Consider the following 1,128,971-nt stretch of genomic DNA (forward strand, 5'->3'; position numbering starts at 1 on the left):
TAAAAGATGAAAACAAAAATTAATAAATTAAAAAACAAGGAAGTAATCAAATGCTGGTTCTTTAACAAATTAAACAAAACAGATAAAATATAAAATTATAGGCTAATTTCTTCAGTGAATACTAATACAAAAATGAGAATTAAAGTATTAGCAAATATAATTCAAAAACATGTAAAATCGTAATGGCCCAATACAAGTGGAATATCAAGAATGCAAGGGTGGTTTGATTGTAGGACATTTTTCTAATAATTCACCTGTCAGCAGCTCCAGGAATAAAATCATGTGAGTATTTCCATTGATACTTAAAAAGAAACTACAACATCCATTCCTTGTTCAAAATAAGTTAACAAATTGGAATTGATGGATCATTTCTTACACACACACGCAGACACACACCCCCCCCCAACCAAGAATCTCACTTAATGGAAAAAGACTATAGTTGCTCCTGGTAAATCAGAAAGGAAGTGAGACCTCCCGCTATGTCCATATCTACAGCGGGAAGCACTGGAGCTATTAGCTGACACCATCAGACAGGAGAAAACAGAGGCATAAAACAGGAAAGAAGAAATCAGCCTCTATTTGCAGATGATATGGCAGATAGGATGGTAATACTGGAGAAAACACAAACACTAAGACAACTCAGCACATAACAGAATATAAGATTAATATATACATTATATAGAATATACAAGTACTAGTCAAGCACAGCAGGCTTCATCTGTCATCAATACACAGAAAAATAACAGTAACAACCAAACTGTAAAATTCTTAGACATAAACTTAATAAGAAATGTGCAAAGCCTGTGCGATAAAACCCTAAATGCATTTCTAAAAGACACAATAATAAACCCGAGAACATGGAAAGACACTCATATCTCAACATGCTGAAGATGTCACTTCTTCCAAGTTCATAGATAAATGTTACGTGGTCTCAGTAAAAAGTCATAGTGTTTCATGCTAGACACTGGGTTTTAAGACTCGTATGAAAAATAATAAACAAGAATAGGTAAGAAAACCCTAGAGAAGACAGGCAACGGGGGCGTTAGCCGTGGCTCAGATCATCCAGCACAGCTGAAGTGTCGGGAGGGTGTGTGGGGCTCCCTGCCGTCCTCACGCTTTGATCCTGCTCCTGCGACATCATTTGCATTCACCGGGGCTCCGGCTGTGAAGAGCAGGGTGAGGGATGAACACACACAGAGCCTGTGATGAGTCACAGATGGAGAGCCCGCTCCCAGTGAATAGATGTGGCCTCAGGTGACAAACCTTCCTCCCAACCTCCTGCCGCCCCGGTGGCCCACGGCCCTCCAGTGCGTGGGGTTCCTGACAAAATCGCCACACCCAGGGCATCTGTCAGGCGCTCTGGGCCTTACCAGGCACCCAGGGACTGCCAGCTGTGTCCACGCTCCTGCCCCAGCTCCTTCTTCCTGGAGGCTGAACTTGGCCCGGACCCTCCCTGAACCCTCCACAATCCCAAGCCCAGGCCCTGGCCTGGGGCTTCCCTGGGGCCAGGTAGCCGAGGAGCTACTGGGAGCAGGGCCTGGGGCTGATGTGGGGAAGGGACGGGCCACCTACCTCCAGCTAATGACGGTCCCCACCAGCTGCAGAGTCAGGTAGAGGAGGCTGAGGACAGACAGGAGAGCCCCACTTGCCCCCGGGGGCTCTGGAGCCTCTGCCACAGCCTTCAAGGGGAGGAAACCAAATCCCTGGAGGCCCCGAGTTTGGCTTCAGCTGTCCAGGCCCCAACCAGCACTGGGGACCAGGCCCCAACCAGCACTGGGGACCTCTTTCCTGCTGATCACAGAGGCTGCAGGGCCCTGGAAGCCCAGGACTTGCATTGGGGCCTCAGCTGTTGTGCTGCTGCCCCAGGCCATGTACACAGCCCCACAATACTGTGGGGATCACCCTTGCCTTGCCCAGGTGGTCTGCCAGGCATTCAGCTCCCTGCAGGAAGGGCCTTGGCACCTGAAGGTGGATGTTGGTGGGCTGAGGAGAAGGGCTGGGCAGCACCTTGCCCAGTGCTACCGCCTCCTGCCATGAGGCTTGGCACAGTGAGAACCACCCAGCCTGAGCCGCAGGGTGAACGTGGCAGGTGGCCTAACCAGCCCCCCGGAGTGCAGGAGTCCCCTCCCTTGGTCCCGGCCCCTCCTACCCTGGGGAGGTCCCACCCTCCCTGTCTCCCTGGCTGCTGGACAGGAGCTGCTTCTGCCTGTGGGCCACGGCCTGGGGTCACCTGCCCTCCATGCAGGCTGCACACAGCTGTTTCCCTGGGACCCGGAGGTCAGGTCTGTGACTCAGCACTGGCTGCAACTCAGAGGCCTGGTGACCTTGCCATGTCCCTTAAGGAAGGGGTACTCGGTCCACAGTGGTTCCTCTTAGCCTCGGCTTCCTCAAACAGGAAGGGGAGTCCAAGGAGGGCCTGCGCTACGTGTGTGGGGAGCTGGGGTCTGGGCCCAAGCGCTGGGGAGATGCCCCAGCTCCTTCCTCCTCTGAAAGCTGATTAGCTGGGGATAGACCCTGGGATCTGCACCCAAGTGGGGTGGCCTCCCCCACCATCGTCACCTCCCCACTTTACTCTGCCGTCACCACGGTCACCTCCCCACTGCACTCCCACCTGCCATTGCATGTCACCACTCCACTGCCTCCTTGCCATGGCTGGGGGTGTCCCGTGGGATCCCTGAACTCTACAGATCCCAACTGAGCTCAGTCTCCACACCCCCACCCCAGTTACCACCAGCCAGAGTCCCTCTTATGTCCTCAGGCTCAGGACTGCCACCCATGCGGCCAGGCCAGACCTGTGGGGGTCACAATGGCCCACCCTCCCCTGAAATCTCACCACTCCTGGGGTCCTGGGGTCCTCCCTTCTCTAGTTCCCTCTGGTGGCCCAAGCCCAGGCTACCCCCCTCTCTCCCACATTCCTGCACGTCCTCCTAACTGGCTGCCCCTCCACTCTTGTCCCTCCTGTCCAGCCCCCTCTAAGTCACACCCAAATCTCACTGTGACCCTTTTCCTCGAGACCCTCTCTGGCTCCCCGAAACCCAAGGACTGAAGTCCAGGCTTTCAGACAGGGTCTGCAGGGTGACTGCCGGGGGACCTCAGTACATCTCTGAGTGTCCACTTATGGCTGAAATGACCTGGGTTCCATGAGGTGTCGCCAGTGAGCCCACTCAGCTGCTGCCTCAGCCGGGCAGGTTGATGGGAAGTTGCCCACTCAGAGAAGTTGGACCCAGCCTGGCTACCGAGCCTCGTATCTGCCTCACCTGGGCAGACCGTCCCTCCCATCAGGGCCCACACCTGCCCTGTGTTGGTGTCTTTAAGTGTAACCTTCTTTACGGCTTTTGGAGACACTGTGATCTAGCTAAAGGAGTGAATCCCAAATGGTGGAAGTGTGCAAGAGAGAGATTTGGAAAGCAATGCTTCCTAGACCTGGGCTGGCCTCCAGGAGGGCTGAGTGCCCAGGATTCATATGGAATGTCACAGCTCGGGAGATCAGCAGCACGGACTTTGGGGTGGAAAAACAGGCAGAGGGGTCAGGCGTGTGCCCGTCTGGGCAAATATTGGCTTGTGGACTTGCTTTCCTGGGCTGGGAGCCCATGAGGCACACATGGCCCTGACAGAGGCCCTGGGGGAAGGTCCTGCTACTCCTGGGGGATCCCCACCAGCGTGGGCTGCAGGATGGGGACCCTGTTCAGCACCCGCTGGGGGTGGATAGACAGGGCATCCTGGTCTCCAGGCAACAGCTGAGGGAGGAGGGGAGCCTGCTTGGAGGAGGGGGCTGGCATTAACCCTGACCTGGCCACCGCGCAGGAGGGGCAGGACTCAGGGGCCAGGGATGGGGCCTGCCCTGTGCTGAAGCCCCAGATACAGCACCTCAGCTTTCTCTGCCCCACCCCACCCTCAGCTCCCCAGGATGGGTCTCACCTGACCACTGTGAGGCAGGAAGTGAGGCTCTGAGACGCAGAGGGTCTTGCTCCGGGTCACTCAGCAGTCAAATCAGCCGGTGCTGAGGGTTCTAGCAGGGGCTGTTTCCCCACTGTCGGCCCTCAGGACACCATCTTCCCTGTTCCTTGCATGCCTTGGTCCCAGACCTCCAGCAGCCTGTCCAGTGCAGTGAGTGGGCAGGAGGGGCTGGCCTGTGCTCATCCGGGTGCCCAGGCTGCAGCTCCCTGGGTGTCTGAGGTTTGCTCAGTGACTGCTGTGTCCACTCAGGCCACTCCAGCAGGTCCCATCCAGCCAGGGAGCAGAGTCTTCCCGCCACAGGGGAAGTGGGGGCCCTTCTGTGAGGTTCGGACAGACCCAGACCCCACCCCACCTCCCTCCACAAGCCCTTGACCATGCCTCTCTGACGCCCTCTCCCAGCCCTCCCATCCTGACCCTTCACCCCTCCCCACTCCCTCCCACTGTGCCCCAACCCCGGCCCTCTAGCTCACCCCTCCCTCCCTGGCACCCTCCAGGAACTCTCTGGTGACCCCAAACAAGCCCCTCCCCAGCCCAGCCCCCCAATTCCTCCTCTTCAGATCCTCTCCATGTAGACCCTGTTTCTGCGGAGTTTTCCCATCAGCTGGGTCTGCCAAGGACTGTGACGCTGGGGCCTGTGTGGGGCTGTGGCAACTTCTATGAGAAACACCGAGCTGCCCCAGGCGGCTCTGCCATCGGGCGCTCCTGCCGGACACAGGCACGGGGCTCCTGCTGCTCCCAGGCCTCGATGTCATCAGTCACGTGGGTGCCCCACGTTCCCGTGGGTGTGTACAGGCTTCTCACCGCAGCTTCAGTCTGCAGCTCCCTCGTAACACGCGGTACGGAGCATCTTTCCTGTGCTTTCTGCTATCGGTGTATTTTCTTTGATGAGATCTGTTTAGATTTTTTACCTCCTTTTTAATTGAGCTCTTTGTTTTCTTATTGCTGAATTTTAAGCATTCTTCCTATATTTGGATGCCAGTCCTTTGTCCAGTGTGTATTTTGCAAAGATTTTCCTCCACGTCTGTGGCTTTCCTTACATTCCCTTTGCAGAGCAAACCATTTTACATTTTATACAGTCCATCTTACTGATTTTCTCTTTTATGGATCATGCTTTTGGTGTTTTATCTAAATAATTCAGAGCCTGACTGAAGATCACCCAGATTTTTTCCAATGTTTTCTTCCAATGGTTTTGTAGTTTTGCATTTTACGTTTAGGTCTGGGATTCCTCTTGGGTTAATCTCTGTGGAAGGCAGGAGGTCTGTGACCACATCCTTCTGGTTCTTTGTGTGTGCCTGCTTCTGCCTGTGGGCATCCGTTTGTTGAAGCACCTTCTGCTGGAAAGACTCCCCATCTCCACTCACTTGCCTTTGCTCCTTTGGACCAGTTGGCGCTATTCATGTGGGTCTCCTCTGGACTCTCTATTACTCTGTTTCGTGCACTGATACGACCAGTCTTATGAATCGCACTTTGTCCTAACTATGGAAGCCTCATAGTAAGTCTGGAAGTCAGGTCATGTGAGTCCTCCAACTTTGCTCCTCAGTATTGTGTGCCAGCTGAGGGATCACAGCGTTCTTAATTTGAGAGGAGAGCTTCATTTCTTACAAAGGATTGTAGCCTGCAGCCTGGCCATCGCAGGCTGGGAAGCATAGCCTCTGGCAGAAACTGGAAAAAGGCGCTTCAACAGTGGGAAGGGGGAGAGGAATCTACGCTGAACAGGTTGTCTACGTACACATATTGAACAGATTTTAGGAGAAGCTATGAATATTCAGGAAGCGGGAAGCACACGCACACATAGTAAGCACACATGCCTGCTACATGCATGTTCCCTTTGGGGCAGAGACTTCCATTTCAGTGCATTAACAGTAGGCCCCAGCCAGGTGCGGTGGCTCACGCCTATAATCCCAGCACTTTGGGAGGCTGAGGCGGGTGGATCACCTGAGGTCAGGAGTTCAAGACCAGCATGGCCAACATGATGAAACCCCATCTCTACTAAAAATACAAAAATTAGCCAAGTGTGGTGGCGCACACCTGTAATCCCAGCTACTTGGGAGGCTGAGGCAGGAGAATCACTTGAACCCAGGAGGCGGAGGTTGCAGTGAGCCAAGATTGTGCCATTGCACTCCAGCCTGGGCATCAGGAGCGAAACTCCATCTCAAAAAAAAAAAAAGAAAAGAAAAAAGAAAAGTAGGCCCTATATGTCAAGGGGTGACACAGAGGACAGAGGAAACGCGACCAGACCAGTCCATGGTCTGTGGTCTCTTACTGGGAAGAGATGCTAGTTGGTTGTGGTACTGAACCAGAAACAGGGATCAGGGGTCTGGCAAGTCTTTCAAAAGGGCTGGTTTCTGTTCACCAATTAGGAAAGAACGTTCAGTGGCAGTTGGTGAGGAAGGGGGTATAACAAGGTGTGTCTGGCCTCCTGTCCCATCGTGGCCGGAAAGTCAGCTTTCAAGGTTTCTCTTGGGTCCTCTTGGCCAAGAAGGGGTTTGTTCAGTCAGTTGGGGGCCTTAAAACATTATTTTATTTCTCATATGTAGGCTATTCTATGTCTTTCCCCTCTCCATATAAACTTTAGAATCAGTTTGTCAATATCTGATTAGCTTGCTGGGATTTTGATTGGGAATGAATTGAATCTTTAGCACCAGCTAGGAAAAACTGACACCTTAACAACACTGAATCTTCCCACCCATAAGCACAGAATCCCCTCCATTCATTTAGATGTGCTTTGATTCTTTGCAGAAATGTTGTAGTTTTCTACATACAGATCCTCTGTATATTTTGTTTGATTTATACCTACTTATTTCTGTTTCTTTTTTAATGCTATTGTAAATGGCATTTTTATTTAAAATTTCAATTATTTGTTGCAGGTTTATAGGAAAGCAATACACGATAATTACAAATTATTGAACTTTTGTGTATTGATTCGTATCTTGTGACCTTGCTGTACTCACTTCCTAGTCCCAGTTTTTGTTTTTGTTTTTTTTTCTTTTTTTGTCAATTCTTTGGCATTTTTTACACAGCAAACTCTATTGTCTGCAAAGAAAGATACTTCCATTTCGTCCTTCCCAGCCTGTATACCTCTTATTCCTTTTCCTCGTCTGGTTGCACTTAGAATTTCCAGTAGGACGCGGAAAGCAGTGCTGAGAGGGAACACCGTCATCCTCCCTCAGTCTAAGCGGGGGACTGGCCGGTTTGGGGCATTAAGTGTGATGTCAGCTTCAGGGTTTTGTAGATGTTCTTCGTCAAGCTGGGGAAGCTCCAATCTCTTTCTTGTTTTTCCTTCTCACCTCCACCCCAGTGTCTTTAACTGTGGAGGAAGTTCTGGGCATGTTTTGAGATGATTACTCTGCCCCTCCCCTTGATGGGAACATGAGGGGATTTTTCTTTGCTCTTCTCTCTGAGAACTTGGTGGGGTTCATGGTAGTACCACCCACGAGAACATGAGCATCCCCCAGCCTGGGGCGCAGGACCCTCTCTCTCTCCAGCTGGTCCACACACAGCCTCCAGCAATTCGCCAGAACTGCCATCGAGGGCCTCCTGCCAGCGGCAGATCAAGCAGCTTCTGTGCCAGGGTGCCAGTCTCCACTGAGACTCTGTGCCGTCTCTTCAGAGTTTGGGGTGGCAGGATGCTCTGTGAGCTCAAAGCTCGGATCCGTGAAAGAAAACGGATTTTCAGGTTCGTCGGCTTTTCTTGCCGTAAGGATGAGCTTCGTGACTTCCAAGCTCTTTACGCACCAAAAGCACTCACCTAATGTTAACTTTTTAAAAATTTAGGATCCACATGAGGTCTCTTAAATTTCTTTTAATCTATTTCCCTCGCCCTCTCATCTTGTAATTTTTCTGCTGAAGAGCAGAGGTCGTTTGTGAGTGAAGTCTCCCACGTCTGGATTTCGATGCAGGCGTCCGGCAGTGTCTGTCGGCATAGCCCGTCTCTCCCGTATTTCTTACAGCCGGCTCTGGACACGTGATCAGCTTCAGCGCCAGGGTGTTGTAAACCACCCTCAGGTGGGCTTGTGCCGTTCCATCCAGAGGTGGATTTTTGCCCTGCTGTGTCTTTGGTGATGCCACCACCACATTCATTCATTCATTTGCTCATGTGTTGGGGATTATACAGCCATGGGGTTTTAGGGTGACCTTCTCTCTTCCTTTATAGGAAAAATACTTCTGCAAAAACAAACCTCTGCTCCTCAACTACCCGGCCATGCTTAGGTACAGTTTCTAAAGGAAGATAGGATAATGCTTGTTTCTTTTTCCTGATTTACTTGTTTCCGAAATGAGTTGCATCCTCTGATGGTTACCAGTGAACTGTTTTGTTTTGTTTTGTTTTGTTTTTTACTATTTTTAAGTTGTCATTATAAACCAATAGATGTAGTCATATTACATGTTGTATTAGTTTGTTTTCATGTTGCTGATAAAGACATACTCGAGACTGACCAATTTACAAAACAAAGAGGTTTATTGAACTTACAGCTCCACATGGCTGGGGAGGCCTCACATTCATGGCAGAAGGTGAGGAGGAGCTAGTCACATCTTACATGGATGGCAGCCAGCAAAAAGAGAGGTTGTGTAGGGCAACTCCCATATTTTTTTTTTTTTTTTTTGAGAAGGAGTCTCGCTCTGTCCCCCAGGCTGTAATGCAGTGGTGCGATCTTGGTTCACTGCAAGTTCCGTGTCCTGGGTTCATGCCATTCTCCTGCCTCAGCCTCCTGAGTAGCTGGGACTACAGGCACCCACCACCATGCCTGGCTAATTTTTTTTGTATTTTTAGTAGAGATGGGGTTTCACCATGGTCTTGATCTCCTGATCTTGTGATCCGCCCGCCTCGGCCTCCCAAAGTGCTGGGATTACAGGTGTGAGCCACTGCGCCCAGCCAGCAACTCCCATTTTATAAAACCATTAGATCGCATGAGATCCATTCACTATCACGAGAACAGCACAGGAAAGACCCACCCCCGTGATTTAATCATCTCCCACTGGGTGCCTCCCATGACACGTGGGAATCATAGAAGCTACAAGATGAGATCTGGGTGGGGACACGGGGCCAAACTATATCACAGGAGTTCCCGTCATCACATCTGTTATGATGCTCAAATGGTCCCATCCGAGGCCAGTGGGAGCCTCTAAGTCGGACCCTAGGTCCTTTTGAAGCAACCCTTAAAGTCTGACAATGGCTCTGGGTCCTCTTGGCAAAACCCTTGAAATGTGATCATGTTTTTGTTGAAAAGATTTTCATGATAATCTTGTGAAATTCTCATCCCCGCTCTGGAACTGGCAGTTTCTCCTAGTGTTAGAGAGAAGTTCTATTTAGACAATACAATCTCGGGTCTAAGAATGTGTCACTGTTAATGAGCTGGTTGTTGTTTCTAGGCGTTTTCAATAGACAGAACTAGGAAATGTGTATTTTTTTAAAGAAAAATGAAATCTATCATATCTTCATACTGACCCTTCAAATTCAAATTCAGGCTGTTTGTAGTTTTCCCGTGGATTGATTCTTTTGGGATTTCCAGATATATAATTATATCATCTACAAAAGAGATACTTTTTACATTTCCTTCTCCATTTTTGTCCCTCTCATCACTTTCTCTTATGTAAAGAAATTAGCTAGTAATTCCAAAACGCCGTTGAATAGTGGTGATGCCAGCGTGCCGTTTTGCTCTGTTTCTAGCTTTTCTACATCTGTGGTGATGACCATTTTTTCTTAGCTCTATGGATATGATGGATTTTATTAACAGATTTCCTGATATGAAGTGACCTCTTCATTCCCAGAGTAAACTCTAGTTGGTCCTATCATGTCAGATAGGTTAATTATTTGATTACGTAAATGAAATCACCATTAGAGATAAGTGAAATGAATGGGAAAGGAGTTTCAAAGTGTGTTCTTGTATCATGAAGCCCTCAAGGTCATCCCTGGTTCAGAGACTTTCTAGAAGGATGCACAGGGTCTAGCGTACAGTGGTGCCATGGCTGAGACTGGTTATGGCAAAAGGCTCTGAAACCACATCTGTGAATGGAAAAGGCATGGGGTAGAAAAGGCATGGGGTGTGGTGTGAAGGAAACCAGGCTCGTGCTTCCAAGGCCTCTCTCCCCACGGAGTAACACAGGATGTGTTTCATTCCCAGCAATGCTGCGTGGTCGTCCGTCTGCAGGGCTGCCCATTGGGGAGCTCAGTAGAGACTCAGTGCCTGCGGTGTTGACCGGAAGCTGGCCATGCCCTGCCTGGAACACACCAAACTCCAGACTCAGAAGGAAAGTGCATTGAGGGCTACAGTATTTGTACAGTCTGGACACAGTGAACCCTCATCATCATCCAGGGAACAGTTCCAGTGCCAAGTTCCCAGATGCCATCTGAGGATCCACCTCGCAGCAGACGTTTAAAGAATAGCAGGCGCAAGTCTGCTCAGCTAATTATTTTCTGCACAATGCCCAAGATTAGAAATTTTGAAAAAGAAACTGTATTTGACTTTAAAAGATATTAAACATAATTTTATAAGGCAAAATAAAATATAATCAAAACAGGAAGACAAATTACAAAGTTAGAAAATTAAAACATGGGGGCCGCCAAAGATGGCCAAATAGGAACAGCTCCAGCCTCCAGCTCCCAGCGTGAGTGACACAGAAGATGAGTGATTTGTGCATTTTCAACTGAGGTACTGGGTTCATCTCACTGGGGCGTGTTGGACAGTCCATGCTGGTCAGTGGGTGCAGTCCAACCAGCGAGAGCTGAAGCAGGGCAAGGCATCGCCTCACCTGGGAAGTGCAAGGGGGAAGGGAATTCCTTTTCCTAGCCAAGGGAAACTGAGACACACAACACCTGGAAAATCGGGTCACTCCCACCCTAATACTGTGCTTTACCAAGGGTCTTAGCAAATGGCACACCAGGAGATTATATCCCACACCTGGCCCAGAGGGTCCCACGCCCACGGAGCCTCCCTCATTGCTAGCACAGCAGTCTGAGATCTAACGGCAAGGTGGCAGCGAGGCTGGGGGAGGGGCACCCACCATTGCTGAGGCTTAAGTAAGTAAACAAAGCAGCTGGGAAGCTCGAATTGGGTGGAGCCCACTGCAGCTCCAGGAGACCTGCCTGCCTCTGTAGACTCCACCTCTGGGGACAGGGCATAGCTAAACAAAAAGCAGCAGAAACCTCTGCAGATGTAAAAGTCCCTGTCTGACAGCTTTGAAAAGAGCAGTGGTTCTCCCAGCATGGAGGTAGAGATCTGAGAACAGACAGACTGCCTGCTCAAGTGGGTCCCTGACCCCTGAGTAGCCTAACTGGGAGACATCCCCCACTAGGTGCAGACCGACACCTCACACCTCACACGGCTGGGTACACCCTGAGACGAAGCTTCCAGAGCAAGAGTCAGACAGCAACACTTGCTGTTCAGCAATATTCTATCTTCTGCAGCCCCTGCTGCTGATACCCAGGCAAACAGGGTCTGGAGTGGACCTCAAACAAACTCCAACAGACCTGCAGCTGAGGGTCCTGGCTGTTAGAAGGAAAACTAACAAACAGAAAGGACACCCACACCAAAACCCCATCAGTACGTCACCATCATCAAAGACCAAAGGCAGATAAAACCACAAAGATGGGGAAAAAGCAGTGCAGAAAAGCTGGAAATTCAAAAAATCAGAGCGCATCTCCCCCTCCAAAGGAACGCAGCTCATCGCCAGCAACGGAACAAAGCTGGATGGACAATGACTTTGACGAGTTGAGAGAAGAAGACTTCAGTCAATCAAACTTCTCAGAGCTAAAGGAGGAACTATGTAACCAGCACAAAGAAACTAAAAACCTTGAAAAAAGAATGGATGAATGGATAACTAGAATAATCAATGCAGAGAAGACCTTAAAAGAACTGATAGAGATGAAAACCATGACATGAGAACTACGTGACAAATGCACAAGCTTCAGTAACCGACTCGATCAACTGGAAGAAAATCAGTGATTGAAGATCAAATGAATGAAATGAAACAAGAAGAAAAGTATAGAGAAAAAAGAGTAAAAAGAAATGAAAAATCCTCCAAGAAATATGGGATTATGTGAAAAGACCAAATCTACGTCTGATTGGTGTGCCTGAAAGTGATGGGGAAAATGGAACCAAGTTGGAAAACACTCTGCAGGATATCATCCAGGAGAACTTCCCCAGCCTAGTAAGGCAGGCCAACATTCAAATTCAGGAAATACAGAGAACTCCACAAAGATAGTCCTCGAGAAGAGCAACTCCAAGACACATAAATGTCAGATTCACCAAAGTTGAGATGAAGGAAAAAATGTTAAGGGCAGCCAGAGAGAAAGGTTGGGTTACCCACAAAGGGAAGCCCATCAGACTAACAGCAGATCTCTCAGCAGAAACTGTACAAGCCAGAAGAGAGTGGGGGCCAATATTCAACATTCTTAAAGAAAAGAATTTTCAACCCAGAATTTCATATCCAGCCAAACTAAGTTGCATAAGTGAAGGAGAAATAAAATCTTTTAAAGACAAGCAAATGCTTAGAAATTTTGTCACCACCAGGCCTGCCCTACAAGAGATCCTGAAGGAAGCACTAAACATGGAAAGGAACAACCGGTACCAGCCATTGCAAAAACATGACAAAATGTAAAGTCCATCGATGCTAGGAAGAAACTGCATCAACTAACGAGCAAAATAACCAGCTAATATCATAATGACAGGATCAAGTTCACACATAACAACATTAACCTTAAATGTAAATGGACTAAATGGTCCAATTAAAAGACACAGACTGGCAAATTGGATAAAGAGTCAAGACCCATCAGTTTGCTGTATTCAGGAGACCCATCTCACATGCAGAGACTCACATAGGCTCAAAATAAAGGGATGGAGGAAGATCTACCAAGCAAATGGAAAACAAAAAAAGCAGGGGTTGCAATCCTAATCTCTGATAAAACAGACTTTAAACCATCAAAGATCAAAAGAGACAAAGAAGGCCATTACATAATGGTAAAGGGATCAATTCATCAGGAAGAGCTAACTATCCTAAATATATATGCACCCAATACAGGAGCACCCAGATTCATAATGCAAGTCCTTAGAGACTTACAAAGAGAATTAGACTCCCATACAATAATAATGGGAGATTTTAACATCCCACTGTCAACATTAGACAGATCAATGAGACAGAAAGTTAACAAGGATATCGAGGAATTGAACTCAACTCTGCACCAAGCAGACCTAATAGACATCTACAGAACTCTCCACCCCAAATCAACAGAATATACATTCTTCTCAGCACCACATCACACTTATTCCAAAATTGACCACATAGTTGGAAGTAAAGCACTCCTCAGCAAATGTAAAAGAACAGAAATTATAATAAACTGTCTCTCAGACCACAGTGCAATCAAACTAGAACTCAGGACTAAGAAACTCAATCAAAACCGCTCAACTACATGGAAACTGAACAACCTGCTCCTGAATGACTACTGGGTACATAACAAAATGAAGGCAGAAATAAAGATGTTCTTTGAAACCAATGAGAACAAAGACACAACATACCAGAATCTCTGGGACACATTTAAAGCAGTGTGTAGAGGGAAATTCATAGCACTAAATGCCCACAAGAGAAAGTAGGAAAGATCTAAAATTGACACCCTAACATCACAATGAAAAGAACTAGAGAAGCAAGAGCAAACACATTCAAAAGCTAGCAGAAGGCAAGAAATAACTAAGATCAGAGCAGAACTGAAGGAGATAGAGACACAAAAAACCGTTAAAAAAATCAATGAATCCAGGAGCTGGTTTTTGAAAAGATCAACAAAATTGATAGACTGCTAGTACGACTAATAAAGAAGAAAAGAGAGAAGAATCAAATAGATGCAATAAAAAATGATAAAGGGGATATCGCCGCTGACCCCATAGAAATATAAACTACCATCAGAATACTATAAACACCTCTATGAAAATAAACTAGAAAACCTAGAAGAAATGGATAATTTCCTGGACACTTACACTCTCCCAAGACTAAACCAGGAAGAAATTGAATCCCTGAATAGACCAATAGTAGGCTCTGAAATTGAGGCAATAATTAATAGCCTACCAACCAAAAAAAGTCCAGGACCAGACAGATTCACAGCCGAATTCTACCAGAGGTACAAGGAGGAGCTGATACCATTCCTTCTGAAACTATTCCCATCAATAGAAAAAGAGGGAATCCTCCCTAACTCATTTTATGAGGCCAACATCATCCTGATACCAAAGCCTGGCAGAAACACAACAAAAAAAAGAGGATTTTAGACCAATATCCCTGATGAACATCGATGCAAAAATCCTCAATAAAATACTGGCAAACCGAATCCAGCAGCACATCAAAAAGCTTATCCATCATGATCAAGTGGACTTCATCCCTGGGATGCAAGGCTGGTTCAACAGATGCAAATCAATAAACGTAATCCAGCATATAAACAGAACCAAAGACAAAAACCACATGATTATCTCAATAGATGCAGAAAAGGCCTTTGACAAAATTCAACAGCCCTTCATGCTAAAAACTCTCAATAAATTCGGTATTGAAGACCAGCTTAGCACTGCCCTGGACACAGAAGTGGTCCCTGGTCCCAGAGCCCGGTCACACCGCTGGTGGAAGGCACCAACCACGGAAGCCCAGCACCACTCGACCCACACTCCTGGTTCTACTCCCTGATCTTCCAGAACCTTCGGACGATACACGTCATCCCTGGTGCCCCAAGAGCAAGGTCAGGTGGAAGCAGAGGTGGTGACAGATTTCTCCTTAACACTGGAAGGCACAGCCACTTGTTACTTAATTTTGTTAGTTTTATTCATTGTTTTAAAAAACAGAAACCTTCTACAGCACTTAGTCTGTGTCAGGCCCTGTCCTAAGCTTTTCCAACGCTAACTTATTTATCCTCCCCAGCCGGTGAGGAGGCTGCTTCTGCCCAGTCACTGAATTCTGTTTTGATTCGCTTCCCACTGCCCAGTCACTGAATTCTGTTTTGATTCACTTCCCACTCTTAATTTTTAAAAGAATTACACAGTAACACAAATTCATTGTAGAGAAACTAGAAACTCCAATGAATAAAAAGGTTTTTTCTTTATTTTTCATTTAAAAATAATGGTAGACTCACAAGAAGTTATTTTAAAAAACACACACACAGCACAGAGAGGAACCGTGCGTGCCCTTCACCCAGCTGGCAGAAAGTTCTAAGTCTATAATCTCAGGACTGGAAGACTACGACCTCTCAGACAGGAGGAGTCTGCACGGGCTGAACGGTATCTATGTCAGCCCTGACACAGCCCCTCCCACCTGTAGCCAGAGGGTGGCCCCACACAAGGCCCCGGAGCCCCCATGCCGGCCAGCGGGGTCCACCTCCCAGGCCCACTGAGGGGCATTGTCTTCTGAGCAGGTGCCACCCTCACTCGATGTCCTGGAGATGGCTGTCACCTGTGACAAAAAGCCACTCACCTCTGGAGGGCCTGGGGGCTCCTGAGGACTGGGGGGCCCTGTCCAGAGTCCCCCAAAGTGCACAGCTGTCACCCCATCCTCCCATCAGCCATCAGTGGGACGCTGGTCCCCAAACTGCAGCCATGCCTTGGACAAGACCAAGGCCCTCGTGTGCGATGGCCTGGCCTCCAGAACTCCAGGAGGCTCTGAGGATCTGGGCCCAGGCGCAGACCCCATGGACTAGAGACTGAAGGGTCCAAGCCCCAGAGGCTGCCTGGGATGGGTGCAGTGGCCTGGCATGAGGGTGGTAGGTGCTGTGTCCCTGGGGAAGCACCCGGGGCTGGTTTACAGGGGTGCAGCCGGTCATGGAGGGAGGCAGGTGGAGGTTGATCTTCCGAGACCAGCACCCTGTGTACACTCAAGTCTTTGATGCCTTCCCTACCACCTCCCCGTGCCCACCTTGGGAGCCAGCCCCTCCCTGCCTCATCACTGGGGGAGGGGCACTGTCTCTGGACCATGCTGGATGCGTGCACCTGCAACCATTTTTTGGGGCCCCCCCAACACACCTAACACGCAAATAAAGCCACAGCAGAGCCCATGGGAGTGTCGGTAAGAGCCACGTTTATTTCTTAATTGGACAGAGCCTCAAGTGCACACACAGTACAGGAACCTAAGGCTAACACTCGGGTGTAAGACATCGGGACGAGCGTCGTGACGTCGGGACGGCAGCTATGATATGGGGTCTGGGGTGTGCCCACAGCAATCACATATGTACAAGCCAGGGACGCGGCCTCTGAGCCACAGGGGAACCAGGGGACGGACTAACTACAGGAAGCACAGGCCCAGGGAGAAACGCAGGTCACCACAGCTGCTGTCCATCTGGGGGGCTGCACGGCCCGGCCCCAGGGGTGAGGGAGTGCGCCTTCCGTGGTCCCCACACGGGGGAGGCTGGCATAGGACCAGTGCAGCAGCACAGCAAACACCCGTGACATCAGTCCCACCAGGGCCCCAGGCGCAGGGGACTGCAGGGACCAGGGTTAACAGGGAGGGCCACCTCATCACAGCCGTCCTGGGTGGGGGAGTTTGTGCCTGTGCAGCCGGTGAATGAAATATTGGCATCTTCCAAGGGCTGACTCTCAGTGGGAGGCCTTGGACTTGGCACCCCTGGGTACTTGCCGGGTCTCATCAGAGCCCGAGTGCTGGTCGGCCTGGAGCCCGGCATCCCCCTCTATCTGGAGCCACAGCAGAAGGAGCTCCCCCTTTCTGGTGGAGGATGGCTGCCCCCAAACCAAAACAAGCCCCCAGACTCGGCAGCATAAAGCATTAAATGAAGCTGTCTGAGGGAAGCGGCTTTCCAGATCTCACCTTCCCCACTTAGCAGGAACCAGCAGCCACGCTGGGCCTGACTGTCTCCTGATCACTGCACCCCATGAGCACCTCCACACCAGCCCTCCACCTCACAGATGTGGAAACTGAGTCTTAGGGAGCTCAAGGAACTCAGCTAACGTGATCCCTAGGTGGTTTCTGGCAGAGAGAACTTCACAAAGTCAGGTTTCCTGACTCAGGCGACCTCCTCTCACCATCAGCTCTGGGTTTCTGGGCCCTGGCTCAGGCACTCCTCACTAGAGCAGGCCTGGAAGGAGGGAGTCGACAAGGGCTGCGGCGTGGCCCTGGGTCCTAGCCAAGGCCAAGACGGCACCTGACCGAGAGGACACAGCCAGGCAGCCTCCATGGCAGTGGAGGCTTCTGAATTTAGGCAGCTCCCAGGCTCCTCCCCTCAGCCCACCTATGCCGCAAGTGCTCTGCAGGTTGGCTGGCCTCAGACACCTGCGACCTGGGGGGCACCCAGACCCTTTGGAGGCCGCAGCCTCAGGCTGGCTAACCTGAGTGGGCCGTGGCAGGGCCTGCACCTCCTCTAGCCTGCCTGGGGCCCGTGGGGCTCTGACTCATCTCAGACCAGCGTGTTCTGCCCCTGCCTCTCCTTCCTGCCTCCAGGCAGCCCTGGATGCCGGAGCGGGTGCTTCTGCAAGAAGCTGTTCTGCATTCTCTCCTCTCTGCGTCTTGGCCCACTGCCTCCAGAGGACACCCATGGGGAGCACAGCCCACCTGGCTTCTGAATTTTATTCTGGGATGTAAATCCTCACTCACCTGGGAGATTTGCAAAGAAAACTGCTGTGTCCTATGTCCTGCCTTCCCAGGCGTGGCTTCCTGAGCCCTGATTCTCCCTCACAGAAACCCCCCATCAGCCCCTGGGAGAGCCTCCCAGGTAGGGGATGAGGGCGGCGGTGGCCACACTGCACCTGAGCCCAGGTACGAAACAGGCTGTCCCAGGCAGGCAGCCACAGAGACTGCAGCCAGCGTGGGCCCCGGCCCGCCTGCCCTGCACCCCACTCTCCGAGGTGGAACTTCAGGGGCCCAAACAACCTTCCCAGAGGAAAATCTCACACCAGAACCTTCCCATGTGGTGTAGAAGGCCCATGCTCCCCCACTCCCGAGCCGCTGTCTCTCCCCAGGCATGGGATCGGGGTCTCTGAGGCTCATGTCATCATCACGGGGGACAGCCTGGGAGGGTAGGAGCCTCGGAGCCAGTGGGGTGCAGCGTCTCCCCCACTCCAGGAAGCAGATCTGGTGAAAGTGCTGGGCGATGCCAGAACACCTGGCCCTAGGTCTGGAGTGCGAGACCCGACGTAACTGCTCCCGTGGGCCATTGGAGCGCGAGACCCGACGTAACTGCTCCCATGGGCCATTGGAGCGCCAGACCCGATGTAACTGCTCCCGTGGGCCATGGCGGAGGAGGGGCTCTGTTGCTTGGCTACTGTCTTTCCTTGAGCTAAAAAGAGACCAAATCGACCTCTGGGTGTAGGTGGGGAGGGCCCTAAAACCTCCCTAGGCCTCTGGACATGACTCCTATGAACAGACTCTCAGCTTGGGACTGGCCCCCGTGCTGTCCTGGGTGGCCCTGGGACACTGGTGTCTGTAGAGGGGGTGAAATGGGACAAGAACAAAGGGACACTCCAGATGCAGAAGGGAAGAGCTCCTTAAAGATAGTAACCGCTGAGCCAGCCGCCCTCCGTTACCCACCGATCGGGACACCCCACCCCATGGATTTTCTCAGTGGGACTCACAGAAACTCTGCCCTGGGAACAAAGAGAGGAAAGTCTTTGTAAGAAACCTGCTAGTGGCAAAATTTCTTCCCAGAAGCTACCTTGAGCTCACTCCATTTCTTACCGCAGCTGAAGAGGCTGCACCACAGACCTCAACACCTAGACCGTCACCCTGAATTCCGACCTTCCCTGACATCCTGGTCTCAACCCATCACCCTACCCTGATGGTCCGCGGACAGCACACAGCCCCATAGTCTGCACACTGGCAGGTGATCCCGACCCTGCTCCCTCCCGGTCCCCACCCAGGACAGATCACAGCCCGGGTGCCGTCTGCCTCATCTCAGAGCCAGAGCTGAGTGTCACCCCAAACCCTTTCCCGGGGGAAGCTGCCGGAACTCTTCTTAGAGTCACATCTCAGGTGGTTGCCCAGAAGAGATGTGCGTTCTACCTCCCACCAGAGGAACTCACACCGCCCTCCATGCCGCTCAGACTTCAGGCACCAGAAGACCCCCCACCCTCCCTCACATACACCCAGGACCCATGTGGCTGTGGAGAAGCCTGGGGCCCAGGTGATGCACCCGTGTGCTAGCCCCAAGGTGCCCCACTGGTCCAGACAGCTCCTCACTGTGGACTTCCAAGGTGTCCCTGCCCTGCCCTGCCTGTCCCTAGCAGGTTTGGGAGACACACGTGGGAACAAACGGGGTGGAGGTGTTTGGGGGTTCCATCTGAATATTACAGGGCTATGTGGAGGCATTAGAAATAAATACTTATAAATAGAACAAGTCTTATAGTTAATTTCCGAGTTGACCGTTTCAATGTCACTAACTAACGTATATTAATTATAAGTCTGTCTATGCTTAAAAAAATATTAGAACGGCAGCAAGAACCCCGTGACCTGTGCCCTTGGCCCCCCCCAGCCCCTCCCAGCTTGTTCCACCAGAGCACATTACGCAAGAAGAACCGACACGCGCGGCCTCTGCTGGGAGCACAGCTGGTCGTGTGGCACAGGTCCCCGGGCCTGGCATGGGTGTCCCCTGGGGGGTCGACCCGGTCGTGGGCTGTCTGGCAGGAGAGGGGCCGGGTGGCAGGTGACAGGACAGACGAGGACAAGGGTGGGGATGGGCTGGGCTTGCCGGCTGTCATGGGAGGGCTCAGGTTCAGACCCGCATCTGGGCAGACCTCCTTCTGGAGAGCTTGGACCTGCAGGAGAGTTGGAAGAGGCGGCGTGGTCAGCCCAGGAACACCTCAGGCCACATCCACCACACCCTCCGCAGGCAGGCAGCCGTGAGGGGCAGCCACAGACCCCATGTCCCCACTGGTTCCCTCACCACCTGGGGAAGGGACTGAATCTCTGCTTCCAGTGTGTAGGACTCAGCCCACCCGTCCCCTCCTGCACCCTGCTTTTCACATCCCTGCTGTGGGAGGGACCGGCTCCTTCCACAGCCTGCCCCAGGGCACACGGTTTCCCCATGCCAAGGCCACTGGGTGAGGAAGTAATTTTGAAAGTATGGCCTGGGATTTATCACTCCACAAGAAGCCACGACTCAGGGAGTGTTAACAGCCCTAAGGGTGTCCCCAGCCCACACAAGCGAGGGCAGGCCGCACCGCCTTCCCCTGGCCGCACTGCTTCCCCAGGTGGCCTTGCGGGCAGGACCCCCGGCAGAGCAACCACACCCTGCGGCCGGCCCTACTGAATGGTCCCTGCCAGGAGGGGATTGAGGGCAGGACCCTGGGAGAGCAGTCTCGTCCTGCAGCCGGGCCCTACCAAATGGTCCTGGCCAGGAGCCGGTTGAGGGCAGGAACCCCGTGGGAGCAACCTCGCCCTGCAGGCAGCCCTACCGTATGGTTCCGGCCAGGAGGGGGTTGAAGGCGTACAGCCAGTCGTGCATGTCCTTGTCACTGGCGGCCTGCAGCAGGATGCCACGGTGTTCCGTGCACACCGCGAACGTGTTGGGTGTCTGCAGAGGGAGGTTGCTGGTGAGGAGCTGCCAGGCCGTGTGGTCAGCACACCACCCTCCTGCTCCCCAGGGCCCAGGCAGGCAGGGAAGGGGCACCGCTAGGAAAGTCCCAGGGAAGGGACACAGAGGGAAAGGCTGACCCAGCCAGGGCTGTGACTGCCTTCTGGACACGTCTGCAGCCGGTGGTCCCAGGACACCCTCACCACTGCTCTGCATCCCCACGGGATGTGCCTGCCCCACATGGCCCCTGCTCCCTGGGACCCTGGCTGGGTTGCTGGTCCAGATGTGGGTCCGTACCACCCACCTCCACCACAGGGAATCAAAAAACCATCTCGTAGACATTCACAGATGGCTCAGAGAAACTTCTCCTCTGGCCAGCCTGAAGGAGTCCGGGCTCCTGAACTTGTCCAGGGCCATTCCAGCGGGAGGGGCCGGGCAGAGTGCGGGTAGGAGGGCTCCTTTGAGCCCTGTGGCTCTCCCATTTCTGCAGGGCTGGTGCCACCACCTTGGGTGACTCCAGAGGAGGGGACATGGCTGCAGCCATCACACAGGAGAACACTAATGCTTGCCATGACTGGAGCCCATCCCCATTAGCTGTCGCCAGGAGCATGAGCCCCATGGGCAGGCAGAGGCCTGAGGCTGAGTCCCTGAGCCCGGCCTCGGTGGAACAGGACGGAGGGCCAGAGTCTGGGGTGAGCAGAAGGGCCTCCTGCTCCCACGCAGGGCTGCAGAGGGCGGCAGCTCAGCTCCTGCCCTGCTGCGGTTCCCGGTGCCCGAGCCTGAGCCGGGTCCAGCCGCACCTTGAGCATAGCCTGCTGGTCTTCGCTGTACTCCACCTGGGCGGTGGCCAGGTTGAGCACGAACCGCTCCACGGTGTCCTTGTCGCTGTTGTACATGTAAGCGTAGGGGCGCCGCACCACCACGAAGCGCCTGGCCCAGCCCGACGTGTGTGGCTCCAGGAAGTGCAGGTAACCCTTCTTGGAGACGATCGGGCTGAGGGCAGAGAGCTGCTCGCTGGGGCCCTCGGTGGGGGTGGCGGCTGACTTGGGCACTCACCGTCCACCACCCAGAGCTGGGACGCAGCAGTGCCACCCACCTCCCCAGCCAGAAAGTGGGTCGAGGCATCGAAGGGCGCCTGGCAGAACCCCGACCCAGCAGGCCGGAGACCAGACCACCCACCCAGCTCTGGGCCTCAGTTTCCCCCATAAAATGGAAAACCTTAAAGAAAAAAGCTAAAGTTGCTGCAAGGCTGCCACACGTGCCCCGTGACCACGAGTTCCCCACCTGGGCCTTGGCTCTGACCCCACCCACTCCCCTGTGCTCTGTGCTGGTTCCCAGCCCAGGCATGTGGGTCCCAGGGGCCTGCCTGACCTCCCAGCATGGAGCTGCCCCTGCATGTGGGTTAGGGGCAGCCTGCCTGAACCTCCAGTATGGGGGTCGGGCAACCTGCCTGTCTCCCCAAGTATGAGGGTCCCATACTTGGGACCTGCGCCCCCAGTATAGGGATCAGCGTGGCCTGCCTATCCCCTGTCAGCACAGAGCTGGTGGCAGTGCTTTCCAGGGAGGCCCTACACACCTGACTCGGATCTCCTGGATGTCAGGGACCAGCAGGCGCTGGGGCTCCTTGTCTGTCTCTGTTGCCCGGGCAGGGGAAGGGAGCTTCTTGGAGTCGGCCTCTGGCAGCAGCTCAGGCTCTGGGCTGGCTGGTCGGGAGCAGGGCTGTGGGGTCCTGGGAAGTAGAGGGTAGTGCTGCACACTGCAGGCCTCCCTGGGCCTAGGGCCATCTTCCCCCAGGCTTCACCCTCCTCAGAGCTGCAGTAGAGCGCCTTCGTGGGGTCTCCCCAGCTGTGCCCACAGTGGGAGCTCCCGGGGCCCGTCCACCAGGACAGCCAAGCTTGTGCCTGATTCCAGGAAGTGCTGGGCTTGGTGGGGAGGGTCCCCCAGGAACCTCAGGGCCCCAGCCAGGGAGCCTGTGCCCCACTCCATGCCCTTCTCCCAGTGGCTCTCCTGCCCCCACCTCCACCCTGTGAAAGCAAGTCCAGCATCTCTTTATCTCCACAGTTAGACTGAAGGTGACACGAGGTTCTAAGGAGCCACTGGAGCAGAGGGCACAGCTGGCCTCCCGTATGGGGCCCCCACATGGGCCAGGCCCCACACGACTTGACCTGGTGGTCAAGGAGGCCTGCAGAAGACAAGGCCAGCTGATGCCACTGTCTTTCTTTTTTAAGCGAAAATTGGGAACCCTTAAGGCATTTTAAAACAAGAGTGAAAACCATCTGCCAGCTTACGAATCAGACATAAGGGGTTCACATGGGGTCTCTTCCAAATGTGGACCTGCAGGGGCCAGGTGTTCCCTCCGCAATACTGACCCTAACAGTGCTCACGCCCTCTTTCATAACCTTCTCTTTTTCCATTATTTTATAAGCACTGTCTCAGGAAAAGGGAGCTTTAGCTTGTTTTCCAGGCATTTCTGGTCTTCTTCAGGGAAGAGAACACACACACTAGGATGGAGCTGGCGGGGCACAGGTGCCCTCTGAGAGGGCTGCAGACTCCACTTCTCCAGGCCCTTCCCTCAGCCTGCGGCCGTCCCGAGACACTTGGCCGTTGGGGCCCCTGTTCTGTGCTCCCCATGCCCGAGTCATGGCCATTGCCATGGGTCGGCCGTGGTGCCGGAAGCCTCTCCGGGAGCCTAGAGCTCACTCACCTCAGGTCAGTGGCACCGTACCGCCCTTCAACCAGAGAGGGGCAAGTGGAGGAGGGGGTGAGAGTGGCTGCCCCTAGAGGGGACATCGACGGGTCCCGGAGCAGGGTGACAGACATCTCAGAGAGCTGCGGAGGAGAGAAGGCATTTTTCAGGGGACACAGGGAAGTGGGGTCTCCGGCCTCCACAGGTGCTGCTCCCTGTGCCTGCGTTTACCCCGCACCTGCCGCTCAGGGCACCCCACCCCTCCTACCAGCAGCCTTGGCTCAAAGTTGGCCAGCTCAAGACCCCTGGCCCCCTTCAGCCCCTGCGGCCCCTGGCCAGCCCCTCCCAGCACTTTAGGCTCTGACCTGACCCAGGCAGCCACCCCGCCAATGCCTCGAGGAGTGGGCTGGGTAAGCTCTGCCCTGCTGCCTCCTGCTCGTGCCAGCATGAGGTGGCGCTGGGTGATGCCATGGGGGCAAGGAAGGCCGTGGGCCGGGGCTGGATGCAGCACAGTAGCAATTTCCCAGGTTATAGGGGTGGGGTCGGTCCCAGGAGGAGGAGGGACAGCCAAGTGGGGGCTTGGCCAGAGGCCACAGTGTGACGGCCAGACAGGGTGGGGGCCAGGAAAACAGCAGAAGCCTGCAAGCAGGTGGGTGCATCCCACTCTAGGGCTGACAGCACTCAGCCCCCACCCCAGCCCTGCCGCCTTCATGGCCAGCAAGCAAGCTGCTCACAGGACCCACCCGGCCCCTCACTCATGTCCCCACCTCCCATGGACTCCAGGCCGACCCAGGGAAACCAGCCACTTAGCTATGAGGTGTCTCTCTGCACTGAGATGTGTTCCTAGGAAACTCTTAACTGCCTTTTCCCACTCAGAATGGGAGTTTTCCTCAGGGACCACTGCCTATGGGGGCCCCAGCCCCACAGGGCAGCCTGGTGCAGCCCCTCCACACCCACCTTGCTCTCGCTGGCACTGACGCAGACGTGGCTGTGTGTGTACTCTCTGTTGAACGTGTGTGTGAGCAGGCGCAAGCACTGTGGACAGAGCACACACGTGGTCAGGGGCCAGGCCTCCTGGGATGCTGCTCAGCCAGCCTTGCAGGCTCTTCTACCCACCCTTCCCCAGACACAGGTGGGTTCCGACACCACAGCACAGTGGATCAAGGTGGACAGCACCTCCACCCCGCCCATCATTGGGTGAGCCCAGGAAGCCTCCCAGGGTCAGGCTCAGGCTCAGCGCCTGGTGTGAGGGCCAGAGGCAGTGCTGCCTCCAGTACAGGAGGCCTTCCCAGAGGCCCGTTAAGCCGCCAAAAGAGCCACTTGTGGGTGGAAGTGGTCAGCTCCCCATCAGCACAGGTATTCAAGAGAGAGCGAATCATCACTTGGGAAGGGAGGCTGCAAAAGGCACCCAACTTTCAGTGTAGGTGGGGTGGAATCAGCGGGCAAGGGGACCCTAGGGACCCTTCGAGCTCCTAGCTCCTTGTGGTGCTAACCAGAGCAGCCATGGGCAAGGCTGGGTTGCTGGAGTTGCCCAGGAATGACTCAGGGCCCTTGAGGGCCTGGGGCTACGGCTGTGCTGCCCACCAGCTGGACCCACCTTGACAGCCAGCTCCCGCTGTCTCTCGTTGGGAGCCTCCAGAGGTGATGGGCGGCCCTCAGTCGAGAGCGGAGAGGAGGCGCTGGAGGAGCCGTGGGACTCAGAGTCCTCGCTGAAGGCCGGGGACAGTGCCTCCGGGACAGGCCGCTGGGTGGTCTCCAGCTTCTCCCGCAGGAGCAGGTAGTGCCTGGTCTTCTCCACCTTCAGACAGGACACAAGGCCTTACCTGCTGCACCTCAGGGGCGACCTCTGGAGCTGGGCTCAGCCTCAGCAGCAGCATGACCCTGTGGGCAGACCCCTGGAGAGCCCCCCCTTCCCCTGGGCTAAGACTGGAGACTGATGGCCCTCAGCTGTGAAATGAGGGAACAGATCCTGGCACTCTAGGGCTGACAGCACTCAGCCCCCACCCCAGCCCTGCCGCCTTCATGGCCAGCAAGCAAGCTGCTCCCTCTCGGACACATGCATCTCACGCGCCAGGCTGTGGGGCAGGGCTGTGCTGCCCTGCAGTGCTGGAGGCCTCGGGAGAGGGCTGAGGGGTGGGCACGGCCCTGGCCTCACGCATCTCACACGTCACATGTCATGTGTCACCCACACTCGGCCCGAGGCAGTGCCTAGATGCTGCATGTTGGTTTCCCTGATCAAAGCCACAGAGGGCAGCCCGGGCCTGTGACTTTCCTTCTGGGTCCCTTTCTGGCGTCTGTCTATATGCCTGAGAGTCTCCCTCGGCTAACTCCAGAGCATGCTTCTGCGCTACACTGGCCGTGTTTCTGTCACGCCCACACAGCCCCACGGTGCACACTGGAGCGTCACATGCTCCTCCTGCAGGTGGCTGTGACTCCCGACGGGCTGTGCTGCCCCCCAGCGGGCACCAGGCACTGGGCCCTCTCCCGTTTTCGCTCTGCAGACAAAGCCACGTGGACACGACCGTGCAGGCCTCATCCTCTGGGGCTGCCTCACCTCCTGCAGGAGGCTCAGCTTCTCCAGCTCCCACTGGTGGTCCAGAATGAGACTGTCGCTCCGGGGCCTCCAGCCCGCCAGGTTCTCCTCGCCCCGGACGTAGGCCACGGATGTGTCCAGGACTCGCCGGCGCCGGCGCTGCATCCCTGGATGGAGGATGAGGACACCCCATCCCGACCTGATGGGCGGCTGCTCCTCCCACCCACCCTAGAGGTCCGCCCACCTCTGAAACTGCCTCCCCTCTGGGGTGAAGATGAGTTTCCCCTGGTCCTTGGTCCACCCTGGGGCCCAAAGAGCCATGCAGGCCCCCTCCAGAGGAAGTTATCCAGCCCGGCGTCCCGTGGCCATCTCGGCTGTGCCTTGGGAACCCGAGGAAGCCAGCAGGCCTGACTCTCCTCCCTCACTCTCCTCCCATCTCGGAACAACTCCAGAAGCCACAAGGTGAGTGCCTGTGTTCTGTGAGGGATCCCCCTGCAAATGGCAGCTTAGCTGTGGTCACCCCGAGTGGGCAGAGGTCGAACAGGCCAGGAACCCACCCAGTGAGAGCAGGGCAGATACCTACCTGGGCTGCCCGCGTCAGCCACGTGGCACAGGCTGAGCTCGTACACGCCAGTCACACGGTTACTGCAGGGAGTAGAAGGAGTGACACGTAGTCACCAGGCCCCGCAGTGGGGATACACAGCCCACCTGGCTGCTGACTTTCCCCACCATCAACCGCACATTCAGCCTGGCTGGGGTGGTGGGCATCGAGGTCCCTGAGCTACAGCCCCTGTTCAGAGTCCTCATCCCAGACCCCCTCCGGCCCCCAGAGAAAAGATGTATTGACTGGTCTTGCTCAGGTGCCCATGGGGCTGTGACCTGCCCCCACAGCAGCCTCCGCTTTGTCCCAGCCCAGGGGAGACACAGGCAGCATGAGCACAGCATCTGGCATCTCCAGTCCCTCCAGGGCATCGAGAGCCCCGCAGGCCCTAAACCCCACAGAGCAGCCCCACTGTGCCCAGGACAGATTCTGAGAGTACCGCGGTCACCCTCCCACAGACAGGTTGGCAGTATTGCACAATTACTGAGTGACTTCCAGAATGACCACAGTCAGCCCTCGAGGACACTGGGTCCTGATCCCCAGGCTTTTTCCTCCCAGCTGTGCCCAGTGTGAACCTGGATACCAGGTCCATGTGGCAGACCATGGGTAGACCCACTGAAGGTAGCCATGGGTGCCCGGTAGCCTCGGCGGCCCTGCTGTCAGGGCCCTGACATTCCGGCTCATTCTCCCCCACCCCCAAGAATGCAAGGACATGGTCAGCACGCAAGGACATGGTCAGCACGCAAGCATGGCTGGTCCCGGTGTTTGGTTTCTGGCTCCCCAAGGTGCCAACAGCCTCCAAGAAGAGCCACCCAGCACGTTCTGTGGGAAGCTGTGTCCAGAGCCCCCTTCCAGGCACCGCCCATGTATCCAGCTTCTCCTTCAGTGCCTTATGGGTAGTCCCATGGCACAGGTTCCTGTGGTCCCCAGGGAAGACGGTCACCGGCAGTGGGGCACGGTGTGGCCCCAGGATCACCACTGCGGAGGTTGCAGTGAGACTGCCTGCCCCTCCTCCCGTCCCCCGCAGGCTGGCCCTCAAGTCCCTCATACAGGTGTTGGTGTACCCTGCAGGAACCGTGGCCTCCACGGAGTCTCCATCTGGGGTGAGCAGGAGGGGACTGAGCACAGGGAGCCAGCCAGGAGTGTGGCCGGGCCTCACACAGGGTGAGCTGCCGGGTGGCCCAAGGACCGCTGCCAGGCAGAGTCCCGCCTGGCCTGCACCGAGACCAGGGTGGGAGTCCCTGTGGCCCTCACCCCTAGGGGCTTACCTCTCTGAGGCCCGAAGGCTCCCACTGCCAAAGAGGTTGCGTATGGAGCGTGAGGCTGGCAGCTTGGCGTCGCGGGAATAGAAGACCATGCAGAAGTCCTTGGTGATGACGGCTGGCTGGGTGCAGTTCTCCATCTGAGATAGACAGGGGGCGGGGCTCAGGCACAAGGACACCCCAAGTGCCCAGGTGCCCTTCTAGCCTTCTCCTGGGGCACAATGCCCAGCACCAATGGGCAGCCCCAGGGCCTTCCCAGGGTCTCAGGTGTGGCCCGGACCCAGGCAGGAGAAAGTCTCTGCTCCTGCCCTGGAGTCAAACCCCACTGGGGACAGGCAGCCACAGCCCTGTCCACGCCTGGGCGACACGAGGAACTGGTCTCCACGTGACAGGCAGCCACAGCCCTGTCCACGCCTGGTCGACACGAGGGACTGGTCTCCACGTGACAGGCAGCCACAGCCCTGTCCACGCCTGGGCTACATGAGGGACTGGTCTCCACGTGTGGGACCCCGAGGGTCCCAGGCACAGGCTCACTGCTCAGGCCTCAGCTGCCTTACCATAAAATTGGGGCGACACAGGCCGGGTGCAGTGGCTCAAGCCTATAATTCCAGCACTTTGGGAGGCTGAGACGGGCGGATCACGATGTCAGGAGATTGAGACCATCCTGGCTAACACGGTGAAACCCTGTCTCTACTAAAAATACAAAAACCTAACCGGGCGAGGTGGCGGGTGCCTGTAGTCCCAGCTACTTGGGAGGCTGAGGCAGGAGAATGGTGTAAACCTGAGAGGCAGAGGTTGCAGTGGAGCCAAGATCCAGCCACTGCACTCCAGCCTGGGTGACAGAGCGAGACTCCGACTCAAAAAAAAAACCCAAAAAAACAAAAAAATTGGGGCAACACCCTCCCCAACCTTGGAATGTCTGTGAGGATCAAACCAGGTCTTGTTTGAACACGCGCATTTTAACTCAAACACCACAGAAAACGACTTCCTGGTGGGTGACACGGTGACTGCTAAACAGCTGGCCCCTGTGTCTTCCTGAAGTGGGGGCAGTTGCTATGCCCAGCTGAAGAGTCCTAAGCACTCACTGGGAAGAGCTCTGCCAACATCTCCTTAGCACAACCTCAACACCGTCTGCTGAGATGGTCATGCCATCCCCATGTGAAGCCGGAATAATTTGGCTCTAACTAAGGAGAGGGGATGTGCTTGCAGATGCCCCCACCCACTGCTCCCCATCCTCCCTCTCCCTCACTACGATGACTAGCAACAAACGCCCACACTTCCAGTTGCCTCTTGCACTTGGAAGGGAGGCCACAGCCCAGGTCTGGCCACAGCCTGTGGACTGCAGACTCCTGGGGGGCCGTGGGGATGGGACACTTCTGTTTCTGTGCTGCCCGGAAAGCAGACACAATGTCTGGTGGTGCTGCAGCCATCTTGCATCCCAAGGACAACACCCACACACTAAGTTTAGCAGAGTGAGTTAACTGCCATTCAAAGCACATGGAGACCGGGCGCGGTGGCTCACGCCTGTAATCCCAGCACTTTGGGAGGCCGAGGTGGGTGGATCACCTGAGGTCAGGAGTTTGAGAACAGCCTGGCCAACATGGCAAAACCCCATCTCTACTAAAAATTCAAACACTAGCCAGGAGTGGTGGTGGGCACCTGTAATCCCAGCTACTTGGGAGGCTGACGCAGGAGAATCGCTTGAACCCGGGAAGAGGAGGTTGCAGTGAAACTGCGCCATTGCACTCCAGCCTGGGCGACAAGAGTGAGACTGTCTCAAAAAAAAAAAAAAAAATGCACATGGATTTCTGTATTCAACCTTGCAGAGTCCAGTTTTGTTTTTGTTTTTTTCCAAAAAGGCACATGAATTTAACCCAGGAACTTGAGAACTTGAGAAGTCGTCTGGGTCATCTGGGGTTGTCCAGAGCTTACAAGAACCTCAAGCTTCGGGTCTGGGTGGTTTTGGTGGCGTGCCCTGGCATAGGTGCCTTGCCTCGATATAAGCAGAGAGCGTCATGTAGATTTTCTCTCGGTAAGGGGTGACCCGGTTCAGCAGGAGAGAGTTGTGCATGGAGCTGTCCCACGCAGCCTCAAATTGGTAAAAGGTCCTGAAAGGAAGCAGAGATGAAGTAGAAGTTGATGGCATGGGGGCTGCTCTCAGTCAGGTTGGGGACATGCAGACAGACAGAGTGACAGACGTGGGGCAGCCGCAAGGGAGCGGCCGGGGGCACAGGCTGGAAGCCCGGGCAGCGGTACCAGGAAAGACGGGTCCCTCCTTACTCAGGACCCAGAGAGTAGCGTCTCTTAGACGCCCTGATGGGGGCGAGCCCAGCATTTTCCCAGCTCCACCACAAATGGTGCCCCAGCTGTCACGCTGAGGCTGGAAGGAGAGGAGGCAGCAGGGAATGAGAACAAGAAGGGCAGAGAGGGAAGGGAAGAGGGAGGCAGGACAAGGAACTGGGACGTGGGGAACACAGGGAAGAGAGAGGGGAGGGCAGGAGGAGAGGACTCGGGCAGAGAAGAAAGGAAGGACAGAGGCAGGGAGGGAGAAGGCAGAACTTGCACCGGGCCCACCCCAGCCTCAGTCTGAGTAAGGAGGCACCACCATCTCTCCCTGGACCTGAAGGGGACCTGCCCGGGTTTGACAAAAACCTCCATGGTCCATCTCCTCTGACAATGGACTCACCCTTGGTCCATCGGGCAGAGGAAGGCCCCGGGGGGAGGATGCTTGGCATGGAGGCAGGGCGGCTGCCACGAGGCCGTGTGCAAGAGTGTCTCTCTGTTAGCACATGGGAGACAGCGGCGGCCTCGCTGTGTCCCTGATCTCCAACCTGGAGTTAGGGTGAGCACAGCCTGAGCCAGCTGCCCGCTAACCCTGTCCCAGGGTGGCTCAGGGCCAACCCCAGGGGCCTGGGATTGTACATCCCCATGGGGTTGAACTGCGTTCTGCAAACGCCTCGGGTGCCCTCCACTCCGGAACAGGGTTTTCTGTCACGTGAGAGTTCCTGTTTGCAGCCCTCTGGATGGCGGAGTGACTGAACTCCTTCCTCAGGCCTGGTGCTCACAGGGAGGACTGATCACAGCCAAGGTGGACAATTTGCCTGAATCCAGAGTGTGGCCACTCTGCAGACCCTGAGCAGCAGGTTCAGCTCCCCCACCCACCACCCGCCCAGCCTCGCCCAGCTCCCCTCCAAGCATCCTCACAAGGACACAGTTCAGAGACATCAACACACACAGCTGGGCGGCCACGCAGGCTCCAAGGCGGCCGGGCCCCTCCAGAAACCGCGGTGGAGCCCAGGTGGCACCGGGCTGCCCTGTCTACTACACAGCATGGTCTGGGATGCAGGGCATGGGTCTCACAAGTCGGGGATGTGGAAGGAAGCAGGGACCAGGGAGGGCTGCTGTCAGACACACGTCACGGAGGAGCAATCCCGGGAGAGTAAGGACAGTGGGTGGTCAGAGAAAGGGCGTAGAAGCAGGCAGACGCCGAGGAGAAAGGAACTCGGAAGAGCAGAAGAGGACAGACCAAGCAAGGGCGGAAGAGAAAAGTGAGCTGTACCTAGTGTCATTTCCCAATGAAACGCTAAAGGTGGAGGCAGCCAGGACACACACGTACACACACAGAAGAAATGGAGACGTCAGAACAAGCACCGGCACAAGACCCAGGGCAGAAAACTTAGGAGCTCTGCAGGCACACGCTGGATCTCACGGCCCCCAAGCTCTCGCTGCATACAGGGCTGGGGTGCAAGCCCCACGTGGGGCCCCTGGCCCTGGCCCTGCAGACACCCCCTTCCCTGGGGTCTGCAGTGAGAGCCTTGCGTCTGTCCTCAGTCGGACCAGATGGATGCCTGGGAGCCAGGACAAAGGCCTGGAGGGATTTGCTCCTCTCCTGGAACATTGCGGGATCCTGTGGAGGGTCTGGGCTGTAGGCCAGGGCTGGAGCCACTGCAGCCTGGCCCGGAACAAGCGCCTCAGACCGCCTGGAACACCGCAGAGCCACTTCACAGCTGCATGGCCTCGGGATGTCACCAACAGCTCTGTGCCCCATTTCCTTGCAAGTACCATGGGGCAGTAATTGCCCCTACCTCAAGATGTCTTGCAGATTAAATGAGCTAATACTTGAACACGATGAGAACACAACCTGGAGCTGGCACATGTCAGCATCGCTATCCGGTACACGTCAGCGTCGCTATCCGGTACACGTCAGCGTCGCTATCCGGTACACGTCAGCGTCGCTATCCGGTACACGTCAGCGTCGCTATCCGGTACACGTCAGCGTCGCTATCTGGTATACGTCAGCGTCGCTATCTGGTATACGTCACTATCTAGTACATTCTAGCATTGCTATCATCCTCGTTACCTCTATGCACTGGGTAAGGCCCAACCTGCAGTTCCCACCAGCTCTGTCTCTCCTGCTGGGCCCAAGCATTCGGTCCCGTGCTGGACCCTCTATCTTCTGCCTCCAAAGTCCCTAAAGGGCCTCAGCTTGCTTCTCTTCCCCTTCCTTCTCTTCCGTCTCTGTGTGGAGACACAGCCCACCCATCCCTCACCCCTTGGTCCCAGGATCAGAACCAGCAGGTCTTTTCCAGCATCAGCACCTACTCCCTTCTGTGCACCCTTCAGAAAGCACCAGGTCCTCCCAGCCCAGGCACTCCTCAGTCATCAGGAACCATGTCCCTGCCCCATCCTGGGGCTCCTTGGCCCCCAAGTGGGACACAGCAAAGGAACAAGCCCAGCGAGGCAGGCAGGACCCCAAGGCTCAGCCAGGGGTTGCTCCTTAGAGCAAGTGGACTCTGCTGGAGCCAGGCCTGGGGCTGTAAGTAGAACATGAACCCACTTCCACATGAGGCCCACAACAACCCCCCGAGGGTCCTAGCAGAGAATTTCTCAGTCCAGGTAGCATGTGGCTCTGCCCTGCTCAGACCCCAGTGGACTAGAATCTCTCTGAGAACCTGACTGTGGTGGAGTCTCACATGTGAGCTGGGGAGAGAATGGTGGGAGGGGGCCTTATAGGACTCTGTGCACAGCAGGGATGGGGTCTTCCCATACCACTGTCCCATCCCCCAGGTGCCAAGATGGCCAGCCGGACTAGAGTCTGACATGGGCACAGCCATGGTGCTGCCCTTAGGTCATTTCCAAACTGCTGGTCAGCCCCAGAGGCCTCCCACTCTGCCCAGGGGAGCTGCACCCAAAATGCCTCTCAACCAGCCCTTGACCCACATCCTGCCTGGCTCCACCAGGTCACAGGCAGCAGATGCTGGAATCTCAGGCCAGGAGGGTCCCTGGCAACATTCTTTACTCCCCCTACTCCCCTCAAGCCTCTACAGAAGGAGGACAGGTCTTACCCAGATCCCAAGTGAGATTAGAGGGGACAACGGCTGGTGGATGGGAGTGGAGCAGGCTGGCAGAGTAGCAGCTCACCCACACAGGACACACATGGGACCCGCACTGCCAGCTGGGGCCCCCCAAGCTTGCAGGGCACAGCATGGGAACCACTGACAGGTGCCCCGCGATCATACAGCAGGAAACCAAGACGCAGGAAGGCTGAGAGGTGGCCAAGATCACCCTGCCATGGCAAAAACTGCAGGATGTGGGCTGGGAGGGCCTTGGAGACCACTCCAGGACCCCCACTCCAGGAGCGGGCACGAGGTTGCCCCAGGCCCTGTCCCCTGAAGCCCCCCTCACTCTATGCCACGTGACAGCTGCCAAACCCTCAGAATCATCACAAGAGGAAACATGCAGCCCGGATGTGGAGGCCCAGGTTCTTCAGGGAGGTGATCCTCCAGGGAGGTGATCCATCAGGCTGAGGCCACAGATGGCAGCCAGGGCAGACCCTCCTCACTCGTGGGGAACATGATCCCAGCAGGAGACTTGATCCAATGTGAACACACAGCTAAAAGCAGGGGATTGTGCTTGAACCCCGACCTCAGGGATACGGTTCACAGGATCTGGACGTGACACAACACAGTCATGTGGCACCACCCACCAAGCAGTCCAAGAATGGAGCAGAGAACACAGGCAGCCCAAGTCTGTCTCTGGGATGAAAGCTGGAAGCAGCATTCGCACAAGGCCCAGCCAATTGGAGCAGGTTGGGCCAGGCACCCCTGAGGGCCACAGCCTAAGCCAGCTCTGTAGCCTCTCCACCTCCAGCCTGAGTCCTGGTCAATGCTGGCCCCATTCTCCCAGCCCCCTGAGGGCAGTTGCAGGCTCCCTCTTCACCTGACTGAGCCCTGCCCCTGGGCTCTGTCCTGTGGGGAAATGTCCAACTGGGAAGCCTGACGGTGCCCTTGAGAGCTCGAAACCTGGCCTGGGGGCAAATCTGCAGTAGATCCACACAGAGACAGGAGAGATTTTACAGCTAGGCAGGCCAGAAGGAAGTGGGTAGAGTCAGGAAGCCTGCCTGGAGGAGGGTCCCTTGCAGCTGGATTTCAAAGCCCACCAAGGACTTAGACATAGGGGCTGGGATGGTGGGCATGCCACATGCCAGGCATGCCAGATGCCAGGCACAGGCACAACAGAAGCAGGGAGGGGGTGGAGGCGCAGCTGGAGAGAGCTGCATCCTGTCCCCACAGGTTGAGGAATGCATGGGCTCTGAGCATCATCGGATGCGGCTCTGGCCCCGGGCTCCACCAGCAGCACTGGGCTGCAGCCACTGACAGCCAGAGCTGGCGCCCCAACCGTGTGCCACCCCTGAAGCCGTGCCAGCTGGGAGACAACCAGCATGTCACTGCTCCCCACCACCTCCACCGGATGGCATGGCCCTGGAGGTCGCTGTCCTCAGAGAAGGAGAATCCTAGACCAGATCTGGCCTCAGAGGCAGTGCCAGGTCAGGGGCTCGGCCTCTTCCACTCTCCCCTCCACCTCTGCTTTTGTGGCCCCAGCTCAGGCAAGCTCACTCTTTCCTGGTGAGCCCTCCCCACTGGGAAGATCCCCACAGTCCCCTTGCCCTGGCTGACACCATCACTGGACTCTGGCTCCGGAACGAGGACCAGCAGTCCCCATCACTGCTGTGCCACAGGGCCAGGACACAGCCTGCTTGGTTAGTGCCTGCTATGGGGATTGGAGGGTAAGGGATGAGGGAAGGAGGGGAGGAGGGGATGAGGAGATGAGGAAGGAGGGGAGGAGGAGAGGAGGGAATGATGGATGAGGGGATGACGGATGAGGGGAGGAGGCTTAAGGGGAGGAAAGGAGGAGGGGAGGAGGGAGGAGGGATGAGGGCAGGAGGGGAGATTAGGAGAGGAGGGGATGAGGGGAGAAGGGAATGAGGGAAGGAGGGGAGGAGGGAGTGGGGAGGGAGGGAGGAGAGAATGAGGGAGAGGGTATGAGAAGAGGAGGGAATGAGGGATAATGAAAGGAGGGAAGGAGGACATGAGGGATGAGGGATTTGGGAGGAGGGGAGGAGGGAGGAGGGCAGGAGAGGATGAAGGGAGGAGAGAATGAGGGGTGGAGGAGATGAGGCATGAGGGGAGGAGGGGATGAGGCATGAAGGGAGGAGGGGATGAAGCATGAGGAGAGGAAAGATGAAGGGAGGAGGGGATCAGGGAAGGAGAGAATGAGGGGAGGAGGGGATGAGGAAATGAGGGGGTTAAGGGGTGAGGGAGTGAGGGGAGGAAAACATGAAGGGAAAAGGGGTGGAGGTAATGAAGGGAGGCATGAATTGGGGTAAGGGGGGAGAGGGTGAGGGAATTAGGGAATGCAGGGATGAGGGGGTAAGGGGAGGAGGAGGGATCAGGGAAAGATGAGGGAATGAGGGAGGGAGGAGATGAGGAAATGAGCGGAGGAGCTAATAAGGAGATGAGGAGATCGAGGGTGAGGGAAGAGAGGGTGAAATGAGGGGATGAGGGAGGGATGAGGGGATGAAGGAGGGATAAGGGGATGAGAGGTGATGAGGGATGGATGAGGGAGAGATGAGAGGATGAGGGAAAATGAGGGAGGGATGAGGGGATAAGCAGGAATAAGGGAGGGATAAGGGGATGGGGAAGAATAAGGGATGAGGAATGGATGAGGGGGAGATGAGGGTATGAGGAAGAGATGAAGGAGAAATGGGATGAGGGAGGAATGAGGGGAAAATGAGGGGATAAGGGGGAATGAGGGAGGGATGAGGGGATGAGGGAGGGATGAGGGGATGAGGGAGGGATGAGGGGATGAGGGGATGAGGGAGGGATGAGGGGATGAGGGACGGATGAGGGGATGAGGGAGGGATGAGGGAGAGATGAGGGGATAAGGGGGAATGAGGGAGGGATGAGGGGATGAGGGAGGGATGAGGGGATGAGGGAGGAATGAGGGAGAGATGAGGGGATAAGGGGGAATGAGGGAGGGATGGGGGATGAGGGGATGAGGGAGGGATAAGGGGATGGGGAAGAATAAGGGATGAGGAATGGATGAGGGAGAGATGAGGATATGAGGAAGGGATGAGGGAAGATGAGGGGATGAGGGAGGGATGAGGGGATGAGAGAGGAATGAGGGAGAGATGAGGGGATGAGGGAGGGATGAGGGGATGAGGGAGGGATGAGGGGATGAGGGAGGGATGAGGGGATGAGGGAGGAATGAGGGAGAGATGAGGGAATAAAGGGGAATGAGGGAGGGATGAGGGGATGAGGGAGGGATGAGGGAGGGATGAGGGAGGGATGACGGAGGGATGAGGGAGGGATGAGGGGATGGGGAAGAGTAAGGGATGAGGAATGGATGAGGGAGAGATGAGGTTATGAGAAAGGGATGAGATGAGGGCATGAGGAAGGGATAAGGGGATGAGGGAGGGATGAGGGGATGAGGGAGGAATGAGGAAGAGATAAGGAGATGAGGGGGAATGAGGAAGGGATGAGGGGATGAGGGAGAGATGAGGGGATGAGGGAGAATGAGGAAGAGATGAGGAGATGAGGGGGAATGAGGGAGGGATGAAAGTATGAGGAAGAGATGAGGGAGGGACGAGGGGATGAGGAAGAGATGAGGAGATGAGGGGTAATGAGGGAGGGATGAGGGGAATGAGGGAGGGATGAAGGGATGAGGGAGGGATGAGGGGATGAGGGAGGGATGAGGGGATGAGGGAGGGATGAGGGGATGAGGGAAGGATGAGGGGATGAGGGAGGGATGAGAGGGTGAATGAGCTTCCTGGCCAGGCTCTGACCCGCCTGGACAGACTTTTCCTGATTTTGTCTTTAATCCCACAGGATGTGGCTCACATGAGTGGCTGAGGCACACGTGAAAGATGAATGACTGTGTGGGTGAATGTTGCAGCCCCACCAACGGCACAGCAGGGAAGGACAGAGGGGAGACTGAGCTTGCCGCTGGACCTTCCCGACAAGGCTGGAGATGCCTCAGGACGTCAGAGCTGGACCATTTCTCTGGAGAAACGAGCCCCATGCTGCTGGGTGGCCAGGGTGGCCACGGGTCCTGCTGCTCCCTGGCTCCTTGTCACCATCTCAGGGAGACACCCTGGCTCTGAAGGCCCCTGTTGACTCCTGCTTCAGGCAGGTCAACCCCTGTGGCCCTGGGGCAGGCAGCCTACACGACCCTGGGTAAGATGTAGGAATACAGGGTAGGAGGTTGGAGCCAATCTCTCTACAAACAAGGAGTACGTCACATACACCCCGTCTTCACCCCACACTCCGTGTGCGCATGCGTATGAGAGACACCCACAGCTTCCCAGTGCAGCCCCCTGAGCACAATGGTAATGACTGGGATAAGAGACACGTTTGCTCAGGAACCACGGAGTTTCACAGTGACAGCCAGCTAGGCAGTGGTGACGCCAACAGTGTGACTCACACGCAGAAAGTGACAGGTGCCGGCCCTCACCGAGCGCTTCCCCAGCATCCTCTAACTCTCCTTTCACCACGGCTCAGCGCAGGGGCTATCACCATCCTCACTCTTGGGGATGGAAACAAGGCTCTACCAGAGCCCCTGCTTATCCACATCCACACAGTCAGCAAATGCCTCCGCTGTAAGCCCCAGGGTCCCTGCCCACTGCAGATGTCTGGGATGAGACGTCCTGCACCACACCCACCACCTGCTGGTCCACAGCACTGCCCATCACGGTCTGGCAGACCAGGCCTGGCAGAACAGGGCCCCAGGAAGGACGCTCAAGTCTGATTCTTAGGACTCCGACACCACCCTCTCCTCCCCTCTTCACGCCCTGAGCTTGAGGTCTACGCAGGCCAAGTCCCAAGCCTGCTGCCCATGGGGTGTGGGCTGGCAAGCTCATTCTGGAATGGGGGAACAGCCACAAGAGGGCCCAACCCCTCACTCGGGTACAGGTACATGGGCCCCCAAAGCCCAGGGGCTGGCGAGGGAGGGAAAGTTCCTCTCCTCCCACAGTGCCACCGTTTGCCTGCGTTACAGGAGCCTTCCTGGCGGTGCTAACGTTTATTTATACCTGGGGGTGTCTGGGACCAGCCTGAGCATCCCCTCAAATGTGCAGAGGGTGTGGGACCTAAACACTGCACAGCTCAAACTTGAACAAAATACAGACAATCCCTGCCATGAGATCACACTGACGGGCCGGAAACCTCCCCGTGCCCAGAAAACAGCTCCTAAATTAGAGCCCAAGCTGATGGGCTCCCCAAACCCAGATCTTTCTGAGCATAGGGAAACTCCCAGAGGCAGGCCAGCTGACTCCAGGACCAGCTAACCAGATGCCGTCTCCTCCTCCTGCAAGCCCGCCGGACTCACTGCAGGGAGAGGGAGGCCCCGCTCAGGCCCTGCAGGGCTGCGCTCCCTCCTCAGTGCAGCCACCATCACACGGTCGCTTGACAGGGTCTCTGCTGCACCCAGGTCCCCAGGGAGAGCTGGTGCAGCAGCCTTCGGAAAAGATCTGTTCATGGAAAGAGGTGTGTGTGCACATGCTCAAGGGACCATGCCAATGGGGACTCTGGCCCTGCCACCCCTGGGCAGAGTCTTCTCCTGGCCACGGTCCCTTAGCCACAGTTGTCAATCATCTGTCCTGACCCATAGCAACATGAACTGACAAGGATGTGGCCTCAGAAAGTGCTGGCCAAGCCCCACTGCCCTGGGCCTCTGTGCCAGGAGCAGCCTCACAACTCCCGACTGCAGGGCTTAAAGGCCCAACATTGGTCTGAAAGGCCTTCTGCTGCTCAGTTCACTTCACAGACACCACCCCACAGGATAACTGCCGTGACGCTGGCCACAGTCATGCAGGGACACAGGAGCAGGCAGCCTTGACCTTCCATTTGGAACAGACTCGAGTTCTCACCAGTGTCTGGATTAGGGACTTGGAGGCCCTCCATCCCCAGGGTCTCGCCGACTCCCTGCCCCAGGCTGGCATGGGCAGGGGCCTCACTGCAGCCGGGGAAAAGGGAATCTGTTGGACAACCTGAGTCTGGGACTCTCTGGTCTCTTAATGAATTCACCACCCGCCACTTCCACAAAAGGATGCTTGGTGGCCACAGCCAGAGGAGCGTGGCTGGAGCCGCTGTCCCTCCTCCTGGCCTGGCCAGGCAAGGGACTCACGAGAGGCTGTGGAATGTGCCAGAGTGTGAGGGTCTCTTGGGCTGGCTCCTGTCTGCCCTTCCCCATCCCCTGTGCTCACGGCTCTGCCTGCTAAGGCCCCTTGCAGGGAGAGGGGAGTGGGGCTGGTCCTCACAGGGTGGTGCAGCCAAGGGCAGCGGGCCAGCCAGCAGCGTGCGGGATGCCACGCCCATCCACAGGGCTAGGTGTGGTGCGGGGCGGGCAAGGCTGGGGCAGGAGGAGCAGGAGGCCAGCCAGTGTCTACTGGGGAGCAGGAAACTACAAAGCAGCCAGAATCAGGAGTTGGGGAAGAAGGGACTCAGCCAAGAGGACGGGGTGGGAAAGCAATAAATAAATCAAACCAAGATTCCAAGAGAATAAAAAGAAAGAAGACGGGAGGAACAGGAGGACAGGTGAGCACGTGTGTGAGGAGTCCAGGGAGCCGGAAGTTAACTTCTCAGGGGTGTGGGGGGCGGTCAGGGAAGGAGCAGGGAGGAAAGAAGAGGCTGAAATGAAACCAAGGGACACAGATGATACCTAGGTATGTCCGAATCAAGAAACTGCCTGCAAAACACAAACAATCACACGGTTAGTGAGGGCCGGGCAGCGCAGCGGGAGCGGGGCAGGGGACAGGCAGAGGGAAGCGGCCTGTGGCCACAGGCCCACTCTGAACCGGGGAGGCTGCAAAGCACAGGGCCTGGGAGCAGGTGGGAGGCAAGGCCATGGCAAAGCACATGGGCAGCCGAGGCCCCAGGCCAGAGCCAGAAGCCGGGGCTCCTGAGCCTCCACATGTCGCAGAGAGAGGCCTTGGAGCAGCCCGGCTCCGCACGGGGCTGAGGACGCCAGCACCGTCCATGGCACAGGAAGGCCCACTGGCCTGGTCAGCCAAGCCACAGGATGGTGCCTGCCTGGGGGTGCCAGCAGAGGACAGTCCCCGAGACTGCTCTAGGGCAGGGCTGGGGGAGGGAGCTGCCAGCACGGGCAGGAGCCAAGCGACGGCCAAAGCCGCTTCGGGGAGGCCACGCCCATGCAACGCGCCTTCCTCCTTTCTCAGACCCAGGGCCACGACCCCAGCACAGGACTGCACCAACCCCAGAGGCACCGTGGGACCGGCCCCATGTCTCACAGCCCTTCAGGTGTGTGGCCAAAGCCCCTTCAGTGACAGGTTCTCGGGCCTCCAGGAACAGGGGCCTGAGGTCCAGCCATGAGCTGCTCCCTCCTATGTCACCCATGGCAGCTGATCTGAGGAAGACCTCAGAAACTCAGCCCTCTGTGCAGGGAGATAGCAGGTGGGGTTGGGGGGCTGGAGGCCCTGCCCACCCCACCCCAGGAGCTGCCTGGGCTGAGGGAGGGTCAGAGGTCAGGAAAATCAGGTAATGAGGTCATCTCCTGGGATCCAAAGCACATCTCACATAGCAGACCTGCCCTTCTGGGCCCCACCCCCGACTCCAGTTCCTGGTCCCCCACAGCCCAGGGACAGCAGCCCACACCCTGCAGGCAGTGCCCGTGCTGGGGGCTCCAGGCCTTCTCCACGCCTCACCAGGGAGCGTTCTCATGGTGGCAGGAGAAGCAAGGCACGAGGAAGCCCCCAAGCTCCGACCCATCCCACCTGGTCTGCCTCACCTGCCCCTGTCCCAGACGTGTTCCCCCCATCATGGCGCCACCTCCACATAGAACACCCCCGAATTCTCCACCCTCCTGTGGACATGAGTGCAGGGCAAGTTCCCTCTGGAAGGCCACAGGCAGGGCTGGGACCAGAGCTGCATCTGCCCTCCTGTGGACATGACTGCAGGGCAAGTTCCCTCTGGAAGGCCACAGGCAGAGCTGGGATCAGAGCTGCATCCGCCCTGCCCAGGTCTCTGTCCAACCCCACCCCCTACTATTCATCGCTGTGCCCACCCTGGCTATCCAGCTGTCCCCTGCCCTGGCTGCCCCTGCAGTGCCCTCCTTACTGCAGTGCTAAGCCCCAATAGCTCACTTTCTGGGTGTTTCTGATGAAACCAAGCTCTGTCTGGACCCAAGTCAGAAGAACAGGAGACGACGCCCCCCAGCACCCTCCTTCCTTATGACCTTGACTCTCCTTGCAGGGAGGCCCTCAAAGATGTTTTCCTACAAACACAGCCATGGAGACACCCGCGGCTCCAGCTCTGAGGGTCCCCTCTGGGTTTGTGCATCATGAGTCAGGTCGAGCCCCCAGGGATCAGCCGGGACTGGACACTGGAGCTCCTGCCCCACTTTCCCCAAGCCCCTGGAAGGCAGCATCTGGGATGCAGTGGAGCCCGAGGGACATCCCCACCCACCAGGGCTGTGCCTGGTAGTGCTGAACCACCTGCCCAGGCCAACCGCAGGGGCTGCCTCCTTCTCCCATCCCCTAACCCCAGCAGACCCCGATAGAGCTGCCACAGACATCCCAGAGCGCTGAACCCCCAGCCCAAATGAGGTCGGACTGGGACTGCCCAGATTGTGGGGTCTTGGCCATGCAAGGGAGTGTAGAAAGGAGCAGCCTGGTGGTGAGGGGCCTGTGCCAAGCAGTGCCTGTGGGTGCTCCACCCCAGCTGCTCGACCCCTAGCCCCAGGACGCCTGCCAGAGGCCACTGACTTGCCCACAGCAGCACGGTCCTTGGATATACAGCCACTTGTCCCCACACCACCCAACAACGAAACTCCCGAGGACAGCACTCAGCTCATCCTCCAGCCCCTGAGCTGGCCCCTCTGCTTGGTGATGAACAAACGGGCATGGGGATGATGCCTGAACCAGCGACGGGGTGCACAAACGAGGAGTCGGGGGCGCAGAGGCCACCAGCCCCTCACCGCGCAGCTCCTGCAGGTGCCAGGAGGGAGGGACAGGAGAGCGTTGAGCGGGTCACGTTGTGTGGCTGGACCCTGTGCCGGGTTGGCCAAGGGCCTCGCAGGCTGGGAACATGCCCTGGGCCTGTCTTCAGGGAGTCTCTGACTCACCGGTCATCTTGGGCTGGGTGAATGTATCCGGAAGAGAGGATATTGAGAGACAAGATGTTGGGGTCGATCAGGGACTCGTCAGTCTCTGGAGTGTTTCGGATGCGGCCTGCAGAAAAGGCAACGGGGCACGGGTCACTTCCCAGGGGGCAGGTGGGACCCTGGGCCCTGCTGGCTGCCTCAGGTGAGGGTGCTGTCAGCAAGCCAGCTCCCCACGTGGTCACTAAAGCATTGGTCAGAGGCAGTGCCAGGGGGAACAGGGAGGCCCTGCAGGGTCCTCGGCGACCCAGGGGCCATGTGCAGTTACTGCTCCACGGTCTTTCTTGTCTGTCTGTCTCTCAGCCACAGTGAACACCCCCGTACACACACTGACAAATGCAGGTGCTTAGCCTGGAAACCATAGGCCTTCCCGACTGCTGGAAAAGGAAGGCTAAGCAAGACACAGAGGAGGAATGTTCCTGCTTCCTCTTACACCTAAAAATAATGATAATAACAAGGAAAGGGAGGGAGGGAGGGAAGGAGGGAGGCAGGGAAAGGAGAGCAGAGGAGGGGAGGGATGGGAGGGGAGAGGAGAGGACACTATCTGTGCCATATAACCTCTTCTTACAAGGGGCATTTCCAGGAGAGCCCGCTAAGATGTATGCACTGGGGGTGTCTGTCTGTCTCTGTGAAAGACACCAGAGCTGTTATCAGGCAGGAAAACTGCCTAGTGGCTTCACCTAGTAATTTCTTGGCCAGACAGTGACAGTTCTGCTCATTCAAAGGAGTAAACAAACATGTGCACATTTTCTTTGTTGCATCAGGAAGGAACGACAGGCTTCCCTCTCCTCCACCACGCATGGACAAGACAAAACCCAGGACATGCTAGGATTTTGTGTTGACAGGTGCACACTGGGCCTGCCTCAGCCCATTGCTGGAACTCCGACCCATGACCTTGCAGCACCTTGGTCCTGGGAGGAGGCAGGTGGATCCCAGCAAAGTGCCCTTCCCTATGCCAGGGCCCTCTGGGTCCATGCGGGGCAGCACCCATGGCAGAGAAGCAGCTCAGCTGCAGGGACTGCTGCCTGGGCAGAGCCACTCCCAGCCCTCGGGGAGGGCGGTGCAGCCACTCCCAGCCCTCGGGGCCTGCACTTGAGCGGTGTTCAGCCTGCTCTGAGTCTGACTAAGTACCTGGCCCACAAAACTGACACCCATGAGCCTGCTGGTCTGGGCAGAGTGCCAGGGGTTGGGCTGGGGTCCTGAGCCTCTGTTGTCCGCACCTCGACTCCCTCCCCTGCCTCCAAGGGTGCACCCACTCACTGCTCATGGACACCTGGGGTCTCTCCTTGACTTTCATCCCTTTCACTGACCCTGTGCCCACAGTCTTGTCCAACTCACAGGGCTGGAAAGTCCCATGGCCCTCTTGGGAGGGATGCTGAGCTCGGAGAAGGCTGTGAACAGTGAGATCAGGTCCCAGGTGAGGAGCAGGAGAGAGGCTAGGTACTCCCCAGAAAGTGACTTGGCTGCTCTTTGCCCTGAGTGCAATCACAGGGCTGCTCAGTTATGAAGCCCAGAGAGGCTGAGCCCAAACCCCTTAGCCTGAAGGGGGGCACTGGGGTCCATACCATATCTCCCCATATCCCCTTAAATAGCATCCCTGATTCCCCCCACCCCACATAAACAGACACTCCTGTTGGCATTTTTAGAAAGGAGGTGGGGAAAAGAATGTGGGATCTGAGCAGGCAGGGTCTGAGGGGCAACGGGCTGAGGCCCGGGGGATGCGTCCTTTCAACCATGCAGATCCAGCTTCCCCGCTTCCTTCTCTCCTGTCTGCCTTGAGGGAAGTGAGACCAGGACTCAGAATATGGGGCAGTGGTGCCCCAGGGATCGTTCCTCAACTACCATGTGGCCGGGTCCATAAGCTGTGTATTTGCTAACATTCTGCCTGTAAATCAATTCACTCTTTTAGGCTTGCCCTAAACAACCTCTGAAAGGAGGGTTCGGGTGCTTGTTCCATGACTTTCTGATTCATGTGAAATTAGACACAAAACTTGTAAAACATAAGCATGTATCCTGGTGTGCCTGGAACTTCCTGTTTACAGTCCTGCACTGGGACACAGGGTGACGAGTCCAGCCCCAGGGAAGTCACCTTGAGCGGTCACCCAGCCCGGCCATGGCAATGTCGGGCAAGGCAGGGCTGGGCTGGCCTCATGCTAGTGACACACTGAATGGATGACTGTCTGCCTCCTTGAATGAAAACTGAGAAGACAAATTCTTTCCACCTTAGCAAAGGAAACATTTGGTGGACCCGAGTTCAAAATATGAGGTCATGGAAGAAAGAGTGTCCAAGATCTTTGGTGATGGTTATGGGCGGAATTGTGACCCCGAAAAATATACGTGGAAGTCCTGCCCTCCAGGACGTCCAAATGGGACCTTATTTGGAAGTAGGGCTTTGCAGAGGTGATCAAGCTGAGTAAAGATACGGTCAACCCTGGAGCAGGATGGGCCTCTAATCCGACCCGCCAGATGTCCTTAGGAGAAAGGGCTACAGCAAGACACAGGACAGCAGAAGCCTGTGAAAATGCAGTGATGCGTCTGCAGGCCAGGGTCACCCAAGATGCTGGCCACCACCAGGAGCTGGAAGAGGCAGGGAAGGATTTTCCCCAGCAGGTTTCAGAGAGAGTGTCTCTTGCCGGAACCTTGATTTTGGACTTCGGGCCTCCAGAAGTGTGAGATGATAAATGTCTGCTGTCTGAAGCTACCTGGTTTGTGGCATGTTGTCACGGCAGCCCCAGAAGTCCAATACACTGATTAAATAGAAATTTGCAGATCGCCACCCAGGTCCAAGGCTCTCCTTTTCAGGCGAGGAGGTGACCCACAGAGAGGTTATGTGACTTGGCCAGGGTCACGCAGCAACAGACGCAGAGGTGTGATTAGAACCTGGGCATCCAGCTCAGGGTCTGTACTCTTCCCACCAGCTCGGCCCCACCCCCCAAGGCAGCCCCCACACTGTGCTCACCCACGACCAGCTCGCGCACTTCCTTCCAGCGGATATGGCTGCCTGTCTCGTGCAGCAGTGTCACTGTTATCCGTCGCTGGATGCCCTGCCGGTGCCAGGTGAGAGGATATGATCAGACGGCTCAGGGGGCCACTTGGGGTCAGGGAGGGGGACACAGGCAGGGTAGGGGCAGGGAGAGGTTCACACCTGGTGGAGGTTGGGGAGGGGACACAGGCAGGGTAGGGCTGGGAGGGGCTCACACCTGGTGGAGGAGGAAGGTCCCCATGCATGGCATGCCCCCACGGTGGTCCACCACGGCTGGGATGTAACTGGAAGAGAGAGACACATGTGAGGAGCGGCCGGCCCCTCCTCCCTGCCCTCCCTGCAGCACAGGACACAGTGAATGGGAGCAAAAACAGGGAAAAATCAGCAGCTCCCTCTGGTGAAGATCAGGCGGCCTGATCCATGGAGACCAGGGTCAGCTGAGCACAGAAACCCACCAGGCCTCCTTGGCTATTGCCTCCCAGCCCTGCCCACTGGACTGGCAGGGTGTCCAACAGGGAGACACAGTATGGCACGGCCTGGTCCCTCTGGGCTGGATCTTTGTAAGTTCCCAAGCGTCCTCTGCTTTCCCTGGTGCCCTGCAGATCCGCAACCCAAGACCAGAGGATCCAGAGGAAATCCTAGCAGATGGGCTCATCTGCTCCAACCTCTAAGGCTCCTGTCCCACTCTGAGCAAGGACCTGAGTCTCCACCAGGCCCCACCCTGAGCTGCCAGCTACAGCCCAGCTCCCAGCTGCCCCCAGGGCACCAGGCAGATCCCCACTGGCCTCAGCACTGGGGCCCAGGAACCTGCCTCCCCAGGGCCTCAGGGCTCCCCTCCCACCTCCTTCAGGTCTTTGCTCAAAAGTCCCTTGATCACTTTGTAAGTGTCTTCTGCCGCCCCGTCCCCGACCCATGTCCTGGTTTGCTGTCCTAGTGCTCAGGACCATGGGGCCACCAATTCAGGTGCTTATCTGTCCAGCACCTCCCTGCCCCCCATGCCAGTTCCTCCAGGACAGCGGGGAGCTTTGTCTGCTTTTACTCCCCAGGACCAAGATGAGGCTGGGCCCACAAGAGGTCTGCAGTGAACACCTGCTGGAAGGATGACTGGATGCTGGCATCCCTCAGGCAGCTCAGGTCCTCGTCCCTCTCCGCCCCATCCCCCCCACACTCACACCCTGGGGGTCCCAGCACCAGCACTCACTCGCCATTGGCCTCCAGCTCACAGATCTCGAAGTAGACCAGCAGGTCGTACTTGCAGTGGCAGGGCCCCGGACAGGGCCGCGTCAGTGTGCTGAGCTTGGTGGCGGGTACTGTAGGGACAGGAAGGCGGCATGCATGGATGGGAGACCTGACCCATCACGTGCCAAGGGCACACTCAAGGAGGAGGTGCCAGGGCCAAGGGGGCTCAGAGGCAGTGAGGGCACCTCCCCCTCCTCAAGGGAAACAACCAGCCAACCCCAGCCATTCCCAAGATACACGGGGTCCTGGGCACTCTGGCCTCAGCACGTCACACGGACGCTCACGTTCTCTGTGCCCCGGCTAGGAAAGCTACGTGGCCATGCACACTGGGCACAGCTCATGAGGAGAACAGTGGTCAAGACCCCAAGAACCAACAGGGCAGCCACAGATACACTTGTTCAAAAGCCCCACAACCCTCACGGGGCCCCTCTGCCATGCTGCCAGGCCCATCGCCTACACCACACCTTGGCTACAGCCTACTGCACCAGTCCAAGCACATCTCACCAGCACCCAGGCCTGGCCCAAGAGGCCCTGTCCCTCAGCTCCCACTGGCCCTCCACTCGTGTCCAGCTCCTGACAAACAGCCTCTGTCCTCACATCCTTCACCCACCTCTGTCCACCACTCCCTTCTCTGAGACACATCACACAGGTCCTCCTCTAGCAAGTCCCATCTGAGCCTCCTCCACCTCCCCTACAAATATGGATCTACAGGTCTTTCTTGCAGGCTGTGGGGAAGACTGAATCTCAGGGAACCCATACTGCGGGCCACAAAACCTGTACGGACCAGGGACTGGCTCTGCAGCAGCTGGAGGGTGTCCTCCCACAGTGTCCTCAGCCTGCAAACCTTCATCTTACAGGGGTTCAAAGGACAGGGTCCTTGCAAGGCAGGCACAAGAGGCTGACACCTAGTCACCACGTGTGCAGACCCAGTGCCTCCACCCACCAGCTGCAGAGGCAGCTTCTCACACAGGCCCCTACCCTCTGGGGCGCTGGTGCCTGGGACCACACTCCCTCCTTCAGAAGGGTTCTGGGCTGTGAGGGACTCAGCCACACCTGCCAGGCCTCAGTCTGGCTGCCTTTAGCTCTCCCCCAACCATGTCCTCGGGTTTTGGTCTTGCAGGGAATAAACTCCACTCTTTTAACTAAAAGCCAATGAATCTCAAGTGCTATTCCACGACCCACCTGTTCCCACAGGCAGAGGCTCCAGGCTCCGGGCAAAAGCTCTGACAAATACTCCTCCCTGACTGACCCCACGCTCTCACTCCCACCTCCAGCCTTGGACCCCCATGAAGGAGCTTCCTAGACTGCCCTTCACCCCCAAATCTCTACCTTTCTGTGTTCAGCTGAGATGCCTGAAGTCCCGTCAAAGCCCCCAGCCCCCTTGCTGTCTTCCTTCCTCGGCTCCCCACACCTCTGCCACCAGCTCCAGGCTACTCTCTGGGCACAGGGCAGACCCTTGCTCCATGGGGACCCCATGAGGCCTGACAGGCTCAGGGTGGCCCCAGAGTGCCTGGGAGGGCACAGCCCCGTCACAGAGGACAGCATCCACTGCGGGGGCCCAGCCCACTACAGCACCCACAGTGAGGGGAGCCCATTGCCCTGAGATGGCTCCAGAGACCCTTCCTACCTGGCTTGGACAGTGGCATGACCCGAGGGAAGTGGCGGCGCGAGGGCCTCAGGGGGCTGTGGAGAAAGAAACACCAGTGTGAGGTGTTTGTGGGACCCTGGGTGGGAGGGGTCAGAAGGAGACAGAGGGCTACTGGCCCCAGGTGCCCATCCCTGCCCCCTCCCGCCCTCTCTTCTCCAAGACTGTCCACCAGCTTGGGTGGGAGGAAGAGGAGGGACCTTTGGGACCCCAGATTCCACCCCAGAGGCCACAGGAAACCAGGGCAAGGTTCAAGCTCTGGCTTCCAGTCCAGAGTCCCTCAGGCACTCCCAAGGACAGACAAGCAGCCCCAAAACAAAGCCTTTATTGCCCTTCTCTTTCCCTGACACCCTGGAGGGCCCCTGAGCTCCCAGTCCTGCCTGACAGCTGAGGGGAGTTGGAGGTGGGAAGACAAGGGCCCACCCAAGGCCTCTGCTGTTCTCTCTGCACTCGAGGTGCCCAGGAGGCGCCGGCTTGGCCCAGGGTAGACACTCCTATCCACCTTCAAGGGTTTGGGTGAGATGGCCTGAGTGGAAGTCCTGACTTCACGTCCCAGCCCCACGAGTCTCTCTGAGCCCCCATTTTCCAGGTCTCAGGAGGCTGCATGGACTGAGGGAGCTAGGCCGGGCTTCCTCAGGGTGTGGCACAGCTGGGCCCCTTTCCTGGGGTCCTTGGTCAGCAGCAGAAGTGGTCTCCCCGGGGCCACCCCAGCATCCTACAGCTGGCAGCCCCTGCACACTGCCCAGGCCAGCAGGAGGTCAAGCAATGCTCACAAGGAACGCTCTGCAGTCCTGAAGGAGAGAAGCTGTGGGAAGGCCCAGAGCTCTTAATCGCTCTCTGAGTCCTGCCAGCCCTGGGCAAAAGGCCTCCTGGATTGGCAGGGGAGGTGGGTTTCAGGGGGTGCATAGGCTCTGCAGCTTCAAGACAGCTGGATGAAAAGATCTGGGCAGGGGCTTTGAGGACTGCAACCCCGAACCCCCGATCCAGGGCACTGACCTGAGCACGTCCTTGCAGAGGGGCGGGAACGGGTGCTGCTGGTAGTGGCCGAAAACCTCGAACACAATGGGCTGGCTCTTGATGTACTCAATGAAGGACTTGGTCACCTCCACTGCGATCTGGTGGGCAGGCAGGTGGGAGGACAGGAGGGCACGGCCAGGCCACATTCAAGGGGGAAGGAGAGTCACATCAGTGAGCTAAGTGCTTCAGGCCCAGATCTGGGACCCCTAGCTGGGCCCACCTCTACCCAGGGGCAGCAGCCTCCTCTAGGCCCTTCAGCCCAGCCCCTCCTCCCACCACATGCCCCAGACGGACTCTGGAGTGTGTCTCTCGGCCTCTCTCCCCAGGATGAACGGGGGCCACGTGGTCAGCTGCCCTTTCAGAACACAGAGCTGGGAAAGGTGACAGAGGGCAGTGCTGGTCTCTGCAGAGCGCCCCTTCTTGGGCCCTGCCCCACTCAGCAAGAGTTACGGGTTGGACCGTGTCCCCCTCACCAAATTCATATGTTGAAGTCCTAACCCCAGGACTTCAGAATGAGAGTGTGTCCTGAGATAGGGCCTTTACAGAGATAATGGAGCTAAAGAGAGGTCATCACAGTGGGTCCCAATCCAGCATGGCTGCTGTCCCTATGAAAAGGGAAAGTTTGGGCCCAGACCCACGCAGAGGGGGAGGGCCACGCGGACAGATACAAGGAAGAGGCAGCTGTTCTATAAGCCAAGGATAGAGGCCTAAGAAGGAGGCGACCCTGCCCACACCCTCATCCTGAGCTTCCAGCCTCCAGAGCCGTGGGAGGCCACATTTCTGTTGTTTGAGATGCCCCCGTCTATGGTGCTTTGTGACAGAAGTCCCAGGCAACTAACCCACCGAGTCTCCGGGTTATCAGCCCTCCCAAATCTACACCCGCGGCCTGGCACTCAAAGCCTGGCTCCCTGGTAGCTTTCCTTATCACTGTTAGGCACCTCTTTCCCCCGCTGCCCCAGGAGCCCAGTTCTCCCGCCTCCAGGAGGAGCTGCTCTGCCCTAAAGGCCCCTCCTCTCCATGACCCTAGCAGCCCAGCTGCCATCACCCTCCTGCCTGGAGTTTTCCAGACCTCTCAGGACATTGCCGGCACCCTGCAGCCCCTGTGACCCTGCCTCCTTCCCATTCCCAACACTCAAGCCAGGGCTGCCCTCACTGAGCACCCGCAGCCCTCAGTACAAACCCCAGGCCCCACTGCACCTGCATCCGGCTCCCCATCGGCTCTATGCTCACCATGGGCAGCTCTCAGGGGCTCTGAGCAGCCCCCATCTCCCAGCTGTAAACCCATCAAGGGTCTCCCACTGCCCAGAAATCACTCCTACACCCTGCCGGGCACTGGAGTTCCTGGTGCTCAGGGCAGCCCTGGCCCACAACTGGTGTTCAGAAGAGGGAGAATGAGCCATGCTCAGAGAGGCCCTGGGAGGGTTCGTCGGTGGCAGGGATGGGAGAAGCACCCAGGGACGTACGTTCTGGACATGGTAGAAGCCGAGTGGGGGCCCTCTGCCTGTGTTCTTCAGGGGCTCCGTGGAGAAGGCCTCATCGTGGCGGTGGATGAAGCTGCAAAGCAGAAGAGGTGCTTTGGTATGGGGTGTGGGACTTGGGACAAGACCTTACCAGGTGGAATCACTTCACATGAGGGCGCTGGGGCATTCAGGGTGCTGGGGCTGGGCCGACATGGCACCAACATGGCCTGCACCCTGCTCAGTGCCCAGGCAGGGGAGCTTCGGGCACAGAGTCCCTGCGCGGCACGGGGACACAAAGGCAGCAGGGCTCACTTGAACTGGCAGAAGATGTCAGCGTATTCGGCAGAGATGCTGGACGCTTGCAGGACTGTCACACGGAAGGTGAAGGTACTGCCCAGGCGGAGGTGGTCCAGGGCAGTGTCCAGGGGCCCGTCCAGGGCGGCTTTCTCGGAGCTGTCTAGGAGGAGGCCTTCTGGGGGCACCGCTGCTGGGAGTCAAGGAGAGTCATGGACCTCCAGACCATATTGTCTTCCAGCCACAGGCCTGGGCCGGGCTCAGGAACCAGGTCTCAGCATGCCCCACGCCCTGGGCAGCTGGGCTGGGGAACCCACCTGAACAGGTGTTGTTGTTGACTTCGTCGGCTGAGGGCCCCACGTCTGCGCCCTGGCCCTGGCCCTCCACAATGCGAAGCTCTTCCTGGGAGGTTCCCGAGCGGGACATCCCCACCACGGGGCAAGACTCAGACTGGAACTGATCAGAGGGGGACCAGAGTCAAAGAGAGCCAGAAGCTGGCTGGGGAGGGGCACCGCAGACCCTGTCACAGGCCCACCGGAGGGCTGTGCCACCCAGAGCCTGGGCTGGGGCCTCCATGAACCCATGCACCAGACCTGCCCCTGCCTTGTGGGGGTCACCCACCTCCCCAGGCCTCAGTTTCCCCTGCTGTGGATGTGTGTCTTTGGATTCTATAGCCTACGACTATGTGAAGTCTGAGCTGTCCTGGAAACAACTTACCACCGGCCTCTCTGGTCTTCAGTTCAGCCGGACCTCCGCCTGCCAGGGCCCCTTGCCCAGCAGGTTAGCTCTCTCCCCTCCCCTTCTTGGGCACCCCCAATACCGACAGCCCCTCTAAGAGAAAAGGTGTTGGGCAGACAGACCACCTCGCTCAGGGAGTAGGTCACCCAGGTTCCGGGTGACGGCATGGCCAGGTGGGCACGGGTGAGAAGCGAGTCTAAGAATCTGGGGGCAGGAGCCACCTGAGCATGGCCTGGGGTGCACTTTGGGGACCTTCCTCCACCTCTCTCTCTCTCTCAAGAGCGGAAGAGGAGACTGAGTGGTCCAGGTGCCACTGGACACAGCGCTGGCCCTTCACATGAGGACCGCAGGTAGGCAGCCTCAGGGGGCCCCTCATTCTCACTGGGTGGCAGGCAGGGAGCAGGCGAAGGGGGCAGTGGGATGCGCTGTCCTGTGGGGACCCAGAGGAGAACTGCTCCAGAGAAGGGAGACAGGGTGGGGATGGCTGCACCTCAGTGTCTGTTCTGGAGGCTAGTGTTGTCTACCTGCTCTGCACCCCGGCTTGGACCCTGGAGCGGTCTTGGTGGGAGATGGGCGGATCCAGGGGTCAGGGCAAACCCGGGAAAAGGGGCGTGGTGTGCTTAGAGACAGGGCAGACTCAGTGCTCTGGACCAGAGGGAAGAACCCCAAGAGGACTTAAGGCCCGTGGGATGAGACAGGGGCGTTAGAGGAGCAAAGTGCACAGGACTCCAGTGAGCGCCAGGCACCTCCAGGTCTGGGACTTGGGAGGGAGCTTGGTACCTTTTCAAAATGCTGGTCGTCAAAGGAGATTTTAGCAGTTCCCGACTGGCGGACGCCAGAGCCATAATCGGGGGCCTCTTCATCGGCTGCAGGAGAAATGGAGCAAATGGTTGGAGCCCAGCTTGTCCCCTGAGGTGGGTGTGGGCAGAGCAAGGCTGGGCCACCCCGCAGTCAAAGTGAGGGCACAGGAGCAAGAGCGGGCAGCAGGCCCCTGACCGAAGCTGCCACCCGTGGCTCAGTGACAACCAGGGCATGTCCCGGCACACTGACCACCCGCCTGTACTGCCCAGGAGTCCCAAAGCAGCCATGGCCTCATCACAGACCACTTTGATAGGGGTCACAAAGTCTATATTTTCAAAATCAAATCTTGCCCGAACTCCCAGGCGCTCAAGCAGAACCCGGGTGGCCCCTCCCCATCCCCATGCGCAGAGACCACCCCGCCAGCCCCGCTGGTTCCACCTCCAGAATCACGACGTGCCTCTGCCACCATGTGGGTGAAGCTACCACCTATCACCTGTCTAGACATTCGAGGGCCACCAACCGCCCCTTCACGCAACTCCCCAGGCCTGCCGGTGCATCCGCCCACACTCCCCAGCCTTCAAAGCTCTCAGTGGACCCGCTGCCCGAAGCCCTGGGCTCTATCCTGCCATGGTCTGCGACAGCCAGCGCCTGCTCATGGAGGAGTCGGTGCTGAGGGAATAGCAAACCGACCTTGCCCAGGTCACAGGTAGGGCTGGTGAGACTTCTGAGACCACCAATGCAAGGGCTGGGGCCTTTTCTAAGTTCCCTTCTCCACCACCACAGTCATCAGACAGGGAAACAATTAGGTGTCACCCAACATAAAATGATCCAGTTGTAGGATGGCTGGCAGGAGGCCTGGTGACCCAGCCCAGGATAGGAGCACTTCCCAGGCACTGTCCCAGACTGGTTTCCCAGTATATGACCTGGGAGAGCAGGGGCTGTGGACCTGGGCACGCAGACCTGGGCTCAGAGCTGCCGTGCACCTTCCTAACTGGTGATCCTCATCTGAGAGGAGGGGGTACCTCTCAATCCCATAGGGTGCAGGACAGAGGTAGAGCTTTGCACTGAGATTGAACCCGGGGCCTGGGAAATGGGCAACCTCCACGTGGACCCCAGAGGCCCCCTCTGACCAGGGCAGACCAGGACGGCAGTTGCCCTCACAAGGACATGGACCGGCCCCACAGCCTCTGGTGCAGCCCCACTCTCAGGGGGTGGCTGTCAGGGTGGGGGCCAGTGGGAGGAAGTGGTCAGCATGGCTCTGCTCAGCCATCCTGACCACTTGGTGGGAGCTGCTGGCACAAGGCAGTATCGGGAGGACCTGGTGAGGTGGGGGTGGCCCCTCCTGGAGGGGAGAGGGAGGTAATAGGTGTTCCCAGCTTTCCTGAGCGTTGCAGCTCCGGTAAACACCGCACCTTGCAGCAGCAGGGCTGGGGCCCTTCCCTGGTGCTCACCCTTACTCCCCAGCTGGGCCCCCAGCTTCTCAGCACGGTGGTATCACAGTGACTGGATGGCAAGCAAAGACATGGCCAGTGGGAGGTGCTGTAAACAACATTTAAAAATCATGGGCTAGGCTGGACACGGTGGCTGGCCGGGCGTGGTGGCTCATGCCTGAAATTCCAGCCCTTTGGGAGGCCAAGATGGGCAGATCACTTGAGGTCAGGAGTTCGAGAGCAGCCTGGCCAACAGGGTGAAATCCCATCTCTACTAAAAACACAAAAATTAGCTGGGCGTGGTGGTATGCTCCTGTAGTCCTAGCTACTCTACTCAACAGGCTGAGGCAGGAGAATCGCTTGAACTGGGAGGCAGAGGTTGCACAGTGAGCCGAGATCAAGCCACTGCACTCCAGCCTGGTGACAGAGCAAGACTTCGTCAAAAAAAAAAAAAAAAAAAAAAAAAAAAAGAAAGAAAGAAAGAAAGAAAAAAAGAAAAAGAAAAGAAAGAAATTATGGGCTAAGGAGAATTTGACATCAGAGTCAAATTAACTTCATTAATAAGGTGGGATTACAATCGCCCAAGGCAGCCAGGATAGCAGGGCTGGGAGGACCAGACATCTTGCATCTTGTGGGGAATATGAGGTATCTCAGGGTGGAGAATATGAGCCATCTCATAGTTGGGGGACTTGCCATCTGGGGAGGGGTATGGCCATCTCAGCCTGCTCCAAGTCACTCCTCTGAGCAGCCCCAACCAGGTAGCCAGGAGCCCCCCTGCAGCCATGGATGCACATCCTCTCTGCATCCATCTGCCTGCCTGCCTGTCTGTCTGTACTACTCCCTCCCCAAGATGCCCAGGCAGTCAAAGCCTTTGAGAGGAAAAAGAGTGGTCCCTGGTGAGGGGAGACCTCGGTGGAGGAGCCCAGGGTAGGCTGGGAAGGGAGTGGGACCTTCCCTCATGGCACAAGCCACCTCTTGCCCTGCAGCTTCCCAGGCAGCCAAGTTCTTTCACATCTGTGTTCTCGAGTACCCTTCAACATTCCTATCAGGTGTGGAGCATTACAACGGATTCCATTTACATGTGAGCAAACCAAGGCTCACAGGCACTCTGGGGCTGCGCTGGTGCCTCCCGCCATCAGGAGCCGGCCAGGCCTGGGCCGAGCAGTGCCAGTCTCCACCTCCCCCAAGGGAGGGGCTGCATCTTCAGGCCCAGTGTGGAGGCAGACAGGCCTGTGCCTGAGAGACCAGGGAGTGCATCAGGGAACCAGAAGCACCCCAGGGAGGGCTGCCCTGAGCAGGGCCCAGGGGCCAGGGACGGCGCCTCGCAAGCCTTTCCTGGGGCTGCAGAGACAGCCAGGTAGGTGGGATGTGTTGACAGAGAGCACCTGCTCTGCAGCAGGCTGGGGGAGGGATCCAGGTGGTCTTGGGTCCATCTGGGGCTGCCTGATGGGAAGGTGGAGACCCCCAACCAGAGCAGGCTCAGATGGCACTGGGCTCAGCCTGCACGACCCCCAAGGCACCCCCAGCTGACCCCGGGGAGTCCAGGAGGCCAGAGCCAAGAGCTGGGCAGCAGGGGTTTCCCCTCCAGGGCGCACTGGGGGGCAGCAGGCCCAGGTGCCAGCTAAGGACAGGGTGGAAAAACAGCTTCAGGTTGACCCCAGGGAGAGTGGAGGGCCAGCTGAGGCCAGCTTCCCACTGACCACTACATGAGGCCAGAGGGCCCTTCTCAGGTCCCTGCCTCTGCCTGCAAAGGTGAGAGCCAGCCCCAGAGGCTCCAACGCCACACACGGCCTTTGACCCACACGCACCTGAGATGGCCTGGACGGCCACGCGGAGGAAGCCCTTCACCTCGCCCTTCTCGCTGACGATGGCCACACGGTGCACCAGGGGAACGGGGTACAGCAGGTTGCTCAGGTACACGAAGGCCCTGGGGGGAAGTAGAGGCTGTGGTCATGGGCCACCCCTCCACACGTGTTCTGACGGCAGCGGTGGCAGCATGGCCTGGCTCACGACACAACACGGAGCTGCAAAGCAGAGGGAAGCCGCCGGACAGGACAGCCAGGGCCAGGACAGCAAGAGCGGGCGGGGACAGGCAGGGTGGGCACTCGGAGGAGACAGGAGGTGAAGGGACAGAGAGGAGGACGAGGAATGAGCCGCGGCGAGCAGAGGCACAGCCCAGTTGGGCCCGGACCTGGCTGCCTGAGAAGGGAGCACCCGAGGAGGGCGGTTTCAGCCTGCTTCAAGGAGGACGGGGGCCAGACCAGGACCCAGACCACACTGTGCTGCCCACCCTTTCACACTGGCACTGATGGCCAGCATTGCTCTGCCTCCTGCCCACTTCCCAGGGGTCCCTGGCACTCACGGACCCCACAGAACCCCTTGCCTGAACAGAAACTCAGCAGGTGGGAGCTCCGAGGTGAGTTGGCCAAGATGAGGCACCCCTAGTCTAGGGCCCAGGGAAGTGCTGAATGGAGCCCTGAGGACACCCCCAGGGCCATGGTGCAACCCAGAGCACCAAGACCCCTCCTTTCCCAGGACCAGCCTAAGCAGAGACCACGAGCAACTACGGTCGCCAGACAGCTGCTGCGTTCCCTGTGCTGACCAATATGTGGGCAGCTGGGAAGACGGAGAGGACCCTGGAAGACCCACGCCACCCAGCCATGGGGAAGGATACCCTGCTTCCTGCTCTAGGCAGGTGTGGCTCTGAGCACCGTGACCTCCGGCATGGGAAAGGGCCATGCCTGGGGCCCTCAATTCCAGAGCAGATACTGATGAGGGGTTGAGTGAGACTCAGCGGGCTGTGAATGTCCAATACCTCTCTCAGGTGGGCTCCTGACCTTGCTCCCTCCACCCCCTAACTCCCCCCGACTTCCCTGCAGCAGCAAGTCGAAACCAGCAGCACCGTGGCCTCTCCTACTCATCAAATCCATCAGTTCCACCTCAAAAGTCTTCAAGAAGCCCCCCTCAACTGTTCCATCACCACCAGCCACCCTGCCATGGCTCCACAGCAGCCAGAAAGGTCTCAAGGCACCAGTCGGACATCCTCCCATGCCTTTGGTGACACCCAAGCTCCTTGCAGGGGCATCCATGCCCCACGTGGCCCTGGGGGTCCAGGCCCTGCCTCCCCATCACAGTCAAGCTCGGCCTTGTGGCCCATGGGTCCATGGATGCCCCGGGTATTCCTGCTCCCAATGCAGAAGCCCCACCCTCCATCTCATCGGCTGCCTCAACCCTCCTCAGAGGCCCCAGCATCCCAGCAACTGTCAGGACCTTCCCCTTGGCCGTCTCGTTCATTCTGACTTTACACATCCCCATGGAACCTCCCTTGCTTTCTGAGTGGCTCTGCTAAACTGAGACCTGACCACTGCCCCCACTGCAAAATGGCCCAGGCAAGGCTTGTAGTAGGAAAAGGGTCTCGCTGCCCTCCAGGGGCCTGAAAGTCTCCTCAGTCCTCCCTCCTGGGGTAAAGGAAGCCCCTGGTGGCTTCTTGGGCCCTCTCCCCAGAACAACACGCCCTCTGAAGATGCCCCCCAAGAAGCGAGTGCTCCACACCCACGGAGCCCATCAGGGAGGGACCTGTTACCCAAAGGGCTGCAGGTGGCTCTGCCTGACTTAAGTGCTGGGGCTGGGGTTCCACTGCCCTGGGCCACCCACCCGGGTTATGTCCAGAAGCGCCCATGGAAACTCAGCCTGGCCCTAGTCACGAGAGGACGTTGAGGCCCACAGGGTGGGGGCCCCTCCCCACAGTCCTGCTGGGTGCCCTACAGGCAGGGAGTCACCAGCACCCCCTTGGGAGGGGGACGGCAATGCCTTCCCTCCCCAGGGCACCCCGGGCTCCCGGACGAGGGTCTCTGCTTGACAGTGGGGGTGGGAAAAGGGGCTGCTACAAACTGAGCAAAGCTAAGATGTCCAGGAGTGGGGCTGGCGAGAGCCAGGACTTGGGCCACCAGACAGCACGGGCTCTTCCCAGTGGCTGTCGCACCATATTGGGCGAGACGTAAGGAGACCAGGCGGGACGGCCTACGCTGCCAGGCTCTGAGCCAGCCCCTGCCCTCCAGTCCCTACCCACCCCACCCTTTCCCAGAGCCAGTGCCCACTGCAAAAATCCCAGGGTTGGAGGGCAGAAGGGCACTGAGGATGAAGAGACTGCCCCACCCCCACCCTACTCTGCAGGGAGCCCATAGGGCAGCCCTCAGAGAGGGGGCGGGACCGGGACCACTCCCACTGTGGGCCAGGTGAGGACACTCAGGCACTGAATCCACTGGCACAGCCTCACAGGAAGGAGAGGCTATAGCTGTCCAGGGCCACCCAGACAGGGTCAGACACTACCTCTCCTACCCCAAAGACCCCTCACCAGAGCTGCCTTCCCAGAAGCTTAGGGCAATTCCGCAGGGGCTGCTGGCAGTGAGCAGAGCCCTGGGCTCTGGGGCCATCCACATGTGCCACTCACGGCACCACAAAGGTGACCCACAAACCTCTGAGCTCCCCAGGACCCCACCCAGAGGGAGGAGCCTTCTGTACCTGAGTGAGGGAAGGGGCCACACCCTCCCCACTCTTAGCTCTCAGGGTCTCACCTGACCCCCTCCTCACCCTCCTCCACTGCCCTGAAAGGCCAGGTCCAAAGGGGTCTGAGGCCATGCACAGACAGGTAAACTGAGGCAGGGGCCAGGCCCGTCCCAAGTCACACGGTGAGACTGCAGCAGGCAGGCCCCTTCCTGGCTGTCTCCACAGGGCCTCCCTGCTGAACAAATGCCATGTGGAACTGACTCTGAGGGGACGCCTTCTGCCATGTTGCCATCCGTGGGCTCAGGCACCAGCAGCACAGCACAGACGCGAGTGCCTCACAAATCAGACAGGGGCTGGGCTCGAGGAGGCCCAAGTCCCTCACAGCCCCAGGCTCAGATCATCCCATTATGAAGCATCATGGCAGAAATCACAGCAGCCGGCATCTGTAGAGGTTCCCGAGGGGCCAAGCACCGTGGTGAGCACACAGGGCCTTTTGTTCTTCTGTCTCCTGGGAGGCAGCGCACCCCCATCTCCTCGCCAGGGCACGTCCTAATAAACAGCCATCTCAACTCAACCAGCGGCACCCTTCTTTCTTGGAGATGCACAAAATTCACCCAGGGCCTCAGCACACTAGAACGATGAAATGTGGTACTTATACCCCATCGCACAGAGGAAGGAAGAGCCTGAGGCACAGAGATTAAGGAAGTGGCCGGGGCCTGGCAGCGAGGGCCTGCGCGGGACTCCTCTCCAGCTCAACTGTGTGAACACCAAGCTCCACCACCTACTTCTAGGGCCAGGGTTGGCTTCCATGGGCGCTTCCCCACCCACTCTGAGTGGGCAATTCACCTGGGCACCTGCCTAGTTCCACAGCTGATTAATTCAGCAGATTGACTGTTTCATGCTTTTTCAGATTGTCCTCATGCTGGGAGCTGGGGGGACCCAGACACTGCAGCACCACAGACTGCTGCTGCTTTCAAACAGATGGGCAAGATGCAGCCCAGATTGTGCCCCAAAGGTGGGGACTGCTGAGGGTGGGGCCTTGAGGGACATCCAGGTGGAGGTTATACAATGAAAAGGACTCCTGGGGTCTGACACCAAATGATCCCCGATCTCTACTGCACCCTGTGAGCATCCTCATGGCACTGACCCAGGCCCCAGGCCACCAGTGAGACATGTGGATCCGGCTGTGGCTCTAGTGTCGGGTGTTCTCCTCTCCCCACTGCCCATCCCAGTCTGCCTGGCTTGGTGATAGACTTGTTCAGCCAGAAGGGACCTCTGGGACCCGGAATCCACGGCCCCAGTGGCAGCACCAGCCTCAAGAGAGCTGTGAGCTGGGCCTGGAAGGTGCCCCCCCACTCTGTGAAGAGACCATGCCAACCAATGCACCCGAAGTGTGAGGCGATGGGGCAGAGCGCTGGTGCCTGGCATCTTGGAGCCTGGCGTCTCTGCCCAGTGGAGACACCCTCCCAGGCAACAGGCCTGGGCAGGCCATGCCCCCCACCTGCCCTTCAGGTGCCAGAAATAACCTGACATGTTAGGAGCCAGAACATAGCCCAGGCCTGTCCCTACCTGCCATAGACACGCCCAATGCACAGAGAGTGGCTCTCGGGATCTCAGGCCGAGAAACGCCATCCACAGCCGTGCTGCAAATACCAAGAGAGAGGGGCCCCAGCCCACCAAGAGCACCATGTGGGACTCAAGGGAGTGGCGTGGTTTTGCCAGCCCAGGGGGCAGGCACAGAGCTGACCCTGAGTGAAGCCCTCGAGCCGCAGCAACGTTTATCGACCCAGCCCTAGACACCTGCGCTCCCTTCCCAGCCCTGCTCCCCTCCCAGGGACCCTCATCCCAGGCAGTCAGCCTCTCGCCCTGCTCTCTCTGCAGCTCCTGTGCCCACCCACCCTTCCCGTGTTTCCTACCTGTGCCAGGGGAAATCAGAGCCCCAGGCCCACTCCTGTTGGAATATGGGCAGTGGTCACCAACCCAACTGCCTCCCCAGGTCACCTGGTGCCCCAGACTGCCAGAGGCAGAGGCCCCTGGGGGCCGACCCTGGCCTTGGGTGAGGAGCCCCAGTGTGGAACAAGGAGGCCAGTGCCAGATGGGCCTTCCGCAGAGGCCAGGGTACCTTGAAGCAGACTGAAACCCAGCCCGAAAGAGGCGGCAGCAGAGGCAGACAGAGCGAGGGCTGAGTGTGGCGGGAGGGAGGGAGGAGGCAGGCGCTAACCACAGATTGGTGAGGTGCAAAGACGCATGCTGGGACCCAGGGAAGCCTTTCCAGAGGGGACAAGAGTGGGTGCCCCTATTTCGCTGAAGCTTTGGAGAGAGAGCCAGCAGCTACCAGAAGGTTAAAGGAAAATCAACAAGGGGCCTTCCCAGGGCTGGGCCTGCACAGCTGCTGCGTGGGAGAAGCCAATTCTTGCCAAACCAAAAAGATTAAGATGATTCCAAATGAAGCCCTTCACAGACCACCCCGCAATATGGGGGCCAGGTCTCTCTTTGATGACTTTTGTTTGGTTTGGTAGTTTTGTAAAATCTCAAATCCACAAAAGGGGAAAAAAATGTTGGAAGGACCCAGCTCTTTCTGGCTGAGACTGCGAGAGCCCCACCCCACTTCTCCTGATGTCCTCGTCCCCCTGTGCGTCCTGATCCCTCACCTGCCTGACACCCGGAGCCACTCCTGGGGCCCAGCAGGTGCAGGGGCCTGGCCCTACAGCCTGGGGCTTTCTGAGAGAGGCCTGCATGGAACTGGCCTTGGGGTCCACTGCTCCCTCTTGGGCGCTGTAGAGTGGGAAGTACAGGCCCACAGCATCTCGGAGGGAGGGTGCCACAAGTTTTTATCTGGTGGGCCAGCTTATCTCACCTTACAGCCTAGTAACACTCAGGGAAAATTAATCAGAATAAATCCATGGCATGGGCCCATTGGGACCTGCTGTCTTCCAAGAGGGAGGGCGAGGCTCTCCTTCCACCATCTCCACCCAAGGACAGAGTAAAGCTCGTGCAAATTCTGTGATCTGGGGCCACCCTCAGCCTTCAGCTGTCAGCACGGCTGCTCCAAGCTCAAGACTTCTGAAAACTTCCACTGGCCTAGCCCAGGGAAGCAATCTTAATCTCCAAAAAAGGTTGTTATTAAGAATTATCTTATGACATTCATATATGAAAAACATATAAATTCAGCTGTTTCCTGAGCTGACTTTCGGACTACTCCAGCCAGGTTTCTAGATCTTTCCTTCACCTGACTTCCCTTCCATGATAACAGGAAGGCAGTTGGATTTGCCAAATCTGCCAGAAGAGCAGGATGCCTGCTCCCTGGGTCTGGGCTTCCCCAGCCTCCATTCTGTCTCCCAACCGTGGTCTCTCATCGATTTGGGCAACGTGGTAACTAGCTTCTCTCTGCAAAGGGCACGTTCCATGAGGGCACTGGGTCACATGTCCCCATCTCTGGCCATGACAACTGAGGAGGTCAGGAGGGATGCGGTCGTCCTCACCTTTAGACAGGCATGGTTTGCCCAGGCCCCACCGCTTCAGAGGGAGATGGGAGGGTGAGCAGTTGCCTCCCACTCCTAAAAGGAGGGCCTTCCCTGGCGTCAGGATGGCTGCCTCTGGGTTCAGCTCCTTTCCCCACAGAGAGCGGAGAGCACTGAGAGCAGCTGGGAGCCTCTGTCTCTTCCGGATGACAGCTGAGCTGGGGTGAGGCTGCCTGCGCTAGGACAGTGTCGAATCCCAGGAGAATGACAGAACGGGCATCCAGCTTGGGGGTGGCTGGCCCTCACCTACCAAATGTCCCTCGGGCCCTGCACTGGGACTTTCAGGGAGGAACTCGGCCATTGGGTGCCTGAGCCACCCTGGGGTTCCTACGGCCTCTCTGCAGAAATAGTCCCACCTGCCTGGGGCCACAGCTGCAAGCTCCGGGGTGCACTACTTCTTCTGTACCTGGAACCCGGACTCTTCCCTGCTGGCCCAAAGCAACCGTCTCCAGGATGGGTGAGCAGCCCCACTGCAAGGATGCAGGGCCCGGGGGCCCTTGGGTGCTCTCCTCAGGAGGTCAGCCCCTCCACCTGCCTCGCCTGCCCTGGGAGGGCCCGGGCCAGGCCCCAGCGGTCCATCTGTGCCCGCAGCAGTGCTCCTGTGCAAAAGAGCTGGGTCCTCCCCAGCATGCTCTCCTCGACCTCACCAACCTTCCTACTAAACTGAACAGGGGGGGCCGGTCGTAAAACGGGTCCCGGCCGTCGCACAGCTCGTGCTCCGGAAAGACGTCGTCCTCCAGGTCCTCCTCCTCCTCCTCCTCCTCCTCCTCCTCCTCCCCCACGCTCTGCTCCTCGGCAGGCTCGGTGGCGTCGGAGTCGGGGCTCGAGAAGGTGGGGGAGGGGGTGAGAGCAGCCATGCGCTCGCTCATGCATGTGTTCAGAAGAGGGTAGCTGTTGCAGCCAGAGATGGCTGAACTGAGGTTAGTGCGACAAGACAGAGAGAAGTTAACACCAGCGACTCGCAGGGACGAACAGGGGCTGGGGCCGGGGCTGGGGGGAACTTCTGTTTAAAACCAAAACCAAACACACAGACCATCGAGAATGCTGCTTTAAAAGACAAGAGAACCAAAACTGTGCCCCCAGTCTTGGAAAGAAATCACATGTATGGCCAGCAGGAAGGTTCCGGAAAGTTCCGGAGGACACCTGCAGGTGGGACTGAGAACAGGGGTCTCGGCTGGGAGTGGCTGAGGCCATATGAGGACCTCGAGAGTTTGGCCACTTTGAGGCCTCAGAATGCCACAGTCCCATGGGGTGAAGGGGGCTGGGTGCAGACCCCAGACTGGGAGACCAGGGAAGGAGGCAGTCGTCTCTAAGGCTTGGGTGACACAGCCCTGCCTCCATGTTCCCACCCTCAGGGCCACCAAGTGACCCGGAGAGTTTGCTTGGGAGCCTCACATATTCACACACAGATAGCATGGGTTCTGGCGGCTACAGCCCTGTAGTGGATTTGGGTGGCAGTGCCAAGACCCCATCCCACGTCCCCTGAAATAATAGGTCCTGTGATGTGTGGAGAGGAATGGCTGGGAGGAACCTCAGGCCAGGGAGGACAGGGCTGGAAGTCTGGGGCTGGAAAAGCACCTGTCAGGGCCGCTCCTTGTGTCAGGCCAGGGCCCACTCCTACCCCCACTGCCATCTCTCTCTCTCAGTCTCTCATTCTCTCTCTCTCTCTCTCTCTCTCTCTCTCTCTCTCTGTCTCTCTCTCTGCCAAGGAAGGGAGGAGGTGCCCACCTGCCCACCAGCCGGAACCAGGGGAAGCGGTCATAGAAGGGGTCTCCGCCGGTCACCACATTGTCACAGTCCTCGATGACACTGGAGGGCACCTCTGCAGCGCGGTCGTACATCTCCCGCATCAGGTCCAGGCGCTGCCTGCAGGGACGGCAGGGGTCAATGTGGACCCAGGCCCAGCACTCAGTAGCTGGCACTACACACCCTTATCTCCTGGGGACAATGAACTCAGCCCAGCTCCAGCCACAACATCCAGCTCAGGGTCATCAAGGTTCAGGGGGCTTGCTAGACAGACCCCTCTGTGACCCTTGGAGCTGGTCAGCCATAGGTAACACACTCAGCTAAGCATGCAAGGTCACCAACAGCTCCTCCCAAACTCCCACCAGGGGGTGGGCCGGGGAACCAGCAGTGGGGGGCTCGAGGTGCTGGCAGCACTGGGCTGCTGGAAAGTTGGCAGAGAGGCAAGAAGAGAACCCAAGTGAAGCTCAGAAAGGGGGATCAGGCCACAGAGGCCCAAGAGCTCAAGGAATAAAGGGCAAACTGGAGGTAGGGACACAGAAGACAGAGAAAATAGCCTAAAAATTATTATTATTGTGGGAGCACTCCCCTCAAATGTTGTGGAAGGAAAGAAAAGCAATCATTGTGCCCCTAGGTCTCAGGTATAAGAGAAACCACATCAACAGTGGCTGCCCGTCCTTCCAAAAGCCATGTAACCTGGGAGAACAGGGGAGAAGAATGAGGAGCGTGACTGTGGGAGTGTACGCTGCATATATGTGCACGTCTTCATGAATGCTTATTAGTGTGTGTGTGTTTGCATGAATGTGTATGTGTGCATGAGTACATTAATCATATTTTTATTTTCTGTACTTGTGATGTTTTGATATCCTTGGGGGGCACTGCAGGCTGGGGAGAGCTGCCCAGGTCCTGCTACTTCCTAGAGACAGTCAGCAACTTGCCATCACCCCTGCCTTTCCTACACAAACCAACCAATCCCAAGTCTGTACCCCAGCCACCTCCCTTCTCTAACTTTTTCACACACCAGACCAATATTCCCCCTGGCCTAAATCACCCAGGGTCAGGTACCTGACAACTAGGGACAGCCCTATGCCCCAGAGCTCTGCAGAATTATTCAAACTAGCCAAGCCTAAGCAGTCTCCTTGCCCTGCCTGGCCTTTCCCACAACCCCAGGCTGTCGCCTGGGCCTTCTCCCACTCCTTTCTGCCTCCTGATGGGCCCTGGTGCCTCCCTGTGTAGCCCTGCAGGGCGGGGCATGCCATGCTCTGCTTTCCAGGGGCCTGTGAGTGACATTCAACTCCTCCACTGTTGGTGCTGACCTCACAGGGTGACTCAGTCACCCCCATAACTTAAGGCCTGGCTGGGCGCAGTGGCTCACACCTATAATGCTAGTACTTTTGGAGGTCAAGGTGCAAGGATTGGTTGAGGCCAGGAGTTAGAGGTCAGCCTGCGCAACAGAGCGAGACCTCATTTCTACTACAAAAAAAAATCAAAAATTAGCTGGGTGCCATGGTGCACTCCACACCTGTGGTCCCAGCTACTTGGGAGGCTGAGGTGGAACAATGACTTGTGCCCAGGAGTTCGAGCTGCCGCGAGCTGTGATCACACCACTGCACTCCAGCCTGAGCAATAGAGCAAGGCCTTGTCACTTAAAGAAAAAAAAATTAAGGCTCAAGACAAATCAGAGTGAGCATGTGGGGACAGCAGAGGCCGAGCTTTAGGAAGGACACGAGCTCACATTGGGCACAAAGGGGCACAGCCCAGGCTTCCTCCTCGCCACCCCCACCTTAGCTCCTCCTCCACCTTCCACTGGGCTCAGCTAAGGCATCCACCTCCTGGCAGCTTCCTGAATGGAGGAGCAAGGGGACATTCCTTCCACCCCCCACCACCTCTCCCAGCCCCTCTGGGGAGCCACCCTTCAGGCCCTGCTGTACCCGCTCTGGGTGCTCCGCCGGCCTGTTCTGTCGGTGCCACAGCCTGCCCTCCCCTCCACTGCACCATCCTGACCCCTGTGGGCCTAGGGAGCATTCCCCTTATCTGTCCTTTCCTCCGAAAGAAAACGCCCAACTCTATGTTTATGTACGATTGCTGCATTGGTAGTAAGAGAATGAGGATTCTACAAGGCTGGACTCTATCCACATTTTTCTTCTGATTTTAAAAGAATTGGAACAGGAGGAAAAGCGGTGTCTGCAGGTACCCGCCGCGAAGCCTGTGCCCACCACCGCTCCTGTGGCCTCGCCCAGGAGGACCCTCCCACCGTCCACCCAGCAGCCCTCCAGCCACACCTGAGCTTCTCCAGCGTCCAGTAGTGGGTGGCCCCGTTCTTCTGGTCCTGGACCTCCACAGCCACAATAGTGCGTGGGAAGGGCCGCGTCTCTCGGTCTTTGGCGGCCTCTGGGGGCAGCAGGTCGGGTGGCAGAGGGGAGTAGAGTGTGTCCGTCAGGAGGACAAACTGGAATTGTACCTGTGATGGGGGAAGATGACCACTCATCAGCTCCTTGGGGCACAGGGTGCCAGGTCCCCAGAAAGGTTTCCTTCCCACCTTCTGGAGATTTCAGCTGCCTGCCCCACAGTGGTTCACTGGAACCTTCCAGACAGCCGCCAGAGGGGACCACCTGCTTTCTGCCTGTCCACCCGGCCTCCGTCTCCCGTGAGCAGGGCAGCCAATTCCCACCTGGCCAGTCCTGGGCTCCCTCACCGCCCACCCTTCTGGGGGGCCCAGGTCAGGCAGGGCTGCTACGCCACCCCCAGGGCTGGCAGACAGCCAAGCGCTGAGTCCCAAGCAGCTGTCCCCGTCATGAGTGAGGTGACGCACTCTCTCCAACAGGAAACGGTGCAGCCAGTGGGCAGCCCACCTTCTTTTTCAGCTCCACGCTGATGGCATTGGCCTCCTTGAGGAAGATGGCGTTGCCCCACAGCAGGTCCCGCAGAGACGTAAACTGGTACCACTTCCACTTCCGGAAGGCCCAGAGTGCCAGCTCACACTCCCGCTCCGTCCACTGGACTGTGGGGAGAGGTCACGGGTGGTCATCGCAGGAAGGCCACGACCCTGCCCACCATGTCCTGCCCTCTGGAAGGTCCGTCCGGTCAGCCACTCCACAGGGCTGCCTAAGCTGGCCCTGTGCTCTGTATACATCACGGCCGGGTGGTCATCAGGTAAAAAGATGGAAGGCCGGAAGGTTACTCCCCCTGTAGTCACTGAGGCCGGAGGTGAACGGGCCCCTCTCTCCCCAGGCTTCCTCCCACTCTGGGCCTGGGCTGGGAGAGCTCTGTGCTTGGCCCCGCCGTTTCACACTGACGATTTGGGTACACAGAAAGAAGAAACCGGCAGAGAGCTCCGTCACGGTGGGCAACATGAAAAGCTCTGCGTGCCCCAAAGGAGAGGCCGCCATGAGCAGCCTTGTGAGTCAGGCTGAAGATGGGAGTGGCTGAGGAGCAACACTGTCAATGACAGCCACATGCCATCCGGGGCCAGCAGTGGGGAGCAGGACCCACAGGAGAGGAGGCAGGAGGGCAAGCCAGGTCCTCCCAGGTGGTGCTGGCCCGTACACCCTCTCCCTGCCCATGCCCTGTCTGTCCACTGGGCCCTTGAGAGAACGACAAGCAGGGACACAAGGAGGGACTTGTCCTTGTGCTGAGGCCCCATCTCTCCTCCCAACACAGCACTATGTGCCTTTGGCTGCCCCCAGTCGGGCGCGCCTGAGCTTTGCCGTGGGAGGGAGCCTCGCTGGGTAAATGAGGCCAAACAGGGGAAGAGGCCAAGGTCATGCCAGCACAAAGCTGCCGACCAGCTGGCTAGAGGCCGAGATGGGCACAAACCCCTCCCCACCTGCATGTGGGCCACCGCTGCCCACAGCTGCGGGAGGTCAGCCGGGTTGGCCCCCTGAGCGCATGCTCACTAAGGGAATCCTGAGGTGATGTGCACAGTGGACTCTTCCTCGGGGACCCCACGAGCCTTGTGGTCAGCAGGACGGGAAGAGTGGACGCCCATAAGCATGGTGAGCCCCTACCAGCCTCATTCCCCATTCTCCATCAACATCCAGACACTCCTGTCAGAGGCAACATGTGTGTGCACACGTGTGTACGTGTGTGCATGTGAATATGTGCCTGTGTGTACACACGCAAGTGTGTGAGTGTGCAGAGCTGCTTGCTAGCTGTGGCACAGTCTCCCTGCTCCCCAAATCCTGCTTTCACGGGGCTTCCAGGGCAAGGGGGTCTCCCCTAAAGAGACAGGTCCAGACCCCAGTGCAAAAGTGCTGACCAGTGACCTCCAGGGAGGGGCCCAGGGCTGCCCACCTCCATGCTGAGACCCTCCTGACACAGCAGGTGCTGGCCCAGTGACCCCTCACCTTCATCCTCGGGCTCCTCCTCCTCCTCGTTCACCTCCGGGTAGTACCTGGAGTCCATCTGCTTCTGCAGAGCCTCCAGCTTGCTCTCGTAGTCCTGCAGAAAGAAGGCCTGTGACTCCACTACGGCCCTACCTGCCCGGGCCTCTCGCACTGTGCCTGGACAGTGGGCCTCACCACATCCCACTGTTCGGATGCAAGAGATGGGGCCAGGCAAGCAGGAAGTGGGGGCATGGGAGGACAGGCGTCCTCTGGCGTAGGTGGCGGCTCGCAGGGAGGGCGGGGCCCCGTCACTCACCAGCCGCTGCTGCTCCAGCAGGTAAGTGGCCTCCTCCCGCTCGCGGCGGTACTGGTCCTCCAGTTCCTGGAGCCTGCAATGGGGCGTTGGGGTGAGCACGGGAGGGCAGGAGTGGCAGCAGGAAGACGGGGGTGTCCTCCGCCTCACCTCTGTTCCATCTCCTGCTTCATGTCGATGCCCTGCTTCTCCAGCAGCTCACGCTGGGCAAAGGCCCAGTCCACAGGCTCAGCTGGCGTCTCCGCACAGGGCGTGCGCTCACGCTCCTGCCGGGCCTGCTCGGGGTGGTTGAACCGGAACACGTGGCTCTTACCCATGATGATGCGGTTTCCTGGGGGACCAAAGGACAGGTGGCCTTGAGGGACCTTCAGGTCTCTGATGGTCTCAAGCGGGGAGACGTGAGGAGAAGAAGGAATGGGTGCAGGCACCCCACCATCCGCAGCTCCCAGCCACTCCTTCTCCAGCCCTTGCTGGGACCTGAATGTGTCTCCTCACTCTCCCCATAAATCCACCCTTGGCTGCTCTCTACTCAGCAGCCGGTGATATGTGCAAACCACAGATGTGGGGCCTCTGCTGTGCTCCAGTGTCCCCGCCCCTTCCCAGGCCAGCCTTGCACTTGCCTCCTGCCCCCAAGCCCCCGTGCACACAGCCAGGACCCTCCCTCTCACATCCAGTCTGGGGCTGGTGCCCCCCAGGGCTGGGCTTGGGCCCCCAACAGAGCACTGTTGCAGGGCACAGGACCCTTCCCTTCTATCTGTCTTCCCCACTAGACTGGAAGCAGGGCTGGGGCAGGTCCCCTGTGCCCAGGGCCGGGGTTCAGGGTCCGGAGTCAAGAGACCACAAGAAGGAAGCAGGGGTGGCAGCTAGCAGGCACAGGTGGCTGCAGAGCCTCAGCATCAGGGCCTTCAAGGTGTGAGCATCAGTCCAGCCCCTCCTACCCCGGCACCCGACTGGACCCCACTCAGGGCTGCCTCATCTGCAGGGCCCTCCAGGGCAGCACTCACTGTCTTGGGACAGCCCTGCATGCAGGGGCTCTCTTTGGATGGCCTAGTTTCCCTCTGACTTTCCCTGGGAGCTGTAGCTCTGTCTTGGGGCTCCATAGAGCCGGCTCTGCCCTGCCTCCCACCCAGGTGGACTGTGCCTGCAGGTCTGTCCTCCCTCAGCGCCTCCTTGTTGGCCGCTCTCAGCTGGCTACTTCCTCTGTCCTCCCTGTCCACAGGCCGTGCACAACCCACCTTGGACACTGGGAGGGAAACACCAAGCTAAGGCCTCTCTTAGCTTAGGCCCCTCCCTGAGCCCCACAGGCACCAGGGCCAACTCCGAAATAAGTAGGGAGAATGGGCACAGCTGTCTGTCTGTCCGTCTGACCTGCTGTTGCCCAGGCTTAGCCACACCGACTCCCCATGACAAGGCTACCCCACGAATTCAGGACATTCAGCGTGTCCTGCCCTCCTGCCCAGGGACCCCAAAGGCGGGATTCCTGAGTCCCGGGGACTCCTCTGAAAGCCTTCAGGGGTGGGCAGATGGGCTAGAAGTGGGGTCCCTGGGTGTCACCTGCCCCTCCTCATCCCTCTGCTTTCCCCCAAGACAGGGTCGGGAAAGGGTCTCCCCTGTTCCAAGCCAATGGTGACTTTTATGTCAGCCTGGCCAGGCCACAGCACCCAGTGATTCAGCCACGCCCTCCCCGGCTGTTGTGTGGAGGTTTCTGCACACGTGCTCCACACCTGCAAGCGGCTGATGGAAGTCAAGGAGGCGCCCGACGGTGGGGTGGGCCTCGTCCAAGCAGGGGAAGACCTAAGAGCAAACTGGGGCTTCCTCTGAGGAAGAAGAAACCCAGCGGACGGAGTCCACTCCCGCCAAGTTCCCAGCTTGCCACCTGCCCATGGATTTCAGACTTCCCTGACCAGCCCCCCTCATCTGATAAGCCAATTCCTTGAAATAAATCTCTTTATACCTAGACATGGTTGTACGTATCTCACTACATCTCAGTCTACAGCCTGTCTCACTACACCATGTCTACAGCCACGTCTGTGCGTCAGGCTGCTGCTGTTTCTCTGGTGGAACCCTAACTGCCTGGGTGATAGTCACACGCCACTCCGGAGGGCCCCCTGTCTGACTTCTCTAAAGAAGGGACTTTATACCATGTGTGCCTGCACGTGTTTGAATATCACAGACACTGCAGTGTCTGGGAACAGAGCCCAACCCCACCTAGGGTGCTACATTCAGAGGCTGGAGCAGCCCCCACCCCGCTGATGCTCCACAACACCTCAGCTCTGGGAAGCCTCTGTCCAAAGCCCTGTCTCCCCCCGACCAGCCCCACAGGGCACAGTCCTGGGCCAGGAGGCAGGAGCTTCTTCCCAGGCAGGCAGACCCTGCTCCTTACTCAGCCCCCAGCATGGACTCAGTGCCTCAGGGTCCTTGTGTTGTGTGAATGGGGCCTGTAGTGCTGTGTTCCTAGAGCTGGGGGACTGGGGAGGCACGTGAGCTGGTCAGGTACCCGCAGCCCCCTCCCCTACCTGGCCCGCAGCCCTTAAGAGCTGCCGTCCTGCACAGTGCACAGGAGGTGGTGGCTTGGACATGGGAACAGAGGTCTCATCTCATGCCTCTGCCTACCTGACCGGCCCCTGGAGTCCCCAGCCATACCTGACCGCAGGATGCTGGGCTCTGTGACTTTCTTGCCGTTGACGTAGGTGTCTGCCCCCTCACAGGGCTCCAAGGTCACCACAGCTACAGGAAAGGTGGGAGGGGCAGAGAGGAGAGGAGTATAAATGGCTGTCACCTACAGCAGCTCGACTTACCTGGCCCCCGGGCATGGCCTCCTCCAGGCCTCTCTTCTCCCTGCTACACAGACCCTGACCATTGGCAACACTCATTTGGGCCTCAGAGGAGCCTAGGGGTCTCACCCCACCCAACAGAGGAAGAAAGTGACCCCCAGGAGGAGGATGCATGTGCCCACGTTGAAGCTGAGAGGCTGTGCTGGGCCTGATCACCCAGGGCCCTGTCCAGCTCTCCAGGTAGACAAGGATAAAAACACCAGCTAATGGGGCCTGGGCCACCCTACAGGAGATGGCAGGCAGGACCTTGCAGTCAGAGAATACCAAGAGAGCCAACCGTCCCAACACCACTTAGAGCCATCATCCTGAGATGGCCAAGTTGGACAGTGGATGTCAGTCACAGGTCTGCAGGCCAGAGGCTGGCTGGATGCTGCCAGGAGATGCCCTTAGCCCAGGCTGTGGGCCATGTGACGGCACACCGACACCACAGGCCCATCCCCGAGTTGGGCAGCACCAGGCAATGGGGACAGCCCCGCGTCATCTCTGGGAGGGAGATCACTGGGCAGGCAGGGGAAACGGACAGATGGCCGCCCACAGCCAACAGGAAATCAAGGTCTGGAAATAGTTTTCCACCCTAGATCTGGGCTCACTCCTCATGGCTCACTGTCCTCCCGCCATGAACATCCTCCACCCTGGGCCCCAACACACTTCCCGGCCAGCAGCCCACCTGTGCCCCCACTTCCAGCCCTCAAGGAGGCTCAGCTCCCTAAGGCAGCAGCCACCTCTGGCCACAGAAGGCACCAGGCATTTTCTCAAGCACCAACCTAATGGAAGTTGTCTTCAAGGCTGGCCCCAAATGTGTCTCTCCAAATCTCTCTCTCCCACACACGCATACACACACACACACACATACACACACACACACAGACACATCCTGCCTAGAAGTATGACTCGCCACCCACGAAGAGCTGGGGAGGCTGGGACAGGGTGACCTCTTCAGGCCTGATCATCACAGCACAGGGCCGTGGGTGCGGGTGGGGACGGCAGGGTGGCCATACCTTCACTGCCTCCCCTGGAGTCGCTCCGGAAGACACAGTGCTCCTCCTTGATGAAATGCCCACTCAGAACGATGTCCTGCCGCCTCTCGCCATCCTCCCTGCCCACTCTGCGGGGTGGGGGCACCATCAGAACTGCAACCGGGACCCAGCACACCCGGGATGCCACCCACTGGCCTCCAGGGACACCCAGTCAGGATTGTTTGGGAAACAGCCAGGGCAGACATCAGCAGTCGCTGGAGAAGTCCAAACTCAGTGGCCCCTTTGCAGCAGCAGGAATGGGGATTCCACCCTTCCTCTGCCATATCCCAGGGCCTGGCCAGGCTGGAGTGGCTGCCAGGTCCCCTCTCACCTGGTGACCCCATCCTTGATGTAGTAGAGGAGGCACTCGGACATCAGCGGGTCCTCGTTCAGGTTGACGAGGTGTGGTGTCTGCAGGGAGACAGGAGGATCATCTCTCCTGCAGGGGGCAGGAGCCCGACGCCGGCCGCACCCTGCTCCGACCTCTCCCCAGGCACCAGACCACCTCCAGGGCCCCTGCCCCTATACTCCCACCAGGCTGGTCACTCCAAGCCAGGAAAATGAGGAACACAGAAAGCGCAAGCCGTAGGCCCAGCCCACCAACAGCAGCAGGCTGGTGGGACCCGACCACCCGCATACACCCAGGCTTGGCACAGCAGCCCCAGCACTGCAGCAGAAGCTGGGCTTCCAGAAAGGCAGAGAGCCCCTGCTCTCAGCATGTCAGGCCCCTGGGGCCCTCTGAGGCTGGAGTGAGCCCCCAGATGTGCAGACCACAGGCTTTGTCCCATGGGGTCCTGGATTCTCAGCTTTGGACTGTAAAATGGGATTCCAGGACCCCATTCCAGCTCAGACAGCCCAGAAACTGTGGGCTCCAGCTCAGACAGCCCAGAAACTGTGGGCTCACCAGTGGGAGCCAAGAACCAAGAAGGATCAGGACACTGACCATGGAAGGCTCAGCCCTGGGGTCTGGGGAGTGAAGCAGTTGTGAAAGGATCCTTGATGAGCCACCTGAGGCACCCCCACGCAGAGAGGTGGAGACCTTGACACTGGACGAAGGGGACAGACCATCCCCAGCCATCCCTGCCCCCCGAGTGGGGAAGATGTCCAGCCAGGAGGGCTGTGCCCACGGCGTTGGGGCTGAGTAGGGGCTGTAGCCTTGGGACCCCACTGGCCTGCGAACATCTCGTGACTCCCAAGAACACTGAACTTCTCAAGAACGGGGTCTCCAGTGGTCCCACTTCTGGGCAGTGCCCAGACCCAGGGCCACCAATAAAGCTGCACCCCTGGAGTTCCACCCTACCCCTCCAGGAAGGGGATGGGGCCTGAAACAGTACGGGGAACAATCCATTCCAAACCAAACCAAAGGCCTGTCTGGAAGACGTGTGTAGTGAAGCCCCATTAGGGGACTGCCTGTCCCCGCCCTGCCCAGGACTGGAATCTCCCTACAGCTCTTCTCAGGCCCTTCCTGCCTCTGGACCTCAGCATGTGCTGGGCCCCTGGCCTGGAGCACAGCCCTGCCCAGCCCCTCCCAAGCTACGGACACACAGGTGTCTGTCCCCATGTCCTGGCCATCTTTGGGGTGGGTGTGTGGGGTTTGGGGACTACAACCAGAAGAAAGACTTTTTCCCAAGTGTGTGTGTCATGCCCCACCTGGGCTGCTGGATGGGGGCACAAGAGTTGTATACACTCTGAAGCAGCTGCCCAGGGGTTCTGTGCCATTTGAGGGCCCCCAGCTGAAAGACTCCTTAGGCTTGGCCTGGTGGAAGAAGAGGGGTCCCCGCTGGAACAGTCAGACCTGACTCCAGCTGAGTTCCAAGAAGGCAGCTGGCGCCCAGCTGTGTGAGCAGCACAGGCTCCAGGGCAGGTCCAGGCCCCTCACGTCTCAGTCTCCAGCCTGGGCGTTGGCTTCTCAGCCTTGCCCTGACACTGGGGAGCCCAGTCCACACTCCAGGCCACTAAGAGACCCATCTGACATCCCAAAGCCGCCAGGACGCCCCACCATGAGAATGTGGGCACTGAATTCTCCACGAAAAGCAAAGTGTGACTGTGGGTGGGTTTCACAGCCCCAGTGCCTGGGCCAGAGCCCCGCCGTGCCCCCTACTCCCAGAAGTCCCCTCTGGTTCTACCTGAGACAGCCCCTCACCTGGTCCTAGTCAGATCAGGGCAGTACCACAGAACTGAGATAGCTCCTACCTTTTTGGGAGAGAATACGCCCAAGGTGCCGCCATCCTCCCTCATGGCCACACCCATCTCGGCCAGCAGGGCTTCCCTGGGGGAACAGAGATGAGGTCAGCACAAGCTCCACAAGGCTTCCAGCACTGGCCTCAGCGCTGGCTGACCAATGTGGGCAGTGGGCCTGTGGCCACCATGGCCTGGGTGGTGCCCATGTGTGTCCCATCTGGTCACTGTGTTAGGGCATCTGCTGATGGGACGGGCCCCTCCGCACCATGGTCAGGGATCAGGTCTATCAGGCCTCAGGTCTCTCAGGCCCCGGCGGCCAGCAGCCAGCAGTATGCAAGGTGGGGGTTATTGGGCGTGAGGAAACAGGTTTGCCCTGGGCTGGGATGTGGCCACCCCAGGGTGCAGGTGCCCAGCACTGGAGGGCAGGGCTCAGTGCTCATCCTGCCCAGGCTACAGGCTTGCTGGCTGCAACCCTCCCCCTCAGTTTCCCCAATGCACACCTCTCCATCCGGATGGCTTCTGTCCGCCGCAGTTTCTCCTCCCAGGTCTCGTTGAGCTCAGCTATGATCTTCTCTGTTTCCTGGGGATTGAGGCAGAGCACAGTGAGCTGCCAGGGCTGGGGCCAAGGGAGAGGACCATGGAGACACGGGTGCCAGGAGAAGGGGCATCAAAGCACAAGAGCCACGTTCCTGGGCCCGTCCAGGCACAGGAGGTGTCCAGAAGACCAAGGTGAAGCTCAGAGAATGTGTGTCTTTCCCTTAGACACGCTCAAGAGAATGGGGAAAATGCAAAACAAATCTGGAAGGAAAAGAGAAGCAAATGCTCCTGGGAGATGCTGAGCCTCGGCTCCTAAAGCACAGCCATCCTCGCTGCTGCCGAGAGGCCCAGGTACTCACCCCTCTTCAGGACACTGCCCAGCATCAGCCTGGTCTCTCCTTTTTCTTCCCACCCACAGCCCAATGGGACCCCAACACCCCAGAAGGGCTCTCTGCTCCAGGGTCACAGGCCCAACCTCGCCCCCATCCCCTTCCTCACACTGGCCTTGATGGGGCCTCTGCCTTTTCCCCTCAGCTCCTCAGTCTCCAGGCGTGTGGTTCACCTGCCCCTGCACAGCCATTCACTGAGGGGCGTGTGACTGGAAACCTAAAATGATCCTGGCCCGTTGCTGGGCACCAGGGAGCACACTGTGCCTGGGAGTGGTTGGAGGTGGTGACTATTCCCAGGCAGGTGTGCAGGTGTGAACACAGGTTGGCCTGGAAGGGGCTCAGGAGCCTGCACCACGCTCACCACCCTCCTCAGGGAGTGTAACTCTATAGGACGCCAGCCAGGAAGCTGCTGTGACCTAGGGCAGTCACCAGTGGAGGGGGTGCTGTGGGGTGGGGAGGGGCGAGACTCCTCTCCACCCACAGATGCCATCCACCTCACTGGTCCTTGAACAAGCGCCCACTCACACAATTAAAGACTCGAAAGGAAGAGTCTCAGTCCTGGACATTCATTCTTGGAGCTTCCCTGGTCCAGGCGTGGCATGGGTGGGGGCACAGGCCATCCAGACACCCAGGTCTAGGGTCCTGCAGGGGCATTTCCTGTCCAGCAGCTGAGTGTTGTGCAGCCCACAGCCTGGGGACCCCTGAGTGAACTGGTTGCCTTGACTGCTATGGGTGGTCTAGAGACAGGACACAGGGCACCTGGGTGGCCACACGCCAGAGGCTCCTGTTGGTGCTCCACAATGGACCTATGAGGATAGGCTGTGCCCAGGAGGGCAAGGTGCCTCTAATTCCTCCGAGCTCCCCACTCCCAGAGTCTGACACCCCGAAGCGAAGCCCCAAGTAGTGCCCTCACCTTCAGTCTTTCAATGGCCTCCTCGCTGCCTGGGGCAAACAAGATGCGCTCGTGGAGGCTGGACACGGAGGCTGCGCGGCTGGACAGGGCTGAGAGCGAGGATGAGGGGCTCATACCCACCAGGGCATTGGTCACTGTGGAGAGAGGGTCAGGGGCTTCATTCACCGTCCCGCCACGGTTAAGGTTATTGTTCTCAAGGTCGGACACGTCTATGGGGAGGAGGGGTAGGGCAGGCAGACAGACAGAGGGAGGGAGAGAAAAAAGATGAAGATGGGAAAAAGTAAGAGGTGGGGCTCAGAGAAGGCAAGAAACAGAAACCACCAACAAGGCACAGCAGCCCTGCCCGGCCCAGGACAAGCGCATGCAAGGCCTTCCTGCCACCCCTTGCCTATGATGGGACCGGGCTGGCAGTGGCGCCCACTTGCCCGCCTGCTCCCCAGGCCTGCCCTCCCCAGCAGCAGCGTGGCATGGCCCTGGGCACCCTGGAGCTCCCCTGCACCCCCTGCACCAGGCTTCTTGCTTTCCCTCAGTTGCACTCCAGGTCCCACTGCCAGGCCGCCCTGCAGCCCCCGCACCTGAGGGCTGGGAGCCTGTCCTCCCTGCATCTTCCCGCCCTGTCCACTGGCTTGGCATGGTCACCCAGCAGTGCCCCGTACAGACCCCCACGCTTGTCCTCCCACCCCTCGCACCCACTGTCAGCCTGGGACACCACACACCCCTGAGCTGTAGGGCCGGGCTGCACTAACTGTTCAGCCCACTGACGTGGAAATTGGCCCAGAGACCATCCTGGAGGAGGTGAACATGGGACCCTCAAGAGGGAGGCCCTTCCCCTCCACCACAAGGAGCTCACCCACCAGCCTAGGCCTCATGTATCCCCAAGGCCCGGGAGGTAGGGCTGTGACATCTCTGGAGTGGGTGGTGCCAGGGGTCTCCTAGCAGAAGCAAACACACAGCAGAGCAGCAGCAAGCACGGGACCACATGGGGTGTGGGGGAAGTGGAGGGCGCCCTGCAGCCGGGCTCGGGGAGGCGTTGAGCCCCATGGAGCCAGGCCCAAGGCCAGGAGGCACAAAGGCTGGGCGGGATTTGGCAGCATCCACTGTGAAAGCTGAGCTTGTGGCATTTCCAGAGTAGAGGGCCCGGGCGTGGGGGGTCAGGTCAGCTGGAGAAATGGCATTGCAGACGGAGGCCTGAGCCAAGAGCTGGGGACAGGACAGTCCCTCCAGCCCTCCTGGCCCTTTGGTGCTGATATCCTGACCTTCGCAGGCCTCTGGGTGCACGGGGGGTCACAGGGCCTGACCTCGGCCACGTTTAGCCTGAGAAGGCCTCAGCCACACCCTGACTCCCCTGTTGCCTTGGTTTCTCATGTAGACCATGAGTAGGAATGAGCCAGGAGTGTGGGCTCAGAGGCAGACAGAGTCCCACATCTACCAGCAGGGCCCTGTGACTGAGCGAGAGCAGTGCTTTCTGCCCCCAAAAAGGAGAAGAAAGCAGAGCAGGTGCCCTGGGGTTCACCCCTCCCTGCCCGTGCCGCCCTAGGCCCTCATGCTGGCTGGGGCTGGAAGCAGAGATGCAGAGAGCAGCAAAGGGAATACACACATTTGGGTCCTCCAGGCACAGTGTTGGCTACGGGGGAGGGAAGCGTGGGGGAGGGGGAGAGACAAAGAAACAGAAGAACAGGTTTGTCTCCAGAGGGTCAGGCACGCCTTTCACAGGCCAGGGTGGCCAGCAGTGGGTGAGTGGCCACAAGCAGGTGGTGAAGGTCTTCAGCTCCAGAACACGGGGGGCCGCTGTGACCCCAGCACCCACAGCCTGCCTATGGGGCTTCCAGGGGAGCCGTCTGTGGCCCACTTGCATCAGCATTGAACCCAAACCATGCGGTACCATCCAGGCCAAGGCCAGGAAACTTGCCCTTGTCCAGGGCCCCCGCCCGGCCTCCCACCCAGAGGCAGTTCTGCCCAGGAACACGGAGCAGGGACAGGGATTTGGCCCAGAGGGGCTCTGGGAGCCGTGTGGAGCTGCCACAGCCCAGACTGCAGCCAGCAAAGTGGTGGCCCCAGGAGAGACGATGTGATGACCTGCAAGGCCCCTGAGCCTGAGGCCCCACAACCCTGTCCAGGACAGGCTGGTGCAGGCACTCACTGTCGGTGATGTCGCCAAGACCCTGGGCGTACAGCAGGTCCCGCAGCCGGGTCACCTCATCCTTCAGCTCACGGATCAGCTTGTTGTTGGGGTCCTCATTGATGACAGCATTGCAGCGGATCTGCTTGGCCCGGTCAGCATACCTGGGTGGCAGAGGGGTCTGTGGGCTGTGCTCAGGACAGGTCCACACCTGGCAGGTCCCAAGGGTGCCCAGAGCTCTGCCTAAGACCCAGCCTTTCAGGCTCAGCAGCCAGGCCAGAGGTGGACCTGAGCCAGCACAGCCTGGCACAGAGTGAGAAATCGCCCCCATAGCAAGTCTCTGGGGAGGGCATTTGGGGCCACAGAGGCCAGAGGAGACTTATAGGGGAGGTCACCCAGTTACAGCTCACCCGCTTGGGGAAACTGAGGCCCAGGGGAGAAGGGACAGCGTGGTGTCCTCTCCCCCAGTGGTCCCAGGGTAGAGGGACAAAGTCCAACGGAAAAATGTGAGAACAGCTACGTGTACGTAGGCTTTTGTCCACACTGTGTATCGGCTGATGCATACGTCTACATTTCCAGCTAGTACATGAACCTCTATTGGGACACACGCCCTTTGTTTCTCTTAAGCACTGGTGGTGCACGGTCAAAAGAGAGGAGAGACCACTGACCCAAACAACCGAGCAGCCTCTAGCACGGCTAGGAGCCCAGGCTCCCCACCCCAGGTGCTCACTTGCCCATAAGACACACCTATGCCCCCTTTGCTATCTAAAAATCCCCAGTGGTTACCCCGGCCGGCAGGTGAGTGTAAACTGCTTCGCCTAGCAGGCACAGCTCTCCCAGTCCGGTGCCACAGGGCCCTGGGCTACCCGCAGCCCCAAAGCACACCCTCAAAGGCTCCATGGAGGGAATGGAACAGGGCCCATGCAGGCCCAGGAGCCCCAGAACAGTCCCTTCCAGCCTCACAGAGTCCAGGGTATACCCCTCACAAAGAGTCGTCCCTGCTCACTGACACTCTTAATTCAAGCATGGGAGGATCCATCCCCCAAGACCAGGGAGCAGGGAGCAGAGCTCCCCTGGAGAGTCCCAGGGAGCAGAGTGTCTCCCTGGAGAACTCACCTCAGCGTGCTGAGGGTCTCGTCGTAGTTGATGTCTGCAGGACTCAGGGCTGCCACCATAGCTGTCCTTGAGTTACCGCCTGTGGGAAGAAGACCAGGTTATGCCCAGAGGGGGATCTAGGCCCCAGTGCTATGACTGCTCCCCCCATCCCCCCACATTTACAGATGGGGAGGCTGAGGCCCAGAGAGGTAAACTGAGTCACAGGCTTATCCCCATGAACACAGACAACTGTAAGGACCTGGCCTTCCTTGGCTGCCCCTTCATCTCTGCACCAGGCACTGCTATTATTTCTCTTCTACTTGTGTTTTTCTCACATTTGGGGCCATTTTACAACAATCAGGCCTTCCTTTCCCCAAAGCAGAGAGGAAAAGTTGTGGAGGGTGTTAAAGTATTTACTCCAAAATAAATACCACTTATGTTCAATAATTTTTTCAAGCACTTCTATCATTTTCATTTGAAACACATTCCTCAGTATTCAACATCAGATTCCTGGCCCAGGTTAGTAGGATCCCAGCATCAGGTAATGCGTGGCCTGAGGAACAGACTGTGTTCTTTCTCTTCAGGGAATCCTGTCTAGGTGACCTCAGCAGTCAGAAAAGATCACCACTGACTCCACCCCAGCCCTCAGGACTGCTGCCTGGTGGTACTTCAAGTCTAGACAGATGATCTTGCCTGCTTGACCCCAGGAAACTGTGTATCCTTAGGGCCGTGTCCCCAGGGCATGGGTCCCTGATGAGTCCCTGTAGGCACTGAAGAGACAGTGTGAAGGGCTGGGCACATGACACACGGGCCCTAGGAAAGGTTCCATGGGAGGACTCCCCTGCCCCCGCCCTGGGGATGAACCTGGGTGTGCCTGGAGCAGGGGGCTCCTTCCCAGCCCACATCTCAGGTGAAGGAACACACTCTCCTCCTCTCTCAGCGGGGCCCATCCATCCGCAGGCCTGCTGCGATCTGCATTACTGGTCTGAGCTGGGGAGCAGCATGGCTAGTTGTGGGGTGCAGAGGTGGTCAGCCAGGGCTCTGCACACCTCAGCCATGCAGCTGAGGGAGGCCAGGGACCCCCAGTCATCTACGGTCACTAGGTCAGTACAAGACTCAGTTTGCCTCCCTGGGCATCAGCTGTAAATGCAGTTGGGGAAGACTCTGAGGCTATTCTGGGATGGACGGGAGCAGCGTCGGGTGCATTTCAATTCCCACCTCCCCATCTAACTCTCACTGCTCAGAACTCAAATGGGGAGGAGGAGGTTTATGGCAGCCCCTCAAAACCCAGCAAGCAGAGATCCCCTGTGACAGATGGGGAAACCAAGGCCCAGAGAAGGGTGAATACTTGGCCTGGGTATCACAGCCCACCTGACCCAGATCACTGACATAGGCAGGTGTGTGCTGTGCCGCCACCTGGGCCATCCTGGTTCCCACACTTGCTTCATTAGCCCACTGCTGGCCACTGCCCCAGGCCCTCCAGAAGGGCCATGAACTGACTGGACCCTCCAGGTTCACCTCCCAGTCTCAGCCAAGAAAGGGTGAGAGGCCTCCTGGCAACTGGGCACCCCCTCAGTGGGGAAGAAGGGCACAACCCAGGGTGGGATCAGAGCCCTGGGGACAGGCAGACCCACAAGTTCTCACCCAGGTTTTCCCGGAGGAGCCAGGTCAACACGGAATCTCGGTACGGAATGAAATCTGTCTTCTTCTTTTTCTTGTTCTGTGGGGGAGGAACATTCAAGGTCAAGTCCGAGCCCACTAGAGAGGAAGTGAAAGGGAGGGGCCAGTGCAGGCCCTGCCAAGTGGGTCCTCAAAGCTGGAGGCTGGGCAGGGGGCGGGACCCGCTCTGCTGGACACGTTCTCAGACTGCTCAGGCCTCTCCCTGCCCAGACCCCAGGGCACCACCCCAGAGGCCTCCTCTAGGCCACAGTCAGGGATTTGCTAGCACATCCTTCAGGTTCCTCCTTCGTCCATCCCTGCTGCCCCTGGGCCACCCAGCTGGACACCAGCCAGGAGTGCTGAGGTCACCAGCAAGTGTGTCCTCCCTTTACTCTGTCTGAAGGATCCATCTGAGCCCATGGCCCCTCCTCGAACACCATCAGCGACTCTTTCTGACCCAAGGGAAAAGGCCCCACAGCTAAATGTGGCCCTCCAGGCCTCTGTGGCCTCTGCCACACTTACCTCCCTGCCAGCTTAAATCTCCCCTTCACACAGAGTTCACCTGCCCTCTCCTCCATCAAACTCCCTATGGTCCTGCAGAGGCCAGCTCACAGGCCTTCCTCTAACAGCCTGTTCTCCCATCCCTCCCCTCAGAATGAAGCATTCTCCATGCTCTTGCTACTTCATTGGCTCTTTAAAATACGGACTCCATCCACATAATGGCTGCCAGGAATTGCTTCTGATGGACACTCTGACTGACTTAATGATCCCACTAATTGTGGGTTTCAGTGACTTCCAATGTCTACTGGTTCACGTATGCATTGGCTTACGAAGCATTTGCAGAGTGCCTGCTGGGCCGGCAGACAAGGTCTCTGGCCCTGGAGCCTGCACCCCAGGACATGCACATAGATGCCACCTCAAGGGCTGGGTGCACACACAGACATCATTGTTCTTGAAGACAACCCCAGGAGAAGCTCCACAGGGCACATAAAATTTGAAAGCTCTTGAGACTCCCTGTCAAAGAGGGTCCCGAATGCTGCACTGGCTTCTCCACGAGCAGGGTTTCAGGGTGTCCATCTTGCAGCTCAGCAGCACAACCGACTGCTTTCTTTTTTCTTTGGAAACTTGGTAGGGACTAACTCTACTCTATTTCTAGTTTTCTTTTGTTTTTGTTTTTGTTTTGAGATGGAGTCTCCCTCTGTCGCCAGGCTGGAGTACAGTGGCACAATCTCAGCTCACTGCAACCTCCACCTCCTGGGTTCAAGCAATTCTCCTGCCTCAGCCTCCTGAGTAGCTAGGATTACAGGCGCACGCCACCATGCCCGGCTAATTTTTGTATTTTTTTTTTAGTAGAGACAGGATTTCACCATGTTGGCCAGGACGGTCTCGATCTCTTGACCTCATGATCCGCCCACCTTGGGTTTCCAAAGTGCTGGGATTACAGGCGTGAGCCACCGCGCCCGGCCTCTAGTTTGGTTTCTGATTATTTAATTCCTGAGGGTGAATTCTCTGCCATGTGTCATATTCCTTGCTTCCACATAAATGTCCTCCAGTCATTCAGCCATTTCAGCAAGGAGCCCAGCAGCCCCCTGGGTTTCCTGCTCCCTCACCACTTCTCTGTCCAGTCGTGCTCCGCCATCTCCCAGGACCACCCTGTTCTCCCTTCTCGGTCCCCCAGCCTCCATCCACCATGTCAAGCCTGGAACGCTGACCTTCCATCCTGACTGGCGCACCAGGCCGCCCTGCTCCCGACCTATCCTTCGGGCAGCACGCAGGCCTGAGGACCCATCCTCGGCTAAAGCAGACGCTGTGAGCCCTGCTGAAAACCCACCCGCTGCTGCCCACTGAAGCTGGGCCAGGCAGCTCCTGACAGGCGGGAACGGCCTCCCATCCTCAGATCCGCCCGGCTCCTGCCGGCCTCGCCTCCCTGCCCCGGGCCCTGTTCCTCAACCAGTTCCTCGAAAACTCTCTCACTCGGCTAATTCAAGTGTCTCTGTCACTGTCCCTCGCAGGGTCCCTCGCACTTTTCCTCCCAGTCCCTCACACAGCCAGTCACGCACTTCCCACGCGGTGGTTCCACATCTCAGTCCCGCACCCTCAAGCACTCAGTCCCTCAAGGAGCTCCCGCCATTCCCCGCGCGGTTCCCACGCGGCTGCTTGCAGCTCGCCACACAGTGCCTCAGTTCCTCCCGCCTCCCCACGCAGCTCCTCCCGTTTCTCCAAACGGTTCTTCACGCAGCTCCTCCTGCTTCCCCCTTTATTCCTCCATTATGGAAAACGGCAGTCACTCGAACGCGGACTCCACCCATGCGATGGCTGCCGGTCACACCGTTCGTCATGTGTTCCCACAAGTTCCACACGCAATTCTGTCACAGTTCTCTGTGGAGTTCTTTGCACAGTTCCACCCGATCCTCACCTGGATCTCCACGCAGGGCCTCGTTACACACGCGTTCTTCACCATTCTCCACACGCAAATCCTCCCGTCCCTGACACTCTTGATCTCACAGTTCCTCACAGTTCCCCAGAAGTTTCTCACGTTCCTCAAACATTGCACAACACGGCTCCCCACGGGACGCCTCCCACAATCCTCCGTTTCTCCGAGTTCCCCACAGGGGCTCGCAGCTCCCGCACAGCGTTCCACACACAGAGACAGGCTTCTCAGTGTCCCACGGTCCTCACAGCATCCACGCAGCTCCCCGAAAACCCCTTCAGCTCTGCCCCAGTCCCCACCCAGCGCCCCACCCCATTCCACACACTTCCTTCGGGGTCACACAGCGCCACGCAGCGCCCAGCAGTTCCCGAGTTTCCCATCCAGCTCCCCACACTCCCGGACAACCCCTCGCACAGGTCTCTACGGCTTTCCTCACAGTTCTGCACCCAGTTCCACACACGGTTCCTCACCGTTCCCTACCACTTCTCAAACAGCTCCCCCCGCCATTCCTCATACAGTTCCTCACACGGTTCCTCACACAACCCTTCACGCCATCCCTAATGCGACTCCACGCACACTTTCCACACAGTTCCTCAGGCCATTCTCACTGTTCACCCCGTTCCCACACATGCCATTCCACATGGCTCCTCACGGTTCCCCCACAGCGCTTCACTGTTCCCACCCAGTTCCTCACAGTTCCACACAGTTCTTCACAGTTCCACACTTAGTCCCTCACAGTTTCTCACAGTCCCACCAGTTCCATACTGAGTTCCACACTCAGTTCCTCACAGTTCTTCACAGTTCTACACTCAGCTCCTCACAGTTCCACACTCACTTCCACACTCAGTTCCTCACAGTTCTTCACAGTTCTACACTCAGCTCCTCACAGTTCCACACAGTTCCACACTCAATTCCTCACAGTTCTTCACAGTTCTACACTCAGTTCCTCACAGTTCTTCACAGTTCTACACTCAGTTCCTCACAGTTCCACACTCAGTTCCTCACAGTTCCACACTCACTTCCACACTCAGTTCCTCACAGTTCCACACTCAGTTCCTCACAGTTCCACATTCACTTCCACACTCAGTTCCTCACAGTTCCACACTCAGTTCCTCACAGTTCCACACAGTTCCATACTGAGTTCCACACTCAGTTCCTCACAGTTCTACACTCAGTTCCACACAGTTCCACACAGTTCCTCACAGTTCCACACTCAGTACCACACTCAGTTCCTCACAGTTCCACACTCAGTTCCACACAGTTCCACACTCAGTACCACACTCAGTTCCTCACAGTTCCACACTCAGTTCCACACAGTTCCACACTCAGTACCACACTCAGTTCCTCACAGTTCCACACTCAGTTCCACACAGTTCCACACTCAGTACCACACTCAGTTCCTCACAGTTCTACACTCAGTTCCTCACAGTTCCACACTCAGTTCCTCACAGTTCCACACTCAGTACCACACTCAGTTCCTCACAGTTCCACACTCAGTTCCACACAGTTCCACACTCAGTACCACACTCAGTTCCTCACAGTTCTACACTCAGTTCCTCACAGTTCCACACTCAGTTCCTCTCAGTTCCACACTCAGTCCCTCACAGTTCCACACTCAGTTCCTCACAGTTCCACACAGTTCCACACTCAGTCCCTCACAGTTCCACACTGAGTTCTACACAGTTCCACACTCAGTTCCTCGCAGTTCCACACTCAGTTCTTCAGTTCCACACTTAGTCCCTCATAGTTCCACATAGTTCCACATTCAGTTCCTCACAGTTCCACACTGAGTTCCACACAGTTCCACATTCAGTTCCACACAGTTCCTCATAGTTCCACAGTCAGTTCCTCACAGTTGCTCACAGTTCCACACCCAGTTCCTCGCAGTTGCTCACAGTTCCACCCTCAGTTCCACACTCAGTTACTCACAGTTCCACACTTAGTCTCTCACAGTTTCTCACAGTTCTACACAGTTCCCACCCAGTTCCTCCCACTTCCACACAGTTCCTCACAGTTCCACACTCAGTTCCTCACAGTTCTACACAGTTCCACATTCAGTTCCTCACAGTTCCACACAGTTCCACACAGTTCCTCACAGTTCCACACTCAGTTCCTCACAGTTCCACACAGTTACACACAGTTCCTCACAGTTCCACACTCAGTTCCTCACAGTTCCACTCAGTTCCTCACAGTTCCACACTTAGTCCCTCACAGTTTCTCACAGTTCCACACAGTTCCACACTCAGTTCCTCACAGTTCCACACTCAGTTCCTCACAGTTCCACACTCAATTCCTCACAGTTCCACACTCAATTCCTCACAGTTCCACACTCAATTCCTCACAGTTCCTCACAGTTCCACATGGTTCCTCACAGTTCCACACAGTCCCACACAGTTCCTCACAGTTCCACACTCCATTCCTCACAGTTTCATGCAGTTCCTCACAGTTCCTCACAGTTCCACACAGTTCCTCACAGTTCCTCACAGTTTCACACTTAGTTCCTTACAGTTCCACACAGTTCCTCATAGTTCCTTACAGTTCCCACAAAGTTCCTCACAGTTCCTGCACTTCTCCACACCGGCTCACACACTTCCTCACACGGTTCTGTGGCTCCTCACGTGGCCACATGCACTGCCTCCCAGTTCTTCAGTTTCCCACACGGCTCTGCACACAGGCTGCCACATTTCCCCTTAGGCCTCCCCATGCCCCACAGTGCTTCTGTTTTTCACACAGCTCTCCACAGCATTCCACACAGGTCCACACAGCCCCGTTTCACCCACTTTCATAGTTTCGCACAGTTCTGCACACAGTTTCTCAAGTGGGTCCTCTCACAATACCTCAGACGGGGGCTCGCGCGGCTCCTCTCAGGCCCTGGCAAGTTCCTCCGTGTTCCCGCACACTTCCCCCCCGTTTCCTCCACATTTCCACAGATCCCCCAAATCCCTGACGTAGCGTTCACGTGGTTCCCCATGCCTTTCCCAGCAGCCGCCTACCTGGCTCCGCGCAGTTTCTCACAGCTCACCACTGCTCCCCGAGCAGCCACATGGCTCCTCAGCGTTCCCTCACGCAATTCCCACGCGGCCCCACACCACTCCACACACCTCTGCTCCCATTTTCACAGGTCCTCAGAGTACACGCATCTCCAGCTCCACGGAGCCCTGACGTGGGTACCCACATGAGCGTACACTTCCCCCAAGCGGTTTCCCCAAACGCTTCCCACCTGGTTCCCTGCCTTCCCTACACGATCACATTCAGCTTCTCACAAATCCTCCCACAGTTCCCCACGCAATTCCTCACACGGTTCCTCACATACTTTCCCACAGAGCTTCTCCCATAGCTCCACAGACAGCTCTGCACGGTTCCCTCACGTGATTCCACATAGCTCCCCACCCTGTGGCACACACTTCCTCTCCCGGTGCCACGCACAGCTCCTCATGTTCCCACGCAGCTCTGCTCAGGCCCCCAGAGTTTCTCAAGTTCCCCCCATGGTTCCTGAGGCATTTCTTCCTCTGGTCCTCACACAGGTTCTTCCGGCTTCTGACATAGTTGGCCACACAGTTCTCTGCAGGCTCCCCACACAGCTCCCCACACAGCTCCCCACACACAGATCCACACACACAGCTACACACACACAGTTCCCCACACATAGCTCCACAAACAGCTCCCCACACAGCTCCCCACACACAGATCCACACACACAGCTCCCCACACAGCTCCCCACACACAACTCCACACACACAGCTCCACACACAGTTCCCCACACACAGCTGCACACACACAACTCCACACACAGTTCCCCACACAGCTCCCCAAACAGTTGTACACACACAGCTCCACACACACAGTTCCACATGCACAGCTCCACACACAGCTCTACACACAGTTCCACATACACAGCTCCACACACAGTTCCTATGGTTCCCCACACAGCTCCCCACACACGGATCCACACACACAGCTACACACACACAGTTCCCCACACACAGCTCCACAAACAGCTCCACACACACAGCTCCACACACACAGCTCCACACACAGTTCCCCACACAAAACTCCACACACAGTTCCCCTCACAGCCCCCCAAACAGTTCTACACACACAGCTCCACACACACAGTTCCACACGCAGTTCTACACACAGTTCCACACACACAGCTCCACACACAGCTCCACACACACAGCTCCCCACACAGCTCCCCACACAGCGCCTCACACAGTTCCACACACACAGTTCCACATACACAGCTCCCCACACAGCTCCACACACAGCTCCACACACACAGCTCCACACAAACAGCTCCACACACACAGCTCCACACACAGTTCCACACACACAGTTCCTCATACACAGCTCCACAGTTCCACACACACAGCTCCCCACACACACCTCCAGACACACAGTTCCACACACAGCTCTCCACACACAGCTCCACACACACAACTCCACACACACAGCTCCACACACACAGTTCCACACACAGTTCCACACACACAGCTCCACACACACTGTTCCACACACAGTTCCACACACAACTCCACAAGCAGTTCCACACAGTTCCTCACAGTCCCACACAATCTGCACAGCGGATCGTTCTCTCCTCCCTCCCCACGCTGCTCCACGCCACTCCACGCCATTCCCTCACAGTTCCACACGGTTATCACAGCTTCTCACAGTTCACTCCACTCCACACGCAATTCCCCACACAGGTTCTCAGTCTCACACAGTCCCACGCAGTGTCTCATGCCGTTTCCCACACGCTTCCTCTCCCGTTCCCACACAGTTCCTCACGCAGTTCCCCATACGGCCCTCAGTTCCTCACCTGGCTCCCACTCGGGTCCCCCACACCATTCTCCACAGTTCCCCACTCAGTTCCCACACCTTCTCACAGTTCTTCATACAGCCTCACATGTGTTCTTAGTCTCTTGGAACTCCTCACACAGGCCCACACAGCTCTTCACAATTCACACAGTTCTCTGTCCCCAGGGAGCCACTGCCAAGTTCCCAGTGCGTTTCCCAGTGAGCACGTCGCGACTCCTCACAGTGGCGCCCGCTAACCCTGTCTCACACATTCCCACGCTGGCTCACTCCGTTCCTGCCCGGTCCCTCGAACGGTTTCACGGCTGCCCACGCGGTTCCTCACACAGTCCCCAGCCTCGCCCCAGGCAGCTTCACACATGGCACCCTCCGTGGCACCGCCCACTCCACACATGCTCGTCTCCCCGCCCTGGCCCCGTCACACCTATGGCTGCTCGGAGTCTAGCACGCCTGTCACCCTCTTCCTCTCATGGCTCCCCAGCCCCCTCCATGCCCGAGGGGCTCCTCCGCGCCCCTCTCAGCTCATCCCAGGGCCCCCACGCCCCCCAGGCCACCCTTTCCCACCTCAGCGTCTCCCAGCAGTCTCTGTCCCAGGCCCTGCCATGAGGCCACCCCAGACGCCCTGTGTCCACGCAGACAAGGCACCTCATGGGGCCTCCCACACTTGTTTTCTTCCTTCCCGGGATCCACCCCCATGTCGCCCATCTCCCAGCGCACTCACTGCCCACCCCGCCCCTCACCACAGGGCGCCAATGCAGACGCCACCACCAGCCTCCAGCCCCCGCCCCAGGGCTGAAGGAAGCCACTTACCTTGTTGGGTCCGGAGTCCTGAAAAGGAAGAGACAGAGAGAGGCTGAGGCCAGGAGCGAGGCTGGCGCAGGCTGTGGGGGCGGAAGAGCAGGTGGCCCAGCTCCCTTGCCCCGGCCGTGACTCAGGCTCTACCGCCCCGTGGTCTCCTTGACAGCAGCTCCCCCGGGGCAGGATCCCCCCAGGGCTGCCCTTCCCTAGCCCAGGCCATTGGTGGTGCTGGGGGACAGGGCTGCCTGCTGCACGGGGCCAACCGTGGCTACAGCCCCAATTTACAGGCGGGGAAACTGAGGGTCCCGGGAGAAACCAGGGCCACTACCCCTTCTCCAGCATGTGATACTCTGGCCATCTCTGGGCTCTCCCTTGAACCCAGCCACCTCCCGGACACATGGCCTGGAAATGGGTGACAGGGGCAGGATAGGGTCCCCGAAGACCCCCGGGGTCTGGCTGCAGAAGCCGGGCTGGGCCACTCACCATTTCAGCCAGGGCAGAGATGACCTTGCCCAGGGTGGTCAGCGACTTGTTGATGTTGGCGCCCTCCTGTGGGCAGAAAAGACAGTGGGGTTGGGACACCGGGGACCCCTGGGGACTCCTGCTCTGGAGGGACGCCTTGCGTGGACCTGTACGGTGTGGAGTGGAGGCCACCACCGCAGCTGCTGCTCCCTGGGGCCACAGAGACATGGGGTGCCCTGGCAGAAAGCCAGTTGGAGCCTCTGGCCGGGAGCACGTCTCCCAGTGTTGCCCTCAGTGCCATGAAAACCCTGAGACCATCCCGTGTCCCCCTGAAACGCTTCCGGGGCCCCTGCCCAAACATCAGGTGCTGAGGTCAGCGGGGATCGAGGAAACACACTCCTTCCTGACCCTGGCACTGCTTTCCCAGGGGTGCCCCGGCCTCTGGCGCAAAATCCTCGGGGCCCGAAACAGACCACCGTCCCGCCAAGCCCCTGACCTGTGTGCCCAGCGCTGGTGCCCCAGGCACAACCCTCAGTTGCTGGCAGCCCAAGACCCCAGCCTATGCCCACCCTCCCTGAGCGGGCTCATCCTCAGGGTGGCCCAGGCCCCCGGGACCCCAACAGAGCCCTCCTGCCGCCCACCCTGTAGCAGGCCAGGTGTGGACACGGGACCCACTGCAGTCCCTGCATGGCGGCATGGTCCCTACCTTGAGGCGTGTGCCCTTGGCTCCCGTGGAGTCGGCCCGCTCGCTCCCAGCCAGGTCCACCAGGCTGATTTTGCTCACCTGAAACAGCAGACGCGTCACATGCACGAGAGGCCGCAAGATGCACGGGGGCGTCCCAGGACCCCTGGGCAAGATCTCCATGGCTGCTGAAGGAGCCCCAGCCAAGCGTCCCCTCCACAAGGCGCCACCCCTCCCCAGGCCCAGCAGTCCTGACCCCACAGTTTCCACCTGCACCTCCGTCCCAGCTCTCCCCACGCCCTGCCCGAATGAGTGCACAGCCACCTCCCCAGGGGAGCATGGGCGCTGCCACCACACGCCAGGCGCTTTTCACACAAGGGCGCACTCTCTCCCCACGGCACCCATGAGGTGCGACTGTCACTGTCCTCACTTCCACAGATGGTGCTCAGTGTCCGTGGTGGGATTGGAACCCAGCTCCAGGAGGCCCTGGCCCTGCTCAGCCACCTCACGGGCCATGGCTGCACCTAGCGAAGTGGGCACCAGCCAGGCTCCCGACAGGGGCACCTGCAGCCTGGGGTGGGAGGCCCTGCACCGAGAGGCCCGGCCCCTCCTGAGCCACAGCTGCAGGGCAGGACTTGCCCACAGATACCGCAGGACCCCCTCAGTGCCCACAAGCGAGGGCAGCAGGGCAGGCAGTTGGGCCGACCTCATCCAGCTTCACCCCCGTCTGTCCCCCAACCCACCTCAGCCATCCTGAGACCCCGCTCACTGTTTGATGGAGTCCCGGTCAGGAGGATGTGCCTGGCAGACCTCCAGCACCATCTGGGACTGAGCAGTCCTCCCTCCACTCAGCACCTTTGTGCTCCCCACGCGGCTGCCTGAACGAGCCCCCAACCGGGAGATGGCTGAGGTGCCCCCGGGCCTAGATGGCTGGGGCACGAGGGCAGGGGGCAGAGTCAGAGATGGTCAGGGAGAGGCTGGGTGCCCTCCCACTGCCCCTCCTAGAAGCCTGGACTGGCTGTCCAGGCAAAAGCCCCAGAAGACGGACCCCTGGCCTGGTCCGTGGAGAACACCAAGGCACGGGAGAAGGGCCTCTGGGGCAGGGTGGGGGACATCCGCACCTGGTGCCAGTGTAAGTGTGAGGACACTGCCCGCCCCGCACAGGCCAGCATTGGGCCCAATGTCCTTGTGCTGCCCCCACTGGCCTGACCTCCACCCCCACCCCGACCACCAGCCACTGCCCTCGGTGGCACCGCCTGTGAGGCCATTCACTCACCTTCTCCGTGGTGATGTTGGTCTCTGCATCATGGCGCTTCTGGGTGAAAATGATGTTGAAGACAGCGTGGGAGCGGCTGCTGGTCTCATTCATGTTGGTGGCCGCCACGGTCCTGAGGAGCAGAAAGCCACACACGGTTACCCCTCGTCCTGTGGCCGGGTGCAAGTTCATCGGTGGTGCCAGCCCTCCAAACCAGGTCATCGGGGGGCAGCTCCCCCAGACCCCAGGAGCCACTCTGCCGGTCCTGGCACTGATGGTCCCACCTGCCAGGACTCCAGCAAGGCCCACGGCCACCTGCCCACAGTGGCATCCTCAGCCCCAGCCCTTGCCTAGTGTATTCAGGGCAGCAGTAGCTAGGGAAGCATCCCACTCCTGGGCACAGAGAAGCCCATGCAGTGCCCAGCTGGGCAGGAGCCCTCCATGGCCATGATATGGGAGGGGAAGGGGCTGTCCACTGTCCACCCCACCATGGCCCACACCCGTGGCTCTGGGAAGCCAAGGAGCCTGCCACACCCCACAGGAGATGTCATGGTCAGCAGGGCGGTCCTCCAGAACGGGAAGCCCAAGGCTGCTGAGGGTGGCCTGGAGTTGGTCCCGATGCCACCCTGACCTGCCAGGGACCTCAGGAAAGGCTCCCAAGACTCAGCGGATGGCATGCGGCAACCCAGGGCCCACTCCAGCAAGGAGTCACAGTGACGGCCACGGTGCGCTGTGGACCTCATCAGGAACAGCACCCCCACCCACTGGCCCTTGTGGGGCCACCGAAGGGGTGCAGGATGGCGCAGAGTGTGACTCACAACCTCAGGAACTGAGAGTGACAGGGACCATCACCTCACCCTCAGGAAGTCCTGGGTGGCGGAGGGGGTCTGTTGCCATGACAACCAGGGCATCTCAGGCAGGAGGCCCGGGGCAGCAGAGGCCAAGGAGCCGGGTTGTTTATTGCTGTAGCCCTGTGCAGCCAACCACCCCCCACATGCCCCGACCCCAGCACGCTGGCCCCCACACAGAATCTGGACCCCTGGGACTGGCAGAACAGCTGCCCCACCAAGGCAGCAGCCACAGATGCTGCTAGCAGCCCCTGGGTGCCTCAGCTGCAGGACGCAGACCCCCGTGAAGGAGAAGCCCCATGAAGGTGACGGTGTCCCCTGCACAGGGGGAGCCCTCGGCCTCTCTCGGGCTGGCACAGGCCTGAACGACCTCAGGCTCAGGAGGCCACACCTCCACGGGGCACAGATGGACCCTACAGAAAAGGGCCAGGACCGAGGCAAAGGGGCTTCCTCCGGGGAGAGGCGGCGGGACAGGAGGGCAGGGAGGATCGGCGAGTCCCCCCACATACCTGGCCTTGTTCCCTGAGTCCATGAGGTCCTGGATGTCATTGTAGGAGGTGACAGCCAGCTTGGAGAGGTCCTCAACATAGGGCCCCAGCAGTGGGTGCTCCCTCACGCGAAGGTTGCCCTTGTTCTTGGGGTTCAGGAGGTCACGGACACGCTCACAGTAAATCTCCATGTAGCTGACCTGCAGGGCAGAGCCGGGCCGTCAGGACCCCTAAGACCAGGGAGTGCGGCTGCCACTGGGGGGACCCCTGAGTGAGGGGGTGGGGGCTACCATCAGGACCCCTGAGTGACAGGGCGGGGGCTGCCACTGGGGGGACCCCTGAGTGAGAAGGGGGGCTGCCTGCTGGGCCCGAGTGACGGGGATGGGGGCTGCCGTCAGGACCCCTGAGTGAGGGGATGGGGGCTGCCATCAGGACCCCTGAGTGAGGGGGTGGGGGCTGCCGTCAGGACCCCTGAGTGAGAAGGTGGGGGCCACCATCAGGACCCCTAAGTGATGGGGTAGGGGCCAACATCAGGACCCCTGAGTGAGGGAGTAGGGGCCAACATCAGGACCCCTGAGTGAGGGGGTGGGGGCCACCATCAGGACCCCTGAGTGAGGGGGTGGGGGCCGCCATCAGGACCCGTGAGTGAGAAGGTGGGCGCCACCTGCTGGGCAGCGGACTCCCAGTCTGCAGCTCCTGTGTGTATGTGCGAGGCAGGGGTGTCAATCCGGCCTCCCTCACCACGGCCATCCTGGGCTCTAGGACACACGCATGCCAGGGCCACCCCGCCACAGCAGGCATGGCCAGGCCCTGAGCTCTGAGGTGCCTGTCCCTGCCCCAGCACAGAGCAGCTGCTGGAGAAGCACCTGCTAGGTGGGGATCACCTCATCGCTCTGTGCTTTGGGGGTCTCGAGCCCTGCCCAGGCCCGTCGTCTTGCCTGCCACTTGAATGAGCGAGGGACAAGCTGGGTGCGCAGACCCGTGGTGGGCACTCACTTTGCATCAGAAAAGCACTGCCAGCCACACCGGATTCCCAGCCCTGCCCCAGAGGCCGACAGCAGGCGGGGGGACCCTACCTCCACCGAGTAGGACATGTTGTCATTGGTCGTATCGTTGATCCGAGAGAAGAGGTCCTCGCAGAGCTGCAGGAATGGGGGGACAGTCAGCCAGGGACGGCTGGGGCTGCTCCCTGGATCCCCTCCCCTTGCAATGCTGTGGGCAGCCTGTGCCAGGCGGGATGCCACCCTCTCAGGCCCCTCTTGCACCCTCACCACACACATCATGGTAAAGGCACTGAGAAAGTCTGTAGCCGAGGAGCCAGTGTCTCCCTCTTAACTCAGGGGTCCCTGGCTGGTATCTGATCCTTTCCTGTGTGTCGTCTACCCCTCCCCCTGGCTCTGCCATCCTACAGACATCTCAGCCACGTCCCTTCCCTCAGCAGGCAAAGTACTAGTGACCAACTCAGGTCCAGAGACCTGCCCAGGGGAATGGCTGGGGACTCGGTTCCTGCAGCAAATGAGGAACTGCTGTGTCTGGTGTTTGGTCACCTCTGTCCTGAGCACCTCTCTCTGCCCACACTGCCAGCCCTCACACCCTCAGAGATCAGCTGCCCCAGCCAGGGCTCTCCCAGCTGCTGTCTTAGGCACATGATCAAGGTGGACCCTGTCCAAGGCCAGGGCGCTTCCCGCACCTAGGGCCTGGGTCTGCAGCTTCACAGCCACATCTGGCTCTCACCTGCCCCAATCCCACCGTTGACCCAGCTGGCCTTCCCCTCCTGACTCCCTGCTCTCTGGGGGCTGCTCTCAGGGGCGCCTGGCCTGGAGTTCTCAGCCTCAGCTTGTCCCGCCCCATCCACCGGGGCTGCCCCCGCCTGCCCCCCGCCTCGTGCCTGCGGGATGATGCCCTGCTGGTCTTTCTCCTGCTTGCCCATCATGGTGTAGGACTTGCCGGCACCCGTCTGCCCGTAGGCGAAGATGCACACGTTGTACCCCTCAAAGGCGTGCTGCAGCATCTCCTCGCCAATGTCCCGGTACACCTGCTTCTGCGATGCATAGTTGATGTCCTCGGGCTGGAGGACAAGGAAGGAATGAAGCTGCAGGAGGCTGGGTGCACCCGAGGGTCAGCCCTTCATGTCCGTGGAGCCAGGGGGTGCCCAGGGCCTCAGGGTGCCAGGGCAGCACAGCGGGGAGGGATGCCTAACCCCCATCCTACTCCTGCCTTGTGGGGTAGCTTCTTGGAGGAGGAGCCTTCTGTGTCCCAGATGAGGGATGAAGAGCGGCCGGCCAGGCAGGAGGCAGGATGGGTTCCAGCAGAGGGAACAGCATGTGAAAGGCCCAAAGGTGGGACCTCAAAATCAAAGTAAGTTCCATGTGACTGTGACAAGCAGGGGTGACGAGAGCTGGGAATGGGGACAGGGTGCGAAGACCCAGAGACCCCACAGGCTGGGCTACGGCACCTGGACACTGTCCTGAGGGCAGCGGGGCACTTTAGGCAGGGGACAGGGTGGTTGGCTGGGGATCATCCTGGAAGGAGGACGGACTGGATGGGGAAGGCAGAAGCAGGGAACCCTGGGGCTGTTATGGGGGGCAGGTGCTGAGATATAGACATGAGGGGCTTAGATGAGGAGGCTGCACGTCTTCTAGAAGGGTCCAGGAGCTGGCAGGTGGAGGACGGGGCTCAGTGTGGACTGGATGGGGGAGGAGGGAAGGAGAAGAGTCCAGGGGTCTCCTGGGCTCCCAGAGTGAGGGCACAGCTTCCAGGCAGGCTCAGGGTCAGCTTTGGGCATTCTGACTTCGGGACATCCGGGGAAAAGTCACCAGCAGGTGGACGGACACAGTTCTGACCCTAGAAACTACCCACAGGGAGCTGAAGCCCCTCAGTCCCTGTAGCCTCCATCACTGCCTTCTCTGGGGGCCCTGCATGGGCCGGCCGCTCAGGGTGACCTTGCAGGGGAGCACGGTGGGGTCCTCACCCCAGTTAGAGAGGAATGAGCGGCTCAGAGAGGTTGAGGGACCCTGAGGGCCACATGGCCTGCACACTGCTGCCCGCCTCCCCCGACCCAGGGTCCCGGCTTACCGAGGTGTGCGACCAGTAGGAGTAGTCAAAGCTGAAGCTTTTGGGTGTCTCCTTGGGCTGTTTGGGATTAACGATGGCTGCGGGAGGGAACATAGGTGGTCAGCGTGGTGCTGAGAGGGACCCTGACTAGCTGGCATCTACAGTCCAAGGTTGGGAGGTCGTCCTGAGAGGCCTTGGGCCCCAGACAAGCCAGGTCCCCAAATTGGAGGGGACCTAGGACCCCACTCCCAGGCAGACGACCTGTCTCTGCCCCTCTTTATGGTGGGCCCTGCCATATACAAATGCCTGAGGGCACCACCATATCAGCCTGCAAGGCTCTGCGTCCTTCTCCCGCAAAGTCCAACTGGCTCCCCTCAAAGGCAGCCACCCAGGGAGGATCCTTCCCACCTGCAAGCCACAGCCCCTCCATCTCTGGAGTCCACCCTGGGCTCACAGCCCTGCCCTGCCCCCTGCCCAGGCCTTTCCGCTCGGGCTCAGCATGCACGTGCCTGAGAAGCGCTGGAAGCCTGGACATCCATCACGTTTGTGTCATGCCCGTGTGGTTCTTCTAGGCTTGCTACTCTGAACAGAGCTCTATGGGACTGTCTTCTGCCAGAGGCCCTCCTCCCCCTCCCTCCTCTACCCAACTTCAAGCCCAGTCCCAGGCACCCTGGGCTGGCTTCAGGCAGTGCTCGCAGAATGTCTGTTCATCAAACCCAGAACAAATCCATGAACACGTGATGATGTCGCTGCCCACAGCCGGCGCCTGGGGGGATTTCCCAGGAGTAGTCTCAGTGTGAGTATCCTCCCAGGAGCTCCTCCCACCCACACAGCCTGCAGGTGTCTCAGGGATGCAGCACGCCCACCGCCACCTTCCATCCTTGCTCCCAGCGTTTCCCTGGCCCTGGACAGGTCTGGACCCTGCAGGCTGTGGGTCCTCAGTGGCCAGAATGACAGGACCCGCTGCCCCCTGGAACACTGTCTGAGCCCAGAATCAGTGTTGACAGGGGCCTGGAGGCCTGAGGCAGTCCCCTCCCAGGTTCTCACCCCCAGGAGGAACACTGGCCAATCTTGGTCAGGGAGCCCCTGGAGACCATCACCCTCACATCAGCAAACCCGCACAATGAAGCCCTCACGGCACCATCCCGTGCTTGCAGATGAAGGCTGGAGATGAGGCTCTGTCTGCCCCGGATTGGTTTTTCTCAGCCAACGTGGGCTGGGGGCCAGCGGCACAGCCTCCAGGATGCCCGCACCCTCCGCGCCAGCATGCACCCTGGGGACCTGCCACCAGGACCACGGAGAACAAAATACTCCAGTTATGACCTAAACTGCGTCCCCCTCCCCCAATTTCATATTTTAAGTCTTTAGCCCTAGTATCTCAGAATAGGATCACATTTGGAGATAAAGCTGCTGCAGATGTTAATTAGTTAAGATGAGGTCCTACTCTGTGAAGATGGGCCCTAATCTAGTGCTGCCATGTCCTTATAAAAGAGGAGATTTGGAGACAGATGTGCACAGGGAGGGTGCCATGAGAGCACGAGGACAGAAATCAGGGTGATGACAAGCTAGGAATGCCAGAAGCAGCCGGCAAGCCCCAGAAGCTGGAGGGCTTGGACAAGTGCCCCTCATGGCTCAGGAACAGCCACCCCTGCCACCACCTTGATCTCAGACCAGACTTCTGGCCTCCAGAATCACAAGATAGTACACTTCTGTTTGTGGTGCTTCCTTATGGCAGCTCGGGGCCCTGAGACCCCCTCTGCCTGTCCACACTCTACTGCTGCCCCAGGCTCGGTGGTCTTGCGGCAGGCACCTGGGCTGTGTTCTCTGGCCAAGCGTCCTGCTGACAGCACAGACATCATTGGCAGCCCTGTCCCCAGGGCAGATCCAACTTCAGGTCCCAACTGGACCCCCATCCCTGGCCTGAGGATTTCCAGGAAACACCCAGGCACCCTGGGCAGCCAGCAGGAGGGAGCCGGGCACTGACCATCACAGCCCTATCCTCGGAGGTGAGAGAGGCCACGTCCGTGCTGTCCAGGAGCAGAGGCAGAGAGGAGGCCGAGCTGCCCTGACTTCAACACCTTACAGGACCCAGGCAATGGCCAGGACCCAGGCAACGGCACCCATGGTGCCACCTCCGGAACCCCAGCAAGGATCAACCAGCCCTGTGGAAACAATTGCAGCGCCTTCCTGAGCGCAGCCCGGCTGGGCCTCCCCAGCTCTGACAGAGAGGCCTGGGACCCCTTGCTCAAGCCAGCAACAACCACCCCGTCCACCTCATCCCCCTCACCCTGCTGCACTTGGGCCCGGCTCCCCTCACAGGCCTGGCCCCCATCCCCACACCCCTTCCTGCCCCATCCACCCCCTCGCTTCACCCCCCTGCACCCAGGTCGGGCTCCCTGTACAGGCTGGGACCCCATCCCCACACCCCCACTAGCTCTTGCTCCTTGTCCAGCCCTAGAGGCCAACCTTGCTCAGATGAAGCCCTGGTGCCACACCCCACATGGGCCATGAGCTCTATGAGGTGGGGGTCCCCAGGACAGGGCACAGGTGGTACCCAAGGAATGCCAGGTAGGTGGGGGACAGAGGGCAGCATGGGTGAGTGGGCAGGAGTGGGGCCCAGTCACAGCTGTAAATGGCCTGGGCCCCAACCCCTCCCAGGTCTGTGTTGTGACCAGGACCCCCACCCCACCCTGGCCCTGTCTCCACCCCCATCCCAGGCCCTGTATTGTGGCTGGGACCCCCACCCTACCCTGTCCCCAACCCCACCCCCAGGCCATGTATTGTGTCCGGGACTCCCACCCCACTCTTGCCCTGACCCATCCCCTCCCACGCTGTGTTGTGGCTGGGACCCCCACCCCACCCTGGCCCTGCCCCTACCCCTACCCCCACCAGGCCATGTATTGTGTCCAGGACCCCCACCCCATCCTGGCCCTGACCCATCCCCTCCCATGCCTGTGTTGTGGCTGGGACCCCACCCCACCTTGACCCTGCCACCCTTCCCACACCCTGCGTTGTGGCTGGGACCCCACCCCACCCTGGCCCTGCCACCCTCCCCACACCCCGTGCTGTGACTAGGAACCATCCTCTGTCACTACAGATGGGCCCCAAGCTCCAGAAAGGGGAGGTCCTCTCCCCAGGTCACACGACACACAGCCAGACTGGAAGGTAGGGTCCCCGCAACACTTCCCAGCCCTGAGGTCCGCCAGGCCTGTGGAGACAGGCAGCCCCTCTTTCAGTAGCCTGCTTCTCACAGAGACCTCCCCAGTTCTGCTGGAGAAAGAGCTTTTTTTTTTTTTTTTTTTTGCCAGGGTCTGGAATTTTTTCCTTGTGCAGGTTTGAGGAAGGAGGAGGGAGAAACAGGTCCTCCTGGGGCCTGCTGGGCTGGGCTCCTCAACCAGCCCCTTTAGGGCCCCCATCTCCTCCCGCCCCAGGCTCTGGCCAGGCCCCCAGAGCTGGGCCCCTCCGAGGCCGGCGAGGTGCCCAGTATCAGGCAGCCTTCCCAGGGCTCTGCATGGGCCTGCAAAGGGCTGGACGCTGAGACAACAGAGACAGAGGGAGGGGTAGAGGGAGGAGTGGGGGGAGCTGGAGGAAGCGGGACAGGAAAGGAATGGAACACAGCCCTTTTCTCAGAGTCTCAGCGTCCCTGCAGCCTTGAGCACCAGGTGTGAGGGCTGAGCTGAGCTGGCTCTCCCTGATGGAGCCTGCTGTGGGCCGAGCGTGTCCCCAGATTCATATGCAATGCCCTGACCCCCAACCAGATGGCATTTGGAGATGGGGCCTTGTTTGGTGGTGAGGGTGAGACAAAGCCACGAAGTCGGGAACCTCATGGTGGGATGAGTGACTTTAAAGAAGGGGAAGGGACCCGAGCTCCCTGGGCCAGGCAAGGACACAGCAGGAAGGCAGCGTCTGCAGGCTGGGAAGACAGCCCTCTCACAATCCAGATCTGCGGTGCCTTGATTGGACTTCCGCCTCCAGACCGCCGAGAAGGGAGCATCTGCTGTTTAAGACGCCCACTCTGCAGCGTGCCTGGACCTCGGAGTCTGGCCTCCACAACAGGGGAGACATTTCTGTCGTTTGAAACCACTCAGTACGTAACCCTTTGTAACAGCAGCCCCAGGGACCATATGGTGCCACTGCTGCCCGTGTGGAGGGGCTTGTCCAGCTCCCCGACTGCTCAGGATTAGGGGAGCCCACAGTGGAAGCCAGGGACCTGGGGTCACGCCCACCCTGGGTCCAAGTCCCCACCTGTGGGCGAGGGCAGGGATGAGAGGCCACCCCAACCCTGGGCCTCCTCTGCATGGCCAGAAGAGTATAGAAATGATTGGGGATCTCAGGGAGTACCCAGCACCATCCCTCACTACTGCACAGGCGGGGAAACGGAGGCCCAAAGGTATGCCATCTAGCCAGTGTCACACAGTGAGTAAGTCATGAATGCAGCCAGGCCCCTCACTCCAGGAACTCACTTCAGGGGCCGCACATGGCTGAGGGTCCGCGTCCCCAGCCAGCCTCCAGCATCTGCAGAATGGCTGGGCAGGCTCAGGGCCCTCATGTCCTCCGGTCCTCAGCGCAGAGAATGTGACGTGAGGAGACAGGAGGAGGACACGCTCAACTTCTGACCCCAGGCCAACCCACACCAGCTCAGCCAGGCCGGACCAAAGTGCGCCTAACGGACAGCTAGGCCAGCACACAAAACTGCTAGGTTTGGTGTGTTCAAATGAAGAGGATTATTTATACAGGTGATGATTACAGGATGACAGTTAAATTTACTTTCAAATGCTTCTAATTTCTGCATCACAGCGGAGCTACAAGGCACGCTTTAGAGAGTGGGGCCTCTCCTCATGTTTTGAGATTCCAGGAACAGTCAGCAGCTCCACCAGGCAGGCAGGGCAGGCTGTCCAGGTCACCTCCCCATGACATTCTCTGAGGGGCCTGGCACAACCCCCACCATCTTCCAAGGGGCCTGGCACACCAGCCAGGGCAGCCACTCCCGGTTCTATCGATCTGAGCAGCAGCTGAGAAGTCACCAGGGACAGTGGCTCCTGTGGGTGCTTCTGGCAGGTGGGCACCACCCGCACCCTCTCATGCCCTGTCTGCAGGTGTCCTCCTGGGCTTGTTCTGGGGCAGGTCAACCCTCTGGAACACCCTGGTCCCTCAGCCACCAGGAGAAAAGCCCATGACCACCTTCCTCCGGCTTCCCTGCGTCAGGGCCAGGGGACGTCCTTCTCTCCTGAGCTCCCTCAGCCCGTCACCCAGATTTCTGACATAGCTTCCAGCACTTTCTTCCAAAACCACCACTGGTTTGCTTTCTCCAAAATGAAAAAAGCTTTGCTAGAGATTTTTCCTGATTATTCATTCTTCTGCCACTCTTTTCCCTCACCCCACCTCACTGTCTCCCACGCACACGCACATCCGGTGCACACAGGACCTGCAGCGAGTGCCCATCTGCCCTTTACCTACATACAGTCTCACTCTTGGGCTCTGTGCTGACCTTTGCCCCCTTCCCCACAACATTGTGTGGTATTTTCCCAAGGCTGTAAGCACAAAGCTTTCAGGAGCACTCGAGTCCACTGCTGGGACAGACTTAACATCCCTTCAGCAGCTCCCAGCTGGCGGGCATTTGGGCAGTTGTCCCGGGCTTGGTAAAACAGCACCAGGGTGAATGTCTCAAATGCACACCTTTGAACACTTGCTGGATAATCTTCGTTGCATTTCACGCAAGCAGCCTGGTGAGGTCGGCATCACACGTCTGATATACATCACCAGGCCGCGCCCCCCGCCAGTGGCCTGGGTGCCTGTCCCTGCCACACTCACAACCTGCCTTTTACACGTGGGCCGACCTGGGGCCCTGGCTGTCCTGGTGCGTCGCTGGCTACAGTGGGCAGGACACTGATCTCATGTGTTGTCTTGGCTCTGTGGCTCTTCATTTTCCCGAGGATGAAGGTGACGACGTCTGAAACATTCCAGGTGTCCTGGAGGAAACACCCTGGCGGGCTCTCCACCCCATTCTGGGTCCACGGCCCATCCCTCCTCCCTGGTTTCAGAACTTTGCTGCAACTCCGCAGATGTTTGATTGAGTTTGGTGATCCCCGGAAGATCAGCACCTCGGAAGAGGTTGGTGTCTTGCATGTGCTCACCTTTGAGAAGGGGCGTTTCCTTCAGGACCTAGCAGTTGCCCAAAAAAAAGTGTAGGGGCTCCTGCGTTCCCCTCCTGACCTCCCTGGCCTGCCTGGACTTCTGCTCGGAGCAGAGGCTGCTGGCACACAGGCGAAATCCCAGAACTCCAATGTCTTCAGGGCAGGACAGGATCCAAGCATCTGAAGCAGGGCGTCTCGCTTCAGGTTTCAACCTCGCTGGCCTCACTGGCCAAAGGAAACATGGCTGCCCACAGACACAGCTCTGGCCTCTGGCTCCTAAGCCCTGGGGAAAAGCTTTGGTTCAGCCTTTGTTCTCCGGGCCAGAGGACAGGGTGACATGAAGCAGGTAAAAACCACTGGGGCATGAGGTCTCAGGTCCAAGCCTGTACTGCTGTCTCTGAACCGGCAGCTCTGTGGGGTCTGGGCCAGTGCAGCCTCAGCCAGACAACCTTTCACCAGGTGGGCAGCACTGCCAGTGTCGAGGTCTTGGCAATGCTGGCTCACCTCCAGGCTGCACCCTCCCATTTCTGGATCCTATGAGGGGAAATGCAAAATGGGGCAGCCGCCCACCCAGTGCACCTGGAGGCCGGGCCAGGGAGCAGGTCGGAGGCTGCAAGGGGGCCCCTCGCCCACCCTGGCCATCACTTCTGTGACACCCATCCCAACCCGCCCAACTGCCTAACCCTGTCATTTAGGGTCTGGCCTGAGGCTGGGCCATTCCCAAGGTTCAGGGGCAGGAGGATCCCATCTCTGAGACTTTGTTTTTCCATCCACTCTGCTTCCGGTGATCTTCAGCTGCTCGACGGGTCTGATTCTTGTCACTGTGCCAACCATGGAGCTCCCCATGACCCACACGCAACACTAAGGTGGCAACTGTGCTGCTGTCACCCAGTGGAGGATGGAAGGGGATTCACAGGGCCCTTCCTGATGTCCTGGGTCACCTTACAATGACACAGCAGAGCCCGTTGGGGCATGGCACAGGCGCCCTCTGCCCACCCAGGGCCACAGTGCTCACCAGAGGTCATGGTTCCCACCTGGAGTCAAAGTTCACACCCAGAGCCGTGGTTCGCACCTGAGGTTACATTTCGCACCCAGAGTCACAGCTCTGCACAGCCCGAGGCTTCCCACTTAAAGACAAGGGTCCTGCCACCTGAGCAATTTCTCCGATCACAAAAGGCCAGGGCTGCAGTCGGCTAACGCAGCGAGCATTGTTGGAGAAGAACTCACCTTCCTGGGCAGGACAACCTGGAGGTGCATTGTGTTCGTTCGAGGGCCCCAGCAAGGCCAGGCCCCCGGCCACGGAGGTCACCCACTTACAAACGCACCTCTGTCAGCTCCCCGCAAACTCCCCACTCTCCCACCATGCGTCCTGGGACCACCTCCCAAATAAACTCTTGGCGCTCAAATCCTCATCTCTGGGTTTGCTTCCAGGGACCAAGCAGACAAAACAATTCACCATAACGAACAGTCAGGATGCAACCCCGAAGTGCACTGGGGTCCCACAGCCGCAGCAGCCCCCATAGCCTGGAGTTTAGCAGGGTCTCCCCAGCCTGCCCACTGCACCATGATTAGCCACAGAGCTCCAAAGGCTTCTGGAAGGATCACCCCTAGGCCAGACAGAGGGTCCGAGCAGAGCCCTCACTTCCACAGGACCTGACAGAGCCTGGAACACTCCCAGTGACACCTGAATCTCCAGTCCCTGAGCAGGCCTCGGAGACCAAACCTAGGGAGGAAGCTTCTTTGGGACCTGAGTGTCCTCCCCTTGGGGCACCCCCCTCCCCACCTGGTAGATAATAGATGACGGCATGTTGGACGGGTGCACGGCACCTGTGAATGGGGAGGCTGTCATTGTCCACATCCCGAAGACCAGGTGGCTGTTCATGTCACCACTCAGCACAGCTGACACTACTTGATCCTGTGACAGCAGCAGCAATTGCAACTGCACCAGAGGCCCCAGCACAAACTGCCCCGCTGAGCCCAGCCAGCCACAGAACGGAGAGATGACAATTGGTTCTTGCTCCAAGATGCTGATATGGTTTGGATATGTGGGGAAACAAATGGGTGTCCTTATAAGAAAGCCAAACCCAGTGACGGGTGTCCTTATAAAAAAAGCCACATGACAGCAGAGACACAGACACACAGAGGAGAAGGCCACGTGATGACAAAAGCAGAGACTAGAGCGACGCTGCTGCAGGCCAAGGTGGCTGGCAACCACCAGATCCCAGAGAAGGCAGGAACGGTCCTCCCTAGGAACTCAGAGAGAGTGAGGCCCTGCTGGCACCTTGACTTTGGACTTCCAGCCTTCACAGCTGTGAGCGTAAATCTCTACTCTTATAAACCCACTACCATTGGTGGCGGTTTGTCACAGCAGCCCCAGGACACCTACACACCACATAGACAAGAAGATGGACACTGCTCTTGGGGCCAGGTTGACCACGGAGCCTGGCCCGTAGGCACAGGACCACGGCCCCCAGCAACCCGTGGTCGACCTCGATGCCATGCAGGCCGATACTCACTGGTGGTGCTTCCAGACATCTGAATGATGCACTTGGAGTCGCGGCTCATTTCCCGGGAATTAAAGGGGCGGACCCGCACCGCCACCTTCACCGAAGCCCCGGCCATCGCTGTGGCCTTCGTGGGTCACTCTTTGCAGTAGTGGGAGTCCCAGTGTGCAGGGAAACACCTTGGAAAAAAGGGAAACATGAATTAGAAACAATATCCGAAGAGGCAGGACAGGCACTCTGGCTGCAGCTGAAGCCGCAGGTCTTCTCCACTCCACTCCAAAGCCCCCACGTGACACATGCATGGGGTGGAATCCACAAGGAGAGGGGGCAACACAGATTAATTCTAGAAAGCAGGAGCCCAGCGGGACCAGTGGAAGCCGGCTTCACGAGCCTGGGGAAGCTGGAACCCAACGAAAGAAACAGAGCGACCTGGGTGTGAACGTGAAGGTGGCCTTCACACCCATGGCAAATTCCCTAAGAAGGGTCTTCCCCTGCAGACGCAGGCCCTGGTGGGTCCATGACAGGTCCGCGCAGGCCCCAAGAGCCAGTGCTGGCTCCAGATCAGCATGTCAAGGATGCTTTAAAATGGAACAGTGTTCCAGAATGCCCCATCACGCCCTCCGCACCAAGCACCAGCTGATAGCCACGTCAGCAGTAGCATGGTCTCTGGATTAGCAAGAAAGAGAACCTTACTCAGAAATGAACAGGATAGACAGCCTCAAGCAATGGAACAAAAACCAACATTTTCAGCCCAATTTCCTGCTGGTAATTCATGCAGAAGGAGGCGAGGAACACTCCTGAGCCCCACTGAGGAGGAGCAGCCCGCGAGACATGGGAAATTCAGTACAAGCCAGGGCTGGGGGACCAGCCTCGGCCTTGCCTTTACCCCGGCGGTGTGACTCAGCTTCCTGGGCCTCAGTTTACCGTCTGTGAAATGACAGGGTGGTGGTCAGGAACTCCAAAATGATTTGGCCTCTCGGGCGCTGGGACTCTGAGGAAGGCTCATGAAAACTCCCCACAAAACAGGGACGAAGCAGCCACTGCAAAAGGTCTTTCCAGGCTGACCAGTCAGACGCTGCTGCTGCCCCCGTGGGGCTTGGGGCCTGAAGGATGGGGCTCCTGGGCACAGGGACAGGAACAGGCTCGGGACAGAGCTATTGGTTACAGGAACAGCCAGAGCTCCATGAAACAGAATTAATGCAACCTGACACGAGAGGTTTTTGCCAATTGGTATCTAAACGCTCAAGGGTGCCCGCTCAATGGTGAGTCCCACATCACCAGAGGCATCCAAGTAGAGCAAAGGCTAGGTGGCCTCCTTGAAACCCTTCCACACTGACATTCTGTGAAAAGGCGACCTTCTGCCTGGTCGTCCCCATCCATAAGTGCCACCCTTGGGAGAATCGGGCCAAAAGCCCCCGTCTTACACTGCCCCAGCCTCATAGCTGTGAAGAAGGGACAAGCCCCTCTGGGCTGCCCCTGAAAGCTCCAGGATCAAGAGCAGGAGGGCTCTGTCTGCAGAAGGAAAGGGGGCACAGTGAGCCTGGGACCAAGGCAGATGCTGAACTCCTAGATTCCACCCAGGCCACTCCCCAGGATCCCCAGAACTCCTCTGCAGAACAGGCTGGATGTGGGGCAGGGCTGTCCCTCAGGCAAACAGCTCTTCCAGAGGCTACAGGGGAGGAGGAAGTGCCAGGGCACCCTATGACTAAGTGGGGACAAGTTCCTGATGTGGCTGGACTCATGCCAGCTACACCACAGCCCCTCAGAGCCACAAGGTGCAGCCACGTCTACACTCCAGAGTGCTTCTGCCAACTCTCTCTTCTCCTCACAGCCAGGAGTGGCCGCCAGCGTGGACGGAGGGATGACCTCTGAGAATCTGTGTTTCCTTGTGTTGAAAATCCCTGCACTTTCAAAACTGGAAAAAGTCTTAGGACATTCCAGCCGGGATGGAGAGAGGAACAGGCAAACTCACGAGTCCCTGGCTGGAGCACAAATCCCGCAAGGTTTCTAGGCAGCCATTCTGCAGCACGGCCTGGACCTTTAGGAAGGTCTGTATCCTTTGACTCAGTAATCCCAAGTACTGAAATCGGAAATACTTCGAGATTAAGAAAATATTGATGAAAAGCAGATATTCAACAGTGCAAAATTTCCAGTTCTCCCCAAATTTAGCTATATAAATTCAGTGCAATTCCAATAAGCAAAATATTCCAACAGGACATTCAACGGAATTTGGCAGGACAAGAACATTTTGAAAAATGAGAACAAAGAGGGGAAACATCCCCTACCAGCTATCATATATCCTCTAGAGCTACAATAATTTCCAAAGTCTAGAAATGACACGTGAACAGACTAAGCGTGTCCACAAGCAGACACACACACATACACACAGATTAAAGAAAAACGCAGCAATTTAGGGAATGACGTAGGATCAGTATGGGACAACTGGTTCTCTCCATGTTGGAAAAATAAAGCTAGATATAGAACTTGATCTTTAAAATGTAAATGCATTACAAGGACACAGAGAAGCCTCTGTTCTTGGCTCTGGGGTGCGGAATATGCACACCACAAAGCATGGAAGGCGAAGGCGGCTTGGTGTGTGCAGTGGCCAGCAGCCGACCAATGCACTGCTCAAGAGGTCCGATACCACACTGCAATGTGTGTGAAGGAATCAGTGTGCAGCCGCAAGCCAACATTCCAGAGGAGGGGCTGCCAAGACGGGAGCTGGCCTCCGCAGCACAGCCTCCGAGCGTATTTGCATTCTGCGCATGGGTCAAGAGACCGGGAATCTGGAGTCTTCCCAGACAGAGAGCCGTTGCTGAGGGACTGAGGAAGCTGCAGAGCTTTTGGGCAAGAGAAAGAAACTTGAGAGGCCAAGATTCCAGTAGAGAGAGGTAAAGAACTAAAATGAACAAATGCCCCAAATGCCTAGTCCTTCCCTTAAGACATTTGCCAAATTCTGAAGGTAAGAGAGGTGGGATTTTAAAAACCCAAGCTGAAAACCAAAGAGGAGTCTTGCACAGTCTCAGATGCTAAGGAACAAAGATTTGAGTTCAGGGTCCTCCAGGAGGAGGATCCCCAGTGATCACACCAGGCTCTGGCTGAAAGCCCAGGGAGGCACAAAACCTAAGAGCAGGGCAGAGCCATAGCTCAGATGAGCCTTATGAAAACTACAACCTGCCCTCACTTGGCTTAATTCGGATTTCAGTCTGGCTGCCTGGGAGAGAAAATGGAAGCCATCTGGAGTCTCTACACTCTTTTATTTTTATTTTTTCAAACTCTGTACTCTATATTCTTTTAATAGGCAATGTGTGACATCCAATCAAAACTTAGAAGGTGTAAAATAAAAAAGGACTCTGATTAAAAACAAAGAGGAAAAATAAAATAGAAACACATGAGAGAAAAAAAAAGAGACACATACCTACACATGATCCAGATCTAGGCATTATTAAACAAGGACTTTATAACAACCCTGACTAATATATTCAAAATAAGAGCAAAAGGACAGAGAATATAAATGGAAAATGGATAATTTTGCCAGAAGACTGGAAACTATAACAAATAATCAAATGGAAATGCTAGATCTGGAAAACAAAATAACTAAAATTAGGAACTCAAGAGATTAGACACAGTTGAAGACAGTGCTAGTAAACTGGAGGATAGGTAATAGAAATATAGAAAATTTAAAACAGATAAGAAGAATGGAAAATATAGACATGAGAGCCAGAAAAGTATAGGACACACTGAAATGGTCAAACATACCTGTAACTGGAATCTAGAAGGAGAAGAAATGGAATGGGGGTGCTATGGTCTGAATGTTTGTGTCCCCTGTCCCATCCAAATTCCTGTGTTGAAATCCTAACCCCTAAAGTGATGGCATTAGGAAGTGGGGCCTTTAGAAGGTGATTAGGTCATGAGTGTGGAGCCTCACAAATGGGATCAGTGCCCTTGCGAAAGAAACGCCAGAGACACCCCTCAGCCCCTCCACCACATGAGAACAGGGCAAGAAGGCGTCTAGGAGCCAGAAAGCAGATCCTCAGCCAATGTGCCTTGCTCTTGAGCTTCCCAGCCTCCAGAACCATGAAAAATAAATTCTGTTATTCATAAGCCACCTGGAAGCAATATTTACAAAACTTATGACCACGGATTGTCCAAAGCTGCTGAAGCACATCGACCCACAGGTTCAAGAAACTCTGCAAACACAAAGCAAGACAAACAACAAAGCCACACAAGGCACAGCACTGCAACAACGTTAGGACCAAAGATAAAGAGATAAAGCTTAAAGTCAGCCAGGAAAAAAAAAAAAAGGCCGGGCGTGGTGGCTCACACTTAGAATCCCAGCACTTTGGGAGGCCAAGGCAGGCGAATCACAAGGTCAGGAGATTGAGACCACAGTGAAACCCCATCTCTACTAAAAATACAAAAAATTAGCCAGGCATGGTGCAGGCGCCTGTAGTCCCAGCTACTCAGAGAAGCTCAGGCAGGAGAATGGCGTGAACCTGGGAGGCAGAGCTTGCAGTGATCCGAGATTGTGCCACTGCACTCCAGCCTGGGTGACAGAGCGAGACTCCATCTCAAAAAAAAAAAAAAAAAAAAAAAAGAAAAGAAAAGAAATTGACAACTGAATTCTCAACAGAAATGATAGAAACCAAAAGACAAGGTTGCAAAGTTTCAACATGACCATGAAAGAGGTCATAGTAATCATTTACATTCGATTGTCAAGCATACATGTTGTCATTGCTAAGTTAATCATTTAGAAAGTAGAAAACTAATGTATAACTAACAAGTTAATAGAAAAATACCCAAAAATTAAAATTTATTTTATGAATCCAATAGAAGGCAATGAAGGAGAAAAACAGAATATGAAAAGATAACATCAAGTGGAAAAGAAAGAGTTAAGATTGCAGATAAAAGGTCAACTCAGTATGAACTAAATACACCAAGTAAAACATTAAAAATTGTCAGACCAGATTATTTTAAAATTATATTCTGTTAATGAGAGACTCTACATACAAAGGCACAGAGAAGTTCAAATTAAAAGGATGAAAATTTGGGCTTGCTCTATCAGCCACTGAGGAGGAGAAAATATAGATCGTACACATTATTTTGTTTATTTATTTTGAGACCAAGTCTCCTGTCTCCGAGACTAGAGTTCAGTGGCGTGATCTTAGCTCACCACAGCCTTGACATCCTAGGCGTAAGCAATCCTCCTGTCTCAGTTTCTCGAGGAGCTGGGACTATAGGCGTATGCCACCACACCTGGCTAGTTTTTTTATTTTTTATTTTGTAGGGATGGGGTCTCACTATGTTAGCCAAGCTGGTCTTGAGTTCCTGGGCTCAAATGATCCTCCTATCTCAATTCCCCAAAGTGCTGGTTTTCTAGGTGTGAGCCACCATGCCCAGCCTCATACATATTCTTTTAAAGTGCACACAGACTGTGTGCTAAAATTGGCCATATGCTGGTCATAAAGCAAACTTCCACAAATATCCATCTTCAATTCAAGTTATAAGGTAGATGTTCTCTGACCACAATAGAATTATGCTATACATCAATACCCTAAAAAAAAATCACCTACAAAACAATCCAATTGCTTGGACCCTAAGCAATGCAATTTTTAAAAACCCATGGGTCAAAGAAATCATCACACTGGATATTAGAAAATATTTTGAATGAGTAATAATGAAGATACATGTCAAAGCTGTGGCAAAGGTCCTGCGGAACTTAGTTAAAGCAAGACTGACGAGAAAATGCACAGCCTTAAAGGCACGGCGATGAGGAGGGTGGCCCCGCGTCATCCCCGGTTTGGTTCAGACCCCAGTGTCCCCGAGGGAGCTGTGGTTGGCTTGGGAAGACTTTTGGGAGGTCACAAAGGCTTGCCTTGGGAGGGACCTGGGGTTCTGCTCTTGTGAATCTGCTAAATCGGACACCACGTGGGTCTGCTTTTCAGCATCCGGAACGTGGCTGCTAAATGTTCTCTCCTGTTTTTTCATTATTATGGGAGTGTTTAGGTCTTTTTTGAGTTTACCTTTACCTTTATTTTTGTGGCATTTCAGGAGGGAGAGATGATAAATGGATGAATACCACAAATAGGGCATTGAAAACAATAAATCAAACACAAAAGGGTAAACATTTTATAATTCTATTTACATAACTGCTAAAACAGGCAAGAATCAGCAGAACAAGCACAGTAATTAGTAATATATAGCTAAACTTTAAAAACGGCTAAAAGAGTTGAAAGAAATTGGGTACGAGGAACAAAGGCTGCTGATTTTCTAAACAAATTTTATAAAATTTTTGATTGTTCTACACTGTGTCCATACTTAACCTAAAAAGAATCATTTTACAAATCATAACCAAACAGTTGAGGTAACATAAATAGAAATTCCTCATTTTGGTTGACAAATACTGGTACGTGTGAATTCAAAACTCAGTTTGCTCATTAAAATTAATATTTCCTGCCCAGGTTGGGCATGGTAGCTCATGCCTGTAATCCTAGCACTTTGGAAGGCTGAGGTGGGTGTATCTCAAGGTAGGAGTTCGAGACCAGCATGACCAAGATGGTGAAACCCCCGTCTCTACTAAAAATACAAAAATTAGCTGGGCACAGTGGCTGGTGCCTATAATCCCAGCTACTCAGGAGGCTGAAGCAGGAGAATTGCTTGAACCTGGGAAGCAGAGGTTGCACTGAGCTGAGATCGTATCACTGCACTCCAGCCTGGGTGACAGAGTGAGACTCTGTCTCAAAAAATAAATAAATAAATAAATAAATAAATAAATAAATAAATAAATAAAATATAAATAATATTTCCCAACAGAGAGCAAAAGGGCTGAATGGAGGCTTCTACTTCTGCAGTATGGTGGGTGAGACACCCTCCATTATAAAGCACCTAGAAATTCAGGATAAATAACAAACATCAGAAGAAAATAAGAGGACTCCTCAGAAGGAAAGAAAAAAGAGGATGAAGGAGAAGAAATTAAGGTGGCAACAAAGCTACTGGCATTTGGCGATACCAGAAACCCAGAGAATTTGGTTTCACCTGCTGTTGGGGGAATGGGAGGTAGGACCTCAAAGACACATAAAGTGAGAATAGAACCAAGTCACCACAAAAATTGAATGCTTCAAAGCTACAACCTCTGTGAAATGGAAGGCTGGGTAAAAAAAGGAACACAGGGGAATTAATCTGAATGACACCCAGCTCTAGGTGGCTAAAAAACAGTGTTACTGAGAATTTAAGGCCAGATGCCTGTCCTCATAAAGTTTGGGTTTCAAATTTACAACACCTGCATGATCAGTGAAATCCAAATTTGAGAAGTTAGCTCAGAGTAGTTCTCAGGAGTTAGCACCCAAAGCACCTAACAAAGCACATACAAATCCTCCCAGGAGAAGGCTTCCTTTCCCACAGCCCCAAGATTCCCGAAGATGAACATCAGTCAATGTTAGCTCACAATGAAATATTACCAAACACTTGGAGAAGCAATTCACCATAAGCAAGAGTCGCCAAAAAGGAGGGAAGAAAAAAAGGAAAGGAAAGGGAAGGGAAGGGAGAAGGGAAGGAGAGGGGAGGCAGAGCGGAGGGAGGCGGGGGGAAAGCGGAGGGAAGGGAGAAGAAAGAAAGAGGGAAGAGAGGGATTAGATCCTCAGTAACTTCAGATATTAAAATTGTCAAATACAGATTATAAAAATAAGTTGGCTTAAATGTTCTAAGAAATAAGCAGAAGTGAAAAACAATGGGGTAAAATATGGGAAAGAACCATGCAGAACTTCTAGAAATAAAATGTAATTATTTAAAACTGAAAGCTTAGCAGACAGGCTAATCAGCAAATTAAATGGAGCTCAACACAGAATTAATGAACTGGAAAATATGTCAGAGAAAAATTACCCAAAATGACCCCAGAAAGAAAAAAAGGATGAAAATATAAAACCAAAGTTCAGAGTCATGTAATAAGGAGGAATTCATTAATTTATCGTGACAGGTATTTTAACACACTTCTCACTAATTGGTAGATCAAGCAGATATATAATTAGTAAGAGCATAGCATGAGTAACACAATAATCATGAATTAATGGACATATGTGCCTCTTGCAGAAAATTAGAGCAACATTCTTTTCAACCACATATGAACATTTACAATATTCTACCATGTACTAGACCATAATGCAACTGCCGGTGCTTTCAAAGACCTGTATCAAATAAACCATGTAATTTGAACACAATTAGACTAAAAATTAATTTAAAAAATAATTTAAAACCCATATGTTTAGAAATTTAAAAAATAAACTTATAAATAACAAACCAAAGGAAAAATCATGATGAAAATATAAAAATACTTACTAAATGGAAATGAAAACACTCCTAGCAAAATGTGGAGTTTTCATGTCCAGCCATGGTGGAGACCCAGGGACCAGGCTTAACCTCTCACTGTAAACAACAACTAGCAAAGAAGACAAAATATACAGAAATAACTGTGCTCAAACGTCAGACAATAGGCAGTGCAGGACTGTGATCCCCAAGAGAAAGGGCACATACTAGGTGAGCCCTATGGTCACTCCAAATCTGCCTGGAGGCAGGCACAGCGAGGTAGGACCCAAGCACCTTGGCAGCTTGGACAGGTTGAAAAGATGGCGGTCAGAGTTTGGGTGGGCGGAGGCAGCTGGAGGTTGTGAGTTAAGAGTTCTGGAAGAAGGGAGCTGCTCAGTAGAAGTCCAGAAATTTACACAGGGGTACCCTTGAGTCTTTTCAGAGTACTAGTCCATTCCCAGATAATCCAGACACAAAAAGACTGGGCCGTTGTAAGCTGAACGATTCCCAAAACTCACACAAAGTAAGGAGACATCTGTGATCCAATCAGCCAGAATAGGGAGTCCTCTTGAGCCTCCACTCCAGATAGTCCGTGGAGACCCTGCAGAAGGCGTGCCCTAGGTGGGGGACTAAACTATTCCTGCAAGTGGTCTACTCCAGACCAACTCTAGAAAAGTTTAAGAACAGGCCTCAACTGATCAAACTGGTCTTCAAGTAAGTTAAGCACCTGCCAAGACAAAGCCCAACATGCACTAAAGCAAGAAATATAAGTCAGACACTCTAAAATATAAAAATCATGTCTAGCATCCAATCAAAAATTACTAGATCTGCCAAGAACCAGGAAAATGTGATGCATAACTACGAGAAAAAGCAATAGAAACACGAATTTTCCTACAATTATTAAATAAATTGATCCAATAGTTAAAAAATCTACCCACACAAAAAGGTAGATGATTCAGACACTTCTTACAGGTGAGTTCCACCATACCTTTTTTAAAAACATAGTATCAATCCTATACAAACTCTTTATGAGAATGGAGGAAAGAGAGGGAAACACTCAAAGAATATAAAGTCATCCCTCAGTATCAGTAGGAGATTAGTTCCAGGACCCCCCACAGATACCAAAATCCACAGATGCTCAAGTCACTCATATGAGCTAGTGTAGTATTTGCATTTGACCTACACATCCTCATATACATATACACACACACACACATATATACACACACATATATACACACATATATATACACATACATACACATATATTCAGACACATATATACACACATATATACATACACACACACACACACACACATATATATAGAGAGAGAGGGAGATAGAGAGACAGAGTTTCGCTCTTGTTGCTCAGGCTGGAGTGAAATGGTGCAATCTTGGCTCACTGCAACCTCTGCCTCCCGGGGTTCAAGCAATTCTCCTGCCTCAGCTTCCCTAGTATGCACCACCAGGGATGCACCACTGCACCCAACTAATTTTGTATTTTTAGTAGAGACAGGGTTTCTCCATGTTGGTCAGGCTGGTCTTGAATTCCCGACCTCAGGTGATCTGCCTGCCCTGGCCTCCCAAAGTGCTGGGATTACAGGCGTGAGCCACTGCGCCCAGCCCCTTCCATATATTTTAAATCATCTCAAGATTAGTTATAATACCAAATACAATGTGAATGCTATGTATTAATAAATAGTTACTATACACTGTATTGTCCAGGTAATAGTGACAAGGGAAAAAAAAGTTTGTACATGTTCAATATAGACAAACCATACTTTTCTTCCAAAAATTTTGATCTGGTTGAATTCACAGATGCAGAACCCACAGATATGGAGAGCCAACTGTACTCCTAGCTCATTCATTGATGTTAATAGAATTTTAGCATCAAAGTAAACAAGAAAAATTTGAGAAAGATTATAGACCAATTTTACTGATGAACATCGGTAGGAAAGTCTGAAAAATTAGCAAGAAAATACAGTAACAAATAAAAAGGGCAATGTAGGTAAGCATATGCCAGGAATACCAGTATAACTTGACATTAGGATAGCTGTTATTATAATTTTCAAATTAAAGAAGAAAGAATATGAGGCCCTCAATAGATACTTAAAAAGCGTTCCATAATTTTCAAGACTCATTTGTGATAAAATTCTAAGCAATATTAGAATAAAAGAAAACTTTTTTAACCTCATAATACCTATCTACTAAAACCTACCCAAACATCACACTTAATGGTAAAATGATTGCTTTATGACCAGCATATGGCAAATTTTAGCACACATTCTGTGTGCACTTTAAAAGAATATGCATGAGGCTGGGCATGGTGGCTCACACCTGAAATCCCAGCACTTTAGGGAGTTGAGATAGGAGGATCATTTGAGCCCAGGAGCTCAAGACCAGCCTGGCTAACATAGTGAGACCCCATCCCTACAAAATAAAAAATAAAAAAATTAGCCAGGTATGGTAGCATACGCCTATAGTCCCAGGTCCTTGAGAAGCTGAGGCAGGAGGATTGCTTAAGCCTAGGATAGGAACATTTCCTTTAAATTCAGAAACAAGTCCAGGATGCTTGCTATCTCTACTTCTGTTTAACATTGTAGGAGAGGTTCTAGCCAGACCAGTAAGACAGGAAAATAACAAACATAATATGAATTTGAAAGAAAGAAACCAAACTGTCATTATTTGCAGACCACTAGCTCATCTACACAGAAATCAAGAGAATCCAAAGAAAAATTATTTGAAGTAGGAAGGTTCAATAAGGTTGTAGAAATCAAGAACATTCTTATCTATCCGAGATAAAGAATTAAAACATATTTTAAGGTATCCTTTAAAATAATAACCCAATCTGGCACAGTGGCTCACACCTGTAGTCCCAGCTACCATGGAGGCTAAGGTAGAACGATCACTTGAGCCCAGGAATTCAAGACCAGCCTGAGCAACATAGCAAGACCCACCTCTAAAACAATTTTTTTTTTTTAATTAGCCAGGAGTAGTGGCGACATCTGTAGTACCAGCTCCTTGGGAGACTGAGGCAGGAGGATGACTTGAGCTTGGAAGTTCAAGGCTGCAGTGAGCTATGATCACACCACTGCACCCCAGGCTGGGCAACAGAGAAAGACCTTCTCTCTAAAAAATAAATAAATAAATAAATAAAATAATAATGCAAACTATAGAGTACCTAGGAATAAGTGTCACTAACTTTTTTTTTTTTTTTTTGAGATGGAGTCTCACACTGTCACCTGGGGTTGGAGTGCAGTGGCGTGATCTCGGCTCACTGCAACCTCCGCCTCCTGGGTTCAAGTGATTCTCCTGCCTCAGCTTCCCGAGTAGTTAGGATTACAGGCATCCACCACGACCCCCGGCTAATTTTTTGTATTTTTAGTAGAGATGAGGTTTCACTATGTTGGCCAGACTGGTCTCGAACTCCTGACCTGGTCATCTGCCCGCCTCGGCCTCCCAAAGTGCTGGGATTACAGGCGTGAGCCACTGTGCCCGGCCGTCACTAACTTTTTATAAAGAAAATTGTAGAACTCTACTAGAAACATTGCAGAAAATCTAAATAAATGGAGAACTATAACTTATTCATGGAAAAGAAATCTCAATATCTTGAAAACATTTAATTTTACCCAAATTGATTTGAAAACTCAATGACGTTTCATATGAAAACTCAAGTTTTTTTGTGAATCATGACAAGTTGCTTCTAAAAACGTATATGGTAGAGTAAGATGTTAAGAATATCAATAACAAGTCTGAAGAAAGAAAAAAAAAGACCAGAGGGCAGAAGGCAACATGCCCTGTGACCTTGAGCCTGAGTAGGAAGCCCTGGCATGAAGGTGGGCTGTATTGGGACAGGAAGAGGCCACCACGAGTGCAACAGAAGCGACCCCAGGAACAGACCTGCAGAAGCACAGTCCTTTCGATCTCGGGGAAAGGTGGTTTTACAGAGCAAGTAGGAGAGGACGGACGACCGAACCAGCGATGGAAGGAACACTGGTTGGCAACATGGAAAATATACCATTAGATCCCTTTACAGGTCAAATAAATTCCATGTGGATTAAAGACCTGTATGTTAACAACAAATGTTTTGGAAGAAAACAAAGAAGAGTTTTATCTTCATACTACCCCTAGGGAAGGATTTTATTTATTTATTTATTTATTTATTTATTTATTTATTTTTTGAGACAGTCTCACTCTCTTGCCCAGGCTGGAGTGTGGTGGTGCAATCTCGGCTCCCTGCAACCTCTGCCACCAGGATTCAAGAGAAATACCTAATGTAAATGACGAGTTGATGGGTGCAGCAAACCAACATGGCACATGTACACCTATGGAACGAACCTGCATGTTGTGCACAGTGCCCTAGAACTTAAAGTATTAAAAAAAAAAAAAAAAAAAAGGTTTTTGTGTCTCAGCCATCCAAGTAACTGGGATTATAGGCATGCGCCACCACATCTATTTTTATTGTTATTTTTCATATTTTTGGTAGAGATAGGGTTTCGCCACATTGGCCAGGTTAATCTCAAGCTCCTGGCCTCAAGTGATCCACCCACCTCAGCCTCCCAAAGCGCTGGGATTACAGGTGTGAGCCACCGTGCCCAGCCGAAAGGATCTCTTTACCCACAGAAAACACCAAAAGGAAGGTAGGGTATCAAAAGATATCACTAAAACGGTGACGAGAACCCCACCCACCTGGAGAAGGTATCTGCGACACATACAATCCAACGAAGGATTTGTACGCAGAATATATAGAGGACAGAGAAAAATAAAAATTTTAAACATCACAAAAGAAAATGGGCAAAAAGATATGAACTGGCAATTTACATGAAAAGATACTCAACCACGGTAGTAATTCGGAAACCATATTTTCAAACTGTATCCACCAGATCACAACATTTAAAAGGGGGGCACACCAAGCGCTGTCAGGAGGAGGCCACAGGAGCTTTACAGCTCACCCTGGGAGTGAACAGGTGCCACCACTTTGAAAATAACATGGTAACATCTGGAGGGCTGCAGACCATGTGCCCCAGCAACTCTGCAAGTAGATGTTGTACATATTCACAGGAGAAATACACCCAAATATAGCATGATTTATCAATGCAAAAAGAATGGATGGAAACAGCCCAAACGCCCAGCATCCAAGATGCAGACGAATGCAGAGTCGGCTGCAGCCCTCTCAAAGCTTCAAACACACAAGCAGCACTCCACAGACTCAGGGTGGACGATGACACTCCAGGAGCGATCGGCACCGAATTCACAGTTATGGGTGTGGAGGGGGTCTAAGGGCCTAGACGCCACCAAGCCACTCGATATGCCATGGTGACGTGGAGGGACCTCTCTCCCGCCAGGACCCATCTGTCCCTCTTCTTCCCCAGGGTGAGGTGGGTCAGCCGAGATGCCGGGTGGCCGTGAGCCCTCTGCCAGTGCTGCCCTTGGGAAGCAGGTTGGAAATGCCTTGTTTTGAAAGCTGATGGGCATGTGGCCGTTGGTTGTAATATTATTCTGTATTCTTTGTTGTATATTTTTGCTACCACATGACACAATTTTTAAAGATGTAACTATTGGCTGATTGCAGTGGCTTATGCCTGTAATCCCAGCACTTTGGGAGGCCGAGGCGGGCAGATCACTTGAGGTCAGGAGTTCGTGACCACCCTGGCTAACACAGTGAAACCCCGTCTCTACTAAAAATACAAAAATTAGCTGGGCGTGGTGGCAGGCACCTGTAATCCCAGCTACTTGAGAGACTGAGGCAGGAGAATCGCTTGAACCTGGGAAGCAGAGGTTGCAGTGGGTAGAGGTTGTGCCACTGCACTCCAGCCTGGGCTACAGAGTGAGATTCCATCTCAAAAAGAAAAAAAAAAAAGGAAAAAGAAAAGAAAAGAAAAGAAAAGAAAGGTAACTATCTTCAAGAAGTTGTTCTGTCAGCCAATCTGAGAGGGAACCAGGCAGCCCCAAGGGTTGTCAGAGCCTGTGGGCGTGGCTGATGGCAGAAGGTAAAGCTGAGGATGGGGGTCTGACACAGCTGAACCCCTGAGAAGGCGGTGAGCTGCGGGTCACAGTGCCGGACACAGCACATGCCAGAGCCCAGGAGAAAGGGTGAGCTCCCCTCAAAGACAGAGAGGGGCAGCCTCTGGGACAGGTGGGGCAGGAAGTCATCAGAGACAAGAAGCATGAACTGGTCCTGTGGGGTGAGGTCACACTGGTTGGAGTGGCCAGAGATGAGGGCACAGGCTCAAGGGTGGCAGGGAGGAAGCCAGAGGGGCTAGGATGACTGCCCGGAGGAAAAGAAGAGGCTGAGAAGCTGCTGGTGGCAGGGTGGTGTCTGCGCTGGGGACACAGAGGCAACACCATGGGTGTCTGAGGGTCTGACTAGACCCAGGATGCATCCACAGGAAGTGGGCAGAGAAGATGGCCCATGGGCAGGAGAGGGAAAGAGGGCTGGGGGATGGTGGCCATTCATGTGTGTGTGGCCAGCCGGCTGTGGTGACTCCAGGAAAGGGAGACCATGAGCCCTGAGCCAGGGGCCCCGGGACAGAGGGGAGGGGAACAGAATCCATTCACTTGGTAAAAATGCGTACAGAAGACCCACCGGGCCACACCGGGCCATGCCCCGCAAGTCACTGCAGGCACAGAGGGCAGGGTGGCCCTGGAGGAACTCCCCTGTTGCTTTGGGGACATTTCAAGTTCCCGCCTCACCCTGGGGTGGGGGCATCGGCAGAAAAAGCCAAGTCCCTGTGGAAGGGGGTATGGGGGTGGCGCTAAGGCAGACAACAAAGTGTGTCTCCGCTTAAGAAGCGTCCAGGAAAGACCAGGCATGGGGTGACGGTGAGGGGTGGACACAGGCCTGGCACAGGCACTCCCTGCCCAGCTGCTGGGGAAACCCACACTGCAGAGCATTGCACAGGTGTCCACCTGGAGCCCAGACAGCCTTCACCTCTGGGTCCGCCTTCACCTCGGGATCCGCCTTCACCTCGGGATCCGCCTTCACCTCGGGATCTGCCTTCACCTTGGGGATCTGCCTTCACCTTGGGGATCCACCTTTACCTGGGGATCCACCTTCACCTCGGGATCCGCCTTCACCTCAGGATCCACCTTCACCTGGGGATCTACCTTCATCTCGGGGATCTACCTTCACCTCAGGGATCCACCTTCACCTGGGGATCCATCTTCACCTCAGGGATCCACCTTCACTTCAGGGTCCACCTTCACCTGGGGATCCACCTTCATCTCAGGGATCCACCCTCACCTCCGGGATCAGCCTTCACTTCAGGATTCACCTTCACCTCAGGGATCCACCTTCACCTGGGGATCCATCTTCACCTCAGGGATCCACCTTCACTTCAGGATCTACCTTCACCTCAGGGATCCACCTTCACTTCAGGATCCACCTTCACCTGGGGATCTACCTTCATCTCAGGGATCCACCTTCACCTCCGGGATCAGCCTTCACCTCAGGATTCACCTTCACCTCAGGGATCCACCTTCACCTGGGGATCCATCTTCACCTCAGGATCTGCCTTTACCTCTGGATCCACCTTCACCTCAAGGATCAACCTTCACCTTGGGGATCCTCCTTCACGTCAGGGATCCACCTGCTCCCAGTTAGACCAGTGGCCCTCCATGTGCACACCCAGCAGGGCCAGCCCAGAACAAAGCATCGGCATGGGCCACTTCCTGAAACACTGATCCTTCTTGAAGAGTTTGAGAAAAAAACCACAGCAAGTTTTTCTTAGAATTACAACCAATGGTCATAGAGGAGTGTCCTGTCCACCCCTGGAGAGTAAGGAGCCCCAGGTCCGATGACTGCCAGGCACACTGGTCACTCTGGGACCCCATGAGACAGGGCCAGAGCCCACCAGAGAGCTCACAACTGCAAAGGGCATCGGAGAGGCATCTCCTGGGACCTCAGCCCCAAGTGCCACTTGCAGAGGGCAGGGAAGGGGCAGGGGGCTCAGGCTCAAGAACTCAAGCACCCTGTGGAAGGCAGAGGTGAGAAGTGAGGGTAACATGGAAGCCTGCACCCCTAGTCCCGCCACCCACCCTCCGAGAGTGGTCACTGCCAGTGCCCGCAGGTGAGCAGCTGAACGCCTTTCTCCATGGCAGGAGTGAAGCCTTCAGTGAGGTGAAGAAGGTGGCACCCCTCATTCTGATATGCAGGGGCAGCTTGGCAGCCAGCCCCACCCCTTCACCTAAGCCAGGGCCTGCTATGGACACCCCACCCCAGCTCTGGTCAGAACCACTCCGGGGTGAGCAGCAGCAGCCCTGCCGCTCCCACCAATAGCCTCCCTAATGCGTGATGGGCCAACGAAGGCCTTCCCTGGGCGTGAGAACAGAGTGTGAAGGGAAGGACCAGAGCTGCCAGCAGAAAACAGGCCCTGTGGGAAGGACAGGCAAAGCATGGAACAGACACGAAACAACCGAGCACAACCTCTGTCCACACACCTGGGAGATTCAAGAAGATGCTCATTTTCAAAACAAGGGCAGAAAGCTATGAGGCAGAACAGTTAGAAAAGCGAAGATTTTAGAGATGAAAAATGTAAGAGCTGACGTTCAAGATTCAAAAACAACCTCTAGAAAAGGCAGTCAAAGGACTTTAGAATGTAAACAAGGAGACAGAATATACAAGAGAAAAGCAACCAAACAGACCTACCCATGAATTCAGGGTAAAAGAAAAAAATGAAAGGGAGGAAATTACAAACAAATAGAATAAGAGACCCTGACTTCAGTGTGAAGGGCCCACCAAGTGCCAATAAATGTGAACCCCACCCTTACACCCATCCACATGGAGTCAGAACACCAAGGAAAAGACAGGATGCTAAAAGCTTCCAGGGAGAAAAGATGAGTTGCCAACAAAGTCTGCTCATAAGTGACCTGATGCAGAAAGCCACGGTGACCCCGTCCTCAGAGTTCCCAGGAAGACTACTTAGGAACAGAAGCACCCCAGACACTACCACCCAGAGCAAGGGACACAGCAAAAACACACTCACACACCAAAGACTCATGCACCCTTTCAAGGAAGTCACACAAGGATGTGTTCCAGCAAAACAAGACAGGAAACCAAGAAACAAGCAGCTCTAGGGTCCAAGAAACAGAGACTCCAATCCAGGGGACATGGCAAGCAGCTGCCAGAGGCCACTTGTGGAGGTGCCATAAAGGGGAAAAAACCCATTCAAGAAAATAAAAAGGCTGGGTGCAGTGGTTCATGCCTACAATCCCAGCACTTTGTGGAGTCAAAGCAGAAGGATTGCTTAAGCCCAGGAGTTCAGCACTTGCCTGGGCAATATGGCAAAACCCCATCTTTACAAAAAATTAGCCAGGCATGGTGATACATGCCCATAGTCCCAGCTACTCAGGAGGCTGAGATAGGAGGATCACTTGAACCCAAGGCGGTTGAGGCTGCAGGGAGCTGTGACTGCACCACTGCACTCCAACCTGGGTGACAGAGTGAGACCCTGTCTCTAAAATAAAATAAAATAAAATAAAGATAACCAAGAGCTGGAGAAAATAAAACACCAACCAAGAACATCTTGCCTAAGTACAGAGCTGATGCAAAAGGTGTGAGGCCATAAGCGTGCTCCTCTGGTCTGCACCTGCCCCACTGCATCCACTGCTTGTCCTAGAGCTGCAGCCCTCCCAGGCCCCAAGGACCTGCAGCCATGGTGGGGCCCCAGCCCCGGAAGCAGGAGGAGAGTGGGGACCAGATGACACCGAGCAACTGAGTACAGCCCGCCCCAGCCCCACAGCAGCCCCTCAGGAGTCACACCGACCCAGGACCTTGAGCACTGACAGCCCAGCCCAGCCCTGTCCTGCACCGTCCTGGCTTGAGCTGATGACAGATGGAAAGGGAAACTGAGGCCCATCTGAGAGTTCCTGGCAGGGCTGAGGTGGGGGCAGGAACCCCTTGAGGGTACTCCTGGCACTACTAGCCTCAGGGAAGGGGCCCTGCAGGAGCAGTCGAGGGCCATGCCTGTCCCTAGAGCTGCATTTCAGGAGCCCCATGGGAGGCCCAGAGGATAGGGGATGGCTGTCATTCTTCTGCCAGGCTCGCTCAGGAATCTGTAGGCCCCGAACAGGAGACCCCGAGACCCAAGGACACCCCAACCCCTTAGAGGGTGGCCAAAGCTCACCCTGGACTCCACCAGGAAATGCAATACCTGGGCTAAAACAACCAGCTCAGCCATGGAAGAGCACTGAGTTCTCACTCTGTGTGAGGCACCGTGCTGGCCCCCATGGGGGTGGGAGAAGTCAGGGACAATGGGGGTAGAGGGAAAAGTAGGGGGACGGGCAGAAAGCACTAAAGGAGCTACCGTCCTCGGAGTCCCAGGTCCTCTCTTCACAAGCCACATGGGCTTCTCAGGAACCTCAGTCTCCATACCTGGAAAATGGAACCACCACCACCTGGTTCAGTGGGGTCGGAGCCAAGTGGTGCTGTTCTCATTGTTCAGGTGTGGAGTGGCATGGGATAAAGGGAAGCACATGAGGTGCACAGTGGAGGCTACGCCCAATCAGTGTTCCCTGTCTTCTTCCCCACCCCTGGAAACCTATGGTTGTGGAGGGGGTGCCAATCTGAGGGGTAGGGGTGACAGCAGGCATCACGGCAGAGGCAGCATTTGAGGGGGGCCTAAAACCTAATGTGGAGGTTGAATAGAAAGTATTCAAGAGAAGAAACCCAGGCAAGAACAAAGACAGGGACGAGGGATGCAGAGACTCTGTGTGTGTGTGTGTGTGTGTGTGTGTGTGTGTGTGTGTGTGTGTGTGTCTATATCTGCATGCATGTATGTGTGTATATAGCCATGCATGAGCATGTGTGTATGTCTGTGTGTGTTTGTGTGTGAATGCATGTGTGGGTGTGTGAGTGTGCATGTGTGCATGAACATGTGTGTACGTATGAGTGTCTCTCTGTGTGTGAATGTATGTATGGGTGTGTGTGTGCATGTGTGTGTCTGTGTGTGCAATGTGTGTGTACATGTACGTGTATGTGTATCAGTGTGTGTTGGAGTGGATCATGTGACTATGAGTGTGTGTGGCCAAGTGACTGCTCTGGCCCCCTCCAGGGCACTGTGAGGAAGGGTGAGGAATAAGCGCCAGGATGCCTGGATAGCCGGGCACTGGCCTGCCCTCCCTAGACTCCAGGGCATCCTGAAATCTGGCAGGGATGGCAAGCAGGAGGGACCCCCAAAGGCCATCTGAATCTCCAGGCTCTGTGGCGGCCAGGGTTGGGCCTGCCCAGACCACAAGGCCTGGGATTAGGAGATTAAATCCAGGGTGAGGAGGCTTTAGAGAGGCAGCAGCCCCTCCTACTCAGATTCCAGCAACCCCAGCCTCTGAGTCCCACATCCAAGTCCCACATCCACACATCCGGATCAATCTCTACACTTCGCTAGGCCTGTAGGAGGCCGAAGCTGGCAGCATGGGCTGGTGAGGAGCAGGAGAGGTCAGGAGGCTCAGCCTCCACTGACTGCTGACCTTGACTGTGCCCTCTGCCCCACAGCACAACTGGAGCACATGGGCCAAGCCAAGCCGGCTGTTCCCTGGGTTCTCCAGGCCCTGGGGGTGGAGGCGCTGGGGTGGCGAGAGGCCAGCCAGGCTGAGGGGGGGGATCCCAGTGGGGCTCAGGAGCTAAAGAGCAAGCTGGCTTCGTCAGGTGGGGCCACTGTGCCCCTGTCTCTGCTCAGGTGCCATGCCAAAGGACTGGGATGCAAAGCTCTGGGATCCCAAACCCTCCTGTGGCAGGGATGGGCCTGTGGCCGGAGGCCACCACCTAAGGGGCAGAACCCAGCAAGGACACAGGCCCCACACTGCCTGGCTGTGTCCCTGGGTACCCTGGCCACCCATGGACAGGTTTGGGGCAGGGTGTAGCCCAGCCCCTCAGGGTTCTCAGAGATGCTCCTGGGCATGGAGTTGGAGTGGGTGATGGGCAGTGGGAGGTGACACCTTGAGCCCCTTTGGCCACCCATATTGGGGGTGGTGAGCCACATCTTTTGGGCCTAAGAACGCTGAAAGTGGCAATGTCCTAGAGAGGTCCCTGGACTCTGCAGGCAGATGACCACACGCTCATCCTACCAATCACAGCCACCCGGGGACCCAGGCCCCACCACTCTCCACCCGTGGTGGCAGCTCAGGCCCCTCCCAGCTCACTGATAGAGGTGCACGGATGGTCTCAGGCCTGACAGGATTGGCCAGCTGGGCATGTGCAGGGCTCAGTCAATCCTAATAGCCTAATGCTGGTAGCCCCTCCATAGACCCCAATCCAGTAGGACCAGAGCTCTGTGGGAACGTCTCCCCTCCCGCCCCCGTCAAGCCAGCTCACCGGCTTTGGCTGACCCGGCTGAGTGGCCTGAAGAGATGCCCTCAGTCTCCTCCAGCACCTCCTCCTGAGGCTATGTAGCCCACATCTCCCCTTCCACCCTCCACAAATCCCATGGGAGGACTGCCCTACCTTACTCCCAAAGGACATGGTGGGCCCAAGGTCAGCAGTCATGACATCAGTGAGGACTGTGGGGCACAGGCTGGGCGGCCGGGCAGTGGCCGCAGTTTAAATCCCAGTCCAGCCAAGCATCAGCCCTGGGCTTTGGGCAGAACTCCAGACTCCACCTGTTTGTGACTGGCCAGCCAGAGCCCCAGACAGGGCAGTCTGTGGGACATTCCAGTGGGGAAGGGGGAAAGGAGGCACCCGGGGGGCAGCACCTGGCTGGGAGCAGGGCTGGCACACAGCAGACATCTTGCAGGCCCTCACCACAGGGACCTCCCTGGGTCTGGGCTGGGAACCCTGCCTTGACACCTGATTCCAGCCTCTGTCCGCCGTGTGGACCTGCCCAGGGAGGACACCTGCAGGGCCTCAGATCCATCTGCAGCCAGAGTGAAGCTGTTCATCTGGGCCCTGCCTTGGACCCAGTGCCCTCCCGAGGCTTCACCCCAGGTAAAGGCTGCCCTCCCCCGACCCCACGCTGGGCCCCTCAGCCAGCTGCCTTACAGCATCTCTGGTCCAGAGGGTTCCTGGGTCTTGACTCCAACTACCCCATCAACCAAACAAGGAACCCCTCTAAATAGACGGTGTGTGTTCAATGCAAGGGCAGACCTGAGCCCTGGCCCTGGCTCATCTCACACCCTGCACTGCAAGCTCCACACCTGCCCCACTCCACAGCCTGGCTAAGGCTGGTGGCCAACCACACCTGCAAAATGGCCGCCGCAGGTGCAGCCCCAACCCCCACGTGGACCCCAGAGCTTCCCTTCAAACCCTCTGCTGCCTTCTCAGACCACAGGGGTGCTGGCATGGCTTCCCTGGCAAAGGTCCCGCCAGCCTGAGTGCGACAGGGTGTCCCGCAGAGCCGAGCACGGTGTCGCGCTGTGCGTCCCCAGGGTGAGGCCAGTACCAGCCCTGCGCGGCAGGGGCCTCTCCGAACCGCCTCCTCTCCGCAGCCGCAAGATCCAATCCGCTTGCCCTGGCAGGCCTTTAATCCCAGCAATGCAGGCACCCCTTGGAAAGGGCTGCTGCTTGGGGAGGGGGTCCTCCAGTCTCTGGAGAAAAGTCCCTATTCCCGGGGACGTGGGCGCGCATCGGGTCCGCGCCGGGCGACGTCGCGCTCGCGCCCAGCAGGCCCCATGACTTGGCATTCCCTCCTTCCCCTCCCCCTCCCGCCCCTGCGGCCGGCAGTGCCCCCCCAACCCCACCTACCCGCGCCCAGCGCCCCGCTCCGGCGGACCCTCCCTCCCGGCGGGGATGCTGCCCGGCCCTTCCCCAGCGAGAGGGCTGGGCCGCTGGTTTGCGGGGAGTCGGTGTGAGGGGCAGCTTAAAGCGGGAGTGCGAAGGTCTTCGCGGCCACTATTCCTTCCTGTCATCCGAGCCCGGGCGCCGGGGGCGCGCCACCATCCTAGACCCGACAGCCCCGCAGCCCCTCCCTCGCCGCCGGGCCACACCTGTTACAGGGGCGCTGGCGGCTGAGACGCAGGCAGCGCTCGCCGGCAGCCCCTCCCAAGTGCTGGGTCTTTCTGGAAGGGAGCTGGGGTCTCTGGCGTGGGAGGGGGTGATGGGCAGCCCGGCGGTGCAAGGACGCGGGTGGCCAGGCCCCAGCGCCGCAGACCCCGCCCCGCCTGCCTGTTTTGCTCCAGGCTCCAGCATCCGCCCTCCCCCACCCCGGGGACCCGAGCAGCTGCCCGCGCCCGGCAGCCCTGCGCGCTCTCCCCTCAGGCCGAAGCGCTGCAGCCGCGCACCCTCCCAGGTGCGGCATCCGCGTCCTCAGCCCCGCTCTCCATCCCTCCCCTCCCCCGCCGTCTGGGCGCAGCCCCTCCCGCAGCCCCGCAGGTGGCTCCTCTCCAGGAGAGCGGAATAGCCGGGGAAAGGCGGGGGTATCCCGATCCCGCCGGCCGGGCGAGCCCTCCAGAGGGCGACCCCCGTCCGCTGCAGCTGAGATCGCGGCAAAGGGACCTTCTCCAGCGGCACCTGAAGGGCGGACACCCCTGAATTTCCCCCATTGTTCTCTGCGGAGATGGAGGAAGGTCTGGAAGGGAAGGGGCCTCACAGTGCCCGCGCTTCGGGTCGCAACAAGGGCGCAGGGCCGGAGCTCCCCGCCCTGGGCGCAGTGGGTGCAGGTGCGGGCTGCGGGCGCGGGCTGCGGGGCGCAGATGCGGGGCGAGGGGCGCGGGAGGCCGGGCGGGCCCCTGCCTTACCTCTCTGGCGTCACTGGCGGCGGCCCCGCATGGGCACTGGCATGGGCGCGGGCTCCCGAGCCCGGAGCTGCTGCCGCTCGCCGGCTGCTCTGAGCTGTGACTGCGCCGCCGCGTGACGGGCTGCGCGCCCCCGGCCCGGCCCGCCCAGCGCCCCTCCCGAGGCGCTGGTTGGCTGCGCGCGGCGTCCGAGCTCCAGTCGCCAGCTGGTTTGTCGCGCGGGGAGAGGGACGGGCGACGCGGCCGCCGCGGGGACTGGGCTGGGGACGGAGGGGGCCGGGGCCGGGCTGTGACGTCACCGCTGACACCGCGGCGGGCCCCGCGGAGGGTGGGGGACCGACACCCGGCTCGGACGCGGCGTCCCCTCCCCCGGCGCGCCCCTGAGACCTCGCGGGGGAGGGACGCGGCGACGCCCCGTCCGGAAGCCCCGCATGCACCTGAACTTGCCCGCGGACCCTTCGCCGGGCCCTCCCCCACCCTGGCCCCTTTCGAGTGAAATCGTAAAACCTCCACCTGCCCCCGCTCGGAGCCAGCGACAGACGCATCGTGGGGGGCGGGCGGGGCTGGGGAGGGAGGGCTCCTTGCGCCAGGGATGCTGGCTCTGGGTGTAACAGGTGCGCGGTGAAATCGCATCTTGCGTCGGGTCCGGGGCGCCAGGGAAGAGCAGCAGTGACCGAGGCCCTCCCCGCGGGATGATGCAACCAGCCCGCGGACCCGCCGCCTCGCCTCCGCCGCGGCTCGTGGGGACCCCCGCCCTCCTCTCGCCCCACCTCTCCAGGCCCCCATTGTCCTCACCCCAGCCTGTCCAGTTTAACTTCCTTGAACCCCCAAGTCACACGCCGCTCGCGGGCCACCCCGGCAAACCCCAGCCTGCGTCACCCGCCCCCAGCCGCGTTCCTAGTTCCAGGGGCTGACTGGTATCTCCGTGCGCGCCACCGCCCTCCCTCCACCGTCCCAGGGCTGGGCAACTTCGACAAAGCCTCTGGGCAGCTCGCCCACGGGGACCTCCCCGCATTGCGGTGCGGGGGTGCACGGACTTCGGGCCACCCTGAACCCCGGGGCTGGGTCCCCCCCAGCCCAGCCCCTGCCATCGAGCCACTGCCATGGGCATCCTGGCGTCGCCTGGCTAAGCCTCCCTGACGCCCAGCGGGGGCCTGCGCTGCCCTAGCGGCCTGGCCGTTAACCATTTAATCCACACTCCAGGGACAGCCGGCTTCACCTCAGTCCCCACAGCTGCGTGCGAGCACCTTGCAGGTGGCAGGGAGAGATTCGCATCCACTTCTGCAAGAAACGGGCCCCCGCTCCCAGCCCCAGCCCCACCGAAACCAGCTAGACAGCTCCTCCTCCTTCACTGTTTCCTGGAACCACCGGCATGAAAGAGAAATCAATTGTTCTTCCCAACATTGGCAGAAACAATAAAACCATCTGGGCTTCTGGGGCTGGGGTCTTTATCACCACCGTTTTCCTCATGGTTTTTAATCTGGCAAGCTCTCTATTTCTCGAGGCAATTGACATTTTTCTAGGAATTAATCTATTTCACGTTAATATTTAAGTGACTAGCATATCTTTTTTTCTTTATATTCTGGCTTTTTACAGTTTGTTGTTGTTGTTGTTGTTGACAAGGTCTTGCTCTGTCTCCCAGGCTTGAGCGCAGTGATGCCATCTTGGTTCACTGCAGCCTCAACCTCCCCAGCTCAAGCAATCCTCCCACCTCAGCCTCCCTAGTAGCTGGAACTACAGGTGTGTGCCACCACACCCAGCTAATGTTTGCATTTTTTGTAGAGAGGATTTTGCCATGTTGCCCAGGCTGGTCTCAAACTCCTGAGGTGAAGTCATCCACCCGCCTCGGCATCCCAAAGTGCTGGGATTACCGCGTGCACTTAGCCTGTATTTTGTTTTTGACATTTTTCTCTTTTAATATTTTTAAATATTTTCAGAGCTCTAACTTTTAGTTCTGTTAAATGTCTTTCCCGTTATTTCATTTGCTTCTGTCCTTCTGTATTATTTCTTTCCCTTGTGGTTCTTTGGATTCCATCTGTTCCTCTGTCTTTAACTAAATGCTTAGCTCCTTTTTAAGCCTTCTGATTTTCCAATAGATCTACTATATTAAAAGCTACAAAATTCCTTCTACAAGACTGCCTTGGTTGAGTCTCACAAATTTGGACATAAAATGTTTTCATTATCATTAAGATCTAATATTTTCTACTGTCCCTGATGATCTCCTTTTAAACGCAGGGTTATTTAATAACATTATTTACTTTTCAATAGCATTTCTTTAATTATAACCTTTTGTTACCAGGTTCTAATTTAATCGCATTATTGTCAGAGAACAAGTCTGTATTCAGTCAAGATCCTGGCAGGAAGCAGATGGCACACTCAAATTGGGTAATTTGAGAAGTGTTTGATAAAGAGACTATTGATAAAGGTGTGGGCAGGAGGTTGGAGAGCCCCAAGGGCTTGGTGGCACTGCAGCCTTACTGCTTGCAGGGAGGGGGGCAGGCAGAAGCAGAGGCTCAGGCGGAGGGGTGCAGCCAGCCAGAATTTCCCAGGGAGGGAGCCAGGGCAGCAAACCCTGGACCTCACTCTCCCTCCTCCCCTGATCTGGTAGTGCTTTGGCTGAACCCAAGGGGAAGCTGGAGGTCAGGGGCACCCAAGGAGTATGGTCCATTTCAGATGGTCTCCTGAGTAATGGGCAAAGGGAACTTAGAAGCACAAACAGAAGCTAGCAGCCCAGTCTGCATGGCCCTGTGCCTCTGGGATTCATTGAGCCTTCTTTAGGTCCTAACACATAGTCTATTTCACACATGTTCTACATGTGTTCAAAATGGTTGTATTCTCTGCTTGATGGGCAGAGAGTTCTGTATATTATGTAACAGTTCAAAATTATGAATTGTTGACTCAGTAAGGTAAGATCCCAGAAAGAAAAGTTTTTTAAGGTTATTAATTGTATTGATCAGGATTTGGAGATTTCTGCTAATTTTTGTCAATGTGAACTATGATTATTATTTTTAAAAATCTCCAGTTAGAATTGTTAAAATATCTGCTTCTCCCAGCAGTTCTGGCACATGCTACTTGCTGTGTATTGAGGCCATATTTTTAGATATTAGAATGATTTTGATAGACGTGCATTATCATTCTGTGGTTCCTTGCACCCATATACATGTGTGCCCTTCTTTGTCTGGTGTTCGCAGTTTTTTAAATTTTTTGCCTTAAATTTGAATATCATTAACATGTCAATCCAGTTTTCTTTGGTTCATATTTGCCTGCTATGTCTTTTGCCAAATTTTTTATTTTACGCTTTTTGTATCTTTTTAAAGCATATCTCTTTTAGGCAACCCATTGCTGAAATTTTAAAATCGTATCTGTTTCTGCCTTTTAATTGGAATTTAACCCACTTACATTTATAGCAATTACTGTTATATCAAGACTAAGCTTTGCCACCTGTTCCCTGACTGCTCCTCATCAAAGACAGAGTCTGAGATACCAGTGCTGGCCCCTCCGTCCCACTCAAGACCCTTCAAAGGGCAGCTTTATCAGGGACACCCATCAGCTTGATCGAAAGCTTCTGGGAAGGGGACTGCAGTCTGAGACTCTTCCTACCCAAGCCCCTTCTTTCCCGGTCTCTTTCGCTGGACTCAGACCTGCATCAGGATCTGAAGCTCTTCTGCCTGCACCTGCCCCCTCCCCTCCATCCTGCATGGGCTTACTCCCAGTCACCCCTTGCCCCTCCTCTAATGCCACAGAGACATGGACTGACATGGATCCCCAGGAAGCATGTTTTTCTCTCCAGCTGGCCATATTCCTTGGGCGTCGAGTGACTCTGGCCTGTGAGCGCCCAATGGTGTCGGGACGGCAGCTGCTCTACTGGCAGCCTGCAGTGGGGAGACACAGAAACCAAGCCCATGCAGGGAAGGCCCGGAGTGCGGGCTCCTTCCTGAAACCGATCACCACTCCTTGCTCCCCAGAGCCCACAGAGGAGGAGCCGCTTCCCTACCTTGTGCTGCATCATCCTGTGGCATCCGCGAGGAGGCTCTCCAGATAGCTCTTCATTGTCTCCAGTGCTGTCCCACCCAGGAGGACCTCGCAGCTCCCTAACAGTCCCTGTGATGACTTCCCGTGGTCCAGGCCATCCCAAGACGGGCAGGAGACAGGACTAAACTGTGTCCCTCCTGCCGGTCCCCCTCACCCTGGCTGCAGCCTCCACCCACTTCACAGACCTCATCTGTTTTTCCACTGGGAAAAGGCCCAGTGACAGAACATGCAGGGCCCCATGCGAAATGAAATAAAGGTGCCTTGTTCAAAAGCCCAGCAAAGTGCAGTTAAAGGTGCTAAAAATACAAACCTCTTCCTCCATTCCCCAGGCTCTCTTGATTAGCCATGGTGTTTTCTTGCTATTTAATGCCATTCTCAGTAAAGAAAAATTAAAATTTTAAATTGCTAGCATGAATTTTACTCTTCATCTTTCTATCGTAGAATGCCAGTTTTAAATGCAGATAGAAGAGCTTTCAACTCATACACCGAATCACTGAAATTACACAGCTCGTATTTCCTAGTTCATCTGTGTGTGTTTTCTGTTCTTACCAGAACAATGAAAACCATGCACATTACTCACTTGCCTGCTTCTATTTCACTTCTCGATGCTGGCACCAACACTCACTGCCTCCTGCTTACTGATAAGGAAGGAGGGATGAAAGGAGAACTCTGGGTCTTCCTGTCTTTCCCTTTCCTTCCATGCCACCATTCCAGTGAAAGTGCTCGGCTAATACAGGGAAGTAAAATGAGTAAGAAAAGATACAATGGGGTCCCACGTCCTTTGTGTTCCTTAGAATACCATTGCCCCCTTTCTGTATTTGGAACAAGTTCTGGTTCAAATGGAAAGCATGGCCTTTCTGGGCTGCCTCACGCCACGCCCACTGGGCTGCAGGCATGACCTGGTCTACCCGGCACTGGAGTGAGTCTTGCTGAACCCCATGCCATGGCACTGTGAACACGAGATCTGGATGGGGCTGCAGAAGTGGGCAGAGATTTGTGCGTCTCCTCTGCACCTGCCTCAATATGCCATCGGCACCACAAAACACAAAAGATGAAATTATTAAGGATCTTTGGCCAGCGGCAGCAGAGCATTAAGCCAAGAATGCGGGGCCACCTGCTCTGACGCAGCTCACAGACCCCGTGGTAGAGGCTGTTAATTTCATCCCTTTCTTTTCCCTTCCTCTCTCTCTCTCTCTCCCGCCTTCTCCTTCATCTCCCCTCCTCCTCTTCCTCCTTTCCCTTCTTCTTTCAATCTTATTGTTTTTCTTTGAACACCTGATCATTTCTCAACTTCTAAACAGAAAAATGAAAGGCAGATCGGCATGTGACAAGCTCTGGGGCTTGCTTCTGCTATCCCTGCTCAGTTCCAACTTCCTGAGGTCAGAGTTCAGGGATGCAGGACAGGACCAACACTCTGAATCCCACCCTCCAATAGACTAGATCAAGACTTTCTCACATGAGTGCCCCCACAACTGCACTGAGGACCCATCCCCCACTGCCCTCTCCACACACACTCAGAGGCTACACGCTGTCCAAGTGGCCAAGGGCAGGAGTGGCATCGTCCAGGAATGCTGGTCACCCTGGGGCCCTGCGTGCTGGCCTCTTGTTGAGGAGCAGGCTTTGCCCACCCCCAAATAAATCGCTAACGTGGAAGAAGTTTTCAAAAAGCAGCCACCTTGCGGGCCTGGGCCCAGATAATTTCAGTCTTTTAAACTTAAAAAATCTAGACTGCTCTCATATTACTTAAAGTGACCCATAGCTACGAAAAGGAGGAGACTGATGAAATTTTTGTCGTGAAGCCAGCGTAACACTGATACCAAAACCCGGTGGAGAGATCCCAAAATGGAAGACCACAAACCAATTTCACAGCAATACGAATACAAAAATTACATAGCACAACCAGATAGAATTCAGTAGTACATCAGAATGATCCCGTAACATGGCTAAATTCTTCTCGAAAATACAAGTGTGGTACAGTATTAGGGATGGCATGAATATAAGCATTCATTTTAGGAAGTTACAGGATAAAAATAGCCAGGTGCGGTGGCTCACGCCTGTAATCCCAGCACTTTGGGAGGCCGAGACAGGCGGATCACGAGGTCAGGAGATCGAGACCATCCTGGCTAACACGGTGAAACCCCATCTCTACTAAAAATACAAAAAAATTAGCCGGGGCGTGGCGGGCGCCTGTAGTCCCAACTACTTGGTAGGCTGAGGCAGGAGAAAGGCGTGAACCCGGGAGGCAGAGCTTGCAGTGAGCCGAGGTGGCACCACTGCACTCCAGCCTGGGTGTCAGAGTGAGACTCTGTCTCAAAAATAAATAAATAAATAAATAAATAAATAAATAAATAAATAAAAATAAATGGTGTGATTTTAGTAGAGCTGAAAAGGCATTTGACCAAGAAGCCATCTATTTCTAGTTAAAAAGGAAACAACCACACTCTTCGGGGAAACGTGGCTTATCCCTTCACCTGAGGAGGGAGCAGCCCTGCAGGGTCTCGGTGGATGAGTCCAGCCAAGGGGCAGCCCAGGGCAGCAGGCAGCTTCACGCCCATCAGTTGCATGACTATGGACAAGTTCATTAGCCCCCTGTGCCCGCGACCTCTTCTGCAGCTGGAATAAGAGCTGCACCAACCTCATACAGCAGTGGCGAGGATTTGAATAATTAATGTGTAAAATGCTGAAACGAGGGCTGGACACACCATAAGCCCTATATAAACGATAGCTGACCTGGTGAAATAACAGAGAAATACAATGAAGGTGAAATACAAGGATGTGCATTCTCACCCCCGTTTCATTTAGAAGTATCTGCCTACGCAATTTAAAAAGAGAAGAAAATACGTGACATAAATATATATTTGGTCTCTGCCCTCAGTTTCTGACACTGTGTTCCTAAAATGCTTGTAATTTCCTAAGCGATGGGGTACTAGGACCATCCTTTGTTCTAATATTGGCTTCCTAGACCAAATATTTGGTTTCAGGACCTCAGGTCATGACAGAGAGCTCCTAAATCCCTCAGGCTTTCCTGGAGGATAGGAACATCTTTTGCTCTAATTAAGTAACTCTTGATGGGTTCCTGGATAGCTTCAGGATGGGGGCTGCTCACCAGAAATATTAAGCCATAATTAAAAGCTTGGAACTTTCAGCCTCACCCCCTCACCCTCTGGGGAGAGGAGAGAGGCTGGCGACTGAGCAGCAGGTCAAGCTGTGTTATGAAGGGCCATGGTCCGAATGCTGGTGTCCTCCCTCAGTTCACGTGCTGGAGGTTAATCCCCATTGTGACAGTAGTAAGAGGTAGGACCCTCAGGAGATGACTCAGTCATGAGGATGGAGCTGTCACACACAGAATTAGTGCCCTCGTTAAAGAGTTTGAGGAGCCCCTTCTGCCCTCCGCCAGGGGAGGACCCATAGAAGGCACCAACTACGAGGAACAGGCCCTCATCAGACGCCATAGCTGCTGGTGCCTTGATCTTGGACTTCCCAGCCTCAAGAACGATAAGCAATAAATTTCTGTTGTTTATCAATTATCCAGTCTGAGGTGTTCTGTTTCAGCAGCCGGAACAGACCAGCACAGGAAGTCTTCATAAAAATCCCTGAAGGACAGGGTTTGCAGAGCTTCTGGGCTGGTGAACACACGCACATGCCGGGAAGGTGGTGCCCTCCACTCCACAGGAACAGAGGCTCCTGCACTCGGAGGCTTTCTAGACCCTGCCTGTGTCCCTCTTCATGTGGCCATTCATCTGTGTCCCTGGCAGTTCCTCTATAATAATCCAGTACATGCAGATGTTTCTCTGAATTCTGTGAGCTGTCAGCAAATTATTGAGCTTGAGGAGAGGGTCCTGGAAACCTCTGATTTGTAGCCAAGTTGAACGTAAGTGTGGGTAACCTGGGACTCACCACTTACGACTGTCATCTGAAGTAGGGGCAGTCTTGAGAGGCCAAGTCCCTAACCGGTGGGATCTGCACTAATTCCAGGTAATTAGTGTCATCACTAAATTGTAGAACACCCAGTTGGTGTCAGAAGAGTTGGATAATTGGATGATGTGGAGAAAATAACCCTCACATTTGGTATCAAGTGTTCAGTACAGGGAAGAAACAGATTTTTTTTTTTTTTTTTTTGCTATTTAAATAGCAGGTTAAAATATTAGAATGGAAGAAACAAAGTTATTATTTGTAGATGATATAATCATCTATCTAGAAAATTTCAGGGATGAGTGACAAGCTATAGGGAACAATAAGTTTAAGTTAGGTGCTGGCTTTATTAAAAAGTAAAAAAAAAAAAATAGATGTTGGCACGGATGTGGTGAGAAGGGAATGCTTTACCCACGGCTGATGGGAATGTAAATTAGTACAACTGCTGTGGAAGACAGTATGGAGATTTCTCAAAGAACGAAAAGTAGAACTACCATTTAGTCCAGCAATCCCAGTACAGGGTATCTACTCAAAAGAAAGTCATTATATATATATATATTTTTTTTAAACTACCAACATGCATATTTATTGCAGCACAAATCACAATTCCAAAGATAAGAACTCAACCTAAGTGCCCATCAACTGATGAGGGAACAAAGAAAGTATGGTATATATACACCACAGAATAGTACTCAACCACAACATCAAGGAAATAATGCCTTTTGCAGAAACTTGGATGGAACTGGAGGCCATTATCCTAAGGGAAGTAACTCAGGAACAGAAAACCAAATAATGTATGTCTCACTTATAAGTGGAAACTAAGCATACCAAGTGGTATAATGGGCACTGGAGACTCCGAAGCAGGAAGGATGAGAGTGGGGAATGGGATGAAAAACTACATATTGGATACAATGTACACTTTTCAGGTAAGGAGTTCACTAAACGCCCAGACTTCACCACTGTACAATTCATCCATGTAACCAAAAACCAACTGTAGGCCAGGCACCGTGGCTCACATCCGTAATCCCAGCACTTTGGGAACCGAGGCAGGTGGATTACCTGAGGTCAGGAGTTCAAGACCAGCCTGGACAACATGGTGAAACCCCATCTCTACAAAAATATAAAACTTAGCCGGGCATGATGGTGGATGCCTGTAATCCCAGCTACTTGGGAGAGTAGCTGAACCCAGTCGGGAGACTCGCTTGAATCTGGGAGGCAGAGGTTGCAGTGAGCCAAGATCGCACCACTGCACTCCAGCCTGGGTGGTAGAGTGAGACTTCCTCTCAAACAAAACAAAACAAAAACCATCTGTACCCCTAAAGTTATAGAAATATTTTTTAAGTTTTTTTAAAGTTAGGAGCTGATAAGAAAAACTATCACCAAGAAGACAACAGTTTCCACAAAGCAATGACCAGTTAGAACCTATAATGGAGAAGTCCAATCATAATAGCAATCAAAAATTGTTAGAATGCATATGTAAATAAAGAATACATAAAATAAAAATAAGAATAAATGCAATGCCAGGAAATAACAAGAAATGTACGGCTTTCTCATTCATACGGAAATTATATAGAAAACTTTGAAAATCCACTGGGAAGAGGTAAATTAGTGAAAAAGCATAGCATCTTTTTGGAAGAGGCGATATTGTAAAAGAGCTAGTTTTCTCTAAATTAAAACTACACATTCCATGCAATTGAAATAGCAACAGAAGTTCACATGGAAACACAAACGTGCAAGACTAATCAGGAAATGTGTTAAAAAGAAGAATGAGGAGAATCTGCCCTATAAGACACTACAACATATTATGAAATTCTCATAATTAAAAAGATGCCAGTGTTGAAGAAGAAACAGATCAAAATTTTATGATCAAAAGTGTCCTTTCAAATAATTTTGGGGAAATAGGTCATTTAATAACTGGTGTCAGATACTGTGGGAAAATGTAGAGCTGGATCCCCACCTGACACGTGAGTGACATCAAGACAAATTCCCAAGGGAATCAACATGAATTTGTGAAAATGAAACCTTAGGGGACTGGGATGAAACGTGGTGGCCGTGTGCGGTATCTTGGAATGGAGAAAAAGTGACACATCACCTGAGCCCTCTAAAAAGATGAGGACTCCACAAAAACCCCAGCATCTCTCTGGCCCAACACCATAAGCCAAATTGAAATCCCAGCCCCACACGGGGAAAATGATTCCCACACTTACGAAGACGCAGGGATTTCCGACAGTGTAAGGAGCTCTGCAAACCAACAGCAAACAATCAGAGTGATGACCCCAGAGATGGGCAGAGACTACAAAGGGACAGTTTGCAGAAGGAAAAGCAGAAAGAGAATGGGCCAATGGCAGGGAAAAATATGGTCACCGTTAAAGAAGTGCACATCAAAGCAGTGGGGTTGTTGGCTGGGCACAGTGGCTCACGCCTGTAATGTGAGCACTTTGGGAGGCCAAGGCGGGTGGATCACCTGATGTCGGGAGTTTGAGACCAGCCTGACCAACACAGTGAAACTCCGTCTCTACTAAAAATACAAAATTAGTCAGGCGTGGTAGCGCATGCCTGTACTCCCAGCTACTCGGGAGGCTGAGACAGGAGAATCTCTTGAACGTGGGAGGTGGAGGTTGCGGTGAGGCAAGATCACAACTTTGCACTCTAGCCTGGGAAACAAGAGAGAAACTCTATCTCAAAATACAAAACAAAACAAAAACAGTGGGGTTGTTTTTTGACCTATCAAACTTCCTACAGTTAAAATGTCTGGTAATTCCAGTGTGGCCAGTCCATGGGAAAATGTGTCCCTCTGTGCCATGGCGGTGTCCAGGGCAAGGAGTGCAATGTTTCTGGACAGCAGTTTGTCAAAATGCACTTGCGTTAACGTGCTCCTACCCTCAATTCAGTAATTCCATGGCTAGCAATTTGTCTGTGATACACACACACAAAAATTTGCCAACATAAATAGGCAAGAATATTGATCACAATATGGATTTTAAAACGACATAGTCAACCGGGTGTGGTGGCTCACTCTTGTAATCCCAGCACTTTGAGAGGCCGAGGTGGGCAGATCACCTGAGGTCAGCAGTTCAAGACCAGCCTGGCCAACAAGGTGAAACCCTGTCTCTACTAAAAATACAAACAAATTAGCCAGGTGTGGTGGCATGTGCCTGTAATCTCAGCTAGTTGGGAGGCTGAGGCAAGAGAATCGCTTGAACCCAGGAGGCGGAGGTTGCAGTGAGGGAAGATGGGTCACTGCCTTCCAGCCTAGGTGACAGAGAGAGACTCTGTTTCAAAAAAATAAAATAAAAAAAAAAATAATCAAGTTGTTTGCCTACAGGCACTGGCTAAATGGACTGGGGCATATACAGGAGTGATTTCTCCAAAGCTTCTAAAATGAAGGCGTCTCAAAAGTATGTGCTGATGGGTGACGATGACTGGGATTTGTTGTTAAATTGTTTAGAAGGGACACAGAAGAGTGTGAACAATGTAACCCCCCATCCCTTTTTTTTTTTTTTTTTTTGGTGACTCTTGGTGGGAGTTGTTGAGAAGGCATTCACTTCTTTCTTTTTAAATATATCCTCTTTCTGTGTATATTATTTGAATTTTTTAATCTTAGGTGTAACTTTTTATGCCAATGGAGTTAGAGAGTAAGATGCCTTCATGTTTTACTTTCTTTTGTATCATTCTGAATCTACACTACTAATAAATACCACATTAGGGAAAACGTTTTTAAAATTCTATCAGAGCTGTAGACTTCTAGGTAAACCAATGTGGGAAGAATATTAGGTTAAACCATATCAAATTACTGATGTCTACTTTTGACCTATAAAAGTGGTAATTTTAAATGGTTCCACCTAATAAAAATGAAGTGTAGAAAAAATATATCACAAAATGTAAAATACAGAAACCAGCTTTTTACACAGAAAAGAATGACCCGCAAGTGCCACAACGAGAGGTGGCTGCAGCCAGTCTGAGCGCTGGGGACGGCTGGGGCTGTGAGGTCCAGGCAGCAATCAGGCGGGGCCGTTCGGATGGCGGGGGCGCTGAGGTGGGCGAAGGGGTCACCTGGGGTCAGTCCGGGGGGCTCTGTGGACACCAGGATGGCAGGTCAGGAACACGCTGCCCGCCACGGTCCCCCTCGGGCCTGGGAAGCCTGGAAGGGCAGGGCCTGGAGGGGAGCTGGGTCCAGGCAGGGAGCCCACAGCAGAGACGCCAGGAGGGTGGGGTCGGGCCAAGAGCCGGAGCCGGGGGATGCCTTGACCTGTGCTGGAGAACCATTCGCGGAATTCCAGAAGGGACGGAGAGGCACTGAAACAATATTCAAAGAAATATTGGCTTAGAATTTTCCAGAATTGTCTACAGACAGAAACGCTCAGATTAGGAATCAATACGGGCCCCAATAGCAAATAAAAGCAAGTCTGCAGAACACCAGAGACAAAGCAGTGAAAAGACAGGTATCTTAAAAGAGGTGAATTATGAAGTCCCAGGCCAAGGCGTTGGGCGGAACCCCAGGGCGTGGAATTGCAAGAGCCCAGCAGCCTGGAAAGAAGCAAGCCCCGCCGCGCGGTTCCCTGGGGCCCCGTCCCCGCCCCTGCCCCGCTGTAGGCCCCGCCTGCTTTAGGCCCCGCCCCGCTGGAGACCCCGCCCCGCAGGAGACCTCGCCCTGCCGGTGGCGCGCCCTGGTTGCCGTGGCAACCTCCTCCCTCCGCCGCCGGGTAGCCGGCTTCGCTCGGCGCTCAGTAGCACCGTTGCCATAGCAACGGGGGCGGGGCCCGCGGGGAGCTCTGAGCTAGGGCGTGCATCCTGTGGTGCTAGACGATGGCGGCTGGGCGCGTGCGGCCTGTGCGGTGCCTCCCCGGTTGCGGTGAAAGCGACTCCTTGGGGTCCTGCGCCCGGACCCTGAAGTGCGGCCAAGCCGTGGGGGCCTCCGTGGGCTCGTGCTGCACCGCGTTGGAATTGGGGTCCAGCCACATAGAGTTGGAAGACCCTTTGGGACCGGAAACTGCATGTTACAAATGGGGAAACTGAGGCCAAGATAGAAAAACGCCGGGAGGGACTAGCTCCAAGCTGATGCACTAGTGCCCAGGCATAATCCTGCTGGCCTAGGCAGGACCTTTTGCATCCCAGCTTTGCTCAGATGGCTCCCAAGGTGCCCTGTGGACGGCATTCCTGGCATAGACCCTGGATCCCGTTCCCACAGAGCTCCCTGTCAGGCTGAGGTCCCGTTGCCCACCTGGTCCTCACAGATCCCTTCCAGACGCCTGCTCAGGGGCACCATGACAGGCCTTGCCCACCCTATAGTCACATCTTCACTGCAGCTTTTGCAACCTTTCCCTAAAACCAAAGAATCCCCATCCCCCAAAGCCCTGTTGGGATGCCTCTTCCCCCTTCTCCTCCTCCGTGAAGACTTTCTGCCGACTGGGGCCAAGGTGGGCAAAGGGGTCACCTGGGGTCAGCCCGGGGGGCTCTGTGAACACCAGGATGGCAGGTCAGGAAGACGCTGCCCCCCACCCCATGGCCCCCTCTAGGGCCTGGGAAGCCTGGAAAGGCAGGGCCTGGAGGGGAGCTGGGTCCAGGCAGGGCGCACACAGCAGAGACGCCCCAAGGGTGGGGTCGGGATTTCATTTGTTTTGCTCTGTGCACCCAGTCTCTGAGAGTCTCGGGGTCAGGTGTACAGTGGGGATGCTGCAGTCCTCAGGTTTGGGGAAGAGAATGTCAATGAGACAATAGCAGTGAAGTTGTCTGAGAACCGGCTGCTGGAGTGAAATCCTGGCTCTACCCTTCACTGACTTTCGAGCCTGGGTGGTCATTCATCTCTTTGAGCCCCAGCTTCTCCGTTTGTGGAATGTAAAGTGATTACCCAACAATTTCATGGAGGGTAAATTGTGTCCAATAAACAATGGCTGTTAGGGCATGGCGAATGCTTGACCAGGCTGTGTCCACCCCTCCACAATGAGTGGGAGCTGGCCTAGCTCATGGCCTGGGGTGCAGCACAGACTCCCCAGAGGTCCAGGAACCTCAGCAGTGGTGTCAGCAGGTTTGCCGCATGCTCTGGGACTGTGGTGATGGGGCGGAGACAGGACATCAGCCACTGGCCTGGGTCCAGGGAAAGGAGGCCCAGCAGAGCCCCAGTCATGGCCCAGCTCTTGCCGTGGAGCTGGGGACCTGGGTGAGGAGCAGGCAAACCACACTGCAGCACAGGGGCAGCCAGGCAGAAGCACAGGCCCAGCCCACAGACACCTGCCCTGGCTCTCCCCAGTAACCCTGACCCTCCCTGCCATCCACATCCGTGCTGTGGAATTTGTCAAATGCTTACTTTTGGCTTTTTGGTTTTTTGGTTTTTGGTTTTGGGAGTTTTTTTGAGATGGAGTCTCGCTTATTGCCCAGACTGGAGTACAGTGACACAAGCCTGACTCGCTGCAACCTCCACCTCCCGGGTTCAAGCGATTCTCCTGCCTCAGCCTCCTGAGTAGCTGGGATTACAGGTGCCCAGCTAATTTTTGTATTTTAGTAGAGACAGGGTTTCACCATGTTGTCCAGGCTGGTCTTGAACTCCTGACCTCAAGCGATCCACCTGCCTCGGCCTTCCAAAGTGCTAGTATTACAGGTGTGAGCCACCATGCCTGGCCAAAATGCTTACTTTTTGAATAGCTGAACTGAGTTTACTTGCACCCACAGAGGGCACAAGGAGGCACAACTGTCGTCCCCATCTTGCAAATGAAGACACCAAGGCTGAGACACTTGAAAAGGCCCCAGAGGGTCAGCGGATGCTCTAGATTGACTTGAGCCAGGTCTTTGGCTGAATACCCTTCCCCCAACTCCAGTAGCTTCTCTGGGGCCAGAGCCAAGCGCAAGGCAGTGCTTGGAGGATGGGAGGAAGCCCCCAGCCTGGGCTTTCACCAGTGGAGGCGTGACGTCAGCCTCTTTCTGCACTAATGTTAAGCCTCGGCGATGACCTCTTTCCTCACTCAAGCCCACCCCTCCCAAATCCTCGTCATTCATAAACAGCTTCCACCCAGCTCAGTCATGGAGGCTGGTGGTACCTTCTAACCCAGGGTTCTCACCTTGGCTACAGATCAGAATCATCCTGCTGTATCCCTCAGAGATCCTGACTCCATTGTTCTCCGTGAGTTATGGGGGCTCCCAGTTAAGCACGCCAAGTGGTTGTGTGTGTGACTGGGCCCTGGGACCCCTGGTGTGGGCAGCCATCAATCAGGAGAAGTCCTGGCTATGATCACCTCTTGCCTGCCAGAGAATCAGATGGGCAGAGAGAAGATGCAAAGCAGCATCTCCTCCTTGCACACTTCCAAATGCTCACTCACAGTGACTGTGTTTTTGTTCCATCCTGTTTTAGTGGACACGTGTTCTCAAAATCATTACTCTGTGCTTGGGACTGCGGTCCAGGCCTCCTCCCCATTTTACAGACGGAGAAATTGAGGCTCAGAAGGGAGTCAGGACCAGGACGCAGGACAGAGGATGCCAAATGAACTGCCCTTCCCATTCCTCTGCTGGAAGAACAAGTGTCCACTCGCTGGTTCTTGTTTTTCTCCTGAAAATCCAAATGTTTATAGAAGTCATAAAGAGAAATAAACAACCAAGTCTTCGCCCCAGGAAACAGGTCTGGTGAAGATGTTTATTGGAGATTCTTGAGGACCAAACCCAAAACTGGGTCATCCTGAGGGGACGAGAGTGAGGAGGAGCCATGATGAATTGCACCAACGTGGGATTTCTGAAGATAGTTGCGCCAGTTTCTGACCCTGGGGCTGCTGAGGGTGACCCCGTGTCCAGGCCCAGCAGGACAGTCCTGCCTTGTGCTTCTGTGCCCATGCCCCCTTTCATTCTCACAGTGCCCGGCTTGGGCAGCAAATGACACAGGTGCCCGTCACACCACAGGGAACTCCCAGACCTGGAGCTCTCAGTGCAGTGGACAGACAAGGAGGCCGAGGCTTGTTGCATTTTTGGAGACACTTTGCACCACATTCTGTATTTATCCACATTAGGTTTGGGACAGTTTGTTGGGAAGGGGTGTGTGTGTCTGTGTGTCTGTGTGTGTGTGTGTGTGTCTGTGTGTGTGTATACACGCACGAGTGGGAAAGATGTCAAGTGGAGAGGCTGAGACCCTCAGAGCTCCGGTGGATGGGAAGAGGCCAAGATGTGAAGTCACGAGAGCCAGGAGGCCCCAGATGCTCAGGACCCTCAGGAGTCCTGGGATCTGTTAGCCTCGCCCTCCTCAGCCCCTGCCTTGGGGATTTGGACTCTGCAGGGCTGGGAGGAGGCCCAGGAGTCCATCACTGCAGGATCACAGCCCCATCCCTGCACAGTCCCTAATCTCACATCAGAATCACTCAGAAGTAGGACCCATGATCCCATTTCAGGAAGGAGTGAAATAACTGGCAGGAGAGGGACTTTGCTGGGCCCCAGACTCAGAAACCGGAGCCCTGGGTGGGTGGGGGCCAGACTGGGCAGCCCTCAGCCAACCAACGGTGGAGACTGGTAGGGCCCCAAGTGAATGGGTCCCCGGGCTCTGGCCCAGGAAGCCCACCGGGGATCCGCACCGGGCCCAGGAGGCCCACTGGGGATCCGCACAGCGTGGGCAGCTCTGCCAGGATCTGCTCGTGGCGCACTGGACAGCCGGGTGCTGACTCAGTGTCTGGCCAGCAGCAACTGGGCTGGGGCCAGATCCCATCGCAGCACAGCTGTGTCAGCAGGCAGCTGCTCCCGGTAGATTCCTGGGGACCAGGACCAGAAGGAAGTGTTGGCTGTTGACATGTCAGTCCAAGTCCCCTACCCCTCTTTCCCTCTTTCTGTTTTCTGTTCATCCACAAAGACCCTGGAAGCCCTGAGCTTCCTCTGTGTCTGGAACTGCAGCGTGGTGGTGGAAAGGGCTGCCCTCTGTATAGTCGCTGTGCTGTTTGCTAGATGGGGCTAATAGCTGGGGTCACCCCTGCTGCTCACCCTTAGCTGAGGAGGAGAGGAAGCAAATTGGGTGCTCCCCGGTGACTTGGGCCTGGATTCTGCTGTCAGCCTACACACAGAGCAGGAGGTTGGGGACTAGAGGTTCTCTGGGGACCGCATGTAGAGGACTTGACCACAGTGCTAGATGCTGGCAGGGATGGAACTGAGTAAAACACAGTCCTGATGGAACTGAGTAAGACACAGTCCTGATGGAACTCAGTAAGAAGCGGTCCTGTTGGAACTGAGTAAAACACAGTCCTGACGGAACTGAATAAGACACAGTCCTGCCCAGAGCGGCCTGCCGTCTTTCTGATGACAGACACTTACACAAGTACTTACAGGGAAGCCAGGGACCTCACGCCATGGAGGTGCCCAGGGTGTGCTGGGGGTACTTCTCCCCTGTGCAGACCTACTCCTACCTCCTCAGCCTGTCCCTGCCCCTGTGTCCTGGGAGGGTGGCATCTCCAGATTCTGTTCTGGCTTCAGCCAGTAGGAGAGACTGCCAGGGCTAGAGGGCAGGAGGAGAGGGTAAGGAGGGAGGGGGCTGATCCTCCTGGCCACCCCTTTTCAGATCACCCCAGACAGGCTGCCTTCTTGCTGGGGGCTTTAGTTTCTGAATGACACTGTCCAGTTCCACCACTGGCTCCCTCCTCATGCCCTCTAGCACTGGCAAAGACCCCAATGCCACCCGCACCTCCCTGGGTGGGTCCCCAGGCCTGTCCACACCTGTGTAAGCAGCCTGTCACCAAGCTCTCTGCAGCTGTGTCCTTGGAGCATAGCAACAAGTTTCCTGCCGAAATCCTCACACATGTGGGTACATGTGGGTCTTTCTCAAAAGCCCACAATCTTTGACATAACCAGGGAGAGAGACCCTCAAAATACCAATAAATTATTCAAAGAAGAAATTGTACAAGCTTTTGTTCTCTGAACCTAAAGTGATAAAACAAAAAGTAAACAAGAAAAGTATAGTCAAAAAAGAGTCTAATGCCTTGGAAGTTAAAAAACGTACTAGGTTAAATGAAGAAATATAACTGAAGTTGCACTCTTTCTAGAAATGAATGAAAATTAGAATATGCTCTCTAACAAAACCAAGGGGATGCAGCCACTGTGCTGTGGGAGGGAAGTTCAAGCTTAAAGCCACTGATAAGAATTCAGGAAAGGTTGGAAATGATTGGCCTCTATGTTCAACATCAGAATCCAGATGATGAACAACAAGAATACGATTCAACAGGGCGGGATAAAGGGCAAAACCCCAAGTCATGAAATAGAAAATAAACAAAAATTAGACTTAGAAAAAAAAAAAAGGATTGATTCTTTGAAAATGACAAGAGGATATAACTATAGAAACAAAATATTTAAAATTAAATACATATATAAAAAGTGAAAATCTAGGTAACATTGATATGGCTGGGTGTGGTGGCCCACACCTGTAATCCTAACACTTTGGGAGGCCAAGGCGGGCAGATTACCTGAGGTCAAGAGTTCGAGACCAGCCTGGTCAACATGGCAAAACACCATCTCTACTAAAAATATAAAAATTAGCTGGGTGTGGTGGTGCATGCCTGTAATCCCAGCTACTCGGGAGGCTGAGGCAGAGAATCGCTTGAACTTGGGAGGCGGAGTTTGCAGCGAGCTGAGATTGTGCCACTGCACTCCAGCCTGGGCAACAGAGCAAGATTCTGTCGAAAAGAAAAAAAAAAAAGAAAAGGTGGATAATGAGAAGAAAGTTGAAGCAAGTCAAAGAGAAATTACTAGAGGAGTCTTACCTATCCTATGGCAAATCAGCCTATCAACTTTAAGGCCATAATAGTCCAAACAACTCAGTATTGGCGAGGGAACCAACAAAAAGAGAAATGATGGAGGTAGCACATGCTAAGGCGCCATTTCAGACCAATAGGGGAAAGGCTCAACCTTCTCAGCTGCACTTGGGTGAAGGATCTCGGGGGAGGGAAAGTCAGGAACCCTCCCTGCTCCATGCACAAGCCCAGTGGACTAAAATCTATCCTAAGAAGAGAAACTGCGGAGCAGGCGAGTGAGTGGGTAAATCAGCGAGAACCAGCTCTTTCCTGACGCCTCACCCACGTGGAGGCCCGCAGCCAGGGTTGGCTGTGTCTGATGGATGCGGGACACCCTCGGCCAGCAGGGGCCCAGGCGCGGCTGGAGACTGGAGGCCAGCTGAGCAGAAAAGCCAGGCCCTGCAATGAAGCCTGATCAAAGGCAGCTCCCCCTCCCCGAGCCTGCGTGCTGCAGACGGATGCTGGCTGGTGACACCATCCCTGACCATGCAGGGCAGCCGTCAGCGGGGATAGCCCATGTGCGCACACGGTTGGACGACTCAGAGTCAGTCCCGAGCCAGAGGCCTCTCGCCCACAGCCAAAGCTTGACATTGGGTCTGCGCCTCACCGCAGTGTGGCCTGGAGTTCCAGGATGCTAACATTCAAGAGCCTCTGCAGTGCCCCCATGGCACTTTCAGAGGAAGGCACTGAGGGTTGAGCTGGACACATCTCCTGATCCCAGGGCCTCTGCCTCCTCATCTCCATCAGAGGTTCTCAGAGGTGGCTAGGCACCTGCTGCGCTGGGCCTGACCACCATGTTATTAAATGCATCCCGGAGTTCCTGGGGCTTGGCCTGAGTTGGAGCCACTGGTCAGAATTACATCCAGTGCCCTGCACTGTGAAGGGGATTGTGGCTCCTGGGGAAAAGGAGGTGCCACCTGCACAGAGCTGCCCTCTCTCCCTCTCCCCTCATCCCCTTCTGTGGCCCCAGCTCCTGGTGCAGGTTGCCAGAGAGTGACTTTCCCTGAAGCCCACACTGGTGGCTCCTGTCCTGGTCAGGAGGGGGCACACCTGGGTCCAGGTGCCAGGTAGTATCTACCCCATGCTAGCTATGTGGCTCCTGGCAGGGATCCCTCTGTCCAGCCTCGGTTTCCCCATCTGTAAACTGGAGAGTCTTTTAGAGGCCACAACCTCTGATGACCCTTCTGCCACTCAGGCTCTGTCTTAAAGGGTCTGCAGTTCTGCTTCCACCCAAGGGAGCACAGCACGCAAGGGACTTAACTCGGTCAAAGTCAGAAGATGACCTGCAGAAACAGAACCAGCAGCAGGAGCAGCTGAGATGGAAGCTTTCCTTAGATCTTGGCAGAAGAGAAGTTGACCTTGGAGGAAGGAGTCTGGGGATCAATTCCCTTTTCATCTGTTATTCAAGAGGATGTGTGGGGAGCTAGGAGGCCAGTCCGGGTGCTGCCAATGCTGCTGTGTGCAAAGCTGTCTCTGAGAGCAAACGTGGGGCTCAGTGGCCGTGAGCTGGCTACACTGAGCATCTCTTCCAGGCAAATTCTGTCTCCCCCAACCCCAGGTGCAATCACTGGGCTATGACTGGAGAAATTGAAGGGGGGAGGTGTGGAGGAGGCATTCTGGCAACAGCAGGGGCAGTCGTGACCCACGGAGGACACCCTGTGTGGACCCTGACGGGGAGCTGCAGACACCCTGGACAGCGAGTTCCCTAGGCTGGTCAGCGGGGGGCAAGGATCCCAGCAATCCATGGACTGAGCTCACAGGCCTGGAGGGCTCCAAACAGCCTCCCCAGTGCCACCTGCTGGGAAAAAGAATGAGAACCAGGGATGCATCTAAAAATGATGGGAAAGGTTAGACAGGCGCTCCCAACAGGGCGAATGTGCCTCAGGAGCCGCAGCCCAGGCCCCCTCCACATGGGGGAGCCCGTCCCTGCCCAGGCCCAGGTGCCCACAGAAGTGTGGACTGCCCGGGAAGATCCGGCTGTGGCCAGGTGGCCGACGCACCTCTTCTCAGGGTGCCTGGACACACGCTCCCAAGACATGACCCCCCTGGGCTGAGCACAGGGAGCCCCACCTCCATACTGAAGCCCCATCAGTGAAGCCACATAGGTGCCTGGGTCCATGTGGCCCCATCTCCTCCAGGCCAGCCTTCCTGGCTGCTCTTCTCCATTTATAGGAGGGACCCTTGGGTAGGTCACTCCCTGTTCCATGCCTCTGTTTCCTCATCTGTAAACGGGAAATAACAGAATTTCCTCAAGGGGCTTCAAAGACTGACTGAGTTCTGTAAAATGTGGAGGACTGGGCACGCCGCTGGCTCATTCACATGACTCCTGGGCTTCTGGGATGGACAGAAATCCAGCTTCCCAGCAGGGCTTCTGGTTTCAGTCCTTCCCTGATGGATCTGGCATGGGAGGGCCTCCTTCCTTCCAGGATCTGCCTGTGGCCTGTGCTTCTGGTCGGGCCAGCAAGAACGAACTTACGCTCAGGGTACCCCCACCTCCCGGCCTCCTTGCAGCTTCCTGGTTCACGTCTGCAGTCTCAGGGACTCGAAGCCCTGCGGGGAGAGGTCAGCAGGAGCCTGTGACCTCAGAACACCTCTCCACCCACAGGCACCAGGTCTGGGGGCAGCCCAGGAGGGGATGGGACATTCCCAGGGCCCTGAAGGATGAGGGCTGGGAGCTGGCCCTCAGGGCTACCAGGTGAAGGTCTGGGCTGGACTCTGGGGAGAGGAACCTGGGGGTCTGTTCTGAGGAAGAGAGGTCTCTTGCCTGGGGTGACCCTTCATAGAGCACTCTCTCCTGTCCCATCAGGAATTAGATGAGGCCTTTGGCTTCAAGCCTACTGGGGTTGTAAGGGAGAAGGAAAATCTTTCCTTTCACCTCTGAAGTTTCCCTGAAAAAATGAACTGACAGAAAGCAGATTAACAGGGGAAAAGGCATACAAATTTATTAATGTGCACAGGAGTCAGGGAAATATAAGAACTCAAAGAGGCCGGGCACAGTGGCTCATGCCTGTAATCCTAGCACTTTGGGAGGCTGAGGTAGGCGGATGGCTTAAGCTCAGGAGTTTGAGACCAGCCTGAGTGAGACCCTGTCTCTGCCAAAAATACAAAAAGAAAAAAAAAAAATTAGCCAGGCTTGGTGGCACATGCTGTGGTCCCAGTTACTTGGGAGGCTGAGGTGGGAGAATCACTTGAGCCTGGGGGATGATGGCTGCAGTGAGCTTAGATGGTGCCACTGAACTCCAGCCTGAATGACAGAGCAAGACCCCATCTCAAAAAAAAAAAAAAAAAAAAAAGAACTCAAAGAAAGGCAGGACAGTTGCTGTTTTTATACCACCTTGAGATTTGTAAACCAAAAATAAAGTCCTAAGTCATTCAACCAACTGACTAGACCTTGTTATATATATAGTTTGGTGCCGCAAAAGGAATAGCACTCGAATATAAAATTTTCTTTTTAATTCTCAGCAAGGCAAGTTACTTCTATAGAAGGGTGCACACTTGGAGATGGAGCAATGGTGAGCGCACACTTGGACAAGGGAGGGGAAGGGGTTCTTATCCCTGAAGCACGTGGCCCCTGCTGCTGTGTAATTTCACTATTGGCTAAGGTTAGACCACACAGGCTAAACTAATTCCGATTGGCTGATTTAAAGGGAGTGACAGGGTGAGTGTTTTGGTGGGGAAAAATGGTTATGACAGAGCAGGTAATCGGAATGAGTCAGGGTGGAGCAGGTAATCAGAATCAGTCAGGGTGGAGCAGGTAATCGAAAAAGGTTGCTTTATAAGGAAGTTAAGTTTAACAGTAGAAGACAAATAATTGAACATACTGACATATTGATTCTTTGAAGAGAAATTTAGAACTTATATCTAACAACTGCCTCTTGACCAAGGAGACTCCACTGAAACCTGAAAAGTTGAATTCCCAGCCACGATAGCAAGTAGAGTCAGAAATACCTTATTCCCCTCCCTGTTGGGATTTAGGCACAGCTGGGTAGCATTAACCTTAAAGTGGAGATCATGAGAGTGACAGAGTAGACTCCTTGTGGCAATAAGACACCAAATTCCAGCCTGACTCTGGTGTAGCCTCACATGACAGATGGCAGACCCTGAAGGAAATCAAAATGTTTTACTCCAGACTATATTTCTTTGACATATTTTGAGATGGCCCTGCAAAGCCATCTTTTGTGGGGGAAATTTGCATCTGTAGAGAATCTCCATTAATGCAGCCAGGCCTTTCTTTCTAAGCCTTTCCCGGATCTAAGGGAGATTAAATGAGAGTCTGACACTTTCAAAGTCAGAAAAGAGACATTCACCTTCTATTTTCTCTGAAGACTGTGACCTAGGAGGCTTCATCTGCATAACAAGAACCATCGCCTCCACAACCCCCTTATCTTAACCCAAGCCTTTCTTTCTACTGACTTCTAGTCTTTAAACAAAGCTTAGCTCTTTCAACCAATTGTCAATCAGAAAATCTTTGAATCCACCTGTGGCCTGTAAGCACCCCAACTTGGAGATGTCCTACCTCTTTAGGCAGAACCAATGTACACCTTCCATCTATTGATTTATGTCTTTTGCTGTAACTTCTGTCTCCCTAAAATGTATAAAACCAAGCAGTGACCCAACTGCCTGGGCACACTTTCTTAGGACCTCTTGAGACCGTTCCTTGGGCCATGGTCACTCATATTGGCTCAGAAGAAACTTCTTTAAATATTTCAGAGTTCAGTTTTTCTTTGGACAGGTTACAGAAAGAATGGAGGCTCAAGCACAGCCAAAAACAGTGGCATGGCAGGTTATGGGAGGGGGAGAAGAGGAGGCCAGTCTCACCAGGTTATGCGACCTCACAGCTAGCAAATGGTAAATGCTTCTTCTAGCCTTTAAGGGTGACAGACTGATATGGTTTGGCTCTGTGTCCCCACTCAAATCTTACCTTGAATTTTTTTTTTTTTTTTTTTTTTTTTTTTTTTTTTTTTTTTTGAGACGGAGTCTTGCTCTGTAGCCCGGGCTGGAGTGCAGTGGCCGGATCTCAGCTCACTGCAAGCTCCGCCTCCCGGGTTTACGCCATTCTCCTGCCTCAGCCTCCGGAGTAGCTGGGACTACAGGCGCCCGCCACCTCGCCCGGCTAGTTTTTTGTATTTTTAGCAGAGACGGGGTTTCACGGTGTTAGCCAGGATGGTCTCGATCTCCTGACCTCGTGATCCGCCCGTCTCGGCCTCCCAAAGTGCTGGGATTACAGGCTTGAGCCACCGCGCCCGGCCCTTACCTTGAATTTTAATACCCCCCACATGTCAAGGGTGGAACCAGGTGGAGATAATTGAATCATGGGAGTGGTTTCTGCAATGCTGTTCTCCTGATAGTGAGTGGGTTCTTGTGAGATCTGATGATTTTATAAGGGGCTTTGCTTGGCATTCCTTCTCCTTCCTGCCATCATGTGAAGAAGGGCATGTTTGCTTCCCCTTCCACCGTGATTGTAAGTTTCCTGAGGCCTTCCCAGTCCTGTGGAACTGTAAATCAATTAAACATCCTTCCTTCATAAATTACCCAGTCTCAGGCAGTTCTTTCAAGCAGCATGGGAATGGAGTAATACCATAAATTCTTACCACCGAGAGTGGGCTGCTTCTATAAAGATACCCAAAACTGTGAAAGCAACTTTGGAACTTGGTAACAGGCAGAGGTTGGAACAGTTTGGAGGGCTCAGAAGAAGACAGGAAAATATGGGAAAGTTTGGAACTTCCTAGAGACTTGGAGGGTTCAGAAGACAGAAAGATGTGGGAAAGTTTGGAACTTCCTAGAGACCTATTGAATGGCTTTGATCAAAATGCTGATAGTGATATGGACAATGAAATCCAGGCTGAAGTGATCTCAGATGGAGATGGGGTACTTGTTGGGAATGGGAATAGAGGTTACTCTTGCTATGCAAAGAGACTGGTGGTATTTTGACCCTATCCTAGAGATCTATGGAAGCTGAACTTGAGAGAGATGATTTAGGGTATCCGGTGGAAAAAATTTATAAGTGGAAAACTGTTCAAGAGGAAGCAAAGCATAAAAGTTTGAAAATTTTGCAGCCTGATGATGCAATAGAAAAAAAAAAAACATTTTCTGGGGAGAAATTCAAGCCAGCTGCAGAAATTTGCATAAGTAACGAGGAGCTGAGTGTTAATCACCAAGACAATGAGGAAAATGTCTCCAGGGCATGTCAGAGACCTTCACAACAGTCCTTTCCATCACAGGCCCAGAGGCCTAGAAGGGAAAAAGGGTTTCCAGGGCTGGGTCCAGGGGCCCCCTGCTGTGTGCAGCCTTGGGACTTAGTGCCCTTTGTCCCAGCCACTCCAGCCATGGCTAAAAGGGGCCAACATACAGCTCAGACCATTGCTTCAGAGGGTGCAAGCCCCAAACCTTGGCAGCTTCCATGTGGTAATGGGCTTGTGGGTGCCCAGAAGTCAAGAATTGAGATTTGGAGAGCTCCACCTAGATTTCAGAGGATGTATGGAATTTCCAGGATGTCCAGGTAGAAGTTTGCTGCAGGGGCAGAGCTTTCATGGAGAACATCTACTAGGGCAGTACAGAAGGGACTGTGGGATCAGAGCCCCCACATAAGAGTCCCCACTGGGGCACTGCCTAGTGGAGCTGTGAGAATAAGGCCACCATCTTCCAAATCCCAGAATGGTAGATCCACCAACACCTTGCACTGTACATCTGGAAAAGCTGCAGACACTCCATAGCCAGCCCATGAGGGCAGCTGGGCAGAGTGGGGGGCGCGCGGTGCTGTACCCTGAAAAGCCACAGGGGCAGAGTTGCCTAAGGTCATGGGCAATGGGCAACCACCTCTTGCATCAGCATGACCTGGATGTGAAACATGGAGTCAAAGGAGATCATTCTGGAACTTTAAAGTTTAATGACTGCCCTGTTGGATTTCAGACTTGCATGGGGCCTGTAGCCCCTTTGTTTTGGCCAATTTCTCCCTTTTGGAATGGGTGTATTTACCCAGCACCTGTACCCTCATTGTATCTGGGAAGTAACAAACATGCTTTTGATTTTACAGGCTCATAGGCAGAAGGAAATTGCCTTGTCTCACATGAGACTTTGGACTTACACTTTTGGGTTAAGGCTGGAATGAGCTAAGACTTTAGGGGACTGTTGGAAGCGCCTGATTGTGTTTTGAAATGTAAGGACATGAGATTTGGGAGGGGCCAGGGTGAAATGATATGGTTTGGCTCTGTGTCCCCACCCAAATCTCACCTTGAATTATAATAATCCCCATGTGTCAAGGGCAGAACTTGACACATGAATTGAATAATGGGGGCAATTACTGCCATGCTTTTCTCATGGTAGTGAGTGAGTTCTCATGAGATCTGATGGTTTTATAAGGGGCTTCCTCCTTTGCTTGGCACTCTTTCTCCTTCCTGCCTTCATGTGAAGAAGGATGTGTTTACTTCCCCTTCTGCCATGATTGTAAGTTTCCTGCGGCCTCCCCACCCCTGCAGAACTGTGAGTCAATTAAACCTCCTTCCTTTAATAAATTACCCAGTCTCAGGCAATTCTTTATGGTAGCGTGAGAACAGGCTAATACACAGACTCTCAGCTTATCTTTCCTAAATGCAGACAAATGAGGGCCTCAGCAAAAGCCTGGCTGCATCAATGCAGGTTTTCTATACAGATGCAAATTTCCCCACAAAAGAAAGCTTTGCAGGGCTGCTTCTGTTTTCAGGCCCTCTGAACAGTCATCTCAAAATATGGCAAAGAAGTCTATTTGCGGGGGATATATTTTGGTTTCCTTCCTGGTGGAAGCTCAGATCCTGGGGGAACGTGAGCCTCCAGGCCTGCCTCCTCCTCTCCCTCTCCGCTGCCCAGAAACTCCTGGGACAGGAAGTCTGGACCCTGGTGAGAGAGTCTGAAAGAGTGAGCTGGCCAGGCAGCCCAGGCAGTGGGCAGCCACACAGCCCTGCAGAGAGCACTGGCCAGACTTGTGGCACAGTTGGCCTCCTGCCAGGAGCTGCCCGTGTGCCAGGTGCCATGGCCAATCCTTTCCCTGTCAACCCTAAATAAAGAGATTCAGAAAACAGGATGAAATGGACACAACTTGAGCACAAAGCATGAGGACAACCACTTGGGAGCACAGACTCCAAAGAATGGGAATCAGCACTCCAAAGTTCTGGGGGCTATTTGTATAGATAAGGTTTGGGAAGCTTACCAGGTGATATAGTTTGACTGTGTCCCCCAAATCTCATCTTGAATTGTAGTTCCCATAATTCCCAGATGTCATGAGAGGAACCTGGTGGGAGGTAATTGAATCATGGGGACAGTTTCCCCTATCCTGTTCTCATGATAGTGAGTTCTCACGAGATCTGATGGTTTTATAAGAGGCTCTTCCCCCTTCACTCTGCACTTGTCTCTCCTGCTACCATGTGAAGAAGGATGTGTTTGCTTCCCCTTCCACCATGATTGTAAGTTTCCTGAGGCGTTTGCAGCCATCTGGAACTGAGTCAATTAAACCTCTTTCCTTTATAAATTACCTAGTCTCAGGTATTTCTTCACAGTAGCATAAGAAGGAACTAATACAACAGGGCTTCGATACATTCCACACAAGTTTAGCACATAGTTATGTCAGAGGTATTTGAATCAGAGCAACTCCATCTTAGATAGGGGCTGGGTAAAACAAGCCTGAGACCTACTGGACTGCATTCCCAGACGGTTAGGTATTCTATCTCACAGGATGAGACAGGAGGTAGGCACAAGACGCAGATCATAAAGTGAGACATGAGATAGGTATAAGATACAGAACATAAAGACCTTGCTGATAAAACAAGTTGTGGTAAAGAAGCCGACCAAATCCCACTAAAACCAAGATGGTGATGAGAGTGACCTCTGGTCATCCTCACTGCTACACTCCCACCAGTACCATGACAGTTTACAAATGCCATGGCAATATCAGAAAGTTACCCTACATGGTCTAAAAAGGGGAGGCATGAATAATCTACCCTTTGTTTAGCATGTAATCAAGAAATATCCATAAAAATGGGCATTTTGATGCAGTGCCCCATGGACATTTGCTCCCATTAAAGTATGAAGACTGCAGCTATATATTAGAGGTGAGGAACACCTTTGGGCATTAGAGGGAGAGGAGCACCACTGTACTTTAGAGGGTGAGGTGCACCATTAGGCGTCAGAGGGTGAGGAGCATGGTTGTGCATTAGAGTGTGACAAGCACCATTGTACATTAGAGGGTGAGGAGCACTGTTGTACATTAGAAGGTGAGGAGCTCCATTGTGTAGTAGAGGGTGAGGAGCACTGCTGTGCGTTAGAGGGTGGGGAGCACTGCTGTGTGCTAGAGGGTGGGGAGCACTGCTGTGTGCTAGAGGGTGGAGAGCATTACTGTGCGTTAGAGGGTGGAGAGCATTACTGTGCGTTAGAGGGTGGAGAGCATTACTGTGCTAGAGGGTGGGGAGCACTGCTGTGTGCTAGAGGGTGGAGAGCATTACTGTGCGTTAGAGGGTGGAGAGCATTACTGTGCGTTAGAGGGTGGAGAGCATTACTGTGCTAGAGGGTGGAGAGCATTACTGTGCTAGAGGGTGGAGAGCACTGCTGTGTGCTAGAGGGTGGAGAGCATTACTGTGCGTTAGAGGGTGGAGAGCATTACTGTGCTAGAGGGTGGAGAGCATTACTGTGTGCTAGAGGGTGGAGAGCATTACTGTGCGTTAGAGGGTGGAGAGCATTACTGTGCTAGAGGGTGGAGAGCATTACTGTGTGCTAGAGGGTGAGGAGCACTGCTGTGCGTTAGAGGGTGGGGAGCATTACTGTGCGTTAGAGGGTGGAGAGCATTACTGTGCTAGAGGGTGGAGAGCATTACTGTGTGCTAGAGGGTGAGGAGCACTGCTGTGCGTTAGAGGGTGGGGAGCATTACTGTGCGTTAGAGGGTGGAGAGCATTACTGTGCTAGAGGGTGGGGAGCATTACTGTGCGTTAGAGGGTGGAGAGCATTACTGTGCTAGAGGGTGGAGAGCATTACTGTGTGCTAGAGGGTGAGGAGCACTGCTGTGCGTTAGAGGGTGGGGAGCATTACTGTGCTAGAGGGTGGGGAGCACTGCTGTGTGCTAGAGGGTGGGGAGCACTGCTGTGTGCTAGAGGGTGGGGAGCACTGCTGTGTGCTAGAGGGTGGGGAGCACTGCTGTGTGCTAGAGGGTGGGGAGCACTGCTGTGCGTTAGAGGGTGGGGAGCATTACTGTGCTAGAGGGTGGGGAGCACTGCTGTGTGCTAGAGGGTGGGGAGCACTGCTGTGTGCTAGAGGGTGGGGAGCACTGCTGTGTGCTAGAGGGTGGGGAGCACTGCTGTGTGCTAGAGGGTGGGGAGCACTGCTGTGTGCTAGAGGGTGGGGAGCACTGCTGTGCGTTAGAGGGTGGGGAGTATTACTGTGCTAGAGGGTGGGGAGCACTGCTGTGTGCTAGAGGGTGGGGAGCACTGCTGTGTGCTAGAGGGTGGGGAGCACTGCTGTGTGCTAGAGGGTGGGGAGCACTGCTGTGTGCTAGAGGGTGGGGAGCACTGCTGTGCTTTAGAGGGTGGGGAGCACCATTGTACATTAGAGTGTGAGGAGCACTGTTGTGCGTTAGAGGGTGGGGAGAACCATTATATGTTAGAGGGTGGGGCTCACCACTGTGCGTTAGAGGGTGGGGAGCACTCTTGTGCGTTAGAGGGTGGGGAACTAGAGGGTGGGGAGCACTGCTGTCCATTAAAGGGTGGGGAGCACCACTGTGTATTAGAGGGTGGGGAACATTGTTGTGCGTTAAAGGGTGGGGAGCACCGCGGTGTGTTAGAGGCTAAGCAGCACTGTTGCACGTTAAAGGGTGTATTAGTCATTCTCAATGCTATAAAGGAATACCCAAGACTGGATAATTTACAAAGGAAAAGAGATTTAATTGACTCACAGTTATGTATGGGTGGGGAGGCCTCAGAAAACTTATAATCATGGCAGAAGGAGAAGCAAACTTGTCCTTCACTAGGCGGCAGGAGATAGAAGAGAGAGGAACGAAGGGTGATGAGCCCCTTATAAAACCGTCAGATCGTGTGAGCACTCACTCACTATCACGAGAACAGCATGGGGGAAACTGCCCCCATGATCCAATCACCTCCCACCCGGTCTCCCCCTATATATATAAAATGGAGATTAAGGGGATTACAATTCAAGATGGGATTTGGGTGGGGACACAACCAAGCCGCATCAGAGGGTGAGGAGCACCACTGACACGAAAGCTGGAGTCCTGGGCCCCACAGCATGTGATACGGGACCTTGTTTACATCTCAATTCTTTAAAAAGATGTGTTTTAGATGACTGGGCAAGCATGTCTATGGCCAGGCTCCCAGACGATAGGAAGGAATTGTGATTAGTTTTTTTAAGTGTGACGATGGCATTGAGGCTGTGTGAAAAAGGTCCATCTGTTTAGGTGTGCACTGGAAGATCTGGGTGGAAGAACACATTGTCGGGGTTTGCTTTAAATCTTCAGCAAAATTAAACGAGTAATATGGAGGGGGTCCTGAGAAAAGAAGCTGGACGGCAGGACGCTGCCGGCTGTTGAGACCAGTGCTGGCACCGACAGTTTCGCTGTCCTCACATCTGTGACACTGGAGAACATCCTCGTTACTTAGAAGAGATTTTAAAATGGGACTGCTGGAACGTGTGCTTCAGTGGGAGGCTCCCTCCTCCCTCACAAGGAAGTTCGGCTTCCTGCCCCACAGAAGATTCACCCCGTTACCCCAGGGCTAAGCTGAGGGAGGAACAAGAGGGCTCACCCCACAGACCTTACAGAGCTTCAGTTCAACCCACTGTCCTGAGGAGAAATGGAGGCTGGGCCAGCGATGGGGTTTGCCCAGGGACATGCCGCAGGTTGAGGGCAGAGCCAGGCACTGAGCTTGTCAAGAAGGCCGAGAAGCAGCCCCAATGCACAGGGCCCGTGGCAAGTGCCATCAGGAACCGGGCTGTGGAAGCCCCTGGGGATGACCAGAAGGCCCAACCTAGGGGCCTTCAGAGCAGCGCACTCACAGTGGGGAAGACACAGTGCAGGAGCAGTGGAGGGCGGTGGGCGCCGCCCAGGGCAGGCCCAGCCAGGGAGGGTGGTCAGGCTGGTCTGGGGGCCTGAGCCCCGCGTGGGAAAGCCCCATCCGCTGCTTGTTGATGATGAATGGTGGCAGACGGGGGTCAGAGGGCACTGGGAGCACCAAGGCTGGATGGGGAGATGAAGACAGGCTGGCTGGGCTACAGAAGGCAAGAGGCACATAGACCCCACAGGCATTTCCACTGGAGCCCCTGTCAGAGCCACCTGGGCACCCTCTGAGTCATTCAGGTGGAAAAACAAACCCACAAACAAGTCCCTGCCTGCTTAAACCTGACTGCCTCCTGACCGTCCTCAGGTCACATCTGAACTCCTGGCCCCCTGCTGCCGTTCCCCGCTGCATCCACCCCACGTGCAGGCTGCTCCCACCCCAGGACCTCGGAGGCCAGGGACTGGGGTCCCTCCGTGACTCGGCATCCTTCCCCTCGCTGTCCCCTGAGTTTCCTGCAAATCGAGAAGCCCCCACAGGCCCTGGCCCGCTGGGTCCCTCCCTGAGAGCCAGGTCACCTGTCACTGTCTCTCACCATCCTCAGCCCCATGGACTGCGCTGCGAGAGGCCACTGCCACGTCACCGAGGCTGAGCTCGCCCGTCGGGAGTCCCAAGGCAGGGTCAGCGTCCAGCGGCTTCCCTGAGGCTGCAGGCCCAGGCGGGCTGCAGAGTCTGTGCCCACATACCGCAGGCAGAGCTTGCTCCGGGCAGAGACAGGGTGGGAGATGCAGGTCCTCTTTGGGCCTTTCTGCAGTTCCTCCTGCCCCACGTGGACATCCCAGCTGTCACTCGCGCCATCAGGAAGAACAAGAACCCTGTGTGCCCTGCGGTGGGGCCGCAGTCGGCCGCTGGGTGTCACTGTTTCCTCGGAGACCGGCACATTGTCCCTATGCCTTCTCTCTGCAGTCCCTGGCTGGCAGCTCCCCGGGCAGGGTGGTGACCTCTGACCCCAGACCCGTCCCCCTTGCGCTGGTCCTTGCTCCACTGGGAGCTCCATCCCCTGGGCTTCCTACTGATGTGTATGTCAAGCTGAGCTGCTGTGTCGGGGCCATTGATCTGGGCAGAGCTTTGTGGGGTCTCCCAGGGGCTCAGACGTTGGCCAGGACCCCACAGGGAGGATGCTCAGGTCAAAAAGCTGCCTGTGCTTAACTCTCATGCTGAACACGGCTTTGTGTGCTGAGTGCTTCGCACACCCGCAGGCCCCGCACGTTCTGCCTGCTGTGCCCTGTAATCCTCACCTCGCCCGCCCGGGAGTGGCAGGGCCACCCGCTTCTGGAGCAGCGGAGGATCGGACTGTTTAGAGCACAGACGCTGGGGAACGAGGGGCAGAGTTGTGAAGGGGTTAAGCCGAAGAAGCCTTTCTCCTGGGCTTGTAGATGGCCATCTTCTCCCTGTGTCTCCCCGTGGCTATCTCCCCTGTGTTTGTGTCCTAATCTCCTCTACTTATTAGGACACAGTCGGGTTGGATTAGGGTCCATCCTAACAGCCTCATTTAACCTTAATTACCTCTTTAAAGACCTTATCTCCAAATACGGTCACATCCTGAGGGACTGGAGGGAAGGACTTCAACACACACATTTTGGATGGCACAATTCAGTACAAAACACCTCCCAGCCACAGCTGGCGCCTGCCTTCCCGAGCAGACCCTCCAGGCTCTCTGTGCTGTGATCTGCCATTGCTGTAGGTAGAGTCCATCCTCCCACGATTCCGTGGGGCTCTCAGCATAAACCCAAATCCTTCCTGTGGCCCCCACACACCCTCTGGCCACCCTACAGCCTGCCCCTGGCCACACTGTCCTTCCTCTGATCCTGGCTGCACCTGCCCCTGCCCCCAGGGGTCTTGCAGGTGCTGTCTGGCAGGCCTGGCCGCTCTGGGCCCCACCTTCACGCCCAGATTAACCCTTCTCCCCAGGCAGATCTTGGCTCAGACGTGGCTTCCACCAGAAAGTCTTCCTTTCCCTCCTGCTCACTCCCTGCCGTGGCCACCTCTCCTCTGAGGTCGTACCACGTGGTTGTCCAGGTCCCGCTCCTGGGCCGGCACTTTGGAGCAGTGAGCCTGTGCGTTTTCTCACTGTTTTATTCATGATCGTTTATTCTCTTATGATTGATCCAGGGAACATTATCAATAAATGATGGTGAACAAACAAAAACATGAATTAATGAATCAAACCTCAGAACTCTCCCGGGATGGGAGAACAAGGTTGTCAGCACAGAGGACGGTGACTGTGGCTCTAACGAGAATCAACCGTGTGGAGGGAAACCATACCACTGCCTGAGGTGGAAACAGTTGGCTGTGCAGGTTTGCCATGGCTCCAGGCTGACAGTTCTCCAGGAGGACTTGCTGACCTTTGATTTTTTACCAGGAAAGGACACACACACACAGTCAGCACAGGGCAGGGCGCAGGGCAGAGCATGGAGGAAACCGGCGCAAGCTCCCAGCATCCTCTCCAGGTGCAGCCCACGGGATGCACGTCATTCCCCAGCACCGCGTTATGGTGACGCGTGTGACATGTTCCAACCATGGAAGCCCTTCAGTGCCTCACAGCCTCAGCACCAGGGCTGTTCTGGGGCTGGTCATGCCGCACCCTCTGCCTGGCATGCCTGCAGATCTCGGATCCCTGGGAGGAAAGCAGGTGCCCAGTGGAACCGCTTGTCTGCACACACAGCTTAGGCGCAGTGGCCCCTCTGATCCGCCAGGGTGGTGAGGACCCCCAAAATCCAGTGCCGAGGGAGCACCCCAGCCTGCTTGTCACCCTTCCCTACACGAGGGTGATAAACTGCTCTCCTGGCACCCAGCAGATCCAGAGAAAGGAGATTCACCCTTGGTAGAAAGTTCGATTTAAGCTGTGGCCAAATCACCCTGATGCACACGGGTAGCGATGCTGCCTCTTTAAGTGCTATCAGATGACTTCAGTTGTTTCTTTCAAAAATTTTGTGGGATAGTAGACACTGATAAATCCACCAGGGCCACACGCTGCACAGCACCAATCTGTCCTGTTACCTTCCACTGGGGCCCAAGAATCTTCTGGTGTTTACTCCATTCAAATACCAGTGCGTGTTGAATGATTTCAGTTATATGGACCAAAATGTAGCAAAATAAATATGAGAAACTGACACGCACCCCCACCGTTGTAAAAGTGGGCTTTGGCTGGGAGTGGTGGCTTGCGCCTGTAACCCCAGCACATTTGGGAGGCCAAGGCAGGTGGATCACGAGGTCAGAAGTTCGAGACCAGCCTGGCCAACATGGTGAAACCCCATTTCTACTAAAAATACAAAATTAGCTGGGCATTGTGGTGCACACCTATAGTCCCAGCTACCTGGGAGGCTGAGGCAGGAGAATAGCTGGAACCTGGGAGGCGGAGGTTGCAGTGAGCTGCGATTCTACCACTGCACTCCAGCCCAGGCAACAGAGCGAGACTCCATCTCAAAAAAAAAAAAAAAAAAAATTGGGCTCATCTAAATAGAGGGTATAGAGGGTATTAAGGCATTTTTAAGGCATTTAATTTTTTAAACAACGTATTTTGATGTTTTAAAAGTATTTACAATGAACATACAATACTTTTATTGTAAAAAAAATTAATTTAAAAAGTGCATCTCAAGTAGGCATCAAACTGATTTTCCTGGGAAAACCCTTGAGAAGGGCAAGGCCACCAGCTTCTCATCGGCATCGAGGCTGAGCTGATTTGCGGCTGTAGTTTCTCGAGTGTCCTCTTGTTACCGAAACACCAGGAGTCTGGTCTCGGTCCTGCTGCTCGCCACACAGAAAGCCAATAAGGGGGCTTTAATGGGGAGCAGCAGCCAAGGAGGTGGGAGATGGACCTCAAATCCATCACCCTGATCAACTACAAGTAGAGGTTTGCAGAGCAGAAATGTAACTACCTGCAGGAAAACAGGAACGAGGGAGAGTGAGGAAGAGGAGTTGGTCAGGAGGAAGCAGGTGGCCGGACAGGCAGCCATGACGGGGGAAGGGTCTGGCATCTCTTTGTCTAGATGCCATGATCTGGTGAGTCTCCATTCCTTCAGACTCCCTGGGAGGGCTGAGGGCCAGTTTCCTGAGAAAGGAACTCAGATAAGACAAATGTAGCTTTCTCAAGTTTTAAGACTGGGAGGGCCAATTTCTATGTTTATTTAAAAGAAATCATCAACATCCGTTCTATGGCACAATTGGGCAGGTTTCACCATGGCGTGTTATGCCCGCTGATGCTCATAAAATCCGAGATGCAGGCCAGGGTGGGCGTGGACATCCCCCCTCCACAGGGCAGAATTCCAGGTGGAGAGGCTCGTGAGTGAGTGTGGGCCACGCACAAAGGAGAACCCAGCTTGCTCAGACACCCTTCTCCTCAACGGCATCCGTGCCGGCCTCTGTGGAACAGCCATGTCCCAGCTGGGGCGAGAGCCCTCACTGAGGGTCAGGCTCAGGAGGCCGGAACCGGCAGGAGTTCCCAGGGCTGGTGCCTTCCCTGCCACGTGGGGCTGTTTCTACATTTTTCCATGAAGACCAGAGTGTTTTAAAAGCTTTTACAGGCACATGCTGGAGCTGCACATGGGCACCTGCCTGCCTTGCTCTGTGGCCACTCACCTCCTGCCACCCAACGGGCGGCCATGATGCACTGCCCGTTCCTGCCACGGTCTGAGCTCCGCACAGCGCCCAGTTGTTTCTCAGAACTGTGTCTTTCTGCAGGTTGGGGTGGCCAAAGAATCGTTCCCACATGTGTGCATGTGCTGGATCAAAGTCTCAAAAGCCTTAGTAAGGAAGGAGACCACTCCTACTCCTGCTACCCTCCTCCCCCACACCTTGCCTTGTTCACAAGACAGGAAGAAAGAGAGAAAGAAACAAAAGTAAGATAAATAGCCAGACAACCTTGGCACCACCACCCAGCCCTAGGAGTTAAAAAAAAAAAAAGTATTAATAATAACATCAACCTCTGACCTAAACTACTTGTGTTATCTGTAAATCCCAGACACTGTATGAAAAAAGCATTGTAAAACTTTCTGTTCTGTTAGCTGATGCATGTAGCCCCCAGTCACGTTTCCCACGCTTGCTCGATTTATCATGACCCTTTCATGTGGACCCCTTAAAGTTGTAAGCCTTTAAAAAGGCCAAGTATTTCTTTTTCGGAGAGCTCGGCTCTTAAGACGCAAGTCTGCTGACGATCCCGGCCGAATAAAAAACCTCTTCCTTCTTTAATCTGGTGTCTGAGGAGTTTTGTCTGCAGCTCGTCCTGCTACATTAGGAGGCTTAAGAATGGAAAGAACAAGGAAAGGGTGTGAATGAGACTCTGGCGACCCTTCGAGGAGCTGGGCACAGGCCACGTGACCAACATGAAGCTGGAGGGCCCTGGAGAGATGGGAGTTGGTGGGGACAGTGGCCAGCACTCTGTGGCAGACAGCTCTTACAGATCATGACAAAGCCATCGGTGAATTCAGGCATTAGGAGTTCATGGATGTGCTGTTCAGCTTCCCGAGACTGCAACACAAACGACCTCAGGCTGGGTGATGTAAAACAACAAAAACCTTTTCTCTCTCATTTCTGGAAGCCAGAAGTCCAAAATTAAGGTGCTGTCAGGGCCACGCTTTCTGAAGCCTCCCAGGGTTGGGGGGTCCTTCCTGGCCTCCTCTAGGTTCTGGTGGTTGCCAGCAGCCCCAGGGCTCCTTGTCGCAGCCGCACCGCCCCGCTCTGTCTCTGGCTGCATGGCTTTCTCCCTATGTGTCTGTCTCTGTGCCTGAATCCAGCTTTCTCCTTTCTCAGAGGGACACCAGTCACTGTGATGCAGGGGAGATTCCTGGCTTTGCTCAGGAAAGAATTCAAGTGCGAGCCAGTGGTGAAAGAAAGCAGCTTCGGGGAGGCAGTGGCAGTGCCGCAGCTCCGTGCCTGCTCCGGTGGAGCGGGGCTACCTGTGGACAGGGAGCTGCATGGGTGACTGGCAGCTGTATTTATACCCACTTTTAATGGCACACAAATGAAGGGGCAGGTTATTCAGAAATTGCTAGAAAATGGGCGGTAACTTCCAGTTGTTGCCATGGAAATGGGCCGTGACTTCCGGGCATGGCCTTGCCGTTGTAAACTGTCCTGGTGCTGGTGCGGGTGTTTTGGCTGATGGGCAGTGAGGGTGGCCAGAGGGTGTCCTCCGTGCTGCTTGCTGCTTTTGGCCTGTCTTCAGTCCAGTCCGGAGAATGAGTGCTGCTGGCCTCCTACCTCATCCAGGCTAGGGCCCACCCTCATCCAGCACGCCCTTTACCTGATCACATCAGCAAAGGCCCTGGTACAAGGCCACTTTCACAGGGGTTAGGACTAGGACAGGATATTCCGGGAGCTGCAATGCACCCCACACCCACTGCTCACCACTGAGATGTGTGGGGGGTGCTGTTTCCCCAGCGGAGCTCCCCCGTATCCAGAACACTGGCCTCATGAAGGCAGGGCAGGGGCGGCAGATGGGGCCAGCCCCTCACAGTCTGAGGCCACACCTGCCCGGGCAGCCTCTTCATCAGCCCTTCCACTTTCTGGTTCGGAGTCTACGGTCACTTGGGAGAAGAGGGTGATGGGCTGTCCTGGCATTGGGGTGCTAGGTTGTTGGGGGCCAGGTGGCGGGCCCAGGAGCAAAGTCCAGAGACTGCGGCAGTGGGCAGCTCCCCTCTCCCCACAAGTCACCATGGCCCTCGCTGCCCGAGTGCGTGTCCCTGCCGTGCAGATGAGGACGTGGGGTCCCAGTGGGACAAACAGCTGCCAGGGTCACACGGCTGAGGTGGCCCTACCTGTCCTGCCCCCTGCAGCCACCTCCAGGAAGGGGGCCGGGCCTGTCCTGTCCAATCCCACACAGGGCCTCTGCTCACATCTCTGTGGCATGGGCTTGGGAAGGTCTTGAGGGGCCAAGGCTTCCTCTCCTCTAGGAACCCAGAGTGAACGCCAGGAAGGCAGTGCCGGATTCTATACCCACCTCCTGCCCCCACCCCACCCACCAATGCCAAGAACTCGCCACAGTCAGAGGCTGGGAAAGGGGCCCTGGAGGCCGCCTGGAAATCCCCGATGTCCTGGCTCCTGAGTCCTCCAGCATTTAGGGGGCTGTGCTGACTCCCAGGAAGGTGCGCCACATGCCCCCCACCCCTGTCTGGGAGGACCATCAGGCTGGCCGGGGTCGCATGGGGAGGGGGCAGCGCATCAGGGCGGCCTTGGCCCAGGTGGGAGAGGCAGAGCCGGATTTGTCCACCACAACCCTCGTTACTGTGATCACCCGTGGCCCCTGACATCTGCCCTGTCACCCCAGGTGAGAACTTTACTCCACTTCACAGACAAGAGGTCCGGGGACAGCCCTGCCTCCACACGGCTGGACTCCCGGCCTAGCACGGGCAGGCTGTCCACACAGGGCTTGGTTTTACACCCAGTCCTGGGCACAGGCACCTGTGCCAAGCAGGGACGCAGCAGCAGGCTCAGCATGGGAGGGGTTGTTCCAGGGATGAGGTCACGGCATAGGCATGTGTGGCAGCCCTCATGGCCCACCAGACCCGGGTACAGCACCCAAACAGCTTCCCCAGGACATGGCACCAGATGAGCTACCCCAGGACATGGCACCAGAACAGCTACCCCAGGACATGGCACCAGAACAGCTACCCCAGGACATGGCGTATCATCAGGAGCCGCTGGGTGGCATCCGTTCGGCGGGACCCTCACGTGCCAGAACCAAGTCCTGCCATTCAGGCCGTGGCCTGGAGGGGGCACCTTGTGCTGGACACCCCCGAGGCACCACTGCATTACATGCACAGGCCCCGTGGCCCAGGGGTCCCACCCTCCAGTTGAGGCGGTGGGTTTTACACCAATCCTCCCCTTTCTTGGAACCCAGCTGCCGCCTGTGAAAGGGTGAATGCCCCCGATGGCCACCTGCAGCCTGGATGTCCCGACAGGCTGGTGTAGCCGGGGTTCAATTAAAATGGTGCACGGCAGGGACGCCTGGCAGCAGCAGCGAGAGCACCGCGAGACTGGCAGGCCGCACATCATCTCCCTAGAGCACCTAAGGGCGACAGGCTTGCCTGCCTCAGTGAGACGGGCATCAGACCCAAAGAAATTGTTTGCATTATTTTATATCAATTACGAAAAAACAAGTTAAATTTTTAAAAGAGACTCAGTTCTTGGCCTTGTGTGTCAGGTAGCAGGCCGGCTGGTTCCGCTGGTGACTTCGTCTGGGGAACTAAGACAACCCCAGGTCAGTCCAGCCCAGGAGGGCAAGGCAGGCCAGTCCCGGCTCCTGACCCGGACTTCACACCCCATCCTGCCAGCCCAGGCCCACCCCAGGGCCCAGAAAGGCAGGTGAGCTGAGCAGCTGGTGCCCTCAGCTCCCATTTCACAGCTGCGAGAGGCCACGCCCAGGGCGCTGCTGCTGCCGGCCTTGGCTGGAAGGGCCTGGCCACCTGTCCAGGTGACCTTTATCCCCTGGACTCCTGGGAGACGGAGGTCGGTTACCTGCCCTGCAGCTTGCTGTCGTCAGTAGCTCCGAAGCTCCCAATAAGCTCTCGGCCTGAGGAAACACCCTCCCTTGGTGGTTGCAACAGCTTCTCCTGGTTACCTTGACAGAGGACGAGCGAACAACACCTTGTGTCCTGGAACAAAGCACACACACCTCCCTGGCTTTCCGAGGGCTGCCCACCCACCCTCCAGGACCAGTCAGCCAACTCTGTGACCAGACCTTCTGTGCCCTCGCACATGCCATGCCGGGCACACATTGCTGCATACAGGGGGTCCTGCCCCAGGGAGGACAGGCAGTCAACAGATGATGTGACAGGTGGGGCAAGTGGCCTGATGGCAGCTGAGGACATCGGACAATTGGGATGACTCCCTGGGGAGTGAGGGGGAGCTGAGCAAAGACAGGAGCGAGCACTGATGGCAGAGAGGCCAGCTCGCAACCTGTGAGCTGGCTGAGGACAGCAAAGACCACCTGGTAACCATCAGACAGGCCATCCAGGGGCAAAGCTCCGCATTTGAGGAATTTAGAAGTAATTAAACTTCCCCATCGTCTAAAGTTGGCACCTGGTTCCAGGCCTCATTTCAACCTAACATTTATAAGTAACTAGAATTTCTATACATCTCTGGAATGCATGGCTGATGAAACTCAGTGTGCACCCCCTGCCGTCACTAAGGCACCAGAATGTCTACAAATGTAGCACTTATCGTGCAAATCACCCTTCAGCTCCCACCGTGAGGTCCAGAAATGCTCCTAAGGAAAATCCCCGGTGCTGCCGAGTCCCCCGGCAGAGGCACCCACTGCCCTCCTCTGCAGCATTCTTTCTTCCTAATAAACCTTTCCTCTTCCAAACCCATACTGTCATTGGTAAATTCTTCTTACCAGCCCGCGAGTCGGCCACTTCCCGATGCTGGGGCTCCAACACCTCGCCCGGCTCCTTGGTTGTGCATACGGGACTTTACTGGGATCTCTCCCTTCTTTTCCCTCCCTGCTTCCCTTGATGGTCTGGTTCTTTACTCGGGAACTGAGGGCCCTGGCCAAGACTACTCTTCAGTGGGATCCTGAAGCCCTAGAGAAGAGATATTTTTCCATCATTGCCCTTAGGGGTGAGGAATTAGCCAGGGTTCTTTTCTATTTTCAAACCGCCAGGGAACCAGCTTGAGTACTCTTTGGAAATTGAGGGTTTCTGGCCACGGGCGCTACCTGGTGTTACCCCAAGGCCAAGACAAAAGAGCGAATTTACTATTGCCCTTTGGGGTGGCAAGTCCACTGTCACTTAATGCCCTGTAAACCATGCTTTGGAAATGAGCGGCAGTGACCCCGACTCTGCGCAGACACACCCCACTGGTTGCAGACCCACTTTTGGATTCCACTTCAAGCGGAAATTGCATCCCAAGTTACGGGTGAGTTCTCCTTCCCCTTAGGTCTGAGCTGACCACTCAAACACGGGCATGCCTGGAGTGGTCATCCAGGCAAGGGCAGGCCCTCCATCTGTGGTGGATGCCCCCAAATAGAGTGAGCCAAAGAGGCGAGGTCCAAGTCCCTTAGGGACACCTCGGGGATCTTACAGTACCTGATCTGAACCCAGCATGGATCCAATTCATTCTTCAATTCCGTCTACTCGTCCTTGGATTGCATTCTTCAACACTGGTCTCATTTTGACCCACAAACTCTGAAAAAGAAGCATATGGTTTTCTTTTGTAATATATCTGGGGTTCAATATATGCTCCCCAATAATTTATATTGGCCTCTTAATGGGGCCCTGGATTGGAATATTATTTTACAACTAGATTCATTTTGCTGGAATCTCAGAAAGGATGCAGAGGTCCCATGTGGTCAAGTCTTTTTGGCTTTATCCCAAAACCCAAAATTACATAAAAATTGTCATATATGCTTCTAAGGAACTTCCTCCCTCCCCGATTCTGATGTCTTAGATGGCCCTTCCTTTTGCCCATCACACTCTCTGCAGCCTGCTCCCGCTTCACCTGCACCCTCTCCATCTGCTCCATCCCCCAGTCAACCCTCCCGCCCCCATACCCAGACGCTCTATCCCCCTCACGTACTCACACATCCTGTCACATATGCCACTAGCAAAGAGTCCTCAGAGGATCCCACAAGGGTTTTACCTCTCCACGAGGTGGCAAATGGAGATTCGGGAACAATTCGAGTTCATGTCCCTTTTCCAATGTCTGATCTTTCTCAAATCCACACTGGGTTCACTTAGCTAGGATCCCACTAAGTTCATTCAAGAATTTCGAGCTTTAGTTATTGTCTTTGATTTAATCTGGTAAGACATATTCGTGGTGTTAACTACTTGCTGTTCCCATGAAGAAAAATCACACATGTAGTCTTTAGCTCAAGCTGGGGCAGATAAAGCTCATGCTCATAACCCTAATGATAAGAGAGCTGGGAAAAATCTGTCCCCAACACAGAGCCCACTGGCAATACCAGGCTGCTGAGGTGGTCCAGACAGAGGCAGGGGCAGATGACATTATAACTTACTTGTTGGAAGAAATGAAAAAAGATCTAATAAACCCTGTTAATTTTTCTAAATTACGAGAAATCACTCAGGAGCCACCTGAGAACCCCTGCCCTTTTCCAAACTAGGCTGGTGTAGGCCATGCATAAATACACCAATTTAGACCCCAGAACCCCTGAGGGCCAAGGCTCAGTTGGAGGAGGAAAAATGGCAGGGTCAAGCTGCTGACACGGCAACAGCATTGGCACATTCTTTTCATTTGCTACTGACCCCAAGGCTTGTCCCTATAACACTAGCAGAACAGGGGCCTGTCATTATTTCAGAAATCCAGGACACTGGAGTACAGAGTATCCCAAACCTCTGGGTTACAAGCTGCCCCCAGGACCCTGTCCTCACTGCAAACAAGAGGGTCGTTGGAAGAGTGCATTTCCCTCTCTCCCCCATGACAGGGCGTGGGACACCTCTTCCTTCTGGGCCATCACAGCCACAGCCTTGCCAACCTACCCAACAAGGGAGTCCTGCAGAACAAGGACTAGGATGAGGGCAAGGACGGGCACCCTCACTCTCTCCAAGCCTCTGAAAGTCATTCTCCAGATGACTGATGGGACTGTGTGGCCCTAACCTTTCTCTCTATGGAGGAGCCCTGGGGAAATCTGATTGAGGCTGAACAAGAGGCAGCGTTCCTCGGAGATACAGGGGCCAGTTATTCAGCTTCAAACATTTACTGTGGCCCAACGTGCTAGTCCTTCATTTTCCTCACAGGTGTGGATGGAAAACCCCAATGAGGCTGTTTCACACCACCACTCCCTTGTAAAATGGAAGGCTATTCCTTTACCCACTCCTTTTCAGTCCCGCCGAACTGCCCTGTTCCATTATTAGGGCATGACTTACTCACAAAATTACAAGCTAATTTGTAGCTAAGGCTTCACCTTCTAGCTGTTTTCACTCACACATCACCAACAGAGCTGCTACAATCTATAGAACCTCACATTCTAAAACCAGTGCCATGTGAGGTTTGGAAAGCTTCTATTCCTGGCCGTTCAATATCAGCTGCTCCTATTGTCATTCAGCTTAAAAATCCCAGTAAGTTCCCCAGAACCCCCCAATACCCCTTGAAACCAGAAGCATGAAAAGGGCTAAAACCTCTAATAACAAAAACGTCTAACCCGTGGATGAGTGTACCCATGCAGCTCGCCTTGCAGCACTCCTGTTTTAGCTGTAAAGAAACCAGATGGTCCCCACCTTAGAGTCATTCCCGAAGCTGTTATTCCTATTCATCCTGTTGTCCCAAACCCTTGCACCCTTGTTGGACAGATTCCCTCCACCACAGCTTGTTTTACAGTTCTTGACCGTAAGAATGTGTTTTTCTGCATACCTGTACGCTTAGATAGCAAATATTTGTTTGCTTTTGAACGGCAAGACCCAGATACTCAAATAACTCAAGAGTTGACTTGGACAGTTCTGCCCCAGGGATTCAGAGATAGCTCCCGCCTTTTTAGACAGGCCCTAGTTAAAGACCTGTCCACACTGCAACTTCACCCAGATGGCAATCCACTCCAGTATGTAGATGACCTATAATCTGTAGTCCTAGCAAAGCTGCTCCAGACCAAAACACAGTATTAGTACTAAACAAACTTGCTGATTATAGGTACAAAGTATCTCCTTCTAAGGTACAAATATCCACACAGGGTGTTCAATTTTGGGGTCTTATCTTAACTCCCAGCACAAAGAGCCTCTCTAGCACTTATAAAGATCTTATCTTAGGCCCGACACAGTGGTTCACACCTATAATCCCAGCACTTTGGGAGGCCGAGGCAGACGGATCACCTGAGGTCAAGAGTTCGAGACCAGCCTGGGCAACATGGTGAAACCCTTTTCCAGCTTCGGCCCTATCCCACCTTGATCATTCTCTTCACTGTGGTGATTGGAGTCTGGGAACAACAGCTCCCACCCAAATCACTGCCTTGAGCATCACTTCCAATTCAGAATTCTATTCAGAAGGAAAAGGGCCCTGGGACTTATTGTGACGGGAGTTGTGGGAACTATCACAACTCTTACCCCTTGGGGAGGTTTTACTTACCGGGAAATCACAACTACGAGAACCGACCGCCTCCCTTGAAGTAGCAAACGCTGGCACCCGTCTGTCAGCTCTACAAGTCGTCAGACTCGCCAGCAGGAGCTCGGTGCTTGGTAACAGGTGAGTTCGGATCACCTCCTGGCTGAACAAGGAGGGGTCCGTGCTGTCATCAACAGGACCTGTTGCACCTACATTAATGTGTCTGGAGAAGTGGAAACCGATGCCCGAGAAATCTTCAAACAAGCCAAATGGCTACACACACTTTCCCAAAGTAACCAAGACTGGGCCCAAACTTTTCCTGACTGGTTTTCAAAAAACCCCTCGGCTTCTCCCGTTCCTCAGACCTTTATCTTCGGCGATTTTTCTTTTAATATTTGGTCCCTGCCTTTTTTTAATGCTCTCGTTAAGTCTCTATGTTCCAGATGACAACAATTCCACCTACAGACGGCCATGCAGTCCCAACACCGGCCTGCAACGGCAGCTCGATTTACACGGGGCTTCTTGATGGAATCCCGTCACGCGCCTCCGTGCACAAGCTTTCATGACCCTTTATTCCCTTCACGACCGAGAGCAAGAAAGGAAAACCGCGACCTGTCCCCCGGACTCCCTCTCAGCAGGAAGTAGCCAGGCGCACTGGACACCCCTCTTCACTGTGCCAGTTCCCCTTTCTCGAGACCCCAACAGGAAGCAGGTGGACATGAGCATGGCGGAAAAGGAAGGATCAGAGATTTCACCAAGATAGTTGTCAGAGGGAAATTGAGTCCTGCACATCCCGCCTGATCCTGCTTAGCTCAGGGGTCAGAGAAGTGTTTCTTAGAGGGTGGGAGCACAGATCAGCGAGGCTTGGCAGGCCCTGTGGCCTATGTTGCAACAACTCAACCCTGCCTTGTGCTTGCAAAGCAGCTGCCAGTGGTGTGGGCGTGTTCCCATAAAACTTTATTTATAAAAAGCAGGTGGCAGGCCAGACTGGGCCCATGGACTGCAGTTTGCTGACCCTGGCGCAGCTGATGGGAAGGCTTGTAAACCAAAAATAAAATTCGAAGACCTCCCGGCAGCCATCTGAATGGGCTTCCCTGTCCGCCACGGCACTCTAAACTTTAACCTGGAAGACGTTCGGGCCATGCCACAGCATCCCCCGCCGGCATTAACATCGACGCAGGCCTTAAGTCTGATAGGAAGCGTTTACCGTCTATTTTCTCTCTAAAGCCACTGCCTGGAGGCGCCGCCTGCTCTCCACAGCCTCTATTTCATAACCCAGACACCCCTTTCTGCTGATCCGAACTCTTCAATCAGTTGACAGTCAGAACATGTTTAAGTCTCCCTATGACCTGGAAGCCCCCAATTCGAGCTGTCCCAGCCTTCCAGACGGAACCAACGTTCGATCGATGCTCATGTCTTCCTAAAATGTATAAAAGCAAGCTGTGCCCCCATCACCTTGGGCACTTGTGGTCAGGGGTGCACCCTTGAGCTTGGCAAGGATGTCCTCCCTCCTGGGGCTGTGGCGCGGGTGCGTCCTTAGCCTTGGCAACAAAAACTTTCTAAACTAATTGAGACCCGTTTCAGGTACTTTTTGGTTTACAGGCTCAACTTAGCAAACAAACCTGCACAGTACACAGACACACGCAAGGCAGGGGTTGCACAGTGAGTTTCGGCATGCCGCATTCCAGAGATGTATAGAAATTCTTGTTATGTATACGTTTTAGGTTGAAAGGAGGCCTGGAACCAGGTGCCGACTTTAGATAATAGAGAAGTCTAATTACTTCTACCTTTCCCAAATACAGAGGTTCCCCCGACAGCCCCCAGGGCCTGCCTGATGGCCACCAGGTGATCTTTGCTCTCCTCAATTTCTGTCACTCAGCCCTGGAGGCTCCCTCTGCCTGAGGGCTCAGTCCCCTGCTGCCTGGCCCTGACCCGCAGGACAAGCACAGATAAGGCTCAGGGAACAAAAGCAAAAGGCAGGGCTGCCGCAGAAGCCTGTCCACCAATCCTCACCTCTCACCTCTGTGTCCAGCTTACCGGGAAATGTTCCAGGCTCTGGCCAAGTCCAGTGCAGTCCCAGGTCCCCAAGCGGCAGGTTGGGTGCAGACCATGGCCTCTCACAAGCTGCTGGTGCCCCCGCCCAAGGCCCTGCTCAAGCCCCTCTCCATCCCCAAGCGGCTCCTGCTGGGGCCCGGTCCCTCCAACCTGCCTCCTCGCATCATGTCGGCCGGAGGAATGCAGATCATCGGGCCAATGGACAAGGAGATGTACCAGGTAGGAGCGGGGGGCCACTCGGGGGCCTGGGTCTCACCTGTGTTCCCACCCGCAGATCACAGACGAGGGGAGGGGTCACTGTCTCCTCACTCGCGGGGGCCTGGGTCTGACCCTGTATCCACCCACAGATCACAGACGAGGGGGAACCGGAAACCTGGGTCTCACACTGTTCCCACCTGCAGATCAAGGACGGGGGGGCAAGGAGCCTGGGTCTCACCCTCTACCCAGCCACACGCAGATCACGGACGGGGAGGGGCAAGGAGCCTGGGTCTCACCCTGTTCCCACATGCACGCAGATCATGGACGAGATCAAGGAAGGCATCCAGTACGTGTTCCAGACCAGGAACCCGCTCACACTGGTCATCACTGGCTCCGGACACTGTGCCCTGGAGGCCGCCCTGGTCAATGTGCTGGAGCCTGGGGACTCCTTCCTGGTCGGGGTCAATGGCATTTGGGGGCAGCGAGCCATGGACATCGGGGAGCGCATGGGTAAGGGAGAGAGCCAGGTGGGGATGGCCCTGGCTCCATCCTTCAAGGCCTCCCTGGTCTCCCTCTGTTTGAAGCTGGCGGCCCTGTCCCCGGGTGAGCGCTTACCCACGCTGTGGCCCTGCACACACGTTCCTCCTCTCAGCCCGCTGCCTCCTCCAGGTGGTGTCAGGGCACTCGTGGGACCTGACTCTGATAGGGCTGGGAGCAGCACAGGTGCTCCGATCCCTCCAGTCTCCTCGAGCTGTTTCTGGAGCTCGTGGGGGATGGCACTGCAGGGAAGCCTCCGGTCCCAGCACACACTCCTGAGAACCCCAGCCACTGTCCAGGCCCCAGGCACCAGCTCTGCTCTGTGACAGGGTGGGGTTTCAGAAGCTGAAGCCTCCCCTCAAATCTCAGCAGCCCCCCTTTCTGGAACCTTGATGTGATCCACAAAATATGGGGGTATGGACAGAGCATGTGCCCCCGGAGTACACTTTTCTGGGAGAGAGACAGGAGCAGGAGTGTGCCCTGGGGTTAGTGCTTGATTGTGGCATTGAGGGACATCAGCTTGGCCAGCTCCACAGTGGCCACGCTGGTTAATACTCAACCAACCGCCACAGCCAAGACGGTCCCAATCCAAAGTCCACGAACTTTTCAAGGGGACCCAGGGTCAGCAGAGGCCAGGACCCCAAGTGGTCATCAGGGCACTCAGGCTCAGATGCCTGCGGTATATGGCCTCCCCTGTCCCCATTCTGTACCCTCGGCTGCAAGTTCTTCCCCTCCCACAACCCTGGCCACGAGCAGCACGCAGGATAGGGGCAGAGAGAAGGAGGGGACGAGGGCCTGATTCCTGGAGTCCCAGCTCCAACAGAGGGCCAGACTGCTGCCTCGCTCACCCCTCATCCTTCGCTCTGTCATCCACCACACCAGTGGTGTGCCAGCCCTGGGCCAGGTGCACTCCTTGTGCCAGCCCTGGGCCAGGTGCGGCCCCGACCCCCAGGAGCTCACTCTGCTTGGGGAGACACTGGCCAGTGTGGCCTGAGAAAGGGTGTTTGAGCTGAGCTCTGTCAAGGGCACCCCAGGAGCCTTGGCTCCAACAGTCGGGGGGTCAAGATGGCCCTGGCTCTACACACAGAGAGGCTCTCACTGGGCAGAGTACGCCCTCGTCTTCAGGCAGCCAGGGTGGGGTCCAGCCCTCACAGGGCCCCCCTGCTCAGCAGGGCCACGGGTGCCCAACGCTGGCTTCTACAGTGTGTGCGGGACACTCACGGCCCACTTTGTCCTGCACCCAGGAGCCCGAGTGCACCCAATGACCAAGGACCCTGGAGGCCACTACACACTGCAGGAGGTGGAGGAGGTAGGGGGACCCAGGGTGGGGGTCAGGTCTGGAAGGAGGTTGGGGGGCATGCTGGCTCATGGGCTGCCTGGCAGTGACCAGCCAGTGGGGTGGGATCAGAGCCGGGAGGCTGGGGCCCATGGCTGGCCCTCAGCCCATCCTAGCATCTCCTGAGTGGCCACAGGGGAGGGCTCCATTACCTGGGAATGATGGGAAGACTGGTAGGGAGGCTTCTGTCTGGCAGGGAAACTGAGTCAGGAGCTTGGTCCTGTGGGCAGGGTCAGAGGGGCTGGAGGCAGGAGACAGGGTAGTGGTCAGGGCTGCAGAGCATGTCCCTGACACTCAGGATACTCCACCCTGTGGGCTGAAGTCAGCCTCAACCTACCTGGAGTGTGGGGGACTCCGTCCATCTAGCAACAGCCCTCACAGGCCAGGCAGCAGGCTGGGGCCACCCTTCCTCCACCTCTGCGCAAAAGTCCTGTTCTTGGAAAAGCCCTCCTCCCAAATCGGAGATGCCTCAGCCTCCTCCTCGCATGCACACCGTCAGGGAGGGGTTGAGGCACACCCAGCCCCTGCTGCCTGGAGCTGGGCCACCCATGGGGGGTTTGTTGGGGGGTTCCTGGCCCCTGCCCCTCTGAGCTTCGCCTGCAGCCATCCCTGCCTCCCCAGGGCCTGGCCCAGCACAAGCCGGTGCTGCTGTTCTTGACCCACGGGGAGTCGTCCACCGGCGTGCTGCAGCCCCTTGACGGTTTTGGGGAACTCTGCCACAGGTGAACCTGGCCCCAGGGCGGTGGGCCAGAGCACAGCTCAGAGCCAGGCTGTGGGGAGGGGTGGGTACTGGTCCCTCTGGCGCTTCTGCCCCTGGTCCCCACCTTGGCCTCTGTCACATGGTGTGGGGTGCAAGCACCTCCCAGGTCCTCTTTGCTCTGGGCTGAGTCTAAAGACAATCCCAGGCCCCGGGGCAGGCTCAGGTGCTCCCTGGCCAAGCACCCCCACGGTGCCCACTGACCTCTGTCCCCATGACTGAAGAGGGCTTGGCACAGACCTCCATATCTTGCCAGGGCCTGTCCCCACCTCGCCCCGAGATTGCAAGGGCACTAAAGCTCCCTGATGCCCTCCACTTCCCTCCTCCAGCCTCCCTTACCCCTGCATGGGGGTGCACAGGGCAGGGCCTTGAATGGAGTCAGACGGGATTCCTGAGAAATGGGGACAGAGCCCCTTGGGACCTAGCAGTCCCGTCGGCAGGTCTGAGCACAGGACAGAGGAGAGAAACTCCACGGCCAGGGAGGATCCTTCAGCAGGGCCCCCAGCCCGGACAGCTTGCTACATGGACCGTGGCCATGAATAAAGCTCACAAACACAACCTGGCCGGCTTCAGCAACACCCAGGCCGTCCCCACCTGCAGCCAGCACGAGATACTTTCTGTATCTTTTTTTTCTTTACAAGAAAATATGGAGGTGGACGAGGGCGAGAGTTCGGAGGGTGAGAGTTCGGAGGGTGAGAGTTCGGAGGGTGAGAGTTCGCGGTGCTGCTGTTTGTGCTGTTCCGGGACTCTGTCCCCTCCGGCCCTGGACTCTGGCCAGTGGCTGGGCCGAGCAGCTGTTGGCAGAGGGAGGCCCAGCTTGGTGCCACCGTGGTCCCTGGGGTCCACACAGGCCCTCATGCTCCTGCTGTCCCTGGGGAACCACAGACTGCCCGGCTGACCCTCTTCGGCACCACTGCAGGGCCCTGCAGCTGGGTCCCACCAGGGCCATGATGCTCCCTCACTCCCCCAGCTCCTTCTGCTCCAATGATCAGGGCTGGAAAAGAAAGAGCCACAGGTCCTGACGGATCCTGACAGGCAGGAGAAGGCAACTGGCCAACTCCTGGGGCACAGGTGGGAGGCACCCCCCCTTCCTTGCCAGCCTGAGGCTCAGAAACCCCATCCAGGCTGGGGCCCAAGCCCTCCAGCGGCCCCCTGCCTCACCTGCGGCCCTCCGTTCCATCCCCCATCTCTCTAGGTACAAGTGCCTGCTCCTGGTGGATTCGGTGGTATCCCTGGGTGGGACCCCTCTCTACATGGACCAGCAAGGTAAGGGTATGCTCTGAGGGTCCTACCCAGCCCGAGCAGCCAGGGGCTCCGGGTGCAGGAAGCCCTGCTGGAAGTGCGCATCCGGCAGCCAACACTGCGGATTCGGCCTCATCTCCACCCGGCCCAGGGAAACACTCACTCCTTACTGGGGCAAGAGCGGCTCCATGAACTACCCGGCACCCCAGTGTTTCCACTGAGCTTTCAGATCCAGGCATGGGGACTGGCGGGAGGGACAGCTGGTGGGGGACATTTGAGAGGCCCCAGAGCTGTAGTAGAAGCAGTGGCCAGGGCTCCAGTCGATCAGGTGTAGGGGACCCCTCTGCCGAACCCCCAGAGGCTCAGTTTCACATCCGCCCTGCACCCCGCCAGGCTGCCCACAGCAGTGAGCACCACTGCACAGGGTCACCTCGCAGGGAAGCTCACCCAGGCCGGCCGAGGGGACCAAGGCGCCTCCTGTGCCCATCAGCACGTTTACGAGGGAGAGCCTGCACCCTGCGCCCACTGTGGTGCCTGCCCACCCACTCCATGGGAGCCTCTCTGTTTCTGCAGAGCCCCTCCTGATTTGGGAGATCTCAGGCAGGAAGGGAGGGATTTTTGGGCTGATCCTCAAACTACTACTGAAAGCAGGGACCTGGGGAGGGACCCGGGGACACGGGGCCAGGGGTGGCAGGGCTGTCCCTGGGGACCATTCGCACAGCGGAGGGAGAAGCTGCGCTAAAAGGCTCAGGCCTGAGGTCATGGCTGCCACGCAACAGTGCTGAGATTCGAACCCAGGATTCCCTTCCATGTCTCCCCTCCCATCGTGTACGGATTCTTGTGGGGTCGTAGCCCACCAGCCCATTAGCTAGGCAGGCACCCCACTGGACCGGCCTGCCCTGTGGTGGGGCTCCCCCGTCCCAAACAAACCACCCATCTACAGGCATCGACATCCTGTACTCGGGCTCCCAGAAGGTCCTGAACGCCCCCCCAGGGACCTCGTTCATCTCCTTCAGTGACAAAGCCAAGTGAGTGACCCACAGACCCTCACCTCTGTGCAGGGCTGGGCTCGCAGGGAGCTCAGGTGGCCCGAGGCTGGAGGGGCGGGAGCCAGGCTGGAAGGGCTCCCCAGGCTCCTCCAGCACCTGGCGCTCTCCTGCCCACCCTCCGGGAGGCCAAAGGCACTGCGTTCACGGGGAGTGGGGAGGCCAGGCAAGGGGAGGGCCGTGGGCATGTGCAGGGTGCAGAGTCCGCTGCTCTGGAAGTTCCCAGCTTCACACCAAGGAGTGGCCAGGAAAGAACTGAGGGCCTGGGGCCCAGCACCCCAACCCACCCTGGCTTGGCTTCCAGGGGCTGCCCCAAGGCACAACGTGGACCACACATGGTGCCCCCTGCAGTCCCAATCTCACCTCCCGCTCCTGGTGTCCAGATTCCGAGCCAGGCCAGGCAGGGGTGGGGGAAGAGGGCCAGGCCTCACAGGCGGTTCACATCCAGCTGCAGCCTGGCAACTGGAGGTGCCGTTCCCCAGAACAGAGAGGACTTTGGGGTGAAGTCAGGAATTCGGTGTTGGACGTGGGAGGTCTGAGATGCCCGTTGGATCACAGGGGAGGGTGAAGGAGGCGGCTGGGTGTGAGTCAGGAGCCTGGGGAGAGACCGGGGCTGGCCCACCAACTTGGAGTTGTAGAGACGGACACATTTAAAGTTTTAAGCCTGGCCAGTGTGCCCTGGGGCCCGAAAGCAGTCACCTTTGGATGATGTGAGAAATGAAGGCTGACCCTGTAGGAAGGGCTGGGGGAGAGAAAGGGGCACACAGAATGGAGGGAGCTGGCCTCAGTGCCCCCATGGCAGGGTCACACCCACATGGGCAGAGGTGCAGGCTGGGCCCAAGGGCCAGCGGTACTGGACAGCTGAGGGACCCAGGACCTGCCCGGTCCCACACTGGCCCCTGAGTATAAATGCAGCTGGGGCAGGCCCTCCTGGGGGCCCCACCCCGTCTCACTCCTGTGAAACAGGACAGCCAGCAAGACTGCTCCTGCCTTCAGCCCAAACTGAGGGGCCGGTGCTCAGGCTGCTTTTCCTCCCCAGAAAGAAGATGTACTCCCGCAAGACAAAGCCCTTCTCCTTCTACCTGGACATCAAGTGGCTGGCCAACTTCTGGGGTTGTGACGGCCAGCCCAGGATGTGAGGCCCGGCAGGGACGGGAAGGTGTGGGGGGTGCTGGGCATGGCTGGCTGGGGGGACACTGACCTTTCACTGCACTCAGGGATTCTCCGAGCCCCCCACCTTCATGCCACAAGAACCCCAATCAGAGTCCCAGAACTCACCTGCATCGGGCGGTCGGCATGCCCCACCCTGGGTTTCCCCATCCCTCGACTGGCCCGAGGCTCTGGGCAGGGGCATGGCCCCCACTGCCTCTTCCACAAACTCTGTGCCCCCGCTCAGAGGTCCCAGCACATCCTCGGGCACTTTGGACCTGGCCCTGCCATATCTCCCCACTCCTGGGCCTCAGTTTATCCCCTTTCAAAAGATAATCTTGGCCATAAACCCAAGGCCCCTTATGTTACACACAGGGACAAGGCTCCAGGAATGCTGCCCTAGCCCAGTGGGCACAGAGGGCCAGTGCTGGCTTCGTGGGCACGCTGGGGCTGAGGGGCTCAGCAGGCTGGTGGTGGTGTGTGTCTCTGCTCCTGTACCACCCACCGCATCCTGGCCGGGCCCCACATGGAGCCATGCTCTCCCCGGCAGACAAAGCTGCCTTCCCGGTCCAAAGTTCTGAACCCAGACAAGACTCCTGTGGCGGATACCGGCCTGTGCTCAGACAGCCTGTGCTGTTGGGGCTGGGGCAGACAGAGCTAATGCCCCATCTGCCCCCAAACCTGCCCGTGGTGCTGGACCAAGCCCCCTCGTATCTTCCAGGTACCATCACACGATCCCCGTCATCAGCCTGTACAGCCTGAGAGAGAGCCTGGCCCTCATTGCGGAACAGGTGCGTGGGCTGCACTCCACAGGAGGAGACAGGGCCACTGGCTGGATTGTCGAGGGCACGGCCTGCAGAGAAGGAACCATTCCTGGTGCACAGAGAGAAGGGAGCCTGCCAGAGAGAGGCCCTCAGTGGGGGTGGGGGAGAGAGGACAGGACCCGGGCACACTGGCTGTGGGCAGGGCTGGGAGGACACAGCCCCAGGGACAGATGCAGCAATGGGGCAAGTGTGGACGCTCCCAACCGTTCCACTGCCGTGTGAAGCAGTAAGTGAGGCCCGGTGAGTGGAGGGCTGGGAGAAGGGGAGGCCGCCGAAGGGCCAGAGACATGCAGCCTGCAGATAGGTGGGCGTGGATGTAAAGTGAGGGGCTGGAAGCTCCTGCAGGTTTGTCCTGTGTCCCACAGGGCCCATTGCCAGCCACCAGTCCAGAGTCCAGGAAGGGTCCCCAGGCTGCAGCCAGCTTCCCGTGAGGTTGCAAGGCCGTGCCTGCCATGTTTGTTCTCCTGGGTCCACTCATAAAGCCACTGCCTAGGGCTGGGTTAGTGCCAGGGTACCCCCGTAAGCTGGATGCCACCCGCACCCCTGGGGGAAGGCGAAGGGTCAGGCGCTCACACAGGGAGAGGCTCTAGGGTCGTAAATGTGGGTGGGGGTTGTGAGTCGTGGGGGGAAGGGAGAGAACAGGACCAGGGCACAGTCAAGGGTGGAGGCGTGGGGACCTGGCAGAGTGAGGATTGCAGGGGCACGTGTACAGGGAAGACAGGCCAGGGCCAGAGTAGAGAGCAGCTGCTGCCCCGGGGCACCCACCTGGGGTGGCCATGGGAGCTGGTGGCTGGAGACCGGGAGGACCCGAGGTGATGACACTGAGAGGCCCAGGGCTGGGAAGACCACCCCTCACCTGTCCAGAGCTGAGACAGGAGCAGTTCTGGGGAGGATGCCAGGTCAGAGAGCCGGCCATGAGAGGACAGGGGGCCCGGAAGCCAGCAGCCTGAGCCCTGGCCCTGATCCACCCCAGCCCTGTGTAGCCCAACAACCCTTCCCCTCCCTGCTCAACCCCCTCCCCTCTGCAAGGCGTTCTCCCCTCCTTTCCTCCGGGGCCACAGGTAGACCCCCCACCCCGTCTCTCGCAGACCCCTCCTCTGTCTCTCCCAGGCCCAGATGTTTCCTCCTGCCTGGGATAGTCCTGGGCCTGCTCCTGGGCAAAGCCAAACTGGGAGCTCCAGGGGATCCCCTGCACCAAGGCCCGCAGTCAGGTTTTTCCTCCTGCACCACCGAGGGCGGGGCTTCCTGCCCACCCCACCCATGCCACTGCCCACCGGTGCCATCTCCCACTCAGGGCCTGGAGAACAGCTGGCGCCAGCACCGCGAGACCACAGCGTATCTGCATGGGCGCCTGCAGGCACTGGGGTTGCAGCTCTTCGTGAAGGACCCAGTAAGGAGGCCCCTGGCAGTGGGCAGCCCTGCACCCATGGGGAAGGATGAGGGGCTCCTGCCCAGCTCCCTCAGGAGGGACACTGGCTCCTGAGAAGAGGGGGCGGCTGCCGGGTGGTGTGGCCCCGGGTCCAGGGAGCAGTATCGGCAGGAGCCATGAAGTCACAGCTCCCGGCCTCTGATGCCAGATCTCAGGACGGCCTGTGATCTCCCAGTAGGAAGTTGCCCATCCACTGCCTCCTGAAGGGTGGGGACCCTGCTCTTCCCCAGCCCTTTCTCCCCCGGCTCCTCTGTAACCTGAAACCAGGGCAGATGGCCCCAGCCAAGAGCTGTCACGAAGGCCCATGTAGGGCCTCTCACCCACTCCCTGAGCCAGGCCCCTCCTGCAGGCGCTCCGGCTGCCCATGGTCACTACCGTAGTTGTGCCCGCTGGCTATGACTGGAGAGACATCGTCAGCTACGTCTTGGACCATTTCGACATTGAGATCATGGGCGGCCTCGGGCCCTCCGCAGGGAAGGTGAGAGGCAGCGCCTCGAGGGTCTTTTGCAGAACCAAACCCACCACCCCTCCTTGAGCAGGACTGTGCACCAGGTCCGGGGGAGGCCGGGGTCATCCAAGAGCCCAGACCGAGGAGCATCCAGAAGGGTCCGCTCTCCAAGGGGTATCCAGTAAAGTGTGTGCTGTCTCCCCTGCTCCCACCCCAGCCTGCTGAGGTCACCGGGTGCAGCCTTTATGATTCCACTCAGAACGTCTTTCCTTCCCTCTGAGCAGACCCTGGAACCAGGCGGGAAGCCCCATGCCTGGGCCCAGCTGTGTCTCTGAGCGGCAGTGGGAGGGGCCTTCACTGCACCACCCTGCCCTCCCGTCTGGCTGCGGGTGCAGAGGGAGGAGAGCCTGACCTGGCCTGGGTGTTTGGGGGCCTCCTCTGCAACCTGTACGGGGCTCTCAGCTCCCCTCATGGACACTGGATGGGTGGTCCTCGCTCAGGAGAGCCCATCCTGGCTCTGGCCAGCCGTTGGTCAGGGTCAGGTGGGTCCCAGGCGGGAGGCTGACGTCGGCCTGGCCCGTGCCCCCCAGGTGCTGCGGATCGGCCTGCTGGGCTGCAATGCCACCCGCGAGAATGTGGACCGCGTGACGGAGGCCCTGGGGGCGGCCTTGCAGCACTGCCCCAAGAACAAGCTGTGACCTGCCTGCTGGCACACACCCGGCCCATGCCCACCCTGAGGGATCAGGAGGATCAGGAGCAAGCAGACCCTGCAAGGTCCCCCAGGCCTGGGGACAGGAAAGCCACAGACCCAGCCCGGGAGGCAGAACCAGGCAGCCCTTTTCCCTCCAGTGGCACCTCCTGGAAACAGTCCACTTGGGCGCAGGACCCAGTGCCTTCCAAATGAGCGGCAGTTCCCCGGCCGTGAGCCTCCCGGGAATGTTTAATAAAAGGCCTGGCCACCTCTTCTCACTGTGTGGGATGGTCTGTGAAAGAGTCTGACAGGAGAGCATCTCTGCTCTTTGAGCTGCCTGATTGTGGACTTTAGGGGGACACTCCTCATCCTGGAGCCCACAGGGCAGGTCCTCTCCTGCAGGGGGTGCTGCCACCACACTCTAGCCCCAGATGTCACACCCCCAAACATCCTCACGCACCACCTCCAGGCGAACCCACACGGCCCACAGGGCTGGTTGGAGACCCCTCTCACGGACAAGGGCACCTGCGTGCTCGAGAGCACACAGCCAGGACCTGAGCCCATGACACGTGGAAGCCTCCAATGGAAGGCCCCCTATGCTCCCATCCAGCCAGTGCCCACCCCTGGACTGCCTGGCCTCTGTGGCCATAGATCAGCCTGGCATATTTGAATTTATTTATTTATTTATTTATTTATTTGCTTTGAGACAGAGTTTCACTCTTGTCGCCCAGGCTGGAGTGCAGTGGCACGATCTCAGCTCACTACAACCTCCGCCTCCCAGGTTCAAGCGATTCTCCTACCTCAGCCTCTGGACTAGCTGGGACGACAGGCACGCACCACCATGCCCAGCTAATTTTTGTATTATTTAGTACAGATGGGGTTTCACCATGTTGGCCAGGCTGGTCTCCATCGAACTCCTGACCTCAAGTGATCCACCTGCCTCGGCCTCCCAAAGTGCTGGGATTACATGCGTGAGCTGCCGTGCCTGGCCATAGTTAAATTTCGTGGTCAGGGGAACACATGGCAGGTCCTCCACTGTGCCAGCTTCTTTCACTTACAGTTTTTGACACTCACATGTGCCATTGTGGGCGCCGGTGTGTCTGTTGCTGAGTGCCGTCCCCTGGTGTGGATGTGCCGTTGTGGGCGCCGGTGTGTCTGTTGCTGAGTGTCGTCCCCTGGTATGGACGTGCCGTCGTGGGCGCCGGTGTGTCTGTTGCTGAGTGTCCTCCCATGGTATGGACGTGCCGTTGTGGGCGCCGGTGTGTCTGTTGCTGAGTGTCGTCCCCTGGTATGGATGTGCCGTTGTGGGCGCCGGTGTGTTTGTTGCTGAGTGCCGTCCCATGGTGTGGACACATCACGATTTGTTGGTTCATCGCCATAGCTGAGCATCTGGGTTATTTCTATTTTGGGGTTGTTATGAATACGGCGGTAGTGAAACTCTTATTCAGGTCTTCACGTGGCCGTATATTTTCATTTTTCTTGGATAAATAACTAGGAGTGGAATTGCAGGGTCGTACGATGGGCTTAACCTCATATGAGACTGCCACGAAATTGTCCGAAGTGGTTCTTCCATGCTTCGTTCCGGCAGCTGCGCACGAGCATCCGGGGTGCTCCTCATCCTCACCCACACCGGCGTTGTCCTTGTTTGCTGGGGGGTGTAAAATCGGGTCTGATTTGGTTTTAGTTTGCATTTCCCTGATGCCTATTGATGTATTGATGTTGAGCAGCTTCTTATGTGCTATCGGCCGTTTGTAGATCTTCTGAAAAGTGTCAGTTCAGATATTTTGTTCATATTTGGATTTTTATCTTTTTATTGTCAATGTGTGATCATTTTGAAACATATTCTAGATACTATCAGATATGTGTGGCATGTGCATTTTCTCCCACTCTGTGGCTTACCTGTTCATTTTTTGTTTTTTTTTTTTGTTTTTTGTTTTTTGTTTTTTTGAGACAGAGCCTCACTGTGTCCAGGCTGAAGGGCAGTGGCATGATCTCGGTTCACTGCAACCTCCACCTCCCAGGTTCAAGAGATTCTCCTGCCTCAGCCTCCCTTGTAGCTGGGATAACAGGCACACACCACCACACCTGGCTAATTTTTGTATTTTTTTGTAGAGACGGGGTTTTGCCATGTTGGCCAGGCTGGTCTCAAACTCCTGACTTCAAGTGATCCACTCACCTCAGCCTCCCAAAGTGCTGGAATTACAGGCGTGAGCCCCCACACCCAGCTTACCTATTCATTTTCTTAATTGTGTCTTTCAAAGAGCAGGTATTTTCAGTTTTGGAGAAGTCGTATTTATGAATGAGTTTTCTTCTGTGGTCTGAGCTGTCTGTATCTTGTCTAAAAACCTTTGCCTACTTTGAGGTCATGATGATATCTTCCCATTTTTCTTCTAGAAATTTTACAGTGTCAGCTTTTGTGTTTAGGTCTATGATACGCCTCATATTAATTTTGTGCACAGGGTAGAAAGGGGGTCAAGGTTCATTTTTATCCACACTGATATCCCAGTTCCAGTGACATTTGTTAAACAGACTTTTCCTTTCCCCATTGAGCTGACTTGACAGCTTTGTTAAAAATCAGTTGACTGGCCGGGCGCGGTGGCTCAAGCCTGTAATCCCAGCACTTTGGGAGGCCGAGACGGGCGGATCACGAGGTCAGGAGATCGAGACCATCCTTGCTAACATGGTGAAACCCCGTCTCTACTAAAAAATACAAAAAACTAGCCGGGCGCGGTGGCGGCGCCTGTAGTCCCAGCTACTCGGGAGGCTGAGGCAGGAGAATGGCGTGAACCCGGGAGGCGGAGCTTGCAGTGAGCTGAGATCCGGCCACTGCACTCCAGCCTGGGCGACAGAGCGAGACTCCGTCTCAAAAAAAAAAAAAAAAAAAAATCAGTTGACTACACATTCATGGGTCTATTTGCAGCCTCTCTCTTCTGTTTCATTGCATCCTTGTGTCAATCCCATGCTGTTGCAAATATTGTAGCTTTATAATAAGTCTTGAAATTAAGAGCAAGTCCTCCAATGTTTTTCTCCTTTCGTGTTCGGCATCCTTTGAATTTCTGCGTACATTTTAGACTCATGTTGTCTATTTCTTCAGAAAAGCTTGCTGAAATTTTGGTAGGAACTGCACCAAATCTATGTATCAAGTTAAGGAAAATGGAAATAAAGTATAAATTCCATCTCATAAACATAAATTTAAGTCTTTTTAAATCACTCTCAGCAATGTTTCTAGTTTTCAATGTACAGCAAAGTGGGAGGGGGTTCTTCAAGGAAAGCCAGTAACCCAGGAACAGGAAAGCCACTGACCCAGCCCAGGAGGCAGGAGCGGGCAGCGTCCCTGGCCCCCAGTGGCCCTTCTCCCTCCAAGTGGACCCTCCTAGAAACAGTGCACTTGGGCACAAATCTTTGGTTAGATTTATTCCAAGGTGTTTGATATTTTTGATGCTGTTATAAATGGCATTTGAAAAATTTCATTTCCAGTTGTTTATTTTTAAATATATACTATCATTTTTTTCTATATTAGTCTTGTGTCTTCTGACTTTCCTAAATTCACAAGGTCTAGTAGCTTCTTTGTAGATCCCTTTGAATTATCTAAGTAGATAGTCAAACTCTCTGTGACTAATAGGGTTTTACATCTTCTGCCTTTTATGTATTTGTTCTTGCTTCATTGCACAGCGTAGGCCACAATACAGGGCTGAATCCCGGCGGTGAGCGTGCACCTTCTCGCCTTGCAGACGTGTTTAATGTCTACGTCAGGCTGACGTCAACAGTCGGGCTTCTGCAGCTGCCCTGCTATCAGAGGCAGGAAGTCCCCACCTGTCCTAGTTTACGGAGAGTATTTGTTGCCAACAGCTGTTGTATTTTGTCAAATACCTTTTCTGCCTATAGTGAGATGATCATAAAGTTATGTTTCTTTATTCTACGGATGTGCTGTTTCGTTGACCTCTTATTTTCTCGTAATATATTTGTCAGGTTTTGAAAGCAAGGTTACATTGGTCTTGTAAAGTGGCTTGGACAGTATTTTCCTTTATTTATCAATTAAATTTGTCTAGAATAGGGACTATTTTTCCCCCTTATATTTTGGTAGAATTATCCAGTGAAGCCGTGTGGAACAGGAACTCTATGGGAAGGATTTTTTTAAATGACATCTAATTTTTTAATAGACATAGAGTTCTTTAGATTTTTGTCTCTCTCTTTGTGCCCGTTTTGGTAATTTGTGTTACCCAGGGCATGCTTGATTCCATCTAAATTATTGAATGTGTTGGCATAAAATCATCCATCACATCCCTTTATCATCCTTTAATGCTTACAGGCTTTTTAATAAAATCTTCCATAATATTCCTTTATTAGCCTTCAATGCTTACGGGTTCGCTAGTGATTTCCCTGTTTCATTCCTGATATTGGTAATTTATATTTTCTCTTTTTTTTTCCATTATCAGTCTTGCTAGGGGGTTACTGAATGTATTAATCTCTTCAAAAAAGCAACATTTACCATCGTTTTCTCAATTGTTTGCCTTCTATTGATTTCCACTCTTAGTTTTATTGTTCCTTTTATTTTACTTCCCTTGGTTTTAATTTGCTCCTCTTTTTCTAGTTTCCTATGGTAGAAGCTTAATTGATTTTAAACATTTATTTGTTTTCTAGTATGAGCATTTAAAGCTAAAAATTTCCCTCTGAGTGCTTTCTTCACTACATCTCCCAAATTTTGACAGAAGATGTTTTAGTTATCACTCAGATTAAAAAAAAAAAAAAATTTTTTTTTGAGACGGAGTCTTGCTCTGTCGCCCAGGCTGGAGCACAGTGGCCGGATCTCAGCTCACTGCAAGCTCCACCTCCCGGGTTTACGCCATTCTCCTGCCTCAGCCTCCTGAGTGGCTGGGACTACAGGCACCCGCCACCTCGCCCGGCTAGTTTTTTGTATTTTTTAGTAGAGACGGGGTTTCACCGTGTTAGCCAGGATGGTCTCGATCTCCTGACCTCGTGATCCACCTGTCTCGGCCTCCCAAAGTGCTGGGATTACAGGCTTGAGCCACCGCGCCCGGCCAGATCAAAATATTTTGTAATTTCCTTGTGATTTCTTCTTTGAACCACAGACTATTTAGACTTATATTGTGTAATTTCCAGATACTCGGTGGATATCCTAAATGTCTTTTTGTTTTTTATTTCAAATTTATGTCTGTTGCAGTCAGAGCTCATACTGTATATGGATTTCAGTATTTCGAAAATGCATTGAGAGTCTGTTTCATAAACTAGCAGCAGTCTTGGTGACTATCCCACGGACACTTGAGATGAACGTGTCTTCGCCACTGTCAAGCTCATTGTCTCTGAGCTTCCACAGAGATCCTCAGGTCCGCCTGGATGACGGTGTTGTTCAAGTCTTCTTTGTATCACTGGGGTTTTGTTGTTGTTGCTGTTGTTTTATTTTGTTTGCCTGCTTTTCCTATGAAGAACTGAGAGTGAGGTGTTCAGTTCTCCCAGGGTGAATGTGATCTTGTCTCCTTCTCCCTTTAACTCTGTGCATTCATCTTCATGATTTTGAAGGTCTGTTGTTAGGATTGTTACACCTTCTGGACAAATTGACTATTTTTATCATTATGAAATATCGCCCCTTACCTCGGGTAATACTCTTTGTCTTAATGTTTGTGTGTTTCCTTTCCTTGGGCCACTTGTCTCTCCATACAAAAGAGACAAACAATTTCTATTTCTTTTTTTAATTATTTTATTTATGTATTTATTTTGAGACGGAGTTTCGCTCTTGTTGCCCAGGCTGCAGTGCTTTGGCGGGATCTCGGCTCACTGCAACCTCTGCCTCCCGGGTTCACGCAATTCTCCTGCCTCAGCCTCCTGAGTAGCTGGGACTACAGGCACCCACCACCACGCCCGGCTAATTTTTTGTATCTTTAGTAGAGACGGGGTTTCACCATGTTGGCCAGGCTGGTCTCGAACTCCTGACCTCAAGTGATCCACCTACCTCGGCCTCCCAAAGTACTGGGATTACAGACGTGAGCCACCTCGCCCGGCTCAGTTTCTATTTCTTGATGCTCTGCCCATGCGGAGGATTTTCCCTCACCACTGTCTTCTAGGAACCCTGAGCTGGGAAAGTCCATTTTGGTTTGCACCGAAAGACCGAGCCATCATATCTATGAACCAGGCTCAAGATTTTCTTCCTCAGTCATCTAGTCCCGGGGAACCCTCTCAAGGCCATATGTGTGAGGTTAAAGGAGAGGCACAAGTGCACCTAGGTGATGATAGGGTGACCCAAGCCATTGTCCATTGAACTGACTTGTTTCCACCCCCCTTGCTTGGCCTGGCCCTGAGGGGCCATGTCCATGTACAATGGATTGCTTTTGCACCACCACTGCCACCCCCACTTAGGACCCCATAACATTCAGCTCATGGTGGGCAACTCAGGTCGCACAGTTACTTGGTGTCCCCTGGCCAGGGGCCCAATATCACACCAAATGCTGCTTTTCAACAGTGAATACTTCTCTGCTGCAGACAATATGCTGTCGTTCCAGGACTTCACCTCCTATTTTGGGGTTTGCCAGAGATGCCACATGGTGCCCCTTTCTACTGCAGACACCATTTGCACCATGGTGGCATCGCAGTGTGAATCTGCTCAAGAACCTGCCTGTGCCCTGGCCCCACTCAGAACCAACAGCCTTCTGAGTCCCCCAGCAAATGGACATTCCCAAGTGAGGTGCATGCAGCCTCCAAAATCCAATGAGACCCACTGAGCCCCATGCTTGTTCTTCACAGTAGGTGGGGCAAGGTACAAAAACTTCCCCTTTACCTTGGAAGCAACGTCTCAGCACGCCCCACACCACTGAGCCTCTAAAGTCTGAATCTGTGGGCCAGACCTTGAGACTGTAAGGCTTGTCTCCCACCCTCTGGAATGAATGTGTCTTAGAAGGCATCCAAAGAACTTTGCAGTCAATCCTCTCCAGTTCTAATTAGCATGATGTCATGCTAATTAGAATACAACACAGTGAACCAGCATGATATTCTACAGACCATCCAGGTGATGAAGGCCCATTAGGCTACATTGTGACACAAAAGAGAGGGTTAACATCAGTCTGGGCCAGACCATGAACTTAAAATGTTATCTCTTCCAGGTGAATGCAAACCGTGTCTGAGCCTCCCCTCCGATGGGGATTGGAAAGAATGCCTTTCTTCCAGGCCAGTGGCCACATACGAGTTCCAGAGGCCCTGCTGTCCTGTTATACTAAAGATACCACGTCTAGCACAGCACGTGGACTACAGGTTACAACTTGATTAAGTTTGTGTAATCCACTACCATTCACCATAATCCATCTGGCTTCTACTGGGGCCATGTTGGTGAATTAAAGCTCTGAAAGTAGAACTAAATTAGTACACCCAGGAGGTGGCATGTTTTACTGGGTTATCTTGGCCATGAGAATAGGGATGATTTCGAAACAACCTTCCCCTTGGCCCTTCCTGCTATTACAGCTCTTACTCCTGCTATGCACAGCCACCCCGCTTCACAATCAAAGGCCAAGGGAATGGCCACAGGGCGGGCCTGGCCCTTCCATTCCATTATGAATCAGGTGGGAACCATGATGCTGCCTTCCACCAGCCCCCATTCTAACGGGGGAGGAGCGATGGCATTTTGTGTCCCCTTGCGTGGGTGTCGGCTCAGGCCCTGGATCTTGCAGCCTTCAAGGGGCCTGGGCATCTCCTGTTGTGAGTATACGCTTCCTCGGGCAGATGGCCGGAGGTCCCTTTCAAGGAGGCTCCAGGGAGCTGCTGCTGCATGAATTGCAGGTTCCCTCCAAGAGCCTAGGGTGTGAGCTGCAGCTCAGGCACTGAGGGGTAAATGCCCCTGACAGGTCAGAGGTGGAGAATAGGAAATGTCCAACAGGCAGGACCCATGCAGGTCATGGGCTGCAGGCAGGCAGTGCTGGGTTGATGAGAGATTGTGAGGTGCGGGGGACACAGAATGGTAAGGACAGAATGGAGGTGGCATCAGATGCCAGGAAAGGACACCTTACATCAGAGAGGGGGGATGTATTAGGAGGTTCTTGTACTGCTGTAAACAACTACCTCAACTACCTGAGACTGAGTAATGAATAAAGAGGTTTAACTGACTCACAGTCCCGCAGGCTGTGCAGGAAACATGGCTGGGAGGCCTCAGGAAACTGACAGTCAAGGTGGAAGGTGAAGAAGGAGGCACATCTGACATGGCCGGAGAAGGAGGAAGAGAGCAAAAGGGGAGGGGGAGGAGCCACACACTCAAACAACCAGATCTCATGAGAACTCACTCACTATCACGAGAACAGCAAGGGAGAAATCCACCCCCATGATCCAGTCACCTCCCACCAGGCCCCTCCTCCAACACTGGGGATTACAATTCGACATGAGATCTGGGTGGGACACAGATCCAAACCATATCAGGGGCCACTTCCACGGGGACGGGAAGAAGCAGACGGGACTAGTCCTTGGCAGGTGGGCTCATGGCTGTGTGTGCACACTCAGCTGCCTTTAGTTTGCTCTAAGAACGAGGTGCGAGTGGGGGATGGCTGGGGAAGGGGGGTCTTTCACAGAGGATGGAGAAGACTCAAAATTACCGTCTGCACACGAGCCTCTTCTACTTCTAGGGGAAATACTTTCCACACAGATATACAAAAAGTAGAGAGTCCCCTTTCTGCTAGGTATACCCAGCACATTCATTTTTTCAAGATCAAACATACAGCATTTCTTCTCCAAGGAATGGCACACAGTGCAGGCAGGGCCAAGCCCTCAGCTCCAGGTCTCGTGCCGAGGCTGTTTGCTTAACACCACCACGTGGCTGGGTCAACATGCACTACGTGGGGTTTGGCACCCGCATCCAGGCCCTGACCCAGGGAGGAGGTGCTCCAAGAGGGCTGCCTTGCCCCACCAGGCACTGAAAGACTCTCAGAGGCCGCTCCTGGGGACAAAATCCCTCCACTGTCCCCCTCAATGAGAAGCCCATTCCTTCTTCCAAATGTCCCAGGAGCCTCCCATGGTGCAGTGCAGAGTCTGTCAGGCAGCCGAGAACAGGTGGCCAAGACCAGGTGGCCCAGCTCAGCTCTCCTCGCTGCCCAGAGTCCTGGTCTTCTGGAAGATGCTCTGCATGGCAGAGATCCGGTCCTTATCCTGGATGTTGAGGACCTGGAACTACAGGCAGGGTTGCAGGGGAGAAGGGTTACAAGGACGCCTGGAGCCCACGATAAGCTTTCAGGGCCAAGAGCACAGCATGGAACAACCGGCCCTCCCTGGGCCATGCCGGGCCTTCCTGCCCCGGGTATCTGCCTGGATGGGCATCCCAGAGGCAGAGCAGGCCCAGCCTCTGCTCCTCCCTGAGCCCCTTCTCACACACGGCGTCCCTGGTGTGGGCCTACACACAGGAGGCCCCACGGGGTGCTGCTTGAAGGCTGCCTCTGGCGACCACCCCACCCTCACCCCACCCTGCCCACACAGGTCTGCTGAGAGCAGAGCATGGCCCTTGCCCCCTAATCTGTAGGCTCTGGGGTAAAAATTCTTAAGTGCTGGGCATGAGGGGAGACCCCAGGAGGCCATCAGCATCTCAACAGGCAGAGGTTTGCTAAAATAGGATAGGAGATGCCCAGCAGAGGGCAGCTACCCTGTGGCCTCACTGTGACGAGGACATGGGAGAGGGTGGCTGGGAAACCCCCAGTGTGCCCTGGAAGGAGACCGTGTTTGTTCCTGGGATGAGGGTGAGGGCCCGGCCCTGGGCGAGGAGCAGGGTGGACTCTGGGCAGGCTCAGCAGAGGCGGCAGAGCCTGGGGCACAGGGAGGGACAGTTGGTGGAGCCTCCAGGCACCCACGAGAAGTGTCCCAAGGGACACAGGGTCCCAAGGAGCATGGCTGTGGATTCTCGAGTCCAGGGAGAAAAAAACATGGTCCCTGTGGGGCCCAGGTAAGGCCACAGCCCTTCACGAGGAATGGAACTCCAGGGTGGGCAGCTGGGGCTCTGAGCATTTACCAAGTGTGAGCTGGGGGGCAATTCTGGTGGGAAACGGAAGCAGGGTCAGACCCACTGCCCTGGTTCCAGGGAGCAGCCCCAGGCCCTGAGGGGACCCCCCCATGGCCCGTGTGACCCCAGACATCACATGTCCCCACAGATGCTCTCCATCCGAGCCATGACCTGGCCTCAGCATTCCTGGGGCCGCTGACCTGGGAGAGAGTGGGCAGGGAGCTGGGCCAGGGCTCCGCCCCCACCCTCCACACCCCTGGGCCTGCCCAAGGCTCCCGCAGCCAGCACCCACCTTGTCCAGCAGGACGTCGAAGTAGGCAGTGGCCCAGTAAGTGGGGTCACTGGCCGGCAGCTGCAGGAGTGCCTTGAGCCCGGAGCCGATGCGCGGCGGGGGGCTGCGGCCCAGGTGGGTGGCGTGGATGCGCAGGGCCGCCTCGGGCTGGCTGGCGAAGCCCTCCACACGCTCGTAGATGGCGCCAAGGTCCAGGCCGCTGCCCTGCAGCAGGTTGCGCTGAGGGTGGAGGAAGTGGGGCAGCTTCCGCGTGGCCAGGCAACAGAGCAGCACCACCAGCAGGCGGTACACGGCGCCCTGCAGCTCTGCCCAGTCCTCGGGCGCTGGGAAGAGCACGGAGGCCCACAGCAGCACCGTCTGCAGGACAGCGGGGTCATCCCTGGCCTCCTGTCCCACCTGGCCTACGCTGCACTCCCACCACCCTCACCCTGGCTGCCCCTCCCTGCTCCCACCCGCGCCTCTCCCTACCCTGCGCCCTCCCCTCCATGTCCCAGTCGTCCCAGTCGGAGTCCTAGGCCCCTCCCACCCGCTGCCCCCAGCCTGCTGGCTCCCGAAGGCATGAACCCCCTCTCTCTCCTCCCTTGCCTGGCTCTGGCCCTGGAGCCCCACCCTAGCTCCTCCTTTCACCCCCCAGGACCTCCCTTGGGGGTCTCTGCAGCTCCCAGCATCCTCTGGGCCTTTCTCTCCTTCACTTCGCCCCTTTGAGCTCCTACTCACCCCCTACAGCCCAACCCAACAGGCCCCATGGCATTGCCACAGTCCTAGTCTGTGTGCTCACGACCCCTGGCCTGAACCACAGACATGGGCTGCCTGTGGCAGCCCCAGAGACCCTTCCCCTCCAACCTGCCCCAGGCCCTGTCCCACAGTGGCTTTTCAAACCCTCTTCTTCCACAGCCCCCTCACCCTGCAGTTGAGTTTGGGGCTTCAGAACCACCACACATCCGGCCTCAAGGGGAGCTGGAAGCTCCAGGTCAGGGGGAGGCCTGAGAGGGCGTGGCCAGAGATCATGTGGGGACTCCCAACACCAGAAGGGGCACCTCTGCCTCAACACTGAGCCAGGTGGAGGGGCCAGCCCCATCTGTGGAGCGGCGCACGGCCAGCCACGCACTCCAGGGAGCGGCCAGCCAAGCAGACACCCCAAGACAGCACAGCACCTGCTTCCTCGGGGTTGGGGTGGGTTGGAGTCCCTGGCCCCTGCCCGTCCCTTGTTCTTCTCAGCATTTGACATTACAAAGCTCCAGGACAGAGTTCTGCAGAATGTCGCTGTGGCCCAGGAAGCAGAGAGAGGGGTGTGCCTGGGCTCTGCTGGGAACCCCCAGAGGGAGGTGTCCCAGCCGGGTGACATTCCCAGACACTGGGAGGAGGCTCGCTGGGCGGGAACACTGGGCTCTGTGAGGCCCCACCCTGAGGTTCTACACAACAGTGTCCCACGGCCAGGAGGGCTGCCAAGGTCACGGCCCAGGGATGGCGAAGGCCAGCCTGTGGCACCACGGGTCCTGCGGCCACGTTCCCATGACCCCCATGAGCCACGGCCTCACCTCAGAACCTGGACGGGCCCTCAGAATCCCCCCAACTCCGACTCAGGGCTCACACCAGCTGCCCGCCAGTCAGGGCTGGCAGGAGGGACTCCCCTAGGTGCACCTACCCCCGGGCCCTGCTGACAGACAATCCCGAGTCCCGCCCTGGGTACCTTCAGGTGGCCAAAGGTCAGGCCGTCAGTCCGGCCACCGTCTCGCCAGCTCTCGTGGTTGACCCGGTCGAGGATGGAGAGGCTGTCCAGGCGATGGCCCTGCAGGGAGCCCAGCTCCCCCAGCAGCCTGGTGAGCAGGTAGTCAGTGGAGGTCCTGGGGCCCAGAGAGATGCACGGGGTCAGCCCCCGCCGCTGTTGGCCCCCAGCATGAGGAGCTCCTGAGCCCCGGAGGTTCAGGCCCTGGCCGGGGTCATGCTGTGCTGCGTCTGCTGGTGGGACCCAGCCTGGACCCCAGGCTTCTCCGGAGCTGCGGTCATCGGCTGTGCAATGTGCACGCCTGCTTTTCGTGGAGACTCCCTGGCCCTGAATACAGAGGGAGGTTGGAGCCTCCAGGCCAGCCCGGCCCTTTGTGTAGACAGGAAGGTGCCTCTCAGACCTGCCCAGGTTGGAGCCACCCAGCCCGGGGGTGTGACAGCTCCACCCACGGCCCCTTCAGGAAGCCCAGGGCGGCAACCTCCAGTGGTGGCCACACGATGGGCTCAGAATCTCTGCTCCACTCCCCAGCCCCGCCCATGCCCGTAGCTCAGAGCAGCTCACACCAGACGACTTGCTGTGCACATGCTGGATGGGCTGAGGTGGTGGAGCTTTGGCACCGCACCCTCATGGGCCCACCCTTCACGGAGCCACAACAGAGGACAGCCGTGCGCCCAGTGTCTCCCCCAAGTCTATGGGACGTGGAGCACCAAAAATGTCATTTTCCCATTTAATTGCAAAAATGACTCTGCCCAGCCAGCCCTTCCCCTTCCTTGGCAGGCAGACAGGTAGTTATTCCACAAGCCTGGACACCACCCCGCCTTGTGCGATGGGTCAGCGGGAATGCAGGGCAGGTGACGGGCGCTCCGCTGAGCCTTTCCTTTTTGGGGAAAACCACAGGAGGGGCATGACCAGCTTTGTAAAGCCCCCCACTGACGAGCGTGGATTCAACCATCCTTCCAGCAAGTGAGGGGGTATGAGCCACCCCGAGGGGCTGTTGCAGCGGTGTCAGATCTGGATGGGGTGCGGTCCCTGGCCATTGGCTAGGGGTCTCCAGGGGAGCTCAGCCTCTGCCCAGTGCCCCTTTCCTTCCTCTCACAGACAGCAATGTGGACGCACCCCCATTGTGTGGGGACCCTCTCAGCTTCTCTGGGAACCCTCCTGCCTGGACAGGTTGCCTGACCTCTCAGCTATTTTCCTGCCCCAAGCAAAAGCTGGGTAGTGGATGGTCCCATCTAAGGCAGCCGTCCACAATTCCAGGTCTCTCATCACCCAGCGTCAGATGCCACCAGGCCCCTTTCCACTTGGGAGAGGACACATTTCCACCCTCGCTACAGCCAGAGACCCCAGTAATCTCAGTGGAACACACGTGCCCATGGGGGCAGAGGCAGATGGAGGACCCTGCAGATGCTTCTGGCTGGGGCCGGGGGAGCATGGGAGCAGTGGCCCCTTCCTGCCCACTCCCCAGGAACCTTGTGACCGGGAGTGTGCGCCTACCTCCAGAGCTGGGTGCTGGCCGGCACCAGGTCCACCCCTTGGCTGAGGATCCTTCTCAAGCTGCCCTCAGGGAACCCAGGCATCTGCTGGGCCCCCTCCAGGGCAGGCACCCCAAGCTTCCTTCTCACCACGGGCACCACGTGGAAGTTGATTGTTCTCCAGCCACTGGACACCAGCAAGGACAGGTGGAGCTGCTCCTCCCTCAGGCTGGCCACGTTCAGCGAACCTGCAAAGACCCAAGTCACACCCTCCTCCTCGACCTGCCTCACCCGCCCAGGACACTCCACAGCCCTCCTCCTGCTGCCAACTTGGCTCCTGCCCCTCATCACCTCTCCCCTGCAGCCCTCTCTGCTGGCCCCCACCTGCAGGCTGCAGCATCCCAACCCCGGACACCTGCGTGCATCCCTGGACCTCAGCCGAGTGAGGGGCTGGCCACCATGCCTGCCCACTGGTGACCGTCCTCGGCACAACTGTCAGCTCAGCGACCTGCAGCATCAGTGATGACAGCAGCGTCCGACGTGAGGTTTTCCTTTGCCAGGCACTGCCCTCACCCCGTACCCCAGGACCATGCCTGCTGTGCCTTCCCAGGCCTTCCTAAGCCTGCTCCCTCTGCCCCAGCCCTGGGACCAAAGTCCCAGCCCTCAGCTAGCCCCCTGCCTTCTGACGACGGCCCTGGCGTCTGTGCTGCCTTCTCTGTGGGGAGGGAGGCAGCAGTCCAGGCTGGGGCCACAGGGCTCCCACTCCAGAACTGGAGAGGGTGGAGCGAGGCTAGGCCTTTCCTCCCCAGAACTCGCCTCCTCCTCCCCATGCCCCCTACCCCTGCCCCTGGAAGCTTCCCTGAGAGCCCCCTGCCACTCAAATCAACTGCATGCACAGGAACCCCATGTTGGACCCAGCTAGGGGACCAGTCTACATGATGAGGGCAGCTGGGGCAGGAGGGACAGGCCCAGGCTGGGGCTCAGTTCCCATGGAGAGAAGAGGTGGCGGTGGCCGCCAGTCGTGGGGAGCCAGCTTGGCCACCCCTGTTTCTGGGCTGCCCAGGCTCACAGTGAGAGCTCAGCCGCTCTTCCTGACCAGGTCTGGGTCCTACGCTTCCCAGAGAGACCCTGCCCGAGAGCCCCATGGCCTCTGTCACCCCACAGGAGGCACATTCTGGCCAAGAAGTTTCCCACTCCCTTCCCTACTCAGACCCAGCCCGGTGCCCACTTCCCTAACATGGAGCTCAGAGCCCCCGGAGGGCCCGTTCCAGGGTGTAATGGGGCTGGGGCTGTGGGCGTTCTGGTGAATCCAGGGGCCCTCTGACCTCTGCCTCAGTCACCCAACCCCCCAAAACAAAGTAATACCTGAGAATGAAGAGGGTGAGGTGTCACTCGGGGTGACTGCAGACATCCACACGGCCCCCGCCCAACACTGGCCCAGGCGCCAGGGGAGAGGCCACCCCTCCCCTCCCCAGCACTGTCCAGACGGGGGGCCCAGGTCACAGGGAGCTGGGCCCAGGCGGAATGCTGGCGTGTCCCCAAGGGAATCTTGGCCTGTGCCTTGGGAAAGGTCCCCACCATGAGTGAGCATGGGGCCTGCCTTCCTACCATCCCACTGCCCCAGGGCCCTCCCGGAGGAAGCCTGGTGCCGGCTGTGTGGGACCTCAGCACCCACAGTCTCCCGTGGGGCAGTTCTGGGGACACCTCTGGGACCCACCTCAGGGCAACCCTGACTCTGCTGCCTGGGCAGCCCATCCCACAGGGGCCTCAGTTCCCATCATTAAAGAGAAGGAGGGCCCCCCCCAGTGCAGCGTTTGAGGTGCCTGCCATTCAGAGCCGTCTCTAGTGGCCACACACTGCATCTGCCGTGGGCCACACATGCTCGCTGCCCATGACCTGGCAGCTTGGAAGGCAGCCACAACTGCACCAGCCCAGCCACAGGCCACAGCCCTGGGCTGGTCTCACCAGTTCCCAGGGTGGGGGCAGCCTGACCCCTGTCACCCAGGCTGCGACTTCCCTTTTAAGGTAAGTGTCAGGAAACAATGCCTGGAATTTCCCCGCAGGCCCAGCCCAGCGCAGCTTCAGGGGCCGTGGGCGCGGCCTGCAGTATCGGGTCGGCTTTCTCAGAGCGCACTCTGGGGGTGTGAGGAGCCTGGCAGCTTAGACTTAATCCTAACGACTCAGGGCCTGGCACAGCCTCCTGCTCACGCCAACGGGTGGGCCTGTCTCACAGGTGGGGACAGGGCCAGGTGAGGTCGGCAAGAAGATAGAAATACCCACCCCACAGCCTGCATGATTAGAGGCTCAGAAGATGCCGGGGCAGGAAGTCCGAGGGGCTGGGGGCAGGGTGAGGGCTGGCTGGGAGCACAGAAGCTGACCCCCCAGAGGTCAGGTCGGTCACTCATCCCAGGGCACCAGACAGGTCTGGGGAGGGCTTCTGTTAGAATCCACCCACCTGACCTTCCAGCATGCAGACTGGAGGTCTGGCTGTGTGCGGCGGCGGCGGCACACCCTTCCCCGGAACTCAGAGAAGGTGCCCCGGCCTCCAGGCAGGCCCCAGCACTGGGCAGCCCCAAGCAGGTCCCGGCCTCTCGCGAAGGTGAGCTGACCCCACCCGCTGACCTCACGAAGGACATGAGGGTCAGATGAATACCAGGGAGGTGACTCGAGGCAACAAAGCCCTGTGAGGACTGTGGTGACTCATATGTGGCAAATTCTGTTCCAGTCCCCAGTTCCCTTCCAGGACAACCTGATCCCCCGAGGATGGCTGCACTACTCAGGGTCCCCATCATCCTGGCCCCTGCACAGGCCAAGTCCTGTTCTCCCAGCCACCCTCACCGTCCAGGCAGCTCCTGCTGAAGGAGCCCTGGGCTCAGACTCGCCCTGGATCATATCAACAGGGCCCCAAAGGTTGGGCCAGGCGCAGTGGCTCACACCTGTAATCCCAGCAATTTGAGAGGCCCAGGTGGGCGGATCACCTGAGGTCAGAAGTTCAAGACCAGCCTGGCCAACATAGTGAAACCCCGTCTCTACTAAAAATACAAAAATTAGCTGGGCGTGGTGGCCCATGCCTGTAATCCCAGCTACTCCGGAGGCTGAGGCAGGAGAATCGCTTGAAGCCGGGAGGCGGAGGTTGCAGTGGGCCAAGATCGCACCACGGCACTCCAGCCTGGGCGACAGAGTAAGACTTGATCTCAAAAACAAACAAACAAACAAACAAAAAGATCCCAGAGGAGAGACTGAGGCCAGCCCCTGGTCCATGCGGAAGCCCAGCCTCAGAGCCCACTTGGGGTTCAGGACACCAATAGGCAACTCAGCCACAAGCTGATAAGACATGCGCACACACATGCACACGCATTCACACCCCTGCACTCATGTGCACACAGGCAGGCACACACACACCCCTCCCACCTAGTGCAACATGACCAGACACTGGAATTGGGTGTGGGACGGCCTCGAGGATCCTTGAGGTCACAGGCTGTGACTGGCAGCAGAGCCACCGGCCTGGAGCCGTTTGAAGGACCCTCCTGCAAATCCACCAGCAAAGCAGCTGCCCCGGACTCCAGCCACTGGACGAACGGCAGCCATGGAAACCGCCGTGCAAACACACACGACATGGAACACATCGTCTGTCGTTAGAGGCGTTTGGAGCTGGAAGACCTAAGTGAGGTCCCCCGACTTCTGTGCCCCAAGACGCTGTTCACACTTGCACAGTGTCACACACGTGCACACACGCCTGTGCATGTAGTCACACACAGAGGACAGTTGCCACCCTGTGTGCACGTACATGGCAATCACACACATGTGCACTCATACACTTGCACACAGAAACCCACACAGTGGGCAGGTACAGCCCTGCGAGCACCCGCACAGCCGCCCGTTGGTACACACAGATACACTGCAGTGGGCTGTGCCTGTACCTGGCCTGATGAGACTGTGGTGCTTGCAGTGTACGATGGCTGCCACCAGCAAGTCTTTGAGGACACACAGGACCTTGCCGGGCACAATGTGTCCACGGCACTTGGCATCACCCTCCGAGGAGGCAGTGAAGATATCGTCGGTGGTCCACCGCTCCAGGCCAGCCCCTTCCCTGGGCACACCCAGTCGGCATAATTCAGGGCCATCCTCCGGCTGGGTGGCCTCTGGTTCCTCAATCAGTAGAGCCTCGGCATCCACCCACAGGGGCACCTCCATGTCCAGCGGGTCCTCAGAGGAGCGCAAGGCAAACTGGAAGGCCTCCAGGCCGCGGGAGTAGTCCACGATGAAGCGGGGGTCCAGGGCATGCACGCGCTCCAGCACCGTGAGCAGCACGTTCTCTGCGCGCTGGAAGTCCTGGGCACGCTGTGCCTCCCGCGACCGGATGGCCTGCAGGTAGTGGTGCCACAGGGGCACCTGCACAGCCATGGCTGAGGTGGGGACAGCAGGGGCAGGCATCCCTTCAACGGTGGCAGGTGAGGGCCAATGGACCCTGAGGAGGGCTCCGAAGGCCGGCTGTGCAGATGGGCTGGGAGGAGGCACCTGCCCAGGTAAGCAGCAGGTCTGCAGGTGGGGCCTCAGCTCCCGCAGAGCAGAATTCCGGAGTGACGGCACAGTGCGGCAGGTTAAATAGCTGAACTATTTAAAGCCTTTGAAGTGGGGGTGAGTCAGTCCCCAGCAATCGGGAATGTCACAGGGGCCGTGCAGGGCAGGCGGAGGCTGGGCTTGGTTACCCTCCTCCCTCCCATCAGAAGAGCTCTCGCATCTTAGGCCCAGGCCCCTGTCCCAGCCAGGCTTGGGGTCCCTGGAGAAATCCTGCCATGGACTGCGCCATCCCTGGGAGGGGAGGCCTGTGTGTATTCCTGATGGGCCTCCTTCCACCCTCCTGCCCACAGCCCAGGGGCCAGGTCTCTGGATCAGGCCCCCCTGCCCCAGCCTCCCTGCCAGGTTGGAGGGAACACAAGGCGCCCCATGGCTCAGTGAGAAAGGGGAGGCAGGGTGGTGGCTGCCCAGACCCCGCTGTGGGGGAGCCCCGGACTCCCTGGAAGGCGGGGAACCTGGAGGCTGCGTCTCTGCAATGTTCCCCTCAGACACCTGTGCCCGGCTTAAAGGAAGACGCCTCAAACGTGCACAGGCCACAGCCCTGGCGTGGCTCCTGCCTCTGCCCCAGCTGTGCATCCAGCCATCTGGGCCCCGGACCCCTGGGCTACCAGTCCCCACCCCACCCCACCCTGTCCAGCCTCCAGCCTGAGAGGAGCTGGCACCCACCTAGCCTGGGAACTGGAGCTCGTCTGGTTCTGGAGAGAAGCAGTCTCCGTGGCTCCACCTCACTCAGGTGGAGAACTTCGCCCCACCATCCCCCTCCAGCACCTGCGCCAGGCACCCTGCCCGCCCCGCCCCCTCCCTGCGCAGGGCCGTGCAAGTCCCAACCAGCAGGGAGCCGCCCCACCGACCCTTGGCCCTGCCAGCTGGCCGGGTGCGCTGGGTGCCCGCTGGCCGGGTGCGCTGGGTGCTCAGCCGCAGGGGTGTCTGCGACCCGTGGCCCTGCCCACTGGCCGGGTGCGCTGGGTGCCCGCTGGCCGGGTGTGCTGGGTGCCCGCTGGCCGGGTGCGCTGGGTGCTCAGCCGCAGGGGTGTCTGCAAACAGCGAACATGGAGATGGCCCCACTCGGCGTCGTGGAGATGCCGCCCCTGTGGCCACCGCACGTGGGCCTCTCACCCTCCTGGGCAGCTGCACCTGAGTCAGAGCTGTGGGCAGAACCAGGACCCCAGGGGGGTGGGGCAGGGGCAACAGCCACTCACTTCCTGGTGCTTGAAAGCCCCTGTGAGGGGCTGCAGCCCAGTGAGTGGGTCTCTGCTTCCACGCCTCCCAGGACAGGGAGCTCACCCCCTCACAGGGTAGCCCACAGTCAAGCAAGAGACAGATATCCCTCCTCCACACTGGCCCACTCCTGTTCGCTGGAGTTGGCTAGAGCATGTGTCCCCCTCCCCAGGGCAGCTGTTCAGGTTCAAGGGCCCATTTGTCCTAGGCCCTCACCCACGGCCTGCCTAGGTCCCCACACACAGCCATGTGCCATAGTTCTCCATCTCCACAGGACCTGGCCTGCAGGGAGGTGAACGATGACACCTCAGTGTCCCAGCTCTTCCTTCCCAGGAACCTCCCAGTGTTCTGAATTCACCCAGGAGACCCCCGACCCCACCCCAATCTACTCAAAGTGCCCAGGGGCTCTGAGCCATGGGAAAGGCTGGCTCCTCAGCCCCCAAGCTGCTCCCTCCAGTGGCCACAGAGCAGGGCCCTTCTCCCTCGGGGACAGCCCCCAGGCTTTGCATCCTCCTTTGCCCCTGAAGCCCCCTCTCCACTGCTGTCAACACCAAGGGCCCAAGACCAGGCCCCCCTCCCCTCCCCTCCCCTCTCCTCGGCAGGGGATTCCACCCGGCCGTCCCCCTTGTCAGTCCCGGCTGACACCCTGTCCTGTCCTTCACTGGCTCTGGCCTCCTGGCTCCCACCAGTTCCTGAGCTGAACCCAGATGGTTGCCCCAAGGGACCCCGCTCTCTCCACCTGTGCCCCAGCTGAGGTCAGAGCCTCCGATGGGCCAGGCCCCATCCTTGCCCCTTGGCCCCTCTGGCGGGTGGCGAATGACATGGTGAGTTTTCTGTGGCTGGAATGGTGTCACACTCCTCGGTGTACCCTAGAGCCGGGCACGATGCCTGGCACACAGGAGCATGTGGACCACACCAGGGAACTGTGGGCAAGCAATGGTGCCTGGTAAGCTGTACCCGTGCGAGAGAGAGGAGAGCCGCTGCTGATGGAGGGGATGCGGGCGCTCGCCCTGGACGGCTGGGCAGCTTTGACCACAAAGGGCCAAGTGCTCCAGAGGCCTGCAGGCAACCACTAGCCACAGTGCACCCAGGACTCCAACTCTGACCCCAGGAGGGCAGCACGGTGAGGGTGGGGAGGGTCAGAGAGACCAGACGTGCCATGGGGCCTCGGCAACTCAAGAAGGGGTTCCTTGGCACCCGTGGCAACCGCAAATGCTCAGATGGGTGTTGATTGAGTCTCCCAGCAGAGCTCAGGACCACAGCGTGGATCCTGTATTTCAGGAAGTCCCAGATGTGCTGGGAGAGGTTGGGTGGGAAGGACACATTCCGGCCTGAACAGAGTCCCGGGGCTGAAGCTAGGGAAGCACCAGGGGCACACCCTGAGCTGTGGAGGCTCCACGCAGCTGCAGCCCACAGTGGGCGTGTTTCCGGGGCTGTGACAGGCCACAGCAGAGGTAAATGACAGAAGCGAATTCTCACAGCTCTGGAGGCAGACGTCCAAGAGCACGGTGTTGCATGGCCGAGCTCCCTCCAGAGGCTCCAGGGAAGCGTGGCTCCCGCCTCTCCCAGCTCCGGTGCAGCCGCGTTCCTTGACCACGTCTCTCCATCTCTGCTGCCTCCGTCCTCACGTGGTCCTCTCCTATGAGCAGCTGCGCTATCTCTTTCTGCTTCTCTTACAAGGACACTGGGGAGAGCATTTAGGGCCACTGGGCTGTCCCAGATAATCTCCTCATCCCACAGGTCTCAATGCACCCACAGTTCAGTCTGTTACCACGTAAGGCCACCTGTGCACAGGTTCTGGGGACTAGGAGGTGGCCGTTCCTCAGCCAGCCACAGTCAGCCTTGCCCTGTGGCTCCTACACGCAGGGGAGCAGGGGCTGGGGGAGGAAGGAGATGATGGGCAGTTAAGCCCCAGGTGGACAGAGAGGGCTGGGGTGTGCTCAGCTGGGGAGCAGTCAGCTGTGTGGTGGGGTGGGTGGGGTGGGGTGGGGAGATGCACCTGTGGGTCATGGGCCGGGGGCTACTTTGGACCACCCTGAGGAGCTGAGCTACCTGGGGCTGAGGGTGGGCTAATCCCTCACCTGGAAAAGCCAGTGGGGAGCAGATGTTAGAGCAGACTCATTTTTCTGAGGCAGGAAGGAAGCTGGAGGCAGGCTCAGCCCAGGACAGGGGGTGGGCAGGGGCCCCGGGAAGAGGGAAGCTCGATGGCACGGGGTGGGTGGAGAGCCGTGTGAGAGAGGGGAAGGGGTGTTCTCTCAGGCCTGGGGGGCATGGAGACCACCCACCTGGGCACACGGGGCCACCAGCTCCGTCTGCCCAGGGCTCCAGCCCCCAGCTCCCCTGGAACGCGCACCCAGGTGGGGGATCCTCTAGGTATCTCCAGGTGCTGGCCACAGTGGGTTTTGTTTTGCTTGCTGTTTGGAGTTTTAGTTTTTTACGTTTTGGTAAATAAACATAACTTTTACCATCTTAACCACCTATAAGTGTGCAGCTCATCGCCGTTAAGAACGTTCACGTTGGCCGGGCGCGGTGGCTCACGCCTGTAATCCCAGCACTTTGGGAGGCCGAGACGGGCGGATCACAAGGTCAGGAGATCGAGACCATCCTGGCTAACACGGTGAAACCCCGTCTCTACTAAAAGTACAAAAAACTAGGCGAGGTGGCGGGCGCCTGTAGTCCCAGCTACTCGGGAGGCTGAGGCAGGAGAATGGTGTAAGCCCGGGAGGCGGAGCTTGCAGTGAGCTGAGATCCCACCACTGCACTCCAGCCTGGGCGACAGAGCGAGACTCCGTCTCCAAAAAAAAAAAAAAAAAAAAGAACGTTCACGTTGTGGTGTGGCCATTGTCACCGTCAGTCTCCAGAGCTCGTCTCATCTTCCAAGCTGAGACCCTGTCCCCATCCCACACTGACTCCTGCCCCTCCCCCATCCCCTGGCTCTCACCATTCTACCTTCTGTTTCTAGGGCTTGCAGCGCTCCTGGGGCCTCAGGTAAGCGTTGGCCTTAGCACTCACTTATTTCACTTGGCATTATGTCCTTGGGGGCTTCCAGATTGTGGCATGTGTGAGAATTTCCTTCCTTTTAAAGGCAGAGTAATATTCCATGGTGGGGATGGACCCCATTTTGTGTATCCAGTCATGTGTGAACAGACACCCGGGCTCCTTCCACCATCAGCTGCAGTGCAGATGCTGCTGTGAACACAGGGGTACAAACATCTCTTTGAGTCTCTGCTTTCAGTTCCTTGGGGTATATGCCCAGAAGTGGGTTCCTGGATCACATGGGAACTCTGTTTAATTTTCTGAGGATCTGTCACACCGTTCCCACTGCAGTGCACAAGATCCCTGGCTTCTCCACGTCCTCCCTAGCACTCATCCTCCACTTTCTCGGTAAGAGCTATCCCAGGGGCTGTGAAGTGCTGACGTGCTGTGGTTTTGATTTGCATTTCTCGGATGAGGTGACTCTGAGTGTCTTTCACGTGCCTATTGACCGTGCGTGTATCTTCTTTGGAGAAATGTCTGTTCAGGTCTTTTGCTCATTTTTAATTGTTTTCTTGTTGTTGGGTTGTAGGAATTTTTTTTTTTTTTTTTTTTTTTTTTTTTTGGACAGTCTCCCTGTCACTCAGGCTGGAGTGCAGTGGTGCCATTCGGCTCACTGTAACTTCCGCCTCCCGGGTTCAAGCAATTCTCGTGCCTCAGCCTCCTGCGTAGCTGGGATGACAGGCATGTACCACCACGCCCAGCCAATTTTTTTGTACTTTTTTAGTAGAGATGGGGTTTCGCCATGTTGGCCAGGCTGGTCTCGAACTCCTGACCTCAGGTGACCCACCTGCCTCAGCCTCCCAAAGTGCTGGGATTACAGGTGTGAGCCACCGCGCCCGGCCAGAATTCGTCATACATTCTGAATACTAATCCTTCATCAGATGTAAGATCGGTAAATATTTTCTCCCATTCTGTGGGTTTTCACTTTCTTCATAGCGTCCTTTGATGCACAAGTTTTAAATTCTGATGCAGTTCAATTTATCTATTTTTCTGTCTTTGATTGTCTGTGCATTTGATGTCACATCCAAGAAATCACTGCCAAATCCTGTGTCATGAAGCTTTTCCCTACGTTTTCTTCTAAGCTCTTTATGGCTTGGGCTCTTACTTTTGGATCTGTGGGCAGGGTGGTAGCCCCAAGCCTCCTCTGGTCCCCAGGCAAGAGCCCCCTCCCCAGGCACTTTTCTTCACTGTGCGGTGGCGTTCAGCCTCTGCCATGCTGACAGAAAGCAACAGAGGGCAGGGTCCCCAGCCAGCCCTGCAGCCTCTCCCAGGACCCAGGTCCCCCAGGGCCTGCCCATGGCAGCATCCACGGGCAACCCCTCAAGTGGGTAAACACAGGCTGGGTGAAGAGCAAGGTCTTCTTTCCCACCCCACAGAACCTCTCAGGACCTGCCTGCCCCCACAACCATCTGGATCCCCCCCTAAAACCCAGTACATGTATCCAGCTGGCCTCCCCTCTCAGAAGAGTGGACGAGACCTTGACAATCACACCGAATGCTTTGTTCTCCTGCATCAGACCACCTGCCTCACCAGCCACCATCCCTGCCCTCAGCTGGCCTCCTGTCCACGCCCGACAGGTGGGGATGAGATGGTGCCACTCCGCTGCTGTGTGCAGGACGGGGTGGCACTCCCATGCCCTCTGAAGAAAGTTCATGTGCAGGGCAGCTCGGCGGAGCGGGTGGGCGGTGGCCAGAATGTGGCACCCTGTGTCCCAGCCTCACAGCCTCCAGGGCTGCCCGACCTGCCGTAATCATACTGGAATCTTTCCTACCTTCCGTCACTGTCTCAGCTCATTCCGTGACTCTGCACCCCCCAGGGCCAGAGCTGAGTCCACACCTGGCAGAGCAGACTGTCTGAGAGGACAGCCAGTGACTGCTTGAGAGGAGTGGCTCCATGGCTCCCTGGGGCCGACCTGGGTCACAGCCTCTTTGGGTTCTGTCCGAGGCACATCCCCCACTGGTGCTAGACAGCAAAAGATACCTGTGGCAGGCTGTGGGTTCCCGGCAGCCAGTGTGTGTGTGCCTGCTTGCCATCTGTTCCTGTGTCCCCACGTGGGCCCAGCACAGCCAGGATCGGGGACTGTCCCCAAGGAGATAAGGCTGTAACCCCAGCGAGGTTTCCTGTTTCAAGGGAACAATGACAAAACCCGGCGACGATGTATCTACAGACAGGTGTTCCCCTGAGCCCAGGAGGGTTCTTCCTCAGCCTCCGAAAGCCAGGCAGGTCGGGGAGGACAAGGAGGACCGCATCCAGAATGGCCATGGGTACCGAGTACTTCCCCCAGTCCCGGGGAGGGAGGCATGAGGTCCAGAGAACAAGAGCCCAGCCCCCATCAGGCTGTGGGTCAGGACTGGGCAGGGCCCCCCGAGCCCCACCCTCCCTGAGAACCCACCCCACAGAGCGCCTGCACCCGGGGAGGACCCTCTATCCCATCCTCCACTGTCCCAGGACGTTCCCTGGGGGCCCAGCCAGCCTCCGGCCAAGGCCTGCCATGTGGGTTCTTCTAGTCCAGCCATGGCCCTGGTCTGGGACCCCCATGATGGACGCCCAGCAGTGAGGCCTTGGGAGGCGTGCATGGGGCTGGGCCAGCCCTCGTGTCCTGGAAAGGTGTCCTGGGGGGAATCGGGACCATGGCCAGCAGGCGTGGGCTTTCCTGCACAGCCACAGAGGGGCAGGGTTAAGGGGGAGAAGCAGCGTCAAGGGGGACATTGGGCGGCAAAGAAACAAGGATGTGTCCGGTGGAGCAGCCAGGACCCCAAGGCTAAGAGGAGGTGGGCGGTGAGGAGGGCCTGCCTTGGGTCGGGGCCCCACCAAGAGGAGGGACCACCCTTCATGGCTCACCAGGACTCTCCCAGGAAATCCCTCTTCCCTGGGCAAAACCTCCAGTGCCTGAGGAAGAGGCGCGGGAGGTCATCTGGGAAAATCATGGACTTGGAGCTGCCGTGGGCAGGGGGAGGTTGAACTGCAGGCGGCCATGCCCACCCCAGATGGCACAGAGGCCCCAGGCGATGCCCACCTGGACCCAGAAAATCCCATCCTCACCTTAGGTCTTGTCCGGGGCAACTCCACAGCCAGAAGGAACTTTCTAAAACGCAGGTGGGGCCGGGTGCAGTGGTTCACGCCTGTAATCCAGCACCTTGAGAGGCTAAGAGGGGAGGATTGCTTGAGGTCAGGAGTTCAAGACCAGCCTGGTCAACATGGTGAAACCCCGTCTCTACTAAAATACAAAAATTAGCCGGGTGTGGTGGCGCGTGCCAGTAATCTCAGCTACTCAGGAGGCTAAGGCAGGAGAATCACTTGAACCTGGGGGGCGGAGGTTGCAGTGAGTCGAAATCGTGCCACTGCACTCCAGTCTGGGTGACAGAGCAAGACTCCATCTCAAAAATAAATAAATAAATAAATAAATAAATAAATAAATAAATATAAAATTAACCACAGGTGGGAGCCCCTGCCACCAGCCCTCCTGAGAGCTGTCACCTGTAGAGGCCACACGGGGTGCCTCCACCTGGCTGGGCCCAGTGCACATCACCTTTGGCCTGGATGTACGGCTTCAGGTCAGGGCATCCCTCCAACACCCTCATTCAGGCCACCGGCCTGCCCCTGAACATGGGCATCTGTGTCAGGACTGACACAGGACTTGTTTCTGGCGTGTGAGGTCTTACCTCCACCTATCCAAGAGGCCCTCATGGGAAATCACACCAGCCTCCCAGCCTCCTCGCCACTCCCCACTGTCCACAAGTCCACTCAGATGCCCCTTCCCCACTCCACCCACCCTGCCCCCAGCAGGAACTCTCACCAGAGGCCAGGGCCACACCCTCTAAGCCCCGACCCACCTCAGGGGAGTTCAGCAGAGCCCCAGCAGGAAATGCTGCCCCTCCCACCTCAGGCTGAAGCATCGAGGGCAGGGCTTTCCATGGCCACAGGGCCTCCCAGGACTCTGAGGGTGGGCGACAGGCAGTCTTGAGTGCCTGGAGGATCTGGAGGCTGCTCAGGGAGGGGCCCAGCCCATGGAGTGCGTGTCCTGGGTCTGGACCTGGAGCTAGAGGTCATGCTTGGGCCAGAAGCATGAGGCTCAGATGGACTGACCAGGCCCCTGGCCCCCCAGGGACTGTCCAATGAAGCCCAGCCCGGATGCCCATGGGGCTGTGTTTGGTCAGAGAGCCTGTCCTGTCCCTGCAGGGCCACCCTGGAGGTTGTCCTCAGGAGTGGGGGTGAACAGAGCACAGGCGTTTCTCTGGGAGGGCTCCTTTAGAGTACAAGTGCCTCTGCTTCTTGAATTTCGCCTCTGAGGAGGTAGCCTGGGCCCTCCGCCCTCTCTCGGCAGAGGTGGGCCCTGCAGCAGGAGTGGCTGCCCTCGCGTGAAAGGCTGCCCTGTTCAGGGTCCGCTGTCCACTTCTGTGGCTGTCCCTTCCCCAGAGGGACCCCTGCCAGCATTAGCTCAAGGAGGTCCCAGCTCAGAATGAGGAGCCCCAGAGGGAGTGGAATGGGGCAGAAACGCTGGCATGGCTGCCCGCCAGGCACCTGACTTCATCTGAGACCCCGGGAGGCCCAGGCTCAGAGCCACAGAGCTCTGTGTCTGCAGGGACAGCCGGCCTGGAGGTGGCAGACATGGCCCTGCTTCCCCTCATTGCCTCACCTATGGGAAGCTGCCCTGCCCTGGCATCCCGACAGCTCCTGGCAGCCTCCGGGGTGAGAAGTTGTGGGTAAGCTCTGCAGACCCTCTACCACGCATGCTGACCGGGGTCTGCTCTCCTCCGGACAGGGCGGCTGGCGGTCCTTTCCGGTTCCAGAGGGTGGGAAACGGTGCAGCTTCCTGGGACAAGGGTGGGTCCACGGGCAGATGACTCTGAAGGGCTCTAGTGGGAGTCAGACCACAGGTGCAAGGCCAGGAAGATGAGCTCCTTTGCCCCTCAGGCAGGCAGTGTCCCTCCCCAGGCCTCAGTCCACCACCTGTGACAACCACTACATTCTTTGACAAATGTTTTTAAAAAGCCATAGTTCTTGAGTCCAGATCAAGGGACACCAGTGATCCACGTGCTGCCTCTGCCTGCTGTGTGTCCAGCAAGCACACGGCTCCCCCTGGAGCGAATGCGGGGGGGGGGGTGTCTGGGGGAAAAGGCCAGCCCCTCCCAGGTGCCGTTGCTCAGGTAGACAGTTTCACCCAGGGCGTCTCCAGGTCGCCAGGGAAATCTGCTTCCAGCCAACAGCGTTCCTTTCTCCCCATAGCAACAGGGTCCTGCACTCCCGTTTCCAGGGAAACCCAGCTCTCAGCGTCCCGATTGCCACAGCAACACCTACGGGCTCAGCTGGCCATACTCTCTCACCCACAGGGCGAGGGCAGCTGGGTGCCCAGGCTTGGGTCGCAGGACTGCAGAGCCAGGTGCCACACAGGTGTGGGGCCCGTGCACCAAGGAAGACCCTGGCCAGCTGGAGGAGACTTGCCGGGGAGCAGAGCCCGGCCTCTGGGGTCCTGCGTTCTGGGCTGCAATGAGCTCTGCCTCCAGCGAGCCCGGCAATGGGGATGCCTCCCAAAAGCCCCTACTGGGGCTGGACGTCGTGATCCAGGTCAGTGGGGCGGTCGCTTCCCTTCTCCCTCCTGAGAGCAGGTTGGACATGGCACAGAGAGGGGGTGGCCAGGCGGGACCTTCCTGGTTCCCAGGGCACTTTCCACTTGCTCACGTGTTCGCCTTGAGCGTGCAGGCAGTCACGGATGCAAGCAGGCACACCTGTACACACACACCAGCAGCCTTCAGCCCGGAGAGAAAGCCTGGGGAGAGAGAGCTCTGGGCCGCTGCTGGCTATGGACGTTCAGGTGGCCAGCGTCCCTGGCAGCCACAGGCTTGCAGGCTGCACACCGGTGTGGGGACAGGCAGACAGCCCTCGGCACTGACGTTCCGGGACCTCTTTCACTGCCCTCCCGTGGCAACGTGTGGGGGCCCGCGGGGCCTCCCTGGGGCAGTGTTCCCATTGCTGTACATTTGTGGGAGGCTGTGGCTTAGCCCTAGTGTCTATTCTGTGGCTTCCAGATGTTCTGGTTCTGTCTTCATAGCACCTGGTGTGTGCAAACAGTGGCTGGGCATTGTCCCGTGTCCCTCTCCCCTCGCCTCCCTACTTCCCAGAGCCCACCTAGAGCCCAGCCTGCGGTCCCACCTCAGACATCCCTCCTCCCTGAACTGCCATCACCTGCTGCTGGCCCCTGCAGCCAGGCCCCACCTCCACCCCTCGGGATCCCAGGGAACCCCTGACGAACCGGCTTACTCGCGGTTGCTTGTTAACCCAGCTCTTAGCATCTCAAAACTACGCCACGGCAGGCTGACACGGCCCTATCCAAACAGTACAGGTCACCTGAAAGGAGAGATGGCCACAGCTGGTGCAGGTGACTGAGTGACAGGGTAGACCCAGGGTTTGCTCACACACAGGGCCGCACGAGGACTCAGGGCAGGATATTTGAATCAGGTGATGCAATGAGACAAAGAGATGCCATGGGGTGACCTCTCACCTCCACTTCCTCCACCTGGGGTGACCTCTGACCTCTACCTCCTCTACCTGGGGGTGACCTCTGACCTCTGCCTCCTCCACCTGGGGGTGACCTCTACCTCCTCCACCTGGGGTGACCTCTGACCTCCACCTCCTCCACCTGGGGGTGACCTCTACCTCCTCCACCTGGGGGTGACCTCTCACCTCCACCTCCTCCACCTGGGGTGACCTCTGACCTCCACCTCCTCCACCTGGGGGTGACCTCTGCCTCCTCCACCTGGAGTTCAGCCAGCTCTGCCTGGGTGTCGGCTCCATGAGTTCTGAGAGCAGGGCTGGTGAATGCAGGCTGGAGAGCTAGCATACTACATTTACAGGACACTCGCCGCCCTGTGAGGACTCTCATCCCCTCGGATGTCAGGAAAGCCGAGCCTAAGTGTTGGAGGGAGCTGCTGTGGTTAGCGACTGGTCTGAGGCCGGTGCTGACACCAGGCAGGGGCATGAGCGCTGTGCAAATGTGGCTGAGGGATGCTTTGCCTGACCCCAAATTCCCACTGTCCCCGGGAAACTCATCTGGAGGCTACACAGGCCCCAGTGAGGTCAGCTCTGCCCGCCCTCCCGACACCTGTTATTTTCGCTATAGTGATTGAGATCTTGATGCCATTACCCCAGAGTGAGCAGGCAGCAGGCGGGCGCCAGATGCCCAGATCAGCTGTCCAGATGGGCGGCAGAACCGTAGGGATCCTCCACCCTCTAGCTACAGCCTGGAAGAACACGGGGCCTGGAGAAGGCTGTGACTTGAGGATGCAGGAGCCTGCCCCGTGACTAGGGGTGGTGGCTATGGACAGACGGTGAACATGCTCCCAGGCCGGGAGGAGCCCCTCTGACATCTGGCCCCAGCTGCTCTCCCCTCCTCTGGAAGCCCCCCAGCAACCTCTACACAGCACCCCAGAATGCCCCCCACCCCAGAATGCCCCCACCCCAGAATGCCCCCCGCCCCAGAGCTGGAACTGGACTTAACGGGGCAGGCTTGGAAACTCTCAGCCTCTGTGTCTGGGGTGAGCAAGTCGGACGTGTAGAGTGCAAAGCCCCCAGAAATCACACATGAATTGGGGGGTATCTGTGACTGCTTCGAGGGGTGGGGAGTGTGCCCTTCCTCGGAATCTCCTGCATCCAGACCCACAGCTGATGGAGAAGCACGGTGCACAGATTCCCGGACGAGGAGCCCGGCACAGGAAGCCCCGTTCCCTCAGAGCTGGGGGCTCCTCAGACTCCGTGTCTCTGGGCTTGAGTTTTGATTCATGCTACTTTTCTAGGAAATTGTCCATTACATCTAAATTTTCAAGTTTATTGGCAAAAGTTGTTCACAATATCTTCTCCTGTCTTTCGGATGTCTGCAGGATCTGTGGGGTAACCAGCTGACCCTCTTTGCTGGGGGGTCTTGAGACAGGGCTTTCCCAGGACTCCAGACAGCCTTGGGTCCGGAACCCACGTCCTGGGCACAGCGGGGAGGAAGTGGCTGTCCTGAAGTGGCATCTCCTTTCTCGTTTCTGATGCTAGCCACGTACTGATCCTCCTCAGCATTCTTAGCTTGTGTTTCACTAACCTACATATCCATTCTTCCTTTGCTTTCAGTTTATCTGGGTTTGTTCTTCATCTAACTTCTGGAAATATGTGCTTGACTCATTGATTGTTCAGCCTTTTTAAAAATTTCTTTTTTCTGGCCGGGCGCAGTGGTTCACACCTGTAATCCCAGCACTTTGGGAGGCCAAGGCGGGCGGATTGCTTGAGGTGAGGAGTTTGAGACCAGCCTGGCCAACATGGTGAAACTCCATCTCTACTGAAAATAGCCGGGCGTGGAGGCGGGCACCTGTAATCCCAGACACTCAAGAGGCTGAGGCGGGAGAATCGCTTAAACCCAGGAGGTGGAGGTGGCAGTGAGCCGAGATTGTGCCACTGTACTCCAGCCTGGGAGACAGAGCGAGACTCTGTCTCAAAAAAATAAAATAAAATAAAATTTTTTTAAAATAAAAATAAATTTTTTTTCTTTAAATTGTGGGAAAGTATACATAACATGAAACTGACCATTTTAACCATTTTTAGGAACAATTCTGCAGCACTAAGCACATCCGCAGTGTTGAGCAACCATCACCACCATCCATGTCCAGAACTTTTTTTGAGACAGAGTCTTGTGTTTATCGCCCAGGCTGGAGTGCAATGGTGTGATCTCGGCTCGCTGCAACCTCCGCCCTCCCATCTTCAAGCATTTCTCATGCCCTTAGCCTCTCCAGTAGCTTGGACTACAGGCACACACCACCATGCCCAGTTATTTTTTGCATTTTCAGTGGAGACAAGGTTTCACCATGGTAGCCAGGAGGGTCTCGAACTCCTGACCTCAAGCAATGTTCCCGCCTCGACTTCCCGAAGTGCTGGAATTACAGGTGTAAGCCACCACACGCAGCCCCAGAATCTTCATCTTCCCAAACTGAGGCTCTGTCCCCGTTCAACATTCACGCCCCATTCCCCACTCTCTCGGCCCCCGCCATCCTACTCTCTGGCTCTATGAACTTGGTGACTCTGGGAGCCTCGTCTAAGTGGATCAGATGGTATTTGTCCCTTCGTGGCTGGTTTATTTCACTGAGCATGACACCCTCGAGGTCCACCCATGTTGAAGCAGGTGCCAGCATTTCCTTCCTTTTTAAGGCTGAGTAATGTTCTGCTCATGAAGGGACCACACTGTGTTTATTCGTTCATCTCTGAATGGATGCCTGGATGGCTTCCGCCCTTTGGCCGTTGTGAAAATGCTTCCTGTGAACCTCTGGGTACAAATATGTCTTCGAGCCTCCACTTTTAATTCTTTCGGGCAGATGCCCAGAAGTGGATGGCTGGATCGCACAGAGAGTCTACATTTAATTTTGTGGGGACCCATCACGCCGTCTTCCACAGTAACCACACCGTCTTACCTTCCTGCTTCTTTTCCTCTCTCATGTACGCACTTCCCTCCAAGCAAGGTTTATCTGTCCAAACTGTTGTTACTCACACCACTTTTCACACCAAATGTGTGGGTTTCTCCTGACACCAGCCAATTCTCCAGCTCTCTGGACACCAGCTAGCCGTCCTACAGTTCAATCCAGTTCGGACCCTAACCATCCAGAGCTGGCACAGACCCACAGTTTAAGGACTCGGTCCCATAAAGCTGCCCCACCTCAGATGCCAATCACAAGTCTTAGGCCTCCCGTATTCTGTCTGACCGGCTACGAATTAGGGGTTCTTACAACTCCCTGCTCTACTTGATAATTTGCCGGAACAGCTCACCTCTGGAAGTGACATTTGATTTCCAGTTAATTATAAAGGACACAACTCAGGACCAGCCAGAGGGAGAGGTGCCCAGGTCAAGGTATAGGGGGCAGGGACGGAGCCTCCAGGCCCCTGGGTACACCAACCACCCACAGCACTGCCTTGTATTCAGCAACCCAGCCTGCCCAGCCCTGTGGTTTGGGGTTTTTATGGAACCTTCATTAAGTAGGCAAAATTCATTTAATCATTGGCCGTTGGTTCATTTGGCCATTGGTTCATGATTAAATGGTTCATTCATTTAATCATTGGCTCCAGAGACAGCTCCTCTCCCCTCCCCAGATGTCGGGGTGTGGGGCCGAAAGCACCAATGCTCTAATCGTGCCCTGGTCTTTCTGGTAACCAGCCCCTACTTTGTGGCTATCCAGGGCCCTGGCCATCAGCCATATCCTAGGCCAACAAAAGACATGCTTATCACTCAGGAGACCCCAAGGGCCAAGTCTAGAGTCCCCACCACAGGATAGGAGCGGTGGATGGTTTCCAAGTGGCCAGACCACAGTGCCCATCACCGAGCCCCACACTGTCACAAGCAAGCCAGAGGCAGACGCTCAGCCCATCTCCAAATCTCCCAGGACACATCCAGGTCTTGTCAGGCATAGCCAGGGCCGCTGTGCTAATGACACGGGTCCATCCTCCCGCTCAGGAACCCCTACCAGCCCCGTGGTCCAAGGATCGCGTCCCACAATCCTCTACACAACATTCGAGGCCCTCGCAGTCTGGCTCCAGGTTCCTCCCCACCCCATTCACCCCCATCCCCACTGGCCCTCTCCCAGGCCCTGCGCGGCTCCCTGGAGACACACCCCCTCCACCTTTGCTTCCACAGCTCCCTCCACGTGGACACAGTGCCCAGGCTCACTAGCTGGTAGGTTCTGTCTTATCCCACCTCCCCCAGGAAGCCTGCGTGGGCACCAGGGACACAGGGACAAAAAGGAAAGACAGTGTCCTTGCCCTCCTCGAGTTCCTTGTTCTGAGTCATTTTGCTGTTAGTGGTTCGGACCTCAGGCAGCTCCCACTGAGCTCTTAGTCTTCTGAGCAGTGCACTGCATCGAGCCTGTCTGTGTGCCAGGCATTGTGTCTGTGTGCCAGGCATTGTGTTGGGGGCATAGAAGGGAATGAGAAGTTGTTTCTCCCCATCCACAGTCCCTGCCTCAATGCCTGGAGGGGTCCTTCCTGCAGGGGCAGCCTAGATTCATCATCACCTGAAGAGCAAACTGACACCCACAGAGGCATGTGCCTGCTCCTGGGTGATGCCCAGGCCCAGAGTGTGCTCCACAAACACGGAGACTTACACTGAGCAGTTGCTGAAACACAGCATTTTGGAGGCCAGGTGTTATCCCAGGCACAGAGAAGCTCTTTTTCCTAAGGAAATGGAGCCTGGCAGGAGGCCACCCGGCCCAAGGCCCTCTCTGCGGCGGGCCAGGCTGCGGAAGGACGGCAAGCAGACGTCCGGTGGCTGGACTTGGCCGGAGGCCCTGTCCTCAGATGTGTTCTTCAAGCTGTGCCTGCTCCTGGCAAGGCCAGACTACCCCGCCCGGGGCTGCTGGGAGGGCCATGGAGGGACCGGGAGGGAAAGGCAGCAGCCACAGCACAGCTGGGCTCAGAGACAGGAGGAAAGAGGCTGCTGCCCGGCCCAGAAGCTGCGTGGTTCCCTGCCCTTTGCCCAGGCTGGGGAGCGGGCACACAGGGGAGGAGACCTGCAGCAGAGCCAAGTCCAGACGCCGCCACTGGGAAGGCTCATCAGTGGCCACCCTCGTGCGCGAGTGGGGGCCCAAGGCCAGAGTCCCAGTCCTAACGCTGCTGCTGAGCAGGTGCCCTTGAGCAAGTCTCAGAGGTGCCAAGCCTCACCCTCCTCACCCATTAAGGCGGAGGCCAGAAGCCTCCAATGCAGGTCAGGACAGTGGACGTGAAAACGTTTGCAAGTGGAGAGCGCGGAGAACCCTGCGGGCTGATGCTGGCACGCGCCTTCACTCTCGTGGACACACATCTTTCATTTTCCACTGAGCACTGGTCCTCGATGCCGTCCAAACCCCCAGGCCCAGCCTCCCTTCTACAAGAGCAGGACCTGGCAGCCCCCTGCAGCGCTCCTCGCGGCCACACGGGGGCACTGTTGGAGCTTGGGGAAGGCACCCTCCACCCCCTGGCTGGGAGCTGCCTCCATCTCAACCCTCACTCGGGGGTCCACCCTCCACCCCCTCAATGAGGGTGACCCAGGCTGACCGAGGTGCCTGCTGGTGGGTGGGCGGGGGTCCCAGTGGACATGCTCCCCCTCCCTGCCTCGGTCCTGCCCCCAGCTCAGGCAACTGTCCAGGCAGGATGGGACAACAGGGGTGCTGAGGTTGCTGAGGGCTGGTGGGGCCAGTGCCCCTTGGGTCTGAGCTTCAGCAGGTCCCTGACCGTCCCTGCTTCAGGTGGCTTTGACAAGGGTTTGGGGATTTCCCTCCGGGGCTTCTGACCCCTGACAGCATCTCCAAGGTCATGCCCCAGGTGCAGGGATGAGAATCAGTCCAAGAGTGTGGCCTCCAGATAAACAAGACTTGGGTTGTTCGGTGCAGGCCTAGAGTCCCTGCACCCTCCCTGCAGGTGGAAGCCTTTTGCAGGCAGCACAGGCTGGCAGGTGCATTCTGGCTCCACCGCACCCCAGTGGAGAGCTGGTGCCGTGTCCCTGGCCTCAGTTTCCCCATCTGCAGCATAGAGTATGATAAAGCGACCTCCCGGCCCCCCATTCCGGGATCTTGGCCAAGACCGCGGAATGGGGAAGGGGTGTAAGAGGAGAGGCCCTGGCAGCGGCCCTGAAACCCCTGGTCGCCAGCAAGTGCCAAAGTGCAGGTGGAGCCCTGGATCCACAGGAGGGCTCTGAATCCATCACAGGGTGGAGGTCATTTGCCTCCAGGCAAGATTCCAGCATTTCCCAGGAGCTGGTGGCCAGTTGGGGGCAGGCAGCTGAGGCCACACGTGGTCCATCCACTGCACCCTCACAGAGCCCCAGCCCCCGGCCCTGGGACCCAGGAGGGCCTGGATTGCCAATGCTCCCATTTCACAGATGGGGACATGAGGTGGGGGGTAACACACCCCGGGTCTCTGTTTATTGGTGGCATAGCAAGGAACCCAGTCCAGCTCTCTTAGAGGGGAGCCCTGCTCTGACCCTGGGGAGGCAGAGATATGGGGAGCCCACATTTCCCCCAAGGTTCGGCTGTCCCTCTCCACACAACGAAATGGGGTGGTGCAGCGGTGAGGACCCGCTGGCTCTCCCTGCTGGGCCACCCCCTTCAGGGCCAGGATCGGGTTGAGCAGGCCAGCTGCCCCTAGGGTAGCTCCACGCAGGGGCTGTGACCTCCCTGGGGTCTTTAATGCAGGTAGAGCTGAAGAGGGTGCTGGGGGCAGGAGGAAGATACACCGGGCTCAACTGTGAGTCTGGAACCTTAAGGGAAAGTGACCTCCAGCCCTGGTGTTCCCTCCCACAGCGAGGCTTTCTAGAATAGATCCCACCACAAGGCCTTCTAGAATAGAAGCCCCCAACCCAACCTGGGCCACAGCCTGGGCCCACCCCTCAGAGACCCCGGGCAGGAAACGAGCAGGCCCAGAAGGACCCACAGGCCGCGGAGGGAATGCTGGGCCGGACCCGCTGGCGCAGGTGGCAGCGCGGAGCCCCAGGGAGGGGCCTCGGGAGTGAGCGGTGCAGACCCTCAGGACCACCCTGGAGCCACGGGGAAGGAGGCAGCTTCGGGTGGGTCCCAATCGCTTAGGTTGGCGGCACAGGCCTCCGGACACGCCGACCCCCACCTTCCCTCCCCTCCCCTCTTCTCCCCTCTCCTCCCCTCCCCTCCCCTTCCCTCCCCTCCCATTCCTGCCTCTCCTGCTTGCTCCTTCCCTCAGCCCCTCTCTCTTCCGGTGGTTCTGTGGGGGCGGCGCTGCCCTCACACTCCAAAGTCACGCCCCCTGCGCCCCTTCTGCTTCCCCCCGCGACCCCCTGCTGGCCCCCTCTGTTCCCCTTGCCCCCTTCTGCGTCCCCTACCCCCCGTGCCCCCGGAACGCCTCCTGCGTCCCCGGCGCCCCCCTCTGCGCTCCCCCTGCGTCCCCCGCGCCCCCCCATGCCTCCTGCTTCCCCTGCACCCCCCGTGCCCCCTCCACGCCCCCTGCGTCCTCCGCCCCCCTGAACGCCCCCTGCACCCCCCCGCGCTCCCCGCGCCCCCCTCCGGCTCCAGCTGGGCCGCGGCCCATTGCAGGCACCCGTCCACAGATGGAACCCATTAGGCCCCAGCGCCTCTCGGGACGTCCCGCTAATAAGTGACCCTCTGTAAATGTTAGGAATGAGTCAAGTTTACGCCACGCTGCTGCCTTCCCGTTAGCGGGTGGCGCCGCTGATGCCCGGGGGAGCGCAGGGCGGGAGCTGCTGAGCAGGCGGAGGGAGGGCGCGGCGGAGCCCTTCCCGGCCTGGGGGGTTGAGCGTGGCCTGACGGTCTCTGATCAAGGAGCCTGGGGTGCCTCTTGTCACCTTGCTGGGCCTCCATTCTCCGCTGTACAAAATAAGGGGTTTAGAACAGAATAGCGGAGCCCCTTCCAGCAGCTCTCCTCCTGGTTGGTGGTCTTGGCACCTGGGTCCCAGCTGGGCCCAGGAGGAGGAGCAGGGACGTCCCTCCCCCTGCCCCACTGGGCTGCTGCTCCCAAGGGGGGCCCGTTACTCCCTCCAGAAGAAGAGGCAGTGGGGGAACCTGCAGTGCAGGGAAACCGGCAGTGAAGAGACCTCCCAAGACCTCCCAGGGGACTGAGATGCAGACTCTGGTGCATCTCCGGACTCTGGAGCTGTCTAGAGGAGGGCTGGCTGGCCCGGGACCTGGGCTCACCCTGGGAGGCATTTGCTGAGTGGCTGACCTCCACAGGGCAGCAGGGTCAGAATAGGGCCTCTCCAGGCGCCATGCTGAGCCTGGGTCTGTGGTGACTCTCCAACCCTGGCGAGGAGGGCTGAGATCTTTGGGATGCAGATGGAGGATGAGGCCTGTGTCCAGGGAGCATCCGAGACAGCCGGGACAGCACACACCAGGTGCAGAAGGCCTGGCTGGGGTCAGGAGGGCCGGGGTTGGGGAGCAGGGCACAGCCACCAGCCCAGGCCTGAGGTCAGAATCCGGGGACGCAAGCAGGGTCTCAGGGAGGGCCAAGAGAAGATGGGAGGCAGGAGGCGGCCAGGTGGTTACCCACAAGGACCTTGGGCAGGAGGAAGATCCAGGAGGCACAAGGTGAGGGAGCAGCTCTGCGGACCCCAGGGAGAGGGGTCCTCCGTGCTGACGTGGGAGGCAGGCAAGGAGGACTTGGGCAGACTCTGGAGTGTCGTGCTGGAGAGCCCCTAGGAGTGGACATCCCCTCCCAGCTTCCCCTGGCAAGCATCCGGTCACCCTTTAGTAGTTAATTCACTGCCTGAAATTTAGATATCCTTAAGGCAGCAGGCCAGGGGACAGCTGTGGCCTTGTGTATTCCTGCGGGATCCTGCCTGGGCTTCTGAAGATTTGGCACAGTCGACTTCCGTGTTCACAGGGCCCTGTGTGTCCTGCCCACAGTCAGTAATCTATTCCACCTGGCAGGAGTCCCCTGCCCTGGTGCCTCGGCCCTCCCCAAGCTGTGCCCTTGCCCAGCAAAATGCCATTAGGGCCCAAGACCCTCAAAACCAGGCTGGGATACCCAGGACACCCAGGGGCTCCTGGGGCAGCAGGGCAGCCACTCAGCAAACACCTCCCGAGTGTGAGCTCAGGTCCTGGGCCTTCCTGCCCACTTCTGGGCCTATTGGAGTCTCTTCCCTGGCAGTCGGCTTTCATGAAGGACCCACCTGGGAAGGAAGGCTGTCCTCACTGTCCTCGCTACCCTCACTGCCCCGGCCCATGCAGCCCTCTGAGGGCAGCCGGAGGGTGGGAGTCCCTGACTCTGCCCAGAATTCATGGCCGTGGGAGGAGAGGGCTCCACGGGCTCTGCTCATCCTCAGAGCCTCAAGCATGCAGCCCCAGGCCTGCCCACCCTCCCGATGGACCGAGCCTGCGGAGGGGCAGCGGGCAGCTGAGCAGAGAAGGATGGGTTCAGCCTCAGCCCTCTGACCCGTCCTCAGCCCCCACCCCACACCACACACACACGCTGGGGTCTGTGACTGCTGCATGAGATCTAGGTCCCTCCTCTGGCCCCACCGTGCAAACAAGCTGTGAGACCACCTGCTCCAGGTGGGCGAGGATGGTGGGTTTCTTGTGGAGCAGAGGCAAAGGCACCTGCCTGTCAGCATCCCCTAGGGGACCGGTGACCGCTTAGCCAGCGCTCAGCCCAGCCCCCACCAAGACAGGGCAGAGCCCCAAGTGCAGTACCTGCTACCTCGGCTGGGTGTGGTCCTCCTCTCCAGAACCTGGGGACGGGCGCAGCCCCACTCCACAGGTGGAGAACCAAGGCATGCCCCTGAGTGACCTGCCCAGCCTCACCCTGTCCTCTCCAGGGCACTCCGCTGCCTTGGGGTGGCCTTGTGGTAGCTCCCATTCAGTGGGATTGTAGGGGGGTGCCTGGCAGCTGCTGGGGGCTGCCATCTCCAGATATCTCTGGGGGTGTCTTTCAGAGACTGGAGGACACCATACTGAGTCCCACGGCCAGCAGGGAAGACCGGGCACTGACCATGCGTGGGGAAGGCCGGCGGGCCTCACCCACCCCCGTGCCCGCCCACATCCGTGAGATCGTGGCCAGCAGCCTGAGTGAGGAGCCACCCCAAGGTGACGGCATGGGGGACAGTCCTGGGCCTGGGGCTGGCCCCACCCCCCACAGGGCCACCCTCAGGGGCATCACATCAATACCCACAGGGCACTGAGCAGGGCCTGAGCAGGGTTGCCTCTGTGTGGCACCCTTGTGTCCACCTGAGTCTCTGCTTCATTGGTGTTGGTTTCTTCCTCAGCGTGGAAATGCGAGACACTGGCACTCAGGGAGCACAGACGCCCACCCCCCAAGCTCTGCCCTTCCTGCACCCGCCCCAGGCCCCTGTGCTGCCTCCAATTGTCCACCTGGCGGCTGAGGAACCAGCTCCAGGCTGCCTGTTCAGTGTGTGCCCAGGACTCCGCGCGTGGGTCCCAGGGATCCCTCTCTCCCAGGATCTGTCCGGCCTCCTGCAGGTCCGGGGAACTGGCTGTGTGTGTATTTACAAAAGCACCTTATTACTCGGGGACCAGGTCCCTTCCCCTAGAAGCAGCAGGGCTCGCAGCTTCACAGACAGGGCGAGTGCCCCGCGTTCAGGCCGCCCACATACTCTGCTGCCATTGGTTTAGGGCTCGGCCCGGGCCTGGGTCTGCACTGGGGTTCCAGGTACTCTGAGGTGGTAGGATTCCAATTAACATGAGAGGAAGCGGGGCTCAGAGTGTGAAGTCGGCCTCCCTACGTCAGGGTCCCTGGCTCAGAGTGTGAAGTCGGCCTCCCTATGTCAGGGTCCCTGGCTCAGAGTGTGAAGTCGGCCTCCCTACGTCAGGGTCCCTGGCTCAGAGTGTGAAGTCGGCCTCCCTATGTCAGGGTCCCTGGCTCAGAGCTGGGGCCCCTCCCAGGAGATGCGGGCAGGTCCAGCAGCTGGAGACCGGTGGCCAGCCCGGGGTCCCACCGTGGAGAGAGGGCACAAGGCTGAGTGCGGGTGGGCCCTGGTCTGGCCACCCAGGCTGAACCAGGTACCGTGCAGCAGGGGTACAGGAGCCGACAGCCACCATGGCCCGCGTGCAAGAGGAGAACGAGCTCCTGCAGGAGGAGCTGACCCGGCTGGGGGACCTGCTGGCCCAGGCCGGCGTCGAGCGAGATGAGCTGGCCAGCAGGTGCCGTGTGGTCAGTGAGCAGGTGAGTGTGTGCAGCAGACTCAGGACAGGCGGGCGGGGGCAGCCTGGCCCTTGGTGAGGGGTCACTTTGTCGGGCCTGCAGTCAGAACCTGGGACTATTGGCAATTTCTAAGACTGGGAAAGACAGAGTGTCAGCCACCGGACATTCAAACCCTGGGCAACAGATGAGGAAACTGAGGCAACCGGCGGGATAACAGGCGAGAGGTGGGAGGCCAAGCAGCACATGCCCAGGCCGTTCCCTGATGCCCAGCATGTCCCCTAGGTCTCGCAACCCAGCTTAGGCACTGACTTGTCCCTGTACCTGCCCGGGAGCCCTGTGCGGTGGCCTGGCCAGTCCTGACCCACAGAGCCCAGTGCTCAGCCCAGCATCAGCACAAAGCAGGCACCTGCACGGCAGAGGACAGCAGGCCAGCGGGCACCGATCCCACCCCCAGACGAAGCTCACAGAGAAATGGCTCCACCCTAGCCTCGTGACCCTTTCCTGACAACTGAGGCTGACTGGGACCGTTTGGACCTCAGAAGACAGGGAAGGGGCCAGACAGGGCTGTATCTTTGGTCCCCTGGTGGCTGCGGTGCCTTCCAGGGTGATGTGTGAGGTGAGCGAGAGGCATATTTAGTCACAAAATGTGGAGCTGGGGAGGGCCTCCCATTGTGTAGCCAGGGAAACTGAGGCAGAAAGGTCAAGAAACCTGCTAGGCCAGAGCCTCTCTCCTATGTCGGCTCTCCAAGGCATGCTGGCTTCTGAGGCAGGACTTGGTAAGGAGCCAGTGCGTGGAGTGGGGTGTCCAGCCCACCTTGTGGGGGACTCGGGGCCCCTGCCGCACCCATGCCGTCTTCAGAGCCCCCACGGTTCCGCATGGCAGGTCAGATGACCCCACTTTCCAGATAAGGGAGTCAAGGCTCAGAGCCAGCCAGTGATCACGCAGGACACACCGCCATTACTGGGGCTGAGACCTGAACCCCTGAACCAGATCTGGTCCCTTCTTAGACACGTGACCAGTGGCCAGTATCGGGGACCAGTGGTGTCCCCAGTGGGCCTCGCCTTCTGGAAGGGTCCTTCCCAGGACCAGCAACAGCACCAGCTCCATAGGGATGCCCTCAGCTCTCCTAGGGGCCCGCTCTCTGCTCCCCACCCAGTTCTATCACGCCCTGACCCCCACACGGGAAACACGTTTCCATTGTTGCTGGCACCCCTGGGAGGGGAGCCCCTGAGGGCAGGACCTGGGGTCCACCCCACCTGATGGGGGCCCCAGCGCGTGTGTGAGCTGCCAGCTCTTCCTGGGAGCCCCTACAGCTGTGGGGAGGCCTTGGGGGAGACATCTTCCTAGCACAGGGTGGGGAGATGTTGGGAACAGGCCGCTGGGAATAGAAGCCGCAGAAATGCTGCCGACAGATTAGTAAGCCGCATGAGTCAGATCCGAACGCGCCAGCAGCCCAGTGCACGCCAGCTCCCGAGTGGCTCAGCAGGCAAAGTGTGGGTGCCAGGAGGCTGGGCCTCACTCCAAGTTACCCCCAAGTGTGGGTGCCAGGAGGCTGGGTCTCCAAGTTATCCCCAAGTGTGGGTGCCAGGAGGCTGGGTCTCCAAGTTACCCCCAAGTGTGGGTGCCAGGAGGCTGGGCCTCACTCCAAGTTACCCCCAAGACAGGGGGAACGGGGTCTGGGTGGCCAGAGTGCCTGACCGTGGCATCTCCATCCTGGGGTGGCACCCCCAGACCCCACCCGGCTCCTCCAGGGTCTTCCAACGCCCCCTTCTCTTCCGGCTGCTGGCTGAGGAGGGGTCCCTCGGCTCTCCCATGCGTTCAGCCCTGGCACAGCCACAGCTGAGGCACCAGGCCTGCTGCCTTCCCCTCCACCCTTCTACCTGGGCCATCCTTGTCCCTTGATTTCCTGGGCCTAAGTTCAGTCTTGGCCCAGTGACAGCGGAGTGGCCCTGGGCAGTGGGCCCACATCATGGTGGGTGTGGTCCTGCACCCTGTAGGTGAGGTGCAGGACTCAGGCAGGAGGCCCAGGTGGAGGGAACCACACTCACTCACTCACTCTCCAGGGGGCAGCCCCAGAGACAGCCCAGTGACCTTCCATCCGGCCCCTGTGTGCCTGAAGCAAGCCCTGAAACCCCTGCCCCTGCCCTGACAGCTGGGCTGCCCGGGTAGCTGGGGCAGTGGGGCCTCAGTTTACCCATCTGTAAATGAAATGTGGGCATGCTCCAGTGGCCCCCAGAGCCGTGCCCCCACTAGGCCACCATACTCACGCTATCCTCAAGACCTGATGGAATCAGCACATCAGTGCAACCCAGCGTGCCCCTGCCCCTCCCCTCCTCTGCCAGCTACGGGCACTTGGCACAGGGCAGGAGGCTGCCTGTCAGGTTCATTGTGTGAAAGGGCCTGCGCCTCACCAGACCCAACCCCAGCCCCTGCTGTGGGGCCCCAGGGAGCCCTTTCTTCCCCACCAAGGTCGGCTTTGTGCCCAAGATGCCCCTGCCCCTGCCCGCGGGTTCAGGAGCAGCCAGACCAGGTGGGCTATTGCTGTTCCCCAGCTGCAGGCCCGGTTGGAGACCACTGAGGCTCAGCTGCGGAGGTCGGAGCTGGAGCACAGCGTGGATCTGGAGGAGGCCCTTGGCCGTCTGGAGGTTGCTGAGGAGAGGTGAGGCCAGGCGGGGGGCAGTCAGGGCTCCAGAAGCACAGCCTTCCCCCCGAGAAGCAGTGGGCCCCTCTGTACCTTGGGGGCTACCGACAGCTCTTCCCAAAGCAGCTATGAGTTCAGTTTCCCTGGGAGTCAGCCCAGGCCTCCACAGCAGGGCAGGGGCCGGAGAAGGCGCAGCTGGGCGCGGGGACTTGAGTGGCTGGGCAGTGTGGGGGCCTCAGGGCGCTCCCTCTTGCCGTGGGGAGAGTCCAGGCCGAGTGGAAACAGTGAAGCGCTCAGCCTCCCGGGCTCAGCGCGGGCCTCTCATGTGACCAGGCACCGCCGTCCCGGCCTCCGAGAGCGGCTCAGCAGCAATCCTATTATAGTAGCAGCATCACGACTCTACCCATCGCTACCAGACCCCTCCCTGGCTCCACACCCCAGGGGCAAGGGCTGCTCACCGTGGGGGACGGGGCTGGTGCCAGCCTTCCACATGGCAGCCTCTCCACGCTCTGCCATCCTCCCTGCCACGGGTCAGCCTGGCTCGTGAATAACAGGGAGGGGTGAATAACAGGCAGAGAGGGAAAGAGCCCCCACTCCCACCATCAGTGAGCGCTGACATTAGGACCCTGGCAACAGACCCAGGTCACGAGCCACACCTGAGTCCCGGGTGTGGATCACCCACTCTCACACCCTGAGATGGTGCTGACGAGGTCATGCCTGGGCTTATTGAGGGTGCCTCTGCCCGGCCCCCACCCTGCCTGCACTAACCCAGCCCCCACACCAACCCAGCCCCCACGCCAACCCAGCCCCCACACTAACCCAGCCCCCGCACTAACCCAGCCCCTACGCTAACCCAGGCCCACCAGTCTCCCAGACCTGGGCAGGTTAAGTTGTTTGTAGAATATTGCCACATTTGGTTCATCCTCCAGGAATCTGGAAAAGGAATCAAAGGGCTGAGAAACTTTTGAAAACTGGTTTTGAGGGGGAAGAAAAATAACCCAAGAGGAGGCTTAGTCTGGTGGGCATAGAGGAGCAGTGAGTGAACCACGGCAGCCTGGCGGGGGTGCCGGCTCCTGAGGTCCACCCACCTGGCAGACTTGCACCCCTACTGCTGCAAGTGTGGACCTACTCATGGTGGGGAAGGCCCCAGGGTGCAGCAGAGGCCATCCCCCACCCCGGGCATGTCCAACTCCCTCTCTGGGTCACCCAGCCCCGCGAAGGGCACCTCCCTCCCATCCCCTGGCACCTTGTCTCAGGCATTGAGGGGCGGGCCAAGTTTGTAGAGGCAGAGCCAGGAGAGCTCGGGGCAGGCACTTGGGGGAGGACAGAGGGCAGATGTCGCAGGAAGGCGGGAGGGCACTGGGCTGGCACCACCTGGGAGAGCCACCTTGATGCTGGCACTCAGTCTAGGGGTCCCTTGTGGGGCCCATGGCAGGCAGGGGCAGAGCAGGGTCTGGTGGGGCCCATGGCAGGCAGGGGCAGAGCAGGGGCTGGTGGGGCCCATGGCAGGCAGGGGCAGAGCAGGGGCTGTGCACCTGAGCCGGGGTCAGTTGGGCCAGAGGGTTTGGGGCTCCATTCAAGCCCCTTGACTTGGGGACTCTGAGCGCCTCTTAGGAGAGGCTGCCTACCCCGGCCACTCCCTGGGGGTTCTCTGTCCAGGAGCACTGGCCTCTGCCAGGTGAACGCGCTCCTGCGGGAGCAGCTGGAGCACATGAAGAAGGCCAACGACGCGCTGGCCCGGGAGCTGGCTGGGACGACGGGCAGCGTGCAGCGCCTGCAGGGCGAGCTGGAGCTGAGGCGCTGGGCCCAGAGACAGGTGCTCCCCCAACCCTTGCCCACCCCGCAGCCGCCTGTCTGGGTGCCTATGCCTGGGTAGCAGACAGGGACCTGGTGAGGGTGTACTGGCTCAGCAACTATCCCTCTTGGGGACAAGGCCACAGTTTCTTGCCACACCATGTCCCCAACCTGGCTTGACCACAGCAGTCTGTGGAGTGAGGGACTCCCTGGTACACCCCCACTGCCCCCCACCCAGAGAAGGAGGGCAGGGCTCTGAGAATGGGGCACTGGGGCCACATCCCGGCTCTGGTGTGGACCACCCTGTTTGGAGAGGCAGGTTTTCTCCATAGTCTGAACTCCTGGCCAGACTTCAGGAGGGGGAACCCTGGAAGGAGCCTGGGGCTGGCCCACTGCTTGTGGCGCCTGGCCGTGGCCCCCCAGGTCCCCCTGCAGCCTTACTCACTCCAACTTCTGAAACCCCGAGGCATGCAGGGGGTCAGGGCACAGGGTTGCAGGCACCAGCCCCTGTGGGAGGGAGACGTCCAGGTGTTCATGCCTTGCTCAGATCTCTCCATGGTCGTGGGACCCCCTGAAGCTGCTGTAGCCTTGGGTAATGTGGCTCTCCAGTCAGGCAGTCCCTGAGGGCCTGAAGGTGTTCCCAACAGCCCTCCAGCAAAGGGGACCTGGACGCCCAGCCCCTGCACACTACGGGCACCATGGGCAAGGATCTCCCCAGGAAGAGGGGCCCCCCGGAAGATGTGCTGTTCCAGGTGGAGGCAGGAGCCGGAGGGGCACCTGCAGTTCTGGCCTCAGGCTGCCTCTACAGACGTCCCTCAGACAAGCGTGTCCCAGAAGGGCCGCACTCACCCCCACGGGGACCAGGTCCCAGCCCCGAGCCCCGCCACAGCTGCTTCTCCTAAAAGGCAGATGTCAGACACACCAGCCGAGGTTTACCCCCTGAGAGGGAATGCCGGCCTCTGCAGAGCGCCAGCGGGACCGTGCTATCAGCAAGGAGTCATCGCCTACGCTAGGCCTGCTGGCTCGAGGCATTTGAGCAGATCTCCTGTTCCCCTCACTGCCTGGTCCCCGTCCTTGTCCTCAGACCTCGGGGCAGGTCATCAAATGAACACAGGAGCTGATTCCGCTGTGTGAGAACAAATGCCGGAAGGAGAGGGTCCCTGAGTTCAGTTTGGCATTTGATCACCCAGGTCTTTATTTTCCCTTTGTCCTTGAGGGAAACTCAAGGTTGGTTGACAGTTGCTTTCTCTCGGCACGTTAAAGATCTGCTTTCTCCTTCTCCTTCCGCTGCTGCCGTTGAGGTCAGCTTCCAGGCTGCCTGGATTCTGACTGGCTCCCTATCAAGGTAACGTGTCCTCTCACCTGGCTGCTCTTAAGATCCTGCTCTGACTTGGTGGTTGTGCCATGTCCCTGTGTTGTGTCTGCGTGTAGATTTATTTGTTTATCCCACTTCAGGGCTCGTGGAGCCTCTGCGTCACTTGTTGTTTTTGGAAAGTCAATATTCTTTAAACATTGCCGATGCTCACCACCCACCTCCCCTCCTCTGAGCTCCGGCTAGACGTGTGTTAGCCATTCTTACGCTATCTCCCAGGCACCGTTCACGGTTTTGTTCCTTTTATTACCCTGGACTATATTCTAGATAATTTCTTCAAATTTCCATTTCTGTCTATCAGTTTTCTCTTCTGATGTCTAATCTCTGTTAAATTTGGCTACTTAGCTTAAATTGCAAATATGGTATTTTTCATCACTAAGAGTTCTGTTTCATTCTTTCCTATATATTAAATAGCTTACTCTTAACTCACATTTTCTTTTTTTCCTCTTTGAGACAGAGTCTTGCTCTGTCACCCAGGCTGGAGTGCAGTGGCAAGATCTCAGCTCACTGCAACCTCCGCCTCCCAGGTTCAAACGATTCTCCCGCCTCAGCCTCCAGAGTAGTTGGGATTACAGGTGTGTGCCACCGCACCTAGACAATTTTTGTATTTTCAGTAGAGATGGGGTTTCACTGTGTTGACCAGACTGGTCTCAAACTCCTGACCTCAGGTGATCCGCCCGCCTCAGCCTCCCAAAATGCTGGGATTACAGGCGAGAGCCACCTCGCCTGGCTTCTTAACTCACATTTTCAAGCCTCTTATTTATTTATTGGAGCATGTTAAGAATAGTCTTTTTGTAGCCTGTGTCTGACTATCTAATATCTGAAATTATTTAAGGTCTGGTTCTGTTGTTTCTGCTGGTTTCTGATCATGGTCCTTTGTTTCCTTGTGCCTTTGGTGATTTTTTATTTTCTAACTAAAGAGGGGTGTCCCCTCCAGAGGGTGTATGGCCAGGTATGGGTTCAGAGTCGTGCCCTCAGAGGATGTACAGACAAGTGTAATGGGTACAGAGGGGTGTCCCCTCCAGAAGGTGTATGGTCAGGTATAATGGGCACAGAGGGGCATGGCCTCCAGCGGGTGTATGATCAGGTGTAATGGGCACAGAGGGGCGCGCCCTCCGGAGAGTGTATGGCCAGGTATAATGGGCACAGAGGGGCGCACCCTCCGGAGAGTGTATGGCCAGGTATAATGGGCACAGAGGGGAGTGCCCTCTGGAGGGTGTATGGCCAGGTGTAATGGGCACAGAGGGGAGTGCCCTCTGGAGTGTGTATGGCCAGGTGTAATGGGCACAGAGGGGCATGCCCTCTGGTGGGTGTATGGCCAGGGGTCATGGGCACACTCCAGAGGGTGTATGGCCAGGTGTGGGTTCAGAGAGTCATGCCCTCTAGAGGGTGCATGGTCAAGTGTAATGGGCACAGAGGGGCATGCCCTCTGGAGGGTGTATAGCCAGGTGGAATGGGCACAGAGGGACGTGTTCTCTGGAGGGTGTATGGCCAGGTGTTATGGGCTCAGCTGGGGGGAACCTCAGGTGTGGGATCAGGTGAGGGGTTCAGGCAAGCTTCATGAAGATGAGATGATGATCTAATACCTGAAGTTCTTCAAGGTCTCGTTCTATTGTTTCCGCTGGTTTCCGGTCATAGTCCTCTGTGTGAGTTCTGGAGAACAGGCAGGATGTGAGTGCTCTACCTGAAGGCAACCTGGAGGATCAGGGCTGGGGTTGTCACAGGCAGGGAGAGGTGGTAGGAACACAGTAGCCCCCTGAGTTCCAGAGGTTGGCGAGCAGGAGAAGGCGAGTGCAGGGCCTAGAAGGTGGTGTGGAGACTCTGAGACTCCTGGCTTTCATCTTAGCTCCTTGCAAGGCTGGAAGCACTGAACACACACGGTTCCCCCACTCCTGCCCCCAACACAGAGTCCTCCCACTCGGCTCCGTTGCAGCCTAATCACTGGCCTTGTCTCAGCAGTGACTTCCCACCCTCCTCCCTGCGGAACCCCAGTGCTAGAGGCTTCTAACGTCAGTGGCTTCCCCACCCTCCTCCCTGCGGAACCCCAGTGCTAGAGGCTTCTAACGTCAGTGGCTTCCCACCCTCCTCCCTGCGGAACTGGGGACCCAGTGCTAGAGGCTTCTAACGTCAGTGGCTTCCCCACCCTCCTCCCTGCTGAACCCCAGTGCTAGAGGCTTCTAACGTCAGTGGCTTCCCCACCCTCCTCCCTGCTGAACCCCAGTGCTAGAAGCTTCTAACGTCAGTGGCTTCCCCACCCTCCTCCCTGCTGAACCCCAGTCCTGAGGCTTCTAATTTGCTTCTATGTCCCTGGCACCTTTGAAGTGCCAGACCAACACCTGGACATCTTCAGGAGTCTCCAGAGTAAGGAGAAAGACTGTACTGGAGAAAGGAGGCCCGTCCTCTTCCCTCAGAGTGGGAGGGTAGGAGCCACGTGCCGCCGAATTGTCTGCCCCATGCCCCAGCAGGGGACCGGGCCTCGTTCTGGAGTGTTCTGAGCCTGAGCAGTTCCTGAGAGTAGCTGGGGAGCTGAGACTGAGTCAGCACCTTCTCTCTTCAGGGACCGACAAACCCCACCCTTCCACCTCCATGCACGCAGGCTGGCCTGGAAGGGCTGAATGTGGTCATATCCCCAGGTCATCTCCTAGGGAGAGGCAGAGTATGGCCCCAGGGTGGGGTTGGGGGAGCCCATGGCTCCTTTGCCTGTGAGATATGGGGACTTTGGGATGCTGGGTCCACTTCCAGCCCCCATGGAGAGGGACATGGCACCTGGAAAAGAATGGGCTTCAGGGAGGGTAAAGGCGCCCCAGCCTGGAGTGGACAGGAGGCCTCTTGCTTTCAGACCCGGCCAGGGGGCCTGGAGAAGCCCCGGGACCTCCTTCTCCTGTGGAGACAGGCCGTGGTGCTGGGGACAGACCTGGCGGAGCTGCGAGCAGCCACTGAGAGGTGAGTGCCGGCTGCCCCACCTGGGGCCAGGCACCAGGCTGCAGGGAGCTGAGGCCCCCTCCGGGAGAGGGGAAGTGGTGCCTGGGGCGGGCCCTTCCGTGGGTGCAATAGCCCTGGCCTGCCGGCTCCTCAACCAGCCCTGGCTGGGCCTCAGGCTGGACAGTGGGAGCAGTGATGAGGGTGGCCGAGGAGGGCAGTCAGGGAGAGGGACAAACAGGCCAGGGAGGTGGGTGGGGGACACCAAGGAGAGATGAGAGGAGGGTGGACAGGACATTGTGGGGTGGGGGACACCTATCCAGATGGAGCTTCCGTGGTCTGTCCAGCCTTGCTGGGTGCCACACTGGAGGTCAGTCCTGGTACCACCCTGCTAGCCCTTACATAGGTAGCAGCTCCTTGCACAGGAAGAGTCAGGGGCTCAGAGGGTCGATGACTCAGTGAAGGCTGTTGCAGTCTGGCCCTGCCCCTGCTCACTCCTCCCCAGCTGCTTCCTGGCATTTGGTGACACATGGGAACCATCAATGCCATGCAGCGGGGGCTTCTCCTGAGGATGGCCAAGGAGGGGGTCCTCTGTGGGACTGATGGGACCAGGCCCTCCCTCTGCAGATGGGTCCTGAGTCAGCCACAGGTGCTGCCCTTGTCTCCCAGGGGCCTCGCTGACCTGCAGGCAGACACGGCCAAGACAGCCCGCCGCCTGCACACTGCCTGCCTGAACCTCGACTCCAACCTGCGACTGTCGGCCAGCAGCACGGCCAGCACCCTGGGGCAGCAGCTTCGGGACAAGGTTGGGGAGATGCTGCAGCTGCAGGTCCGCTGGGACACAGAGAAGGTGGCGCTCCAGGCCAGGTGGGTGCCCAGGGTCAGCAGGCAGGCACAGGGAGGGCCCGGAGGGGTGGGGCCCATCCAGCCTGCCCAGCAGCTGTGGATCCCAGATGTGGTCACACCGTACCAGGGGAGGTGGGGCCCTGGCGTCACTGGTGGTGCACACTTTTCAGAATCACCATCCCAGTGGCTGCAGGGCACTCCCCTAATGCCCAGGAGGCAGGCACTGGGGTCTCCTACAGTGAGGGTTTCGGGGAGCACAGCAGGGAACTCACTGGGTTTGTGTCCTGGGGGTCAGCACCCGGCATTGGAGTTTTCAGGACTTAAAGCAGGGCACGTTGTTCCAGGGGAAGAGCTTACCTTAGGTAAATAGTTTAAAAACGGAGGCAGGAAGAGGGACCAGGCCTCCTCCTGCCCCACGTGAAGGACACCCACACCCTCTCTGGGGTCTGCGATCTCGCCGTGACTGTGGAAGGTTTCGGACCCACCACCCACATCGGGGCTCAGAGGTCTCTTGAGGGCAGCTTCAGCAGGAAGTGGGGAGGGGGCTCCCCAGTGGAGGTCTCACCTGCTGGCCGTGGGGCCGACGCCTCACAACCGGGGGTCCGGGGGTCCGGGGCCCACTTGGCCACAAACACCCTGCCAGGCTGACAGGCAGAGGCCCTCCCTACCCTCAGGGGGTCTAGCTGAGTCAAACACACCACAACCTAGCCCCAGACGAGCAGGACAGGACATGGGGGCCCAAGGGCTGCAGGGGCCGCACACCAGGGCCTGAGCCACAGGAAGGGGACCCGGGGTCTTTAGTAAGAAGGTGGGTCCTGGGAAGGAAGGAACAGTAAAATCACTTATTGTCAGACTGATGGTGACAGGTGCTCCAGGCAGAAGGACTGGTCGGACAAAGGCCTGCAGTGGGCACTCCCTCTGTTGTGCCATAAGGACGGGGCAGAGCCTTGGGCAGTCACTGCATCTGAGGCTGGAGAGCTGGTCAGGGTGTGGGCCTTGACTTCTGAGACCGTGGGAGCCACTGGAGGCTCTGTGGCAGGAGAGACACGTGCTCAGACCAGGGACGGAGGCCACTCACACAGAGGCATTACCCAGCACCGGCAGGGGGGCCACTGCACGGAGGAGTCTGGGCAGAGCCAGGGCATGCTTGGGTGCCCATCCTCTGGGCCCTGCCCTTCACCCTCCCCCCATCCCCAACTCCTCCCAGACTCTCGGAGCAAACGCTGCTGGTGGAGAAGCTCACAGAGCAGAATGAGCAGAAGGCGAGGACCATCGCTGCCCTCAGAACCGACCTGCAGAGCGTGGTTGGTGGGCGGGACGGGAGTGGCTGTGTGGTGGGGGTCTGTCTGCCACAGGAAGCCTGGTGCAGTGGTGGCCCGGGGGGGCGGCGGATGGCCTGCAGGGCAAGGCGGGGTCCCTGCAGTGCACTTTGAGGCGCATCAGGAAGGTGCGGCCCCTCACCTGTCCTCTCAGTGGCGAAGATGGAGGTGGCCCACAGGGACCCTCAGGACTGTCTGCACGGTCCCCATCAAATCATGGCCCTGTGCTCTGGGCCCCTCTATCCCTTCCTCTCTGCACCTTGAAGGTGGCCCAGGAGGATACCCAGTGCCTGGAGCTGTCATGGAGCATCACTGAACTGGGGGAGCCACGGCGCCCACTGAGGAGCCCCCAACGTGCCACATCCCCCCATCAAGGGGCGTCCCCACCACATACCCACTCCCCGGCCACCCTGGACCCTGTACTGCAGGCCGTGCGGGCAGCCATCGAGAGGCGGCGGCGGCGGGAACAGGTGGGCAACCGCAGCCCGCAGGACCCCCGTCTCCCTGAGGGCAGAAACATGAGCCCCTCAGGCTAAAGGGTAGTTATAGGGCCTGCCCCTGAGCCCCATGGCCCCAGGGAGGGGCTCCAGTGTTTGGGGGGTCCTTTTGGGGAGTCTCAAGCCCTGGTGGGCCTCAGTGGGCAAAGCTTGCCTCAGTCAGAGGGACCCACACCACGCCCCACCCGGGCAGGAGCTGTGCCTGCAGCTGGAGTCCTCCCAGGCAGTGGCAGCCGGGCTCCAGGAGCAGCTGTCCGAGTGCCGGCAGGAGCTGTGGGCTGCACAGAAACTCCAGCAGGAGCGGGCTCGGGAGCAGGCACGGGAACAAGAGGCCCTTCGGGGCCAGCTGGAGGCCCAGAGGCTCGAGGTGCAGCAGTGCCGGGCATCCTGCAAGCTCCTGGGGAGGTAACGGGGTGAAGGGGTTGCATGGCCTTGCACAGGGAGTGGGGGATCCTGAGGGCCCAGGGCTGCTGTCAGGACAAGCACCTCTAGAGCTGGAGGGGATGCCAGCCGGGGAGGGGTCCTTTCCTTCCAGCAGAGTTCTGTGAGCACAAGTTGAGCATGGGCCGGGGTGGGCCACACCCGCCAGTGAGACCCTGTGTGCTTCTCGGGCTCCCTCTGCCCATGCAGTCTCACAGGCTGGCATCCACCCAGCCCCAACTGCCCACCAAGGCACATGGTGCACCTTGAATGTGTCCAGGGCTGCCCCAACTCTGGCCCTTCCAACCCCAGGGAGAAGGCTGCTCTGGAGATGGTGGTGGAGGAGCTGAAAGGGAAGGCAGATGCTGCAGATGCGGAGAAGCAGGGGCTGGAGGCCGAGGCCACGGAGCTACAGAGAAGCCTCCTGCTGCAGGCAGAGCGGAGGGAGGAGCTGGCTCTGCAGAGGGAGCGGAGCTGCAGGGCACTGGAGACCAGGTGCGCCGCAGTGGCTGGGTGGACAGGGCCCCTCCCACAGGAGAGACCCCGCTCTGCCACCATCAGCCACTTGGCCTTGGGCAACGGGTCTGCTTCTTTTCCTGTCTCATCTCAGGGTGTGGTGGCGGCCCTGACAGGGCAGGGGCGGGGGCTCTCCAGGCTCCTCCCCAGGCTGCACCATCCTCCAGACCAATCCTCACTCCCTCTGGCCCAGTGCCCCACCTGGGTGCACATCCACTACCCTGTGGGCCCAGCAGATGTGGGGCCCCACCCCTCCTGTCCCCGTGGAGGCACCTGTGCCTCCCCTGACCCAGAAGTGAAGGCTGGAAGCAAAGGGCTCCCTGCCTTCCTGGTCCTCCAGGGACTCCATGCTCCTCCTGGGCCTCCCTGGGCTTGGAGGGAGTTGCAGGCAACCGCCTGCCTGAAATCCCATGGGGCAGCCACTGCTCACCCTGAGGGATCTCCCGCCCTCTGGTCTGGGGCCTCAGTCAAGGCCGCCTGCAGCAGCTGGAGGAGAAGGTCTCTGGGCTCAGAGAGGAGCTGGCATCAGCCCGGGAGGCACTGAGCACAGCACAGCTGCAGCGGGATGTCGTGGAGAGCGAGAGGGAGGGCTTGCGCAGCGCCCTGGCGCGGGTACGCCTCTGCTCCCCCCAACCCCACCCCCTCTCCCGTCTGCCCCCACCCACCCCAGCCTCACTGACCTGGCCTCCCACTCCCTCTCTCCTGCCTGCTGGGACCCTCAGCCCATCACCAGAGCTCCCAAAGTCACCAAAGACCTTTCCCGTCCCCAACCAGTAGGCACCAGCCTGGCCCAGCTGCTCTCAACCCTGCTGGCCACGTCTGCTTCTTCGTGGCTTCTCCTTGGCCCACCAGCCACCTCCTCTGGTTGGAGCCTCAGTGTCTGGAGCCAACCTTGGTCCTGAGACCTCCCCACTGTGGCGACCTTCCCACCATGTCCGCCCAGGAGCTCTGGCTTGCACACCTCCGCAGCTCCGGGCTCACTCCTTTCCCACCGGCAACAGCCCTGCCCTGGAAGCTAAAGGTCCCCCCTGGCATCCCCCTCCCTGCCCCAGGCTGAGTGCAGCAATGCGGACCTGGAGCTTCTTGTGAGGCGGCTGAAGTCAGAGGGAGTGGAGCAGAGGGACTCGCTGGCTGCAATGGCCGCCTTGATGGAGGCGCTGGCTCAGGACAAAAGTGACCTGAACCACCTGACCCTGCAGGTGAGACAAGGGCCAGCGGGGCGGGCCTCGCCGGAACCTGGTTCCCAGGTGGCTGTGGGTCTCCCAGCCCTGGGCCTTCCTTCCATTCTCCCAGATCACTTCCTCTCCTGGTCCAAGGTTTTGGGGACGAGGGAGCCTGACTGGCCCTGGCCAGGTCTGAGGGAGGGAAGACGGTGCCCCTGGCCCAGGCCTGAGGGAGGGAAGACAGTGCCCCTGGGGCAGGCCTCGGGAGTGGCTGGCCTACAGGGACTGAGCATGCGGGGAGTGGATGCAGAGCCCCTGACACCTGGTGGCAGCTGGAGCAGGAGCGGGACCAGCTGCGGGAGCAGCAGAAGACTCTGGAGCAGGAGCAGGTCCGGGCCAGGGAGCAGCTGGCCCAGGCGGAACAGCAGCTGTTGCTGGAGCAGGCAGAGTGCAGGGGCCTGCAGCAGGCCTGTGGGCGCCTGGAGCAGCAGCAGGAGCAACTAGAGGGGCAGGCAGCCCTGCTGGGGCGAGAGAAGGCCCAGCTCCAGGACCAGGTGGGCCAGGTGAGGACGTCTGCAGGGCGGGCTGCTGCCGCCGTCTGGGATACGGCTGGGTCGCAGGTCCTGCCTAAGGTACTTCTGGGAGTCAGGCAGGCTCAGGATACCCAAACCAGCTCTTTCTGTCTGGGTAACGGATCAAGCCCAGAGCTGGCCTCCCCATGGGGGTGGGGGCAGGGCGAGGGTATGCAGAGAAGAAGATTTCCATCAGGCTTGGCCTCTATATCCATCCCGCCACTTGGCAGGGGAGCCCGGGCCTGAGGCCAGTGACTTCTGCACGCTGGGCCCTTAGAGAGCTTTGCTCTTTCCTCCTCTGTCTTGTTACTCCATGGTCCACATCCACACAGCTGAACTCTGCGATTGCATATGCACTGGTGCCTTTGTGCATTCATTCCCAATTTCCCCATCTTTTGCTGAGGAAGCTCAACTCACTGGAGAAAAGAACAGTCTAGGTTTTTTCCAATCCTGCCTCGTTCATCCACGCAGAAACCCTGCCCGTACTGGTTCAAGCCCCCGTGGCTCAGATTCTGCAGCCCCTGTTACATTCAGGACAGTTCAATCCTCCTGTTTTCAGATTCTGTCTTGTCCTTTTTTGGGGTCATCTTTTTCCTCTTTTTCTATTGACATTTAATAAGTCAGTGTACAGTGTCAAAGAGTTTTGACCATTGTACAAACCTGGGTAGCCGCCACCAGGATCAAGACATAGAACATTTTTGTCAGCCCAGCAGGTTCCCCCACGTGCCTTCAGCCATTGCCCAAAGCCCCTGGCTCCCACCCAGGCGGCCTCTGCTCTGATGTGCAGCGCCACGGACTGGATGCACCTGTTTTAGAGTTCCTTATGAATGGAGCTGTGCAGTACAGACGCTTTTGTGTCCAGCTTCTGTCTCTCAACATCATGTCTTTGAGATCCATACATGTTGTTCAGTGTATCACTAAGCCCTTTGTTTTTAACTGCATAGTTATATTCCTTGGGATGAGTAAACCACATTTGCTTATTCATCCACCTGTTGCTGGACATTGGGATTGTCCACACAAGTCACACAAGACTTGCTGAATCAGAAACTCTGTGGGCGGGGCCCAGAAATCGGGATTTTAATGAGCCCTCCTTGGAATTCTGCTGCACACTAAAGTGTGAGAACCACAAGTGTATGGTATGATGTAGGAACTAAGGTCCATTATTTTTCATACTAATACCCAGTTTATTTAGCACCACTTTTTAAAATTCTCTCCTTTTGTCCTTGATTAAATTTGGCAACTTGTTGAAAATAAATTGATCATATATGTGGGATTTGTTGATCTGTGCAAGTCAATCTATTCCTTCTTTCACCAAAACCACAGTCTTGATTATGATAGCTTTTTAGTAAGTCTTGAAACTGAGTAGTGTACACACATCCACCTTGTTATTTTTCAAGATTGTTTTGGGTGTTCTAAATCCTTTGCATACTCATATACATTTTACAATCATCTTATCAATTTTTTCTTCCCTCCCCTGCAAAATAGCCTGCTAGGACTTTGATTAAAATTGTTTAGAATTTATAGATCAACTTGTGGAAATGGACATCTTAAATATATTGAATATTGTATCCATGAATATGGTATATCTCTCCTTGTCTTTATTACTGTCAGCCACATTTGTAGTTTTCCATGTAGAGGTTTCTTGCACATCTTTGATTAGGTTAATTCTAGATTTTTATATCATGAATTATATTACTGTTTTAATGTCGTTTTTCTTGTTGTTCATTATTATAGAAATATAATTTCATGTGAAATACAATTTCGTATGTTTATTTTGAGTCATGTGACCTTGACAAATTCACTTATAAGACTAAGTACAGAGCAAAGTTAAATATAAGTGGTGAGAGTGGCCATACTTCCACCAATGCAAGTGGGGAAATAATTTGATGTTTCACCATTTAATATGATGTTATCTGTAGGCTTTTCACAGATGCCCTTTATCAGAGTAAGGAAGTTCCCTTTCATTCCTAGTATGCTGATATTTTTTAAAATTTATAAATGGGTATTGGATTCTGCTGAATGCTTTTTCCGGAACTATTAAGATGATCATGTCATTGTTCTCCTTGTGCTGTTAATGCAGTGAGTTATACTGGTTAATTTTTTAGATGTTAAACTTGCATACTTAAGTAAGCCCTACTTTGTCATGAGTTAGTATCCATTTTATATATTTTTTATTCAACTTATAATATTTTGTTAAAGATTTTTGCATCTCTATTTGTGAGTAATAGTTCTGTAATTTTCTTTCCTTGGAATCGTCAGATGTGGAATCAGGGTTGTGCTGGCCTCAAAATACACTGGAAAATAGTCTCTCTTCCTCTATTTCCTGAAAGTGTTTGTGTAAAATTGGTATTACTTAGTTCTTAAATGTTTGGCAGAATTCACTAATGAAATAGTGTGAGCTTGGAGTTTTCTTTGTGAGAAAGCATTTGATAATGAATTCAGTTTCTTTAACAGATATATAATCTACTCCAATTTCTTAGTTGCTTTTATGGCTGTTTCTTCATCTGCGTCCTAACAATTTTGCATGTTGTGTTTTTATTATCAGTCAATTCAAACTATTTTCTCTTTCCTCATGTGATTTATTCTTTGCCCCATGGATTATATGGACATATATGGCCTAAATTCCAAATAGGGTTTTCTAAATGTCTAATTGTTATCAATTTCTAATATAATTCCATCATGATCAGAGGACATACTCCATATTATTTGGATGGATTTAAATGTCCCAGTCTATCATCTATCTTGAACATGTCAAAAGAATGTGTATTATGCTATTGCTGAGTGCATTGTTCTACAAATATAAATTAAATCAAGTTGCTTAGTAATGCTGTTTAAATCTTCTAAGCCCTTACTGGGGTTTTTTGTGTGTCGATTTATTTCTTTGATTGGTTGTTTTTGTCTACTTGCTGCATCAGTTAGTGACAGAAGGGCATTAAAATCTCTATCTGTGATAATGGAATTTTCTGTTTCTTTCCCTAGATCTCCCCTTAGTTTCTTCCCATAGTCAATTTTTGCTTCATGTGTTTTAAATTTCTATTATTAGGTGTATATATATATTTAGTATTTTATGTCTTTATGAGGAATTGGCTTTTTATCATTGTAAAACATCCCCTCTTATCTCTAGCAATACTCTTTTTTGATATCTACTTTTTTGATATTGATATAGCCACTTCCATTTTCTTATGCTTAGTGTTTCCATGGTATATCCTTTTCATATATTTACTTTCAACTTGTCTGTGTCTGCTTATTTAAAGTGTGTGTCACCATGATCAAGTGAGTTTCACACCAGGGATGCAAGGACGGTTTAACATACGTAAGTCAATAAATATGATACACCACATAAACAAAATTAAAAACAAAAATCACATGATCATCTCAATAGATGCAGAAAAAGCATTTGACAAAATCCAGCATCTCTTTATGATTAAAACCCTCAGCAAAGTTGGCATTGAAGGGACATACCTTAAGGTAATAAAAACCATCTATGACAAACCCATAGCCAACATTATAGTGAATGGGGAAAAGTTGAAAGCATTCCCCATGAGAACTGGAAAAAGACAAGGATGCCCACTCTCACCACTTCTATTCAACACAGTACTGGAATTCTTAGCCGGAGCAATCAGACAAGACAAAGAAATAAAGGCGTCCAAATCAGTAAAGAGGAAGTCAAACGCTCACTGTTTTCTGATAATATAATCGTATACCTAAAAAACCCTAAAGACTCCTCCCAAAAGCTCCTAAGCTGGTAAATGAATTCAGCAAAGTTTCAGGACACAAAATTAGTGTACACAAATCAGTAGCTCTGCTGTACACCAACAGCTACTAAGCTGAGAATCAAATCAAGAATTCAAATTCAACCCCTTTCACAATAGCTGCAAACAAACAAAAGAAAAATACTTAGGAATATGCCTAACCAAGGATGTGAAAGACTTCTTTAAGGAAAACTACAAAACACTGCTGAAAGAAATCATAGATGACACAAACAAATGGAAACACATCCTATGCTCATGGATGGGTAGAATCAATATTGTGGAAATGACCATACTGCCAAAATCAATCCACAAATTCAATGCAATTCCCATCAACATATCATCATCATTCTTCACAGAGCTAGAAAAAAATCCTAAATTTCATATAGAACCAAAAAAAGAGCCCACAGAGCCAAAGCAAGAATAAAGAAAAAGCAAATCTGAAGGTATCACATTACCCAACTTCAAACTATACTATAAGGTAACAGTTACCAAAACAGCTGGTATAAAAATAGGCACGTAGATCAATGAAACAGAATACAGAACCCAGAAATAAACCCAAATACTTACAGTCAACTGATCTTCAACAAAACACAGAAAAACATAAAGTGAGGAAAGGACACTCTATTCAAGAAATGGTGCTGGGATAATTGTCAAGCCACATGTAGAAGAAAGAAACTGGATCCTCATCTCTCACCTTATACAAAAATCAACTCAAGATGGATCAAATACTTAAATCTAAGACCTGAAATCATAAAGATTCTAGAAGATAGGCCAGGCACAGTGGCTCACGCCTATAATCCCAGCACTTTGGGAGGCTGAGGTGGGCAGATCACGAGGTCAGCAGTTTGAGACCAGCCTGGACAACATGATGAAACCTTGTCTCTACTAAAAATACAAAAATTAGCCAGGTATGGTGGCACATGCCTATAATCCCAGCTACTCAGGAGGTTGAGGCAGGAGAATCGCTTGAATTTGGGAAGCAGAGGTTGTAGTGAGCCAAGATCATGCCATTGCACTCCAGCCTGGGTGACAGAACAAGACTCTGCCTCAAAAAAAAAAAAAAAAAAAAAATCTAGAAGATAATATCAGAAAAATCCTTCTAGACATTGGCTTAGACAAAGACTTCATAACCAAGAACCCAAAAGCAAATGCAACAAAAGCAAAGACAAATAGATGGGACTTAATTAAACTGAAAAGCTTCTGCACAGAAAAAACAAACAAACAAACAAACAAACAAAAACCAGCAGAGTTAACAGACAACCCACAGAGTGGGAGAAAATCTTCACAATCTATACATCTGACAAAGGACTAATATCCAGAATCTACAAAGAACTCAAATCAGTAAGAAAAACAAACAAACAATACCATCAAAAAAGTGGGCTAAGGACATGAATAGACAAGTCTCAAAAGAAGATATACAAATGGCCAACAAGCATATGGAAAAATGCTCAACATCGCTAATTATCAAGGAAATGCAAATCAAAACCACAATGCTATACCACCTCACTTCTGCAAGAATGACCATAATCAAAAAATTTAAAAAAAAAAAGATATTGGCATGGATGCAGTGAAGGGAACACTTTTACACTGTTCGTGGGAATGTAAACTAGTACAACCACTCTGCAAAACAGTGTGGAGATTCCTTAAAGAACTAACAGTAGATCTACTGTTTGATCCAGCAATCTCACTACTAGGCATCTACCCAGAGGAAAAGAAGTCATTATACAAAAAAGATACTTGGACATGCATGTTTATAGCAGCACAATTTGCAATTGCAAAAATATGGAACCAGCCCAAATGCCCATCAATCAACGAGTGGATTTTAAAAATATGATATATATACATATATACACACACTCCATGGAATACTACACAGCCATTAAAAGGAATAAAATAATGGCACTCACAGCAACCTGGATGGAATTGGAGACTATTATTCTAAGTGAAGTAACTCAGAAATGAAAAACCAAATATCATATGTTCTCATTCATATGTGGAACCTAAGCTCTGAGGATGCAAAAACATAAGAATGATACATTGGATTTTGGGGACTTGGGGGAAAGGGTTGGGGGTGGTGAGGGATAAGACTACACATTGTGTACAGTATACACTGCTCAGATGATGGGTGCACCAAAATCTCAGAAACCACCGCTAAAGAACTTATTCATGTAACCAAACACCACCTGTTACCCAAAAACCTATTGAAATAAAAAAATAAAAAAATCAACAAATAAAGTGTGTGTCAAAAGCATACTTGGGTTTTGCCTTTATATTTACTCTGACAACTTCTATCTTTAATTAGAGTGTTTATTAGACCACTTACATTTAAGTAACTATTAATATGCTTTATTTACATCTAAGTATTTGCCATCTATTTGTCTCATATTTTAAAAATATTTTTACATTCTTCCTTTCTGGCCTTTTTTGGGGTTAGATGCATATTTATTTAGTATTCCATTTTATGTTCTCTATTGATTGTTTTTAGCTGTGTTTCTTTTTGTTAGTTTTAGTGATTACCCTAAAATTATGATATGCACAGCCTATATCCAAATACTATATTACTTCATAAACAATGTAAGATCCTTCCAGCAATATATTCCGTTTATACCTTGCTATGTTTCGAATATGTCCCCTCTAAAATGTAGGTGTTGAAACGTAATGACTAATTGTGACAGTATCAAGAGGTGGGACCTGTAAGAGATGATTTAGGCCATAAGGGTTCCACCCTCATCAGTGAGATTAAAGCCTTTATGAAAGGGGCTTCCTGCAACATTTGTGTCTCACTTCCCCTTATACTTTCCACCATGTGAAGATGCAGCACTCTTCTCATCCGGAAAATGCAGCATCAATGCACAGCCTTGGAAGCAAGAGTAGTCCTTGATAGACAATTGAACCTGCCAGCACCTTGATTTTGGACTTCCCAGTCACTAGAACTGTGAGAAGATAAATGAATACATTTCCACTCATTATAAATTACCCAGTCTCAGGTATTTTGTTATAGCAGCACCAATTTACTAAGACATCTCTTCTATCCTTTTGGCTCTTGTTGCTCTGTTTTATTTCTGTATATGTTGTTATAAACCTTACACTACTTTACTAATATTTTTTATTTTTAAATGATTATTTTTAACCATTCACACACACACACTCATCTTTTCACAAACATTTCAGTTATTTGGTAACATTCTTTACCTTCTTGAGTGTGTTTTTAAACATATTAATTACAGTACTTTTTTGTGTCTTTGATAACTCTAACATCTAGATCCCCTAATGAGCTATTTCTATTCTCTTTTGTTTATTTATTTTCAGTAGTTTGGCCTTGTCTCCTAGGATGCTTAATTTTTTTTTTGTTTTTTTTATTATGCTTAATAATTTTTTGTTGAATGACAGACTTTGTGTTTTTGTAGATGTAATTCATAGACATAATTTAAGGCTTTGAATGATACAAGCTTCTTCCAGAGGGAATTTGCTTTTGACTTCGGGAAATCAGAATAGGGATAAATCACCTTTATCCAGTCGAGGATTTAGCCGCTTTGTAACTGTACTTCAGTGTTTTCTGAGGAGTCGTCTATTTCTGGCTTACCCCAGGGTATAACTCTCCTATGTTCCTAATTGGAAATCTCAGGTGTTTACCAGGGTTCCTACTCTTTAGTTAGCCCTAAATTCCAGGTTTTATTTTCTCAACTCTATAAGACTTTCAAAAGTCCTATCTGACTTCCCAGACTCTCAACTGCTATTTTTTTGTTCAGATTCTTAGTCTCCTGGTCCTTTACTGCTTCTGAATTATAAAAAAAAAAATACATACTTTTTCAAAGCAGTACCATTTATTTTATTTTATGAGACAGGGTCTTTGTTGCCCAGGCTGGAGTGCCGTGGCCTGATCATGGCTGACCACAGCCTCAACCTTCTGGGCTCAAGCGATCCTCACACATCAGCCTCCCGAGTAGCTGGGACTACAGGCACACGTGACCATGCCTGGCTAATTTTTGTGTTTTTTGTAGAAATGGGGTTTTGCCATGTTGCCCAGGCTGGTCTCAAACTCCTGGGTTCAAGTGATCCACCTGCCTCAGCCTCCCAAAATGCTGGGATCATGCGCTCAGCCAGCAGTCCCATTTTTTAAAATCACAATATAGAATCTCAGGTTTCCCTCCAGGCATTTCCTTCCCTTCTGATATGTGCCCTTCTTTTCATTCCCCGGCTGCTTTGGTATCTCTGAACTCTAAGTTATGTCGCTTCAATCTCATAAGCCTGCTGAAATTTTAGGCCATGTTCCCAGTCTTTTCGCTAAAACTTTTTTATTTTTTTTTTTTCCCCAAGCAGAGTCTTACTCTGTCACCCAGGGTGGAATGCAATGGGGCGATCTCGGCTCACTGCAACCTCCGCCTCCCGGGTTCAAGCAATTCTCCTGCCTCAGCCTCCTGAGTAGCTAGGATTACAGGCACACGCCTAGCTAATTTTTGTATTTTTAGTAGAGATGGGTTTCGCCATGTTGGCCAGGCTGGTCTCAAACTCCCGAGCTCAAGTGATCTGCCCACCTCAGCCTCCCTAAGCGCTGGGATTACAGGCATAAGCCCCTAAGCGCTGGGATTACAGGCATAAGCCACCAAGCCCGGCCTAAAGCTTTATTATTGGATCCTGAGGCTCTACACCCCGTGTCACTTAGGACTTGGCAGATACCCCAAAGGGGAAACCTGTTGTATTCGTAGAATTTCAGACTCACTTTAATATATTTCTCTCTGTAGCCTGAACACCAGGGACCTGACTGCCTTAGTATCTCTCTAATGCTTTTAAACAGATTATTGGGTTGTATGTTGTGTCACTTTTCCAGTTGCTTTAGGTGGGAGAGTTAGTCCTCAACAACCTACCTCGCCATTATCAGAAGTAGAAAGTCCTGGTTTTTACTTTTGAAGAATGTTTTCACTGGGTATAGAATACTAAAACAGCCATTATTTTCTTTCAGAAATGTAATGAAGTCATTCCATTGTCTTCTGGTTTTCATTGTTGCATGGAAAGTAGATGTCAGTCTTGTTCATGGCTATGTGTCATTTTCCCTTTTTTAAAAAAAAAAAATTCTTTATCTTTGGTATTCAGAAACTTTACTAAGTTGTATATCTGTGACATTTTCTTTCAATTTATTCTTTTGGGAGTTACAGCTCATTTTAAGTCTGTGGCTAGATGTATTTTACTAGATTTGGAAAATTCTTGGCCTGTATCTGTTAAAATATGCCCTCTCATCTCCTTCTGAGACTGTAATTACACATATGATGGGCATTTTTAGCTTGTCCCATATGTCTATAACACTGTTTTGTGTATTTTCCATCCTTCTTTCTCTTTATGATTCAGTCTGAACACATTCTTTTGTCTGTCTTCCAGGTTACTAGTCCTTTCTTTTATTCTAATCTGCCATTATCTATTAGTTTCCTTACTTTTTTGGTTATTATATTTTAAACTGTATTTTTTATATTTAGTATCCAGTTCTATTGTTAAACTTTACATCTTGCTATCCATCTTCTTGAACATATTAATCAACTATTTTAAAGTTTGTGTCTGATAACTCCAATATCTAGATAACCAGGATGGGAGGATCTATATCTATTTTCTGTTCTTATTTGTGGATTTTTGTCATGTGGTCCTGTCTCCTGATAGGCCAGATCTTGATTAAATAGTCAATCTTATATATAATAAATTACAGAAATAATTTGAGGATCTTGACAATGCTATTCTTCTTCCAGAAAGGGTTTATTTTTGTTGTTGTTGTTGTTTGTTTGTTTTTGAGAGAGTGTCTCACTCTGTCACCCAGGCTGGAGTGCAGGGCATGATCTTGGCTCACCATAACCTCTGCCTCCTGGGTTCATGTGATTCTCCTGCCTCAGCCTCCTGAATAGGTGGGATTACAGGTGCATGCCATCATGCCCGGCTAATTTTTGTATTTTTAGTAGAGATAGGGTTTTACCATGTTGCCAGGCTGGTCGTGAACTCCTGACCTCAAGTGATCTACCTGCCTTGGCCTCCCAAAGTGCTGGGAGTCGCCGCACTCGGCCAGAATTTACTTTTGACCCTGGCAGGCAGTGAAGGTAGAAGGTCCCTGTAATCCAATCAGTGACTGGGATGATTCACACCTGAGCTGCAGTGTCTATGAAGGATGGTCTGTTTCTGATTCACCACTACTACTAGGATCAAGCCCTGCGGTGAATACAACCTGATGTCTTGTGATACGTATCAGAGCCTCTCCGCTTTGGTGGCTCTGAACCCTAATTTTTTGTTCCCCTCAGGCCATGGTACTGCCAGAAGCTCTTCTTGGCATCTCAATTTTTCAGCCCAAACTTTTAAATCAGCAAATGCCTTAAGGGAAAAGAGGCACCAAATGCTGGGCTCATTCCTCTGTGTCTCCCTTCTCTCCAAGATCTTCACTGCTTCAGTCCCAGCTGTCTTTTCAGCTGTCTGAGGTCTCTTACATATTCTTGTGATATATCTACCTAGATTTTTATGATATTCTTGGTGGAAGCGTTGGTCTGCAGCAGTCTAGTTTTCCGTTACCTTCTGTTGCCATTTCTGTGCAGTGTTTCCTGACCCCTGGATACTGGAGGACAAACAAATGGTACCATTTAGATTGACAGTTGGCTCCTACCTAGGAGTGCCCAGTTCAGTACCATCCCCATCGGGGTACCTGAGTGGATGCCCCCTCTATTGTAAAGACATCCACGTGCTTCTGAGGTCCACCCACTTCTTCCACTCTCACCTCCATGCCATTCTGCGTGAAATCACTTCTTCTGAAGTCCTTTCTTCCCCTCAAGAGGCCCATGCTCACCCACCCACTTACTCTCTTTCTCTGCCGACTGTCCACTTCCCACCTCCTCTAGGTCACATGCCAGAAACAGGCCCTGGAGGAGCAGCTGGCTCAGAACCTGCAGGACCAGGAGGCCCAGATGGACACTCTGCAGCAGGCCCTGCAAGACAAGGATGCTCTGTCTGAGGAGCGGGCCCAGCTGCTGGCCAAGCAGGAGGCCTTGGAGAGGCAGGGCCGGCTTGCAGCTGAAGAGGCAGCTGATCTCAGGTATGCAAGGGCCTGCCAGTCAGGGCATGTCCCATACGTCCTTACCCTCAGAGAGTCTGCAGCGTGGCAGCGTATGGGACACGCACACCATGGCATAGGACTGGGAGGGAGTGTGTGCACATGAAATGGGCTGTGAGTGAGAGGCAAGCACAGTGCCTTTGGGTTGGGGCAGGGCATCTAGAAGAGGTCAACCCAGTGAAAGCACTAGGGTCACCTTCCTGAAAGAGGTGGTGGCAAGTGCAGAAGCACAGCTGAGACCAGTGGAAGGCAGATGTGGAATGTCTTGCTCATGGAGCTGTGGAGTTCAGGGTGAAGGGATGGCTGGATTCAGGCACTCCTACCGTGCCCTTGGAATCCTGCTTCTCCCTCCCTCAGCACAGCTTGGCTCTGAGATCTTATTCCAGGCAGGCTCACTCTGAGAGGTGGCAAGATGGCCAGCAGCCACTCCAGGGTCCCCCTTCCAGCAGACGCAGGGCACCCTTCTCCCCACAAGGCCTGAGAGTGGCGGCCATGGGCCATGTTGAGCTGCGTGATATCCCTGTACCAATCCTGGGAGCCGGGAGTCACAGGGCCCGGTCCCAGGCTTAGGTGGCACACCCACCCCTGGAGCCCAGAGCAGGGCCAGCCCAGGGACCACATGAGGTGGAGAGTGTGGGCGGGTGAGCCCAGAGGCCCTCAGGGCAACTCCCAGAAGTTGGGATGGGCACTCACAGGCAGGAACAGGATGTGTGTAGGTGCCGCCCGGTGTGTGTGTGTGTAGGTGCCTCCTGGTATGTTGTGTGTAGGTGCCGCCTGGTGTGTGTGTGTGTGTAGGTGCCGCCTGGTGTGTGTGTGCGTAGGTACCGCCTGGTGTGTGTGTGTGTAGGTACCGCCTGGTGTGTGTGTGTAGGTGCCGCCTGGTGTGTGTGTGTAGGTGCCACCTGGTGTGTGTGTGTAGGTGTAGGTGCTGCCTAGTGTGTGTGTGTAGGTGCCGCCTGGTGTGTGTGTGTAGGTACCGCCTGGTGTGTGTGTGTGTAGGTGCTGCCTGGTGTGTGTGTGTAGGTGCCGCCTGGTGTGTGTGTGTAGGTGCCGCCTGGTGTGTGTGTGTGTGTAGGTGCTGCCTGGTGTGTGTGTGTGTGTGTAGGTACCGCCTGGTGTGTGTGTGTAGGTGCTGCCCTGTGTGTGTGTGTGTAGGTGCCGCCTGGTGTGTGTGTGTAGGTGCTGCCCTGTGTGTGTGTGTGTAGGTGCTGCCTGGTGTGTGTGTAGGTGCTGCCCTGTGTGTGTGTGTGTAGGCTGCTGCCTGGTGATCTGGATGGATCCTGCAGCCTCTGCAGAAACCCAGCAGCTGATGGCTTCTGTGCCTTCTCGGCTCTGCTTAGGGCCCTGCTCAGGCGCTGCTAAGTATTTTTGTTGAAAAGATTTCTTCCTGGAATTCTAGCATCTGAGAGGCATGAGAAACACTGGAGTCTGGGATCCTTGAGCTTCTTTGCAGACAAACCCCTTCTCCAAATGAAAGCTTTCGCAGCAATTGGGAAGGAAAACCTGAGGGAGGCTGCTGTGGGTTCGGCGCCTTCCCATGCTCCTTTCTGGGCCCTGGGGGCTCCCAGGACCGGGGTGGAGGTCCTTTCCCTGCTGGTAGGATCTGCTGCCCAGAACACAGGCCCTGGCCAGAGCCCTCAGCAGCCTGGGTCCTGCCCTGACAGCTGCCCCTACCTCTGCCCTGCCACTGACCCCCCCAACCCCCGCACATGGCAGCCCTGCGGGCCCCAGCATCACAGGCCACCGAACAGGGGTCCTGACGGCCAGTTGAGCCTCTGGTGACAGAGGGGCTTGACCTGAAGCCACGTCTGCCCAACATGCTCTGTGTTTATCTGACTGGCCCAGTGCGGCCGGAGAGCGTGGATGCTGCCATTTTGATGAACTCACAGGTAACACTGAGGACCATTAAGTGCGGGAAATCCTGCTGCAGCTCCTTGCTTCTGGTTAGGCCTCCCCACGGGTCTGCTTTATGAAGCGCTCGACTCTCGGATCCTCAGGCCCCGACAAGGCTTCTGCAGTGGGGACCTGCTCCCTCCCTTCATGGAGTCCTGGCCCGCTTGTCAGCCAGCAAGATGGACCAAGGTCCCTGCTGTCCCACACCCCAAGCAGCCCTGCCCTGCTCAGAGCACCCCGTGGGGGGCCAGGCCTCCAGTCCAGGGGCTCAATGGTGGAGCCCCTGGAGTTGCTCCTGGGCCCCCATGGAGAGAGAGAGGCTGGGCACAGGCTCAGGTCCCCAAGCTTCAGGCAAAGATGTCCGATTTCTGAGCAGCAGAGGCCACATTCCTTACAGGAGACCAGGCAGGCCTCTAGGAGGAGGGGTTTCCAGGCTGACTTGAAGGGAGAAGAGCTGCCAGGTGAAGACGGCACTCAAGCCTGGGAGTGTGGGATGGGGGCCATGAGGAGCACTTGTGGGCGGAGGGACTGGAAGGGGAGCAGAGCAGCGTGCAGCAGAGTGAGGTTTCTGGGGGTTCTGACCTGAGCCCAGAGGACCTCCCTCTGCAAGCCCTGGTGAGCACCCAGAAGGCTGGGATGTGCTCTACCCCTGATGAAGGAGGTGGCAGTGGCCAAAAAGATGGAAGAGAAATGCAGGCAGGGCCTGGTCAAGAGTTGCCAGGGTCCCCGTGGCCTATGGCCCGCCCTGACCTCATCTGTTTGGGGTTGTGCACCCACCATTTGCGTGTTCATATGGGCGTCTGTGCTTGAGCCCTTACGGTGTGTTTGTATGTGTTGTTTGTGCGTGTTGTTTGTACATGTTGTTTGTGCATGTTGTTTGTGCGTGTTGTTTGTGCGTGTTGTTTGTAGTGTTGTTTGTACGTGTTGTTTGTGCGTGTTGTTTGTATGTGTTGTTTGTGCGTGTTGTTTGTACATGTTGTTTGTGCATGTTGTTTGTGCGTGTTGTTTGTGCGTGTTGTTTGTAGTGTTGTTTGTACGTGTTGTTTGTACGTGTTGTTGTACGTGTTGTTTGTGCGTGTTGTTTGTGCATGTTGTTTGTGCGTGTTGTTTGTGCGTGTTGTTGTACATGTTGTTTGTACGTGTTGTTTGTGCGTGTTGTTGTATGTGTTGTTTGTACGTGTTGTTTGTACATGTTGTTTGTACGTGTTGTTTGTACGTGTTGTTGTACGTGTTGTTTGTGCGTGTTGTTTGTGCGTGTTGTTTGTATGTGTTGTTTGTATCTGTTGTTTGTACGTGTTGTTTGTGCATGTTTGTGCGTGTTTGTGCGTGTTGTTTGTACGTGTTGTTTGTGCGTGTTGTTTGTGTGTGTTGTTTGTGTGTGTTGTTTGTACGTGTTGTTTGGTGCCTTGCTTTGTTCACTGATAAACACCCAGCACAGGGCAGCAAAGAGCAACAATGAAACTTGCCATTGATGGTTGGATCACTGATTAATTAATTGTTAGAAATGTGAGGTCTTTTATCACCCGTCCCTCCCAGGAACGGGCACTGCTGTGCGTTGGTGTGTGCTCCAGGTGTCTTCTGAGCGGTGGCATCTCCGTGCACAAATGCACCACGCAGGTTTTTCACATGATGGAATCACGCTGCATGTGGGGGTCCAATTGGGTGGGTGACTTTTTGGGGGGACTCTTTTCATGACATTAGAATAGAAAATAGTTTCCTCGTCCTTGTTAATAGCACATGGTGCTCCAGAGACAAGATACACCATAATTTCTACAACATTCTTCCATTTATTTGCATTTCAGCTGAGTCTCATTAACACCTGGGTAAAGCTATAGAGAGCATGTTGTACGCGGGATCTTACGGATGCCTTGCCCATTGTTTGCTGCTCCTTTGCAGGGCGGAGAGGGACTCCCTGGAGAGCAGCCTCCTCGAGGCCCAACAGCTGGCCACGAAGCTGCAGGAGCAGCTGGAGGAGGAGGCGCGGAGCACAGGACTCGCTCGGCAAGCCTTGCAAGGTGCTCCAAGGGCACTCCCTCAGCTCCTTCCCCAAAAGTGAGCCATGCAGGGGCCCCTGGCGTGGAGCTCACTACCCACACATGCTGCACCCCTCTCCGGAGCCCACAGGGGCACGAACGTGAGCCTGGAGCTCATGTGACGAAGCAAGTTGGGCCACCTCGCCTGTGAGGAACAGCAACACCCTGCTCAGGCCACACCTGGTGCCAGCCTGAGGCTCCGAACTGGGTTGTGGCCGCAGGGTCAGCGTGTAGCCTCCAGCTGCAGCCCTGTACCCTTGACCCTGCTCAGCTCAGCCTGCCATGGGCCGGCCACCCACTCCCAGAGCCTGGAGTGGACAGTGGTCGCCCCCAAGGCTGTCACTCCCTAAGGAGTCCCAAAGGGTTCGGGGGTCCACATGCCAGGCCCTGGCACACCTTACTCATCACCCCACAGTGGAAATGGAGCAGCTACAAAGTGACTGGGAGGTCCAGGAGATGAAGCTGCGGCAGGACGTGGGGCGGCTCCAGCGACAGGTGGCACAGCAGGAGCGGGAGGCACAGCGGGCCCTGGAGAGCCAGGCATCAGCTCACCGCGAGGCCCTGGCACAGCTCCAGAGGGAGAAGGTCTGCTTCCCAGGAGCCCACCAGTAGCTTCCTAGAAGGCTACCAGGTCCCAGGGAATGGCAGGCCCTTGGGAGGAGGGGCCCTGGGAGACTGAGCTCAGAGACAAAGGCACCTGGCCAGGGAAGGCTGGGCAAGGACCTGCTCATGCTTCATAGTTCAAGTGGGCATCCAGGGCCTTCCTCGTGGAGCCCTCACACTGGGCTTGGGTTGGTATTTGGGGGGGGCCTCCCTCATGGAAGACGCTGGACGTGCTGTTGGCTGGTCTGGTGCAGTCTGAAGGATGAGGGCTGGAGGGGCCCCCGTCCCGCAGGTCCCAGGCTTCTGGAGGCCTGGTTTGATGTGTCTTTACACCCCTCCATGGCAAGGGCACTGCAGAGACTCAGGAATGGTTTACAAACTGATAGATCAATGTGGGATGACAGGTGCTGAGACCCAGAGAGGCACTCCCTGCGCTGGTGACTCTGAGGGGAAGACATGGGGGGGTGCAGCTGGCTGGACTGGACAGCCCCTGGGGCCCATCAGCCCTGGCATCCCACGGGCCAGGTCTCACTCAGGACCACAGACAACTGCTGGCCTCACCTGCCGGACCTCACAGCCCATCCCTTTACCTTGGTCCAGGAGACCCTGAGCCTGTCCCTGGAAGAGGAGAAGGAGGCAGCCAGATGCCAGCTGGAGCAGGAGAAGGAGCTGGTGACAAAAAGTGCCGCCGAGAGGGAGGCTCTGAAGGGGGAAATTCAGAGCCTGAAGCAGGAGCGGGACGAGAGCCTTCTCCAACTGGAGCACAGGATGCAACAGGTGATGGCACGGCTGGGGGGCAGCGGGGTTGCTCACACCCACTGCACCTGTCATCTCTGGCCCAGCACAAGGGCTGCATGTGGCCACACCTCAGGCAGATGCAGCCTTTCCAGGTCACTGCAATTTCAGCTTTGTTCTTCCACAGCAGTCATGATGGACAGATGTCCAACCACCTACCCACCCCTCCGTCCATCCATCCATCCACCCATCCATCCATCCATCCATCCACCCATCCACCCACTCACTCACCCACCTGTCTGTTCATCCAGCCATCTGTCCATTCATTCACCCATCTGTCCACCCATCCACTTGCCCATCCATCCATCCTTCCACCCATCCACCTACCTACCCATCCATCCATCCATCTCTCCATTCATCCCTCTATCTGTCCATTCATCCACCCACCTACGCCTCCATCCATCCATCCACCCATCCACCCACCCACCCACCTACCCATTCATCCATCCATCTCTCCATCCATTCACCCATCCATCCATTTATCCATTCATCCACCCATCATCCACCCATCCACCTGCTCATCCATCCATCCTCCCGTCCACCTGCCCATCCATCCATCCACCCATCCACCTGTTCATCCATCCATACACTCATCCACTCACCTACCCGTCCATCCATCTATCTATCTGTCCATTCATCTATCTATCCACCCATCCATCCATGCATGTGAATGTCCCTCCACACACTTGTCACCATCCACCCACTCACTTGAATATCCATTCTTCTTTCCACACATTTAGGTAACCATCCAGATATATGGCCATGCATCCACATTCCTAGCTGTCCATCTATACATGTCACCATCCATGCAATCATTCATCAGTTCATTTGACTATCCATCCAACTATCCATGCACCCAACTTTCCATCCACACAGCTATCCACAACTCATCTGACCATCCATCCATCCACTTAACATCCTTTCATCTGTCCACAAACTCAGCTGTCCAGCCACATATCCAGCCATCCATCCATGTGTCTATCCATCCATCCACCTGATCCACCAACCAGCTAGTCATCCAATCATCTATCGGTGTATCCAACTCAAATACCAAGCCAAGCACAGAATTACCAGCCACACATCTGGCCATCCTTCCATCCCAGCAGCAGTTGAGACTCAGCCACTGGCCCTATAAAAGCTACCCTGAGTCTAGGCTGTTCCAGTATATCATGCCGCCCTGAGGAATGCACTGTGGAGTGAAAGGAATGGACACACGAACGCGTCCACATTGTGTCACATGGGGTGATAAGGGCTATAAGATGTTGGTGCAACATCTTACGTTGTTGTGGCTCACACCTGTAATCTCAGCACTTTGGGAGACGGAGGTGGGTGGATCACTTGAGGTCAGGAGTTCAAAACTAGCCTGGCCAACATAGTGAAGCCCTGTCTCTACTAAAACTACAAAAAATTAGCCGGGCATGGTGGTGGGGACCTGTAATCCCAGCTACTCGGGAGGCTGAGGCAAGAGAAAAACTGGAACCCAGGAGGCGAGGTTGCAGTGAGCCAAGATGCAGAGACTCCTCAAAAAAAAAAAAAGACAAATTGCAGGAGGAGTTACAGTAGCCAAAATAGCCAAGATTTCTTGTCAAACTCTCTGCATTTAATATTTGATTCTTGCAACACTCTGAGGCACACGCTCTAATTATCCCTAAAGTAGTGGTGAGAAAACTAAGGTCCACAAATATTGAATGCCTTGCACAGGGCTGTGCAGTGCACCTGCTGGACACCGAGGTCTGTGCTCTTAACTGCCCCACAACTCTGCATCCTTAGGTGGAGGAAGGGAAGGCCTTACAGGAGGAATAGTAGTGTTGGGTGGAGAGGACGTAGACATTGGCAGGATGTCTGGGGATGGCATGAAGTTCTGCACAGCTGCCAGGCTACACGTGAGTGGAAGCAGCGAGAGAGGTGTGCAGTGGAGCCGGGATGGGCCTTGGGCACCAGCATCAGGTGACAGGGAGCCAGTGGATGTTCTTGAGCCAGGGTGATATGACAGGAGTTGGGTGGAAGAGAGTCTGGGGCCAGGAGGCTGGGGAGAGGCTGAGGCAGGGTCCATGTGAGAGGGGCTGAGAGCCAGGCAAAGGAGGAGAAAGGTAAGTTCAAAGCCCCTTGGGACGTGGTGATATTATTCCCATTGGACATATGAGAAAAGAGGCTCCAGGGGAAGCAATACATCTGGGGAGTGGATGGCCCATCAAGGCCCCCACGCAGCCCCTCATTCCCATCTGAGACCAACCACAGGACAACGTGGCCTGTTCTCATGTGATTATTTAATCCCAGCTTCCCAGAGGCACACACAGCCCTCCAAGAGAGGGGACCTCGGTCAAACAGGAGTGCAGGCTTGGTGGCTCAGGCCTGTGATCCTAGCACTTTGGGAGGCCGAGCCCAGCGGATCATCTGAGGTCAGGAGTTCAAGACCAGCCTGGTCAACATGGTGAAACCACGTCTCTACTAAAAAAAAGACAAAAATTAAGTGGGTGTGGTGGCGGGTGTCTATAATCCCAGCTACTCAGGAGGCTGAGGCAGGAGAATCGCTTGAACCTAGGAGGCAGAGGTTTCAGTGAGCGGAGATCATGCCACTGCATTCCAGCCTGGGTGACAGAGTGAGACTCTGTATCAAAACAAAACAAAACAAAACAACAGGAGTGCAGGCTAAGAGGGCAGACAGGCACCGTGTGCTAGTGCCCTCCCTTCCCTGGACTCGCAGCAGAACCACGATAAGGGGCACCCCAGGGGCAGAGCACAGACGGGCTGGCCTGTGGAGTCCTTGCCGGTACAGCAAGCTTTCCCGGGACCTCTGCTCGGCCAGCTGACCGTTATCCTAGGTGGCCTGTGCAGAGAAACTGAGCGGAGCAGTGGGGCTGGGGGGTCTAGCGGGAAACTTCCCCACACTTCCCTGAGGAACCTGTGATGACCCAGTCGGGGATCTTATTTCTACAACGAAGAAGAGGAATTATACGTGGAGCAGGAGCCAAAGACCTGGAACCACTGGCCCAGGAGGGGCTGCCTTCACCAGAACCCTCCATTCTCTTACCCACTGTGTCTGAATGGCGGTTTGCCCACACCTGTTTGCAAAGCGAAGCCCTCACCCGAGAGAATGCCACACTTCTATATTTGATGAAGTTTTGCCTAAAATTCTAACAAATACTCCCTTGCGGTGCCCAGTAATGAGGGGCACAGGAGGGAGAAACAGGGCCCCCACCCTTGCAGACCTTATTGTCCAGTAAGGGCAGATTCATAAACAGCCAGCAGGTCTCCAGCCGAGCAAAACAAGCAGGGCCTCGAGGGAGGGAGGGAGGGGAGCAAGGGGGAGCATTGATTTTTAAAATGGTTTAGAATATAGAAAGCCATTTCAATGAAAAGCCCCCCACTCTTGCCCCTCCCCTTCACTAGGCCACTCAGGGAACAGTTGTCCTCTCTCTTTGATTCCCCTGTAACACGCCCATGCAATTCTGACCCAGAGATAGCACAGACCCCACAGGGCAAGGTCCCCAGCAGGACGCCCTCTCTCAGACACCATCCACAAGTCCAGGGGTCTCCAGGCCACCCACACTTCTGACCACCTGACTACAAGTTTGGGGGTTCCCATGGTCCTCTCAGATTCAGCCATTCACTAGAATGACTCACAGAACTCAGGAAAGCCTCTTGTTCCTCTTAGAGTTTCATTATCAAATATGGAATTCAAGACCAGCCAGAAGAGGAGACACGCGGGCAAGGTGTGGGCACGTCACAGACAGGGGCTGCTGTGCTCTCCCTGTGGAGCCAGCCCAGCACCCTCCTGCACCCCAGTGTGCTCACCAGCCAGGAGGCTCCACTGCACTTTGGCGTCCAGAGTTTTTACTGGGTTTCACCGTGTAACATGATCCGTGGAGTGATTGGTTATGTCACTGAAGCCCGCTTCTCTGACTGCTGGGAGGCTGGGTTGACATCCTTTGGCTCAAAGCCTCAACCCTCTAATAATCGTCTTTCAGCAGACAGCCCCCATCCTGAAATTCGGTAGGAGGCCAGGCGCGGTGGCTCATGCCTGTAATCCCAGCACTTTGGGAGGCCGAGGCGGGCAGATCACAAGGTCAGGAGATCAAGACCACGGTGAAACCCTGTCTCTACTAAAAATATAAAAAATTAGCCGGGCGCCGTGGCGGGCACCTGTAGTCCCAGCTACTGAGGAGGCTGAGGCAGGAGAATGGCGTAAACCTGGGAGGCGGAGCTTGCAGTGAGCCGAGATCACGCCACTGCACTCCAGCCTGGGCGATAGAGCGAGACTCCGTCTCAAAAAAAAAAAAAAAACTCTGGTGTGGTCCCAGGGGCCCGCCAGGAATAATGCAGACACTCCTCATTTTGGGAAACCCCCAGTGTTTAGAAGCTTCCTCCAAGGACCCAGGACAAAGACCTGATAAATCTTTTGTTATGCAACACTCTCCAAAGATTGCTTGCAAACAGAAATATACAGCATTACCTCCCCAACACTGCACTTTTAATACAAAGGGGACGGAAAGTCCACGCCGGCTCCTGAGCATTTCTCTTCTCAATTATCAAAGCATCTCGGTGACCTTTCCCAACTGTGTATCTGCAGCTTTGTTCTCCTGTTCCTGGGCTGTGTGCTGAGCTGCCAGGACTGGGTCTTCCTGTGGCTGGCTGTTCTTCCTCCCATGGACATCTGGGTTGCCTCCAGCTTTGTTGCCATTACAGCAATGTCACAGACGTTAGTGACACCGCGCAGAGGTCATTCCACCCAGGTGCACGCATGTCTCTGGGCTGCCCTCCCCGAAATGGGCCTGGGCAGAGAGAATATCCATGTGTGAATTTGACAGGCATTGCTTCCAAAGCCTGGCCCATGGAGCAGCGTGCCACCCTTGGGGCTGAGGGTGTCTTGCTGACACGCGCCTTCCACACCATCAGGGAGATGGAGCATTTTCAGGCTTTTAAGCTTCCTTCTCTGCACTGCAGTGGATGTTGCCTAGAAGGATGGATGTGGCTCATGAAGGCCCCCAAACTGCATGGGAAAGGGGAGGATTTTGAACAGGCAGAGGAAGGTGATGATACCCCAGGGATGGGCGCAAGGGCAGACACAGAGGTGAGATGATGTCGGACAGAGGGCAGGCGCTCAGAGGGTGAAAGGGCCCAGGGCCCAGGCCTGCCTCTGTGGGAGCCGCCTCTCCTCTCCAGTGGCCGGGATGTACAGACAGGAACATGAACATGAACATGCTGTGTCCAGGGGAGCCTCTGCACTCAGCATTCTGCCACAGCCTCTTCTTCGAGGGGGGCCTCATCCCTCCCCCCCCAACTTTCTCACAAGTATACCCTGTCCTGTTCAGGCCCTGTCCCTAAAAGAAGCAGAGCGGAGCCTTCTGAGCGAGGAGCTCTCCAGGGCCAGGAGGGTGCTGGAGCGGGTACAGCAGGAGGCACAGAGCCAGCAGGAGCAAGCACAGGTGAGCCCCACACAGCCCGGCCACGTGCACAGTCAAGCAGGTGCTAGCTGACCCCAGGGAGCCACCCCTCCTGCCTGGTCCTAGTGGCATATCCCTCTCCATCCCCTCCCTTCCTGAGAGTCAGTTTCCCCCCGGTGCCTCCAGGGCTCCTGGTGGGAGGGGCACCCAATGGGCAGGAAAGGTCCGAGTGAACCAAAGCAGTTCTCCCTTAGCTTCAGGGCTGGCAGGGGCCAGAGAGGGGAGGCCTGGCCCAGCTGGGGGCCACCCATGAGCCAGCAGCAGCAAGCGGCTGAGCCCATGTGTGCACTGGAGCTGCTCATAGAAAAGCACAGCTGGGGACATGTGCACCAGCCTCGTGGAACTCACCACAGAGATCCTTCCAAGGGAGAAACTAAACCTGAGGCAGCTGGGCCTGCACCCGAGGAAACTCTTAGCAGGAAAGGAAACCCATATTGAGTCCTGAGTGGAGCCAGGAGAGAGTCGTCCACGGAGGGCCTAGCCCAGCCCTCAGCAAACAGCTGCCCACCCTTAGCCAGTGAAGAGAGGCTCTCCCATGCACAAAGGCTGCTGCAGGCAGCCAGTGGGGGTCACCTGGGACCCCTGAGTCCTCCCCTAGAGCCCAAGTCCAGAGGGCTGGGCGGGCAGCAGCAAATAGGGCACTGGGCAGAGCTATAGGGAGGAGGGCTCTGGAGAGGAGGGATCTGGAGAGGAGGGATCTGGGGAGCAGGGCTTTGGGGAGGAGGAATCTGGGGAGGAGGACTCTGAGGCCTATGCCTCCAGCTCGTGGGCAAGGCTGGGCACCCACTGTTGTTGCTTACAGAGCACCAAGGCTTCAGCCCATCTGTGACGTGGCACCAGGTCCCACATGGGAGACAAAGGGACTGGGCAGGGCTCCTAGGGAGTAGCCAAAGCCCAGTGATAGAACATGGATGGGGGCCTGGCTCACAGGGAGGGTGGCCAGAGCCCAGCAATAGGACATAGATGGAGGAGCCACAGCAGGGCCTCCCAAGGTCCAGGGGGCCTGCGGAGGGGCTGTTTGTGTTGAGGTCGGGGCTGCTGTCCTGGGTGGCAGGGGCTGGCCCTGAACAGACACAAGTGCCAGGGTGCCCTGGGCAGGGAGGGAATGGGCTCAAGGCACCGGACGCAGCTCCTCTCCTTTCCAGGAACAGGTAGGATTGAGGGCGAGGCTGACTGCCGACCCCAGCTCTGACCCGCTCTTTGCCCTCTCTGGCTGCACACACCCCGTCAGCTGGGCCCACACCTGCCTCCTGCCTCTGTCCCAGCTCCCAGCATGTTCAGTGACGAGGCCGTTCATTCCCATACTTCTTGGCTCATTTTAAATTCGGGCAAACCTTTTCCTCCCTGTCCCTGGCAAGGAGGCAGGGTCGGACACCCACCTGACTGGCGTTGAATGTATGGCTCAGTGTGCAGTGAACAGAGCACAGGCCATGGTGCCAGGTGCGGGAGGCAGGCCCCTTCTGTGCCCATTCTGAACGGGGGCACTTCTCACTGACTGCACAGAGGCATACGCAGGCCGCCTGGTGGGGGCCGGGGTGTCCAGGCAGCAGGGCCTTGGGGGACGCTCGGTGACTCGGAGCTAGGATGGAGGGCGTGTGCCCCATCCCCAGGGTGCTGCACAGCAGGAGAGGGCACTGCAATGAGGAGGCGGCTACTGGGGTGTCACTTCGCCCCCTCCTGCCCGACGCCACGACCCGGATTCCTAGTCCCTTCAAGCAGGGCTGCCCAGAGGAGCGCCTGGCAGCCCAGGGGAGCCTTGCCCCTCACGCCGTGGAGCCCTGCCCTGCTCTGTTCCTGCCCCTGAGGCCTAGAGCGTTCCACGGGGCCCAGGAGGACCAAGCTTGGCATCGGGCCTGTGACCGTGCCCCTCCCTCCTCCCGACCACTGGCCAGCAGCTCCCTCGGCTCCACCCGTGGGCAGGGACCCAGGAAAGCCCTCCTGGGGCCCTGGGAGCTGACGCCTGTGGCTCACAGAGAGGCCTCGTCTGGAGCCAGTGCTGGCTTCTGGAGCCTTCTCTCGAGCTGGCCCTGAGTCTCCCCGGGACTCGGGACCAGGCCTGCCAGCCAGCTGGCCTCCCTGGGGAGCTCGTTAAGGGTTCCTTTGCCACCTCGGCTCAGAAAATGGAAATTAAAACTGTTGAGAGCAGCGGGAGGAGAGGAATGCTGCCAAGGAGCACCAGGCTCCAGATGACAGGAGAGCGTGTGCCCCCAGGCTGAGTCACCACTGCCGCCGGGCTCCCGGCCGCTGCCCTGTCCCTGAGGCCCTCACAGAGGTATCCTGCAGCCAGGGCAGCGCTGGGGCATGCTGAGGCACAGAGCCATGGCCTGGTCAACCAAAATGGCCCTTGTCAGTCCGAAGAGACCACAGGGGGTTGTGGAGAACGAGGACAGGAGGCAGCACCTCGGCTCCTTTCCCAGGAGCAGGGGTCACGGGTCACAGGCTGCAGGAGCCCCCGCCCTAGCAGAATCCAGGTGGACAGGAGGGGCTCCCGAGATCTGGCACAGGGGCAGCCATGCGGGCACCTGTGCCCCCGGGAACACTGAGCCAGCTCTGGAGGGAGCCGTCCCCCACCAGCCACCCCCTGCCAGCCGCCTGCTGCTGCCTGGAGGCTTGGTCCGGTGCCCCGAGCCCAGGGGTGTGGAACCTGAGCAGGGCAGGGCTCTGACTCTTCATGTTGGGGACACTGAGGCCCAGAAAGCTGAGACCCCCCTGAGCCGCGTCTGCCCTGCCGCCCTAACCTGGGCCTTGAGGGGAGGGCCTTGAGAGGAAGCAGGGTGGTGTCCCAAGGGGCCTGGGGCTTGGGGTGAAGAAGGCGGCATTCGTCCATCAACAAGGGGCCATGGGCTGAGCCTGGGGCCTCCTGGCCCAAGGATCCCTACTGGCCACACTGCCCCAAGGCCCGAGAGGACACCTCGGGTGGTGTAGGCGACAGGGAGCCAACTCCAGCTGAGCTCAGTCCCAAATGGAGGGTAGAGCTGCCCAGTGTGTGGTGGTCCCTGCAGGGATGGGCCCTGCCCCAGGGCGCAGGCTGAGCTGAGCGGCTGCCTCCTGCTGTGTCCATGGGCACTTACACATCACAGCTGGCAGGGACCGTGGACGTCTCCTCATCCCAGCAGCCTGTCTGATAGTTTAGGAAACACCGGTTACCCGGGGCGTGTGTGATCAGCAGGGCCCAGCTCCCCCTCCCCAGCCACTGCAACACGTCCTGCTCCAGGGTCCTGGCCTTACCTCACCCTCCACTGCTGGGCCCGGCTCCCTGGTGCCACTGTGGGCTCCCTTCTCCCCGCAGGCCACCATCAGCTCCACAACCGAGGAGCTGAAGGCCCTCCAGGCCCAGTTTGAGGATGCCATCACGGCCCATCAGAGGGAGACCACAGCCCTATGCAACAGCCTCCGGGACCTATCGGCCGAGCGGGGCGATGTGGAGAGAGAGGTGAGGGGTGGGGCTGGGGGGCTTCTGGGGATGTCAGAGGAGAGAAGAAAGCAGGGCAGGTACCGAGAGAGGAGAGAGTGGGGGTGCCAGGAGGAAAGAGAGGCTGTACCACAGAGGAGGGCAGAGTCGTCTCCGGGACTAGGAAGAGGCAAACAGCAACAGGGGCTGTGGGGCTGGGGGCCCTCATACCGGGCAGTAAGCCAAGCCTGGGCTCTCAGAGCAGATGAAACGGTGCCTGGCCCGGGCCATTGGCTAAGGGAAGCTGACACTGGTTTTCAAGGCAAAGAAGGCATCATTTCTAAGCCTCCTGAAGGGGTGAGTTTGACTTTGGGGTGCAAGTGGGCTTGGCTGAGTCAGGTGAACTTGGCTGAGTCAGGTGAACTTGGCTGAGTCAGGTGAACTTGGCTGAGTCAGGGTGCCAGCTGAGCGGGAGGGGAGCTTTCTGCAAGCTGCCGTGGGTCCCGATGCGGCTCCTGCTTGTCCTGGGAAGGTGCACAGCACACCTGCCAGCTCCCAGGGCACTGGTGGGGCACACCTGCTGCTGGGAAGGCCAGCATGTGAAAGGGTGGCCAGAGCCACGCAGCCGAAGGCTCCGGGAGTCCGGACAGCCCCCTTGTTCCACACACAGTTAAGAAAGTGGAGTCAGGAAGGGCCTGATTCTGGAGGCACTGGGGCAGCTGTCACCTCCCAAAGCCTTTCCGAGAGACAGGCATGACCGGGGGCAAAGGAGAATTCGGACCCTTAGCCAGGAGACCAATCGCACCATCCACTGAGGCGTGGGGAGGCCCTTGACAAGCTGGGCTCTGTCCACACAGCGGGAGGCATGGACTTCATTGGTCTGGACACTAGGGTGGGGGGAGGCTGGATTTAGGGCAGCGGGCAAGAAAAGAAGTGGGTTAGTGGAGATTTCGGGGTGGGCCTGGACCTGGCCAAGGGCCCAAGGTTGACACGGAGGCCCCCAGGAGCCACGTGATGGTGACGTGGGGTGGAGGACAGTCTTGGGCAGGGGGCAAGAGTGGCCAGGGCTAGGCTGGCCTGGGCTCAGCAGGCAGGCAGATTGGAGAGGCGTTTCTGAGGGGGGTTGGCAGGATATGGGGACGCCTGTGTGTGGCAAGGGCAGGAGGGCACACGGATCTGGGCTGGAAGAGGGGAGGGTCAGCTGGAGCCCCAGCGGGGCCCATGGGGACGGGGCGGCCTTGCACACTCCCTGGGCTGCTTGCCAAGGCTGGGGACTGCACAGCTGACCTGGTGCTGGCGCACACCACGCCCCAGAGGCCGGGCCGCCAGGCAGGGGAGAGTGAGGAGAGGGGCTCAGCCCTCCCCAAGCACACCCGAGAGGCAGGCTGAGAGAGGAAGAGAACATGATTTAACATGACCGGCTGTTTACACTGGCCCCAAGGAGAAAGGTCTCCTTTCAACAGATTTCAAAGTCAGGCCCGGTCAGCGACCACACGGGGAAGCAAAAGGAGATTTCAAAACTAGGGGCAGCAGGGGGAGGGGGAGGGAGAGGTGTGGCGGGGGTGGGGGTGCATTGGTTCTGCTGGCCTCAAGGAAGGGAGTGCAGGCCTCATGGGAAGGTCAGGCTCTCAAAGGAGCAGCCCCTGGAAGGGAGTGGGGGCTCCCAGAACAGAGCAGGGTGCCCAGAAAGGGAGTGGGGGCCAAAAGGTGAGGACAGCTGAGGGGGACAAGAGGAACCATCACAGAGAAAAGCAAGCAGAGCCCGTCCAGGCGCCAGGCTGGCCCAGGGTCACCATGGAAACCGTAACATTTTTCACAACCTTTAAACTGGAGGAACTTCCAGGCTCTCAGACCCTGCCTGAGGTCCACACGTGTGTGCACACATGCATACACATCATCCACACAGTGAGACCACACACGCCTGTGTACACTCAACACTCAGAGTGGTGCACGCATGCTGAATGCACACATGCCCCACGCACTCACACTCACACAGTTCATGCTGGAATCACATACGGACACCACACAGTGCACACAGGCATGCACAGAAACGTGGAAGTACACACACGCATGTGTGCACTCATATGCACATACCTAGCACAAACACACACACACACACACACTCATCACACACACATGCACTCACACACAGTGCACGCACAGGCATACAGACATGCACACACATGCATGCACACACATAAGCACACCACGGACAGAGTGGACACCTGCACCAGCTCACACACACACACTCTCACACGCTCATCACCCACACTCACACATGCAAACACACTCACACACACTCATCACACACACACTCACACACATGCACACACACATACACTCATCACACACACATGCACACACACACATAAACACACACTCATCACACACATGCACACACATACACACTCATCACACACAGAGACACACATGCACATACACACTCATCACACATGCACTCACACACGCACACTCACACACACGCACACTCACACACACGCACACTCACACACATGCACACTCACACATGCACACTCACACACGCACACTCATACACACGCACACTCACACATGCACACACATGCACACACACGCACAAGTGCACACACGCACACTCACACACACTCATCACACACACACTCACACACAGACTCTCACACACAGACACACACATACACACTCACACACAGACTCTCACACACAGACTCACACACATACACACACACACGCACACTCACACACTCATCACACATGCACTCACACACACGCACACACACACATGCACACTCACACACGCACACTCACACATGCATACATCACACATGCACACACATGCACACACACACGCACACTCTTACACACACACATTCACCCTCCCTTGCTGTCCCTCCACAGCCCTCCTCCCCTGCAGAGCTCTGGAGCTGCCTCCCTGCAGGAGATTTTTAAAAGAGGCTGTTTATACAATTTCTAGCAACGAAATAATTATTATAATCACATTAAGTGATTTGGCTGTAAAATTCCTGTAAAAGGGATGGCTGTTCTCATGAGGCAGAGGGAGCGGGTGGGGTGGGGGTGGAGTGGGGGCGGCCCTCCTCCTGCATTTGTTTTGCTTGTTTTCATCTCCTCTGCCCTGGGAAATGAAAACAGTTTCTTTTATGATGCATGGGCCCTTGTGCGGGTCCTTGACCTTCTGGGCGGGTTTCTGCTGAGCTCGGCGGAAAATGCTCCGCACGGTCACGGCTCCCACGTGTGGGGGTGGAGGGAGCGGAGGGGAGGCTCCGGCCCTTCCCAAAAACAGAACAACAATAACAGCGGCAGCCTCGGGAGCCAGGCCGGCCGGGGGCCTGGACAATATCCCGTGAAAACAGCCAGAAAGAGGGGCTTGCTTTCGGCCAGCCAGCGCCTTGCCGTCGCGGAGTCTTTGTGGCTTCCACCTCTGGGCACGCCCCCTGGCTCCCTCCGTCTCCTCCTCCGGGACACACGAGAGCCGGAAGGGAGCCCTCCCCAGGGTTTCTGGCCAGGCCCAGAGCTCAGACCTGGGAGGCAGGAGACTGGGCGCCAGGGCCAAACCCCAGCAAGTCCCCACCCCAGAGCGTAGGTGCCGGGGAGGGCCTTCCTGCCAGGCTGCCACTGTCCTCCAGACCCCACCCCTGGGTTCTCCTGGGCACCATGAGATGCCTGGTATCCAGAGTGGGGAACCAACACCTTCCTCCCACTGCCCCCCCATCGCCAGGTACCCTCCTCCCACTGCCTCCCATGTCAACGGGGGAAGGAGGGCCGAGGGAGTGCGTGAGCCCCACTGTGTCAGGGTCACTGTGTCAGGGTCATTGTGGCGGGGTCACTGTGGCGGGGTCACTGTGGCGGGGTCACTGTGGCGGGGTCAGTGCCCAGCCTGCCTGCCGAGGCTGCTGCCCACACTAGGACAGGCAGCGGCCTGGGCACCACACTGTCACCTAAGGAGAGGACTGGATGTGGGGGGCGGGAGGTGGGAAGGGCCCTGGGCGGTGACAGTGAGGACACGTGTGCTGAGCCACATCCCAGGTAGGCTTTGCTTACCAGTGGTCAGCGTCCCGGGGGTCCAGGGAGGCCACAGGGTGGGCCCGGGCCCGGGGGGTCAAGGTGGGGTTCTCTGGGCTCTTGGGCTGGCCCTGCCCCAGCTGGTGGAAGCTGCCCTTCAGTCTCTGCAGCAGGGATTGGCGGCTTCATGGGGTGAGCAAAGCGCATGGGGACCAAGTTGGGCAGCGCACCTGTGCCTGCCACACCAGCGTCAGAGGCCACAGCCCCTGTGGCTATCCCTGGAGCAGTAGTCCCCAGCTGGCCTCTAGAGCTATATGCTCCTCCCCAGGCTGAAAGGCTGCGGGCACAGCTGATCGTGGCCCAGGAGGGACTGGCCGCACTGCGCCAGGAGCTGCAGAGCATCGAGGAGAGCCGGGAGGGGCTGCGCAGGGAGGCCCAGGAGGCCCGCCAGGCACTGAGCGACGAGGCCCGCGAGAAGGACGTACTGTTGCTTTTCAACAGCGAGCTGCGAGCCACCATCTGCAGGGCGGAGCGGGAGAAGGCCAGGTATGGCGGCCACCCAGGAGCAGCTGGGGGTGCCTTGCAGCCTGCTGCCCACCCAGGCCGTAGGGAGGATGGGGCAAGGGGGTTAGGCAGGGGCGTCCTGCTGATTTGGGCTCCACTGATGGTGGGGTAGACATGCCAAGCAGGCCTCCCACTGCCCAGTCCAAGAGGTCAGCAATGCTGGCCAGTGCGAGGGATGTCTGAGGACACAGACACACCTGTCCCTGCCCACAGGGAGTTCCCATCCAACAGGCAAGATAGGTCACAGGTGGCCTCCAGGAGGTGGTACAGAGCTGGGGAGCAGAGGGAGGCCAAGGGCCTGGCTGGGTCTCCAGAAAGGCCCCTGTGGGGCAGCTGGGCGGGACGGCACAACCCTCACAGCAGGTGGCAGAGGTGACAGGCTGGGCTGGATACTGAGTGTGAGGGAGAGGGGGAGACAGGGAGGGATGAGGTGAGGAGGCGCTGAAGAGTGGATAGTGGACAGGGGCTATGCGGCCGGGCACTGGGACCTGGGTGGACATATGTCTGAAAGGTGACAGGGAGCCCTGCAGAGGCTGAATTTGAAGACACTGTGGAGGGAAGACTGGGGACAGTGTATCACTAGGGGAGACAGAGACCTGCTGGGCAGCTGTGCTGGCCCCCCCGGGAGGTGCGGGGACCCCAGTCTGTGGCACCCTCGTCAGTTTTAAGCGGTCCAAGGAGGAGAAGGAGCAGAAGCTGCTCGTCCTGGAGGAGGCCCGGGCGGCGTTGCAGCAGGAGGCCAGTGCACTGCGGGCCCGCCTGCGGGAGCTGGAGCAGGAGCGGGGGGACGCCCGTCAGGAGCTCCAGGAGCTCCACAGACAGGTAGGGTGGCAGGGAAGAGTCAACATCCAACCAGGCACCCTCCCGCCTGGTGGGTCCCAGCTCCTCCCAGGGCACCCTCTGGCTGCAGTGCAGGAGCCCCCAGACCTGGCCTTGCTGCCGCCTTTGAACCGCTCTGTCCCCAGACTTTGGGCCATGCCCTGCTCAGGCTCACAGGGTCCCTGGTTGGGTCTGTGCCCATGGGGCGCAGATGACAAGACTGGAGAGGGCAAAACCAGGAATGCTCTAGCGAGGAGGAAGGGAGCCACGCACAGCAGCACACGGAAGTGTCCTACATGTAACACCTTCCGGAGGCGCTCGGGAACTCAGGCAGGCTGGAGGGGAGGCCTGGCCTCTGCAGGGCAGGGTGCTGGCTTCCCCGAGGCCTAGCTCCCTCCCATAATGGCAGCCTCGGGGCAGTTGGCGCCAGTGCACCCCAGACACTGCCCACACTCCCTAATCAGTGCCCACCCTGCCCCACCTGAGCCTCCTCCTTGTCCCAGGTCCTCCAAGGAGGTCCCAGGTAGGTGTCTGCGGAGTGGCTGAGGGTGACAACTCCCAGGGCAAGGCCCTTTGGGAACACCTCAGCCCGACTCCCTGACTGTGGCCAGCTACCCTCAAGGGACGTGTGAGCGGAGGCAGGAGGCAGGGAGGCTGCCTGGCTTCCAGCACAGAGACCGGTGACCCTGTCCATGCGGCCCCACGCTCCCAGGTGAGGACACTAAAGGCTGAGAACCAGAGGAGGAGTGGAGAGGCCCATGAGCTGCAGGTGCAATGCTCGCAGGAGGTGCTGGAGCTGCGGAGGCAGGCAGCCAAGGCGGAGGCCAAGCGCGAGGGTGCCCGGAAGGAGGTGGGAGGGCTGCCTGTGCTCAGAAGGGAAGGACCTGGGTGTCGGGGAGCAGAGGGAGGAGGCCCACCCCACTTTCCTCACTGTCTCCCACGGGCGCACCCCAACATCCCTCCTACAGGTCCTGGGGCTGCAGAGGAAGTTGGCAGAGGTGGAGGCCGCAGGGGAGGCCCATGGACAGCGGCTCCAGGAGCACCTCCAGGAGAGCCGGGAGGCTGAGCAGACCCTCCGAGCAGAGCTGCATCGTGTCACCAGGAAGCTGCAGGAAGCCAGCGGTGTGGCTGATGCTCTCCAGGCTCGCCTGGACCAGGCCTGTCACCGAATCCACAGCCTGGAGCAGGAGCTGGCCCAGGCTGAGGGTGCGAGGCGGGACGCGGAGGCCCAGCTGGGCCGGCTGTGCTCCACAGTCCGCCGTGGCCTGGGGCTCTGGAGACAGAGCCCGTGGGTCTCCCCGGAGCAGCCTGGTTCCCCCACCAAAGGTCAGAGTCCTCAGTGGAGACAGGCGGGCCCCTGTCCCAGCTCAGTCCCTGGCCTGGGCACCTCTCTTTCAGGCCTCGAGACTCGCACAGTGAGGGACTTGGACAGGCAATTGTAGGAGCCTGCGACTGGCTCCCCAAGCTCCCATGGCTGGGGCAGCAGAGAGGAAGGGGGAAGGGCGAGTATCTGTCACTGCGTTCCTGCCCACAACCCCTCCGCTGTCACCTCCCACAGGCTCCGACGGCTCCCAGGCTCTCCCTGGGCACCAGGGTGCCAGCCCCCCAGCTAGGCCCCACTCGCCCCTCCGATGGCCCTCGCCCACACCCGGAGGCCGCAGCTCAGAGCTTGTGGATGTGGCCACTGTGCAGGACGTCCTGCGGGACTTTGTGCAGAAGCTCCGGGAAGCCCAGCGGGAGCGGGTAATGGGGGCTGGGGTCCTCCCACCCACGGCGGCACCCCCTGGGGGTCTCTGGGAAGAATACCTGCTGTCCACCCATCCACACATCCTTGGGTCTCAGGGTCAGTGTCCAGGCTATCCTGTTTGTTGTGCTAAACACCAGTACCACCACGGCCCCCAAACCCAAGTGCCTCGGGTGGCTGGGGGCTGCCCCCTTCCTCAGACCAGGCTGAAAAGCCCCTGGAGCCAGGCCCTGCTGTGACACCCACCAGGGCCCAGGGCAGGGCATTCTGCAGCTCATGCCACCCCTGAAGAGCTGCCAGGGCAAGTGCAGGACAGAGCCAGCTCCCCCCAGTGCTCCCCTCCGGTGGGGCCAAGCTCCCCAGGGGCTGCTCCTGGCTTCAGGGCTCCCACAGAACCACCTGTGAGCGGCCCCCTCCCAACTCGCTGGCTGACAGTGGGCAGGGGACTCCAGTGGGCAGGACTGTGGGAAAAACAGAGGCAGGCCCTTAGCCCTGGCCGGGGTCCTCCGTGCACACTTGTTCCCTTCAGGCCCACATTCCCACCGCTGCCAGCCCCAGGGGGCAGGGTCCTGTCTGCACTCAGCCCCAAGTCCTGCCAGGGCAGCCCCTGCCGGTCCCCCTGACCACAGGCTGTGGGCCACCACCTGCCAGCTTTCCCACAGCACACCTGTGCTTGAAACCTGGACCCTTCAGGCCCCGCCCCAGTGGGCACCTCCACCTCCCCAGGCCTGCAGGTCAGCTCAGCTTCCCCGTGTGACCACCTTCGCCACCCCTTCCCTGAGCCCACGACCCGCCCCACCCACTGCCCTGCCCTGCACACCCACAGGCTAGACTGTGAACGGCCCCAGCTGGCCCCAACCCTCTAGCAGATACCTCGGCCCTCCACCCACCCGCTGGGCTGCCCCCACTGACCTCAGTCCTTCTGCCCAGGACGACTCCCGTGTCCAGATGGCCACCCTGAGCAGCCGGCTGAGCGAGGCGGAGTGCAGGTGTGCCCGGGCCCAGAGCCGTGTGGGGCAGCTACAGAAAGCCCTGGCTGAGGCGGAAGAAGGTGACCGCCCTTGCCCTGCCCCGCCCACCCTGGGAGTGGCTGTGAGGGTGGCACCACCATGTCCCCACTGCTGCCAGCTCTAAGCTTTCAGCTCCTGAGTGGGAAGGGAGCCTGGGGACAACACCCAAACCACCAGGCCTGGCGAGGCTGGGCCAGTGCTTGGCATCGGAGTTCTCAGCAGTGACTTCCCCAGAACAGAGGAGTGACGTCCACAGGCCCCTCAGGGCCCTCCCGATCTGGCCCCCAGCATCCTCTGTACCCCTGCCCCACCCTGGCCTCCTGCAGTTCCCACCGGGGGCCTTTGCCCGGGCTGTGCCCTCTGCCTGGCACCCTCTCCCCCAGACAGCCATGAGGCTCTCCCCGGACAGGCCCTGCCCCTTGTCACCCCCTCAGAGAGGCCCCTTCCTTCTGCCCCCCACTGCCTCACACGCACAAGTTTCTCTGCTTATTGCCCCCTCAATTAAAGGAAAGAGGCAGGAGGGAAGGATGGGTGGGGAGGAGGTCCAGAGTCCAGACACAGGAAGCCGGGACCCTGGGACCGCCTCAGCACCCTTGAGCTGTGAGGATGGAACCACACCCCACGTGGGAGCCAGTCACTCAAGTCCACGGAGCCTCGCATTGCCTGCCTGTGACCTGGGAGAAGTGTGGGAGCCCCTCGAGTCACGCTGCTTGCCCCACAGGCCGGCGCCGGGTGGAGGGTGCTCTGAGCAGCGCCTGGGCAGCGCGTGCCCTGCAGAAGGAGGCGCTCCGCAGGCTGGAGGCGGAGCACCTGGCGAGCGTGCGTGCAGCAGGCCAGGAGAAGCGGCGGCTGCAGGTGGGGCAGGCGGCAGGGTGGGTCCCAGGTGGGGCACAAATCAAGGCCTCTTGGTCACCCTCACACCCTGCAGGGAATTCCACAGGGTCGGGAGGTGGGAGAGAGGGTCTGCAAGGGCTTCTTTGGGTGTTCAGGGCTGGAGCCAGTGGGCCAGCCCAGTGGGGCCCTGGGGCAGAGGTGCAGCTGGGTTGTGGCAGGCGGCTTTGGGGTCATCAGGACTGGAGCTGCCCTTAGCAGAGCTGTCTTTAAAGTGGTTCTAGCCCTTGTTTTACAGATTGGGAAAACTGAGGACTTGGCACTGGGAGCGCAGTGCCCCAAGTCCAGGCCCTTCCTTCTTGCTGAGGCCACACTGGCAGGCATAGGGGTGGCCCTGGCCCAACCTTGGGGCTCTTTATAGGGTCGCATGTCCTGCTCCAAGACCACTTTTCATTCTGTGTCACTCAGGAAGGGCTGAAGTCAATATCCCTACACGCCAGGCTTTGTGCTGGGGAGGTGGCCGCTGGGTCTGAGGTTTTCAGGTGAGGAGCCTAGGCCTGGAAATGGAACAGCCAGGCCGGAGTGGATGGAGGCCTGCCCAGGTCTTGGTTCTCAGTGCTGGTGGGGAGCCCCAGGCCCAGCCCAGCCCCACAGGTCCAAACATCCCCTGGGGTGTCCTGAGATTCTCTTGTCAGGACTGGGCCAGGGGACAGCTGTTCCGCTCCAGAGCGCTCCCTTGCAGGCCCCAGCGGCCAGGGAATAGCGTGTCTGGCTGAGGTTCCCCAGGGCAACTGCCCCCAGGCGTCCCCCAACCCATTCTGGAAAGAGGGAGCCAGCACAGTGCAGAGGGGACAGGGCACAGAGATTGGGGAGCCACTGCTCTCCAAGTGTCCCTCCAATGAGGGAGGCCTGGGTGAGCTATCAGGAGGGACAGCCTTGCAGGTTGGCAGAAGGGCCCCAAGGGCGGCCGGCCAGGCCTCGACCCCGAGGTCAACTGCAGAAGCCACCCGTGGTCCACGCGGGGCTCGGCCTAGGAGCCTGGTGGCCCTCAGAGGCCCCCAGAGGGCTGTTAGCACTCCGACTAGCAGGCAGGCCCTGAGTCCCCCAAAGGCCCGGAGCCTCTGAGGAGGTGGCTCCTGCAGGGGAGAGAGGAGGGGCAGAGAGCAGAGACCAGGCTGCAGGGAGGGCAGGTTCCTCGTTAGCCAGGAGCTTGGAAATTTCTGTTTTGGAAAGACTCCTCTGGTGAGAAGCTGCTGGGGCAGTAAGACTAGAGACGTCTGTGGAAAGACCCAGACGGCCTGGCCAGGGATGGGGTCAGGACTTGTGAGATGCCCAGGAGATGGGGGGACCTAAGAAGTCGGGGGACCTGGAGCGGGCTGAGCTGCGCCAAGCTCAGCCTTTCATTTTATATGTATAGTCACATGTATGCCTCCCATGTGCGTTCAGAAATAACATTCTCTGTTCACAGGTTACACATTTTGAAACAGGCCTTCTATTTTTTTTTTTATTTTTGGAGATGGAGTCTCGTTCTGTCACCTAGGCTGGAGTGCAGTGGCACCATCTTGGCTCACTGCAACCTTCGCCTCCCAGGTTCAAGCGATTCTCCTGCCTCAGCTTCCCAAGTGGCTGGGATTACAGGCACTTGCCATCACACCTAATTTTTTGTATTTTTAGTAGAGACAGGTTTCACACCATGTTGGCCAGGCTGGTCTTGAGCTCCTGACCTTAAATGGTCTGCCCACCTTGGCCTCCCAAAGTGCTGGGATTACAGGCGTGAGCCACCGTGCCCGGTTCTGAAAGAGACCTTGAAGTCAACCTTTACAAATGCATTATTCAAATAGGCCACATTTGATCCAGTTCCTGAATTTATCAAAGCTAAGGATGATGTGTTGAATTTTCCCACTACAATTCTTTTTGTCAGTGTCTCCTTTTATTTCCAAGGAGAAATAAAAATACCCTATTTCCAAGGGTGTTTGACTTCTAGATTTCTTGACTCTTCGAATTTGAAGTTTCTCGGTTAACTTTTCCTGAGTGGCCTGCATGTCCTGTGACTGCTGTTTGTCTTCCTCTTGGCCTCTGCTTTTTTGGTGTTTGTGTTTTCAGCCTTCATTTCATCGGCCTGGCTTTGGTTTCAATCCCACCTTAGTGTCTCTGCCTCTTCTGGGGGAATTTGTCCCACGTGGAAGTTTTGTGGTGACCCATGCTGTTTTTCCTTAGGTTGCTGATAGGACACTTTCTCCTTTCCGTGTGTCTTTCCTGCCTGTCCTGTCTTCCATGGTAGGGATGATTTATTCATCCTCTTTTCCCTTAGCATTGCATCCAGGGCCTCTTATGGCTGGCCCAGGACAGCACCCTGCCCCTGCCGGGGACTGTGGGTCTTGTCCCTTACCTCCCCAACTGCACTGCTTCCACCTGTGCCCTAGGAGCTAAGACTTTTGTTCCTTAGAACTTCCTGCTCTGGACACTCCCCTTTTCCAAACCTGTCCCCCAGGGGGACTCTGGGCTCTCCTGCCTGTAGGCTGAACTTCTTTTGGTGTCTGCGGACCCCAGGGCTGTCTACCCACAGCAGCCCACACCTGGTGCACTACTTTTTGCAACAAATTACTGATGACTTAACCCCACTTTTGAGCCCCCAGTCCCATGGGTGAGAAGCCTCGCATGGTGTGACTGGCATCTCCCCTCTGGGTCTCACAGTCATGGGGTGGGCTGGGCCACCCAAGGCCCCAGGGAAGAGTCCTCCTCTGGGCTCATCCAGGTGCTTCTGGGGGCATCCTGGCTCATCCCGGCGTGGTGAGTCCAGCTCCTTGCGTTGTCAGGCTGAGCCTCATTTCTGGGCGGTCAACCAAGGGCTCCCCACTCCTAGCCCAGGGCTTCCTCGGCTGCCTCACAGTGTGGCAGCAGCGCCTGCACCCCACGCCGCCCGTCTCCACGTACCTCACACCTCCCAGCTCCCTTCTGCCGACACCCGAGGGCATGCGTGAGTGGGTGAGGCCCACCTGGGTGGTCACCCTTTGCTTAACTCAGAGTCAACTATTTGCATCCACAAAGTCCCCTGGCCTGAATCCAATGTAATCACAGGATAACGTCGGGGCCAGAGCTCACGGGGCCCTCTGAGGGCTCTGCCTGCCACATGGGTCCAAGCAACGTGTTACCAGCTTTGGTGAACTCTGTGCCTCTGGTATGATGACTGGGGCCGCTCATGGCATCTCTCCTGGAGGGGCCTGGTTTTCATTTGATTCTGAACTCCTTGTTTGCCTCTGACCTTGAGTTCAGATGGGTTCAAGAAATGTGCGGATTCCCTGGGTTCTTTGTGTTTTTCTTATCAGTACTCTTTCCAGAGTGGCAGCCAGAGGCCTCCATGTCTTTGAAATTAAAAAATGTCACCAAAATGTGGGCATGTCGGCCCCTTTCATTATTTTTACCTACCCTGGCAAGCCCTCCCTACTTGCAGAATCAAATCTACCTTCTGTTTACAGAGGTTCCTTCCACTGCAAAAACAAAACAAACAAACAACAACAACAAAAAAAAAACCATCTCTTCTCCTTCTCCCTCTTCTCTGTTCTTTTGTCCTGAATTCTCAGCCTCCCAATACTGACCCCCTGGACCTGTCCTCCTGGCTTCAGTCTTGAATTTCTCCTTCTCATCTCGGTTTTCCCCAAGGTCCCAGGAGAATTTCAGGTCTTACTCCTCCTACTCAGCTAATCTCAGGATCTGCCACATCTCATCTGCTGCTCCTGCCCCCACAGCGGCCTCCTTCGGCCTGAGTTTTCATTTTGGATTGTCTACCTCGAGACCCCTGCCCTGTCCTCACCTTGAGAACACCAGTTACCATCTTCTGATGCGTGTCAGTAGCTCACTTCTTTGTTTAATTAGAGACTCTCAGATCTGATTCCTCAGATCCACTTTATTTTCTCAAACCCCAGTAGACACTAGTTTTATGATTTTTTTTTCCTTTGCGTGTCTTTAAAGAAAGGAGTTCTAGCCTTGTTTGAAGTTGGGAGTGGAGAGGAGCCCATCAGGGACTTTATGTGTCCCCATCCTAATATTTCAGGCTCAAAGGGAAGGCAGAGAGAAGGGTTCCAAGATCCCGCAGCCACAGGGAGCCACTGGGGAGTGTAGGGAGCCAGTAGTGGAGTTCGGGCCCCTCCCAGAGCCGTTCTGTTCCGGAAGTGGGCGGGGTGGGGGGGCGCTCTCTGGTGCACAGTCTTGGTGGGGTCCTCCACCTCCCCAGCTGCTTGCCTCGCAAGGATGGAGGGCTCCCTGGGTCCCCCAGCCACAGCAACCCTCTTTCCTGAGGTCCTAGTGGGATAGAGTTGCCTCCCCAACACCCCTGCAGCTCCCTCCAGTCCTCCCCCTTCTGAGCCAGGGTATGGGGGTACGGGGGTCCCACTTTGGGTCTCTGAGCCAAAGTGCAGAGGACACCTCTGACGTTGATCAGACCTTTGTCTGTATGCATTTTTCTGCTTGGTCTAGAATTTGCTCAACTTTTTTAGTGAAATGTGCTAAAATCTATCATTATTGTGTCAATGTTTTCTTATAATTCTGGCAATCACTGTTTCACCTATTTTTAGGCAGGTTGGTTTCATCTGCCCTCGGGAGTCCTCCGAGTCCCTGGTCTCCAGCCCTGAGGAAAGTTTTTCCCAACTTTTTGTAATCTATTGGTCATTGTGGTGGGTTTCGGGATTCAGGCACACCTAAGTCACTAGAGGCCCACACTTGTGACACACAGCAAACCCAGGCAGAGGGTTCAGGGTTGAAATTTTCTAGCCAGCCAGGGGGCTGGGAACACACAGCCATGCTCCCTGCTGCCCTGTGCCCCTTGCTGAGCCCGGGGGGTGCTAGGGTCCAGTAGGGCAGGCCTGGCACCTCTCCTGGCTCTGCCAAGCTCCCAGCACAGTCTAGAGCCAGCTCTGCATTTGACACAACTTCTTTCACTTTCATGGACTGGTTTTTCCCCTGTTTCACATAAGCCAATGTGTTTGTCAAGAGAAAGTTAATTAAAAACATATTTTTCTAATTAAATGGTAGGCTGTGCTATGCAAACAGTAAGATTCTTGTTTGAGAGCAAATCCCTCCCCGTTTCCAAGGCTACCCTGGGAATTTGATAGAACAGCCGTGCAGGACCAGCCCGTGGCGTCAGGACACGCGCAGAATGCAGCAGCAGTGCCCAAGTAGCTGGTCAGGTCTCCGAGCAGGCGGGAGGCCTGGCACTCACCCAGCATCACCCACAGCCTCATGTGGGCTCAGAAAGGCCCCCCATGCCACCCTTGGACTGACGCCTGGTCACAGCCTCCGTGGCTCAGGGAAGCTCATGGCGTCCTTGGACTCTTGCCCAGGCCTCCTTCTCCTGTTGTGCCCACATGCCACACCCACCCCCCCAGCTCCCCACATCCCCAGTGCCAGCCCTGGAGTTCACCAGCCTGTGGGGGCTCAACTCAGCATCAGTCACAGGTTCTAAAAGTTTCCAGGGTTCACACATGCCCAAAGCTAGCAGAGCAGCTTAGGGCCGGCAGGGCCCACAAGGTGGACACTGAGCCACAGTCGGACTTGATTTCTCTCAGTGTTTTGTCAAGAATTTTTGCATCTGTAATTCCTTTATGGTGACATATTTTTCAGATTTGTGTTAAGAAAATTTTATTATTTTATAAAATGAATTGGTGGGCTTTCCATTTTTTCCATCACCTGGAACACTCAAACTAACTTTTCTTGAAAGGTTCGTTGAACTTCCCTGTACATATTCTGCAGCTCCTGTCATTGTGAAGAATACAACTGAATTCCCTTTCCAGTCTCTTTTCTGTCAAGGGTCTGTTTTAGTTTTCCATTTCTTCTGGGGTCAGTTTTGCACTATGGGAGCGTAACTCATCTTACACGTTCAGTACATTGCCAAAGACCTGCACATACATCTGCTCAGCATCACCTTCGTTATATACATGGTCTTGTCAGCAGTTACACCTGCCTTATATGCATAGTTGTGCCTTATTTACATGTGGAGTTATAGCTGTTTCTGTCCTTCGTATTGGAGATTTGTTTCTTTCCCTTAGTCTGATTTTGCCAGCAGTTCATGTTTTATTCCTCTTTTCAAAGAATCAATTTATCTCTTCTTTTATTTTTGTCTAGTTTATCGATTTCAGCTTTTGTTTCTATGAACACTCTATTTTTATTTTTAGTTTACTTCTTTAAAAAATGTTTTGAGGGTCTCGCTCTGTCACCCAGGCTAGAGTGCAGTGGCATAACTTCGGCTCACTGCAGCCTCTACCTCCTGGGCTCAAGCGATCTTCCTACCTCAGCCTCTTGAGTAGCTGGAACTACAGGCATATGCCACTACACCTGGCTAACTTTTGTATTTTTGTTTGTTTGTTTGTAGAGATGGCATTAAACCATATTGCCTAGGCTGGTCTCGAACTCCTGCATTCAAGTGATCCACCCACCTCGGCCTCCCAAAGTGCTGGGATTACAGGCATGAGCCACCACATCCAGCGAACACTCTCTTTTTGTTGTAATTTTTCTGATTTCTTGAAAGGAATAAGTAATTTGTTTATGTTTGGGCTTTGTCTTTTAATAGTAAGAGCATTTAATGTGATCCTATTTTCCCTAATTGTGGTTTGGTATGTGTCCCATCAGATTTTGATGTGAGTTCTTTTCCTTTTTACTAGTTTTCTAGATGTTTCCATTTTTATTTCTTCTTGAATTCGAGGGTTATTTGAAAGCATGAGTGCGTGTTTGTGCCACTTTTGGTTGCTTATGTCATCTTCCTGGAGAGGCTGTGGCTTGGGCAGGGATGATGGTTTTCTTTTGATCAGCTTCTGGGTGGATCTGTGTTTATGCTCCCGCTTTGTCAGTTGTTTGTTGGTAATTCGCTTTTTTGGTTTGGTTTTGTCTATTTGTTTGTGATGTGTTTAGAGAATACTGGACAAGCTGATTGCAAAGTTTACAGGAAAGAATAGATGTTTGAGATTTTCCAAGAAAATTTTGAAAGTGAATAGTACAACAGGCTATAATGCTAGTATGGTCAAAGCAGGAGAGGCTGGCAGAATAGATACAGAGGCAGCAGGGCAGGCCACAGTCCAGAGGAGGCCCTGCCACCATGAACTAGCATCAGACCCTGCCCTCTGTCTGGCCCCAGAGTCCCACTGTGTGGAGTGAAGGGCTCTGACACCCTTGTATCTGAGGACTGTCCAGAGCTAACTCTGTCCCGTGACTGGCCTGAGGGCAGGATGGGGCAACTGGCCAGTGCAGGGAGCCCAGGGGATACCTGCCAGTGGGCAACCGAATTGGCCCATCGTCGCCCAGTGGATAAATAGGTATCAGACTGAGGACCCCAATTCCAAGAGCCCAAAGGATGGATTTGGCAAGTGTTTGTGGCCTGCCCTGTCCTCTGTGCAGCCAGCAGGATGCTTAACGAGGCCTTTGTCCCTTCTGCTCATGTTCAGATATTTCCCACCCTTCCATGCAAGCCCTTCATTTGTAACAGCTTCCCTGGGGGCATCTCAGAGTCCACAGCATCCAACCAGCCTTTTTTTTTTTTTTTTTTTTTTTTGAGACAGAGTTTCACTCTTGTTGCCCAGGCTGGAGTACAGTGCCGTGGTCTTGATTCACTGCAACCTCTGCCTCCCAGGTTCAAGTGATTCTCCTGCCTCAGCCTCCCAAGTAGCTGAGATTACAGGCGCCCGCCACTATGCCCGGCTAATTTTTTGTATTTTTAGTAGGAACGGGGGGACTTCATCGTGTTGTCCAGGCTGGTCTCGAACTCCTGACCTCAGATAATCTGCCCATCTCAGCCTCCCAAAGTGCTGGGATTACAGGCATGAACCATCACACCCTGCCCCAGCCTTCTTTTGGTCCCAACGAGACCCCTGTGAGGCTGCCTCATACCTGCGCCCCAGATGGGGAAACTGACACTGGAGCCCCACATGCTGGCTCCAAGCCCAGGCTCTGCCCTGCTCGGGCTCCAGGGTAGGAGCCCCTGGAGCCCAGGCTCATCCCTGAGCACTCAGCTCTGGGGGAGAAGGGCTGGGGTTCTTTTCTGCAGCTACTTAAACTCTCAGACCAAATCCACGTTTTCAAGGTTTGTTTTGCCAGCCTGCCTCTCACACAGCATCAGGATTTAGAGCCAAAGGGACACAAGAGATGAGAGCAACTCCCTGGGGCCAGTGGGGCTGTGCATTAAAGGAGAACCATTCAATTATTACGGTTCATTCAAATTCCATAAAAGCTGAGTCATTACAAGAGGTTTGGGACCTCTTAAAACTGCCATGAAATATTTGAAGAAAACTTCTGCTTTTCTACTGGAAAATTATATAGAAAATTATAATTTTCAAAATTGCACAAAGGGTGAAGCATCACAATCTGAGGTGCAAGCATTGTCTTCCTTCTTTTCCTTTTTTAAAGTAACAAAGTGTTGGACCAAAAACCAAAAAAGTGTTTCCAGAGTCCGGCCACCCCAGAAGGAGCTAGCCATTTCTCCCACAAAACCCTCGGGAAGGTGCAAGGGTGGGGGCTCATCAAGACCTGACCAGGCCAACTTGCAGTCAACAAGCTTCCAGTGACAGATACCTTGCAAGCTCCTTCACACATCTGGGGGCCTCTCAAGGCCCAACAGCTGCCAGCTCTGGGGCTCAGGGGACCTCACGCGTGCCATCCTCCCTCCTGGGGTGACAGGGAGGCGGGATTCCTGCAAGCAGGAGGAGAAGGCGGCAGTGTAGGGTGGGGGCGCCACGGGGAAGGTTATGCACAGAGGGCAGCAGGTGCACGTGGTTGAAGGGGTGGTGAGTTCCCCAGGCAGTGTCCTGGGGGCAGCTGGGAGCACCACAGGCCCAGAGCAAGGCAGTGGCATGGCCAATGATATTCAAGTGAAATGCACCCTCAGCCGTCATGGGGTAGCAGCGCCTGGGGACAGTGAGGAAACTGAAGGGTTGTCACTGGTCCCAAGTGGATAATGGTGGTTTGGACAGGCTGATGGCAGAGGGGCTGAGAAGAGGGCGCAGGGGTGAGGGACATAGCAGGGATCATGGGCCATCCCACCTTCATGGGCTCTGGAGCTCCTGAGCTCAGTATGGGACTAGCCATGTCCCCAGGTGGGAGCTGAAGCAGGAGAACACACAGTGTAATGCCAGAAGGGGCAAGCAGGGCCTGAGCCAAACACGCACCAGGAGCCTTGGGGAGGGTCACCTCAGGCTTTATCCCAAGGGCAGTAGGAGTCACCAAAGCTGGAAGCAGGGCAGGGATGCCACTGATGTGCCCTCTGAGACCACTGGCTGCAGCAGAGAACCTGCCAAGCCTGAACCTTTGCCCATGCTGGACCAGACCCCCAGGACTTTCATCTCAGGCTTCCTGGGGGTCCACACCTTTGACTTACATTGCAAACACAACCACCTGATCAACACACTTCAAGTTGTTCTTAACCACGTTCTTGCTGTTTTCATCCCAGTGATACGGTCCTGCCAGACAGTCTAGGCAGATGCCCTGAGGTGAGGGTTTCACTGCAGGGCCTCCCACCCCCACTGTCTCCAGGTGGGCCCTGTGTCTCCTTCCCCCAGGAGCAACTGGACATGCTGCACCAGGCCCTTGATGAGAGCAGGAGGCACAATCAAGGCCTGGCCAAGAAGGGGAAGCTGCTGGAGGAGCAGCTCACCAACTTGGAGCACAGGTGCCAGGAGGCTGAGGGATCGCTGGAGCCCCTGCGACAGGTGAGGGTGCCCAGGAGGGCAGGGTACGCTGTCACCAGGAGGCGGTGAACAGGCCTACAGGGGAGAGGCCCTGTGGTCCTTTGCAGAATCAGCCTCTCAGCATGATGGGAGGCCTAGAGAGATGCTGGAGGCAAGTGTGCAGGCCTGCAGAGACCCAGGCCCCATCCAGTCCCCTGCTGACAGATGGGGAAACTGAGGCTGGAGGGGCCCACAGGGAGTCAGGGGGCTGGATTTCTTGCCGTCAGTAAGCACCCCTACAACAGAGGAGTCAGCTGTGGACACGCTGTTTAGGAGAAAATAAGCTGAGGCCAGAGCCAGCCTTAGATGGAACGACCCTGCTCTCAGAAACTCGGGCCCTCCCAATCCCTGGCCCACGCCCAGCATCTCCGGCCCAGGTGCTCTGGCGGCCACAGCAGCTCAGCGGGGGGCAGGAGGCGGCCGAGGCGCAGGCAGAGAGGCGCGTCCTGCAGGAGCAGACGGCCGGCACTGCGCACCCAGCGGTCGCGTCTGCAGGGGGAGCTCGCGGCGCTGCGCGCTCAGCTCGCACAGGTAGGCGGCCGCGGTGGTCCTTAGAGAGGCGGGAGGAGCTCGTGGCGGGGATCCGCACGGGCGCAGCTGGGTAAGGCGCTGGCCCACGCAGGCTTCTGTGTCCTCACCTGCCGGCGGGGTGGCACTAAGCTCAGGGTCCGGACGCCCGCAGGTGGCCACAGACCTACCAGTGGTGTCGTGTGTGCCCTGCCTTGACTCTCCCTGGGCAGGCACCTTGGGTCGGGGCATAACCCTGGCTTTGTCTCCAGTGTCTGAGCCCAGCTTTGCTGGAAACCGAGTGACCTGACACACTGCGCACCCCAGAGCCCCAGAGGTCCCTGCTTATGGTGGAGATCGCCCCTCCCCTGGGGTGTGGCTGGAGCAACAGGTGGGCCAGCCTGTGCAGGTGCCCCACAACCTCCCCTCTCAAAGCTCGCAGGGACAGTGGCCACTGAGCTCCCGGTAGGGCCTGGGCAGACAGGGTGAGAGACCAGGAAGAGCTCAGTGGTCAAGGGGTGAAGTGACGGTCTTCACCCAGTCCTGTCATCCCCTGGCCTCCTGGGTGCAAGACAGGGTTTCGAAACCAAAAGGTCAGACAAATGTAGACCACCGTGTCCAGAGGTGGGCTGCAGAGGTGAGGCTGGGTGGAGGCACCCTGCTGGTGGGTGCGTGATCCAGTGATCCTGACCACTGAGCTCGGCCCCCAGGCCGCACGTGGACCCGGCTCCCACGCATGAAACCTGAGGTAGCAGAGCCATTCGCGGGGAGATGAGGGGTGCACAGCCGCCAGGTTCACTGATAGGGAAAGAGCCCGAGAAAGAGGAAATGGCGTTCCAGGAAGCAGGCAGAGCTTCTCAGAGTCCACACCCCAGCCATCACTTTTTGTGCCCACCAAGGAGGCGCCAGCTATGTGCAGCACCCCCTCCCCATCACCTGAGAGGCGGCTCTCTTGTCCTCTGTGAGCACTCGACCCACACCCAGGCACTCACTCCACCCACACCCAGGCACTCACTCCACCCACACCCAGGCATGCACCCTGGGAGTCTCGCTGCCCCCCACAGCAGGGGCTGGGTGCATGCAGGGGCCCCCACCTGGCAAGTGAGGGCAGAGTGGGCACATGGTCCCAGCCCACAGGGTGGCCTCACACTGATCCCTCTTTCTGTTCATCCTCCTCTCCTTGACACCGGCCCCTTGAGCTGTCTGCACAGTTGGGCTCCTCCCTGATGGGGATATGGTGGCTGTCCAGGGCTGCAGGGCTGGACACTGCCCTTTCTACAGCATGGGTTGTTTAAATGACTCCAGGGCACCATCAGGGTCCTGCACAGGGACTGTTTGGCTCACAAATGGGGCTGACTGGAGAGGCTGGTGCATCACATGGGCACATGGGCACAGCCCCCACCCACCCTGTGGGTCCAAGAGTGCAGGGTAGGGTAGTGCTGGTGGCCTAAGGCCAGAGTCCCTGCGGAAGCTGTGCCCACCTCCCTCTGGACCAGACGGTTTTGGAGGGGCTGCCTCCAGCTTGGCATCCCTGGACCCTGTTGCCCACTACCCAGGTCTCCTCATGACCCCTTGACCCCAGAGCCCCACCCCCACCCCCTGTCAGCTACTCTCCTGCCACCCTTGCCCACACAGCCACAGAGTGGCTGCCGAGGTCAGGGAGAGCCGTGGGAGAACCTGTGGGTCACCCCGCTGGAGGGACAGGCCTGGAAAGCCAAGCCGGTGTTGGTGGCACCACGACCCATGCACAAGCTCTCACCTCCAGCGCCCAGGGGGCCGAGCTTGTTCTCCCTGGGAAGTTTGTTTGCCATCCCAGGCCAGATGGCACAGGGGGAGGGGCGAGAAGGGCGGGTGTCTTTGGCCTTCCATCGTGGAGCCTGGGGGACAGCCCCTTGTCCCTCTGCTGGGTGCTGCTGAGGCCCTGCAGGAGCAGGGAAGGTGCCCACATGGCCCAGGCTGGCCCTGCAGAGCGGGCTACACCAGCTGTAGGCCCAGGGTTCTGATGCCCTCATAGCCCGCCTCTGGGAGTAGGCAGGAGGCCCCAGAGTGGGATGGGGCTCCAGAGGAGGCAGCCGGAAGGAGGATGGGCACTCGGGATGGGGGAGGGGAGGATGGCATCTGCTGAGCTGGTCCCTGAAGGGTCAGTGCCCCCATCTATGAAGTGGGGAAGGCAGGTGCTGAGGCCTCAGGGGTGAACCCCAGAGCAGGGTGGCACTTCCCAAGGCCTCACTGCCACCTGCACAAGGCCCTGCAGCCCAGCCTGCCCAGGGGACAGGGGCCAGCAGGCGAGGGCAGTCACGAAAGCCACCAGCCAGCTTGTTCACAAAGGACTACCTGCCCTCCAGAGGAGGGCCGGCCAGTGGGGTCCAGTCACCAGCCCCTGCTGCTGTTCCTGAAGGGGGCCCAGCCCTGGGCCATGGAGCCAGGGTGTTGGGGCCTGCCGTGGACGCTGCTGGGGGTGGGGGAGCAGGGGCTTGCATCAGCCCTGGTTGCGACAGCACTGCCCGGGGACGCAGAACCAGCTGTGGGCACAGTGCCCGCCGTGAGTCCCTGGAGCCCGAGGAGGGGGAGGGAAGGAACAGCTAATGAGTTCCAGGAGGTCAGCTGTGAGGGGCCCACAAACCCATAAACCCTTTATTGGTGTCTCAGGAGGGGAAACCCGGATGTGGCCGTTTATTTATTTTGGATTTCACTTTTCTCTTCTCTTTATAACATGCACTTCCAGGAGTGTAACTGGATTTTTAAAGAAACAGGACTTCCTTTTTCAGTGCAGGGGGACTCTGTTTTTCTCAGTCCTGAAGAAGAAAAAGGAACCCTTATTCTTCGTACAGTTCCAACCACTGACCCCGTAACTAAGTTTACCCACGCGAATTATCCCTTCTGTCTCAGGGCCCGAAACCAGGCCTGCTCCAGCCCTGAAGCCGAGAGGGCAGGTTTGTGGTGTGCCGAGTGTGTGCACTGAGCCCCAGGTCTGCTGCCCAATCCTGGGCCAGGCCCAGCACCCAAGAGAGGGCAGTGGGGCCGACAGAGGACTGACCTGGCATTCCAGCCCAAGACTGTCGCCCCTGTGGACACAGCCCCAGCAGGCAGGACTCTCGGGGCTGGGCACAGCAGAGCCCAGAGGGAGCCTGGTTTGGAGAGCAGGGCAATGGGTTCCAAGCCTGCCTTAGCACCTGCCTGGCCCAATAAGCCTCTGACATCATGGGATCCCATCCACACCAACCACCCATGAGGCATGCCCCAGGCCATCTGGGGGCGCTGGAAGCAGGCTGTCTGGGGCTGGTGGACGGTGTTCCTTGCCTAGTGCTGCTCTCTGTAAGACAGAACTCTTAGATCCAATCCTTTCCTCTAGAGGGCCCGTTCGCAAGGGAACAAAAGGTCCCTGCCAACTTTCCCACAGAAAATGTCTGTTTCCTGGGTAGCCTTCCCTGATATTTAACGTGCAGCTTATCCTTCCTGACCTGTACCGATGGGGTGGGGAGTGGGTGACTAAGGAGGGGGCTCACTGGGGCAGCCTGCAGCCTACAAGGAGGACGGACAGTGGGGATGGTGCTGCCAATGCCACAGGCTTGTTGGGACTGAGACAGCAAGTATGCCTGGCTCTCAGGGCCTGTGCCTGTACGAGCTCAGCAGATCCTGAGTGCCAGCAGCAGAAGGCAAGTGCCAGAGAGTGCAGGGGATCATGGCTCATGAGGCTTGGAGGAACACTGAGAAGACGTTTGTGGGGTAGCTCCTGGAATGTCACCTTAAGAGATGTAGAGAGCCCCCCATTAAGGATGTTGATGGGGACATCTGCTGCTCTGTAGCTGGATGGGGACTTGGCCCCATGCTCCTCCTTAAGCTGTCACTCTGGCTGCAGATGTCAGATAGACCTGGGTGAGGCCGGGGTTCCTGGCCCAGGGCAGTGCCCTTCCTGACCCTGCCAGCTCTTAGGGGAATTCAGAGTCCTTCCCAGAGGCATCCCTGTGCTCCCAGAGGAGGGCTGGCCTGACCTCACTTCCTGCCACGAGGCCACAAGTTCTGCCTCCTGGGCTCTCTGCAGACGGAGCAAGAGACACTGAAGAGGGAGGAGGATGTGGTGAGGCTGGGGGCTGAGAAGGAGCAGCTGGACCAGTCTCTGAACAGCCTGCACAAGGAGGTGGATGGAGTCCGGAGGCAAAATCATCAGCTGCAGGTCAACTGGGCCAGCAGAGCTCTGCGTACCCCAGACTTGGGAACAGACGTGGGGTGGGATCCAGGAGGGTGTCAGTTCCAGAGGGGTGGCTGGTGTACCTCCATCTCACATGTGCACACATGGGGAGGGTGGCTGGCTGGACCAGCTTGTGCATGTGATGGATACAGACTCACATCAAGGCCCCAGGCAGAGCTGGAACCAGGACCCAAGGCTCCTGCCCTTCTTGAGACATTGAAGTCCCCGTGGGAGCCAGGCCTGGGCTCTATAAATCAGCACAAGGGTCAGACGAGGGAGGTCAGAGAGACCTGCGGGACAGGGCCAGAGGCTGCTGCCTGCTTGTGTTGGGGCGCGGGCCAAGGGGCCTGACACCCACAGAAGGGGCCTCAGAGGCTTCATTCTCCCTGTCCACATTGGACATACCCCCATCCTCAGAGACCAGCAGGGGATGGGGGCAGGATGGGCAAGAATCAAACTTCGATGCCCTCCAGACACCCAGCCCAGACAAAGGGAACCTGGGATGCCATTAAAACAGATTTTAGGCCCACGCTGGAGGCTGCGGCTTAGTCTCCAGCCCAGCCAAAGCCAAACCCAAGGCCTGTGGGCTGAACATGTGCACCCAACCCCAGGTCTGCTGGGCAGTCCTAGCCAGGGTCAACACCGGCAGAGGACAGTGGGGCCCACAAGGGGAGGTGGGACATCCTGTGGCACTCCTGCCCTGGGATTCTGTGTGGCCCTCGGTGAGAGACAGCAGTGAGACGCCCACGTTCTCATTCCAGGCCCAGATGGTGGAGATGGAGCAGGCCCACACCCAGCAGCTCCGGGACCTGGCGGCCCAGCACCAGCGGGACCTGGCCACAGAGGCAGAGCGTCTGCATGGGGACCAGTCACAGGCCACACAGGCCCTGGAGTCCCAAGAATGGACCCAGCAGCAGCGGGTGAAGATGCTGGAAGAGCAGGTAAGGTTGGGACCCCAGCCCCTGGGTGAGGGCAGAGGGAGGGAGGGCAGAGGGAGGGAGGGCAGAGGGAGGGAGGGCAGAGGGAGGGAGGACTCTGGCACCCCCGCAGCAGCACCCAGTAGGGGTGACTTTCTGAAGTCTTCTAGCAACAGGGGCTCTCCACTGCCACCCAGTGGGCTCCAGACCCGCTCTGGGCACTGCCTGCACTTCTTTGCTCTCGAGGGCACGAGGTTTACCTCATATCCCAGTGAGGTCACTGGGAGGTGGAGCGTGGATTCTGGGGCAGGTCACCACCCTCTCTGAGCCTCCATTGCCCTGTCTCTAAAGTGGGGTAGGCAGGACAGCTCCTGTGAGGGGTCACTGGGAGACTGAGCTGTCGCTATGTGTGAGGTGCTTAGACAGCACCCGGCACACACGGTTGTAGCAGAGGCAGCCCCTGCACCTGTCCTTCAGAGTCACGAAGGGAAAACAATGGTACGCGTGGCACATGTGGGGATGAGGTGGGCACAGTGAGGCGTTGTGCACGGCACACCCACACATGCATAGGTGCACGTGACAGACCTGCTGGGCTGAACCACGGAGCCTTGGAGCTCAGAGCTGTCAGGACCTTAGAGCTGTCTGTTCATTTTACAGATGAGGAAACTGAGGCCCAGGAGGTGACCTGACTGCCCAGTGTCATCCCCAAGTTAGGGCCCATGACCACCAGGGCACTTTTGCTAAATTTATTAGCAAAAGGACATTTATTTATTTCCTTATCATTCTGAGTGCCTTTTTTTTTTTTTTTTTTTGAGATGGAGTCTCACTCTGTTGCCTGGGCTGGTATGCAGTGGCACGATCTCGGCTCACTGCAACCTCTACCTGCTGGGTTCAAGCGATTCTCCTGCCTCAGCCTCCAGAGTAGCTGGGATTGCAAGCACCCACCACCATGCCTGGCTAATTTTTTTGTATTTTTAGTAGACACGGGGTTTCACCATGTTGGCCAGGCTGGTCTTGAACTCCTGACCTCAGGTGATCCTGAGGCCCAAGGCCCGCCTCGGTCACCCAGAGTGCTGGGATTACAGGTGTGAGCCACTGCACCTGGCCTCATTCTGAGCGCTTTCATGGCCTGAATAGAAGCAGGCCCATCTACCCAGGGTGCGCAGTGGCCATAATCCTGAGGCCTCCACAGGTGGGCAGAGTGGGCATCCGTGGTGAGAGGCAGAACTGCGCATCCCTCTGGCAGCAAGGGAGTCGGTCTGATGTCTGCTTGATGTTTCTGTCCCAGGCATGCCACCTCTCCTCGGAGCTGTGGACTGTGGCCTCCAGCCCTTCCTGTCACAGAGCCCTCCGTGCCTCTGTGCCCTGGGGCCCTGGCCATGCCGCCTGCCCACCTGACCTAAGCCACCGTTCTGTCCCCAGGTGGCCGGCCTGAAGGAGCAATTGGACCAGGAAGTGCAGCGGCGGCAACAGGCCCACCTCGACCAGGCCTTCCAGACAGGACAGTGAGGCCTGCTGCACACCACCCAGCAGCCTAGCCGCCTTCAGCCCTGACAGGCCTACAGGGGGCCCTGGGGAAGGTGCTGGAGGCGCTGGGCTGCTGGGGGAACCACTGTTGGGAAAACCAATGCCATGTGCTCTGCACAAGAGAGACAAAGCTCAAATGGGGTGGGCACGATGCCAGCAGAAAGCACAGGGTGCAGGTAGCCACCAGCCGGGCTAACACTCACTCCTCAGGGTCCCCAGGCAGCGGCGCACTCTGAGCCCATTGGCCACAGAGCTCCTCTGGCCCCTGGGGACTCGGCCTGCAGCTGGTGCTGGACCACACTGCAGGTCGTTCATCGCTGACAGCCCCTTCCCCTCCGGCAGAGAGCAGGGGCTTGGGCATCCTCACACCCTACCCCCGCCTGGCGTCCTCACAGCCTGCCCCCGCCTGGCACTCCATTTCCACTTTGGAGGAGCTGGTCTGGCCAGACCCCCGGGGCCAGGCCCTGTCAGGCTGGCTTCCCCGGCTTCATTCCGTGCCCTCAGCTCTGTAAACACGGGAAAACACGTGGAAAACATTTCCACCAACTGGAGCCAAAAACATAATGTCCTGTAAGGCCAGCCGCCACATCCCCACGCCCAGCGGCTGCGAGCCTCCGCATCCAGGAACTGCGGCCGTCACGGTGGCAGGTGGCTGGAAGTGACTCAGATTCAAGTCCCCGTGACTCACTGGCCGCCAGAAGCAGGGGAGTGTAACACTTAAAGCTGTTACAGAGCCTCCCATGTTCCTGGCCTGGAAATGCTGGGAACGGTCCTGCGGGATTCCGGCCGGGTTGCTATGGAGACCCAGGCAGCCATCTTGGGCCTATGGCATGGGCCACCTGTGTCCATCTGTGCTCCTCGTCTCCATCACCATTGCTCAGAGTGACTTGTTCTCCTCTCCAAAGGGCCGCATGCTTTATAGGTGGTCATTTGTGATATCTGTGGGGCACCAGCCAGCCCAGTGAATCCCTGCATGTACCACAGGGGCCTCCCGCCCCGGCCGCAAGGACTCTGGCCTAGGGGTGCAAGGCCAGAGGCTCCTGGCCCCCACCCCATCACAGTTACTGTGAGCCGCAGCTCCATGTGCAGCAGTGTCTATTTCAAGATCACTCTGGGACTTAAAATAGTCTGTCCTGGCACACCTGGTTTTCTGGTGGACTTAGTAATGGAGTTACCATATGCTGTAAATTGTGCAAAATCAATAGCTAAAGAGAGGTGGTCAAATAGGCTGCTTCCTGTCTGTCACCTCTGCCTGATTGTTGGGGGCTGTGTTGAGAAGGATTCTGAGGTTCAGCCTGGGCTCTGAGGGGAAGAGCTTGGTGACCCATGAGCAGAGGTTACTGTGGGCAAAGGAGGAGTCAGTGGTGGCACAGGTGCCCTAATAGGCACTCCCTGCCGTGGCCAGTCATGGGTGGAGGACAGCAGGCAGGCCTGCCCCCACTGCTGGAGAACGCTCTGCCAGATGGCAGGTGGAGAGGGTCACTGAGAGGCAGCGTGTGGTGCTAGGGCCTGGCACTTAGTAGGTATGTCCCTTCCCTGCCTTCCCTCCCCATCCGCAGTCTCCTCAGAGAGGGGGACTCCCACTCCGCAGCCCTATTTAGACAGCCCGCTCTCCGGCAGTTTCAGGACCCTCCCTGCCCTGGCTGCTCGTGGTGAACATTTGAAATGCACGTAGGGGCCTCAGAATTTTGAAATTTAACAAATAGTTAAATCAGCATAGGAGATGCTATTTTAACTTGTTCAACCTAAAGGCATGTATTAGGAAAAGAGGATTTTTCTAGTGGAAATACGTTGGCATGTTCTTAAACATGTCCAGCGGTCGTGCGTGGGCCTTTGTGTTTGGGTCTCATGATGACTGAGAACTGTGCTGGGGTTTGGAGAGCTCTCCCTCTGTTCTCACAGCAGCCCTTCGAGCACCTGGTTTGCAGATGGGGAGGAAGCCTTGCTTTGGGGCAATTCTGCACCCGGTCGTCAGGAGAGGGTCAGGCCAGGGACCTGACAGCCCGGGTCAAGGCTCCCTCTCCACTGGCCTCGCCCCAGGCCCATCTGCCCAGTGAGGGGCAGGCAGAACCCACGTTAACCAGAGGACATGCCCCAGAGGCTGGGGTCCCCCTGCCCCTTCGTGAAGGCAAGGCCAAGGGAAGAGGGGGCTGGACCCCTTCCCACGCCCTCCGCAGCGTCGAGGGGAAAACACCATGCGTGGCCTGCAACCAGCCCAGGCCTCGGGGTCCCAGCTGTGCCCCCACCAGCTGTGCAACCCTGGACAGATTCTTTAGGTTTTGGTTTCCCTGTCTATAAAGTGGGGTGATCCCAGCCCCAGAGGGCCCTGGTGTGTCCTCCGTGAGGGATCACCCAAGCTGAGGCCAGAAGGACTCAGCTAACGGTGGAGGGACTATCACCTGCCGCAGCCACAGCTCTGGGAGTGCCATGTCCATCTCCCTGCTGCCATCCCCAGCCTGCAGAGCAGCCTCGGCCATGGTCCAGCGGCGCTGGGGTGTTCGAGGGAGCAGCCCCTGAGGCCAGCCTGGTGGAGGCGGCGCAGATCCGTGGTGCTCCCAAGGGGAGGGCAACTCTCAGGGTCTGCCTCTAGAACCCACAGTGAGTCTGGGTGTCGGTGGAAACTCGGAGGTGGCCCTCAGGCCTGTCCCTGTAGGGGATGGACCCCCAGAACCACCTCATGGAGCTGGAGCCACACATAACACTTGCGGCCTCGGAGGCCTCCACAGTCTGGCTCTTCCTCTGCCTGCCCTCTCCGGGGGGCAGAGGGGATAAATGTGCCCAGGGTTTCTGAAAGCCAGGAGACCCTCCCCCACACAAGGCAGGGATGCAGGCAGGGGCCCAGCTCCTGTCTGAGACAGAACACAAAATCCCTTCGGATTCCTGCCACCCTTGAGGCTTGCTGAGGAATGTGGGGCATGCAGGGGGTGTTGGTGGGTCCTATCTGGCCTCTGGCCAGGAAGCTCTGATGCTCTGACAGGACCTCAGGTGCCTGGGTCAGGGGGCAGCACTCTGCAGGCATCCAAGGATGGGGATACAGACCAACGCAGGGAGGGGACAAATGGGAGAGGAAGGCCCCCTGGGGAGGGACCACTGGAGGAGGGGCCACGTTGAACACAGATGGCAGCACCCCATGGCAGGCCAGCCCTCTGAAGCACCCCAGGTTGAGGGAAGCACAAGCTTTGGTTGGCTGAAGCCGGGGCAGGAAGTGGGCCAGCTGGAACCAAGAGCATTGTTTATCTGGGCTTCCAAAACATTCATACTTTTCAAATTAATTGCAAAAAAAATGTTAGCAGGGAAACATAGAAAGAAGAATGTAACCACCACCATGATTTGTGACCTGCAGAGCCCCTGAGGTGACACCCAGCTTTTTCTAGCACACGTGTGCTTAGGACGGTTGAGGCTATAGCATGGATGCTACTCAGAGTACTATTTTTTAAAACTTTTGCTTGACACGATACCATTAGAGTTTTCCAGAATCACTAAAAACGCCTCAGAGCAGGTTTTGTTGCTGCAGGGCCTGAGTGCCCCTCCACTGCTGGCTGTCCCCGCCGTCCTGGAGCCCTGTGGGCTCTGTCCTGTCTTGGGCACTTGGGAGACGGACGAGGCTCCCAATGGGAGGCAGGGTCTCATCACCCCCAGGATAGGGAGAGCCGATGCCTGAGCCCATGCAGCAGTGAACATCCTGGGAAGGAAGTGTTGAGCCCCAGTCCCGTCGTTTCCTTAAGATCAACCACAGAAGTCCCGTCATGGGAGTCAACGTGTGCGCGGCTCCGTGTGCATGAGAAGAGGAGGTGCAGGGCAGGCTGCGCGGCCCCCACACTCCCTCAGGGGGCCAACTGCACCAAGACTCCAACCGTCCACACAGGACAGTGACCAGGTGAGCAGGTGGAGCGGTCCTTGGCCTCTGTGACCTCCTGGCCTCATTCCACAGCATGTAGAGGTTTACTTGGGATGGGGGCTTCTGGGGCAGGAGACCTGCACTCCACCTGCCACTTCTGGGAGAGAAGGAGAAAAAGTTAGGGTGGGCTACAGCCAGCCAGCTCCTGCCCCTGGCAGCCCAGGCCTGAGCCCCCTGGGATCTCCCACCCCTACCCTGTAAGGACCAGACAAACAGGCCCAGCCGACCAGGTGCAGGTTGAGGAAGGCACTCCCCACCTTCGCCTGCGTGGAGCCCCGAGCCTTGGGGCATCCTGAGGGCAGCTCCCGGGGCACCCCATCTAAATTGCACACACACTCAGGCCCTAAATTAAAATGTCACAGGCCGGTTGGGGAGGCTCGGGTTTCCTGGCCACGGAACATGAGCCTGCTTGATAAAACAATTTTGGTTTTGATAAATGTGGATTTTCTGTGGCAGAGACAAAGGCGCCCTTGAGTCCAGAGGGGAGCCTAAAACAGCACATTGCTGAAAAGTATTTCCTGATAATATTTTTAGCACCTGAAAAAAACATTTTTTTCTCTTTTTTGCCTGCAGAGTCGTGTGCGTGTGTGTGTGTGCGTGTGTGTGTGTGTTTTTAATGAAATGTAATGCCCAGCAGCAATGGGGCCTTGTGTTAACCCCCAGATCCCCGGGCCCGGCTGAAAATCTGCACAGGGCGCAGGCCAAGGCTGGTCAGCAGGGTACGGGCCCAAGGAAGAGTGGTCTCTCTGGGCCATGACCAGGGTCTGGCCCACGGCCAGCTGCTCCCCAGGCCCACCAGCTCTGACTCTCTGGGACAAGGATGAACCTAAGCGTTTCCAAATGCTGCTCTGTGGACCCCTGCAAGGCCCACCAGCCCACCCGCCTAGAGAAACAGGCCTCCACTTGGTGTAGCCAGTGAGTGCCACTGTGTGCCCCAAGATGCCCTGGGCCCTGGGCAGCCCTGCCCCCAAGTTGACCTAAACCCAGCCCAGAAATGGGTCGTTACCCAGGCCCCTGTCTTATGTGCTCAAGAGAAGGTCAGCAGTGGCGAGAAGGGCGCCTGTGGCCTGAGCAGCCAGCTTGGAGGCAGCACCCTGGCTGGGATCTAAGAGCAGAGCAGGAGCATGTGGTGGGAAGTGGATGGGAGTAGGGACAGGGCAGGAGGTGGGCCAGCCCTAGGGCGGGTCAAAGCCTCAAGCCCTCATGATGAGGCTTCTTCAGGGGAGAAATCCTGCCCTGGGGTTGGCACTGCCACCTCCCACCTTCGCAAACTCATGGGAAGGGCCTTCCAGCCAGGCCCCAAATGCACTGAAAAGAGGATAGAGGGCTGCCAGGTTTTTCTAGAAAAAAAGACAAACAGAAAAGCGTTCTCCCTGATTCCCGCCATGGTGACGCCTGGCAGCTCTGTTCCCGAGGCTGCTACATGGGGCCTTGTCCTGACCCCACAGCCTGTGCCAGCGAGAGGTGGGAGCAGCCCTCCCTGCCCAGGGAGGCCAGGGCTGGGCTGAGGAAGGGGTTAAAGCATGTTCCTGAGGCCCCGTGTGTGTGCGTATGCCGCCTCCGTGCGTGCGAATATGTATGTGTGCGTGGACGTGTGTGCATGTGTGTGGAGACGTGTCTCCCCTCGCCAGGTTCTCACCGAGAGCCGGCCTCAAGTAGGGATTCTACAAGTCCCTCTCTGATTCCTTCCTCCAAAGACAGGAGGCCTTGACCTTCCTGGCCCTGGAACCATGGCTGTGCTGCTGTCCTGGAGCTCTGAAAGCTGGGACCGTGATCTAAGGGCTAACTGTGGGACAGAACCTGTCCTCTCCCAGGCTCAGTTTGCCTCTCTGCAAACAGAATCGCCACCCCATGCAGGGTGGGAAAGGTGCCAGGGGCAAGCTTTCAGGCGCGCTCACTCTCAGGGGCGTGCCAGTGCAGGGTCAGCCCCTCCTTAAACATTCTGCACCTGGCCCTGACACCAGATCTAAAGGGTTGTGAACCTTTAAGTGAAAACACCAAGTACAGGATCTGTGAGAACCGGCAACACCCAGTCACACCCAGAGAACCCTCCGCTGCTTCTTAAAAATAACATTGACTGCGCCCGGCCTCACTGAAAAACAACACATGCTCACCTGAGACATTTCAGAAGATACAGACACGAAGACAAACAAAAAACCACCCAGCACCTCAGTAGTAGATGCAGTTATCATCAGCCCGGCCTTTTCTGCTTGTCTTGAGGGGTGCACCCTTATCTTTGGGGGCCCCAGTGTGGCACGCAGCCAACATCACCCAACACTAAGAGACGAGACGAGGGTGGGCCGGATGGGTTCCAGGAATCAGGCCCTGCCATGAGCCTGGGGACACAGAGGTGGTCCCGGCTGGGCCCCTGAGGAAAGACAGACAGGCACAGAGCAATGCCCAGGCCAGCAGCCCCAGAGGCAGAGGGGAGGGCTGGCAGGCCACAGGGTATGGACCCTGAATTCAAATACTGGGACTCAGGGTCCTGCCCCAGCCTGCCAAGGCCAGCGTCATGGGCCCGCTTGCCCCCAGGGCCTGAGTGGGTCAGTCTTCCCCACGGAGGTTTGCTTCACCCAGGGGTCGCCCCCGAGGTCCTGAACCTCCCAGGAATTTCTCCTGATGTGGCTGCGCAGATGCAAACATTTTGTTCCTCCGGGCTCTTCCTCACACAAACCCAGGCAGGGAGTGGGCTCCGGGGTAGCCGGCACTGCCCCTGTGGCTGGAAGCCTGGCGTCCCCAGGCTCGGGGCTAGGAAGGGGGCAGCTTGGGACGGGCCTCTGGCCACTCTAAGAAAGGTTCATCCAACGCACTGCCCGGCCAGGGTGCCCCTCCCGCCCCCCGCCCGGTGACACGCCTTCAGGGCGGGCCCAGCGTCTCAGGCCTTAGGGACACAGGTCTGCCCCAGGACGGCTCTGAGGGTCCAGGCGCCTCCACCAGGGTAGGGACCCGGGACGGAGCATGACCCCACCACGGGGCGCGCGCCCGCAGGGCCCTCGATCCACTTGCCTGTGCCCGGGCCAGGGGACTGAGCTCCCCGCGCGCCCGCGCCCTCCCACGGGGCCTGGCGCTTTAAGAGACGCCCGATTTGCATGGCCCCGCCCCCCCGAGTGACCGCCGGGCTGGATATTTAAATCGTGGCCCCAGGGGCGGGGCTGGCCCCGAACGCGGTCCCGCCCGGCGCTGTCCTCCGCGGAGCTGCGGACAGAGCGCGGCCCGGCTGCACGGGCGCGGGACGCGGAGCCCCCGACGGCGCGGCCAGCGGGCGCACCAGCGCTCCCCGCACCCCGCCTGGCCCTGCCGGCCACCCCCGCGCGCAGCCTCGTCCCCCAGCGCCCTGCGCCGCCCGCGCCCCGTCCCGCCCGCACACCCCCGCGATGCCGCTCGGCGTCGCCTGGACGCTGCTGGTGGCCGCGGCCCTGGGGCTCGGGGCGCGCGGGGTGCGCGGCGCGGTGGCTCTTGCCGACTTCTACCCGTTCGGCGCCGCGCGCGGCGACGCCGTCACCCCCAAGCAGGACGACGGCGGCTCGGGGCTGCGGCCGCTCTCCGTGCCCTTTCCGTTCTTCGGCGCCGAGCACTCCGGACTCTACGTGAGTAACCCCCGGGCTCGCGGGGCGCCCGGGAGGGGAGGGCGCTGCGCCCCGGCCGCTGCCCGCCGGGCCCGGACTCCCGCCGCCGCCGCCAGCCACTTGGCACCGGGGCGGCCCGAGGTGGAATGAGGACAGCGCTTCCTCCCTCGGCGGCCAAGGCCGGACAGCGGCCCGCAGGAGAGGCGCGCGGGCGGGGCGAGGGCGGCAGCCGCCGGGCACCGAGGCGGGGGCGAGTGGAGCGCGGCGCCCCAGCCCCTGCCAGACCTGCCGAGCGCGTCTCCCCGGCGCCTGATCCCCAGGGGAGAGCAGGGGGCCCTGGTACTGCCCTGGTTTTCACACATAGCAGTGTGGCCGTGGGCACGGGCTTCCCGGGCCTCAGTTTCCCAAGTGGGGCTCCTGGCCTGCGAAGGTTGCAGCCCCTCCTTGGGCCATTTCAGCCCCGCCCCCCGTGGACGCCAGTGCGGTCCAGGGCCAGGAGACTGGACCCCTTGCTCAGGCACTTAGGGCAGGGCTAGCTTCTCCACAGACCCTCCTAAGCGGGCTAGCAACAGACTTGCCCCCTCTCTCCCCTCCTCTCCGCAGTCTGGGGTCTGGCCGCTCAGGCTCAGACCCTCCAAACAGGACTCCCAGTGGGACTCCTGAGGCCAGAGACTCATGACAGCAGGCTCAGCTCAGCTGAAGGAACAGGCCCAGTGCCAGTTCTGTCTCCATGGCTCCCAGAGTGTGACCCTAGGCCAAGCCCTTATGGCCGCCCAGGGAATGAAATGCACCTGGTAACCTAATGGAGCACTTGCCCTGAGTAGGCCACCGTGCACTGGAACTTGGTGGTTTCCTGAAACACCCCAGATCATATCTAGAAAACTGCTGGGCCAGCCTCTAGTAGAGTCCCCTCGGGCTCCATCACCACTGCCACCTCCACCATCAGCCCTCCCACACCCTCGCCCACCTCCAGTCTCTACCCACTGCCAGCCACATCGCCTCTGCCATCTGTGCTGCCCGCAGTAACACCACCTGTACTGCCAACTCCACCATCAGCACCACCTCCTTCAGCCCCACCAGCAGCAGCACTCCCTCCACCACCATCCCCATGGTCCCCAGCTTCCCGTCGTCACCATCCACATCCTCTGCATGGCTATCATCATCCGTCGCCGCCTCCATCCACAGGGCCTCCTCCACCACATGCCCTCCAGGGCACCTCCCACCCCACAACTCCCAACACCATCCACAGTGCCCACTGTGTTTCCCCCACCTGCTCAGGAAGGCCTCCCCACCTCAGTGGCAGCACTGGGTGACCTGACCGTGGTGGGAGGAGCAGCCATGCTGTCGATGCTACCCCCTGAAAGTCCCTCTGGACCAGGATTTGGACAGAGGAGTGGGACTGACTGCTGGAAGTACGAAGTGGGTAGGGCAGAACGGCGCTCAGGGTTGGCCCGGGCTGGAGGAGGCCTGTCCACTTTAGGTATGGGACACTCACATTGGCACCATCCGAACAGAACTCAAAAGGCTCCTTAAGCATTTGGGCCAGGCTCAGCGTTCCCGCCCAAAGTCACAGGTGAAAAATATTATTAAAATGGTTAACCCACTTAACAGCCTCACTGAAAACATCTACCCTTGCCAGAACAACTAGGGGAAACAGCTCTAACGTGGGAAGATCTGCTAGGAAAACAAGGGTTTCGTCAGAAATGAACCTTCTGGCTGCTAACAAAACATTTATCTCCATCAGAGCTTTTTCCTGAAACAAAGATATTATTTGAAAAACATTTGCTGATGTGGACACAGTGCCTGCAGTGCACTTCACCTTTCTGTTTGCTTAGCAGGAAGGAAAATGGGATTCTTGAGGGTGCGTTGCCCAGGACACCTTGCCTGAGGTAACTGTGAGGGCTCTGTGGTCAAGGAGGGAGAGAGGAAGGGTAACTTGGCAGCAGGTTAGGGCTGAAGCCAGGTGGAAAGAAGGGAGGCATTTGTTCTGAAGGAAGTGGACCTGATTGGGGCCTCCCGCGCCCACCCAGGCTGAGCAGACCCTCTTCGGAGGCCCCTGGCTCTGGCCCTTGTCCAGCTCCAGTCAGTAGGGGCATGGTGTCTGCTGGCCCTGGACTCAGACTCCCATGTCAGGCCCAGCCAGGACCTTCCAGCCCCCATCCCACTGCAGTGACCCCTGTGCTCCTCCACCCCCAGCCTGTGGCTTGACCTAGAGTAGGCTTGTTGTCTGAATGAATGAACGTGCCTCCCTCTGACACTGCCCGCACGTCACAGGTAGAAATTAGAAGTGCTCTTGCATGAGATGGGTGCTTCTTCAGTCTTCATCAGAAGTAGCACATGGATTATGGCCCTAGCAAGACAGCTCTGCCACACATGGAGTGGCCCCCTTTCCAGAAGGGACCCATCGTTTTGCTTCTTTCTCATGTCATAGTGGCTGTATGTGTGTGGTAAGTCGTAAGGCTCTGAAAAGTGTTGAAAGTGCATTTTATTGCTGAAGTTCTACACACAAAGATAATGCAGCCAAGGAGTGTGGCACGTTGAGGAGTGTGGTGCGCCAAGGAGTGTGGTATGCCAAGGACTGTGGTATGCCGAGGAGTGTGGTGTGCTGCTGCTACCCTGCCATGCAGGAACTGCCAGTGTCTGCATTAAGACGGAGCTTGCCGTGGTCCGTGGGGCCTGTGTAGGTGGAGTGGTTTCCTAGGGGCAGGTGCAGGTAATGAGAGAGGAAATCTTCCTGGTGCCCCCTACACTGAAGCCCCTGGCTCCAAGCACTGCCCCCACCCACGGCATGGTCTTTAGGCCATGGGAAGATCTCGATTTCCTTGGTATCAGGACCCCCGACAGAGCCCTGAGCAGAGGCAGGGAGGATTTGGGGGTTGAGAGTAGGTGGTGCCCTGCAGAGCCCGCAGGCAAGAAGGAGGAATGCAGACAGTCAGCCTGACCCTGGCTGGTGCTGGCCAAACCCCTACTCTGCGTCCTGAGGCTTGGTGCCATACCCCAAGTCTGCTCGCTCTGGCTCTGCATGACATTCCCATCCGGGCACAATCCCGTCCCTACCCCTCCCAGAACACAGAGCCCAGGGCAGCTGCTCTGGTGTGGGAGCTCACCTGCAGCCTGTGACCTTTGCCTGGTCATTTCCTCTCTGAGCCTCTGTCTCCCCATCTGTGTGGTGAAGCTCCCCCATCAGATCATACCTGTGACACACCCCATCACTGTCACGGTTGTGTGGTCACCAGCTCCAAGGCATCAGGAAAATCCACCCTGACCCACAGGGACTGTCTCAGCGGGACCGAGGCCTGCGCATGAGCGGATCTGGGAGAAGACGTGGGGAGAAATCACTGCCCTCTCTGCTCTTTCCTGAGCTCATGAAACACCCCCAGCAAATGCAGGAGCCCCTTGGCTGGGAGAAGGGTCCTGGGCTGCCCCTTGGCCACCCTATTCACTGAGGTTCCAGGGCTGGCCCACCCCCTGCTGTGGGCTTGGCCAAGGTGGTCCTGCCCCTCATCAGCACCTGCTTCTTGCTGATGCCTGGATATGGCGGAAGCAGATGGAAGGGGATCCTGGGGAAGAGGAATGGGGCTGGAGTCAAGGAGGATGCTGGAGTGAGAGAGCCTGATGACTCCAGGTCAAGGCCATGAGCCCAGGACAGCTGTGATCTGCCTGGACCTCACAGGCAGCCCCTGAGAGGATGGAGCAGGACAGTCATGCCCAGTGCAGATGAGGAAACTGAGGCTCAGAATGCAGATTCAGGGGTCTTCAGTCTGCTAGTTCCAGCTGCCTCCTCACTGTGCCACCCAAACTCAGTGGGACCCAAACGGAAATCCTGATTCCTCCCTGGCCCCCACCCATCTCCGTGAATGAACCCCTGAGAGGCTCCCCAATGCCTCCTTCCTCTCCCTCACCCTCCACGTCAGCAGCAGCTCCGCCTACATCTCTATTTGGACCACTTCCTAGCTGTCCCCTTCCCGATGCAAGCTCCGTCCCCACTTGCCTGGACACCTGCAGCACCCCCTTGCTGACCTCCAGCTCCTGGCCTTTCCCTCCTCTGTGCAGAGTGGGCAAGGGAGCCGTACAAAACACCGGTGGGATCCGGTCTCTCCTCGCCAGAATCCCCGCTACACTTCCCTGCCCCCGCCCCCTGCCCCGCTCAGACACTCCCCCAGCCCCACCCTCTGTGCTCACTGCAGCTCGTTGGTTCTCACCTCACCTGGGGTGCTCCTTAGTTTTCTTGTTTGGGATATGCACCCCATGAAGGCAGGGACCACATTCATCCTCATGCCACCATTCTGGTGGTGGGCTCAGAATAGGCCTCAGACCACAGCCTGGGGCTGTAGTGGTGGTTGTGACCCTGTGAAGGACTCTCTCTTCCACCCCTGCTGAGGCCAGAGGATGCATGCAGCAAAATGCCTGCGCCCTGAGCAGTGAGTCCTCCTGTGCCACATCCACATTGTGGGCTCATGGTGGTGGCCACCAGCAAATTTCTGCACCCTGTGTTCCCCAAAGCAGAAGCAGTCCCACCGTCCCTAACAGGGTGAGTCTTAGCCTGGGGGTCAGCTTTTCCACACAGAGATGCAGGACCTGCACACTTCAGCCTCAGCCCATGGCTGGCTCCCTCCCAGGACTGGCCTGACCCATGGCCCAGGCACAGCTGTTGGAACACGGTAGTGTGGTAGGGGGTCCTGGCTGCATGCTGGGCCCCATAAGGAAAGTCTCTGTCTGCACTGCCCCACCTCTGCAGGTGACCTGCTTAGAGAAGAGGCTCACAGGGAAGACAGGTCAGTTTGTGTGATACTGACATGAAGTGTTGTCTGTGACATTTCTGTGTGTGATGGGCCTTGAGAAGCCGTAAGGCTGCACACAGGAACAGCAATTTATAAAGGTGATCAAAACAACATTGGTTATCATTTTTACTGCTCTCTGCCTTCTAATATCTCTAGTTTCTGATGAGCCCTTTCTTGGCTGAGTGAGCTGGAGTAGGGCTGGAAGCCCCAGGGCTGGATAGGGCCAGGCTGTCCTATGCGAGGAAGGAGAGAGGCTGATGCACGCATGGAGGGGAAGATCCTGGAGTGGAGATGAACCTGGGGGTGAGACTGACCTCTGCCTGTGGCGCAAAATGGTCCCCACATCCACTAGGGGAGCCATGAAGAAAGGAGATGTGTGTAGGCAGTGAGCACAATGCTGATAAAATGGCAGTCTGACCATTTGTTGTGGCTTCTTGTTCTGGCTTCCTGTGAAATCTTCAGCAAAACCCTTACCACACCTTAATGACTGTGGCCTTGATTCTCTTTCTTGTAAATGCTAAAAAAAAAAGAAATGTAGTATTTATTTTTTTAAATCCAGACTGACAAATCTCTTCCTTTTAATTAGAGTGTTTTAGACCATTTACATTTAATGTAATTATCCATATGGTTGAATTTTAACGTATCACCTTCCTATTTGTTACATCTGTTCTCTATAGTTTCTTCTTTTGGATTTTTAAAAATGATTTCGTATTATCTCTACTACTGGCTTATTAGCTACACCTCTGATTTATTTTTTCGTGATTATTCTAGATGTAAAACACGTTTTTAACTAAATATAGTTTACCTTCAAATAATATTATATACTTTCAAGTATGATATAATAACCTTATGACAGCATACATCCATTTCCCTTCTGGCCCTCGTGCTGTTGTTGTCATATGTATTACTTTACACATGTTATAAACCCAATAATGCACTGTTAACTTTTTGTTTGTTTGTTTATTTGAGATGGTGTCTCACTCTGTCACCAGGTTGGAATGCAGTGGCGTGATCTCGGCTCACTGCAACCTCCACCTCCAAGGTTCAAGCAATTCTCTGCCTCAGCCCCCTGAATAGCTGGGATTACAGGCACCCACCACCACACCCAGCTAGTTTTTTTTTTTTTTTCTTAGTAGAGTTGGGGTTTCACCATCATGGCCAGGCTGGTCTTGAACTCCTGACCTCATGATCCACCAACCTCAGCCTCCCAAAGTGCTGGGATTACAGACGTAGGCCACCATGCCTGGCCAATGGTTTTTTTTCTTTAAACAGTTAATTATCATTTAAAGAGATTAAAAATTGGAAAGTCTTTTACATTTAACCGTATATTTACTATGAAAGTCTTCATTTCTTTGTGTAGGTCCATATATTTTTTCTTAAAAAAAAAAATTTTATTTTTTAAATTTTAGTTTAGTTTTGTTTTCGTTTTCGTTTTTGTTTTGAGATGGAGTCTCACTTACTCTGTCATCCAGGCTAGAGTGCAGTGGCATGATCTCGGCTCACTGCAACCTCTGCCTCCCGGGTTCAAATAATTCTCCTGCCTCAGCCTCCTGAGTACCTGGGACTACAGGCGCCCACCACCACGCCCAGCTACTTTTTGTATTTTTAGTAGAGATGAGGTTTCACCATGTTGGTTAGGCTGATCTGGAATTCCTGGCCTCAAGTGACCTGCCCACCTCAGCCTCCCAAAGTGCTAGGATTACAGACCCTACCCACCGTGCTTGGCACAGATTTCCATTTTTATATCATTTTCCTTCTGCTTGAAGGACTTCCTCTAATGTTTCTTATAGTGTAGACCTGCTGGCATAAATTATCTCTGGTTTTTTAAAATCTGAAAATCTCTTTATCTTCATTTTTTGAAAGATATCTCTGCTGGGTGGGTATAGAATTCCAGATTGACTTTGGATTTTGTTTGTGTTTTTTTTTTTTTTTTTTTTTTTTTTTTTTTTTTTTTTTTTGAGACGGAGTCTCGCTCTGTCGCCCAGGCTGGAGTGCAGTGGCGCGATCTCGGCTCACTGCAAGCTCCGCCTCCCAGGTTCACGCCATTCTCCTGCCTCAGCCTCCCGAGTAGCTGGGACTACAGGCGCCCACAACCGCGCCCGGCTAATTTTTTGTATTTTTAGTAGAGACGGGGTTTCACCGTGGTCTCGATCTCCTGACCTTGTGATCCGCCCGCCTCGGCCTCCCAAAGTGCTGGGATTACAGGCGTGAGCCACCGCGCCCGGCCTTGTTTGTGTTTTAAATCTTTTGAAGATGGTGCTCTGTTGTCTTCTGATTGGCATAGTTTCTAATGAGAAGTATGCTGTCATTCCCATCTTTGTTCCTCTGTATATGCATCTTTTTTCTCTGATTGCTTTTAAGATTTTCTTTTTATCACTGCTTTTCAGCAATTTGGTTATTACCTGTATTGTTGTAGGGCTTTAAAAATATTTCTTCTGCTTGGTTTCATTAAGACTCATGATTTGTGAGTGTATAGTTTCCAAGAAATTTGAAAAAAATCTCAGCCATCTTTGAATATTTTTTCTGTCCTTTCTCTCCTCCCTTTTGAAGACTCAAATTGTATGTACATTTAACTTCTTACTATTGTCTCAGAGCTCATTGAGAATGAGAATGAGGCTGTGTTATTTTTAAGTCTTTTTTCTCTGTCCTTCATTTTGGATATTTCTACTGTTACGTTTTCAAATTCACTGATTTTTTTCTCTACACAGTCTAACCTATTCATCCCATTCAGAGTATGTTTGTTTCATCTATTTCACTTTTTACTCATATAAGTTCTATTTGGATCTTTTCTGCATTTTTCATTTCTCTCCTCATTATGTTGACATTTCCTTTTCTATCCTGGACATATTTTTCATGTTTGTAATAATTGCTTTAAAATTACTGTCTACTAATTTCAGCATGTACTTTTTAATACAATACTTTGACTATCTGTGAACAAAAGTGAAAAGAATGGTGAACAATTATTAAACTCCACGTGTAGAATTGTTTTGCACAGTGGTATGGGTTGGAAATGTTGAGGCTTTTGAGCAAATAGATTGAGAATGATGTGAGCTTCTCTTGAAGATAGGAGTTGCAGATATGGAAAGGAGGAAACATCAAATGAAACCTGTGGCTTTGTGTTAGATTTGACTTGAACATATAAGTATAACCTCATAGCATATATTTCCGTATATGTATTATGACAGGTGGGTGTGGACATAGGTATATACACCTGTGTGTCTACCTACATCCACAGTTCCTAGCTGTGTCCACTGAGATAAATGGAAGCAATAATACCTCAATAGCAAAGGGCACTTGCATGCTCAGATCTTGGCTGCTAAACACCAGTCTCCACTAAAAAGAACCAGGGTGCCTTGGAGATCCTAGGGTCATGGCAAGAGAAGTATAAGATGAACCTGGAATATCTTGTTGTGCCATAAAGTAAGGAAGCACTAGAAGAAGGATGAAGATGGGTCAAAAGGACACAGAGGCCCTCCAGAAGGGGCTCCCACTGGCAGTGTTTGGGACAATTGGAGCATTAAAACAAAGAATGATAGTAACAGATTCTAATCTATTAAATAAAGGAGAAATCCATGGCTTCACACTGATATAAGTAAATAAATGACGAAACGTATAAATGAGGGGAACACAGTATTGATAGCTTTGCATCAATGTTAAATTTCCTGCTGTGGGTGACTGTATATGCTTACATGAGAGAATATCCTTGTTGATGGGAAATACTGAAATGTTACGGGGGCAAGGGGTCATGAGGTCTACAACTTGTTCTCGTATCCTCCTGAGTTTTCGTTGATAAGGTGAAGCTAGAGCTTCTTGGCAGAGAAGTGGCCAGGTGGCCAAACCTCATTCTCCCAGGCAACCCCCACAGAAACTTGGTGCATTCATTCACTGCTGACTTACTCAGTACTTCGTTTGTTCGTTCCTTCAGTCCAAAACCTTGATTACACCCTTGCTCTGATTTAAGGAGACAGGAGAGCAGCAATGCGTCTTTGTTTAGTATTAAGTTTAGTTACTTTTGTCTGTTTTGTTGGCCGTGCTGTCAAGCTTCCAGAACAGTGCTAGCTCCTAGAAGCTGCTCCGTAAATAATTATCGTTCATCTTCTCATCATTGGGATGATACATCCGTAATTCCATCATCCAAAAATGAGTGCTGTTAACATTTTGGTGAAGTTCTTCCTTTTCTGTTTTCAAGGATAGGGTTTTACAAAACAAACTTCGGGTTACCATCTCATATGGGTCTCTATTTTGCATATTTCAATGTTACACCACGAGCATTTACCCATGCCCTAACTTTTCTGTGAAACCATGCTTTTTCATGACAATGCAGGATTCCATTCTGTGGCTGCACTGTGATTGGTTTAACCAGTCGCTAGTTATTGGCGCTGTGGTGTTTCAGAGTCTCCTGAATCAATGTGCGTCTGTCCTACATGGGCCTTCGTGCAGGCCTCCCTCTCTTTCCCTCCCTTGCGATAGACTGTCCCATGTGGGCTCACTGGATCCAAGGCAGGGAGCTTTTCGGGGCACTTCCCTGCTGTCCGCTGCTGCCCAGAAGGGCATTCGCAGTTACACCCTGCCGTGGGTGAAGGCGGCTGTACCACTTGACTCACTGAGCGCAGCCTGGAGGTGGTCCCTCCCCAGCTTTGACAGGTCTGGACTCTGTATGTCTCCAAAGCAGGCTTCCGTGCTGCTCCAGGGCCGCCTGGGGGCGTGGCAGGGATGCAGACCACCCAGGGCAGATCCCGTGGGGGAACACAGTCAGTGCTGTGACCAGGGGCTCCTGGAGCTGGCTCAGAGCCCCACTTGGGAAGCATGGCCCCTCCCTCCGAGGGCTGCTCATGGTGACCCAGGGCACTCCTAACCTAACCTACTCTGCAGGCTCTAGTCTCCTTCTGCCTCCTATTTACTGCGAAGGGGTGGCCGGGACAAGCCGTCCCCACGGGGTACCAGCCAATAGTACTCCTTGCACTCCTTCTGCCCGTGAGCTTCTAGGCCAGACAGGGTGTCCTGGTGTTCTAATTGGTGGTGGGGGTGGGGGCTCTGGGCAGATCCAAGGGCAGGACAGGCTGGAATGGTCTGGGCCTGGTCACACTGCTGCATGTCTGCAACCAGGCAGGTGGGAGCCCCAACCTGACTTCACCCCATTCATCCTTTACAGGGACCAGCCTCAATACCCAAGTGCCTCGGCATCCATTCCCTGGTTCTTTGCAAAGCAGGGCAGGTCATTCATTCAGCCAGCAGGTGTCAGTTATTAGACACCGCTGTGTGCAGCCCCTGCCCTGCTCCCGTGCTGCCTGGGGCTCAGCACATGCTGAAGTCGCCTCTGGGCTCTGCGGGCTGGTCAGGGAGCACCAAGTGGGAGCAGGACTGTGGCCAGCCCAGGCCCCTGACCCCAAAGCCTCCACACAGGAGGGCAGCCCAGGATCACACTGTCCTCTGAGCTTGTCCAGGAGCTTGTCAAGGGTCAGGCACAGCCTCTTGGGCTCTTGAACCCACCTTTCAGCAAACATTTCCTGCCATCAGCTCTGGAGTGTGTTGGAGGCGGCAGAGTGGAGCAGGCAAGGCAGCCTTGGAGGCTCACTGGGGGCAGGACGTGGGGATGGGGCTGGGGTCCCGGAGGAGTGACGGGGGTCCCCATGAGTAAGACTCTCAGGTAAGTGGGAAGTGGGGGACAGACCAGGCTTGCATCTTGAGATTGCATCTCTGACGGTGGTGGCTGCAGGGGACAGTGGCCCAGTGGCCACTGCAGAGATGCAGGGTGACTGCAAGGAGGCCCCTCCCTCTGAGGTGTGGACAGGTTGAAGGCAGCAAGATCTCAAGAGGCCAGGAGGCAGTGGCCCAGGCTGGCGATGGATGGAAAGGGTGGGTATAGACACCCAGAGAGTGTGAGGCCACCGCCCCCAGGCCAGGCACGCCCTGGGGCCTCTGGGGGATTGGGCCGTGGCCTTGCTGACCGTAGGGACTGGCGGAGCACCTGGCCAAGGTGGGAAGCAAGTGAGGCAAGGAACGGGAGGCAGGAGCTACTGTCAACACATGGAAGCAGAGGGGCTGGTGGAGAGGGAGAGTCTGTGAGGACAGCAAGAGGGACAGGGCATGAGAAGGGGCATGGGGGCTAGGGGCATGGCCCCATGGAGACAGGGAAGCCAAAAGACCCAGGACCTCAGCTGCAGGAGAGAGAGGACAGGGCATCAACACTCTCCTGGGAACCCCTCCCTTACTCCTTCCCTGTCTGGGCGCTGAATGCAGCTCAGATGTCCCCTCCTCCAGGAAGTCACCCTGGGTGTCCCTGGTGGTAGCTCTCTTCCCTCCCACTGGAACACCCCCTTGGGTGACTGCTTCTGTCCCATGTGTTTCCCTGGAGGCCCAGCCCAGTATTGCCCTCAGTGGCTGGGCCAGGGGCCAGCCTCCTTCCCTTCAGGGCTGGCGTGAGGCCGCTCAGCGGGAGACCATCCCCTTCAGCTCCAGAGGCCCTGCCCATCCCCCCCGCCCCCTGCCGCCCCAGGACGCCAGCCCCCGCTGCACTGTGCTTGTGGGAGGAATCCTAATTGCCTAGAAAGCTGCCAGGAAATAAAAGACATGCCTACATTTTTCAAAACAAGCTTCTAAAACACCTCGGGGCTGTGCTGTTTCACTCTTGGCAGAGGAGTCAAAGCCGGGAACCGCAGCACCGCCTTTGTGATCTAAAGTTTGCAGAGCCAGGGTGCTGCTTCCTGGCTCCTGGGGCCCTCGGAAGTCTCTTGGGTCCCTGGCTCCCCTCCAAGCCCACCCTGCCCTGCTCAGAGCAGCCCCTCGGCTCAGGTCGGGGGAGCAGGCTGTTGCATATTGGCATTTTCAGCCCGAGGTCACCTCCCCAGCCGAGACTCCCCAGAAGCTTCAGCTCTTTCCTGCTTTCATCCAAGTCGGAAATGCCACTGGAGCGCGTCTCTGTGCTTCCTCCTGAGCCAGCAGAGGGTCAGCCCCGTCCTGCAGGAAAGGCATGGGTGCCCGAGGGCAGGAGAGCCCTGAGTGCCAGTGGCCAGCCCCACCTCCCATGGAGGAGGGCGTGGAGCCTCCTCCAAGTCCCCAGGTCACTGCAGCTGCAGGTTCCATGTGGCCTGGGGCCTCCCCAGGGTAGCAGCTGACCAGCAGCCCAAGAATCTCAGCCTGCTCAGAGGGGTCAGAGCAGCCCCTTCATGGCAAGGCCACTGTGAGGCTGGCTGGCCTTGACCGCAGCCTGAGAGAGGAGGGTGAGGACGGGGCGTGGGGCACTCACCGGGGTGCCCGCCATGCTCAGCTGTGTCCAACGCAGAGCTTTTTCCAGGTGGCCTGTGTGTGAGCCCCTCCCGGGACCTTTGTCACCCACCTGGGACTGTGACATCCAGATGGCAGTCTTGTTTTTCTCAGTAGCCGGTGCTTGACTGGGAGGAGAGCGATGCCAGCACTGATCCAGGGCCTGAGCTCCAGGCTGCAGGCAGAGCCATGACCCCAAAGGAGACCAGAGGGTGGCCACGGGGAGGCCCTGGATGACGGGATCCGCAGGCAGGGGCTGGGGTGCTGGAGGATACAGCCAGGGCCTGCTGCAGCGTCTCTACCCTGCAGACCCAGAACAAGCACACTGCCCTCCCTGCCTGGGGGTGGCAGGTCTCCTGGGTCTCCTTGCACATGGAGTGGTTACATTTCTGCAAGTGTCCCAGTGGCGCTGGGCAGGCCTGCCAGGCTGGCTTCAGGCCCCAGACCCCAGCAGACGAACACTGACCCTCAGCAGGTGTCTGAGATGCCAGTGCTGGGCAGCCTGCTGGCATTCCCGCCCCTGAAGTCAGGACGAGGGACTAAACCCGCACTGTTCCTGTATGAGTGCTCAGGTCCACACCTAGCCATGAACGAGGGCATCGGCTGGGAGACGGGCTAATCCTTTCTCCTTGTTTTCCACGTCTGTATGGCATGTTTTACAAGGCGCTATTGCAAGTAGGCAAAAAACAATAATAAAATGGTCACTTTTTGGGAAGTAGCGTTTTCCCAGCCCTGAAGAAGGAGAGGGACCCCAGTGCTGGGGAGAGAGGAGTTGCCGCCTGGCTCCCTGCCCTGCTTCTAGCTCCTGGGCCCTCTGGCCTGGGCCTTGCCCGCTACCCGCCCTCCACCGGACATTGGGACGTCCACATCTGGAGAAAGGAAGTCCCGCGGGCCCCTGCCCTGCACTGCGGTGCTGGCGCTGCCCTGTCCTGGCTGCCCTGTCCTGGCAAGGGACAGGGCCAGCTTGTTCTGCCTCCTCCCTGGCTCAGCCCCCAGCGGGGAGGGCAGCAGCTGTCTGGGGTGGGGAGAGAGGAAAGCCGGAGCAGAGCTGCGGTGGGTGAGCCCGGGCCTCTGCACACCACACACCTGCAGGCTGGGCTCCCGCTTCAAAGGCCGACGGAAAACTCAGGGCAGCAGCTCAGAAGCCAAGCAGGGAGTGGGGCCAGCTGAGGGAGAGTGTGCGGGGTGCAGTGAGGGGCAGAGCAGGGAGGTCCCCCGCACCATGCAGGTGGCCCAGCCCCAGGGACCTCAGCCACAGCGGCCTCCTGCCCCCAGATGCTTCTCCCCCAATCCAGAGGTACCACTTGTCACTTCTAACCCTTAGCTCTTTTTTCCAAAACACGTGCCAAAAAGGGTACAAAACAAACGTGCAAAAAAAGAGCAAATGTAACGCAAACCCTGGTGGGCCCACCGCCAGGCCAAGAGCAGACGCTGCCACCGCCCCACCCTGCGCCACCTCCCCGAGGCAGCCCCTCCGGCCTGTGAAAGCGCCTTCTCACACCTGCTTTTTCCCTCCCTGGTGTTTTTAGGGTGGCTGATCCGCATCTCTGGTGGTGGTGGTACTACTTCATTATCCCCTCTGTGTCATTGTATGAGAAGGTCACAGGTTCTTTGTTTACAGTGGTACACATTTGAGGCTGCTATTGTTGTTTTAATTGAATTTTTCCAGCCTTATTGAGACCAAATTGACAGACAAAATAGTGTGATTTAATATACCTACACATTGTGAAATGATGATCACAATCCCATGAATCTACACATCCATCAGCACAGTTACCATTTGTGTGTGTGCATGTGTGTGATGAGAACACTTAAGATTACTCTCTTAGCAAATTCCAAGTAAACGAGGCAGTACTGTTAACCACAGTCGCCATGCGTTACATGGAGACCCCAGAGCTTACTCATCCTGTCTGACTGAAGGTTTGCACCCTCCAATCAACATTTCCCCATTTCCCACCCCAGCCCCTGGCAACCGTCCTTCTACTCTCTGATTTTATGGACTCAACTTAATTTTAATTTTATTTATTTTATTTTAGAGACAGGGTCTCACTCTGTCACCAGGCTGGAGTGCGGTGTCCTGAGCCTAGCTCATTGTAACCTCGGACTCATGGGCTCCAGTGATCCTCCCACTTCAGCCACACCCCACTCCGCCCGCCACCCCCCTGCCCCTAGTAGCTGGAATTATAGGCATGCACCACCACCCCCAGCTATCTTTTTATTTTATTTTTCTTTTTTTGTAGAGACAGGGTCTTGCTGTGTTGTCCAGGCTGGTTTTGAACTCCTGGCCTTGAGAGATCCTCCTGCCTCAGCCTCCCAAAGTGCTGGAGGTTACAGGCGTGAGCCACCACACCTGGCTGAGTTCAGCTATTTTAGATTCCACATATCAGTGTCTTTCTGTGCGTGGTTTATTTCACTGAGCATAATGTCCTTCAGTTTCATCCAAGTTGTTGCAAATGGCAGGATCCCTCTAGTCATGGCTGAGTAACATTCCGCTATGTGTACATATGTCTGTATATATACACCACGTTTTGTTTATCCATATTCATCCATCAGCAGACACTTAGGCAGAGTCTATATCTTGCTTTTGGGAGTGCAGCTATTCTGTGAGATACTGATTTCATTTCATTGGGTATATACTCAGAAGTGGGATTGCTAGGCCTGATGTTTGTTCTATTTTTAATTTTTTAGGTGGGGCTGTTCCTAGCTTTAGACTACTCTTTTTTCTTTTTTCTTTTTTTTTTTTTTTTTGAGATGGAGTCTCACTGTCTTGTCCAGGCTGGAGTGCAGTGATGCGATCTCAGCTCACTGCAGCCTCCGCCTCCCAGGTTCAAGCGATTCTTGTGCCTCAGCCTCCCAAGTAGCTAGGATTACAGGCACGTACCACCATGCCCGGCTAATTTTTGTATTTTTAGGGGAGACGGGGTTTCACCATGTTGGCCAGGCTGGTCTCAAACTCCTGGCCTCAGGTGATCCACCTGCCTCAGCCTCCCAAAGGTGTGAGCCACCATGCCAGGCCTAGACTACTCTTAACAATGCTGTTTGTGAAAACTCTTGAAGGCACGTCCTGGTGCACATAAGTCCACGTTTGTGTCAAGTCCACACCCAGGAGTGGGATTTCTGAGCCGTGGGATGTGTGTGTGTGGATGTTCCCTGGCGCCACATCCCGGCCAACGCTTCTGCAAATGAAGCAGCTATATGGTGGGGGTCACCGTGGTCTCCTTTTCTTTTCTGTGAATGAGGCTGAGCCAGTCTCCTATGTTCACTTGCCATTGGATTTCATCTTTTGTGGAGTGACTGTTGAAGTGTTTTCCCTCTTTTCTATGGAGTTTTATTCTTTCTCACCAATTTCCGGGGGTTCTTGGTAAAAACACCAGGTCATAAGTGTTGCAAATATCTTTTCTCATTCTGCACTTGTTTCATCCTCTTGAATGGCGTCCTTGGGTGGATAGAAGGTGTTAATTTTACTGTAGTAAATTCTCCATAGTGCTTTCCAACAGTCTTGTAGCTGTTTCATTTTGTCCTTCCCGCTCAGGTCTCTAATACACCTGGAGGTGATCTTCTTGTGTGGCCCGAGGTAGAGTCATGCAGATTCCTTTTTGGAGGAAAGGAAAGCAGAGCCAGCACCCTTGTTGAGAAGCCGCCTCTCCCCACATCCCCCCAGCGCCGTTTTGGCTGCTCCTGGGCTCTCCCTCCTGCTTCTGTGTCCCTGAGCCAGGAGCGTTGGGCTACTGTGGCCTGATGGGAAAGGCTGGCATCTCCTGGAACAAGCCCTTCCACCTTGCTTTTCACGAGACAGTCTTGGTTACTTTGGACTTTGCATTTTCACGTAAAATGTAGAATTGGCTTATCAAGTTACACACACACATACACACACCTGTTGTGGTATTTACTGGGATTGCATCGACTGTACAGATTAATGTGAGGAAAACTAATACCTTTACCATATTGAGTTGTGCAATCTGGGAACCTGGCACATTTCTGTATTTACTTAGGTTGACTTTAACATTTTCAGTAAGGTTTCAGAGTTGAGTGCAGAGAAGTCTTGCCCATCTTCTGTTAGATTTACTCCTGGGTACTTGATTTTTTTCACACTATCATAAATAGTGTCTTTTCTTTAATCTCATTTTCTGGTTATTGCTGGCACATAGAACTACAATTGATTTTTTACATTTTCTAACTTTATATCCAACTTCCTGACAAAAATCCCTTACGAATCTTGATAAATCATCTCTGCAGAGTCTGTGGGGTTTCTACGTCCACATTCAGTCACGGCAGCAGTGGGGCTCCTTTCTACTCATTTTACTTTTTGACGCATTTTCATGTTTTCCTGCGCTGGCTAAGACTTCCCATGAATTGTCTCGTAGCAGTGGTGTCGGTAGAAACCTTGACTTGTTCCTAGTCTCAAAAAGCAAGCGTTCCAGGTTCAGCATTGAATACGATGTGTGCACTTGTGTGTCTGAAGCCTTCTTCAGATTGCCGGCTGCCTTCTACTCCTCGTATTCCCAGCATTTTTTTTTTGAGACGGAATCTCGCTCTGTCGTCCAGGCTGGAGTGCAGTGGCCGGATCTCAGCTCACTGCAAGCTCAGACTCCCGGGTTTACGCCATTCTCCTGCCTCAGCCTCCCGAGTAGCTGGGACTACAGGTGCCCGCCACCTCGCCCGGCTAGTTTTTTGTATTTTTTAGTAGAGACGGGGTTTCACCGTGTTAGCCAGGATGGTCTCGATCTCCTGACCTCGTGATCCGCCCGTCTTGGCATTCCCAGCATTTTTAATCACAAATGGACGTCGACTTTTATTCCATGCCTTCTCTATACCTCTTCAGATGATAATATGATTTTCTCCTTTAATCTGTTAAATTGTTCATTTAAATTAATCAAATTAATGGCAAATTAAATTAATTGGTTTTCTGATGTAAAGCATAGCTGTGTTCCTAACAAAAGCCCAACTCTGTCATGGTGGATTATTTATCCTCTTTGTATATTGCTGAATCCGTTTGCTAATAATTCATTTAAGGTTTTAGCAACTTTATGTGAAATTGGCCTGGAGTTGTCCATTCATGTACTGTCTTTGTTAAATTTTAGTATCCAGATTATGGTAGCCTCATAAAATGGATTTTTCTGTCCAGAAGAGCCTATGTGTCTCTGGAATTATTTCTTGAATGTTTGGAATAACTCACTGGTGATGCCATATGAACCTAGAGTTTCTTGCTGGGAAAATTTTGAATATTCATTCAATTTAATGATTATATAAAAAGTTGCATTGTCTATTTCTACTTACATTTGGCAAGTAGCTTTTCTTTCTTTCTTTCTTTTTCCCTTCCTTCCTTCCTTTCTTTCTCCCCTCCCTCCCTCCCTCCCTCCTTCCCTCCTTCCCTCCTTCCCTCCTTCCCTCCTTCCCTCCTTCCCTCCTTCCCTCCTTCCCTCCTTCCTTCCTTCCTTCCTTCCTTCCTTCCTTCCTTCCTTCCTTCCTTTTTTTCTTCTATCTTTCTTTTCTTCTTTCAATGGAGTTTTTGCTCTTGTTGCCCAGGCTGGAGTTCAGTGGCACAATCTCAGCTCTCCACAACCTCTGCCTCCCCAGTTCAAGCAATTCTCCTGCCTCCGCCTCCCAAGTAGCTGGGATTACAGGCATGCGCCTCCACGCCCGGCTAATTTTGTATTTTTAGTAGAGACGGGATTTCTCCATATTGGTCAGGCTGGTCTCGAACTCCCAACCTCAGGTGATCCACCCACCTTGGCCTCTCAAAGTGCTGGGATTCCAGGCGTGAGCCACCACACCCGGCCAAGTTGCATTTTTGTAGAAAATTTTTTGTTTTATATAAAATGTCAGGATTGTACCCTTCTTACAAGCTAACAAGTTGCCCTGTTACTGGTTCATGGGTGCTGGCAGAAAGCATGAGACTCCCACGTTAGAGCCTCATGGCACATCAAGTAGCAAGAGCGGTTTGTGTTGGTTTCTGTTGCTGTCCAGGTCCTGCCAGCATGGCATGGAGGGGCAAGGAGATGCCATGCACAGTGGGTTTGCATCACAGCCAAGAAACACGGAGCCTGGGGAATGCGGCTGTTCCAGAGCAAGCCTGCTGTTCGCCCCCAAGGCGACAGTTCATCCCTCAAGGTGGATCTCTGCAAACACAACCCTAAGAAATGACCCAGACAAAGAGTGGACAGGGCTTTGTATTCTCTTGTAGTTGGCAAAAAAGTGCAGAGGCACAGCAGAGTGCCTCTCCTACCAAGCCACCTCCTCAGCCCCACACATTCTTGACCAAATTCAAATGTTCACACCAGCGTATGCCACGCCGGCAGCCAGAACCAAATCCTTCTGATCTCCTCCCACGGCAAGTGGGCGAAGGCTGCTGTCCACAGAAATCCCACAGCAGGACCTCAACTGTGACCCTCAGGGGTCCAGGCACAGCCAGCTGCGAAGAGTGCTGCAGAGCCCCGCAGGTCAAATTTGAGAGAGCCAGGATGCCGTCTAAGGCCTGGCTGTTGTCCTTGTGGCCCATGCAAAGAGTTTGACTGCCCAGTTGACGCCACCGTCAATAATTACAGAGGCAATGAATGAGCCAAAAAAGTGTCTCCTGCTAGGATGACCAACTTGTCCTGGTTTATCCGGAATTCAAAGTCTCATGTCCCGGGGACCCCCTCGGTTCCAGGCTAACCAAGGTGGTGGGTACCTTGATCCCTTTCCCGACTGGAGAGGCATTCCAAGTCTCACCCCCTCCCAGGTAACATGCAACCCGAGTCGCTCTGTCTGAGATTCACCATTCACTTTGCCGTTGTCCCTGCTGTGCTGATTTGGTTGTTTTTTTGCCATGTCGCCGCACGTTTGCAGCTTTGACCACCCTACACGACGTAACCCACAGGCGCTCAGACGACAGGGAAGCTATGAATTCAAGTCAGCAAGACGGAAGCGAGGTTGTGCCCACACATGCACTTACGGGGGGGCATGCTTGGGTGCAGATACCACCTGCATCCACAGGACGGAGGTGGGGAACCCAGCGCAGGTCAGGTTGCCAGCACGGCAGCAGCCTGACTCGGGAGGGCCATGGGGCACCTTGCCAGGTGCTGGATTTAAGGGGCAAAGAACATTCATTGTTCACTCAGCCCCCTGCACCTCCCAGGGTCTAAGGTGGTCCCTGGTCAGGAGCCAGGACTGGCGCTCTCCCTCCTCAACCAGGAAGCCAGAATGCACGTCCCAGGAACTTTCACTCACCTTTCCCCAGTTTGTCCCCAGCTCACACCCAGACCTGTCAAAGGGCGGTGCGGGCACAAGGCCAGCAGGAGCACCTGTGTGAGAGCCACAGAGATGCCCTGCTCCCAGGCTGGCACCCGCGGACCATCGCAGATGAACCCAGCTAGCAGTGCCCTCAACCAACCCACCCACATGTTCATGACCCAGGACGGTGTCAGCCCCACAGGAGAACCCAGGTGGCCGAACCAGAGCTGAGTGTGAATTCCTGAGGCCCCTTTTTGACCAGGCTGCTGCCTGGAGAGCAAACCAACCAGGTGGGCTGGGGCAGCTATCGGGGAAAGAGTTGTATCAGGCCCAGCAATGGTCGGGGCCAAACCCCAAGGCTTCCAGGTAGGTCTGTGTCACCCCGTAGAAGCCCCACCTTTTGTCCTGTTCATTACCCAAAGGGCGGCCAAGCAGAGAAGAACCCTTTTGGATGACAGGATGACCGTGTTCAGGACCAGACTGCCCGCCCATAGTGTGTGGACCAGGAGCAGATGCCCATGGTGTGTGGACCAGGAGCAGGCAGGGAGGCCGAGGCAGGAGTCTTTCAGAGTTGGTTTTTGAGGAGGCTGATCTAGGGCTTGAAAATGCCAGGAGCCTGTGGATGGGAGGGATCCTGGAAGGTCCATCCCTACATGATTAGTGACCCATGACTGAGTGACCTGAGACAAAGGGGGTATCACCGTCAAATGCAAATTGTCCAGAAAGTCAAAAGCGCTCAGCAGTGTGGCCAGGGTGGGCTAATTGGACTGGAACGGCAGCACAATAACCTGGAGGGTGGAGACCCCACTGGTAGTCCTGGGGGCAGGGGCAGGTGTCCCCCACAGTGAGACAGGCAGGCCAGCTTCTGTCAGGAGACATTAGCCTGGTATGTGGAAGCTGCTTTTGCCAACTCATGCACGCCAACTCACACAGGCAGCATGGGGTCCCTGTCGTCGCCTAGTCCACAATGATGGCTGCATGGCCAGTTCTGGCCCAAGAGGGATCCAAGAGGCAGCGCGGTCCAGTCAGGGAGCACCCTCACCATAGGCAGCTACATGAGCAGCCCAGGCTGTCGAATCGGTGGCCAGGATTTGTTTGCACGCCAGTGGGCCCCAAATGTGAGGGTGTTAGTGTCTCAGGCTGTGGTCTTCCAAGTGGCAGACCAGACTGCAGACCAGGGCAGCAGGCTTTTTCTGTAGAGGGCCAGGTAATGACAATTTTCAGCTTTTCAGGCTATAGGGTCTCCGCTGTTGTCACAAAAAAGCAGCCATAGACAGTAAGTACATGAGTGCGCTCAGCCGTGCTCCCACAAACCCTGTTTCTGAAGCCAGGCTGGGATCCACAAAGGATGGATGGTCACATCTGACCTAAGGCCTGTTTGGGTATGACCTGTGAACTAAGAATGTTCTTAATATTTTTAAAGGGCTTCAAAAACAAAAAGAACAAAAAAGAATATGCAACAGAGACCACGTGTGGTCCACAGGGCCAGAAATATTTTCGATCTGTCCCTTCCCAGAAAGTCTGCTGGCCCCTGGACAAACCAGACCATTTGCAACAACCAAAATTCAGTAAAACTTCAATGTTTCTGGTCCTTAAGAGTCCTAAGGCCAGGGTGGCAGCTTCCAGCCCAGCCCCAGTACTCACTGGTCTTCTGCTGTCTCCCAGAGTTGGCGCTGGAGCTGGACAGCCACTGCCCAGGGGATGCCATTGGGCTCCAGCTTAGCCGGACCATCTTTGAACCAGGCCCAGGCATCGGGGGCCCTGTGACTTGAGTACCCCACAGAGCCAGGGGCTCACTTCAGGCACTGGACCGAAAGGTGAGCTTCCCCAAAGGGGTAGCTGCCAGTTTTTCTTGTAAATCCAAGATGGCTCTTGGCTTTGGTACTCTTGATCATACCATTTCCTTTAGGCCACCAGGAGCTGTTGGGCACTGCCCTTATGTGATCAAGTTTAAAAGCCCCCAAAATGGGGGTGTCAGGTCAGTGAGTCACAAAGCCTTCATGGGTCATGCTCTTTTTCTACAAGTGCTCGCTGCAGGCCAGTAGCTACCCCGCCTTAATGGGGATGCAGGGGGGTCCTGCCCTGGGCAGGGGCTGCTGCTGGACTGGGAAATGGCCTCTCGACTCCAGTGGGCTTCCCTTCTCTTAGTCTACACACTGTTTCTGCAGAAGGAACAGAGGCAGGGAGAGGCCATCTACAGGTCCCCTCTTACCTCTGCATGCCACAGTCCCCGAAAGTCCCCTGACACTACAGGACGGGAACACGCAGGCAGGAAACACCATGTCAATAGCAGTTCCACCTTCAGGTGTGAAAGCTGCGCACACCCAAGTTCCATCCTCAAGCTCACTTAAGCATCCCCACTGCAACCGCCTCACTGTAATTCTAGTGCCTTCTTCCCTATGGGAGCACCTCCAAGGGGTTTAGCATGCATAGGAGTTGGGGGCTCAGCACAGCTGTCCGGGACCACAAGAGTAGAGAGTGTCGCAGAAGTGCTGGGCCACTTGCCCCCTCCAGCTGTTAGCTCCTTGTGAGTGCCCATTCCTCTTCCCCACCCCTGCACTTCCCACATCCAGAAAGGGTCCAGGCTCAGAGGCTCCTCCCTTCCTTTATCCCTCCCTCCCTGTTTATTCACACACCATTCCGTTCAGTCTTTTAAAGTATACAAATCAGTGGCTTTTCATATATGTACAGAGTTGTATATCCATCACCACAATCCATTTTGGAACATTTTTCCTTACCCTGAATAGAAACCCCATGCCCTTTAGCTCTCACACCCCAGCCCCCCATCCACTGCAGCTCCAGACAGTCACAATCTATGTTCTGTCTCCCCTAGATTTGTCTGTTCTGGACATTTCTTACAAATAGAGTCATAGTCTTTTGGGACTGGCTTTTTTAGTGTTTTCAAAGTTTATTCATGTTGTAGCATGGATCAGTACTTCGTTTCTTTTTATTGCCAAATAATATTTTATTTGTTTTTATGTATCCATTCATTAGTTGATGGATATTGGGATTGGTTCTACTTATTTGGCTATTACGAATAAAGCTGCTGTGAATATTTACGTAAACATTTTTGTGTGGACATGTTTCCATTTTCTTGAGTATATATGGTAGTGTAAGTGGAATTGCTGGTGTGTATATTAATGCTTTGTTTAATTATTTGAGGAAATGCCAGACCATTTCCAAAGCAGCTGTTCCATTTGGGTTCCAATTTCTCATCAACACTGGTTATTATCTGTTTTTTTCATTACAGCCATCCTGCCGGGTGAAAAGTGGTACCTTGCTTGTGTTTTCAATCTCCCTTTCCCTAATGGTTAATGCTGTCAAGCATCTTTTTGTATGTTATTGGCTCCTTCTAAATCTGCTCTAGAATAATGCCTATTGAAGTTTTTATTATTGAGTTGTAATAGTACTTTATATCTTCTAGATATATATCCCTTATCCGATTATGATTTGCAGGTACTTTCTCTCATCCTGTGGGTTGTCTTTTCATTTCCTAAAGGTGTCCTTTGAAGCACAAATGTTTTTAATTCTGATAATATTCAGTTCATCTATTTTTTCTTTTGTTGCCTGTGCTTTTGGTGTCATATCCAAGAAACCATGGGATAATCCAAGGTCACAAAGATTTATACCCCTGTTTTATTCTAAGAGTTTTATAATTTTAGCTCTTACATTAGGTCTTTGATCCATCTTGAGTTAATTTTTGTATATGGCGTGAGGTAGGGGTCTAGCTTTATACTTTTCATAGGGATATCAAGTTTTACCAGCACCATTTGTTGAAGATACTGTTCTTTCCCCCACTGAATAGCCTTGGCACCCTTGTCATGACAACAGCCAAATCAAGTGGCCTTGTTTCCAGCCTACCTCTCACTGCTCAGCTTCATCAACAGGTAGGATATAGAGGAACCTCACTCTCGCCACCCCACACCACTGCAAACACTTAATACTTGTGGAGAGCATTCTCCACTGGAATCCTGGAAGACTTCTCATTTCTCCTAACATAAGCTATGGTGGCCTTTGTCCTTCCTCTTCCAGAAAGTCATTATTCTGTCATGCTAACATTCCCCCCTCCATTGTTTCTTCTTAAGCTAGTTTTGGTAAGCTGCATTCTTCAAGAAAAGTTTCTATTTTACCTAAAATTTTTGAAAGTATTGTTATAAAGATGTTGATAAAATCCTCTGATTACCTTCTTTGATAGCATCAGGGGCTGAAATGATAGCCTCTTTTTCATCCTAAGCAGTTTGTGCCTTCTCTTTCTTACTTGATCACTCTCACCAGAGGTTTATCTATTTTATTCGTTTATTTTCTTATTTTATTTTATTTTATTTTTTTTTGAGATGGAGTCTCATTCTGTCACCCAGGCTGGAGTGCAGTGGTGCATCTCCACTCACTGCAAGCTCTGCCTCCCAGGTTCACGCCATTCTCCAGCCTCAGCCTCCCACGTAGCTGGGACTACAGGCACCTGCCACCACACCCGGCTAATTTTTTGTATATTTTTAGTAGAGACAGGATTTCACCACGTTAGCCAGGATGGTCTTGATCTCCTGACCTTGTGATCCACCTGCCTCGGCCTCTCAAAGTGCTGGAATTAAAGGCGTGAGCCACTGCACCTGGTCTATTTTATTAGTTTAAACAAGTTTGGGCTTTGTTGGTGATTCTCTTTATTCAGTATTTGCTTTCTATTTTATTAACTTCTGCCCTTAATTTTTATTTTTTTATTCTCTTACATAGGAGTTTAATATATATTATTTACTAAACTTTGTTTAGTATATTTACTTACTATATATGAGTTTGTTTGCTAAATATTGTGTTTATTTACTATATATAGATACTAAAATATACATGCAATGCTACAAATTTCCATTGAAGTTCTGCTTTCTCCACATCCTCACAAGTTTTTGCTAAATAGCATTTTTGTTATATTTCTTTATACAGTTATTTATATTTCTGTTTTCTTTTTGCCTCCATTTCCTGGTGATGAGAATTTTTATTTTTTAACCTCTACTTTTTAAGTTATTATTTCTAGTATAATTACACTATGGATAAAGAACAAGCTCTGTAAGTTTTGCAGTCATTTGAAATTTGTTGGCAATTGCTTTATGGCCCAATATGTGGTTAAAAAAAAAAAAAAGGTTCCATTTGTGATATCTATTAAGTCATTTATTATTTGCCTTGTTCAGATTTTCTTTATTCCGACATATTATCTTTGTCCATGCCTGGTCTGGTCTTTTACTAGAGAAGATACATTGAATATCCCACCATGATTGTGAGTTGAACTATTTCCTTTTGTCAAATTTTCAGTTATATGTGCTGAGGCCTTGCTATTGGGTATACACAAATGCAGAGCTCTTATATCTTTATCATGATGAAGTAGATCCTCTTTACTTCCAGCAGTGCTTTTTGCCTTATGGCCTTTTTAATCTGATAATAATATGATTATACCAGCTCTTGCTTTTGATTAGCATTTGGATAGTATATCTTTAAACTGGAACATTTAATTCATTTTCTCTTTTTTTTTTTTTTTTTTTTTTTTGACAGACTTGCTCTGTGGCCCAGGCTGGAGTGCAGTGGTACGATCTCTGCTGCAGTCTCCACCCCCCAGGTTCAAGCAGTTCTCCTACCTCAGCCTCCTAAGTAGTTGAGACTATAGGCATGTGCCACCACACCCAGCTAATTTTTGTATTTTTAGTAGAAATGGGGTTTCACCATGTTGGCCATGGCTGGTCTCAAACGCCTGACCTCAAGTGCCTGCCTGGGCCTCCCAAAGTCCTGGGATTACAGGCGTGAGCCACCACGCCCAAACTTATTCATTTTCATTCAGTGCATGTCTGGTGTAGTTGTATTTCACTCTACTACTTTTTTTTTTTTTTTTTTTTTTTTGACAGAGTCTCACTGTGTCACCCAGGCTAGAGTGCAGTGGCGCTATCTTGGCTCACTGCAACCTCTACCTCCCAGGTGCAAGCCATTCTTCTGCCTCAGCCTCCCAAGTAGCTGGGACTACAGGTGCCTGCCACCACACCCAGCTAATTTTTTTTTTTTTTTTTTTTTTTTGTATTTTTAGTAGAGACAGGGTTTCAGTATGTTGGCCAGGCTGGTCTTGAACTCCTGACCTTGTGATCCACCCACCTCAGCCTCCCAAAGTGCTGGGATTACAGGTGTAAGCCACCACACCCAGCCACTCTACTATCTTTTTTGTGCAAAATTTCCCACCTGTTTTATATTTTTTTCTCTCCTTTCTTGCCATGTTTTATGTTGAGTATTTTAATCATGCCATATTTTATTTTATTTTATTTATTTTTGAGACAGAGTCTCACTCTGTTGCTCAGGCTGGAGTGCAATGGTGTGATCTTGGCTTACTGCAAACTCTGCCTCCCAGGTTCAAGCAGTTCTCCTGCCTCAGCCTCCCAAGTAGCTGGGATTATTGGCACCTGCCACCACGCCTAGCTAATTTATTTTTATTTTTTTATTTTTAGTAGAGATGGGGTTTCACCATGTTGGCCAGGCTGGTCTCAAACTCCTGACCTCAGGTGATCCACCTGCCTCAGCCTCCAAAGTGTTGGAATTGCAGGCATGAGCCACTGTGCCCGGCCAATCATGCCGTATTATCCCTTCTATCAGTATAGAATATGGACACAGTTTCTGTTCTTTTGGTGATGACCCTAGACCTTGGGTCCCCAACCCCTGGGGCTGCAGACCAGTACTGGTCTGTGGCCTCACAGCAGGCAGCAAGCAGCAGGAGAGTGAGCATTACCGCCTGAGTCTGCCTCCTGTCAGATCAGTGGTGGTATTTGATTCTAATAGGAGCACAAACCCTACTGTGAACTGCGCATGTGAGGGATCTAGGCTGTACACTCCTTATGAAACTAACTAATACCTGATGAGGTAAGGTGGAACAGTTTCATCCGCAAACCATTCCCACACCCCCACCTCAGTCCATGGAAAAATTGTCTTCTATGAAACTGGTCCCTGCTACCAAAAAGGTTGGGGACCACTGCCCTAGACAATACAATATATACTTTTAACTTATTAATATTCACTAGCAAGTTCATTTATACCTTTACCCTCCTCCTGGGAAATGTAATGACCTTGGAACACTTCGACATGATTTATCCTCTCTCAGTGTATATTATTGTTGTGAGTTTTAATTCTATAGACTTTTTACACCATTTCATAAGGCAGTATATATTATTTCTTTATATTTCATTTGCCCTTCTTTCCTTCTTGCAGCTCTGATCTTATGTTTCCCTCTGACTTGAAGTTGATCTGTTAGCATCTCTTTTAGTGTGCGTCTGCTATTTATTATGTATTTACCTGAATTGTCTTTATTTTGCCTTCCATAGTAAAGGGTATTTTATCTGGATATAAGACTTTATGTTGGCAGTTGTTTTCTTTTAGCACGTTGAAAATATGATTCCACTGTTTTCTAGCTTTCATTGTTGTATACGAGAAGTCAGCTGTCAGTCTACTTGCAATGCCCCTAATGGTAATCTGTTTTTTTCTTTTTAAGATTGTCTCCTTGTGAATAATTTGTGCAGCAGCAATAGAAAAAGAAAAAAAATTAAGACTGTCTCCTTGTCATTGACCTTGTGCGTTTCCAACATTTGTCTGATGTGGCTTTGTTTTTATTTTTCTAGCTAGTGAATCACTGTGATTCACTCTGTGTTCTGCATATGGCTTGATGTCTTTCATCAGTTCTGGACTCACCATTGCCTTTGTGTCTCCTTTCCTTCTGGTGCTCCAAGTTGTGCATTTGTTTGGTCATCTTACTGTTCTCCATTATGTCTCGTCCTTTCTTCTGTATTCTCCATCTTTTTGTGTCTTTTAAAATTCTGGATAGTTTCTTCTGACCTTTTAGTTTCAGTTCATAATTCTTTCTTTTTTTTTTTTTTTTTTTTTTTTTTTGAGATGGAATCTGGCTCTGTCGCCCAGGCTGGAGTGCAGTGGCTGGATCTCAGCTCACTGCAAGCTCCGCCTCCCGGGTTCACACCATTCTCCTGCCTCAGCCTCCTGAGTAGCTGGGACTACAGGCGCCCGCCACCGCGCCCGGCTAGTTTTTTTTTTTGTATTTTTTAGTAGAGACGGGGTTTCACCGTGTTAGCCAGGATGGTCTCGATCTCCTGACCTCGTGATCCACCCGTCTTGGCCTCCCAAAGTGCTGGGATTACAGGCTTGAGCCACCGCGCCCGGCCCCATAATTCTTTCTTAATGCAACAAATCCACTCTTCAATCTATCCAGTTCTTAATTTCTGTTATTTAGTTACTTATATCCTATTCATTTGGTTCTTTAAAATGTCTTTTGATTAAATAATTTACATTCCTGATTAATTTTTTTTATCCTAGTCTTTTTATCTCAATTTTTTCATTGTGGTAAAACACATAAAATTTAGTATCATAGCCATTTTTAAATGTCTGGTTCAGTGATTAAAGTACATTCACATTATTGTGTAATCATTACCACCATCCACCCACAGAATTGTTTTCATCTTTCGAAACTGAAGCTCTAATCTCATTAAATAGTAAGTCCCCATTCCCCTCTTCCTTCAACACCTGGAAACCATCTTTCTACTTTCTGTCTCTATGAATTTGACTCCTCTAGGTACCTCATATAGGTGGAATCATATGGTATTTGTCTTTCTTTTTTTTTTTTTTTTTTTTTTTGAGACGAAGTCTCGCTCTGTCACCCAGGCTGGAGTGCAGTGGCCGGATCTCAGCTCACTGCAAGCTCCGCCTCCCGGGTTTACGCCATTCTCCGGCCTCAGCCTCCCGAGTAGCTGGGACTACAGGCGCCCGCCACCTCGCCCGGCTAGTTTTTTGTATTTCTTAATAGAGACGGGGTTTCACCGTGTTCGCCAGGATGGTCTCGATCTCCTGACCTTGTGATCCGCCCGTCTCGGCCTCCCAAAGTGCTGGGATTACAGGCTTGAGCCGCCGCGCCCGGCCGTATTTGTCTTTCTGACTGGCTTATTTTACTTAGCATAATGTCTTTAAGTTTCAACCATGTTGTAGCCTATGACAGATTTCCTTACCTTTTTTTTTTTTTTTTTTTAAAGACAGAGTCTCACTCTGTCACCCAGGCTGGAGTGTGGAGTGCAGTGGCATGATCTCGGCTTACTGCAACCTCCATCTCCCAGGTTCAAGTGATTCTGGTGCTTCAGCCTCCTGAGTAGCTGGGATTACAGGTATGTGCCACCATGCCCAGCTAATTTTTGTATTTTTAGTAGAGACAGAGTTTTGCCATGTTGGCTAGGCTGGTCTTGAACACCTGACCTCAGGTGATCCACCTGCCTCAGCCTCCAAAAGTGTTGGGATTACAGGCATGAGCCATTGTGCCTGGCCAGGATTTCCTTACTTTTTAAGGCTAAGTCATATTCCATTATATGGATGTGCTACATTTTATTTAGCCATTCATCCTCAGTGGACACTCAGGTTCCTGCCAGCTGTTAGCTATTGTGAATAATAATGCTATGAACATGTGTGTACAAATACAAATCTCTTCAAGACCCTGCTTTTGATTCTTTTGGTTATAGACCCAGAAGTGGAATTGCTGGGTCATATGGTAATTCTGTTTTTAACTTTGAGGAACCACCACATTGTTTTTCACAGCAGTTGTACCATTTTCCATTCTCACCAACAGTGCACAGGGGTTCCAATTTCTCCACATCTTCACCAACACTTGTTACTTTCCTGGGTTTGTTTTTTTAATAGCAGTGATGTTGAACATCTTTCCATGTGCTTGTTGGTCATTTGTGTATCTTCTTTGGAGAAATGTCTGTTCAAGTCCTTTCTCATTTTTGAATGAGATTTTTTTGTTGAGTTTTAGGAGTTCTCTCTAAGGATATTAATCCTTTATCAGATATATGATTTGCAAATATTTTCTGTTATTCTGTTTTCAGATTGCCTTTTTACTCTGTTAATAGTATATTTTGATGCACAAAACTTTTTAATTTTCATGAAGTCCAATTTGTCTTTTCTTTTGTTGACTGTGCCTTTGGTGTAATATCCAAGAAATCATTTCCAAATCCAACGTCATGAAGCTTTTGCCCTATTGTTTCTTCTAAGAGTTTTACAGTCTTAGCTCTTATGTTTAGGTTTTGGCTCTATATTGAGTTAATTTTTGTATACGGTGTGAGGTAAGGGTCCAGCTTCATCCTTTTGTATGTGGATGTCCAGTTTTCCCAGCACCATTTGTTAAAAAGACTGTCCTTTCCTCACTGGAATGGTCTTGGCACCCTCGTGAAAATCATTTGATTATATATCAAAGGCTTATTTCTGGGTTCTGTTTTATTCTATCAGTCTGTACATCTGTCTTTATGCCAGTACCACACTGATTACTGGAGATTTGTAGTAAGTTTTGAAATCTGTACGTGTAAGTCCTCCAATATCGTACTTCCTTTCCAAGATTGTTTTGACTATTCTCCTGATAAAATTCTAAAGTTTGCATTGATCTCTTTGAACCTAGTTATTTTAATTCCAGTATCTGCTGTTTCTCTCGTTTCTGTCTATTTCTCTTGGTGGTATCATGCTTCCTTGGGTAGCTGATTATCTTTGACTGTGTCCTGGATTGTGTATTTGAAAAATTATTTGCAGGAATAACTTGAGGCCTAAGATGATGCCATCTTCCTCCAGAGAGGGTTTTCCTTTGCCTCGGTGTAGAAGGCAGAGGTGCTGCCACTCTGGAACCCCCTTATTGCCTGTTCCAGGCTTCACCCAAAGGGGAAGTCCAGAGGGTCTTTTCTAAAAGCATGGTTCTGGTCACATTCTTGCCAGTAGCAAATAATGACAGTGTAGAGCTGACCACTGTGACCAGCAGTGCAGTCACCTGGGCCCAGCACCTTGTGAGGTCAGAGCCAGTGCCCTCGTCAGCTCCAGCTGCTGTGGTAAAATGCCTTAGACTGAGTGGTTTGCAAGCAACAGAAATGTAGTTTTCACAGCTCTCGAGGCTGGGAAGTCCAAGATCAAGGCACTGTCATCAGCCTCAGTGACTGGTGAGGGCCCACTTCCTACGCCATAGATGGCGTCTTCTTATGTATCCTCCCATGGCAGAAGGCAGCTCTCTGGGGCTTCTTTTACTAGGGCACTCATCCCATTCACCAGGGCTCTACCTTTATTGCCTAATCACCTCCCAGAGTCCCCACCTGCTAACACCATCTCTTTGGGAGTTAGGATCTCAACATAGGAATTTGGGGGGACACAAACATTCCAGCCATAGCCCCTTCTGGTAAGTAAGAAAACCAGAGCACAGGGAGGTCGGCAGCTGAGCTGCGTCGTGTATGGATGCACAGCCAGTGGCATGAGTGTGGGGCCAGGATTGAAGCATGTGCATCTCACTGCAGAGGTGCTGCTCAGAAACCTTTTGGGGCTCCCCACTGCCTGGAGGCCAAGCACAGGCTCCCCCACTTGGCCACTGCAGCCCTTCTAGCCTCCCCAGCCATGCTGGCCCCTGGCCATCCCACCTCCTCTGTAGTGGGGGCACCCCTCCCCTAAGCTCACCTTGTGTGACCCCTGCTCACCCTTTCATGCTTAGCTCAGATACTGGGGCTCCGCCTGGCCTCCTGAGGCCCCAGCTGGAGCAGAGCTGAGGAGCAGTAGCTGCTGGGCAGGCCCGAGTGCCCCACTGACTGAGGCCAGGACCCAAAGCGGGGCTTTCCTACCCCCACAGCAGCCAACCAGGGCTGGGCACTCCGCAGGGCATCAGGTACTGCATGCAGGTCAGAGCCTGTGCCCTGAGCACACAGTATGACAGGAGGGGGTGGAACAGGTCATGCTGGACCCATCTCAGGGACAGGGGACTGTCAGGCCACCCTGGGGATGCCCTGCCCAAGACTGGCTTCCCCTCAGAGGATGCCTGGTAGCAGGGGCTAGGGAGGCTGCTGGACCCACCCGCTTGCCCACAGCCCCCAGTCAATCCCCGCTCTGGCTTTCTGCCTCCCAGGTGAACAACAACGGAATCATCTCCTTCTTGAAGGAGGTTTCTCAGTTCACCCCAGTGGCCTTCCCCATTGCCAAGGACCGCTGCGTGGTGGCAGCCTTCTGGGCAGATGTGGACAACCGGCGTGCAGGCGATGTGTACTACCGGGAGGCCACCGACCCAGCCACGCTGCGCCGAGCCACGGAGGATGTCAGACACTACTTCCCCGAGCTCCTGGACTTCAATGCCACCTGGGTTTTTGTTGCCACCTGGTACCGAGTGACCTTCTTTGGAGGCAGTTCCTCATCCCCTGTGAGTCCAGGCACTTGTCCTGGGGGGGAAGGGGTGGTGTGTGTGGCTAGGGCCCAGGGTATCCCCACACCAGGGCCCCCACTTGCTAATGTGGGTGTGGTACAGTCACTGGTCCATATCTAAGAGGGGAACATGTGGTCAAAACCACAGAGACAGGTAAGAAGAGGACACGGCCCCCACCTTCTCCAGTGCTCCTGAAAGCCACTTGCCTCCAGGAAACACCAAATTCCCCAAAGCAGCAGCTCACGCATCAGAGAGAGGCATGTGGGTTGATAGGTGTTAGGAGGATTTCCATTTGGAATGGCCCAGTACTCAAAAGGTTAAACTGGAAGGTTATTCTGGTTTTGTTTTGTTTTGTTTTATTATTATTATACTTTAAGGTTATTCTGTTTTATACTCTTCCTTGATAATGCCAAATATGACAGAAACGTTGACTCAAGAATAATCAGCCGCTTTGCAGGCCTGATGAGTTCTGGTGGGCTGACACTCCCTAACAAGGACAGCTGCCCACTCCGGGGCAGATGTATTTACTCAGCACCTACTGTGGCCAGGCCTGCACTGGGCACTGGATCATGGCTGTGCAAGACAGACAGTGACTCCCTAGAAAAGAGGCACTGGGTGCAGAGCTGCCATTTTCAGAGCTGTTTGTTCATGCATTTAATAAACACTTTTTTTTTTTTTTTTTTTTTGACACAGTCTTGCTCTGTTGCCCAGGCTGGAGTGCAATAGCACGATCTCAGCTTACTGCAACCTCCGCCTCCCAGGTTCAAGCGATTCTCCTGCCTCAGCCTCCCGAGCAGCTGGGATTACAGGCATGCTTTTCTATTTTTAGTAGAGAGGGGGTTTCCCCATATTGGCCAGGCTGGTCTCGAATTCCTGACCTCAGGTGATCCGCCCACCTCGGCCTCCTAATAAACACTTTTTAAGGGCACCTTCCAAATGACAGGCAAGTGTTCTAGGCACTGGGCAGACAGCCCTGGATGAAGCAGACAGGATGCATCTGCCCCATGGGGTCACTCCAGCCAGGCATCAGGAAGTGCTCAGAAGCATAACCCAGCCAGCAGCACTTCCAGGAGCAGGTTCATTAGCAGAAAATGGACAGTTGAGCTTCATGCACCTCCTCATTGCGCCTCTCCGGCTCCCAGAGCCCCACCATGGGCCCTTACTGGCTCTAGTCCGCCCTGTCCCCTAGATGGTGCCACCACCCCAATTCTGCAGCCCTCACGTCTTCGTTTGTTTTCCGAGTGATAGCACTTACATTTGCTTTCCTAAAGCAGAGCACATAGTTTCTCTAATGTTGACTTTTACATAAGTGGCATGTACACTGTATAATCACCCATCTTTCTCAGTGACTACAAACTAGCCCAGCACCAGGCGGCATGCAAATTTGTTTCACCTGCACCCCATGGCTGGACAGCTGCAATCCCAGGGGCCTGAGGTGGGCACGGCATAGCTCAGGTCGGCTTATTCATGATCCTGTCCTGGTACACGTGTTTAGAAGGGCAATTGTCACCTGCAGAATTCCAATTTTCCTCTCAAAACTGTACACATTCAGGCCGGGTGTGGTAGCTCACACCTGTAATCCCAGCACTTTGGAAGGCCAAGTCAGACGGATCACCTGAGGTCAGGAGTTTGAGACCAGCCTGGCCAACATGGCGAACTCCCCTGTCTACTAAAAATACCAAAATCAGCCGGGCGTGATGGCAGGTGCCTGTAATCCCAGCTACTGGGGAGGCTGAGGCAGGAGAATTGCTTGAACCTGGGAGGCAGAGGTTGCAGTGAGCTGAGATCACACCACTGCACTCCAGCCTGGGTGACAGAGGGAGATTCCATTTCAAAGAAAAAAAAAAAAAGAATCTACACATTCAATACTCTGAGGACCCACATTTAGAAGTGCCGGTTTCCTTGCACCCCAGCTGTCATTTTCCAGCTTTGTCAGCTCTATAGACAAAACAATGAGTGCTACTTTTTAACTTACACATCTTTAATTTCTAGTGGGCTGAATGTGTTCTAATATTACTGGTTACTTATATTCTACTGTGATGTGTCTGTTCATACCCTCTGACATTTTTTCTGTGATACTTTTTCTTATTGATCTGTAGTTCTTGAACTAAGGGTCTGGAAAGTTTTATCTGCCCTATGCATTATAAATACGTTTTTCACATTACTGTTTGCCATTCAGTTTGATCTTATGGATTTTTTTAAATATTCAGAAGCCCTTTGCAGTCAAATGCATAATTCTCCCTTTTGGTTTTTGCTGTGAACAAACATCACACTTAAAAAGTCCTTTCCCTTTCCTGAGTTATACATATTCACCTGCATTTTCTTGTAGGACTTTTCTTTCACTTTAAAACCTTATTGGATTTGGGATTTCTTTTCGTGTGTGGTGAAAGACAGGACTCTGATCTGATTCTTTTTCAGGGGGTTTCCTGTTTGTCCCAAGATCATTTCTTAAACAGTCCCGATCCTTTGCTCGATTCTCATCTGGCGTCTCTCATCTGTATGCTGATATTTCCATGCAGCAGAATGCTGTGAAAACCATGAGGCCTATTAAACGCTGCAGCGTGGCTCTTCCTTGGTTCTTTTTACCTTCCCTCTTTTCCTTTTTATAATTTTGCTCATTTCACACAGGAGATTGTGTAGATCTGGCTAAGGGCAGGGGACAAGGTCTGCTCCCATCTGTGGGCCCCACACCCGCCCTGGGTGCTTCACTCACCCCAGCAACAGCTGTGGGTTGGGAACGGCCTCTGCTGAGTGGCAGGCTCTGGGAGACAGCAGAGGATGAGGCCACCGAGGTCCTGCCTTGGCTGCTCGTTCAGCTAGAAGACACAGACATTGAGCAAGCCAGAGGCCCAGTGGACAATGACAGTGTGCCAGGATGGTGGACAGGGCAGGGCTTCTGTGGGCCAAGGGGAGTGCAGGGCCCTGTTCAGCCCCCTCTCCCCGGCAGGTCAACACATTCCAGACTGTGCTCATCACAGACGGCAAGCTCTCCTTCACCATCTTCAACTATGAGTCCATCGCATGGACCACAGGCACACACGCCAGCAGCGGGGGCAACGCCACTGGCCTGGGGGGCATTGCAGCCCAGGTAGGCGAGTGCAGTGGGTGCTCTGTGTTCGGGACCCCTGCTCCCCACAGCCAGGACTGTCATGAGCTGATGAGGTAGACAGGGGCCCACCATAGGCAGACCCCGCCCCGTACCATGCAGAGGCCAGCGCGAGGCATCCATGACCATCCCTGAGGCCTCTCGCTGCCGGAAAACAAAGAAACATCCTCAGGCCTGAAGGCATCTTTGTCCCGTTGCCCTGCCCGCCCCGCCCCTGCAGTCCCCTTTAACAGCTGTGGCAGCAACAGAAATGTCCTCTGCTCCTTGTGCCCTGCAGTCTGGCCTAGCCAGTGACCCTAGGGACCACAGCTGGCAGGAAACCCCGGGTGTGGAGGGAATGAAACAGAACAACGGCCACAGGGTCAGTGTTCCCCAGGCCCGAGTGCCTTGGGGCTGTGCGCACCTCTGCTCACCTCCGGGCCACCTGCTTCCTCTGGGGTCATACTTGCCCCTGGCCCCAGGGGAGGCCCAGGAGCCCAGAGGTGAGCTGCCGGAGGACTGGGCTGGGGAGCCAGGGCCAACCCTCTCCTTGGCTCCCAGGAACGGTCGGCTGAGGTCAGGACTTGGCTGGGAGGTTGCCAACCGTGGCAGGAACACGGTGGGGGCAGGGAAACCCCTCCCTCTGTAGACCTGGGGAACTGGCCTCCCTCACTCTGCCCCCACCCCACCCCCAGGCTGGCTTCAATGCGGGCGATGGGCAGCGTTACTTCAGTATCCCCGGCTCACGCACGGCAGACATGGCCGAGGTGGAGACCACCACCAACGTGGGTGTGCCCGGGCGCTGGGCGTTCAGAATCGATGATGCCCAGGTGCGCGTGGGGGGCTGCGGCCATACAAGTAAGAGGACAGAGGAGCAGCTTGGGGTGGGAGCGGGCTGAGGAAGGGGATTGATGGCAAAGGAGAGGTGGAGAGGAAGGGGGCTGGATGCTGACCGGGAGAGTAGGGGGACTTGGGTCTCCAGCCCAGCCCATCTCAGGCATGTGAAACTAAGGAAGGCCTGGCAGGTCCTGGAGCCTCAGCTTCCCCTAGAGAAGACCCCCCCACACACACTGCTCTGGGTTGGAGGGAACTCTCTGGAGACTGCGGGTTTCAGGGGTAAAGACTTGTGGGTCCTCAGGGGAGGAGGAGCCCAGGGACGCCTCTCCCTGGGACCATGAGGTCTGTACTCTCCCCTCATTCCCACCCGGCCTCCTGCCTGGGCTGGGGGAGGAGAAGCATGTGGTCTCTGACCCTCAGGGCCACCCATGGGCAGGTCCTCTTACCACCCAGGTCCTCATTTCTGCCAGCGGGCTTGCTGCTTGGTGGGGTTTGGTGTCTGCTTGACAAACCCAAGCATCACATCTACAGGGGAGTTCCAGGGGTCCTTCCAGCCCAGAGTGCACAAATGGACGGGGTGGGTGTCCCTCCCAGGGGTGGGCACGTGGTCTGTGGGAACAGCCAGGGCGGCAGCAGAGCGGTGGATGGTAGCCCCAGCCCTGCTGCTGTGCGACCTCAGGAGCCAAGGAGCCTTGGAAATCACTGTTTACACATGGGGCCAGGGCAAGCAACTGATCCGCTCCAAGGGGGCTGCGCCTCACAAGCCCTGCCAAGCCTTGGGCCACAGTGAGGCTCGCGCTGGAACCTGCCCCAGACTCAGCTCCCAGCCACCAGCATCTAGGCTACCGAGAGGGGAGAGGGGCTGCTTCTCCACAACACTGAGTCCCCAGAGGACACGACGGGGGTAGCAGATGTGGGCGCACCACTGTCAGGGCGGAGGAGGGGTGCAGGCGCCCCACGGGGTGAGGGGTGAGGGGTGAGGGGTAGAGAGTGTGGGGGCGGGGGTGGGGTGTGCAGGTGCGCCACAGGGTTGGGAGTGAGGGGTAGAGGGTGTGGGAGTTGGGGGTGTACCACGGGGTGGGGGGTGCAGGTGTGCCACGGCGTTGGAGGCGGGGCTTAGCAGGGGTGGGGGCTGGAGGCACGTCACGGGGAGGGGGTGGGGGTAGAGGCGCGCCACGCAGTGGGGAGAGCACCGCGCGCATCGTGGGAAGAGGAAAGATGCAGGCGCGGGCGGGAAGAGCCATCTGAGGGCTGCAGGTGGCGCCGCAGCGGAGACCCGAGGAGCCCGAGCTACCCGCACACCGGGGCGCGAACAGGCCCCGCCTGCATCTGAGCTTAGGGAGTCGGGCTGAAGGGGCGGGGGGCCCAGGAGCTGCCACCCCCGGCCCCAGAGCGGGACAGAGCCCTCCTGCAGCCCCCGGCCGCATCCCCTGCGTGGCCTGCCTTGTCCCAGAAACGTCGACGTGACGGCTGAGCGCCAGCCGCAGGTTTTCCAGGCCAGGAACCCGGGAGGGGCGCCAGGAGCGCTGGGAGGGACGGAGGGAGCAGGAGGGTGCTGGTGGGAGTCGCTCCAGGGAGTCCGCCCCACACGAAGCCACATTCCCGAGGCCACGCCGACAGCACTAGCACTGCCCCTGCTCCCCTGCTCCGACCTAAAGTGAAACCTGAGGCCGGGCGCGGTGGCTCACGCCTGTAATCCCAGCACTTTGGGAGGCTGAGACGGGCGGATCACGAGGTCAGGAGATCGAGACCATCCTGGCGAACACGGTGAAACCCCGTCTCTACTAAAAAATACAAAAAACTAGCCGGGCGAGGTGGCGGGCGCCTATAGTCCCAGCTACTCGGGAGGCTGAGGCAGGAGAATGGCGTGAACCCGGGAGGCGGAGCTTGCAGTGAGCTGAGATCCGGCCACTGCACTCCAGCCTGGGCGACAGAGCGAGACTCCGTCTCAAAAAAAAAAAAAAAAAAAAAAAGAAACCTGAAACCTGAAACCTGGCTGCTTTGCTGCGGTCACCCGGACACCCAGAGGCCAACCTTCTGGGTCAGGGGAGGGAAGGGAGACGCGGATGGGAGCGGCTCTCCTGCAGAGTCGGAAGCGGCGGCTGAGGCTCCAGCCCCTCCCTGTGTCTGCAGCCTCCGTGTGCCTGACCCTGCGCCCCTGCCTCAACGGTGGCAAGTGCATCGACGACTGTGTCACGGGCAACCCCTCCTACACCTGCTCCTGCCTCTCGGGCTTCACGGGGCGGAGGTGCCACCTGGGTGAGTGGCTGTGCTGGGCTCAGGAGGAACACTGTAGGCTCCGCCAGCGGCCCTGAGCGCCCAGGGGTCTCTGTCCCCAGGGTGTGGGTGACTTGCTTAGGGGACCGCTGGGGAGCAAACGCCATGGTCCCCTGGGATGAGCACCACAGGCGGGTGCAGCTGCTGCCCTCTCTGAGCCAATCTCGGGCTTGCTCCTCCGTCCCCGGCCCAACCCGAGGCCTTGGAGGAAACTCCTCAACCGGGTTCCTGCCGCTGAGGCCTCAGCCTGCCCATGTTTCAGACGTGAACGAATGTGCCTCCCAGCCCTGTCAGAACGGCGGGACCTGCACTCATGGCATCAACAGCTTCCGCTGCCAGTGCCCGGCCGGCTTTGGGGGACCCACCTGTGAGACAGGTAAGAGGAACCCACGTGGGCCCTGTGGCCCTGCTGGGTGCAGGATAGCAGAAGACACAGCTGGACAAGGCTGAGGTCTAGGAAGGTCCGGCAGCTGCGCGTGCTGCAAGGCGGACAGCCCAGAGAGGCCACCCTTGGGGAATGGAGGAGCCCGGATGCCCAGGGAAGGGCCCATATCTGGGTGGGGGGCAGGAGCCATGACCAGTCACACAGGCTTCCTAGGCCATGGCATTTGGACCAGGGATGAGGCCTCAGAACAGGCCAGTGCCCAGGTCCCAAACCAGGCCAAGGTCAGGGCCAGACAGGCACCAGGGCCTGGATGAGAGCCCGTCAGGGGGTGTGGTGGGGCCGTCAGACCCCCTCTCAGCCCAGGACCAGCTTGAGGGGAACGTGCAGTGCTTCTGGGGTCAGATGGGCTGGCCGTGGGGCGGGAAGAGCACAGCCACACGGTCCCTGCCGCTGCCTCCAGCTGCTCCTGGATGCTGTTTCTCTCCTGCCCCCGCCTTTAGGGAAAGGGGGTCTCACAGCCTAGGTGGGGCCTGGAGTCCCTCTCCATCCTCATTGCTGCTTCCAAACCTCTGCTTGCCCTCCCAGTTCAGAGCCCAGCTCTTTTGAAGCAGCTGTCATCAGAGTCGGCCTCTACTTACTGCCCTTCCAACAGCACCTTTTTGGACCCCTCACCCATGCCCTTCACCCACCTGGTAAAGAAAGGTGGACACCCCCCCCCCATTCCTGCTCTCCATCTCACCATAGGGCTCTGCTCAGGGAGCTTTGCAAAGGGAGCCCCTAAAATCAAAGCATCGTGACCTGCTGCTTCCCACCCGGCTCAGCCAGGTGTGCATGTCCTGTGTGACAATTGCTTATAAAAACATGTAATAGATTGTTTAGATCAGTGTGTTCAAATAGTGACTACATCAATATCTCAGTCTAGAAAAAACAATTCTTATCAGATATTTATGGTTATGGGAAGTTTTTTAAAGTATTTCATTCCAGTGTTTACACATATTTGTACTGGAGAGAACTATAGTTGAGTGGCAGTAAGGGACTTTTGCACCTAAAAGTACATTAGAATCAAATTCTGCAGGAATGCAACGGAAACATGACTTCAAGGTCCAAAGGAGCAAAGCACAATTCCCACCCGGCGAGATGGGCTTGCCAGTGTGTTTACAGATCACACATGGGTGACAACACAGTGACCCCAGTTATCCCTTGCTCCCCGGCCCCTGCCACTGTCTTCCCATAGCCACTGTTGGAGCAAGCTCCATGCAAAGGAGCCTTTCTTCATCCAGAAACTCCTGCCCTGCTTGCCCACGTGTTCTTGACGTGAGACGGGTGGGAGTCAGGCTTCTGTGGTGTTGGTGCCATGGCAGGCTCAGCCCTGCAGGCTTCTGTCCCCTTGGTAAAGGCCAGCGAGGCCGGCAGGGTCTCCTTCCTCTCGCTCAGTGCTCTCCCTGTGCGGTGCTGGCTGGGGGCCTGGCTGCGGGAGGACCCAGGCCTATGATGAGGGTCCCCAAGGGTGACTGAGCAGAGCTTCTCAGGAACGGGCTGCTCCTTGGCTATGCCCCAGGCTCCAGGAGCCCCTCTGTGACGTACAGCCTGGTGAGGTCCCCTAAGAGGGCTTGGGGCTTGGTGCCAGGAGGCTGGTTCAGGTCTTGGTTCTGCAGCATGTCAGTTGTGTACATGGCCTTGAGCCCTGAGCCTTGGCTTTCAGTGCAGCTGTGGCACAAGCCTTGGGTACAAGCCTTCCCCCCTGCGACCGCCCCCAGAGGCTCCCTGGTCTCAGAAGCCACCTTGGCCCCCAGAGCTCATAACAGCAGGGGCACCCACAACTACAGGCAAGGGTGTACGTTCTGCTCCACCTACTGGAGTTGGGGTCAGGGAGACAGGGATCACCATGTCCCATCAGCCACCAAAGGGCTTTCACACCTCCTGGGGGAGTGGTCAGGCCCTCCTGTCTCTTTCCTGTGCCAAGGAGAGGGCCCCACCATTCGCCCATGACTCCAGGGAGGGACACACGTTCTGGCTATCACTCTGGTTTCTGAGTTTGTTTGGGTATGAGCTGTCAGTAAGACAGGGGATGTGGCTACCCCCTGCTTCTGGCTCTGCTGCCTGGGGGCAAAGGAGAGACCTGGGGTACCTGGGCCAGGTACTGTGGGCTCAAGGAGGGCCAGCATCCGATAAGGAGGCAAGGCAGAGGGTGGGCTCCCCTAGCTCACTCCCACTCAGTAACGGGGGACCAGAGTCCCTTTGCCCTAGCTGTTCCTGCACAGGCCATTGCCTGCCCCACCCAGCCTTTCGCCCCAGGGGCCACTCCTACACCGTGGGTGCTGCACACCCTTCCAGGCTCAGTCACAGCCTGCATCCTCGACAACAGCTCTTGTCACAGTCTGCTTGGAATAAGAGCCACCTAGGGAGGGACTGTCCCCCGAGAGTGGGAGTGGGTTCCATGCACTCCCATTTGCCCCTGCCCAGCATATACACTCCTCCCTCCGTCCCAGGTTTGCTGAATTAGACCTAGTTCAGATGGAGCTTCAGGTGGCCAGTCAGGACTGTCTGGCCAGGCCTGGCCTCTTCCTTGCCTGTTGCCCCCTCAGAAACCTGCCTGCCAGGCCCCCAGCCCTGCAGGCCCGTCGGGGATGGGGCTCAGTGTACATCCCAGGGGTTTCTGTCCCATCAGGTAACCACAGCTGAGAGTCCATCATCCTGTCTATACCTCTTCACTCTAGCCCAGTCCCCCTGTGACACCAAAGAGTGTCAAAATGGTGGCCAGTGCCAGGTGGAGAACGGCTCTGCGGTGTGTGTGTGCCAGGCTGGATACACTGGAGCAGCTTGCGAGACGGGTGAGTGGCCTGGCTTCGGGTTGGAGAGGGGCTCCTGCCTGTGGCCAGGTGCTGGGCACAGGGTGGTCGTGGCCTGGCTCAAGCAAAGCCCCCACCTCTGCTGCCCCTCAGATGTGGACGACTGCAGCCCTGACCCCTGCCTGAATGGAGGCTCTTGTGTTGACCTAGTGGGGAATTACACCTGCTTGTGTGCAGAGCCCTTCAAGGGACTTCACTGTGAGACAGGTAACTGGCCAAGTGCCTGGAGCCCGCCATGGCTGATGGTGGCCTTGTGCCGTGAATACCACCATAGCCACTTTCTCCTTCCTGCCTCGCCGTCTGACTCACCTCACACCTGCCTCTGGGGTGGGGGGATGCCTTTGCCCCCTTCCCACTCCCCAGCGCTTCCTGCTCAGCCTGGATCCTCAGCCACCAACTGCAGGAAAAATAGGAAGCAAAAGATGGATGCTGCCTCCAATGTGCTGTGTGAGGCTGAGCAACCCCTTCCCCTCTCTGGGCCTTGGTTTCCATCTGTGAAGTGCTGGGAGGGATGACAAAGTTCCCAAGGCTCCTCTTCCAGCCTGGGTGACTCTTGACTTTTTAACATCTTCCTTTCCTACTCTAGAACCCTCAGCACACAAGGGAAAGTAACGGGAATCAGAAAGAAAACTGACCTTTCACTATTTTCTATTCTATTTTGTATTGTTTAACTGCTAGTTGTGACTTGTTAGAGGAATTAAAAAGCCAACTGGAGATTACAGCCCACAGTATAAAAATGGCTTTCGTGTCTGATTGTTGCACCCACCTCCAGAGGCTCACCCACTGTGCCGACCTCTATGGACGCAGCAGGTGCTGCTTCTCTCCAGGGAGATGATAAAGACAAACTATTCAGGTTATTTTTATTTAAAAAATTAAGGAGGGACTTCTGTTTTATCCATAAGACACAGAGGGTCATGGGCCCTCCATCAGTCTTTGCCGAGGGCATGGGAGGCCAGGGTGTGTCCTGAGGGGAGGGTGGTGCTCTGCAGGGCAGAAGCAGGAGGAGGCAGCCTCACCTATTTGGCTGCTTTAAAGTCACTGTTCCATGTCACAGCTTACTTTGCCCAGATTGTTATCTAAATATCAGTGTATTTCCCTAAATTCATGTCAGGAAACAGATAAGGGGTTTCAAAAGATTTTTGCAAATAAACCGTGTTTCGTACAGAATAATAATGCAAGTAGACGTGAATAATAAGAAACAGACTGGCTGGGTGCAGTGGCTCATGCCTGTAATCCCAGCACTTTGGGCACTTTGGGAGGCCAAGGCGGGCGGATCACTTGAGGTCAGGAGTTCAAGAACAGCCTGGCCAACATGGTGAAACCCCATCTGTACTAAAAACACGAAAGTTAGCCAGACGTGGTGGTGCACACCTGTAGTCCCAGCTACTCGGGAGGTTGAGGCTGGAGAATTGCTTGAACCCAGCAGGAGGCAGAGGTTGCAGTGAGCTGAGATCACACCAATGCACTCCAGCCTGGGCAACAGAATGAGTGGAGACTCTGTCTCAAAAAAAAAAAAAAAAAGAAGAAGAAGGAAGAAACAACAGACTGACACTTGTGCTAATGTAAGGGCTGATTGACTGTATTACAAGGCGCAGATGCTGACAGTCTAATCAGGTCTGACAGGAAGTTGGCCACAAATTGAAGACTACAAGAAAGAGTTTCTAGTCTTCTGCTTCTAGCCAACGAGAATTAACTGCTCTTGGAATCTCCTTCTCACTGTCATCACCTAGAAAAACAGACAAAATTTGTGAAACGCCTTGTTCAGCCATTGGACAACAGACAGCACAAGCCTGTCATCCCTGAGAAAAAGGAATCAAATGAGGTGAGCCCTACAATTGCCCCAGATTCTGCCTGGGGTAGTTTCCAGGCCACTGTGCTGGGAGGAGGAACTGAGAGTCCAGCAGTCCCTCTGAATTGAGGAGATGAAGATCCTAGTTCAGTGGCTACAGGATGGTGCTCCTGAGGCAGGAGGGAACATGAGATCAAGAGGAGACCTCCCTGAATTTTGGCTCAGTATCATCAGGCTCAGGATGAAATCCGCAAGGCTGGGGAAAGAACCACTAGAAAGCAGTAAGTCAGACAGTTTCTGGAGCTCAAACAGGGCTGGTAATCTATTGTGTAGAGTCATCAGTGGGGTGTCACTTTAGTAGTGCTGAAATAAGACTAATGTCGACCTGCCCTAACAAATCTTAAAGAAAGCTTAAAAGGATCAAACTGATCCTAAGTCATTTAGCCTTGTGCCAGAATGAAATCCTATACTCCTTAACAGGATCAGTAATGTAACAGAATCCGGAACTCCAAAATACCCAGTCAAAAATTATCAGGTCTACAAAGAAGTAAAATGTAACTCACAGCCAGGAGAAAAATAGATCAATAGAAACAGGCAATGATAGAAATAGCAGATACAAATGTTTAATTATCTATTATGAATATACTTCTATAATCAAGATTGTTGAGAGGGAAAAAACCTAATAAGAAGTAGAAGGTATTTTTTAAAACTTGCAGAGATGAAAAATATGTCTGATTTTTTATTTATTTATTTATTTTTGTTTGTTTGTTTGTTTTTTTGTTTTTTGAGATGGAGTCTCGCTCTGTCGCCCAGGCTGGAGTGCAGTGGCCGGATCTCGGCTCACTGCAAGCTCCGCCTCCCAGGTTCACGCCATTCTCCTGCCTCAGCCTCCTGAGTAGCTGGGACTACAGGCGTCCACCACCTCGCCCGGCTAGTTTTTTTGTATTTTTTAGTAGAGACGGGGTTTCACCGTGTTAGCCAGGCTGGTCTCGATCTCCTGACCTCGTGATCCGCCCGTCTCGGCCTCCCTATCTGAGTTTTTTAAATACACTGAATAGTATTTACAGCAGGTTAGATATTGCAGAAGGAAAGATCAATGAACCTGAAGAGTGAAACAGAACAATTCAAGATGCATCACAGAGAGAATAAGACTAAAAGAAAAAGAAGAGATCTTCAGCAGTATGCAGAACGGTATTAGGGTAATAGGATCCACGTATCTGGAGTCTGCGAAGGAGGATGGAGGTGGGTGTGGAAAGGAGTGTGACAGAAAAAGTGTGTGAAGAAATAATACCCAAACGCTTTCCAAATTTGATGAAAACTAAAACCCACATTTCCAAGAAAAGCACGAAGAAAACCACACAAAGTCAAACCATAATCAAATTGCTGAAAACCAATGATGAAAAATCTCAAAAACAGCCAGAGGAAAAAGCCACATTACATACAGAGAAACAAGAATGACAACAGACTTCTCATCAACAACAATGCAAACCAGGAGACACTGGAGTAACACCTTTAAAGTACTGAAAGGAAAAAACCATCAACGTACTGTAGTGTATTACCAGCAAAACTACATTTCAAAAGTTAAGCTGAAATAAAGACTTTTTTACACAAACAAAAATTAAGAGTATTCATCACCAGCATACCTGCATTACAAGAAAATGTTAAATGAAATTATTTAGACAGAAGAAAAAAAAAAACTGGTACCAAGGGAAAATCTGGATCTACGCAAAAGAATGAAGATTGTTAAAAATGATAAATATGTAGGTTGAAGACTTTTTAATCCCTTTAAAGATAATTTTTAAAATAAAATAATAAAGCTTATAACATATGCAGAAATAAAATAGATGACTCCAATAACAAAAACCAAGGTGTGCAAACTTTTTCTGTAAAGGGCCAGATAGTAAATACTTTTGGCTTTTTGAGCCGTATGGTCTCTATCACAATTCAACTCTACCATTGTAATGTGAAAGCAGCCAGCCATAGACAATACATAAATGAATAGGTATGGCTGTGTTCCAATAAAACTGCACTTTAAAAAATTGATGGCAGGTAAAATTTGGTCTGTGGGTTATAGTTTACCAACTCCAATGTAAAAGATAGTAAGAAATGGAAGTATAATATTGTAAGGTCCCTATATTATATAAAGTGGTATAATGTTGTTTGAAGGTGGGCTGTGTAAGTAAAAGATACACATTGTAAACCCAAAACAACAAGTGAAAAATAATAATAAAGAATTATAGCCAATAAACCAATTGTGGAGATAGAAATTGAATCCTAAAAATACTCAATCCAGAAGGCAGGAAGAGAGGAAAAAAAGAAAGAAGTGGGACAAGTGAAAACCAAAAGCAAGATGATAGGTTCAATCTAGTCATATTAGTAGTTACATTAAAATTAAAATGAGTAAACATACAAATTAAAAGGCAAAGATTGTCAGATTGAATTGAAAAGCAATACCCAACTATACGCCATCACAAGAACCCACTCTAAGTATAAAGACACAGATAATTGTAAAGCAATAGAATGGGTTTCTGTTCTGAGAAAGATAGAGTAAGCATAGTCTACCCCTGTCTCTCCCCCACTGAATACAGCTACAATCCTGGACAGAATGCATGGAGTAGCTATCAGAGGACTCTGAAAAGTCAATAGTAGCAGGTGGATTGGGGAAGAAGACCAAGCTTTGAAGTGCCACCAAACCAGTGGTGAGTTTACCATTGTTTGTTTTTTGCTTCGGTATCCCCCCAGCCTGGACTCAAAGCCACCTCAGAACCAGAAGTAAGCCTCCACATGGACAAAAAGAGTGCTCCAGGAGAAGCCCTCTAGTCCAGCTTAAGAAGCAGGGCTGACAGTGCAGAAGTTGGGGAGTCCTCAAGTGTCTTTAAACTGCGAGGGAAGAAACCTTCCTCTCCAGTTGGAGGTGCTGTGGTTTCAAAGGGGTTGGGTATTGTTTTTCCCTTTCCTGTTGTTTTTCCCTTTCTCTGTCATCCCATTACTTGGTCCCAGCCATGAATGCCATCGTTATAAAAGTGGCACGGTAAGGAAGTAAAAGCCCCAACATTTTTGCCAGAGGACTGAAAAAGGTAGCCCCAGAAAACTGGAAAGTACTGGGGAAACTGTGGATGGTGAATCTTGGGACAGCAACTCCATAAAGTTATTTATGAACTCCTGAGCTCCCCTAAGTTGGCAGAATCTGTGTAATCTGGTCTAAAATTTTATTGACAATACCATTTATAATTTGACAATACAATTTATAATGGTATGGTCAGTAAACCTCTAAAGTTGAAAGACTTTAGTATAAATCTAATAAAACATTAGAGTATTTGTATGCTGAAAAACTACAAAGTGCTGATGAAAGAAATCAAGATCAAGTAAATGGAGAGACATACCATGTTCATGGATTAGAAGACTCAACATAGTAAATATGGCAGTGCTCTCTAAATTGATTTACAGATTTAACATGATTCCAACAGAGGTCTCAGCAGAATATTTTGTGAATGTAGGCAAACTGCTTCTAAAATTTGTATGGAAAGAAAAAGAATTTAGAAAACCAAGACAGTTTTGATGAAGAATGAATTTTGAAGAATCACACTACTGAGTATTAAGATTTACTGTAAAGCCACAGTGATCAATTCAGTGTGATATTGGCAAAGGAGCTGACACATGGATCAATGAAACAGGAGAGGAAATTCAGAATTAAACCCAAACAAATATGGCCAATTAATTTTTTAAAATGATTTAAATCCAATGGAGAAAGGATAATCTTTTCAACAAATGGGATTGAAACAATTAGATATCCATATACATATATATATATATATATATCCTCAACTTAAACCTCACACCTTATACAATGATTAACTCAGAATGGATCATAGACCTAAATGGAAAAACATAAAACTATAATATTTTTAGAAGAAAACATAGGCCAAAAAAAAATCTTTATGACCTGGTCTTAAGCAAAGTATTCTTAGATGATAAGACAGCAAAAGCATGATTCATTTTTAAAAAACAGATAAATTAGACTTCATCAAAATTTAAAACTTTTGCTTTGTGAAAGACACGGTTAACAATAAAAAGACAAGCTACAGACCAGGAGAAAACATTTGCAAAACTCATACCCAACAAAGGACTTGTGATCAGAATACATCAAGAATTCTCAAATCTCAACTGCGAGAAAACAAACAACCCAATTTTTAAAATGGACAAAAGAACGGCACTTGGCCACAAATGATATATATATGGAGGTGAATAAACGGATGAAAAAATATTCTTGTCATTAATATCAGCCATTAGTGAAATGCAAATAAAAGCCACTACAAGAAATCACAACAAACCCAGTAGAATGTCTAAAAAAAAAATACTGACCTGGGGTAAATACAGAGCAACTGGAACTCTCACACATTTTTAGTGGAAATGCAAAATGGTTCAGCCACTCTGAAAACAGTTTGGCAGGTTTTTTTATAAGGTTAAGTATATGCTTGTAATATGACCCAGCAATCCCACTCCTTGGTATTAACTCTAAAGAGATGAAAACTTATGTTCACACACAAATCCATATACAAATGGTTATATTATTTCTATTTATAATCACCAAACTCCAAAACCCAAATACCCTTCTCTGGGTGAATGGATAGACAAATTATGGAACCTCTGTACAGGGGAATACTACCCAGTCATAAAAAGAATCAATTATAGATGCATACAACAACTTAGATGGATCTCAGAGGCATTATGCTGAAAGAAGCCAGTCTCAAAGAGTATATCCTGTATGGTTCCATAAATGGCATTCTTCCTAAAACAAAACTATAGTGATGAACAAATCAGTAGTTGCCAGGGACTGAGGGGTAACAGGAGCTCTGCGACTCTGAAGAGATAGACCAAAGAAGCCTTTTAGGGAGTTGGAATGTCCTGCATCCTGATTGTGGTGGGGATTAAACCAATCTATATATGTGTTAAAATTCATAGAGGTGTAGTGAACAAAAGTCAATTTTACTGTATACTAATTTACAGAGACACATTTTGAAAGCATATGAAGAAACTGAACATCTTTTAAAAACCAAAAAGTAGCTGGCGTGGTGGTTCACCCCTGTAATCCCAGCACTTTGGGAGGCCAAGGCGGGCAGATCATGAGGTCAGGAGATCAAGACCATCCTGGTCAACATGGTGAAACCCCGTCTCTACTGAAAATACAAACATTAGCTGGGTGTGGTAGGGCGTGCTTGTAATCCCAGCTACTCGGGAGGCTGAGGCAGGAGAATTGCTTGAACCCGGGAGTTGGAGGTTGCAGTGAGCCGAGATTGCACCACTGCACCCCAGCCTGGCAAGAAAGCGAGACTCTGTCTCAAAATAATAATAATAATAATAATAATAATAACAACAACAACAACAACAACAACAATATTAGGTAAACATCAAGATAATGCTGCTGCAGTGGCTACATTAATATCAAATAAATTAAACTTTAGAATAGGGAATACTGCTGGGAATTAGGAGGGATCTTTTATAATGATAAAGGGGTCAATTCATCCAGAAGACATAACTCTAGATATACTTGTACCTATTAACACCTATTCACATGAAGCAAAAGCTGACTGAACTGCAAGGAGAAATAGGTCCATAATTATTGGTGGTGATTCACTCCCCTCTCAGTGGTTCATAGAACATGTCGACAGGACATCTTCTCTGGTGCTTCTTGTTCTGTCCAGTCCTGGGTGGCTTTTCCGGTGCTTGTTCTGTCCAATCCTGGGTGACTTCTCTGGTGCTTCTCGTTCTGTCCAATCCTGGGTGACTTCTCTGGTGCTTCTTGTTTTGTCCAATCCTGGGTGGTTTCTCTGGTGCTGCTTCTGTCCAATCCTGGGTGGCTTCTCTGGTGCTTCTCGTTCTGTCCAATCCTGGGTGGTTTCTCTGGTGCTGCTTCTGTCCAATCCTGGGTGGCTTCTCTGGTGCTTCTCGTTCTGTCCAATCCTGGGTGGCTTCTCTGGTGCTTCTTGTTTTGTCCAATCCTGGGTGGCTTTTCCGGTGCTTGTTCTGTCCAATCCTGGGTGACTTCTCTGGTGCTTCTTGTTTTGTCCAATCCTGGGTGGTTTCTCTGGTGCTTCTTGTTTTGTCCAATCCTGGGTGACTTCTCTGGTGCTTCTTGTTCTGTCCAATCCTGGGTGACTTCTCTGGTGCTTCTTGTTTTGTCCAATCCTGGGTGGTTTCTCTGGTGCTGCTTCTGTCCAATCCTGGGTGGCTTCTCTGGTGCTTCTCGTTCTGTCCAATCCTGGGTGGCTTTTCCGGTGCTTGTTCTGTCCAATCCTGGGTGACTTCTCTGGTGCTTCTCGTTCTGTCTAATCCTGGGTGACTTCTCTGGTGCTTCTTGTTTTGTCCAATCCTGGGTGGTTTCTCTGGTGCTTCTTGTTTTGTCCAATCCTGGGTGACTTCTCTGGTGCTTCTTGTTCTGTCCAATCCTGGGTGACTTCTCTGGTGCTTCTTGTTTTGTCCAATCCTGGGTGGTTTCTCTGGTGCTGCTTCTGTCCAATCCTGGGTGGCTTCTCTGGTGCTTCTCGTTCTGTCCAATCCTGGGTGGCTTTTCCGGTGCTTGTTCTGTCCAATCCTGGGTGACTTCTCTGGTGCTTCTCGTTCTGTCTAATCCTGGGTGACTTCTCTGGTGCTTCTTGTTTTGTCCAATCCTGGGTGGTTTCTCTGGTGCTTCTTGTTCTGTCCAATCCTGGGTGGTTTCTCTGGTGCTTCTCTTTCTGTCCAATCCTGGGTGGCTTTTCTGGTGCTTCTTGTCCTGTCCAAGGAAGGAGCTGGGAAATACTGAGCTCCACGCGGTGCAGCACGGCTACAAATCCATTTCCAGAAATAAGCTTCTGGCTTCAGTTCCACTTGGGAATGAGAACAGAGGTGAAAACCCAAATGTGCCATTGGAGCTGGGCGGGGAGACCACTCTCCCCACACTCCCCGCGTGGCCGCTGGTGACCGCTGTTGTTCTTGCAGGAGACCACCCAGTGCCCGACGCCTGCCTCTCGGCCCCTTGCCACAATGGGGGCACCTGTGTGGATGCGGACCAGGGCTACGTGTGCGAGTGCCCCGAGGGCTTCATGGGCCTGGACTGCAGGCAGAGTGCGTCTGGGCTGCAAGGGCTGCCGTTTTAGGGCTGGGGCAGGAGACCCAGGGAGGGCCCTCCTGTGGGTGCATGCAGGAAACACCCCGAGAAGAAACGTGTGAGTGTGCATACACTGCAGGTTGTATGGGAAGTTGGTCAGGAGCAGGGCAGGGTCTGGAGCGAGGGTGCCATCTTTCTGCGCCCCCACATGGGAGGCTCCTCCCTCTCTCCGTGGCAGGAGTCCCCGATGACTGTGAGTGCCGTAACGGAGGCAGATGCCTGGGCGCCAACACCACCCTCTGCCAGTGCCCCCCGGGATTCTTTGGGCTTCTCTGTGAATTTGGTAGGTGCCGAGGGCACCCTTCCTGCCCTGTCCCTGAGCATCCTCATAACCGGGAAATGAATGGTGGCTTGGGCTGGGGTCCACAGGTCCGGACTGCCAACCATTGGTTCTACGCCCACCCCAGGAGGGCCTGGCCACAAGAGTGCCTGAACCTGTTGGGGCCCCTGGGTCTTGGGAAGCCCCATCCTTGACAAGGACTCGAGGTCTGCCGGAAGACATGCGGGATATGGGATGGGGCTTCCTCCTTTCTCTCCAGAAATCACAGCCATGCCCTGCAACATGAACACACAGTGCCCAGACGGCGGCTACTGCATGGAGCACGGTGGGAGCTACCTCTGCGTCTGCCACACCGACCACAATGCCAGCCACTGTGAGTAGCGCAGGGACGAGCCTGCTGGGCTGGGGGCCCGAACAGAAGCCAGGGAGAAAGTGGTGGGTGAGGCAGGCACAGGCCAGAGTCCCTGCTTCCCTTCTGACTCTCAGGAGAGCTGGCACCTGGGGAAGCCTCTCTCAATAGCCTTCCTGTAATATGGGGCTAGACATCTCCTCTGCCCCAGTGGAGTAAGCTCACAGGTGGAAAAGCACTTCTGCAAGTGTACAAGCACCGTGTGGTATCTTCCCTAAGCCCCAACACAAGCTATTAAAATATTTAATGCATACATAATTAGGCACGTGTAATTAAATGTGTCACTACTATATGTTTGTTAGTGTATAGATGGTTAATCGCTTGCATCATGTATAATTATATGGAATAATGATGTGATGCTGGCGGTGATGACAGGAAGGCGTTTCTGTATCACAGCTCAGTCCTACCTCGGAAAATAGGGAAGGGTGAGTTCTGCTAAAATTGAGAAAAAGAGAAATTCCAGGGAGGGGCCTTAGAGCCCACTCTGAGGAACCAAGATGCCCACAGAGAGTATTTTAAGTGGCCTTGGTTCCAGACAGGATGTCAGGGTAACCCTGGCAGGCAAGGTGGCCCGCCAGCCTCTTGCCGCCTGCACGGATGCGGCATAAGCTCCAGGACCACCCTCTGCCCCCCGCCCCCAGCCCTGCCATCACCCTGCGACTCGGACCCCTGCTTCAACGGAGGCTCCTGCGATGCCCATGACGACTCCTACATCTGCGAGTGCCCGCGCGGTTTCCACGGCAAGCACTGCGAGAAAGGTATGGCGGGCAGGGGCGCCGGCGTCAGCACCCTGGAGAGCGCCCGCGGGGCTCGGTTCCGCTTCTGCGGTCTCTCTGTCTTTGTTTGGCGAATTGCTGACCTCCTCTAGAGCCTTGCCTGATGTGCTGCTCTGTTCTGTGTGTTTGGAGGGGAGCACCTCACTGTCGGGACGGTTCTGATCTGCACCAGTGCCAGGCCTGCTGGTCCTTACCTTGCTCTTCTCAAGATAGGCTTCATTGCCTTCTCAGCATTTTTCCAAATAGGTTTTAGAATCATTATATTAAATTTTATTTTAAAAATTTCCTTAGGATTTTGCTTAATCTAATTCAGCATGGACAATGTCGAATTTTATTACATTTAGCCGCTTGAGAGTAGAAGTGTCCTTCCGTAAGCACATTGCAGGCGTAGCTGTCCCCGCCAGGCCCCACCCATGACTGTCCCTTCCATGCAGTTTGAAGCAACAGTCAGGACTCCCATCAGTGACCCCCAGACCTGTTTGGCATCTCAGTGACCAGTGCCCAGAGGGGGCTGCCTGACCCCAGAGCGGCCTGGCACCGTCTCCAGGGGCTTGGCCCCAGGCACCCCCGTAGCCTGGACTGGTGTGGAGCCTCCCATGGCCCCTCCCCTGCTCTGTTTCTTGTCCCTGAGGGAAAGACCCTGAAGTCTGAGCCCTGGACCCCGTGGCTCCCCCAATCCCTGCAGCAGAGGTAGAACAGGTTTCCAAAGAGAAGACCCCAACTGCTTGGTTCTTTGCAAGCTCTGACAAGGTCTTTCTCTCTCAACACACTCCTAGGACCACCCTGAGGCCCTGCGTGGGCCCTGCCCAGAGCTGACTCTGGCCCTACTCCAGCTCACACCTGCCAGTGGCATGAAGTCCACTGCACCCAAGGGGTGTCCTACCAAAGCCGACATCTCCTCACTAGGCCAGACTGCCAGTACCCAGTGTCCTTGCCCCAACGGTTCTGTGCCCACTCTGGGAACTGCATAGCCCTCCCCCAGGGTCCCAGCTTCCGTGAGCACACGGGCCACCAATGTGGACACCTCTGACCCCAAAGGGAGTACAGAAGGGCCAGGGATGGCTGTCCTCAGGGGTGGGGCAGCCAGAGCTTGGACGTGCAGCTTGGGAGGCCCCTGGGGGTAAGGGTTGGCGGGAGAGAAGCGAGCACAGTGGGGCAGGCCCCTCCTGCCGCTCAGAACCCAGATGTCCAAGGATTCGGAGTTCCTCGCTGGCCCTTTGACAGGGTGATTGGCAAGGTGGCAGGATAGATGTGCTGGTTTAGCAGATGCCTTTAAATACATGCTTAGCGTCTGAGTCCCTTGGGGGCCCAGGAACTGTTAGGACCCAGAGAAAATGTGGCAATGCCAATGCCGGTACAGAACACACAGAAATCCAGATTGACTCCTGGGGACCCTGATGTCATGGCGGATGAGACTCAGCCACTTCCTGTCAGACAGGGAATACCTGTGTGCAGGAGGGAGAAGTGCTGCACCTGCAGCAGTAGCCGGGCCGGTTCTCCACAGGGAGGGCCCAGCCATTGCCAGAGCCTGGGCAGAGAAGAGGACAGGCGAGCAAAGGGCCCACCTGAGGCTGAGTTGGGGTCTCTGGCCTGCGAGCCCCACCCCAGTCTCCCCCATGTGTGTGGACCTGCTTGGTCCCCTCTGCAGCCGGGTCCCAGGGCTCAGTCAAGAAGCAGGCCTGGCCTGCCAGGCCCCACCAGCACCAGAGGACTGAGAAGATGCCAAGAGGGTATAGTGGCTCTGTGGAGCCAGCAGCCTGACCCCGTTCATCTGCCTCTCTGTCCTTCTACACAGCCCGGCCACACCTATGCAGCTCCGGGCCCTGCCGGAACGGGGGCACGTGCAAGGAGGCAGGCGGCGAGTACCACTGCAGCTGCCCCTACCGCTTCACCGGGAGGCACTGTGAGATCGGTGCGGCCCCCAGGGGCAGGGGGGAAGGCAGGAGCAACGGGCCAGCCCTGAGCTGGGGCCCCTGACGCACCCTCCCTGCCAGCTGTGGGTCTGCTTCTCATGAAGAGGCCCCAGCTCTGGGATGTTGGGGAACCTGGGAGGGGCGGTGGGCTGCGACCCTTGACCTGGCTTCTGCTTCCAGGGAAGCCAGACTCATGCGCCTCTGGCCCCTGTCACAACGGCGGCACCTGCTTCCACTACATTGGCAAATACAAATGTGACTGCCCCCCAGGCTTCTCCGGGCGGCACTGCGAGATAGGTAAGGTGGGTGGGAGGCCAGACCAGGGCGGCCGGGGGAACCCTCTCTGCAGATGTGAAAACAGGCCCGTGGGCAGGGCTGGTCCAGGCCCTGGAGGCGCAGGAGGTGGAGCTGGGCGCAGGAGGCAGGACGCCCCATGCAGTCCCGAGCCTTCAGGGAAGACATAGTGGCCAGGACCCTCCTGCATTCTGGCAGCCCCCTCCCCCTGCTTCCGGAGCCCGTGTGTGAATGGGGGCACCTGCGAGGACCGAGGCACGGGTTTCTTCTGCCACTGCCAAGCAGGGTACACGGGACGCCGGTGCCAGGCAGGTGAGAGGGCCGGGGGACCAAGTGGGGAGCATGGGATTTCTTGCTAATCCCTGCAGAGCTAAGCAGGGCAGGGATGGGAAGAAGGAAACACATATCACAGCAACCAGGCCCCAGAAGTCAAGGCACCTTTCCCTGGCGAAGGGCAGTGTGGGAGCAGGACGTCTCTGGGCCCTGCAGCCGGGTTGGGCAGAGGGCAGAGTGGTGGGGAGGGGCCGGGAAGGCACAGGACTGTGCGAGACAGGCTGCTGTGCCTTGCAGAGGTGGACTGCGGCCCCCCAGAGGAGGTGAAGCACGCCACACTGCGCTTCAACGGCACGCGGCTGGGCGCCGTGGCCCTGTATGCATGTGACCGCGGCTACAGCCTGAGCGCCCCCAGCCGCATCCGGGTCTGTCAGCCACATGGTGTCTGGAGTGAGCCTCCGCAGTGCCTTGGTGATTCTGCGGGCCCTTGGGGTGGGGAAGGTGGGGCCCACACCCTCCTCACCCTGCCCGTGTGGAGGAGCACAGAGGCTGCAGGCCCAAGCAAGGATGCCCAGCTCTGACCTGGTCCTGCCCCTTCTCCCCTCAGTCTCCTGTCTGTGAATATGGACCGTGGGGTGACAGAGGTGATGATCACAGTCAACTTTGCTCTGGACCATTCACTAAAAGCTTCCCTGTCCTCAGAGCAGCCTGGAGCAGGGGGTCAAACACCCAAATACCCACTCTGCAGATGCAGTAGCTGAGGCCAAGAGGTAGCCCAGGGGCAGAGTCCTAAAGAGCCAGACACAGGTTCAGGACCCACCTCCTACTCCTGGCCCCTTGAAGACTTGTGGAATCAAAACAAGATACCCCTACCCCCTGCAGCCATTTGAGGAGTGCATTGCCACTGAGGTCCCACCCTGCTCTGGCTTGGGAGCTGGGGGTGCACAGCCTAGAGACAAGGCCCCCCTGACCGAAGCCCCTGGAGAAGTAGGGCCATTAACACCCTACAGGTGCATCACATTACACCAGAGGAGTCCAAACTGTCCATCAGAAAGTCTGTGTGATGTGAGCTAGTTTTATGAAGTAAGGATTTTAAAACAAGCTTAGGAACAGTGGGTGACAGCACCCAGATTTGAGTGGGGCACATAAGCACATCACTGTCCCCCACATGCCCCGCAAAGCCAAGGCCAACCTGCGTGGCCTCACTCAGGTGAAGGGTTCTGGGAACACCTGGCTCCAAGCATCCCTCCTTTCCTTCTGGGCTTTAAGCCCCAGGGTGAGCTCCTGACTGTCTTGGAGACCACCCCCCTCCCAGTGCTACTTCCCCTCCTATATGTTGCCAGATGAAAAGCCGATATCCTCAGATAATATGAGCAACCAGCCAGGATATCAAGACACCTGAAAAGTACAATTGTCTCAAAAAAACAATAATAAAAGTCCAGAAAATATGTACGATTGGAAGCAGAATTGCAGAAGACAGACTTTAACACAGGAGTTCAAGACCAGCAAAGGCAACACAGGGAGACCTCATCTCTACAAAAAATTTTTAAAATTAGCCGGGGAAACTGACATTAATACCAATGTTAGAAAAGAAAAAAATTTCAAACTTGATTAATTAAATGTCTGACTTGAGAAGTTAGGAAGAAAAATACCAAATGATGCTGAAAAAAGTAGAAGGAAAGAGGAATAAAGGTAAAAGCCATAATTAATGAAGTAGAGATCAAAGATACAAAAGAAAGGACAAGCCAAAATTAGTTCTTTGAAAAGCCTAATAAAGTCAGGAGTTCGAGACCAGCCTGGCCAACATAGTGAAACCCCATCTCTACTAAAATACAAAAATTAGCCAGGCGTGGTGGCGGGCACCTGCAGTCCCAGCCACTTGGGAACCTGAGACAGGAGAATCGCTTGAACCGGGGAGGCGGAGTTTGTGGTGAGCCACAATCATGCCACTGTACTCCAGCCTGGGCAACAAGAGTGAAACTCCGTCTCAAAAAAAAAAAAAAGGAAACAAAAAAAAAGGAAAAAAGTCTAGAACCAACCCAAAGACCCAGCCAATGAGAATGGGTGAAGTATGATGTAACCACACTGTGGAATGTTACTCAGTAGTGAAAATCTATGAACCACAGTGACCTGTGATGTGGAGTTCTCTTCTGCATATAATGCTGAGAGAAGACAATATATATCATGATGTACTATGAATAAAGTTCCTAAACAACAAAAACACAGTCATTATTGTTTAGGCAATTTATAAAACTTTTAAAGCTAATTTTAATTATTTTACACCAGAAAACCTGATTTTTAAAAGATAAGGAAATGATAAACCCAGAAATATTTATCACAGGGGAAGAGGAGGGTGCAAGGTCAGATGAACCCATTCACCATTCTGGCTGCCAGGGCGGATGCTAGTGCCAGATGTCACTAAGTCACTACTGTTTATTTACTTTTTAAGCATGAAATTAAACTTTAAAAAAATAAACATTTAAATTCAGGGGCACAACTCCCACTTTAAAAGAAACCTGTGGTGAATCGTTTAGAACTAAGACTGGTCCCGGAGGTACTGGTTTCATAGGTGACTATTATACATTGAAATGGCAAGATGGGACATGAGACATTTTCTGCCAAACCCTTGAGGCCTTTGTCCTGTCGGCCTGAACCACTGGAATTAAGTCCCACAGCGTCTTCTGTGAGCCCTGGGGTGGTTGTGAGCCTGCCCTGTCACTTCATAGGCACAGCCAGGCACTGAGCCCCAGGCCCACCGCCCTGCTCCGACTCCAAGGATATCCAGCCCTGGTCTCTGGCCTTTCCAAGCACTGATGATGTATCATCGAATTCTCTTGGGCCCCTCAGAACTAGTTTATGTGCATCTTAATTTGGCTTCATTGTGGCCACATTGCTTTACTCTTGGACTCTCTCCTCTCAGAAATTGATGAGTGCCGGTCTCAGCCGTGCCTGCATGGGGGCTCTTGCCAGGACCACGTCGCTGGGTACCTGTGCCTCTGCAGCACAGGCTACGAGGGCACCCACTGCGAGCTGGGTAAGAGGGGCCCTGGCCCTGCTGGGGTGGCAGCTCCAGCACACTGGCCATGTGCCTGAGGCAGTGGGTCCCCTGGAGAGGTCTCTGGATGGCTGGGGTGGCCACTGCATGCTCTCTCGGGCCCCTGCCAGCTCTGACATCCAAGACAAAGATTTACAAACATCCCTTCCTGCACCTCCCCAGGGGAGACTGAGAGCCCAGCTGAGAAGTGCTGGCCTGGGCTCAGGGTGCAGAGAAGGTGGGTGTCACAGAGGGCAGGTCACAGCCTCTGACACCTGGTCAGTGCTGCCAGCCAGTGGAGGGAGGGGAGGCCTGCCCCGTGAGCCCTGCACACCCTTGTACCTTGCTAGGGCTCTTAAGCCTGAGAAAGAAACGCAGGCTCCAGGGAGGGCAGGCCCAGGGAGCCGTGCCCAGTCGTGGCCTTGGGGAGCCTCCCATTGCAGAGTGGCCTGGAGGAAGGCATGGCCTGGAGGTGGGGCTTTGCCAGCAGGCAGTGGAGGTGGCATGCCTCCCGAGGAGGGGCGGGTGTGGGGCTGATGGAAGAAAGCGCACATGTCCCAAGTAGTTACTCCCAGTTGGGGAAGGGGTGACCAAAGCCCCCGGGAATGCACAGAATCCTGGGGGCACGTAGGCGCCTCGGACCTAAGCCAGCAACACCCTTGACACCCCTTCTCTGTGCAGAGAGGGATGAGTGCCGAGCTCACCTCTGCAGAAATGGAGGCTCCTGCAGGAACCTCCCGGGGGCCTATGTCTGCCAGTGCCCTGCAGGCTTCGTTGGAGTCCACTGTGAGACAGGTAGGAGCTCCCTCCAGTGGGCCCCACATGCAGAGCCTGGGCCTCTGGAAGATCAGAGAGGAGGTGGAGCATCCCCACATTCCCTGCTGGGCAGACCACCTGGGGAGAGGGACCCCCAGGGCTGCGGCCACCTTGGGAGGGAGGGGTGGAGGTGAGGGTGCTGGGGAGGTCTGAGGGGAGGGACCTGCCCACTGCCCCTCTCTCCTGGCCTCTGCCCCTAGACTCCTCCTTTCCCTTCTTCCCGCTGTCCTCTCCTCCCTCCCCCAGACTCCCCCCTTGCGGCTTGGGCCCACTCTCTGGGTGTTCTCCAGAGGTGGATGCCTGCGACTCCAGCCCCTGCCAGCACGGAGGCCGGTGTGAGAGTGGCGGCGGGGCCTACCTGTGCGTCTGCCCAGAGGGCTTCTTCGGCTACCACTGCGAGACAGGTAGGGCGGCAGGCCCGCCTGCTCCCCGTGCTCTGCCCACCGCCTGGGAAGGCCCCTTCTCAGGCCGCAGGCCAGTGGCCCTCTGCCTGTCTCCCTTGGTCCCATGATGGTGCCTTCTAAACATCCCCATCTCCTGTGCTCACCCCACCCCCCGACACCCCTCTTCACCCAGGGACACGCCCAGGGGTGGGGCCTCACATCACACACAGGCCCTGCTGCCCTCGGACAGGCCAAGCTCATTGCACACCCAGGTCCGGCCCATCGCTGTGTTTCTCTCTGGAACGTTCTCCCTAATCAGCCCCCAGTGGGATACCTCCTGATGAGGCCTCCCTGACCAGTGACCTCCCCTCTTCAAGCAGGACTGTCACTCTGGTGGTGACCTGGCCTGTCCTGGTCCAGTGTCTCATCCCGTCAGCCGGACTGGCTGAGGGAGGTCTGAGCACTCAGCTGTGGAGGGTGGAGGGGCTGCTGGGTTGGGCCCCACAGGGCAGTGGAGGTGACAGAACCGAAGGGAGGCAGTAGCTGTCCTGTGCCCCCCTCCCCTCCACACCCACACAGGAGGGACCCAGTGCCCCAGGAACAAGGGCGCGGCTGGAGCGGGGGCCCCTGGCCATACCCCAACACACACTGCTGCTTTTTCTCCCCTCAGCGAGTGACCCCTGCTTCTCCAGCCCCTGTGGGGGCCGTGGCTACTGCCTGGCCAGCAACGGCTCCCACAGCTGCACCTGCAAAGTGGGCTACACGGGCAAGGACTGTGCCAAAGGTGGGTGGCGAGGGCGCCTCTAGTGAGGGAGCCATGAGGGGGTCCCCTCACCCCAGAGGGCCCAGCGGTCCCCAAGGGCAGAGCATCTGGCCGCTGCTTGCCCAGGCCCCTTCCCTGAGGAACAGGGAGGGGATAAAATCCCCCGGTGGGCTTGAAACACTGTCACACATGCAAAAGTGTGACCCTCCTGGAGGTTGGAGGTACGTGGCCGGGGACAAAGAAGGACTCTGCCAGCGATGGCTGTGTTAGGCCCAAGAGCCGGACCCGGCTGAGCCGCCGATGGGAGCCAGGCGTGCACGGTTGACAGCTGACCAGTCCCCTCCCCTTGTTTTGACCCAAACCCTGAAGAGCTCTTCCCACCGACGGCCCTCAAGATGGAGAGAGTGGAGGAGAGTGGGGTCTCCATCTCCTGGAACCCGCCCGACGGCCCAGCCGCGAGGCAGATGCTTGATGGCTACGCGGTCACCTACGTCTCCTCCGATGGCTCCTACCGTCGCACGGACTTTGTGGACAGGACCCGCTCCTCGCACCAGCTCCGGGCCCTGGCGGCCGGCAGGGCCTACAACATCTCCGTCTTCTCAGTCAAGCGCAACGCTAACAACAAGAATGACATCAGCAGGCCTGCCGTGCTGCTGGCCCGCACGCGTGAGTATCCCCAAGCCTGGCCGTCCCCGCCCAGCCCCTGCCCCTCAAGGGCAGCGCTGGCCCCAGGCACCTGCAGGGCGGCTGTCGTGCCGTCCACCTCCCTAGTTCTCCCGGCAGCAAGACAGCCGAGCTGCGGGTTGGAGGCGCCGCCCTGCTGCAGACAGAGCACTGGGGAGCCACAGCTGTTCGGGAGTGGCCTCGGGTCCCCAAGATACAAGCGTGGGATTGGGGCGCAGAGAATAGAGCCAAGAGTGGGAGCAGCACAACCCCCAGGCGTGGCGCTAGGAAGTGGGACTGGGGAGGAATGGGGCCTTCCCAAAAAGGTCCCTGGAAGAAGCCAGTGCGGGAGACAGGGGCCGCGGGGGCAGGCTTGGATGGGCTGGGACTCTGGGGTGCTCTGAAGGCCTGGGGAGAGTTTGAGGGGCACCTGCTCACAGGGATATGTAGCACTGGGATGTGCTAAGAAGAGGTATCCGTGGCTCATCGGGAAGAGCCATGGGGCAGGCCCTAGATGGAAGGACAGACCCAGAGCCTCCACCTGGAGCTGGCACCGAAAGCTGTGACCAGATGTGACCCCTGAAGAGTCCTAGGGAAGAGCCCCCTGAGAGCCTGAGCCGCCAAGAGAGCAGGGGAGGCCCGGGTTGTGCACAGCCTCGGGGGTTGTTGCCACGTCAAGGAGCAGGAGATGCTGAGCGCGCTAGGGAAGGCGTCAGGGCTTAGCTGGCTTGTGTGCTGCTGGGAGGGATTCCGGGAGGAGAAGGGAGCCCCAGAACACGGCCGTGGACAGACAGGGGCAGGGCCGGTAGAAAGCAGAGGCTGGCCCTCCACTGAGCCCAGCCGCATCAGCTAGAGCACGGGGGATCTTGGTACAGGCTGGGCAGGAACCAAGGTGGGGTGCAGGGTCATGGGGCCATGGGACTCTCACCCAGCACACCTGTGGCTTTCAGACACAGGAACAAGAATGGGGAAGGGGTGCTAGAGGCTCGAGGAAAGAGGAAAAGGTGCTCGGAGCACGGACTGCTGCAAAGTGGCGTGATGGGTGGGTGGGTGGCCGGGAATTCATTGAGGCCTGAGCACCTGGCAGGGTCCCGCGGGGCGGCCATGTGAGTTCGGTGAAACCTACGGGTAGCGTGGTGGGAAGGCAGAGAGGAGGTCGGCGGCTGTCACAGGAGGAAGGCCTCCTGGCCACACCTGGGCCCCAGCTTGAGGCCAGTGCCAAGGGCATTGAGGGACAGGCGGAGGCATCCAGGGCAGCTCGAGCCCACCCAGGGGCCCACAGGGGCCTGTCCTGCAGGAGGTGACCACCAAGGAGCTGGAATTCCCAACACAGCAACGACACAGAGCACACCTCAGCCAGTGGGGAGCCTGGATGCACGTGCGGGTGGCACCGAGCGGTGTCAAGAGGAGCTTCCAGGGACTGAGTAGGGGAGGCTCGCCTGGGCTGTTTTAGGAAGAAGCACCTGCGAGGCTGCCCCATGTGAGGTCTGCCCTGGGAAGGTATCTGGAGCGAAGGCGGAGCCCGCCGTGCCCGCTGCAGAGTGGGGGCTCCAGCCAGTGGTGGGTGGAAGGGACCACTGTTCACAGACTGGGGTGCTGAGTTGCCGGGAGCCACGCGCTGCCCTCTGGGCTCTGCCTGGCGTATCAGCAGTGGCACTGGAGCTTTGGAGGAGACTGGCCAGGCGGGAAGTGACCCCTGCCCTGCAGTCGCTGGGAGCTCTGTGCGTCCATCCTCCTCGGACGGTGTCACCCAGACCGGGCCCAGATGTGTGCTGTCAGACCAAAATAGTCGACTGGCGCAGAAAAGAGGGGAGGTCCGGGTCACTCATGTCCAGAGGGACTCCGGCCCATCCCCCGCCATGTCACCGCCACATCTAAATGGAGGTTAAGACCCCTGCCTCCGGTAAAGCGGGATGGCCCACAGCGGGCTCCACAGCCATCAGCCCTGGAGGCCAGGGCCTGGGCGTCCCACTCAGCCCGAGTCCCCTGAGTAGCTGATGGGACACCCTCTCCAGGATCTCTCTGTGGCCCCCAGCACCCTCCCAAGCCTGGTCTCATCTTGAGCCCCTGCCCTCCCCCAGGAGCAAGGAGGGGCCAGCACCTGCTAAGTAGCCCATTCCCCCTAGGACCCCGCCCTGTGGAAGGCTTCGAGGTCACCAATGTGACGGCCAGCACCATCTCGGTGCAGTGGGCCCTGCACAGGATCCACCATGCCACTGTCAGTGGGGTCCGCGTGTCCATCCGCCACCCCGAGGCCCTCAGAGACCAGGCCACTGATGTGGAAAGGAGTGTGGACAGGTTCACCTTTGGGTGAGAGGGGACACCCGGAGCATGGGGCTGGGGCGAGGGCAGGGGTGGGGGCTCGGGGACACAGGGCCCAGGTCTCGGGCACATTCTCCATGTGTGGACTGTGCACCTGCCGCTCCTCACCCGGGTGGAGGCAAAGGTCTCTCAGGTGAGCCAGCCTCTGACCCTGGAGGCCTCACTCCTGCCTCACCTCATCAGAGCTGCCAAGAGAGGATACACATTCGTAGTGTTTCAAAGTGTCCATAAAGAGCAGGAAAAGCTCTGGAAACCTGGGAGCACGCCTTCCACACAGATCATGAGAGTGACTTGGCCCCTCAGAGAGCAGCGGCCAGCGAGGGGAGATAGTAACAGCCCCGAGCTCTCCCAGGAGTCCCACAGTGGACCCCTGTGATTTGGGCACCAACCAGAGAGAAAGCTTCTGATTCGTGCTCAGCACAGGCAGGGGTGCCGGGAAAGACCGGAGAGCGAGTGGGAAGGAAGATGCCAGCCAGCAGCTTCCTGGGGCTGGGGCAGCATTGGCCTCACGTTGCCCTGTGGTTTCCTGAGAATTTACATCAACTCACCTGCGCCGAGGGGCATCGGGCCTGCCTGTCCCCCGTTCCCGCACAGCGACCACTTCCCCCTTCTCTGGCCTGTCCCATCTGAACACCGGCCCTCTGACAATACTGTAGTGGCCCCAGGCGCACCCGATCCTCCGCCGCTTCCCAGACTATGTATGGGCCGGCTTCCCATCCTAGGAGCACACGGCTCTGAGGGCTGTGAGTGTGCCCCTCCTGGAGGTTGCCTGGGCCACCAGCAGCAGGACGACCTCCCGCCGGTCACCTCCTGACTGGGGGAGCTGCAGTCTGGCAGCTGAGTCACACACAGGTCCCAGATGTCCCTGTTCTCTCTTCGTCACCTCCTGCCCACAGGGCTCTGCTGCCTGGGAGGAGGTACACCATCCAGCTGACCACCCTCAGTGGGCTCAGGGGAGAGGAGCACCCCACGGAGAGCCTGGCCACCGTGCCAACACACGTGTGGACCCGTGAGTAGAGCGGCGCGGCCCCTGGCACACGAAAGGCCGTCTTCTAGAAGCTCTGGCTTCCTTCCAGCCTCCCCTAGTCCTCTCCAAAGTGTCCCAACACCAGAAACCCAGCCCTGGCCTCCCGGACGTCTCTTCTGCTGGGGCCATTGAGCAGGGGCCACTGGGCAGGAGCCATTGGGCTGCGCTGGGCCCTTGTGCTGGGACAGCTCTCCAGGGCAGTCTCCATCTCTAAAGGCTCTTGGTAGCTCCTCAGCATGAAGTTCCTACTGGGCACTGACCAGAGGGTCAGAGGAACTCACTGGGCCAGGGATACCCACGCTGTCCAGGGCCCTTGCACCTTGCAACCAGCCCCCTCTAGCTAAGCTCCTGGTGTCACTAGGCCCACACCCCCTCCCCAGTGCATGGGAGGGGCGAGAGCACAGACAGTCAGCACACAGGGGAGGGACGGTGAACCGGGCAGAGGGGAGGCTGCAGCTCCCTCCGTGAGGAACAGAGGCTTGAGCAGGCCCCTGCCCACCTGTGCACTCGGATGCTGCCCGCCTGGGAAGGCACAGGAAAGGCTGGTGGGGTAGGGGAGTCTGCCCAGGGCTCTGCGCAGCCAGGCTCAGGGGAACCGACAGTGCTGCAGGGAGGGCGCCAGCTGATGGGACAGGGCCTGGGGGCTTCACAGGGTGAATCCTAACCCGAGGGGAGGGTGGCATCGGGGGCCTGCAGGCCTCTTGGTTGGGAGATGCTGCCGTGCGTGCTAGCCCACACCCCGCCTCGGTGCTGTGCCGTTCTCCATAATAAAGAACCTGGCTTCCAGCAAGGCTGCGGCAGCCCCTGTCAGGTTCTCAAACTGTGTTCTCACCAGAAGACCCTGTGGGCACCCCCTCACCTCTCCCTGCTCCTGCCTCGTCCAGGGCCCCTGCCTCCAGCAAACCTGACGGCCGCCCGAGTCACGGCCACCTCTGCCCACGTGGTCTGGGATGCCCCGACTCCAGGCAGCTTGCTGGAGGCTTATGTCATCAATGTGACCACCAGCCAGAGCACCAAGAGCCGCTACGTCCCCAATGGGAAGCTGGCGTCCTACACAGTGCGCGACCTGCTGCCGGGACGGCGGTACCAGCTCTCCGTGACGGCCGTGCAGGGCACGGAGCTCGGGCCACTGCACAGCGAGCCCGCCCACCTCTACATCATCACCTGTGAGTGCCGCAGGCCCTGTGGGTGGGTGGGGCAGTGTTTGCCAGCCCTCCACCCTGTTCAGGACTGACCTGGCCCTGCAGGGGCCTGGGATGCCAGGCGGACGGCCTAGAAACAGGACCGTGTTAGCAGGGGGGGAGTCTGTATGAAAGGGGAGGCTTTTCAAACCCACGAGGAAAGGAAGGACTCATGGGCGCGTGGCACCAACAACTGGAATAACAAGCACGTGGAGCCTCGGCCTGTGCCGGACCCCCCCCCCCCCCCGCGGATCCCAGACAGGCTGAGCATCACCTGAAAACGGGTGCCGAGGGTGGCAGCGAGGAGGACGCCCCCGGAAGTGGCCGTGCAGCCCAGGCCTGACCCATGAGGGGCCGCTGGACACAAACAAAGGGCCGGGAGGCCACGGGCAGGGGCCTGCAAGGAGCAGGAATGCTGGGGCGCAGAGGCACAGCCGCTCGGAGTGGGGACAGAGGCTCTGAAGGGCTTAGGTCTGCTCCCAAGTGCAGAGGTGGCCCTTCCAGTCTCCACCAGGGTCCTGAATGCCCCACTTAGGTCTTCCAAGTTCACAGAAGGAGCTGTGGGAAAATGCAGGAGCAAAACAGAGAGAGAAGAGAGAGACGGAAACAAGCAGGGAGGAGTAGCCACGGTCGGACAGAGCAGAGCAGGGGGCGGCTCCCCAGGGAAAAGGGGGCTCCGACCCCAGGCTCCTCCCCAACCCGTGAAGCTGTGCTGGGGACACGAAGTACATGAGCTTGGCGAGTTCTCAGACCCAATCCTGCCACCCCCACCAGCTTGGGGCCAAGCCCACCAGCCAGGTGGAAGGGGCAGGCTGGGACCTCCGTGAGCTGGCCTCAGTGTGAGAGGGAAGGGGGGCTCACAGGGAAGGAGGACCCAGCCTAGGAGGCTGAAGGACACTGTTAGGGTGACAGGTTGCGCCCTCACTCTCAGGGCACCTGCTGGGGTGGGGACTCCCAGCTGAAGTGTCCCATCCGGAGGCCAACTGGGGAGAACAAGTGTGTCTCCAGGGCAGCCTGGGACCTGAGTCCTAGCTGGAAGGCCCAGCCCCTTTTGAGTGACAGGGGCAGGGGCCTACACTCAGCCCCTACCTCATGACTCCCAGGCCAGTGCATGCCTTTGTCGTGGCTGTGCGTGGCTTCTCCTCAGAAGCGATGTGGCGGGTGGGCTGGAAGGGAACCCAGGGCATCTGGGGAAGCCGCAAGCACTTTGAATGACCACAGCTCACTCACACACCCCCCTTCCCTTCTCCAAGCACAGCTGAGTGTGAGGGGCACCTCCCATGCCACAGGGGCAGGGACAGGAGCAGAGGGCAGCCCCAGACCAGCCCCTTCCTCCTGCCTGCCCTGCAGCCCCCAGGGATGGCGCTGACAGACGCTGGCACCAGGGAGGACACCACCCTCGGGTGCTCAGGAACAGACCGCCCCCGGCGCGCCTGCCGGAGCTGCGCCTGCTGAATGACCACAGCGCCCCCGAGACCCCCACCCAGCCCCCCAGGTACATGCCCCACCTGTCGGCCCCATCGCCCAAGGCAGCGCTCGGACAGTGGTGACCCTTCCACCCTCTCCGCAGGTTCTCGGAGCTTGTGGACGGCAGAGGAAGAGTGAGCGCCAGGTTTGGCAGCTCACCCAGCAAAGCAGCCACCGTGAGATCACGTGAGTGCCGGGGCCTCCCCACCCACCTCAGTGGCCAACCCTCATCCTCGCTGCCACTCTCACCAGCCCCTGCCCCCTACATGATGAGCCCGCCCCCACTGCCCAGCGCAGTCTCCAGCCAGGGACGCATGCATCTCCATGGCGGCAGGGGCGGCTCGTGAGGGCCTCACGTCAGTGTGTGGGCTGGAGGCACAGGCTGCTGGCAGGGCACGCGAGAGAAGATAAACATTTTAGAAGCAGGTCTGAGACGTTACAGCAGCTTTGTTTGCCAAAGTAGGGCTCTGAGCTTTGTTTTAGTAAGCCATGGGCAGGAGGCCATGAGGGTCTAACCTGCCACTCGGAGTGTGGTCCAGCAAATCCTCCGCCACTGTCCTGGCAAGATCTTCCCGGCAGCAGCAAGGCCGATGGGGGGCCCAGGTGCCTTGGCCCCTTCCCACCCGCTTTACCGGGCGAGGGCTGCTCCGGGAATCTGCCTGCGATTCTGACACAGAAGCCCTGAGATATGCTGGCAGGAGTGAGGCAGGCACCACCCTGCCCTAGAGGGCACCTCTCTGGCCCTTGCCTCTCACCTGGAAGGCCAGGTGCTCATCCTCCTGGAATCCCCCAGCAGAGCCGAGTCACCAGTTTAATGAACACGTTCTGAACAAAAACTCCCCAGGCAGGGGAGGGAGGGGACGCAGCAGGGAGACTGGCAAGGAGGGACCAGAGCCCTGGGGTCACTGCCGCATGGCGAGCGGGGGAGAGAGCCCCGGCAAGGTGTCTGGGGAGAGGGCAGGCAGCTGCCCAGGACGCCCAGTGGTGGGCAGGTGAGATCTGGAGTACAGAGCGGGGGCCCGTTGTACTTGCAGGTATGGAAGCAGATATCAAATGCCCAAGGGTGCGGTTGAGAACCCTGCATAGAAGTGATGCAATTGGGGGCAAGGGCATGGGGAAGGTCAGCAGAGGCTGAGGGCAGATCAGGGAGAGCAGGGGGTGCCGTAGCCCTCCAAGAAGCAGGGGGTGGAAGGAGAGGAATGCAGAATTTGACCCTAAGAAGAAAGCAACCGCATCAGCCGTGAGGATGGGGCCTCTCGGCATGCTCACTGCTGGCTGCCCCTGAAGCAGCTCTGAGGGGCCCTGCAAGTGGAAAGCCCAGCCCCTCCAGAGGGTCAGCAGGAGCGCAAGGGCCAGCCCTTCAGGGGAGACAGTGCTGGGGCTGACAGGCACCGGGCCATGCAGGGAGCCTGGTCCCCACCAGGGACATCCGTGCTCCCTAAGGTATAGAAGCACTCAAAAGGGTGGCCCCAGGACCATCCGGGTCAAAAGGGTGGCCCCAGGAGCATCCGGGTGCAAAGCAGCTGCACCATGTGGTCACCGCCTGGCTTCTCCTAGAACCCACAGCCTCAGCGCAGCTCGAGCACACCGAGGAAGCTCCCAAGCAGGTCAGCCTGGCCCTCCAGCTCCCTGAACACGGCAACAAGGACCTCGGGAGTAAGTTGGCAGTGCTGGTGGGGACTTTGGGACTGACTGCTCTCAGGGGCCTTAGAGGCTGCAGGCAGGAGGGACCATCCACAGTGAGGAACCTAAGGGGAGGCTGAGCACCAGGCACCCTAGCGTGGGAAGATGGGGGGAAGCTACCACCCAAGCAGTGGGACCCCATCGACGGGAACAGGCCAGGGGGCAAGACCCACCCAAACCACCCAGGGTCTGAGCTAGAGAGACTGGCTTTGCCGCTGCCTCCCCTCCCCTCCCCTCCCCTCCCCTCCCCTCCCCTCCCCTCCCCTCCTTCGCCTCCACATGCAACAGAGCCCACCCCAGCCCCTGCCTCTGGGCCCCACACCCCTCGCTTCTTCGAAGAGGAGCAGGTGGAGTCAGGAGGGGAAGGGAGCAGCCACTGGGCGAGCCCCAGCTCGAGGACCAGCTGGGCCCTGTGGACACTCAGGTTATGCAGGACCTGAACTGTCTCCTAGTCCGGGGCTCTGCCTCGTGAGAATTGAGGCCAGCACGTCCCTGCGGGGCGCCGAGCATCTGCTCAGCACCTGCAGTAAGAGTTCCCGGAAGCTCACGAGGCAGCTCCCCTTTAGGCAGCACTAATGCATGTGTGTTCCTCAGCCTGAGTCAGACTCTGCCTTTCTCTGGGTTTTAATCCTTGGGGGCTGTGTCCTCTATGGACAGCTCTCCTAGCACCCGGTGACCTGTCCTCCCCTGAGTCACACCACAGACTGAGATTGGGATCACCCCTCAACCCAGCTCCAAAGAAGGCCTAGTACTTGGTAAAGGTGTGAGCCACTGAGCATGGTCTCACCAGCAAGGCCCTGCCCTCAGCTTCTCAAGGACATCTGTACACATCAAGGGCACCTGCAGTGCCAGAGGGTGCGTTTGCAAGTGGCAGTTTCGCTGAACCCTAAGTTCACATTCCCCCCTCACCATATGAGGTCCGGACTCGCTGCTAGCCCCTGTGAGCACCAGGAGGACTGGCTTGTGCATCCGACGCAGTGAGTGAAGGATTCTCTTAATTAAGGTGTGGACCTTTAAGGGAACTAAAACGAACCTTTCATCAGATGGTTCGCATTGTGTCCCACCCTTTAAATACCAGGTGTTCATCTCCTAGAACTCAGAACTTAGAGGGGCACGTGTTACTCCCCTGGGTCTCTTTGGCAGGAGAGATTCAAGATGACCCCCAGGCTGGCCCCGAGGTCACTGCACTCATGTGTTTGCCGGCATGAGATGCTCATGCTCTGGTGGGTGCAAAATGATTTTAAGTGATAACATGAAAAGTCGAACCTTTAACGGCCCCTCGATGTGCAAAGCTAGTCATGATCTTTGATTCATGTTGCACTCTCACACTAGCTACCTTTCATTTAATTAGTCTTTGAATAATGACTTTAAATCAAGAACCCGACCTGTACACTTGAATGTGAACAACACCTTCTATCTTTTTTGCCGTCATACTCCCTGTTCTCTCCCCTCGGTTAACCATGATCCTGAACTTGGTGCTTAGAATTCCTTTGTTTTCTTCAGAGTGGAAGGTGAGGAAACATATTTTTTCGGACATATATGTGTGGCAGAACAATAAGTCAGTTTTCTTTGCGAGATAATTATCTTGCCGTGTGTGATCGTTAGACCTGTGTTTTCACTCCGCATTCTCGGACGGAGGTTGGCCCATGCGGTCTGGGCAGCTGTGGCTTGTTCACACCCACTGTTGAGCACAGAGTCCACTGAGTGAATTGACCGGCTTTTCTCCCCTCTCTGTGCAGAGAACACGTAGGTTGTGTTTGGTATGAGCGGTGCTGCAGTGGATGTTCCTGTACAGGTTTTCCAGTACGTGTGTGAGAGTGGAAGTGCTGGATCTCAGATGAGGATGTGTGAACGCCCGAATTACACGAGAACACTAAGTCATTTTCTAAGAGGCGATAGCAGTCTGCTCTCCCTCCAGCAGTGATGAAGATAAGCAGTGAATCCAGTCTCTCTAGAACTAGGTTTTGCCAGGTTTGCAGATCCTGCAGGCAGAACGGGTGTGATGCAACCCCTGGGATCTGGGTTTGCACCTCCTGAGCACTGATGTGACTGAGCCTGTCTTCCTGGGCATCCACCAAAGGTGTCTGCTTCTGTGAAATGCCTGATCACACCTTTTGACTTTTTGTTGGGTTATTTGTACTCTTCGCTTCTGTGAAATGCCTGGTCACGCCTTTTGACTTTTTGTTGGGTTATTTATACTCTTCTTATTCATCTGTCAAAATTCTTACATGTTTTGATCCTTTGTCAGCTCTGTGTTCTGCAGTTATCTTCTTCCAGCCTCTGGCTTGTCCTTCCCTATTCTTGGTGGTATTTCTTTTTTTTTTTTTTTTTTTTTTTTTTGAGACGGAGTCTTGCTCTGTCGCCCAGGCTGGAGTGCAGTGGCCGGATCTCAGCTCACTGCAAGCTCCGCCTCCCGGGTTTACGCCATTCTCCTGCCTCAGCCTCCCGAGTAGCTGGGACTACAGGCGCCCGCCACCTCGCCCGGCTAGTTTTTTGTATTTTTTTTTAGTAGAGACGGGATTTCACCATGTTAGCCAGGATGGTCTCGATCTCCTGACCTTGTGATCCACCCGTCTCGGCCTCCCAAAGTGCTGGGATTACAGGCTTGAGCCACCACGCCCGGCCTGGTGGTATTTCTTAATAGAGAAAAGTTCATAATCAAATTTATCAAGCATTAGTGGTTAACAACTTGGGGGCCTTCTTTAAAAAGTATCCTTCCCCACACCAAAGTTAGAAGGTTATTCATGTATATTTTTTTCTCAAAGATTGAAAGTTTTGCTTTTGACATGTAAGTCATTAATCTATCTGAGTAGACTGTGTGTGGGAGAGAAACTGGGCTGCAATTTCATTTTTTTATGCATATGGGTAAACTGGATTTTTCATCTCTTCATGCTAAAAAGTCCCTTTTTCCCCCACTGTCAGTATCAAAATTCCACATATAAAAGTAGAATTCTGGCTGTGTCAATTTGATACTTCTATGCCAATACTGCCCTGTGTTCACTCTAACTTTGTAAGTTCTGGAACTGACTGGGAAAATTCCTGTTCTTTACTCTTCATCTTCAGAAGTACCATCGCTACCCTTGGCCTTTTTTCTTCCACATGTACACCTTCAAATCTTCCAGCCACACTCAGTGGAAAAGGCCTTTGAGATAATGACTGAGTGTGCACTGAATCCATTGACCATTTTTGTGAAAACTGACATCTTTAGGATAATAAGTCTGTATCCATGGACATGGGATATCTCTCCATATATGACATTATGACTTACTTAATATCTTTTTTTTTTTTTTTTGAGACGGAGTCTCGCTCTGTCGCTGGGGCTGGAGCGCAGTGGCCGGATCTCAGCTCACTGCAAGCTCCGCCTCCCGGGTTCGGGCCATTCTCCTGCCTCAGCCTCCTGTGTAGCTGGGACTACAGGCGCCGCCACCTCGCCCGGCTAGTTTTTTGTATTTTTTTAGTAGAGACGGGGTTTCACCGTGTTCGCCAGGATGGTCTCGATCTCCTGACCTCGTGATCTGCCCGTCTCGGCCTCCCAAAGTGCTGGGATTACAGGCTTGAGCCACCGCGCCCAGCCGACTTACTTAATATCTTTCAGTAAAGTTTTATATGGAATTCAGACTTATTCCTAGATATTTTATAGTTTGATACTATTATATAGTTTGATACTAGTATACACTTTAAAAAATTACTTTTCCTGATTATTTATTACTGGAGTATAGATATTTATTTGACCTTTGCATATTGACCTTATAGCCAACCATCTTGCCAAACTCTCCTATTCTTGTCATCCATTCTTTGGGGTTTTCTATATATATAATCATATCCTTTTTTTTTTTTTTTTTTTTTTGAGACGGAGTCTCGCTCTGTCGCCCAGGCTGGAGTACAGTGGCCGGATCTCAGCTCACTGCAAGCTCCGCCTCCCGGGTTCACACCATTCTCCTGCCTCAGCCTCCTGAGTAGCTGGGACTACAGGCACCCACCACCTCGCCCGGCTAGTTTTTTTTTTGTATTTTTAGTAGAGACAGGGTTTCACCATGTTAGCCAGGATGGTCTTGATCTCCTGACCTCGTGATCCGCCCGTCTCGGCCTCCCAAAGTGCTGGGATTACATGCTTGAGCCACTGCGCCCGGCCTATAATCATATCCTTTTAAAGGTTGTTTGCCTTTTAAAACTCAGACCTGCTCACACCTGTAATCCCAGCACTTTGGGAGGCCTAGGCAGATGAATCACTTGAGGCCAGGAAGGAGTTCAAGACTAGCCTGGCCAACATGACGAAACCTGTTTCTACTAAAAATACAAAAATTAGCCGGGCATGGTGGCGCATGCCTGTAATCCCAGCTACTCAGGAGGTTGAGGCATAAGAATCCCTTGAACCTGGGAGGCAGAGGTTTCAGTGAGCTGTGATCACGCCACTGCACTCCAGCCTGGGTGGCAGCACAAGACCCTGTCTCAAACATACAAAAATAAATTAAAACCCAGACCTACAACTCACCTGATTTTTGTATAAAGTAGCAGCTAGTTCTTTTTCTTACGCAGACTCATTATCTCCCCACAGCTCTGCAGTGCCAGCTGTGCTGTCAGTCTGGTGTTCACGTATGCACGGGTCCGTTTCTGGGTTCACTCCTCTGTTCTGTTGTTTTACCTTCTTTGAGCCAATAGCAACTACTTAATGATGGCAGCTTTGGTGCTACTTGCTATGCTAAGGGCCCGGAGTCCTCCCAACTTGACCGTTAAGAGCGTCTCACCTGTTCTCAGTCTTTTGCTTGCCTATGAAAGTTTAGGATCAGCTTGTCAAGTTCCACAAAGCACTTGTTGGGACTTTAAATGACCAAACCTCTGAGGCCCTGTGTGCCTGTAAAAATTCTTGTTAGCCTGCACATCTGAAGGACAGTTTGGATGGATCTAAAATTCTGGGTTTGAATTCCCTTCTTGTTCATTTCTTCAAATATTAGTCCATTGTCATCTGTGTCCAGTATCGCTGTCACCGTTGTTAACTGTTATTTCCGGGTAGGATAATCTCATTCTCCCTGGAAGCTGTTAGACTTTATTTTTCTCAAGAAAAGGAGGATTCCCCAGGGAGTCCCATGTATCCCCTAAAGCACAATTAACACTCCTGATTGGTGTTTCCTCACCAAGCAACTATCCAAGTCAGGGCTGCACCTCAAGCCCGAGGGAGAATCTCATGGAGAGGAGGCAGGTTCTCGAGATTGTAGCTGGTCGTCCTAGAGGTTTGGAGGGGCAGAAGCAAAGGAGTGGGTGCTGAAACTAGTCAGATTATTCCTGTTTTCCCCAACTTCTCGCCCCAGCAGGGCTCTTGGACTAGCTTGGTTTTATCCCCCTAGATAGCTGCACCAGTGGTTTGGGTGGCCGCCACCCAGAAAGACAGGCAGTTGCCTTCCCCATATAATACCAGGCAAGGGCAGAGCGTAAGCTGCTTTGCTCTGTAATTTATCCTCAGGGTGCAGCCACATCCCTGTTCCCCAACCCATTCAAAGCAGCCTTCTCTCTGTTTTTATTTATGTGTGAGTGTGTGACCATAAACCCAGGATTTAGTGGTGATGTCTGCACGGGACAAGGCTGCGGTGGGCAGCTCTCTGGTGACCTCCCATCGTGTGGCTGCATGAGCTGCAGGCATAGGGCCCAGCAGCCCAAGAATGGTGCAAGTGTCTGTCACAGTCTCTGTAGCCACAGCTGTCCCACACATGGCAGGTAAGCACTGATGATACTACCTTGTGGATTCTAAATACCCCTGCACATAGCCATATTCTGTAGGGTTTCTGTTAAGATGTCGCTGGACAGTTGTGTACACTGTCTAAAATTCATGTAGAATTGCAAGGGACCCAGAATAACAAAACAATTCTGAAAAAGAGGAAAAAAGTAGGAGGATTTGCACCTCCTAATGTTGGAAGTTGCTACAAAGCAATGGTAATGCGCTCAGTGTGGTAATGGATTAAGGATAGGCATTTAGATCCGTGGAAAAGAACTGAGAGTCCAGGGCCGGGCGCGGTGGCTCACACCTGTAATCCCAGCACTTTGGGAGGCCAAGACGGGTGGATCACGAGGTCAAGAGATTGAGACCACAGTGAAACCCCGTCTCTACTTAAAATACAAAAAATTAGCCAGGCGTGGTGGCGGGTGCCTGTAGTCCCAGCTACTTGGGAGGCTGAGGCAGGAGAATGGCGTGAACCCCGGAGGTGAAGGTTGCAGTGAGCCGAGATCACACCACTGCACTCCAGCCTGGGTGACAGAGCGAGACTCCATCTCAAAAAAAAAAAAAAAGAATTGAGAGTCCGGAAATAAACCACACATCGGTGGCCAACTGACTTCGACAAGGGGACCAAGACCATTCAATGTGGAAAGAATAGTCTTCTCAGCAAATAGTGCTGGGACAGCTGGATATCCACATGCAAAAGAATGAGGCCGGACCCCTCATACCATATACCTCATAACACAAATTAACACAAATTGACCAACAACCTAAATGTTAGGAGCTAAAACCAAAACTCTTAGAAGAAAACACAGGAGTAAATCTTCATGACCTTGGATCATAGGGGTCCTTCGGCTTAACAATAACAGTATAAGCAACAACAAAAATCTGTGTATAAACTGCGCTTCATCAAAACTTAAAACTTCTGTGCCTCAAAGGATGCCATCAAGGAAGTGACATGACAGCCTGCGAGTGAAGGAAACGTTCAAATCACACCCGATCAGAGACCCGTATCCAAAATAAAGAGCTCTGACAACTGAACAATAAAAAGACAACCCAATCTAAACATGGGTAAATCATACCTGATAAGAAACCTGAATCTTAAATAAGGAACTCTGACAACTGAATAATAAAAAGACCACCCAATTTAAACACAGGCAAATCATACCTGATAAGAGACCTGTATCTAAAAGAGCTCTGACAACTGAACAATAAAAAGACAAACAACCCAATTCAAACATGGGCAAAGGACCTAAACGGACACTTCTGCAAGGAAGATATGCAAATGGCCAGCAAACACACTGAAAAGATCATTGACATCATTAGACAGGAGGGAAATGCAAATCAAAACCACTAGGATGGCGGGAATTAAAAAGTCAGATAATAATAAGCATTGGTGAGAACATGGAGAGATCAGAACTGTCTCACTGCTGGTGGGACTGTGAAGTGTGCAGATGCTTTTGGGGAAGAAAAAAACAAACAGTCTGGCAATTCCTTAAAGGATTAAACCAATAGTTACCATATGTCCCAGTAATTCCACTCCTAGGTATATACCCAAGAGGAATGAAAACCGATGTCCACACGAGGTCTTGTATACAAATGTTCATACCAGCATAGCACAAAAGCCAGAAAGTGGAAACCATCAAAGTGTCAATCAACTAATGAAAGGATAAATGGCCAGGCGCGGTGGCTCACGCTTGTATTCCCAGCACTTTGGGAGGCCGAGGTGGGCAGATCACCAGGTCAGGAGTTCGAGACCAGTCTGGCCAACACAGTGAAACCTTGTCTCTATTAAAAATACAAAAATTAGCTGGGCATGGTGGCGTACACCTGTAATCCCATCTACTCGGGAAGCTGAGGCAGGAGAATTGCTTGAACTGGGAGGCAGAGGTTGCAGTGAGCCCAGATCATGCCACTGCACTCCAGCCTGGGAGACAGAACTAGATTCCATCTCAAAAAAAAAAAGGAAAGGATAAGCAAAATGTGGTATATCCACTCAGTGGAACATGATTCAACCGTAAAACAAGGAAGGAAGTGCTGCTGTGTGTCACAACATGCATGAATCTTGAAAACATTATGCTAAGTGGAAGAAGCCAGACACAAAAGACTCTGTGCTGATTCCATTCATATGAAAGTCCAGAAGAGGGAGATCTCTAGTGACAGAAAGTACATTCGTGGTTGCTCAGGATGGGAGGGTGGAGGGGATGGGAAGGCAGGAACAGCCAAAGGGTACACGGTTTCTTTCTGAGGTCATGAAAATGTTCTAAAATTGTGCTGATGGATACCTGTATCTGTGAATATGCTTAAAAACAATAAATTGTACACTTTGGGTGAATTTTGTGTTACATGAATTATATCTCAATAAAGCTGGTTTAAAAAAGTTATGTGCAGGCCAGGCGCAGTGGCTCATGCCTGTAATCCCAGCACTTTGGGTGGCTGAGGCAGGTGGATCACTTGAGGTCAGGAGTTCTAGACCAGCCTGGCCAACATAGGGAAACCCTGTCTCTACTAAAAATACAAAAATTAGCCAGACGAGGTGGCGGGCAGCTGTAATCCCAGCTACTCAGGAGGCTGAGGCAGGAGAATTGCTTGAACCCAGGAGGTGGAGGCTGCAGTGAGCCGAGATCGCACCACTGCACTCCAGCCTGGGCAACAGGGTAAGACTCTCAAAAAAAAAAAAAAAGTAATGTGCAGAATAATGTTTTTAGTATGTTATCCTTTTGTAGGAAAATGGAGAAGGGAAATACAAATTTTGTCCTCATTTTTATAAAGAAATGAAACTAACAAGATGGTTCACTAAAGAAGGAGGGAAAGAACCACATAGTGGGACTGGAGATCGGCTAGGCTTCTCTGAATGAACCTTGTTTTGTAGTTTTGACTTTAGAACCAAAAAAAAGTTTTTAAAAACATTAAAAAGAAAAGGCAACACTAAAAATTGAAAACATACTGAAATAAGTAAACCTAGCTATCATGTTGATGGTATAACCACACAGGAAAAAAATATCGTTGCAAGCGATTTTAATAAGAGTAGTCTATTCACCCCTAGTGGAATATAGTCTAAGGATAAAAAGCATTGCCAAGAAATTTTAGGCTATACTCAGTGATCTTAATGTTAGTAGTAATACTTGTATTATTATTTTGAAACGATTACATGTATATGGTGGGATAAAGAAAATAATTGTTAATGCCACCAAGATTTTCAGTGTAAAGAATTAAAAATATAAAATGAAAGAAGTTAAAAATCTTGTTTGTTTTGGCCGGGTGCAGTGGCTCACGTCTGTAATCTGGCACTTGGGGAGGCCGAGACGGGCGGATGACTTGAGGTCAGGAGTTTGAGACCAGCCTGGACAACACGGTGAAACCCTGTCTCTACTAAAAATAAAAACATTGGCCGGGCACGGTGGCTCAAGCCTGTAATCCCAGCACTTTGGGAGGCCGAGACGGGCGGATCACGAGGTCAGGAGATCGAGACCATCCTGGCTAACACGGTGAAACCCCGTCTCTACTAAAAAGTACAAAAAACTAGCCGGGTGAGGTGGCGGGCGCCTGTAGTCCCAGCTACTCGGGAGGCTGAGGCAGGAGAATGGCAGGAACCCGGGAGGCAGAGCTTGCAGTGAGCTGAGATCCGGCCACTGCACTCCGGCCTGGGCGACAGAGCGAGACTCCGTCTCAAAAAATAAAAAAATTAAAAAAAAAAAAATTAGCCAGGTGTGGTGGCGGGCGCCTGTAATCCCAGCTACTTGGGAGGCTGAGGTGGGCGAATTGCTTGAACCCAGGAGGCGGAGATTGCAGTGAGCCAATATTGTGCCACTGCACTCCAGCCTGGGCAACAGAGCAAGACTCTATCTCAAAATAAATAAAATCTTGTTTGTCTTTTGATTCTATTAATTTGACATGGAAATATTAGTATGAACTCATAACGTGTTTATTTTTTAAAGAAATCTAATTTTCTAGTTCTGTTCATCGAAAGGCCTGAAGCTGTGACATCCCATAATAGGGAACAGCGTGAGTGCCCAGGCTGTGGACTCTAGATCTCATTCTCATCAAGAAACCAGTGATATCTGGAGAAATGGGTGATTCCAAGACTGAAGCAGGATGTGGACAGAATAAGCCCAGGACATGCTATGTAAAAAGCAAGCAAGCTTTCAAAACAGCAGATCGTGTCCTGAGGGCAGGGAGCCAACCTCAAGGGCTCCTGAATAAATCGAGCATCAGGAAAATGACTGACAGCAATGGCCGGAAGCCCATGAAATATACCAGTATCTCTGTGTTCACATGACGCTCAAAAAAAAAAAAAGCAACCTAGTGAGCAACTCTAGAGCTTGCTGAGGACCGACTCGGTCTGCAGGCACACAAGTAAAGTAGGATGGAGCTTCACACTGCTGTGCCTGGGGTGGGCCACAGTCCAAGGTGACCACGGGGTAGGTGAGGGAACGCCTGTCTTCACAGACCACTCTCCAGCTGGTGAAGGCAGGAGCCACAGGGTCAGACGCAGGCCTGTGGGAGGACAGCCCTTGGATCAGGGATCTCGATGTCTTGCTCGAGCCATCAGGTGGAAGGCCGATGGGGACTTTATTCTGGGTTGGTCAAACTGCAAACACTGGACCAGTGACCAGTCCTCATATCACTCCAGCGGGACTTCGACACATCACAGGCTGCCTGGGCTGGCTGGGGGTGCACATGCATCCCTGAGAAGCAGCCCTGCAAAGACCATCTGAACCTAAACCCTATCAAGCACCTCTCTCTAATTAAGAGTTTACAGGAAACATGGGGGTGGGAACAAGTGAGCAGTCAGTCACATCCAGGCGGGGAACTCTACAGGACAGACGACCTTGTTTTTTCCGTGAATAAAGCGGGAGGTTGAAGGAGACTTGAGGTGCATCACACAAGGCAATGTGCAGGCCCCAAGAGCCCTCATCAGGTTAGACCTGAAATCACGACATTTTTAAGACGACCAGGAAAATTCGAACATGACCTGGGATTTCTTATGATACTGAGGAATGACTGCTAATTTCTAATAATAATAATTTGTGGTTACGTAAAGTATTAGATCCTGCTGACATGTTCACAGGAGAAATGATACCTGTGAGAAAGGGGACGACAGACAGATAAAAATAGATGAAGCAGGACTGGCCAGTTTTGATCAGTGTTGAAGTTGAGTGCATGGTGCTCTTCATGCTTATATGTTGTGGGTTTGAACATTTTCATAATAAAGGGATTTTTTAAAGCCCCAAAACTCATTTTAACCATATCAAGAAAGGCAAAAAGATGGCCAGGCGTGATGGCTCACGCCAGTAATCCCAGCACTTTGGGAGGCCAGGGTGGGTGGATTACCTGTGGTCAGGAGTTTGAGACCAGCCTGGCCAACATGCTGAAACCCCATCTCTACTAAAAATACAAAAATTAGCCGGGCATGGTGGCGGGCACCTGTAATCTCAGCCACTCAGGAGTCTGAGGCAGGAGAATTACTCGAACCCGGGAGGCGGAGGTTGCAATGAGCAGAGATCGCGCCACTGCACTCCAGCGTGGGCGACAGAGCAAGACTCCATCTCAAAAACAAAAACAAACAAAAAAAAGCAAAAAGACAAGGAAAGTCCCAGAGGACAGGGGCAGAGAAAGAAAACCCAAAGTGAACCCAGCAAGGAAGGAGGAGCAGCCAGCGGGAGAAACCCAGGGCTCGGAACCGGCAGGGGCAGCAAGGCCTGGGGCGGCCGCATGTGTGGGACAAGCACACGGGGAGGCCTGTGAAGAGTAGAAGAGGAGCCTCGGACAGGGTGGGGGTGCTGGATTGGATGGGCGGGGGAGGCCGGGCCTCACTGTTAGACATGGTGGGGTGGGCACAATTCTTACTCTTCCGTGTTTTTCAACGTTAAGTTAAAAATTAAAACAGGAATCTTGACAAAGCTGAAAAATAATAATCGTAAGGAGAAAAATAAGGACAGAGTGAACACTAAGGGAGAAAGGCCAGGCTGACCCCCTCCTGTGTCACTGCAGACTGCCCAGCTCCTGTGGCCAGTGTGGCGAGGCCACTGCCCAGCTCCTGTGGCCAGTGTGGCCAGTGTGGCGAGGCCACTGCCCAGCTCCTGTGGCCAGTGTGGCGAGGCCACTGCCCAGCTCCTGTGGCCAGCGTGGCGAGGCCGGACTGCCCAGCTCCTGTGGCCAGCGTGGCGAGGCCAGACTGCCCAGCTCCTGTGGCCAGCGTGGCGAGGCCACTGCCCAGCTCCTGTGGCCAGTGTGGCCAGTGTGGCGAGGCCACTGCCCAGCTCCTGTGGCCAGCGTGGCGAGGCCACTGCCCAGCTCCTGTGGCCAGCGTGGCAAGGCCGGACTGCCCAGCTCCTGTGGCCAGCGTGGCGAGGCCAGACTGCCCAGCTCCTGTGGCCAGCGTGGCGAGGCCACTGCCCAGCTCCTGTGGCCAGCGTGGCGAGGCCACTGCCCAGCTCCTGTGGCCAGTGTGGCCAGCGTGGCGAGGCCACTGCCCAGCTCCTGTGGCCAGCGTGGCGAGGCCACTGCCCAGCTCCTGTGGCCAGCGTGGCGAGGCCACTGTCCAGCTCCTGTGGCCAGCGTGGCGAGGCCACTGCCCAGCTCCTGTGGCCAGCGTGGCGAGGCTGGACTGCCCAGCTCCTGTGGCCAGCGTGGCGAGGCCACTGCCCAGCTCCTGTGGCCAGTGTGGCGAGGCCACTGCCCAGCTCTTGTGGCCAGCGTGGCGAGGCCGGACTGCCCAGCTCCTGTGGCCAGTGTGGCGAGGCCACTGCCCAGCTCTTGTGGCCAGTGTGGCGAGGCCACTGCCCAGCTCTTGTGGCCAGCGTGGCGAGGCCGGACTGCCCAGCTCCTGTGGCCAGTGTGGCGAGGCCACTGCCCAGCTCTTGTGGCCAGCGTGGCGAGGCCGGACTGCCCAGCTCCTGTGGCCAGTGTGGCGAGGCCACTGCCCAGCTCTTGTGGCCAGCGTGGTGAGGCCGGACTGCCCAGCTCCTGTGGCCAGCGTGGCGAGGCCACTGCCGGGGACGGGTGGCATCTCTGCACAGAGGGTTGCATTAGAGCCCCAGGAGGGGCCTCAGGATCCAAGCAGCAGAAACCCTGTTCAGGGGCAAAGCCAGCAAGGGTCGGGGTTGGGGAGGGGCCACAGGCCAGTGGAGGCTCAGCACTGAAGGCCCCGCTCCTCCCTCCCTCTCTTCCTCCTCCTTCTCCTCCTCTTTGTTCATCTTCCTTCCTTCCAGTACTGAGGTCGGGGCCAGGCACGCTGCGGTCTGTCTCCTCACCTCTGCTCTCTCTCAACACCTGGGCTGGGACCGCGCTCTAGGGCCCAGAGGCGTTTGGGAGGCCACCGCAGCACGCCACGGAGGAGTGCACAGCCACCCTGCATCAAGTCAGGTCATCGAGGAAGGGACAGCAACATGTCCATGAGGCAGGCCTGACCTGCGCTCCCAGTGACTAACCTCTCGTGACCTCTGTTTCCAGACGTCCCTGGGAACTGTTCAGAAAACTTCTGTCAGAATGGAGGCACCTGTGTGCCGGGCGTGGACGCTCACAGCTGTGACTGCGGGCCAGGGTTCAAAGGCAGACGCTGCGAGCTCGGTAAGTCAGGGCTTGGCCTCAGGGCGCCCCTTACCACAAAGCCTGTGCCTCGGCCTAGCGCTGCTGGGCCACAGCTGGGTTTGCCACGGGAGCCTCCAACCATGAGGTGCCAGACGGGGAGCCTGGTGCACGGGGCTGACCCGAGTCCCCGGGGGCTGCGTTGCTGCCCCAAGCACCAGGATGGGAGGTGCTGCCCGTCACAGGGGTCAGAACACCCACAGCATGCGAGGCTCAGCTGCGGAGGGCTCCCTGACCCAGCCAGAGCAGGTGTCCGGAGAAGGGACTCCCACCTCCACAATACTGACCTGCCCCGGCCTTAGAGGAAGCCAGATGCAGACCCCCGAGCCCTCTTCCCCAGCCTTAGAGGAAGCCTAAGGGGTTTCGCTACAGACCCCCGGGCCTTCTCTTTGGGCAGGGCCTCTCGGAGGGGCAGGAGGAGCATGTCAGGAGCCCCTGGCGAGCCACTGCCCTTCTTTGTTGCAGCCTGTATAAAGGTGTCCCGCCCCTGCACAAGGCTGTTCTCCGAGACAAAGTCCTTTCCAGTCTGGGAGGGAGGCGTCTGTCACCACGTGTAAGTTGATTTCCACGTGTAAGTTGGTTTCTGTCCTCCGCCTTACCACATTTGTAGTGTGTTTTTTTTGTTTTTTGTTTGTTTTTTTGAGACAGAGTCTCGCTCTGTTGCCCAGGCTGGAGTGCAGTGGTGTGATCTCAGCTCACTGCAAGCTCCGCCTCCCGGGTTTATGCCATTCTCCTGCCTCAGCCTCCCCAGTAGCTGGGACTACAGGCGCCCGCCACCTCGCCCGGCTAATTTTTTTATTTTTAGTAGAGACGGGGTTTCACTGTGTTAGCCAGGATGGTCTCGATCTCCTGACCTCATGATCCGCCCCCCTCGGCCTCCCAAAGTGCTGGGATTACAGGCGGGAGCCACTGTGCCCGGCCAGGTTGTTGCTACTATTATCATCATCTTCATTATTGGTTTGCTTTGAATTGCATGAGTTTCTGCCCCTCAACCTCTCAAAGTGCTGGGATCACAGGCGTGAGCCACCGTGCCCGGCCTGTAGAGTGTGTTCTTGACTCCTCAAAGTGCTTTCTCAAAGCCACCCACCTACCCCTGAGGGGGGACGACAGCTGCAGTCACAGAAGGGACTTGCTTTGATCACCGATTCCCTCCATGTCACAAATTAGGCAGCTGAGGCAGAAAAACTGAATAACTGCCCCAAGTCCATGCAGCTCAGGAGCAGCGGCTGAGAAGAACCCAGGCCCCTGGCCCCCAGTCCGCCAGACTTTCCTCCCCACACATCACCCACCCAGACCCCCAGCCCCCAGTCCCCAAGGCCCCAGTCCCCCAGACCTGCCTTCCCACATATCAGCCACCCAGGCCCCTGGCCCCCAGTCCCCCAGACTTTCCTCCCCACACATCACCCACCCAGACCCCCAGCCCCCAGTCCCCCAGCCCCCAGTCCCCCAGACCTGCCTTCCCACATATCAGCCACCCAGGCCCCTGGCCCCCAGTCCCCCAGCCCCCAGTCCCCCAGGCCTTCTTCCCCGCACATCACCCACCCAGGCCCCCGGCCCCCAAGCCCCCAGGCCTTCCTCCCAACACATCACCCACCCAGGCCCCCGGCCCCCAGTCCCCCAGCCCCTAGTCCCCCAGACCTGCCTTCCCACATATCAGCCACCCAGGCCCCTGGCCCCCAGTCCCCCAGCCCCCAGTCCCCCAGGCCTTCTTCCCCACACATCACCCACCCAGGCCCCCGGCCCCTAGTCCCCCAGTCCCCCAAGCCCCCAGGCCTTCTTCCCCGCACATCACCCACCCAGGCCCCAGGCCCCCAGGCCCCCAGGCCTTCCTTCTCACACATCACCCACCCAGGCCCCCTGCCCCTAGTCCCCCAAGCCCCCAGGCCTTCCTTCCCACACATCACCCACCCAGGCCCCAGGCCCCTGGCCCCCAGACCTTCCTCCCCACACATCACCCACCTAGACCCCCAGCCCCCAGTCCCCCAGACTTTCCTCCCCACACATCACCCACCCAGACCCCCAGCCCCCAGTCCCCCAGCCCCCAGTCCCCCAGACCTGCCTTCCCACATATCAGCCACCCAGGCCCCTGGCCCCCAGTCCCCCAGCCCCCAGTCCCCCAGGCCTTCTTCCCCGCACATCACCCACCCAGGCCCCAGGCCCCCAGGCCCCCAGGCCTTCCTTCTCACACATCACCCACCCAGGCCTTCCTTCCCACACATCACCCACCCAGGCCCCAGGCCCCTGGCCCCCAGACCTTCCTCCCCACACATCACCCACCTAGACCCCCGGCCCCCAGGCCCCCAGACCTTCCTCCCCACACATCACCCACCCAGACCCCCAGCCCCCAGGCCCCCAGACCTTCCTCCCCACACATCACCCACCCAGGCCCCAGGCCCCTGGCCCCCAGACCTTCCTTCCCACACATCGGCCCAGTGCCCACTGAATGGCAGGGCCAACTGAAGTGACCTTCCTCTCTTCTCTTCCTCAGAGCCCCCTGGAAAAACAAACAGCTCATGAGAATGCCGGCCTCAGTTCTGCCATTAACTCATGATGTGGCCTCAGGCCCCCCATCTCCGAGACAGGCTGTGGAGGGAGAGCTGCCCAGCCCATCTCTTAGAACCTTTCTTGCTAACACTCTGAGCCTGTGGGTTACGCAATCAATTTAGTCAACAGATAACTTACTGAACACCTGCTGTGAGCTGGGCACGGTTCTAGGTACTCAGCACACATCAGGAACAGAGCAGACCAAAGCCCTGCCTTCAGGACCCGTTCATTGCAGATGAGGGGACAGACAATGCAGTGAGTGTGTGGTGTGGCAGGTGGTGAGTGCAAAGGGAAACAGGATGAGATGACAGGATGAGACTAGGAGAGCCTGCTGGGGACGGGCAGGGGCTGGTGCAGCAAGAGGGTGCTCACCCTCTTGGAGATGAGAGGGTAAGCCTCCTGGAGAGGGTGATGCTGAACAGACATGGAGGAGGGACATCTGAGGGAAGGACGTTCCAGATAGCCAGAGGACCAGTTACCAAGGCCCCGAGTCAGGAGTGTCCCTGGCATGTTGGGGGAGAAGTGGAGAGTGGTGAGAGGTGAGGGACAGGGAACCTCCAGGGCCATGGAGACCCACAGAAGGACTCTGGTGTTTGTCCGTCATGAAATGGGGAGCTACCAAAGGGTTCTGAGCAGAGGAGTGACATGTTCAATTACACTACTTTGGATGTTCTGCGGAGAATGGGATGTAAACAGGCAAGGGTAGAAGCTTCGTTGGAGCTTGGACGTGAAGCCAGGTGTAACATGTAGCAGGAACACATATGAGATGCTAATCTGTGTTGAGATTTGGGAAGCCGTATTGACAGTCCACTGAATTTGGATTCAGGCCGTCCGAACCCACAGTATCTACCATCTTCCCGCTGTGCTTAGTTACACCAGTGCCTGCTGGTGACCACCAAGTATCCAACAAGAAGACCCTTCCCGTCCTGAAAGCATTCTGTCCTTTCCCTTTCAACCTATCTGCATATTTCAAGTGACTTCCTTGTATTTAACATAGAGGTGGGTCTTGCTTGATATCTAGTCTGACAGTCTGGTTTTTATTGGAGTATTTAGACAATTTACATCACCTTCCACATCATGACCAGCGTGGTTGGATTTAAACTTCCATATTGCTGTTTGTTTTCTATTTTTCCCATCTGCTTTCTGTTACTTTTTCCCTTTTTCCTGCCTGATTTTGGATTACTTTTTACTATATTTTGTCCAGTTCTCTGGAGGTTCACACTGGGAGGTTAATTCCAGATTCTGTTACTCTTTCATGTCCAGAAAGGGAAGTCTTACCACAGGTTTTAGATCCTAAAGGTTCTACGAGACTTAGCATATGAGTTGGAGCTTTGCCTGCTGAACTCCTTGGATCTCCCTTTTAAACAGCTCTGACATTTGAGAACTTTAACAAAAGACAAAACACCTTCCCATCCATTATTATCTACAAACTTGTAAGAGAGATGGCATGAGTAGGTCCCATTTTACCTGCAACTGAGACTTAACACTTCAAGAGACTTGCTTGAAGTAGCCTGATGAATAAATGGAAGAGGCAGGAGATGAAATCAGGTCTCCCGTTCTATAATGCCTACATTGGAATCCTGAATCCCCAATCCCCAACACTTCTCAAACTTCTCTGTGAAATACCCAGAAAAACAGAGAAGTGAGGTCATACCTGGTCATACCTTCCCCAGGCCTCAGGCAAAGTGGCCTGCCTCTAGCACTGACATGTCTTTGAAATTTCACAGTTTATTTTTAGTACCATATACTTTGTCAGCGCTCATCAGAATGCACATTCAAATGGGTTTATTTTATGTATATTATTGTACCTCAATAAATTTGTTACAAATCACATGACATTTATGTTAAACATCTTAATACATCAATAGGAGGTAACGTTTCATTCAGAAAATAGCAGCTTTTCCCTCAGACACCTTCAGGGTTACCTGTGGGTTCACATAGCCTAGGTTAAGCAGTTGGCAACATTTTGCTTCACTGTCTGGTTTTACAAAGCTTTCTTGCAACAACAGGTATAAAAGAGTCTACAGAGTTCACCAGGACATCTGCTTCAAAGAGAGCTGTGAAAGCACAAGCCTCAAGAAGACCCCGAACAGGTGTCTCCGGGGAGCAGGCCCATGCCGTGTCCTGCATGGAGCCCACAGGGTGATGGGGCAAGGGCGGCGGTGCTATGGGATGCTGCAGGCCTGCGGGCGGAGCCAGGCAGTCTACTCACCCGGATAGGCAGCCCCTGGCCACCCACGTTCTGCTACGAAACTGTATGTCCATATACGTGCATGTGAGCGTACACAGAGGGGCCCAGCTGGGCATGCCGGGTGCTGGGGGGAGGTCACACGGTGGGTGCTGGGAGTCACTCCGGTTATGCGTATTCACACAGAACACGGTGCTACGATTGGGAAGCACAGGGTGTAACTGACAGCCCTGAGTATTTAATGTCCAACAGAGTGTGTCGCTGTTTACTTTTTATTCACTCACACCCAGGTTCTTTCCCCAAAGGGTTCAAGGTAGTTACAAGAATTACTCCTGTTTGGGATTTACTGAAAGAAGTACCTGAGAATATTATATGCTTTAGAAACCACAGAGTCGAAACCTGTCATCGTCCTCATAGACCAATGAGTAGCCACACGTATTTGTTTGGCATTACCAAGTGTCAGGGCGAGGCCGCAGCCTGCAGCTCACCAGCTGTGCTGCTCAGCCTGTGCCTGTCTCCCGGCTCTTCCCTGGGGTAGCTTTTGCTTGCTTTCTCCCACGTCTGTCCCTCTCTCTCTCTCTCTGACTCACATCCAGCCACGTTTCTAGCCTCGTCACTCCCAAACTACTGCCTCAAGCCAGGCGGGCGCACACAAACTAAAATGCTAATCTCCACAGCGGTGTCTGGACTAATGGTATCCCCCACCCTGGAATGTATGTGAGCTAAAGACAGGATCTCAGCAGGCATCCTGGACTGAGGTCGCTGTAGGGTTCAAAGTTCACAGTCTTTTTTTCATTAAACAACTTTTCTCTATTTCAGGAAACAAAGTAAGAGTCAGACACTGGAGAAATCTTAAGGTACGTCCCTGCTGCTCCCGCACCACTACCACAGAGCTGCTGGGAAGTGGGGGGCGACTGCCCAGCCCTGGGGCTCTGCGAGTGCCGCTGCCTACTTACTAAGCACTGCTAAAGGAAGCTCGGTCCTGTGCTGCTGTGTTACAGACTCCTGGGCAGGAAGGTTTCAGAATTTCCCAAGGGGAAAAAGACACGAACCTGCTCTGGCCACTGACAAATACATCTTCAGGTGGAAATGAGGCTCTCTGTGAATAGGGGCAAATCCCACTCTTTCTCAAGGGAAACGTGGCCAAGAAACCCCTCGATCAGCTGCAGTGGGAGGAAGAGGCAGGAGGGTGGGCACTTGGAGAGGCTGGAAGACCACCTGGCACCTGGGAGGAGGGGCCACGTGCAGTGGGAGGGCCTGGGCTGCTGAGAAATTCCGGGGGTTCCAGGACAGAGCTAAGACAGTGCCTCCCAGAGCTTGTGAATGGCATTCTGTCAGAACTAAAAATGGGGCAGGGGCCTTGATCACTTAATATTTAGAAAGTCTCAAAGACTGTCTGTCACTAGGAAACTCATCGCTGACACTAGACTCATAGGCATTCATAAATCCTGAAATAAAAGAAACTTTCTAACCTTTTTCGATTAAGCTAGCATTTCCCAAACTCTTTTGGCAACCAAACCCCCATCCTGCCCCTGCCTCCTGCTGCTGCATCTTCAACAACACTGGTATTCTTCACAATGGTTTGCAGAAGACTGGGATAGACCACAGAAAACCATCTACAACCTGTTATCAGTTTCATACTGACTACAGTTTCTTATCAACATGTCACTGTGCATGAAAGATCAATTTCTGGTTGGCCTAGGACAGCTTTGCTACTCACGCCCCTTAAATGAGCCTTCACAGTTCCTCTTCCTGTGGTACAGATGAGAGTGAGGCACCCTTGGGTAACAAGCCACTTCAAAACAGGTCTATGTTTTGTTATATGCCTAAAAAAATAAAGGAGAAATGTGATTCGGAAACCTTTAAAAACGAACAGAAGCAAAAGAGCTTTTCAGGTAAAGGCTCACACACTCCAAAGGAAGAATGTCCACACCACCTGGGGGAAGGCCTGGGCCGGAGCTCCACAAATGGCTGGAACTTGAGCTCTGAGTTGGCCATGACAGAGGGCATGCATCTGCCTCTTCGGATGTGGAAAGGCTCTCCATAAGAGAGCAGCTGGCAGCGTTCACTTCCTGTTGACTCAAAGGAATCACTTCCTGCCATAAGAGAGCAGCTGGCAGCGTTCACTTCCTGTTGACTCAAAGGAATCACTTCCTGCTCCCACCTCACCCTCCAAAGACACACACACTAAACACTCCAGGCTTGTAAGCAATTTACTACAGCCGAGCATCACCTAACAATGGAGATGCGTTCTGAGAACTGCTTTGTGAGGTGAGGTCATCTGGGTGAACATCATAGCGCGTACTTAGAACAAACCTAGATGGCGCCGCGTACCGCGCACCTAGGCTGTATGGCAGAGCCTGTGCTCCCGGGTTACACACCACAGCGTGTTACTGAATACTGTAGGCAGTTGTAACACAGTGCCAAGTGTGTGTGTATCTAAACACAGAAAACCTACAGTAAAAATATGGTATAAAAGATAAAAAATGGTACACCTGTGCCGGGCACTTACCATCATTGGAATGTGCAGGACTGGCAGTTGTGCAATAATAAATTAGTTCTTCAATAAGAAATTAACCTTAGCGTACTGTAACTTTTTTACTTTATACATTTTTAATTTTTACTTTTTAACTCTTTGTAATAACAGCTTAAAATACAACCACACTGTACAGATGTTCAAAACTGTTTTCTATCCTTATTCTAAGTGCTTTTTCTGTTCTTAAAAATTTTGTTTTTTACTTTTTAACTTTTGTTAAAAACTAAGACACAAACACACACATTGGCGTAGGCCTACACAGGGTCAAGATCATCCATGTCACCTTCCTTCACTTCCACATCATGTCCCAGTAACACACATGGAGCTGTCACCTCCTGTGACAATGATTCCTTCTTCTGGATACCTCCTGAAGGACCTGCCTGAGGCCATTTTACAGTTAACTTTTTTTTTTTTTGAGACGGAGTCTCGCTCTGTCACCCAGGCTGGAGTATAGTGGCGCTATCTCGGCTCACTGCAAGCTCCATCTCCCAGGTTCACGCCATTCTCCTGGCTCAGCCTCCTGAGTAGCTGGGACTACAGGCGCCCACCACCACGCCCAGCTGATTTTTTGTATTTTTAGTAGAGACGGGGGTTTCACCGTGTTAGCCAGGATGGTCTCGATCTCCTGACCTCGTGATCTGCCCGCCTCGGCCTCCCAAAGTGCTGGGATTACAGGCTTGAGCCACCGCGCCCGGCCAACTTTTTTTTATAGGTAGGAGTACACTCTAAAATCATGATGAAGAGTATAGTAAATACATAAACCAGTAACATCACAAATTATGATCAAGTATTATGTACTGTACATAACTGTATGTGCTAGACTTCTATACACAGGGCAGTGCAATAGGTTTGTATACACCAGCATCACCACAAACACACAAAGAATTCTTCTAGCACTTTGGGAGGCCGAGGTCAGTGGATCACTTGAGATCAGGAGTTTGAGACCAGCCTGGCCAACATGATGAAACCCCGTCTCTACTAAAAATACAAAAATTAGGCATGGTGGTAGGCACCTGTAATCCCAGCTACTCAAGAGGCTGAGGCAGGAAAATCACTTGAACCCCGAAGGCAGAAGTTGCAGTGGGCTGAGATTGTGCCACTACACTACAGCCTGGGCAACTGAGCAAGACCCTCTGTCTCAAAAAAAAAAAAAGAAAAACAATTTTGTACCATGGCTATGACCTCAGCTCCACTGTAATCTCATGGGACCACTGTCATGCGTGCAGTCCTTCATCATATGGTGCCTAACTGTACTAGAATTAAGAATCCACAAACATAATTTGGGTTTGAGATATTTATATGGTGGTAAGTCACCTGAAATATTAATGTATCTTTTTAAAAGCTTGCCTAGCACATCCACTCCCATAAAAACAAATCAGAAACCCCCAACTAATTATCAAATACTGGCTTATAGAACACCTGTTCTTGAAATAATGGAGAAAACACACAAAAAAGCAGGAAACAGAAACACACGCACCCAGACACCTGTCCAAGAACAACATGAGAATTCACTTCAACCCAGAGCAACTTGACGCAGCCGTGCCCTTGGAGAAAAGACCGAGTCATTACTGGGAGGAGGAGGGCAGGGTAGAGGAACAGCCTGTTGATTTCCCATTTAAAAGTTGTAATGCTGAGCCCACCTGTTCCTAAAGATGGGGATGTAGTCAGTGGAGGCTGCCCCTCCCCGTGTGCACTGCCATATGGTAGAATCCTGGTGCTCTAAGAACGCAGGGGCCTCTGGATGACAGAGGCCCTGAGGGCCACTGAGAGAAACAGGATGCAGCCCATTTAAAGGAGTGGGAATGCCTATCATTCTCCTCATGCTTCACTTTGTTTTCTCTTCAAAGGATTTAAGACGTTCTTGTTACACTCCACCAACCTCACGAGTTTCTAAAACCCAGGAAGATGAGGTCTAAAAACTGGATGAAAAAGGACACCCTGAGAGAAAAGGTCCTCGCTGGAGTCGGTCCCCTCTGGGACCTCTCTCCTCACGCCTCTAGAAGACAGATGGCCAGGCCTGTGCACACACCAGCCCGCCCTGAGAGTCCCCTCTGGGACCAATCACCTATGAGTCCTGCGATGCATTAAGCAGCCTGTGCCCTCACCCAGGCTGCTGTTCCCAAAGGTGTGGTCTGTGCCTCTGCGGATGGGATGACAGCTGGCCATTCCCCGGGATCAGTGAGGCTGTCAGCCTTGCTTCGGCAGTATTCGGAAACCTGTTCTTACACTCCAAAGCCAGAGAAAGAATTCTGCCTTCGAGGCCTAATAAATTGAGAAGGAACCGTGATGGACCACTTCCAAAACAGAGATGGGGGGCAGCGGCCGAAGGGCAGAGACCAGGTGATGCTGGGAGGAAAGCCGGGTTGCAGACACAGCCGCCCCTGCTCTGGTCCTTCAGCGTGTTTATGATGCTCGTGCAGGTCGACAAGCCATCCTACGGACTAGGACAATTCAGAAGAGGAAATGGTAACACGAAGGTGGAGTTCAGACTCTCAGACAACAGCAGGGCTGGCAGCGTTTCTCTGTAAAGGATCAGAGAGTAAGTATTTTCAGCTCTGCAGACCAGAGGTCCCTGCGGCTACAGCGCAGACACAGCCACAGGCGTGGAATTGAACGGCTGTGGCAATGTTCCAATAAAAACTTATTTACAATAACAGGTGGGGGCCAGCGTGGCCCACGGGCCGTATTTGGTGAACCCTGTTCTATGAGACCACCCAGGCTTCAGCCTTCAACAGTGGAAGCCATCCCTGAATGACAAGTCACAAGGGCATCAAAGACCCCTGAATTTTCATGGAAAAAGCTATCCAGACCCCTACTTGGAAAGCTAAGGCACACTGCCGCGAAGCAGCAAGGACGCCTTACAAGTCTCAGTGCAACAGAGACAGACACCTGGGCTGGGCTGGACAATGTTTAAGGTTCCTTTTAGTCCATGACTCGAGTAATACTGTTTTAGGCTATCGGGTAGTAAACACGATCTTAGACATCCCCATCTTCAGAAGCAGGACAGTGCGGCACCTCAGCACACCCGCTTCCCACCGTGCTGCAGAGCAGCTGTCTTCCCCTGCCAATGTTTCAACCAGAGCAGCCGATCGCACCTCCTCTCGTGTTGAGCCTCACGATGGCTGACCCAGGGGGAAAGCCGGCGCCCTGCCGCACCGCCCTGACTGCAGAGCCAGCATTCCAGCCACAGAGGGCCTCCTTCCTTTCATCTTTTATAAAAATGTGTTTTGAAGAGTTAGAGTATATTTTAGGCTTTTTATCTTTATTAAAATTTCATGTGCATGTGTCTGTGTATTCTGCAATTTGTCATTTTCAGAAGGAAGGAACAGGCAATTCGAGAAGTCTCACCTTCACCCCCGAACTGCTCCCCAGTCTCCAGACCCTCCTGAGAGCCGAAGGTGGAGCTCGGTGAAGGGTCTTGAGCTCAGTGAAGGGTCACTGGGTGAACTGAGAGAAAACCACGTTCAGAAACACGTACTGCGGACTTCCTGCAGCCCTGGGACCCGTCATTGTTTGTCCATGTAAGCTACAGCATTACTAGCAGATGCTAAGATCGAGTGATATCACTGGAAAAGTAGGTGAATCTACTAGGAAACTTTCTACTCCCTACTAGGACCTCAAACCCCTCAGCCACACAGCAAATGCCAATATGCTCCCGTGTTAGCTTAGAAGCCTTTGTGTCAACGAGAACTGGCTCCTGAGTCCCAAGTTTGGTGCTGTGCTGTCACAGGACTCGTCTGTTGGGATGTTTTACACATTAAATATCTAGTAAAAAGACTTCCTGGTGCTCAGGAGTTACAGTTCGTTCTTGAAACATTCCAAAGAGGCCACCACAGCGTTTCCCACGTGGCTTCTTTTAAAAACTCAAATGGCTTCCTTGAAAATACTCAAAGTCCACCCAAGGACATTAGTAATAACAGAATCAGAAAACTGTCAGGAGCATAAAGATTTATTTCTGTATCAAAATGAAAGCAGCAATCATGAGTTGCTGAATTACCCATTTGCTAATGAAACTGGGATGGACTGATCATCTAACCAAGTACAGATAGAGGATTCTACTTAGTCCTCTGATCGGGCACAAGAACAGCAGCCTAGGTTCTGGGGAGAGTGGCAGTGACCGGGATGCCACATGGAAGAGAAAATGAAAACACTGGCACAGTGAAATGTCTCATTTCCAAACAGTTTTGCCTATGGCCAAGCAACGCAATAAAGACAAACTCTCCCTTTTCCCCATTGCATGTGGGCTACCCGGTACAAGTAAGGGAATCTTTGCTCTGCCCACTGTCCTCCAGTGGAGAACCCAACAGGCAAGGGCCCCACTCAGGTGTCAGCTCACCTCCTGCACCTCCCCTTAGCAGGAACTCCTTCCACTGGCAAATGACTCTGACTCAGCTGTGGCGATGTGGAGGGAGTCACCGAGCTGCTTTTCTTTTGCAAAACAAGTCTTTTTCTTTGCAGTCACACTCTAAGACAAGGCTGCTGGAGAAAACAAAAGCACCTAGACTTCAGTGCCAAATCCCCACAATAGCATGCAGCTCACACCTACCAAGGGTAGTCCAGTGCATAGGGGAAAGGAACCCTGCTGAAAAACCAGCTCCTTATTTTTCTTTTAAATAAAATAATACTATCCTAAGTCCATTTACCATCTGAAGTTGTCACGAGTGAACAGTCACATTACTTTATTGGACCAGGCCTTAGATGAGTTTCTCAGGCTCAGCACTGACATTTTGGGCCGCATCACTCTCTCTTGTGGGGCCATCCTGTGCACTGTAGCATGTTTTATAACATTCCTGGCCTCTACCCACTAGAATCTACCAGATCCGAGAATCTAGTCGATCCTAGAATGCTACCAAGGAGACTTGAATTTTGGTCCTATCATCAAAAACGCTCTCTGCATCAATCCTATGCCAGTTTCCCCTAAGGAGGGGCTAACTGCAATGTTCTAGGATGTACCAATCCTCCAGGACCCTCTTAGAGCTCATGGCATCAGAGACAGGCCTCTACCTCAGGGATCATCCCTGGCTTACATCAAATTCCTTTTCTCTGTTCCCAACACTTCAAACTGTTCTTTGGACTCACTGAGTTCCCTAAGGTGACACACCCCCCCACCCCCACCTTGGGGGTCATGGAGCGCTCCCTGTGGCCCTGGTTCAGCCCACCTGCTCCATACCCTGTGCTCTTCTCTGGTTCTTGAAGCCGTCTGTAACCAGGGCAGGGGAGATAACTGTATGGAACCATTCCCTGGCCTCCACCTGCTCCAGCACTCTCCAGGCCAGCACAGTCTACAGGGCCGGAGACACCAGGCCTGGAAGTGACCACTGGCCAAGAGCTGACATAAAAGCCAACCTCCCCAAACAGGAAGGGCCTGTTCTTCACAAAGATAAAGAAAACTGCCACAATGTTCTGCTGGCCTTAGGAAGCCTGCAAAATTAACCAATACATCACGAATCAACTTCCTTTTATTCTGCCGTACACTGAATGCCATCACGAAGCAATAGACTTTTGGATTAAAAACAAGTATTTCTGTGGAAAGCCTGCTACATGTTTTCATAAAATAAAGTGCTATGATGTACTAAAACCTCACATTGCCTTCTCGTAATTTTATTTTTATCACTAGAAGGAAATATAAAGTGATTCCTGAACCAGAAGAATGAACCCCATCTTCCAACTGTCACAGAATTATCACCAACATATTCAAAAGAGAAAAAAATAAAACCAAAGGTTGATGTATTGAGTGCCCTTGATTTGAAGAGCTCAAAGTAAGTGTTCTATTCAGGATGGGACAGGGCCTTCCTCACAGACACCTGACAACAGATCAAACGTGCATTTCCTGTTTCCGGTTTGGTTTGCTCTGTCTGCCTCTCAGGTGACTTATAATTTTTTTCATCAAGAGACCAGTTTTAGAATAAAAAATAACTTAAGAAGATTCAAGTAAAGGACCCAAAAGCTTTAAGAGAATGAAAAGCTTCCTTGGTATCTCTGGGCCCTTGCTCTAGGCCTTCCATCATAGCTGTTCCTCCTCCTCGTCGTCCTCATCCTCATCATCATCCTCCGCCTCGTCGTTGTCCTCATCATCTTCATCCTCATCTTCATCCAGACTTGCCCTTTTGTCATCAGATGTGCTGCTGTCAGACTCCTCCTCCTCCCGAGCCAGGAGCTTCTTAAAAACCTCAAACTCCTCAACAGAAGAACAGGCTGTCCTGGCCAAAAACTCGGCTTCTGAAACTCTGAAAATGTCCTTGACCAGTGGGTTAGGGATCTGTGTCTGCCCCTTCTTGTCAGGGGTTTGGTACCGTCCCAGTCGCTCCAGGTAAATGTGTCTCTGCTTAATCTTGGTTAGTGAATACTGCAAGTACTCACTCTTCACAATGTCTGGATGCTTAACTCCCATCCTGAAGTACGCGTACTGGAAGACACAAACACACCCAGGAGTCCCAGATAGAGTTCTGAGACCTATCACTCTGTAAACCATATAAAATTCAGCTGGACAAAAGGATTCAAAAATAATTGCCTCATTGGTGACAGCAGAATACCCACTCTAGGAGACTGACATTTGTGTGACAGAGGGCAGTTTCAAAACACTTTCGAATTCATCCTGAGAAACACGGAGCAGGAAATAAAGGGGCAGGAGGGAGAAGGGGCAGGAGGGAGAGGTGGTATTTTTCTTTAAACGGGGAAGGAAAAGAATGAATATGGAAAGAACAGGCAAAACATTCAGAAAACATCTAGAAATTCCACCTAAGTTGTCATAATTGTTACTAAAAAGTTGGACAACTGTTAAAATTACATTTTCAAAATCAACATGCAAAACCAATTCTGAGGACAGGACGGTTTCAGCTGTTTTAAAATTAGCTATTTCAGACTCCCCACTTAGACTCTCAGAATAGGACTGGATCATTCATTATTAATGGCAGAAAAGGTGAAGAATAGGTTTGATCTGTAATAAGTTAAAGAACCAGAACCAAATTTTCTTTGGCTGATGTACGCAGAGAATCTAGTCTTTCACTTCCTCCACTCAAATGAGGTGTCTGAGGCTTCTTATCCATATAACTGAGCCTTACTACATTTGAAAAACCTGAAAAACTTGCTGTTACTACAGTAATCATGCTATCAGTCATTCTCACCTGAAACCACGCTAAAGGTATCAGTCATTCTCACCTGAAACTTGTATTCCAGTTGACCCAGGTCCTCTCGAAGAACAGAGGGGCAACTGTGCAAAATCTTGGTGACTTGCTGTACCGTGAAAAGGCACTTCTCCTTGAGAAGCCTGACAGTGTCATTAATGTCCTGCTGACGCATGGTGAAAATTTCAGGGCAACAGTAAAGCACCCTCTTTAATTTCCCTGCAGAACATTCAAAAAAGGCAAGCACATAATTTCAGGATACTCCAGAAACCCAAGGAGCTAGCTGCACCCAATTTAAGTCCACATTTAAAAACAAACAAGGATCCTCTCCTTCCACAGAGCAAGTGGCAATTTCAGATCTAACTTCCCAGAAGCACCATGGAAAGGATCCATCTCCCCACCGACTTCCTGACACTCCTCAGACTCACCAGCCTGCCTCCCTGTGTTCCTGCTTTATTCTGGCCTCCCACCTGAAAGGTGCCAACTTTGTATTTTGGGTCTCCTCTTGCCCTCCTCACTTGGAAAATAATTTCCCAGGCATTTACTGGAAAGATCAGAGAGTAACATGGGAGGAACCGTATTTGGGGTTTGGGTTGATGTTTCCTTCTATAATACAATAGTCATCGAAGCATTCACAACTAACATTCTCAAGCTGAACTCAATGAAAAGGAGTTTCATCATCATCCTAACAGTAATAACAACAATAGTAATCATGAGGACACACACCACCAACGCTGACGTCCTGGTTACCAGGGTCACCATATATCCTCTCCCAGCCAGGGCGCCTTGAGTGAAAGAGGCCCTATTAAAACTGCACTAACGGTGTAAACAGGGACTATTCCAGGCCTTCCTAGGGATAGCTGAGCAAAATTCAGTAATTGGAAACTTAAAGTCAACTACTTAAACTATTAATTAAAATTTTCCTAACATTTGAGTTAGTGATTATCTCAGTGTGTGAGGAATTTCAGGAGTTTAGGTTTATCTTCATCTCTTAAGGCTGTACTGAGTTTGCTAATTAATAACCACTGCACATAATGTATTAAGTTTAGACTTTTAGATTACACTGTAAGAGAGAATCTGTTAAGAAAAATATACAAGGTTACCTTTTTCTTATCTTCTAGAGAAAGAGGCCTGTAGAGATGCTGTGAAATGGTGGGTCCTAAACCTTCCACCCCTGCCTCAAAAAAAAATCTTACCAGGAAGAGTCAATCATGCAAAGAAGTAATAGTGTAACTCCTCTGGTCAAAGTGGGTAAGGGTCCTTGGAGACCCCCAACTCCTCCAGAAGGCCCTTAAAGAGATTCAAGGAACTCTGAGCATCCTTGAGATGTGAATATTGTTGGAGGCAGGAGTGGAAGGTAAGTGGAAGGGAAGGTTACTCCACCAGTTTCCCAGGAACCTGGCAAGATCTCTCATGTTCTACAGTAAATCTAAACACTCGGCTGGAATCTGTCTTTACAAGAGATGTTGGTTTGACATCACACCACAGAGACAGAGCCCTAAGACAATTTCATGTTGATTTAAACATCAAATGTTATATGTACATATATTTATCAACATCACATATCAGCATCAACCCACTGAACACATACCATGTACCCACCACAGCAGTAGGTGCTAAAGACCCCACAGTGAACAAGGCAGACAAGAGTCTCTGCTCTGGCACTCAATTTTTCCCTCTAGTCTTAACTCCTCCTTCCCTCTCGAAATGTATTCTGCACAGGCGGCCACTCCTACTCCTCACCTCCAAGTCGAATTATACATTCCTCTCCAGGAACACTGACATACTCAGAAAGCTTCCCTAATCCATCTCACCTTAGGCTGTTCTTTCCCCAACTCTGGCTCCTCTCACATTATATAACATTTTTTTTTTTTTTTTTGAGACAGAGAGTCTTGCTGTCACCTAGGCTGGAGTGCAGTGGTGCCATCTCAGCTCACTGCAACCTCCGCCTCCTGGATTCAAGCGATTCTCATGCCTCAGCCTCCCAAGTAGCTGGAATTACAGGCACGTGCCACCATGCCCAGTTAATTTTTGTATTTTTAGTTGAGTCAGGGTTTCGCTATGTTGGCCAAGCTGATCTTGAACCCCTGACCTCAAGTGATCTGCCTGCCTCGGCCTCCCAAAGAGCTGGGATTACAGGCATGAGCCACCGCACCCAGCCAAAATCTGCATCTTCTTGTACCTTCTCCAAGCCCAAGCTTTCGCAGGTAACTGGAGCGCTTCCTCATTTGCATAATAGGCAGTTTCAATAACTGGGGACTCTTCTTCAAGACCACATACACAGGCTCTGGATTCAGACCCAAGAGAATAAATTCTGAAATGATGTCCAGCAACTGTTGAAGACTGGCACCTGGTCGTATACTGAGCAATTCATTAATATGGGCATTGCTGAAACCCATGTCCAGGAGGGAACTGATGACCCTCTCTAGCTCCAAGGACCCTTGTTCCACAGGAGTCCTCTGCTTCTCGAGGAGGCACTGAACACGATTCCTCCTGCACTCTGGTTCCTGCACATAGTTATTGGATCTAACACAAGATAACTCCTCAGTGACCCCTCCATTGGAGGCTGTAGTCAGTTTGCGCAACAAGGAAGCTGTCATCCTTCTCTGTTCTCCAAGATGAGGAGTCTGCCTAGCCATCCAGGCCCAGGTGAGGGGGATCAGGCGGTGCCAATCAAGGACCTGTAAGACACAGGACCAAAAGACAATTAATTCCTCACTATCCCAGTGTAATGGACACCACAAGACCTTTGAGCCAGAGTACTTACTGCCTTGGTTCCACACAAACATACAGTTTTTAAAGCAATCTGCAAAATCATATCTGAACTTAAGCTACAGAGAAGGAAGCTCACATAGAGAGAACAGGGTACTTCAAGGTCACAGAGATGGGAGTCAAGCAGGTACAATATTGTTAGCTTTTGTAGCTTTAAGGACGGAAGCAGAGACATGGAGGAAGAGGGAAAAACCAGGTCACCTGGTCATGTGTGCCAGAAAAGACTGGACCTCAGACTGCTTTCCAGATTCATGTTCTTAAATTCATTCCACGAGAAGAATCTTGTGGGATAGAGTTGGCCCTTGAACAACAAGGGTTTGAACTGCTCGGATCCACTTATATGTGGATTTTCTTCCACCTCTGCCACCCTTGAGACACCAAGACCAAACTCTCCTCTACGTCCACTTCAGCCTAAAGACCTTATGAGGATCTGCTTCCTCTTAATGAATAGTAAATACATTTTCTCTTAGGATTTTTGTTTGTTTTTTGAGATGGGGTCTCACTCTGTTGCCTAGGCTGGAGTGTAGTGGTGCAATCATGGCTCACTGCAGCCTTGACCTCCCCAGGCTGAGGTGATCCTCCAACCTCAGCCTTCTGAGTAGCTGGGACTACAGGCGCACACTACACCCTGCTAATTTTTGTATTTTTTGTAGAGACGGGGTTTTGCCCTTATGGTTTTCTTAATAACGTTTTCTTTTCTCTAGCTTATGTTAAGAACACAGAGTGCAGTAGATATACACGATATGTGTTAACGGACTGTTTATGTTGCCGGTAAGACTTCCAGTCATGAGTAGGCTATTAGTAGTTGAGTTTTAGAGAAGTCAAACATTATACACTGATTTTCAACTGGTGTCGGGGCGGTCTGGTGCCCCTAACTCCTGTGTTGTTCAAGGGTCACAGTAGTTAGTCAACTTGCATACACAATTCCAGTTGACTCAAAAGTCTTCAGCTGTTCAGGATGGTGCTTAACAAACTATGCACAAATCATCCAGGCACTCTAAGCCAGCAGTCTTCAACCTTTCTGGCACCAGGGACTGCCTTCAAGGAAGACAGTTTTTCCACAGACTGCTGAGGGGTTTCAGGATGATTCAAGCACATTACAGTTGTTGTACACTTTATTTCTATTATTTTCACGTTGTAATAGAAGATGAAATAATTATACAACTCACCATAATGTAGAATCACTGGGAGCCCTGAACTTGTTTTCCTACAACCAGAAGGTCCCATCTGGGGGTGATGGGAAACAGTGACAGATCATCAGGCATTAGATTCTCATAAGGAGCAGGCAACCTAGATCCCTCAAAGGCGCAGTCCACAATAGGGTTCGCGCTGCAGTGAGAGTCTAAGGCGGCTGGTCTGACGGGAGGCGGAGCTCAGGCTGCAATGCCAGCGAGGGGAACGGCTGTAAATGCACACCAAGTTTGGCTGGCTCACTCGCCGCTCACCTCCTGCTGTGCAGCCTGGTTCCTAACAGGCCAGGGACCGGTACCGAGGGTTGGGGAACCCCTGCTCTAAACCCTTCACATCGGTCCCAACCCCTTCTCCAGCGTCGACTGTCGCCCCGGGGCCAGCCTGCCAAGCCCATGGCTGCTCTCCAGCCTCCCCTGTCCAGATGCTCCCTCCGCCAGGAACACCGGGCAGTCGCTGGGCTCAGCGGGCGCAGCCCGGGAAACTGGGCTTGAGCCTAAAGACCTTTATGCGGATTCCGCTTCCTCTTAATGAATAGTAAATACATGTTACCTTCCTTGTGAAGTTCAAACTCTTGTTCAAGAGTCAACTCAGGCCGGGCGCGGCGGCTCACGCCTGCAATCCCAGCACTTTGGGAGTTCGAGGCGGGTGGATCACCTGAGGCCAGGCGTTAGAGACCAGCCTGGCCAACACGGTGAAACGCCGTCTCTACTAAAAATACAAAAATTAGCCGGGCATGGCGGCGGGCGCTGGTAATCCCAGCTACTCGGCTGAAGCAGAATTGCCTGAACCCAGGAAGCGGAGGCTGCGGTGAGCCGAGATCGCGCCACTGCACTCAAGCCTGGCGACAGAGCGAGACTCTGTCTCAAAAAAAAAAAAAAAAAAAAGTCAACTCTATACCCCACAAAAATTGAGCAGAGCCACGGGTCCAGGATGCCAAAACCAGGTCACCGTGCACGGACCTCCAGAAGGGCTCCACGACCTGGCCGTGAAACACCCGGCGGCCGCGGTTCCTCTGCGTCGCTGCCCGCCCAGCTGCCACCTGGAGAAGCCCCCGCGCCCAGCGCGACCTCACCTGACGGCCCAACGCAGCCATGGCGCGGAGGAGATGGCGACAGCTACGGCGCCGGAAGCAGCCGTCCTCCCCGGTCCTTCACTTCCGGCCCCCGGTCCGTCACCACCGCAGTTCCCAGCGCCAGCGCGGTGCTGGTGGATCATGGTTCCGGCCCGTAGCTGTGCTGAGCCCTCACGACCCTGCGGGGCTCGGGTGTCCCGGGGCCGCCCCTCCGCAAAGCTGGGAGGCCGGAGTCGCGCCCGTCACCGCCCCGCCGCCTCTGCCGCGGCCTCAGTCCTCGGGGGCGTCGGCGTCCGGTCGTTCCCGTTGCACTGCCCGTGTCCCGCTTCGCAGAGCTCTGGGCTGGGTGAACGAATGGGTCGTCCTGGCCCACACTCGTGTTTCAGGTGACCTGAGAATTCCTCTCAAGAGGACGGGTAGATACAGGGAGAGGGAACTGGTTCCTTGCTTCAGGAACTTCACCCGAGAGCGCAGAAATCCTTCCCGAGGCAGGAAAAACGGATTCCGTTCCAGATAGAGATATTTAAGGTTTCATTGTGTAAAAATCTGTATTCACCGTGAACAGCGGGGCCACCTACGCACAAAAAGAAGTCTTTACCGCTTTTATTTCTTTTTTACTCTCAGCCAGTGGAAGATGAGAATTTGCCGTTTTTAAAAGACCCAAGTAAAATGACAGGAATTATGGGACATTTATTTCCCTTTATAAGCAAGAGCCTTCCCAACTTAGAGGTCTGGTTCCCTGTTAGGATGAAATACAGTAAAGTTACAGCCCAAAGTGTATTCATTCTTAAATTTCCTCTCTCGACATGTTTGAGGATAAGAGCGTAGGCATCTTTCAAAAGGTGATGTTTGTGAAGAATAAAAAGCTGTGCTTTCTCAGCTGCCTAAATCCTGCCACCAAAGCCTTAATTTATAAGCATTTCTTGTTTTATCCACTTCATTCTGGACTGACATAAAGGATTTGATTCTTGCATGGGTACACATTTACATATCTGCTCTGCGCCAGGCACGGAGTTGGGTGCTAAACTGTTTCTGTAAAACTATCTTTTTTTTTTTTTTTTTTTTTAGTAGAGACGGGGTTTCACTGTGTTAGCCAGGATGGTCTCGATCTCCTGACCTCGTGATCCGCCCGTCTCGGCCTCCCAAAGTGCTGGGATTACAGGCTTGAGCCACCGCGCCCGGCCAAAGTTATTTTTTTTTTTTTTTTTTATTTTTTGAAACGGAGTCTCGCTTTGTCGCCCAGGCCGGAGTGCAGCGGCCGGATCACAGCTCACTGCAAGCTCCGCCTCCCGGGTTTACGCCATTCTCCTGCCTCAGCCTCCCGAGTAGCTGGGACTACAGGCGCCGCCACCTCGCCCGGCTAGTTTTTTGTATTTTTTAGTAGAGACGGGGTTTCACCGTGTTAGCCAGGATGGTCTCGATCTCCTGACCTCGTGATCCGCCCATCTCGGCCTCCCAAAGTGCTGGGATTACAGGCTTGAGCCACCGTGCCCGGCCAACTATCTTTTGACAAAAGGATTATATCAAAGAAAAGGAAGGTTCCAATCTGTGTAGAACTAAAGAATTGGTTTCTTTGGCAGGGTGCAAGTGGCCCACGCCTGTAATCCCAGCACTCTGAGAGGCTGAGGTAGGAGGATCACCGGGCTCAGGAGTTCAAGACCAACCTGAGCAACATAGGAAAACCCTGTCTCTACAAAAAACAAAAACTAGCCGGGAGCAGTGGCCTGCACCTGTAGTCCCAGCTACTCAGGAGCCTGAGGTGGGAGGATCACTTGAGTCCACGAGGTTGAGGCTGCAGTGAGCCGTGATTGCACCACTGCACTCCAGCCTGTGTAACAGAGCAAGACCTTGTCTCAGAAGAAAAAAAAAAAATTGGTTGCTTTTGTTGTTTGTTACTGTAATTTTCTTCTCAAAATACTTAGCTGTCAACATCTCACAATAAATTGTGTTACTGCTACACCAAAAGCCTAAGAAAATCCCATGAGCCACGCCAACTCCCTGGAAAGAATCAAGGAACCTGAACAGCGTCTAGAAATAAAATGACAGCTGGGACACAGGGATTACTATGAAAAATTGACATGAGGCCAGGTGCGGTAGCTCACGCCTGTAATCCCAACACTGGGAGGCTGAGGTGGGCAGATCACCCAAGGTCAGGGGTTTTAAGACCAGCTTGGTCAACATGGTGTAAACCCCGTTCTCTACTAAAAATACAAAAATTAGCCAGGCATGGTGGCGGGCACCTATAGTCCCAGCTCACTCAGGAGGCTGAGGCAGGAGAATCGCTTGAACCTGGGAGGTGGAGGTTGCAGTGAGCCAAAGTTGTGCCATTGTACTGCAGCCTGGGCAACAAGAGCGAAAAGTATGTCTCAAAAAAAAAAAAAAATTGACATCACCTTCAGTCTTGTGTGAAAACTTTGCTCTTTTGAACCATACTTTAAAAGTATGTAGTGGGCTGGGCACAGTGGCTCATGCTTGCAATCCTAGCGCTTTAACAGGCTGAGATGGGTGGATGACCTGAGGTCAGGAGTTCGAGACCAGCCTGGCCAACATAGTGAAATCCTATCTCTGCTAAAAATACAAAAATTAGCCGGGTAACGTGGTAATGCACACTTGTAATCCCAGCTACTTGGGAGGCTGAGGCAGGAGAATTGCTTGAACCCAGGGGATGGAGGTTGCAGTGAGCCGAGATTGCACCATTGCACTCCAGCCTGGGCGACAGAGTGAGACTCCATCTTAAAAAAAAAGAAAAAAGAAAAAAAATGGAGTGGAAAAATTGTCAGCCTCAGCCTCAGAACTTTCCTCTCTGGGTTCTTTCTGCAAAGAACATTTGCAAAATACCAGACCTTCCACTGCCATCAAGTCAGATGAGCTTTAATTATTGTTTCTTATAAAGAAATAACAGTTCTTGGAAAGCTGGGACTTCGCATTCTCAACCCATTAAACACCTCTCTGAAAACACCATTCTGGCTAAGTGCGGTAGCTCACGCCTGTAATCCCAACACTTTGGGAGGGCGAAGTGGGTGGATCACGAGGTCAGGAGTTTGAGACCAGCCTGGCCAACATAGTGAAACCTCATCTCTACTAAAAATACAAAAAATTAGCCAGGCATGGTGGTGGGCACCTGTAATCCCAGCTACTTGGGAGGCTGAGGCAGGAGAATTGCTTGAACCTGGTAGGCGGAGGTTGCAGTGGGCCGAGATCGCACCATTGCACTCCAGCCCAGGTGACAGTGTGAGACTGTCTCTAAATAAATAAATACACACCATTCTATAACATCCTCTGTGTTATAAGCATCATAAACACTACAAAGTAGAGTTCTTAAAACATCAGAAAACTCATTTGAATTCTGAAGAGTAAACATCACTGACTTTACTACACACCTCTAAAACCCTTGTACCTTTAATGTCCCTGATAGAGAAGGATCCTCCTCCCACAACTCCCTACCAACTCCTTCAGTCACTTGTGGTGGCAGCGAGGCTCAGGCAGCACTTTCTGAAGAAAGGGATGGCAATATCCCATATCCTACTAGATGGGACTAAAATTTGCTCTGATCATCCTAAAACAGTTGAGTGCCTCCTAAATAACCACTAGAAATAGCTCAGAACCACGCTGGGGGCAGCCTGGCCCCCAGGCAGCTTCCAGAGGGTTCTGGGCAGGAGTCTCAGAATGTGGAAAAACAGCCTGCAAGTGATGACACGTGGGAAAAGGGTGGGGGTTTAGGTTTTGGGTTTTTTCCTACTGTCTCAGCAGGGAACAAAAAATGAAAGGTTCTGCTCTCACCTCTAGCTGTGCCCTCCTCTCTAACACAGACGTGAAATAAAACAATTGTAAGTATTTGACCTAGCCAAGTCTGTCTGAGGGGGGATGGACTGGAGCCTAAGAGAGGGAAGCAGCCAGTTGAGTATCTGAGAAACACCCTGGGACCTGAGCAGCCCTGAGGAATAGACAGGGCTGGAGCCCCTCACATAGACCAGAGGTGGGGGCTGGGTCAGGAAACCCCTCACGTGGACGGAGGTGGGAGCTGGCTAGCCATGGGATGTTTGGGGACTGCTGGCAGTGAGCCAGTCACATGTTGACAGCAGAGTCTTGCTACAGAGCCCAGACAGAAGGGAGGTCCCTGAGAACACCACCCTTCCCAGTCTAACCAGATGGGAGTAAGCTTCAGAGCCCTAGACCCACCCCTGGCAGGGCCTGCTTGTAAAAGGAACCCCAGAATGGCCAAGGCTAGACTTCTCTCCAGCTGTGGCAAGTGGGGTACACAAATGGAAAAATGAGGAAATCAAGCATTTCTCACATTTAGCACACGGGAACAGTTCACAACATCCAAGTCAGGATAACGGTTTACTAACAAAGGTGCTTTAATTTGAAAAGCGTTTGAGGAAATACATTAATGAAATAGTCTGGCCGTTTGACTAACCAGTTCTACAAATTTCACATATCCGTCACATCCATCGCTCAGATGAGCATGTGCCAAGTCAGAGGAAACAGAACACACACATCTACAAAAGTAGAAAGAGAAAACTCAGCCTTCAGAGGCTCACAAGTTAAAAGTCCTTTAATAATATAAAACAGTTGAACACTGGAATGTTTTTTTCTAGGTCATGGAAAAAGTGAATTCCAAATCTATGTAATAAGCCTAAAATAATACAGCATCACTGTCTTCTGTTCTGGCATTTATCAAACCTGGACATGAGTTTTTAGAAGGTGAACTGGGGATGCTTGAGAATGTATTTTCTCCAAACAGATGGAGCTGAAAACTATGATTTTCCAAACCAAGTGGAGAAAAGCAGCAAGAAGCTGGTGCTTAGCTGGTCAGCACACGGGGATCCCCGGGATGGAAACAGCCTTGGCCGTTAGGAGCCTCGCCTGGAACGGGGCCCCCACAAAGCTCCTGAGCCTGGGCCACTTCACTCAGGCTCCTGTTCCCCATCTCCAGACTCGCAGCGGACAGAACTCCACTTTCTGAAGAAAGAAGAAGGTAACTGTATCACGTACTAACATCTTAAGGTTCTAAAATACTTTGCTTCTCACCGCAAGAAGTCCTAGAACAAAAGCCTACAGGCGGGGCCCTCAGAAATCCAACTGGCAATGTCCCGGAAGTACAGATCCTGCCAAGGTGGGCATCTAAGCCCAGGGCCATCAACAGCAGCTTGGTCCAAATGCTCTGAGCAACAGTTTTGGCTCTGTGGCTCTGTGGCCAGAGCCTTGTCTGAAGAGCCCTGGGCCACCCAGGCTGCTAGAGAATCACACTCAGCATCTGTGGCCTCATCCTCCCCTTCGGCCCAATCAGACCATCACCAGCTGCATTCCTCAAACCCATCTTTGAGGGTTCTGACCCCTTCTGCCAGGAGCTCCCATGGCACTTGCCCACCCTGCAAGGCCCAAAGCCACACCCTGAACCCCAGTGGTGTCCAGACGCCTCTGGACACAATCAAACCCCCTCTCACAGGTGACAGGTCAGCTATAGGCCCTGACATTTGTGTCCAAGGCAGCATGGGGGAGAGAGCCTATGGGGGAGAGAGCCTCCTTTTCTTCCTTTTGACCTAGGAAGGCAGCCTGGGGACCTCGTTATTCCAAGCAAAGTCACACGGGGCGGAGGGATGCTGAGAAGCCTCACCTGGCTTGTTTACTTGACACACCTCTTCCCATGTGTAGTCAGCAAGATTCACAGGCTGTGTTACCCACGGGTCTGTCACCAGCTTCTCCAAGGTGGTGCGCTTCTCAGGGACTGGCTGCAGCAGCCCAGACACAAGGCTCATGAGTTCTGGGGACACAAAGAACACAGATGGTAGATCCAGATTGGGATGAAGTGGAGAACATCTCAGATTCCTGGGTGCCCACCACTCGCCGCAGAGCCTCTGACTGGGCAGGAGGCGGCCCAGGGACCTCTAGTGCAGGGTCCAGCTGTGCTTGGAGAGAAGCTGCAGGAAACACTCATTGCCTCTGACATGAAAGCTTGGAGTTCAAGATGCCATCTCACTCAACCAAAATCAAGCAGTGCAGAGGTTCCTAACTGGTCTGTTCTCAGGGGCTCTAGCTATGCAGAGCTGTGAATAACACGGGGTTAACAAGACAGGTGAGGGGACGCCGGCACAAGCTGAGAGGAGCCCCCAGCCTTGCATCTGGCTGGATTCAGGCCCCAGTTCCTTTAACCATGTAGGCACCAACTCAACAGGGCCACTTGGAGCCTCACTGTCCTGACTGCAAGTGTGTTTCTCATAAGAGGGCCTCTAAGATCCAAAGGGGAACATTAAAAAAAACTAAATTATCGGCCAGGCGCAGCGGCTCACGCCTGTAATCCCAGCACTGTGGGAGGCTGAGGAGAGCGGATCACGAGGTCAGGAGATGGAGACCATCCTGGCTAACACAGTGAAACCCCGTCTCTACTAAAAATACAAAAAATTAGCCGGGCATGGTGGCGGGCGCCTGTAGTCCCAGCTACTCGGGAGGCTGAAGCAGGAGAATGGCATGAACCCGGGAGGTAGAGCTTGCAGTGAGCCAAAATCGCACCACTGCACTCCAGCCTGGGCGACAGAGAGCGAGACTCTGTCTCAAAAAAAAAAAAAAAAAAAAAAAAACCAAAACAAAAAACCTAAATTATCAAGATGTTTTAAAGTCATACGCAAATTATTTGGTGAATAGAAAAGAAACAAATGAGACTATTGATATGGAGAGAGATACACTGAGGAATGAGGAAATGGGAAAAAAAAGTGGCTGGTCTCTAAGGACAGCGTCGTCTGTCTACCACTTGCCGCTCCTGCTCACCTTTGGACACCAGGTATGGCGGGTGTATGGCGGCCTCCACGGTCTCCTCCAGCTCACAGAAGGGGTTCTCCTCAAAGACCAGCGTGTACAGAGTGACTCCCAGAGACCACATCTCCAGCTCCGGCCCTCTGTAGCTGTGAGGAGGAGGAGGCATCAGGATGCCACAGCACTCAGCACGGGCTTGCCAAGCCCGCCCGTGGGAAGCACCACGGCCCTTCCCGACTGGCACACAGGCCAGGCAGCAGTTTCCCAGGAGGGTCACTCCACCCCTCCAACACGCCCTCCATTTCCATGCACTTCTGCCCCAGGCCAGCCACCAGGCCATGCGCCAGGAGTGGAGAGGCCCTCGGGCAGCTCCGAGGCTAATCAGGAACTTCCTTGTGGACACCAACCACAGGACGTGTCCACCAGAGGTGGGGGAGGGCTTCCTGGAGGAAGCAGAGTACACATCCATTGGCTTTGCTGAGGGCCACAGGAGCCGCAGGCCACTTCAGAACAGGGTCACGTGCCCTTCAGACGTGATCGGGCATGTTCAGCTTGGTGTGACCACTGACACTGCCCTTTAGGAAGATCACTGTGGCGACAATGTGAAGGTGCTGCAGGACGAGACTGAACAGGCAGAAGTACCGAAGGATGAAAGCAAGCAAGAAGGACGTGGTGAAGGCGGGTGTTCACACAATGGGCCAACTGGAAGAGCAAGCTTCAGGGAGAAGACACCCAAAGGACTATTGTTATTTCCTATCGCCGTAAACATCCTCATCCACACCACCATTTATTGGGTACCTAGAGATGCCAACGCTATACCAGCATTTTACATGGCTTAACCCAAATCCTCACAACAACCTAGCAAGATAAATATTACCTTCATTTTACACAGAAGAAGAGCAAGGCTTGGTGAGGTGAAGGTACTGCCAAGCACACTCCGGAGCCAGGTCACCTGCACCCACGGCCCTGCACCTCTGGGTCCGCAGCTGGGGGTCTGTCCCCAGAAGAGGTCTGGGAAGCAGCAGCCTCTTCCCAGAACTGGAATTAGACAAGGGAGCCAAGAGAAACCACAGCAGTGAGAAGAGTGGCACGGACAGAGCCCTGGGCTGGACTCAGAGATGAGGGGCTGGGCGGGGAGGGGAGGGCTCAAGACGGCAGATCACAGAGGCCAGAGCAGCAGTGTGGGTAAGAGTCAGGCCACCAGGTTGAGTCAGGGGGGTGGTGGGGTCACTAGCACAGACCACAGGGAAACTGAGGGGATGGATGAGAGCTGTAGGGGCTAAAGCAAGAAAATCAGATTCGGCAGTTTTTGTTTTTGTGTTGTTTCTGTTTTTTAGATTTCGAGACTTTTAGAAGACGAAGAGAAATATCCAATAGACTAGAACAGAGGTCGGCAAACTTTTCCTGTAAAGGGTCAAATAGTAAATATTTCAGGTTTTGGGCCACATGGTCCCCGTTGCAACTCAACTCTGTCATGTAGGACAAAGGCAGCTACAGACAACACATAAGCAAATGAGCACAGCTCCATCCCAATAGAACTGTATTTATAGAAACAAGAGGCAGGGGATGTTTGCAAACCCGTTTGTAGCAGCATCACGAACAACATAAAGATGCAAGCAAAGGTAGAAGCAACCCAAATGTCCACTGACAGATGAATGAGTTAAGTACAGCACATCCAGAAAACGCAATCAAATTCAGCCTCGAAAAGGAAGATGCTGGCACAGGCCACAACATGGATCGACCTTGAGGACTTTATGCTAAGTGAAATAAGCCAGTCGCCAAAAGGCAAATGCTGTATGATTCCACATATAGGCGGTCCCTAGAGTAGTCAGATTCATAGAGAAGAAAGCAGAATGGCGGCTGCCAGGGCCTGAGGAAGGGGGATGGGGACTTAAGCCACAGTCTGCTGACCGTGGAGTAGACGGAGATGAAGATGACAAGACAGAAGCCAGGTCCCTGAGGATGGGATTGAGAATCAGAACTCAGAAACCCTTTCACCCAGGGAGATGGGGAGAGGACGCAGGAGGGAGGAAGGAGCTCCCGAGAAGAGGCCTGCAGCCCAGCAGGCCCAGGAGCAGCACACCGCTCACAGCCAGAAAGGAGGGGCCAGGAGGCAGGGCAGAGCCCTGGCAGGGCAGGTGCTCAGGAAGAGGGTGGGAGCCACAGCTCTGGGAGGCAAGGGCAAGGTGGCCAAGCAGCACTGAGCTCTCACCCAGGTTGGATCCCCCCCACACCCTCCCCAAGCTTCATGGCCTGGGTGCAGGAAGGGGTGACAAGCCATGCAGCAGGCATCATGGGTCAGTGGACAGGGAACAGGCAGTTCCCTCCCGCACAGAGGACACGATAGCCACTGCAAGGGAGGCAGAGCCCACCAGCGCCTACCAGGCTCCAGGGCAACCAAACTAGATCTGAAGGGAAACCCCAAGTTACTTCATAGACCAACTCCCTTCAATATTTCATGCTGTTTGGTGGCTCTGAAGAGGCATGGAGGTTCTAGCAGGGAAAAGCCCATTTACACTTCCTCCACACTCTGCACACAGGGCATCCAGGCCCAGAAGAGCTCAATGCTGCCTGGCGTGGAGAGGCTGGCGCAGGCCAAGGCTGCTGGGCTCTGAGGACTCAGGGTGCGCAGCCTGGAACCTGCACCTCCTGACTGATGAAACATGGCCTAAGCAGACACCGGATCCAGGGCCCAGGCCACTCCTGTCAGGTGCTGAGGCTCTCCCGAGAGCCCGAGGCATGGCATGGAGCTCGCGTGGCAACTGCAAGCAAACGCTCTGACCTCAGGCCACCAGGTCAGGTGCAGCTCCAAGCAGGTCTGTGAGGGACCTTGTGTGCCTGTCCTGTGAGGGCAGCATCAGTTTCCCTCCTAGAGAACCGCATGGAGCAGATATGGGCAGTGCAGCAGAGCACTGCAGCAGCAGGCGGGAGGGTCCAAGCAGTGCCATGATCATCCGACCCTCCAACCATGAACTCACCTAGAGAAGCATTCCAACCACACCACGTTCCAACCACACCACCGCGTTCCAACCACGCCTCTCTAAAATACGTGGAGGTGCTAGCAGAAAATACCAGTTGTCTGTTTCTGATTTAATAAAGTCTATTTCATACACATAAAGACACACTTGGTTTACATGCAGATGAGACAGTGATCAGGCATGTGCAGCAGAAAGCACCGTCAGCAGACAGTCTCCACTCAGGCCCTACAAATGAACAACAATCTTCCTTTCCGTCTTGCTTTCCTCTCTTAAGTTCCCCAAGAGGAGGCCCTGCCCGGGCCAGCCCCCAGTTCACAGGCTCCCCTGACTGCAGAGCTGCAAACTCAGCCACACACCCCAGGACGCCGCTTCTCCCCACAGCAGAGCAGAGGCTCAGCGGGCCCACTCCAGCAACGTGGGATCTGGCTGGGCAGCGACAGCCCCTCCAGCCAGGGGCTCCGCCTTCAGCACGAACCCTCTGCCTCGGGACTTTATCCAGTGCCTGATTCCTTGTACGGTCAGCCCCGCGGTATTTTATTGAAATAGGTATTATTCCTGTCATCAAAATAAATAAACCCAACTAAAAAGCATCCTCTTCACTTATTTGAAGAGTGCCATTTTGGGGGACTCTTCAATATTTTTCTTGGCTTTTTATTAGATGAAACTCCAAACAAATAAAAGCTGAGAAAATAAAGTGATTAACTCCTAAATCCATCGCCCAGTGCCTTTGCCCAATATGACCTTGCCTGCCTGCCCACTTACTTTTCAGCACATCACCCTGATCACTCAACGCTCTCATCACAGAGGCGCGAAGGAAGCCATTTTCCCACCCAAAATCAAGCCGGCCTCAGGGTCCTGACACAGGACGTGAGGACAGGGTGCACCGCAGCAGCATACGTACGGATTCCCCATGAGAACTTCCGGTGCACAGTACTCGATGGTTCCACAAAAAGTATAAAATAATTTTCCCCTTTCCAAGTAGGCGGCCGAGCCAAAGTCTATCAGCTTGATTGTGAAGTCCTCGGCGATCACAATGTTCTCGTCCTTGATGTCGCGGTGAATGATGTCCTTCAAACGTAGGTATCCCACCGCTGACACTAGCTGGAATCAGGAGGCCAGAGGGGGCTTTTTAAAAAAGCAATTCAACTAAAATATGCCTTTAAAATAAACTGGAACCAAAAAAGAAAAATAAAAAGAAAAAAGAAACCTCCGACTCATAATGAACTGGGGACAGGAAAGATTTTTGAAAGCAAACAGGAAACAAAGCCGCTCCAGGAGGCGTGCTCACCGGGGCGGCCACGTTAGCCAGCAAGGTAGCAACATCGATACGAGACTCGTGAGTTCTGTATGCTGCTGAGAAAACCTTCCCAGCAGACGTGTGCCCCACAACGCACACCATGCCTATTTCAGGAGGAAAGACAGACAGGCCACAAAGCCACAGCTCAAAGACACTCATGGCAGGCAAGTGAATGGGTGCAGGTTTGGTGTTAAGTGGGAAGTGCCTGAGAGAAAGCACCAAGTCGACAACCTCAGCTCACAGGGAGGGAAAGTGACTTGCCCAGAGTTCAGGCAGCGATCTGGGGCAGAGCTGGGAGCACAGCCTCAGCAGTGTCTCAGAGAGCAGCATGGCGTATCAGCCATCCCTGCCCCAAATGTGTGGCTGCTCAATGATGCAGACTTAAAGCGGGTACGCTGGAAATGGGCTTCGTTCCCGCGAAGGTGCCGCTGCAGCATACCACTGCCTGCCCACTCTGCCTCTCCAATAACGGAGGCTAGCAAAATCGGCCTTTCAGTTTAGTTCAAGTAGGATGAGTTAAATGTCTGACTGGCACTGTACCAATCAACTTAGTGATTTCATGGATGTATCATGTTGATCTTTTGAGACAATTTTATATTTACAAATGAGTATCTTTCAAATCAGAAGCAATAGTTAATCACAGGTTAACTAAACCCAATTAATTAACTTACATTTAATAAACATATGTATATTTATACACATATACACAAATGTATACATACCTGCATATTTATAAACACATGCCTGCATATTTATATATGCATACATATTTAGATACATACATGTGCACATATATACACAGCTGCATATACACGTGTGCACACCTACACATACAACATATACTTGTACACACATAAATACACATATACAAGCATGCATGCATACATACTTACATATATATGTAGATATATACAAATCAGTCAGGATCCAGTCGGGAGACACAAACCACACATGAACTTGAACATGGAAAGTTTCATTAAGATTTATTAACCAGTACTGAGAGATTAACCACAAAGGGACAAAGAGCAACTTGAAGAAAGCTGCTCTTCCTGCAGATGCCTCCATGCCCTGGACCGGCTGCGCCGCCCTGGAGCTGCCTGAACCAAGCCAGGGCTGATCCCAGGCCCAGCTCCCGCGCCGCTGCTGAGCAGGCCCTGATGAACCTGGAGCTGACAGGCAATGCCCTGAGAACGGGCGTGATTCCTACATACACTGATGTACGATCGTATGCTTTATAAAATTGTGAATCTATTATTCATATATAATAACATTTATGTCTATATACTTACAAAAGGGGTAGAGATTCTTTTGGCAAAAACGTTAGGGTATAGAACACCATAATTATGTGTCTCACTAGCCCCAGAATAAACAACTGTCAGAAAGGAGCTTTTAACAAGTGACCCTCAACGTTACCTCATACAGATACTCTATTTGCTGTAAAGTTTCAGAAACAAGTCCTTGACACAAATTAAAGGGAGGAGGTCATCTTCCAACACAGGAAGAGGGAGAGAGGTGACCTTTTTTTGGCAGAACCATAATATCTGAAACTTACAAGTAGGAGCCTGCGAAACTAAACTTCAGAAACCCAACAACCCCTGACAGTGTGTAGCTTTGAGGAAGAAATGTTGATTCACGGAAGCCGTCATTAGACATCGAATCGTCCCCAGCAAACAATCCAAGAGCAAATGTGAGTTGTCTACACAGCTCTTTGCTGGTATTTCTCCAATTCTTTCAGGGGAGCTGGGAGCAGAACAGGATGGAACCACCACCTTCTCCTTAAAACCCAAGCCGCGTTACCGTTTCTTCCTCCTCTCCCTCTGCTACGATGCCTTCCTATTTTGATCATCACGCTCCCATTCCGACAAAATAATGGGCAAAATTCAGTACGTAATTAGACATAAAACAGATCAAGACAAATACTTACTGTAAAATGAGAATGTCAGGATCTCAATTTTGCTGGTTCATTAACTGAACAGCCACCATTTAGTGAGAACTTACAGCCTGCAGGCCGCTGTGCCACACACATGCCTTTGAGACACTCTCTGACTGCATCCCAACCCTTTTGGTTAATTTTTGTGATTGTTGTGGATATTTTATGTATGTAAATAAACCTTCACCATTACACATACTTTCCCAATCATTCCAGGACTGTATCTGGCCTCATCCTCACTTTCTCTACTTCAATCATAGAATTTCTCATCCCAATCTCACTTTCTCTACTTCAATCATAGAATTTTCTACTCAAAATATATATCGTACTCCATGAAATCCCCACACAGAAGGCTAAATCCACCTCAGAGAGAGAACCGAGTATGGATCACTGATCTTTGTAGCCACCAGACCCAGGCACCCAGGCCTGTGTTCACCCCAACACGGCTCTGGCCTGCTCTCACTTGTCGGAAGATGTAGCTCGCCAGGGGCTCATCCAGCTTGGGGTGGCGGTCGATGAAAGCGAAGAGGTCTAGGCCGGAGCCGTGCTTCTCCATCACGAGCTGGAAGAACCCTTGGTTTTCAAATACATCCAATACCTAGGAAGAGACAAAGCCAAGTCCAACTCTGCCAAAACATCTTCAAGCCAACAAATTTAACACGTTTGACATGAGCCAAGTTAGGGTATCTCTAAAGAGGAAATCGTCATCTACCTTGATGATATTGGCATGCTGCACCCTGGATAGAATTGCAATCTCTAAAGTAACTTTTCCAAGTTTGGGATCCTCAATCCAACAATCCTCCAAGACCTTCTCCTTCTTAATAAACTTTACCACCACCTGTGAGGAAGACAGAGGGTGGAAATGGCTGGAGCCGGTCCTCAAACATCCCATTACACCAGGGGCCACCTGGTCCTCAAGCATCCCATTACACCAGAGGCACCATCAGTCCATGTGGCAGACACATCCTCTGCATTTGCCTCCCCTAAGTCTCAGGGACATGAAAGAAGAAACACAGTCGTAAACCCCTGCAGCACAAGGAAGCAGAGAAGGGGGTCAGCAGCTGACCAGAAACGCAGCGTCATTCCTGCCCATCCTGTAAGGTGGACAGATGAGTGTGATGGAGAAGCCAGGTGGAGCTGAGGGAGCCATAACCTGGGCTGGAGAGAGGGCCCCAGAGGCCTCAGGGCAGGTGCCCCGGAGAACATCCACATCACCCCGACTTCTCAACCAAGGACTGGAAGCCCTGGCCAAGAGAATGAACTAAGAAGCCAGAAAACTAGAAAATATAAAGAAAAGCTATCTCTCTTAGATATGTTTTCAACATTGACTCTGAGATTAATCAGAGTTGAGCAAGACTGACAGACATAAGGTGCTACGACAGTCAATGATAGTCAAAGTGTAACAGAAAAAGATACATTCACAAAAGAAAGAAACACTGCGAGTCACTGAAATCCTGTCGCCGGACACAACACCTGTTGCTACGTGGGTGTCGGCTGTCGGCACACAGCTGAAGGAGCGACGGGCAACCCAGTGGATGCCGACCACAGGATGGGCCTCTTTCAGGTGTCAGCAAGAGATGCTGAGCGAGATCACTCACCAGGGAACGATGAGTGCCAAGGAGGAAAAAAAGATGGGGCAGGCAGTGCCGCGGGGCTGCGGCCCCTGTGAGGTGGGTGGGACAGGGAGCGAGTCCCGGGAAGGCAGCTTCTGAGCGCCTCGGGGAAGGTCCTTCAGGCAGAGGGCAGCAGGAGCACGGGGCTGCGGCAGAGCGCACCTGAGCTGTGTGAGGAGGTGTGAGGGAGGCAGGGGGTGGGCAGGCAGCGTAAGGGAGCATCAGGAGGGCGTCGGGGCCAGGGCAGGAGCAGAAAGAACCATTGGAACCCGGCCAACATCCAGGCATCTCACAGTCATCAGGAGAGAAGGGGGCGGCTTGGGTGCCAGCCTGTGAGAGATGAAAGGAGACAAATTCTGAAGACCCTTTGACGGGAGGGCCACCATGGCCCAAAAGGCCAGAGACGAGACTGAGGGAAAGCAAGACGACGAGGGGAAGCAGGGCTGTGGTCCTGAGGGGCAGAAGTAGGGCCTGCTGAGATGCGGCAGAGCGCCAGGAGTCTCTGGCAGGGCTGGGGCCCTGACACTCTAAGTGAAGAGGCCTGCGGCCTGTCCAGCTGCAGGGCCAAGGAGACAAGAGGGCAGGCTCCTCCAGGCGTGCCCATGCACATCTAAAATGAGTGTCAGGAGGAGGGAGAAGGAAAGAATTAACGGAATCTAAGAATAGAATCCTCTTAAAATAAAGGAAGTGTTAAATATTCAAATCAAAGTCTTACCACGTATCAAGCAAGAATAAAGAAAACACACACAAACATACACCCCTAAAGACATCCTGGTGAAAATTCTGAAGGACAAAGACTTTAAATCAAGAAAGAAAAAAAAAATCAGGTTGCTGTCAGCAAAATTCACTTCAAAATAATGCTAGATTACAACAGATACAGGTCTAAAACGTTCTGATACAACAGATACAGGTCTAAAACGTTCTGAGAGGGAAAGAGAAATAAACACATTTTAATATGTACAAGGACTGAAAATATAGTACCCACGACTCCTTCCTGGAAAAACTGGCAGCGAATATATTCTAGCAAATGAAAAACCTGGGAAAAAGAAGAAACGAGACATAAAAATAATGGAGACTAAACAAAAGAACAAGACTTGTACACTGAAATTACAAAACACTATTGAAAGAAATTAAAGATCTAAATGAATAGAAAACTTTCCACGTTCACAGATCAGGAGACTTAATATTGTTAAGATGACAATACTCTGCAAAGTGAGCTACAGATTCAATGTGATTCCTACAAGAATCTCAGCAGACTTTTGTGCAAAACTGACAAGCTGATCCTAAAATCCTTTTGGAAATGCAAAATGGCCAAAACACTCTCAGGCTGAGGCCCAAACTGTCTTTTCTCTCAGAGGGTGCGGAGGAAGGGAGGTAGGGACAGCAGAGGCCTGGGCTGGGGTGTCCTGTGCATGCCACCCCACTTCCGCCCTACCCCTGGGGCGTTGGCCTTGGCTGGCTAGTTGGGCACCGTGTGCCCGCCCTCCACGGGCCTCTTCTACACCAATGAGGCCTCATCTGTGCTCTCACTGGGCACGTGGCTTCATGTCAGTAAGCAAGATGCTTGTTTTTTGTTTTTTTTTTTTGAGACAGAGTCTTGCGGTGGCACAATCTCAGCTCACTGCAAGCTCTGCCTCCCGGGTTCATGCCATTCCCCTTCCTCAGCCTCTCAAGTAACTGGGACTACAGGCGCACACCACCACACCCAGCTAACTTTTAAACTATTTTGTAGAGATGAGGTCTCACTCCATTGCACAGGCTAGTCTTGAATTCCAGGGCTCAAGCAATTCTCCCGCTTCAGCCTCCCAAAGTATTGGGATTACAGGCATGAGCCACCACTCCTGGCCACAAATTCATTTTTATGAGGGCAGCATGATGCTTATACTAAAATTAGACAAAGACGTTGCTAGAAAACTACAAACCAATATTCCTCATAAATGTAGATGCAAAAATGCTTAACAAGATATTAGCAAACTGAATACAGCAATATAGAAAAAGGGCAGTAACACCTTACGAGCAATCCCAAGAATGCAGGGTTGAGTCGACATTCATAACTCATTATAATTTACCATGTCAACATAAATAAAAAATGTATCATCTCAATACAGAAAAAAGCACTTGACAAAAGCCAACATCCATTCCTAATAAATACTCTCAGCAAACAAGGAATAGAAGAGAGCTTCCTCAGCTGATAAAGGGCATCTACAGAAAACCCACTGTTAACCTCACCATTAAGAGTGAAAGGCTTAAGGCTTTCTTTCTAAGATTGGGAACAAAGCGAGGCTGTCCATTCTCACCACTCCTAGCTCATATTTTACTGGAAGTCTTGGCCAGTGCAATAATGCAATCAATCAATCAACCAGCCAATGGCATAGAGATTAGAAAGGAGGTGATAAACTCCTCATTTACAGATAATACAACTGTCTATGTAGAAAATCCCAAAGAATCTACCAAAAAAGTTTAGCAAGTTTGCAGGACACAAAGTCAACACAGAAAAATAGGTCGTATTTTTATATATTCCCAATGACGAACTGGAAATTAAAATTAAAAATCAATACCACTTACAACAGCATCCAAAATATGACACACTTAGGGATAAACCTAACAAAATATGTTGGATTCATATGCTGAAAACTGCAGCACATTGATGAGAAAATTCAAACACGACCTAAGTAAATGGCACAGAAGATTCGATCAATGTGTGACTTCTCCATGAATAGCTCGGATAATACAAATCCAAATAAAATCCCAGCAGGCATTATTAACAAAATCAACCGGCTGGGCATGCGGTGGCTCACGCCTGTAATCCCAGCACTTTGGGAGGCCAAGGCGGGTGGATCACGAGGTCAGGAGATCGAGACCATCCTGGCTAACACGGTGAAACCCCGTCTCTACTAAAAAATACAAAAAAATAGCTGGGCGTGGTGGCGGGCACCTGTAGTCCCAGCTACTCAGGAGGCTGAGGCAGGAGAATGGCGTGAACCTGGGAGGTGGAGTTTGCGGTGAGCTGAGATCACGCCACTGCACTCCAGCCTGGGCAACAAAGCAAGAATTCATCTCAAAAAAAAAAAAAATCAACCATGGTTGACACCTGTAATCCCATCACTTTGAAACACAAAGGTGAAAGGATCATTTGAGGCCAGGAGTTCAAGACCAGCCTGAGCAACACAGCAAGACCCCATCTCTACAAAAATTAAGAAATTACCTGGGCGTGGTGGTGTACACCTGTGGTGCCAGCTACTTGGGAGGCTAGAGAAGGGAGGATCGCTTGGGCCCAGGTGGTGGAGGCTGCAGCAAACCATGATCGCACCACTGCATTCCAGCCTGGGTGACAGGGCAAGGCCCTGTCTTCTCCAAAACTAATTAATTAATTAAATCAACAAGCTGATTCTAAAATTTACATGAACAAGCAAAGGACTTAGGATATTCAAAGCAGTCTTGAAAACGGACGGAGTTTCAAGATTCACTATGAAGCTGCAGTCATTGGCAGGCGCATCGACACAGACTGGTGAACTGAACAGACCCACACGCATATGGTCAATTGATTTCTGCCAAGATCATCTAACGGAGAAAGGATTCTTTTCAACAACTGGTGCCAAACTAGTAGAAATTCACGTATACAAGGTAAGCCTCAGCCATGGCTTGCACCACACACCAAACCAACTCCTACTGCCTCACAGACCTCAATGTACAACCGAGGGCTATAAAACTTGTAGGAGGAAACAGAAAATCTTTGTGACTTTGGGTTATATAGGGTACCAAAAGCATTATCCATAACAGAAAAATTGATAAACTGGACTTCATCGAAATTAAAAACCTCTGCTCTCCAAAAGGCACTGCTAAGAGAATGAAAAGACAAGCTATACACTGGGTGAAATTCCCTATCAGATAAAGGAATAGTAACTAGAAATTATAAAGAACTCTTAAAATTCAATATTGTTTAAAAATCCTTTTTTTTTTTTTTTTTTTTTTTGAGATGAAGTCTCTCCCTGTTGCCCAGGCTGGAGCGCAGTGGCACGATCTCGACTCACTGCAACCCCTACCTCCCAGGTTCAAGTGATTCTCCTGCCTCAGCCTCCTGAGTAGCTGGGATTACAGGTGCGTGCCACCATGCCCAGCTAATTTTTAGTATCTTTAGTAGAGACAGGGTTTCACTATGTTGGCCAGGCTGGTCTCAAACTCCTGAGCTCATGATCCTCCCGCTTTGGCCTCCCAAAGTGCTGGGATTACAGGCGTGAGTCACTGCACCTGGCCTCAAAAACCCAATTTTTAAAAGCTGGCAAAGGTTTGAAAAGATTTCATCAAAGAAAATATGCAGATGGTGAACAAGCACACAAAAAGATACACAACATCATTGGAGCTCACATCATTAGAGCATTACATAAATAGATACAATGTCCAGAAATAGGCAAGCCTGATTATGTTAAAAGCCAAGAGAGTGGGTACCCTGGGGTCTGTGCCCAGAAGGGCTCCTGAGATGCTGGGGAAATTCTGCATCTTGATCTGGGTGCTGGTGGTGTGTGTGTCCAGTTGCTGAAAGTCCCTAACAATGTACACTTATGATTTGTGCATCCTGCATTTAAGTATTTGCCTAAATAACTCAGAGCATTAGCTGGAAAACAATAGGTGTCTCATATTCTACATATTCAAGTGTTCTGCCATTTTCTCTCACATGTCATAAGCTTTATATGTCTCAGGCCTGCTCTCTTTCTCTTAATAACTACTGGGATATTAATGGTTAACCCTGAAATAGCAGGTCATCCTAAACGCTGGGGGAAAAAACTCAGAAAGATTTCTAAAAATTCTCTTTTCCTCTACAGCTGGGAAGAAAAAAGAAAGCCATTTTTATTCACCACAAAGCTTTTTGTTGTTGTTTTTGGCTTTTTTTTTCTTGGAGATAGGGTCTTGCTCTGTTGCCCAGGCTGAAGTGCAATAGCATGATCTCGGCTCACTGCAGCCTCGACCTCCTGGGATGAAGTGATTCTTCTGCATCAGACTAATTTTTTAACGTTTTGTAGAGACGAGGTCTTACTATGTTGCCCAGGCTGGTCTCAAACTCCTGGGCCAAGAAATCCTCTGGCCTCAGCCTCCTGAAGTGCTAGGATTACAAGAGTGAGCCACTGCATCCCACCCATAAAGCTAGTTCTAATAAACTGTACAGGATCAACCTCCCAACACCCTGGCTTCTCCCACCCTGCCCAGCACAGTGACGGCAGGGGACGTATGCCCATCTCTGCTCTCCATCACCAGGTAACCACCAGCACAGTGACGGCAGGGGACGTGTGCCCATCTCTGCTCTCCGTCACCAGGTAACCACCAGCACAGTGACGGCAGGGGACGTATGCCCATCTCTGCTCTCCGTCACCAGGTAACCACCAGCACAGTGACGGCAGGGGACGTATGCCCATCTCTGCTCTCCGTCACCAGGTAACCACCAGCACAGTGACGGCAGGGGACGTATGCCCATCTCTGCTCTCCGTCACCAGGTAACCACCAGCACAGTGACTGACGGCAGGGGACGTATGCCCATCTCTGCTCTCCGTCACCAGGTAACCACCAGCACAGTGACTGACGGCAGGGGACGTGTGCCCATCTCTGCTCTCCGTCACCAGGTAACCACCAGCACAGTGACTGACGGCAGGGGACGTATGCCCATCTCTGCTCTCCGTCACCAGGTAACCACCAGCACAGTGACGGCAGGGGACGTGTGCCCATCTCTGCTCTCCGTCACCCGGTAACCACCAGCACAGTGACTGACGGCAGGGGACGTGTGCCCATCTCTGCTCTCCGTCACCAGGTAACCACCAGCACAGTGACTGACGGCAGGGGACGTGTGCCCATCTCTGCTCTCCGTCACCAGGTAACCACCAGCACAGTGACTGACGGCAGGGGACGTGTGCCCATCTCTGCTCTCCGTCACCAGGTAACCACCAGCACAGTGACGGCAGGGAACGTATGCCCATCTCTGCTCTCCATCACCAGGTAACCACCAGCACAGTGACGGCAGGGGACGTGTGCCCATCTCTGCTCTCCGTCACCAGGTAACCACCAGCACAGTGACGGCAGGGGACGTATGCCCATCTCTGCTCTCCGTCACCAGGTAACCACCAGCACAGTGACTGACGGCAGGGGACGTATGCCCATCTCTGCTCTCCGTCACCAGGTAACCACCAGCACAGTGACTGACGGCAGGGGACGTGTGCCCATCTCTGCTCTCCGTCACCAGGTAACCACCAGCACAGTGACTGACGGCAGGGGACGTATGCCCATCTCTGCTCTCCGTCACCAGGTAACCACCAGCACAGTGACGGCAGGGGACGTGTGCCCATCTCTGCTCTCCGTCACCAGGTAACCACCAGCACAGTGACTGACGGCAGGGGACGTGTGCCCATCTCTGCTCTCCGTCACCAGGTAACCACCAGCACAGTGACGGCAGGGGACGTATGCCCATCTCTGCTCTCCATCACCAGGTAACCACCAGCACAGTGACGGCAGGGGACGTATGCCCATCTCTGCTCTCTGTCACCAGGTAACCACCAGCACAGGGACGGCAGGGGACGTGTGCCCATCTCTGCTCTCCGTCACCAGGTAACCACCAGCACAGTGACTGACGGCAGGGGACGTGTGCCCATCTCTGCTCTCCGTCACCAGGTAACCACCAGCACAGTGACTGACGGCAGGGGACGTGTGCCCATCTCTGCTCTCCGTCACCCGGTAACCACCAGCACAGTGACTGACGGCAGGGGACGTGTGCCCATCTCTGCTCTCCGTCACCCGGTAACCACCAGCACAGTGACTGACGGCAGGGGACGTGTGCCCATCTCTGCTCTCCGTCACCAGGTAACCACCAGCACAGTGACGGCAGGGGACGTGTGCCCATCTCTGCTCTCCGTCACCAGGTAACCACCAGCACAGTGACTGACGGCAGGGGACGTGTGCCCATCTCTGCTCTCCGTCACCAGGTAACCACCAGCACAGTGACTGACGGCAGGGGACGTGTGCCCATCTCTGCTCTCCGTCACCAGGTAACCACCAGCACAGTGACTGACGGCAGGGGACGTGTGCCCATCTCTGCTCTCCGTCACCAGGTAACCACCAGCACAGTGACTGACGGCAGGGGACGTGTGCCCATCTCTGCTCTCCGTCACCCGGTAACCACCAGCACAGTGACTGACGGCAGGGGACGTGTGCCCATCTCTGCTCTCCGTCACCAGGTAACCACCAGCACAGTGACTGACGGCAGGGGACGTGTGCCCATCTCTGCTCTCCGTCACCAGGTAACCACCAGCACAGTGACTGACGGCAGGGGACGTGTGCCCATCTCTGCTCTCCGTCACCAGGTAACCACCAGCACAGTGACTGACGGCAGGGGACGTGTGCCCATCTCTGCTCTCCGTCACCAGGTAACCACCAGCACAGTGACTGACGGCAGGGGACGTGTGCCCATCTCTGCTCTCCGTCACCAGGTAACCACCAGCACAGTGACTGACGGCAGGGGACGTGTGCCCATCTCTGCTCTCCGTCACCCGGTAACCACCAGCACAGTGACTGACGGCAGGGGACGTGTGCCCATCTCTGCTCTCCGTCACCAGGTAACCACCAGCACAGTGACGGCAGGGGACGTGTGCCCATCTCTGCTCTCCGTCACCAGGTAACCACCAGCACAGTGACTGACGGCAGGGGACGTGTGCCCATCTCTGCTCTCCGTCACCAGGTAACCACCAGCACAGTGACTGACGGCAGGGGACGTGTGCCCATCTCTGCTCTCCGTCACCAGGTAACCACCAGCACAGTGACTGACGGCAGGGGACGTGTGCCCATCTCTGCTCTCCGTCACCCGGTAACCACCAGCACAGTGACTGACGGCAGGGGACGTGTGCCCATCTCTGCTCTCCGTCACCAGGTAACCACCAGCACAGTGACTGACGGCAGGGGACGTGTGCCCATCTCTGCTCTCCGTCACCCGGTAACCACCAGCACAGTGACTGACGGCAGGGGACGTGTGCCCATCTCTGCTCTCCGTCACCAGGTAACCACCAGCACAGTGACTGACGGCAGGGGACGTGTGCCCATCTCTGCTCTCCGTCACCCGGTAACCACCAGCACAGTGACTGACGGCAGGGGACGTGTGCCCATCTCTGCTCTCCGTCACCCGGTAACCACCAGCACAGTGACTGACGGCAGGGGACGTGTGCCCATCTCTGCTCTCCGTCACCAGGTAACCACCAGCACAGTGACTGACGGCAGGGGACGTGTGCCCATCTCTGCTCTCCGTCACCAGGTAACCACCAGCACAGTGACTGACGGCAGGGGACGTGTGCCCATCTCTGCTCTCCGTCACCCGGTAACCACCAGCACAGTGACTGACGGCAGGGGACGTGTGCCCATCTCTGCTCTCCGTCACCCGGTAACCACCAGCACAGTGACTGACGGCAGGGGACGTGTGCCCATCTCTGCTCTCCGTCACCCGGTAACCACCAGCACAGTGACTGACGGCAGGGGACGTGTGCCCATCTCTGCTCTCCGTCACCAGGTAACCACCAGCACAGTGACTGACGGCAGGGGACGTGTGCCCATCTCTGCTCTCCGTCACCAGGTAACCACCAGCACAGTGACTGACGGCAGGGGACGTGTGCCCATCTCTGCTCTCCGTCACCAGGTAACCACCAGCACAGTGACTGACGGCAGGGGACGTGTGCCCATCTCTGCTCTCCGTCACCAGGTAACCACCAGCACAGTGATGGCAGGGGACGTATGCCCATCTCTGCTCTCCGTCACCCGGTAACCAGGCCTAGGAGCGTTCTTGGTACAAAGGAGATTCTTAAGACGTGGGAACTGCACTGTGTTCTATGAACCGTTAACAACCCTTAAGAGTCTATTTTTTGATTGGTTCCTTTACTCAGTAATTTGTTGGCTTTATAACAACATTTAAATTGACATCTTTTTTTTTAAAGGCAAAAACTACTCATGTGGTTTCTTTTTACAGCAAGAGAAAGATGCTGGGGCTTCTTTCTTCTGCCTTAAGCTACGAAGGTTTAAAGAAAGCCCTAAAGTCCGTCGGATTCCTGATACAAACCAAGAATGAGAAGATCTGCTCAGATAAATTAAAGATGAAAACAGAAACTTAAAAATCAAACTGTTGGCTGGGCATGGTGGCTCACACCTGTAATCCCAGAACTTTGAGAGGCCAAGGCAGGTAGATCGCTTGAGCCCAGGAGTTTGAGACCAGCCTGAATAACATGGCAAAACTCTGTCTCTACCCCCCAAAAACAGAAAGCACAAAAAAAGTAGCCACATGTGATGGTGCATGCCTGTAGTCCCAGCTAGTCAGGAAGCTGAGGTGGAAGGATCACTTGAGCCCAGGCAGCAGAGGCTGCAGTGAGCTTAGATCATACCACGGCACTTCAGCCTGGATGACAGAGTGAGACCCAGTCTCAAAAAAAGAAAAAAAAAAAATCAAACTGCTTAGAAACACATGACAACAAAAGCACTGTAGAGTAAAACCTCTAGGATATGGCCAAAGTGTATTCTGAAAGCTTAATACTGTAAACACTGTTATCACTAACAGCATTGAAAATACACATTCAATACAATAATCTAGAAAAATAGCAAAATTAACTCATAGAAAGTACAAGAAATTAAAAGAAACCAAAAAAATACTTGATGAGTAAAACAGACAATTATTTGGCAAGTGAAGCAAAAAAAGAGAGTGAAACAAGAATTAGGGCAGCCAAGGGAACATCATCTTCCAGGTATTGACACACCATCCAACCACCACTAGGCCAGCCTCATGCAACTCTGACATTAAAAAAAAAAAAAAAAAAGGAAGAAGGGAAGGAGGGAAGGAGGGAAGGAGGGAGGAAAGGAGGGAGGAAGGGAGCGAAGGAAGGCAGGAAGGAAGGAAGGAAGTCAAGTATGAATATAAATGAAAAAGAGAAAAAAAAAAAAGAGAAAAGAAATGAAATGAAACAAAACTCAGGTATGAATATAAACGAAAAAAATCCCAAATAGAAATAGCAAATCAGGCCAGGCGCAGTGGCTCACGCCTGTAATCCCAGCACTTTTGGGAGGCCAAGGTGGGTGGATCACAAGGTCAAGAGATCGAGACCGTCTTGGCCAACATGGTGAAATCCCAACTCTACTAAAATACAAAAAATTAGCTGGGCGTGGTGGTGCATGCCTGTAACCCCAGCTACTTGGGAGGCTGAGGCAGGGGAATCACTTGAACCCGGGAGGCGGAGGTTGCAGTGAGCTGAGATCATGTCACTGCACTCTAGCCCAGCAACAGAGCAAGAGGCCGTCTAAAAAAAAAAAAAAGAGAGAGAGAAATAGCAAATCAAAAGTCAAATTCAGCAATGCATTAAGAACTGTTATAACATAATCAAAGACAGATTCTGTGACTATGTTATTCATTTTATTAATAAAGGCAAGAAGGATATGAATATCTCAATAGATGCTGAAAAGACATCTTTTGATAGAATTTGATAGAACTCAACACTCATTCTTAAAACATTTTAGCAAGTTGAAAGTAAAATGAAAGATCCTTGAATAAAAGATGCTCATCAGGAATGAAAGGAGCCATGGCCACCTTGGAGAAGCAGCAGCACACCTGCTGTGCAGCACACTCCACAGGTCCTAGCTAAGGACAGACAGGAGCAAAGGATCAAAGGATGATGACAGGCAAATCACAGAGGGGAGGGACAACACTGTCATTACTGCAGAGGAGTGGTTGTTGATCTAGAAAATCCAAAAGATCCACTAAAAAAGCATGAGTACTAGGAAGACGTGGATACAGACATATGATGAATCAATCCAAGCTCGGATCTTTCGTGTATTCCAGCCACAAGTGACTAGAAAATGCAGGGAGCAAAGGATCCCGTGGGCAGTATTCCGTGACCCTCCCAGGAACCCGCCAAGCCAGGCACGAACACACCTGGACAATCTAACAGGATTCACAGCAAGCAGCAGATGCTGCTTCTGAACAGGAAAGTGGGCATCGTCCTGAGGTCAACTCCCCCACAACGCAACATGTCCAGGCAGCTACGAATCCCGAGAGGACTTGGGAGGGAGGGACAGTAAGTTCTAAACCTTACTTGGAAGGAGAGTATGTAAGAATGGCCATGATAACTGGGGAGGAAAGGGGTGGGGGGAACGAGCAGCTGGCAGTGTTCAGTGCACCTAGAGGGACGCCTCGCACATACCAGTCCCTGCAACGCAATCACTCCCGGGGCCTGGGAAGACCAAGGGCTTCTGCTGGTTAGCTCGCTTGCCTCTTTCTTGGGGGTTTTTTCCAGCGGGGTGGAGGAGGTCCTAAATTTGGTTTTAAGCGTGCATGTGCAGTGCCCGCGAGATATCAGCATCTAAGTGGGCAGTAGGAGAATGGCACAAGACCCAAGCTCAGAAAGGAGGGAACACAGATCCAGATGTGGGATCTCAACACAAGGGCAGGAGGCGAAGCCCTGAGCCTGGCCTGTTCGAGGTCTGAATCTACAACTTGACGGGATCAGCAACCCTGGATGTCGACGTGTGTGCCGTGTGTGCTGCTGGGAGAGCTTCCTTGTATCCGGAAACCGCCCACATGCCTGGATGTCGACATGTGTGCTGCTGGGAGAGCCTCCTTGTATCCGGAAACCGCCCACATGCCAGGTTGTGTGCTTGGTGCCGTATGTACAGGACTCCTCCAAAACCCCAGGTTTAGAGAACTGGGACCAAAAGTCAAGAGCCATTTGAAGTGGTGCCTGGCGCCACTCCCCTCCCACAGCCAGCATACCTCCTTGTTTTTTTCCTTGTCCACAGCAGTCCACACGAAGCCGAAGGCCCCACTACCCAGCGGGCTCAGGGTGCTGTACTTTTGGGAGTACTCACCCTCACAGGCCGCCAACCCCTCCAGTTCCACAGCCTTGGGGGGCTCCTCAAACCAGGGTCTGGCTCTGAGCACCTGCAATGTAGAGGAAGGTCTGTGGGGTCACATGCAACTGCACCTGGCAGAGGTGCAGCACCCACAGTGGTCCCCCTGCGTCTTCAGTAGCTGCCCGAGGCAGGTGTGCCCTGCCTTCCAGTCCCCTCGGCTCCCATGCTCTCAGACAGGTCTGAAGGCCTATCTCCACAGGGCACCCCAAGCAGCCTCAGCACACTGATCCCAACTGGCACACATGTTGAAACGTGTTCACACCCCACCATACACATGGACTTATGCAGATTTAAAGTGGCTGTATAGTCACACTGGATACTAGAAGACGGTGTGGAAAGTTACAAACAGGGCTGGGTGCAGTGGCTCGCTTCTGTAATCCCAGAACTTTGGGAGGCCGAGGCGGGTGGATCACCTGAGGTCGGGAGTTCAAGACCAGCCTTGCCAACAAGGAGAAACCCAGTCTCTACTAAAAATACAAAATTAACCAGGCATGGTGATGCGTGCCTGTAATCCCCACTACACGGGAGGCTGAGGCAGGTGAATCACCCGAACCCAGGAAGCGGAGGTTGCAGTGAGCCGAGATCGTGCCATTGCACTCTAGCCTGGGGAACAAGAGCGAAACTCCGTCCCACAAAAAAAAAAAAAGAAAACAAAAGTTACAAACAGACCGTATTCCCATATCCGAGGAAACACAGAGAGATGCCAACTAGGATATCTGCCACACGGTACAAGACAAGTCCAGGGCAGGCATTAACTGCAAATACCCACTTCCACCAGGCTGGGTCCGGTGAGCTCCGCAGCGGTGGAGTGGGTGGAGCTGGGCAGGCTGGCAAGGAACAGGCGGGTCCTGGCGGCTGAGTCGAGGTGGCTGTGGAGGAGGTCTTTCACCAGCCAGCAGCAGAACAGAGGTGTGGGGCCTTGGAGCTCCACCCGCCTCACCTCAAACTGTACGCCTGAAGGGTAAGAAGGTAAGAACGCACAGGCCTGTGCTGACCTGGCTAGACAGCAGCTTTAGGTTAGAAAGTCCAGTCCCCAGAATGCAACAGTTCAGTCCCCAACAGCTTTAGGTTAGAAAGTCCAGTCCCCAGAACGCGGCCCAGAGAACAGCCCAGGCACAGGTAGGCAGCACCAAGGCCTAGAGGAAAGCTGTCAGGGCCGGCCAGGGAAACATCTCGGGGCATAGCCTGCAGGCCTGCAACCACCACACCTCCTCACTCAGGGCAGCCAGAGGCCAAGGAAGCCCTTCGGAGAGGCCTGCAGACCACCCCAAACTCAGAATAGCCTGAGGAACCTGCATTCAACGTGCCCCTACACAGTGGGTCTTCAGCCTTCTGGTGACAAGAATGTGAAAGGCTTACATTAAAACCATGTACACGTGCACCTGCTCTAGTCACTAACAGCCATATTAAACTCATACCCACTTATCCACAGAAAGCACGCACGCATTTTTCCACAGCCCCTGCTATGCACCAACGTAAGTGTGGTTAGCCTTTTTTGGTGGTGGGGATTTACAGCTCATTTTATTTTCTTCTTGTTTATATTTCTAATGTTTGTACAAATAACACGTATTATTTACAAAATTCTTTTAAATAAAGAACCGTAGTTATCAGCACTACAAAATCAGCAATATGGAAACAACTGATTAAAATAATGTGGACCTATTAAGAAACGAGGAAAATATGGCCAGGTGCGGTAGCTCACACCTGTAATCTCAGCACTTTGGGAGGCCGAGGTGGGCGGATCACAAGATCAGGAGATCGAGACCATCCTGGCTAACATGGTGAAACCCCATCTCTATTAAAAATACAAAAAATTGGCCGGGCTCAGTGGCTCACGCCTGTAATCCCAGCACTTTGGGAGGCCAAGGCGGGTGGATCACAAGGTCAGGAGTTTGAGACCAGCCTGGCCATCATAGTGAAACCCTGTCTCTACTAAAAATACAAAAAAGTTAGCCAGGTGTGGTGGCACACGCCTGTAGTCCCAGCTACTCAGGAGACTGAAGCAGGAGAATCGCTTGAACCCGGGAGGCGGAGGTTGCAGTGAGCCAAGACCATGCCATTGCACTCCAGCTAGGGTGACAGAGTGAGACTCTGTCTCAAAAAATAAAAAAAAATAGGCAGGGCACAGTGGCTAACACCTGTAATCCCAGCACTTTGGGAGGCTGAGGCGGGTGGATCACGAGGTCAGGAGATCGAGACCATCCTGGCTAACACGGTGAAACCCCGTCTCTACTAAAAATACAATTAGCCAGGCGTGGTGGTGGGCACCTGTAGTCTCAGTTACTCGGGAGGCTGAGGCAGGAGAATGGCGTGAACTGGGAAGGCAGAGCTTGCAGTGAGCTGAGGTCACACTGCTGCACTCCAGCCTGGGCAACAGAGCAAGACTCTGTCTCAAAAAAAAAAAAAAAGAAATGAAAATAAAAAGAAAGTAAAACAGAATCAACCTCAAAGGGGCAAGCAGAGTGGCCTGATCACATGACCCTCACAGAAGGGCAGGTTTTTCGTTTTTCAGAGATCAGGGCAGCCTAAACACCAAAAGCACAGAAGAAGAACACGTGAGCACCTCGCCATGCTCACATCTCTCTCGGCCTCTCTATGTGACCACTGAGGTGGGGGCCGGCGGGAGGTCGAGAGACAGACTCCAGCATGACGTATGTCCCCGCGCCTCTCCTGCTCCCAACAGAATCTCCCCAAGTGCTGCGAGGAGTGGCTCTCTGAAGTGTATGGCCTGAGTTAGGAGACACAGCTGGAACTGATGGGCATGGGGCAGGTGTCCTGGGACCCTGGGTGCCACCCTCCCCAGGCACACACATTTGTAATCTTAATTTTCAAGGGGCGGATGATAATGCATTCTCCTTTAAAACACGATTTCTGCTGAAACTATTCCAGGGCGAAACCCCATCAGACCCCAGAACAAGGAAGGCCCTGCACCCCCACTGCACTGTGCTCTGGGGGCACCATGCTTCTTCCCATGGGGCCCGGGACATACTCAGCCGTAAGCCATCTCGATGATAGCAGCTCCCGGAGTAGGCACCCTCCTGGATCTCCCGCTGCAGGCCAGCAGCCCCGGGCATCACGGGTGTGGAGGTGACCTGGACGTTCAGCCTTGGCTCCTCTGCTGATGGGCACGTGTCCTCAGGGCCAGCATCCAACACGGAAGGAATGTGTCCTGGGCTTTCTCCGTCGCTTGCTACATAATGCTCAGAGGACACCAAACAAACCTCAAGCGGTTCTGTTGGATCATGTTCCAGGCAGCTCTCCCGGAATCGTCGGCCTTGGCCAAGGTCAACACAGGTGCCAGTCAGTAATAACAGCTCCCTGTCATCCAGGACACGTGACCCCTGTTCCTGGAGACTGGCCACATCTGGATCGGAGCCCACTGCCAAGGAAGAGGGTGTCCCTCTGAGTTCAGACGTAGCACAGGAACAACTTGATGAAGTTTGGTCTGTCTGGTCACTGAAAAAGAGTTCCTTGAGGTTCCAGGAAAACGAATTCACATCAACCTCCTGGGCCTCCACTGCTTCCAGGCCCCCGGGGAGGTCCGTGGCCAAGGCATAGCAGGCTGAGGAGCTGCCCGTGAAGCCACCGTATAGGTCTCTGCCTCCCAGATCACAGGACAACACAGGAGCAGGGACAGCTGGGCGCTCTGTCGGAACGAGTTCGGCGTGGGGCACATCCAGGGCTCCTGCAAGGCTCAACTGGGACAGCTGCTCCTTCATCAAGCAGGTCTGCAGCTCTTCTCGGTCGTTTTTCACTCCCAGCCACGGCTCATCTAGAGTAGGTGTCCCAAACGAGAGGCCTGCCATCCCAGAGGGGTTGGGGGCCAAGTCCTGGCTTTGCCACCACAAGCCCCATTCACTCCCGTAGCAAGGGCAGTGCATCAGGAGGCTGCCCCCCACCAGCTGACCCTTGGCCTGGGGCTTGGCCATGGCAGCCCCAGCCCAAAGGTCTGAACCACCGGGACCACTGACTCCCATCCGCTCTAGCCGGGCCTCCTGACACAGGCCACACATGCCAGCGTTACTGCCCCCATCCTCAGCTGGGACTGGAGCTGCAGAATCTTCACAAGAAGCAAATGGCTTCACATCCACTGGTTCAGACCTGCTTTCTCCCAGAAGATCCTGTCCGGGACTCTCTATTGCCACAGGTTCCTCTCTCCCCAAGGCAGTGACTTGCTGGTCCTTGGGCAGCGCCTGTTCACCGTGCACTGGCAGGCTTCCGTCTGGAACACTGTCCACCCTGGGGATAATGACGTGGGTGACCATCATGTAGGGCCACAGATGAGTCAAAAGGAGAGACTGCACCGATTGTCCATTAGAACTAAGTACAAAGCATTAAATGCCACCACTTTATAACAAGAGAAAGACCAAATTTTGTGACCAAGTTAAAAAGCACTTATCTTAAGTTTCTCCCAATTAAGTCCGTATTTAGAAATGATTTAGCAGAGAATGCTACCAAAAGCCCAGCAGTAAAGTACAGGAGCACTTGCCAATGCTTTGCTCAGCGCTCTCGTTCCATCTCAGGGCCTCCAAACCCCAGTCAGCCGTGCAGCTTAGCCGCAGCCCCGCCTGCAAGGGGAAGTCCCTGCTGCTGCCTTGAGGAGGTGTGAGAGGAAAGGAGAGAGGGATTGGAGGGTCCCTGGCAAACTCTACAACAGTAAAAAAAGAAAAAAAACAAAACTGATTGACTACAAACACCATCTGACTTCACAGCCACTAGGGAAATGGCTCTCAGATGGGGCCCACGCAGAAGGGGACAGGGGTCGGGGGGGCCGGGCACAGTGGCTCACACCTGTAATCCCAGCACTTTGGGAGGCCGAAGTGGGCAGATCACTTGAGGTCAGGAGTCTGAGACCAGCCTGGCCAACATGGCAAAGCCCTGTCTCTACTAAAAATACAAAAATCAGCCAGGTGTAGTGGCAGGCACCTGTAATCCCAGCTACTTGGAGGCTGAGGCAGGAGAATCGTTTTAGCCTGGGAGGCAGAGGTTGCACCACTGCACTCCAGCCTGGGTGACAGAGTAAGACTCCGTCTTAAACAAAAACAAAGAAGGAAGGGGACGGGGGCCAAAAAAGAGAGAGGAGGCCGGGCGCGGTGGCTCAAGCCTGTAATCCCAGCACTTTGGGAGGCCGAGGCGGGTGGATCACGAGGTCAGGAGATCGAGACCATCCTGGCAAACACGGTGAAACCCCGTCTCTACTAAAAAAATACAAAAAACTAGCCGGGTGAGTTGGCGGGCGCCTGTAATCCCAGTTACTCGGGAGGCTGAGGCAGGAGAATGGCATAAACCCGGGAGGCGGAGCTTGCAGTGAGCTGAGATCCGGCCACTGCACTCCAGCCTGGGCAACAGCGCGAGACTCCGTCTCAAAAAAAAAAAAAAAAAAAGAGAGAGGAGGCTGGTGAGGGCGGCTCCTAAGAGGTGGCACACAATGTCCCCCAGCATTCAGCACATGGTGACCCACGAGGAGGCTGCCACAGTCCAGACAGGATGATTACAGAGCGAATGGACCCAGGCCTCCTGTCAGCCACGCACTGTGGCCTCCACACGACAGACTGACGCTGGGCAGCAGATGAACAGAATGTGACCGCACCCCCTCACTCAGGGACAGACAAACAGGTTAACGTCAGCAACCTAGTAAAGGTACACCAGAGGCTCAGGAAGAGCACAGGACCGGGCACAGTGGCTCACACCTGTAATCCCAGCACTGTGGGAGGCTGAGCCCAGGAGTTCGAGACCAGCCTGGACAACACAGGGAGACCTTGTCTCTACAAAAAATTAAAAAATTAGCCAGCGTGGTGACACACACCTGTAGTCCCAGCTACCTGGGCGGCTGCAGTGGGAACCTCGCTTGAGCACAAGGGTCTAGGCTGCAGTGAGCTGTGATCGCACCACTGCACTCCAGCCTGGGCAATGGCCAAGACCATCTCAAAAAAAAAAAGACCAAGAGGAAGGAAGGGTGGGTTCCACAGAGAAAGGGATTCTGAGCCAAGTTCTGAGGAAAAGCAGTTTTCTGAGGGGATCTAGGGGTAGGCGGAGGGTCTGCGTCTGCCTGCATCTCTCCCTCCATCTCTCCCATCTCTCTCTCCCCTGCACCTCCCTCTCTCTCTCTATCCATCCCATGCTTGAGACAAACCCCATGCAAATGCCAGGAAACCGCACATCCTCCTGCAGGACCAGGTAAGGCAGGAGGCGAAGGCACACCACGAGGGTCTCATAAAGTCCCTTGCCAAAGAGTCTGGGCAACCTCTGGGGCACAGTCTGGACACACAGCTGAGGCCCCTGGGCAGCCCTGCATCTTCACCCATGCTCTTGGGGCCTGAGTAGCAGACTGCTGCAGCCTCAGTACCCGTTCTCCTCTCCGCGGTCACCTGGGTCCACGGCCCTTCCATCAAAACCCTTGGGCCAGATGTGTCTGGGGATTTCAGAAAAGTCATATGGCCACTTGCTAGGGAGACCCCAGCAGGCTGGGGAGAGGGCCTCATGGGCATCCACTGCCCTGTGTCTGCAGCGAGGCCTCTGAATACTCAAACTGCAGAGGTCAAGGGAAAGCCACAAACAGCTTCATGTGCGCTCAGGGCCAATTTGACCATCCAATGCTTTTAGCATCAATTCTAAGAAAAATATTTCAGTGTTGGGGGCATTTTGGGTTTCACAATTTTGGCTAAGAGATTGTGAAACTGTAGATCTCTGACTTTCAGCAGGACAGCAACTCAGGAAACACAAGTACATCCTCCAGCTGCCCTGGCAGCCAGGCATCGCCATGCCACTCAGTCTGGCCAGCATGCAGTCAGGGCATGAAGGATGTGATCTGCCAAGTGCACACAGTCCCTTGAGCTGCTGGGACCTCAACCCAGGGCAGCCCCAGGGACCATAGGTCCTCCACTGGGGATGCACCAGGGCCTGGCCTCTGTGGAGATCCGAAACCCCCACCTGCTATCTGAGCACATCACTTGGGGTCTGGTCTCTTCTAGTACCTGATCCACAGTCTAACAATTCACTCAGCTTCAGCATCCATTTGCTAACAATCAGACTGCACTCCCGGGATTACCAGGAAAACTAAAAGAGACAACTTAGAGGAAGCACCCAACTTAAATCCCTAGAACACAAAAGCACTCCGTACAGCTCACCTCCTTCCTTCATGCTTCCTACCCCTGTCCTCTTACTGTTTCAGCTTATTGTCCTGACCAGACCACAGTTCTCAGGAACACACCTCAAGTCTTCTGCAATGCTCATTTGTTGAATAAGTGAACGAGTCAGTGACTGAGCGGGTGAATGAATGGATAAATCTCTGTAGTCATAACTGCACTAGATGTGTAGTAGATGCTAATCAAACTCTTAGAACTCTGACATCCAAAAACGTCCAATCCAATAGAAAGACTAGGAATTGGCTGATCTTGGCCAACTCCCTTGGTACAACCAAGTCCTGGCAGATGAGTTGTGTCCAAGGTCCTGAGGAGAGCAACGGGCCACGTGGCCTCTGTCTGCCGAGACGTCCCAGACAAGGGGAGCACTGGCAAGGGGGCCCAGTCGCTAGTGCTGTGAGCACCCACGGGCCAGACTTGGGCCCTCAACGACGGTCACCCCATTTCAGCTTGGTGGCACCTCTGGAGAGGTGCACACAGCAATATTATTCATAGTAATATTGAAAACTCACATGTGTTGAGCACCTGCTCTGTTCCACACAGTGGAAGGAGAGCAAGTAGAGCCAACAGCTGCTCTCTCACGTCACTGAACGTGGACACACAGTGGCAAATGGAAAACCAGGGAGGCTAAGCAAACAAGAGAAAGCACCAGCACGTCAGCCAGTGGGACAGTGGCTCAAGAGCTAGGATGCCATCCAGGCGGCTTCGTTCCGAGGGGGCCTGTAGAGGAAGATCTGCAGGACATGCATGTGCATACACATACACACACATTTAGGACAGTGTGCACGGTATAATCCCAGCCGTGCTAAAGGAAAGAAGCAGTAACATGTGAGCACACATATGCACATGCACACATAAAATTATAATATATAACTATAGTTGAATGCACAGGAAGAAGGCCTGGAAGGTTCTAACTGCTGACTGCGGTCCCCTGGGGGAAAGAGTGGGATTGGAAGAGGGGGACTGGAAGACAGCCAAGGGAACTGTCGCTTTTACCATTATTCTTCTATAATTAAAAAAACACATATTCATGTATTACATATTTTTAAACACACGTATTTTATATGTATCTATTACATATTTTTTAAAATAATTTCAAGACTAGAAAACACAACAAGGTGGATAAACATCACAGACACGGCGATGAGCAGAAGGCAGACAGAAGGAAATGGTGCGTCAGGCTTGACGGCAGGCAGTCTAACCTCCGCCCTGACCCAGGGCAGCGGGGTGTAGGGGGCACGGTGCAGGAAGGGACCCGGGGTCTGCAGGCAGCCAAGAAAGGGTCCTGGACCACCTGGGCACCTACAGTTTGGGCACCTTTACTGTAAACTGTGCATAAAAAAGATTCTGGGCCAGGCGCGGTGGCTCACCCCTGTAATCCCAGCACTTTGGGAGGCCAAGGTGGGTGGATCATGAGGTCAAGGGATTGAGACCAGTCTGGCCAACACGGTGAAACCCCGTCTCTAGTAAAAATACAAAAATTAGCTGGGCGTGGTGGCAGGCGCCTGTAGTTCCAGCTACTCAGGAGGCTAAGGCAGGAGAATCGCTTGAACCCGGGGGACAGAGGTTGCAGTGAACCAAGATCAGGTCACTGCACTCCAGCCTGGGCAGTTGAGTGAGACTGTCTCAAAAAAAAAAAAAAAGATTCTGAAGAAGAAAATGGGTTAAACACACACACATGCTATGCACAATAGGACTATGAGAATAGAATGAGTTTTTATTTCTACTTTTCCAAATGTTCCTAATTCTCTAATATAAACTTCCTTTACTCTAAATAGAACATTTAAAAATATGCAGAGAACAGATTCGTCTGACTTTGAAAATGATAAAATTAATCCCAGCACTTTGGGAGGCCAAAGTGGGCTGATCAAGAGGTCGGGAAATTGAGACCATCCTGGCCAACACGGTGAAACCCTGTCTCTACTGAAAAAAAATACAAAAAATTAACCGGGCATGGTGGCAGGTACCTGTAGTCCCAGCTGCTTGGGAGGCTGAGGCAGGAGAATGGCGTGAACCCGGAGGCAGAGGTTGCAGTGGGCTGAGATGGCACCACTGCACTCCAGCCTGGGCTACTGAGCGAGACTCTGTCTCAAAAAAAAAAAAAAAAGAAAATGATAAAATTATGTTATGTTTTCATCAGTTCTCTGAAATCTACCTAAACAATCTGGAACTCTCCATAGCCTGCTTCCTTATCCCTACAGTCAGATAGTAACAGCACGGTGCCCTCCCGTACAGGCTGATAAGGACTCAGCCAGGCAGCACAGAAAACCCAGCTGTTGGCCGGGCGCGGTGGCTCACGCCTGTAATCCCAGCACTTTGGGAGGCCGAGACGGGCGGATCACGAGGTCAGGAGATCGAGACCATCCTGGCTAACACGGTGAAACCCCGTCTCTACTAAAAAATACAAAAAACTAGCCGGGCGAGGTGGCGGGAGCCTATAGTCCCAGCTACTCGGGAGGCTGAGGCAGGAGAACGGCGTGAACCCGGAAGGCGGAGCTTGCAGTGAGCTGAGATCCGGCCACCGCACTCCAGCCTGGGCGACAGAGCGAGACTCCGTCTCAAAAAATAAATAAATAAATAAAATAAAAAAAAAAAGAAAACCCAGCTGTCACTGTGCGTGGAACACAGCAGGCGCTCAACACACGTGAGTTTTCAATATTACTATGAATAATAGGCTGAATATTTCTCTCTGACATGTTCCTCATTCACTTACCATCTGCCTGGCCTTTTACTAAACCTGTAACCTCCCACCAAGGGACTTACCCTGGAGCAGGCTGAGGAGAGAGGCAGGAAAGGAGCTGGCTTCCAGTCCCCAGCTCAGTCTGAGTCCCGGTGACGATGTCTTGGCTTTCCACTAGCTTCTGGGTCTCATCTTGGGGCACAATGTGGCCACCAGCAAGCACGACATCGATCCTTGGATCTGGCAGCAACACCAAAAAAGAGTGTGTGCTTGTCACAGACACTCCCTAAAACGAACCTGCTCATTTGCCTGGAACTCACTGAGGCTCCTTTACAGCATGACCAGCATCGACCACCTTTCACCACCCCAGGCATCCCAGGTTCAAACCAGCGCCCTGTCTCTGCCTCCTGTCGCCCTGCTGCTTGGCCCAGGACACCCGCAGCCAGCTATCATGATCCTTTTAACACCCAAGTCAGAGCACGGCCCTCATCTGCTGACAACCCTCCAACAGCTCCCATCTGACTCTGGGCAGAAGTCAAAGTCTTGGCCATGGCCCCCCAACCCTGTGGCCTCACTCCCCCAGGTCTCTCCACCTGGCCCTCTCTGGCCAGCCATCCCTGCCTCCCTGCCATACCTGAAGTATTAGAGGCCTTGGGATCATGGCTCCTGATCCCAGAAACACTGTACCTGGGTATCTACAAGGCTTCCCTAGGCCTCCTGGGCCCCCAAGTCTAAGACTGCACACCCTCTTTGCTTTCCTCCTGAGCTCTGGCCGCTTCCTGGGCTCCACATGTCACCTGGCTTCCTCCAGTCCCCATGAGGGCAGGGGTGTTTGCCCGCAGCGCAGCCTGGCACATGGTAGGGGATGCGTGTATGTCTCTTGGTTACATGAGAGAAAGCAGCCTGCATTAGGAAGGACCCTGGGAGGCCGGGCACGGTGGCTCACACCTGTAATCCCAGCACTCTGGGAGGCTGAGGCAGGTGGATCGCCTGAGGTTGGGAGTTCGAGACCAGCCTGACCAACATGGAGAAACCCCGTCCTACTAAAAATACAAAATTAGTCGGGCATGGTGGTACATGCCTGTAATCCCAGCTACTCGGGAGGCTGAGACAGGAGAATCACTTGAACCCAGGAGGCAGAGGTTGCAGTGAGGCGAAATGATACCACTGCACTCTAGCTTCAGCAACAAGAGCGAAACTCCGTCTCAAAAAAAAAAAAAAAAAAGAAGAAGAAGAAGGAGGACCGGGGAAGAACCCTAGCCCCAAGCCAAGGGAAGCCTGCTCTGTGACCAGGACTGTTGGGTGGTTCGGCATAACTTCTCTGAGAGGCATTTTTGACAATAACTAGCAAAAGTGTTCATTCCCTGAAACCAAAAGTTCCACTTCTAAGAATTCATCCTAAGGAAGCAATGTGAGAGGCACAGAAATGTTATGATCCCCTCCCCCAACCACCAAATATCCGGCAAAGAGCCCGTACTAAACACACAAGCGTGTGTGCACAGGTCAGGATTTGGAATTCTGGAAAAAAGGGAAGGAGAATATCATCAGTGCCAGAGGAAAAAGCTCGTATAAAGGATAGATTATAAGATAGAAAAACCCAGACACGACGAGGGGAACCACATGCTAAGGAAAGCCAGGATTGTAAGGAGAACCAACAGCCTAACAAAGCATCTTTTAAAACAAATGTTACAATCCAGCTTCTAATGCCCCAGGCGAGACCCTGTGGGGAAGGAGGCCGGGGGCGTGTGCCAAAGAACTCACTTGAAGCCCAGAAAGCTTGTCTGGGTGAATGAGTGTCTGACGGTGGATGTTTATCTCACAAGGCCAGTCAGTCTCGTGAAGCTATAGTTTTCCTCAGTGACTGTATTAAATCCACTTTCGCACTCATTCAATACCCGAGTGACCGCGTGCGGGACAACCTCACAAGCCAGCACCTGCCGACCCGCCTGGCCCCACCACGATGCAGAGCCCTGACGAGGCTGTGCTTTCTGCCAGCACGGGCCACTCTCTCTCTCTCTTTATCTCACGCCCACTGTGTCCTTCCATAGAACAGAGACCCCCACCCGACGCCACGCCACACCATTACCTGGATCCTAGAGTCCCAGCCTGGCCCAGGACTCCAGAACCACACCCAGTGAGCCCATGCTCCAGGGGGCAGAGCCCATGGAGGCAGAGTCCTGAGGTCCCCACCAGGGCAGAGCCAGGGACAGGGTGCACCCCCACCCCATGCTTGTCAACAAAAGAGCGAGCACTGTGGAAGCAGCCAGGGGCCTGCTCCTTACCAGGAGCTCAGGCGTGGGCCCTACCGGGACATCAGTGGGTTCCACTGCCCCCCACTGCTCCCAGCCAGAGTGGGTCCCTCGGGACAGGAGGCAGTGTGCCTGTCTTCACATGCCACACACCTAAGACTGTGCATATGAAAGGGACTCGGGAGCATTTGTTGAAATAATTTAAAATGTTAAAACTATTTGGGATAAATATAATTAAACCAGGAAATACTGGTAGAACATTCAATTTAGGAATTGCAGTCAACCCTCAGTACACTCAGGGGATGGGTTCCAGGACCCCCAGAATGCCAAAATCCGAGCACCCTCAATTCCCACAGCCCACCCCACGGAACGCAGGTGCATGGAAGGTCAGCCCTCCACATACGCCAACTTCACCTCCCACCAATACTGGATTTCTGAGGTTGAAAAGAATCCGTGTATAAGTGGACCCTCCAATGTCAAACCCAGTTGTTCAAGGATCAGCTGTAATCCGATTTGCTACATGGATTCACTCAAACTACACGAAGCTACGTAAGTTTACTTAGAAAAGATAAGACTGTCAGTTAGCTGTGTCTCAGATATTGACTGTCAGTTAGCTGTGTCTCGGATGCTGTGTCTCGGATATTATGGACACAGGTGATGCAATCTTGGGGGGTTTTCTATTCTTCTCTATGCTCATACATTTGTAAGAATAACCTGTCACAGCCCCTGAGACAGAGAGGAACATCAAACCAGGAAACAGTCACCCCCCACTCCGCGCCCCCAGCACCCCTGAGCCTCTGGAGGGGCCGTAGCTCCTGTTCCTCCCAGCCCTGTCTCAGAGACACGGGGCTGTCTGGGACTTAGCAGCTGCAGGCGCATTCAGGAGGAAGAGGATGTGTCTTACCCTGGGCCCCCTCAGCGGGGTCCTGGCCCTGCCACGGGTCCAAGGTTTTCTCCCCACACCCACTCTCATCACCGACATCCAGGCAGCTGGCCAGGTCTGGGAGCTGTAATGAGCTGTCGTACGCAAGGTCCATGTAGCTGTAGAAACCAGGAATCAGGAAAGTGATATTCTAGAAAACAAAGTGGGGACATTTCAGAACCTGGAGGATCCACGCTGACCCACTGGACCGTCCCCCTGGGGGAGGAATGGACACAAGGAGAGCCAGTCCCTGAGGGTTCACCCTCAAGGTCAGGAGAGGCCTCGGGCCAAATGTCCCTCGACACACCTGAAGCCCTGCTGATGCTCAACATGTAATTCATGACTTTTCCCCTTTTCTTTTTTTTGTTTTTGAGATGGAGTCTCGCTCTGTCGCCCAGGCTGGAGTGCAGTGGCGCTATCTCAGCTCACTGCAAGCTCCGCCTCCTGGGTTCACACCATTCTGCCTCAGCCTCCCAAGTAGCTGGGACTACAGGCCACCTGACACCACACCTGGCTAATTTTTTGTATTTTTAGTAGAGACAGAGTTTCACCGTGTTAGCCAGGATGGTCTTGATCTCCTGACCTCGTGACTCACCTGCCTCAGCCTCCCAAAGTGCTGGGATTACAGGCGTGAGCCACTGTGCCCGGCCCCTTTTCTTAAGTAAAACATAAAAGCACAGTCTGCGGCAAGTTACAGCGACATCGACACATCTTTGGAGCAGACATCTGGCCTTTGGCCCCATGTTTACATATATCTGGGAGCCTATGTCTGCAAGCCTCACCTCACACGGACCACTAGTGGCCGGAACAGTGACGTGTGCCCAGGACAGAAGGACTGTGGGGCCTCCCAGCCTCCTCCCAGGCCAGGAGCTGCTCTGGCAGATGCTTCCTCAAAGCTATGGGACACTGCCCATAGCATCCAGGAAGAACACTAACTGCTTTTTAACTAACTTAAATTTAACTTAACTACAACTTAGCTTAGCTACTTTTTATTATTTCTACTAGGGTGAGAAATGAACCCTGGCAGTTGTGTCGTAAACCCTGGTCCATCAGTCAGACCAGATCTCTAGGGCTTCGAGGCACAGTGCTCCTCTCCCTCTCTCCAACGGTGGCTGCTGGGGAGAGGTGGAGAGGAAGGAGCTTGACAGCTGTGAGCAGGGACCTCCCTCCCTGGACCCAAGGTCCCTCCTGGGTAACGGTGCGAGCTGGAGAGCTTGCCGGGCGTGAGGCCTGTGCCACACGCAAGCCTGAACTGCAGAGCACAGCAGCTTCCTCTGAGGGAACGGGGAGCCAGGCGCCCAGGGCAACCCCACCTTGCCCAGGAGCTCGGTCTTTCCGTAACCAAACAGCGTCAGTGCGAAGCTATGGTTGATGCCGTGGATGGTCCCATCTGGCAGGAGGGTGATGAGGCCGCTGATGGTGCAGAACACCCAGATAGATGCCCAGTAGCCCCTCGCAGGGGCCGCCTCCTCACTGTTGGGTTGGGATTTCAGTTTTAAGCTCAGAGGGAAGGTGGTGCCGTCCCGGGCTCTTCCAACAGACCTCTGAATCTTGAGATGCTGAAAGAAAGGCTTGTCGTGTAGCTCAAGCCGTGTTTCACATGGACAGAGCACTGAATCTGTGCTGCATCCGACCTGACTTCTACCCCACATGTCATCAGGGAAGGTCCCCAGGACATCTCACACACACTGCTCTGCCTTCCTCTCCTCCCGGGCCCGCCTGGCCCAGGAAAGAGCCCTTCTGTGGGTGTGGAAGACTCAGTGTCCAGAGCCGCCCCAGGCACAGCGACCCCAGGGCAAGTGAGACACCCCTACTAAGGGGGCCGGGCCCAGCAGGGAGGGAGGACTGTGGGGCTCAGGCTCGGGGCTCAGCCACGTCACTGGCAACTGCCATCCTTGCTCTGGCCCCAGGATACTGGCCCCACAGGCTGCACCGCACCAGCTGTGCATCTGTGGATGTGTACTCCCACCCCTCTCAGCCTTGGGCAATGTCCCAGCTTCCACCTCTGTGGATGGCCCAGTCCCACCCTCCATCCTCATCCCTCCTGCCTGCGGGGCAGTGGTTCCCACTGTCGCTCAGCTCTCAGCGGCCTTCTCGACTCCCCCATCACTCACACAACCAGACCCCTGTACTGCATTCCCTCTGCTTTAAGTACTTGGAATGCACTCGGTTTCCCAACTAAATCCTGATGAATACAGCACTCCAAACCGAAGTTTGTTTGTTTGAGACGGAGTCTCACTCTGTTGTCCAGGCTGGGGTGCAGTGACACAATCTTGGCTCACTGCAACCTCCGCCTCCAGGTTCAAGCAATTCTCCTGCCTCAGCCGCCTGAGTTGCTGGGATTACAGGCGCCTGCTACCACACCCAGCTAATTTTTGTATTTTTAGTATAGACGGGGTTTCACCATGTTGGCCAAGCTGGTCTCAAACTCCTGACCTCAGGTGATCCTTCGGCCTCAGCCTCCCAAAGTGCTGGGATTACAGGCATGAGCCACCTTCCCGGCCCAAACCAAAAATTTTTAAGTTTCTTCCCTTTATAGTTACAAGATGGCAAACTGGATCCAGGCCTGTGTGTCTGCCCTTGTTTAAAGGCTCACCCTGTAAAATGAGAGAACTGGAGGGGCCTGTGTCGGAGGCAGGGCAGCTCATCTACCCTGTCTTAAACATAGCATTGCCCCTAGTCAAGGTCAGAACTCAAGACCCCAGGCTCCCTGTGGCTAACACAGGCCCTGACCCAGTTCTGCTGAACCTCACATGGCCGCAGGCCCCAGTGAGCCAGACAAGGAATGAGCGGGACACAGGGTCCCCTTTCCATGGCTCACAGGGTCTGTCTCGATTTGCTGCTGCGAGGTGTTAGGTGGCTCCAGTGCGGGGCTACTAGGAACAGTGCTGCTGCTGAGAACACGCTCACGCATGTTTTCCAGCGCACATTCCTTTGAACACGTGGCTCAGATGGGTCAGAGGTTTGCTTCTGCTCAGACTCGGTAGATGCTGCCCAGCAGCCTCCTGGAGTAGTGGCACCGGCTGATGCTCCTGCCCGCTCTGAGGCCCAAGTGGCTACTGCTTTAGAGCAAAGGGCACAGAGAGAACAAACGTGGCGGGGAGCAGGGCTTCCAACCAAGCTGGGAAGCTTAAAATAGTAAATGACAGGCTCAGAGGGTGAAGGTCTGGTTTAAGGCAAGCCATAAAAGTGGGGAGTTCCCGTGGATGTCCTGAAAAGATCTACTTCTTGCAGCCCCAGAGCTGACTTCAGCCAAAACCAACTGTCCTGCCCCACCCTGCAGGCTGTTGGGGTGTGACATCAGTTCAGCTCAAGTAATGGGGTTCCCTGTGTGAAAGCCACACACTAGGTGGGAAACAGGCAACCTGGAGGATTCAGATGACTACTAGAGCCTCAGGTCATACCCCAACCTCCACTGCCCTCCAACGCTGCTCCCACAGCCCCCGACTGGCTGACGAGGCCGTCCTGCTTTGAGGGGAAACCTGACAATCAGCCAGTCCTCCCTTAAGACAGATCCCAACACATGCCCCCAGCAGGCTCCAGGGACAAGACTCAGGGGACAGGAGTGGTCAGCTGGGAGACCACATAGGCTCCCGCCCTTGGTCAAGGCCTCAGCGCATAGGAAGCTCAAAACTGAGCACATCCCACCCTAAAGGCTGCCCCTGCCTTCTGAAACCCTTGGTCTACGTCTCCGGATATGGATTCAGAGCTAAGAACTCAACCCCATCACACAGTGCGGGAGGTCAGGAGCCCTACCTTTGGGATGTGCTGGCCAGAAGGAGGGAGCTGCACAGAAGGGATCAGGTCTGTGATGTGCTGCCCAGCCACGTCCTCCCCAGACACGTACCCGTGAAGATGAGCAAAGAGACCGTCGCATGACGTGATGGTGCCCTGGAGGAAAAGCCCAGTGCTCATCCTAAAAGCTTCTTGCGCTCCAGCTGTAAATTTCACTAAGCTTCAATATTTTCTAACTAAGCTTTGCTTATTTTCGTAAGCAAGACCCCAACATGATTTCTCCATCGGAAGTACAAGAGACATACACACATGAATTGGATAAGAGTATCACCATCTTTCTCCTTCTACCAGAGATGTACCTAAATTGTGGGCTTTCTTGTTCTTCAGGAGCCTGGCCCACACCACAAGTCATTAATAACATCCAGTTCACACGTGAGGGCTGTCCCTAATGCCAGCTGCTATTCCGGGGGTTTTACACATATTATCTCATTTAAACGTTGAAACAACCTTATGAGGAGTTATGATTATGCCCCGGTTTACAGGTGAGGAACTGAAGTATAGGAGGTTCGTTCCCTGCCCAAGCATACACAATCAGTGAGGGCACCACTGGGCACACCCTCCAGGCTCCTCATCCTCTCTTTCTTCCCAAAAGAATGAGACAGGGACCAGCACTTGCTGAAGAGGAGAACGCCGGCTCCAGCATCTGTGAGACATGAGGCAAAGCTGCACACTCACATCGCTCTGGAAAGCAACCCAGGTCGAGACCCTCTCCACGGGCTCCAGGACCACCACGCAGCATAGGCGGTGCTCCTGCCGCATCCTCTTCATCCACACAGACACTGGAATCTTCTCCCCACTACGGCTGATGACGTCCACCTGTGGAGACAGGTTCGCACCTGCATGCCATGGACCCAAAAGACCAGTCTGGGTGGAGCACCCACCTCCAGGAGGCCCAAACTCCAGGCACTGCAACGTTTTCAACTTCTGCTTACCTGTCCTTCATTTCAGAAATTTACCAAAGCACAAACAAGATTTCTGATACTGAACATTAAAATCTCCAAGTGCAAGTTTTATCAAGAGAGTTGATTTCATTCTCAGTTCACGGTAATATTGCGGGGTGAAAAAAGCAGTATCTGCTATTTCTTAAAGAAACAGACACCAACACAGGGTGAATATCTTAATTTTTTTCTTCTTAGTAGTCAGTTGCTTGAACCAGTGATTTTCTGATACAATTGGTGCTAAGCTTTTTCCATGCCTTGGGCTCAGTCCTCCACATCCAACTCAGCTCACCTGTCAACATCCAGGTTGGACACATGGCACAGGTGAGAGAATCAACACTGTCTAGGAAAACACTTCCAGGCCCACAGCCCTGCCCACTCCCACAAACACCAAACAGAATGTAAAAATCAATAGACAATAAAACCATAATACTCTTGAGAATCTGATGTGGTACCCAGCAGGACTGCAAAACACTAGTGAAGCTACAGCCCTCAAACAAAGCAAGGGCCACCCACGACACCCCCCGGGAGTCCAGCCACAGCCACAGTGCCCATTCCTGTGACGATTCGTTTTTAAAGGGCCCCCACCCCCACTGCAACTGAAGCAGGGAAACAGCACCTGGGATGACATTTTCAGCTGAAGAAGCTGAGGTGCCCTGGTGCCACCCAACCCCTAGCAGAGCTCCTAGTGGGGAACACCGAGCTCTTCCTGCCGTACGCTGCTGATCTTGAGGCCAGACTGAGCTCTGCACCCGCACCCACTCACCACCGTGCCGAACACCACCGCAGCGTGGCCGTCAGCCTCCATATGCTCCTCGCTGAGGGCCTCAACCACATCGGAATCTGACCTCAGAAAGAACTGCGTGAGCTTCTGGCCAATCAGGTCCTGGCTGCTGTACCCCAGGAGCCCGCAAGCTTTGTCGTTAGCAACCAGGATCTGAGGAATCACAAAGAGGAACAAGGATGCAGACATCCCCAGCAGCTCCACCAGCTGCCGAGAACAGCCCAGGAGGACCACACAGAAGCCAGCCTTTTCCTGACAGATAGGGTCTCACTCTTTTGCCCAGGCTGGAGTGCAGTGGTGCAATCATAGCTCATTGCAGCCTTGAACTCCTGGGCTCAAGCGATCCTCCTGCCTCAGCCTCCCTGGTAGCTGGGACTACAGGTGTGTGCCACCACATCTGGCTAATTTCTTTGTAGAGATGGGATCTTGCTGTTGCCCAGGCTGGTCTTGAACTCCTGGGCTCAAGCGATCTTCCCACCTCCCAAAGTGCCCAAATGTTTTTCTAATTGCATTAAAACAAACAAATCCCAGGTTTAAGGCACAAACCCCAAATCCACGTCTATACAGCTGGATCTAAAACAGAAGCAAATACCTCTGTGGTCTTGGCATCGACAGTGAAGATGGCCTTGTTAGGGTTGCACACAGGGGCGGGAAGCAGGGGTGAGGACCACCCAGAGGACAGTCCCCGCAGCAGGGAGCAGCAGGACACACTGCCCCCAGGCCCGGCCGGGTCCGTGTGCTCGGGGGCGGCAGGGCAGTGCAGTTTACTTGTACAAATATTCTGCGCAGCCAGTGATGACAGACAGTAGGAGCTCCATCTGTCTTCTGAAAAGAGAAGCGAAGCAAAGCTTTAGACTTCACACAGCTGCTAGAGTCCACCTTCTGAAACGGCAAAGCACAGAGCCCTTGCCCTTAACTCCTGCAAAAAGATCTAAGGATTAAGTCAGTCTGCACAGCTAATGCACACTCTCATCGTGTGTCTGAACATGGTCCCCAGAATCCACTGAGGCAACCACCAGGTCCACTCGGAAGCACGAACAGCACAAGATCAACACTTCTGTGTCTAAATTACACTCAAAGCCAGGCGTGCCTATAATCCCAGCTCTTTGGGAGGCTGAAGCAGGAAGGCTGCTTGAGTTCAGGAGTTCAAGACCAGCCTGGGCAACACAGCGAGACCCTGTCCCTACTAAAAATAAAATTTTTTTTTTTTTTTTTTTTTTTTTGAGACGGAGTCTCACTCTGTCGCCCGGGCTGGAGTGCAGTGGCCGGACCTCAGCTCACTGCAAGCTCCGCCTCCCGGGTTCCCGCCATTCTCCTGCCTCAGCCTCCCGAGTAGCTGGGACCACAGGCGCCCGCCACCTCGCCCGGCTAGTTTTTTGTATTTTTAGTAGAGACGGGGTTTCACCGTATTAGCCAGGATGGTCTCGATCTCCTGACCTCATGATCCGCCCGTCTTGGCCTCCCAAAGTGCTGGGATTACAGGCTTGAGCCACCGCGCCCGGCCTAAAAATAAAATTTTTAAAAATTACTTGGGCATGGTGGTGTGCCCCCACAGTCCTATCTACTCAGGAGGCTAAGGCAGGAGGATTGCCTGAGCCCAGGAGTTGAGACTGCAGTGAGCTATGATTGTGCCACTGCACTCCAGCCTGAGCAACAGAGTGAGACCTTGTCTCAAAAACCAAAAAAGCTTAATCACATTCAAAGGTCCCTTCCTTCCCACTGTCTGTCCTCCGTCAGTCATTCCGAGACCCCACAGCTACTCCGGCAGCTGCCCCATCACTTACTCCTTGGAGGCGTCCTTCAATTCAAGAGCTCCTTGTGCAGCGTTCTCACTCTCAGCAATGCCTCCAATGGCTCCCAAAACCCTCAGCCCAGTCATTCCTCAGACCTCACGCTCCTCCCACACCACCTTCCTTGGGCACCTGGGCTCCCCCACCTCCCACCCTCTCACCTCTCAGTGACCCTGGTTCTATCTCACCCATTCCTCAGTAGCTTTAAATACATCTAAACTAGAAATGCACTGAAGACTCCCACACTCGCACCTCCAGCCCAGACCTCCCATGGCCCACTCACCCTCTTCCCCATCTCAGGAGACACCAGCTGCATTCTTCTAGTGCTCAAAACCAAGCACCCAAGACCTGGCCCTTCCATTTCTCTCCCATCCCCTCCCCTCCGTGTCCTTTATCCAGGAACCCTGACTTTCTCAGTGAGTGGCCTGACCCCAACCATTCTCTGAGGCTGGAAGCCACATGGCCATCCAGCCACTCTCTCGCCCCTCCTCTTCCTAGACAGCAGTCACCAAGCGCAGCTCCTCCTCATGTCTCAAGGCCCTGTGCCTCTGGCTCCCACCCCTGTTCCTCATGCAGCCACCAGAATGATGCTCCAAAACAGGAACACACCTGTCAACACTCACTGAGAACATTACTGATCAGCGCCTGGGTGAAGCCCACTCCCAAGGGCACTGCATGCCTCCCAGCCCAGCCCTCCCTGCAGTAACCCAGGCGCTCTCCACAGGGCCCTCCGCTCTATACCCTCAGACACCCCAGTGCACAAGCTCAGCTCCAACACCCTCCTACTCCAGTGTTGAAGTGCCCCTCGGCCTGGAGACCAGATCCCCCAGCCGTTTCCTGCGCACAGAGCCATTTCCTGCAGCTCTGTGCCCCACTTCCCCATTTTCCAGGTCTACCCCCCACGTCAAGCACACAGCCTGCTGTCTCCCCAAGTGCCTCCATCAGACAGCCCCTCAAAGGCAAGTGATGCTTTCTTCCTCACCACGGCCCAGACCCTTAGGGTGCTTAGACATAGGAGGCACCACAGACTTCTGCCCCATGATTCTTGGTCCACCAGCTAAACTGCATTTAGCTCAGTAAATGCATGAGCAAAGTTGAATTTCCCTAGTAAAACAGCCTAACCTAGAAGAGCGTTCTTACACACTCTGAAGTAAGAAATAACATTTTGCTGTAACTTGACCCTGAAATGTGAAGGTGAGTTCCACCTGCTGCCTGAACAGAAGCGCCAGATGCCTGGGAGTCACGGCAGAGCAAAAGCAGCAGAAAGCGTCCTGCCGCAGTCACCTGCCAGTGTGAGCCAAGCACCTAAACCATGAACTTTTCTCTGCAGGAACAGAGTGACTTTAATCACTGGTGAGAGGGTTTCCGTGAGAACACAGAGCAACTCCACATTTGTATTTCCGTGCGCTAAGGCCTGCAATGGTCGAAGGTCATTACCGGACAGCGCCGTCCTGCTCTGGCAGAGTCTGGAAAGACCATTCCTTCTGCTCGGATGTCTGTGGGCTGAGGAAAACGACTTGCTGGGCTCGGCAGTGGTCTGTGCAGCTGGGCCCTCTGCTGGCACCGGCAAGGGGAGGCTCTGGGAAAGGCATCTCTGGTCCTCTTCAAAGGCCGTTAAACCCCTGTCCTCCATGGGAAGAATGGAGGCCAATTGCCAAGCTTCCACCTCTAACAACTAGAAAACAACGTGAAGCTGATTAACATCTGCAAAGCAAAAACATACAGACAGTTTAACCAACTAATTCATAATGCTGAGTTCAGCTCGGCCCCAAAAGACATACACCCCCAACTGCCATCCCAGGTCAGAACCTGCGATGGGAGAACGGTCGGCCCAAAGTGGTGCTAAAAGAAGTTCTTTCCGGGCCGGACGCGGTGGCTCACGCCTGTCATCTCAGCACTTTGGGAGGCCAAGGCGGGCGGATCACGAGGTCAGGAGGTCGAGACCATCCTGACTAACACCATGAAACTCCGTCTCCACTAAAAATACAAAAAATTAGCCAGGTGTGGTGGCGGGTGCCTGTAGTCCCAGCTACTCAGGAGGCTGAGGCAGGAGAATGGCGTGAACCCGGGAGGCAGAGCTTGCAGTGAGCCAAGATCAAACCACTGCACTCCAGCCTGGGCGATAGAGTAAGGCTCTGTCTCTAAAAAAAAAGAAGCTCTTTCCAAGAAAAATACATAGGAAGATACAGGAAAGAGGGAAGGAGAGAGAGAGGAAAACAAAGAACAGGGTGGAAAGAAGTCATGAGGAAGGCAGGGGCTGCAGGTACACACCAACTGAAAACACTCCCAGGTCACGATGAACCCATCAGCGCGGGGGGCTGCGCAGCTCCCATGGTCCCAGCTTTCCCCTAAACAGTGAGTCCTGACATCTGACCAGCTGCACACAGAATCACCTGGGCGCTGCCAACAAGTGAGGTCACAGGGGCCATGGCCAAGAGGCCACGTCTCCTAGAGAGAGGCCTGGCACCAGAGATTTGTATTTTTAGCTTTTCTCTTATACATGATTCAAATGCTGATACAGGGTGGAAATACAGGAAAATCTCACATACTCTTCACTGAGTTCCCTCTCATGGTGACATCTTACAGGAGAGTGTCACAGCCAGGAAACTGACTTGATACCATCCATCAGCACCATCCAGATTTCAAGGCATTTACCTGCACGTGTGTGTGTGCACGTGTGTGTGCGCGTGCATGTGCGCGTGCATGTGTGCGAGTGCGCACGAGTGTGCATATGTGTGAGTGTATGCGCGTGCATGCGTGTCCATGCGCGTGTGTGCACGTGAGCGTGTGTGCATGTGTGTGCGTGTATCTCCGTGCGAGTGCGTGCGCATGTGCACGTGACCGTCTGTGTGCCTGTGTGTGTGTGCACGTGACCGTGTGTGTGCGCGTGACCGTGTGTGTGTGCATGTGTCCTTGCGTGTATGTGTGTGTGTGCACGTGACCGTGTGTGTGTGTGTGCACGTGAGCCTGTGTTCCATGCAGTCTTGTCACATGTATACATTCATGTGACCACCCTGCAGAGTGGAGATACTGAAGACTTCCATCCTGCATACTGGCAAGCACTTGCAACACAAGTACACATTCACCAATACCCTGTCCTCATGGCCAAACTCAACAAAAAGAGCCCTTCAAGCACGACTTCCTCTACTGGAAGGAAGCCCCCACCTGATCATCCAGGCTTTAGATAAACACCAAGAGCAGGCTGAAGCCAATACCAGAACCATGGCTGGAGTTTCCCCCATAAAATGAGGAGACCCTGGGGCCAAGGCACGCCCACCGAGACCCCATATCCCCTCTTCTGGACCACCTTCTGGGTATCCAGAACCCCAGGGTTCCAACCAAAGGGTCTGGTGCCCACTTCTAAGACCTACACAGGCCTCTTTCCACCCAGGTCCTCCCACGCCGGCACACCTAGACCCGTGAACTGGCTGAGGAGCAGCCTTCCAGGAATAGCGAGCTTGGACAAGCTAGCAGGATGCCCGTGCGAGGCTCTTCCAAGACAAGGCAGGCCTGGCGTGGAGAGGAAAGGGGAGCCGGCCCTCCCAACACTACCTCTTCCAGTATGGAACTCGGAGGAGTCCCCGCCCCTTGACTTATCCTAGCATCTGGTGACTGCTGGCCATCTTTGGTGTTCTTGACTTGCGGCTGCGTCACTCCAGTCTCTGCCTTCACCATCACAGAGCGTTCTCCCTGTTTGCATGTATCCTCACGTGGCCTTTTTTTTTTTTTTTTTTTTAACTAGGAGATGAAGTCTCACTATGTTGCCCAGGGCATAAAAGACCTGATCCATGGAAGTCAAAGCACTAAACTTTTTAGCCAGGCAGGCCTCGTGGCCTGCACCTATAGTCCCAGCCACTCTAGAAGCTAAGGCAGGAGAGTTGCTTGAGCCCAGGGAGATGGAGGCCAGCCTAGGCAACAAAGCGAGATCTGTCAAACCAAATAAAATATAAAATAAAATCACTAAGTTTTTAGGAGAGGCTATCTGTAAGACTTTGGAGTAGGGAAAGTTTTCTTAAACAAGGCACAGAAAATTCTAGTTATAAAATAAGATTAATAAATTTAACATTAAAATTGAGAACACATCACACCTGTAATTCCAGCACTTTGGGAGGCCAAGGCGGGAGGATCACGAGGTCAAGAGATCAAGACCATCCTGGCCAACATGGTGAAACCCCATCTCTACTAAAAATACAAAAATTAGCTGGGCATGGTGGCACGCACCTGTAGTCCCAGCTACTCGGGAGGCAGAGGCGAATCGCTTGAACCTGGGAGGTGGAGGTTGCATTGAGCTGAAATCATGCCACTGCATTCCAGCCTGGCGACACAGCAAAACTCCATCTCAAAAAAAAAAAAAAAAATGAGAACACAGGTTCACAAAGAATACGATAAAGAAAATGAAAGAATGAGCCACAATTTGGGAGAAGAGATTTGCCACATACATAACCAACAGAAAATTAATATCCAGAATAACTTTAAAAGATGAACTATTTAGGCCAGGCGCGGTGGCTCAAGCCTGTAATCCCAGCACTTTGGGAGGCTGAGACGGGCGGATCATGAGGTCAGGAGATCAAGACCATCCTGGCTAACCCGGTGAAACCCCGTCTCTACTAAAAAATACAAAAAACTAGCTGGGCGTGGTGGCGGGCACCTGTAGTCCCAGCTACTCGGGAGGCTGAGGCAGGAGAATGGTGTGAACCCGGGAGGCGGAGCTTGCAGTGAGCCGAGATCGCGCCACTGCACTCCAGCCCGGGCGACAGAGCGAGACTCCGTCTCAAAAAAAAAAAAAAAAAAGATAAACTATTTAAAGTTTAAACATTTTTAAAAGACACATGGCCCAGGCCGGGCGCGGTGGCTCAAGCCTATAATCCCAGCACTTTGGGAGGCCGAGGCGGGAGGATCACAAGGTCAGGAGATCGAGACCACAGTGAAACCCCGTCTCTACTAAAAATACGAAAAATTAGCCGGGCGCGGTGGCGGGCGCCTGTAGTCCCAGCTACTCAGGAGGCTGAGGCAGGAGAATGGCGGGAACCCGGGAGGCGGAGCTTGCAGTGAGCCGAGATCGCGCCACTGCACTCCAGCCTGGGCAACAGCGTGAGACTCCGTCTCAAAAAAAAAAAAAAAAAAAAAAAAAAGACACATAAGACACATGGCCCAATAGAAAAATGACAAGAAATAGGAACAAGCATTTTACAGGAGAGAAAATCCTAATCATGATAATGTTACACATACTAAGTCAGCAGAAATTAAGAATCTAATAATACCCAATGTCAAAAAGGATTTGGATCAACAGGAACTCTTAATACATTAACATAATCTCTTTAGAAAACAATTCAAGTCAAACATTTGTCCACATGGATACAGCACTTTCCACTTAGATTTATATTCCAGAGAAATTCTTGCACATAGATAAGAAGACACAAGAATGTCCAGTATGGTTTTCAATGGCAAAGACAGGCAGGAAAAAAGGAGGGAAGAAAGGGAGGGAGCGAAGGAGGGAGGGAGGAAAAAAAAGAAATGAAATCCAAATACTCATCAACAAGAAGATAGATTTTAAATTCTGGTGTATTCATACCACCAATCACAGCAGTGAAAACAAATGAACTATACACAAGGGTGAATCTTAGCCATACATGAGTGAAAAAAATCAAGTTTCAGAAGACAATCAGCAGGAGGATTCCTTTGTCATGAAATAACCTAAATAAGTAGTTTAGGGAAACACACCTATGTGATTAAACTACTTCTTAAATAAGAGACTGGTAAACCTAAACTTCAGGCAGGTGGTTCCCTCTGGGTCAGGCAGATGCTAGAGTGGGGAAGAGGCACAAGGGCACAGTTTCCCTGATTTCCCTGGGTGAAGGGTTCAAATGCGTCCACTCTGCTGATACAATTCATGATTAACATTGCCTTTATTCCTTTGTATGACTCAACTGATACAGCCAAAAAATTCAGAGATGTTCTACACGCACATCCAGTCTAGGACCCTAGAAGGCAAAGGCTCTGCAAACCTGCAGATGTGTAGGAGGCTAGAAAGAAATTACATATAGGGTTTGGGGTTCAAGTGTGCAGCTTTCCTACAAGCAGCAACGCTGAATGGGACATTTAGTCACAGGTTTACATCTCCTCTAAGCCTCCAAATGCACTAATTATTGCTACAATAAATAACGACATGATTACAGTGTGAGGCAGTTTTTTTCAACTTTTAGAACCAACCTATAGACAAAGCTCAGGACACTTAATGATAGCTTCAGAATACATTGTAAATGTCGTAAAACCTTACTTTCTTAAAAAAGTAATATAACTCTTCAGAATACGTTATGTTAGAAAGCCTTAATTCCTAAAAAATATAACTCTTCAGACTGCAATGTCAATGTTACAAAACTGTATTTTAAAAAGTAATATACCCAGTACTTTGGGAGGCCAGGCAGATTGCTTGAGCCCAGGAGTTCGAGATCAACTTGGACAACATAGGGAGACTCCATCTCCAAAAAAAAAAAAAAAAATTAGGCCGGTGCAGTGGCTCACGCCTGTAATTCCAGCACTTTGGGAGGCCGGGCAGATCACGAGGTCAGGAGATCGCGACCATCCTGGCTAACATGGTGAAACCCCATCTCTACTAAAAATACAAAAAATTAACCAGGCGTGGTGGTGGGCGCCTGTAGTCCCAGCTACTTGGGAGGCTAAGGCAGGAGAATGGCGTAAACCCAGGGGAGGCGGAGCTGGCAGTGAGCCAAAATCACACCACTGAACTCCAGCCTGGGCGACAGAGCGAGACTCTGTCTCAAAAAAAAAAAAAAATTAAGAATTAGCAAGTTGTGCTGGCACACACTGGTAGACCCAGCTGCTGGGAAGTTGAGGTGGGAGAATTGCTTGAACCCAGGAGGCAGAGGCTGCAGTGAGACGACATGGCATCACTGCACTCCAGCCTGGGCCACAGAGCAAGACCCTGTCTCAAAAAATAAAATAATAAAAAAGTAATATAACTATTCAGAATATATTGTAAACGTTACAGAAGCTTCTTTGTAAAAGTAACTACCATGAGATGGAAACGGGGAAAAATAAAAGTGAAGGGAGGGTAAGGGCGTGCAATTTTTTGTCCTTCATGGGAGAAAATAAATAAATACCAACTAAAGTTGAAACATCAAGATGTGGAAATTTAATTAGGTTACTGAGAATTACAAGCCTATCCAGGAGGGAAACTGATGGGACCCTCTGCGGGAGCGGGGAGAACAGCAGGAAAGATGTATCCATTTTCCCCCCCGCCATGCCTCCTGGGGCGTCTGAGGTCCCTATGGCCAGTTAGTCACTGAGCAGCACCGGCCCCTGGGGCCTCCCATGCACTCCACAGCCACAGCCTGGCCTCAAGAAAGAACACAGCCTGGCTTCACATGACCTTCGATCACTAAACTTTGATTCAAATGCTAACCAGAAATGCCTGCACGCCCAGGCCCAGGTTTTTAGAATTGTCCTTTGTATCCACTGTGAGCTTTGTATCCACGGTGAGCTGCAGAACACAAACCCAGCAGACAGCACCTAATGGTGCCGCCGAGTAACCATATTCCCATTGCTAGTTTTGATTCCAGGAGACCCAAGTGACCCCACCTGAGACCAAACAGGAGCAGGGATAGATGCAAGGAGCATCTCGGTGAACTTCCAGAAGCAACTGTCTCTCTCCCACCAGAACATAAGCTAAGAAGCAAATAGCTCCCACTGCTCTCAGCACAGCTGCACAATTAAAAGCAGAACCAGTTTCAGGCCAACAAGGTGAACAGTGCAGGAGAACACAGCAAGGATCTCAGTCCTGGAGGAGGCACCTGCAGAGCCGAGCCCTTCCAAGCAGAGTGACGAAGTCTTTCAGAGGCAAAGGCTCCCAGAGAGGGGCTCAGTACCCAGAAGAGTAGATGGACGTGGGCCTGGAGGGGCCAAGCACGACCCCAGAGCCTCCTAAAATTAAGACTCCTGCCCAGTCTTAATTTTATCCCCAAAATGAACTTTTAAGGATTTAATGCTTAGGAGTAACACGGCCAGACACGCATTTTACAAAGACTACTCCAGGGACCATGTCAGGGCAAGGCTGGAAAGCAGAAGAAAGGCTACAGTAATCCAGGCAAGAAATTATAAAGTTTTAAGGTAGCAGCAGAAGGATGAAGAGAGGGAACCCCTAAGAGAAAAGTCGACATCCAATGGTACTGATGCGGAAGGTAAGGACGAGAAAGGTCTCAAGACGGCAGCGCAGGCCCCTGCCGTAGTCTGGGAAAGAAAAACTCGTGAAAAGATTAAGGCTCAAGTCCAGGTCTGGGCTGGAACCAGGAGCGCTGGCGGCGCGCGCCCCCCACCCCGTGGCGCCGGCTGAGCCCGCAGGGACCCACACGCCCAGCGCGGGAGCGTGGCGGGATCTGGGCTGGTTCTCCGGGAGTTCGCCTCGCAGGGCGGGCTGCGGTGAAGAGGGCGCACAGTCCCGAGGCGACCCGAGGCGCGGGGCCGCGGCGCCCGCCAGGCAGGCTACACTGAAGGGCGCCCCGAAGACGCTGGGGGCGCGGGGGCCGGGACCAACGGCCGCAACCCCGCCGCGGTCTGGGCACGGAAAGGACGCTGGCTCGGGGATGCGTGAAGGGCGCAGGGGCGGGAGACCCGGGGTCGGGCTCGTCTGAGGGCCGGGCCGGGCGGCGAACCCTCCTAGGCCAGGAGCGCGGAGTCGCGCAGGCCCCACAGCGGCCCTCGGGAGATTGCGGACCCCGGCCCGCTCTCCCCAGCGCAGGTTTCTCACCTGGGTCAGGCGAGGGTCACGCCAAGCCGGCTTCACACCGCGGAAGGGAGCTGCTCCGCGCTTTTATCCCACCGGCCAATCGCACAGCGACTCACACCGATTGACAAGCTCCACGGACCAACCACTTGTGCGCATGGGCGGGACTAAGCCAGCCAGAGTCCAGAAGCCCGCGCTAACGGTTGCTAGGGACGCACCGGCCATTCCCCCCCCCCCCCGCTACGGCGCTTCGGAGGAGCCAAAGGAATAATGGGAGCCTCCGCCCCCGGGCTGGTCAGCTGCGGTTTCCTCCAGTCTCGGGATCAAAATAGGTGAGTATCGCAGAGCTCGCCTCTTGGAGGCCTCTTTCTGAAGGCGGAGGACGCGGGGCGGCTCGCTCATGGGCTGGGCGGCTCCGCAGGGTAGACGAAGCCTGCAGCGTCCGCACTGGGCTGGGAACGGTTTGCAAGGGGAGCGCGGCTGGCGCCCCGGAGCCGGCCAGCTGGCTGGCGGCCCCACCATCGCAAGTGCCCCGCACCTGCCCGCCTGCTCTGAGCATCTAGAGAAGGCGGCATTTCGCATGGGTAAAATCCGCGCCTGGACGCCGGGAGAATGTTGTTGCTCTTGCCGTTCGGCCCATTGTACAGACGCAGCCAGCGAGGCTCGCAAAGCTCAGGGATGCACGTAGGACTGGCCCGCACCTTGCAGCCACGGAAAGATCCGCCTGGCCCGCGGCCCCTCCACGCCTCCGAGGTCGAGACAGTGACATAAGTCAACTCTCGAGCCCAGGGCGTCTCTCCACCCTTAGACGTCCACTCCGTCTGCCTGCAGCTACGGCCGGTGCGTCCCGCTTCGACTCCCTCTGCTTTCCTTCTCAGCTTCTCGCCTCCAGACTGTTCCGGCGCCGCTGCCTGAAATTACCTGCCCCGGGGGAGGCGCGGCGCGCGGCGCGCAGCCTCATGACGGAACTACAACTCCCACGAGGCGCTGGGCACACGCAGGCGCGCCGCGGCTGAACTCGCAGCGCCGGAATCCTATTGGCTGGGCCGACTCTGAGGCGGGAGCCCTGATTGGTTGATGGGTCTGAGGCGACAGATTCCGGAAAGGGGAAGAGCAGCCAACATGGCGGCGGAACGCGGCGCGGGGCAGCAACAGTCGCAGGAGATGATGGAGGGTGAGCGGCCCCTGCGGGCGGCGGCCCAAGGGCCGGGCGGGCGGGGGGAGCTGCGGGCCGGAACTGCTCCGTGCCTGAGAGAAACCCCACGTCCCGCCTCCTGCCGCCGCCGCGCGGCCCCCTGACAGCTGACAGCGGACCTGGGGGAGCGGGGGAGGCTCTGGACCTCGGGGGAGCCCCGGCCTGGGGGCGGCAGCGGCCGGGAAGGACCCAGAGCTAGGGGTAGAGCGGCGGCGCGAGGCCAGGCCGGGGGTGGGGCTGAATGGGACGCGGTGGCTCCATTCAGTCCAGTTGGAGCCTCGCCCCGAGCCTCTGAGATTGACAGGCGGGGGAGCCTCCTCGGTCAGCTGACGAGGAAACTGAGGCTCTGGGCGCTGGGATCTACCCGAGTCTGCTCCTTGGTTCGCGTGGTGAGGGTGGAGAAGGGTCTTCTCCTGAAATCGAAAGGACTGTTGGCGAAGGGGTAGCAAGGAACCAGAACATTTAGTTACACAAGGTGATACCTCTTTTCAAAGCTGTCATAGTTCCAAAAAGTCTAAATTCAACTTTCTTCCTCCTCATTCATTTTGTTAAAAACAAAACAAATTTAAAAAAATGCATACATGTATATGTTATATGTACACATGTATTTATATATAATTCTCTACATATTTGTAGGTACGGTCATACGTACATGTGCAGTATGTGTATAAACATGCGTGCACGCACCCACCAACTGGGGAATCAGTTGTGTCACCAAGTGCTTAAGTGCTTTTGGGTCCCATGGTTTGGTGAGGGGTACAGCCCTCCCAGAAGAGCAGTCACTGCCTCATGTGAAAGTGGTAGGGAGGAGGAATGTGGAGCTGGGGAAGGAGGGCGGGTGCAGAAGAAAGGGCTGACATGTTCGGGAGTGGTGAGAGCTGCACAAGCAGGGCCAGCTCTGAGCTGGAGCCTGAAGAATAACTCGAAGGCAACGAGGTTGGGGATAAGGTGAGGGAAAAGAGCAAGAATCACTCAAGATGAAGAAAGCTGCGGTCAAAGGGTGTGGAGGAGAGTTTGACCAAATCTTATGTGGTGGGGATGGGGGCGGTGGTGTTAAGGGTCTTGGACTTCATACCCTTGGAGTCTTTTTAAGTAAGAAGTGCCTCTTCATATCCTCCCACTCCCTCTTCAACTGTTTCCATGTCTTGGTAAATGACAAATGTAAAAGCCCGGCTTTTCTCTCTGTCGCCACTCCCACCCGTGTCCTATTAGTCAAGGAGCTCTGACTTTTACTTTTAAAAATAATCTCCAAATCTTCGATGCGTCCTCCATTCCCATTGCCAGTACCTTAACTCAGACCTTCGTCATCTCTAGGCTAGATTGATTGTCTCTGCTCCCCAGCCCATCGTCCCCAGCACACCAAAGTCATTTTCTTACATTCTGATCCACTGTCGCATGTTCCAGACCCTCTGCTGCCCTCAGGCTTCACTTTGGCCAACCTTCATTAGCTAAGCCCCTCCTAACCTCACACCACTCCTCTTCCTGGGGTTTTTGCACCAGGTTGTCATGCAATAAGAACTTTCTCTCCCTGAGCCTGGGCCACCAAGTGACCTGTGCCTGGTGGTGACTAATTTGTTAAATATCTACTGCATGTCATGCGTGTACTAACTGCTCTTGTGCCTTTTCTAATTTAACCCTGACAGCAACTCGCTGAGGCATAGGTTCTATACTAGCTCCCTTCCACAGACTAGGAGATTGAGGCTTTCAAATGGAAATGATTTGCCAAACCTGCATCTCTAGCAGCAAGCTGCAAACTCAGGAAGAGCATTCCAGAAATACTTTTGGACTCAAAGATCGGATTTGGATTTTAGAATTAGATCAGACTCTCTGGCAGTGGAGAATAGGTTAAACAAGGCAAGGCAAGTCGCAGAGAGACGAGTTAGGAGGCAGGACAGGAGCACAGGCCACAGCTAACAAGTAACTGAGCTACCGTCATTGCGGGGGTAGGGAAGAAGAGATGGATTTGGAGGGTTTGGAGCTGGGTTTTATGAGGACTTGTTTTATACAGCAATCCTTTCTTGGGTTTTACTTTGCTAGGCTAAGCAGGAAATACAAAGCTGAAATTGAACTTTTCCCTCAAAGAGCACATCTCTTTGTAGACAAACCATAGTCAGGAAAGAGACTATTTTCAGTGTGGTTGATAATTCCAAGTAATGTGTTAGTGCCTCATGTTTTCCAGACAGACTTCCAAAAGAGGTCATGAATAAAGTTATAAAAAAGAAACGATTTGACAACCTTACCAAAGCATTTTTGCCTGACACATTGAATTGCCTTATTCTTTAATTCAAAAAATATTTATGAACCTTTAAAAGCCTTGAGTTGCTAACATTCTGTCCAGTGTCCAGTGTGAAAGCTCATTTCACACCAATGAGCTTTCTGTGGGCAGTCAACACTACTGGCTGTATTCTCCTTTTCCTTAGTGATCCTTCCTGCCCACAATCTGATTTGAGTTAGTCTTGATTTCTTTCAGAACGTGGGCCTGTGAACTTGGCTGGTTTTCTTAGCCAGATCAATAGTAGAGCATGGATGGAGGTATGTGGCAGAAGAGTCACAGTGGTGGTCACCCAGCCCGAAAGCGAAAGGCACTCAGGCGGTGCTTCACTACCTGGTTCCAGTAGTGGATTTAATCACAAGTGATCCAAGGCTTTCAGAACCCTGGGCAATTCTTCACAAGCTCCTTGAGGGCAGAAGTAGTGTGTTCCTCACCTAAGTATCCATGTGGGCTCCACACTCTGCTCCCCATTCTCCCTGCTGCCATATGCCTCAAGTGGTGCTGGGACATGGGAGACACTCAAATGGTTATTGAACTGGATTCAACAAACATGTTTAAATGAAGTCCTTTTGACTTACAACTGAGTGTTTATTATATGTTCCTTAAAGTCCCATAAATTGGATGTGAATTCTCATTGACTTGTGTGGGTTCAGTTGACAGGCGGGTCGAGTCTGAAGAATCCGGCGATGAAGAAGGGAAGAAACACAGCAGTGGCATCGTGGCAGACCTCAGTGAACAGAGCCTGAAGGATGGGGAGGAGCGGGGGGAGGAGGACCCAGAAGGTACCAGGCCCAGCTCCCTTGGGGGACATCTGCTTTTTGGGGGATGTGGGCTGTACTGCATATGGTCTGTCCCTGGGTGTGGGTGATGTGTGGTCTGGGGAAGGACTGCCGCGCTCCTTAGGGGCCCTCAGTGGGCCAGGGCAGGTGGATGTGCTCTCTGAGGCGCTCCCTCAGCAGGCTGACTCATTGACAGCATTTGCAAAAAGGATGTGGTTTTTTTCCAATTCCACTGAAGGCAAATCCTAGCACGGATATGGGTACTAGTATGCCATCTGGGACAGAACCACGACGTTGTTGGCCGGATGTGGTGGCTCATGCCTGTAATCCCAGCACCTTGGGAGGCCGAGGTGGGCAGATCATGAGGTCAGGAGATCGAGCCCATCCTGGCCAACATGGTGAAAACCCGTCTCTACAAAAAATACAAAACTTAGCCAGGCGTGGCGGCGCGCGCCTGTAATCCCAGCTACTCAGGTGATTGAGGCAGGAGAATTGCTTGAACCCAGGAGGCGGAGGTTGCAGTGAGCCGAGAACGCACCACTGCACTCTGGCCTGGGTGACAGAGGGAGACTTCGTCTCAAAAAAAAAAAAAAGAACCACAACATTGTTTTATTAACCATATGTTTAGGAAGCCAGATTTGAAATAAACGTTATGGCTGACTGCTATGTTTCCGTGTCCTACCATAGCAATAGAAACCTTTAATCTCTTCAGAGAAATTATTTCTGAGTCTTGCCTTACCATTTTTATAGGCCTAAGGATTGACTTCTAAAGTGCCTAGATGTGGCTGGGCATGGTGGCTCCCGCCTGTAATCCTAGCACTTTGGGAGGCCAAGGCGGTTGGATCACTTGAGGTCAGGAGTTCAAGACCAGCCTGGCCAATATGGTGAAACCCTGTCTCTACTAAAAATACCAAAAAAAAAAAGAAAAGAAAAATTAGCCAGGCATGGTGGCGTGCACCTGTAGTCCCAGCTACTTGGGAGGCTGAGACAGGAGAATTGCTTGAACCCAGGAGGCAGAGGTTGCAGTGAGCTGAGATCACACCACTGCACTCCAGCCCAGGTGACAGAATGAGATTCCGTCTCAAAAAAAAAAAGCAAGTTTCTGAACAGTATGCGTGCACGTATGTACTTTTACCTGCTAAAGAAAGAAAACACATCAAATGGGCTGAGTCTGTCCAAACAGCAGGTTTAAGAAGGATCTATACATTTTGCATTTTCTAGATTTGTATACAGTGTATGAATAATCATGCATCCCTTATAAAAATAAAATAAATTTATAAAGAAACAAACCTAATTTTTAAAATAACATTTTGCTCTCTGTGCCAGCAAAGATGTTTGGTAACTATGGCAACCTACTTTTAAGGCAAAAGGAGATTACCACAAAAGTACCAGTTACATTTACTTTGGAACTTCGGAGCTGATATTCTGGAAGTGATGTGGGTGGAATAAAGTGCATGGGAGAGATAGATGGAAGCTTCCGTTATCGCCTGACTTAGTCACCAACAGTGGAGCGGTAGGAGCCCCCGCTATCCTCAGATGGGTGCTGCTGAGACATCGGGTGTTTGTGGAAGACTTGAGAGTTGGCAGAGCAAGCCCTGTGTGCTTTCTTTCCCTGGGTCACTAGCATAGGCTAATGATGTTGTCATCATGTTTTGTAAGTACCCAGGTGTGGTAATGTGTTACAGATGAGGAGAATGAGACTCTGCAGCTTGTCCAAGGGCACACGGCTACAAGGCAGACCAACTGGCCTGGCCTGGCCTGGAAGAATCCAAGTTTTTTTCTTTGAGATGATTAGCCGATGATGAGTTTTCTGGGTATACATTTCTAGCCCTTAGAGAAGCCAAGACTTGCTCCTACCTGTGTTTGTTTAAGTCTTAAATTCAATTAAAACAAATTTAATTATGTCACCTGTTACCTTCTACCTATTTTCCCTAAATTATTTTTAAAATATGATGAATATATAATACACTCAGAAGGGCATTCTAGGCTGGAAACCTTGTTTCAGAGGTTAGCTGACATTTTGAGTGGTGAGCGGCCAGCCTTGCTGGATGTATTACAAACAGGACCCCTTAAAGCCGTGTGACCATGTGTCCTGAGGAGCCTGGCACAGCCCATTTCTGCCTGCCGGCCCGGCATAACTGCGCCCTTCTACTCTCAAAGGGTCCTGGTTTGGACCACAGGACCTGGGCACCCTGCCTTAATTGTAGTGCCTCTTCCAGTGCAACTTCCTGAGCTTATGAACTTGACACTGTCTTTTGGGGTGATTTGTATCTATCTCTTGGTTTTGCCCAGTTCCTTTTATTTAATTCTTAGGTTGGTTGGTATCCTGTACAGTTGTGGATAAACTATAGTAAACTTTTTTTTTAACTAACCACAGTTGATGGTTATAGAAAAGGCATAGTGGAAAAACTGAAGTGAATGCAGCCATGTTGGATCATTACTTTGTTAAGCTGGTCTGATGTCAAGTGCTCCTCTCAGAGGCCTCCAGGTGAGGTGAGGAGCCAGCCCTTAGCCTGTGGTCCAGGGCTGTGTGAGCTCACTCCGCTGCAGAAGCAAGTGCACGTTTGCTCTAGGAAGAGCTACAGTGAGAGCGCTGACAGCCCTGTAAGGTAGTGACAGTGACAATCCATTTACAGGAGAAAGAGCATCCTATGGGTATAATTCACAGAATCCAGACTGGGAGAAGCACTACAAGACAAGCTTGTTTTCCTACAACAGAAAACTACAAGGGGAAAAAGTTTAAGAAAAATGCTGGGCTGGGTGCAGTGTCTCGTGCCTATAATCCTAGCACTTTGGGAGGCCAAGGTGGGAGGTTCACTTGAGGCTCGGCGTTCCAGACCAGCCTGGGCAACATAGCGAGACCCTGACTGTACAAAACATGGTTTTAAAAAATTTGCCGGGCATGGTGGCTCACACCTGTAGTCGCAGCTTCCTGGGAGCCCGAGACAAGGATCACTTGAGCCCACAAGTTCAAGGCTGCAGTGAGCTATGATCACACCACTGTACTCCAGCCTGAGCAGCAGAGATCTTGTCTCTTAAAAAAAAAAATTAATTTAAAAAAATTTTTAAAAAGAGAAATACCATCTAGTCACAATATACAGCCTTATTTGGATCATAATGCAAGTGAACTAAGGGAAGAAATGTTAAGACAGTTGAGGAAATGCGAACACTGACAATCTTTGGTGATACTGAGGAATTACTGTTAATTTTTTTAAGTGTTTTAAGGGGTGAGTGTGCGTGTTTGTGTGTCTGCATGAGTCTGTATACCACTGATGTGCATGCGTGTGTCTGTGTAGTGTGCATATGTGCCTTTGTGTCTTTGTGCATGCGTGTGTGTGTGCATCTGTGTGTGTCTTAGTCCTTTTCAGCACATATGCTGAAGTAGGTTCCAATGAAATGAAATGAGGAAGTGCTTAACAGGGAGTCTGTCGCCTCAGCAGGGAGAGCAGCTCTCTCTGCCTCCGCACAGAGGAGGCTGGCTCCGGTGTGGAGAGTCCTCGTGAAATCCAATGGGCTTCTCTGCTGGAGTGAGTTCATCAGTCTCCCCATTGAGAAGTGTGTTTAAATTATTCAGTGAGCCTCTTTGATCCTATCTGTTGAACTATGTTTTGTTTTGTTTTGCTCTTTGCAGAGGGAAGTGTTTGTAGATGCTGGGCCACCTTCCAAAGCGATAAAAGGCCCATCCTAGAGCATCTGATGTGCCCAGCACGATCTAGATTCTAATGGCCTGGTTTATTGCCACAAACAAACAGAGAAAAGCTACGTAGGAGGCAGGCTGCTGCCAGTTCTGCGGCTCTGGGAGTCACGGAAAGGCAGTAGTGCTGCCCTGCTCACCTGCACTCAGCTACTTCCTCCCCTCCTTCCCACTAACAGCTTCAAAACACATTTCCCTTCTCTGGAAGTTCAAAGGCACAGATGAATGTTTGGAGACCTTTGCCAATATCTGAATTCAGGGAATTCAGAATGCTTAAAACATCACTATTGTTGGAGCAGGGTTCACCCTTGCCACATTCTCCAGGTCCTCAGCAAACTTTCTCATTGGTTCCTCCTCAGGGTTTGAGCTGGATCTGGGCACCAAACAGCCCCAGACCTCGGCCAGAAGCAGCTCTTCACCAATGCCTCCTGTTAATGGGGTTCTGAACAAACCTCTTTTTCTAATTTTTTTCAGAAGAACATGAGCTGCCTGTGGACATGGAAACCATCAACCTGGACAGAGATGCAGAGGTAATGCTGCCTGCTCAGCCCAGCCTTGAGCATGGTGATGGACCACCTGTCAGGTTATCTTGTATGAGATTAGTAAGTTACTTCCCTAAAGAGGTTGCCTGAGCCTCCCTTGGTTGGATCAGAGTCCTGTGTTCATGTTGTTTTTCTTACCAGTGATTGTTATCCCCATGTCTATTTGACCCTTGAGGATTGTGTGGCAGATGAGATGCCTTTGACTCATACATTCTCTGGGTCTGATGATTACATTATACATGAGGGTCCCAACAGCCGCAGGCTGTGTATGACCGGCCTGGCCGCTGGGCCTCCTGAGCCCCCAGCGTGTCTCTGATGGTGATGGGATGGGGTGCATATCCTAAGAGCCTGAGCTTATGTTTTGTGCATACAGGATCTAGGGAATGAGAAAAAGATGTCATGTACCAATCATTTTAAGGGCCAGTTTTACATAAAACTAAGTCATCACTAAACCACAGAGCCCCCGCAGCACACCTTGTCACCGACACCTGTCTGCTGCAGACCCACCTGGCACTGCCTCCCCCACTGCTGCCCACTCCCAGGCCTCCTCTGATGGCTCCTCTTCTAGGACACAGGTCTCCAGCCACTTTGCTATAGCCGAGTATACATTTCCGCTTTGTTTCAGGATGTTGATTTGAATCACTGTCGCATTGGGAAGATTGAAGGATTTGAGGTACTGAAGAAAGTGAAGGTGAGAGGGACTCTTATGAGGGGACTATGACCCATATCACCCATAGGATGTGGATAAGTCCAGAATCGAGCCATCAGTCCCAAGTTGTGGTCTTTGTCTCAGCCTGTGGGAGGCGTGGCTGCCTCCACCTTGTAGCAGGCCTTTACTGGGAGCACAGCAAGTGTGAGACAGCAGTCGAGGGACTTGAGGCACAGCCCTGGGGCTGGCTCTCCTGAGCTCAGGCGGCCAGTGACCTGTGACTCTGGCCTGCCTCAGTTCTGTGCCTGTGTTCAATTAGGCACTCAGTGAATTTTATGGTCCTCCGTGCATCTCATTTGAATTTGTTTCTCAAAATTGAGCCCACCATAGGTTCTTATGTTCTGCCAGGAAGTGGCAAACACCCATACCCCAGGCCAACGCCTCCCTCCTCAACTAGGCCTGCTTGGTGGGGGGCCTGCCTCCTGCTTCCTTTTGGGTTCCTGCCCATCCTCAGGTGTGTCGAGGAATTCTAGCTTAGTGCCCTTGCCCACCTACCTCTCAAAGGTCAGCACCTTTCTAGGAAACAGCAGGAGAATGAAGACACGTCCTTCCACCAGAAGGGCCTGTCCTGTGTCCTCCAGTACCAGCTGAGGCCTTCTCGTGGCCTCCCCCGTGCCGGTGTCAATTGTCCTTTTCCCATCCCCCAGACTCTCTGCCTCCGCCAAAATTTAATTAAATGCATTGAGAATCTGGAGGAGCTACAGAGTCTTCGAGAGCTGGATCTTTACGACAACCAGATCAAGAAGATTGAGAATCTGGAGGCGCTAACAGAGCTGGAGTGAGTCATGAGACCCACAGGAGAACAGCATGGTGGGGAGGCCACTGGGTGGGGGTGTCCAGTCTCTCCAGAGCCCCCCTCCTGCTGGCTCTTGGCCCTTGAGAGGCTGCCTCTGCCACAGGGTCCTGCCCTGCGTCTGAATCCCAAGGCTCTGCCTGCCATGTTCAGGGCTCCAGGAGGCCACGTTGGCTTCACGCATGTCTTCGGCTTCCTGGACAATCCTGACTTGCAAAGTAAACCTTTGATGGGAAGGCTGCAGTGGGGACTTCTGGAAAAGCCTCCATTCAGGGATGATACTGAGATTGGTCGAGGGGAAAGTTAATCCAGAATTTCCTCTTGCCTTTTGAATACTCTTTTTTTTAATTAAAAAAAAAAAAAAGTGACATTTATAATTTAAGGAGTCAGGTTCTACGCCAGGTGCAGTGGTGCATACCTGTAATGTCAGCGCTTTGGGAGATCAAATTAGGAGGATCACTAGCCCAGAAGTTTGAGATAGCCTGGGCAACATAACAAGACCCTGTCTACAAAAATTAAAATTAAAAAAGAAGGAGCCAGGTCCTAGTTATAACTTTACCTGGATTTCTGCCTTCTGTTGCTCATTCATTTTTGCTTGTTTTGTTTCTAATTCGGTACTTCTCAGGCCCCTTCTGTGTGCAGAGCCTGGTGCAAGGTCCTGTCATGGGCACAGGTGTGAATGTAACAGTTTCTGCCTCAAATACCATCCTGGGATCCAGGGCATCAGGAGCCTGTAGGCTGCCTCTGGCTTGCTGCGGGCTCCTGGGCAGCCTCCAAATCCCTCATGACAGCATCAGTGTGAGCCAGGCGGCAGCAGGGGCACAGACCGCACCCCCTGCCCCACCCCACCCCACCCTGCCCCGTCCCACAGTGACTGCAGTCCCCTAATGGGGTGCTACCTTTAGGGTGGTTGAATTGTGAGTTCTCTGCAACCTATGCTCATGTAATTTTTTTAAAAACCTGTTTTGGTTGTTCTCAGGATTCTAGATATTTCTTTTAATCTGCTGAGAAACATCGAAGGGGTTGACAAGTTGACACGACTGAAAAAACTCTTCTTGGTCAACAATAAAATCAGTAAAATTGAGAACTTAAGCAACTTACATCAACTACAGATGCTAGAGCTGGGATCTAACCGCATCCGGGTAGGTGCAGACAGCCCTGACTAGTATATTCAGGGAGAGGCAGCTGGCGGGTTGTGTGTGGACTCAGTGGGTGTATGTAGAATGCATAGTGAGTATGCATTTCTTAGGATGCTGTGATTTTTTTCATGAACAAGGAAATTTTTTTTTACTGATACTGGAAGTCAGTATCAGTAAGTCCTGAGTGGTCTAGCCTTTCTTCTGCACGTAGATTTCAGTTGCTCTTCATCCAAATCATGACCCTAAATCACACCATTCCCAGTTACATTCTGCCTGAGATGAACCAGCCGACCTGAACGCCTTGCTCTTGGACTTACTCGTAGTGATCTTCTCTGGCATGCTGCTTTGAGATGAAAGTTTCCCAAGCCCAGCAAAGTGGTCACTCGAAGTGATGTACATACCAGGGGCTTTAGAAAGCCTCTTGCTGCTGACACACTCCCAAAGGCAGTGCTGAGTTGGGCCTTCCTCCCTGGATGGCTTAATACTCCTGGGACACAGTCCCCAGCAGGATTAGATCTGTTCTCAGGACCCATTTGACCTTGAAAACGTGGGACAGAATGGAAATAAAAGACTTTGGAAAAGTGATCTGGTGTTCCATAGAAGCAGGATCAAGTCTTCACCAGCTGACTCATAACCACCGTCATGTGCTGAGGGGAATGCGGGAGGGCGTCCCAGGAGGACTGACATTGAAGGTGGATCTGCCAGGCAGAGAGAGGGGAGGGTTCCCGTGGGCAGGCAGGAGGACTTCTGTCAGCCAGAAGAGCATTCAAGCCCCGTGCCTGGCTCCTAATCAGGGTCATGGCACAGAGCCTGTGCTTCCCCCAGCCTTGCTTAGTGGCTTTGGCAGGTGTTTCTGAGCACATCCGACCCTGCCCCATGTTCAAAATGCCCCTCTGTTTGGCTTCTGAAAGTATTACAGCATGCGATGTCTGTCCTGGGCCCTTGAGAGCTTGGACAGGATACAAACCAAGGGAGGCTGGTTTTGGCAAGAGTCTCTTGACAGTTATTGTTAGAGATCTCATGGCCACAAATAGCAAAGCAGCACATTTAAAACTAGAGAGCAGCCCAGATGTCCGCACTTTACCAAGTGTCTGACTGTGGAACTTTCTAGGGGAACAGTGGCTCATCACAAATTAATGCAGACTACAGCCGGTGAGGATGCCCCCGCCCCACCAAGTCCTGCAGTGGTGTGTGGATTAGCACACCATCTTCCAGCCTGGAGTCCCCACCTAGTTAGCAAGCACCTCATCTGGTTCTTTTGTGTCTGCTGAAATATTTAAAGAATGACTTGTTCTGAGAGAGAGTGAACTGACAGAGGAGGGAAACTGAAGTCCAATCAATAAACAGTCATTAAACATCCTGTTGTAGGCAAGTCACCATGGGGAGATGAGACAGGGCAGCGTGGTCACTGCCTCTGGAGGTTTATGGTTGAATAGAGGAGCACATGATCACAGCAAGGAAGAGTGCTGTAGGCGGGTGTGGAAACTGGGCAAGAGGGGCAGAGTGCTGTGGTGTGAGGGCCCCCCAGGAATCCTAAGTGAGGGTCCCGGGATTTCAAAGACTTAAGGTCAGAGTCCCAGACCTCACTTCTGTAGAGACTGAGGCTCTTGGGAGGCCTTTTTTTTTTTTTTTGAGACAGAGTCTCGTGCTGTTGCCCGACCTGGGAGTGCAGTGGCTCAATCTCGGCTCACTGGAAGCTCCGCCTCTCAGGTTCACGCCATTCTCCTGCCTCAGCCTCCTGAGTGGCTGGAACTACAGGCACCTGCCGCCATGTCCAGCTAATTTTTTTGTATTTTTAGTAGAGACCGGATTTCACTGTGTTAGCCAGGATGGTCTCAATCTCCTGACCTTGTGATCTGCCTGCCTTAGCCTCCCAAAGTGCTGGGATTACAGGTGTGAGCCACCACGGCCTGGCGGGAGGACATTTTAATGTGTCAGCTCACAAGTTTAGAACTGGAAGGGACTTGGGAATCTGCTAGTCCCTGGGTTCTGAGACTGTTCCTCAGCACCCCAGAAAATCTGAGGGTTGGAAGTGAGCTCAAGACAGTCTTGGACTCGCCACTCTTGTATTCTGCTTTCAAGTAGGATTTCCACCGGAAGTCTTAGCAGATACATTGCTAGCCCCACATCACAGAACTGAAGCCCTGACAGCTCTGCCCCAGTCCAGTCACCTGCTGGCTGCCTGGCACAGCCCGTCAACTGCAGTACTCATTGCTGTTCTGTCCTTTCCACAGGCAATTGAAAATATTGACACCTTAACCAACCTGGAGAGTTTGTTTTTGGGGAAAAACAAAATTACTAAACTTCAGAACCTGGATGCGCTCACCAACCTGACAGTCCTCAGTATGCAGGTACAGAGCTTCCTGAGCCGCCCGTCCCTGCAAGCCCTGGCAGGGCCAGTGCTGCTGAACACAACCTTAGTTTTTATCCTTCACAATTGGCACTTTGTTTCACTCTTAGTGAACAATTGAAACATTAGATGTCACAGACTTTATACATACTTGTGCCAAGCAAAAACTTGATTGTCTTATTTATTTATTTCACTTTTTTAGAGACAGGGTCTTTATCTGTCACTCAGGCTGCAGTGCAGTGATGCTATCATAACTCACTGCAGCCTCCAACTCCTGGGCTCAAGGCAACCTCCCACCTCAGCCTGCCAAGTTGGTAGGACTACAGGCATGCACCAGCACCTTCAGCTAATATTTTGTCGAGGGGGTGGGGCATGGAAGAGATGAGGTGTCACTGTGTTGCCTAGGCTGGTCTTGAAGTCTTGACCTTGAGTAATCTTCTTGCCTTGGCCACCCAAAATGCTGGGTTTATAAGCATGAGCCACCACTCCTGGCCTTTTTTTTTTTTTCTTTCTGGAGACAAGGTCTCACTCTGTCATCCAGGCAGGAGTGCACTGACAAGTACATTCATAGCTCACTATAACCTCACACTCCTGGGCTCAAGTAATCCTCCCTCCTCAGCCTGCCAAGTAGCTGGGACTGCAGGTACACACCACCATGCCTGGCTAATTTTTGTATTTTATGTAGAGAAGCGGTTTCCCCATGTTGCCCAGGGTGGTCTTGAACTCCTGGACTCAAGCGAACCTCCTGCCTTGGCCTCCCCAAAAATTTCATTCTTAAGTGCCATGTTTTTGATTTTTTCCACCCGCTGCCCCAGTAGCAGTCCTAGATGGTTTTTAGCCCAAGGGGACTTCTTCAGAAGGTGGAGCTTATTCTAAATTCTAAAGTGTTTGGCTCAATGGTAGAAGCAATTCCTTCCATTGCGCAGAGAATATCAACCCTATTAGACTTCTGCATTTGGGAGTTGGTAAGCACTTGAGTGTGCCTAGGCTCCTGTTTACCTTTTGTGTTGGAAGCAAATTAGCAGCATTAGACCCTTGAAGCGAGCTGGAACAAAGTGCTCTGGGGACAAGGCCCAGTGTGGTTAGTTGATCCCGTTGACTGACACTGAGGGGCATGTGAAAACCACTCTTAACGCTTGGTGAAGCGGAAGTTTGTCGGCTTCTTTAAGAAAGTTCTTGGCCTGGTGCAGTGGCTCACACCTGTAATCCCAGCACTTTGGGAGGTCGAGGCAGTCAGATCACCTGAGCCCAGGAGTTCAAGACCAGCCTGGGCAACATAGTGAGAGCTCATCTCTGAAAAACTTAAAAATATAAAAAAGAGTTCTTAGGCCGGGTGTGGTGACTCATGCTTGTAATCCTAGCCCTTTGAGAGGCCAAGGCGGGCAGTTCATTTAAGGTCAGGAGTTCGAGACCAGCCTGGCCAACGTGGTGAAACCTCATCTCTACTGAAAATACAAAAATTAGCCAGGCATGGTGGCAGGCACCTGTAATCCCCGCTACTCAAGAGGATGAGGCAGGAGAAGTGCTTGAATCCAGAAGGAGGGGGTTGCAATGAGCCAAGGTAGGTCCACCGCACTCCAGCCTGGCAACAAAGTGAGACTCCATCTCAAAAAAAAAAAAAAAAAAAAAAAGTTATTTGAGTTTAATGTGAGTTGTAGTATGTACTAAAAGAAAGTAGAGGCCGGGCGTGGTGGCTCATGCCTGTAATCCCAGCACTCTGGGAGGCCGAGGCAGGTGGATTACTTGAGGTCAGTAGTTCAAGACCAGCCTGGCTAACATGGTGCAAACCCCATCTCTACTAAAAATACCAAAATAAATATTAGGTGTGATGGCAGGCGCCTATACTCCCAGCTACTCGGGAGGCTGAGGCAGGAGAATTGCTTGAACCCAGGAGGCAGAGGTTGCAATAAGCCAAGATTTCACCACTGCACTCCAGACTGGGTGACAGAGCGAGAGTCCATCTCAAAAAAAAAAAAGAAAAGAAATAGGAAATTATAATCAATTTACTTTAAAATATTCAGGAATTTTTACACTTTAAAATTATTAAATCAGGTAAACCTTCACCAGGTGTATCTTTTAACAATGAGTTCGTTTTTTGTTTGTTTGTTGTTTCTTTCTTTTTTTTTTTTAAATGGAGTTGTGCTCTTGTTGCCCAGGCTGGAGTGCAGTGCAGTCTCGGCTTACTGCAACCTCAGCCTCCTGGGTTGAAGCGATCCTCCTGCCTCAGCCTCCCAAGGAGCTGAGATTACAGGTGTGCACCACCACACCCAGCTAATTTTTTGTATTTTTAGTAGAAACTGGTTTCACCTTGTTGGCCAGGCTGGTCTCAAACTCCTGACCTCAGGTGATCCTCCTGCCTTGGCCTTCCAAAGTGCTGGGATTATGGGTGAGAGCCACTGCACCTGGCCTAACAATGAATTCTTTATATAAAAAACATGTAATTCCCATGCATGAATTTTAGCTCAGTACAGCAGGCTCAAAATTTTGATCCTCTTTTTCTCTCTACATGAGTCCCATTCTAGCATGTTTGTTTTGTTTTGTTTTGTTTTGTTTTGTTTTGTTTTTTGAGATGGAGTCTCACTCTGTCGCCCAGGCTGGAGTGCAGTGGCGCGATCTTGGCTCACTGCAAGCTCCACCTCCCGGGTTCACACCATTCTCCTGCCTCAGCCTCCCGAGTAGCTGGGACTACAGGCGCCGCCACCACACCCGGCTAATTTTTTGTATTTTTAGTAGAGACAGGGTTTCACCATGTTAGCCAGGATGGTCTTGACCTCCTCACCTCGTGATTCCGCCCACCTTGGCCTCCCAAAGTGCTGGAATTACAGGCATGAGCCACCGCGCCCGGCCCCATTCTAGCATGTTTTAAGTGAAATGCTCTATTCTTAGAATTCTTCAAGATAACACAAAACCTCATTTCCTAAAAGCCGTTTCATTTTGTACCCTCTGTATTGTTCTGACAGCTGTGTGCTCTCCCTCTTGCAGAGCAACCGACTGACCAAGATCGAGGGTCTGCAGAACCTGGTGAACCTGCGGGAGCTGTACCTTAGCCACAATGGCATCGAGGTCATCGAGGGCCTGGAGAACAATGTAAGACACCCGCTGTCTGTCTGGGGCTGTGTGGGCGGTGGGCACCAGGCGGGCAGGCACCTGGCCAGCCAGCACACACTGGCCTCTTGGGCCAGTGTCAGGAAGATGCCCTGCCTCTGGAGGTTTATCAGAAAGACCTTCCCATCCTAAAAACTAAGGGACCCCTCCTTACACCGAAAAGCGCAGGAGCTGTGTGTGCCTGTCAGCCCTCTGCCCTGAGTGTGCCTTGAAGGGTTGACGCTTTATGTGGAATTTCAGCACAGGCTTCCATAGGCTCCCTCAGTGGGGCAGCATCCACTGCACACCCACCGTCACTGCAGGCATTTTGCAGGATTTGAAAAAAAAAACCTAACCTGCTCATAAAGGGCCCTGTATGACGGTGACTGGCACTCCTCTAGGCCACTGACCTTCTGCCCATGGCCCCACTGGCCTCAGCCCCTACTTTCCAGCCCACAGAGAGCACAGGACCAGCTCTCAGTCCGAGCCCCCTCCTCCTCTTACAGTATGAACAGCTTCCTCCTCCCCCATTCCGCACTGCCTGCTGTCTACACCTGTCCATGCTCCTCCCACCCTCCCTGGCCCTTCTCACTCAGGTGCAGGACAGCCTCACATACTGAGTGGAAGTGTGCTCACAGAGCCCCCACCCTCCTCAGCTGCCTCCAGCTCACCCTACTCTGCCCCAGTGCAGTGTTCAAGACAAATAAAAGACTTTTTCTCATTCAATTTTACTTGTTTTTTTCTGTTTTGTTAAATTGCCATCAAATATAACCAGATTGGTCTGTAAACATAGTGTTTCAATCTCATTAGGCCTTTGTGCCTCAACCCCAGGGCCTAGTTGGCATCAGTAAATTTCACCAACACCTGTATAAAATTTTGGAAAAATTCAAATTTGCCTGTGGAAAGTTTAGTCACCTTCCTTTGACTTTGCACTGAAATTAAAAGTTTATAAAACTAGCATGCAAACCAAGTGTTCACCTGTGTGGTTTAGAGACATGCCTGCAGTGGAATGGCGCTGAGGACTGTGTGGCAGGGGCTGGGGTTGGGGCTGGGCGGGGTGCGCAGCAGGGAGCGCATGCTCAAGGGAGCCCTGGTGCCCTCCTGCACCCTGGCCTCCCCGAGCCAAGGCCCCTCAGTCTCCACCAAGCGTCCACCGGGAGACAGACAATCTGCAGCACAGTTTAGATAAGCAGCCAGTCCCAGGAAAACTGGAAAGAAGTATAACTCAGAATTTTACCAGTGGAAGTGCTACACTGTGATCTTGGTTAAACACCAGATTATTCTTGGGCCTTTGAAACAAAACAGAAAAAAAAAAAAAATGCTTGTATTAAAGGTAATGACGTTATTGTAATCTTCATCGTGATCAAATGTAACAGTCTTTCCTCTGCCATTTTTTTCAACTAAAGATCAGACAAATATTTTCTCCTAAGTTTTGTTTCTTAATTTATCTGGAATTTATTTTTATGGTGGGAAATAAAGTAAATGTAGTTTTGTCCTAGATGGGAATTTAGATGACGCCCCCCAACCCAGTGTCTCATGACTCCTGTCTCGTTCTGCAGTGTCTCCTCCAGCTCAGGGCTCTCCTGTTGGTCTAGAATATGTTTGCAGTGGTCCCTGACAGGTGTCGTTTCTGTGGCATTGTGTCATGCCCTTTGGTGTGCCTGCTCTCCTCACCCTGTTCCGTTCTTTTTTTCTATTTCTTAAGCAGTTCTTACTAGTTTGCTTTGGATGAGTTTTCACAACATTGTCCAACTCCCCTAGAAAAACGTGAAATAGTGTCGAGTGCATACCTGGATCCCTGAACTCAGAGATGTGGGACCGGTTCTGACAGCCAGAGCCCACCACCAACTCTGCCCCTCGTGCTGAGCCTTAGTACTTGGACCTCACGAGGCTCAAATCCTGCGTGTGTTCCAGGCCACTTTCATTTTGCCAGTTTCTGGGCTTGCATACCAGATGACCATGAGCATTTCAGAACGGTGCAGAGTGTGGGGGAGAGCTGCTGTCTGCTAGAGACCAGCCCCACTGCCAGGCGATGTGTTGTTGGATTGCCCACAGTCGCGTCCTCTGCAACATTTTCCTGCAGTCCTTTTGCTCTGAACCTGCCCCACTGAGCTCCTCCCTCGCACACTGTGGAGCCTGATACTCTGTGAGCAGACCTGACCAGGGCACCAAGATGGGGTGGTTTGAAGGCACCTCCTAGGTAGCATGCCATGCATAGCCTGCTGGAGAGTGGCATCAGACTTGACACACACAGCTGGTGCCAGCTGGCACGCTGGGTGCCAAGGCAGCAAGGGTGGCATAGCCAGAGAAGCTCCCAGGCCACAGCCATAGTGCTTTCAAATTGGGCAAGCTACTGGCTGGGTACGTTTCGAGGAGATGGGGGGAGGAGTGTCTGCTTTTGAGACATTTTTTAACTTTCCCTTAAAACTTGGAAGGCTTTGGAATTGGAATACCAAAAATGCAGTAGAAAACCAAGGAAGGGACTAGGAGGGAGCAGAGCGTGAGGGCAGAGAAGGGAATGAACTTTGTCAGAGGTTCTCGGACAGCTTGTAAACATTTTCCTTTTGATGAAAAACAAAAGTATTACCCAGGCTTAGATAATGTGTATTGGAAAGTGAGTAACTGATGTGCATTTTCAGAGTAAAAGATCCTAAAAACACATTTTTGTCTCCCGGTGGGGGCACACACCCTGCAGCAGGTGCTCAGCAGGCCCAGCACCCAGTCCTCAGCACCCAGTCCTCAGCACGGGTCTTTTCTCTGCACTCATGCTCCTGGCAGCCTCTTCCGAGACAAGAGTTTAGACTTGGGATCCGAGAGTCCTGCCTTTCCCACTGCTACTATGCACGTGGGCAGATTCTTAGCCCCACTGAGCCCCAAGTTCCTCATCCCTAAATGAAAGGAGGAACTTTGTTTTGAAGATTACTTGGTCGTACATTTCCTTGTGATGAGCACTAAGTAAATGTGACTACAATTGTCAGCCTTTCTTCAGAGCGTCAGGGGGTTACTTGGTTCTTCCTGGGACCATCAGTCTCACCAGGGGCCTCAATGGACAGGGATCTGAGAGCACTGGGCTTGGAGTCTGACACAGTCTCAAATTCCAGCGATCAGGAGAGCTCAAGGAGGTAGCTGGGCAGGCTCTGATGGAAACACTGTCCCAGGGAGGGCTGCAGGAAGCAGGCAGGTCTCGTCACCCTCCATAGCATGCCCTTATCCTGTGAGGGCAGAGAGGGTAGTGCACCTGCAGCCCTAAGGTCAGCACTTGACACTGCCTGTGTGGTCATGCAAATCATGTTGGTCAGAGGTAATCCAGGAAACATTTTATTTCCTTTTAGAACAAACTCACGATGTTGGACATTGCATCAAATAGAATCAAAAAGATTGAAAATATCAGCCATCTAACAGAGCTGCAAGAATTCTGGGTAAGTTTAATATACGCTGGGGTTGATGACAGTTCGACTAAACTGGTCTCACTGATTAAAATGTCGTATGAGTGAATACGAGAATCTCCTGTAAGCCTTCCTGCTGAGTGACTCCGTCCCGCCATGAGATTTGGGGTGGGCACCTTTGTAGACTTGTGTTGGGTGTTGTCTGTGCTCCTCAGAGCATGAGCCACAGATCAGCAGCCTTGACATAGCTTGTAAGAAATGCAAAATCCTGGGCCCCGCCATAGCCCAGATGCAAACTGAGTCAAAATCTTTGCTTTACAAGACTCCAGGTGATTGCAGTACACACAGAGGTTGGAGAAGCCCTGATCTAGGTATGGGTAGAACCTAAAATTGTCATTTGACCAGATGGTTTCCAAACCTCAGCAGAGAGGCAGACACATTCCCTGCAGCTATATTCCAGCACCACAAAAGGAAATGTTGGATGGGTTTCTGCAGTTAGCCATCTTGGGATTTGCCTTGTATTTGTCTCGTCGCAGGTATGGTTTCAGGAGTAGCGTTGCGGTGTCAGCAGGAAGAGAAACAGAATATAATAAGTTTTTGCACTTCCTCTAAACGGGTTGGGAAATGATCCCCGAGCTGAAGTCTTCAGTGTTAGGATTCCCTTGGAGAATTCTCCTAGGGCTTATTGCCTTTCCCCTAGCATGTGGCCCCTGCAGAGATTATGGCACAGGTGTCACCCTGTGATGCTGTGAATGTAGTAGTGTCCTCAGATACATCCAGTCTAATCCAGGATTCATGCATCATGCCAGGATTAAGGCATCATTCTTCCTTGTCTCTCCTCTAGCTGTGCTGCTGACCCTGCTTATGTCCTGTGCGTTCTCCTTTCCCCATCTTAAAAGGTCATCCAAGTTTCCCTAGAACACAGATGGCCTGCTGCAAATGTTCCTTGCCCCTTATTGGTGGCACTGGGTCTTGAGTAGTGTCATGATGTGATACCAGAGCATGTCTGGGAAGATGCGAGTCAGAATTTGGCAGGTGATAAAGATGTCCCAGGCCAGGGGGAGCCTCAGTGAGTCCAGGTGGGTCTATGTGCAGCCCACCCTTGAAGGAAGGTGTGGCTGGTGGGAGGCTGGTTGGATCAGCTCATAGGGAGCTGGCAAAGAAGCCAGGGAACCACACAAAGAAACCAAACAACAGGAATAAGGAGTCCAGAGACAGAGGACCTAGGTAATAGGGAAAGGGCACCTGGCAAAAAATTAGGGAGCAGGTTTGGGAAATGAGCTGATACGGAAGCAATGTTCCTGAAGCTTACGATTCCTTCTGCATGCCCTGCCGAGGAACAGAGCATGGGGCACACAGTACTGAGACCACAGGCAGGGGCCAACCTGGGCACCACAGCTAGCAGGGAGGCAGGCAGGCTGGTGATCCATCACTAGGGGCCAGATAGTGCCTGACCCTGTGACACAGAAGAATCCTGTTCCTTAGACCACCAAAAATAGTAAAAATAAATAAATAAATAGCCAGAATTTGCACAGTGCTTTATAGTGTCCATACCTCTTTCCATTCTGATCCAATTATCACAGCAATCATGTGGATAAGATCATATTACCCCATTTTACAGGTAAAGAATTGCATTCCAGGAAGGAAAGCTGCAGACCAGGAACTCTCAAACTCAGTTCCATGCTCATATCACATTTGAGATGCACATCATTAGTCTCCAAGGCAGAAATAGAAAACCAGTCTTAAAGTTTCTTACAACCCAAATACTATGTTTGTTGATTTTTCTCCCTACTTGTTCTGATTACTGAGAGGAGAATGTTGAAACCTTCCAATTATAATTGGCAGTGGATCCATTTCTCCGTTCAGTTCTATCAGTTTTTGTTTCTTGTATTTTGAAAGTCTGTTATCAGGTGCATACATATTTAGGATTGAGGATTTCTTGATGAATTGATCCATTTATCATGTGAAATGTTCTTCTTTATTGCTGTCCTCTTTATCCTTGTCCTGGAAGTATATCTTGTCTGTTATTAACATAGCCACTTCATCTGTCTTATGATTAGCACTCTCATGGAATCTTTCTCCATCCATTTACTCTTAACCTGTGCCTTTATAATTAAAATGTGTTTTTTGTAAAAAGTATATAACTAGGTCTTGCTTTCTTGTCCAGTCTGACAATCTCTGCCTATAAGTGGTGTGTTTAGACTGCTTACATTTAATATAATTACATTTAATTACATTTTGTGAAATGGTTGAGTTTAAGTCTATCATCTTAGTATTTGTTTTTTATTTGTCTCATCTATTCTTTGTTTACTCTTTCCTGCCTACTTTTTGGAGTGAGATTTTTTTTTTTAATTTTTGGCAGTCTATTTTAACTCTATTATTGGCTTATTTGCTATACCTCTGTACTAATGTTTTCTTGTTGCTTGTTTGAAAGGAGGGTTGTTTTAGTGATTAGAATTTAAAAATGGATTTTTAATTTATCACCATCTGTATATTTTACATTTAAATATCTTATGATCCCCATGATACCTTATCTTTTAAAGAAATTTAAAAATGGCCAGGCACAGTGGCTCATGCCTGTAATTCTAGCACTTTGGGAGGCCGAGGTGGGTGGATCACCTGAGATCAGGAGTTTGAGACCAGCCTGGCCAACATGGTCTGTCTCTACTAAAAATATAAAACTTAGCTGGGCACGGTGGCACATGCTGTAGTCCCAGCCACTCAGGGGCTGAGGCAGGACCATCACTTGAACCCAGGAAGTGGAGATTGCAATGAGCCAAGATTGCGCCACTGCACTCCAGGCTGGGCAAAAAAGCAAAACTCCGTCTCAAAAAAAAAAAAAAAGAAATTTAAAAACAAGAAAATTCACTTATTTTACCATTTCTGGCATTGTTGATTCTTTTGTGTGGATCTCAGTTTCCACTTGGTATTTGCCTTCCACCTGAAGAATTCTGTTTTTTTGTCGTTGTGTATTCTGCAGTAAACCAATCCTTCAGCTTTTATTTGTTTGAAAAATCTATTTAATTTGCCTGCATTTTTGAAGTTTAATATTATGGATACACAATTCTAGCTTGACAGGTTTTTTTTTTTCCCTTTTTAAGCACATTAAATACTTTATTCCTTCATCCTCTAGTTTGCATTATTTCTCCTTTATAAAATTTTTATTCTTTTAAAAATATTTTTTAAAAATAAATAGAGATGGGGCCGGACGTGGTGGCTCACGCCTGTAATCCCAACACTTTGGAAGGCCAAGGCAGGTGGATCACCTCAGGTCAGGAGTTTGAGACCAATCTGACCAACATGGCGAAACCCTGTTTCAACTAAAAATACAAAACTTAGCTGGGTGTGGTGGCTCATGCCTGTAGTCCCAGCTACGGGGGAGGCTGAGACAGGAGAATCGCTTGAATCCAGGAGGCAGAGGTTGCTGTGAGCCAGGATCGTGCCACTGTAGTCCAACCTGGGCAACAGAGTAACACTCTGTCTCAAAAAAAAAAAAAAAAAAGGGGGCAGGATCTTGCCATGTTGCCCAGGCTGGTCTCGAACTCCTGGGCTCAGACAGTCCTCCTGCCTCAGCCTCTTAAAGGGCTGAGAGGACAGGTGTGATCCACCACACACGGCCCTGGTTTGCATTATTTCTAATAAGTCAGCAGTCATTTTTATCATCTTTTTTCCTCTGGCTGCTTTTTAAATGGTCTTTTTAATCATTCTTACTTTGTTTTGTTTTTTGCAACTTGAATTAGAATGTGCCATGGTGTAGTTTATTTTCTTGGATGTGTTAGGGTTCACTGGATCTGTGAATTTATGGTTTTCATCAAATGTGGAAAGCTTCTGGAAATTATTTTCTCTGAAACGGTTCCTGCCCCTGCTCCCCAACCCCCGTTTCTCTCTGAAAACCCAGTTATGCATGTTCCTCTGGTGCTAGGGAGGCCCCGAGGCCATTTCCTCCACCCAGCTCCACCCCTCAGGCTTTCATCTTGCTGTGCTTGTTTGTATAATTTCTGTTGTTAAATCTTCAGATCATGATCTTTTCATCTGTAGTATCCTATCTGCTGTTAAGCCCATGTCATGAATTTTTTATTTCAGATGTTGTATTTTTCTCAACTCTAAAAGAACATTTAGCTTTTTTTTTTTTTGGGTAGATTATTTTTCTCTCTTCATTAGATTTGTGTTTTCCTTTAAGTCCTTCCTTCTTCACGCCTTGTAATTTTTTATAAGATCTTGGGCTTTATGGTGTTCAATTGTTGAACGTCGAATTTATGGACTTTTTCTGACAGGCAATTAAGTTACAGCTTGATCCTTTTGAGGCTCGTTTTTAAGCTTTATTAGAGCACATCTAAATAGTCTACCCCGTAAGATTAATCTAGCACTGTTTTGAAGCTGTGGCCCTCCTGGGATCTCTAGTGAAAATCCTGGGTATTTAAGTTCTCTCCACTGTGGTTGGTGGGAACACAAACATGGAGCTGCTGTGGGTGAGCTCTGGGCATTCTGCAGCTCGGGACTCCCTAGTTGTTCTTCGACCAGCCTTTAGCTTTTCACGCCGCCTAGCACAGCTTCCTCTTCGGTCCAGGATTCAGGAGGACACCATGTGGATTTCTGGAGGCTTTTTCCCTACATAGCTCACTCCTATCCATACATTCCAGCTCCTTTTGCCTCCCCAAACTACAATCACCGTCTCAACTCGCTGTGGCCACCAAGCTCTGCTTGGCTTCCACCTCCTTGTGGTCCTGAAAGTTCCTCCAGGCAGAAGGCCGGGATGACCACACCGCCCACCTCATTTGTTTCCTGTCTCTCAAGAATCAATGTTCTGTGTTGCTTGTTGTCCAATGTATAAAAACAATTATTTCATATATTCTATCCTATTTTCCTATTTTCTTTCTCTCTCTCTTTTTTTTTTTTTTTTTTTTTTTTTGAGACAGAGTCTCGCTCTGTCCCCCAGGCTAGAGTGCAGTAGAACTATCTCACTGCAAGCTCCACCTCCCGGGTTCACTGCCTCAGTCTCCTGACTAGCTGGGACTACAAGTGCCCACCACCATGCCCGGCTAATTTTTTGTGTATTTTAATAGAGACGGGGTTTCACCGTGTTAGCCAAGACAATCTCAATCTCCTGACCTCATGATCCGCCTGCCTCGGCCTCCCAAAGTGCTGGGATTACAGGCGTGAGCCACTGTGCCCGGCCTATTCTATCCTATTTTCTAGTAGCTTGTGACAAAGGCAGGAGCCCAGCACCAGCTATTCTATCATGGCTTGAAACAGAAGTCCTACTTATTTATTTTACTTTTGTGTCTGTCTCCCGCACTGTAGAATATAAACCTCATAAGGGCAGGAAAATTTGTGTTTGGTTTACTTTGTTTTCCCTCCCAATTTCTTTATTGTGGTAAAACATGCATAAAATAAAACTTACCAACTTAACTATGTTTAAGTGTACAGTAAGTGGTATTCAGCACATTCATAATGGTGCACAGTCATCACCACCATCCATCTCCAGGACTCTTTTCATCTTATAAAACTGAAACTCTGTACCCATTAAAAAATAACTCCCTATTTTCCCCTTCCCAGACTTTGACAATGACCATTCTACTTTCTGTCTCTATGAATTTGATTACAAACCTCATATCACTGGAATCATGCAGTATTTACTTTTGTGACTGGCTTACTTCACTCAGCATATTGACCTGAAGATTCATCCATTCTGTAGCGTGTGTCAGAATTGCCTTTCTTTTTAAGGCCAAATAATATTCTGCTGTATGAATATTGTTTTGTTCACTCTTGTCTTACCAACATCTGGAATAGTGCCTGATACACTTCTTTTTTGAGACAGGGTCTCATTCTGTCACCGAAGCTGGAGTGCAGTAACATGATCATGGCTCACTGAAGCCTTGACCTCCTGAGTTCAAGTGATTCTCCCACCTCAGCCTCCCGAGTAGCTGGGACTGCAGGTGTGCACCCGTAAACCTGGCTACATTTGTGGGTTGTTTTTTTTTTGACATGGAGTTTTGCTCTTGTCACCCAGGCTGCAGTGCAATGATGCAATCTCACTGCAACCTCCGCTTCCCACGTTCAAATGATTATCCTGCCTCAGCCTCCTGAGTAGCTGGGATTACAGGTGCACGCCACCACGCCTGGCTAATTTTTGTATTTTTAGCAGAGATGGGGTTTCACCATGTTGGCCAGGCTGGTCTCAAACTCCTCACCTCAGGTAATCAGCCCACCTCGGCCTCCCAAAGTGCTGGGATTACAGGAGTGAGCTACCACGTCTGGACCATTTTTAAATTTTTTGTAGAGACAGGGTCTCGCTGTGGTGTCCAAGCTGGTCTCAAACTCCTGAGCTCAAGCAATCCTCCTTCCTGGTCCTCCCAAAGTACTGGGATTACAGGTATGAGCCACCATGCCCAACCAATGCCCAAAACATATTTGAATGAACAGAAGGAACATAGAAAAGGCTGGCCAACTGGGTGGAGGCCAGCTACAGATAACATTGGAAAATATGTTACCCACATGTGTCAGATGCAGGGCTAACATTCTTACATTAAAAACAGCTCACACAGAGGTACCACTTGAAAACTAGGGGTATTCACAGAGTAAGAAGTAACAGTTGCTTATAAATACATAAAGCATTTCCTATCTCTCTTTTTTTTTTTTTTTTTTTTTTTTTGAGACGGAGCTTTGCTCTGTCACCCAGGCTAGAGTGCAAAGGCACCATCTTAGCTCACTGCAACCCCCACCTCCCAGGTTCAAGCGATTCTCCTGCCTCAGCTTCCTAAGTAGTTTGGATTGCAGGTGCCTGCCACCACCACTCCTGGCTAATTTTTGTATTTTTAGTAGAGAGGGGGTTTCGCCATGTTGGCCAGGCTGGTCTCAAACTCCTGGCCTCAAATGATCCGCCTGCCTCGGCTTCCCAGAGTGTTAGGATTACAGGCGTGAGCCACCGTGCCTGACCATATCTCATTAATTTTTAAAATATACTAAAACAACGAGATATACAGTGTTATCTGTCAGGTTGTCAAAGACTCTTGTAGAATGCAGTTGCAACCAGCCTGTGATGGCAGCAGGCACTCTCATGACTGCTGAGATAGCTGTGTTTTGTACAAGTTTTCTGTAGGGTGTTTAGAGCCTTAAAAATACCACATGCAGCCGGGCACGGTGGCTCACATTTGTAATCCCAGCACTTTGGGAGGCCGAGGCAGGTGGATCACCTGAGGTCAGGAGTTCAAGACTGGCCTGACCAATATGGTGAAACCCCATCTCTACTAAAAATACAAAAATTAGCCAGGCATGGTGGCATGCACCTGTAGTCCCAGCTACTTGAGAAGCTGAGACAGGAGAATTGCTTGAACCCAGGAGGTGAAGGTTGCAGTGAGCCGAGATCGTACCACTGCACTCCAGTGTGGGTGACAGAGTGAGACTCCGTCTCAAAAAAAGAAAATAAGGCTGGGCACAGTGGCTCATGCCTGTAATCCCAGCACTTTGGGAGGCCGAGGTGGGCGGATCACAAGGTCGGGAGATCGAGACCATCCTAGCCAACATGGTGAAACCCTGTCTCTACTAAAATACAAAAATTTAGCTGGGTGTGGTGGCACACGCCTGTAGTCACCGCTACTCGGGAGGCTGAGGCAGGGGAATCGCTTGAACCAGGGAGGCAGAGGTTGCAGTGAGCTGAGATCGTGCCACTGCACTCCAGCCTGGCAACAGAGCTAGACTCCATCTTAAAAAAAAAAAAAAAAAAAAAAAAGGCCAGGCACGGCAGGTCAGAAGATCGAGACCCTCCTGGCTAACATGGTGAGACCCCATCTCTACTAAAAATACAAAAAAAAAAAAATTAACCGGGCAGGGTGGTGGGAACCTGTAGTCGCAGCTACTGGGGAGGCTGAGGCAGGAGAATGGTGTGAACCTGGGAGGTGGAGCTTGCAGTGAGCCAAGATAGCACCACTGCACTCCAGCCTGGGTGACAGAGCGAGACTCCATCTCAAAAAAAAAAAAGAAGATATCATGGAGAGCTTCCTAACCAAGATTTAAAAATCAGAAGTGGCCAGGTGTGGTGGCTCACGCCTGTAATCCCATCACTTTGGGAGGCCAAGGTGGGTGGATCACAAGGTCAGGAGATCGAGACCATCCTGGCTAACACCGTGAAACCCCATCTCTACTAAAAATACAAAAAATTAGCCGGGTGTAGCAGTGGGCACCTGTAGTCCCAGCTGCTGGGGAGGCTGAGGCAGGAGAATGGTGTGAACCCAGGAGGTGGAGCTTGCGGTGAGCCAAGCTCATGCCACTGCACTCCAGCCTGGGCAACAGAGTGAGACTCCATATCAAAAAAATAAAAAATAAAAATCAGAAGTGAAAAAAGAAAGATGTATCTAATTTTATTAAAAAGTGCATATATTTTGCATGATGAAAGAGTCCATTGGTCACCTGAAAGGTTAAGGTTATTTTCTACGACATACAAAAAGCTCTTTAAAGTGAAAGAAAGCAATTTAATAGAAAAATCGGTGGAGGATAGCAATAGACAGTTCACCAACGTGGCGCATCTTGCCCCTGCCATATGGGACTTGTTTCAAGCTGACATTCAGGGCCTGGAGGGTGGACTGAGACGAGCACTGCCCTGCGCGGGCCCCCACCCTCTTCCCAGTAACCCAGGGGAAAGGCAGCATCACAGTGACCAAAGGCAGTCGCCAGGGGAGGAGAAACATTTGGCAGGAAAGTTTCCACCCTCACGGTGTCTGATGCTGGCATGGAGCCCATCTGCCCACTTCCCTGCTGGCACAGGGGCATCCCCAGGACCCTCTCAGATGCTCTGTTGGCAGATGCTGCCCGCTCATTTAAGCCAAGTGATGCCATTTGGATTACATCACAGGCCTGCTCTATGCCACAGCTGTGCTTCCTCAGCCCTCTTGAGAGAATGCTTTCCTGTAGGCAGTGCCTTGCACAAGCACCCCTGACCCAAGGCTGTCTGGGTGTGAGCTGCAAGGAGTGGGGGGCACAGGCAGGGGCTGCTCAGGAAGAGGCTGTGTGCCTCCCTCCCAGCATGTGTGCCTGGCCTGGGCCCACTTTCTCCACCCCTCAGTCTAGTGATGGCCATTTCATTAGGTTTCAGTTGCATTCCTTTAATTACAGATGAGTCTAACCCTGGTGCCTCTGTTTTCAACCACTTTCTCCTTTCGTTTACTCATGATACTTTCTGCTAGCTTTAGTCCAGTGCATTTGCCCTTTTATTATTAACTTCAGGAGATTCTATCGACAAATGATACTAAACCTTAGTATGTCATTGTGTTGCAAATACTTTGCTTTGTCACGGAGTCTCACTCTGTCGCCCAGGCTGGAGTGCAGTGGCGTGATCTTGGCTCACTGCAAGCTCCACCTCCCGGGTTCACGCCATTCTCCTGCCTCAGCCTCCCAAGTAGCTGGGACTACAGGCGCCCGCCTCCATGCCTGGCTAATATTTTTGTTTTTTTAGTAGAGACGGGGTTTCACCGTGTTAGCCAGGATGATCTCGATCTCCCGACCTCGTGATCCGCCCGCCTTGGCCTCCCAAAGTGCTGGGATTCCAGGCGTGAGCCCCTGCACCCGGCCATCTTCAGCTTTCTTTATGGTACTCAGGTCATCATAACTATTGTATTGGCAGATAGATGTCTTTCCTCAGTGTCCTGTGTTTGGTGTTAGTTTAGAGAGGATTATAAATCCAAAGCCTATAAAAACATTTACCTGATTGACTCCTAAAATTGTATGTTTTATAGTTTATGTCTTTTCTGCAACTTAGGGAATAACTCAATTGCCGTATAGGCATATGATGACTTTTTTTTTTTTTTTTTTTTTTTGAGACGGAGTCTCACTGTTGCCCAGGCTGGAGCGCAGTGGCGCGATCTCAGGTCACTGTAACTTCCGCCTCCCGGGTTCAAGCAATTCTCCTACCTCAGCCTCCTGAGTAGCTGGGACTACAGGTGCCCGCCACCACACCCGGCTAATTTTTGCATTTTTAGTAGAGACGGGATTTCACCATATTGGTCAGACTGGTCTCAAACTCCTGACCTTGTGATCGACCCGCCTCAGTCTCCCAAAGTGCTGGGATTACAGGCGCGAGCCACTGCGCCCAGCTTATGATGACATATTATGCCACCATAAATGAAATCTTAAAAGCAATCATGATTGTAAAGGATATTTAATTACAGGAAAATGTTCATGATATAGAAGTAGTGAAAAAGAAAAATGCCAAATATTTTTGGTGAGATCTAGTTATTCTTAAATTCAATGCACGTAGACACCAGAGAAAAGACTGGAAGGAGGCCGGGCGTGGTGGCTCACTCCTGTAATCCCAGCACTTTGTGAGGCTGAGGCGGGCGGATCACGAGGTCGGGAGATCAAGACCATCCTAACACAGTGAAACCCAATCTCTACTAAAAATACAGAAGTATTAGCCGGGCGTGGTGGTGGGTGCCTATAGTCCCAGCTACTCGGGAGGCTGAGGCAGAAGATGGTGTGAACCCAGGAGGTGGAGCTTGCAGTGAGCCAAGATCTCGCCACTGCACTCCAGCCTGGGCGACAGAGCGAGACTCTGTCTCAAAAAAATAAAAAAAGAAAAGACACTGGAAGGAAATGTGCCAAAACGAGAAGCCCTTGTGGGTAGTTGGTTTCTTTTTTCTTTTATACTCTATAGTTCTTCTGAATTTTCTGTAATGAGCATGTATTTCTTTTTTTTTTTTTTTTTGAGATGGAGTCTCACTCTGTTGCCAGGCTGGAATGTAGTGGCGTGATCTCGGCTCACTGTAACCTCCGCCTCCCGGGTTCAAGCAATTCTCTTGCCTCAGCCTCCTGAGTAGCTAGGACTACAGGCACGCACCACCATGCCCAACTAACTTTTGTATTTAAGAGGCAGGGTTTCACCATCTTGGCCAGGCTGGTCTTGATATCTTGACCTTGTGATCTGCCCGCCCCGGCCTCCCAAAGTGCTGGGATTATAGGCGTGAGCCATTGTGCCTGGCATATTTCTTTTATAATTGAAAAAAAAGTTTTAAAAATCTGTTCTAAAAGAACTTACATGTAGTATCAACCCTCTTGATATATATGCAAAAAAAAAGATTAGAAGAAAATGTAACAAAATATTACATATAGTTTTCTTTGTGTGGTGAGATTGTGCATGATTTTTAGTTTATTCTCTATACTTTTCTATATTTCTCAATTTTTGTTTGTGAGGACTTTTCTCAGGAGGAACAAAGGAAAAGACAGATGTGTTTTGCATTTGTTTTCAAATGAAAGCTGAATTGAGACCATAAAGGGCTGTGCAGGATGTTGAGTCCTGTAGCTGACCGGAGCCCGTAAAAGGCCAGCTGAACCAGGGCCCTCCAGAGCTGTCACTACAGGGCGTGCAGACTTGGATGGAGGCAGTGGCAGCAGAGACAGAAAGAAGGGAATGAGCTCAAGAGAAAGTCAAGGGAGAGCGAGCAGATCACCTAAGGGAGAGGCAGGCTCACTGAGTTTCCAGAGGAAAGAGAGGCAGTGAAGCCCAGCATGGTCGGCCAGGGCTGATTCCACAGGAAGAAGGCAGCAGCTGGGCTGGGAGCTGTCTCCATGGCTTCCTCTTCACCATGCATTACTACTGCTCACAAAAGCCAGAATGGACAAATTCCCAGTCCATAGTATACTGCCTGCCATCGATTGATCGGTCAATCAGTAGATTAATTATATACAGATAATGATGGATAAACATATTAATAAAAACATATATGTATTTCCTTATTTTTGCAGAGAAGCACTAGAAACATAAACCAGTAATAACGAGTTACCTTTGGGGCATGAAGACATGGTGAGGTGGACAGGATGGGGAAAGAATGAGACTTCTCTGAATATACCTTTTTATAGAATTTTGGCTTTTGAGCCAGGTAAATGCTTTACACATTAAAATTTTTTTACTTAAAATTGAAAATGAACTGATACATAAGAACCTAACAGTATTCCAGATGGGTGCTGTGATCACAAAAGAATTCTTTGAAGTAACTTTGCAAACAGTTCTCTGAGTCGATGGCCTTTGTGAGAGAGTCTAAGGAGAGAAATACTCTGAGGAAACCTTGAACTTCACTCAATAGTTGTATTAGCAGTAATGTTGCTTTTGTCATTTTGAAACTATTTTAAATATGTTACTGGATAAATACATAATGTGAGTAGAATCCTACCTAACATTCTGTGTACGAGAAAATAGACACATGCATAAAATCAGCTAAGAAACGAGCTACTGTCAACTTTGGATTTGGAGGCACTTTTGCTATGAGGGAGTGACAGCTGGCAGCCTCACCATCCCCACAGACGGCTCTCGATGTGGCCCTGCCTGTGTCTGGCAGCGTCACCATCCCCACGGATGGCTGTCGATGGGCCGTGCCTGTGTCACACACCTCCTTTGTTAAACTGTCATGGAGATTTTCAGAAAGTAAGTGATTTTTACATTCTACCGGTTGTTTATGAAATGTATCTTTTTTTTTTTTTTTTTGAGATGGAGTCTTTGCTCTGTCACGCAGGCTGGAGTGCAGTGGCGCGATCTCGGCTCACTGCAAGCTCCGCCTCCCGGGTTTACGCCATTCTCCTGCCTCAGCCTCCCGAGTAGCTGGGACTACAGGCGCCCACCACCACGCCCGGCTAATTTTTTGTATTTTTAGTAGAGACGGGGTTTCACCGTGTTAGCCAGGATGGTCTCGATCTCCTGACCTTGTGATCCGCCCGTCTCGGCCTCCCAAAGTGCTGGGATTACATATGAAATGTATCTTAAGAATTCTACCCATCTTTTGTTTAAAACGTTACTGAGTTTAGGGTAATTAATGTAAATTTCCTATAATATCAGCCAAAAAGTAGTAAAGGGAAATACAGGTATCGTATGTATGTATATACAAAATACACACATACAAAACCCCATAAATACAAAATGCAAGTTTGGGTTCCAAAAACCAAGAGAGTCTGCCAGAAAAACGTCAACCAAGAAGATGTTCTCTAGCAGAATCCCAGCCGTTGGTTCGGGCGAGGGATCAGCAGCTGCTGAGATAACTGGGAAGGATGTTGAAGAAGGGATGTTGGCACACATGCCCAAGGATCATGCCACAGAGAACTGGCTATTTGCAAAGTACAAGCATGTTCCCAGAGTCATCTGGGGTCACCAGCTGATCTGCATGATAAAACTTAGATCCCTAATTGTGGGACCACCTGATGTGCCGTGTCCCCAGTGTGAGTCATCTCTGCAGTATACCTCCCAAAAATGTTTACTCTGATCTAACCAAGCATTCGTACCTAACTTCGAGTTTATGGGTAGTATAAGAGCTAGAGGAACAAGCTAAATGACAATGAGGGATACTTTACAAGACACTTCTTCAAAAAGTCAATTTTAGTTTTTTAAAAAAAAGTGTGAGAAGGATGTGGGAGGTGCTCAAGATTAGAAGAGACGGAAATGGTCCCTCTGGGGGAAAGGAATGTGCCCACGCTCCCCAGCCAGGCTCCCTGACAGCCCCGGTGTACAGAACTTGACAAGAGAAACATAAGACCATCTTTTTTCCATTGTGACTGTAACATCTTTGCCCCATCCTGGGATTCAGGAGCCTCTGGAATGTCTATGGAGACAGAGTCTCATACAAGTGGATATTTTTAGTTCCATTTTGGAAAAATGCAAAGATAAGAATCTCTGAAAGTTACCAATATCAAACACATTATTTACAATGCACCATTAGTGGTGAGTAAAATTCCCTGTGTTATGTTTACTAAGTCCTGGAGGAAACTTCTCTGAGATTGGCGGTGCTATGGAAAATTACAAAATCTGCAATTTATAAAGGTGGTCCGCCAATCTAGACTAATAATGACATTGGAAAGTGCTGTGACATGTGAGACAAGAAGCATCTGGTGTGTGACAAACACAAATACATCACATATCGAGAAAGAAGAGGAGGTGACACAGCTTGAAGACCTCCCACACCAGAGTTGAAAGCCTGAGTCAACCGCCAGGGATGTTTTGAATCATTTTTTAAATAGACTATGCTACAAGAAAATCTTATTTCTTCCACACAGTGTAATATTGCTACTTTTATTAAGTGAATGTCCTTTTTGTGTGTTTTAAGGTAAAAGTGGTTAAGGCAGTGGTGTTCAATCTTTGGGCTTCCCTGGGCCACATTGGAAAAAAGAAGAATTATCTTGGGCCACACATAAAATACACTAACAGTCACTGATAAGCTGAAAAAAAAAAACCACACACACACACACACACGCGCGCGCGCGCGCGCGCGCGCGAAAAAAATCGCAAGAAAATCTCAAAATGTTTTTAAGCTTACATGTTTGCATTGGGCCTCATGCAAAGCCGTCCTGGGCCATTTACGGCCCGCAGGCCGTGGGTTGAACAAGCTTGGTTTAAGGCGTGCGTGTGCATCATTTTCATGACTCTCTACTTAAAGGGGCTCTTTCTATTTGACCAGTTACTGACCAGTCACAGGCCTGGCAGGTGGATGGCTTCCCCTGTAATTCTAATGTTGCAGGCTCTGCATTGGCCACACAGCCAGCAGGGTGGTATGAGTGTAGTAACAATAGCATTTAAGAATGTATCCTCACGTCACTTCCCGTGGAGGCACTAGTCGGGATGGCAGCAGGGCACCAGCCCTGGTGGTGCGGCTCTTCCCAGCAGGTTTCAGTCCCTCTTCAAGGACTAAGCTCTAGGATTTGGAAATCTTGGTTTCCCAAAGCTGGTACACACTAGACCCACAAGAGGTTCTGTGAAGATAGGGTTCCTCAGGCCAGGCGCAGTGGCTCACGCCTGTAATCCCAGCACTTTGGGAGGCTGAGGCAGGTGGATCACCTGAGGTCAGGAGTTCAAGACCAGGCTGGCCAACATAGTGAAACCCCATCTCTACAAAAATATAAAAATTAGCCGAGCATGATGGCGAGTGCCTGTAGTCCTAGCTACTCGGGAGGCTGAGGTGGGAGAATCGCTTGAACCTGGGAGGCGGAAGTTGCAGTGAGCCGAGATTGCCCCATTGCACTCCAGCCTGGTGACAGAGCGAGACTGCATCTCAAAAAAAAAGAAAATAGGGTTCCTCAAACAGGCGAACCTGTGAGATGCACATTATATTCCTCTCTGGGAGGCCCCTAACACACGGTAAGTTACTAAAGACAGCCTGGCTATGACAGTGGACCTGGTGCCAAACTAGCCCTCCTGCCACAGACAGATAGAAAACTAGGAAACAACTCTATTCAGGCAGTGGACAGCGGGCAGCACGCGCCTGCAGGCTCTGAGGAGGGAGTTCAGCGGCAGCCCCGTGATCGCCCCGCTCCTTACCTGGGACGCTTCCCAAGCAGAACACGGTACTTCTGAGTGGAAGAAGCAGAGATCAGCATCTCTGGCAGCTAGAGTGTGCAAGACAGGGCCCTGGAGAGAAGGGGAGCTGTGCAGAGCAGGGGCCCCCCAGTCGGACTGCAGCTGTGGGCAGGGCAACATGGGCCCCAGAGTAGAACACCCCTGCTTGCATTCCATTCCACACGGACAGTTCCCATCCTAACTTCTCTGTAAAAGGAGTCGAAGTCTGTCACCCTATAATGAGTGCCCCTGGCTCTGCCCGTTGTAGGTTCACAACAAGTCCAGCTGCCTCTTCAGGAGTAGTGCCCCTCCTCTTGCCACCGTGGTTTGCCTGGCAGGTCACGAGGCCGGGCAGCTCTGAAGAGGTGATTTCTACACACAGGGTGATTGAAAGTGAGGGTCAAACCAATAAGCCTTGAAGCTGAACTGGCTCCCCTTGTTCTGGAGATGGCGCCACTGCACTCCAGCCTGGGCGGCAGAGCAAGACTCTGTCTCAAAAAAAAAAAAGACATGCAAGAGAACTCTTCCTGCCAAAGGCAGGTCCCTCCAACTGGGCATGGCAGGGCCAAGACGGTAAAATGTAGCTTGCTCTGAGCCTGCAACTCAACCTCTGAATCCCACCTGCGCATGATTTGGGTCCCTGCACATGGTATTGGGTGAAAGCAGCAGCTGGGACTTCCTTATGGAGAGAGCCATAGAGGTAATTTACAGAAGAGTTGAGAGTTTTAAGTAGAGTGGCCTCTGTCTGCTATGTCACAGTGACAGTGCCGAGTACAGCCTTGGGAACGATGGCTGAGAACTGGTTTGTAGAAAGTGCAAGGCCGGGCGCGGTGGCTCAAGCCTGTAATCCCAGCACTTTGGGAGGCCGAGACGGGCGGATCACGAGGTCGGGAGATCGAGACCATGCTGGTTAACACGGTGAAACCCCGTCTCTACTAAAAAATACAAAAAACTAGCCGGGCGAGGTGGCGGGCGCCTGTAGTCCCAGCTACTCGGGAGGCTGAGGCAGGAGAATGGCGTGAACCCGGGAGGCGGAGCTTGCAGTGAGCTGAGATCCGGCCACTGCACTCCAGCCTGGGTGACAGAGCGAGACTCCGCCCCAAAAAAAAAAAAAAAAGAAAGTGCAGCCCGCCTTACTTTGACACTTGCCGATGGACGAGTGTAGCAGGCAGGGGGCCAGGACTGCTCTTTCCTCTGCTGACCTGAATGTGGGCTTGGCCGTCATAGTGACTGGCCCAGGGTTGGGTATGGACAGGTAACTTGCACTTGGGATGTAGCTGAAGGTGGCCAGGATGCACCAAGAGGCCATGGAAGGTCCCGTGAGGTGCCAGGGAAGACCCACACCTGCTCGCCATCTTCTGAGTAGGAAGGAGGAGGGTGGCTAGTGGCCCCCCACCAGAGTTGAGGGCTGTGGGCTGTGGGGGCTGGGCTGTTTGGTTCTGAAGGCTTTTCTCCTGTGTGTGTCCCCAGATGAACGACAATCTCCTTGAGAGCTGGAGTGACCTCGACGAGCTGAAGGGAGCCAGGAGCCTGGAGACGGTGTACTTGGAGCGGAACCCCCTGCAGAAGGACCCCCAGTACAGGCGAAAGGTCATGCTCGCCCTCCCCTCCGTGCGGCAGATTGACGCCACGTTCGTCAGGTTCTGAGTCCTCCTTGCTCCTCCTATGGTCCCTCTCCTCGGAAGAACTGCCCAGCCATGGTTTTTTAACCCACCTGTTGCTCCTGAGGTCGTCACTATATCAACAGTCAAAAACCCAATGGCAATAAAGGCACTGAGGATAGCTGACGCGCGATGCCACGCGCCATTTTCAGATGCCATTGCAATTAAACCCTGCCACACGGTCCTCCTGGGTGATTGTGGACAGTTATTGTAGCCACAGAGAGCACATAAGACACGCTGCGTTCATTCACTAGAAATTCCTTTCTGTTTCCTTCTCTCAGAAGGCGGTCACGGTCCCCACCTGGGTTGTGTGAAACAGAGCCTGAGAGTGCTTTACAGGTATTCACGTGCTGTCCGAGTGGCATTCAGGGGCTGGCCCAGCTGGCCCTAGTCCTAGTGTGCAGGGTTCAGGCAGTCCTGACCTGCAACAACTGAGGTTTTTTAGTCTTTTAAACCAGACAATGCTAATTTTTTTTAAATTAGGTAAGTTAAAAAAACATGGGTAAAAGCTAACTCAGCCCTGTGTGCTTGTGTTCCTTAGAGCTCTCCTTTAAAGAGTGCTGGGCAGGGCTGACTGCTTTCATGTGTGCCTGTCAGTTCTTGCCACAGCCCTTGCCTGTGAGTGAAAGCTCAGGTGTGGGGAGGGCATCCCGTGTCCCGGCGGTGCTGTGCTGCTGCCAGGATGCGAGCCCCACTGAGCCTCTCCAAAGATGGCCTCCAAGGATCTGAACCCTTGGCCACTTGTGTAGTGGCCTCCTGTTCTCACCCCATTGTTATTTTGGCTTTTTTAATATAAAATGTACATTGACAGACACCCGAGGTCTGGATTTAATGCTACCAGGGCATCGTCACCTCCCAGGGTCTCAGATTTCTCCTCCCACAGAATGAGGGCCACATCATGTGGTCACCAAGGTCCCTTCTGCCTCCAGGACTCCAGACTCTAGAACCGTCTACTTGAGAAACCAGGACTCTAGAACCGTACTGTCCAGTGTGGTGGAGGCTGTAGTGAGCCACAATTGTACCCACTCCAGCCTGGGTGACAGACGGAGACCCTGTCTCAAAAAAAATAAAAAATTTTAAAAGGCCCCAAATTAATACCCAGCCATCTGTTCTTTAACAGACATTTTTACAAACATACAAAAAATGTGGAAGCAGTGAGAAAAGGTATGCTAAATCCAGCACAATCGTAATCAAAATGCCTTTTTTTTTTTTTTTAAGGAGTCTCACTCTGTCACCCAGGCTGGAGTGCACTGGCGCAATCTCGGTTCACTGCAACCTCCACTTCCTGGGTTCAAGTGATTCTCCTGCCTCACCCTCCCTAGTAGCTGGGATTACAGGCACCCGCCACCACACCCGGTTGATTTTTGTATATTTAGTGGAGATGGGGTTTTGCCATGTTGGCCAGGCTGGTCCCAAACTCCTGACCTCAGGTGATCTGCCCTCGGCCTCCCAAAATGCTGGAATTACAGGGGTGAGCCACCGCGCCCAGCTGCCATTTGATTTTTTGAGACACATTAAATTCTAAAATTTACTATTTTTTCCTTTTTTTTTTTTTTTTCTGAGACAGAGTCTTGCTCTGTCGCCAGGCTGGAGTGCAGTGGTGCGATCTATGCTCACTGCAAACTCCGCCTCCCGGGCTCAAGCGATTCTCCTGCCTCAGTCTCCAGAGTAGCTGGGACTACAGGCACGCGCCACTATGCCCAGCTAATTTTTGTATTTTTAGTAGAGACAGGGTTTCGCCATGTTGGCCAGGATGGTCTCAATCCCTTGATGTCGTGATCCGCCCACCTCTACCTCCCAGAGTGCTGGGATTACAGGCGTGAACCACTGCGCCCAGCTTTTTCTTTTTCTTTTTTTGGCGACCAGGCTCTTGCTGTATTGCCCAGGCAAGTCTCAAACTCCTAGGTTCAAGCTATCCTTCCATCTCTGCCTCCCTAAGAGCTGGGATTATAGGTGTGAGCCACTGCGCCCGACAAATTCTAAAATTGATATGGAAGAAAAAAGTCAACATTGTGGTTCAATTCATTTTGAAAAAGAGCTGGGAGAGATGTTTTCCTACCAGATCCTGAGTGCTGCAAACCCACAGTGAGAGTGTAGGGGAGGCGTGACCTAACAGCACCAAGACAGGGACCCAGGGGACTCGGGGACTCGGGGGCTGGGAAAACCTCAGCGGGGCTGGGGACTCGGGGGCTGGGAAAAGTGTCAAGACAGGGACACCTCAGCAGGGACCCAGGGGACTCGGGGACTGGGAAAAGTGTCCTGGGGTTTGGGAGGGGTGGACAGTGTCCTCGTGGTGTTGGCAAAGTGTGCTATGTGGAAAAATGAACACTGCCCCTCCCTGGCATCACACGCAGGGTGGGCTCCAGAGTGATTGGTGATTCCTATGCAGTGGTAAAACAGAAAATTAGTAGAAAATAATATGGGAGGCTGGGCGTGGTGGCTCGTGCCTGTAATCGTAGCACTTTTGGAGGTCAAGGCGGGTGGATTGCTTGACCTCAGGAGTTCAAGACCAGCCTGGATAACATGGTGAAAACCTGTCTCTACTTTAAAAAAACACAAAACTTAGCCGGGCGTGGTGGCAGCCACCTGTAGTCCCAGCTACTCGAGAGGCTAAGGTGGCAGAATCGCTTGAACCTGGGAGGGAGAGTTTGCAGTGAGCTGAGATCTCGCCACTAGCACTCCAGCCTGGGCAACAGAGTGAGACCCTGTCTCACACCCAAAAAAAAGAAAAAAGAATGTGGAAAGGTGGGTATGTGAGCTAGCAGTGGAGAAGAGCTTAAAACTCCCCAAGGCCAGGTGCCGTGGCTCACGCCTGTAATCCCAGCACTTTGGGAGGCCAAGGTGGGCGGATCACAAGGTCAGGAGTTCAAGACCGGCCTGGCCAACATGGTGAAACCCCGTCTCTGCTAAAAATACAAAAAATTAGCCGGGTGTGGTGGCGGGCGCCTGTAATCCCAGCTACTCGAGGCTGATGCAAGAGAATTGCTTGAACCCAGGAGGTGGAGGTTGCAGTGAGCCGAGATTGTGCCATTGCACTCCAGCCTGGGCAACAGAGCAAGACTCTTATCTCGGAAAATAAAACAAATGAAAAAAACTCCATAAGCACAACTGTAAGACAAGATTTTGATGGGTTTGTTTACATAAAATTTTACATAGAACAAAAATAATGAATAATGCATGAATAATGGCAACAGTAGATTAAGAGAAGGTGTTTGCAGCCTTTAAAATTGGCAAGGCTTACTATTTAGAACTCCCACACATCAAATAAAGGAGACAGGAATCCTGACGGAAACGCAGGCCAAGGGCCGGAGTGGGCCACTCAGAGACCAGGGGCCAGTGGCCTGTGTGGAGCCGCCATTCACAGGCAGCTGGGGTGCTGGCTGCACCTGCAGACAGGAAGGTTAGAAAGCGGGCAGTGCAGGCATCCAAGAGTCCGTCCCCTGCGACCCAGCCACTGTCCATCCAGCAGGGCTCGCATGTGGCCGGGGCGCAGTGCCAGGGTCCTCGCGGAGGGAGCCCTGCACATGCCTCCAGCCTCAGGAGGCTGAACTTGAGTGCGGGCTCCTGACCACCACTACTTGCACCTCCACTAACTACACCCCGAAATATGCCCGTAAATGTTACCAAGATTGGTATAAAAAGTTACAGCCAAAGGAAGATGGTGCAGCAGATTCTGGGCCTGGGCTCTTCCACTGCCTGGAACCCAGCGAGCCCCCTGTGCTGGTTGTCGCAGCTTTTCTGCCTCCCTCCCTTCCTTCCTTTCCTTCAAAAGTAACACAACTTGAAAAACCACCCACCCAAACAGTGACATTTCCCGGGCCGAACCCCTTTAAGTGCTATGCGTGCACGTGTCCCTCAGAGGGCTCCCACTGGGGTGTGGTCACCTCCAGCAGCCGGTCCTGCAGCTCTTGAGTAGACAGCCCTGAGGCCACCAGAGCCACTTTGTCACCAGGAGCAGAGAGCCAGGAGCTCCTGGGAGGTGGCACATCTTCCTGGGAGGGTCCTCGGCCAGTGACTGTGAGAGCCCACAGTTGCATCCAGGTGAGGAAACGCTGAGCCTTGCCTCCCCTGCAGAGTGCCCATGGCAGGCAGAGGCCGCCCTCCACAGGACTTGGGGAGATGGGGCCCCGCCCATCCTCCCTCCCCTCCTGCCTCCCAACTCCTTTCCTGGTTTCTGGAGCACTTCCCCAGTTCAGCCCTTGTCCAGGGATCCATCTCAGGCGCCTGCAGGCCGAGCTTGGCCACAGCAGAGACCTCTCATGCAGATGCCCTGAGGTCCGGAGCCCCAAGGTCCCGCCGCCCAGGCTCTGCTGGTCCTGACAGGGAATCCGGCCTGCAGGGCCTTCCCGCTGTTCCAAGGCACAACACAGGTCCAAGAACAGGGCTCCCTGGGAGGTGCCAAGCACAGAGGGGCATAGGTATAGGGGAGAGCTGCAGCCAGGATGAGGGTCCGCCTGGAGGGATTTCAACAGGAGGAAGGGGGCACCTGGAACAGCAAGCTGGGCTTGGGGCTCCCCAGTGGAGTTGTGCGGGGAGGGCAGGGAGCATGAGTGGTAGGTTCTCAGACCCTGCCGGCACCGAGGAGGAAAGGGGGAGAGGGAGGGAGAGGGGAAGAGGAGGAGCAGGGAGAAAGGATAGCAGGAGAAGGAAGAGGAGAGGGAGAAGTGGGTGGGGTAGGAGGGGGGAGAAGCGATAGGAGGAGGGAGAGTGGGGAGAAATGATAGGTGGAGAAGGAGGAGGAGTAGGGGGGAGAAATGATAGGAGGAGAAGGAAGAGGGGGAAGGTGGAGAGAAAGGATAGGAGGAGGAGGGGGAAGGAGAAGGAGGAGAAGGAGGGCAGAGAGGATGGGAGGACAGCTAGGACCCCTGCTGTCCTTTTGTAGATGGGGCCCTGAGCATGGGATGTGCCTGAGGTCACCCCTCAGGCATTAGCAGAGCCAGCACTGACCTGGGTCTACCAATCTCCCCAGCCCCCAGGTGAAACCCTGGCCCACCACTCAGCACATGCTACGTAACCTCAAGGAGCCTCAGTTTCCCTCCATGTAAACACAGCTTGCTAGGCTGCCTGGCGGGGCTTGCAGCAGAGGTGGCACCTGTGGCTGTTCCTGCGGAATCCCACCTCCCCGTGACCCTCCAAGGCAGCAGTTATGACAGCTGAAGCCAGCCCTGAAATCTCTAAGCAAATAAGGATCCCAGGAGCGCGGCAGCATTTGCATGCGGGTGTGTGAAAGCCCAGCCCAGTGCGCTGCCTCTGTTTGCAGCTCTGAGCCCCACACCCCCTTTTTAAACAAAGATAGATCCTGCTCCAGGAGCCAGGAAGCCTTTCCCTGGCCAGCTGTGCTGGGCCCCTCCCCTGCCTGCTTCCTGGCCCACGTGCAGGCAAGGAGAGGGCATGCGAGTGGCTGCCACTGCCTGGGCGGGGCTCCAAGGGCTGCCCCTCCCCACCCTCTGTCCCGTAGTGGTGCCTGGACTCTACTGCCAAGACCAGGCTCACGTTGAGAGGTGGGCTATGACCTCCGAGGCCTCTTCTGGAAGCCACTGTGCCAGGTGAGGACCCAGCCTAGACGTGCGGGCCACGGGGAGAAGGTGGAGCGTCGGACTCTGGGGAGGCAGGGCGGCACCCCAGCCCACCAGGACCTTCACACACCCTGGCCTGTGGGGAGGCAGTGCCAGGGCCCGCCCTGGTCCCCAGAGCCCCATGGGGCACAAGGAGGGACACACGCTCACTGCGGCTCTGGACAGGGCACACCCAGGGTTGGTTTCCTGCCTGCCCAGGGACTCCCCCATGGAGCAGGTCCCTTCGCTGGGGTGGGGGCATCCCCCATTCTTTCTGCAGAGAGCTCTGAGGAGGGGCCCGCCTGCCCACCACAGCGGGATGGGGGCACGGGGGGCTGAGGGGTGGCCGAAACAGCGGGATGGGGGCGGGGGGCTGAGGGGTGGCCGAAACTCCTCGGGGACTCTCCTCCAGGAACACCCCTTGGTCCATAGTGAGGCTCCCAGCCTGGGGCCGGGGCTGAGTCCTAACACTGAGACCTGGCTTGGGCTTCAGGGGCAGGCAGCGCAGGTGGTCCGCGCTCAGTCTCTGTCTCTCGGGGCCTCTGCTAATCCGAAGTGAAGGGTAGGACTAGAAGGTCACCCCCTCCGACCTCCTGTGGTGCCTCCACGGTCACACCCTCCGGTCATTATCGCAGCTCAAAACGCCAGCCCCAGCTCGAAACCCCTCCCTCCAGGGCCACAGATGTCATGCTCTTGGCCCCGTTTTGCCAGCCCAAGACTGGGAGCCACAGCATCTGTCCTCCCACAGAGACCCCTGGGGCTAAGGTGCGGGAGGAAGCTGGGACGCCCAAGAGGAGTGAGGCCGGGCTCCATCAGGCCCACCTTGCTGGGGAGCTCAGGGCCTCGGGGTCCTGGCATTGGGTCCTCAGGCCATGAGCGAAGGCAGGCGACTTGAGGGGTTGCCTGTCCCTGGCTCACATAGCCCCACCCTACAGATAAGAGAGGGAGGGTTGTCTGTACTCCAGGCCCACCTTTCTGGGCCTTCTCAGGCTCCACTGAGTACCCAGGCAGAGTGGACGGTATTCAGGACTGGGGGACACGGGCACTCACTGGATGGACAGACGGACAGACGCCTGCTGTGCCAGGCCTGCCAGACACTCCCTCCCCAGCACTGGTTTCTCCCTGGAACTAGTGACGGGCTAGGAGGTTCTCCACGTGCTCATGGCCAGGAGTCTGCCGGGCCTGCACGGCCCCATTCTACTCTGAGTCAAGTCTGTAAAGTGAGCTTACTGCAGGCAGTGTGGTGGCTCCAGGGGTGGGTCTCACGCATCTCCTCTCTGACCCCCGTCCCCACCCAACCTTGGCGGGTGCAGGAGCAGGATGCTGCGGCGGCGGGCCCAGGAAGAGGACAACACCGTCCTGATCAATGTGAGCCCCCCTGAGGCAGAGAATAGGGGCCCTTACGGGAGCACAGCCCACACCTCGGAGGTAACACAGCGCCCAGGAGACCGTGGTGCGACTTGGGAGGTCCTCCGCTGCCTGGGTCTATGTCCCCACCCTGGGCCCAGAGCCTTTGGGGGTGGATGGGCATCACCATGTTTCCCCTGCATCCCCTGGCAACCCCCAAGCCCTCGCCACCCTGTCCTCAACACACACAGTCAGATCACCGCCCGCCTGGCCTGGCCTGGCCTGGCTGCAGAGAACTGAGCAGAACCCACTGGTGTTCAGACAGGAGCCCCAGGAGGGTAAGGGGGGCCCGGCCAGGCAAAGGCAAGACCAGGGCAGGGCCCTCCCTGTGGGGCCAGTCCCAGTCAGTGCAGAGCCACAGCAGCACCCAGGTCCATCTGTAGGGCTCCACCTCGTCACTAGAAGGGTATGGATGCGCTGTGAGCCTGTGGGGAGAGGCTGAGTCCCGGGCCTTCAAGGCCATGCTGGTGGCCCTGGCCGTGGAGGGCCCTCTTCCTGGTTCTTCTGGGCCACACATCTGCCCCAGCAGCCTACGGGTGGACATGGGGCCCCTTCCTGCTGCCCCAAGCACAGCTGAGATGAGCCTCCAGGGAGGGGGCAGGGCCTCTCACCTCGAGCATCTAGACACTCTCGGTCGCCATGGCCACCTCTGTCCTCAGGGCCACTTTGGGAGCAGTCCGGCTCCCCTCTGCCCCTGGAGGCCAGCAGGGCAGGCACCCCTGGTCCTGGCCATGCTTCCCGCCAACCTGACCCTTGCCATGGGCCTGGCCTGAGGAGGAGGGGAGCCGGCTGGAGGCCCGGGGCTGGTGGTGCCCTCTGGCCCTGCCTGCCACTCCCCGCACCTGTGCTTCCCCCCGTCAACCTCCACCCCTACCCACCCGCCACACACTCTTCTGTGGTCCTGAGTGTTCTGGGGCAGGGCAGGGACGGGTTGGAGGCGAGGACGGCTGCGGGGTGGGGTGGGTTGGAGTAGTCATCGTGGGCAGATGTTGATATGCTCCTCCATCCTCCGTGCCTTCCAGCCAGGTGGACAGCAAGCGGCCGCCTGCAGAGCTGGAGCTGGGAGCCCTGCCAAGCCCCGGATTGGTGAGCCCCTCCCAGCATCTGTACCACACCCGTGTTGGTCCTGAGGGTGGGGGCACCCCAGTGGTGCAGCAGGCCGGGGGTGGCCTCCTCAGTAACCAGGACACTCTGGGGCCAGTTGCTTGGGGATGGGGCACTGGGGTGAGGGCCTCGGGGTGAGCAAACCATAGCAGGAAGAACAGCAGGAAAGGGGGCTCCCTACTGATGGGGTGGGGCCAGGAGGGCTCTGGAGAGCAGACAGGGCGGCCCCCTCCCTCCTGCTCCTGTCCCCTCTACCATCCTCCAGCTGTTCAGCCACAACTCAGGTCATTTCTGACTCTTATCTCTTGCACTCCACCCCTTTTATACCTTCAAACTCTCTTTGATCCACCCCCAACCCACTGCCTCTGTCTGCCTGGAGCTACCACCGACTCCCAGGGGATTGCACCAGCATCGCCCAGGCTCCCAGCACCCACCCCACCCACCCTGCTGTCCCCTCAGTCCCAGAGAGACCCTAACCTCCTCCCACCAGGATGGCTACTACTTAAAAAAAAATCAGCCGGGTGCAGTGACTCACGCCTGTAATCCCAGCACTTTAGGAGGCCGAGGTGGGTGGATCATGAGATCAGGAGATAGAGACCATCCTGGCTAACACAGTGAAACCCTGTCTCTACTAAAAATACAAAAAATTAGCTGGGTGTGGTGGCGGGTGCCTTTAGTCCCAGCTACTTGGGAGCCTGAGGCGGGAGAATGGCGTGAACCCGGGAGGCGGAGCTTGCAGTGAGCTGAGATCGCGCCACTGCACTCCAGCCTGGGCGACAGAGCGAGACTCCATCTCAAAAAAAAAAAAAAAAAATCATGGCCGGGCGCGGTGGCTCATGCCTGTAATCCCAGCACTTTGGGAGGCCAAGGCGGGCGGATCACAAGGTCAGGAGATCGAGACCACGGTGAAACCCCGTCTCTACTAAAAATACAAAAAATTAGCCGGGCGCGGTTGTGGGCGCCTGTAGTCCCAGCTACTCGGGAGGCTGAGGCAGGAGAATGGCGTGAACCCGGGAGGCGGAGCTTGCAGTGAGCCGAGATCGCGCCACTGCACTCCAGCCTGGGCGACAGAGCCTGACTCCCTCTCAAAAAAAAAAAAAAAAAAAATCACAAGTGTTGATGAGGATGAGCAGAAACTGGCTCACTTGTGCGTTGCTGGAGGGAATGTAACATGGTGCAACTGGAAAACTAAGGAAAACAGCAGTTGCTCAGAGAATTCAGCACAGAGTTCCCATAAGAGCCAGCACGTCCTCCCTGGATGAGCACCCACAAGCATGGGATGTGGGCCCCCGGGAGATACTGTACAGTCGCAGCATCATTCACGGTAGCTGGAAGGCATGCATTCGTCTGCCGGGACTGTCATAAGAAGTACCACAGCCTGGGCCAGGCACAGTGGCTCACGCCTGTAATCCCAGCACTTTGGGAGGCCGAGGTGGGTGGATCACCTGAGATCGGGAGTTTGAGACCAGCCCTATCAATATGGAGAAACCCTGTCTCTACTAAAACTACAAAATTAGCCAGGCGTGGTGGTACATGCCTGTAATCCTAGCTACTCGGGAGGCTGAGGCAGGAGAATTGCTTGAACCCAAGAGGCGGAGGTCACAGTGAACCGAGGTCGCGCCGTTGCGCTCCAGCCTGGGCAACAAGAGCAAAACTCCAGCTCCAAGAAAAAAAAAGTACCACAACCTGTGGGGCTTAGATGGCAGAACTTTCCTTTCTCACACTCTGGGGGCTGAAGTCCGAGGTGAGGGTGAGACAGGGCTGGTGGCTTGGAGGCCTCTCTTTGGCTTTTGCAGACACGCCTTCTCCCTGTGTCCTCACACCCCCGGGGTCTCTTCCTCTTATAAGGACACCAGCTGTCATGGATTAGGGCCCATCCTAATAGCCATCATGGGTCTTTAATGACCTAATCTCCAAATACAGTTTCATTCTGAGGATTGAGGGGTGGGGCTTTGATATACAAATTTTGGGGAAACTTAGTTCAGCCCATATCAGGGTGGAAGCCATCCACGTGTCCACCTACAGACGACTAGGTAAGCAAAATGTGGTACTTCAATGGATTTATTCAGCCATAAAAAGACAGGAAATTATGACACAGGCTACAACGAGGATGAGCCTTGAGGACATTACGCTACGTGAAATCAGCCAGTCGCAAAAGGACAAATGTGATTCCACTTATATGAGGTCCCCAGAGAGTCAAATTCATAGAGAAGGTAGACTGGTGGGTGCCAGGGGCAGGGGCTGGGGAGGGAAGGGGGAGTTGGTGCTTCATGGGCGTAGGGGTTCAGTGGAGATGGATGGTGGTGATGGCACAGAAGAATGTCAGTGTCCTTAGTACCAATGACCTGGACACTTAAATGTGGTTAAGATGGTTTTTTGTTTGTTTGGGTTTTGTTTGTTTGTTTTCATTTATGTTTTTGTTTTTTGTTTTTTGTTTGTTTTTTTGAGACAGAGTCTCGCTCTGTCGCCCAGGCTGGAGTGCAGTGGTGGGATCTCAGCTCACTGCAAGCTCCGCCTCCTGGGTTTATGCCATTCTCCTGCCTCAGCCTCCCGAGTAGCTGAGACTACAGGCGCCTGCCACCTCGCCCGGCTAGCTTTTTGTATATTTTAGTAGAGACGGGGTTTCACCCTGTTAGCCAGGATGGTCTCAATCTCCTGACCTCGTGATCCGCCCGTCTTGGCTTCCCAAAGTGCTGGGATTACAGGCTTGAGCCACCGCTCCCGGCCTCAGTTAAGTTTCTTAGAACAGTTTGATCCATTTAGGATCTTACTTTTAAGCTTTGGGAGCTGGACCAGAGCCGTGTTCATTCTAGGGCAAGCCTAATCTGGCCCACCACTTGATTTTGTTTTCTTTGAGATGGAGTCTCACTCTGTCACCCAGGCTGGAGTGCAGTGGTGTGATCTTGGCTCCCTGCAAGCTCCGCCTCCTGGGTTCAAGTTATTCTCCTGCCTCAGCCTCCTGAGTAGCTGGGACTACAGGTGCACACCACCACGCCCGGCTAATTTTTGTGTTTTTAGTAGAGACGGGGTTTCGCCATTTTGGTCAGGCAGGTCTTGAACTCCTGACCTCAGGTGATCCACCTGTCTCGACCTCCCAAAGTACTGGGATTATAAGCGTGAGCCACCACGCCCGGCCTAAGATGGTTTTTTTAAAATGTAGACAGCCCTTATTTTCTCAGAATCCTCCACACGCCCCCTCTGTGTGTGTGAGGCTTAAGTCATCCTCGCAGCTGCATGCGTGGCCATGGGCCCACCCCTCCCTCCCAACCCCACCAGGCCCTCAGACGACATCTCCTCCCACCACTCCTACCAGAAGCTCCCCACCCTTCATTCCAAGACTGGCACCTCCCAAGATACAATCTTTTTTTTTGAGACGGAGTCTCGCTCTGTGCCCCAGGCTGGAGTGCAGGGGCGCAATCTCGGCTCACTGCAACAACCTCTGCCTCCCAGGTTCAAGTGATCTCTAGCCTCAGCCTCCTGAGTAGCTGGGATTACAAGCACCTGCCACCATGCCCGGCTAATTTTGTATTTTTAGTAGAGACGTGGTTTCTTCAAGTTGATCAGGCTGACTTCTCAAACTCCTGACTTAAGGTGATCTGCCCGCCTTGGCCTCCCAAAGTGCTGGGATTACAGGCGTGAGCCACAGCACCTGGCCTTTAATTTCTTTTTTGCTGCTTTTATGAGATCTTTCCTATCTTTTAGTAGATGTATTCCAAATAGCATTACTTGGAAAATTTCACTGCCTGTGTGTCATAGGTGTATAGAAATTACTTATTTCCCTTTTTTTTTTTTTTTTTTTTTTTGAGACGGAGTCTGGCTCTGTCGCCCGGGCTGGAGTGCAGTGGCCGGATCTCAGCTCACTGCAAGCTCCGCCCCCCGGGTTTATGCCATTCTCCTGCCTCAGCCTCCCGAGTAGCTGGGACTACAGGCGCCCGCCGCCTCGCCCGGCTACTTTTTTTGTATTTTTTTAGTAGAGACAGTGTTTCACCGTGTTCGCCAGGATGGTCTCGATCTCCTGACTTCGTGATCTGCCCGTCTCGGCCTCCCAAAGTGCTGGGATTACAGGCTTGAGCCACCGCGCCCAGCCCCCTTTTTTTTTTTTTTTAAGATGGAGTCTCACTCTCTTGCCCAGGCTAGAGTGCAGTGGCATGTTCTCAGCTCACTGCAAGCTCCACCTCCTGAGTTCACGCCATTCTCCTGCCTCAGCCTCCTGAGTAGCTGGGACTACAGGTGCCCGCCGCCACGTCTGGCTAATTTTGTTTTTGTATTTTTAGTAGAGACGGGGTTTCACTGTGTTAGCCAGGATGGTCTCGATCTCCTGACCTCATGATCCGCCCACCTCAGCCTCCCAAAGTGCTGAGATTACAGGCGGGACCCACCATGCCCGGCCTCTTTTTTTTTCTTTTTTTGGCGATGGAGTCTCACTTTGTCGCCCAGGCTGGAGTGCCGTGGTGTGATCTAGGCTCACTGCAACCTCCACCTCCTGGGTTCACATGATTCTCCTGCCTCACCTGCCCCCTCTCACCCCCTCCCCCTGCCACCCCCTGAATAGCTGGGATTACAAGCACCTGCCACCACGCCTGGCTGATTTTTCTATTTTTAGTAGAGACACGGTTTCACCATGTTGGCCAGGCTGGTCTTGAATTGCTGACCTCAGGTGATCCAGCTGCCTCAGCCTCCCAAAGTGCTGGGATTACAGGCGTGAGCCACCAAGTCCAGCCACAATAAGATATTAAAAAAGAGAGAGACAGAATGCCCACATTCACATAACTTGTACTACAGTATTCTGTTATAATTCTATTTTATTATTAGTTATTTTCATCTCTTACTTTACCTAATTCATAAATTAACTTTCACCGTAGGAAGCTTATCATAGGTATATCATAGGTAGGTACATATTATAGGTAGGGATAGGGAAAGACAGTACATATAGGTTTGGTACTCTGCACAGTTTCAGGCATCCACTGGGGTCTTGGAATGTATCCCCTGCAGATAAGGGGGGACTCCATCGTCCTCACTCCTTGGGTATGGCCTGCGAGTCTCTGCTGGATGACCAGGGTGTTCCAGCTGGAGCTCAGATTCCCCAGCCCTGTGCATCCTCTGGAATCTTTGTCAGCCATTGGCCTCCAGCAGCTGCCTGTGTGTGAATAGCTTGGTGCTCCAAGGGCTTGGGGGACTTTCTCACAGAACCGGTGGCTCTGTCTTCTTCCCAAGGTCCAGCCCCCTTAGCAGCATCTAATTCGGACGCCCATTCGCTTCGCCCACCAACGCCTCTGCTTGGGCTCTATTGCCCTGCCTGTGGTTTGGGAAAGGACCCCAGGAAGAAGTGAAGGGAAGGCTCACCTCACACGCTCCTCTTCTCTGGAGGGCCTGAGCCCAGCATCCATTGCTGTCTCATGCCAGAAAATCAGGGGCTTCAGAAACTTTCTCCAGCGTTGATGATTCTCTGTGGCAGGAAGGGAAGTCTGACAGTGCCTTGCACCTGAAGTCCTTAAAGACCCCTTTAGGAGTTTGGGACTCACCCGGCAGGGGTCTCAGAGGGCCACACCCAACTCCTCTCCAGGCCTCCGTTCCCCACTCAGGCCAATGCAGGGCTTTCCTGGAACCTGGAAGTGCTCCCTGAGTCCTCCTAGCCCTGGCTGGGATCAGAGAGGGGACCCGGAAGGAACTGGCCCCGAGTGTCCAAGTGCCTGGCTCCCCATTGCGTCCCGGCTAGGATGCTGGCAGCCCTTCCCCGGGCCGGCCACTGCCACTTAGCCAGGCTTCCGCCTCTGTCCCTGTTGGTTCCTAGCAGACTTTGTCCTTGTTTGGGAGGAGGACCTGAAGCTAGACTGGCAGCAGAACAGTGCCTCCCGGGACAGAACAGACACGCACAGGACCTGGCGGGAGACTTTTCTGGATAATCTTCGTGCGGCTGGGCTGCATGTAGACCGGGTACGTGGAGGCGGTCGTGGGCAAGGCCCTAGGCCCTGCATTCACTCGGTGACCCATTACCTTGCTGCATGGGGCCTGAGGGCATGGTGTCCAGAGCCCCAGAGCAGATCAGCCCCCCCGCCCCCCTGCCACCCACCATGGGGAGCTGCTGTCCAGAGGGCGGGGTAAACATGAATCCCTCCTGGTACACTCAGCTGTCTCAGAGGCCGGAGCCCTCAGGGTCACCTGAAAACTCTCACACTACCTTTGCCATTCATGTGTCCCACCTCCAGCATCAAAGCTTTTGTGTCGTCTGCAGTACCAAGTGTTGAGAAGATACAAAGCAAGGGGCCTCAGGCCACTGCTGATGGTGGAAGCGGGGCCACCACATGGGGAGTGGTGTGGCCATCCACAAAACATCATTTGTGTTTATGACTCTGTGTGCTTATCGAATTAACAGCTTAAAAAGTCCTTTCACGTGTTTGTTTTCGGTGATAATGGGAGGTACCACTTAGAATCATTTAAGCAACAGGTCCAGGGAGCATGAGAAACAGGAACTAGGCATGAGGATGCTGGGTGTGTGGGCACAGGCGTGCACAGGCAGGGCTTGGGGCAGCTGGGGATTGGGGTGCAGAGCCCAGCTCTCACACTGCTGTGTTCCCCGCTCATTGCCAGGTCTGTCCACACGGCTCCTTCCTTCTCCGCCCTCCTCTGACCAGCTTCCTCTGTCCCTAGGAGCACGCTGTGCTCTCACCTGTCCCCTCCCTCTCCACAGAGTAATCAATCTTGAGTTTTAAGTTCATCACACTTGGGGTTTCTTTACCATTTTAGTGCCAATTTGACATCATCAAGCAATGCAGCCTGGCTTTGTCTGAGATTGGCAGAGCTGAATCACGGGCGGGGTCATGACTGCTGCTCCGGGCCCCACCCTTGCCTTGCCGCAGGCAGCTGTGCGTGCGAATGCCAGTCTTTGCTTATGGATGCTGTGAGAATGGGCATTTGAGTCGTTCCCAGTCTGGGACGATTATGAAAATCAGCTACTGTAAATTCATTTGTGTGTGCGCGCGCACACAGGTGTCGTGTATCCCTGTGCCCGTGGGCGGGAACTGCTCCTGGGAGCAGGGGTGCTGGGCTGAGGCATGTGCAGATGGATGGCCACACCACTCCCCATGTGGTGGCCCCGCTTCCACCATCAGCAGTGGCCTGAGGCCCCTTGCTTTGTATCTTCTCAACACTTGGTACTGCAGACTTTTAAAGTTTTACCCATCAGTTGGGATGTGGTTGTGGCTCACCATGGCTTGTGTGCTTGTGTGTTTGTTTGTTTGTTTTTGAGAGAGAGTCTCACTCTGTTTCCCAGGCTGGAGAGCAATGGTGAGATCTCGGCTCACTGCAACCTCCACCTCCCGGGTTCAAGAGATTCTTTTTTTTTTTTTTTTTTGAGATGGAGTCTCGCTCTGTCGCCCAGGCTGGAGTGCAGTGGCCGGATCTCAGCTCACTGCAAGCTCCGCCTCCCAGGTTTACGCCATTCTCCTGCCTCAGCCTCCTGAGTAGCTGCGACTACAGGCACCCGCCACCTTGCCCGGCTAGTTTTTTTTTTTTTTTTTTTGAGATGGAGTCTCGCTCTGTCGCCCAGGCTGGAGTATAGTGGCCGGATCTCAGCTCACTGCAAGCTCCGCCTCCCGGGTTTTTATGCCATTCTCCTGCCTCAGCCTCCCGAGTAGCTGGGACTACAGGCGCCCACCATCTCGCCCGGCTAGTTTTTTGTATTTTTTAGTAGAGACGGGGTTTCACCCTGTTAGCCAGGATGGTCTCGATCTCCTGGCCTCGTGATCCGCCTGTCTCGGCCTCCCAAAGTGCTGGGATTACAGGCTTGAGCCACCGCGCCCGGCCCAAGAGATTCTTTTACCTTAGCTTCTCGAGTATGTGGGATTACAGGCGTGCGCCACCATGCCCAGCTAATTTTTGTATTTTTAGCAGAGACGGGGTTTCACCATATTGGCCAGGCTGGTCTCGAACTCCTCACCTCAGGTGATCCGCCCGCCCCGGCTTCCCAAAGTGCTGGGATTACAGGCGTGAGCTACTGCACCTGGCCTCAACCAGGTTTTAATTTGCATTTCCCCTGCTTCTTAAAGAAGTTGAGATTTTTGTTTAACTTTTACTTTAGGTTCGGGGGCACATGTGCAGGGTTGTTATATTGGTAAACTCATGTCACGGGGGTTTGTTGTACAGATGATTTCATCACCCAGGTACTAAGCTTAGTACACAATAGTTATTTTTTTCTGCTCCTCTCCCTCCTCCTCAAGGAAGCCCCAGTGTCTGTTAGTCCCTTTGTGTCCATGACTTCTCATCATTCGGTTCCCACTTCTAAGTGAGAATATACAGTATTTGGTTTTCTGTTCTTGTATTAGTTTGCTAAGGATAGTAGCCTCTAGCTCCATCCACATTCCTGCAAAGGACATGATCTTGTTCTTTTTTATGGCTGCATAGTATTCCATGGTGCATATGTACCACATTTTCTGTATCCAGCCCACCACTGACGGGCACTGAGGCTGACTCCATGTCTTTGCTATTGTGAATAGTGCTGCAGGTTGAGCATTTTTCACGTTTATGGTCCATTTATGTTTCCAATACTGTGAATTGCCTTTTTGTGTCTTTTGCTCTTTTTTCTATTGGGTCACTTGCCTTTTTCTTTTTTTTTTTTTTGAGACAGAGTTTTTTTGTTGTTGTTTGTTTTTTGTTTTGAGACAAAGTCTTGCTCTGTTGCCCAGGCTGGAGTGCAGTGGTGTGATCTCGGCTCACTGCAACCTCCACCTCCCGGTTTCAAGCAATTCTCTTGCCTCTGCCTCCCAAGTACCTGGAACTACAAGGCACCTGACACCATGCCTGGCTCATATTTGTTTTTTTGTTTTTTTTTTTTTTTGAGGCGGAGTCTCGCTCTGTCGCCCAGGCTGGAGTGCAGTGGCCGGATCTCAGCTCACTGCAAGCTCCGCCTTCCGGGTTCACGCCATTCTCCTGCCTCAGCCTCCCAAGTAGCTGGGACTACAGGCGCCCGCCACCTCGCCCGGCTAGTTTTTTGTATTTTTTAGCAGAGACGGGGTTTCGCCGTGTTAGCCAGGATGGTCTCGATCTCCTAACCTTGTGATCCGCCCGTCTCGGCCTCCCAAAGTGCTAGGATTACAGGCTTGAGCCACCGTGCCCGGCCATATTTGTATTTTTAATAGAGACAAGGTTTCACCATGTTGGCCAGGCTGGTCTCAAACTCCTGACTTTGTGATCCACCTGCCTTGGCCTCCCAAAGTGCTGGGATTATGGGCATGAGCCATCGTGCCCGGCCTAACGAGACAGGGTCTTGTTTTGTTGCCCTGGCTGGAGTGCAGTGGTGCAGTCACGGCTCACAGCAGCCTCAATCTCCCGAGGCTCAAGGCTCAAGCCATCTCCCCAGCTCAGCCTCCTGAGTAGCTGGGACTACAGGCCCATACCACCGTGCCCGGCAAATTTTTTGTATTTTTTGTAGAGAGGAGGTCTCACTTTGTGGTCCTAGCTGGTCTGGAACTCCTGGGCTCAAGCAGTCTGCCTGCCTTAGCCTCCCAAGTCACCTGCCTTTTTTTTTTTTTTTTGAGACAGGGTCTGACTCTGTCACCCAGGCTGGAGAGCAGTGGTGAGATCTCGGCTCACTGCAACCTTTCTCTCCTGGGTTCAAGTGATTCTCCTGCCTCAGCCTCCTGAGTAGCTGGGACTACAGGTGTGTACCACCATACCTGGCTAATTTTTGTATTTTTAGTAGAGATGGGGTTACCCCATGTTGGCCAGGCTGGTCATGGACCTCAAGGGATCTGCCTGTCTCAGCCTCCCAAAGTGCTGGGATCACAGGCATGAGCCACCACGTCCGGCCTCACCTGCCTTTTTCTTATTAAGGTTTAGGAGCTTGTTGTCTGTTCTGGCTACTTAGCCACTGCTGGTGGTGTGTGTGACAGACACCTTTCCCCGGTCCTGGCTGGCTCTCGTGGTCATGATGGTGTCCTGGTTGGTTTTAACCTGCTGTGGACTGAGTTAGTCCTGCGTCCGACTCCCCTCCGCCTTCCGTGCCTTTCTTCCCTCACCCGCCTTCTCATTCCCACGTTTCCTACTCCTTGTCCAGAACACGCAGGGAGCAGCCCCCACTTGCCACATCCCCCTGACCCCATGCTGCCAGCCCCGCTCTCCCTGGCTTCCTTCCGGGGCCTTCTCAGGTGTTGGCACATGGAGCACACAGAGCTAACGGCCCCCACTCCTGAGTTTGGATCTGCTTCAGTGTCTGGCAGGTGGAGGTGAAAGACACCTGCTTTTATTATGCACAGAGCTAATTGGGTGATATGGTCCCATGAGTTTTCAAGGTCATCATCCAGACTTGGGCAGGTTTGCCCTTTAGTTGAGGGCAGTGGGGACTACTGCAGGGGACGCCAGTGGCTCCAGCATGTTGCCCAAAGTGTGCCTGGTCTTCGGTCTGCAGGACAATTCTCAGCTCTCAGCGCACATCACAGCCAGCCGGGGGCCTGGGTCTGCCCTTGACTCTGTTCCATTTCGCCTAAGTTGGGGCCGGGGCTTTGGCACGTGGGGAACCCCAGATGGCTGTGAGGTCTGAGGGCCACTGGACTAAAGGGGGTGGTGCTGAAAAGCAGTTTCGCACTCAGAGGAGGCACTTGTCCACTGGACTGAAGATCCCACCCCGGGCTCCAGGAGCGCCTGTCACATGTTGGCACACACGTGCACATGTGAACATAGATAGTGCCCACCCATATGTACACACACACACGGAAACGTGTCCGTGCACAGCGTGCATGGACACCTGGTGACTGATCAAAGGTGAGGCGACTGTTCATTGTTGAAAACCAAAAGCTGGAGGTGCTGCCCCTCAAGCCGGGAGGCGGGCGTGGGTCAGCGTGGTCTGGCCAGCAGGGCGAGGCTCTCCCTAGCCTTAGGGGAGGCTGCAGGTGATGCCAGCCCCAACAGCGTGCTGTCTGCAGCGAATCTGTTGCTGGGGCCGACTCCCCAACGGGGCTGTCGAGGCCTGGTTAGCTTTCAGAGGCGTGTCCACGGGAGCAGGTGTCATGTATCAAATAGGAGATTCAAAGTCAGGTGTTATCACGGGTACAGAAATGCCAGTGTTTTCCTAAGAGTGCGAATGGACACACATGTGCACCCTCAGGCTCTCACGGAGCCCTGGGTGCCTGCAGCACGACGTCCAGGACGGGAACACCACAGTGCACTACACCCTCCTCAGCGCCTCCTGGGCTGTGCTCTGCTACTACGCCGAAGACCTGCGCCTGAAGCTGCCCTTGCAGGTACGCGGGAGACATGGGGACAGGGTGGGCCTGGAGGTCCCCCAGCCAGGGTTACTGGTGACTGGTCCCCAAACACTGCATCCAGCTGCCAACAGCCGACAGCCTTGGGAGGGCTCCTCTTACCCACCCCAACACCAGACCCCAAGAAACATCACCGGGCAAACAGGGCAGGTGGTGGCATCCCCCATGGTGGGTTCGTGGGAGATGGGGTCGGGTGAACAGTGTGTGTGCACTGAGCTGACCCCTCCAGGCCCAGACCCCCACCAGGCCACCTGCTGAGGGCCCAGCCTGTGGACGTGGGGTGGAGAAGGCTGGCTCCAGGTGACCTCAGGGACCTGGACCATCTTGAGTCTGGACGTGGGTCCACCACCCACCGTACTGGCTGGCCTGACCCTCACCGCTGCGGGTGGCAGAGACACGCTACTCACCAGTTCCCATCCCTTTTCCACTTGAGGGGCTCTGGGCTACAAACTGACAAGCTAAGTGGCCTCGGAGTCTGAGGCCCTGAGAAGGAAAGGGGTTCTCCTGGGCTCTCCCAGGGTCTACCGCGCTCCTTCCCTCTGCTGGAGCCCCTTTGCCCACTGCCGAGTTTGCAAACTTGCACAACCTCCACTCCCACGTGGGGTGTTTGCCTCTCCGCAGTGGGAGGAGCCACGGACATTTCCTTCCAGGAGTTACCCAACCAGGCCTCCAACTGGTCGGCCGAGCTGCTGGCATGGCTGGGCATCCCCAATGTCCTGCTGGAAGTTGTGCCAGACGTGCCCCCCGAGTACTACTCCTGCCAGTTCAGAGTGAACAAGCTGCCACGGTAAGGCGGGGGCCCTGCCAGTCAGAGGAAAGAACAGGAGTGAATGGGAGTCGGTGAATGAGTGAGCGGAACTTGGTCCTTCCCCAGGACTCTCCTCACCTCGAGTTTTCGGCAGGGAATCAGGCCAGGTGGGCACGCTTGTCACGTGTCTGCGTTTCCAGACCGGCTGCATCGGCCAGGCTAGGGCGGTTGTGCTGCAGGACAGATACCCACCCAAGGCCCAGTGGCTGGACACGCAAGGTCCAGTTCCCGCTCAGGCACACGTGTGGTGGGTCGGTGCGGCACCTGCTCACCACGGTGTCTCAGGGCCCGGGCGATGGAGGCTCTGTCTCATCACCGTCTCCCCAGCTGCTGAGGCAGAAAGCAGGGACCTGTTGTGCCCACACTGGCTCCCTCTTGGAAACGACTCGTGTGTCGTCCACACACGTCACTACCAGACAAAGCCAGTCGCACTATGGCACCAGGCCTGTAGACTGGGGGAGTCCAGAAGTGGCAGGGACCGCTGTTGGGGACCACTGCCGAAGGCAGCCTTTCTGCCACACGGGATGCCTCCTTTTGGGGCTGGTGGGAAATTCAGTCTCACTCCGTGTTGCCCCACCCATGGCTTCCCAAGATTCTGGTTTCCCAGGGAGGACCCCTGCCCAGTCACTGTCCACACTGCCCACGAGCACCCTCAGCCCCATGCCGGAGCTTCAGGGTCGTACAGGGGATGGGGCTCCCTGGCCAGCCTGGCCCTCTCTGCACTGCCCTGCCCTGTGCCCGACCACAGTTTGCTTCCCCCCCCCACCCTGAGTGTGGTGAGGGGTTCTGGGTATCTGGGGGCCTCCTGTGGCCTCCTGTTCCTGGGGATGTGAAAGGCAAAATCGGGAGCCACTGACCTGCCAGGGAGCCAGCTGCTTCTCCTGGGGCGAGGGCTGTGTCCGCAGGCCTGTGCTCATGCGTGTGCACCAGCACCTGGGCCCCAAACCTTCTGCACCGTTCACATGCCCACAGCTTCCTCGGGAGTGACAACCAGGACACCTTCTTCACAAGCACCAAGAGGCACCAAATTGTGAGTGGGGGTCCCTGCTGCGGGCCCCAAACCCTGACCTGGCTCTGAGGATCCTGCCAGCCCCCAGCCTCCGTGGACGCAGAAAGGCCCACTTGAGATCAGAGGATTGAGGCCTGGGTCCTGGAGGCTTTGGAAACTTTAGAGGCTGACCTCAGCTCGAAACACAGGGCAGGCCATGGTCTGGGATAGGGGAGGGGTGGGGAAGGGCCCAGTTCTCCTCTGGGACCCCAGGGCTCAAAATAGATATTGGCTTTATGGAGACGTGGGACAGCCGAGACTAGCCCCAGATGGGGTGGGTCCTGCTGGCTGGGAGCAGACCCGCCCTGCAGCGTCGTCCAAGGATGGGCGGCACCAGGTGGGGCAAGCCCAAGGCACGCTGGCAGGAGGCCTGCTCCTGAGGCCTGCAGGAGGGAAGGGCCAGTCCAGGCCTATCCAGGAGAGGCCCTGCAGACCACCACGGGGCACACAGTCAGTCACGTGGGCTGCCCAGGTAGCGGGGAAGGCACACCCTGGACACAGCTGACTCCCAGGCTGCCGTGTTTGCCGTCACCCAGGGTGCGGGTTCAGAGTGGGCTGTGCCTGGCCAGGCGGGGGCCCAGCTTTGGGTGCAGACGCAACCCCCACACGCCGTGTGGCTCTGGTCAAGGTCTCCGAGCCTGCCGAGCGGGAGAATGAGGCCACCCTGGCGCAGGGGCGTCCTGCATGTGAGGTGGTGACACAAATAACGATCCATCAGATCGCTATTGTCACCAGAAGGCTAAGGGAGGCCGTCCGTGGCCTTGGCCTGAAGCCAGGCTAGCTAAGACATCCCCGTTCTGCTATTACGTGATCAGTGACCTGCACCATCCTCCACACCCCCGCAGCTGTTTGAGATCCTGGCCAAGACCCCGTACGGCCACGAGAAGAAAAACCTGCTTGGGATCCACCAGCTGCTGGCAGAGGGTGTCCTCAGCGCTGCCTTCCCCCTGCACGACGTGAGTTCGGGGACTGGGGGCTCCAGCCTGGGCGTGGGGGATGAGTCCCCTTGGGTCCTGCTGGCCCCCGGGGAGGCGGGTGTGGGGCAGGCACAGTCAGCCGGCGTGACCACGCAGGAGTCAGAACGCTAAACGCACACACGTGGCCATGTGACCAGGCCATCCCGTGGCCTGTCCAGGGCCTCAGGTCCAGCTCTGCGTGGACTGCAGCCCACACTGTGGGGCCTAACACGGGAAAAGGCCAGTCCCTGGGCTCTAGGTGCTATGGCTCCGTCTCTCTGGGTAGCTTCTCTTGCTGGGAAACACAGTGAGGTCTCTTATCCCCCTCCAGAAGCTGGGTAAACTGAGGCAATGCCAAAGCGGGCACTGACCGGGGCGGCTGCTGCTGCACCTGTTCCTGTCAGCCTTACCATCATCCCTGAGAAAACAGCCACCGTGGGGAGCAGGAGGCCGTTTACCCCCCGACCCGCCCGAGCCTTCCCCCTTGGTCAAGCAGGGGAGGGGCCTCGCAGGCAGCCAGGGCATCCAGGGCCTGGTCAGGCCTGAGCCCACTGCTGCGTGGCCAGGGGGCCAGTCCTGCCCCAATGCCGTCATGAAGGTTAAATGAAAAAGTGGGTGTGGAAATGCCAGGTGTCCCACCTCACTGGGGCGGCTCCTTCCGCCAGCCAGGGCCCCGGACGCACAGCACAGGACACCAGCCTGGGGAATCTCCAACCCAGAGAAGGTGCTGGGCCCTGGACCAAGGCCACTGGCTTCTCCCAGGGTGGCCTCTCCAGCCCCTTCCCTGCCCTGAACCCTCACAGCCCGAGTCAGAGAGGCCTCACCACACGTGTCCCCTCCTCGGAGAGGTCCTCCTGGACCACCCTGTGCCCACCCCTCCACGTTACTCTATTTTTTCTTCATGAAGCAATCGAGACTCCCGGGCCTGATCTGCCCATGTCCCACACTGAAGTCCCCGCACCTACAACAGTGCTCAGTGGGATAAGCAGGGGGAGTCTCCTACAAACAGTCCTCTCGCCCCCAGGGCCCCTTCAAGACGCCCCCAGAGGGCCCAAAGGCTCCGCACCTCAACCAGCGCCAAGTCCTTTACCAGCACTGGGCGCGCTGGGGCAAGTGGTACAAGTACCAGCCCCTGCACCACGTGCGCAGGTACTTCGGAGAGAAGGTGGCCCTCTACTTCGCCTGGCTCGGTGAGTCCCCCCGGCCACCCCCCAGACCACCTGGGCTCCCCCAGCTTGGTCTCAGGTTGTAACGATTTGCCAGTTCATGCCCCTGGAGGGTGGCGTGTGTGGGGGCTTGGACGGTGGGCACGGCTCTTGGCCTCGCCTGGCTGACTCCTGCCGGGCTGCCCTCCTGGCTCTCCCCAAGCCTAGTCACTCTAACTGGGTGCCATGATGATGCTGGGCCCTGGCTTCCTAATGCCCCAGTAACAGTGCTGAGAACCCCTTCTGCTGGTGGGGGTCTCTCCTGACTCCCTCCCCGACTGTCACTGGCCCACGAGGCCCTGGGGCCTCCCCAGAAACTTCCATCCTAGGGAGGTCGCCCCTGCCTGGGTCCAGGCCAAGCCTCTCATCTCCTCCAAGCAGGCCAGCACCTTCCAGATGCCCATCTGCCCAGGCAACCCCAGAGCTCTTCCTCCTGGGTCCTGGCTGCCCTCACCCCACTCAGCTCTTGGCACCCTCCCTTCCCCATCCTGGGTCGGCCCCAGCCCCTTCATCCTGTGCCCCAGAACTTCCAAAGCCCTTTCTCATCCCCACACGCAGCCCCACAGTGGACCCAGACAATGGAGCCAGCCAGGGCAGCGGGTGGGGCCGGCAGGCATGGCAGGGCAGTTGGGGTACAGCATTGGGGTGGAGGCACAGCTCCTGTGTGCCAGGACTCACCCGGCCATCTCAGGGCCTAGAGCAGCAACCCTGGGACAGCATGGCCAGGCTGAGGACCGCTGGGGGCAAGCAGGGCCAGGGCTGCATCTGGGCTCCAGGCAGACTTGCATTTCACAGCAGTCACTCTGGCCAGCAGAGTCAGGCAAGGGACAGGACACCAGGCCCAGGACTGAGGCAGGCAGGGGACAGGACACCAGGCCCGGGACTGAGTCAGGCAGGGGACAGGACACCAGGCCCAGGACTGAGGCAGGAGACAGGACACCAGGCCCGGGACTGAGTCAGGCAGGGGACAGGACACCAGGCCCAGGACTGAGGCAGGAGACAGGACACCAGGCCCGGGACTGAGTCAGGCAGGGGACAGGACACCAGGCCCGGGACTGGACTAGCCCTATGGGAGGCAGTCGGGGTACATGCTGAGGGCCTGGGGTAACGGAGGGACTGTGGCTGTGGTCAGATGAGGCAGGGGCCAGGGTGGGGGTTGGGTGGTGGGGAGGAGGCACCCAGAATGACCTGTGGTCTCCCTGGGGCTGGAACACCGGTGGGCCCACACTTCTGTGGTGAGCAGGACGTAGAGGGACTTCTCTGTCCATCCTGGGCAGGTTGGTTGGAGTGAGCTGGCTGAGGAGAGGGCATCCAGAGGTGGAGAGCCTGGTGGGCTGGAATCCCAGCAGCACTGGTGTCGGGGTCAATGTGGTAGGGGTGTCCAGAGTCTGAGGCAGAGGCCCAGAAGGGTGGGGCCATGCCAGAGCTGCCAGGGAGAGCTGTGCACCTCTTGGCTTCCTCACGTAGGGCCCCAGCCCCCAAGCTGGGCTGAGGGTGGTCCCTAGGGGACAAGCATGGCTGTGTAGACCCCTACCTGGGGCCCCCAAGCCCGGGTTCCTAATGGTGGACCCCTGCCATCCTCTCTACAGGGTTTTACACGGGCTGGCTCCTGCCAGCAGCGGTGGTGGGCACACTGGTGTTCCTGGTGGGCTGCTTCCTGGTGTTCTCAGATATACCCACGTGAGTGTTCCCTCTCCGCAGCTCTGGGGCCTGGTGCTGGACCTCCAGAGGAGTGTGGGATGGGGGGACCCCGGGTGCGAGGCCCTGTGCAGACAGCTGGTGCTTGAAGTGATTGAGGTGAGAGGTGAGCACATGCCTGTCCTCAGGAGTGTCACACAGGGCCTTGTGGACATGGCTGAAAGGCTGGCAGGTGGACCGGAGTGCTCCCAGGGTGACAGATGGACAGGAGCGCTCCCAGGCTGACAGATGGACAGGAGTGCTCCAAAACTGACACAGATGGGCAGGAGTGCTCCAAGGCTGACAGATGGGCAGGAGTGCTCTCATGCTAATTTTATTGGCATTCTTATTTATTATAATAATGTAAGCTTTCTTAATAATAAATGACTGGGGCCGGGCGCGGTGGCTCAAGCCTGTAATCCCAGCACTTTGGGAGGCCGAGACGGGCGGATCACGAGGTCAGGAGATCGAGACCATCCTGGCTAACACAGTGAAACCCCATCTCTACTAAAAAATACAAAAAACTAGCCGGACGAGGTGGCGGGCGCCTGTAGTCCCAGCTACTCGGGGGGCTGAGGCAGGAGAATGGCGTAGACCCGGGAGGCGGAGCTTGCAGTGAGCTGAGATCCGGCCATAGCACTCCAGCCCGGGCGACAGAACGAGACTCCGTCTCAAAAAAAAAAAAAAAAAAAAATAATAATAATAATAATAATAAATGACTGGGCTTTTGTTTTAGTTTATCATGGAACTGAAATTCAGAAACTTAACTCAGACATTGTCATGGCATATATTTTAAAACAACTATTTTCTTAAGAAATGCTGGGCCTGGCTGGGCGCGGTGGCTCACGCTTGTAATCCCAGCACTTTGGGAGGCCGAGGCGGGCGAATCATGAGGTCAGGAGATCGAGACCACAGTGAAACCCTGTCTCTACTAAAAATACAAAAAATTAGCTGGGCACGGTGGCGGGCACCTGTAGTCCCAGCTACTCAGGAGGCTGAGGCAGGAGAATGGTGTGAACCCAGGAGGCAGAGCGTGCAGTGAGCCGAGGTCGAGATCGCGCCACTGCACTCCAGCCTGGGCTACAGAGCGAGACTCTGTCTCAAAAAAAAAAAAAGAAAAGAAATGCTGGGTCTGGCAAAGGCAGTGGTGGGGAGAGAAAGGACAAGGGAGGCGCCTGGCTGGGAGGAGCAACCAGCCCCCCTCCCCCATTAACTCCCAACCCTCCACTCCATGCCTTGAAGGCAGGAACTGTGTGGCAGCAAGGACAGCTTTGAGATGTGCCCACTTTGCCTCGATTGCCCTTTCTGGCTGCTCTCCAGCGCCTGTGCCCTGGCCCAGGTATGAGAAGAGGTGGGTGGGGTAAGGGATTTGGGAGTCGGGGGATGAGGAGGGCAGCTCCCCTGGTCCTGGTCCTGACTCTGCCTGCACCAGCCCCTGTCCAGCTTGTCACCACGTAAAGGCGGAATGATCCGTGAGCTCCTTAACCTTTGTTCTCTCGCCTGGAACTGGGGTTACGCCCGGCACACACCTCCCAGCACTTGGCAGAGTGCCTGCACTCACTAGTGGCCCATGTTAGTGCTTCTCACTTGAGGACACCCCAGGCCAGGACTCCAGCTCTGGCACTCTGGGGGCACCTGGCCCTTGGCTCCAAGGCAGACAAACCCTGGAGCCGCCAGGGCACAGGCAGAACCAAAAGGTTGGACTTCTGAGCAGAATTTCCAGCTTATGAGACCTGGGCAGGAGGCTCCTGCAGTCCCTGAGCCCCACTGTCCCCCACCTGTCTGGCATGCTTCCTAGGTCTGTCCACCTTCCCAGGGACCTCAGGGCCTCGCTAGTACCCCACATGCACTGGACCCAGAGCCCTTGGCACTACTGATGGGCCAGATGCCCTTTGGTTTCACTCCTGGGAATCCACCTGGATGTTTCCTAGGACCACAAATGGGGACTTAAAACAGCAGAGGCTTATTCTCACAGACCCGGGGCTGGAGTCCAGAATCAAGGTGTTGGCAGGCTTGGCCACTTCTGGGGATTCGACCTCAGGCCTCTCTCCTGGTTTCTGGTGCTGCTGGCGGGCCTTGGTCCTCCCTGGCTTGTGGCCCCCTCATTCCAATCTCTGCTTCCGTCTCCACCTGGCCTTCCCCTGTGTCTGCGTGCTGGTTCCTCTTCTCCCCTTTTGTAAGGGTTTGTCCAGGGTGCTCTCATCTGGAGATCCTTACCTTACATCTACAAAGGCCCTTATTCAAATGAGATTACATCCTGAGGTTCCTAACCAACATATCTTTTGGGGGTCAGAATTCAGCTCACTACAGTTCATCCTCTGGTTCCCAAAACTTCATGTCCATCCCCTGTGGAAAATACATTCCCCTCAGCATCCTCCAAAGTCTCAACCTCTTACAGCATTAACTCTAGTCCAAAATCTCATGAAAATTTCAGCTCAGAAAGTCCCAAATCACATCCTCAAAGTCAGGTGTGGGTGAGACCTGGGTGTGGGCTGTCCTGAGGCAAAATTCCTCTCCACCTGTGGGTCTGTGCTTCCAAAACACAGTCGGGGGGCCGGGCGCGGTGGCTCACGCCTGTAATCCCAGCACTCTGGGAGGCCGAGGCGGGCGGATCACGAGGTCAGGAGATGGAGACCATCCTGGCTAACACGGTGAAACTCTGTCTACTAAAAATACAAAAAATTAGCTGGGCGAGGTGGCGGTGCCTGTAGTCCCAGCTTCTTGGGAGGCTAAGGTAGGAGAATGGCGGGAACCCAGGAGGCGGAGCTTGCAGTGAGCCGAGATGGCACCACTGCACTCCAGCCTGGGCGACAGAGCGAGACTCCGTCTCAAACAAACAAACAAAACACACAGTGGGGGGAGTATGTGGGATGCACATTCCCATTCCAGAAGGAAGGAACGCTGGAAGGAACAAGGGGCCTCCAGTCCCAAGCAAGTCTGGACACCCCACATCCCTGCCACAGGCCGGCCGGCTGTTCGACCACGGCGGCACCGTCTTCTTCAGCTTGTTCATGGCACTGTGGGCCGTGCTGCTCCTAGAGTACTGGAAGCGGAAGAGTGCCACGCTGGCCTACCGCTGGGACTGCTCTGACTACGAGGACATCGAGGTGAGCCAGCCCCGCTGGACCACGGTCACACCCGGCGAGGGCCACCACTGAGCACCGGCTCCCTTCCAGGAGAGGCCTCGGCCCCAGTTTGCCGCCTCAGCCCCCACGACAGCCCCGAACCCCATCACGGGGGAGGACGAGCCCTACTTCCCCGAGAGGAGCCGCGCGCGCCGCATGCTGGCTGGCTCGGTGGTGATCGTCGTGATGGTACGCGGTCCCCTGCCCTCCACTCCTGCCTCCATCCTCCTGCACCACTGGGGTCGGTTTCGTCCCCCATCCCACCTTGGTGCCGAGGCCAGATGCCTCCTGTGGGCGCAGGACCCTCACTCCCCGCAGAGAGGCCCCCATGTGCCCAGGCTCCAGGGAGGGGCTGAGCCCAGGGCTCGGCTGAGGGGTCCCGGCTGAGACTCATACAGAGGGCCCGGGAGGGTCTCCCCGTGGGTGTGGGCATGGGGCATTTTTCAAGCAAGGGGGTCGGTTTCAAGGAAAAGAGAAGCAGGCACCCCAGCAGGGCCATTCGCTGCACCCTGTCTTGCCTTCCAGCCAAAGGGGGCTTCCTAATAGGACCCCTCCCACCCTGCCAAGATGTCAGGAATCCCCAGTTCCTGGGATGGGATGGCTCTAACACTCACAGTGGCTGCCCTGACACCCAGATGTGGCCCAGCCTCTAACCCTAACCCCACCCCACCTCTGCCTGAACAACCCATCAGGAAGGACATTGCCTGGGAGCACAGCCAGGGCTGGAGGCAGGGGGCTTCCCAGAGGAGGCAGTGCTGGGGCCAGCAGTGGACTAGGAGAGCTGTCAGGGTCCATGGCCTGAGGGTGCTGGGGTGCCCAAGCCACTGTGAAGGGGCTCACGAGCCTCCCTGCCCCTGCAGGTGGCCGTAGTGGTCATGTGCCTCGTGTCTATCATCCTGTACCGCGCCATCATGGCCATCGTGGTGTCCAGGTCGGGCAACACCCTCCTCGCAGCCTGGGTGAGCCTCTGCCGCCTGCCTCGGGGGTCCCTGAGCAGCCCCTCATCCAGCTCTGACTGCCTGTCTCCTGTCAGGCCTCTCGCATCGCCAGCCTCACAGGGTCTGTAGTGAACCTCATCTTCATCCTCATCCTCTCCAAGATCTATGTGTCCCTGGCCCACGTCCTGACACGATGGGGTGAGTGGGCTGAGGCCGGCCAGGCACTGACCAGGGGCCCACCCTGCCGGCCCCAAGCCAGAACATGGACTTTCTCACTCACTGACACACAGGACCCTCACTTCTATTTCTTTCTTCTTTCTTTTTTCTTTTGAGACAGGATCTCACTCTGTTGCCAAAGCTGGAGTGCACTGGCATGATCATGGCTCACTGTAGCCTTGACCTCCCAGGCTCAAGGGATCCTCCTGCCTCAGCCTCCTGAGTACCTGGGACCACTGTGCCCAGCTGAATTTTTTTTTTTTCTTTTGATAGAGACAGGGGTCTCACTATGTGGCTCAGGCTGGTCTCCAGCCCCTGGCCTCAAGTGATCCTTCTGCCTAAGCCTCTCAGAGTGCTGGGATTACAGGCATGAGCCACGGCACCTGCTTTTCCTTCTCTTTCTTATTGTTTTTGGCACCCCAGGTGGGACGCAAACAATCCCTGGGTTAGGATGCCAGTGCCCCCCATTTCTAAATGTGGTACCGAATGGAGGTGTCTGAGACTCCCCCGAGGCTCCCTTAAAAGAGCAGTGAGGGCCGGGCGCGGTGGCTCAAGCCTGTAATCCCAGCACTTTGGGAGGCCGAGACGGGTGGATCACGAGGTCAGGAGATCGAGATCATCCTGGCTAACCCGGTGAAACCCCGTCTCTACTAAAAAATACAAAAAATAGCCGGGCGAAGTGGCGGGCGCCTGTAGTCCCAGCTACTCGGGAGGCTGAGGCAGGAGAAAGGCGTAAACCCGGGAGGTGGAGCTTGCAGTGAGCTGAGATCCGGCCACTGCACTCCAGCCTGGGCGACAGCGCGAGACTCCATCACAAAAAAAAAAAAAAAAAAAAAAAAAAAAAAAAAGCAGTGAGCAGGGCCTTCCTGGAGATCAAGGACCCTGGGGGCACTCAAGCACCCAAGGAATTCTTGCCCCTCCACAGGGTCCCCTCCAGGCTGCGAGGTCCCCAGGTGGGAGATGTCCCTCCAGAATAGGGCCTCTGTGGGGTGGCGTGGGGGATCGGCCGCTGGACTGGGCAACTGCCTCTCAGTTCTTCCCTCTCCCTTCCCCTCCCTTCAGCCTTCTCTTTCTCTGTCTCATTTCCTGAGGACAAACACTTAGGGACCAACCTATTTGCTCCATAAGCTGCTGCCTCTCACCAGCCCTGCTCTAGCCCTGGGGGGTGAATAGCCTTGAACAAAAGCTGGCAGCCCTGCCCTGGAGCCCAGGTTCTAGGAGAGGGGACAGAACTGGCTGCCTGCACAGCTACAGATAATGGGAGAGGGCGTAAGTGCTGAGGAGGAAGTGCCTCCTGGTGGGTGGCCAGGGGAAGGTGGGTGTCAGGGAAAGACCTAAGCAGGTGGCAGGTGTCTCCGGGAGAGGTTCCTGGTGCTGGACGGCCAAGGGCAGGGCCCTGAAGGGAGCCACCCAGCTGCTTCTGCGACTGTGGGGTGTTGTGCCTCCCTCTTTCCCTCCGATAACCTTTAGCCTTTTATGCTCCTGACTCTGGCACCTAAACCAGAGCCCAGTCCTCTTCACAGCCTTGGCCTCGAGCCTCTATTCTGTTTCTCTGACCCATCCCCTGACCACCGCCGGTGTGCACCACATTCATTATTAGTGTTGGGATATAGCGTATTATCAATTTTCCCAACTCCTCTTATCAACATGTTTTTGGGTGACTTTGGAAATGTCACACTTTGTCCCCTTCTTTAAAATATCTGGATGATATGGCCTTTTCCTCACCCGTGTGTGGCAAGGTGGTCCTAGGAGAGGGGGCCCCTAGTTGGATGGTGGTGACTCCCCCAGGGACTAAGCCCAGGCTCTCCATGCCACAGAAATGCACCGCACCCAGACCAAGTTCGAGGACGCCTTCACCCTCAAGGTGTTCATCTTCCAGTTCGTCAACTTCTACTCCTCGCCCATCTACATTGCCTTCTTCAAGGGCAGGTTGGTGGTCGCCTCTCCCTCTGGCCCCAGCTCACCCCAGCTTGGTTCTGCTCATGTTTCCTGCTGCCTAGGCACCAGGCATCATCCAGCCGTGCTCAGGCAGGGTGGAGGGTGGAACAGGAGACCCAGGCAGGGGACAGGGACCCATGCCGCCCTGCACCTCTGAGCAAACAGAGGCTGCCCACCTCTTGGTCCCCACCCAGCTCGGGGGTCCACAGGAGGCCCACCTTGCAGCCTGGACTCTACGCCACAGTTCATGCTCCCTCCAGGGCAGGTGCAGCAACTCTGCTCAGGCCTCAAGAGCCAAGGGAAGTGGGAGGAGACAGGAAAGATTCCATCAAGGCTCATGACCTTGACTTTCTCCTAGGTTTGTGGGATACCCAGGCAACTACCACACCTTGTTTGGAGTCCGCAACGAGGAGGTAAGTGTGCCTGAGGCCGGGGCTGGTGGGTGAGCTGTGTGCTTCCTCTCACTTCCATTCGAGCTTTGATTTGCAGCAATTTCTCCTGCCACCGGCTACCTCATCGCCCAGCCAGGGCCAGCTGTGCAGCTGACCACTTAGGACTCCCAGCCTCTCTTCACCACTTATTCTGACCCTCAATATGTCCCATTCAGAACTACACCCAAACGCTCCGGGCTGGGCACCGTGGCTCACGCCTGTGATCTCAGCACCTAGGGAGGCAGAGGGAGGAGGGTCACTTGAGCCCAAGAGTACGAGACCAGCTTGGGCAACATAGTGAGACCTCGTCTCCACAAAAATAAAAACAAGCAAACCAAAAAACCTACCCCACCCCAGTTGTCCTGGCCCGTATTACTGTTTCCCCATTTTAACCCAATTCACACCTGAGACAAGTGTGCGCCATTATGGTGGACGCAGAGCCTCGGGCACACAGGGGCCGCAGAGGCTGGCCTCCCTCACAGGCTTGGCGTGCTGCCGCCATGACTGTCGGGGTTCTCCCAGTGGCCGGCTGTCCTCTCCCCATCAGTTCAGTGGGCTCTGCCTGTGACTCCGTATCCCTAAGAGCCAGGTGTGAACCTGGTTTTTCAGAAAGTAAACGGAAGTTGACCTGGTGGAGGATGAAGCATTGTTGTCATGGGGGTTCCTGCAAAGCAGACCCCAAGACAGAGATTCTGGTGCAAGTAATCGATGTGTACGTCACCCCAGAAGTAGTCTCCATTGTGCCACAGCCCCTCCAAGACACCGTAGAGAAGCCCTCAAAACTGTCCCTGATGCATGGCCCTCCTGGGTTCGGGCCAGGCATGTCCCAGCAGCTGGGGTCACAGGTAGCAGGGTGGGTGCCTCTGGAGCCATCCACAGGTGGCCTCTGGGCTGGACTGGGACCTAAGTGACCCCTGCCGAGTGCCTGGCCTGAAAGACCTCTTCTCCTTTTGGAAGAGGAGGAGGAGGAGAGAGACTCTGCATGGGGCCTGGGCCATGAGCCAGCCCACCTGCAAAGTGGCTGCCCCCAAAGGGGTGCTCTCCATTTTCATGTGAGAGGGAAAGGGAAGGCTGGGGATGGAGTGGGGAGTGTGGCTGCGGGTGCCACAATGGACCAGCCAGAGGACTTTCAATTGTTAAGTGGGAAAAGTTCCCAACCCAAACTGGCTTAAAAAAGGGAGTTTCCGGCCGGGTGTGGTGGCTCACACCTGTAATCCCAGCACTTTGGGAGGCCAAGGCAGGTGGATCACGAGGTCAGGAGTTGGATAATAGCCTGGCCAATGTGGTGAAATCCCGTCTCTACTAAAAATACAAACATTAACCGGGCATGGTGGCGGGTGCCTGTAGTCCCAGCTACTCAGGAGGCTGAGGCAGAAGAATCGCTTGAACCCGAGAGGCGGAGGTTGCAGGGGCCGAGATTGTGCCACTGCGCTCCAGTCTGGGCAACAAACCGAGACTCCGTCTCAAAAAAAAAAAAAAAAAAAAAAAAAAAGAGGGGGAATTTTCTTGGCTCCTGTGCTGAAAATGCTCAGGGCTATGCAGGCTTAGGTATGAATGATCCAGGTGTTAAAAATGCTGCACTGCTGTTCCCAGCATTGCCTGTGTTGTCAGAAAGATTATCCCCACCTGGAGGGAAGGTGCCCTGCAGTGTGGCTAACACTCGGACTTAGCACCCCTTGCAAGGCGCTTGTTCCTAGGAACTCCCTGTGTCCACCTCTCACTGGCTTGAACTGGGTCACTGATTGGTGGGGCCTGCCTCGTGGGCCTGTCCTGAAGCCAGAGGCTACAGTCAGCCCCATGTAACCCATTGTGGGTCTCCAAAGGAAAACTGGGGTGCCATTAGGTAGATATAGCAGGGGCCCCTGCAGCTGTTCCAATGCACAGTCTTCCAGCTGGACCTGGTGGCTCCTGTGAGGTCAGGAGGGCGTGTTGTGGTGGGAGCATCACTGCAACCCTCGAGGTGCCCAAGGCATGTCAGAAGGGAGGTGGGAGGCCAGGAAGAGGGCCAGCTTTGAGACAAGAAGGAATGGGTGGGCGAGTGGCTGGTCCCTCTCCCAGCTAACCTGAGCCCTGCTGCCGTAGTGCGCGGCTGGAGGCTGCCTCATCGAGCTGGCACAGGAGCTCCTGGTCATCATGGTGGGCAAGCAGGTCATCAACAACATGCAGGAGGTCCTCATCCCGTGAGTCCCCCACTCCACCCTGGGTGGCATCCAAGGACCAAGGGACCCCAGAGCACCTGGTGGTAGCAGCCTCCAGCCCAGCCCTAGCTGGGAGAAGAGGTGAAGGGAAGGCAGGGTCCGTCCCTTCCTGGACATTAGCACCTTGGCTGGGGAGGGGGATGGGGAGTGTGCCCGGCCATCTGCCCCGGGCTCTGGGCTGCCAGCCCTGCAGCTGCCATGTGGCTGGCTGAGGTCTCTTCTGGGTTATGGTTGTGGAAGGCACTACCCCTGGGACCAGCTTTGGCTGGGGAGGGGGTCTGGGTTCCTGGGCCCAGGCTGGCGTGATGGCTCTGTCCATTCAGAGATGCTGCGGCTGGGCCAGGGTGTTTCTTGGCATCCCCAGCCCCCAATGTAGCACAAGAGGGAGGAGGAAAAGGAGGCCCCAGGCCCCAGGGTTGATCCTCAGACACATGTCTGCCTCAGATGCCCTTGCCAGGCACATCCTGACCACAAGGCTCCCATCTCCTTAGTGCCACCTCTACTGGCAGGCACTGTGGCCCCCATCAAGGCAACGGGGTCCCCCTCTCAAGCCAGAGCCCTTCACAGAGGCTGCCCAGGGCCTTTCCTCCTGCTCAAGGCCAGACTGATCTGAGCGCCCTCCCAGAGCCCCCTCAACACCTGATCTCCCCACAGAGGACAGCGCCCAAATCAGCACTGCCTTTTCTGGGCCACCACAAATAGCCGTTGGGAGATGGTGGCCACGCCACAACCCGAGAGGCAGCCCTGCCTCTGACTATTGGTGCTGTGAAACCACAAGACCATAAGGTGCAGGGTGGAGCTCCGTGCCTGGCAGGAGCAGGGCGGGGACGAGTGACAGTGTGATAAGGCAACATACACACACGCCCCCTGTAGGATGAACCCAACCCGTGGGCCTCCATGACATCTGCTTTCCCTGGGACACAACAGTGGTCCTCGTCCACTCCCTCCCAACCTTGGCAGAGCTCTTGGGCACTGCTTTGCAATTCTGGGAGGAGCCGATTACCCCTAAAGCCTTAAGGAACAATGCAGGGGGCTGGGAGGGTGGACGGCCCCTCTGCATCTGACCAACAGACACAGACGCTTTCACTGAGTCCGATCTGCAAAAGTGTTGGCTCTCACTGTGTCCAGCCCTCGGGCCCTAGACCCCACCCCTCCCTGCTGCCTTGAATTGCAAAGCAACAGGCTTGTCCTGGCCACATCTTCCCTAGGACTATAGCAGTCACTGAGACCCACCATGGATCAAAGGCCATTTTCCTGTATTCCCATCCCCAGGAAGCTAAAGGGCTGGTGGCAGAAGTTCCGGCTTTGCTCCAAGAAGAGGAAGGCCGGAGCTTCTCCAGGGGCTAGCCAGGAGCCCTGGGAGGCCGACTATGAGCTTGTGCCCTGTGAGGGTCTGTTCGACGAGTACCTGGAAATGGGTAGGAGCCCGTTAGCAGCTGCGGCAGTAGCTGGCGCCGTGGGCAGGGATGGGCAGCCACTCTGCTCAGGGACCTCCCAGCCTGACATTCGTCTGTCTACATCTACCCTGAAATGTGCTGTGGTGGTGGGGTGGGGACAGAGGGTGGGGCCTGTGGAGAATCCAGAAAGGAATTCTTTTCCCCTGAGAGTGCCCAGGAGGGTTGGCTGAGGACAGAGGGGCACTGGCACAGGGAGGAGGCCCCCAGGGTTGTTGCGGAGCTCCCCTAGGGTCCCTGGACCTAGAAAGCATGGGCCAGAGCAAGGAAAGAATTAGGAGAGCAGGCCCTGGGGGCTGACAGAAGCCCTCCAAGGGTGAAGCCACACTGCCAGGCAGCGGCCTGGAGAGCCGATGTCCCCAGAAATCTCCTCAATGCCCACGCTATTTGTGGACCCACAACTGTCACCTTGACAGGTGGTGGACAGTACCAGTGGCTCATTGCCTGCACAGGTGGTGCACTCTAGAGGCCGGGTCTGCACCACCTGTGCTGTCCCTGCAGCGCAGGGTCTGACTCTGAGTTGACAAAGGGAGAAGGAATCATCAGGCAATATTTTTGTTTTGTTTTGTTTTTGTTTTTTGTTTTTTTAAGATGGAGCCTCGCTCTGTCACCCAGGCTGGAGTGCAATGGTGCAATCTCGGCTCACTGCAAGCTTCGCCTCCCGGGTTCACGCCATTCTCCTGCCTCAGCCTCCTGAGTAGCTGGGACTACAGGCGCCCGCCACCACACCCGGCTATTTTTTTGTATTTTCATTAGAGACGGGGTTTCACCGTATTAGCCAGGACAGTCCTGATCTCCTGACCTCACGATCTGCCCGCCTCGGCTTCCCGAAGTGCTGGGATTACAGGCATGAGCCACTGTGCAGGGCCTGTTTTTGTTTTGTTTTTTGAGAGGCAGTCTCCCTCTGTCGCCCAGGCTGGAGTGCAGTGGCACCATCTCGGCTCACTCCGACCTCTACCTCCCAGGTTCAAGCAATTCTCCTGCCTCAGCCTCCCGAGTAGCTGGGATTACAGGTGCCCACCACCACGTCCAGCTAATTTTGTATTTTTAGTACAGACGGGGTTTCACCGTATTGGCCAGGCTGGTCTCAAACTCCTGACCTCAGGTGATCCACCCGCCTCAGCCTCCCAAAGTGCTGGGGATTACAAGCCTGAGACACTGTGCCTGGCAGGCAGCTCTTAACCTATGAAGAGGGCATGTGAGCCAGCACGGCCTGGAGCTCCCCAGCGCAGCGGCGGCTTCTGTGGAAAGGGAGCAGGCAGTTCCCAGGGCGAGGAGTGGACGCCCTGACCCTCCACCACTGGACCCTGGACCCCAGTGATCTCACTAGTAATTCTGGACGAAGACCCAGGAACCCCTTCCAAAGAGCCATCTCCTAACAGCTCCCCTGAGGGGCGAGTGGAGAAGCCGGTTGTAAAATCAGAAGCAGGTTTCTGCTCCCACGCCCGCCCCGAGTTAGTCCATGAACTCACCCAGCCGGGGAAGGCCCGTGACCAGCCGGAAACACGGAGCTCAGGGCAGGACGGCCGGCCTGGGGCCGGTCAGGGGCGATGGCCCTGGCGCTGCGCGGTCCAGGACGAACGAGACCAGCAGGAGGGGGATGAGCCGCGATGGGGCGGCGGCACCACGTGGACTGGCCGGTCCTCCGCGGGGGGCGCGTCCCGAGGGCTGAGGGCTGAGGGCGGACGGTGGGAGAGCCCGGCCGTGCCCCCCGCCCCGCAGTGCTGCAGTTCGGCTTCGTCACCATCTTCGTGGCCGCCTGTCCGCTCGCGCCGCTCTTCGCTCTGCTCAACAACTGGGTGGAGATCCGCCTGGACGCGCGCAAGTTCGTCTGCGAGTACCGGCGCCCGGTGGCCGAGCGCGCCCAGGACATCGGCATCTGGTTCCACATCCTGGCGGGCATCACGCACCTGGCGGTCACCAGCAACGTGAGGCGCGGGCGGGGGCGGGGTCGGCGGGGGCGGGGTCAGCGGGGAAGGGCGCGGGCGGGGGCGGGGTCGCGCAGGGGCGGGGGCGGCGGGGGCGGGGTCAGCGGGGGCGCGCGGCAGCGGGGGCGGAGCGGGGGCGCGGTCAGCGGGGGAGCGCGGGGGCGGGGGCGGGGTCAGCGGGGGCGCGCGGGGACGGAGCGGGGACGGGGTCAGCGGGGGCGCGCGGGGATGAAGCAGGGGCGCGCGGGGGCGAGGTCAGCGGGGACGGAGCGGAGGCTGCCCCGCACTGACCCCTCCGCCGCCCAGGCCTTCCTCCTGGCCTTCTCGTCCGACTTCCTGCCGCGCGCCTACTACCAGTGGACCCGCGCCCACGACCTGCGCGGCTTCGTCAACTTCACGCTGGCGCGCGCCCCGCCCTCGTTCTCCGCGGCGCACAACCGCACGTGCAGGTGAGCCCTCGCCGGGCTGGGGGCCGCGGGCGCACGAGGACGAGGCGGAGGGGCCCGGGCGGGGTAGGGGTGCGGCGGTGGGAGCCAGGAGGGGCGGGCGCCGCGGGGCGACGCCGGGGGGCGGAGGGAGGGAGTTGCGGGCGCCCTGGGCGGGGGCTGGGGGGACGTTCCCCGCGGGAAAGGACAGAGCTTTGCGGGGCTGAAGGGCAAGTCGTGGGTTCTAGGTGAATTGCTGGTTCTAGGTGAAATTACGAAACCATAGAATTACCAGTTTTTTCATGTAGGTCTCAGGTTTTGCTCTATGTATTTTGAACTTTTTAGTTGCATATGAATTCGTACTTGTTATCTCTTCTTAATGGATACTTACTTTTTCCTTTTATTCTTGATCCTTTTTATTCCTCCTCTCCTGACTTCTGGTGGATGGGTAAAAGTGTTCTGGTTTTTTTTTTTTTTTTTGCTTTTGCTTATTTGGAACTGATGGCATATATTTCTGTTATTTTACGGGTTACTCATATGTTTAGCATACATTCTTTTTTCTTTTTCTTTTTTTTAGAGACTGGGTCTGTATCCCGTGCTAGAATGCAGTGCCACAATTATAGCTCAGTGCACCCTAGGATTCCTGGGCTCAAGCAATCCTCCCATCTCAGCCTCCTGAGTAGCCAGAACTATAGGCATGTGCCCCCAGGCCTGGCCTTTTTTTTTTTTTTTTTTTAAGTGGGGGAGTCTCTCTCTGTTACGTTACCCAGGCTAGTCTCAAACTCCTGGCCTCAAGCAATGTGCTGGCCTCTCAAAGCACGGGGATTACAGGCACAGGCCACCACACCCAGCCAGCACACATTTTTAAGTATATATAATCCTAACGAAGCCTGAATGAATTCAGTTTTGTTTCCTCTCTCTGTGTATGACTAGGATCTTCACATGCCTTACCACCTAGTGAGCACCACTCTCTCCATCTTATTATTGTTCCATGGAGTTTTAGCTTTACTGTTAAAAACACACATGAAAAAACATTTTCAGTCATCTGTTCATCAAATTTATTTGTGTATTTTAACTTATGTGGTTAATTTCTTATGTATTGTCTTCCCTGAGGTTTTTTTTTTTCTTGCTGAGGTATATCCTTTAATAATTCTTTCAGGCCGGGCGCGGTGGCTCACGCCTGTTATCCCAGCACTTTGGGAGGCTGAGGTGGGCGGATCACAAGGTCAGCAGATCGAGACCATCCTGGCTAACACCGTGAAACCCCGTCTCCACTAAAAATACAAAAAATTAGCCGGGCGTGGTGGCGGGTGCCTGTAGTCCCAACTATTCGGGAGGCTGAGACAGGAGAATGGGGTGAACCTTGCAGTGAGCCGAGATCTTGCCACTGCACTCCAGCCTAGGCGAGAGAGCGAGACTCCGTCTCAAAACAAACAAACAAAAAATTATTTCAGAAAAGGCGTGTGGTTGGTGGGCTCTTCATATGCAAAAATGCATACACATATGTCTGCATAGAGATATGTATCATGCATATGTATGATAATATCTCCATGCATTTTTGTCCTTCAAATAGCGGGTATAAAAGTATAGGTTCAGGCCGGGCGCGGTGGCTCACGCCTGTAATCCCAGCACTTTGGGAGGCCGAGGCGGGCGGATCACAAGGTCAGGAGATCGAGACCACAGTGAAACCCCGTCTCTACTAAAAATACAAAAAATTAGCCGGGCGCAGTTGTGGGCGCCTGTAGTCCCAGCTACTCGGGAGGCTGAGGCAGGAGAATGGCGTGAACCCGGGAGGCGGAGCTTGCAGTGAGCCGAGATCGCGCCACTGCACTCCAGCCTGGGCGACAGAGCGAGACTCTGTCTCAAAAAAAAAAAAAAAAAAAAAAAGTATAGGTTCAGTTATTTTCTCTCTGTTCTTTGGAAATATTATTCTTTTGTGACTTGGCTTTTCTGATTGGAAGCATTTATAGCATTTAAGAATTTTTCTGGCTTGGCATGGTACCTAATGCCTATAATCCCAGCACTTTGGGAGTCCTAGGCGGATGGATCACATGAGGCCAGGAGCTGGAGACTAGCTTGGCCAACATGGTGAAACCCCCATCTCTACTAAAACTACACACATGGGCTCGGTGCGGTGGCTCAAGCCAGTAATCCCAGCACTTTGGGAGGCACTGGCGGGCAGATCACAAGGTCAGGAGATCGAGACCATCCTGGCTAACATGGTGAAACCCCGTCTCTACTAAAAATACAAAAAATTAGCTGGGCGTGGTGGCGGGCGCCTGTAGTCCCAGCTACTCAGGAGGCTGAGGCAGGAGAATGGCGTGAATCTGGGAGGCAGAGCTTGCAGTGAGCCACAATCACGCCACTGCACTCCAGCCTGGGTGACAGAGCAAGACTCCATCTAAAAAAAAAAAACCTACATGCACACACACAAATTATCTGGGTGTGGTAGCACATGCCTATAATCCCACGTACTTGGGAGGCTGACTCACACCTGTAATCCTAGCACTTTGGGAGGCCGAGACGGGCGGATCACGAGGTCAGGAGATCAAGACCACCCTGGCTAAAACGGTGAAACCCCGTCTCTACTAAAAATACAAAAAAATTAGCCGGGCATAGTGGCGAACGCCTGTAGTCCCAGCTACTCGGGAGGCTGAGGCAGGAGAATGACGTGAACCCAGGAGGCGAAGGTTGCAGTGAGCTAAGATTGTGCCACTGCACTCCAGCCTGGGCAACAGAGTGAGACTCTGTCTCAAAAAAAAAAAAAAAAAAAAAAGAAAAATGTTTTCTGTAATCCCAACACTTTAGGTGGCTGAGTTGGGAAGGCTGCTTGAGCCCAGGAGTTTGAGACCAGCCTGGGCAACATGGTGAGACCTCAATAAAAAAAATTAGCTGGGCTTGGAGGCATGCACCTGTAATCCCAGCTACTTGGGAGGCTGAGGTAGGAGGATTGCTTGAGCCTGGGAGGTCAGGGCTGCAGTGAGCTGTGATCATGCCAGTGCACTCCAGCCTGGGTGACAGAGACAGAGACTATCTCTTAAACAAAGAATTTTGGCTGGCATGGTGGCTCATGCCTGTTATCCCAGCACTTTGGGAGGCTGAAGCAGGTGGATCATTTGAGGTCAGGAGTTCGAGACCAGCCTGACCAACATGGTGAAACCTCCATCTCTGTTAAAAATACAAAAAAAGGCGGATGCGGTGGCTCACACCTGTAATCCCAGCACTTTGGGAGGCTGAGGCGGGTTGATCATGAGGTCAGGAGATGGAGACCATCCTGGTTAGCACGGTGAAACCCCGTCTATACTAAAAATACAAAAATTAGCTGGGTGTGGTGGCGGGCGCCTGTAGTCCCAGCTGCTTGGGAGGCTGAGGCGGGAGAATAGCATGAACCAGGGAGGCGGAGCTTGCAATGAGCCGAGTGCACTGCACTGCATTGCAGCCTGGGCGATAGAGAGAGACTCCATCCCAAAAACAAAACAAAACAAAACACCTGGGTGTGGCGGTTCACGCCTGTAATCTCAGCTGCTCTGGAGGCTGGAGCAGGAGGATCATTTCAACTCAGCAGGTGGAGGTTGCAGTGAGCTGAGAGCACGTCACCGTCCAGCCTGGGCAACAGAATGAGACTCTGTTTCCAAAAAAAAAAAAAAGCGAAAGCAATACCTTGACAGATGCTTGCTGCTGAAACAAATCAAGGGAAATGATTTATTTATTTATTTATTTATTTATTTATTTATAGAGACGGAGTCTCGCTCTGCTGCCCAGGCTGGAGTGCAGTGGTGCGATCTTGGCTCACTGCAAGCTCCGCCTCCTGGGTTCAAGCGATTCTCCTGCCTCATCCTCCCGAGTAACTGGGATTACAGGCATCCACCACCACGCCTGGCTCCTATTTGCGTATTTAGTAGAGATGAGGGTTCACCATGTTGGCAAAGCTGGTCTTGAACTCCTGACTTCAGGTGATCTGCCCACCTCAGCCTCCCAATGTGCTGGGATTACAGGCCTGAGCCACCGCGCCTGTCATATTTTCTTTCTTTCTTTCTTTCTTTTTTTTTTTTTTTGGAGACAACGTCTCGCTGTGTCGCCCAGGCTGGAGTGCAGTCACGATCTCGGCTCACTGCAAGCTCCGCCTCCCGGGCTCACGCCATTCTCCTGCCTCCGCCTCCCGAGTAGCTGGGACTACAGGCGCCTGCCACCGCGCCCGGCTAATTTTTTGTATTTTTAGTAGAGATGGGGTGTCACCGTATCAGCAAGGCTGGTCTCGATCTCCTGATCTTGTGATCCACCTGACCTTGTGTGAGCCACCGTACCCGGCAATTTTTTTTTTTTTTTTTGAGACGGAGTCTCGCTCTGTCGCCCAGGCTGGAGTGCAGTGGCATGATCTGGGCTCACTGCAACCTCCGCTTCCCGCTTCCCGGTTCAAGTGATTCTTGTGCATCAGCCTCCTAAGTAGCTGGGATTGCAGGCATACACTACCACACCCAGATAACTTTTTTTTTTTTGTATTTTTTGTAGAGGCGAAGGTTTCACCACATTGGTTGGTCTCGAACTCTGAACCTTAGGTGATCAGCCCCCTCGGCTTCCCAAAGTGTTGAGCCACTGCAGTTGGCCTAGGGAAGGGATTATTTCTTTTTTTTTTCTTTTGAGAGGGAGTTTCGCTCTTGTTGCCCAGGCTGGAGTGCAGTGGCCTGATCTCGACTCACTGTGACCTCCACCTCCCAGGTTCAAGCGATTCTCCTGCCTCAGCCTCCCGAGTAGCTGGGATTACAGGTGCCTGCCACCACCCCCAGCTACTCTTTTGTATTTTTAGTAGAGACGGAGGTTTCACCATGTTGGCCAGGCTAGTTTCGAACTCCTGACCGCAAGTGATCCACCTGCCTCAGCCTTCTGAAGCACTGGGATGGCCAGGTGCGAGGGCTTATGACTGTAATCCCAGAACTTTGGGAGGCTGAGGCCGGCAGATTGAGACCACCCTGGCTAACGTGGTGAAACCGCGTCTCCATTAAAATTATAAAAAATTAGCTGTGCCTTGTGGCACGGGCCTGTAGTCCAGCTGCTCAGGAGGTTGAGGCAGGAGAATCACTTGAACCCAGGAGGCGGAGGTTGCAGTGAGCTGAGATCACTGCACTCCAGCCTGGGCAACAGAGCAAGATTCCATCTCATAAATAAATAAATAAATAAATAGAGTGCTGGGATTACAGGCGTGAGCCACCACGCCCAGCTGAAAGAGTTACGTCTTTGTTTAGTTCTGGAAATGTCTCCATCTTACTCCTTCCAGCGAAGCTTCTCTGCTCGTCCACTGTCATCGGGACTCCCACTGGGCTGTGGCCCACTTCCCCCGGTGGCGACTATGCTATGTTGCCTGCAGGGTGGTCTCATCGTCACTGTCTCTCCGTCCCCAGTCTCTCTTCTGCTGTGTCTAGCCACTTAAAAGTTCATCCCATTCATTTGAGGGATTTTTATTTTTAACTTTCAATATTTGGTTCTTCTTTTTTTTTTTTTCTTTTCCTACAAAGTTGGTCCTGGTAATGGTTTTCATGGAGTGCAACATGTAACTTTATATTAGAAAATGGGGCCGGGCGCGGTGGCTCACGCCTGTAATCCCAGCACTTTGGGAGGCCGAGGTGGGCAGATCACAAGGTCAGGAGATCGAGACCCCCCCTGGCTAATTCGGTGAAACCCCATCTCTACTAAAAATACAAAAAACTAGCTGGGCATGGTGGCGGGCGCCTGTAGTCCCAGCTACTCGGGAGGCTGAGGCAGGAGAATGGCGTGAACCCGGGAGGCGGAGCTTGCAGTGAGCCAAGATCGCACCACTGCACTCCAGCCTGGGCGACAGAGTGAGACTCCGTCTCAAAAAAAAAGAAAAGAAAATGGAATGTCACATCTTGACCATGTGACAGAGACACAGGAAGATGTCAGAGTCTGAAATAGCAAGTGAAGCCGAGGGTGGCTTATGCTAGGGAGGGAGGGCCCTGCGGGCAGGGACAGTCTGAGCAGGTGCTGATCTCACAGAGGCCAGCAGGCGGCGCGTTTTCACCCTATAAGTAGACTGACGTCATCCATAGAAGCACAGACTGACTGGCCTGTCACATCTGCTAGAAAATGAAGCGTTTCCACTGGGAGGGGGTCCAGTTTAGCCCAATGTCCAGCACATTTGCCTCTGGCACCCACCGGTCACAGGTATCGTCAGAGTGTCCTGTTTGGGGATAACCCCCATTCCAGGCACCCTCGATGAAGAGCCAGGACTGGAACATGGGATCTGAGAGGGAAACGGCGGGAAAAGGGGAGACAGGCTAATTCCAGAGGCCCCTGCCCAGCCAGCGCTCCGCCCTGGCTCCACCTACTGAGTCCTGTGTCTGCTGCAGGTATCGGGCTTTCCGGGATGACGATGGGCATTATTCCCAGACCTACTGGAATCTTCTTGCCATCCGCCTGGCCTTCGTCATTGTGTTTGAGGTAGCCGGGGCACCTGCTGGTTCTCCCATCCATGGCATGACGCCCCCACCCTGTGCTTTGCCTAATTCGAGCACGTGGTGAGGGGTCGCTGCGATCACTTCCTGCTGTGTCATCTTGTCATCTTGGTCAAATCAGAGCTCTTCTCTGCACCTGCGTTTTCCCTGCCTGGCCTCAAACCTGGGTTGTGGTGTGGACATGCGTGCCTGGGCATTGTGGGTGTCTCCACAGGAGCTCCAGGGCCACAAAAGCTGGGGTGGCCTCTGCCCCTTCTGGGGTTCCTTTTCTTGCACAGCTGCTTTCTAGCTCCACCCACAGCTGGGAGCAGGTGCTGGAGCCCTGGCCTGCCTGGGCCTGTGAAGGCCACTCTGGGCGTTTGGGTGGGGTGAGTACCTTCCTCTGCTCCCAGCATGTGGTTTTCTCCATCGGCCGGCTCCTGGACCTCCTGGTGCCTGACATCCCAGAGTCTGTGGGGATCAAAGTGAAGCGGGAGTACTACCTGGCTAAGCAGGCGCTGGCTGAGAACGAGGTGAACTGCACAGCCCAGTCTTGGCCCTCCCCCCAGCCCTCTCCCTGTCCTTGTCAGTGGCTGCTGCACCTCCGGACACAGAGTCACATCCCTCTTCCTCTTGCTGCCCTTTCTTGGCGACAGGCTCTTTTTGGAACAAACGGAGCAAAGGATGAGCAGCACCAGGGCTCAGAGGCAAGTCTGGGAGCAGCCAGGCCCCTGCCCCGTGCACCCCTGCCCCGTGCACTCCTGCCCCGTGCACTCCTGCCCCGTGCACCCCTGCCCCGTGCACTCCTGCCCCGTGCACTTCCTGAGGTCACAGGGCCCTGCCCAGCTGCCCACTGTGCCTTGTGGCCATGGCCTGCTCCTGGCCCTAGTCTGGCTTGTCCCTGCCCCCAACCCTCTCCCCAGCTCAGCCCCCACTGGACACCCTTCAGGGTTCCCAAAGCCAGCCAGCTGCGGCAGTGACGCCTGGAAGGACATCTGGTGGCCCTTAGGGGAGCGGCCCCTGCTGAGCCCTGTGAACCGTGTCCTTCTCCTCTTCCCTCAGGCAATGGCTGTGTGAACCGCTGGCTGCTGTCGTGCCCTCATCTCTGGGCACATTGCCTGCTTCCCCCCAGCGCCAGCTTCTCTCCTGAGAGCACCTGTCACTCCTTCCCCAGCAGGGAGGGACTGTCAGCTCACAAGGCCCTCTTTGTTTCCCGTTCCCAGACATAAGCCCAAGGGGCCCCTGCACCCAAGGCCCCCTGTCCCTCGGTGGCCTCCCCAGACCCCTGGACACGACAGTTCTCATCAGGCCGGTGGGCTTTGTGGTCCTCGCCGCCCCTGGCCGCATCACCCGCTCCTCTTACACCTGCTGACCTTCGAATGTTGCAGAGCACAGGGCCTATCTCCCTCGGGTCCTCTGGACCCACCCGCCTCTTCCTGCCCTGTCCGCGCAGGGACATCACCCACATGCCCCAGCTCTCAGACCCTGCACCTCTGTGTCCCGGGCCACAGCAAGGGTCCGTTCACCCCCTCCCTCCATTCCCAATTATCTGGGTCCTCTGGATGCTTGTTTCTTGAATCAGGTTCCTCTTGCCCCCTAGCCACCATAGGCAGCCTCTGACAGTGTGTCTTTGTCTTCTATGGCAATTAAATGTGTCCTTTTGATCCTTGCCCGACTTCCCTCCCTCTCCCAGCTCCTGGCCCCTGGCCCAGGGCCCCGCTTGCTGTTTTTCTCTCTGTTCCTCGGGGCGTAGTACACAGCAAGCACCCAAATGGGGGAGGTTTTGGAATGAGAGGAGGAAACATGGATACCTGTAACATCTGGTGGCTCTTCCTCTAGAAGTTTGTGTGTTTGTACGTAATTGTTTTCCACCCTGGATCGCAGCGTGACGTGCGGTTTTGCCCTGTGCTGAGGAGCCACATGAATCTTCCCCTGGCTGTTGCCGCCCCACAGCATTCCCAGTGTAACCGTCCCCTTGCTGACAAATGGGTCTGTGCTCATCTGTATTGATTTCCTTGGAGTTCTGCAAGTGGCACTTAAGTGTCAAAAAGAGTATGTGGTTTTTGGCCGGTCGCGGTGGCTTACAACTGTAATCCCAGCACTTTGGGAGGCCGAGGCGGGAGGATTACGAGGTCCGGAGTTCGGGACTAGCCTGTCCAACATGGTGAAACCCTGTCTTTACTAAAAATACAAAAGTTATTCTGGGTGTGGTGGCGGGCGCCTGTAGTCCCAGCTACTCAGGAGGCTGAGGCAAGAGAATTGCTTGAACCTGGGAGGCAGAGCTTGCAGTGAGCCGAGATCGTGCCACTGCACTACAGCCTGGGCGACAGAGTGAGACTGTGTCTCAGGGGAAAAAAAAATATGTTTTTTTTTTTTTTTTTTTTTTTTTTTTTGAGACGGAGTCTCGCTGTGTCGCCCAGGCTGGATTGCAGTGGCGCGATCTTGGCTCACTGCAAGCTCTGCCTCCCGGGTTCAAGCAATTCTCTTGCCTCAGCCTCCTGAGTAGCTGGGACTACAGGCTCCCGCCACCACACCTGGCTAATTTTTTTGTATTTTTAGTGGAGACGGGGTTTCACCGTGTTAGCCAGGATGGTCTCCATCTCCTGACCTCATGATGCGCCCGCCTCGGCCTCCCAAAGTGCTGGGATTATAGGCGTGAGCCACCACGCCTGGCCCAGAGTATGTGGTTTTAATGTGCTCTGATGAGTACTGCCAAACTTACTCCATAGAAAAGGCCTCCTTCTGAACATCTTCACCTGCGTCCTGTTTAACCCGCAGCGATGCCTGGCCTGAGGGCAGCGTGCTTGCTTGTGGCATTTCTTTAGGATTTGCCACTTGTTCACCTGCTTCTTAAGAGCACTGTGCTCTGCCTCCATGTAAGGGCTCTTCCAGCAGGAATGAGGGGCTCACGGGGTTCCAAGGCTGGACACCACCGGCCAGAGCGTGGCGGACAGCACACAGGCCCCGGGGTGGGAACCTCGGAAACTTTTACACAGACGGGGACCCCGCTCAGCCATTCCACGTGTGCTCTCAGCAGAGTGCGGATTACAAACCCACATGTACTTCCTTCCCGCTGGTTGCTTTTTATTGTTGCTGTCTTAAACTCCAAAGTTTTAAGGTGAATTTATTGAAACGTAAGAAAATGCTCAGGTCACACAGGCTTCCAGGTGAACAAACTCCTGTAACCAGCATGTGGGTCAGAGGCAAGTTCACATCACCCGATGCCCACATGCGCCCTACCCTGCCTGTGACCCTCTCCCATCCAGGACCCCGATGCCCACATGCGCCCTACCCGGTGACCCTCTCCCATCCACGGCCCCAATGCCCACATGCACCCTACCCGGTGACCCTCTCCCATCCATGGCCCCGATGCCCACGTGTGCCCTACCCGGTGACCCTCTCCCATCCATGGCCCTGATGCCCACGTGCGCCCTACCCGGTGACCCTCTCCCATCCACAGCCCCGATGCCCACGTGTGCCCTACCCTGCCTGTGACCCTCTCCCATCCAGAGTAGCCAGCACCTTGGCCACCAAGCAGGGATGGGACTGGGGACGCTGTCTGGCGTCTGCCGTGGGACACTGCGCGAGCTCCATCTGTGCCCAGCATCCGTGGCAGCCCCTCCTCGCTGCTGGGCTGCTTCATGTTTGGTTTGGGTCATTTTCAGTCGTGCCCTGCCGTGGGTGTGGGCGTGCCCTGATGTGGGTGCGGGTGCTCTGCCGTGGGTGCGGGCGTGCCCTGATGTGGGGTGCGGGTGCTCTGCCGTGGGTGCGGGCGTGCTCTGCTGTGGGTGCGGGCGTGCCCTGCCGTGGGTGTGGGCGTGCCCTGATGTGGGTGCGGGCGCGCTCTGCTGGGGGTTTTGCATATTTAGGGTCCAACAGAACTGCTGGGGCAGGGTAAACATGTTTGGCTTTTTTAAAAAATTTGAGACGGAGTCTCACTCTGTGGCCCAGGCTGGAGTGCAGGGGCGCGATCTCGGCTCACTGCAAGCTCCACCTCCTGGGTTCACACCATTCTCCTGCCTCAGCCTCTCGAGTAGCTGGGACTACAGGTGCCCACCACGCCCTGCTACTTTGTATTTTTAGTAGAGACAGGATTTCACCATGTTAGCCAGGATGGTCTCAATCTCCTGACCTCGTGATCCTCCGTCTCTGCCTCCCACAGTGCTGGGATTACAGGCATGAGCCACTGTGCCCCGCCAACATGTTTGGCTTTAAGAGGAGCTGCCACACCCGTCTTCCCAGGTGGGGACCAGCCCAGTCAGCAACAGGGACACCAGTTCCCTCTTGACTCTTCCCGGTTATCTCCTGCCACTCAGGAGCCTGGGGTGGCTCCTCCCACTCAACACCCCTCCCTCCTCCTCCAGCCGAGGCCTCCGCCTGCACCCCCACCCCCTAACTCAGCTCCTCATAACTCATGAGCTGGGTCCAGGGTGCCAGGAATGCCACTGAGGCTGGCAAGAGTCCTGAAAGGGAGTGGCAGGTGCTGCTCCACAAGGACAGTTGTCCACCCTCAACGAGGAGGGCTGCAGGGCAGCTGCTGACTGGCTGGTGGCCAGAGGACAGGGACAGGCAGCCACCCTCTTGCCATGACCACACCTGAGTCTCCCTTAATGTGGCTCTCAAGGGGCCATTGAACACAGTGTTGAGAACTGCTGAGAAAATCACACCAAAGACAAACTACCCACGGATGCCAGTCACCACTCCAGGGTGACGAGAAAGGGAACACATAGGCGGCAGCATGACAAAATGAGTCCCAGCACACTACATCTGGTTTCGGGTTTTATTTTAGAATTTATAAAATTCCAGTGTCATCCATATTCATGAGCCTTTACACATGTTTGCATATAATCTCCAAATTCCAAAGTTAAGGCCAAGGGATGGATTGTAGCTATGGAAACAGATAATATGGAAGACATCCGACAAGAGAAAAAGCACACACACGCCTCACCCCAGCCTCATCCCTGCCCAGGGCTCTCCCGACAGCAGAGGCTTCAGGGAGGCAGGCTGGGGGCCGTCATTTCATCACCCTTACAACCACCCCCCAAAGGAAAAGAGAGAAAAGCCAAAACAGTGTAGGAAAGGGCTTGCGTCGGAGACATCGAGTGACATACAGAGATGTGCAAAATTTGGGGAGAATTAAAATTTACCTTTGGGGGCGTAGGGGCCGGATGTTTTAGGACATTATAGAAAAGACAGAGGAGGAACCCGCTGGGATGGAGACTGGAGGGAGCTGGAAGCAAGCAGCGAACAGGAGAGTTCCAGAACTCACGCAGATAGGGACGAGGTGGCAGTCCCTCCCCCAGCGGCCTCCCCCGTGGAGGTGGAGGGGACAGATCCCGGGAAAGGCGGAAAAGTGCCTCGCTTTCCTTCCGTTTCCTAAGCCACGGTCACCCTAACCTGTGAAGTTGGAGGAAATGTTCCTTCCGATCCAATTTACCATTCCTGTGAACAGGCCCGATTAGGGCTGCCTGAGCAAATGCGGACTTGCCGAGGCAGCTGCAGCTAGACTTGGGCTAAGCCGTTCTGGGTCTACTCAGGAATTCCGGAGTCTGAAGATGACCAAGCTTGAGTTATTCAATTGATAGAAACACTGGGGGTGAGGTGTCAAGGCAGAAGCGACTGTCCCCAGGGAAGGGCTGGGAGATGGATGGGCGCCAGTCAGCTTTTCTGTAACTCAAATACCTGGGACAACTCGCCAGCAGCTCTGTCACCTCTGTGGGGGACAGAGACAAGGATGGGAAGACCAGAAAACCAGAGACTGGGGCCCCGTCCTCGGCCCTCACAGCAAGACACAGATGCCTCCCTCGGAGAGCAGGGGCTCTCGGCGTCCAGTGGTGTGGTCTGCATTCTGCTCTACCTCATGCTCCAGGCCCCATGCCATCGTCTCTTGGCCCTGGACCGTGAAAACTGCCAATCACCCGGGACCTGCTCCTATGGGCTGGCGTGCACATCTGGACGGCCTGTGGGTGGGGTGGGAGTGCCCACTCCCACTCTGGATGGGCCTGCTGGCCGCTGACCCACCTGTGCTGAGGGAAAGCGCCAGCCTCCAGCTTTGGTACATGGCGCCCACCCCCAGCTCCACGGGAAACCCACAACCACCAGAAACGTCTCAAGAGATGAGCGTGTGGGGTGGCACTAACTGCAGAGACCACTCCACGCCGGCTGAGGTAGAAAGAAGGCAACTGAACACGGCATCTAGGGCAGGGGCGGGCAGGGGCTGCAGGTGGCGTGAAGAAAAGCCTAGCTGTCATCTAAGGCAAACTGCCCCCACTGAGGATAAGCGTAAGGCCCTACCTCCCCCATCCTGTGCACGTCTCAATCACAGCAGACACTCTGACGGCCACAGGGGACCCAGATGGTGCCTACTGCCTTGCCTCCAGGCTCCACTCACCAGACTTAGGCTGAGGGTCTGGCAGTGGAGGCAGGGGCAGGGACCCTTGGTGCTTTCAGACCCCACGGCAGGTAAAATCAGGACTGCTTGAGAACCCAAGTCACCCTCTGCCTCTCAGGTCACCCCCCAGCTCCAGGAACCCGCCCTCCTGCTGTCCAGAGCCAGGTCTTCCTTGCGGACACCTGTGCTGAGGCGCTTTGGCAGCTGGAGGCGGCTGACTGCACTCCACCAACAGGACGGTCTGGACCACGGGAAATGGGCAGGAGGTGGGAAAGGAAGAGGGCAAACGTTTGGCTTTTATAAAGTCAAGGACGTTTATTTCCTGAGGTCATGACACAGGAAGTCGAATCCTAGCCACAGCTGCGGAGCTCTGGTGATGGTCGGAGTGCTGGCTGACATGCCGGGTGGACCAGGAGCCGGAGTCTGTTATCTTAGCACGAATGCTCATGACCTTGGTTTAGTGTTAAACAGTGGAGCAGGTCCTGAGTGGGCAGCGCACAGCCAGGCCTGGAGGAGCGGCCGCACGCAGAGCCAGGCACTGGGCTCCCTGTGAGACCTCGGGAAGGGGGGAGAGCGTCAACAATTTACGAAGGGTCCAGCCGCTGGGTCAGATTGAGACAAACCATGTGTGGTTGGGTTCGGGTCAGCAGCTGGAGAGGTTTCTGCTTTTTGATCATTATCGTTTGGGGCCCCAAGGGAGGGTCTTGGGAGCCACCTGAGCCCCAAAGCTGGGAAATTCCTCAGAGCTGCTCATGTCGGGAGCCTGTGCAGAGAAAGGACACAGCTTCAGGAGGGGTTGCTCCCCGACTCGCAAGCAGCTTCCGACGCAGTTGCCACCCTCGGGACACCGAGCCCGCCTGCCCGCCGGCCGCCCGCCCGCCCTGGGACCCAGGAGGGCAGAAGCCCGCGTCTGACCTTCTCACTGCTGCTGGCGGTCCAGGGCGCGTCCCGAACCACAAAGCCTCTGGAAGGTGCCTTGGCCTCCTCGTGTGCCGGGGGTTTCATGTACACCTGCAGCACCTCGCTGTCCACCACGTCGGCCAGCTGCAGGCAGAGGACAGGAAGACAGGGTCAGTCTGCCCAGCACGCCCAGCATCCCGCCCGCCTGCTCACCCCTGCACCTCGCCTGCCTCTGGAAACACAAGTGCTCTCTTGTCCCCTGAAGCTCCTGGCTGGGCCTCAGGCCCGTGGACGTGCCAGGGTGCCTCCGGGCTCTAAGGCCCAGGCAGACTCACGTATTCCTCCTCCAGGTTGAGGATGTGGTCGATGGCCTCCTCCACGTTCTCTGGGAGCCCCGTCACAGTGACACAGTTGGGGTCTGGGGCTCCGCTCTGTGGGAAGCGAATGTCCACCTGGAAGGAGGTACAACGGCAGATGAGGGGCTGTGAGCGAGGAAAAGCGTTAAAATTATGTGTCTGTTTCTAGTGAAGCATTTTCTGAGTTAGCAAACATTTTAAAATCTGGTTTCAGAGTTGTTCTGAAGTTAGTCTCATCACCACACCAAGTTAGGTGCGTCTCAGGAGCACCCTGTTCACAGCAGACAGAGGGCCGCAGCACGCACTGTACGCTCTTGCATGAAATTCCCACCCACAGAGGAGCTCGCCAGGCAGCCGTCACGGGGATGCCTCACACAGGCCATCGCCTGCGCTGACCTGTGGTGTCCGTGAGGACAGTTCCACTGCCAGCCCTGGGGTTGTGGCCTCATCATCTTGAGGGGAAGGCCATGCCCTCCCCTTTCTTCTGGCCAGCCAGGCGCCCCGGTGAGAGAGGGATTCTCACCCACTGTGCTTCCAGCCGGCTCACCTTGAATTCATCCATGATTTTGCGAATGGCTTTGCCGCGGGCACCGATGATGCGGGCGTGAACACGGTGGTCCAGCGGGACGTCCTCAGAAACCATCTGCTCAAGTTCACCCACAATTCTCAATATAGCGTCCCTGGCAGCCTCTGTGTTCTTTTCGTACCCTGTGATGGTAATTTGGTCCTGGGGCTACAAAGGGAGAAAGTAGTCAGAAAAGGGGATGCCTCACTGGGATTCCCGGCAGGGGCCAGAGCCAGCCCCCCTGCTAAGGAAAACAGCTCAGGAGAGAGAAGGTGGAAGCAACATAACAGCTGATGTAAAACAGAGTTACCAATGTCCACTCAGCTCCCGATTCTTCCCAGACTCCACCCGAAAGACAGAGAATTACAGGACGAAAAAGGACATTTGTCCTCAAAGACAAAGGAGAGGCACTGACAGGCAAGAACTCTGGACTCAAGGACAGCGGGGCAGAGACAAAGCCCCGGCCGGGCGCGGTGGCTCACGCCTGTCATCCCAGCACTGTGGGACGCCGAGGTGGGCAGATCAGGAGGTGAGGAGATCGAGACCATCCTGGCTAACACGGTGAAACCCTGTCTCTACTAAAAATACAAAAAACTAGCCGGGCGAGGTGGCAGCGCCTGTAGTCCCAGCACTGTGGGAGGCTGAGGCGGGCGGATCATGAGGTCAGGAGATTGAGACCGTCCTGGCTAACACGGTGAAACCCCGTCTCCATTAAAAATACAAAAAACTAGCAACTAGCCGGGCGAGGTGGCGGGCGCCTGTAGTCCCAGCTACTTGGGAGACTGAGGCAGGAGAATGGCATGAACCCGGGAGGCGGAGCTTGCAGTGAACTGAGACTGCGCCACTGCGCTCCAGCCTGGGCGACAGAGCAAGACTCCATCTCAAAAAAAAAAAAAAAAAAAAAAAAAAAAGGACAAAGCCCCAGCCCCTCAGCTTCCTGCTGCTTTGCCCACGTGGGCCACAGTCTGGAGGCATCTTTGTGCTGGAGGCCGGCTGGCTGGCATTCCACAGAGAGCCCGCCCTCCCTCAGAGCTCCCGCCGGCTCAGGCCTGCCGTGGGCCATACAAATGGACAGGAGACACCACCAGACTTGGGATGGCAGACGAGCAGACCAAGCAGACAGTTCAGGGCACAGAGGAAATGTGGTAACAAAACACCTGTAACCCACAATCGGTGAAAACAACACGTCTACAACACGGAAGCACCACCACACAACAGGACTAGAGGACAGGGACAAATGCCTGGGAAGGAAACAAGCAGAAAGATCCAACCTAGGCCGGGAGCAGTGGCTCACGCCTGTAATCCCAGCACTTTGGGAGGCCGAGACGGGCCGATCACAAGGTCAGGAGATCGAGACCATCCTGGCTAACACGGTGAAACCCCGTCTCTACTAAAAATACAAAAAATCTAGCCGGGCGAGGTGGCGGGCGCCTGTGGTCCCAGCTACACGGGAGGCTGAGGCAGGAGAATGGCGTGAACCCAGGAGGCGGAGGTTGCAGTCAGCCGAGATTGCGCCACTGCACTCCAGCCTGGGCGACAGAGCCCCCAACCTAGAGACAACAGAGCAGCAGCCCAAGAAGGTTCTGTCCAGAGTGAAGCAAAATGCCAGAGCGGGAGGCAGCAGCCCCACCCACACGCGGCCCAGCAGAGCTGACAGCCTCAGGCACCACCTGCGTGCTGCCAGGCACAGAACCTCACGAACAGAAGCACAGCTCACAGGAAAAAGCTGCCCTGAAGAAATGACGGCTCCACCCCACTTGGCTCATGGTGTATTAGATAGAATAGTCTAACTGCTAAATAATGACTTGTTTTAAAAGATGGAGTCTCGCTCTGTCGCCCAGGCTGGAGCACAATGGCGTGATCTCAGCTTACTGCAACCTCCACCTCCTGGGTTCAAGCTATTCTTATGTCTCAGCCTCCCAAGTAGCTGGGATTACAGGCGCACGCCACCGCCCCTGGCTAATTTTTGTATTTTTAGGAGAGACAGGCTTTCGCCATGTTGGTCAGGTTGGCCTTGAACTCCTGACCTCAGGTGATCCACCCGCCTCAGCCTCCAAGAGTGCTGGGATTACCGGTGTGAGCCACTGCACCTCACCTATAATGACTTAAAATTGGTAATTATATAGAATAGTAGAGGGAAATAAAGGGCAATAAGGGTGAGAGATTTAAAAGAGTTGAACTCCTGGGCTGGGAGTGGTGGCTCACAGCTGTAGTCCCAGCTACTTGGGAGGTTGCAGCACAAGAATCACTTCAACCTGGGAGGTGGAGGTTACAGTGAGCCGAGATTGTGCCACTACACTCCAGCCGGGCGACAGAACAAGACTCTCTCAAAAAAAAAAAAAAGAGCTAAACTCTTAAGATCAAGATTAGAAATTTAAAAATGTACTTGGAGAGAGAAAAGGATGTGGGAGCCGGAGGAGGCAGGGTGCAGGTGGGCCCTCCTGGCCTGGCTGGGGTGTGTGTGACTCAAAGATCCAAAAGGAAACAAGAAGCTGGGGAGAAAGAAGGGGAAGGTGAAGCCACGGAAACCCTGGGCAGCATGCCCACAGTGGGAGCGAGGCGGGGAGGGGCTTTGCCGCCAGAGGCAGTGGGAGCGAGAGGTGTGGAGGGGCTTTGCCGCCAGAGGCAGTGGGAGCGAGAGGCGGGGAGGGGCTTTGCTGCCAGAGGCAGTGGGAGCGAGGCGGGGAGGGGCTTTGCTGCCAGAGGGTCTGCTGACTGTTTCTGGTTGCCAGCACAACCGTGGTCACCAAGGCTTGCTAGTCTCCCACTGTGGGCAAAGCTGTGCTGGACACGTCTAGGAAGCAGACACCCCGGCAGGATGCCAGGAAAGACCAAGCCTGGGAAGGCCATGTGTATGCAAGAGGGAGCCAGACACACATGGGGGTGTTGGGTGGGGCTGCCCTGCATGCCAGGTGGCAGAGCCCAGAGAGGGGATGAGGCTGCCTTTCATTTTGTTCTGAGCGAGGCAAGGCGGCCATGAGAGCCAGTGGCAGGGGGGTGGCACTGCAATTTGGAGGAAGTAACAAGAAGAGTTTACTAAGGACCATCCGGCAAGCACAACGGTGTTTACAGACGCGGCTGCAGAGAAACGTCCACCTGAGCCCCCGAGCCCTTGGGAGCCTCAGAGAGGCCCGGAGCTACACCTGGAGGTACCACTGATCAAGGACCCAGCTGGAGCTCCTGCTCATTTTCCAGAAGGCGACACAGGAGAAAAGGCCCCAGGCCCCAGATGATACATGGTGCCAGAGACCGCACCTATCCGGCAAGTGCCAAGACATAGCCCAAACCTCAAGCCAGAATCAGGTCCTCAGAGACTCGCCACTCTCAACTTGGCCCTCGAACCCCCATCTAGGCACATCTGGTTACTGCTCCCAAGTCACGACAAAGGTCAACAAGCGCTTCTGCCCCAGATGCGCTCCGAGGCTCTCACCTGGTTCCCATCATCCTTATCAGGAAACTGGATGTTCACGTCGTGCTCCAGCCGGATCTGGGTAATCACTGCCCCCTTTCTCCCAATAATCTTGGGATGGTATTTGGGGTCTACAGTGACACTCAGCTTAAAACTCCTTAAAGCCTACAAATGAAAGGAGCGAGAATGAGGCAAAGAACACAGAGCTTTTTGGTCTTAAGCTGACCCACCGTGACCCCATGCCCCCTTCTGCCCTGGTCACAGGACAGCAGAGAGGCTGCAGTGTTCTGTAACCCATGGTCCGGAATGGTCTGCCGCTTCTCGGGTCCGACCCCTGCCACCGTCCACTGTCTGCTAATGGCGAGAACCAGGGAACTTGGCTGCTCCACAAGGAGATCTATAAATCCTTCAAAAGAGGGCTTGCGGCCACTTGCGAGGATCGTACTCGGGAACTGACAGAGCGGGCAGTGTGATGAGCTTGGGGCCCTACCCTCCTCATTTGTCAAACGGGTCTGATGGATATGCATAGAAATGCTCTGGATCTTTTTAGGGCTGGGGCAGAGGCAGACCAAGAAGAGGGGGCAGCCACAGCCCCTGAACACCCAGGCCCAAAGGCTACAGGTATGATTAGGCTGCAGGACAGAACCTGGAGTCCACGCAGGGGTACACTGAGACCGTGTGAGGTTCACGAGCTCCACCCCATTCACCAGACTCGATGTGCTGATGGGAGGAGTGAAAAGCCAACCCCTCAGCAAGCCACCACCCACCGGGCAAGCTGGCTCCACGTCTGCAGCGCTGCCTCACTCGCACAATCCTCCCCGTCTGCAGCGCTGCCTCACTCGCACAATCCTCCCCGTCTGCAGCGCTGCCTCACTCGCACAATCCTTCCCGTCTGCAGCGCTGCCTCACTCGCACAATCCTTCCCGTCTGCAGCGCTGCCTCACTCGCACAATCCTCCAACATCAGCCCTGCCAGAGGCTGGGGGTTTCATCCCTGCTTACCAGGAAGTCACTCGCCCTTTGACCACCCTGTGCTAGAGGTCAGTGGGGGTCCCCTGACGCTCGTCCTCACTACATGGGGGTCTCTCGCAACCCGGACCTTTCCTGTAGGTCTGAGGTACCTTCTGATTTGGTTGTAAGAGGAACTGCAAATTTACACAGAAGTCCAACTTTGTCACTTTTATATGAAAAAGAGAAAGGTTCCATGCTCTTAGCTAGTTCCACAGCAAGACCTCTGGATGCTGACTGCATCCTGGCACTGCCTGCGTCTCACCTCCAGCCACCCAGATGTAACTGGGATTCTGGGATCTCGAAGAACTCCCCTAGATTCTGACATGTGCCCAGAGCTGAGCACCATGGCTCCAGGCAGCGCCCTGGCCACCTCCTGCTCACCCGGTCCTCCTGCTCGGCCTGTAGCTCCTTCACACGCTCCAGCAGTCCAGCCTTGGCCCGGTCCAGATTTGCAGCAAGGCCCGTGATGGCGATGATGTCAGACTGCAGCTCAGGTGCTGGGACATGTATGTTCACCTACGTGAAGAGGGGCTGACTTGATGTTTGGGACCCCAGAGAACAGGAGGAGTCCATTGGCCCTGGGACCCAGGAGTGAGAGGGAAGCCCACCCGCCATGAAGGAAGCCAGTGCTCAATCCGAGCAGGAGGAGGCAGAGTCAACAAGAAGCTGAGGACGGACACTGGCGCTCAGGAGAGGATGCGACAGGCCGCTCCTGTGACACGGCCTCCCGGGAAAGGGGTCTACCTCAAACTCGTCCATCATCTTGCGGATCCCACTTCCTTTCTGCCCGATAACGTAACGGTGAAGGTCAAAGGGCACCTCTACTTCGATGGTGACGGGGACCAGTGCCTGCATGGAGGATGGTCACGGTTAGGCCATGGGAGCTGGGAGATGAGTGACCTTGTAAGCTCAGCAACGGGGCTCCATGAAACACAAAGCAAACAGCCCTCTGACAACAGCAATGTACCCCACCTGACATGCCTCCAGGGCCTTGAACCCAATAGAAAAGAATGGGAAAAGATTTGCATTAGGATAACGCTGACAGACAAAACTTCCAGACCCTTCACTGAAGCCTGCCCTCCTGAATTACAGCAGCCCCTTCAGGCCCACGTAGGAAGAGAGGCCCTGACTGCTGGCACATCCTTGGCATCAGGATGACTTTGACCGACACCCAAGAGGTGTCACGAGGGACCCTCGGACCGCTGCTTACCTTCCCTGCCCTGTCTCCCCCACCGCCCTTCGCCTCCAGAACCTGCTCTTTCTTGCCACAGCATTTACCATCACTTGCCACAGGATATATCTGTGTTGACTGCTTGTCTCTCCCCTGCAATGTGAGAACTATTTTTGTGCTGTGGCAGCGCAGCACTGAGAGCAGCATCCAATGTGCAGGTGGCACTCAACACTGACTGCACACACGTGAGCTAGGCCTGAGGATCCCCACTCACATGGGGGGAAGACACTGCAACTGGAGGTCACATTCAAACCCCTGCAACTGAGACCCTTCCACAGCCCCCACACCCACCACGGGCCTGAGAGGCCGGATCCCCAGCTGTCCCAGAAAGCGGCTGCAGAACCCGGAGGCCTGGTGAAGGGAAGTGGCCTCCCCAAACTCTGTGTCCAGCTGAGGAGCACAGCCAGACAGCCCGTGCGCACATGGTAGGAGCAAGATGGGTAGCTCCACTGCCACTGCCACTGGGCAACCGCCCATCCCATCCAGGCCACGCCTCTCCCCAGGTGCCTGCTGACTGGGCCTTGGCGGGGGTGCAGGAGGGCACACACACACATACCTCCAGGGCTTCCTTGGCAGCCTCACACTTTTCTTTCCGGCCGGAGATGATAATGATGTCACACCTCCTTGGAGAGCCAGGGTCAGAATCTTTGGCCTCTCTCCCCTCCCCAGCTTCGTCCCCATTCTCCTGGACAACTGGCTCTGCACTGTGAACTAGAGAGAAAGGGGAAAGGGGGCAGCTCACAGCTGCTGGAGGAGACCCCATGCCTTATTCAGATGCACACGTCTGTGAGGCACCTGCTGGGTGCTGGGTGGTAAAAGGGAGGGGAGACCACTCCTGTCCTTCAAGAGGTCTTGGTCTGGGCAGGGAGAGCAGATAGGCTGTCCCCACAGCAGCCTCAAAGGGGGCCCCCAGACCTGGGGGGACACCGAAGGCTTTGCAGGGGGGCCGTGAGCTCTGTGTCTCCCTTATCCACCTTGAAAATGAAGCTAACAGCAACTACTGCAGAGGCTTCAGTGAGATCAGATGAGTTAATTCATGGGAGGAACACAGGGCAGGCCCACCGCACATGTAGGGCTTGACTGTGAGGCAGGGCTCATCAGGGAAGGTGGCTAGCATGCAGCCCCACCCGGGAGAGGCAGTGGGAAGCGGGTGAGAGGTCTAGGGGAGACAGAAAGGACAAGGCCAAGGTAAACCTGCGCCAGCTCCTTATGCCAGGAAGCGAGAGCCCCAGGAGTGAAGGGTGTGTGAACAGGACACAGAAGGCAGCTGGAGGGGCTCCCACAGACGACGCTGGGACACCAATGTGTACCAAAATAGACACCACAACAATAATTATCACTAAGACAGAACCCAGGAAGTGTGTGATGTAAATAAACGAGCAGGAGGCCAGACAGACGCCCGCCTAAAATCAAGGGTGATCCCGGGGTGGGGGGAAGTAGGCATTTCTGAAGAAGAAAAAATGGCAAATTTGAATACTGATAACATGTTAGATACTACTGTTATATAATGTTAGATCTGATTCCGATAAATGTGCTAGAACCATGCAAGAGAATGTCCTTGTTGTAAGAAAATATCCACCATGAATAAAGGGACATGTCTAAAAATTACATTCAGAAAAAAAAGTGTGTAAAAGGGGAGAAGTTGAGAAAAGAAACTGGTGCCACAGGATGTGTCTACACTATTCTGTGAAACTTGATCAGGACGTGTCTACGCTGTTCTGTGAAACCTTATCAGGACGTGTCTACGCTGTTCTGTGACATGATAAGGACGTGTCTACGCTGTTCTGTGACACTCAGGACGTGTCTACGCTGTTCTGTGACACATCAGGACGTGTCTACTATTCTGTGAAATTCTATCAAAATTAAAGTTTTAAATAACCACTGAAGTGTCAAACCTAGATGGAGTGCAGTATGAGTTTATTAGTTTCCTACTCAAAACAGCCTGTATTCTCAGGAAAACAAAGGGGCTTGAATGGCTGTGTGTGACATGCTTCCTGGATGCCCAGAGAGATGACGCTATGTGAACTCAGCAGGCTGCAGGGCCACCTGCCGCCCAAACAGCTCAGCCAAGCCTGACACACAGAGTGGAGAGCAGACCTTTTGTTTCACGAATGCAGAGCAAGTGAGAGAGCGGCAACCCACCCACATCCCACAGGTCGCCTCCCCACCACCAGGTGCATGAGCAGAGCTGGGGGCAAGCAGGGTACCGAGAGCTGAATGCCCTCCTAGAGGAACTGCCAGCCACTTGGATGGTGCCCTCCGGCCAGCGAGAGGCAGCAGCTGCCTGCCTCACAGGGGACACCCCACAGTGAAGGGAGGTGTGGAGGAGGAAGCTCTCCAACCAGGCTCATGCGATCCCAACGATATCATGAGAATCACTGGGACTGAACTCGGGGCACCCGAGGATGAGGCTGCACGCTCCTCATTGCCTTGGGACTCGCTACCTTGTGTGTTTCTAGCACATGTGAAGGTCACCTGGTCACTCTGTCAGTAACTGACATAGTCCATCTTTTAAAGGCCAGGGAGTGACCCTAAACCTCGGGAAGCCCCCGGCTTACACAGATGGTTTTCCAGCAGAGACAGGAAAGAGCCTCACCAGTATGTGCGACAGCTCCGCCTCTCACGTGGGAGGCACCGCTATTAACAAGCAGAACAGGGCTAATGGGGGACCCACCTGGGTTCTCCTCTCTGTCTGGGAATTTAATTTGAACACTGAAATCCCGAGTAATCTGCTGGATTCTGGAACCTTTGGGGCCCATGACAGATCGATGGAATTTCTGGGGTATAGCACATTCTAATGTCACCTGAGCTTCCTGGAGGGAGGTACACAAAGAAAAAAGAAAACAACAAAGATTAAATTCCTTAGGACCAGTTTTACAGAACTCTTCACACCACCTTCCTCCCTGTCCTCTACAGCCACTTGGCACAGATGCTCCCCTTCTCCTGAGTCCAGGGCTCCAGGCGCAGGGAGGAGGGAAGATAGCAGGACAGGTCTAAGGGGGTGGGCCTCCTCTGAAATGTGTCCCAGAAGGCCAGCTGCCGTCCCTGGGGGGTGGCCAATTCAGCCAAGGGAGTGGGACCTCCTGGGGTAGCCTCTGACTCCATGAGGATGCAACGGACTTGATTATCAGAGAAAGGGCATCCAAGGCCCTGGCAGGTGAGTGACCTGGAGGGGACACTCTCTGAAGACTGCTTTAGAAAAAGACCACGTCTTCTCGTGACTTCCTGTGGATTCACGTGGATGCCCTCAAATCGATTTTCTTTCCTTCACAGAGGGGAGGAGTGAGCTGGCCCCTTACACAGACTGCATTTCCATTTTTTCTGACCCCTTACAGACTGCATTTTCTTTCTTTCTCTTGCTTTCTCCCCCCCCCCACTTCTTCTTCTTCTCTCTCTCTCTTTTTTTTTTAAAGTGCTTCTCACAGGCAGAATTCTCACCAACTATCAGGAAGGAGGCCAGACAGGCTGAGGAAAGAAGAGCAAGCACCTGAAAGCCCCTTCTGAAGCCTTCCGGGGCCGTACGAGGGAGTCACCTGCCTGCAGGGTGGAGGGAACACCCATACATGGCTTTGGTGAGTGGCCACTGGGGGCTGAGAACCCGTCCCCGAGCACCCAAGTGCCTACCAGGTCCTCAATGATCTCCTGAATGCGTTTCTTGGCTGCCTCCACACAGTCCTTGGCGCCCTTGAGGGTGACTTTGTCGCTCTGTGTGCCAGAGCGTGGGAAGCTGACCATCACCCCGCCATACTCTTCAGCAATCTCCCGCAAGACCTGGCCTCTCCGGATGACAAAGTGGCGGTGGTGCTTGGGGTCCACCAGCATGGAGTCTTCCACCACATTATCCTGCAGTGTTAAGAAGAGATGGAAGATAAGCCACCCCACCACGGCCCCAGCAGAGTTGGCCGCCGAGGCCCGCTCCCCACCACGGCCCCGGCAGAGTCGGCTGCCACGGCCCGCTCCCTACCAGGTTTTGGATCAAGGCCTCCAGCTCCTTCTGTGCCTCTCGAACGGCGTCCTCCTTTCCAATGATGGTGATTAGGTCCTGGTCCTTGTCCTCAGCCGCGGGGAAGATGACGCGTGCTCCCGTGCTGTCACGCACCTTGCGAATTTTGCCGCCCCCCTTGCCGATGAGGAATTTGTGGTATTCTGGCTTGGCACGGATGTCAACAGTGAAACTCTTGGTTTGCTGCAGAAACCAATCCCGCTCTGTTAGCCTGACACCACATGCCTGGACCACAGTGAGGAAGACAAGAGGGCCTGAAGGACAGCAAGGTCAGGCTCCCCTTACATTGTCACCAGTGTCCTGATGTTGCACCAATACCTCCAAAATGGGGCCAGCACACCTCACTGAATAAACAGATGAATACCCAGACAGACCGCACACATACTTCTCTTCCACAACAATCAGATGCTGGTGGTAATGAACACACAGGCTTAGAACCCTGGTCCTGCCACTGACAAGCACTGACCGAACTTCTCCAAGCCATTTTTGATCTGCACAGGGGGAGAAGGGAGCAGCGCGCTGCACGATGTGTTGGTAGAGTGCACGTCCTGGGGAGCATGGGGTGTGCCCAGCAGAGCAGGAAGCAAGCTGCCCAAGAGGCTTGCCCCATGCTCCCACTTTTCTACCTGCTTCCAGACCAAGCGCGCACAAATCTGGGCCAGGCTTCCTGTCCTCCCACGAGTGCTACAGATCAGCCCCCACAAAACCAGCTACTCCCCAAGCTCAAGCTCAGAGGGACACAAGCCAACCAAGGCTATAGGTAGAGACCAGCCCTCAGAGGCCTCATGTAGCACAACACCCTTGTGTGGCAACAAGAAATGAGGGTCCTCGAAAGGCCCTGGACACTGTACTTGTGGACACCAGTGCCTTTGGCAGACTCATGCAGGGGAACACAGAGAAGTGTGCTGCTTGCTCTACGTGACTCAGATCCACAAGGATAGCTCTTGCCTTTCTCTGGACCCAAGAACTGGCCCGCAAGCAAGAATACCAAAGAAAAATGTGCTAGCATAAAAATACTAAATAACAACTTTGCTATCTTTTAAGGGCAGGTTTCACCAAATACCACCTAGAGACTCTGCTACTTTTCAAAGACACCCACGAATAGTGCATTAGTCAAAAATCAGGCAATGAATTAGGCAAATCCAATCCAGCAATATGGTAAAAGACAAACCACCAAACCAAGTAGGGATTACCCAGAAATGCAAGGCTGGTTAAACATAAAGACAAAAAAATCAACCTATACAATCTTAACAACAACAACAACAACAACAAAAAAAGACAAGAAATATGAGGCTCCAGATTAGAGAGAAACACAACTCCACAGACCACGTGATTGTTACATATAAAATAAGAATTCACAAAAAAGTGACTGGCACTAACATGCATGAGCTTCATTTAGCAGTCTCATGAAAGTCCACATACAAAAATCACAAGTACTTCCACGTGCTAACAACTGGAAATGGAAAAAAAGTGGCATTTACAATAGCGCTAAAAGAATGACAGCAGTTAGATCTGCTAAGTTGAACATAAAAATGTGCAGGTTCTGTATGCTAAAAATTATAAAGCACCAATAAAGAATCACAGACCTAAAAAAAAATGGAGAAATGACTGAGTCAAGACTGCTGAGCTGTCAGTCCTCACCAGCCTCATCTTTTGATTTAACACAACCCCAATCAAAGCATGAAAATGCTTTTTTTCCTACAAACTGACAGGCTAATTCACCAAGGGATGTAGAGCAGCCAGTTGAGAGGGCTTACACTGTTGATTTCTAGACTTCCCTAAGTCTGGTGTCACCAGAAGAGCCCGGAAACATATCCACAGATGGGTTTTGACACAGGGACAACAGCAATTCAATGGGCAATCTTTAGAGGTGATGAAAATGAATTTTGATTATTGTGGTCACATGTCTGCATGTTAAGTAAAACTCAGCTATACCTGAAGAATGGTCAATTTTACTGTAAATCATACTTAAAAGACAAACGCACCCCAAAGCCAATAAGCCAAAGAGCACCGTTTACATATTGTATACATGAGCATCCGGACCTGGAAAGGCCCTCCAGTGACAGCAAAACCAAGAGGCATAACAAGTATATTACAGAGCTGTTTTCTGACCTGCCACAAAGGAAGGGCATTTAAGGCTTTCCACAGTGAGAAGAGAAGACAGAACACTGTAGTGAGGACCAGGCTTCCTGCCAAGAGTCACGCTCCCTCCCCATGCTCACCTTCTCCTCCGCCAGATGCAGGAGCTGCTTCTTGGCCTTCTCCACATCCGAGGAAGGGCCCCTGATAACAACGGTGTCGCTTCCTGAACCTTCCACGGGAAAGTGAATGTGGACCCCGCCGCACTCCTCCATGATGGAGCGGATCAGACGGCCCTTGGTGCCGATGAGGGAGTTGTGCAGCTTGGCAGGGATGGAGACCTCTACCTCGGCTATGTTGGCCTGAAACCAAACACACAACAGGAGGAGGAAGTCACTTTCTGTGGCAAAAAGGGCAGAGGAAAAGATAAACTATCATCTTTGGTGGTGATGAACACACAGGCTTAGAACCCTGGTGCTGCCACTTACAAAGCACTGACCAAACTTCTCCAAGCCATTTTTCATCTGCACAGGGAGAGAAGGGAGCAACGCGCTGGATAATGTGTTGGCAGAGTGCACGTCCTGGGGAGAGTGGGGTGCGCCCAGCAGAGCAGACGCACTGGGAGGTGTTTAACTCAACAGGACCCAGCGTCCTCGTGGACGTGTGTTGGGTTGGAGGGCAGGAGCGTGGTAATTTCAGACCACACATAATGCTCTTCTTCAGTCAACTCTCCGGCTCTGCCAGAGGTGGGTCCATATGCCTATGGATGAACTTTTCCTATTAAAACCAAAGGTTCTGCTTTCAGCCAAGATGCAATACCAGGGACTGGACTGAACTTACTGCCTAATGGTGATTTCCACAACCCTGGAGACAGGAAACAAGGTGAGCCCTACAACTGCCCCAAGTTGCTGCTACAGTACAGCAAGGTGAGGAAACGGAACCATCCAAGATAGCAAGAACAGGAGGTCAGAGCCCAAAGAGACTGGCATCGAGAACCTCCGAGATCTGGAGACCAGCCACTCACACACTGACACACGTGAGGAAATCACCTTGGGCCCGGGAAAGAATCCCCAGAAGGATCACAGGAAACAGTGCCTGCAGCTCAGCTGGGCCTGGTCCAGAGCCGTCCTCAGCAGGTTCAGCTTTCTGGGACGTGGAGTATAGTACCCAGAAGGACCTTACCTCAACAGTGAAAATATTTGGGCCTGAACTAAATACTGCTCTGATCCTCCCTAATAAAGCTTAAAAGCAAGTCCTAAAAGGAGCAGAATGTTTCAGAGTAACTTCACAAAGCCAAACAAATATGCAGAGGAATACAAAAACACCCTCATTAAGAAACACTAGAGGCCGGGCGCGGTGGCTCACGCCTGTAATCCCAGCACTTTGGGAGGCCGAGGCGGGCGGATCACGAGGTCAGGAGATCGAGACCATCCTGGCTAACACGGTGAAACCCCGTCTCTACTAAAAAATACAAAAAACTAGCCGGGCGAGGTGGCGGGCGCCTATAGTCCCAGCTACTCGGGAGGCTGAGGCAGGAGAATGGCGTGAACCCGGGAGGCGGAGCTTGCAGTGAGCTGAGATTGCGCCACTGCACTCCAGCCTGGGCGACAGAGCGAGACTCCGTCTCAAAAAAAAAAAAAAAAAAAGAAACACTAGAAATGCAAAGAATAGGGGGAAAACCCACAACGAGGAAAAGAACATAGAAAACCACCCAGAAATGACAGTGTTAGAATCAGCGTTAACAGGTGTAGTTTCTGGGTAAGATGATGGGAAATGCCAAGGACAGTAAAACAGGTATTTAACTGTATTGTCTATGGCCAAAAGCAGAAAGACTGAACATGAACATGTTAAGAAATGAAAATACAGAAGATATTAATTCAGACTGAACTTCTAGAGAAGAAAATATCTAAAATGAAAATTATATTAGACGAAATTAGGCAGATTAGAACACTGCGAAGAGTTAATGAATTTAAAGAAACTCATGGAGAAAACCGATATGGCCCCTCCCCCCGCTCAAATAAACAGAGCACACGCAGACGACATCTAAGACCCCGGTCACTAGACTCCCTGACGGGGAGACAGCAAGGGGCTAACAGAAAAAAATACTCTCAGTGACCAAATATTTTCCACATTTGATGAAATACTGAACACACATACTCAAGAAGCTTAATAAACACCAAGCTAAGAAACATGAAGAAAACTACACAAAGACACATCCTAACTTGCTCAGAGACGGTGGTAAAATCCTAAAACCAGCCAGAGGGAGGAGGTTTGTCATGGACGGAGGAACAAGGCCGGGGAGCCGCCAGCTTTCTCATCAGGAACAACAGGAGACAGCACTGAAGCCAAGTCTTGACAGGAAAAACCTGCCAACCTAGAAACCTTTATGCAGCAGAAACATTTTTTCAAAAGTGAAGAAAAAAAATACTTTTAGACATACAAAAAGTGAAGGAATTCATTATCAGATACACACTACAAGAGATGTTAAGTGGTATCTTTCAGACAGAAGGAAAATGAAGACAAGGATCACACCAAGAAATGAATGGCAACTGTGTGGATAATACATACATTTTTTCACATTACTTAAACCTCTTTAAAAAATAATGTTTTTTTTTAAAGGTTAATAATGTAAATGGTAGACTGAAAGCCAACCATATAAAATCATCACATCGTGGTGACTAAGCACATGGGGATGGTGGCAGTTATTGTTAATGGGTGTAGTTTCTGGGTAAGATGATGGGAAATGCTCTGAAAACGGACAGGGTGATGGTTGCACAACCTTGTGAATGTACTCAGTTGAATTAACCATTCAAAAAGGATTAAAGTGATAAATTCTGCTATGTATATTTTACAACTGAGAAAAAAATTGTAGTAAAAAAATTACAGTAAAAGCAATTTAACCACGTGTTAAAGATACGTAATAAATATAAGTATGTGATATATAACATACATATAATCACAAATGTAATTAAATGCAAACATCATAACTTTTTTTTTTTTTGAGACAAGGTTTGGTTCTATGGTCCAGGCTGGAGTGCAGCAGTGCAATCTCAGCTCACTGCAACCTCCACCTCCCAGGCTCAAGCCATCCTCTCACCTCAACCTCCTGAGTAGCTGGGACTACAGGCATGCAGCACCATTACTGGCTAATTCTTTTTGTAGTTTTAGTAGTGACAGGGTTTTGCCCAGGTTGGTCTTGAACTTGTGATCTCAAGTGATCTGCCCACCTGAGCCTCCCAAAGTGCTGGGATTACAGGAGTGAGCCACCATGCCCGGCCACAAACATCATAATCTAAAAAGCAGAGATAGATTTAATGTAAAAAGCAAGCTGCCAAAAAGAAACCCACTTTAGTATCATATAAAGTAGGCTGGGTGCAGGGGCTCACACCTGTAATCCCAGCAGTTTGGAAGGCCAAGGCGAGAGGATCACTTGAGCTTAGGAGTTTGAGACTAGCCTGGACAACATAACAAGACCTCATCTCTACTAACTACAAAAAAAAAAATTTAGGCCAGTGCGGTAGCATGCGCCTGTGGTCCCAGCTACTTGGAAGGCTAAGGTGGGAGGACTGGTTGAGTCTGGGAAGCCAAGGCTGTAGTGAGACATGACTGCACCACCGCACTCCAGCCTGGACGACAGCAAGACCTCATCTCCAACAAAATTTTAAATATGGGGGGGGGGGGGAAAGATAACACAGACTTTGGAGCCAAGCACACTACCAGGGAAAAGGCATCATTTTATAATGGCACAGATTACATATATTATGAAGGAGAGGTGACATCAGTATTGACAGCAAAAGGCTAATGCAGGACTATTCTAAAAAAACTTCATGTTAATAAATTTGACAACTTGGAGAAAATAGAAAACCCCTTGAAAGACACTAATTACCAAGTACACACAAAGAAACAGATGATCTATCCATACAGTGTAATATTACCCTGAAATAAAAAAGGACAAAGCAATGATATAGGTGACAACACACAAATGTCAAAACATCCTGCAAAGTGAAAGCAGACGGGCCCAATAGAGTAGATGTTATGGTTCCACTCACACACAAGTGTAGACAATCCAAAAGCATCTCCTGTGGCTGAAAGCAGACTGGGGGTTGCCTGGGGATAGAGAGGTGCGGGTGAGGGGACTGTGGTTTTAAGGTGCAGCCAAGTGGGATGGAGGGAGACTGTAAAACCAAATGGCATGGGACATTTTTGGGGTGATGGTGGGGATGATTTCATGGATGTATACAGATGTCAAAACTATTAAATTGTACACTATAAATATGTACAATTTACTGCATATCATTTTTTTTTTTAAAGGAAAGAAAATACCATAAATACCTTCAGATAAGATTTTCAGGTAACAAAAAGAAAATATCTAATAACACGAGTGGCCATGTCAAACGTTACTGCTGCAGGTCCAGGTAAGTAAGCGCCACGAGAGACAAAGGCAGAAAACTGCTGGCCAACTCAGCAGCAGCTTGGATTGAAAGCTGCAGTCTTCCACGTCTGCCATCTGAGTCCGTGCTGGCCCAATGACCCTGGCGTGACTCAACCCCAGGCTCAATCTTAGAGGCTGTTAGATTTTACTGGGGATCTCCATTAGAAAACATCTCCCATTACCAGGTCTTTCTGAATAGACAGAATCCTGCTCCGGGCAGCTTCGCAGTTGGCTCGCTTGCCTGTGATGATAATGGTCTCTGAATTGCTATTCTCTGCTGGAAGGTCGATCTTGGTGTTGCTTTCTTCACGAATCTACAGGAGAGAGATCACCATGAGAAGCTGACTAGAGCTCTCCCAGAGTTGAGACACAGTTGAGCACAGGGCTAGAAGTAAGCAAGAGTCCCTCCTAGTCTAAAACCAAAAGGGCGCAGGGCTACAAGGGACAGAGCAAGCAGCAGCAAGATGCAGGGGACAAGCTATCACCTTTTTAATGTTTGCGCCTCCTTTCCCAATGATGTTCTTGTGAAACTGTTTGAAGATCGGAACGGAAATTGAATAGCTATTTTCCACCTTAAAGACAAAAAGCACAGCCCGATTCACCGCCTGTGCTAGAGAGTGAAATACAGTATCCCTTCTATCCCTAAGGGTAGCATGAACACAACAGGGCACTGGCATTTGCAAACAAACCTTCAGGGGTTTGTCATGAGAGTAAGTAAAAGATCACTTGCCCAACAACTAACTTACCTTGCAAATTACAGTCAATCGACGCAAGTCCACTTTTTGGCTAAGAGAGAGTTCATGCCCCATGCCAGGATCAGAGCTGGCTGAGGAAGAGGCTCAGAACACACATGGAGACAGCACAGACCCCTACGCTCTGGGCAATTCTGCACTTGGCAGTGATGTGACAGCAGCTCACAGTGCTGGAGTCCCTCACCCTCGCCTCTCCCAGGGCAGCCATCAGGTAAGGTGAAGCCCACGGAAATACATGGCCACCTATGGCCTTCTCATCCACTACTCACTACGCTTTCTAAACTTGTTCCCACTTCAGTTTTTGAGAAAGATAATAAATCAGTGTATGACTCATTTCACCTGTTATACCTCTCATCTTACTGGATGGGACAGTTTCTCTAGGTATCTGAAGACTCCTCAAGGAAACAAGGTAACTGGGCATGAGAAAAGCAAATCTCCCCACCTGAATTGCAGTCTTAACAATGGCTGCCAATCTAAACATCCAGGTATTAAGTGAGAAGCCGTCACCACTTTGTCCCAAGTCCCTGAATGGAAGCCCAGCCCAGTTCCTATGTGCTTTCTCCAGAGCAGGGGTCCTGTGGGGGTCAGGACTTCTGACAGGACACATGCCCCACCCACCACAGGTGCCGTCGTACAAGAAAGGATGTAAAACACCCCTACCAGATCTGCCACCATCTTCTGCATGTATTTTGTGCACTTTTCCACCTCATTCTTGGGTCCTCTGAGCTGGACAATGTCACTTTTTTGTGCTGGGTCTGGAAAGTTGATGATGACCTAGAACAAATCACAGGGAGACTAAGTTCAAGTATGAGGAAGGACATATATCCCAAATATCAAATATTCCTGAAATGTGACTTGGACCACTCCTATAGAGTTACAGAATGTCTCTGGGAAACTTTACCTCTGGGAATTTGTCACGAATTTCACGGATCCGTTCACCCTTCTGCCCAATGATTGTGCGATGAAATCTTTGCTCAATGATTAGATCCTTGGTACGCTCATTTTCCTAAAAATACAATTAAAGTAGATGTCATTTATCACAAGCATGGTGAGCAACTCCCCGCTGACACAAGGGGACACCAGGGAGCCCTGGGCGCAGTCCTTCACGGAGCAGGTGAGGTGGTCTCCAGATGGCACCTCGTAGCACCCCTGGGAGCAACCAGCCGTTAAGAGTGCACAGCGCATGGTGAGTGCTCTCGCCAAGCATCGCCACACTCCGCAACACTGGCTGCGCGCCACTTTCCTCAACAAAGTCCAATTACACAACTCACTGTAGGACCCTTCAACCGAAAGTGCCATCATGACAGCGGCAATCACCAAAGCAGTTCAGCGAGCACTTCTGTTTTAACAGGTGCTACAGGGGAGGCCCAGCTCTTCCACTCGGAGGCCTGGCATTCTACACAGCAGTGAGTGACCCCTTCTGAAGAGAGGGTGGCTCGGACCACTTTCCCTGCGTGGCTAAGAATGTTCAGCACAGGGCACTGAACCCATATGGCTCTCAACTTCCTCAACAGGCCCCATTAAAATGTCAGAAGAATAAGCAGGGCTGGAATCCAGGGAAGAATACCATCAGCCTACCAAACGTTTCCGAGAATTCTGAGAGATTCTGGATCAGACGGCTATTGGCTGACCGAGAAATAAGGGCTCAGCAGTCAGGAAGGGCATAAAGCAGCCAGGACAACGGACCCGGGCTGGAGGCCAGGCTAAGAGGAGAACCTGGGATATGGGGGAATGAGCACCGGGAAGGCCACAAGCAGTGGGAGGCTGCATCACACCCTGGATTGCAGCTCAGCGCTATAAAAGAGGTCTGCCAATTTGAGACTCCTCATGGGGGTACTGGGGGGAGGCGAACAAAGCAGCCCCTAAGCGAGTGACAGGAACCCTGGTGCACGTTCCTCACACAGTCAGGCCAAAGGGCTGCTGCAGGCACTCACGCAGTCTTTGACCTCTCTGGATACTCAAAGACACCCAGAGACTTTCAAGTGTGGGCATCTGACTCACAGAAGCAAGGGTGCTCACAGCTGGCATAAGCATGTACGAAACGTTGGGGAGCCCAGAGCAGTGCAGTGCTTCTGCCAGGTGGTAGAGAGCAACAGCCCCCACTTCAGGTTTGCAGTGATCCTCGAGTTTGGCCTTACATGAGAACCACCTGGGATGCCTTTGAGAATCCAGAAATGTCTGTCACAATCTCTGGAGATGGTACCCAGGCATCTGGGAACCCAGGGTGTGGCCAAGGCCAAGACGCTGCCACACAGTCTCTGTGCCCTTCTAGCACAGCACACAGCCATGGAGGACAAGACGTGCAGGTGACCTGGGGAGGATAAAGGAAATGTGGCCCCAGGGAGTCAAATCCGGTTCCAGTGCAATGTGGGATTTGTTGACTTCCATTCTCCAAGGCCGCACACCACAACACGCTGCTCCTTAGAGGGAGCCAACAGACGCAAGGCCAGCGCCTTCCTAGAGGCCCCGGACATGGCACTTACCATGCGAGATGCAAGCTCCAGCAGCTCTCGCTTGGCCTGCTGCACACCCTGTGGGTCCCCCTCAATGCGGATCAAATTGCTCTTCTCACTGTCAGGAGGGATACGCACGGACACCTTGTACTGGTCTTTGATTCTGTTTACTTAGGAACACAAAAGGAAACACATTTAGGACACAGACCAACAACATTCTGCCAGTGACTAACAACTAGGCAGGACGGGGCTAAAGTGCCACATAACCTTATCAGTGATTCCCATTCACCAAAAATGATGCTTAGCTTCCCAAACAAGAATCTCTCTTGTCTAGAATGGGGGCCAGTTATGATCTTGACCTGGATCACAAGGGTTCTGGAGGACAGGCTCTCAGCCTCGACCACAAGTTGGCAATGCCCCGAGACCTTCAAGTAACTGATGGTTGGGGCCACTCAGTCTGGGATTTAGCTCATCTGGGGTATGGCTGGGGCTTCAGAATACTTAAAAGATTCCAGGTGTTTCTAATGTGCAGTAAGTCTGGGAACTACTATTCTCAAGTTAAAAAAATCACACACATTAACTCCACACAAAAGCACTCACTGATGCCTAAGAGCCTTGCGGGGACCATGCTGCTGCCCAGAGACCCCATCTACTGTTGGCTCAGATTCGAACTGAGCACTTCACTATGTCTGCAAGACAAGTGCTGTTGCAAACCCTCCTGCTGTCAACCTCTCTGGATAGAACCCAGTACCCCCAAGTTAGAGTTCCAGGTCCCCCAAACTCTGGAGAAGCCGCATCATCAGGAAACAAGGCAGGAATCTTGCCCACTGTGCAGTAAAGGCACAGCTTGCTGGCAGGACCACCAGGAGGACTTTTTGTGCATCCATCCCGAACACATGCACATGCAGAGGCAGCAACGAGGCGATGCGCTGATGGAGGGTGACATGGACATACAGCTGTTCCAGGTGGAGCAACACAAGACAAGAGAAGCAGAGGACATGGGAGATGGGCAGCAGGTTTTTTTAGATTACGAAGGAAAACGAGAGTTAGGAACTGCATGAGAAGAAATCAGAACAGACATGACTCGCTATATTCCGCAATTTCTCGGGGGCAGAAACTAGAAATTAATGTTAGAATTACACTACTGTACTTCCATATATATGTGTTTTGAGACAAGGTCTTGCTTTGTCACCCAGGTTAAAATGCAGTGGCATGGTATGATCACGGCTCACTGTAGCCTTGACTTCCTGGGCTCAAGTGATATTCCTGCCTCAGCCTCCTGAGTAGCTGGGACCACAGGCCTGGCTAAATTTTTCTTTTTTGTAGAGATGGGGGTCCCACTATGTTGCCCAGGCTCATCTCTAACTCCTGGGCTCAGGTGATCCTCCTGCCTTGGTCTCCCAAAATGCTGGGATTACAGCCAAGAGCCACTGTGTCAGGCCTAAATAAACACTACGGTTAACCAAAACCAAAACAAAACATAAAAGCAAGTTTATGGTGTGTGCATGGTTCAAGCAGTGCGCAAAAATGTCACTTTGTGCCTGTAGACTCTCGTCCCTGTCACGTAAAATGACCACAAAACGTTAATACTGACATCAGAGAGCTCACCATTGCACAGGCCACAGCGCAGCTGACAAGCCTATGTTTACTCATAACAAAAACGGATACACGGACATCAGTCATGAGATGCAGGTTAGTGTCCCACTCCCTGGGAAAGGCTCCTTCATCCACTGAACTATCCAGGAATGGAGGACGTGTTTGCCTTCTCACCTTCCACCCCGCGCCTGGCCCGACTCACACTTTTAATACTAGCATCTCGGGAGGCTGAGGAGGGCAGATCACCTGAGCCCAGGAATTTGAGACCAGCCTGGCCAACACGGTGAAACCTCATCTCTTCTAAAAATACAAAAATTGCCAGGTGCGGTGGTTCACGCCTGTAATCCCAGCACTTTGGGAGGCCCTGGTGGGCAGATCACGAGGTCAGGAGATCGAGACCATCCTGGCTAACACCGTGAAACCCCGCCTCTACAAAAAATACAAAAAAAAATTAGCCAGGCATGGTGGCGGGCACCTGCAGTCCCAGCTACTCGGGAGGCTGAGGCAGGAGAATGGTGTGAATCCGGCAGGCGGAGCTTGCAGTGAACCGAGATGGCACCACTGCACTCCAGCCCGGGCAACAGAGCAAGACTCCGTCTCCAAACAAACAAATAAACAAACAAAATTAGCTGCAAGTGGTGGTATGCGCCTGTAGTCCCAGCTACACAGGAGGCTGAGGCAGAATTGCTTGAGCCCGGTAGGCAGAGGTTGTAGTGAGTTGAGATCACGCCACTGCACTCCGGCCTGGGTGACAGAGCGAGACCCTGTCTCAAAAAGAAAAAAAGTATCCCTCCCCATGTTGTTTTTACTTGGGCTCAAATCTAGACCTTTTTGACGCTTCAGTGAGTTCCAGATCAGCAGTTTCCATGTTCAGAAGGCATGAGTACTACAAACACTGATGTGAGGCTAACGTAGCAGGTCTGACTGAAATACAGAGGATGCTGCCCTTGGGCGTGCCTTCAACATGGCCCCTGTGGGTTACTTGCAGAGGGCTTAGATGGAGTTCCAAAAGTGACAATTCACCCACTGGCCAAACAGCTCTAATCCAACCACTGCACCAAGCGGCAAAGGAAAAGTGGCCTCTTCCCACAGGCAGGAGAATGTAAAGTCTGAAACTCCCATTACAGGTAGCACTGGGCCTGGACTGTCTGCACAAACGTCCTAGTTCTCACACCTGACACCCCAACAAGGGTCTCAGGGCACACTGGCCCCACTGCAACAGACAGCCTCACTCACTGTTGGCGCCGCTCTTCCCAATGAGGTGCCTGTGGAACTTGTGGTCGATGTTGATCTCCACGTAGTCCATCCGGTTAATCTGCAGGAGGCACAGAGGTCCATGGATGCGCCCAGTTACTTGATCAATGAGCTGAACCAACACCCGGCAGTCTCCACGGTTGCCTTTTCTGACCACTCAGCTGTCAGGAATTGTTGGAGACTGCCCCTGTGTCTCCCCTGAAAGATGCCTTCTTCAAAATAAAGTTTCCTCTACCCACAATTATTCCAGGACTTCAGCCAGCTTCTAGTTGTTTCAGAACTTAGTACTCACCTAGCTAGGATGCCCTGGGTGCCTGTGCCCAGCCATGTGGGATGTCACCGAGAGATGACCACCCATGCCCAACTCAGAGCCTCCCTTGTCACCAGCACACCCAACATTCCAAAGGGCACCTTACCAAATCTTTGACCATGCCTTCTATCTGTTCCTGGGCCACATTGACATCCTCTGTAGGGCCCTCCAAGGTGATCTTGTCTTCGCCCTCTGTGAACTCGATGTGAACCTACCACACCAAAACCACACAAAAAGAGATGGCTAAAACAGAATGGCCCAGCTGCAGCCCCTCAGCTCCCAGTGTGCAATTGCTGGTCCTCAGGGAGCCCACGGGTGCTCTCTTGGGAGTGGCTTCTGATCCCAAATTGCCTCATGTATATGTTAGGGAGGGAGGGACATATACACAGACATCAAGCAAAGTTGAAAGGCAGGGTTAGGGAGCCATAATCAGGAAACTCAACACTGTGGCCGAATAATCTTGCCTTTCACTGAGAACACGGTTTGCTCCACAGAAGCCACTAACATAAAGCATGCGAGATGCTCATGCATCATCTGAACTTTTACAAGGCCTGGTCCTCTTCAGTCGCATGAAGAATGAGACAGGGCACGGATGGAATTTTAAAACTAGTACAGCTGCACCAAGGTGACAAAGTGACTTGCTCGACGTAGACGAGGCTGCCAGCTTTCCTGGTTTATTACCCTCCAGGTAAGGAGTTAAGGGAGGGAGACTGGTCCTTATATGAAGCTATAAGAAGGAAAAGGGGCTGGGCACAGTGACTCACACCCATAACCTCAACTTTTTGAGAGGCTGAGGCAGGAGGACTACTTGAGCCCAAGAGTTCGAGATCAGCCTGGGCAACACAGCAAGACCCTGCCTCCACAAAAACTAGCCTGGGATGGTGGTGCGCGCCTGTAGTGCCAGCTACTTGTGAAGCTGAGATGAGTGGATCACTTGAGCCATGAGTTCAAGGCTGCAGTGAGCTATGATCGCGCCACTGCACCCCAGCTTGGGTGACAGAGTGAGGCTTTGTCACTAAAAAGAAGGAATAAAATAAAAAAAATTTTATTTTTAAAAAGGACTGTAACATTAACTGGAAACAAATTTTAAACAAAACAGGAATTAAATATGATGGTTGGATTCTCTGGTATTTCTTTTTTGTTCATGTTTTCTGGATGCTACAATCTCCTTTGGTAAACTGAGAAAGCTTTAAATTCACTCTTAATACAATTTGTATACAAGTTCTGCTCTTCAAACGACTATGAAGTTATTTCACCAAAATTACTAAATGACATGTTTCCTAAGATACTTATGAAACCTAGTAACACACAATCCTCTCTGGTTAAAGACTAGAAGGATGGTACAGACATCTACAGACATTTATTCTGCTGTTCTTCAGCTAACATGGAAGTTGACCATGTCAAACAGGCCAGTTAATTCAGAAAAATACACCAGTTTTTCAAGGGCATCCACAGTACAAAGGTCAACAAAGCAATGTCAGAAACAGAAAACAAGACAAATTCAATACAACAGGTGAAAAACGCGTCCTTACCTTTGGCATCTGCTGAGTGATTTTGGCCAGGTTCTGCCCTTTCTTGCCAATGATGAAACGGTGAAGCCAGGAAGGGGCGGCAACAGAGGAGACGGTGAAGCTATTGGCCTAAGAAAACGGGAAAACAGCCATGGGTTTGCAGAGCTCAAGGTCACGTCACAGTGAAAGCCAGGCTGCTCACCTGGGGCTCAGAGACGCGCACTCCCCAAACCTGGGCACCTGCACTGTGTCCAGGCCCCAGGATTTACAAATCGAGAGCTCATCCATGAAGGCCCCGCGGACTCCACTCAAAGGAGACACATTTCATGCTCAGAGGCAGTTACCTTGGCATAGACTTCAGTCAACGCCTGACCTAACTTTTCAGGTTCGCCTCGAAGTATTACAGTCTCAGAGATGCTGTCTGAGGGCGGGATCTCAACGGAAACTCCAGTTCTCTCAAGGATCTCCTGCAATGAATTGCCCTTGGGCCCGATGACATACTTGTGCTGGGATTTCTTCACTTCCACTGCAATGGTTGTAGTCTTCTTTTTCTAAATAAGAGCACCATAAGGGGCAGTCAAAGGGAAAGGTGTGGGAAGCGGGCAGGTGGGCACGGCCACTGCTGCAGAAAGCAAGCCAAAGTGGCCCAGACTACAGATGCTGATCCCAAGAAGTGAACAACAGTGATCAGGACTAGCCAATCCCCACCAACTTCACTGCTCAAGACTGGATTTTCCCTAGAATAGTCACCTGCCGGCTGATAACTTCGTCCTTGAACACTGCAAAACACCCAATCCTTTCCCTCAATTAAGGAACCCGTTTCAGATCTCAAAGTTCACTAAGCGGAGCTAACAGCTTAATCTAAGACGTGAACAAGTCTGGGTTGTGCGTCTGACCTGGGGCAGCCCAGCTGGCAGCATGTCAGCACAGCCAGAGGCCCAGGACGGCAAGGACAACCGGCCTGCAGATGCTCAACAGCAAGGGACGGGCGGGCACCGATCTCACACGGGCCACTCTAGTGTAGAGACAATAAGCATCTTCATCAAGGACAAAAAGATAAGGGGCTGAGCCAGGCCTTAACTGAATCTCCAGACCCAAATCCTAGTTTCTATTCCTGCCCATGGGGATTTGCCTCCTCTAAATCACGTACCTTCTCCTCATAAATCTTCTTGATGCGAGCCACGGCCTGAGCCAACTGCTCCTTCTCACCAGTGAAGACAATCTCTGTCCGGTTCACGCTGGGTGGGGGGATGTTGATGCGTGTCCCTGTCTCTTGCATGATCTCGCCGACCAGTCTATTATACGGCCCAGCGATGAAGGGGTGGAATGCCTTTTCTACTTCTAGCCTCTCCACAGCACGTTTGTCCTGGAAAGGAAGGGATGACCTGATGAGAACAGGCCTCTGAAAACAAACTGGGGACAGACAGGGCTTCTCAGGGTTGGAGTCAAGCCCTCCACCCCCACCACCTTATGCCTTTACGTCCACACTGGACACGGCAACCCATGAGGGAGTAAGGTCTGCACAAGGAGGCAGGCAGGGGCACGAGGCACTCACGCAGGCCTCACCTGCTCGGCAGAGATGAGTAAGACTTCGTGGCGAGCTTTCTCGATGCCCTCTTTGGTGCCAGTGATCTTGATCTGATTGCTGGGGTCATCTGGACGTGGGATCTGGATTTTGGTTGCAGTTTTTAGCTCCAAGTCTTGCAGTTTCTCTCCATTTTTGCCAATAACAAAGCGATGGTGTTCTTTGGGAATGGCAACAGTTGCTGAGGCCTACAGCAAGAAGAGAATCAAGGAAAACAAGAGTATTTGTAGGATCTGAAGGAGCGTATTTTTCTAAGACATTCTGGCAGAAACATCATCTTTGCTTATTCTTGCCCACCAGCCCCAACCCATCCATTAGAACAGCGTGAGCTTACACATCACATGCTTGGGGAAGATTGCCCTGACTCCCAGCCTAGCGTAAGTTCAAGTGTATCCGCACTACTAAACATCCACTGGAATATACACCCACAAAGGGAGGCAACAGTTCACATCCACAGAAGCTGGACAGGAAGAAGCATGACTGCATATCCAGAAACCCTGAAAAAACTGCTGGGTTAAATTCTATGAATAGCAGGGAGAAAAGACTGAAATCCAGAAGTTAACAACATTAACTTCCACAAACAACAACTACTTGGAAGATGTAATGACAGAAATGCGTTTCTTTTTTTTTTGAGACGGAGTCTTGCTCTGTCGCCAGGCTGGAGTGCAATGGCGTGATCTTAGCTCACTGTAACCTCCACCTCCCAGATTCAAGGGATTCTCCTGCCTCAGCCTCCCGAGTAGCCGGGACTATAGGCGTGTGCCACCATGCCCGGCTAATTTTTATATTTTTAGTAGAGACAAGGTTTCACCATGTTGGCCAGGATGGTCTCGAACTCCTGACCTCGTGATCCACCCACTTCGGCCTCCCAAAGTGCTGGGATTGCAGGTGTGAGCCACTGCGCCTGGCCAAAAGATGTGTTTCTAATAGAAAAAAGGACAAAAGAAAAAAAGGACAGGAAGAAAGCTAGACATAAAGCGCAACACAAGGCGAAGTATGTGCATTAGAAACTAGAAAACACTCCTTAAAAGAGGTAAAAGAAGGTTTAAGTAGATGGCAGTTATCCCAATTAACTTTAAAATATTAATACAATTTCAAACAGCTGATTATAAAGGTTGTAACACAGAACAAACAAAAATAAACCAGAAAACCCTGAAAAAGAATAGTGCAGGGTGGAGGTGTTAACAGTGGTCCTAGACATTAAACATGAAACCATTATCATTAACATAGGAAATATCAGTATATGGAAAGACAGACCTGCTGGTCTGAACTGAAAACCCAGAAACAGACCTAAGTTAATATAAACACCTAGCACATGATAAAAGCAGCCACTCAAGCCCAATGGAGCAAAATGTCTTTTCAAGATGGTGATGGCATGCCTGTAATCCCAGCACTCTGGGAGGCTGAGGTGAGAGGATTGTTTGAGCCTAGGAGTCCAAGATCAGCCTGGACGACATGGTGAGACCTCACTTCTACAAAAATTTTAAAAATCAGCTGGCCAAGGCCAGGCACAGTGGCTCATGCCTGTAATCCCAGCACTTTGGGAGGCTGAGGAGGGCGGATCATGAGGTCAGGAGATCGAGACCATCCTGGCTAACACAGTGAAACCCCATCTCTACTAAAAATACAAAAAATTAGTTGGGCGAGGTGGCAGGTGCCTGTAGTCCCAGCTACTTGGGAGGCTGAGGCAGGACAATGGCGTGAACCCAGGAGGCGGAGCTTGCAGTGAGCCGAGATTGCGCCACTGCACTCCAGCCTGGATGACAGAGCGAGACTCTGTCTCAAAAAGGAAAAAAAATAGCTGGCCATGGTGACATGTGCCTGTGGTCCCAGCTACTGGGGTGGTGGAGGCAGGAGGACTGCCTAAGCCCAGGAGGTTGAGGCTCTGGTGAGCCGTGATCACGCCATGGCACTTCAGCGTATGTGGCAGGCTGAGACCCTGTGTTAAAACAAAACAAAACAAAAAAATAGTGCTGACAACTCGAAAGCCATATGGAAAAAGGTGAAACTTCACCAGTGCCTCAACCCTATTTGCAATAAATTCCAAATAGATCAGAAACTGAAATGTAAGAACACATTTACAAGCAGCAGAAGAAAATATAAACTTTCTTAGGACCTGATAGTGAAAAAACTTTCCTAACAATGACTCAAGATAATAAAAAATGCAAGTGGTCCTCATATATTGAAAAGGTGCTCAATCTTGCTCATCAGAAAAATGCAAATTAAAAGTATATTTGGTTGCCTCTCTCAGTGGCTAAAACCCAAGAATGTGATGAGCCTGGCTCCTGCATAGTGCTGATGAGACTGCAAAACACTAACTCCTAAGGAAGGAAATTTAGCATCAGATGGCCCAATTCCATATGCAGCCACCCTCTGACCCAGCCATCTCACTTCTAGGAATATATCCCAAGATACACTGGGTAAAATAGGAAATAGCATAGGCACACGATTTTTACTGTAAAATAATTTGTAACAGCTAAAGTCTGGAAACTACCCAAATGCCCATCAGTAGGAGAGCCTGGGTAAATTACAGTATGCCCACAGAGTATTACACTTCTGAATAAAGAAATGAGAAAAATCACTACTTACTGATATGCAGACACCTCCAAACAATAATAAAAGAAAAAAAGCAAGGATAGAACAGGGCGTATGGCAAGCTGTATTTTGCTTCTGTTCTCAAATAACAAACAACAAAGCATAAACCAGGACCAGGAATGGCCGCCTACAGAGGCGGGGAGGGAGCAGGGTGAAGGTAACAGGCTAGGGAAATTTCTCTAATTTATATAAATAAAGTATATAAATAAATATACTTTATTATATAACGTTGACTTTGCAAGCATATAAATGTTGAAATACTTTTTAAAAATTGACAATAGGCCAGGCGCGGTGGCTCAAGCCTGTAATCCCAGCACTTTGGGAGGCCGAGATGGGCGGATCACGAGGTCAGGAGATCGAGAGACGATCCCGGCTAACACGGTGAAACCCCGTCTCTACTAAAAAATACAAAAAAATAGCCGGGCGAGGTGGCGGGCGCCTGTAGTCCCAGCTACTCGGGAGGCTGAGGCAGGAGAATGGCGTAAACCCGGGAGGCGGAGCTTGCAGTGAGCTGAGATCCGGCCACTGCACTCCAGCCTGGGTGACAGAGCAAGACTCCGTCTCAAAAAAAAAAAAAAAAAAAAATTGACAATAAATGGAAACAAATGTATCTAACTATATCAAGATGACAGGAAAACTCAGAAAAAAAGAATTACTTCAAGTCATTTTGAACTCATGATTTTCCTTTTTTGAGATAGGCTCTCACTCTGTCACCTAGGCTGGGTTGCGGTGGTGCACACACCGCTCACAGAAGCCTCCACCTCCCAGGCTCAAACAATCCTTTCTCCTCAGACTTCTAAGTAGCTGGGATTACAGGTGAGCGCCACCACACCCAGCTATTTTTTGTAGAGATGGGGTCTGGCCACGTTGCCCAGGCTGGTCTCAAATTCCTGGGCTCATGCAATCTGCTCACCTTGGCCTCCCGAAGTGCTAGGATTACAGGTGTGAGACCCACCGCCTGATTTGCCTTTCTTAAAAGCACAATTTTCCTAGCTCTGTCTTCTGAAAAAGCCTAGAAGCTCTTGACAACCTAGTCGCCATGTCCAGCTATGGAGACTGGAGTCTCCAATTGCAATTTCCTACTCAAAAGGTTCAGAGTTCATAGAGAAATAGCTGACTCAAGGTCTGTGGAAGGAAATATGTAAGATTAGCCTAAGGCATCTTTCTGTGTTAGAAATTAAGAAGTTATTTATTTATTTATTTTTGAGGCAGAGTCTTGCTCAGTCGCCCAGGCTGGAGTGCAGTGGCGCGATCTCAGCTCAGTGCAACCTCTGCCTCCCGGGTTCAAGTGATTCTCCTGCCTCAGTCTCCTGAGTAGCTGGGATTACAGGCGTGCACCACCATGCCTGGCTAATTTTTTTTTTGTATTTTTAGTAGAGATGGGGTTTCGCCATATTGGCCAGGCTGGTCTCAAACTCCTGACCTGAGGTGATCTGCCCGCCTTGGCCTCCCGAAGTGCTGGGGATTATAGGCATGAGCCACCACGCCTGGCCAGAAGTTATTGATATTAATGGGTCATGACAGAAAGCTGCAGAGAACAAAACTGAAAGGAGGGGACCCACTGGCCAAAGATGGAGCATCTCCAGCATGAAGAATGACGGACAATGCCTGAGTTCATAATGACACTAAAAGAGTCACTGATCAACACTGAAGTCGCTGGAGTGCCAAAGAATCAATTATTTATCTGGCACTTCCCACTCAACTGCTGATAAAGAAAAATTCTTCTTTACAAGAATTATCAACTAATGTATGAGCAGGGAGAGAATTAGAAAAGCATAATTTGCAACCCTTAACGAATCTGGGCAGCAACCACCAACTGATAGTAAAAACGATTACACAAACCACTGATAGGGAACTTTACAAGGGAAGACCCAGACCTAAGCCTACTGATCAATCTCAAAATCAGTACAAGCAGAACAACCAGCAATCACAGCACGGACTGAGCACCACCTACAGGGTCTTCTTGCCAAACAAGCTGACTGCGGAAGTAACCAAGCCCCTAGAGATCTAATACCAGTTCACCAAAAATAATCAGTGACTAGCAGAACAAACCAAACACCCACAGTCCCCAATAATCAATGGCATTAAAAAAAGGGAGGACTGGCTGGGCATGGTGGCTCATGTCTGTAATTCCAACACTTTGGGAGGCTGAAGTGGGTGGATCATTTGAGCCTAGGAGTTCAAGACCAGCCTGGGCAACATGGTGAAAACTCGTACCTGCCCAAAAAAAAAAAAAAAAAGCCAGGCCTGATGGTGCATGCCTGCAGTCTCAACTACTTGAAGGGCTGAGTCAGGAGGATCACTTGAGCCCAGGAGGTCAAGGCTGCCGTGAGCTGTGTCTGCACCACCGCACTCCAGCCTGGGCAACAAAATGAGATCCTGTCTCAAAAAAAAAAAGAGGGGGGGTAGGAGGGACTGTTACAGTGTTAAGCACTGTTAAAGAATGAGAAGAGACCTAGGACTCTATAATCAACTGCAACACTGGGACCTTGTATGGACAATGACTTGAACAGACCAACTGGAAGAAACATCTTTGAGATGATGAGGAAAGTCCAACACAGACTGGGTTAAACACAGGTATAATATTAAGAAACCACTATCAATATGACTACATGAGTTAAGAGCAGAATGACTACACATATGTATACATAAAAACGGGTCTCCCTGAAGTAAGGCACAATAATGTATCTGGGATTTGTTTTAAGATAATCGAGGAGCAGGAGAGAGTGTCAAGGGTGAATGTCTTCATTCTGATCCATATATTCAGTGAAGTGGCCCTTTCCCCTGCAGTGTTCATTACAAAACAGAGGCTCAAATATCCACTGACTGGCAGACACCAGCAAAACTTTCAGAGCCTATTATGCACTGGCCACAATGCTGGGCAATTACAAGCAACACTTTCACCTTCCTAACACTTAACACTCCATGAAGCCAGCTGGGGTTGGGGACTGTCGCGATGCCCCCATGTGATTAAGTGGCACAGCTGGACCTGCATCAGGCAGCACTCCCCTGCCTCGCCTCCTGGCTACGCCCTGCGCTCCTACCCCGCGGCCCCTCTCCCATCAGATCCCCACCGTCCAACCACCGTGCTCCAGATCCAGCTCCCACAAGATCAAGGAGACTCAGTAGCAGATGGGAAGAACCCCCATTCCTAAATAAGCCTATGCAGTACAACAGCAGTCATGCAACATTTTAATAAGATAGTTTACATTTTTCTTGGTCTTTAAGAGCTGCCAGTTAGGGAGAAATGCATCAGAGATTTGCTTATTACAAATGTTCTTCAATAAAGTCCAAGTACTAGGAAAGTGGCTTAAAATATAATTTGAACTTGTAATCTCCTAAATCTGGGGCCTATTAACATGTAGTCAATGAACACACCAGCAAAGCAATGGGGACCACCATCTTCACCACTCAGCAAGCCCAGTTTCTTTTAAGTGTCTCAAACTCTGGGACAAGCTTCTAATTTTCAATTTGGCCAGATGTGGTGGTGTGCCTGTAATCCCAGCTAACTGGGAGGTTAGGAGGGGGACTGCCTGAGCCCAGGAGCTCAAGGCCACAGTGTACTGTAACCACACCTGTGAAGTGCCACTGCACAAGAGCCTGGACAACAAAGTGAGACTTTGTCTCTTAAAACAAAAAAAATTATTATTACTTTCAAGTTCATTCACTCAAAGAGCAAAAATGGTAAGTGTCCCAGTTCTATTATTAGTTTAGTGAGTCTTTTCCACTAAAAATGCCAGAGGACTCTGAATGTTGCTGTCCCACCTCCGAAAGATTGAACTGTCCCACTGGCAGAAGGGTCCAGTGAAGTTCTAGCCTGCATCAGGAGTAATGGAATGGGTACACAGTCACTGGGGAGAAGTAGGCCTCAGGCTACCCACCTGAGTCTGCAGTCTAGCAACAATGTCCTTCCGAGCTTTCATGACAGCATCCAGCTTTCCTGACACCATGATGGAGAGGCCTTGGTCTTTGGCCAAAGACAGCTCCAAGTGAGCACCGGTTCTCTGCATGATCTCAAGGCAGATTTTTGCTTGTTCACCTTCTCCAAATTGGTTCATATCCTTATATTTTCTCTCCTCCAGGGGTACATGGAACACCTGTTCAAAAAAGATCAAAAAAGGGAAGGTTAAGAGATTAAAAGAAAGCCAACAGACAGGGAGTAAAGAACATGTGTTCATCACCATCCACTCACAAAGTAGCCCCACCCTGCCCACAGGCACTGCTCGAAGCCCTGGGATAAAGCAGCTGAAAGACACGGAGAAAGTGCCAAGGTCAAGAGGCTGGCATCCTAAGGAGGAGAGAACTACATTGGCAGCACAAATGGTGAGGCAGCTAGCAAGTGCTGTGATGAAATCAACAGGGGGAAGAGAGTTTGAGAGAAAGTGGGAGGTGGAGCCTGGGGACGGCCAGGAAACACCTTCCTGAAGCACGAGGCAGCTATCCATGCTAAGAGGTGAGGGAACTACGGGTATACAGGCAGGAAAGCCGAGGAGGTAGATGGGGCACCTGATGAGCACACCAGAGGGGCACAGTTCAGAGGATCACCCATCCCACCCGGAGTAAAAGTCAACACAGGGTTTCAGCAGGAGGCATATTCTGCTTGATGGCGCAGGGTCCCTCCCGTTGCTTTATGGAGAAGAACTGAGGAGGGACAACGTAGAAGCAAGGGGATCAACTACCCTGGTTTGAGACCACAGTCACCAAGTAGACTGCGGTACATTTAACAAAACCACTAACAAGATAGCAGACAGGTGAGAATGGAAGGACTGGGATGCAGCTGTTTATGAGCCTAATTTCAGGGACAACACTGGCAGAGAGATGATAATTTTCCACCATGACCAGAAGATATGAGTTTATATAAAAGTTTTGAAACTCACCAACATCTCAAATTCAGGTAGCAGAGAGAAGGGCTAGTGAAGCCAACGAAAACCAGGAAACTGGTTAACTGCTTCAAGAAAGTGGGACGATGAATAGAGAACAGAAAACAGGACCCATTCATCTGACAAACACTGCCTGCAAACAACCACGTGCCAGTCCTGCTGAGTGCTAGTATCCAGGGTGGACAAGAGACAAGTGGTCGACAGAAACATCTCTGGGATGGGGGATGATTTAACGTGAAGGCCTTCTCCCTTTAGCTACTCAAAGCATTCTCAATCTTGCATGTTCAGAAACGCTATGCTTGGAAGGATAGGTTAAGAAAGAACAGCAATGAATTTTTAAAAATTTTAAAAATTGGCTGGGCGCGGTGGCTCATGCCTGTAATCTCAGCACTTTGGGAGGCCAAAGAGGGCGGATCACGAGGTCAGGAGATCAAGACCACCCTGGTTAACATGGTGAAACCCTGTCTCTACTAAAAATACAAAAATTAGCCGGGTGTGGTGGCGGGCGCCTGGGGTCCCAGCTACTTGGGAGGTTGAGGCAGGAGAATGGCGTGAACCTGGGAGGCGGAGCTTGCAGTGAGCCGAGATCGTGCCACTGCACTCCAGCCTGCGTGACAGAGCGAGACTCTGCCTCAAAAACAAAACAAAACAAAAAAATTAAAACATTTACATGGACATGTTGCATGATAAAATTTTTAAAGGAAAGAAAGAATGGTGTTTCTACCTGAGTGATGACAGAAGCCTTGATGGGCCGGATCTTGTTTCCCCAGGCTCCAGCGGGTTCCTGGGCACTTTCCAGGCAAGCAGCTTTCTCAGGAAGTGGAGGGAAGGCATCCTTGTAGGTTGGAGGGTCACTCTCCTCTTCTGAATTTAGAGTGGCAACTGGGCCAGCCAACACAGATTAAGGGGAAGCACTACTTTTAGCATTACATGAAAAACACTTTTAAGGGTTTTAGTGCTTAAAAACAGACCAACAAACAAGAAACACCAAATGCTCCAGGGACAACTCCCCCCACCCCTCTTCTAATTCATAGTGAAAAGGCCCCAGGAGGTTACCAGGCCCAGCACCCTGAGTGTGAGAGCTCGAGGAGGTCAGAGACTTCCAGTCTCTGACAGTGAACCTACCCCCAATCCACAAGGCCTCCCCAGTAAACATCAGCTCAGACACAGTGAGCCCCACTCCCCTAACGGGGTGAGCCCCGTGAAAGCAAGCCTTGCTACGTCAATTTTTAAGTCCTCTAGAGTCTAATAACATACTTTAAAAAATCACAACTACGACAATGCCAGACACAAAGCAGACCCTTACATTTGCAAAACAATGGTCCTCCTACCCAGCACCACCTGTGAGAATTGCCTTTGAAGCAAACTCTGATTTTCCACTGTAACATACAAGGTTAAAAATGATTGCCGGGGAGGCCGGGCACGGTGGCTCACACCTGTAATCCCAGCACTTTGGGAGGCTGAGGTGGGCAGATCACCTGAGGTCAGGAGTTCGAGATCAGCCTGACCAACATGGAGAAACCCTGTCTCTACTAATAATACAAATTAGCCGGGCATGGTGGCACATGCGTGTAATCCCAGCTACTCAGGAGGCTGAGGCAGCAGAATCGCTTGAACCAGGGAGGCAGAGGTTGCAGTGAGCCTAGATTGCACCATTGCACTCCAGCCTGGACAACAAGAGCAAAACTCTGTCTCAAAGAAAAAAAAAGAAAAGAAAAAAGGCTGCTGTGGGAATTGTCGCCACTGATCTCCCCCTGCCCTGCCCAAGGCAGAGGACAGCAAGGCTTGTGGAAATCAGGTTCCCTGATTATCACTTCCATCTTCCATAGTGCCCTATTTGTTCATGTTTTTGTGCCATTGGCCACTATCTCCATGAAATCAAGGGTGTGACTGTTTTGGATAACCCCCAATCCCCAGGGCTGAGCACCGTGTCTTGGCAATACCAAGGCCCAATGAAATACACCATGAATGGATGTGACAGAGGACAGGGGGATGACCTCTGGAATCAGACGGGCTCATGCCCGAGTCCAGGCCCATCAACTTCCAAGCTGTACGCTCCTACCCGACAGTGCTGACACGACAGGTGGGTGCATTCTCTCAGTGCTGTCTTCCCTCTCTAGAAAGGGAAACACAGACTTCACAGGGAAGCCAGCTCCAGTAGGAAGATCCCAAGCCCCCAGAACAAAGCAGCTCTGGGGTTCCAACACCCAACACAGCAGCCACTAGAAATGAGCTTGTGAAATGTGGCTAGTGTGATTAAGGAAAAGTGAATTTTATATTTTAATTAATTTTAATAACTAATACTCAATTTAGTTACTGGAAAACTTTTAAGTGTGTTTGGAACAACCTGCTCTTTCAAATGAAGCAGAACAATCTGCTCTTTCAAATGAAGATTTTATAACATCTAAACACAGATCAAGGATTTTGGATGAAAATTTGGCATTCAAATGGAAGGAAATGTCCCGCCGTTGTAAATACACATCAGACTTTGAAGAGAAATAATCTCAAATATCAATGGATTTTCCTTTTTTTTTTTTTTAATTAGATATGCTGAAATGACAATGTATTAGACATATTGGGGTAAAATATCAAAATTAATTTCACCTGTTCCCTTTTAATAAGTACTAGAGAATCCTAAAAATTGTACACATGGCTTGTAGTCTATTCTACTGTACAGTGCTGCTCTTAATCCCAGCCAGTGGCGTTCGAGAACTCTGAGGCCAGGGTCCAGCCTTCGTGCTCAAGGCAGTTAGCTTAACCACTGCTCTGGGATGCTTCACAGCCCAGATTTTAGTTCACTGCAATTAGGAAAAGCAGTTGTGAAAAGAACCGCATTAATTACCAACGGTCAAATTCGCTGGTTTTCCAGAAAGCTGTCCACATTCTAAATCTCACTGTGTCTGATTCATTTCCTCATGCCTGGCCAGCTGCTCCTGCACACACGGCAATGCAAAAACAGTGCACCAGCTGGTGGTCCTCCCTGCCCTACAATCACAGGGCCAAAAGGTACTTCTAGAAAGGGCATGGGATTTGGTGAAGGCTTTAGAGGGAGCAATGCCTTAGACATTGCCAGGAAGAGCACATAAAAGGGCTGTCACCTTTGATTTGTTGCGGAACCAGCCCACTTCGGTGTTCAGCAAAACTCTCTTGGGTCAAAACTGCAACGGAACTCATGGTTGGTCTCACACCTACACACAATCCGGGAAAACCACTAAAGCAAAGAAGAATAAATCAGAAGTCAAAGTACAGCCCTCAATTATCTATGAGATTGTTAACTTAAGAGTTTTAGCAAACGTTTTATTCTCTTTTTTACCAGCAAACTATACCTTTTTATTCTCTTTTTTACCAGCAAACTATACCTTTTTATTTTCCTCACAACCTCTGATGTAAGCTGATATCCAAACTCTCACCAAGTGACAAAAAGGGGGGAAAAATCCAAGTAAAGGAGGTCCTAGAACAGAGGTGGCCAATCTTTTGTCTTCCCTGGGCCACAATGCAAGAATTATCTTGGGTCACACATAAAATTAACTAATGATAGTTAATAAACTAAAAAAAAAAAAAAAAAAAAAAAAAAAACACTCATGTTTTAAGAAAGTTGAAGAAATATAGCTGGTTAACTGTTCTCTCAAAAGTTGCCTGTAATGGAGGAGCTCATTCTCCACTTAAGGGCAGTCTGCACCCATTTCTCCACCCCAGGAGCCACAGAGACACAGTCTGCACCACCCCTAACTGCAGGGGTGGGGGGACCATGGAACCTTCCACCTGCCTGGCCCAGGCTCCAGGCACCGGTCAACGGCAGGATCACTCTCCTAACAGCGACCCTGGTTACTCTGTTGGTTTGCTCGCTGCACCTCTTCATGCTTACAAAACGCATCATGACAGTTGCTACAAGAAGTCAGCCAGTCTCTCTCTGTGAGGTGCATCCAGGCCCCAAACTAAACCACCCCCAAATCTCGACTTAACCAGGTGGTTGTCAGTGGTAGCTGCATGACAGGAAAAAGCAGCCTCAGTGCTTTGTAGCAACAGTAACAGACCCACAAATTGGGCTAAATGCCCTTGATCCACACTGACTGGTTATTCTCCTCCATTCTGTTTCCCAGGTGTGGGGCAGCACTCGCACAGCACTCACGCAGCAGAGGGAACCTGGCCCAAGGGCACACAGTTTCTCAGATTAACACAGCCACATTGCTCAGCAGGATACGGGCTCTGAAAGCCACAGCTCCCTTATTTGAAAACTGGGGTACATTCAGCATTCTGAGGTAGGAGTGTTAGCTTCCTCTCCGTCCCTCTCCCCAGTGTCAGGTGAGCTCCCAACTACTACAGTGAGTAAGAACCCATTTTCTTTACACAACTACGCATCACTTACTGGCACAACAAGGCCAAGTAATAAGGAGCGAATTTTGCATAATTTTTATAACATAATTAAGACCTCTCCCCAAGTTCAAGAAAAGGCCTGCAATCCTAAAGAGAAGCAAGACCCCAATTCAGATAATACTGAATAAACATAATTCACATTTAAGAAATAAAAGATTAAAAACAGATGGAAGCCAGATGACACATCTAAGGGGCACATGTCTATAGATGGTTCCTGCTGGGAGGTGAAGCTATGGAGACATCTCTGACGAACCATGAGAAACTTGAAGGTGCAATATAAAGAAAGAAGGTACACACAGGACTAAGAAAATACGCATCCCTGTGCTCCCAGGTCCCACACACAGCCCAGGGGCAGGAAGTCTTCAGACAGGGTCACACTTACCAGCAAAACGGTCGGTAGCCAGAAAGTCCGTCCTGAGGCCGCCTCTGTCAGCCTGCCAGCTTTTGCTGGTATGGGATAGGAAGTGGGAGAGAAGAGAGAGGAAACCAGAGAAAAGTTACTTATCTACATTTTACAACCCAGATCTTTTTACCTCCCAATCAGAAAAGGTCAAGATATTACTTATGTTTTGGTTACACCAATATTCAGGCAAGTTTCTCAGAAGAAAAAAAACCATTAGCTTGAAACAAAACATATTACAATAAAACCTGAACCAGCTCCACCTTGCAGAGGACAACTATTCCAGGGACCCGAGGGAGTGATCCTCTAAGTGCCAAACTTCTAAACTTAACCATTTTCAAGTAAAATCCTCACAAAACCATTGGTGTTCTCCTGCATGGTTGCATCACCTTTCCTGTACCCAACACAACCCCTAGACGGCTGAAGCAGAAGGGTTGTTGTGCTGGGCTCTGACCTATAACACAATGCGGACCTCAGGGGCTCTACAGCGCTTATGGTGACCAAGAGCTACTGTCTTCAAGAATTCTCTGTATATTTTGCAGTTACTTTGTTCTTCTTGCTGTTATCCTGTAAAAGTCCTTCAGTCCTTTCTAATCCACTGGGGATTTAGAAACCAGGTCATAAAATCGCAGGATTGAAAGGAACCTTCAAAGGCTGTCTGGGGAGGACCAAGAACTCTGTGAAGTAGGAGGGTGAGTCACCTCGCCTTAGGGGACTCTGGAGAGGGGAGGAGGGCGACCACATGTGCTCCTCAACCACGAAAAGGTGGAACTGCGGACAGGAGTGAGGCATGTGTCTAAAATGGGAAAAGCAATGACAGTAACAGGAACGCCCCACTCAACTGGTGAATACTACTAACACCCTGAAAACAATCCTGCCCATGAGACACATGGGTCCAGAGTGGAGAAGGCGGTTCATGGCAACGGGGGTGCATCCAGTAGACTGGATTAAAAGGGTCTCGCCCTTCCAGCAGAGGATGTGGACTGGTGGTATTTCCGGATTCTAATCTTGGTCATGAGTTTTTTAAAAACTCTAAATACAGGGCTTGAGTCACACAGGGAACCTGTCACAAACCAGAGACACTATGGGGCCCCAGATGCACCAGACACACAGATGTACCCCAAGACTGAAGGGGAAAGGTAGGACAAACTGATCAAGAGTATTCCATTTAAAAGCATCACCAAAAAATTCTAGTTTGCAAGTTTTAAAGATTAAAGTAAGAAAATGTCTCCAAAGTGTCACAGTAGCACATTCACAACTTGGCAAGCGCTCCTTGAGATTCCAAGTGTCTGGCCAGTCTGGGAGCAAAATGGGGCAGGGCACTCTAGGCTAAGGTGCCCCAACAGGTATCCAATGACACTTGCCTCTGGTCTCCTGCATCCACCCTCCGCCCTCCCACTCTTGCTTGCTGACTATCCACCTGGCATGGTCTCTCACTCAAGGTTGTCCCGGGCTCCAATGTCACTTCTTAAATCCAGACACCCACCCCCTTATCAAGCCAGGTTCTGGGCAAGTCTCCAGTGCCCAGTGACAGCCACATTACAAGTCTGCAAAATGCAGTTCCGTCCATGTCAGCTCACACCGACTCTCCAGCACAGAGCTGTGATGAGCCAATCCCCACTGTGTACCTAGTGTCAGTCTCTTCTGAGACCACTCACACACCCTTCAGAAGCCAAGTCCAGCCAGACCCTATACTGAAAGGAGTCTCAACAGAAGGGAACCTACTCCTGTGTCTGAGGGAGACCCTGGAGCAAAGCCTCTCATGTTCCTCAGGCGAGCAGAGACTCTCAGGCAGCCAGGTAAGGCAGAAGGCAGACCTCCAGAAAACTCCAGACTGGTTTGACGGGCGATACCGGGTACCTAGCCTCCAGATTCCAAATGGCAGTTTGTCAGAGCTCCTAACGAATGGTTCACAACTAGAGACACATTTAACATTTAGGGTTCTGGTATCATCTAAACAACTCAAAAACTTGTTTTTGAAAAATGCGTTCTAAGCAAGCATTTGATGACTCACATGTAAATGCAGACCCTGTCCCCACCTGAAATTCTGGGTGAGATTTTCTTAAAAGTCTGTCTCATTCTCCTTCTGTGCTCCCAATCCAGTGAGATGCAGCCCAAGGGTCCACCTGCCTCCGGTTCAACAAAGCAGCACCTAAGAAGCTGCCCCTACAGCTCCATGTCCACCCCGCACTGCTATGTCCTGCTAGCGGCTCTGCCTTCACAGACAACACCCATGAGCGTTTAATCCTGTTCCATGTGGATCTTTCAGCAACCCCAAGACAGCCGCAGGCTGAGTGTGCTCTCCACCCAGCAACTCCACTTGCTATCTGAAGGCCTAGTTACCAAAGAACAGAGGCTAAATATCTGGTATCTCAGATTCTCATTGGATCTAACAATACTGCTCAAATCAGGATTGAAAGGAACCTCAGGTATTACTCTAATCCAATTTCTTAATACCACCAGAGAAAGGAAATTCGTGGCCTTCTCAGGGCCCGGATCACCCCTGCACGGCTGTAAACGTTCCACCTCGTTATGACAAAATCTACAACTTCTTTCCCCTTTCTGGCCATGGAGAACAAGTCCACTCTCCTCCAAGGCTCCTTCTGGTAGGTGAGCCCTGTCTCCTGTCTCCTTCAGTCCCTCCCACATGGCCCCAGTCCCTTTGTGATTCTGCCTCTCTCCACTACTTTTCCCATAGGAAGCTCGGATCAATCACTGTCCAGGTCCACCAAATGCAAACTTCAAACTATCCTGAACCTGGACTTAATTTTGTTTCCCAGAGTGTAAAGGTTCACAGCAAAAAAGGTCACATCTCAGAATTTAACTTTCAGCAAACGGAACTAGAACTAAATGAAGACGGGCAGGAAGCAAGACCCCTTTCCGCCCTAATACGTGTAGAGCAAAACGTGGAGTCATGACAGAGCTGTGTGTTACGTGGGAAACCTGGTGCTTACAAGTTCAGCACAAGTTTAACAGGTTTCTGACAGCAACAGAAAAGGCTTCACATGAAGGGTTCTACTTTTTTGCTTTTAAACGAGGAAGTAATTTAGTTGATTCCCTTGTGATAAGTTTTGCCAACTACATAGTCAATGGGCAACAGTCTTCAAAAATAATGATCAGTAATACTCCAGGAAGAACTTCATTTCAGCCTCAGTTAATGAGACCCGCAAACGCTTTAAAGCACCAGACAGGACCGGGTATGGAGGGCATCAAAAAACCTCCGGCTAAAATCCAGACTTCTCTTCCAAAAGTAAAATTGCTCAAGACCACAAACCAAAGTTCAGAATGGGAAAATAAAATCCCGATCCACGCAAAGATCACAAGATCGAAATCTAGGAGAGGCCACAGGCGACTGGCGAGCAGAAGGCAGGCTCCGCACTTCTCACCAAGTTCTGGACGTCGGCACCCATCCTGCATGGAGGAACTTTCGCAGATGCCACCTCAGCACGGCCCTCCCACAGGCCACGAGGGCCCGCGGGCGGGGACAGGCTTAAAGGGACAGCAACCCCCTCGGCCTCCCAGCCTTTCATCCAAATTCGGTATTTTTCCGTAATGTATTTTTCATCCACGACCCTGGGGCATGTCCAAGTTGCACTCCAGGCCCAAGGAGAGCAGCTTTCTCCACCCCCGAACACGTAGACGGGCGCGGGCCCCGCGCGGCAGGTGAAGGTGCTGCGGGGACCCCGCCGCCCGGCCTGCGCCCAGACCCCCGCCCCGCCGCCACCTGGGGGGAAGGACCCCGCTGGCCTCCCAGGGCCCGCCACCCCGGCTGCACACGGAGCCTCCGCCGGCCGGAGCAGCCCGAGCTGGGGGAGGGGGCGCCCCCGCGGGGAGGGGGGAGGGGAGGGCCGGCCCCGCCAACGTCAGCGACCTGGGCGCAGGTCGGCCGCCCCTCCCCCGCTGTGCGGCCCCGGCCCCGGGGGCGCCCCACCGAAGCCCAGGGAGGAGGCGGGGGAGCCCAGCTTGCGGCCAAGAACGGCCCAGCGGCGCCACGGGACTTGGGAAAGTTTGTGCGCGCTCCTCCGCGCCACGGCCACGCGCAGAGGAGACTCAGAGCCGGCCCCGGGCCCGGCCCCGGCCCGGAACCGCCACGCGCGGTAGGCAGGACACCCGCGGCGGGGGCCTCAGCCTGGGGCTCGGGTGGGGGCCGCGGCACCCGGGCCCCTCCCCCTCCGCGGCCTCCACGTCGGCGGCCCCCTGAGCCCGCCCACCCCGCCGGCCCGGTCCTCCCCAGCCCCGTGCCGCGCGCTCACTCGTGGGCCCCCGCCCGCCGGTCCTGCGGCTCGCTTGCTCGCCCGCCGCGCGGGAGAAGCCGGGACGCTCCGAGGCGCGGCGCCCGGGCCCCGGCTGCTATATAGGGCGGCGGCCCAATCCCGCCTGGACACGTCAGCGCCCCGCCCGCCCCGCCGCCGGGGTCCCCGCCGCCCCGGGCCGCCCAGCACCCGGGAGGCCCACCCAACTCCAGGCGTGGTTCTGCATCCTTTTTTCGGGTGGGGAAGGTGGTGCCGAGGAGTTGGGAAATTAATCACCTCCAGAAAGCAGAGGGAGCGCGCCCCGCAAGAACTCGAGCGGAAACAACCGAAAACCAGAAAGGGAGCAGGAAAGACGGCTGCTCTGGAAGCAGATGTCACCAGTACCGCCCACCTCCCCAAAATCACAGAAGGAAAACCTCAAAGGATGCCCACCACCATCGTAAACGGATGCCCCCCCCCCCCCCCCCAGCACGAGGTCCTACAGCGCAGTGAAGCTCCCAGACGGCTCCGGACTTTCATTCCCTCATTCCCACGTGTCTGTTCCTTATGTCCCTCACTTTTATAAACTATCTCCACCCGATTCCTTGCCAATCAACTTAATCTCCCCCCAAAATATAAAACCCCCTTCCTTTAAAGCGTGCATTATTTATGGCTCCATCTCTACATAGGTGCATACACGCAAAAGAACTGGTGTGTGGCCTCTGAGCCCACGGTGGACACGGAGGACTGGGCGGAACGGAATCCCTACTCTCAGGGGGTCTCCACCCTCCGGGAAGGACTTGTCACTTCTGCATCCATTGTGTTTACTAAGTGATAACTGCCACTGTTTCTTGTAAAAGGTTTAAGGGGAGTGGAGCAATCTGTAGAGATGTCAGTCTGAACCTCTGGAGCAAAGTCACAGGTGAGCAGAATGCTGCACAGGGCACAGGATCAGCTACAGGTATCTGGGGACAAGACCGTCCCACACAGGGCAAGAGGCAGCGGCACACCCAGCCTTACCCAGGGAATGGGGTCAGGTCAACACAGCCTGCAGCCGGGGCATGGGTGCTATTGAGAATGGTGGGAGCTGGGTGGGGGCTGTCAGCAGCAGAAGGCAAGATCAGACGTGTTGTTTTCGTGGAACACTGACACTGAGTGGAGAGTGGCAGGGGAGGGGAGGGGAGGGGAGGGGAGGGGAGGGGAGGCCTACTATAGTTCAGTCTGAAGATGACAATGGCTTGTATATGTTGGGCATAGTGGATGAAATACATGGCCAGATTTGGTATATATTCGGAAAGTAGCACCAAGAGATTCCTTATTAACCAGATGAGGGTGTGAAAGAAGTTAAGAAAGGCACAGGTTCTTGGCCTGAGCGACTGGGAAGAGCTGCCCTCACGTAGGTGGGGAAAATTCAAGGAAGACTGGATGGATAAGGGGGTGTGATGCCCTGACTGGGCAGGTGGGGATGTCCAGCAGGCAACTGTATGTGCAAGGTCAGGGGAGAAGCCCAGGAGCCAGCAGAAACACCAGTGCACTTCATGACACCACCAAGGGAAGGGAGCAGAATCACAGAAGGCAGAGAACATCTGCGGCTTGAGGCAGAGAAGGAGCCAAGGATATCATTAGCAAAGCCGTCCTCTAAGTCAGCAGCATGGAATTGGGCAGGTGGGCCTCCCTGGATGTGGAAATAAGCATTCCCTCTGTGTCATTGCTGTGGTTTGTTGGTAACCTTTCCGTGGGGATTAACCAATCAGCAACTAGTGCAAGTGTGTTTTTTGCTGCTGTTTTGTTTTTGAGGGCTCAGCACTGCAGAGGGAGATGGAGAGAGTAAGGGGTAGGGATTCAGTCCACTGTCAAGGAACTTCCAATAAAGCTAGGAAGTCAGCACAGGCACAGTACCTAGTACACAGGACACCATAAAGAGTTAGTTTTTAAAACATTGTTAGCAGAAGATACTATAAAATCAAATGTTAACTTTGTGCTAATAACCGTCCAGAATGCTTCCCTGATGCTCACAACCAGCATTTCCTCCCAGCAGGCTTAGCACATTGAAACTAATAAATTGTTCGTAGAAGCAAATTTTAGAAATTCCAAGGCTAGCAATATTCAGACCAAATGAAGTGTGAACATCTGTCTGTGACATCTGAGTTTTCATCCCTCAAAGGGAATTAGTTTGGGTCTGCTCAAGGTAGGAGGTGAGAAGAGACACCCTCCTATTCCATAAAATCATGATCCCCAAAAGGGCTACACCCTCAGCAGAAGATAGGTAGATCAAAAAAAGAAGAAGAAAAGGCCACTAGTGTCAAGGGGACTATAGGATGCTTTCTCTGACTATCCTGAGCTGGCAGGTAGAAGCATCTCTTGAGCTGTAGGGACAATGGACTGGTACTCTACAACCAACCCCATTTGTCCAGGAACCCCTAGCCCAAACTGAGATATTAAAACAGAAAGCAATCCCCCTCAGGAAAGAATAAACCTCACACCAGGCTAAAAAGGATACCCACAGATCAACCCAAATGGTAGAGAGGCTAAAAGCCCAAAGCTCAGAAGGATGGATGGATTAGAAGTAGGATTAGACTCAAGAACTTCAGGAGACAGAACTGTAAGATTGAGACTATAAAAAAGCATGAGAGACATAAAGGGGGCATTTTAGAAAAAAATCAAGAGATGGAACGAATGAAAGAGCTAAGAACCATGGAATGAAAAACTCTAACATATAACTGCAGTTCCAAAAAAAAAAAAAGAAAAAAAAATCCAAAGAACAGAGAAGAAACATTTTTTAAAATAGTTGAGAAAATTCTAAGATTTAATGATACAACATTCTTCCCTCATCCCAAAAAAGACAGAGAAGCTGTCTGGCAGGATAATTTAAACTGATCCAAATCAAAACACACTACAGTGTAACCTCAGAGCACCACAGACACGAGCAGACCTTAAAAGCAACTAGAGAGAAAAGACAGGTTACTTATAAAGAATACTGTGAGACCAAGGGCAGACCGCTTAATACATACCAGAGGATAATGGCTATATAAAAATTATGATGAAAGAAATAACTGTCAATTTGGAATTATTTAAGAATTCTTTTTCATTTAAGAATGAGAATAAAATAGACATATTCAAAGATAAAGCAATTACTACCAATAGATCCGGGCTGACAGACCTACTGAAGGACATATTTCAGCAAGAAAATGAAAGCCAAAGAGACCAGAAAGAAGGAATACTGATAAACCAGCAACCTAGACAAAGTGAAACAAGCATTGACCCTATACTGACATCAACAATAAAATTTGTAGGGAATTAAATTATAGATAGGTACATAAGCAGGATATGCAAGTACAAAATAAAATAAAAGAATTAAAATGCTTAGGCAGCAATAATATATAAGGTGGAAGGGGGATATGAAGTTGCAAGGTTTCAAGATTCTTACTATTTGGGGGAGAAGCTAGCCCTTGTTGAGAATGAATGTAAAAATTTAAAGACAATCTAGGAAAAAAAGAGAGTTTTTAACATTCAAACTAAACTCTTATTCAAATGGAAGTTATTGGCAATGTTCTAGATCTTGGATTAGGTGGTAGGTTCAGCGGTATTATGATGATGTACATTATTACTGGTGACATTATACTGTATTAATAATTATTAAAAGAGAGAAAACCAGAAAAAAGAATAGGAGGCAAGAGAAGTAAAAGAAACAATGAAAAAGCAAGGTAAAGAACAAAAGTGATGAGAGGAATGAATTCAAACCCATCAGTAATCTAAGCAAGTGTTAACAGACTAAACTGACCAACTCTAAGAGCAGCTACAAGCCATTCAACAGTCCTAAACCATACAGACATACAGGCTGAAATAAAGAGATGGAAGAAGTACTCCAAGCAAATACTAACCATATGAAAGTTGGTTATGTTATTTTCATATAACACAGACTGTAGCATAAAAGTCATTATTAAGAATAGAGAAGGTCAATAATTTAAAAATTCAGTAACTCTGATTACATGTATCTAATAACATAGCTGCAAAACATATAAAGTAAAAACTGAAGGTTACTAGGAGAAATTGATATATCCAAGGTTAAAGGGTGAGACTGACCCAACTCTCTTGGTAACACAGGTTGTGGGATTGGAAAATGTATACAGGATGCAAACAACACAATCTACTTTATTGAACATATGATTAAAAGTGACACTTTTTAAAAAAACCATAAAACCTGGCCAGGAGCTAAAAAAAAATTAAACAAATAGTAAAGATTTAAATCATAATAACATTCTCAGACCACCACTCAATTAGAACTCAACTTAAAAATTTAAAGAGTATGTAAGTTTTAAAACTTGCTTCTAAGTAACTCATGGAACAAGGAAGAAATCTGAAAACATTTAAAACTAAGCCATTAAGCAATTACACATCCCACCTTGTGGAATGAAACAAGAGTGTTGCTGAAAGTCCTGTAACTTTAAACCATCCTATCAGCGAGGAGGAAAAAATAAAATAAGCTAATCATCCACTACTGAAACTAGAAAAAAACACCAGAATAAACAAAAGAAAGGTAGAAGGAAATAAAGATAGGAAATTAATGAACTAAAAGACATATATCACAAAGGATAAACAAAACCTACATCCAAGTTTTTTAAAAGACAAGTTCAAGCTCTGGCAAAAATGATTCCTGAAAAAAGAAGAGTATAAATAGACAATATTAAGAATTAAAAGGGGGTCAAAAACTACAGCTAAAATGGAGACTTGGAAAAATCCATGTAAGAATTCTATTGAGAAGAGTAGTGTCAAAAACTCGAAAACAGATGAAATGGGCAAATTCTAGAAAAATAAGTTACCCAAACTGAGTTAGAAATATAGTTTCAATAACCAACCTTCCCCAATCTCCAAAGAAACAAATATAAAAATCACAACAAGGCTGGGCGAGGTGGCTCACGCCTGTAATCCCAGCACTTTGCAAAGGAGGCAGAGGCAGGCAGGTCACCTGAGGTTGGGAGTTCGAGACCAGCCTGACCAACGTGATGAAACCCCATCTTTACTAAAAATGCAAAATTAGTCAGGCGTGGTGGTGGGCGCCTATAATCCCAGCTACTCAGGAGGCTGAGGCAGGAGAATCGCTTGAACCTGGGAGGTGGAGGTTGCGGTGAGCCGAGATCGCGCCATTGCACTCCAGTCTGGGAAACAAGAGGGAAACTCCATCTCAAAACAACAACAACAACAACAAAAATACACAAAAAGGCGGGCCTCCAAATGCTTTTGTAAGGAAGCTTTGAGAGATTACCTCCCACACAAAGCTAGGGGGCTTGGACTTATCACAGACAAAGGAGTGGCTGAATCTCACCTAGGTACTTAAAAGCCAAAGCCTGAACCAATCTTGCAAACTGATCCAGAAATAGAAAAACAAATATATCACGATAAAGTTTAATCCAGTAATGTGGGGTGGTACAATATTAGAAAAACAGATTAAAGTAACTTGCCACATTAACAGCATGAGGGGCAAAGATAATGTGATCATTTCAAAAGATTCAAATGGGCTGGACATGGTGGCTTGTGCCTGTAATCCCAGCACTTTGGGAGGCCGAGGCAGGCAGATACCTGAGGTTAAGAGTTCGAGACCAGCCTGGCCAACATGGCGAAATCCCGTCTCTACCAAACATACAAACATTAGCCAGGCGTGGTGGCACATGCCTGTATTCCCAGCTACTTGGGAGGCTGAGGCAGGAGGATCACTTGAATCCAGGAGGTGGAGGTTGCAGTGAAACAAGATAATGCCACTGCACTCCAGCCTGGGCAACAGAGCAAGACTCCATCTCAAAAAAAAAAAAAAAAAAGATTCAAATGAAGAACTTCAACTAATTAACCCATTCCTAATAGCAACTAGGAATATAAGCCAGGGCAGTATGGGAAGAAAAAGAAAGTTATCAGAATTGAAAATGAACCCAAACTGCCAGTATTCACAGACAACATAACTGTGCTGGTAGAAAATCCAGGAGAATGTATGCACACACTATTAGAACTAATTAAAAAGTTCAGTAAGGGCCGGGCGCTGTGGCTTAAGCCTGTAATCCCAGCACTTTGGGAGGCCGAGACGGGCGGATCACGAGGTCAGGAGATCAAGACCATCCTGGCTGACACGGTGAAACCCCGTCTCTACTAAAAAATACAAAAAACTAGCCGGGCGAGGTGGCAGGCGCCTGTAGTCCCAGCTACTTGGGAGGCTGAGGCAGGAGAATGGCGTAAACCCGGGAGGCGGAGCTTGCAGTGAGCTGAGATCCGGCCACTGCACTCCAGCCTGGGCCACAGCGCGAGACTCCGTCTCAAAAAAATAATTAAAAAAAAGTTCAGTAAGTTTTCTGGAAATAAAACCAATACACACAATCACACAATCATGTTTCCAAAACATTGGCAACAAACTATTAAAGATAAATCTAAGCTGGGGGTGTGGTGACGCATGCCTGCAGTCCCAGCTACCTGGGGGGCTGAGGCACAAGAATCGCTTGAACCCAGGAGGCAGATGCTGCCACTGCACTCCAGCCTGAGCGACAGAGTGAGACTCTGTCCCCACTCCGCCCCTCTAAAAAAATTTTTACAATCTAATAAGAAAAAAATGTGATTTATAGAGCTTACAAAAACCTTTGTCAAAATACAGAAATGACCTTAATAAATGGAGACAGGCCATGGTCATCTAAAGAAAGACTTAATCATGGATAGTAATTCTCCCCTAATTAGACTAGAAATTCAATGCAAATGTAACTTAAATCCCAAAAGGTATGTGTGTGTATGGAATTTTACAACCAGATTTTATACAATTTTTAATTACACCAGATTTCTATACGCAAGTTTTATAATGTTGCATTGCAAACACTGAATTGTATAAAATATTTAGGATATTTACATATACAATCATATTTACACTAAATTTATACAAAAGATCAAGGACCAAGAACAGCCAATACAACTCTGAAGAAAACAACGTGGAGGAGGGCTTGCTCTCTCCAGTGTCAGGTTGTGCAGCAACAGTAATTCAGACTGTGGTGCTGGTGCCGGGGACAGACACAGAGAACAAGGGAGCAGCAGAGAGGGCCCAACACGGACAGCACAGACACAGACATCGCCTGCCTCAGATGTGGTCGCGTGGATCAGCACGGAGACGGATGACGCAATCAATGGCTCTGGGAAAACTGGTTATCTACAGTAGGAGAGAAAAACTAGGTCCTTATTTCACACCATTTGCAAGGCCCATTAAGGCTTAAGATGCAACTACTCCACGAGCGAACAATTCCACTTCTGGAGACGTACTTCAGGAAAAAGCTCTCCCACCTGGGCAAAAGGAAACATGTACAAAAATGCTCATCTCACTGCACTGCTAGTAATAGTCAACCAATTGTTAAGAACCTAATTGTCAATGGATAAACATGGATAAATGGAGGTATACAATGTGTGCAGCCTATTTCTCTCTTTGCTTTAACTGATCACCTGACAGGAACCCACTGAAGTGGAGCCATGCTGAAGGGGTCAGGAGGAGCAGCGGACCAGGGGTCATCTCCAAGGCTGTGGAAGCAGAGATGTGGAGGATGGGCGCCCACCACCTGCTCAGCAGCAGAGCAGTCTTATAGGAAGTTACTAGCATCACGGGATGGGAGCTAAGTTTAGCACAATTTGCACTCACTCCCATACTGAGTGTGGTGGTCAAAGTCAGGTCAAAGAAATGTTTCCATCCCATCTGATACCTGAAATTTTAAAATTATACGTGGCTCATATTACATTTTTATTAGCACAAACTAGTTTTATGATTAAGCTTATTTATACTCAGTTTAACTTGACTTGTAGCATATCCTAATAAGGAAGAACTTTTCTTTGGCTCACATGTATTTACTACTGATATATTACAGTATATATTATTACATTAAACTCCCAGCCCTAAAATAAAGTCTCATGAAAGTTCAGATGAGACAGAAACGAAGAGCTGCAGTCCAGGGTTTCCTGTAAATTTGCCTTGTTCTTTCTCCACTAACTAATTCTGTCAGTTTCACTACTTCTCAGGAAGTAACAGAAAAGGTAACTCAGTATATTCTCCAATGACACTGTTCTCTGGCTTATTTCTTTGATTCATGTGTTTCTTCTAGGTAAGGTGAAAATACATAACTTGTGTTTTATCCGAGTTATTATAGGCACCCATAACGAGAACAAATTGTATGAAGAACACCAAACTTGTTGCCAGGATACCTGCTTTCAGAATCCTGCTCAGATATAATTTGGGTCACCTTGGCTAGTTGTTTAAGCTGTCAACTTTTACAATTCACATTTGTAAGTTTTTGGGGCCTTTACTGCAAGTTATTAAAAAGATCAAGGAAAATGGTATGTAAAAGAACCTGCCCTTTAGTAGGTGTCTCACTGTTTGGGAATGTTCCACTAAACTCACCACCTTCCACTAAATTAGCACATTTAGTGGAGTATGCCACTACGTTAATTTTACAAATACAGAAACAATCAGCACATATTTCTACAGCTGAGTAAAGAATATTTACTTAGAGCCTAATTAAAGAACATGTGTCAGATAAATACAATTTATTTTCTTTTTATTTTTTTTCTTTTTGAGACAGTCTCTCTCTCTGTCGCCCAGGCTGGAGTGCAGTGGCGCGATCTCGGCTCACCGCAAGCTCCGCCTCCCGGGTTCACGCCATTCTCCTGCCTCAGCCTCCCGAGTAGCTGGGACTACAGGTGCCTGCCACCGCGCCCGGCTAAGTTTTTGTATTTTTAGTAGAGATGGGGTTTCACCGTGGTCTCGATCTCCTGACCTTGTGATCCGCCCACCTCGGCCTCCCAAAGTGCTGGGATTACAGGCGTAAGCCACCGCACCCGGCCAATACAATCTATTTTCTTAAGAAGATGGGGGGCCGGGCACGGTGGCTCATACCTGTAATCCCAGCACTTTGGGAGGCCGAGGTGGGCGGAGAGTTCGAGACTGACCAGCCTGACCAACATGGAGAAACCCCGTCTCTACTAAAATACAAAATTAGCCAGGTGTGGTGGCACATGCCTGTAATCCCAGCTACTCGGGAGGCGGAGGTTGCAGTGCGCCCAGATCATGCCGTTGCCCTCCAGCCTGGGCAACAAGAGTGAAACTCTCTCTCTCTAAACAAACAAACAAAAAAAGAAGATGGGGGCTAGGCACAGTGGCTCACACCTATAATTCCAGCACTTTGGGAGGCCAAGGCGGGTGGATCACTTGAGGTCAGGAGTTTGAGACCAGCCTGGCCAACATGGTGAAACCCCATCTCTACTGAAAATACAGAAGTTAGCTGGGTGTGGTGGCATATGCCTGAAATCCCATCTACTCAGGAGACTAAGGCAGGAGAATCACCTGAACCTGGGAGGCAGAGGTTGCAGTGAGCAGAGATTACGCCACTGCACTCTAGCCTAGCAACAGAGCAAGACTCTGTCTCAAAGAAAACAACAACAAAAAAACAAAAACAAAGAATGGGGCAGGGCGTGGTGGCACAGGCCTGTAATCCCAGTGCTTTGGGAGGCCGAGGTGGACAGACTGCTTGAGCCCAAGGGTTTGAGACCAGCCTGGGCCACATGGAAAAACCCTATCTCTACCAAAAAAAATTAGGCCGGACGCGGTGGCTCACGCCTGTAATTCCAGGACTTTGGGAGGCCAACGTGGGTGGATCCTCTGAGGTCAGGAGTTCGAGACCAGCCTGACCAACATGATGACACCCCGTCTCTACTAACATTACAAAATTAGCTGGGCGTGGTGGCACACGCCTGTAATCCCAGCTACTTGGGAGGCTGAGGCAGGAGAATCCCTTGAACCCAGGAGGCGGAGGTTGCAGTGAGCCAAAATTGCGCCTTTGCACTCCAGCCTGTGCAACAAGAGTGAAACTCCGCTTCAAAAATAAATAAATAAATAAATAAATAAATAAATAAATAAATAAGCCAGGCATGGTGGCACATGCCTGTAATCCCAGCTACTCAGGAGGCTGAAGTGGAAGAATTGCTTGGGCCTGGGAGGTGGGGGTTGCAATGAATTGAGATCGCGATACTGCACTCCAGCCTGGTTGACCAAGTCAGACCCTGTCTCAAAAAAATAAAAATAAAAAAGAGGACAGGACAAATGTTAGGTCCAAAATAATAAATTAATGGATTTTCACAGAAATAGACCACTCTTTTGAGCTGTGCTGGCCAACACGGACTGGCCACATGTCACTACAGTCTTCACACACGGCTAGTTTAAAACGGTATGTGCTGTGAGTCTAAAATATACATCAGATTTTGAGAATTTAGTACAAAAAATACAATGTAAAACATTTTATTATTAGTTTTAGGATGGATTACATGTAAAATGATATAATCTTACAGTGGGTGAAACAAAATTATTAAAATTAACCTCACTTGTTTATTTTTATATTTTAAGACAGATATTGGAAAATTTTAAATTATATGTGGCTCATATTTTTACTGAACAGCAGTGCTAGAGTGTCTGTAATTTCAAACCAAAGCTAAACTATAAACTGACAAGAGAGCTTTTCTCATTAGTAAACTTTATATAACAATCTTAAGGAAAAAAAATATTTTGTTAGAAGTCTTTTGTGTTTAATGAATAAATTTACATTAGGGGAAAAAGTACAAAATGCATCTTCTTCTCAATCATGAAAGCATCTCCTTGACCACAAACACAAACGTGGCACATGTGGCTCAAACATTTCTGGGGAAAAGAGGAAGATGTTACGTTTACAGTATTTACTCAAGGACTCTAATAACCCATTTTTAAAAAAATGGGCCAAAGATACAAGCAGGCCTTTCATGGAAATGCAGGAAACATGTATTCAATTTGTATTTTAAAATGCAAGCGAAAAGTACAATAAGATTCTACATTTCACCTCAGTTTGGCAAAAATAAAATCTGAAGACTCAAAAAAAGGTGTGGGAAAACAGGTGCGGCTGGAGGAATAATTGGTGTGATCTCTTTGGAGAGCGTACATATTTGATTATGTACTGAGATTTAAAATATCAATATTCTTTGATCTAACACTTCCTACTTCTAAGAATTTCTCACACATGTGCCCAAAGATAGAGGCACACTTCAGCTTACAGTGCTTCCCTTACTTGGGTTTTTTAGATACTCTGTTTCTCGTAAGTTGAAGGTTTTGGCAACTGTGCAGGTCTTTCCATGCCACTTTTCCAACAGCACATTTTGGTAATTCTAGCAATATTTCACACTTTTTCACTGTCATTGTATCTGTTATGCTGATCTGCAATCCTTGATGTTACTACTGTAATTGTTTCGGGGTGCCATGAACCACGCTCATACACGGCAGAGAACTTAATCAATCAGTGTGGTGTGTGCTCTGACTGCTCCCACTGGCCATTCGCGTCTCTCTCCCTCTCCTCGCGACTCCCAATCCCTAGACACAATATTGAAGGGAAACCAATTAATAACCCAACAATTGCTTCCAAGTGTCCAAGTGAAAGGAAGAGTCGCACATCTCTCATATTAAATCAAAAGCTAGAAATGATTAAGAAGGCATGTTAAAAGCTGAGACACGCCAAAAGCTAGGCCTCTTGCAGCAAACAGTCAAGATGTGAATGCAAAGAAAAACGGCTGAAGGAAAAGTGCTATTCCAGTGAACGCACAAATGGTAAGAAAGCGAAACAGTCTTACTGCTGATACGGAGAATGTTTGAGTGGTCTGGCTAGATTAAACTAGCCTCAACATTCCCTTAAACCAAAGCCTAATCCAGAGCAAGGCCCTAACTCTCTTTATTCCATGAAGGCTGAGGGAGGTGAGCAAGCTGCAGGAAAACATGTCTCAAGCTGGCAGAGGTTGGTTCTTGAAGCTGAAGGAAAGAACCATCTCTCTAACATAAAAGTGCGAGGTGAAGCAGCAAGTGCTGGTGTGGAAGCTGCTTGAGTTATCAAGATAGAGCTAAGGTCACTGATGAAAGTAGCTGCACTGAACAGATTTTCAGTGTAAATGAGACAGCCTTACAGTGCACGAAGATGCCATCTAAGGACTTTGATAGCTAGATGGCTTCTTTTTTTTTCTTTTTGAGACGGAGTCTCGCTCTGTCCCCCAGGCTGGAGTGCGGTGGCGCCATCTCGGCTCAGTGCAAGCTCCGCCTCCTGGATTCAAGTGATTCTCCTGCCTCAGCCTCCCGAGCAGCTGGGACTACAGGTGCCCACCACCACACCCAGCTAATTTTTTATATTTTTAGTAGAGACGGGTTTCCCCATGTTAGCCAGGATGGTCTCGATCTCCTGACCTCGTGATCCGCCCACCTCGGCCTCCCAGAGTGCTGGGATTACAGACGTGAGCCGCCGCGCCTGGCCAATAGTTAGACGGCTTCTAAGAGAAGCCTTCAAAGATTCAAAAGGCAGCTGACTCTCTTGTGAGGGGCTAGTGCAGCCAGTGACTTTATGTTAAAGCCAATGCTCATTTACCATTCTGAAATTCCTAGGGGTCTGAAGAATTACGCTAAATATACTCTGCCTGTGCTGTATAAATGAAACAAATCCTGGATGACGGCACTTCTGTTTACAGAACGATTTACTGAATAATTTAAGCTCACCGTTAAGATCTACTGCCCAGAAAAAAAAAAAAAAAGATTCCTTTCAAAACATTACTGCTGATTTGCAAAGCATCTGGTCACCCAAGACCTCTGATGGAGATGTACAAGGAGATGAATGCTTTTTCATGCCTGCTAACAGCCATTCTGCAGCCCATGGATCAAGAAGTAATTTCAACTTTCAAGTCTTATTATTTAAGAAATACATTGTATAAGGCTATAGCTGCCATAGATAGTTATTCCTCTGATGGATTTGGGCAAAGTCCATTGAAAACCTCCTGTAAAGGATTCACCATTCCAGACGCCATGACTTTGCGGGATTCGAGTCTTCAGTGGAGAAAGCAACTGCAAATGTGGTAGAAACAGCAAGAGAACTAGAATTAGAAGTGGAGCCTGAAGATGGGACTGAATTGCTGCAATCTCATGATAAAACGTGAACAGATGAGGAGTTGCTTCTTATGGATGAGCAGAGAAAGTGGTTTCCTAAGATAGAATCTACTCAGGAAGTAGAGGCTGAATGAAGATGTTGTGAACATTGTTGAAATGACAACAAAGGATTTAGAATATTACATAAACTCAGTTGATAAAGCAGTGGCAGTGTTTGAGAGGACTGATTCCAATTCTGAAAGTAGTTCTATTGTGGGAAAATGCAATCAAACAACATCACATGCTACAGAGAAATCTTTTGTGGAAGAGTCAATGCAGTAAACTTCATTGTTGTCTTATTTTACGAAATTGCCAGTCACCCCAACATGTAGCAACCTCCGCTCTGATCAGTCAGCAGCCATCGACATCAAGGCGAGACCTTCCAGCGCAAAGAGATTAAGACTTGCTGAAGGCTCAATGATCATAAGCATTTTTTAACCAGTATTTTTTTTAATTATTTTCTGAGATGGAGTCTTACTCTATTGCCCAGGCTGGAATGCAGTGGCACAATCTCGATCTTTGCTCACTGCAACCTTCGCCTCCCGGGTTCAAGTGATTCTCCTGCCTCAGCCTCCCAAGTAGCTGGGATTACAGGTGTGCTCTACCACACCCAGCTAATTTTCGTATTTTTAGTAAAGACGGGATTTCACCATGTTGGCCAGGATGGTCTTGAACTCCTGACCTCAGGTGATCCACGCACCTTAGCCTTCCAACGTGCTGGGATTACAGGCCTGAGTCACTGCGCCCGGCCTTAACCGTTACTTTAAGGTATATACATTGTTTTTCTAAACATGTTACAGCTTTTATACGCACTGGGAAATGTAAAACTCATGTGACCTGCTTTATTGGGATGTTAGGCTTTCTTGTGGTGGTATCACAAACCTGCAGTGTCTCTGCAGTGTGCCTGATGTGTACTGTAGCATTTTTGTAGAATCAAAAGATTAAACATTCGCATTGGTTCAGTCTGGGACTGGGTAAACAAATGGTGGTAGAACACAAAGCACTATCACTGACCTCCATAAATGACCTGATGAATGACCAAATCTCCACCCCCACAGTAAAATATTAATTGATGCCATAAGCAGGGTGCCTTCTAGTGTGCCCTGAACACCGATCCCCACCAGTGATGATGTATGCTTAGTAAGACTTAGTTTCACCTGCTCTCAAACCTGTTTATGCCAGTTTCACTAGTTAATGTAACTATATTTAGAAATAATTCAAAATAATGAAAGAGTGAAAGGTATCTATGAATATTAAATTTATCACACTGAAACTTCAAGAAAAACAAGTTGCCTTAAAAAAATTATGGCTGGACACGGTGGCTCACGCCTATAATCCCACCACTTTGGGAGGCCAAGGCAGAGGGATCACTTGAGGCCAGAAGTTTGAGACCAGCCTGGGCAACAAAGTGAGACCTCATTTCTTAAAAAATAAATAAATAAATAAAAACAATTAGCCTGTGCCTGTAATCCTAGTTACTCAGGAGACTGAGGCAGAAGGATCATGTGAACCCAGTTTGAAGCTGCAGGGAGTTACGATCCTGCCACAGCACTCCAGCCTGGGAAAAAGAGCAAGACCTGTTGGTTTAAAAGAAAAAGTCAATTGGGGGAAAACCTTTAAAATCTCAGAGAATCCTACATTGATTATGAGTTTCTTAAATTTTTGTTCTACTTAAAACAAATGAATGCTGAAAATTCTAGATGACATATTATCAATTTCATTTACGTAAGAAGAGAGTACGTGGCCAGGCATGGTGGCTCATGCCTGTAATCCCAGCACTGTGGAAGGCTGAGGTGGGCAGATTGCTTGAGCCCAGGAGTTCAAGACCAACCTAGGCAACGCGGTCTGAAAGGAAAATAAATATTGGGGCCCCCAAATCACTAAGCTAAAGGAAAAGTCAAGCTGGGAACTGCTTAGGGCCAACCTGCCTCCCATTCTCTTCACAGTCTCCCCTCTGCTCACTGAGATCAGTGCATATCTGACTGCCTCCTTTGGAGAGGCTCATCAGAAACTCCAAAGAATGCAACCATTTGTCTCTTACCTACCTGTGACCTGGAAGCCCCCTCCCCATTTGGAGTCTTCCTGCCCTTGCTTCGAGTTGCCCCGCCTTTCCAGACCGAACCAATGTTCACCCTGCATATGCTGACTGATGTCTCATGTCTCCCTACGATGTATAAAGCCAAACCGTGCTCTCACCACCTTGGGCGCACGTCATCAGGACCTCCTGAGCCTGGGTCACGGGTGCGCGTCCTCAACCTTGGCAAAATAAGCTTTCTAAATTAACTGAGACTTGTCAGATTTCCTGGGTTCACAATGGCGAAACTCTGACTCTACCAAATAAATAAGTAAATAAATAAAAATAAAAATTAGCCAGGCATGGTAGTATGCACCTGTAGTCCCAGTTACTCAGTGTGGATGCTGAGGTGGGAGGATCACCTGAGCCCCAGAGGTTGAGGCTGCAGTGAGGCATGATGGCACCACTGCACTCCAGCCTGGACAACACAGCAAGACCCTGTTTCCCAAAAAAAAAGAAAAAGGAAAATACGTAGAATCCAACCAGCCCCATTTCAAACCGGAGGTCTTAGCTCTACATCAAATGATTGGTGATTAAATAAACCTCTGTGCCTCAAAACAGGTCAGTTAAGAGGGCTTTAACCATGTACCCAGTGTCAGTGAACAGTAAGAGGCAGTTTTTTGTTGTTGTTTTTTTTTTTTGAAATGGAGTCTCAACTCTATCGGCCAGGCTGGAGTACAGTGGCACGATCTCGGCTCATTGAAACCTCTGCCTCCTGGGTTCAAGTGATTCTCTTGACTCAGCCTCCTGAGTAGCTGGGATTACAGGCACGTGCCACCACTCCCGGCTAATTTTTGTATTTTCAGTAGAAACAGGGTTTCACCATGTTGGCCAGGCTGGTCTTAAACTCCTGACACCGTGATCTGCCTGCCTCTGTCTCCCAAAGTGCTGGAATTACAGGAGTGAGCCGCTGCGCCCAGTCTACATTTTTTTTTTTTTTTTTTTTGAGACAGGGTCTTACTCTGTTGCCCAGATGGGAGTGCAGTGGCATAATCTCGGCTCACTGCAACCTCTGCCTCCCAGGTTCAAGCACTTCTCCCACCTCAGTCTCCCGAGTGGCTGGACTATGGGTGTGTGCCACTACACCTGGCTAATTTTTGTACTTTTTTTTTTGTAGAGACAGGTTTTTACCACGTTGGCCAGGTTGGTGTTGAACTCCTGGCCTCGGTGATCTGCCTGCCTTGGCCTCCCAAAGTGCTGGGATAACAGGCGTGAGCCACTGTACCTTGCCTGCAGCTATGTATTACATTGATATGTAACCAGTCGTGTTAAAGAGATATACATGTTTGGGCCGGGCGCGGTGGCTCAACCCTGTAATCCCAGCACTTTGGGAGGCCAAGACGGAAGGATCACGGGGTCAGGAGATCAAGACTATCCTGGCTAACACGGTGAAACCCCATCTCCACTAAAAAATACAAAAAACTACCCGGGCGAGGTGGCGGGCACCTGTAGTCCCAGTAATTCCGGAGGCTGAGGCAGGAGAATGGCGTAAACCCCGGAGGCGGAGCTTGCAGTGAGCTGAGATCCGGCCACTGTGCTCCAGCCTGGGCGACAGAGCGAGACTCCGTCTCAAAAAAAAAAAAAAAAGAGAGATACATGTTTGTATGTGCATAAGACCTCTCTAGAAGGAAACTCAAGTCATTGAGAACAGCAAAAGGACAGGAAGTCCAGAGCCCAATCCTGAACAAGCATCAACATGAACAGCTGGGTAAAGGACAATTCTGCTGTGAAGCTGCAGACTGTGAAGACAGGAGGGAAGAACACAAATTCGTATTCATACACCACATACCCCCAAAGTGTGTTTTAATAGGAAACTACGGATTGACATATGCTAAGTGTTTGTAAGAGTTATCAGCCGAAGGGGAAAGCTCTGTATTGTATGAGGCTCTTTACTTTTCCACAAAGATACCTCCACCTGCAGAGGGAAAAAAAAAGACGCTTAAGGATCACCAGGTACTACACATCAGTGAAAAACAGAGTCATAAAATTTATTTTCTCTGCTGTGCTATTCTTATTACAATTGCCATGTTATCTGCAAGAAGTCTGAATTAAATTGTTTTTGTTAATTTCCTTGTGAGGGAGTGGTGATGACTTCACATGAACCTATTCAAGCCCTTGGAAACTGAGAAAACGATACCTAAGAGCTGTCTTTACCATGTGGAGAGCAGTTAAAGGGGGGCTGAGTTCTGTCCAGTTGCCTGCACAACCACGAACAACTAAGAACAATTCTGAAGACACATTTCATCTCATCATGAAGAAAAGGATCACTAAGAGTGAGCATGCTTTCCTGAATTAGCACCTAGGAAAAAATGGGCAGAGCTTATTCCCACTGCGAAGTGTACTCTCCACTGGGTGATCATGTAACTTACAAGACTCCTTAGGGTCTCCTCCATCTTAAGTTTCTTTGACTCACTAAAGAAGCAAACCACTGCTTCTAGGTGGAAATGCATCCGTGTGACCCATGGGTTTACTGATGTCTGTAACTGCCACGGTAACACTAGTCTGCCACCCTGAGCCGCTGAAAGGTGTTTCATGGCAGCTCCTGCACACACATACTGGATGGGAACAGAATGGCTGTAGGAAGGGCCATTCCCCCTTAGTCCTGCAATTTAAAAATCCCTTCCATCTCCTCACTATAAATCTCATTAAATTACAAGAAACAAAATAATCTGAAGTTTGACCTAGGGCAACAATTTATACTTGATGATTTTTTCCTTCCTACAATTTACACAGAAAAGTTCTATGAGCTAGAATTAGCTTAGCTCATGTTTATAAAGAACTCTGTTACGGATACAAAGCTAGCTAATGCCATGGGTGGAAATACTTAAGAATCTGAAAGATTAATCTTGGGCTCAGTCCTATCCAAATAGAAACAATACTTTTCTACAAACAAGAAAACAAACATCAGGAAAACCCAAGTCTTCCGATTTTCTCCTCTCGAGGTGGAGAGCACGTGGCACTCCAATGTGTGATGTGCTTGCTGACACTGCTTGGCACATCACCCTCTTCACTTGGCCTGCTTCCTCGTTTGTCTCAGGAGAAGGTGGGACTGTATCATGTCTCCAAGTACTCTCTTCCTATCAGTCTACTCTTCAGATTAAGCCTCGCTTTTGGATTTAAAGAATCCCTGGAAACTCTTACTTACATAACTGTCTCCGCAAAGAGCTAATTCAACATTAAACTGCACGAACACAAGCACAACATCCCCACCAAAGCACAGGTATGTTCCTCTATGTCAAGTTAGACAACTGAGATACCAGCCTCAGATCAGAACACGACCATAGAAGAGAAAAACTGACATACACCCGGGGAGCAGGAACTTCGATGTCTCATCTATAAAGAGAGAAAACCGGGCAGAACAAGAAAACACTATTCCCTACTATTAGAAAACAAGCATCACACCAGGAAGATAGAACAGGAAGCCAGGATGGCAGAAGGAAGATCAGTAAGGAGGGGAGGAAGTAGGATCAGAATGGCAGAATGGCTGGCACCAAAGGTGGGGAGTGCCCTCTAAAGGAAACCTCAAGCAGACATTAGGCATCAACATGGGGTAAGTATGGTGGTGGGAAACTCAGGAATTAGATAAAAAGGAAACTCCAGCTACTGCAAGTGTGTGATGAATGGATTTCAGAAGGGCAACAGCAGAGATAGTGAGACATAAAAAGCTAAAAAAAAAAAAAAATATGGAAAGTAACACAACGTCAATAAGCAGACAGGCTGAAGAAACCATGCTGTGTCCACGCCGTGAAGCAACACATAGCATAAAAGGTAGGAGGAAAGCTTTCATACACTACTACGCACAGTCTTCGGGGTACACAGTTAATGAAAAGAGCAATGGAGGCCAGCAGGTGCAGGGTATGCTACCTTTCTGTAAGAAAAACTCAGAAATACAAATGTGTATTTGTATGTCTGTTTATATTTTCAGAAAGAAACAAGAGAAGAAAATGATGGGGGAAGGAAAGAAGGAACAGGGGACAGGGATGGAAGTCAAGCTCATCTGAACAGAACAAGAGTGACAGCTCGGTTTTAGAACCATAAAAATCTGAGAAGAGGCTGGGCGCAGTGGCTCACACATGTAATCCCAGCACCATGAGAGGCCGAGGTGGGCAGATCACCTGAGGTCAGGAGTTCGAGACCAGCCTGACCAACATGGAGAAACCCCGTCTCTACTACAAATACAAAATTAGCCGGGCGTGGCGGCGCACACCTGTAATCCCATCTACTCGGGAGGCTGAGGCAGGAGAACTGCTTGAATGCCGGAGGCAGAGGTTACGGTGAGCCGAGACGCGCCATTGCACTCCAGCCTCGGCAACAAGAGCAAAACTCCGTCTCAAAAAAACAACAAAAAAAAATCAGAGACTCTCAACGCTACAAATAAAACATTCCACTTCTTTATCTCAATGCTGGCTATATGAGTGAGTTCAGTTAGTGAAAATTCACTGAGCTATATACATTAAAAAGTGCATGTTTATTAAACTTCCATAAAAAGTTTACTTAGAAAATGGAAACAAATGTATCTAACAATGTCACATCGGTGGCCTAAGCATCAGAGAATTATGCAACTTTAAAACACAATAATTTGACAATATAATCCAAATGGGATATATCCTAATGTTAGTATTTTAAGAATATATTGTATGAAAAATACGTGCCATGAAAATGGCACTTACTCATACGCTACATACTCCCAAAAGTGTGGTTTAACAGGAAACTGTGGACAGACACATGCTGAATGTTTGTGAGAGTTATCTGCAGGAGGGGGAAGCTCTGTATTATATGAGGCTCTTTACTTTTCAAAGATACCTCCATCTAGAAAGGAAATCAAAGATGCTTAAGCTTCATTGGCTACTACAAATCAGTGAAAAGCAGAGTCACAAAATTTAGAATAGGTAAGCAAGTTAACATCATTAAGAACCAAGATTTTAGCGTAAGAAAATGATACACATTGAACTGACTGATATATCTAAACACCATCTCACGGCAGAGACTGGGGTTCCTTAGAAACATGACTGACTCTAGGTCCAAGCAGAACACGGATGAGGTGCAACACCCTCCTGTGACAGGCAGGAAGGGAGCAGTCACAGACCAAGCGGTCACACCCAAACATGACACAAGCCAACTTGGGTAGAACAACAGGAGCACCAAAATACAGCTTCCACGGGTTGAAGCACGATCACATCCACATCCACAGGTTTCTAATACTGGGGGAAACGCTTCAAAAATGAACTTCAACTTTGGAAGCTAATAGTTTCAGTGCATCCTAAACACTATAAAGGAAAAAAATCATTCATTTCTCCTTTCTCCCCAGCAGGAACCACATTTCAGAACCTCCAAAACTGATATGGGAAATCTTCTTTACGTAAGAATAGAATTAGAAAAATCTTCACTTTTTAGTTGTCAGTTGTAGGCTGAACAATGGCCTCCGAAGACATTCAAGTCCTAATTTCTGGATTTGGATATGTTACAGACGAATTAAGAATCCTGAGACTGGAGATCACTTTGGATTATATGGGTGGGACCTAACCACAATCCCCAGTGTCCTTTAGATCATGTGCTCTAATGATGGAGGAAGGGGCCACAGCCAAAAAATGGCTGCCATGAGCTGGAAAAGGCCAGGAAGCAGATACTCTCCAGAGCTCCCTGATGGCACCAGCTACCCAGACTCTAGACCAGTGAGACTGATTTCAGCTACAGTGTTGCAATTTGGTACAGCAGCAATAGGAAACGAATACACCAACTAAATAACGGGTACAAGCAACAAGCAAATGGCCGTTAAACCCAGTAGAGAACTGGTTGATAAAGAACTCTATAACTCAACCTACTGACACTGCACCCGACATCATGTGACCTGGTTGCTCAATGTGCAACACAAAGCACTGTCTAGGGAATATCCTTGAAACCCGCCCCGCCCCCGCCAAAACCACCACCAACCTGAAACCAATGAAGCACCCTGACCCAGCTACAGGAAATACGAGGATTAGAACACATTAGACAGTGCTACAACACAGTCAACCAAATCCCAAACTTGGGACATTCCACAGCACAAACGACCCTACTGCCTTCACAAATAAATGGCATTAAAAACAAAAACAAAAAAAAAGGAAAAGAATCTGCAAGTTATAGATTTTCAAAGAGCTAAGAGGCTTAAACCAAATGCAATGTGGAGACCTTCTTTGGATTTCAATTCAAGCAAACAAACTGTAAAAGGGCTTTTTATGACGTTTGGAGAAAACCGAACACAAAATAAATATTAGATAATATTAATGGAGTGTGGTTGATGCTGTTAGGTATGATAAAGGTATTGTGGTTATGTTTTTTAAAGCCCACATTTCCTAAAAAATACATGCTGAAGTATTTAGAAGTGACTAAAAATCTGAGATTTGCTTTAAAATACTCAAATGAAAAATACAAACTATTGGGAGTGGGCAGGGCTATGGTAAAATGCTGACAACTATGAAAGCTGGGTGATAGGCATATGATTCTCTTCTATTCTCTTTTATTTTGTGGTATGTTTCAAAGTTTTCCTAACAAGGTTTAAAAAAGGAAAAGAAACCTGGGCAATATAGTGAGACTACCTGTCCAAAAATAAAAATAGGAAACAAAAAATTAGCCAGGTGTGGTGGTGTACACCTGTGGCTGCAGTTACTAAGGAGGCTGAGGCAGGAAGATCACGTGAGTGTGGCGAGGTTAGGGCTGCAGTGAGCTGCCCCACTGCACTCAGCCTGGATGACAAAGTGAGACTCTGTCTCAAAAAGAAAAGAAAAGGAAAAGAGCAAAGAGCACCACTACAAAGCGCTGCTGAAGCTACACTCAGAGGGTGAATCAAACTTGTAAGCTGTATTAATGAAGATGAATGAACTAAGCATTCAAGTCAAGATGCAAAGTGAAAGCCAGTAGAAGGAATAAATAAAAGAACTGATGAAATATAAGACCAGGTGCAGTGTCTCAAACCTACAATCTCAGCACTTTGGGATCACTTAAGCCCAGAAGTTTGAGACCAGCTTGGACAACAAAGCAAGATCCCATCTCCAAAAAAAAAAATTAAAAAAAAAAAAGAAAAGCCATGCACGATGGCACGCACCTGTAGTCCCAGCTACTGAGAGGCGGAGGCAGGAGGATCCCTTGAGCCCAGGAGTTTAAGGTTGCAGTGAGTGAGTTATGGTCACACCACTGCACTCCCAGCCTGGGTGGCACATGCCTACAGTCCCAGCTACTTGGAAGGCTGGGGCAGGAAGATCGCCTGAGCCCAGGAGGTTGAGCCTACGGTGAGCCGTGCTTGCACCACTGAACTCCAGCCTAGGTGAGAGAGTAAGACCCTACCTCAAAAAAAATTAAAACAAAACAGGCCAAGTGCAGTGACTCACACCTGTAATCCCAGCACTTTGGGAGGCTGAGGCAGGCAGATCGCTGAGTCCAGGAGTTCAAGACCAGCCTGGACAACATAGCGAAACCTCATCTCTACCAAAAATACAAAACATTAGCCTGGCGTGGTGGCACGTGCCTGTAGTCCCCAGCCACTTGGGAGGCTGGGGCAGGAAGATCGCCTGACCCAGGAGGTTGAGCCTGCAGCGAGCCGTGATTGTACCACTGCACTCCAGCCTGGGTGACAGTGCGAGACCCCACCTCAAAAAAGAAAACAAAAACCAAAAAACAGAAACAGAAACATAGCTACTTAATCAATCAAAACCAAAATCAGTTTCTTTGAAAAAAGCAACTGAAGAGCAATTAACTCTCTCTAGTCTGACAAAAGAAAACACACCCGAGATGACAATGATACGACCTTATCTTTGCCGGGTTTTGAAATAAGAAGTGTTATAAGTGGCAGTAACTGTATCTTCTGGTGGCTCCCAAGGAAATGAGAGCTTCTTTGTCTCACAGGTCCCCACGAATTATTTTTGTATCTCACTGGCATTAATTGGGTTCTGATCCCATTAGGGATCAACAACTATAATCAGGGGACCAAGGGCATGTGTTATGCCTGTTAGCCACAGCCAACCCAGGTCCACCCACGCAGCTGAGCCATTCTGTCTAAAACACAAGGCTATACATGGTAGGAAGAGTGGTTCCCCAAAGGAAAATCAGCATTGTTTTGTCTTCCCAAAACAACGAGTAGATGTTGCAGAGACTAATAATTAGAGTATTTTACAAACATGTAAATTTCTATTTTATTTTATTATTTATTTATTTGAGACAGAGTCTCACTCTGTCGCCCAGGCTGGAGTACCGTGGTGCAAGACAGCTCAACGTAGCCTTGAACTCCTGGGCTCAAGAATCCTTTCCGCCTCAGACTCCCAAGGCGCTGTAGCTACAGGTGCGCACCACCACGCCCAACTAATTTTTTCTCCGTGAGACAGGTCTTGTTATATTGCCCAAGCTGGAAAATCTGTAAATTTTTAAACAAAACACTAGCCTAATAAATTGATCACTAAATTTAGAGAACCAGACTTCATGACTAAGAATGGTCTGTTCTAGGGATACATTTTTAAAATCAGAAAATATATACTTATGGCTAAAAGGAGGACAAGTAGGCTAGACACGGTGGCTTACACCTGTAATCCCAGCACTTTGGGAGGTCAAGGCAGGTGGATCACCTGAAGTCAGGAGTTCAAGACCAGCCTGGCCAACATGGTGAAACCCCGTCTCTACTAAAAATACTAAAAATTAGCTAGGCATGGTGGTGGGCACCTGTGATCCCAGCTACTCTGGAGGCTAAGGCAGGAGAATCGCTTGAATCCGGGAGGTGGAGGCTGCAGTGAGCCGAGATTGCACCACTGCACTCCAGCCTGGGTGACACAGCGAAACCGTCTCCAAAAAAAAAAAAAGTACAAATATAAATATACATACACATGGCTGACTGACGACCATTTCAAAAATGCCCAAAAATCTGATGAAATTCAGCACACATTATTTACTTACTATGGAGTTTAACATCAGCAAATGGCTATATGAACAATATTTCCTCAAAGTAACATGTATTTACTAAAAAGATTATAGTATTAAAATATGTAACAGAATGACCAAGATGTTACTACTGTCCAAGACTGTCCAACAGGCCATCTGAAGAGACAGAATTAAGCAAGGAGACAAATACCACTGTCTGCAGATGACCTGTTTAGAAAATCCCTCTACTATAACGAAGCCCTAGTAACAGTGAAGGCAAGCTTGGCAAGTTGGCAAAACAAAAATTTCACAACACACATACACATGAGAAGCCTGAATCATGGAGATGATGCCAAGACTTAGCCAGGAGATTCATCACAAAAGATGTCTGTTCTATTCCAAGTTCATCTACACCCCCAATCAAACTCCAAATAACATCTGTGATAGGCTGAAAAATGGCCACCCAAAGACAGGGAGTCCCAACCCTGGAAATTTGTAAGTTTTACTTTACTTGGAAAAGGGATCTTTTCAGATGAGATTAAGTGAAAGATACTAAGCTGAGGAGATGATCCTGGATTATCTGGGTGGGTTCTAAATGCCATCCATGACAGAAGAGAAAGCCTCGTGAAGAGGAAGGCAGGGGTGGGAACTATGCAGCTGCAAGCCAAGGACTGTGGGACAGGAGCTGGAAGACGGAAGAAGCAAAGAACAATCTCTCTCCTACCCCCCAGGGGGAGTGTGGCCCTGCCAGATTTCAGATTTCCAGTCTCCGGAACTGTGAGAGAATGCATTCCTGTTGTAAGCCACCAAATGTGTGGTAATTTGTTACGGCGGCCCTGGGAAACTAACACAAAATTCCAGTAGGTTTTTTGTTTTGTTTTGTTTTTTTAACTGTAACAAGGATTCTCAAATTCACCTAAAAATAAAACCAAGATAGGAAATTTTGCAAAAAAAAAAAAAAAAAAGTGGAATTCAACTAAAATTAGCAAAGCATACTACAAAGCAACGGTAATCAGCACTTGGTGTTACTGGCTGAGGAAGAGGCACTTGATGCATGAAAAAGACTCGTGTACTTATGAGTTTATTATTTGATACAAGGGCCATTTCAAATCAGCAAGGAATGGGGCCAATTTGCTATCCATTTTGAAAACATATAAAGTTTGATCCCTACCTCACAACATACTCCAAAATAAATTTCAGATGAATTGGAGATCTGGATGTAAACAATCCAACCTTGAAGAGCTGGAAGATTAAGGAGGAAAACCTGTGATTTGGGGGTGCAAAAAGCCTCCAACAATATACACTGTAAAAACCACTGAGGAAGATACTGATTTATTTGACCCTATCAGAGCATAAGAATTTTATAGAACACTAATATAGAAGTCAAGATACAAATAGTTTTTCAATGTTTGGAAAACATCTGAATAGGTTAGGACACATGAACACACAAATCAGAAAATTAGTACAAAATTGCCCACAAATACACGAATAGATGTTTATCTTCATGCAGCCTTTGTGAGATCTGCAAAGATGAACAAAAGTGATCATTCAGTTTTTATAATGGTAAGGGGGAAAAAAGACTACTCAACCATTGATAAAGTATAAAATTAGAAGGCAATTTAGAAACACATAACAAAAAATAGAAATACACAATCTAATTCAGCAATCACACTTCAAAAATGCTACTCTCCAGAAGAGCCTGCAAAAGAATACAGAACCATAGGTGTAATAGGTGAGGCTCACGACAGCATGCTACAGGCAAAGAACTGGGAAGAACACGAGTGTGCATGAGCAAGAAGGCAGTAATACTAAGTGGGATGTGGACACCACACAGTAAGGCGCTGTCACCAACAATAATCCAACGGCTCGTGTACCAGTCTCTGGAAAAAGTGCAGACTACTGTACATTAAACGAAAGTGATCAAGCTGCAAAAACAGAGCGTATAGGACTTGGACTTTTTTTTTCTTTTTAACCTGGGGATATGGGCTTCCACATAAGAGAATATCTACACAGCTAGGGTATCAGAGCCCAAGTGGAGTGAGGAAGATGTTCACGGTGGGTGGAGGTGCAGGACGACAGCAGCTGAGTGAGGCAACGGGCATCTGAGCAGGAAGGTCAACAAGAGGAGTCTCGTTCCACATAGGGTGAATAATCAAGGAAGTAAACATATTAGAGACACTGGGATCTAAGACTGTCACTGTTGGGAAACAGAGTTATCCACCTGGAAAGCAAGAAACTAGAATAAACCCTGTGGTATTAGATTGGAAATGGGGGTACTAGAATAAACTCATGCTTTTCAATACAAGGAAATATTAAAAAATGAGACAGTGTGCTAAAAATACACATGCATGTATCTATGTGTATGTTTTGTATATGTATGTATACACATGCTCAGCCGACTGAGAGGGCCTGGGTATAGTAACACTCCAACAACCTAGCTGGTGCCTAGACCCTGTTTCTCTGAGGACCAACTGCCATAAAAGGGAAGCAGGCCTTCCTGAAGACAAAGGCAGAATCCAGGTCTGGGGCAGGGAAGGTACATGAAGACCCCAGAGTATCCTGCGGTACAAGAAAGAAAGAGAGAAAAGAGAACGAGAAAGAGAATAATGAGGACATATCATAAGGACGCAGACAGTAATCCCAGGACTTTGGGAGGCCAAGGCGGGTGGATCACCTGAGGTCAGGAGTTCAGATCGGCCTGGCCAACATGGTGAAACCTTATCATTACTAAAAATACAAAAATTAGCTGGGCGTGGTGGCACACATCTGTAGTCCCAGCTACTTGGGAGGCTGAGGCGGGAGAATCACTTGAACCCAGGAGGTGGAGGTTGCAGTGAGCCGACAGTTCACCACTGCACTCCAGACTGGACAGAGTGAGATCCCGTCTCAAAAAAGGGCAGGAACGGTGGTGGCTCACGCCTGTAATCCTAGCACTTTGGGAGGCAGAAGCGGGCGGACTGCCTAAGCTCAGGAGTTCGAGACCAGCCTGGGCCATGTGGTGAAACCTTGTCTCTGCTAAAAATACAGAAAATTAGCTGGGCACGGTGGCGCACGCCTGTAATCCCAGCTACTCAGGAGGCTGAGGCACAAGAATCGCTTGAACCCGAGAGGTGGAGTTTGCAGTCAGCCGAGATGGCACCATTGCACTCCTGCCTGGGCGACAAAGCAAGACTTGGTCTCAAATAAATAAATAAATAAATACATAAATAAAATACAATAAAAATTTTAAAATACAAAAAAGAAGGAGACAGGAGCTTGAGGGACTCTCATGGGTCAAACCTGAGATGATGAGTATCAAATAAAATCATGGTAAAAGGATAATAATCAACCGAATTAACTAGGGAAACCATGAGCCAATACTGATATAAGTAAATTGAACTCTGATTAAAGTTGAGATAGTTGAGATAACTGAAAGTTTGATTTTATTTCAAAAGTATCTCCCTACGATATACTTAACAATTACAAAGATTTCACAGTGGAGAAGCCTGGAAGGCAGCACCTGAATCAAGCAAGTAAAGTGCACATCACCAGGAAGAGGACTAACTGAATTCTGCACCACCTGATAGGATGCAGAGAAGAACCCAGCCTCCTCCTTGTACTACTCCAGCCAGAGGCGCAAAACCTAGATCTAATCAAAAGGAAACACCAAACAAACCCACAATAAGGGACCCCACAAAATAACTGCTAATGATCATTAAAAGTGTCAAGCTCAGGCACAGGAACCATTCCGTTCTCCCAGTTTGAAGGAGACTACGGAGATCTGACAGTCAACTGTGATTCTGAACTAGATCCTTGCAATGGAATGCGAATGTGCTGCCTGATCAGAAGGTGGCAACACATTCATGTTAATTTCCTGACTTTGATGGCGGTATTGCGGTTAAGGAGGACGGTGTCTTGTCTATAAGTAAACATACCAAAATATCTCAAGGTAAGGAGGTCTCATGGTCCCAACTTACCCTCAGGTGGTTCGGATAAAGAGCTGTACAGTATCTGTACCTCCTCTGTAAATTCAAGATCGTTTTTTAAAAAAATTAATGGAGGATATGTACTACTTCTGTGATTAGAAAAACTAAACACCCTAGGCCGGGCGCGGTGGCTCACGCCTGTAATCCCAGCACTTCAGGAGGCCGAGGCGGGCGATCCCGGATCACGAGGTCAGGAGATTGAGACCATCCTGGCTAACACGGTGAAACCCCGTCTCTACTAAAAACACAAAAAATTAGCCAGGTGTGGTGGCGGGCGCTTGTAGTCCCAGCTACTTGGGAGGCTGAGGCAGGAGAATGGCGTGAACCTGGAGGTGGAGCTTGCAGTGAGTGGAGATAGCGCCACTGCACTCCAGCCTAGGTGGCAGAGCGAAACTCTGCCTCAAAAAAATAAAATAAAATAAAATAAATAAAATAAAATAAAATAAATAAAATAAAATAAAATAAAAACTAAACACCCTAAGGCCAGGCGCGGTGGCTCACGCCTGTAATCCCAGTGCTTTGGGAGGCCGAGGCAGGCAGATCACAAGATCAGGAGTTCAAGACCAGCCTGACCAATATGGTGAAACCCTGTTTCTACTAAAAATACAAAAATTAGCAGGGCATGGTGGCATGCATCTGTAGTACCAGCTATTCGGGAGGTTGAGGCAGGAGAATCACTTGAACCCAGGAGGTGGAGATTGCAATAAGCTGAGATCATGCCACTGCACTCCAGCCTGGCTCCATCTCAAAAAAAAACAAAAAAGAAAAACTAAGCACCCTAATTTGGAAATAAACGTCAATATAGGAGAGGGATAACACTGACCATTCCAGTTCAAAGTCAAAACCCAAATTTTGGGCCGGGCGTGGTGGCTCACGCCTGTAATCCCAGCACTTTGGGAGGCTGAGGCAGGTGGATCACGAGGTCAGGAGATCGAGACCATCCTGGCTAACATGGTGAAACCCTGTCTCTACTAAAAACACAAAAAAGTATCCAGGCATGATGGCGGGTGCCTGTAGTCCTAGCTACTCGGGAGGCTGAGGCAGGAGAATGGCGTGAACCCAGGAGGCAGAGGTTGCAGTGAGCTGAGATCCCGCCACTGCACTCCAGTCTGGGGGACAGAGCAAGACTGTTGAGACTCCGTCTCAAACAAACAAAAAACAAATTTTGACTATATCTGTTTAATCACGAGTTCAACTACAAGATGAATGCACACTTCACCCAAACTTTATATACCAAAGCATAAAGATATTATTATACTAAAGATATTGTCATGATACTAAAGTCTGTCACCCAATCATTTTCTCAAACTTCATAAAAGATTTTTTTTTCCTGGTTCATGTTCTTTCACAAGAAAGTAGATTTTTAAACCACCAGAAAGTGTCAAGAAAGCCACAGCACAACCCAGATATGCACAGCAGCACATCCCAAGCAACTTCAAGATCCACGTGGGGAACTCCCCCACTCCCGCCCTAGAAAGCTGGCGTCCCCTGGTGCTCCATCTGGGCCAGCCACCAGCACTGCTGAGCCCCAATCGCACACTGCCCTAAAAGACGAACAAGAGGCAGAACTTGGACACTAGGCAAATGACAGTAACCCACGACATGTAACAGGAACCCTGCCCAACGAGAGTTAGGAATATTTAGGTAGGGTGAAAGGCAAGTGACTGCATCAATCAGCAAGGGCTTAAATACACACACATGCACGCACACACACATTCCCACCACTACAAGACTCGGGGCAGGTAGAGAAGACAAGCATAAGTACATACTGGAATTAAAACACCCTAAGAAGAATCCTAATGCATGCCAAATAAGTTCTAAATATCCTAAAACAGCCTTCAATACAACCATACGGCCAACTGAGAACAATCTAAATACTACACAAGGTAACTGGGGCAAGATTTGACGGAAGAGAAAAGACCCTCACATCACCACCTCAGTTCTTCACAGGCCAGGTCCTCCTCTGAGACTGCAGAGCTGAGCCTGGGGACACCCGGGAGCCCTGTACACAGGCAGCCAGCAGTCTGCTGAGCTCGTTGTGCAGACGACAAAGGGAACACAGAACTTGGGTCTCAGAGGCTGGTCAGGCAGCTCCAAGCATGAGCAATTAGATCAAAATAGAAGCCTTGTTTCAAAAGAAAAAAATTGTATTCTTCAAACTGAATTGATTTCGTGCACACATACTGGTTTAAGCCAATGCTACGAGACCACCTAATCATCTACTTATCAGCAAATGTTTAAAAAGTAACTATAATTAAATCAGTAATATCATTTGAAACACTCAAATGAGCTAGGTATTAATAAAATTAGAAAGCATATAACATAAGAAGAGTGAAATTAAGAGTAATATACACATTGCTACAGAATAAAACACATTCGGACGATGCAGTGTATTTCATTTTGTTCACACCAGCCAGCAAATACTGGGGTGAAGAGTACACACTTGTATTCATCTAATAATATACACTCCGGAGTCAGCAAACTCCAACATAAAGAAGACAAAGCAAAGGAAAAGTGAATTTTAAGGTTCTATTCACACACACTTCAGAGTCTTCTATTGACAAGCTACAAGACACCAAGTAACATGGTTCTCAACTGTCGAATGGTTATAGCAGACAGGCAGAAAAGATCCCAAACGGCCATCCTTTCCTTTTTTTTTTTTTTTAATTTTTAAAGAAAAAGAGTTACGCAGGGCAAAAAGTTTTCCATTCTAATTAATAAATCAGAAACCACACATCTTTTAATATTGAAAAGGAAGCCCTAAGAGGGAGAACTGTTTCTGAGCAAGTCACTTGCTTCAAAACCTCAATTTCAAAAATGGTAAAAGAGGCCGAGGGCCAGGCACAGTGGCTCACACCTGTAATCCCAACACTTCGGGGAGGCCAAGGTGGGAGGACTGCTTGAGACCAGAAGTTCAAGATCAGCTTGGGCCATATAGCAGAGTGAGACCCCCCCCCCCCACAACTCCCATCTCTACAAAAAACAGAAAAATTTAATTAGCCAGGTACAGTGCCTGTAGTATGCCTCCCAGCTACTCAGGAGGCGTCCCCAGGAGTTCAAGACTGCAGTGAGCTAAGATAGTGTCACTGTACTCCAGCTAGAGTGCCTGAGCAAGACCCTGTCTCAAGCAAACAAACTAGAGGCCAAGTTAGGTGGTTCACACCTGTAATCCCAGCACTTTGCACTTGCGGAGGCTGAAGCTGAAGGACTGCTTGAGTCCAGGAGTTCAAGACCAGCCTGGGCAACATAGCAAAACTCCATTTCCACAAAAAAATAAAAATTAGCCAGGCACCCCTATAGTCCTAGCTACTTGGCAGAAGCAGGAGGATTACTTGAGCCCAGGAGTTGGAAGCTGCAGTGAGTTTGTGATCACAGCACTGCACTCCAGCCTGGGTGACAGACTGAGACTCTGTTTCAAAATAACTCGGTAAAAGTGCCAAATAAATGACCCCCTTTCAAAAACTATTTCTCCCCATTTTACCCTTGTACTGTTGTTTTCTCTTTGCTTCCTTACCTCTATTTGTTCCAGTGGGTCTGGTCCTTTTGGGACAAGAGCTCTTCTCTCTAGTTTTCCCATTTCCCCTAAGGCTGTCTGTTGTGGCAACCTCTTTAGAAGTGCAGCTCTCTCCAGAGTCTCCACATGTAAATCTCCTAATAGGCCAGGAGCGGTTGCTATGCAGGTAGCTGCTGTCTTGGCACCCACGAGAAGGCTGCTTTCTCTCCCCGAGGAATCATCCACACTCAGAGGTTCGAAGGATGACCAAGGAGCAGGTGAGCTCAGCCACCGTGTCCTTCTCTGCCTGGCCCGAGGTGAGAAAGTCTTTGCTCACAGTACCCTACCAATGCCCAATGACTTAATCTAGCTGCCTGGGCCTAGAGCTGGACAGGTCTAACACGCAGCACAACCACTGAATTCACACTGCCACAGTTCCCTAAAAGGGCATTTAGAACAGCTTCTGCAGCTGAAATAATAATACACACGGACTGCACCTGGTTGAAGTTATTTCCCCACTCCAGAAAGAAACAAGTAGCACTCGGTCCAGCCAGCCAAACGAGCCGTGGTAAGAAAGTCAGCCTGCGCTGTGTTTAGAGGCTGACAGCAGGGCCAGGAAGAGGTGCATCCTGCTGGTGCGAGGTGCCACTTCAGGAGCCCCAGATGGTGCCGGGTCCTCTTTCAAGGACAGGGCAAGGCCAAGAACGTCACTGCTCCAACTCATTTATGCAATGCCCAGTCCACCCACACCATACAACAGGACGCTGGAAGATCGGACAAAGGAATCATGCAAAGAAAGGTGGCACATTACAGAAAACAAGCAAGAACAGAGAGGCAGCACTTAACCTGCTACACAAGACCGCTGTACACAAGAACACTTGGCTGCCTCAAGGACAGGAGGGCCCTCAATACTGAGCTTGGTCACAGAAGGCACCTGCTCAGCATACCTGGGTCGCAAGTTTGTTGATCCAAGCACATGGAAATTTCTGGAGAAAGCTGCTCCACAAAGTCATTTGTCGAGACCACACATTCAACAGTCATCCAAGAATACAAAAGTGACACCTTGAGACCTGGCCTTCAGACTGGATTATTTCTACATTAGGCATATCCCTCAGAGCCTAAAAAGCTGATCGAGATTCTGGCAGCCCATTATAATTCACCAAAAAGTCAAGAAAAGACAAGTTCAGAATATTACTTCTTTTTTTTTTTGAGACAGGGTCTCACTGTGTCACCCAGAATGGAGTGCAGTGGTATGACTACAGCTCACTGCAGCCTCAACCTCCTGGGTGCAAACGAGCCTCCCACCTCAGCCTCCTGAGTAGCTGGGACCACAGAGGCATGCCACTAGGCCCAGCTAATTTTTTTCTATATTTTGTAGAGATGTGGGTCTCACTTTGTTTATCCAGACTGGTCTCAAACTCCTAGGCTCAAGTGATCCTCCTGCCTCGGCTTCCCAGAATGCTGGGATTACAAAGTGCATGTGTATGTATCACAGGCATAAACCACCATGCCCAACCAGATCATTACCTTTTTAGCAATCAACACTATCCTATCTGTTCATCCCTCAAAATATGTATACGGCATCTGCCACGATCAAGTTAAGTCTGCTAAGCCACAGGGATCCAAACCAAGTAAAAGCATCATCAATACATTAATAGCACATCACCGGCTTAACGTGTAACCCAGGCTTGGAAGCAGTAAAATGATGAGGGGAGTTAGTCCAAGAGGCTTGTGTATCCATCACATGAATTCAGGGAGGTGGCTGTCGGCCTTAGAGCTGGATCCTTGACAGAATGATGGAAACACTAACCCAGCAAGAGTCTAGACTAGAGGCCAATCCCCCGAAGGCAGCCGCAGACAGACTTGGTCCCAGTGCTAAAAAGCAGCGTGTTACTGCAGAGACAGGCCCCAAATGCATAAATGGCTTTAGGGCTGGGACTTCAATTTGTTCAGTTTTTCCAAAACATACTTAAAGAATATGTACTTGGTGAAAAATAAATGCCGATTGAATCAATGAAAGATACTCAAAATTCCAAGAAACACAGGACAGCTTTACAGCGTGTATTTCAGCACAGAATACCTACCTTGCTGCAAAGGCCTGGTTGGTCCCACTCCCGAACTAGAAAGAGCTGTGTGGGGAGGATATCCCCTTTGACCCTGCGCTTTAGAGAAGCCCCACACACACTCAAACGCTGGGTAAATCTGTCAAGATGAAATGTTTAAATGTGTGAACTTCTAAAAGTTAAGGGCCAAGATAACAAAAATAAATAATTACAGATCTTAATTTCTCTGGGCCTGTCTCCTCTCCTGTAAAAAGGAGTTGATATTAATGCCTTTTGTATTACCATGAGGTTATATATGGAGAAAGCTTAACCCGAGTTGGCACACAGTAAACAGGTGTGGAGTTTTTTACTACTATTATCATCTGTGAGGACACCAGCACTGTAAGGCAACATAGCCCTAACTAACTCCTGCAAGTGGCTTCACTCTACCAGGCTCTACTTTTTAATTTCTGAGACAGAGTCTTGCTCTGTCTCTCCCAGGCTGGAGTGCAGTGGCTCAATCTTGGCTCACTGCACCTCCTGGGTTAAAGTTATTTTGCTGTCTCAGCCTCCTGAGTAGCTGCGACTACAGGCATGTGCCACTACACCCGGCTAATTTTGCATTTTTAGTAGAGATGGGGTTTCACCATGTTGGCCAGGCCAGTCTCAAACTCCTGAACTCAGGTGATCCACCCACCTTCGCCTCCCAAAGTGCTGGGATTACAGGTGTGAACCACCGGACCTGGTCAGGCTCTACTCTTTCCAACCAAAAACACGGGGCCTGTGATGGCTATACCCTAGAGCCCTTTCAAGGATCGACCCTTTACAGCAGGGCTCCTCAGCCTCAGTGCTGCTGACATTTTGAGTCGAATGCTTCGGTTGCAGGGGCTGCCCTGTGCACTACAGGATGTAAGCATCTCTGGCCGCAACCACTAGACAATTGTAGGTCACGACAACCACAAAGGTCTCTGGACACTGCCAGATGTGCCCTGGGTAACAAAAATCACCCCGGTGACAACCACTGCTAGAAATAAATAGCGTGATGACTGGTATACAGGAAGCAAAGAATAAAAAGTTTTAATAGGTGAGGATTTTTAAATAACAAAAGGATTTTTAAAAGGGACCACAAAATCAGATGTTTTACGAGCGACTGTCAGCTCCAAGTGTTATCCTTCCAAACTTGAAAACTGAATTTCTGATAAACTGAGTTATCCAGGTTCTGAGGCATCTGTTTTAAAAAAAACAAAATGAAAATGAAAAATGAAAAACCCACTCAGAGATTTAGCTTTCTTTCTTTCTTTTTTTTTTTTTTTGAGACAGAGTCTTGCTCTTGTTGCCCAGGCTGGAGTGCAACGACGTGATCTCGGCTCACTGCAACCTCTGCCTCCCAGGTTCAAGCAATTCTCCTGCCTCAGCCTCCCATAGCTAGAATTACAGGCATGAGTCACCACACCCAGCTAATTTTGTATTTTTAGTAGGGACAGGGTTTCTCCATGTTGCTCAGGCTGGTCTCGAACTCCCGACCTCAGGTGATCTGCCTGCCTCAGCCTCCCAAAGTGCTGGGATTACAGGCGTGAGCCCCGTGCCTGGCCTCAGCTTTCTTATTTTTAAAAGGAAGGAGCTTAAGTCCTATAGGTCTAAAAGTACCCCAAGTCAGGCTGGGAGCAGTGGCTCATGCCTATAATCACAGCAATCTGGGAGGCCGAGGCTGGCAGATCATTTGAGGTCAGGAATTCAAGACCAGCCTGGCCAACACGGCAAAAATCCGTCTCTACTAAAAATACAAAAATTAGCCAGGCATGGTGGTGCATGCCTATAGTCCCAGCTACTCAGGAGGCTGAGGCAGGAGAATTGCTTGAACCTGGGAGGCGGAAGTTGCAGTGAGCCGAGATTGTGCCACTGCACTCCAGCCTGGGTGACAGGGTGAGACTCCGTCTCAATAAACTAAAAAAAAAAAAAAAAAAAAAAAAAAAAGGATCCCAAGTCCCCAAGTCATAAGGCTGATAAGAACAGGTCCAGGGAGTAGCTCTGAACCTATTAAAAAAAAAAAAAAAAGAAAAGCCCAAAATTGAAGTGAGGTCTCCTGACTCCCGTCCAGTCAAAGACACTATCCTTTCATTTCTTTTTTTTTTTTTTTCCAGGGGGACGGGGGGCAGTGCCATCCTAACCTGGATAAACATCTCCACTCTTTGTTGAGGCAGGGAGAAAGAATCACGGTCGTGCCTTCTGTACCTAAGACGGCAAGCACTGCTGCAGGTCTCACAAGGTCCACCCCAGGAACTTCTGATGAGACTACAGAGGGAAAAGGCAAGCCCTAGAGTAGGTCTGAAAAATGCTTATCCGAAGGAATCCATCAAGACTGCTCACCCCGCTTGCTGACTGCTGACTTTGGCATCAGTCACTTCTTACCTCTTCTTGCCCCAGGAGAGATCTGCAGCCACAGCACAGGGGTCTCTGGGACACAGCTAAGCCTCCTGAGAGACTGAAATGGGACAGGTAGGGGCTACATGAATAATGGTTTAATGAACATAGGCAGTATTAATAGATTAACACTGCACTGGGCCTGCTGTAGGGATAGTCTACCAAGGAATTTGATTTTTTAGCTTTAAAAGTATTGTAAGGCCGGGCGCGGTGGCTCAAGCCTGTAATCCCAGCACTTTGGGAGGCCGAGACGGGCGGATCACAAGGTCAGGAGATCGAGACCATCCTGGCTAACACGGCGAAACCCCGTCTCTACTAAAAACACAAAAAATTAGCCGGGCGAGGTGGCGGCGCCTGTGGTCCCAGCTACTCGGGAGGCTGAGGCAGGAGAATGGCGGGAACCCGGGAGGCGGAGCTTGCAGTGAGCTGAGATCTGGCCACTGCACTCCAGCCTGGGCGACAGAGCGAGACTCCGTCTCAAAAAAAAAAAAAAAAAAAAAAAAAGTATTGTAAAATATAACTCAACAAAACAATGTAAAAACCGGTAACCCCCCATGAGGCTTTCCCAAGAAATATATTCTAAAGTGTATCTTCAAAACTGTAATTTTAATTATACTTTAATTATAATTTTAATACATGATTTAAATAAAGACAGGATCTTATACCCATTCTTTCACCATTTGCTACACTTCTTTTCCTTTGAAAAGACATCATGGTCATCTTTCTAAGTATCAAATACAAATGTACCTCATTTGTTAACAACTACATGTTGAGTGGAGTAAACATACCTTCCTTAATAAATCCCCTCCTGACAGGACCCTTGAACTAATTTTTTTTTTCCCGACTATAAACAATGCTGAAAAGAACATCCTCTGCTCACTTGGGCCTGTACCTCCATAGGATAAACTGAACTGGAAATGGAATTACATGATTACAGGGAATGCATTAATAGATATCGCCAAGGTAAAACTGCCCACCTCTCAAAGACTTTAGTTACACTCACAACACCTGATTACAGAACACCTGTCCTCTTCTCCTTTGAGGACAACTAAAATGATGAAGTTTATTTTGTTTTCCAGCCTGATGTTGGGGGAAATATGATTTTAATGGCAACTCTGATCATCAGTGAGACAAAAACCTTGTTGAGCTTACTGACCATTTGAATTTCTCTACTGTGAAGATCAAACTAATCACAACCAATCCATCCACCTTTCTACCAGTGTTTCAGCAATGCTCGTAAGACAAAGCAAAATCCACTTCTGGGCAGCACAGCAGTAGGAATGAATAGAAAGAATTACAAATTTAAGTGAAACTCAAGTTGTATGCCAAAAATAACATTCCTAAAGGGCACTCAGGCAAAAGTGATGAGAAAATACTATTAAAAAGGACATCTTTTGCCTCAATTAGTCACACAGTAGACAACATAAGCTGATGACCTGAGACACCTCAGCCTGCCAAATTCCATTTCATTCACAAACATTAACCTACCCTGCTTTAAGAGAAGGGCTCCCCCAAAAAGTAATTGTGCTTGCAGAAAAGCGTCAAAGTGTATACTGTTTTGGGGGGTATGCAGACCTGGGTAGGTGGTAGACTGAGGCTAACTGACAAGGCCAGGATAGGGAAGCAGTGAAGTAGTTCAAGGCACAAACTAGAGCCAAACCACTAAGTCTAGTCTTTGCCTCAGGGTCTGCCTCGACCTGTGATGACAACAATACTTGCCTCCCACAGGGGATGGGAAAAGTGAGAAATGTCATGAATGGTGTGGCCCGTGGTCACTTCACCATGATCCACTACCAGTACTGGGTCACTCTGCTCCAGCTCTCCAAAGGCATCAAGATGCAACCGCGAGGAGCCCCGCCTCCTCCCCGACCTGCCCATCTCCTACACCCTCCAGCCCTGCCCCACACTGGTCTAGTAACTGGCGTTCCACATTCCTCCAACGTGCTCAACACAGTCCTGCCCCTGTGCTTTTCACCTCCTGTCCGCTCCTCTTAGAAAGTTCTTCCCCAGATCGCAGCCCACAGCTTGTTTGCTCACCGCAAGTTTGAATCGACTGTCGCTCAATCAGCAAGGCCTCCCCACTACGCCAAACTGCCGCTGTGTCCCCCACTCCCCTCCCCTTGACACTCCATTTTCCTCCTTCCTTCTTGTCCACATTGGACATACTGCATATCCGCTGGTGTGCTGACTGCCTGACACCCCCACCAAAACGTGACCTCCACGAAAGCACAGGAGAACACACCCGCTTCTTCCTCATTGCAGCCCACTTCCTAGAACAGTGTCTCTAGCATGGGCAGCTGTCAGATCAATACATTTACACCACCTCCTGAAGCACCACTAAAATGAGAGTAAAGGATTTTTAAAGATACAAATCACAACAAAGAAGAATAGGACTAGAGATAAGAACATCAAAATACTGGAAGCTAGAAACCGGAAACAGACCTACAAGGGCTGAATCCCGTATCGGCAATGGGGAAGGGCAACTAGCAATATGACTGGAAGCCAGGAGACCTGAATCAAAACCAGAGGTGGCTGACAGGTTTCAAAGGAAGATCCCTAAGATGCACCCCACAACCTGCACAGTCCCTCTCCTGTCACGGCAAAAGGGCATCGCTTTTCTGTCTACAGAGAGAAGTAGAATCTTTGGACTAGAGACACCAGTTACAGAGGAGGGAAACAATTCTGCAAAGACGGAAGTAAGCTCTTCTAAGCGTACTGCTGCGCTCCTAGGCCTCTCTCCTCAGGGCCACGTAGCCAGGCAAACGGCTACCAGATATTTTTCTGGGGAATCTGAAGAAACGCAAAGAAGCTGTAAGGAAATGGCCCGGCCAGGTGCCTCTGCAGTGAAGGCCACAGTCAGCAAGCCACAGACACAGGCTCAGAGGCCCTCTGGCTCAGAGCAGGCACAAGACCACCACTGCATAGCTGAGAAAAGGCTCTGACAAAAGCCAAAAACCCCAAAACAAACCAAAGCAGCCTCAATAGTGGCTTAAGGAAAATGAAACTAGGAAACAAAAAAAAAAAACAACCTCATTAATATCTTCAAACAGTTAAGAGAAGATACCATATTCATGAAACAAAAAATAGGTTATAAAATAGGAATAAAGGAAACAAGAAAAAGCTCTTAGAAATGAGAAAAACCTCAGTAGAAGGGCTGGAAGATAAACTTGAGAATAACTTCCAGAAAGAAAATGAAAAACCAAAGGGTACAAAACATCAGTTAGACAGGAGGAACGTGGTTTTCTTTTTTGAGATATATTGTACAGCATGGTGAATACAGTAAATAATAATGTCGCTTTCAAAAGAGTAAATTTCAAATGGCTTTCACAACAAAAAAAGTATTTGAAGTGATGAATTATGTTAACTTGATTTTATTATTTACAGTATTCATAAATCATAACATCGCTTTGTACCCCATAAATACGTACAAGTATAAATTGTCAATTTATGATTTATAAGATAAAAACAAAAACAAAAATCTTAGATGGGGGAGAAAAAAAAGAAAAAACTTAAGAAAATTATGAGTGCCAATCCAGAAGGTCCAAGAGTAGAAGTCTAGAAAGAGAGAGCAAATAGGAAGAAATTAAAGCAATAAATCAACAAAAATGCCCAGCATTGAAGAACAAGAGTTGCAAAGAAACAGGACCAAAAAGTAGGCAAGACATTGGATGAAAACAGTCTCCACGGGACATCATTGTTCTGGGAGTTCTGAATTTCGCAGAAAGAAAAGACTCTGAGACCAGATGCAAAGCCTTCACTCCCAGCACTTTGGGAGTCTGAGGCAGGAGAATCACTCGAGGCCAGGAGTTCAAGACCAGCCTGGGCAACATGGAGAGCTCATGTCTACAAAAAGTTTTTTAAATTATCCGGGTGTGGTGGTGCATGCCTGTAGTCCCAGGTACTTGGGAGGCTGAGGCAGGAGCATCACTCAAGCCCCAGAGATCGCAGTCGCAGTGAGCTATGACAGTGCCACTGCACTCCAGCCTGGGCAACAGAGCAAGACGCTGTGTCTCAAAAAAAACAAAAGAAAAGAAACAGAAAGAAAGAAGGAAAAAAAAGAAAGAAAAGCCTTCAGGTTTCATGGAGGAAAAGGTAGTCACATACAAAGGCTCTAAAAATGTTATGTATCAATAGAAAGAAAAAAGAATCAGAACAGCTTAAGACTTCAATAACACTGGAAGCTTAAAGACAGCGGAGCAAAATGATGTCCAAACTCCTACTCAGGATAAGAGCAGAATGAAGCACTTTCGTACATACACATTCTCAAAACTTCATCTGCCATGCACCTCTCAGGCAACTAGTGAAGGCAAGTGAGAGAGTAAAATAAAGAGAATAACATAGGTTCCAGAAAAGTAAGGCTCCAACACAAGAGGGAGTGATGAGTTTTACAAGATTCCAGGCACAGACAAGCCTGCAGCAGATTGGAGGCGCTGGAAGAGATTTATTCAAGATAAAATGATAGGAATACTAATTTTCATCAAAAGAAATCAGACAATTTCTTGAAAGATTTAGACAATTGGTTCAGAATTTGGGGTTGAATTGTAGTGATAAAATACAGAAAACTGAGCAAGCAGCAAGCAAACAAAAACAGGTAACACTTGTAATAACCCAGGAAAACACAAAGTTATCCAGAAAAGGGAAAACAATCCTATTATACCACTTCGTCCAGCTGTAAATGGCAGTATGTAGTCATAATATAAACAATCAATACTGAACTAACCAAATCAAGCATATATCACTTTGGGCAGCCATGGATCTGTTTGCACTGAGAAGGCAGAGGGTGAAAGAAAGCTAGGAACTTCCTACCTATTCTTAGTGTCAAGCGAAGAGACATCACATGAAACAGGGGTGGGGGGACACAAATATAGATGTCAAGCAAATACACTCTTCAGAGTTGGAGGCAAAGATCAAGGAAATCTACTAAGGCTAAAGTAGATACTCTGCAGGGGAGGAAACACGATTAGGGGAAGGACGTTGGCACTTCTTCCTTACAAGCCTTTCTAGGATTATCTGACTCTATAAATTACATGAAGACGTAACCTTGATTTGAAATAAGATTAATATGAATGCTAATAAAAAGTAGTAAGGGAGAGTATGTAGTCAATTCATTGTTACCAAATTAACAGCAAGTATCAACAAGATGATTAACACAACCACATGACGTCCAGACACGTGTCAGAACAAGTGTCTGGCTCATCTTCAACGGTATTCGAGGAACTTCAGTGTGCTTGGTAAAACAATAGCCTACTAGGGATTTCACTTCTAAAATGTCTCTGACTTTAGAAATACCAAAAAATAACATGTAACTGATTTTTAAAATATACACATGAAAAAAGGTTCTTTTCATTATTTTGTTGGTTTCCAAATGTTGAATGCTGTGGTGCTTTCACAATTTAAGGGGAAAAGTATTCTGACACATTATACTGGTTGGGGTTCTCTGCTTTTCTACTTGGTGAAAAACCTTTACATGCATTTTGGACTTTGTGTCATCATAACTTGGCAACGGGGAAAGCTGTATGGTATGCTTCTTCCAGAACTTGGTTACTGCTTACCAGAAGAGGGAAAAGCTTCGTATCACCATTTGCCTATGGGATGGATGCACAATGAACGGGCCATACCAAATAAAACTACCACTTTGTACTCTAAAAAGCATGTTCTCTGCTTAGGCCCTTTCTGTAAGTTTCAGTTGGCACGCACTAATGGAGAATCCATAAGACCCATGAAGGTTCGTAAGTGATCCCAGTGGACCCAGCGCAATCATCTCAAATTCTGTTCAGGTCAGAGTATCTCATATAAAACTCACTGAAGGGCATCAAGTCCTTCAGTACACAGTCTGAGCCAAACCCTCTACCATTTGCAATGGCAAGAGTATACCAAATTCTCAACCTGTTGCCCACGTATGCCACCAACTATAAATGCCAGCCTCCTCCTTCCTAGTCTTCCTGTACACTCAACGCCACCTGGAAAAACTCTTACTCGTCTTTTACCAGTTCAAGGACCACATTCTATAGGAAGACTTTCCAACAGATAATCACAGCTTGTTTCCTACGTCCACACCTTATATGTTTCTATCATCAAACTTATGACACTTTAATGTAATTACTCTTCTACAAATGAGTTTCTCACACTAGACCACAAGCTGCTTGAGGAAAAGAAAAATCTATACCCTTTTTTGTTGGTTTTTTGAGACGCAGTCTCACTCTGTCGTCCAGGCTAGAGTGCAGTGGTACAATCTCGGCTCACTGCAACCTCTGCCTCCTGGGTTCAAGAGGTTCTCGTGCCTCAGCCTCTTGAGTAGCTGGGATTACAGGCGCGCGCCACCATGCCCAGCTAATTTTTGTATTCTTAGTAGAGACGGGGTTTCACCATGTTCATCAGGCTGGTCTCGAACTCCTGACCTCAAGTGTCCACCCGCCTTGACCCCCCAAAGTGCTGGGATTACAAGCGTGAGCCACTGTGCCCAGCCGAAAAGTCTATATCCTCTTAACCTCTGTATCTGCAGAACCCTTAACCTTACACAGCAATTTCCAGCAAATATTTTTTTGAATTGAAATGAAGAAGTGAGGCCATGAGGCTGAAGTTAGACAACTGGAAGGCCAAAACAACAAAACCTGGAAAAATACTTAATTACTCAAGAAGAAATTCTCCCACCAGGCCACTGAGAAGTTAGCTTTGCCCACTACAGAGGACACTGTGACAGGGATTGGATTAAGCCAAGTGGCGCTGAGGGACGGGACATAGGTCAACTACGTCTTAGAGGTACTCTCCTTACACTCAATGCACTTTTACCCCAATGACGTTAATTTGACTCATGATAAGATGAGCTAAGTCCCTTAAACAGTGCTTGGTATCAAGCAAAACTAATGGTAGTAACAGGAAAGTTTAATCCTCATGATGAATTATTTAACGGGGTTTCAAATGCTGTCCCTGAGACTTGAGGCAGTATAGGCTCCAGCTCCATTTTCTCCAAGTCTAAAACTCTTGATAGGTTGATGTTTCAGACCCAGAGATTCGGCAATTCAAACGACGGAAAGAATTCTTACCCAAACACTTTTTCAACTATTTTTAAATACTGTTGCCAAGTATCCTAATATCATGTGTACTTAATGAATTTAGCCTAGGGATACTTTTAGCTGTCCAAAAATCAAAATGTAAACCTAAGCACTACGTTTCATCCAGTGTTTCAGCATCCCAGATTTGCTTCCCTAAATGAACATTAAGCTTATTATGCAATGTGCCGCTACTAGGAGCCTTAGACAAAATCCTAATTGTGACTTAACCTATCTTAATAGGGTTTTAAGGAAGTTACCTGCTAAGAAAGTGACTGATTATCCTTAAGCAGACACCAAATAAATGTGAAGTCACTGCTTGAGGGCTTAGGGTATAGGGTAGCTATGAATCTGAGAACATAAAACGCAAAACTGAGGGGCAAATCGTCATGTTCCTGAAGATTACGACTCATCCATCTTCCTTCAGACGTTTCATTTGACCACAAGCACTGTTTAATAAGCAAAGTCCAAGTCGACTTCTTTCGATTTTACATGGCGTCCAAACACCATGTCAAGTCTGACCCTCTCATTTTCTAAGTCGAATGGAGAGGATATGTAGCAGCTAGCCCTGAGCACCTAATCACTTTTCAAAGGAGCTACGCACAAAAATACCCTAGCAACATGCCACGGTGTCAGAAAGGCTCAGGTTCCCAACACCATGCGGGGCAGCCATTAGGAACTCAGGAAGTGCTTCCTCTAAGCAGGGGAAACCTAGGAAGGCTTCCTGAACGAGGGGTATTTGCGCCGAGCCTTGACGTGAGTCTCGGACAGTGGCAGTGCCTCCAGGCCACGCGGGAGGGAGGGAAGGACACCCCGGGCCGGGGCACAACCCGCGGGCCGGAGCCGCCCGCGCCCATCCCGCTCAGGCCGCAGCCAGGCACGGCACCCTCCCGTCCCCGAGCCACGTCGCTGCTCGTGGGCTTGCGGGGCACTCCCCAGGTCTCACCTCGGGCCCCACACCAGAAGGAGAAAGCTAGGGGCCGCGCCAGCTCCGCCCTCCCCCGCGGGGCGGCGGGCCCCAGCCCGGGCACAGGAAGGCCACGTCCCCGGGGAGGGACGCCCGACTCGATGGTCTGCTCAGGGCCCGTCGGCCCCACGTGACGTGCGCGCAGCCAATCCCGGAGAGGCCCCGCGATCATCGAGACGGCGGCGGTGGTGGGCTAGACCAGTTTCGCGTGGCCGCTCGCCGTCCCCCGCCCAGTCGTCCTCGGCGCCCCAGCTCGGTGCTGCCGCCATCTTCCTGGAGGACAGGAGCAGAGGCGAAGGCTCCCCCTCCCCGTGATCGCTCCGCACTCCCGCCACCACCTGCCCTCCCCCGACCGCCTCTCTCCTCCTCAGTGGGCACCTGTCTCCTTGTAACAAACGGCCTTCCCCCGACTCCAGTTACCCACCGCAAGGCGAAGATTCTCATTACCTGTTCCACTCTTATTAGCATAAGAAAACCGAGCTCATAAGGTAGGAACTGTGGCGAAACAGGGACAAGCCGCCATCTTGGTAAAGGAGAAGAGGCTACGCTTGACCTCCCCCCCACCCCCAGCCTCTATATGGCCAACCGCCGTGGGAGGAGCACGGCGCTTGCGCAGAGGCGGACAACGCGAACGAGTCTGGGCTTGCGCACTCGGAAGCCGGCCGCATGGGGGAGGGGAAGAAGGCTGAGCCAGGAAGGAGTTGGCAAAGGGGCGGGGTGACGCGGTGACGCAATCCGCCTGCGCGCTGGGCGGGACGGGGTGTGAGCCGGCCGCGGGCTCTGGGCGGGTCCGCGGTGCGGTCGGTCGGTTCCTATTCTCGGGCTGTTTGGCGGGTGAGTGTCTCGCCAGTGTACGCCGCCGTGGCGGGGGCACAAGTTGCGGGCCGGCCCTCCCGAGGAGGTGCGGAGGACGCCCCGCTCGTCCCATACCCTCCGGGGGTGGTCGGCCCGCCCTGGGGTGCCGGCGGGGCGGGGTGGGGGAGGGGCGGCCGGGCCCGGGCTCTTCGGCCCCTATCGTGGGCTTCGCTGTCCCGGGCGGTCCTAGTGCCGGTGACAGTGGCTCCGACACGGGCAGGGCCGGGCGCGGGAGTGGGGATTCCGGTGACCCCCTGGCGACCCTAAGGGAATTCCACTGCGCGGTCGTCGGTTCTGGGCCTCGGGGCGTCGAGTGCCGCCGAGGTCGGGAGGTTTGGTGCTTGGAGGGAGGATACAGGTTTAGACCAGAGGAACACTTAGCGCTTGTGTGGCCATCTTGTCTTTCTAACGGTGCCATTTCCTCCCGGAGGCGTGGAGGACTGGCCAGCTCCCAAACCTCCAAGCCCATCGACTGGATGCGGCGGATAAGCGGGGAGAGAGCCACTAGGCCCTGCCTGCGGGTACCTTCGGCGAGGAGAGGCGACGAAGGGCTGCACCAGCGAGGCACGGACAGGCAGCAGGGGGTAGGGAATGGGGTTGGAGGCCGCCGAGTTTGTCCGGGGAGGAGAAGCAAACCTGTGGTCTCCATAATCTCAGGGAAGTCCCAACTGTGACCTGGCCTTCGGGCCCAGATAACACCTCGTTGGTTTTTTGCGTTTTCGGTCTAATTCTTGTCGGTACCCCCAGACCCTCTGTCCACGCAAACGCATGACCCAACTGTACTGAACTACTTGTAGTTCAAACTTCCACACTTCTGGCTATGGCCCAAAAACTCTTAAATCTGGTTACCTCCCACCTTAACTGCCTTCTCCTTACCTAGTCCCTGCTTGTGGGATTCCGCCCAAATTAGATTTCCTCCAGAGAAGCTTAGGTGTTTGCCTCGTGTTCCAGATGGTGTTTGTCCACTGGACTGTTGGTACCGTGAGGGGCAGGGCACATGTTAATATTGTCACCCATACCCATTGCCTCAGTTGGTGTCTGTCGCCTAGTAGATTCTCAAGTACTTTTCGAATGACTTAAATCGCAGTGCTTGGCGATATATTTAGTGTTTCAAAATAGTTTTGCCGTCATAAAGAAAAATATGATGGTGTAGGGGTCATGAAAGCTGATTCTTGATACTTCTGATTTGAGCTTCATTGTTTTCACTGATTTTTTGATAGCTCCCATTAGTGGATTCTTGGCACCACCCAGCATCCTAACTCACGATGTGTACTGTTATGTCTCATTTTGGCATTGATCTCATTAGCTTTAAAGGTTGTCCTGATTTTTTTTCCCCGACTTCCACCTTGATGTCTCTCACCAGTGCCACAGCCCAGAATAAAGAACAAGAGCGTTTTAATTAGACTAGATTTACATTCTGACTGACTTTTAAACTACCAGTGTGACCTAGGGAAAGGGGCCCGGGTTTCCCTCTATCATTCATAAATGTAACTCAGGGCCCCTTTTTATTCCCAATACCAGCATACAGAAACTGCTGTAAAAGAAAAAGTTGTGGGTTTTTGTTGCTGTTGTTTTGTTTTGTGTGTGTGTGTGTGCGCGTGTGTGTGCGCGCGCGTGTGGAGGAAAGGGAACACCGAAACTCATTTGGCAGCAGAATTGAGGTGAGGCCATTTGTATAGTCTATTCTGTTAGTGGTCATACATGCCACTTATCCCTGTCCCAGTCCCTGTTAGGAGTGTTATGTAATTATGCTGAACGTGGACCTTCCCCAAACCCAAAGAATCCAGATGCTTTGAATAAGAGATCATGGACCTTTCGAGTTCTACATGGCAGGATGTTCTTCATCTTGTATCTTTTGTTTTGGGAAAAGTGGTTTTTTATATGTATTGGGATGCGCGTCTTCTGTGGAAGAAATAAGCTGTGGGTCAAGATTAAAGAACTTTAAACAACTTCTGGCATGTGGAATAAACACGATCTGAAGAAATAAAATTTTCATATGACTACATTTTTGATCCAATTTGCACCCAGTGTTTAAGTTAATCACAGTGGTTGGCAGTTTGTGTTGCTGGATCAAGGCTTTCTCACTGAAAACCATGTGCTTCAAAGGTTCATTATTCGTCTTTCACCTTCCATTTCACTTTAGTTAATGAATTATGAGAGAAAACATTGTGGATCCAAGTTACGTTTCTGAAAAAAACAGATAGCAGGAGAAACTTGGTGAAGTCAAAGCAAAGTTGAAATGTCAGTTTAAGACAAATGGTTTCTCCATTTTCCCATATGTGTGCACAGGGTTCAGTGAGGCTGAGGGGGTTCTGTGGAGGTGTGGGAGAGGTCCTCTATGGTATTTTTATGTTGCACTGTGTGGGTTTGAAATCAGATGCATGTAATAGGTAGTAAGGCAAGTGCCTGATCTTTTCTATCCTCAGAATTGGCATTTAATCCTTCCATGTGAACTTGAAGCTCATTTTATCCAATCGTTTAAGAAAAAAGCCACACCATTAGGGATTCCAGTTAGAAATGGACTAAATAATATGCTGATTTGGGGAAAATAAAAGTGATTTGATTTATGTAGGACCTGTTTTCTAGTTTGGTCCCTACTTGTTTGGATTTTTAAAAACTCTGTTGTAAATGATGTGCCCCCTTTTCTATTCCTTGATATTCATTGCTGGTACTTGACTTACTTGAGGTCTTATATTCAACTACCTTACTAAATTATCTTATTCTAGAATTTTTTTAACCAGAATATTTGTATTTTCTTTTTTTTTTTTTTTGAGACGGAGTCTTGCTCTCACCAGGCTGGTGCAGTGGTGTGATCTCAGCTCACTGCAAGCTCCACCTCCCGGGTTCAGGCGATTCTGCCTCAGCCTCCCAAGTAGCTGGGACTACAGGCCTGCGCCACCACACCTGGCTAATTTTTGTGTTTTTAGTAGAGATGGGGTTTCACCATGTTGGCCAGGATGGTCTCAATCTCTTGACCTCGTGATCTGCCCCCCTCGGCCTCCCAAAGTACTGGGATTACAGGCATGAGTTACCGCGCCCAGCCGAGTATTTGTATTTTCTGTGTATTCAGTCCAATCAGCAAAAAAGTGTTTTGTTTTCATTTTCTTGTTTCATTATATTCAGTAAACTCACCAAGGTAGTAGTAAATAATCATGGTGAAATTGCAGTGTCTACATCTTACCTGGATCTTGATTCACATGAGAAAAAATGAGAGAATGGGGAATATGAATACTGATTGGATATTTGATTGCATTAAGGAACTAGCTATGGGTGATGGTTTGTCATTTTTAGGAGCCCTTATTTTTAGATATGCATAGTGGAATATAAATGAAATGTTGTATCTCGTATTTGCTTCATAATCATCCAGGCAGTGGCAGTGATGATTGTGGAAATAGATGAAACATTATTGATCTTGAGTTGCTAATTGTTGAAGCTGGATAATGGACAGCACATGAGGGTTTTGTTCGCTTTTTGTATAGGTCTTCATGTAAAAGTTTTCATGTAAGTGTTTTAAAATAATTATGGAAAGGCATTCCTGCCTAATTATCGGTTGTCATTTAAATAGATTTAATTTTCTATTGTTAGAGAATAGCATTTGCCATTGGTTTTCAGAAATATTCTGATTAGATTTAAGCAGTTTTCCTTTTTTTCTTTTTTTGAGACAGTCTCACTCTGTCACCCAGACTGGAATGCAGGAGCACCGTCTCGGCTCACTACAGCCTTCACCTCCTGGGCTCAAGGGATCCTCCCACCTTAGTCTCCCACTTAGTTGGGACTACAGGTGCCCGCCACCACACCCAGCTAATTTTTTTGTATTTTTTGTAGAGACACTGTTTCACCACATTGCCCAGGCTGGTCTTGAACTCCTGAGCTCGAGCGCTTCTCCTGCCTCAGCTTCCCAAAGTGCTGGTATTACAGGCGTGAGCCACCACACTTTGCCAGAAGTTTTCTTAGTGTTTTCATTACGTTTGGTTGCTGAATTTTATATGTCTCATCAGCATCTATTAATGCATGGTTTTTTTTTTCCCAGTATTGTGTTGTTGGATTAATATTGATAGATGCTTTTGGTACATTCCTGCAATCTAATTGCTAGCAAATATTTTACTCAGGATTTTAGCATTTTTATTTGTGAGTGAGATTGACCTATGGTGTTCGTTCATTCCTTTGTTCCTTTCTTATGTCTCCGTCTGGGTTGGTTACTGAAACTGTGCTGTCTTCATAGAACAAACGGTTTTCCCTTTTTTCAGTAGAGGCTTGGAATAGTTAAATGACTTTGGTCTTGTCCAAGGTTAAATGGAGTTCAACTCTAACGTCAAAGTTCAACTCTAACGTCAAAGTTCAACTCTAACGTCAAGTCTTGGTCTTTTTCACTGGTATCTTTAATCAGCTGCTCAGTGATACTCGTTTCCTGCAGATTTTCCAGTTTTTGGTTCTGTGTTGGTAATTTACGGTGCCCTTTTTTTACATTTTCAGATTTGTGGCCATTTTGCTACATGTGGACTCCTCTGTCATTATTTTAGCTCTTTTCTATATTTGCTATTTTTTCCTTAATTGGGCTTGTGAGGAATTTGTTTTAGAAAACCAGCTTTTGAGGCCGGGCATGATGGCTCCCGCCTGTAATCCCAGCACTTTGGGAAACCAGGATGGGTGGATCACCTAAGGTCAGGAGGTTTCACCTGGCTAACATGGTAAAACCCCATCTCTACTAAAAACATAAAAATTAGTTGGGTGTGGTGGCGGACACCTATAATCCCAGCTGTTCCGGAGGCTGAGGCAGGAGAATTGCGTGAATCCGGGAGGCAGAGGTTGTAGTGAGCTGAGATCGCGCCAGTGCACTCCAGCCTGGGCGACAAGAATGAAACTCCATCTCCAAAAAACAAAAAGAAAACCAACTTTTGGATTTGTTTACTTTTCTTTTTTCCCGGCTCATAATTCATTTTTTCTCTTTATTGATTTCCTGTTGTATCTTGTAAGTTTTGCTTTTATCTTCCTTCCATTGCTTTCTAGAGATTGCTTGTGGCTTTGCTTTTGTTACTCTCCTTGATCCCAGGGATATCCAGTAATGTTACAAATTACTGGGAGTTACTTTTCATCTTTTTCCCCCCAATTTAAGCAGATCATTATTTGAGAACATTGACTGTAAAAATGTTTTTCAAATTTTGGTTAGGCTTTTTTTTTTATGGTAGATATATGACTTTAAACATCTTTTAAGGTATTGATTCAAGTTTCTCTGTGTCTGCTAAATCAGATTTATTTGTTGTAGTACTCAATTCTTCTCTGTCCTTGCACATACTGTGTTTACTGAATCTGTCCAGTTCTCGGAGAACTATTAAAGTTTCTCACTTGAATTGTGTTTTTCTTAAGTTAACTTTGTATTTTTCCTAGTCCTTGCTTTATGTGTTTATCTACAGTGATTATTTGAACATATAGGCTTATGAATATTGTATCTTCCCTATAAATTGTTGCTTTTATCATTATAACTTGTTATCCCTGTTATTCTGCTTATTTTTACTCTGATTCCCACCTTGGCTGATAATAGTGTTGTGGCTCCTCCATGTTTGTACTAGCCTGCTATTTTTTACCTTGTCCCTTTATTTTCAGCCTTTCTTTGTTCCTTTGTTTTAAGCATATACCTTATAGCTGGACTATTTTTTTGTTTTTTTAGGCCAATCTGTCTCCTCCTTTAAGCAGATAATTTGGTTATTTCACATTTGTACTGATGACTGATGTTCTTGAATTTTGTCCCCATTGTGTTGATTTAGGATTACTTCTGATTTTGTTTCTTCTTGTTCCTTTTCTGTATTTTTGCTGGTTTGATGAAGTTGCTATTTCCTCCATATTTTTCTCTTAATTTGTTATTTTAACAATTAATTTTTTTAACTTTCATAATCAGATACTTACCTGTATATTATTTGAAAACAAGATGCCAACTCCTTCTGCCAAAACTGTCTATATTCCATCTGATCGTTCTGTTTCCCTTTAGGAAGTTCTACTCCACACTCACACTTGCCCTCAATTCTTAGGTTTTGCTGAGGTTAAAGGCTCCTGAATCTTTCTGCTACCATCCTTCGGTTAACCAAGCCAAATAACACTGGGGATGCAGGGATCTCATTTCTTCCAAGGTAGTTGGGAACATTTCCAGTCAAAGGGGAAACAGAGTACACAGTATTCAGGAAGTTAAGATTTGGGGGAGGGGAATCGAGAGGCAAAGTGAGAGAAGCTTTTTAATAAGTTTCTGAGCTCCAGAGGGAATAAAATTTGACAGCAGTCCTCTTTCTTGGTGGTGTTACTGAAAGTGAGCCGACAGACTCCATGCTTTCCAAAGCTTCAGGGTTTCTAACATTTGTATAAAAATTCCACTATCTCTGGCCGGGCGCGGTGGCTCACACCTGCAATCCCAGCACTATGGGAGGCCAAGGCAGGCAGATCACGAGGTCAGGAGATCGAGACCATCCTGGCTAACACGGTGAAACCCTGTCTCTACTAAAAATACAAAAAAAAAAAAAAAATTAGCCAGACGCATCTCAAAAAGAAAAAAAAAATTCCACGTATCTTTAAAACTACTGTCACATTTCTCAAACACTCAGATGCCTTCAGTCCTATTTCCTTTCCTCATAAATGTAGTTCACGTTGCTCCCTGTACCCCAGTGTCAAATTCTAGTTCTCAGGTAGCTCTAGGAAACTCAGATGGGTGGCAAACATGTTCATGTTACAGTCTGTATGTAATGGCGTCCCTTACTCCTTGAAAGGTTTCAAAGAGAGAGGGGAAATGACATAATTCCAGAGGTCAGGGAAGTGTATATCCGTGTGTATCCCATTTGTGTCCCTAGTGTCTAACATATAATCAGTACTGAAAAAAATTGGAATATTATTGAAAATATGGAATATATGTGTACATGTATAGATACAGTTGTTTTTATCAACTTAAAATTCTTTTTAATTTTTTAATTTTTTTGTAGAGGTAGGGTTTTGCTATGTTGCCCAGACTGGTATTGAATTTCTGGCTTCAAGCAATCCTGCCTCTGCTACCCAGAGTGCTGGGATTACAGGCATGAGCCACTGCACCCAGCCACCATCTAATTTTTTTTTTTTTTTTTAAATATGGAGTCTCACTCTGTCGCCCAGGTTGGAGTGCAGTGGCATGATCTCAGCTCACTGCAACCTCTGCCTCCCAGGTTCAAGTGATTCTCCTGTCTCAGCCTCCTGAGTAGCTGGGATCACAAGCACATGCCGCCGCGCCTGGCTGAATCAATATGTTTAGTAGAGATGGGGTTTCACCATGTTGGCCAGGCTGATCTCGAACTCCTGACTTCAAGTGGTCTGCCTACCTTGGCCTCCCAAAGTGCTGGAATTACAGGCGAGAGCGCCACACCTAGCCTATTTTTTTAAATCGAATTTAACCCTTGTAATGATAGATGCTTGTCTTATTCCTAGGGAAATAATTGAAGTAATTGAGATGCTGTCACCTAAAATAATCAAAAGGCTCCTGATTCAGTTAAAAGAATTCATTTAAGTACAAAGTATAAGCAGAGCTACACCAAAGAATGGTGATTAGTGCTCCCAGGGTGGGGTAAAATGAGGATTGTTTATATAGGCAAAATGAAGGTGCCAAACAGAATTACAACATTTTCTGTACTAAGGCTCATTTAAAGTTACAAATTTGATTGGCTACTATTGATTACACTTGAAGGGATTTGTTTAACTTCCTTTTGTAAAGAAGTAACAGTCATAAGGATCTCTTATCTCCCAGTCGTTTAGTCTAGGTTTGAATAAAGAATAGGGAGTCTGGTTAATGTGTACATCTAAACACAAAAGTCAGAAAGAATGAAAGTAGTAATATCACACGAGCCCGCTGTCAGCGCCTAACTTTTCCCTTTGGCAAAATAAATTTGGAAGGTTCTGAAATTGTATTTTATTTTTACATTGCCTATGTGTAAGTGTTTTTACAGGTCAGTTCATTCTGTTAAATATACGTGTGTATACATGCATACTATGTATGTGCGTTTATGTGTGTCTGTGTGTTTTTCTTTTTAACAGACGAAGCTTCACAAAAGATGTCTAAGGTAAGATCATGCTTCATGTATCTACAGCATAAGGAGAAATTGCTTTATGTTTTCAGACTGTTGGATTTATACGATTCATTATTTTTAATACAACTGATGTATTTGATTCAGTAAGACAAAGAGTTCTAATTTAGTTGTCTTTTTTTAATTATTATAATTTCTTTTTTTTTTTCTTTGAGACGGAGTCTCGCTCTGTCACCCAGGCTGGAGTGCAGTGGCGCGATCTCGGCTCACTGCAAGCTTCTCCTCCCGGGTTTACACCATTCTCCTGCCTCAGCCTCCCGAGTAGCTGGGACTACAGGCGCCCGCCACCTCGCCTGGCTAGTTTTTTGTGTTTTTTTTTTTTTAGTACAGACAGGGTTTCAGCGTGTTAGCCAGGATGGTCTTGATCTCCTGACCTCGTGATCTGCCCATCTCGGCCTCCCAAAGTGCTGGGATTACAGGCTTGAGCCACCGCACCCGGCCTCATTATTATTATTTTTTAAGACGGGAGTCTTGCTCTGTCACCAGGCTGGAGTGCAGTGGCATGATGTCAACTCACTGCAACTTCAGCCTCCTATGTTCAAGTGATTCCCCTGGCTCAGCCTCCAGCCTCTGGAGTAGCTGGGACTGCAGACACTTGCCACCACGCTGGCTAATTTTTTGTATTTTAGTAGATATGGGGTTTCACTATGTTGACCAGGGTGGTCTTGATCTCTTGACCTCGTGATCCACCTGCCCTGGCCTCCCAAAGTGTTGGGATTATAGGCGTGAGCCACCGCGCTCGGCCTGGTTGTCATCTTGAAAGCTTGGAGCTTTCTCTTTTTTTTCAGGCTTCTACTTTTTTTTTTTTTTTTTCACACACATCAGTAACAGTCCTTTTAGCCCCCTTAGTACATTCCCAGCAGACCAAATAATTTAGAATTCTAATAATTTATTATGATGAAATTGATGGGGCTCTTAGACTTGATAAATTGGTTTAAATCAGCCCTTACAAGTTAGTTCAGAGAGAAATTAGTTCTAAAGAACATGCTGAGAAAAGCAGAACTTGTGGTTAACGTTGCAAGATTATTATTTCTCTGGTTTTTTATCTTTGAGTCCTATGGGTGTTCATTACTATCCAATGCAAAATCATCATACCAGTTTTTGCATTTTATACCAGTGTTAGCGTGGAACACGGATAAGCAAAAAAAAAAAAAAAAAAGTCATTTTTTCACCACTCAGAAATAACCACTGTTAATATGCTACATATATTCTTTTTCACCCGTGTGTGCATTTGACTATACATTTGCAAAATGTAGTCCTAAAGGAAATACTATTTTATATCTTGCCTTTTTCAATTAATTAATTGATTTTTTAAATTTCTTCTCATTCTCAGTGTGCCACTGTCTAGATTCTGGTTTTACTTCTGCTATTCTTGTCTTCTCACATCTCTGTCCTCTCTCTCATCAGATATTCTACCAAGAAATATTGATGCCTCAGTGTAGTCAGCTATGATCTTCTCATTCTGTCTGTTCTTTCTTGGTCTTTGACGCTAGATACTCAACATTCCCACCTCTAATTTGCCTGCCTCACCCTCGGTGAAACTATTCTATAGAGCTAGAATCACAGCAAGAGAGATGCCTTTTTCGTGGATACTTTTCAGAAATGCATCACAAACCTAATACCTGGGGGAAGCTATTCTTTAGCCAAGTTTGTTGAATGAAACCATTCATTCAAAGTACTGTCAGCTGTAGCAGTACTTTGTAAGCATAACTGATTTTCCTGGAACTCCATAGTCTCTCAAGTCAAAATTTGAAATTGCGTTAAGATGTATTAAGCATGTGTCTTCCATGTATGGTTAAATTCCTAAACAATACTGATTAACACAGTGTTAATTTTCAGTCAGCATATAACTAAAGAGTTACACTAGATTAGTTTTTCTTTTTTTAATGCTCCTGATTGAATACTGCTGGTTTTCTGATAGAAGTGTGACTTTCTGGAAGTGTTTGTTTATACTTTTAAAACAATTTGTGAAAACTACTGATAACCTATGTTTCACGTCTGATTATATCTTAAAAGCAACTACTAAGGTGTTTGTTTGTTTTTAATCTTGTTTAGCAACAGCCAACTCAGTTTATAAATCCAGAAACTCCTGGCTATGTTGGATTTGCAAATCTCCCCAATCAAGTTCACCGAAAATCAGTGAAAAAAGGTTTTGAGTTCACACTGATGGTGGTCGGTAAGAAATTAATTTATAGTCTCCAACTTACTAAATAAGTATCTCCCCCTTCCAATCTCTGGAGTATAATAACATGATCTGTAAAGTAAGAGGCAGAGTCAAATAACTTGGGAATTTGAACAAATATATGTATATTCATTCGAAAATTTTCCTGAGAAGCAAAATTATTTTTCTGTCCCTGCCTTATTTACATGTAGTGAGAGTTTACTCGTGTCAGCTCAGCTCCAGAGTGGCCTCCAGTGATTCGTGTCTCCTGGTATTCACAACCTTTTCTTAACCCTTCCTGCATTGAGTAGGGTTTTACCTGTGTAGCCAGCGGGACATTGTGGAAATGAAAGTGTGTGGTTTTCTAAGACTAGGTCATGAAAGACATTGTGGCCCCCACCTTGCCTTTTCCCAAATTACTCACTCTGGAGGAAGCCAGCTGCCACGTCTAGAAAACACTCAAGCAGCTTACAGGGAAGCCCACCAAGTAAGGAACCAAGGCCTGCCAATGGCTATGTAAGTGACCCATTTCAGGAATATCCTCCAGGCCAGGCATGGTGGCTCTCACCTGTAATCTTAGCACTTTGGGAGGTCAAGGCAGGCAGAGGATTAAGCTCAGGAGTTGAAGACCAGGCTGGGCAACATGGTGAAACCCTGTCTCTACAGAAAATATGAAAACTAGCCAGGCATGGTGGCATGTACCTGTAATTCCTCTCACCTGAGCCCAGGAGGTTGAGGCTGCCGTAAGCTGAGATCATGCCACTGCACTCAAGCCTCCAGCCTGGGTGACAGAATGAAACCCTGTCTCAAAAAAAAAAAAAAATCCAGGCATTTACAGTGTAACATTCACAATATCTAGTAGAAAATTGTGTGGCATCAAAGAAGCAAAACCTGAACATAATTAGGAGAAAAATCAGGCAATAGAAACAGATCCAGAAATGACAGAGACAGTAGAATGGCAAAGAAGAACTCTATTACTTAAAGGAAAACATGAATATAATAAGATAAATGAAAGATACAACAGAGAACCAAGTGGAACTTCGAAAGATTAAAATACAACCAAAATAAGAAATTTTCATCCTGACAGCACATTATACACTGCAAAAGTGAAAGGACAGTAGAAGCACAGTAAGGGAAAAGCTAGAAAAAAAAAAGAAATTGAACGTGTCCTCAATGTCCTTTGGTACCCTGTAAACAGTCTGATATATGGATTATATTCACAGAGAAGACAGGAAAACAAAAATCATGAAAAAATAATGCCTGGGAATTGTCCAATTTCAGCAAAGTTATAAATGCACAGATCCAGGAAGCTTGAAAAATAGCAGGCAAAATAAATATAAAGAAAACTATACCAGGATGCATCATAACAAGCTACCAGAAACTACTGATGAAACAACAAGCAGAAGATGTAATAGAGAAAAGCACACCAAAGCACGTAATAAGCAAATAGACCATAGATAAACAGAGTTCTTTAAAAGTAGCCGGAACAGGCCTGTTGTGGTGGCTCACGCCTGTAACCCCAGCACTCTGGGAGGCCAAGGTGGGTGGATCACTGCAGCCCTGGAGTTCAAGAGCAACATGGTGAAACCCTGTCTTTACAAAAGATAGGGAAATTAGCCGGGCTTGCTGGGGGGTGCCTGTAATCACAGCTACCTGAGAGGCTCAGGTAGGAGGATCACCTCGGCCTGAGATGTCAAGCCTGTGGTGAACTGTGATCGTGTCACTGCACTCCAGCCTGAGTGACAGAGTAAGACCCTGTCTCGAGGAAAGAAAAAAAAACAAATGTAGCCAGAACAAAGAAATTCATTACATACAGGGGATTGAAGGTAAGAGGAGTGACCACTGAATTGTCATTAGGAATAATGTAACTGGCCGGGCGTGATGGCTCACGCCTGTAATCCCAGCACTCTGGGAGGCCAAAGCGGGAGGATCACTTGAGGTCAGGAGTTCAAGACCAACCTGGCCAACACGGTGAAACCCCAGCTCTGCTAAAAATGGAAAAATCTGGGCATGGTGGTGCACGCCTGTGACCCAGCTACTTGGGAGGCTGAGGCAGGAGAATCACTTGAACCCGGGAGGCAGAGGTTGCAGTGAGCTGAGATCGCACCACAACACTTTAGCCTAGGGACAGAGCAAGACTCCATCTCAAAAACTAAGTAGAAATTGTCTGGATGCAGTGGCTCACACCTGTAATCCCAGTACCTTGGGAGGCTGAGATGGGCAGATCACCTGAAGTTTGGAGTTGGAGACCAGCCTGACGAACATGGAGAAATCCCACCTTTACTAAAAAAAAAATACTAAATTAGCTGGACGTGTTGGCACATGCCTGTAATCTCAGCTACTCGGGAGGCTGAGGCAGGAGAATCGCTTGAACCTGGGAGGTGGAAGTTACAATGAGTTGAGATTCCATCATTGCACTGCAGGCTGGGCAACAAGAGCGAAACTCCATCTCAAAACACGATGGATCAAGCCTGTAATCCCAGCCCTTTGGGAGGCTAGGCGGATCACCTGAGGTGGGAAGTTTGAGACCAGCCTGACCAACATGGAGAAACCCCGTCTCTAGTAAAAATACAAAATTAGCCAGGCGTGGTGGCGCAGGCCTGTAATCCTAGCTACTTGGGAGGCTGAGGCAGGAGAATCACTGGAACCTGGGAGGTGGAGGTTGTGGTGAGCCAAGATTGACCATTGCACTACAATCTGGTCAGCAAGAGTGCAACTCTATCTCACCAAAAAAAAAAAGAAAACTGAAATTTAAAAATGAGAAAAGGTGTATGTGGCAGGCAGTAGAAGTAATATAAATCTTTTTTTTTTTTTTTTGAGATGGAGTCTCGTTCTGCCACCCAGGCTGGAGTGCAGTGGCACGATCGCGGCTCACTGCAAGCTCCACCTCCCGGATTCACACCATTCTCCCACCTCAGCCTCCCAAGTAGCTGGGATTACGGGCGCCCGCCGCCACGCCCAGCTAATTTTGTTTTTGTATTTTTAGTACAGATGGGGTTTCACCGTGTTAGCCAGGATGGTCGCAATCTCCTGCCTTCGTGATCTGCCCGCCTCGGCCTCCCAAAGTGCAGGGATTAATATAAATCTTATACAAACTTTTTCACAAAATAGATGAGTAGGAAACACCTACCAGCCTGTTTTATTAAGCCAGCATTATCCTGTTATAAATGACAAGAAAACTACAGACTAATACATGTTAGAAATGCTTGTTTCGGCCGGGCGCAGTGGCTCACACCTGTAATCCCAGCACTTTGGGAGGCCGAGCCGGGCGGATCACAAGGTCAGGAGATCGAGACCATCCTGGCTAACATGGTGAAACCTCGTCTCTACTAAAAATACAAAAAATCAGCCGGGCATGGTGGTGGGCGCCTGTAGTCCCAGCTACTCGGGAGGCTGAGGCAGGAGAATGGCGTGAATGTGGGAGGCGGAGCTTGCAGTGAGCCGAGCTGGTGCCACTGCACTCCAGCCTGGGCGACAGAGCAAGACTCCGTCTTAAAAAAAAAAAAAAAAAATGCTTGTTCCTCAGTGCCGTAAAGAAATAGCACTTGAACATAAATTCAGTTTCCTCAGCAAGGCCGTTTTTACTTTGTACAGAATGGGTGCACTCGCCATCAGTTTTGTCGCGAGAATACACCAAACAAAGAGGATCATTTATAACCTGATGCATCTACCTTACTGTTGTTTCCATTGGCTGGAATGGGACCTCACCTTCCTTATTTGTCCTGATTGACTAGCAACTTAGAACTTTTTAAAAGAGGCAAAGCCAGAGAGCAGAACAAAGGAAGAAGGAATGTTGAGAAAGGTAAAATCACCTTCAAATAAGGAAGAGCAGCAGGCTATGCCCTAATGCTTGCTTGGACCACCATAAGCATGCCAGGGCAAATTCAGGCTAAATTGTGGGCGCTGAGAACATAAAGTACGTTGATTTCCTCATCACGGCTAGCAGATTATTTAAGAATGTTAGCACATGTCTTTGAAAAAAATTTTTGCTTCTGAGAGAAGTTACTATTTATTCCTAATTAGATGAGGAGGAGAGTCTTTGAAGAAGAACTTCTACTTTACTTTTGACGTATACGTGAACTAGACATGGACATCTTAATTAAATCTTACCAAGTCCAGCAATATATCTAAATAAAAAGACAATGCACTTAGTTCTGCTGTGATGCAACCTGTGTGTTTCTAAAATAATCCCCATACCATACCATCCAACATGATGAATAAACACCACAGAGCTTATCAGAGCTTATGGAGAAGATAGGTACACAATACTCAGAACCTTCATCAGTGACACAATGGGAGAAAAGATAGGAGCACAAGAGTTATACCAGTCCACATGTAAATGGCTGAAAAATAATCACTACACCATATAAGCCCTGAGGTTTGGTTTGTGCAAGTGGACATCAGGAGAGTTGCAACTTGTGCGCTTTTGTGTAGCTGTGGAAGGAGGATTTTCTAAAGTTGGGAAGTCATAACACTAGGTGTAAACTGGGTGTGGCTCATAACAGGCGGTAAAGAAAGATGGCTGATAGATATTTAGGGTGTGTGTTGGGAATATCTCCAAGTGGTTTGATTCTGTTGGATGCAGAATTAAACACAGTTTTCTGTGTTCACCTAGTTTTTCACCAATGAGATCGTATATAAGCAAATAGGAAATTTGTATTATGCCGCTATTGTTCCCTAATATGTCAATCCCATTGGAACAAATTCTCATTTTCAAATTAGAACGGACTAAACAAATGGAGTTTATCTCAGGAATACATGGTGTAACATTCAAAGTCAGTGTCATTCACTGTAGTTATCAAAGAGGAAGATGATGTTAGCTGAAAAATGAATTGTAAAAATCCAGGACCCACTAAAGATAAGATAGTAGGCTGGGTGTGGTGGCCCATACCTGTAATCCCAGCACTTTGGGAGTCCAAGGCTGATGGATCACCTGAGGTCAGGAGTTTAAGACCAGCCCCGCCAACATGGTAAAACTTCGTCTCTTTAGTACTTTTGTAAGGTACTGAAATTAGCCGGGCATGATGGTGGGTGCCTGTAATTTCAGCTACTCTGGAGGCTGAGGCAGGAGAATCGCTTGAACCCAGGAGGGAGAGGTCTCGGTGAGCCGAGGTCATGCCATTGCACTCCAGCCTGCATGACAGAGTGAGACTCCGTCTCAAAAAAAAAAAAAAATCACAAACAAGAGTATTAATAATTTTAAGACAGTACCACTTAACAGTTACAAAAAATATTGTTTAGGGATAAATTTAACAAAATGTGCAAGACCTATACACTGAAAACTACAAAACACTACTGAGAGAAAACCTAAATAAGTTGTGTAAGATCTGCCCCATTTGTGGATTGGAACTGTTATTCCCTTTCTCCCCCAAATTGTCCCATATTTTTTCTGAGACAGTGTTGCTCTGTTATCCAGGCTAGAGTGCAATGGTATGATTTTGGCAACCTCCACCTCCCAGGTTCAAGTGATTTTCATTCCTCAGCCTCCCCAAGTAGCTGGGATTACAGGCACGTGCCACCATGCCCATCTAATTTTTGTATTTTTAGTAGAAATGGCATTTTGTCATGTTGGCCAGGCTGGTCTTGAACTACTAGCCTAAAGTGATCCACCTGTCTCAGCCTCCCAGAGTGCAAGGATTACTACTGGTGTGAACCACAGTGTGCAGCCCCAATTTTCAGAAATAAAAATTAACAAGCTGATTCTAAAGTTTAAATGTAAATGTAGAGGGCCTAGAACAGACAAAAACAGTTTAGAAAAAGAGCAAAGTTGGAGGATTACAGTCTCTGATTTCAAGACTTAACAGCAGTAATCAAGACAGTGTGGTGTAATCAAGACAGTGTGGTAAGGGTAGATACACAGATCTATTGAGCAGAGCAACAGCCAAGAAGTAGATCAATCAATATGATAAGTTCAATTTTTTTGTTTTGTTTTGTTTTTTGGGAAAAAGGCCAAGTTGATTCAGTGGGGGCAAGGTTAGTCTTTTTGCAGTCTGTAACAACTAGATGATTATGTGTGAAAAAATGAACTTCAACTCCTGCTTCACACTGTGTGTCAAAATTAACCTGAAATGATAGTTGATTTAAATGTAAAGCTATAAAAATTCTACAAGAAAATGGGCAAAAAATTTTTTGACTTTGTAGTAAGCAGATTTCTTAGGACATGGAGAATAAAAATTGTAAAAATATTTGTGCATTATTAAAAGTTGGCCTTCTTCAAAATACATCAATAGGAAAATAAAATGTGAGGAACTCAAAGTATTCATAGTACCATATCTGACAAAGGATATGTGTCCAGAATATATAAAAATCTTTTACAGATCAGTGAGGCAAATGACCCACTTACAAAGAGGGGGCCAAAGATCTGAATAGACATTCCACTAAGGAAGATAAACAAATAGCCGGTAAACCCACGTAAACATGTCCACATCTTTGGTCATCAGGGAACTATGCATTGAAACCACTACATGCCACCACACATCCACTAAAACGCAGGCACTCCAGGTGTCAGCAAGGATGTGAAACAACTGGAACTCGTATTAGTGAGCATGTAAAAATGCCACAACCAGTATGGAAGCCAGTTTGGTACTTCTTTAACAGTTAAGACCCAGCAATACCGCTTGTAAGTGTTTACACATAAGAAATGAAAACATGTCCATAAAGACTTGTATGTGAATGTTCATAGCTGCTTTTCTCAAAATAGCCCCAAACTGGGGAGAGCAAAGGTATCTAGAGAGTGGGTTAACAAATTGTGGTGTAGCCATACAATGGAATGTTGCCGAGCACTGCAAAGAAACGAACTACTCATAGATGCAACAGCATTTGTCAGTCTCAGAGCTGTGTCGAGCAAAAGCAGCCAGACACAAAACAGGCCATGCTGTATGATGCCATTTAAAAGTTTTAGAATAAGCAAAGCTGATACGTAGTGACAGAAAGTAGATTGGCGTTCGCCTGCAGTGGGGACTGGAGAGGGCAGACTTCACAGGTACACGAAGGAACTCTAGGGTTACACAAATAATCTTTTATCTTGAGTGGAGTTTGGTTATCTGAGTATCTACTTTTGTCAAAACTGTACAGTTTAAATGGGTGTATTTTAGTATTAACAAATTGTGCCTCCATAAAGTGGATTTAAAAGAAAACAGGTAGGGGGTTGAGGGTGAGTAGTGAAAAGTAGAACTAGAAAGCCACAAGAACCCTCAACTTTCAAATTGTATTAATAGCTCAAGAAAAATGAGTATATCAGGAAAACCCTAGCACACGTAATTGGTAAAAGAGAAACTATTGAAGAGGAAAGGCATAGGTTTTAAAATTGTGTCAGACTTCTAAAGAAGTAGGCAAGTTCACAAAGTAACAGATCAAATGCAAATGAAAGACTACAGATGTTGGGGCAACAGTCTGCAAGGGATTCTAAAATCACGAATGACTTATTCAGCGACATCAAGCAAGGAAGCCAGGTTGCAGACTGTCCGTGAGACAATTTGGTGACCATATTGCTGTAGATTCTAGTTAGAGTGATAAATAATTATGTTTAGTTACTCTCAGCCGGGTGCGGTGGCTCACGCCTGCAATCCCAGCACTTTGGGAGGCCGAGGCGGGCAGATCACGAGGTCAAGAGATGGAGACCATCCTGGCTAACACGGTGAAACCCCGTCTCTACTAAAAAATACAAAAAATTAGCCCAGCAAGGTGGCGGGCGCCTGTAGTCCCAGCAACTTGGGAGGCTGAGGCAGGAGAATGGTGTGAACCCGGGAGGTGGAGCTTGCAGTGAGCCGAGATAGCGCCACTGCAGACCAGCCTAGGCGCCGGGCGCGGTGGCGGGCGCCTGTAGTCCCAGCTACACGGGAGGCTGAGGCAGGAGAATGGCGTAGACCCGGGAGGCGGAGCTTGCAGTGGGCTGAGATCCGGCCACTGCACTCCAGCCTGGGCGACAGAGCAAGGCTCCATCTCAAAAAAAAAAAAAAAAAGTTATTACCTTGGCTACATTTATATGGGATGGTGGCTTAATTATATGAAAAGCATGTTTAAGAATAAAGCCTGTTGCCAAATATGTTACCTAATAGATATCTAATGTAAAGATGTTTGTGTCTGAAAAAGAGGAAAGTAGGTTGTTACTGTGATCAAATTTACAGGAGGGTTGGAGCAAGCACTTGAGTACTAAAAGCTGAAGTATAATTCCAGGTGCTCACACATGTTATAGGCGTTCCATCCTGAGGGCGCAGGAGTCTGGGATGGGCAGGCCAGACCTTTTTGAGACCTTCGTGAGCTGCCCGCTCCCACAGAGTCCAGCCTCACGCAGCTCTCAGTGCCGTCCTGCTCTTGCACAGCTCTGGTGGGAGTTGTTTGAATGAGCAAAAAAGCTGATCCCTTAGATTACCGCTCTTCAGGAGCCTCCCGAGAAAGGCCCTTGATGCATAGTGTCTGAGAAAGCAGTTTCATTTTCGTGTTGGTTAAAAAATTTTAAATTTGAAGAGAAATTCCCTCAGATTTGAAAGCTACTTCCTAATATTCCTGGAATAGGCTGTTTTGCCGTTGTATTTCTTTAGTCTAGGATTTAAAAAAAAACTTCTAACTCAAGCCTAAAACTTCGGTGACAAATTTGCCTGATGGGATTTCAGAATAGTATTGTACAGTGAAGCTTCACTTTCTCACCCCATACGTATGTTTCCTTCCATGGTTGCACTGTGCCTAATACTGTTTTCTTTCTAATTAGGGAAAACATGCCATATTTTAAACTCTGAATACCTCCCATTCCAGTCTTTTTTGTCACTACTATTAGAGAAAAACTATATTAATTCTGGCACTTTAAAAAATACTTTGTTACTTTTGTAACAAGTGAAACTTCTGGACCCAGTGCATTTGGCATAGATTTACAGGCCCAGATCTCTGTGTGTCTTGTTCTCTCGTTTGCTGACACGTATGTGAAAGATGCCTGGCCAGAATGGAGATACTAAAGAAAGTGGGGCAGAGCAGAGCTGGGTGCCTGCGCTGCAGTGATTCAGCCCAAGTGTAGCCTCATGTTCTGAGTTCCTTAAGCAAACCATTTGTTGATGTTACTCAAAAGCTATTCCAAGTAAAATAATCACATATACCCTTAAAATTAAGATCTATAAGTTAGAAGTAGCCAGTGGCATATTCTAACTGCTTTTTTAAAAGCTGTCTCTGATGACTTTCTCAGCTGTTCCCCACAGCTGTTGCTACTCTAGTCAGAAAGGGATTTCATCGGTTTATCCTCTCCCTGCTGGGCTGCAGAGCTCCAGGGAGCAGGGACTTGGTTCCTTCTTGTTCTATGTCGTGTCTCTGCTCCTAGACCTGTGCCAGACATGCGGAAAGGACTTAGCAATTACTGGTAAAACCTTCTTTAAATGGAGCAAAAATGTAAAGGGGCATTGCACCACAGTTTATTAAAAGGATGACTTAATGGGATAATAGGCACTTAGTCAAATTTTTACAATCATTTTTAGGCATGTGCAACACATTGTTCTTTTCATGTGTGAAAATTGCAGTTCACTTAAAATGCAGTCCTAATTTTGTATATCTGCACATTTCAAATTCACTTTTTTGTTCTTGATTTTCCCAGAATTGTTTTTTTCTGTAAGGGACAGGGTCTCACTCTGTACCCAGGCTGAAGTGCAGTGGCATGATCATAGCCTGCTGTAACCTCTAACTCCTGGGCTCAAGCAATCTTCCTGCCCTCGCCTCCCAAGTAGCTGGGATTCTAGGTACATGCCACCACACCTGGCTAAGGTTTTGGAGTTTTTTATTTTCTTTGGTTTTGTGGGAGATGGGGGTCTCACTTTTTTGCCCAGGTAGGGTCTTAAATTCTTAGCCTCAAGTGATCCTCCAGCCTTGGTCTTCTAAAGTCCCGGGATTATAGGTGTGAACCACTGTGCCCAGCCAGAAATAATTTTTCAAGAGATGTGTACTCCTTCCTCCGGCTTTGCAGAACTTAACAGAGGGTGGTTTAGGGTGCCTAGGGGACAGTCCAGCACCAAGTGCTATGTAGTACCAAGATCAGAAGCGCTTCTCCATGCAAAATTAAGACTTAGATGATAACCTGCAATGAAGCAGTGGAATTTGTGCTTCCTTCAAATGTAAAATTTAATTTTTGGTGTTTTGCATCTTTTTTGAAGTTAAATTTCAAATATTCAGAATATATGGTCACAGTAGTTGAAGAGAGATTCTCACCTCGTTGAAAGCTTACATGGATATGTGTCGCTGAATTGGTCATGTGAACTCAGCAAAGGGAGCAGGAAAGTTGCCTGACACATGGCAGTTGCCAGTGCTGGGAAACGGGGATGGGTTTAAAGCAGGAAGAAGACAAGGTGGCAGAAGGGGGAGTTTGCAGAGTGAGGGTTCAAGAAGTGAGCCCACCAGACCACAGGCCCTGTCCTGCTCACCCGTTCCTGCAGCTCGGGAAGCACAAGTGTTCTTGACACTACAGGATAGATATGTTCAGTTTTCTGAAAATGTGGTAAGTTTAGTGACTAGCAGAACTGATCATTGAAAACCTGCTTTACATTCTGTTTGTCAAAAATAAAAACCAACCTCTAAAGTACATTCCTCACGTTTGTGAACTGTCGTGTTTCTGATCGTATGATGTTCAAGGTCTGTAGTCTCATAGACCTGGATTCAATCTTGGCCCTGCTCCGGATAGTACTCCGACCTTGGGCAAATTAGAGTTTCTTTGAGTACACTCAAAGATCATACTCCAGACATAGTGGAACTATAGGTACTAAACACAGAATGATGTTTGCGAGGTGCTTAGCCCAGTCCAGGCCACGTGTAAACACTTAACAGATTGAATGGTGTCATATGGATAAGGTCATGACAGGGTTTTTCTTTTTATTTAAAGGTGAATCAGGTCTAGGAAAATCGACTCTCATAAACAGCCTTTTCCTAACTGATCTCTACCCAGAAAGAGTCATACCTGGAGCTGCAGGTAAAAACATTCCTATGTTACTGTAAGTGTAATTCTACATGAAAGTTGCTGAAGACTGCCTAATGAATGTTTTATGTCTTAACTCTGTGTTCTGTTTGTTCTTGTTCAACTTTGAACACAAGGAAAACACTTAGGGGGCAGGTGCTGCACCGAGGTCCTTGGATTTGGGCTGTAGACTTTCTTTGACACGTATCCATGGATCTATCCTCTCTGAGTTTGTTTTGTCTGTAAAATGTAATAAGTAGCTTCTGCCTATATTAAACATTTGATGGATTAAGTGAGAATGTTGTACATCAAAAATGCTGTGTGACTAGAAGATTGCTGGGATAGATGTTCTAATTCATCTACTGTTGGAAAGTTCCAGCACAGGACACCAGCATCCACAAATGCCTGTTGAATGAATTAGGCACACACAGTGAGAACCCAGGACTGGGGCTGCTGCAAGAATATGTAGGCCTTTCAGGATATTTTTGAATTCAGTTTTTAAATGAATTCGTCAATTCCTTTCTTTTCCCAGGAACAGAAATTATGATTTTTAATATTTGTGTTTTTAACCTTCCCAAGTAGCACAATAATCTTAGCTTTAACCTTCCCCTTTCTGACTCCTGTGGGATCATTTTTGCGTAATCCCCATGGTGACTTTGGAGAACCTACCTCTGCAGAGAGGTAGTGGACTCTGAAGTCACTAGTTGGGAGAATGTTGTTAGTGTGAGCTTTCCTCTTCGCATGCTGCTTATATTCCCTATTAAGTTTGTTTCTTTTCTAGAAAAAATTGAAAGAACTGTCCAGATTGAGGCTTCAACCGTTGAAATTGAAGAGCGAGGGGTCAAGCTACGCCTGACAGTGGTAGACACCCCTGGCTATGGTGACGCTATCAACTGCAGAGATTGGTATGCACCCGGGTGCCCAGGGATCTGCATTTGTTTATTTAATGTACTTAAATTTATAGATCGTGTTAATGAGCGATTAAGTTTGGGGTCGCTGTATATAATAAAACAGCTAGATAATTTAAAGTGTGTTAATGTTGACTTTTTAAATAATTTAAGGAATTTTATAGAGGAATTTTTCTCTGGTACTCTAGTAGGATTTGAGATCGCAAAGCCGGTCATCCATAGACTGCTAGTGTAAATGAAACACCTGGATTTGAGCCGTGGCTGGTGAACGAAATACTGTAGTACCTCCTTTCCACGTGGAAGGAAGTGAAACCTGTTAGAGAGTGGATTGAGTCGTCGTGTCTGTAAATGACTGCTCATTGGCATCATTTTCACAAATAAGGAAATCAAGTAGAAGCTAGAGCAGTCTGTCACCTGTACTGGGCAAAGAGTGCCACTTTCGCTGTACAAACTCCCTCCTTGTTCTAATCCTGTCAACCTGAAGCATCAGCTTCCACCACTAGATGGAAAGGGGAAGGTTCTTCTGTCTTTCTCCTACATTTAGGAATTTCTCCCTTACATGTGAAAGTGCTGTGCTGTTTCCCAGCTCAGATAAACCTGTTCTTGACCCATGTTCTCTACCATCCTGTTCCTCTGCCCCTCTTCACAGTCACGTTCCTGAAAAGAATTGGCAGCCCTGGCCAGGTGCGGTGGCTCACGCCTGTAATCCCAGCACTTTGGGAGGCTGGTGGGGGGTGCGGGGAGGGGCTGGTCACAAGGTCAGGAGTTCGAGACCAGCCTGGCCAACATAGTGAAACCCTGTCTCTACTAAAAACACAAAAATTAGCCGGGCGTGGTGGCATATGCCTATAATCCCAGCTACTCGGGAGGCTGAGGCAGGAGAATTGCTTGAACCCTGGAAGCGGAGGTTGCAGTGAGCCGAGATCACGCCACTGCACTCCAACCTGGGCGACAGAGCAAGACTCAGTTTCTCTAAAAAAAGAAAAACTTGGCAGCCCTGTCTACACTGGCCCTCTCTCAGGTGCATCAAAACCTATTCCACTCAAGCTTTTTTTGACTCCCAGCACTTGAGGCAATTATGCTTGGCATAGTTTCCAAAAACTTCCATTTGCCAAATTTAGGAGTCAGTCTTCTGTTCTCATCTTGAAAATGAATTATTAAATTGTATATATTTGGGCAGAGGCACTTGTTTTCCCTTTGAAGTCAGGGACCCCCTGTTTTGTACCCTATGATTATTGTTAATGTTTCTATTTCTCTCAGTTTTAAGACAATTATCTCCTATATTGATGAGCAGTTTGAGAGGTACCTGCATGACGAGAGCGGCTTGAACAGGCGGCACATCATTGATAATAGGGTGCATTGTTGCTTTTACTTTATTTCACCTTTTGGACATGGGTAAGTAATTGTTTACTGTGGAGAAGTGCTTTACTACATGGGTTTGTAACTTTTACCCAAACTCTGTATTTTAATATAAGAATTAAGATAATTTGAGAGAGAGAAGAGTTTTGTATGTGTTTTTTTTAAATAAGTGACACTTCTAAAATTAATTTTAGACTTAAGCCCTTAGATGTGGCGTTTATGAAGGCAATACACAACAAGGTGAATATTGTGCCTGTCATTGCAAAAGCTGACACTCTCACCTTGAAGGAACGGGAGCGGCTGAAGAAAAGGGTGAGTGAGGCTGGCCTCCTGCTCTCCCTCAGGTGCGACTAGGGGGCGTGGGGATGCAGAAAGGAGGGTGTTGGCACACTCAGTCTGCTCAGGTGTCGGGAGGCAGGGCAGGAGAATTTTTCCTGCATTTTAATGGTGGTTTTCAAGGAGAACCTAATAGTTATAAATTTTAATTTTTGCCTTCATGAAGGTATCAAAAATTTCTGTTCTTTAAATTCTCCTTATATTTAAAATGCCCTCTCTGAGTAGCAGTTGGTTACACACAAGTGCATTCCATAGGAGTTCAGTGACTCAAATACAGAAATGTGATCTCTTCATGAAGTTTGTTACTTTACCTAAATTCTTTACTGCAAATGACCTATACAAGGGTGTGTCTAAGTGGACTGGTTCTCTGTTCTGTTTGGGACATAGCAGTTGTCAGCCAGCAAACCGTCTCTCACCCCCGGCAGCTCCTGTGGTGCGCCCGTTTCAGTGCCCTCTTGTGTGTGTTTCTATAAAGCCTCTTTATTGATTCTCTGCTATGTATGTTTAAATCACTTGCTTTTTTCTGATTATACGCTCCTTAAGAAAGTCCAAATAGTTTGTATATGCCAAACTCTAAAAATACAAATATGTCACTGAACATACTGGTATGTGCACATAATCCCAGCTGCTGGGGCAGGGTAGCAGGGTACAGCAGGTGGTTGAGGCAGGAGGATCACTTGAGCCCAGAAGTTGGAGGACTTCAGCAACATTGTAATACCCTGTCTCTTAAAAAAAAAAAAAAAAAAATGTTTTTTAATAAAAGAATTTCTAAGCCGGGTGTGGTGGCTCACGCCTGTAATCCCAGCACTTTGGGAAGCTGAGGCAGGCAGATCACCAGAGGTCAGGAGGTCGAGACCAGCCTGACCAACATGACAAAACTCCACACATCTCTAAAAAATTACAAACGTTAGCCGGGCGTGGTGGTGGGTGCCTATGGTCCCAGCTACTTGGGAGGTTGAAGCAAAAGAATCGCTTCAACCCAGGAGGCGGAGGTTGTTTGCAGTCCAGCCTGGGTGACGGAGCAAGACTCCGTCTCAAGAAAAAAAAAAAAAGAATTTCTTTAATTACCCACAGAAAGAACAACTGTTAAGTATATATCCTTCTAGAACATGGCTTATGTTTTTGGTTTTACAGAGTGAAATCACATAATAATACTATTCTGCCATTTGATTTTTCTGTTTAAAAATATTTGGAAGCATCCTCATATATCCTGATACTTACTGGATGCACAGCATTGCACTGTATGAATATACTCTACGTTGTCCAGTTTCCTGTTGATGAATAATTGGCTTACTTTTTGTTTTGCTCTGGCCCCTTTTCTTCTTTAACCAAATTTACTATTTCTTTGCCCCTTGCTATTTCTTTTTGCTAGTGATACCCTCTGTCTGGACCAGTCTTCCCTCAGATACCTGTGTGGACAACTCCATCACTGAGCCCAGCGCTACACACACAATTTCACATCTCCATCCCCTGCTCTGCTGGTAGCACTCGCCCCACACTGCATAAAGTATTTCTCCAGTGTATTTGTTGGCTTCTCCTGACCGCTGACCCCGGGTCCTGAGATCAGGAATCTGCTTTGTTCACTTATGTATTACCAGACTTCCGAGTAATGTCTGGCACATAATAGATTTGTTGCATAACTGTTGTAATGAACATTGGTGCACATCTATCTTTTCACAATTGTGTGAGCCAAACGAATTCTTAGTAGGAAATAAAATTTAAATAATATTTAAATTTTTGAAGGATGACTAAATTTGCTCTAAAGTAAGTTCGTAACAATTTACATTTCCAAAGTGTACTCTTCTCTCCACCCCCTAAAACTGTCCTGGTTATGCTGCCAGTTTTTGTAATGTGTTTCCTATCTGAGAAATTGTATCTCATTTGAATTTGCATTTCCTTGATTGCTGAAGTGAGTATCTGTCCTGGTGTTGATGCCCGTTGGTGTGTTCTCTCAGGTTGCAGGGGCTTGGCTCTTGCTTTTTTATTGATTTAACAGATATACTTCTTATTTTTAGATGTTGAATATCACGTTGCAGATGATTTCACCTGGTTTGACTTTCATGTTTTCACATTTTTTCTGGTGTTTTTTTCCAAAGCAGTTTTTAAGCAGCACGTAGTCATGTTTGGCAGCCTGTTCCTAAATTGTCTCAAGTGCCTGCCAGTGTTTTAGGAAGTATTTGAACCTTTGAAGAACCCCTGGAAGCGTAGACGTTTTTATGCTAATAAATACTTTAGCAATTCCCACTTAGGGGAGCTTTACCTTTTGTACTCTGCTACATTAAATTTCTTTGAGATAGAGATGGGGGTGGTGTCAGGGTTAGAATGCTCTAATTCTCATCTCTAATCCTGTATGCAAAACACTTAGTGCTTGATTACAACATCTGAGGTGAATCAAAATACTTCGAGCTTTTATCCCTTCCTTCTTGGGCCTCTTTAATCACTTCTGTTTCTCCAGTTTCTCCTTGATGCCTACCAGTTTGTTCATTCTGCTGTATCTGAAAGAACCTCTTGCCTCCTGCCAGCCTCTACTAGCCTCTTGCCTTCACCAGCCTATCTTTTAGTCAGACACTTACTGGTAGCTGTTACCTGCCCTCCCCATGATCATGTTCATTCAGGCTTCCTGTCATCCACCTGCAGTTGCTCTCTCGTGGGCTTGGCCAACAGTTCAGTTCTCAGATGTGGGCCCCACCCGTGGGTTTGGTGTGATTGGCAGTTCTCCTGAAACTTCCCTTCCTTGGCTGCTGAGCCACTGTGTTTGCTTTTCTCTCTGCTGCTTTTTACCACCTACCTTCCTGAGCCCTGGAGGTCAGTATTCCTTAATATTATTTTGATCACATTATTTCTGTGGCTTCTGATTTGCCCTTCCAAGTATCTTATTTCTTGTTGTGAACCACACGTGCCCACAGGAGTCCTCTTTTGACCACTGATGAACTCCTGTCCTTCCAACTTCCCTGTCTCTCTAAATGGTCCCACAATTCTTGAAATCTTCCAGATTGAGAAATGTGTACATTATTTTTTATTCATCACTTTCTGACTCCTCTCCTTACTTTTAAATAGCTTACTAAATGTTTCCAAACTCTTCTCTCCTCCAAAGTATAAGCTCCATCTTTATGAGGCCAGCATAGGACAAAAGATGAGGTTGGCGTGGATGGGTAATAGACCAGGAGAGGGGCCGTGAGATGAGGACAAGTGAACAAGTTCATGCTTCTTATTGCTCAGTTTCTCCCAGAGATAAGATAGTTCCTCCCATTTAGGAATAAGGATTTATGTAAAGACTGAAGGTCGAGTTACAGAATCAAGGATGTAGAGAGGAGGGCCTTTTCTGGAGTTCTGAATTAGTACAGACATTGTGCTAAGACCAAATCTCTGATCCATTCAAGCCCTTTTTAGGTCACATTAAGGCTTTCCATTCTTAAAACCAGAGAGCAAATCCAGTGCACAGTTTGAGGTCAGGATATTTTCTGCTCACGTTGCTTTTGTTCTCTCTTCCCTGGATGGCTCGGGTACTGGGGTGAGACGAAACAAAGCTGTGACCTGCCTGGTGCCTGTTAAGAGTGCCCACCATCTAGTGGGCATTTGAGTGCTGGGGTTTTAATTGATTGACTGATGAATGAGTTCGTATTTCAACGTCAGCCCAGTTCTTTCTCCCCTCAAGCCCCATCCCCCACACTATGCCTGCTTGATAGGTCGGACTGTGGGATTTTGCTGCTGGCTGCTGGCTACCTGTTGAATGAAATACAGATCCCCCGGTCGCTAGTCTGGTGTTCATGGAACTCTCTACTTTGTAACTCCAATTTTTGTTCCCGTATCCAACTGGATGTCTTAGATTCCAACCTTTTGAATTTCTTGTTGTTCTCAAAATCCACTCCATGTGTCTTCTCTGTACCTTTGACAAGGTTTTTTTTTTTTTTTTTTCCCCCCCATCTGGGGTACATCTTCCTTCTCTCTGCTTTTAAGACTCCTGCCTGTTCTCCAGGGTCTTCTCATTCCTATAGCTTCTCTGCGGCAATTGCCCTTCTTGAGGCTGATTGTGATACGATTTCCATTTTAGCTGTTGTGTTGGGGCTATCGTTAGTCTTCCTACTGCTTTGTACATTGAGGGTAGTGGTGCATTATTGCTATTTTTTTTTTTTTTTTTTTGAGACGGAGTCTCGCTGTGTCACCTAGGCTGGACTGCAGTGGCACCAGCTCGGCTCCCTGCAAGCTCCGCCTCCCAGGTTCATGCCATTCTCCTGCCTCAGCCTCCCCAGTAACTGGGACTACAGGCGCCCACTGCCACGCCTGGCTAATTTTGTGTATTTTTAGTAGAGACAGAGTTTCACCGTGTTAGCCAGGATGGTCTCGATCTCCTGACCTTGTGATCCGCCCACCTCAGCCTCCCAAAGTGTTGGGATTACAGGCATGAGCCACCGTGCCTGGCCGCAGTTTTATAAATTTATTTGACAGTAACTTGCATAATCAGTTTGATTATTGACGTTTGAATGATTCTGATGTATTTCTTACACAATGAGTTAGAATTGGCTATAATAACATAGGCAGTTTGCTAAAATTGATCCTGGTTTTGTCATTCTCTCAGATTCTGGATGAAATTGAAGAACATAACATCAAAATCTATCACTTACCTGATGCAGAATCAGATGAAGATGAAGATTTTAAAGAGCAGACTAGACTTCTCAAGGTAAGAACTGGCTTCAAATGCACAACATAAATAACTCCTGTTTACTGTTGTCCATGTTAAGATGAGAGCGATTGTCTGGGTATGTTGCTTTAAATATATTTTAAGGCCTCGCAGTGGCTCATGCCTATAATCCCAGCAGTTTGAGAGGCCAAGGCAGATGGATCAGTTGAGGCTAGGAGGTCCAGACCATCCTGGCCAACATGGTGAAATCTCATCTCCATCAAAAATACAAAAATGAGGTGGGTGTGGTGGTGCACACCTGTAGTCCCAGCCACGCGGGAGGCTAAGGCGGGAGAATCACTTGAACCCAGGAGGCAGAGGTTGCAGTGAGCTGAGATCGTGCCACTATACTCCATCCTGGCGACAGAGCAAGAGTCTGTCTCCCAAAAAAAAATACTGTACAGCTATCACCTAAAGCTTAGAAATTTTATTGTAGGTTTAATTTGTTTTCATACAGTTTGTCCCATGTGGAAGGTATCTGACAGTTCTCAAGAAAATGTTACGTACCCCCAGATTTCCAATTAAATTTTGTAGTCAGTAGCAATGTGTTAAGTCTGTGCTGATGTTCTCGTGTTCACAGTGAACTCTGGGGTTCCCTGTGTGGAGCCTGTCTACTCTGTGTGTCTCTTTCTAGGCTAGCATCCCGTTCTCTGTGGTTGGCTCCAATCAGTTGATTGAAGCCAAAGGAAAGAAGGTCAGAGGCCGCCTCTACCCCTGGGGTGTTGTGGAGGTAGAGAACCCAGAGCACAACGACTTTCTGAAGCTGAGAACCATGCTCATGTAAGACATTTGGTGTGTTCCTTCTGGCAGAATTTGGCATGAAGAATATGGATTTTAAACGGGGTGTACACTTGACCTCCAAGGTAGTTGCAGCCAGCAGCTTCATTGCCGTCCTCAGTGTTTCTCACATTGCAGAACTGGTGTGGGGCTGTTGCAGCTTGGTGCTGAGAACCCTCACCCAGGGGCCCTCTGTGGCACTACTAAACTAACTCTTCTGCCTGTGGCCTGTAACCTGTAGTACCTTTCCTTCCTGCTAAGATCTTATATCTTTGATGTTAAAAAGAGACTAGAACCTAAACTGGGGTCTGAGAGGTCCCCGGTGCTGGTAAGGAAATGGTCAGACTGTGTAGGCTCCTGGTCCGCTGCTCCAGGCTGAGCCACACCTGGGCCCTGCTCCCCAGTCTGAGACTCATTGGATGGCTCTGGTTAGCTTTTTGTGTCTTCCATTTATTATTAATAACAATTACAGGCCTGACTACAAAAATAGACGTCTTTTCCTTTAAAAATAAATTTCATGGCTGGGCGTGGTGGCTCACGCCTGTAATTCCAACACTTTGAGAGGCCGAGGCTGGCGGATCTCGAGGTCAAGAGTTCGAGACCAGCCTGACCGACATGGTGAAACCCCATCTCTACTAAAATTACAAAAACAAAATTAGCCGAGCGTGATGGCACGCACCTGTAATCCCAGCTACTCAGGAGGCTGAGGCAGGAGAATCACTTGAACCCGGGAGGCAGAGGTTGCAGTGAGCTGAGATTGCGCCACTGCACTCCAGCCTGGGAGATGGAGTGAGACTCTGTCTCAAAATAATAAAAATAAATAAATTAATTAATTAATTTCACATACAGTAGCATGCATACATTGCTTTTACTTTTGAAAAAAGAGGCTGAGGCCGGGTGCGGTGGCTCACACCTGTACTCCTAGCACTTTGGGAGGCCAAGGCGGGCGGATCACTTGAGGTCAGGAGTTTGAAACCAGCCTGGCCAACATGGTGAAACCCTGTCTCTACTAAAAATACAAAAAAATTAACCAGGCGTGGTGGTGGGTGCCTGTAGTCCCAGCTACTTGGGAGACTGAGGCAGGAGAATCTCCTGAACCTGGAGGCAGAGGTTGCAGTGAGCCGAGATTGCGCCACTGCACTCCAGACTGGGCAACAAGAGCGAGACTTCATCTCAACAAAAAGAACAGGCTGAGGGTATCGCTTAAACTATACCTCTTTTATCAGAGGACTTCAAAGAATGACCGATATGGAAAAATCAATGTTTTGATTAGCTGAAAGTTGCTATATATTTGCCACATGTCTCACTTAGTTTAGCAATTTGTAGTAAGTTAAAATCAGTAACATGTTAAAACATCCAAGCTCTGTCAAACACAATTTAATGGTCGTGTAAGAAGTTAAGTGCACTCAGCTCCTCCAGGGCTGCATCCTTGGCTGTCCCTATCCCCATTATTGAGGGGGGTGTAGAGGCTGAAGACGGGGTTTGGGGACTTCACTTTAGTGTCAGTTGTGTGTTTCTCACAGTGAGGTAGAGTGAGCCCCTCCTTGGCTATCTCAATCCATTTCCCTGGATCCTGAATAAATAGGAGTGTGTTACAATGTTTTGCTCATTCTGGACTGCTTAAGTATTTTGAGTAAGCTAGGCAATTAAGAAGTCATAAGATGAATGGAAGGTTGAGTTGTTGACTAATATTCTTGGATCCAGAATATTAGTCCTTCACTTTATGGTCTTCTGCATAGCTTAAGCTAACCAACTCTTTCTTCTTAGAGTAATATATAAATTTTGAGTTATAGGAGGCATGAATATTTTCATTACATTTTCTGTAAGTCCTGTTAGAAGAGTGTCTTCTATTTCAGACATTGTTGACCTAAAAATCTCTTAAAATCTGTCTATCTGCCATCCTGTGGTAGAGATGGCCTCATACGGGGTGGCATTGCCTCTGGCAGAAATCCTGCTGAGAGACTCAGTCCAGACCTGTGTTTGTGTATCATTGATTGGGGAACAAAGGGAGAGCTATACCTCATTAGACGTTTCCACGGCCATACTCCTTATCCTGAAATCCCAGCAGCTTTATGTACAATTTACCAAGTAATTTTAATTACTGCTATTTCTTCTATGTACCTGATGGGTGGTTTTTTTCCTCGTGAGAATGTCACATGCGTGAGGCCACCTTAGTGTATTCCTCTTCTCTTTCAGCACACACATGCAGGATCTCCAGGAGGTGACCCAGGACCTTCATTATGAAAACTTCCGTTCTGAGAGACTTAAGAGAGGCGGCAGGTCATCACCACACTGTGCCCCTTCCTCTGTATTGGTCACCCTGAGCCATGATGTTCCTCTTCCTCTGTGTGTTCAGCTCAGCCTTCTTGACCATTAAGCAACATGGTTTGGTTTCCTACTCAAAAGTTACTACAAAAGAGTTGTTAATTTAATCAAATTATGCTCTTTCAACCTTTTAAAAAAAAAGTACATTTAATGATACGCACATACAAACTTTAGGCCAGGCATGGTGGCTCATGCCTTAATCCCAGCACCTTGGGAGACCAAGGCGAGGTAGATTGCTTGAGCTCAGGAGTTTTGAGACCATAGGATTACATGGTGAAATCCCATCTCTACAAAAATTAAAAAAAAAAAAATTAGCCGAGCATTGTAGCACATACTACTCAGGAGGCTGAGTTGGGAGGAGCAGTTGAGCCTGGGAGGTGCAGTGAGCCATAATTGCACCACTACACTTCATCCTGGGCAATAAAACAAGACCCTGTCTCAAAAAACAAACAAACAAAGACTTTAGACCTTTAGGACAGGCCAGAGGCTTGTGTCAAGTCCTCCTTCAAAAGCATCACTCTGTACATGAGGACAAACTTGTTGCCATTAAGAAACTGCAGCGCCTGCGTTAAGGGTGAGGCCAGGATGAGTGACTTCTGAGCAGCCAGTGGCCACTGAAGCAGCAGCTTCAATCCTTGTAAAGTCCTGCAGCCGCCCTCACTCACCTTTTCTATTTAGCCATGCTAATATGTCTTTATGTAAGTTATACATACGTTGTCCACAGTGAAGTCTAATTACGAGTTTGGAAACCACATTAAGAAAGATTTTAGAGGCAGCTAGAAAATTCCACCCTCTGGAAGCTGAGCAGGCGCTGGCCCTGAGACGGGGATTAGTGTGCTCTGCAGAGCGTGATGCTCAGGTGTGCTTGGGGAGCTCGCCCTTTGCCCCTCGCTCACTCACACAGATCCTGCTCCTTCCTTAAGTGTGGTGACTACATTCATATTAATAAAGAATAGCTCATCTCAAAGCGAATTCTTCAGATAATACCTGTTTTTTGAGTGGGTAACAGCAAGTGTTGTCACTCAAGCCTAGAGTAAGAAAAGTCTCTTCAATGTTCCATTTCATGTTGTTTGAACTTTTTAAAAAAAATCATTGTTTCCTTTTTATTCATTATATCTTTAATTGGAAAAATGATAGGCCGGGCGTGGTGGCTCACGCCTGTATTCCCAGCAATTTGGGAGGCCAAGGCGGGCGGATCACTTGAGGTTCGGACAAGCCTGGCCAACATGGCGAAACCCCGTCTCTACTAAACATAAAAAAATTAGCCGGGCGTGGTAGCGCGCTTCTGTAATCACAGCTACCTGGGAGGCTAAGGTGGGAGAATTGCTTGAACCTAGGAGGTGTGGGTTGCAGTGAACCAAGCTCATGCCACTACACTCCAGCCTGTGCGACAGAGCAAGACACCATCTCAGTAAAAAAAAGAAGGATGAATACATGTCATTTTAAATTTTAAAGTAGAATTTGTTGGGGGTTATCAAATAACTATTTGTTGCAGCATTATAATTCTGATTTCTTTCAATTCTTAGGAAAGTGGAGAATGAGGACATGAATAAAGACCAGATCTTGCTGGAAAAAGAAGCTGAGGTAAGTAGAAAAGTATTATTGATTGGTTGGTTGTTTTGTTTGTTTTGAGACAAGGGTTTTGCACTGTTGCCCAGGCTGGAGTGCAGTGGTGTGATCTCGGCTCACTGCAACCTCTGCCTCCCGGGTTCAAGCCATTCTCCTGCCTCAGCCTCCTGAGTAGCTGGGACTACAGGTGCCCGCCACCATGCCTGGCTAGGTCTTTTTTTATTTATAGTAAAGATGGGGTTTCGCCATGTTGGCCAGGCTGGTCTCAAACTTCTGACCTCACGTGATCTGCCCACCTTGGCCTCCCAAAGTGCTGGGATTACAGGTGTGAGCCACTGCGCGCAGCCAAAAACTACTGTTCTTGTGACTAAAGCTGTTTAGTGTTTACATCGATAGATACCATTGGTAATTAACTTATAATTTATAGTTTTTCTTTTTTAATTTGTTGAGGAGGATACATACAACTATTTTATTACTATATATACACATGTATATGTAATAATAAACATGGATACTTACATAGCATACATAATGCTTCATATATTTAGCTGAAAGACTTTGGAGACAATTTAGTAATGTCACTGATTTTTGTAAGTAGATCATAAATATGGAAATACGCGCTGTTGTAAAGGTGGCATTCAGATCTGCTGGAGTTTTGGAAGGCAAACACATTATTCAGTAAACAATAGGATCATAATGGGCTAGCCTGTTGGAAACAGAAAGAAAATACTTCTTATGTCAAATTAATTCAATATTGATCAAATATTTAAATGTTAAAAATAACCACAAAGTTACCTGAAGAAGATTTAGTTGAATGTTTTATAATACTTTCCTGGAGGCATTTCTGAATACATACAAATCATAATGATAAGGATAAAGATGAATTAATGTTCACTGTTTTTGGCCAGGCACTGTGGGTTACACTTATAGTCCCAGCACTTTAGGCGGCCAAGGTAGGAGAATCACTTCATGCCAGGAGTTCAAGACTAGCTAGGGCAACAGAGTGAGACCCCCCCGTCTCTACAAAAAAATTAAAAAATAATTAGCCATGCATGTCGGCATGCACTTGTAGTCCCAGCTACTCAGGAGGCTGAGGCAGAAGGATTCCCTGAGCCCAGGAGTTCAAGGATGCAGTGAGCTATGATTGTGCCACTGCAGTCTAGCCTATGCAAAAGAGCAAGATCCCATCCCTTTAAAAACAAATATATATATATATGTATGTATATATATTATTTTTATTGTGAGGCCTTCGTTGCCCTCCAGAAAAGCTGACTCATTCCCATTCCCCTTTACTTTGCATTTCCCACTGTCATCAGTCTCTTTCCCTCCTTTTTTAGGTTAGAAAATTTCTCATATTGGCCGGGCGCAGTGGCTCACACTTGTAATCCCAGCACTTTGGGAGGCGGAGGCGGGCAGATCATGAGGTCAGGAGTTTGAGACCAGCCTGACCAACATGGTGAAACCCCATCTCTACTAAAAATACAAAAATTAGCTGGGCGTGGTGGTGTGTGCCTGTAATCCTAGCTACTCAGGAGGCTGACGCAGGAGAATTGCTTGAACCCGGGAGGTGGAGGTAGCAGTGAGCTAAGCTTGTGCCGCTGCACTCTAGCCTAGGCAACAGAGCGAGACTCTGTCTTAAGAAAATGTATCGGCCGGGCGCGGTGGCTCAAGCCTGTAATCCCAGCACTTTGGGAGGCCGAGACGGGCGGATCACGAGGTCACAAGATCAAGACCATCCTAGCTAACATGGTGAAACCCCGTCTCCACTAAAAAAATACAAAAAACTAGCCGGGCGAGGTGGCGGGCGCCTGTAGTCCCAGCTACTCCGGAGGCTGAGGCAGGAGAATGGCGTGAACCCGGGAGGCAGAGCTTGCAGTGAGCTGAGATCTGGCCACTGCACTCCAGCCTGGGCGACAGAGCAAGACTCGGTCTCAAAAAAAAAAAAAAAAAGAAAATGTATCATATTGTCTTATCTTTCTTTGGTTATTGTTTCTGTTTGACTTGCATATTCATATCATTTACTTGGTTTTCTCTTTAGCTGTTGGTTTTTTAATCGATTGGTAAGAAGTCTTTATATAATAACTCTGTCATGTTTTGGGAAAGTATAGAAGTTGAAATTTTAGGAGTCACAGAACACCCAGAAGTAATGTTCAAAGATAGCAAACCTTGAAAACCTATGTGTGTTCACAGCTCCGCCGCATGCAAGAGATGATTGCAAGGATGCAGGCGCAGATGCAGATGCAGATGCAGGGCGGGGATGGCGATGGTGGGGCTCTCGGGCACCACGTGTAAGGCCATGTGCACGTACCAAGAAGTCACAGGTAGGCCCTGTTGTCCCTTAGCCTGGAAGACAGGCAGTCGTTACTAACATTGTTGTAGCAGCTTAAATATGACAGGTTCCTCCTTAAGCCTCATTAATATTTTGCATTTTGAAGTAACTCCATCACTAATCTTAAACGAGAAGAGATTGCTCCTGAAAAACAGAAGCCACTACTTTGCCACCTACCTTCTAGTAAAGATTTCTCACATTTTTGTCTCTTTTTTTTTAATAATTATAACTTTTATTTTATTGGGGTACATTTGCAGGTTATTTTCTAAGCTTGCAAATATCAACATTAGAAGGAAATTATGTATTAAAGCACCTTTATTAGTTGTATTATTGGAAATTTGTTAATTGTTAAAACATCTCTTTAAAGGGAATAAAAAGGTATTATTAAAACAGCTTGTACAGATTAAAAGTAAAGATGGCACAAGGAGGAAGAATTATGCCAGGTAGATAAGGATTCCCTGGATGGAGACCGCTGACCTCCTGTTCCTCAGATAGCTTTGTCCTGACTGACGGTCATTAGTGTGTGCTGGTCTGCCTGCTTGAAAAGAATCTGCAGACTCTAGACACTGAGGATCAGGAAAAGGCACATGCCCACTCCCTTGTATCTTATGGACAGGCAGGCTCTGTGAACTGGCCAGGTGGCCACTCCCATCACTTGCCAGAGGAAAAGCATGAAAGGTAAAGTCAGGTAACAACCTAAGAGTCCAAAGAAGAGGGTAGGTCACATGATGCTGGGGTAAAGGCAGACCTTATACAAGAGATGTGATTAGAGCTTGAAAGAGAGTTTGAGTTGGCCAAGATGTGAGGAAGAAACGTTGGGAATTTTGTAGATGGTCTCCCCTAAAATTCAGGGACCTCATTCTGGAAGCATGAGTGTGTTCATGAAAATGGGGAAGGGACTTGAACCTTCACCGACTTATGGCAGGGTGGGTGGGCAGAAGGCAGGGAGTCTTTAGGCCTCCATGTCATATGGACAAGTGGCTGAGGAAGGACCCAGAGTGTCTTGCTGGAGCCTTAGTCACCAAACCCTCTTGCAGCTTACTGGGAAAGGTGTTCATTGTAAAATACAGTATTTACACAAAATGCAGAAAAATATGTATGTACAGTTTGATAAGTTAATGTAAAGAAAACATCCATGTCACCCCCAGCTGGGTCCAAGTTGGTTGCTTTAGTTTCATCACATTGACACCTTAGAATAGTCCTGAGGGTATGTGCTCAGTTCACACTTTACTGATAAGGAAATTGTTGCTGCTCTGAGAGTTTAACATTATTTGCTGATGGTCCCATAACTTTTAAATGATGGCCTGCTGACTCTAGAGGCTGGTCCTGCATAGCCTGTGTTGGCATGTGACTGGGGAAGTGAGGGTACAGTGGAAGGAGACAAGGATGCCTCAGCTATGCAGCTCATTTGAAGCAGGAAGCAGTGACAGGTGTTGGCTCATTTTCTCTGAGCTTCTGGTTTCAACCTTATGGAATGAAAATTTTACTTTTAGATAGATAAAATTTTATTTCTGTATACTTTTTAGTTTTGCGGCATTTCCAGTTTCCAAGAGCCTTATGAGTGGTGTTTTGATTCAGTTAACTTTGTGGTCATGTAAGCCCTGCCTTTTGCTCAGTTTATGAGAAAAGTAGAACTTAATGATCAATGCAGCAGACATTGCCTCACTCACACTTAAGTGTGTTTTGTTTTCTTTTTTCTAGAAAACACTTTCCTGGATAAAAAAGAAAACATTCCAGATGCGTGATCCAGCTGTGTGTTTTCAATCCTTGGGAGGGTGCCATCCACATTTTAACAGTACCTGTGCCTGAGAATTTAATTTTTAAAAGACTTTTGATGTGTTTTTTGTATGAAGTACTTTTAACATATGTATTTCATTGCTATGTTACACTCTGTATTTTGTGAGGTGAATGTTTTCCTTTTCTTTCTCCCTAACCACTAATGTTAGAATTGATTTCCAAGAATCGGCATGTATGCTTAATACTGAATTTCTTTGATTTAACTGACTTAACAACTGACTAACCATTGATGAGCACTCCTGATTTATATCTAGAACATTCAGATTTACCCATAATATGAGTGGTAGAGGTGTGAGCCTAGTGATGTAGAAAGATGCACTGACTTGGTGCAAGGCCATCTGCTTACCACATCATACCATTTGGAGACTCTTTGCTTCCTTGCTTTTATGTTTGTACACAACACCTAAAACCAGTTTTGCTGCTATAATTCTATACTGTTGATTCGTCTTGTGATTTTATCTCTTAACCAAATAAAACAGAATAGAATTTCCTAATGAGATACATCTTTATACTTAAACAGCTTTTTTAGAGGTGAGTTTTAAAGAAGTCTCTTAATTCTGATCTAGGTCATTTTTAAAACCCCTATGCAAAGAACTCACCGCAAGCCCCTTTTTGTAGTGTTCTCCACTAATACTGGTTATCCTGTGTTCTCCACTAATACTGGTTATCCTGTGCTACAGAGAAAATCAAAGTAGTCATGAGCTCCAGTTTTTGTATTGCAATTAAGACTCTTACCTACAAAACGAGATTCAGTAAACTTTTTACTCAACCAAATTAAAATTTTTAAGGAAAATTAGCAGTTGGTCTATTCAGAATCCAACCTTTTTATATTTTATATTGCACTTTAGTGTATTTTCTGTAACCGTAGTAGATCTGCCTCCCCTGTGGAAATTGGGGTCTGTTGGTGGGCGTGTTCCTGAAGCACAGCTTCACTGAAAAGTGTTTCCTCCCTAAGTCCTTGGTGCCCTGAACCTCTGATGTCTACCGGGTGTTCCTGATTTGGGTTTCCTTTAAATACCCCCTTTTTGAGTGACTTTCTGATGGGAGGAAAATAGCAGTAATCATTTTTGTGTGTGCAGACTGTCTCATTTATTTTTAGCCATTGTCGTTTTCATTCATTTTGTGTAATATAAACCATGTGTCTTGTCAAAGTGAAAGACATTTTAAATCTGTAGCATGGGCTAGTGGGCAGGTGCGCACAGTCGAAGCCACACCTGATCCGTTTTCTGTGCACTGTAGCCTTAGTGTCACCTTTCTTCCTGTGTCTCCCTGTGGTACACTCCAGCGGTTGCCTTTTTTATCATTTCTACTGAAGTTGGGAAATTCAGCCCGAGAAAGTGACAGATGAAAGGAGACAATGGTTGTGTAGGGAGATGGAGAAAATGCTTAATCTGAGGATGAGACAGGGTTTTTGGTTTTTGTGGGGGCTAGAAAAAAAAAACATAAAATGAGACAGTTAAATAATAATACGAAGGTGTGCTACAGAAAATCTGGTATTCTTGCTAACATTGCCCCTTCACTGTTGCTTAATTGTGAATAGCCAAAAGCTATATGTTACGGCTTGTTGTGTGAAGGTAACTAAGTAAAAGTGTTCCATGACTTTAGAGTACATCCATGCAGAGTCCATTATTTGAGTTTGCCATTTAATAACTTTGTTGGAAAATCTATAAAAAAAGAAAAACAAGTTTGCAAGTGACTAAGCCCCGCATATGTTTGAGTGAAAGTACTTCAGGCACGCTGCCTCCTGGTATCAGCTCTGCAGGGAGGGAGGACCCACACTGCTACACTTCTCATCCCCTTTGGTTTTACTGCCCAAATCTAAATAGATACTTTTGATTATAGATAACTGCTCTTTTACTAAGAGATAGTCTCTACCTGTAGAAATGTATTTTGAAAACACTTATTTTACACAGCAATTTTGTATCCATTTATACTAACCTTTTATCAATAAAGTACTATTGTTTAGATATTAAATGAGTATTTCTCTTGGTTATTTGCAAGGGAAAGTTGTGAGGTTTTCTGGGAAAATTCAAAGTCTTGAGAACATCTGTGTATAAAATCAAGAAAAATTACTTGCATCAATAGCATCAGTAATGAACAACTGTGTATGTATTGGAGATTGAGCCCAAAAGAAAGCACCAAAGATTGAAAAGGAATTATTTACAGGTGATCAGATCATCTACTTAGAAAGTATAAGACATCTGGTGAAAATTAACACTAAGAGGTCAGTGATACCTATTTACTAATTAGAAAATGTAGTGAGAAAAAGATCACATTGATAATAGCAACTACTAAATTGCTGGAAATGTAAGTGAATGACTGAAATATAGGAAGAAATTTCTAACCTATAAATTTTCGAGAGTAGGTTAAGAAGACTCTACTGCTTGAGTAAAGGAAACTGGAAACCTGAACTGATCTGGGTGGCTGGATGCCTACACTCCAAGGCCTCTAGCCTTCTTGCTGCCCACTGGACTGACCATCCTGGGACCCACCTGGGCCCCTTTTACCTTGCTATCAGTGTTTTCTGAACTTCTTCCTTATAGACTCCTGGGTACTAGAACTCTTGCTGTCTCTCCTTCCTCAGCTGACAGCTGCCACGCCTGCTGCCTTCCCTCCAGACTGCCAGACTCGGGTCCCCAGCACATACCCCGCAGCCTGCCAGGGGTCAGTACCACTCTCTGGCCAGGCTCTCACCTGCACTATCCCCACCCGGCCCTGTCTGCCTGCAGGCAGGGTCCTCTGTTCTGGGGCGTGTGCACTGCTCTGGGCCTGGTGCTGTCATTGGAGGCTGGTTAGAGGAAAAGCCCCAGAGGTGGGTGACACATGAGTGGGGGGAGCATCCAGCAGGGCTGAGCCCAGTCTTGGTGTGCCCGGTTCTGGGGCGTGTGCACCACTTGGGGCCTGGTGGTGTCACTGGGGGCTGGTTAGAGGAAAAGCCCCAGATGTGGGTGACATGAGGGGAGCATCCCACACAGCTGAGCCCAGTCTTGGTGTGCCCAGGTCTCAGACCCCATAGTTGTCTCAGGAGAAGCAGAGGTTCCCCTGAGCCAGCTTTTCTCCTGTCTGGGCTTTTGGGAAACGAAGGGTCAGGCTTCACTCTGGAATCCACAGCACCATGGGAGAAGTCTCGTAAGTACCTGGGTGTTTCCTGAACTTAATTATTACCTCAACAGCCACATGGTGACAGTGGGTTCCAGGGGCGGGCTAGGAGGGCACGATGGGTAAGGTCTTGAAGAACACATGAAGCCCTCGAGAGAAGGGAAGTATGGTACAGCAAGTCAGGTTTCCATTCTCTAGTGGGAGTCCCTAGGCGAGAGGAAGACCGTCCTGGCCGCCTCTACGGAGCAGCCTGTCTCAGCCTTAGCACACACACGGGTGATCCTTCGATGATCCCCTTCGGTCCCTGTAGCCCCACGAGGGATGCAATGCGTAGGGGTAAGGAGGAGGCTGGCGATCAGGGACTGAGCCGGAGGGTGCAAGGAGAGCCGCTAAGACCTACCCCCCGCCCACCGAACCTAAGCCTCGCCCAGAACCTAGCCCCGCCCAGCGAGCCTACCCTGTCCTAGGACCTAGCTAGCCCCGTGCCCCGAACCTAGGCCTCGCCCAGGACCGAGCCCCGCCCAGCGAGCCTAGCCCTGTCCTAGTACCTAGCCCCGCCCGCCGAACCTAGGCCTCGCCCAGGACCGAGCCCCGCCCAGCGAGCCTAGCCCTGTCCTAGGACCTAGTCCCGCCCGCCGAACCTAGGCCTCGCCCAAGACCGAGCCCCGCCCAGCGAGCCTAGCCCTGTCCTAGGACCTAGTCCCGCCCGCCGAGCCTAAGCCTCGCCCAGGACCGAGCCCCGCCCAGCGAGCCTAGCCCTGTCCTAAGACCTAGTCCCGCCCGCCGAGCCTAAGCCTCGCCCAGGACCGAGCCCCGCCCAACCAACCGAGGCCCCGCCCAGCGAGCCTAGGCCTCGCCTAGGACACTGCCTCGCTCCGCACGCCGACGCCCCGCCCAACGAGCCGAGCTCAGCACAGCTTTAGATTCTACGTCGCTGCCCGCCTGGTCCCGCCCGTTCTCCGTCCATTCACCAATGAGAACTCGATCTTGCTCTTTGAGGCCGCGGGCTGGGGAGGCTCCGCCTTGGCGCCGCGCAGGCCAATCGACTGCGCGTCCGCGGCGCGGGGGCGGGGTCAGGGCGGGGCGTGCGGCGCGGGGGCTGCCGGCGGGCAGTCGGGAGCAGGCGACGCGGACGCGAGTTTGGAGGCTGCAGCTGGCGACTGAGGAGGCCGGGCCAGGCCGGTGGGGACGAGGCGGGCGAGCGAGAGGGCGAGGGTGAGGACGTGGAGCGGCCTGGGCGCGAGGGGCCGGGGTGGGCCTCTCCGGGTGGGCGGTGAAGCCTGAGGCCCGAGGCGAGAGGCCCAGGCGGGGCGGGCGCTGAGGCCTTGGTCCACCAGAGGTGGTCCCGCCCGGCCTCTGAAGGCCTTCGTGAGGCGGCTGGAGCTCCTAGGCGGGTCCCGGTTAGAGGAGCTCCGTCTGTAGGGAGCCTGCCCCGTGGGGGCAGGCGGGGCGGTGGGCCGGGGAGTGGCCCGCGTGGACTCCCGGGTTGAGGGGTGCCGCGTGGAGGAGGCCAGTGGGGCTGTAGACCGGGGAGTGTCGCGCGTGGACTCGCGGGTTGAGGAGTGCCCCGTGGAGGCCGGCAGGGCCGTGGGCCAGGGAGTGTCCCACCCCAGAGGGACACCCCAGAGTGGGCCATAGGGACCCGCACGGTGTGGGCCTGGAGGTGCCTGGTGGAGGCATTTTGAGCCGTTTGCCTTTTTAGTGTTTCTTTAAATTGTGTCTTAATTTAGGTGGGAATCGAGTGTTAGGTGTTCGTATTTTTACTCCACTGAGGGCTGGAAATACTTCTAAGCCAGTGGGTAGCCTACCATGGGAAACCCATGAAAACTGGGGACCAGAGTATGGCCCAGTACATTACACACCCAGATTACAGGCACCTTTTCCATTTACGCTATGGGAGCAACCCGCTGGCCTATCATGTGCCACTAATGGATGTGAAAAACAGAAATCAGAACAAGGCATCATTGAAGGAAAGATTGTCAATTCATAGTGTTAAAAAAGGATGGGCAGATTTAAAACCCCAGGCCAAATCTTTAAAGGGTAGTTTTTCTCTCTGGGTTTTTTTGTTTGTTTGTTTTGTTTTTTTCCATGAGGTTTTTTTGTCTCGGCCACTGTGGAAATGTTTGATAACCCTGACGTGCCGGTGAGTTAGCGTGTTGGTCTTGTGTAGACTGACTTGTAACAGGCGACACAGATTTTCTCAGTACCAGAGAGACGGGAGAGGACATTTGAGATAGGGAAGCATGGAGTAACCTTTACTTGTAGGCCAAATATAATTTAAATTTTCTACACCTGCTTGTTGAAAGTTGTTTTTTGTTTTTGTTTTTGAGGTCCTTAAAAGTTTAGGAAGATCTTCATGGTCGTTATTTATTCAGTTTTCCAAAACTCTTCAGAGACGTGACCAAGTTGCACAGCCCCATTTTAAAGTACAGGAAAGGGAGGTTGAGAGAGATGGAATGACCAGTTTAGGGTCACACCTGGGGTACTTGCAAATACCATCTGTACTTTTCATGCGCGCTATCCTTGTTGCAGATTCTCATTAGATGGTTCACTATTAACAAACTAAATGCTGATGATGCAGTTTCCTGGACTGCAGAAGTTTGCTGGCTTATTTACATACGGGACTATCAGTTGTTAGTAGATTTCCAGGTTCCTTCTATACTAATTCGTTTCCCAAAGAGGAAGTCGATAGAAGGTGTATTCATTTATCTCTGCCTCAGGTTCCTTATTCAAAAAATGAGTTTAAAATGTACTTACCTTGGCCAGGCACAGTGGCTGTAATCCCAGCACTTTGGGAGGCTGAGGCAGGCAGATTACTTGAACTTAGAGGTTCCAGACCAGCCTGGTCAACAGGGTGAAACCCCATCTCTACTAAAAATACAAAAATTAGCTGGGCTGGTGGCGCACGCCTGTAATCACAGCTACTTGAGAGGCTGAGGCACGAGAATCACTTGAACCCAGGAGGTGGAGGTTGCATTGAGCCAAGATTGTGCCACTGCACTCCATCCTGGGCGACAGAGTGAGACTCTGTCTCAAAAAAAATAAAATAAAAGCTATGTTAACAAGATGCCTGACATAAGGTAAGCGCTTAATAAATGTTAGCCATTATTATTATCAGGTGGACAAATAATCCGAGTAGAAAGTAAAACAAGCTACCCCTGGATATTTACAAAAAGTTGAGAAAAAATTAGGCAATAATTAAGCAACTTTATCCTGTTTGGAGGGAATGATATGAACTGGATTGCCAAAGCAAAAATCAATGCATGGGCAATTCCATGTGAGCTCATTTAAATCCATTTGGCCCAAGGAATTCAGTTGCTTCCTTCCTTCCCAAACACCCCTGCTTCTAGTCACATCAATACCTCTTCTATATTCAGACAGTAACAGATTTTTCTTGCTGCTGCTTACCCTTTCAGTTTTGTTCTTATTTTTCCTTCACCCACTTTCATATCAGCTTGCCAGCTTCCCCTTTACTCAGTGCTAGATACGCAGGCAAAACCCCATTGTAGTGTTGGGTGCTGAAATGAGGTAATTCCAGTCGTGTTCTTTGAGATCAGAATATAGAGTGCTTTGTCAACGTCACAGGGAGTTGAAAAGTTGAGGATCCTACAAAGCATTATGATAAAGCCCAGTCTTTGGTGATTTTCTGGGGAGCGTTTAGTTGACAGTGATTCTGTAAATTGGTGTAATCTTTTTGGAAAGTAACTAGCAGTATGTGGTAAAGGTTTTGATTTTGGAATCACACTCTTCGAAACAATCTGATAAACTTTGCTGTGTCGGTATGGTAGAGTAGTCCATGGCAAGTAAACATGCTTCAGCAAGCCGAATCCCATCCTCCCATCCAAGGAAAATTTGAACCATTTTGATCCATGGAAATATGCTTTAAAATGTGAATTAACTGAAAAGTCGAAATGGTGTGTACACAGCAATTATAGTGTTGTAAAAATACTTGAGGACGTGAACAAGATCAGGAGGGTAGTTAGAGTGATGTAAGTGGTTTTATTTTAAGAGTCATGAATTGTTTTCCCCTAAACTGGTGTTTTAGTTTATTGCCATTTTAAAATTCAAAAACAAAAAGGCCCTATAGTGTTATAGGATGCAGTGATGAATCTTGCTTAATCCCGTCTTTCCCCTCCCCAGCCCATCCTCCTGATTGCTTCCCAAAACGAAAATTTGGTCACGTCCTATCCAGCTGCAAAACCTACTTAGGTATGGGATTCCATCCATTTGGCCCACTAGAGTTCGCACAGCACAACCCCAGGCCACCTCCCCGCCTCCCCTCGGGTGTCGCGGCCCAACTATCCTCATCCTTTCCCAGCTGCTCCTGCAGTTTCTATGTATTCCCCTGCCTGTGCACACACTATGCCCTTTGTCCACCTGGTCTCCTGTTCCCCTGTGAGGGAAGCTGCTCCGGGTCAAGCTAGCCAGCGGTGCTGCCTCTTACTTTCTGCTCTCTCTGACTGCAGTGGGCAGGTCGTACTGGTTACTTTCTCAGTCGTCTCCCTTTCTGAATTAAACTTCTGTGTCTTTGCGTGCTCTGTGCGCACCATGAAATCACAATGGGGTGGAGGCCGCTTGTGGAGCTGAGTGACTGCTAACAAGTCACTAACCTTTCTGAGCCTGAGTTCCTTGATGCCAGCTGCACATGTTTATTGTGAGGATTAAATGAGATGACATAAGCGAAGGGCTTGTCGTGCATCTCCCTGCAGTGGTGGTCATACAGGACACGGTAGCTGTTGTAATGTGTACCAGGGCATTTTCGAGGCCTTGTCTTGGACCTTGTCCTCTTGATGAAGCCTCCTCTGTCTCCCTCCACCTGCCAACTTCCTCTCTACCATCCTCACTTTACTCACTCCAGGGCACTTAATCACCATTTAATATATGTTAGGTACTATTGTCTTTGTATTTGTCCACTATGTAGGGGGGGATTTTTCTCTCTTACAAACTCCTGTATCCCTAAGCATTTAGACTTGCCTGAAAGAGAATAGAGCTCAATAAATATTTGAATGAATTAATCAAATTTCATCTGAGGCAGAGGCAGATGCCAGGTTTTATGGAGCTTGAAGGTATACAATTTGGGGGAAGGGGAGAACTCTTTAAGAAAAAAAATGCAAAGTTACAAATAAAAACTAATTTAGAAAGTGAGGCTGGGCGTGATGTCTCATGCCTGTAATCCCAGCACTTTGGGAGGCCGAGGTGGGTAGATCACGAGGTCAAGAGATCAAGACCATCCTGGCTAACACGGTGAAACCCATCTATACTAAAAATACAAAAGATTAGCCGGGTGTGGTGGCACGTGCCTGTAGTCCCAGCTACTCAGGAGGCTGAGGCAGGAGAATCGCTTGAACCTGAGAGGCGGAGGTTGCAGTGAGCCAAGATCTTGCCACTGCACTCCAGCCTGGGTGACAGAGCGAGACTCTGTCTCCAAAAAAAAAAAAAAAAAAGTGAATATTTAGAATGAGAAAGTAACAAATTTGAAAAAGCTGATCAATAATGCAGATGGCTAAGTTGAGGAAAGTAACGTTTGTTAATTATCTGATACACCTGTGTAATATTTTTCCTTTGGCTGTGTACTTTTTAACCACATTTTCATATGACAGGGTATAGAAAGAACTCAGTGATTCCTCTAGCACAGTTGATAAATTTTTATTGTTGATAGGGTATATAAAACTTATGGTTACACATATAGACGTATTTGCTGTTTCTAGTACTGCTTCAGGTTGGTGTCCCAGAAAAACAGGTGTTCAGGTAAATCCTGTTTTGCACAATTCCATTCAAAAAAGAAAAAAAAAAAACACATCTAAGGCACACAGAATTGTACTGCTATATTGATTATTTTTCTGGTAACTGATCTATTCGCTTATATTTTAGCACATCTGATGGTAAATTCCCCACAAATGAGCATCTGGCTCCCTCTATTTCAAACCGTGTTTCCTTTCCACTGCCCACACACTTCCCTGAGTCAGGCCCCATCGGACCTATTCACATTGCCACGGGATCCTTGGCCCTTCACCTTTATTTCATAAAAGCCTGGGTGAACCAGCGCAGTGGGTGATAGCAGCATTTCTGGAAGCAATACCTGCATTGAGATGGCTGGTAATCACCTAAGTTTGCATAGTAGAAGTAACTGTAAACAGCATAAATGTGTCCTGTTAAACCCAAACTAAATGTCTTTCTCCAACTTAATGTACCCTTAGGTGGATCTCAAAAATGCTAACAGCCCCTCCCAAGCTACCTGACATGAAAGGGAAGAGGAACAGAGGCAGAGTTGCAGTGGGAAAAGGCAGTAGTCTTAATCGATTGCCATTAGAGTATTTTGGGGGTAAATTTTACAAAAGTGTATGACCATAGGGACACTCTGCTTAGGGCCTTTCTCGGGATGTTGGAAGGAGTTGGTGCGAGTGAGGGCCGAGAAACCTGAGCCAGACTAGCTCTATAGTGAAACTGCTTTTGTGGGGGTAGTTTCCTGGTCCCTGGCTTGATGCCAGATAACCCAGTAGGGGAATGTGGGGTGAGCATGCTAAGTGAATCTCCCAGGAGCTAGTGGGAATATGTTTGGGAAGGAGGAACTATTTTTAGAAATTGTTTAAATTACTAGACTTTATTAAATCTCTTGTCCCCTTTATGATTATGATTATGATTATGATTTTTTTTTCACCCAGGCTGGAGTGCAGTGGCTCAATCTTGGCTCACTGCAACCTCCGCCTCCCACATTCAAGCGATTCTCCTGCCTCAGCCTCCCAAGTAGCTGGGATTACAGGTACACGCTACCACGCCCGGCTACTTTTTTTGTATTTTTAGTAGAGACAGGGTTTCACCATGTTGACCAGGCTGGTCTCGAACCCCTGACCTCAAGTAAACCACCCGCCTCCGCCTCCCAAAGTGTTGGGATTATAGGCATGAGCCGTCGCGCCCAGTCCCCCTTTATGATTAAAATCTCAGTTGCTTTGTTAGTATAGTAGTTAATAAGATGAATGTTGGAAAACAAGTACCAGTATCTGAACAAAAAATGTAACCCAGAGAGTGTTTAAAAATATTAATTTTTAATTGAACTATTTTTGAAAGAAGAGCAAATACAACTCTAAGGGGAAAGACAGTTATTCCAGCTTTCTCTTGGAAGGTAAGTAGTGGCATACTGTAGGTAGCCCCTATCAGTTAAGACTTTTAAAGCCGGTAGTACTTCTGCAGGATTCTGTAGAGAAACCATCTGACTTCAAAGATAATGTATACTTATCACTGTAGACGATTTGACAAATACATAAAATTAGGAAGAAGAAAATAAAAATCAGTCCTCTTACCCCTCCCAGTGATAACCACCGTAAATATGTTTTAAAATGCATGGATGTGGAGCTGTGGTTCTGGGAGGTGGAGGGAGCATACTCCATCCTGCCTCTCCCACTGTCTGTAGCTATAAGACCTGGACATGTGCATGGAGCAGCTGTTGAGGACTCCGACAAGTAAACCATAACAGGCGGATAGGGGAGAAGGCCAGAATTTGAAGCCCCTCTTTGCACCAGTAGTGAGTTTCCTGTCTTCCCTTCGGCATCCCCTGCCCTGGACTCCAGCTGTCTGAAACCTGGAGGCAGGTACCCAGTGTGAACAGGGAGAGCTACAGGGTAGTTCTGTAGTTGGGCCCCAAGACAGAAAGTGGGAGAAAGCCATCATTTTTTTCCCTCTTGGTGCCTCTCCTCCGGTCAGCCCTGCAGTGGCACGAGTGTGTGAACACCTAAAACGCTTAGGGAATGGGGAAAACCCCAGTTGCCTTTTTATTCTCTTCCTCCTGCAGCTCAGTCCCAGGCAAGATGCACGCAAAAGAAGAGCATGGCTAAACGGAGTAATTAAAGCCGTAAGTTTCTGGTTGGAGTCTGAAAGGGGGAGCCCAGGTAACTGGAAATGATACTAGGGAGATTCCAGAAAGGGAAGAACTCAGGAAAGTGGCCCCATAAAGTTGTTAGTTAACTTACGGGCTCAACACTGAGCTATGCATGTGTAATGTGACCCACAACAGGTTGCCAAAGACAGAACTCAACTATGGGATAGACCATCATTGCCTGGGAGGCAGGCTGGCCACCAAGCAAGTCGGGACCTGCAGGACATTGCTGAGGAACACTGCAAAGGCTTTGAAAGTGAAAGTGACGCTAAGACCATGTTCTACAGAAGGCTGATCAGCACTTGGGGACTGAATCCAGCCAGGCCAGTGCCTGCTCAACAAAATACCAGCATTCCCCATAGGATTTAAACAAGATCAAGGGTCTCTAAGAGCGTAAGGTTAAAAATGTCCAGGATACAATACAAAATTTACTCAGCATGTGAAGAACCAGGAAAATATCAACTCGTGAAAAAAGACACAGGCTAAAGCTGAGGTGGTGCCCATGTTGGAATTATCTGACACACTGTGGTCTGCAGATTTGTGGCCTCCATGAGCTTGACCTCCTAGTGTTTATCCTGGGAATATGCGACTTACTTGGCAAAAGCACGTTGCAGATATAAGGAAGGGTGCGAATCAACTAGCCTGGATTCGTTGTCTAGATTATCCAGGTGGGCCTTAGGTAATTATATGAGCCTTTAAAAGCAGGGATCTTCCTCCAGCTGGTAGCAGATGGGGAAGGCAGAGAGACTGGAAGTGTAAGAAGTTTTCAGCGTAACATTTCTGGCATGGAAGATGGAAGGGGCCATGAGCCAAGGAATGAGAATGACGAACAGCTGACAGCCAGCAAGAACTAGGGACCTCAGTCCTATACTCACACAGACTTGAATGAGCCTAGAAGTGTATTCTGCCCCCAAAAAATCCAAGTAAGACCCTGGGTCATCTAACACCTTGACTTAGACCTTTTGAGACCCTATTCAGAGAATTCTGGTGAGTTACATTACACCCAAACTTCTAACCTATAGACACTGTGAGTTAATAAAAGGCTTATTTTAAGCTGCTAAGTTTGTGGAAATTTGTTAGGGCTACAGTTAAAAAAAAAAAAAAAAAAGGGCCGGGCGCGGTGGCTCAAGCCTGTAATCCCAGCACTTTGGGAGGCCGAGACGGGCGGATCACGAGGTCAGGAGATCGAGACCATCCTGGCTAACACAGTGAAACCCCGTCTCTACTAAAAAATACAAAAAACTAGCCGGGCGAGGTGGCAGGCGCCTGTAGTCCCAGATACTCGGGAGGCTGAGGCAGGAGAATGGCGTAAACCCGGGAGGCGGAGCTTGCAGTGAGCTGAGATCTGGCCACTGCACTCCAGCCTGGGTGACAGAGCCTGACTCCGTCTCAAAAAAAAAAAAAAAAAAAGTTTATAAAGCCCCTATTATTAAAATAGTCCAAGAAGTAAAACTACTCTTGAAACAGATGGAAATATAGAAAGTCTTGGCAAGAAAATAGAAGATATAAAGAAGTGGGAATTTTAGTGAAAAATACAATAACTGAAATAAAATGGAGGTGATAAAGGAAAGAGTGAATTCATAATGCATGAATTTACAATTCTTTAAATCAATTTTTTTGGTTTGTTTTTAATCTTTTTAATACTTTTTGTTTTTTGTTGACAATTATTCCTTCACAATCATTCTTAATATATCTTTTTTGCTCTGCATCCTGAGAGAAACTTCTCTAGTAATGAACTATGGAAATCATCCCTGTGAATATAGTCTTAGTTTTTTAATCTGGAAGAATTTGCGCTGTAGTCTATTGGACTGGAAGCCATGCCAGATGTTAGTCTCACCCCTGCACAAATCAGGTCTGTGGCCTTGAGCAAGCAGCTTTGTTTTCTAGGCTATAGTTTCTTATGGAAAGTAGAGACTGGGCCAGGATTTCATAAAGGAGGAGCTTCTCTCTCCCTCACTGTCAGCTTGAACTCTTGCATGGGTTCCTTGAATCCTTATGTACATCAAAAATTACTGCTAGATTTGTTTTTTGTTTTGACTTGTGGAAAATTCCAGACATTCAGAAAAGTAGAGAAAATAATAAAGCCCATGATGCATCCAGCTTCAGTAAAATCAACACGTGGACAATCTTTTTTCCTGTACCCACCTCCACTGACCCCCAGCTCGTTGGATTATTTTAAAGTAAATGCTAGATATTATTTCGTTTTATCCGTAAATACTTTAGTATGCGTCTCTAAGAGAGAGGGACTTTTTCCCCTTCCTGTACCCACAATACCACTAAAACACTAGAAAATAATATTAACCTCTTAATATCATCTGATACTTAGGATTCACATTTCTCTGATCTGTAAATATTCGATTCAGGATTCAAATAAGGTCCTATATATAGCATTTGATAACATCATACCTTATAGATAACATGTCTTAGCAGTTTGTATTTACACACATACACCGTTTCCTTTTTTTGTTGCCATTTATCAAAGGGACAAGGTCATTTATCCTGTAGGATTTCTTTGTAGTCCTTTTATTCCTTAAGATATATTTTACTGGTGATGTAGAATGGAGTTACTGGGCTTTAAAGTCACTTGAAGTAATTTTCTTTAGTTTAGCTGATGTCTTGATTTACAGTTAAGACCATTTGTTTCATTTTGTTTGGGTTTTTACGACTTGCTTTTCTAAAATATTGATTTAATTTTGCTTTCTAATTATGTGAAACCATTTATGAAGTTCCCATATCAAAACTGCTAAACACCGTGTACAGCTTCCAACATTGTTTACCCCTTTCACTTCCTCCCTCATAGGTAATGATTTTCATTAGTTTTTGGTTTATGCTCTATTTTTTTTTTAATATAAACAAATACATACCACTTTGGGAGACTAAAGCAGTGGGATCCCTTGAGCCTGAGAGTTCGAGACCAGCCTGGGAAACCTAGTGAGACATCATCACTACTAAAAAAAAATTATATATGTTTTCCTCTTTTAACAGAAGTTAGCATGCCATGCACCTGGTTTTGCACCTTTTATTCACTTTTACACCAAAGAAGCATATACAGATCTGGCTTTTTTCTATAAAGATTTTGATGTTAAATTGGATGACTTCATACACCCCCCACAGAAGTACAGAGAATCAGTTATCCAGATTCACTTCAGCTCCTAAAACTTCTGTTTTTCAGTTTGTAGAGTTTTGTTTAATGTAAAATCAGAATACCAGGTTGTAGAGGATCTAAAATACACTCTAAAGGAAATAATACACCTGTTTAGTGTTCAGGCGATTAAAAAAAATAACCTAGCAAGTAAAAGTAAGATTTTCAAATATTGGTTATGTACAAAGAAGTCTCTTTGGAACAATTAGTCTGTGTCTATACTGTTGTTGAATTTGACTGAAAGTGATCTTCCTTTTCTTACACACATTTAGCCACTATTGCATTATGCTAAGGTAGGAAGATTGTGATAACATGATTTTATGAGGTATATTTAATTTGTGGCTACCAAACACTATAAATTAGTAGAAATCAAGAACACATTTTCTTTCCATTTGTTCTCACATTGAGCTGCCTTATCACAGAATCGTGGATTCTTAGAGCTGAAAAAGATCTGATTAACCCTTCCCTTCCTCTGTAATTTTCCAGTTGAAAAAGCTGGGGCTGGGAGTGGTGCCACGACTGAGTTTGTTAATGGCAGAGTTGGAATTGAAACCTAAGTGTGCTGGCCCTGAATTTCCACCACCCCCAGCTGCTGCTGCCTCCTTCCTTGTTCCCCATTAGCGCCTGCCTTTTTATTTGGTCTTTTTAAAATCGCAGCTTGGTAGATACGTTTCTGTGTCAGTAAGCGCTCTTCTGTCAGCAGAGGTTCTTGAGTTGTTGACTGCCCCTCCTGGTGTTTGAGGGACAGTGTTGCCCGCATATGGATCCTCCTCAGTGGTCAGCTCTGTGCGAGTGACACAGCCATCCTGAAGCGCCTGCCGGAGAGGTGTATGCAAGTGATTTCTGCAGCACCCTTCTCCCCAAGCTTCTGGTGCCAACCATGGTTTCTGTGATGCTCGGGCCACATTGCCTTCAGACAACACCGTAGCAGTGTTGGTGTGTGTTTATGCAGCAGTGTTCTGGGGAGGGTGTGCAAGCCCTGCTGGCCCGCCCACCTGCCCAGCCAGCCATTTCTCATTAGCACTTTGAAGGCCTTACTTTACAGCAGAGGTCTTGACATTTTTCTCTGCTTCCTCACATTGACTATTTAGTTCCTTATTCTAAAAGTTAGTAATGCTTTAAGGATCCATCTCTTGCTGTGCTGCAGTAAAGAGGTAATGCACCCCAGGGTCGAGGGATTGAGGAAGAATTCCATTTGAACATCATCAGCAGTGAAGTTTGTTCCCAGTGCTGCAGTGGACTTTCCTATTAGATGAGTGTAGTGAAATATCAAGTTCATATTCTGCTTTCTTGGGTTGGTCATAGAGAAGTTGGGTTTTTGATTTTCCCAAAGCAGACAGTAAAAAATATTTTAGGGAAGGTGATTTTTTTTTTTTAATTGCAAAATAGAAATGTTAGCCCCTACCCTTTACTGTGGATGGTGGACTGTGCTTTTGCCTAAAAAGCCATGTGCTGATTTTCCAGCAGAAGAAGAGTTTTGGTAGCCAAGTCTGGGCCCAAGTCCTAGCTCTGTCACTTCTGAGTTATGTGTTCCTTGGCAGGCCTTTTTTTTTTTTTTTTTTAATAGATTTTATTTTTTAGAGCAGTTTTAGGTTAGTAGCAAAATTAAGCAGGAGGTAAAGAGATTTTCCATATACCCTCCACCCCCACATACACACAGCATCCCCTACTGTCAACATCTGTCACTAGAGTGGTCCATTTGTTACAAGCCTACTCAATACATCATTATGACCCAAAGCTTTGGCAGACTTTTGAGCTGAATTTTCCAACTTTAAAATGGAAATGACATGTCACAGGGTTTTCTGTTGTTAAATGAGACTATACCCACAAGAGCCGAGTTTGTAGTAGGCGGGACCAGTGTCAGTAGTGCAAATTGTATCCGGCCACCAGAAATGTTTTTAGGAATGAAGACTGCAAAGCATTTCATTCACATTGAAAGAAGATGGCACAATAAACTGAGTCCCCCACGGATTCCTGGTTGTTTACGCTGCCACTTTCCTCTGGGCATCTGGGAAGTTTCGCTGGCAGGAGCAGGGATGGGCAGAGGTTGACACCAGGTTTCTAGGACCACAGAACGTGGTACACCAAGGATTGTTCGTGGCCTTGCCATGTTTCAAGTCTAGCTTGTGTGTTCTTGCCTCTTCAATACTTATTTATAAGCACACAAAGCAAAACAAAGATAATTTTCATTAGTCTAAATTTATGTAAAACAGCCTCAGCCTCATGAGTAGCTGGGATTACAGGCACCCGCCACCACACCCAACTAATTTTTATATTTTTAGTAGAGACAAGGTTTCACCATGTTGGCCAGGCTGGTTTCAAACTCCTGACAGATGATCCACCTGCCTTGGCCTCCCAAAGTGCTGGGATTACAGGCATGAGCCACCATACCCAGCCCTGGTGCATACCTAAAAAAAAAATTTTTTTCCCGTTGTCAGGCTAGGGGAAGTAATCCCACTATAGCAAATGATATTGAATGAGCAACCTGCTGGTTCCGCAGTAGATTGACAGGCTTTGACACCGAGTTTAACTGGCAATCACAGCAATGGGGTTACCTGCCAGTTTTCTATTAATGTATTTTTTTACATTTCTTTAAAGATAGTCTCACTATGTTGCCCAGGCTGGTTTCAAACTGCTAGCCTCAAGTGACCCTCCCACCTCAGTCTCCTGAGTAGCTGGGATTATAGGTGTACGCCACTATTCCTGGCTTTATTAAGGTCTTTTTAAGCTTTCAGAAGCTTAGTAATAAACTTAAAGTTTTAAACTTAAGTCTTAGTCTTAAATTTAGTGTTAAAATCTTAAATGTAAGTCTTTTTTTTTTTTTTTTTTTTTTTTTTTTTTTTTTGAGACGGAGTCTCGCTCTGCTGCCCAGGCTGGAGTGCAGTGGCCAGATCTCGGCTCACTGTAAGCTCCACATCCCGGGTTCACGCCATTCTCCTGCCTCAGCCTCCCGAGTATCTGGGACTACAGGCGCCCGCCACCTCGCCCGGCTAGTTTTTTGTATTTTTTAGTAGAGACGGGGTTTCACCGTGTCAGCCAGGATGGTCTCGATCTCCTGACCTCGTGATCCGCCCGTCTCGGCCTCCCAAAGTGCTGGGATTACAGGCTTGAGCCACCGTGCCTGGCCTTAAATGTAAGTCTTAATCTTAAAGCTGAGTAATTATTAAATGGATAGTTTATGCCACGTTGCTATTATGTGACAACAAACAGATTTTTCTTTGGGATATCAGCAACAGAGTACCGCAGAGTTATCTCCTCTCAAGTGAATCTGTCTTCTTAAGATCAGTCTCATGAACAAGGGTATTTTGTTGTGGCCTACATCTCAGCTGCAGCCATGTCGGCGTCTCTCTGGGCTGGATGAAAATTAGGATGTAAGTTGCTGCTTGGAAAGTGTGAAACGTGAAGATTTCCTCTGTGAGCCACATATTTGAGAAGAGAGTTTGATATTCCTTGAACTAAGAAAAGTGTTTTTTATTTGTCTGATACGTCATGTTCTCCTGAAAGAAGAAGCAGTGTTAAAAAGCTTGTTGTTTTAAACATATTTTTATTATAAAATAAACACATATAAAAACATGAATCAGGTGTATGGCTTAATGAATTACAAAATGAACACTGTCCAGGTCAAGAAATAAAACTGTGCCCCGCCAGCCTAAGAACTCCTTCCCTGTGTGCCCTCCCAGCGACAGTCCCTCTCTCCCATCAAGAAGGGACCGCTTCTCTAGTAATAACTTCCTTGTGTTTTCTTTTTACGGTTTTCTCGGTGGAATGTACACCTAGACATTACAGGTTAGCCGTGTCTATTTTTTTTAGCAGTAGATGTTTAGAAATGACTTTCTTATAATGAATAGAAGAGAAAGAACCTGAAGAAATTTTTCAAGCTATACTTACAAAAACATAAATGAGAATTATACAGTAGAATAAATAGGAGAAATGACTTCTAAAAATGTATTTCAGTTATATAAATGTTTACAGATTTGTAGCATTACTTAAGGGAAATAGTGCCTTTGATGACCAAAGTAAAACATCCTATCCCTTGTTTCAGAAGAACCCACTTTTGATGGTTTTATATTTGATAAATGTTGTGAGCTGACCGAGAACATGTAGATCATTTATTTTTATTTTCATGTTTTCACGTTGGAGGTACCTTCAAAGTGGAAGTCTTCTTCATTTGCATTCTCTTACTTTTGCATTAACTGCTCAATAAATAAAAGTTTGTGAAAGGACAAATATCATATATTCTCACTCGTGGGAACTGAAAAAAACGTTTATCAGAGGTTGGGAAGGGTAGTGGGGGTGGGGGTTAAGAAGGATTAATTAATGGGTACAAAAATGCAGTAAGAAGAAATAAGATCTATTGTTCGGTAGCACAATAGGGCAACTGTAGTTAATACCTTATTGTATATTTCAAAATAACTAGAGGAGTGGATTTGGAATGTTCCCAACAGAAAGAATTTGTAAATGTTTGAGGTGGAGGATATCCCAAATACCCTAATTTGACCATTACACATTGTTTGCTTGTGTAAGAGTACAAAACTTGAGTTAGACAGCAGTTAAGTTTAGGACATCTATTATATAGCATGGTGACTCTAGTTAGTAACAACATATTGTATTTCTGAAAGTTGCTAAGATACATATTATATTTCTGAAAACTACTAATTTTTGTGGATTTTAAGTGTTCTCTCCACAAAAAATGTTAAGTTTGTGAGGTCATGCATAAGTTAATTGCCTCAGTTTGGCCATCCCATAGTGTAGACATATTTCAGGGCATCATGTTGTACATGATAAGTATATACAATTTTTGTCAATAAAAAAATAAGAAAAAAATCACATACCCCATAAATACGTACAATTATGCACTCATAAAAATTAAGTAAAAGTTTATGGAATTGAAATGAAAAGGCTTATTTATGATTCGCAGAACTTCATATATCTCATGTTTAATATTAGTTTTGCAAAAACAGTAATTTGTTACAGTGTCGTTCTGTTTGTGGTTGTAGTCTTGTCTTTGGCCGTTGTCATCTTTACAGTGCATTGCATGATGTACCACTTCATGTTTTTTGATGCCAGTGACATTAAGTAAATACTTGGCAAATGTTTACAGTAAGAATTTAGTTCCTGCCCTCAAGGAGCATCCAGCATGAAGAATGACAGCTGAAGATGGTAGGTAACTGCCAACCTGTGCCAACCGTGCAGCTCAGGTAATAAATGTGTCAGTCAGTGGCTTTGTTCAGGAATTAGGATGGGACTTGCACTGCCTTGTCATTTTGTTCATACTACTCACATTTTGCTTGTCCCAGAGGATTTAGCTCTTCATTTTTTGCTTTCTTGTTTGATAAACTGGACGTGTGCAGAAGCTTAGAAGGTTGTCTTTGTGGGTAAGGTTTAAGTGTACAGTAGGAGATGCTTGGCAGTAAGTCACTGAGAGCCTATTTGAAATTAAGAAATAAAAAGGTTCTTTTCTAGGTGTGGTGGCTCTCGCCTGTAATCCCAGCACTTTGGGAGGCTGAGGTGGGAGGATCACTTGAGGCCAGGAGTTCACAACCAGCCTTGCCAACATGGTGAAACCCCATCTCTACTAAAAATACAAAAAATTAGCTGGGTATGATGACTCACGCCTGTGGTGCCAGCTACTCCAGAGGCTGAGGTGGGAGAATTGCTTGAGCCCTGGAGGTGGAGGTTGCAGTGAACCAAGATGGCACCACTGCACTTTAGCCTGGGCAACAGAGCAAGACTCTGTCTCCAAAAAAAGTGGGGAGTTCTTGATTTGCTTGTCTTGATGACAAAACAAGCATGAAAAAGAGGAAAGGGCCGGGAGACTCGGAGCAATTAAGTTGGCACACAAGGGGACTGGACTAGAAATTGAGACTAACTCTTTAAAAGGTTACGGATTAGTGGAAGACTCTGAGAGTGATTGGGTGAGATAAAATAATAGGTGCAGTGCTGCATTCTTTGTTGATTAAACACCCAGCATTTGTATCTCACCTCCACCAGTTTTGCCATATTTTTTGCCGTACTATGTTTTATTGTATTAAATATGTAAAAATTGATTTTTAAACATAAATAAGACATTTCACAAGGGAAGTTGCCATAAATAATAGATAATAAACACAATTAAAAACAAGCTAGTATTATTCTAGCTGATACTTAATACTAAATATTTAGTAGTTAATACTAGGCTGATCTTCGTTAAAAACGATGAAGACGCATTTTACTATCTTTGTGTGTCCCATACCATCATGTTGCAGACTTCAAATATAGACAATAAAATCTGTTTTTAAAAATATATACCCAATTTGAATGGAAAAATAAAATCTACAGTGCATTAAACAAATAATGATGAGAATAGCCCTGTTAGACTTAATAGCTTGCAAGCAGAGACCTTCCCCTTGGCACAAAGGAGAGTTGAAAAGGACATGAGCTCTTCCCTGGGCCAGGTGTTTGACCTGCTTGGGCCCTCATTGTCATCTGTTAAGTGGGCTGTGGATAGTGATGAGGGGGTTATTGTGAGGATGGGCGTTATTGTGAGAATGGGCAGGAGCTGGGAAGGGCCTGACCAAGGGCAGGTGCCTCCTGCTACCAGGCATGTAGTCCTTGTTACCCTTATCCAAACTGTCATTCAGTGCCATACATGAAATTACTTCCCAGACTACCAGTGGCACCCGCTCTACCCTGGCAAGACACGTTAGAAAAATCGAGGAGTACAAGGCTGGCAAAGACAAACCTGGCTGTTTTCATCTCCTTTATTGGCATTTGTCCTCAGCTGGAGTAGTCTTCTACTCCACATAAAGTCAGCAGAGGGGAAGAACAGTTGCACGAATGCCTCAGATCTTGCTGTGCACTGCCTGACACGCATTAATGCTCTCTATGCTTTGTGGAGCCCATTTACGTTTGGTAGAAATGGCACTATCTAGTACTTAAAAAGGATCATCACCACAATAACTGTTTGGGCTGGTGGAGAAAGGTGTGCTAAGGGAGTGGACAGCCTAGGGTTGGTGTGGCAGCCCTGGGCTCTCTTGCCTCTGCTAGGTGGGTGGTGGTGATGTCACTCGTTCGTGAGGTCTAACAGGTTAAATGAGTTAATGGGTATGACTGGCTCATAGAGCATTCAGAAATATTGTTATTGAGGGTGGTGCTTGTTATTTTATGCTCCACCTATGAGTGCCTGAGAGAAAATAATCTTTTGTAACGCTTTCTTTTGAAGTGATTAAGACTTACAGAAGTTGCAGAAATAATACAGAGGATTCCCTTGTCTCCGATAATTCTTTTTTTATCTTGTTTTAATACCTAAATAATGTGATAATTCCTTCATGTGTGTGTGTGTGTTTTTTTTTTTTCATTTTAGTGTTTTCTTCACTCAGATGGTGAAGAATGGGAGAGATAGAAGGAACATACAGAGTCCTGCAGACTGCAGGGACACGCTTGGGTGCCCAGACCCCTGTGGGAGTTAGCACCCTTGAGCCTGGGCAGACTCTGTTGCCCAGAATGCAAGAGAAGCACCTGCACCTCAGAGTAAAGCTGCTGGACAACACCGTGGAAATATTTGACACTGAGGTAAGAAGCATGATTTTTGGAGGCGTGTTTTGTTATATCTTCTAACGGTCAAATTATATACCAAGTTCCATTTTGCTGGTTAGACTTTGCATATTAAGTTGACCAAAAGTGACTTTGGTAACACATGAGAAAATCCTTAGAAACGGTAAATCTGAATTTCTCCTTTTATTTGGAAAGTGGTATTGTCGTATCTTTTGTTTAAAATTGTAGTATAATTTGGTCTTTCTACTCTTCTTTCGTGAGAGGCTGGCTAAGAGACTGCTGGAAGGTGCAGACTGGAGCCAGATGGTACACCCAGACCTTCCCAGCTTAGCCACCTGGTCTCAATGAGGCCTGGGCCACCTGGATGAGGGGATGCCACTTAGCCTCCATGTGTGTCAGCTTCCTATTCTGAAACGTGGGGACAATTATAATCCCTCTTTCGCAGAGCTGCTGGTGTAAGGATTGAGCAGACACCACACACAGAGCCTGTCATGCAGGAAGTGTTGTATGGTGTTAACATATAACTTACTTTTCTAGGTCAATGATAATACAGTTTTTATTTTGAAAATTCCGTTATAGAAGATTGCACTGGTAATATTAGCAAGAACAATTAAATATAGTAAGAATATATGCATATATCAATATTTAAGTAACACTATTTTTTAGGTCCATGTAATGTATTAGAAAACTTTTTTTGTTTTTCTACATGTTATTAGCATGAAAGTTCTTTTTATTTATTCATTTTTTACTTTTTTTTTTTTTTCTTTTTTTGAGAAAGTGTCTTCTGTCACCCAGGCTGGAATGCAGTGGTGCGATCATGGCTCACTGCAGCCTGGACCTCCTGGGCTCAAGCGATCCGCCCTCCTCAACCCCTGAAGTAGCTAGGATTACAAGCATACACCACCACGCCTGTCTAATTTTTGTATTTTTAGTAGAAACAGGGTTTTGCCATGTTGCCCAGGCTGGCCTCAATCTCCTGGGCTCAACAGATCCTCCTGCTTCAGCCTCCCAAGTGCTAGGATTATAGGTGTAAGCCACTGTGCCCAGCCAAAAGTTCTTTTTAAAATTATTTATTTTCATATGTAATACACAAATGCATTCTCTTTTCTTCTAATTTTTTCTGGCTTTCAAGTAACATCTTTAGAAGCTTTTCTTGCTCTTAATGGCACAAAAGTAAGGACAAGAGAATGAATTTAAACTCTAGCAGGAGGTTTATTTACACTTGGGAATTTCTTTTGAGGAGTCAAGATGCTACACAGAAAGTAAAACTATTAGTGAGCCGTGGACCTTATTGCAGAATGCATTGCATGGGGTGGGAAGGAGGGAAGAGGGAACACAGAGGAGGGGTGGTTGGTGGGTGGGGCAGTGAAGCTCTGAGCAAGGTGGTCTCTGGCCTTTAGTGTTGTTTGAAGGCAAGTATGGAGGGTGTGAGAACTCAGGGGACCGGGATACTTTTCTGAAGCTCTTACCTGAGGAGGAAGTGAAAGATAATTTCATCAGGGCCATGGTAACTGAAACCGGTAGGACCTGTCTGTCCAACTTCCCACATCACTTCTGGTGCAGGGAAGGAGGTCTGAAGCTGGGCAACCTTTGAACCCTGAAGAGTAGCAGTCGGCTGCGCTTTCACCAGCTCTTGGGTGACTTTCCTGTAGGAAATAGGTTAGTCTGGAAACTTAATTGGGCTCCCAAATCTTTTTCAATCAAGTGTTTGGAGGAATTTCCACCATGTAGCCATCCTCCAATAAACACGTTTACTGTAGTCTAGGCTTATAACGGGTGCAAAATTTAAGAGAAAAAAAAGTAAAAGAAAAATAATTGTACTAATAGGTTTACTTTTAGAGTGTCTCTTTTTTTCTCTCTCTCTTTTTTTTTGTTCTGCCTACTGGACTTTATCAACTAAAACTAGGACCCAGAAGAAAAAAAGCACACATTTGTTGTTGAGCTGTAAATAAGATGTAAATTCTTCTCAGAGAAATTCACCTTTACTGAGTATGAGTCATTTTATACCTAAGGAAATCAGAGATGCCATTTTGTGAAAGTTTTGCAATATTTACAGCTTGTCAGTTTTAATAAATTGAGATTATTGTTTCAGTTAAATATAACTGTCGTATTTGGTATTTGATATATCTGGCAGAGTTACCAGAAATTAAAGAACTTTTATTTGAAGAAAAAGAAAATGGTCTTGCATATTCTGAATATCCTGTGTTGGATGGGGTACTTTTTTTTTTGTTAAGAGACAGGATCTTGCTATGTTCCCCAGGCCAGCCTCTAACTCTTGGATTCAAGTGATCCTCCTGCCTCAGCCTCCCAAGTAGCTAGGACTACAGATGTGAGCCACTGTGCCAGCTTGGGGTATTTTTTACATTGTGTTGCCTGCTGATACACACCTGTAGGGAGAGCTAAAATTCAATATATTATAAGTTGGTTGTATTCTGCTTCCAAGTACCCTGTCCTCCACAACTGCATCAGTTAGCTTTGTTAAGTAACAAACCATCCCAAACATGGAGCTTAAATCACAGGTCTGTGTGTTGGTTTGGAGGCTCTAGTAGGCTGACTCAGAGGGTTGGGCAATCTGGGATTGCCTTACCCACACATTTGGCACCCTGGTTGGAACCTCACATGCAGAATCTCATTCTCCCTCCAGCTCACTTGGCCTCATTTTCGTGGTCACAGAAATGTTCTCAGTCCAGAAGTGGGCACTGCAGTGTTCCTTGGGCTCTTGGCTTGGAATTTGTCCATTGTCACTTCTGCCACGTTTTATTAATTAAAGCAGGCTACCAGGCTAGCTCTGATTCAAGGGGTGGGGAAGTAGAGGCACCTTGGTGGGAGAGTGGCCAGGAATCGGTGCGCATTTTTTGTAATCTACCCTGACAAGTATTGCCAGTATACCAGGATACAGCCTCTGGAAGTGCAATTGTCTGTGCCACTCTAAGGTTTGGTGTCGATGGGCTGGTAAGTGGGGCCTGCCCTGAGTGGGCAGAGTCCCCTCCTGGGGAAGTCCCCCCTGCGTAGCCCCACAGAGGCAGGCTTGTCCCACCCCCTCTTCCTTGTTGTTTTTGGATCAAGGCTGGTTGTCTGACCCAAGCTCACCATCACTGTCTTGCTGTCATTTGTTCACTTGTCTCATTCGTATTCTGTCTCTCTGCCTCTTGCCTTTACACTGGAACCAAGAGACATACTGTGGTCAGGTGGTTTTTGCTGTTGGACCTGTAGGCTGAGGCAGACACTCGGCTGCCAGGTGTCGGGTGCACTAAGCAGTGAGACCCCAGCTGGGCAGATCTGTCTTGGTGAAGACACCACATCCTCGTGCCTGCTTGCTGTCTCCCTGCTCCTGAAATGCAAGTTCTGGGAAGGAAAGGCTGTATTATATCTACTGCTCCTCTGGTGTTTGGAACAGGGCCTTGCTGAGTCAACGTGTTAAATGAATGAAATCAAAAGTTAGATTTGGTTAACAGACTTTAAGAATGTTTTGAATTTTTCCCTCTGTTGCAGTGTTTTCTAACCTCAGGGATTCAATTTTGTTTTGTTTTGGGGTTTTCTGGCCATATGCACCTATCTTACTTGTCTGTTTACTACATTGTCTTTTCACTTAAGTCTTAAGCAGCGGTGTTCTTCCAAGGAGATGTGCTGATGCTAAACTTGAAAGGCACGAGCTGCTTCTGTGTTCACATGGCCAGAAAACACTGGCATCGTGTGGTGCTGTGCAGATTCCCCAAGTTGATGCTGGAAGTTCACATTTCAGGAACCTTTTTAACACAGGGGAAGTTCTGACATTTCGTTGTTTTTAAAATGCTTATTTTTTTGCTTTGGTGAAAATACAGACCCACTTGGCCTGAAGACCTCAGTGCTCATGGCTGTCTGTCCATGTATAATCTGTGGTGAGTGGTTTTATGTATGTCTGCAACAAATAAGCCCTGGCTGTCTTCCTTATATTTTCTTCAGAAAGTTGAGCTCTATAAGTCTCAAGTTCTGTTTATATCTCCCATCTCCCAGAGTGTACAAATGAAAATTTGTTTTCTGTCAAGGCAGACTGCCACAAGAATGACAAATGATTCTAGAGCAAAAACTGCTGACAGAGAAGCTAGTGGAGGTGATTGAGCACAGGGTTGTATTTTGTTCCTGTTCTTTCCTTCTAGATCTAGAAATGCGTACGTGTTTATTCTTGCAGCACTTTTCCCTAGATCTAGAAACACATGCTTGTTTATTCTTGCAGCTCGTTCTTTCTAGATCTAGAAATACATGCATATTTATTCTTGCAATGCTTTCTCTCTACATCTAGAAATGCGTGCTTGTTTATTGTTGCCACAGATAAGTCAAGATGATTTGAAGCTAGAAGTTCAGTATGTAATAGTGTTGGTGGATAAAATGGAGCTGAAATGTTTTAACAGCTTTATAGAGATGTAATTCACATGCCATACGATTTACCCATTTAAAGTGTAAAATTCACTGGTATTTAATATTCACAGAAATGTACAACTATCACCACAGTCAATTTTAGACCATTTTAATCACCCCACATCTTTTAGCTATCACCTCCTCAACCTGTCTCCCTTCCCCTCAGCTCTAAGCAAACAGTAACCTACTTTCTATCACTATCGATTTCCTTGTTCTGGATATTTCATATGATTAGGATCATATACTATGTAGTCTTGTATGACTGGCTTTTTTCACTTAGTATATGTTTTGAAGGTTCATCCATGTTGTAACATGTAGCAGTACTTCATTCTTTTTCATGGCTGAATAATATTTCATTGTATGTACATACTACATTTTATCTGTTCCTCAGTTGATGGACATTTGGATTGTTTCCATCTTTTGGCTATTATGAATAATTCTGCTGTAAACATTCATTTACAAGTTTTTGTGTGGATGTATGTTTTCATTTTTGAGAGGATAAAGTTGTCTCGGTATCTTAGCGGGAGTGGGTGGGTCTAGGACCCTTGAGGATACCAATATCCGTAGATGTTCAAATTCCTTATATAAAAAATGGTATAGTATTTGCATATACACATCTTCTGGTGTACGTTATTTTATTTAATTAATTAATTTTTTTATTTTGAGACAGAGTCTTACTTTGTCACCCAGACTGGAGTGCAGTGGCGTGATCTCAGCTCACTGCAACCTCTGCCCCCTGGGTTCAAGTGATTCTCCTGCCTCAGCCTCTCAAGTAGCTGGGATTATAGGTGCCTGCCACTACACCCAGTTAATTTTTTGTATTTTTAGTAGAGACAGGGTTTCACCACGTTGGCCAGGCTGGTCTCGAACTCCTGACCTCAGGTGATCCACCCACCTTAGCCTCCCATAGTGCTGGGATTACAGGCGTGAGCCACTGCATCTGGCCATCTGGTGTACTTTAACTCATCTCTAGATTACTTATAATACCTCATACAATGGAAACACTGTGTGAATATTTGTTATACTGTATTGACTATTATCTCTTGTACTATTTTTATCATTTTGGTGGGGTTGTTTTTAGCAGTTTTGATCATCAGTTGGTTAATCAAATCTGTGGATGCCAAACCTGTGGATACACAGGAGTGACAGAATACCTAGAAGTAGAATTGCTGGGTCACATGGGAACTCTAGGTCTAATCATTAGAGGAACTGCGAGACTATTTTCCAAAGTAGCTGTGCCATTTTACATTCCTGCCAGCAATGTTATGTATTCCAATTTCTCCACATATTTGCCAACACTTAACTATTTTCTGACTTTTTTATTCTAGCCATCCTAGTAGGTGTGTAGTAGTATCTCATTGTGGTTTGAGATGATATTTTTATTTTTATTTTTGAGGCAGAATTTCACTCTGTCACTCAGGCTGGAGTGCAATGGTGTGATTTCAGCCCACTGCAACCTCTGCCTCTGGCTCAAGTGATTCTCTGCCTTAGCCTCCTGAGTAGTTGGGATTACAGGTGCCCACCACCATGCCCGGCTAATTTTTTTTTTTGTATTTTTAGTAGAGACGGAGTTTCATCATGTTGGCCAGGCTGGTTTTGAACTGTTGACCTTAAGTGATCCACCCCACTCGGCCTCCCAAAATGCTGGGATTACAGGTGTGAGCTGCTGCGCCTGGCCTATCTTTTTTTTTTTTTTTTTTTTTTTGAGACAGGGTCTCGCTCTGTCACCCAGACTGGAGTGCAGTGGCATAGTCAAAACTCACTGCAGCCTCGACCTCCCCACGCTCAGGTGATCCTCCTGCCTCAGCCTCCCGATTAGCTGGGACTACAGGTGTGCACCACCATGTTGGCTAATTTGTTAAATTTTTGTAGAGATGGGGTCTCCCCACGTTGCCCAGGTTGTCTCAAACTCTTGGTCTCTAGCAGTCCTCCTGCCTCAGCCTCCCAAAGTGTTGGGATTATAGGTGTGAGCTACTACACCTAGCCAGAAGCCAACTTGTAAACTGATTTTTGGTCAGGAGAGAAATCTGTATGATGTATTTAGGTCGAAGGCCTATTTGTGGATATTGACTTCAATTATGTTTTATTTTAAGCCGCTTTTGACATTTGTTAATGGGATATTTAGCTAATTAAAGGTCAGTGACTAGTTTTTTTTATCTAGTAAAGTCTTGATTTGTTTTTATGATTAAACAAATTCTGTGGTTTTGAACATAGAAATCTGGCCTCGGCTCTAAAGAATCTTGTTTTTGAGTCATAAATTGTTTTAAAACCATCTGAAAGTTGTGTGTCAGCTTGCCTTGTTTTGTGTGCTAAGTCATGGGGTAGAAATACTTTCAGCTCCAGACCACGCCAGGTGTGAAAAATGTCTAACTCCATTGCTGGATGCAGTGGAAGGAGAGTTGAGACCCCCATTCCAGAAAGTCTTCCCAGGCTCTTTAGAGGGTAAGATGTCTAGAACAATTATACTCTCATTAATTCATAATTAACTCTCAGGTTTAGGAGTTAATGCGATTTAAAGGTTTTCTATTATCTGAAAGTTAGTATTATGGAGAAGAGATATGTAATGATTAAAGAACAGCCTGGGATGCAGTTTAAGGGTGTGATGCCTTGCCCTGGCAGCAGATGTCCTTTGCCTTTGCTGACAAGTGGGGATTGCTTCTAATGAGCACGAGGGTTTTATTTATTACTGTTCATCTACTTTCTCATGTTCCCCTTTTCTTTAACATACTCACAGTTTTTAGGATGGACTTTCTTTTTCTTTTCTTCTTTAGAATTGCAGAGGCTTTAGGTTAAATATGTGACAAGTAGGAAGACAAATTCTCAATCACGAAGTTCCATGCTAGAAGATTTTAACTTGCTATTCCAGTAAAAACTTAATGTTTTCATTCTGGCAGGAAGAAATAGTCAAAATTCCAGAAAGTATTGTAGCCAGATGTTTGTCATTGCTCCCACATGAACATCCTAAATATGGCAAATAAACTGCCTTAGAGCTTATTTTGGTCTGACCTCAGAAGAAAAAGTAACTCAGCTTCTGAAATTTGGGGATAATAGAGGTTTTATACAAAAGCTCTTATGTGTTTCTGGGATACCAAGCTATTATGTGACTCTACCCTAGCTTTTAAAACCTGTTATTTTGTCTTGGAAAGTTGATCTATTCCTTTGACCCTGATGCTCAAGAATGTGGTAGGGTGGTGCATGGCAGAGACGTGGACATTTTTATTCTTACTTACCCAGTGGTGATGTTGGCACTCCCAGAGCCAGTTCCCCCACCAAGCCCTAACACACATACACAAGCAAGGTTGGTAAGTCACAGTGTGTGTTAGAATACACATCTAGGGCGACTGATGAAGAAGTTAGGCCAGCAAATGGAAAAGAATAGGGAAATGTCATCCTGTTGATCCCTGTACCAGTGAAGACGCCGTGACAGTGGTTGTATAGCAGAGAATAACCAAGTTTCTTCAGGATCTCAGCAGAGGCTTGTGGGGGTGAAGCTTGCTGACTGGTCACTGGATTTGCACACCATTTCTTGAGTACCTGAGAGTTCTAGCACCTGATGTGGTTGATCACATATCAGGCGACACAGGCAGTGGCTGTCCCATGTGAGCTGCGAGCCCCAACTCAGAAACCCCTCGATCTACTCGCACCCATGTAACTCCCCCATTTTTGATCAGGAAAGAATTTGATTCTGTTGTTATTTGATTTGTGGGAGGCTAGAAAAACTGAGTTTGTACAGGTTGAGTATCCCTTATCTAACATGCTTAGGACCAGAAGAGTTTCAAATTTTTTTCAGATTTTGGAATATTTGCATTATGCTTATTAGTCAAGCATCCGGAATCTGAAAATCCAAAACCTGAATCGTTCCATGAGAATTTCCTTTGAACATTATGTTGGCACTAAAATTTTTTGAATTTTGAAGCATTTCAGATTTCAGCTTATTATATTAGGGATGCTCAACCCATACTATATTTTACTTGACTGCCCCTGAATTGCCACTACCCTTCAGTTCTTCGCATCCCTCCCCTGAAACTTCAAATGCCTGCATTCTTGGCCCAACTCCTCGCAAAGAGGTCAGAACCAGGAGGAGGAGAGGGTGGGTAGTGTGTGTTGAATGTGCCCTGCCTCCACTGAGCAGGCTCTTCTGGGCCTTCATGACCAGCGTGCCTATCCCCACTCTGTACCCGGCTTCCACCTGGGGCAGGTTAGGACCAGGTTTTAAATCTCAACCCTTACCCCCCGATGGAGTGTGGACATGAGCCTTTTCCGGGGCTGGAGATTAGGAGAAGGGATTCTTTGAAGCAGTTTGGTCAGGTGCCCTACCTGGACCTGTGGCCAGAGGATGGGATGCCATGGGTGCCCATCTACTCCTGCTGAGGCTGTGTAGATTGCAGGTCAGGGCAGTCCCCAGAGGACAGAAGGGCCCACAGTTCTCCTCTACAGACCTTCCCTCAGCTGCCCGGCATACACCCTCTGGTCACGTCGTACTTTCAGAAATCCCTGACATTGTTGACTGTTCTGCTTGGCCACACTGAAATGTCTCGCTCCGGGTCATTCTGCTGCTTCCCACGTATCCTAGAAGTGACTCTTGTTCCTGTTGGTGAGCATTGTATTTGTTCCCAGTGTTTGGATGTGACCAGCTGTGTAGCTGTGCGCATTCTCGTGGGTGTCAGCGCGTGCATGTGTGTGAATCAGCCCTCACTAGATGCTGTGACATTGCTCTGGAAAGTGGTCATGCCATCTTACATTCCCTTCCCCAACACGGGCCCATCCTAGGGGATTGCCTTGTGCCCCTGGTGTTCTGCCAGTCCCTTTCCCTATTCTGGAAACCCCACTCTGCTGTGGGCGCTGTACCTGGCCTGTTGTGGGCTATAAGTAGCGGCACTCCTGGCCTCTTCGATTGCCACCACCAGCCACTTTGTCCTGGGGTGCCACTCCCCTCTGGTGCCCAAAACTTTTCAAACTCAGCTGTACCCCGGCCTGCTGCTGGTTGTTGTATTGTTGAGAAATTCCTCAAGGTGCTCTAGGCAGGATTGAGGACCACTGACTTTGAGAAGAGTTCACAGGCTCTGGGGTGTGGACTTCTCACCTGAGCTCCTATCAGCCTGCCCCGTCCGTCAGGCACCTTTTGCTGATGCCATTTGTTTCTCACCCTCATTTCTTCCCCTGTTCGTCCTTGAACAAAACAGACCTCGAAGCCCTCTCTTCCACAGCTAGAAGGTACAGTGCTTTTCAAGGTTCTGTTGGCGCTTCACTTCTAGGGAGCATTTTTCAGTCATATCAGCCTCACGTAAAGAAGCTAATTCTACATTATCGTTCATTTTTAGGTATAGAAAGTAATCATGAATCTCCAGAGAGCTGATGCTAGAATTATAGTGATCTCTGTTCTTTGAAAGAGTGCATTCTGCTTTTTTACCTTACAGAGTGTTACAAGTATATTTTTCAAGTTATATGATTATTTCACAAATTATGTGTTCACAGTGGTTTAACACTTGCACTGCAGCACCTCAGCTTTCTGGGGATGAAGCTGCCTCTAGTGAGGCCCCCCAAGTCCTTTCCTGCATGTTGAGCAAAAAGGCCCATTGGGTTACATGCTGCAGCTGGAAGACCAGTCAACGCATCTCTCAAGGTTCCTCTTGCTGCTTTTTTTAGAGGGAATTCATCCAAAATATAATTCAGTTTTCATGATACAGTTAATACTTGTTCACTGCAGAAAAACAGAAACTCACAGTGGCCCACAGCCAAGGATAACTACCCAGGGAGAACAACCATTCACATTTTTCTGAATACCCTTCTGGCCTTTTATATATTCACCTATATTAAACAAAACTGGGACTAAACTGTATGCATTTTTATAGTCTTTGTAGTCTTTTCAAAAATTAAACATTATATTCTGAACTTTTTTAATATGATCTTTTTAAAAGTTTTTAATGGCTATATAGTTTTCTATTTTCAGTTTCTCTGTACAGAATCTTTTTTTTTTTTTTTTTTTTTTTGAGGCAGGGTTTCATTCTGTTGCCCAGGCTGGAGTGCAGTGGCACAATTCAACCTCCGCCTCCTGGTCTCAAGGGATCCTCACACCTCAGCCTCCCAAGTAGCTGGGACTACAGATGTGTGCCACCATGCCCAGCTAATTTTGCGTTTTTTGGAGAGATGGAGTTTCCCCACGTTGCTCAGACTGGTCTTGAACTCCTGGGCTCAAGCCATCTACCAGCCTCAGCCTCCCAAAGTGCTAGGATTACAGGTGTGAGCCACCGCACCCAGCCTATAGAAAATTTTATATGCATTTTTGTTTGTCTCCTTGGGGTAAACGTATAGACATGGAGGTTCTTCATCAAAGTGTATGTACAGTTTTGAGGTCTTTGATACGTATTGTGAAATTGTATTCCAGAAACAGCAGAAGCACCTCATGCCCCTGCCAGTGGTATATGCAGGTGTTCATTTCTCTCACCTTTATGAACATTTCATATTATAATTTTTAGTAACATCTCCTGTTTAATAGACAAAAATTAGGATTTTTAGACACATTTTCATCAAATTTGTCTGTTTTATTTTTTGTTTTGTGCAGTTTTTGGTGTTTTGGGTCTACATCATGTTTGAAGTTTAAAAATAACTTAAGAGTTGGGAAGATATTTAATACATTGTATCGGAAATAAAAAAGGAAATAAGAATCAGGGAGTGCTGGAGACTTCACAGAAAGTGACTAATTATGGTGAAGGAAAGGATAGAAAAATTACGGAAAGCCACATAGACGGGATGTGGGTTTGGGCCGTGCTCACCCCAACAGCCTTAGGCCAGCACATGTTCAGCAGGTGTTTGCTGAGCCTCGGTGTGCACTGGCCTCTGCCGTCGGAGCTGTGAGTGCCAAAGTGAATGTGGTGGACAGGAGCTCTGCCTCCTTGCACTTCTTCGGCAGTGGGGAGCTCAACGGTAGACAAGGTACAGTGCGAAGTGCTTTGTGCCCGGGAGAGAGAGAAAGCACGGAGGGAGCAGGAGACATGGGGCTGTGCTCAGATGGGATCCGCATCCCACACTCCCACACCCCTGTTCCTGTGGTGGGAGGGGCCGGCATGGATCTCTGTTCTTGAGAACAGTGTTCAGGTGGATGGAATAGCACATGCGGGTGCCATTAGGTGACCCCCATCTGGCATGTTTGGGGATTAGCAAGAGACCATGTGATGGGAGTGGAGCAGGTGGCATCCAGGAGGGCTTCTGCTCACATGGAGGGAAATGGAATTCCACCCAGGACGTGATGACTTGGTCCAGAGCCAGGCCAGGGCAAGAGGGGAGCCTTTGGGTGACATTTGCAGTCACCCAGGACGTGGCTTGGGTAGAGGGAGCAAAGGAGGTAGTGAGAACCAGTTGCATCCTGGAGAGATTTTGAAGGTGGAGCCTGCAGAATTTGCTTGTGCTGATGTGGAGAATCAGAAACCCAGGAGCCTACGTGGTGCAGGGACTGGGCCTGAGCTCCCATGTTCTGCACTAGGGAGCCCGTCGGAGAGCTGCTTTGGTTTGGGGCCATGTGGAGTTTAAGAGGCTCATTAGGCATCTGAGTAGAGGGTTCTCAGGCACTGGGCTTGGTGGGAAAAATTATTGTTGCTATGTCCTCAAGGAATGTGAGCTCTTTTCAGTGCACCGGGTGCAAGGGGGCCATTGCTGTGACCTTCCAGAAGGTGCTAACATTGCCCTTCTGTGAAGCCACCACTGTTATCACACTAGGTCATGGTGAATGCCAAGTGTCAGAATATCTCTGACAAATACCCAAGTGTCAGAATATCTTTGACACATGGCATTCACCATGACCTAGTGGAAGCCTTTGGGTGACATTGCAGTCACCAAAGACAGCTTTTCTAAACTGTCATCAGTCTTCAACTTCTGGGCTTTTATTCTTAGAGAAATTTAGACTGGTCGTTAAAGAGAAACATAAAAAGTATCTGTTGGCGCTTCCAAACTGTTGTTACTGGAGGGCTCTGAATGTTCTATGCACATGAGTGATGTTTTGCATGTACAGTTTTGCACTTTATATAGCAACTTCTTTTTGCCACAGTGGCAGAGGAGATCCCAGTCCTACTTAAGGCTTTTTCTGGTTTCTAGGAAAGTCAGAAAGATATTCTTTCCTCCTTGATCCACAGTCTTAAACACTTGCCTGGAACTAATCAACTTCTCAAAAGCTAGCGGTGAGAATCAGTTGGATCCTGGAGATACAACTGATAAGTTCATGGATTAATTAAATATTTCTCTGAAATAAATCTAATATTCCTGATTATGAAAAATGCATTCCTTCTTAATCTTCTTTAGATATTCATGATGTTTTCTCATAATTACACTTTTAGATTTTTTTGGTTCTTGCTAATATGCATCCTTATGCCTTTTGCATGTATTGATATTTGAAACTGGTCAAATCAGATCTTTGTAGCAGAAGAAAAGCCTCTTTTTTATTAAAGCAAATTTCAATTAAGACAACTCAAACATGGCTTAAAGGCTCTAGACATTACTATCCTAGGGAAAATGTTGGAACATACATGCTAAAAATACACAGTGAGCTCTTTTAAAGTAAACATGTTAAATCAAGTTTATTCAGTCTTATATTGTTTGTTTTTGGCTTTAATTTACATCAATTTTAAATTTCTTAAAAACATGTAAAGTAATAGAAGCGTCCTAAATTTAGTTATGAATATTAATTGTATTAAATGAAATTATAAATTATACATAAGTCCTAACATCATATAAAATTGGACTTGTTAGTATATCAACATAAACAAAAACAACCATCTTGCGAGTGTTTCATCAGCTCTTAGTAAAATACAGGGTTTCATAATGAGTCTTCAAATTTTACTAATTTAGAGGAATCAAATTTGGAGAAAACTGAGAACACTAGAGGAGGGCAAACTTGTTTTGGAAATGGTTGCTATAAAGTAAATTATAAAAACTAAAACTCTTTTATTGCTGTTAATTTTCCTCAGTTAAGAGATTGATGCTGCTTTTTAAATCATTCAAGTCAAGTAGTTTATAAAATAATAGTATTTTGTTGTATATTGTACATTTTCTACCTTAGAAAAATTTTTAATATATTTCTTAAATTATAAAATTTATACATCCAACAAAAAATTCAGTCAATATAAATGAATAGGATGGGTACAGTGGCTCACACAAATAATCCCAGCACTTTTGGAGGCCAAGGCAAGTGGATCATTTGAGCTCACGAGCTCGAGACAAGCCTGGGCAACATAGCGAAACTGTCTCTACTGAAAATACAAAAATTAGCCAGGCATGGTGGCTCACGCCTGTAGTCCCAGCTACTCAGGAGGCTAACGTGGGAGGATCACCTGAGCCCTGAAGGTGGAGGTTGCAGTGAGCTGTGATTGCACCACTGCACTCCAGCCTGGGTGACAGAGCCAGACCTTGTTTCCAAAAAAGAGGAAAAAAATTTAAATTACCTATTTACCCACACCCAGAATTAACATCTTCAACATTTACGTCATATCATCCATTTAACTCTTCTAGACATTTTTTGCTCTTGTTTATGCACTTTTATATACACACACACCATCTATTTCACTACTTGTCCTTTTGATTTCTTAAGTACTGAGAAGAATTAGCTTCCTATTGTGAATGTGCTTATATATATTTCTCTCTTTGCCTCCTGTAATTTTTATTTTATGAATGTCAATACTATGGTTATTTGTCCAAAGATATACATAACTGTTAGATCTTAATGGGCATGATGTTACTGAGCAAAGGGGCTGGCTGCCTGACACGCATATGGTACCATCTTGTTTTCATTTGTGTTTTTTAGAGATGGGGTCTTGCTCTGTCACCCAGGCTGGAGTGCAGTAGCATGATCATAGCTCACTGCATCCTTGAACTCCAAGACTCAAGTGATCCGCCCATCTCAGCCTTCCAAGTAGCTGGGACTACAGATGTGCCCCACCACACCCAGCCAATTAAGAAATAATTTTTTTTTAATTTTGGAGATGGGGTCCCGCTGTTGTTGCTCAGGCTGGCTTCAAACTCCTGGCCCCAAGTGACCCTCCGGCCTGATTCTCTTGATTAGCTGGGATTACAGGCGCGAGTCGTTGCACCCTGCTCAGCACTGGGTTTTGAGAAAAGAAAAGCTTTATTGCCAGTCAACCAACAAGGAGACAGGAGGCCGGTTCAAATCTGTCTCCCCGTTCTGTCCTTAAGACAGTATATTTAAGGGAGAGATTTTGGGGGAAGCATTTAAAGGTGGGTTAGTGATTGTCAAAGGGAAAGGGGAGGTTTGGAAAGTCCCCTGGGCATGTGCAGCTATCTCTTCATGCTTCTTCATGCGTTGCATGTACAGATTCAGGGGGATTATGAAATGTGGTAGAAATTCCAGCTGTGATGTCAGCAAGCTCCTTCTGTGCAGGCTCCAATTGGCCACCTTGGTTCCCACCAATTTCAGCCGGGTTTGTTATCTTACAAGCAGAGGGAGTTTCAGCTAATTGCTGTTTTTCTTATCTGCCATCCTGTAGGTTCAAGCATTTCTGTTAGTCACTGGTTTCTTTAACCATTTGGAACATGGTTTCAGTAACACTTTCCTCTAATAAGTGTTCTTTTATTGTCTCACTTGTGCCTTTTTGACCTAAGTTCAACTTTGTATTCAACCATATAACCAAGGTCCCCTTGCTTTTTTGTTTGTTTGTTTGTTTAGAATATGCTTGGGATACCCATGTCATTCTTTTATTTTCAGCCTTTCTGAATCATTTGTTTTAAATGTGTTTCTTATATACAACCTAATGGCTAATATTGAGTGTTTGCCACATTCTAGTTGCTCTTCTAAAACACCTTGTATGCATTATTTTATTTGGTCCTATTAGCACTATTATTCTCTTTTATACTTGGGAAAACAGAGGTACAGAGATTTTTTTGAAAAACTTACCCAGTACTAGAGGTTCCAGCCAGAGCAATTAGGAAAAAATAAAAGGAGGGAGGAAAAAAGAAAGGAAGAAAGGGAGGACATCCACATTGGAAAGGAAGTAAAAACTATTTACAGATGACATTACCTTGTATATAGAAAATTTTAAGATACCTGCCTCTTAAAAAAAAAAAAAAAAAAAAGCTATTAGAACTAATAAACAATTTCAGGAAGGTTGCAGGATACAAGATTAATATACAAAGATCAGTTGTATTTCTATGCACTAGCAGTGAACAATTCCAAAATAAAATTAAGAAATTTATTTTATTTACAGTAGCATTAAAAATAATAAAATACTTTGGATTCAATTTAACAAAAGAACCTTAAAACTTGTACACAGAAAATCATAAAAGTATTGAAAAAAATCAAAGATCATCTAAATAAGTTGAAAGACAATGTTTCATGGATCAGAAAACAATATTGTTAAGAAGGCAATACTCTCAAACTGCTCTACAGATTCAATGTGATTTCCATCAAAATCCCAACTAGCTTTTTAGTAGAAATTGACATCGGATCTTACAATGTATATAGAAATAGAAGGGATAGCCAAAAACGTAAAATATACAAAAACAATCTCACAAAAGAAGAAAGTTGGGGAACTCACACTTTTCCATAGCAAAACTTGCTGTAAAGCTGCAGTAATCAAGGCAATGTGGTATGGCATAAGGATAGACTTATAAATCAATGAAATAGACTTGAGAGTCCATAAATAAGCCCTTAAATTTATGGTTGATATTTTCAAAAAGAATGTCAAGACAGTTCAATGGGAGAGCTAATAGTCTTCAACAGGTGGTGCCTAGACAAGTGAGTATCCACATGCAAAGAATGAATTTGGACCCCTACTTCACACCATACTCAAAAACTAATTTAAAATGGATCATTAATGTAAATGTCAGAGTTGAGACTATAAAACTCTTAGAAGAAAACCTAGGAGTAGATATGACACCAAATTCCAAAGTGATAAAAGAACAAATAGGGGCGGAGCAAGATGGCCGAATAGGAACAGCTCCAGTCTCCAACTCCCAGCGCGAGCGACACAGAAGACCGGTGATTTCTGCATTTTCAACTGAGGTACTGGGTTCATCTCACGGGGAGTGCCGGACGATCGGTGCTGGTCAGCTGCTGCAGCCCGACCAGCGAGAGCTGAAGCAGGGCGAGGCATTGCCTCACCTGGGAAGCGCAAGGGGGAAGGGAATCCCTTTTCCTAGCCAGGGGAACTGAGACACACAACACCTGGAAAATCGGGTAACTCCCACCCCAATACTGCGCTTTAAGCAAACAGGCACACCAGGAGATCATATCCCACACCTGGCCGGGAGGGTCCCACGCCCACGGAGCCTCCCTCATTGCTAGCACAGCAGTCTGTGATCTACCGGCAAGGCAGCAGCGAGGCTGGGGGAGGGGCGCCCGCCATTGCTGAGGCTTAAGTAGGTAAACAAAGCTGCTGGGAAGCTCGAAATGGGTGGAGCTCACAGCAGCTCAAGGAAACCTGCCTGTCTCTGTAGACTCCACCTCTGGGGACAGGGCACAGTAAACAATAACAAACACAGCAGAAGCCTCTGCAGACGCAAACGACTCTGTCTGACAGCTTTGAAGAGAGCAGTGGATCTCCCAACACGGAGGTTGAGATCTGAGAAGGGACAGACTCCCTGCTCAAGTGGGTCCCTGACCCCTGAGTAGCCTAACTGGGAGACATCCCCCACTAGGGGCAGTCTGACACCCCACACCTCACAGGGTGGAGTACACCCCTGAGAGGAAGCTTCCAAAGCAAGAATCAGACAGGTACACTCGCTGTTCAGAAATATTCTATCTTCTGCAGCCTCTGCTGCTGATACCCAGGCAAACAGTGTCTGGAGTGGACCTCAAGCAATCTCCAACAGACCTACAGCTGAGGGTCCTGACTGTTAGAAGGAAAACTATCAAACAGGAAGGACACCTACACCAAAACCCCATCAGTACATCACCATGATCAAAGACCAGAGGCAGATAAAACCACAAAGATGGGGAAAAAGCAGGGCAGAAAAGCTGGAAATTCAAAAAATAAGAGCGCATCTCCCCTGGCAAAGGAGCGCAGCTCATCGCCAGCAACGGATCAAAGCTGGACGGAGAATGACTTTGACGAGATGAGAGAAGAAGGCTTCAGTCCATCAAATTTCTCAGAGCTAAAGGAGGAATTACGTACCCAGCGTAAAGAAACTAAAAATCTTGAAAAAAAAGTGGAAGAATTGATGGCTAGAGTAATTAATGCAGAGAAGGTCCTAAACGAAATGAAAGAGATGAAAACCATGACACGAGAAATACGTGACAAATGCACAAGCTTCAGTAACTGACTCGATCCACTGGAAGAAAGAGTATCAGCGATTGAGGATCAAATGAATGAAATGAAGCGAGAAGAGAAACCAAAAGAAAAAAGAAGAAAAAGAAATGAACAAAGCCTGCAAGAAGTATGGGATTATGTAAAAAGACCAAATCTACGTCTGATTGGGGTGCCTGAAAGTGAGGGGGAAAATGGAACCAAGTTGGAAAACACTCTTCAGGATATCATCCAGGAGAACTTCCCCAACCTAGTAGGGCAGGCCAACATTCAAATCCAGGAAATACAGAGAACGCCACAAAGATACTCCTCGAGAAGAGCAACTCCAAGACACATAATTGCCAGATTCACCAAAGTTGAAATGAAGGAAAAAATCTTAAGGGCAGCCAGAGAGAAAGGTCGGGTTACCCACAAAGGGAAGCCCATCAGACTAACAGCAGATCTCTTGGCAGAAACTCTACAAGCCAGAAGAGAGTGGGGGCCAATATTCAACATTCTTAAAGAAAAGAATTTTAAACCCAGAATTTCATATCCAGCCAAACTAAGTTTCATAAGTGAAGGAGAAATAAAATCCTTTACAGATAAGCAAATGCTTAGAGATTTTGTCACCACTAGGCCTGCCTTACAAGAGACCCTGAAGGAAGCACTAAACATGGAAAGGAACAACTGGTACCAGCCATTGCAAAAACATGCCAAAATGTAAAGACCATCGAGGCTAGGAAGAAACTGCATCAACTAACGAGCAAGATAACCAGTTAATATCATAATGGCAGGATCAAGTTCACGCATAACAATCTTAACCTTAAATGTAAATGGACTAAATGCTCCAATTAAAAGACACAGACTGGCAAACTGGATAAAGAGTCAAGACCCATCAGTCTGCTGTATTCAGGAGACCCATCTCACACGCAGAGACATACATAGGCTCAAAATAAAGGGATGGAGGAAGATTTACCAAGCAAATGGAGAACAAAAAAAAGCGGGGGTTGCAATACTAGTCTCTGATAAAACAGACTTTAAACCATCAAAGATCAAAAGAGACAAAGAAGGCCATTACATAATGGTAAAGGGATCAATTCAACAGGAAGAGCTAACTATCCTAAATATATATGCACCCAATACAGGAGCACCCAGATTCATAAAGCAAGTCCTTAGAGACTTACAAAGAGACTTAGACTCCCATACAATAATAATGGGAGACTTCAGCACTCCACTGTCAACATTAGACAGATCAACGAGACAGAAAGTTAACAAGGATATCCAGGAATTGAACTCATCTCTACAGCAAGCAGACCTAATAGACATCTATAGAACTCTCCACCCCAAATCAACAGAATATACATTCTTCTCAGCACCACATCGTACTTACTCCAAAATTGACCACGTAATTGGAAGTAAATCACTCCTCAGCAAATGTACAAGAACAGAAATTATAACAAACTGTCTCTCAGACCACAGTGCAATCAAACTAGAACTCAGAACTAAGAAACTCAATCAAAACCGCTCAACTACATGGAAACTGAACAACCTGCTCCTGAATGACTACTGGGTACATAACGAAATGAAGGCAGAAATAAAGATGTTCTTTGAAACCAATGAGAACAAAGATACAACATACCAGAATCTCTGGGACACATTTAAAGCAGTGTGTAGAGGGAAATTTATAGCACTAAATGCCCACAAGAGAAAGCAGGAAAGATCTAAAATTGACACTCTAACATCGCAATTAAAAGAACTAGAGAAGCAAGAGCAAACACATTCGAAAGCTAGCAGAAGGCAAGAAATAACTAAGATCAGAGCAGAACTGAAGGAGATAGAGACACAAAAAACCCTCCAAAAAATCAATGAATCCAGGAGCTGGTTTTTGAAAAGATCAACAAAATTGACAGACCACTAGCAAGACTAATAAAGAAGAAAAGAGAGAAGAATCAAATCGACGCAATTAAAAATGATAAAGGGGATATCACCACCGACCCCACAGAAATGCAAACTACCATCAGAGAATACTATAAACACCTCTACGCAAATAAACTGGAAAATCTAGAAGAAATGGATAATTTCCTGGACACTTACACTCTTCCAAGACTAAACCAGGAAGAAGTTGAATCCCTGAATAGACCAATAGCAGGCTCTGAAATTGAGGCAATAATTAATAGCCTACCAACCAAAAAAAGTCCAGGACCAGATGGATTCACAGCTGAATTCTACCAGAGGTACAAGGAGGAGTTGGTACCATTCCTTCTGAAACTATTCCAATCAATAGAAAAAGAGGGAATCCTCCCTAACTCATTTTATGAGGCCAACATCATCCTGATACCAAAGCCTGGCAGAGACACAACAAAAAAAGAGAATTTTAGACCAATATCCCTGATGAACATCGATGCAAAAATCCTCAATAAAATACTGGCAAACCGGATTCAGCAACACATCAAAAAGCTTATCCACCATGATCAAGTGGGCTTCATCCCTGGGATGCAAGGCGGCTGGTTCAACATTCGCAAATCAATAAACATAATCCAGCATATAAACAGAACCAAAGACAAGAACCACATGATTATATCAATAGATGCAGAAAAGGCTTTTGACAAAATTCAACAGCCCTTCATGCTAAAAACGCTCAATAAATTAGGTATTGATGGAACGTACCTCAAAATAATAAGAGCTATTTATGACAAACCCACAGCCAATATCATACTGAATGGGCAAAAACTGGAAAAATTCCCTTTGAAAACTGGCACAAGACAGGGATGCCCTCTCTCACCACTCCTATTCAACATAGTGTTGGAAGTTCTGGCTAGGGCAATTAGGCAAGAGAAAGAAATCAAGGGTATTCAGTTAGGAAAAGAAGAAGTCAAATTGTCCCTCTTTGCAGATGACATGATTGTATATTTAGAAAACCCCATTGTCTCAGCCCAAAATCTCCTTAAGCTGATAAGCAACTTCAGCAAAGTCTCAGGATACAAAATTAATGTGCAAAAATCACAAGCATTCTTATACACCAGTAACAGACAAACAAAGAGCCAAATCAGGAATGAACTTCCATTCACAATTGCTTCAAAGAGAATAAAATACCTAGGAATCCAACTTACAAGGGATGTAAAGGACCTCTTCAAGGAGAACTACAAACCACTGCTCAGTGAAATAAAAGAGGACACAAACAAATGGAAGAACATACCATGCTCATGGATAGGAAGAATCAATATCGTGAAAATGGCCATACTGCCCAAGGTAATTTATAGATTCAATGCCATCCCCATCAAGCTACCAATGAGTTTCTTCACAGAATTGGAAAAAACTGCTTTAAAGTTCATATGGAACCAAAAAAGAGCCCGCATCTCCAAGAGAATCCTAAGTCAAAAGAACAAAGCTGGAGGCATCACGCTACCTGACTTCAAACTATACTACAAGGCTACAGTAACCAAAACAGCATGGTACTGGTACCAAAACAGAGATATAGACCAATGGAACAGAACAGAGTCCTCAGAAATAATACCACACATCTACAGCCATCTGATCTTTGACAAACCTGAGAGAAACAAGAAATGGGGAAACGATTCCCTATTTAATAAATGGTGCTGGGAAAATTGGCTAGCCATAAGTAGAAAGCTGAAACTGGATCCTTTCCTTACTCCTTATACGAAAATTAATTCAAGATGGATTAGAGACTTAAATGTTAGACCTAATACCATAAAAATCCTAGAGGAAAACCTAGGTAGTACCATTCAGGACATAGGCATGGGCAAAGACTTCATGTCTAAAACACCAAAAGCAACAGCAGCAAAAGCCAAAATTGACAAATGGGATCTAATTAAACTAAAGAGCTTCTGCACAGCAAAAGAAACTACCATCAGAGTGAACAGGCAACCTACAGAATGGGAGAAAATTTTTGCAATCTACTCATCTGACAAAGGGCTAATATCCAGAACCTACAAAGAACTCAAACAAATTTACAAGAAAAAAACAAACAACCCCATCAAAAAGTGGGCAAAGGATATGAACAGACATTTCTCAAAAGAAGACATTCATACAGCCAACAGACACATGAAAAAATGCTCATCATCACTGGCCATCAGAGAAATGCAAATCAAAACCACAATGAGATACCATCTCACACCAGTTAGAATGGCGATCATTAAAAAGTCAGGAAACAACAGGTGCTGGAGAGGATGTGGAGAAATAGGAACGCTTTTACACTGTTGGTGGGATTGTAAACTAGTTCAACCATTATGGAAAACAGTATGGCGATTCCTCAAGGATCTAGAACTAGATGTACCATATGACCCAGCCATCCCATTACTGGGTATATACCCAAAGGATTATAAATTATGCTGCTATAAAGACACATGCACACGTATGTTTATTGCAGCACTATTCACAATAGCAAAGACTTGGAATCAACCCAAATGTCCATCAGTGACAGATTGGATTAAGAAAATGTGGCACATATACACCATGGAATACTATGCAGCCATAAAAAAGGATGAGTTTGTGTCCTTTGTAGGGACATGGATGCAGCTGGAAACCATCATTCTTAGCAAACTATCACAAGAACAGAAAACCAAACACCGCATGTTCTCACTCATAGGTGGGAACTGAACAATGAGATCACTTGGACTCAGGAAGGGGAACATCACACACCGGGGCCTATCATGGGGAGAGGGGAGGGATTGCATTGGGAGTTATACCTGATGTAAATGACGAGTTGATGGGTGCAGCACACCAACATGGCACAAGTATACATATGTAACAAACCTGCACGTTATGCACATGTACCCTACAACTTAAAGTATAATAATAAATAAATTTAAAAAAAAAAAAAAAAGAAGGAGAAGACTGAAAAGAACAAGGATTTTGCATAGTGGAACAAGTCTGTGGGTGTGCAAAGTGATCCACATGATGGCATAAATGCTTTTGAAAGAGTAGTAAAATGAAGGACAAAAGCAGAGAAAAGAGAGACTTCAAATTCTGTCTCTCTACAATGTCCCTCTAAGAGCCAGTAATTTATTAATCATTTTATGGATAAATCTGGTATGGGGCAGGTAAACCCTACAGTATAGAAATTGAGCTATTATATGCTAGAGATCACAATAAGATTGTTATATGGACTGAGTTCTCGGCACAAAGTTTGTCACTCTGTAGGTGCTGAATGATCTTTTAAAAATAAATGGATATATAAGTGAATAAATAAGTTTTTTTTAAAAAAAAAAAAGAACAAATAAATTGGTCTTCATTAAAATAAAAAACATTTGTGCTACAAATGATGCTATCAAGAAAGTAAAAATAATGAGAGAAAATATTTGCAAAAGTTACATTTGCAAAAGATAAGGAACTTACATCTAGAATATATTTTTTAAAATAACTCTTACAGCCTGGGCAACATAGCAAGAGCCCATCACTACAAAAAAAAAAAACAGAAATTAGCCAAGTGTGGTGGCACATTCCTAGAGTCCTAGTTACTTGGGAGGATTGCTTGAGCCCAGGAGATTGAGGCTGCAGTAAGCCGTGATCATGCCACTGCACTCCAGCCTGGGTAACAAGTGAGATCCTGTCTCAAAAAAATAACTCTAATGCTATGGACTAGGTGTTTGTGTTCTCCCAAAAGTTTTATATTGAAGCCTTACTCCCAGTATGATGGTATTTGGAGATAGGACCTTTGGGGTGATTATGTCATGAGGGTGGAACCCTCACAAGTGTGGATTAGTGCTCTTACAAGAATTGACACGAGGCAGGGTGAGGTGGCTCATGCCTGTAATCCCAGCACTTTGGGAGGCCAAGGTGGGCGGATCACTTGAGGGCAAGAGTTAGAAACCAGCCTGGCCAACATGGTAAAGCCTCATCTCTACTAAAAATACAAAAATCAGCTGGGCATTTTGGTGGGTAATTCCAGCTACTTGGGAGGCTGAGGCAGGAGAATTGCTTGAACCTGGGAGGCAGAGGTTACAGTGAGCCAAGTGTGCCACTGCACTCCAGCCTGGATGACAGAGCAAGACTTCGTCTCAAAAAAACAATCAAACAAACAAAAATTCTTTGGACTTAAAAAGAAAAAAAGAAGAAGAGACATGAGGGAATTTTCTTCCTCTCTCTCTGCTCTACTCCACTTGTGAATACAAGAAAATGGCCGTCTGTTAACCAAGCCTTATACATCACCAGAAACTTTATCTACTGCCAGTTTGACCGCAGACTTCCAGTCTCCAGAACTGTGAGAAATAAATGTTTGTTGTTGAAACTACCCAGTCTGTGGGGTATTTATTATAGCAGGCTGAATCAACCAAGACATCTTACAACTCTGTAACACAATCCAATTTAAAATCTTACTCAGGGCTACACAGGAGCTCACGAATTCTCACCCAGGTGATCCACTTTCTTTGAATAGCTGTTGTCTTTCCTTCTCTTTCTAGAGCTCTGATATTGTAGTTTTGTGGTCTTGTATTATAGAGGCAGTTGTATCATCTATTTCTGTCCTCTTTTATCTTGAATACCTTTGAATATTTGTAGTGCTTATTCTATTTTGATCACCCATCTTTGAAGCAGACAAGTTATTCACTGGTAGGCTATTTTAAGGAGGTTCTCTTGGGGATTGGCTGGTCATAGACTAGTTGAAATGTAAAGTTCATGCCATGACTCGAGGTTGGTGTGTGGGTTTGGATGTGACTTGCTTAAGATTTCTTCTTTAGTCTGTCACCTCTGCTCTTCCAGCCAAACTCGGCCCACAGTTGGACCCTGCGACCCAAGTCTTCTCCCATCCTTGCTCTTACAAGCAGGGGACTTAAGTTTTGCAGCTCAGTGTGCCCTTCACCTTTGATAAGTGTTCTTGGGGCTTCTGCTGAAGTTGGCTCCGTGGCATCGTGCTTGTGCCCCCCCGCCACCAGATGCCCACACCCCTTGCTCTGTCCCTATTGCTAGTGGTGCTCCTCCCTGCAGTTTTGTGATGCAGGATTTGAGAGTTCCTAGTTTTGCTGAAAGTAGAGTTTCTTATTTACCTGTTTGGTTTTGAATGAGTTCAGCAAATGACTAAGGAAATGACAGCTGACACTGCCGTCTTCAGGACAGGAGTCACCAGGTATCTTCTGGATTATCACACCCAGATTCTGCTACAGCCCCCTCTCCTAGGTTCCTCATAGACACATTAGTGATTCCTAAATTTGGATTTTCTTTCAACATTTTTATTTCTAGAAAAATGCATCTGTTTATTTTTCCACACCACTGATTCCAGTTCAAGGCTTGTCCATCTGTTTTGTCCTCCTGTTGAGGTTTGGTTTCTGGAGTCATCTTTATAATATCCCCTTTTCATTATTTAGTTGGATTCTTTTTCTAGTCTCCTCTCATTTTATGAATACCTTTACCTCTAACACTGACCTTTGTGAGGATATTATTTTTTTCTTTATTTTTAATTTTTTCTCATTTTTATTAATTTTTATACAAAGGCAGTAGTTGTACATAGGATCTTATTTTTTGAGATTATGTTTTCTTTGGTACACAATGTTTACTCATGCTTTGGTGGCTAGTTTCTCTGCTTTGCAGGCAGGTCTCTGTAGTTCAAGTTTGGTTTAAATGTCTAACCATTCTTAGTGTCTGTGTATTTTTGCAAATGAGGTTCAGATTGATCAATAATGGTCTTGTTGGCCTTTTCTAAAGGCTGCTATTTGATTTCCCAGGCAGGCTTCCCTTCTGAAAATGACAGCCACCTGGCCACAGGGCCGTGGGAGTGAGCTGCGTCCTGACCATAGTGAGTGGGTGGGGACGCTGACAGACACGTTTCCTTTTTGTGAGTTTTCACAAGTACACACAAGTAAGGACAGGCAAGCTACTGGAACCATTTTGGTTGATGAAGAAGAAAGAAAGGAATTGCTTAGAGCCTGCTGTGAGAGATCCTACTGCTGAACTAAGCTACTCTTCTGCTTTGCTTTTTCCCAGATGCTAAGTGAAACACAATAAAGAAGAAAATAATTATATGTTGTGTGCCCAACTCCTAAAACAAGCCAGTTAGTAGCAGGTTGCTTCTTTGGCTGCTGGTGTTCAGCGTACACTGTCTGCAAATGTGTTGGGAAAATGGGGTTGTGTAGTGAAATGGGGTCTCCTTCACCTTGGGGTGTGTCCTTCTTGATGTGCCCTTGCTCACATGGAAGACTTTAATAGACATAAAACACTAGTGGGCGAGTGTTCTACATCACCTCCTTTTGTGCTCAGATGGCAATCCCCTTCACATTTCCACTGGTTTCTCTGTGAGGAAGCTCATTGCAGGTTCTGTATTCTCAGGCCCACCTTCCCCCACTTCTGAGAGCACTAGAAGGCACAATTTTCTTCTCCTGATGAGTTTGGGAATTCAGGTAGGCAGCTAGCAGAATAGATGCCAAGTGAACCTCCATTTAATGATTCTTCCAGCTTTCAACCTCATCTGGTCATGCAGAGCTTCTGCTACCCCACTACATCGCAGTAGTTAGGAGGACCACTGTGGATTTGGCTTTTTTTCCTCCCCACTCTTGGGGAAGAACCCTTTTTCCCAAGCTCAAGATGTTAAAGCTGTATAGTCATTTTCCAGAGAATACCATTGAATCGTTCAAGGTCCAGTCAGGAGACAGAAACTGTACCAGTAATTTGAACAGGGAAATTTAGTAGAAATAATGATTAACCAGCAACAGAGGATTAACTGCTAAGACAGGAGGGAGATACTAAAGAATATAGGACCAGGAGATGTGGTGAGCAGCTGCCACCCCAGTGCTGAGGGAGGGAATATCCAAAGAAGCAGCAAACTTGAAAGAGGCCTTCTCCCACAAGGCTGAGGTGCAGACCCATTGGATGGTGAAGTTCATTAAGGTGTCATAGGAACCGGCTGGCAGGGAGGACGCTGCCCACCAGTGGGACTGGAGTGCCAGTGAAACTCACAGGATGGTGTGAGCCGCTGGCTCTCCTGCACACAGCTAGCAGGAAAGCCAAAAGCCCCGGAAATGGGGAGAGAAGGCCCTTCTTGTCGTGTCTCCCCAGAGCCCTCTGCTGTCAAAGCCAGCTGGCGTAGAAGGAATGTCTATAGTGTCCCGCTCCGGTGTCACAAAGCAGGGTAAAGAAGGGAGGGTTTGGAATGGAAAGGCAATAAATAAGTAACTGAGTCACCAGTATTAACAGGTTCAAGTTGGGGGATTTCATGTTGCACTGTTTCCTTGAGTAGTTTAAGAGAAGCGATTGTAGAAGAGCTAGGGTATTAATGAATCCAATGATAAATAAGCTCATTTTTTGCCCACATCTTATGGTAGAGATGATTTATCTGCCAGTTGGTCTCTTTAGTCTAGAAAGATGAAGTGCCTGGGGATTCATTTGTCCCTCTATGATACAGAACCCTTCCCTTAGAAGCAGAAGTAATCTGGGCGTGGTGGCTCATACTTGTAATCGCAGCACTCTGGGAGGCTGAGGTGGATGGATTACCTGAGGTTAGGAGTTCGAGGCCAGCCCAACCAACACAGTGAAGCCCTATCTCTACTAAAAATCCAAAAACTATTATCTGGGCCTGGTGGTGTGCGCCTGTAATCCCAACTACTCAGGAGGCTGAGGCAGGAGAATCACTTGAACCCAGGAGGCAGAGGTTGCAGTGAGCTGAGATGGTACCACTGCGCTGGGCAATAGAGCGAGACTCCATCTCAAAAAAGAAACAGAAGTAACAGTTAACATCTTTATGCTGTCAGATTTGGTACTACTCCTTATGGTTCGTAGCTGGGACTACAGGCACCTGCCACCACACCCGGCTAATTTTTGTATTTTTAGTAGAGACGGGGTTTCACCTTGTTGGTAAGGCTGGTCTCAAACTCCTGACCTCAGGTAATCCACCCACCTTGGCCTCCCAAAGCGCTGGGATGAAAGATGTGAGCCACCACGCCCAGCCTTCTTATGGTTCTTAGTGCAGTTTGGAGTAGAAGTTTGGTGTACAGTATTTTAAGAATATGTGAGAACCCAAGATTTGAAAATGTGCCAAAATGAGAGTGAAATGCCTATCAAAAATGTTGGTGACCTTTCAAAGAATGTAGCTACAGTTTCCTTCTGAGCTCTCAAGATGATTTTCATTGTACAGTATAATATTATAAAAGGAAATTTGGGATTGATCTAAATATTAGACAAAAAAAATCTTAAGTAATGAAACTTCCAGTACAGATATGAATTATGTAACAGGAGTGGCCATCTAGATAGATAGAGTAGTTATAATTTGGCAAATGAACTGTAAATGAGTATTTGAAACAAGTTAAAGGACAAAATCAAGCTGTTTCAAGAAGAATTTTCCCACAGAGCTTAAGACAAAGAATAAAGAAGTACTTTGTTAGCCAGGCCTTTGTCACCCATTTTCATCTAGACAAAATCTTTAATAGTTTTGTAAATGTAAATTTTTAACAATATTCTTTATACCTAAGCCTGGAAAAGGACTTTAACACCGTGACCAACTAGAAAACTGGAAACATTGAACAAAAAGTTTTGCTTTTGTTTTTGTTTTTTTTTTTTTGTTTTTTTGACACGGAGTCTCGCTCTCGCCCAGGCTGGAGTGCAAGTGGCGCGATCTCCTCTGCTCACTGCAAGCTCCGCCTCCCGGGTTCCCGCCATTCTCCTGCCTCAGCCTCCCGAGTAGCTGGGACTACAGGCGCCAGCCACCACGCTCGGTTAGTTTTTTGTATTTTTAGTAGAGACGGGGTTTCACCGAGTTAGCCAGGATGGTCTCGATCTCCTGACCTTGTGATCCGCCCGCCTCAGCCTCCCAAAGTGCTGGGATTACAGGCGTGAGCCACCGCGCCCGGCCAAGTTTTGCTTTTTAACTTGTATTTTTTATACTGTGTTCTTAATACTGTTTCTCCTCCAGCCTAGTATTTGAAACACAGTTCTGATTTGAGTCGCTGTTGAGTTCAGCAGGAAACACGGTGTGATGGCGATGGGATTTTCTTCCATTTTGAGCATCTGGATGATGCCAGTGCTCTAAGTTTCTGTGAGGCCCTTCCAACCTAGTGCAGGGAGAGTCTTGTTTCATCTGATCATTTGGTACTTTGGGAACATGCGGTGATTATTGTAGTCCACCTGATAGTGAATTTCTGTATTTTTAGGACCAGAAGGTATGTTTTAAGTCGAGAAGATTTGAAAGGATAAAAATGGACATGTGGGCTTGGTGCGGTGGCTCACGCCTGTAATCCCAGCACTTTGGGAGGCTGAGGCAGGCGGATCACAAGGTCAGGAGATTGAGACCACTCTGGCTAACACGGTGAAACCCCATCTGTACTAAAAATACAAAAAATTAGCCGGGCGTGGTGTCGGGCACCTGTAGTCCCAGCTACTCGTGAGGCCGAGGCAGGAGAATGGCATGAATCCGGGAGGCGGAGCTTGCAGTGAGCCGAGATCACGCCACTGCACTCCAGCCTGGGTGACAGAGCAAGACTATCTCAAAAAAAAGGACATATGACTGATACAGGTGACACTGAAAATAGAACTGATTGTGACACTTTATGAGCTACTGTCCAGGTCATAAGGCGTCTATACAAATTATGCAGAGTGACTCTGTGAAAAATTACTTTCACAAGAATTCTTGAAAAATATTCTGAAAGTTTGGTTTCTTTAAAGTACATTATGGAAAATACTGTGATTTTTAAAATATGTTTTACATATTGGCAGGAAAAAAATTATTGGATGCTGTGTTGAGTAACATGCACCCATCATGGAATCAAAGGGCTCTTCCTCTCATCTGAGGTCTTACTTTTGTAGACCTTATTTAGAAGCTGCTTTGCACCCTTGAGGACCTGTCCTGAAGGAACCCTACTCCATACTCAGGAGGGGCATGAGCCCTCGCTGTGTATGATGTTTTCTGGTGATGCTCACTCTGTTCTGTGTGGGCAGACGGCGAGCAGCAGTATTGGACTTGGAGATGTCGTGTGCCAGGCATGGTGCTGAGCAGCTTTCCTGTGCTACCTTATTACATTCCCACAAAACCCATTCAGGGTAAGAGTTGTGTTTGTTCTTCAACTGAGGAAGTATACTCACCAAGTAGAAACGAGGATTCCCACTCCAAAGCCTCTGCCCTTAGGACTGTGAGGAAACCCATTCCTGTTGATCAACTCAGGAGCCACAAAGGGCCTGGAGAATACCTGCTCCTGTCCTACTTAGAGCAGAGGATTCCTGACCCTTGGCTCAGATGGCTGTTGGTACTGTTTTAGAGATGATTATACAATACACTAAAAAGTTCAAAGAGCTGAAAATATATCTCTGTACCTTATTTTATATTTATCATTTTGACCATCAATTCTTACATTTAGCTGTAAAGTCTAAACTGTTCACATTAAACCTGTTTCTTCTATTTTGGTCTTCTTTAGGTTTAAAAAATAACAGGTCAACGTCTTCCCAAATTTCTTGACATCCTTGAAAACTATGCATTTATGCCATTGCAGGGCAGCTTAAGAATGGCTGGTAACCCTATGGTCACCTGGCTGGTTTGCAGAGCCTTTCTTTGTGGCCTGCATTGCACCTCACACACTGCCTGCTACTTCTGGTCATGTTGAATTGCCCACCTTTTAATCGCTTATGTCAGGTTGGACTTCAGTATTTATGGTCATAACAAATGTTTCTTCCAGTTATTAAGGGATTTGTTTATTCATTAATAGACATCTGAGTGCCTACTATGTGGGGGAAAAAAGGGGCTCTCCTGACAGTTGGTTTTTGTTTGTTTGTTTGTTTTCCAGTAATTTGAGTTGAAGTATCAGGAACTACCTGGGATTCTGTCCTCAGGGATAATTCTTTCTGTTGAAAGTCTCCAAGAGTGTGGTGATCTAATTATTGAACCAAGTTCATAATATGGTTTCTTCCCTCCTGAAACATATGGCCCACAAAATTATCTCTTTTTATGTTTAGTACTTTAAAAATGATATATTAAAAAATTAAACTAGATTGATGTATGTTTTGGTATAGTCTTCTTAGAAAATTTGTTCTCATGAAGTGTACAGTCTTGTTCTCTGAATAACTGATCTGCACGCAGTGATCTGTGGGAAGTGATCAGACTTCATAGTGTGGGCACTGCACCAAGCTTGTCTTGTTTCGGGTGATTTCTGTGATGCGCGTTCTGTTCTGTGGCGATTTCTGTGATGCGTGTTCTGTTCTGTGGGCGATTTCTGTGATGCGTGTTCTGTTCTGTGGGCGATTTCTGTGATGCGTGTTCTGTTCTGTGGGTGATTTCTGTGATGCGTGTTCTGTTCTGTGGCGATTTCTGTGATGCGTGTTCTGTTCTGTGGGCGATTTCTGTGATGCGTGTTCTGTTCTGTGGGCGATTTCTGTGATGCGTGTTCTGTTCTGTGGCGATTTCTGTGATGCATGTTCTGTTCTGTGGGCAATTTCTGTGATATGTGTTCTGTTCTGGGACCATTTTCAAAGGGACCTTAGTAAGCTGAACGGCGTCCAGAAAAGATTGATTAGGTAAGGATTTAGGGAGGTAGAGGTTGGAGAGACATTTAGACGAAAAGGCTAGGAATTATTTTCAAGCAGAACTGTCCAACGGTAGAATCAGCTGCTTCATTCAGTTGTGAGTTCTTGGTATATCAAGCAGAGGCGAAGTTTACAGCTCAGAGACTTTTGTAGAAAGGATTATTATAAAATGTAAAAGATCGATTTTCATGAACTCCAAGAGTTTTTCCTTTTAATTACATTTTTTTGGAGACAGAGTCACACTCTGTCGCCCAGGCTAGAGTGCAGTGGAGCAATCTCGGCTCACTGCAAGCTCCGCCTCCTCGGTTCACACCATTCTCCTGCTTCAGCCTCCCGAGTAGCTGGGACTACAAGCGCCCGCCACCGCACCTGGCTAATTGTTTGTGTTTTTAGTAGAGACGGGGTTTCACTGTGTTAGCCAGGATGGTCTCAATCTGACCTCATGATCCGCCTGCCTCGGCCTCCCAGAGTGCTGGGATTACAGGCGTGAGCCACTGCAGCTGGCCCTTTTTTCGTTTTAATTACATTCTTATTGAGATATAACTTACATAAGAAAGTGCATGTATCTTATGTGTGCAGCTTGATATTTTTTAATATGTATACACTTATGTATCCCCACCCAGAGAATGGAGTAGAACAGGCTCCCTGTGTCTGTCTCAATTATGACCCCCAAAAGTAGCCACTGTTTTGATCTTTAGCATTATAAATTAGTTTTGCCAGATCTTGAATTTCATATAAGTATGTATGTATTTATCATGTGCATGAATAGAATATGTACTATGTGGAAATTATCAGTGTTGTTGGTATAGCTGTGTTTTGCTTGTTCGTTGCTGGGTAGTATTCCATTGTAAAAACAAATCACTGTTTATCCATTCTGCTGTTTAATTGACATTTTTGGTAGTTTCCAGTTTTGAGGTCCTATGAATAAAGCTTCTGTGAACATTCCTTTTTTTTCTCTCTTTCTTTTTTTTTTTTTTTTTTTTTTTTTGAGACAGTCTTGCTTTGTCTCCCAGGCTGGAGTGCAGTGGCGCAATCTTGGCTCACTGCAACCTCCGCCTCCCAGGTTCAACCAATTCTCTTGTCTCAGTCTCACAAGTAGCTTGGATTACAGGCGTGTGCCACCATGCCTGGCTAATTTTTATATTTTTAATAGAGATGGGGTTTCAACATGTTGACCAGGCTGGTCTTGAACTCCTGACCTCAGGTGATCTGCCTGCCTCAGCTTCCCAAAGTACTAGGATTACAGGTGTGAGCCACTGCACCCAGCCATACATTCTTGAATTTGTCTTTAGGTCTCTGTAAACTGGTATTTCTGTTGGGTTTATACCCAGGACTGGAATTGCTAGGTTATAGGGTATACTTCCGTGTACCTTTAGTAGATACTGTCAGTTTTTCAAAGAGATCATACAAATTTACAGTGTTTGAGACTCCAGATGTTCCACTTTCTTGCCAACATTAGGATTATCCATTTTTATATTCTCAGCTATTCTAGTGAGGGTCTAGTGGTATCTTATTGTGGTTTTAGTGTGCGTTTCCTTGATGTAATATTGTCCAACTTTTCTCATTGTTCATTGGCCATTTGAATATCCTCTTTTGTGAAGTGCCTATTTAAGTCTTTCGGCCTATTTGTCATTAATTGGGTTGTCTCGTTTTCCTTATGATTTGTAGATCTTTATATATGTTAGCTACAAGACCTTTATTGGGTTTGTTTTTTGTTTGTTTTGAGACGGAGTCTCGCTCTGTCGTGCAGACTGGAATGCAGTGACACAATCCTAGCTCACTGCAACCTCTGCCTCCCAGGTTCAAGCAGTTCTCCTGTCTCAGCCTCCCAAGTAGCTGGAACTACAGGCACACGCAGCCACACCCAGCTAATTTTTGTATTTTTAGTAGAGAGTAGTGAAAGTTTTGTATTTTTAGTCAAGCTGGTCTCAAAGTTCTGACCTCACATGATCCGTCTGCCTCGGCCTCCCAAAGTGCTGGGATTACAGGTGTGAGCCACCACGCCCAGCCCCTTTGTTGGGTTTTTGTATTGCAACTATCTTGTATTTTGTGGCTTGCCCTTTTCCTATCTTAACAGTGTCTTTTGATGTACAGAAGGTTGTAATACTCAGCTAGTCAATGTCAATCTTTTGGTGGTGGGGGAGCTAGTGCTGTTTGTGTCCTGTTTGAGAAATATTTGCCTACCCAAGCTTTATTGTTGTGCCTTTCCGTGATTCATATTGAATTAATTTTGTGCATGGTGTGAGGTTGGAGTCAGTGCTTATTTTCACCTGTATGGATATGCCGTTCCCCTGGCACCGTTCATGAAAAGATCGTTGTCCCTGCACTGAAGGTTAAACACATGCACATATTTTTTTGTGTGTATATATACAAATACACATATAACTGTGAATTTTTGTGCCCATATTTACAAACCCTGTCCTGAGTGTGGACATTGCTGGTTAACAGGTGCCTTGTGAATGTGCTTGCACCTGCATGTTTAGTGTATGTTGCCTTCATCGGTGTGGTGGGGCAGAACTCCTGGAGCAAACCCTGGCTGCACTACCCTAGGAAGTGGAGGGGCTCAGGTAAGACTGTGAACCCTGACCTTCCCAGTGACTCACAGGGGGCAGCCAGGTAGTTGAAGAAGAGGGGAGAGCTAAGAGAATTTCATATTCTCTGTGCCACCTGACATGCACACTCAACCTCCCACAAGAGCCATCAGAATCAGGAGCAGTGGTGGACAGTCCGGGAAAATGGACATGTGTAGTGCCTCTCCTGTGAGCCAGAGCTGGAGCTACTAGGATGGAGAAGATGCAGTCCCTGCCCTTTAAACTTGCCACTGGTAGGAGGAACACACCTAAACAAATAAACAGGTCATGGTCAGCAGCAATGCCAAAGGGCAGTTCTAGAGTTGAATGTGTTCTACCAGCTGGTGTGGTAATTAGGTAGAATTTACTGAATTTAGAGAGCCCACAAATGAGCTGACTTTTTATCAGATTCTCAAAGCATTCACTAGAGACTGATAGAAGGGAAGTGAGAGGGAATTATTCTCTAAGGGAATAGCCTGAGCATGTCATTACCCCTGCACTCAGGTGAAGCCAGGTAGTGTGAGGCTGTATCAGGGTGAGGGACTTGGGTGTATGTAGCCTCCCCACCCCAAGTCCTGACTCAGGAAGAGCCATGAGGAGGACTGCCCTGGTGATCCTGGTGAGAGGGGATGGAGGTGTGGACAGACAGTATGGCTTTGAGAGAACTTCATAGAGTTGTTTGGGCCCACAGTGAATTAGCGCAGCATACTCCGCAGCTCCTAATTTCTGACTGGTTAGCAGTCTCAGAAACCCTGGTCTAGCTGCATTCTCCCTGTCTTGATGGACCACATGTGGAGCACTGGCATGCCTCCTCCTAGATGCCCACAGGCATCAGAGTAAGTTCTTACTGGAGAAGGCCCTAGAAGATTATATCAGAGCAAGTTCAACACAGATTTGCCCTTTTGTTATTTAGAAATTGTATTTACAATGTCAGGTCACTTTGTAGCTCACCTTTCCATTTTAAAGAGGCGTTCCTTGTACTTTTGTTCTGCATGCTGCTTTGTTACAATGGATTTGCAAGGTTTTATTTCTTACACAGTGAGAATCTGGTGACTAAACCTCAAGGGCCATAATGTCCTTTGGAACATTGAGATTTGCCTCCCCCAGTTTGCACATATTGTTTGTTAATTGCAAAGATGATATATGCCTATTGGTTAAAAATTGAGGCGTTATAGAAGTGAAGAAGTAAGAATGCCCTTGCCCCCACCTCCACCTCTGCTCAGTTCTTTAATGACGGTTACTTTTAAAGATTTAGTGAACAGCCTTCCAAACTTATTTTTATTACATATAAATGTATCCATGGGGCATGTGTGTTTTTAATAAAATGGAATCGTTATATACACTGTATAGAAATGGAGTCCTTTTTTTCTTTTTCCTTTTAATTTTTATTTTTTTGTAGAGACAAGGTCTCTCTTTGTCGTGCAGTCTGATCTTGAACTCCAGGCCTCAAGCAATCCTCCTCCCTCAGCTTGCGAGTTCACAGGCGCAAGCCACCATGCCCGGTCCCTTTTTTTTTTTTTTTCCCTTAATTAAACTGTGTGTTGTAGACTTTTTTCAATAAGACATAGAGAGTTCTGTGTTCTTTTTAAGGGTTGCATAGTTGCCCATTATGGATATGTCATTATTTATTTTACCAATTCTTTTTTTTTTTTTTGAGACGGAGTTTCACTCTTGTCGCACAGGCTGGAGTGCAATGGCGCAGTCTTGGCTCACGGCTCACTGCAACCTCCGCCTCCCAAGCTATTCACCTGCCTTAGCCTCCCGAGTAGCTGGGATTATAGGCGTGCACCACCACACCCGGCTAATTTTTCTATTTTTAGTAGAGACAAGGTTTTGCCATGTTGGCCAGGCTGGTCTCGACCTCCTGACCTCAGGTGATCCACCCACCTTGGCCTCCCAAAGTGCTGGGATTACAGACATGAGCCACTGCGCCCGGCCTATTTTACCAATTCTTTACTGAATTTGTCCTTAACATGTTTAGGTCTGTACAGCTGTATGAAAATGTCTGTAGGAAAAAGTTGTAGAAGTAGAATTGCTGGGGCAAAGGTAAACGCACACTTTACATTTTGAAAAGTATTTTCACATGATCCCCCCACAGGTCACATGAACTTACATTCTTCCTGGTACTCTGTGAAAGTGGCTGTTTCTCACAGAGTATTGGCATCATCATTCTAACTGATGGGTGAAAAATGTCTTACTGTTTTATTATTAGAGAAATTTAGTATCTTTTTAAATGCATAATAACCATTTGTACATCTTCATCTAATAAGAGCAAAATAAAACATTATAACTTTTTCCAGTGTGATTCTAAGTAACTTCGTTAAATGTGTTTCTGTTCAGATGTTTTTCACTTTTATTTGAGTCAAGTCTGTCCATCTTTCCTTTTTGCTATGCTTAGGAAGACTTTACCTTTCCCAAGATTATAGAGAGTCTTCTCTTGTGTAATTCTGGTCTTGAGGTCCACTGGAATTTATTTTTGTGAGTGATGTACAATAAAACTCTATTTCCATTTTTCTTCTTCTGTTTTTTTGAAACAGAGTTTTACTCTGTCACCCGAGCTGGAATGCAGTGGCACAATCTCGGCTCACTGCAACCTCTGCCTCCTGGACTCAAGTGATCCTCTCACCTCAGCCTCCTGAGTAGCTGGGACTACAGGCGCACGCCACTACACCCAGCTTTTTTTTTTTTTTTTTTTTTTGGTGGAGACAGTGTTTTGCCATATTGCCCAGGCTTATCCTGAACTCCTGTACTCGAGAAATTCTCCCGTCTCAGCCTCGCAAAGTGCTGGGATTACAGGCGTGAGCCACTGTGCTCAGCCCATTCTCTTCCTTAATGGGAAAGTCAGTTGCCCCACCTCCTTTATGAACAGTTCTTCTCATTGATGTGAAATACTACCAAATAATATGTTTTTTTTACTCTTTGTAATTTCCGATTGATCAAATAACTATTTACTGGGATCTTATATAAACGAAGACTCTAAGACTTTAGCTTTTTAGTAAATGTTAAAATTATGTATTTTTGAAAAGGTCTCACTCTGTCACCCAGGCTGGAGTGCAGTGGCATGATCATGGCTCACTGCAGCCTCCTTCTCCCAGGTTCAAGCAGTCCTCACACCTCAGCCACCTGAGTAGCTGGGAATACAGGTGGGCACCGCTGTGCTCGGCTAATTTTTTAATTTGGATAGAGGCGAGGTGTCACTGTATTGCCCAGGTTGGTCTCAAACTCCTGGGCTCAAGCAATCCACCCACCTCAGCCTCAAATTAGTGGGATTATAGGTATGAGCCACCACACCTGGTGTAAATATCAAAATTATTTGATAAAATATTTACTAAAACTAGAAATGGTTTCTATAGCCTAAAGTTACAAAGAAATAGGACTGAAAACACACTAAATGTAAAATGGAAGAAATTTTTTTGCTTTATTTTGTTGCCAGTTTCTGTGCACAAATGCTTCAGACTCTTTTTTTATATATAGCTTATAAATCTTAGTTATACACTGGAAGACAAAGTGAAGCAACAAATAAAGTTTTGTGTGTGGGAAAGTAGTTTTATGCACAGTTTTCATAAACCCTTGCTGTTTAGTCATTCGGTCCTTGTTATTTTTCCCACCTCTCTCTACACAGCCTAAATGTGATGGCCAGATATTACTGACAGAAGTGTGGAAGCGTTTGAATCTGGTAGAATGTGACTACTTCGGGTTGGAGTTTCAAAATACTCAGTCCTACTGGGTAAGTGCTTTGATTTGTTAGGGAAACAGGCCCTAGGCATGCAGTAGGATGCTTATGATGTGCCCAGGCATGGAGCCTTCGGGCCTGCTGTATGATACCCACAAGATCTTTTATAATTGTCATATCATCAGTATCAAATATTTTTGCTATTAAAATATATTACTGTTAGCTGTAGATAATATATTTGCCTTTAATCCAAGCCTGAATTCACACCCTCCCTAAATTTGTTCTGTCGTTAGCACATGTGCCAAGGAAACTCTCTTAAAAGTTATAAAAGCAACTTCTAATACATCCTGTATGAAAATCATTTTGAAAGTGGATTTGTAGCAAACAACCAGTTATGCCTCATTTTACTTAACAGATGCAACCTTAAAAAGTGTGGAGTTTTAATATTTATAGATAGAACTGTTTTAAAGAACCATACATCTACCCTTTAGTTCAAAAAGCATGTCAGCATTATTAAGTTCTGTCCAGCCTTTCAGATACCCTTGGCAGTGCAACTGGATTTATCCAAGTTTCCTGTTCTGGTGACATGACGTACCTCTTTTTTACAGAAGCCTTCTCATCAGTTTGTTCATAAATGCAGTAGTACCAAATATTTGTTTGGTGTTAACAAATTCCCGCAAATAATTATTGGGACCCATTCTGTGCATGGCAGCAACTGAATGGAGGTATCCAGTATAATACAGCAATTTTAATGTCTTCCCAGGTTTCCCAAAGCAGGCATTGCTGTGCTTCTTGTACAGTTTGTTTTATCAGGATTCAACTTTTAAGAGGGGGGTAGAGTCAAAATTTTCCTGACATAAAAATTTATCTAATTAGAACCATTTTTGTTTTTATAGCATATTTGTTAAATAGAGACATTATTTAATAGATTGGATTTCTTCTGTTAACCCTTCTTTAGATTTGGCTTGAACCTATGAAACCCATCATTAGGCAAATACGAAGTAAGTCCTTGGTTTAACTCTTTAAAATCTGTTTGTTTAAGATGCTTTGTCCTGGAATGTTTAAAAGGCATGTTCAAATGTTCATTGTCACCACCGTGTATGGTTAGCAGGAAGTGATCACCAACAGCAGATAAACTTGGAAGTCATTTTGCTGTTTAGTTTTAGTAAATTTAACTCAGAAGATTCTAGGTGACTTGCTTCACATTTGGAAATAAGAGCATATGCTGTTTGATATCATCTTAATTTTTGGCCAATATGCAAAAATAACTGCAGTTTCTCCCTTGATTGTGAAAAGACATTGAGATTCTCCTTTTAAATAGCTTTTAATAAAATAGTTGATACTATTTTACAGTTATAAACATAATTGTAACTGTGAATATAATAATAACAATTATATTATTTTTTTGAGACAGGGTCTCGCTATTTGTTGCCCAGGCTGGAGTGTAGTGGTGCGAACACAGTTCTCTGCAGCCTCAACCTCCTGGGTTCAAGCTGTCTTCCCACCTCAGTCTCAAAATAATTATTTTCATTTGTCTACTTACTAAATTTTTAAAATTAAAACAAATAGTAACACTTCTCAGTTCTTCTATAATTGTGTCAGATGAAGTCTATAGTTGAGTCACCCATAATTTTTTGTATTACTATTATAAATTGAAGAAAAAGGTGTGGAAATAACTTTGTTATATCAGAACAAGGATCTCTGAGGAAAGAAAATAAGTTGTTTTATACTGATAAACTAAGATAATGTACCTTTACAGTAATCAGATTTCAAAAATAATTTATTTAATTACTACTACTAATACTGGCCCGTTGTGGTGGCTAATGCCTGTAATTCTAGCAATTTGGGAGGCCCAAGCGGGCAGATCACCAGAGGTCAGGGGTTCGAGACCAGCCTGACCAACATGGCGAAACCCTGTCTCTACTAAAAATACAAAATTTAGCTGGACGTGATGGCACATGCCTCTAATCTCAGCTACTCAGGAGGCTGAGGCAGGAGAATCGCTTGAGCCTGGAAGGTTGCAGTGAGCCGAGATCGTGCCGCTGCACTCCAGCCTAGGCAACAGAGTGAGACTGCATCTCAAAAAAAAAAAAAAATAGTGTAAACACATAAACTTTTTTTAAAAAACTTTTTCATTTATCATTTTTTTCCCTAAAACATAAACTGGGGGCTGGACGCGGTGGCTCACACCTGTAATCCCAGCACTTTGGGAGGCCGAGGTGGGCAGATCATGAGGTCAGGAGATCGAGACCATCCTGGCTAACACGGTGAAACTCCGCCTCTACTAAAAGTATAAATTAGTCAGACGTGGTGGCAGGCACTTGTAGTCCCAGCTACTCGGGAGCCTGAGGCAGGAGAATGGCATGAACCTGGGAGGCAGAGCTTGCAGTGAGCCGAGATCGCGTGCCTACACTCCAGCCTGGGTGACAGAGTGAGACTCTGTCTCAAAAAAATAAATAAACTAGGGGAAAAAATGTATCTCTGTCTCTATATATATGTATGTGTGTGTGTATATATATATATATAGAAAGAGAGAGAGAGCGCGCAAGCATGTTTGTGTGTGGAGGGGTGGGCGGAGTCTCGTTCTGTCACCCAGCCTGGAGTGCAGTGGTGTGATCTCAGCTCACTGCAGCCTCTGCCTTCTGAGCTCAAGCAGTCCTCCCACCTTGGCCTCCCAAGTAGCTGGGACTTCAGGCATGCGCCACCACATCTGGCTGATTTGGGGTTTTTTTGGTGGGAAGAGGGGAGCGGGTAGAAATGGGATTTCACCATGTTGCCCAGGCTGGTCTGAGACTCCTGGGCTCAAGTGATCCGCCAGCCTCAGCCTCCCAAAGTGCTGGGATTACAGATGTGAACCACTGCACCCAGCCTATTTAAATATTTTAATGTGCATCTTCCTACTTGTTTTTAAGGCTTCCTTGAGTAATCCCTGCTTAATGCAAAAGATTTTAAAATTCTGTACATATGTGATTGGTACTTGGGACTCAAATTCATATACAGGAAATGCTTCTTTGTTTTTTCTTTTTTCTTTTGTTCAGAGACAGAGTCTCACTCTCCTGCCCAGGCTGGAGTGCAGTGGTGCAGTTGTAGCACACTGCAGCCTCAGACTACTGGCCTCAAGCCTTCTTTTCACCTCAGCCTCCCAAAGGGCTGGGATTACAGGCACACACCACCACACCTGGGCAGAAATTTCTTAATATCATATTATTTGAAAAGATTTGCTGTAACAGTCCACTTGGAAGCATGACCTCAGTTATGTAGAAATATATGAAAAGAGAAGAAATGCAAAGATTGACCTTATTTGTGAAGTTTAAATTTTTTTTTTATAGGGCCAAAGAATGTGGTGCTTCGCCTAGCTGTGAAATTTTTCCCACCTGATCCTGGTCAGCTACAAGAAGAATATACAAGGTAAAGAGCTCGCAGAGCTGAAGCTGTTGTCAGCAGGAATCTTGTATTCACCTGTTATCTCCCACAGCACCTGGCTCATTGAAAGAATGAGTGAGCCTAATATACACAGAAAAGTGGTCATGAATGTAGAGTGGTTAAAGGAAGCACGTTAGCAATTGACCCATGCACAGACATGTGAATAAGAGTTCAATGTAAGGTTTACAGTACAAATCTGAAAATGACAAATGGAATGGGATGTCAGGGTCATGTTGAACTTACATTTTCCAAATGAACATAGACTTATGCATGTTCAGAAGGTTCTCAGGGATGGATTTTACTCATATGTACTCTTCTTTATCACAAAATGTACTTAATGGGTAGAAGTACCCAGTGTGTTAGTCCTTAGGAATTTATGGAGCAGAAATATTTTGGGTCACTTCTTTTGTGATACTATTTTGAATTAAAGATCGATTCTTTATAGGAATGATCTAAAGATGGCAGGGTGTGATGGCTCACGCCTGTAATCCCAGCACTTTGGGAGACCAAGGCAGGCAGATCACTTGAGGTCAGGAGTTCAATACCAGCCTGGCCAATGTGGCAAAACCCTGTCTCTACTAAAAATGCAAAGAAAATTGGCCAGGCGCGGTGGCTTATGCCTGTAATCCCAGCACTTTGGGAGTCCAAGGCAGGCGGATCACGGGGTCAGGAGATCGAGACCATCCTGGCTAACACGGTTTTGAAACCCCATCTCTAGTGAAAATACAAAAAATTAGCCAAGCGTGGTGGCGGGCCCCTGTAGTCCCAGCTACTCAGGAGGCTAAGGCAGGAGAATGGCGTGAACCCGCAAGGTGAAGTTTGCAGTGAGCCAAGATCACACCACTGCATTCTAGCCTGGGCAGCAGAGCAAGACTCCATCTCCAAAAAAAAAAAAAATCATCTAGACATGGTAGCAGGCACCTTTAATCCCAGCTAATTGGGAGGCCGAGGCAGGAGAATCTGTTGAACCCAGGAGGCAGAGGTTGCAGGGTTGCAGTGAGCTGAGGTCGCGCATTGCACTCCAGCCTGGGCAACAAGAGTGAAACTCTGTCTCAAAAAAAAAGAAAATGTTAACAGTTGTTTCATCTGGACAGTAAGGTTATGCAAGGTTTTTCTTTGTTTTTTTTTGTATTTGTTTGCCTATCAATTATATTATGAAGAATAGAGGAATAATCTAAAAACCAACTGAAAACCCAAGGTGAGATATAAAAGAGAACGATGATGTTGTAGTGGTATCAATAACTTTTTTGCCTTCTGGCTAAACGTGTACTCATAAATGAATCAGATGTCTTATGAACTCTCTTGTAAAGGTTTCTGCATATCATTTTAACAGCACAAAATCATAGCATGTCAACTGCAAGGAAATGGAGAGACCATATTAGTTCAGCCTCTTATTTTTAAAAGTTTAGGAAACTAAACTCCAAAGACGGCAAAAAGTATTTTTATGCGTGACCATAGATCTTAATAGTGTATTAAATGCCTGACATTTACCCAAAAAAGTCTCTCTTGAGGGAATCACTTTTAAATATATATATATATCTAGATAGATAGACAGACAGATAGATAGATAGATATCTGAAAATGATGGATAACAAAGTGTCCCCTAATTCAGGATCCTAGGTCCCAAGTTCTGGGACTCATGCTGGTAACTCAGTGTTATAGTTACTCCCTTCTCCCCCGTATTTATGTAGAGGATTCTTTTTTCTGTTATAAAAACATACATGTTTGTGGTAAAAGAATTTTTTTTCCAAATAAAGCTAAGGGCCAGGTGCAATGGCTTACACTTGTAATCCCAGCACTTCAGGAGGCCAAGGTGGGAAGATCAAGTTCAAGACCAGCCTAGGCAACATGGGGAGACCTCATCTCTACAAAATATCAAAAAATAAGCCAGGCGTGGTGGTGTGCACCTGTGGTCCCAGCTACTCTGGAGGCTGAGGCAGGAGTATCACTCGAGCCCAGGAGGTCAAGGCTGCAGTCAGCTGTGGTAGTGCCACTACACTCCAGCCTGGGCAGTAGAGTGAGAGTCTGTCTCAAAAAAATAAGTAAACAAATATAAGTAAAAAGTAGAAGTTCTCCACTTACCCAGCACCTTATTCTCTGCGTAAGTACGTATCTTTCAGATGAAAGCATAGATGTACAATAAACACACAGCTGTAAGAACTTTAAAGAAATTACAAATATTATAAAACAATATCAAATGATACATATTGAACTGTAGGTTGATTTTTTTCCCCCACTTACTAAGCATGCTGTGGACATTTTTCCATATTGTATATAAAAATATACTAAATTAGGCTGTAACATAATTTAATCATTCTCATATTCATCCATATTTCCAATTTTTCTCTAATGCTGCAAAGAAACATTGTTCACATACCTTTGAGAACTATGGGAATATTACTCTAGGAAAGTTTGTAGAAATGGAATTGTTGTTACAGGATATGTACAACATCCTGAATTTTAAGAGAATGTAGTAAATTTTAATAGTGCGCACTGGGGCATGAATTCCACTGGGGGACGGGGAGTTGGTCTTGCTTACCGTTGCATGTCCAGCTCTCAGAACAGTACCTAGAACATAATTCACGCTCAGTAATTATTTGCTGATGGAATAAATGAACATATAGATATTTTCAATTGCCTTCTCTCATTACATTCTCACTAATGATATTCAAAAGTGCCTGTTTCTCAGATCCTAGCCAAGACCAGATATTATCAATCTGTTAAAAAATTTTACAACCTTGCTTTAAGCTATGTTTTCATTGGATATTTCTCCTGTTTCATCCAAAATTGTGAGTGCAGTTTTGTGTGACTAACAGAAGTAATGTGAATTTGTGACCTTCCCTCCTTGAAGGTATGGCTGCAGATGTGTAATTATATGGGTAGATGGTATGCCTGAGAAAGCTATTTCTTTTTTTTTTTCCAGACAGAGTTTTGCTCTTGTTGCCTAACCTGGAGTGCAGTGGTGTGATCTCAGCTCACTGCAACGTCTACCTCCGGGTTCAGGCGATTCTCCTGCCTCAGCCTCCCGAGTAGCTGGGATTACAGGCGTGAACCACCGTGCCCGGCTGGTTTTTGCACTTTTCGTAGAGACAGGGTTTCACAATGTTGGTCAGGCTGGTCTCGAACTCCTGACCTCAGGTGATCCACCCACCCCAGTCTCCCAAAGTGCTGGGATTACAGGAGTAAGCCACCGCCCCCGGCCAATTTCTTTTTTTTATTGTTTGCATCAGAGTGCCTCAGTGTGTTCAGCACTTTCTGTGCACTCTCCCATGTGTGTGACTCAGTCTGCTGAGTTGGTTTGTCATCTGACCTTTGCTTGGTGACTGTTTGTTTCATGAAAGGCCTTTTGTGACTTTGCTGTTTCGTGACCGCCTTGCATTTTGCTCACTGTTGGGTCACTGCCACTTCCCAGGGCTCATTTGCTGTCTTGCTGTGGAGACATGTCTGTGTTACATTCAGAGAACATTTGGAGTTGATCTCTGTCTTATTTTGAACTCTCTTCTAGATACTTGTTTGCCCTGCAACTTAAGAGGGACCTGCTGGAAGAGCGTTTGACCTGTGCTGACACCACAGCGGCCCTTCTCACGTCCCATCTTCTGCAGTGTGAGTATCTCCCTGCTAGCAGGGAGCATGCACTGGCCATGGCACAGATGTACCCACGCTCAGAACTACAATTAGTTGCTGATGTACATGCCTAGTTAATGAGCCTGACCATAGAATGCTGTGTTTCAATTTCAATATTTTTTATAAGCAAAAGGTTAACTTATATAAAGTGGAATTCCTTGAGGCAAATAGTTTCCACATAGCAAACAGGCCAAGGCCAAAATCTGTAGCCACATTCCTTCTTTTGGGTTGTCTGTCATTTATGCTTTTGTGCATTTTACCAGCAATGCATATTCAGTCTTTAAGAGTCAGAATATAAACCAAACTCTCAGCAAACCCTGGAAAGGGCCTCACTGGGATAAAAGTTACAGCCCTCTCAGATTAGTTAAGCGTTAGCCATGAAGGAAAAAGAAGACATTTGTTCAGTATCTCACACAGATCAAGAGATGGTTCAGAACTGTGTGAAGAATTACAGTTACTTCAAAAATAAACCATGAGAAGTGTAAGAGGAGGTTCTGGAACCTTGCCGAGCCCCCAGCGATGGGAATAGAAAAACAAATACCCACATTGCTCCTGGACTAGGGGTGGGACCACAGCTTCCTAGCACAGAACTAATGTTTCTGAAATTTGAATGCAGGAAATATGACATAGAAAGTGTCCAAAATTTTAGGAATTAATAAGTATATAGGTTATTTGCAGCTTCCTTGGTCCTTCCCCAGACATACCTTCTTCAAATAATAAATTTTATTGTGGGTTTGCTGTCCTCCACCAGGGGACATGTTGATTAATAAAAGTTTTCAAGGTGACTTTGGTTCTTATTCATTTGGCTGAAAGACTTATTGGGTAGACACATGGCAACAAATACAACATATGACTGAACCAGATCTTTTTGCTGTAAAAAACATAATTGGGCAGTTGGTAAAATATGACTAGGGTCCACATCTGGAATGGAGCCTCAGATCATGGCCTGTTCCTGATCTGGGTAGTTTTACAAGGCTGCAGGTAAGAATATTGTATTAGTCCATTTTCACACTGCTGATAGAGACATGTGGCAGCAGCAAGAGAGAGCTTGTACAGGGAAACTACTCCTTATAAAACCATCAGATCTCACGAGACTTATTCACTATTACGAGAACAGCACAGAAAAGATCCGCCCCCATGGTTCCGTTACCTCCCACTGGGTTCCTCGCACAATTTGTGGGACTTGTGGGAGTTACAATTCAAGATGAGATTTGGGTGGGAACACAGCCAAACCATGTCAAATGTCCTAGCTTCTAGAAAGTCCATACTGAAGTATGGCAAGTAACATGTTAGCAACTCACTCTCAAATGGCTCAAAGGAGGAAAAACTCTTGTACTGTGCTTGTAACTTCTCTGTGAATATGAGATTGTCTAAAAATAAAAGCATATTGCTTTAAATTATTGGACTTTATGTTATTAAGACATTGTGGCCTTAAATACATGAAGTTAGAAAGAGACATTATTCATCAAGAAATTTGAGAAGGTCTGAAGGAAAAAATCACTCAAAATACATTATCCTAAAATAAATAAAATACTTAATCCTGATCATGATAATCTTGAGACAACTTAGGTTTAAGGTGTGGTTTAAAAATAATAATACTCCAGGTGCAGTGGCTCATGCCATACTCCCAGCACATTTGGGAGGCCAAGGCAGGAGGATTGCTTAAGTCCAGGAGTTTGAGACCAGCCTGGGCAATGTGGCAAAACCTTATCTCTACAAAAAATACAAAAATTAGCTGGGCATGGTGGTGCTTACCTACAGTCCCAGCTACTTAGGAGGCTGAGGCGGGCAGATTGCTCGAGCCCGGGAGGTTGAGGCTGCATTGAGTGGTGATCGCACATTGCACTCCAGCCTGGGCAACAGAACGAGACCTTGTGTCAAAATAATAATAAACACATTAAACTCATCATTCAATGTTTGCCTCCCTGGAGGTACTCATCAGGCCTTTGTTCTTCAAGAAATCTTCTTCACTTCCCATTATATTTGCCTTTTAACAGCATAAAATATTTGGAAAAATAAAATACAAAATCTTGCTTTTTTAGGGATGTATTATTTTGCTACAAATTTGAGATAATTTTTTTTTTTTACTTTTAATGTATGCAGTGACATGTACAAATGCTTGTAGTTTATTTAAACATTAGAATTACTGACTTTTATCCTATCTCAGCGGAAATAGGAGATTACGATGAAATGCTGGACCGAGAGCACCTCAAAGCCAACGAGTATTTGCCTGGCCAGCAGCACTGCCTTGAGAAGATACTAGAATTCCATCAGAAGCACGTGTAAGTCATCACAATTGTCTATCGACACATTGTCACCACAGTAATGACTAAAGAGTGTGTAACGAGAAAGGACTGTTGTCGTGACTTTTGCAAGATTCTAACATAAGGACCATTGCTCCCAGCCTCAGGATGTGCAGCTGCCGCCATAGACAGCTTGGCAGACACATAGAAGCTGCAGCCCTGGTCTGAAGCACCTTCACACCTGCATGATGTGCTGCTTTAGAAGGTGCTGAAAGAAGCTGGGCATGGTGGCTCACGCCTGTTATCCCAGCACCTTGGGAGGCTGAGGCAGGTGGATTGCCTGAGGTCAGGAGTTTGAGACCAGTCTGGCCAACATAGTGAAACCCCATCTCTACTAAAAATACAAAAAAATTAGCCGAGCTAATGGAAGGCGCCTGTAATCCCAGCTACTCGGGAGGCTGAGGCAGGAGAATCGCTTGGACCCAGGAGGTGGAGGTTGCAGTGCGACAAGATCGCACCACTGCACACTCTATCCTGGCAACAGAGCGAGACTCCGTCTCAAAAAAAAAATGGTACTGAAAAAGACATCAGGGCCTAGGGGAGGAGGATGCTACTGAGCAGGATGGGGTGGCTGTTGTGGGGGTCTCAGCTGCTGCGGTGTCTCTGCAGCGTGGCAGGAAGAGTCCTCTGCGAGGAAGACACTGTGCTGTGGAGGAGGAGGGGACTGTGAGGCTGACAGTGTCGGCCTGTGTCAGGGCGTTGGAAATCACCTGGCACCCATGTCCTTCATCTCGTCTTGTTTTGATTTCTCTGAGACTTGACACTGGTGAGTTTTTCTGGATGGAAGTCGTAGAGACCTAGAGAAAGAGTGCTAGCTAAGGGGAAAAGGATGGAAGAACAGTATGGGAAAGCGCTGTGGGCTCTGGCCCAGGTGGGTGGGAGCTTTAGTCACCAAAGGGGAGCACTCAGCTGGTGAAAGTGAGTCAGGAGGACTTAACCTTGCCTTTGTGACACGTCCTTTTGAGATGCAGGTTTGTCAGATCATGTATGTTCATGTGTGTCGTTAAGGCTCTACTGGGACTTGCTGGCAGCTGCCCTTTCACACCTTCAGAGTATGAGTGCCAACGATGCATCCACCACTGCTGTCAGCACTGGGGAGTTGGTTTGAACAGCACAGACTGAGATGCCTACCCGTACAGATTTTACCTTACCCTGTAAGATGGTGTGCATTTCGTGCACCTCACCACTCCCAGTGTGGAGGATCTCTTGTGTGTGCAGGGGAGTGCCTTGTGTGTGCCCAGCAGCATGGCAGTCATGAGATATACAAATCCATTGCTGCAGATGAGAATGTGTGCAGTGTAGCAGGAGCATAGCTCATACACTATGAGCTGAAAGAAGGCTGAGGCGAGGCTCAAGGAGACTCGTGGGAGGACCTAGGCGGGCAGAGCCAGGAAGGAAGCATTCCAAGCAAAGCACCAGCCTGGGAAGGGAGGGAGGAGAGGGAGGTTCCAGCGTGGCATGGACACGTTGGGTTCAAGGGCTGGAGGTGGAAGTGCCAACTAATACTGGAGAGGCCATGGTGGCAATTACGGACAGCTCTTACAAGCATTTGTGTGTAATCCTCAAATCCATCTCATGGCATGCACGGTTTTACCCCATCGTACGTACGGTGAGACCGTGCGTGCAGAGTTCCCTCTCAGACATGACGGTGTGGGGCATCTTGTGTGCGTAAGTCGTTGCTTCTCCTCCATTCACCTGATCTGACCTTGAGGAGGCCTCCATGCAGGGCAGTGCGGGTAGAGCTCCTGCTCTGTTCTCCCGGGTACCCTTGGCTTTGCCTCTTTCAAGTGTTGCCATTATTCTGGCTGGTAGCGAGGAAGGTATAGCTATTCTGATTGTCACATCCAGACCTTGACCCATGGAGCCAAGGGCCCTCTCCTAGTGTTACGTGCCATCCCAGCAGGAAACGGTCACTGGTTCAGTCTGTGTTCCTAAGGTTAGGGACAGTCTCTCCCTGCTGAGACACACAGCAGGGGCTGGACATGAGGAAGGGAGAACTGAGCATTGTGCTGTGAACTGTCCAACCTGAAGGACAGTCCCTAGTGGATGGGTGGGTTTGGGATGCTGGGGAGAGTGTTGTCAGCACGTAGGCCAGGTTAACCTGTGCAATGGGTGAAATCAGCTAGGCAGAGGACAGATACAGGTCAGAAAGTGAGAAGAGCCCAGGATGAACCCCTGAAGAACTGACATTTGAGAGGCCGAGTGCAGGAGGAGGCACCCACAGGAGCCTTCAGCAGCCAGAGGCATGGAAGGGCACAGGTGCCAAGAGAGCATGTTTTAGGATAGTGGCCACAGCCCCTTGTGTGGAGACTACCAGGCCTGGGGAGGTAGGCACAGGAGCAGGTATCTGAGCTTGGCAGTGTGGCAATGCATCACCTTCAGCATTTTCAGTGAGTGTTGAGGGTGAATTCTAGGTTCAAGTACACTGAAAGTACAGTGAGGAGACAGTGACAACATTTTGGGGCACTTATGTTGAGAAGCCTGCTTGTGGAAGAAAGAACTGGACCCTCAGGGTAGTTCTGTGTGTGTGTGTCTGGGTGTGTTCTGTGTATACATGTGTGGCTGTGTGGTCGTATGTGCATGTGTGTTATATGTGTTCCTATGCATGCATTGTGTGTCTGTGTGTGGCTCCTATGTTCCTGTGTGTTGATGTGTGTTCCTGTGTACGTTGTATACTGTGGTTATGTGTACTTGAACATGTGCGTGTGTCTCTGCGTGTGTGTGTGCTTACATGTGCACATGTATCTGCTAAAAACCCTACAAAACCAGTAAGAGAAGGGTGAGTCATGTGGTCTGCTTCATACGGGAATACAGTTGAGCTCTTCCCAGATAAGCCAGGAATCAGGAAGCTCTGCTCCACACCATAGGCCTTCACTGTGTTAATTTGAGAGTTTGTCTATCACAATCATCACAGTTTCATTGCACATCTGATTTCTTTTAATAGTTCTTTAGAGTTTTTACGACAATATTGTACCTTTATTTTAATTATTATACAATTTTTACATTGTCTTGTGATTCTAATGGTTCTTCAGTGATCCACTGAAAACACCTTTATAATCACTGAATAGGATATTAAAGAAGTGCTTTTCTTGACTGTATCACATTGCTTTTAGATCTTTGAAACTGCAGAAAAAAGCCAGGCACAGTGGCTCACGCCTGTAATCCCAACACTTTGAGAGGCCGACTGGTTTTGAGTCCAGGAGTTCAAGACCACCCTGGGCAACATGACAGAATCCTGTCTCTACAAAAAATTAGCCAACTGTGGTGGTGTGTGCCTGTGGTCTCAGCTACTTGGGAGACTGAGGTGGAAGGATCGCTTGAGCCTGGGAGGTGGAGCTTGCAGTGAGCCAAGATTATGCCACTACACTCCAGCCTGGGCAACAGAGCGAGACCCTGTCTCTAAATGAGTGAGCGAGCGAGCGAGTGAGTGAGTGAGTGAGTGATAAAACAGGTTTACAAGACACAAATGTTTCAGATAGTAAAAAATATTTTTTAAAATGAAAAGGAGTTGGCCGGGCGCAGTGGCTCATGCCCGTAATCCCAGCACTTTGGGAGGCCAAGGTGGGCGGATCACCTGAGGTCAGGAGTTTGAGACCAGCCCGGCCAACATGGCAAACCCTGTCTCTACTAAAAATACAAAAAGTTAGCTGGGCGTGGTGGCCCACGCCTGTCATCACAGCTACTCCGGAGGCTGAGGCAGGAGAATCCACGTGAACCTGGGAGGCAGAGGTTGCAGTGAGCCGAGATTGCGCCATTACACTCCAGCCTGGGCTGCAGAGTGAGACTTCACCAAAAAAAAAAAAAAAAAAAAAAAGAAGAAGAAAGAAAAGAAATACTGTAGATAACACTACTATCTCATCACACTCATTTTCTTTCTTTTTCATTTTATTTTATTATTATTGTTGTTGTTATTTGATATGGAGTCTCGCTCTGTCACTCATTCTGAAGTGCAGTTGCATGATCTCAGCTCACTGCAAACTCCACCACCGTGCCTGGCTAATTTTTTTTTTTTTTTTTTTTTTTTTTTTTTTTTTTTTTTTTTTTTGAGACGGAGTCTCGCTCTGCCGTCCAGGCTGGAGTGCAGTGGCCGGATCTCAGCTCACTGCAAGCTCCGCCTCCCGGGTTCCCGCCATTCTCCTGCCTCAGCCTCCCCAGTAGCTGGGACTACAGGCGCCCGCCACCTCGCCCAGCTAGTTTTTTGTATTTTTTAGTAGAGACGGGGTTTCACCATGTTAGCCAGGATGGTCTCGATCTCCCGACCTCGTGATCCGCCCGTCTCGGCCTCCCAAAGTGCTGGGATTACAGGCTTGAGCCACCGCGCCCGGCCTAATTTTTGTATTTTTAGTAGAGACAGGGTTTCACCGTGTTGTCCAGGCTGGTCTCAAACTCCTGACCTCAGGTGATCCACCCACCTCGGCCTCCCAAGGTGCTGGGATTACAGGCGTCGGCCACTGTGCCCGGCCCTTTGTGGTATTTCTTCTGATTTAAAATTTGTCTCTGCCAGTAGTGTTTGTGTATAACCTTGTCACTATAGAGCAGATGTAAGGCTGAGTAGCTAGTGTACGCAAAGAAAGCATTCTACCCGTTCCAAAGTAGTTACAGAATAGAAGAAAACTGAGGATGTCTTTGGTCTGCACATATGGTATAGTGTTTTTGTAGTGGGTAAACATACAGACAGTGAACGATCTGTCCTCTAGACATGTAAAGCCTTCATTGTTAGTTTTCCTGATCACTTCCATGATGCATTTTGGCTCTTTCAGAAATCAAGTGTTTGTAGTTCGTGGTTCTCCTGTTTTTCATTACAGGGGCCAGACACCTGCTGAGTCGGATTTCCAGGTGCTCGAAATTGCTCGAAAGTTGGAAATGTATGGCATCAGATTTCACATGGCTTCTGACAGGGAAGGAACCAAGATTCACCTGGCGGTTTCCCACATGGGTGTACTCGTGTTTCAGGTAGGCCAGTGGGGAAGGGAGGGGTGAGAACAGGGCAGGGGAGGTATTCTGCAACCTGGTGAGGTTTGTTCTTATAGATGTTGGTAAATTTTTGTCCTGATGAGTAAGGTCCTCGATTTGGAAGAGGGGCTTTGCATATCATCCAATCCAACCTCTTACTCAGTGGGGAAATTATTCTTTTGTCCTTCTCTGGCACAGGTGTGAATATCCTCCATATCATGGAGCCCACTGCTTCCTGGGACTGCCTCCCGCCTCCCTGGATTCCCCACTGCCTCCTGCCCCACCAGGGCTGCCCACTGCCTCTGGGACTTCCCATTCCCTCCTGGGATTCCACCTACCCCCTTAGAATCCTAAAACACAACCTGTTTTTTTTCCAGTGGAGCAGTCTCTGTGCTGTGGGTGTGATCCTCGCTGGACTGTGAACACTTTAGAGTGGGTCACAGTAATCATTGAAGTAAACAAACTAGAATAGAGTAGGAAATAGCAGAGGGATTGCTTGTGATAAGAGTCAGTGTTGTCTTCTGAGGTGTTTGTGTTAGTTGTGATGCATAGGTAAATAATTACATCAATGGTGAGCACGGCCTGCTCAGTTCCATTTGTGGTCGTGTGTGTGTGCTGGGGATTGTGATGTCCAAGAAGCTTAAGTGTGACTGCTGGTGCCAACTAGAAGGAGCTTTTCTTCTTATTCAGGCCCTTCACATATCTGAAAACTCTTGTTGGGGCTCCCTACGTCCTCTTGCACCCAGACTAAATATTTCCAACTTGTCTGGGCCCCTCCTTTTGGGGGCACTCCAGTCACTGGCCCTTGTAAAATTTTGCACCTCTGATAGACTATGGTAATCCGGAAAAGGTCTCCTCGATGCTGAATGTTGTGGGAATTGTCACTGTTGCAGTCTGGGAGCCCATTGCCTGTGTGACCTGCTGGTTTTTTATGGGCTTGTTTTAACCTGTGACTATCAAAAAGAGCTTGTTCTGATTCAGACCTCCCTCATCAAGCCATGTTTATTATTGTTTTCTTTTCCTTATTTTTTTTTTTAACCTAGCCATCAAGTTTCAATTTCCTGTCAGAAAAAAAAAAATTAATTTTGAATTTAGAATATTGTGTTACATTTCATACTAAATGTGATTAGAGAACAGTAAAAGTCCATGATAGAGACCAACCTTAGCAATCCATGCCTTCAGGTGGAGGGTCTGAGCATCCCCTGCCTACATCTGTTGATGAGTGTACCCCCATTGCACAGAGATGAAAACCTCGCATCCAAACTGAGCCATTGTCACATTTCCGGAAAAAAAACAAATAATACAACCTAAAGAAGTTGTAAAAGCAAGGGATTAGAAACTTCAGATTGAAGATAGCAGACTGAATATATGTATTTATTTTTATTCCCTGAAAACCCTGAACACAATGACAGTGAAGGCATTTTTTAAACATTTAAATCCATAAGAACAAAGAATGGGAAAACAGCCCATGAAAGATGAGGGATAGCAGCAATGTTTGGAAGCTGGGAAATGACACAGTGAGTGGGACCTGACTGCAGAGTAGGGAAGGCTGAAATCTCACAGCCTGCAGTGGCAAAGTTACAGTGCAAGCCAGCGTGTCCCAGGAGCCCCAGGAAGGGCTCCCAGTTCATGCTCAGGAGAAATAGGAATGCTCCTTCCTCAGAAATGTAAAATGTTATCTTGTAATTTTTTATATCAGCCTTGTTTGTGATAGTAAAATTTTGTGAATTAACCATTGGAAAGCCAGTTAAATAGCCTGGCACAGTGGTTCACACCTGTAATCTCAGCACTTTGGGAGGCTAAGGTGGGCAGATTGGCACATTGCTTGAGTCCAGGAGTTTGAGACCAGCTGGAGCAACATGGTGAAACCTCATCTCTACTAAAAATACCAAAAATTCACTGGGTGTAGTGGCAGGTACCTGTAGTCCCAGCTACTCAGGAGGCTGAGGTGGGAGAATCACCTGAGCCCAGGAGGTCGAGGCTACAGTGAGCCAAGATCGTGCCACTACACACCAGCCTGGGCACCTAAATAAGTAAATAAATAAAAGCCAGCTAAATAAATGGTGGTGCATCCATGTGAACAGAATATTGGGCAACTGTACAAACAAGGAAGCAGCTCTTTATATCCCAATAATGAGACATCCTTCAAGATCCATCATTACATGGAGAAAAGATTCAAAACTCTATATGGTAGCTACTGCTTGTGGGGAAAAGAGAGAAAATTATATGTGCACTATATTCCACACTATAAAATGAACTGGTGACATTAATGGCCCCAAGGAAGGGTGGCCAAACTGGCAGGCTTTAGAACAATGCTGAGAGGGAGACTTGCACTATGGACTCATTTTTGAACCTTCAGAATTTGAGCCTTGTGAATATATCACCGTATTACATTTTCACAAAACCTTCACAGAAATGAAACACTGCGTCTCTGAAACGAACAGGATGCCATGACAGAAACAAATGGAGAACATAAAAACATTTGCAAATTAAAATATAGGCTGCCCCAGTCCATCCCCACCCCGTGTCGCCTACCTGGTCTGCACGCCAGGCAGGGGTCATCAAGCCTCTTTGTCCTGCAGAGTTGTGCTGGCAGATGTTCTGCTACTTTTTAGCAGGTTTTCAGCCTGGCCCCACATGCAACAATAGGAACCCAACCCCAGCAGACCTTGGGCTCTACAATTTCGTCTCCATCATCCGCAGAGGTGTGGCAGCCTCAGTTCTAAGTGCAGATATTTAAAATTGTAATATGGGAGGATCCAAGATGGCTGATTAGAAGCAGCTGAGGTCCACGCCACTCACAAAGAGGAAAGAAAAGGGGTGAGTGAATTCACCTTCAACTGAAATATTCAGGTTCTCGCACTGGAACTAACTAGGCAAACAACTCAACCCACAGAGGATGAAGAAAAGCGACGGTCGGGGTTAATGGCCCACCCAGGAGCAGCATGGAGCCAAAGGAACCCCACCCCCAGGCAAGGGAAATGGTGAGTGATTGTGCAACCTCGCCCGGGAAACCACACTTCTCCCGCAGATCTTTGCAACCCACAATCAGGAGATCCCCTCATGAGCCATGCCACTAGGGCCTGGGGTCCAGTACACAGAGTTGTGTTCAGTCTCAGCAGAGCAGCCACTGAGTCACACACACAGACCCAGGAGTTTCACACACTTCAGCCCCAGGACCCCCAGCAAGGTGGGAAATCTGTTTGTACAAATCCCTAGGAAGAGGGCTGAATCCAGGGAGCCAAGCAGTGTCATTCTGTGAGGCCCACTTCCACAGCACCTCACAAGTTAAGACCCACTGGCTTGGAATTCTAGCCAGCCAACAGCAGCAGGCTGGAAATCTGCCTGAGATGGATCCGAGTTCCTGGGGGGGAGCGGGGTGGCCACCATCTCTGTAGTTCAGTTGACTCAGCCATTTCAGCCTGCTGGCTTTGGAGAATATAAACAGTCTGGATAAGGAAGAGTTCCCCCAAATGCAGCATACCTACTCTGCAAAAAGCAGCCAGGCTGCTGCTTTAAGTGGGTCCCTGACCCTGTTCCTCCTGACTGGGTGAGCCACCCCCTACAGGTGCATTTGGGCCAGCAACAAGTCAGTACCCTCCTGGCACAAAGCTTTTAGAGGAGGAAGCTGGCTGCCACCTTTTCTGTTTCACAGACTTTGCTGGTGATACCTCCAGGTACAGGAAAAACCAAGGCATCTAGGGTCTGCTCCAGACTCCCAGCAAACCTCAGAGGCCCTGTGGTAGAGTGGCCTGACTAGTAAAAGAAAAATAACAGGCCAGGTGTGATGGCTCACACCTGTAATCCCAGCACTTTGGGAGGCTGAGGTGGGTGGATCACTTGAGGTCAGGAGTTCAAGACCAGCCTGGCCAACATGGTGAAATCCCATCTCTACAAAAAATACAAAAATTAGCTGAATGTAGTGGTGGGCACCTGTAGTCCCAGCTATTTAGGAGGCTGAGACAGGAGAATCACTTGAACCCGGGGAGGCAGAGGTTGCAGTGAGCTGAGATCACATCACTGCACTCCACACTGGGCAGCAGAGTGAGACTGTCTCAAAAAACAAATACCTGTAATCCCAGCACTGTGGGAGGCTGAAACAAATCCCCTGAGGTCAGAGTTCAGGACCAGCCTGGGCAACGTGGTGAAACCCCATCTCTACTAATAATACAAAAAAAAAAAAAAAAAAAAAGCCAGGCATGGTGGCAGGCTGAGGAGGGAAAACTGCTTGAATCTGTGTGGCAGAGGTTGTAGTGAGCTGAGATTGTGCCACTGCACTCCACCCTGGGTGACAAAGTGAGACCCTATATCAAAAAAAAAAAAAGAAAAGAAAAAAAAAACAGAAAACAACAACAACATGAACCAAAAAAACCACATAAAAACCCCATTCAAAAGTCAGCAACCTCAAAGATCAAAGTTTGATAAACCCACAGAGATGAGAAAATCAACACGAAAAATGCTGAACACTCAAAAAGTTAAAGTGCCTCTTCTCCTCCAAATGACCACAACACCTCTCCAGCAAGGGAGAAATAGAAATGGGCTGAGGCAGAGATGGCGTTATTGACAGAAGCAGGCTTCGGAAGGTGGGTAATAATGAACTTTGCTGAGCTAAAGGAGCATGTTGTAACCCAATGCAAAGAAGCTAAGGACTGTGATAAAACAACACAGGAGCTTATAGCCAGTTTTGAGAGAAACATAACCAACCTGATGGAGCTGAAAAACACAACATGAGAGCCTCACATTGCAATCACAAGTATCAATAGCAGAATAGGCCAAGCAGAGGAAAGAATCTCAGAGCATTTAAGACTATCTTTCTGAAATAGGCAGACAAGAATAGAGAGAAAAGAAGGAAAAGGAATGACAAAACCTCCAAGAAATATGGGATTATGTGAAGAGACCAAACCTACAACTAATTGGGTTACCCAAAAAAGACAGGGAGAGTGGAACCAAGTTGGAAGACGTACTTCAGGATATCATCCAGGAGAATTTCCCCAACCTAACAAGACAGGCTAATATTCACATGCAGGAAATGCAGAGAACTCCAATAAGATACTCCACAAGAAGATCTACCCCAAGACATATAATCATCAGATTCTCCAAGGTTGAAATGAAAGAAAAAATATTAAAGGCAGCCAGAGAGAAAGGCCAGGTCACCTACAAAGGGAATCCCTTCAGACTAACAGGGGACCTCTCAGCAGAAACCCTACAAGCCAGAAGAGATTGGGGGCCAATATTCAACATTCTTAGGAAAAAAATTCCAACCCAGAATTTCATATCTGGCCAAACTAAACTTCATAAGCAAAACAGATATAAGATTCTTTTCAGACAAGCAAATGCTTAGGGAATTCATCACCACCAGACCTGCCTTGCAAGAGCTCCTAAAGGAAGCACTAAATACAGAAAGGAAAAACTGTCACCAGCCACTGCAAAAACACACTGAAATACATAGACCGGTGACACTGTAAAGCAACCACATAAACAACTCTGCAAAATAACCAGCTAGCACCTTGATGACAGGATGAAATTCACAGGTAATAATATTAACCTTAAATGTAAATGGGCTAAATGCCCCAATTAAAAGACACAGAATGACAAGCTGGATAAAGAGCCAAGACCTTTGGGTGTGCTGTCTTCAAGAGACCCGTCTCATGTGCAAAGACACACATAGGTTTAAAATAAAGAGATAGAATAAAATTTGCCAAGCAAATGGAAAACAGAAAAAAACAAGGCTTGCAATCCTAGTTTCTGACAAAACAGACTTTAAAGCAATAAAGATTTTAAAAGACAAAGAAGGGGATTATATAATGGTAAAGGGTTCAGCAAGAAGAGCTAATTATCCTAAATATATATGCACCCAATACAGGAGCCCCTAGATTCATAAAGCAAGTTCTTAGAGGTCTGCAAAGAGACTTAGACTCCCACACAATAATAGTAGGAGACTTTAACACCCCACTGACAGTATTAGACAGATCAAGACAGAAAGTTAACAAAAATATTCAGGACCTGAACTCAGCCCTGGATCGAGTGACCTTATAGATAGCTACAGAACTCTACACCCAAAAACAACAAAATGTACATTCTTCTCATCACCACATGGCACTTTCTCTAAAACCGATCACATAATCAGAAGCAAAACACTCCTCAGCAAATGCATAAGAACTGAAATAATAACAAACAGTCTCTTACACCACAGCACAATCAAATTAGAACTCAAGATTTAAACATTCACTGAAAACCACACAACCATATGGAAATTGAACAACCTGCTCCTGAATGACTCTTGGGTAAATAATGAAATTATGGTAGAAATCAAGAAGTTATTTGAAACTAATGAGAACAAAGAGATAACTTATCAGAATCTCTTAACGCAGCTAAAGCAGTGTTAAGAGGGAAATTTATAGCACTAAATGCCCACATCAAAAAGCTAGAAAGATCTCAGGTTCACAACCTAACATCTCAATTAAAAGAACTAGAGAATCAAGAGCAAACGAACCCCAAATCTAACAGAAGACAAGAAATAGCCAAGATCAGAGCTGAACTGAAGAGATAGAGACACAAAAAAAACCCTTCAAAAAATCAAATCCAGGAGCTGGTTTTTTGGAAAAATTAATAAAATAGACCGCTAGCTAGACTAATAAAGAAGATAATAGAGAATAATCAAATGAACAATCTGAAATGATAGGGGACTATCACCACTGACCCCACAGAAATACAAACGATTATCAGAGACTACTATGAACACCTCTATGCACATAAACTGGAAAATCTAAAAAGATAAATTCCTGGACACATACACCCTCCCAAGACTGAACCAAGAAGAAATTGAATCCCTGAATAGACCAATAATGAGTTCTGAAATTGAGGCAGTAGAAAATAGCCTACCAGGGGCCGGGCGCGGTGGCTCAAGCCTGTAATCCCAGCACTTTGGGAGGCCGAGACGGGCGGATCACAAGGTCAGGAGATCGAGACCATCCTGGCTAACACAGTGAAACCCCGTCTCTACTAAAAATACAAAAAAAACTTAGCCGGGCGAGGTGGCAGGTGCCTGTAGTCCCAGCTACTCGGGAGGCTGAGGCAGGAGAATGGCGTGAACCCGGGAGGCGGAGCTTGCAGTGAGCTGAGATCCGGCCACTGCACTCCAGCCTGGGTGACAGAGCGAGACTCCGTCTCAAAAAAAAAAAAAAAAAAAAAAAAGAAAATAGCCTACCAAGCAAAAAAAAAAAAAAAAAAAAAGTAGCCCAGGACCAGATGGATTCACAGCTGAATTCGACCAGAGGTACAAAGAAGAGCTGGTATAATTTCTCCTTTTTTTTTTTTTTTTTTTTTGAGATGAAGTTTCATTCTTGTTGCCCAGGCTGGAGTGCAATGGCACAATCATGGCTCACCACAACCTCCGCCTCCAGGGTTCAAGCAATTCTCCTGCCTCAGCCTTCCAAGTAGCTGGGATTATAGGCATGTGCCACCACACCCAGCTAATTTTGTGTTTTTAGTAGAGACAGGGTTTCTCCATGTTGGTCAGGCTGCTCTCGAACTCCCAGCCTCAGGTGATCTGCCCACCTCGGCCTCCCAAAGCGCTGGGAATTTCAGGCATGAGCCACCACACCTGGCCAAGAGCTGGTACAATTTCTACTGAAACTATTCAAAAAAAACTGAAAAGGAGGGACTCCTCCCTAACTCGTTTTATGAGGCCAGCATCATCCTGATACCAAAACCTGGCAGAGATACAGCAAAAAAGGAAAACTTCAGGCCAGTATCCTTAATGAACATTGATACAAAAATCCTGAATAAAATACTGGAAAACTGAATTCAGAGGCATATCGAAAAGCTTATCCACTATGACCAAGTTGGCTTCATCCCCAGAATGCAAGGTTGGTTCAACATACACAAATCAATAAATGTGATTGATCACATAAACAGAATAAAGACAAAAACCACATAGTTATGTCAACAGATGCAGACAAGGCCTTCGATAAAATTTAGTGTTCCTTTATGTTAAAAACTAGGTATCGAAGGAGCATACCTCAAAATAATAAGAGCTATATATGACAAACCCACAGCCAGTATCATATTGAATGGGCAAAAGCCGGAAGGAAGCATTCCCCTTAAAAACTGACACAAGACAAGGATGCCCTCTTTCACCACTCTTACTCAACATGATATTGAAAGTTCTGGCCAGGGCAATCAGTAAAGAGAAGGAAATAAAGGATATTCAAAAAGGAAAAGAGGAAGTCAAATTTATCTTTCTTTGTAGATGACATGATCCTGTATCCAGAAAACCCCATCATCTCAGCCCAAAAACTTTTTTTTTTTTTTTGACATGGAGTCTTACCCTGTCACTCAAGCTGGAATGCAGTGATGCGATCTTGGCTCACTGCAACCCCCTACCTCCCGGGTTCAAGCTATTCTCCTGCCTCAGCCTCCTGAGTAGCTGGGATTACAGGCGCCCGCCACCACACCCAGCTAATTTTTATATTTTTAGTAGAGACGGGGTTTCACCATGTTGGCCAGACTGGTCTCAAACTCCTGACCTTGTGATCTGCCCACCTTAGCCTCCCAAAGTGCTGGGATTACAGGCATGAGCCACTGCACCTGGCCCACAGCTTCTTAAGCTGATAAGCAACTTCAGCAAAGTCTCAGGATACAAAATCAATGTGCAAAAATCACAAGCATTCTTATACACCAATAAAAGGCAATCAGCCAAATTATGAATGACCTCCTATCCACAGTTGCCAGAAAAAGAAGAAAATATCTAGGAATACAGCTAACAAGGGATGTGAAGGACCTCTTCAAGGAGAACTATATTCCACTGCTCAAAGAAATCAGAGAGGGCACAAACAGATGGAGAAGTATTCCATGCTCATGGATAGGAAGAATCAATATCATGAAAATGGCCATACTGCCCAAAGTAATTTATCGATTCAATGCCATTCCCATTAAACTACCATTGATATTCTTCACAGAGTTAGAAAAAACTTTTTTTTTTGAGACGGAGTCTCACTCTGTCACCAGGCTGGAGTGCAGTGGCACAATCTCGGCTCACTGCAACCTCTGCCTCCCAGGTTCAGGTGATTCTCCTGCCTCAGCCTCTCAAGTAGCTGGGACTACAGGTGCCTGCCATCATGCCCGGCTAATTTTGTGTATTTTTAGTAGAGATGGGGTTTCACCATCTTGGCCAGGATGGTCTCAATCTCTTGACCTTGTGATCCACCCACCTCGGCCTCCCAAAGTGCTGGGATTACAGGCCTGAGCCACTGCACTCAGCCAGAAAAAACTATTTTAGAATTCATATGGAACTAAAATAGAGCCTGAATAGCCAAGACAGTTCTAAGCACAAAGAGCAAAGCAGGAGGCATCACACTACCCAATTTTAAACTGTACTATGAGGCTACAGTAACCAAAACAACATGGCACTGGTACAAGAACAGACACATAGACCAATTAAACAGAACAGAGAACTCAGAAATAAGACCACCTACAACCATGTGATCTTTGACAAACCTGACAAAAGCAATGGGGAAAGGACTCCCTATTTAATAAATGATGCTGGGAGAGATGGCCAACCATATGCAGAAAATTGAAACCAGACCCCTTCCTTACACCATATCCAAAAATTAACTCAAAATGGATTAAAGACTTAAATGTAAGGCCAGGCGGTAAGGCCAGGCGTGGTGGCTCATGCCTGTAATCCCAGCACTTTGGGAGGCCAAGGTAGGCAGATCACCTGAGGACAGGAGTTTGAAACCACCCTGCCCAACATGGCAAAACTTTGTCTCTACTGAAAATATAAAAAAAATTAGCCAGGCATGGTGGCAGGCACCTGTAATCCCAGCTACTCAGGAGGCTGAGGCAGGAGAATCAGTTGAACCAAGGAGGTGGAGGCTGCAGTGAGCCAAGATCATGCCATTGCACTCCAGCCTGGACAACAAGAGTGAAATTCCATCTCAAAACAAAAAAAAAAACTAAATATAAAACCAGAAACTATAAAAGCCCTAGAAGAGGGCCAGGCACAGTGGCTCACATCTGAATCCCAGCACTTTGGGAGGCCAACAGGGGCAGATCTCTTGATGTCAGGAGTTCAAGACCAACCTGGCCAACGTGGTGAAGCCCCGTCTCTACTAATATAATAATTAACTGGGCATGATAGTGGGTGCCTATAACCCCAGCTACTCGATAGACTGAGGCAGGAGAACCACTTGAACCTGGGAGGCGGAGGTTGCAGTGAGCCAAGATCAAGCCACTATACTCCAGTCTGGGCGATGAAGTAAGACCCTGTCTCAAAAAACAAAACAAAACAAAACAAAAAAAACAACCCTGGAAGAAAATCTAGGCAATACCATTCAGGACATAGGCACAGCCAAAGATTTCATGACGAAAATGCCAAAAGCAATTGCAACAAAAGCAAAAATTGATAAATGAGATTTAATTAAACTGAAAAGTTTATGCACAGCAAAAGAAACTATCATCAGAGTGAACAGACAACCCTACAGAATGGGAGAAAAATTTTGCAGTCTATCCGTCCAACAAAGGACAATAGTGGAGAAGACCCAAGAACTCCCAGGAAGGAGGGAGAAAGAAGTGTGATTTAAAATGGCCTCAAACTATTCAGTAGCAATACTGGAAGCTAGAAAGCAATGGGGCAGGCAGTAGTTCCAAAATTAAAAGGAAATTATTTCCAAACTAATTCTTTATTTATTTATTTTTGAGACTGCAGTTTTATTATTACTCAAATCAGTTTCCTCGAGCATTTGGCGATAGTTTTTTAAGAACAGTTTGGTGTGGGGGGCTCCAGACTAGAATTCTGTGCTGTGCCCACATGACTTCTGTACGGAGAAAGGCTTCTTTCAGATATGTACATTTTGTAAAAATGTGACTGCTGCTCGCCCTTTGTAAGGAAAAACTAGAGGAGAGAATAAACTAAAAATGAGAAAGAAGGAAATAGAGTGCTCCACATCTGAGATAGGCAAAGGAAGACACAGGCTGTGCCTGCCGAGAGCATCCACCAACACTAGAGCAGAGGGCAGGGCCCCGGGAGAGAGGGTAGACCAGGGACTCAGTTCTTGTGCTGGACCATGTGGAAGAGTGTTAACTAGTGATAGGTACGTGCCAATGAAGCAGATGAAAAGAGGCAATTAGGATTCTCAAGGAAATTTTGAAGAAGGAAGCTTTACTTTATAATATAAAAAATGTAGTTAAATTCACCATGGCTGAGTGTGTGAGCAATACTTACATGACCATTAACATAAATACTGAATTTAAAATTTACCAACAATTAGGAGAGTGTGGGGACGGGCAGGTGTGAGGTATTGGTGGTGACAGAAGCTGAGGGGGCAAGATTTCAAAGTGGAAAATGTGCTTGCTGTCATCAACGTGCTTTTCAGAAACACGGGCTAACGAATAGACGCCTAAGAGTAAATCCCAGACAGGCAGCCAATACAGGTGCAGCTGGTTCTGTCTGAGGAAGAAGACTTGATGTGGAGTGGGTGACCCTGAGCTGACTGGGTTTGTTTCCAGTCTTGTAGTCTATTTGGTATTTTCAGATATGCCCTGGATTGTTGGGTGAATATGAAAATGAAAGCAGTAGATTTTAGCATTCGACAGCTAACGGTGCAGCTTTAAAAGTGTTGTCTTAGTCTGTCAAGTCAGGGTGCAATAGATGAAAGCAGTGATTGTCCTTGGATTTTCTGTTTATTTCTCCTTTAAGGACAGTGGTTAAGACCCTGGGATATACACTTGGCCCTCCATATCCACAGGAAAATAAACAATAAAAAACAATACAGGCTGGGCGCGGTAGCTCACATCTGTAATCCCAGCACTTTGGGAGGCCAAGGCTGGTGGATCACCTGAGGTCGGGAGTTCGAGACCAGCCTGGCCAACATGGTGAAACCCCATTCTCTACTAAAAATACAAAAATTAGCCAGGTATGGTGGCAGGTGCCTGTAATGCTAGCTACTCAGGTGGCTGAGGCAGGAGAATCGCTTGAATTCAGGAGGCCGAGGTTGCAGTGAGCCAAGATCGCGCCATTGCACTCCAGCCTGGGCAACAAGAGTGAAACTGTCTCAAAACACACACATGTGTGTGTATGTAATTTTTTAAAAAATACAAATTTAACACAGTACAGTAAAACTATTTACGTGACATTTACATTGTATTAGGTACATAAGTAATCTAGAAATGATTTTATTAAAGTATACAGGAAGCCCAGCATGGTAGCTCAAGCCTATAATCCCAGCACTTAGGAAGGTCAAGGCAAGAGAATCACCACAGCTCAGGAGACCAGCCTTAGCAACAAAGCAAGACCTCATCTCTACAAAAATAAAAATAAAGTACACAAGAGGGTGTGCATAGGTTTTATGCAAATACTACACCATTTTCTATCAGAGACTATTTGGGTACTAGGGTAGAGGGTCCTGGAACCAATTCCCTACAGATACCAAAAGACAGCTGTAGAAATTTCTTATTTTGACCAGAAGGGATTGAACAAGCAGCTGGAGCAGTTATGTGGGGGGCTCTGAGCTATTGTCAGCCTCCTTCCTGGGAGGGCTTCATCTCTTACCTCCGTGGCAGGCCCTCACTCTCTTTTTTTTTTTTTTTTTTTTTTTGAGACGGAGTCTCACTCTGTCGCCCAGGCGGGAGTGCAGTGGTGCGATCTCAGCTTATTGCACCCTCCGCCTCCCAGGTTCAAGCGATTCTCCTACCTCAGCCTCCCGAGCAGCTGGGACTTACAGGCGGGTGCCACCACATCCAGCTAATTTTTTTGTATTTTTAGTAGAGGCGGGATTTCACTGTGCTAGCCAGGGTGGTCTTGATCTCCTGACCTCATGATCCTCCTGCCTCGGCCTCCCAAAGTGCTGGGATTACAGGCATGAGCCACCACGCCCAGCCTAGGCCCTCGGTTTTTTAGACTCTGTCCTAGCTATATAAATAATATCTAGAGCTGGGGCTGTGGGGATTTTGTTTCCTTTTGTTGATGTTTTGTTTTGCTTTGTTTTTGAGAATACAATTTAGGAGAGGAACTTTGAGAATGTAGTTGAAAATCCTCCAATATTTTACTCTTTTTTTTTTTTTTTTTTGAAACGGAGTCTCCCTTTGTCGCCCAGGCTGGAGTACGGTGGCGCAGTCTCTGCTCACTGCATCCTCCACCTCCTGGGTTCAAACGATTTTCCTGCCTCAGCCTCCTGAGTAGCTGGGATTACAGGCACCGGCCACCATGTCCAGCTAATTTTTTATTTTTTTAAATTCCTGACCTCAGGTGATCTGCTCACCTCGGCCTCCCAAAGTGCTGGGATCACAGGCGTGAGCCACCACACCTGGCCTTCAATATTTTACTTTCAGTAGAAATTAGAGTGACTTAGTGTTTGGGCAATATTTTGGGAACTAGGAAGCTTAAGTTCTCATTTAGACCCTAACATTTGTATCTTGGCTTTGAGAACATCTCACTCAGGATTTTTTTTTAATTGAGATAAAATGTATATGCCATAAAATTCACCATGTTGAAGTATGTAGTTCAGTTGTTTTAGGATACTTACACAGTTATATGACCGTCACTACTATCTAATTTCAGAACATTTTCTTCAACCCAAAAAGAGACCCTCATACTCTTTAGCAGTTACTCCGCTAGTCCCCAGCAACCACTGATATCCAGAACAGGCAACCATCAGGACATTCCCTCTATGGATTTACCTATTCTAGGTATTTCATATAAATGGGATCATATAAACATGTCTATTGTGTGTTGTGTTTCCTTGTTTCCAGGTTCACTCATGTGGTCGCATGTGTCAGTGTTTTACTCCTTCTTATGACTAAAGGGGTTTGTTTTTTTCTTTGGAGCTGTCTCTGAGGGGACTGTGTCCCTCACTTTGCTGCCTCTTACATTGAGTTTGCAGACGAGTAAATGTTGGTAATATCAAACGTATAGTCGCTGAAATTCCCAAGCAGTGTCTCAGACGTTTTTTAAATTTTATTTTGAAACCATTTCAAGCTTATAGAAAAGCTACACAAACAGCACAGAAAGGTCCTGCTGGCCTTTACCTGAGATGCCCATCTGCCTTTAACTGGTTGTCCCAGTGTTATTTACTACAGAAGGTCCAATCTGGGAGCAAATACTGTACCCAGGCATTATGTCTCTCTGGTCTCTGCAATCTGGAACATTCTTCTTCCCTTGGTTTTCATGACCTTGACATTTTGGAAGATTACAGGGCGGTCATTTTGTAGAATGTTTATGATATGGGATTGTCCAGTGCTTCCTCAGGATCAGACCCTGGGCTCACTGCCTAGGTGAGAAACTCCCGGAGTGGTGATGTATCCTGATTCATGTAGTACATAGGGTCCATCTGTCCCATTGGTGGTGGTGGTAACATTGATCACTTGGTCAAGATGATGTTTGCCAGCTTTTCTGTATACAAAGTTACTTTTGACTAGATAGTGGCTCATGCCTATAGTCCCAACAGAAGCTGAAGCAAGAGGATCACTTGAGGCCAGGTGTTTGAGACCAGCCTGGGCAACATAGCAAGACCTCATCTCTACAAAAGGTCCTACTGGCCTTTTCCTGAGATGCCCATCTGCCTTTAACCAGTTAAACAAAAAAAATTAAAAATAGAAAATTAGCCAGGATTGGTATCAGGTGCCCATAGTCCCAGCTGCTCCAGAGGCTGAGACAGGATGATTGCTTGAGCCCAAGAGTTTGAGGCTCCTTATCTCTTAAGGAAAGAAAAGTTACTTTTTGTCCTTTGTAACTAAGTATTTTATGAAGAGATACTTTGAGACTAAATAAATATCTCGAACCTCATCCCACTCATCTTCTAGTTAGATCACTGTGATGGTTGCCTGATGATGACTCTTTAAATCCCGTTCTTCCTACTACTGCAAGGAAGAGTTTCCTCTCCATTTATTTAGTTTATGTCACTGTGGATTCATAGATTCGAATCTGATACTTGATAATCTGTAGGTTTCATTATTTATTTTTATCTTTAACTTTCCCGCATTTGGCCCAAGGGAGGCTCTTCAAGCTGCCTCTCGTGTCCTTTTTTTTTTTTTTTTTTTTTTGAGGCGGAGTCTTGCTCCGTCGCCCAGGCTGGAGTGCAGTGGCCGGATCTCAGCTCACTGCAAGCTCCGCCTCCCGGGTTTACGCCATTCTCCTGCCTCAGCCTCCTGAGTAGCTGGGACTACAGGTGCCCGCCACCTCGCCCGACTAGTTTTTTGTATTTTTTAGTAGTGACGGGTTTTCACTATGTTAGCCAGGATGGTCTTGATCTCCTGACCTCGTGATCCACCCGTCTTGGCCTCCCAAAGTGCTGGGATTAAAGGCTTGAGCCACCGCGCCCAGCCTCATGTCCTTCTTATATGTCCTTTTATTTTATGAGCACTTCTTTGCTTTCTTACAAAATAAGACATGCCAGCCTTGTTTTGTACTTTGCCTGCTTCACCGTGGAGTCAGCCATTTCCCCACAGAGCCCAGCCGTTTTAGTGAAGACTGGTATTTAGAGACCAAGATCCATGCACTCAGTGTGCCCATTGCTTTGTGGGGTGTCACCACTCCTGGCCCTCTCAATAGACAATGCTATACACGTGTACATACACCCACTCACCTCACATATCTATATTTACCTTTGTATCTGTGTCTGTATCTGCTGAGACCAGGAATTCCCATCGTTTGCTCCTGTTACACTCTAGCACTATGTTCTAGCTTCAGTGAGAAACCTGACTCTACTCCCAGCCCTGCCTGGCCACTATCACTGCCCCTTCCAGACCACCCTCCTTGCAGGAGCAAACTTCAAACAATGTATAATATTAACACTGATTTTAAAATTTTGCAATAAAACCTTATCAAAGAAATTAAAATTAGCCAGGTGCGGTGGGTCATGCCTGTAATCCCAGCACTTTGGGAGGCCAAGGTGGATGGATCACCTGAGGTCAGGAGTTCAAGACCAGCCTGGCCAACATGGTGAAACCCCATCTCTACTAAAAAACAAAAATTAACCAGGTGTGGTGGCACACACCTGTAGTCCCAGCTGCTCAGGACACTGAGGCAGGAGAATTGCTTGAACCCAGGAGGCGGAGGTTACAGTGAATGGAGATTATACCACTGCACTCTAGCCTGGGTGATAGAGTGAGACTCTGTCTCAAAAAAAAAAAAAAAAGCATAAATCTTTCTATTTCTTCTTTTAATTGTCTGTTTCCTATAAATATTTGAAACAATATGGGGAGAGATACAAGTCCAAGTGTATCTTCCTGGTGAATTGCTTTTAAATTATGTAAGGCCTCTTTCTCATGCATTGTATCTGATGATAATATTGCTCCACCAGCTTGCTTTTGGTCAGTTGTTGAGTACATCTTTTCCATCTCTTTGAACCTTTCAGTGTTCTTATGTTCCAGATGTGCCTTGAGTTTGAGACCAGTCTGAACAACATAGCCAAGACCTCATCTCTACAAAAAAAAATTAAAAATAGAAAATTAGGCAGGATTGGTGTCTGGTGTCTGTAGTCCCAGCTGCTCCAGAGGCTGAGGCAGGATGATTGCTTGAGCCCAGGAGTTTGAGGCTGCAGTGAGCGGAGATTGCACCACTGCACTCTAGTCTGGGCAACAGAGCAAGACTCCCTCTCAAAAAAAAAAAAATTGGCCGGGCGCGGTGGCTCAAGCCTTTAATCCCAGCACTTTGGGAGGCCAAGACGGACGGATCACGAGGTCAGGAGATCAAGACCATCCTGGCTAACACGGTGAAACCCCGTCTCTACTAAAAATACAAAAAACTAGCCAGGCGAGGTGGCGGGCGCCTGTAGTCCCAGCTACTCGGGAGGCTGAGGCAGGAGAATGGCGTAAACCCAGGAGGCGGAGCTTGCAGTGAGCTGAGATCCGGCCACTGCACTCCAGCCTGGGCGACAGAGCAAGACTCTGCCTCAAAAAAAAAAAAAAAAAAATTAATTATCTTTCTAGAACAGATAGATTAGTTATTGACATTTTAAGTCAGAGCCATTTCAGGTATAATGGTAAAATGCCAAGTAGATTACTGTGTTGGCAAAGATGTAATTTAAGCATTCCCTATTTCATGAGAAAGGGGTTATGTGTTAGATTACAAATGTAATCTGTCTCTTGAATTTCAGGGCACCACCAAAATCAACACTTTCAATTGGTCCAAGGTCCGTAAACTAAGCTTCAAGAGGAAAAGATTTCTTATCAAACTTCATCCAGAGGTTCATGTAAGTATTATTTTTAGCTTTTTGTTTTGTTTTGTTTTGTTTTGTTTTGTTTTGTTTTGAGACAGAGTTTCGCTCTTATTGCCCAGGCTGGAGTGCAATGGCATGATCTCGGCTCACCGCAACCTCCGCCTCCTGGGTTCAAGCGATTCTCCTGCCTTAACCTCCCAAGTAGCTGTAATTACAGGCATGTACCACCACACCTGGCTAATTTTGTATTTTTAGTAGAGACAGGGTTTCTCCATGTTGGTCAAGCTGGTCTTGAACTCCTGACCTCAGGTGATCCACCCACCTTAGCCTCCCAAAGTGCTGGGATTACAGGCGTGAGCCACCGCGCCCAGCCTTTTTTTTTTTTTTTTTTTTTTTTGAGACGGAGTCTCACGCTGTTGCCCAGGCTGGAGTGCAGTGGCGCGATCTCGGCTCACTGCAAGCTCCGCCTCCTGGTTCACGCCATTCTCCTGCCTCAGCCTCCTGAGTAGCTAGGACTACAGGCGCCCGCCACCGCGCCCGGCTAATTTTTTGTATTTTTAGTAGAGACAGGGTTTCACTGTGGTCTCGATCTCCTGACCTTGTGATCCGCCCGCCTCGGCCTCCCAAAGTGCTGGGATTACAGGCTTGAGCCACCGCGCCCGGCCACCCAGCCTATTTTGACCATTTTTTAACTCATAATTTATTCTGCTAAAACATAACTACGTTGTAAATCATTTCAGCATAATGCACACAAGAACTCAAGGACAGGATTCGGGACTTAGGTCTGGAGGGACTGAGGGCAGTCTGCCTAGCTGGTCTCACACTTACCTCTCCCAGGAACCTTGTCATTCACATGTTGCTGGCTCAAAACCCCAGGGTTTCACATTCAGTGGGTCTGGGATGAACCCAAGAAGGTACACATTTGACAAGCTCCCAGGGGCTGCTGAGAACCATGGTTATGGCAGCCTCTTTGTCCTCTAGGTAATGAAGCTGAAGAACAAAGTGTTCAAAATGATCTAAAGCCCTACAGCAATTGAGAGCTTCAGAATGAATTGAGGAGTGCCCCAGTGTTCTCTTGTGTCCTTCATTCAGAAATTGATCTTTGAATAGCTCTAACTGAAGAAGCATTGATTATCAGGAATTAAATATTCCTTTCTTTACTGACTGCTCATTAATAAAGTAATAGTTACATGTGAATTTACTGAAATGAGTAAAAATGGAAAAAATAAATGCCTGTGCAGTGTATTTGGTAAAACCCAGTACTTCCAGTTATTCAAAGATGTTCCAGTTGCTGCATTTCCGTTGTACAAAAGGAGTTAGAAAATAAAAAGATTTGCCAAGCTACCGTGGGGTTTGAAGCTTAAGAGAGAGCCATGCCTGTGTCAGCCCAGACACGTTTTAGGTTATGGGAGATTTACAGCCCTTGGGCCAGTCAGAAGAAAAGTTTTGCCTTCGCCTTTACAAGGCACTTGAGTAGTGGGGCTTCTGTCACTCACTGGGTTCCCGTGCGATATGTAAGTGTGTTTGCTTCTGTCACTCACTGGGTTCCCGTGTGATATGTAAGTGTGTTTGCTTCTGTCACTCACTGGGTTCACGTGCGGTATGTAAGTGTGTTTGCTTTTGGTAGAAGGCTTGAAAGTGGCTTTAATTGGTGCACAAATATCTCTTCTGTGGATGAAAAGAAAGTAGAAGGAATGCCAGACACACATACAAAACACAAGTAAAAGCTGTTTTACTCTGTGAGTAAAAAAAAAAAAAGTTTCTTGCAGTTATTCTGAGATGATAGAGAAAGTTCACCAAAGCAGCTATTAACTTGAATAGGGCGATAAGTGAAAGCCCAGAACTGTTTGCATCTGCATTTAGCAAAGTTACACTTTACATACCTGAGCACTTTTTTAAAGACTAAATGTTAGATTCAAAGTGTTACAGTCTTTGTGGAAGGTAACTGGGTAACATACATCAGCAGGTTCAAAGATGTGCAGCCTTTGAGCTCAGAGTTCCATTTCCAGGAGTTTATCCTAAGGAATAACTGAGAGTGAATGCAGTTTCTTCAGGGCGATATTTGTGGGCCTGAAAACTGCATGTCCTGAACATCTAAAACATTCTAGATTTTAAAAATATATACCATGTAGAAACAATTCAGTAATAACATATAAATATGTCAACTGGCATGAAAAATGCCATCCTTTGCTAGGTGGGAAAAGTGTTTACAAAGATATAATTCAGAATGTTGATAGTTGTGTGATTGTGGGTGACTTAATTTTTCTGCTGTTTCTACTGTGAATATAAATACTGTTTCTCTTTTCTTAATTAAGCAAATGGAACCAGAAGACTTTGTATACAATTTTTAGAAAATCCTTCCTGGGCTGGGTGCAGTAGTGCACACCTGTAATCCCAGTACTTTGGGAGGCTGAGGTGGGCAGATCGCTTGGGCTCAGGAGTTCAAGACCAGCCTAGCCAACATGACAAAACCCTTTTTCTACAAAAAAATACAAAAATCATCTAGGCCTGGTGTCATGCACCTGTAGTCCCTCCTGAGGGGGTGGAGGGGAGCGACTGAGGTGGGAGAATTGTTTGAGCCTGGGAGGTTGAAGTTACAGTGAGCCAAGATCACGCCATTGCACTCCAGCCTGGGCGCAGAGCAAGATCCTGTCTCAAAAAAAATCCTTACTAATTTTTAATTTTGGAATTCCCTATTGTGTGATCTGCTTCCTAAATGTACTTTCTCTTGTCCAATACTTCATTCTTGAATTAATTAACCTTTATGTTTTGTTTCTAGGGACCTTACCAGGACACATTAGAATTTTTGTTGGGTAGTAGAGATGAATGTAAGAACTTCTGGAAGATATGTGTGGAGTATCACACCTTTTTTAGACTTTTGGACCAACCTAAGCCAAAAGCGAAAGCTGTCTTCTTCAGCCGGGGCTCCTCCTTCAGATACAGGTAGGGGCCATGCCATGACTTGCATGGGCCCCTCACTGGTTTGTAAAGCTGAGAAAATAGGTAATTCTTAGTCAAGAAAGAAATGTTATAAAATATTTCAGAGAATTACACACAAAGTGGAGGTATTGTGAAAGAATAACTAGAGGAAGCATATGAAATAAAATAGTGGAAAAAAAATAGGTTTAATAAAAACTTTGCTTACAAATTCAGTTACACTTACTACAAAGTATAACTTTAAAATATATATGTGGGCCAGGCCCAGTGGCTCACACCTGTAATCCCAGCACTTTGGAAGGCCAAGGTGGGTGGATCATTTGAGGTCAGGAACTCGAGATCAACCTGGCCAACATGGTGAAAACCCATCTCTACTAAAAATACAAAAATTAGCTGGACGTGTTGGCGGGCACCTGTAATCCCAGCTACTCGGGAGGCTGAGGCATGAGAATCACTTAAACCCAGGAGGCAGAGATCTCGCCACTACACTCCACCCTGGCCAATAGAGCAAGACTCGGTCTTAAAAAAATAAAATATAGGCCGGGCGCAGTGGCTCATGCCTGTAATCCCAGCACTTTGGGAGGCCGAGGCGGGCAGATCACAAGGTCAGAAGATCGAAACCATCCTGGCTAATACAGTGAAACCCTGTCTCTTACTAAAAATACAAAAAAAAAAAAAAATTAGCCGGGCATGGTGGCGGGTGCCTGTAGTCCCAGCTACTTGGGAGGCTGAGGCAGGAGAATGGCGTGAACCTGGGAGGCGGAGCTTGCAGTGAGTCGAGATCACACCACTGCTCTCCAGCCTATTTTTTTTTTGAGACTCCGTCTCAAAAAAAAATAAAATAGAAAAAAAATTAAAAAATAAAATATATATGTGTATATTTATGAGAGAGGATGGGTAAATCTTTTGTCTTTTACTCTAAAATTAATGCTGACTTACTGTTCTTTATTAAAAATCTGAATCTTTATTCACAGTGGAAGAACTCAGAAGCAACTAGTAGATTATTTCAAAGACAGTGGAATGAAGAGAATTCCATATGAAAGGTAAGCTCTGGCCTTTACGATGTAAAGTGTGTGCCTTTAAAATTAATATTTAAATATATATATATGGAGAGAGAGCGAGAAGAGTGACTGAGTCTTTCTCTGTCACCTAAGCTGAAGTACAGTGGCACGATCACAGCTCACTGCAGCTTCAGACTCCTGGGCTCAAGCAATCCTCCTACCTCAGCCTCCCGAATAGCTGGGACTATAGGCACACACCACCATCCCCTGGCTAGTTTGTTTTTTTGTTTTTTTTTCTGTAGAGACAGGGTCTTGCTATGTTGCCCAGGCTAGTGTCAAACATGTGGGCTCAAGTAATCCTTCAACCTCAGCCTCCCAAAGTGCTGGGATTATAGGTGTGAGCCACCATGCCCAGCCTATTTTAAATATTAATCTTTACTTGACTAAAAGTCACTTCAAATACATGAACGTGTATTTTACAGGAGTTCAGTTTCAATGTTTTAAAGAAAGTGGATTTGTAATTTTTTTTCTTTTGAGACAGAGTCTCGCTCTGTCACCCAGGCTGGAGTGCAGTGGTGCGATCTCAGCTCACTGCAAGTTCCGCCTCCCAGGTTCACGCCATTCTTCTGCCTCAGCCTCCCAAGTAGCTGGGACTACAGGCGCCCGCCACCACGCCTGGCAAATTTTTTGTACTTTTAGTAGAGATGGGGTTTCACCTTGTTAGCCAGGATGGTCTCGATCTCCTGACCTTGTGATCCACCCACCTTGGTCTCCCAAAGTGCTGGGATTACAGGCGTGAGCCACCGCGCCTGGCCTATAGTAAACTTTTAATCTGAAAATTCTTGTTGTTTCTCTGCATGTGGAATTTTTTCCTTTAGTGTGAGTGTGTAATCTTAACCTCTCTTGGGACCTCTGTTTTTTATTTGAATTCTTATTTTCCATTATCCTGCCCCTTTCTAGTCAGATACCTCTTAGCTACATTTTCATGGGAGGTTTTCTTCATGGATACAGTACATGCTTGCTGCTTTAAAAACAGGCGCTGAGTAAGGGAGGGTTTGGTTTCTCACAGCTTGTTCTCTGTTTTGCAGAAGGCACAGCAAGACTCACATGTCCATTCGTGCTCTGACTGCAGACCTACCAAAACAGGTTAGTCTTTTCTGGTTAAAAATGTAGATAATAGTAGTTACCTGTACTCTTTTGGAAAATAATCTGTCATTATTGTAACAAGAGTCTTAAAATTAATGATATTATTTAATTCAGCAATTCTAATTCTGGGACTCTGTTTTCAGAAAGGAGTCCTAAATAGAAAACCAGCAGGGCAGTGGCTCATGCCTACAATCCCAGCACCTTGGGAGGCCAAGGCAGGAGGATTGCTTAAGTCCAGGAATTTGAGACCAGCCTGGGCAACATGGCGAAATCTCGTCTCTACAAAAAATACAAAAATTAGCCGAGCACGATGGTGGCTCACGGGTAGTCTCAGCTACTCAGGGAACTGAGGTGGAAGAATGGCTTGAGCCCAGGAATTTGGGGCTACAGTGAGCCAAGATAGTGCCACTACAGTCCAGCCTGGATGACAGAGCAAGATCTCATCTCAAAAAAGAGAGAGAGAGAAAGCCTGTATGTTGAGATGTGCATTGTAATGTTGTGTATAATACACTACAAAATCCTGACAACTCTCATCTGTGCCAGATGACTTACTAACTACGTTTTTAGCTATATTCACTTAGTAGGATTTTTTTGTTAACCACTAAAAGCATGGCTTAAAAGAGTATGTGGTAACATGGGGAAGTTCTTGCTGTTATGTTACAAATGAAAAGCAGGAAACAAATTTATATCTCTATGTCTTTGTCATGATTGCAACTATATCAAAACAAAGATACACCAACTCACACAGACACTTCACACAAAAACATTTGACAAGAATGTCCCAGCATGTGACAACAGCTGTTCCGTGCCACTGTGATGGGACATCAGCAACCTTCTCATGTTTCAGGTCTACTTCACTACAATCCCTTCCCATTTTTATGGTGGCGTGTTAACTTCCACGTGCAAGCATATTTTTACGTTGCATCTTGCTTGTTTTGTTTTGTTTTCCCAGACAGAGTCTTACTCTCTTGCCCAGGCTGGAGTGCAGTGGCATGATCTAGGCTCACTGAAACCTCTGCCTCCTGGGTTCAAGTAATTCTCGTTCCTTAGCCCCTCAAGTAGCTGTGATTACAGGCACACACCACCATGCCTGGCTGACTTTTTTGTTTTGTTTTGTTTTGTTTTTGAGATGGAGTCTTGCTCTGTCGCCCAGGCTGGAGTGCAGTGGTGCGATCTCAGCTCACTGCAAGCTCTGCTCCCCGGGTTCACACCATTCACCTGCCTCAGCCTCCCGAGTAGCTGGGACTACAGACGCCCGCCACCACGCCCGGCTAATTTTTTTGTATTTTTAGTAGAGACGGGGTTTCACTGTGTTAGCCAAGATGGTCTCGGTTTCCTGACCTCATGATCTGCCCTCCTCGGCCTCCCAAAAGTGCTGGGATTGCAGACATGAGCCACCGCGCCTGGCCGCCTGACTGATTCTTGTGTTTTTTAGTAGAGATGTGGTTTGCCTTGGCCTCCCAAAGTGCTGGGAATATAGGTAGGAGCCACCATGCCCAGTCAGAATCTTGATATTTTTATATAACATATCATAAGTTTTTCTTCATGGTGCTACAATTTCGTATTTATAACCTTTATCTCTGTTCAATGTTAATTTTTAATGGTTTGTCATTTATGCTGTCATAGCACTTCAGAAGCTACACTTGCACCTCATTATATTAAAAGTTATGTGAACTAGGCACAGTGGCTCACCCCCTTATTCCCAGCTACTTGAGAGGTGAGGCTGGAGGATTGCTTGAAGCCAGGAGTTCAAGACCAGCCTGGACAACATCATGAGACCCATCTATCTGAAGATTTTTTTTAATTAGTCAGGTGTAGTGGCACCAACTATAGTCCCAGCTACTTGGGAGGCTGAGGTATGAGGATCACTTGAGCCCAGGAGTTCAAGGCTGCAGTGAGCCACAGTTGTACCACTGCACTCTAGACTAGGCAACAGGGTGAGAATGTCTCAGAAAAAAAAAGCTCATGGTGTCCCAGTTTTTTTTCATGGGTACATGAAAACCTTAAACTCTTTTAGATATGTTTCCTCTTTAGAAATTTCTTGTTATCAGGAGGCTGAGGCAGGAGAATGGCATGAACCCAAGAGGCAGAGCTTGCAGTGAGCCGAGACCACGCCACTGCCCTCCAGCCTGGGAGACAAAGCAAGATTCCGTCTCAAAAAAAAAAAAAAAAAAAGAAATTTCTTGTTAATTTAATTCAGTTGAAATGAAAAGGAAATGTATTTTTTAATTGTTCCTTTACAAAGTTTCTTTTTTTTTTTTTTTTTTTTTTGGAGACAGAGTGTCACTCTATCATCTAGGCTGCATGATTACAGCTCATTGCAGCCTGCCTCTGGTGATCCTTCCACCTCAGCCTCCCAAGTAGCTGAGACTACGGGCGCATGCCACCACACCCAACTAATTTTGTATTTTTTTTTTGTAGAGACAGGGTCTCACCATGTTGCCTGGGCTCAAACTCCTGGGCTCAAGTGATCCTTCTGCTCCAGCCTCCCAAATGTTGGGATTACAGGCATGAGCCACCATACCCAACCACAAAGTTAAGAGTTTTTTTGGCCAGGCGTGGTGGCTCACGCCTGTAATCCCAGCACTTTGGGAGGTCGAGGCGGGTGGATCACGAGTTCAGGAGATCAAGACCATCCGGGCTAACACGGTGAAACCCCGTCTCTACTAAAAATACAAAACATCAGCCGGGCGTGGTGGCGGGCGCCTGTAGTTCCAGCTACTCGGGAGGCTGAGGCAGGAGAATGGCGTGAACCCGGGAGGCGGAGCTTGCAGTGAGCCGAGATCGCGCCACTGCACTCCAGTCTGGGAGACACAGCGAGACTCCGTCTCAAAAAAAAAAAAGTTTTTTTTTCTTTTTTCTTGAGATGGAGTCTCGCTCTGTCAGCCAATCTGGAGTGCAGTGGGGCAATCTCAGTTCATTGCAACCTCCACCTCCCAGGTTCAAGTGATTCTCCTGCCTCAGCCTCCCGAATAGCTGGAACTACAGGCGCCCACCACCACGCCCGGCTGATTTTTTTGTATTTTTAGTAGAGACGGGGTTTCACCGTGTTAGCCCGGACGGCCTTGATCTCCTGAACTCGTGATCCACCCGCCTCGGCCTCCCAAAGTGCTGGGATTACAGGCGTGAGCCACCGCGCCCGGTCTTCGAAAGAATTTAATGTCACAATAAGAATCACCTAAAGGTTACCTTTAAGGATGGGCGCAGTGACTCAACGGCTATAATACCAGCACTTTGGGAGGCTGAGACGGGCAGATCACCTGAGGTCAAGAGTTCGAGACCAGTTTGGCCAACATGGTGAAACCCCGAGTTTAATAAAGTACAAAAATTAATGAGGCATGGTGGTAGGCACCTATAATCCCAGCTACACTGGAGGCTGAGGCAGGAGAATTGCTTGAACCTGGGAGGTGGAGGTTGCAGTGAGCCGAGATGGCACATTGCACTCCAGCCTGAGCGACAAGAGTGAAACTTCATCTCAAAAATAAATAAATAAATAAAACCTTTACACTTTCAATTATCTTCCTTTCCATTTTAAAAGCCACACGAGAATATTGAATATGGTTGAATAATTGAGACATGATATGATCAGCATTTGAAAATAGGTTAATCTTACAGACTGTGACCTACTATTTTGTTTCTGAAAGCCTAGTAACCAAGCCTTCTGCAGTTACATTTGCACCTTTTGCATATGGTAACACATGCCTGTGTGCATTGCCTGGGTGGTAACACGTGCATGTGTGCATTGCCTGTGTACATATTGCACAAAAAGTTACTCAGTTGTGTTTGGTTGTATTTTGGGCTGACCATGGTCTTAACGATGTGGCATGTGTATATATAGTAAGGGATGTTCTCGAAGCGTGGCTGCATCCCGTGATAGCACACGAGGAGGGACACTTAGCGAGTAGAGGGGCTCAGCTGTGTCCCTGTGTGTGGAACCATGAGGGGAGGATGTGTTAGGGTGCCCATGGAGTAGTGGGTGATGCAACATAGCCACTTGACATCTAGTCCTGGCCCCTCAGTATTTCCTCATCCTGCTTGGGAGCCGCTTCTCCCTCACACTTGCGGCCACTCCAGTGCTTTTGGAAGGCCCCAAGGCTCTTGGGCCACTCTCATTGGCAAAGGGCATCCTAGGCAGTGACCCTCAACCTTCTGTTACATGTATGAGTGGATTGGTGTGTGTCCTAACTCCCTGGTGATGATATATCTCTGACAGATGAGTGCACATTACTGTAGAACTTGGACTTGTTACTTACCTGTCAGTACTGTGGTTTAGGGTTCTGTTGGCTGAGTGGAATGGCTCAGTCCCTCTCCTGCTGTATTTTACCCCTCAACAAAACTATGAATCTCCTGGTAACAGGATTCCAGGGAGACATGGACCACGTGTCATTAGGTTCTGCAAGATGGAGGTTTTCTTGGCCGGGCATGGTGGCATGTACCTGTAATCCCAGCATGTTGGAAGGCCAAGATGGGTGGATCACTTGAGGTCAGGAGTTTGAGCTATGATAACACCATTGCACTCCACCCTGGGCAACAGAGCAACACCCTGTCTCTAATAAAAATTAAAAATTGTAATTTATTTTGAAAACTTTTCTTTATTGTGGATATTTCATGTCATAAGAGAAAAAATGGAATTGTAAGGGTTTGTAAACAGACGATCCTGGGTTGATTTGCAATGCTACTTTTACAAATCTTCGGTTCTACAAGGGAAAGTCGGGTGAATTGCCCATTTTCATAAAAGCTGTGATAGAAATGTGTGGATGCCCTAAGTTAGGCCAGGTGGCTTTGCAACTTCTAGTGGTAATTTGTAACTTTATATCCTTTTTTTCTTTTCTGAATTTTGATCCCCAGAGCATCTCGTTCCCCGAGGGATTGAGGACTCCTGGCTCCCCATCTTCAGCAAATGCCTCCTTTTACTCACTCTCTCCCTCCACTCTGGTGCCCCCTGGCCTGCCAGAGTTTAAGGACAGCAGCAGCTCCCTCACAGAGCCCCAGGTTTCCTACATCAAGAGTCCAGCTGCAGAGAGGAGCAGTGGAGCAGTGGCTGGAGGCCCTGACACACCATCGGCCCAGCCCGTCGGGCCCCCCGCACTCCAGCCTGGTCCAGGTGTCGGGTTTTGTCATGTTGTGAGCAGCTGTGGTTCTGTCTGTGCTGGGGGGCAGAGTTTCAGTGCCTTAGACCTAGACACAGGGAGGGCCGGGAGGGAGCTCAGAGCTGCTTGTAAAAATGACAATGGTGGGGATGACTTTACCACAGGCTCATTTCCTTCCAGTGGGGAGCACCGGTGTGACTGGCAGTGCCGTGGGGGGGCCCCTGCTTTCACATTGACAAATGCCCAGCTTCAGGTGTCTGAGGAGTTCATAGACGATGACCCAGCAGACATCTCTTTCTTTGCTGGAGGCTCTGAGGCATTTTCTTTTCCTTATGGCTCTGTAGTTCCACAGGAACCTCAGGCCTCTGCCCAGCCTCTGGTGGCCCCTCCTTTGTGTGAGCTTCCAGGGTCTGCTCAGTCCAGCCCAGACAGGTACTCCACTGAGGCAGTAGACATGAACACAGAAGACGATTTTGCATTTGAGGAAGAAAGTGACTTCAGTGGGAGCGCACACCCCTCAGACACCTCGGAGCTGTTTGAGGTGAAGGCGCAGGCCAGCCGGATGCAGCGCCTGCTGGGTCCCTCTGAGACCAGCTCACTGAGGAACAGCCAGTCTGAAAACAGCTCCCTCAATAACATGCCGCTGCGTGGTGGGCTGTCTATGCACACATGCAGCTCAGCCAATCAATCAGAGGCCAGCTCCATGGTCAACTTCCCAGCCTACTCAGTCCGCTCCGAGTCCAGCTCGGCCTTCCAGTTCTCTGACATCATCGACCAGTTAGAGCAGCTCAGCTACCCGCCCACGACGGCCGAGGACTCCAGCAGCACAGGGTCAGACTCGTGGGACTCTGAAACCGAGGCCCCCCTAGACATAAGCCTTTTCTTCAGCAACCCTTTTGCACAGACAAGTGGAGAAAGAGTCCCTTTTGATTTACAGAACAATTTAAAGAATTTAACTCCAGGAGAGCAAATAGATAAAAACCCATCTTGACCACTCTGGGTTGCTTTACAAGGCAGCCCACTCACCCACACTATGTAGTTTAGAGCTCAGAATTGTTTGGTTTAAACATAGAAAGTGACTTTCATTTCATGGCTACGTATTCAATTTTTTTTTAATTTCCTGATTTATTATACTTCTTTGAATGTCAAAAAATTTGACCTCCAGCCAGTCCTCCTAGAGAGCCAATAAATTGGTCTTTATAGCTTGGTTTTTGGCATATGCTTTGATTCAAGTAAAAACTGGTGCTATACATTCTGAATGTTACACAGTTCTGTTAATGTTGATCTTCAATAGAATATGTGTGTTGCACTATTGATGCTGCTTTTCAAGATGAGCCCTGCTGCCTATAATTAACTAGGACACAGGTTTTGTTTCAATTGTCCAGCCACTGTGCTACTCAGAACCTTGAGTATGCCTCTACAGCCCTAACCCTGGGAAAGATGGACATAGGCCATGGCCTCCTGTGTGCTGTGATCAAACTCCTGGGACTCTGAGACCGTAAAGGCCCCTGTGGACATTAGCCTTTTCTTCAGCAGCCCTTTTGCACAGACAAGTGGAGAAAAAAGGGTCCCACTGGGAGTCTGGGGGGACAGTCATCCACTGCACTGGGGTTGGGAGTGAGGGGGTGCCTGGAACTATCCCAGTGCCAAAGGCACCATGTCATGTTTTTTTTAATTTTTTTTTAAAGGTGTCAAAGGGCCACTGCCTCATGATTGACTTGAGACCCAGAAATAGTGCTATATGTAGATAGTGGTCTTGGAGAGGCATTGGTTTAAAATGGACTTATGTAAGTGTGAGCTGTTTTCTTTTCTTTGGCTTAATTGGGAATATAGAAGATATATGGTTGCAAAAAAAGCAGAACCAGACACACCATGGGCATCATTCTGTCCCAGGACAGTGGGAAGGGTCCCAAGGGCAGGTGGGCTGAGGTGGCCCTGCCCACCCATCCAGCGTACCTGTACACACACACCAGGTGCCATGGGCCCTGCTGCGTACCACATGCAGAGCTGCTCAGTCTTAACCACCATGAAAGTCAAGGCTCATGTTCGTGGCACAGAGTGGGTGGGTCCATCCAGGGACATCATGGGGAAACCACTGCCATGCAGCTCAGCACCGACAAGCGCCAGGCTCAGGCCAGCCCTGGACGACACTGGTGAGTGTGTCAAGTCCACAGCTAGGGTTTGGGGTTTTTGTTGTCTTTGCTTTCTGATCTTACCTAGTAGTGCAATACCACATTTAACGTTTAATTCTCTTCCCAGAATGTCTTGTGGAAACTTCACATTTCATTCCTGTTCACATTGTGAGATCTCTCATCTCTGATGTTTTGCCTGGATGGATTTACTGTGATTGATTGCACAGGGACCACATGGCTCAGGTGTCTGAGCCATCGAGGGCATCTTGTAAGGGCTGGTTTTCCTTTTCTCATCAGTGTTGGCTGGATGCCAGCAGGGGTTTTGTGGCTAACCACATCAGGCAGTTTCCTGTTTTTGTAGCTTTGTTATACCTAAACCGCAGTCTCATCATTTTGCTTATGCAGCTAAAACTTTCATTCTGTCTAGTTGTTATTCATGCACCTGCCATCTTAGTGCTTTAGGGGCCATTGGGCACAACTTTCTACATTGGCAAATACCTGCAACAATGTTGTGACAGACAGAAGCGCAGCAGTGAACCTGAGGTCAGGACAGGACTGTTTGGGAGGTTCTGCTTTTCTTACTGTCTCACCAAAGATAAACCTTGTGTTTGTGTGGTGGGGAGAAATGAGCATAGATTACGTTTAAAACGTTTTCCTAAGCCTTCGTATTCATATGGCAGCTGATGGTTCCTCTCTCCTTCATCAGTGTTGCCTGACGACTGTCCTTGCTGATGCTGGGAACTAACAAAGTTGTCTTTTTGTTTTTAAGGGAACCCCCCGGCGTCTGGACGGCAGGTTAGGTTTGGGTGGTTTGGAGCTAGCACTGCTGTGGGGCAGGGGTGGCCGCTCCCTGGTGAAGCTAATGCTGCGGAAACTGGAATGTTCCTTCCTAAGGAGTGGGGTCGTGCCCCCGCCCCCCCGGCAGAGGTATCTCATCACTCCCTCGTGTGCGAGATTCTGAATAAATTTTGTTCTCAGGCATCTTCTACTAGGCCTCCTATAGAATAGATCCTGTTGTTTTTGGTTTGTGTTAATGGAACCTCACTTTCTAGAGATAATTTTTTAGTTTTTTATTTAGGAAGTTTTCAAAAGATACAAAGCAGGAATATAAGGAACCCACATCACCTCCAATTCAGTGTTACCCACACTTGACCATGCTTACCCCAGCTGTGCCTTTCTTCTTTCCTTGGGTATTTTGTTACTCTAAAGTATTTTATTATTACTTTTTTAGAGACAGGGTCTCACTCCTGTCACCCAGGCTGGAGTATGATGACTCAATCACATCCCACTGCAGCCTCTACCTCCTGGGCTCAAGCCATCCTCCCACCTCAGCCTCAGAGTAGCTGGATTACAGGCACTCACCACTGCACCCAGCTCATTTTTAAAAAACTTTTGTGGAGACAGATTCTCTCCATGTTGCCCAGGATGGTCTTGAACTCCTGGGCCCAAGCAGTCCTCCTGTCTCAGCCTCCCAAAGTGCTAGAATTGCAAGCATGAGCCTGGGTGCAAAAAAAAAAAAAAATCAATCAAGGCTTTCTTCCGAGTTACTGCTCACAGCCCTCCTACCCCTTTCTCTTTCGAGTGGGTTGTAATGTCCACCCAGAGGGGTTTAGAAACGGAAGGGAAGGCAAGCGTGTAGGCACCATGGCTTTAGAACCATAAGGAAGACATTTCCCAGTACAGATTCTGTCTTTCCACTTGTAACAGTTAGTGAGGCACTGACATTGCTTTTTTCCACCTTAACAAGACAGTTTACAGTGGTTAAATAGCAAAACACCCAGAGCAGCTCAGCCTGAGGCCATAGTGCCCTGCGGCAGCACTGGGCCCTGCTTTTCTTTCTGCTTTGTGCTGCGTGGCTCTTCTTCACGCCAGTGTTGGGTAATGCACAGCCTGAGAGGTGTGGCCTGATAAACCCTGAAATTGAAAAAAGTATGCAGATTTGACCCAACACTCCTGGAAGTGTCTGGATACAGCTCACTGAGAATGTGGAGGTGAAAGTGCCTGCAAAATGTTGACAGTACTCTCAATCTATTGATCTCCTCAGTTACATCCAGAACCTTAAAGCTGCACAGTTGTCATGCTCCGCCTGCAGTCTCAGGCAGGGCGCATCAGGGGCTGCACTAGTAGCTCCCAGGAGGACTTACCTGTGGGTCACCGTAATAGCCAGGTGTGTCCACTCAGAGGGGACACGATCCTGCAGCAATCCCCTCCAATGAGAGGCCACCAGCAGACAGTGCCTGTTGTACCCATCAAGTCCACCACTAATTATATACTCTGCTTTAGGTAGAATATTTATTTTTATTAGCTGTCAATCTGTTTTTGTATTTGTTTCCAAAAGTCCAGGTACTTTATGTAGGCCAATGGATAAATATTTCAAGTCTAACAGTAGCACAGTTATATGTTAATACAACTGACTACATGCAAAATATGTAACAGCATATGCTATGTAATTTTTCAAATCACTAGGTCTTGATATGTGCCTTTTTTATATTACCAAGAGATTCTCTAAACATGGAATTAGATTAGGATTCTCTGTTCCAGTTAACACACATTTTTAAATTAGTACTGATGATTGAGGGACGGACAATAGCACACCAAAAAGAGTTTAGTATGAAAAACTTAAACCTGTTGGTTAAGTCATTCCCATTATTGTCATTTTGCTGAGGGTGACTTGGTCCTTTTGAATTGCTTTGGTGTACGGGTATGTTCTGATTTTTCATGCAAACTCCTTGGCCATTCCACCGCTCTGAGGGGTAATTGTAGCACTTCACATGTGCTGTGGTTGTGATCACATGGAGACATGTATAGCATGTGTGTTCCTAGCTGGTGTGTGTTTATATCACATTTGATGCCAATACATATGTCTTCAAGGTACGCTTGTTCCCTCCCAGCTCGTGGAATATCAAAAAAATTCATTGCTGGAAAAATTATTTCATAGACAAAAATGTTAATGTTCTCTTGGGGACTTAGAGTTGAAAATATTTATGTAGATTTGGTTCTAAAGTCCACAGAATCATATCTGCTGTGGTCTCCCTTTGGTGCTCATCTGGGGGCCACGTGTATGGAACATTCTGTCACAGGCGGCTGGAATGTGGGCAGATGCTGTTAGCCTCCCTCTCCGCTGGTGGTCCATGCCTGACGTGTCCCCTAGTTCAAGAAGGCACCATCTTTTGCATGAAAACAATTGCGTTCCCCTAGGAAATGAAGAAAAAATGAGCTGGAATTTCCTTATACATTTGAACTTGTTCCTTTTTTAGAGAGACATTTTTGTTGTCTGCTTTGTGGTACTTATAAAATTTGTTTTCCATTGAAATTGCCATTTATAAATTTGCAGATCTGTACTAATTTAGAATTTTTTAATTGTTCAATAAAATAAGGAAATATTTACTGTGAATTTTTAAATGGGCTTTTTAGCTTTCTTTCCCTCTACTTCTAGTTTTGATTTATATAAGTTAAAGATTATTTTACATATTAATCCCTGAAGCAGCTGCATGTTTTTTATAACAGTGTCACTGACATCTTCATAGGCTTCTGAGCAACAAACAGGCAGCAGGCACCATGACTCTTGTGCAGATTGTCTTATTTTAATATGGATGGTGATGTCTGTGGAAGGCCAGCGGGGAAAGGTGCCTTGCTTCTTCTCAGTCTTAGCTCTGTCAGTGCTTCCTGGCCTCACCTGGTGTGGCCTGCACAGCGGAGCTGGGTGTCGGGGAGGACGTGCCATGCAGGCCCCCACCACACCCCACGGGGCAGGCCTGGTGTCCTTGCGCTTTTACCGTTCACAGCACAGATGTTGTTGGCTTCTTAATTCTGAAAATGAGGTTATTATTGCCTGTTTTTTCCGCAGTCAGCCAAAACCCACCCTGTAAATTACAGGGGAGAACATGAGCAGGAGACCTCTGCCCCAGAGTGCGGCAGCTCTGCGGGTTCTGGTCGAGGCTTTATTCCACTCTGAGCTTGAGCTTCCCTTTCGGCCAACACGAGTTTCTGCCGCCTCTGTGGAGCGTCCACGCCTCTCTAGCCCCACACGCGCCTGAGGGGGCGGGGGCTTTGGACACTGCCTTCTGCTTTTGAGCCCTTTGAGGATAGGCTCCTCACTTACCCTTTTGGGACCTTAGAGCAGCACAGAGCTGCAGCCACTGATGTCAGGCGCCTCCGGGAAGGTGATGGTGCCTCCCCGGGGCTCTAAGGCACCTGCTGCCCAGTGGGCAGGGTGGCCAGTGAGCACCTGAGGCCAGGAAGGGAGGCACCTGGCTGTAAGCCCTTCCTGGAGCTTAGAAATTGTACCTGCCACACCAGAGCAGAGGGGCTGTGGCGGCAGTTTTCAGAAGGCACTTTTCAGAACAAACTCATGGGTCTCCTCAGAGCCCACGGATGGATAGTTACTTCCCACTTAGAGGAGTGGGGAACGAATCCCAGGGGCCTCACTTAGCCCCTGACATTATGCTGGCCGTCCTCCCTAACCATCGCCCTCCTGGTCCTTGGGCCACCCCTGCCCAGTGCCCGCTGCCTAAGGATGAAGTGGGAGGCACCTGGGTGCATAAATCCTGATTTCAAAAAACTGCTCAAAAGCATTTCTGTATTAGGTCTATAAGTTTACTGATTTAGACGGTAAGAACCATGTGGCCCTTATGTTCTTGAAATATGTCAATTCAGATTATATTTCTTTCCTAATCCTAATAACCACCACCCTTTATTCAGTTTACTTTAATAGTTTGTTTTCAGGACCTTGCCTCCATTGTTCCAGTAAAAAGATTCATAAGCCAGAGCATGCTTCTCAAAGTTTTGGACACAATGTATTAGAACAAAAACATAGAGGCTCTGGAGCACCTTCACACATTCAAGAGGAGACCGTACACCTGGCAGACAGCAGATTGGGACAAATGGCCCAAAGCACAACTTGCTGTTACAGGTTAGAACACCTGCTTTTCTTAGGAAAGAAAATGTCTCGCTTATTTAGAGCAAAACAGGAAAGAAATAAAGATTATTGGGAGCACTTTGTGTGTTGATACAGCTCTCTGAACCATGTGAGAGCAGCAGCGGTGGTTCCACTGTGTACTGCCTACCAAGCCGTGGCCCAGGGCTTTGTGTGTCAGCTCGTTAAAACCCCAAATGGCCCTTTGGAAAGCTGTGCCACGCATCACATCTTCACATCCTGTCCTGTAGGCAGTGATGCCAGGTAGGGAGGTGAACTAAATGCACAGTAAGAGATGAACCAATACCTGGACCCCTCGCCATTGACCATTTTTCTATCTCCCACTTGTATTCTTTGAGCCAGATTTTGTGTGAAAGCGACTCATGACATCCTCTTCCAATAGTGAAGCCAGAAATAATTTTGGGCTAACTCATCAGGTTCACGTTTACTTGGATCCCTTGGACAGTTCCACATTTTCCTTTTCTTCTGGAATTAACAATTCATTGATCGAGCCTCAGTTTCCTGTACCGCCTCTGAAGTTAACCTTCGACTTGACCTTGAATTTTGCCAACAAAAGCTGATTCTTCCTCCACTAACAGGCAAATATTTTCAAGAATCATTTGTTAGAGTTTTAAAGAGGAAAGTTGCAAAGAATGAAATAAAACTAACTTTACCTTTTTCTCTAAATGTGATATTTCTCTTTCATCACCTAGTTAGAAGAATAAAAACAGTGTCTTGAAGGAAAAAGTGAAGGTAAGCACAAAAGTTTAACATTGTGATTTTTAAATGACATTTCAGAAATCATGTGTTGAATATTGAGAAAATTCTGGAAGTAAAGAAACTGCCACAAAGAAAATCGCCTGCCAGACCGGGCGCAGTGGCTCCTGCCTGTAATCCCAGCACTTTGGGAGGCGAAGGACGGCGGATCACGAGGTCAGGAGTTCGAGACTGGCCTGGCCAACATAGTGAAACCCCGTCTCTACTAAAAATACAAAAAAAAAAAAAAAAATTAGCTAGGCGTGGTGGCAGGCACCTGTAATCCCAGCTATTCAGGAGGCTGAGGCAGGAGAATCACTTGAACCCAGGAGACAGATTGGAGTGAGCTGAGATCATGCCAGTGCACTCCAGCCTGGGTGACAGCTTGGGTAAAGTTAGTTTTATTTATTTTTCCGTCTCAAAAAAAAAAAGAAAATCATCTGCCAGAGATGCTCACTGCCGACAGTCTGAAATAACAGTTTTAAATTTTATGCCTTTTGGCCGGGAATCAGAACACTTTGGGAGGCCAAGGTGGGAGGATCATTTTAGCCCAGGGAGGGAGTCAGGAGTTCAAGACCAGTCTGAGCAACATAGGAAGACCCCATCTCTACAAAAAAACTAAAATACTAGCTGGGCACAGTGATGTGTGCCTGTGATTCCAGCTACTTGGAAGGCTGAGGTGGGAGGATCGAGCCCTGGAGGTCAAGGCAAACCTGCAGTGAGCCATGATTGTGTCACTGCACTCCAGCCTGGGCAACAGTGCAAGACCCTGTCTCAAAAAAAAAAAAAAAAAAAAAAAAGGCCGGGCACAGTGGCTCACACCTGTAGTTCCAGCACTTTGGGAGGCTGAGGTGGGCGGATCACTAGGTCAGGAGTTCAAGACCAGCCTGGCCAACATGGTGAAACCCCGTCTCTACTAAAAATACAAAAATTAGCTGGGCGTGGTGGTATGCACTTGTAATCCCAGCTACTCAGGAGGCTGAGGCAGGAGAATCACATGAACCCAGGAGATAGAGGCTGCAGTGAGCTGAGATTGTGCCACTGCAACTTCAGTCCAGCCTGGGAGACAGAGCAAGACTCATTCTCAAAAAAAGAAAAGAAAAAGCTGGGCATGGTGGCTCACACCTGTAATCCCAGCACTTGGGGAGGCTGAGGTGGGCCAATCACTTGAGGCCAGGAGTTTGAGACCACCATGACAAAAACTGTCTCTACGAAAAATACAATAACAATTAGCCAGGCACAGTGGCACATACCTGTAATCCCAGCTACTTGGGAGGCCAAGGCCTGAGAATCATTTGAATACAGGAAGCAGAGGTTGTAGTGAGCTGAGATTGCGCCACTGCACTCCAGCCTGGGCAACAGAGCAAGACTGTCTAAAGAAAAATAAGTAAATATGTATCTTTTGAAGATGATCAAACCTTGTTACTTGCTGGAGTGTGGTGGCCTGATCACGGCTCACTGCAGCCTTGACTTCCCGGGCTCAGGCATTTCTCCCACATCCACCTCCTGAGTAGCTGGGACCACAGGTGTGCGCACCACCACGCCTGGCTAAATTTTTGATAATTTTATTAATTTTTTTTGTTTTTGTAGAGATTGGGTTTCACCATATTACCAAGGCTGGTCTCAAACTCCTGGACTCAAGTAATCCGCCCACTTCGGCTTCCCGAAGTGCTGAGATTACAGGCATGAGCCACCACGCCCGGCCAATCGGCAGCTTTGAGAATATTTCAGATGTTATTCTCTTCCCAAAGTGTAGTCTAGGCAATGAAGCCTGACAGTGAACAGCCAGTGGACAGTTTGTGATCCATCCCAGCAAAAGTGTAGAGCTCAGTAAAACCTAACTACTGTTTTTATCTCTCAATTTCAAGTCTCTTAATGTTGACAATTGAAGTCTTGTCTACAGGTAAAGAAGTCAGTCCTTCTTGAGGATATCGTGGGATAGCTGGGCCTCATCTTTGTGTGTAGTAGGTGTGTCCTCCTATAAGTTGTGTATGATATGAATTTTATAGAAGGGACTCCTGTAACTCAGAACAAGACTGATTCTTACTGGCTGCTTTTTAGTAGAGGACCTTGGATTTAGTTTGTTTTTTACAGATACCTAAGATTAATTCTTTACCATGTCAGGTAAAACTAAACATATTCCGTGGCACCTAAAACTTGATATTTAGCATTTTAAAACTTCTCTGCCTTTTTTTCTTTTTCTGAGACATAGTCTCACTCTGTTTCCCAGGCTGGAGTGCAGTGGTACGATCTTGGCTCACTGCACCCTCCACCTCCCGAGTTCAAGCGATTCTCCCACCTCAGCCTCCAGAGTAGCTGGAATTGCAGGCATGCACCACCACACCCGGCTAATTTTTGTATTTTTAGTAGAGAGGGAGTTTCACCATGCTGGCCAGGCTTCTCTCGAACTCCTGACCTCACGTGATTCACCTGCCTCAGCCTCCCAAAGTGCTGGGATTACAGGTGTGAGCCACCCCGCCCAGCCGACATCTGATTTTAACTCTGCATTCTGATGTGCATTGTCAGGGTCAAAAAGATTTTCTAAGACGGAGGAGCACTATGGCCAAGTGTCCTTTTATGATATCCACAGAATTCAAAATAGCAGAGCCTGAAAGACACTAACTTTATCCTATCATATGTGACTGTGGAAAGCACCCTTCACAGCCATGGTCCCACACTTGTCTTCTTACTGTGGAGTACGTCTGTGTTGGTGACTTCAGCTAAACGTGTTCCCCAGGGATAAATGCAACAGCCCATACAAAATCAGGCATGAGGACACAGTCCAACAACTTCGTGTGTAAATGAAGTTACACATTCATCGTCAGTTGCTTGTTAAAAAAAAAAGTCTCCCCACAGATTTATTGACTTTATCATGTAGGATCTGTATCTGTGTTTGTGTAATTTGAAGTAGGCTTGATTTATAAGGTTTGCTATAGCTAACATTTAAAGAAATGTTTAAACTAGGCACAGTGGTGCACGCCTGTAGTCCTAGCTACACAGAAGGCTAAGGCAAGAGGACTGTTTGAGGCCAGGAGTTCAAGTTCAGTTTGGACTTCATAAGATCCCATCCATTTAAACAAAAGAAAAAGAAAAAGGGTCTGGGCACAGTGGCTCACATCTGTAATCCCAGCACTTTGGGAGGCCAAGGCAAGTGGATCACCTGAAGTCAGGAGTTCGAGACCAGCCTAGCCAACATGGTGAAACCCCATCTCTACTAAAAATACAAAAATTAGCTGGGCGTGGTGGCGGGCGCCTGTAGCTGGGAGGCTGAGGCACGAGAATCGCTTGAACCCAGGAGGCAGAGGATGCAGCGAGCCAAGATTGCACCACTGCACTCCAGCCTGGGCAACAGAGTGAGAGACTAGGTCTCAAAAAAATTTTTAAAAAAGAAAAAAATGTTTAATGGTAGTTTGTGGTACTTTTTAATGTATTTACTAAATTATGAGTTGACCATTTTTTGTTAAATAGAAAGTATTTATAATAGGGCAGGAGCAGTGGCTCCCACCTGTAATCCCAGCACTTTGGGAGGCCAAGGCGGACAGATCACTTGAGGTCAGGAGTTCAAGACCAGCCTGGCCAACATGGCGAAACCCCATCTCTACTAAAAATACAAAAATTAGCCAGGCATGGTGGTGTGCACCTGTAGTCCCAGCTACTCAGGAGGCTGAGGCACAAGAATGACTTGAACCCAGGAGGCAGAGGTTGCAGTGAGCTGAGATTGTGCCACTTCACTCCAACCTGGGCAACAGAGACTTTGTCTCAAAAAAATGTATTTATGGCCTTGTGCGGTGGCTCATGCCTGGAATCCCAGCACTTTGGGAGGCCAAGACGGGCGAATCACGAGGTCAGGAGATCGAGACCATCCTGGCTAACACGGTGAAACCCCATCTCTACTAAAAATACAAAAATTATCTGGGCGTGGTGGTGGGCACCTGTAGTCCCACCTACTCGGGAGGCTGAGGCAAGAGAATGGCGTGAACCCAGGAGGTGGAGCTTGCAGTGAGCAGAGATCGCGCCAGTGCACTCAAGCCTGGGCGACAGAGCAAGACTCTGTCTCAAAAAAAAAAAAAGTATTCATAATACTATCAAATGATGACTTTTAACCTCCATAGAACCAAAAATAGTTTATTCCAAATGAGCAGTCTGTCCTAAAGGGGAGTGTCCTTCCTTTATGAGGTATTTATTGAGGAGTTGTTTACTGGGAGTGGCATTTTCCTTTTTTTTTTTTTTTTTTTTTTTTGAAACGGAGTCTTCCTCTGTTGCCCAGGCTGGAGTGCAGTGGCGCGATCTCGTCTCACTGCAGCCTCCACCTCCCAGGTTCAAGCGATTCTCCTGCCTCAACCTCCCGAGTAGGTGGTATTATAGGCACGTGCCACCACACCTGGCTAATTTTTGTGTTTTCAGTAGAGACAGGGTTTCACCATCTTGACCAGGCTGGTCTCAAACTCCTGACCCCGTGATCCACCCACCTCAGCCTCCCAAAGTGCTGGGATTACAGCCATCAACCACCACGCCCGGCCGGGAGTGGCCCTTTCTAATTTACAGCCCTGTTAACCCACATTGGCCATGGCCTGTTTGCAACCCCAACAGCATCATAGCAGCACACGTTATGATGTGTCTCGTGATTATGCCATTTCCTCAAGTTTTACCTCCTGCAACTTAAAGGCAGGTTTTGCAGCAACTTTTTGGTAAACTGTCAACTAGTAACTTGCTGTTGGACTGTACTCCAAGTGAGGTGCTATGAGGAGCCCTGGAAGGACCCAAGGGCAGAGTAGTGAAGGCCGACTTTAACTTCCAGAAGCAATGAGTGGAGAACATCTTCCTGCTACACCCTGAACAATACAGTTATGAAGAATAAATAGATATTAGCAGCTTCTAGACTTTTCTCTGAATTTTCATCACGTAAAATATCTCCTTGTGAAATTCTGGCTTATTGAGGACAAAGAAGATTCTGGAACACAAACCCCAAACAGCGCATCTTTGGAAACCTGCCTCTTTTCAACATAAGAAGTAATCCACACTTCAGGGGCTAGCACAGAGCCACAGTTCCACTTTGAGCCCTTCAGAAGTGACGAAGACCAAATGTGGCCCAGTATGTGAGGCAAGGAGGAAGTAGGAATTTCATGCTATTTTCAGGTTGCTTAGTGTATTTTAACTGAATGTGTAATAAAAGCAAATTCTAATAAATTGGTTGTTAATAATTTCCTATAGTGATGTTACCTAGGTTTTCTATAGCAATGAATGTTTCATCGTGTTTTAAATGTATCTTGTGAAAAATTCCAGAGGAAAGCTCTGCTGTCATGAGCACTGATATTTCATCTTAAGAATCCTAATAAGTAGAATTCCTAGCAGCAGACAAGATCTTTCCAGGGCTTCTGATTTGTCAATGTGAAAATAAGGACTTCCTCCCCTCCATCTCCCATGTCCCACTGGAGGGTTAACCTGTTGAGTTGCTTATGCGTGCCCAGCAAACGGAATCATGATGTCGGCTGCTCTCAAGAAGCTGCTCTATACTAATCTGCCTATACACTTACATGTTTTAGGTTAAGTGAACCAAGTTTGGGTTTTATAAACTGGTCACTACAGGCAACTGCATCTGAAGATGCCAACAATAGTGTAAGAGAATCTTGCTTTGAAACCAGTTGTGGGTGGAGTAAAGAGGCACCATGGTGTGGCATTTATGCAATCAGGGGTTCAAATCGAGTTACTTCTGTTGCAACATTTGGTAAGCCGACTCAGTAATCATCGTTAGAAATCATGATGGTTTCAGTGTTCAAACACTATACACTTGGAAACATAAATGTCCATCTTTGATAGTTTTGTTTGTTTGTTTGTTTTGAGACGGAGTCTTGCTCTTGTTGCCCAGGCTGGAGCGCAATGGCACCACCTCAGCTCACTGCAACCTCCGCCGTTCAAGCGATTCTCCTGCCTCAACCTCCCAAGTATCTGGGATTACAGGCACCCGCCACCACACCTGGCTAATGTTTTATATTTTTAGTAGAGATGGGGTTTCACCATGTTGGCCAGGCTGGTCTCTAACTCCTGACATCAGGTGATCCACCAATCTTGGCCTCCCAAAGTGCTGGGATTACAGGTATGAGCTACCACACCTGGCCTTTGGTGGTTTCGGGTTCATGCCATTCTCCTGCCTCAGCCTTCCGAGTAGCTGGGATTTAGGCGCCCACCATCACAACCGGCTAATTTTTTGTATTTTTAGTAGAGACAGGGTTTCACCATGTTAGCCAGGTAAAGTTATCTTTAAAATTTGGCACTTAATAGTTACTGGTTTCCCATAGAAAAACATTAGGAATTAACTGTTGCGAATTTTTTTAAATAGAAAAGGATTTTTTTTATTATAAAATTCACAATGAAATATACATCATCATCCTCTTTAGAATTGGGCTGCAAATTTGGCACCTATTTATTCAAAAACAAGCATTGTTTTAAGGAGAAAATTATTACTGTATTTTAGAAAACCAAAATAAAATCCCCATTAATGAAAAACGGAACTGGAAAACAGTGTCATGAATTGAGCAGTTTTATATGATCCATTTTTTAATGAATATTAAGTTTGGCCTTAAAATAGACATTGCTTTTTCAGATGTTAGCACTGGTTTGACATCTTAAGTCTCTAACCTCTAGTAATGCACATAGAAAGTGTTCCCCCTTCCTGGTGGTGCCTTTTGCTTTTACACACTTTGTGGTGCTTGATTTTATCATAGTTACATATTCTGCAGAGCAAAAAGAAGCCCCCTGGAAACACAAGGATGGTATCCAGGCCCCCCTAGATTCCTGGGGGATCCACAGTCTGTGGATTGCTCTCTGAAATTGGGTAGATGAACCATCAACCCTCATTCTCAGTTTATGTCACGTTTAGTATCGTGTGTAATAGAGGCTTTACCTAAACACGTTTTCCAGGAAGTGCCTGGCACTGTGTGAGTCTGGCGGCTGAGTGGTCAGGAGTGTAGTAGTGGCTCTAAGCCAGCCTCACAGCCCTTTCTCATTTCTCGCTCCATCCCCCACCCCATTCATTTCCAGGCCTTTCCACGAAGAGTCCTCAGCCTTCTCCCTCCAGCCGGAACAGCCCCCTGAGTCTGAGCCCTGCATTTCAGGTGCCTTTGGGCCCAGCTGAACAGGGCTCATCCCCACTCCTGAGCCCTGTCCTCAGTGATGCTGGCGGAGCTGGGATGGACTACGAGGAGCCGAGACACAAGGTGGGCCCCTCGAGGCTTGAGAAGCTAGCAGAGGGTTACCGGGTGGATGGACCTGTGCTCACTGTTCCTTGGGGTGGTGCTGGTGGGGACCCCGGGGTGGGGCAGGGAAGGGCCCTGCACTCACAGCCGCCCTACCAGCGTCCTGAGCAGAGAGGAGGTGCTGGGCCACCTTCCCTAGCAAAACCTTCCTGAGACTTTCCTCTTATCTCTGGGACCCCAGGTTCCTTCATACAAAAACAAGTTTCCTTGTTCATTTAGCAAACAGTTTCCTGGCACCCACAGGCTCCATGTGTCAGGCTGGATCCTGGGACTGAGTAGGCACTTCTAGCCTCCCCCACTCTTCCTTCCTTCCTCCCTTCCTCATTTCTCCCTCCCTTCCTCCCTCCTTGACTCCTTTCTTCCCTCCTTGCTTGGTCAAGCTTCTACTTTTAACAATTGAGTAACCGGGAGGAAAGATCTGGGTGCTAAGGGAGGGTCCACCAGGGACCCCTTTGGGTTCTGGAGAGGCTCTTGGGTGGGAGACCCTGTGGACAAGGAGGTGCCCTGGGCCAGACGTTGGAGACAGTGGAGGAGCCACCTGTGGGGAGGGGACAGTCCTCTGCTGTTGTGGCAAGGGGAGGGGTACATGGGCCACAGGCAGGACTGAGGGTTTATGACAAAGTTGAGGCAGTGTCCCCTGTGGGTCTCCTTTTACCGAAGATGATAGGAATAAGGGCATAAACTGAGAGTCTGCAAGGAGAAAGTGACCCAGCAGAGAAGCTCGCTGCTGGCAGACACAGGGCAGCCAGGGCAGGGAGGCTGTGGCCTCAGGTGGCCTCCACTCTCCCAGCCCAGTGGAGTCTGCCTACAGCTACGGTTTTGCAGATGGGCCCTAAAAGAAGAGACTCAGTGTCCAGGGAGTTTGCGGAGTATATTGGGCCTGGAGTCCACAGAGAAGGGAGACACAGGGTCCCTGAGTGGCAGCTGGATGGGAAGCGGCCATGGGGCCTCTAGGAGGGAGGCAGTCAGTGCTGGTACAGGGGGAGGCGTGTCATTGTGACACCTCAGCACTCCTGCCTTGGCCTGAATTGGCCAGAGGATATTCTGTCCAAGGCCTGCCTTCCAGATGGCAGGGCTACCCGTGGGATGCTGGGACTCTCAGCAGGTGGGATGGCACAGGCAGGGCAGGCTCTTCCTTCCCTGTGCCCTGGGGGTCCCTGGATCCCACTGGAATGGAAGGAGCCCCCTGGTCTGGAGGCAGCAAAGGACATTAAACGTGCTGCTGTGTGAGGCCTGAAGGTGAGGGCTGGTTCTGGGTCCTGGCAGCAGACTGTTTCCAAGAGAGATGTCTTTTTATTTTATTTTGGAAACCTAATGACAGTCTCTTTAGTTCACTGTTTCTTCGGTACGAAAACAAAAAATGGCTACCAGGCAGTCTGTTATTAAGACTAAATTTTAATTTGTAACTTTTTATATTATGAAAATCAATTGATTCTTTAGATGGTTCTATAGGGTGACAGCTTGTCACATCTGAGGATAATTGGGCTGGTGGCAGGTGGCCCTGGGAGAAGCCTGTTAGTCACGACTTGGCATGGGGCCAGCAGCATGACAAGGCCCTCTGGGATGGGGGCACCTCAGGGTCCTCACAGAGCCATGCCCTTGAGGAGCTGGTGGCTGAGTCACTGCAGAGAAAGATCCAGCAGTCCTTGGGCTCAGCCCCTGCATGTGGGTACCTTCAGCCCTGACGTGGTGTCTCCTGCTACCTCTCCTCAACACCTGGGCTCTGGAGGGAGGGCTCTGGGCTCTGCTTCAATTCTGTGTGTGTGAGCTGACATAGCAAGGCTAGTGCCCAGCACAGGTGGGCTCTGAGATGGCAAGGATGGCCCCTTCATCACATGCAGGGGCTGCTGGTTTGACCCGGAGGTAGGTTTCCACCAGAGTACCCCTCTGTGCTGACCTCATGAACCAGTGTCTCCAGCCAGGCTGCAACAGGTTCTGGGGAGACCCCGGCCCCAGATTCACTGACGGCTCTGCTGGCAGAGCCTGGCAGACCACTCTCCTGGGGGAACCAGGGTGACACAGGGGTCTGAGAACCACGTGCTGCCATTGAGGCTGCCCGTCAAGCTTTTGCACTTGCACCCAGTTGCTTGGTTGTGCCGGGAGGAGCAAAGAGCTTCCCACCCTCCAGCCCACCCACTCCAGCTTGTGCCCTCCTCCCCAGTGTCTCCCACTTGATGCACCGTTTGTCGCCTTTTTAATAGAGATTTGTGAGGATCAGCAATAGTCGAAAGGTAGGAAAGCCAAAGGTGGCAGAAGCCTCTTCCATGCTCCGCATGGGCACACAGACCCTTCCTGTGGGGACAGGCGGCGAAGTTCACAGGAATTGCACGCTCCTCTGGGGCTGTCCCTGGCTGCCCTCTCATCTCTGGCCTGTAGCCCAGCGTACTGGGGCCTCAGGTTGGACATTGATCTGGAGGTGGGGGCAGAGTGGCAGCTGCTGTATTTTCTGTCCCTGAGAGTCTCCTTATGGTATTCCTTGGGCTGATGAGGCGGGGGCGGGGGCAGGATGGATGGCCCTTCTCTTGGCCACTCTGCTCCCCTGACTCCCCTGTGACCCAGTGGTAGCACCTGTGATGAGCAGTCTCATCAGCGACTGCTGTGGCTCTCTGATGGTGTTTGTGTCTGTGAGCCTCACCCCTGGAGGAGTAGAGCTGCTCCGGGACTCGAGCATCCTGTTCCTACAGAACAACATTCAGAGTTAGGACATTGCTTTTGGACTCCATGCCAAGGTGACTGTGGCTAGGAAGTCGTCCTCCCTATACCAGACTCTCCCCCAGGGCCCAAGGCCAACAGTTTGTGGGGCATTAACATGCAACATCCCTGTCCCTCAGCTGTGTGGGGAAGGCTGGGGCCTCACAGACCATAAGCATGGGCCTCTGGGGACGGGACCAGCTCTGACCCCACAGAATTCACTGGGCATATCAAGCTCTCTCTCTTTTTTTTTTTTTTTTTTTGAGACAGAGTCTCGCTCTGTCACCCAGGCTGGAGTGCAGTGACACAATCTTGGCTCATTGCAAGCTCCGCCTCCCAGGTTCACACCATTCTCCTGCCTCAGCCTCCCGAGTAGCTGGGACTACAGACGCCCGCCACCACACCCGGCTAATTTTTTGTATTTTTAGTAGAGACGGGGTTTCACCATGTTAGCCAGGATGGTCTTGATCTCCTGACCTCGTGATCCGCCCGCCTTGGCCTCCCAAAGTGCTGGGATTACAGACATGAGCCACTGCGCCCGGCCAAAAAAGTCATTTTTAATATCATGAAGCTCAAAAAGAAAAAATTGAAAAAGCCTAAAGGCTGGAAAGGTGGTTCAGCTTCTCTGCGGTGAGGAGGCCATTGCACCAAGAGGTGGGGACTGAGCTGGTACACAGTGGCAGGGCTGTGGGAGCCAGGCAGGCTGCTAGCCATGGGGAAGAGCTGAGAGAACAGCAGTGGACGTGTGCAGGACTCTGGCAGGGGAGGCACAGCACCTGGGCACTGGAGGGCTCCAGGCAGCAGCATCTCAGCAGGCTATCCCTTCACAGCTGGCTATATCCATGGGCTCAGCACTCACAGGATAAATGTGCCTCTGTCCTCTCATCCACGAGGGGTGGACAACCCTGCAGGCTGTGCTGAACTTCACAGCGGTACAGGGAGGAAGACATGACCCCACATGCCACCTCAGCTGCTTGCTCACTTGCAAACCCAGCTCCTGATATTCCTCCCAAACCTCCAGTCATGACAGCTGGTCTTTTCCTTGGCTTAGGCCAAAAACTGTTGCAGTCACCCCTCCTGCCTCCAACCCTCACGCCTTAACTCCACACTGGAATCAGGTTGGCTCAACCTTCAGAATGTGTCCAGGATCTCACCCCTCACCCCTCTGGGTCCCCCAGCCAGGGCTGTCTCACCGGCTGGTGCCGAGGTCCTCTGGGAGCCTCTCTGCCCTCCTGATCTACTCTCATCCTGGGGCCCAAGTGCATCACAGCACATTCAGGTAGACCCCAAAGGGTCCAGAAGGCCCACATGACCTGCCTTCCCCACCAGTAGCCTGTCTATTCCCTCTTACCTCCCCACCTTGCTCCAGCCGCTTGACCTCTGGCCTGCCCCACGGGCTGACCTGTCCACGCTGAGTGAGGCTGCGGCCTGCCACATCCCCCAGTCTCCAGTCCCTCCTCTGCTCTGCATTGTGTCTTGTACAGCCCTCTGTGCTGCGATGTGTGACTGTGTGTGTTGCTTCTTGCCTGTCTTCTCCTGGTAGGACACCCTCACAGGGGCAGGGGGCAGTGTCCAGGCCCCTGATCGGAGCTGACACCTGCTCCATGGGTATTTGCACGGCCCACCTGCCCTGAAGCTGGCCACAGTCTGGTGGTGGGGCAGGCAAGCTGCCAGGGTAGAGCAGGATCATGGTTTCTGGGCAGTGGGAGAGGGCGGAGAAGAGGCTGTTAAGTTGCACCTCAACAGAGGGTGGCTCTTGGAGGGTTCAGGGTGGGGAGAGGCCCTCCAGGGACAGGACCCAGTGCCTGCCGAGGCCATCATGAGGCATGTGCTTTGCCAGGAACACTGTGTTGGGTGAGGTGTAGAGGGTCCCCCACAGCCAGCTTGCCTGCTCGGCGCCAGCACCTTGGGCAAAGATAGCCCTGCCGGCTATAGGAGTGCTCAGGGCTGGGCTATCTCCAGCAGGGCACAGAAAACGGCCTGGGGTATGGTCCACATCTGCATCAGGAAGTGCACCGGCAAGCCTGGCGCTCTGACGCAGGCACACTTAGAATGCACACTGTTTGCTCTTTTTAATGACTTTTGTATGGGTTAGGTTTAATAATTTATAAGCACACACACACTCATGGACCTGTGTCTGCTGACCAGCTATGCCACTGGCAGTGATATACAAAACCAATAATAAATTTCAGCCCTGTTTACATATGGTGATATTTGAACAGCAATTCTTTTCTCCAAAAGAATAATAGGATTATGTTCTTACTCAGGGATAAATCCCTTCAGAAGTTGAAGATGAAAATCCCATGACGATGTTAACTTGAGCAGAAGAAAGCAAACATTACAAACTTCAGGCTGCCTGAACACGGGAGGGTCCCATGTCCCATGGATGCACACTTACAGCTCTCTGCTTCTTTCAGCGCATGCCTGCAGACGAGGCCTACTTCATAGTCAAGGAGATTCTCGCTACAGAACGAACATACCTGAAGGATTTAGAAGTTATTACCGTGGTACGAAAGTCCTTGATTACTTTTTTTTTAAATAAATATCTCATCTGAACACAGATAAATCTTTTATTTGTTTGTTTGTTTTTTGAGATGGAGCCTCACTCTGTCACCCAGGCTGGCGTGCAGTGGCGTGATCTCAGCTCACTGCAACCTCCGCCTCTTGGATTCAAGTGATTCTTCTGCCTCAGCCTCCCTAGTAGCTGGGATTACAGGTGCCCACCACCACACCCAGCTAATTTTGTTTATTTAGTAGAAGTGGGGTTTCACCATGTTGGCCAGGCTGGTCCCAAACTCCTGACCTCAAGTGATCTGCCCAAAGTGCTGGGATTACAGGCGTGAGCCACCATGCCCAGCCAAGAAATATCTCTTGATAATCGTGAGACTTGGTATGTATATATTTTTGTTAAATATATCTGCCTTAAAACATTTATTCTAAGTCCAGTCAGAACATTGGATCCAAGTTTTTGTGGAGTTATAAAGCTGCAAAGTGTCCATTTGAAACTTTTGATGTAGGATAGTTTCATTATATTTGATCAACAAAGAGGATAGCTGTAGGGATGGTCTGAACCCTCTTTGAAGGTGGTGACTGGAGGGTCATTGCAGGGTGTCCTATGGCTACAGGCCCTCAGGGGCACAGTTTCTCAGTCCCCAACAAGAGCCATGCCTTCCATCACACCGCACTCTTCCCACAGTGGTTCCGCAGCGCAGTGGTGAAGGAGGACGCCATGCCTGCGACTCTGATGACACTGCTCTTCTCCAACATCGATCCCATCTATGAGTTCCACAGAGGCTTCCTGCGCGAGGTGGAGCAGAGGCTGGCACTCTGGTAACACCCCTTCGGCCCCCAGGTCTTGGACCCCCACACAGGAGACTCCCACACCAACTCATCATCACAGCTCTTAGGAGCTTCCCAGCTTCAGAAACTAATTCAGAAGAGCCATTTTTTCACTGGAGTATATTTTTAGGAGCCTGCGGAGAGGTACAGATATAATAATACCCTTTATTCACCCTCTTCCAGAAAAGAGAGTGCAAGGAGCAAGTTAAAAATAGAAGATCCCTTTTTGCCTGGTTACCGTCTGTTTTAGAGAATGGCCAGACACATAATAGTAGCTTCCATCCAGGGCAGGCCCTGCCCTGCGGCCTCTTCCACCTCAGAGCTTCACAACCTTCTTCCAGCTGGAACCAAGGCAACTGTCACCCTGCATCTGATTACAGTGCCTTCTGCAAGCTTTCACCATGTTTAGAACGACTTTGTTTCTTTTTACTCAGGGAAGCGCCCTCCAAAGCCCACACAAAAGGCAGCCATCAACGAATCGGGGACATCCTGCTCAGGAACATGCTCCAGTTAAAGGTAGGCTGCATGGTGACTGCTGCCTACACGAGTGCTGTTAATGGGAGCAAAACCACGGTCCTGAAGCTGAGGCCCCTCGGAACAACATCCCCTCAGAAAAGGGTCCCCTCAGAACAGGATCCCCTTCAGCGTAGGGTCTCCTCAGAACAGGGTCCCCTCAGAGAAGGGTCCTCTCAAAGCAGGGTCCCCCCAGACCAAGGTCCCCCTCAGAGCAGGGTCTCCTCAAAACAAGGTTTCCTTAGAGCAGGGTCCCCCTCAGAGTGGGGTCTGCTCAAAACAGGGTCCCCTCAGAGCAGAGTCCCCCAGAGCAGGGTCCCCCTAAGAGCAGGGTCTCCTCAGAACAGGGACCCCCTCAGAGCAGGGTCCCCTCAGAAAAGGGGTTTCACAGAACAGGGTCCCCTCAGACCAAGATTCCCCTCAGAGCAGGCTCCCCTCGGAGCAGGGTCCCCTCAGAACAGGGGATCCACAGAGCGGGGTCCCCTCAGACCAGGGGCCCCCTCAGAGTGGAGTCTTCTCAAAATAGGGGCACCCTCAGAGCTGGGTTCCCCTCAGAGCAGGGGCCCCCTCAGGGCAGAGTATCCTCAGAACAGCATCCCCTCAGAGCAGGGGACCCCCAAAACAGGGGCCCCCTCAGAAAAGAATCTCCTCAGAACAGGGTCCATCTCAGAACAGGATCCTACTCAAAGCAGGGTGCTCCCAGAGCAGGGTTTCCCCAGAGTAGGGCCCTCTCAGAACAGGGTCTTCTCAGAATAGCATCCCCCTGAGGCTTTCAGAAGAGGGTTCCCTCAGAGTAAAGTTCCCTCAAAACAGAGTCCTTCTCAGAGCAGCAGCCCCCTCAGAACAGGGTCCCCTTTGAGCATCATTCCCATTAGAACAAGGTTCCCCCAGAACAGCATCACCCTCCAAACAGGGTCTCCTTAGAACTGCATCTTCCTCAGAACAGGATCCTACTCAGGGCAGGGTCCTGCTCTGGATGGGGTCTCCCTCAGAATCTTGTTTCCCTCAGAAAAAAGTCTGGCTCAGGGCAATGTCCAGGGCCCCATCAGGACACTGATTCCCTCAGAACAAGTTCCCTCCTCACCACATCCCCCTCAATAAGGGCTCTCCAAGAATAGGATGCCCCTGGAAACAGCATACCCTTCACAACAGGGTCCCGCAGAACATGGTCTCCCTCCAATCAGAACTACCCCCAAAACAGACTCCGCCTTAAAACATGGTTTGTCTTAGATCACGGCCCTTACCAGCCCCAGAACATCGTTCTCTTCAGAACCTTTTTCTCCACTGACGAGCATTCCCTTGAGGACAGTGTCCCCATTTCCATCAGGACAGGACTCCCCCAGAACAGTGTTCACCTCAGGGCAGGATTCTCCCCCAGAACATTGTCCTCCTCAGAATGGGTCCCCCGAGACCAGCATCCTCTTCAGAACAGGGCCTCCCTCAGATCAGGGTTCCCCACAGAACAGAGTCTTCCTCAGAGCATCATTCTCAGGACAGAGTCTCCCCTCCCCAGGACAGGGCCCTCACTGTGTCCCACATAGCCAACTGCAGCCCTCCCATCCTCAGTTCTTCCTCTGTCCAGTGAGGAGACGGCCCTGATCCACTCAGTGCATGTAATATGAGGCCAGTTAGTGATGCACATAGCAGTGACTCTAGTTGGAATGAGGTACAGGTCACATGGCATCTGAGACGGGTTGAGATGCATTCCTTGGAGGCTAGAAAGCCCCCACTGGCGTACACTGGGCCACCGGTCAGTTTGCCCTGTGGGGATTTCCAGCCGGCGCCTGCCATCAAGGAAAACAGGCCAGTCTCCCCCTGGACCTCTACATCTCCTCACCTAAAGGCCCCACTCTTGCGCCTCCACAGGAGTTTACCAGCTACTTCCAAAGACATGACGAGGTCCTAACAGAACTGGAAAAGGCTACCAAACGCTTTAAGAAGTTGGAGGCGGTGTACAAGGAGTTCGAGCTGCAGAAGGTCTGCTACTTGCCTCTCAACACGTTCCTGCTGAAGCCCATCCAGCGGCTGCTGCACTACCGCCTGCTGCTGCGACGCCTGTGTGGACACTACACTCCCGGTCACCATGACTACGCCGACTGCCATGGTGAGTGTGGGTGCGGCCCTGCATCTCGAGGATCAGATCAGTGGCTGGGAGGCAGGGGCGGCTTTGCTAGACCTAAAGACTTCCTTCACTGGGAAGCGCAGGAGTCCACCCCATTAGGGCCTGCACCATAGTGGTCAGCACTGGCCCTGGCCTTGCCTCCCGTCTCCTCTAGCTGCTGGCAGAGGGCAGGTCCCAGGCTACACCAGGTCTCTGCCTCTTCTGCTCCTCCACCCGCAGGCAAGGCCCTGCCCATCTCCACTTCTGAGCAGTGTAGGGAATTACTCTGATTGCCCTGCAGGGGTCACAGGGCATGCTTTTGCTGGGGACCGCAAAGCCCCCACAAGTACACTGGGGAATGGGGTGCAACCCCCAGAGCAACCTGCTGCCTATGGATGTTTCTGTCCTGGAGGCCATGGCTCTAAAACATACAAAAGATTGGGCAAACGTGACCTGTTAGAAGTTTTCAACATAGACAGCCTTTGTAATTTTTGATGTTTATTAAAGGGACAAAAGAGTAAACTCTGATCTTTTTAATCTAAAAATATGATTTCTAATTTTATTGTAAATTTAGTCCCCTTTTCTGAGGTGACTCAGTCATGAGGGGGACACTGCTCTAATGGGGACCTATTCTGATGGGGATGTGGTCTGATGGGAACTTTATGCTCATCAGGAAGTTTTTTGTTTTTGTTTATATTTTTTTGTTTTTTGTTTTTTGAGATGGAGTCTCCCTCTGTCGCCCAGTGGTGCGATCTTGGCTCATTGCAAGCTCCGCCTCCCAGATTCACGCCATTCTCCTGCCTCAGCCTCCTGAGTAGCTGGGACTACAGGCGCCTGCCACCACGCCAGGCTAATTTTTTTGCATTTTTAGTAGAGACGGGGTTTCACTGTGTTAGCCAGGATGGTCTTGATCTCCTGACCTCGTGATCTGCCCTCCTCGGCCTCCCAAAGTGCTGGGATTACGGGTGTGAGCCACCGCACCCAGACTTTTTTTTTTTTTTTTTGAGATGTAGTTTCACTCTTGTCGCCCGGCTGGAGTTCAGTGGCACAATCTTGGCTTACTGCAATCTCCTCTTCCCGGGTTCAAGTGATTCTCCTGCCTCAGCCTCCCAAGTAGCCAGGATTATAGGCGCCCACCACCACACCCAGCTAATTTTTGTATTCTTAGTAGAAACAGGGTTTCACCATGTTGGCCAGGCTGGTCTTGAACTCCTGACCTCGTAATCCGCCTGCCTCAGCCTCCCAAAGTGCTGGGATTACAAGTGTGAGCCACCACATCAGGATGTTTTTACAAGTAAATTTTATCATTGTCATTAAAAATAGATGAAAAAATACTTAGCATTTCCTCTAGCTAGTTTCCCATAGCCATGAATGGATATAAATAAGGATGCTTTCTAATTAGCAAGAAATAGAATGGATCATAAAGTGTTGATGATTCTCTTTCTTTTCGTTCTAGAAGAAAATGTTTCATGTTTGCTAAAAAGAAGAAGGACAAAATTATAGAAAACATTTTCAAACATTTTAAGGAAAACATGAAATAACCACACCATGTTTAAAATGTTTCTTGTTGTCAGTCATTATACCACAGTAGTTAGGTAGGCAGAGTGCTGGAGCAGAGGGTGGCCTGGACCCCGGGCGACCAGGGAAGACATGCCGTGGAGAAGACTGGGGCCCGGGTTCTGGCCACGTCTACCATGTGCTTGAGGGACATAGGATTTTGGAGGGATTCCTGTACCTCACAACATGACAGGTTTCTCATCAGTAAAATTTATAGACTGGTATAAAACCTCTGTGAAGCTGTGTTTGTGAAAGTGCTTTGAGGTTGTCAATTCAACAGAACATTGATAACCATCAGCCTCCCTAGGTTTGCTTCAGACCTCAGCCATCTCTGGAGAGCAGTGAGAGCCCAGTTGATGAAACATTCTCAGCTGACACTATGGCAGGCTCCTTTCCCTCCATGACCCCACTCCCCAAATGTGGGACACAGGAATGCTTGTCAAGAAGGGCCTTCTTCAAAAATGGCCTTTGGTGTGCAAATGTTACCAGCCTCTTGGTCTTCCTGAAAACGTGAATAGAACTCTCTTGGACAAAAGGGAGTACATTTGTTGGGGCTGACAGAAGCCAGCCTTGCAATTTTATTTATCCTTCATTTTGATGAGAGTTTCCAAGGGTGCTGGATGTTAAGTGTATGTTGTTGATTTGTTCTATCACGCACCTGCTCTGCCTGCTGCTGTGGGGGAACCTGTTCTGAGGGGGACCCTTTTCTGAGGTACTCAGTTACAAGGGGATGTGGCTCTCAGGGGGTTCTGTTCTGATGGGGATGTGTTCTGAAGGGATCTTGGACTGAGGGGAACCCAGTGCTGAGGGGACCCAGTTCTAAGGAGGACACTGCTCCTTAGAGATTCTATTCTAAGGGGACCATGGTTGGAGGTGGACTCTGTTCTGAAGGGGACAGTGTTCTGAGGGGGGGACTCTGTTTTGAGGGAAACACTACTCTAAGAGAACCTTCTTCTGAGGGGGACCCTTTTTTGAGGGGAACATTGTTCTTAGGGGAACCCTTTTCTGAGGGGACTCAGTTGAGGGAGACACTGCTCTCTGGGGGTCCTGTTCTGATAGGGATGCGCTCTGAGGGGATCTTGGACTGAGGGGGACCCTGCTCTGAGGGGTCCATACTCTGAGGAGACTCTATTCTGTGGGGACTCTGTTCTTAGGAGGATACTGCTCTGTGGGGACTCTGCTCTCAGGTGGATGCTGCTCTCAGGGGACCCTGTTCTGAAGAGACACTGTTCACAGGGGATGCTCTGAGAGGACCTTGTTTTGAGGAGACCCTATTCAGAGGGGAACCCTGTCCTGGGTGCTCATTACCCTGATGGGACTCTTATGTGAGGGGAATGTTATTCTGAGGGGAACACTACCCTGAGAGGATCTTGTTCTAAGGGGGGAATAGTGTCATGGGGGCACATGTTCTGAGGAGGATGCTGTTCTGGAAGGGGACCCTGTTCTGTGGGGAATTCTGCTCTGACAAGGACCCTGTTCTGAAGAGACCCTGTTCTGAGGAGGATTCTATTCTGAGGGGTCTCTGTTCTGAGGGGGGGTCCTGTTCTGAGGGGGATGCTGTTCTGAGGGAACCCTGTTATAAAGGGATACTGTTCTGAGGGGACCCTGTTCCGAGTGGGATGCCATTCTGAGGGGACCCTGTTCTGCGGGGGATACTGTTCTGAAGGGGATGCTGTTGTGAGGGGACCCTGTTCTGTGGGGGATTTTATTCTGTGAGGACCCTGTTCTATGGGGACCTGTTCTGCGGGGGATACTGTTCTGAGGGGGATGGTGTTGTGAGGGGACCTTGTTTTGTGGGGATCCTGTTCTGTAGAAACCCTGTTCTGAGGGGGATGCTGTTCTAATGGCACCTTGTTCTATGGAGGATTTGATTCTGTGAGGACCCTGTTCTGTGGGGACCCTGTTCCCCTGTTCTGAGGGGGTTGCTGGTTTTTTTGTTTAGTTTTGTTTTGTTTTTTGAGACGGAGTCTCGCTCTGTAGCCCAGGCTGGAGTGCAGTGGCGCGATCTCAGCTCACTGCAAGCTCCGCCTCCCGGGTTCCCGCCATTCTCCTGCCTCAGCCTCCTGAGTAGCTGGGACTACAGGCGCCCACAACCGCGCCCGGCTAATTTTTTTGTATTTTTAGTAGAGACGGGGTTTCACCGTGTTGGCCAGGATGGTCTCAATCTCCTGACCTCGTGATCCGCCCGCCTCAGCCTCCCAAAGTGCTGGGATTACAGGCTTGAGCCACCGCGCCCGGCCGGGGTTGCTGTTCTAAGGTAACCCTGTTCTGTGGGGCATCTTGTTTTGTGAGGATGCTGTTCTGAAGGGAACCTGTTCTGTCGGGATCCTGTTCTGAGAGGACCATGTTCTGTGGGGATTCTGTTCTGTGGAGGCCCTATTCTGAGGGTAGTGCTGTTTTGAGGGGACTGTTTTCTGAGGGGACCTTGTTCTTACGGGGATCCTGTTCTGAGGGGGACCCTGTTCTGAGGGGAACCCTGTTCTGAGGGGATTCTGTTCTGTGGTGATCCTGTTCTGAAGGAATCCTGCTCGGATTCCTTGAGATACTGTTCTCAGGGGAACCTGTTCTGTGGGGATTCTGTTGTGTGGGGGATGCTGTTCTGAGGGGGATCCTGTTCTGAGGAGGGTGCTGTTTTGAGGGGACCCTGTTCTGAGGGAGATTCTTTTCTGTGGGGACCCTGTTCTGAGGGGACCCTGTTCTATGGTGTTCTGTGGAGATTCTGATCTGAAGGGACCCTGTTCTGTGGGGCATCTCATTCTGTGAGGACCCTGTTTTGTGGGGAACCTGTTCTGGGAGGACCCTGTTCTGAAGGGAATGCTATTCTGAGGAGACCATGTTGTGTAGAGATTTTGTTCTGTGTAGATGCTGTTCTGAGAGTGATGCTGTTTTGAGGGGACTCTGTTCTGAGGGGACCCTGTTCTGAGGGGACCCTATTCTGAGGGGGATGCTGTTCTGAGAGGACTCTGTTCTGTGGGAATCCTGTTCTGAGGGGACCCTTTTCTGTGGGGACCCTGTTCTGAGGGAAATCCTGTTGTGAGGGGAAACTATTCTGAGGGAGATGCTATTCTGAGGGGACCCTGTTCTGTGGGGGATCCAATTCTTTGAGGACCCTGTTCTGAGGGAGATTCTCTTCTGTGGGGACCCTGTTCTGTGGGGATTCTGTTCTGAAGGGACCCTGTTCTGTGGGGCATCTCGTTCTGTGAGGACCCTGTTCTGTGAGGATTCTGTTCTGAGGGGACCCTGTTGTGAAGGGAATGCTATTGTGAAGAAACTGTTCTGTGGGATTTTGTTCTGTGTAGACCCTGTTCTGAGGAGACCCTGATCTGAGGGTGACCCTGTTTTGAGGGGACTCTGTTCTGAGGGGGATGGTGTTCTTAGGGGACCCTGTTCTGTGGGGATCCTATTCTGAGAGGACCCTGTTCTAAAGGGATCCTGTTCTGAGGGAAACCTGTTCTGTGGGGATTGCTGTTCTGAAGGGACCCTGTTCTGTGCAGCATCCTGTTCTGTGAGGACCATTCTGTTGAGAACCTGTTTTGTAGTGAGCATGTTTTGATGGGGATCCTGTTCTAAGGGGACCCTATTCTGAAGGGATCCTGTTCTGAGGGGCCCCGGTTCTATGGGGATTCTGTTTTGTGGAGACCTTATTCTGAGAGGAGTGATGTTTTGAGGGGACCCTGTTTTCAGGGGGATCCTGTTCTGAGGGGGGTGCTGTTCTGTGGGGACCCTGTTCTGAGGGGGACCCTGTTCTGAGAGGACACTTCTGAGGGGAATGCTGTTCTGAGGGGATTCTGTTCTGTGGTGATCCTGTTCTGAAGGGACTCTGGTCTGAGGGAGATGCTGTTCTCAGGGGACCCAGTTCTGTGGGGATTCTGCTCTGAAAGGATCCTGTTCTGAGGGCACCCTGTTCTGTGGGGGATGCTATTCTCAAGGGACCCTGTTCTATGGGTACCCTGTTCTAAGAAGACCCTGTTCTGAGGGGGATGCTGTTCTGAGGGGACCCTGTTCTGAGGGGGATGCTGTTCTGAGAGGACCCTGTTCTGAGGGTGATGCTGTTCTGAGGGGACCCTGTTCTGAGAGGATCCTATTCTGAGGGGGATGCCATTGTGAGGGGATCCTGTTCTGTGGGGATTCTGTTCTATGGAGACCTGGTAATGAGGGGACCCTGTTTTGTGCAGATTCTGTTTGGAAGGGATCTTTTTCCGAGGGGGATACTGTTCTGAAGAGACCCTGTTCTGTGGGGAATCCTTTTCTGTGGGGATTCTGTTCTGTAGAGGTTGTTTGTGGGGACCCTGTTCTGTGGGGATTCTGTTCTGAAGGAGACCCTGTTTTGAGGGGGATGCTGTTGTGAGGGGACCCTATTCTGAGAGGGATGCTATTCTGAGAGGTCCCTGTTCTGTGGGGACCCTGTTCTGAAGGGATCGTTTTCTGTGGGGACCCTGTTCTCAGGGGGATTTTGCTCTATGTGGCCTCTGTTCTGAGGGTGATGCAGTTCTGAGGGGACCCTGTTCTGAGGGCATTATATTCTCTGGGGACCCTGTTCTGAGGTGGATGCTGTTCTGTGGGGATCCTGTTCTGTGAGGACCCTTTTTCTGAGGGGACCATGTTCTACGGGGGATTCTGTTTGGTGGGCATCCTGTGCTATGTGGATTCTGTTCTGTGAGGACCCTTTTCTGATGGTGACACTGCTCTATAGTGACCCTGTTCTGAGGGGACCCTTTTCTGAGTGAGATGCTGTTCTGAAGGGACCCTCTTCTGAGGGGACCATGCTCTGAGGGGACCCTGTTCTGTGGGGGATGCTCTTCTATGGGGTCCCTGTTCTGAGGGGGACCCTTTTCTGAGGGGACCCTGTTCTGCAGGGGATACTGCTCTGTGGAGACCCTGTTCTGCGGGTTCTGTGGAGAATATCAAGGCAGATCAGGTGATGTATAGGATCATTATCATGCCATCAGGTCCAAAATGTGTCCTGAGCTTCCAGCAGCCGCCAGTCCCTACCGAGGTGCAGCACAGCATCCATGTGGCAGTGAGGCTCCCAGCCCTGCACTCTGTGGAGTCAGTATTTGAGGGCAGGGTGGCACTGGTGCTTGTTTGAGTGGACTCAAGCAGCCATGCAGCGAATGGGCATGGCATGATGAGTCTCTGCCTGACATGGTGTCTGGAAGGAGGGGCTCAGACCCAAGTGCTTTCGGGATGGCCAGCCTGGGAGAGCCAGGGGTTGGGGTCAGGAGCTTAGAAATCTGCACAGAGCAGTAGGGTTGGTAGCTGCCAAGACCTATGCTGGATTCACTGAAGTTCTTCCTTGTTTTCAGTGTCATGCAGGTGTCTTTGACGGAAAATGAATTTTGTCAGTCAATTTTGTTTGTCAATGATGATCTCTTCACGTACTTCATTCTTTTCTGACTTTATCTTCTGAAAGCTGTAAGGGACTGTTGTCACCCCCACTGGAAAGGATAGAGCTGGAACAGTCAGGTGACTTCATGCTAACAAATCTTCCCAGGGCTAGAGCTGAGCACTGGGCAGTGCTGGGTGAGGGGTGTGGACCTTGTCATGGAGAAGCTTTGTGGCCCGGAAGTAAGAGGGAGTCATGATAGAAACAAGGCAGAAGGTGGCCGGGCATAGTGGGTCACGCCTGTAATCCCAGCATTTGGGGAGGCCAAGGCGAGTAGATCATCTGATGTCAGGAGTGGGAGAACAGCCTGGCCAACATGGTGAAACCCTGTCTCTACTAAAAATGCAAAAAATTAGCCAGGTGTTGTGGTGGGCATCTGTAGTCCCAGCTACTTAGGAGGCTGAGGCACAAGAATTGCTTGAACTTGAGAGGCAGAGGTTTCAGTGAGCCAAGATCGTGCCACTGCACTCCAGCCTGGGAGACAGACCCTGTCTCAAAAAATAATAATTAATTAATTAATTAATTAATTAATTAAAATAAAGAAGGGGGAAGGTGGTCCCCATGAGTGATTCCAGCAAGGAGGATGCAGACCCTGTGCTCCAGGCATCATCAGAGGTGGGAGCAGGCTCAGCTACGCTACGCCACCACTCTCAGCATGGCCTCAGAGCTGGGCAGACTACTCTTGGTATAACTTTGTATTTTAAGTTTCCTGTCCAGATTATAAACTTTCTCTTACCTTTGCTTGAACTATAAGATTGGCATCTGTTCCTGGTTAAAAGAGAAAATTACAATTGCTTTGAAGGTGCAAATCATTTAGCCTTTAAAGTACAATAAATCATTTTCCTTTAAGAGCAAATACTGCCTTACCCATAACATTAAATCATTATTTACAAAGCCTATCCTTTTTGCCAAACCAGAATATGGGCTGGCCAACAGTTTGCGTTGAACAACCTGAAGGCCTCAGGGGTATCTGCAGGAGCAGGCACCTGGTGGCTGCACATAGTAGGCAGCAGTCCTATAAGTCCTATAAGGCAGGGATCCCCAGCACCCCTGGCCATGGACTAGTACCAGTCCAGTCCATAGCCTATTAGGAACCAGGCTGCACACCAGGAAGTGAGTGACCGGCAAGTGAAGCTTCTCTTTATTTACAGCCACTCCCCATTGCTTGTATTACCACCTGAGCTCCTCCTCCTGTCAGGTCAGCAACATTAGATTCTCATGGGAGCACAAACCCTATTGTGAACTGCGCGTTTGGGGGATCTAGTTTGTGTGCTCCTTATGAGAATCTAACAAATGCCTGATGATCTGAGGTGGAACAGTTTCATCCCCAAACCATTCCCACCACCCCTGGTCTGTGGAAAAATAGTCTTCCATGAAACCTATCCCTGGTACCAAAAAGGTTGGGGACCGCTGCTATAAGAAGTCAAGTAGGATGTACCTCTAATTAAAACTGCCTTTTAGAATGCTGGTTTTTGTCACAAGGTGGTGGGTGGGTGGAGGGTGCTGTGCACACCACTGCCTGTACACCTATACTGAGGGGTCTCTCCACACAGATGCCCTGAAGGCCATCACAGAGGTGACTACCACACTACAGCACATTCTCATCCGGCTGGAGAACCTGCAGAAGCTGACGGAGCTGCAGCGGGACCTGGTGGGCGTAGAGAACCTCATTGCTCCTGGCAGGGTGAGTGACCTTACTCTGGGAATGTTTTTTGAGCTACTTTGTTTTTTTAATTGAGATATAATTTACATACCACGAAAGTCACCCTTTATTTTAAAATGTATAATTTTGGCCAGGCACAGTGGCTCATACCTGTAATCCCAACACTGGGAGGCTGAGGTGGGAGGATTGCTTGAGCCCAGGAGTTCAAGACCAGACTGAGCAACACGGGGAAACCCTGTTTCTATGAGAATTTAAAAAAAAAAGAATTGCCGGGTGTGGTGGCACACACCTGTGGTCCCAGCTACTCAGGAGACTGAGATGGGAGGATTGCTTGAGCCAAGGAGGTCGAGGCTGGAGTAAGCCCTGATCACATCACTGCACTCCAGCCTGACAACAGAGCAAGACCCTGTCTCCGTTAAAAATAGGTAAATACGGCCAGGCACAGTGGCTCATGCCTATAATCCCAGCACTTTGGGAGGCCAAGGCAGGCGGATCACCTGAGGTCGGGAGTTTGAGACCAGCCTGACCAACATGGAGAAACCCTGTCTCTAAGAAAAATACAAAACATTAGCAGGGCGTGGTGGCGCATGCCTGTAATCCCAGCTACTCAGGAGGCTGAGGTAGGAGAATTGCTTGAACCCAGGAGGTGGAAGTTGCAGTGAGCCAAGATCACACCATTGCACTCTAGCCTGGGTAACAAGAGCGAAACTCTGTCTCAAAATAAAATAAAATAAAATACATACATATATACATACATACACACATTCATACATACAAAAAATGTATAATTGAGTGGGTTTTAGTATCTTCACAAGGTTATGCAGCCATCAGTATCTAATTCAGAACATTTTCATCACCCCAAAATGAAACCCCCACACCGATTAACAGTCACTTCCCATCGCTATTTTGAAGGGGACCCTGTTCTCGGGGGACTCTGTTCTGAGGTAATCCTGTCTGGGTGGGGATGCTGTTCTGTGGGGACCTCGTTCTGCTCCCTAACCCCTGGCAACCACTGATCTACTTTCTGTCTCTAAGGAGTTAACCTGTCTGGGCCTTTCATAGAAATGGTATCATACATTACTGTGGCCTCTTGTAACTGTCTTCTTTCACTCAGAATAATCTTTTCAAGGTTCATTCATGTTCCCTTTTTTTTTTTTTTTTTTAATTTGAGACAGTCTCTCAAATTAAAGGTGCAGTCACCAGGCTGGGGTGCAGTGGCGCAATCTTGGCTCACTGCAACCTCCACCTCCCAGGTTCAAGTGATTCTCCTGCCTCAGCCTCCCAAGTAGCTGGGACTGCAGGCACATACCACTACCCCCAGCTAATTTTTGTGTTTTTAGTAGAGACAGGGTTTCACCATGTTGGCCAGGATGGTCTCAAGCTCTTGACCTTGTGATCCACCTGCCTTGGCCTCCCAAAGTGCTGGCATTACAGGCATGAGCCACCGTGCCCGGCCTCATGTTCCTTTTTGTGGCTGAATCATATTCCATCATGCATGTATCACATGTCTCTCCACTCATCTGATGGACACTGGGTTATTTCCACTTCTTGGCTGTTATGAATAGTGCTGCTGTGAACATTCATGTACAAGTTTTGTGTGGACTTAAGTTTTCAGTTTTGAGTATATACCATATGCAGGGTCATATGGTAATTCCATGTTTAACATTTTGAGGAGCTGCCAAACTGTTTTCCAAAGTGACTGAACCATTTTTCATTCCCACCAACTTGTATGAGACTTCTAGTTTCTCCACATTGTGTGTCACTTTTTGGTTCTAGCCATTTTAGTGAGTGTGTAATGCTGTCTTGTGTGGTTACAATTTGTATTTCCCTGATGGCTAATGACATTGAGCATCTTTTCATGTGCTTATTGGCCATTTGTAGGCCTTTTTTGAAGAAATGTCTGTTCAGATCCTTTGCCTACCTTTTATTTTATTCAGAATTTGCTAGGAACTCTTAAAACCCAAAAGTAAAAGACAACCTGTTGAGTTTTAAGGGTTCTTTATATTCTGAATGCTATAGACCTTTATCAGACTATGATTTGCAAACATTTTCTCCCATTGTGTGGGTTGTCCTTTCACTTTCTTGATGGTGGCCTTCATTTACAACATGAAAGGTTTTAATTTATCTATTTTTTTCTTTAGTTGCTTGTGTCTTAGATGTTATATCTAAGAAACTATTGTCAGCCAAGCGTAGTGGTACACACCTGTAGTCCTAGCTACTCGGGAGGCTAAGGTAGGAGCATTGCTTGAGCCCAGGAGTTCAAGGTTGCAGTAAGCTATGATCCCGCCACTGCGCTTTAGCCTGGACAACAGAGCGAGACCCTGTCTCAGAAAAAAAGGAATTACTGTGAGCACTGCCACCTGCCCAGTGCAACCTTGGGGCAGGGCTGGTAGGGTCGACCTGTGCTGCTGTAGTGCAGGACTCAGAGCACCCTGGCCCAGCACCCGGCAGCATGTCCAAATGGGTCTGGCTCAGCGTTGGCTGCACCTACTTCCTCACCACCCAGCAGATGCTGTGCCAGGACCTGAAATACTTCCTGTACTGCTTATACTAGGCTAACCCTGACAAGGATGAAACTGTTGCCTATTTAATGGTCAGAGACCCCACCTATTTCGGGCCTGTGCTGAACTACCTGAGACATGGCAAGCTGGTGATTAACAAAGATCTTGCGGAGGAAAGAGTGTTGGAGAAAGCAGAATTTTACAATATCACCTCATTAATAAAACTTGGATAAAATTAGAGAACAAGAGAACAAAACATCACAGGTGCCCATGAAGCATGTGTACCATGTACTTCAGTGCCAGGAGGAGGAACTCACACAGATGGTGTCCACCATGTCCGACAGTCAGAAGTTTGAACAACTGGTTAGCATTGGCTCCTCTTACAACTATGGAAATGAAGATCAGGCCAAGTTCCTCTATGTGATGTCCAAGGAACTTCACAACACCCCATACAGTATGGCCAGTGAACCCAGCAAGAAGACCAAGATTTTGCAAGAACAAGGTTCAAGGATGTGAGGGACACAGTATGAAAAAATGATTTACTCTTTCCCAAGATGCAATGAACTACCATGTCCAGGAAGCTTGGCTGCGAGAAGGAACCTGCTTTTGATCATTTTTCTAGAGATCTGTGTGTGAATCCTTTTTTGCCTCTGAGGTGGGTGGTGAGAGACAGGTCCAGCTGTCCAAGGCCAGGTGTCCCCAAGGGGAGGAGCATGGCGGCCAGGTGGGTGCTGTCTCTTGAGAGGGGCTAGAGACTGAGACGGATGCTCCCAGTCAGCCCACTCAATCCCTGAAGATCATGTAAAGGACAGAGTTCTTGGTGCTACACATAGTCTGTAAAAGCAGCCTGGGCTTCACTGGCAGGAAGTGGCCACAGCGTCATCGGCGTCCAGCAGGTTGTGGCCTCTGGTCTGGCTGCCAGGCCCTAGACTCAGTCGGGAGCTCTGCCTCCCAGGTGGGATCGCTGGTTGCTCTCAGCCTCACAGAGCTCCTGACAAAGGCGGCTTCTGCATCATCACTACTTCCTGGCACCGTTTCAAAGACAGGCCTTTTTCCGACACAGGCTATGATCCTGCCTGACTCAGTCCGGGACAGTCAAGGCTTTTCTTTTTTTTTTTTTTGAGATGGAGTCTCGCTCTGTCGCCCAGGCTGGAGTGCAATGGCCGGATCTCAGCTCACTGCAAGCTCTGCCTCCTGGGTTTACGCCATTCTCCTGCCTCAGCCTCCCGAGTAGCTGGGACTACAGGCGCCCGCCACCTCGCCCGGCTAGTTTTTTTTTTGTATTTTTTAGTAGAGACGGGTCTCACCGTGTTAGCCAGGATGGTCTCAATCTTCTGACCTCATGATCCGCCCCTCTCGGCCTCCCAAAGTGCTGGGATTACAGGCTTGAGCCACCACGCCCGGCCAGTCAAGGCTTTTCAATTTGTGTTTTCCAGGCGAGAGAACTTTATACCCCTTTTCAGTGTGGATAGACTCCCCAGGGTTTATACTCTGGAAATGCCCACAAGGATTGCTGCGTTGAGACTGATCTGTTCAACCCGTTATCATGAGGTAGTAGTGTTGCCTTGTCCCCCACTCTGCGGGCTCATGGGGGAGCTGGTGCCTGTCAGTGCTATGTCACACCTGGCATAGAGGTTGGGCTGGAGGCCTGTCTGCTGGCTTCTGGAGCTGAAGGTCTGGGTCACAGTGAAAATTTGGGATGTTTATGGAGCATCACAAATGCCTCTCTCTCACCACTCTGTCATTTTCTTTGTATAACTGTGCAGCCTTTCTGGGATGTTTGGGACTTCAGTCGACCATCATGGGCTCCACCCAACATGACATGGGAGCTGATGGGATTCTTTTAGAAACCACTGCCCACATCCTTTGAAAACAGACCTTTCTCAGCTGGTTGTGGGGACCTGTCAGAGTCTGGGGACCTGGTGTGCAGGGCAGGCTCCAAGCTCTTTGTTTCTGGAACTCCAGCTTCCCAAGGAGCACTGTGCAGACTGACCGCCAACTGCCCATGTGCAGGTCAGAGGCTGTGACACTGTCTGGTTTCCAATGCTTCTGGAGACTTCTTACCTAGGCCTCATCTTCTTTGCCAATAACCTGATTAACCAAGTTCTCCAGCATTAGGACTTAGCACCTCCTTTTTGTAAGGTCTCTTGTATGCTGTTAAATGTTTGGCTTAGACAATTTATAAAAGCCTTTCTAGAGGTCAGACTTAGCCATGGGATGACCCTGTCCTCCCCAACAGAGCTCAGGAGGAAGGCAACCACTGTGGGCCCTCAGAGTGTACTCTCTGGGGAGCTGCTGACCCCTTAGCATTGTTTGATTTTTGACTTTGATATAATAGATAGGCTTGTGTTTTTTTTTAATTTAAAGATATTAAGATTTAATTCACTAAAATCACTAAGATTTAATTCACTAAAATTTGGGTATAGTATTTTATCAGCTTACAGTTTAATGCCTAAGTTTCCCCTGAAAATAGCAAACAAAATTGTGTATTTATGAAAAAAAGAAATGAAAAAAGAAAGAAAGCCTAACCCAGGGTATGAAGATTTACCCTTCTGTTTCTTTTCTTCTAATAGTTTTATGTTTTACCTCTTCCATTTAGATCTTTGATCCATTTTGGGTTAGTTTTTGTGTATACTGGAACATAGGAGTCCAACTTTATTATTTTGCATGTGGATGTCCAGTTTTCCCGGCACCATTTATTGAATTGTCTGTCTTTTAACCCTTGTAGAAGATCAGTGGGGGCTAGGCATAGTGGCTTAAGCCTGTATTCCTAGCACTTTGGGAGGCCATGGCAGAAGGATCACTTGAAGCCAGGAGATTGAGACTAGCCTGGGCAACATACTGATACCCTGTATCTACCAAAAAAAAAAGAAAAAAAATTTGCCTGGCATGGTGGCACACACCTATGGTCCCAGCTTCCCCCGAGGCTGAGGCAAGTGGATCGCTTGAGCCTAGAAGGTCAAGGCTACAGTGAGCTGTGATCACACCACTGCACTCCAGCCTGGGCAACAGAGTGAGACCCTGTCTCAGAAACAAAAACAAATCAATGAACTGTAAACATATGGATTTATTTCTGGACTCTTGATTCTATCCCATGGTCTATATGTCTATTGGGCCAGTTACTTTCTGTCACTAGTGCTTTTTGCTTTGAACTCAATACTCTCAACATAAAAAAATTGTTTTAAAAATTACATGGAGATGTTTCCTGTCTCAGCACACACATGTGCATTGAAGCATGTGTATGAATCATGTTCTGTGTTAGCTTTGTTAGAAGAAGGTATTGAAAATGTGGAACTGCAAGCTTGGAGAAATGAATTAGCCTGGAATACACAGGAAACCTTCCCCACTTCAGGAGTCTGGGCTTTGATCGGGTGCTAGGACCACCACTCTTTTGTTTCTCTCCTTGGCTGCATAGCGTTGAGCTGTTGCTGCTGGCTGGGAACTCCTGAAAGTAGGGCTCATGTTACATACCATTATTTCTCCTAGTAATCTCTGTGCAGGGTCTTATAGATGGTGGCCCAGGGAACTGTCGTTGAAAAGACAATTGAGAGTAGCTACATAGGACAGTGGCAAAGGTGTAGGCTCTTGAGCCATGCATCAAACTCAGTCTCACCACACTTCCTGTGTGTCCTGGGCAGGCTGCACCACCTCTCTGAGGCAGGAGGTCTTGAGGATGAACAAGGAATCTATGTCAGCTGCTCAGCCCTGGGCCTTGCATGAAGTAGATGCTGTGCAAATTCAAATAATAATTTGTTATTATTAGTCAAAATCTCTAAAGTCATGTCTGTATAGCCCAGAGTTTCATGTCTTCCTGAGTTAAATATGTGTGTCAGTCAGGAGACAGAAACCATGCCAGTTATTTGAGCAGAGGATGTAATAGCAAGGATTGTTAACCAGGTATAAAGTTGATGAGGTACCAAAGGGTAAAAAGAACTGTGAAGTGTCAGGGAGGTGGCAGAACTGTGAGCCACAGGTACTACCCTAGGGCTGGGGAACAAATTTGACAGCTTGGTCAAAGGCCCATAGCACTGAGCCTCACAGCTGGCAGCAGGGCCAGTGCATGGTGGAGAAGGCACCCCGTGGGTCTGGGACGTACATCCTGTGTGGGGGCTCTGGAGAGGGGGCTGCTGCTCAGCCAGTGCTGGGGTCTCTGAGTGTGATGCTGCTGCCTGTGGCTGGAAGGAACTGCCACTCCCAGGGCCAAGCAATTGCCAGCAGCTCACAGGGACCTCAGTGTGTGGTCTCCAGGGCTCCCTGTCATGCCCCTGTGGCCTCTCAGAGTAGGGCTGGGAGGCAGGTTTGGAGTGAGAGCCCCAAGCTTAGTTACCAGCCTCATCCAGTTACATAAATGCATCCATATGACCACCTTCCTCATTGTGTGGGGTGGACATTTCTGTTTGGGCTGATTTTTCATCCTACATGTCTGTGAGGATTATCTGTGTAGTGTGCTCCTCCTTGCGCCTTCACGCAGTGTGTTGGGGCTGCTCATACTAGTGGGCCCCTGACACATTCTCTGGACACCTGCTGCTCCTCCTGTCTGTCTGAAAGGAACAAACGGTGGAAGAGCTCCAGAGCAGTCCAGGTTAGGAATTCAAGGGGCTCCCAGGACTCTCGCTTACCCTATCTGCGCAGGTGTCTGACGCTGGCAGGATTCTGTTTTCTTATCTAATGCCCTGTGGGGAGGGGCTAATTTGAATACCTAGGAGAACTCTCCTTTCCTCCTCCCATTCTCAAACCTGCTCCTGTCCAGTTTTTTCAAAGCGGATCTCAGATGACATCTTTGTGGCTGAACCCTCCAGCAGCTTCTCCTCAGCAAGAACAATACCCCGGGCTCTACCTCTTGGTTGTGTCAGGGCTCCAGGGCTCCTAGTCCAGGGCAGGTGCTCAGTAGATGATTTGAAGACTGAATTTGTTGGCACCAAGACAGGAAGGACCTGGTGATCATGGGCACTGCTGAGGGTAGAGGAGCCCCACTGGGAGGCCCCACTAGAGGACCCTCATTGGGAGGAGCAGCCAGAGGAGCACAAGCGGCCAGAAGGCTATTCCTGACCCTCGGCCCGGCTAGTGCGCATCCGCCAGCTGCCCTCAGCCAGCTCAAAGGGGACTCTGTCTCTGTCTTTCAGGAGTTCATCCGTGAGGGCTGCCTTCACAAGCTCACCAAGAAGGGCCTGCAGCAGAGGATGTTCTTTCTGGTAGGTTTTCTCCCCACTCAAGCTGTGCTTCCCCCCCAAGGGGGATGGGCAGCAGTTCTGTTAGGGATACCACGTGCAGCGGCAGTCCCTTGGCCTCTGTGTAGTTTAGCACTTGGAGGCTTTGGTGCAGGTGGGTAGCGTTGGAGTCAGACGAGGCCAGGGGAGGGTCACAGAGTGGGAAGAAGCAGAAAACAGCTTCTCCGCCCACCCCGGGGCCAGCCTCCCTCCTCATTCCAGGTTCTGAGCACCTGACTATGGGACAAACAGAAGCCAAAAGGTTGTAAAGTCCATATACATGTGGCTGCAAGAAGGTGCTACTGACTGCCCAATGGCCAGTCGGGACAGGCTCACTGTTGGCCCAGAAGCCCCTCCCAGCATGTCCTTGTTCCTACCAGTTAGTGGGTTCCAGCATGAACCATGTGGATGAGGAGGTAACTGAGTCAGCACCAGCCAGAATTCCTTACTGCCTCCAGCTTCTCAGCCAAGCTAGCTGGGAGCTGACCCAGCAGATGCACTGGTTCCTGTGGCCACTTCCTGCCTCTGGTCAAAAATGACCAAATGAATGAATAAAAGTCCCCTTTTTGCCAGAAATCTCCAGCAAGCTGAATAGATCTGATGTCCACATGATGAGCAGCCAGAGTCTAAGTTGGTCTGCCCATTAAGACACTTGTTTGTGAAGTTCATAGATGTAAAGCTTCCTACTTCTCAGTTCTCAGACATGTTGCTGTACACAAGCAAAGGAGTCGCAGGGACCAGCCACTTCCGGATCCGGGGCCTCCTTCCCCTCCGAGGCATGCTGGTGAGTGGTCTTGCACCCTGCCTGGGGTTTCCACGTGGTGCTGGGCTGGGCCCCACCCACCTCTCTCCTGCAGAGGTGAATCCTAACCCAGCAACACTGAGAGCAGTACCTGCTGAGTATTTGGCCACACTGGGAGCAGCACCTGGTGGGCATTCCTTGTTGGTTGTCTCTGACCCCCATGGTCATTGTTCTTATTGATGCTCAAACTGCCCTGTCTCTAGTCCATCGTTCCCTTCTAGGGAAACCTGGACTCAGCCTGTGGTCTCTGTCAGCACCTGGCAGGACAAGGCCTGCTCCCTGCAAGCTTAGAGTCAGCCTCTGCAGCAGCATCTTCCTCAGGCTGTGTGACATCCACACCAGCCCTCTGTCCCACGTAGGCACATGCCTGGGATGGGAGCAAAGATTCCTCATTTTAGCGTGATCCAGTTCATCAACTTTGTCCTTTGTGGTTGGCTGCTTGTGTTCGATGGAAATACTGTTCTCAGGGCATGGGGAGACTTTCATGCAGCTCTAGAGGCTCTGTCCACTTGCCCTGAGTGTGTCCCTGCACTAGGCCTGGAACGGTACAGACAGGTAGCCAAGTCCAGGACTTGCCATAAGGATGTGCCATCGGTCCAGGACACCTCATCACAGTGACTGTCTCTCCCCATGGCCCTGCCAGGCCTCCTGCCTAGGGTGCCATGGACCTAGGGGCTCTAATCCCCAACTCTGCCCTATCCCTTTTGGCTTATTTGCCTTGACTACAATGCTAAAGTAGTCCTCCCTCCCTCCTTGTGGTCCTCCCTCTCAGTGATGTTCCCTCCCTGAGATCCTCCCTTGTAATCTTCCCTCCCTGGGGTCCTCCCTCCCTCCCTGAGGTCCTTCCTCACTCCCTGTGGTCTTCCCTCTCTGGTATCTTCCCTTCCTGTGGTCCTCCCTCCCTGGGGTCCTCCTTTCCTAGGATCTTCCCTCCCTAGAGTCCTCCCTCCCTCTCTGGGATCTTCCCTCCCTCGGCTCCTTCCTCCCTCCCTGAGGTCCTCCCTCACTCCCTGTGATCTTCACTTCCTGGGATCTTCCCTCCCTCTCTGGGATCTTCCTTCCCCGGGGGTCCTCCCTTACTCCCTGTAGTCCTCCCTCCCTGGGATATTCCCTCCTTGGAGTCCTCCTTCCCTAGGATCTTCCCTTCCTGGGGTCCTACCTTGCTCCCTGTGGTCCTCCCTCCCTGGGATTTTCCCTCCCTGTGGTCTTCCTCCCCCAGGGCCCTCCCCCAGTAGGGTCCTCCTTCCCTGAGGTCCTCTCTCCCTGGGGTCCTCCCTCCCTGGGATCCTTCCTCCCTAGAGTCCTTCCTCTACCAGTGGGGTCCTCCCTCCCTGGGGTCCTCTTTTCCTGTTCTTTCTTCAAGAGTTTTGTCCACTCTCATCCCTCTGCACTGCCTCCTCCTGACAATGAGCACCAAAACTCTCAGGCAGGTGTTTGTAATTTTTTTTTTCTTTTTTTTTTTTTGAGAGGAGTCTCACTGTATCGCCCATGCTGGAGTGCAGTGGTGCAATCTCGGCTCAATGCAAGCTCTGCCTCCTGGGTTCACACCATTCTCCTGACTCAGCCTCCTGAGTAGCTGGGACTACAGGCGCCCGCCACCACGCCTAGCTAATTTTTTTGTATTTTTAGTAGAGACGGGGTTTCACTGTGTTAGCCATGGTGGTCTTGATCTCCTGACCTCGTGATCCACCTGCCTCGGCCTCCCAAAGTGCTGGGATTACAGGCGTGAGCCACCCCGCCCGGCCAAGTGTTTGTAAAATGTAATTCCACTTTTCAGGCAAGAGGAGGTCAGATTGAATTAGCTCATCTGCCACCACTGGAAGCAGACCCCATTTGTTTTAAAGTATACTTTTAAAAATTACACCTTTATTATAGAAAAAATAATTGAAAATATAAGATAGAAATCACTCATCACTGACCAGGTGCGGTGGCTCACACCTGTAATGCCAGCACTTTAGGAGGTCAAGATGGTAGGATCGCTTGAAGCTGAGAGTTTGAGACCTGCCTGGGAAACATGGCGAAGTCAAATCTTTAAAAAAAAATTTTTTTTTTAATTAGCCGGGCATAGTGGTGTGTGCCTATAGTCCCAGCTACTTGGGAGGCTGAGGTGGGAGAATCACTTAAGCCCAGGAGGTCAAGGCTGTAGTGAGCTGTGACTGCACCACTGCACTCCAGTCCCAGTGACAGAGTGAGACCTTGTCTCAAATTTAAAAAAAAAAAACCCACAGGAAAAAAAAAAAAGAACTCCCTCATTATTGTACCACTCAGCAGTGATGGCTATAGGCATCTGCTGCACAGTTGCCATCATCCACGGGCTGTTTTGTCAGGGCACTGGTTTTCCTTTCCTTTCATAGCAGCCCCAGTTCATTTAACTAGTCACCTGTCATTGGATGCTTGGCTGTGGCTGGTTGTTGAGGACTGTAACATTGTTGGGTCTCTGTCTTTCTGCACATCCTTAATTATGTCTTTCAGATCAATTCCAAAATGTAGATCTGTCTGAGCAAAGGTGTTTACGGCCTTGGGCACTCCTGCTAAATTGCTTTTGGAGGCCGGGCGCGGTGGCTCAAGCCTGTAATCCCAGCACTTTGGGAGGCCGAGGCGGGCGGATCACAAGGTCAGGAGATCGAGACCACAGTGAAACCCCGTCTCTATTAAAAATACAAAAAATTAGCCGGGCGCGGTGGCGGGCGCCTGTATCCCAGCTACTCAGGAGGCTGAGGCAGGAGAATGGCGGGAACCCGGGAGGCGAGCTTGCAGTGAGCTGAGATCGCGCCACTGCACTACAGCCTGGGCAACAGCGTGAGACTCTGTCTCAAAAAAAAAAAAAAAAAAAATTGCTTTTGGAGCACCTGTGCCAGCTGACCTGCCCACTGGCAGGAGCTAGGTCTAAACATGCATCTTTCCCTCCACCATGGAAAGTGCTAGGCACCCATCTCTCTTACTCTTCCCAAGTGGGTAAGGCGAGCAGCCCCATCAAGCAGCCCCGTTGTCTCACTTTTCGTCCCTGTGGACTGTCGGGGAGGCCAGCCTGGTCCCTGTGTCCTGGCATTCCGTGCTTTTCCTCTTGGGAATCACTCAGCTTGCTGGTCACTCTGGTCTCCATTGGTCTGTGAGTTTTTTGTGCACATTAGTGAAATATTTACATGGTAAAAATGCTCACCAACCCTATTAAGTCAGAAATTATTTTCTCAGTAACTGCCTTTTTACTTTGCTTGCAATTTGGTTTTACCTTGTAGAATTTAAATTCCATCTTGATGGGTTGTGTTTCTCTTACTCTAGAATGGCATCTGGCACATATAGGGAACCCAGCAAATGCTTGTTGAAGGTGTGAATTGAAACAGACGTTCCTCAACTTACGATAGGGCTATGTCCTGATAAACCCATTATAAGAGGAAAATATCATAGTCAAAAATGCATTTAACAGGGCACAGTTGCTCACGCCTATAATCCCAGCACTTTGGGAGGCTGAGGTGGGCGAATCACCTGAGGTCAGGAGTTTGAGACCAGCCTGGCCAACATGGCAAAACCCTGTCTCTACTAAAAATACAAAAATTAGTCAGGTGTGGTGGTGGGCACCTGTAGTCCCAGCTACTCGGGAGGCTGAGCACAAGAATCACTTGAACCCGGGAGGCGGAGGTTGCAGTGAGCCAAGATCGCACCACTGCACTCCAGCCTGGGTGACAAAGCAAGACTCTGCCTCAAAAAAAAAGAAAAGAAAAGAAAAGAAAAGAAAATGAAAATGCATTTAATACACTTAACCTATCTGATATCATAGCTTAGTCTAGCCTACTCTTTTTTTTTTTTCTTGAGATAGAGTTACCCAGGCTGGAGTGCAGTGGTGCCATCTTGGCTCACTGCAAGCTCCGCCTCCCAGGTTTACGTCATTCTCCTGCGTCAGCCTCCCGAGTAACTGGGACTACAGGCACCCACCACCACTCCTGGCTAATTTTTTGTATTTTTTAGTAGAGACGGGGTTTCACTGTGTTAGCCAGGATGGTCTCGATCTCCTGACCTTGTGATCCGCCCACCTCTGCCTCCCAAAGTGCTGGGATTACAGGCGTGAGCCACCGCGCCCGGCCAGCCTAGCCTACTTTAAATGTGCTCAGAACATACATTAGCTTACAGTTGGGTAAAATCATCTAACATGAAGCTTGTTTTATAACAAAGTGTTGAATATCTCACATAATTTATTGAATACCATACTGGAAGTGAAAAACAGAATGGTTGTATGGGCACTTGAAGTTCAGTTTCTACTGAATGCTTATCACTTTCACACCACCATAAAGTTGAAAAATCAGGGCCTATCAGGGTCAGCTCTGGCTGTCTTTTCCTTGAGGGTTTCTATCCTTTGTATGGGCTCAGGAAGTTCTTCCCCATGCCAGTATTATATTAGCACCTTTTTATGGTTTCATTTTTCTCATTTAATTAATCTCCCTAGAATTTGTTTTTTGTTTTTTGGGTTTTTTTTTTTTTTTTTTTTTTTTTTGTGAGCCAAAGATTGATTTATTCATTTCTTGCATTTGAAGTACTCTTCGATAACATCCTTGGCCTGAGACTCCTTTCCATAGTCCTTAACTACTACACAACTGCAACCAACCATTTTACGGGGTTTCCCCTCTCTGTCAATTTTACAGAGGCCTACCCATTCTCCTAGTTTCTTGTTGTGGTCAACCTTAATTAGGTTGATCTGGTGTTCAGCACAAAGGGCCTCCACCAACTTGACATACATAGGCTCATCACAGTTAGATGCAAGCACACAAAGATGGGCTTGGCGCTTGTCTAAGGCTTTGGCAGCTTCGCGAATTCCATGTGCTAGGCCATCGTGGATGAGGGCGGTCTTCAGCACCTCTTGTAAAGCAGTATTAACGTCCATTACACCTCCAGCAGCAATGCCTTCCTCGGCCATGGTGGTGGGTTACGGGTGAAGCGGAATCTTGAACGCACCCAAGCCTCCGCCTCCGCGCGACTCCGCGGCGGCAGGGAAAGAGGGGTTTTTGTTTTGTTTTGTTTTTGTTTTTGAGACGGAGTCTCGCTCTGTTGCCCAGTCTGGAGTGCAGTGGTGTGATCTCGGCTCACTGCAAGCTCTGCCTCCCGGGTTCACGCCATTCTCCTACCTCACCCTCCCGAGTAGCTGGGACTACAGGTGGCAAATTTTTTGTATTTTTAGTAGAGATGGGGTTTCACCATAGTAGCCAGGATGGTCTTGATCTCCTGACCTTGTGATCTGCCTGCCTCAGCCTCCCAAAGTGCTGGGATTACAGTTGTGAGCCACCACGCCCAGCCTAGAATTTGTTTTGATAGATATTAGATTGGGATGTAACATTTCTCCCCATTATTTGTTGAATCCTTCATTTTCTCAGTGATGTCAAAGACTATCAAATGGAAGCCTTTGTCTTTGTACTCGTTCTTTCTGGGCGTTCTGCTCCATTCCTGTTTGCCCAGCATCAGTCCACTCTCTCTAGTTAGTGGTGTCATATGAGATAGTCACTGTTTGGGTGAACACATTCCATCCCTTATTCTGCCTCCTTTTAAAAAAATGTTCTTTGCTATTCTCAAGCATTTAATTCTTCCAAGTAATCTTTTAAGTCATTGGACAAATTCCTTCCAAAAACACCGTGGAGATTTCAGTTGAAATTGCAATAAATTTTTGTGTTAACTTAGGGGAAGACTGACATCTGGACAATGTTTTGCCTGCCCTTGCTTATGCTGATTCAGATTTTTGATGTCCAGTGAGAGGCTTGGTTGGTGTATCAGGCTCTGCACAGGGAAGCTGTCCATTCTGTGGAGTTGTTGGTAACTGGCTGGTCCTGGGGACAGAGAACTGGCCCTTGTTCCTGACTGTTAATGGGAGGATGATGGCTCTTGGCTTGAAAAGATCATCTTTATCATGTTAACACAGTTTCCTTCTGTTTCTAAGAGGTATTATCAGAAATAACACCTTGGATTTTGGCAAAGGCATTTTCAGCATGTAGAGAATTGATCTCCCTTTTTCTCTCTGACTTCTGATGGGATGAGTGTTATCAATCAGCTTTCTGATGCCGAACCATCCTTGCATTCCCAAAACAACCTTACTTGATCATGGGACAATTCCTTGTGTGTGCTTTTAGATTAGATTTGGTAATATTTTATTTTGGAATTATTTCATCTAACCACTTATAATTAAAATTAATCCCCAGTGGGTTTTCTTTGAATCTAGCTCTATTAGGTTTTGGTCTTTGGTTCATAAATGAATTGTCCAACTCCCTTTTGGATAATGAAAATGCTCAATGTTTTTTCCTTTGCTTGATTTTCAGCTAATAGTGCTGGACCCCCCGGTGAGTATTTGGGTGCCCTCTGGCCCATGGCTCACCCCCTGGGGTGCAGCTGCCATGGCGCAAGGATGCCAGTGTCCTCCTTGGCCTCTTGTAGAGTCTGTGTGCACTTGGACAGCACTGGGCTTCCAAGCCCCACCTAGCATTGCCAGCAGTCACCTTGTGTCCTGCTCAGGCTTAGGCTGTCAGTTCCTTCTTGGCCACAAGATTTGGACCTTTTCTCCCACCTACAGGTAGAAGAAAGTGAGAATGAGTGGTCTGTTCCACACTATTTCACCATCTACGCGGCTCAGAAAACAATCGTGGTGGCAGCCAGGTAAGGGTCTTCCATATCTCCTTCCTGAGCAGCCCTGGATGGAGGGGTGGGGACTTCCTTGCCATGAGCCTCTGAGTCCTCTGAGCTGTGAGGGGCCATGGAGCCTCATGGGGTTGTGCCCCCTTTGACTCTGAGCTCTGCTTCCAAGTTATGCAACCAAAGGAGCAGCCTTGCCCTTGTCAGGGGCAGGGCTGCTTGCTGACCCTGACAACATCCCACAAGTGGCAGACTCCAGTGCTGTGGAGCTGCTCCCTCTGCCCTCTGGTTCATAGTGCCTCCAAAGACGGGGTGGGTGAGTGGGCAGGCTCCTGTGGTCTCCCAGGGCACAGGTGCTTCCCCAACCCTCACGTCAAGAAGTGCCAGCAGCTAGTGATCAAAGCCCCAGCAGGGCAGCTTACACCCAGCCCAGCCAAACACTGCCTCCCAGTCCCAGTGTGGTATAGACTCGTGTGAGACAGACCAGGCTATGGCACAGAAGCAAGTGGAAACAGCTCCCTCCTCCCCAGATAAGATCAACAGAAGGATGACACTGAGCTCATTTGGTGGCCGGGATGCAGGGACCCCTGCACGGTCACCAGCACCACACTGTGCTCTGTGAGGAGTCTCAGCTCCGACTGCAGCGCCCTGGCCAGCATCAGCGAGCACAGGGCACTCAATTCCTACCAGGAAATGTTCACTTAATCATGAACCAGGGCCAATCTTGCATTTCAGTATCAGAGATGTAGAGAACACTGTTTCAGGAACAAACACCCCTGCAGACCTCCATTCTAGGACCGGGGCACTGCCTTGGCTCCCCCAAGCCTGTCACAGCACCCTGGGGGTCAGGCTGATGCTGGGCCCTCCCAGCTCTCCTCCCTGCTGTTCTCGCTGGAGGGGACACGTTTCCCAGTCCTCTCCACCCATCAGGCAGGACAAAGCAGAATGTGGGAGAACAGGTGCGGTGAAGGCTCGCCCTCCCCTGAGGGCTGGGGCCCTACACGGAGAGCAGAGCCACTGAGCCTCGCCCTCCCCTCCTCCCCGCAGCACTCGGCTGGAGAAAGAGAAATGGATGCTTGACCTGAACAACGCGATCCAAGCAACCAAGAGTGGCGGTGACACGGCCCCTGCACTGCCAGGCAGCACCGTGTGCACTCGTCTCCCCAGTGAGTACTGGCCACGACCCCCCAGGACACCTTCACTACACCTAAGTAGGCTTTTTCTGGAAGTTGTTTTCCTTGGTCCCCATTGGTCCGCTAAGCTCCCACACAAGCCCCTTCCACAAGGAATGTTTCAGGCTACGCCTCATGCCTGGGTGGGAAGAGGGGTCAATCGGGCTGCTCTGGCAGAAGCACCTGTGGTTTTGCTCTCAGCCAGCAGCTGGCCTAGCACCAAGGGCTCCCCATTTCCCCAGGGCCACCCGAGAGGAACCCAAGGGGTGGAAGTATCTGGCAAGCAGAGGCCACAGGGGGTCCCCCCTGAGACACTGACTTCTCCCCAGGATCCCCCAACGAGGTATCTCTGGAACAGGAGTCAGAAGATGACGCTCGGGGTGCCCGCAGCTCCCTAGAGGGGCATGGCCAGCATCGGGCCAACACCACAATGCACGTGTGCTGGTACCGGAACACCAGCGTGTCCAGGGCAGACCACAGTGCAGCTGTCGAGGTACGACCATGTGAGCATCACCTCAGTGCATCTGGAAGCTTCCCAGCCCTCTCTGCACTTGGTTGCTGAGGAGGGGACCTCAGGAGGGTACCAGCAGGCAGGCTTGGCCCCAGAGAGCTGCCTCTTACTCTCCCCGTGGTAGAAGGTGGTATGGGAAGTACCCCTCATCCAGTCAAACCCTCTTTGAAAAGGGTGTTTCAGGTCTGGTGTCTCTGATGAAGTCCAGCAGGCAGGGCATGTCCTCAGGGCCTGGAGCTGGTGTGTAGTGGAGCTGAGAAAAGCCCTCTTAGACATATCCTCCCACAGCCCCCACTCCCAGCGCCTCCGAAACCCTTCACCTTGGGCTTGGAGCTTGAGACTCTGCCCAGGCACCCTGCCATAGAGGGTGGTCCGCCCTATCTCACTGCATGGGCCCCGTCTGCCATTGTGGGTCGCCAGGTTCCTCAGCCTGGTGCCCCCACACCCTTCCCTAAGTCTGCTCTCTTACTCCACCCAGAGCTCTTGTCCTTCTTGCTGTTTCCCCAGAAATCCCCCCCAGCCACAATCTGCTGGGCAGGGGCTCAGGAGCTACCCCAGCCCAAGCCTCTCCCCTGATGACCCTGGGTAGGTCAGGGTGCAGCAGGTCCCTGACATGAGCCCGCCAGCTTGTGGCCAGCCCAGGACACCTGAGATCTGAGCAGGGTCCTAGCCAGGCCTGCCCCCGCCATCTTGGACAGAGTGCAACCCCTGAGCACCGCCCTGAAGGCGGGAGGCTCACGTGAGCCCCGTGAGCTGAGCCCCTCCAGCGCCAAAGCCATGCCTAATCCTGGCAGAACAGATGCCACACGCTTAGGGATGGGGCTGCAGTGGGGCATCTTGTGTGTGCCTTTACTTGCCTCTCCCCCACCCATCATTTTAAAGAACCTTCCAGACTTGGCTCAATGCACTATCTCTTAAAGTGTCTTCTCTCTTCTTGCTGTTGGATGGGTTTGTGGATGGTTGGTTACTGAATGCTAACTTTATTATGCACAGGGAAAAGGAACTCATTTTACTTGGTGCCTGGAATGTCACTCTAGGTTTTTAACATGCTTCTGTTGGATTTAAGTACTGATAAAGCTGCTGTCCATAGCAGTCCAGAGGTAAAATCAAGGCCTCAGCCGGAGAAAGCATGCAGGTAGTTAGTCTTGGGGAGTAAACCCACTCCCACAAGGCCCCAGGGAGATGGAGCTGGGGGTTCTGGATGCTGGTTAATGCACCTGCACTTTTCCTTTATTGACAGAACCAGCTTTCAGGATATCTGCTAAGAAAGTTCAAAAACAGTCATGGCTGGCAGAAGCTCTGGGTCGTCTTTACCAATTTCTGTTTGTTCTTCTACAAAACTCATCAGGTACTGGGGTTTCACTGGAGCCCGATGCAAGTGATGCTGGCAGACACTCACCCTCCCCACCTGTGTCCCTTTTGTATTTTGGTTCTGCCCTCCCATGCTTTGCCCACACACCCTGTGCTCCCTTGGCCCGTGAGCATTTGTATGTGCCACCGTCGTGCAGGTAGCAGAGGAATGGGCGCTCCCTGCTGCAACCCAGCCCCTGGAACCCGTGTCCCTGTGCTGTCTTCCAGGATGACTACCCACTGGCCAGCCTCCCGCTGCTGGGCTACAGCGTGAGCACCCCCCAGGAGGCCGATGGCATACACAAAGACTATGTTTTCAAGCTCCAGTTCAAATCCCATGTCTACTTCTTCCGGGCTGAGAGCAAGTACACATTTGAAAGGTAATTTTGTAGGAGGCAGCCTTGGTCAGCTGCCCAGGTCTGAGTGGGACCCCAAGGAACATTGGTATCTCCTCAGCTCCCATATCTACTCATGGTGTTGGAGGCAAGTTTTCTGGGCCCTGGAAAGGAAGGGCTGAGCAATGCTTCCAGCATTTCCAAACAAACAGCAATGCTTTTTTTTTTTTTTGAGATGGAGTCTCCCTCTGTCACTCAGGCTGGAGTGCCGTGGTACAATCTTGGCTCACTATAACCTGCACCTCCAGGGTCAAGCGATTCTTCTGCCTCAGCCTCCTGAGTAACTGAGATTACAGGCATGTGCCATGCCGCCTGGCTAATTGTTGTATTTTTAGTAGAGACAGGGTTTCACCATGTTGGCCAGGCTGGTCTCGAACTCCTGACCTCAAGTGATCCATCTGCCTCCCAAAGTGCTGGGATTACAGGTGTGAGCCACTGCACCCGTCCCCAGGTTTTTAACCCTTCTTTTGTCCTGCTTGTCCCGTAACCTGGGTTGTTCTTGGGACGGTGTGTGAGCACAAGCTGGCTTTACTGGTCTGACAGCCGCCCTCTCCTCCAGGTGGATGGAGGTGATCCAGGGAGCCAGCAGCTCGGCTGGGAGGGCCCCGAGCATCGTGCAGGATGGTCCCCAACCCTCCTCAGGGCTGGAGGGGATGGTCAGGGGAAAGGAGGAATGACGCTCAACCTGCCCAGGTCTGGACACAACTATAAAGAACAGCAGGACAGAGGTGGCCTCTGTCCTGAGGCTTCTCATCAGATGGGAAGTGGCTGTAGTCTCAGTGGATCCCCACTGGCACCAACAGTGTGGGTGGGCCTCATGTAACATCTGGGAGGGGCTTCATCCCCCCACCCAAGGCCCAGTGCATGCCGCCCACTATCTGGGGCCCTGAGAAAAATGTGCAGGTCTCGAGCGCGGAGCTGCTCACGCCTTGGCCCCCAGGCCCCTGGCTCATAGACACAGGGCTTGAGCAGTGCTCTGGGCATCGGACCAAAGCCTGGGCACACCCTGCCTCTCTCCCCAGAGCAGGGTCCCTGCTGAGGACTGGCCTAGAGCAAGCACTGGAAAAGAGGCCCTGCCATACACCCTGCATACCCACTGCCAGGACCCTCTCAGACAAGTGTGGCACAGCCATGCTGACCTTCCATCTGGTGAACCAAGTGGCAGCCCCAGGGGCCCGCCCTGCAGGTCACAGCTCAGCAAGTCTAGCAGAAGCCATGCTTGTTCCCCGTGTACCTCTGGAGAAGCAGAAACCAAAGTCCCCCTGTGCCCTGGGAGGGTGGGGTCCTCTAATTTATTAGTGCCCAGCATTCCTTCCAACGGGAAGTAGACGAGTGACTGCTTTGTTCACACACATTTGATTAAAAATAAACAGCATCTCCCCACCTGCATACTCCTCTGCCTGCTCTGTTCGCCTTCCAGGGGGCCAAGCAGAGCCCAGGAATCAGTCACAGGGAAGTTTTGAAGGGTGGCTGGGCTGCAGTCTCTGCGTGCCGTGATGAGGACTCAGGACCAGGGATGCTGCAGCCCTGCATGGTCCGGGCCCGCCCCCCCACACACCTGTATGTCTCCAAGTCAGGTCTTTATTGAAAGTGGCAGGGGCCTCTCAATGTTCTATGAAAACTAACATATTAACCTCAGAATATTTAAGGAAACAAGTAAATTCAATTTTCTTAAAAAACAAAACATTCTGGATGACACAAGTACTTATGAGCAGACACAGTACCTGATCCAACACCACAAGGCAAATCTATGGCCATCATGGGCCCTGGGAGGACAGCGGCCAGGGCACTCCTCTGGGGGCTGTCCTGTTGCCTCTCCCCATCTCATGGGAGGAGGAGGCAGAGCTGCCCTGATAGTTGCTCTGCGCCTTGGTCTGAGCGGCCATAGGGCTGCATGAGTCTGCAGAAGACCCAGGCATAGCTCATGAGGACCATGCTGGCTGCTGGAGCCCCCGTGAGCTCTATTGCTGGGCCAGGAGAGGAAGGAGGGCAGTGGATATGTGGAACGGCATCCCCTGACGTGCAGAACAGCACACTGCAGGGGTGGAAGGAGACGGTGACCTGGCATGTGAGGCCCACAGGATCTGACGTGTCCCTGCAGGCACGAAACAGCACGGGGCACCTTCCAAGTCAGCACAGTTCTTATGGAGCTCAGAACAAAAACAAAGGACCTTCCGTCCCCTATCTGAACAGCAGCGCGTTTCAGCGGGTGGATGTCAGGTGGTTTCTGTTGTGTGAAAACCTGCAGAGAGAAGAGCCCACCTCTGTGTGCATGCACCTCTGTGCCCAGGCTCCTGACGGCCTCTTGGGTGTGCAGTCTGCGGTGGCAGCCCTGACAAGCCACCGCACCACGTGGGTCTGAAGTGTCCCCAATGCACAGGGTCTCAGGAGCAGCACTGATTGGCCCAGACCCCACCCCCAGAGCTGCTGCCCAGGGGTGCCAGGAAGGGGTCCCTGGGTGTGGACCAGGACTTAGGGCATCTGCCGGCGGCATGGCGGTTGGACCCTAAATCCACTGGGCGGTGGAGGGCCCAGTATCTGTCCTGCCCTCTTTGCGAAGGACTCAGGTCAGCACAGGGGCAGCTCTGACGTTTTGCCGCCAGCGTGTTAGAGCAGCTCCTGGGAGCCACTAGGTGGCAGAGGTCAGCTGAGGACAGTCGTGTGGCCACTGAGGCCAGGACCCTGAGACGCTCCTCAGACACTTAGACTGGAAAGGCCCTGCCCACTCTCTCCAGCCCCAAAATCTCCATGGCCCTGTGAGCTGGGTCCGAACAAGGAAGAGGATGCCATGCCGCCCCTTCCCGGAGTGAAGCGAACCCATGTAGTTCCAAGCGCAGCCACACCCACGAGTGAGCACTGGACCTCACCCCACGTCCAGCTGCTGCTTGGCGGGGGTGCTCTCCCCAACCCTATGGCCCGGCCACCCTCACCTCTGCACTCGCTCCACCAGATGCACCATCAGCTTGTCTGAGATGCCGGGGCAGGACTCCTCGGCCAGGCTGAAGGCGTTCTCCAGCTCCTCCAGAGCACCCACGCTCCCGCCGCTCTGCTTGTGCTTCTCTTTGAGCTATGGAGAGACCACCTCGCCTGACCCTGGACCCCAGGACAGCCCTCGGAGAGCCCGCTCCTTTGCTCGGCCAGAGTCATGCTGGAGGCCTTCAAGGCCTTCGTCTAGGACCCGGGAGCCCTTCAGCAAGCCAGGAAGTGAGGTGGCCCAAGGAAGCCTGCCCTGCCAATGGGGACTCTAGTGGTCCTTCCCCACAGCCCCTACCCTCCCTCTACACTCCAGGGAATCTCGGGCCTCGGTTCTCAGGAGGGGACCAGATGGCTTCCTCCCAGCTGAGGATCATGGAAGCCACTGAATGGGTCCGATCAGACCCAAAAACACAAAGCCCAGAAACTCCCAAAGCACGACCAGGCCCAGATCTGACCTCCATCAAGACACCAGCTCCAAGCCTCTATCACCGGGTGTCACCCACCCTCGGGGGCTGTGGCTAGGTCAGCAGGCTGCCCGGGACCTGGGCCTGAGTGGCTGCTTCACTGGGGCCTCCACATGGGCTGGGGCCAGTGTCCCTCGACTGCTCCACCCTCTGCCATCCTCAGGCAGGCTCTCCTGTCACCACCTCTCACCCACATCCTCCATCCTCCCCAGGCTCCAGGAGGGGCTCCTGGAGAGCACACCTGGGCCCAAGCCCACTGGCCACGCCCTGGGCACAGAGCTCCTGGCTGCATCACATCTCTGAGAATGGTGCCGACTGCCCATTAGCAGGTGACGCTGATGCAAGGTCATGTGACTAACCAGGGAGGCACCTGCCCTGGATGGACCCCGACTACATCTTCTCTGCTTTCTCTATAGAAGGGTCATCTGTGTTTGCACTTGAAGAAAACAAAAGTCGCTCTGGGAACCCAGAGGACCTTGGCAGGTCTGGGAGCACAAAAGGTCATCACAGCAGATTCTGCTCCTTCTACTCAGGAAACCCAGCCCATAATCAGCTGCAGGAAACCGAGAAGCTGAGACTGCCCCCACGGCACTGTGAGGGGACATCCCCGCGGAGCAGCGTCCCAGCCTCGTCCCTGGCGGGGCTCCAGCCCCAGCCCCAGCCCCAGCCCCCTTCTCACCTCTCCGAAGACAGGCCGGACCAGCGTGGACAGGCACTGGGACCTTGGCTGCCTCTTGACAGGCTCTGCGGGCTGCAAAGGAAGTGGAGGCCCAGGGTGAGCAGGGCAGTGCAGGCGACAGGCAGGGCACTCCCATCCCTTCAGGCTCTAGCCTTGAAGGGATGGAGACTGGGAGCAGCCTGTCACGGCACATGCCCAGGGCTGGCCCCAAAACCATCAAGCCACCCAGATGGCCTGACTCAGGGCTTGCAACTCCCACCCACCCTCTCCTCACAGATTTGGCTCCTAACAGGCCCTCATCTTCCCAGCACATGCTGGGGCTTGGGGTCTCCACACCAGGCCCAGTGCCACAGTGGGCTTCAGACCACCCCTGCCTTTCCCAAGCTCCTTGTCCAAGCCCCAGACACTGGGTGGACAAAGCTGGGTCCCGCACCCAGCCCCAGGGGTGCACAGCAGGCAGAGGCCAGGCCGGGAACAGACCTTCTGTGAGCTGTGCAGGGCCGTCCCCTTGTGAAGCTTGCTGTGTGGACTCGGCCGGATGGTGGGGGGGAACGTCCAGATGGGGCCCTGCTCCCCGTCCTCCGCCTCGCCATCACTGAAGAGGATGAAGAGTTGCCAGGGTCAGTGGGGGGAGGGCCAGGAGGCACAAGGGCCTCAGGGCACACCTCACGGCCAAGGGAAACCCGAGGTACTGGGCGGCGCTCTGCCAGGCCACGGAGTCCAACTGATGCCTCAGCAGGCCCTGTCCTGCAGCCTTAAGGGGGTCCCTGCCCAATACTCTATCTGGTCACTCTCACCCCTAGAGCCCACGCCCCTGCTTCTGGAGTGGGGACCACCCACGTCACAACACCGAGGGTCACCGTGAGGATAAACCAGGCCCTACATGTCAGAGTCCTCGGAGCTGGACTCCTCGCCATGCCCCTCGGACTTCCAGCGCTTGTAGCGGTCGATGAGCTCCGTGAGGAAGGAGGTCTTCTTGGTGTAGCGTGTGATGAACTTGTGCTTCAGGAGCTCCTTGGCTGTGGGCCGCTGTGCGGGGTCAGGGGAACATCGGTCACTGGCCCAGCCAAGCTCCGCCTCAGGAAAGCAAATGTGAGGCAGCCTGGACTGGGGCAGGTCCTCACGGCTACAAGGCTGGGGGGCCTAGGCCTCCGGGCTGTGCTGCCCACCCCAAGCAAATGCCCTCCCTCCATATGCCCGTCCAGAAGGGGCCAGGCCAGAGGCGGGCCTTACGAATCGGGGGTCCTTGTTGAGGCAGGCCTCCACGAACTCCTTGAACGGCTTGCTGTGCTGGCCCTCCAGTGTGGGAGGGCTGTTCTTGGGAATCAGGAACAGGACGCGCATGGGGTGGAGGTCAGAGTTTGGAGGCTCCCCCTTGGCCAGCTCGATGGCCGTGATCCCCAGGGACCAGATGTCGGCCTGGACAGAACACAAGGACTGTCGCTGCCCTGAGCACCCCAGTCAGGCGTGGTGCCCGCACCCGCCCGCCCACCCACTGCACCCACCTTGAAGTCATAGGCCGACTGCTTGATGACTTCAGGCGCCATCCAGAAGGGGGTGCCCACGAACGTGTTCCTCTTAATCTGTGTGTCTGTGAGCTGCCCTGCTACCCCAAAGTCCGCCAGCTTCACATCCCCCTGCTCCGAGAGTAGCACGTTGGCAGCTGCTTGACACAGGACAGGCAGACGTCATGCCAGGCTCCACGTGGCTCCACCCAGGGCCCCCTGAGAAGGGCCAGGGTATCATCCACCTGGCCTCCTAGGGCACAGCAGGGCTGTCCTCAGGACTTCAGCCCTCCTTGCCACTCTCAAACCCAGGGCCACCTAGGGCCACAGGGGCACTGCCAGAAGGAGCCTAAGGTCTCCACTCCGACCTCCAGGGCTCTCCCTGCATTTGGCTTTTACAACAAATCCCAACGACAGGCGACTTCGCCCACTGGGGGCTACCACAGAGGTGACCCTGACCAAGGGTGTGGCCACCATGGGCCTGCCAGGAAGCCCCTTGCTCCACCAGACTTGTCCCCTACATGAGAGAGATGACTCGGTGCCGGTGGCAAGTCCCTCCCCACAGGCTGGCCCAACCTCATGTCTGCACTTAGCAGGGCCAGACCACACGCTGGGGCTACTCAAGCCTACACCTGCTGTTGTGCTGTGAGCCACCGGGAACCAACAACTCTGGCCAAGCGTGGCTGTTCCTACACTCAGTCCACAGCTGGTTTCCTCAGCGTACAAGGAAACTGTTACAAACAGTATCTTCTGGAAATGGAGCAAGACAACTGCTCAGTTTCAGGGTGGCCACAGGGTTCTCTATACCCCAGACGCTGGGCACCACTAGCCACTTGCCCCTCACAGGCCCCAGCCTCTCTAAGGTCAGTGGGGCTCAGGACATTACAAGAGCCACATCCACCCCCAGCAGGACCTTTGATGTCTCGGTGGATCTTGCGTTCGGAGTGCAGATAATCCAGGCCCTTCAGAATTTCCCGCAGGATCGTGGCAATGTACGTCTCCTCCAGGGGACCTGGTTTAAGCTGGAGAGGAAGGTGGGACAGCAGGGCCTCAGCTCCTGTCCCAGGCCCAACGCCTGAGCTCTCCTGTCTCTCTGACGGGAGGGCTGTCCCTGCAGATAGCTGGGGCTTCATGTTCCTTTACTTCTCAAACACAACTTTCAGACGGGAGTGGGGTGGTCTAAAGCATATAAACCGGCTTCGCTTTACTGTCATGTAACAGAAAAACAGGCTCCCAACCATCTCCCAGCGTGCCTGCCCCCGCCCACTCCCACAGGCCAGGACCCCTTTCAGCACCAACTGGGCAGACGTGCGGATGGCAGTTCATTTTTGCTTTAGACGATTCGTAATTAACACCTAATGTGCCATGACACCAAACGAGAGGTGGCCCCTGGAGCCCATGAGTCTGAGGAGCAGGGGACTCGGACACTGCATGACCCCCCACTGCCATGGCCTATGCCTCACCAAGTCCAGTGCCGAGCCGCCGCCCAGGTACTCCATGATGATCCATAGCTTGGTGCTCTGGGACCGGAGACAAACCCATCAGCATTTGGCAGTGAGAGGAAGGGCATGCTCCAGGGTGGGAGTCAGGCCGGAGTCAGCCAGGGCCCAGGCCCCACGGGTCCCATCCCTGCCAAGAACCCTAAACAGGAAGGGGCTCCCTCGGCCTTGCCCATCTCCCCGCCTGCCACACTGCTGCTACAGATGCTCAGAGGACGGACTGAGTACACAGAACAGTGGCTGAGTCTACTTCACCAAGACCCCGTCAAAAGCCAGGCTGCTGAGCCAGTCCTACAGGGCTGGGAAGAGGGCATGGCTGGCAAGCACATGGCCCAACACACCCATCATCTTCCTGGGCAGGATGGCCACAGCGTTCCCTACACCCCAGACCCTGGCACCACCAGAAACCTGCTCCTCACAGGCCCTCACCACTGCCAGCAGGGGCGCCCCAGAGTGCTCCTGGCAGCGCCCTCACTGCATTACCACAGGCAGGCAAGTGGGTCCCAATGGCCACTCAGAGCCGAATGACCCTCGTGGACCCTGCTCGCACCCTGCCTGCCCAGGGCAATTTCCTGGAGGGCATGCACTGAACTGTCAAGGCCGCCTTGCACCCTCTGGCATGTCACTCAGTCCCTCTGACATGGAAGAGAGGGCCGGGCACAGCACCAGCAGGGCCGCCGCCGCCTCCCCCCAACAGGCACCTTTAGGTAGGAGCCAAAGTAGCGGGTGATGTAGGGGCTGTCGCACTGGCTGAGGACGGTGATCTCCTGCTGGATGTCCTCAATCTCATCCTCGGCCTCCTCCAGGTCGATGATCTTGATGGCCACCACCTCTTTGGTGTGGTTATCGATGCCCTTGTAGACCTCCCCAAACGAGCCCTTGCCGATGCGGTCAAGCTTGGTGAAGAGCTCTTCAGGGTCCACTCGAGAGTGCTGAGGGGCCGGTGGGGACAGAGGGCAGACAGTGCCAGTCACGAGAGGCTGGGACAGGCAGAGGCTGCCCTGCTGGGGAGGAAGGGACCTGTAGGGAAGGGGGAGTCCGAGCGAGTGCGCCTCAATTCTTCTCTGGTTTCTTCCTTTACCCCTTTTTGTTTAAAACCTAAACTTGGCTGGGTGCAGTGGCTCACGCCTGTAATCCCAACACTTTGGGAGGCCGAGGCAGGTGGATCACTTGAGGTCAGGAGTTCGAGACTAGCCTGGCCAACATGGTGAAACCCCATCTCTAATAAAAATATGAAAAAATTAGTTGGGCGTGGTGGCTCATGCCTGTAATCCCAGCTACTTGGGAGGCCGAGGCAGGAGAATTGCTTGAACCCAGGAGGCAGAGGTTGCAGTGGAGCCAAGACCGCACCATTGCACTCCAACCTGGGCAAGAAGAATCAAACTCCGTTTCCAAAAAAAAAAAAAGCCTAAACCTAAACCCAACTTTCCATGCAAGGGAAAAAGTCCCCAGAAAGTATAAAGAGGCCAGGCCAACTCAGTGAACCTGCTGGAAACAGGAACCTTAGGTGATGACAAGGCATGAAGGTTGCCTCATCTAACCTACCATGCAGCCCCATGAGAGATGTTAATAGGTTAATAGCCCCTGGGGGTTAGGGGATTGGGAGCTCTTAATTTGCTATAAATCTGAAACTATTAAAAAATAAGCTCAACAGGCCAGGCTTGGTGGTGCACACCTGAGATCCCAGCACTCTGGGAGGCCAAGGCGGATGGATCACCTGAGGTCGGGAGTTCACGACCAGCCTGACCAATATGGTAAAACCCCATCTCTACTAAATACAAAAAAATTAGCCGGGTGTGGTTGCGCATGCCTGTGATCCGAGCTACTTGGGAGTCCAAGACAGGAGAAGCGCTTGAACCAAGGAGGTGGAGATTGTGGTGAGCCGAGATCAGGCCATCGCACTCCAGCCTGGGTAACAAGAGTGAAACTCTGTCTCAAAAAAAATTTTTAAATTAAAAAAAAAAAACAAAAACTCATCAAAAACAAAAAACTCTCGGTATGTGTTAACCAAGCTCTCCTTCACTCCTAAAAGCCACATATTTAGAAAGGGCTTCCCTCACCCCTACGTAAGTCCTCCTGACAAGTACACCAGCGCTGGGTCAGAAACTGATGCTTTCTTGATGCAGAAAGCTGCCTCCCACAGTCCTCAGATTTAAAGAAGCAACGCCTGAAAGTTTCTGAGCCACCGGTGTGGAAGGTGCCTGGTCTGTGACCCAGGCCCAGAGTCCAGGGGAAGCCAGGAGAGGTGTGTCCTCAGGCCTCCATACTTTTTTTTACTTATTTGAGATGGTGTCTCAATCTGTCACCCAGGCTGGAGTGCAGTGGCACCATCTCAGCTCACTGCAACCTCTGCCTCCTGAGTTCAAGCAATTCTTCTGCCTCAGCCTCCCAAGTAGCTGGAATTACAGGCATGCACCACCACCCCCAGCTAATTTTTTGTATTTTTAGTAGAGATAAGGTTTCACCATCTTGGCCAGGCTGGTCTTGAACTCCTGACTTCAGGTGATCTGCCCACCTCAGCCTCCCAAAGTGCTGGGATTATAGGTGTGAGCCACCATGCACGGCCCCTCCCCCCACAACATCAAGGGTCTTGATGCCAATTTAGTGTGGCACAGCATAAAAAGGCAAAACAGGCTGGACGCAGTGGCTCACGCCTGTAATCCCAGCACTCTGGGAGGCCGAGGCGGGCGGATCACAAGGTTAGCAGATCAAGACCACCCTGGCTAACACGATGAAACCCCATCTCTACTAAAAAAATACAAAAAATTAGCCAGGTGTGGTGGCGGGCGCCCGTAGTCCCAGCTCCTTGGGAGGCTGAGGCAGGAGAATGGCGTGAACCCAGGAGGTGAAGATCGTGCCACTATACTCCAGCCTGGGTGACAGAGCAAGACTCCGTCTCAAAAAAAAAAAAGGCAAAACAACTAATTATGCCCCCAAAACACTGAGGCCCAACTCATTCTGGTGCTGAAGACAGGACGGGTCCTTGGATGGGGGTGCCCTCCACGTTCCTGGGCCTGGGGAGACCGTGCCCTCCAAGGATGGGGTACACCACATACAGCCCCCACGCTCACCCCCTGGACACGTGTGCAGGGTCCATCCCAGGCCTAAGCCCAGCAGAGGAGTTGGTTGAAGCCAACTGGACATTGCACCAGCCCAAGGCGACATTTCCTTGTGAAACTGCCAATTAGCTGACCTCCCAGGGTTTGCAACCAGGAGGGTGGAAGGGGCGGCACACAGGCCCTCACCTTGAAACATGCTGCTACACATCCCTTTCTGAGCCCCAGACCCTGAGGTGACAGGAACTCTGGGGAAGGAAAGGCAGTTAGGGGAGGGCCAGAGGCCACCTAACCCTTCCCTGCAAGGCTGACTTGTCAAGGCCTGGGGGTGTGCAGGTGGCCTCCATGCAGCAGCTAGAGCAGGCCAACTGCAGTGTACACACAGACCCTTGCTCAGCCCAAAGGTCTGGTCACTTGAGACAGTTGGTCCAGTCAAAAATGACCTTTCTCATTCCCTCATCAGTACCAGCAGGCTGGTCCTAAAGCCAGTACCACTGGAGGAAACAGCAGGGGGTGCCTTGAGCCCACCTGCTACCAGGAGTCCCCAAAGCCAAGGTCAAGAAACTCAGCCAGATAGAGAGCTGAGTGCTGCTTGGGGTCCCTCTGGTCATGCTGGCCAAGGTGAGCTGTGTCTGCCCCCAGCCCCACCACTACTGCTGACCATGTGTTCTAAAGAGAAGCCAGGAAAAATTCAGAGCTGACAAGTCAGATGCTCAGCGTCTCCAGGCTGGGGGTGGGTGGCACAGATGAGATCAGCACCGGCCCCCATCTGAAAGGAAAGGCAGCCCAGAACATGCAATCTTTTCTTTTTTTAAGATGGGGGGTCTTGCTGTGTGCCCAGGCTGGTCTCCTCAGCCTCCTGAGTAGCTGGGACCACAGGTGCATGTCAAAGCATCAGCTCATCAGCCCACAGGCTGTCATGGGTAAGGAGTCAGTGTTAAAATATCGCCCTCCTGCCATGGAGAGCATCATCTCCGTTTCCTCCTCCCTGTTTGCTCCATTTCTGGTGGAGAACCACCCATTCCTGGCCCAGTCCTGGATGCCAGGTGCAGGACAAGGTTAAGAAGCAGCTCCTCTTTTTTTTTTAAGCTAGAGTCTCGCTCTGTCGCCCAGGCTGGAGTGCAGTGGCGTGATCTCGGCTCACTGCAACCTCCGCCTCCCAGGTTCAAGCGATTCTTCCACCTCAGCCTCCTGAGTAGCTGGGCTTACAGGCACCCACAATCATGCCCGACTAATTTTTTTTTTTTTTTTTTGTATAGACGGGTTTTCACCATGTTGGCCAGGCTGGTCTCGAACTCCTGACCTCCAGTGATCCGCAGAAGCAGCCCCTCTTCTGCCTGCTCCTCCTCCAGCAGGCCCAGCGCCACCTTGCCAAATCCTCCATTTGCTCAGTCCATCAGCGCTTACTCAAGGCCCTGGGAGACTGCTCCACCAAGTCATTAGCCTGCAGGCCTGGCCTCGGCCTCAACCCAACCCTGCCCAGGCACCCGGAAAGACCCCAAGGGAGTCCTCCGGAGGACTCCAGGAGGTCTGGTTGGCGCCCTGAGTTTGGGTCCCCCTGTCTACTCCTGTCTAAGGTGGCCTAAGAGAGGGCCTGGAGAAGGCAGGGCCATGGCCTGGCAGCATTACCCAGCACCACCAGGCCTCTGACTCCTAGGGATCTCTTTCCCACTCTTCAGGCCTCTATGGATGATGCATCCTCCTGCTTTGCTCTGTTCCCTGCTGAGGCCATGCTGCTCTCCACACAGGGCCTGGAGTTGAGTCTGCTCCATCACAGCAGCCCAAGAAGGGAAACCCCTGGGTGGGCACTCAGACCTGTACTGCTCCAGAGCAGGAGAGCACAGTGGACCCCCAAGCCAGAGCCAGGGCTCACGAGTCCAAGCAGAAACTGTGTGACAGGAACCCTCTTGGCTGTGATCCTGGCCCTACAATGACATCGCAGGCCAAGCCAAGGCAAGCCATCCTCACCCCCACCTGGAGAAGAAAGGGTAAGTGGGCCTCTGGCCTGCAGGCTGCGGATCCTCTTTTGGATGTAGCAGCAGCTGTGGCCTGGACGATCACTCAGGCCACTCAAATGACTCTGGCGGTGGACACCTGCTCTCCACATCAGCCCTGGGGCTGCCAGGTCTGGGGCCTGCACTTGTCAATGTGTCTGCTGTCAGTGTTGCCCCACAAAACAAAGCGAACAACCCAGCACACACAGCTGAGACACCCCCAGCTGCCACCTGACAGGCAGCAGCTGAGTGACGATACAGTACCCTGGCACCCCATAGCCATTCGGGCCCTCCAGGGCCAGGCAGGAACTGGCCAGGTAGAGGGGAGAAGCCTAAGGCAGGAGCACAGGCTGTGGGGGGAATGCACCCCACTCTCCCACAAAGGGGCTGCTCACAGGTCCACGGACACCACGGCAACCATCTCAGGAGAAAACCACAGCCCCTCAGGTTTTCTGCCACTATATGAAGTCAAGTCTCTCATCATCCAGGCTGGGACGAAGGACCCCTAAAAGGACAAAAGGTGCTTCCTACCTTTGGAGTCCCTTCCCCAGTGCGCCCACACTCCCTTCCCCAGTGCGCCCACACTCCCTCCCCAGTGCGCCCACACTCCCTTCCCCAGTGCGCCCACACTCCCTTCCCCAGTGCGCCCACACTCCCTTCCCCAGTGCGCCCACACTCCCTTCCCCAGTGTGCCTACTCCCTTCCCAGTGCCCACACTCCCTTCCCCAGTGCGCCCACACTCCCTTCCCCAGTGCGCCCACTCCCTTCCCAGTGCGCCCACACTTCCTTCCCCAGTGCGCCCACTCCCTTCCCAGTGCGCCCACACTCCCTTCCCCAGTGCGCCCACTCCCTTCCCAGTGCGCCCACACTCCCTCCCCAGTACGTCTACTCCCTTCCCCAGTGCGCCTACTCCCTTCCCCAGTGCCCACACTCCCTCCCCAGTGCACCCACACTCCCTCCCCAGTGCACCCACTCCCTTCCCTGGGTCTGATCGCACCAAGAACCAACAGCACACAGTCACAGGGCACCTCAGAGCTCCAATTTCTCATCCCGTGACCCAAAGGAGCTATTTCTGCAGTTCTTAAAAATAAACTGGTGGCCGGGCACGGTGGCTCACGCCTGTAATCCCAGCACTTTGGGAGGCCACGGCAAGCAGATCACCTGAGGTCAGGAGTTTGAGACCAGCTTGACCAACATGGTGAAACTCCGTCTCTACTAAAAATACAAAATTAGCTGGGCGTGATGGCACACGCCTGTAATCCCAGCTACTCGAGAGGCCAAGACAGGAGAATGGCTTGTACCTGGGAGGCAGAGGTTGCAGTGAGCTGAGATTGCGCCATTGCACTCCAGCCTGGGCAACAAAAGTGAAACTGTCTCAAAAAAATAAAAAATAAAAATAAAATAAACTGGTGACAGATTTTTCTCCCAGCACCTTAGTCATGTAAGTTACCAGATACAGAAAGTCAAAAATCTGTTAGCTTAATTCAGCATCAGTCAGCAAGCCCCAGTCCCATCTGTGACCGCGCAGGTCCAGGCTGCCTGGCCAAGAGCTGCACACGGTATTCCGGGTCTCTAGGCTGGTCCAGTTTCCTCCAAAGCAGCCCTGACTCCAGTTCCTGCCCCTGTGCGGACAGACGCCCTTCCTGTTCCACTGCACACCCAGCTCTCAGGAATTCAGCACAGAGGAGTGAACAAGGAGGGCCACACATTTTAGCGGCGATTCCAACACCTTAGGCAGAGCCAAGGCATCAAGGAGAGCAAAACCGAACGCTAAGACGTAAAAAAACCCAGCAGCCAGAGTCAAAAAAATGGGGAGAGGTACACAGTGCAAGTCTCCAGGTCCCAGGCTGGCTGTCCCCACCCTCCTTCCCTGGCATGCCCTGTGGCGGCAGCAGCTGGTCCTCGTTCCAGACTAAGGGCTCGCTGTAGTGGTTCCCTCCGAGGCTGTCCCACCAGACGCTTCAAGGTGGCTCCATAGTGGAACCGACTTCTTCAAAGAGGAATGACGAGCCTCCCGTTCGGGCAACCGCCCGTAGCAGGGGTTAAACGGTTCTGAACAGAGCAGCCTTTTCCCTTCCCCTGGGCCAAAGCACACACGCGTTCTCCGCCTTCCCTGCACACCGGCCGCTCAGATCGGCTTCTCCACGTTCCCAGCCCCTCAGCGCCCATCAGGGTCTCCTCTACGGCCCCCGCCCAGCCCAACACGGCCAGAACGGCCGGAACGACCCGTGGCCCGGGCTCAGGCCGCAGTGTGGCCCCTGACCTTCCACTGCCTTCAGATGCCGACACGAGGTTCCCGCCCCGCGCTGGGGGCAGCGTCCTGTCCCGGAGCCGGTGTCTCTTCACGCACCTCCGCCGCCCTCGCACAGGCGGAGCCACCCGGGGCTCGGTGTCAAGAGGTCTGCGAGCTCCTACCACGCAAAACGCCACAAGCACACGGCAGAGCCCGGGGGCCGCCCTGCGCCCACCTCAGGACGGCTCCGCTGGTCGCACGACGCGCGCTCCTTCCCTCACCCACCGCCCGCTCCGGCGAGGCGCCCCTCGGAGCCCCCGGGAAGCTCTGGCGCCCCTCGCTGAGAGGCCGCTAGTCTTGCTGAACCGCACCCTCCTCACCTGGTTGGCAAATCCCCGGAGGTGAGCCATGGCCGGGCCGCCTCAGACCCTCCGCCGACAGCCCCGAGAGGCGTCTGGATCCCGCGGAGAGGCGTGGAGCCGGCTCGCTCGCCCCTGCGGCGTCAGTCCACTGCGAGGGGCAGCAGGAGCGGTCGGCGCCCAGCTCAGTCATCTGAGACCGAGCTCCGGGGCGGCGGGCTGGAGGGGGGCCCCAGGAGACCCCCAGGCCATCGGGGCCCCGCCACGCCCGGGCCTACAGCCCAGGCTCCCTGGGACTCGCCGCCCCTCCCGTCCCCGCCCCCACCTCTTCCGAGGCAGCTTCCTCCCGGTGCCCCCGCCCCGGAGTCCCCGCCACCGAGCCCCGCCCCGGGCCCCTCCCTCCGCCCCCTCCCCAATCGCCGCTAACGCGCGCCCGGCAGCGCGCCCACCTCCGCGGGGCTCCATCCCGGCCTCCCCCGGCCCGCTCTGCAGCGCCCGCGAAGGCTCCCACCCGCAGCCTCTGTTCGCCCGGGGACCCCGGGCCTCCCAGCCCGCGAAGCAACGGCGGTGGCGGCAGCGACAGGAGAAAGCCCGGAGGAGGCGACGGCGAGGGCGGTACTCGGCGTCGCGGCCCGCGCACGGCTCTCTGGGACCCCGAGTCCCACCGCCCATTCCGGGCCCGGAAGCCTGCTGGCGTTGGACTACAAGTCCCGGCAGGCCGCGAGAGAGGGGCGGGGCTCACATGCGCGCCGCGAGGCTCTCTGGGACCCCGAGTCCCACCGCCCATTCCGGGCCCGGAAGTCTGCTGGCGTTGCACTACAAGTCCCGGCAGGCCGCGAGAGAGGGGCGGGGCTCACATGCGCGCCGCGAGGCTCTCTGGGACCCCGAGTTCGGCTCCCGAAAGGCTTGGACTGCGTCTCCCAGCAGGGCGCGCGGCGGGGCGGGCGGGGCACGTGGTCGTTGTCGCGTCGCGTCTTCCGTGCCTCGCCCTCGCTGGCCTTCTGCGTCTGCTGGCGCCTGCAGGGCGTCGTCTCCGACGTGACGGCGGCCGCGCGGCGTTTCCCTTGGGCTCTGCCCTGCGCAGCCCTGGTCCGAGCTGGCCAGTAAGGCCCCGCGCCCTCCCCGCCTCGCCCCGAGGATCCACCGCGGCCGCCCAGGCTGTTGGCCTTTTCCTCACGGCTCGGAGATAAGCCGGCGCTGGTCACACCGCGAAACGCCTGTTCGCACCGAGACCCCGCTCGGGATCATGCGCACAGGCCAGGGCGCAGCAAGCCTTGGAGAAGCTACCTGCACAGCCCATTCCTTGCGCGAGCTTCGCATCTTCTGCCTCAGTTTCCTTACCTGTAAAGGGGTGATCATAGGACATCCTTGGTCACACCTTTGTGGGACCCACCTGGGCTAGAGCGCGGTACCCGCCCAGGACAGTGACTGCTGCTGGAAACCGTCGTGGCACTGGGGTCACCTCCCCAAGGTCAGGGAGGGACTTGCAGAGCCCAAGGCTACCTGGTGCGCCCCCCTGCCCCGTGGGCCGCCAGGTCATAGTGCCCCCTGTGTGCATTCCCCTGGTGCACCGCAGGGATCCCCACCTGTCCGGTGAGGAAGATTTGTCTGTCCTCCACTCTGTGTCCACCCTTACAGGCCCTCAGTTTCCATGATGGCTCAGCACAGATGACTATCCTGACCACCTCACACCCCTCCTTCCTCAAGAGGGTTCTGGCGTTTCTGTTTGCTCCCTGGTGCGTGTTTTCTCATGGTGCGCTGCCAAGTCCTTTAAGAAGCCATGTTTCCCCGTCATGCATCCAGGACAGCCCCTTGAACCCCTGGGTCCCCATCTCATCACCCCTGCTTGTTTACATACTGACTTGGTTTTGTTTGTGCTTTGACTCCCCAGGAGGAAGTGGGCTTCCTGCAAGCAGAGCTGTGCCCAGGACCATGCCAGCCCATGACAGGCATTCAGTAAGTTTGTTGAATGAATGTGTAATATATGAAGGTAATATATGTATTGAATGTGTGTAAATAGATGCCTGCTGCATCTCTGGCCTTCGTGTGGTAATTGCTGCACTTTTCAGAAGTGTCTAGAAGAGGCTGGGAGCAGTGGCTCACACCTGTAATCCCAGCACTTTGGGAGGCTGAGGCAGACAGATCACTTGAGGTTAGGAGTTCAAGGCCAGCCTAGCCAATATGGTGAAACTTCATCTCTACTAAAAATAAAAAAATTAGCCGGGCATGGTAGTGCGTGCCTGCAGTCCCAGCTACATGGGAGGCTGAGGCAGGAGAATCGCTTGAACCTGGGAGTTGGAGGTTGCTGTGAGCCAAGATCGTGCCACTGCACTCCAACCTGGGAAACAGAGCAAGGCTCCATCTCAAAAAAAAAAAAAAAAAGGTGCCTAGAAGAGTTTTCCAGCTTTTATCTGTTTGTGGCCAATTGTTAATACTTTGCTCCTGGCTGCTGTCTTGCTAAGCTGCCATCTGGACTTGAACATCACCATGTCTTTTCCTGCATTGACCTTCCAGGCCCTTCTTCCTGTTTCTCATATTTTCCATTTCTTTTTTGTTGTTGTATACTTCTGTTATTCTTCGGGATTTTTGTTTGTTTGTGTGTTTATTTGGAGACGGAGTCTCGCTCTGTCACCCAGGCCGGAGTGCAGTGGTGTGATCTCAGCTCGCTGTAACCTCCGCCTCCCAGGTTCAAGTGATTCTCCTGCCTTAGCCTCCTGAGTAGCTGGGATTACAGGGCCTCACCACCCCTGGCTAATTTTTGTATTTTCAGTAGAGATGGGGTTTCACCATGTTGGTCATGTTGGTCAGGCTAGTCTCAAACTCCTGACCTCGTGATCCGCCCGCTTCGGCATCCCAAAGTTCTGGGATTACAGGCATGAGCCACCGTGCTTGGCCTTATTGTTTGGTTGTATCTTTCAACTTTCATATAAAAATTTTCTTTTCGGTGATTCTTTTTTTTTTTTTTTTTTTAGATAAGGTCTTACTCTGCCACCCAGGCTGGAGTGCAGTGGGGCAATTTTGGCTTACTGCAGCCTGGACCTCCCAGGTTCAAGCAGTCCTCCCACCTCGGCTCACCATGTAGCTGGGTCCGCAGGCATGTCACCACACCCAGCTAATTTTGTAGAGACAGGTTCTCACCATGCTGCCTAGGCTGTTCTCAAATTCCTGAGCTCAAGTAATCCTCCCACCCCAGGCTTCCAAAGTGCTTCTGAAGTACAGGTGTGAGCCACCGAGCCTTGTCTCTATTTTTCACCTCCAAGAAATTTTAGTTTTTTCTCTGGGCACTCACTTTCTTCCTTGGGAATATGGAGCTAATAGTGATGTTCTTGTAGACTGTGAGAATAACACCGTATGTAGCAGGCCTAGCCCTTGGCAGGCGCTCAGCGAGTCACTGTGTTGATTATTGACAAGGCTGACCTTGGGTGGGAGGAAGGAACACTCACAGTTGAGCCCCCTAGGCAGCTCACCCTCAGGTCCAGTCACTTGGTGACTGCAACAGCCCTCCGAGGCAGGCAAGGGATAACTGAGAGGTAAAGGGACGTGCCCAAGGCCACAATCAAAATATGGCCAAGACAGGATTGAAGCCAGGTCTCCTGAGTCCTGTTTGTATGCTGCAGGGGATTCAGGTAGGAGTGGAGAGAAGCCGGAGTTGGACTTTGTGTCAGCCTGGGTCAGGTGTGAGTTGGCCAATCCTCCTCCTGGTTTGACAGACAAGTAAATGAAACCCAGAAAGGGGACAGCATAGCGGCATCTGGATTAGACCTGGGTTCGCCTTCTGATTAAGGTAAGAGATTGGGCGCTTGAGCTTGTTCTTCTTTCCCTGCCAGACCTGATAACTTGTCAAAAGGGGCTCAGGAAGGGAGGCTAAGCGCTGAAACTGTTCAGAGAAAGGAGTGGGCTCCCAGCAGGTGAACGCCACAGTTGTCCAGAGGTAAAGCTTGGTGACAGTGAAATGGGGGGAAGAGGCCTTCGCTTGAGCCCCCTTCATTGCACACAGAGCCTGGAAAGGTGAGGGGCTGGAGCTTCATTGCACACAGAGCCCTGGAAAGGTGAGGGGCTGGAGCTTCATTGCACACGGAGCCTGGGAAGGTGAGGGGCTGGAGCTTCATTGCACACGGAGCCTGGAGAGGCGAGGGGCTGGAGCTTCGTTGCACACGGAGCCTGGAGAGGCGAGGGGCTGGAGCTTCGTTGCACACGGAGCCTGGAGAGGCGAGGGGCTGGAGCTTCGTTGCACACGGAGCCTGGAGAGGCGAGGGGCTGGAGCTTCGTTGCACACGGAGCCTGGAGAGGCGAGGGGCTGGAGCTTCGTTGCACACGGAGCCCTGGAAAGGCGAGGGGCTGGAGCTTCGTTGCACACGGAGCCCTGGAAAGGCGAGGGGCTGGAGCTTCGTTGCACACGGAGCCCTGGAAAGGCGAGGGGCTGGAGCTTCGTTGCACACGGAGCCCTGGAAAGGCGAGGGGCTGGAGCTTCGTTGCACACGGAGCCCTGGAAAGGCGAGGGGCTGGAGCTTCGTTGCACACGGAGCCCTGGAAAGGCGAGGGGCTGGAGCTTCGTTGCACACGGAGCCCTGGAAAGGCGAGGGGCTGGAGCTTCATTGCACACGGAACCCTGGAAAGGCGAGGGGCTGGAGCTTCATTGCACACGGAGCCCTGGAAAGGCGAGGGGCTGGAGCTTCATTGCACACGGAGCCCTGGAACAGTGAGGGGCTGGAGCTTCATTGCACACGGAGCCTGGAACGGTGAGGGGCTGGAGCTTCATTGCACACGGAGCCTGGAAAGGTGAGGAGGACGACAGCAGAGACCCCATGGAGACAGGTATGTGCATGAGTCAGCAGCTTCCCCCTCCTCATCCCTCCATCCCCCCAAACACACACAAATCACACAGCAGCAGGGTTTCCCAGCGTAAATAATGTGGGGATATTCCAGAAATATTCCAGAAAAGGACACCCCTGTAGGGTGGGCTTTAGGCTGGCCTGACAATGGGCTTCCTACCCAGTCTTTCTACGGCAAAGCCCAGCACTTGACAAGTCCTGCTTTTGAATGCAGACTCCTTGTGAGCTTCCTATCTCCTCAGTCTTAGTCTCTTTAAGACTGCTAAGGATATTGTGTATTGGGAAGACTTTCAACATGAACAATAAAGACCAACGTAAATTAGAAAAATGACCTGAGAAGAAATAGAAACACAGAGAAATGAAGAGCATTCTGGAACCTTGTTAGAACATTCCTAGAACAATAACAGAATGCTTCAAGAAATAGCCCAAGAAAAGGTTATCAGGAGATAAAATTACAATAGATTAAAATTACTGCGGGCTCTTCGATTCTTACTTTTGGAGAAGTCAGCCTAAGAAATCTACCCAGAAACCCATGTGGAAGACACACAAAGGTAGATGCACAGCCAGCCCTGAGCTGTGTGGCCACCCCAGTGTCAGACACGTGAATGGAAATGGAATTCCAGCCTAGGTGAGCCTTCAGACAGCTCCACTCCCAGGTTCTCTCACCATGACTCTATGAGGAGCCACTCAGCTGGATTCAATGAACCCACAGAACCAAAGACAATGATAACATGTTTTAAGAAAAGTAAAGTTTAGGCTGGGTACGGTGGCTTACACCTGTAATCCCAGCACTTTGGGAGGCTCAGGCTGGTGGATCACTTGAGGTCAAGACCAACCTGGCCAACATGGTGAAACCCCGTCTCTACTAAAAATAGAAAAATTAGCTGGGTGTGGTGGCAGACACCTGTAGTTCCAGCTACTCGGGAGGCTGAGGCAGGAGAATGGCGTGAACCCAGGAGGCAGAGCTTGCAGCGAGCCGAGATCGTGCCACTGCACTCCAGCCTGGGCGACAGAGCGAGACTCTGCCTCAAAAAAAAAAAAAAAGAATTCCTTCAAGGGATGAAGAATCAGAGGGCATCACTTCTCATCAGCAACATGGATGCTAGAAGACAGTGGAGAAATACATTCAAAATTTTGAGGTGAAACAGTTGTTAACACAGAATTGGTTACCAAGTATAAGAATGTAATAAAGACATTTTCAGATTTGCAGTAGTTGGGAAAGCAAAACTCCAAAACTCAGCAGCTAGAAACAATACTTTGTTTTGCTCAAGAATCTGCAATTTGGGCAGGTCTTAATGGGGCACATCTTTTCTGCTTCACGTGGCGCCAGCTAGGGCAGCCTGACTGGGGCTGGAGGATCCAAGTTGAAGAAAACTCGCTTATGTGGCCACCTGGCCTGTACTGGTTGAAGGCTGGAGCTCATCCAGGGCTGTGAGCCAGGGGCCTCCTTTCTTCTCACTGGCTTCCTGAGCTTTCTCAGCATGATAGGCAGGAGAGGGGATGAGGAGGTTGCATTAGTCTGCTCAGGCTGCTATAACAAAATACCAGCCTGTGACTTAAATAAAATAAATAGACATTTATTTCTGACAGTTTTGGAGGCTAGGAAGTCTGTGATTAAGATACTGGCTGATTCAGTTCCTGGTGAGGCCCTCTTCCTGGCTTGCAAATGGCTGCCTTCTCACTGTGTCCTCACATGGCAGACAGAGGCTCTCTGGTGTCTCTTTTCCTGAGGGCACCGATCTTATTGGATCAGGGATCCACCCTTACAAACTCATTTAACTTTCATTAACTCCTTGTAAGGTTTATCTCCAAATACATTGAAGGTTAGGGCTTTAGCATATGAACTTTGGAGCATGAGAGAGACAAATGAGTCTGCAGCAGGAGATTCCAAAGGCTAGCATTCTGGAAGGAAAAGGTGAAAGTGCATGGCTTCGTAATGACCTGGCAGTTGGTTAGCATCACGTCTACCATCGTCACAGCCCACCCGGATTTAAGGGGGGAAAGCGTCTAACTCACATTGTCAGGCAAGCAGAGAGGAGGGAGGTAATGTTGAGACCATCTTTGGAAAACACAAAGAAGAGGGAATTATAGCTGTCACAGTGGGCTCAGCAGCAATGTCTTAGGCTTCATAATGTAATTCCCATATGTTGATTTTTTAACCTTTATAATTATTCTATATAGAATGTGAAGATTTTCCATTTTAACCATGTAGAAGTAAAGAAGAAGATAGAAAAATGGCATCTAGGCTGGGCGTGGTGGCTCATGCCTGTAATCCCAGCACTTTGGGAGGCCGAGGCGGGCGGATCACAAGGTCAGGAGATGGAGACCATCCTGGCTAACACGGTGAAACCCCATCTCTACGGAAAATACAAAAAATTAGCCGGGCATCGTAGTGGGCGCCTGTAGACCCAGCTACTCGGGAAGCTGAGGCAGGAGAATGGCGTGAACCCGGGAGGTGGAGTTTGCAGTGAGCCGAGGTCGCGCCACTGCACTCCAGCCTGGGCAACAGAGTGAGACTCCATCTCAAAAAAAAAAAAAAAGAAAAGAAAAGAAAAATAGCATCTAGAAGTAGGAGAAGAAAAAGGGAAGCTGCACTGAAGTCTTAGTTCAGAAAATGTCAGAATCACTTTTAAACCACTTTTAAAATCAGTTTTAAACCAGTGGTTTTAAATCAGTTTTAAACCACCGAGTGCAAAGACAGCAATATGGACTGCTGCCTGGTCACAAAAGCAAAGGTTTTTATGGTGTGAGAGAAGAGAGCATAGGACACTTTGTTAAAACTCCAAGTCTACGGTACGTTTACATACATACTGTATAATAAAAGCGAGTACAGCAGGGCAAGGTGGTTCATGCCTGTAATTCCACCACTGGGAGGCTGAGGCGGGTGGATCATTTGAGGTCAGGAGTTTGAAACCAGCCTGACCAACATAGTGAAACCCCGTCTCTACTAAAAATACAAAAAATTAGCTGGGTATGGTGGCACACGTCTATAATCTGAGCTACCCAGGAGGCTGAGGCACAAGAATCACTTGAACTCGGGAGGTGGAGGTTGCAGTAAGCCAAGACTGTGCCACTGCACTCCAGCCCGGGTGAAAGAGCAAGACTCTGTCTCAAAAAAAAAAAAAAAAAAAAAAATACAACTTATAAACCATTACTTTCTTCTGCACCAGCCATGTTTTGTGATTTTTCATTGTATTTGAAAATGTACCGAGACTTTCCAGAAATGAAGACACAGAACCTCACATTGACAGGGTCGTCCACGTACCAGCAGCATAAATAAAAACAAATCCACATCCAAACTCAACATAGTGTAACTATACAATATCACGGCTAAAGAGAATATTATTTAACCAGAGAGGAAAACAGACTGTGAAAGAACAATAATCAAACTGATGGCAGACATTTCTTGCTATAGGAGCAAGAAAACGGTGCAGTAATATCTGTGGCGGATGCCTTAAGCTCAAGAGTTTGGGATAAGCCTGGGCAGCATGGCAAAACCCCATCTCTACGAAAAATACAAAAATTAGCCAGGCATGGTGGTGCATGGCTATAGTCCCAGCCACCCGGGAGGCTGAGGAGGGAGAATCATCTGAGCCTGGGAAGTCAAAAGGCTGCAGTGAGTGGAGATTGTGCCACTGCACTCCAGCCTGGGCAACAGAGTGAGATCCTGTCTCAAAAAAAGAAAAAAAAAAAAAGTCCATTTACAATAGCACCAAAAAGAACAAAACGCTTCTTAGGGATACATGTAACAAAGACTTGTGGGCCGGGCACGGGGGCTCACGCCTATAATCCCAGCACTTTGGGAGGCTGAGATGGGCGGAACATGAGGTCAGGAGATCGAGACCATCCTGGCTAACACAGTGAAACCCTGTCTGTACTAAAAAATACAAAAACAAAATTAGCCAGGCATGGTGGTGGGCACCTGTAGTCCCAGCTACTCGGGAGGCTGAGGCGGGAGAATGGCATGAACCCAGGAGGTGGAGCTTGCAGTGAGCTGAGATCGCACCTGGGCAACAGACCGAGACTCCGTCTCACAAAAAAAACAAATTTGTGAAACTTGTAAAATGAAAACTACAAAATGGCCAGGAACAGTGGCTCACACCTGTAATCCCAGCACTTTGGGAAGCAGAGGTGGGCAGATCACCTGAGGTCAGGAGTTCAAGACCAGCCTGACCAATATGGTGAAACCGTGTCTCTACTAAAAATACAAAAATTAGCCGGGCGTGGTGGCATGTGCCTGTAGTCCCAGCTACTCCGGAGGCTGAGACGGGAGAACTGCTTGAACCGAGGAGGTGGAGGTTGCAGTGAGCCGAGATTGTGCCATTGCACTCCATACTGGGTGACAGACCGAGACTGCATCTCGGGGAAAAAAAAAAATTAGCCGGGCCTAGTGGTGGATGCCTGTAGTCCCAGCTACTCCGGAGGCTGAAGTGGGAGAATTTTTTGAACCTGGGAGGTGGAGGTTGCAGTGAGCTGACATCGCGCCACTGCACTCCAGCCTGGGTGACAGAGTGAGACTCCATCTCAAAAAACAAACAAAAAAAGACAGATATGTAGATTAATGAAGTCAAATTCATTACCAGAAATGGACTTATGATCAGTTGATTTTTTAAAAGTATGCCAAGACAATTCAGTTGGGAAATAATCATTTTATTTTAATTTTTTTGTTTTAGCCCTGTTCTAACCAGTGAACAAAGGGGAGGAGTAATTTTTTCAACAAATGGTGCTGGGATCTTGCAGGTACCTGAACATATGCAAGCCCCTGGAGGGCAGCATGCCCAGGGAGGGCAGGTAAGCTCTGTGCCCACACCCCCACAACAAACACACACACACATATACATACCCCACACACACATACCCAACACACGCACACACCCAACACACGCACACATACCCAACGCACACACTGAACACACACATACACACACCCATCATAACACACACACACATACCCAACACACACCTACACAACCCCCAGACACACACACTCAACACACACACATACCCAACACACACACATACCCAACACACATCCCAGCATACACAGCATACACACATACCCAACACACATCCCAGCATACACAGCATACACACATACCCAACACAACACACACCAACACACACACACCCAACACATAACACACTTCCAACACACACATACACATACCCAACACACAACATACACATATACACCCCCAATACACACAACACATGCCCAACGCACACAACACACACATATACACACCAAACACACACACACGCCTAACACACACATATACACAACACACCTCCCAATACATACACAACGTACACACACCCAACACCCAACACACACCAACACAACACACATACCCAACACACACACCCACACACACCAACACATACAACACACAGACACCTCCACACACCCAACACACACACATACCCAACACACACACACTAATACAACACCCCACACACCCCAGCACACATACATGACACACATCCAACACACACACACACACACAACTGGATATCCACATGCAAAAGAATGAAGTTAGACCCAATCGACTAAAAACGGATCATGAATTTGAATGTAACAGCTAAAACTATAAAATAGCTTATTAGATATGACACCAAACGCACAAGAGACAATTTTTTTTTTTTTTTTTGAGACGGAGTCTCCTTCTGTCGCCCAGGCTGGAGTGCAGGGGCGCGATCTCCACTCACTGCAAGCTCCGCCTCCTGGGTTCACACCATTCTCCTGCCTCAGCCTCCCAAGTAGCTGGGACTACAGGTGCCCACCACCGTGCCCGGCTAATTTTTGTATTTTTTTGTAGAGACGGGGTTTCACTGTGTTAGCCAGGATGGTCTTGATCTCCTGACCTCGTGATCCACCCGTCTCGGCCTCCCAAAGTGCTGGGATTACAGGCATGAGCCACCACACCCGGCCCAAGACAAAATTTAAAAATAGATTAATTCGAATTCACCAAATTGAAAACTTGTATGCTTCAAAGGATACCATCAAGAAAGTGAAAAGGCAGGCTACCCAATGGGAGAAAGTATCTGCAAATCATCTGTCTGATAAGAGACGTGTATCCAAGATAGATATTTTAACAAGTTCTTACCATGCAATAATACAAATACAAATAATCCAATTTAAAAATGGGCAGGGCCAGGCATGGTGGCTCATGCCTCTAATCCCAGCACTTTGGGAAGCTGAGGTGGGAGGATAGCTTGAGCCCAGGAGTGTGAGACCAGCCTGGGCAACAGAGCAAGATCTCGTCTCTACAAATAATTAAGAAAATGAGCCAGGCGTGGTCGTACACGCCTGTGGTCCCAGTTAGGAGGCTGAGGTGAGAGGATCAATTGAGCTTGGGAGGTAGAGGCAGCAGTGAGCCGTGAGCTTGCTCTACTCCAGCCTGGGGAGTAGAGCAAGACCCTGTCTCAAAAAAAAAAAAAAATTGCAGGGATATATTAATATTTGTGTTACAACATTGTTGTTTATCTGAAATTAAAATTCCACTGTGTGTTCTGTATTTTATCTAGCACCCTAAAGGAACAATTATCCCTCAACTGAAAACTACTCTGTTCCTGCATAACAAATCTTAGACCAAGACCTGAAAAGATTCAACCATTTCCAAGTAACTTAATTGCATCCAGGAACAAAGCTCAGGAATATTTATAGGAATACAAAAATATGCAGCACCCAACCAAGTAAATTACATGACAACGATAATCTCATGGAAAGTTACCAGGCATGCAAACAGCAGGAAAATACCAGCCTTGGCCGGGCACAGTGGCTCACGCCTGTAACCCCTGCACTTTGGGAGGCCAAGCAGGAGGATCACAAAGTCAAGAGATCAAGACCAGCCTGGCCAAAATGGTGAAACTTTGTCTCTACTAAAAATACAAAAACTAGCCGGGCGCGGCGGCGGCACCTGTCGTCCCAGCTGCTCAGGGGGCCGAGGCAGGAGAATCTCTTGAACCCGGTAGGTGGAGGTTGCAGCGAGCCGAGTTCGCGCCACTGCACTCCAGCCTGGCAACACAGCGAGCCTCCATCTCAAAATATATATATATTAGCCTTGAGGAGAAAAATCAAGCAATCAAAAACAACTCGTAGTTAACACACATGTTAGAATTAACAGACAAATATATTAAAAGTTATTATAACTGTATTTTATGTATGAGAAAAGTAAAAACATGGACCTTATAAAAATGCCTGAAAGTAATTTTCCAGAGTTGAAACTATAATGTGTGATATGAAAGATACACAGGACGGGATTCGCAGCAGACAATATGCTGCAGAGGAAGAGCCTGGTGAGCGTGGCTCTCGCCTGTGATCCCAGCACTCTGGGAGGCCAAGGTGGGAGGAGAATTTGAGGCCAGGAGTTTAAGACCAACCTGGGCAACATAATGAGACCCCATCTCAATAAAAAAAAATTGGTAAAAGTTTAGATAATTTGAAAACATAGCGATAGAAATATGCAAAACGAAACAGAATAATTACTTTATTTTTTGAGACAGAGTTTCACTCTGTCACCTAGTCTAGAGTGCAATGGCATGATCTCAGCTCACCACAACCTCCACCTCCCAGGTTCAAGTGAGTCTGTTGCCTCAGCCTCCTGAGTAGCTAGAATTACAGGTGTGTGCCACCACACCCGGTTAATTTTTGTATTTTTAATAGAGATGGGGTTTCACCATGTTGGTCAGGCTGGTCTTGAACTCCTGACTTCGTGATCTGCCCGCCCCAACCTCCCAAAGTGTTGGGATTACAGGCGTGAGCCACCGCGCCTGGCAGAAAGAAGAATTTCTATAAACAAAGAGTGCCATTGAGCCATGGGACAAACTAGGACGTGTTCACATGGAGTGAGTGAAAAACCGAAGGTAGCTGCACTTAGGACATAAACCCTCCCTGGCGAAACGCGGCACATCTGAGCCTCCAGCAGCCCCTCCTGGCCTCAGGCAGAAGGGAGGCTTCAGCCACAGCTGCCTGGACTCTGAGTTTAACTCACGGAGGTTAGTTGCTCCAGGTTCCCCAGTAGAACGTAGCTAAAATCCAAATCCCCAGACTGCTGCCTCCTATTCCCACATACTCACTTCTCCCCAGGAAGAGGGATGTGTGTGGTAGCATCAGGCACACATCCCTGTGTGGCCTTGGCCACACTTAACCTTTTTGAATTAACATTTCTTTATTTCTAAATAGGAGTGATAAACCCTTGTGGGGGCTGTCTATTTGGAGTATGTGGGAGTAAAATAATTCAATGAAAAAATGAAGAAAACTTGCCGAAGAAGGGCCCTGCAGGGCATGGTGGCCCACACCTGTAACCCTGGCTACTCGGGGGGCTGACGTGGGAGGACTGCTTGAGGCCAGGAGTTAAAGACCAGCCCTGGGCAACATAGCCAGACCCAGTCTCTACAAAAAATTAGCCAGGCATGGTGGTATGCCTGTAACCCCAGCTACTTAGGTGGCTGGGGTGGGAGGATTTTTTAGCCCACAAAAAAAATTAAAAAAAAAAAAAGACTGGGTATGGTGGCTCATGCCTATGAGCTCAACACTTGGGGAGGTCAAGCTAAGAGGAGTGTTTGAGCCCAGGAGTTTGAGACCAACCTGGGCAACATAAGGAGACCTTGCCTTTACACAAAATTTAAAAATTAACTGGGCATGGTGGCAGCTGCCTGTGGTCCCAGTTACTTAGAAGCCTGAGGCGGAGGGATCACTTGGCCCAGGAGGCCGAGGATGCAGTGAGCTGTGATTGCGCCACTGCACTCCAGCCTGGGCGACAGCGTGAGGCTCCGTCACAAAAAATAAAAAAAAAAGAGAAGATACTTGGTGAAAACTGAGTTGCCCTCGCATACTTCCTGTCTCCAGCTCTCCTCTGAGGGGCGCCACTGCTGGGCCCTCGGGGCCTTTGTGGAGCGTCTGTGCGTGGAGAGGCAGGCACACCTACGCGTGTATTATTCTATTTTTATACACATGGTGGGCGGCAGTGCCCTTCCCTCTGCACCACAACATAGACAGACCTAGCTTCCCACAACAGAACGGTAGACGTCTGCATAGGACTCTATTCTAAACAAATTAGCGCTGAGCCGTAATGGAGCGTGTCCCTGTAGGTGAGTATTTAGGGCCCTCCTGACCTTTGCTGTTACCATGAACCCTGAAGTGGCCCCCCTGTGAGATCACATAGGAACGATTCCTAGGGGGAGAGTTTGCTGAGTCAACAGGTACAAGTGTTGAAAATGCTGGCACAGGAGACTGCCCTCCATGGTGCTGCACCCTTCTGACCCTTCGCCCCACCCCTGGGCAAACAGCTCAGATTCACTCACAGGTTCTAAATGCTTCTGCCTTTCAACTTATTTTGTCCACCCCACACCCTGGGAGAAGGGTTTATGACTGTCCCCATTACAGCTGAGGGAGGCTAGCGGCAGCTCAAGGCCACGTTTGTGAAGGTGAGGGGCTGGGGTTGGAACCCAGGAAGGCTCGCTGCGGTGTCCACACCGCCGCCTCCTGCTGCCTTTCCATTAACAAACTTCTTTATCCTTGCTAATCTGACATTTTTTAAAAAACAGTTCTCGCTGTGGCTGAAAAAAATAATTTAAATCCAGGCTGGGCACAGTGGCTCATGCCTATAATCCCAGTACTTTGGGAGGCCGAGGCAGGCGGATCACTAGAGTTTAGGAGTTGAAGACCAGCCTACCCAGCACAGTGAAACCCCGTCTCTACTAACAATACAAACATTAGCGGGGCGTGGTGGCGGCGCCTGTAATCCCAGCTACTCGGGAGGCTGAGGCAGGAGAATCGCTTGTACCCGGAGGTGGAGGTTGCAATGAGCCGATCGCGCTACTGCACTCCTGCCTGGTGACAGGAAAAGACTCCATCTCAAAAGAATAAAACTAACTAACTAAATAAATAAATATGTAATCCATATATATTTCTGTTTGCATCTCTAAAACATAAGGGCTTTAAAAATATAACTACAATGCCATTTTCACAGTATTAAAAATTAACAAGAGGGTTTCGATTCCAGGTAAGATGGAGTAAGCAAGTTCCACCTGCCTCTCCTGTGGAATGCAGCTATAAAATCTGGACGCAACTTGTGGAGCAGATACTTGAGGTTTCTGAGCAGTAAACAGCAGCAGGTGGATTAGGAAAGACCAATGATACGGTTTGGCTGTGTCCCCACCCAAATCTCATCTTGAATTGTAGCTCCCATAATTCCCACGTATTGTGGGAGGGACCTGGTGGGAGATAATTGAATCACGGGGGCGGTTCCTCCCATACTGTTCTCATGGTAAGGAATAAGTCTTGCGAAATCTAATGGTTTTATGAGGGGAAAGCGCTTTTACTTGGTTCTCATTTTCTCTCTTGCCTGTTGCCACGTAAGACATGTCTTCGCCTTCTGCCGTGATTGTGAGGCCTCCCCAGCCATTAAACCTCTTTTTCTTTATAAATTACCCCATCTCAGGTATGTCTTGATCAGCAGTGTGAAATGGACTAACACAACCAGAATTCAAAGTACCACTGAATGGCTGTGAGTTACCCACTGGTTGGCCCGGATGTCTCTTGGTCTGGACAAGCTATGACAAGACATAGACAAGCTGATTCTAAGATGTGTATGAAAAGCAAAGACACGGCCGGGCGCAGTGGCTCAAGCCTATAATCCCAGCACTTTGGGAGGCCGAGACGGGCGGATCACGAGGTCAGGAGATCGAGACCATCCTGGCTAACACGGTGAAACCCCGTCTCTACTAAAAAATACGAAAAACTAGTGGGGCGAGGTGGCGGGCGCCTGTAGTCCCAGCTACTCGGGAGGCTGAGGCAGGAGAATGGCCTAAACCCGGGAGGCAGAGCTTGCAGTGAGCCGAGATCGTGCCACCGCACTCCAGCCTGGGCGATAGAGCGAGACTCCGTCTCAAAAAAAAAAAAAAAAAGAAAAGACACTATAATAGTCTAAACAATTTTGAAAGAGAAAAATAAAGTTAAATCATACTCCCCACTTTTAAGCGTTCCTGTAAGCAGTGTAGTTGGGGTAAAGGGGTATATACACAGGTCTTTTGAACAATAGGATCCAGCAGTAGGCCACACACATACGGTTAACTGATTTCTGACATGGTGCAAAAGCAAGTCAACAGAGAGGAGAATAGTCTTTTCAACAAAGGGCACTGGAACAATCGGACATTGATATACCAAAAAAAGGCAATTTCAAACCACATGCTTTATACAAAAATTGATATAAATGGGTCATAGGTCTAAATGTAAAAAAGTAACACTATAAAATTTTTAGGTGAAAACATCTAAAATTCTTGTGATCTGGGAATAGAGTTCTTAGATATAATACCAAAGCACAATCCATAGAACCAAACCCATGTTTAAGCTATAAAACTCCCAGAAGAAAACATAGGAAAAAATCTTCATGATCTTGGATTTGGCAATGGTTTCTGCAATGTGACACCAAAAGCACAAGCAACAAAAGAAAAATTAAATTGAACTTCATCAAAATTAAAACTTGTGCACATCAAAGGACACTCTCAAGAGAGTGAAAAGAGAATCCATGGAAGAAAAATACTTGCAAATTATATATCTGATAAGAGTTTAATATCCAGAATATATAAGGAACTCCTACAACTCAGCAACAACAAACAACCCAGTTGAAGAACAGACAACTTTAATAGAAAATTTCCCAAAGAAAACATACGAATGGCCAAGAAGCACACAAAAAGATGCCCACCATCACTAATCATTAGGGAAACATAGAACAAAATCCCACTGAGATACCTCTTTACACCCATCAGGATGGCTACTATCAAAGAAACATAAAATAACCAATGTTGGCACAGTTATGGGAAAATTGGAACCTGTGCACTGTTGGTGGGATTGTAAAATGGTATAGCTGCTGTGGAAAACAGAATGGTGGTTCCTTAGAAAACTAAAAACAGAATTCCCATATGTCATAGCTCATTGTGTGTTGCTGTAGCAGAATACCTGAGACTGGGTGTTGTGGGAAGTCGGGGACCCCAAACGGAGGGACCAGCTGGAGCTGTTGCAGAGGAACATAAATTGTGAAGATTTCATGGACATTTATTACTTCCCAAATAATACTCATAATTTTTGTACTCCTGTCTTACTTTAATCTCTTGATCCTGTTATCTTCATAAGCTGGGAATGTATGTCACTTCAGAACCCTGTGATAATTGTGTTAACTGTACAAATTGATTGTAAAACGTGTTTGAACAATGTGAAATCAGTGCACCTTGAAAAAAACAGAATAACAGCGCTTTTAGGGAACAAGAGAAGAAAACCATAAGGTCTGCCTGCGGGATTGGGCAAAAAGAGCCATATTTTTTCCTTGCAGAGAGCCTATAAACAGATGTGCAAGTAGAAGAGGTATCGCTAAATTATTTTCCTAGCAGGTAATATTAATATTAATACCCTGGGAAAGGAATGCATTCCCGGGGGGAGGTCTATAAACGGCCGCTCTGGGAGTGTCTGTCTGAAGTGGTTGTGATAAGGATTGAGATACGCCCTGGTCTCCTGCAGTAGTACCCTCAGGCTTACTAGGGTGGGGAAAAACGCCACCCTGGTAAATTTGAGGTCAGACTGGTTCTCTGCTCTCAAACCCTGTTTTCTGTTAAGATGTTTATCAAGACAATTCGTGCACAGCTGAACATAGACCCTTATCAGTAGTTCTGTTTTGCCTTGTCCTGTTTCCTCAGAAGCATGTGATCTTTGTTCTGCTTTTTGCCCTTTGAAGCATGTGATCTTTGTGACCTACTCCCTGTTCTTGTACCCCCTCCCTTTTTGAAATCTGTAATAAAACTTGCTGGTTTTGCAGCTCAGGTGGGCATCACAGCCCTACCGATACGTGATGTCACAACCAGCAACCCGGCTGCAAAATTCCTCTCTTTGTACTCTTTCTCTTTATTTCTCAGACTGGCCAACACTTATGGAAAATAGAAGAACCTACATTGAAATATTGGGGATGGGTTCTCCTGATAACTGGGTAATTGATAAACAATAGACGTTTGTTTGACTCATGGTTCTGGAGGCTGAGATGTCCAAGGGCAGGGCACCAGCATCTGGTGAGGGCCTTCCTGCATCATGTGTAGTGAAAGGTGGAAGGGCAAGAGAGAGAGACAGTGAAAGGGACCAAGAGCAAGAGGGGGCCACATTCACGTAAAGTCACTCGTGAGCTAACTAATGCACTCACGCAATAACAGCATGCAACCATTCATGTTGGCAGAGCCTTCATGCCCTAAATGGCTCTTATAAGGCCCCACCTCCCGACACCGTTGCATTGGGGACTAAGTTTTCAACATAGGAACTTTGTTGCACACATTCAAACCATAGCACTGTATGATTCAGGAATCCCACTTCTGGGCATATACTCCCCACAAATGAAAAACAAGATCTTAAGGAGACATTTGTTTTCTTTTTCTTCTTTTTTTATTTTTTTTTGGAGACAGAGTCTTGTTCTGTCGCCCAGGCCAGAGTACAATGGTCCAGTCTCTGCTCAGTGCAGCCTGTGCCTCCTGGGTTCAAGCAATTCTCCTGCCTCAGGCTCCTGAATAGCTTGGACTACAGGCACATGCTGCCATGCCCAGCTAATTTTTGTATTTTTAGTAGAGACAGGGTTTCTCTATGTTGGCCAGGATGGTCTTGATCTGACCTCATGATCCACCCGCCTCAGCCAGAGTGCAGTGGCACCATCTCGGTTCACTGCAACCTCCGCCTCCTGGGTTCAAGCGATTCTTCTGCCTCAACCTGCCAAGCTGCGACTACAGACGCTAGCCACCATGCCCAGCTAATTTTTGTATTTTTGGTAGAGACGGGGTGTCACCATATTGGCCAGGCTGGTCTCGAACTCCTAGACCTCGTGATCCACCTGCCTCAGCCTCCCAAAGTGATGGGATTACAGGCATGAGCCTCAGCACCTGGCCGCCTTTTTTTTTTTTTTTGAGATGGAGTTTCACTCTTGTTGCCCAGGCTGGAGTGCAATGGTGCCATCTCAGCTCACCAAAACCTCCGCCTCCTGGGTAAAAGTGATTCTCCTGCCTCAGCCTCCCGAGTAGCTGGGATTACAGGCATGCGCTACCACGCCGGGCTAATTTTGAATTTTTAGTAGAGACAGGGTTTCTCCATGTTTGTCAGGCTGGTCTCGAACTACCGATCTCAGGTGATCCACCCACCTTGGCTTCCCAAAGTGCTGGGATTACAGGCCCAGCCTGTTATTTTTTAAATTAGAGATGAGGTCTCACTGTGTTGCTCAGGCTGGTCTCAAACTCCTGGACTCAAGCAATACTCCTGCCTTGGACTCCCAAAGTGCTGGGATTACAGACATGAGACACTGCACCCAGCCCCTTTAAAGAGATATTTACCCCGGCCGGGCGCGGTGGCTCAAGCCTGTAATCCCAGCACTTTGGGAGGCCGAGATGGGCGGATCACGAGGTCAGGAGATCGAGACCATCCTGGGTAACACAGTGAAACCCCGTCTCTACTAAAAATACAAAAACTTAGCCGGGCGAGGTGGCAGGCGCCTGTAGTCCCAGCTACTCGGGAGGCTGAGGCAGGAGAATGGCGTGAACCCGGGAGGCGGAGCTTGCAGTGAGCTGAGAACCGGCCACTGCACTCCAGCCTGGGTGACAGAGCGAGACTCCGTCTCAAAAAAAAAAAAAAAAAAAAAAAAAAGAGATATTTATATGCCATGTTCATGGCAGCATTATGCACAATAGCCAAGAGATGGGAAAAACCCAAAGTCCCTCAACAAATGAATGGATATGGAAAATGTGGCGTATCCATGCAGTGGAATGTTATTAGCCTTAAAAGGACGGAACTCCTGACCACAACATGGATAAACCGAAAGGACATTATGCTCAGTGAAATAAGCCGGTCACAAAGAGACAAATGCTGCCTGATTCCTTTTATATGAGGAAATCTAGTCACATTCATAGAAATAAAAAGCAGAAAGGTGGTTGCCAGGGGCTGGGAGGGGACTGGGAAGCCGTTCTTTAATGGATAAAGGGTTTCAGTTCTGCAAGATGAAAAGACTTGTGGAGATGGTTGCACAACAATGTAAACATAACGCCATTGAACTGTACAAAGATGGGAACATTTATGTTATGTGTACTTTACCACAGTTAAATATAAAAGGCCAGCACGGTGGCTCACACCTGTAATCCCAGCACTTTGGGAGGTCAAAGTGGGCAGATCACTTGAGGTCAGGAGTTCAAGACCAGCCTGGCCAACATGGTGAAACCCCGTCTCTACCCAAAACACAAAAATTAGCCGGACGTGGTAGCACACACCTGTAATCCCAGTGACTAGGGAGGCTGAGGCGGGAGAATCTCTTGAGCTTGAGAGGTGGAGGTTGTGGTGAGCTGAGATCATGCCACTGTACTCCAGTCTGGGCAACAGAATGAGACACTGTCTCAACAAACAAACAAACATTAGCCGGACATGGAGGCACACGCCTGTGGTCCCAGCTACTCGGGAGGCTGAAGCAGGAGAAATCACTCAAACCCGGGAGGTGGAGGTTGCAGTGAGCTGAGATGGCGCCACTGCACTCCAGCCTGGGTGATAAAGCGAGACTCCATCTCAAAATAAATAAATACATAATAATATATAACATAATATAATATAATAAATATATAATTAATGATGCTCTGATGCATGCTACAGCATGGATGAACCTTGGAAACATTATGCTGAGTGAAATAAGCCAAACACAAAAGGCCAAATGTTGTGCAATTCCACTTGTACTAGCATCAGGAATAGGCAAGTTCATAGCAACAGAAAGTGGAATCCAAGTTACTTGGGGAGGGACCAGCAGATGTTGCTTAATGAGTACGGAGCTTCTGTTTGGGGTAATGAAAAAGTTAGGGAACTAGATAGTGGTGATAGTTACACAACATTGTGAATTTACTTAACGCCACTGTACACTTAAAAATGATTAACGCAGGTTGGGCGTGGTGACTCATGCCTGTAATCCCAGCACTTTGGGAGGCCGAGGCAGGCGGATCACGAGGTCAGGAGTTCAAGACCAGCCTGGCCAACAAGGCGAAACCCATCTCTACTAAAAATACACAAAGTAGCCAGGTGTGGTGGCGGGCGGGTGAGTGGAGATCGCACCACTGCAACCCAGCCTGGGCGACAGAGCAAGACTCCATCTCAAAAACAAAGCTGAACATGGTACATTTTATATTATGTCTATTTTACCATAAAAAAATAGTGATAAATTGGACTTTATGAACATTTTTAAGTTTTGTTTTGAGAAAGACACTGTTCAGACAAAAGACAAACTAGTCCAGGTGTGGTGGCTCATGCCTGCAACCCCAGCACTTTGGGAAGCTGAGGCAGGCAGGTCACTTGAGGTCAGGAGTTCGAGACCAGCCTGGCCAACATGATAAAACCACATCTCTACTAAAAAAAACAAAAATTAGCTAGGCCTGGTGGTATGCACCTGTAGTCTCGGCTACTTGAGAGGCTGAAGCAGAAGAATCACTTGAACCTGGGAGGCAGAGGTTGCAGTGAGCTGAGATTGTGCCACTGTACTTCACCCTGGGTGACAGAGTGAGACTGTCTCAAAAAAAAATTAAAGACTGGGGCCGGGCGCGGTGGCTCAAGCCTGTAATCCCATCACTTTGGGAGGCCGAGACGGGTGGATCATGAGGTCAGGAGATCGAGACCATCCTGGCTAACACGGTGAAACCCCGTCTCTATTAAGAAATACAAAAAACTAGCTGGGCGAGGTGGCGGGCGCCTGTAGTCCCAGCTACTCGGGAGGCTGAGGCCGGAGAATGGCGTGAACCCGGGAGGCGGAGCTTGCAGTGAGCTGAGATCCGGCCACTGCACTCCAGCCTGGGTGACAGCGAGACTCCGTCTCAAAAAAAAAAAAAGAAAAAATTAAAGACTGGGAAAAAAAATGACATGTCACATATCCATCAAAGGATATGTCTCAAGAATGTATAAAGAACTCCCAAAACTCAACAGTAAGAAAATCAAGGCCAGACATAATGGCTTATGCCTATAATCCCAGCACTTTGGGAGGCCGAGATGGGCGGATCACGAGGTCAGGAGATCAAGACCATCCTGGCTAACACGGTGAAACCCAGTCTCTATTAAGAAATACAAAAAACTAGCCAGGCGAGGTGGCGGGCGCCTGTAGTCCCAGCTACTTGGGAGGCTGAGGCAGGAGAATGGCGTGAACCCGGGAGGCGGAGCTTGCAGTGAGCTGAGATCCGGCCACTGCACTCCAGCCTGGGCGACAGAGCGAGACTTCATCTCAAAAAAAAAAAAAAGAAAAGAAAAAAGATCTGATAAAGTGAGCAGTGGCCAGGCTGCGGGGCACGCATGCGGCAGATCAGGCTCCTGAGTGGAAAGGGTGAGCCTCAGCGGCATGTTGGAGGGAAAGAAGCCAGTCTCAAACATTACATACTGTAGGATTCCGTTGATTTATTACTACGTATTATTAGCTTTTTGAGACAGGGTCTCACTGCATTGCCCAGGCTGGTCTCCAACCCCTGGACTGAAGTGATCCTCCTGCCTCAGCCTCCAGAGTGGCTGGGATTCCAGGCTCTACCACCACATCTGGCTGTGATTCCATTTGTCCGATGTTGTCAAAAGGACACAAGCCATGGAGAAGTAACCAGCAGCTTCCAGGGGGTTGGCGAGCCTGGTCCTGCAGAGGAGCGCCATGAGGGGCTTTCTGGGGTGATAGGACCACACTGCATGTGGGGGTGTGTATGCAGAGGGGAACACCGCACAAATCCATACAGGCAGGAACACTGCTAGAACTCAATGCTAGTCAGTTCTGCTGTGTGTTAATTTTGTTTTATTTTATGTATTTATTTTTGAGACAGAGTCTCACTCTGTCACCCAGGATGGAGCACAGTGGCATGATCTCGGCTCACTGCAGCCTCCATCTCCCAGGTTCAAGTGATTCTCCCGCCTCAGCCTCCCGAGTAGCTGGGATTACAGGCAAGTGCCACCACACTCGCTAATTTTTATATTTTTAGTAGAGATAGGGTCTCACCATGTTGGCCAGGCTGGTCTCAAACTCCTGACCTCAAATGATCTGCCCTCCTCAGCCTTCCAAAGTGCTGGGATTACAGGCATGAGCCACCATGCCTGGCCCTGTTTGTTAATTTTAAAATGAAAGCTTTTAAATTAATAATAATTCCTAAATGTCATCCCATATGGAGTCAGTGTCCAGATTTCCTATCTATACATATGACTTCCCAAGTGCAACTGCATACCATTTGTTCACACTTCCATCCCAGTAAGGTCTATCCCTCCACACCTGTTTCCTTGTCTCTTAAGTCTCTTTTTGCCCCTGCAACTGAGCTGCAGAGGACATCGAGCCTCCAGTCTGTGGTGGCCACAAACTGGACTGTGGACCCTGTGCCACCTCCCCCCCTGTTCCTCAGCACCCTTCTCCTGGGCTTGGCCGTAGGTGGTAACGCTCGTGGGCTTCTTGGCTTCCATGGGGAGCCCACCTCCTCTCCCGCAAGCCCAGGTGGTCTTTATCAGACTGCACACTCCCTCAAGTTGGGGTACAGTGGCAAGATGGTGGCACATCTTCCTGGAAAGTCCCATACCCCAGGGTGTCTAAGGACGCCCCACCAGGCCCCCAGCCCCCTCCCCTGCAGAAGCTGCAGCTTGGCCTGGGGGAGGGGCTGGAGGAGGGCACAGCCCCCAGGATGAGTGGGCACTACCCTCCAACAAGGGGCTGTGGAAACTGAGGGAAGAGGAGATGTGGAGACAAGAGGCAGGGCTGCCTCGTGGCCGGGGGAGCGGAGGGCCCAGGGCCAGCTGACCCACCACGCCAAAGCGAGTTCAGCCTCAGGCCCACTGGAGTACCACGACTGCGCAAGCTGCCCCTCCAGTACTAACCCCCAAGTCAGAGGGGCACGGCCACAGGGTGGCAGCAGCTCTGCCCCTGCCCTGGGCGGCACATTTGGCTGTCGGCCTCACAGATGAGGACCTTGCCCTTTTGCAGACCTCCAGGTGTGACTCCAGTCAGGGCCCCATGACGGAGCCTCCAGTGGGTCCCGTGGGTCCATCCACTTAGCAGCTTCTGGAAGGCCACTAGCAGCTCCCTAGCCCCTTCACTCCCTGTCCCTCGGGAGGTCCCAGGAGGCCATGGCTGAGAGGTGCTGCAGCCAGGAGTGCAGACCCCATCGCAGGGAGGACAAATCACTCCTCCACGACACAAGGAAGGTCTGGGGGCAGGCCTGGGGGTCTCACTTCTGGGACTACTGCTATGCTCTTCCTCCAGGTCACCCACCCTCCTCCTTGGCACAGTGCCCCAGATCACAGAATGACTCAGGCCTGGGAGCTGGGTGAGGGCGAGGACTTCCCCAGGACTGCTCCAGACCTGGGTTTTCTCAGCCCACTGCCCTCACCAGTTGCTACTTTAGTGGCTGCCCTTTGTGTGGTCCAGCGGACCCCACAACCACCGGAAGGCACCAGGGATCTCTGCAGGCCCCGCCCCAGCCCCTGCCACCTCTCCCTCTTGCTGCCAGTCAGGGAGTGGCTACTCACCCCACCCGCTTAATCAAGGCCTCTATGCCAGCTGCAGAGACCCCTGTGCACCTTCTGTCCTCAAGAGCTGGCCCAGGGTGGCGTCCTCCCACCAGAGTATCTCTTTTTTTTTTTTTTTTTTGAGACGGAGTCTCGCTCTGTCGCCCAGGCTGGAGTGCAGTGGCCGGATCTCAGCTCACTGCAAGCTCCACCTCCTGGGTTCACGCCATTCTCCTGCCTCAGCCTCCCAAGTGGCTGGGACTACAGGCGCCGGCCACCACGCCCGGCTAATTTTTTGTATTTTCAGTAGAGACGAGGTTTCACCGTGTTAGCCAGGATGGTCTCAATCTCCTGACCTTGTGATCCGCCTGCCTCAGCCTCCCAAAGTGCTGGGATTACAGGCGTGAGCCACCCCGCCTGGTCCCACCAGAGTATTTCTAAGCCCCTTGGGAAGGGAGGGTCTTTGGGTCCCTCTGGGGGCCTAGGTAGAGTAGGGTGCAGTGTTATCTGCTATAATATGCTTGTCTCTCTCAGTCTTTGCATTCCTTTTCTGCATCATACCATGGCATTTTAGCCATTCTGACCTCATTTAGAATGTGCCACCTTGGAATCCAGGTGCCAGCAGCAACAGGGCAGATGATGGGAATCCCTCCCCAGCACCCGGCCAAGAGCCCCAGCCTACCCAGTGTAACCTTCTATTCTTTAATCTCAGCCCCAAATGACTGTGAATTCACAGGGCATTCTTCTAGCTCCAGCTACGTCAACTAGAAAGAAGACATGGCTGGACTCTGTGGTCTAGAAATGGGTGAGGAGCTAAAAGCAGTGTGCTGGGATTGCTGTGGTCTGTGTCTAGAAGCAGGCAACAGTGGCCTCGGCCAGTGGGGACCAATGCCCCACAGGGGGACATGGTCCGATCCCCACTGCAGAGATGACTGAAAACTCAAGCAATGAATGAAGGCATTAAGTCAGAGCCTAGCAGGAACTGGAATTGAAATTGCTTCACAGTCTTGGTGAGCTCAGCGGTGGGACTTGCTCCCTGGGCAGGGCCAGAAGGGACCAGGTGGACATTCCCTGGTGGGGTCTGCAGGGTAGAATGAGGGGCAGGGCTCTGGGAAAGGTGGCAGGAGCCAATGGGTGCAGCCCCAGAGGTTCTGAGTGGGTGTCTCTCAGTGCACAGACTGAGACCCCAGGGATGCTGGGACCAGATCCAGGTGAGTTGGTGCGGGCCAGGGCTGCTTCCCACCCACCCTGTAATGCTGTGAACTTCACTCTGCCCTGGCTGGATCCTGAGTCCACATCCCCCTCCAGAGAGTGCTCTCAGGCCACCTCGGGTCGGTCAAGCCCATCAGCCTGGACTGGCTTTAAATGGCAGGGTCCTGACCTCGCTTCACCCAGGGAGGGTCACTGACCTCAGGATGGAACCAGAAGCACTTCTGGGCCCCTCTCTTCCTCTGCGGAAGTGGCCACAGCTGGGAGACTGACCCCAAATCCAAGGCCCGTGCCTGGGTAACTGGCTCAGAGAATCACCATTACCCCAGGCACTGGGAGGCCTACGGTGGTTTACAGGCAGTCTCATCTCACTCCAGGACAGACATCCAGAGGCTACTGGGGGGCACTTCCTGAGATATTCAGCAACCCATCCTTAAACTTACAGGAATTCTGAGCTGGTTGTTAAAACACTGTCATTATTAAAAATTAATTATAGGCTGGGCGCGGTGGCTCACACCTGTAATCCCAGCACTTCGGGAGGCCCAGGCGGACAGATCAGAAGGTCAGGAGGTCGCGACCATCCTGGCTAACACAGTGAAACCCCATCTCTACTAAAAATACAAAAAATTAGCCGGGCGTGGTGGCGGGCGCCTGTAGTCCCAGCTACTTGGGAGGCTGAGGCAGGAGAATGGCATGAACCCGGGAGGCGGAGCTTGCAGTGAGCCGAGATTGCGCTACTGCACTCCAGCCTGGGGCACAGAGCGAGACTCCGTCTCAAAAAAAAAAAAAAAAAAATTAATTATAAACACTTACAACCAAATGAGTTATATTTTAAAAACACAGACAATAAGGGGTGGGTGCAGTAATCCCAGCACTTTGGGAGGCCAACGTGAGTGAATCACTTGAGCCCAGGAGTTTGAGGCCAGCCTGGACAACATAGTAAAACCCCATCTCTAAAAAAAAAAAAAAAAAAAAAAAAGTATCTGAGCATAGCAGTTCACGCCTGTAGTCCCCGCTACTCGGGAGGCTGAGGTGGGAGGATCACTTGAGCCCGGGAGTTGGAGATTGCAGTGAGCCGTGACGGGGCCTCTGCCTTCCAGCCTGGGAGTCCAGTTGAGTCAGCTGAGACGCTGTCTCAAACACACACACAAACACACACAAACATGGAAAATAAATACTGGAAACTCAACACTTCCTAATTATTTTACTACATTTTTCTACTCTCGTTGTGTTTTATTCTAATTTGGTCTGGGGTTGCTGTCTCTGGAGAGTGGATATAAGACGTAGCTCCGGGGAGCTGGTGGTGGTGGGTGTGCACAGTCAGCTTTCAGGGACACTTCTTTATCGTGGCAGACAGCTTAATGCCGAGGGGCCTGGCCTGTGACCAGGGGCTTGTTTATACCAGCAGGTACCTGTGGCTCTGGTCTGACCTGTGTTGGGTTTATCCCCTACCAAGTTATCCACTCTCTGGGAGAGCCCTAACTGGGAAAGAAGTTAGGCTCAGGTGTGTCAGTCAGGTGAGACGCAGAGGAGCCAGCCCCACAGACACATGAAGCTACAGAAGCAGTTTCATTACTCACAGATCCCAGAGGGAAGAGGGCAGCAAACCCCGCAGGGCCAGTGGGAAGGAGGAAGCCCTCCGGGACACATGTGTCAGCCAGCAGGTGGGAGCCGGACAGCACGGGAGGGGCTGTGGCTGAGCCTTTTCCTGGGCCCCAGGATGCTGCCCAGGCAGGCTCCCCTCGGGGAGTTCCCACCGGCAGGTTTAACCCTTTTCCCATTTGCCCCAAGAATGCTCAGCAGCAGCGCTTACAGCTGCAGCATTTCCCCAGAGATAATTTTGCCGCACACTATCTCACTTTCATTATTTTCACATCACTCTGGTATACTGACTTCGGAAACAAAAGACATCACTATTCGTAGCATTCTGGTTTTACCTGGTTTTAGTAATGGTGTTTCCATTCACAAAATAGAGTGATCCTCTATCACTGAAAATGAAAACGTCAAGTCCTAGAAAACACAGCATTCCTACACGTGATGTTAATATTGTTCTCAAACAGTTGTTGGCTGAAGATTCATTTGATAAATTTTTCACAAATAGATTACTCTTTTTTTTTTTTTTTTTTTGAGAGGGAGTCTCACTCTGTCACCCAGGCTGGAGTGCAGTGGCACCATCTTGGCTCACTGCAGCCTCCGCCTCCCAGGTTCAAGCAATTCTCCTGCCTCAGCCTCCTGAGTAGCTGGGACTACAGGTATGCACCACCACACCTGGCCAATTTTTGTATTTTTAGTAGAGATGAGGTTTCACAATGTTGGCCAGGCTGGTCTTCAACTCCTGACCTCAAGTGATCTGCCCGTCTCGGCTGGTCTTCAACTCCTGACCTCAAGTGATCTGCCTGTCTCGGCCTCCCAAAGTGCTGGGATTACAGACGTGAGCCACCACACCCAGCCCCAAATAGATTATTCTAATGATTCAGATGATTCTGATGTTAGTTCTGTTTAGAAATAACTCCAAGAACAGTTTTTTTTCTTTTTTTCGAGGCAGGGTCTTGCTCTGTCACCTAGGCTGGAGTGCGGTGGCACGAACATGGCTTACTGCCACCTTGACCCGCTAGGCTCAAGCAATCCTCCCACCTCAGCCCCCCGAGGAGCTGGGACCACAGGTGTGCACTACCACTCCTGGCCTCCAAGAACAGATTTATATTTTATTTTCACACTGAAAATTAGATTTTCTTCAGCCTCAGAGTATGTTTATGTAAAATTAAATGAGCACTGGCAGGGAGCTGATTTTTTTCTTCTAAACTGGAAAAAGGTTAAAGCGAGCACCTGAGTTCCATGAACAGTCAGGACTAAGTCCTGCTTCAGATACGAGACAGTTCAACTCATACAGAGAGTATCCGACTTAATGGTTGTTCAATTTAGGAATTTTCAACTTTACAACGATGCTAAAGCAACATGCATTCAGTAAAACCGTGCTTTGACTTTTGATCTTTCCCTGGGCTAGCCACACGCCCTACCACACCCACGGCAGGCAGCCGAAGCTCCAGGTCAGCCGCACCAGGAGGGTGAGCGACGCACTCTGCAGGCCACTGTGTCCCCAGGTGAGTCTGCCCGCTGCAGGCTGATGCTAGTGTTCTGAGCACGTTTAAGGAAGGCCGGGCTAAGCTACGATGGGTGGTAGGTTCTGTGTATTCACTGCATTTTTGACTTGCGATATTTTCAACTTAATGATGGGTTTATTGGGATGCAGTTTCATCATAAGTCCAGGAGCATCTGTATTCAAAATGGATGCTTTATAATTACACTAATATCTCCTATAGTTTCAAATAGCTAGAAGGAGGATACTGAATGTTTCCAACATGAAAAAATGATAAATGTTTGAGATAAGCTAATTACCCTGATCTGATCACTACACACGTATGGAAACATCATTATGTATCCCATAAATATGTACAATTATTGTATCAATTAAAAAATAAAGTTAAATAGGCCAGGCACGGTAGCTCACGCCTGTAATCCCATCACTTTGGGAGGCCGAGGCAGGTGGATCACCTGAGGTCATGAGTTCAAGACCAGCCTGGTTAATAGGGTTAAACCCCGTTTCTACTAAACATACAAAAATTACCTGGGCATGGTGGCGCACGCCTGTAGTCTCAGCTACTTGGGAGGTTGTGGCAGGAGAATTGCTTGAACCTGGGAGGTAGAGGTTGCAGTGAGCCAAGATGGCACCATGCTCTCCAGCCTGGATGACAGAGCAAGACTCTGTCTCCAAAAAAAAAATAAATAAATAAAAGTATTTAAAATTGAATGCTGAGGCAACATAAAATTATACGAATTCACCGCAATTACATCTGTGTCCCTAACGGGGAGTCCTGGCTGTGGATCTGATGGGGGACACCCCTGGAAGGATGGGGGTCAACTGCCTGGGGAGTAGGGAGGGCGGTATGCTTAAGTGTGGAAGTTGTTAGCAGATGCAGAATCAGTAAGGTGATATGAGACTCACTGAAGGAACATTCCAGAAACACACGTCAGGCCCAGAGGCAAAGGAAAAGCAAAGCCGATGTGCAGACACTGGGCCGGCAAGGAGAGAGGTGAAAGCCAGGAGGTCCTGGATGAGCCTCCTAGAGTGGTGGCGGCCAAGCCAGAGGCAAGAAAGATGTCCCATGGGGAGAGAAAACCTTTCCACCAAATTTAAAGGAGTCAGAAAGGCGCTGCTGATTTAGGCTGCAAGGTTCAATGTAAAGGAAGGTGCAATTTCAGTGTTGTCAGAAACACCCGGAGGTGTGGAGTCACAGCCACTTCCAGCTTAGCCAGAGGCCCACCCAGAAGCTGAGGTTGGGGGTCACCACACAGGGCAGAGGCCACTTCAAGGGAGGGGCAGGGGGAGAGGGGCAGAGACTGGGCATTGTTCTGAGATTTGAGTCACAGCCCGCAGCCAAACGTAACATGCATTTCGACTGAGCGCTCAAGCACTCTGAGGAATTGGGAGAGTGGGTGAGAGATTTAAAAATCCATGGTTGTGAGAGGATTCATATTTGTACAAAATTCATACGTGGCTCCGAAACATGAGTTTTCACCGAACGTCATGCCCTGGATGTGTTCCCAGGTGTTTCTTCATGTTTCTAAAGGCCGTGTGATGTCCCCCATACCTGGAACAGAAAGGAAGTGGCCATAGCCAGGCCCTGAATGTGCTGAGTGAGAAAAAAAGGTGCTGGGGGAGGAGGACCTGGACTTCACACTTAACAAGAAGGCTGGGATGTAGCCCACACCTCTCTCCATGCAAGGCCATGCTGTGTGAGGGCAAGGGCCACTCAGGTGGGTAGATGATTAGGCCAAAGACAGAGGCTTGTCTGCTAGAGTTCAGATTCTCCCCTGGGGTTCCAGGGGCAAAAGTGATGCTATGACCTGGGTGCTGGGAATAGAATTCTGCCAGCAACCTCTGCTCTGGGCCTAGGCTGGAGGCCTCTGTGCCACCCGGTGGGCTCTTCCCACTTTGGGAGGGTCAGAGAAGCACCCCCTTCCCGGGGGGCTCCCTCATGGAGAACACTGGGGATGGGAGGTGGGTGGTGAGCGGCTCAGGCTCTCTTTGGGCTTCACCTTCCTGGCCAGGTACTTTGGTTTCTCCCTGGGAGTGGGTTCCAGAAGGGAATCCCCAGGTTCCATGGACCCTGAAAGAGGGGTGGGGCAGACTGCTGACTCTCCCCCAGGAGACCCCCAGTCATACAGTGGGCCCACCCATCTTGGCCATGAAGCCTGGTGGATCAAGAGAAGTGGGGGAGCTGAGGACAACGTTGCGGGCTACAGGAGGTCCTTTTGGGGAAAGTGACTCTGATAGCAGGTGTCAGAGCCCCTGGGGGTATCCCTGCCATGCTCTGGCAGCTCTGCATCATCAAGGAGGATCCCCCAGCAAGGAGGTCTCACCGCCCCCTGGGTTGTCAGGTAAGCTCCTGGGGCAGAGGTGGCACTGGGTCCTCCGATCATCCCGGTGTGTGGGCTCAGTCTGGACCCCTGGGGGTCTTCCCCACCCCCAGACTTTCATCCACCTCCCCGTGGACTCCTCTGTGCAGGCAAGCACTCCCCTTGCTGGGCCTGTTTCTCCTCTGTCCAGTGCTGAGTGGGATTCTCCTTCAGCTTGTGAGGGGGAACTGTCCCCAAACAGGGACACCCTGGGGGCTCCTCTGGAACTGGAAATGCGGGAGGAGAAACTGGCTTTCTCTTCGGAGCCAAAGGGCAATGTTCCTCCAGCTGGGAGTCCACACCCCAGGCAGGCCCCGCCTTCCGCTTGTGATGCGGGGTCCTACCTCTGCAGCTTTGGGTGTCTGAGTCCGAGGCAGCGCTAAGGATGAGATCACTCTGGAGGGCGGCCCCGGGGTCCAGGGGTGGGGGCATTACCAGGCCTTGAGGAACGTGAAGGATCGCCTGGGCACATGCTCAGGGCGCGACGTTCAGTGAAAAGTCATGTTTCAGAGCCACACACGAATCACATTTCCTTATCTCTGCACAGTGACCGTGGATTTTTAAACCTCTCATCCGCTCCCCTGATTCCCCAGGGTGCCGGAGCGCTCCGTTGAAATGCGCGTTGCGTTTGGCTGCGGGCCGCGACTGCAATCTCAGAACAATGCCCAGTGTTTCAAAACAACATATTTGTGCAAAAAGAAGGCCCCCAGATCTCAGGAAGCGGGAAACAGCTGAAGAAAAAGAACGCCGGCGAAGGGAAAGGACAGGTGTTCCCGTGGGAGGACCGGGTGACCGGGCCCACCGTCCGTCGCTCGGCTGCAGGTGGGGCCCGGCCGCCCCGATGAGCCCCGCACCGCGCCAGCCCCGCCTGCACCCAACGGGCAAGTCCACCACTCGCCCCCTACGCAAAGGAAAGCTGCAGCCCGGCGCCCACGGAGGACGACCCGTACCGCGGCCAGGGCGGGGCGCGGCCATGAAGGGCAGGGCCAGGCGAGGGGCGGGGCCTCGGTGGGTGTGGTCGTGTGGGGCGGGGCCGCGGCGGGGGGCGGGGCCTGTCGCCAGGGACGGGGAGAGAAGGGCCGTGGTCAAGAGGACCGAAGAGAGGGGCGGGGCTACCTCCCAGGCGAAGACCATGAGGGGACGTGCTCACGCGGGGCGGGGCCACGTGTGGGGGCGTGGTTGCTGTGGGCGGGGCCTGTCACAGAGAAGGGCCATGGTCAAGAGAGGACCGAAGAGAGGGGCGGGGCTGCCTCCGAGGCGAAGACCGTGGGGGACGTGCTCACGCGGGGCGGGGCCACAGGAGGGGCGGGTCCCGGCTTCTAGAGCCCGCGGGGCAGTCGTGCCCTTGCTGGAGACCGGTGCCTGGGGCAGGTGGGGGCCCCGGGGGTTTCCAGCCACAAGGAGAGGTGTGGACAGTTGGGAAATTGGGGCCGGCGCACGGTCTGCGCTGCCCTCCGCCCCCCAGCAGCAGATCCCTGCCCCTCGCCCTGTCCAGCATCTCACTCTCCCGCCCCACTCTCTCCACCGGTAGAAGTTTCAGGATGTGCCGCAGAAGGGAAGGGGCGCGGCCGGAGGGAGCCCCGCCCCGCGATTCCGGCGCCACCTGACCTGCGGGCACCCCTGTCCTCCTGCTTCATCGGCCCCAATATTCCTCGGGTCGGGACTCTGGCCCCCGCTGCCAGGGCGCCAGGCACGGACAGCGGGGAGGCGGCACCAGGGAAGCCCGGAACGCAGGCTGAGACGCACTGACCAGCTGGGGCGCCACGGGCCGGAGCCTCCGTTTCCCTCTCTGCAAAGCAGGCTCGGCCAAGGAGTAAGCGGGCCCGCTGCGGAGGGTTTGGCAGTGGGGCCAGGGCTGCCCCCGGTGTGTGCGCAAACACCTGCCGCCCGTCCTCAGCGCCCGGTAGCCTCAGGCCCCAGCTCCAGCCAGCGCGCCCTGGCCTGTCCTGCCTTGCACGGGACGTCCGCCCCAACCCCACCCAACCCCCGGAGCTGTGTAACCCAGGGACAAGGGTCTGCCCCTCCCAGGGGACGCCCAGCTCGATCCAGTGTGCCCACCACTGTCTCGGCGACCGGCCAGCCAGGCATAGAGTGGGCATCCTATTCAGGGGAGAGATGGGTGAAGCACACAGGAAAGGGGCGTGCGGTGTGGCAGCCTGGGCCTCCCGGCCTTGCCGGACTATGGAGACGGCTGCTGGGACGGGCGGGAGTCAGGCTCCTCAGTGCCAGGACTGGACGCTGTGTCTGCCACTCTGGGGCACTCAGCATTTCCAGGTGGATGGCAGCAACGTCCCTCAGTGTCCTTCACAAAACCCTCCCGAGCCAGGACTCACTCCGTGCCCGCCTGGACTGGGGCCAAGCATCCTGGCCTACATATCCCAAGAGGTTGCAGCGCGGGGCAGCACCCCAGGGATTCAGTCACTTCTGTCCTCACCAGAGGCAGCTCTTCACCTGATGAAGCTTTTTTCTATTTTTAGAGACAGTCTTGCTTTGTCACCCCGGCTGGAGTGCCTCAGTGGTGTGTCCTCAGCTCACTGCAACCCCTGCTTTCCGGGTCAAGCAATCCTCCTGCCTCAGCCTCCTGAGTAGCTGGGACTACAGGCATGCACCACCATGCCTGGCTTATTTTTCTGGTATTTTTAGTAGAGACAGGGTTTCATCCTGTTGGCCAGGCTGGTCTCAAACTCCTGACCTTGGCCTCCAAAAGTGCCGGGGTTACAGGCATGAGCCACCACGCCCAGCCCTGAAGTTGAATTTAAGTTTTGGGAACATTCAAACCCGTTTTGGTGATGCCCAGGTGCCTTCGGGTGCCTCCTAACTGGCTACCCAGCCTCTGGCTCTCACCCAGCCTCTGGCTCTCACCCAGCCTCCTGGAGGCAGCCAACACCAACCCTGGTCACTGACTGGACCACATCAGACCCCAGACCAAACACTGGCTTTACCTTCAGAGCCTAGACTCCTTGGCCCTCTGGCACGTAGACCCTGGCAGCGGCTTCTGCGGGATGGCACTCTCCTTCGTCACTTGTTCCAAATGCAGAGCTTTAAAAACTCCCCTTCCCACTGACCAGCGGCTCCACTTCTGAGTGTTAGTGCTGAGAAAATGTCAGATATGCACAACGATGTAGCTCACACGTCACTGGGCTACATCTCAACTTAAATACGCAATGACATGAACAATTTATAGAAGACATCCTTCCCATGGAGTATGGCGCAGCCATCAAACCATTGTGCATAAAACATGGTAATGGCTTAGCAAGGCACTCACAAGCTACAATGCAAGAGGGGAAAATAGAAGAAGTGCTCCTACTAGGTCCTAACTTCCCCCTTCCCCTCTTCCCTCTCTCTCTCCCCTCCTGTAGTTGTATAAAAACATTTCAAATATTTGGCCGGGCGTGGTGGCTCATGCCTGCAATCCCAGCACTTTGGGAGGCCGAGGCGGGTGGATCACCTGAGGTCAGGAGTTCGAGACCAGCTTGGCCAACATGGTGAAACCCTGTCTCTACTAAAAATACAAAAAGTTAGCCAGGCGTGGTGGCGGGTGACTGTAATCCCAGCTACTCGGGAGGCCGAGGCGGGAGAATCACTTGAACCTGGGAAGCGGAGGTTGCAGTGAGCTGAGATTGCATCATTGCACTCCAGCTTGGGCAACAAGAGTGAAACTGTCTTTAAAAAAAAAAAAAAAAAAAAGTCAAATATTTATAATGGTTGCCTGTGAACCAGATGATGAGTCTTATGCTAATTCTTTATATTTTTCTGTATTTTCCAACTTTTATAAAATGAACGTATTATTTTCATGAACAGGTTGCCTCTTGGGGACCCAGAAGACCAGCTTCCACTGTGTCCCCCAGCAGCCCTTCTCTCCACCCACCAAGAAGGCTGAGTCACTGACACAGCCGGGAGTACAGCAATGCCCCTTATCCGTGGTTTCGCTTTTTCATAGTTTCGGTTACCCACAGTCGACCATGGTTCGAAAATATCAGTAAAATAAGTTCAGTAAGTTTGTTTTTTGTTTGGTTCTAGAAACAGGGTCTCACTCTGTTGCCCAGGCTGGTGTGCAATGGTGCAGTCTTGGCTCACTGCAGCCTCCACCTCCTTAGGCTTAAGCGATCCTCCCTTCTCAGACTCCTGAGTAGCTGGGACTACAGGCACACAGCACCATGGCCAGCTAATTTTACAGTAAGATGTTTTGAGAGAGGAGAGAGATCATATTCACAAAACTTTTATTACATTATATTGTCATCATTGTCCTATTTTACTATTAGTTATTGTTGTTAATCTCTTACTGTGCCTCATTTGTAAATTAGACTGTATCATAGATATATACATATAGGAAAAAACACAGTATATATAAGATTCAGTACTCTCTGCAGTTTCAGGCATCCACTGGGGGTCATGGAATTTGTCCCCTGTGGATAAGGGGATTTATGTGTAAAGGAATCTCCAACATAAAGATGAGTTCACAATCAGAACTGCCAAGCACACGAGCTTCCCACTGCGGCTGAAACAGATCGCCACAAATGTGGTGGCTTCAGCCGCACAATTTACTCCCTCACAGTTCCGGAGTACAGAAATCCAAAATGGGCCTCAGTGGGCTAGAATCAAGGAGTCGGCAGTGCTGGTTCCTCTGGAGGCCATAGGAGAGAATCTGTTTCCTTGTCTTTTTCAGCTTCCAGAAGCCACCTGCCTCCCTCAGCTCACGGCCCCCTCTCCACCTACAAAGCCAACAAAGCTCACGGCCCCCTCTCCACCTACAAAGCCAACAAAGCTCACGGCCCCCTCTCCACCTACAAAGCCAACAAAGCTCACGGCCCCCTCTCCACCTACAAAGCCAGCAGCAGAGCCTCTCTCTGACCCTCTTGCTTCCTTTTTTTTTTTTTTTTTGAGACGGAGCCTCCCTCTGTCACCCAGGCTGGAGTGAGTGGCGCGATCTCAGCTCACTGCAAGCTCTGGTTCCCGGGTTCACACCACTCTCCTGCCTCAGCCTCCCGAGTAGCTGGGACTACAGGCGCCCGCCACCACGCCCAGCTAATTTTTTGTATTTTTTAGTAGAGACGGGGTTTCGCCATGTTAGCCAGGATGGTCTCGATCTCCCGACCTCGTGATCCGCCCGCCTCGGCCTCCCAAAGTGCTGGGATTACAGGTGTGATTTTCTTTTTTTAACGCATTCCCATCGTTAAGCACTTGCTTCCATATTATAAGGAGTCTGTGATGATATTAGGGCCACCTAGATAATCCGAGATAATCTCCCATCTCAAGAGTCTCAGCTTACTCATATCATCACTGTCCCTTTTTGCCACTTAAGGTCCCATATTCACAGGTGCCGGAGATCAGGACCAGGACATCTTTGGAGGCCATTATTCAGCTACCACATCAAGCATGGAAGACGGCCAAGGCAGAAAGGAAACGCCAGCGCAATCGAGGGAAGGAGTCACCCCACTCCCGCCCCTGGGAAACATAACTGAGAAAGCAATTAGGAGATTCTGGAATGTGTGTAGACATCTCGGAGACAGCCAGGGAATGCTGGTGTGTGTAGACATCTCAGAGAGAGCCAGGGGAATGCTGGTGTGTGCAGAGAGGGATTCGCTGGAGAAAGAAAAGGAACAGTACAAACATGAATTCAAATAAAACGCCACAGTGAAGGGACTGAGTAGCAAAATGGATGAAGATGAAAACATTGACAGGATGAAGACTGAGCCCAGGAAGGAGACTCTGCAGATTGTGGACCTAGAAATAAATTGTCAAGGAAAAGCTGAGAAACTGGTGGCGAGATCCACAAGTTGTTGTAGCCATCCGGCAGGCATTCCAGAAGGGCGGAGAGGGAGGAGGGCAGAGAGGAGGCCCCACCCACAAACAGACACACAGGCGCACACAGATGCACACTCACACACACCACACAGACACACACACACCACACAGACATGCACACCACACACACACATCACACAGACACATACATACCACACACACACAGATGCACACGCCAGACCCACACTATACATACACACACCCCACGTACACACCACAGACCCACAGATGCACACACACACCACACACACAGATGCACACACCACACAGATGCACATAGATGCACTCACCCACCACCCATACACACACATACAAACCACATAGACACACCCCCCACATACACACCACACATACAGAGATGAACACACACACACATGCATCACACAGAAAGACAGATACACAAGCATACACACAGATACATACCACACATACACACAGATGAACACACACACCACATAGACACTACCCACCTACACATAAACACACACAGATACAGACACACAGACATACACACACAGGAAAATTTTCCCCAAACTGAAGAGAAATGTAAGTTTTCAGGTTAAAAGGGGAAAACAAAATATTGACCTGACACATGATAGTTAGTCTTTAAAACTGTAATGATAAAGACAAATCTTAAAACCTGAGAGGGGGCCGGGCGCGGTGGCTCACGCCTGTAATCCCAGCACTTTGGGAGGCCGAGACGGGTGGATCACGAGGTCAGGAGATCGAGACCATCCTGGCTAACACGGTGAAACCCCGTCTCTACTAAAAATACAAAAACTTAGCCGGGCGAGGTGGCAGGCGCCTGTAGTCCCAGCTACTTGGGAGGCTGAGGCAGGAGAACGGCGTGAACCCGGGAGGCGGAGCTTGCAGTGAGCTGAGATCCGGCCACCGCACTCCAGCCTGGGTGACAGAGCGAGACTCCGTCTCAAAAAAAAAAAAAAAAAAAAAAAAAACCTGAGAGGGGAATTGTGTCCCCACAAAAAATATGTTCAAGCCCTGCCCCCAGCAGCTGGGAGTGTGGCTTGACTTGGAAATAGTCTTTGCAGATGTGATCAGGTTGACAATAGGTCTCCCTGGATTAGGATGTGTCCCATGGCCAGTGACTGGTGTCCTTAGAGCAGGAGATCTGGACACAGAGACACCGGGAGGAGGCCACGTGGTGGGAGAGGTGGATGTTGGAGCCATGCAGCAGCGAGCCAAGGACTGCCAGGGACCGCTGGCAGGTGCCCGAGCGAGGAGATGGGCATGTGGCTGGCCCTGCCCTGGAGGCCTCAGAAGAGCACATCCCGCCCCCACCCCGACTTCTGGACTTCCAGCCTCAAGAACAGTGAGAGAATAAGTGTCTGCTGTGCTAAGTTACCAGGTTCGTGTCAGGAAACTAATGCAGGAGGCAGGGAGGGAGGGAAGGGAGGAGGAGGAGGAGAGGAAGGCTATGAGGCAAAAAAGGCACACAAATCAGATTGACATGTACAACTGGAGTATAAAGACCAAAGGGTGACGGCTTCAAATCTGTCCGCAGTCATCATCTTTCAAGCATGAGAGGAATTCCAGGCACTTGCCTGGACTCCCACCCTGACTCAGGGAGTTTGCCCCCACAAGCCCGCTTAAGGGAAGGAATGATGGGACAACACTGTCCACGAGAAAACAAAAGGCCCTGGAATGAAGCCGCACAGCAGGCAGAGGCCAGCGAAGCGTGCACCGGAGTCCACAGGCACTGATTAAACCTAAGAGCGCAGGGCAGCCACCATCCCTGTTATCTGTGTCTCCTTAGCCCTCTCTCCCTCCCAAATCCTTCTACGATAAAGGGAAAGGAATTGTAAAAACCTCCCCCTAAAGGGGAAAAGTCCACAAGAAAAAAAAAAAAAAAGCTGGGGAGGAGACAACAGTAGAAGAGAGGTATTTTTTGTTTTTTTTTTGGTGGGGGACTGAGTCTCTGTCACCCAGGCAGAGCGAGCCTTTGCTTCCCGGGTTCACGAGATTCTGCTGCCTCAGCCTCCTGAGTAGCTGGGATTACAGGCGTGCGCCACCACGCCCGGCTAATTTTTGTATTTTTAGTAGAGATGGGATTTCACCACATTGCCCAAGCTGGCCTTGAACTCCTGACCTCAAGTGGTCCACCCACCTCGGCCTCCCAAAGTATTGGGATCACAGGCGTGAGCCGCTGCACTTGGCAAGATAAGAGGTTTTGATGTCCCCCACATTTTAACCCAAAGCCGAGGAGGGTGACTGACTTAGCAGGTGTAGCTGTCAGCCTCAGGGGAGCTCTGCTGTGGCAACAAACAGCCCTGGAATCCCAGTGGCTCCGGCAGCCCAGGCTGCTTCCTCACATAGGCACATGCCTATCCCGGATGCTCTGCTGCTGTCTCACACTCCATCCTCCTCCCACTTTACCCCAGGAGCCAGCAGCCCTCCCTGAGACAGAGCTGTCCTGTGCCAGAAAGGGGCACAGCTCCTCAAACGTCTGCTGGGAGGGGATGGTCATCATCTACTCATGCCCCACTGTCTGAGGTACATCAGGAGGCCCAGCCCCAGGCCCACCGGAGGACACCGTCCTCCTCCCACAGGCGCAGATGACAAGCACTGTGACCACGGCATGGATGAACAGCGGGGCTGGGGCTGGGAGCACAGGTTGCTGTGGGGGACCCCACACCCCTTCCCCACCTCCCAAGGCCAGGCCCGATGGCCCTTCCAAAGCTGACAAAACAAGGTCTTCTCTGGAGAAACTGGATCTAAGGGGTTACAGCCAAGGGACACGGGATGGCTAAGACTTGGGGAGAAGGTAGAGGAGGGGCTGCCTCCTGACTTTAGCCCCTGGAACCCTTCCTGCACTTGGCTCAGGCTGCCATTAGCTAGACAGGGACCCCCAACCCCAAGCAGGAGACCTCATGGGCTGTCCTGGGGGACGATGAACTACCTGGGAAAAAGACCTCCTTTTGGGGTCCCCAAGAAAGAAGCAGGCCAGTCCCCAGGCTCCACCTGGACACCCAACAAGGAGTTGCTAGGCGTGCTCCTTCTACGGAAGGGCAGGCCTTCCCCCACAAAAAGGAAGGACCAAAGCACACAGAGGAGCACCTGGGGGAAACTGAGGTGCAGCAAGGAGCAGTGAAAACGCCACCTACCAAAAAAAGTCCCTCAACATGACAATCCTCAGAGAGATAAGAGATGACACCTTGGACCCACAGCCAAGCCAATCTGGGGAAGAAAAAAAAAAAAAAGGTAAATTCTTTCTCACATTCACAAAAATAGTTCTGAAAACCACTTCAAGCTGGGTGTGGTGGCTCATGCCTGTAGTCCCAGCTGCTCGGGAGGCTGAGGCAAGAGGACTGCTTGAGCCCAGGAGCTTGAGGCTGCAGTGAGCTGTGATGGTACCAATGCACTTTAGCCAGGGTGATAGAGCAAGACTCTGTCTCTAAAATAAATAAATACAGAAATAAAATAAAAATAAAAACCACTTCAGTTCCTGGCCGGGCACAATGACTCATATCTAGAATCCCAGCACTTTGGGAGGCCGAGGCGGGTGGATCACCTGAGGTCAGGATTTTGAGACCAGCCTGGCCAACATGGTGAAACCCCATCTCTACTAAAAATACAAAAAGTAGCTGGGTGTGGTGGTGGGCACCTGTAGTCCAGCTACTTGGAGGCTGAGGCAGCAGAATCGCTTGAACCTGGGAGGCAGAGGTTGCAGTGAGCCGACATCACACCACTGCACTCCGGCCTGGGTGGCAGAGAGACACCCTGTCTCAAAAAAAAAAAAAAAACTTCAGTTCCTGAGTCCTGACGTCCTTTCCAAATACCACATAAAAGTAAAATGAGGCCAACATGAAAAACCAAAACAACAAAACACCCGAGAAGGTCAGGAACAAAGCCTGGGCGAGCGGGGCATGGTCTCTGGGTGGGGAAGCCCCGTTCAGTTCAAACCGAGGCTGGAGAGAGAGGATGGGTACATTTGACTCAGAAAATGCACAATCTCTGCACAGGAAAAGAAAGAATCTGAAGGGAAAGCCTGGTGAGAAATATCTGCAGCATTTACAACCAACTAAAGCAGTAATCCCAGAGAAATGGGCAAATTCTCTACCTGGAGATCCCAAGAGTCCAATGAGGAACGGGGGATGAAACACGCTTGGCCTTACAGGCGGCCTGGGATGTGCACAGCAAAGCTACCTGGTGTCACCATTCATCTGCCGGTCAGCAATACTTAAAGATGTTGTAATATCAAGGGTTGGCAGGGTGCTGCCAGAGGGGGTAGGTTCCAGCCAGGGCAGCTCTATCCACAGTGGGAGAGGATGTGGCTGGCCTGGCTGAGCCTGCACATGAGGCTGCATCAGGACCCCCTGGCCTGGCTGAAGCCCACTCTTCCAGACCCCTACTGGAGAGGGAAGGGGGTAGGTGCATGGGGGGTGCTAAAAGCATGAGACTGCGGCCCCTGCTTGGCCTGTGGTCACTTGCCCGTGCCTGGCTGCAAGGCCAGTGGACAAACTCTTCAGCCGTGCGGGTTCCCGGCTGTTTACTTAGCACTCATCTGAGTTTACACAAAACCCTTCTGGTCCAAGCTCTGATCCTTCATTAGTAGAGGAATGAACTTCTGGGAAAAGTGAATGGGGAGGGGCTGTCTGCTCAGGGAGCCACTGGGCAAATGGAGCAACAGGCCCACAGGCCTCGGCGCAGAAAGTGTATGGTGCCCCTCAGTCAGGTCCATCCCATCTGATCATCTCCTACCACCACAGATCCCTGCATGAGCGGCAGACCAGGGGCGTGTCCCCCCTTCCAGATGGGGAAGGGGCTCCAGGCAGCTTGAGGGAGGACAGCCTCCAGCCCAGGGAGCTCCTGTCCCTCTGTCTCTGCACCACGCACCTCTCCCGAGGGGGCCGCTCGGGTCACCTGCCCTGACAGCAGCTCTCACGGGACCTCGTTCAGCCTGTGCAAAGTGTAGGGGCTTGGTGTGCAATGCTGAGCCTCCTGGGGTGTGAACAGTCCCTGGCTCCATGCCCAGGGTAGGATGGGGTGCTTGCAGAAGCACCCGAGAGACCCTCCCTGGAACTGGCCCACTGCAGACTCCGCCCATCACCTCGAGGCCTCTCCTTGGAGGGTTCTGATCTGGAAACCAGGGGAATGATCTCATCCAGGGGCCTGGGCCAAGCTGAGAGGGTTTGCGAATTGATGCCCACTTGACCACTTTATTAGCTTCTGCTGCTGGTTCTCTTAAAACGTCTCCAGGGCTGGAGGATGCTATAAATTTTTGGTCAAGGATCCTCTGGCAGCCTCACCATGCCAGCATCGGTCACATGGCCCAGCCCTAGACCTCCCAGAGAGAGGCCGGGGCCTGGGGTGCCTTTTCTGGAGGGGCAGATCACACATTCCCTTCCTTCTTGAAGCAGTGTGAGGGCTGCTTTTCTGTGACTCAGAACCAGCACATCCCACCACTCACTGCAGACAGGAAATATTTAGTTGCTTCATGAAGTAGTAGACGTTCTGGACCATGAGAAGGGCAAGGAAGGACCCTGAGGTTTAGAATAAGCTGGTCTCACTGCCGCAGACGACTTGGGGGGACCCACTAACGGGGTGGGGGCACAATAGCAGCAGGCCCTGCTGTTGGCTCAGTCCACTCGGGGCTTACCACAGCCCGTCTGCCTCCCAGGCCCAGGGAAACCCCCAGGAGGTGGGAAGAGCTGGGGGGTGTCCCTCTGCCCAGGAGGAAGGCTTGCACCGGCCACGTGAAAACACAGGAATCCCGTTCTAGTCCTAGTGAGAAGGTTCTGACCACCCTACCCACCCCGTATTCGCCTCGGCCACTTGCGCCAGAGTGGGGGTGACTTGGGGGGTGGGGCGGGGGCGCTCTCTGAGGAATGCTGGGCGGCAGAGTTTGAAGATGGGGGAAGAATGTTCCAAGAGGAAGGAAAGTGATCTCTGAGGAGCAGGGGAGGAGGCTGCAGACGCAGGAGGGGCTCTGGGCTCACTGAGGGTGCCAGGGCTGTCTGGAGGGAGGAGGGGCGGCTGGGACGGGGCAGCAGTGGCGAAGTAGCCAGGCAGCTACCCCAGGATGCATTTTGAAAGGAGAACGAGAGGTGTGGCCCACCCACAAGTGGCTTCCTCCATGCGGCCTGGGTCAACCCCATGCGCAGGGAACTGGCCAATGGGAATGTCCTGGCCCCAGCAGAGACACCAGGCTCTGATCTAACTCAGAACGCCGGACTCCCTCAGAGCGCCACAGCCCACCTCTTTTTTTTTTTTTTTTTTTTTTGAGACGGAGTCTCGCTCTGTCGCCCAGGCTGGAGTGCAGTGACGCGATCTCGGCTCACTGCAAGCTCCGCCTTCCGGGTTCATGCCATTCTCCTGCCTCAGCCTCCCGAGTAGCTGGGACTACAGGCGCCCACAACCGCGCCCGGCTAATTTTTTGTATTTTTAGTAGAGACGGGGTTTCACCGTGGTCTCGATCTCCTGACCTTGTGATCCGCCCGCCTCGGCCTCCCAAAGTGCTGGGATTACAGGCGTGAGCCACCGCGCCCGGCCTGCAGCCCACCTCTTGCACCCGCAGCACGCCCTGCGCTCCAGAGGCTTCCTGCGAGCTGCACGTGTTCAGCCCCACCTAGTTCCTCTGGCCTGTCCACGCCGTGCCGTGCCGTGCCGGTCCACACCCTGTCCAGCCCACTCAAACCGTCCACACCCCTGTACACACTGACAGCTCAGTACCCCTTAGGGGCTGGGCTCAGAACAGACCCTCTAAAGGAGGCCGGAGTGACCGGGCACGGTGGCTCATGCCTGGAATCCCAGCACTTTGGGAGGCCAAGGCAGGGAGATTATGAGGTCAGGAGATCGAGACCATCCTGATTAACACAGTGAAATCTTGTCTCCACTAAAAAAAAAAAAAAAAAAAAACCTGGGAGTGGTAGCAGGCACCTGTAGTCCCAGCTACTTGGGAGGCTGAGGCAGGAGAATGGCATGAACCCAGGAGGCGGAGCTTGCAGTGAGCTGAGGTCACGCCACTGCACTCCAGCCTGGGTGACAGAGCGAGACTCTGTCTCAAAAAAAACAAAAAAAGAAAAAAATAGGCCGGGCGCGGTGGCTCAAGCCTGTAATCCCAGCACTTTGGGAGGCTGAGGCGGGCGGATCACAAGGTCAGGAGATCGAGACCATCCTGGCTAACACGGTGAAACCCCGTCTCTACTAAAAAATACAAAAAACTAGCCGGGCGAGGTGGCGGGCGCCTGTAGTCCCAGCTACTCGGGAGGCTGAGGCAGGAGAATGGCGTGAACCCGGGAGGCGGAGGCTGCAGTGAGCTGAGATCCGGCCACTGCACTCCAGCCTGGGTGACAGAGCAAGACTCTGTCTCAAAAAAAAAAAAAAAGAAAAAAAAAAAAGAAAAAGGCCGGAGTGGTGGCTCACGCCTGTAATCCCAGCACTTTTGGAGGCTAAGGTGGGAAAATCGCTTGAGCCCAGGAGTTCAAGACCAGCCTGGGCAACATGGTGAGACTGCGTCTCTGAAAATAAGTTGTTTTTGTTCATTTGTTTTGTTTTGTTTGAGACAGCGTTTCGCACCTGTTGCCTAGGCTGGAGTGCAATGGCACGATCTTGGCTCACCGCAACCTCTGTCTCCCGGGTTCAAGCGATTCTCCTGCCTCATCCTCCTGAGGGCCGGGCGCGGTGGCTCACGCCTGTAATCCCAGCACTTTGGGAGGCCGAGGCGGGCGGATCACAAGGTCAGGAGATCGAGACCACAGTGAAACCCCGTCTCTACTAAAAATACAAAAAATTAGCCGGGCGCAGTTGTGGGCGCCTGTAGTCCCAGCTACTCGGGACGCTGAGGCAGGAGAATGGCGTGAACCCGGGAGGCGGAGCTTGCAGTGAGCTGAGATCCGGCCACTGCACTCCAGCCTGGGCGACAGAGCGAGACTCCGTCTCAAAAAAAAACAAACAAAAAAAAAACAAAAAACTCATCCTCCTGAGTAGCTGGGATTACAGGCACCCACCACCACGCCTGGCTAATTGTTGTATTTTTAGTAGAGACAGGGTTTCACCATGTTAGCCAGGCTGGTCTCGAACTCCTGACGTCAGGTGATCCACCTGCCTTGGCCTCCCAAAGTGCTGGGATTACAGCCGTGAGCCACCGCGCCTGACCCTAAAAAAAAATTTTTTAAACTTCGCCAGGTGTGGTGAAGTTTAATTCAGTTACTCGGGAGGCTGAGGCACGAGAATCACTTGAACAGGTGTGGTGAAGTTTCCTCAGCTACGCGGGAGGCTGAGGCACGAGAATCGTTTGAACAGAAGAGGCCAACCTGAACAAGCCACTTCAGCCTGGGTGACAGAGAGAGATCCTGACTCAAAAAAAAAAAAAAAAAAAGAGCAGGGCCAGACAGGACCTACCTATGCCTGAAGCTGCTGCAGCTCAACCCCCCATTCCCCGCCCCCATCTCCTGCATGGCTTTTTCCCTGCAAGTATATACTTTCCTCTGCAATGCCAGCGCGTTCAGAAACTCACATCCCACTTTTAAATGCTGACACCTATGACAAGCTCTTCCTCGATGGTAAGGAGCCCTCGGCCACGAGCAGCAAGCCCAGCTTATAAAGGACAAGGGGTTCGGTCGCCTTCCAGCCCATCAAGGATCACTGCTGGGTAGAAACCACGGCTCTGTGGGCCTTGTGGGCGGGTCCTGCCCTCCTCAGAGGCAGCCTGCAGTGACCAGGAGGTGATGGGGGGTGTCAGCCTGGGGCATGTGCAGACACACACCACCCAGCAGAAAGATTCTGGGCAGCTCACCACACAGCCCTCTGCCTGGTTTCGAAAAAAGGGGACCATCTGAAGGCCACCGGGTGGTGGGTGGAGAGGCCAGTCCAGAGTGAGACGGCCGGCACAAAGTCCAAGGGCTCTGCTGTCACTGACCCCAGTGGCCTACAGGCTGAATGCCCGCCCAGTCCCATCCTCCCCTGCGTCACCGACCCCAGTGGCCTGCAGGCTGAACGCCCATCCATCCCCGGCATGGCTTCCCCACTGTACCTGAGACAGGGTTATTTATTTATTTTGAGACGGAGTTTCACCCTTGTAGCCCAGGCTGGAGTGCAGTGGCACGATCTTGGTCCATTGCAACCTCTGCCTCCTGGGTTCAAGCAATTCTGCCTCAGCCTCCTGAGTAGCTGGGACTACAGGTGCCCACTACCACACCCAGCAAATTTTTTGTATTTTTAGTAGAGACGAGGTTTCACCATGTTGGCCAGACTGTTCTCCAACTCCTGACCTCAGGTAATCCACCCACCTCACCTCCCAAAGTGCTGGGATTACAGGTGTAAACCACTGCAACCAGCTGAGACTGGGTAATTTACAAAGAAAAGAGATTTGGGCCGGGCGTGGTAGCTCACGCCTTTAATCCCAGCACTTCAGGAGGCTGAGGAGGGTGGATCACAAGGTCAGGAGATGGAAACCATCCTGGCCAACACGGTGAAACCTCGTCTCCACTAAAAAATACAAAAAAGTGGCCGGGCGCGGTGGCTCAAGCCTGTAATCCCAGCACTTTGGGAGGCCGAGACGGGCGGATCACGAGGCCAGGAGATCGAGAGACGATCCCGGCTAACACGGTGAAACCCCGTCTCTACTAAAAAATACAAAAAAACTAGCCGGGCGAGGTGGCGGGCGCCTGTAGTCCCAGCTACTCGGGAGGCTGAGGCAGGAGAATGGCGTAAACCCGGGAGGTGGAGCTTGCAGTGAGCTGAGATCCGGCCACTGCACACCAGCCTGGGTGACAGAGCAAGACTCCGTCTCAAAAAAAAAAAAAAAAAAAAAAAAAATACAAAAAAGTACTCGGGCGTGGTGGCGGGCGCCTGTAGTCCCAGCTACACAGGAGGCTGAGGCAGGAGAATGGCGTGAACCCAGGAGGCAGAGCTTGCAGCGAGCCGAGATCACGCCACTGTACTCCAGCCTGGGCGACAGAGTGAGACTCCGTCTCAAAAAAAAAAAAAAAAAAAAAGGAAAGAAAAAAAAAGAAAAGTTATTTAATTGGCTTACCGTTCCACAGGCTATACAAGAAGCATGGCTGGGAGGCCTCAGGAAACTTACAATCACGGCGGAGGGCGAAGAGGAAGGAGGCACGCCCTATGTGGCCGGAGGAGGAGGAGGAATAGAGTGAAGGGGGAGGTGCCACACACTTTTAAACAGGCAGATCTCGTAAGTACTCACTCACTATCACGAGAACCGCAAATTCGCCCCCATCATCCAATCACCTCCCACCAGGCCCCTCCCCCAACACTGGGGTTTACAATTTGACATGAGATTCGGGCTGGGACGCAGATCCAAGCTGTATCACCCACACAACTCACTTCAGGGTCTAGCATTGGCAAGGGCAGTTGCCTCTACCCCGAGGGGTACCCCTCAGTGAGGGAAGTCTCTGGACACAGGGAGGGAGGCTCTGGAAGCCTTCTAAGACCGGCAGACCTCCCTCCCCACTCCATGATAGGAGAGTCTCAGATCTGCCTCAGACTCATCAGGCAAAGGAAATGGATGACAGATCTACGCACAGCATCTGGGATTTGCAGCCAGCTGGAGCAGGTGGCTGCATAGAGGAAGGTGCCCTGCTGCTGGGGGGCATCACACATTTGCCACCATGGGAGGGAGGGCTTAGCTCAGTCTCCAAGGTGGCACAAGGCCACAACAGCCTTCCAGGAGGAAAACCAGGATGCCGTCAGGGGCTGGCTCTGTATGGCAGGGCCTGAGCCAAGGAGGGGAGAGGACCAGGGTGGGGGAGGCAAGCAGCCATCGCATGAGTGATGAGACAGAGAGGAGCCATGAGGAGGTGAATGGCTAGGCTGGGAGAAGCCCAAGGCCGAGGGGCTGGCTTGAATTTGGAATGCTGAATGTGGGCATCACTGGGTTATGGACCCCTCCGTGCCCCACTCTGTGACCACACAGCAGCCTTGAGTGAGCAGGCTCTTACGGAAATCCACCATCCTCCAGGTCACATTCCACAGGAGCTGATGGGGGCCCACCTGCTTCCATGCCACCCAGGGCCAGGTATGAGACCCAGGCCTGACCGCTTAGCACCTTCCCCACGTCCAGCCATAGCTGGCTTGGAAATGGGCAGAGTACAGGAGCTGCCCACCACAGGGGATCTCCCAGAGCTACCTGGACAGCCTGACCTTTTTCCACTGGCAAAGCCTGAACTTGTGAGGTATAGACAGGGAGCTGTGAGCTTTATCCTGCAATTACACCAGGACAGTCTAAGAGTGGAGCCATCACAGAGGAACACAGATGGAAAGTGACTCCTGGATCCAGCTATGCCTGAAACCAACAGACCTCTCTCTCTGGTCACACAGATCAACAAACTGCCCTGTGCTTAAGCCAGTCTGGTGGGCTGGTATCAGCACTCAGAAGCCTACTCACCAACCAGGGACCGAGTTCCATGCTAGGTCAACACTGGGACAGAGAGAGGGGTCAGATGCATGGCAAGAGTGAATGCAAGAATTCTGCAGAGACAGAAAATCAGGGCCAAAGGTGACCAGAGAATTGTAGGCTCCCAAGAAGTCAAAGCACTCTTGGGAAATTGAGGGCTGGGACTGGGCCTCCTCCAGGTCTCCATGGACAGGAAGACCTCAGCTGAGTCTAGCATGACCCAAGCTTTTTAAGGTCTGAATAAGGGTTTGCGGTCTAGGTACTCCAGATTGCTTAATCTCCTAATCTGCTCTCTTTTTAAAATTTGTTTTAGAAACGAGTCTTTGCTAAGTTACCCAGGCTGAGTGCAGTGGCTATTCACAGGCACTACAGCCCTGAACTCCTGGGCTCAAGCAATCCTCTTGCCTCAGTCTCCAAAGTAGCTGGGACTACTAGTGCGGTGTCACTGTGCTGGACTTGATCTCCTCTTCATAAACACTTAGGTCATTTTCAGTTCCTTACTGCTAGCAACGTTCCGTATCGAACATCCAGAGACACAGCTTTACCTGGTTTCTGCAGCTCCTGGGGTACAGGACATGTCTATCAATTATGCCCAGTGACCCACTACCCCCATGTCAGTGCCCAAGAGACAGCTCCAGCAGGAGACAGGAAGCAGGAAGTATGAACTCATTTTGCACAGGAGGAAACTGAGCCTGTGAATGGGGCAGGAAGTTGCCTGAGGCTACACAGCGGGAAGGTTGCAGGTGTGAGCTTCCTGGTCTCCTCCCTGCAATTATAGGCTCTTCCCTTGACAGAAGTACTCCAGGAACCATGGAGTCAGACCCCAAGGTTTACAGTCTGGCCATGCCCAGTCTTGCAGTGACTCCTTGGGAGAACTCTTTTCCCTCTCTGCGTTTTTATAATGCTAGCTATAAAATACAGGGAATCCCAAACCTGACTGCTCTTCAGAAATTCGAGGCACACACTGTCCAAGGAGCTCTAGACTCTGCATTAAAGAGTACATTAAAATGCACCCTCAGATTTTACAGTATTATAGCTTTTAAAAAGCAGTTAACAATGACTGAGCACTTATTACATGATATGGATTAAGAATTCAGTCCTCCCAACAATCCTGGGAGATAGGTATTATTATTCTCCCTACTCCCCAGTCAGGAAAGTCATAGCAGATAGAGGTTCCATAGCTTTCATTATCTTCTGGTAATGTTCCTTACAGGTTTTGGTATTAATGTTACATTGACCTCATAAAATGAGTTGGGAAATACTCCCTCAGTTTTAGTCTCTGTGCAGGTTTGTATGAGACTGGTGGTATTTTTTTTAACTGCTGGGAATTTCTCAATGAAACCATCTGGGCCGGGCGCGGTGGCTCAAGCCTGTAATCCCAGCACTTTGGGAGACCGAGACGGGCGGATCACGAGGTCAGGAGATCGAGACCATCCTGGCTAACGCAGTGAAACCCCGTCTCTACTAAAAAATACAAAAAAATAGCCGGGCGAGGTGGCGGGCGCCTGTAGTCCCAGCTACTCTGGAGGCTGAGGCGGAGAATGGCGTAAACCCGGGAGGCAGAGCTTGCAGTGAGCTGAGATCCAGCCACTACACTCCAGCCCGGGCGACAGCGCGAGACTCCCTCTCAAAAAAAAAAAAAAAAAAAAAAAAGAAACCATCTGAACCTAGAATTAATTGTCTTTGTGGGAAGATTTTAAATTACAGATTCAATGTATTTAATTGGTGTAGGACTATCCAGATTTTCTATTTCTTTTAGCATCAGTTTTGGTAAGTTGTGTATCATCTAAAATTTCAAATGTACTGTTGAAAAGTCCTCCATACTATCTTCTTATCCCTTTAATGCTTGTAGTATCTATAGTGATGTCCTTTTTTTCATTCTTGATAGTGAAATTTGTGTTATCTTTGTTCTTACTCAATCTTTCCAGAGGTTTATCAGTTCTATTAATCTCTTCAGAGAACCAATTTTTGGCTTTATTGATTTTCTCATTTTTTCCTTTATTCCATTAATTTCTGCTCTTATTTTTATTATTTCCTTTCATCTTTAGTTTTATTTTTCTTTTTCTAGCTTCTTGAGTGGAAGCTTAGAGCAGTAATTTTCTTTTTCTTTTTCTTTTTTTTTTGAGATGGAATCGCACTCTGTTGTCCAGGCTAGAGTGCAGTGGCATGATCTTGGTTCACTGCAACCTTCACCTCCCAGGTTCAAGCAATTCTCCTGCCTCAGCCTCCTTAGTAGCTGGGATTACAGACACCTGCCACCACACCCAGCTCATTTTCTTTTTTTTCTTTTTTTTTTTTTTTTTTTTGAGACGGAGTCTTGCTCTGTCACCCAGGCTGGAGTGCAGTGGCCGGATCTCAGCTCACTGCAAGCTCCGCCTCCCAGGTTTATGCCATTCTCCTGCCTCAGTCTCCCGAGTAGCTGGGACTACAGGCCCCGCCACCTCGCCCGGCTAGTTTTTTGTATTTTTAGTAGAGACGGGGTTTCACCGTGTTAGCCAGGATGGTCTCGATCTCCTGACCTCGTGATCCGCCCGTCTCGGCCTCCCAAAGTGCTGGGATTCCAGGCTGGAGCCACCGCGCCCGGCCTCCTGGCCTAATTTTCAATCTTTCTTCTAAAGCTATCCAATTTCCTCTAAGCAGTGTTTTGGTTGTACTGCACAGCATTTGATATCTTATTTTTCACTGTTCTTGTCAACATATTTTACCCCTTCCACTGTGATTATTGACCCATTGATTATTTATAAGTGTGACATGTAAGCCGGCACGGTGGCTCACGTCTGGAATCCCAGCACTTTGGGAGGCCGAGACGGGTGGATCACGAGGTCAGGAGATGGAGACCATCCTGGCTAACACGGTGAAACTCTGTCTCTACTAAAAATACAAAAAATTAGCCGGGCGTGGTGGCGGGCGCCTGTAGTCCCAGCTACTGGGGAGGCTGAAGCAGGAGAATGGCGTGAACCCCGGAGGCGGAGGTTGCAGTGAGCCCAGATCGCGCCACTGAGCTCCAGCCTGGGCGACAGAGGGAGACTCCGTCTCAAAAAAAAAAAAAAAAAAAAAAAAAAAAAAAAAAAAAAAGTGTGATATGTAATTTCCAAGCATTTGCAGATTTTCCAGTTATTGACTTCTAATTCAGAGAGGACACACTGTATGATTTCAATCCTTTGAAATTTGCTGAGACTTGTATAAGGTCCATGGTCCATTTCGATAAACATCCTATGTGCACATGGGAAGAGTAAGTAGGATTTAGTGTTGTACATATGTGAATTAGGTCAAGTTGGTTAATCCTATTGTTCAAACTGTGTGAGGTTGATTCAAGGATAAAGAAAGAAACCAGTGGGATACAGTTCCGAAAGACACACACACACACACACACACACACTTCAGTTATGCTGAGATGTTGGGGACTCCTCCAATTCGGTGAAAAAAAGTTATGCTTTTCAATAAATGATGCCAGGTCAATTGGATATCCACACGGAAAAAAATGAGCTCTGGCCCCGTACCACACCATTCACAATAATTAATATGTAATCAATCATAGATCTAAATATGAGCCCTAAAACAAGCTTCTAAAACACAAGAGGATATCCTAATAAAAAGTTACTAACTATAAAGAAAATACTGATAAATTGGACATCACTAAGAGTAACTCCTGTTCATCTAAAGCAAAAATAAACCACAAAATAGAAGAAGGCATTTGCGATAACGTCAATCAACGGGCATCCAAGAATCCGTCTACAATACAAAGGGCACGCGTCGGACCAAGAACTCGTATCCAGACTACGGAAAGAACCTCTACGAACGAAGTAGACAGACAACCCGATTTTCAAACGGACCCGGGCGAACACCCAGGCGGCTGGGGCTGGTTCTAGGCCCCCATTGCTCCGCCTTGCAGGGGCCGCTCCGGCCTGGTCGCCGCCTCCGGGCGCATCCAGGGAACTCGCTCGGTCCTCCTTAAGCGGGAGGCGGTCGGAGAAGCTCGGGCCGCGTCTCCCCGACTCCGCCCCCGGGGTTGCCTTTCCCTTAGAAGGCCAAGCCCTAAGCCCAGCCTCTCGCCGGCTGGGAGTCGCGCGGTGCCCCCCTCGCTGCCCAGGACCCCGACGCCGCGGCCGGAGCCCCCAGCGAGCGCGGGAAGCCCCGCGGACCTCGCGCTCCCGGCTCGGGCGCGGACGGGGCGGGCGCCGGGGCGGGGCGCGCGTCCTCGCGGGTCTGAATGGAAGGGTCGAGGTCGGCGGCGGCGGCGAGCAGATCCTGAAGCCAGAACTCCACCCCGGCGCCCGCGCCATGCGGCGGGAGAGGTGAGCGCGGCGGGCGTGGCGTCCGTGCCGGGGTGCCCGGGAACGGCGAGGCCGGGGACACGCGCGCAGGACGCGAGCGGCGGAGGTGGGCGGCCCCGGGCGGGGGCGGGGCGGGCTGGGGTCCGGGCAGTCGCCGTGGGGGACGCGCTGGGCTGTGCCCGCCGCCCCCGCCGCCCACGCACTCGTCTTCGAGGGCGGGCCCGGCGGCCCCGGAGCAACCCGCCGTGTCCCCGCGGCCCCTCCGCTCCCTGGCAGCGGCGGGGAATGTCTGTGGCTGAATCGAGGCTCTGAAAGAACGTGGCGCTGGGTTTTTAAAGATTTGGGGCACAAAAAACGAGAGCGGACCGGGCGCCGGCTACGGCCCTTCCCGAGGGCCACGCCCAGCCCGGCGCCCCGCGCGCCCCGTTCCCCGCGCCGCTTCCCTCCACCCGGCTGAGCGCTTGTGCCCGCAGGTGCGGCGCCCCCCACCCGCGTCGCCGCCATGGAGGTGCTGCGGCGCTCCTCGGTCTTCGCCGCCGAGATCATGGATGCCTTTGACCGCTCGCCCACCGACAAGGAGCTGGTGGCCCAGGCCAAGGCGCTGGGCCGGGAGTACGTGCACGCGCGGCTACTGCGCGCCGGCCTCTCCTGGAGCGCGCCCGAGCGCGCCGCGCCTGTCCCGGGACGCCTGGCCGAGGTGTGCGCGGTGCTCCTGCGCCTGGGTGAGTGCGCCCTGGTGAGACCCCCAGCTGCGCCTCCTCCCCTGCTGGGCCGCAGCCTCCCTCCGAGGCCGAGATGAGGGGCTGGCCCAGGGGCACCCACCCCCTGCCTGGGACGGCCAGGCGCTCGGGACAGGGCCACCCAGGCGGGTGCTCCCAGATCTGCTCTCAGGCCTCCCACGCCACAGGCCCCCCCATCAGCTGCCTGCTCAGCCCAGATTTCAGCCATGCTGGCCATAAACAATAGAAAGCTCCAGAAAGAATAATCTATTAGTGGGTGGCTAAGCTCCCACAGTGACCCTTGTTCTCTGCTGGGCACAGAAACCCTTTGTAGGAGCACGTGTCCCGATGTTTATTTTGGAAAACAGATCCTTGCTGTTACTGGCCGAGATCCCGCCCGCTGCCCTCTGGATTCCAAGGCCTCCGAGGCCCCCCATTGGAAATTGCGCCCAACCGGGCTGGGTAGCCACAACCTCAGTATTCGTTGGTGCTGTGAGGACATCTGGGGGTGCTCGGTTCTGGGGTCACACACAGCCCACTGGCTGCCCACACTGTCTCCAAGGTCTGGACTGCAGAGGGTGGGACCAGCCGTCCCTCACCACAGCTGGGCTGCCGCCGTCACCTGTGAATGTTTATGAGGTGCCCAAAGAGGGCACATGGGGCGCTTGTGGCTGAGCCCGGGAAGGGGAGGTGACAGCAGCGGTGAAACTCTGAATCGGTGGCTCTTCAGGCAGGGGGTTGGGGTTGGGGTTGGAGGTCACGACCCTGTGAGGGGACATGCTGCCTCCTTTCAGGCTGACGCTGGCATGGGCTGTGGGTGGCCCCTGCCTTTACATGGTGGGCTGGGCCCAGAGAGCAAAGCTGTGCAGACCTGGCCTGCCCAGGAGTGTGTGTGGGGTACACACAGAATCCATGGGGGCCAGCACAGAGCCTCCAGGAGGAGGTGGAGTCCCATGTGAGGCCTAGGTTGGAAGGAGGGAGAGGTCTCTGGGTGGGAGCGAGGTTGTTGGTGGGACTCCGTGAGACCCGCCACCTGCTGCTGCCTCTAGCCAGACTCTGAGAATGACCCTAGGGGATCCTTTAGTGGCCTTCTGGGAAGATGATGCCAGACTCCTGGAATGGCTGAGAGGAAGTCCCAAATGTCCAGGGGGGCCCCGGAGGGACACAGCTCAGACCTGCATCTGCCCTCACAGCTACTCAGGGTCAGTCTCCCGAGGCCAGTGCTGTCTCCTGCCCTCGGGCAGCACGGACAGGAAGAAGCCTGGGTTGTGTCCCCACCTTCAGTCTGGGGCCAGCCTGCAGCAGCCCCAGAGGTCTGTGTTTGGGAGCCGCAGGGTCAGGCCTGGGAATTTCCATGTCACCCCCCACCCCCGGTCAGCCTCTCCTGGGCTCTGCTCTGGTTCCAGATCTTAATTAGTGAGATACAGAGCAGCTGGCTCCGGGGAGGGGATGAGGGCGCCTTTATCGGCCAGAATGGTCCGGTCAGCAGCATTACCCTGTTTGCTTTGGCTGGAGAATTGGCTGGGCTGGGGACTCCCAATCCCAGGGCCCTGTGGCATTCCTGGCACCATCTGCCCTGTGCCTGTGCACTGCTGCTGCCAAGGGCACCACAGGCAGCACTCGGGGCGGTGGGCCTGTAGGGGGCCGACCTCAGCTGCCAGGGCGGGCTGATGCAGTGCCACCTCCAAGCACGTCCCCTTGGCAGCAAGAGCCCAGGTGGGAGTGTAGCAGTGCGGGTGGCCCAGGACAACGGCTCACCCTCTGCACCTGAGCAGTCCCTGAGCCATGCTAGGGCCTGAGCCAGGCTCTCGGGCTTCCCCCTGCTCTCACCCCGAAGCTTTCTCTGCCCAGCCCCTCCCCACGTCGGGCTCTGGCCGCCTGCCTGGTCCCTCCTGCTCTGGGCAGCTCGGCTGCCTGTCGGCTGTGAGTCACCAGCAGGCACGGCCCACGCTCTCGCAGGATTCCCGCCCCACCGGCTTGGCCGGCTTGGCCTAGGGGCTGGCTCGTCAGAGGGGCAGGACTGGGGGCACCCTCAGCACTTCCTTGGTCTCCTGGTCTCTAGGGGCCAAGGTTGGGGGACGGCTCAAGGGAGGTCAGATGGGGTTAAGTGGAGGTGGGAATCAGACAAGTCAGGAACAGGCCGGAATTCAAGCAGGGTCAGGTGGGGTCAGGTGCAGGGTATGCCCCAAGCCAGTTGTGTCCCAGGGAGCTGGGGCGTGGGCTGTCTCTTACTGCCTTTGTGACCACACAGGGGATGAGCTGGAGATGATCCGGCCCAGCGTCTACCGCAACGTGGCTCGTCAGCTGCACATCTCCCTGCAGTCTGAGCCTGTGGTGACCGATGCGTTCCTGGCCGTGGCTGGCCACATCTTCTCTGCAGGTATGCCCAGCCTGCCCGTCCCATGGGACCTCAGGGAGGGATCTAGGGTCTGGCTCAGGCTTACAGGGACCCCACGAGCTGGCCCCCACCCATCCTGACGCTGCCCAGTGCTCACCAGTGCCATCTCGCTGCTGCGGGTGTCAGGAGCTGCCCAGCCACCAGCGTGGGCTCACACCACAGCATTCAGGGTCTCTTGTGGTTCTGCAGGCTGGTGGGCCTGCTGAGCAGCTGGCACAGGCTTCTCGAGCAGTGGTGGTTGTGGTCCAGCATCAATGAGGCTGCACGACCTGCAGTCCTGTGGGGTGGCACGTCCTAGGGCTGCTTGGGTTCCTGCAGGGGCCCCCGCGCAGGGCTTGGGCTTCTCGTAGCGTGGTGCTGTGTCCCGAGGAGGAGTGGCCAGGGGCAGGTTTCCCAGACAGCTCCCGAGTAGATGCTGCCAGGCTGTTAGGATAGACCCTCAGAAGTCACGGGTGGCCGGGCGCGGTGGCTCAAGCCTGTAATCCCAGCACTTTGGGAGGCCGAGACGGGCGGATCACGAGGTCAGGAGATCGAGACCATCCTGGCTAACCCGGTGAAACCCCATCTCTACTAAAAAAAAAAAAAATACAAAAAAAACTAGCCGGGCGAGGTGGCGGGCGCCTGTAGTCCCAGCTACTCAGGAGGCTGAGGAGTAAACCCGAGAGGCGGAGCTTGCAGTGAGCTGAGATCTGGCCACTGCACTCCAGCCTGGGCTACAGAGCGAGACTCCGTCTCAGAAAAAAAGAAGTCATGGGTAACTGCTGGATTCTGGTGGTCAGAGGCAAGGCTTTAGGGCTCCAGCGTCCAGGAGAGGGGACAGCATGGGGGCAGGAAGTCCAAGCTGACTGGCTCCCGGGGGTGTCCAGAGAACAGCAGTGTGTCTCACCTGGCTGTGCCTGCCTCACCTGTGACCCTCCTGGGCACTCCCATCTCTGCCCTGGAGAGGCAACTCCGGGCCCCGCCTCCCCCCTCCTGCTGCTCCTGGCTATCCACATGCTTCTAGGCCCACAGGAGGCTCAGGGCTTGTCTCCCCGGCTTGGTGCCCTGCTGTCCACTTGTCCAGCTGCCTCGGCCTGGATTTGTCCAGTGTGGCTTCTGTCCGCTTGCCCCGTGTCGTCTGGTCTGGCCCTGCAGACCTCAGCCCCTTTGACCTCTGTGACCTTGGATCCCGTCCTGGCACCCCGTGCTATGAGCTGCCCCTGGGTGTGGCAGGCGCTGGGTGCTGCCATAGGGGTGAGTGGTGCGCCAGCCCTGATGTGGCACCTCCCTGATCGGCACATCCCTCAGCTGTTTTCCAAGTGCTGTCTGGGTGCTGGGCACAGCTCTGGGCCAGCGAACCCCGGGTGAGCAGGATTCCCTGAAGTTTGGAGGAGGGGGAATGCTGTTCACCCGGGGTGGGTTTTTGGAAGACACCTGGCAGCAGGGAGGCCTTGCACACCGTCGTCTGGGAGCTGGTCTGGGTCCGTGGCCAATCAGCTGTGTGACTGTGGCCCTCTGTCATCTCTGTGGCCTCAGCTGCCTTGTCTGCAGGGCAGTCCTGACAGCAGCAGGAGCTGGGCATCAGGCAGAGGCGCCAGAGGAAGCCACACCCTCGCTGTGGGAGATGCATCCCATACCACGGGGGGGACCCTCAGAGCTAGGGGTCTTCAGATGGCCTCAGGACCTCCACCCACCGGAGGGCAAGGGGAAGAGGCCAGAAGTGTGAGGACCACTGCCTCTCGCTCAGGCAGACCCCACCGTTGCGGGGTGACCACCAGCTCCTCTCCCAGGCATCTCCTCTGACCCCGGGTGGGCTGGCCGGAAGCCTGGAGACAGAGTGGGGCTGACACCCTCGGCTGGAGGCCAAGGCGGCGGGGGCTGCCAGCGTTTGCTGACAGAGTCCGGCCTCTCCAGTGCCACACTTGCTCACTGCTGACCTCCCTGGACAGAAGTGACTTAGGCTGGGACGCAGCGGTGACCCTGCAGGCTGCTGGAGAGGGAAGGCTGAGTCCTGGGGTGGAGTCCAGGCGAGGTCTGGTCCTGCCCCTAGGCTTGTTTTGTTGCCACAGCATGTACTGGAGTGCCTCAGACCACACCTGGGGAGGGGCAGTGGCCTCAGGCTGTGGTGTGGGGTCAGGAGGCAGAACCGAGCTGGGTGCGGGCGAGACGCCCTGTCTGGCACTCCTTGGGGTGGCCTCAGAGCCTGGATTCTGTCACTGCTCCTGTGTTCCTCTGGGAGATTGTAAATGAATCCTCTTTGGCAGTGTGGCTCCAAGGCCCCCATATGGCAGCCCGGTGGGGCTGATGGTGGGGGGCCGGACCCAGCCAGGCTGAGGCGTGTCATGGAGCAGACCTAGGTTGACTGAGGGTGCATATGGGTAGGGGCTGGGGAGTGGGCGGGTGGTGTGGCTCAGGGGCCGGGTGAGCAGGGGGCAGGGTCCACGGCACAGTGGGCGGCAAAAGCACGGTGGCAGGAGCTGGCGAGCTGGTGCCCGCCCCTCCTTCCCCCAGGGTAGCCCAGGCAGGCACCCGGAGGAGGCAGCGGGTGGGGCCCAGGAAGGAAGCCAGGAGTGGAAGGTGTCCTGGGCTGACGACCCCTCTTGGCCCTCCCTGGGCCGATGCTGGTGCGTGGTCGGCCCCCCGGGCGTCTGTCTCGGGGCTGCTGGGTTTACGAGCCGCAGGCTGGCTTTAAAAGGAACAGTCACTTCCGAGAATGCAGCAGCCTGCCCGGGCCCCGGAGGTGGAGCAGGCCCCGGAGGTGGGCCTCCCGCTTTGGCAGGGAGAGAGGATGGGGCCAGGATGCCCCTGCCCGCCCAGCCTTGCCTGAGCAGGGCCTGGCCTGAGGTGGGGGCGGTTTCTAGGAAGGCTCTGGTTGGTTCTGGGAGGGCGCCTGAAGGCCAGGGAGGGCTGAGGGGAACGGTGATGGCGGGACGAGTGGGCACACAGCTGACAGGGGATGTTGGGGGGCACCGACCAGGTGGTTTGGACCATGTGTAGAGTTCAGTTTAAGTCTTGTGGGTTTCACTGGAAAACTGGAGCTGACTTCCCTGTGGTCAACATCCCCCACCCCACCTAGCACCCCAGGCTTGTCCCATGCAGGCCTGGCTCTGGCCACGCGGCAGCCTCCACACCACCACCTGCCTGAGGGGAGCCGCGCAGGCTGAAGCACAGGAGCTGCGTGACCTGCAACGGGTTTCTGAACCTCCCTGAACTTAGAGCCACCTGACTAGGGAGCTAGGGCAGGGCCGCTCCCTTCTGCCCCTCAGGCCCACTGGCAGCTGCACCCCCAATCCCCTTCACCCTTTGTCCATCCCAGTCCTCTTGGGCCCTTTTGCCTACAGAGTGAGCCTCTAGCCTCAAGGTGCTTTACATGTCCTTGCCTCCCTGCCTGAGGCCCCTCCCATGCCAGCCACCCCTGCACACTCTGACCCCGGGTCTTCCTCCCTCTCTTCCTCTTAGCAGGCACCCCGAGGGTGTGCGCCCGGCCCAGCCCCTCCACTGCAGGCAGGCGGCACGACCTGCACTGGCTGGGGCTTTGGCTGGTGATGTGAGCCACCTGACGGCCGCAGGGCAGGGCTCCGTGGGGGTCTCCAAGTCTCCAAGCCCCAGGAGCCTCCCATGAAGGCAGAGGTCAACAAATGTTTTCTGACTGTTTTCATTTAGGGCTTCAAAGTTCCCACTCAGGACTTTGGAATAACTCATTTCCAAAGTGGTAGAACTCATTTTCCTCCCCATTTAAAAGTCGGCAATAGTTTTTTCTTCTTTGAATTTGAATTGTATTTCTATAACTACATATGTAATTTTATATAATTCTTCTAATTATAGTTTTACTATAAGAAAAATTTAAATGGCCGGGTGCAGTGACTCACGCCTGTAATCCCAGCACTTTGGGAGGCCGAGGTGGTTGGATCACCTGAGATAAGGAGTTCGAGACCAGCCTGACCAAAAAGAAGAAACCCTGTCTCTAATAAAAATACAAAATTAGCTGGGCGTTGTGGCACATGCCTGTAATCTCAGCTACTCAGGAGGCTGAGACAGGAGAATCGCTTGAACCTGGGAGGCAGAGGTTGCGGCGAGCTGAGATTGTACCACTGCTCTCCAGCCTGGGTGACAGAGGCAGACCCCTATTCTTTCTTTCTTTTTTCTTTTTTTTTTTTTTTTTTTGTGACGGAGTTTCACTCGTCGCCCAGGCTGGAGGTGCAGTGGTGCAATCTTGGCTCACTGCAACCTCCATTTCCTGGGTTCAAGCAATTCTCCTGCCTTAGCCTCTCAAGTAGCTGGGATTACAGGCGTGTGCCACCACGCCTGGCTAATTTTTGTATTATTAGGAGAGACAGAGTTTCACCATGTCAGCCAAGCTGGTCTCGAACTCCCGACCTCAGGTGATCCACCTGCCTTGGCCTCCCAGAGTGCTGGGATCACAGGCATGAGCCACCGTGGCCAGCCAAAGAGACCCTATAAAAAAAAAAAAAATGCTGGGTGCGGGGGCTCACGCCCGGCCTGCCTTCTATGGCCAACCACCACATTTATGTATCCATTTATCTGTTGAAGGACACTTGGGTTCTTTCCACCTTTTGGCAATTGTGAATTGGCTGCTGTGAACGTCTGTGACTATTTGTTGGAGCTGGTTTTTGTTTTCATAAAAGATCCAGGTTTGCTGCTGTATGAGGGACTGGAGAGCAGTGCTTCATCTTTGCATGTGCGGTGTCCTCAGGCTGACTCCCTCCAGGGATCACTGCTGGGCGGCATGTTTTGTGGCCGTTCAGATACAGCTGGGCTTCCCACCAAGGTTTACAAGGCTTTGCAGTTGCCTGAATCCTCACACTGCCATTTAAAAGCATTTATTTATTTATCTAGAGACGGGGTCTCGCTCTGTCGCTCAGGCTGGAGTGCCGTGGCGCAATCTTGGCTCACTGCAACCTCCGCCTCCCCGGGTTCAAGCGATTCTCCTGCTTCAGCCTCCTGAGTAGCTGGGATTACAGGTGCATGCCACCACGCCCAGCTAAGTTTTTTGTGTATCTTTTGTAGAGACGGTGTTTCACCATGTTGGTCAGGCTGGTCTTGAACTCCTGACGTTGTGATCTGCCCGCCTCGGCCTCCCAGAGTGCTGGGATTACAGGCGTGAGCCACCGTGCCTCGCCTACAAGCTTTTAATGCAATAGATCACATCTTGTTTTAATTTGCCTTTCTTGGGTTATGAATGAAGGTGAACATGTTTTGTGTCTCTGATTTATAATTTTTTTGTGTGAATCAGCTGTTCCAGTTCTGTGCTGGTAGTTCTTTTGAAAGCCTCTCTTTTCTCGCTAATATATAAAATGTCTGTCCGTGTTGAGGCGTTGTGTCCTGCCTTCTGTTCTTTCCCCCGCTGTCGCCATCTTTTGTCTTCTCTTTCAAGGCGGCTTCCATCTCAGTTCAGCCTCAGCAGGTTAGGGGTCTGGGGAAGGCGGTTTCTCCGCAGGCCTCAGCTTCTTTATATGTAAAATCTGGATGCCAGGCCTGCTGCGGGAACAGGCTGCCGCGGGGTGCTGACTGTGAGGTCACTGGCTGCTCACCGGCTGCTGCCCTCAGTTCCCTCGCCTCACCCCGCATTGTAGCTGCGGCCTCCTCCACAGACGTGGGCTGGGCAGGTGTGCAGTGGAGTCCGAGAAACCTGCCTGCCCGAGAACTGCCTGAGAGGGTGGACAGGCGGCCAGCTGGCCAGGTGTCCTGTAGGGGAGCCGTCCCCCTTGGGAGGGTCCCTGGTCATTAGCTGGACAGCAAGCACAACAGCAGCTCAGAGAGGCCCAGCCCCTTCCTTCAGTGCTCCCGTGGGCGGGATTCAAGTTCTGGTCTTGACCATCTCTCTCCTTGCAGGCATCACGTGGGGCAAGGTGGTGTCCCTGTATGCGGTGGCCGCGGGGCTGGCTGTGGACTGTGTGAGGCAGGCCCAGCCTGCCATGGTCCACGCTCTCGTGGACTGCCTGGGGGAGTTTGTGCGCAAGACCCTGGCAACCTGGCTGCGGAGACGCGGCGGATGGGTGAGCGCCTGAGCGCCCGCGGGGGTGGGAGAGCTGGGGTGCCAGGGTGCAGAGGTATGGGAGGGAGTGGCGCGTGGGTGATCACCTGAGCACTGCTGGGGGAGACGGGCGAGGCAGGGAGTGCGGCAAAGGCCGAGACCTACAGGCAGGCCCTGGGCGCTCTCCTCTGCCCGGATCCAGCACTGACTTACCCCCTGACCCTACCCCTGTACTAAAGACCCGCTGCCCCCAGCCCCTGCCCACCCGAGTGGGAAAAGCAAGGCCCCGAGGGGTGAGTATCAGAGCCAAACCCTTCGTCTGTCTCCATGCCCCCAGCTTCCCGCCCTGCCCTGTCCAGACCACAGGTGCTCCTGGGGCCTGGGTATGGAGGGCGGCTCCCCTGCCCAGAGTCCAGCGTTCTTTCCTGCACAGCGGGTGTTGGGCCCGGTGTGTAAATCAGTGGCCAGGGATGACAGGGCTCAGACCCCTCTGCTGGGGCCTTTGGTTCAACATCTCGAGAGATTGAAGTCAAGTGGTCTGTGGGAGTTGCCGTCTCCCGAAGGCTGAATTGGGGGTGGGGGAGGACACTGTCCTAAGATGACACGCGGCTACAGGCATCCCTCAGCACAGAAACCCCAAGACTTCCGTCCCCTTCTGCCTTCCTCCTGTGGAGTCTGGCATGGGGCTGGGCACTGTGTGCCCTGTGGGCGAGGACACTTTGAGCAACGCCAAGGCCGCAGGTCCAGGCTGCAGGGAAAAGACGTCATTTATTAGCAGGAAGTGAAGGGAATAAGAGAATTGGATGTTCATTCACTCATCCAGGAGGAACTTCAGAGTCCAGGGAGTCCTTGGGCTTCTGGAAGCGCAGTTCCTGCTGTTGTTCCAGGCAGAGTCTGAATGAAGCTGGGTTTGCCTCTTCCTGGCAGCCCAGGCTCCGAGGCCCCACAGGAGGACGCTGGGGTACTTGTAGCCCCTGGGGCGCAGCAGGCAGGTGGTTGAGGGGAGCTGGCACCCTGGTCTGGATGTCCGGAGCCCCAGCAAGGGCCACGAAGGCCTCTCTCCTGCTCGGCAGGGGCCCTCCGGCCGGCCTGGCCTGGCTTCCCTCTGTCCCCACCTCCGGTGCCTCCTGGCCCTTCACACTGGCTGAATGTGCACGGTGTCGGGTCTGGTCTTGTGCTGGAGACTTCAGTCCAGGCCGCAGACCTCCTTCCCGAACAGTCTCCTGCATTCCCTCACACAATTTGCTGATATTCTGGTGCACAGTGCTTGGGGGCCTGGCGGTTTCGGGGGGCCTGGTGGTGCTGGGGGCCTGGCAGTTTCGGGGGGCCTGGTGGTGCGGGGGGTCTGGCAGTGTTGGTTCTGCTCTCTCACGTTCTCCCTCTTCCCTCCCAGACTGATGTCCTCAAGTGTGTGGTCAGCACAGACCCTGGCCTCCGCTCCCACTGGCTGGTAGCCGCACTCTGCAGCTTCGGCCGCTTCCTGAAGGCTGCCTTCTTCGTGCTGCTGCCAGAGAGATGAGCTGCCCACCTGGGCAGTGGCCGCAGCCTGGCCCCCTGGGCCTGACGCAGGAGGCCCTCAGCACCCGAACACATCTTCCTCCTCCCCACCCGAGCCTGGAGCACTCTAACCCTTGGAGACCCCCTAAGCCCCGTTCCTCCAGAGACCGAGGCCCTCCAGAAGGGCTGAGCGGGGATAGGCTTGCCTGAGCCTGGAGCTGGGCTTTGGGGCAGCCTGCGACCCTCCCCACTTGTGCCCCTTCTCCTGGGATCTCTGTGTCTTCCCTTTTCTTTCTGGGGCCAGGAAGTCAGTGTCAACTCCCAGGCCCCAGATGCAGGGGCCCAGAAACACCTGCTCTCCCCTGAGCCCCAAATGCAGGGGCCTGGGAACACCGTGCTGTCACCTGAGCCTGGGGGTCCCATCCCAGGAAGAGGGGCTGTCTCAGGACCTGAGTCCTCAGGGGCCCCGCACATTCAATCTGAAGGTGACCCTGGACTGGCCGAAGCTGGAAGAGCCGTGGGGACGCAGCCAGTAAACAGAGCGTAAGGCTCACGTGCTGGTTGGTTAATCCGTTTCTGGAGGAAGAGTATGACCCCCACCTGTGATGGGGTCCTTGTGTGGTGGGGACCGGGGCCAGTGGGCTCCAGACCGCATGCTTAACCCGTGGATGTGAAACCTGCAGCAGAGAAGGAAGGTCGCATGAGCTAGATCCCACTTAACCCATGGATGTGGAACCTGCGGCAGAGAAGGAAGGTCGCATGAGTCAGATCCCAGTCCAGTAGTCAGTGGAGGGTGAGGGTGACCCCATCTGCTATTTTTGTGCCCATCCTCAGACAGCCATTTGGGGATGTGCCTATTAGGGCTCCCTAAGAACTCAGATGCCCAGGAAGCCCAGCCCCTCAGGACGTACCCACACGCAGCCTTCCCTTGACGCCTACGTTTCTGGGCACATGAGGCATCTTTCCTGGAACCCCGAGCCAGCCCTGTTCCGCCCCAACGCAGCATGGCACTCAGGAGATACAGGCTGGATGTGGGGCGGTCCTTCTGGGGAGGCCTGGCCTAGCAGCCTGCCCTCTGCACGCTGCCCACCTGAGCCCTCCCTGCCAGGCTTCATGCTGGGGTGGGCCACATGCCAGGACAAGAGGACCCCAGCAGAAAGCCAGCCCCGGACTCACATGGCATTCAGATCCCACTGGGGGGTTGGGGTGGTAATAAACTTCTCCAAATGATCATTCTCATTTTACACAGAATGTCACTCGCGTGTGTTAAAATGGCTTCTACCTACATACAACATGGTAAAAGGTGTGGAACGTTTGCTTGAAAATAATTGGGGGTGGGGGAGTAGTGAGAGGGTGGGGATGGGAGGGTTCCTGGAATTGGTTCTTTATCCTGATTAGATGTGAAGGCACTAATGCTGATTTCTAGTAGTAAAAAGAGCACCAGTAGTCCATAGTGTGATGTCCATAGTGTGATGTCCCAACAGAGAGATGCATAGTGTCACCACTGCGTGCTGCTCATTAAACACTTGCAGAAGGCAGGGTTCTGGGTCTGGTGGCTTTTGTTTTGAACACTTTCGTCAAACTAGAGTATAATGGGCCAGGTGCAGTAGCTCACACCTGTAATCCCGGTACTTTGGGAGGCAGGAGGATGGCTTGAGGCCAGAAGTTCGAGACCAGCCTAGGCAATATAACAAGATCCCATCTCTACAAAAATAAAATTAGTCAAGCACGGTGGCCTGCACCTGTGGTCCCAGCTATTCTGGAGGCTGACGGGGGAGGATTGGTTGAATCTGAGAGATTGAGGCTGCAGTTAGCTGTGATTGTACCACTGTACTCCAGCCTGGGTAACATAGTGAGACCCTGTCTCAAAACAAAAACAGGTGTGGTGGCTGACGCCGGTAATCCCAGCACTTTGGGAGGCCCGAGCAGGCGGATCACCTGAGGTCAGGAGTTCAAGACCAGCCTGGCCAACATGGCAAAACCCCAACTCTACTAAAAATACAAAAATTAGCCAGGTGTGGTGGCAGGCACCTGTAATCCCAGCTACTCGGGAGGCTAAGGCAGGAGAATTACTTGAACCCGGGAGGCAGAGCTTGCCGTGAGCCGGGATTGCCCCACTGCCCTCCAGCCTGAACAGAGTGAGACCCCATCTCAAAAAAGTATGATGGGAGTGAGCTCAGGATTCAAATTCCCAGCTGAAGTGTCACCTGAATAATCTGCAAGTTATGACTAGCCCAAGAAAGACTCAACTCCTTTAGCTGCGGGTCTGAGACTACTGAAAAACCCACAATCTCGTCCTTCCAGTGGCTGGATTATAGCACATGTGGAACTCCCAGCCTCACGGTGTCTGCTGTGCAAGTGAAGGTATTGGTTGGCAAAGAATGGGATCCTGTCAGCTGGAGCTGGGATGAGGATGTGTGGGGCGACCCTGATGAACAGTGGAGACCCTGAACCCCTAAATCCTGATGAGTCTTCAACAGTGGAAGAGGCCCCCCTAACCCTAGTGGTAGCTTCCCCAACTCCATCTGAGCAGTTAACCCTGTGTTGTCTGAGGAAATGGGACGGCCCTGAGGCTGCTGATTAGCAAGACCAGGCTGCTGCTCCCCAGGACCTGCCCCCACCCCTTTTTGCTTCTAGACATGGAACTAGACTGATGTGGGGCAGGCCCTAGAGCTGAGATACAGGGCGTGAGCATGAGGAGATGCACTTACCCAAGAGGATGTGAGTTTTCCAGTTTACATAGAAACCCCAGGAACGTGGGAATGCATATTGAGGGCCTGGGAGAAGGGCAGGAGGAACACAGAGTTGGATCAGGCCAAATTTATTGGTACGGGCTCACTAAGCAGAGAGCCTGCATTTAGAAAGGGCTCTGATTGGTTGGTTGGCTGCTTGGCTGAAACATGGGCCAAAACATGGCCCACCATGGGATAACTGGACATGCCTGGTCACCCATGGTTAGTGTGGAAGGGATTCAAAGGCTTAGGAAGATTGGAATGCTAGAGTGGATTTGTTCTCCCTATTCTCCTCTTCCTCCAGCCCTCCACCCTCCTACCCTGCAGCTCTCCTCCTCTTCCTCCTTCTCTGCAGCCCTCCACCACCCTCCCCCTACAACCCTCCTCCTCTTCCAGTCCTCCACCCTCCCCCTCCCCTGCAACTCTCCACCACTCTCCTCCTCCCACTGCAGTTCTCTTTTCTTTGTAGCCCTCCTCCTCCTCCCCGGCCAGCTCTTCTCTTCCCCCTCACCCACAATACTCCTCCTCCTCCCCTTGCAGCCTTCCTCCCTCTCCTCCTCCCCTGCAGTCCTCCACCCTCCTCCCCTGCAGCGCTACTCCTCTTTTCTTTGTAGCCCTCCTCCTTATCTAGCCCTCCACCCTCCTACCCTCCCTTGGCAGCCCTACTCCCTCCCCTCCCTCCTCCTCCTCCTATACTTCTCTCCCCCATCTTCCCTCAGGACCCAGCCCTAATGCCAGTACCCCAAGCCTTCGCTGACCCTCAGCAGGGAGGCTCCCGACTGGGTACACGGGGCAGTGCCCAGGAACTCTGGTTCAGGCCTGCCGCAGGGCTTGTTTGCCTCTTCAGTGGTGGCTCTTAGGTGCTGCGGTTCCGTGGCTGAGGAGCCACGCAGGAAGGCCCACTACCTGTGTCCCTCCGCTTTGTGCATCTGCTTCTCCGGAACAGGACCCCTGAGGCCAGGCCTGGTGGACCACCCTGCTTCCCATGCGGCCTTGCACAGGCCTTCCTGTGGACACTGCACACAGGTGACTGAACCTGATAGGACAAAACCTGGAGAGTGAGATGTCTCTAAAATCTCCACGTGGGCCGACCACGACCCTCCCGGTGGAGGCTCTCTTCTGCTACCGTGTGCCACGCCAGAGCTCCCCTACCCTGGGAACAAATGCCAGGGTGCCCTGCAGCCCAGTTCTCCTCAGTCCCCTCATCCGTCCAGAGAACAAACGCCAGGGGGCCTTACGACCCGGCTCTCCTCAGTCCCCTGATCCGTCCAGCCCATTTTCATTCCTCTCACTTTGGCCTCCTGTGTGTCCGACTGCCTCTGGGCCAGACTCATTGCAGGGCTACGGGCCTGGGCAGGCCCCACCTTCCTGCTTTCTGATGCAGCGATATTCTTCCCTTTTTAGGACCTTGCTGTCACCCAGGCTGGAGTGCAGTGGCCCAGTCTCGCCTCTCTGCAACCTCTGCCCCCCGGGTTCAAGTGATTCTTGTGCCTCAGTCGCCTGAGTAGCTGGGATTACAGGTGCCCACCACCACGCCCGGCTAATTTTTCTATTTTTCATAGAGATGGGGTTTTGCCACGTTGGCCAGGCTGGTCTTGAAATCCTGACCTCAAGGGATCCACCCACCTCGGCCTCCCAAAGTGCTAGGATTACAGGTGTGAACCACTGCGCCCGGCTGACATTCTCCTCTTAAAGCCTGATGCCAGCTCAGGCCACAGACATTAGCCCTTCTGACAAAGCTGGAGGACAAGGCCCCCTCGCACGCCCCATCCTCTCCTCGCCCCTCCAAGGGGCCCTCCCCCGAGCGTCTCCTTTGAAGCCCTGCCCCCTCTATCACGCCCCCCCCAACCCACAGTCTCCAGAAACATGAAGGGAGGACCCCTGGGGTGGTCTGGCAACGTCTGCCTGGTGGACAGCAGGTGGGAGAGAAGGAAAGTGGCCAGTGGGAGAAGGGGCAGAGGAAAGGGGAGGAGGAAGGAGGAAAAGTGAAGCCCACGCTCAAGGTGCCCCTCCCGCCCGGGCTTCCTGCCAGATGCTTCTTGGATCAAATACTTTGTTATATTTCCAGCACAAGAAAGCGATGTTACAAACACTAAGAGAATTCAGAGAAACAGCAGGATTTAAAGTAGCACACAGAGATCTTTGTGTGTACTTTCAGTTAAAAGACGGGATGGAAGAGATGACCCATTTTTAACAGCAACAAAAAGATAAAAATCCTCATGCATGAAAGAAATGTGAAACCCTAAATGGGAAAAACTTTAAATATGCCATAAAGACACCAAAGGAGATTTCAACAATACCATGGTTTGAACGCATTCCCCAAAAGTTCATGAGTTGGAAACCTGGACTCCAATGCAGCAGTGCTGGGATGGGATTCTGGGGAGGTGATTGGCTCATGAGGACTAATCCATTCATGGACTAATGGGTTCTCAGGGAGTGGAGCAGTTACCACCAGGGGGCTGGTTATAAAAGCCAGCTTTGCCGTCTCTCATAAGACCCTCACATAATGCCTGGCATCACCTCGAGGCTGCAGAGTCCCGACCAGCAAGAAGGTCCTCACCAGATGCAACTCCTATACCTCAGCTCCCTGCCTCCAGAACTGTAAGAAATAAAATTCTTTTCTTTATAACTTACTCAGTCTGTGGTATTCAGTCAGAGCAACAGAAAATGAATTAAGACAGACAGAAAGAAATACCATGGTCCTGGATAAGAAAACTCTCCTAAGCAAGACAATTCTACAAAAGTAAATTTATAAATGTAATGTAATCCTTATAAAAATGCTGAATGTTTTTCCCGGATCTAAAAAACTAATTATAAAGTTCATGTGAGACAGAAGATGCACAAGAGTGTAAAAATAGCCAGGAAAACCCTGAAAAAGAAATGGGGAGGTCCTCTGCCATGGAACCATCTCCTGGCCTCTGAAATGGAACACATGGCACCAGGACCCACGTAGGCAGGCAGCCCAGGGACATGAAAACCTGGAAACGGATCCCAGTGCCTGGAACATGCAGTCTATAAGGTAGCATACGATACCAGTGAGGAAAGGATGGACTTGTCAGTAAATGTTAACCACTTGGAAAAAGACGAGAATGAATCTGCACTTCATACCATACACGAAGACAAATTCCAAATGAGTCAAAAGTACTAGGAAAAGGTGAATTCCTTCATCACTGGGGAGTGAGCAAAATCTTCCTAAATAGGATTTAAAACCCAGGAGCAATAAAAGACAAAATGTATCCTGGGGAAAATGTTTTATAACATAGAGCATTTTCAAAAGTGTTGGTGACTTGAGTGGGAAGCAGGGCAGAGATTGTCGGGGACCGAGGGCGGGGGGATGGTGTTGAACAGGTGCGGGGTCTCCTTCCGGGGTGATGCGAGCTTTGGAAGCACAGAGAAGTGACGGCTGTACGTTATGAATGTACTAAATGCCGCTAAATTGTAGACTTTAAGATGGTTAAAATGGTGAATTTTTAAAATCATCTATAGGACTCTGATAAAAATGTTGTTTTATGTATATTTTACCTCGATAAAAATTATGACTTAAAATGAGAAATATTAGGATTAATATTCCTTATTCAAAAGAGCTCATGAGTTTGGAAAATCAAGAAAATGATTTAAAAAAAAAGAGAGAGAGAAGTGCAAACCAAAACCACCCCAAGACTCCATTTCTCACCTACAAGATTGACCCAAATCCAAATTTGACACCAGATTCGGCTGCTGATGGGGGCAGGCGCCTCCTACAATGCTGTGGGGATGCAGAACACTTGGCCCCTTGGGGACAGGGACAACACCCAGACAAGCCGGATGAGCCTCTCCCTGCTGACTGGTAATCCCATTCCCAGAAATGTATCCTTAAGATACGATGGCCAGAATCCACAAAGATGTGGAAATGCCCTTCTAAACAGACTTAGAAGACAAGCACGCTGCAGTCCCAACGGAGGTGGGTCCAACTCTGACATTTGATTGGCCAAAGACTGGAAACAACCCGAGTGCCCAGCATGAGGGGATCTGTTGCCTAAACCATGGCGAGCTAAACCGAACCACGGCGAGCTGAACCACGGCGAGCTGAACCACGGCAAGCTAAACCAAACCACGGCGAGCTGAACCATGGCAAGCTAAACCAAACCACGACAAGCTGAACCACGGTGAGCTGAACCACGGTGAGCTGAACCACGGTGAGCTGAACCACAGCGAGCTGAACCACGGCAAGCTAAACCAAACCATGGCAAGCTAAACCACGGCAAGCTGAACCACGGTGACCTTACCAGGGCACTCGACAGCTGTACCAGAGGCCTGTGTGGAGCAAACATGCCTGGTTTTACAGTTCCGACAAGAAAGCCAGTCAAATGATTTGCATTTGCAAAACAAATTATAACAATTTCTAGAAATTAAACACATGGACTTGTGTATCAAGTTGGTGACAGAAGCGCAGATTAATTAATCCAATTATGTAATATTTTAACTTTGTGTCTTCAAAGGGAAAAGTCTAAAAAGGCTAGCAGAAAAAACAAACTTTGACCAGTAGCCATTGTTAACAATACCTTTTTTGGTAGAGGTGGGATCTCACTATGTTGCCCAAGCTTATTTTGAAATGATTATATGTATTTATATGTAGAATAAAGCAAATACTGTTCATGTAATGAATCAAGATTTTCAGCTTAAGAGGTAAAATCAAAGAATATTTAAAAACCCTTAAAATCTTTTTTTTTTTTTTTTTTGAGATGGAGTCTTGCTCTGTCGCCCAAGCTGGAGTGCAGTGGCGCCATCCTGGCTCACTGCAAGCTCCGCCTCCTGAGTTCACGCCATTCTCCTGCCCCAGCCTCCCAAGTAGCCGGGACTACAGGCACCCGCCACCTCGCCCGGCTCATTTTTATTTTTAGTAGAGACAGGGTTTCACCGTGGTCTCGATCTCCTGACCTTGTGATTCGCCTGCCTCGGCCTCCCAAAGTGCTGGGATTACAGGCGTGAGCCACCGCGCCCGGCCATAATCTTAAAATTTGAATGGAAAACAGTATGAATTCATATTTTTCAAAAATACACGTGTATATCCCATGCTAAAGTAGTTAGGGGTGAAGGGTCCTGATCTCTAATATAACCTCACGTGATTCGGAGAAAATAAACCAGAAATCGTTTTTTTTGAGACACAGTCTCGTTCTGTTGCCCAGGCTGGAGTGCAACGGCGCCATCTCGGCTCACTGCAACCTCTGCCTCCTGGGTTCAAGCGATTCTCCTGCCTTAGCCTCCCAAGTAGCTGGGATTACGGGCGCCCGCCACCATACCCGGCTAATTTTTTGTATTTTTAGTAGAGATGGGGTTTTGTCATGTCGGCCAGGCTCGAACTCCTCACCTCAGGTGATCTACCCACCTTGGCCTCCCAAAGTCCTGGGATCATAGGTGTAAGCCACTGTGCCTGGCTGAGAAAATAAATTTTAGAACAATTTTCTGGTTTTGTCCATGGAAAGGCTGGGAAGTAGAGCAGCCCAGCCATCATAAGCAATCAGTGCTCAGTGGCCTCTAATTCCCACTCCCCACTAATGAGGACCAGGGCTCTGGAGAAATGGGTAGTTCCAGGTTCTGGGCAGGAAGAGTCAGAGGCAGTCATGGCCCCAGAGCAAGGAGGCATCAAAGCCCAATGGATGGAGGGGCTCCTCCGGCCAATTACGAGATAATCTGAGCATCTCCTGTTTGCCGAAGACATAGGCAGCACTTGATTAAAATGGTATCAAATACAGTTGGCCCTCCATTTCTGTGGATTCAATTGTGTATAAAAAAATTCCCAAAAAGCCCACAATACAAACACCCCCAAAATATACGTTTACAGAGCATTTACACTGTATCAGGTATTATAAGCAATCCAGAGGTGACTTAAGGTTTATGTGAGGATGTGCGTAGGCTGCACGCAAATCCCACGCCATTTTATACAAGGGATTCGAGCATCTGATTTTGGTATCTGTGTGGGTCCTGTAACCCACCCCTGTGGACACTGAGGACAGACTGTATACATGAAAATATTAAGTTCATAACATGAGGAGGGAAGCGGGAAGGGTAAGTGCAGTGGAGTGAGGAACTCTCAGTCCTTTGGCACCACTGGAGGGTGCCAGGACATTCTTACTCCAAAAATTGATCATTAAAGGGAAATAATTAAGTGTTTATGCTGCCCTTCTAGTATGAACGTGCTTCAGGGTAACCCGACTTACCGTAATGGATAAAGGGAGGGTCTGAGAATTCCAGCCACTAAATGTCCTTCTAATGAGAGACAGAAGACAAACATCTGCAGTCCCAGTGGAGGTTCTGGTTCTAGCAATGGTCACCCACAGGTGGCAAAACTGTCAGGGGAACAGTTGATGGGAAATTGACGATAAAGGGGTCAGGCTTCAACAAAGTGAGACAATCAGACATGAGGCTCCTCATGGGCTGTGACACGAGGAACTGAGCATCGCCCAGGTGTGATTCCAGCCACAACTTTAGATCCAACTTCCAGATGACAGGATATAGAGGGGACAGAGGAACAAGTTAAACACTACAAGGATGATGCTGAGTCCAGACTGGGGACACCTTCGAGGACAAGTGACCAGCTCTACCAACAAGTCAAGGGTACAGGGGAGGGAAGAGGAGGACTTTTAGGATCAAAAGGATCCTAAAAGACTTTGTAGCCAAACACAAACGTGAATAGCCGGGCGCGGTGGCTCAAGCCCGTAATCCCAGCACTTTGGGAGGCCGAGGCGGGTGGATCACGAGGTCAGGAGATCGAGACTATCCTGGCTAACATGGTGAAACCCCGTCTCTACTAAAAATACAAAAAACTAGCTGGGCGTGGTGGCGGGCGCCTGTAGTCCCAGCTACTTGGGAGGCTGAGGCGGGAGAATGGCGTGAACCCGGGAGGCGGAGCTTGCAGTGAGCTGAGATCCGGCCACTGCACTCCAGCCTGGGTGACAGAGCGAGACTCCGTCTCAAAAAAAAAAAAACAAAAACAAACAAACAAACAAAAAAAAAAAGTGAATAAAGCTTTGATAATCCAATCGTATGAGGATATTTCTCAGGCAGTCAGGGAATGCGAATAGGACTGAGTGTTGGAGAATGTTACAGAATTCTTACGCATTTTGAGAAACCACCACCGTGCCATCAGTTACTGACTTCTTGTCTCTTGGCTTGTCTGTGCTCTGCCCTGGGTGCTGCCCTCCCACACTCCCTTCTGGCTGGGCGTGCAGGAGCCCGGGATGCAGGAGCTGGGGCTAGGAGCTTCCTGGCATTCCCAGGTTACTTCAGCATTACTCTGGGAGCAGAGACAGCTCTGAGCCCAGCCTCCAGGTCCCCTGGCACCCCCTTGGCCCTTGGAATACCATCCCAGGCCCTCCTGCCCATCTTGCGAGAACCTCCTCTAAGCTCTGAGGTCCCTGAAACCCCACCCTGGTAACACATTTTGCCCCCAAGCCCTGGAGGTGGTACCTGCGGTTGCCACCCTGGATGTTAACCCCACGCAGCCTGAGCGATACCTCTGCCGACTCTGCTTCCCAACACCCGTGTAGCCTCATCTCCATCTGCCTGGCGAGATTTCTGATATGGTGAGGAGTTAAGAGAAAGCAAATGGCTTTGGTTGTTTTGGGATGCATACCAAAGGATTTAGGTGCAAGTGACAGTATGTCTGGAATTTGCTTCCATGTATTCCAGCAGAAGTGGGGAGGAAAAATGGAACTGCTGTGGGCAAAATGCTGGCAGGTACTGAAGCTGGGTGACAGGTACAAGGGTTTAGTGTATGTTTGGGAACTTTCATAGTGAAAAAAACCCCACAAAAACGAAAGCTGTATTACAGAGTTACAAACTAAAACTTACATGACGATGTTAAAAATCACAGCTAGCCTCTTGGGAATGCTCCATCTGTAAGAAAATATAGACTTGGCTCTTTAAAAGTAATGAAAAAATGACTGCCATCTTTTTTTTTTGGAGACAGGGTCTTGCTCTGTCGCCCAAGTTGGAGTTCTGTGGTATGACCTTGGTTCACTGCAACCTCCACCTCCCAGGTTCCAGGGATCCTCCCACCTTAGCCTTCTGAGTAGCTGGGACCACAGGCATGGACCACCACGCTCGGCTAATATTTGTGGGTTTTTTTTGTAGGGATCGGGTTTCGCCATGTTGCCCAGGCTGGTCTCAAACTCCTGGCTTCAAGCCATTTGCTTGCCTTGGCCTCCCAAAGTGCTGGGATTACAGGCGTGAGCCACTGCGCCCAGCCAACTCTACAGAAGATTTACAAATATTTTAGATCTTGTCAAAACTGCAAGAAGAAAGAAAAGGAAAGAGATTCATCCCTTCTTAATTTCTCTTTTACTTTTTTTTTTCCAGAGTCTCGCTCTTGTCTCCCAGGCTGGAGTGCAGTGGTGTAATCTTGGCTCTCTGCAACCTCCACCTCCTGGGTTCAAGCAATTCTCCTGCCTCAGCCTCCCAAGTAGGTGGGATTACGGGCGCATGCCACCACGCCCAACTAATGTTTTGTATTTTAAGTGGAGATGGGGTTTCACCCTGTTGGCCAGGCTGGTCTCGAACTCCTGATCTCAGATGATCCACCCGCCTTGGTCTCCTATAATACTGGGATTACAGGCATGAGCCACCACACCCAGCCTCCTTCTTAATTTCTTAGGGAAGACTTTGGAAAACAAACATCAGCAGATAAAAAAAATGTACATCCTACACAAGTGATAATATTCAAAATCCTCAGCCATAAAAATAAAGGCCTTTTATTTGGTTTTTCTATGCCAGTACAGAAACATCTGGACAACACTCTTGAGCCCGCAGAGGCTCCCGGCCACACCCACTTCTGCTGCAGGGACTGTATGCCAAGGAGCCGAACCGTTGAGACACAGTAGCCAGGCCCTCCTGAGGGCTCCAGAAGCTCTAGGTTACGGGGTCACCTTCTTGTAGGTGACATGAAGATGCTGGGTCATTGGCTGTGTGGTGGTTGCCATGGAGACTGTCTGTTCAAGTTTGCCTTCAGAATTCAGCCTGAACTTCCGGGTAATCTGAGCAGGAGAATGAAACAAAAATACCTTAGTTTTATCTCAAAAGATTCAATCAACGCCCATGTGCCCATCGCATGCCACGCACTCGTCACGGGCTGTGAGCCAGGCAGTGTCCTTGCCAGGGGATGACAGACACAGCCCAGGGCCCCTGGGCACGTCACAATCCAGGTGCCCCTCAGCTGTCTCCAGAAAACCACCAGGTGAACACAGGGATTGTTTATTTAGAAGTCACCTTTTTTTGTCGACGGCCATACCACCCTGAACATACCCGATCTCGTCTGACCTCGGAAGCTAAGGAGAGTTGGGCCTGGTTAGTACTTGGATGGGAGAAGTCACCTTTTTTTGGTCTCTACAAATTATATACCTGATCAGACAAGCACTGAGCTTCCAATGCTTCCCTTCTCCACTGCCTCCCACTTTCACTGTGACTAGAACTGATGTCCAGTGTGTTCTTGGAAAGCTCAGAAACACCATCTTTGGAACAGTAATTCATCAGAATAAATTATAGCAGCTGTTTCCAACAAGAATCCAAGCCTATGGCAGCTAAGTCCCGAATGAGTCAGCCCTGTATGCCCAGAATGTTTGCCAGCAGATTATGAGTGCTCACTGTCAAAAGACAATTCTCTGATGGGCACTCTCTCTCTAGTGTCCCAGACGTGTGGGGGGTCAGGTGGGGGACACCAGAAGTCGATGAAACGGAGTTCTGCTTATGGCCATGGCTAACTACTCTGTAACTGACCAACCCCCTCGCAGATAACCCAGATTTTAAGAAGTTTCCTTAAAGGTGTCAGAGAACCACCAAGTCAGCAAGGACCAGCGTCCCAGAGAAAAGGAAGTGTGGAGGTGAAACCCAATTTGGAGCAACTGGCCCTGATGCTTTTGCTGCCTGGAAGTCAAGAGGTTCAGGGGTGGAGGCTAAGAGGGATGTGGCAGCTAAGAGGCTGAGAAGCTGCGTGAGGCCTTCTTGGACTCATGGAGCTGGAGGGACAAACACTGGAATTTGGTGTCCGTCTAGGAGGAGAGGCTCAGCCGGGCGTGGTGGCACATGCCTGGAGTCCCAGCTACTCGAGAAGCTGAGGCAGGAGAATTGCTCGAACCTGGGAGGTGGAGGTTGCAGTGAGCCGAGATTGCGCCACTGCACCTCAGCCTGGGCGACAGAGCAAGACTCCGTTTCTAAAAAAGAAAAAACGAAAAAAAGGAGACGCCCAGGAAAGCACCCCAGCTTTGGGTGGGGACCCTGAAGGGTCCCATCCCAGGAGTAAGGGTTAACAGAAACAGGCTGGTAGTCCAGTTTCAAACCAGCTCAGTCTCTTCTGAACAGGAGCTGTCCATCCATGACTGACAGGCAGAAGCACAGAACCACTCTTTGGTGAGGATAACATCAAATGAAGCCTCAAGTCATCTCTACAATTTTTCATACATAATGTCTAGAATCCAAGAAAAAAAGAAAAACTCCTTAGGTTACTAGGATATAAGATCAAAAGAAAAAACAGGAAATAGACACCTCCCCCACCCTCACCCAGGGGATGCCAATATTGGCATTATCAGAAGACAATATGGAGAATTTCTGCAGATAAAATTTATCAAAAAAATAGAAATTCTGTAACTGAAAAACAATCACTCAAATTAAGGCCCCAATGATGAAATAAACAGCAGATTAGACACAGATGAAGAAAGGATTAGTAAACTGGAAAATGATCAGTAGGAAATATCCACATTGAAGCCTAGAGAATAATGGAAACTATGGATGAAAGCATAAGGGACACATTGAAAATTGCAAAAGATTGAACACATGTGTAACCAGAGACCCAGAAGAAGACAGGAAAGAAAATGGAACACATGGGCAATATTTGAACAGATGATGGCCAATTTTCTGAGTCTAACAAAATATATCAAGCCACAAATTCTAATTATATCACAGCAAAACTTTGGCTGATAATCAAAGGCAAGACAATAGAAACTTTAAAGCAGCCAGGGATGGGTGTAGGTGTAATGGTTAAGTGTCAAACTGACCAGATTAAGGAACACCTAGAAACCTGGTAAAGGATTATTTTGAGTATGTCTGAAAGGATGCTTCCAGAGGTGACTGACCAGGTGAGGAAGATCTGCCCTCCATGAGGGTGGGCACCATCCAATAGGCTGGGGGGCCCAGAGAAAATAAAAACAAAGACAAGGCAAATATATCCATCTGTTTGCTGGAGCTGGGATACACTCTTCCTCCCCTGTCCTTGGACAACTCCAGGCCCCCCGACCTTTGGACTCCCAGATGTCACCAGCACCTCCTCACTCTTCAGGGATCTGAGGCCTTTGGCCCAGGACTGAGAGTGACACCATTGGTTTCCCTGGTTCTGAAGCCTTTGGACTTGGACTGAGCCATGACACTGGCATCCCAGGGTTTCCAGCTTGTGGAGGGGGCTTTTTATTTTATTTTTTGAGACGGAGTCTCGCTCTGTTGCCCAGGCTGGAGTCCAGTGGCCGGATCTCAGCTCACTGCAAGCTCCGCCTCCTGGGTTTACGCCATTCTCCTGTCTCAGCCTCCCGAGTAGCTGGGACTACAGACGCCAGCCACCACGCCTGGCTAGTTTCTTTTGTATTTTTTTTTTTTTTTTTTTTTTGGAGACGGAGTCTCGCTCTGTCGCCCAGGCTGGAGTGCAGTGGCCGGATCTCAGCTCACTGCAAGCTCCGCCTCCCAGGTCTACGCCATTCTCCTGCCTCAGCCTCCCAAGTAGCTGGGACTACAGGCGCCCGCCACCTCGCCCGGCTAGTTTTTTGTATTTTTTAGTAGAGATGGGGTTTCACTGTGTTAGCCAGGATGGTCTTGATCTCCTGACCTCGTGATCCGCCCGTCTCGGCCTCCCAAAGTGCTGGGATTACAGGCTTGAGCCACCGCGCCCGGCCTCTTTTGTATTTTTTAGTAGAGACGGGTTTCACCGTGTTAGCCAGGATGGTCTTGATCTCCTGACCTCGTGATCCGCCCGCCTCAGCCTCCCAAAGTGCTGGGATTACAGGCTTGAGACACCGCGCCCGGCCGTGGAGGGGCTTTTATACTATTGAATGCTACATTCGTTAAGTGTACATGAAATAGTCATGAAGTTAGGCCATATACTAGGGCATAAAATAAGTCTCCAACTTTTTTTTTTTTTTTTTTTGAGACGGAGTCTAGCTCTGTTGCCCAGGCTGGAGTGCAGTGGCCGGATCTCAGCTCACTGCAAGCCCCGCCTCCCGGGTTCACGCCATTCTCCTGCCTCAGCCTCCCGAGTAGCTGGGAGTACAGGCGCCCGCCACCTCGCCCGGCTAATTTTTTTTGTATTTTAGTAGAGACGGGGTTTCACCGTGTTAGCCAGGATGGTCTCGATCTCCTGAACTCGTGATCCGCCCGTCTCGGCCTCCCAAAGTGCTGGGATTACAGGCTTGAGCCACCGCGCCCGGCCTCCAACTTTTTTTTTTTTGAGATGGAGTCTTGCTCTGTTGCCCAGGCTGGAGTGTGCAGTGGCGCTATCTCGGCTCACTGCAAGCTCCACCTCCCGGGTTCACACCATTCTCCTGCCTCAGCCTCCCCAGTAGCTGGGAATACAGGCGCCCGCTACCACACCCGGCTAATTTTTTTGTATTTTTAGTAACGACGGGGTTTCACCATGTTAGCCAGGATGGTCTCGATCTCCTGACCTCGTGATTCGCCCACCTTGGCCTCCCAAAGTGCTAGGATTACAGGTGTGAGCCACCACGCCCGGCATCTCCAACATTTTTTAACAGACTAAAATATTAGAGGGTATGTTGTCTGGGCTTTATAGAATTGAATTAAAAATCCTAAGCAATAGAATCTATTTTAAAAATTCTCAAATGTGTTTGGAAAATAAGTAACATATCTCTAAATAACTCTGTTCAAAGAAAAAAAAATCACTACAAAATTAGCCCAGTGTGGTGGCGGCGCCTGTAATCCCAGGTGCTCGGGAGGCAGAGACAGGAGAATCGCTTGAACCCAGGAGGCAGAGGTTGCAGTGAGCCAAGATCGTGCCACTGCACTCCAGCCTGGGCAACAAGAGAGAAACTCCATTTCAAAAAAAAAATGAAAAACAGGACACAAAAAGCACTAACTAGAGAAGAAAAATGGTAACAGAATTAAAACATTTGGTTCTAGACTGGGCATGGCGGTTCACACCTGTAATCCCAGTGTTTTGGGAGACTGAGGAGGGTGGACCACCTGACGTCAGGTCGAGACCGGCTTGGCCAACATGGTGAAACCCTGCCTTTACTAAAAATACAAAAAATTAGCTGGCCACGGTGGTGGGCGCCTGTAATCCCAGCTACTTGGGAGGCTGAGGCAGGATAATTGCTTGAACCTGGGAGGTAGAGGTTGCAGTGAGCCGAAATCACGCCATCGCACTCCAGCCTGGGCAACAAGAGCAAACTCTGTCTCAAAAAAAAACCGAACAAACAAAACAAACAAACAAAAAAACATTTGGTTCTTCAAAAGGAACTGTCTAGGAAACAGAAAGGCAAAGCACAGGATAGGAATATGTTGTTGGCAAGTGCACCTGATAAAGGACTTACACCCAGAACAAACAACAGACTCTTACAACTCAGGAATAACACAAACACTCAAACAAACGGGCAAAAGATCTGAATGTGCATTTCACAAAACAAGAAATACAAGTGGCAAATAAGTACAACAGAAAGATGATCAGCATCGTTACACAGCAGGGAAGTGCAAATTAATATCACAATGAAACACCACCTTGTAGTGGCCAGGATAAAACTCAAAGGCCAACCCTTGGCGAGGCTGTGGGACAACCTTGCTGGGGTGTCAAGGGGGACAGCCACTCTGGAAGAGTTTGGTGCTTACCACAGAACCCAGCAGTTCCAATCCCAGGTATGCACCCAAGAGAGAGAGAAAAAAAAAACCTGTCCACACAAAGTTAGGTCTGCACATGCTTACAGCTTTATTCATAATAGCCCGGAACTGGAAACAAATCAAATAAACATCCATCAATAGAAAAGATATACAAAACTGACACACTCACTGGTGGACCACCACACAGCAACAAGCAGACACGGCACATGCAGCAGAACGCGTCAATCTCGAGAGCGTTTCAGTGAGGGAAGGAGACCGGAAACAAATGAGTGCCTGTGCTGTGGCTCCGCTGATGCGGAGGAGCGCTAGGACACGCAGAGCTGCTGGGCAGATAAAGAGGAGGAGCGCTAGGACACACTGAACTGCTCGAATGATGACAATGGGCACTAGGACATGCAGAGCTGCTCAGTCTGCAGTGGCAGAAACCGGGCCGGGGGCTGTGAGAGGGCAGCGGGGGCCGCCTGTGGAGCACAGGGACTTTCTAGGGTGCTGGGACTGTTCTCAGTCTTGACTGGGGCAGCATTACAAGATTATAAATGCTTGTCCAAATGTATCAAACTGCACACTTGAAGTGTATGCATTTATTCCACATAAAGTATACCTCAATAGAGATGATTTTTATTTTTATTTATTATTTTTTTGAGACGGAGTCTCGCTCTGTCTCCTAGGCTGGAGTGCAGTGGTGCGATCTCGGCTCACTGCAAGCTCTGCCTCCCAGGTTCATGCCATTCTCCTGCCTCAGCCTCCCCAGCAGCTGGGACTAGAGGTGCCCGCCACCACGCCTAGCTAATTTTTTTGTATTTTTAGTAGAGACAGGGTTTCACCGCGTCGGCCCGGATGGTCTGGATCTCCTGACCTCGTGATCCGCCCACCTTGGCCTCCCAAAGTGCTGGGATTACAGGCGTGAGCCACTGCGCCCGGCCGGAGATGATTTTTAAAAAGTAGAGGCCATGATAATGAAGACAGCGTGATATTGGCATAGGGACTGACAAACAGACCACCTGGAACCAGAGAGACAGTCAGAAGCAGACCTCTGATGAAGGATGCTGAGGGGCTCGGGGGGCGGGTGCGTGGGTGAACAGGGGGCCAGGCTCTTCAGCCAGGGTGCAGGGCGGCTGGCTCTCATCTGAGAACAAGGAGAGGGGACAGCACCTCACACTACACACACCACTCAACCCCAGGTGGATTAATGATCTAAAGGAAAGATTTTAGGGTGAACTGTGAAGCTTCCAGAAAAATTCAGAATACATATTTTGACCTGTTAGTAAGGAAAGGCTGCTTAACTAGGACACGTTAAAAACAGAATCAATAAAAGAAGAGACTGGCAAACTGAACCACATAAAATCCAGAACCTCTGCTCTTCAAAAACAATTTGTAAAACTCAAAAGATAATCGCAAACCGAAAAAGCTATTTGCAACACATTTAGCTAACAAAGAGCTTTATTCAAATTATATAAAGAACTCTGACATGTCAGCCAGAAAAGGCACAGTGGAAGATGGTCACCAGACCTGAATAGGCACCTCACCGGAGGATGGCCCAGCAATGACGTGAAAAGATGCTCAAGTTCACATCACAGGTCGCCAGCGGCAGCCCCGGCTGCAGTTAGGTCCACAGCCACCCACATAAGGCAGGAAGCTGGGGAGGCTCTGCCAGGCCGGGGGCCTCTCTGAGCCTCACTGTAAAATGGGGCCTGGGCCTGGACCTGCCTGTTCTCAGGGCTGCCGCAAGGCACGTGCTGCACAGACCGCACGGGGCCCTGAAGTTATAAAGCACAGACACACACAGCACAGGGAAGGTGCAGGTCAGTGGGAGCCTGGGGACCCCTCAGGCCCTCCCCTAAAGAGTCACATGAGTCTCTTCAAACATGCTCAGTTCTCCCCTGGGGTCTGCCACCACTGCTCAGTCACCGGACATGAGCGACAAGCTGTCTCTGGGGCAAGCCGGCCCGGGTCCCTCGGCAGCCCACAGGTTCCACCACGCTCAGTCCACAGCTCACGAAGGCATTGCCACCCTCTGTGGGGCCTGCAGTCTGGGCCATGCCCACCAACACCCACACAAACAGTAAAGACACTCACATGTCCCATCCCAGCCTGATTCCCCAGATGCCACGGAGAAGCTAAGGCAAGGCCTCGCTTCCCCAGTACAAGCCTCGCTCTCTTCAAGGGGTTCCAGCCCAGTCCTCCAGAGCGAGGGGGAACAACCGGATGCCTCCGCATCCACGTGCAGACACCAGGTCTGAGGCTATGGCCGGCAGCATCAATCCTGACAGCCGAGGAGGGGAAATGCCCCAAACCGCAGTCAGCAGGGCCACAGTGCCTAACAAGGGCCTCAGGACATCTGTACGGGGAAAAAGGGAAAATGGGACTGCTACCTCACACTACAGAGAAACAATAATCCCAAATATCATGTTTCTTAAAAGGAAAAACTGGCCAGGCACGATGGCTCACACTTATAACCACAGCACTTTGGGAAGCCGAGGCAGGTAGATCACTTGAGGCCATGAGTTTGAGACCAGCCTGAGCAACAAAGTGAGACCCCCATCTCTATTAAAAATGCAAAAAATTAGCTGGGAGTGGTCCTGCACGCCTGTAGTCTCAGCTACTTGGGAGGGTGATGTGGGAGAATCGCTTGAGCCCAGGAGGTGGAGGCTGCAGTGAGCCGAGATCGCACTGCTGCACTCCAGCCTGGGCGACAGTGCAAAGCTCTGTCTAAAAAAAAGTAATAATAAAATAAAAAGTAAAAATATTTTTAAAAAGATAAAATGTAGATGAAAATCTTGTCACCCAGCAAGCAACCCGGCACAGAGCTCTGAGGTGAGGCCTCCTGGGTGAGGACGGCGCGGTGGCTCCTGCACAGCCCCCTACCAGAATGGCAGTGAAGGAATGCTGTCCACAGCGTGAATCCACAGGAGAAAGAGGAGAGGTGGCACACAGCCACAGAACGCGAGGGGCTGGAAATCAGACGCACACGGGGAATTGACACAGCCGACCGAAGGGTGAGGCTGAATGCAGCACCGGGGACAGGCGAACAGCCTGCCTCACACCCACAAAAGCTCCATGGCACAGCCTGAGCGTCTCTATGAGTGGCTGTGGATGAAGGCTGAGAACAGCAGGTTTGCTTGAAAATGTGTTTCAGAGGCAATTCAGCATTATTTCATGTATTTATTTTGAGACAGGGTCTCACTCTGTCACCCAGGCTGGAGTACAGTGGCATGATCACTGCTCACTGCAACCTCCGGCTCCCAGGCTCAAGTGATTCTCCCACCTCACCCTCTCTTTTTTTTTTTTTTTTTTTTTTTTTGAGACGGAGTCTCGCTCTGCCGCCCAGGCTGGAGTGCAGTGGCCGGATCTCAGCTCACTGCAAGCTCCGCCTCCCGGGTTCACGCCATTCTCCTGCCTCAGCCTCCCGAGTAGTTGGGACTACAGGCGCCTGCCACCGCGCCCGGCTAGTTTTTTGTATTTTTTAGTAGAGACGGGGTTTCACCGTGTTAGCCAGGATGGTCTCGATCTCCTGGCCTCGTGATCCGCCCGTCTCGGCCTCCCAAAGTGCTGGGATTACAGGCTTGAGCCACCGCGCCCGGCCCCACCTCACCCTCTCAAGTAGCTGGGACTACAGGCATGCATCCCCAAGCCTGGTTACTTTTTGTATTTTTTGTAGAAACAGGTTTTGCTATGTTGCCCAGGCTGGTCTTGAACTCCTGGGCTCAAGCGATCTCCTGCCTCAGCCCCACAAAGTGCTGGGATTACAGGCGTGAGCCACCACGCGAGGCACAGTATTCTTCTTAACAGCCAAGATTCAGTAACAACCAACTTGCCCATCAATGAGGAATGGATAAACAAAATACAGCACGCACATCATCAATGGAATAATTCAGCCATGAAAAGGAGTGAGGCCTGAGGCATGCTCCAAGTTGTATACACCCTGGAAACCTTACACTAAGTGACAGTCTACGGCCCCAATTCTAGGACATGCTCAGGACAGGACAGGACAGGCAATCCGCAGAGAAGGTAGATTAGTCGTAGCCAGGGGTTGGGGGAGATGTAAGTTGGGGCCGACAGTTAAAGGGTACCAGGTATCTTTCTGGGGTATAAAAAATGTTCTAGCCAGGGGTTGTGGCTCACGCCTGTAATTCCAGCACTCTGGGAAGCCAAGACAGGAGGACTGCTTAAGTCCAGGAGTTCGAGACCAGCCTGGACAACATGGCAAAACTTTGTCTCTACAAAGTATACAAATAAGTTAGCCGTGTGCGGTGGCTCATGCCTGTAATCCCAGCATTTTGGGAGGCCCAAGTGGGTATATTGCTTGAGTTCAGGAGTTCAAGACCTGCCTGGGCAAGGTGGCAAGAGCCCATCTCTACTAAAAGTACAAAAAAAAAAAAAAAAAAAAAGCTGGGTGTGGTGGTGCACACCTGTGGCCCCAGCTACTAGGGAGGGTGAGGTGGGAGGATCGCTCGAGCCTGGGAGGCGGAGGTTGCAGTGAGCCAAGATCTTGCTACCGTATTCCAGCCTAGGTGATGGAACGAGACTCTCTCTTAAAAATAAAAAACAAAAAAACTCAAATCAAAAACAAACAAATGAAAAAATTAGCCAGTTGTGGTGGTGTGCATTTGTAGTCCCAGCTACTGAGGAGGCTGAGGTGGGAGGATCACCTGAGTCTGGGGGGGCTGAGGCTGCAGTGAGTCATGATTATGCCACAAAAGATAAATGTTCTAAAATTAATTGTAATGATGGGTACACAGTGCTATGAATATACTAAAACCCACAGAATTGCACACTTGGAGTGATTTGAATAGTATGTGAATATCTTTTTTTTTCTTTTTTTGTTTTCGATAACGGAGTCTCACTCTGTTGCCAGGCTGGAGTGCAGTGGTGTGATCTCAGCTCACCACAACCTCTGCCTCCCAGGTTCAAGCAATTCTCGTGCCTCAGCCTCCTAAGTAGCTGGGATTACAGGCGCCCGCCACTACGCCTGGCTAATTGTTTTGTATTCTTAGTAGAGACGGGGTTTCACCACATTGTCCAGGCTGGTCTCAAATTCCTGACCACAGGTGATATGCCCACCTTGGCCTCCCAAAGAGCTGGGATTACAGGCGTGAGCCATTGCGCTCAGCACCGCGTTATATATTTAAAAAGCTGTTAAAAATACATAAGACAGTCGGGTGCGGTGGCTCACATCTATAATCCTAGCACTTTGGGAGGCTGAGCTGGGCGGATCACCTAAGGTCGGGAGTTCAAGACCAGTCTGACCACCATGGAGAAACCCTGTCTTTACTAAAAATATTAAATTAGCCCAGCATGGTGGCACGTGCCTGTAATCCCAGCTACTCGGGAGGCTGAGGCAGGAGAATGGCATGAACCCGGGAGGCGGAGCTTGCAGTGAGCCGAGTTCGCACCACTGCACTCCAGCCTGGGCGACAGAGCAAGACTCCATCTCAAAAACAACAACAACAAGAAGGCAGGCACCGTGAGTGGAGCTGGCGGGACTGGCAGTTGCTCTGGGTAAGTCAGTGAGCGAGTGGTGGGTGAATTTGGACCACACTACCATAAACTTTATAAATACAGTACAGTTAGGCTGCATTAAATTTATGAAAATATTTTTATTTTTAAAAAGTAACTGTGCTACATTAAATGGCTTCTGTTACTCATGCAGTAACAGAGATTTTTCAGCTCCATTACAGTCTTATGGCCCCACCATGGTCAGTCCCACTGAGGAAAACTTCTTTTTCCTTTTTCCCTGAGATGGAATTTCGCTCGTCACCCAGGCTGGAGTGCAATGGCACGATCTTGGCTCACTGCAACCTCGGCCTACCGGTTTCAAGCGATTCTCCTGCTTCAGCCTCCTAAGTAGCTGGGATTCCAAGTGCCTGCCACCATGCCTGGCTAATTTTTGTATTTTTAGTAGAGACGGGGTTTCACCTGGTTGGCCAGACTGATCTCGAACTCCTGACCTCAGATGATCCACCCGCCTCAGCCTCCCAAAGTGCTGGGATTAGAGGCATGAGCCACTGTGCCCAGCTGTAAAACTTCTTTATGCAGCACATAAAGTTACAGAACTCTGAACTTAACAAGGAAGACACATTTCCCCCAATACTCATTGGAAAGATGAGAAACACTGACTTTGTATTTGGCTACAAAGAAAGTCCCAGGAAACTCCCCCAACACTGTAATAACAGGGACAGTTCCTTTCAAGCCCACACAAGCCTAGTAGGACAGACAGGCCCTCCAAGACCCAGCCCTTGCCTCCTTCTCTCCTTCTGGCCCTGCCTTGTGTGTGTGCTTCCTGGTTTCCTCGGTCCTGCTGATGTCAACCCAATGGGGAGGTCCAGCCCCTCAGGTTGTGCTTCCAGCTTCTGTCTGTTAAGTCACTCCGCAGAGGACCCCAAAGCCTCCGGGGTGCAGGGGCTGCATGGCACAGAGCCTTCCCCTGAGCACCACGCCCAGGCTTCCCAACTCCATTGTCTCTCTCCATTCGCAGAAAAAGAGGCACTTTTTAATTAATAAAACCCAAATCTAGTTATTTAGCAAAAATAAACAAGCAAACAAACAAAAATCCTGGTAAAATAGATAACCTTTGGCAAGTATAATCAAGAAAAAGAGAAAACACACACAAAACATCAGTAAAAGAGAAGTGACATAGAATGGCAGATCAAGAGAAAACAGTATCTATTACTTCTTCTAAAAACTCTGAAAATCTCATGAAACAGACACTTTTCCAGGAGAACAATGAATCTGCAGATGAAGCCAAGTAAGAACGTGGAGAGATGAGCAGTCATGGAACAAAGTAAAAGCACAGCTGAGGTCTAGGTCCCAGACATCCTCCCAGAGAGGCCGACCAACTCCCATGGGGCCACCCTTCACCAGAGAACATTTGCAAAAGCTAAGAAGCTCCCAGCTAGCTTGTGAATAACTCCAATATCAAAATGGACAACGATGTCTAAAACCAACATATCATGACAACTCAGGGTTATCCCTGAAAACAAACATGGCCCAGCACTGATGAGCTATTAATATAATTTATTAGAGCAGTCCCCAAACTTTTTGGCCCCAGGAACTGGTTTTGTGGAAGACAATTTTCCACAGCTGGGGGATAGGGGTGGTTTCGGGATGAAACTGTTCCATCTCAGATCATCAGGCATTAGATTCTCATTAGGAGGGAAACCTAGATCCCTCACATGTGCAATTCACAGCAGGGTTTGCGCTCCTATGAGAATCTAATGCTGCCACCTGATGGACAGGAGGTGGAACTCAGGTGGTCATGCTAACTCACCTGCTGGCCACTCATCTCCTGCAGTGAGGGTGGTTCTTAAGAGGCCACAGCCAGTCTGGGGGTTGGGGACACCTGATTTACTGCATTAACAGCTTCAAGAGGAAGGCAAGTAGGGAAAACAGACTAATTCCCAAAAGGTTATAAAAGCATTTGATGAAATTCAAAATTCATTCCTGAATACAATTTTTTTTTTTTTTTTTTTTTGAGATGGAGTCTTGCTCTGTCGCCCAGGCTGGAGTGCAGTGGCGCTATCTCAGCTCACTGCAAGCTCCGCCTCCTGGGTTCACACCATTCTCCTGTCTCAGCCTCCTGAGTAGCTGGGACTACAGGCGCCCGCCACCACACTGGCTAATTTTTTGTATTTTTCGTAGAGACGGGGTTTCACTGTGTTAGTCAGGATGGTCTTGATCTCCTGACCTCGTGATCCGCCTGCCTTGGACTCCCAAAGTGCTGGGATTACAAGCGTGAGTCACCACGCCCGGCCCCTGAATACAATTCTTTTTTTTTGTTGTTTTTTTTTTGAGACGGAGTCTCGCTCTGTCGCCCAGGCTGGAGTGCAGTGGCCGGATCTCAGCTCACTGCAAGCTCCGCCTCCTGGGTTCACGCCATTCTCCTGCCTCAGCCTCCCGAGTAGCTGGGACTACAGGCGCCCGCCACCTCGCCCGGCTAGTTTTTTGTATTTTTTTTAGTAGAGACGGGGTTTCACCGTGTTAGCCAGGATGGTCTCGATCTCCTGACCTCGTGATCCGCCCGTCTCGGCCTCCCAAAGTGCTGGGATTACAGGCTTGAGCCACCGCGCCCGGCCCTGAATACAATTCTTAACGTACTAGAAACGGAATCTTGTTAACTTGAAAAAGACTGTCTTTTTTTTTTTTTTTTTTTTTTTTTTGAGATGGAGTCTCGCTTTGTCACCCAGGCTGGAGTGCAGTGGCGCGATCTCAGCTCACTGCAAGCTCCGCCTCCTGGGTTCATGCTATTCTCCTGCTCAGCCTCCCGAGTAGCTAGGACTACAGGCGCCCACCACCACGCCCAGCTAATTTTTTGTATTTTTAGTAGAGACGGGGTTTCACCGTGTTAGCCAGGATGGTCTCGATCTCCTGACCTTGTGATCTGCCCGCCTCGGCCTCCCAAAGTGCTGGGACTACAGGCATGAGCCACCGCGCCCAGCCTCGAAAAAGACTGTCTTAACCAAGATATGCACCTGCACTGGAAAACAAAAAAAGTAGAAAAATTTTACAACTTAAAAAAAAGGCTATCCAGCTGGGCGCCATGGCTCATGCCCAATCCTAGCACTTTAGGAAGCTGAGGCGGGTGGACTGCTTGAGGTCAGGAATTTGAGACCAGCCTGGCCAACAAGGTGAAACCCTGTCTCTACTAAAAATACAAAAATTAGCTGGGCGTGGTGGTGCACGCCTGTAACCCCAGCTACTCGGAAGGCTGAAGCATGAGAATCGCTTGAACTCAGGGGGCGGAGGTTGCAGTGAGCCGAGATTGTGCCACTGCACTCCAGCCTGGGCAACAGAGTGAGACTCCGTCTCAAAAATAAAAAGGCTACCTTCTTATCTACCAGTAAGTAATTTACAGTGAGCATCTTACAGGTGGTGACACACAGATCTATTTCCACTAGAGTCAGGGACAAGCAACATTCATGCCTGCTGTTCTATCCGTGCTGTGCCTGAGATCCTGGCTGTCCCAAAGTTACACAAGTGGCCCAGTTCGACACAGAGAAATCAGAAGTGTCCACACAATGACCAATAATCAATCTGAAGATTAAACGGAAAAAAATGTATTTACAAGCAACAAAAATGATAAAGCTCTTGAGTTTACCCTAACATGAAATGTACAAGACCTATATGATTAAAACTATGAAGAAATAAAGCTTTTATATATACTATAATACACAAAACATGACCTACAGTCACCATAATACATTGCCATGCTGCTGTATATTGCTATCCATGAAAATATGTTAATTCTTCCCAAATTCACTCATGTATTCAATGCAGTCTTGATGTACATTTTATAAACCTTGAGATGTTTATTCAAAAGTTCATCTAGTAGAGGAAGTGCTTAAGAATGACTAAGAAAATTTGGAGGAAAAATGTGGGAAACATTCCCTTAGACATTAACATGTAATATACAGCTGTGAGAGCTAAAAATGTGTTACCGGTAATGAAGTGGACAAGCAAAGGAAGAAACAGAAACAAGGCTGGGCACAGTGGCTCACGCCTGTAAATTCCAGCACTTTGGGAGGCTGAGGTAGGCGGATCACTTGAGGTCAGGAGTTTGGGATCAGCCTGGCTAACATGGCAAAACCCCATCTCTACTAAAAATACAAAAATTAGCCAGGTGTGGTGGCGCGTGCCAGTAATCCCAGCTACTCGGGAGGCTGAAGCAGGAGAATCACTTGAACCCGAGAGGTGGAGGCTTCAGTGAGCTGAGGTCGCATCATTGCACTCCAGCCTGGGCAACAGAGCAAGACTCCTTTTCAAAAAAAGAAAAAAGAAAAAAACAAACAAACAGACCCCTATATTTATGTGGATGTGGCTTAATATATGTATGACATTCCAAATCTGTGGGGTCAGGATGGAATTCAATGAGTGGTGTTGGGACCACTGGGCCACTCATCTGGAAAAGTTAGAATTATACGCTGCATCACTCAAAAAACAAATGTGAGACAGATTAAAGGTCTAGGTGTTAATGTAAAAAGGAAAGCTGTAAGAATACAAGAAATGAAAGAACAGGCTGGGCGCAGTGACTCATGCCTGTAATCCCAGCACTGTGGGAGGTCGAGGCAGGTGCATCATGAGGTCAGGAGATCGAGACCATCCTGGCTAACACGGTGAAACCCCGTCTCTACTAAAAATACAAAAAAATTAGCTGGTCATGGTGGCGGGCGCCTGTAGTCCCAGCTACTCGGGAGGTTGAGGCAGGAGAATGGCATGAACCCGGGAGGCGGAGCTTGCAGTGAGCTGAGATCGCACCACTGCACCCCAGCCTGGGTGACAGAGCGAGACTCTGTCTCAAAAAAACAAAAAAAACAAAAAAAGAAAATGAGAGAATGTTTTTATCATCTTGGAGTGGACAACAACTTCCTTAGCAAGAACCCAAATCCAAACATTGTAAAGGAAACAGCCCAGAGGCAACGATAGGAAAGCTGAGCATCTGTGGGGTACAACCCATCATGGACCAGGTCACAGACTCTAGGGAAATATGTGTTGCAAATAAAGCAGACGACAGATTAACCCATGGCATATAGAAAGCTCCCACAAATCCTTGAGAAAAAAAAGGACAATCTGGCCAGGCGCAGTTGCTCATGCCTGTAATCCCAGCACTTTGGGAGACCAAAGTGGGCGGATCACCTGAGATCGGGAGTTCAAGACCAGCCTGACCAACATGGAGAAACCCTGTCTCTACCAATAATACAAAATTAGCCGGGCGTGGTGGTGCACACCTGTAATCCCAGCTATTTGGGAGGCTGAGGCAGCAGAATCGCTTGAACCTGGGAGGCAGAGGTTGTGGTGAGTGGAGATCCCGGCACTGCACTCCAGCCTGGGCAACAAGAGCAAAACTCCGCCTCAAAAAAGGGGCAATGCATAGAAAAACAGGCAAAGACTTTGAACCTCAAGTACACAGAATAAGAAGCACAAATGGCCAGTGAGCATGGGGAATGAGCCCTCCCGCTTCTAAGTGAGATTCAAAACAGGAGTAATATTTCATCTTTATTTCTCAGATTTGAAAGGACCGAAATTCTGAAAATATACCACGTTGTTAAGGAGTGGGGAACAAGCTGCCCTCATGCAAGAGATAGTGGGAAGATAATCATGAAGAAATACAATCTGATAGCGTGTATCAAATTTAAAATGTACCTGTCCTTTAATCCAGAAATTTAACTGGGAAAATTTTATCTATAGATACGGATATAGCTGCAGATGTGGACAACCCAAATGTAAAAGGATGTCTGTAACTAACAACAAACCTCAAATAAACCAAACCACCCGCCAGCTGAGGAGAAGGCAATGAAATGAGGGAATGTCCACCCTGGGATGGTCCGAGAAGGGAAAAGAATGAGACAGTGAAGACAGGCCTGTGAGATGCGGTGGCAACACACGCACTACCTCACGGAAGAGGAAAAGGTTGACTCCGCAGACCTCTGCACACACAAGACAGGAGGGCGCTGGGGCAGGGCCGGGAGGGGCTCACCTGCTCTACGTGGGGCTCCTTGGCGAAGGAGATCCTGGCGATGGAGTGGGATGCGATGCACAGCTCCTGCCCGTTCACCTCACCCTCCTCCACCTCTACCACACCTGCAAGAGAAAGGTGGTCAGCTCACCCAGCAGCTGCTCAGCTCGCAGAGAAGCAGCCTTGACTCTCCTCGCCTGCAAGCCAGGACTCCACAGGAGACCCCAACCCTGCAGCCATGGAGGCAATGATACTTCTCCTCCTCCCTGCTTCACCCTGTGGATACAGAGGGAAAGCCACAACTCTCCTCACAGCACAGGCAGGTGCTCTATGGAAGGCCCCTCTTCAGAGGTGCCCAGGGCCCCAGTCCTCCCACCTCCACCTATCAATCAGACTGGCAGAATCACCCCTAGTACATGCAGTGGCAGGTGGGGATGGACATCCAGGAAGAAACACTGATCTAGAGTCACGCAGGCTGGTTTATTTTTTGAGACAGAATCTCGCTCTATTGCCCAGGCTGGAGTGCAGTGGCGTAGTCTTGGCTCACTGCAACCTCTACCTCCCAGGTTCAAGTGATTCTCCTGCCTCAGCCTCCCAAGTGGCTGGGATTACAGGCGTGCACCACCACATCCAGCTAATTTTTGTATTTTTAGTAGAGACGGGATTTCACCATGTTGGCCAGGCTGGTCTTGAACTCCTGACCTTGTGATCCGCCCGCCTCGGCCTCCCAGAGTGCTGGGATTACAGGCGTGAGCCACAGTGGCCGGCCTGTTTTCCAGTGATTCCTAATGAATGCACATAGCTCATGACCATTTCTGCCAACACGGCACTGGGCAAACGGGCCCTCTCATGGTCGGGGAGTTGCACGCACCCAACCTGTGTGCAGAGGCCTCTGCAGCTACACAGACGGCCCCGCAGGCTCCCACGACTGCCGTTATCACTCAGGGCCATCCCCATGGTCCCCACCAGCACATGTCTCAGCAGGGCTGCCAATGGGTGTCCCCGCATCCCTGCTTAGAATGCAGGCAGTGGCCTCCCATGGCCAGCACCCCCACCCCACAGGCCGGGCCTCACCTGTGTTCTGGGCGCTGACAAAGGCCACCTTGTTGGTGTCGGGCTTGAGGCGGATGAAGCCACACTCTCTGTGCATCGGCTTGCGCGTGTCCGGGTGGAAGGAGTTGAACCTGGATGGGAAGTTGGGGATGGGAAGCCTAGGCACTGGCCTCCAACATGGTGTGGGCTGCGTGGATGCCAGGACTATCCATGCTGCCCTCTAGATGGCTGTTCCAGCCACGCCTACACACCTGCCTGCCCCCACCACCACTCTGCTCATTTTGGCTGTGTCTGTCTTACCTGTTGACCCTCCACTCCTGAAGATGGGCTGCTCCAGCCACGCCCACACACCTGCCCGCCCCCTCCACCACTGTGCTCATTTTGGCTGGGTCTGTCTTACCTGCTGACCCTCTGCTCCTGAAGACAGGACTTGTTCTTAATCACCTCAGGGCATATCCTTGCCCTAGGCCCATTAGCCCAGGCCTCACACAGTGTCAACCCTAAGCATTCCCTTGCAGTAAACTTCACCCTAACACAACCTTTCTCTTTTGAGCTATGTTCTTGTGTAAGACTCTAATCAATTCCTACGGTAAGAAACACAACAGGTGCTGAGATACGGTATGGTTTCTTATCACCCTTCATCATTAGTGCAAATACTCAAGAGTAAAAGACAGGCGTGTACATCTTGAACTGAGGGCACAAACCCATGGCTTAGAAACTAACTCGCTGGTATGGTGACTCAGGGCTATAATCCCAGCAATTCCAGAGGCCCACTCAGGTAGATTTCTTGAGCCTAGGAATTTGAGACAGGGTTGGGCAACACAGACCCTATTTCTACAAAAATAAAGACAAAAAAAAAAAAAGCCTCATTTATCATTTCACCAACCTTATGAGTTTCTACAGGGACTCCGTCTCTGATTCTTAGAGATAATTTTTTTTTTTCTGACACTCAGGGCTGGTGTGCAGTGGCATGATCTCAGCTCACGCAACCTCTCCTTTTTGGGTTCAAGTGATTCTCCTGCCTCGGCCTCCCAAGTAGCTGGGATTACAGACATGCACCACCACACCCAGCTTTTTTTTTTTTTTTTTTTTTTTGAGATGGCATTTCTCTCTTGTTGCCCAGGCTAGAGTGCAATAGTGCAATCTTGGCTCACCGCAACCTCCGCCTCCCAGGATCAAGCGATTCTCCTGCCTCAACCTTCCCGAGTAGCTGGGATTACAGGAATGCGCCACCATACCCAGCTAGTTTTGTATTTTTAGTAGAGATCGGGTTTCTCCATGTTGGTCAGTCTGGTCTCAAACTCCCGACCTCAGGTGACCCGCCTGCCTTGGTCTCCCAAACTGCTGGGATTACAGCCGTGAGCCACCATGCCTGGCCACACACCCAGCTAATTTTTGTATTTTTTTTTAGCAGAGACACAATTTCACCACATTGGCCAGGCTGATCTCGGATTCCTGGGCTCAAGTGATCCACCCACCTCGGCCTCCCAAAGTGCTGGGATTACAGGCATGAGCTACTGCGCCTGGCCAAGATAAACTTCTGCTGGGCTAGGGATGGTGCTACACCTTACAGAATGGTGCATGCTCACTAACATAACCCTGACAAAGAAATACATTTATACCATACTCTAGGACACACACACACACACATATACCATCACATTTACTGAAATATATTTTCCATTCTGGTTCATTTTTCTTCGAATGCTAGTCACAAAATTGACTTTCTGACGTTTTAGTGGGTTATAATCTAGAGTTTAAAAAAGACTGCCTCGGTTCTGGGGTATTTTGTATTATCCAGAATTCTCACCTTTTGGTTTATGTGCAGATACATTACTTTGACCTCAACCATTCAATCAAGAATAATGTAAAAAGGTATGAAATATTTATAAAAACAATGAGATCTTCTAAAAGGGGACAGAGGGTATCAGAGCTGGGGGTCTGAGAGCCAGGTACCCAGCCCAGTTCTGAAACTGCTAGGCATTATACAAACAGTACCAAGTTGGATTAGTAAGATTCTTTTTTTTTTTTTTTTGAGACGGAGTCTCTCCCTATCACCCAGAGGCTGGAGTGCAGTGGTGCCATCTTGGCTCACTGCAAGCTCCGCCTCCCGGGTTCACACCATTCTCCTGACTCAGCCTCCCGAGTAGCTGGAACTACAGGTGCCCGCCACCACGCCCGGCTAATTTTTTTTTTATTTTTAGCAGAGACGGGGTTTCACTGTGTTAGCCAGGATGGTCTTGATCTCCTGACCTCGTGATCCGCCCGCTTCGGCCTCCCAAAGTGCTGGGATTACAGGCGTGAGCCACCAAGCCCGGCCCAGATTCTTAACATACAGTTATGTAATGGAGACTGAGGAGGGAAGAGTTTGCTTTTTATACTTTATTGCTGAAACTTTAAAAAAAACTGTGTATTACTTCTATGATTAGAAAATAAAAATACATCAACCATTCCCCATCCCTGGTGGCTCTCCTCTACTTCAGAGGCCTACATGGCTATCTCCCTAAAAGCAGGCAATTTCTCCAACTGTGGGGTGGAGGTGGTGGGAAGGGATAGAAGGACCTCAAGGGGCTTCTGCTTTCTTGTATGGTAAGAATATGAGAACCACATACTAACAGCTTCCTTGTGATCCCAAATAGGTCAGGGCGTATAAAATACAACTATGCACTATTATTTTCAGTAATACTGGGTGACTAATTTTTTCTTTTTTCTGAGACAAGGTTTCACTCTGTCACCCAGGTTGGAGTATAGTGGTATGATCACGGCTCACTGTAGCCTTGGCCCTCCCTGGGTTCAAGCAATCCTCCCACCTGAGTTTCTCGAGTAGCTGGGACTACAGGCATGTGTCACCACACCTGGCTAAATAAATAAATACTTATAGTAGAGACAAGGTATCACTCTGTTGCCCAGGCTGGTCTTGGGCAGAATGGTGCTGAGCTCAAGCAATCCTCCTGACTCGGCCTCCAAACTGCTGGGATTACAGGTATGAGCTACCACACTGGCCACGGTGATTAATTTTGATACACAAATTAAGTATATGCATTTGTTTTTATGTTTGGATTAATAAGCCTGTAATTTGGTGGTCAGCTTAATATCACCAAAAATATAACAAAACCAGAAAGTACCATTTTTACCAACTCTGTGCCTCAGTTGCACATTCAGGCAAGAGGATGCCTTTCTGAAATAGATGGACAAGTTCCTTTTACACCTTCCTGCTTGGCCTTTGTCTGTCTTTGATCAGTCTGGAATTATTTTCAGAGACCTAGGTGGCCCACGAGTCAAGCAGGGTGGGGTGGAGGGAGACAACTTACGAGAAGTTCAGCATGGGCTGGCCCACATGGGAGATGTGAACCTCTTCCAGGTACTGGAAGGGCTGCAGTGTGGGGTAGGTTCCGGCTCCAGGTGGGTCCGACAGCCAGGTGCCCAGCATCCAGGACAGTGGCTCCACCACTGGGTTCATCTTGGGGGGCTCTGAGGACAAAAGAATGAGACTTATCAGTGGCCTCCCTCCAGCAATGCCTTGCTGAGCTTTAAGCGGAATGCACGCTCCATATCGGCACTTGCTTCTGGTGGCCGCAGCTAATCCTGGAGGACCTGTCAAGAGGGGGAGAAAATGGCCAAACAACTGGCAAATGTCATACTGTGAGATCCAGCTTCAGAAGCCTCTACAGTCCCTGCAGAAAAAAGAGAACCAAGAGGTGCCAGGCAGGGCGCAAGCAAAGCCAGAGGCCTCGTGCCCCACAGCAAGGCTGAAAACAGCTCACACGGCAGGCACGGTGCCCTGGCGTGAGGAGTGTGTGAAGGAGACAAAGAGCACGAGGGAGAAAATGAAAAAGGGATGCAGGGTCTCAGAGCAGGAGAGCGTGAGGAGCCCAGGGGTAGGCGGGGCTTGAACGGAAAGTAAGATCTCACTTCCCTGAGGAGGGGCCGGGGCTTCGCAGTAGCCTGTGTAGTGGCCAGGAGACCCCTTTAGAAGGTTCCTGGAAGGGTTCAGTCTCTCATCCCACTAAGTGTGAGGGATGATGCCACGGGCCTGGAACTCAAAAGTGAGGGTGCTGAGAGGAACTCAGCAGGCAGGGGGTGCTGGGTTGGCTATTCTTCTGGGTGACCCCCAAAGGGACCCCTGCTTCCTGCCCCACTCAGCAAGGACTGGGTGCTCCCGAGCGGCTTTTCAGGATTCACTCACGTGACCCTCGTCCTGGCTGGATGCCTGGGCCCTGCTCTCACTCATTTTCTAAGGGAGACCTGTGCAGGGACCACAGGAAAGCCCCACCGCATGCTACCCACCAAGGGCGCTGGAAGAGGAGGACTGATCCCCAGAGGCAATCCCAAAGACCTTCTTCCCAGGCCTGCTTATCCCTCAAGTCTCAGTGCTTCAATTGACAGAACGGACACTGAACCCAGGAGCAGCAGCAGGGAGAGAAGCAGCTCTGTGGCCGCACGAGCCTCATCTACGAAGCCCAAAGACGCCCAAGCACAGAGACTGGCCCACACATAGGACTGACCCCCGGCGTCTCCTCCAGGCCCGCGCAAGCAGAAGACGGACTGGCAGGGACAGGATCAGGACTGACCCCCGGCATCTCCTCCAGGCCCGTGCAAGCAGAAGACGGACTGACAGGGACAGGATCAGGACTGGGTGCACAGGCCTGGCCTTGTTGGGGAGGAACAGGAGGCCAGTGTGGCTGGGGGAAGGAGATCCTTGCCCCTCAGGAGGGCCGTGACCTTGATTCTGAGCAAACAGAAGCCCTTGAGAGGGCTGAGTGGGAGGGACGAGGACTCTGATCACAACCACAGGAAGCCAGGGAGGGCAATGGCAAAAACCCTGGTGGCAGAGGAGGGTGGCCTGGGCCAGGTGGCCGTGGTGGAGGCAGTGGAAAGGACCTAGATTCTGGATCTATCTTGAAGGCAGAGCCACCCGGATGTGCTGATGGTCTGGATGTGAGAGAAGAAGGTAACTGAGGTTTCTGGCCTGAGCAACTGAGAAGACAAGTTACCATCAACAGAGAAAAGGAAGAGTAAGAAGAACCTTGGGAGGTGTGAAGCTTGCTGATTTTCTAACAGCAAAACTCAGTCACCTGGGATAGCCCAAGTCCTAAGATGGGCTAAACAAACACCGTAATTTCTCAGACAACCAGCTACAGCCTTGGAGAACCTTTCAGTTTGGTAGATTTTATGCAGCTCAGCACTGGAAAGAAAGAGGCTTTGGGCCGGGGGCGGTGGCTCACCCCTGTAATCCCAGCACTTTGGGACGCTGAGGCGGGTGGATTACTTGAGGTCAGGAATTTGAGACCAGCGTGGTCAACATGGTGAAACCTCGTTTCTATTAAAAACACAAAAATTAGCCAGGCATGGTGGCGGCGCCTGTAATCCCAGCTACTCCGGAGGCTGAGGCACAAGAATCGCTTGAACCCGGGACGCGGAGGTTGCAGTGAGCAGAGATCGCGCCACTGCACTCCAGCCTGGGTGACAACGTGAGACTTTGCCTCAACAACAACAACAAAAAAAAAAAAAAAAAAAGAAAAAAGAGAAGAAAAAGAAAGAGGCTTTGCAAACCTCGAGATTTTGGGCCGGCTCTCTGGCCTGTGCCAAGTGCACCCCACAGCCACGGCCACGGGGCTCTGACTCTCCTGGGACCGAGTAGACCCACTTCCACTGGCGAGCGCAGCCTGCACGGCAGCTGAACCCTGTGGGAAGCGGCACCTGGGCGCTGTGGAGCAGCGATCTCCACCCCTCACGCCCGAGTCCCCAGCACGGCCACTACCGGCGCCTGGGTCCCGAGGGCCCCGGGGAGGCCAAGGGACCTGGCAGCGCCCCCCAGGGTCCCAGTGAACAGGGGCGCCAGGGCCGCGGTACCGGGCGTGGCCTTCGCACTGCCCACGGGGCGGGACAGCTCCGGGCCAGGGTGAGGGGCGCGCGCCCCAAGTCCTGCCTCTGCTCCAGGGCGGCCCCCTCCAGCCTCCGCCGGCCCCGGCCCAGAAGCGCAGCCACGCCTCAGGCGCCGCAGCTCCGCCCCCTCTTGCGCCGGCAGGACCGGGTGGGCCGCGCTCGCCCCCTAGCGCCAGGGTCGCGCCACTGCGCCCTCCTTGGGAGCGGCGGGGGAGTCGGGGCGGAGGCTGGGCGGCGCGGGGCGGTGGGGCGCGCTCACTGGCTGCCACCTCACCTAGCAGGCGTCACAGGGCTCACTCAAGACCTCCAGCAAGGGCAGAGGCAGGAGCCTCGCCAGCCCCTACACAGATCACAGCGACCGCGCCCCTCGGCCCGCGAGCCCCCTCCACTCCTGCTTTCTGCCGGGGTCTCCTCCGGGTCCCCCATCTACTTGGCAGACGCCTCTCACCGGCACCCTCTGCCTCCCCACGGTCTTTCCGAACTCCCACCACCCACCGTGGAGTCCTCTCCAGGAGGCCCTGTCTGTCCTCCACCCAGCGCTCCTCAGAGGGGCCCGGAGAGGAGGAGCTCCTTAAATGGGGGAGAAAGACGGACAGAGCCAGGGACAGCCAGAGATGGGACAGGGACAGAGACAGAAAGACAGAGACAGAGAGAGACACGGGGATGGGGCCAGAGACAGAGCCAGGGCCGGAGACAGACAGAAAGGGATCTTTCTTTCTTCCTCAAACCTTTCTGGGGGTCTCCGAGGGGGAGACCCACAGCATTACTACCTTTCCCCCCAAGAATTTAAAAAAAAAAACAAAAATAACGAAAAACCTTTTCCCTGAACTTGATTTTCAGGGAAAATAGGTCACAGATACAACCCACAGCCACCAAAACACACATACGGATGCTGTGAGAAGCGGAGGGTCAGTGCCTCGCTGGAGGACAGGAGGGGCCTCTGGGAGCTGGGGCAGGGGTGGCCCCTGGGGAGAGGCCTCAGAGCCTGGCCTGGCTCAGAGACCTGGGGAGGAGGAGTGGGGAGCCCTGGACTTGGAGGCCTGGAGGCTCTTCTGGCCTCCGCTCTGCCACAGGGAGCTCCTGCAAACAGCAGGCCCAGGGCACCCCATGCGTCTGCCCAGGTGCCAAAGGGCCAGGCTGGCCTCCACGCAAGGCTGACCCCGCCCACCATCAAGAAGTAATGTGCCACTCTGAAAGAAAGGGGTGCTGCTGGCCAGGCGCAGTGGCTCATGCCTGTAATTCCAGCACTTTGGGAGGCCGAGACAGGTGGATCATCTGAGGTCAGGAGTTCGAGACCAGCCTGGCCAACATGGTGAAACCTCCGTCTCTACTAAAAATATAAAAAATTAGCCGGACGTGGTGGTGGGCACCTGTAGTCCTAGCTACTCGGGACGCTGAGGCAGGAGAATTGCTTGAACCCGGGAGGCAGAGGCTGCAGTGAGCCGAGACTGTGCCACTCCACTCCAGCCTGGGTGACAGGGTGAGACTCTGTCTCCAAAAAAAAAAAAAGAAAAGAGAAAACGGCGTGCTGCCCCTGAAGACCTTCTGCTCCTCCAGCGATGGACTGTAAGACACTGCCTGAGTTCAGAGATGGACAAAAGGTAACAAGACAACAAGAGCAATAAAACACACAAACTGCAAAATGTCGCTGGGGCAAAGGTGAAACTGAGAGACAGGGTCTTGCTCTGTCCCCCAGGCTGGAGGGCAGTGGCATGAATACAGTTCACTGTGGCCTCGACCACTGGGGCTCAAGTGATTCTCCCGCCTCAGCCTCCCGAGTAGTTGAATGAAGCTGCTCCATGAAGAAAGACCACTAACTAAACATGTAACAACTCAGGAGAGAAACGGCAAAGAAAGAGGAGAAGGTGAAACGTGACCTGGCAGAAGTTGAGAAAGTAAAAGAAAACAAGCCACCACCCAAATGAAGTGGAGACTGGAAGCAGTGCAGGGAGAAACAAACATTGGGAAACACAGAAGAACACAGAGGACAGAGATGAGTTTAAAAAAAGATAAAAGATAGAGAAATGGAAACAAAGTTAGAAGGACGGGAATGCCTGGCACACTGCTGATGGGAACGTGGACTGGCACAGCCTAGTGAAGGCCATCTGGCATGTGCTTGAGAGGTTAAGCGTGGAGCAGTGGCCCAGGACTGCCACTCCTGGAGACATGCGTACCCAGCAGAAATAACACACCTGTCTCCACAAGACGCTGCCCATGAATGTTTACAGCAGCACCATTCCCAACAGCCCCAAAGTGGAAACAACGCAGATGTCCGTCAACCAATGAGTAAACAAACTGCAGTAAATCCCATGAAATGTTATTTGGCCATAAAAATGAAGTACTAATATAAGCTGCAATTCAGATGACCCTTGACAACACGAAATGTGAAATCAGGCTCAAAAGAGCACACATTCTGCAATTCCATCTCTGTGAAAGGTGCGGAACACACACATCTACAGAGACAGTACAGGGGTTGGTGTTTCTCCACAGCCGCGTTCTGTGGCAGAAGATGCTAGAGCCACACGTAGAAGGCGCGGGAGGAGGGAAGGTGACTGGCAAGGACATTATATCTGGCCACAAATGGTCCCTCCGGACCACAGGCGCGTGAGCTGGCTCACTGACACATGCAGTGAGTGCGAACTACAAACTGGATTCTGAAAACCCAGTCCAAAAAGTCTTCAAATAATTCAATAATCTTATATTATCAGTGGTTGCCTGTTGAAATAATTTTTAGATAATATAGTGTTAAATAAAATACATTATTAAAATTGATTTCACTTGTTTCTTTTTACCTTTTTAGTGTGGCTGTTAGAAAATATTAAACTACATAAGAGACTCACTCTCTAGACCTTTTAGACAGTGCTGGAAGGGAGTTTTCAACCCTCAACACTGAGGGAGCTTTGTTTCTACGTCTTCTCCCTGAGGACATTACCAGCAGATAGATGTCATCAGGAGACAACAGGGAAATGATGCGGAAAGAAACCTCCGTAAACACTGAATGTACTCAGCCAGAAAAAAAAAAAAAAACGGTTACAGAAATTTTAAAAACTGGTTATAGGTGGTAGATGTCGGGTCATACAGGCATGACACTCAACTCCCAGGACCCGTGAAGGGGCGGAACTCCCCACTGGTCTTGTCCCTGACAGCTGACACCACAGAGGCTTACAAATGAAGTAGCAGTGGAAGATTTCATTTTAAAAACTAGGCCGGTCACAGTGGCTCACATCTGTAATCCCAGCACTTTGAGAGGCCAAGGAGGGTGGATCACCTGAGCTCAGGAGTTCGAGACCAGCCCAGGCAACACAGCGAAACCCTGTCTCTACCAGAACTACAAACAATTGGCTGGGCGTGGTGGCACGTGCCTGTGGTCCCAGCTACTCAGGAGGCTGAGGTGTGAGGATTGCTTGGGCCTGGGAGGCAGAGGTTGCAATGAGCCAAGATCACATCACTCCACTCCACTCCACTACTTGGGTAACAGAGCGAGACCCTGTCTCAGAGACAAAACAAAACAAAACAAAAAAAACTAAAACACAACAAGCATAATATAAAATAAGATGACAGAACCAAGACTGAAAATGCTTGAATTCACATATTAAAAAGCTTTTCAGGGCCGGGCATGATGGCTCACACCTATAATCTCAGCTCTTTGAGAGACCGAGGTGGGTGGATTGCTTGAGTCCAGAAGTTTGAGACCAGCCTGGGCAACATATTGAAACCCCATCTCTACTAGAAATACAAAAAAATTAGCCAGGCATGGTGGTGCGTGTCTGTAATCCCAGCTACTTGGGAGGGTAAGTGGGAAGAATCACCTGCACCCAGGAGGTTTAGGCTGCAGTGAGCCAAGACCGTGCCACTGCATTCCAGTCTGGGCAACTGGAATGACACCCTGCCTTGAAAAAAAAAAAAAAAGGGTTTTCAGATTGGACACAAAGACAGACCCTCTTCTGCTGTAGGTGAGAGACGCACCTAAAATAAAGCAATTCAGAGACATTCCAGAAAAGCTGGGCAATAAGCAATAAGCAATAAGGAAGCAGGCTTCCGATCTCACCATCACATACAATGCATGGAACTAGACAAAGAACGGCTCTTCCGAATGAAGGGCAGAATGCACAATGAAGACATAACCGCAAGGGATATTCCTGCACTAAGCATAGCAACATTTATAAAGCAGAAATTACTGATGACACACAAAGATGTCGAGAAAGAAACTAAATGAAATCACAGTTCACCTCTAAGTATGAATACAAATAAAATAAAATTCCCAAATAATATAATTAATAAGGTAGTTCTGACTGATACATATTGAACTCGGTAGCTTAAAAAAGGGAATACCGCCAGGCGTGGTGGCTCACACCTGTAATCCCAGCACTTTGGGAGGCTGAGGTGGGCAGATCACCTGAGGTCAGGAGTTCGAGACCAGCCTAACCAACATGGTGAAACCCCGTCTCTACTAAAAATACAAAAAAAATTAGCTGGACGTGGTGGCGCATGCCTGTAATCCCGGCTACTTGGGAGGCTGAGGCAGAATTGCTTGAACCTGGGAGGCGGAGGTTGCGGTGAGCCGAGATTGCACCATTGCACTCCAGCCTGGGTGACAAGAGCGAAACTCCGTCTCAAAAAACAAAACAAAACAAAACAAAACTAGGGAGTGCCTTCTTCAAGTTCCTCTGGAACAGTCATGCAAACTGGCCTTCTGGTCAAAGAAAGCCTGTAAGTTCCAGAAAGCAGAAAGAAGTCTGCTGTCTGATCACAATGCAGTGAGACTAAAAATGAAAGTGAATCTGGTGTCCTTTGAAAACACTGTGCTAAAAGAAAGAAGACAGCCGGGCATGGTGGCTCACGCCTGTAATCCCAGCACTTTGGGAGGCCGAGGCGGGTGAATCACGAGGTCAGGAGATTGAGACCATCCTGGCTAACACGGTGAAACCCCGTCTCTACTAAAAATACAAAATATTAGCCAGGAACGGTGGCGGGTGCCTGTAATCCCAGCTACTTAGGAGGCTGAGGCAGGAGAATGGCGTGAACTCAGGAGGTGGAGCTTGCAGTGAGCCGAGATGGCGCCACTGAACTCCAGCCTGGGCGACAGAGCAAGACTCTGTCTCAAAAAAAAAAAAAAAAAGAAAGAAAGAAGTCAGACAAAAATGTGTATATTCTATGATTACAACTGCATGAAATTCGAGGCCAGACAAAATGGATGGAGGGTGGGGGAATCTGAACAACAACAGGGAAGGGCTTGGCGGGAAGTGCAAAGGAGAACCTGGACCGCTGGGCATGGGTGTGGCTGCAGAGGCGCCTGCACCTGCCAAAACTCGCTGCAGGAACACCTAGGAGCTTATGTTCCACTTATGCGAATTATACCTCAATTAAAATGTTATAAAGAAAAGCCTCCCCAAACAAACTAGTATTTCAAAAAGCAGAAACCTAAAAGCATTTCGTCCCTAGAGTGCTCACTACGTTGCTACCGCAGCACAGGGTTCTGGGCAGCCTCAGAGCAGGGGATGTGGCAGGGAGTGGGGTCAGCCTCACAGCTCAGGGCCTTGGCTCCTGGCCCCAGGGTCTGCCGTCACTCAAGCTGCGGCCTCTACTGAAGATCTAATATTTCGAGAAAAGCCAGAAGCTGATTTGGGACTAAAATATACCAATTTCTAAACATCTGTTCAAATTAAAACAACACCACTGTGGTGTGAGCTGCATACCTTGGGGCGGGTGCAGAGGGCCGGCCAGAGAGGGCTTTTGGAGTCACACACAGTGCCCTGCCCGGTGCCTCCCGCCTCCCACCTCTCCTCTCTTCTCCCAGGCGGGAGTGGGGAGGCCACTGGCAGCCACCCAGCACATCCCCATGCCCCAAGCCCGCGGCTCCCGACATATCAGGAGAGCTCTTTGCTGCCCTCAGCCGTGTTTCTGAGCAGATTTCGCGTTCCTCAGGATGCTGGGGAGCTGGTTCTAGACACAGGCCCAGCCCAGCTGGCCCGGCAGCAGGGAGGGCACCCACGGGGACACACTCTGCCCCAGTCCTGCAGTGGGAGCGGCCCAGAGCCCCTGCCATGAGACGCCGGGGAGAACTCGGTCAGGGGCTGGCAAGCACAGGTGAGCACAGCTGGCTCCCCGGAAGAACTGGGCTTATCTGAAGTCTGGTCAAGTGGACCTGGACCGTCTGTTCCCTCAGGTGGGCCTGGACGGGCCAGCGCCTTTTATCTAGAAGGAGGACGTGGCCCGGGCTTTCTGCCTCAACCCTGCCTCGAAGACTACCCCAAGGGAGATGGATGTGACAGTGAGACTAGGGGTGTGGGTGGGGTGGAGATGGCCAGCAGCTGGCATTGCTGCCAGCCTGGAAGGGGACCAGTGACATCAGTGAGAAGGGCAGGTGCAGGTGCACGAGAGCTGAGGGCGAACCCTGGCGTCAGGACCGGAGAGGCCCACCACAGAGCGGGTGAACATTGGCGCCGGAGTAGGGGGTGGGAGGGTGTCCCGGTAAGAGCACGTTGGGAGAGGCTGCCTCAAACATTCTGGCTATAAGTGAGCTTTTGAGTACATTTTGCTACACGCATGCCACGTCAGGGAAGCAAGTCCCGCGGGCCCTGGAGAGGAGCTACCCTGCAGGCGGCTGCTGCTTCGGGTGCGCAGGGCCCACACCACACTTGGGAACAGGAGAGCACGCAGCACTTACGTGGCAATTTCTTTTTAAAAAGACCAGAGAATTCTAAGATGCTTCTGAAATTCAGAAGAAACGCTTTTGAGTAGAAAAAATAACATCTGACTGGAAAGGAAGGAGCACGTGGCTAAGCAGCTAGATAGAGGCTGAGGCTGAAGACTGGCCTCAGGAGGGAGCATCTAACGGCTGTGAGAAATACTTCCCATCCTGTCGCCCTCCTGGGTTGTTATTTGCTCTGAATCTTAAAGGAGTTTAATTTGGACAGGGACAACAGGTCGGGCAGTAAACAAGCAGGGGCGGCACCTCCTCCTGGCGGCCGTTCCCCCTGCACCCTCCACCACTTTGAGCTGCGCGGAACGTGGCAGCTCCCTAGCCACTGTCCCTCCTTGTTGTCACTGAAGCATGGGTGGGGGTGAGGACGACCAGTAAGAGAATTTTAGAATCCAAACATCAGCTTACATGAGTCTAGATATATATTAAGATCCATCAAACTGTGACCTCAATATCTGTGTTTTTTACCCTCTGTAAATTACACTTCATTAGAAAAAAATAAAATTTAAACGTGAAACAAAAAATATTATAAAGGACCTAGTCTATTTGTCACTTTCCAACTCTTTAAATAAACCAGACAGGCTTTTCTAGGCATTTCTTTTCTGATTTCATTTTTCTTTTATTAAAATTTCAACCAAAATGCAAAAACAAAAATTTAAATTTCCTGCAAGAAATTTAAATTTTCATTTTTTGGCCCAAGACACTGAAAGCAGGCTTACCCATCCCTAAGTTTTCTAAACTCCGGACACTCGTCAAGGTTCCTCAAGGTTGTTTTCTGCCAATTGACGGGAAATGTTTGCACCTGGCTCTTAATGGCTCTGCAGGAAGTGAATGCTAACTTTAAAGGGTGCATTCTGGGAACTGTAGTTCCACTATGAAAGAGCTTGTCTCAGAAGAAAGTAAGACAATGACAGCCCAAATCACAGAATTTGAGAGCTGGAAGGAGCTTTGGAGGTCAGGTGAATTTTATGAAAGAGGGACTGGCCAGAGGTCTGGGCGGAGTGAGGAGTGCGGCTTCTACCCTCAGTCTCCTCCACCGGCTACAGCTGAGGAAGGCAACGCCACAGAGCCAGGCACATCCTAAATGCTTTCTCTCTCCAGAGCAGTCCCTCTGGCCACCCCTGGCATGTCCTTTTCTGTCTCCCAGAGGCTGGCTGGCGACTCATCTTCACCTGGATGTGGAGGATCAGAGACTGTTCTTTCTCCTGGCAACTGGCCCGGGAACCCAGGACAGGAAGTGAGCAAATGCGCCCACTGGGACCTGGGGACGGCTCCTTCCTGGAGCTCCCACCCTCACATCTCTTTGTGTTAGTGACATGGTGTTTCCTGCCAAGGCACACAGAGAAAGGGACACTTACTGCTTAGTACAATAGGGTGCATGGAAGCTGAGGCTCCACGGCCGGCACCAGCTGTCCCAGGTGGGGAGGAGCTGTCTGGGAACACTATGATATGTTTGGGTCCACTGGAAAGGCACACCAGTAGGGAACTGTTGTTTTAAAGTGACATCAAGGCCCTCAACTTATCAACCATGAAATGGAAGGAGTTGCACGCACAGGGGAAAAACAGAAATCATAATGGAGAGAAAATACAGCAAGTATTTCTATAAAATAAAAAAAGGACACAAAGTGGGTACAAATAATTTGCAGATGTTATGTTTGATTACCTCGTTAATCTGAGTCTCAACTGAAGAACTATTAGAATTTACAAGTGAATTTGATAAGATGGCCGATTACTAAAATGGGTAGCTTTCCCACACACTAGTAATAACTGAAAAATAATGGTTGGGGAGTAAGCTTCCAGTTTCAACTCTCGCATGTAAAGAGCTTAGGAGTCATATACCATAGCCTTACAACAGCAAAAAACAAACAAACAAACACTGAAAGAAATGAAAATCAACAACTTTTCCTGGATCCAAAAGGAAGTGAGGTTACAAACGTCTCTCCTGCCACAGAGAAAAGCAGTGAGATCAGCTCACGTGGAGCAGAAACTACCGTCTACAGGAGACGGAACTGGTGGGAACTTGATTTGGACAAAATGCTGGAGGGTGAACACGGCAGGTGTGAGAATCTCCTGGGGTCCCACATTTTCATGGGTTTTACCCCCAGGAACCCCATCAGGTTCTCCCCATGAAAAGCCAAGAAAAAAAAAAAATCACCTCATGTCTCTGGAGGAGAAGGGGGAGGTGACTACCTTGAAATAAGCCCAGAGCATTCTCCAGGCAAAGGCCTGCTCTGCAGTGAGGCCGACTTCACCAGGAACTCATCTCAGCTGGGGAAGGGCATTTCACCACTCCAGCCCTGCCCGTCTCCCGTCTCACCCAAGCAGGAAGGAGAAAGGGAAGGACACATGTGAAGGTCACAGCTCAGGGACATGGGCCACTAACAGGCTTAAATCGAGTCACAAGCTGGAGCCTGCGTCCTCTCCCAGCCCTGCAGGCTCCAGCATTACATCCTGGGTGGGAATGGCAAAGGCCCAGGTGCAGGCTGTGGAAGGCAAGCTCAGAGAAACTCCACGACAACAGGGAGACAGAACAAGGACACTCAAGGAATTTTACAGGCGCTGCAGGATTAAACACAGCTGACTGCCAGCCAGGTTAAGGGGATGCCTTCCAATGAAGGCCACTTACTTCACCTTCAGTCACGCAGCACTTACTGATGGGGCATGCATTGACAAATGCGTCATGAGGCAAGTTCATCATTGTACAAACGTCACAGAGTGCACTTACCGCGTACCGCGCACCTAGGCTGTATGGCAGAGCCTGTGCTCCCAGGTTACACACCACGGCGTGTTACTGAATACTGTAGGCAGTTGTAACACAGTGCCAAGTGTGTGTGTTCCTAAAACACGTCTAAACATAGAAAACCTACAGTAAAAATACGGTGTAAGAGACAATGAACGGTACACCTGCACAGGGCACTTACCAGCGTTGCAGTGTGCAGCGCTGGCAGTTGCTCTGGGTGAGTCGGTGAGTGAGGGGTGAGTCAGTGTGAAGGCCTGGGAGATGACGGTACACTACGGTAGATTTTCTACACACTGCACACTGAGGCTACACTAAATTGATTTAAAAAAAAATTGTAGGCCGGGCGCGGTGGCTCAAGCCTGTAATCCCAGCACTGTGGGAGGCCGAGATGGGTGGATCACGAGGTCAGGAGATCGAGACCATCCTGGCTAACATGGTGAAACCCCGTCTCTACTAAAAAATACAAAAAACTAGCCGGGCGCGGTGGCGGGCGCCTGTAGTCCCAGCTACTCCGGAGGCTGAGGCAGGAGAATGGCGTGAACCCGGGAGGCGGAGCTTGCAGTGAGCTGAGATCCGGCCACTGCACTCCAGCCTGGGTGGCAGAGCAAGACTCCGTCTCAAAAAAAAAAAAAAAAAAAATTGTACTATGATGTTACAATGGCTACAAGGCTGAGGCAGGAGAATTACTTGAACCTGGGAGGTGGAGCTTGTAGTGAGCTGAGATGGCGCCACTGCATTCCAGCTTAGGCGACATAGCAAGACTCCATCTCAAAAAAAAAAACAAAAACAAAAATTACAGACAAATATGTCTCATGAACACAGATGAAAAATCTTTAACGAAACATTAGCCACTGAATAAAAAAAATGTATAAAAAGAATTAAATGCCATGACCCAGTGGGATCTACTCCAGGTATGCAAGGCTGGCTCCGTGCTCTAAAATCGATTAACGTAACCCGTCACATCAACAGGCAAATCATCTGACCATAAATCACAGGATCACATTAATAGGTGCAAAAAAATCATCTGACACATTCCAACATCCTATTCATGATAACAGCTCTCAGCAACAGGAATAAATGGGAATTTTGTCAACTGGATAAAGGACATATAAAAAAACTACTGCTTGGTGGCTCACGCCTGTAATCCCAGCACTTTGGGAGGCCGAGGCAGGCAGATCACGAGGTCCGGAGATCAAGACCAGCCTGGCCAACATGTCTCTACTAAACCCTGTCTCTACTAAAAATACAAAAATTAGCTGGACGTGGTGGCACACGCCTGTAATCCCAGCTACTCGAGAGGCTGAGGCAGGGGAATCCCTTTAACCAGGGAGTCGGCGGTTGCAGATCTCACCATTGCATTCCAGCCTAGGTAACAAAAGCGACACTACGTCCAAAAAAAAAAAAAAAAAAAAGCAAAACAAAACAAAAAAACAAAGAACCAAACAACAACAAACACTACAGCTAACATCGTAAGAAGGAAAAAAAGTTATTCTTTCTACTATCTCTTAACACTTTTTTTTTTTTTTTTGAGACGGAGTCTCACTCTGTCACCCAGGCTGGAGGGCAGTGGCGTGATCTCCACTCACTGCAAGCTCCGCCTCCTGGGTTCAAGTGATCCTCCTGCCTCAGCCTCCTGAGAAGCTGGGATTACAGGTGTGAGCCACTGTGCCCAGCCCTTTATTTTTATTTTATTATTATTTTTTGAGATGGAGTCTTACTCTGTCGCCTAGGTGAGAGTGCAATGGTGTAATCTCAGATTACAGGCATGTGCCACTACGCCCAACTAATGTTTGTATTTTTAGTAGAGGCGGTGTTTCACCCTGTTGGCCAGGCTGGTCTCAAACTCTTGACCTCAAGTGATCCGCCTGCCTCGGCCTCCCAAAGTGTTGGGATTACAGGCGTGAGTCACTGAGCCCAGCTAATCTGGATTTTTGAACAACTTTTTATTGTGAAAAATCTTGAACATTACAAATTAAACAGAATAGTGTAATAAACCCATACACCTGTCCCTAGTTTCACCATTTATCACTCTTCTGACATTCTCGTTTTGTCTGCACTTCTCCCAACTCTTCACCTTCCATTTATTATTTATTAACAGATTGTTTTTAGGACAGAAAAATCCAGTGGGTAGTACAGAGAATTCACCCTCTCACCCTGTCCTGTTCCCCTACTATTAACGTCTTGCATTAGTGTGGTATGTGTCTCTCAAGTTATGAACAAATACTGATACATTGTTACAAACAGGGTCCACGGTTTACATCAAGGTTCACTTGTTTTGTACTTGGATTTTGAAAATCCAGATTTCAAGAATTATCTGTAGATAATGAATCCATAAAGCAATGAAAAGAAAACAGATTTTGAAGCAAGTGTTACATTACTGAACTTAGGAAACAGGTGAATAATATTTAACAGGGGTTGGTATCCTTACTATATCAAGAACATTTATAACTCAGTGGACAAGCAAGACCACAAACATGTGGTTCATAGAAGTGCTAATAATGTATCCTCGCGGAATCCCGGTGGAGAAGAGAACCACGCCCACAGAACGCCAGCGGGCAGAGCCTCTGAAGGGTGGCTTGGACCAACCTCTTAAGCCCACTGGCCTGGATCCTTCAGTTTGGGGAACCTGCCCAAAAGTAGACACTGGCTAAAGACAACGAGCTGAATAGAAGTGTGTAGCCCTTTCCACGTAAATCCCTAAAGAATGACCCAAAGTTTCTGTCAGTGAAGAACAAATCCACATGGGCAGCAAGAACCACAGAGAATGCGGACCCTGGGGCCCGCGATACAGGCGGCAACCCTGGGGAGAGGGCGTCCTCTCCCCACCACACCCTCGCTCCTGACACCCCTGTACCCATGCTGCACACCCAGCCGTGGCCTGGTCTCACCTTTGGAGGGGCACAGGGCATGCGGGGTGGTGCCTGCGCCTGTCTCTTGCTCTCAGGGGCCTGGCCCTGCACGGCCCTCCCCACTGACACACTCTCCCTGGAGCCACACTCCCTCTGGCTACTGTCTACTTGCCTCACTCTTCACTGCCAAACCTGGCCCTGACCCCTCATCACTGGCCCCGACCCCTCATCACTGGCCCCCTCTCCGCCCAGCTCCACCGGCCTCTCCAGTGAGATTCCAGTCACCAGTGACCCTGGGAGCGCGTCCAGCCCCCTTCTCTCCATTGTCCTGGGGCACATTCAGCCCCCTTCTCTCCATTCTGATCAGAGTAGCACCCAGCACAGCGGGCACCCTTCTTTCCTGAATGACCCCTCGGCCTTCCCCTAGACCCACCTCGGCTGCCCCTCTCTCAGCGAGGCCTGCTCCTGGGCCGGGCACTGGAGCCCAGCCTAGAACCACACTAGACCCCAAGGCTTCAAACACCTCTGCCCTCCACCCCCACACTCACATGCCCAATTCCCAGAGGCCAGCTGCTGGCCTCGGACTGTTCAAACCCCGGCCTCAGCACCCAAGAGCATCTCAAACTCTGTTCCTCCCCCCATCTCTTTCTCCTCCGCAAAAGTCTCTCCCACTCAGCATCTTCCAGGTATTCAGGCCTAATCCCTGTAGCTGGCCTGCTGCTCTTTCGCTTCTCAACCCCCTGAACCCAGCCAGTCCTCCAGCACTGCGACCACCGCCACTCCCTCTCTAAAGTCTGAGCCATCGCCAGCTACCCTGGGACTGCCACAACAGTCACCAGCACCCCCCTTAAAACCGTACTGGAATAGGAATTTTTTTTTTAAAGTCATGGCTGGGTGTGGTGGCTCACCTGGCCAACGTGGCGAAACCCCGTCTCTCCAAAAAAAAAAAAAATACAAAAAATTAGCCGGGCGTGATGGCACACACCTATAGTCCCAGCTACTCAGGAGGCTCAGGTGAGAGGATCGCTTGAGCCCAGGGGGTCGTGGCCGCAGTAAGCCGAGATCATGCCACTGCACTCCAGTCTGAGATTGTCTCAAAAAAAAAAAAAAAAAAGTCATTAAATACTGCCAAAAAGGAGAGGAAATTTGGATACAATAAACAATAGTAAGTGAAGTGGCCAGTAAAATGTACACTTCAATCTAATAATCATGGTTGCTTGATGGAGGAATAAGAAGTACCTGGAACTAAGATGACATACAGCCTCCACCTAGGGAGGGTGGCACACAGGACCGATCAGCTCTCAACAATGACACAAAGAGGGGCTCACATGTTTGTTTTTAAAACTGAAAGATGGGCTGGGCACAGTGGCTCACAATTGCAAACCCAGAGCTTTGGGAGGCTGAGACAGGAAGATCACTTGAAGCCAAGGGTTCAAGACCAGCCCAGGCAACATAGTAAGATTCCATTGCTACAAAAAATTTAAAAAATTAGCCAGATGTGGTGGTATGCACCTGTAGTCCCAGCTACTTGGGAGGCTGAGGTGGGAGGATCGCTTGAGCCTAGGAGGTCAAGGCTGCAATGAGCTGTGACAGCACCACTGCACTCCAGCCTGGGTGACAGAGCAAAGCTCTGTCTCTTAAAAAAAGAAAAAAAGAAAAAAAAAGAAAAAAAAGAAAAAATTGAAACATACCCACTAGAAGAAGAGTAAGAAAATGGTGAGAAAACCTAACAAAAAATAAAAAGGTAGGCCCGAATTCTCACTTACCAATAATCACAATTATAAATGATTACTCTACAAAAAGACTGGATTGAGTTAAAAATATAACTATAAAATAAGATGAAAAGGTTGAAAATAAGGAAATGAAGAAATAAGACTTTAAATGGGGCAAAAAGGGGTTTCTTGTGTTGGTAACAGGAAAACTTACGCACCAAACAGCATGGGCTTGAGGCAGAAAGCAACTCTTGGACATACAAGCAGAAATGGGCACCTCCAGAACCACAGGGGAGGCCACCTCCCCTTCCTCAGCCATCAGCAGACCGAGGGCCCGGCCTGACAAGAAGCTAGGGAACGCTCTGTCTGCTGACTAATGCAAGTAAGCAAGTGCCCAGCTTCAGGTGGGAACGATGTAACCAGGGAGTGATGAGGACCCATTCTTCCAGCCCCACACTGCAACAGTCACAAAAAGGGACTGTGTGAGCCACTGTGAAGTCTCAAAGGATTCCAAAAAGCAGAGCTCCTTCAGACCTCACCATTAGACCCTAATGCAATCAAATTTTAAAATAACTACAAAAAAATTAGCTCCCCTCCCCCAATCTGTGTGCACTTAAAAATCTGTCAACACCCTTTTAAATAGCCACAGGGTTAAAGGGGGCATCAAGGCTGGAATTACAAACGACTCAGAAATGAACAGCAACAAAAGCAGAGAGAGGCAGAGCTATGGCGCATAGCCCAAGGAACAGAAGAGCCACAGCCTCCATTGCAGGGTTAAGGAACATGCCAGGAACCAGAACTACAAGGAAAAAACCCAAGAAAGTAAAAAGACGTAAGGATTAACGAGCATAAACAACAACTCAGAGACACAAAGGGCTGGCTGTTTGGAAAAACCTGTAATGGCGACAAACTTCGGTAAGTTTAACCAAGAGGAACAGAGAGAAGGTGTCAAAAGCAACATCACCTCTGATAACTACAAACAGCTTTAAAATTCAGACAGAAGTTGGGAGGCCGAGGCAGGCGGATCACCTGCGTTTAGGAGTTCGAGACCAGCCTGACCAACCTGTCTCTACTAAAAATACAAAATTAGCTGGGTGTGATGGCACATGCCTGTAATCCCAGCTACTAGGGAGGCTGAGGCAGGAGAATTGCTTGAACCCAGGATGTGGAGGTTGTGGTGAGCCAAGATCGCACCATTGTACTCTAGCCTGGGCAACAAGAGCAAAACTCCATCTCGGGGAAAAAAAAATTCCGAGGGACGGCCTGGTGCAGTGGCTCACACTTGTAGCCAACATGGTGAAACCTCATCTCTACTAAAAATACAAAAATTTGCCGGGTGTGGTGATGGGTGCCTGTAATCCCAGCTACTTGGGAGGCTGAGGTAGGAGAATTGCTTGAACCCAGGAGGCAGAGGTTGCAGTTAGCTGAGATCTCACCACTGCACTCCAGCCCAGGCAACAGAGTGAGATGCTGTCTTAAAAAATAAAATAAAATAAAATTCCAAGAGAAAATAGTATACAATTTCAACCTGAGAATCCGAAAATCTAGATTTGACCTGAAAATCTGGGTTAGCAGCACTCAGTGGCCGCGTTCCTCCTCCCGGGACGCATCGAGAATGGGCTTTGTTTTTGGTTGTGCTAATGGCTGTTCCCCTGGGGATCCAGGAGGCCCTGAAAATCTTGTCCCACTATCATATACTTATTGACAAACATTGATCCAGATGAAATCAACAATGTGGTAGGAAAATGGTTTTCCTATGTATATGACAGGCAAAGGAAACCATCCGCCATATGTAAGTATCGAGAAACCAATTTTAAGAAGCATTTAACAGTAAAATGGGGGAAAAAACAGAAATAGAGCTAATAAACATATAAAGATTACACAGGAAATTTTGTTTTTTGAGACAGGGTCTCACTGTCACCTAGGCTGGAGTGCAGTGGTGCCATCACAGCTCACTACAGCCTTGACCTCCCAGGCTCGAGCTATCCTTCTGCCTCAGTCTCCCAAGTAGTTGGTTCAGGCGTGCACCATGATACTCAGCAAATTTTAAAATTATTTATAGAGATGGGGTCTCCCTGACGGAGCTTTCAGTGAGCTGAGATCGTACCACTGAACTCCAGCCTGGGTGACAGAGCAAGACTCAGTCTCAGAAAAAAAAAAAAAAAGAGATGGGGTCTCCCTAGGTTGCCCAGGCTGGTTTGAACTTCTGGACTCAAGTAATCTTCCCTCTTTGGCCTCCCAAAGTGCTGGGATTACAGGCATGAGCTACTGTGCCTGACTTATACACCAAATTTTTAATAACAACAAGCAATAAAACTTGGGAGGTAGGTAAGAAACAAGATTTTTTACCACTTTTTAGTCTATTTTTCTGCAGTTTTAATTTTTGCAATAGAGAATGTATTGTATTTCTTTTTTTTTTTTTTGAGACAGAGTTGGGCTTTGTTACCCAGGCCGGAGTGCAGTGGCGCCATCTCGGCTCACTGCAACCTCTGCCTCCCAGGTTCGAGCTGTTCTCCTGCCTCAGCCTCCTGAGTAGCTGGGATTACAGGAGTGTGCACCACGCCCAGCTGAGAATGTATTTCAACAGATGTGTGTGGTTTTTTTTTTTTTTTTTTGAGACACAGTCTTACTCTGTCACCCGGGCCAGAGTGAAGTGGTGCAATCCTGGCTCACAGCAACCTCTGCGTCCCAGGTTCAAGTGATCCACCTGCCCCAGCCTCCCCAATAACTGGGATTACAGGCGTGCACCACCATGTGCAGCTAATTTTTGTATGTTTTAGTAGTATCTTTTTCTGTTTCACTATATTGGCCAGGCTGGTCTCGAACTCCTGACCTCAAGTGATTTGCCCCTCTCAGCCCCGCAAAGTGCTGGGAAGACAGATTTGAGCCACCGAACCCAGCCTCAAGGGATGTTTTAATTGAATAGATGTTAAATAATTATTAAAGTTCATGATGATTTAACTTCAAAGATATTCATCAAAACGTAAACGGAAAAAACCTCCTCATGATTTTAACAGTTTCTGATATTTGCTTTTTCTGAGAGTTTACTCTCTTATTTTCTATCTAGCTCCTAACTCATCTGGAATTTCTGTTGTGTAAGGTATGAAACAGAAGCTATCTTTCCCTGTGCACTCTCCACGGAGGCGTTCAGGTGCTCCCAGCTGACGCGCGCTGCCTGCTTCCTTCAGGGCCTACATCCCTATACACACACATGTCTCTTGCGGGACCGGGTGCAGTGAGGCCTGCTTTCTAACCCGGGTTCCCTCATCTACAAGGTGTGGCTACGACCAGAGCCGCCTCCTGAGAGCGCAGGGAGATTGCGACGCACCCCGCACCCCTCCGCCTCCACCCCAAGAAATGCTCAGGGGACATTGGCCACGTTGCAGAGAAACCCCTCCTAACGGGGCCTCCTGAGAGCGGCAGGGAGATTGCGACGCACCCCGCACCCCCCGCCTCCGCCCCAAGAAATGCTCAGGGGACACTGGCCACGTTGCAGAGAAACCCCTCCTAACGGGAAGGGAGCATGGGTACGCGAGGCTCCGGTACTGACCGCGGCTGGGCGACAGCAGGCCACTCGGGTAGGGGACGCTCACTCTCCTCAGCTCGTCCAGCTTCTCCTGTAGCTTCCGCACCTGGCTGTCGGAGCGGCTGACCCTCTGCCGCAGGCTCTTCAGCTCGCCGTTCTTCTTCTCCACCTGCTCCCGCAGGCAGCACACCTGGCTCTTGTTCTGCCGGGAGGAGAAGCAGTAGGAGTGCAGTGAGTCGATAAGCTTGCAAGCCCCCGACGCCGACAGGATGACCTCGTTGATGGACATGGGGCTGGCGTCGCTGTGCTGGCTCTGCACGGCTTCCGTGGCTGGCTTTGGGGTGACGTCGGCGGGAGGGGCGGAGGGGCTCTGGGAAGGCTTCTGCGGTGTCGCGGTAAGTGATGAGCCGGGGGGACTCTGGGCCAGGCCCTTGTCGGGCCCCAGGCTGCTCCCACTGCAGCTTGGTTCCACATCTTTCTTCGGCCTCTTGCGGTCAATGGGCTCTCGGGGGACAGATGGCCTTTCTCGGGTGTGCTTGGAGGAGAAACTGTACGAATGAAGTGAGCCAATAAATTTGCACGCCCCAGATCCTGGGGGCGTAAAGTCATCCATGGAAATGCCACTCTTATCTGCCACGCCCCCTTCGATGGAGGGGGTGGTGCTCTCATCGCCAGCATCTGTGGCAGACACTTCTGCTTTTCCCTGGCTGCCTGCCACCGTGGTGGCCAGTCCGTCTCCTGGAGTTCGTTCCAAGGCTTGCTGGGCCTGCTCCTGGCTGGCGGCTTCCTGGGCCGCCCTGGGTGCGGCTTCACCCTGCAGAGCAGCTCGCTTCAACCTGCGGGACTCTGGCTTGGCCATCGGGTTTCCACTCGAGGACGGTGACCAACCTGTAGCTCCTCTGCCGGTGGCGGCGCTCGAGTGTCCCCTCACACCCCCTGTGGCCTTGCTGGCATCTTTCCTCCGGGTGCGGCCATGGCCTCCAGCCCCCCTCTTCTTCTCAGTCAGGTGGAAGATGGATGGCACAGCTGTGGGCTTCAGCAGGCGATGCTGGTCCTCCAGCCTCTTGGAGAAGCTGTCTTTGGTGAAATGCTCACTACAGAGAAATGAATACTTAGTGGGAGTCCAGTTATCCCTCTGAACAGCTTTTAACCATTGGATTAGACGTTTTGAGTCCTTTAGCGGGAACCTACGGGACAAACGACAAAGTAATTAGAAATAATTAAATGTCTCCCCTTAAAATAATCAAGTGTAAAAGCAAAACAAGTATTTTTGCAAGCACCCTAAGCTGTATTGAATTCATCCACTTAAAAAAATACTTCAAAAAAATTTAAGAAACATCTTCTACTGGAGTAGAAATCTGAAAGACCTGTTGTCTATCCATACAGAGCTTACAGTCTGTAGGGCGGATGGGAAAGAAGGTAACCAACTGCTCCCCAGCTGTGGTAAATGCCCTATGGGGACACAGGATGCTGAGAGACAGTGCCAGGACGGCCTCAGGACAGCAGGAAATAGCTCCTAGGAGCTGACTGCTAACTAACCCTCCCAAACTGCCTGGAAGGTAGGACTCTGGGTGCTAAAACCAGGGCCAGCTCCACATAGACTGGGGCGTGAGAGGTCAGGACTGCACCAATGCAGCCCTGGCTGTGCACAAGCGGCTGAGAATCTGGAGACCTCCAGAAGACTCTAGAGCTACAGTTCTGTGTTCCTGCTGCAAGCCCACCTCCAGGAATAAAAATGCTCCTTTTAAAAGTCAACAGCCCAGGGACAGGCCACAGTGGTGCTTGCCTGCAGTTCCAGCTACTCGGGAGCCTGAGGCTTGAGGATTCTTTGAGCCCAGAAATTCGAAGTTACAGTGAGCTAAGACTGCACCACTGCTCCCCAGCCTGGGGAACAGAGCGAGACCCAGTCTTCTCCCCTCAAAAAAAAATCAACCAACCCAGATGAACCTTGAGGACATTATACTGAATGAAATAGGTTAGTTGCAAAAAGACAAACACTGCATGATACCACTCACGTGAGGTACTTAATCAAATTCACAGAGACAGGAGAGGCCGGGCGCGGCGGCTCACGCCTGTAATCCCAGCACTTTGGGAGGCTGAGGCGGGCGGATCACAAGGTCAGGAGATCGAGACCATCCTGGCTAACAGGGTGAAACCCCGTCTCTACTAAAAATACAAAAAAGCCCGGCGTGGTGGCAGGCGCCTGTAGTCCCAGCTACTCGGGAGGCTGAGGCAGGAGAATGGCGTGAACCTGGAAAGCGGAGCTTGCAGTGAGCCGAGATTGCGCCATTGCACTCTAGCCTGGGCAACATAGCGAGACTCCGTCTCAAAAAAAAAAAAAAAAAAAGAGACAGGAGAATGGGGGTTACCAGAGCCCAGGGAGAGGAGGACTGGGGTGTTAGTGTTTAACGGGTGCAGAGATTAGGCTTTAGAAAATAAAAATAATTCTGGAGATGGATGGTAGTGACGGTTACACAACAATGTGAAAGTATTTACTGCCACGAACTGTACACTGGAAAAAGTGGTAGGAAAGGCTGGGAGCCGCAGCTCATGCCTGTGATCCCAGCTATTCTGGAGGCTGAGGTGAGAGGACCACTTGGGTCCAGGAGGTTGAGGCTGCAGTGAGCTATGGTCACACCACTGCACTCCAGCCAGGGTGACAGAGTGGGGCTCTGTCTCCAAAAAAAGTTAGGATGGTAAATTTCATGTTACATGTATTATACCATAATTTAAAAATTGTGGGAGAAAAGCAACCGGCGCAGGAAGAAACTGAATAGGATGCTTAGCCATTTCTTCTTTATTACCTAATAAAGATCCTTCATAACCATTTCTTCATTAAGGCAAGCTGTGTGTTTAAGAAAACAGGCCTGAGCCTGGCGGGGTGGCTTATGCCTGCAATCCCAGCACTTTGGGAGGCCGAGGCAGGTGGATCATTTGAGGTCAGGACTTTGAGGCCAGAGTTCGAGACCAGCCTGGCCAATATGGCGAAACCCTGTCTCTACTAAGAGTACAAAAAAATTAGACGGACGTGGTGGCGCGTGCCTGTAATCCCAGCTACTTGGGAGGCTGAAGCCGGAGAATCGCTTGAACCCAGAAGTGGAGGTTGCAGTGAGCCGAGATCGCGCCACTGCACTCCAGCCTGGGCGACAGAGGGAGACTCCGTCTCAAAAAAAAAAAAAGAGAAAAAACGGAAAAAACAAACAAAAACAAAAACAAAAAATCAGGCCCTAAGGTGCACATAAGGGGCAAGGTGGTCAGTTCTAACTGCTATTTGCTCCACCTGAGGCCAGCATGGACCAGGACAAACCCTAACAGGATGGACCGGGACGTTCTAAGCAACAGGACCTTCTAACCTCCTTTCTGAATGCTTTGTGAGGCCAACTCCAAAGGTACGCCCCCCACCTCCAATTCCGGTGTCCTTTCCCCCCATACCAAGTTAGACCGTTGCAACACGTTGCCTTGTTTTCAAAAAATAGCAACAAAACTTCTAGGACACAAGCTCTGAAGGAAATTGTCATCTGGCTGACTTGTGAAATAATCTAAAGTTACTAATTCTTATAATACATTGTAATGATTTAAGACTGACAGCAAACTACTGTGAACTTTCAATAACACTATAAATAACACGTGCCACTGCCGTCTTTAAAACTTAAATAACACCCTGCAACAAAAAACAGAAACATCTACAAAGTGGTTTTCAAAGTCTGTTCGCGGTTCTGGTGCCTCCCGCGTGTAATCCGCAGAAATCTCACTGAAATAGGCTGAACCCACAAGGCCTTAGGGGGGTTTGGGCCCTGCCGCGGGGGCCCACGTGGGAAGCGGCCGAGAGCCCCGGGCCAGGCTCTAAGGGAGCGCGGGAGGATGCGGTCCCCAGCCGGCCGTCCCGCAGGCTCTCCGCGCAGACCTGCGTCCCGGGCTCGGGGGCCCCGTCCCGGAAAGCCCTCTCGGGGGCTGTCAGCAAGGGAGGCGCAGGTCGCATCTGCCCGGCCGCTCCTGCTCGCAGACATCCAGGCCGACCGCCCGCGGTCCAGAGAGGGAGCAGTCGCGGCCGAGCAGGACAATCGGCCCGGGACCTGCGCTTCCAGAACGTGCGGCTTCTGCAGCCGCGGCGCCGGCCGGATCGATCGCGCGCAGGGCGGACCCGGGCGGCCGGGGTGGGGGCGGCCGCTCTGCCCGAGGCGCCCGGCCCAGAGACGGCGGCCGGGCCAAGGTCACACAGCGCCCACGCCCGCTCCCCCGCGCCCCGGCAGCCGAGGCCCGGCGCCCCCGCCCCCTGCGTTCGGGCCGGCCGCGGGGCCTCAGTTTCCCCGCAGGGCCGGGCCGGGGCGGGGGCGTGGCGGCCCAGGGCCCGCGTACCTGTGGAAGGAGACGGCGCGCTTCTCGCCCTTGCCCTGCCGATTGGAGCAGTTCACGGCCGCACAGCAGATCACCATTGCGGGCCTTGGCCCAGCCGCGCCGCCAGGCCCCGGCCCTCGCCGCCCGCCCGCCCGCGGACCGCCCCGAGGGAGGGAGCGCGGCGGCGACACGGCTCGGGACGTGGGCCGGCCCGCGGCGTCCGCGCCGTACGGCAAGATGGAGGCGCAGACGCCCGCCGCGGGCCCGCCCCCGCCCCCGCCCCCGCCCCCGCCTACGTCCTAGCCAGGCGCGGGTTCGGGCGTCTTCGGGACCAGCGGGGCGCAGCCGGCCCCTCGCAGCGTCCGCCGGCAGGCGGGCAGGCGGGCGGTGGAGTCGCCCCGGCGGGGCCAGTCCGTACGGCGACATGGGCGCGCCGGGCACGTCCGTACCGCAAGATGGCTGCTCGGACAGGGACAGAGCCCGCCCCTGCCGCCTGGACAACTGCTCCCGGGTCCTCTAAGAGGAGGAAGCGCCACCCATGGCACGCAGTGTCCCGTCGGACAGCAGAGCGAGCCGTCGTCCCGCGACACGACCCCACGCCGCTCGCAGGGCGCTCCGGGCTCGCGTTGGCCCGGCCGTACGCCAAAATGGCGGCTCCCGCGTATTTCCGCTTGCGCGCCGTATCCTCTTTGCCGCCTGCCGCGCGCCCCGATTGGCCCCCGCGGCGTCCCGTCGCCGCGTCGCGCTGCGGGCCCGTCGGAGCGACGCCGCTTGGGTCAGTCGGCGGCCGGACTGGGAAGATGGACGCAGGTGAGGAGTTGCCGGCGGCCTGCCTTTCCGCAGGAGGTGCTCGCCTTATCATCGGCCTCCGCTGCTCGGGGCCGGGCTGCCGCGACTCGCTCCTGGGCACACCGGTGCGGGCCAGGCTGGGCCGGGGCGGCGGGCGCTGCGGGAGCGCGGGGCGGTGTTGGTGGGTGGTGGGCGGTGGGCGCGGGAGGGGGACGGCGGCGCTCTGCGCCGCGGAACCGGCTGTCGGTTGCCCTGGAGCTTCTGCTGCTTTTCTGGTCCCGCCGGGAGCGCTCTGGAGGTTGTGGCTGCACGGGCCCTTGCGCCAGGTCGGCCGTGGAGAGCGGCGGAGCCTGCCGGGCGGGGAGTGGCGCGGCGGCTGACGGGGCGGCCGCGGTCGGGACCGGGAACGCCAGCGGCGGGCGAAAGCGTGGCCTTCCCGCAGCTGAGCGTGAAGGGATGGAAATTCTTTAACTTTTATGAAGTTATTGGTAGGTTGGAGGCGAGAAACATGACATGTCCATCACAATATACGCATATTTTTTGTTTTTGTTTTCAATTTAGTAACCAGTAGGTCCTCCAAGCTGCTTTTCCGTGACGAGAAAGAGAAACAGTGAATTTGTGTCATCGGGTCTTAGTTTCTTGGGTTCATGAGAGAGAGATTGTGTGTGTGTGTGTGTGTGGAGTGTTGGTGTTTTTGCCTATTCTTTCATGCTTCCGCTCCATTTTTGCTGGCAAGATAGTTTTAAGTTGGTACCAAACCCATCGCTTGCCCAGTAGCCCTTGATATATTTTTACACAGAAGTTTTAGCCCATTCATTCTTTTGGGAACTGATTTGCCTTTTATCAAGTATCCCCTTTCTGTAAAGAAAGATTTTCATCTGGTTTAATTCTGTCATTCTGAATGTCATTCTTTACTTATTATTTTTCTGGCAGCTACAACACGAATTTATTAAGATCTGAGTAGGAAAACTGTAATGTGTATTGCCAATATCTGTTTAAATCATTTGAAGCTGCTCCCCGCTTAAATGTGGTAGGTGGTTGGAGGAAACAGGAGCCCTGACTCCCTAAGGAGCATGTGTATCTTGTGAAGTTTGTGTTTTAGAATAACTGTCAGACACGGTTGTACTATTCGCAGCTGTGTGCTATTTGTTGTTTACTATTTTACAACTGTTGTATTATATCTTATTAGGTATTATTGTTTGTGATGCAGGATTTTTCTCAGCCACTTTGCCAGCCAGAGACCTCCAGCTGGCGAGGCCCCTGCCCAGGCCTTGCCTGGGTCCGGGCTCGCCACAGGAGATGCCCTGTCTACTTGGCCCACCGGGTGGCACCTGGTTTGCACTCTGGCACGGATACCATGGCCGCCATGACTTCATGCTCAGCCCCTGGCGGGAGTGGGTGTGTGGGTGAGTGAGTGCCGGGTCCCGCCAGCTGTTTCAAGTGCAGACACCAGAGTGGGATCTGCAGAGCTTACAGCTAGACGTGTGGCAAGCAACTCCCACAGCGGACTCCAGCATCCAGACAAGGGGGCAGTGGATTCTGGTGTCCAGACAAAGGGAAGGTAGTGGCGCCCAAGCAGGGATGCTTGCAACCCTGAAGCCTAAGAGAGGGTGTTGCAAAGTGTCAACAGCCCTGTCACTCCCATTGCCCTGCTCCAGGCTATAGCTCTGGGGCTACCTCCATCCCCCCAGCTGCTTCCCGTTGCTGTGGGCTGTCACGTGGGGCGACTGCCCTTTCCCAGCAGAGGGCCGAGGGCCATAGTGTTACAGCTTTCTTTGTACCTGCATTCATTGGGTCCTTAGTTCTTGTCCCACGTCCAAGAAGAATGAGATTACACCGACAATCGAAGAGTGAGGAGGGTGGAGAATAGTTTTATTGAGTGATGAAACAGCTCTCAGCAGAAAGGGGACTCAAGGGTGGTCTTCCACCCAAAGTCAGGTGGTCTCCCTTGGTGTGGCTGGGTCCAGGGCTTTTATGGGCTCAGAATGGGGAGTGTGTGCTGATTTGTTTGTGAGTATGCAAAAAAGGCTAAAACAAAGTCACCACTCAAAGATGGGCACAACAGTGTAATAAACCAATTAGAGAAGGGTAAGTATATGTAAAATAGGTGAAGGGTGGGGATTAATTAGAGGAAAGCGCACCAAACAGGAAGAGAGGTTTGCAGTCCAGTCTGTGGATTTATCGGAGACTCGTTGCTTGGCTTTCAGGCTTTAAACTGTGGCTTGAAGGTTGGGTTTCACTGGTGACTCGCCCCTCTCTGCCTAGGATTTGTCTCCCCCCTGCCTCTATCATTTCGATACCTTGACACTGGAGTATCATATGAGAGACTTGGTTAAGGTCAAAAACAGAGTTCAGGGTCGATCACATGACCTAAAATATGAAAATCATCATGTTCAAGTTAGGAGAACAGTTATGTTGTTACATGATGATAGTTTATTTTTGTCTTTTATTTTCTCTTGACTACCATATTGACACGATGATACTTTAATAGGACACGGGATGCTGCTGCATGCGGAATCAGAGTAGGAAAGTTGCTTGCATTTAAAGGTCTCTGTTTATGCTGATAAAAACATTTATGATGTTTGTAGGATATCATGGGGAATTTTCCTTCTTACTTGATGCTATATTTCCTTTCAGGGATGATTAATGATCTGCCCTCCTCTGATCTCTAGAGTTCTTGAAGATTCTGCCTTCCTTGACCATGTGTAATACAGTTTCTGTTTGTTCTGATAGTCATTCATTCAATACACTGTTTATTACTGACTGTCAGGTATGTGTTAGGCATTGTTCTAGACGCTAGGACTAGAGAAGTAACAACATAGATGAAAACCATTGCCCTGGGGTAACTAACGTTCTACACATGAGACCAGCATTAGCAGCGAAGTGCGTGGCTCCTGGGGGACAGTGACTTGGACCGAGGATGAGGAGGATCAGAATTGTAGCCAGGATGGCCAGGAAGGGTCTCACTCTGAAGGTGAAGTTTTGACCAAGCCTCAAGCAGTGTAGGAGGAAGGGCAGGTAGGAAGAGCCTGGTGTGGCTAGGGTGCAGCGGGTGGTGGAGGGAAAAGCAGGAGCTGAGGATAAAGAGGTGACTTAGGTTCAGTAGGGGTGCCTTGCCAGGTCATAGTGAGGACTTCAGTGTTTATTCTGAATAGGGTGGCAACCCTTCGGAAGGTTTTGTTCAAGAGGAGGAGTAACATGATAGACTGTTTAACAGGCTTGCTCTGGCATCTCTTTTGAGAATGTACTGCAGAGGGGCAAGGGCAGAGGCAAGGATTCCAGCTAAGAGACTGTTGAACAAGCTAGCAAGGAGATGCCAGTGGCTTAGTTCACGGTGGGTAAGAGGTTGACTTCTGCATGTGTTTTGGAGGTTGAGACAATAGAATTCGTTTATAGATTGGAAGTTGGGAGAGGGATGGGTAGAGAGGGAGGAGTTAAGATGTCCCCAAAGTGTATGACCTGAGCTAAGAAACTCAGATGGGGAAGACTTGGGGAGGTCCTGCCTGGTGGGAAGCTTTCTGTTGTGAGTTTGGATTTATGTGTGTTGAATGTGAGGTGCCTGTTAGACATCCTTGTAGCAATGTCCAGTGGGCTTTTGGGTCTACAGGTTTGGAGCTAAAAGAATAAGCCTGGGCTGGAGGTAGACTGGAGGTCACATCAGGTGAGGTTACCCAGGGTCTGAATGTGGGTGGGAAAGAAAAGAGGCCAAGGGCCTCTTCGGGTATGGGGAGGTCCAGGAGGTGGCAGGCAGACCACAGTGTGGCTGTGTTCTCCACCAGTTCCAGCACTGTCCCTAAAAGCACGCTCCCTAGTCAGAGGACGGCAGGTGCCAGCACTTTAATAGCCAGACTGCCATTCTTTGAGGACAGAGCTGGTATCTTGTGCTTGCATCACTTGTGTCTGGCATGTGGTTGGTAAAAAAAAAACAACTTGAATTAATGATAACCTACACATTCTCCTATTATAGAAACCTCCAGTGTGTAGAGTTTAACATAAATCCTGTATGTTAGCGTGACGTGTAATGAATGCAGAGGCTGCTGGGGAGTGGGTTTGAATGTGCACGTTCTGCCCAGTGTGTGCACTGAAACTGTTTTCTAGTTTTCTGATGTAGCTAAATTTGGAGTTCTTTTCTCTCTTTCTCTATTTTCATTCAGGGCTGAACTACTAGCATTCTCATGTAAACTCTTGGGGATTTTAAAAAAAGGAGTAATCGTATGCAAACTGTTATCTTAAAACTAACAGTTTTCTAAAGGAAAAGAAGAACCCTTTGTTGAATTTATAAAATATAAATCTTTTGGAAAATAACTTCTAAGTGTTTTAGGAAGATTTCTTCGAAATGAAGTGCTTTACAGCAAGCTCTTAAATTTACTTGTATGTTTTTTGTAGTTCTCCCTGGTTGAATGAAGTGTCATTGGTACTAAATGGAGAGAAGTTGGTTAAATTCATTGAGTCCAATTCCCGACATTTCTGCCTGTCAGATTAATAATATTAAGTCACATTTTTTTCTAATGGAATTACTATGTTATTAAAATGCCATCTGCCTTCTTCTGCTTGTGATCGCAGAAGTCCCAGGGAAGAGGTGTGGAAAATCATGTGTCTGGGATCCAGCTGACCAAATGGGAGAACTGCTTCTAAGGGGGACTCTTTCTTAAAGTGTACAGTATCTCTCCGTCTTTTTTTTTTTTTTTCCCAGATGGAGTCTCACTGTCGCCCAGACTGGCTGGAGTGCTGTGGCTCTATCTTGGCTCACTGCAGCCTCTGCCTCCTGGGTTCAAGAGATTCTCCTGCCTCAGCCTCCCGAGTAGCTGGGATTACAGTTGTGCACCACCATGCCTGGCTAATTTTTAAAATATTTTTAGTAGAGATGGGGTTTCACCATGTTGGCCAGGCTGTTCTCGAACTTCTGACCTCAAGTGATCTGCCCACCTCGGCCTCCCAAAGTGCTGGGATTACAGGCGTGAGCCACCACACCCGGCCTACCTCTTCATCTTGTTCCTCCTGTGTGTCATCTTATTTTGATTTTTTTGAGGCAGGGTCTCACTTCATCGCCCAGACTGGAGTACAGTGTGGCAGCCACAGCTCATTGCAGCCTTGGTCTCCTGGGCTCAAATGATCTTCTTGCCTCACGTTCCTCAGTAGCTAAGACTACAGGTGTCCACGCCTAGCTAATTTTTTTTTTTTTTTTTAAAAGAGAGACAGGATCTCCCTGTGTTGTCCAGGCTGGTCTCAAACTCCTGGGCTTAAGTGATCCTCTCATCTTGGCCTCTTAACGTGCTGGGATTACAGGCATGAGCCACCGCACCTGACCTTGCATGTTATCTAATTTCAAATTAAAATCCTTACCTGGGAGTCTGGAGATGGGTGTGGGTGTGTGTGTGTGTGTGTGTGTGGGTGTGTGTGTGTGTGTATGTATATATATATATATTTTTTTCTCTGTCATCCAGGCTGGAGTGCAGTGGCGTGATCTCGGCTCACTGCAACAGGGTTTTGCCATGTTGGCCAGGCTGGTCTTGAAGCCCTGACCTCAGGCAATCCACCCACCTCGACCTCCTAAAGTTCTGGGATTACAGGTATGAGCCACTGTGCCCGGCCAATGGGTATTTTTTTCGAAGCTTGACTCCTTTTCTGTCAGGGGCTGCATGAATTACCTTATAAATCACATGACACAGCATGTGAAGATGGTGGAATTATGACGGGCTGTGAAATAAGGCAAGGAAACCTCTCCGTGGAGAATCGCTGAGGCAGCTGGCCTGAGGCCTAAGTGGATCTCATTCATCTGAGAGTCAGTGAAGGAGCCTGGCCAGCCGTGGTGGCTCACACTTGTAGTCCCAGCACTTTGGGAGACTGAGGTGCGTGGATCACTGGAGCCCAGGAGTTCGAGACCAGCCTGGTTAACATAGCGAAACCCCACCTCTACAAAAAAATACAAAAATTAGGCATGATGGTGCATGCCTGTAGTCCCAGCTACTCAGGAGGCTGAGGTGGGAGGATCCCTTGAGGCTGGGAGGGGGAGGTTGCAGTGAGCTGAGATCACACCACTGCACTCCAGCTTGGGTGACAGAGCCAGACCCTGTGTCAAAAAAAAGAAGGAACGTTTGAGAATGGAATCATCGTGTTGGTCGATCTAAATGTTAGTGATTGTGAGCGTTAGTTTTGCACCCATTGTGGGTTCTCACCCCACTGGGAAAACTGGTGGCTGTGCCCCATTTCGTGGGTGAGGAGACTGATGTTGGAAGAAGTCCAGGCTTGTGTCTGTCCTGTAGCTATCGAGCAGGCTCTCAGACTCCAGAAACAAACCTCAGTAGAAATCAGAGGTGTTGGTCAGGCGCGGAGGCTTACACCTGTAATCCCAGCACTTTGGGAGACTGAGGTAGGCTGATCATCTGAGATGAGGAGTTCGAGACCAGCCTGACCAACATGGCAGAAACCCATCTCTACTAAAAATACAAAATTAGCCAGGCGTGAAGGCACATGCCTGTAATCCCAGCTACTTGGGAGGCTGAGGCGGGAAAAGTGCTTGAACCCGGGAGGCGGAGGTTGCAGTGAGCCAAGATTGCGCCATTGCACTCCAGCCTGGGTGACAAGAGCAAAACTCCATCTCAAAAAAAAAAAAAAAAAAGAAATTAGAACTGTTAATTCTAAAAAAGTTCTCCTTCTTCCATTATAAAGTAGGATCTGGAAGGTCATAGAGGTCTCTGTACCATTCTGATGCCTCAGTCCTTCCTCCATCATAAAGTAAGATCTGGAAGGTCAGGGAGCGGTCTGTACTGTTCCAGATGCCTCAGTCCACGGCTCCTTGTTGTGTCTTCCTCTTCAGCTGGAGCTGTGAGGGTGTCCAGGAGGAGTGAGTTCTGCCCGGAGGTCCTGCCTAGCGCATTCCCTCCTGTCCTCCATGAGAGGGACAACGTGGGCCCCCCCAGAGTACAGGGAAGCCGTCCTCATAACTGAAGGGATGCGAGTCTGAGTCTTCGTTGGCTCTGTTGTAGGAATTGCTGCAGGTCTCTCTGGTCCTTGGAGCCAGCCCGTGAAGCGGGGCGGCAGGCTCTTGCTCTCTAAATGCCGTCACTCTCTCGGAGGAAGGTGTGTTATGTTGGATTCAGCGTTAATAGAGACTCACGTTTGGTTGGGTGTCTGTTGACCTTGTACTCTGCTGCACCTCTGCTTACATAATACGTCCATCCATGCCGGGTCTTGACTGCTCACCCGTTTCAGTGGTTTGAGAAGGCTGGCCTTGAGAGAGCGGTCGCTGCTCCTGTGTGGTTTAGAACTCTTCCTGCACCTTGTCCGTCTCACAGCAAGGACATCAAGTCACAGGACGGTCACTTGCCTGGAAGGCTGCGTGGCTGCTCAGTGGTGGGCTCAGACTTCTGACTCCACAGCTGGTGCTCTGCTGTCAGGAACGTGCTCCAGGTGTGACGTGCGGACACTCCCCACTCGCAGCGTCCTCCACGGTACAGAGAGGAGGGCGCGGTGTGGTGGGAGAAGCAAGGGATCGTGTTTTCAGTGTGTCCGCAGCTAGTCCTAGGGGAATGTGTGACTCACTCCCAACAGAGGGCAGGATTCTGGGGAGGGCTGGAGTGCATTTCTCCAGACGGAGGAGCAGCGCAGCTTGGGGCACAGTGGTGTGGGAGCCCTCCTTAGGGACCCCATGGGTCATGTTTGCCGCGGCTGTGCTGCTCCTGTTCACCGCCAAGCACTGTGACTGCTCCTTGGTTTTGCTCCCCTCGGGTTTCCTGTCTCCTTGATGGTTTATGCAGTGAGGAATCTGAGGCCACACACCGGTAATTTTCCCAGTTACAGCTGGAGGTGTGGTGGTGTATTTGAACTTAATGGAACACCTCTTATTCTCTTCACTCTGAAGTTGGCTTCCTTGCCTATAAAGTTTACTAATAAATCTAAGAAATACAACGACTTTGCATTTTACTGCTGCCGTGTTGAAAATCTCTCAACTTCACAGCTGCTCAGGCCTCGTTACCCTACTTTCAGAGGGAGCCTTTTTCCTTTTTTTCTTTATCTACTTCTCTCATTCCTTTATCATTTATATTTTTAATATGGGAAACTAGACATCCTGTTTCTCAGTTTCCAGATTCTGATACTACAGACTGCTATTGATTCAACAATATGGTCCTTTTCCCAATGACATACACCACATTCTTCTGAAATACAGATGGTTTCCAAACTACCATGGTTTGACTTACAGTTTTTTGGCTTTACGAGTGTGAAAGCAGTATGCATTCTACAGAAACCATACTTATGTTTTGAATTTTGATCTTTTCCTGGGCCAGCAATATGCCCCCAGGTACTCTGGAGATGCCAGAGAGCTCCTCGTCAGCCAGTGATGAGGGGGGAATGACCCCTGCTCTACAGGGCACTGTGTGGCCAGGTGAGTTTGCCCAGTTGTAGGCTAAGGTAGGTGTTCTGAGCACATTTAAGGCAGGCCAGGCTACACTGTGATGTTAGGTAGGTTACATGTATTCAATTTTTTTTTTTTGAGATAGAGTTTCACTCTGCCACCCGGGCTGGAATGCAGTGGCGCGATCTCAGCTCACTGCAGCTACGCCTCCTGGGTTCAAGCGATTCTCCTGCCTCAGCCTCCTGAGTAGCTGGGACTATTGGCGCCTGCCACCACGCCCGGGTAATTTTTTGTGTTTTTAAAAGAGATGGGATTTCACCATGTTGACCAGGCCGGTCTGGAACTCCTGACCTCAGGTAATTCCTTGGCCTCCCAAAGTGCTGGGATTACAGGCGTGAGCCACTGTGCCTGGCCTCAGTGCATTTTTGACTTAAGTATTTTCAACTTACAATGGGTTTATTGGACATGATCCCATCCTGAGTTAAGGAACATCTGTAGTCTACAAAGAGATACTTGCCAAAGTGTTCATTTAGTTCTGCTGTACTTTAAATAAAAGATATGTGTATCTTTAGTTCAAAGCTGATGCCTTGGAACGGTCTCAAACATGAGAAGAATGTTCCAACAGCAAGATGGAATCATTGTCCTGCAGCGTTGAAATTAGACCGGTGGTGTTTGCATCCTTTTTCCTTGAGAATAAATTTTCTGGATTTTAGTCTATATACTGAATAAAGCCTAGAGGTCAAAGAATAGCAGGGACTTCTGAAGATTCAGGAGTGGCTTTAGAGAGATAGCGGGGACATCATGATGGTTTTCAGCTCTTTAAAAAGATAGGTGTGGGTCAGGTGCGATGGCTCACACCTGTAATCCCAGCACTTTGGGAGGCCAAGGCAAATGGGTCACTTGAGGTCAGGAGATCGAGACCATCCTGGCCAACATGGTGAAACCCTGTCTCTACTAAAAATACAAAAATTAGCCGGGCATGGTGGCGGGTGTCTGTAATCCCAGCTACTCGGGAAGCTGAGGCGGGAGAATTGCTTGAACCTGGAAGATGGAGGCTGCATGCAGCCAAGATCATGCCACTGCACTCCAGCCTGGGCAACACAGTGAGACTCCATCACAAAAAAAAAAAAAAAAGGCATGGACCTTAATTCATCCCAACTCAGTTTTTGTAATCATGTGCAGAAACAAGTAACCTTATATATATAAAAAGGTGGGAGAGAATGTAAACTTGGACTTTATTTATTCACAGTCACCAAGCAGTTTGGTTGATACTGTCTCTGAAAGCATGGACAAGTAAAATGTATAAGAGCAGAGCTCTTGGGGGCCAGGTTCAGTGGCTCATGCCTGTAATCCCAGCACTTCAGGAGGCTGAGGCGGGTGGATTGCTTGAGCCTAGGAGTTTGAGAGCAGCTTGACAACATCATGAGACCCCATCTCTACGAAAAATACAAAAATTAGCTGAGTGTGGTGGCACATGCCTGTAGTCTCAGCTGCTCAGGAGACTGAGACTGGAGGATTGATTGAGCTTGGGAGTTTGAGGCTGCAGCAAGCTGTGATTGCACCACTGTACTGCAGCCTGGGTGACCACATGAGACCCTGTCTCCGGAAAAAAAAAAAAAAAGAAAGGAAAAAAAAAGAGCAGAGCTCTTGGACAAAGCCCTGCTGTGGAAAGCTTGCTTCATCTGGCTCCAGCCACCCCACAACGCCTGTCTTCTTGCTCAGGAAGCCACAGCACTGCTCTAGGAAAAGGGCAGAGAGGGGCCGGGGTCTCCCACAGCTGAGAATCCTTTAAACGATGCCCGTAGGGCCCTCTGCTGTGGATTTGGTAGTTCTGCCTGCACCGAGGGAGATGCTTGCAGGTACTTCCAAACCCTGTTTGGGAATTAGCTGCGCATACAATTCAGGCTTTTAGGTCTAATAAAATGTGTGTGCCTTTGACCCTGTGGTTCTGAGTCCTTGATGTTAATGACAGAGCTGACATTGGAGCCCTTCTGTCTGCCAGCCAGCACCTCATTGGAAGTGTTTCATGGAAACGTCACAGCCACATGCTGAGGCTGTCCTGTTATTATCCCATTTTATGGATGAGGGAACATTCACACCTAGTAGTTAAGTAAGTGGTCCAGGAAACTACAGTTTACCAGTACCCAGGCTGGGCTTTGACTTCTGACTGCCCCCTGCCTGTGTGCACAGCACAGAAGTACACACACGATGCTTTGTAGTATCAGCTTACGTGGAGATCTGTGTTTACGTAGAATGCCGTGGAAACCACGGGCATAGTATGATTTGACCTATGAACCCGCGCATAAAGACTCTGGAAGGAGTCATTGCTGGGCCACGAGGCTTCACGTGATTTGTGTATTTTTGTAGTCTTCAGTATTGTTTTATAATTAGCGTGTCATTCATCTCGAAGTGTGGGGTGGTTATCAAATAGTAAATTTAGATGTGGGAGAAATTTATAAGTGATTGATTTTCAAAAGATTGCTGTGAAGTTGCTGGTGAAGGATGAGTGATCAGGCACCATCACAGCTGGAGAGGCAGCAGATGAGAGTTGTGTGTTCCCGGTTGCCTGAAGAGTAGCTGGAGAGAGATGCCTCTGGTGCCAGCCCAGCATACGCGACGTGCATCTCGTCACGTGGGTGTTTGGGCTGGTGCCTTGCTGCTGGCTGGCGCCTTCTTTTCAGGAACATTGTGGGACATGGGTATCCTCAGCCACAGTTTTGTGGACAGGAAGACCCTGGGCCTCTCTAGTTTCTTTTTTTTCTCCTTCTTTTTGAGATGGAGTTTCACTCTTGTCGCCCGGGCTGGAGTGCAGTGGCGCAATCTCAGGTCACTGCAGCCTCCACCTCTGGATTCAAGTGATTCTCCCGTCTCAGGCTCCCAAGTAGCTGGGATTACAGGCACCCGCCACCATGCCTGGCTAATTTTTGTACTCTTAGTAGAGACGGAGTTTCACGTACTGACCCAGGCTGGTCTCAAACTCCTGGCCTCAGGTGATCTGCCCACCTCAGCTTCCCAGAGTGCTGGGATTATAGGCGTGAGCCACTGCACCTGGCCTAGTTTCTTAATTGAAATAAAACAGAGTAAGATGGCGTGCAGGGCTCATTAGCGCAGCGGGTAAACACCATGACTCTGCAGCCAGCCGCCTCCTCAGAAAGTGGGGTGTTGCTGGCCGGGCACGGTGGCTCATGCCTGTCATCCCAGCACTTTGGGAGGCTGAGGCGGGCAGATCCATAGGTCAGAAGATCGAGACCATCCTGGCTAACATGGTGAAACCCCGTCTCTACTAAAAATACAAAAAATTAGCCGGGCGTGGTGGCGGGTGCCTGTGGTTCCAGCTACTCGGGAGGCTGAGGCAGGAGAATGGCGTGAACCCTGGAGGCAGAATTTGCAGTGAGCGGAGATCACTGATGCCACTGCACTCCAGCCTGGGTGACAGAGCAAGACTCCATCTCAAAAAAAAAAAAAAAGAAAGTGGGGGTGTTGCCACATGGAAGTGGTGGCAGTGCTTTTCTGGTAGCATTGTTGGAATGAAAACAGGTTCAGTACTTGATTACTAGGCTCTTTGTACCCAGGTACCTCTGGGGACCTGGCAGAGAGTTCGATCTCTCAGTGTCCAGGGGTGGACTTCCTACCTGGGAGTAGCACCGCATTCTTCTCCAGCACCTGCTCCTAACCAGGAAATTGGGGTAGACCAGAACCCCTAGTCTTCCCAGCAGCTCAGTGTTTCTTGCCCCAGAGCATGTGCCTTCATCACAGTGACTGAACATGCTGACAAGGTGCCATTTGGTAAACCTTAGGATGGCCATGAAAAATGACTCCTTATTCTGTTTCTTCTGTGGCTTCCCTTGTGAGCAAAGATGAAGGGGGTGGTTTCATTTTATTTTTGTCCTTTACGTTTTAAACATGTTTTAAGTCTAAAGTAAGTGCTCAAATCGGGTGGCTTTTTATTTTATTTTTTTGCTTTCTTGCCCCTCAGGTTGGCTCCTAGCTTGGCCTCACCCTCGTGTCAGCTGTTAGACACTGACTCAGTGGCTCAGAATATGAAAGGCTCAGGGAGTAGCATGCTGGCCCCACCTCCCTGTCCCCGTACCTTAGCGGAGCAGCTGCCCAGCAGGGCCTTCTGCACTTTCCCAAGAGTTTACTCCATCCATGGTGGGTGTCTTGGTACGCCCGAGATACGAGAGGGTGTGCTGCTGTTGCAAGAATTTACGATTGTTCTCTTCAGCACAGAAGTGCTATAAATGGTTCTTTTGATACTAGTTTATGAAATTATAAATGTCTGATAATTGTGCGTCTTTGGTTTCAACAGCCACTCTGACCTACGACACTCTCCGGTTTGCCGAGTATGAAGATTTTCCGGAGACCTCAGAGCCCGTTTGGATACTGGGTAGAAAATACAGCATTTTCACAGGTATCGGCTGTGCTGGAGCCCACCCTGGTCTGACCGCTTGGCCTGCAGAAGCATTTTGTGATCATTGTTCTCTGCTAACTCTGCCATAACATGTGACTTGCAAACTTAAGGCGTTGTGTGTGTGTGTGTTTTTTTTTCTTTTAAACAACCTCTAGAAAAGGACGAGATCTTGTCTGATGTGGCATCTAGACTTTGGTTTACATACAGGAAAAACTTTCCAGCCATTGGTAAGTACTCTGTTTTATTACAACACGGGACAAAATATACATGTTTTTAGGAAAGAGGAAAACTTACGCTTGTAGATTTGACTTCAATATGCCACGTGCTTCATTTGAATCTTCACAGCAATCCTGGTTAAATGAATTGGCCGAGGCCTCCCTTGTAGTAGTGGCAGAGCTAGAATCCACGGCCTGACTCCAGGCCAGTGTATTTGCAAATCACAATTTATTCCTGCAGCTGGAAGTCAGTATCATGAGTCACGACCAACATTGTTTTAAATGTAGGACGGAATGGCATAGAAAACTGTGTGTCCGCCGTGGGCAGGCAGCATGTTGCTTCAGGGATTTTAGTTTTAGTTGCGTATTTGAATGTGTGTTCTGGGTCACAGCTCTGCAACGTGTTTCTTACTTAGGTCCAGAGTGTTTGGAAGCCATTCTCTGTAGCCCTCGTCTTTTTTAGTATTTTCCACACTTACCTGTGGGGAGATTTGAAGGGCCAGGTGAATGTGACATGTTTTTATGTAACACTAAAGTACGTTCTGTTAAAAGCCATTCATCAGTGTTGTATGCCCTGGAGCTGGAAGGAGATGGGGACTGGTTCTCAGCCTTGCTCTCACCAGCGGAGAACTGAGGCCGGGTAGTTTCATTCTTGATCCTGAAGTGAGGTGGAAGTCAAATAGCCACAGTGGCTTGACGTTGGAGAACACTGACGCGTAGGGACATACGACAGTGTCTCCTTAGATTGATATTTAATGACACACCTTGTCAGATGTACCCTGGGAATATTGATATTTAATGATAGATTTTAATGACACACCTTGTCAGATGTGCCCTGGGAATAGCTGCTCGTTCCACAAGGGCTTGTTTTGCAGCTGCGCTGAACTTGCTCTCTGGGCGGCCTTGGATGCAGGGTTGCCCCCAGCCTCCATCTCCTTCACAGCCACCCTGCTGCGTGCTGGGAAGGAGAACAGGACTGGAGCGAAGCCTTTCTGGTTTGGCAGAGGCCCTGTGCAGGAGGTAGAAGCTGGGGATGAACCCTGCAGATGAAGCAGCCCTATTGCAGTCCTGAAGGTCAAGTGTGGTGTGTTTCCTTCTTAGCCCCACAGAGATGATTTTTTAAAATTATTAATTCATTTTTTTAATAGATGGAGTTTCGCCATGTTGCCCAGGCTGGACTTGAACTCCTGGGCTCAAGCAATTCTCCCTCAGCCTCCTGAGTGTCTGGGACTACAGGTGCACACCAGCACGCCTGGCTCTGAGATAAGTTTTTATCAGCAGTGGAGCGAGGGTGATCATGGGCACTGCTGATTGGGTTGTCGGTAGGTGACAGCCACCACTACCCCAAGACACAGGGTTTTTCGTCCTTGCCAGTGCGTGGAGAAGCTGCCGGAAGCCCAAAGGTGGGCACAGGGTGAACCTTGTGGTCTGACCCCTGAATCTCTGCTTCTCACTGTGGTGTGCAGCCACCAGCCAGCCTCTTGCCTGCCACACAGGCGGCCCTCTCTGTTGTCACTGCTGTGCGGTGGCATTCCACTGGACCCCTGCTATGGACTGGCAGCGTTTCCCACGTGCCTGTCACATGCCGCGCAGTTCCATGGTGCATGTTGTCCATCTTTCTGGGCTCCAGGGAGTGGCTGTGAGGGAAGGGCCCAGGCACCGGTGCTGGAAGGGCTGAGTTGCCGCGCTTGTGGCCCTTCCGGTGCTCTCGGCAGCACTGGTTGTCATCAAACCTTTGAATTTCTGCCTTTCTGGTAATTGGAAAATGACTTGTCTTGTTTAACTTTGCATTTTCTGGATGACTTATGGGGGTCAGTGTCTTCATATGTTTGTCAGACCTTCTTTTTGCTCCGTGACTGACTTGTTCATGTGTTTTGCCCATTTTGAGGAGGTTGTCGGGACATTTCACTCTCCAGTAAATGTGGCCCTTGGCGTTACTGAGTCCTAAGAGGTGTGTGTTGCCCCAAGTGGAGCTGATGGATGAGGGAGTCGGTGCCTGTGGTGTGGGACTGACCCGCTGCCTCCTGCCAGTGGGCTCGTGGCCTGTGGGGCCATCTGGCCATGAGCACTTCTCTCTGTCTGCCATGACAGGGGGGACAGGCCCCACCTCGGACACAGGCTGGGGCTGCATGCTGCGGTGTGGACAGATGATCTTTGCCCAAGCCCTGGTGTGCCGGCACCTAGGCCGAGGTGAGTCACAGCCTTGGGGAGGGCGCATGGCCCGGTGTTCTCAGGAAGCAGAGGGGACTGTGGGGTCAGGGCTTTTTAGAGCAGGTCACAGGTAAAACACAAAGTAGAAATTGAGGTTTTCTTGAATAATGAGCCACTTGTTTTTATTGATTTAAAAAACTGACTTTAAAGAATGCTGATAAATCAGCCTGGGCAACATGGCAAGACCCCGTCTCTACAAAAAAATATAAAAATTAGCCAGGCGTGGTGGCTCCTGCCTGTAGTCCCAGCTACTCAGGAGACTGATACGGAGAATTGCTGGAACCCGGGAGATGGAGGCTGCAGTGAGCTGAGATTGCGCCACTGCACTCCAGCCTCTGCAACAGAGTTAGACCCTATCTGGAAAAAAAAAAAAAAAAAAAAAGATGAATGCTGATAAATGTTTTAAATTGCTGAAACTGTTTTCTCTACAGATTTGTTTTGATAACTTGGCATATATGTATTTGAAATCCTGGAGAACATGGGTTTTTACTTTTAAAAGATTCTGGTCGGGCATGGTGGCTCACGCCTGTAATCCCAATACTTTTTTTTGCCGAGACGGGTGACCTTGTGATCCAAGGTCAGGAGATCAAGACCATCCTGGCCAGCATGGTGAAACCCCATCTCTACTAAAAATACAAAAATGAGCTAGGCGTGGTGGCACACGCCTATGGTCCCAGCTACTTGGGAGGCTGAGGCAGGAGAACCGCTTGAACCCGGGAGGCGGAGGTTACAGTGAGCCGAGATTGCACCGCTGCACTCCAGCCTGGGTGAGAGAGCGAGACTCTGTTTCCAAAAAAAAAAAAAGAAATTCTGAAAAAGGTTTGGATGCCATCTGTATCTTGAGTGAAAGTGAAGACTTGTTTCTTGTTTCTCATATTTACGGTAGAGCATACCTGTAATTTTTTTTCCAATAGATTGGAGGTGGACACAAAGGAAGAGGCAGCCAGACAGCTACTTCAGCGTCCTCAACGCGTTCATCGACAGGAAAGACAGTTACTACTCCATTCACCAGATAGGTGGGAGGCTGCAGATTGTGCCAGGCCCCCCCCCGCCCGCCCCGGGCTGTTTGGAGAGGGTGGAGTGGTCGGTTTCCCGTAAGAGATTTTCTGGTGTTGTGGGATGTGGAGCAAGAGGCTGTAAACCTGTAAACACTGCCTCTGACGGCCTGTGCACTGCTGTCACATCACCCCCGTGGCATCCCACGTCACCCCCGTCCCACCCCGGCCCAGACCCTGGGCCTTGGCCTTCCGGCTGTCCATGCGGCTTGCAGTGCCTGGTGCTCGGCACGGCCTGGGGAAATTGGCCTCACCCCATCAGTGAATGTGAATGCTCAGATTGGCGTGGAGCGAGTAAAGAGGAGCTGGCCTTTCTTGCAGGCAAGGCCGGCTTTTGAGCCTGTGTTTTCACTTACAGAAGGAAGTGGTCCCTTCATTTCCGGCTTCTCCCCTTTTCTAAGTTCATAGCGAAGGACAGTCCCCGAGACCTTGTTTGTCCGTTTACGCCTCCCCCAATCTTGTTGGGGCATGCTTCCATCTGAGGCTGGGTAGGGTGCTGTCCAGGCCTTCCTGTGATGTCTCCTGGCACCACGTGCCACCAGAGGTCAGGGCTGGGGGCATTGGGATGGTCGGGGCGGGTGTGTGTCGCTAATCTGGATCTGTTCCCTGCAGCGCAAATGGGAGTTGGCGAAGGCAAGTCCATAGGCCAGTGGTACGGGCCGAACACTGTCGCCCAGGTCCTCAAGTATGTACTGAACTTCCATTGCCGGGCACGGGGCAGCAGGGATGTTCCCTGGGGGTTAAATTCTCCTTGAGTTTTTATGGCTACAGGAAATAAGGGGTCTCTAATTATTTACTTCAGGGCTCTCGGAAGGTTGCCCAGAGGTGACTATGCCAAGTGGTCTTGTGAATGGGAATTTATGTTTCCTAATAAAATGAACACCATAGTCCCTTGTTCTTTGTCTGCTGCATGGATCCACCTGTAATGGTGGCTTCTGATGGGGTGGGCTGCTGAAGCTGGTGGGCAGCTGAAGCTGGTCTGCAGCCATCTGTGCAGGTGCCGGGCCCTTCCACCTCTGCGGGCTTGTTGGAGGCTGCCCTCTGCGGGCCTTGCCACCTGCGTTTCTCACATTACCCGGAGACTCCCTGCAGCCTCGGAGACTCCCTGTAGCCTCGCTCGCCTTCCCATGCACATCAGCGTCTGAAAGTGCTCTCTGCACCTGCTCCGCACCTGCTTCCTCTCGCGCCTCACTCGGCCCCATTGCATGCTTCCCTCTGCGGCTTCCCCGCTCCCGCCCCCCAGATTCCTCTGAGATGACCCTCCTGGCAGTTCCAGAAACTTGCCTGTGGTTTCAGCTTTGTGTCCACTCTTCATTCCTCTTGATCCATCCGGGGTCATTTGGTCTGATTCCAGGTGTCCCGGCATCCCAGCATTTTTGGGGAGGCTCTGGCCAGTTCCCCCAGGACCTGCCCCCTCAGGGTCTCCTCCCTACTGGTCCAAGGGCCAGCGTCTCCCCAGCCTGTCTTCAGCCATGGCTCGCTTGAAGCCTCTCCTTCTGCATCTGCCTGTTCTTTATCCCACTCGAGGTCCTCAGGCACCCCACGTTCCACGTTCCTGAAATGGCCCTGTCTCCCCTCACCCACAGCTCGCTCCTCAGCACGGCAGTCACTGCCTCCACCCAGCTTTTCTGTCAGGTTCCTTGGGGTCCTACCCAAGTCCATCTCTCCCACATCCCACGTCACCCCCGTCCCACGTCACCAGTCTGCTCCTCCGTCTCCTGGGCCCACCCTGTGTTTGGCGTGGCACCTGCTAAGTCCCCACTGCGTGCCCTTCAGAGTCCTCTGTCCAGCAGCTCCCCAGGCCCCACTATACCCCCACTCACACTTCCTCTTGCTGCTGCCTGGAGTGGCCCCATCAAGTCAGTGCTGTTTCTCTGGAAACACCAGGCCACTCACCATGCTCACTGTTTCTCCTGGTTCCCTGCCCGCTCCCCACCAGCTCCTGCCCCTGTTGCTGGATGATCCTCCCCAACCTGCAAGTGCTGCTGCACCCAAGCACACAGACGGCTTCCACAGTTACACCTGCAGGGCTGGTTTGTCCCTGGACTCCAGGCTCAGGTCCAGCTGCTTATTCTGCATTTCCACCTGGGTGTCTGTGGTGCATGGTGACCTGACAGCCAGAGCTCGTGCTGGCCCCAGCCTGCTTCTCCCACAGTGGTCCTTCAGGTGTTCAAACAAAAATCTGGGATTGTTCTAGACCCCTCTTTCTTTTTGAGATGGAGTCTCGCTCTGTTGCCAGGCTGGAGTGCAGTGGCGTGATCTCAGCTCACTGCAACCTCTGCCTCCTGGGTTCAAGTGATTCTCCTGCTTCAGCCTCCCGAAGTACTGGGATTACAGGCGTGAGCCACCGCACCTGGCCAGGACTCCTCTTTCTTTTTTCTTTTTTTTTTTCGAGACAGAGGATAGCTCTGTAGCCCAGGCTGGAGTGCAGTGGCGCGATCTTGGGCTCACTGCTACCTCCGCCTCCTGGGTCCCGGTTCAGGCAGTTCTCCTGCCTTAGCCTCCCAAGTAGCTGGAATTACAGGCATGCACCACAATGCCCAGCTAATTTTTGTATTTTTAGTAGGGATGGGATTTCACCATGTTAGCCAGGCTGGTCTTGAACTCCTGACCTTGTGGTCCACCCGCCTCGTCCTCCCAGAGTGCTGGGATTACAGGCGTGAGTCACCAAACCCGGCCAGTTCCTCTTTCTTTCAATGGGCCATTCAGAATATGTCCAGACTCTGACCAGCGTTCATCCTTTAACTCCCTGTGCTGGTCCAAGCCCCATCTTCTTCCTTCTTGTTGATCTTCCTTCTCTCTTTGTCATCCTAGAGTCTCTTTAGCAAATAACAGCAGAGTCATCTGCATCAGACACATTGGCCACTGCTCTGCCCTGAACTGCCCTGGCACTTCGCTGCTGACTCAGGCGGGGTGCTCTACCCCACCTCCCTGGCATGACACCTTGTGCTCCGGGGACACCCCAGCCTCGGGGCCTTTGCACGTGTGGTCCCTGGCACTTGGACCCTGCTCCCCCCACATCTGCCTGGGTTGCGCCCCATGTCTGCGCAGGTACCCTTTGGCACCCAGGGGTAGCTACGTTAGTAGCGCCACTCCCTGTTCCTGCGTTACTGTTCTCTGCAGTGCCGACCACCGGCCCACGTGGCTGCTGCTTCCTTGTTTGCCCTTCGCCAGGTCAGCTTTGCCAGTGCCGCTGTGTCCCTTGTGTGTGGATGCATCTTCAGCGCTGCAGCTGGGCTGGAGGTGGGAGGAGGAAGGTGGTGTGGGGGTGGGGCGGGGAAGCAAGCTGTCCTCCCATCTTCTGCACTGCAGCTGGGCTGGAGATGGGAGGAGGGAGGTGGTGGAGTCGGGGGTGGGGGTCAGACTGTCCTCCCAGTGTCCCCTTTGGGCTTGAGCATTGGGAGGGCCTGTGTGGCCATCCCAGTCCCGTGCTCCACCCCACCCAACTCCCCTCCACAGGTCTTCCATTCTGCTCCCAGGAGCACCAGGGCCTTGCTGCCTCGGGGCCTTTTCTGTTGTTTTACCTTTTGTTGAGGTCCTCTGACCCCACCTCCACGAGACCCGAGAGGAGATCAGAGTCCCATTAGACTTTTGGCTGCAGAATCTGCTCTTCCTGCGGCCACGGTTCCTCCTCACTGGTGTGCACAGTCATGCTCCCCACTAAGCTGCAGGTTTCTCTGCAAGGACTCAGGTTCCTTGGTTGTCAGCTCAGCGTGTTTGGTGGAAGGGAGAGTAGAGCAGAGCATGAAGGTGCTGGGAGGCCTTACTCAAAGTTGGCAAAACTCACAGTGTCTCAGAGCTGGGTTCATGTTCTAGTTCTTGCCTCTGTGCCAGTGAGACCAGGAAACCAGGCTGCTCAAAACCCTCTTGTGTGTGCTCTCTGTGGAGACTGGGGCAAGGGCAGGCCCCCTGGGCCTCAGGTGAGAAGAAGCAGATTTACTCTGGGCTTTCTTCCTGTCTGTGGCATTGGCTATGCCCCGGACTTTAGGAACCTTGGCCCTTCTCATCCAAGAAGCACCTCTAACGCGACACTGCTTCCCACAGCTGTCACTGCAAAGATGAGACGTCTTTGAATTGTACAGAAGCTTATGGTCATTCTCCTGCTCTCTGTAGGAAGCTTGCTGTCTTCGACACGTGGAGCTCCTTGGCAGTCCACATAGCAATGGACAACACCGTTGTGATGGAGGAAATCAGTAAGTGGCTCAGGGTTTCTGTGGACAAGAAAGTTGAAATTATGGGCAGCACGTGCACTTCCTCGCCTGAGTCTCCACAGGAGCCTCGGCGAGTGTTGTCAGTCGCCCCGTGCCGTGCTGGAGCTCCGTGGGGCCTGCATGCCAAGCCAGATGCACAGTGGCCCCGCTGTCCTCTCCTGGTGGTCATACCAAGAGAGGAGCGCCCAGGCTCTCTGGAGGCCGAGACTGGGTATCTCACGTCGTGTTTTGTGTCTTGGTTACAAATCGTTTGTGAAGGCGTGCTGTACTCAGGCGCCCTCGTGTGGGAATTCTGGTGAAGTTCTGTTGCGTGCCTTGATGTGCCACAGATGCAGCAGCCCTCTGGCTGTACCATCTCGAAAGGCGTGTCGTGAAGGCAGAGCTCTTTTCAGCTTTCTGGAAGAAAGAAAGGTCTGCTGCAACCCTGAAGGAATCTAGGCGTGGCAGCGTTTACCTCTAGGAGGAAAACTGTGGCTCAGTTTTAACAAATGGGCTCATTGAGTGAGTTCCAAATTCATGTTTCACCTTCCATGATGTAGCCAAGCTGAGAACTCTTAAAAATGCCTCACCAGCCGGGCGCGGTGGCTCACGCCTGTAATCCCAGCACTTTGGGAGGCGGAGGCGGGTGGATCACGAGGTCAGGAGATCGAGACCATCCTGGCTAACATGGTGAAACCCCGTCTCTACTAAAAATACAAAAAATTAGCCGGGCGCGGTGGTGGGCGCCTGTAGTCCCAGCTACTCGGGAGGCTGAGGCAGGAGAATGGCGTGAACCCGGGAGGCGGAGCTTGCAGTGAGCCGAGATCGCGCCACCGCACTCCAGCCTGGGCAACAGAGCGAGACTCCGTCTCAAAAAAAAAAAAAAAAATGCCTCACCACCTTCTTTTACTCAGGGCCACCTTTTTCCCAAGGAACTTCTCAAAACGCCCTCAATTCCAATTTTATTGAAGTTCTACAGGTACACTATTGCCTTGAATCCAGTTTTCCTTAAGAAAGAGCTCATTTAGGCCGGGCGCGGTGGCTCACACCTGTAATCCCAGCACCTTGGGAGGCCGAGGCGGGTGGATCATGAGGTCAGGAGTCCGAGACCAACCTGGCCAACATGGCAAAACCCCGTCTCTATTAAAAATAAAAAAACTAGCCGGGCATGGTGGTACGCGCCTATAGTCCCAGCTACTCGGGAAGCTGAGGCAGAAGAATCGCTTGAACCTGGGAGGCGGAGGTTGCAGTGAGCCTTGATCACGCCACTGCACTCCAGCCTGGCGACAGAGTGAGACTCCGTCTCAAAAAAAAAAAGAAGAGAAAGACCTCATTCAGAGTCACAGATTCACAGTGGGAGTGGGTCCTGCCCTGTGACTGGGTGTGCCAGACGCACCCCTTCCCTGCCTCTCTGTTTGATGCAGTGTGCCGCGTGTCACTGTCCGTCTTCACTGAATGTGCAGTGTGCCGCCTGTCACTGCCCATCTTTTGGATGCTTGATGGTCCCACCTTTGGCCAGTGGCCACCTCAGTCTGGCGATGTCTTTTGCTGTGTTGTGGCGTTTTTCTGGGTTAAGCAGATGCTGCAGGTGCCTCTGAACGTTCCCTGCCTAGCCCTGGAATCAGTCTGGCTCCTCTGAGTGGGGAGTGGTGCTGAGAAACCTCAGTCCAGGTGCCGGGCATGCTCCGTGCTCCTGGAGTGTCTTCCCCATCACTTCACCCTCCAGCTGATGAGTTCTCCGGACTCACGGGTGTGTGTAGGTGGAAGGGGTGGGAGCAAGGAAAGAGGTTGCTGAGGAGGCCCGGAGGGAGCGGGTTCCGGCTGTGCTGGCACTAGCCAGGCTGGTGCGCTGCGCGGGTGTGGGCTGCGTGGGTACAGGCTGGCGGGCGGGTGCGGGCTGGTGGGTGGGTACAGGCTGGTGGGCTGCGCGGGTGCGGGCTGACTGGCTGCGTGGGTACAGGCTGGCGGGCGGGTACGGGCTGGCAGGCTGCAGGCACTTTTATTTCTGTGATTTTCCTCTGAAGTGCACATGGCTTTTTCTCGTACTGTTCTGTGTGTGTGCTTTATTTCACAATAAAACAAATTAAGTATGCATAGAAAATATGTCTTTTTTCTCTTGGTGGCAAGATTATGAAAAAATTTTCTTATGCTTTTCTATATTTTCCAAGTTTGAATTTCAGTGTAAGTACCTGGCTTTGTAATGCCCTTTTTCTGTTACACAATCATAATTTGCTTGCTTGTGGGAGCACTTTTGCGCAGCTGTGCTTGGTTAGTGAAAGCGTGTCTCCCTTTCTAGGAAGGTTGTGCAGGACCAGCGTTCCCTGTGCAGGAGCCACTGCGTTTCCTGCAGATTCCGACCGGCACTGCAACGGATTCCCTGCGGGGGCTGAGGTCACCAACAGGCCATCGCCGTGGAGACCCTTGGTGCTTCTCATCCCCCTGCGCCTGGGGCTCACGGACATCAACGAGGCCTATGTGGAGACGCTGAAGGTGGGTCTTGCCATGCGGCGCTTGCCCTGGGTCCTCGTCCCCTTCTCCCAGTTTTTAGTCACTTTCAGTGCGTCATCGTCATGTGGCCGTTTGTGCAGCCAGCTCTCGGGGGAGGGGTAAACGACCATGGTTTACACCATTTCCCAAGGGGTGGGTGGGCGTGAGGCACGTCCGTCAGGAGACATGCTGCTCTACTTCTACAAGTGTCAAGGCGAATGTCGAGAATGAAAGCATGAGGCACTTGTTGTAGGGGGTCCTCGGAACCAGGTGCCACTCCTTGGCCTGACAGGGAACCCTGCCCCTCCCAGGTCTCCACTGTGCCCTAGGCATGCCCGCCCCACTCCCCCACAGCCCTCTTGGCCTGAGCTCCCTTTGGAGGGTGGGTTGGCCTGTGGTGAAGAGACTTGTGGGCTGGGCTTGGGGATGGGCAGGGCTCTGTGAGGAACTCCAGCCACAGGCTCTCCCCCATGTCATGAAAGTAAAAGGGGGCCAGGCCCGGTGGCTCACGCTCGTAATCCCAGCACTTTGGGAGGCCGAAGCGTGCAGATCACGAGGTCAAGAGTTCGAGACCAACCTGGCCAACATGGTGAAACCCCGTCTCTACTAAAAACACAAAAATCAGCTGGGCGTGCTGGCACACACCTGTAGTCCTAGCTACTCAGGAGGCTGAGGCAGGAGAATCGCTTGAACCCGAGAGGCAGAGCTTGCAGTGACCCGAGATTGTGCCATTGCACTCCATCCTGGGTGACAGAGTGAGACTCCATCTCAAAAAAAAAAAAAAAGCAGAAGGGAAAACCATCCTTTCTTCAGTTAACTCAAATTTTAGACTAAGGAGTCACATTTGTATGGAACTGAAATGTAGCTTTCTGTTAAAATTATTCAGTTGTCTGAACTTGGCCCCTCCCTCCAGCCTTCTGCCCACCCTGTTGTGTCCCTGCTGCCCCCGCACGTGGGCCCCATCTCCATCGCTTCTGCCCTGTCAGGTCAAAGCACTCAGCAGGGCCGCCTCCCCTACCCCTGCTCACATCTCCTGCCAGCCCCCCTCACTCCCAGCCTCCCCAAAGCCCACCTCTGACATGAAGCTTCCCTGGGCCGAGCCTGCAGATTAGGTTTCTTGCACCTGTAGGATGTCCCGTGGTCTTTCCTGGACAGTAAGTTCTTCGGGACCTTGTCCCCTCCTGTCCCCTCTTGTGTCACCCAGTTGGGTCTCAGCAGGCCCTTGGGCCCTCTATGGCAGTGGGTGGGGGGACCGTCTGCTCCCGCCTGGGACCTGTGCTCAGCTTCCCGCCCCTCCACAGCACTGCTTCATGATGCCCCAGTCCCTGGGCGTCATCGGAGGGAAGCCCAACAGCGCCCACTACTTCATCGGCTACGTTGGTGAGTCGGGTTCCCACCGTGTCCCTGTGGGCCTGTGCCCTTTAAGGGCATTCTGTGAGCAGGTCCCACACGCCAGGTGGTCACTTGAGGCCACCAGTAGAAAAGCAGCATGCTCTGAGTGGGGGGGTTCCCGTGCAGCCTGGCCGCTGGCAGCCTCCTGCATACCCCGTTCCCTGATGGTCCCATGCCCTCTGCTCCCTCCCCTCCTCCTGCCCGCTGCTTCTCAGCATGATGTGGGTACAGTGGGTCTGAAACGCGGCCACCTCTGTCCCTTTCCTCTGCTGGCTCGGCCGCCCATCTGCCTGCCTGCCTCGTCCTCCCAGGTGAGGAGCTCATCTACCTGGACCCCCACACCACGCAGCCGGCCGTGGAGCCCACTGGCAGCTGCTTCATCCCGGACGAGAGCTTCCACTGCCAGCACCCGCCATGCCGCATGAGCATCGCGGAGCTCGACCCGTCCATCGCTGTGGTACGTGGCGGTCTCCTGAGCACTCAGGCCCGTATTCCCAGTCGTCTTGTACTGAATGCTGTTTGGGAATGACGAAGAAAATCTTCAGATTTTTGCATTTTGGTTTTTTTTCAACGTGTTGGGATGAGTATTGCGTTCACGGGGTTGGGATTCTGAAGGGCACAAGAGCCTGAACCGTGTCCTTGCACCTTCACATCCCTCCCCCAGGCACCACCTCCTGCGCAGCCTTTATGGCCTTCGAGTGGCCCGGAGAGGGTGTGTCTGGGCGTGAGCGTGTGTGGGCACGTGCTGAGTGTGCGTGGATGAGTATGAGCCATGGTGTGTTCCCCTCACACCTACATTTAAACACGCGGGCGGCTCCTCCACCCCCTCCTGTACTCCCTTCCTCACACCCACACAGACACACGGGCGGCCCCTCCACCCCCTCCTGCGCCCTCTTCCTCACACCCACGTTTAAACACGCGGGCGGCCCCTCCACCCCCTCCTGTGCCCCCTTCCTCACACCCACACAGACACACGGGCGGCCCCTCCACCCCCTCCTGTGCCCTCTTCCTCACACCCACGTTTAAACACACGGGCGGCCCCTCCACCCCCTCCTGCGCCCTCTTCCTCAGACCCACGTTTAAACACGCGGGCGGCCCCTCCACCCCCTCCTGCGCCCTCTTCCTCACACCCACGTTTAAACACGCGGGCGGCCCCTCCACCCACTCCTGTGCCCCCTTCCTCACACCCACGTTTAAACACACAGGCGGCCCCTCCATCCCCTCCTGCACCCTCTTCCTCACACCCACGTTTAAACACGCGGGCGGCCCTTCCACCCCCTCCTGTGCCCTCTTCCTCACACCCACGTTTAAACACGCGGGCGGCCCCTCCACCCACTCCTGTGCTCCCTTCCTCACACCCACACAGACATACGGGCGGCCCCTCCACCCCCTCCTGCACCACCTTTTGTTTTCCGGAGGCTCTGACTTGTTCTCTCTGGGGGATTTCCTAAGAACGAGCTTCCCTGTTTCTCCATTTTGATTACCTAGTTGTGATTTTTGGTGTGTGATTTATGCAGACCTGCCTGCCCTCAAATATGTTTGATGGTGAAAGAGACCAAAGAAAAACCCCTAGAAATCATGAATGACAGTGACATGCTTAGGGGAGCAGTTAACTGAGTCAGGGGCTCTGTTGTGGATGCTCTGCCCCGTTTAGGAGGAAGAAGGCAGATCTGGGCCTGAAATGGCACAGTCTCTGAGCTGTGGCCCAGCCCCAAAGCACACACCACGCTCTATGCACCTGCTGGGCAGGGTGGCAGGAGTGGGGAACATGGGCTAGAGCTCTGTGGCTCACACTTTTTTTTTTTTTTTGAGACGGAGTCTCGCTCTTGTCACCCAGGCTGGAGTGAGTGGCGTGATCTCGGCTCACTGCAAGCTCTGCCCCCTGGGTTCACGCCATTCTCCTTCCTCAGCCTCCCGAGTAGCTGGGACTACAGGCTCCCGCCACCATGCCTGGCTAATTTTTTGTATTTTTAATAGAGATGGGGTTTCACTGTGTTAGCCAGGCTGGTCTTGATCTCCTGACCTCGTGGTCCACCTGTCTCGGACTCCCAAAGTGCTGGGATTACAGGCGTGAGCCACCGCGCCTGGCCTGGCTCACACTTCTTACCAGAACCTAGTCACGAATACGTCGTCTAACTAGAATTAAGTATGTTTGTTACCATAAATGCAGCTTGGTGGTTTACAGTGATTGGCAGTCTCTCAGTCAGGTCAGGCTAGAGACGGGAGCGGACGCGTGAACATTGAGGAGTTGAGACCAAAGGGGCCGCCCGGTGGGATAACTGTCCTCACCCGTGAGGAGGAGGAACGTCCCCTGTCCCCCGGGGAGAGTGCTCCCACACAAGCCGGGGCCGCGGAAACGGCGTCTTCAGAGGAAGGGAGTGCCCAGTTTGAACTTCTCCCATTTCGTCTTTGTTTTCCCCGTTTCTTTTTCTTCCTGTGTTAACATCGGCACGTCTGGCAGCATTAATCCCTAGTGACCGTCGTTACAGGCGGCTTCCTAGTGACCGTCGTTACAGGTGGCTTCCTAGTGACCGTCGTTACAGGCGGCAGCTTTAAGGATGTGATTAGGGTGATCCTTGGCAGGTCCCCTGTCTCCTCAGCAGGAGGCTCCCCGTGGCAGTTCTCAGTGGCCTTTGCCACCAGTTGTCACCAAGCTTCCAGGGAGATGCTGGGTGAAGGCTGAGACCCAGCGGCCCTGCCTCACAGTCGCACTTGGCCCTAACTCATAACCTGCCTCATTCCTGGAAGATCGGTGAGGCCTAACAAATGCACACCACATACCATCTCATGGGTGAATGAAGGCAGAGCAACATAGTGGAACCTGAGGGGAGCCGGGCACTGGTGCAGCAGGCCATGCACAGGGCACCCTCGGGGCTCCCTTCCCGGCCCCAGGAGGCGAGACAGGCCGGAGTGTCCAGCACGTGCACGCTGGGGGCCTTTGCTGCGCCACTGGCGGGGGAACGGGAGCCCCTGCCTCTCTTTGCCCACTGCAGATGTGGGTGTTCTGCTCATAGTCATTTCGTTTTAGGGGTTTTTCTGTAAGACTGAAGACGACTTCAATGACTGGTGCCAGCAAGTCAAAAAGGTTTGTAGCCTCCCCACCACCCGCAGCCGAGCTGGACCGCCCAGGGAGACAGGCAGCGGGGCGTGCAGGGGCCGAAGGCCAGCGTCCAGGTCTCAGGCAGCCTCACGGGGCGGGGGGAGCTTTGTCCTGCCTGGCACAGCTGTGCAGCTGAACGGGGTGGGGTGTCCTGGATTGCCCACCTGGCAACACGGTTAACAGCCCTGGGGACGGATGTTGCGTGTTGACTTTAGAATGAGATTTCCAGTGTCCTCATCCATCTCCTGTTGAGATGGGGGTGGTGATGGGGTGCCGAGCTGCGCTGGCTGAGTGCGTGTGGCCCACCCCCCTCTGCCATCGTGGTCAGACTGTGTGTTGATCGCCACACTGGGTCCTCGTGTAGCTGTTAGTGTGGAAGCTGCCTCTGTTCTCATCAGTGAAGTGGAATGACAGTCAGGTTTGGCCCCTTTCTCTTGGCTGCAGCAAGCACTGGGGTGAGGCTGCCCCTAATGACCATGTCTCACTAACAGCTGTCTCTGCTCGGAGGCGCCCTGCCCATGTTTGAGCTGGTGGAGCAGCAGCCTTCACACCTGGCCTGCCCCGATGTCCTGAACCTGTCCCTAGGTGAGAACTGCGGCTGCAGGGCCAAGTCCAGGTGGGGTCCCTCGGAGGTGGGGTCCCTCGGGGGTGCGGTCTGTGCCTTTGCTTCCCCAGTCCTGGCCCCCTTGGTTTTGACTATTAAGGTGTGTGTGAGCCTCAACTGTGAGCACTTGGCAGTGGTTTGCCTGTGAGACCAGGGGCAGAGTGGAGCGTCCTCTCCTCCAAGCCTGCGCCCAGCAACCCGGGACCCCCCTCGCCTTCCCCACCCGCGCTGCCTGCCCAGGGCACTATGGAGCTGGGCGTGCTCCCATGGGGTCCTCATGGCTCTGGAGCAGACAGAACACACACTCTGTGATGACGCAGTCCTGGGTGGGGGACTCGTCCACTTGGGCACCACTGGCCATGGGTGGCGTAGACCCCTTGGACCATGGGTAACGTGCCGGAGGATCCGGCCTGGGCTCGCGCAGGGAAGCCAGTGTGTGGCCGCGAGCTTGTCCTCCTCGTACCTGTCTCACCATGAGAAGCTCTACAAGGCAGTGACAGTGGAACCACTCCTGATGACCACGAGGGTCAGGGTGCAGCGTGGGAGACACAGGACAGAGGCCCCCTCAGGCCTGAGATTGTGCCCGCCGCCCCCGTCTTCCTCACCCTGCCCCGCTCCTCTTCCCTGCTCCCTCCCCCCATATTCGCAGGTCTCCACAACCCTGGACCTTTTCACAGCTGCTTGGGGACAGCTGTCTGTGGGCCCCTCAGGGTGGGGCTGCAGAGCAGGTGCTGCTCAGTCTGCCCCATGCCACGGGCACTTGACTCACATGGAAGTAGCCCACCTGAGATGCCTGATGAGCTATGTCCTGTTCCTTCTAGATTCTTCTGATGTAGAGCGACTGGAAAGATTCTTCGACTCAGAAGATGAAGACTTTGAAATCCTGTCCCTTTGAAAATCCTGGGGTCGGGGGTGGCACCTGTGAGAGCCTGGGGCTCCTGGTGCCGCCGCACTTCATCCATCCCGCCCGCTCGCCTGCCGAGGGCCGCGCCCCGTGCTGCCTCCCCCCAGAGGGCCACCCGCTCCGCTTGTGGACTGAGGCTGCGCTGCCCGGGAGGCCTTACTGCTTGGTGTCCGACTGCCCAGCTCAGAGTGCCCGTCAGGGCCTGTGCATCTGCACACGGAGCCGTCTGTCAGGAGCTTCCAGAGCGTTCTCTGGACACTGCCAGCCCCGCGTTAGCGCCTGGGCCTCAGTCCCACTTGCTCCCAGGCGCCGGTTCTGTGGTTGGTTTGGAATTAAAGTCCTGTTTGAAGTTGTCAGACACAGACATGAATTTCTGGGGCGCCTCCTGAGTCAGTCTCAGAAGACCTGTGCAGGCCGGCGTGAGAGGAGCAGCAGCCACGCTGCGGCCCCACGCCCAAGGACCGGGCTGCTCTCGAAGGGGGCGCCCATGGCTGTGTCCTCTGCCCAGCCTGGTTACCAAGGGCGACCTCAGTGGGAGATGAGGTCGGAGGAACAAAGGCAAAGGTTGCTTTGGGGAGAGAAGTATTCAGGAAGTGGGTGTGTGGGAAACCTGAAGATGGCGTGCAGAGGACACGGCGTGGGCAGCCTGGGCAGAAGGGCGGCTGGCTGTCCTGGGGCTGTTGCTAGAGTGCCTGTCCTCAGAGTGTCCCTTTCCAGGGCTGTGGCATTCTGTGGTGGCTTCCCCAGGTGTGGCGAGGGGTGGGGCGGGGCCTCCACCTCTGACAGTCGGGCTCGGGGGGGGGGACAGTGTGCTTCTCCTAGGAGCCTTCCCTGTGTCCTTGCCTTGCTGAGAATTGCCCTCCTGTGTCACTGAGGTGTTAGGTGGTTTAGGGCCCAAAGGGGAAAACCACCCGAGCCTTGTGGTGTGTGATGGGCAGACATCACAGGGTGGCATCCTCTGGTGGCATTTCCGGAACCTCAGCCCTGATTCCAGAACCCACCACCGCCTGACCCTGTGTAACCTGCTGTCCTGGGTCCCGGAGTGCACTCTGCCCCGCTGCTGTGCTGCCTTCCTGGGGAAGTGGCTTTGCCCCACTAGGGAATGTAAACAGGAGGGCTTGGGGAGCGTGGGCACGGCGAGCATGGGCACCTTTCTCATGAGCACCTACTGTGGCGTTGGCAGGACTCGCTGCTGCTGCTTGTATAGGTGTGGGGACCGGAGATCCCCTCAGGACACATGCCGCCCGCTCTGCAGTGAGTGACCCACCTGGGTAGCAGAGGACACCATCCCCAGTCCCCCCCCAAGACATAGTTTATTTCCTCGTATCCTTTCTCCCTTGGGTGTAGTTGGGGTGGGGAAGGAGGGAAGGCTGGGGCGATCTTCATTCCTTGGGCTCTGCGTCTGAGTCCATGGTGCACCGCTGTGCTGGGAGCTGTGGGGGCCTGCTGTAGTGGGAGTGTGGAACACCTTGACCAAAGGGGAGCTTTTTCTTGTGTGTTTTGAAAAAGGCTTAATGAAGAGAATGTTGTTCATTCTTAGTAGTATAGTTTGCAATTCTTAATGGCAAATAATAAGTTTCAGTAGAAAACAAACCTTGTGTCTATTTTTTCCTCAAGTTATAATTGTGATTTCCAGAAAAAAACCAAGTGAATGTTTCAGCCCATAGCATCACGTAAAGGATGTGGCTGCCTGCGTGGTGGGCTGTGGGAGCCTGAGCAGGTACGTCCCCAGCCCTGGCAGGCGGCCTGTCCTGCCTGTAGCCTGGCTGTCTGTGAGCCATGACATCCGCCCTCTCATACAACCCTAGAAGGAAAAAGTGCAAGGAAACTAGGATTTTAGGAAAGTAAAATGGTTCCCATTCTTCAACAGGAGGAAGTTGCAGAAAGTGCCCTGAGTTGTAGGTTTGGCTCAATTTGAATCACAGCAAAGCCTTCCCCAAGCGAGCAGTGACTGGCCTGGCCTGTGGGAGGGCCATGTCTGGGGCACAGCAGGGGGCTTGGTGAGGACATCGCTCACTCTGGCCAATGCGTCCTGTGGGCAGTCCTGGTATAGGTGCGAAGGGCCCAAAGCCAGACAGGAGGGGGCACTGCTGGGGCCCTGGTGAGCTGGCTGAGGACTTGCAGCCTCTCAGATGCTCTTACTCGCTTCCTGTGGCTGCTCTAGAAGATGACCACATTCAGTGCCTGAAACAGCACAGCCTCTTCCAGACCCGGAGGGCAGAGAGCCACCTCGTGCTGTGGGCAGGGCTGCTCCTCTAGGGGAGAACATTGCTGTGTTTTTTCTAGCTCCTGGATGCCAGAAACTGCTTGGCTCATGGCGCTTTCTTCCAACCTCACAGCCAGCAACATGGCATCTCTCCAGCTTCTGTTGCTGGCATCTCACTTCCTGACTCGAACGGCCTGCCTCCCTGTTAGGCGGACCCCTGTGATGGGCCAGGCATGGTGGCACCAGCCTGTAATCCCAGCACTTTGGGAGGCTAAGGGGGGAGGATCACTTGCGCCCAGGAAAGAGAGGCTAGTGAGTCAAGACTGCACCACTGCACTCCAGCCTGGGAGACAGCCAGACCTCGTCTTAAGACAACAAAAAAAGGCCCCTGTGATGACACTGGGCCCACCTGGATAGTCCAGAAAGGTCTCCCATCTGAAGGTTCCTCACCCAGGCCCGTCCCACAGCCCCTGGCAATGCTTACCCAAGTGAAATCCTTTTGTTTTGCCTGGATTTGTCTCGGCCACAGAAAGATACTGAGACCCACAGCTGCTGCCCCCACAGATGGGGGACCCTGCCTGCCTTCCACTCCAGCACACTGTATGCTGCTCTCTACCCAAAAAGTGCTCTGTGGGACAGATTCTACCAGGAGTGTCAAATCATTCCAAGTGTCACTTAAAAGGGAATGCAATGGGCCAGGCACGGTGACTCATGCCTGTACTCCCAGCACTTTGGGAGGCCGAGGCAGGTGGATCACTTGAGCCCAGGAGTTTGAGATGAGCCTGGCTGGCAACATAGCAAAATCCTGTCTACAAAAAATAAAAAAATTAGCCAGGCATGGTGAAGGCCTGTAGGCCTACCTACTCAGGAGGCTGAAGTGGGAGGATCACCTGAGCCCAGCAGGTCTGCAGAAGGCTGCAGTGAGCCACGATCGTGCCACTGCACTCCAGCCTGGGTGACAGTGAGACCCTGTTTCCAAAAAAATAAAAAGGGATAGGATGAAAAGTTAAGCTCCAGGGTTGCAATGAAAATAGCAGAGTTAACTTCGGTGAGTTCAGGATGTAAGCTGTGGTGACACTCGGGCGTAGCCTGGCTGGAGCCCAGGGCATGGCTGCAACCGTTCAGACCCACAGTGGGACTCCCTCAACTAGGCAGGAACTAAGGTCCAGAAAGGCCCTACTGGGCCCAATGAAGGCGCTTCTCTCCCATTCAAAGCCAGCTCTGTCCTCAGTCTAAGAAAAGTGAAGCGTTCCACAAACAATTTTCAGGTCAATTTTTACTAGTGTCTAGAAGACATTTAGGAGAATTCCAACTGATTACCATTTACAGTGATCACAATGAAACTACTCAGAGTTATCACTGAACTTCAGTAAAAAATACAACAGAGTACCATCAGGACACTGATGGCAGCGAGAGGGCAGGAGACTGCTCCATCACTGCTCATGTCTATACTGCCAAGGTCCCCACCACACCCCGGCCCGGGGCAGAAGAGGCAGCGTGCAGATCTCTGCTGCCGGGAAAGAGCTCCTGAAGTCGTGGGATCTGGATACCGCTGGAGACGGGGCCTTCCGTGGGTCTCCCACCTCTCGAGGGACTACGGGGAGAGGCGTCTCCAGTGGGCAGCCTTGGGTCACTTCCACAGCTCCCCCAGCGGCCTCTCTGTGGCAGTGTGGATGGCGTCCTCAGAGAGCACACGGATGTCCTCGTGGACAGCTTCAATGCTTTTGGAAGCATCCACCATCTGTTCCCACCGGGGTTTCGGGAGAAAGAGGCTCATCAGCACGTTCCAGGCTGGGCATGGGAGCCCACACCTGTAATCCCAGCACTTTGGGAGGCCCACGAGGGAGGACTGCTTGTACCCAGGAGTTCAAGACCAGCCTGGGCTACACAGGGACACCCAACCTCTGCAAAATAATTGGCGCCACTGTACTCCAGTCTGGGTGACGCAGTAAGACCCTGTCTCAAAACAACACCGTGTTTCATTCTGTCCTCTGTGCTCGTGCGGATTTCACACAGGCCAGGCTCTGGAAGGCCAACCTGAACCTCCTGGCAGTGTGGTGACCTCTGGGATACCCCAGACCTCTCCGAACCTCAACCTTGATAGTGCCCACGGTACAAAGCCACCCGGCATTCCTGCCACAGCCCTGATGCAGGAGAAACATGACGTGCCAACTGCCCACTCCTGCTCTCAGCCGACCTGAGCCTCCTTGTGACCCCAACCCCGATGAGTGCCCACTTGCAGGAGTGAGGCATAGCCCTCAGCACAGCCAGGCCCACCCAGCCCACCAGCTCGCAAGCAGTGAGTGGGAAGCACAGAGGGCAGACCCTGCCCTGCCCACGCTCCTGGGCACTGCCTAGAACGTGAGGAAGTTCCACAGCAGCCAGACAGGACCGACGCAACACTGGGCCTGACCCGTCCCTGAGGGGAAGATGAATTTGGTCCTAACAGCTGTGCCGTACAATGGCGTGAATGGTGCGAGGAACGTGGGGAGGGCATGAGCACGCGGGACGGCCTTCTCTGCACCAAGGCAGGCAGTGAGAGGAACTCGGAAGCACTGGTGTCTCAACGGCGTCCCGCCTTCTGCTGTCAGGTGGCGCAGGACCCTTCTCAAGCTTCTTGAGAGATTTCCGGGATACCCCACACCTCTCTGAACCTCAACCTCAACAGCAAATTCTAGAAAATCTGCCAGAAGCGTGGAAGGCACTGGGAAGAGTCTAACCATTTCATGAGGTGTGACTGTGATGTAAGGAGAGTGACCCTCTACACAAAAGCCGCCTTCCCAGATGCCACTCACCGGCCACTGTGCAGCCACACAGCTGTCGCCCAGAACCACCCAAGATGAGCCTCTCCGGGCAGCTGACTGCCAGAGGGAATGCCGCACGGCCAGAAAAGGGTGCTGCTATCCCGCCTGTGTTCCGGGAAACGAAAAGCTGTGACCAGCATCATCTGCAGGCACAGCCGGTCAGGCTGGGGCAGGCCCTCGAGCACTGCTGTGTGGAGCTCAAGGGACAGAAGCTCTGCGGGCCGTGGCCACGACGACAGTGCTGGCGCCGGACGTGCCAGAAGCCGTGGCTGCTGTCTGGAAAGAGGCCACGTGGGCGGCGGTGGGCACAGGCGACTGGAGCCTGGGGGAGAGGTGGGGGCTGTGGTTGGGAGGAGCAGAGGCGTGCCTGCGTGTCCACTGGGAGGGGAGAGCCCAGCGTCCTGGGAGTAGACAGAGTAGAGCCAGACCTGGGACTGCTGAGACTGAAGGAGGCAGGGCTGAAGGGAAAGCCAGCACACGGCACCCTCCTGAACTCAGCCAGGGGCGGCTGCAGCGCCCACGCCCAGCGGGAGGCCTGCACCAGAGGACACAGTGGCAGCAACAGCCTGGCACTCATGTCTGAAGAGGGGCTGAGGCTGTGGAGGATTGCGCAGACTCTCACCTGACCCACCAGACAAAGCGCCAAATGTCAACATTTAGCAAAACTCACCGGATTAGAATTTGCTGGCACTAGCTGGGTGCAGTGGTTCACACCTATAAACCCAGTACTTTGGGAGGCCGAGACGTACAGATCGCCTGAGGTCAGGAGTTGGAGACCAGCCTGACCAACGTGGAGAAACCCTGTCTCTACAAAAATGCAAAAAAAGTTAGCCAGGCATGATGACAGGTGCCTGTAATCCCAGCTACTCGGGAGGCTGAGGCAGGAGAATCACTTGAACCCAGGAAGTGGAGGTTGCAATGAGCCGAGATGGCGCCACTGCACCCCAGCCTGGGCGACAGAGCAAGACTCTGTCTCAAAAAAAAAAAATTTGCTGGCACTGAGAACCCCTGAACGACTACTCCCGGGGCTCCGCATCTGGGAAGACCAGACAGAACGGCAGCAGCTCTGCTGATGCGCCTGTGCCAGTCACCACAGGGTGTAATCCTGAGCCACTGCTCGACGGTTCCTACTTCCTACTGTGCAGTTCTGGGATTCTCACCTTCCAGTTCAAAGTCGTGTCTCTCATGAGCTGGTGGAAACACCGGAGGGCCTGCTCCTGGAAAGCCCTGTTCTCGTAGCGCTCATGGCCATACGCTCCCCGCTTGGCAGCATCTGCCAACTGTAACTGGAGGAACAGGACCAGGTCGGGTTTGGGAAGGCCCACGTCTGGCTGTTTACACCAATCTAGGGAAAAATTCTGCCAACAAAGAACCCAACAGTTAAAGCTTAGTGTGGTCTAGGTTTTTGTTTCAAAAGTCATAAAAACGGGAAAAAATTTGGGGACATTTGGTGAGGCACCAAGACGTGAGACTGTTTATATGGTGGCTCGTGTTTAATTTTTAAAACCTCAAATTAAAGGTTTTGCTTTCTCCAATGTCACCTTCTCGTTTTTCCTTTGTAAACAGACAAGTGGACAGAAACGTAGGCAGGTAGAATGGCTCCCGGTCCCCGCCACCCACAGCCCAGGCCCCACGGAGGCCCTCCCAGCGCAGCTACAGGCCCGGTGGCCAGGAGGAAACAGCCTATGTACAGAGCCCCTGGAGACCCCCGGCCTAGGATGCCTACGGCAAAGAGCAGCTGGGTCCGGACACAGGCACGGGGTCCTTGGCAGTGTCCTTTCTGCCATACACAGGCCAGGGTCTCATCCCCCATGGAAGAACAGGAAGGAGACAAACTCCTAGAGCCTGCTGTGTGCCAGCCCTGTGCCAGCCTAGCCTCCCCCACTGGCCCTCCTTGCCAGGGCTGTGCAAGCACCCTCTGTCCCTCCCTTACTCATCCCATCTCCCTCCAAATGCTGTCCTGTTTCCGGAGGAAAGGTAGGACTGGAAAGGCTGTGACTCCAGGTCATCACACAACAGCACCATGAGCTGAGGGAAGGCGTCCACCAGCACCTCCCACAGGGCCTGCGGCTGTCAGTCGATCCGCACAGCAGGAAGAAGCAAAGGAATCATGAGTCTTGTTCTCCTTATTATATAACTTAATACTTCAGAGGGGAAGGACTCAAGCTAACACATGAGAAATGGCAGAATTAAAAAGTGAGGGCGTGGCCAGGCACGGTGGCTCACACCTGTAATCCCAGCACTCTGGGAGGCTGAGGCGGGCAGATCACAAGGTCAGGAGATCAAGACCATCCTGGCTAACACGGTGAAACCCTGTCTCTACTAAAAATACAAAAAATTAGCCAGGCTTGGTGACGGGCGCCTGTAGTCCCAGCTATTCGGGAGGCTGAGACAGGAGCCGAGATCGCACTACTCGTACTGCACTCTAGCCTGGGTGACAGAGTGAGACTCCATCCAAAAATAAAATAAAAATAAAAAGTGAGGGCGGTTATCATGAAACATAACCACATTATCTTTCTTTTTACTGTCTCTTTAAGGGACAGAGCTGGGCGCAGTGGCTCACAGCTGTAATCCCAGCACTTTGAGGGGCTGAGGCAGGAGGATGACTTGGGCCCAAGAGTTGAAGGTTACAGCAAGCTTTGATTGTTCCACTGCACTCCAGCCTGGGCAACAGAGGGAGACCCCCTCTTGCAAAAAAAGGGGAAAAAAAAGTACTACAAATGAACCATCTTTGAAAATGCATCTGGGCGCTGGGCGCAGTGGCTCACGCCTGTCATCCCAGCACTTTGGGAGGCCGAGATGAGTGGATCACTTGAGGTCAGGAGTTTGAGATCAGCCTGGCCAACATGGGAAAACCCCGTCTCTACTAAAAATACAAAACTTAGCTGGGCACGGTGGCGTGTGCCTATAATCCCAGATACTCGGGAGACTGAGGCACGATAATCGCTTGAACCCAGGAGGCAGAGGTTGCAATGAGCTGAGATCACACCACTGCACCCAGCCTGGGTGACAGAATGAGACTCCATCTCAAAGAAAAAAAAAAAAGAAAAGCATGTGGAAAATATAATCCAAATAACAACTGTGGTTCTATCTGTGAAACAATCTCTAGCTGCATAAATGTTTGCTCTTCTTATTGATAAAACCAAATTAATCTAGCAAAGAGATAAAAGGAATTTAAGAATCACAAAACTCTGCAGAGTAATTGGAGGCATGTCACTCGTACTCGCATTCAAGGGCAGTCCTGGGTCCACACACCTGTGCTCGCCCGACAGGAGGCCAAGTGGCACTCACCTCCTTGGCACCGGTGAAGGCCACACCAGAAAATGCGTATCTGTCCACGATGAGGGTCACACCCTGGCTCAACTTTTCCTTAATTAAGGGCCTGAAAAACAGAGGATGCTCCTGAGCCCTGGTTCTGGTTTCATAGGCCTTGAACTGTCAAGCTTAAATTATCCCAACAGACTGTGCGTGGTGGCTCACGCCTATAATCCCAGCACTTTGGGAGGCTGAGGCGGGTGGATCACAAGGTCAGGAGATCGAGACCATCCTGGCTAACACGGTGAAACCCCATCTCTACTAAAAATACAAAAAATTAGCTGGACATGGTGGCAGGCACCTGTAATCCCAGCTTCTCAGGAGGCTGAGGCAGGAGAACTGCTTGAACCCAGGAGGTGGAGGTTGCAGTGAGCCGAGATCACACCACTGCACTCCAGCCGGGGTGACGGAGCGTCTCGAGACTCCATCTCAAAAAAAAAAAAAAAAAAATTTATCCCAACAATACAACTCAGAAATCTCATACGACAACAGATATAGCACAGTGATTTGTAACCTTATTTTTAATCCAAAAAGGTCGGGATCTTCTCCAGAAGATGCCATTCCCACACCTCCAACAAAACCCGACATGGAAAAGATAACCTCACTAAATAGTAACAAACACAACTGGTAAACTTCAATGTTCCAGAAACACCGCAAGGGAAAGGGGAAGCATTGTCAGCCATCTGGGCAGAAAGGCCAGCACTACCCTGTCCAGGAAGAGGAAAGCACAGGCAAAGAAGCACAGGCAAAGAAGAGAGCAGAGGATGGTGGCAGGGGAAGCGCGGGTACAGCCAGCAGGTGACTCATCCATGCTTATGACCCCTAACCTGGACTGCAAGGATGTTCTCTACCAAATACCACAAGTCCACCATCACCCCTACAGCCGCCAAGATCACGGATGTACAAAGACATGGGACCCGACACTAGTGAGAAGCACTGCTCAAGACAGAGAAAGAAAAGTCTGATTCAATCGACTCAGCCAGTCTCACTGGGGCCTTCAAATCATAGAGGCACCCACATAAGGAGTCAACTGGCCTCTGACAAAGCAGCAGAAGGACGCAATGGCGCAAAGGCAATTTCCTCAACAAACGCTGCTGGAACAACTGGACATCCTCATGAAACAGCATAAATTAGAGCAGACCGTATACCCTCCACAAACATAAATTCAAAATGAATCACAGGCCGGCACAGTGGCTCACGCCTGTAATCCCAGCTCTCAAGGAGGCAGAGGCAGGAGGATAGCTTGAGCCCAGGAGTTCAACACCTGCCTGGGTAATATAGTGAGACCCTGTTCTCCACAAAAAGGGGGGGAAAAAAAAAGACAAAATGAATCACAGACCCAAATGTTAAATGCAAAACTATGTAACTCCTAGACAATAACACAGGAGAAAACTTAGATCACCTGGGGTTTGGCAGACTGTTTAGATACAAAACCAAAGGCACAACCAATGAGAGAGTTGATTAAGATGGACTTCACGAAAATAGAAAACTTTCTGCTTTGTGAGAGACACAGTCAAGAGAAGGAACGGAAGCCGGGCGTGGTGGCTCATGCCTGTGAGCCCAGCACTTTTGGAAGCCATTTGGCGGGATGAATCCCTTGAGGCCAGGTGTTTGAGACCAGCCTGAGCAACAACAGTAAGACCCCCATCTCTACAAAAAATGTAAACATCAGCCAGGGATAGTGGCATGCACCTATAGTCCTAGCTACTCCAGAGGCTGAGGCAAGAGGATCACTGGAACCCAGGAGTTTAAGGCTACAGTAAGCTGTGATCATGCCACAACATTCCAGCCTAGGCAACAGAGCAAGACATTTCTCTTTAAAAAAAAATAAATAAATAAGGCTGGGCAGGGTGGCTCATGCCTCTAATCACAGCACTTTGGGAAACAAGACAGGAGGATTGCTTGGGTCCAGGAGTTCAAGACCAGCCTGGGCAACAATGGTGAGACTCCATCGCTACAAAAAAATTTTACAAACATTAGCCAGGTGTGTTAACATGCCTGTAGTTGCAGCTACTTGGGAGGCTGAGGTGGGAAGATCACTTGAGGTCGAGGCTGCAGTAAGCTGTGATTGTGCACTGCACTCAGCCTGCACGACAAAGAGAGACCCTGTCTAAAAAAAGAAAGAAGAGAAAAAGGAAAAGACAAACCACAGCATAGGAGAAAATATGTATAAAAGACACATTTTATAAAGGACTGGTATCTCAAGCATACACAGAATTCTTAAAACTCAACAATAAGAAAACAACCAACCCCCTTAAAAAGTGGGTCAAGGCTGGGCGTGATGGCTCATGCCTATATTCCCAACACTTTGGGAGGCGTAGGCATGGTTCATCACTTGAGGCCAGGAATTTGAGACCAACCTGGACAACATGGTGAAACCACATCTCCTCAAAAAATACAAAATTGGCCAGGCACGGTGGCTCACGCCTGTAATCCCAGCACTTTGGGAGGCTGAGGTGGGTGGATCACCTGAGGTCAGTTCAACACCAGCCTGGCCAACATGGTGAAACCTCATCACTAATTACAAAATAGAAAAATTAGCCGGGCATGGTAGTAGGGACCTGTAATCCCAGCTACTTGGGAGGCTGAGAAAGGAGAATTGCTTGAACCTGGGAGGCATAGGTTGCAGTGAGCCAAGATCGCCCCACTGAACTCCAGCCTGGGCGATGAAAAAGAAACTGTCTCAAGAGGAAAAAAAAAAAAGAAATACAAAACGTAGCATGGTGGCATGCACCTGTAGTCCCAGCTACTTGGGAGGCTAAGGCAGGAGGATCGCTTGAGCCTGGGAGGTAGAGGCTGCAGTGAGCCAAGACCGTGCCACTGTACTCCAGCCTGGTTGAGACCCCGTCCCAAAAAAAAGAGTGGGCCAAAGCACTTAACAGATACCTCATGAAACCAGATATACGGATGGCAAACAAGCATATGAAAAATACTCCACATCATACGTCAACAGGGAAACGCAAACCAGAACAATGAGGTACCACACACCCCTTTCAGAATGGCAAACATCCGAACACTGACACCACCAAATGCTGGTGAGGATCTGGAGCAGTAGGAACCCTCGTTCACTGCTGAGGAGAATGCAAAATGCTGCAGCCACTCTGGAAGACAGTTTAGCACAAGCTTGTCCAACCCGAGGCCCCCAGGCTGCATGCAGCCCAACACAAATCCATAAGCTTTCTTAAAACATTATGAGATTTTTTTTCTTTAAGCTCATCAGCAATTGTTAGTGTATTTTATGCGTGGCCCAAGACAGTTCTTCCACTGTGGCCCAGAGAAGCCAAAAGACTGGACACCCATGGTTTAGCAGTTCTTTACAAAAATAACAGTCTTACCACATATTAAAGCAATGGTATTCCCTGGCATTTACCCAAAAGAAGTGAAAGCTTATGACCACACAGAACCCTGCATGAGGATGTTTATAATGGTTTTATAACTGCCAAAACTTGGAAGCAACAAAGATGTCCTTTAGTAGGTGAATGAACTATGGTACATCCAAACAATGGACTATTAATTAGGGAAAATAAGACATGAACTATTGGTCGGGCATGGTGGTTCACGCCTGTAATCCCAGCACTGTGGGAGGCCGAGGTGGGAAGATCACTTGAGGTCAGGCGTTCAAGACCAGCCTGGCCAACATGGTGAAACCCTATCTCTACTAAAACATACAACTTAGCTGTGCATGGTCGTATGCGCCTGTAATCCCAGCTACTCAGGCAGCTGAGGCAGGAGAATTGCTTGAATCCGGGAGGCGGAGGTTGCAGTGAGCTGAGACTGCGCCATTGCACTCCAACCTGAGCAACACAGTGAGACTCTTGTCTCCAAGCCATGGTTAGACATAGAGGAAACTTAAATATCTATTAGGGAAACAAGTAACCTGTAGCAGAACAGATGGACAAAAGAGATGTAGCCTTGGGTACCTGGGATAAGATTATCTAAAAAGTAAAATCAGGATTATTCTTCATTTTAAATTGGGCATACATATACGTGTTTCATCACTTTTCTACAAAGCCACAAAAAGCAAAATCAGAAGAACAATTGCCTCCATAAAATCTAGACGTGTTAAAAAGATTATAAAAATTGTCTCATTTTCATTTAAGACTTCGAGTGGGAATAGCCTTTCCAAGCAAGACACAAAGCTAAGCCAGAGGAGAATAATGCAGCGTTTCATGTAACACGGATGAGGAGGAACCAGTGAAAGTTCACCAGCAGGGAACAGGCTAAATGTACCGTGGAACAACTTTTCTAGAGAACATGCTACAACAATGAAAAAGCATGAGAAGGGCAGAGTTAGGGGATCTGTCAGTGCAGAAATCTGTAAGGCAGAGTTAGAAAGTTGCCAAATAATTTGTATGGTATGACCTCATTTATGTTAAAAAACAAAATTCTAACTATAGTAGTTTCTACATATGTATATAAACATAAAAACATCTGAAAGAACACACATGAACATTAAGTGTTGAATGAAGAGGAAACCTACTACGATGACGTAAAACAAAAAAGGTGGTAGGAGAGTTCATATAAACTATAACCTTCAGTTACTAATGTATCAATATCGGTTATCAATTTTAACAAATGTAACATAATACAGCACATAAATAATAGGGAAGGGGGAAGGCAGGGGTAGTATGTACGGAGCTCTCTACATACTCTACTTTTTGATCAATTTTTCTGTATACCTAAAGCTATCTTTAAAACATTAAGTCTATGAGGCCAGGGGTTTGAGACCAGCCTGAGCGATATGGTGAGACCTTGACTCTACTTTAAAAAAAAAATTAGCTGGGCTTGGCAGCATGCACGCACGGTCCAACCTGCTCGGGATGCTGAGGTGGGAGGACTGCTTGAGCCTAGGAAGTTGAGGCTGCAGTGAGCCATGATCGTGTGACACTGCCTGGGCCACAGAGCAATACCTTGTCTTTTTTTTTTTTTTTTTTGAGACGGAGTCTCGCTCTGTCACCGGGGCTGGAGCGCAGTGGCCGGATCTCAGCTCACTGCAAGCTCCGCCTCCCGGGTTTACGCCATTCTCCTGCCTCAGCCTCCTGTGTAGCTGGGACTACAGGCGCCCGCCACCTCGCCCGGCTAGTTTTTTGTATTTTTTTAGTAGAGACGGGGTTTCACCGTGTTCGCCAGGATGGTCTCAATCTCCTGACCTCGTGATCCGCCCGTCTCGGCCTCCCAAAGTGCTGGGATTACAGGCTTGAGCCACCGGGCCCGGCCAATACCTTGTCTTAAAAAAAAAAAAAAAAAAAGGGCCAGGTGTGGTGGCTCACACCTGCTGTAATCCCAGAACTTTAGGAGGTCAAGGCAGGCAGATCACAAGGTCAAGAGAGACCATCCTGGCCAACACCGTGAAACCCTGTCTCTACTAAAAATACAAAAATTAAATTAAAAAATAAAATAAATTAAAAACACAAAAATTAGCTGGCTGTGGTGGCACGCGCCTGTAGTCCCAGCTAGTCGGGAGGCTGAGGCAGGAGAATCCCCTGAACCCGAGAGGCAGAGATTGCAGTGAGCCGAGATCGCACCTCTGCCTGGTGACAGAGTGAAACTCCGTCTAAAAAAATCCGAAAAACTTAAGTCTATTAGTTATGGGGTGTGGGGAGCAGGAGGAAGAAACAGCATTCGTTAGTGCCCTTTGGGAACTAGGGGCTTCACCACCTCTGATCACAGGACTGCTAAATAAAAGAACCTGAGGCCCTAGCATGACTGTCATTGTCATTCAGAATCAAGTGCGGCATTCACTGTATCTCAGGAGGAAGGAAAGTGGCCGGGGCAGGGGCAGCAATGTACAATGGTTTTTACACTTGTTCCCAGCGATTTGCAGAAAAAAGCAGGTGCACCGCGTGATCCTCCACGTCACTTTTCTTTTCCAAGTAGGAACTCAGAAGTTTGCCGATTTCCGTTGATCTTTCTAGAAAAAAAGAGAAACACACAAAATACAAGTGAGATCAGGCTTTCCCTCTACATGACAATATAGTTTGAGCTGAATTTCTCCTGGACTCAAGTCTCACTTTGAGTTTTACTTTACTAAATCTCTAGACAGGTTTGGCTCTTCTGCGGAAGTCAAAGGAATTTCTCTGAGAAAGAACAGCAATCTGCAGACAAGCTGGGATGAAAAATGCTTTAGGAAAAAAGAACTCGGGAAGAAAGTGGAGACTTCAAAGCAAGCATTTATAAAATTTGTGGACTGGGTGGCCTAGGATTAAGGTCAATGCTTCACTTGAAAACTTTAAAATATATGCTATAAAACCCCCGAAAGCGCGAACAGTCATCAAACAAAACACAACACCCGAAACATCCACAAAAATGACACATGGACTACAAAAGAACTGGAGGAAACTTTTGGGGTCGAGACCACGGTTTCGCGCGGGTTTACACGTCAGTCATCACCATACCCCGCACTTCAAGACACGCAGCGTGGGCCGGGGGCGGTGGCGCGCGCCTGTGGTCCCGGCTACTCGGGAGGCTGAGGCGGGAGGATCGCTTGAGCCCGGGAGGTCCAGGCTGCCGTGAGCCGAGATGGCGCCACTGCATTCCAGCCTGGCCGACACGGCGAGAGCCCATCTTTTAAAATAAAAACCGCGCAGTTCACAGCACGTCGACCGCAGGCAACTAAGCTTAGGAGCAAAGAGTCCCTGGGAAGGCAGAGGCGCCGAAAGCCGCCGCGCACCCCCACCCGCCGCGCGCACCCACCCGGGAACCGGAGCAGTTCGGCGCGGTGGCCCGCGGCGCACAGCGTTTCCACCAGCTTGCGGCTCTGCGTGCTCTTCCCCGCGCGGTCCACGCCCTCCAGCACTATGAGAGCCCCGCGCCGGGCCGCCATGACTGTCCACCGCCCGCCCCTGCGTCTCCACACCTCCTTCCGGAGCTCCCATTGGCCGGCATCAACAGCGCGCACCGTGATTGGCTCGCATTACCCGGCCTCAGCCGGATTCGAAGGGATTGGCCGGGGCTGGGGCGAGGGCGACGCGCTGTGGGACCGACACTCGCGCCTGCGCCCTGGGCCTTGCCGTCACTGGAGCAGCGTCCTGGGCTTCCGGGGCGGAAACCGGTGCCCCGTGTCCCGTGCGGGCCTCCGTCCTCGGGCTAGCAGAGCCTTTCGCTTCGGGAGAGCCGGTGACGCCGCGCGGGCTGGATGGCTGCAGACGCTGGGTCAGGGCGCCGACGAGGGGAGGGCAGGGTCGGAGGGGCTCCCGGGCGCTGCCCGGGCAGCGTCGCCTCTCGTTGGCTCCTGGCTGCGCGCAGCGGGCCCGACTCTCACGGCCCTGCGGTGCCCGCTGCACGCGCGAGGGCTCCGGTCCCGCGGCGCGCGAGACGCACGAGCGAGATGCCTTCCGAAGCGCGGGGCCCAGTGCCCAGGCTCAGCCGGGGCGCCTCCCAGAGCTCACCTGGAGCCCACCCCGACTGCGTTCTGGAAACGCTGTGTTTGACAGCAGGGGCAGGATAGGGGGCTGTGTAGACACTGGCTACCTGGCAGTTGTAGTAAAACCGTGGGGTTGATAAATGTTCACTATTGTTCCTGAAGCGCAAAACTGCAGGGCTCTGAAAAGTCCGTGTGTGTGTTTGTGTTGTTGTTTTGTTGTTTTTTGTTGTTGTTTTGTTTGAGACGGAGTCGCTCTGCCGCCCAGGCTGGAGTGCAGTGGCGCGATCTCGGCTCATTGCAACCTCCGCCTCCCGGGTTCAAGCCATTCTCCTGCCTCAGCCTCCCGAGTAGCTGGGACTACAGGCGCCGCCACCACACCCGGCTAATTTTGTGTATTTTTAGTAGAGGCGGGATTTCACCGTGTTAGCCAGGATGGTCTCGATCTCCTGACCTCGTGATCCTCCGCCTCGGCCTGCCAGAATGCTGGGATTACAGGCGTGAGCCACCGCGCCAGGCCAAAAAGTCCGTTTTAAAAGATGATGTATACAAATTATAGCACGGAGAGAGAACGGGCAAGTTGTTTCCTCTTTCCATGCCTCCAACTCCTCTGAAATGTGGGTCATGATGGTAAGAGAAAAAACTGTCTCTGCTATAGAGAGGTGGAAAAAGTCCCGCGAAGTGTCCCTGGCATCTAGAAAGCGCTCAGTCGCGTTTGCTGTTATCTTAGGGATATCTGGCTGCCTGGACATTTCTCAGATGAGACTTTTTGTTATTTTAGATACCTAAATTACTATCTTTATGTGCCAAATTGTCAGTTGTCAGCTAGACCTCACTTTCTGCTTAGCAGAAGAAAAGGTAGGAACTGCATTTCCCAGAATCATCTGTGTAGCTCTGTATTACAGCCTGCCAGAGAGAGGCACTCATACCTTTGGAGGTGATTATTCTTGGGAGGCACTCTCAGCCAGAAATATAGATGAAATTCAAGGCTGTTTGCTAATGAGCTTTTGAGAACCACCTGCCTCACTGATGTAGACCAAGAGATTGCTGGTAGCTTTCTAGTGTTGAGTTTGCATTGGCTTTGCCATGAGCTCTTGAGACCTCCACCCACTTCAGTGCTTTGGGCTGAGGTCATTGGCAACAATTTCCCTGACTTTGCTGCCAGCCTTTGTGTAAGCCCATTATCACTGCATACCTAGAGTAGCTTTGTGTTTTCCAGTAGCTGAACCCTGCCCAATTCAGTTTGGGGTTCTGGAAGGATGTGGGTTATATTATTATTACCAGTTATGCCCTTTTTTCCTTTTTAATTTACTTTTCTTTTTATTTTTTTTGAGATGGAGTCCTGCTCTGTCGCCCAGGCTGGAGTGCATTGGCGCAATCTCGGCTTACTGCAGCCTCCACTTGCCGGGTTCAAGCGATTCTCCTGCCTCAGCCTCCTGAGTAGCTGGGATTATAGGTGCCTGCCACCACCCGCCTGGCTAATCTTTGTATTTTTAATTTATTTTATTTTTTAATTTAATTTTTTTTTTTTTTTTTTGAAACGGAGTTTCTCTCTTGTGGCCCAGAATGGAGTGCAATGGCATGATCTCGGCTCACTACAACCTCCACCTCCCGGGTTCAGCCTATTCTGCCTCAACTCCCAAGTAGCTGAGATTACAGGCGCCTGCCACCACGCCCAGCTAATTATTGTATTTTTAGTAGAGATGGGGTTTCACTATGTTTGCCTGGCTGGTCTCGAACTGCTGACCTCGGGTGATCCACCCACGTCAGCCTCCTTAAGTATTGGGATTACAGACGTGAACCACCGCACCCGGCCTGCCCTTCCTTGACGTCCAGCTTAGCTGTGAGACTTCCAAATGGTGATGTAAAGTATTCTGCTGTCTTGTGCCCCGTTCAGGCAGAAGCTCTAAAAGGTGTTTTGTGGTTTAGTCCCTCCCTTTCTGCCCCCAGCATGAACACAGCATGTGCACAGTGAGAGCTGATTTTTCACCCCAGATCCTGTAACAAAGGCACGTGAAGTACAGCCGTCAGCAAGAAGTAAGCCATTGTGATTTCGAGTCACTGAGACTTCGGGATCCTTTGTTACCACAGCACAACCTAGCGAACGCTTACAAGTACTAAGAATGGTACTTATTATTCTCTTACATAGATAATCAAAGTAATATCCCTTTTTTCTGATTGATACCTCCTTATAAAATACCATCTTGTTGCCCTCCAAAGGATGAAGGGGATTGTAGTAAGGAAGACCACGTTCCCGGGGCTGGGCGAGGCTGCAGTACTGCCTCTCGTCAGGTCCAGGAGGACTCAGCAGGCTGATGAGGAGGAACACAGGGCATCCGTGTTGGTGCATGCATGGCTTTCCTGGCTCCCCTGGGACGGGAGGAAGGTGAGGATGGAGGGAATCTGGCTGGCTGGGCCTTGTGTACTGGGGAGTGGAGGACCCTTTTGACTGCAGGGATTGCTGAAGCACATGAGCATCTTGAAGTGTGTTAATAAGATACAAGAAACGCTTTTGCCTATTCCAGCACGGTGTACCTCTCGTAGGATGCTTTTTAGCACAGGTAGCGGAATACCAGCCAGCCCACTGTGGCTCAGAGCATTAAGGTATTCAGTCATCTGACATTACATGAAGTCCAGTGTTAGGCAGGAGCTCTGTGACTCAGGACATCAGGTTGGTCCACATTCTAGCAGTTCTCTTGGTGTTCCTGCCTGATCACAGGATGACCGCCACACCCCGGCCTGCTGACCTCAGTCCTGGCGTGGGCGTAGGAGGGTCTATGTGGCTGAGAATCCAGTGTCCTTCGTACTGCCACGCTGACAGCCTCAGCCTGATTTCCAGCACTGTCTGTCCTGGAACAATGGGTGCGAGAGTCACTCCACAAGACCCTGGAGGCCCGATAGGCGAGTAGATCCACTTCATGGGTGAAATGTGGGATGCTGGGTCTGTGTGGTCAGAGATAATAGGTGAAATGGAGTTGGCCACAGGCTGATAATTGCAGAAAGATGCAGGTGGACACATGGGTTCATTAGGTTCTCTGCTTGCTTGCTTTTTTTTTTTTTTTTTCTCCAGACAGAGCCTCGGTCTGGGGACATTTGGATTGGGATGGGGGTGCTAACAGGATCTAGTGGGTATAGGCCAGGGATGCTGGGTAAACATCCTATGAAGCATGATGTGGCCCCACACAGTGAAATGTCATCAGACCCAAAGTGTCCCTTGTGCCAAGGTTGAGAAACTTGCTCTAAGCAGACCACAGCAGGCACGAGCCATCTCTCTGGCAGTTTTGTTTTGTTTTTTTTCCAGACAGAGTTTTGCTCTTGTTGCCCAGACTGGAGTGCAATGGCGCAATCTCGGCTCAATGCAAACTCTGCCTCCCAGGTTCAAGGGATTCTCCTGCCTCAGCCTCCCAAGTTGCTGAGATTACAGGTGCCACCACCACGCCCAGCTAATTTTGTATTTTCGGTAGAGATGGAGTTTCACCATGTTGGCCAGGCTGGTCTGGAACTCCTGACCTCAGGTGATCCACCTGCCTCGGCCTCCTAAATTTAGTATTGGGATTACAGGCGTGAGCCACTGTGCCTGGCCCTCTCTGGCAGTTTCTAAAATAAGGTCCCTTCAAAAGCGTTTGCCAGTTTTGTGTGTGTGAATGAAAGAAGACAAATTGGTCTCTGGGAGAGTTATATTTAATATATGATATGTGAGGGCCAATAACCCTTAATAATAAATATATTTTTTTAGACAAAATACATGAAGACCAGTTTCTACACAGAGAATCAGTAAAAGATGGCCGGGCGCGGTGGCTCACGCCTGTAATCCCAGCACTTTGGGAGGCCGAGGCGGGCGGATCACGAGGTCAGCAGATCGAGACCATCCTGGCTAACACGGTGAAACCCCGTCTCTACTAAAAATACAAAAAATTAGCCGGGTGTGGTGGCGGCGCCTGTAGTCCCAGCTACTGGAGAGGCTGAGGCAGGAGAATGGCGTGAACCCGGGAGGCGGAGCTTGCAGTGAGCCAAGATCGCACCACTGCACTCCAGCCTGGGCGACAGAGCGAGACTCTGTCTCAAAAAAAAAAAAAAGAGTCAGTAAAAGATATAAAGCAGAAAAGGATGGAAGAACTACAAATAGGCAACAAATATGTTTAAAAAATGTTTAGCTTCACTTAAAATGAAATAAATATGATTAAGACATTTAAGGTTGGCTTCCCCCCCCACCCATGAGTTTAGCGAAGGTTAAAAATTTTAAAAGCCTGATGAAATCTAGGGTTGGCCGAAGTATGGAAAACACAACCAGTGGCCATGCCGCTTGGCGTAACCTTCCCTTTGGGCAATTCATTTAAAAGTATCAGCCCTTAAAATGTGCAATACTATGCCAGGCATGGTGGCTCATGCCTGTAATCCCAGCACTTTGGGAGGTCGAAGTGGGTGGATCATGAGGTCAGGAGTTCGAGACCAGCCTGGCCAACATAGTGAAACTCATCTAATAAAAATACAAAAAAAATTAGGCTTGGTGGCGGGTGCCTGTAATGCCAGCTACTCGGGAGGCTGAGGCAGGAGAATCACTTGAATCTGGCAGGCAGAGGTTGCAGTGAGCTGAGATTGCGCCACTGCACTCCAGCTTGGGCAAAACAGACTCTGTCTCAAAAAAAAAAAAAAAAAAAAAAAAAGCAATACTCTCTGAGCCTGCAGTACTGTTCCTTTCTTTCTTTCTTTTCTTTTTTTCTGTTTTGAGAGGCGCCCGGCCCTACCAGTTCTTTAGAAAAAATTATTAGAAATGTACTGCAGGCCAGGCGAGATGGCTCACGCCTGTAATCCCAGCACTTTGAGAGGCCAAGGCGGGTGGATCACGAGGTCAAGAGATCAAGACCATCCTGGCTAACATGGTAAAACCCCGTCTCTACTAAAAATACAATAAATTATGTGAGGCTGAGGCAGGAGAATCGCTTGAACCCAGGAGGTAGAGATTGCAGTGAGCTGAGATCACGCCACTGCACTCCAGCCTGGCAACAGAATGAGACTCCATTGCAAAAAAAAAAAAAGGACTGGTGAGACAATGTGATATCCTTGCTCCTCCTCCCATTGTTCGGTAGGGGTATAATGTTTCTCCCATTCAATGTGGGTTGGCCCCAGTGACTTGCTTGACCAATAGAATGTAGTCAGGTGATGTCTTGGGGCTACCAAAGTGAGGTCACCCAGGCGACTTCCACCCCAGCCTCCTGGGACTCACACCTCCTGCTGCTGAGACTGCTGGGCTGGAGAGGCCACATGTGGGTGTTCTGGCCCACGGTGCCAGCTGACGTCAGCCTTCTAGCCACCCCGGTGATCTCTGTTCTGTCACACTGGGCAGGATTACCCAGTGGAGCTGCTGAAATTCCTGGCACACTGTCACACGTAACAAAATGGTTCTGGGCCGGGCATGGTGGCTCACGCCTGTAATCTCAGCATTTTGGGAGGCCGAGGTGGGTGGATCACAAGGTCAGGAGTTCAAGACCAGCCTGGCCAATTCGGTGAAAGCCCATCTCTGCTAAAAATACAAAAAGTATCTAGGCGTGGTAGCACATGCCTGTAGTCCCACCTACTCAGGAGGCTGAGGCAGCAGAATTGCTTGAACCCAGGAGGTGGAGGTTGCAGTGAGCCGAGATCGTGCCACTGCAGTCCAGCCTGTGTGACAGAGCAAGGTTCTGTCTTAAAAAAAAAAAAAAAAAAAAAGTTTTTTTAAACCACTAGGTTTTCAGGAGTCTGTAAGGCGGTCTGTAAGGCGGTGATACATAATGGTGGCAGATACACACAGTTATATGTATAGCCATGTTCATTAGAGCATGATTTATGATACTGAAAGATTGGGGACATCTGTAAGGAGTTTGTTGAAGTCTGATACGCCACCACAATAAAATAAATCTAGTCAATGGGACAAAGCAGGGTGAGTAAAGCAGGGCCAGATGTTCACAAGGAGTATTCAGCTAAAAACGTAAGTCAGCTCACACCTGTAGTCCCAGCATCGCGAAGGCCAAGGCAAGAGGATTGCTTGAGCCCAGCAGGTCAAGCTGCAGTGGACTGTGATCACACCACTGCACTCCAGCCTGTGACAATGTGAGAGCCTGTCTCAAAAAACAAAACAGGCTGGGCTCGGTGGCTCACGCCTGTAATCCCACCACTTTGGAAGGCCGAGATGGGCAGGTCATGAGGTGAGGAGTTCAAGACCAGCCTGGCCCCACGTAGTGAAACCCCGTCTCTACTAAAAATACAAAAAGTTAGCCGGGTGTGGCGGTGGGCGCCTGTAATCCTAGCTACTCGGGAGGCCAAGGCCGAGGAGTCGCTTGAACCTGGGAGGTGGAGGTTGTACCAAGCTGTGATCTCGCCGCTGCACTCCAGCCGGGGTGACAGTGCAATATTCCATCTCAAAAACAACCTACAAACAACAAAACGAAAAGTAAGTAGTAGAAAAATGGTACTGTGACTCAATAAAAGAACAACCCAATGAAAAAATGGGCAAAAGTGCTGGGCACGGTGGTTCATGTCTGTAATCCTAGCACTTGGGGAGGCTGAGGCTGGAATAGTGCTTGAACCCAGGAGTTGGAGACCAGTCTGGGCAACATAGATACCCCAACTCTACAGAAAAATTTAAAAATCAGCCAGGTGTCACAGTGCGTGCTTATAGTCCCAGATATTCAGGGCTGAGGCAACAGGTCCTTTGAACCCAGGAGGTGGAGGCTGCATGAGCCATGATTGTGCCACTGCACTTCAGCCTGGGTGACAGAGCGAGACCCTGACTCTAAAAATAATAATAATAACGGAGTCTGGGCATGGTGGCTCACGCCTGTAATCCCAGCACTTTGGGAGGCTGAGGCCGGCAGATCACGGGTCAAGGAATAGAGACCATCCTGGCAAATGTGGCAAAACCCTGTCTCTACTAAAAATACAAAAATTAGCTGGGCATGGTGGCAGGCACCTGTAATCCCAGCTACTTGGGAGGGAGAGGCAGGAGAATCGCTTTAACCCGGGAGGCAGAGGTTGCAGTGAGCTGAGATTGCACCATTGCACTCTAGCTTGGGTGACAGAGCGAGAGACTGTGTTTCAAAATAATATAATAATAATAATATAATAACCAAAAATTGGAAACAACCAAGATGCTCTTTGATAAGTACATGGGTAAACTGTGGAACATCCAGACATTGGAATATTTTTCAAATTAAACATGAACTAGCTATTAAGCCACGGAAAGGCATGCTGGGGCCTTAAATGCATGTTGCTGAGTGAAAGGAGCCATCCTGAAAGGGCTCACACTGTATGATTCCAATTACACGACATTCTGGGAAAAGCAAACTATGGAAACAGTAAAATGATCAGTGGTTGCCAGGGGCTTCAGGGGAGGGGAGAGGGATGAATAGGGAAGCGCAGGGGATTTTTAGGGCCATAAGACTATGCTGTATGACATGTAATGGGGGCAGCTGACATCATACGTTTGTCAAAACCTGTAAGAATGCATCAGGCACCGGGCGCGGTGGCTCATGCCCGTAATCCCGGCATTTTGGAAGGCCGAGGCTGGTGGATCACCTAAGGTTAGGAGTTTGAAACCAGCCTGGCCAACAGGGCGAAACCTCATCTCTACTTTTTTTTTTTTTTTTTTTTTTTTTTTGAGACGGAGTCTTGCTCTGTTGCCCAGGCTGGGGTGCAGTGGCCGGATCTCAGCTCACTGCAAGCTCCACCTCCCGGGTTGACGCCATTCTCCTGCCTCAGCCTCCTGAGTAGCTGGGACTACAGGCGCCCGCCACCTCGCCCGGCTAGTTTTTTGTATTTTTTAGTAGAGATGGGGTTTCACCGTGTTAGCTAGGATGGTCTCGATCTCCTGACCTCGTGATCCACCCGTCTCGGCCTCCCAAAGTGCTGGGATTACAGGCTTGAGCCACCGCGCCCGGCCTTAATCTCTACTTAAAACACAAAACTTAGCCAGGCGTGGTGGCGCCTGCCTGTAGTCCCAGCTACTTGGGAGGCCGAGGCAGGAGAATCGCTTGAACCCAGAAGACGGAGGTTGTAGTAAGCCAAGATTGCACCACTGCACTCCAGCCTGGGCAAAGAAGCCAGACTCCATCTCTAAACAAACAAATAAATAAATAAAGCACAAGGCAGAATGAACTCTTATGGAAATAATGATGGACTTTGGCTAATAATTATCAATATTGTTTCATCAGTTGTAACAAATGTAACACATTAATGCAAAATGTTTATAATAGAGGAATCTGTGTGTGTGTGTGTGTGTGTGTGTGTGGCAGGGGGAGTATATGAGAACTCTACTTTCTGTTCAATTTTTCCATAAACCTAAAACTGATGGAAAAATAGTCTATAATTAAATGAAGCCAGTAAGGATGCACTCAAACTGCTAACATTAGGACTGAAAGGTGAAAAAGGCAATCACAGTCCTGCCCCCTGGGGAGGTGGGAAGCTACAAGTTCCTGTATGGTTTGATTTTTTTGTTTTTGAGATGGAGTCTTGCTCTTGTTGCCCAGGCTGGAATGCAATGGCACAATCTCGGCTCACCACAACTTCCACCTCCTGGGTTCAAGCGATTCTCCTGCCTCACCCTCCCAAGTAGCTATTACAGGCAGCTGCCGCCACACCAGCTAATTTTGTATTTTTATTAGAGATGGGGTTTCTCCATATTAGGCTGGTCTCGAAATCCCGACCTCAGGTGATCCACCCACCTCGGCCTCCCAAAGTGCTGGGATTACAGGCGTGAGCCACCACACCCGGTCAATTTTTTTTTTGTTTTTTGTTTTTCTTTTTTTTGAGGAGTTTTGCTCTTGTTGCCCAGGCTGGAGTGTAATGGCCTGACCTCAGCTCACTGCAACCTCCACCTCCCAAGTTGAAACGATTCTCCTTCCTAAGGCTCCCAAGCAGCTGAGATTGCAGGCATGTGTCACCACACCCGGCTAATTTTGTATTTTTATTAGAGACGGGGTTTCTGCACGTTGCTCAGGCTGGCCTCAAACTCCTGACCTCAGGTGATCTGCCCACCTCGTCCTCCCAAAGTGCTGGGATTACAGGCATGAGCCACCGCACACCAAGCATTTTTTTTTTTTTTTTGAGATGGAGTCTTATCTGTCAACCAGGCCGGAGTGCAGTGGCGTGATCTCAGCTCACTGCAACCTCCGCCTCCCGTCATTCTCCTGCCTCAGCGTCCTGAGTAGCTGGGACTACAGGCGCCCGCCACCACGCCCAGCTAATTTTTTTGTATTTTTAGTAGAGACGGCGTTTCACCATGTTAGCCAGGATGCTCTCCATCTCCTGACCTCATGATCCGCCTGCCTTGGCCTCCCAAAGTGCTGGGATTACAGGCATGAGTCGCCACACCTGGCCTTCTGGCTCTGTTGTCCAGGATGGAGTGCAGTGGCACGATCTCGACTCACTGCAACCTCTGCTTTCTGGGCTGGTTCAAACAATTCTTGTGCCTCAGCCTCCCAAGTAGCTGGGACTACAGGCACCTGCCACCAAGCTTGGCTAATTTTTTTTGTATTTTTAGTAGAGACGGGGTTTCACCATGTTGGTCAGGCTGGTCTCCAACTCCTGATCTCAGGTGATCCGCCTGCCTCAGCCTCTCGAAATGCTGGGATTACGGGTGTAAGCCACCATGCCCGGCCTGCATTTTTATAATGAACATAATAGTGGCAACAACATTGTTTCTGGTTTTCAGTATTTGACTGGGGTTTAGGGAAGAGTTCACCAAGGGGGACATAACTTGTTTTTTTAGATGGGAGTCTCTGTCACCCAGGCAAGAGTACAGTGGTTTGATCATGACTCATTGCAGCCTAGACCTCCTGGGCTCAAGCCATCCTCCCACCTCAGCCTCTCATGGTGATCATACAGATTTGAGTCACAGCACCTGGCTTACTGTCTTTAAAAATGCAGTTTAAATAATGAAAGTACTGCTCCTGGCTGGGCGCGGTGGCTCAAGCCTGTAATCCCAGCACTTTGGGAGGCCGAGACGGGTGGATCATGAGGTCAGGAGATCAAGACCATCCTGGCTAACACGGTGAAACCCCATCTCTACTAAAAATACAAAAAACTAGCCGGGCGAGGTGGTGGGTGCCTGTGGTCCCGGCTACTTGGGAGGCTGAGGCAGGAGAATGGTGTAAACCCAGGAGGCGGAGCTTGCAGTGAGCCGAGATCCGGCCACTGCACTCCAACCTGGGTGACAGAGCGACACTCCGTCTCAAAAAAAAAAAGTACTGCTCCTTTGATCAGGTTATGCTAATTTGTGTGACCAGCAACGCTGCATCTCTGAAGTCAAGGACGTGGCTGGGGGTGGGGCAGGGGGTTGTGGGGCCTCTACACTTTCCATCTAGTGGTCATCAGTTCTTGGGGCCTGGGGAGCCTTTCGGATGTTCTCTTGAGATCACAGGGAATAGAGACAGGACTGGGAAGTGACACACACTTCACCCATTAAAGACCTGCCAGAGATGAGTTGGAGTCCCAGCTTGGGGGTGTCCAGCTGTGAGGTGGGAAGAGGAGAAACATGGGTACTGGTGAACACTGCATGATGATGCTACACAAAGTTAGGAGGCAGAGAAGAATCCCCCCAAAAACTAATATTTAAACATTTTTAATTATTTTATTTTATTTTTTAAGATGGAGTCTCGCTCTGTCACCCAGGCTGGAGTGCAGTGGCACGATCTCAGCTCACTGCAACCTCCACGTACCGGGTTCAAGTGATTCTCCTTCCTCAGCCTCCTGAGTAGCTGGGATTACAGGCACCAGCCATTATGTCCAGCTAAGTTTTGTATTTTTTTTCTGAGACGGAGTCTCGCTCTGTCGCCCAGGCTGGAGTGCAGTGGTGCAATCTCGGCTCACTGCAAGCTCCGCCTCCCAGGTTCACACCATTCTCCTGCCTCAGCCTCCCGAGTAGCTGGGACTACAGGCGCCCGCCACCACGCCTGGCTAATTTTTTTGTATTTTTAGTAGAGACGGGGTTTCACTGTGTTAGCCAAGATGGTCTCGATCTCCTGACCTCGTGATCCACCCGCCTCGGCCTCCCAGAGTGCTGGGATTACAGGTGTGAGCCACTGTGCCTGGCCAGTTTTGTATTTTTAGTAGAAATGGGGTTTTGCCACGTTAGCCAGGCTGGTCTCCAATTATTGACTTCGTGATCCACGGGGTTTCACCCTGTTAGCCAGGATGGTCTCGGTCTCCTCACCTCGTGATCCGCCCGCCTCATCCTCCCAAAGTGCTGGGATTACAGGCGTAAGCCACCGCGCCTGCCCAATTTTATTTTACTTTTGAGATGGAGTCTTGCTCTACCACCCAGGCTGGAGTGCAGTGGTGCAATCTCGACTCACTGCAACCTCCGCCTCCCAGGCTCAAGCGATTCTCCCGCTTCAGCCTCCCTAGTAGCTGGGATTACAGGCACCTGCCACCATGCTTGGCTAATTTTTGTATTATTATTTTGAGACGGAGTCTTGCGCTTGTCACCCAAGCTGCAGTGCAGTGACGTGATCTCGTTTCACTGCAACCGCCACCTCCCAAGTTCAAGTAATTTTCCTGCCTCAGTCTCTGAGCAGCTGGGATTACAGGTGCCCGCCACCACGCTCCAGTAATTTTTGTACTTTTAGTAGAGACATGGTTTCACCACGTTGGCTAGGCTGGTCTCAAATTCCTGCCCTCAAGTGATCTGCCCGCCTCGGCCTCCCAAAGTGCTGGGATTACAGGCGCGAGCCACCGCGCAGAGTCCTAAACATACTTTAATTATGTTTCTCCAGTATTTTTTTTTCTTTAAAAAAATTTTTTTGGAGACAGAGTCTTGCTCTGTCGGCCAGGCTGGAGTGCAGACGTGATCTCCGCTCACTACCACCTCTGCCTCCCGGGCTCAGCCTCCGGGGTAGCTGGGACTACAGGCGTGCACCACCACGCCCGGCTAATTTTTTTTTTTTTGTATTTTTAATAGCCTCGGGGTTTCGCCACGTTGGCCAGGCTGGTCTCAAACTCCAGGCCTCAAGTGATCCGCCGGCGTTGGCCTCCCAAAGTGATGGGATTACAGGCGTGACACAGCGTGCCGGCCTTCTCCAGTATTTTTGCATGCATCTTACTGCACACCTTTGCACGCCATCTTATGAACTATATCATACTGCTTGCACGTGCCGTTTCGGCCAAGGCATCCAGATGGTGCGGGTGCTGCCTGCCTCGACAGGTGGCAGCAAAGGAGCTGGTGCCCTCACTGGTGCTGGGCGGGGCGGCCGCTTTCCTTTGAGGGAAGGGGCGGCCTTGCCCCGGGAGGGCGCCAGGGTCCAGGCCCTGAGGGAGGGGACAGCTCGCTCCGGCCACGCGGTGCCGGCCCTCGGCTCAGGCCGGGCTGAGGCCCCGGAGGCTCGGGGTCCGGAGGGAAGGCGCTGAGCCAGACAGGCCCCAAGGAGCCTTCGGGAAGGTGGGGCCTCGTGGCGGCCTGTCCGGGATCCTGGCCGGGAGCAGCGCCGTCAGGACGTGCGCGAGGTCTCCGGGGCCACGTGTTGGCGTCTGGTGGCCCTGGGGTCGCTGGCAGGTTCGGAGGGGAGACGCCCACCTGGGTGCCTTGGGCTGTACGGCGGGCGGCGGGCGGCGGGGCCGGGAACCCCTGCTCCTCCTCGGCCTCCGATCTGCTGCGGCCCTGGGTCCAGCTCGCTGCACTACGCCGCCACCACGACCTCCGCCCGGGCCCCGCAGCCCGCCGCCCGCCGGAAGCCTAGGGGCGTGTCCGGCCCCGCCCCCGACCGCGGCCAATCAGCGCGCGCGACTCATGAATAGTGAGCGCGCTGGCACCGCCCCGCCCCCGCCTCCCGCGGCACCGCCCGCCCGCGCAGACCCCGAGCGCGGCCGCGGACGAAGATGGCGACCGCCATGTACTTGGAGCACTATCTCGACAGTAAGCGCGCTCCGCGGGCCCCGCGCCCGCCGCCCACGCGGAGCTCCCAGTGCCGCAGCCCCCCGCGCGCCGGGCACCGCATGCAGACCCCGTGGGCTCGGGAGGGCGGCGGGCGCTGCCGGGTGCGACTTGGGGCGCGCGGACGGGGCGGGGCAGGGCCGCAAGAGAGGGGAGGGCGCGGGGGGCGGGCGAGGGGGGTCCCGCCGGCTCGGCCGCGCCAATTCCAGGTGCGTCACGGCGGGGCGGGGCCGGGTGGGGCGGGGCTTGCGGACTCGTCCCGCCCATAGCTTAGGTCCCGCCCCCACCCAGGCCCCGCCTCGTCTCCGGCCCCGCCCGTCCCGTCCGGTCTGCAGGTCGAGCTGACACCCGCTGCGGGGCTCCGGGGCTTGGGGGCTCCGGGGTTTGGGCCCCCGCCTGGCTGTGCGCCGGCCTCTTGTGTGACCGCGGCTGGGGAGGGCGTGCTGGCCACGGGGCGTCTCTCCCCGGCCCTGGGGACGGCAGCTCGGAGACGGGGAGGGCGGCGCCGAGTCGGCCCTGGTGGGCGGGCGGTGCTGTGTCCAGGTGGCAGCAGGTCGGCGCCCCCAGCGGCTGAGCGATGGTGCTTTCCCTCACTCTACAGACCAGGGAAGGCCCAGCGCTGCCCAGAAGACTGCTCAGGGTCTCCCGCTCGTAGAGGGGCAGAGCCCACGCGGGTCCTCTGACGTCGGCCCGGAATGGGCACAGCTTTGGGGTCGCGGTGTTTGGGGTTGTGCTTGGTGACTCTGGAGGGCCCTTATGTGGGCGCTGCACTGGGGATCCTCATGGTCTTCGGCCTGGCACTCGCCCAGGAGCTGAGACAGTGGCGAGTGAGCCGTGGCCTGGAGTTGGAGACCCTTGCCCTAGAGGGACGCCCTGTTCTGCCCATGTGCTCTGCTGTCTCGTGGGGGTCTGAGTAGTGGGGGGTTCCCCGGGTAGAAGAGTCAAACCCGGAGGAGAAGCCTTCTCCATCCTGGTGCCCAGCCAGTGGGCTGGCCTCCCAACGAGGGTTGACTGTGTGTGTGCCTGGGAGGCTGCGCCTCTGTCCTCTAGGGGACCTGGGAAAACACGGGCTGGAAGCATCAGATGCATAAGATAATGTTAGGTTTAAAATGATTGCCTGGTAACTGTGAACAGCAGATAGGAGGGTGGCCAAGACCGGAAGAGGCAGCCCCCCTCAGGAGCCTGTGTCAGCTGTGCAGGGGGCAGAGGTTGGCCTGCTCTAGGGGATATCAGTGCAGACTGGAAAACAGCACGGGGGTCTTCCTGGCAGACTGTTGGGGATGATTGCGATAGCCACAGGGACTATTTAAGTAAAATTAAAAATTGAATAGCGTTAGTTCCATTTCCAGTGCTCAGTAGCTCGGGATGGCCACCACTGTCTTGGGCAGCTCAGAGAGAGAGCATTTCTTTTCTTTTTTCTTTTTCTTTTTTTTTTTGATATCGAGTCTCACCCTGTTGCCCAGGCTGCAGGGTGTGATCTCAGTGCACTGCAACCTCCGCCTCCCGGGTTCAAACAGTTCTCATGCCCTAGCCTCCCGAGTAGCTGGGACTGTAGGTGTGCACCACCATGCCCAGATAATTTTTGTATTTTTAGTAGAGACGGGGTTTCACCATGTTGGCCAGGCTGGTCTTGAACTCCTGACCTCAAGTGACTTGCCTGCTCGGCCTCCTAAAGTGCTGGGATTACAGGCGTGAGCCACTGCACCCGGCCGAGAGAGAAAACATTTCTATCCTTGCATAAAGTCGCGTGGACAGCGTGGCTACACTGCTCGATGCACTGGATTTCTGGGTAAAGTCGGGGAAGATCAAGGAGGACCCAGGGTATTTTGGCTTGAGCCTTGGAGAATGCTGCTCCCTGAGGTGGGGTAGCCTAGAGGGTGGGGCCAGGTGGCCTCCTCTGCCTCTGCTGTTGGTTTCCAAGTTTCCCTCTCCCTTCTTTGACTTCTGACAGCTTTTGAAGTGTGTTAGCCTCTTATCAGCACTATTTGGTACCTAAGTCAAAAAATGATATCACAATGCTGGCGCTCCCCAAACCCTAACAGAAACAGAAGACAGAGTGGGCTTGTCATTTTAAACTTTAAGTATAAAACTTTTGGCCAGGCCTGGTGGCTCAACGCCTGTAATCCCAGCACTTTGAGAGGCTGAGGTGGGCAGATCACTTGAGGTCAGGAGTTTGAGACAAGCCTGGCCAACCTGGTGAAACCCCGTCTCTACTAAAAATACAAAAATTAGCCGGGCATGGTGGCATGTACCTGTAATCCCAGCTACTCGGGAGGCTGAGGCGTGAGAATCACTTGAACCCGGGAGGTGTAGGTTGCAGTGAGCCGAGATTGCACCACTGCACTCCAGCCTGGGCAACAAGAGCAAAATTTTGTCTCAAAAAAAGAAAAAAAGACAAAACAACCTTTGAAGGTGAATTTTTGTCCTGCTACTGAGAGGTACCTGACTTCCATGTTTTTGTGTTTCAGGTATCGAGAACCTTCCCTGTGAACTTCAGAGGAACTTCCAGCTGATGCGAGAGCTGGACCAGAGGACAGAAGGTGGGTTTAGGCCTCTCAGTACAACCAGAACTGGGTTCTGACAGCTGGGAGCCAGCAGCTCCTGAAGGCTGGGGGCAGAGGGTTTTGAGGGGACCCAGGTTAGTGGGGCATTGGCCTAGCCCTGGGCTGTGGGTATCACCCAGTGTCTTGCAGTAGGTGTTGATACTTTCAAAGCCACATTTAGTTTCTTGGGTTCTTACACATCTTTATATCATGCTCTTATAACCATCACCCTTTCCAATCAAAATATTTATTGCCATTTTTTGTCTTTTATAAATTTTCAATTTTCAGAGTATGTAGTGTGTGCATTGTTTTAAAAGTTTGGTAGTATTTTTTGGCCTTTTGGTGTTTAACTCCGGTTTTTGTTTTTTTTTTTTTTGAGACGGAGTCTCTCTTTGTCGCCCTGGCCGGAGTGCAGTGGCGTGATCTCAGCTCACTGCAAGCTCCGCCTCCTGGGTTCACACCATTCTCCTGCGTCAGCCTCCTGAGTAGCTGGGACTACAAGTGCCTGCCACCATGCCCGACTAATTTTTCTTTTTTTTTGTATTTTTAGTGGAGATGGGGTTTCACTGTATTAGCCAGGATGGTCTTGATCTCCTGACCTCGTGATCTGCCTGCCTTGGCCTCTCAAAGTACTGGGATTACAAGCGTGAGCCACCATGCCTGGCCCTAACTACATTTCTCTTTTTTTTTTTTTTTTTTTTTTTTTTGAGAGAGTCTTACTCTGTTGCCCAGGCTGGAGTGCAGTGGCACGATCTTGGCTCACTGCAACCTCCACCTCCCACATTCAAGTGATTTGCCTGCCTCAGCCTCCCGAGTAGCTGGGACTACAGGCACATGCCACCTCACCTGGCTAATTTTTTGTAATTTTAGTAGAGACAGGGTTTCACCATGTTCACCATGTTAGCCAGGATGGTGTTGATATCCTGACCTCATGATCCACCTGCCTTGGCCTCCCAAAGTACTGGGATTACAGGCATGAGCCACCACGCCCGGCCCTTAAACTCCCTATTTCTAAACAACATGTTTTAGTTGTTGTTTCTTATTTTATCTTTTGTCAGTTTTAAACTTTGTTCAGCCATATATGGCACATGCAGCTGTACTTCTCCAGTGGCCCCCACCAGCTCACTTGCCTGCACCTTGCTCCCCCATCTCCTGGCTGTAGTTAGTTGGAATTTGTGGTGAGACCAGTGATGGGACTTCCATTGGACAACCGTGTAGGTACTTTAACACTGAGCCATGCCACCTGCTGTGCTTATATATTTGACCCCTTTTGAATAAGTCTGCCTATTTCTTTTGTTGTTTTTTTTGTTTTGGTTTGGTTTTTTTGGGGACAGAGTCTCGCTGTGTCCCCCAGGCTGGAGTGCAGTGGCTCACTCGGCTCACTGCAAGCTCCGCCTCCCAAGTTCAGGCCACTCTCCTGCCTCAGCCTTCTGAGTAGCTGGGACTACAGGTGCCCACCACCATGCCCGGCTAATTTTTTTTTGTATTTTTAGTGGAGATGGGGTTTCACCATGTTAGCCAGGATGGTCTCGATCTCCTGACCTCACGATCCACCTGCCTCAGCCTCCCAAAGTGCTGGGATTACAGGCGTGAGCCACCGCGCCCTGCCAACTTTGCGTATTTCTTAGAGTTACTCGTTGCCTTGTTTCTTGGCTTTTTTTTCTGCATTCTACCCTCGTCTCCCAGGCTGGGCTTTTCTGTTTGGTCTGAGTGTCAGGCTGTCTACCCTGACAGTTCTGTGTGTGTTTTCTTTCCATGGAACCCTCTGTCCTGGAGGCCACAGTCCTGATTGTTTCTAGGCCTACTGCACACTTGTTGCCCTGAGGTTTTCCTAGGATCTCCTTTCACCCCTCTTCAGTGTGGGACCCTCTTCCTGGAATCTTAAATGTCTTCTTTTTTTTTAACTTGCTCTCCTGTTTTGATAGAGCCTTTCCTCTGGTAGGTTCCTGAAAAAAGGCCCATAGGAAGGTAGATTTTCTTGGCCGGGCACGGTGGCTCACACCTGTAATCCCAGCACTTTGGGAGGCTGAGGCGGGCAGATCACCTGAGGTCAGGAATTCGAGACCAGCCTGACCAACATGGAGAAACCCCGTCTCTACTAAAAATACAAAATTAGCCGGGTGTGGTGGCGCGTGCCTGTAATCCCAGCTAATTGGGAGGCCGAGGCAGGAAAATCACTTGAACCTGGGAGGCAGAGGTTGCGGTGAGCCGAGATCACACCATTGCACTCCAGCCTGGACAACAAGAGCAAAACTACATCTCAAAAAAAAAAGAAAAAAAAGGAAGGTAGATTTTCTTGTAACGTAACATGTCTGAAAATGTGTTTGTTCTAGCGTCATACTCAGTTGATAGTTTGGTTGGGTATAGAATCCCAGGTTGACAATTGTTTTCACTCAGGAAGTTGGCGGCATTGCTGCCTTGTCTCCTCGCTTCCACGCTGCTGCAGAAAATCTGGTGCTGTTTGGATTCTTGGTCCTTTATATGTGTGATCTTTTTTTGTTGTTGTTATTCCTATTCAGAAGCTTTTGAGATGTATCTCTGAAGTTTTAAATTTCATGGTAATGTGTTTTGGTGTGGGAGTCTTTTATTTTTTTTTTTTGAGATGGAGTTTCACTCTTGTTGCCCAGGCTGAAGTGCAGTGGCGCAATCTCGACTCACCACAACCTCTGCCTCCCGGGTTCAAGTGATTCTTCTGCCTCAGCCTCCCAAGCAGTTGGGATTACAGGCGTGCGCCACCATGCCTGACTAATTTTGTATTTTTAGTAGAGACGGGATTTCTTCATGTTAGTCAGGCTGGTCTCGAACTCCTGACCTCAGGTGATCTGCCCGCCTTGGCCTCCCAAAGTGCTGGGATTACAGGCGTGAGGCACCATGCCTGGCCTGAGATTTTTTATGCATTATGCTGGGCACATTGTTTTTTTTTTTTTTTTTTTGAGATGGAGTTTCGCTCTTGCTGTCCACGCTGGAGTGCAATGGCACGATCTCGGCTCACCACAACCTCCACTTCCTGGGTTCAAGCAATTCTGCCTCAGCCTCCTGAGTAGCTGGGATTACAGGCATGCGCCACCACACCCTGCTAATTTTTTGTATTTTAAGTAGACAGGGGGTTTCTCCATGTTGGTCAGACTGGTCTCGAACTCCAGACCTCAGGTGATCTACCCACCTCAGCCTCCCAAAGTGCTGGGATTACAGCCATGAGCACCGCGCCCGGTCTAGGCACACATTTTGCAAGACTGAGATAGCTGTGTTTTTTCGCTTAGGTACAGCATCTTGACTAGGGAATATAGAGAGTTATTTAATTGCGAAATGTAACATATATTCAGAAATGAGGTACAACATTTATAGATTGCTTAACAAATATTACCAGGTGAACCTCTGTTTTCTGCTACTGAGATGGAGAAATCAAGCCCTTTAGCACCTGAAGACCTTTGTGACCCTCCTAGTCATGACACCCATCCATCCAAGGGGTGACCATCTTGAGTTTGGTGATAGTCACCTTCCACCTTTAACAGTAGTTTTCTTTTTTTTTTTTTTCTGAAATGGAGTCTCGCTCTGCCATCAGGCTGGAATGCAGTGGCACAATCTCGACTCACTGCAACCTCTGCCTCCTGGGTTTAAGTGATTCTCCTGCCTCAACCTCCTGAGTAGCTGGGACTATAGGCGCGTAACTCCACGCCCAGCTAATTTTTGTATTTTTAGAAGAGGCGGAGTTTCACCACGTTGGCCAGGATGGTTTCCATCTCTTGACCTCATGATCCACCTGCTTTGGCCTCCCAAAGTGCTGGGATTACATGCGTGAGCCACCGCGCCCGGCCTTCAACAGTAGTTTTCTTACCTCTCTAAACCAAAGAGTTACGAGCTGTGTCTGTTTCTGCCCTTTGTATTAATGGAATCATCCGGTATGTTTTCTTTTGTTTCTTGCTCTTTTTGCTCTGTGTCACCTTCTGTGGGAATCATCCGTGTTGCTGTGTGTAGCTGTGGTTTGCTCTGTTTGTTGCTGAGTAGCACTCTGTTGTCTGAAGGGACCACATCTGATTTCTCCATTTCACTGAGGATTGGACATTTGGGTTGTTTTCTGTTTCCTGCTCTTATGAATGTTTTCCCACGTGTATTTCTTTAGGTTACATAAGGTTTCTTTAGGGTGTTTAAGAGTAGTATGTTCTTTCTTGACTGCTCTACCGAAAAAAAAAGAAAACAAAAAAAAGAGTAGTATGCCAGGGCATAGGAAAGGTGACTACATAATTAATTATTCACACAGGATGTTTGAGAGTCAAAGAGGGTACTGTGACCACCTGCTGTGTAACATTCAGAACTGGGACTGTTCTGGGCACGCTGCCGTAAAGTCTGCACATCCACATGATCCCAGACTGTTTGTGCAGAACGGTTCTGCCCACTTGCACTCCCACCAGCACGGCGTGAGTTCATGTCAGCCTACATCTTTGCCACAACTTGGTGTTGGCTGACTTTAGTTGTTGCCGGTCTAGTGAGCCCATCATGGTGTCTTGTGCAGGGCTAGCTTTTCCCCCATTTCTCCATCAGATAAGAAAGCAGAGATTGACATCCTGGCTGCAGAGTACATCTCCACGGTGAAGACGCTATCTCCAGACCAGCGCGTGGAGCGCCTGCAGAAGATCCAGAATGCCTACAGCAAGTGCAAGGAATACAGCGATGACAAAGTGCAGCTGGCCATGCAGACCTATGAGATGGTGAGGGTGGGCGGGGGCCACGGCACCCACAGACCTATGAGATGGCGAGGGTGGGCGGGGGCCACGGCACCCGCAGACCTATGAGATGGTGAGGGTGGGCGGGGGCCACGGCACCCGCAGACCTATGAGATGGTGAGGGCAGGGCGGGGGCCACGGCACCCACAGACCAATGAGATGGTGAGGGCGGGGCGGGGGCCACGGCACCCGCAGACCTATGAGATGGTGAGGGTGGGCGGGGGCCACGGCACCCGCAGACCTATGAGATGGCGAGGGTGGGCGGGGGCCATGGGTCTTCCTCCGACCTCTACTGCCTCTCATGCAACAAAATGTAAAAACTGCCCAGAAATGGGCATAGCCAAGTGGAAGGCTAGCTTTGGTAGCCTGACGCTGCTGGAGGAAATACAAACAAGATACACTTCATGTGTGACCATCCTTGTTTTTTTTTTTTTTTTTGGACCCTTTTTGTTTGTGTATCTGCTCGGAGGAACCATTTGGTTTTGTTTTTTTTTTTTCAGACAGTCTCACTTTGTCGTCCAGGCTGGGGTACAGTGGTGTAATCTTAGCTCAGTGCAACCTCCGCCTCCCAGGGTCAAGTGATTCTCGTGCCTTAGCCTCCCAAGTAGCTGGGATTACAGGCATGCAGCACCACGCCCACCTAATTTTTACATTTTTAGAAGAGACGGGGTTTCACCCTGTTGGCTACACTGGTCTCGAACTCCTGACTTCAAGTGATCCGCCTGCCTCAGCCTCCCAAAGTGCTGGGATTACAGGCATGAGCCACCATGCCCAACCTCCAGGTGGCCATATTTTATTTTATTTTACTTATTTTTTATTTTATTTTTGAGACAGTCTTGCTCTGTTGCCCAGGCTGGAGTGCAGTGGCATGATCTCAGCTCACTGCAACTTCCACCTCCCAGGTTTAAGCGATTCTCCTGCCTCAGCCTTCTGAGTAGCTGGGATTACAGGCATTACCAACAGGCTAATTTTTGTTTTTTGTTTTTGTTTTTTTTTTTGAGACAGAGCTTTGCTATTGTTGCCCAGGCTGGAGTGCAATGCCACTATCTTGGCTCACCACAACCTCCGCCTCCCTTGTTGAAGCGATTCTCCTGCCTCAGCCTCCTGAGTAGCTGGGATTACAGGCATGCACCACCAAGTCCGGCTAATTTTGTATTTTTGGTAGAGATGGGGTTGCTCCATGTTGGTCAAGCTGGTCTCGAACTCCCGACCTGAGGTGATCCTCCTGCCTCAGCCTCCCAAAGTGCTGGGATTACAGGTGTGAGCCACCATGCCTGGCCTGTATTTTTAATAGAGATGGGGTTTTGCCATGTTGGCCAGGCTGGTCTCGAACTCCTGACCTCAAATGATCCACCCGCCTCGGCCTCACAGAGTGCTGGGGCTATGGCATGAGCCACTGCGCCTGCCCAATTTTTGTATTTTTATTAGAGACGGGATTTTACCATGTTGGTCAGGCTGGTTTCGAACTCCTGACCTCAGGTGATCAGACTGCCTCGACCTCCCAAAGTGCTGGGATTACAGGTGTGAGCCACTGCACCTGGCCTCCAGGTAGCCACATTTTAAAGTAGGATTCAGCGTCAGATATCCCAGGCCTTGTTCACCGCATTTCACAACTCTGCTTCTCATTATTGCCCACACGCCTGTCTTTTCCCTAAATGGGATTCATTCCACTGCAGTCAAAATATGCAGAAAAAGCACAAGACCTTGCATGGACTTTGAAATAGTGGGCCTGGATTTAGCAGAGGTTTGTTCATTGACGACTCAATTAAAGGGCAAGAAGGCATTTCCTAGTGGATACTTTTGTACATTTGTGATTTCTAAGGTGTTTCAGTTTTACTTTAAAACAAGACTTTGGGTATCCTTTTGTAGGTGGATAAACACATTCGAAGGCTTGACGCAGACCTGGCGCGCTTTGAGGCAGATCTGAAGGACAAGATGGAGGGCAGTGATTTTGAAAGCTCCGGAGGGCGAGGGTTAAAAAGCAAGTCTGTTAAATTTTTTTCTTTATTACTGTTAACTATGGCGTTTTGAAGTTTTGTCACAGTAAATCATTAAAGTATGATCACTAGGGTAAGTATCATATTTGGGTAAACCTTGTCTTGCAAGCTGGGCACAGTGGCTCACGCCTATAACCCCAGCACTTTGGGAGGCCAAGGCAGGAGGATTGCTTGAGGCTGGGTGTTTGAGACCAACCTGGGCAACATAGTGAGACCTCATCTCAACAAAAAAGTTAAAAATTAGCCGGGTGTAGTGGTGCACACCTGTGGTCCCAGCTACTTGGGAGGCTGAGGTGGGTGGATTGCTTGAGCCTGGGAGGTCAAGGCTGCGGTGAGCTATGATTGTTCCATTGCACTCCAGCCAGCCTGGGAGACAGAGTGAGACTCCTTCTTAAAAACAAAACACAAAACTTGCCTTGCTTTAGCGAATTCTATAAAAATAATTTTCATCTTGATTGTTTTTCAGAAGGCCGGGGTCAGAAAGAAAAAAGAGGGTCCCGGGGCCGAGGCAGGAGGACATCAGAGGAAGATACACCAAAGAAAAAGAAGCATAAAGGAGGGTAAGAGGCTTTCCCCTCTTTTTCCCAGAAGAACAAATACCCATAGCCAGTATCCCGGATGTAGAAACACTGATGGAAGCTGACCCTTGAGTGAAGTGCACTCCGTGTGCTGGGTGGCATTCGGGTTCTTCTGGTTCTTATGCTGTGTGCCTGTCATCAGCCCGTCCTCACCGCAGCCAGGGAGGGGGTGCCGTTGTTGGGCATTTTCCGTGTCGCAGGGACCTGCCCAGGCATTAGAGCTGCTGTGGTGTGGCTGGGCCTGCACCTGGAGTCTGACTCCAGTGCCTGTCTTCTTAGCCACGGTGTGTGCTGCCCCGCTAGGGACAGTAGGTTGGTGAGCGTGTTGTTGACAGAGGCCAATGTAAACCACTCTTCAAGTAGCTAGATTTCTGTGTATCTGTCAGTTATTTTATGTGTCAGTATATAGTTTGCATATATTCATTGTTGAATTATGTGGCCACATTTATTAAATAGACATGTCATTTAACTTGAAGTTCTTTGAGATACTTTATTTAAAGCATTCTCCCACTGACACCCTCCCTGCCAAAGGTATTGTGTACCCTCCAAAGAGATCAGAGCATTACCTCGGAGGAGTGACATTTAGACTAAAAAGAAAATGCTGAAATGCCACAAAGCCTCTATGGAGATGATTCTGGTGGGGAGTGGTCAAAGAGTGTCAGTTTTGGGCATGGTGGCTCATGCCTATAATTCCAGCACTTTCGAAGGCCAAGGCGGGAGGATCACTTGAGCCCAGGAATCTGAGACCAGTCTGGGCAACAAAGTGAGACCCCCATCTCTACAAAAAATAGTAAAAATTAGGTGAGTGTAGTGGCGTGGGCTGTAGTCCCAGCTACTAGGGGAAACTGAGCTGGGAGGATCGTGAGCCATGATCGCACCACTGCACTCCAGCCTGGTCCACAGCGTGAGATTCTGTCTCAAAAAAAAAAAAAAAGAGTTCTTCATGACAAAAAAGGCACCATTTTCAGTTTTTTTGTTTTTTGTTTTTTGTTTTTTTTGAGACAGGGTTTCACTCTTGATGCCCAGGCTGGAGTGCAATGGCACAATTCTCCTGCCTCACCCTCCTGGATAGCTGGGACTACAAGCGTGCACTACCATGCCCAGCTACTTTTTTGTATTTTTAGTAGAAATGGGGTTTCACCATGTTAGCCAGGCTGGTTTCGAACTCCTGACCTCAGGTGATCCACCCGCCTCAGCCTCCCAAAGTGCTGGGATTACAGGCGTGAGCCACTGCACCCGGCCCAATTTTCAGGTTTTTTTTTTTTTTGAGATGGAGTCTCACTCTGTCACTCAGGCTGGAGTGCAGTGGCACAATCTTGGTTCACTGCAACCTCTGCCTCCCAGGTTCAACCAGTTCTCCTGCCTGAGCCTCCTGAGTAGCTGGGACTACAGGTGCATGCCACCACATCCAGCTAATTTTTTGTATTTTTAGTAGAGATGAGGTTTCACCTTGTTAGCCAGGATGGTCTTGATCTCCTGACCTCGTGATCCACCTGCCTTGTCCTCCCAAAGTGTTGGGATTACAGGTGTGAGCCACTGTGCCCTGCTGCAATTTTCAGTTTTGAAATCTAGTGCTTAGCCTTTTGGCCAGGCGCAGTGGCACACGCCTATAATTGCAGCACTTTGGGAGGCCAAGGCGGGTTAATCACCTGAGGTCAGGAGTTCAGGACCAGCCTGAGCAACACTGTGAAACCCTGTCTCTACCAAAAATGCAAAATACTTAGCTGGGTGGTGGCATCTGCCTGTAATCCCAGCTACTTGGGAGGCTGGCGCAGGGAGATTGCTTGAACCTGGGAGGTGGAGGTTGCAGTGAGTCAAGATCGCGCCACTGTACCCCAGCCTGGGCGACAGAGCGAAACTCCATCTCAAAAAAAAAAAAAAAATCCCTATATTCTTGTATTGTAAAGTAGTGCACAGATACAGAAAACCGCACAGAACAAACATGGTTTAATTAATTTCCGTAAAGTGAAGGTCTTTGTAACTAGCACCTAGTCAGTGGTTAGCTGCAGTTGGAAGGCCTTCCATATGCCCTGTTAAAATCATAAACTCCTTCTGTCCCCAAATAAACATGATGCAGATTTCTAGTGTTTATTTCCTTGTTTCTTTAATAGTTTTATAGTGCATTCCTAGACACTATACATTATAGTTTAGTCCTGTTTTTCTAACTTTTTAAATTAACTTTATTAAGGAATAATTTACATGCAATGAAATGTTGTTCTAAATGTACAGTTTGATGCTGCATTCAGTTCCTTTAAAGCTATGGAAGTTTTCAGGCTTTCTATTTCTTCTCGGGTCAGTTTTGGACAAAATCTGTGTCTTTCAAGAAATTTGTTTCATGTAAGTTGTCAGATTTTGTTGACATCAGGTTGTTAATAATTTTGCATTATTATGGTTCGGATGTAGTGTCTGTGTTGATGGTCCCTCTTTCAGTCCTGATATTGGTAATTTATGTTTCTCTCATTTTATCTTGATCTTTTTTTTTTTTTTGAGACAGGGTCTCGCTCTGTCACCCAGGCTGGAGTGCAGTGGCCTGATCTTGGCTCACTGCAGCCTCACCTCCTGGGCTCAAGATATCCTCCCACTTTGGCCTTCCAAGTAGCTGGGACCACAAGTGCATGCCACCATGCCTGGCTATTTTTTTATATTTTTGGTAGAGATGGAGTTTCGCCATGTTGCGCAGGATGGTCTCAAACTCCTGAGCTCAAGTGATCCACCCACGTTGGCCTCCCAAAGTGCTGGAATATAATTTTTTTTTTTTTCTCGTGAGACGGAGCCTTGCTCTGTTGCCCAGGCTGGAGTGCAGTGGTGCAGTCTTGGCTTACTGCAACCTCTGCCTCCCGGGTTCAAGCGATTCTCTTGCCTCAGCCTCCTGAGTAGCTGGGATTAGAGGCATGTACCACCATGCCTGGCTAATTTTTTTTGTGTGTATTTTTAATAGAGACAGAGTTTTGCCATGTTGGCCAGGCCGGTCTTGAACTCCTGACCTCAGGTGATCCACCTGCCTTGGCCTCCCAACATACTGGCATTACAGGCGTGAGCCACCACACCTCGCCTAGAATTTTTTTTTTTTTTTTTTTTGAAACAGAGTCTCCGTGTCTCCCAGACTGCAGTGCAGTAGTGCGATCTCGGCTCGCTGCAAGCTCCACCTCCCGGGTTCACGCCTTTCTCCTGCCTCAGCCTCCTGAGTAGCTGGGAGTACAGGCGCCCACCACCACCCTCGGCTAATTTTTTGTATTTTTAGTAGAAACGGGGTTTCACCGTGTTAGCCAGGAGGGTCGCAATCTCCTGACCTCGTGATCCACCCGCCTTGGCCTCCCAAAGTGCTGGGATTACAGGTGTGAGCCACCACGCCCAGCCGCATTTTTTTTTCATGCTATTTCTTTGCCTTATAACTTATGTAGAAGTATGTGTCTCAATTTCCAAATAATTTGGGATTTTTCAGACACCTTTCTAATTTTAATTTTTAGTTGAGTTCTGTTGTAGTCAAAGAACATTATATAATTGAAATCCTTTGAAGGCCAGCTAATTTTTGTATTTTTAGTAGAGACAGGATTTCACCATGCCGGACAGGCTGGTCTCGAACTCCTGACCTCAAATGATCTGCCCACCTTGGCCTCCCCTCCCTGTAAAGTGCTGGGATTACAGGCGTGAGCCACTGCACCCAGCCTTCATTGCAATATTTGGTCTATTCATATTTAACATAATTAATGATATGGTAGAATTTAGATTCACCATCTTGCTATTAGTTTTCTATTTGTTCCTTCTGTTCCTTTCCTGTCTTCTTTTGGACTAATCAAGTATTTTTTTAGCATTCCGGTTTTTTTCCCACTCTTGTCTTATTAGCTATACTTCGTTTTTTTTTTTTTTTGAGACGGAGTTTCGCACTGTTGCCCCGGCTGTAGTGCAATTCGCAATGGCGTGATCTCGGCTCACTACAACCTCCACTTCCCAGGTTCAAGTGATTCTCGTGCCTCAGCCTCCTGAGTAGCTGGGATTACAGGCGTGCGCCACCACACCTGGTTAATTTTTGTATTTTTAGTAGAGACGGGGTTTCGCCATGTTGGCCAGGCTGATGTCAAACTCCTGGCCTCCAGTGATCCTCTCGCCTCAGCCTCCCAAAGTGGTGGGATTACAGGCATGAGCCACCGAGCTTGGCCCAACTTTTATTTCTTAATATTTATTTTCTTTCTTTAAAAATTTATTTTCCGTGCATATTCTGCTTATGTATATTTCTTTATGTGGATGCAAATTTCTGTCTGTTGTCATTTCTCCTCTACTGAAGAATTTTAACATTTTTTACGGTATGTGTATGCTGATGGTGATGAATTCTCTTAAGTTTTTATTTTTCTGAAAATGCTTTTATTTTGCTGCATATAGAATTTTTGGTTAACCTTTTTTTTTAATCATTAAAGGTGTTCTCTCGTTTTCTTCTTTCATTGATTCTGATGATAAATTAGTGATAATAATTATTTTTGGTGATTTTTTTTTTGCTTCTAAGATTTCTCATCGTCACTGGCTCTTAACAGTTTGGTTATGATGTGTCTTGGTGTGATTTTTTGTGTATATTTTGCGTGGAACTTGTGCGTCTTTGAACTGTTGGTTTGTACTTTGCATCAAATTTGGAAAATGTTCAGCCAATTCTGCAAATATTTTTGTGCTCTCCTTTCTCCCCTTCCTGCGATCCAGTTCCCTGTGTGTTTCTTAGTTTAGATTTTCTCACAGCTCAGTGAGGCTCTGCTTACTTTCTGTAAGCTTTTTTCTTTCTGTACTTCAGTTTGATTTGTTTCTATTACTTTATCTATTTATTTATTTATGAGACAGGTTCTGGCTCTGTCGCCCAGGCTGGAGTGCAATAGCACAATCTCGGCTCACCGCAGCCTCCGCCTCCCGGGTTCAAGCCATTCTCCCGCCTCAGCCTTCCAAGTAGCTGGGATAACAGGTGAGCGTCACCACACCCGGCTAATTTTTGTATTTTTAGTATAGACGGGGTTTCAGCATGTTGGCCAGGCTGGTTTCAAACTCCTGGCCTCAAGTGATCCGCCCAGCTTGGCCTCTCACCTTCCCTTTCCTCCTTTCCTCCTTTCTCTTTCTCTCTTTCTCTCTCTCTCTCTCTTTCTTTCTTTCTTTTTTTTTTTTTTTGAAGGTCTTGCTTGGTCGCCCAGGCTGGAGTGCACTGGTACAATCTTGGCTCACTGCAAGCTCTGCCTCCCGAGTTCAAGCGATTCTCTGCCTCAGCCCCCCAAGTAGCTGGGATTACGGGCGCGTGCCACCATGACTGGCCAATTTTGTATTTTTAGTATAGATAGGGTTTCACCATGTTATGCAGGCTGGTCTTGAACTCCTGGCCTCAGGTGATCTGCCCGTCTTGGCCTCCCGATGTGCTGGGATTACAGGTGTGAGCCACTGTGCCCGGCCCTAAGTTAGTTTTAATCTCCTTTAATACAGTTTTCATTTAAGAGATTGTAGGGCTGGGCGCTTTGGCTCACGCCTGTAATCTCAGCACTTTGGGAGGCTGAGGTGGGAGGGTCATTTGTGTAGCCGGGATTACAGGCATGTGCCACCATTCCTTGGTAACCAGCTTTTAAAAAAACAATCAGTCCTATTTCCCGTCTGGGTGTACATGTCTTATGATTTGTTATTCTCTGAACTTGGGTATAAAGGAAGCGTGGAGAGGGAAATTTCTGTTCTCCCCAGGATGTATTTGCTCTGTTTTAGTCCAGGCTGATAGGCTTGGGGGCCTGGGGCGGGGCAGGGTCTCAGCTTCAGGTCCACCTAGGCCCCTCGAGGACCCTGAGCTCTTGACTGAGTGCCCCAGGGAGCCTGCGGATTGCCCTCTGCGGAAGACTCTGCCCTGTAGTTCATCTGCACTTCAGTGGGTTTAGATTTCCTCTCTCGCCTCCTGCCCCCAGCGGCTTCTGCAGTTGGTAGAAGTACGGGGTAGGAGACTGGCGGTGCCCGAGCACACCCCTTCCTCGAGAACTCCAAGGCTGCAGGGATTTTCCATCTGCTTTTAGTGGCTCTGTGCAGCCTCTGGACTCTGTAAATGGTGGGGACACAGCCGCCATGTGTGTCTGTGTGGGCTCAGCATGGCCCGGTGGCCAGCCCAGCCCTCACTCAGCGCATGAGGCAGGTGGACACCCGCCCCAACACCCCCCAGCACCGGCTGCAGGTCATCCAGCGCTTGTTCTCCACAGCTCCCCCACATCTTTGAGAATGTGGTTTTTGTGACTTGCTGGGTTTTGTGTTTTCTAACTCAGTGAGAACAGCGTTGAGTCTTCCTGCTCCTTCCTGCTTGGAACCTGAAGGCCCTGTCCCGACCGTGCCTTTTCTGTGTGAAAGCGGAGCTCCTCCTGGTCTCTTCCTCACCCAGCACTGTTTCTCAAGGGCATGCTAGGCATGAGGAATGCAGGCACCTATGGTGGTGAAGGAGACCCCAGCTCCCTTTCTCAAGGGCATGCTAGGCATGAGGAGTGCAGGTACCGGGGTCCTCGTGGTGGTGAAGGAGACCCCAGCTCCCTGTTGGGGTTGGGGCTTCCTCCCTGAGCGCTCTGCCCTGCTTCAGAGACCTCAGGAACAGCCAGCACCTCTGCAAACCCAGGAAGATCCACCGTGGCCTCATGGCTTTTCCTGTCCTGACAGTGCGCTGACCAGCACTGTTTAGTAGCAGTCGGAGCCTGGGAGCTCAGCGCTGCCTGCCGGGCAGGTTGCAGTAGTGACAGATGAGGGGGTGATCACTGATGGCGACAGTTGCGGGGCTCCTGCTGCTCCGGGCTGGATCTAGCTTGTGTGCGAATCTCTTTCTTCTCCATGCCCCCGAGTGGCAGTGCTGCTCCTGTCCCGTTGCAAGACGTCGAGACAGGCTGGCAAGGCGAGCTCTGAAGCTGGGCTCTAACGCCCAAGGTGCCAAGCAGGCCCCTTCCAGAGGGACAGGAAGATGGTGCAGGTGGGCAGACAGGGTGTCCTGAGGACCAATCGGTTGAACCCAAAGCCTGGGCCCGCCGGGGCGGGAGTGTGCACTCATGTGCCTCCAAGGGCATCATCCTGGGTGTGCGCAGGCGCCCGCCTGCCCCTGGGCTCTGGAGCTCTGTGGAGCTCTGTGGCGCGCGTTCCTGACCCATCAGCACAGTGTGTTTTCACGCCCCTCTTGGTCACGCTGTGGTGCCAGGCTGCTCTGCTTCAAGGCAGGTCCTGTTCCCTGCTGGGGACCTGGGAGCATGCGCCATCCTGTCCCTGTGGCCTGCCCTCTTCAGGCCTGTTCCCCACGTGCCCAGGGCCCTTCCTGGAATGCAGTGTTCCTAGACCGCACAGATGCTCCGTGTCTCGTCTGAGATTCCATGACCTGAGGCTGCCCCCTGCGCTGTTGCTGCCCTGTGGCCTTGCTCTGGTGTGTGGACGAAGGGCAGTGTCACCTGTAGCACCTGGAATCCCGGAGCTTGGACAGGCAGCCAGTCCCCTGCTAGGAGCTACGTGGAGTGCTGGGAAGCCATTGGGGCCGGGCGTGGAGGGGCTCACTGGCACCATCTGGCGAGGGTTGCCCGCCATGCCCTGGGGAATTAGCACAGAGGGTGCCTCTTGTGGCATTGGAGCTGAAGGGAGTCAGAGAGCAGCCGCTGATAGCTGGGGTCAACCCAGCCTGTGCAAGGGACAGGGCTCCCCATGGCCTCCTGGTTGCCTCCCTCAGGGCTGGTGGTAGCACTCCCTGGCCACGCGCCATGGCGCTCCCTCAGGTGAGACTGGAGAGGCCAGTAAGGCCTCCACGCCAGCCTCAGCTTCTGGGGTGCCCTTGCTGGGTGGTCCCCTCATGCCCCCAGCCTTCTCCCACTACCGTCAAATCTGGCCAGCGCCCTCGAACCCGGTGATGCCGAGACACAGGTCAAGATGTCGGTTCCGGCTTTGTGGACAGAATTGGACTCGGCGCAGAAGAGGAGGGCGTCACAGAGAGCATTTCGGGGACCGTTGGCAGCAGAGGGTGCTGCCCTGCTCTCCACGGGTGAGAGGTGACGCGAGGAGACTACAGGAGCCCCTTGGAGGTGAAGCCACAGGTGTCAGCCCGGAATCAGCAGCTGGCTGAGACGTAGACCCTTGTGTGCCGCTGTCAGAGGAGAGGCCCGAAGACTACTTGAGACTGTTGCTTGAAAGCAGTATCGGCGGCACCTGGACCTGGACTTGTGACAGTGATGGATTTCAGCTCTAAAGAGAAACTCTTGTCTAGTCCCAGACAGAAAGAGCAGGAGAGCAGATTACCCGCAAAGGACAGACTTAGATGGGCACCCCTGTGCCAGAGGGCAGCGGGGAGGCTGGGTGCATGCTGAGCCCAAGTGTGTGTGTGTGTGTGTGTGTGTGTGTGTGTGTGTGTGTGTGTGTGTGTGTGTGTGTGTGTGTGTATACAGGCAATTGCAAAGGCATAGAAGAGCTTTAGACAGGTGTCTGAGGAAAAGTTGAGTGTTGATTCCCTCTAGGAACCAGACTTCTCCTCCTTGGCTCTCCCTAATTGCAACTGTTTTTCTCACCGCCACGTTCCTCCCGCTAACCTGCCGTGTTTTTGTAGCAACTAGATATTCTTGGGTTGGAGGGTGGGATAGGGAAGATACTTCTTCTGTCTGTACTAACGGGAATACACTGTCTATATACTACCTGCAGCTTGTACGTTTATTTGAAAAATACTGAAATATAAAAGCATACATTTCCCCCTAAGTGCATCCCTTTCAAACGGGAAAGTCTCCACCTGAGGTCTGTGGTCCTGGTGGGGCGGCCATGGTGCTGCAGGTGGCAGGCTTGGAGGGAGGCATGGGCAGGGTGGAAGACCCGCCAGGCTGCTGTGTAGAAACCCACGTGGGGAGTGACAAGGGTGGCGTGTGGTCAGAAGGGGCCCTGTGCCAGGTGGACAGCTGGATGGGTGGTGGGCGGTCCAGGGAGTGTGTGGGGAGCTGCTGGTTTAGTGAGATTGGGCCAGAGGTGCCTGAGTAGGTGCGTGGAGGGCCCGGGTGCAGGATGCACAGCTGTTCTCGTGGGAGGAGGTCATGGTTATGGGAGAGCTGTTGACGGTGCAGGCCGTTCTGACACCTGTCAGTCTGGGGTGGGAGGCTGGCAGGCTTCTCTCAAGTGTCAGCCATCTGCTGGTGGAGGTGACATGTGCTTGTCTCCAAAGGGGCTGGGGTCTTTGGAGGGATGGCCGAGAAGTGGGGTGAGTCCAGAGATCCCCGGGGGAGTCCCATCTGGGAGGAGGGACCGAGACGACAGTGGACTCCTCCCCAGAGTGGGACCAGAGCCCTGGTGCTATGGGTGAGTGCTGTGCTTCACGACCTCTTGGGTGCCATCCGTGCCCCTGTGTCCCCGCCTGGGTCCAAAGGTGGGTGTGATGTCTCCACCCCTGTGCTGCCAGCTGCTACTGTTTCTGGATTTTTGTGGGTAACAGCTTGCTTTCTAGCATCAGCTGACAATCTTTTCGTATCCTTAATGATTTTCTTGCTGCGCCTTCTGAGAACATTGCATGTTCAGAGGGGTTATTGAGGTTTTGAAAATGTGTGCTCCAGGAAGAAAACGTCCACAAGGTGTGTATTCAGTTAGTGCATGACTGCAGTGGCCGGCCCTGGAGTCACATTCGTTTCTGAAGGACAATAGGAAAAATGCTTAAAAAAAAGCATTTTAAAAAAAGCATTTAAAAAAAAAGCATTAAAAAAGCTTATTCATTATGTGTCGCTCCGAGCACGGTACAGATTACCCCCTTGGAATGATCGTCGTCAGAGTTTTGGGGTGAGGGGGCCTTAAGTCAGAGGCAGAAGGGCCCGTGGTGTCTGTGCCGCCTCACTTCCCGCCATGGCCTTTAGCGGTTCCTGTGCCTTGTCCCCTGCAGGTCTGAGTTCACTGACACCATCCTGTCCGTGCACCCCTCCGACGTGCTGGACATGCCGGTGGACCCAAACGAACCCACGTACTGCCTGTGCCACCAGGTCTCCTACGGGGAGATGATCGGCTGTGACAATCCAGACGTGAGTGTTGCCTGCGGGATTCGCGCCATGGGGCACGGTCTTGTGTGGGGCAGGGCTGGCGGGTGTTGGCATTTCCTGTGTTTTGCGTACAGAACATGAGGCGTGTTGACTGTGGTTTCTTCCTTTACTTTGCAGTGTCCAATTGAGTGGTTTCACTTTGCCTGCGTGGACCTTACCACGAAACCCAAAGGAAAATGGTGAGTGGGGATGCTCGCTCCGCTTTCTCCCAGCCTGCTGGGTGTCGGGCTGCTGGCCTCCCCAGGAGAAGGCGCTCGATGGCGGGATCTTGCCAGGCTTAGCGGGGCGCGGTAGCCACGTAGGCATGCCCCACAGTGGCCTCGAGGAGTGTGGCTGGCTGGCTGGCTGCTCTGGATGTGGCTTTTTCCCTCCTTCGCTGCTGTGCCTGTCCGAGCCGGCAGAGGGATGTCCTCACCCCGGGACAGCGGTCACCAAGTTACGTAATATTCACGTTCACGGCCCCTCCTGAAGGACAACCTTCTGGACTCTGCGGGAGGTAGGGATTGTCTTAAATCAGAATGAGAGGTTCTTGTCCCCTAGGGAAATCTGGGAAGGATAGCACGAGAGGTGAGTCCTGAAGCCGGGGCGTGGATCTGGGGCCCGTGGCTCTGTCTGGTGGAGAAGAGTGCAGGTGCCAGGAGCAGTTTATCTTCCTGACCCTTGCATCCCCTTGGCGATGGCAACTTTCTGCGTTGTTGTTCCTCAGATTTCATTTAAATAAAAACTTATAGTCTGGGCAACATCGAGAGACCCCAGCTCTACAAAAAATACAAAAATTAGCTGGGCGTGGTGGTGCGTGCCTGTGTCCCAACTGCCTGGGAGGTGCAGGCGGGAAGGTGGCTTGAGTCTGGAAGTCCAAGGCTTCAGTGAGCTGAGATTGCGCCACTGCACTCCAGCCTGGGTGAGAGAGCAAGACCCTGTCTCAAATAAATAAATAAAAAGATAAAAACCTGGCTTTGTTTGCCTGTGCTGAAAATCTAAAAATGGATATATGTTCTGAAAATGAAATCGGAATGTGCTCTTCTGTGTGGCACTCAGAGGTCATCGTGGCAGCGTGTTTGAGACTCCGGCAGACTCGCCCGAGTTGGTGAGAGCCAGTTATCCTTGGTGTTCGGTGTGAGGACACAGAGGGAAAGGATGCTGTGTCTCGGAGGCTGGCCGAGCTCATGGTGTCATGTGGCATCAACACAGGCTGCCCTGTCACGGGGACACATGGCACTGCAGTGCCCCACGCTGTGCAGCCGAGGGACGGTGCATCAGGGTTTGGAGAAGGGGCATGGCGGCTATTAGGGCGGAGGGCCCTGGGCAGGCTCGGCCTGGGCCAGGCGGGGGTTGACAGTTGCCTTCACATGCAAGTCGGCTGCCTCCTGCGTGGGGAACCTATGGAATGTCCTCTGTGGCCAGCAGCTGCCTCTGTTCAGGAGTTCCCGGTGCGTGCGGCTCCGGAACTTGCTCAGAGTCACCAGGGAGCACTTGTGAGATGGCAGCTTCCAGGGCCCGTGCAGGGTGCCTGGCTGGGTTTCTGTGGGCCTGAGGGGCTGCCATGCTCATGCGTGCCTGGTACCTGCAGCCCCCAGACTCCAGACAGAGGGCACCAGCGACCCTGCCATCGGCCGGGGAAGGAGGACCCACCTGTTAAGGAGGAACGCCTGGGTGTCAAATCGCTTTTGCTCATTGATGTGTATCTGTCAACTTCAGAACCAACCTCCCGCATAGAGCCGCGCACATAGGCGCGTTTTCCCTGCGGGAAGGCCGCAGCCCCACTGTGTGTGCCTCTCCTGGTGCCGGCCCCCCGGCCTCCAGCAGGCCTGGCAGACATGGGGAGGCGGGGCCTGGGCACGCTGCGCCCTGGTGGAAATGGCAACCAGGGCCTCACTGCGCCTTTCTTGTCACAGGTTCTGTCCACGGTGTGTCCAGGAAAAGAGGAAGAAGAAGTAGGAGGAGCTGTGTGCCCGGATCCAAGGAGCAAGTTAATCTCTTCCTTCCTTCGTGTTGCAATATTTCCCTTCATTTTAAAACTACCTTGTTCGGTTGATACTTAGTAACTCCGTGGCCAGTTGAAATTCTGGATGTTTCCTAGAACAAGAACCCATCAAACCCTGTTCGCACAGAAGGGCGACCTTGCAGGGACTCGCCGCCTTGACGTTAGCGTGGCTTTTACAGGACCCCCCCGCGCATCAGCAGGGACCCCCCGCGGATGTGGCGCGCGCGTGAGCCCGGGCTGCCAGGCGAGCTGCGGGGACGTGGTAACCTGGTCCACGGCCGCCGCTTTGCAGCGCGCGGCGCCACCCTCGCGTAGCTTTCCTGTGGTTTTCCAGGACTGTTTGGTACAGCCCAGGCTCCCTGCGCCCCAACGCCGCTGGAGCACGCCTGCCACTGAGCCGCGCGGGTGGGGCCCGTGCCTCCTCCCACTCAGCGCCGCGCCGCATCCGGCCGCCGTGCACTCCTGCTTGGGCGCCTCTGACGGCCCGGGAGGGCTGGGGGCCCTTTTTCCGAGGAAGTGGCCTCCGCTTCACTGCGCGCTGCCTTTTTAGCTTGGACTTCAGTCCTCCCTCGGGGGAGTCACCTCTGGAGTAAACGGCTCTTCATTAGCTTGGAGTAGCTGTGGGTCCTGTGACCAGCACCCACCAGACCCTGGAACAGAGCTGGGCTGATGTTCCGTTTCTCTGGGAATTGGTGATGTTTTTACTGTGAAGATGAAATTATCCTAATAGCATGAAGATCATGGGTCTACGTGTGTCTGTGAAGTGAGTCCCGTCTGCCAGGAGCTGATGAACCACGAATGCCTCTGCTTGTGCATTCCCAGGCCCGCAGCTCCTGTCCAAGGGGACTCTGATGTGAATTTGTTGTGAATTTATTGTGCCACAATAGCAGTTCTGGAATGAAGCTAGGAAACTCAAGTGTGCTTTTTGTTTAATCAGCATTCACCAAGCTGAGCTGGAGCCGTCTTTTCGGTGGTAGTTGGGGAAGGCTGTGCAGATTTGCTCTGCTGTGATGCATTGGTGACGGTGCCTAGCCTGCGGTTCCCGACAGCAGCATCGCACGCTCTCGGAAATCCTCTCCTGTGCCTTTAGAGGAAGGAGAGGATTCCTGAGGAATGCAGGGGAGCCTGTTTCTGTCCTCACACCACAGAAAGAAACCTGAGGGAAAACTGAGATGTGAGGTTCCCAACTTAAGCCTGGTTTTCTTCATGGTGGGGGGCCATTTGGAATGACAGCCTCACTTCCTCCTGATGGCTACATCTATATATTTTCCTCCTGTTTTTAATGTTTCACTAGGGAGAGGAAATAAAGCAGAAAGGAACGTGTGAAGCTCTGTGTCTCAGACGGGGCCCTCCCCACGAGAAGCTGGTAGTCAGTGAGTGAGAACAAGAGAACAAGAACATCCTGAACAGTCCTGGTTGGGATGGTGTCCACATTCTTGTTCTGCGTTTCTTGAACCACATGGATGTCTCTGGGCCACCTGTCCTTTCCGGGAGCCGGCCGAGGGTGTGGGGCAGTGGGTGGGAGTGGATCCTCTGGGCGCAGGTGCCCGGCAGGTGCAGGCGGGCAGTGGGCCACTGCTGCTGCTCGTCCCTGCCAGTGTCTGGACCTGAAGGGGCTCCCTCCAAGCGATGCCTTCCTGTGGCTCAGAAGGGAAAGTGTCAGAGAGGGCAGGCTACACTGTTTCACACCCTCAGCCAGGGCTGTGAAAATGGGTGGGTTTTGTTGGGTTTTTTCCTTTTTGAGACAGCGTCTTGCTTTGTTGCCCAGGCTGGAGTGCAGTGGTGCGATCTGGGCTCACTGCAAGCTCCACCTTCTGGGCTCAAGTGACCCTCCCACCTCAGCCTCCTGAGTAGCTGGGATTACAGGCATGCACCATCAGGCCCAGCTAAGTTTTGTATTTTTGTTGGAGACGGGGTTTCACCATGTTGGCCCGGCTGGTCTCAAACTCCTAGGGTCAAATGATCCACCTGCGTCGGCCTCCCAAAGTGCTGGGATTACAGGTGTGAGCTGCTGTGCTCAGCTGGGAGATGGGTTTTCACGTAATGACTTAACTTTTTGTTAATAGGTTTTGTGTGTGTGTGTGAGTGTGTTTTGTTTTTTGTTTTTTTTGAGACGGAGTTTTGCTCTTGTCACCCAGGCTGGAATGCAATGGCACCATCTTGGCTCACTGCAACCTCTGCCTCCTGGGTTCAAGTGATTCTCTCGCCTTGGCCTTCCGGGTAGCTGGGACTACAGGTGCCCACCACCACGCCTGGCTAATTTTTGTATTTTTAGTAGAAACGTGGTTTCGCCGTGTGTGGCCAGCCAGGACTCGAACTCCTGACCTGAAGTGATCCACCCGCCTTGGCCTCCCAAAGTGCTGGGATGACAGGCATGAGGCACCACACCTGGCCAACACAGATGCTTAATGATCGTGGAGAATACATTGTGGAAAATTTTCTTCTCTCTTTTACCTTATTATGAGACGGAGTCTCCCTCTGTCACCCAGGCTGGAGTGCAGTGGTGCGATCTCGGCTCACTGCAAGCTCCGCCTCCTGCGTTCATGCCATTCTCCTGCCTCAGCCTCCCGAGTAGCTGGGACTACAGGTGCCCACCACCATGCCCGGCTAATTTTTTTGTATTTTTTAGTAGAGACGGGGTTTCACCGTGTTAGCCAGGATGGTCTCAATCTCCTGATCTTGTGATCCACCTGGCTCAGCCTCCCAAAGTGCTGGGATTACAGGCGTGAGCCACCGCGCCCAGCCCTCTTATACCATTTTTGTGAAGAGGGATAGGTAAGTGCAGGGAGTTTGTGCTGAAACAGTGCCTGGCAATTTTTCAGAAATGAGTTCGATATTTCACTCCACCTTTGAGCTGTTCACACCCATGGCTACCCCTGGAAGGAGCTGGGGTTGTTGATGCTTTTGGCTGCCTGGCTTCCTGAGGTCTCACTGTTTTCTGGGGAAAGATGACTGGCTTCCACGTGGGAAGCTTCTGTCTAACACGTGATGATGTGGTCCTGCCTGCCACTGTGCACCTTCCCAGGTATTGAATTTTGACCTTTTCACGTTTCTGTGCTTATGTGTTTTTATTTGTTTTTTTTTTTTTTTTTTTTTTTTGAGACGGAGTCTCACGCTGTTGCCCAGGCTGGAGTGCAGTGGCGCGATCTCGGCTCACTGCAGGCTCCGCCTCCCGGGTTCCTGCCATTCTCCTGCCTCAGCCTCCTGAGTAGCTGGGACTACAGGCGTCCGCCACCGCGCCCGGCTAATTTTTTGTATTTTTAGTAGAGACGGGGTTTCACTGTGGTCTCGATCTCCTGACCTTGTGATCCGCCCGCCTCGGCCTCCCAAAGTGCTGGGATTACAGGCTTGAGCCACCGCGCCCGGCCGCTTATATGTTTTTAATGTTTACTTTTGCCACTTACGATAATATCACCAAAATAATATGCAGAGAGTTTTGGAAGAAACACAGAAAACATGAGCAGAATGAGACAATTCCTTGGGCTGTAGTTTGGACCCAACTGAATCCTGAGTACTCTGTGGCTGATGCTGTGCTAGCCGTGTGAGAGACACACTCAGGAGTGGCTGTTTGGCCAGAAAAGAAGGTCATGGCCCCTGGCCTGGCCCCAGCCCTGCAGGGACACAGGAGCCACACCATTTGCAGCATCCACACCTTGCTCCAGAAGGCCTGGCTGCCTTCTCCCGGCGGGTGATTCAGGGATTTAATCTTGGACCAGACCCCCCTCCACAGCTGCCCAGCTCCAGACCCATCTCCTGGATTGAGAGTGTCTGGGCTGGACCCAGTGGGTCACTCTGGCAGCTTCATCTGAGCCGAACGTGTGGGTCCTCTGTGGCTGTGTGATTGACCTCTATGGGAAGGAGCGTTCTGCCCATTTTCCTTGTTTTCAGTGTTGCGGTATCAGTGATCTGAGGAAATCCTGTAGGGGAAGGCAGGCTGCTTTGAAAACAGGAGCTGGTGAAACTGAGCCCTCTGCATCTGTGAATGTGCCCCAGGTGCTGCTGCTGGGGACATGGATGCCGAGCAGAGGCCTGCATGGCCTCCTGAGCAGCAGCTGACCACCTGTCTCATGTTGGGCGGGACCCCTGGGTGGGTGGACACGAGACCACTGTTGGCCAGGGACACGGAGCGGAGGCCTACGTGGCCTCCTGAGCAGCAGCTGACCGCCCATCTCATGTTGGGTGGGACCCCTGGGCGGGTGGACATGAGACCACTGTTGGCCAGGGACACCGAGTGGAGGCCTATGTGGCCGCCTGAGCAGCAGCTGACCACCTGTCTCACTGTTGGCCAGGGCTCTGTGGCGTGGGTGTTTTCCAGTCTGCCTGGAGCAGCGAGCAGCAGCTGTGCAGATCAGTGGCGGTGGGAGGGTTTGCCGGGACAGATGGGGACACTGGCCAGCTTGTCTTCTGTCCAGCAGCCCCACTGTACTTGGCCTCCTGTCCTGTCATTGGGAGCCCTGGCTGGGGCTGCTTTGAGCAGTGACGCTGGCCCAGAGCAGCTTCCCACATGACCACAGAGCCGAGGGTCTGCCCTGTCCTAGGTTAGGTCTTCATGGTTTAGAATAAAACTCAGAGAGATGTTTATTATGGGCATTGAAGACTTAGGTTTTCCTAAATTTTCAGTGACCAGTGATCGGCCTTCAATACCTGTGCTGAGAGGAATTTTAAGCCAGGGGAAATGTGGGAAAATGTTCCCATTCAGGAGAGACTGTACTGGAGTTTCTTTCTTCCTCTGTATTTTGTGGTGTTCACCTTTAACCACATTTCATCCAAAAAGATGACGCAGCTTTAACATGAATGTTACATTTTTATTTTCAAGGAATTATTATCTATGTTCCCTTTGTAAAGGAAATATTGTAAATCTTTTTATTAGATAATGTAAAGATGTATATCAGTATTTTTGGATCATGTTATAGATTATGGATATATTGTTTAATAAATAAAGTATTTTTTGGAACAAACAGTTGAAAGTGCATCTGTATTAGCCTGTTTTCACGCTGCTGATAAAGACATACCCAAGACTGGGTAATTTATAAAGAAAAAGAGGGTTCCTTAAAAAAAAATTTTCTTTTCTTTTTTTGAGACAGTCTTCTTGCTCTGTCACCCAGGCTGAAGTGCAATGGTACTGCGTGATCTCGGCTCACTGTAACCTCTGCCTCCCGGGTTCAAGCGATTCCCCTGCCTCAGCCTCCTGAGGAGCTAGGAGTACAGGCGCACGCCACCACACCCTGCTAATTGTTGTATTTTTAGTAGAGATGGGGTTTCGCCATGTTGGCCAGGCTGATCTTGAACTCCTGACCTCAGGTGATCCACCTGCCTCAGCCTTCCAAAGTGTTGGGATTACAGGAGTGAGCCTCTGCGCCTGACAGAAAAAGAGGTCTAATGGACCCTCAGTTCCACATGGCTGGGGAGGCCTCACAATCATGGCAGGAGGCAAAAGGCACATCTTACATGGCGGCAGACAAGAGAGAATGAGAGCCGAGTGAAAGGGGTTTCCCCTTATAAAACCATCAGATCTCGTGGGACTTATTCACTACCATGAGAAAGGTATGGGGGAACCACCCCCATGATTCAGCATCATTCTGGGAAATGGGTGTAAAATGTCAGTATTGTGCCCAGAGACAAGTGTGTGAAGTTGAATTTTGAAGGGGTATGCAGTGATTGGAGAGTGGTTTGCGGAGCTTGCTGGCTGGGGGTCTGCGGAGGACCCTGTGCCTTACCTTGGGTGGTTGCTCAAGTTCACTTCCAAGGAAGACGTGTGAGAATGCTGCAGTTGCTCTAAGAGAGTACTGTGCTTGCTCTGGAAGGGCAAGACTTGCTGTGTTGTACTTGCCCTTTGGAAGCTGCTGGAGTCAGCTTGGGCTCTGTATTAGTCCATTCTTGCATTGCCAGAAAGAACAACCTGAGACTGTATAATTTATAAAGAAATGAGGTTTAATTGACTCACAGCTCTGCAGGCTGTACAGGAAGCATGGCGGGGAGGCCTCGAGAAACTTACATCACGGCAGAAGGCGGAGGGGAAGCAAGCACATTTTACCATGGCGGACCAGGAGAGAAAGGGAGCAGAGGGGAAAGGTGCCACGCTTTTAAACAAGCAGGTCTCCTGAGAGCTCACTCATTTTCACAAGAACAGCAAGGGGGAAATCTGCCCCCATGAGCCAGTCACCTCCCACCAGGCTCCTCCCTCAATATTGGGGATTACAATTCAACATAAGATTTGGGCGGAGACACAAATCCAAACCGTATCAGGTTATCACAATGTCACAGACTGGGGGGCTTAACAAAAATGTCTCTTATTTCTGGAGATTGGTAGTCCAAGATTAAGATGCTGGTGTTGTCTGGTGCCTGTCCAGGGCTCTTCCCTTGGGTTGCCAACACTGCCTTCTCACGTGTGCCGACATGACTGACTGGGAGAGGGAGCTCTCTGGTGTCTCTTATTTTACGGGCGCATGTCCTGTCGGATCAGGACCCCACCCTTGTGACTGACTTTAACCTTAATTACTTCTTCAGAAGTCCCATCTCCAAATATGGCCATATTGGGGGTTACAGCTTCCGCATACGAATTCTGGGGGACACAAACCTAATAGGAGCTGATGGGTCTCAAAACGTTGCCTCGAGCAGTGCATTAACAGAACCTGGGAAGAGCTTGGTCCTCACGAGGTACAGTCGGCCCCTCACCCACCATCCAGGTGAAACCAATCTGCAGACCAGAGTCTTCGCTGGAAGAGGAGGCTGATGCTGGGGGAAGGGCCCCACAACACTGAAACCAGCACATGCCATGTTTTCCTCCAAGCATTCTCCAAGGGTACATGTGGGCTTTGCCAGGGGTCTGTGCCCTGGGAAGAAGAAAAATCAGTTGTTATTATTTTTTGAGACAGAGTTGTTTTTTTGTTTTGTTTTGAGACAGAGTCTCACTCTGTAGCCAGGGCTGGAGTGCAATGGTGTGATCTCAGCTCACTCTAACCTCTGCCTCCCAGGTTCAAGCCATTCTCTTGCCTCAGTCTCCCGAGTAGCTGGGATTACAGGCGCCCACCACCACGCCCGGCTAATTTTTTTATTGTTGGTAGAGACAGGGTTTCACCATTTTGGCCAGGTTGGTCTCAAACTCTCGATCTCAGGTGATCCACCTGCCTCAGCCTCCTAAAGTGCTGGGATTACGGGCGTAAGCCACCGTGCCTGGCCAGAAAAATCAGTTATTTTAGGGGGTGGTATGGGTGGTAATCTTTATGAGTTCTGAATCATTCCTAATCCCAGGGGTCCAAGATGCCACTGGCCTGCTAGTCAGAGGGAGGGCGTGTGGAGGTCAGGTGGTAAGGGGGTCCACAGGAGGGCGTGTGGAGGTCGGGTGGCAAGGGGGTCCACAGGAGGGCGTGTGGAGGTCGGGTGGCAAGGGGGTCCACAGGAGGGCGTGTGGAGGTCGGGTGGCAAGGGGGTCCACAGGAGGGCGTGTGGAGGTCGGGTGGCAAGGGGGTCCACAGGAGGGCGTGTGGAGGTCGGGTGGCAAGGGGGTCCACAGGAGGGCGTGTGGAGGTCGGGTGGTAAGGGGGTCCACAGGAGGGCGTGTGGAGGTCGGGTGGTAAGGGGGTCCACAGACCTCATCTGTGGTTCTTTCCAGTTCCTGAATGTGTAATTGAAACAGTCACACTTGACAATGGGAAACTCCCACACCGGCCTGCAGAGGAAGGGCCAGCCAGGTAGGAAGGGCCAGGTGGACGTCACCTTCCCAGGGTTGTAGTCCAAAGGCAAAATGCATTGCTGACTTGGAAGAGCCCTGCATGGGTGATTCACCTGGGAAGAAGGTGAGTGGCCCTTGGGGATGTGGTTAAGGAGGACGGGAATGACTCCATTCAACTGCTGCTCCAGAGCCTCATCACCAGGACAAATCCAGCTTGCCGGTTTTCTGTGTGACTACCAGGACCCATCTGCTGTCATGGGCGTAGCCTCCGCCTCCTGCACAGCTCCACAGTCTGGCCTCTGGACCGAGTGCGGGCTCCTGCTCTCTGCCCTCATCTGCTCAGAGATCTGCATCGTCTGCACCCTCTGGTTCTATGGAATTGGGTGAGCTGAAGTAACAAGTACTTTGGGAGGTCGAGGCGCGCGGATGGCTTGAGTCCAGGAGTTCGAGACCAGCCTGGGCAGCACATGAGGACCCCCCCCCCCACATCTCTACAAAAATACAATAACAAAAAATTAGCCGGGCGTGGTGGCACACGCCCGTAGTCCCAGCTACTTGGGTGGCCGAGGTGGGAGGACGGTTTGAGCTCGGGAGGCAGAGGTTGCAGTGAGCTGAGATCACCCCCGGAACTCCAGCCTGGGCAACAGAGCTAGACCCTGTCTCGAAAACCCACAAAACAAGTGCTGGCGATGCCTCAGGAAGGGGAGCCCAGGCCGGGAGGCTCCTCGGGACAGCAGGTACTGCGTCAGGAGGCCAGGAGCTCCCCAGGTGTGCGAAGGGTTTGAGGGCACGGAGGGCTGAACAGGCGGAAGCGGACACGGAGGCAAGAAAACACCTGCAGGAGGCAGCTGCCCCCTAAGCTAAGGCTGGGGGCCCAGGAGGGGTGGTCCGTGCAGGAGCTGGGGGAGGGAGGCCGCTGGCGAAAGGGGCGCCCCCTGGGCACGGCCTCGGAGGAGCGGGCCGGCCCCCAGGTCCCTCAGCCGAGCCCCCGTACCGGGCCTCGTTCTGGAGAACGCTCCGGCTGCTGCTTGGGCGTCTTGGGCTGCGCTCAGCCTAGTCCCTTCCCTACCTGAAGGGAGGCGCCCGACAGCCTGGACGCCGGAGGCCCTCCGGGAACGCAGGACGAGGGAGCGGCGATTGACCCTCCGAAGCCAGTCGGGGCGGGGCTTGGACGGCGGGGCGGGGCATGGAGGGCGGGAATGACGAGAGGGGCGGGACCTGTTAGGAGCGCGGGGCGGGGCTTCGATGGCAGGGCGGAGCCGTCAATGCGCAGGCGTGGCGTCGTCCCGCCCACTCCGGCCTAGCGGCTCTGGGCCTGCGGTGGGCGCTGAGGGTTGGAGCCCGGGACGTGGTCGCGGGTGCGTGCGCGCGGCCGCCCGGAGCGCTCGGCTGAGGTTCCCGGGCTGCGGTTCCACGGCGGGTGGGGGTCGCGGGGCGCGATCTCGGGCGCCTCCAGCCAATCTGTGCCTGTGAGCGGGGGTGGGGGCGGCACTGCAGCTCGTCACGTGACCGCGTGGAAGGCGCGCGCGTCCGCGGGGTCCCCTTGGGGGCGAGCGTGGCGGCTTGGGGTCCGGGGCAGGTCCCGGCGAGGCCGCCGCGAGCCTGCGTGTCGCTAAGTCCAGGCCGGCTGCGGGGCTTCGCGCGCTCGCGGGGTTGCGGGCCGGGCCGGGGGAGGGCCCGGGTGCTCGGAGCCTTCCCCTTGGCTGCCCTCCTGCCCCTCTCCCTGCTTCTGCAAGCGTTTTTCAAGTTGTACAATGTGCATAAAACGTGAAATTCCCCTTGGCCATTTCCAGGCGCGCAGCCAGCAGCTCCCGGCCCTTGCCCCCCGGGCCCTGAGTACCGGCCTCGCCCCGAAGGAGGAGCCCGAGGCCTCCGTCCCGGCGGCGATGCTGCCCCGTCAGCTGCTGGCGCGGCCCGCGTGGTTGTTCCGGTGTCCCCCGGGGCCGCGCGGGGCCTGTGCCCCGGGAGCCGCGGGTTCTTGGGGTCGGCCGGTTGGCCCCCTGGCCCGCAGGGGCTGCTGCTCCGCCCCCGGGACCCCGGAGGTGCCGCTGACCCGGGAGCGCTACCCCGTGCGGCGCTTGCCGTTCTCCACGGTGTCTGAGCAGGACCTGGCCGCCTTTGAGCGCATCGTGCCCGGCGGGGTCGTCACGGATCCGGAGGCGCTGCAGGCTCCCAACGTGGACTGGATACGGACGCTGCGAGGTGGGTGAGGCTTGGGAAGCTGCGGCGGGGCCTGCTCTCCTGCGCCTTCTGGTGGAGGCTTCAAATCGGGCTGAGAACGAGCTGGGTGGGGGTGCCAGCCCCTGGCTGCGCTGAGAGGGGCGTGTGCACCGCCACAGGCTGCTGGAGTAAAGGACCACGAACGAGTCGCTTAGAACAACCCAAGTTTTTATTTTTTTATTTTATTTTATTTTATTTTGAGACGGAGTCTTACTCTGTCGCCAGGCTGGAGTGCAGTGGCACGATGTCGGCTCACTGCAACCTCCGCCTCTCAGGTTCAAGTGATTCGTCTGCCTCAGCCTCCCTAGTAGCTGGAACTACAGGCGCCCGCCACCACGTCCCGCTAATTTTTGTATTTTTAGTAGAGACAGGGTTTCACCATATTGGCCAAGATGGTCTCAATCTCTTGACGTCGTGATCCGTCCACCTCTGCCTCCCAAATTGCTGGGATTACATGCGTGAGCCACTCCGACAACGCCCGGCCAGCAACTCAAGTTTGTCGGGCGCAGTGGCTCTGCCAGTATTCTCAGCTGCCCTGGAGGCTGAAGCCAGAAGTTCAAGACCAGCCTGGGCAACGTAGCAAGACTCCCCCACCGCCGCCTCTCCCCCATCGTCTCTAAAAATAAAAATAAATAAATAAATAAATAAAATCAGCCAGCCCAGGATTAAAAAAACAAACAGTAACAAAGTTACTCCAGCCCAGGAGTTCAAGTTTGCAGTGGAATGTGATCTCATCACTGCATTCCAGCCTGGGCAACACAGCAAGACTTCATCTCTAAAACAAAACAATTCCCCTCCCCACCAAACCCTACAAGTTTATTCTTTAAGCTCTGGAGGCCAAAAGTGTGAAATCAGGGTATCACAGGGCTGCGCTCCCTCCACTCCCTCCAAAGCCTCCAGAGAAGGCTCCTTCCTGCCTCTTCTAGCTCCTGGTGGCCCCAGATACCAAATTACTCCAGTCTCTGCCTCTGTTTTTCATACAGGTTTCTCTTCTCCGTGACACTTCTCCATCTGTCTTATAAAGACACTTCTCATTGGATTGAGGGCCCACCCTAATCGGGATGATCTCACCTCAGCACTGTCAACTTAATTACACCTGCAAAGACTGTTTTTCCTTTTTTTTCTTTTTTGAGATGAAGTCTCACTCTTGTTGCCCCGGCTGGAGTGCAGTGGTGCGATCTCGGCTCACGGCAACCTCCCTGTCCTGGGTTCAAGCAATTCTCCTGCTTCAGCCTCCCAAGTAACTGGGATTACAGGCGCCCGCCTCCACGCCTGGCTAATTTTTGTATTTTTAGTAGAGACGGGGTTTCACCATGTTGACCAGGCTGGTCTTGAACTCCTGACTTAAGGTGATCCACTCACCTTGGCCTCCCAAAGTGCTGGGATGACAGGCATGAGCCCCGGCGCTCAGCTGGACCATTTTTTCTTTTTCTTTTTTCTTTTTTGAGACGCAGTCTCGCTCTATCGCCCAGGCTGGAGTGCAGTGGCGCGATCTCGGCTTACTACAAGCTCTGCCTCTTGGGTTCACTCCATTCTCCTGCCTCAGTCTCCTGAGTAGCTGGGACTACAGGTGCCCGCCACCATGCCCGGCTAATTGTTTTTGTATTTTCAGTAGAGACGGGGTTTCACAGTGTTAGCCGGGATGGTCTCGATCTCTTGACTTCGTGATCTGCCTGCCTTGGCCTCCCAAAGTGCTGGGATTACAGGCATGAGCCACTGCGCCCAGCCCCGTTTTTTCAAATAAGGTCCCATTCACAGGTCCTGGGGCATTGGGAAGCGGACATATCTTTTTGGAACCCACTAGGTAAGATGAAGGGCTCCTGGCTGGCCACGCCTGCTCCTCTCCTCCCACTGCACTCCTGCCCACTGGCTTACAAGTCTGTGCATGAATGAGGAACTTCTCAGCCTCCGGGGCTGGCACTTCCTTTTGGTAACAGTGCCCAGTTTTCTCTTATTTTTATTTTATTTATTTTTTTGAGACTGAGTCTTGCCCTGTCAGGGTGGAGTGCAGTGGCACAATCTCCGCTTACTGCAACCTCCACCTCCTGGGGTCAAGTGATTTTTGTCTCAGTCTCCTGTGTAGCTGGGACTACAGGCCTCCGCCACCACAGCCAGCTAATTTTTGTATTTTTTTAGTAGAGATAGGGTTTCACCATGTTGGCCAGGCTGGTCTCGAACTCCTGACCTCAGGTGATCACACACCTCGGCCTCCCAAAGTGCTGGGATTACAGGCATGAGCCACCACACCTGACCCAGTTTTCTCTTATGAAATGATTGCAGGCTGGTGTGGCAACTCACACCTGTAACCCAGTTCTGTGGGAGATCACTTGAGCCCAGGAGTTCAAGACCAGCCTGGGCAACATGGTGAAACTCTATCTCTACAAATAATTAAAAATTAGCTGGGTGTGGTGGCGTGTGTCTGTGGTCCCAGCTGCTTGGGAGGCTGAGGTGGGAGGACAGCTTTAGCCTGGGAGGTTGAGGTTGCAGTAACTGTAACGGTACCACTGCTGTCTAACCTGGGTGATAGAAAAAAATGATTTCTGAGATAACATAACCTATGTGCTTACACAATTAAAAAAAATCAACATGGTGTTCTTGCTAAAATAGTAAAGTGAGGTAGAAGAGAATTGGTTGACTCTAATTTACAACAAAATGATATATTTAAACCTGTAGCACTGGCACCAGGTCCTGGGGCTCAACGTAGGGTGTGCTGATATTGGGAAGATCTGGAATTTTTTTTATCTTTTTGTTGTTGTTGTTTTGGCCCTTGTAGAAGATTGAAAGTATTAAGAATACTCAGAGTTTCCAGACCATGTAACCTGGGAGTGCAGTGTATGTTAAAACAGTTCAGAAAGTTAGCAAGTTGAACTGGGGTCTAGGCTCAGATAATGGAAGCAGCTCTTTCCCTGCAGAAAGGCTGGGAGTCACTGGAAATCGCTGGACCAATGGTCACTACGTAGGAGCTCTCTTGAGTGGAACGGCCCCCACCCTCACCCTGCTCCCTAAATAAGGATCCCTCTGGGGCGATCTCAAGCTGCAGCCTTGAGCGTCCACCATGGCCCAGGGCCTGAGTGTTGTCCCTGGAGCCAGGTGAGGATGGACGCCCACTCTGGGCTTGACTAAGTCAGGCCCCAGTCCTGGCTCAGCACTGCTGCCTGGGTGACCCTAGGCAGTTGACCCTCAGTGCCTGCCCTACAAAATGAGGCTTGGAGCTGCTGCCCTGAGAACACCATGTGGGTGAGTGGGGCAGGAACCTAGCGTGAGCCTTGAGCACAAGGCTTGGATTCCTGTGCTCCCAGCCTGCACAGAGGCCAGCACCCTGGGCTATGCTGCTGCTGCCCTAGTGGGCAAGGGGGCTCTCCCAGGGCTTGCAGGAGTGGGGTGGAAGCTATAACTGAGATTGAGGGGTGGCTACACTATTCCTCTCCCCTGCCTTGCCTGAGCCTGACTGGGCAAGAATTGGCTGTCCCCCTGGGACCCCTCTCTCCAGTCAGCACCCTTTTTGGATGTCCGTGGCCATGGACACCCTGTCTTGCTGCAGGGCCGCCCCTCAGTGTCTGTGTGCGCCTGTGGGAGGGCACCTTCCTCTGCATCCTGCTGCCCGGAGTTTGGTGAGGGTAAGGCTGAATTTCACTCATCTTTGAGTCCACAGGTTTGGTCCTGAATGTCTGCTCAGTAGGTGTTTACTGAGATGAGGCTTAGTTGTTGAATTTTAGATGAATTGCCCCTTAGTGTGGCTTGCTTTTGGAGAGAGAGCATGTCTAGACTTCTGAAAACTCATTAAGCATCATATTCAAAAATCTAGACCATGTGCTCCGGATGGATGCTGCAGACGTTTAGTGAGCATGCCTGCGCTGGCGGGAGGGTGGGGGTTTCGCGGTGTGAAAACAGGCTGGACCCTTGCGTCACCTCTGGCGGCTCTCCCCCCACGGCCCCCTCTCTCTCTGTGGGGCTCCCATCGTTAACACTGGACCACTGGGAGGGAGCCGTCCTTGTTATCCTTCCCGTTAGAAGGTAAACATCACAGGAGTGGGAAATTCTGTCCTTCTGTCCGCATTCTGTGTCTGGAATGCGGCCTGGCCTGCATTCTGGGGCGCACTCATGTATGTGTTGACAACCCTGTCACAGGTGCGTCCCAAGTGTGCCCAAGTCGAAAGCTTTGCCAGGAGTCCTGGGGCTCCCGAGCTGAGTTGGGGACAGGGATGCAGCGAGTGCAGGTGCCACAGTTCCCTCAGGTGCTGCGCTGAAGTGTCGGCCAAGGCCCAGGCGCCCAGCAGGCCCCTCTGCAAACATTGCTGGTTTGATGAAAGAGAGATTAAGTGGCTTTCCGATCAGAAAAGTAAGGTGGACACCACAGCCTGGTTCTCAGAGCTCCGTGAAGAGGTGACAGGCACCTGTGACTGCACCTGCCGTCTGTCTGCAGCCCCCATCACCTGGGAAAGTCATCTCAAGGAAACCCAAAGGCAGAAAGACGCCAGCTCACTTGGGGCAGCAGTGGTTAGCAAAGCCGGCCAACTAGCTTAGAGGGCTCCTATTGGTCACATCCAGGCACTCAGCAAATAAGGCAGCCGAGACTTACAGCCCAGTGAATAAAATGAGAAGCCGAGAGCCCTCATCACTGTGAATAAGCAGCTACGTAAACGTGTCAGTGGGAGCGAGGGGAAAGCCCTCCCTCATGGCAGAGTCAGCTAAGAGGCCAGGCGCAGCGACTCATGCTTGTAACCCCAGCCCTTAGGGAGGCTGAGGTGGGTGGATTGCTTGAGGCCATGAGTTCAAGAGCAGCCTGGGGAACATGGCAAAACCCTGTTTCTACTAAAAATATCAAAATTAGCTGAGCGTGGTGGCAGGCACCTGTAGTCCCAGCTACCTGGGAGGCTGAGGTGGGAGGATCACTTGAGGCCAGGAGGTTGAGGCTGCAGTGAGCTGTGATTGTACCACTGCATTCCAGCCTGGGTGACAGAGTGAGACCCTGTCTCAAAAGAAAGAAAAGGAAATGTAGATGGACGATTGGATTTAGGAAAAATCACTCGTTGGCAACCATCCTAGTAACTGATTCAGTCTAAGATAATCAAAGATGTTAATGGGTGAAGCTTGAGGAGCGACAGGATGTCCACAAGGTCTCAAGTGTCTGCGTGTGAGGTGCGCACACATCACGAAACGAAGTGTGGTGGCGTGGCAGGAGGGAAGCCTGCAGACAGCCTGTTACCATGGAACCGAACTGACCTCACCACAAGTGAGTGGGCAACCTCAGAGCCGCCAATGCCTGGCCTGTGGGACTCTCGTCCAAGGGCCCAGCCTCACCCACCTCTGCACACTGCCCAGTGCCCGGCCTGCCACCTCCCACGTGGGACCTAGTTTTGGTTTTTTTGAGACGGGGTCTTGCTCTGTCACCCAGGCTGGAGTGCAGTGTTGCGATCATAGCTCACTGCAGCCTCGACCTCCTGGGCTCAGGTGATTCTCTCTCCTCAGCTTCCCAAATAAGATCACTGTCTGGGGGCTGGGCATGGTGGCTCACGCCTGTAATCCCAGCACTTTGGGAGGCCACGGTGGGCAGATCATGAGGTCAGGAGTTCAAGACCAGCCTGGCCAATGTGGTGAAACCCCATCTCTACTAAAAATACAAAATTTAGCCAGGTGTGGTGGCGGGTGCCTGTAATCCCAGCTACTCGGGAGGCTGAGGCAGGAGAATTGCTTGAACCCGGGAGGGAGAGGTTGCAGTGAGCCAAGATCGTGCCACTGCACTTCAGCCTGGGCAACAGAGTGAGACTCCGTCTCCAAAAGAAAAAAGCTCGCTCTGGGGAGAGCGCCCACTTGCCTCATCTGCAGCTCCCCCAATGCTGTCTCACGGGGTTTCCTTCCTGTCACAGGCTCTAGCAAGGTGCTGCTGAGGCCACGGACCTCGGAGGAGGTGTCCCACATCCTCAGGTGAGGTGGTGGCGCCCGGCTCCCCCAAGCCCTTCTGTGTTGCCTGCCGGTCATTTCCTCGTGGAGCCTGTGGGCAGCTGGGGTGACGTGGTGCGAAGCCAGCCGATGACATCTTGGTTTGTGTGTCTCAGTGTTTGTTCTGTGGTTTTTAAGTGCTATCTCAATGCATCTATGGTGTGTAATCATTTCCCCCCATTTGGCAATGCCCCTGCACATTTCTTGGCACCATCTGTAACAGCAAAGATCCTCCCCCATGGACACGCTACAGGGTGGCACTCGTCTCCAGGTTTCCATGATTGTAGACAGTGCTTTAGATCATCCTCAGCAGGTACTTTGTGGCAATTTGCACTTACTCTGTTAAACTCCGTCCCTGGGGCTTGCCTCCAGGGTTTATTTAATGTACGTGGGCAGATTCCTCTCTCCAGGTCAGGGAGCTTTGGTTTCTCCAAGCCCTTACCCGTTGGGTGTGCTCAAGGCTTTGGGGCTTTGCAAAGGTGCAGACTGGTTGGGAGGGAGGTGTCCTTGGGCACACATCTGGGGGATGACGGGCCAAGGCTGGGGAGATGCAGGCAGAGGGTGGAAGGGGGTGGGGGCAGTGTGGTCGAGGAGCCCTGAGCTGGGCCCTCTGTGACCACAGTGTGAACGGGAAGGATGGGAGCGGGGCGTGTAGGACGTTCTGTCCTGTGCGGGAAGTCTTTTAGGACATAGAATCGGGGCCTCCACTTCCGTCACCCTGTGCACGGCTCCTGGATTGGCATCTGTCCTTCCTCAGAATCCCTCACATGCGTGGGCTGGGGAGGAACCGCCGCCGGGGCTGCAGGCAGAGCAGAGTAATCAGGATTTGGGGTCAGGCACTGGTCCTGTGGCGTGTCCTTGGGGATGGTAGCGTGGGGGTGGGGACAGAGCCCCGATATCCCTCCTGTCCTCATCCCAGGCACTGCCATGAGAGGAACCTGGCCGTGAACCCACAGGGGGGCAACACAGGCATGGTGGGTGGCAGCGTCCCCGTCTTTGACGAGATCATCCTCTCCACTGCCCGCATGAACAAGGTCCTCAGCTTCCATAGTGTGTCTGGTAAGCCTGTGCCGCCCTTCGGGGCCCAGGTGTCCCTCCTGGTGCTGGTGGAGTTCTTCCTTGCCAGTGTCTGCGACTCGCAGTGCTTGGGTGGGCGAATGAGTCAGGGACGGGGCTGGGGAAAGAACCAACGTCTGTAGCCTGGCCGCCCAGCCCCACCTCGCCTGGCCCCTCCAGACATGCCTGCTGTGGGGTCACTTTGATGACGTATGGTGAGGGCTGTCACTCCGGTCCCTTCTGGCTCCAGCCCGCTCTGGAGGTGTGTGCGGTGCAGAGTGGCAGGCAGAGGGGATCCTGTGCTCACATGGCACGGCAGACCCAGGGCGCCAGGGCGTGGCAGGCATGAGGGGATCCTGACCCAGGGCGCCAGGGCGTGGCAGGCGTGAGGGGATCCTGACCCAGGGTGCCAGGGCGTGGCAGGTGTGAGGGGATCCTGTGGTCACGTGGCGTGGCAGACCCAGGGTGCCAGGGTCTTGCTCTGGAGCTGGGCCTCTCCCCACAAGGCCGGGCTCCAGGCCCCGGTCACTCTCTGGTCAGGCACCTGCACTGTAGGGTGTTGAGCAGCATCCCTCTGCCTACGAGGTGCCCATGGCACCTCCAACCCAGAATGTCTCCAGACACTGTCCCACGTGCCCAGGGCCAGGGTCAGCCCCAGCTGAGAATCTTCCCCCTTCTGCTCCTTTCCAGGAGCATGTGTGTGGGTGGGAAGTTTTTCCCTCTCTTTTCATGTTACCCATTTTTCTTTTGTGTCACTGTAATCATAAAGGTCCTGTTAGGCCCGGATGTTTTCAGCCTTGGGCCAGCGATGTGGGGGCGCCTCTTCTCCTCGGCCCTGGCGCTGAGGCTGATGTTCCTTCTGGGTGGGCTGCCTGTGCGGGATGGGGGTGGGCCCCACCAGCCCCGGGCCCACTGGAAGCCGAGTGCTGTGGCAGCCTGGTCGCTCTCTGCAGGAATTCTGGTTTGCCAGGCGGGCTGCGTCCTGGAGGAGCTGAGCCACTACGTGGAGGAACGGGACTTTATCATGCCACTGGACTTAGGAGCCAAGGGCAGCTGCCACATCGGGGGAAACGTGGCAACCAACGCCGGGGGCCTGCGGTTTCTTCGATACGGCTCACTGCATGGGACTGTCCTGGGCCTGGAAGTGGTGAGCTGGGGCGGCCGCTTGGCGCAGAGGTGGCCATGGGGCGTCCTCTTGCGGCTCTCGTGGGCCCATGTGGTAGTGCAGGTGCATGGGGCCCCTCGGGGTGGGAGGTCTTGGTTCCTGGCCCTGGGCCCCTCAGGGATGTGCGGGCTGCATACACCCCCATCCTGAGGGAGGCCTGGCCCTGCCCTGCCCTCCCATGAGAGGGTGATTTTGTGTCCACTGCCTCGGGGCCACATGGAGAGGATGCAGTTACAGGGGCCGCCGCCCTGGCAGTGGTGGGCTTCCGGGAGCCGGGTGTGAAGGAAGGCTCATCCAGGGTCAGCTTCGTGACCTTGTGTCGACCGCTGTTCCTCCAGGGCCCCTCCGTTTCCCTGCACCCTCACCAGCCGAGTGTCACGGGCAGAGCTCTCTGTCCTGTTTACCCACGTGGACGAAGCAAACACAAAACCATGCTTTGCTGCCATCCAGTAAATTATGACGCTCCAGTAGCTTTTATTCTGGCCAGCCACTGATTATCTTTATTATAAATTACTTTCTTGCACTCACGAGCTGTAGAAGCCTCCGACTCCCAATACCAGCACACAGGACACGGAGAGGCCCGCAGCTCGGGAGCTTTGCTGCCTTATGGCTGGTGGGTCCGGAGGTGGCTGGGTCCTGGGCTTGGCTCTTTTCTGTGTTCTCAATGCCCTACTCCCGGGGAGCCTCCCCACTGCCCCCAACCCTGGGCGTGCCCCCTGGGTAGTGAGCTGCTGTGTGTGGGGGGTGTCACTCGTATGGGAGGAAAGTCCATCCGTCAGCCTCTTGGCATGACCGCAGGCTGTTGCAGCAGTGTCACCTGGCCCTGGAGGCGACCGACGCGGTGTCAGGAGGCTGGCAGGTGGGTGAACGCGCCTCTCTTCGCCCCCAGGTGTTGGCCGACGGCACCATCCTGGACTGCCTGACCTCCCTGAGGAAGGACAACACGGGCTATGACCTGAAGCAGCTGTTCATCGGGTCGGAGGGCACTTTGGGGGTCATCACTGCGGTGTCCATCCTGTGTCCACCCAAGCCCAGGGCTGTGAACGTGGCTTTCCTCGGTGGGCTTCCTCGATTTGTGCCTTGAGACGGGGAGTTGGGCTCGAGCGTCTGCTCTGACAGTGCTGGTGTGAGGAAGGGGATGGAGGGACCCCCCCAGGACTGTCGGTTCCCGTATCTCCTGACATCTCTGCTTCCAATCAAATCCAGGACCTGGCTTTCCTGGTGGTCGTGGGTAAAGGTCTGGAGTGAGGCCTGTCTCTGTCTCTGGTCAGAGGACACTTCATTTCATAGCAAAACTGAGGCTTGTGTTGCCTCCTTCACCCCATTGTGTTAGTTAAGTAGCTTGTGGTGTAAGATTGAGGGACGTGCTGTCATTTGGCATCAGTTCGGGACACCACTCTTAGTTACCGTGGGGATAAAGAATTCCCTCCTGTAATGGGGGTCTTCCCTAGTCAGCCCAGACTGGGGGTCTCAGCAGACCTGCCTGCTGCCGTGTCTCCACAGGCCTGCTTTCCTCACGGCCGCTTCTTTGGTTCTCCCGGGACGTGCCTTTGTCTCCTTTCTTGCTTCGTTTGAATCGGGCGGGTTTATCCAGCATCTCCTCAGGGGCTCAGAAGTCGCACAGCCCAGCAGTCTTCGCGTGAGTGGTGGCGGGTCTAGCTCACCGACTCCCAGTTCAGTGTCTTGAGCTGCCAGAAGATTGGGCAGCCCTGGAGGCTGCTGAGACTCCGCTTGTTCCCTCAGCACTTACATCTTGCGATGTGTGTTCCGTATTTAAACAATCTCACCAGGATAGTTATTTTATGGCACTGTCTCTGCCTTCCACTCTCTTGCGTCAGATCTTCCGTTTGGGAGTATGTTGCAAACACATCCTCGTTCGTTTCCTGAGGTAAAGGTCTCCTGGTGACCACTTCCTCCCTTCTGGTGTGTCTGAAAATACCTTTATTTCACCCTCATTCTTGAAGGCTCTTCTCCGCAGGCACACGGCTGCCGGCTGTCGTTTGTTTTCTTTCATCTCGGCTGCCGGCTGTCGTTTGTTTTCTTTCATCTCGACTGCCGGCTGTCGTTTGTTTTCTTTCATCTCGGTGGAAATGCCGCCCCCTGTCCTCTGGCCTCCTTGCTGTTGGGTACTTCGCTGTCTGTAGGCGCTGCTGTGAGGGGATTCTGCCTCTCTCCCGGCCCCCTGTGGGCCACTTTAAACATCACTCTTTTTGATCTTCTAAAGTTTTCAGTGTGTGGTGTTAGTTCTTTTTCATCTCTTTGGAATTACTGAATTTCTTAAACCTGTGACTTGGCATCTTTTACCAGTTCTAGAAATTCTTAGCTGTTATTGCTTCAGATATTGCCTGTGTTTTCCTCTCCTTTTGGGAATGTGATTCAGGATAGAACGTCTCGTCCGTCTTCTGTGTCTCTTAATCTCCCCTCCGTATTGTCATCATCGTCTCTCTCTGTGCTGCATTCTGCATGATTTCTTCTCATCTGTCTTCCAGTTCACGAACGCCCCCTTCTGCTGTGTTTTATATGCTGCCGAACCCCTCCATGGATGGTTCGCTCTGTCCATTGAGTTTTACATTTTGATTATGAAAGTTTTTTATTTCTAGAAGTTTTATTATTTTTTTCAAATCTACAATGTTACTTTTTATACTTTTTTATTCTGGGTATTCTCAAGCTCACCATTTGTGTCTTTAAACATAGTTTGTCGTCTATAATCCCAGCACTTTGGGAGGCCGAGGTGGGTGGGTCACTTGAGGTCAGGAGTTTGAGACCAGCCTGGCCAACATGATGAAACCCCATTTCTACTAAAAGTACAAAAATTAGGCTGGGCGCAGTGGCTCACACCTATAATCCCAGGACTTTGGGAGGCTGAGGCAGCCAGATCACGAGGTCAGAAGTTCGAGACCAGCCTGATCAACAGGGTGAAACGCTGTCTCTATTAAAAATGCAAAAATTAGCAGGGCATGGTGATGGATGCCTGTAATCCCAGCTATTTGGGAGGCTGAGGCAGGAGAATCGCTTGAAACCGGAAGGCAGAGGTTGCAGTGGGCTGAGATTGCGCCATTGCACTCCAGCCTGGGTGACAGAGCGAGACTCTGTCTCAAAAAAAAAAAAAACTTTGAATAATTTTTTATGATGTTTTATAATCAGGCAATTCCATTTTTTCAAGTCTGTAGTCAGTCTGTAAACGTTTTTTTACAGACAAGGTCTCACTCTGTTGCCCAAGCTGGAGTGCAGTGGTGTGATCATAGCCCCTGGGCTCAAGCCATCCTCTTGAGTAGCTGGGATTACAGGTGCACACCACCATGCCTAGGTAATTTTTTAAAAATTGTGTGTAGAAACAGGGTCTCATTATGTTGCCTAGGCTGCTCTTGAACTCCTGGGCTCAAACGATCCTCCCACCGTGGCCTCCTAAAGTGTGGGGGTTATAGGTGTGAGCCTGAGCCACTGCACCAGCCTGTGTGGTCTGTCTTAGCGTCTGTTGTTCCTGCTGGTTCACCCTGCTGGCTCCTTAGTTTCTCTGTGCTTGGCTGGCTGTGGCAGTGTTCAGCTCGTTACGTCTGAAGAATTATTTGTAGGGGTTCCTGCTGGCTGTGGCAGCGTTCAGCTCGTTACGTTTGAAGAATTATTTGTAGGGGTTCCTAGATGCCAAAGACAAAGCACCTTCCTCCAGAGAGGGTTTGTTTCTGCTTTTGCTAGGGGGCTTTGGGTCTGTGCAGCCTGGGAGTGACCAAGTTCATAGGATGAAATTCTGTGAACCTCCCAGGCAGCAAGTCAGTGTAGGGCTGTGTAGGGCTGATCGAGGGTCATGATTTATCAGGAAAGTTTTTTTTTTTTTTTTTTAATATTACCCTTTTGCATATTTTTGAGAGACAAGGTCTCACTCTGTCACCCAGGCTGCAGTGCAGTGGTGCAGTCGTGGCTCGCTACAGCCTTGACCTCCTGTGCTGAAGGGATCCTCCTGGCTCAGCCTCCCAAGTAGCTGGGACCAGGTGTGTACCACCATGCCTGGCTAATTTTTAAATTGTTTTGTAGAGACAGGGTCTCACCGTGATGCCCAGGCTGGTCTTGAACTCCTGAGCTCAAACAATTCTCCTGCCTTGGCCTCCCAAAATGCTGGGGCCACAGGCATGAGCGCCTGCGCCGAGCTCCATTCTGCATTTTTCTCATTCTGTTCAACCACTTCCCCTGCAGTCTTCAGGGCAAGTTGGTTGGGACAGGCTTGCTTCTGGCCCTGACTCCTAAGATGTGGCCCTGTGGGGGTCTCCTGGACTCCTCACTCTGGGTGGGCTGGGAAGCTTGAGGCCAAACCTGCTGGCGGGGCAAGGGCTGTCAGCCAAGAGCGGCACTGGGCTTGGTGCTGCTCAGCCCCCAGGTCAGGCTCTTCCCTTGCCCTTGACGCTCTTCAGTGTGGTTTTTTTTTCTGGGACAGAGTCTCACTCTTGTCGCCCAGGCTGGAGTGCAGTGGCGCAATCTCGACTCACTGAAACCTCCACCTCCTGGTTCAAGCAGTTCTCCTGCCTCAGCCTCCCAAGTAGCTGGGATGACAGGCGCCCGCCACCACGTCCAGCTAATTTTTGTATTTTCAGTAGAGACAGGGTTTCACCATGTTGGCCAGGCTGGTCTCCAGCTCCTGACCTCAGGTGATCTGCCCGCCTCGGCCTCCCAGAGTGTGGGATTACAGGCCTGAGCCACCGTGCCCGGCCTCTTCAGCATTTTTCTTCGGTATTTTTTGGCCCAGCGTTTGTGGTGTTTTCACTGGGCGCTGGGTCACGTGGCCTAGCCCATCGCTGCTGGGTGGAGGCCCCTTCTCCTGGATCTGCCCTAATCGGGACTTGCCCGCTTCACTGGTGCCCCTCCCACCAAGGCTGCCACTCACTGTCCTCCCACCACCAACCCAGCCATCAGTTCTCATTGCCCCTCTCGCCCATTGCCTCTGGCACGAGCCTGGCCTGTGATGCTGCCCCCACACCCCCTTCTTGCCCACCCTCCACCTTCAGCCCCTGGTGGGGCTCCTCACCCCTGACCCCGGAACGGCTGGGGCAGCCCTGACTGCTTCTGCCAGACTCTCTCTGGGTGGCAGTGCTGTCTGGATCAGCGGGTCCTCTTCATCCACGTTTTCTGTTTTCTGCTCTCTGCTCTGATCCCACTCCGACTGCAGTCACTTGTGTGCCGCCTGCCTGTGGTCCTGGGAGCCCGAGGCCAGCCCAGCTGCCGCATCTGCTCTTCCTGCCTCCAGGTCTCACAGAGTCACTCGCCTCTTCGTGCCGCGCCCACATCTAAACCGTGTAGAACAGGCCCCTGTGAGGATGGCCCTGGGGTCCCGCGTGCTTGTGGGCTCAGTCCGGCTCTCCAGGGCCCCGGTCAGCCCTGGCTCCTGCCCTCCTGCAGCTGGGGCGACTTCCCACGTGGCACTCTTGTTCCACTTCCTGGGGCTTCCCACCCACTCTGAGCAAGATGCCAAGTCCCCACAGCCAGACCCTCCAACACCACCGACACCTGCAGCCACCGCCAGACCCTCCAACACCACCGACACCTGCAGCCACCGCCAGACCCTCCAACACCACCGACACCTCCCACACCTGGCCCTCTGTGTGTCTGCAGCCACACCCCATCATGGCGCTTGGGTCACAGGCCTCGAGGTGTTCCTGTGTCACCCAGTGCAGGTGTCTGCCTCCAGCCTCTGCACTTGTGAGACCTTCTCTCTGGAAAATTCTTCTCTGATATCCACGTGCCTTCACATTGCTTCCCCATCTCTCCCTGAAAGATGGGCAGGGCCCCCCTCCTGCTGCAGCATCTCTGGGGCTGTCCACCTGTGGACACCCACTCAGTTCCTTTCCATCTTTATCCTTGAGGGTCGGCTTCCCCAGGGCAGGGGCCTTGCTGGTAGCCCCCCAACTCTGGAGCACCGCAGGGGGCTCAGCGTGTCCGGTAAACGCCTGCTGGATGAGGTCCTGAGTGCAGGGAAGACCTGAGTGCTGACTGTGTTAAGAGAAATGCAGCCGTTCCCAAAGGCTGCCTGTTGCTGGCCCTGTGTTTGCAGAGTTCCCAAGATATACCCCCTCTGAGTCCCACTGCTGCTGTCTCAGGTGCTGTGTGGTTCTTCGGCGCCTTCCCCTCCGGATGCTGGTGGTGACACCAGGCGTGTACCTGCCGGGCGAACCCTGGGCTGTTTCTTGCAGTGCCAGCCCTTGCACTCCTCGCAGCTGCCCAGCTCACCCCACATGAGTCGGGCTGATGTTGCTGCTTTGAAGGGGGACTTGGGTGGTCTGGGCTTGGCTCTGTGCAGTGCTTGACGTGCTGTGACCCGTTTCAGGCTGTCCAGGCTTTGCTGAGGTTCTGCAGACCTTCAGCACCTGCAAGGGGATGCTGGGCGAGATCCTGTCTGCATTCGAGTTCATGGATGCTGTGTGCATGCAACTGGTCGGGCGTTATCTCCACCTGGCCAGCCCGGTACAAGGTACTGACCCCCATGCAGGGCAGCTGGTCCTGCAGCTCCTTCTGCACCTCTGGACACATGGGACGGCTCAGAGGCCCTGGGGGGGTGGAGGGTCCCCGGGCGGAGCGTGGAGTGGCTGTTGGGCTCATGTGTAAGAAAGCTGCTCTTAAAATATTTAGGATTTAGGACAAAGAATAGGGTGCCCTGGTCCTGTGTAAGGTTTGTAGTTACACAGATTTCCTGATCATCTGCAAGAAGGACAGGAAGGAACTAAGTGGCTATTTTTGGTGAGTGGGGAGACTTTCTTTCCATTTCTACTTTTCTTTTTTTTCCCACATTGCTTTCTGTAAGCATGTTTTACTTTTATGCTGGGAAAAAAGCCAGTAATTTTGTCTGTGGAGGGATGGAGTTTCTCACTGTGGCCCAGGCTGGAGGGCAGTGTCACGGTCTCGGCTCACTGCAGCCTCCACCTCCCGGGTGGAGTTTCTCACTGTGGCCCAGGCTGGAGGGCAACGTCATGGTCTCGGCTCACTGCAGCCTCCACCTCCTGGGTTCAAACGTTTCTCCTGCCTTAGCCTCCTGAGTAGCTGGGATTACAGGCACCTGCCACCACACTTGGCTAATTTAGACGGGGTTTTGCCATGTTGACCAGGCTGGTCTCGAACTCGTGATCTCAGGTGATCCACCCACCTCAGCCTCCCAAAGTGCTGGGATTACAGGTATGAACCACCGTGCCTGGCCAAAGACAACTTTTTAAACCTCCTGAAAGTCAGCTCAAGCGGACAGCTGTGTGCTCCGCAGGCTGCCTGGGTCCTTCTTGGCCTCGAAAGATCAGTGGTTGCTATCACAGCCATTCCGCCTAAGCAGCCCTGATTTTTGCCCTGGAAGCCGGAGCCTCTGCTCACTCTGCCTTCCTTGCTTACTTCTAGAGAGTCCGTTTTACGTCCTCATCGAGACTTCAGGCTCCAACGCAGGCCATGATGCTGAGAAGCTGGGCAGCTTCCTGGAGCACGCACTGGGCTCCGGCCTGGTGACCGACGGGACCATGGCCACCGACCAGACTAAAGTCAAGGTGCCCCATGTTCTGCTCGCAGGTCCCCTCTCTGTCCGTCAAGTCCAGCCTTGTCTCGGGATGCCTGGAAGGGTCATTGGTGCAGCCTAAACAGTGTGGGGTATGGCTGAAATGTGACTCGGTTTCATGGCTTTAAGAGAGTAGCCTCTTTGGATGGAAAACGTATTCCTGGTGTCTAGGCCATTTTCATTAATATTTAAAAACTACTTCTTCCCTACCGTGTCCCTCCCCAGCCCCATGCTGTGGGATGAGCATGGGGACTGCGCCATTGCCAGTCCCCCGCAGCCTGTGGTTCAGCGGCCAGTCAGCGGCAGCTCTACCTAGAGTTGTGTGGAATGAGTGGAGGCAGGAGGAACCCCTGGGGCTGTGGAGGCTTAGCCCGGACCCCGGGAGTCCTAGGGTGGGCAGTTTTCTGGAGGAAGGGGCCTTGACTGTGTTACCAGATTATTTGTGCTTTTGGACACCAAAGGAAGGAGGGGCAAGGCCTGGGGCACTGAGAGCCCTTGGTCACCGTCACTGTGGCCTGGGCAGTGGGAGCAGCCCTTGGTCACCATCACCGGGGCCTGGGCTGTGGGAGCCGTCGGTCATTGTCACTGGGGCCTGGGGTAGTGGGAGCCCTGGGTCACCGTCACCAGGGCCTGGGCAGGGGAGGAGCCCTCGGTCTCCACTACTGGGGCCTGGGCAGTGGGAGCCCTTGGTCACTGTCACCGGGGCTTGGATAATGGTAGCCCTCGGTCACCGTTACCAGGGCCTGGGTGGGAGGAGCCCTCAGTTACCTTCACTGGGGCCTGGGCAGTGGGAGGCGCCCTCGGTGACCATCACCAGGGTCTGGGCAGTGGGCACCCTCGGTCACCGTCACCAGGGTCTGGGCAGTGGGAGGTGCCCTCGGTCACCGTCACCAGGGTCTGGGCAGTGGGAGGTGCCCTTGGTCACCATCACCAGGGTCTGGGCAGTGGGAGGTGCCCTCGGTCACCATCACCAGGGTCTGGGCAGTGGGCACCCTTGGTCACCGTCACCAGGGTCTGGGCAGTGGGAGGTGCCCTCCTGGCTGCTTTGCCGGGGTGGCAGTCATGCAGCGCCCCCACCATCCCCAGGAGGGCTACCCTGACACCCTGGCCTCCACACATCAGCCCCCACGACCCCCACAAAGGAGGGCTGCCCTCGACACCTCCAACCTCCCTACCAGCTCCCATGCCACCCCCAGGGCAGGCTGCCCCCCACGCCCCCAGCCTCTGCACATCATCCCCCACACCACCCCCAGGCGGGCTGTCCCCGACGCCCCCAGCCCCTCCACAGCCTGGTCCAGTCCTAGACTTGTGCCTTGAACATTAATGCCCAGAGCCGGGTTCATGACCAGGACAGGGCCGGGCGGGGCTGGTCCTGTGTTCACAAAGTCACCTCCAGAAGCTTCCTGGGACAGGTTTGGGAGAGACTTTGCGTGTCTGTCAGTACCTCATTCCGGCTCATGCTCCACAGGTGGGTAATCTGGCCTTTGTGTTTTGCAGAGAGCAAAACCACCCTTTCTTAGGTGTGCGGCTTGGCAGGTTGACCCGGACACGCGCTTGTGCGCAGCTGCCCTGAGGCTTTTCTCTGCTGTTGTCCGGCGTTGGCGAGGCTGTGGGCAGGTCCTGAGCCATTCTTCTCTGCTTTCCACTTTGTTGTCTTTCCTTCTGGGAGCCCTGGGTTTTTGGACATGTTGAGAAAATGGGGCTTACGCAGGTCCAGCCGCTGCTGCAGGGGTCCTGTGTTTAACGGGGGACTCTCAGCCCTGCCAAGGCCCCGCTGTAGCCTCAGCCCACCTGAGTGGAAGCCACACTGGTCATGCCAGATGCCCCGGGCTCTTCTGAGTAGTGACCACGGCGGGTCTCATTGGCAATGCCTGTCCACCCGTCACGTGTCACTCAGCAAACCTGTTAGGGAGATGCCTCCTGTGCCGTGTTCCTGCTGGGTGACAGCAGTGACCAGGGCGGGAGAAGCCTTGACCCCTGAAACTCACACAGCAGAAGGAACAAGCTCAGCCCATGGCCCCTCAGAGCCAGGAAGCGCCGGGGAGGAGGGCCGGGCCAGGCAGGGTCATGGGGTGTGCCTGGGAGTGCCAGGAGGGCTGGAAAGATGACCCTGAGGGGTCATTTCGGCAAAGACTTGGTGTGGGGAGCAGAAAGTCTGGAGCAGGAGCACCAAGGCCCTGAGGGGGCGTGTGCCTGCCATGTTCTAGAACCTTCCAGAGATGGTGGGCATGGAGCCAAGTGACTGAGGCCTGAGCAGGCAAGGGGAGACCCCATCTTGTGGCCACAGGGACACACGGGGCGGCTGGTCTGATGAGATGAGAAGGCCCGGCAGGCAGCAAGGTGCCCAGCAAGCCGGCCTTGCAGCCGTGCCCGTGCCGCTGTGACGAAGGGTCCGTAGAAGGTGCGGTGGTTGCTCAGGGCATGTCGTGACCCAAGGTGCTGATCTCACCAAACTAGCTCTAAAAAGTTATGAGAGGGACCGGCTGGTGGCTCATGCCTGTAATCTCAGAGCTTTGGGAGGCCAAGGCCAGCTCGGTCGGGAGACCTGAACCCCGTGGCGTTAGAGGAGTTAAAGACACACACTCAGAAACGTAGAGGTGTGAAGTGGGGAATCCGGTCTCACATCCTTCAGAGCTGACAGAGATTTACCCACATATTTATTAACAGCAAACCAGTCCTTAGCATTGTTTCTATAGATATTAAATTCATTAAAAGTATCCCTTAAGGGAAATGAAGGGATGGGCCGAATTAATTGCAGCAGGAACACGCCCTTAAGACACAGATCGCTCAGGCTTTTGTTTGTGGCTTAAGAATGCCTTCAAGTGGTTTTCCGCCCTGGGCGGGCCAGGTGTTCTTGCCCTCATTCCCGTAAACCCACAACCTTCCAGCTTAGGCCTTATGGCCTTTATGGACGTGTTACATTGCTGCAGAGATTTTGTTTATGGCCAGTTTTTGGGGGGCTTGCTCCCAACAGAGGCAGGAGGATCGCTTGAGCCCAGGAGTTTGAGACCAGCCTGGGCAACATGGTGAGACTTCAAAACAATAAAAAATTGGTGGTGGGGAAATGGGGGAATTTTGGACACTGGCTAGATTCCCAGTGGTGGTGAGGAGTTGTTATTTTTTTAAGTGAGTGTGGCTTTGTGGTTATGTCAAAAAAACAGAGTCTTTTTTCTTTTTTTGAGACAGAGTCTCACTCTCACCCAGGCTGGAGTGCAGTGACACAGTTGCAGCTCACTGCAGCCTCGACCTCCTGGGCTCAAGCGATCCTCCCGCCTGAGCCTCCTGAGTAGCTGATTCTACAGGTGCCCACCACCAAACCAGCTGATTTTTATTTATTTGCTTTTTATTTTTATTTATTTTTTTTAAGACAGAGTCTCGCTCTGTCGCCCAGGCTAGAGTGCAGTGGCGCAATCTCGGCTCACTGCAAGCTCCGCCTCCCAGGTTCATGACATTCTCCCGCCAAAGCCTCTGGAGTAGCTGGGACTACAGACGCCCGCCACCACGCCTGGCTAATTTTTTGTAATTTTAGTAGAGATGGGGTTTCACCGTGTTAACCAGGATGGTCTCGATATCCTGACCTCGTGATCTGCCCGCCTCGGCCTCCCAAAGTGCTGGGATTACAGGCGTGAGCCACCAGGCCTGGCCGATTTTTATTGTTTTTAAGAGACGGGGTCTCCATGTGTGGCTCAGGCTGGTCTCAAACTCCTGGGCTCAAGTCATCCTTCTGCCTCAGCCTCCCAAAGCTCTGGGATTACAGGTGTGAGCCACTGCGCCCAGCCAAGTCTTTCTCTTAGAATTTCCTGAAATGATGGGGTCTCTGGAGGGGCAGGTGCTGGGCTTGAGCCCTGGGTGGGACCCTGCAGGGGAGAGGTGGTCCTGCAGCCCAGGGAGGATGGCTCTGTCTTCTTGTGGTGCAGATCTCCACAATGAAAGCTGGAAGCAAGTGAAAGCCCAGCAAACCACAGGCCAGTTGATCTGAGCCCCAGGATTTGGCCCCAGGTTCCGCTTCAGCCGCCAACACTGTCTGTTCCTCTTCAGAATCCTTCCTCCCTCTTGGCCTGACAGCCGTGTCCCTCCTCCCCCACGACCCGCCCACCATGTCCTTCCCTCCCCCACGATCCGCCCGTCGTGTCCCTCCTCCCCCACGATCCGCCCACCATGTCCTTCCCTCCCCATGGCCCGCCCACCATGTCCTTCCCTCCCCCACGACCCACCCACCATGTCCTTCCCTCCCCATGGCCCGCCCGCCGTGTCCCTCCCTTCTGCCCCGACATGCCCCTTGAGCTGCCTGGGCCCTGCTGTCTTCCCGTCTGCCTGGGTGGCTCTTTGTGCCCCCTTCCCTACCCTGCCCTTCTCTGGTTCAGGGAGTGTCCAGGGCCTATCTTTGTCCTCAGGGCCTTCCCTGGCCCTTGCTACTCTGTGCCGTGACCTGACCTGAGGCTGCAGGGTGTGCGCCTCCCCCTTCCATCATCACTGCCCGCCTGATTGCCGGAGTCCCAGGGTACTCGGTGCTGTCGTGGAGCCTGGAACATTCACCGTCCCGGATCGATTCCGGGATCAGAGCCACACCTGGTCTGGGGCATTCGCCATCCAGGGTCGGAGCCACACCTGGTCTGGGGCATTTGCTGTCTGGGGTCAGAGCCACACCTGGTCTGGGGCATTTGCTGTCCGGGGTCGGAGCCACACCTGGTCTGGGGCATTCACTGTCCTGGGTCGATTCCAGGGTCGGAGCCACACCTGGTGAAGATACAGAACTTGCCACTGCCCTAACCCTGTGTGGTGTGCCCCCCGTCCGCGGGTGCTGTTCCCATAGCCAGCCCTTGTCTCATCTCGTCTCATCCTCTAGATGCTGTGGGCCCTGAGGGAAAGGATCGCAGAGGCGCTGAGCCGAGACGGCTACGTGTACAAGTACGACCTCTCCCTCCCCGTGGAGCGACTCTACGACATCGTGACTGACGTGCGTGCCCGCCTTGGCCCACATGCCAAGCACGTGGTGGGCTACGGCCACCTGGGTGAGCGGCGCCCTGGGGCCACGGTCCTACGTGTGCTGGGTGGTGGGCGCCATGGTCACCGTCGTCCCGCCAGGCTGCAAGGCAGGAAGATTGACCATGGTCTCTGGCTTAGCATATCTCCGGTAGACACTGGCAGGACCACGGTGTCTAACAGGGAAGGGAAAATCCTAATCATTGTCACACTCATTTTGAGTATTTTGGAAAAGACTGCCATTGTGCACTTTTGATGGCAGAACGCATGGCTGAGCTTGCCAGAACATTACGGGATCTTCACTGGGATGCACGGTTGTAGGGCATCAGCCTTAACCTGAGTCCAGGACGCGGGTTTCAGGGGACTCCTCTCACAGGGCCCGGCCCCAAGGCCTTTGCTGTGCTTGATTCGCAGCCCCCAGCTGCTGCCACCCCTTCAGATGGGAGGATTTCAAAACCACATTCAGATCATCTTTTTTTTTTTTTGCAGAAAAATCATGCTTTAACATGCAAGCTGTTAATTCATAGGAAGAAAATGTTTCAATCCTATCAGTTCTTTTTTTTTTTTTTGAGATAGAGTTTCGCTCTTGTCACCCTGACTGGAGTGCAGTGGTGCAATCTTGGCTCACTGCAACTTCCACCTCCCGGGTTCAAGCAGTTCTCCTGCCCCAGCCTCCCAAGTAGCTGGGACTACAGGCGTCCACCACCAGGCCTGGCTAATTGTTGTATTTTTAGTAGAGACAGGGTTTTGCCATATTGGCCAGGCTGGTCTCAAACTCCTGACCTCTGGTGATCTACCCTCCTCAGCCTCCCAAAGTGCTGGGATTACAGGAGTGAGCAAGCATGCCCGGCCATTTTCCTATCAGTTCTTGGGAGCCTTGGAGCGAGGCGTCTAAAAGGCCAGCTTATAGGGCAGGGGTGGGGGTGGGGTGGGGGCAGGGCTGGGGGTGTGGAGCGTGTGGGGGCAGGGCTGGGGGTGTGGAGCGTGAGGGGGCAGGGTGGGGGTGTGGAGCGTGTGGGGGCAGGGCTGGGGGTGTGGAGCGTGTGGGGGCAGGGTGGGGGTGTGGAGTGTGGCTTTGGGGGCTGACAGGTGCTCAGTCTGGCTTCTTCCCTGGCCTGGTGGCACTGGGGCCTCTGACCTGAAGCCTCCATCCACCTGCCAGTAAATGGGATTCAGATGCCACCTCTGTGGTTACAGGAGGGTCTAGGGTTTTGTGCGTGACGATAGTAATATGTATTATGTATGAAGGGCCTGTGCCATCCCAGGCATCATTCTGAGCACTTGATGTGGAGAAACTTCTCTGCACAGCAGCTTTTAGGACTGGTGGTGTTGCTTCCCTTTTACACACGTGTGAACAGGTTCAGAGAATTTAAGTAACGTACCCAAAGTTGCCCCGCCTGCGGACTTGTCATAGACTGGATGGTAATCTTCTGTGATAGGAAGGCAGGACTCCTGAATGGTAAGGGGGTAAGGGCTTGATGGGTGTGTCATCCAGAGAAGAGAGGTACGGGAGCCCCAGTAATTCAAAATCTGACTTCGAGCCAGGAGGTTTCCTGCTCTGCAGGTAACTTCAGCCTCTCTTGGCCACAGATAAAGCAGATCACCTTGGTCAGAAATTGAATGAGCCCCTGTTACTTTGTGAATGCAGGAATGGGCCGGGCGCGGTGGCTCACGCCTGTAATCCCAGCACTTTGGGAGGCTGAGCCGGGTGGATCACCTGAGGTCAGGAGTTCGAGACCAGCCTGGCCAACATGGTGAAACCCCGCCTCTACTAAAAATAGAAACAATTAACTGGGCGTGGTGGCAGGCACCTGTAATCCCAGCTGCTTGGGAGGCTGAGGCAAGAGAATCGCTTGAACCCAGGAGGCAGAGGTTGCAGTGAGCCGAGATCGTGCCACTGCCCTCCAGCCTGGGTAACAGAGCGAGACTCCATCTCAAAAAAAAAAAAAAGTCCAGGCACAGTGGCTTACGCCTGATTCTCTTCTGATACTGTTTATCTTTTTGATTACTTCCACTATCTTTTCTTTTATTTATTCAACATATTAAATGTAGTTTAGGCCAGGCGTGGCAGCTTATGCCTGTAATCCCAGCACTTTAGGAGGCTGAGGCTGGTGGATCACCTAAGGTCAGGAGTTTGAGGCCAGCCTGGCCAACATGGTGAAACTCCATCTCTACTAAAAATAGCTGGGCATGGTGGTGGGCACCTGTAATCCCAGCTACTCGGGAGGCTGAGGCAGGAGAATCACTTGAACCCAGGAGGCGGAGGTTGCAGTGAGCAGAGATCGCACCACTGCACTCCAGCCTGGGCAACAAGAGTGAAACTCCATCTCAGAAGAAAAAAAAAAGCAAGAATGAATGTTGAATTTTTTAAATGCTTTTCCTGCATCTACCATGGTGACAGGTGCTTGTCTACTGATCCCTCTGGAGGCAGATGAGTCTGTGTTTCTGGGGTAGGCCCAAGGTGGCCGTCATCCTTTTTGTATCGTGCTAGATGAGTTTATGTTTGGTGTGGGATTTTGACAGGAGTCTTGGTGGGTGATTCTGTTCCACACTGTTCCTTTCTTCTGTCCATGCTGGATTTTGGTATCAAAATCATAACATGAATATTATGCAGAACTTGCCAGTGGAGCTGTTTGGGCCTGGAGGTTTTTTTGGGGGGAGTATTTTAAAATTATAGCTCAATTTCTTCAATAGCTATGGGACTTTCTAGTTTTCCTTTCTTCTAGATTGGTTTTTCTGTTTTTTTTTTTTCCATATTGGCATAAAGTTGTTCAAATATTCTTTTGTTTTCTTTGTATCTAGCATTTGTGGGATGCCCCCCACACCCTTTTTTTTTTTTTGAGGGGACAGGGTCTCGCTGTCACCCAGGCTGGAGTGCAGTGCCTTACCACAGACTCGACCTTCTGGGATCAAGCAGGCCCGCCACCTCACACACGCCAGCAGCCCTGGCTAACTAAAAATTTTTTTGTAGGCCCAGTTTGGTGACTCACACCTGTAATCTCAATACTCCGGTAAGCCAAGGTGGGAGGATCACTGGAGTCCAGTAGTTCTAGATCAGCCTGGGCAACACAGTGAGATCTGATCTACACTACACACATTTGTAGATCCAGAGTCATGTAGAGCCAGTTGTGTGGCCAGGCTGGTCTTGAACTCCGGGCCTCAAGCAAGGTTGCCTCCTTGGCCTCTCAAAGCCAAAGATTACAGGCGTGAGGTACTGTGCCTGGCATCATTCGCTGCTTGCATTAGCATTTCTTCTTTGACCCACGAGTTATGCAGAAGTGTATTTCTTAATTTCCAAACGTGGTAGTTTTCTAGTTATTTTTAAAATTATTGATTTCTTTTTTACTGCATTATACCCAGGAAACTTGGCCCTTATCAGATAAGATTTTGGAAACTGGATCCGTGGCCAGCTTGTGATCAGCTTTCGTAACCGTGGAGTGCTTGAAAACGCTGTGCTCTCTGCAGCTGGTGGAATCAGTGTTTGTACAGATCCATCAGATAAAACGTGTACGTCGTGTGCTCATTCTGCATCCTGCTGACCTGCCACTCCCTGAGGGAGGTGTTAGAATCCGCTGACAACAGACTCATCCGTTCCTCCTGTAGCTTTGCCAGTTCTGGAGTCGTGGTCTTAGGGGCACAGGACATGAGGTTCATCTCTTCGTTCTGGGAAACTGAATCTCTTACCGCGCTGAACTCACGCTTTGTCTCCAGCATTGCGCGTTGCCTTGGTGTCTGCTTTGTTTATTACACGGTGGTGCTAACTTTCTTTTATTTAGTGTTTGCCTCACGTGTTGTTTTTCCTCCTGTTACTTTCAGCCTTTCTATCCGTAATGATTTAGACGTGTTTCTTGTGGACGCCCCCGGACAGGTTTTTCGCGTACTTGTTTGCCGTCTCGAATGAGAGCATTTGGCTCCTGAGCAGGTCCTGCGGCGCGTTGTTTGGGTTTGTTTACTTCACCCTGCTCTTGGTCTCTCACTTCTTGTCTGTTTTTTTCCTCTGGTTTTTGGTCTTGTGGTTTATGTTCTTTGTCATTTAGCTTTTTGCCATTTACCAACTGTTGGTGGTCGCCCTAGCAGCATAGCGGGCGTTTCTAGCCCTCTGGGTTTGAGGTTAATCAGAGTCACTACCTTCCTCCCAAACAATGTGTGATGGTGAATTCTCTGTGTCCGCTTGGCTGGGCCCTGGTACCCTCGTTTGGTCCGACTCCAGTCTGGATGTTTCTGTGAAGGTACTTTTTATGTGTGATTAACATTTAAATCAGTAGATGTTGGGGACAGGAGATCTCCCACCACAGTGTGAGTGGGCCTTACCCAGTCAGTTGAAGGCCACAAGCACAAAGGAAGAGGGGATTCTGACCCAGATGGAGACTCGAGCTGCAGCACCAGCTCCGGCTGGGATCTCCAGCCTACTGACCTGGACTTCAGATTTTAGACTTAGCTCCCTCAGTCCCATGAGTCAGTTCATTAAAATCAGTGTCTGTCATCTACCTGTGTCTCTGCGTCGCTCCGTCTTTCTCTGTATCTTCCTCTAAATATGTGTAATCTCACTCTCTTGCTCGCTCGCTCTGTACACACACATCCTGCTGGTTCTGCCTCTCTAGGGGCCCCGATGGCTGCGCAGCGTGAGGACTTTAGGGCCCCGTCACTTTGGCTGTCGTTTTCCCCCCGGTCTATGGTTAGCCCCTGTATTTGCGGGCTTCACATCAGATTCAACCATAAAAATAACAATACAACAGTAAAAAAAATGCAACAATAAAAAATAAAGATGATGCAGTGTAACAGTGACAGACACAGCATTTCCATCGTACCAGGCAACGTAAGTAATCTAGAGGTGATTTAAAGTATACAGGAGGGGCTGGGCACGGTGGCTTACGTTTGTAATCCCAGCAGTATGGGAGGCCAAAGTGGGTGGATCACCGGAGGTCAGGAGTTCGAGACCAGCCTGGCCAACATGATGAAACCACATCTCTACTAAAAATACAAAAATTAGCCAGGTTTGGTGGCACGTGTCTGTAATCCCAGCTGCTTGGGAGGCTGAGGCAGGACAATCGCTTGAACCTGGGAGGCAGAGGTCGCAGTGAGCCGAGGTTGTGCCACTGCACTCCAGCCTGGGCAAAAGAGCAAAACTCCGTCTCAAGCAAAAAAAAGGATACAGGAGGATGTGTGTAGTTTATATGCAAATCCCACGCCATTTCCTGTCAGAGACTTGAGCATCTGAGGATTTTGATATCCGAGGGGTCCTGTATCCAGGCCCCCAGGGACACTGAGGGGCACCTGCCTGCTGTTTGGGGATGTATTCTGGTCCTGCCTTGTTCAGCCACGCATCACCCTGTCACCATGTTACTGTCCTGATTCTGCGTAGCCAGTCTGCACACAGTCTCTGCTTGAATCTCAGCCTCCAGAATTTTCCCTGGCATAGAAAAATAGGTGACGGAACAGCACAGGTTTATTTGTCTGGAAATGATTTAGTTGATAAAAATGTCTTTTCCTCAGTGGATTTCAATGGTTCTGGGTTGACAGTCGCTTCCCAGTGGCAGAGGGGAGCTTCTGTCCTCTCTTCGATGTCTGCTGTTGCCGAGACAGCCTCAGTGCAGGGCAGTTCCCTTCGGGGGAATGGAGGGGATCCGCTTTTTCTTTCTTTCTTTCTTTGTTTTTGAGATGGAGTCCCGCTGTCACCCAGGCTGGAGTGCAGTGGTGCGACTTCGGCTCACTGCAACCTCTGCCTCCCGGGTTCAGGCGATTCTCCTGCCTCAGCCTCCTGAGCAGCTGGGATTACAGGTGCCCACCACCACGCCCGGCTAATTTTTGTACTTTTAGTAGAGATGGGGTTTCGCCATATTGGCCAGGCTGGTCTCCAACTCCTGACCTCGTGATCCACCCGTCTCGGTCTCCCAAAGTGCTGGGATTGCAGGCGTGAGCCGCCGCGCCCGGCTGGCTTTTTCCTTCTTGCTGCTTTCAGCTCCTTCCGTCCGCCGCCTTTGGGGTTCTGCAGTTTCACTCTGGTTGGGCCGGGTGAGTGTTGTTTACCTGCCTGGCACTTGTGGGGCTTTGGGGTCTTGCTGGCTTTAGAAATTCCTCAGCCACCAGAGCCTCTTCAAACACCGTTTCTCCCCTCCCTCTCTTCTCTTCCTGGAACTCAGTCCAAGCCCCCTTGTTTCTTGTGTGCCGCTGCCGGGGTCCCGCCTCTCGCATTTGGATGCTATTTGCAGTGTCTCGGGCTTGGCGTCCTCTGCTGTGTGTGATCGGCCGTCAGACCTGTCTGTTCAGGTCCACAGGCCAGCCATGATGCGTTTCACCTCCAGAAGATTGGCGTGGATATTTAAAAACTGCTTGGTCAGATTTTGTGGTTGTATATTTTTGTCCCTTATTTCTTTACATATGACACCTTTGTGTTCTGTGTCTGGAGATGACGGCGTCTGAGGTGTTTGTGGGTCTGATTCTGACCTTGCCCGTGGCGGTTTGTCTTCTTGTGTGTGTGTTGTTGGCATGAGCTCATGTTCGTTAGGTCTTTATCTGCAGGAATTATTTGAGGCCTGCAGGGGAGGTGGTTTGCTTCTGCAGTGGGTGGAGAGGGTGAGGGCCTGGGGCCCCCCCGGAACCTCTTTAATCGGCACGTTCTCAGCTGGGTTTGGGACCCGAGGCAGCGTGCGTTTCGGCTGCAGACCCGGGTACAGGCTGGCCGTTGGTCGGGAATACAGTTGGGTGTTGCTTCATGACGGGCATGCGTCCTGAGAAATGTGTCATTAGGTGGTTTCGTTTTGCACTAGCATCACGGAGGGCACTCACACCCAGATGGGACAGCCTCTTCCACACCAAGGCTGTGTGGTGTTGCCATTACCCCAGGTGACAAACCACAGCCGTCATCCACGTAATGCCGGAAGCAGTTGTGAAACGGTGCTATGTGCCTGAACACAAAAGCTAATCCTAGAAAAGGGACCATAAAAATACGGTATAAAAGGTAAGAATGCCACACCCGTGTAGGGTGCCCATCACGAGTGGGTCTCGCGGGACTGGAGGTTGCTCTGGCGAAGCCGTGGGTGAGGGGTGAGGGATTGCAAAGGCCTAGGAAATGACCGGACCCTACTCTAGACTTTATAAACACTGCACACTGAGGCTACCCTAAACGGATATTAACAAGTAATTGGCCAGGCGCGGTGGCTCATGCATGTAATCCCAGCACTTTGGGAGACTGAGGCAGGCGGATCACCTGAGGTCAGGAGTTTGAGACCAGCCTCAACATGGAGAAACCCCATCTCTACTAAAAATACAAAATGAGCCGGGCATGGTGGCCGGTACCTGTAATCCCAGCTGCTCCCAGGAGGCTGAGGCAGGAGAATTGCTTGGACCTGGGAGACAGAGGTTTCAGTGAACCGAGATTGCACCATTGCACTCCAGCCTGGGCAACAAGAGCGAAACTCCGTCTAAAAAAAAAAAAAACAAAAAAAACAAAAAAAACAAGTAATTGTGCTACAGCATGGTGATATAATTAAGGTGATGGCAATTTTTCAGCTCCATTTTAATGTTATGGGACCAACATCATCTCTGTGGTCCGGTGTTGGGTGAAACATTGTTATGAAGCGTGACTGTATTCACATACTCTGGACGCCAGGCACGTGGCTCATACCTATAATCTCAGCACTTTGGGAAGCTGAGGTGGGAGGACTGCTTGAGGTCAGGAGTTCAGGACCAGCCTGGGCAACATGGTGAGACACCCCACCATCTCTGCAAAAAAAACAATTAGCCAGGCATGGTGGTACATGCCTGCAGTCCCAGCTACTCAGGAGGCAGAGGTAGGAGGACTGCTTGAGCACAGGAGGTTGAAGCAGTGAGCTAGGATCGCTCTACTGCACTCCGGCCTGGGTGACAGAGGGAGACCCTGTCTCAAAAAAACAAAGCGAAACGAACATTTTCTGTGGATGTGGTTTTTCTCTTTCACAACCAGTCCTCCCTGGGCAAGTCCCTCCCTCTCTGGCCTGAGCAGGCATCTGTGGGGACTGGGAGGGGTGGGGACTGTGGGCGGGGTCCCTGCTGTACTCCCTGCCTCGGGTTTGTTCTCGCAGGGGTGGAGAAATCTTTTTCTATCTACCCTTTCTAGTTCCCAGCTGGGATGGACCCTGCAGCTGCAGGCAGATTCATAGGACAAATATGGAGGCTCATCGACATGCGTTTCACGTCTGCTTGGGATTGGCCAGGGAATGAGGGATTCTCAAAGAGCTGGCTGTGAATTCAGGCCCATGTGGCGTCCTCAACAAACAGTCAAGTTTTAGGGACGTCACATGACAGGACATGGACTGCGAGTCTCCGGGAGGCATCTTGGAGGAGGCAGGGAGGTGGCAGAGGACGGCTGGGCCTGAGGCTGCCTTTACCTTTGTCGGTTCTGGTGGAGGGACGGTCTTTGCCCTTGTCATTCCTGGGCTGCTCTTAGGCAGGACCTGAGTCGGGGGAGCTTTTGTTGGATCTGTCGCTTCTCGGTTGCCTTTGTGGGAAAACAGCCCTCACCCCAGCATGGCACAGTTGGGGGTGGCGCGTCCCGGTTTACCTCTGGGGCTCCTCCTCAGTGTGCAGCTCTGCGTTAAACGCCACTGGTCTCGTCTGGGCAGCCCTCGAGCTGGTTTCTGGCTCCCTCTCCTGCTGGCCCGGAGGTGGGGCGGGATCCTCACTTGGCTCTGACCTTGGCTCTCCCCAGCCTCTTCTCTGAGCCATCCCCTTGTTGACCTCTGAGGTCAGAAGAGGAGGTTGTGCGTGGGGTGGGCCAGGACCAGGGTGTGCTTGGAGAGCCACCACCCTGGGGGCTCAGTGTGGGGTGAGTGGACCAGAGAGGAGGCGGCTGGGAGCCAGGGCTTTGTCTGCAGCGGGCACTGGCTAGGCAGCTCCAGGGGAGATGTCCGTGGGATGGGGGCATCCAGATAGCCCTGGGCGCCACTGCGGACCCCTCCATCTGACCGGGTGCTGGGGGTACAGACTGGGAGACTGTCTGGGCTCTTCCAGGTCAGGAGGGAGGCAGTGGCAGGCAGGCCATGCAGTTGCTTATGTGGTCACTCTCCGCCTGGGGAGATGGGAGCCCTGGGCAGAAGGAGTAGGAAGAGGGGGGAGAACTTGGGGAGATGGGAGCCCTGGGCAGAGGGGAGTAGGAAGATCGGGGAGAACTTGGGGAGATGGGAGCCCTGGGCAGAGGGAATAGGAAGAGGGGGGAAAACTTGGGGAGATGGGAGCCCTGGACAGAGGGTGTAGGAAGAGGGGGGAGAACTTGGGGAGGTGGGAGCCCTGGGCAGAAGGAGTAGGAAGAGGGGGGAGAACTTGGGGAGATGGAAGCCCTGGACAGAGGGGAGTAGGAAGATTGGGGAGAACTTGGGGAGATGGGAGCCCTGGGCAGAGGGAGTAGGAAGAGGGGGGAGAACGTGGGGAGATGGGAGCCCGGGGCAGAGGGAGTAGGAAGAGGGGGGAGAACTTGGGGAGATGGGAGCCCTGGGCAGAGGGGAGTAGGAAGATCGGGGAGAACTTGGGGAGATGGGGGCCCTGGGCAGAGGGAATAGGAAGAGGGGGGAGAACTTGGGGAGATGGGAGCCCTGGGCAGAGGGTGTAGGAAGATTGGGGAGAACTTGGGGAAAGAAGCAGGGAGAAGCCAAGGTAGCAGCAGCCCCAGAGGAGGGGTCAGCACGTCCGGGGCGGGTGACATGAGGGTGAGGCTCAGCCGGGGGTCTGAGGGTTGCTAGGGAGGGGATCTTGGGAGGGGCTGTTGGGGGAGGAGTGGGGTCCTGGGGGCTGCCCCGCCCAGCCTTACCCGTGTACTTTGTCCCTCCAGGAGATGGTAACCTGCACCTCAATGTGACGGCGGAGGCCTTCAGCCCGTCGCTCCTGGGCGCCCTGGAACCCCACGTGTACGAGTGGACGGCCAGGCAGCAGGGCAGTGTCAGCGCAGAGCACGGCGTGGGCTTCAGGAAGAGGGATGTGCTGGGCTACAGCAAGCCACCCGAGGCCCTGCAGCTCATGCAGCAGCTCAAGGCCCTGCTGGACCCCAAGGGCATCCTCAACCCCTACAAGACGCTGCCCAGCCAGGCCTGACGGCCACTCCCACTGCTGCCAAGGCCCGCTGGGGGTCAGCGGATGGCTCTCGGGCGGGAGCGTAGGCAGTGGCTCTGAGTGATGAGCCGGCAGTGGGCGGGGGACCAGGCACCTAGTCGGAGGGACTGGGAGCCCGCACTGGGGAACTGCTGGATGCAGGCCCTCGGGCAGGAGCATCTGGCAGAGCGGGGAACGCGGCAGGCTCCCTCCTTTGCAGGGAGAGGTGGGGCCTCTGCGGCCATCCTGGACTGGCCAGGGTGGAAGCGGGGCTGGGTCTCACTTGCCTGGTGGTGGTCCCTGGCTCCACCTTGCCTGCTGCAGCCCGGGGAGCTGGCACTGGGTGGTTCTTCCGCCTATTTGCTGCTGGTTCCCCGGGCAGTGCGTGGGCAGCGGGGGGCTGTGGGCAGGACCACGTGGGCCGTGATCGTGGGTTGCCGAGATGACCGGAGCGCTATGGCTCTGCTGAATGGAGCGAGGCCCCTCAGGCCGTGGACGCCCTCGGGAGGGGTGACTGTGGCTTGTGTCTGGGCCTGAGTGACAGGAACGTGTCATTGCCCCCGTCTTCTAGAGGCTGCCGGCTGGGAAGACAGTTATCAGGGCGAGCTGTGCTCTGAGTCTCAGGTTCTGCTTCTGTGAAGAACGTGGTGCTGTGGGCGAGGGCCCCGGCGCGGACAGGAGCCCCTGCAGGGTGCGTTTCTGCTCGTCAGCCGCCCCGGGTAGCGGATGGGCTGGGCGATGCAGCTGGACGCACATCTCTTTCTGTCATGAACGTCCAGTAAATATCTGAATTGGTTACAACCTTCTCTTTGCTTCTGTTACTGGAAATCATCTTGCGAAGCCCGTCATGAAGGGCCTGTGCATCCCGTTTGCAACCCCCGGACCCCTGGGCCATGGTGTGGCCGGGCCTGACGCTACTGTGACTGTCACTGTGCCCCCTGTCCCCATGCACTGTCCTGGTGGCAGCTGAGCTCCCACCGGCTTCACAGGGCAGGCCTGGGCATGGAACGGGCACCTTGTAACCCTTGGTGGTCCTGGAGGCCCTCGGTGGCTGTACCTGACCAAGGTGGATCCGTGGGCCCCTCCTGTCTCTGTGGGCGTCTAGGATCTCGGATCCTGCTCATAGGGGGAAAAGTACCTCTGACTCACCGCCCTGCAGAGCCCGCCTGCCCAGCTGGGGCCTCTGTGGACCAGCCACATCCTCCTGGTGGGGGTTCTCGGGGGTGGGGTGGGGGCCTTCATCCAGCATGATTTTTTTTTTTTTTTTTGAGACAGGATCTCACTCTGTCACCCAGGCTAGAGTGTGATCTCGGCTCACTGCAAGCTCCGCCTCCCGGGTTTACGCCATTCTTCTGCCTCAGCCTCACAAGTAGCTGGGACTACAGGCACCTGCCACCACGCCCGGCAAATTTTTTGTGTTTTTAGTAAAGATGGGGTTTCACCACGTTAGCCAGATGGTCTCGATCTCCTGCCCTCATGATCTGCCTGCCTCGGCCTCCCAAAGTGCTGGGATTCCAGGCGTGAGCCACCACGCCTGGCCATGCCCAGATAATTTTTAAATTTTTTTTTAGAGATGAGGTCTCCCTGTGTTGCCCAGGCTGGTCTTGAACTCCTGGCCTCCAGCAGCCTCCCACCTCAGCCTCCCAAAGTGTCGGAATTACAGGCCTGAGCCTCTGTGTCCAGCCGACCCAGCTTTTAAGGCACAAATGAGGGGCACTTTCATGCCCCTCACGCTGGCCCAGCAGAACCAGTGGGTTCCAATGCCTGAGCTGCTCCCTGCTGTGCCTGGGGGCACCTGGGGCTGTCCTGCCTCTCTGGCCAAGGCCCGGCTCTGTCCCTGAGCTATGGCCACTCTTCTGCCATCCCAGGCTGGGTTACCCATGGGCAGCCCTACAGTATCTGTTGCAGAGAGCAGAACTCAGGCTGCATGGGTGCCTGACACAAAGCCCCACATGTGCCCGTGTGCCCCGAGGTCAGCCAGTAGCTCCTGCCCTTCCCTCTGACCTCTGGTTGGGGGCTGGCCGTTTTTCCGCTTGTTCCTCCAGCTCTGCTACCGGGCACGTGGTCCCTGCTGGGTAGGCTGCAGGCCAGGGTGACTTGCTGACCTTCTGACCCTGGCTGTGCACCTGCCGTCCTGTCCTGGGTGGCTGCTCCTGGCCCAGGGGTGGCTTGGGGGCTTTCAAGTTTCTGCCCATGCTGGCCGCACAACCCCACATCCCACCCCTGGGTAGGGACCTGTGATTCTCAGACCTGGGGTCCATCGCCCTCTTAAGGGCCCCCTCTGCCCTGGCCATGGTCTAAATGCTCACTCCTGTTGTTGGAGAGGCCAGCCAGGTGACAGGGAAAAGCCCAGAGCCCCAGGCTTCCTGTGAGGATCTGGGCTCAGCACGGGCTATGGTACAGAGGCCTGGCCTGGCCTGCTAAGGGACACCGGCTGGCCTGCAGAGGGCGGAGGGGGAATTTCTCCCTCTAGTGCCCTCTGGACCCTGGGAGAGCAGGACCTCTGTGTCCACACTGCCTGCCGCCGGGCCTCTGGGGACTGGGGAAGCAGACACAGTCCCAGGACTGTTGCGGGAGGAAGAGGCTGTGGCTGCTCTTTCCCAGGGATCTGGCTCCAGGAGGCTCCGGTGACCATTGGGCTGGAGCAGACCAGTGCCGGGCACGTCCTGCCAGTGCCAGCCCCGCCGCCAGCCATGGGCACTTGTTCCTGGAGCTCCGTGGCTGGGTCCCACCATCTCCACTGCTGCCCTGCCCTGCCATGTTCACCTCCAGTTTATCCAGCAATGGGGAGGGGCTTCTTAGAACCCCCTCAGGCTTTCCTTTTGTGCCTTTAGATGACGTGAAATACAGCACAGCCAGGCAAAGCAGGTGCCAGAGACACCTGGCTGCCCCGAGGAACGGCCTGTCTGCCGTGGGGAAAACCCACACCGCGTGGTGGCCGGGAGGCCAGGAGTGTTCGCATGCCGGGAACCTGTTGTGTTTCTCTACCTGACAGGAAAATCTGGTAAGACCCGGTCACATCCAGGCGGACTGTGTGCCTCGCAACCCGCAGGTTAACAGACTCCGAGTGACTGAGGCGGGAGAGCTCGGTGAATCTGCATGAGGCCACCGGCCTTGGTGCCCCGAGACAGCTCCCCCAGCGGCCACGTGACGGTGATGCGTGTCTGTGGTCAGGTGTGTGCAGAGTTCTGCACCGCCCGACCTCCCAGCCGGAGGCTCTGACAAGACCTGCGTCCACACGGAAGGAGCAGTGCAGAGCCCAAGTGTGTGGGGAGGAAGGCGGGTTCTGACCCCATCCTTCTGCAGCGGCTCCGGCCAGGGTGGTTGCGACGGGGGAGGTGCTGAGGGGGGCCTTTGTGTTTGGATTGGAAGCTGGCCATCGTCACATTAAGACCTCTAAGCTGCTGCAACGTGAGAAGATGTTACACAACCAGGGCCCTGGGCTGAGGCTGAGCAGGGGGCCGGGGAGTGGCGGGAGGGGCCCCAGGCAGGGCCAGAGCTGCCTGTGTACAGCAGGGGAGAGGGGAGAAGTTGCAGGCCTGGTGGTCTCAGCCCCAGGGAGAGTGCAGTGTCGGGGAGGACACTGCCCGTCCCTTCACTCCCGCAGGACGGCTGGCCCCTGGGAGGGCCCCTGGGGGAGCCAGTTTCCTATAAGCAGAAGGGCAAGTGGTTGGGATCCAGGGGTGTCTGACGGTTGTGGACTCAGGCCCCAGAGGAAGGGTTTGGGATTTGGGGCTCCTGTGACCCCGCAGGTCCCTGACGACGTCCGTCAGGACCCTGGCTGTGTAGAGGTGTCGGGTCCAGCCCTACAGGGCTTAGCGGGTGTTCTCCCCGTGTGTGGAGATGAGAGATTGTGATAAATAAAGACACAAGATAAAGAGAGAAAGAGAAAGCAGCTGGGCCCTGGGGACCACGACCATCAAGACGTGGAGACTGGTAGTGGCCCCGAACGGCTGGGCTGGCTGATATTTACTGCATCCAAGACAAGGGGGCAGGGTAAGGAGGGTGAATCTTCTAAGTGATTGACAAGGTGAAGTCAGTCATGTGATTACAGGATGGGGGCCCTTCCCTTTTCGGTAGCTGAAGCAGAGAGAGAAGGCAGCATACGTCAGCGTTTTCTTCTCTGCACTTACAAGAAAGATTAAAGACTTTAAGACTTTCACTATTTCTTTTACCGCCGTCTACTACGAACTTCAAAGAGGAAGCAGGAGTGCGGGAGGAGCATGAAATGCAACGAAGAGTAATATTAAAAGCTAATGATTAATAATGTTTATAATAATGATTGATAATTGTCCATGATCATCTCTATATCTAATTTGTATTATGACTATTCTTATTCTAGCTATTTTCTTTATTATACTGAAACAGTTTGTGCCGTCAGTCTCTTGCCTCAGCACCTAGGTGCTCTCACCCACATGGAGGCAGAGGTGGCAGGCGTGCAGGGCAGCGTGCCCGGACCCAGATGGCAGGCACGTCACTGACCAGTGACCGGGGCTTTGCCCACCTGGCCCGGCGCGTTGGCCCCCTCGCTATGCGGCTTTGCGCTGGCTGCTTTCCTGAGTCATCAGGGTTTAGGCCCTGTTCTGCTGCCTCTGAGCGCCTGTGACCTGCCAAGGCCTCTACCCTCGGCCTGGGTCCCTTGGGGTGTCGCTGACTGTCTGGGACCCTGAGGCTGCCCGTGTGGTAGGTGTGGCCACCCCTACACCCACCCAAGCAACGCAGAGGAATGAAAAATAATGCCTCGAGGAGCTGGTCCAGGGCCGGGAGCAGTGGCTGACGCCTGGAATCCCAGCACTTCGAGAGGCCGAGGTGGGAGGATTGCTTGAGCCCAGGAGTTTGAGAACAGCTTGGGCACACATGGTGAGACTGTCTCCACAAAAAATTAAAAATAGCCAGGTGTGGTGGCACGCACCTAGAGTTCCAGCTACAGAAGGCTCTTACAGGGGAGGAGGGACAAGCCTGAGCTCAGGAGGTCGAGGCTACGGGGAACCCCAGGTGATTGTACCACTGCAGTCCAGCCTGGGTGACAGAGCGACGCCATCTCTCAGGAAAAATAAAAAGGAGCTGGTCAGGGAGGCCTAGAGCAAATAGCTGCTAGAATGTGGCACTGCCCAGGGCGGGGAGGGCTGGGGGGCCTTGAGGTGGACCAGGAGCCTGAGTTGAGGGTTGGGGGCAGGTGGAGGGGCCGGGAGGCCCCGGGCTGTCTTAGGAGAGCCCTCCTGACACCTAGGCCCTGGGCCGGGTTCCTCCTGGTGGAACATCCCAGACCTGAGCCCTCCTGCTCACTTTTCCCTGGACCTACATGCAAGGAGCTGTGGCAGCCGTCTCCCCCCAGGCTGAGGCCCCAGGACAGGCCCCTCCTCACTTTGGTAGCGGTCAGACCCAGGGCGGGTGCAAGCCCTTGGCAATGCTCCCCGACACTGCCCCTTGGACCTCAGGGGTGTGGGGAGGACAGACCAGGGCAGGACCCAGGAGGCCACGAAGGTGGGTGGGAGTCACGGTCCTGGCAGCTCCACATTCAAGGGCTCTGCCCTCCTGTACCCACCCCCGGAGGGGGAACCTCTTGAGGGAGCATGGGCCCTGTCTCCCCGCCTGCGCTTCTGGGAGATCAAGAGTTGCTGTGAAATTTCTAGAAGAGCCCGACCTGGCGGACGGGCATAGAGGCACCTCCTGGGTGTGCCCTGGCACGGCCTGACAGGGCTGGAGTCCTGATGGGCTGTGGGTAGGTCCTCAGACGGCCTCCCGGCTCCTGCCTCACCCCCTCCCCAAGGGCCCTGTGCCAGCAGCAGGTCCTCAGACGGCCTTCCGGCTCCTGCCTCACCCCCTCCCCACAGGCCCTGTGCCAGCGGCTGTGAAAACAGAGGCCAGGAAGCGAGGTGGTGCTCCCTTTGTTTCTGGCAAAGCATGTGGCACCTGGAGCCACCTTCCGGGTTCACGGCCCTGGGGACGGAGGGAACGGAGGGAACGGGGTGCACAGTGGCCAGGGATGTTCAGCGTCACCGGTGGAAGGGGTGATACCCGTTCTTCCTGGTGTTGAGGGTTTGTGCCTTGACTCCGGAAAGCAGAGACTGTGGAGCAGGGCCCACTTCAAAGCACAGGGCTGGGGGCTGTGACCTTGGCCCTCTGTGGACAAGGGAAAGGTGGGTGGCCCTGGACTGGTGAAGGACTGGCCAGGAGGAGTTCTGTAGGGGCCCCCCTCCTGCCAGCCCCCAGCCCACAGTTGACCATTGCCTGCCCTGGAGCAGGAGACTTCCTTCCTGCTGCCCCGGACCTGGGATCTGAGACCCAGAAGCCAACTCCATCCTTTGTCTGTTCTGTTCTGAGGCTACCCCTGCCCCTACCTCCAGGTGGCCCTGGGCTTGCCTGACCACCCGCCTGCAGTGTTGGCTGAAGAGGGTAAGATGCTTGCGCCCTGCTGGCTGCTGCTGGCTGCTCCCGGCTGCTCCCCGGTGGCTCCCTAGCGGCTCCCTGGTGGTGCCCTGACTGTGCCCCGCTGGCCTTGGGTCTGGTGGGCGTAGCCCTCCTGATGGCACCAGGTCACACGCTGGAGCACATGGGCCTCGCGATGCTGATGGAGGCGGGTTCCTGGGCATGTGGAGCTGTCCCTTACACGAAGCACCTGAGGGGCCTCCGACCAGCCGGCCCCCCCACCCCAGGGGTTAGGGCTCTGCCATGGGGGTGTGGGCATCTGCTCTGACAAACGACATGTGCATTTGATTGGTGTTGGGGTCCGTGCCAGGGGTGGTGGAGAATGAAAGAACACACAAAAGACAAAGACACACAGAGAACATGGCGGCCGCGCTCAGAGCCTCTGCCTCACTTTATTTATACCCATAAACCCCACGTCAGCAGAAAGAATGCAATGCAAAACAAACTTTCTTTTCCCACATGTAACCTTCTACTCAGTTTCTTGTTTCTATGCTCTTCCTTATCTGCCCGCCTTCTTGGTGCCTACGGGAGTTCATTAAAAGTTCAATTGGAGATACTGTCCTTGAGCCCTATCTATTCTCAGCATACTGTTTTCAAAGGCCCCTGCATTTCCCCCTTTTTGTTTTTGTTTTGCCTCAATCCTAAAAAGGTAGCCCATATTTGTTCCTGTGTTTTCTTTTGTTTTTGGAGGCGACGGAGGGAGCATCGAATCACCAAAAGAAGTAGACCCAATCCAAGTGCCCAAAGCAATATACTTCCAGAGATTGTAGAAATCCATGTTTTCATCTGGGTCCATGGGTTAAAGGCAGCAAGGCACTGACCCAGCTTCTGCAGGGTTACGGTTCCAGACAACACATGTAATTGTTGTCGAAATGCTTCGGAAATGTTCTGAGTGAGCTCTTGGATGTCCAAACTAATATTTTTATGGCCTACTAATAATTTTCAGATTTCGGTCCAATTCTGAGAGATATTAAAAGGCACAGGCGTTACACAAAATTGAGTGGAGTTCCAATCACATTGTAATGTCATCCGAGTACTGAGGACAGTGAGCTGATCTCCAAGCCATGTCAATGCTTGCTCCATGTTGTCCAATCTTTCAGCAAGTTGAGAATCAATGTTTCGTTGTTGAAGCCATAACCGGTGAGATTGTTCGTGCCATTGCTGCATAAATTCAGCATTTTGTATGCTTTGATGAAGAGCGAGCCCTGCTACGGCCGCAGTGGAGACGATGGCGACAAGGCTCATCACCGAGGCAATTATAAGTCCAAGGGCACAGCGGGTTCGCTGGAGAGAAGTCCAAGTATAAGTTTCAAGAGGTGATGCCCCCCATGGTCGCGTAAGGTTAACAGGTAGCCAAATTTCCTTACGAGCCCTGAGGATATAAATATCCCCAGTAAAGTTGTGCCACCAGGAATGATTGAGGCAAGACAAAAATGTACACGTATCTGTACAATTAACAATTCCCATATTATTATCACATGTCAAATTCCCCGCTAATAATAGGTAGGGCTTACGGACACAAGCAATAATATATCAGGAGGTATTCCGATATAACTGAATATGAAAGGAGTTATTTGGGTTAGAAAGATTAAGGGACATATTCCCCACAAAACTGCTAATGGCATCGCCTGCAGCTAACAACTTCCAAAGATGACTCTGTACTTCAGGCCTCCTTCACGCCAAACCAAGGTTTCATTATTGTTAGCAGCAATACTTTTATTTACCCGGTGCCATTTCAAACGTATGTGACTAAATTTTATTTGAAAATCACCGTGCACACTCCAATCAGTTATTTACATTCCATTGTATTCTAATAAAATCCGGGGTTTAGTTCCCCGACATTGTTGTCACTCCAGCACCTCAATATTAGGAGAAACCTCTAGAATAGGACAAAAAAGTAAAGAACTAGGAATAGTTTCATTACTATATACAGTATGATTATATTAAAAGCTTCTAGTTACAATAATAACAGTTTTAGCAGCCACATGACTATGATTATAACGAACAGCCCAAGCTTCATGCGATCTTCGGAGACAATGAGACTATTTCCCATACATATTGGAAGCCCTTCCACTCCAAATTGGTATGTGCTGATTATAATTGCTGTTTCCCGTTCTATATTGTCCTTGTCCATATGGGGGATGGCATCCAAGTGTCATTGGTGAAAACCTTAATTTCCGCCTCCCCCCAGGCGACTCCCTGATACAAGGGCGGAAAGGGAATATAAGTCCAATATTCATACAAAGCCTCACTAAGAGAAATAAGTCCCCCGCTGAGGCACATCTAACAAAGGAAGAAATGCTGCTGAATCCAGTTTTCTTTTCAACAGGGTTTCAATCATCTTGTAGGAAACCACTCAGGTCCGCTCCCTGTAAGGACAAGAGCATAGCCCCGTCCCTGTTTTAGAACTTGCCCTTGAACATACTTACCTTCTTCATTAGGATACCAAACCTTTCAATTGTCAGCGGGGACTATCACCGAGGGAGGTGAGGAAAGATGGGTTACGGCAGCGGAATCTTGCAATTGTCTCCATTGATTCAAAAAAATTAAGGTAAAAAGAACCTTCAAAATCTGGTTTCTGGGGGGCTCATTTCCCCCTTTTTGTTTTAGTAGTTGAGTTTTTTTGTTTTGTTTTGTTTTTTTGAGACAGAGTCTAGTTCTGTTGCCCAGGCTGGAGTGCAGTGGCCGGATCTCAGCTCACTGCAAGCTCCGCCTCCCGGGTTCACGCCATTCTCCTGCCTCAGCCTCCCGAGTAGCTGGGACTACAGGTGCCCACCACCTTGCCCGGCTAGTTTTTTTGTATTTTTTAGTAGAGACGGGGTTTCACCATGTTAGCCAGGATGGTCTCGATCTCCTGACCTCGTGATCCGCCCGTCTCGGCCTCCCAAAGTGCTGGGATTACAGGCTTGAGCCACCACGCCCAGCCTAGTAGTTGAGTTTTTAAAGTTAAATTTGCGTGCTCAATGATGGCTTGACCTTGACTGTTGCCCGGGATACCGGTGATATGTTGAATATTGTATTGCTGTAAGAAAACTTGTAATTTATGAGAGACATAGGCAGGGGCATTATTAGTTTTAAGTATAAGAGGAATGCCCATGATGGCGAAACAAACCAAGAGATGTGTAATAACAGAATCAGCTTTCTCAGATGGCAACGGAGTGGCCCATTGAAAATGAGAAAAGGTATCAATGGTATGATGAACATACTTTAATCATCCAAAAGAAGGGACATCTCATGGATTAACCCCAGGATGGAAGGATGGAATGCTCAAAGGAGCACAGGAAAGACAAGCTTGAATAAGAGAACGAGCTTGTTTTGTTCTGCAGCATGTAGGTGGCCGATTAAAAGCGAATCAATCTGAGTATTACCATGAACTAATGGTCCAGGAAATTGAGAATGAGAACGAAGATGAGTGATGAATAAAGGAGCTCGATGTTGGCTCAAAGTAGAAGATAACAAGGAAAAGAGTTTTTGAAGAGAAGAAGTAGCACAAAGAGGTAAAGTGGCCTGAGAAATATAAGAAGTAACATAAATGGCGTATTGAGAATCACTAACAATGTTACAACCAGTAGTAGGGAAATCAATTAAGACCATGAGAATAGCAAACAGTTCTCCCTGTTGCACCGAGGGATAAGGATAAACTGTAACTCGAGATTGATGAACACTCCAATATCCAGCCTTACCATTGCTACTAGCATCAGTAAAAAAGGTAGGACCTTGAACAGGAAATACAGAAATTGGTGAGAAAGGCAACACAGAATGTTGTCTAAAAAATGAAAAGATCGGAGACTTAGGAGATTGGGTAGAAAATTGTCCAACAAAAGAAGCGCAAGCAACTTGCCAAGAATCAGAAGTTGCAAGAAGATAAGTGATCTGATTATGAGTGAATTGAGGAATAATTAAGGAAGGATCTCCTCCCCAAAGTTGTCGACAGTGATGCCGTCCTTTGATGATCAGTTCAGCTAAACGATCGATATAAGTAGCCAAGCGTTTAGATATTTTATTGGACAAAAAGATCCATTTTAGTGGTCGACTAGTTTGATGAATCATTCCTGTGGGAGAAGGTAAAGTATGAAATAAACAAAAGGAAGGGCCTTTTGAAGTTGCTCTTCAACAAGCTGGAGTTCCTGTAAAGCCAAAGGAGTTAAATGACGTGAGTTGTCCAAGTGACTGTCTCCTTCTAGAATAGAAAAAAGATGTTATAACTGATATGTTGGTATTCCTAAAACAGGACACATCCAATTAATGTCTCCTAGAAGCTTTTGAAAATCATTTAATGTTTTTAAATGATCACGTCGAATTTGAATTTTTTGGGGTCGAATATTTTGTGTTCTTAAGGTATAACCTAAATATTGAATAGGAAAATCCAGTTAAATTTTTTCTGTGGCAATATTAAGTGAGTAGAAAGAAAGCTGAGTTTGTAATGATACAAAAGCATCTTGCTGCTTTTCTCTGGTGGGTGCAGCAAGAAGAATGTCATCCATATAATGATATAAAAAAACAGAAGGATGATGCTTTTGAACAGGATCCAAGGCCCTATGGACAAATTCTTGACACAAGTAGGGCTATTTAACGTACCTTGAGGTAAAACTTTCCATTGATATCGAGAAAGTGGCTGAAAATTATTAAAAACAGGGACAGAGAAGATCCATACAATGATAAATTAACACAGTTAGAAACTGATTGTTTACAGGATTTAAAGTCCTATGTATGAATTTTTGACATATAGTAGGGCTATTAAGTATACCCTGGGGAAGAAGCTTTTGCTGATATTTTTGAATAGGTTGTCCGTTATTATATTTAGGAATAATAAAGGCAAACTTTTTACAATCTTGAGGTTGTAATGGAATAGAGAAAAAACAATTTTTGAGATCTATGACCATTAATTTTTAACTTTGTGGGATAAGGGCAGGATTAGGAAGACCGGGCTGTAAACTTTCCCTAGGTTGAATGTAAACATTTATAGTTTTAAGAACAAGACAAAGACGGGAATTCCATGCAGAAGTACGTGGCTTTAGATTCCTCTCAGCCATTTGTTTTTTGACTTACTCTTTTAAAATCCTAAGTATTTCTTTAGATAATGGCCACTGTTTCACCTAAAGAGGAGTGGTCGTTTTACACTTTAATTATAAAACTTGAGGCTGGTGAACAGTGGCTATGAGTTTAAAGGATTGTAGCCCATTTTGAACATCATATTTTTGACAGCTGAGGAAATATGAAGAATGTTTAAAAAAGCACCAAATTGTTATGAAAGATTTTGTCCCCAAAGATTAATATTGATAGGAATAATATAAAAAAACACTTGACCTTGTTGACCTTTAGGACCGACACAGGTTAAAGGTTCTACGTTTTGATAAACCACAGAAGCAGCACCCAAGCCAGTGAGTATAACTGAAACTTATCTTTTTTCCCATTGTATAGGCCACTAATTTAAACAAATAATAGACATATTCACCCCCATATCAATTAACCCTTTAAAAACTATTTCATTAATATGCAATGAACATAAGGGCTTTTGATTAGAAACTAAAGTTTCCCAAAAAACAGTTTTTTCTGTGCTACCAAACCCTCCCTATTGAGAATACGTTCCCCTGCCTCTAGGCATATAAATTGTGAACTTGTACCATAGTAATAATTTTATTAGTAACATCAAGATCAATGATTTCTGAAATCATCATTAACTTCCATATAGCACTGTTGTTTTGACCTAACAAAAGTCCTACATGTCCTTTTGGCAAAGGGCCACACACTCTAATAGCTAATTTATATACTCCTCTATTAGGAGACAAAGTATAAGGCTGAGTAATAGCTAAGTCAGCAGCGGCGCTCTGCTTAGTTGCCGCATAAAGCTGAGAAACTGGGGTAAGGTGTGGGATCCTTAAGGAGGACTTGAATTCATTCCTTGATGTTGTAGGCCATTGCTCACTGAATATTGTAGTAGACTTGTAATTGTTGGGGCCTCAAACCTGTGGGCCCCGACTCCCATTTCCCAGGAGAGGAGACAGTAAATTTCCACTTCTATCAGTTTTGGAACGACATTTATTTGTCCAATGTCGACCTTTATCACAACATTTGTACACCTCTGAAGGCAGCTTTCTGCCTCGAGGGATAAAAGTGTTCAATTTTTATGACATTCTTTTTTGAAATGTCTAGGTTTACCACACTGAAAGCAAATACCTTGTTTGTTATTTCCTTTTAAGGCTTTAGACAAAGCTCCAGCAAATAATTGAGCATTATAAATAGCCCCTCCAACACTAACACAAGTTTTAATATATTTATCTAAATTGGCCCCATTGGCCTTTAACGATTTTAACAATTTTTGACAGTCAGCATAAGAATTTTAAAAGACAATGTTTGTAACAAAATTTTTGAAGCAAAGCCAGCACTCAAAATTTTCAAGACAGCATCCTGAAGACGGGCTACGAAATCTGGATAGGGTTCATTTGTGCCCTGTAAAATCTTCACAGAGGAAAGGGAAGATTTTCCTGTTATCTCTACCTTATTTCAGGCCCTTAGAAACAAAGTCTTGATTTGAGTAAAGGCAACATCATCTAGACCAGCCTGAGCATTAAGAGTAGCATATTGGCCCGTGCCTGTGAGTTGTTCCTCAGTGGGTCCTGGGGGATCACACATAACATTTTTTCTAGCCTGTACATGTGCCTTGTCCATTTACCAGCTGTGCAATTATAACCACTGAGAACGATCAGGAAAAGCCTTCCCCAAAGTCTTCCAGTCTATAGGAATCATCAAATTTTCTGATGAAAAAATATCAAGAAGACCAAGGATAGGGGTCCATAGTTAGAAATGGCAGCTTTCATTTCTTTTAAAAATTTAATTTGTAAGGCATTAAATTGGACATTATTGCCACCATTTGAAAACTGAGCATTAGGCGCAAAAGAAGCACAAATAATTAGAAACAGATCCAGCTCCTTAAAAATTTTTTTTAAATTAAAAGTATATATAATATATAATAATACTCATACCCCCAAATATAAAGAATCCCAACATATTAATAAGAAAAGGCAAATAACCCAACCAAAAGTAGCAGAACAAAGAAATGACAATAAACCTATATGTCTAACATCATTACTCACTAGGAAATATGTATATTAATACCAAATTGAGAATCATTACATACACAATACAATGGTTAAAATTTAAAAACACAGAAAATATCAAGAGGTAGTTAATGTGTTAAGCAACTCGAATACTCAACTTCTGTTTGGAGTGTAAATTAGTGGAACCTATGCACCCCTATAACATAACAATTCCCTAGCTGGGGTTATTAATACTATATTAATATTAATAGTTAATATTAATGTGCTTATTTATTGACTATTGAAATACTCATAATATTTTAACAAACAATAAGATATACATATACATTGGTTTTGACATATTAAACAGGTGTTTAGTATAAATTTAAAGTATGTCTGATGTGAACAGGGCTTCAACTTTGCCAAACAAAGGTAAAGATAAGGAAGCCGGGTGGTTGGAGGCTCTGGAAAATCCTTTTTTAACAGGGCAGAAGGAAAAGAAACAGGAAAAGCTCGCAAAGGTGAATTAGAAGAATATATCTGTAATATTTGTTGAAGCATTTCCATAATACACTGCATGTCAGAATTTCCCTTAGAAGAAGGAAAAGCTGGCTTTTTCTCTTCTCCCCCTTTTGCTACCCCCCCATCCTCTGTTATCCTGGCACAAATGGGCTCCGTTTCAGATTTATTTTTTTCCCAAATCCTCAGATACCTTTCCTCCTGTGGCTACATCACCACACTCTGAATCAGTCTCAAGTAACTCTAATGTCTGAGTGATAGAGTTACACAAGGTCCACAATTTTAGAAGCATAATATCCCCTAACTGGAGAGCTCTAAGCAGAGCTTCTACTACCTGTAACCATTCTCTGTGATTCAGCTGCACTTTAGTCTGATACTGAAACCAGTAACAATGTTGTTCAACATGGGCAAACAATCACTTCAAAGTCTTTTTCTTTCACTTCTACTCCTATAGACAGCAACAGTCCTTGAAACAGCCGTAAATATTCTGAGGCCAGAGAGATGGAATTCCCATAATGAAAGCTTAAGAAGGTTCCCCTTAACAATATCCGGGCCTTACCCGCCCCTAGGGGGTTCCCCTTCTTGTTCTCCCCTACTCACCCGTGCTGACCCTGCTCGCTGCGCCACTTGTTGGGGTCCGTGCCGGGCGTGGTGGAGAATGAAAGAACACACAAAAGACAAAGACACACAGAGAACATGGCGGCCGCACTCAGAGCCTCTGCCTCACTTTATTTATACCCCATAAACCCCCCGTCAGCAGAAAGAATGCAATGCAAAACAAACTTTCTTTTCCCACATGTAACCTTCTACTCAGTTCCTTGTTTCTATGCTCTTCCTTATCTGCCCACCTTCTTGGCGCCTACAGGAGTTCATTAAAAGTTCAATTGGAGATACTGTCCTTGAGCCCTATCTATTCTCAGCATACTGTTTTCTTTTTTTTTTTTTTTTTTTGAGACGGAGTCTCGCTCTGTCGCCCAGGCTGGAGTGCAGTGGCTGGATCTCAGCTCACTGCAAGCTCCGCCTCCCGGGTTCACGCCATTCTCCTGCCTCAGCCTCCCGAGTAGCTGGGACTACAGGCGCCCACAACCGCGCCCGGCTAATTTTTTGTATTTTTAGTAGAGACGGGGTTTCACCGTGGTCTCGATCTCCTGACCTTGTGATCCGCCCGCCTCGGCCTCCCAAAGTGCTGGGATTACAGGCGTGAGCCACCGCGCCCGGCCAAACAACATACTGTTTTCAAAGGCCCCTGCAGATTGGTGTTCCTGAGTCACTGTGGACCAGGCAGCCTGCCAGAGCGGCTGATTCTCAGCGGGGAGCTGGGGCCTGGCAGACACCCTGACTCCCTGGGGCTCCCAGCAGGGACCCCCCCACTGGCAACAGGTAGCCTCCTCCGTCTGGCTGCCGGGCCTCTGTCCCTTTCCCAGCCTGGGGCTGGGGCCACAGCTCCACTCCACACCGCACTGTCCTTGTCTGCCCCCGCAGAGCGTGAAGGTGGCTGGTGGCTGAGGACCCCTTGCCCAGGCCCACACTTCTTGCTCAGGCCCCATAAATCACTTGGGATCTGGAGAGCTGGGACTTCGACCTGGGAGGGAGGCACCTGGCCATGACCCTCAGGCGTGTGTAGGGAGGTGCCTGGCTGTGACTCTCAGGCCGTGACCCTCAGGCCGTGACCCTCAGGCGTGTGTCCCTGGCAAGTTGCTGTCCACCGGCCCCGCCGTCTGTCACGCGGGGCTCGGCCAAGGTGATTCTGGGGTAAAGACCCATGAGGCGCCATCTTCTTTGTTCCCAGGCTGAGCCTGTGGTGCCCTAGGCAGGGTGGGTGGAAGAAGCCGCGGGGAGGCCTCCTTAATGGTGGAGTGAGCGCCCATGTGGATGTCTCTTGACGGTGGAATGCAGAGGGCGCAGGGCGTGCCAGGTGGAGAGCTGCCCAGCCATGCTAGCAAGGCCCCGGCATCCCTCCCACCTGCCATTAGCACCGGGAGCTGCTCTGCGGGCCCCTCCCGCAGACTTGGGCTCTGGAGGTCTACAGAGCAGCCGGGAGGGTGATGCCCAAGCAGGGTGGAGGCCCCAGGCCCCTGGGTTGCAGGTGGAGGTAAATGGGGAAGTGGGGCTGGGGGTCTCTGGGCCTCTCACCAGCAGCTGCCCAGCCCAGGGTCTCTGATACCAGAGAGTCCACGTCTGCTCGGTCCCTCCTCCGAGCCCGTCAACCCACCCTCATTCCTGCCTCCGTGGCTATGTGGTCTGCACCCACCCGAACCAGGCACTGGCTGGGGCAGGGAGGCTGCCTTGGGCTGGGGCCAATCCCGGAATCCAGGCTCAGTTGGCACCAACAGGGAGGTGTGATGGGAAGGTGGAGAACTTGGCGTCGGAGGGCATGGCGGCCACCAGGGCTGGTGGGATGGGGTGAGGGTGGTGGTGACTCGTGGCCTGTAGCTCTGAGGAGCATCTGGCCTTCCTGTGGATTCGCTGTAGCACCTGGTCACAATGTTGCAGCATTTCCCTGGCTGCTTGTCTCTGAATTAATATCTATTTCCTGAAGAGAGAAATTAATTTTCATGCCGTAAAATCTAAACAAATATTTCTATTTATTTTGCACTCCTGTTGTCCTGTTTCAGAACTTATTGTCCAGCCCAAGATTTTAAAAAGTCAGATTTTCATTGGTGTGAAGCAGGCGCAGGAGGAGGAGGGGGAGGAAGAAGAGGAGGAGGAGGATGGGGAGGAGGGGGAGGAAGAAGAGGAGGAGGAGGGGCAGGAAGCTGGGGACTCGGGCTGGGCTTTCCTTGCTCATCCTCACAATGGCCGCAGGGCCCGCTGCCCTCTCGTCTGCGTCAGGTCCTGAGTTCCGAGTCCAGAAGCCCTCGCTGTGCTGTTGGAGCCCACCAAGCCCGTCCCTTGTGGGGACAGCTCCCTCCAAGCCCCACTGGGGGATGGACACTGAGGGTGGGGCAGGGGAGCAGGGGTAGGTCCCAGGCAGGTCCTCCCAGGGCCTGGTGAACACAGCGGCCCATCGAGGTTCCCCAGACTCCCTCAGCCAGTTCTTCCTGAGAACAGAACAGTTAAGACCAAGCCCTCCGATGGAGGTTCGGGGAGAGGGTGTGGCTCCCGTCCCAGGAGGCAGGTGAGCTTCTGGGGATTCCAGCTCACCTGCCCCAGAGCCGCACCCTGACTGTGCCTGTGCCCCGGGGAACCCAGAGCCGGCAGGGGTCGAGGCGGTGGGACCTCGGGGGAGCTCAAGCCTCGACTGTCCCCTCCCTGGAGGCTGGAGGCCAAGATGGTGTCCACGCTGGGCGGCTTGCAGAGGTAAGGGGGGCAACTGGGCCCCCCCAGGTGGACAAAGCGCGTCATCTGTGGCTATTCTGAGAGACTGACAGGAGTGGGTTTTGTGTTTGTCTTTCAAAGGAAGTGACTTGGATTTGGAGGCTGTTCCTAGTCAGGTTTCCCCGAATTCACCTGCCTTGGCTTCATTTCGGACGTAGGGGGCCCCTCCTGCCCAGGCCTGGGGCTGCTCCTGGGTATTTGGGGGTTCTGGGATGTGGGGCCCAGTGAGGAAGCTGTCCCCCAACACTGTGGCATGGAGATGCTCGAGTGTCCAGGTGATGGCCGGGGAGGGCGAGACCTGCTGGGCTTGGGACCTCCCAGTCTCAGTCTGCGGCTCAGGCCCGTGGCTGGGCTGTGGTGGTGGGAGTGCGGGGCGCTTGCTGGAACGCTGGTCATGTGTGCGCATTAGGATGCTCCCGGGGCTCTGGGTGGTGAGGGGAAGCTGGGCTCTGCTGTGCTGTCTGCCTTCTATAAACAGAGGGGAGGTGGATTTCTTCCCAGTTAGGTTTGAAGGGGAGGTAGGTGTAGCTAGGAATGCCTTGCATTTTCCTTCTCCTGCTCACCATCCTGTTTGGGGTGATTCCAGGGCAGTTCAAAGCCGTTCCTGTGCTCGCAGGTCCCTGCCTCCCCAGGGCCTGTGCCGCCATGAATTCAATCACCTTCCTTTAAGGGGTGACTTAAAATCAGCTGTTGGGGCACTGGCCAAGGACACCCCGTCACAGGGCTGAGAGGTGTGGGGCCGGCTGCCTGGCCTGGACCGTCCTAGGTGCCCCCTCCTGTGAAGGTTGTGGACATATTGTGAAGAGGCCCAGGGCCTGGGGAATCAGGCTCACTTGATTAGCTGGGGCCGAGCTGAGGCCCCTCTGGCTACCCTGGGGCCCCCTGAGGTCGGCCAGGGCGGGTGTGCCTGACCCCAGCTGAGACTCTGTGGGTGAGACCTGGGCAACAAGAGTGAAATTACATCTCCAAAAACAAACAAAACAAAACAAAACAAAAAACCCACACCCACAAAACGTTTAATCTCAATTTTTTTTTCCTTTTCTTTCTTTCTTTTTTTTTTTTTTTTGAGAAGGAATCTGACTCTGTTGCCCAGACTGGAGTGCTGGAGTGCAGTGGCACGATCTTGGCTCATTGCAAACTCCGTCTCGCAAGTTCACTCCATTCTCCTACCTCAGCCTCCTGAGTAGCTGGAATTACAGGTGCCCGCCACCACGTCTGGCTAATTTTTTGTATTTTTAGTAGAGACGGGGTTTCACTGTGTTAGCCAGGATGGTCTTGATCTCCTGACCTCGTGATCCACCTGCCTCAGCCTCCTGAAGTGCTGGGATTACAGGCGTGAGCCACCACACCTGGCCTCAATATTTTTTTCTAAGGAAATCAAAACTTAATAGTAATATGACAACTTGATCACATAAAATTTTTTTAATGTAAATCCTCTTATTGTGAGTTACATAGACCTTTCATTTCATGTTTGGATTTTCTCGTTTGTCCTGAACTTCCCTCCATCTTAAACAACCAGTCATTTTATTCTAGGACTAAATTTACCATACAAGATTCTTTCTAATATGAAATTATTTCTTTTTAAGCTTTCTTACCATAAAAACTCTTTATTTTTATAACTTTCTGTCTTGTTTCATACATAACCTTTAAATAAGCTTTGAATTAGACAAAAATTATTCATCTTTTTAAAAGGATGCCCTTTTTTTTTAGCAAGAAAGTTTTCCTACAATATATTTTTATTGGAAAAATACCCAAATTTGAAATATCTATTGTCTAATTTAATATAACTTTAGATTCTAAATTATGACAAGTTTGTCTACAAGTATTTATCCTAATACCTGTACCTAATTATTTTATTTTAATCATTTACTGATTTATGAAAACTGTGATATTCATCATTTAAAGTTATGAAACTGCCCTTGCAGAATTATCACTGAGACAGTAGAAAACATCTGCCCTAACTGACTCCACGTTGCTTCTAACCTCCAGGCTGTCCTTGTTCATTCCTGGGTGGAGGCTGAGCTAACTTTGGGAGGAACAAACTTAGTTTATAGTTTAGCTTTGAAACAAAAATGATAAGAGTCCTTTCCCAAAACAAACCTCCTTACTGCCTGTGAACTAGACTGTCTAAAACCAGAGGATTAGAAGTTATGGTAATCTTACTAAATTCAAGCTGTAGCTATGGATCATTAAACCAATATTAATGTCTTCTTTTTTTTTTTTTTTGAGACGGAGTCTCACTCTGTCACCCAGGCTGGAGTGCAGTGGTGCGATCTCGGCTCACTGCAAGCTCCACCTTCCGGGTTCACGCCATTCTCCTGCCTCAGCCTCCTGAGTAGCTGGGACTACAGGCGCCCGCAACCATGCCTGGCTAATTTTTCTGTGTTTTTAGTAGAGACAGGGTTTTACTGTGTTAGCCAGGATGGTCTCAGTCTCCTGACCTTGTGATCTGCCCGTCTCGGCCTCCCAGAGTGCTGGGATTCCAGGCGTGAGCCACCGCACCCGGCCTAAAGTATTCTTTATTTAAGATTACACAAATAGAGACTATTCTGTCTTGGGCTGCGTTTATAGTTTTGTAACTTTTATGCCAAATTTTGATACCTTGTAGTATTTGGCAGGGATAAGTATGAAATTGCTCGATTAATCAATGCAAACAAAAATGGATGCCGGCAAATTCTTAGGACGTTTCTAGTATTATTTACCAATAATTTAAAATCCAGCTTATTAAAGATTTGACTTAAGTCATGTGAACTTGAAAAGGCATTTGACTAGTTTTTTTTTAGTATCTAAGTACAATTAATTAAGCCAATTAATTGAGCTCTTTTGTATATTTTTACTAGTGAAACATTCTGCACACAACACATAAATACATAGACGTATTAGGCATGCTGATAGAAGTACATCTTAACAGATTTACAAAGACTTTTCCTTTCTTTATCTTAGACTTTCAGATTCTTAATAACCTGTTTCAGAACCCTAGGCAGTTGTTAGCTAGAGTCTTAAATTTGCATATTAAAGGAAACAACTCAGGTGAAAATCAAATAGCAAAATTTACAATGTATGGTATGGAGAGAAAAAGTCTGGTGTGCTACAGGGAGATTAAAGATGGATGCCAAATCAAACATAAAATTATAAAAATCTACCATTGGATTACATAAGGAGACAGATTTTATTTTATTTAGACAGGGACTACCCGTCTTGTAACTGGACCTCCGAGCTCTGGGCAGAGCCCACACTGAATCCTGGATTTCCAAAAAGGGAGAATTATTATGGGGCTAGATCATGTGATGCTTTTACAGGGCCCTTAATTTTTTTTTTTTTTTTTTGAGATGGAGTCTTGCTCTGTCACCCAGGCTGGAGTGCAGTGGCCGGATCTCAGCTCACTGCAAGCTCCGCCTCCCGGGTTTACGCCATTCTCCTGCCTCAGCCTCCCGAGTAGCTGGGACTACAGGCGCCCGCCACCTCGCCCGGCTAGTTTTTTTGTATTTTTTAGTAGAGACGGGGTTTCACCGTGTTAGCCGGGATCGTCTCTCGATCTCCTGACCTCGTGATCCGCCCGTCTCGGCCTCCCAAAGTGCTGGGATTACAGGCTTGAGCCACTGCACCCGGCCAATTTTTTTTTTTTTTTAAAGAAAGACATTTCTAAGTCTAAACTACACTCTTCTGTAAAAACCCAAGAGTAGCCTCTGTTTCAAATAACTATTTTAGTCAATAAATCAGGTAACACAATACAAAAGCAAGCAGTTTAAAAGCTAAGACAGGCTGGGCATGGTGGTTCACGTCTGTAATGCCTGCATTTTGGGAGGCCGAGGTGGGTGGATCACCTGAGGTCAGGAGTTCAAGACCAGCCTAGCAAACATGATGAAACCTTGTCTCTACTAGAAATACAAAACATTAGCCGAGTGTGGTGGTGGGCACCTGTAATCCCAGCTACTCAGGAGGCAGAAGCAGGAGAATCGCTTGAACCCAGGAGGAGAGGTTTTAGTGAACCAAGATTGCACCACTGCACTCCAGCCTGGGCAACAAGAATGAAACTCCGTCTCAAAAAAAAAAAAAAAAAAAAAAAAGACTGAGATGAACTTGTCTGTTTACACATTTGGGGGTTCCATGGGAACCCAAAGGGAGTCTAGCACCTTCTTAGTTTTCTTTAAGGAACCCCAGGCTCTTATAAACTGTTTTAGGTCTCTCGTGCAGCAGAGGGTGCAAGAGAAAGGAGAGACAGCAGAAGTAGATAGAGAAAAACAGAACTCAGTCAACTGAGAAAAAAAAATTTTTTTTTGCTCAAAAACAGGACAAGGTCCCAAAAACATGAAGAACATGAAGAAGGCCTTTTAAATACACACACACACACACACACACACACACACACACACACACACACACCCCTTGGAGATTAGCTTTTAATTAAGCTGACTTTAACCATTGAGCTCCTTTAAAAAAAATTTTTAAATCTCATTACCATATTTCACCTGGGACAAATTGCTGCTGTTTCATAAATACAGACATTGCCCTTTCAATTTGGTCTGGCTAGCACAAAGGTGGTCTTGTTATGTAAATAAAGTCCCTTTCGTGGTCAAAATAAAAAGCATTTCCTCTTTTTTTTTTCTTTTGACTGGCATCTTTCTCCCCCACCACACCACCTTTTGTGTGTGTGTGTTTGGGGCTGAGCGGGGCGGGGGGGACCTTAACCGTTTGAGAGGCCTTGTTCCCAGTAATTTGGAACTTTTCTTCAGATTTGATAAAGTCAGATAGAGTTGGTCAAACCCAATGGGAAAAAGATTGAAAAAACAACAAAAACAGAGACAAACAACAACAACAACAAACAATTCAGTAAAACAAACAGTCACACAACTTATATGATTACTGAGTGCTCTAATGGTAAGGAGAAATTAAGACCAGCTGGTTGGTAACTTTAGCCAAGACAGAACCCCAATTCGGCTACTTACCTAGGGATGGGTCTCAGGCTGAAGATACTCTCTACCATCTTAGAAGCAGGAAAAAAAGAAAAACCTCGGCCGGGCGCGGTGGCTCACGCCTGTAATCCCAGCACTTTGGAAGGCCGAGGCGGGCAGATCACAAGGTCAGCAGATTGAGACCACGGTGAAACCCCGTCTCTACTAAAAATAGAAAAAAATTAGCCGGGCGCAGTGGTGGGCGCCTGTAGTCCCAGCTACTCGGGAAGCTGAGGCCGGAGAATGGCATGAACCCGGGAGGCGGAGCTTGCAGTGAGCCGAGATTGCGCCACTGCACTCCAGCCTGGGTGACAGAGCGAGACTCCGTCTCAAAAAAAAAAAAAAAAAAAGAAAAACCTCATCTTCCCTGTTGGAAACAAGCTCAAACTCCATAAAGGAGTTACCTGCCCTCCATCATCACGGCAGCAGGAGAACTTGCCTTCTTTGTTGGAAGCAAGTAAAACTCCAAAAGAACAGGGAGTTGTACAGCAAAAGAAACTTTAGATTTTGACCAAATTTTGGGAGATCAGGGATTTTTTGGAGGGGGTGCTCCCAGACCTCAGCAAATTGTCCTATTGGTTTGAGCCATAAAGTTAGCTCATGTCAGTACCAGGCGCTGATAGGAGGTTTGCCAAAGGTCGGGGCATCTCCCCCAAGAGTCCCTCCGTCGTTACCGAAATGCAAACCCCGAAAATTTGAGATAGGTCTACAAAAGGAAAGTATCTTGGGCTCCCGAAATCACTAAGCTAAAGCAAAATGTCAAACTGGGAACTGCTTAGGGCCAACCTGCCTCCCATTCTCTTCACAGTCTCCCCTCTGATCATTGAGACAAATGCATATCTGACTGCTTCCTTCGGAGAGGCTAATCAGAAACTCAAAAGAATGCAACTGTTTGTCTCTTACCTACCTATGACCTGGAAGCCCTTCCCCACTTCGAGTTGTCCCGCTTTTGCTTCCAGTTGTTCCACCTTTCCAGACCAAACCAATGTTCATCTTGCATATGTTGATTGATGTCTCATGTCTCCTTACAATGTATAAAAAAAAACCCAAGCTGTCCTCTGACTACCTTGGGCACATGTGGTCAGGACTTTCTGAGGCTGGTAACAAATGTGCATCGTCAACCTTGGCACAATAAACTTTCTAAATTAACTGAGATGTGTCTCAAATTTTTAGGTTCACATTTTGGTAACCACAGAGGGATTCTGACCTTTGACAAACCTCCTATGGTGCTTGGTACTGGCGTGAGCTAACTTTATGGCTCAAATCAACAGGATAATTTGCTGATGTCTGAGAGCACCCCCTCCAGAGAATCCCTAATCTCCCCAAATTGGTCAAGATATAAAGCTTATTTTGCTGTACAACTCTTCTTCCTTTTTTTTTTTTTTTTTTTTTTTTTTTTGAGACGGAGTCTTGCTCTGTCACCCAGGCTGGAGTGCAGTGGCCGGATCTCAGCTCACTGCAAGCTCCGCCTCCCAGGTTCACGCCATTCTCCTGCCTCAGCCTCCCGAGTAGCTGGGACTACAGGCGCCCGCCACCTCGCCCGGCTAGTTTTTTTTGTATATTTTAGTAGAGACGGGGTTTCACCATGTTAGCCAGGATGGTCTCGATCTCCTGACCTCGTGATCCGCCCGTCTCGGCCTCCCAAAGTGCTGGGATTACAGGCTTGAGCCACCGCGCCCGGCCCTTCTTCCTTTTTTTTTTTTGGAGTTTTACTTGTTTCTAACAAGGAAGGCAAGTTCTCCTGCTTCCACGACGATGGAAGGAAGGTAACTCCTTTATGGAGTTTGAGCTCACTTCCAACAGAGAAGATGAGTTTCTTTTCCTGTTCTAGGATGGTAGAGAGCTGTTTTCAGCCTGAGACCCTTCCCTAGGTAAGTGAGTGAACTGGGGTTCTGTCTTGGCTCATGAGACAACCAGCTGGTCTTAATTTCTCCACACGGTCAGAGTGCTCAGTGATATATTGTTGGGTTTTTTTTGTTGTTGTTTGTTCTTGTCTTTCTCTCATTGGATTTGACCAACTCAGCCTGACTTGGTCAAATCCGAGTGAGAATTCCAAATTGTGGGTAACAAGGCCTCTCTAATTTGGCTAAAATTCCTTGTAGCTGCAGAGGCAGAAAAAAGATCAAACATAAAAGCATGTGTTTGGTTTCTGTGTTTGCTTTCGGTCTTAAAAAAAAAAAAAATTGTGCCAGGCGCGGTGGCTCACGCCTGTAATCCCAGCACTTTGGGAGGCCGAGGCGGGCGGATCACAAGGTCAGGAGATCGAGACCACGGTGAAACCCCGTTTCTACTAAAAATACAAAAAATTAGCCGGGCGCGGTGGTGGGCGCCTGTAGTCCCAGCTACTCGGGAGGCTGAGGCAGGAGAATGGCGTGAACCCGGGGGGCGGAGCTTGCAGTGAGCCGAGATTGCACCACTGCACTCCAGCCTGGGCGACAGAGCGAGACTCTGTCTCAAAAAAAAAAAAAAAAAAAAAAAAAAAAATTGTTCCTCCATCTACTTTTCTTCCACCCTATACCTCCTTCCCCCTTTGCCATCTGCAGTACCAAAGACTCTTGAGAAGACTTCTAATGACTTGAACTCTTTAAAGAATTCAGAACAAAGGCCCCACTCACCCCTTTGTGGGTGTTCTGTCTTCCATGTGGTTTCAAGAGTCATGGGCGGGTTCTTCTTAGGGCTAAAGCTCTGTTTTCCTGTATTGCATGACCTGACCTCTTTGGCTTTGGGGGTACCATAGATGCCCTTGCACTGTGAGAGGATTTGACCTCGGTGTGTATAATGGCGGATGAGAGCTACAAAGTTATGGGTGGCTGAGTACAGTCTACAGGAAGTGGTCTTGGCTGTTCTTTTTTTTTTTTTTCTTTTCTCTCTTAGGAGGTTGTTGTTTAAGGATCCTAATTCTAGTTTGGAGATGTATTCTAAAGGGTCTTCTCTATTGCTTTTCTCTCAACATTAATCTCAGTTTGGTTTGTCTGTGTGCATTTGTGTGAGGAACTGAACTGTTGTTTTCATAGGTAAATGAGAGACTGAGTTTTTCAGCTCCAAAGAGAAAGGGTATTTGCTTCTCCCAGCCACAGGGCCTCTGGGTGACCAGGGGGCCTCATGGGAGTATCTAGGGAGTTGACCCCCCTGTGATGTGCAGCAGCCCTTCAGGGAAATCCCCCCAAAAGTTAATTTAAAAATAGTTAATCCAGGAAATGCATATAAAGGCTGATCACCCAGCGTTTTGAGCCCTCTCTGAGGTCATAGACCTCTGGAGAGAGAAACTGAGACTTGTAAGAGGGCAGAAATGACTCAGCAGTGACACACTGTGGAGTCCTGCCCACAAGCAGCACACATCAATCCACAACACAAAAACCTAGGCCACAGCTCAGTTCCTCCTTTTGAGACAAAAAAGCGGGAAACAAATAATCCCAGAATGAGGAGAAAACACAGAGAATGGTCCCTTTTTGAGCACTCTGTAGGTTTTAAGGCACATCTACTTGCCAGAGTAAAATGGAAGTAATACAGTCTTTGTGCACATTTACATTACGGAAAAAAGAGCCCTGAAGTCGACCCCAAACCAACAGAGTTCCTACGTCCCCTTTTCCCCTGTTTTCTTTTCTACCTGCTTTAAATCTGCTGTTACCTTTCTACTGAGATAAAAACCACTGTTTTGATCTAACAGGTCTTTTTTGCAAGCCAGTGAACTTATATTTATCTCACGGCTAAAGTACTGAAGTAAAAGCTACAGAATCTTTGTGTGTGTGTATGAGTGATGTATATGTCTATGTGTGTATATAGTTGAAGACCTTTATAATAGACTTATATAATTTTATGTTCAATTGGCAATTAAGTCTGCTTTAGTTTCCCTCTAGCTCACCAGACTTTCTCTTCATATCTTACTATGTAAATTTTGCTATTTGACTTTCATCTGAGTTGTTTCCTTTAATATGCAAATTTAAGGGTATTTAGCTGACAACTGCCTTAGGGTTGTGAAACAGGTTATGAAGAATCTGAAAGTCAGCCAGGCATGGTGGCTCAAGCCTGTAATCCCAGCACTTTGGGAGGCTGAGACGGGCGGATCACGAGGTCAGGAGATCGAGACCATCCTGGCTAACATGGAGAAACCCTGTCTCCACTAAAAAATACAAAAAACTAGCCGGGCGAGGTGGCAGGCACCTGTAGTCCCAGCTACTCGGGAGGCTGAGGCAGGAGAATGGCGTAAACCCGGGAGGCGGAGCTTGCAGTGAGCTGAGATCGCGCCACTGCACTCCAGCCTGGGCAACAGAGTGAGACTCTGTCTCAAAAAAAAAAAAAAAAATCTGAAAGTCTAAGATAGGGAAAAAGTGGTGTTTATGAATCTATAAAATGTACTTCTGACTGGGTGTGGTGGCTCACGCCTGTAATCCTAGCACTTTGGGAGGCCTAGGAAGATGGATCACGTGAGGTCAGGAGTTCAAGACCAGCCTGGCCAACGTGGTGAAACCCTGTCCCTACTAAAAATACAAAAATTAGTGGGGCATGGTGGTGGGCACCTATAATCTCAGTTACTCAGGAGGCTGAGGCAGGAGATTTGTTGGAACCTGGGAGGCAGAGGTTGAAATGAGCTGAGATCTCATGCCATTGCACTCCAGCCCAGGCTGATAACAGTGAGACTCCATCTCAAAAAAAAAAAAAAAGAGAAAAAAGATGTACTTCCATCAACATGCCTAATATGTATATGTATTTATGTGTTGTGGTGGTGTGTGCACATTTCACTAATCTAAGTAAATGAGTAAAATAAGATAATTAGGGAAATAAAATAGGATAAATACTTGTAGACAAACTTGTCATAATTTAGAATCTAAAGTTATATTAAATTAAAAAATAGATATTTCATTATTTGAGTATTTTCCAACAAAAATATATTGTAGGAAAACATTTTTGCTGAAAGAAAAGGTGTCCTTTTAAAAGGGTGAATAATTTTGGTCTAATTCAAAGCTTATTTAAAGGTTATGTATGAAACAAGATACAAAGTTATACAAATAGCGAACTTTTTGGGTAAGAAAGCTTAAAGAGAAATAATTTCATATTAGAATTTTGTATGATAAATTTAGTCCTAAAGTAAAATGACTGGTTGTTTAAGAAGGAGGGAAGTTCAGGACAAACCAGAAAATCCAACCATGTCATGAATGGTCTATGTAAGTCACAGTAAGAGGATTTATGTAAAAAGAAACCAAAAACTTTTATATGATCAAGTTGTCACATTATTATTAAATTTTGGTTTGCTTAGAAAAAAAACTGGGATTAAACTTTTTTAAAACTAAGGTTATTACATCCGTGTATCTCTCTATATGTGCTTTTAAAGTACTTCTGACATGAGTTACAGGACTTTGACTCCCGCATGTGAAAAGGACACCAAGTCCTGCTACATTTTCAACACTGACAGTAATTAAAGCCCCATCTTCTGGCCTGATAGAAGATGTCAATCAAAATAAACTGCATTCTTGAAACACAGAGTCAGAAATTAAAGCTATTCAACTCCTTGGGGCCAAGTGTGGTAGCTCACGCCTGTAATCTGGGCACTTTGGGAGGCTGAGGTAGGTGGATCACCTGAGGTCAGGAGTTCAAGACCAGCCTGGCCAACATGGCAAAACCCCATCTCTACTAAAAATACAAAAAATAGCTGGGTGTGGTGGCAGGCACCTATAATCCCAGCTACTTGGGAGGCTGAAGCAGGAGAATTGCTTGAACCCAGGAGGTGGAGGTTGTAGTGAGCAGAGATCGCACCATAGAACTGCAGCCTGGGCAACAAGAGTGAAACTCCATCTCAAAAATAAACAAATAAGTAAATAAATAAATGAATGAAAAACAAATTTAATTGACTTCATGCTGTTTTTATTAGGGTTTGTTGTTTGGAACATTAAATCTCCTCTCTCAAAGAAGGCTTTTGCCTTTTTTGAAATCCTTGAGTTACCACTTTGGTTAAATGGATAATCCAATTTGTGATATCAAGTGTTTTAAACCTTTGATATTTGGCAAACTTGCAAAATCCAATTATAAATTATGTCTTTTTCTGACTTAATTAATCCTTTAAGACATTAGGTTCTCTAAAGTCCAACAATGACGTAGTTTAGCCTATTTGGTATAAAAATTATACAGGAGGCATTGTCAAATATGAAATGGTATTTGGTTTTCTTTAGGCTGTGTTTGTATAAATATGATATTGGTATGTGTTCCAAAATTATGGGAAACTCCTATAATTCTGATATAACTTAGTATGCTTTATCAATAACAATTATAATTATTATGTTAAATTACTGTGTGCCACAGAGGAAACAAATTTCTTTGTCAATTGTGTCTTTGACTATGGTTGCCCTAAAACTTTTTGTCATCCACGGACATTTGTTTTCTTGTTTTGGTCCTCCTTAGATGGTGGTTTTGTAATCTGCTATAGAACTCTAACAGGTGTTCTTAAATATAGGATTCTGATAACTTTGGAGATTGTGGCATTAGAATAGAGAAAGAAACTTTCCAGAGTCTCTTGGAGAGTGGAAATGTTCTTGAATATCAAGCAGAACAGAAGTTAACTGCGTAAACTGAACTGATAGAAGATTAAAAAATCTTTTTGACCTTTGCATTAAACGTTGCTGATTCTTTCTTTTGTATTTTTCAGAGCTGAGAAAACTTTTCTTTTGAGCTATTGACAGCTTTTTACAATTCAGTATACTCCTATGAACAAAATTTGGGGTATATTTGTTTCTTTTGAGGACTAAGCTCTGATTTTGTATCTTGCCCAAATTCCTATCTAAGAGGTCTGGGGTGTCATGTCCTACAAACCATAAATTCTCATCAGATGGGTTTTATTTGACCCTGTATATCATGACTTACTTCCCAATCTGACTCTGGCATAACAAGGAAGAAAATAAAAACGTTTTACCCCAAAATATATTTCCTTACCATACCTTGAAATTGCCCTGCAACGTCTCTTGTGGGAAAAATTCACATTCTATAGAGAATCACCTTTCTCCTTTGTTTTCCTTTCCTGTCAGATCCAGGAGATCATCAACTAAGAGCCAGGCATGCTTTTAGGTCTGATAAGAAACATTTTACAACCTGCTGTCTCTCTGAAGTCTGCTATCTGAGAGCTTCCTCTCTGCACAATAAAACTTGGTCTCCACAATCCTTTACTTTAACCTGAACATTCCTTACTGTTGATCTCAGGCCTTCAGATAAACTCAATCAATTGTCATCCAGAAAATATTTAAATTTCCCTATAGCCTGGAAGCCCCTGCTTTGATTTGTCTCACTTTTCTTGATCAAACCAATGTAGTTTCTTAAATGTATTTTATTGATGTCTCATACCTCCCTAAATATGTTTTAAACCAAGCTGTACCCCAACCACCTTGGGCATATGTTCTCAGGACCTCCTGAGGGCTGTGTCATAGGCCATGGTCACTCATTTTGGCTCAGAATAAACCTCTTCAATTATTTTACAGTTTGACTCTTTTCTTTGACACTCTCTTTTTTTTTTTTTTTGAGACAGAGTCTTGCTCTGTAGCCCGGGCTGGAGTGCAGTGGCCGGATCTCAGCTCACTGCAAGCTCCGCCTCCCGGGTTTGCGCCATTCTCCTGCCTCAGCCTCCTGAGTAGCTGGGACTACAGGCGCCCGCCACCTCGCCCGGCTAGTTTTTTTGTATTTTTAGTAGAGACGGGGTTTCACCGGGTTAGCCAGGATGGTCTCGATCTCCTGACCTCGTGATCCGCCCATCTCGGCCTCCCAAAGTGCTGGGATTACAGGCTTGAGCCACCGCGCCCGGCCTTCTTTGACACTCTCTACCTGGTTTCCCCAGAATTTGGAAACTATTTGTGAATATTTTTAATTTATGGGAGTACAGTTATTTATATAAGTGCAAGAAGAATCTGTTTTCGTTTTGCAACAGGACACAATTGGAGAAACTGGTTATTGTACTAAGGCTTTGACTGGAATGGTGAGCTTTCATTTAAGGAATCAAACTTGACTTATGGAGCCAATAAAAACCCGTTGGAAAAACTGGCCTCATACGTTTGTCTACAGAGTCCCTGTACAGGGTTCCTGACCTGTGGCAAGAAAAGAATATCACTTTCTGACAGGTCCAGGAGCCCCAAGTTTATCCTGGAACCTCAAGAGATGAGGATCACTCAACTCATAGGTATTTGATGGCACAAATTCGTGGCTGGGCTCGGCTTTAAAAAAGTCTTATCTGAGATTCCTCCTATGGAACAATGTTCCATCAAAGCCAATTTAAAAGCCTATGTAGGCCGGGCGCGGTGGCTCACACCTGTAATCCCAGCACTTTGGGAGGCTGAGGCGAGTGGATCACGAGGTCAGGAGATTGAGACCATCCTGGCTAACACGGTGAAACCCCGTCTCTACTCAAAATACAAAAAATTAGCCAGGTGAGGTGGCAGGCGCCTCTAGTCCCAGCTACTTGGGAGGCTGAGGCAGGAGAATGGAGTGAACCCAGGAGGTGGAGCTTGCAGTGAGTGGAGATCGCGCCACTGCAGTCCCAGCCTGGGCGACAGAGCGAGACTCCGTCTCAAAAAAAAATAAAAAAATAAAAAAAATAAAAAAAAATAAAAGCCTATGTAAAAAGTAATTATTCTTGCCGTACTGTATGCAAATAATTAGGCCAGGTAAAATAAAGCAAACCAGTCTTACCATGATTTGTCTTTAGTGAAAATGGGAAACTGGAGAGAGAAAAATTATGTTTCAAAACTATGGTGCACCTGTTTTTAGATTCTAGTCTTGCCTAATGTTTTCAATTTTTATTATTTTCTACAGTTTGGACCTAATTCTAATTTTCCTTGGCTACAAGTCTTCAAAATAATGTTTGCAATTTTTTTTCCTTCACTTGCCCCCTCCCCATTTTTCTGTTTTCTTTTCTTTCTTTTTTTTTTTTTTTCTGAGATGGAGTTTTGCTCTTGTCACCCAGGCTGGAGTGCAGTGGTGTGATCTCAGCTCACTGCAACCTCCACCTCCTGGGTTCAAGCAATTCTCCTCCCTCAACCTCACTAGCAGCTGGGATGCTACCATGCTTGCCTAACTTTTGTATTATTAGTATTATTTAGTAAAATGGGTTTTCACTATGTTGGCCAGGCTGGTCTCAAACTCCTGAACTCAGGTAATCCACCTGTTTCAGCCTCCCAAAGTGCTGGGATTTTAGACATGAGCCACCACGCCCACCCACCCCCCTCATTTTTCCTAATTTGGAGTCACTAAAACCTAAGCTGTGCTTTCTTAAAGCCCTGTGAACTGAAGCCAGACAGCTTAAACTTCAGAAGAAAATAGCAGCAACCTATTTATGTACATAAGCTACTTTCATACCCATCTACCGATGTATGGACTTTAAAGTTATGTGGCCTGTATCAATTTTTGCAGGATTATTCTTTGGTTTGTTGTTGTTTTTCTTTCTTCCTCCCCCTATTTTCTCTTCCTAGGACGTGAGACTTCACAACTTGCTAAAAATGAGCTTTCTTAATAACTCAGGACCTTCCCGTCTAGGAATAAACCATCCTAGTCGTGAGAGATCAGACGAAACCTGGGAACAGACTCATTTTCTTCTAAAATGCTTTCTCCAAAAGATTTTAAAGAGAAAATGGGGGAAATGTGAAAGGAAAATATCTGGAGGCCCCCAAATCACTGTAAGATAAAGGGAGGAGTCAAGCTGGGAACTGCTTAGGGCCAACCTGCCCCCATTGTATTCCAAGTCTCCCCTCTGCTCACTGAGATCAGTGCATATCTGACTGCCTCCTTTGGAGAGGCTCATCAGAAACTCCAAAGAATGCAACCATTTGTCTCTTACCTACCTGTGACCTGGAAGCCCCCTCCCCATTTGGAGTCTTCCTGCCCTTGCTTCGAGTTGCCCCGCCTTTCCAGACCGAACCAATGTTCACCCTGCATATGCTGACTGATGTCTCATGTCTCCCTGCGATGTATAAAGCCAAACCGTGCTCTCACCACCTTGGGCTCACGTCATCAGGACCTCCTGAGCCTGGGGCACGGGTGCGCGTCCTCAACCTTGGCAAAATAAGCTTTCTAAATTAACTGAAGCCTATGAACATCCCAAATTTGAGACAGGTTTCAGTTAATTTAGAAAGTTTATTTTGCCATAAAGTTCATCCATGTCCAGTGAGCTGGTCAGAAGGAACTGCAGGGGGATGTGTGTGTCTGTGTGTGTGTATGTGTATGTATCTGTATGTATGTGTGTGTGTGTATTGTGTGTGTATATACGTATTGTATATGCATGTGTGTATGTGTGTGTGTATGTATGTATATCTGTGTATGTGTATTGTGTATGTATGTGTGTGTATTGTGTGTATGTACGTACTGTGTATGTGTGTATATGTATGTATTGTGTATGTGTGTACATATGTATATGTGTATATGTGTGCATATATGTGTATGTGTGTATATGTGTGTGTATGTGTGTGTATTGTATGTGTACATATTGTGTGCATACGTATTGTGTATGTATGTGCGTATTGTGTATGTATGTGTGTATTGTGTATTGTGTGTGTATGTGTATTGTGTGTGTGTTGTGTGTATGTGTGTGTATCATGTATTGTGTATGTGTGTGTATTGTGTATGTGTGTGTATGTATGTAGTGTGTGTGTATGTACATATTGTGTATGCATATGTGTATGTGTGTATATGTATGTATGTGTGTACTATGTGTATTGTGTATTGTGTGTATGTATTGTGTGTGTATTGTGTATCTGTGTTTGTGTATTGTATATTGTGTGTGTATGTACATATTGTGTATGTGAGTACGTGTGTATATGTATGTATGTGTGTATTGTGTATTGTTTGTGTGTGTGTATGTGTGTGTATTGTGTGTGTGTGCATACGTATTGTGTATGTGTGTATGTGTGTGTGTATGTGTGTGTATTGTGTGTACGTATTGTGTATGTGTGTATGTATGCATATGTATGTATATGTGTATTGTGTCTTGTGTGTATGTATGTATGTATTGTGTGTGTGTATTGTGTATGTATGTACGTATTATGTATGCATGTGTGTGTGTATATGTGTGTGTATTGTGTATGTGTGTATGTACGTATTGTGTATGCATGTGTGTGTATATGTATGTGTGTGTATTGTGTATGTGTATTGTGTGTGTGTATGTGTGTGTATTGTGTGTGTTTGTATTGTGTGTATTGTGTATTGTGTATGTGTATGTGTGTGTGTTGTGTGTGTTTGTATTGTGTGTGTGTGTGTTTAATCCTGGAGTGTGAAAAACCATCGCCATAAGAATTTGCGAGTCTTCCTCACAGTCATCAAGGTTTCCAAAACCAGAAGTTCCCTGAGCTGGAGACAGGATGTCTTAAGGCGTGTTTTTTATTTTTTTTTATTTTTTTGAGACGGAGTCTCACTCTGTCGCCCAGGCTGGAGTGAGTGGCCGGATCTCAGCTCACTGCAAGCTCCGCCTCCCGGGTTCACGCCATTCCCCTGCCTCAGCCTCCCGAGTAGCTGGGACTACAGGCGCCGTCACCTCGCCCGGCTAGTTTTTTGTATTTTTTAGTAGAGACGGGGTTTCACCGGGTTAGCCAGGATGGTCTCGATCTCCTGACCTCGTGATCCGCCCGTCTCGGCCTCCCAAAGTGCTGGGATTACAGGCTTGAGCCACCGCGCCCGGCCATGTTGTTGTTGTTGTTGTTGTTGTTGTTGTTGTCTGTTTATTTTTTTGAGACAGAGACTGGCTCTGTCACCCGGGCTGGAGTGTGGTGGTGAGATCAAGGCTCACTGTAGCCTCAACCTCCCTGGCTCAGGTGATTCTCCTGCATCAGCCTCTTGAGTAGCTGGGACCACAGTCTCGAGCCACCACACCCGGCTAATTTTTGTATTTTCCATAGAGATGGCAGCCTCACTATATCGCCTAGGCTGGTCTTGAACTCCTTGACTCAATTGATCCTCCCACCGCAGCCTCCCACAGTGCTGGGATCACAGGGGTAAGCCCCCACACCTGCCCAAGACTTTTATTACTCCTAATTTTAGATATTTTGTTGGTTCTTACTCAGAAGTTGTAGAATTCTCTCTGAATGCCCTGGGAACTGCTGTCCTGCAGGCACTCACAGGTCACTGAGTTGTACTCGCAGGGCCGGGGCCTGGGCCTGGTGCCTCAAGTCGTCCCCTCTGTCCCCACTGGAACTGGGCCAGTGCCTCCCTGGCCTCTCTGCTCTTTCTTTTGGGAGCCTCAGGGACTTGCCATCTGTCTGCGGCGGGTGCACTGTGGCCCCCTGATGGCCCTGTGTGATCCAGAACCATCGGTCCCAGCAACCTGCCCAGAGCCGGAAAGCCAGATCTTCTGGGCGCTCCCAAGGAGGCAGCAGGTCGGTGGCCTCCAAGCCCCGAGGCCCCAACAGCAGGAAGTTTGAGGCCCTTTGGGAACCACTGAGCTACTCTGGCAACCCCCAGAGCAAAGGCAGCAGGGCCTGGCCGCAGTCCCCACAGTTGTGAGTCCCATAAGGCAGTTTCAGCTTGAGGGGAGGGTCCTTGGGGACTTTACGAAGCCCCTAAAAGCTAAAGGCACTTGAAAGCAATGTCGAATGGTTTATAATTTTTGGCAATATTTCATTTTCCCCCACAATCATTAGCTTTCAAGTTTTTTAGCAGCTAAACTCTTTAACATTTTGAATTGATTTTTTACTTTTTTAACAGGCTTATTAGGATGCAATTCACATACTAAAGAATTTACCCAATTACAGTGCACAATTCAGTGGTTTTTAGTAAATTCACAGTAGTGCAGCCACGGGCTCTCCTTAAAGAATGTGTAACAACGTGTAACTCCTGGTGTAAGGATAGAAACACCATCTCTCTGCTTGGTGGAACACATCACCCATTTACTGCCCCACAGTCCTCTGGGTCGGTCAAGTGCACCTGTGGCTGGATTCACCTCCTGGGCCCTCTTCCCGGTTGCTCCAACATTGACCGCCCTACCTGATCCCTGCAGGTGTGGGACTAGCAGGTCCTTTGGCAAGGGAAGAGCCCACCTTGAGAAAGCTGTGGCATTTCTCTGGAGACGTCATTGTTTTAATTGGGCAGTTGCAAAGAACAGAGACGATTCATGTTGCCCCAAGGCCAAGGTGGGTGTTGTAAGTGTGAAAGCAGCTCTCAAACAGATAGCCAGTGTCTCCCATAAAAGTGCAGAGGGGCCATAAAGGCGCAGAGTGAGGGGCCATAAAGGTGCAGAGTGAGGGGCCATAAAGGTGCAGAGTGAGGGGCCATAAAGGTGCAGAGTGAGGGGCCATAAAGGTGCAGGGTGTTTGAGGAAGGAGTTGACTATAGCTGAACGGAAGTGATGGCCAAGAGTGGCAGCTGAGAGACCCTGCTGGTGTCCTGCGCCGGCCTTGTGAGGAGCCGTAAAACTGCCCTTCCCACCCCGGGCCTTATCAGTGGGTTAATCTCTAACTGTGCGGAGCCGTACAACTGCCCTTCCCACCCCGTGCAGCCGCTCTCCCGGGGAGGGTCTTGGGGAGTCCGCAGAAGGGACCCAACGGCAGAGCAGGAGCTCCGCGGTCAGTGTGGGGCCTCGTCTGGGTGTGGGAAAACATGTCCTCTCTCACGAAGCTGTGGGTGTCTCCAGCGGGACCCTGACCCTGCCTGGGGTGCATGGCCCTCTCTGCTCTGCGGCCCCTCATGCTCCCCTCCCTGTGCCTGGGGATTCTAGTGTTTACTGGGCCTTGGCTGCTGGGAGCCTCTTCAAGGTGGTTGCATTTTGACTAAGGACTGGAGGGTGCATTGAAGAATTGTAGAGTGGAGGTGAAGGGAGGGCCGGAAGCTCCTGTCCCGTCTCCTAGAAGCGTGGCTGTGGTAGAGCCACGGTGGTGGCACCGGCATTGGTGTCTGAGGTGCCGTGTGTGCCGTGAGGATGAAGTGTGAGATATTATGGGAGTTCCTGGTTCTACCATCCCCAGTGTCTTCGAGACCCACACCCTTGGTGTGGAAGAAAGGAGACAAGATGTCATACGAAGAGGTTCTGTTGAAAGCCGCAGTCTTGGAGCTGGAGGTTCCAGTGTGGACTACTTGGTGGTTCCCGTGAGGGGCTGGGCTGTTGGCGGCCCTGAGCTGGCCCCATGTGGGTCAGCTAGTGGCTGGGTGGGGCAGGCACTTTGACCAGAGCCTTGCCTGCCAGCTCACTGCTGTGGCCACAGCCCCAGGGGTGCCTTGAGGTCCCATGCAGGGTGAGGGGACTGCGAGGGGCTTGAGGTCCTGAGGGCTGCCCCTGTTTGCTGTCAGAATGCACCTGGCCACCCTGGCGCAGCCATCCTTGAAACATTCCAACAGCAATGTTTCAAGAAGCAGAGATGGGGTCTCATTATATTGCCCAGGCTGGCCTCAAGCTCCTAGGCTCAAGCAATTCTCCCACCTCTGCCTCCCACAATGTTAGGATTACAGCCGTAAGCCGCTGCGCCTGGCCTGAAACATTACATGTTTGCCCGATTTGTCTTTCTTTTCTTCATAACCTTTTGGTTTTGTGTCTTGCTTAGATGGCAGCCTCATTCTCTTTTATCCTCTGACTTCGGTGGTTTTATTTTTTTACATTAAATCTTTGACCCATATGGAACTGATTGTGATCTATGGAGTAGATCTGGGAGAGCCGATGTTCGTTATCATGACTGTTCAGAATTTTTCTGGCCATCACTATATGTTTTTTGTCTATTTGAACTTTAGAAGTGACTTCTTAGTTAAAAATTCTCTTCTTGGAGATTATGCTAAAATTCAAGATTGTTTTATGCAAAAATCATCTCCTTTCCCCAAAAGGAGAGGAGTGCTGGGCCAGCGTGTGGGAGTGAGGACCTGCCTATCAGGAACTCTTCTTGGGCAGGGGCCAGTGGGGCGGGGCAGAGCCAGCCCAGCCCTCCCCTCTTCTCCCAGGCAGAGCATGAATGGTCGTGTGACCACTGAGCAGCGGGGCAGATCCTAACCCAATTCCACGCCCCGGGAGGGTGAAGAGTGACGTCGCACTGGGCCTGGGTCCTGCCTCCCTGCTGTTCTAGCACCCCCAGCCCCCTGACCCACCTGCCGCCTGCCCTCTCCTCCAGCTGCTGGGCTTCTTGCCCCGCTTTGCCTTGGTTACAATTCCTCCTTCCCCACTGGCTTGTTGTGCTCCTATGTACCCTGTAAGGCCCCATGCAAAGGCCCCAGTCCAAGCAGGAAGCTCACCCCTTGTGTCCTCTCCAGATGCTGAGCTCGTCGAGTGCAGGTGTGGTGTCTGCTTCCCTTGTAGCCTGTGCCTGACCTGCACCGAGACACTATGGCCCACGTGGCACCCCCAACCCATCACTGAGGAACCACGGACCACGTGGCACCCCACGCCATCATTGAGGGAACCCGGCCCACGTGGTAGCCCCACCCCATCATTGAGGGGCCTCTTTGCTGCTATCACCTGATGGGGGGCTTTGCCCAGTGGATGGGGGACCCTGGCTCCCTGCCCGACTCTGCGGTCAGGACTTATCCAGATCTGCTCTTCCCTGATTTGGCTGCACCTGCCGGGTTCCTGGGACCCAGGCCAGGCCTCCTCAGGCCTCCTCGTGTGGGCCCCGCCTCCCTGTCTGGAGGCATCATGCTTCCTTCAGGCCCAGTCAGCCCGGGCTGCCACAGCAGACACCACAGACAGGATGGCCCCAGCAGCAGACATGTGCTTCTCACAGTTCTGGAGGCCGGAAGGCGCGTGACCTCAAGCCAGCGTGGCGGGTTCCTAGGGAGGGCCCCCTCCTGGCCTGCAGGTGCCACTTTCTCTCTGTGCCCCCGTGTAGGGAGTGAGGGTGGGGAGTGGAAGCTGCACTCTGGTGTCTTCCTTGTCTCAGAAGGACACGAATCCCATTACAGGGTCTCCACCCACCCTCACAACCTCGTCCAACCCTGACATGTCCCAGAGGCCCCACCTCCAGGCACCGCCACGCTGTGTGTTAGGGGTTTGACCCGTGGATTCTGGGGGCGCACAGTCCATTGCACCAAACTCTCGGCCTCTCCAGATCCCCTGGGGTGCAGAGCTCAGGGTCGCCGTCCCATCACAGTCTCCCAGGGGGCCCTGCCTGGGTAGAGGTCCCCTGACCTGCTCCCACCTCTGGTCCCAGGAGCGCAGCCCTGTCAGCTCCCGAACCCCAGGGAAGGGGATGGCTCATCCACTAGGCTCTTTCCAGCCCTGAGCCATTCACGGGTGGTCAGGGTGGGATCAGATTCAGGCCTGTCCTGGGTTGAGACCCCCTAAGCCCTGGGCCGGCACCCAGTGGATTTGAGGACAAGATGTTACAGAGATGAGGGGAGGCCCAGACCTGTGTGGCCCAAGGACCTGGGCTTGGCTGAAGGATGGGAGGTGGGGTGGGGTTGGCACAGCCCGGCCTGGGCACTCATGGGCTGCCATTTCCACAGGTACTTCCGGGTCATCCTCCTCCTCCTCCTGGCCCTGACTCTGCTGGTGCTGGCGAGATTCCTTCTCACGGACTTAGAGCTTGTCACACCGTAAGTCCTGCCGCCACCGTAAGTCCTGCCCCGGGCAGGCGCCTCCTAACAGCCCCGAGGGCAGAGCCCGGGACCCCAGCATGCACACCTCCCCACTGGGCCTGAATCCCTCTGGAAGAGGAGGGACAGATGGGCCCTTCCTCGGGGGCACCCGGAGAGTCTCCTGTTAACCACAAACCTGCCTGGGCCTCTGGGGAGGGCTCTGGGGAGCAGGGGCCGGGTCTGGGTTTGGGGGCAGAGCCAGCTAGTGTGTGCAGAGGGTCCCTAGTGTGGCGGGCAGGGCTGGAGGCCTCCTTCTTGCTCCCCACAACAGAGGTGGCCTGTGGGCCTGGGCTGGGCCTGGGCTGGGATCTGGGAAGGAAAAGGTCGGAACTGTGCTCAGGACAGACCTCGCAACCCTGGGCCTGCCTGGAGACCCTCTCCTCTGCCCGCCTGTGGTACATCCTCTGTGGAGCCCCTGTGCATGGAGGTGCCCACCTCGCAGCCCAGCTGTGCCTCCAGACAGGGCTTCAGCCAGGCTGCTGGGAGGGTCTTCCAGGCCCTGCCACTCCCCAGCCCCTCTGGTTGGAAGAGAGAGGAAGCACCAGTCCCCTCTGGGCCGAGCTGAGCTGCCGGAGACAGGTCCCAAGGACCCTGTCTTTGCTCACCCGCATCGCCCAGGCTGGTTAGGCCTGGAGACCCTGACCCCACCATCCTGGTCACTCCTGCTGGCCCTGCTCTGGGGCAGGGAGGGCGCCTGCTACTCCAGGCCCACTGGGTAGGTGTCGTGATGGGTTCCAAGAGTGGGCCCAGCGTCTACTCCAGCCCTACCTCTGGCCGCCAGTCTCGGCTTTGGGGTCCTTCCTTTTCCTGGTGTGAACGGACTGCCAAGAGCCGCATGTGTGGCTGAGGTCACATGATGTCGCATGAGGTCACAGGGCCAGCTGCACGTGCACGCCTGGGCGCCAGGGAGAAGGCTGGGGTGACGTGTGGGCCAGAAGGTGTAGCCCCTGAGGGAAACAGAGGTGGGTCTGAGGACACTGTCTCTGTGGGGCCCTGAGGCCGGGGCTGAGGGTCTGTAGGTCGGGGCGCAGTGCTGGATCTGGTGGGGGTTCCTGGGTTGGGGGTGTCAGCTGAAGAATCATGACATCTACAAATTTGGAGAGGAGACTTTGTTTCTTATAAAGTGTGGACATCCCACAGGCTGGGAGCACAGCCGTTGAAAGGCTGTGATCGGACACTTCGAGGGAGGGCGTGGGACAGGGACATACTCTGAATGGCTTGGCCAAGTACACGTTCAGCAAGTGACGGGAGGAGCTGTGGATATTCGTAAAGGGGGTCCTGACACATGTGTCCTGAACAAACACGTGTGTTACATGTGACCCACGTTCACCTTGGGGTGGAGACTGCACATCTAACTGCGTTACAATTAGGCCCTGCACGTCAGAAGGTGAAGCCGGGACGGGAAGCACTCGGTGTGCAGCCTCTGTAAACCGCCAGAACCGGTTCAGGGCTGGGGGTCCCTGCTCAGGAGACAGTTACTGAGATGAGGCTTTTGTCCGATTGCAGCTATGGTTCTGGCTGGTGGAGCAGGGGTCAGCGAGGCAGCGTCTGGCGGGGGGTGAGCTGCACCTGCTTTAATGTTGTTCATCTCAAGGCCAGCGTTTGGCTGCCAGAGACAAAGAAAAGCTTGTGGCAGGGAGAACCTGGTTTCTGCTTTAAGTGCAGTGTGCGTGACTTAGCCCCTGCCTGGCGTGGCCTCAGGCCCTGTTGGTAATTTGGTGTCTTATGACCACAGTCGGTTCTGCTGGGCTATTGGTCTCTTTTCATTTTTTAATTAAAAGAAAAATTTTACTTTAAGTTCTGGGACACAGGTGCAGAACGTGCAGGTTTGTTACACTGGTATACACGTGCCATGGTGGTTTGTGTCTCACGCGTCCGTGTGAGGAGACCACCAAACAGGCTTTGTGTGAGCAACATGGCTGTTTATTTCACCTGGGTGCAGGCGGGCTGAGTCCGATAAAGGAGTCAGCAAAGGGTGGTGGGATTATCATTGGTTCTTATAGGTTTTGGGACAGGCGGTGAAGTTAAGAGCAAGGTTTTGGGGGCAGGGGGTGAAGCTCACCAAGTACATTCTGAAGGGTGGGGAGAATTACAAAGAAACTTAAGGGTGGAGGAGATTATAAAGAACCTTCTAAAGGGTGGGGCAGATTACAAAGGACATTGATCAGTTAGGGTGGGACAGAAACAAATCACAATGGTGGAATGTCATCAGTTAAGGCTATTTTCACTTCTGTGGATCTTCAGTTGCTTCAGGCCATCTGGATATTTACGTGCAGGTCACGGGATATGATGGCTTAGCTTGGGCTTATAGGCCTGACAGTTTGCTGCACCTGTCAACCCGTCATCTGGGTTTCAAGCCCCGCATGCATTAGGTATTTCTCCTAATGCTTTCCCTCTCCTTGCCCCCACCCCCCCGACAGGCCCTGGTATGTGCTGTTCCCCTCCCTGTGCCCACGTGTTCTCATTGTTCAAGTCCCACTTATGAGTGAGAACATGTGGTGTTTGGTTTCCTGTTCCTGTGTTAGTTTGCTGAGGATGATGGTTTCCAGCTTCATCCACGTCCCTGCAAAGGACATGAACTCATTCTTTTTTATAGCTACATAGTATTCCATGGTATATATGTGCCACATTTTCTTCATGGTCTCTATTTAACATTCACACTGGGCAGTTGCTGTGTCTAAACCGCAAAGGGGAGGGGGTGTGATGATGGGATGGGTCTGACCTCCCATCCCATCACTGCTGGGAACTCAGTTTTAAGGTGTGTCTGGGGTCCCCTTGGCCAAGTTGGGTTTCATGTAGGGTTTTATTTTTAGTTCTCAGGGGCACAGAGTTGGGGAGCATGGTTATGGAAGACAGTTGGGGGAGTCTGTGTTTGGGCCACCAGATGGGAGGTTGTGGAGTGGGGCAAGGCTTGGGGCCAGGGTTCTGTGTTTACCCAGTGGGCCCCTGGCCTAGAGTTGGGGGGCTCAGGTTGGGAGGTCTCTCGTTGCGGTTGCCGGGCTGGGGTTCATTGTTGAGCGGGGATCGGGGCATCTGCACCCTTGCTGATGGTGGCCTGTGCCTTCCCTCCCAGCCTGTTTGGGGGCCAGGCCAAGGGGCCGCCCGTGACCAACATCATGTTCCTGAAGACGCACAAGACGGCCAGCAGCACGGTCCTCAACATCCTCTACCGCTTTGCCGAGACCCACAACCTGTCCGTGGCACTGCCCGCCGGCTTGCACGTCCACCTGGGCTATCCTAGGCTCTTCCTGGCACGCTACGTGGAAGGCATGGAGCTGCAGCAGCACTTCAACATCATGTGCAACCACCTGAGGTTCAACCTGCCTGAGGTGCGGTGGCCCGCTGGGGAGGAGGGTGGGCTGCGGCTGTGGCTGTGGCTGCAGGGTCTGAGTGGTGTAGCCTGGAGACTGGAGAGGAGGTGGAAGGCTTAGGGGCGGGGCATGCAGAGAGGGGGTGGGGAGGGCCTGGGCCGCACATCCTGCTGAGCCAACCCCTGCCCCTCCAGGTGGCCAGTAGCCTACAGTTGCTCTTGGAATGAGACCTAGGAGTCCCACAGCCCCTGCCCAAGGGCATCCCCAGTGCTCTCCCGCTTCTCTGGCCTCCTCTGGTACTGCACAGGCCCGGCTCACCCCACCCCATGACCTTCGCTCCCGTGGCTGCAGGCCCTCCTTTGGGTCCCTCAGGTCTCAGCACAGAGCCCTCTTCCCCCCAGGGCTTCCCTGACCTTCCTTACAAAAGAAGCAGGGCAGGGAGTGTGGGCGGGAGGGCTGTGGGCAGGCACAGGTGTTTTAGGGTCACCCCCAGCGCTCTGTGGAGAATGGCCAGCAGAGGCTAGGTGACGAGGTGAGGCCAGAGGGAGGCCCGGTGGGGAGAGGTGGTGGGCAGAGAGCGGGGCAGCTTGGGTGTGCTGTGAGGTGGGGGCCGTGGGGCAGAGGAAGGAGGAGGGGTCAGGAGGAGAGGAAAGGAAGAGGGTGGGAGCAGGGAGGAGGCCTCCCACTGTTCTCTCCCTGGGTTTCTGAGGATGGAGAAGCCAGCGGTGTAGTTGGGCATGGCTTTCTGCATGACTTTACTTTCTGTGGGTGGGGTATATCCTCCAGGACCTCTGAGGGGGCACAAGTGAGGGTAAGTCCAGACCCACCCTGTGGGGAACCCGGGTCATGGGCCTTCTCTGGGCCTCAGTTTCTTTATCTGTTAGGTGGGTGTCACCCTGGCCTGGCAGCTGGTGGAGTGCTGAAGGCCCCCTGTGCCAGGGGCCCGAGGAGGGCCCTTCGTGTTGGGTCTGTGCCCCACAGCATCCCACCCCTAGAGGCCTCTGCGTCTTCTCGAGGTGCCATTGGGAGCTCCTCCTCCCTCCTCCTGCTGAGGCCCCATCCTGGCGTCCTTGGCCTCTGTTTTGGGCCCCAGGGAACCAGTGACCGTGCTACAGGGCCTGCGTGTGGCCCTGGCTCTGCTCCCGCAGCTACTGCACGAGGAGGTGCCAGGCCCTGGTCCCTCCGCAGATGTGTGGATGGGGGGGCTCCCCGAGCAGGTGTGGCCAGGACGCGCCTCCTCCCCGCGGGTGGGCCACCCTGGCCCGGGCCCGCGGTCCGCAGCCCGCCTCTCTGTCGCCACACAGGTGCAGAAAGTCATGCCAAACAACACCTTCTACTTCTCCATCCTGAGGAACCCCGTGTTCCAGCTGGAGTCCTCCTTCATCTACTACAAAACCTACACCCCCGCCTTCCTGCGCGCCCCGAGCCTGGACGCGTTCCTGGCCTCGCCGCGGACGTTCTACAACGACAGCCGCCTCCTCAAGAACGTCTACGCCAAGAACAACATGTGGTTCGACTTCGGCTTCGACCCCAACGCGCCGCTCGAGGAGGGCTACGTGCGCGCGCGCATCGCGGAGGTGGAGCGGCGCTTCCAGCTGGTGCTCATCGCGGAGCACCTGGACGAGTCCCTGGTGCTGCTGCGGCGCCGGCTGCGCTGGGCGCTGGACGACGTGGTGGCCTTCAGGATCAACGCCCGCAGCGCGCGCTCCGTGACCCGCCTGGCGCCCGAGACCCGGGAGCGCGCGCGGAGCTGGTGCGCGCTGGACTGGCGCCTGTACGAGCATTTCAACCGCAGCCTCTGGGGGCAGCTGCGCGCCGAGCTGGGGCCACGGCGGCTGCGCGGGGAGGTGGAGCGGCTGCGCGCCCGGAGGCGCGAACTCGCGACCCTGTGCCTGCAAGACGGCGGCGAGCCCAAGAACCGCACGCAGATCAGAGACCTGCGCCTGCGCCCCTACCAGTCCGGTAGGGCCGACATCCTGGGCTACAACCTCCGGCCGGGCCTGGACAACCAGACGCTGCGCGTGTGCCAGAGGCTGGTGATGCCTGAGCTCCAGTACATGGCCCACCTGTACGCCCTGCAGTTCCCGGAGAAGCCCCGCAAGAAAATCCCGTTCCTGGGGGAGTAGAGGGGCCGGGGCTGGGGTCGGGACCTCCTGCGGACAGCAGCCCCTCTCTCCGCCATCACCGGGGAGGCCGGGGATCCTCGCAGGGCTTCTGGGGCGTTGGGAAACCCAGGCCCACCGGCTACGGCTCTAAAATGAAGAGGGTGGAGACCCCAGTAAGGAGCCGCCCACCCCGACGATCCGCCCAGATCCCTCCCAGAGAGCGCCCTGAGCCCAGGCGGCAGCCCCCCTCCCCCCGCCCCCGGGTCCGAGGCTGTCCCTCTCTTCACTGAATAGGACTGAACAGGAGGGCGGGGGAGTAGGGGAAGCTGGATGGCAGGTCAGCACCTGCCCGGCAGGACGCGCATGCCCGTGAGCCCCGGGTCTCCCGAGGGTCCTGGGCACTGGGGCTGTGGGTCCTCGGAGGAACTCAGAGTGGCTCCCCTGAATTTCCCGGCGCTGGCAACAAGGTGCTGGTCCCAGAGACAGCTGCAGGCACAGGCAGTGTCACAAAGACCAGCCCGGAAATGGGGCAGGGGCAAGGGGTCAGCCGCTCCCGAACAGCTCCCCATCTTTAGCTGCCGGAGGTTTGGTTCTGATGGAAGGACGTTTTCTACAGAGATGGCACAGCTGCTCACAAGACCAGAGCTCTAGCTCGGCTCCACGACCCCTGCTGGTCAGCCCCTAATGCCCCGTGAAGGAGAGGACGTCTCACTTGCCAAAGGAGTGGTTGGGGGTCCACATACCCTTGGTTGCCTTGGAGACCATGTTGGGTGTGGTGCCAGAGGGCAGCTGTGGGCAGCCCTCTTCGTCATTCACACGGAGGGACAGAGCCTCCCTGCCTGGCAGGACGTGATCCCTGGCTGCCAGGGGCTCAGCGGGTAAAGGGGTGCACATGCTGGGACCAGCCGATGCCTGGGGCACCCAGGAAACGCAGCTACTCTGCTGCACGCCAGCCTGGAGGTTGAGACTCCAGCAGTGGATCTAGGCCTGCAGGTCTAGGTGTGTCCTTGCTTTTTTGGGGGGGGCAGGGAACCAGTATTTCAAAGAAGAGAGATAACCCAAACCAGCAGCATAGGCAGCTCCCTCGGACCCCAGTGTAATGTGGGAGCTTTGAAAGGAATGAGGCACATCCCCCATATATCTCCCAACTTCCTGAGTCCAGCACAAACACATTCCTCCATATTTCTTTCAAACTTCAGAAAAACATCACCTGGGAGATCTCCGATAAGGAATGCTAAATGTATAATGTTAACCAATTGTAATGCTGTAACCGAGAGGATTACCTTGTTCCCTGTAACTTTACATATCCTGTTTACATCGGGCTATAAAAAGCAAGCACTCGCATTGTTCGAGGCCCTCCTGTATGCTGTGGAATGGAGGGACCAAGTTCGAACTTGTAGTAAAGATCCTTGCCGCTTGGCTTTGACTCTGGACTCTGGTGGTCTTCTTTGGGGAACAAACAGTCTGGGCATAACAGCTTCAGGAAGAGTGAATTTTCAGTGAGAGTTGGCTGTGAAGAATGGCACGAGCTCCACTGAGTCAGAGTCAGCCAGGGACCTCAGCAGGTCACCCTCCCTCCTCAGCCCAGGGACCTCTGCAGGCTGCCCACCCTCCCTCCTCGGCCCAGGGACCTCTGCAGGCTGCCCATCCTCCTTCCTCGGCCCAGGGACCTCTGCAGGCCGCCCACCCTCCCTCCCCGCTCAGCCCAGGGACCTCTGCAGGCCGCCCACCCTCCCTCCCCTCTTAGCCCAGGGACCTCTGCAGGCCGCCCACCCTCCCTCCCCGCTCAGCCCAGGGACTCCTGCAGGCCGCCCACCCTCCCTCCCCTCTCGGCCCAGGGACTCCTGCAGGCCGCCCACCCTCCCTCCCTCCTCGGCCCAGGGACCTCTGCAGGCCACCCTCCCTCCCCGCTCAGCCCAGGGAAGCCACAGGAGGGCATTCCGCCAGGTAAAGGGAGAGTGGCCCTGGAGGAGCCCACGTGCCAACAATAGGAGTCCCAGAAGGCAGAGAAGACCACAGATGAGAAAGCAGGTCACGTGGAGAACAAAACATTCCCGGACCACACCCAGGGTCGGGCTGCTCATTCCCGAGGCCCGATAGCGAGATGCAGATGGACTGGGGAAGAAGAGAGATTTTATTTCTGTAACTTGTTACAGGGAGATGGCCCGGAAACGATTACCAGACTTAACTCCAGATTACAGAGTTTTTCCAGAGCTTATAAACCTTCTAGGCTCTATGTCTACGTGTAAGTGTGATTCATCTAAAGACATACGTGATTAAATTCTTCTAATCTATAACTAAGTTCGAGTCCTGAAGATCTTCCTCTGGAACCTCAGTAAATTTACTTGATCTAAATGGGTCCAGGTGTTTACCCTTATCTTCTCTTCTGCTAAATCATGGAGGTTTGGGGAGTTCCTTCAGAGCCCAGTAAACTTGTTTGTGGAGGCCTGGGGAGTTTTTTCAGACCCCCCCAATAAAACCTGTTTAATACTAAACGGGTCCTGTTAAGAATTCCTTCATGATCTCGTCATGCTTCAAGGCCCGGGAAAGCCCTGGGCAGAACTCTTGGTGGGCTTTTGTTACTTCCCAGCTTTGTATGAGGCGCTGGCTCTCAGCTTCTAATATTTCACTTCACCCTCAGTCAGTGCCGGACAGTTGTCCGGAGGAGGCCTGCGTCGGTGAGGCCTGGCCTGCCGTGGAAACATTCCCCTGAGTTGAAGAAAGACTCACGGTTTTCAGCATCCAGTTACCCTCTGAGCATCAAGCAGAACCTGCCGGCCCCAAAACCAGGCCCCCTTGGCACACCGGGCCCAAGTGAGCCCAGCAGGAGGAGGTCTGCTTCTGAGCCGAGCGAGGGTTGGGGCGGTGGCCGCTGCGGTGGCAGCCCTGTCCCCGAACACAGCGCAGGTCATCTCTGGGAGGACGGGCGACGGTTGGGGCGGTGGCTGCTGCGGTGGCAGCCCTGTGCCCAGGCATGGACTCTGCCCTCAGCTTCAGGCACCGAAGAAATGAAGTTACAGGAGGGCACACTGTCCTTTTGTCTCTGCCTTCCAGGTTGGTGGGAACTGAAACTGGTACCATCTTTTTGAATGGAAATTTGGGGTCTTTCTGGCGACGTAAAATGGTGTGTGGTTTGCAGTAGAGTGTTGAGAACAGCCTGTCCGGGTTGTGCATTGAGAAGGGGCGGTTAAAATGCCGCCACATCGTGCAGCCATGAAAGGGGGAACACAGTGTGGCCGAAACTGCTTTTGGGGAGGGGGCACGTCCCAGCCTTCCGTGTGATGCTGGGGTCACGTGGCCCCTCGGCTGCCAGAGCTCACGAAGGCAGTTAAGGAAAGCTTCCTCCCGGTGGCTTTCATCCCACAGGGACAGAGCCTCAGATGTGCCCAGGGACCTCTGAGCAGCCATGGGCCACGGGGTGACAGTTGGGGGTGGTGGGACCCGTGGCTGGCATATACCCCAGGTAGACGGTGGCTTGTCCAGGCAGAGATGCCCAGGGGAAGGAGGTGGCACCTGAGGGCAAATCTGGCTTTTCAGGAGAAGCTTTCCTGTGAAATCTCTAGATTGAAAAAAGTGGGCTTGAAAAGCCTCAAGCAGAGGGAGTGAGGCCTGCCCCCCATCCCAGCTCTGTGGGCACACCCTGGTCAGACAGCCCTGCTCCAGACCCAGCCTCTGTCTCAGGGTGGCCCAGGAGAGGGCTTTGCAAGGTGACGTGGGGGCTTGGAGGCCCCGTTTCCCTATGAGCCTGGGTGCTTAGGGGATGGCCCTGGTCAGACTCCACCAGGCCCAGACTTGGGGCACAGGAGAAGGGAGATGGGCCACCCAGTTCTGGTTGGGCTGGGGTGGGGCTTCTGAGAGGTGGGGAGGTTGTCCCTTCCCACCCACCTGCCCCAGTATTCTTGGCTGTGAGCAGGAGGATGTGTACAACGGCCAAGTTGCCTGGACTCGGTACGCCCCTCTGGGGGTTGTGAGTGCACAGGGCGCTGGTGAGCGGCCCACGGGGGTCACGTGGCCCACGGGGGGCGTGCAGATGAGTCGGAAGGAGCTGGGGCCCACTCCTCCCACTTCCTTCTCTCCCACATCCTCCCCGGCCCCCTCCCAGCTCCCCCCAGTAAATCCCCTCAGGCTCCAAGACCTGGAGGGACGCAGCAGGTTTATAATCTCAGCCTGGAAACCACATGACCTCCCTGTTTCCCACCACAGCCCCCCAGGTTTCAGAAGCAGTTGAGGACGCCCCTCGCAGGGGAGGGAGGGACAGTGAGAAGGGAGGGTGTTCAGGGCCCAGGGAGCCCCCGCAGAGGCTGCCCCATCAGAGCGCACTGGGGACCTGTGGCCTCCTCTGAGATTCTGGCCTGGGCAGTGGTCATTTGAGCATCGGTTACCAAGGCTGCCTCCAAAATGGCAGGCCGGGGTCAGGCCAGCATGAATGGGGCTGGCAGGAGTCCTGCAGGGGCAGCTGTGCTGGGGAGGGGTCACCCTGGGCCCTGAGAGGCACAGGACATGGTGATAGGGTGCTGGCCTACCAGAAGCACAGATACGGAGCTGGAGCCCAGCAAGGCCCCAGGGGCCACTGTCCTGTGCTGTGAGGGGCTGTGCTGTGCCAGGGGAGGCCCCGCACCCAGGAAGCCCGGAAGAGAGTGTGCACTCACGGAGCCCTCCTGCCAGGGCTGCATCTCTTGAGCAGCAGACCCCTGTGTCTCCCTGGGAGGTCCACTGTGGCCTCACCACAGCCCTTGTTGGAGGGCACATCCCTGTGTCCTCAGCACCCCAGTGTTGAGCGTGTCGACCTGCAGAGGGGAGCCTGTGCTGGCCCCAGGCATCTGTGTGGCTCGTGGGTGCCCATCTGCACCCCTGGCCCCGCTCTGGGCTTCAGTGGAGCTGTGCCACCGTGGGAGTGTCCAGGGTCCTGACGTAGCCCTGGGACGTGGCCAGCTCCCTGGCCTGCTGCCCGCACAGTGGGCCCTTGTCTCTGCTCTGGGTCAGGCGAGGCAGCCACCCATGATGAGCTCTGCAGCCTTCCCGAGGTGGCCGGTGAGTCCCTGCCCTTGGCACCCCCAGTGCCCTCACCCCTCTACCCTGGTGCTCGGGGCCAGGACCCGCTCCTGAGGGATCTGTCCCGCTGGCCGGCTCCTCTGTCTGGGGGTGCTGGACGAGTCCCACCGCTTGCCAACCCCAGGGTGGCTCCTCAGCTCTCAAACAAGGGGCGGGCTGCATGGATTCCGAGGGCCCCTCCAACAAGAGGTCCCACACGCGTCTCCCAATGGGACAGTTTCCTGGCCCACAGGGTGGGTGTGACACTGAGGGTTCCTGGGGGCAGATTCAGGGCATGGGATGGAGGCAGACGGGTTGTGAGAGGCCCAATGCAGGGGGCCGGCGCCAGCCCACAGGGTCGTTCTGCAGATGGGCTGGTCGGGGATGCTCTACCAGGTGAAGGGTCTGTGGCTGGAGTCTTCGCCCTGGCCAGGGCACAGGACGTTCACAGCGCAGGCTGAGGGTCAGAGCCGCCGAGGGCCCCCGCTGGGATCCTGCACAAAGCTTTGGCCTCTGCACTTTACGTGGGCGCATGTGAATGCCCCTCGCCAAGGTGTTCCTACACCTGACGGGTCCCAGGACAAGAAGTGCTGACCCCAGAGGGTGTGTGCAGAGGGCCTGGGCTGACCTCAGGGCTCTGGGTCAGGATGGGCTGCGAGGGGTGGGGGTGGGGGGTCTGTGATGGCCCCCTGCCAAGCCAGAGTGAACCCTACAACCGGTCCAGGGGTCCAGGGGCCAGAAGGCCAGGTTCTCCTGGAGGTCCCATCTCCCCCAGGCCTTGGTTTTCCCTTCTGTGACTCCACAGCCCTGAGAAGGGCCCTGTCAGGGAGAGCGGGGGCACTGGTTAATGTCCAGGACACAGCCGTCCCAGTCAAGCCAAACCTCTGAAACATGCTGAACTGGCCGCACTGAGCAGGGCTGGCCTCTGAGACGGAGGGGCCTGCTGAGGACACAGAGGCTCTGTGGAACCCAGGGAACTGGCCGCACTGAGCAGGGCTGGCCTCTGAGACGGAGGGGCCTGCTGAGGACACAGAGGCTCTGTGGAACTCAGGGCCTGGCTGTGGCAAGGATACCCCAAGCCAAGTGTGTGGCAGCCTTGTCCTCTCTGTGGGCCTCAGTTTCCCCTCTGTGCAACGAGGGGAGTGACCAGCTGGTTTCTGGAGCCTCCTTCCCTCCCTCTCTGTCCCCAGGAGCGGGCCTGGGCCTCATGTCTGCAGGGGGTGCTGACGCCGGCTCCTGTGGCCCGGGCCTTGGGGAGGGAGCCAAGTGCCGAGAGAATGTCTTGCTTGTGCCTGCTCAGCCCAGAGGGACACGTGGCGTCTGCACCTGCTTCCCGCTTGGGCACAATTGCCCTTTGAGAGCAGAGCCAGGGGCTTCTTGGGGACAGGAAGCTGCTCTCAGAAGCCGCACACTGGTGGTGGGGGAGCAGCAGGAAGGGGCCGGCCAGCTGTCCTAGCCAAGAGCCTTTCAGGAACCGGCGGCCCAGGGCAGAGGTGGCTGGAGGTGGAGCTGTCTGTTCGGGCCTCAGGTGTAGGGGCAAGGCCTGCCCGGTTTTGCACGAGTGTTGCGCCTTTACCTGGGTCTCCATCGGTCCCACCTGACTCGTGAGTGTGCGTGGGTCCCCGTTGTAGGCAGGCGTTGTGCCCTGGCCAGGTGCGGTGCTCAGCATCCAGCCATCTCCCTCCTCCCTCCTCCCCTTAGCCTCCCATCCAGGTGCCCCGTGTGCCCAGCCTGGGTGACTGGCCGTGGCTCTGACCGCTCCGAGTCCTGCACGGTGGGTACCAGCGTTCCCACCTGTCTGCAGCTGCGCCACCTCCCTGTGCTGGGCTGTGCGTGCTCACGCACGGCCCGGCCTGGCTTTGTGCGGTCAGACAGAGAGACCCCCAGGCAGGTCCCGCCTGCAGCAAGCAGACCCCACATGTGCCCCAAATGCCCGCTCACCCGGCCCCTGCCCTGGTGGGTGTTGTCTGGGAGCCCCACTCAGCTTTGGGGCTTCTGATTCCTGTGGGTGCTTCTCAGGTCAGGGCCTGCAGGTGCAAAGCACCAGGCAGTGGGGTGGGGGCACTATGGGGCCAGCTGCCCTGCAGGCAGGGGTCTGACCACCGAGCACCTGTCCCCTGCAGGATCCCTGGCTATGGGCGACCCGATGACTTCAGGAAGTGGGAGTGGGTCCCCTGTCCCCATGGCTCCCAGCAGTCCCTGTGAGCTCACCTCTTTGTGTCTCTGTTTGCTGTGGCCTCTATTCTGGGGACACTGAGCCTCTCCTTGCTTGAGGTTTTGGGTCCTGATTGTCCACATGACCTCCTGCTGGGTGAATTCCGGGATGACCATGTGTCCTGGGCACATGGCTGGCAGGGTCCCGGGGCTCTCCGGCCAGCCTCCCCTGCACCTCCGCACCAACTAGCCTGGCCGAGGGTCAACTCCCAGAGCCGTGTTGAGAGGGGAAGGTCTGATTCCATAGACATTTGGGGTACAGGGGTTGTGAGGGTGGACTGGGGAGGGGCTGCTCCAGATCTGGGGTGAGGGAGTCAGAAACAGGCCTGACCCCAAGGTGGGTACAGGAAGAGCCCTAGGTGTGGGCAGGAGCTGTCTGCACCTCCTGAGCCCCTTCCCCAATCCAGAGGAGGAGCGAGTGTGGGACTCCCTGGGCCTGCCTTGCTGACCTGTGGCCCTGTACTGACCAGCAGAGCATGGGGGCCCCTCATACCCCTTCACGGACAGTGCTCTTTGAGCGGGAGAGGACCGGCCTGACCTACCGCGTGCCCTCGCTGCTCCCCGTGCCCCCCGGGCCCACCCTGCTGGCCTTTGTGGAGCAGCGGCTCAGCCCCGACGACTCCCATGCCCACCGCCTGGTGCTGAGGAGGGGCACGCGGGCCGGGGGCTCCGTGCGGGTGAGTGGCCGGGCCCACTGGGGCTGCACACCCAGGGACAGGGGCGGGGGTGGCGGTGGCAGGCGGGTGCCCGAGATAGATGAGCAAACCAGGCTCAGCTGTCTCGGGTGCCCCACGGGGGGCTGTGCCCACGTCCCTGGACATCCTAGTCAGTGGCACTTCCTCCTCTGGGCAGTGGGGCGCCCTGCAGGTGCTGGGGACAGCAGCCCTGGCAGAGCACCGGTCCATGAACCCCTGCCCCGTGCACGACACTGGCACAGGCACCGTCTTCCTCTTCTTCATCGCGGTGCTGGGCCACACGCCCGAGGCCGTGCAGATCGCCACGGGAAGGAACGCCGCACGCCTCTGCTACGTGGCCAGCCGTGACGCCGGCCTCTCGTGGGGCAGCGCCCGGGACCTCACCGAGGAGGCCATTGGTGGTGCCGTGCAGGGTAGGCGGGCAGGGTGCCAGTCTGGGTCCCTCGGATTGGCCACGGTCCACATGGAAGGGAGATTCCAGCTGGAAATGTCCATTCTGCCCCACCCCCGCCCCTGCCTCCAGCCGTAAGGGAACCAACCAGCCCTCTCCCCAGGACTGTCCTGGGCCTCCCGTCCCAGGCAAATGGGTACTGGTCGCCACCCAGTCCATCCGGTGGGCAGGAGCAGGCCCTCTATGGCTGATCAGACTGTCATCCCCCCAGGTCATCCCTTTATCTGCAGAGGAGAAGGCTGAATGCTGAGGTGTCTCTCAGCTCCCAAACCAACAGCCACCCCGCCCCACCCCTTCCTCTTATTCTTTACTCCCTTCTCACCCCGCCTAGGGCCTGGCCAGGCCTCGCCACGGCTTTCCCTCCACCCCGTCCTCTGTGGCCACCTGACCCTGGCCTGTGGGAGCCACAGCAGGGAGTGGAGCAGATACATGGCGGACCCCAGGACCCCACCGCAGGGCCTCACTCCCCCTGCCCGCCCTCCGCTGTATCCGCATGGGCAGTGCTCGCCGGCCTCCCTGGGTGCTGCCCACCTGGGCGCTGTCCACCTGGGTGCTGCCCACCTGGGCGCGGCTGCTAACGGCTGGGAGAGGCTTGTCAGCCTGGGAGGACTCAGGGCGGCTGCAATGAGTTGTGTGGAAGGGTGGTCAGAGTGTGACGGTCCTAACCCGAGGCACCAGCCCCTCCTTCCCCGACCCCCGTGCCTTCCCCGACCCCTGTGCCTTCCTCCATCCGCCCCCCCCAACCTCGGGGACTCAGCAGCCCCTCCCACCTCCGCCCTCCTCCCCACAGACTGGGCCACGTTCGCCGTGGGTCCCGGCCACGGCGTGCAGCTGCCCTCAGGCCGCCTGCTGGTGCCCGCCTACACCTACCGCGTGGACCGCCGAGAGTGTTTTGGCAAGATCTGCCGGACCAGCCCCCACTCCTTCGCCTTCTACAGCGATGACCACGGCCGCACCTGGCGCTGTGGAGGCCTCGTGCCCAACCTGCGCTCGGGCGAGTGCCAGCTGGCGGCAGTGGATGGTGGACAGGCCGGCAGCTTCCTCTACTGCAATGCCCGGAGCACCCTGGGCAGCCGCGTGCAGGCACTCAGCACTGACGAGGGCACCTCCTTCCTGCCCGCAGAGCGTGTGGCTTCCCTGCCCGAGACCGCCTGGGGCTGCCAGGGCAGCATCGTGGGCTTCCCAGCCCCCGCCCCCAGCAGGCCACGGGATGACGGTTGGTCAGTGGGCCCCGGGAGTCCCCTTCACCCTCCACGCCTTGGTCCTGGAGTCCATGAACCCCCAGAGGAGGCTGCCGGAGACCCCCATGGAGCCCAGGTGCCTGGTGGGCCCTGCAGCCATCTGCAGCCTCAGGGGGATGGCCCCAGGCAGCCTGGCCCCAGGCCTGGGGTCAGTGGGGATGTGGGGTCCTGGACCCTAGCGCTCCCCATGCCCTTTGCTGCCCCACCCCAGAGCCCCACGTGGCTGCTGTACTCCCACCCAGTGGGGCGCAGGGCTCGGCTGCACATGGGTATCCGGCTGAGCCAGGCCCCGCTGGACCCGCACAGCTGGACAGAGCCCTGGGTGATCTACGAGGGCCCCAGCGGCTACTCCGACCTGGCGTCCGTCGGGCCGGCCCCTGAGGGGGGCCTGGTTTTTGCCTGCCTGTACGAGAGTGGGGCCAGGACCTCCTATGATGAGATTTCCTTTTGCACATTCTCCCTACGTGAGGTCCTGGAGAACGTGCCCACCAGCCCCGAGCCGCCCAACCTTGGGGACAAGCCTCGGGGGTGCTGCTGGCCCTCCTGACAGGCCTTCTGGCCGTGCCCATGCCCCTTGGGTGCCCGGGGCAGAGGGGTGGAATATGCTGGGGTGCCCCAGGATGGATGTGGGGGGGCTCTTAGTGCAGAATCCTGTGGATTAGAAGCAAGTTTCTCCTCAGAGTTCTCAAGCAGGGGTTGCTCTTCGAGAAGGGGAACAGCGGCTGGGAGTGAGCAGGGCAGGGTAGGGGCAGGAAGTGGGCCCTGGGCGACCCCCCACAGCTCCCTCCCGAGGCTGCAGGGTCAGGCACAGGACTGCAGGTAGCCCAGGGTGTTGTGGGTGGCAGCACTTGCTTGCTGGCTGCTTTCTGGCTCAAAATAAAGGAATCGTGCTTGTGTCGGGGTAGACGTTTCTTTCCTTTTCAGGTTCCAGCCCTGGGGAAGGGAGCTCTGCTCTAACCCGCTTCTCTGACCCCCATCCCAAAATCTCATTGCCTTGGCAAAGCTCTGCTTCTAAACATCCCGGGGCCAGCAGAGGGAGGGCAGGAGGGAGGAAGCGGCTTCCACCCTTGGCCTCCTGTGCGGTGATTTGCAAGTGGTCTGCCGCACTCTCTGAACTTCCTACCAGAAGAGTAGGAGGTAGGGCCTCTCTCCGCAGAGCTGGACACCAGGAGGGGGTCACCTTCCAGGACCAGCCCTGTGTTCCATTCCCCTGACCCCACCCTGCAGAGGGCTTGGGCTCCACTGGGGCTGTTTCCCCAGGGAAGTTCCTTTTTATTTATTCTCCTTTTAAAGTCTTAATTTCTGATGACAAAAGCAATATGTGCTTACTGTAGAAAATCTGGAAAATGAGCCGGGCACAGTGGCTCACGCCTATAATCCCAGCACTTTGGGAGGTCGAGGCAGGTGGATCACCTGAGGTCAGGAATTCGAGACCAGCTTGGCCAACGTGGTGAAATCTCGTCTCTACTAAAAATACAAAAATTAGCTGGGCATCGTGGTGGGCACCTGTAATCTCAGCTACTTGGGAGGCTGAGGCAGGAGAATCACTTTAACCTAGGAGGCGGAGGTTGCAGTGAGCCAAGATTATGCCACTGCACTCCAGCCTGGGCGACAGAGTGAGACTCAAAAAAAAAAAAAAAAAAAAAGAAAGAAAGAAAGAAAAAAAGAAAATCTGGAAAATGTAGAAAGCTATAAAGAAAATATAAAGAAAAAATAGAAGTGAGCTCTGGGCCCCTCTCTCCACGGGCCCTTCCTTCTGGCTTCAAGTGCTCCTGCCCAGCCTGCTGCCACACCCGTGGACGACGGCCCGGCCGGGGGGTGCACACGTGTGCCACCTTCTTCCTGGCCCTGAATTGTGTGTGATGGGCTTCTTTGCGTGTCTCTGGGTCTGGTCACCCTTTGGGCTGGCTTCGGTGACCATTCCCAAGGGCGGGGACCCACGGCCAGCCCCCAGCAGTGAGGGGCATCCGGGTGGTCTCTGAGTCGCCGAAGGTCCCCAGGGGAGCAGAGATGACCTCCCCTTGCGGCCCCCTTTTCCCCAGCAACTACTCTGCTGGGAGGGCTCCTGCCTGAGAGGGGCTACCACTGGGTTCCAGGCAGGGGCAGGATGGGGGCCTGGATCCGGGGCCCCTGAGAGCCCTGAGTTCCCACAATCACCCCGGGCCCCTCCCCACCTCAGGCAGCCTCAGCCTGTCATAGGAGGGGCCCCTTGCCCAGGTCCTGGCAGTGCTGGTTTTAGGGGGTCTGTGTCTTAGTGCCTTGGGGCTGCTAAAATGAAATATATAGACCAGGGGGCTTGGAAACAACAGAAATGAATTTCTTATGGTTCTGGAGGCTCAAAGTCCAAGGTCAAAGTCTGTGATCATGAGAGCAGACTCCGTGTCTGGCAAGGGCCCTGTTTCTGGCTCATGGATGGCGGCCTCTGGCTGTGTCACACACGGCGGGAGGGAGGTCTCTCCTGGGTCTCCTGTATGGGACACTATCCCATTCATGAGGGCTCCACCCTCCCAGGAGGCCCCACCTCCTGACCTTATCACCTTGGGGTTAATATTTCAACATGGGAATCTAGGGCGCACGTGTAGATCACGTGTTGGGTGCATCCTGTTATGCATGTGTCCTGGCTTGTGGCGTGTGTGTAGGTGGTGTGGCTGGGTGCATCCTGTCATGCGTGTGTCCTGGCTTGTGGCGTGTGTGTAGGTCGTGTGCTGGGTGCATTCTGTCATGTGTGTGTCCTGGCTCGTGGTGCACATGTAGATCACGTGCTGCGTGCATTGTGTCACATGTGTCCTGGCTTGTGGCACGTGTGTAGGTCATGTACGGGGTGCATTGTGTCATGCATGTATGTGTACTGACTTGTGACGTGTGTGTGGGTCACATGCTGGGTGCATCCTCTCATGCGTGTGTCCTGGCTAGTGGCCCATGTAGATCACATGCTGGGTGCATCATGTCACGCGTGTGCCCTGGCTTGTGGCCCGTGTAGATCACGTGCTGGGTGCATCGTGTCACGCGTGTGCCCTGGCTTGTGGCTAGTAGGGTCATCTCAGTCCACTCTTCTGCCTTCAGATCTGAACCAAAGGAGCCACAGGCCTCTGGTTCTGGAAGCTGTGGAGCCCAGTGGGGCTCTGCACGGCCCATTCTTCTTCATTTGCTTCTATGCTGGGGTGAGCAGCGTCCCCAAATTCGTGTCCCTCTGGAAGCTCAGCCTGCTGCCTTATTGGAAGGAGGGCCTTTGCAGACATGATGGAGTAAGAGGAGGTCATACTGGATTGCAGTGGGTTTAGCCCAGTGATGACTGTCCTTGTGAACCATAGACGCAGGGAGAAGCCGTGTGAAGGTGGAGGCAGAGGCTGCAGTGACGCCACCACCAACCACAGGGGCTGCTCAGAGCTGGAAGAGGCTGAAGGACCCTGCGCTGGAGGCTTCAGAGAGGGTGCGGGCCTGTCACCCTTGGCTTCAGACTCGGCCTCCAGAGCCGCGAGAAGACACATTTCCATCGCTTCAGCCGTCGGTCAGTGAGATTTGTTGCGGCAGCCTAGGAAGCAGCACACCTTCCCGCCTTTGCCCTCTGTCCGTCCGTCCGTCCGTCTGTCCACGTGGGCCTCAGACCCTGGGGGTTCCTGGCCGTCACTGCCTGGCTGTGTGCAGCCTCGACCTCGTGTCAGACCGACTTGGGCTGGAGGTCCCCAGGAGCTCCAGTCGCTGTGGCAGAGCCTCTCGACGTCCTGGGCTGTCTGCGGCTGGGGCACCCTCCGAGCTGGGGTTGGGTCCTGAAGGAGCCAGGGCCTCGGAGCCCTGGTCCCACCTGAGAAGGCACTGGCTCCTCCAGGTCTGGGCAACTGCTCAGAACTGGGGAAGGCTCTGCCAGGTGTGATCCCCCAGGCTGGGAGAGGGTGTGTAGGGAGGCTGCCTGGCTCAGGGCAGGTTGAGCCCTTCCTCCTGCCCTCCTGCCCCTGCCCCAACTGGAGCGGGACCTGCCAAGGGCTCAGGACATCTGGGGTCTGCTGGTGGGGGGTCGCTGTGCACTTTCCTCCTACTGCACTGGGAGTTCCTCTGGCATCCTGGGAGACCTGTGCCTCCAGAGAGACCAGCCCCCTCCAGAGAGACCACCCCCTAGATTCCTCCCACTGCAGGCAGCTCCCCTGGCACCCGACCAGCTCCTGAGCTCCTGCCCCACCTCCGCACTCCTGACGGCTGCTCTCCCAGCCGCCTCTTTTCCTTCCTTCCACCCCTATATGGTTTGGATCTGTGTCCCCTCCCAAATCTTATGTGGAACTGTATGTAATTCCCAGTGTTGGAGGTGGGCCTGGTGGGAGGTGACTGGATTATGGGGCAAATTCTCACGAAGGGTTTACTGCCTTTGCCTCGGTGCTGTCCTCACGGCAGCGAGTTCCCCCGTGACCTGGCTGTTTAAAGGTGTGCGGCACCTCCCCGCCTTGCTCCTGCTTTCACCATGTGACGCGCCTGCTCCCCCTTCTCTTCCACCAGGATTGTGGGTTTCCTGGGGCCTCCCCGGAAGCCAAGCAGATGCCAGCACCACACTTCCTGTAGAGTCTGCAGAACCGGGAGCCGATTAAACTTCTTTTCTTTAAGAATCGCCCAGCCTCTGGTGTTCCTTCACAGCAGGGTGAGGGGGACACCCTGAGCCTTAGGGGCAACGCCTGGTGCTGTCCCCAGGCCAGGCCGGGCAGTGGCTCAGGAACGTGGCTGGGAACACAGTGCCAGGGCCGAGGTCAGGGCTCTGTCGTGGAGGTAGGATGTCTTTGTGGTTCCTTCCTA

General features: G+C 51.9%; 24 protein-coding genes, 3 long non-coding RNA genes and 2 pseudogenes across 147 annotated transcripts; 15 read left to right on the forward strand and 14 right to left on the reverse strand.

Annotated features, from left to right (window-relative positions):
* Positions 1-962: 962 nt before the first annotated feature.
* Positions 963-2,721, reverse strand: LOC139357022 (uncharacterized). Its single transcript, XR_011609629.1, has 3 exons — positions 2,612-2,721; positions 1,573-1,679; positions 963-1,162 (listed from the first exon to the last, which is right to left on the reverse strand). It is a non-coding gene; the product is annotated as an uncharacterized lncRNA (long non-coding RNA).
* Positions 2,722-19,228: 16,507 nt separating this feature from the next.
* LOC105473779 (kinesin family member 1A) lies at positions 19,229-127,972 on the reverse strand. 30 transcript variants are annotated; one of them, XM_011727784.2, is made up of 51 exons: positions 127,953-127,972; positions 104,209-104,375; positions 95,580-95,656; positions 94,393-94,572; positions 93,581-93,646; positions 92,526-92,704; positions 91,190-91,301; positions 89,938-90,015; positions 89,253-89,318; positions 88,782-88,799; positions 80,711-80,786; positions 79,088-79,166; positions 77,993-78,135; positions 77,450-77,476; positions 75,853-76,061; positions 74,514-74,593; positions 74,026-74,101; positions 72,164-72,243; positions 71,815-71,921; positions 70,626-70,709; positions 68,133-68,313; positions 67,986-68,058; positions 67,691-67,784; positions 66,197-66,345; positions 65,627-65,805; positions 63,330-63,467; positions 62,253-62,516; positions 55,383-55,501; positions 52,124-52,209; positions 50,923-51,061; positions 50,624-50,798; positions 50,315-50,405; positions 48,831-48,949; positions 47,817-47,872; positions 46,152-46,260; positions 45,168-45,234; positions 44,927-45,011; positions 41,932-42,037; positions 39,511-39,537; positions 31,073-31,096; positions 29,507-29,621; positions 27,520-27,653; positions 26,234-26,295; positions 25,672-25,817; positions 24,715-24,915; positions 24,075-24,152; positions 23,136-23,260; positions 22,008-22,160; positions 21,232-21,424; positions 20,313-20,431; positions 19,229-19,673 (listed from the first exon to the last, which is right to left on the reverse strand). In XM_011727784.2, the coding sequence occupies exons 2-51, from the start codon at positions 104,312-104,314 to the stop codon at positions 19,631-19,633; spliced, it is 5,493 nt and encodes a 1,830-aa protein (XP_011726086.1). In that variant the 5' UTR covers positions 104,315-104,375; positions 127,953-127,972; the 3' UTR covers positions 19,229-19,630. The 30 variants fall into 30 exon arrangements, with proteins under 30 accessions (XP_011726086.1, XP_011726094.1, XP_011726087.1 ...); XM_011727792.3 differs by lacking the exon at positions 127,953-127,972 and adding an exon at positions 127,161-127,312 and having other exon boundaries at positions 75,853-75,986; XM_011727785.3 differs by lacking the exon at positions 127,953-127,972 and adding an exon at positions 127,161-127,312 and having other exon boundaries at positions 50,624-50,795.
* Positions 127,973-161,427: 33,455 nt separating this feature from the next.
* On the reverse strand, positions 161,428-174,270 carry LOC105473777 (uncharacterized). 5 transcript variants are annotated; one of them, XM_071073748.1, is made up of 6 exons: positions 173,454-173,544; positions 167,943-168,041; positions 167,252-167,438; positions 166,372-166,508; positions 162,499-162,594; positions 161,431-161,971 (listed from the first exon to the last, which is right to left on the reverse strand). In XM_071073748.1, the coding sequence occupies exons 3-6, from the start codon at positions 167,317-167,319 to the stop codon at positions 161,634-161,636; spliced, it is 639 nt and encodes a 212-aa protein (XP_070929849.1). In that variant the 5' UTR covers positions 167,320-167,438; positions 167,943-168,041; positions 173,454-173,544; the 3' UTR covers positions 161,431-161,633. The 5 variants fall into 5 exon arrangements, 2 of the variants coding, with proteins under 2 accessions (XP_070929850.1, XP_070929849.1); XR_982468.2 differs by having other exon boundaries at positions 161,432-166,099; XR_011610215.1 differs by lacking the exon at positions 162,499-162,594 and having other exon boundaries at positions 161,441-161,971.
* On the forward strand, positions 172,805-182,888 carry LOC105473778 (alanine--glyoxylate aminotransferase). Its single transcript, XM_011727782.2, has 11 exons — positions 172,805-173,178; positions 173,475-173,667; positions 174,939-175,003; positions 175,652-175,752; positions 176,983-177,053; positions 177,973-178,057; positions 179,115-179,210; positions 179,946-180,015; positions 181,343-181,438; positions 181,827-181,955; positions 182,516-182,888. The coding sequence occupies exons 1-11, from the start codon at positions 172,948-172,950 to the stop codon at positions 182,621-182,623; spliced, it is 1,245 nt and encodes a 414-aa protein (XP_011726084.1). The 5' UTR covers positions 172,805-172,947; the 3' UTR covers positions 182,624-182,888.
* Positions 182,889-191,200: 8,312 nt separating this feature from the next.
* MAB21L4 (mab-21 like 4) lies at positions 191,201-201,401 on the reverse strand. 3 transcript variants are annotated; one of them, XM_011727779.3, is made up of 5 exons: positions 200,003-201,401; positions 196,105-196,330; positions 194,575-194,728; positions 192,885-193,103; positions 191,201-191,772 (listed from the first exon to the last, which is right to left on the reverse strand). In XM_011727779.3, the coding sequence occupies exons 1-5, from the start codon at positions 200,514-200,516 to the stop codon at positions 191,680-191,682; spliced, it is 1,206 nt and encodes a 401-aa protein (XP_011726081.2). In that variant the 5' UTR covers positions 200,517-201,401; the 3' UTR covers positions 191,201-191,679. The 3 variants fall into 3 exon arrangements, with proteins under 3 accessions (XP_011726081.2, XP_011726080.2, XP_011726082.2); XM_011727778.3 differs by having other exon boundaries at positions 192,885-193,241; XM_011727780.3 differs by lacking the exon at positions 200,003-201,401 and adding an exon at positions 196,446-196,900 and having other exon boundaries at positions 192,885-193,241; positions 196,105-196,335.
* An 8,788-nt stretch (positions 201,402-210,189) lies between these two features.
* LOC105473996 (ciliary rootlet coiled-coil, rootletin family member 2) lies at positions 210,190-288,673 on the forward strand. Its single transcript, XM_024790392.2, has 31 exons — positions 210,190-210,479; positions 221,320-221,470; positions 222,415-222,566; positions 225,099-225,205; positions 226,847-227,003; positions 231,193-231,296; positions 231,942-232,139; positions 233,326-233,422; positions 233,704-233,907; positions 234,128-234,339; positions 234,667-234,849; positions 235,338-235,482; positions 235,923-236,069; positions 236,366-236,596; positions 247,218-247,411; positions 251,219-251,337; positions 251,771-251,940; positions 252,559-252,735; positions 258,066-258,179; positions 261,487-261,630; positions 265,934-266,151; positions 266,832-266,991; positions 267,701-267,838; positions 267,957-268,314; positions 268,547-268,731; positions 269,663-269,783; positions 270,464-270,597; positions 280,110-280,259; positions 284,827-284,958; positions 285,735-285,914; positions 287,313-288,673. The coding sequence occupies exons 1-31, from the start codon at positions 210,402-210,404 to the stop codon at positions 287,397-287,399; spliced, it is 4,947 nt and encodes a 1,648-aa protein (XP_024646160.2). The 5' UTR covers positions 210,190-210,401; the 3' UTR covers positions 287,400-288,673.
* Positions 278,753-282,117, reverse strand: LOC139357274 (uncharacterized). Its single transcript, XM_071073750.1, has 2 exons — positions 281,879-282,117; positions 278,753-280,915 (listed from the first exon to the last, which is right to left on the reverse strand). Exons 1-2 carry the CDS (start codon positions 281,952-281,954, stop codon positions 280,677-280,679), a joined length of 315 nt encoding a protein of 104 aa, XP_070929851.1. The 5' UTR covers positions 281,955-282,117; the 3' UTR covers positions 278,753-280,676.
* Positions 288,674-294,663: 5,990 nt separating the features above from the next.
* Positions 294,664-389,200, forward strand: LOC105473770 (sushi, nidogen and EGF like domains 1). 17 transcript variants are annotated; one of them, XR_011610219.1, is made up of 32 exons: positions 294,666-294,902; positions 326,067-326,354; positions 329,305-329,445; positions 330,138-330,300; positions 332,413-332,538; positions 332,819-332,932; positions 335,659-335,772; positions 335,884-335,997; positions 344,558-344,683; positions 344,905-345,009; positions 345,266-345,379; positions 346,057-346,173; positions 347,987-348,103; positions 348,285-348,401; positions 348,597-348,710; positions 348,969-349,142; positions 351,592-351,705; positions 352,387-352,500; positions 352,812-352,925; positions 353,575-353,688; positions 354,037-354,333; positions 356,457-356,640; positions 357,549-357,661; positions 358,564-358,845; positions 360,211-360,355; positions 360,431-360,513; positions 361,885-361,983; positions 375,173-375,289; positions 375,773-375,860; positions 379,861-380,106; positions 380,859-380,896; positions 381,041-389,200. XR_011610219.1 is itself a non-coding variant. In XM_024790388.2 (32 exons), exons 1-31 carry the CDS (start codon positions 294,690-294,692, stop codon positions 380,893-380,895), a joined length of 4,242 nt encoding a protein of 1,413 aa, XP_024646156.2. In that variant the 5' UTR covers positions 294,666-294,689; the 3' UTR covers position 380,896; positions 381,041-389,200. The 17 variants fall into 17 exon arrangements, 9 of the variants coding, with proteins under 9 accessions (XP_070929854.1, XP_024646156.2, XP_024646157.2 ...); XR_011610221.1 differs by having other exon boundaries at positions 381,526-389,200; XR_011610222.1 differs by having other exon boundaries at positions 384,423-389,200.
* LOC105473771 (mitochondrial transcription termination factor 4) lies at positions 386,507-394,883 on the reverse strand. Of its 4 annotated transcripts, XM_024790390.2 has the most exons (5): positions 394,735-394,770; positions 393,641-393,698; positions 391,882-392,380; positions 389,734-389,918; positions 386,507-388,981 (listed from the first exon to the last, which is right to left on the reverse strand). In XM_024790390.2, exons 2-5 carry the CDS (start codon positions 393,641-393,643, stop codon positions 388,580-388,582), a joined length of 1,089 nt encoding a protein of 362 aa, XP_024646158.2. In that variant the 5' UTR covers positions 393,644-393,698; positions 394,735-394,770; the 3' UTR covers positions 386,507-388,579. The 4 variants fall into 4 exon arrangements, with proteins under 4 accessions (XP_024646158.2, XP_011726068.2, XP_070929864.1 ...); XM_011727766.3 differs by lacking the exon at positions 393,641-393,698 and having other exon boundaries at positions 394,735-394,883; XM_071073763.1 differs by lacking the exons at positions 393,641-393,698; positions 394,735-394,770 and adding an exon at positions 394,212-394,331.
* A 150-nt stretch (positions 394,884-395,033) lies between these two features.
* On the reverse strand, positions 395,034-451,087 carry LOC105473773 (PAS domain containing serine/threonine kinase). Of its 7 annotated transcripts, none has more exons than XM_071073759.1 (19): positions 445,065-445,230; positions 442,950-443,187; positions 440,315-440,547; positions 439,705-439,875; positions 438,676-438,816; positions 437,962-438,096; positions 435,519-435,764; positions 434,188-434,356; positions 431,118-431,274; positions 424,202-425,451; positions 421,982-422,166; positions 421,073-421,240; positions 409,465-409,632; positions 408,402-408,527; positions 408,153-408,287; positions 405,364-405,563; positions 401,500-401,633; positions 400,352-400,498; positions 395,034-395,308 (listed from the first exon to the last, which is right to left on the reverse strand). In XM_071073759.1, exons 1-19 carry the CDS (start codon positions 445,185-445,187, stop codon positions 395,193-395,195), a joined length of 4,242 nt encoding a protein of 1,413 aa, XP_070929860.1. In that variant the 5' UTR covers positions 445,188-445,230; the 3' UTR covers positions 395,034-395,192. The 7 variants fall into 7 exon arrangements, with proteins under 7 accessions (XP_070929860.1, XP_070929862.1, XP_070929861.1 ...); XM_071073761.1 differs by lacking the exons at positions 395,034-395,308; positions 445,065-445,230 and adding exons at positions 399,069-399,696; positions 450,954-451,087; XM_071073760.1 differs by lacking the exons at positions 395,034-395,308; positions 445,065-445,230 and adding exons at positions 399,069-399,696; positions 450,277-450,416.
* Positions 451,088-451,260: 173 nt separating this feature from the next.
* LOC105473774 (protein phosphatase 1 regulatory subunit 7) lies at positions 451,261-487,341 on the forward strand. The gene is made up of 10 exons (XM_011727775.3): positions 451,261-451,426; positions 454,373-454,501; positions 458,667-458,722; positions 459,360-459,425; positions 460,091-460,221; positions 461,216-461,378; positions 463,610-463,726; positions 466,708-466,812; positions 470,142-470,228; positions 486,967-487,341. Exons 1-10 carry the CDS (start codon positions 451,330-451,332, stop codon positions 487,141-487,143), a joined length of 1,128 nt encoding a protein of 375 aa, XP_011726077.1. The 5' UTR covers positions 451,261-451,329; the 3' UTR covers positions 487,144-487,341.
* Positions 487,342-492,497: 5,156 nt separating this feature from the next.
* Positions 492,498-548,759, forward strand: LOC105473766 (anoctamin 7). Of its 12 annotated transcripts, none has more exons than XR_011610225.1 (25): positions 492,501-492,703; positions 494,026-494,140; positions 495,142-495,205; positions 501,015-501,157; positions 506,350-506,457; positions 507,129-507,265; positions 508,259-508,316; positions 509,180-509,290; positions 510,315-510,480; positions 512,085-512,175; positions 513,415-513,511; positions 515,136-515,279; positions 515,349-515,486; positions 516,158-516,256; positions 516,331-516,433; positions 518,269-518,380; positions 518,748-518,802; positions 520,903-521,000; positions 522,291-522,436; positions 524,195-524,400; positions 524,707-524,849; positions 531,188-531,278; positions 531,740-531,804; positions 531,928-531,978; positions 532,334-532,935. XR_011610225.1 is itself a non-coding variant. In XM_071073778.1 (25 exons), exons 1-25 carry the CDS (start codon positions 492,549-492,551, stop codon positions 532,249-532,251), a joined length of 2,808 nt encoding a protein of 935 aa, XP_070929879.1. In that variant the 5' UTR covers positions 492,507-492,548; the 3' UTR covers positions 532,252-532,320. The 12 variants fall into 12 exon arrangements, 10 of the variants coding, with proteins under 10 accessions (XP_070929875.1, XP_070929877.1, XP_070929878.1 ...); XM_071073778.1 differs by lacking the exon at positions 532,334-532,935 and adding an exon at positions 532,195-532,320 and having other exon boundaries at positions 492,507-492,703; positions 531,685-531,804; XM_071073771.1 differs by having other exon boundaries at positions 492,511-492,703; positions 531,685-531,804.
* HDLB (high density lipoprotein binding protein) lies at positions 537,952-626,065 on the reverse strand. Of its 4 annotated transcripts, none has more exons than XM_011727756.2 (28): positions 625,907-626,065; positions 577,340-577,404; positions 575,682-575,794; positions 573,308-573,465; positions 571,585-571,800; positions 565,090-565,296; positions 564,674-564,889; positions 563,868-564,074; positions 563,545-563,652; positions 562,119-562,223; positions 561,685-561,763; positions 558,883-559,022; positions 557,301-557,405; positions 557,060-557,173; positions 556,133-556,219; positions 555,830-555,961; positions 551,359-551,577; positions 549,098-549,319; positions 548,758-548,976; positions 547,808-547,946; positions 545,690-545,844; positions 544,647-544,751; positions 544,284-544,418; positions 542,914-543,057; positions 539,466-539,651; positions 538,898-539,014; positions 538,578-538,706; positions 537,952-538,425 (listed from the first exon to the last, which is right to left on the reverse strand). In XM_011727756.2, the coding sequence occupies exons 3-28, from the start codon at positions 575,755-575,757 to the stop codon at positions 538,339-538,341; spliced, it is 3,807 nt and encodes a 1,268-aa protein (XP_011726058.1). In that variant the 5' UTR covers positions 575,758-575,794; positions 577,340-577,404; positions 625,907-626,065; the 3' UTR covers positions 537,952-538,338. The 4 variants fall into 4 exon arrangements, with proteins under 4 accessions (XP_011726058.1, XP_011726060.1, XP_011726059.1 ...); XM_011727758.2 differs by lacking the exon at positions 625,907-626,065 and adding an exon at positions 625,439-625,575; XM_011727757.2 differs by lacking the exon at positions 625,907-626,065 and adding an exon at positions 581,611-581,685.
* Positions 625,726-661,756, forward strand: SEPTIN2 (septin 2). 4 transcript variants are annotated; one of them, XM_024790385.2, is made up of 12 exons: positions 625,726-625,947; positions 634,352-634,377; positions 636,457-636,577; positions 647,412-647,498; positions 648,265-648,388; positions 649,652-649,786; positions 649,945-650,062; positions 654,663-654,764; positions 655,399-655,544; positions 657,738-657,821; positions 659,393-659,450; positions 661,626-661,756. In XM_024790385.2, the coding sequence occupies exons 2-12, from the start codon at positions 634,369-634,371 to the stop codon at positions 661,725-661,727; spliced, it is 1,086 nt and encodes a 361-aa protein (XP_024646153.1). In that variant the 5' UTR covers positions 625,726-625,947; positions 634,352-634,368; the 3' UTR covers positions 661,728-661,756. The 4 variants fall into 4 exon arrangements, with proteins under 4 accessions (XP_024646153.1, XP_011726063.2, XP_070929880.1 ...); XM_011727761.3 differs by lacking the exon at positions 625,726-625,947 and adding an exon at positions 626,171-626,293; XM_071073779.1 differs by lacking the exon at positions 625,726-625,947 and adding an exon at positions 626,681-626,878.
* On the reverse strand, positions 657,810-667,610 carry LOC139357276 (uncharacterized). The gene is made up of 5 exons (XR_011610229.1): positions 667,487-667,610; positions 666,727-666,809; positions 661,601-661,778; positions 659,955-660,141; positions 657,810-657,950 (listed from the first exon to the last, which is right to left on the reverse strand). It is a non-coding gene; the product is annotated as an uncharacterized lncRNA (long non-coding RNA).
* Positions 667,611-667,708: 98 nt separating this feature from the next.
* Positions 667,709-816,383, forward strand: LOC105473764 (FERM, ARH/RhoGEF and pleckstrin domain protein 2). Of its 6 annotated transcripts, XM_071073767.1 has the most exons (28): positions 667,753-667,875; positions 685,015-685,223; positions 722,468-722,572; positions 723,477-723,519; positions 725,848-725,926; positions 729,447-729,544; positions 731,733-731,847; positions 736,674-736,821; positions 753,918-754,013; positions 756,760-756,923; positions 757,892-757,960; positions 759,007-759,064; positions 763,913-764,168; positions 778,996-779,171; positions 784,319-784,408; positions 785,098-785,231; positions 785,675-785,756; positions 787,620-787,857; positions 796,351-796,481; positions 804,085-804,153; positions 804,863-804,952; positions 811,515-811,597; positions 812,621-812,739; positions 813,075-813,238; positions 814,497-814,604; positions 814,835-814,986; positions 815,561-815,694; positions 816,024-816,383. In XM_071073767.1, the coding sequence occupies exons 2-27, from the start codon at positions 685,041-685,043 to the stop codon at positions 815,676-815,678; spliced, it is 3,168 nt and encodes a 1,055-aa protein (XP_070929868.1). In that variant the 5' UTR covers positions 667,753-667,875; positions 685,015-685,040; the 3' UTR covers positions 815,679-815,694; positions 816,024-816,383. The 6 variants fall into 6 exon arrangements, with proteins under 6 accessions (XP_070929869.1, XP_070929868.1, XP_070929866.1 ...); XM_071073768.1 differs by having other exon boundaries at positions 667,709-667,842; positions 815,561-816,383; XM_071073765.1 differs by having other exon boundaries at positions 815,561-816,383.
* Positions 796,491-804,072, forward strand: LOC105473993 (BTB/POZ domain-containing protein KCTD5 pseudogene; annotated as a pseudogene). Its single transcript, XR_011610228.1, has one exon. The product of XR_011610228.1 is annotated as a BTB/POZ domain-containing protein KCTD5 pseudogene (transcript).
* Positions 809,140-810,159, reverse strand: LOC105473763 (small ribosomal subunit protein eS12-like). Its single transcript, XM_071073780.1, has one exon. The coding sequence runs from the start codon at positions 809,874-809,876 to the stop codon at positions 809,478-809,480; it is 399 nt and encodes a 132-aa protein (XP_070929881.1). The 5' UTR covers positions 809,877-810,159; the 3' UTR covers positions 809,140-809,477.
* A 183-nt stretch (positions 816,384-816,566) lies between the features above and the next one.
* On the reverse strand, positions 816,567-830,568 carry LOC105473761 (serine/threonine kinase 25). Of its 8 annotated transcripts, none has more exons than XM_011727738.3 (13): positions 830,278-830,400; positions 829,788-829,917; positions 825,370-825,428; positions 822,826-823,056; positions 822,089-822,145; positions 821,539-821,647; positions 820,626-820,783; positions 820,354-820,539; positions 820,004-820,149; positions 819,601-819,715; positions 819,121-819,192; positions 817,932-818,068; positions 816,567-817,243 (listed from the first exon to the last, which is right to left on the reverse strand). In XM_011727738.3, the coding sequence occupies exons 5-13, from the start codon at positions 822,122-822,124 to the stop codon at positions 817,204-817,206; spliced, it is 999 nt and encodes a 332-aa protein (XP_011726040.1). In that variant the 5' UTR covers positions 822,125-822,145; positions 822,826-823,056; positions 825,370-825,428; positions 829,788-829,917; positions 830,278-830,400; the 3' UTR covers positions 816,567-817,203. The 8 variants fall into 8 exon arrangements, 7 of the variants coding, with proteins under 7 accessions (XP_011726040.1, XP_011726038.1, XP_011726036.1 ...); XM_011727736.3 differs by having other exon boundaries at positions 830,216-830,369; XM_011727734.3 differs by lacking the exon at positions 825,370-825,428 and having other exon boundaries at positions 830,278-830,392.
* Positions 830,569-882,108: 51,540 nt separating this feature from the next.
* On the forward strand, positions 882,109-894,047 carry LOC105473758 (BCL2 family apoptosis regulator BOK). The gene is made up of 5 exons (XM_011727732.3): positions 882,109-882,236; positions 882,689-882,937; positions 885,186-885,314; positions 891,165-891,328; positions 892,700-894,047. The coding sequence occupies exons 2-5, from the start codon at positions 882,718-882,720 to the stop codon at positions 892,823-892,825; spliced, it is 639 nt and encodes a 212-aa protein (XP_011726034.1). The 5' UTR covers positions 882,109-882,236; positions 882,689-882,717; the 3' UTR covers positions 892,826-894,047.
* Positions 894,048-904,226: 10,179 nt separating this feature from the next.
* On the reverse strand, positions 904,227-949,890 carry LOC105473757 (THAP domain containing 4). Of its 2 annotated transcripts, XM_071073781.1 has the most exons (6): positions 949,673-949,890; positions 945,341-946,503; positions 925,212-925,371; positions 921,922-922,031; positions 920,869-920,972; positions 904,227-904,546 (listed from the first exon to the last, which is right to left on the reverse strand). In XM_071073781.1, the coding sequence occupies exons 1-6, from the start codon at positions 949,747-949,749 to the stop codon at positions 904,427-904,429; spliced, it is 1,734 nt and encodes a 577-aa protein (XP_070929882.1). In that variant the 5' UTR covers positions 949,750-949,890; the 3' UTR covers positions 904,227-904,426. The 2 variants fall into 2 exon arrangements, with proteins under 2 accessions (XP_070929882.1, XP_011726033.1); XM_011727731.2 differs by lacking the exons at positions 945,341-946,503; positions 949,673-949,890 and adding an exon at positions 935,209-935,312.
* Positions 949,891-950,036: 146 nt separating this feature from the next.
* On the forward strand, positions 950,037-980,685 carry LOC105473756 (autophagy related 4B cysteine peptidase). 4 transcript variants are annotated; one of them, XM_011727725.2, is made up of 13 exons: positions 950,044-950,461; positions 963,103-963,204; positions 963,360-963,431; positions 965,511-965,609; positions 966,545-966,646; positions 967,298-967,370; positions 970,799-970,878; positions 973,172-973,365; positions 974,664-974,742; positions 975,066-975,211; positions 977,783-977,839; positions 978,346-978,439; positions 979,280-980,685. In XM_011727725.2, exons 1-13 carry the CDS (start codon positions 950,107-950,109, stop codon positions 979,351-979,353), a joined length of 1,527 nt encoding a protein of 508 aa, XP_011726027.2. In that variant the 5' UTR covers positions 950,044-950,106; the 3' UTR covers positions 979,354-980,685. The 4 variants fall into 4 exon arrangements, with proteins under 4 accessions (XP_011726028.2, XP_011726027.2, XP_011726030.2 ...); XM_011727728.3 differs by lacking the exon at positions 950,044-950,461 and adding an exon at positions 950,804-950,928; XM_011727727.3 differs by lacking the exon at positions 950,044-950,461 and adding an exon at positions 962,840-962,945.
* Positions 980,686-982,602: 1,917 nt separating this feature from the next.
* On the reverse strand, positions 982,603-994,513 carry LOC105473755 (deoxythymidylate kinase). 6 transcript variants are annotated; one of them, XM_071073793.1, is made up of 6 exons: positions 994,381-994,513; positions 993,490-993,598; positions 990,249-990,365; positions 987,664-987,754; positions 985,533-985,730; positions 983,035-983,309 (listed from the first exon to the last, which is right to left on the reverse strand). In XM_071073793.1, the coding sequence occupies exons 1-6, from the start codon at positions 994,508-994,510 to the stop codon at positions 983,199-983,201; spliced, it is 756 nt and encodes a 251-aa protein (XP_070929894.1). In that variant the 5' UTR covers positions 994,511-994,513; the 3' UTR covers positions 983,035-983,198. The 6 variants fall into 6 exon arrangements, 5 of the variants coding, with proteins under 5 accessions (XP_011726026.1, XP_011726024.1, XP_070929894.1 ...); XM_011727724.2 differs by lacking the exon at positions 990,249-990,365 and having other exon boundaries at positions 982,603-983,309; positions 985,533-985,658; XM_011727722.2 differs by lacking the exon at positions 990,249-990,365 and having other exon boundaries at positions 982,605-983,309.
* LOC105473754 (inhibitor of growth family member 5) lies at positions 994,485-1,031,105 on the forward strand. Of its 10 annotated transcripts, none has more exons than XM_071073789.1 (10): positions 994,824-994,839; positions 996,998-997,173; positions 997,268-997,433; positions 1,010,417-1,010,488; positions 1,015,031-1,015,197; positions 1,017,082-1,017,193; positions 1,017,676-1,017,769; positions 1,027,641-1,027,776; positions 1,027,912-1,027,973; positions 1,029,690-1,031,105. In XM_071073789.1, the coding sequence occupies exons 3-10, from the start codon at positions 997,400-997,402 to the stop codon at positions 1,029,730-1,029,732; spliced, it is 720 nt and encodes a 239-aa protein (XP_070929890.1). In that variant the 5' UTR covers positions 994,824-994,839; positions 996,998-997,173; positions 997,268-997,399; the 3' UTR covers positions 1,029,733-1,031,105. The 10 variants fall into 10 exon arrangements, with proteins under 10 accessions (XP_070929883.1, XP_070929885.1, XP_070929884.1 ...); XM_071073788.1 differs by lacking the exon at positions 994,824-994,839 and adding an exon at positions 994,877-995,677 and having other exon boundaries at positions 996,977-997,173; XM_071073782.1 differs by lacking the exons at positions 996,998-997,173; positions 997,268-997,433 and having other exon boundaries at positions 994,485-994,839.
* Positions 1,000,733-1,007,737, reverse strand: LOC139357277 (uncharacterized). Its single transcript, XR_011610231.1, has 2 exons — positions 1,007,592-1,007,737; positions 1,000,733-1,001,453 (listed from the first exon to the last, which is right to left on the reverse strand). It is a non-coding gene; the product is annotated as an uncharacterized lncRNA (long non-coding RNA).
* Positions 1,031,106-1,038,710: 7,605 nt separating the features above from the next.
* Positions 1,038,711-1,071,192, forward strand: LOC105473753 (D-2-hydroxyglutarate dehydrogenase). 8 transcript variants are annotated; one of them, XM_011727713.3, is made up of 10 exons: positions 1,038,711-1,038,808; positions 1,039,244-1,039,652; positions 1,045,538-1,045,595; positions 1,046,530-1,046,669; positions 1,047,620-1,047,813; positions 1,048,721-1,048,889; positions 1,054,142-1,054,285; positions 1,055,194-1,055,336; positions 1,060,191-1,060,356; positions 1,070,130-1,071,192. In XM_011727713.3, the coding sequence occupies exons 2-10, from the start codon at positions 1,039,337-1,039,339 to the stop codon at positions 1,070,387-1,070,389; spliced, it is 1,590 nt and encodes a 529-aa protein (XP_011726015.1). In that variant the 5' UTR covers positions 1,038,711-1,038,808; positions 1,039,244-1,039,336; the 3' UTR covers positions 1,070,390-1,071,192. The 8 variants fall into 8 exon arrangements, with proteins under 8 accessions (XP_011726015.1, XP_024646145.1, XP_011726017.1 ...); XM_024790377.2 differs by having other exon boundaries at positions 1,038,777-1,038,870; XM_011727716.3 differs by lacking the exons at positions 1,038,711-1,038,808; positions 1,060,191-1,060,356; positions 1,070,130-1,071,192 and adding exons at positions 1,056,842-1,056,961; positions 1,059,262-1,059,439 and having other exon boundaries at positions 1,039,024-1,039,652.
* On the forward strand, positions 1,059,503-1,060,206 carry LOC139357279 (uncharacterized; annotated as a pseudogene).
* Positions 1,071,193-1,087,393: 16,201 nt separating the features above from the next.
* LOC105473751 (galactose-3-O-sulfotransferase 2) lies at positions 1,087,394-1,115,994 on the forward strand. Of its 2 annotated transcripts, none has more exons than XM_011727707.3 (4): positions 1,087,394-1,087,489; positions 1,109,016-1,109,105; positions 1,112,221-1,112,476; positions 1,113,763-1,115,994. In XM_011727707.3, exons 1-4 carry the CDS (start codon positions 1,087,446-1,087,448, stop codon positions 1,114,582-1,114,584), a joined length of 1,212 nt encoding a protein of 403 aa, XP_011726009.2. In that variant the 5' UTR covers positions 1,087,394-1,087,445; the 3' UTR covers positions 1,114,585-1,115,994. The 2 variants fall into 2 exon arrangements, with proteins under 2 accessions (XP_011726009.2, XP_011726010.2); XM_011727708.3 differs by lacking the exon at positions 1,087,394-1,087,489 and adding an exon at positions 1,087,504-1,087,671.
* Positions 1,115,995-1,119,528: 3,534 nt separating this feature from the next.
* LOC105473750 (neuraminidase 4) lies at positions 1,119,529-1,125,096 on the forward strand. 5 transcript variants are annotated; one of them, XM_024790375.2, is made up of 5 exons: positions 1,119,531-1,119,594; positions 1,121,296-1,121,368; positions 1,122,282-1,122,485; positions 1,122,661-1,122,916; positions 1,123,745-1,125,096. In XM_024790375.2, the coding sequence occupies exons 3-5, from the start codon at positions 1,122,285-1,122,287 to the stop codon at positions 1,124,740-1,124,742; spliced, it is 1,455 nt and encodes a 484-aa protein (XP_024646143.1). In that variant the 5' UTR covers positions 1,119,531-1,119,594; positions 1,121,296-1,121,368; positions 1,122,282-1,122,284; the 3' UTR covers positions 1,124,743-1,125,096. The 5 variants fall into 5 exon arrangements, with proteins under 5 accessions (XP_070929895.1, XP_011726003.1, XP_024646143.1 ...); XM_071073794.1 differs by lacking the exon at positions 1,121,296-1,121,368 and having other exon boundaries at positions 1,119,529-1,119,594; positions 1,122,279-1,122,485; XM_011727701.2 differs by lacking the exon at positions 1,121,296-1,121,368 and having other exon boundaries at positions 1,119,529-1,119,594.
* The last annotated feature ends 3,875 nt before the right edge of the window (positions 1,125,097-1,128,971 follow it).

This window comes from Macaca nemestrina, chromosome 11 (assembly GCF_043159975.1).
Source record: "Macaca nemestrina isolate mMacNem1 chromosome 11, mMacNem.hap1, whole genome shotgun sequence".
Lineage (NCBI taxonomy): Eukaryota > Metazoa > Chordata > Mammalia > Primates > Cercopithecidae > Macaca > Macaca nemestrina.

Excerpts from the sequence above, each read along its gene's own strand:
- LOC105473779 (XM_011727784.2), bottom strand. The coding sequence starts at position 104,314 with ATGGCCGGGGCTTCGGTGAAGGTGGCGGTGCGGGTCCGCCCCTTTAAT. Across the intron at positions 77,477-77,992 it reads TCTTGGCGACATCACCGACA|CCAACACTGTGCCTGGAGGA; the intron begins GTGAGTGCCTGC and ends CCTCCCCCGTAG. Across the intron at positions 39,538-41,931 it reads CACCCAGCCCAAGATGACCG|GCAGTTTCTTGATTCGGACA; the intron begins GTGAGTCAGAGA and ends TGTGTTTTGCAG.
- LOC105473777 (XM_071073748.1), bottom strand. The coding sequence starts at position 167,319 with ATGCACAACCAAGGAGCCGGGCGAGGTGTTGGAGCCCCAGCATCGGGA. Across the intron at positions 162,595-166,371 it reads GACAGCAAGCTGCAGGGCAG|AAAGACACAGTTCTGAGAAA; the intron begins GTAACCGACCTC and ends CCCAACCTGCAG. Across the intron at positions 161,972-162,498 it reads CGCCCGTTGGGTGGCAGGAG|GAAACTGGCCCTCAGCCCTC; the intron begins GTGAGTGGCCAC and ends TTCCTTTCTCAG.
- LOC105473778 (XM_011727782.2), top strand. The coding sequence starts at position 172,948 with ATGTTCCAGGCTCTGGCCAAGTCCAGTGCAGTCCCAGGTCCCCAAGCG. Across the intron at positions 173,179-173,474 it reads TGGACAAGGAGATGTACCAG|ATCATGGACGAGATCAAGGA; the intron begins GTAGGAGCGGGG and ends ACATGCACGCAG. Across the intron at positions 175,004-175,651 it reads CACTGCAGGAGGTGGAGGAG|GGCCTGGCCCAGCACAAGCC; the intron begins GTAGGGGGACCC and ends CTGCCTCCCCAG.
- MAB21L4 (XM_011727778.3), bottom strand. The coding sequence starts at position 200,516 with ATGCCTGCCCCTGCTGTCCCCACCTCAGCCATGGCTGTGCAGGTGCCC. Across the intron at positions 196,331-200,002 it reads CCACAGTCTCATCAGGCCAG|GTTCGCTGAACGTGGCCAGC; the intron begins GTACAGGCACAG and ends GGGTCTTTGCAG. Across the intron at positions 194,729-196,104 it reads GCCAGCACCCAGCTCTGGAG|GACCTCCACTGACTACCTGC; the intron begins GTAGGCGCACAC and ends TCTGGGCCCCAG.
- LOC105473996 (XM_024790392.2), top strand. The coding sequence starts at position 210,402 with ATGAGCTCTGCCTCCAGCGAGCCCGGCAATGGGGATGCCTCCCAAAAG. Across the intron at positions 247,412-251,218 it reads GAAGAGGCAGCTGATCTCAG|GGCGGAGAGGGACTCCCTGG; the intron begins GTATGCAAGGGC and ends GCTCCTTTGCAG. Across the intron at positions 266,992-267,700 it reads TCCAGGAGCTCCACAGACAG|GTGAGGACACTAAAGGCTGA; the intron begins GTAGGGTGGCAG and ends CCACGCTCCCAG.
- LOC139357274 (XM_071073750.1), bottom strand. The coding sequence starts at position 281,954 with ATGAACAGAAAGAGGGATCAGTGTGAGGCCACCCTGTGGGCTGGGACC. Across the intron at positions 280,916-281,878 it reads ACTCTGCCCTCACTTGCCAG|GTGAGGACACAGAAGCCTGC; the intron begins GTGGGGGCCCCT and ends CCCCGCCGGCAG.
- LOC105473770 (XM_071073751.1), top strand. The coding sequence starts at position 294,690 with ATGCCGCTCGGCGTCGCCTGGACGCTGCTGGTGGCCGCGGCCCTGGGG. Across the intron at positions 352,501-352,811 it reads TGGAGTCCACTGTGAGACAG|AGGTGGATGCCTGCGACTCC; the intron begins GTAGGAGCTCCC and ends GGTGTTCTCCAG. Across the intron at positions 375,290-375,772 it reads AGGCAGACGCTGCGAGCTCG|CCTGTATAAAGGTGTCCCGC; the intron begins GTAAGTCAGGGC and ends TCTTTGTTGCAG.
- LOC105473771 (XM_011727766.3), bottom strand. The coding sequence starts at position 394,755 with ATGGCTGCGTTGGGCCGTCAG. Across the intron at positions 389,919-391,881 it reads AAAGCTTGGGCTTGGAGAAG|GGAAATTAAAGAGGGTGCTT; the intron begins GTACAAGAAGAT and ends AATGTTCTGCAG. Across the intron at positions 388,982-389,733 it reads AACTGGAATACAAGTTTCAG|TACGCGTACTTCAGGATGGG; the intron begins GTGAGAATGACT and ends TGTGTCTTCCAG.
- LOC105473773 (XM_071073757.1), bottom strand. The coding sequence starts at position 445,187 with ATGGTGAAGGCAGAGACTGGAGTGACGCAGCCGCAAGTCAAGAACACC. Across the intron at positions 425,452-431,117 it reads TCTCCTCAGCCTGCTCCAGG|GGTGGACAGTGTTCCAGACG; the intron begins GTAAGTCCCTTG and ends CATTATCCCCAG. Across the intron at positions 409,633-421,072 it reads ACAAGGAAAAAAACAAGGAG|GCTGGCACCCAAGCCGCCCC; the intron begins GTATGCTGGCTG and ends CATCTCTCACAG.
- LOC105473774 (XM_011727775.3), top strand. The coding sequence starts at position 451,330 with ATGGGTCTGAGGCGACAGATTCCGGAAAGGGGAAGAGCAGCCAACATG. Across the intron at positions 461,379-463,609 it reads TGGGATCTAACCGCATCCGG|GCAATTGAAAATATTGACAC; the intron begins GTAGGTGCAGAC and ends TCCTTTCCACAG. Across the intron at positions 470,229-486,966 it reads CAGAGCTGCAAGAATTCTGG|ATGAACGACAATCTCCTTGA; the intron begins GTAAGTTTAATA and ends GTGTGTCCCCAG.
- LOC105473766 (XM_071073778.1), top strand. The coding sequence starts at position 492,549 with ATGCGAGTGGCTGCCACTGCCTGGGCGGGGCTCCAAGGGCTGCCCCTC. Across the intron at positions 508,317-509,179 it reads GCACCAAGAGGCACCAAATT|CTGTTTGAGATCCTGGCCAA; the intron begins GTGAGTGGGGGT and ends ACACCCCCGCAG. Across the intron at positions 515,280-515,348 it reads CTGACTACGAGGACATCGAG|GAGAGGCCTCGGCCCCAGTT; the intron begins GTGAGCCAGCCC and ends GCTCCCTTCCAG.
- HDLB (XM_011727756.2), bottom strand. The coding sequence starts at position 575,757 with ATGAGTTCCGTTGCAGTTTTGACCCAAGAGAGTTTTGCTGAACACCGA. Across the intron at positions 559,023-561,684 it reads TGGGAAGAGCGGCGCCAACA|TAAACAGAATCAAAGACCAG; the intron begins GTGAGTGAGGCT and ends TGTGTTCCTAAG. Across the intron at positions 544,752-545,689 it reads CTGCCAAGGAAGCCCTGGAG|GCACTGGTCCCCGTCACCAT; the intron begins GTATGTGTGTGT and ends TCCTCCATGCAG.
- SEPTIN2 (XM_071073779.1), top strand. The coding sequence starts at position 626,791 with ATGCGGCGGATAAGCGGGGAGAGAGCCACTAGGCCCTGCCTGCGGGTA. Across the intron at positions 655,545-657,737 it reads AAGCTGAGAACCATGCTCAT|CACACACATGCAGGATCTCC; the intron begins GTAAGACATTTG and ends CTTCTCTTTCAG. Across the intron at positions 659,451-661,625 it reads TGCTGGAAAAAGAAGCTGAG|CTCCGCCGCATGCAAGAGAT; the intron begins GTAAGTAGAAAA and ends GTGTGTTCACAG.
- LOC105473764 (XM_071073768.1), top strand. The coding sequence starts at position 685,041 with ATGGGAGAGATAGAAGGAACATACAGAGTCCTGCAGACTGCAGGGACA. Across the intron at positions 756,924-757,891 it reads GGCTCCTCCTTCAGATACAG|TGGAAGAACTCAGAAGCAAC; the intron begins GTAGGGGCCATG and ends CTTTATTCACAG. Across the intron at positions 764,169-778,995 it reads CGCACTCCAGCCTGGTCCAG|GCCTTTCCACGAAGAGTCCT; the intron begins GTGTCGGGTTTT and ends ATTCATTTCCAG.
- LOC105473763 (XM_071073780.1), bottom strand. The coding sequence starts at position 809,876 with ATGGCCGAGGAAGGCATTGCTGCTGGAGGTGTAATGGACGTTAATACT.
- LOC105473761 (XM_024790383.2), bottom strand. The coding sequence starts at position 829,959 with ATGACTGAGCTGGGCGCCGACCGCTCCTGCTGCCCCTCGCAGTGGACT. Across the intron at positions 820,150-820,353 it reads TCAACAAGGACCCCCGATTC|CGGCCCACAGCCAAGGAGCT; the intron begins GTAAGGCCCGCC and ends GACCCCGCACAG. Across the intron at positions 817,244-817,931 it reads CTGGTGGAGCGAGTGCAGAG|GTTTTCACACAACAGAAACC; the intron begins GTGAGGGTGGCC and ends TTCTCTCTGCAG.
- LOC105473758 (XM_011727732.3), top strand. The coding sequence starts at position 882,718 with ATGGAGGTGCTGCGGCGCTCCTCGGTCTTCGCCGCCGAGATCATGGAT. Across the intron at positions 882,938-885,185 it reads CGCGGTGCTCCTGCGCCTGG|GGGATGAGCTGGAGATGATC; the intron begins GTGAGTGCGCCC and ends GTGACCACACAG. Across the intron at positions 891,329-892,699 it reads TGCGGAGACGCGGCGGATGG|ACTGATGTCCTCAAGTGTGT; the intron begins GTGAGCGCCTGA and ends CTTCCCTCCCAG.
- LOC105473757 (XM_071073781.1), bottom strand. The coding sequence starts at position 949,749 with ATGGTGATCTGCTGTGCGGCCGTGAACTGCTCCAATCGGCAGGGCAAG. Across the intron at positions 920,973-921,921 it reads TGTCAGCGCCCAGAACACAG|GTGTGGTAGAGGTGGAGGAG; the intron begins GTGAGGCCCGGC and ends TTTCTCTTGCAG. Across the intron at positions 904,547-920,868 it reads AGGAGCCCCACGTAGAGCAG|ATTACCCGGAAGTTCAGGCT; the intron begins GTGAGCCCCTCC and ends TCTCCTGCTCAG.
- LOC105473756 (XM_011727725.2), top strand. The coding sequence starts at position 950,107 with ATGGCTGCTCGGACAGGGACAGAGCCCGCCCCTGCCGCCTGGACAACT. Across the intron at positions 963,205-963,359 it reads AAAATACAGCATTTTCACAG|AAAAGGACGAGATCTTGTCT; the intron begins GTATCGGCTGTG and ends AACAACCTCTAG. Across the intron at positions 970,879-973,171 it reads CGTTGTGATGGAGGAAATCA|GAAGGTTGTGCAGGACCAGC; the intron begins GTAAGTGGCTCA and ends CTCCCTTTCTAG.
- LOC105473754 (XM_071073782.1), top strand. The coding sequence starts at position 994,485 with ATGAGAGCCCCGCGCCGGGCCGCCATGACTGTCCACCGCCCGCCCCTG. Across the intron at positions 1,010,489-1,015,030 it reads GCTGGACCAGAGGACAGAAG|ATAAGAAAGCAGAGATTGAC; the intron begins GTGGGTTTAGGC and ends TTTCTCCATCAG. Across the intron at positions 1,017,194-1,017,675 it reads CGGAGGGCGAGGGTTAAAAA|AAGGCCGGGGTCAGAAAGAA; the intron begins GCAAGTCTGTTA and ends ATTGTTTTTCAG.
- LOC105473755 (XM_071073793.1), bottom strand. The coding sequence starts at position 994,510 with ATGGCGGCCCGGCGCGGGGCTCTCATAGTGCTGGAGGGCGTGGACCGC. Across the intron at positions 985,731-987,663 it reads CCTTCACCGGTGCCAAGGAG|AATTTTTCCCTAGATTGGTG; the intron begins GTGAGTGCCACT and ends CTTTGTTGGCAG. Across the intron at positions 983,310-985,532 it reads ACACGACTTTGAACTGGAAG|ATGGTGGATGCTTCCAAAAG; the intron begins GTGAGAATCCCA and ends CGGTGGGAACAG.
- LOC105473753 (XM_024790376.2), top strand. The coding sequence starts at position 1,039,205 with ATGTGCATAAAACGTGAAATTCCCCTTGGCCATTTCCAGGCGCGCAGC. Across the intron at positions 1,054,286-1,055,193 it reads CCTGGCCAGCCCGGTACAAG|AGAGTCCGTTTTACGTCCTC; the intron begins GTACTGACCCCC and ends GCTTACTTCTAG. Across the intron at positions 1,055,337-1,060,190 it reads CCGACCAGACTAAAGTCAAG|ATGCTGTGGGCCCTGAGGGA; the intron begins GTGCCCCATGTT and ends CTCATCCTCTAG.
- LOC105473751 (XM_011727707.3), top strand. The coding sequence starts at position 1,087,446 with ATGGAGGTTCGGGGAGAGGGTGTGGCTCCCGTCCCAGGAGGCAG. Across the intron at positions 1,087,490-1,109,015 it reads GCTCCCGTCCCAGGAGGCAG|GTACTTCCGGGTCATCCTCC; the intron begins GTGAGCTTCTGG and ends CCATTTCCACAG. Across the intron at positions 1,112,477-1,113,762 it reads TGAGGTTCAACCTGCCTGAG|GTGCAGAAAGTCATGCCAAA; the intron begins GTGCGGTGGCCC and ends GTCGCCACACAG.
- LOC105473750 (XM_071073794.1), top strand. The coding sequence starts at position 1,119,562 with ATGATGAGCTCTGCAGCCTTCCCGAGGTGGCCG. Across the intron at positions 1,122,486-1,122,660 it reads GGGCCGGGGGCTCCGTGCGG|TGGGGCGCCCTGCAGGTGCT; the intron begins GTGAGTGGCCGG and ends TCCTCTGGGCAG. Across the intron at positions 1,122,917-1,123,744 it reads CATTGGTGGTGCCGTGCAGG|ACTGGGCCACGTTCGCCGTG; the intron begins GTAGGCGGGCAG and ends TCCTCCCCACAG.